Raw genomic sequence first — 1153433 nt, forward strand, 5'->3', positions numbered from 1 at the left:
GGCTTACTTGCTGCTGGTTGTGATATACCACACCCACCCAACTGTGCTTGTGTTAGAGGACCATCCTGCTGATTGATGGAGGAACAGGACAGACTTTGAGCTGGCTTGTAGCAAAAGTGGACACTGTCAACTTGCGACTACATTAATCTCCTGGTGATTGAATACAGGTTGCACCCCCACACTACTGATGGCCTCTGCCTATTGAGAAGGTGCTCCTGTCTGATTGGTGAACATGTTTCTGGCAGCAGCCATTAGGCTGCAAATTTTGCTACTAGTTCCTAGGGCCTATGGGGTGAACAACTCATTACAATGAACGTCTGTCCAATGCCCCCCCTTACCTGTAGGTTCTACATGTTTTACATTCATCTTGTCAATATTTTGACAACTGTGTACCTCCTTCACACACACTTGCACACTACAACTGGAACATCACCTATCGGATCCAGAGCAAATCCCCAGCTTCATCAGGCTGAAGACCTGCAATTTCCAACTAGCGCTATGGAAGTGGGGGGTGGGGAGGTTGGATGAAGTAAAGGAGATGCAAGGAACGAGGGTGCTGAAGAGGAAATACATGAGGTGTAAGATATTCAGCTTGATGAGATGTGGTGGGAAAAGAGCGTACATGCACTCTGAATGCCATTACCCCTTCCACAGGCCTCAGTAATGTTTAGTCACAATTTCAGAATCGAAACAATTTCAGTTTAATTATTTATATTAAAACATTTCAGTTACTCATTTATCTTAAATAGCTAACAACCATTGATGAAACAAATAGTCCTGGTTTCAGGTATATAATGATAATGATGATAATGATAATGATAATGAAATTTATAAAGCGCGAAAATACCAAAAATGGTGTCTCGGCGCTAGAACCATGAGCAGAACCCCAACCGACACCCCTCACTGGAACAAGCAGGGTTTCAAATTTTTTCAAAAGCTCATAAGAGAGCTGGCTTTCCTAATCTCTGGTGGCAGCAGATTCCAGAGCTTAGAAGTGCTGTGGTGGAAACTCTGTCCTCCCCAATACAAAGTCCGAATTTTCGGCACTGTTAGACGTTTTGCACCCGTAGAGCGGAGTGATCTGCCTGGCTGGTACCACACGAAAAGCTCCTGCAAGAACAGCGGACCCTTCTGTGTCAGAGCTTTAAAGGCCACACAAAGCGCCTTAAATTTGATCTGTTGCACCACTGGAAGCCAATGTAGCTTCCAAATCTCTTCTGAGATGGATTTATGCCGGGGTAGGTTCAGCAAAAGGCGAGCCGCTGAGTTTTGAACAGCCTTAAGTTTTCTCAGGCACTGCATCTGGGCATTCAAATAAAGGCCATTGCAATAATCCAGCTTGGACTGTATCAGGGAAGTGATGACCACTTTCCTGGTTTCCTCGGGGATATAGGGAAGTACCTTCCTGATTTTATTTATCAGTTTAATTTAAGGCAGTGACTACTCATCCAGATGTTGATGGTGGCCATGCAGTTATGAAACTGCACCGCTGGGGAGCTCTTTTTTTTATGAGCTGCAACCACAATCTGAGAGTCATCTGCGTACGATGTTAAAGAGAAGTCGTAATCCCGGACTAGTGATGCGAGCTCAGTGACAGACATTGAACAGCAGTGGACTCAACGAGCTTCCCTGCGGGACCCCACAAGGTAGCACGTAAGGCTCAGAATTAAACCCGTCAAGTGACACCGTTGATCTCCTCTCCTACAAGTTGTATTATATATCTGGATGCAATAACAAAGCTCAGAGAGAAACCAAAATAGAGGTCAGGTGGCGCATTATGGCAAATACACAAATGTAGTTTACATGTTTAAGCCACACCATTGTTTCCATAAATCACACCCTTTTAGGGACCCCCCCCCCCCACTCCCACACACACTTTTTCATCCTACTTCAAGCCCTGGGGATAAGTGTTTGAGGAAATATAAATTTTATGGTCAATTAATGTTCCCTACCGTGTACCCCACCGTCTCCATGTACCAGCTTAAAGTGCATGTAACTTCCCTCCTGTGCCAGCTATGAAGACGCAAATACATTTGCGTCCAACGTTAACATGTCCTCTTTCAGACCCACCCTGAATGGGTTGAATGCTCCGTTCCTAAGTATGCTATGCCAACGTCTTTTTGTGGTGTACTTTACACGTTTTTCAGCTCTGGCAAAGTAGGCCCTGAATTCTGCCATCGAGCCTTTTTCTGTTTTCTGACTCCGAAATCTTCAGCCCAGGCTGTCTCTTTACCCGTGACCTCTGCCTTACTCCCTGTGCGGCTCATGGCGCTTAGCTCAGCCTGCTGCCTGCCAAGACTGTATTCAACCTTCGAATTATCTGTTCCGCTCCTCGAAAATGCATTCCTACCTACTAGTTTAAGTAAACATCCCCCCAGCTGCAGAGCAAAGGGCCCGGCCTCACTGTCTCCGTGCAAGTAATTCATAGCCTCTGTTACCATGGTAGGCCCATGCCCCTCGCATTCTCATGTAGACACTTAGGCGCTTATACACGCACTCACAGTCAGTATAGAATAGCTTCTACCCCAGAGACCTTTTCCGTTTAGATAATATGGTTCCCAAACATCAGATATCAGATATGATAGAGGTACGAGTTGATCTGACATGCCAGACTTCTGTCTCTTTCCGCCAGTGTAAATGTCAAGTCCCCTGCACCCTCCAGTTTCACGTCAATCACACGTCATACAGCTGCGCGCGCATCCAGGCCTCAGATTTCTGCTGACATTACAAGATTCTACTTTGTTGCCACCCACTTGTAACACCTATCTGTGACGTTTCTAGCACACACCTCTATGTTCACGCCTAGTTCACGCCTTCTAATTACGTATCACTACCACGTGGATGCTGTTATCTTGTTTCTCTCAGCTGTTACGCCTACTGTATTGGTTTCTATAATGCAACTTAAGTATATAAGCTATGTATTGTTAATAAAATATTGCTCTATCCCTTCCTGCACCCCAGTGGTGGCAGGAACAAGATATCCGGTCTTGACCATTCCTTTTTAAGGAATAAAACCCCTAAGAACTCTAACACCACGGACTCTGCCTCTTTCTTTCCGATTGAGTTATTATTGATTAAGTACTTACCTGCATAGAAATTAGGACGGTAAATCAAATATTTACCACATTATTCTGGCGCCCGAATAGGGACCCCTCCCCCACCCCACGCGCCGGTTGGTGCGTTGCAAGCTCTGTCCCCTGCCATCAGTTAGACGGAACTACGCGTACTGGCAGGATTTCCTGTATCTCCCTCTGGCCCACGGAGGTGACGAAGACTGCGATCAGCACCCAGACGAGGCGGTGAGGAGTGCGGAGGATCCCGACCAGAGCCTAGCCGAAAGAAGCAAGGTCCGAGGTGTCAAGAGGCCCACCAGTTTCCGAAGTATCCACGTGTCGAGTCGAAGTCGAGTCCGGTCCAGTCCAGTCGAGTTTTCCGAGGCCTCCTGTTTCCGTGCTTCCCGGTGAGTACCATTGCTGGGACATATCTAGACGGGTTTGGGTACACAAATTCGGTCTGCACTGTTTTAGACAGTGTATCTGTACTGTTTAGCAGTATATCAGTTATTTCAAGTTCTTGCACTGTTCTTAGCAGTGTATCTGTGCTGTTTAGCAGTACATCCAGTATAGGGGGGTAGTCATATATGTCTCAAATGTCTTTCATGTGATTAATGTCGTGGTATGAGTGACTGTTTTTAATGTGCATTATCGTGTTCCTTTATAACTAGTTTGTGTTCAGAATTAAGTAGCAAGGATTGAGCATTCAGTACTAAGTAAACAAGATGCCGTTTTTCAATAAGCTAAAGCAGATAGGAACTAGGAAAGGGATACTAGAGGAAGAAATTCCTATTCCCCCTAGGGACACTCCTGGAAATTTCATGTATCAGAAACATGGCATAGACGCCATATTGTATCTAGATTTATGGGCCGATTATACTAAGCATCTAGACGAGAGACACAGATGGCCTGTTACCGGAACATGGGATGCCGAGTGCATCATGAAGGTAGAAGAAGCACTATGGAAAAAGAAAGCCAGACAATCTCAGAAAGACGCCATAGAATTTTGGCGTAAAGAATCATATAAACGTGCTGAAAAAGCACTCCGTAGAGAAGACAGACTTAGAGAAGCACCGGATAAAGTTCGAGAAGACGAATTAGTTACTGAAGGGATCCGAGTAAAATCGGAACAAGTAGACCGCGCACGAAACAATCTCGTAAATGGTATGTATCTTGTGGCCGAGGGTTCACCTGAAGCCACTTCAGAAATACCGAAAAATCTGCCACCACCATTGGTTCCAACTAAAGTAACTCACAAGACTACTAAAGACATATTTCTGAATTCCTATCTAAACGATGTAGCACCCGCTTACACCAATCCACAGGCCCACGTCCCGCCTACTGATGGTGACGGAGGTGGCAACCCGCCCCAAGACCGCATTCTGCCACTACCGCAACAAGGTTCCCCCGTCCGACAGCCAGCTCCTCCACCTCCACCACTTCCCTCACCTAAGGTTAAGATACCAAATCCGTTCACGCCTGATCCTACAAAAAGACAAGTTCAAGTACAGATCCAAACTCCACAGAGAGATAGTGCTCAAGCCTCCGCCTCAGGAGGTGCGACCGGGGGTCACCAGACCCCGCCAGCAACACATAGATTACACCTTAGGGATATGCAGAAGCATTTTTCGCTCCAATCACCCCGTCTCGACATACTCAAAGAACCGCTTCAAGTTTGCAGATACGATCCAGTACCCGGCAAAGATGATAGAATGTTTTTAGCATCACTACGCTTACGACAAGCTACAGATTACCTACTGTTTTTCTCAGGAATGAAAGAGCACCTAGATAGAATATATCACTTTGTCCAGACCGGGGAAGACCCTGACAGTATTAAGGAGGCCATGGCATATCAGAAAGTTGACACCCAAGCATATATACTACGTTTTTTCATAAATTGCTTAATAAGAGAACGAGACAGGCCTGAGACAGAACAAGATGAATTAGAAGCACTCAACAGGTGGGGTCAAAATATATCCGAAGGAAAACATGACAAAGGGGGTTGCATAGCCAGTATGTACAAGAAAATACGAAAAGCAGTAATAGAAATACACGAAAAAGAGAAAGAAAAAGCTTCCTCCTCCGAGGAGGAAGAACCTGAAGAACCAGAAAAGACTACAAATACGATAGCGTATGTAGGGAAGGGAACTTACCTTAGGAAAGGCATTCGTCCAGAAAGCAAGAGAGTCTTTCTCTCTGGTATATCAAAACCGAATTCTCCTGAACATCAGTTCCAAGAGACTGATAAAATGCTTCGAGAACGAATGGGGTACCATGTACTCAATTCTATGGATGAACAAGAACTAGCCCGGTCAGCAGTACTATGGGCTGACAATCCGAACATATACAATGATGACACTGTAGCGCAGACATTTCTGAACCTCTCCCCAGACGAACAGAAATTAGCAGGTGTATACATGATTCAGCACCTTCTCACGTTATACAGAAACCAACATTCTGATCCAGGTCCCTTACACGATACATTAGAAGCACTACTCATGGATAGATGGAGAGGTCTAAGTACCAAGTTAATACAAATAATTCTAGAACAACGGCACAGATACAACACGTTCTTAAGCTCCGAATATGTTCCCGCTCCGCCCCCAGAAAGAAAAATGTATCATATGGAGCGTCTGCATGGTATTGAAAGTCAGAACCCATTACGAGAAGTGCATCCAGTTATGGGAACCGATAATAACTTGAAACGTGTGTATGTACACACACCCCTGACCAAGTTAGAACTATTGGAAATGAAGAAACTAGTACCCTGTCACGATAAAGACCCTGCAGGTTTTCACAGAGAACTTAAAGACATGTTACTGATGGGAGATTACACATATGAAGATATCATGAAAATGTTAAAGGTACTACTGCCCACCGGCATCTACGAGAAACTTAAGGAACGAGAATGGGAGGTGGGAGACAAAAAGATTGTATGGGCAGAAATAGAAGACGAGGAGAAACTTCGTACCCCTGGGCTAGGCCTCGGGGAGAAAACGAAAGCATTACCAGGTTTGATAGTACAGGTCCTGCCAAGATTACTGACAACTAGAAAGGAAGACTGGGATGCTATCTCAGCCTGTAAACAGAAACACGATGAAGATACTAGTGACTTCTATTCCAGATTCGAGAAATGTTTCCTTATTAATAGTGGCCTTAAACCAAGTAGCGAATCGTACCCACACCTTTTTGTATCAAAATTAGTAGAGAATTCCCTGCCAGCAGTTAAAAGTCGTGTATACAAAGTCGAGAGTACATGGCAAGCAAATACGCCATCCCAGATGTTACAAATGTTACAATACCATCAGAACAGAATTAGAGAAGAACAGGATCATGAACAGAAACGTATGAAAGACACGAAAATGAAAATGTTAGTGGCCCAGTCGGTTCCAGCCGACGGCCAGAGAAAGGGTACGACCCAGACCCAGAATTCAGCAGCTCCCGTTAAAGGGACATGCAACTATTGCAAGCAGCCAGGTCACTACGTACATGAATGCCCAGTCTTGAAACATAATATATCAACAGGTAAAACTAAAGAAAGGCCGCGTCCACCTAGACAAGACCAGGCCCAGCAACCGACTTCACAGAATTCACAGCCTACGCATGCTACGTCTCATACAGCACAGACGGTAGCGGTACCACAGCCACAGCCCATTGCCGCGACTCAGCAAGTTTCACAACAGATGTACCAGTATGCCCAATCTGCTTATCCCGATTATCCACGATACACATGAAACAGCCTAGAGAGGGAGTTTGGCTTGCCTCTTATTGAGATTCCTGTAGATCAAGAGGGTCCTTATGTACACAGTCAAGTATTGGGAAAAGACAGAAAGTTTTTAATCGACACAGGGGCAAGCCGCACAACAATCAGCCATGACGAAGTCCCAGGGGCACCCCTCTCAGGCTCACAGAATGTTTCCCTTGGTTTTTCAGGACAGCCTATTGTAAATGAGGTATCAGAACCAGTTCCTCTGGCTGTGGGTCCATTATCACGTGTTACAGACTTGTTACTTACAAAATCATGTCCAGAAAATCTGTTAGGTATCAAAACATTGAAGGCTCTAGGAGCAGTGATATGTTGTTCTCCGGAGGGAGTTAGATTGTTCTTGCGAGATTTCAAGGGTCACTATGTATTACGAGAGTTTGATGTCAGATTGAAAAATGTACCGGATCACCTGTGGGCACAAGGCCCAACCGATGTAGGCTGCATGCACATTACACCATACCGTGTTACACTGAAATCAGGTGTTGTTTTACCTCGAATCAGACAATACAAGTTACCACCCGATGCTGTAGTGGCTTTACTGGAAATCATTGAAGAGCTCATTGCCCAAGGAGTGGTCGTGGAGACCGACTCCAATATCTGTAATTCCCCTATCATTCCGATTCTTAAACGTACTGATCCCAATGCACCGCCAGTATATCGGCTGGTGATTGACTTACGAGAACTGAATAAATGCATTGTACCACAGTATCCTGTGGTTCCCGATATCTCTTCCCTATTGACTGCTATTGATTCAGAAGCAACGTTCTTTACTGTAATTGACCTCAAGAACGCCTTCTTCAGTGTGCCTATTGACCCAGAGAGCCAATACCTTTTCGGATTTAGTTTAAATGGACGAAGTTTCAAATTTTCCCGCGCACCTCAAGGATTCACAGAAAGCCCCAGCATCTATAGTCAAGCACTGAAAAGACAACTAGATTGTATTCAAATGCCAGTTAACACCGCCTTACTGCAATACGTCGATGATCTGTTGATCACCGCACGAAGTGAACCCGAATGTGAACAAGCATCACTGACAGTTTTACATTTCCTGGCCGACAAGGGACACAAGGTGTCCCCTTCGAAGCTACAATTCTGTGTTCAGCAAGTTGTGTACTTGGGTCACTTGCTGTCCAAAGTGGGGAGACAGCTCACTCCTGATCGCATTCAGTTAATTGCAAATATGCCGCAACCCCAGACACAAAAGGAAGTGCGGGCCTTTATAGGCCTCACCTCGTACTGCAGACAATGGATTCCTCAGTATGCATTTCTGGCTAAACCACTCATTCAGTTGACAACACAGGAGGCAGCGACTTCGACTGTCCTTCCTTGGACTCAGGAACACACACAAGCCTTTGAAGAATTAAAGAAAGCTTTATGCCAAGCACCAGTTTTAGCGACACCATGTTACAGCAAACCTTTTACACTTTTTGTTACAGAACGTGATGGTACAGCGTTGTCTGTCCTCACTCAAGATCAAGCAGGTTCACATAAGCCTTGCGCTTATTTTTCAAGTACATTTGATTCAGTAGCCCAGGCACTCCCTGCGTGCTTAAAGTCAGTAGCAGCAACAGCACTAGCAATCAGACAGAGCGACTCAATTGTTTTAGGACATCAATTAACAGTACAAGTTCCACATTCTGTAGAGGTTCTTTTAAACAGAACTCAGACTCAACACTTGACTATAGCACGACTGACAGGTTATGAATTAACACTATTCCAGCCACACATAGAAATCAGACGCTGCAGCATTCTGAACCCCGCAACATTGTTACCTTCAATTATGACAGATCCAGCGCCGCATGATTGTATAGAGATCATTAATACAGTAACAAAGCCCCGACGAGACTTAACCGATGTTCCATTGACAAATCCAGACCTGACACTTTACGTGGATGGTTCATGCATGAGAACAAGTACAGGAGAATTAGTGGCCGCGTATGCAGTGACTACTGAAGCTGAAGTTAAAGAAACATATCGTATTGACACACTGTCCGCTCAAGCGGCAGAGCTTATTGCTCTGACCCGAGCCTGCATACTAGCCAAGAACAGAAATGTTAACATATACACTGATTCCCGTTATGCGTTCGGAGTTGTACACGACTTCGGAATGTTATGGCAAGAACGAGGTTTCTTGACCTCTCACGGTGCCAAGATCCAACACGGTCCCCTCATTCAAGCACTGTTAGAAGCAATACATCTGCCTTCAGGCATATCCGTCATGAAGTGTAAAGCACATACTAAAGTTACAGATTCTGTTTCCCAGGGTAACGACCTGGCAGACCAGACAGCAAAACATACAGCATTGACTCACACTCAGACAACTGACGTGACAAAGACAATAGTACCGACACATTGTATGACAGTCAGGGATCCCGCCCTAGATGTAATTGATATTCAGACACATGCTACTACAGATGAAATAAAGAAATGGACTGAACTAGGAGGGATCCAGACAGATCAAGGTTGGATGACGAAGGGAAAATCTACATGGTTTCTCCCCGACTCTATGGTTCAAGTCATAATCAATACAGCACATAGTCCAGCACATCTAGGAGAGAAAGCGATGTTAGACAGTTTACAGAATCTCTGGTATAACAAACACTTACGAGCAGCAGCAAAACAGAAAGTGCGTACTCGTATGATCTGTTGTCAGTTCAATCCAGGTAAAAGCGTCCCTGTAGAGCAAGGTGGATTTCATCCTCCCGATCACCCTTTTGAAGTCCTCCAGATGGATTATATCCAGATGGACCGTTGTCGAGGATTCAAATATGTCCTCGTAATTGTTTGTGCACTTTCCCGTTGGACCGAAGCATATCCAGTCTCAGATTACACTGCTCCGACCACTGCCAGGCAGCTGGTTCGAGAATTCTTCCCACGATACGGCTTGCCTCGTGTCGTGTACTCAGATAACGGACAGCCATTCTCATCCGAACTCATGAAACAGGTTTCCTTGCTGCTAGGATATCAGTGGAGATTCCATTGTGTCCGACATCCCGAAGCCGCTGGCCTTGTAGAAAGGCATAACCAGACATTAAAGACCCGTCTTGCTAAAGTTTGTAAAGAGAAAGGGGTCGACTGGATAGTCGCCCTGCCCGTTGCACTGTTCTACATGAGAATGGTTGCCCATTCGAGATCAGGATTATCACCGTATGAAGTGGTCTTTGGCAGACCACCGAATATGTGGGGGACGCCCATACCTAAGAAAATTACCGATGTTGATTGTAATATGCTGACAGATTACCTTGCCTCCTTGATGTCTGCACTCCACTCATGTCGTTCACAGGTTGCCGCAGCCTTCCCTGACAACACTGATGTAAAGCCGCATGATGTCCGTCCCGGCGACCTGGTCCTAATTAGGAACTTCGACAGGAAAAGTCCGCTGGAGCCCCGCTGGAAAGAGCCGAAGACCGTCCTTCTTACAACGCGGACCGCTATCAAAGTTGAAGGCAGAAAGGGGTGGATCCATACAAGCCATATAAAAAAGTGCAATGAACTGATGCCAGAAAAAGACTCGTCCACCCCTTCCAAACACTGTATCGAACCTAGTGACTTTAAAGTTCCGAAACAAGAGAAAACTCCCCAAGAAGAGTACCGCATGAAACTTCGATCTAGCAAGTCAGACAGTTTAATTGTTTAAGTCCTCCCCTAGGTGAATCGGTTAAATAGTTTCTGACATGTATCCCCTAGATCGAGATAGAGAGAGAGAGAGACAACTCAAGAAACGTACATATTGCAAATCACTCCGTAGTCACTGTATAGTGACATTATTGATTATGTTTTTTCTAAGCCTTCTGATTATTGTTGCTAGTATATTGCTTCCCATATACTACCCTATTTTCAAGCGTGAACTATCTGCTTACAATGTCACTGCTGAACATTCCTTTAGTGAATTACCTCCCCACGAACTTTCTTACAGACTTGCGCTGCGCAATAACACATTCATTAGTATGTTACATCACTCCCATCAGACTAACAATGCTACAAACTGCTGGATATGTGGCCGACTCCCTCCCTACCAGAAATACAAGGGAGTTCTGCCCCTCTTTCCGTACCCGTTCACTCACAATGGCTCCTGTGGTGCATGGTTTAGAATAATTAATTCCTTGGATCCTGATGTTGCTGTTTTCAAAGGGAGCTGGCTTTGGGGAAACTTGAACTTAGTTCTGCTTAATGCCTGTTACCCTGACAAGAAGGGACTTCCCATTAGAATAGGAACTGATCTAGAAAATGAAGTATATGGATTAGGTAATTATACAATTAACCTTATGATTCTTACTGTCGAATCCGAAGTTGCACCAGTTCTCCCTGCTATGTCAGTATTACCAGTCACTGGTGATTTATGTGTCAGTAAGAAGGGTTCAGTACACTTAGGTCATAGCAAATGTACTACTGTGGTCGAATTCAGTGACCAAGGCAAATCTTCCTTTAGAGCTACCCGTCATTCCTACTTTGTTTGTGGCCATACCGCATACATACGCTTGCCTCCAGATTGGGATGGTACCTGTTATATTGCATTCCTTCTGCCCCCTGTTTTTCTAGCTCCTCCTGATTATCACAGAAATACAAATCTAGTAAAGAATAGACTCCGAAGAGATCTCCCGATTGTCGACTACACTGAAACGGCATGGGAGCAATACACAGATTTTAATAAAGGATTCTTTTTCTTCACAGGCCCCGTCCAAAATAGTAAACTAATACGCAGATTAACTAGAACACTTGAAGCAGTAGTGAATGAAACTGCCTCCGCCCTAGGTAACTTAACAGAGGAGCAGTCCGCCATGCGGGTTGTTGTTCTTCAGAATCGTCTTGTTATTGATGTCATCTTGGCAGATAGAGGCGGAGCTTGTAAGGTCATCGGGTCAAGTTGCTGTGTTTTCATCCCAGAAAACGCGCCAACGGTATATCAAGCTATTACCCGTCTTCATAAAATTGCAAATCAGATACATCAGAATCCAGGCACCTGGACTTGGTCCGGTTGGTTCTGGACAACGTTAACCGCTTGGGGATGGAAGATCCTATCCTTCCTAGGCATTGCTCTTGTCATAGTATTCAGTTGCTGCCTGTGCCTACAGTGTGGGCCAGCGATTTGTGGACTGTGTGCCACATCGTGCATTGAACATTCCAGTTTTCTCTCAAAACGTGAAAGAAAGAAAGAAGAACAAATGATGTTACAAGAACAGACTGATCGATTTATGAGGATCGATATATCATGAAGGGTCCGTAGGGAACAAGGAGGGAATGAGGAAATATAAATTTTATGGTCAATTAATGTTCCCTACCGTGTACCCCACCGTCTCCATGTACCAGCTTAAAGTGCATGTAACTTCCCTCCTGTGCCAGCTATGAAGACGCAAATACATTTGCGTCCAACGTTAACATGTCCTCTTTCAGACCCACCCTGAATGGGTTGAATGCTCCGTTCCTAAGTATGCTATGCCAACGTCTTTTTGTGGTGTACTTTACACGTTTTTCAGCTCTGGCAAAGTAGGCCCTGAATTCTGCCATCGAGCCTTTTTCTGTTTTCTGACTCCGAAAGCTTCAGCCCAGGCTGTCTCTTTACCCGTGACCTCTGCCTTACTCCCTGTGCGGCTCATGGCGCTTAGCTCAGCCTGCTGCCTGCCAAGACTGTATTCAACCTTCGAATTATCTGTTCCGCTCCTCGAAAATGCATTCCTACCTACTAGTTTAAGTAAACATCCCCCCAGCTGCAGAGCAAAGGGCCCGGCCTCACTGTCTCTGTGCAAGTAATTCATAGCCTCTGTTACCATGGTAGGCCCATGCCCCTCGCATTCTCATGTAGACACTTAGGCGCTTATACACGCACTCACAGTCAGTATAGAATAGCTTCTACCCCAGAGACCTTTTCCGTTTAGATAATATGGTTCCCAAACATCAGATATCAGATATGATAGAGGTACGAGTTGATCTGACATGCCAGACTTCTGTCTCTTTCCGCCAGTGTAAATGTCAAGTCCCCTGCACCCTCCAGTTTCACGTCAATCACACGTCATACAGCTGCGCGCGCATCCAGGCCTCAGATTTCTGCTGACATTACAAGATTCTACTTTGTTGCCACCCACTTGTGACACCTATCTGTGACGTTTCTAGCACACACCTCTATGTTCACGCCTAGTTCACGCCTTCTAATTACGTATCACTACCACGTGGATGCTGTTATCTTGTTTCTCTCAGCTGTTACGCCTACTGTATTGGTTTCTATAATGCAACTTAAGTATATAAGCTATGTATTGTTAATAAAATATTGCTCTATCCCTTCCTGCACCCCAGTGGTGGCAGGAACAAGATATCCGGTCTTGACCATTCCTTTTTAAGGAATAAAACCCCTAAGAACTCTAACACCACGGACTCTGCCTCTTTCTTTCCGATTGAGTTATTATTGATTAAGTACTTACCTGCATAGAAATTAGGACGGTAAATCAAATATTTACCACATGTTTAGGAACATATATCCAATATACTAATGTCATGTATATTTAATTTTTAGGAATAACATGTTTCATATCCAAACACCAGGAGTTGATTAGAGATACAGCTACGTTATATCTTATCCCTGGCGCACTTTTAAACAGAATTCTCACAACAAGTTACTAAGATTTCTCTGATTGCCTTTAGATACCCATGTAATTTAGAGACCTCAGTGCCCAGAAGAACTGATTAGCCATGGTGGTGTCAGATTTCTCTCTTCTCCCATTCTCCTATTCCAATTTCTTTTACAGGCCCTCATATAAAATTGTATGTTGCCATTGGTGGGAGTAATGGGAGATGGAAGAGTGCATTACCCTCTTTGGATCCTGACTACAAGGTTAGAGCATTCCAGCATCCTGTTAAACCTGCACCACTCATAATGTTGCACCTAATTGCATTTTTTATTCCTAAATAGTTTTGATTCTATAACTGTTTCCACGCCCCCTACTGATTTTGCAGCACAGCTAATGTTGTACCTAAATAGGATTATTCCCAAGCTTGGGTGCTGCTGTTGTTTATTTCCTAAGCATGTTGTGCTGGTGCCATGCAGCAGGGATTAAAAAAAAGAGAGTGCATATAAAGAGGCACAGACAGAGGCAACTTGCATAGACCCATGGCATTTATAGTCTATAAACATTGGTACCAGCAGCAGTCCGTTCAGGAAACATCGTGGGGTGGTGGGGTTGTGTAAGGGGGGATTCCGAGGTACGATGCCAAGGGAAAATTAAATAAATAATTAATTTTCACTTGGCATCGTCCCTCAGAATACCCCCTTACGCCGCCCCACCGCTGTTACCTGCATAGACCGCAGCTGATTGGTACATTCCAGTGTTTGCCTTCTTTAGCAAATTAAAGTCTGATTCACTTTTCTAGAAGTCAATTAAATGAGCTATATTGAGTTGTGTAGCAATTAAAACCTATTAAAATATTGCCAAAAATTACTTCATTGCACCTGAGGTACAGATTTTAGGACTTTCTGTAATCACCTCCGTTGCATACTATATAAGCATCACTGGGACTAGGTCACAGCCAAAAGCTGATTATTAAAGAGGTAGGAGGACATCTGGGCATTCATACTTTCCAGGGTCACATTGGTTAACTTAAACAGTCTTGTTAAAAAAAATGCTGATCTAAATTGTGCTGTATGAAGCAAAGACATGTGACTTTAGTCTCTATTCAGGTTAATGGAAGAGATGAAGTGACAGTCCACAAAGTATCCAACAAGCCACCTGTTCTGTTAAGGAGCTGTACATTCCTCCCATCTCCTTCCAGGAAGATAAAAATCATGCAAAACTGTTAGTTTCAAGATTTAGCACTAGTGGTAGTGGATTGTTGTAGCCTACATGATATCTATATGTTCTACCTATTACGCTATAGAAATCAGGGTCTTAGATATCTGGGGGGATTATTTACCATTACTTCAGGGAATGCAGCAACCGGTGCTGCATTGCGTGAAAGGGAGAAATCAGAAGTGCTCTGTATTTGCTTGTATTTTGTTTCCACTGTGGTAATGGACAAAGCCTCATTCGTTAGCATAGAAGGATTTTCTTTTCGTAAGATAGCAAGGTATGAGAAGATGAATTTGGCAAGGAAAAGCGCAGCAAGGAGGCAAGTTCTCATCGAAGAGGAGCGGAAAGATCAAGTACGAACAAAGTTGCAACTTATCGCTGTCTACAGTAAATGCACATCCCCAGCCCCTGTCACTCCAAAACCAGACAGTCAATACACAAACAGGCAGAGACACACATAATAGTTCGACAAGAAAATGCCTACTTTCTAAAAGTGACATTATAAAACACACAATTTAAAACCCATCTTTACTAAAAGATGTGTTAATAAATTCAGAGAGCCTAAACTTTATTTCTCCATCTTGTCCCATTGGGATGTTATAGTTGTAAGATGTCACAAAGTATTTCCTATTCTATCCTATGGAAAGATAGCCTTTCAATAGTGAAAAACTAAATTTGCAACATTTCACTATAAGGACATGTCACACTCACCAGTACATGGCCTACCTTTCACATACACTGCACCCTGCCCATGGGGGTACCTTGGGCCTATCATGGGGTGCCTTACTATATGAAACTGGAAAGTTAGGGCCTGGCAAGCTGGTGCACTTGCTAGGTCACAAGGCAGTGTAAAACTGTGCACTGACACTGAGATACCTCTTCAGGGCTAGTCATGTGGGTGGCACAATCAGTGCTGCAGGCCCACTAGTAGCATTTGATTTTCAGGCCCTGGCACACTCAGTGCAATTTACTAGGGGCTTACCAGTAAATCAATTATGCCAATCATGGATACCAATCATGTTCACAATTTACACTGAGAGCATATGCACTATAGCACTGATTAGCAGTGGTAAAGTGCCCAGAGTCCGATGGCCAACAACAAAAGGTCAGAAAGAAATAGGAGGAAGAAGCAAAAAGTTTGGGGATGACCCTGCAAAAAGCGTTAAGTCCAACAACTGCTTTTTAATATATAGGATAAATCTCTTCAGGAGATTTGGATTTACCTTGGTCTGTCTATGTTTCCATATGTATATGCAAAGATTGCTGTGCTGTTCCTAGAGGGAGAGGAAAGAGACTAATACAGTCTGTAATGCGAATGGTCATGATAGGGTAACGTGAGGTTAACCCTGGGGGTCCATTTTGTTGGATTTAATGCCCTCACACACCCTTTCAGGTGTCATGCTTCATCATTTGCGCATGCTCCTCGTTGGGTCGGCGGTGCAATACCCAACGGGCAACACCTCATAGAGGGGCTCTTTGGCGGTGATCTTTTTCCAACAGCCGTATGGAAGAAGTGCGGGTATGGGGCCAGAATAGAATAGTAGACGTTGAGGAGTGAATTAAAATAAAGCTAGGGGTACCGGGAATGATTTATTTGGATGGTCCGCTGCTTAAATTAAAAATGGATTTCTAGAGGAGAGTGCTGGAATATTATGCTTCCAGGGATCCTCCAGATCTTATTATTGTCCGGTCAACATGTTTCTCGCTGGCGTTAATTAAACAAGCGATTCTTAAGGACCTATGTGACTATTTAGCAAGTATCTAAAAGTGAGAACTGTCTACTCTAATTCCCTAATGTGTAGTGTGTGTACACTAGTGTGGGTACAACAACAACTAGGGATGGAGGGAGATATGGAGGGAAAAATTCCTATATTACCCTTCTTCTATTGAAACCTGTGTCTAAGCTGTCAATACCTGTTAAGGAAAGAGGAAAAGCATATCACATTTGGTTTATTGACATACGCATCGGTGACTGTATCTCTTGTGTGGGTTACATGCCAGTGTATTATTCCACTAGCGTATCACAGCACCATAACACAAGTGTACTTGCACTCTCAAATGTGGAGACTCAGTGAGAGTGGTGTGGAAGGAACAATTGAACAAAACAAACAAATACAATTACCAAATTGGTATTGTGTAGCAGCAAGCTATCCAAACTCACCTAAAATTTGTAAGTCAGATAACAACAGTATCCAGCGGGTAAAGCTTCAGGTTAGATCTTCCACCGCAAGGCTATGTATAGGGAGGAATCTTAGTGCCTATTAATCAGTGTGCAGTAATTGTAATGATTGCATCGTGTGTATAAAATACAGCGTCTGTGTCAATGTTCTGTATGACCTACAAACTACGTGGCACACATGGTTTTAAATTCAGAAATGAAAATCTCATTTACGGAAGCCCTTAAATAATGGCCAGTGCTATGTACAAGCAGGATATTGTATTAAGATATTAGGCGCGTACAATGGTGTGGCCATGGTGACGGAGTGTGTCTATGTTATATGACAGGGTAAAAACCAAAGGGAATTGGTGATTATAAAATGCAAACATTGTGTACTTATGAAATTACAGGCCATGGGGTAGAGGGTTAACCATGGAACGCTGAATATACATTTAAGCCCGCCTTTACCAGATATCCTGGAAGTGTACACATGACCTATTGATCTTGATAGTCAACACCTCTAAACGTCTCGCTGATGCTCTACCGGAACGGATCCTGGCATTAGAGGCAACGCTCAAAAACGCGGTCACCAACCCCGGTTTTAAAACCAAATTGGCCGAGATCAATAAAGAAGCTTGTTTCCGGTCCATGGAAAGCATGGCTTGGCAGTTCGGGCTGGACTGTTCCTATGAGGCACAGGGTCAGACTGATTTGCATATGGCCATGTCTGACCTGGGGTGGTGTGGAGTGCAAAAAAACGATGGATTTAGGCCCAGATCTCTGTACTGGGGTGAATGTATGACATTGTTCTGCATTCTGTTCATCACCTGTGGTTTTTGCATTTGTCACCCCGAGTGGGATGGGTATGCTCAGACGTGAGTCCCATGCACTCCACACCACTGGATTCAAGCAAGCCGGGCTGAAGACGGCTGGAATGCCAGAAACCGGTCCTCGGAAGCTTGTTTTCGGTCCAGGGAAGGCATGGCTTGGCAGTTCGGGCTGGACTGTTCCCATGAGGCACAGAGTCAGACTGATTTGCATATGACCATGTCTGACCTGGGGTGGTGTGGAGTGCAAAACAACGATGGATTTAGGCCCAGATCTCTGTACTGGGGTGAATGTATGACATTGTTCTTCATTCTGTCCATCACCGGTGGTTTTTGCATTTGTCACCCCGAGTGGGATGGGTATACTCAGACGTAAGACCCATGCACTCCACACCACTGGATTCAAGCAAGCCGGGCTGAAGACTGCTGGAATGCCAGAAACCGGTCCTCGGAAGCGTGTTTCCGGTCCAGGGAAGGCATGGCTTGGCAGTTCGGGCTGGACTGTTCCCATGAGGCACAGAGTCAGACTAATTTGCATATGGCCATGTCTGAACTGGGGTGGTGTGGAGTGCAAAAAAAACGATGGATTTAAGCCCAGATCTCTGTACTGGGGTGAATGTATGACATTGTTCTTCATTCTGTCCATCACCTGTGGTTTTTGCATTTGTCACCCCGAGTGGGATGGGTATACTCAGACGTGAGACCCATGCACTCCACACCACTGGATTCAAGCAAGCCGGGCTGAAGACTGCTGGAATGCCAGAAACCGGTCCTTGGAAGCTTGTTTCCGGTCCAGGGAAGGCATGGCTTGGCAGTTCGGGCTGGACTGTTCCCATGAGGCACAGAGTCAGACTAATTTGCACATGGCCATGTCTGAACTGGGGTGGTGTGGAGTGCAAAAAAAACGATGGATTTGAGCCCAGATCTCTGTACTGGGGTGAATGTATGACATTGTTCTGCATTCTGTCCATCACCTGTGGTTTCTACCAGTAAACATCCTACATATTCTGAGTTATATGGTATGTGACCCAGGTCAGGTGTGCACAAGATCATATTGAGACATGTGTGGAAAGCATGCGTGGAAGTGTAGTACGAGTACTATCTTGCATTTGGGTGCATCTCCTGCTAAATGTCAATGAGATATCAGTGTTGAATCCAGCCGAAGATGTGTGCTGAACTTTTCTGGGATTGTATCTGGTGTAGCAGGTGGAAACAATGTATTCATTGCTACGTCATGCATTTGTAGTCACTTCCCCATATCTTCGTGTTGTCAGCTCAACGTAGCCAATTTGAAACCAGGGCTTCAATAAACTGTGGTTAATTTGTGTTTGAGGTGCATATGCTGGCAAATGGCTTTGCCTCACCATCTAGTGTACCTTCTGTGATTGCAAATCTTTCCTTCATGCTTTGGTACTCTTTTGTGTGCACATACATGACCCCAAGTGTTATACAGAATAATGTCCTCCAGTGTATCTAGAGTATGTCGTGGCATATATTTGTCTGCACCTACTATGCAATTTAATGGCATTCTCTTTGTTGAGGTAGATTTCCTCTAAACATGCTATTTCTACTCGTTTGCGCTTTAGGTAGGCATAAATCCTGTGTTTCTTGGTCAGCTGACCATCCCTCTCTTTTTTAAATGTTGAAGTTATATTTAGGCTGTTTCACCATGGTCTGATTTCATGAGGAACGTGCTCCTTCTGGGCCCTGCAGGTACCAAGTATTTCTTTTTCTGTATTGCTCTTCTCAGTGTTCATTTTAATACCTTAAGGACGCCCCCATTGCCACTGTGTTTATCTAAGGGCAATGTGTGATGTGATTCTCACGACAAAGTCAAAATGAGAACTTAACCATTTTTAACAAAACGTCCAATATTCCTGCATTGCATGTTCTTGTGTGTCATTATCCTACTTGGAGCGTAAGGGGATGCCAGCATTGAGAGGTCTGCCTGACCCCTGACCCAAATTCCAAATATTCTATCTACAAAAGCATTCAGAACCTCAAACCTTTTTAAAGTTCAGTTTGAAATCTTCTCACAACCAGTATACTTCACAGTTTCTGCTGAATCAGATGCCCAACTTCCTATTGTGCCTAGACCATATTTTCCACAGCGGCATGCTAATTACTTTGCCACCTGTGGCAGTCCCTGCCTTTGCAGCCCTGTGACGGCCGCATGGCACCGCAGAGGGGAATGTGCTTGCGATGATTCCTTCATTTGCCACCCTGCGGCAAACGCATGTAAAAGCCCGGGGAGACCATACCCGCCCCTTGCTATATCACGTGTTCTCCACGGTTGTAGTGGTACTCCGGTGAACAACCCTTTTCTTCTTCTTGGGGGCCTAACAACCATGTACCTGATGTTTCTGAGGATGTCAGTTAGTCGCTTCCTGCATGTAGTCCTGCAGCTGAAGACCTCCACTACCAGTTGTGCCATCTCAGTCCCTGCTTGTTCCTTATTTGGGTCTCTTGTTGGTTTAGACCTGTCTCTTCTTCGGGCCTTGAGCACCCATTTGATTTCCTCCCCTGGTTCTGAGAGATCCTTTTATCGGCATGTTTTCTTCGAGCTAAGTCCAAGCCTCCTGGGCCTCAGTGAAGAAGTGTTTGGTGCTGATGGAGGAGGATTTTGGAAAATGAAACCTGCTCGGATTGACATCCCCATAATACATACTAACAGTAAGTAGTAATAGAAAACTAACGTGCACCTTACATGAACACGAGGGAAACTGCTTAACGCATGTATGCATTAATATAAACTAATGCTTGAAAGACCTAAAACCATATTTACATTGTACTTTGAAAGAGACAATAAATAATGCATGACTAGGCAGCATGTGCATTTCGTAGTTTACATGTTGCATCTTGCTTTAAATTTAATAAATAATGCCACTTTTGCCTTAAGCTTCTGCTAGGAGAAACTCTAACAGGTAATAGTGCAAAGGTGGGTGGTAAACAGTGAAAGATGTATTATCATATAATTAATTAATGTTTATGTTCCATTTGTCATAGTGAGCTGAATAGTCATCCATTTTCCCTTAACTTGGGCTGATAGAGGAGGGGTTGAAAAAAAGGGGTGAAATTGATCTGTCAAGGCAAGACAGAAGCGCTGAGCACAGCAGAAGAGACACAAGAACTTCAAGGTCGACATGCTGCTTCCCTGCTAGAGGATGTGACTGGCCGTGGGACTAAAAGACTCCTTCCGTAGACATTGCTTACAATTATGTCAAAAATATTGTATTGTAACATGTATTAAATTGTGTGAACGGGACAATTATGAAGTCATGGGAATGGATGTAGAACCATGAATATGCCCAAATATTGAATGAAGTCACAGTGGTGTGACACACCACCTCCTAAACCCACCAATCATCTGTCGTATTTTGTGGAATATTTCAACTGATGTGGGATGAACATGTAGGTTTTAGGGTATAACTGGTGTGCTTTTGGGGGTGTGGCTATAGCTCCTTACAATAGGATGGCTGCGGAGAGAGAGAGGGGAGATGCATCTCAGTTCGTTGGTTTGCAGAGAGGCCTAGCTGTTCCTGTCCTGCCATTTTCCTGTCCCTGAAATCTTTGTTCCCTGACTCTATTTGTAGGAGACCGCCACTATTCCCTAGGCCAGGGGGGTGGTTTTCTACAGATCCTTTGGGTTTGTATTAATATTCCGACTCGTACCTTGCATAATTTATTTGCAAATGTATTTTTGTCTCTGAAACTTTTGTCTCTTCATCTACCCACTCTGTTATATATAAATATATTGTTTCTTGCATTATTTTCGCTGGAACATATGTCTCTTAATCTATTCTCTCCTTCATGTGCATACCGTATACTGAATGACAATGTTTTACTCTGCTTGCATTTATTGATGTTTTCTCTCCCTCTTGTGGATTTCATTATTTGCATTTGTGACCATATGCATTGAGCATTTAATTAATCAATTTGAGATCAAATTTTATTAAATTTACTGAGAGTCTGTGATTATTTAACTGACTGTAATAGTTAGATAGTATTATCATTACCATCAGCTCTTCAACTAATTGGTCCGTCGATCAAGAAGAAGGAAAGTTGATGTATAAGTTAGAAATGTATTTGGTGATGTCAAATGAATCTATAAAGGGAACTGAAACTGAAAGTAATTATAAAAATTGACCCCAGCGCATCATGGATTTGGGTGAATGTGTTAGTGCCAATTTTTTGAGTTATTATCGAGTATTGGTTACCTGATCGGGTATTGGTTTTGTGTTGGATCAGTGCTGCTGATCCTAGGTTTCGGATTCACTAAGAACACTAGAGCGTATTTCAGTTTCAATTGGTGAAGTCTCTTCTTGACCTCCAGGAACGAGTTGCATTAACTTTCCTTATTCACAGTATAGTCTGGAAAAATTAGAACCATGTTGTTTTGTATGGACTCTTGGCCCTTCTTTCTAGCTAACTGGAGTATGTTGTACCATTCCCTGTAAAAAAAATAGCCTGGGTATTACTGGTCTTGGGGGAGTCACTACTTCATCCAGGAAGAATTCTACACTAGGAACCAGATTTAGCAGTATTTCACGCAATGTAATGCAGCAAGACAACTTGCTGCACTGCACAGCGTGAAAAAGAGGGGGCAGGAATGCAACATATTTTCTAATATATGGTGCATTCCTGCTCTATGCCTGCGCTGGCACACAATCTGCTGCCTACCGTCAAGGCAGGCACCCTTGCACCATAAAGCAAAGGTGCATGTGCTGCAGGTAAGATTGTTTTTGTGCAGGAAGGCACAAAAACAACACTCAGAGGCATTTTCCTCTTTCCAAGTGTACTAAAGAATGCAGCACATTTAGGAGGATAAATGAAAAACGTTTTCCTTGTAGTGAATCCCTTGGGAAAGCATAGCATTTTGATGCATTCCCAGGTTTACCAGTCTTGGTAAATCTGTGAATGAGGCAAACTTCATGGGTGGATGTGTGGAAACATCCATGCTCCACCCATGAATCTGCTTTCCAGGGCAGAATAATGCAGGGCAGTCACCTGCGCCGACTTGCATAACTCCAGATTTACCAAGCAATGCAGGGCCACTCATGTATCCAGTGTAGTGTCAGGGATGAGATTGAAGTCCCCCCTATTATATTATCTGTGTCAACTGAGGAAGTGACGAGACCGGGAACTTTCAGGATTAATTGCTGCTGATGGTCATTAGGTGCGTATAGGATGGCGAGAGTGAAAGTGAAGTTGTGTACTAATACCCTGAGGGAGAGTAGTTTCCCAGGAAGCTTTGCTGGGTCTGCAAGATGTAGCCTTGGAATTTAGTGGTCAATGGGATTGCCAAACCTGTTCATTTTGTGGGACTAGACGAGAAAAACTGACTGTTGAACCGGCAAGATCTCATCTTTGTCGAGTCCTTCTTTAGGAGTGGTGCTTTCTGCAACAGGCATATGTCACAGTCCGAGTCTCTGAGTGAGGAGGGATAGGAGTGCCAGGCATTTGGCCGGTCTGTTCAACCATCGAACATTGAAGCTTAGGACCTTAACAATTTGCATTGGGTAATGGTGACTGTGCAGACTTAAGGTGTGAGAGGACGCATGGAAGCCCTGTCAGAGGTTTAGGGTGGACTGTTGATCGATGTAGCTGTTGCCTGAGGCAAGGAACCCTGACTGAAGGGGGTTACCAACTTGGAGTTTAACATTATAACTGCATCGCTCCCTCCATGCAAATAAGAAGTACTCCTGGCTTGGGGGTTGTGGTGCCGAGGGTCATAGTGTAACAAGATTCAATTGCCCCTTGAGGAATCATTTGATCCAATGTAATTATTCAAAACAATGTCACCTTATTGATCAACAGTTCACTCTAGGCAGGAAACAGTCAACAAATATAACTAGTTAACTGTATCAAAAATCAAGTTTTTATTCTTGCATTTACGTTTTTCTTATTATATTTTTCTTTTATACTTTTATATGTATTATCATTTTTTGTCTTTCGTGTCCACTGGGTGGTTTTATTTATTGTTCAATTTTATTTGTTGTTCAGCTGTGTGAAGCAACACGATTATTTATGAGTTAGCAGGCAAATCGTTAAAGCTTAAGCTTGTTTTCCCATTAGATTTATACATGTGCAACTACATCGTCCTGATGATGGTCCTAAGGATCACATAGACCAAAGGAGGACCGAAACGTCGACATTGCGTCACCATTTTGCTCATATGCTGTAATTGAAGTACACACAAAATACACGTATGACTGTGATTTTGTCACATATTGTGGTATCTCAGAAGTCCATAATTCCAGCAAATGGTGTTTTCACATGACTGTAACTCATTGTAATTTTCAGTTTTGTGTGTGCTGCCTAAGTATAAAAGAAAAGTATAATAAGAAAAACGTAAATACAAGAATAAAAACTTGATTTTTGATACAGTTAACTAGTTATATCTGTTGACTGTTTCCTGCTTAGAGTTAACTGTTGATCACTAAGGTGACATTGTTTTGAATAATTACATTGGATCAAATGATTCCTCAAGGGGCAATTGAATCTTGTTATTGATAATACCCAATCCCTGGGGGATAATTGGGTGGCTCTTCGCTCTCTGGAGGGTCATAGTGTGTCAGGTGTAGGGAAATGATGTGCCCTCTGCCAACCTGATGCTAACCAATGATAACATATACCTGCGGCTTTGGGTTTAGTAGGGGATTCCAGTTGTAGGTGCTACGTCAAAGGGCCTCATCTTTGCAAATATCTTCCAATGCCAGGGGCCATAAAGCAAGACAATGTATTTTCAGATCCCTTCCTCCCTCCCCTGGCCTTTTTTGTGGGCAGGTTGTACTTCTAAATGTGGTGCTCTGGAGTAAGCAGTGGGGTTGAACAAAGTAAGCAGTTTTCGAGCTGTCTCTGCTGGGACAGATCTAGAACCTGTCAACTCCTTGGAATTTGTATGATCTGTGTAGATAGAAGGCACCTCACAGCAAAATTTGTATTTAAGGCACATATGGTATAATTAATGCTGATACTAATTGTGGTGCGATCTCTCAGGGAAAAAGAGACAGAGACAACATGGTGGAAAGGACCAAGGTTAATAGCTGTTACTTGAAATAGCTGTAACGTTGTGGGTGTGATAGTAAAGCCATTGAAACGCCAGATAAACGCCGTCGCCTCCACCACTGTCAACTGCCTGCGCGTCCTCCGTAAGACCTTCAAATAGATCCCCCCAGACTGCAGGAAGACCTTTACCGACACACTCGTAACCAGCAGACTGGACTACGGCAATGCCCTTTACACCAGAATCAACAGAACCCTGCTACACAAACTCCAGACCATCCAGAACGCCGCAGCCAGACTCATCCTCGGTACTCCACTCCACGAACACATGACCCAACACCTCTCTAACCTCCACTGGCTCCCCGTCGAGAAGAGGATCACCTTCAAATTCCAAACCCATGCCTATAAATACTTCAACAACTCCGCCCCCACGTACCTCAACAAACAACTATCCTTCCACATACCCAAGAGGAACCTTCGCTCGGTCAACCACTCCCTGGCAGAGGTCCCCCACATCCGCAGAACCATAGCAGGCGTGAGAGCCTTCTCCTACATCACGGCCAAGACCTGGAACGAGCTCCCTGTGAACATCAGACGCTCTCCGACCCTGCACACGTTCAGGAAGGACCTCAAGACCTGGCTCTTAAACTGACCGGAGCTGCTAAGCCCTCGCCCCCAGCGCCTTGAGACCCTCGTGGGTGAGTACCGCGCTATAAGCTCCCTGATTGATTGATTGATTGGGATCAAATAGGAAATGTTTATGTCACTTTATTAATTCAGAATATTTGTACACCACTACTTGTCTTAATAATCAGGGCGCTATATGTGGCCTATATAAGCAGTTGTTTCCTATGTTAACTTCAATTAAAACACGAACTGGCAAAGCCTATAGGCCAAGCATTGATGGCAGCCTTTTGATTTTGCCAATGTTTGTTTTGTTTCTTCGTTGCTTTTGCAAAACTTCATTGTTAGGGGAGCTGCTGGACCTTCACCAATATAAAATAATGCCTAAAAACAAAAACATTTTTGGTATCCAAAAACTAGCCTTTAGAATTAAGGTAACTACTTTTGGTGTGTATGAGCTCCCTGTGAAAGAACAGAATGCTGTCACTCACTCACAGTGGAGTTAGCAAATGGCTGAAGTGGGCCAAACAACTGACCCATGCTGTATTAGGCTGTGGGCAGGAGAAAAAATGTAAAGGACACAGAAACAGGCTAATTGATGAAGAGGGCGGTCTGAAAGCCCCTATAAATAAGTATATTACATATATAATTTTAGTCAAATCAAAAAGTCTTGGTTAATGCCAGACCTCAAAATTGTTTTAAAACTGTTTCATAATATGTGGGTGTTTTTGGCAAACACTGAAAACAGAATAATAAACTGAAACACTGGGGAACAATCCAGAACCCATACTAAGCTAATGAGAAACTCGTATTTCATTTAAAAGTGCTATTTGGCGTGAGCTGGATTCTGGGATGGGATCCGCGTGACAGGGAAACATTAATTGCATTAAATGACCATCAATCACAGTCATATTACTGCTGCCCCGTAACAAATGGCCACACATTCAGCACAATGAGCACGGCGATATCCCCAGGAAAACGCTAAGGTCTGTTGCCCGTAATTTGACAGCAGTTTCATCATGGCCGTGGGTGAAACTGCAGGAGCGAAAGGCAAACAACTTTAAAGGGATATATTTTCCATCATGATCAATGGAGACCTCTGGCTTAGACTAAACCAAGCTCAAACAGGAAGTTCCGTGACATGCTTAAGCTGGAACACACGCAAAAGCAAACACAACTTTCCCCTCTCCAGCGACGTTTGGAAAATAGTCTATTAGGTCCGGGATGCAATCTGTTTGCTCTCCCTGTACATTTCAGCTGATCTTTCCGAATGCATTAATGGCCTGTGCCGGGCCCAGCCCCACAGCCATCTGCTGCTTCAGCTCTGCTTTCCCTTATTTCCATCTCTGAATCTGCTTGTGTTGGCATCTGGCTGTGTGACTTACCCAGTGGCTTCCAGGTGTTCTGCGCTCACACGAAGGTGTTCTGTTTCATGCAGGAGAGCAGAGGCACTGAATGAAGATAAATAGTGCACGACTGGGCGGCTGTGTCATATAAAGTGAGCACTGGGGGCAGTATCACATACAGTGCTGCGGGGTGCAACAGGCGTTTGCGCCCACTTTACACACCCCCGGGGCCTTTGGTATTACAGAACGGGGCGCAGACGCTTGTACGGCCCCTTTTGTAATACCAATAGTGCTGGCGCACATAAAGCACCAGCGCTAGCTTCAAGGGGGCGTCCCCTCATTTGCATGGGGGCGTGCCCCAGGCAAATGAGGGATTCTCTTTGCCGTGCTGCATTACTGACGTGGGCGCAGAAGCACACAAGCCCTCAGGAGGCACATTGAGAGTGCAGCCCCTGTTGGCAGCCCTCTGGCGAGGGGAAAGTAGGCCCCATGGACCCCCCAGATATCCCCTTGTAGGCAGGTGCAGTCATTGACTGCACCCACCTGCAATGGTTTCTCTAATCCCCTTCAAAAGTGCAGGCTGGTGGCAAAAATGGAGCAGCTGTAAAGCAGCAGCTGCGTTATTCACCTGAATGCGCTGACCAGGGTACAACGCAAGTTCGCTGCTGCTCTGGGGGCAGCACATTCATCGTAATAGGGCGCATTTTCATGGTTTACGCCAGGCACACGTTTGTAAATCTTCTCTTTGTAAATCTTCTCCAGGGGCGTCAGGCAGGCTTTCGGCCACATCACAGCACCGAGTTAGTGATGCTCTCGGTGCTGGATGAGCTTAGAGGCAAGGCTGACAGTAGGAAACCAAGTGCCCTGATACTTTTAGATCTATCAGCGGCATTTGATACTGTCAGCCATGACCTGCTCTTGGACAGACTGGCTAGCTTTGGAATAAAGGGCATTACCTATAAATGGCTAGAGTCCTTTTTGACAGGGAGGCGGCAGAGGATCCAGCTGGGAGATGGTATCTCCGAGGTAGGCAGGGTGGAATGTGGGGTCCCGCAGGGCTCTGCGCTATCACTACTACTTTTTAACCTCTACCTACAACCTCTGATTGAGTCCTTGGTACACATGGGTTGTCGAGTGTTTAACTACGCTGACGACACCCAGTTGTTATTTAGTATTGAGAACTCAACTGGGGCACAGATACATGTGCAAGAGGTCCTTAGATATAGAGTCAGCTGGCTGACTGCTAACCTGCTGAAAATCAACCCTGAGAAGACGGAGGTCTTGGTGATGTCGACGGGCATATCACCTTGGGGTGACCTGTTTTGGCCCCAAGAACTTGGGCCGACTCCAATACCAGTGTCGAATGTAAAAAGCCTTGGTATAAAAATTGACCAAGAATTGTCAATGACCGCCCAGATTTCAACCGTCGTGGAAACTTGCATTGGCCTAATCAGGCAACTGCGCAGATTAGTCCCTCTCTTATCCGAGTCTATGCTTCGGACTGTGGTTTCGGCCACAATTATATCAAGATTGGACTATGGCAATGTCCTTTATTTAGGCCTGCCAAAGAACCTGATTAACAGATTGCAGGTTGTCTTGAACGACGCTGCACGTTTAATCTTCAAGCTTCCTAGAAGATCTCACGCGTCCCCTCCCTTTAGCTCAAGCTTCACTGGCTCCCCGTGAAACAGAGAGTGGAGTTCAAAAGCCTGTGCATAGCACATAAGGCAATATATGGGCAGGCACCTGTCTATATAAAGGATCGTTTGATGCCTTACAACCCGAAACGATCTCTTAGATCGTCTGATGCTCAGCTGTTGGTCTGCCCTAGTTTTAAAATGGCTACAAAGGGCGGAAGATCTTTCTCTATACTAACTCCACTGTTGCGGAATAATTTGCCAGATCCCCTTCGTAAAGAGGCTAATCTTTTACGCTTTAGAAAGCAGCTGAAAAAAATTTTGTTTAGGGAGGCTTTTGGATCCATATGATGGTATGTTTACTACTTCATCCCCCCCCTGCTGGTAAGAATGTGGATGGTTTCTTTGGTCTAAAGCACCTCGAGACCTGTAGGTGAGCTGGCGCTATATAAACCAAAGTAACATAACATAAAGGTGTGAACGGCGCAAACAATGAAACAGCGATTCATGTGCAATGTTGTCCTGGGAGCGCTAAGTCAAAACTGAGGGCCAGATTTACTAACTTTCCACGTAGCACAACAATCAAAGTTGCGTTAGGCCTACTTTGCACTACTTTAGGGCTATTTTCCAGCATAAGTAAAGTTTTGAGCATCAAAGTAAATCTCAAATTAAGAATTTTCACCAGTTTGCATCGCTTTTGTGATGCAAATCTGGTGCAAATTATTAATAAATCTGCCTCACAGTTTCTGCCAAAGCTTTAGACAGGTGTCTTAAAAAGATGAAGAGCTAAAGAAGCACTATTTTACTGACTTAGACAGTGGTAAATGGTGGCTTGCCACTGGAGCTTTCAAGGTATGTACTGCTTTTTGTTGGAAACACAGTAGTATGTGTTAAAATATCTAAATAAAAATACCGAACATTACAAATAACATCAACAAAGCAATGTAAAAGCAATTAAAACATAACAAGGGACATCACAACAAAAGAGTCAAAACAGAACACCAAAGAAATAAATATAATGAATAAATAATCCATATTTGAGAAGCGCGAACATATCAGCCCTTAAGGTTTCGAGACGCTGTGGGCTGTCAGGGAGATTAAATGAGCTATTACCGAGAATCACATGATGACGAGCTGGGCTGCAACCGGCGATCAAGCCGTGAGCCCTACAATCTGTAGTCAACCACTCTGGCCACAGTGCCTCACCTCTCTTCACAACCTCAGAAAAATTACATTGCAACAATGCAGCACAAAAACACAGCAGCACAAAATGAAGAAAATACATCACTGCTAGGACAAAATGTCACCCCTCCAATTTCCACACCATGGGCAAAAGAAAAGAGCTCCTAAGCAGATGGTAAATGTGCCTGGATCTGGGACAAGAGGAAGGAAAATCATGGCGAACTGAACCCAGTTTTCTCTTGCCCGATTGCAGGGAAATTATTTGTAATCAATGGATCTAGGTCTAGAACCACAGTTTGGATTTAGGGACACCAGCCCTCCAGTATCCTCACATCTATATCATGAGAACTTACTTGTGTCCTAAGTGCTAATCAATAAGTAATTGTGACTCGAATGTAACATGCCTTATACGGTTTATTTTATTCTCTGACTGTTTGCTGATGAGTTAACTAACACAAGTAGACATTGCATAAATAAGTTCACTGATAGCATATTGCTTTTCTATTTGGGGTGACATTATACACTGTATAACCTTTTAATGTTTGGCCTTTCAGTTTCCTGTCGTAAATAACAACAGGCCAAAAAGCATTTACACTGGGTTTCAGGTATGTTTTCGCCTAGGATTTCCACCTTGGTGTGAAAAAAATATGCAATAATGTGTACAAACGGTTTTTGAATCTCTTTTTGCATATGCCCATACCCAAATTCTCATTGCTGTACACATGATGGAATTGAAATGGTACCATGACCCCTGAGTAACTAGTAAAAAGGAGAACTAATTGTTTATGCTTATATTGTTGACAAGAACTCCCTAATGACAAATGCTGGAAAAGGAGGAGAACTAATATCAGGCCATGACTTTCCAGTTACAGCAGCTCTCTGAGGGGGCATGTCCTGCCTACTTCCAGTGTACCATTTTTAAATCTAGATATACAATTCCAAGACAGCAACTGATCCAACTGTTTATTCTGAAATGCATTTTCAATTGCAGAGCTTAAGACATCTTTTGAGTTCTGCCCAGGGACTTGGGTAGTCTAGAAAGAAAATACTGAAGCCATTCAGTCTTTTGATTTATGGTTGAAAATCACCACTAATGTATATTCTACAGCCACGTTAATGTCAGTCTATTTCAACATATATTTCAAGTATGAACCTATGCTTCTCTGTATCTAAACTGTTGAAATCTAACGTGGCTAAAGAAAATCAGATACCCCACCAAAACAAAGATGACTACTTCAAGAAAGAATTCACAAAACATTCCACTTCACCAACACAGATACCATTTTCTTTAACACTCAGTAATACTCACAAGTTAATCTATAATGCTTCAAATCATGATTAGAAGTTTACGTGGAATGCCGCTCTCCCAAAGCTTGTCTGCTGGACATTTCCCTCAGTAAAACCTTGTCAAATATGTGAGTGACAAAAGGTTGACTATTCAGGAGAAGATTGCAGGGTTTAGTGCCATAATACAATTTTTAAACTTAATTCCCTATTTATGAGGGGTAGTCTCAGAGAAGCAATGCATTCCCTCAACTCAGAATTACTGTTCCTAAAGTATTGGTAATTTTGGGTAGCGGAAATTCTGCATAGGTATTAAACATCTGGTTGGTAGCATATGCATTCGCAAAAACGTCATGGAAATGAATGTAATATCGACCACAGAAATTAAAGCTTGGGTATTCATAAAGTACACATTTCATTTCCATGGATAACCTACCATGATTACCTCTTTTATAAGCCACCTACATGGATCCCAGGTGATTCCAATGGGGCAACGGCACTAGTTCCAGAATCTTCCCGAGATTTGCCTTCGGTTTACAGGAGGAGACATTGCTCCAATGGCAAATCCCATGGGGCAGAGGGTTGGGATGGATAGAGCGAGTGGACTAAAAAAAATGCTGTGGCTTGTCTACTCAACCGCAACACTGCAGCAGACATTTACACCAGTCTTATGAATGGTACCAGCAGATATGCTATCTATAAACAAACAAATAATAAGGCTTTGGTTTAGTATTAGCTATATCTTTTAAGGTATCACCTCACAAAAGCTTTTTATATCTCAACTAACATTTAGTTTTGTTGCCAGTTGTTTTTAGATAGTCCATAGAGGTTCCTTCATCACAGTTTCGAAACTGTAGTGAGTATGATTCCAGCATCAAACTCACAAGGTAATTTGGAGAGGGTTAGCTTCACCCAAGCCCTTTCTGGCAGAGCCCTGCCAACAAAATGTACAAGCTGAACAAAAACACTGGTTACCTCGCCTGCAAGTACGATGTTGTGATGGAGCTCAGTGTGTAGCTAAATCAAATCTGTTAATGCGTCTCTCCTTTCTTCTTGTTTTTCAATCCAGGTGCTAACCTGATGCAGGACATGCCTTGTGGTGAGGTCAAAGTGGAAGGAACATGGGAGCTGGCAAGACAGAGTCCTTGAAGCCGGGAAACAGGTAAGAGCAGGCAAATAAGCTAAGCGAAGGGGAGCAGTGTGGACAGTATTTAAAAAAAGACTGCTTTAGAATATTCATAAAGGTCACATTCTAATTGTTATAACAAGGAACAGGTGCAGATAATTAACTTGATGAGGCTGTCTTCTAGAAGGTGTTTTAGAATGTTCACAAAGGTCACATTCTAATTGCTTATAGCAAGAAACAAGCGCAGATGATTAATTTGATGAGGCTGTCTTCTAGAAGGTGTTTTAGAATGTTCACAAAGGTTGCGTTCTAATTGCTAATAGCAAGGAACAGGTGCAGGGAATTAATTTGACGAGGGCTGTCTTCAGGAAGGTTCAAGTTGAGGTCATCTATGCCGATTGCTTAATGCTTATTCTGGTGGATTTTCTGGGTGTTTCAGTGGCACCAGTAACCTGACCGTGAATATGGATGGTAAACATTTGTAAAAGCTATGTGAGGAGGACTTACAAGGGGCGGACCAGAAGTGGGAGAAGAGCGAGCCGACACCATTCCCAACAGAAGCAGGCAGCGGTCTAGCAGCCAAGCAAGCCAAGAAGGAGAGGCCAGCGATGCATGCAGAAGGGGAACATCCCAAAAGGAGGACGGGAGAGGAACCGGTGTGCGACAGCATCGGAGGAGGCGTGCGGGAGACGAGCGAGGAGCGGAGCGAGGAGAAGAAGAACAGCATCGAAGGAAGCGTGCAGGAGACGAGTAAGGAGCGGAGCGAGGAGGAGAAGGACAGCGTCGGAGTAGGCGTGGGGGAGACGAGTGAGGAGCGGAGTAAGGCGGAGACCGGAGGAGAAGGCGGCGCTAAGGGATCAGCACAGCGGGACGCCAAAGAAGCACTGTACACCGCGAGCATACCCGGCGGTCTAGAGAAGGGAGAAGACACCCCGGGTCCTGACGCCACAGCCCTGGACACGGGTCGTGGCCTGAGGTGAGTATCTCTTGAGGGATCGTTCTGGTGGGGGTGGTGGGGAGGTCTGGGGAGATAGGGCACTCGGGTGTGTCAATAAAGAAGAATCCCCACACCAACTACCCTTATTACAATTTGGTCTTTGGTGAAGGTAGCACAAGCCCTGACGACTGAAAAAGCAGACATTGACACAACCATTTTTTTTTCTTTCTTCTTTTCTTTCTCCCTTCTTTATCTGACGGCCACAAGAGAAAAGACAAGAGAGAGAGACCCAGAAGACCCTGACAGTCTCGGCCCAGACTGCGAGGAGAGGCCTATTGTTTTATATATTCTTGTTTTTGTTTGTATTCATCCAACCTGGTCCACATCACAAAATTTTGTGAAATAAAAAAAGTCAAATCAAATATACCACTTTTCCCATTTTTGTGTTCCCTCATACCCACACGACCGCCCAAGCGGCCACAAGCTATTAAGCCTTTTCAAACAAATCGGGAACACCAGCTGCAGCTAGCTATTACTAACAGCATTTAATATGATCAAAAGTTAGGGTACAAGACGTTTGTTCGTTCACAAGTGTTGGAAGGAATGATATGAGTCATGCCATTAGTTAAGAGTGGTGAGCTGTGACAGGAATCCTGACACTAACAGAGGGATTCTATTAAGCTCTAAATTTTGGGAGACCTTCACAGAAACTTAGAAATCATACTTCACTGTTCCTCAAACTATGTCCCTCTGATTATGGCCAAACAGTACTCACCAACCAAGTATGGAACAGTACCTGACGTGCTTTTTGTAGACTATGAAACTAAGTGGAAAGCATAACCTGTACTTATCATAATTCCCCTACACACCCCTAAAGGCACCAATCCTTTGTCATGGTCACAAGTCTATATTTAAAGAATGATCCCCAAACATCTAGCTGGTACTCATGTCTCTAACGTTATAGACATACATTCAAACCTTGAAAAAAGGTTTGGATCAGATTTTATCACATTTCCAAAAATACAAGAAGAACAGAATATTCTTTGATTGACATTGAGTGGCTGCATGCCCTTAACTCGAAGATGCCCCCAATAAATAACCATTTAGTCTGTGGGCCGAAACTTCTCATTGCCTCACTTAATGTTTTTAGATCAATAGTAACGGTATTGGCTTGATGCATTGAATGCAGAGGATGAGTCAAAAATAGCTGTAGGCTAGAGATAATTATCACTTCGGGAATTAAAACCTATGGTCCGGGGGCGTGGCCAGCCAAGATGGCCATGTGGACGTGATCCACAACGGCTCCGCTGCCAATTGTTAGCTTTTAGAAGACAACACAGCGAATTCATTGTCAAAATTATGGGAAAGTACCTGGGGTCCTGCGGCAACGAGTTCAGTCTGTCCTGAGGTGATCAAAACTGTCCAGAGGTAGACGGATGGCACTCGATTAGCGGAGGACTGGGACACGGCAGACCCGGCCGGAGACTCATCTGAGGATAGGAATGAAGGAATCTGGGCTCCGGAGAACTGGTACCTCGGCGCTCTCCACGAGAGACCCAACCTCAGAGCAACCCTCTACCGGTGGATTCCGAAATGCAGGATTTGCCCAGCGGTCCGGTGAGTGAAAAACACACGGTTTAAGATGCGCGACAGCTGCCATTTCCTCGTGGCGCAGCACATAACTGGGATTGTCGCATACTCCTCAAGTAAGGTCTGAAGTGGCTTCCCAGGGGTAGCATTGGATGCCGCAACAAACGGTCCCTGCCGGGGCGGAGTACTTTGCTTAACAAACAGTAAACAAAACTGATCCAGACTAGAAGTCAGCTGTGCCTGACTTCAAGATGGCGCCTGCTGAGGACAGAACACCTCGTGCTGACACCGGTGTTACACAGATGGCTGGTCTCCTACACTAGAGGCAGGGTGCAAATCCACACCATCTCCGGGCAGCGCCTCGGGGCATCCTGCTGCCCACAGCTCTGTTATGTCTCCCGATATACAATACACTACTCCCCACAGGTGCACACACCAGTAACGTGATTGGGGTAACTGAAAGAGGGCGCGAGGAGACCCTCTTCGGCTGATGTGACCTCGGGGCAGAGGGGCGGTGTAAGATGAGCTAAATATTGTGGGTAGAGGAGAAGGCAAAACGGTGCACACACAGTGAGGCGGACCGGGAACAGGACTCAGGTGACATCCTGTGGCTTGCTGGGAACCCATTAACCTGACACTTGCAGAGCATTACGGGCTGGTGAGGGGACCATGGACAGTTCAGACACCAAGACTTCAATAAGGCCTGGACTCAATACACCTCACACAGGAAATATTGAGTACCCCTCAATGCAGCCCAGAAAACAACAACAGAGCAACAGGGTATCTACCTACTTCACTCCTTTCACCACTACAGAATCACAATTGAGTATAAGGGAGGAGACCGACATGGCATTTTCTAAGGAGGACCTATTCACCTCTTTGACATTCTTTAAACCGGAACTACGGGAAGAATTAAAGGCAGACATGACCCAAACCCTGGAATCACTGAATGCAGATCTCAGTGGCAGACTGGCCTCACTACAGCAATACATCGATTCAGTAGGCATGAGGGTGTTGGACACGGAGGCCAAAACCATGGACCTTGAACAAAGAACGGAACAGATCTCAGTGACGACGAGGGAACTTCAGACTCAACTCGCAGCAATACAACTAAAACACGAGGATTTGGAGAACGACTCACGGCGGGATAACATCAGAATCCGCAATCTAGAAGAAGGAGCAGAAGGCCCAGATTTGAGGCCTTTATCACGATCTGTTCTCTGAAACACTGGGATCGGCAACACTTAAGGTGAAGTTGGAGAAAGTACACAGAGTAGAAAGAACCTTGCAGGGCGAGAAACGTCGACCAAGGGATATCCTCGCAAAGCTACATTCTTTCAAAACCAAGGAAGCTATACTACAAGCCACCAGTAAACTAGACGTAATGAAGTTCCAGGGATATCCATGTGAGCTGTAACCAGATATAGCCCCAGCGACCCTGGCACGCTGCCAACAATTCAGACCTGTAACAGACACACTAAGCCAGGACAACATTAGTTACCGCTGGACCTAGCCTTTCATCTCAGTTTTGAATACCAAAACAAAGCTCATCATATCACCGAGGTTCAAGAGGCATTCCGCGACATGAGAATTCCAATAGCAGACTAGCAGACAACAACCCCGGGTTGACTACCCACGGTCTCTAGGGCAACACCATGACTGGTGAGTGCACAATAAACTAGTGGCACACGCGCCGGCTTCCCAGAACGTAGAAGACACAAGGTACTCCTGAAACAAACTGAAAGACTATGCATGGCTAGCCATATACGAGGAGCATCTTAACGATTCTCAAACCATACGAAGCAATGGCATGGGTGAGCAGTGGCTCATCAACACTGAGAAATTGAAAGGAACAAACCAACCAAGCTCTCTTCTTGGAGCTAGACACTTTTGACACCAACATCATCTACCCCTGTCCTCTGGGAATACACCGGCGATACAGGTGCTCCAGAATGGACACAGAGGAACTGTGATTGTCTTTTCAACTAGCTGCATCACAGAATATTTGGCAGCAGACTTTGGTCCAATTCCCCTCACAGTGTCGGACAGACACCAGGGAGGTACTCTGGACTGGGGAAGTGTTGGACTTGGCCCTTTTTCCCTCAATTCTTTCACTTTCCCCTTATGTATAACTCCTGAGTGAAATAAAAGAAACATGTCATGTTTGGTGTGTCTGACCTTGCAACGTTAAATGCTGTGCAATGGTCTGCGCACTTTTATTTTCACCATGGTAGAAATGTTACTTTTAAAATAGACGCCATTTCTGTCTGCTTGTGCCGCCTGCCTGAGATAGGTTGGCGGTCTAGTGTTTGAAGTGACAAGGTGCTCTACACTCCCCCCACAGTGACAGTTGAGGCTGAAACTGCCAGGGACATTCTAGAAGCTTTTAGCCTTTTCTGGTAGGTGGGAGGAGGGGTGTATATGTAAAGCAGTAGAGCTGCCATGTGGGTGGACTGGAATGAGAGGGGACACTCTGCCAGGAGGTACCGCCGCAAGGGCCTGTGCACTGGCCCCTGAGCCCATCTGTACCCCTCTGCTGTCCACAGGGCCAGTGAGAGCCTTTGTTGTTGTGAAGACTGCTGTGTCAGGAGGAGTGCCACTTTATGGGAGATGACTGCTTCTAGGAGCTGCTGTCCTGTACTGATGAGTGCCCACTGTCTGCTGATCTTGCCCAGCCTGGCCTGCCTGCTCTACTGCCCTAGCGCCTCTGAGTGCTATACTTTGAATTCCTGCACTCCAAGGAGGTGAGGAGCGTGGGCGCTACTCCCACGGGTGGGACCCCGGGAACTGTGAGTCACCTAGCACCTGGTGAGCGCCATATTTGAAGTGACTGTGCTGCTCTGCCTGCACTCTAGCGCCTGGTGGGTACTGTTTTCCTGATTACCAGAAGAGGTACACTATCTTCTGCCCTGAAGCTTCTAGTGGGACCTAGTGCCTCGCAAGCACTATATTCAAGGTGCCAGGGGAAGAGGAGCTGACGCCTGCAGCGCTGTGCTGTCAAAGCACTATATTTTCATTTCCCTGCATGTGTGCTGCATTGGGGTGCTGCCTGACTGCCATATTTGCATTGACTGTGCTCTGCTTGCTGCCAAGGCGCTACAACTGTGCCCAGGAGAAGAGAAGCGGACGTCTGCAGCGCCGGGTTCTAAAGGGCTACGAGGGGATCCCGGCGAGTGGGATTCCCCCCTGCCTGCTTGGTTGACAGTGGGCAGCTGCAACGTATTGGGGGGTGTAATCCCGAACAATCCACTAGCGGGATTCCAAGATGGTGCCCCCTGAAAGCACCCGGCAAGGGGAGGTGAGAGTTCTAGATGCCATGACGCTGCGCGCTCGTCCGGAGAAGCAGGAAGAGGCTGAGGAGAGAGAAAACGCTCTCTTCCCCCGGAAGGAGGAACCCGAGACTGAAGCACCTTGACAAAACCCCTGGAAGACCATAGAAGCCCAGGAGAGAGGAGGAGACCTCGAGTACCCGCCGGAACTACCCAGAGGCACCGCACTTAAGTCCAGCGACCGGGAGAAGAGGAGGGCGGTGAGACTCCCTCTGTCACGACCCCGGAGGGCCGTGGTCCCAGGCAAGTGCCTTTTCTTTCTTATCTCACTGCGGGGTGGTGAAAACTGGGTGTGTAACCACGCTACTGCTAGGGCGCACTAGGACCCTCACTGTTAGACCCTGCACTACCACCTCCCCGGGGACAGGTGACAGTATACTCCCCTCTTTAGTCAGAAGAATCGACTATTGTTTTGTTTCTTTTCCGAGGGCCATACAACCCCTAGTTCTCTCTCTCCAGTGGACTTGGCTGAGACCACCAGGAAACCACCACATTAACACCCAGGCCCCTAACAGATGACCAGGACTCTTTGGACAGTGAATGGACTGAACCATAAGGAAGCCTCCTATTCTTTTGTTTTGTTATTTCCCCCTTCTTATTTTTTTATTGTTTTGGCGCCTCCAGACATACTCATCTCTGTGTATTCAATAAATCCTTTTCATCCCACACTCCCGCCTAAGTGTCCTGCATAGTTGGATGACCACAGGGGGCATTGTACTCCTCAGGAGAAGACAGAGAGGAGTGAGAGACACTCCTGCCCCGCCCCAGTGATTTGCGCACTGTGCTTTTGCTGTTTTTGCAGCCAGCCCTGACTTTGCGGGACATAGGGCATTTGAGCCCCAGAGAGAGGCCAGTTGGCCTGGGGACAGTTTCAGAGTGTTGTGCCCCCGATTTGGGCAAACTGTGTTTATGCTGGCGAGGCCTATTGCCCCATATGATTTCTTGCATAATATTGGTGCATAATGCATTTGTACCTAGGACGATACCCAATGCTTTTCCCTTCGGTTTGCAGTGCTGATTTTGGGCCATTGGTAATTTGAGAGCCCCCGAGTAGGGGCTCCCCAGGCGCAGTAGCGCCAGAAGCGAATCTGCAAACTTGGGGCGGCTTTTCCAGGTGTATTTCGATAAAGTGTACTGTTAATGTTGCTTATGCCTAATGCATGTAGTTATATCGCTAATGGTTTCTTCCCCCTAGTGTTTACATGATGTTTGGGGGTAACTAGGGATGCACCATTATGCTAATGTTCTGTCCTAATGTGAGCAATGATGAAATGCCTCATGTGTATGCCCCATTCTAATATGATTAGGCCCCATGTACCACAGGAGGTGTCTTATGCATCTGCTAATGCCTAAGGTGATGTTGCCCAGCGTTTTTACCCTAATGAGAATGCTTCATGCCTACTTTGTTTATGCCCACAGGTTGATGCCTAATGCTTTTCCCGCCTAATAGGTTATTTATACTGTTTGTATGCCTAATGCATTAATGCTGGCAATGCTTTTACCCTAATGCTACCTTGTGGAGGTCCTGCGTAAAGTGCCTAATCTAAGGTGATTTAATGCTCCCATGGTTTAGACCCCAGCTGAGTATGGTGTGCCTATTGATATGCAGAATATGCTCACCCGTTATGCCTAATGTATTCGTGTTTTCAGGTCCACTGTGACGGTAAATCTAAGGTGTTGATTCAGGCTTTATGCCTGACCAATGAGTGATTTATGCCAAGTGCATATCTACTCACCAGTCCGTACGGCCGGTGAGATGTCATTGCTTATGGACTTTCAGTTATCCTTGGACTTGTGATGGTTCTGGCAGCGGCCCGATTGGTGCTGCCCTGTATATAGTCCCCCTATGAATTATTCCCGGTGCCGGCTGGCACAATTTATCTGCACCTGTGATTCCCTTCTGATGTGTTTATTTTACAATACACATACTGTTTTTCACCTAACCTGGTGTGGAGTCTCTTTTTGTAGTGTGCCTTGTGTGACGCCTGTGTGTGCTGCGCGGATGCTTTACACATGTCCTACGGAGTTTGGCCATCCCGCTCTGCACCACGCTACCCGTTTCTAACAGGAAGTTATGTCCCAAAGCTGACTCTGTACAAGTTTTTTTTAAATCTTTTTCTTTTTTGTTCTTTATTTTTGATCCTGGGTGAGGGGAACAACACGGAAGGCTCTGAGGTGAGGTACAGGCTCAGGAGGAACATGATTCTGCGACCTGGAGGTGCGGGAGACAGGAGGAGGCCGGGGAGGAGGTAGTGGGCGGAGGGATAGAGGGTAAGACTCGACCACGAGATGGTAACCCAATCGCCACTACCAATATGGTGATTACCACATTGTCTTGGAAAGTTAGACCTTCAAGCGCCAGAAGATCTGGAAATACCTCACAGATCAACACTATGACATGGCGGCTCTCTAAGAGGATCACCTCAAGCGGTCAGAAGACCATAGGTTAAAGCATAAGTCATACCCACTGATATACAAATCCTCCTCCTCCACAAAACATAGCAGTGTTGCTCTCCTGTTTCACTCCTCGCTCAAATTTCAGCCGGAAGATTACAAAACTGACAAGGAGGGCAGGGTTCTAATGGTGAAAGGGCGCCTTTGGGGACGACAATGTACAATTGTGTCTATATACGCACCCAACATTAACCAGACAGCGTTCCTTCACACCACTCTGTCTCTGTTGGGGGGCTTTGCTACGGGAGACATAATCCTCATGGGGGACTTTAACTTCACTTGGCCCTCGGGACGGATAGCTCAAACCCACATAAATCTCATACAGGAAGTTTCCCAAAAACTCTGAAGCAAGCTATTCAGGAAATGGGTCTCAAGTATGCTTGGAAGGAAGCACACCCAGACAATACAGATTATAAATTTTTCTCTCAGGTCCATCGCAGCTATTCGAGGCTTGACTATACTTTCATAAGCCAAACCCTAAATAACCACGTTCGAGAGGCCACTATCCACCCTATCATTATCTCTGACCACGCCCCAATAACAGTATCTTTGGAATGGTCTTGCCCTGAATCTAAATACAAGAGGTGGTACTTTCCCAATGCCTTAGTCCATGATAAAAAAATTACGTGACACATTAAGTACTTCAATCAGGGGATTTTTCCGAATAAACGACCCCCACAATATGTCTATTGCGAACAACTGGGACACTTATAAAGCAGGGGTTAGAGGCCAATGCCTGACTCTCATGTCCGCTCTCAATAAAGAGAGGCCGACAGAACGACTACTTTAGAGGGGGAGTTGAAAACGGCAGAAAGCGCACACAAGAGCAATCCCAGACTTACACTCCAGAGAAAAGTCACTGCCCTGAAAGGGAAACTGCAAGCAATTTACTTGAATAGGGCAGAGCTAACGTTACTTTGTCTTCTACAGACGTCATATGCTCAGGGCAAGAAAGTAAAGGCACATTTGGCACGACAACTGCGACACACTATACACAACCGACCAACCCAATCCCCAATCACAAGCAAGTTACCTAAGTACAGTGAAGCTCCCTCTAGTAACAACTACCAAGAACGAACAACAGGGAGAACTGATATCAGAGGAAGAGGTGCAGAGGCACTCAAGGACCTCAAGCTACACAAGGCCCCGGGGCCAGATGGGCTGACAGCGTAATTCTACAAAACTTTCAGCGCAAAACTCATTCCCCAACTAACCACTTTTTAAAATCACATTGTGACCTCTAAACAGGTGGCACACACCATGAGCGGAGCATTGATCACTGTGATCACCAAGGTGGAAAAAGACCCACAGCTCTGTGGATCCTACTGCCCCATAGCACTTCTTAACCTAGACGCCAAATTGTATTCCAAAATATTGGCTTTTTGGCTAGATATTTTGATGCCAGAACTAATACATCCGGACCAATCCGGTTTTATTAAGGGCAGACAAACTCACAATAATGTGCACAGAGTGATACACTTAATAGAAAAAAACACCAAAAAACAGATTCCCGAAGTACTCCTGGGTCTAGATGCTGAGAAGGCATTTGACCGGGTGGACTGGCCCTTTCTCTTCCAAGTCCTTCGCAGGTTCAGATTCTGCGACACATTCATCACCATGATACGGGCTAGCTTCGTGGCTCTGAGTGCAAGTATCATGGTTAATGGGGTGGCCGCGGACTCTTTCGTTCTGGGGAGGGGAACGATACAGGGCTACCCACTGTCCCCACTCCTCATTGCACTTAGCATAGCTGCAACTATTAGAGAGTCTCCTGAGATTAGAGGGGTGCCCTTTGGATCTGAATAACATAAGATATCTCTGATCGCTGATGATGTCTTGCTGACATTGGCGGACCCCCAGCGATCTCTGACATCACTGCAAGGGGAGTTGACCCGCTTTGAGCAGGTAGCAGGGCTCATAATTAATCTCATTAAATCTTTCCTTCTCAACCTAACGATGCCTGAAGCCAAAATGAGAAATCTGGTGGCGTCTTCACCATTTCAGCAGGATAAGAAAGAACTGACCAACCTAGGGAATAAACTAACCCCCAAAATATGAAGTCTGTTAGCGGCTAACTATCCTCCGCTTCTCAACCAGAGCTGACCTTAAGCGCTGGTCGCCACTTTATCTATCGTGGATCAGCAGACTTCACGCCATTAAGATGGTGATCCTGCCGAACTTGCTGCACTTATTTCAGAGCCTTCCCATCAGCCTGGAGAAAAACTCTCTGATCTGGCCCTTTATTATAAAGCAGCACAACTCCAAGTCATAGTCGAATGGTCCCAACGCGAGTCAGACAAACACTGGCTACGGCGATAGCAGGTCTGGTGATATAGGATCTCCTTTGGAATCCAAAAACAGATCGACCAGCTAATGCATATATAAGCACACCCACTAGAACGACTCTTCAAATCTGGGATGACATACTGAGACAGACTGACTGGACGACGTTCCCTTCACCATTCACACCCATACACTACAATTCGGCGTTCCCTCCCACACTACAGCCGGGTCCCTTCGACGTATGGAGGGAGGGAAGCTGCCTCACTCTTGAGCATATATTCCATAACTACGATATCTTAACATTTGAACATTGTCAGAGAGACTTCAATTTGCCCAAGCCAGAATATTTTCACTATCTCCAATTACGCCACTGGGTCCTGCAAACAGAGATCAGGGAAGGGGTGATGAGAGAACTTAAACCAATAGAACGCTTTCTAAAGGGGGCTGGCACAATGAAAGGGGCTATTTCCTTCCTCTACTCCCTACTACTCCCCACCTTACCATCCCCCGTCCACGCTATCTTGACTTCTGGGAATGAACGCTTGGTCATGATATTACTGATACCCAATGGAAAGCTTTATGGAGGGACATATGACGTCACAACTATTCATTGGCCCAGCGTGAAGCCTACTACAAGGTAGTCTATGACTGGTACTTGTACCCTACTAAACTCAAGAAGATATTCCCTAACTCAAAAGACTTATGATGGAGAGGTTGTGGCCTTCTAGGCGATTTTTGCCACATGTGGTGGGGCTGCCTGACAATTCGTCCTTTTTGGGTGAAATTCTAGCTCACATCAAAGAAATACTAGGCTTCCCCATTCAGGATTCTCCCGAATGTGCGCTTCTGGGGCTTCGAGACCCGGGTCTGAAGTACCAGACTACAGCGGATCAGGCTGTCATGTGGCTGTGTCTGGGAGCGGCCAAAACAGCTTTGGCGCAGCCTGGAAGAAGAAGGACGCTCAGGCCATGACGCAATGGCAGGAGCACAAAGAAAAACCAAAGGTGGTTTTTGCAATGGCAGGCGCGCCTTTGGAGAGCACTAACCATGGAACGTATGAGTGACATTTATAAGGATTCCTTTAAAAATTTCGAATATGCCTGGGGTCCTTGGATAGCTACTTGTCAACCGGCCTTCCGCTAACTACCTTCTCCCCGAGGGTTAGAGCATTACACTTGTTTCAATTCTAAATAGAGTAACATTTGACACTAGAGCCTATCACAGGCTTCGTTTCACACCATCGAGTCATCCAGGATCTCAATTAGACTGGGTCGGTCAGGCCCAGTCTTGTATTTTTTCCTTTTTTTTGTTTGTTTTTTTGTTCCCACAGAGTTTGAGTTTGAGCTCAAAATTCCTACTGACTGCTTCCTGCAAGCGGTAGTAGGAGTGTAGTCTTCGTTATAAGGGATGGGTTCTGGGGAGGAGGAGGCTTAGGGGTGAATGGGAGGGGTTAGTTTAAAACGAAGCTGTTGAATGTAATGTATTGGTAATCCTCATATGACTCCCTGAGAAAGATACGACTCGTATCAACCGCATTATTCTGTACGCAGAAATAGATTTCTGACAGCTGTATATGGGTGGAACGATTGTATGTATTACCATGTGATATGACACTTATCGTGTAAAAATTCAAAAAAACAAGTTTCATTTAAAAAAAAAAAAGTACAGTCCGTCCATAATGGTATGCATCCGCATTATTTTTATAAAATCTTAAGAGTGTCTCAAGTAAATATCTAAGCAATATGCTGCAAGAAGTATGTGAAATTAGCAAAAGGACAGGAGGAGAGAAAATTATTTTGGTAAATATTTAAGGAGACCTAAGGATCATCCAGAAATATATTAAGAGAGAGAAAATATTTTGCCAAAAACACACATACATTTTGCCCACTTCTCTGGAATAATAGATTTTTTTCCTGGTTACCCTACACTTCTAAGAAAAGTATGTGCTTTGGGTACATTTTAAATAGTTTATTTGGTCACTTTTGTCAACAATGTATTCTTAAGGACAAAACACAAAGCTAGTGTACCAAAGAAGGACTTCTACAACAAGTCATCCATTCATCCAAGGCCAATGCCCAAAATTAGCTACACAAAGCAAATTGCTGCAGGCCAGTCCTCCTAGGCTTGTCTCCAAGGCTAGTCCTATGAGGTCATTGACCGAACCCTAATCTCCTTTCACCAGTGATCATAAGTCTGTTCTTAAAGGCCAGCAACTCAGGTTGTGATGCATGGACAACAAACGAAGATGTGGAGCAAGCAGTAAATCCAGATATCTAAGGGAGCTGAGCAGGTAGTGGACCTATTGAGGCATGCTATTATTGAGGAAAACAGCAAGCAAACCATCAGCTGATAAGCTTATATTCCAGTAAGATGTTTGGTTCAATAGTACTGCAAACTGAGTACCGCTGTGTCTATGTGTATCCTCCAGTCGCAAATCCAAATCCAAGTTGGGTCCTTTAAGGCTGTAATTCTTCTGAAGTCAATCAAATGAGTATCAATTAGTCAGGGTATAATACCCGTAAGTGGCAAGGTCAAATACATTGGGTGGCAAGTACTGTACAAAATTGAAAAGTTTTTTTCTGGGTGAAACCCGCTCTGAATTTAGTACGAAAAAAAATAGAGGTTAGACTTAGATGATTAATAATCATTTAACCTCTATGGCAGACACAACCAGGCCCAAATTTCATAAAAGTTTGCAGGACGAACTAAAATGGGGCACATCATTTTGTTACTTTTGTACTGATTGCATAATAAAACTTGGAACTAAATATACTTCACCAATTTTCAAATGTAAAATTTGGAACTAAGCTTGAGCTAAAGTCTTCTTCAAAATAGCCTACCTGGGCCCTCGTTAAAAGGGGCCCATTAAAATACTTGTTGTTTGCTCCCCAGAATATCCATTCCCGCGTTCTCTAGTAAATCTGTGGTCAGGGGGAATACCAAGCATGAGAGATATTTTGTGGAATAACAATTGAAATTGGACTTACCTTGCTGATTGCAGTTTGCTTTCCCAAGTATTTCGCCCAAAGGCTTTTCCTGGTTGCCATAAGCAAAATAAGTCCAACATGTAGTGTTCTCTTATAACTACTAATTCCCATTTGATGGTAACTTGCATTGCTAGCACCAATGCAATTAACAGGTCACACATAATGAGAACAAGTGTTGTTGTCAACAAATACATGTTCAAGAAATCGCCCTTCCAGCCTAACATCAGCCATCAAAGTCGTTATGGTCTCCTAGCACTTCTTCAGAGCTGTTCCTGTAGTTCAATGCAATATGCCTGTACAGCGCCGTGTTTAAATTAGAAAAAATACTTTTGTACTACTAACCTTAAATAACAAAATTACACTGATCCTATTCTGCATTCTAATGGCCATACTCAGAAACCTCTTTCTTGATAACTTCCAACTGTACTGTCTTCATCGCATTTGATGTATGTGAATTAATGGAAAAACGAAAACTCATAAACCACATTGGAGAAAACCAAATCATAGAAATCCAATTTAAAATAAGAAAATTTTAAGGAAATACAAATACATCGAACATTAAAGGAAACATTTTAAAGGAAAGATAATTATAAGGAAACATCTAAAATCACACACTTGGGTGAATATTATGGGTAGGGAGGGTTTTTAGGTTCAGTGATGGGTGATGTTTAGGGGCAAAAAGGAGATTTTAGGGTTCAGGGACAGTGATGTGCAGCAGTGGTGAGGGTTTTTAGGAGTCAGGCATGGGTTGAATTTATGTTGGTGAGTGGTTTTTAGGGTTTCTGGATGAGTGGAGTTTAGAGGATGTGAGGGGTTTTTAGGGGCCAGGGATGGTGGCTTGCAGAGGCGCGGAAGGTTTTGTTGGATTGACGGATGGGGGAGTTTAGGCATGGTGAGTGTTTTTCAGGTTCAGTGATGGGTAGAGGCTTGGGGTGGGGAAGGGTTTTCAGTGTTCAAGATTACTCTGTAACCTCCCTTTACGCTCGCCTTCTGCTCCACTCCTCAGGAAGCTGCATTGGCTGCCTGTTGAGAAGCGGGTCATCTTTAAACTCTGTTGCTTGACACATAAAGCCCTGTTTAAGTCAAGGCCAGCTAACCTAGCATACTTATTAAACCCTTATCTCCAGTCTAGATGCCTGAGATCATCGAACAAATCTTTCTTAGTGATTCCGCGCATCCGTACCTCAAGATATGGGGGCAGATTGTTCTCCTATACTGCTCCATTTAATTGGAACAAGCTTCCTTTCGGCCTTCGCTTCTGCCCTGATTTCACTTCTTTCAAGAATTGGCTAAGGACCTGGCTATTTTTGACTGTACTCTTTTCCCTTGTGCAGCGCAGCACCAAGATGCTCCTTCAAGAGCAATGTGTGCACAATACTAAGGGGTCTATCATGATGATGGGCGGATCGCCACTGCCCGTATGTCGGTGGCGATCCACCCGCCATTATACTCCGCCTGCATGCAATTTACCCCCCCCCCCCGCCTGATTATGTTGGCGGGGGGGTACTGCAGCGGACGGGAAGACCGTTCGCCGATTTTCCGCTGATGTGTCGACCGGGAGGAAAAGGTTTGAATATAGTGGTGGTGTCTGTTAGACACCGCCATTCAAATTATAATGCATGCGGGGAAGAGCTTTTCCGTGGCGGCATTGCTGTCATGGAAAGGCATGCGGATTTCACAAATGCGGGTCCGTTGCTTTCTCCCAGGATGTTGAGGTGGTGGGGGGCACATGGGGGGTACCTATGGTATCCCCCTGCATTGGCACTGACAAAGTGGCAGGCACGCAGGGTGCCTGTCACCTTGTGCATGCCAATGCACAACGTGCATTCCCAGCATTGTGACGGGTGGTGCTGTGAGCACCGCCCGCCACAATGCTGGGAATAGAGGATGCCACGCCGTAGTGGCATTCTAATTGCCCATGCGGAACCGCCACACCACTGGCGGCCGGTCCCAGTACCGCTAAGGTGCCATCCTAATAGGCCCCTAAGAGTTCAAAGAAATAAATAGGGCGGTGTGGGGTTTTAAGGGTTCAGGAACAGGTGAATTTTATGTGAAGAAAGCAATTGTAAGGTTCATGGATGGGGGAGTTTAAGGGTGATGAGGAGCTTTAGGGGTCATGATTGGGTGGATTTCAGGGCTGGTGTGTTTTTTTTTAGGGTTCAGGGATTAGTGTAGCGGTCAGGTGTGACAGGATTTTACGGGATCAGGGATGAGTGGGGTATAGCAGAATAAAGGGATTTTTAGGGTTTAGAAATGGGTGGAGTTTAGGGGTAGTGATGGAGTTTAGGTGAAGAGATGAGTAGAGTTTAGGACTTGAAAGGTCTATAAGGGTTCAGATATAGGTGGAGTTAGGAGTCAGAGATGGGTGGAGTTTAGGTGTGGTGAGTGTAGTGCCGGTAGCGTGAGGGGAGTGACAACCTAGGCCGCAGAGTGGGGCCTAACTCGTTTAACAGAAAACACATAGACTGGCTAACCGTTATGGGCCGAAAAACCTTGAGCGGCTCGCGCCCGTTTATTTATCTCTGAGGGCGGTCCCGCCTCAGAGTGCGTGCGTGCATGCGTGCGTGTCTGGACGGGCCGGGTGGCTCCATCAGTACATCCCTCCAAACTCACGGATCAAACAGTCCAACCTATGGGGATTCAGCAGTTGTGCCAAGGTCCCACTCATAGTCTTTTAATCTCTGATTTGGAGTTGGGTTGGGTCGGAGGTTATACTTCTGGCACCGAGGCCTCTCGGCTGGTCCCTCTTCTCCAGACTGGCTTGGTGGATTTCCGGTCTCTTCAGGGAGCCTGTCTCTGTGAATGTTCTGCTTCATTTCAGGCCTCGGTAAGGGTTCCTCCCTTGTGCACTGAGTTGTTGGTATCTCGTTATTCCTTATGTCCCAATCTTCGCACTCTGTTTCTTCCAACATATGCTCGGTAGTACCCTTTTCTTTGGGTATACGCTTGAACCATGACACATTTCTTGTTACTGCTCTCATGCCACCGGTCGCAGATATCATAGTTCCTTGTACATTCACGATTTCCCATATCTCAGGTTCATAAGCCGTATTATATTTCCAGTTAGGATATCTGTTTTTGAGAATAACTTTGTCGCCGACCACCAAAGTCCTGGGCTGTGCTCTTCGGGCCCGACTGGCTCTTTCATTGGTGCGTCATCTCCTCTCTTGAGTGGCGTGTTGGTCATGCACTGGTGGGCGCCACGATGGGCTGGTTGGCACGCAGTCTCTTTGTACCAATCGGGACAGCAGATGCGCTGGGGCGCATTTCGTGGTGCAATGAGGCGTTTGTCTGTACGCGCCCAGGAACTTAGATAGGCACTCCTCTGCTCCTTCTTCCTCTTTTTTGACTCCAATCTGTAGGCTTTATTCATTGTTCGCATGAATCTCTCGACCTCACCGTTTGCCTGAGGCCACTGTGGGGTAATTCTTCTGTGTCAGATGCCTCTGGCTGTCAGGAAATTGTGGAAGTCCTTGCCCTGAAAAGGTGGGCCATTGTCTGACTGTATTTTATCTGGGAGGCCCATCATCGCAAATATTTTCTCCAGCGTCACCTTGACATGTGTGAAAGCGGTGCAGGGTCCCACCTCTACCACTGGGAAACGTGAATGGGAATCAATTACCACTAGTGCGTGTCGTCCATCTGGGAAAGAACCAAAGTCAATGCTCAATTTTGACCACGGAATGTGGCATAGGTCTTCAGTGATGACTGGATGTGGTATGGGGTCTTGACTCGTAATGGTGCATGAGTGGCAGTTGCCAACTTCCTCTTCCACAGCAGAGTCGAGGCCGGGAAACCACACTTTGGTACGCAAACACGCTTTTGTTTTAGAAGCTCCTTGGTGGCCTTGATGGGCGAGCCGCACACCTTCTTTTTGGAGGCTTGATGGTATCACGATGGCTGTGCCGCGGTGAACCTCACCATGGGGTCCTATACTTAATTCGCTTTGGGCCCTCCAGATCTTTTGCCGGAATGTCTGTTATGTCGTTGTGAGGGCGCTAGCCCCATCAAGGAAGTGTTTCCAGCTGCGGTTCATCAGTGTAGTCTTCACTCGACTAAGACATTCGTCTTCTTCTGTGGCTTTTCCAATATCTTCCAACTTGAGGGCGGCTGGGCACGCCTCTTGAGTTATCATTTTGATGAATTCCTCGACCTCCTCTATTCCTTCTCGGTCCTGAGTTTGGGACATGACACTTGGGTGGCGTGACAGGAAATCTGCCGGGTTGTCGGCTCCTGGGTGGTAAATTACCTCAAATTGATATGTTTGTAGCTGAACAGCCCACTTCTCTATGCGCGGTGAGTCAAGTCTCATCGTCCCAGCGAATAGTGGCACCAGTGGTTTGTGATCTGTCACAACTTCAAATTCATGGCCGTATAAGTATAAATTAAAATGGTGGCATGCCCACTTTATGGCCAGAGCTTCCCTTTCAATCTGGGCATACCTCATTTCTGTTGGGGTTAGGCCCGACTGGCATAAGCGGTGGGCACCCACTCATGTGCTTCCGTCTCCTGCATGAGGACGGCCCCAAGTCCTACTGGGCTCACATCCACGACAACTTCTGTGCGTCGATGAGGTCTAAAGTAGGCCTTGATCTTGTCGTTGATCAATGCATCTTTGATGGCCATAAACGCCTCGTCTTCTTTCGCCGTCCATGTCCATGGACTTCCTGTCTTGGTCAGTACACGCAGGTCACCGCCACCTCCATAACCCCTCGCAGGGGAAGTGGCTCATCGCTGTCATATGTGTAGATTTTTGCCTTTGATGGCGCTAGGGGTGGACGCGGAGAGAGCTTATCATACTGGATGCTGTCCATTATATTCACGGATGCTCCTGTGTCAATCAATGCTTGAATTGGAGAACCAGCGATGCTGATTTCGCACATCGGCGGTGGTCGTCTTCTGGAACCTTCCCTTCCCACGAACGAGATGAAGTAAACTTCATCTTCGTCATCCTCCAGGTAGAAATTGGACCGTGATGCGTCACTGAAGGGTCCTGGATCTTCGAGCGACAACTGACGTACAGCTTGGGTTGTGCCTCTCACGTTTGTCCCTGGTTTGCGTCGACCACTACTACAGCATACTTTCGTAAAGTGGTTGAGCTTTCCACCGTTTGAGCATGTTCTGCCTTTTGCAAAACACCTTCCACTAACTGAATGTTCGATCCCACAGTTTCCGCATACAGGGGTCTGTGTTGTCGGGGTGTTCCTTCTCGGCGCTTGTGTCCGCTTGTGAATGACATCCACCTGTTCCTCCTTAATAACCGGGTTCTGGGTAGTTACTTCAGGACGGTTCAGGGCAGCCTGCATTTTGTCGGCCCGTGCATTGGAGAGTTCGTGTGACCGGGCTAAAACAAGGATTTCATCAAGCATGATACGTGGTTGTCTGAGAATGAGGCGCATGAGCTGTACTGATCTGCATCCCTGGATAAGTTGTGCACGTATTTCCTGTCGTTGATCCGGCAGTTCGCAGGCCGTCGCTAGCTTCCTGAGTCTCGCGTAGAAGGTGTCGATGGACTCCGTCTCTCCCTGGCGGGCTTGGCGCAATTTGAACCATTCAAAATCAGGATTGACACGGGGGTCAAAATGGTGATTTAAAGCAGCAACTGCGGCATCATAGTCATTGGTATCATCTCTATCCGGCAGTGTCTCAAACAGCTCATAGAGCTCATCACCCCATAGCACAACAGAAGTGAACGTTTGACTTTTCCATCCGTTTCTCTGACACCTACGAAATAGTGATTGAGTCGACCGATCCACAGGCGCCATCTCGCTGCCGCTGTAAATGGGTCTGACAGTTCACTAAAAGGCGGGAGTGGGGCAGCCAAGCCATGACCATGTGAAGCAGGCGCGTTGATTGCGTCTGGGTTCGGTGCAGGTATGTTGTGTTGTGGTGCTGCAACGTTCAGTAGTCCAGCCGGCTGTATAGTAGGTGCTGCCGCTGCTTCAACATCGTCTGTGGCCGGTGTTTGGCTCATCCTGCTTGTCTCTCTAGCATATAGTTATGCGGGTAAACTTTAGTGCGCCAGTCCGTCAGACTGTGTGAGGAATGTTGTGCGAGGGTAGTTAGAGCCCTTTTGGTCTTTGCTCTGTCTCTGTTTACTTTGATGCAGGAAGAGGTCTGCTGTTGAGCACGTGAAAAAAGGCTGGCCCTTAGAATATTTAGTTTAATTTCCCTAATGTGCCCGTGTGTGTTGTTGTTGCAGTCTTGTGCTTGAGCTGATAAGCGAATGTGCCACTATGTGAATGGGCCTGCGCACTAGGCCTGAACTGTTTCCGCGCCTCTCTGTTTTTTTTTTTTTTTGAGGGCCGACCTGTTTCCCCAAGTGACACGGTGTTTTCCTGGTGATTGACTCGACGTATTTCCTACTCCGTGTTGTTTTTCTTTTCTGGTGTGGGCGATTCCTGAGGTAATTTATTTTTTATCTCGCCGAGTAAAAATAACTCTTCCCCTGTGAGGGGCTCACCTTGGTGCCAGGCAGGCACGGAGACAGTGATCGCCGCGGTGGGCGGATCGCCGGATAGGTGCACCGGCACCGCTACTCGTCTACTTTCTTGTGCGAGGCGTGGGAGATCCCGCCCTTCGTCGCCAACATGTAGTGCCGGTAGCGTGAGGGGAGTGACAACCTAGGCCGCAGAATGGGGCCTAACTCATTTAACAGAAAACACGTAGACTGGCTAACCGTTATGGGCCGACAAACCTCAGCGGTCTGGCGCCCGTTTATTTATCTCTGAGGGCGGTCCCGCCCCCAGAGTGCGTGCGTGCATGCGTGCGTGTCTGGACAGGCCGGGTGGCTCCGTCAGTACAGTGAGGAGTTTTTAGGATTCAGGGATTGGTGGAGTTTAGGGTTAGAAAGTGCTTTCAGGGTTCAGGGATCTCTGGCGTTTAGGAGTCAAGAAAGGGTGTAGTTAATGCGTGGGGAAGCATTTTTAGGGAACAGAGTTGAATGGTGTTTAAGGGTGGTGAGGGTTCAGAAAAATAAAAGCATCCCAAGTAATTGTTTGACAATGTAAAAGATATAAATCTGAAATAATGTCCCCTGACATAAAAGATTGAAATAAATGCTTTCAACAAAAATGTTTCCAAAAGAAGGACCTGAAACGAGTTCATTTACACCCTAAAAATAATTATACAGAAGCTAATTTCAGGGGAAAAAATACATTGTTTAAACTGTTTTCTACGAAATGGCAAATGCCATTCATCCTGAAAATCTCCAAGATTTCCAAGATGAGGCGGCCATCCTTTTCTATCCAATCCATGGAATAGTCAGTGCGCCAAATAGCGCTTTGTGTTAAACCCCAGGAAGATCACATCATAACTTAACAAGATAGTGAGGCCAAGATAGGTTTAAAGTTTCAACAGCAGCTCAGAAAAATGCAGACAAAAAGCACAGTCAAACGGTGGCCATGATTGACCTCTAATAAACCTAGAATAACCATGGCTTGTTCATGAATATAAAAACAGGGTTTAAGACATGGGAAGTTCCCCAGTTGAAGCAATACTGGGCGGGTAACAGGGCTGGAACAGAGAAAGCTTTAATTTTACAGAGGTTAATGTGAAGGTTAAAATGCTTCTATTAGAATTGGATGGGACAGGTATTTTTTTATTTATTAAATCACTTTTTCCAAAGGGTTCATGCATAACTAAAAGGTGTAAAGGAAGAATGAATACAAAAGGTAACAGCAGTGAGGTTTATTCATGATTATACAGTAACAAGGAAAGAACAGATCTCAAAGAAAATGGAAGCTTCTTCCATAAATTAAGAGCTAACAATACACATGAACTCAAATGAAATGGTGCACAGGGAGGACAGGGCACAGTGAGTAAACAGCAAGCAGAAGAACATAAGGTTTGTGTATAATTATACAGACAAATGGGGAGCAAAGGCATAGCAGTTAAAGGAAGACCCTTTAAAAGAGTCAAGTGTGATATGGGGAAAAATGACAGCAGGAACGTAAAGAGAAACAAAAAGAGAAGTAGAGTTATTATAAATGGACTTTAGTCGATTAGTTAGATATTAAGGAAGATCAATGTATAGCAAGAACAGTAGTTTCATTTTGAAAGAACCAATGCTAGAATAACAACTTCAAAGAATAAAATCTATGAGATGTATTTATTTTACAAATGGTATGCAAATGGGAGTGAGAGCCTTGGCCACAGAAGGAATCTGGCGAGCAATATCAAGAGAAGAGTTAAAAAAATAGCTTGCGAGTAGTGTAGGAGAAAGGAAGTTGGGTCAGAGGAAAGGATAAGAGGAATCTACCGAGAAGTAGAGATTTTATACTTTCTTGGAATTAAGCTCAAGAAAATGAGAAGCCATCCAAGCCTCTGCTGCCGGAAGGCCACTAGACTCACATTAATGTAAGAACGTGGAGGGTGAAGAAAAAGAAAAGAAAATATGTGAACCATCAGCAGAGAAATAAGAAATAAGACTGCAGGTAATATAATAGACAACTAATTTTAGGTATAAAGAGAAAAGAAAGGGATCCAAAACTGGACCATTAGTAACCAAACAGAATCAGGAGGAACCAAACTGAACAGGGTAGAGACCATAAAAAAGCCTTTGATGATCCTGAAAAGAGCAACTAATACTACAAGAACAACATTAAATAAGAACAGAAATTGATACCCAGAACTGAAAAAGAAGAAAACATGTATTGGTCCAAAAACTTTGCAGCTAAATGTAACAGAATAAACACTGTAGAGAATTTACTATGGAGAGAATAAAGAAGAGAATCGGATACCTGAAGCAAAGCGGCGTCAGTTAAGAAAATCAGAGCAAAATCTAGATGGAGCAGGGAAAAGAAGATTGAAAACATGTAGAAAGAAAGTTGCTTGCAAAAAAAATACATTTCAGAAATTAAAAAATACATGGGAGTAAAGAAATAGGCCGAAAATTAAACATATCATCAGGATTCAGAGATTGCTTCTTAGGAAAATGGAGAACAGTAATAGGCTGGGAGGAAGAAGTCAGTCAAAGATTAAAGAAAATAGTCAAATGAGGGGAAACCAATTTCATAAGTGATGAGGCAAGATGATCAAAAGGCAAGCTAGTGGGGTTGTCCCTATAAAGCAGGATCAAAACCTATGTCTCACAAACAGTCTGGAAATATGTAAGTGAAGGACAAGAGGTGTAGAGCTAGGAATCAGTACAGAGACAATCTAACTGTCGAAGGCACAATAAAAGTAAGATGGTATGTATGCATTAATTTTATGAAAATTTAGAAGTAAAGTATGAAGCAACATCTCTCACAGAATGATCAGGAGAAAGCAGATAATTGACAATATTATGCAGTGAGCAAGGGAGATACAGCCAGATTCATGAAGCAAAAATCAACTCGCAAAGGGCCAGATTCATCGAACCTGGCCCTTTGCAAGCGCTTTTTTTGCATTTGGGATTCATCATCCCAAATGCAAAAATCGCAAACTTTGAAATCGCTAAATTGCGAGGATTTGCATTTAAGGAATCTCTATTTGAGATTCCTTAAATGCAATTCATGAACCATTTTAGAATTGCGAATTCGCAATTTTTGGCCGCTATTTACCGCAAAGTCTGACTTTGTGGTAAATAGCAAAAACTTAGAAAAATGCACTTTAGTGCATTTTTCTAAGTTGGATGTTACACACACACATGTCCTTTGGACATGTGTGTGCGCAACACCAGTGTAAATCATCATTTCAGGGGTGCTACAGGGTGTCCTTTGGACACACTGGCACCCTTGAAATCGCATCCTTATTTGCGATTCGCTAATTGCTAATTGCAAATAAGGATTGACTCCCCATTCATTCCTATGGGCCTTTGGCCCATAGGAATGAATGGGGAGTTATTCCTTATTTGCGATTAGCAATTGGCGAATCACAAATAAGAAAGCAGTAGAAATCGCTATAAATTTTGCGATTTCTACATGCCTCCCGTTTTGCGAGTCTTTAATTGCGATTCCTTAATAATCGCTATGAAGGACTCGCAAAAGAAGAGCATGATGAATCTGGGGTAAGTCCGAATCTTGAAAAGGGGCAAGGGAGAGAATCTTTGATAGACTGTAACTGTGAGACATAGATATCATGAATTGCCATGTAGATGAGGTCAAAATGAGAGGACCAACATTTCTTGTAATATATCCAACGCTACAATAATTATTCCATACCTCTCTGGAAAGGGTTAGTTACAGCTCCTGAAGATTGTCAGTAAATTACAACCAATTACTTCCCCCACAGAGGCAATTTGTCCTTTTCTGCATTTAAGGTGTTTGCTCAAAATGGCATACCTAAGAGAGTCTGGGACCGACGTAAGCATCAGCTGGTTCCCCAAGTATAAAGTATAACTGGGTGCATTACAATAGCCTCTACAGTTGATTCATGGTTTGTTTGTTTGTCACCATTGAAGAATTATTTTCTCTCCAGCAAAAGCACTGGTTAGACATTGATCTATTGACTGCCGTTATTGGCTGATTAAATTCTGAGTTTCTACCCTAAATTACCTCTTTGAGTAAGCCCTAAGCTGCTTGACATTGTTAGCCTGGGGTCAAGTGCTAAAACTGAGTCCTTGCATTGCAGTTTTGAGTCCAACAGTCAGCTAAAGTCCAGGACACCCGTAATAAAATGCTCTCAGTGCTACATTCTAAGCCCAGTAACTCTGATCGTCCACAGACTCCTGAAAAAATCCCCACATTCATATTTCCTGGACCCATGGAGTCTGACAGCATTTCCTACAAGCTATACCAAATAATATGTTTTAAAAATTATACTTTTATCTGCTTTGTATTGACCAATATTGACCAATATATGAATTGTATGCTGTCAACAATCAGAGTTCCCATTTCTAGACATGTCCCTGCGTCCAGGTTTACCTTCTAGTTATATCATGCTTAAAGAAGTTATTTCCATTTAAAAAGCGATTCAACACATCTGTCATTTTAAAGATTAAACTGACATGCATTGTTAATTGTGTGGTGTAGAGAAGTCCCAGTTTCTCTAAAAATTAAGTATTTCCATCCTCAGGAGTCCTGGAGATATCCATTATCCTGCCAACAATATGTTCTGATCAGGGAGAGAAAGTTTCCCCCTAGGACGGCATGCTGCCAGTATGAGATCATCTCACAGATAATGGCCTCAGAGGAAAAAATAGAGACAGGTATTGAAGAATAAAAAGGTGGACAACCCACCTTTGGAGGTTATAATAAGAGAGCAGAAAGCAGCTGTTCATGAGGTGATGGGTGTGAAGCAACCTTCATTGATGAAGAGCTGGGACACTTCTAAGGTTTCAGAAGAACAAAGTCACTGAATCCATATGATATCTCTGATGGGCTGCTCCCTTATTGGTTCTGAGGGTGGAAGAGGGAAGGGGTGGTGGTGGGGGTTCACAGCAGAGGAGCTAAATGGGGCTTCCTTCTCTTGCCTTCTGGTATGCCGACAAAATGCAGATTTGATCAGCGAGTTCTATCTTTCAATTCTTCAAGCTTGGCCTTCAGAACATTAATATATTATCTGGACTACAATGACACACTGTAATGCTGATTGGAGTTGTCTTCCAGATCTGAAACCCTCTGCTCTGCTTGCTCCAGAAAAGCATTGCACTGAGTCAGATACTCTTTAATGAGACACAGTTGTTTAATTGATTTCTTTGCTAGCTTGGGTTTGGGCAGCTCGCATCTCGCAAATTTCAACTAGAACCTGCTAAAGCAGCGAAGCAAGTGGTGAGGTGGACACAAGGCCAATTAATGCTCAATGTGACACTTCCTGTTGATCCTGCTGCATAGCCCCTTGAAGCACTGCTTGATCTGACTTTGCCCACAATTCAACAAGCTGTTGAAGGTGGAGGACCTTACTAGAAAGCTCATTCCTCTGCAAACTGCACAGATCTAGTGGATGTTCAACGCCTGTGTATGGCAAAGCCTCATTACAAGATGAGGTTTCAATATTTGGGGCCTCATTAGCCAATACAGTTAACAGAAGGACCAGGACTGGCCTGGATGGATGCGAAGAGTGAGCAAAAATTAGACATGTAGTTTTCGGTTGACTGTGCACTGCACGCTGAATTAGGCTCTGAGCCCTTTCTGTAGCAACTGCTGCTGTGCTGAGGTTATTGTGGCCATGACTTGTGGTAATTATGTCACTTATGGGTGAGTCATTGCACTCCCCAATATCCTGAAGCAACTGTTATATTAACAACTGTGAGGTAGATATCCCTATTTTATCCATATTGCCGTCTGTTACTGAAATTGCTGAAGTCACGGGGACCTACCCTGGGCTCTGATGTTTTGGAGTTAGAGACTGACCGAGATGATCCACTGATCATGGTTGTTGGTTCGGTTCTGATACACATCTGCCTGCTCTTGCAGTTGCAAGCCAATACTTCAAACCATTGCTGGATTTTGCAAGAGCGCAACTAGAATCTTTTGAATTTTGAAGGGAATAGAGCTTTATTAGGGCGAGGTGCTCTTCACTCCTAGTCAGACTAATGTCACTCCCAATCATCTGGAAACCCCTTCATAAAAGCACTGCTTCTCCTAGGTTTTGGTGCAGCACCACATGATGCCTCATAGGAGTATGAGGGAGCATTTAAAGGCTCCCTGAGGGCCACAAACCACTCCCACCTCTAAATGGACCACATCTGCAACCCCCGTAGGGGCCACAGGCCTAAGGAAAGGTGCAAATGAACAACTTCTAAGAGCTCAACCTCTGCCTCCTACTGTAGTCACTGGGTTCCCTGAATAAAGTCCTGTATTGCAAGCAAAATACCAGACAGCTAGTGTTCTGGCTATCCCTGTGTTTGTAAAGATAGGCCTCCCTTAGTATCCATATGGCCATGTCTGAACTGGGGTGGTGTGGATTGCAAAAAAACGATGGGTCCTCGGAAGCTTGTTTCCGGTCCAGGGAAGGCATGACTTGGCAGTTCGGGCTGGACTGTTCCCATGAGGTACAGGGTCAGACTGATTTGCATATGGCCATGTCTGAACTGGGGTGGTGTGGTGTGGAGTGCAAAAAAACAATGGGTCCTCTGAAGCTTGTTTCCGGTCCAGGGAAGGCATGGCTTGGCAGTTCGGGCTGGACTGTTCCCATGAGGCACAGGGTCAGACTGATTTGCATATGGCCATGTCTGAACTTGGGTGGTGTGGAGTGCAAAAAAATGATGGGTCCTCGGAAGCTTGTTTCCGGTCCAGGGAAGGCATGGCTTGGCAGTTCGGGCTGGACTGTTCCCATGAGGCACAGGGTCAGACTGATTTGCATATGGCCATGTCTGAACTGGGGTGGTGTGGAGTGCAAAAAACCGATGGATTTAGGCCAGATCTCTGTACTGGGGTGAATGTATGACATTGTTCTGCATTCTGTCCATCAACTGTGGTTTTTTCATTTGTCACCCCGAGTGGGATGGGTATGCTCAGACGTGAGTCCCATGCTCTCCACACCACTGGATTCAAGAAAGCCGGGCTGAAGACGGCTGGAATGCCAGAAACCGGTCCTCGGAAGCTTGTTTCCGGTCCAGGGAAGGCTTGGCTTGGCAGTTCGGGCTGGACTGTTCCCATGAGGCACAGGGTCAGACTGATTTGCATATGGCCATGTCTGAACTGGGGTGGTGTGCAAAAAAACTGATGGATTTAGGCCAGATCTCTGTACTGGGGTGAATGTATGACATTGTTCTGCATTCTGTCCATCAACTGTGGTTTTTGCATTTCTCCCTTAGGATCAACACAAGGCTCAGAAGGCTCAAAAGTCGAGCAAAGTCAGTTGTGTGATGAAATAGCTGAATAAAGGGGAGCAGTGCACCCTTCTGAAAAGCTGACCTGCATCTTAGATGCTTTCTCTCCATGTCAGCCATCCCACAGCAGGGGAAAAACAATGGCATGCAAAGGCCTGCACCTCCAGTTTGCCTCGCTGCGGGAAATGGCTCACCTAGCCCGTCGCTACTAGTTACAGCTCAAGCTTAGGAGCTTGCACTCAACACAGGCTCAGAGGCCTGAGTCATTTCTCTGGACACTGCAGCATCACTCACCGATCGTGCAAGCTTCTCTCATCAACTCTGCTGGTCAAAATACCACACTGGAAGCGCTCATCCATGGAGCGTGACGGAAGCTCCCCATGACCCCAGATGCTAACCCTTTATGCCATAGGGCTTCTTTCTGCTAATGATCAATATGTAGTTCCAAAAGTTTTAATATGGGGGGTTGGAACCTGTTCAGGTTTGGACAGGGATAGGTTTTGTCTATGGATATATACTAGGTGTAATAATTTGGGTGATCTTTTTACTAAGGGAATAATTAATGAGGGGAGATGGGGAAACTAGTGCAATAGTTCAGTGTTTCTATTTCTTATTTCTTCTGCAGCACTGATGCGGAGTCCCACAGCACTCGTACTGCCCTTGAGGCAATGGCATGACCATTCATTGTATTACTCCCTTAATATTGGGCTGGTCAGAGATGGCAAAACTGGAAGTGATATACTTTAATGGCTCAGGGCTGTATGTTACTTACCTGGAATCTCCGGGGTTTGAAGGATTACATTAAACATCACAGGGTCCTCTCCTATATTAGGTGCAGCGGTCAGGGTTGGTGTTTCTGCAAGAGATACAACTAACACTGCAAGAACATAACAAACTGGGTAAGAAATGGTGGGTTCATTTCTTGTCTGCGATCTACTCTTTGCATGCCACAGGAGTCTCTATTTGGATAGACGGTGGGAGCCTTTAGTGGTAAGGGAGGTGCTTGGAAACCCAAGAGCCATTATCTCATGCTGGTGGGGAACTTGCATGGGGACCCTGTTCACTCAATGTTTATGGTTCTAATGTTGATGATGTTGCTTTTATTCTACATCTACAGGAGCTGACAGTACTGCATTTAGGGATCTATATGATCTGGGTGGTGACTAATTGTGTCATGTCCCAGCGACTGAACCAGCACCCAACGAGAGACAACCCCCAACTAAAATCCCCCTGTAAGTGACTGGCACTGCCATATATATGAGGCTAGAATACCCTTGACTACTGAGAAACCCACAGGCTAGGAGCTACGCTCACTTTTTGCGGCCCAATAGCACATATGGTAGAGAGGATTACTGTTTTATCAGCCAAGAGGCTTAGTCTAGGTAAGGGGATGTGACTGTCTGGGTAGGCTCCTTTCAGACCACTCCCATGTGACCCTTATGCTCCAGCATGCGGCATGAGTGCCAGCCTGGAGGCTGTGGGCACAAGGAGTCTTGGATGTAGAGTTCACTGAACATCTTTGTTGCACACTCACAATATATTTTGATGATAGCTGCAGGTCCACTGCCCACAGGGCAACTGAGTCAGAGGCCATGAAGGTGGTAATATGAGGGGCTGCCATCGGTCTAACGGTGGGAGTGGCTGGAAAGTTAGATCCAGAGATTTGCACAGGGGGGCATCAACTTAGTGACTTGCAGGCAAGTCAACTTCTAACAGGAGAGTATACAAAAGCTGAGCTGGAAATAATGGGCTAACTGAACGAACACTACCATAGGCTAGATCAACACACTCATAAACAGTTCCAACAGAGATTACAGAGATAAAACAAGAGCCTTATTGGCCTGGTTCCTTCAGAGAAAATTATAGACCTTGCATTGCCACAGTGACTGATGCTGCGGCTAGAGTGTCCCATACCCAAGCAGATATTAACAAAGCCTTTTAACAGCATCTCCAACAGTTGTGCACTCGGAGGACAGTGCCAGTTGGCCACCAGAAAATAGCTTATTTGCAATCTGTGAACCTGGTCCACCTATCAAGAGAGGATAGAGAGGTAGTAGACTGTCCCATTACTAGTGAGAAACTCTGCATGGTTCTTGAGGACATGCAGAACTGAAAACACCTGGACCAGATGGTCTGCCCCCTGAGTTTTACAAAACCCCCCCGAATTGTTGATAAGCTCATGGAGCAGCTGTAAGAAGTCATGCAAATTTTGGTTATCTAAGATCAGATGGGTTTATCCCACAAAGGAACACAATATTTAAAGACTGACCCATGTAGAACACTCCTTATGCTCTAATAGTGGTTGCTATCCTGCGGACTCCCTAGATATGGAAAAACCATTCGATACAGTGGTCTGGAACTACATTTTTGTGGTCCTAAGAGGGATGAACTTTGGACTGGGGGTCACAAAGTGGATCAAAGTACCATATACTTGTCCTGAGATCGGATCTGCACGGGAGGGATGGTGTCTCTTAAGTGGGAGCCTGAACGAGGCACACATCAGGGATGCCCGTTGTCACCTGTTCGCTTTAGACACTGAACAACTAGCAAACACGCTCCGTAGAGAAACAATGGACTGGGGGGTGTGGGTCAGCTTGGTGACTCATGTGGTGTCTATGCAGATGATACCTTGGTCTCCATGGAGGGGGTTAGGGGGACTCAGTACCGTGTTTACTACAGCGCCTAGTGGAATTCAGGCAATCGACTGGATTGACTACTAACTGGAATCAATCTAGATTATTACCATTGGACATCCTTGCTGACATGCCAGAGAGGGATCTGCCTGACCTGGGGATGAAATGTCAAACGAAATAGTTGAAATACCTAAGAATACATGTGACTCATACCCCCTCAGATGACCTTATGCTCAACATTGGGAACGTCTTAGAGGGCCTAGAAAAGTCCATCCCATTCTGGAGGAAACTGCCATTGTCCATCTAGGCAGGGCAGTAGTCAGTAAAAGGATCATATTCCCCGAATGCCTATATGACTTCCATGGCAGGATGAATCTACTCCCACGGTTGGTGTTCTGTCAATTAGATAAGATGATTAGTGCATTCCTCTGGGATGGAGCGCACCCCAGGAAAAAGTTGGACACACTAAAATTGCCCAATATATGGGAAGGACGGCTCTACCTGACGTAGAATGTTATTGTATAGTTGTGCAAGTGCAACAACTCCTGTTGTGGCAAGCTGATATTCCCACTCAGGTGATAAGGTACTTGAGGGTTGTTACCTTCAAGGGGACTAGAAGGAGTGAGAGAGCACTCGAGACCAACGTGATCTCTACACTCTGAGACCAACGGAGATGATTATGATCTGCAGACTCCCTTGATTCATTCGGGATCTCAGACACGCATATTGATACAGGATTCGTACCACATAACTTTTGGATCTGTGCCTTGTCTAGACCAAACCTACTAGAATTTCTCGAGTGTTCTCTCACTCCCTCCGCACTATTTCTGGGAACCACACCCATTATCCCTCCACCATCAAATTGTGAAAGGTCCCTTCTTAACCACTCACGGTGCCTCGCCCCCCGCACTCCCCACGTTTGTCCTGAGGAAGACCCCACCAGTAAGGGTCGGAAGAACCTACACATACACAGGGGTCAAAACGTCGACACTTCGCTAATGCCAGTCTCTTCAACAGTACTTACTTTACTGTGGACTTGTGTGTTACATGGCTAAATATGTACAGATGTTATGGAATGTGATAAATATCTAATTGTTTCTTGGGCATGTGTACATATATGCCTTAATGTTTGACTGTGATATTTTTTTCACCACCTAGCTTTTTACTTACCTCACTTGAATCACCTTCTTTCCCTTTCCACCTCCCCTTCGGGCACTGCATTGATGATGTTTTTACAAAAATATATGTCCTTCAATACTTTTTTGACAAAATGCTAACCAGTTTCAGTGTGATTAAATAACACTGAAACATCAATTCAGTCTTGCTTTGACTCTTTGTTTTGCACAGAATACCTGGGCAAGCAGTGAAGCCACGGGGTGGCTGTGGACTGCCCATGTTGGTGATGCTGAGGTACGAGCACCATGCAAGATGGCGATGCGGCTGGCGATCGGAGGCCTCGGGCATCCGAAGGCGATGGGAACCTAATTTAAGGCGTCCCATATCTCCTGACCATAAGAGACCAGTGCACGAGGCCTGCATCAGAAACTCCTGACCTGCTGGTGAGGCCCATGACCACTCCGCTGTGCGATCGATCCAGAATCTGTGGCCTGATATTAAGCCAGAGCCACCCAGGAAAAAATCCTGCCCCGGCACAACCGAAGGGCGGAAGACCCGCCTGTCACCGAGATGACATCTACGGCCTTAAGGCCTGAGAGAAGTATCGGACCCCTGGGACCGTGACCCGACAGTGCAGGTAAAGCTTGAAGTCCGTGTTCTGAGTTCCCTCTGGCGGTGCGGCTGGAGAGCGCCTCTCGCTTTGTGGTACGAACTGTGGGACTGCTTGGGCCCTGAACCTGATCTTTGGCTGCCCGACAGAGGCCTGCGGAGTCACGGTGACCCTCTCCACAGCCAGTTTCCTCTCCCATATCACCTGCATCTTCTATGCGAGGAGCCCACCTGCAGCCTCAGTGACTCACGTGTGCTTGGGGAGGGGATCGGATCCCTCGGGCTGTGCCCCTGCAGCGAGGGTAGGCCTCAGGACTCCCTGATGAGCGCTCCTTGCCTGGAGGCCGGGAGCATATAACTGACTGGGCCAACAGAATCTGGCAGGCGTGGCCCCCACATCCACCACTGGCTGTCGCAATATGCACTGTACCAGGGACTGGGCTATTGCAGGGGGAGACGGCTTGAGGACCTGCGGCCGGACCACTGAGCACATGGTGAGCCAGGAGCCCCAACTGAGGTGGTGTGGCAGGAACGGCCTTCGGAGACCCGAACCAATAAACCTGATTCCTGGCTCTTCGACTGGTGCCCGGGGGCTGCAGTGACCTCTGCACCCGAACACCCTCCCCTCTAAGAGAGACTTATGACACTGCCTTACACCGAGCATGTCTTTCTGTTCCTGGCATATACCAACATTACCAGGTGGTGCATAGGAGCTCAGAGAGACCAACAGACCTAACAGCTGGTGGCCCCGCCTGGACCACTGAATCACCACGAAGCACCTGACTCCTAGAACCCGACAAGATGGTGGGCTCCGGGCTCCCCCTCCCTGATACTCAGGTAAGCAGTGGGACCGGGAAACTGGGAGGAAGTCGGAGTGTGGAGTCCCCCCGCCCCGGGAGCTACTTGTCTGCATTTGGCCAAAGCTAAGTGCGGTCCACCACTCACGACCTGAGCCCCACAGGGTTGCTAACGGACTGGGATAGTCCAGTAACAGTCCCACCCCCCTCACTAATGAAGACTGGTGACTTTGAGGTGGTGGCCTGCTGGGTCCCCAAAGACACGAGAACGAGAGACCCCAACTGAAAAACAGGTGCTCTGCCCCGCTCAAGTCCCCTGGCCTCCGCCTACCTTGCACTGCGAAAGCACATCCCAAGGCACCTAACACAGAGACTATCCATGCCGGCTGTGGCCATGGGAAAAGGCAGGGAGCCCAAGCCCCCCAACACAGACCAAAATGTACCAATACACAACCAATGACCCAGGGATGGTGGTCTGACCCACGGTGAAACCTGCCACATCCACTGCTGTCCTCAACACCATCCTGCAAGCAATCAGCACCTCGCAGACCTCGGTTGAAAATCAGATCGGTGAAGTCTGAGTGGACATGGCTCTCCGGCAAAATCTCTGAAATGCGACGGCCTGCATCACAGAAACTGAATCCTGCATTTCTGCCGTTGAGGATGACGTGACTCAACTGAAAGAGCATGTAGCTCGCTTACAGACCCACGCGAAGGAGCTACACAAGAGGGCAGAAGATGCGGAAAACAGGTCGAGGCGAAATAACCTCCACCTCGAGGGATTCCCAGAGGGAACGGAGCATGGGCAGATGGAAGACTTCATTGAACACTGGATCAGATCCTGGATGCCTAAGGACTTCCTGTCCACCTGGTTTGCGTGGGGCATGCTCACCGCTCTCTGGCCCCCAGACCTCCGCCAGGAGCTCCACACCGTCCCATAATTGCCAGGATTTTCAATTTTAAAGACAGACTGTATCCTGAGAGAGGCCCGCAACCAACAGACTCTAACCTTCTGCGATCATCCCATACTGATCTTCCCAGACTATACGTGGGAAGTCCAGGCCCAGAGGCGCTTCTTCACCGGAGAAAAACAAAAATTGCATACCCTGAACCCCCAATACAGGTTATTCTTCCCAGCCAGCCACCGAGTGGTGTTTAAGAACAAAACCCACTTCTTCGACTCCCCTGAGACAGCGTGGACCTGGCTGACCGAAGAGCGGCCTCTCAGGATGAATACCTCGGACCCACCTCAGAGGCGAGAGCTGGGGGCACCCATATGGGATCACCCAAACCATGCAGAAGGCGCACACAGTCCCTTCAGGGGGCATGGGGCCTGCCGAGCCTGGTCAGGCTCACCTACAGAATCCAAACTAAACCCAAGAAGCCAGGCACCCCTGGATGGCTCCCGCTCCCCGCGGCGCTCCGGCTCCACGGACCACATGGAAACCAGAGGCATCTCACCTTAGACTCTCCACATCAACTCCGCTGAATCAGACCTGTCTCGCAGTCCAGCGCTTCTGGAACGAGGGCCTTAACCAGAACCATACTGTCCAATGTATCACCACCAAACCTACCCTTAAATGGGCTTACTCTGCTACACTAGACAATCAATTTTGCAGAGACATTGAATATCCTTATGCAAGGAGGGGTCCTCCACGCAGCTCCATCAAGCACATTTTAGTTTGGTCAGTTGACCTTACTTAATTGGGACGACAGATGCTTCTGTTCTCGAAGTATAGAGTGCGGGGAGGAGGAGGGAGGGGGGTTGGGACCATTCTCCTGAGTTTTCTTTATCGCACCGTGTTTGTCACACCAGCCTACAGTATGATAGCTGCATGCACTGCCTACAAAATAGTGCCACAGTTAATGCCCTGCAGCCAGAACATACCTTAATCAATCCCACAGCCAGCCCCATCCCTGCTGGCCTCCAAACCCACTCATGCCCACCATGACATACATAAGTAATAATGGAGCCACCCTCTGAATACTATCATGGAATGTCAATGGGCTCCTCAACAGGGTTAAATGGATGGCAGTCCTGCGCTATGCTCAACCCCAGGCATTCGACATACTCCAGCTCCAAGAGACCCACCTCATGGGTAACCACTGTCCCTTCATAGCGAGATATGGATATGATAGAGTTTCGCACTCAGGGTTTGCCCGGGGGTGGCAGTTCTCCTGCAAAGAAATCTCCCCTTTGTGATGGCACTGGCCACTAACGACCCTCAAGGATGTTTTATGGCTCTAATTGGAACAATAGGAGGAAACGCTCTCAAATTAGTCTCCATATACTCTCCTCCATCGATGCTTGCAGTAACCTTGAAGCGCATTGCATCCCTACCCCTGGGGACGACAGTAATAGGAGGCGATTTTAACACGGTTAAGCACCCAGATCTTGATACCGCAAAATGCACCTTCTGCCACAAGGACCACAAACCAAACACTTAGCAAATTGGGCAAATGCCCTTGGCATCTGTGACACTTGGAGTCTTTGGCACCCCCAGAACAAGCAATTGACTCACACCACAGCTGCGCACCACACTCCCACACGAATTGACAGCATTTGTATGCCCTCTCTCGACTGCCAGGGGATCAGGGATATCAGTATCCTACCCATGGGCATTTCGGACCCTTCACCCATGTCCCTGAGCATAGGGGAGCCCCCTCGACACACTCCGCCTGACATGGAGGATGAATCCATGGTTCCTCCAAGATAAAGAATTTAACAAAGCAATCAGGGTAGAAGTGCACCAGTATTTTCTCACCAATAGTGGCTCTGTCCCCTCTCCGGTCACCCTATGGGAAGCAGGTAAGGCGACCATCCGTGGCTTCACCAAAGGCCAACTCAAACTACAGACTCACAATGGCAAGATCACCCTCATTGAAGCTCAGGTGTCCCTCCTTGATAAGCGTCCGCCTAGGGACAAAGATGATGCTCAGACGAGGCAGCTCACACACCTAAGGGATGAAATCAGGCAACTTCCCATGGAAGCCGCCAAACTACTATGGAGAACTTCCATAGCTAGGGTGTACGGCTGGGGAGACATAAATGGGAAGATCCTGCGCAGACTGGCCACATACCCCATAGCCAACCGCATAATCCCAGAGATTAAAGACGCAGAAGACATCATTCACTGCTCCTCCCCAGCGATAGCCCAGACCTTTGCTACCTACTATCGCAGGCTCTATTCAGCCCAGCGCCCTGAAGTTTCTCTCTCAGAGCTGATCATCTCAGAACGTCTCCATCTCACCCACCTCTCTGCGGCAGAGTCAGCCAACATGGACCTCCCCATCACCCGAGAAGAGATCAGTGAAGCCATAACATGCACCGCAACTGGCAAAACCCCAGGCCCAGATGGCCTCCCACAAGAGTACTAAGCCACATATTGGGAGATACTCGTCCCACACCTCTCTGATATATTTGCTGAAGCCCTCGAAAACAGCTCATTTCCACCAGAAACAGATGCTGCAACCAATGTATACATTCGTAAAACACAACCACCCTCAGCAAACTGTGCAGAATGTCGCCCACTCTTTCTCATAAACACAGAGGTTAAAATAGTTGCCTCGGTTCTAGCCCATCGGCTGAGACCCTACCTTACCAAATTGATCCACCCCGATCAATGTGGGTTTATGTCATCACGGGGGACTAGACACTGCCTCCGATGCCTCCACTTGGCCCTGGCAAACCGCCAGCCCCTAACCCCCTACTTAACACTACTCCTAATCGATTTGGACAAGGCCTTTGATTCTATGGACTGACAATACTTGGAGGATGTACTGGTTAAGATGGGTATGGGCCTCCATTTTCACAACCTGGTTAAGATCTTATTCACCTGACCTCAAGTACGGGTGCTTGTCGATGGCCTTCTGTACGATATTGTTCCCATTAGAAGGGGAACGAGGATCGGCTGCCCCCTTTCGCCCCTCCTTTTCGCCCTAGTGATGGAGCCCCTGGCATGCCTCTGTAGGTCCGACGACCGAGTTCAGGGTTGGAAATGGTCAAACTCAGAGGAGGACAAAATCGCCTTATATGCAGATGACGTCTTGCTCTTCCTTGCTCTACCAATATGACCCCCACTGCCTCTGGGTGTTACACTCCTTTGGACAGGTCTTCGGCCTGCGACTGAATCCAAGTACATCTGTCCTGGTCCCTCTGCACCTCACAAGAGACTGCTTTGACTGGCAGTCCACAATATTCATCAGGCAGCAATCATTCAAATACCTGGGAATCTGGGTTGCACTGGTCCCCGAACTTGCCTGGTCATTTAACATAACTCCATTAGTGAAGAGAGGGCCTCCGCAAATGGCAGACACTAAGACACTACCACTCAGCCCTCTAGGGAAAGTCACCCTTTGATGATCCTCCCCAGATTTCTCTATATAATCCAAAACGCTCCATTTCACCTTCCACAGACTTGGTTCAGGGAGCTGGATAGCCTAGCCACGGAGTTCCTTTGGGGTGGACCGAGACCCCATATAGCCTTAGCTCAAGGCCGAATTCCACCCTTTCGATACATCACCACCCCCTTTTCTGAACCGTTTTTGGCCACTATAGGCGTGGCAGGGTATACTCAGACATGAGTCCCTTTCTCACTGCACCATCAGGATTCAAGCAAGCCGGGCCGAAGAAGGCTGAAATGCCAGAAACCGGTCCCCGGTAGCTTGTCTCCTTTCTGGTGAAGAATTGGCTTGGTAGTTTAGTCTGCCCTGTTCCCATGATGCACTGGGCCAGGGACAGACTGATTTGCATATAGCCAGGTTCTGAGCTGGGATGGTGCAGTGAGATAAATAACGGTGATGGATCAAGCCCTGATCTTTGGACTGCGTAAGAGTGGTCTGCTTAATTCAGACACTCTGTTCATCACCACCCCCTTTTCTGTACCCTTTCGATAAAGGCATGGGAATGACCAACCTATATTTATACTACTTAGCAACTCTCTTACTCACACTACACGATTGGTTTAACAGGGGCTGGTCTGACCCGGCATACAGGCTTGAAGTGAGCGAACTAGGCCTGTCCATGGACCCAGGCAAAGATGTTTGGGGGCCTGTTATAACTTGTGTTTCCCTGCTGCTCAGCTGGTATGTATGTCATATGGAATGTTGGATGATTGGAATGTTGCTGTGCTGTGAATGTCAGTTGAGTGAGGGCTGAGCAGCAGGACAGCTGCTCCTTATGGGGTTTCCTTTCTATCTTAACCAATTAACTTAAATAAAGTAACTTGATCAATCCTACATGAAGTATCCATCATCTCTTTGATTACAACATTTTGGCGACATTTGGGGACCATTCTGTAAAGAATCAACGCGTGCAACTTAAAGGAAGAAGACTATATAATGAAAACTTCATTGTGACCAAGGAGAGAAGGAATAGGATAAAGAACCGGTAGCACACAAGTACTGTTGAAGAGCAGAAAAGAAAACTAGAGGTAAAACACTTTAAGTTTGGATGTAAAGTGTGTGTGTAACGCTGGCTGGCAAACAAACCCCATCAGTGACCCCTACATCGGTCGCCCTGAAACCAAGGTTTGCCAGATTGAAATTGTTTAATTTACCAGCAGCAGTGTGGAGTATCACTGTGGTCTGCGTGATTGTCAAGTTTAAAGCATCTTGACAAGGCAAAAGACATTAGCGCTGTGACTGTTGAAAAGGAAAATAAAACTTTAGCAAGGCAGAAGAGATTAGCGCTGGAACTGTAAAAAAGAAAAAAAAAAAAACTTTCACAAGGCAGAAGGGATTAGCGCTTTGGGTTTAAGATCTTGGATCAGCGTGTTGGCAGTGTGTGAATATTTCTAAGAAAGAAGAAATCGGCACTTTGCTAGTAGCGGGACTTCGAGCATTATTTGAAAATTAAGTCGAAGGGTGGCTCGAGCGGAGAGGCTCGTGCCAACAAAGAACTCACGGTTGAATTCCTGGAATGGTGCTGTACGTGGAGGCATCTTTGGAATCCTGAGAGCGGTGTTGCAGGAAGCGGAAGCGGCGTGATTACGTCGCAAAGAAACGTAGCGGACATCTTGGTAAAGGGGTCGCTAGGCAACTGGAAGCAGGAAGAGGAAGCGAGCGTCACGCCAGGAAGCGGCAGTGACGTAACGACGCTACGTGGCAGCCATTTTTGGTCAGTATTTTGTTACTAGGCAACCCGTTTTAGCGGAGCAACGCGTCTTGAAGAGACATCATGTACGTCACGTTTCAGTGAAGGAACACCATTTTAATTGGAACCGGGTGAGTTGAGCGGTAACAAGTGCCGAAGTAAGCAACGCGTTTTGGTGGAACAACGCGTCTTGTGGAGACATCGTGTCTCAGTGAAGGAGCACGATTTTGAATCACAACTCGGTGAGTGAAGTAGCAACAAGCAGTGTTTACAAGAAGTCCTATAGGAAGCTGCGTGTACAACGTTGTAAAGAGTGCAAGACTTATTTCTTGATTGGAAAAGGGGAAGTACCTTATACGAGGAGTATACTCAAGTGTCTGCCTTTAAAAAAATAAACTACGAGCGTGTAAACAAGGGACAATACCTGTGGTATAACCTGAGGATTATCACTGTAGAAGACAACAAAAACTGTAACTGCAATGGAGTTGCGCAACACCGCTGCGGACACTTTGATGGGACAATTGTCGCTGAATTTGACGTACAGTGCAACGCTAAGGGTGTTTGAGGATGGGTGCAGTTTGCTGCTGTGTGTGAGCGGAGATCTAGGAGATGTTTCACATTTGGTTTTGTGTGTGAGTGGAGATCTAGGAGCTGTTTCACATTTGGTGTTGTGTGTGAGGTGGTGTCAAGATGCTAAGCCACTCATCAGTTTCACTGGTGTTGTGCATATCGTGGGTTTGTAGTGACTATGTAGTATGTGGTCACTTGGTTATTTGAGGGCATAGCTGTATATGGTCACTCGTTGGTTATTTTGTTTTGGTGTTGGTGATTGTTTCACCAAGAGTTGTTCCACAACTGGTGTTGTGTGTGAGTGTGTCTAGGAGTGAGGTGACTCATTAACTCATGTAGGTGGCTACGTAGTATGTGGTCACATGGTTATTTGAGGGCTATGCTGTATATGGTCGCTCATAGGTTATTTTGTTTTGGTGTCGGTGATTGTTTCACCGAGAGTTGTTACACAACTGGTGTTGTGTGTGAGTGTGTCTAGATGTTAGGCGACTCATTACTCATGTTTGTGGGGGCTATGTGGTATATGGTCACCCTTTGGTCGTGTTGTTTGGGTGTCGATGCTAATTTAGCAAGAGTTGTTCCACAACTAATGTTGTGTGTGAGTGTGTCTGGATGTTAGGCGACTCATTAACTCATGTTTGTGGGGGCTATGTGGTATATGGTCACCCCTTGGTTGTGTTGTTTGGGTGTCGATGCTAATTTAGCAAGAGTTGTTCCACAACTAATGTTGTGTGTGAGTGTGTCTGGATGTTAGGCGACTCATTAACTCATGTTTGTGAGGGCTATGTGGTATATGGTCACCCCTTGGTTGTGTTGTTTGGGTGTTGATTCTAATTCACCAAGAGTTGTTCCACAACTAGTGTTGTGTGTGAGTGTGTCTGGATGTTAGGCAACTCATTAACTCATGTTTGTGGGGGCTATGTGGTATATGGTCACCCTTTGGTTGTGTTTGTATGGTTGAGTTATGCGAGTACTTGTACTTAGTCTATGGTGTGCGCGTTGTTTCCTGATATTTGTTGTGTTAAGTTTGTTCCTTTGTGTCTTCCTTGTTATACTGGTCTGGCCAACTTGTATAATTAGTGGCATAAGGATGTAGGATGAAGATAGTTATTCATTTCAGGAAGTAATGCGCAATCCTTCTTGGACTGTAGTGTGCGGGATGTGTGTGCGGGATGTGTTAAAATCTTGATGTTTGCGTTGTCGATTTGTACTTTGGTGCTTTGTTTTAATATCTTTTACTTTGTGTACTAGAGTGCATTTTATTGACAACTATTTTATTGCTTTTTGCAATTGTACCCATAACAAAGGGAGATATGTTATAACTTGTGTTTCCCTGCTGCTCAGCTGGTATGTATGTCATATGGAATGTTGGATGATTGGAATGTTGCTGTGCTGTGAATGTCAGTTGAGTGAGGGCTGAGCAGCAGGACCGCTGCTCCTTATGGGGTTTCCTTTCTATCTTAACCAATTAACTTAAATAAAGTAACTTGATCAATCCTACATGAAGTATCCATCATCTCTTTGATTGAAGTGAGCGAACTAGGCCTGTCCATGGACCCAGGCAAAGATGTTTGGGGGCCCATACCCAGATCCTGCCTGTGGTGATGCGGGCAGTTCTCCTAGCCCATTGGACGAATAAGTTGACCCAATAAACACCGCTCTGGCAGGGGACTTGGCTCAGGGAGGTTAGCAATTTAGAGGGATTCCAGGCGTCGGATCTTATTGGTGTTTCTCAGCTTGGGGATGTGTGGACCGGTGATCCCATGAACACTTTTTATAACATACAGATCCGACACTGCGCTCCTCGCAATTCCACAGCTATTTACAATTGTGCCATGCCCTCCATACATATAAACCAGATGGCACGACACTGTCTGAATACAGTCCTCCGGAAGCACAAACCATGATGGGAAATCTGGGGAAGGGAGGAATCTCACGCATTTATCGTTCTCTGACCAACAACACCCCAACCACACTAGATCGGCTTATGAGCCAATGGGAGACCTGGGAGGGCCCTCTTGAGGAGGAACATTGGAGGGACGCACTTATGGCCCCCAAAACAGTCACCACTTCAGCCATTTCAGCCAGGCTCCGCCTGGTACAAATTTATTACCTGCATGCAGTCTACTTAACTCCAGAACGTCTTCACAGTGCTGGCTTGAACCTGACTGCAGCCTGCACCCGCTGCGAACGAGACCAGGCAGACTTCTTTCACATGGTATGGACCTGCCCCATCCTAGCAAAATATTGGGAATCTACAAAGAAAGAGCTCATCGAAGTCTTGGGCTGGGAGGTCCCGCACAATAAACTAAGCATGCTCCTGGGAATCACAGACGGACTGGATGGGTCCAGGAATGATGAACTATTCCTCAATACCGCCATGATCGTGGTCAAAAGAGATATTGCTGCTAACTGGAGAAATCCAGATCCCCCTAGTATAACAAAGTGGCACAGGGAAGTGGACTGGTGTGCGGCACAAGAGAAACCCCTGTATGAAGCCAGAGGATGCCCGGCTAAACATCACAGGGTTTGGGACAAATGGCTGGGCCAGATAGAATAAGTATGTTTTTACTCCACTGACAATGAACATTGTTATGTGGCCTTGTGAGATCATGATCTGCAAGTGCATGCCTCCAAAGACAAAATGTATTGTTGTTCTATCATTACTGTAATGCTCTATACTATGAGTATTGCTGGTGTATTCTTGTTAAAAATCCAATACAATTGATTATGAAAAAAAGGATCCAGAGTAGCCAGATTGAGAATTTTACAGCAGCCCTCCAGCTAGCAGCGGCCCGACTACACCGATTAAATGACAGAGCAAATTATCTAGACAGAGAGACAGCTAAGAAGAAGCTCCAGAACTGTTTGTTAGAAAAGGAAGAAATCAGCATCCAAAACTTTGGTCAACATCTTTAAAAGAAGGGAGAATTTAGTGTCAAATGACTAGCTCAGAGTACTCGGTCCTGAACAATTATAAACCGCATTGTTAAAATTAGGAATCCCAAAACGGGCTATGGAGGTAGAAAGCCAAGTAATCGAGGTTATATTTTTTGATCACTTTCAAAACATTTATGAGGAAAAAATAAATCCTCCAGAGGAAGAAATCTCAAAGTTTCTTGGCCCAGCTCCATATGCCCCCAATCAATCCGAGGTGACTGCCAATCTTATTCACCCAGTTGAAAGGGGGAGGTAGTGAAAGTGACTAAAATGCTGACCAGATGGTTATCAACCAGAGTGGTATCTTTATATGCTTAAAATTCTAAAACCATCACTTACGGAGCTTTTCAATCACATCCTTGAAGAAGGGGATCCCACATCCTTATTTCTGAAAATGGTTCTGATATTCTGCTCTAAAAAAACAAAATCCAAAGGATGTAAAGTCGTTTCAATACCGTTACTTTATTAAAAACCGACTATCAACTTTTTATGAACATATTAGCTTCTAAGGATATCTAGGGTAATAGCAAGCAGGACAGAGACAGATCAGAATGGTTTCATACCAACATTTATTCTGTATTCTAATACGCACTTTCTGTTGGAGGCTACCGATTACTTCTCTGAAAATAAGATACCTGCAGCGGTGCTGTGTTTGGACACTGAAAAAGAATTCGAGTTGGTGGGGTGGACGTTTTTGAGGAGATTAAACTTCCTGGCCAACTCCCCAATTCAATTCCCCAAATATATCACAGCTGTTTTGCTCTCATCTTTTTAAAAAGGAAAAACATTGCTCTGATCAAAACACACGAGGCACTAGGCAGAGGTGAATGCTATCGCCTCTGCTATTTGCAATCTTTATAGAGCACCTTGCATGTGCCCTGAGGAGACAAGAGATAGGTTAAGTCAGCTATCCCTCTGTTCCCTAGACTCAGTTTATATGCCGATGACCTTGTGCTGTATCCCTGAAAAGGATGTTCCATCAAGATCCATTTTCAGAAAATCTGGAGGATTTATGTAGTCTAAACTATACCAATGTTATGGCGAAAGGTTTAGTTTATGCTAGACCGATTGCAAAACCTACCAAGTACGATCGGATGAAGGGTGGTGATGATTAAGGTGCACATTTTACCTTAACACAATTACCGGTTCTCTGCAATCCTGGGCCACTTATAAATCGAATTGTATCACTAGGTTCAATACAAAGATTAAAAGTCCTCAATTCTCGGAACAGGCAAACAATTGTTTTTCTCAGCATGGACACCTGAGACTAATCCACTACTCCTTCGGTTACAGGACATTGATGGCAGTCATTAAATCCTGATTACATGCTGGGCAACTGTATTATCTTATTCTTCAAGTCCATTCAAGCTTGCTTCTCCTTGAATTTTAGAAAACTTCGAAAATTGACCTGAGCTCACTCAACTGGCTCAAAGTAAAGAAAGGATTTTTTAAAGTTAGCCTGTTCTACATCTGAACCTTATCATGATCTAACCCCAAACTCCTTAACAGATAGAATCCAATATTACATCCAATAGCAGATCTCCTCGCATACTCTTTCCTCCAGCATCCAAGTCAAACCAGTAATTAAAAAATACATGTTTTGTGCTCTATATAATTAGGCTTAATCTTATAAGAGATGTTATTTTGTTGGCTAGAGAGCAGCCTAAGATAATTATAACAATACAAGTAAAATTCAAACATTGTTGCCTGTAAATTAATGCCTACTCTATGGGTTGATCGCCTTTCCTGGAAAGGCGCATAATTGGCTCCAGTCAAAGTAATGCAGAGCTTATATGTTTATTTCATTTCCCAGACAGCACAGCTCTGACGCAAGTGAGACTGGAGTTTAATTTAACCAAACAAGATATAGTACTGCAACTTGCATTTGTGTCATTCTTCTCAAAGATGCGATCAGCTCCCATTGTCTCGCTACAAACGGTATAACGGCAAGCAGTGTCTAACAAGACCAGCCTTTGGAGTGGTTTCTTGAAAGAAGACCTGAAAAAGGCTAGGCTAAAGTTCATGGAGATCTGGAACAAAGGGCTGCTTCTTTGCCAAATAGGAAACTTGGCAAACAAGCATCAGCAAAGCCAATAGGTCTCACCTATACAAGAGCTATTGGCTGTGGCGATGTGTTTTTGCCATGTTGTACACCAGTGTGGCTGTTGTTCAGCATGGCTAAAGGTTAGTGGAGTGGGCTAGAGTGGAGTTCGGGGGAGTAGAGTGTCGCAAACTGGATTTGCTGGAGTAGAGTGTTTTAGATTTGAGTAGAGTTTACTGGTTCAGTTGCAGAAAGTGTCATAGAGTGCAGTGTCATAGAGTAGAGTGGCATTGAGTGGAGTGGCATAGAGTGGATTGGAGTTGGGTGTAATAGTGTGGAGTGGGTTGGAGTGGGTTGAGGTAGTGGGATGGATTGGATTGGAGTAGATTGGATGCGGTAGAGTGAGTTGGATTTAGTGGAGAGTGGTGGATTGGAGTGGGTGGAGTGGACTTGATCGGGTGGATTGGATTGGTGTGGATTGCAATGTGGTGAAGTGGATTGAATGGGGTGGATTAGACTGCTTTGGGGTTGGGTGGATTGGATTATGGTGGCGTGGATTGTATTAGCGTACAGGAGTGGGGTGAATTAGAGTGGAGTGGAGGGGGTGGATTGGATGGAACTGGAAGGGGTAGTTTGGATTGGAATGGGGTGGGGTGGCTTGGATTGGATTGGAATTGGGTGGATTTTAATGGGGTGGAATAGGCTGGAGTGGGGTGGAATGGACTGGATTGGAGTGGGTGGATTGTAGAGTGGTGGCCTGGGTGGGTTGGATTAAGTGGGGAGGACTGAACTGGGGTGGGGTGGAATGTGATTGGGGAAGAGTAGGGTGGACAGGGGCAGAGTGGGGTGGATTGGAGTAGAGTGGATTCCACTGGATGGGGTGGGTTAGATTGAAGTGGAGTGGATTAAAATGGAGTGGGTGGAATGGATTGGATTGGGGTGGGGTGGGGTGGAGTGGGGTGGGGTGGGGTGGAGTGGGGTGGGGTGGCTTGGAGTTGGGTGGATTGGAGGGTGTGAGCTGGAGTGTGGTGGACTTGAGTGGGGTGGAATGAAGTGAGGTAGAATGGATTAGGGTGGAATGGATTGGGGTGAATTGGAGTGAGGTGGATTGGATTCGTGTGGATTGGATTAGTGAGGGTGGAGTGGGGTGGATTGGAGTGGAGCAGATTGGATTGCAGTGGAGTGGATTGGATTGAGGTGGATTGGATTGGGATGAAGTGGATAGGGGTGGATTTGATTGAGGTGAATTGGATTGGGGTGGGGTGGATTGGAGTGGGTGGATTGGGTTTGTCTGGATTTGGTGGATTGGTGTGGGGTGGATTGGATTGGAGTGTGGTGGATTGGATTGGGGTGAAGTGGGTTGGATTGGAGTGGGGTGGATTGTTGTGAATGGGGGTGGGGAAGATTGTTCTGGATTGGATTGGAGTGGAGTGGATTGTGGTGGATTGGAGTGAGGCAGATTGGGGAGGGCCTGGAGTGAACTGGATTGGGGTGAGGTGTATTGGATTGGAGGGGGTAGATTGGATTGGGTGGATTGGATTGGAGTGGGGTGGGTGGATTGGATTGGAGTGTGTTAGATTGGGGTAGAGTGGATTCTGGTGAATTGGTGTGGGGTGGACTGGATGAGGTGGATTAGATGAAAGTGATGTGGATTGAAATGGACTGGGGTGGGGTGGGGTGGGGTGGGCTGAATTTAGGTGGATTGGATTTGGGTGAACTGAATTGAGGTGGATTGGATTTGGGTGAACTGGATTGGGGTGGGGTGGATTAGATTGAGGTGGATTGGATTGGGGTAGTGTGGATTGGAGTGGGCTAGAATGTATTTGTCTGGATTGGTGGGAGGTGGATTGGATCGGGGTGAGGTGAGTTGAGGTGAGGTGGATTGGGATGAAGTGTATTGGATTGGAGTAGGGCAGTTTGGAGTGGGGCAGATTGGAGTGGGTCGATTTTTCTGGATTGGAGTGGGGTGAATTGGAGTGGGGTGGATTGTGGTGGATTGGATTGGGGAGTGGGCTGGACTGGATTGGGATGAGGTGGATTGGATCAGATTGGAGAGGGGTAGATTGGATTGGCCTGTATTGAAGTGGATTGGATTGGATTGGATTGGAGTGGGGTGGTTTGGAGTTGGCGGATTATTGTGGGGCCAATTGTTTTGGATTGGCATGAGGAAGATTGGAGTGGGGCAGATTGATTAGGATAGGAGTGGGGCAGACTGTTATGGCTTAGAGTGGGGCAGATTGGAGAGCAGAAGACTGGAGTGGAGCAGAATGTTCTGGATTGGAGTGGGTCAGATTGTTCTGGATTGGAGTAGGGTAAACCGGAGTGGAGCAGATTGGAGTAGGGTGGGTTGGGAGGATGGGAGAGTGCTGGATTGGAGTGGATTGTGGTGAGTGGTCTGGATTGGAGTGGGGTGGATTGGATTGGATTGGATTGGTCTGAGATTGAATGGGGCAGATTTGTGTGGGGTGTGGCGGGGTGCATTGGCGTGGATTGGAGTGGGGCAGATTGGATTGGGATGAATTGGGGTGTACAGTACAAGTATGTTTTAAAAGTGTCACTTCAGTAATTACAAATAAGAAAGAAAAAATTTCACTTTACAATAAAAAAAACCCTCATCGTTTGAGAACAGCGCCACGAGCAAAATCTTTTTATTTTTTTTATAGGAAGAGTAAAAGTGAAGAAAAATACATACCGAATAATATTTTCATTTCTGCAAGAAGGCCTTAAAATCTTTGATACATTTCAAATAGATACATCACAATATGTGTTATAATTACTCCTCAACTAAGAAAATAAATACTAAGCCATAAATATTACATTGCCTATCTTCCCACTTTTCAGCTTTGTGTTATACTAGATTCTACCTATTCCAAAACCCCCCACAGACTGCATTATTTCTCATATAAGCCTGATCTTAAAGCATATCTTCTTTCCATTTCTTTAACTTTACTCAATTTTACTCACCATTGTCGGAATGTTGGAGTTATTTGCGATCTCCAATTTTGCAATTCTAAAACGTGAAGAAAGTATGATTCTATCTCGTTTCAAAATGCTCCAATACCGAGACAGCTCCAGATTTATATGGACCCATGTCCCCACCCCCTCCTGGTTACAACGGAAACAATTCGCTGAGATCTCTGGGTTTATTATTTGTAAAAATGCAGGTGTTCTATAGAGCAGCCATTTGGAAAACATTTTTAAAATGTAATGTATTATTTTTGTTTCCATATGTATGGGTAATATCGATATTTTCTTTGACAAGCCACTTGTTTTGTACTTTTTGATGTTCTATTATAGTTTTACCAAATCTCAACAGGCAAACCCACCCACTGACACATCTTTTCATTTTTGGCTCCAGCAATTCCCCAGCTAACTCCTGGATTGCTTGTATTTTGCTTACATCTAAGGGCCAGATGTACGACCAGCAATTTTGCGACTCGCAAATTGCGTCGCAATTGCGACTGGCAATTTGCTAGGTGCAAAACTGGATGTACAACAGTGTGTTTAACACTGTTTGTGATTCCCAATGGGGTCGCAAATTGCGAGGCTCATGAATAATGAGCCCCTTGCAATTTGCCAGCCCATTGGGAATGGCGGCCCTCCCAGGTATGGTGGCCTGCTGGGCTCAGCAGACCACCATGTCTGGGACTGCTTTTAAATAAAGCAGTTTTTTTTAATGCAGCCTGTTTTCCTTAAAGGAAAACGGGATGCATTTAAACAATAATAAATGAAACGTTTTTGTTTCATTTTTTAAGTGCAGGTAGGGGTCCCTGGGACCACTGCATGCTCTTAAAAAATATTTTCAGAGCCTGTCACAAAGGGGAAGGGGTCCCCTGGGGCCGCCTTCCCATTTGCGATCCCATTACCACCGTCTTGTAGAAGGTGGTAATTTACAAGTATTTTGCGACCGCAATTGCGGTCGCAAAACATTTGTACATGGGTTAGAGACTAGCTATTTGGAAGGGAACACCCCTTTCAAATAGTGAGTCTCTAAACACTATTTTGCAAGTCGCAATTCATTTGTGGCTCGCAAAATTGTGTTAGTACATGGCCTTTCCAATTTTAGCATGCGCAAACGGGTCGCTAAGCCATTTGCGCATGCTAAAATTGGTCGTACATCTAGCCCTAAGTCCCTTTTAAAACCGCCATTTAGTAAGAAGGGCCACTGTTGAATATTCTTATGGAACGCCAATCCCAGGTTCCATGTCTTCCCATACTTTCCATGAATCTCCATTTAGGAAATCTGACATTAACTAAAGCCATTCCTTTCCCATTTTAAGGCAATATTTTTTTCTAAAAGGTGTCTTTCCCCCACATAAACACCAGTTAAATGAGTTGCACCATTAATTATTGGAATTGCGCAATGTTGGAATATCTATGGCTTCCGCTTTATACACCACTGTAAAGTTTTATATCGAACTTTTTGGGAAGTTTTGATAATACGTAAAAAATTCATAATATATTCTTGCAAAAATATTTCTGGAAAAAAAATTATCATACCCATGACTAATCAATGATTTAGTGAATCTGAAGGTGCTGTGTGCAGAATTTGCAAAATAATACGTTTTTAAATTAGGGAGAGCTAATCCTCCTTCTTCTAAAGGCCTATGTAAAGTCTCAAGTGCTAAACAGGGTGCTTTATTTGCCCAGATGAAAGCTGTAAACATACTGTCTGTCTCATCTGGAGATTTAAAGGAATTGCGGCAAACAGGTAATGATACAAGGATAGAACCGACTTCTGGATTAGAGCAATACGACCCATTACAGAAGAGAGGTAGATTGTTCCATCTGGCAAATAATGCCTTCACCTTGCAGATAAGGGGAATATAATTCAATTGAAATAAGTAATCAACATTCTATGTGAAATATAACCCCCAAATATCGTTTAGACCTTAAGTTAATTAACCAATGAAATTCATGTAATAAAGTGTCTTGCAAGCAATTACTTAACAAAATCTCTGTTTTGGATTTATTAATCATGTACCATCCGAAATCTTGATATGCTTAAAAGATTGGAAAAATTATTTTCCGGTTTTCTAAAGCTGGCTGTACAAACAACACTATATCATCTGCATATAGTTTGACAGGCGTCATTCCCCTTACATGCAGCACTATATTGGGTGTTGTGCAGATTACAATGGCTAGAGGCTCTATAAAAAGAGCAAAGAGTATGGGTGATAAGGAGCCTCCTTGTCTTGTTCCCTTATTTATTGCACATGTTCCTATATTTTTAGCGTTTATGATTATTTGTGCTTTAGCTCCTGTATATAGACTAGATAATAGGTGAATCAACTTACTAGGTAATCCACATTTTTTAAGAATGAAAAAAGGCTCTCCCAGTTTACTAAATCCAAAGCCTTCTCCGCATCTAAAAACATCACATGTGCAGGTATATTCTTCTGTGCAAAAAAAAACATGGCTTCTGCTAAAAAAAAGTGTTAAAAGATAGCTGTCTGCCTGGTACAAAGCCACACTGATCGGGATGTATTAATGTCCATATAACTTGACTGATCGAATAGCTAAAGGTTTTGTGATGATCTCACAATCTACATTTAAAAGGCTTATGGGCCTTTATGAATTGATATCCTCTCTATCAATGCCCATGAGCAAAATCAAAAGACACATGAGTGCAACAAGAGAAAAGAAGACTTGGCAAAATAAAAGAAAGTTAACTAGATAAAATAAATCTTTGCAATTGTGTTTGTCCTGCTGGGCACGTTTTCCCAGTCACATGCCTTCTGTTTGCAGGGGACTAAAAGTTAAAAAGAACAAAATAGTACCTCAATCACGTTGGGATCAGCAGACAGGCACTGATAAAGTTGAATTCATCAGTGCTTGGTCCCTGCTCCACAGAGAGGAACGGAAATTATGTTAGGCCTGCCTTGATGCATTACAAGGCTGTAACGAAGAGTGCCACACAAGCCAACAAATAGTAAGCAACAGGCATACTCCAAGCCCTTTTTGTTAACAAAAGTGTCTTACAAGTGAGACGCATGCGCTAGCGCATGCTCTCGCAGGCTCGACCCCAAAGCTGATACCCTTCTACGACGTGCTAGGGCAAGCATCAAGCAAGAAGCCACATCTTGATGGTCGTAGGATCGTATGAAATACAATTAAAACAAAAACAGAATTTAACTCTATCATTAAAGCAAAAGAGGGATTTGGGTTAATTCTGCTATAGTGTTATAGGAGACCCAAAGATGAAGCTGGCTGCACTTGCCGCTTTTGTGGAATGACAAAAGAAACTTTAATACATATTATCCACTCACTGGAGCTGAAAACTGCTGCTGATCTTTTGCATCCAATTCTGCTGTGAAAGAAAACCAGTTTCACCGTCTACAACTTGTGCTTGCTGTTTGGAGCTGACGCTGATTGCTCACCGTATCGTGGTGCTGCCTCCCCCTGACTCGCTGGTGTGAGCGGGAGCTGCACTCGGCACGCTCTGCTTGTCGCTCCCAGCTGGAGTCAGAGGGGTTGAGGCCACGGTGCATACAGCGAGTGCACCTAGCCTGGGGGACTGCGAGGACCATAATCCTTAGCGGAGATCACCTGGTTCCTCTTCCCCCAGGCGACCCGCCCACGGACACGCCCCCAACGAGCTGGTTAAAGATTCGTGACACCCGCTTCGCGGGCGCCACTCACTGGAGCTGAAAACTGCTGCTGATCTTTTGCATCCAATTCTGCTGTGAAAGAAAACCAGTTTCACCGTCTACAACTTGTGCTTGCTGTTTGGAGCTGACGCTGATTGCTCACCGTATCGTGGTGCTGCCTCCCCCTGACTCGCTGGTGTGAGCGTGAGCTGCACTCGGCACGCTCTGCTTGTCGCTCCCAGCTGGAGTCAGAGGGGTTGAGGCCAGGGTGCATACAGCGAGTGCACCTAGCCTGGGGGACTGCGAGGACCATAATCCTTAGCGGAGATCACCTGGTTCCTCTTCCCCCAGGCGACCCGCCCACGGACACGCCCCCAACGAGCTGGTTAAAGATTCGTGACACCCGCTTCGCGGGCGCCACTCACTGGAGCTGAAAACTGCTGCTGATCTTTTGCATCCAATTCTGCTGTGAAAGAAAACCAGTTTCACCGTCTACAACTTGTGCTTGCTGACGCTGATTGCTCACCGTATCGTGGTGCTGCCTCCCCCTGACTCGCTGGTGTGAGCGTGAGCTGCACTCGGCACGCTCTGCTTGTCGCTCCCAGCTGGAGTCAGAGGGGTTGAGGCCAGGGTGCATACAGCGAGTGCACCTAGCCTGGGGGACTGCGAGGACCATAATCCTTAGCGGAGATCACCTGGTTCCTCTTCCCCCAGGCGACCCGCCCACGGACACGCCCCCAACGAAACGTATATAAATATCATCTCGCTCCCCGCGACGCGGGACGGGCGCGGGACCAAGCGCGGGGATAAGCCCGGGCAAAGGGTGGGCCGTCTGTGGCCGTCCGGGGACGACTGAGGACGGGACGGGCCCCCCCCCTTTTCATCCCGACTATTAATACAGAAAACATCGCACTCGGTAAGTCAACTAGCAGCTCACATCAGAGCGTACATCGGTGTTATTGTATGAGAACCCATAACCCACAACAATCTAAAGTATATAGATAAATAAATGGGCTTCAAAAAATTACGTTCCCGCACGATATTTATGAAAAGAATGGGGACAGAAAATGCTGTTCGGAAATCTACCGACAAGGCAATTAAACCTGGACGGATAACGTTAACACCGGCAATTAGCACATATTTTACTACACTTACAACTAAAGACACTCAAGAATTGAATACATCTGCCAGAGAAACCTCTCCCAACGTTTCCGTAATCTTAAGGGAATTAGAATGCACTCCAACGATACCTAACCAACAATCAAAACTGTGTCTTCTGGCCACTGACTTAAGTAGTAAATCACCTTGCACTCCAGCTGATCTACTAAACCCTCAACAAGAACAGACTACTCTAAAAACTTCTACTCCCATCAAAAATGGAGGGAGTTCAGCGCTATTTGACAACTCAAATATCAATAAATCAGCTCTAGGACTGCAAAACTTGGAACATGCAGCAAGCCAGAACATTAAGGATAAAACATCTCTTCCAACCACCTTAATTGATCTCTCATCCGATCCTTTCAATATCAACTTCAAAACAAATAACAATATTATTAACACAACATCACCCATATCAAAAGCCCTGTTTTCACTGCAAGAGATTTTAGAATCGGTTCTCTCTTTTCTGGGAAATATTCTTGATAACTCCGATCAAACCCTGGACGTCCAAATAGGGATACTAAAACATTTAGTTAATAATAAAAAGAAAAAAGACCTCCTCTTAGCAGAGGCAAACAATTTACCAACGAAAACAAAATCTGAGCAAAATGATATATCGAAAGAACATAATAATGAACAAAAGAAAAGTACACGTGATATCGGTACCCAAACTTTCAAGACTCAAAAACAACAAAAACAAAAGATGAAACATCCAAATGATACAACAATATATTCCTTAAAAAAACTTTTCAAAGAAGAACATCAGCAAAAAATTAACAATTTCCCAATATTCAAAAAAAGAAGCGAAACAACTACACTGGTAAATAATTCTGTATCAGATAATCAGGAATTACATACGTCTAATATATCAGTACAAGATAACGGAAAACTTGCAGATAAAAAGAATCTGGAAAGTAACACAGAAGGAAGAAAAAGAAGGGAAAAAAAACCAATCAGGAGGATTCAAAAAAAGAAAGCTAACAAACTAAAATTTCGACAGTCAGCTATAAAACTAAATCCTGAAGAGGAAAAAGTTGGAAAAATAATAGCATCTGAAAGTATTGCAAAATCAGCAACTAGGAAAAACCTTGAAGAGAAGTCGCCACAACTAGACCCAAGGGCGCAAGAATTTGTCTCTTTCAGACTTCTAGAGGAACCAACTCAAATTAATAATAATAAAATCATGGAACATCCAGACAGGAACAAACAAAGAGAAAAAGAGTCTTCTCCTAAAATTATACAATTTGAAGAACTTTTTCCTAGTGACTCATCCCCACTCAACAGAAGAAGGATAATACATCTACTACGCCATATTAAGCCTCTACAATCATTGAGTAGTAACGAACTTGATTTAGTAACCTTTCCCATTAAAGACAACACTAAATTAGCAAGGGTAACATTTTGGTCGTCTGTTATCCCAGAAATAATCCTGAATGATAAGGAGATACTTTACAAACAAGGCTATGATGTTATGGAAAGAAAAGAATCAATGGTCAGTATAGTTCCAATTGGGTATGATGCTCAAATCAATGCACTCGCCAATTCATACAGGAAACAATTTCCTAATCATTATGAAGAGTTGGAAGATCAAGCATTCATGCACTCAGATACTTATTCTGTAGGGCAAGAAAAACTAAAAATTCTGGTGAGCAAAGGTCAACGGGCCGTCTGGTATCAAGCTCCTAAGATACCTGTGAACGATAATAATACAAAATCTTGGGCTTGGGTTTCAGAGACTCTAAATAGCAACAAACCCAAGAGATCTCAACAACAATCTGTTTAGCACTGGCATAAAAATAACCTCCTGGAACATCGCAGGCGGAATTAAGAACAAACTGTCCACGGCTACCAGAAATCGGCCGGATATCTTGATTTTACAAGAAACATGGGCAACCGAACCTATCACTGTTCAAAACTATTATGTCTACGAAATACCAGCAATAAACACTCATCGAGGTCATGCTAAAGGCGGTTTAGCTATTCTATTAAGTGAAGAATATCTGTGGGCCCAGGAACTATTAGATACCAACTTAGAAAACCTACAGTGCATCAAAATCTCCGCTAAAACATGCAGTGCAGCTCATTCTAAAACAATTCTCCTCTTTAATGTATACGCTCCTCCAGGTAAAAAACATGATATACTACTCTTAAATATCATGGAAAGGATTGAGATCATGACAGAAAACGATCCTTACTCATCCTTTTTAATTGTCGGCGACTTCAATAGTAAAATTTCTAATTTCGAAATTAATAAATGGGCAAAACAACACTCAGAAGAAGGTCTGGACATCATAGCTCCACAATTCCCGGAGGGCATACTGACTGACAAAAGAGGGAAACTGTTATTATCAACACTAACAAACATAAATGGAGTAATATTGAATGGTAGCATGGAAGGGGATATCCCTGCAAATTATACCAGACAGGGAAATGGGACATCATCTATAATTGATTATATAATCACAAGTAATGATCTGCTAGAAACAGTTTCATATCTGCTCAACCAGTTCTGTCAAGAAAGCGATCATACCATGATGCACCTGACAACAGATTGGGTACCTAAATCTTCTGCAGCCTGTCACATATTATATCAAAAAAGCAATGTAGTGGTGAACAACGAAAAGAGACGTATATTCTGGAACTCTCATACCATCGAGAAAAATTACGTCTCTGATTGATCATTCACAACTCTTAACGAGAATATACTCAGAAAAGCCCATCGAAAATTTTGAATCCATTATAAAAGAGTTTAGATCTCTCATCCTTAATATGACAGCAAAGGATTCAGCGGGCAACAGTAAGAATAAAGATAAAAATCAGCGCACCTTTAAGAACTCTGAAGTAAAGAAAAAACTAAACAAATACATACGCGCCCAATATATGAATCCCACTCCAGAAATAAAAAAGGAAATAAACAAAACCAAAAATCAATTAAGACGCGAGAATCTGAGACATAAAAAAACCTTACAAGATCGTAGCTGGGTAGATATCCAGATAGCGGCAAACAAGAACGACCAGCGCAAATATTGGTACCTAATAGGAAAACTTACTGGATCCAAAAAGAAATTACAATCAATACCGGTCCCTCCGGATGCCTGGGAAAGTTTTCTGACAGACCTTTACAGACCAAACTCAATAGTTCCATCGGAAAGCAGTGGGGTCTACAATAAAGAAAAAGTTAAACTTCCATTAAGTAAAATCACCGCAACATCTGTCGAACTAAACATACGTAAAGCAAGATCAACAGGAGCGTCTGGCCCAGATCAGATCCCGATCAAAGCACTAAAAATCGCCCCAAAGGAATGGAGTCAGTTGCTATATCCCCTTTTTAATTATATCTTAGATACTGGCCAAGTTCCAAAATCATGGCAGGGAAGTATAGTTATTCCGATCCATAAAAAGGGAAGTAAAACCCGGGCAAGCAATTTCCGTCAAATAGCACTTATGGACTCCGTGGGCAAGGTATTTGCAGCAGAAATCTTACACCGTCTAAAAGAATGGGCCTTCACGACTGGCCAGATACCGATGTTTCAAGCAGGTTTCAGACCTAAACATTCGGTAACTGACAACATCGCAGTTATCCAAACCATCATTGACAAATATGTAACACAAAAAAATCAGGTTGTATACGCTGCCTTCATAGATTATTCTACAGCATTTGACCGGGTAGACCGACCAACATTGTGGGAAAAATTGAGGAAACTTGGCATAAACGAACAACTACTACAGTCTATAATCAGCTTACACACCAATACCTGGTGTCAGGTTCAAATGGGGGGAGAAAGAGGTTACACGGAAAGAATTAAAACTGAAAATGGATTAAAGCAAGGGTGCCTCCTAGCCCCAATATTATTCTCCCTCTACCTAAGCGACCTGTGCCATTACCTGCAATTGGGCTCCAACCTACCTCCAAAAATTGCTGATCAAAAAATAATTTCTTTACTGTATGCTGACGACATAGTGTTGTTGGATCTTACCCCCTTTGGACTACAAACGTCACTTGACATTCTGCACAAATACTCTAAAGATAACTATCTAGTCCCAAACATTCAAAAAACAAAAGTGCTGGCCTTCTCGGGGAGGAAACAAAGCGCAAAATATACCTGGAGTCTAGGAGGGGAAAAGATAGAAGAAGTTAAGGACTATCCCTACCTTGGCAGGATCCTTTCAAAAAACTTATCTAACACCGCGCAACTGAATAATTTGTCAAGGAAATCAGATATACATGTCGCGGCCCTCCTGAGACTCTATAGCGCAACAGGGAACAGACATTTTTCCTCTCTGATAAACCTCTATAAAGTAAAAATATCTCCTGTACTTTCTTATGCGACGGAGTACATCCCCATAAAACAATGGGCTTTTATGGATCGAAAAGAGGGGAAGATTTTAAGAAAAATTATGAAACTGTCAGATGCAGTTCCTGTCCAAGCACTGAGACTGGAACTATCAGTGACAAGTTCTTATGCAGTAGCAATTGCAAATATAATAAGGTGGGCCTACAACTTATTGCACGCAAAAGAGAACACACTAAGGTCACTGTTGAAAAAAGAAACCTTTGAGTATGATGCTAAAAAGCAAGTCTTCAGAAAGAACATGGTTGAAGCATTTCGTGTAGCAAATATTACCGCTGAAATGCTGCTAAATTGGTCACCAGCACAATTAAAACTATTCTTAAAATGCTTCACCCCAAAGCTTAGCTACGAAGTGGACTCTCGACACTGCAACAAATTATCTACCTATAAACCATTTGTTGATTCCTTGGAATTTAAACAAAGTCGGCCTTATACTGGGCTAACCTTAACACATGGTGCAAGGAGAACAATTGCTATGCTTCGACTGGGCATCCTCCCCTTACTTTCAGTTACCTCAAGATGGTCCCCGGGGGAATCTGCTTTATGTACATTGTGCGCTGGGGGTGATCAGACTCTGGAACATGTTCTATTTGTATGTCCGAACCAGATCGTAATCTCTGCCCGCACTAGATTTTTAGCTCCAATATATTGCTCATGTAGAATCACGACAGTGAGAGAACTTATCGCTCTTTGCAAGCAACCTCCGAATTAATTTGTTTGTTTTAACTTGTATAAATTTCTAAAATCGTTTTTATCTCTGTATTGACAAAATTGAATCTCTTTTTATATGTAACTTGTGTAATATATTTTGTGGTCCTCTGTTGAGTACCAGAACAAATAAACTTTTTGACTTTGACTTTGACTTTGACTTTACATATTATCTGTCCATGTGATCATCTTAACACCCCTAAGAAGATTTTGACTTAGGCTGATTTTTTATTAAACTTAATATTAGAATTTGCCATCACAGCATGCCTATATGGATCAGACCCACAACTAACTGATCTATTTCTTAAATATATGAAAGTGGTTATAAAGTTATTGTAAATAGACACACTGTTTTATCACAACTTTTTTGCTTAGTTGCTGAATGAAGTAATGCAATTTTCTCTCCTCATTTTATATTTCTGTTTGTAAAGATTTTAATTAACCATGCAATAACATTTTTTCAAATTTCAATTTTATACTTTGTACTGAAAAGTGTAAGTAAACATTACTTATAAGAAGAAAGGACAACTTTTCAAAATCACTTGAATAAAAACCCCAATTTCTTTCAGGGAAACAAATCATTTAAAAAAAAAAAGTGCATTTGTTTTATTCGTGTAGTTTGATTTGCAGTATCCCTGATTGTACGAATCATACTGCAAAATTAAAAAGGAATTCCTTTTTAATGTTTATTATTTCTTTGACAGTAGTGGCACAGAGAAGCAATAAAAGTATGGTATGGAATAATCCCAGTTGTAAGATTAGCTCAAGCATTTCCGCCATGTATATTTAGTTGACTAAATGAATCAGAACTCACTGTGCATAGGCCTCAAGCTGCACCTCACTGACGAGTCCCAATAATGCCGAAACCAGTCCGCAGTTACTCGTGTTTCGATTCACAGGAAATATGATGTAGAAGTCAGAGAAGAACAGCCCTCCATAAAGTGGGGGTAAAACTAATTTGCTTATGATTCACCCTTGTCAGTAATGGAACAGACTTTAAAAGACAATGGGATATATGTGCCCTAATAGGTGGAGGCAAAGTTCAACCTTTACAGTCCAAATTCCAGACCATTCTGAACTGGGAAGCTCCATCAATCCTGGTTCATTCCTTGGCTTGCCTGGGTATTACAGGGGGTTTGTGAAGGAGTATGGTACCATTTTGGCACCCCTTACAGAACTTACCTCCAAGAAGCACCCAAACGAGGTAAACTGGACAGCTAGCTGTCAAAAAGCTTTGGACACCCTGAAGAAGGCAATGTGATCAGCACCCATTCTTAAGCTCCAGATTACTTGAGGCAGTTCATAGTGCAGACTGATGCCTCTGAACATGTCATAGGAGAGGTCTAATCCCAGACCAACAATGATGGCCATGACCAGCCTGCTGCTTTCGTTAGCAGGAGGTTACTCCCAAGGGAACAGCGTTGGAGTGCCATTGAGAGAGACGCCTTTGCTGTGGTTGGGTCCCTGAAGAAGCTGAGACCATACCTGTTTGGTACTCACTACCTTGTGTAAACTGACCACAGGCCACTCAGATAGCTGATGCAAATGAAAAGTGAAAAGCCCAAACTGCCAATGCAGATGGCCTTTCCATGTTTTTCCACTAAGGTTTGTCTTGCCTCTTGTTTTTGTGGGGTGTTTGTGTAGGAAAGTGCCTTTTTTGACATGGTCACCCCCGCTTTTTTACTGGTATTTGATGCAACTTTGGCTGAAGTGCACTGGGTACCTACTAACCAGGTCTCACGTGCCAGTGTTCTTTCCCAAAAACAAGGTAAACTGGGCAATTGTTCCACAATTGGCAAGACCTTAGCACCCCTGTAAGTCCCTAGTACCTGTTTACATGGCATCGACATCCTGGATCGCGCATCTAGGTGAATGTAAAGATTAAGTATCCTGAGAGGTCACTTGATATCTTTATGCCACTTCTATAATTTGACTACCAAGATGTTACATCAGTCCACTGTCACTTATTCACTGCGGTTTTTGAGCCACAGCTATGAAGATGATGGTCTCCCCCTCGATCGCCCAAACCTCTTTGTTGTTTGCATGGAGATGAAATAACCGATATATCCTTCTATCGTGAACAGCTGCATTACCATGTTTCTTGCAAAAGAAGGATTTCATTTTCTCGCAGAAGGTTTATCAAGTGCCTATTTTGGTTTCTAGTACATGCATCACTGATGTTCCACGAGCACAATTTCAATTTCAGGGATTTGGTTGCATTACCCGCTGATGTTGGCCGGGAGGGGCTGCACGTTAGCGCATCAGTATCTCCTGACATTGTGTAAGGCTGCTGTTAGCCTGCCTACGTTTAACTGACTCGCACTGTAATAGCCTGTTGGAGACTGCAAGTTCTGCTGCAGCAATGTAGAGGATGAAGAGGATATTGTTTTGCTGATAGAGGTCTTAACGACAGAAAAAGTTTGCATGTGTCCTTCTGTGTCTTGCTTCAGGGTAGCTTCATTCTGAATTATAAGAGGCACTGGATAGCCTAACTGATGAGGTATACTGATCTTAATTCCCTATTCAAGAAAATGCTCCTTCTCATGAAGAAACTTCCTGGGTAGCTGAGCAGTACCCAAGTCACAAGGGTTGACTCTTGTTTTCCATAGGAGGCAGGAATTCAATAGATTCAATATAATTTGTTGGCATCTTTGCAAGTGATGGAACTGCTTGTAAAAGTTTTAAGATGTTACCATGATTAAGTATGTTGGGTCTCCCCCTGGACTGGTATTCCGGGGTGAAGACTATTTGGTTGCCTTCAATCCACGGACCCGAAGACTTGTCCCCACTGTTTGAACAAAACTTGATGGGCCTGAGCCAGATTCTTCTTGTATCTGAGGAAGGTTTGGTAGCCTGGTCACAGGGTCAATAGGCTTGAGACAGCTACAGAGTCTTCGTGAGCAGGCAGACATGCAGAAGCCTTGAAGGTAGCCATTCTTTGTATTGCTAGAGGTTGAGCCTTTACTATGTTGTTTGGAAGGGCTTCTAGGTTGTCCTTATTATTGACTGTAAGATGTTGACATAATTGAGCTGCCTTCCTCTTACTCTCGTCCTGTGAGGCTGAGGTACCAGGGGAGCTAGGGGTTTCCAGGACGGGTTTGCTTTGTGCTGAAACCTTATCTGGAATTATGTGACTCTGAGTAGTTTTTCCCGATTTTTTTATCAAATAAAGGATAGGGTTTCCTTTTTTCTTGCAGTCCTTTACTGTCTTGCCTTAGCTCTTCTGTTGGCTCTACCTTGTGTTCAATTACTTTCTTATGTAGTTTACTTGCAGTGGTATAGGTAATAGCTTTTGAGTTACCTTTAGTTTTGTTCAGACCTTGCGTTGTTTTTCTCAGTTTTTTGGTCTTTACTTCATCTGGAACGGTTACAAGCTTGTTGATTATTGGTGCACAGGTGCAATCGATGTTAGTCGCTGCTGCATTGTTCGGTGCCCGGCTTATCAGATAATTTAGATCTGCCAACTTTTCGTTGATTCCTGAAACTGATTTTGCCATGGCGTTGAAGAACCGGATTAACCCACTTACAGGGTCTCGGCGGCGGGGGAACCGCCCAAATCTTCCATACCCTTCATACGTAGTGAAAGCAGACACAGAAGCCTTCGTCTGCAGGAGGAACCCAGATTTATTTCAATAGCCCGGGCTATAGAACAGAGTCCCAAGCTAGTCAAAGACAAGACAGAGGAGGCTGCTACTTTACTCTGTAGCTTACAAGCCTTTTATACATTTCTCATACCATTCTTTTGGCTGTCAGTCCATTGTCCAATCAGGGCAGTGTTTGTAGTTGATAGCTTGATCAAGGCGATGCTTGTAGTTGGTGACCTGGTCAAGGCTTGGAACACAGAGCATTGTCCACTCTATGTTTGTAGTTGGTGACCTGGTCAAGGCTTGGTAAATAGAGCATTGTCCACTCTGCTTTGATCAGTGCTCTTTCTTTCAGGTGATTGTTCAACTGCCTGATCAAAGCCTGGTCTTTCAAGTCATTGTTTACCAACCCTGATTAGGAGCCAGCAGTCAGACCATTGTCCAGATAACCTGATCACGGTGTCAAGGATGTTTATCAGGCTGGGAGCAGGAGATGGAAAATTAATCATTCACTTAGGGTGTGAGTGTCATGTGGCTTTCAGTTGACCTGCAAAGAACAGGGGGGGTTGGGTGTGTGACAGTTCCTGGGCAGAAATGCAGGCTTGCAAAAATGGCTTTTTGTCATGCTGATAGAATTTTCCTCGTACATCAGGAAAAACGACCAGGTGGGTCCTGTGAAAGTGTTTGCCACGAGATGGCAATGCAAAAACCAATGGAGTCCTGTTAAAAATTATTGTTGATCGAAAAATACTTTTCCTCAGCGTTAAGCAGATTCATTTGGACGTTCATTTTGGTGAATTGATATGTCAGGGCATCAAGTGTTAACTGTGAAGTTTTTAATAAAATATCCCACACTGCCCCATAGTATATTTTTTCCGGGGGGCTTTGCCATTTGTTAAGCTCATTCTTATTACTTTCTAGGCTATTACACACTATAGATAGCCCTGCTTGAGATCCTGTGTCTACTTTAGCCAAATTATTTATAGGCTTTTGCTGAATGTGTTATTAGCTGGGCACAGAGTGCTCCAGCAATAGGACTCCGTCTCCTCTTGTAGATGTAGTTCATTTATTCTCCATTATAATCTGCTTAGATTTGTATCCCCATGACACTGGCCACCTGCTATTTGTTCAGTTTGTAAGTATAATGGATATGAAATAAGTTAGGGAGAGTCATTGGGGCTTAACTGACGCTGCTCTAGTTGGCTAGTCTCTTAGCTGAGTGTTTGTTCTAGTTCCTCCTGGAGCAGATGTTTTTACAAACTATTTTGTCTTTTTTGGACATTTACGCTACCTCTGTTGGCAGTGGGGCACCATTTTTCAGTAGTAAACTGGGGGATGTTACAGGTAAGGATAGTCTGGGAGAAATCAGTGACGAAAGTGACCTCAATATTAGTAGCTCTAGGTCTGTTATAGATCCCGAGCTGGTCTCCTTGTTCTCTTCTCTTTGTTTTTCACCTGTTCTGAATTTGGTGCATTGCAGTAGTGGCTCGAGGAGAGAGTGCTGCAGGCGGTGGGGCGGGACGGGGGAGGAGCAGGGTGGGGGTAGTAAAGGACAGAACACGGACCAACGGAGATAAGTAAACAAATAAATATATAAAACGAATTTCGTTGCGCGTGCTGCATCGCATTTGGCAATGCAGCTCGCGCAATGAAATTAGTTTTATTGATTTATTTGTTCACTGAGCTCTGTTCGGCCGTATTCCGTAGTTTACAAACCCCCCCCCCCCACCGCACCGCAGCACTCCCTCCACGAGCCCCTACTAGGCCTGCATTGGCCATCGACCCCATGCAGGACCCAGTCTTACAGATGATGTCTAGAGGGGTACTATTCCCACTTACAGTTGGAGAAATTGGAGCAGGGAGAGTGGTCGTGGCTTCAGAAATGGAGAGGATAATCCCAATTGGTTACTTTACGAAGTCAAATTTGTGCGGTATTTTTGTGGATTTCTCGCACATTCGAGACACTGAGAGATTAGGGTCCGATTTTCCCAGATCAGTTTTGCCTTAGAATTTTTTGCAGTCGGCAAGGTTTGCAGTTTTTTCTTCCCCCTAATGGGAAGTTGTGACACTCTGTATAAAGTATATAGTATAAAACGTGTTAGTATCCCGTATTAGGGACACTGCTAACTGAGAAAAAGTTAATTGCAAGACATAAGGACAAAGGTTGCAGGTAGGAAGGAAGCTAAGTAGTGGGGGGCCCGGGCGGCGGCAGTTGCCGCCGGCCCGGCTGTGGAGGAGTTACAGGGCAATCCGGAAGCAGAGAAGTTCAGCACTGGACCTCAGCGGGCACATAGGGGTGCCAGAGCCTAAGACCTGGGGCCTCATGGGAGGTTCCGAGAACACGTGTCGGCGCCCCATTCGTCCTTCGGGCGGTTGTGGGCCTGTGCAACCGGGGGTTTGCCTAGTACGCCCGCAAAGGGCGTGAGCATTATGTTTACCATAAGGGGCAGCATATGATGGTTCGCCACGGTGCTGCCTGGCTCATCAGACAGGCAGGTGGCGAGAATGCGGGCTGCCCTTGGATTGCCCGTAAGATAACCCACTATGATTACATAACGTTGTAATGTAATAAAATAAACCTGCAGCAGTTTATTCCCAATGTAACACTGGTGTCTAGTGTGTTATTTGCGGGATGCATGCTAAGTGTGGGGTGGGGGGTCCTGTTGCCCTGAAGTGTCTATGCGGCTGCCCGAGGCCACGCAGTGACCATCAGGAGAGCGACCCCTTAGACACAGAGGGCTTCCCCCCCGCCCCTCTCTAGCCTCTCTCCTACCCCGGGCAGGCGGAGTCCCGAGGGGAGCTAGGAGGAGCTGGGTGGTCACGTCCGGTGCGGCAGGCAGGGCGAGGGGTACTTAAGCCCCCCTCGCCATTTTCTCTGCCTCTTTGCCGCACCGGACGCGTCTTAGTGTCCTCGTGTGAGAACACACATTTTCCCTCCCAACCTCTCACCCTGTGTGTCAGCTTGTGGAGGACAGTTTGAACGTTTTAATGTTTTAATTTTCGTTGAAGGCGGAGTTACAGGGCAATCCGGAAGCAGAGAAGTTCAGCACTGGACCTCAGCGGGCACATAGGGATGCCAGACCCTAAGACCTGGGGCCTCATGGGAGGTTCCGGGAACACGTGTCGGCGCCCCATTCATCCTTCGGGCGGTTGTGGGCCTGTGCAACCGGGGGTTTGCCTAGTACGCCCCGCAAGGGGCGTGAGTATTATGTTTACCATAAGGGGCAGCACATGATGGTTCGCCACGGTGCTGCCTGGCTCATCAGGCGGGCAGGTGGCGAGAATGCGGCCTGCCCTTGGATTGCCCGTAAGATAACCCACTATGATTACATAACGTTGTAATGTAATAAAATAAACCTGCAGCAGTTTATTCCCAATGTAACACTGGTGTCTAGTGTGTTATTTGCGGGATGCATGCTAAGTGTGGGGTGGGGGGTCCTGTTGCCCTGAAGTGTCTATGGTTCTGTTTAGAGTCTGCTGAGCTGCGCAGTGTAAGGTAAGGCGGAAGGGGACGGTGCCAATGCGTGCACAGGCCGCACGGCCTAATGCACACCACCACAGTGTGAGCGGCCTAGTGCTTCCTTAGTATTCACTAGCTTTAGCCCCCTGCAGAGTACCTGTGTCCGGTGCACTAGTCCCACCACAGAGAAAAAGGATTTGACTGCCTTTACTGTGTGCCGGTAATACACTGCATTGCTACAACACCATTCATTACCGCCTGTCTCATCACCATCTATGTCTGCTGGTTTTACTGGTTATCAGTTGGCTATCAATTACTCTGTAGTAGTGGTTGCAGTGGCGTTGTCAACAGTTGGCGCTAGTTTACAGGAAAATAGTGATTTCCCTCTCGCTTTATCCCTTTTTAGGGTAGGGCTTTGATCCTGGCGTTGTTATGGAATTGTCTTGGGCCCTGAATTTTCCTGAAGATGTGCAGTGAGCTGTGGCTCCCTAAAGTCAAGGGTGGCGAGGTGCCAGAAATCTCTGCTCCACAGGACACGCCTGTGCTGGCAGTGTTGGTGCTGCCTTCTGCCCATGTATATTGCTGGCAGGGCTGCAGAGCATCAAAAGGCTGTGGTCAGTACCACCAATGTACTCCCTTTGCGGAGTATATTCTATTATTGATCCCAACCACTCCCACTCTCTCTCTGCTTCACCATAATTCTACAATGCTTTCTCTCTCTCTCACCCAACCCTGACCCAGGATGCAAATTTTACATTATCCAAGATATAATCATTTGTGGAGACACACGCTCCCAAGCTGCCCCCTCATGCTAACAGGTGCCCTATTCGCCCATTTAAACTTGGGAAGCAGTCCATCTATGTTAAGTTTAACTAAACTTTACTGAATATCACTTGTTATGCGGCCAGTTTAGCTTAATTGAAGCGCTGCTTTTCAGAGAGAGAATGCGCGTGACCTAGTCAACCCCAGCCCCATGTATTGTGATTTCGCCCACTGTACCAATATCCGCTCTTATTGTACAGCAGTGAGATCCACCCAAGAGGCACTGAGTACCCTTAAAAAATCGATAAGAATACTGTGGACTTGCTTGAAATTGGTACAGAATAAAACTAATGAGGCATGCTGGACAGAGCATTCAGCCCATTTCGCCTCATGCGCCAACATGCACCATGACACATAGCAAAGCTGAACCATTACCGCTGCAGTATAGAACATGTCCTTGACTGTTTCACCATATGAAGAATTCGGATGATGTGCGAGTAGTACTGGTACCTGCTATATATATGGTAAGTCCTAACACGAACCACATGAGATGATCTGCTTATGTTCTGCAGGTCCAAAGCCCACTATTGCTGTCCCCATTAAGCTACAATTTAACGGTTCCTTGTAGTTACCAGCAAGATGGGGTCAGAAACCTATTAAAATCGTGCATGAAATAAATTAGGCCTGCTAGCGTTATTAGAATTAAGTGAAATTAACCCCAGTGAGTTCAAAGTAATTAATGATGAGAGACTGGTCAATAAGGAGAGACAAGTACTTATGGATAAACCGCTATATTGTAATGTCTGTCCTACGTAATGTGCTGCCGTAGTACGACATATCTGAAAAACTGCCTGGCACTGTGCCCACTGGTTTCTTATTGTGTGTAAAAGGTACCGCAATGTGGGTTGTCAGCCCTGCATAAAGGAAAGCCACTACCATGGTGAAGCCAGCCCACCGGGCTAGCTGGGCATGCTCCATTCACCTGTCCCACGAGGATAATGCCCCATACTGAGTAGCCACCACCAAACTTTTAATGTGTTAGCACCAAGGGAGAAACTTCTATCTGTTGTAGTATCCCCATACCAAGGAGTCCACCGAGACCCGAACTCGCTCCCCTCCTTGCCGTTCAGCGGTTCAGGTTCCTATTCCACCACCGCAGCATATTCTATGGCAAGATCCATACAAACTGTTTACTGTTATCACCGAGAACCTGGACTCCTTTACCCGTGTGTGCCGGCACCGATATGACGGCCATCCTTAAGTTCCTGCCAGTTGCCGTCCAACAACCATGTTACCGCCCTTCTCGGCGTAATGCGCCCCGCCAGCATATAAAGGAAAAGAAAAACAAGCTTAACTCATACCTATGTAAACATCGCCCTGCATATTTGGAATGCCTTTCCTCTGTTGTGGCGCCAAATCTCTAATATAATTTTTCTCCCATCCTGCACTGTAGCTATTAAGATATTTCTGTAGGAAGAGTATGAAATAGCGCAGCAGAATTCCCAGCTGTCTCTGCACTCTGCCCTTGAAATCTATGGGAATTACCATTTTATTTACTGGCAGCACTCGTTCACCAGAATGGGTAACAGCTGTAGTAACAGCCTTATTCAACCTTGACGAGCACCATTTTCCACCTTTAAATACTCCCCGCAAGTGTTGCTTATTTCTTCAACACAGAAAAAGGTACTCCTTTAGGTTTCGCCTGGCGATCCGCTGCGCAGCAGCGTTCGCGCAGGGGAAAACTTTTGTCTACCAGTATGGGGCTTTGTCCTGCCTCTCTGTTCCATTGGCTAGCTCCATAAATGGAGGCTAGCCATTGGAACAGAGATATGTCTGTCATTGTCTGAGGCGATTCGTGGGCGTTCTGTAGAATTTTTCTCTTTTTGCCCACGTCATGCGTCGTTTTTTTTTTTTTCTTCTGCATCCTTCGTCACACCAGCCGGACGGCTCTCCCTGTGAGGACGCAGACCCGACCCGCTCCCTACTCCGAGCTGACTCCCGGAGGTAAGTTTTTTAATTTTCCTACATGTTACGTACCGGCCCCACTTGTAAATGCTTGTTTACTCAGAGGTGCATTTAGCGTGCAATGGCAGTCACTCCACTTCTTCCGGGGCGCAGCAACCTAGGATGGAATAAAAGCACCGCTCTAGTCTTCCTCGACATCAAACTGCTTCCCATACAGGCCATCCAGCAATTCTACCGTTCTGATAACGCATTGGCCTCACTGTAGCGTGCTGCTCGCCGCTGGTGCATGTTGGCGCCTCGACCGGGGTGTGACGAATTTTATAAATGCAACTACACTCCAGACGGCACGAGTTTTTTTATTTATAAGTGTTTTTATGGAGGGTTATCACAAAGTAAATCAGTGCAATTTTGACGCTCTCAAACTTGCATGCAGTTTTTATCCGGGTGTGCACATGCCACTTGCATGGAATACCAAACTATTGCCAAGAACAACTATATAAAGAAAATGAGCTGGCTTCGTGCTAATTCCGAGAGTTATCTATACTCGCCACATGGTGCATGTGGCATGTCCAACTTCTCAAGCTAAGCCATGTTCAAAACCTACCCCCCAAAAATGTGGGAAAAAACCGGACGTGATTTCTGTGCTCGGCAGCCCCACTCTGGGTGTTGGGCGGCAGCCCTGGGAGTTGGTGGCCTTGTCCTTGCTCAGCACAAAGGAAGCCAACGGCCTGCCCTCTCCCTGCTAATTACTGTGCGAGGCTGGGTCGGGGCCCCCTCACTTCAAGGGCCCTGCGAGAGGGGGGTGCACAGGGTATCTGCCCGTTTGCAGCTGTGCGCTGGCTTTAGCTTTGCTTAACATTATGCCGCTTCAGACTTGACAGAAGGGATTTTTTTGTATTATTATTATTAAGGCAGAGCAGCCTTGCAGCGAACTGGTTTAAGCAGCTGCATTGTAGGAACGCACAAAGAAGTTATAATTGTGTCTGTTTAGAAGAGGTTGGGTGTGGTGGGTAGGGGAGGGGGGCTTCGACTGCTGTTGATGTCGATTGTTGACTTGCCATCTGCCAGATAAGAAGAAGAAAAAAATGACAGCTCCAGCAGGGTGTTCAAGAGGTTGTTTGGAGAGACGCATAAACATGTGCAGATACAAATGGGGGTGGGGTCGCACACTACTCACACACCGGCTGTGTCGCCCCTAAGGACTCTGGTCAATGTAGTAAAGTGTTCGCGATGCATCATCTTTCGATCTTCTGCTATCTTCGCTGTCTTCGCCATCCCTGGACACGTGTTTCGGGGTATTACCCCTCATCAGCAGGGATAGGCCGTGTACTGGGGTTGCCGATGGCTGCCAATATCTGCCAGGTATAGTACCACTCAGGCGCATAGTTGCGGGATCCCAGGCTCGTCAGCCCACTGCTCACTGGAGCTTTAAAGTTACAAATGGGGGTGGGGTCGCACACTACTCACACACCGGCGGTGTCGCCCCTAAGGACTCTGGTCAATGTAGTAAAGTGTTCGCGATGCATCATCTTTCGATCTTCTGCTATCTTCGCTGTCTTCGCCATCCCTGGACACGTGTTTCGGGGTATTACCCCTCGTCAGCAGGGATAGGCCGTGTACTGGGGTTGCCGATGGCTGCCAATATCTGCCAGGTATAGTACCACTCAGGCGCGTAGGTGCATACATTGACCAGAGTCCTTAGGGGCGACACCGCCGGTGTGTGAGGGGTAATACCCCGAAACACGTGTCCAGGGATGGCGAAGACAGCGAAGATAGCAGAAGATCGAAAGATGATGCATCGCGAACACTTTACTACATTGACCAGAGTCCTTAGGGGCGACACCGCCGGTGTGTGAGTAGTGTGCGACCCCACCCCCATTTGAAACATGTGCAGATGTCGACGTGAATAATAGCTAGAACTTGAGAGAGTGTATGGTGATGATGTTGTTCCGTAGGCAGGGACCAAAATGAGCGGGGGCATGGGCTGAAGATAAAGATCACCATTGCAGTACATTTCTGCTCTCTGCAAGTTTCTGCTACATGACCTTTTTCATTTTCAAATGTTTTTTCATGTTACCCCGTATGCTACCTGTGCTTTAGACTAACCAGGAGGGACAGCTCGCTAGGATGCAGAATCCTGCATTCCGCCACTCAAGCTTGGGTCTCCATCCCAAAGCAATATGGAAGCACGTGCAGGCAATTAAGGGTGAGGTGATAAACATTCTCAATAACATGACAGCGTGGCCACCACGCAAACCTAATATTCGGGGCGCTAGGTGGCGCTAGAGCGTAATGGCCGCTCTGGCGTAGAGCTCCTGCCCGACCGGGGACTAAGAACCACATAACCCTCATCCTGGCTGCTTAAAACTACCCACGGACACCTGAGATCCCATCCGTGGGCCCTCCTGCACACTCGGTGGAGGTTTCAGCACGGTGACACCTATAACGGGCCCGGGAGGCGCGCTTGAAATTGCCGCGGGACGGAGCTGTGGAGGAGCCTGTTCACCTCGGCGGCTGCGACGGGCTACTAGGGGCCGGTGCTGCGGGGCCTAGCAGGCCGCTCCGGGTGCAGGGCCCTGATCTACTGTGCGACGTCCCGACTTGCCCGGGATGCTAATTGCTGTGCTCATTATTGCTGCCCCCGGGACCCGGACAGCCGGTACCGTGTACCCATCGGACCACCTCCCCCATCCAGCCACTGACATACAACGGACAACTACCGAGTGGCGCGGCAGGGCCACAAGACATCCTGAGGAGCCCCCCCCCGCCCCCCAGACATTACCAGGTGCGGAGACCCCGGCGTGGAGCAGACGGAGCGGTGCAGGTAGGGTGTGGCTGGGAGCCTGTGATACTGGGGGTACGCGGGCCGTGGCATTGGGACCCACGCCCGTCTTTTTGACTCCTGCGATCCGTACCGGAGGCTGAGCTATCCTGGGACCTACTGGACTGGGCCCGCCAAGATTACAGCCTTACATACTTACAAGGTCCTGACGGTGCTGCGCTGGTGGGGGCTGCCCCCGGGCCCCTGTTCCTTTCCCGCCTCCTGCGTTCCGGCCGCCGTTCCGCGGTGCCTGGCGGAGCGGCTGCAGCGCGTCTGGTCCTGCTGCTAACTTCGTGATCTCCTGGGGCGCCCCGGATCGTGCCTGCCTCTGGGGGCCTGCTCGCCTGCCTGGAACCTGCCGAGGGTAATTGGAAGCCGTTGCTGCCTGCACTGCCGCCGCTGCCTGTGGCTACTCTCATTGGGGGTCCTTCCCCGTGACTCGCCACTTCCTACCCTCGGCTGCTAAGAAGGATTGTCTGTCTGGGCGACGCAGCTGCTCACACCCTGTCCATCGGTGACTCCGGAACCTGTCCCTTAAATTACCTGTGACTACTGGCGCTGCTGGCCTGGCGACCACGCTCGCCTTTGACCTGCTCTGAGCACACTTGCACTGGAATTGCGCAGCCGAGTGGGGGTGAGAAGGCTGACTGTTCGGACCTCTGGTATACAACGCACTTGCTTGGCCCAGACTGTCGGGATGGGGAAAACTGAACCCAGGCAGTCGAAGCTGCCTTTCGAGGGCCGGAGGACACCGGGTGCCAGCTCCAAAACTCCAGTCGAGGCGGACCCCCCGGAGACGCAGGAGGACGGATGGAAAACTTTACTGGTCGCCATGCAAAAAAGCCTGACCTCAATAGACTCCAAAATAGACTCTATGAATCTTAGACTGGACAATGTAGAGGCCAAATTGGATGGCCATGAGGAGCGTCTTAAAGAAGCTGAACAAAGGATATCAGGCCTTGAGGATGGCGCAACCACAACTAGAACGCAGGTAACACAGATGGATAAACTCTTGAAGGTAATTGCAGACAAAAATGAGGAGTTGGAAGCACGCTCCAGGCGGAACAACGTGCGCCTGCTAGGCCTAGCAGAATCCACAAACACGGGCCGCCTGGAGGACTATATGGAACGCCTGCTGAGCGACTTATTTGGCCGGGACTCTTTCTCGGCGCACCTAGTTATCGAACGAGCACACCGGTCACTGGCTCCCAAACCTCCTCCTGGAGCGACACCGCGTCCGATTATCATGAAATTCCTCAACTACCGAGACAGGGACACTTTGCTACGCCTGGCACGAGAAAAGGGGGAAATTCGCTTTGAAAACACCACACTATCCTTTTACCCAGATTTTACGCAGGCGGTGCAGGAGGCTCGGCGTAAATTTCTAGCAGTGAAGAAGCAGCTCCAATCCCGCAGCATCCAGTACGCTATGCTTTATCCTGCACGTCTGCGGATCCACCATCGAGGCTGCCAGCACATATTCCAAACGCCTCACCAAGCTGAAGAGTTCCTGAAACATGACAGGAGGTCGGCTTCACGTGAAGCTGCTGCCAGACAGCGGTCACGCTCTCATTCACCCATGTCGGAACCCTCTTGATGTGGCCCCTTTAAGATGAACGCATCCAGAGGTGGGATTCTTCATTCGGACGCCAGGACGATACCCTGCTGACTGGTGATGTATTGCACTTTAGTAGTCCAAATAATTTTTTTGTCCCTGGACTGCTCCTCTCCACCCCGTTGTTTTCGGCCCCTGGGTTACAGGTGGTGGTAGATGGGTGAAATAGGGAGATGGAACGTTATGGGCGGGAGCCCCTGGCGGCCCTCGTTTTCTGAGGGCATTCCCCGTTGAGACTTAATGACTTTCTCTTGTTGGGACTGTTTCTACTGGGAGCAGCTTCTCGGTGGAAGGTTTATGGGGGGAGGGATGGTTTTTTCCTGGCAAGTTGGGGTAGCCAGCGTGGGAGAGGGGAAGGGGAGAAGCACAGTTGTCCTATGTCCGGAGTATCAATCCTGCACCACTTACGAATGCTTTGTATTGATAGTACTGCAGTTGTTCCACATTTGTACACTTACACGTTAGCTGTACCATCGTCCTTTCCCATACTCTTTTCCCGACCATCCTGACCCTCACTGACCAAGCACAGAGTATTAGGTTGCTGTCCTGGAATATAAGAGGCCTTAATGACCCTAGAAAACGTAGACAAGTAATAGGATACCTGGACAGACAGGGCGTAAATGTGGCCCTCTTGCAGGAGACTCATCTCTCCCCCGGCCACGCCCCCACTTTTGCAACTAGATGGCCCTCTTGTCGTACCTTTTCACAATATTCCAACTACGCTAGGGGGGTCACGATTTTAATTAAACAAGGGGTGGCCTTCATACCGGCGGGATGCGACACGGATAATGAGGGCAGATTCTGTCTGGTATGGGGGCGTCTATGCTCACATGATATACTGTTAGCTAACTTTTATGGCCCCAACGTAGACCAAAAAACAAAATTCCTTTCTGTGTATTCTAATTTTAGATCTCAAATATAACTTGTAGAACAACACACCTTACTAGAAAACTATTCTGTCCTCAACTACTCATATGCTAATCAAACCATAACATGAATTATATCAAAAACCATATTTATTAAAAACCATATTTATTAAAAAAGGGTTCTCATCAAATGACTTAATATGAACAATTTCTTACACATAAAGTTTCATACATATTTCATCATCAATCACAACAAATAATATTCAATACATAAATAGACAGAAAATCGGTTAAAAAAGCCAGTATTGTCGACGCGTTTCGGTGCTTTGACGATTGGAACACCTTCCTCAGGACTATGTTAAAAACATCTTCATTCTAAAAAAGTATATATAACATTAATTAGTATACAGTATATGAGGATTTATAAGTTTTTTACAGAAAGTTTTTTCTAGGCTCATACGGTGTCAAAACCACAAGTAATCAATTCATCTTACATTTAAAGCATTTTAAATTTGCGATACCAGTCTTGATCCTGGAGTTGAGGTAGCCTTATGTAATCTCCTGCAACTCTGCTTTATCGTCAAAGGATCTGTATATACAATAATATCAAATTTAAAATTATAATACATCCATTGCTGTAGTGCATTGTATCTACATCAGGACAGCGAAAGTGTCTTGCTTACTTATTGATTGTTCGTAGGCTCATGCGAGCAAGTGGACGAACTCCACACGGCTTTGTTTTAATGGTTTATGCCGGTTATATCCACCTTTCCACTTCTTAATTTATGTGGGGGTTGTTATGGTCATCTTTCCTCGTTTTACTTTGAGGCGAGCTTTATCATCTAAATAAACGGTAAGAAGAATTTTTATTCATTTTATGGGCGCTATGTATGGATTACTAACATACAAGTATAGGGCTGTAAACTTTTTCAAGGGTGTACAATAAAGTGCTAAAAGCTTTTTATTAACAAATTTAAGAGAAGAAGGGAAACGCCTTATGTCTTCCCATTCGTTATTATTTAGTGTTCTATATACGTGCATCCAGTATATGTAGGGTCTTTTTATCATTTAGGGCTAGGGATATACTAGTAAGGATTAAAGCATGCTCTCACGAGTGACATACTAATAAGAATTAAAGCATGCTCTCACGAGTGTTGTTTACTAAACTCAATCTCTTATACGAGCATTAGGTACAGTAATGAGTTAATGGGGTCCTACGTTAAGCCGGGCTTCAATCCCATCACTCAGCCCCCTATCGTGGTTTGCCCGCAATCTCCTCTTAACTCGGTTCGCGCCAGCACGCACCACCTGCCCGGTCTCCCTGGTATCCAGTGTCAGTATGAACACTGTGACGGTGCAGCTCTATTTATGTGTGCAATAATTGTATTTAATTGAATCATTGCACGCACCTTAATATTGTTAACACACAATACGTTCACTAAGAGGTGAGCGCCATGTTTGTAGTTTATGTTGGTCCGTATGATACAATTATGTACGCATTAGAAAACGGACTTAAACGGAAGATTTAACTTTTAAATTGTTAAACTTCCCTGTCTGTTCAAAGCATATATGTATTTATACTTTGTTTTCGGGCCCCATTCAGAGAAATCATGAAGTGGAGATGCCCTATTGATTACTTTTAAATATCGGGTGCCGAAGGATACACAAAAGCTTGCAACGCTCGGGCACTCTATTTCTTTATCGGACTCTTTTTGTATTGTGGGAGTACTCTCTTACTTCATCTTACTATTATTAGTTGGTTTTATTAGAGGTTATTTCAAATTTACTCGCGCAAGCGTACACTCTATCATATCTCTCAAAGCACGTCCGCCATTTTTGTAGTTTCAGTAGTTTACGTGCAGCTACATCGGAGCAGTACATTGCAATTCTTGAACTTGTTTCTATTTGGTACAAAGTTATAAAGAAAGGACGCTCGTGTTGTTGGGATCTGCAGTGTGTAAACGGACCACCCAATTGATTATTATGGACAATTTATACAGGGGGATCCAAATACGGGATTAATTCAAAATAGGGCTGTATCTAATATGTATATATGAATATATGTTAACTCTCTTTTTTTCCTGCCCAACGTAGACCAACCATCCACCCTGATGTTGTTATGGAGTAAGATACACACTTTAGACATCGCCCACGTTATTCTGGACGGGGATTTTAACACTGCTATGAAACCGACTGTCGATAGGTCCCGCCCGCTCCCCACACATTACACTAACATGCAACGCACCTTGTGCGAGGTGGCGGCGGACAACAACCTAGTGGACACGTGGCGGCATCTCCACCCCACATTACGAGAAGGCACACATTATTCTTCCCTACACTCGACGTGAGCAAGGCTTGACTATGTGTTTGTCTCGGCTGGACTGGCTCCTCGGCTGACCCGAGCGGTGCATCTTGCTCGCACCTTCTCGGACCACTTTCCGGTTTTTGTAGAGATCCAGGTGCCCCTTAATGTTTCCCCCTACCTCTCGTGGCGGCTCAATCCTGCTCATCTCCGAGATGCGGCTTTCAAGGCCGAACTCGAACAAGATATTCAAGATTTTTTTGACCGCAACATTTCCTCAGTAGATAGTATGACCACTGTCTGGGAGGCCTTTAAGGTTACCGTCAGGGGCTGGTGCATCGCGAAGGGAGGTGGGGTGTTGAAGTCTCTGCGCAATGAGCTACATAAACTAGAAATTGAGCTTAAGGAGCTGGAGAAGGCCAGAACGCGCAGCCCAGACGACCCCAATACCCTCCTGCGGTTACGCAGCAAACTTTCTGACTACACACAGGTGGCTGACAGGGAGAAAAAGTTTTTAGGGCGCCCACACATGGCACATGTATATGGAGAGGGGGACAGACCGGGGAGGGCTTTGGCGAACGCTGTTAAACCCCCTAGATTTACAACTTTCGTCACAGAGATACAGGATGATAATGGGGACGTCCACAGGAACCTCCAGGATATCCTTCGAGTTTTTCGAGAACACTACCATACACTGTACACATCACACAGAGGGGATCCCATTGATCTCCCAACATACTTTGAAGACGTTGCGCTGGCATGGCTGGGTGAGGGGCAACAAAAGTTCCTGCATGCCCCACTGAAACTTGAGGAAATATCGGACGCCATTATGAGGATGCGCTCGGGCAAGGCCCCAGGTTCCGATGGCCTCCCTATCGATTTCTATAAACTCTATGCCCTTATATTAGCCCCCATCCTGCAGCAGGTATACTACGCTGCCCTGGAGGAGGGTAGCCTGCCCTGCACCATGAGGGAAGCGCTTATTACCTCTCTACTTAAACCCGGTAAGTCCTCTTCACACTGTGATTCATACCGGCCCCTCTCCCTTATGAATAATGACACTAAAATCCTTGCTAAGGTGTTAGCCACGAGACTCAATCTCCTCATGGAACGCCTGGTCCTTCCTGGCCAAGCTGGGTTTGTACCTAATCGGGCCACGTCCCACAATCTCCGCACACTTCACGCTGTAATTCAAGACCTTAACCCCAAGTGTGATGCCGTTGCGGTCTTTCTTGATGCCACCAAGGCATTCGACTCCCTTGAATGGGACTACCTGCTTGGTACACTACAGTATATGGGGTTACCGTTCAGTTTTCTAGACTGGGTGAAACTACTTTATCACCAGCCCACTGCCACTGTACTCCTTAATGGGTCCAGAGCCGCTCCGTTTCATGTCCAGCGTGGGACCCGACAGGGTTGCCCCCTATCCCCCATCCTCTTTGCCCTGGCAATTGAGCCTTAGGCTGCAACGCTCAGGCAAAAACACAACCACCGCTCCCTCATTTATAGCTCCCGACCTCTCCTGATGTCCCTGTATGCAGACATCACCTTGTATATTGAAAAGCCCAGTGTGAACCTCAACCCGATACTCCGCGAAATTACTAAATTTGGAGGTGTCACTGGAATCCAGATTTATTGGTCCAAGTCAGCTATTTTCCCACTCACGGATAATACGCACATTTTCCAACTCAACTATCCATTGCAAGGGGAGCAGGAGGAAGTGAAATATCTGGGGGTGCATATACTCAGGGACGAGGAAGCAATGATGCGTGCCAACTATAGCACCGCAATGGACAAAATCACAGACAACATCACAAAATGGCTTCACCTCCCTCTCTCCATGGCGGGCCGCATTTCACTAATAAAAATGAACATACTACCTAAGCTGCTATACCTATTTGTTAATATTCCATACAACCCAGGCACCGTTTTCTTCCGCACCCTCAATTCACAACTGTCGCGTCTTATATGGGGAGGGAAACAAGCCAGAATCAGCCTCGAGACTCTTATGCTCCCTTTCCACCTGGGGGGGTTTGAAGTGCCCCATTTTGTGAGGTATTATGACTGCGCGCAGGCCGCTACTTCGTGGTCTACTGGTACCACCCCCCACCCTATATGGCTCACCTGGCAGTAGAAGCAGGCTATATGAGCCCAGTCGTCCCCACTGGCTATATTCACACTCGCGGCAGTCAGAGGAGCCGAGACCCTTCCACCGTGGATTGTACTGTACAGGCATGGGACCGTCTTCTCAAGGTAATGGGCGACCCATTTGCCTACTCACCCAGCCTGCCATTGCTTAATGACCCTAGGCTACAGGTCACATGTGAAGTAATATGTCACGTAATGCTTCGTAAATTTAAAATAAGCTGCTGGGAAGACCTTTACGTACAGGGCACATTCCGCACGGCGGCACAATTTTTTAGGGATGAGACACCTTCTACTATGGACACCTTTCTATTTACCAGATTGAGTCAAAATGTGCGCGCCTTAACCCCCTCTTTCCCCGCTGAACCAGATACATTTGCCCCCCTTCATGCACTGGTGCAAACTGAGGCCCCTCGACACGTCATATCAATGCTTTACAAACACGCGCTGAATGCGCCCCACGCTGCCCCTGCTAGAGCTAGATTGGAATGGGATGGAGACTTGGATACACCTCTCTCTGACGAACAGTGGGAGACCAGCTGCACTCAAACACAAGCCATTACCAGCAACACCAGACTGCGGCTACTCCATTATAAGTTTCTTCACAGGCTCTATCACACACCAGCTAAACTGCACACGTTTCGCTTATAAGACACTGACTGCTACCTCCGATGCGGCGCCGCTGGAGCTGATTTTATGCATCTAGCGTGGTTTTGCCCCCTAATAGCTAGGTACTGGGATCAGGTATTTGAAGGGCTCACTAGCATGCTAGGGGTGATCATTGCCCCCTGCCCACTCAAGGCTCTGTTGGGACTAATGCACTCTGTGGTCACAGCACACAAAAAATTTCTAGCTCTGAGTCTCTTGCTTGCTAAACGCCTGATTGCATGCCGCTGGGGTAGAGGCCGCGCTCCCAAGTTTAAGTGTTGGATTCACTCCCTGACCCCATGGCGAGAGGTTACACGACTACGCTGAGCTCCTACCCCTTACCTCACAGCCGAAAGACATATGGGCGCCACTCACGACATATCTCCTCAGGTTGAGTGCAGAGGAAGATGATAGTCGGGCTGAGGAGGCTTTACCCACTGAAACGCCACTCACTGAGACACCGGAGTGAATACCTATCGCCCCACACCCTAGTTCGCCCACCTGTTGTTGGGCCAATATTAGTATTTTGTTGTTTGCTATGTACTCAAACAGGGTAGGACCAAATTCAGCTGTCTAGGACAGGGTCGGGAACTGAATGCTATATCTCCCTACTGGCATTGGGAGGGCGGGTTACAGGAGATGGACGACACCCTTACATTGCTATGTGTATGTTGCTATGCCTACAGACTGCCTCCGGACTATTACGGACGTTTACTGTTCACAAATATATTCATGTTATGTCAAAGGGGGGAGGGAGGGATTGGGGAAATGCTTGCTTAATTTCTTTGAATTTCAATTTATGACATGTATGATACAGCATGGGAAGATGGACTGAATATGCTTACTAATACTCAATGTCATTATTCGAACTTCATGCATTGATGTACCATGCTCTATGATTCAATAAAGGTTTTTGAAACTTTAAAAAAACAAAAAACTAATATTCCGCAAATTACGAAATCTATATCTTATAGGAAGCCCATCAAGGACACAGCCACTTGTCATTGGCTCACTGGAGGGCATAGTTCATACATAGGCAAACCCAGTCGAAGCAACAGTTTGGATACTTGCACGTGTAATAAAATGCAACCTACAGTTACTGACATACTCACTTGTCCACCTCACCTCTGCTCATTTGTCGGGGGTAGGGGGGGGACAGGCCTACACAAGCGTTGTTGCTTGGGGTGCCCTTTTCTGCTTTGGCTGTGATGCTGCTGAAACATTTCGTAATTTTGTTTTTACTGAGTTTTATATAGGCAAACTTGACCCGATATCGGGTATCTGAGCGCTGTACATAGCACCAGTTGCGTTACATGAGGACACTTTCATCTTTTGTTAGGCACGGGAGATTAAGTGATTTGCCCAGATTCACAGGATGTTCAGCGTCATTGCGGAGACTCGAACCCAGGTTCCCCAAATTCGAGGTGGACCGCACTAGCCGTTGGGCCATCTCCTCTCCCCAATTCTCTTATGGCCAGATGGTCCCATGGGTTTATACTGCTCTGCCCATGATGAGCATTTCCAATATTTAACAGCTGTGCATGGTTCGATTTCGGATCAATGTGGAGTAGCAGCGCATCAAATTGCTTATTTATGTATTAAGCTGAACCTTTACGTACGTTTTTAGTCTTAAACCAAGTTCAAAGCCTTATGAGTACATTGCATGAATGGTGTAAAAACACTTCTGCGTTTGTGCTGTTTTCATTTATCTTAGTTTCATCCCAATTTTCATAATTAAACCAATAAAGCAGCAACAACATAACACCTTATAAGCAAGTGGACATTTGATTTCAATTTGTAGCATTGTTTTGTCAATTACTGTCATTTTCTGAATGTGAATTTAATCTAAATTCACTCGCCCACAGAGAGCTATGGTGCCGATCATTGGCCTACTTGGATTTAACACACACTGGGTCAGTCGTGCCTTATCTATCGCATTAAAGAGCTAGGACTCGAATTGGCCTTATTGTCTCTTATAGTACTGCTCCTTTAATACAAGAAAACTTCCATGAATTCACTGCTTTTAGGAGCAAGTTTTGGAAGAAAGCACACCATTTCCACAGGCTGCCAGTATCGGGTCAGTTTGACTCCAGTCAGGGATCATTCCACAGAAATATGCAGCAGTGGTTGGTAGGATAACATTCCTTTATGGCCTCAGAGACTAGCTGCACCTCACACTGAACGAACGGTAACCCCGTCCAAAGCGCTGGTGAGATTTCTTTGGTAATTTTGTTCTCACCCCTCCTTCAAGAAAACTGTTTTAGGGTGTCGTTGGCAATGGGCTTTCTGAGTATCTATAAATGCGACAAGGAAGATCTCAGTTTTTGTCTTGGATTCTTGGCACATTGTGTGATTCCCGTCAATTAATAGTGGTGCCATCAGCAGTTTTATTGCCTATTGAAGGTAGAATGTGGAGAGCGCTTAGAAATCAGCTTCGCTCAGAGTTTGTGAGCTACGTACTGCTGTTAAACGTTGCTCAGTATGAAATTAACGTGAAAATGTTTGCGCATAACGGTGATGCACCTGAAACAATCGTGTGCGTTTTCCTCCACCCCCCCCCCTCACCTCCACCACCATTATTCGGTATGTTAAATCGCGGGATATTTTTCCCTGAAGCCTTTTGCTGATGACAATTGCCTCCTCTGAGGGACAGCTGGCAAAGAGCTGCCAATTTGTCAGTCATTTAAATAAAATGGGTGATTGAGTAAACTCATGCTCCTGATTTACGTGTGATCTGCACTTACACCTTCGAATTCAGGCAAGGCCAACTCTGCCTGTCATCCTTCCGATGTCATTATGCCGCAGTAACTCCTGCTGTCTGATACGCTTATACGCGAGAAACTGTTGCATTAAGGGGACAAGTTATCAGTGACCTTTAGTTAATATAAAAGGAAATACTTTATTTAAGTAGCATTGGTCTTCAGGGGTTCACTGATTGGCTCTGTGTGTGTGTGGCTCTGTGTGTGTGTGTGGGGGGGGGGCTCTCTGTGTGTGTGTGTGGGGGGCTCTGTGTGTGTGTGGGGGGCTCTGTGTGTGTGTGGGGGGGCTCTGTGTGTGGGGGGGGCTCTTTGTGTGGGGTTCTCTGTGTGTGTGTGGGGGGCTCTGTGTGTGTGTGTGGGGGGAGCTCTGTGTGTGTGTGTGGGGGGAGCACTCTGTGTGTGTGTGTGGGGGAGCTCTGAGTGTGTGGGGGGGAGCTCTGTGTGTGTGTGTGTGGGGGGGGCTCTCTGTGTGTGTGTGGGGGGCTCTCCGTGTGTGGTGGGGCTCTGTGTGTGTGGGGGGGGGCTCTGTGTGTGTGGCTCTGTGTGTATGTGTGTGTGGGGGGTGCAAATCCAATAGGTCTCGCATTTGCGAGAGATTAAGCTATTGACATTGTAAATGGCAATGCCATTTATTTATCTTCTTTCAAAACCAACACATAAATAAAAATGTTGTCATTTACAATGCCGATAGCTCTAACATTGGCAAAGGCGAGACCGTTGCATTGTAAATGCTTGTTTCGTGATCTTTCCAGCTGTAAAATATCACAGAACCATTGTTTGCACTCACCCGTGGTACAGCATACTTAAAAACTGTCTGCTTATGCCAGCAGTTCTTGCAACACAATATTCCACCACTTAAATGCGGTTTTCAATACCATAGCTGGCAATATATGCACTGCGCACGCCCTGTGTGAAACCATCAATAGCCTCGTTATTCTCTTCACATAGCTGCTTATAACTGTGCTGGCAGGGGTTCCCGCCGTTTTGTTTGAATTTGCAGATGTACAGATAGGTACTCGTTGTCATACAAATGTTTACTGCCAGCCCCACACTTCGTTCCGCTATGAAAATCACTCCTTCACTTTCACAGTTTGCATAGTTCACCTCATTCCTTGCATTGTTAAACTGCTTGGGCGTTTGACTTTATAAAACCAACATTGTCAGTTATTGCCTCATCTCAACTGACCAATGTAAATGGTATTGACAGATTACTGTAAATCTTCACAACTGAAGGCCGTTCCTTGCCCAACCACCGATTCGAACGCCAGAGTGCCCATCCCAACAACAAACCGGGTCCGCAATCAACGCTACGCCACAGCCCCCCCCCGACCCAGTCCACCACATTCCACCCGTCACCAACCAGACACCGCTCTCCACGTCGACGACACTCCTGTGGCCCTGCTGTGGTCCAAGGAGACAAAGAGAACGAAACTGCCAGAGCCCACCCTTAAATATTCTGCTAAGTGTCTTTTTTCATTCCAGATGACATCAATTGGGCAGGGGCGGCTGGTGACATTTGAAAGTGGTGAGGCGTAAACTAATTTGCATATTGCACTGCAGCGAGCGAGCCCGAACCACCTTGCATCCATCCATACATCATTCATGCATCCACCCATCCATCCACCCACCCACCCACCCACCCACCCATCCTGCATCCATACATCATTCATTCATGCATCCACCCATCCATCCATCATGCATCCACCCATCATGCATGCATCCATGCATCCATCTATACATCATTCATGCATCCACCCATTCATGCATCCACCCATCCATCCACCCACCCATCCTGCATCCATACATCATTCATTCATGCATCCACCCATCCATCCATCCACCCACCCACCCATCCTGCATCCATACATCATGCATCCACCCATCCATCATGCATCCACCCATCATGCATGCATCCATGCATCCATCCATCATTCATGCATCCACCCACCCATCCTGCATCCATACATCATTCATTCATGCATCCACCCATCCATCCATCCACCCACCCATCCATCCTGCATCCATCATTCATGCATCCATCCATCCACCATGCATGCATCCATCCATGCACCCATCCACCCACCCATCCACCCACCCAACAATCATTAATGCACCAACCCTGCATCCATCCATCATTCATGTATTTTTATGACCATATAACGTGCACACAGCTTGTCAGTGTTCAATACCAGTCTCGAACCTTGTACTCCAGCACCAATGATACATGATTAATAGTAATTGTTTTTAAAACATGTATTTATTCGACACCAATTTCACACCTTAGTCGGAACATCATTTTTATTTGTTTTTTAAAACATCTATTTATTTAACACCAAAGTCATGTATACATTTTTATGGCTCGATAAGAGGCTCGAACCTGGTTTCACAGCACCAAAGTTGGCCGCGCTAACCGTCAGACCACATCCTCTCCCTTTTGGTGTGGCCCTGCAGTTTTGATGGTACATATTCACACCAAAGTCATGTATACATTTTTACAACTTCGTGCCGTGAAATAAACGGGTGACCTGGAATAGACGCACACATTTCTGCAGCAGATGCTTTAACACACTGAACTATCTCAAGTCATTTGAGCTTGCGGAGTTAATGTGTGTCTGAAAGGGTAAAGAGAACCGTGCCAAGGAAGTGCGTCTAGGTCCAAAATAACTGTCTATTCGCTACTGGTCAAATTTCTACGCAGACGACCTTTGACATATGTACGTGGCCAAAAGCAATATATTAAATTGCATTTGCTTACAGATTAGACTATTGATTAAAAAATCAACTAATTCTGCGTCCAGCACACCTTGCAGGACCTGGGCTATAGTATTGACCAGCCAATCCTGGCGCTGTATGCTGCGCCGGGATTGGCTGGGGGGGCACCATGACTGCTGGCCCAGTCGCCCTGTGCAAACCCGGGGGCTGCGGCCAGCCCCCTGGTCCTCTCTCTAAGGGGAACTGCTCAGGGGAAACAATCTGCGCATGCGCGGGCTAGTTTCTGCCCCAAAATCCACTTTCGCAGCTGCAGCAGGTCCAGCCGCCCCCCCCCCCCCCCCCTGCGCACTCTGGAAAAGTCGGGTGTCTCTCGGATTCCCGGCCGGCGGGTAGCGAGATTATTTTAATATTTGCATTTGTATTTTAGTGACGACGCGGTGGGTCCATGGGGCATAGTGGGGCTACGCCCCTACGCCCCAATGAATTGGGTCATCCCTTCTTTATCCAGCCCCTCTTATGAGGACCAGACCCCCGGAGGAGACTCCGCCCTCGTGGCGCTACTAAGGGCGCCCCTCAGCTAGGCGCGGGGGCGCCTGCTCATTTTGGCAAGTACGCGGAGATGCAGACAAATGACGAAGCAGGCTGCAGAGGCAAAGCAATACTATTTAGAAAGTTACTGCTTAGAAGGGTTCTGTTTAGAGTCTGCTGAGCCGTGCAGTGTAAGGTAAGGCGGAAGGGGACGGTGCCAATGCGTGCCACCACAGTGTGAGCGGCCTAGTGCTTCCTTAGTGTTCATTGGCTTTAGCCCCCCTGCAGAGTACCTGTGTCCGGTGCACTAGACCCACCACAGAGAAACAGGATTTGACTGCCTTTACTATGTGCCGGTAATACACTGCAGTGCTACAACACCATTTATTACCGCCTGTCTCCTCACCATCTATGTCTGCTGGTTTACTGGTTATCAGTTTGGCTATCAATTACTCTGTAGTAGTGGTTGCAGTGGCGTTGTCAGCAGTTGGCACTAGTTTACAGAAAAAAAGTGATTTCCCTCTCGCTTTATCCCTTTTTAGGGTAGGGCTTTGATCCTGGCGTTGTCATGGAATTGTCTTGGGCCCTGAATTTTCCTGAAGATGTGCAGTGAGCTGTAGCTCCCTAAAGTCAAGGGTGGTGAGGTGCCAGAAATCTCTGCTCCACAGGACACGCCTGTGCTGGCAGTGTTGGTGCTGCCTTCTGCCCATGTATATTGCTCGCAGGGCTGCAGTAACTGTTGGGGACGAGCACAGCAGTCTCCTGCCTTCCCTGATGTACTTTGCAGAGGTTGTGGAAGTTCTCGGGAGCAGCGTGGGTATTGGGGCAGGGAAGTCCACAAGAATCTACGGCTGCGCTGCCAAAATCATGAGAGGATGTAGGAGAAGCAAGGCAGCTTCTCAGTGGTGCCACCTTCACTCTTGCAAACCAGGCTCACAGCCCGCACCGGGGGTACAACTCCAAAGTAGTTTTGTGGTTCGGCACAGGCTGCACTGGCGACAGCCGCCCTGGCAAGCCTCGACTGCCTAATTAGGCATGAGCACTCTAGCTGCCGCCCATCCACTTTCTGTCCCATCCCCAATGGCCTCCCTGCTGCCTCCTCTGCTTCTGTGCGGTGCTTCGCTGCGCCTGCTTCCACAACTGCGTCTACATATCATAGTGACTCATCAGAAAGCAAGCGAAAAACACATAAACCACCACAGGCAGGTTTCTGACCCCCTGCAGGTGAGTACCCATGCTCTCTGAGGTCAGACACAATGCCTACTCTGGCTGGAGGTGTTGTCACTTCCTCCAAGGAGGATGGCTAGTATTCAGCTTATCAAGGCAGGGGGCTTCAAAGGCATCTGCCGCCCTTGAAATGCAACTCCAACTTCCCCCAAACAGGGGAAATGCAACGACCTGCCCAGGGCCCATTTGGCACCAGGACAGGTGGGGAAAATAGCTAGTCATGAGGCGTGTTCACTATCAGGCTAGTTACACCCTTTGGGTAAGTACCTGAAGTGAACTCTCAAAATTGAATTTCACCATCTTGGTTGTTGGTGAAATTAGATATACTGGGTCAGGGTTATGCCCACTTCCCACAGGAAGGGATCATAAAGGGGGTGTAGCCACTCCCAAGGTAAGTACCCCATTGGCTACTTCCTTAAAATGCCCTTTATGCCCCTAAATTGAGAATTTAGGTGCACCCCTGATACCACCAACTCAGATTCAATGGACACAGAAGAAGAGGACAAAGAATAGCGAACAAAACGAAAACAGAGAACCAGCTGCAGGAGTTTTGGCAACAAACCCTGCCTGCACCTGTCCATAGAATCATGACAAACTGACTCATCCTGCCACTGTGCATCTGCCAAGAACCCTAGTGGGCTGCCAGCACTTTGCAAATTGACAGCAATCTCCCTAGGAGAAGACGAGCTACTTTTCTACAGCTTACAGGCACCAAAGAGCAAAGTTTGCTCCATCGTCCTGCCGCTCCCCGGTCTCACCAACGCAGTGGCCGACCAGGAAGAGGTCACTGTGCTCCAGGAGTTCAGATCCATCTCCCCACCAAGTGAGAAGATGCAATGACCAACTGAAGCTGTACAGCACCAATATCCGAGGTACCGCACCCCTTGTAGCAACCAAAGCCTGTTTGTGTCCAATCTGGACTCCAACGACTGCAAGACTGAGCAGCTGTTGAGCCATATCATCACCATGGAGACCCACTTCAATAGTGGCCCAGCTTTCCTGTTTTGTCCCCTCAACTGGTGAAGACCGACAACAGTAAGTGCCTGTGATGCACAAGCCCAGCCAACCTAACCACTCTACACCTGAGTGGGCTGGCCCGAGTTTTCAAGAACCAACTATGCTTCCTTGCTCACAGGGCTCTCACAAACCGAGCCCCCCATTGGGAGCTCCTGGGTTTGTCCCCAAAACCACATCTGCAGCCTGTTTCTAGGTGCTCCGTCCTTTCTAACCCGACCAGCCCCTCTGTACCCGAACGCTCCAGGGCAGGTAAAGACTAACTGCTGGTGTTTCTTTGAACCTTAGCCATCTAACAACTTAAGTCCTGAAGGGAATCCCCAGAAGCCTAGAGCAAGTAACTGTATGCAGTATATGCCTTTTTTCTAAAAGAATAGCATTGCCACATAAAGACGCATTTAAGTGAACATTTTACTTACCTGTAAAAAATCAATATCACAATAAGTACTTATTTGATCCCGAAGTACTTGGTGTTGAAATTTATATAAAAATATGTGTTATTTTTCTAAATTGATCTCAGATTTATTCTTCAGTGTGTGTGTCATGTATTGCCTCTGTGAGTAAAACAAATGCCTAGAACTACCCTCTGATAAGACTGCTCGCCCACACTACCACAAAAGAGAACATTGGGCTTGTTACTTGTGCCTCTGAAAGCCAATAAGGATTACCTGGACGCTCTAGACTGTGTACCTCATTGTGTTGCACTACATGGAGAGCCAATTTCCTACAATCAGCAACAACGGATGGTCCTCGCCTCAGCTCCCAGACTCCCCCGCTGGTCACTCCACAGCTGCGGACACCATAGTCTGAAACGGTCTCCTGCATCCTTAACCCCCATGAGAATCCCCTCTCTTCTTCTGTCTCACTCCTCTCCCTTCCCACTCTGGTGTTGGGCCCAACCATAATCTTCATACAACTAGGTGGATGTCCACCCCTCCCACTTGGTTCTTCTCTACGTCCAAACCACAACCTCACCTTCAGATATGGAACAAGGCTTCATCCTGTTTGGATATGCTCCCATTGCAGCAAGTCTTGATTGTTATGTTGTGTTTTACCCCATCCTTATCCTCTCTCATCGATTCCGGACCAGAGACACACTGTTGCCACCCCCTGTTGTACGCTGAGTACAGTTTGGGCTCACACACACGGTAGCTGGCCCCAGCCACATTGCTTCCGGGAGGACACACCTCATCCACAGCATGGCCCCTATAACGGAAACACAGCTCCAGTTTAGGGGGATGCACACAGCGGCAAAACGCTACTCCTACACAAAACACCAAAATGCCCAGATCATTTTTATCTAGGAAACACATCTCACACTGACAAAACTGCAGCACTTGCAAAAACATTTGAGGGGTCACATTATAACCACTGCCAACTCAGCATATGCATGCAGCGTCCTCACCTGGATCCGCCCTGGAGTCCCCTTTCAGGCCACCAACACTATAGTGGACAGCGAGGGTCATTTTGCTATAGTAGAGGGTCACCTTGATGGCTCCAGGGTCCTCCTGGGCAGCATCTCTGCCCCTAACACAGAACAGGAAGTGTTTTGGACAGCACTATCACAAACACTTGCACATTAAACAGGAACCCTTTGGATCCTGGCTGGTGACTATAATTGTCCGCTGTATGTTTCACTGGATCACTCCCATCATCCACTCCCTGCGCATCCCTCCACACATATGCGTTTCATCTTCAGAAGTGGATGTTAGTGGATGAGTGGAGGTCCATCTACCCTCACACAAGTGTGTGCTCCTTCTATTTGGCGGTACATGACATGTATGTATGCCTTGATCATGTCCTCATGTCAGCCATCCTTCCAGACGTTATGAGTCGGGCAGGCTACCTGGACAGCAAACGCTCCGGCCATGGCGCATACACGGTCGATCTGTCCTGGAACACCCCACTACCCCTGGTGCCCCGTGGCAATTGCCCAGAGATATTGGAAGATTTTTTTCTTCCAAGACTCACATGCTCGGCACATCACTCTGATAACGGTGGAACAGCTTCATCGCATGCAGTTGAGTGGGACGCCTTCAAGGTGTTCACCCGCTGGCATTGCATACAGGAGATAGCAGCAGCCTGTTAAACACTTGACTGAGAGATAGCCAGCTCCTAACATCTAATCGCCGACCTGGACAAGGCGATAGTCCTGGACGTCTTTAGGAAAATGGGACTCTCGGACCCCAAAACTCACTACGCAACCATCCTCTACCAATTGCGCTCCTTCAATTTCAAAGCCTATGAAGCCAGAATGCATCAGCAGAGAGACAAATCGGAGAGGCTCTTGGCATGGCTAGTCCACCAAGATTACCGCTCCGGGTACATCCTGGAGAGTTCCTTGCCCTCCGGTACAAACCTCCACACCCAACAAGCTATCCATGAACACCAGCGGCAGAGAAGAGTTCACTCCTCTCAGAGTGCTCCCTTTTAAGAGTTGCACCCATCAGTAGTGGGGAACTAGATGTACCTTTGACCACACAGGATATCAAACAGGCTATATGCATCCTAGCCAGAAATAAGACCCCTGGCCTGGATGGTCTCCCAGTCCAATGTTATGGCGCCTTCAGCTCCCTTCTTGTCCCCCACCTTGCCAAGATATATGAAGAGGCTCTGCGGGCCAAACAACTACTTCCATATGCAAGTTCTTACTGGCATCGCTCCTGAAGCCTGATCAAGACCCGACCGACCTTGCACCCTATCGCCCAATTGCCATACTGGGTATGGATTACAAAATCCTGGGAGAAATATTAGCCCAACGTAATGCTCAGATTCTGTCGACCCTAGTCCAACCTGATCAAAATGGATTTGTCCTAGGGCGGAACACCTCTCAAAATATATGCTGCCTATTTCATCTGATGAACCAAGCCCGCCGCTTTTCCTATGCAGCATGCCTCGTTCTAGATTTAGAAAAAGGCAATCGATACCCTGGAGCCTTTTCCAGGTGCTGTCCACCTTGGGAGTTGGTGAGCGTCTCTGTGCATACACACAACTTCTATAAACAAACCTGACATCCAGAGTCCGGCTGGGCTGACTGATCTCCTCAGCATTCCCAGTGAAAATGGCACTAGACAGCCCTGCTATTTGTCTTTGCAATGGAATCCCTAGCTGCCAGACTTCGACTGGAGTGGGGGACGGCTGGGGGACCGCCCTAGATGGCACAACTCATGCAGTCTCCCTCTACGTGGATGACCAAGTCCTTTACATCTGGGATATCCGTAGAGAGCTCTCCCCCATCTACGCCACGCTGCACTCTTTCGCGCACATGGCCGGTCTATGATTTAGCTTCACAAAGTTGTGCACATTCCCCCTTGGGTGGCTCTTTGCCCCCCCCCCCCCCCCCACCGAGGTTCGGCTGGGGGGACAGCGGCTAGAGTGGGTGGTTGACACCGTCCTATACCTTGGGATGCACCTATGCCACTCCCCTGTTGACCTTTTTTGAGGGCAACGTCAGGAGGACGTTCACAGCCTTGAAATCGCAGGTTCAATTTTAGAAAACAGTTCCAGTGGCCACGAAAAGGAAAATTACCATCTCCAAAACGTTTATCCTTCCCTACCTCCTCTACTACTGCGCCAACCTTTACATCACCCCTCCCCCCTTCCCCCAGGACCTCAATACACTGCTCAAAGAGCTTATCTGGGGCAATAAATGACACTGCATAGCTCTGCAGTAATTGCAGTTACCTGTGTGGAAGGGCAGCCTTGGCGCGCCCTCATTCAAAGTTTGTTTACTACCTGGCAGCCCACCTTTAATGGGTCTCACAGTGGCTGGATCAACGTAATCTGGTTGAAACGCATGCAGGCACATGCCCCCTCAAACCCACAGAGCTTCAGAATCTCATTTTGTCCAAGACAGCCCTCTACACCAGCAATCACAATTAGTGAAAATCGCACACAAATGCATTCGGCTGGTACTACATCTTACTCGCCACATCACCCTGAACGCTCCTGTCTTCCCCGTGCAGGGCCTCCCATACCCTCCCATCTTTCACTCATCCAGAGACCTAACACCCTGGCATGCCTGTTCCCTCACAACCATTGGCAACTTATTTCAAAATGGCCATCTTCTTACCACTGACCACCTATTCGAAGACTTTGCTATCTCAGGGGCTAATTCTTCTGTCCCACCAGATGCTGTACCTGCTCCATGCCCAGTGACCCATAGTTGATACCGAAACTCCCACTCACTCTATCAGACAGTCCCAACAACCCATGGGAACAGGACGCCGTCTTGTGACATGGCTTTGCTGAGCAATGAGAGAACACACATGGACCCCGCTAACGACACTTAGAGATGAATGGCAAACAGATTTTGGGAGGCATTCCACAACACTGAATCCGACAGGGCCCTGAATTGCCGCGCACAGTTTGAAGTATTCAATTCATCATCCTACATAGGACCTATGTAACGCCACATCAGCTCCACCATTTCTTCCCCACTTCCCGCTGGGGCTGCCTGCACTGCCAAGAGTTTCTCGGTTGACCTACAGCATACGTTGTGGTCGTTGCCCACCCTTTCCAAATATTGGCAGTCAATCCACACAAAGTTCTATGAGGAAATTGAGCTCCCTGACATATGCATTTGGGACAAATGCAAAAACCACAGTTGATGGACAGAATGCAGAACAATGTCATACATTCACCCCAGTACAGAGATCTGGGCCCAAATCCATCGTTTTTTTGCACTCCACACCACCCCAGTTCAGACATGGCCATATGCAAATCAGTCTGACCCTGTGCCTCATGGGAACAGTCCAGCCTGAACTGCCAAGCCATGCCTTCCCTGGACCGAAAGCAAGCTTCCGAGGACCGGTTTCTGGCATTCCAGCCATCTTCAGCCCGGCTTGCTTGAATCCAGTGGTGTGGAGTGCATGGGACTCACGTCTGAGCATACCCATCCCACTCGGGGTGACAAATGCAAAAACCACAGTTGATGGACAGAATGCAGAACAATGTCACACATTCACCCCAGTACAGAGATCTGGGCCCAAATAAATCTTTTTTTGCACTCCACACCACCCCAGTTCAGACATGGCCATATGCAAATCAGTCTGACCCTGTGCTTCATGGGAACAGTCCAGCCCGAACTGCCAAGCCATGCCTCCCCTGGACCGGAAACAAGCTTCCAAGGACCGGTTTCTGGCATTCCAGCCGTCTTCAGCCTGGCTTGCTTGAATCCAGTGTTGTGGAGTGAATGGGACTCACGTCTGAGCATACCCATCCCACTCGGGGTGACTAATGCAAAAACCACAGTTGATGGACAGAATGCAGAACGATGTCATACATTCACCCCAGTACAGAGATCTGGGCCCAAATCCATCGTTTTTTTGCACTCCACACCACCGTAGTTCAGACATGGCCATATGCAAATCAGTCTGACCCTGTGCTTCATGGGAACAGTCCAGCCCGAACTGCCAAGCCATGCCTTCCCTGGACCGGAAACAAGCTTCCAAGGACCGGTTTCTGGCATTCCAGCCGTCTTCAGCCCGGCTTGCTTGAATCCAGTGTTGTGGAGTGAATGGGACTCACGTCTGAGCATACCCATCCCACTCGGGGTGACAAATGCAAAAACCACAGTTGATGGACAGAATGCAGAACGATGTCATACATTCACCCCAGTACAGAGATCTGGGCCAAAATCCATTCATTCTTTCATCCATCATTCAGTCTTTCTTCATTCTGTCTGCTTGTCCATCTATATCCAAACCTATCCATTAAACCTATCCACTCATGCATCCTTTTTTCTCTCATCATCTGTCCATTCTCAGTTTCACTCATCCATTCACCCTTTTATCTATCCATCTCTCCACCCATCCTCCCTTTCACTCATCCATCCATTCTTTCACTCATCCATCTATTTTCCCATTCACTCATCCATCCTTACATCCAATCATTAATTCATCCTTCTACCCATCCATCTTTTCACTTTCCCATCCATCCACATATTCACTCACATCCATCCATCCTATCACTCGTACGCCTTTGCCTGCCAAGTTGCAGACAGAAAAGGCCCATCGAGAACATCACCCCGGTTGTAGCTGCTAAAGGTGGGGTTCATAATGCCCCAGCATCCACCCTTTTACTCATCCATCCATCCTTTCGCTCATCCATCCATCCTTTCGCTCATCCATCTATCCACCCTTTTACTTCACCCATCCATTCAGTCAGCCATCCATACTTTAACTCACTCATGTATCTATACTGTTCATCCATTCACCCTTTCAATCATCCATCCATCCACCCTTCCATCCATCCACCCTTTCTTTCAGTCATCCATCCATTATTTCAGTCATCCATCCATCCATCATCCCTTCACTCATTCATCCATCCAACTAGTTCCTAAATCCATTTAAAACAAGCATTTGCAATACAATAGGTCTCGCATTATTAAAGTTTGAGCTATTGGCATTGCTAAATAATGCAACACCAATAGCTCAAACTTTAATAATGCGATACCTATTGCATTGCAAATGCGTATTTAAATGTATTACCAGTGAGCAGGACAGAAAGGTACTGACCTCAAAGGGGTAGAACAGTGCAGGGCCGAATCACCATTATAACTTTGCCTTTGTATCTACATTTCTGATGGGTGTATGTCTTTACCTTTGGGTTGTGAATGTTTGTCACGCCCGATTGTAGACTGTTTTCTTCTTAAACTTAGCAACAAGGCATCGAGCCCCTGACTTGTCGAGGTTTCAATCGGAGGAAGAGTAATTGAAACCAAGGCGCCAGACAGATCATGGACATAATATGCTTCCATTTTAACAGGTCAGATGAGAATAAGCAAACACTCCCTTTTAGGACTGTACTGGCTATAGTTCTCAATGTTGTTCAGAAATCTAGCGTATGGATTGTACATTTTATACATACATTTAGGATCACATGTTGACTTTCTGAATATATCATATTTTAATTGCCCTATTTTACTAAACTATTGATAAAGTCATAATCTACTTTGACGTTATTCTGCCTGACTGAATTTGACATTGAGGGGCATATTTATCTAGAGGTTGCATTGCCCTTGCGCCACGCAAATAGCCAGAAGGGGTCGCAACTACGCCTTTAGATTTATCAAGCCGCGCAAGGCCACCTTGCGTGGCCCTGAGCTGCTTGATAAATCTAGAGTAATGCAAAGCAGCGCATGTCGCTGCATTGCAATCCTCTGCCCCAGGTAAGCATCCATTAGTGGAGCGTGGGTGTTCCCATGCCTCCACCTATGGATGTTGGCGCATTCCCAGATTTACCAATATTGGTAGACCTGGGAATGCATCAAAATGCTATGCCTTCACAGGTGAGGTGGCATAACGAGGAGAAATATCTTTATTTCTCCTCTTTTTTTCCCTTTCTGTGTGTGCGCTAGAAAGAGGAAAAGGGCTCAAAGGATTATTTATGTGCGGGACAGTGTCTCTACCTGCACAAAAACAATCCTGTCTGGAACTTAGGCTCCTTTGCACCATGGCGCAAGGAAGCCTGCGCTAGTGCTAGGCTGCCAAAAGGGCCCAAAAGGAAAGGACAGGAATGCGGCGGATCATGTACAATATGGTGCATTCCTGCCCGTTCCCTATCATGCAGCACAGCAAGGTGACTCACTGCACTGTGTGATTTTTTCATAGATATGCCCCTGAGTTTCTTGTGTGGTATGTACTTTGCAGAGCTGCATCCGAGTGTCTAACCGTTACCAGCTACTAAAGTAAGCTTTCACTATTCAATTTCACTGCCTCTGAAGAGTCAAGTACCTAAAGGAAGTAACTTGGTTATCCAGTTGTGGCCCATGCTATATTTGGCCCAGTAACACCGGTATAAACAACAGTATCCACTTCGTATCTTTCTAGGTAATCAATGACCGCTATAGGTCTCGAGAACATGCTTCCAGCTGGAAATATATCTTGTGCCCTGTCCAATCACCTTTTTTTCTTTCAAGTGATCAAAATCCCCACTTACTCATTCTCCACCATGTAACTTGCCTCTTGGTTCCTTTTGCATGAAACCTATCTTCCTTGGTTCAACAATTGCAGTAGTTTATCCCATACTGAATATTCCTCATATGAACCTCCAACACACTTCATCCGCCATCTTGTTTCCCTCCTACTATTCTTTTCCTAGATCATCGACAGGACCATTTTCCCTAGCTTACCAGGTACAGTTCCACCAATAACCCATGCACTTCATCCAGTCCCAGTCAACGTTCCATAAAAGTACACTGTTATCAGCATTGTTCATCCTAGTTACATCTACTCCTTCACACTATGGATCACAACCTCTTCCTGTCAATTTTGTCTGATTTAGGATCCTCTGCTTTGTCCCTCTTCTGATTCTCCGCCTCAGTCTTATCTCATTTTTAAAAATCGTACCCATTTTCTCAACAAATAAAAAATACACTGGTGATGCACGGATGGCTATAGATTGGAGCAAGGAGTCTGCACGCGTCTCAAGTCATCAACACAAAAAGTACATTTAAGAAAACTATCTGGGGAAGCAAAAGATAATTATACTGACAGATCCGTTCTCACAAATATTGAATTAGAAATAAATAGTTACCACATCCTGTCATGTCAAGGCTCTTACTCTATTAATGAGTAAGTAAAATAAAAATTATTGCTGCAAAAAGTTTACAATTCCTCACAGTGCTCTTTAGCACTTTCAAGGAAGTCACATTTAAAATCTGCAATTCATATTATCACCCTAGACTTCTGGGACTTTTTGCATTTCAATGTGAGTATTTTTAGCCTTCGGCTAGCCATCCTTTGACTACTTCTGGTTAGAGTATGGGCTTCATTCCGAGTGCCCTCAGTTTTCCCAATGGATGTGGTAACGGAAGTACTGGACCCATCCCTTCTAGATTACAAGATGTGTTGTTTCACCTGAAGACTTCGTCTGCTGAAAGCAAAAAATCCAGATGAGACACCGGTCGAAAAAAATAATATTGGTGTACACACACCGACTCCCACACGATATTTCCCCAAAAACATATCACGCAGGATATTTGCATCCTCCCCCCTGGAGTTAATGATGCCTCTAGTGTTGGTAACTCTAATTGGAGGTGGGATAAGGTCCGATTTACAGCCTGCTATTAAGATCTACAAACATTTTGCACTGGGTTTGCATTACAAAATTGACGCACACCTGAGCAATTTTTTCCCCATTTATTTTCCAGTTAGGAGCGTGACCGAGACCCCTGTATCCCCTGCGGTTCAGGGGGGTCTGAACTTTTCATGGCCCCCCAAATCCTTCAGGGGGCTCACATTCAGCCCAATACCAATGAATATATCTAAGATATGAAAGGCCCATGGTCCCCTCTTCATCTTCTGTAGGGCAGCGCCATCACTTTGTGTTAAGCCACTGTTTTCAGCACAAAACTTACTTTGTCCTGGAAAGGTGCCTGAAAGTTATGCAAAAGAGCACAAAGTGCTGCTTTACATTAATTTGCATCAAGGGGGCATTCCTGTGCAACCATCCATGGTTTTGATAGAGCACCATGCTGTTTGAAAATTGTAGGGGTGCATCATAACCGTTCTTAGTCAGCACCCGCATATTTAGAGGACCATGTTGTAGTGTGGTTTTATAAAATAGTATTAGACCGGGGATCAGTGCAATATGCAGAAGTGTGTTTAAATCATTTATAGATTATTGTAGTGCTTAGTTGAGAGAATAACGGCTTAAGTAACTTAGAATTAATTGCTTTGTGTGTAAAATGTGCATTGAGATTAAACGTGCCATATTAAAGTTGCACGTGTAGGCTGCTTAATGAGAATCACCATGCTGTAACATGAGAATGATGTTTGCTAAAACGAGATGTAATGTTAGGATTGATTAATGAAATGCTTATGTTGTCATATTAGAAATGCATTTGAAACAGGAAAGGCCTGAGACATAGAAACGCTGGCAGAGGCCTAACTGTGGTTTTCTTAGCATGACTAGAAATGTCGAGTTGGAAATATACATTGGGAAAGAAGCTTGTGTTGCAGTTGAATTTGGATTGTAACTTAGGGAGTACAGAGGGATTCGTGCTCATCATTTCTTTTGCAGGTGCAAGGCCATCTAGCTTGTTAGGTAGAATGAGCCATTGTTTATAAATTATACTGGTAGGAGTGAAGACGAAGGGAGTACGCTGGCATGTGCACTTGCAACATTTGGCGGAGAAGGTGCCTGGGATCCAAGGAAACAGCAACAGTTTTTGGAAGAAGAAGGTTTGATACTGGAAAAGTACGAGAGGCTGTACCTGCTGAAGGAGGAGTGTCATGGGTGTATCCTTTGTCTTTGGGATTTTGTATTAGGGAAATTGCCCCGAGGGTGGAGAGTTAGTTAGGTCTTGGTGAAGCTAGGGTTAGGGTCAGTTGGGTTTAGACTGGATCCTGTCTAAGGAAGTCCAATTGGATTTGCAGTTAGACATGGGTCTTAGTTTGGACTAGACAGGAGAAACTAAGGAGCATCTTAGAATGAGCTCGGTAGTGTAAGCTACTTACCTGGAAAAGTGAATGTGCTTCTTAGGGAGCCTTCACAGCTGACACCTTTTTCTCTTGCCTGGGAGGTATGTTAAGTAGGGATGTCACTTTAGAGTTAGAGTAGGGATAGACTAATATTTTTCTTTCCCACCAGAACAGATGCAGTCAAGTTTTCCAGTGGTCACTGTGATTGCATGCCTGATGCTTCTTGAATTAACTTTGCTCTTTATTTTGAGTCGTCTGAGACTCCTGCGTAGGATTATGTTTGTATCAGTGCCAGTTTATTTCTTGAACCTCCTGCTGAGGTGCTTGTATGTTCAGTTATTTTTGCTTTGTAATACGTTCTTAAACTTTCCTTTGGAGTCAGTGGTCCTTCAGATTAAAAATGTATTGATTTTGGGAATTTGTCAAAAGGGTATTGAATTTAAAGAACTTCCTTCACACTTCCATGCAGACTAAAGAGACCCGTCGACCTGGGGATTCCTTGCAGTGGTAATGTGAAAATCTAGGTGGGAATCCCAGCGTCATCAGTTTTGATGCTAAATCCTATCTACTAAAAATAGTAGAAACGGTTCTGCACCAAAAAATAAGGCCATTGGAAAGCAGGCTTCAAAAAGGATAAATGCTTTTATTTCTTCTAAGTTGTCCCTCTTTGCATATGTGCTGTACTGTACAGCTCACATCCCATGTGGGGAAAGTTTTGAAGTTTTTCTAGGCACAATATTTTTCACTGCACTGGTATAATTAATTTCAGTACAAAAGCTATGCTAGACTAAGCAGACATCTTCTCATTAAGGCGCAAAACTGTGTGCATGGAGATCGGCAGGGGAATTGTGCATCGGCATTGCCGAGAGAGCAGCATAGCAGCATATCTTAGTAGATAGGACGGTTTCAAGCTCTGTCCTGGTCACCCAACGTAACACAACAACTTTGGGTGCTGCGCTGCCTTACAGTTTTGTAATTCTCGGCCTATGTGAATTAACTAAATAAATATAGCAATCTAGGTATAGCTTGAATGTGTCATATTGCGTGACATGTCAGAGGTATCTTTAGGACACGAGCTATCTAGGGAGCAGCCTGTCTACTGAGACTTTTTGGTAGTTATGCAACCTGTTATTAGTTACAAGAGACAATTCAGTATGTACTGTGTGTTACACTGCAAATGCTGGTGCCCTAATCTCATGCTATGATGATTTAGCGCCAAGAAGCTCCGCGATGGTCTGCGGTAGAAATAAAGTTGACATAACAAACTGAAGGATATTATTCAGCCTATGCTTTAATTATATTTAAAAATGGTATGCAGAGGGTTTTGCGTTTTTAATTCATCATAAGTGCTCCTATGCAGGGCTTTCATAATCTTTTATAGCTCCCTTGTGCGCCCAGAGTCCTTTATTTTAAAGATGAGTATAATTGCTTACTTATTTCTTAGGCCAGTCCACAGAGGTTGGCGTGGAAAGGCCTCCATATGCCTTTAATGCCAGACTGTGAGGTATCCAGGCAGGTAATCAGAGGGGAACCCCCCTAACCTGCTCAGAAATGATGATTTAAGAAGGCAGTAGCAGTACGTAATAAAAATATTTGCAAGGGAGCAAGCAGAGCATGTCGGTTATAACCTACAGAATTTTCACATTAGGGCTGTGGCTCTCTGCCCACAAAAATATTTGTTGAATGTTTCTTGAGGGCTCCTACACTCACAAGGAGTTTCTCAGCATATGGCAGTCATTAACCGGCTATTCCCAGATGTTGTATTTTTGTGGGAGATTTGGATCAATGCACAATTCTATAATAAAAAACCAAGTCCTCAAGACCTAGTCAGATCCTATTTTTTCTATGTGGCTCAATACTAAAAAGTGTATCCATAAAAACGCAGGTACTGTACAATAAAATATATTGGGATTAACTCAGTGGTATTGTGTGTTGACATGCTCCAATGGCACGCAGACATTTTGTTGTGGAGGAAACAATAGATGTGTGCACAACATCTGCGAAAAAGGATACCCTGGTAACGTGACATCATGTTCCCGCTTCCTGAGGCGGTAGCCATATTTCTCTACTTATCCATCAGCATTGCAGTCCACATCTGTAATGTATATGCACACACAATGAACTACTTACGGCAAACATACACGCACACATTAAGGGCATTTCCTCGACTTCCAGTTAACGTAGATTGAATAAACCAAACCAAGTCTGTCCGCTCAACTTAAAACCAGGGACTATGTGTACTTCTGTAAATATCTTTATACGTTTCTGCATCAGATCAGTAAATGCTTCTGTTCCACTGTCTAGACAGAAACTTGCAGAGTTTCCATTTCCCCAAGAATATCAATAAAATATGCTCAGAAATGCAAATAAATATTTGAGAACCTTTATGAACTTTATCTGAACCTCAGACGGTGAACACAATCTTTTGGAGCCATTTGAACTATGTCTCTGATATACCTTCTCTGCTTAGGACAGGGGTCTCCAAACCGGTCCTGGAGGGCCGGATCCATGCCAGATTTTTAAAATTACTACATGTATATCAATGGGGATATCCCAAAAATCTGGCATGGATCCGGCCCTCCAGGACCGGTTTGTAGACCCCTGGCTTAGGAGACACCCTGACAGACTAAGGTTACTCTGTCCATCAGGGTAACAGAGGACATTATGTCCGCTACCTTGATGGACAGACTACCGCTATATTTAGAGATCACCGACAGCCCAGCGGTGATCTCTGGGCCTTCAGTGGAACCTCAGTGGTTCCCATGAAGGCTCAGCACCTTTGGTGCACATCCACCATCTCTCCAAACTTATCTGTTTTGCAAAAACAAACTCCCACTTTTGTTATTAAAAACCAAAGAACTAATTACTCTCACATCCTTAAAGTCTTCTCCCAGGATATGGGTTCAAGGTTTTTTCTTTCGGAATCGGTCAGTTTTTTCAGGGACAGGGGAAAAAAATACAGCAGACTATCTGCTCTAAATAGGACGGGACGTCTGATGTCCTTAAACTGGGGTGAGCCAGATCAATCAAAATCAAATGACAACTCTAGATTAAATAGCTATTTTCAACGTTTTATAGCCTGAGTTTCTTAAAGCATTTGTTTATAACATCTGATTGGCCTGTTAAATAGGGTGACTTCAGCATAAATCATCCCCTCTGTATTTTTGTATTTTAACCATGGCCTTTATTGCGTCGGAATCAGCAGCTCCAAGTTAGATTTTAATTTATGCAAGGTAGGCGTTCCGTCGGAAATGCCTACCGTAAAACCGCCTCAGTGGTATTTACCACTTTTTTTTTGCTACTTCAGGCCGCTATGATGCCAATGCGTCACAATCCTCGCTCCTGCTTAACCCAGGCTTCGGGATGACTAATTGGCTGTGCCCAAGGGACCACACCAGCTGTAGTGACTTGATTGCAATATGCAATCAAGTTACAAGGTAAGTGGGCCACAGAAGGTAGGTATGTGCACGTAATGTCACAATTTGTGACATTACATGCGGCTGTCACACGTACAAGTGGGCACTATACCCACTTGTATCCATCACATCCAGAACCAATGCGTTTGAGCGCAAGGTGCAAGGTGACTTTGTCACCTTTTCATGCTCTAACACATTGGTTTATATTCAATAGGTGATGCATCAGTGAAAACTGACGCATCGCCTCTGTATTGTGATGCATTGCTGGAGTTGCATCACTTTTCCCACCAACTCTAGCAATGAGCCAAACAACCCTGCGACATGGTGTGCGGTATTGTAAATCTGGCACACCTATGCTGGTGCAAGGGTTTCTGCCGCAAGTGCATGTAATCGAACGCATTGCTGCTTTAACGCAGTGATGCTTCAGTTTCTTGCACATGAGGCCCTATATTATTTAAAAGTCTTTTCATGTCTTTCCATGTGTCATTGGTCACCACGAGAGACGCCCTGTCAAAGTAACAGCCCTCTCTAATAGGCAGGTTGCAAGAGGAGGAAGCTCAAAGCAAGTTGAGTGTGTGTGTGCACAAGGCAACCGCCGCAGGAGCTTACTTTGCACCACGTGGCATAGCCTGGTGTGTTTGCGATAGGCTACCTCCTGCCACTGGAACAGACTCAGCGCTGCAGGTCCTAAACCTCAAACACAAGCAGACTTAACTGCAGAAGGGAGCGTACATGTTTAAATAATGTGCTTCAATAGCAGAAGCAGAAGAGTCAGGAGAAGTAATTTGAGCACCACACCAGGAAGCTAAGGATAAGTCAATGGAATCATCATACCACTCACTAGAGACGGAAGGCACTACAATAGGAGTAATTTATTTATTTAGAGGTTTTATATAGCACTAGAGGTCACCTAGGACTAATTTGCTATTCTTCAGACCCTCCCAGGCGGGTATTGCTTTACTAGAAAGCTTGAAAGAAAAGTTTGGTATTCAAAGGTTTCCTGAATTGAATCTGCTTTAGTTCATAAGTGGGGCTAAAGATGTTCCATAATTTCAAACCCTGCCCCTCCAATGATCTTCCACCATATTTAAAACTCTTTTTGGGCCATTTTTGGATCAGATGTGGAGACAAGAAGCTGAACTCTGAGAATTAGTACTGGGAGACAATACCCGTGAGAGACCACAAATGGCTGATTCAATCATAGCATTTGAGCGGCACACTGATTCTCACCAGCTCTTGCAGTGTGGTATACAGTAATGTTTCATTTGTCGAACTTCATAATTTTTAACAAAAAGTGCCTCCTATCTCGCTGTGAGGGGTTCGCTAGAGCATCTCAGCTGATACATAGTCGCACTTCCCTTGTGCCTCCTTATTGCAACTGTAATACCAACCCCAACTTATTTTCGAAACAGACAATTAGAAAAGATGTATTCACATGATGGAGAGGAAGTGACTAGGAGTTAAAGTTTCCATGATCTTCTTAGCACTTCTCAGTCTATAGTGGGTATCATTAAGCTATAGCAAGCTCCACTGCGACTCCAGGCATGAGCATCAACGCACATGGATAAACCAACAGGAACATGTACATAACCAACATACTGACTTCTTTAACTGAGATACATGGGCGACTCACCCCCAGGCTTTATCTGCTATTTTGTGTAATCATGATTTGTGATCTTATGCGTTGGCTAGCTTGGATTCACTAGTTGCTAGTCCGGTCGGGGAGGCAGTCTTAGCTTTCAAATCGGGGGTACTGGAGGTGAACCACCTAGGCACTTTTGAACTTATCCAAAATCCGATACTGAGCTTACCCAAAAAAATGCTGGTTATTTTACCTGAGGAGAAAATAGATCTGCCTGCACCCTTTATCTCAACCCTAGAACATACCTCAATTACAACCTATTTAGCCCAAGGCGATCCTGCTACTAGATCCAAAAGAGTTGCTAGGGAAAGGGAAAGTGTGGCATGCTCTTCTAAATCCAGGTAGGAGGGAATGGTTAGGGAGGGAACGGTGAGCCGCCTGCAAAACGTACAAGGGGAAGTGTGGCACTGAGGAACAAGGCCAAAGTTAAGCTTAAACATCAAGTTTTAGGGACACACGAGAGTCACTCCCCGAAACCTAATAGTGGTTCGCCTCTTTTTTCAAACACTGACCCCCACACCATGGTGGATTATGGAAGTGATCCTGATCACTGGAAACACTTGGAGACTTTAATATCTGCTCTCTTAGCGCCTTTCTTAAGTATCTAGAGGCGATTGAAGAAAAATTGTCACATCTCCTAATATCGAGTAATGACCCAGTTAATCAGAGGCATGTGGGTGTCAATGTGCGACACGAGGGGCTGTTGAAGTACCCGTGGCCTCGGTAATGCCAGAAACCATCGGCCCTGTGGGGGGTAACAATAGGGAATTGGTCCGCAGAGCAGGAAATGAGCTCACTGGTAATGCGGGTGCTGCTATGCCTCGACCATTATGTATGACATCTGTCCCTGGGGGGAATGCCGCACATCTGGGCCCGGGACATCTGGGCCCGGGAGGTCTGGGGATAGGTGATAGGTTAATTCAGCTGATCAGATCGCGCCCCAACCTGTGGGTCCTTTGAGACCACTATCCATTGATCAGGCTATGAGAGGTAGTAGTCACCACAGAGACGGTCCTATTGCACTGAATGTCATGAATGCTAAGTGCTCTGGAGATGTGCTAGATCTGCCACCCGGCCGCATGTCCTTATGTCTTGGTTCTGGCTGGTGTCCCACCGCTTAGACCAGACCAAACTGAATCTTGGACCCAACTGCGCAATAAAACCGTAGATTGGTTATCCAAACATAAAGGTTTTAGGGTACCCGTGAGCAACAACATCATCATGGTGCGCAGAGTTGAGTGGGTGGGACGATCACTAAAGAACTTTGAGTGGGACTGTCTGGTAATTAATTTTCTAAATCCTGCGGTTGCCCAGACGATTTTAAGGGCACAGGATCCATGCCCTATGTCTGCCACATCCATCTGGGCCTTGCCATTGGGATACTTTTACAAACCTTCTGTGAGAACTTTGACATTGACTGTTCCCCCCATTTCTTTGTCTAACAGGTTTCAGGCACTTTCTGGTTTAGACGCTCAAGACTATCTGTTAGCAATGCAGTACCTGCTGTCATGGACAATGCAGTACCTGCTGTCTTAAACAATTTGGTGGAAATACTGGACGATCTAATACATGTTCCCATGGTTAGTTCATCAAATTTTATTCTGTCCTGTCCCTTGAACCACCAGACTTCATCAGCTGGCATAGTAAAACCCAGCTCTAACTTAACAATAACTAATGGAGACATAATGAAAGTTTTAACATGGAATATTGCTGGTTTAAGGGCACAAAAGGGTGACGCCATTTGGGAACTTTTCCTTGCTACGCATCATATAGCCCTCCAGGAAATGTGGGAGGCTAATGAAACCTACTATTTGGATAGGTTTATATCTTTTTGTAAATTCGCTACACCATCCAGTATGGTTAGAGCAAGGGGGGGTTACTATTGTTGATTAACCCCAAATTGTCTTACAAAGTAAAGTTGATTGAATCATGTTCTCCCCATATTTTAGTAGTAGAATTGACAGGGAAGAACTTGCTGACTCTTCTAGTGGTTATTTTTTAAAATTCTTTCACTAGATTGATGAGCTAGAGCACCTTAGAGCTCTCACTGCTTTCTTGGGCAATTATGGTGACAGCACTGAAACACACTAGGACACATTAGTCCTGGGAGATTTTATTATTCATGTTTTCCCTACCTACTGTTTAGCAAGGCTGGAGGAGGATTATGGCCCTCAGGGGCTAACCCATTTCAAACATACCTCTTCTGGCACTTTAAAAAAAAAACTTTTTATCAACCCATAACTTGTTTTGCCCTGAGCAGTCGGACAGGATAGTCCCCGTAACTACATATGTTGGTCATGGCCGTCACAGTATAATTGATTATATTTTGGTCTCTTGTTCATTGATGTCGACACTAGGCACAAGAAGCACAACAAAAATTGTTTTAGTGATCACAATCCACTGACACTGGACCTTAATATACATGCTGTAAATAAAGGAAGAACCATGGCCCAACATATACATGCTGTAAATAAAGGAAGAACCATGACCCAACTTACTAACGCTAATATTGCACCCATAGATCAAGCACGTAGAATGAGGTGGAAAAGGATCACCCCTGACAGCTTTATTGATAGTTTAATCACCAACTGTGTGCAGGAGTTTGGGATTTGCTCAGACCAGGACTACCAACCACTATTTGTCCTTGATGCCTTTGACCGAATCACAAAGCAGGTCGCTTTAAACTTAACAGTATCCAGTAGACCAAGGCCCCCAAAATTTAAAAAATGGTTTGATGAAACCAGTATGAATACCCATAAGGAACTCATGTGCTGGCCAACAGTTCTAGATTCTGGTCTGTTGTAAACAGTCCATTGTTTGACGATTCACCAAACTCCAGTAAAGATTGTTGAGTTCCTGCTGAGAGGTGGGTGCAACACTTTGGGAAAATGTATAGTGACGTGACCCCCCGAACTCCAGCAGGGACATCAGGTAGTGATTGCGTATGCCACCCTCTTGTCTTTACTATTGATGAAGTCAATAAGGCGATTACATCAACCATAGGGGGGAAAGCTCCAGGTCCCGAGGGAGTACCGGCTGACCTTTACAAGGCAGATCCTAAGCTATGGGCCAAGATTTTAACCCATGTTTTGAATGCAGCCTGCCTGTCTGGTTTTTCCCTGTCTTGGATCAAGGCGGTTATCATACCGATCTTTAAGGGAGCGAGCAAGGGACGACCCTGCTTGCGATAGGCCTATTTCGCTTCTTGACTCCGCAGCCAAAATTATGGGGAAAGTTGTCCTGGCACGTCTAACAGAGTGGCTTGATCAAGCAAGTATAGTTTCCGATCTCCAATATGGTTTTAGGCAAGGGAAAGTTACTCTGGACCAATGCCTTAATCTCCATTAGGTGATAGGGAAGTATACAGTTGCAAAGCGCAGGGACCTTCATCTGGCCTTTATTGATCTAACCTCGGATTTTGACCTTGTTAACAGATCAAAACTCTGGGTGATCCTTCAAGATATAGGGCTAAATGCTGAATTGACCACATTTCTGGCAGCTATCCATGAAAATACAACAGCGTCAGTGCATTTTAATGAAGATGGTAGCCTGACTGATTCATGGGTAGCAAAAAGAGGGGTCGGGCAGGGGTGCATTTTGGCCCCCCTGCTGTTCACCCTCTACATTAATAAGTTAGGGGATTCTCTGATTTCTTGCTGTAAAGATATCCTTAGGGCCGGCACCAAAATGATCCCCGCACTTCTGTATGCTGACTCTGCGGTGTTGGTGGCCAGGACTGCAAGGGGGTTGCAACGCTTTTAAATTTTTTACAGAATTTATGGAGCCATTGGACCCAATGACTAATTTTAAAAAGTAGAAAAACAGGGAAGTCCCACTGGTAACCCCCAAAGGTGGTTGGAGTTATATGGTAGGTGCCCAGAATCTTGTTTTTTTACCAATACCAATCACACAATAATGTATTACCAACCGTACTGCGCAACTTATTCAGTTTAACATTGGCCAACCATTGTTGAAGAACCATCAGATACCATTAATACTTATAAGGCTCACACATTACCAATCTTTAGTCAGAATTGGAAAAAACAGGAAAATTGTTTTTAGAAAAATATAGCATATGTATGTTTATTTCAGAATCACAAGTAAATCACAGCGATAACAATTAATTAAAAAAATCATACAGTATCGTGATTAAAAACATTAAGAATCATTGCTATAGGCAATAAACAAACAATTTATACATTTATAAAATTAAAATGTTCGCAAGAACAGGGGTCGACGCGGCGTTTCGGTTTTGGAGAAGCAGTTAAAACCTTCTTCAGGACCAAGTTCTAAAAAGAAACACACTACTTGCCCTACTTCCATATACATACTTGCATTTCGTTATTTTGATGCTATCTAGTGCGTCGCATACGGCTGTTATATATAGAACTGAGCCTCTTATTAAGCCGGTACTAGTCAAAAAGTAAATAGATAACGTAGACAAAAAGTAAATAGACAACGTAGCCACGTGATCACTCGAGAGCCTATCAGCATGCGGCTAGTGGTCGCCCAATCACCAGATTCGGACCATAAAATGACCCCAAACCGCTTCCGCTCCGTATACCAGAGCGCTGCAGAACCCACGAAACGCCGCCGGAGTAGGAGCAGGGAGGCCGAATTCCGATTTCACGGTAAGCCTAACGCGACCGGCTTTTTCTACATACCACTCGCATTCGCGGACTGTAGTGTCAGGCTGCCCGTATATTCAATCCTTTTTATTGGTCCTTTTTCTAGACTCTTAAAGCAATCTTACAGGGTCAGGTGTCCAATTACCCAGGACGCTGTAACTAAAGCAAACGATTAGGTCCGGTAACGTTTCCCTGATTTAAATGACGCTGCTTGAACAAATAGCACATAATAGACACGCATAACCACGCCACACTCCTATTACGTAACTGTGATTCTGGATGTGAGGCACGTAGACTAAATTTACATTTAACATCCTCGAAATACTCGAAGTAACTAGCTTCTTATTAGGCAATACAATTGCAGGTAAAGCCAAGACAAATATGCCTTAAAGACAGATATGCCTCAATGAAAGAATCTGACCTCCTGCAGACTAGTAAATTCGATTTTGGCAAATATAGTACAGCAGTATCCGTTAGCAACGCACTGTCAGAGTGTATACATAACATCAGTATGATAACTCTATGACACATGATGATAAAATAGAATAATTTAGTTAATGAGAACATCTTTACCACAAATTCTCTCTCTCTATCCACAGTGCAAGGAGTATCTTGCCAACATATGAAAGCGGCCTTCAACACTAGCTAATTGAAAAAGCTTGTGTTATATTGAGTGGCCAGTGATCAAAAATCTGGGTAAGTGCATATGTAAGAATCCCCTAGGATCTTTGGGAATCACCCCTCGAAAAACAATATAGTAATTTATTTCCACTTATCTACAGCTTAACAGAAATCCCATATCGGTGGCTCCTACTACCAGAGCGTGACTATCTATTGAAAGCACAAGGTAGACGCATTATATACAAATTCACTGTTCCATTACTTCTTAAATGCTTTGAAAACCAAAGGAGATAGGACATTGACGTGGGCCCTATTGTCATTCACCCACAGGCACTATAACTGCCCAAGCCATATCCATATCCCTGAAAATATGCAGTACAGCTAAAGACCCGGAAATTGCATTCGGGCGGCCAGTCCTCCATGATTTATCTGGATGACAGTTTTACAACTAAGGTAATTAATGCCAAAAAAATTTAACTACCTACTAGGTGATAATAGTGTATCAACATCTCTCTTTAAATCATATGCTGGTATTCACTAGTGGTGACCATTACAGAAACTAGTATGTTTTGACAATACCAATAAAATTACCAACAACTGGGTTTTGACTAGTGCCAACTGTTTAATAGCCGTAGTATGTTTTGTATCTTTAGACAACAGGAAATGTTTTAGGATTATGTGTTTGTTTAAAAAAAAAACAAAAAAAAAAAAACAATCTGTAAACACAAAAAAGTAACTGTGTGTTTCTTTTTAGAACTTGGTCCTGAAGAAGGTTTTAACTGTTTCTCCAAAACCGAAACGCCGCGTCGACCCCTGTTCTTGCGAACATTTTAATTTTATAAATGTATAAATTGTTTGTTTATTGCCTATAGCAACGATTCTTAATGTTTTTAATCACGATACTGTATGATTTTTTTAATTAATTGTTATCGCTGTGATTTACTTGTGATTCTGAAATAAACATACATATGTTATATTTTTCTAAAAACAATTTTCCTGTTTTTTCCAATTCTGACTAAAGATTGGTAATGTGTGAGCCTTATAAGTATTAATGGTATCTGATGGTTCTTCAACAATGGTTGGCCAAGGTTAAACTGAATAAGTTGCGCAGTACGGTTGGTAATACATTATTGTGTGATTGGTATAGGTAAAAAAACAAGATTCTGGGCACCTACCATATAACTCCAACCACCTTTGGGGGTTACCAGTGGGACTTCCCTGTTTTTCTACTTTTCTCCCCTGTCCCAGACTTGACAGATAAGGGGGGCCTCCTTTATTTTCTTAATTTTAAAAAGTCACATGCTATGTTCATAGGTTAAAGGAGGGCAATGAAGATTACATTCTATTGCAAGGGACTAGAGTTAGTAAAAGTCCCTGCTTTCCCATATTTAGGGGTACTCTTTGATGACCAGCGCTCATGGTGCATGCAGCGTGCACTCAAAAAGAATGTATTAGCTAGAGCGTTGGGAGCCACTTTAGACTTTTCAAAAAGAATAGGATCAACAAAACCACTGCCCGCACTTATGAAGATCTATGACGCTAAGTGTCTCTTCATGGCGACTTATGGGAGCGACATCTGGGGCTACACAGATGTCAGAGAAATTCAGGGGGTCGAAAACACTTTTTTGCATAGATTGCTCTCGGTCCCTGCTTCCACACCAGTTTTTAACATACATGAGGAATTAGGAGCAGGTTTTATTTCTAACCAGATTGCGGTTGCCCCTTCATTGCGTTGGTTGAGAATTTGGGCACAACCTACTCCAAATCTTAACCAATTGATCATCCAAGATTGCCTCACCCTAGAAAAGGTGTTAGACATTCCGTGGATTAGATATATTAAGGACTATATGGAACCCCTTGGCTGCCCTGATTTATTTCTGAGCCCTACAGCATTGGGTAAACCAGCCATTAGATTCCTAAAGCAGCAGTTTTTAGATAGACGAAGAGTACTAAGGGAGGAGAACGAATTGAAAAACCCATGGTGAGAAGATTTGCTACACTGACCCTGGGTCGACAGATACAACCATATTTATCCTACATAAACAAACCGTATCATCTTTTTGTTTTGATAAGATTCAGGCTGAATATGGTTCCCTGGCTCCTTGCTTTTCCCAAAGGGTATTTCAAAGAAGGAACATTAAATCTTTGTCCTTGCGATAATTTCTTGGACCAGAACACTCTTCATTTAATATTCTTCTGTGCATATTACAATTCACTGCGCAGAAAATGTATCATTCCTTTGCTTAGAGGTTGTAACCTTGAACAAGTTAGGCCGGCGCTGGTATATTCACAAATGCTAGCATCACCTATGGTCTGCTTTGGGGAAGCAAGTTTTCTAACAGGAGCAATCAGGCATAGGAATAGGTCACTTATGAACTCCCCTGTTGACACGGCTTAGAATCACATTATCTAAATACTTATTCTTATGTTTTTATATGTAAAGTTGGATAAGTGTAAGTTGGGCTAATTTTATCTTATTTATTTATTTACTCCCAGGCCCAATTATGTGTTGGTGGGTTGTATTCTCAAATCAAATCAAATCAAAATAAGCTTTATTCGGTTTTTAGTTTAAAACCATAAAAGCAGCAGGAAGAAATACATACATGTATAAATAACTCAACGTTTCATTACGAGGTGAAAAGAAACCAACTATTACAACAAACTAAAATCAATTTGACAAATCAGCTGGAAAGAAAAAAAAAAAAAAGGTACGTGCATAATCGAAGAGGGTAGAGGGTTAATAGCACAAGGTTCATGGAATCCCCTTTCACCAAGAATTATGATTCAATGACATTTGCCTTGGGAACGGATGGTATCGGGGGCCGGGATAAAAATCATACAAGTCCCAGATGCAAATGGGGCCATCTCCCTCTTTGGGCTGGGAAGATCGTAGGTAGGGGACAATGTTCCTACTCTTGAATTTAATTAAGATCAAGTCGCCCGGGATGTCTTTGGGTGACGTACCTAGCCACCCCACCCTCCTGACGCTCAGGATTCCACCATCTAGGGCAGATGGCAATGGTCTGTTTTGTTTTAGCCAGGAAACGGCTTTGTTTAGCAGGTCCTGGTGTGTTTCCAATTTGCCCTGACTAAGTGCAGGGACCCCAGAGAGAACAGTCACGTATGGGGCGGCTTCTGGAGGTAAGTTAATGCGATTCCTTCTTTCTAAAGTGGTCCTGGGAACTCTATGGGGTACAGGTGCGGAGTTAAAAGTAATGTTCCGGCCACTTGGATTTGGTGTAGTCATGGGAGGTTCAAGAGTTTGAACTTTTGTGCGTGCCGTGGGCTTAAGCTTTTCATTGTTGATGAGGGGAATGGGATGGATGGATATAGCAGTTTTTCCAGTTGGTGTGTAGTTCCTTATTGTTTTTTCAATACTGGTCAACCTGTCCCCAAGATCGTTGATTTTTGTGACCAGAGGTGATAGTGCAGATATTAACAGTTGCTCAATCTGGGCCAGTAAGGTCAGTTGGAGGGGTGATGCAGGGTCATGTATTCTGTTCACAGCCTTAGTCGGCATTAATATAGTTGGGTTGGAGGGAGATAATGAGGGGCTAGTGCACATTTTGTCGGCATTAGATGAATTCTCAATGTCATTATCTTTTTCCTCATCAGCGTCTCTACCCACTATAGGGGGGGTTGATACGTCCGGGGCGTAATTCGTACCACACAGGGCATTCAGCTCCTCCCAGATGGACATGTTGAGAGGAAATCAGAGCTGCAAAAGCAACAATAAACAGTACAATGTGGGATCAATAAGAAGGTAAAGTAAAAAACTCGGTACCTCCTCCTTCGTTAAAGCCAAGTGGGGTGGCCCGTCCCAGCCTCCTTGTGCCTCTGAGGGCCACAGAGGGCCCGCCCTTTGCCCGGGCTTCGGCCCGGGCGCCAACCCGCGCGCGATCCCACGACGCGGGGGCTGCTGTCCTTTTGAGGCGCCTCCTGGCGCGCTGATTCCGTGTCTGGCGAGGTGCGCCGCTGGGGCGTCTGGGGAGTGTAGTTTCCACCCCTCGCGCTCCGGCCGCTGTTGTGCTTGCGGCGGCGAGGGGGAAACTGGCAAGAAGAGTTGACCCCGGTGTAGGTAAGCCCTTGGTCCCGATTTTTCCCCTGGTGCTGCTTGCAGGCCCCCCGCTCCCCCAGGGCTGCTGTCCTTTTGAGGCGCCTCCTGGCGCGCTGATCCCGTGTCTGGCGAGGTGCGCCCCTGGGGCGTCTGGGGATTGTAGTTTCCACCCCTCGCGCTCCGGCCGCTGTTGTGCTTGCGGCGGCGAGGGGGAAACTGGCAAGAAGAGTTGACCCCGGTGTAGGTAAGCCCTTGGTCCCGATTTTTCCCCTGGTGCTGCTTGCAGGCCCCCCGCTCCCCGGGGCTGCTGTCCTTTTGAGGCGCCTCCTGGCGCGCTGATCCCGTGTCTGGCGAGGTGCGCCGCTGGGGCGTCTGGGGATTGTAGTTTCCACCCCTCGCGCTCCGGCCGCTGTTGTGCTTGCGGCGGCGAGGGGGAAACTGGCAAGAAGAGTTGACCCCGGTGTAGGTAAGCCCTTGGTCCCAATTTTTCCCCTGGTCCTGGTTGTATTCTCATTTTCGTTGTTATTTTCCCTGTTACGAATCTTCGAGGTGTGCTCAGTCTTGTATGAAATGTTGTATTGCTCGATGGAGTGTATTTTATTCTATTGTAGATAATGAATTTTGAGTGGAGGAGGACTCTACGAAGATCAATAATCGTCTTATTGTTTTTTACTCTCTATGTTTGTTATATTGTTACTATGACAGGGGATCTTAACTGATTTCACATCTATGTATTTTATGATTGTAGATTTATTCTGTCCTCTTTTGTTATTTGTACTTTGATGGCTATAATCAGCCAAATAAAGTTAATTTTGACTGACTTACTAGTAAGTCTAGTTATATTCCAGCACTGACAAGAGTTTACATACAATCTTATCCAAAGCATGTATGCAAGTTTAAAGGTGTATCCTGCACTACATGCCAATGTGTATGCTTAAAGTAATGTCTGACAGTAGCTTAACAAGCTTGCAACAGAGACACATTTCCAACATTCTGGTAATGGCACTGCTTCACGTGGTCGCCTAAACTCTCCTCTCACCTCCTGGTGTAAGTTTTATTTAGACCTGCTTATGATAAAAATAAATAATGTACATATCGAATAATACGCCTCAGTTTACCACACATTAATTCTATACAGTTCCTAAATATTGCCCAAAGTTCTGTTTTTTGTTACTTAGGCTCCTAAAATCCCACCAACCCTACAGCTCGTCCAAGAGAACGACGCCCTAATGAGATTCATCCCCCTGAAGATAGCAGTAACAAAAACCATAAGCTCACTGTGAGCTCATTAAAATCACAGTGCAAACCCTGACTAACTTTCTGAACCCTTAATCTTTCACCAGGGACCTCAAAGTAGTGTTACAGATTGATGCGCCCACATGCATCCGAAGTGTGCCTTCTGATTAGGCATCCTTACAAAAAAAATGAAAGAAAGTAATATACTCTCTCTGTTTCAACACACTGATCCCGAAATGTCATTATACGGTATCCAAGTAACAGAAGGCACGTTTTCATACTTTCAAAATGTATTCTATGTTGACAGTCACTTGAACAAACATAGGAGTGTGGGCATAACTTGCACATAGGCATTCAGGATATCAATAATATAAAATGGATAATCTTAAAGCATCACATTTCACATTCACTGATTTGCTGCCAAAGTAATGTGCCGCCATATCCTGATGCCAATCCAACAGCACAAGCAGCCCATATCACACGTTAGTGGTACCAGCAGGCGCGGCACGCTCAGACTTTTGGCAGCCCTTCTCAGGATCTCTTCCTGAAACAATTACTTGACACAATTGCAATCTTAGATCATGACACCAAAGCACAACTCGTGGACAATAACTCACAATAACACCCATAGATTTTTAGGAAGTTATTTTATACCTAATAATCTTTAGTCTTGGATCCTGTGGACAAGCAGCTGATTCAGCCCTTGAGCCAGCCAATGGTATCTTAGGACTCTTAACACAATAAAAGTCAGGCAATACTTGTCCACGTCAAGGAACCTCAACTAAGAGTGGATGGGAGTCTCCTCTCAGAGCATCCCATTAGAGGAGTAGGAAGATGTTTCCCATTCAAACAGAAAGGACAGTCAGATTATCTTCCATATTGTGTTGTCAGACCAGAAAAACAGTGCAGGAACTAGAGTTTCTGTAAAGTAGAGATGGAGGCAAGTTGAATCTCTTAAGGTTTATTGAGATAAAACGATAAAACAGGTGGAGCCAGGAAGCACAGCTATACAGTAGCTCAGGAAGGCTTCAACTGCCCTCACATGGAATACGAACCTAACAGCAGTAATAACATTCTGCAGAGTGGCTCGCTCTAACACGAGCCTTAAAGCAAAACACAAAGAATAAAGGTAAGCACAACATAACACATCCCCCCCCTCACAATAATAGGCAAAGGGAACTGCAAAGGGAAAGGCAAGGGAATAAGGGAAGGAAGAAGGAAAACAAAGGTGGAATTAATAAACTACTTCACATAATCCTTAAGCCAACAAGGCAACACTCGTGTCCTATTGGAAACTTTAACAGCAGGTAATGAGGGTGCTGAAACAGTGTCACTGTTAACAGAGGAGGAACTTACATTGGGGAGGGAAGGCACATTATCACGCACATGACCAGTGTCAACTGAACTGGGTTCCTGTTCAATATTGCAAGGTTTACATGAGAATTCATTTGTCTGACAGTTAGGAGAAACAGGTGAATCGTTTACCCCATCCTCCTCCCTTAATTGAGGCAGAGAAACATTAGGCGCAAGTTGGGACTGCAAACTGCTGCCCTGAAAGTAATCCTCAACCCAATCAAAATCAGTAAGTTTGCCTTTCACGAACTCATCCGCATCATGGTTTTGACAAATATCCAAAGCCACATCTTTCAGGTTCCAAACTTTTCCGTCACTTAACCTGACTGAGTTCCTAAGAACTTCAAGAACCTGTTTAGGCGAATCAAACTTGTTCTCACCTTTCAAAACCTTGTACGGTTTCTTAATCCTGACCCAATCACCAGTTTTTACAATGACATTTTTCACGCCATGGCGCTGATCATAGTAAGCTTTGCTCTTGTCATGCACTAATTCCAAACTTTTCTTGACCTCAATAGGTGACCATTGTTGGACATTATCTTTGAATAACCAACTAGGGTTAAATTTACACCTAGGTGACCTGCCACGCATCATCACAAAGGGGGAAACTCCAGTGCAGTTATTTAAAGTCACCTTGTAAGACCACACAGCTTTTTGTATTTCCAATTTCCAATCCAAACCTTTGTAATTCGCAGCTTGCAAAATCCCCTTAATAACTCTATTGAAGCGTTCAACAGTTCCATTCCCACTAGGATTGTACAAAGAGGTCGTTTTGTGCGTAATACCACATTTCACAAAATAATCTTTAGCAACTTTGGACAAGAACTGTACACCATTGTCCGTTAGGATGTTAACGGGCAGACCTTCCACTATAAAAATGTTATCCAAAAATTTCAACACAGCCTGAGTATCCACTCTATCCACAAATTTAACTACGGGCCACTTGGTAAACAGATCAATGGCAACCAAACCATATTCCTTCGGGTCCCCTACAGGACCAAAAATGTCTACAGCGATAGTTTCCCAAGGCATGCTAGGGATGAGTCCATCACTCATAGCTGGTCTCAGAGTCCTCAAGGATTTGTCTGCAGAACTGCAAACAGGGCAACCTCTGACAAAAGTCTCCACTTCACTGTCAACTTTGGGCCACCAAAATAAATTTTTAACAGATAACTTAGTTCTTACTATACCGAAATGTCCCTAATGACATAACTCTAAGATTTTTTTTCTTAGCCCAGAAGGTGGAACAATCCTGTCCCCTCTCAGTAGAACCTCTTTCTCAAATGACAATTCAGAACGTACCTCCCAAAACGGCTTCACAGTGCCAGATAAAAATCTCTCTTTTGGCCAGCCGTGACAAATAAACTTTGAGACCTCTACTAATTCCTTGTCAGCATTGTGTTCTCTTAACCAATCCTCCCTGCTAATGGCCGGGAACCCGGAATCGTGAATAAACGCCACACTAATGTTTCCCCAAGGGTCATCAACACATTCTTCCAGGGGGGAAGGAAGTCTAGACAGGCAATCAGCAACAACATTGTCTTTTCCTGGCACATATGTGATCTCGTAAATGTATTCTTTCATACGCATGGAGATCCTTGCCAACCTAGCAGAAGCAGTAGCTGTGCCATCAGTGGATAAAATGTGGACCAACGGTTTGTGATCAGTCCTAATGTGAACCATTTTCCCCCAAACAAACGCGCGAAAGTGTTCTAAAGCCCAAGCGCAAGCCAAGGCTTCCCTTTCTATAATAGGGTATCTGCTTTCAGCAGGTGACAAGGCTCTGGATGCAAATAAGATTATTCTGTCATTACCCTTTTCATCAACCTGTGATAAGACTGCACCCAAACCCTTGTCGCTTGCGTCCGTTGTCAGACAACAATCCAAATTAGGGTCGAAACTAGACAAGGCGCTCACTTTTTGCAACTCCCACTTGATTCCAGAAAACTCTTTCTCACACTCTTTAGACCATTCAAATTTCACGTTTTTCTTCAGTAGGGATCTGATGTTATATACCTTTGAAGCAAAGTCTTTGATGAACTTAGCACAATACTCAGCCATACCCAAAAAGGATTTGATTCCTTCTTTAGAATCAGGTGCAGGTGAGTTAACAAAACTTTCTATTAGTGAAGTTTTTGGTCTGACGCCCTCCTCACTAATTATATGGCCAAGATATGAAACGCTTCTTTCCCCAAATTTGCATTTAGACAGTTCAACCGTCAATCCAGCAGAACTAAGTGTGTTAAAAACTTTCCACAACTTGGTGTCATGATCCTCTTTATCATTGCCAGCAATCAGAACATCATCCTGAAAGAAACAAATGCCATCCATGTCACCAAACAATTTGTGCATTAGGCGTTGAAATACAGCCGCGGCTGATGCAAGGCCGAATGGCATCCTTATAAATTGGAAACAGCCAAATGGTGTGATGAAGGCTGTTAGATGCCTAGACTCAGGATCCAAAACTACCTGGTGGTATGCAGCGGAAAGGTCTACTGTGGAAAACCAAGTCGCTCCCCTTAAGGAAGAAACCATTTCATTAATTTTGGGCAAAGGGAAACGTTCAATCACAATATTTTGATTAAGATGGCGTAAATCAATACATAAACGGATTTTACCGTTGGGTTTCCTCGCTACGACTATTGGACTAATCCACTCCGAAGAGTCTACCTCTTCGATAACACCTTTAGCTAATAGACCCTGAATTTCTTTTTTGACTTCGTCTCTTATCAAAAGGGGAATAGGCCTAACCTTATGCACTTTAGGTTGTGCATTGCCTTTGAGCGTGATTCTATGCTCAAAACCCATAAGCTTGCCTAACTGTCCGCTTACTACGCTGGTGAATTTACTCTTCAAAATATCTTCCAATTTGCTGCCCTCATCTACAACTAGCACCTTCTCCTTGCTATTGGGGTCTAAAATGATATGAAGATTTTTCTGGTCATACCACCCCAGAACAGAGGGTCCTTTTTTTGCTATGTACAACTTGCCCCTGGTCACCCTACCTTTAAATATGAAGGTGAGCCATCTGAAGCCTAAAAGTTCAATTTTACCACCAGTATAACTCACCGGACTAACATCTGAGGCATTTAACTTATCCCCTATTTTCTGTGTGAAATTCTTCTTCCATATCTCCTCGTTGACAATCGTATATGGAGATCCTGAATCAGCATATACCTTAACTTTAACACCACCAAAAGAGACTTCACAGATAGGTTTGCCTTCCATAGCTTCATCAGTAATGTTTAACATGTAATTGCCTTCTTCAGTAATGCTCAACATGTAATTTCCTCTCACATTCTTAACACAACCATCATCTTCTTCACTACTTTCATTAGCACATACATCCTCATTCCAAATACATTTGACGTTAGTACGCCTGCGGCACATTTTGCTAAAATGGCCTATGAGACCACAAACACTACACTTTTTCCGTAGGGCAGGGCATGACTTGTAGTAAGCCATATGTTCTTTGCTACCACAACGGTAACATCTTTTATCTTCCATTTTGTTATCCATTCCTTGATTCTTGAAAGGTTGACCAAAGTGTTTGTTTTGAACTTGCTTATTCTGATATTTAGGTGTTCCTTGGATTTTGAAGACAGCAGATGATGCTTTGTCTGAATCCTTAACAGTATCTTTAACTACAGTAGCACATCTCCCCGACATTTCCGATTTCCTCATTATCGCAAGTACGTCGTCAAGAGGAGCATCACCATTTACCCAGAGGCGATCTTGAATGGGAGAATTGTCGTTGTGCATAACCAATTGATCTCGAATTAGATCATCATGTAGGTCTCCAAACTTACAGTCAATAGCAAGTTTTTTGAGGTCATCAACCCACTCATCAACTAATTCATCTTTTTTCTGTTTTCTTTGAAAGAATTTGTGTCTCACTACACCTATACAGACTTTAGGTGCGAAATATCTGTCCATATCCGCAATGGCGTTGTCAAATTCACTTGAATCAGCATCAACTAGTTTCTGCATGCGTGAATACGTCTTTAAACCTTTAGGACCTAAAGAATGTAGAAGTATTCTTTTTTTTGTTCCGGTTTCATTTTAGCATTCTCGTCAATTGCACATATGTAGTTATTAAAATATTCTTTCCATTCCACCCACTTCATGTCAGGTTGTGAACCAGTAGACCAAAAAGGTTGTGGGGGACTAATAACAAAACTTTGTTGAGCCATTATTTCTTCAGAACCACTTTCACTTTGGGATTGATCCCCAGAATCCATATATATATAATATGTAAATGGTTTGTTCAATAGTACCTCGTTTTAAAATAATACACTTGGTTGATTAACAAGGAAAACAAGTGCCCCGACAGTCTCACCTGTTTATCTTTATCCTCCTTAGCTGAAAGAACGTTATCCAAATATTGTGAGCCAAGGGTAGATTAGCGCCGGTTCAATAAAGTTCATTTGTCTTTTTTTTTTTTAAATATGAGCTCCCTCGGTTACATAATCTCGGTAACTGACTTTCTGATATTTCTTCGACCAACTTAAAATGGCCGCCACGCAGGGTCACGCAACGTGACCTTAGCGCAAATACGTCATCACGCGATTAAACTAAGAGCGTGTGACAGACGTAAGGCATTCTGTGATCGCGCGTAGAGAGATCGCGCTTGGAACTCGGCTCCCGATTGAAAGATGCCGGCATGCGCGACCAACCGGAGCTAGTGAGTCAGTGAGTCTCCGTTACAATGAAATGTAAATATACGAACCAGCTTGAATCGTTGAAATGTAGATGGATCGTTGAATGTAGATGGCTCAATAGATAGTAGAGCTGTAAAGCGATTCTCTTCTTCTTGTTAGACGAGGAAATGAAGAGACAAAAAAATATATATATATATATATATAATCCAAGGTTGTAGGTTGCAGGGTGTCGATCCCACCCTCGTCGCCAATTGTAAAGTAGAGATGGAGGCAAGTTGAATCTCTTAAGGTTTATTGAGATAAAACGATAAAACAGGTGGAGCCAGGAAGCACAGCTATACAGTAGCTCAGGAAGGCTTCAACTGCCCTCACATGGAATACGAACCTAACAGCAGTAATAACATTCTGCAGAGTGGCTCGCTCTAACACGAGCCTTAAAGCAAAACACAAAGAATAAAGGTAAGCACAACATAACAGTTTCCTGAATCTTCCTGTGCAGATAACTTTCTCTAGTCCTGGATAGCGGCCAGAGCGAATGACTCCAGAGGGCGTGGCTCATGGCGCCGTGGGCAGCTCAGAATCATGTGACTCTAGGTAACAGCTCACTTAATCTCCCCAGACAGACCGCCGGCGCCTGGATACCCTTAGGGATGATAAGTGTGCACTGTACAAAATGTGGCTATGTTCCCTAATGCAACACTGCTTCTCTGCACACCCACAAATGGATGTAACATTCATTCATCATTTCAAAGAGAATGTGGTTTGTATAAGAGGGAAGGTGAACCAAAACAAAGTCAGTAAACTCCAAATATATCCAAAGTATCTTTTATTGTTGTTAAAAATTGGACATCAGCCAACGCGTTTCGTTCCACAGCTGGAACTTCGTCAGGGCTTGACTATTTTAATCCCGGCCCGATCAGCCTGTATACTTGAGTCAATGTACTCCAAGGTCAAGCAAATTAAAGACAATCCTAAGATTGCAAGCAATAAATATAGTGTGCTTGAAGATTTTGCAGTGTACCGCAACCGTCCAAACTCATAGATTCGCGGTGGTGGCCCAAGTCATTATCAAGGGTCCCTACCCACGGCAACACTATTCCATGCTCCGCTCGACCAGAATGTGGTTTACTGGGTTTTTACAAAGCCTTGTTCTCACCACTATCGAGCAGTGGGGTAGGAAGGGTACTAATCAAGAGAGAAAATTGCCCCCAGAGGTCCAATTAGGTAAGTAAAGGCATTTGTTGCAATGTAGGTTGCCCATCACAGTCTTGGGCCCGAGTGCTACTGCAAGGTTAAAACTTGTTTGGATGTTGCTTGTGTTCCCATTCAGAGAAGAAGCAGATCTGACAACACACATGGTGCCTCCATGTGTCACACGATATTTGCCCCTTCACATGGCCACATGATGAGGTGCAAATATCACACAGAAACACAAGGTGTCCTGGATCCTCCTGTATAGAGTTGGTTCCCAGCTTTTTTGTTTCTTTTTTTAAAAACGTTTTCAAAGAAGATAAGCGGAAGAGGGTTGTCATTCCTCAGAAGCTGTGCTCAGCACAAAGCTTGCCCCACCAAGACCACTCCCCTCCTCACCCAGCGAAATACAATTAGAAGTTGGCAGGCTTCGGAATGTGTCCAGGCAGTTTCGGCCGGACTGTTCCTTTAGGAGCAGGACCAAAACTGGCTTGCATATTGTTGCTCAGTGTCTTAAGTGGTGCAGTTGGCAAAACATTGGTGACTAGAACTTCAACCCATGTGATTGTCCATTGGTAACAACTTGCAAGTTCTACATTAGTCACTGTTTGTTGTACCCTGGTGAGACTGCTGCTGCTGCACTAATTATAGCTGCACACCCGCTATAGACCACAGGTACCACCGCCACACGCAGCCATGCCCAACAAACATTCACACCTATATCAGCTGCCAACAACTCCAATTGTCTCCAAACTTTTAGTATTTTTATTTATTTATTATTATAAATTTATATAAGCGCAACAGCTACCCAACAAGGGTTTCCCAGCGCTATCGAAGGAGCAGCAGAGTAAAAACAATCTACTGGCCAAATAGCCAGGTTTTAAGTGACTTTCGAAACAGGAAAAGGTCGGATTGCATTCGTAGAGAAAAAGAAAGAGCATTCCATAATACAGGGCCCAAATATGAAAAGGACCGACCGCCCATACGGGAAAGTCTTATCTTGGGAACCTGGAATTTAGCTTGTGTTGCAGACCGGAGAGTGCGGGAGGGTACATAGGGGTGAGCTAGGTGTTTAAGATAGCGGGGGCTCCATTGTGCTTAATACGGAACATATTGGTTAAAGCATTAAACCTGGTCCGTTTTTCGACCAGACTGAGAGCCAATGTAGCTTGTTCGGCAGACTGGAGGCCGAGGAGAAACTGGAGGCCTGGCACAAGAAACTGGAGGCCTGGCACAATAATCTTGCGGCCATGTTTTGCACGCGCTGCAACTTGCGCATGACATCTTTATTAGCACCCAGGTAGAGGATGTTACGGTAGTCCAGCCTTGAAGTGACAAGGGCCTGGACTACGGTTCTCTGGGTAGAAACAGACAGCATCCATACAATCTTCCTCAGCCATCTCAAGATGGTAAAGCAGGTGGCCGCAACCTTGGTGACCTGTTGACGCACAGATAGAGATTCATCAATGATAAAGCCAAGGTTGCGGACCTGCGCGGAAGGCTGAGGAAGAGGACCAATTTCTATCAGTCAATGTAGAGGGCCACAGAGTCCTTTCTCCTTGCCCAGGACCAGCACCTCGGTTTTATCACCATTACATTTTAAAAGATTTGCATTCATCCAGGACCCCACCTTGTTTAACCCTATCCTAAGGGCTGAGGGCTCTGTGGTCTTCTGGGTGTCGTCGGCATAAGAGAAAAATCGAAAATCCAGACTCTTCATCAATAGTAGCTAGGGGTCTAACATTAATATTAAATAACAGGGGACTAAGAATCGAACCCTGTGGGACCCCATAGGGTGACAAGTGGACCTTGGAATTGGCAGTAGATGAAAAAATCTGAAATGTACGGTTCGTGAGAAATGAAGTCAGCCAATTTAGAGCAGCGCTCGTTACTCCTATGGATTGCAGGGATTGTATTAGCACGGCATGGGAAACCGTATCAAAGGCCACGCTCAAATCCAATAGTACCAAGGCCACTGTATCGCCCACATCCATGTTCCTGCGAAGGAGTTCCGTAACACCTAGAAGTGTCGTCTCAGCCGAATAGCCGGTCCTTAGTGGCCCAGAAAAAAGTCCACAGTCTACATCTCACTGGGCCCTATTGCGATCTAGAAAACGTCAGTGAACAATGGGCCTAATGTTTGCCTTGATATGCACATGTGTCAATGTACGGTTCCCATTTTCTGTTCTCAATAACCAACTTTCTTTAGTACACTCCTTTGGGGCAAAAGGCTTTCTACTACCATACCATATGCCAGTCCTGTGATATTTGATTTGTAAACCCATGGCTCAGATAAATCAAGGGAAGCCAGCACAATAATGACAAAAAGTGAACCAGAAAATCTTATTTTGCAATTCTTCATTGAAGATACTTTAAACCAACCTTTACAAAATGTACAAAAAACATGATTTCATTGGAGCTTAAATGAATTAGCAAAAACTCATGGCTTCATTGGGATTCCTTCCGGCTCAATTTCCTACAAACATGCATTTAGATACACAACATTTGCCACATCCCTAGGCAAAGTTAGCAAACAACCAACTAATAAAACAATGAACTGTATTCCTTGTTTTCCTTACAACGTCCATGACAGACTTTTAAGTATTAAGTATTAGTCAGTAGCAGAGATATGAGATGTGATATACGAAATTAAATGAGGCAAATTTACAGAAATACAATAAAAGAAATTAAAGCAGACAGGCATACAATTTGGAGTAGGCTATACTCAGAGAGAGTAGGCTAGCATGGATAAAGGATAAGGAAAGGGTCATTTGAAAGAAAGATAAGAAAGTGAACAACCGAAACCAACAGAAGAGATAGTATTGGGCTGTGGAGGTGGTCAGACTTACTATATCCATACCAACCGTAAGGACCTTTTCTAATTTTGCAGGGGTCAGATTTACCATTCCCCCTCCAACATAAGTTACACTAGGGAAAATGTTGGAGGGGTCAGAATTACTATGACCACTCCCACGTGAGCAACAGTAGAGAAAGTGTTGGACTTTGGTGAGACCACATTTACCATTACCACTCCAAAGTAAGCAACATTAGTGTTGTAATCCACACTTGGTACACCCCCGCTCCCCCTGCCCTCCTTCCCCTTGGTATGTGCCAGGCAAGAATGCATGAACATTCCACAGCTGTTTTTGGCTGATTGGAACCTGTGATGTGTATAGACAAAATAAAGAAGACTTCTCTAATTACAGTGTGCGTCTCTACTTTGCAACACTGGTGATGAACAACCGTGTGGGGACGGTCCACACCATCACCCCAATACGTACTCCAAGACAGCTAGTACAATGAGAAGTACAATGTAGTGAGTACTCGACTTACCTTGAAGTGTGCGCACAGCCGAAAGTGTGGAATCCTCAGAGTGTGATTGATAGTGGGGAGCGACTGCGGAATCAAGTACCACAGCGTTGTGGTCATAACAAGTGCAGGAAGTTGAGGAACTTGTTGCGCCTGTGGTGTGCCTCTTTGCAAGTGCGCAGCGCTGTCTTCTACCCACCATTTTTGTGACAGGGACAAGAACGCAGCCATTAAGGTCCGAGAGGGGAAGAGCAAAGGATGGAAGACCTAGGTGCGGGGACGAAGCTGACGTCTAGGCGCTGCAGCAAGAAGAAAGAGGCGAAGCAGTCGCCCATCCTTCGGCTAGACGCTGCCTGACTGGGCAGGAGGAGAGAGAGACACAGGGGAAGTCGGCGCCAGCATTTTTTTCAGCTGCGAGTTGCGGATCTAGTGGTGACTCCAACATATATTAAGGTGAGGATTCGCAGTGGTTCCGTACATCCAGCAAGGTTTCGGTGGAGCTGGTTGGGGCCGATGCCTGGGAGGCAAGCGTACTCGTGATCAGCTGCAGGGAGGGCTTTCCATTCAGGCAGCCTCTGCTTCCAGCTTCCGGGTATGCACGCTGCCCTCGTGAGGCGGAGCAGAAGGCGGGCCTTGTTGGAGGAGTCACAGTGATCGTTGGAGAGGAGGTTAGAGTTAACCCTTACCTCCCTCCCGCACTTTTCCAGTCAGAAGTGGTTGTGTTGTGCAGTTTCATGGACTTTCTCCTGCATAACCGGTAGCCGGTGTTTCCACACGCCCACAAGCACTGTAGTCCAGGTGGTCTCTTCTTTCAGCCTGCCTTCTTCCAATGCTGACAGACACAGCTGACTTTAAATCAACCAACCTCACCACGCCTGTAACCATCCTCCTTCCCAACGCTGACAGGCACAGCTGATGTGAAATCAACCAACGTCACCACGCCTGTCACCAGCTAACACACTGACAGGCACAGCTGGATTTCTTATATTGATATTACTACCTAAGTACTGTTCCCAAAGTGGTTCTCTTCCTGAGAGGGGTGCACTTCAACGTAGTGGTGCTGACCCATAGTTAGCCGCTTCAGCGCTGAGGATTTCACTGAGCATTACCAAATAACATGGCAAGCACAAACATATCGCAACCACGCCCGTTCCTTAATGAAGTGGGAGAGCCGCAGCTACTGTGGAAGCAATGGCTTGGGCTACTGGAGTACTATCTCATAGCGATAGGAGGAGAAACATTTTCAACATTTCAGAAGCTACATACTTTGCTTCATAACATAGGAATTGAAGGGCGCAAAACATATGATAACATATCAGCAGAGGCAGAGGAGGATAGTGATGATGATGAGAATGCATACCTAGCAGCAGTTAATAGACTAGAAAAACTTTTTGGTAAAACTATAAATGTAGTATTGGAAAGGCACAAATTATTTTTAAGGGTACAGGGAAAGAATGAGAAAGTCAAAACGTACATTGCTGCCCTTAAAGTTTTGGCTAGCATATGCGAATTCGAGACCCTGCAAGACTCACTCATTAGAGATCAGTTGGTAAGGTGCACCAACAACACCAAAATACAAGAAAAGCTATTAGTGGCTAATCCTGACCGTAAACAAGCTATAGACATAGCGGTAGGGATTGATAACACTGTTGATTGTATGGTAGCAATAAAAGGGGACCGAGATAAAAATGCAGAAGTGAATGCCACAGGCAAACAGGAGGTCACTAAGGAAAGCAGGAACAAAGGTTCCAGTGTTTTTCCTACAGGCACCAAACTCAAATGTTATAGTTGCGGTAGCCCTACACATCTAGCTAATTTTACAGGGTGTCAAGCCAGATCGGTTACCTGTCATAAGTGTGGAAGTAGAGGTCACTTAGCCAGGATGTGTAAGGATCACAAGCCCAAATCTGTTTTGGCCATAGAGCAAGATCCTCCCCAAGATAATAAACATATTTTCCAACTAAAAAAACGACGAAAAGACGAATGACTTTCCGCCTTGCACTATCACCTTGGACAAAAGAGAGGTGACGGTCTTCGCTGATTCATGCTCACCCTATACACTAGTGGAAGCTGAAGCATTTACTAAGTTGTTCCTTTCATGGCAACAGGGCATGCTTCCCCCAGACATAAATCCAGGGGGTTACAAAGGGGACCCCATACCCTTGATAGGCATGACAACGATGAACATAGGGTTCTAAGGGAGGAGTACAGTGGGCAAAATCTACATTACACAGAAGGGGTCCAACATGTTGGGGTGGAAACACCAGAGGGAACTCGTTATCAAATTAGCCTTCAATAGCCCTGACCAAGTCCTCCTAGTAGACTCGTCTGTGGGGGACAGAGGTTTACAATGCCTTTCCTGAGGTTTTTACAGACAAACTGGGTCTACTGAGAAACTACCAACACTCCATCAAGCTTAAAGCTATTGTAAAACCAGTGGTCCACAAGGTTAGGCCCATACCACATATGATGCAAGCACCCCTCCGAGCAGAATTAGACAAACTCCTGTCACAAAGGGTCAATGAGCCCATAGAAAGTTCGCAGTGGTTGGCCCCCATTGTCCTTACGAAGAAGGTGTCCAGCAAAGAAATCAGGTTATGTGTGGACCTGAGGGACCTTAACAGTAACATATGGGTGGATAGGCATCCCTTGCCACGCATTCATGAGGTCCTCACCTTAATCAAAGACGCAAGCTGCTTCCGTGTGCTAGACCTCTCGTCTGCCTACCACCAGGTAGATCTACACCCTGACTCACGACACTTAACCTCTTTCATAACCCCGCTGGGAGCATTCCAGTAGAAGTGCATGCCCTTTGGGTTGGCTTCAGCAGCCGCCGCCTTCCAAAGGATCATGCAACACGTACTAAAGGACATCGAGTGTACCATGTGTTTCCAGGATGACATCCTCATTTACGGAAAAGACCTGGAAGAACATAATACAATTTTGAGGGTGGTACTGACCAAACTGGAGGTGGTGGGCTTGACCTTAAAGAGGGACAAGTGTCGTATTGGGGTAGGGTCTGTGGAGTACCTAGGCCATACCATTTCCCATGACGGAATTAAACCAAAGATTGACCTAGTAGAAGCAATTCAGGGGACAGCTACTCGGGGTGTGTGGAGGACTTAAAGTCATTCTTGGGGTTATCAGAATTACACAAGCATTGTAGAACCACTAAGGGCTTTACCCAAAGCAAGGACCCTTTTTGTGTGGAGCGAAGACTGCCAAGCGGCGTTCTTCACAGTGAAGGAGAGCATTGCCACCGCCCCATCGTTGGGCCGATTTGAGCCCATCAAGCCTACTGTCCTGGACACTAATGCGAGTAATAGAGGATTGGGAGCCAGCCTCACCCAGATCGTCAACTGCAAGGAACAAATGGTGGCGTCAGCTTCTCGTGCCCTTAAAGGAGCAGAAGCGAACTACTCCGTAGTCGAAAAAGAAGCGCTTGCATGTGCATGGGCCATCAAACACTTCCGCTTCTTTTTATGGGGCATTCCCTTCACCATGAAAACCGACCACAAACCCCTCATGTACGCTTTCACAACTAAGGGGTCTGAAAAGACCACTCCCAGGATAGAAAGGTGGATCTTAGGGATGGAAGGGTACAATTACAATGTTAAGTACATGCCAGGTTCAAAAAATGTGGTGGCGGATTTCCTCTCTCGCTCACCTATGGATGTTGATGACAGTTTACCGCATGTTGATATTGGTGATGTAATTTTGAAGGTATCTTGCCTAAAAAAAGAAGAATGGGAAGAGTGTGTACGCAATGATGAGGAAATGAAGATCCTTAAAGGCTTTATTGTCGAAGGGTGGCCCAATGAGAAATGTAAAGTCGCCACTTCATTGAGCGGGTTCTGGGATGTAAAACTGAAACTAAACATACAAGAGGGGACGGAAAATTGTTCCACTCGTAGCACTTAGACAGAAACTTGTGGACCTAGCCCTTATTGGGCTAGTTCCACAATAACAATACACATTAATTAAAAACATCTTTTTTATGATACTATAAAATTCAGAATTACAGAAAAGCCTAACATATAATACAATGAATCAATATATAAATTATTAACACTAAGGATTTGCAAAAGCAATTATCTAACTAAACACGTAATCCGAAAAAAATGAATTACATAAAAAAATCTATAATTAACAAATAACATCATTTACATAATTAATAATCACATTACCAAATTCAAAGCTATAAAATAGACATACTATCTATAGACAATTAAACAATAGATATAAAAGACTTCCCCCCTACTCCCCTACATACTGAACAACCAAAAAATAAAGATGAAAAGAAAATAAGTTAACATAAAATTCTCTAAATATATTGCCAAACTAAAAACATGAACGAGTTATAAATAATTAGACATATTAAACATTAAAATAATAACTTATAACAGAAAAACGAATAAAACAAAAAGTTTTTTCAAAAAAGTTTTTATATACAACTATATTTAAAACGTGATATAAAGTTTGTAAATAACAATATTCTTACCATCTATATTCTGTCCTTCGATAGTATATTCTTAACTTCACTATATTTTTGACACAATATTTGTGTCCATCAATATTTTGGAAACAATGCAATGGTGGAAAATGCTTAAATCAATGGAGGATTGGTTCTGAAGAATTTGATGCAGCCCATGAGGCAGTCGCCTAGTGAAGGTACTGGGATGTCTGACCCTTGATGTAGACCGTTTATTGAGGATTCTGGTGTAGAGTGACTTGGCAGCAGACATGCCTCTGGCACAAGAGGAAACTGAGGATACCACCTTGCACTAGAGGCACAGGGGCAATAGGCTGCTCTGTTAATAGTGCATCCTTGTTCAGCTACATTCGAACTTCCACAGACCCTGACTGAGGAGATGATAGAAGCACAGGAACTCCTCTATGATATCAAACGTTTTCGTTTAAGGAGTCTGGTGTTCTTATGGGTTTTTAGATTTTACTGATTTTAATCTGTATTTTGCATTTTATGCATATTCGATTGTAGATGCACAGTGCTTTGGTTAAAATTGATTGGACAAATTCATGAACTGGTGTATTGTGTAAATAGTTTTATTTTTTATTTTTTATGATGTATTATGCTTTTATCTATTTTTTTATGGCTATGTGCTGAAACAAAGATTTTTACTACTACTACTAAAAAAACGCAAATGACTGGAAATATTTCCAGTATTTACAGCTAGCTCATAAAGTGATTTGTAATTGCAAAGACCTCTAGCAAAACCAAGGCAGCCCCCAGGAATCCTGCCAATCGACCAGGAATGCATTACACTTGCTTTAGATTGCATACTGTCAACTCGTGCAGCTCAAACTGTTTTTTCTTTTTATCACATCTTTTTTTAGTTTCGGCGAACAATTAGAAAAACAAAACAGAACACTGCACTTCAAGCCAGACTCTATTAACAATCTACAGGTGAACTTAAGTACACTAGGCCTCTCTGTCTTAACATTCACCCCATTGAAGCCGTGGGCCAAATGGTAAGTCTCCAGCCTTCACAACCACGCATTTTCTTTGCCTCACAACAGTATCACAGTGTGACGTTGTGCAGTATAAAGTGCTTCCTGGAGGCATTCTTTCAGCCCTCACAGCCACGCATTTTCTTTGCCTCACAACAGTATCACAGTGTGACTGACTTTGTGCAGTATAAAAGTGCTTCCTGGAGGCATTTTGTCGTTTTGTGTGGTGATAGAGCACGCAGGACACCCAGCTAGGAAATTTTGCTAATACTCACCTGGGCCCATAATTTTAAACCCGCACACCTTAACGTTATTTAGGTAACTCACGCTCTACTATCAGTATATTTGTGATTTTATCTCTAATTCCTATACCTATAACCTAGCAATGAAGATTCTAGGAACCTAAACACATTGGATCAGGGAGTTGAGTTTAAAAACAGGCACTCAAATACATTTATAACATTTTTGTAAGGATGAAATAACCACAGACTCTGAGAAGGTTCAAACTTTTATCTAATCATCATCATCATCATATGTCATGAGCAGAAGGTTAAAAGCAATGAGACTATCTATAATCAAAATCATAAACAACGTATAGCTATGAATAAGACAGAGCATGCTAATCATTTCGGAACTTGAAATAAAGGGAAGGTAGAAACAAGGAACGTGCTAATTTTAGATCACAGACTTTTGCAATTTGATTAAAGGAGGGTAAAGAAATAGGAACATACTAAATCCAAAGACTTTCGCAATACATTAACAGTTGGAAAAAAGAGAAATGCAACTATGTGATTCAAGAATGCGGTTTCAACACAATTTAAACTATAGGGAGGGTTAGAGTTGGAACATTCTATAGATTCAACTTATCTCCTAAAGGGAGGGTGAGAAAATGGAATATATACTATATAAAATGATTTAGCATTGACTAAAGGTGGGTTGAAAATTGGAACATACTAATAGTCAGCAATACATGAATATCTCATTTACTAAGGGACGGGAAAGAAAAGGGACAATATGCAATCAAGGTTTGCAAATTCAGGATGGGGAGAAAAGGAATGCAAATATTTCTACAGACACCCACACAAACTTATATTTACCTAGGATAGAGTGAAGACCAACCCTGGCCACGGGTCAGTTGGAAAAGACGGGAAGAACTCCAAGGACTTTAGTGCCAGTAGGTGAGCAGGTGCAGCTCATGGACAATCAGGACAGGATAACCCCAGAATTTGGATCAGGACCGGTTCACCAAAGGTTGAGATCAGCACCCGCAGCTTCGGTCGCAACGCCTGCGCTACTCCCTCTCTGCAAGGAATCTGCCAAAACCCTGATTGGGTTATAACCTTTATCAGCAAAGTGCTTCGCCAGCACTTTCACTTCCCAAATCCCCGATTGGGTTCTCGAACCTCCCAACAGAGTGCTCCGCAGCTCTCTGTTTCAGCACCTATTGACTGCGTTGGGTCAGTGACAGGTCAGCTATTCGGACAAGTCGGACAATTTCTATAGCTAAACCTACGCTAGTTATACTGTTTTTCGGGTCAGTGCACCACCCCCCAATGTTGCAAGTGTAAGGATCCCCAATTTTGATTGGACAAAGGAGAAGGACAGGTCATCACACCACCTAACATTTCAGAATTTCGCCGTCTCCTATTAAAATTAAGGTTCCCGCCCATTGAATTTGGGTTCTCATGATGTCTTCATTTCACATAACAATGAATGTTCTATTTACAAATACAATGTCTAGAGTTCATTAGGTGAAGTTCCCAGGAGCATCTTCTCAGCCAGTCAGCTCCTTGGCTGGGATTCAAAGGTCACTTCTCTGTCGACTCGCGGATCTCGCGTAGACGCAGTCTCATTCAAGATGGAGTACAGCGTAATATGATAGGCCAAGTTTCAAAGTGTAACATGAAATGGAAAAGAAACAGTTTTAGAATACAGAATAAATGATTTCACTGTATACCATGAATCTCTACACTACTCCCATTACTTTATAATAAACTATAGCATTAGGATTAAGCAGAACGAACAACTTAGCAAAAGCAGCAATGCAAGCTTCTCGCATGTAAGAAAACAGAGCAGCCATCTTAGCTCTATTGCGCAAGTGCAAACAGTTTTCCACCAAGACATCGAATACGTCACATCACATGGGTATGACAGACGCATGCGTAGTTTAAATTCCTGCGTAGCAGCGGCCATTTTAAGTTGCAAGTGTATTAATATTAATAGACACATAAGCAAGCTTCTCTCGGACACCCAAAATATGTCGGATGAGGGGCAGATTAATAAGACAAAACAGGTTGATTAGTTAATTAACATTATTTCGAGGTTCATGAGTTGAAGCAAGTCGCTTTACATGCGAATCCTTGCTCCATCAGTGGTACCCGTCCCTATCTCCCCGTTAGTCACCGACATTGCACAGGTGTTTACGTCCCTCTTTTTGTTTACTACCAGTACCCCTGTGATTGCCATTTCCCCCCAGATCACGTAGCCAACACGAGTACTGCCAGGGAGTTCACCCGGAGTTTGCCACATGAGCAACAATGCTCACTATTGTTCATAAAACTAGGCTGTAATGTCGTGTCGAATGGACCAACCCACCAAGAAGTGTTGCAGTGTCACAACGTCTCCTTAGTTAAACTGGCCCAGCATACGCTCGGCCAGCCCGTTGGTGAAGTAATAAAAGGCCCAGGGACCTGGGCGTGGCTCAGCTTGGTACTGGCCACTAACTAGAGACGCGTGTGCAGTTATTGTGTCCTGGTAGGCCCCTGACCCTAAGACACTACACTGGCGACGAGGTGGTCTGCTTAGAACCCCGCCGTGCTTCTGTGCCACCTCTGTGCCCGCCGCTGGCACTTTTCGAGACGGAGTGCACCTCGGGCTCAGCCGGCCTTGCCTGAGTGTCGGCATGCGGTGCCCGCGTCCCTCGTGGGTGGAGCTGCGCCTCGAGTTACTGTGCTGCGGAGCCTTCCCCAACATCGCCTGTGGCTGCCTGGGTGTTGCGTCACACTCCAGATTTGAAGCTCCGGCCGCGCGCAGACCGAGACGGTCTGCATGCTGAGGTCCACTGCCACGCATGAGCAGATGGCGCCGCCAGCCAGCAACTGCAGTCTCGGCCCTTTGACGGTCCCCGTTTGACCCGGTGAGTGCACCCTGCAAGCACAGCACAACGGACATTCTGGGGCAGTCTTTCTCCATATTTGTGCACCCCTGCACGTACACACAGGAAGGCAGCATGACCCTGAGCCTGCTGTGACAACATCAAATGGGTATCTACTCCTCCACATGGGGCTGCTGCCATCTCGGGCACTCATTTGCAGACACTACCGGTGCATTTACTCAGCATAGCTGCCCTGGCATTACCGAGTGGCGACCTGCTCCACGTGCCACGCCGTGCCCTTGGCCCCACCCACTGTTGCCCAGTACATGCTCACCTACAGTGGCCCAACCTGTCACCACAGCCTGCTCGGCCACGTATTGGACCTGCCCTGAGAGCCCACTCTAGACCATTCAGGAGTGTTGGCTGTTCCACCCATCCTTGCACCACCGTCTGCACCATGACCACAGTGCCCCTATTGGAACCTTTTGATGGTACTGGGCCCCCGCCCTCTCAGGCAGCGCGATGGAGAGACTGGGTTGAGCGCTTCGAGTGCTTCTTTGAGGCTGCTGAGATCGCCGTCCCGCGGAGGAGACACATGCTACTACATCTGGGAGGGGCCGAAATTCATAAGATTTCCTAACGCATCAGAGAAGCTGGCCCCCTGAGGAACTACGCCACGCTACCCGGCGCCATCACAGCTTTCATTTGAGCCGTTCGCTAGCCCCGACTACGAACGTTTCCCTCTCCGCCAGGCTGGCCAACTGCCTGAGGAGTCCGTGGACGTTTTCTACGCCAGGTTGAAAGAACTAGCAAGCACCTGCATGCTTCCCGACGAAGATGATGAGATTCGTGCCAATTCATCCAAGGCTGCGCGTCAGTCAAACTGCGCGAACGCATCCTGCAGGAGGATAACATGCCAATGAGGGACATCCTGAGACTCGGCCGATCCAAAGAACTGTCGAAGGCCAGAGCTGCGCACATGGATCCCAAGCCAGCGGCTGTCGTTAAAGAGGAACCTGTGTGCGCCCTCCGCACGGGTGTCCAAGAGCAGCGACCCAGAACCACCCAGCGGAAAACCACCGCACCCTTGCAGCCTTCCCGCGGTCGCTGCTGCGGTTGGTGTGGAAGCCCATCGCCGCAAGACGGAGTCTGCCAGGCGCAAGGTCAAACCTGCAGTGCCTGCGGGAAAGTGAATCACTTCTCAAAAGTGTGTCAGTCCAAACCGAGGAGAAGACAGGGTGGCCCACCAAGGAGAGTACGCGCGATTGAACCGTCACACCAGTAGTGACATGGATGACGATGATGCAGATGCCGCCACGGTACACGTGGTTCGGATGTTGAACACCCTCTCAGCTACCCAGCCGGCCACGCCAATGTGTGACGTCAAAGTGCAGGACCAGTCAGTCGCCGCCCTCATAGACACAGGAGCCACCATCAACCTCAAGGCAGCTAGCGTGTACAGAAGCCTACCAGATCCTCCAGCACTCCGCCCCACCCGAGTACAGGTCTACGCCTATGGCACCAGGTCTCTGCTCCGGCTGTGTGGGGTATTCCAGGCTGACTTATCCCATGATGACAACCACCAACATGCCAAAGTGTATGTATCCCAGGAAGGATCGGGATTCCTGCTCGGCTGCAGAACAGCCCAAGACCTCAACTTGGTTTGTTTCACGTTCACCATTCATGCTCCCAGCCCGGACGGATTGCTGGACGGATTCGAGAGCCTTTTCGAAAGGGATCGGATACCTGAGGAGCCCGACGACCCGCCTTCACATTGACCAGTCTATTGCCCCATTGCACTCCACCACCGGAGGATTGCGTTTTATCTCTGTCCCAAAGTCGAAGCGGAGCTGCGTCTGCTAGAGAGGGCCGAGATCATAGAACGAGTGCAGGGCCCCACTCCCTGTGTGTCACCTATCGTCATTGCGAAGAAGCCGAAGCAGCCGGATGCAGTCCGCATCTGTGTGGACATGCGAGTCCCCAACCTCGCCATCAAGCATGAGCGCCACCTGACCCCTACAGTCGACGACATTATTGGAGAGCTGTCAGGCTCCAAGTGGTTTTCGAAAATGGACCTCCGCTCCGGATACCACCAAATCCTGCTTCACCAGGACTCTTGCCCCATCATGACCTTCTCCACCCATGCAGGGCTGTGGCAATATACACGACTGAACTTTGGGATCTCCAGTGCTGCGGAGGTGTTCCAAAACACCATCAAGAACATCCTCCAAGGGCTGGATGGAGTTCTGAACGTCAGTGATGACATTCTTGTGCATGCACCTACCCTGTAAGAGCACATCCAACGCCTTCATGCAGTATTCACCCGCCTTCGAGACAGTGGCCTCTCCCTCCACTGCGAAAAGTGTGAATTCTTACGAAGGGACATCAGTTTCTTTGGGTACCGATTTTCAGACAAAGGCATTGGTCCCGATCCGGACAAAGTAAAGGACATTCAAAACGCTCTTGCCCCGACGTCCGTGTCCGGAGTCCGCAACTTCCTGGTCATGGTGACCTACTGCGGACGCTTGATTAAAAATCTGTCTGACGTAACAGGCCCTCTGCAGGACCTCACCAAAGCCACCAGCCACTGGATATGGGAGGCAGAACAGGACGAGGCATTCCAGAGGACCAAGGTGGCCCTGTCCGCCGATACCAACTTAGCGTATTTCGACCCACGGCATGAGTCCCAGCCTTGGAGCAGTGTTGGCCCAAAAGCAGCCCTGCGGAGAATGGGCCGCTATTGCATATGCCAGCAGAACCCTTACTCCGGTTGAACAGCGCTATTCGCAAATTAAGAAAGAAGCTATCGCAATCATGTGGGGTTGTCGCCATTTCCACATGTACCTGTATGGATATCCGTTTGTGGTAATCACTGACCACAAACTTCTTATTCCACTGTTCCAAGGATCGTCTTCACGGCCCTCTCCGAGAATTGAGAAGTGGGTACTACAACTTCAAGAGTTCCAGTTCACGGTAGAGTAATGGCCAGGCACCCGCAACCCAGCTGATTTCTTGTCCCGACACGCTCGACCAGTCCCCGAGCCGGAGGCAGCTGAAGCCTCCGCCATAGAGGAATATGTACGAATGATTGTCGAAAGGTCCCGGCCTCTCCCCATCTCACTAGAAGAAGTTGTGCAAGCTACAAAGGACGACGACTGCCTACAGCTGGCCATTGAGGCGCTCTCTTCAGGAGATTGGAAATCTCCCCAAAGCCCGTCATCGTTACGCACTACCGAAGCTCAAGACATGCTAAAAGCCCTCTACCATGTACGCAACGAGCTGTCGGCATCCCCGGATGGCTGTCTCCTGAGAGGTCCTCACCTTGTTTTACCTAAACGCCGGACCCAGCAAGCCGTCCTCCTTGCACATGGAGCCCACCAAGGAATCGTGAAGTCAAAGAACTGCCTCAGGAGCAAGGTGTGGTTTCCTGGCCTAGACCAACAGGTGGAGGCCATCGTCCAGCGCTGCCCAGTGTGCCTAGCAACCGGTCTTCCCAGCCGCCCTGCACTGATAATCACCGAAGTGGGCCCATCCTTCCCGTGGGAAAAGGCGAGTGCAGACTTTGGCAGTCACCCAGGAGGGAAATACATGCTGGTGGTAGTAGATGACTTTTCACGTTACCCCGAAGTAGAAATCGTCTCTTTCACTGCGGCAGGGGAGGTCATCCCAAAATTGGAAATAATAGTTCGCAACCCACGGTCTGATGAAAGAACTCAAGACAGACAACAGACGCAGACCTCTCCGAATACTTTTCGTCTCAAGGAATCAAGCATCGCCGGATAACTCCCCGGTGGCCGCAGGCAAACGGAGAAGTAGAAAGGCTGATTCGACCACTAAACAAGACCATCTAGATAGCCCTGTCTGATGGTCGGAGTCTGGAGCATGCGATCTACCAGTTTCTCTGAGAGTATCGCCTCAAACAACACTGCACCACTGCGATCTCCCCAAGCCGTCTCTGTTTCGGCAGAGCAGTGACTGATACCATCCTGCATCACCCAGTGTGGGCCCGGTGCCCAAATCCTCCGAACCAGTCTATGGCACGGCGCACCAAAATCAACCAGGAGGCGTCTAGGCGGAGAAGAGCCGAAGACAGCTCCTTCGCTGTCGGGGACAGAGTACTGGTGGGTGACCGCCACCCGGGAGGAAAGTTCAGGATGCCTTTGAGGTAGACCCATGGACCGTGACTGAAGTCAAAGGCACCATGATAGTAGCCTCGTGAGGTACCGAAAGAGTAACCTGGAATGTGTCCTTCTTCAAAAGAGTCCTTGCCGACGACTGTGAAGAATTCACAACACCCGATGCGACCCACACGCTGGAACTGGAGAGCCGTCAAGAGCCAAGAGAATGCGTCAGCCAGCCTCCAGTCATGCCAAGAGGAGGTAGCCCAGGTTCTGCCGCGTCTGAAGAGCACCAAATTCAAGAACTCCCAAGCAGCCAGTCGGCGCCCCTGGAAGAAGACACGCTGAGTGCGGCCTCGACCCCTCCACATCGAGGGAGTTAGAGTCTGTACAGTTTGCGGCCTCATCCCAGGCCGTCCCAGAGGTACCAGGACTTTGTAGCCCGTTACCGACCCCGGTGAGACGAAGGTGGAAACAAAGATCCGGGCTGATCAAGTAAGACTGTTCCTAAATGTTTTCACTGTCAGAGACTGATAATCACCAGTTTAAAATGTTGAAGTGTTTCCCTTGTGTTTTTCTCTTGTTCGGTTGGTAAAGGAGGAATGTAATGTTGTGTCGAACGGACCAACCCACCAAGCAGTGTTGCGAGGGGGTGGTCCCTGCCATTACCCACAACTGTCCCTAGTTAGGCTGGCCCAGCGTACGCTCGGCCAGCCCGTTGGTGAAGTAATAAAAGGCCCGGGGACCTGGGCGTGGCTCAGCTTGGAACTGGCCACTAACTAGAGACGTGTTTGCAGTTATTGTGTCCCGGTAGGCCACTGACCCTACGACACTACATAGGCATACGTTATGCTATGCTGAAGTCAGTGTTAGTTGCACTTTTCTACGTTTGACAAGTGTTCAACTACGCCAACGCTAAAAAAAGGGTTGCTTCCCTCCATTTCAGAAAACCTGAGTGTGTCTATTAATAGGCTGACATCACATTACCCTGGGAAACACTGATTCTTAGACCCAGTAGCGTAACGAAAGTCGAGGAGGCCCCCTGCAAGGTATACAGAGGGGCCCTCTCTGGATTTAATCCAGAGTAATCAGGCCTGAGTACTGTGCTGAGGGGCCCCCTGCAGCTCGGGCCTGTGTTACACCCCTGCTTAGACCAGGGGTGTAAAGCAGCCCCTACGACGCAACGGGGGCCCAACCCTTTATGGAGACTCCATTCCTTCTGGGGGGGGGGCCCATTCCAAGACCAATTAATATCTGTGAGATGGGGGAGACTCAGGCGTCCCTCATCACATTCTGCAGGGGGTACCCATCATTTTGCATTACACCACTAGTTCAAAGTGCTGGTCATGGGTAATTAAGACTCCAATAGGTGCTGTGTGCAAAACTTGGCACTGCAATGGATAGAGGGGGTTAGGGGTGGAGAGAGGGAACAGCAATCCAACAGTAACACAGCAGGTTACTGTCCTCTCCAGAGACTTGAAACAGGCTGTGAATTAGGTAAGCGCAAAAGAGACCTCTTCACCAGTAGAAAACAGCTGTGCATTATTGTCAGAAAATATATTTGTATACACACCAATTGCATGGATACCTATGAAATGTGTTAGAGGACAGGGAAAAGGATTCTGGAGGGAGGCTGTATTTGTATAAGTAAATTATTAGTGTGTTTATCCCATTCATGCATGTTGAGCAGGAAATGGATTGTCTAATGCCAGAGTCATTGAGAAATGTAGTTGATATATCTAACGTGGGCTACTGAAGCTATGCAGGTAACCAAGTTGCTCTCTTCCTTTGCAGTACTTTCAACAATTCTATAGAGTCTAGTTACCACTCATAGCTTAAGACCTTCTCTCTCATGGACTTTAATCCAGGGTCAACAGTGTAGCAGAAGCCTCCCCAGGCTTGTTATTTGCTGCCGATGTCAGTAACTTTGCTACCACAGTGTCAGGGATAACGAAGAGAGCGCCACGCACTTAAGGTACACTAGACTCTATCAGCCATGTCTGCTATAATCCACCTCTTGCTATTACCAAAGCCCACTAGCAGCAGGGAGCATTGGCAAAACCAGTAGGTCTCACCACCTTCTTTGCATTAACATTGTTCTGACATTGCTGTGAGCCATGTTTGAATGGTGATACTGCTAATCGGGAAATACACCAAGGCTAAGGGTTTGATTTAGATCTTGGCAGTACTACCATCATCCCCCCACGGCGGCTGTCCCAAGTAACCCATCACCCTGACAGCGGTACACCTCCCCTATTTAGATGTATGCTGGCTGACTCTCCGTCCTTGTTGACAGAGTGTTTACCACAGTCGACCCTGCGGACTCCAGTGCTGGTGAATAGTACTTCATTGCCGTCAAGGCGGCAGAATTGCGCTGAGACGATTTAGATTTCAGAGATGTGCTGGCGGTCTTCTAGCAGTGGGTTGCTAATTGAGTGAATCTGTTGCGAGACGGAGTCAAAATTGGAATATTCCTGTTGCTCCAGGCTGGATGCTAGCATCACACACCTGATGCATTTTGCTTAATTGTTTGAACCTGCATACCACACTATAAAACACAATCCATTTCAGACCATGATCTTTTGCCATTCTACAGCACCACAGCATTTGAAAGTCAAAACGTGATCACTGAAGTCAAGTTATTTTGTTGCTTTTCCCGGTTTCTTGTCCGGTTTTCTTCTTTCATGTCTTTCCTTGTGGTTAATTCATTTGAATTCATCATATTTATTTGGATAATGCCAGGGTACAAAAATCCATGTTTCACTGAGGGAGAATTGTCAGCCATGGTGAATGAAATCATAAGAGTAAAGCCACAATTGTTTGGAGCCCAAGTCCAAAATACACCCCTATCTCAGAAAACGAATTATGTGGTCCAGAACAGTTGACCGAGTGAATGCTGTAGCAAGCAGCCTGTGCACACAGGAGGAAAGAGTGTGGTTCCTGGCCTCCAAGTGTCACCTGGAGGCTCAGAGGACTGGTGGTGGTTTTCCCAGGCCCCTCTTACAATTCATGCCCTGGGAGTAGAAGGTCTTGCAGATCCTGCATCCTGAGCTCTTGACAGGAATCCTAGTGGGGTGGAGACTGGTAAGTCACAAAACCTAAATGTCCTATTTGCTTTGAAGTTAGCTGTTGCAAATGTGTTCAGCATCATTTATTTTACATAGTAACCTACAAATATCAGTAACATCTTGTTTGACTTGTTTGTTTGAATGTATTGAGTTGTATTTAAGATAACAGGTTTCAAAGCCATCGCATTTCAAATGACGTTATGGTGCTGAGAAGTGTTTGTACTCCAAATAACATATAGGTGTTTCACATAGTAAATTTCTGTTCTCCTTCTACTGCAGATTTACACAAGGTGTGTTCAAGTAACAATTTTGCAAGTGTTGTGAATGTTTCATTGAAATAACTACAAATACTATGATGCCTTGTTTCAGTTTTGTGAAAATAATATTGCCATTTAATTTTGATTGTTCTCCCTTTTCTATCATATTTTCACCTATGGTAAAGTGTTATTTATTGATCCATCTCTATATAATGACCTCTTTTTAAAATAGTTTGTGTTGAGTTTTGTATGTTGTCCTTTTCTTGTCATGAAGTTGGATTGATGTAATTAGTTTTACAAATCAACGTTTGTTGGCCCTAAAAATGTTAAAATATGTAAAGTTGTATCCTGAATAAAAGTGGCATATGCAGAAACTGAACTCTGATGACTAATGCTAAACATCTCCCTAAGTTGCGTAAATGTCTCTTTGGTAGCCTGCTATGCCTTAGAATGGTAAATTTAGGATTTCTACTCTCTTTTGTGTTGTGTTGAATGTTTGGTACATTTCATCTATACTTACTAAGGATCAGTGACATAATATCGACAGTCAAACTATCGACTTGCAAAAATATCGAGGTGAAAATATAGAATGGCGACTTCCTATCTACAAACAGGTAAGTACAAAAATATCGACTCCAAAATATCGATAGGATAAAATATAGACAGTCAAAATATCAAATTTCAAAAAGGACATCTTCTAGTCAAGGGGAACAGGTGGGGTGGCGAAAATGGAAAGGAGGCAATATAAGAAACAACGCTAATGTAGTGATGATAACATGTTGGATAATTAAATGGATAATGTACAGAAGAGAATGTAGGAGGGAAAAGAGGTGTGAGAATGTGTACGATGGGTGTTAGGGCTGTAACATGGAATGTATGTGGGCTAAATGATCCCCATAAAAGAGCAAAAATAGCGCTAGCCTTGAAACAAATGAATCTGGATTTTGTATTTATACAGGAAACCCATATTATGACAACACAAGCATATGTCCTGACTCAGTTAGGATTCCACCTGTTAGTGCACTCAAGTCAAGGGGTTAAAAAAAGAGGGGTAGCTATCTTAGCTAGGAATAATAATATCTTAACCAGGAAGAAAGCACAGGACAAATGGGGAAGATGGGCCATGGTTGAGTGCTTTATCGATGGAGAGTGGATAACATTCGCAACTGTTTATGGTTCAACAGAGGATGACCCTGATATCTTCCAATTTTTAGATGTCGAGCTAGCAATATGGGCACCAAAAATTATATTGGGAGGCGATTTCAATATTAACGGAGCAGATGGATTAGGGCTAGGTTCCTTTGGAAAGTATAAAGGCAGGAAAAAAAAAGTAAATCAGGCACTACATAGTCTGGTTTTAAACAATGCTCTTTCAGATGTGTGGGGGAAAAAGAGAATGGATAATAAAGGCTTTACATATTACTCTGCTCCGCATCGAACATCTGCAAGATTAGATTATTTCTTCATTTCAAGTACTACTATTTCAAATTCAAAGATCGAAAGGTTGCCACGGATCCTTAGTGATCACAACCCTCTAGTACTCACTATAGCAACAAAAACAAACACTAGACAATACACAAATTGGACATTCGAAAGAGAGTTATTGAAAGATGAAAAGTATATAGAACACATGAATAAATGGATTATTGATTTTTTTACTTTTAATAGGGATACAGCAGAAATGGGAGTGGTCTGGGACACCTTTAAAGCTGGAATACGAGGGGAAACAAAGAGTTATATTTCTTATAAAAGGAAACAAACCCAGCTGAGGAATTCAGAACTAGCTCAGAAGGTCCTGAAGGCAGAGGAAAACTTAGAAAATAGTGTTTTGTTGGGGAGGGATTTGGAAAAGGCTTGGTTAGATCTAGTGAAAGTTAAAAGTGAGGCAGAGGGCGAAATTGCTAGTAAAGCAGCGAAAATCTATAATATTAAAAGAGAGAAGTGCTATGAGTTAAGCGAGTCAGTAGGCAGAATTTTGGCTACTCGGACAAGGCAACAAGAAGCTGTAGGTATAGTTAGAGAAATTAGGGATACATCTGGCACGGTTCACTCAGAGTCGAACGAAATAAGAGAAGTCTTTAGGACATTCTACGAGAAATTGTATGACGATGAACTAGAGGGTCGTGATTCTCAAATAGATAAGGAAGAAATGAAGGAGTACCTCCAAGAGATTCCTATAGACTTAATCAAGGAAGAGGAAGCAGATGGATTAGAGGGAGCTCTGCAGATAGAAGAAATCAAGGAGGCAATATGGAATCTGCCCTCTGGTAAAGCAGCAGGTCCTGACCAAATCCCTATAGAATTTTATAAAGTATTTTGGGACTGCTTGATAGAAGAAATAATGAAGGTGATGCAATTGGCACAGCTGGGCAAATCACCACCTAAGTCATGGGGGGGCGCTGAGGTGGTAGTAATATTAAAGAAAGGGAAAAACCCGGAAGATCCAGGATCGTACAGGCCTATAACTTTACTCAATGCGGACGTAAAAGTCTTTTCTAAAGCATTGGCAGCAAGGCTTGCAAGAGTTATTGATAAAATTGTTTCTAGCTGCCAACACGGTTTTATACCAGGGAGAGGAACTACCCACCATATACGAAAAGTAATAACGCTACTCGATGTAACGTCAGTCACCGGAGACCCGATTGCAGTGATGTTACTTGATGCAGAAAAAGCATTTGATCGGGTCTCCTGGGGCTACCTTTGGTATGCTTTGGCAAGAACAGGCATTAAACAAGGTTTTATTAAAGCCCTGCAAACTCTTTATCTAAAACCGGTAGCAACTTTACGAGTGAATGGTGGAAACACGGGCCAATTCCAAATAAAAAGAGGGACTAGACAAGGGTGTCCTTGCTCACCGCTATTGTTTGCCATATATATGGACCCATTAATTCGCAGAATAGAGGCATCAGAGATGATTGCTCCGTTAACAACACTCATTGGGCAGTGTAAAATTTTAGCTTATGCAGATGATATTGCTGTAATCTCTCCAAATCCCTCTGAAACTATAGAACACCTTGAACTTGAGGCGATGAAATTTGGAAAGATATCGGGGTATAAATTAAATACATCTAAAACACAGATAATAAAAAACTCATTTACCCCGTGTATAGACAACCGAAGGGTGCAGGAAGGCACGTACTTAGGGGTTATCATAATGTCAGATCTGGATATCTTAGTAGAAAAGAATATCAATCCTTTGATTAAGAAAGTAGAAAAAGACTTGGATAGGTGGGACAAGTTGCATTTGTCAATAGTGGGACGGTCAAACATAGTAAAAATGCTGATACTCCCAAAATTCTTATACTTATTTAGAGCAATACCTTTATTATTTGATGGTAAAATATTCAAAAAACTGGAGTGTATAATAAATAGATTCATTTGGGCAAAGGGGAAAACGAGAAGAGCCCTTAGATTCCTGACACTGCCGAGAGATAGGGGAGGCTGGGGAGTTCCAGATTTAAAATCTTATTATTGGGCGGCGGCTCTACAGAATATGATTGGTATGCTGGGGGGGAAGAATCAGAAGTGTGGAGCAAATTTGGATCACTAGCAATCTATGGATTAACCTTGGGAATGGAAGCGAAGGATGTGTTGCTGAAATTTACAGAGGCCAGTTATTATAAGAGGACAAAGTTTAAGACGATTATAGCAGCATATGAAATCTGGAAAAGCTTCGCTAAAAAAATTGGTCTGGGGAAATATAATTCGTATACGAGACTTTCACATAATCTAAACCTTCCACAAGATATCTTCTCGGGACCTATATTTGCAGAGTGGGAAATCAGGGGAATTAGAAATATAGGGGATGTAAAGGGAGACCAGGGGATTCTTCAATTCTCAGATCTACAAGCTAGATTTAACCTAGAAACTAGACAATTCTTTAAATATCTACAAATTAGGAGTTTTCTTCTAAACAAAAAAGGAGGCGCTCTGGGATTCAGGCGCAACGCTATTATGGAGATAATTCAAGGAGGGCAAGATTGCACAATCAAAAGACTATATGCTGAGCTGATAAAAGCAAAACAGGACGATTACCAAAAATGGAGTGAAAAATGGAAGGACAATCTTAATATTAGTTCTGAAAGTTTTGGTATCTCTTTAGAAAAGGGTTATTCCTTGTTATGTTCAGCACCACTGCAGGCGCAACATTATAAAACACTATATCATTTATATTTTACACCCGCTAAAATAGCACAATGGGGAGGCACAGTGGGTATTAAGTGTTATAGGTGTGGAAGCTTGGACGCTGATTTACAACATGTATTTGCTACATGTCCTCATCTAGACTTACTAAAAAAAGACATTGAATGTTTCATAAACAAAATTTTAGGAACTGAAATTGTGTTAACCCCTGGAACCATTCTATTAGGAGTCAATGTTGAGGATGTACGACCTTTTTGTGGGAGGGAATTTTTATTTGTTGCAGTATCTGTTATGAGATTATGTATAGCCTCTGCATGGATTGACCCCACACCACCTACTTTTCACAAATGGCTAGCTAAGTTATTAACAACATACAATGTGGAGAAAGAGATTTATGCAAGGAAGGGAAAAAGGGGAAGGAAGCTAGGTAAGATAATATGGGATCCTATAACACGGTGGAAAGATGATTTAACAGTATAAAGTTGAGGCCTATCTGTAACTTGGTTAAATGAGGTACATATACGAGATATAAATGGCTATGTTGGTTATAATGGGATATTTTTTTGACTGTGCGGAAAGATGAGGAAAGGATAACTCTGAATGACTACACCTAGGTTATACAATTAGGAATAACATTTTGGTTTAAGTTACTTTACTCCTCTGTTTTAACTGTATGCCGCTTTCTATATACCGCCTGTTGATGATTTATTGGCTGTTCTTCCTTAATGAACTGCATTTATTTTGGCTATCTTTTCTTTGTTAATACTGCCGTGCCTTGTATATAATTGCAAAATATCTTAATAAAAATATTTAAAAAAAAAAAAAAAAAAATATCACATTTTTTAAATATCTTAAAAGTAATTTAAAAGTAATATAATAAGAAATATAATTAATTTAAACATACTTAAAATACTTAAATAAACTTAAAATTAATAAATAATTAATGTAACTTAAAAAATTTTTTTTTTAAAACATATATATATATATTACCTACTGGCGGTCGCCAGTAGGTATATATAGTTAGGATTTTTTTGAATAGGGATTTCTGCAAATTCTTTGGTGAATTACTTTGGCGTTGATGGACGGAATTGGTTGAAATTTTCAGGAAAATGGCACATTTTGTTTCTGAGTGTCCCCTGAAAGTTTGGGGGGGTTTCTTGAAGTGGGGGCCGAGAAAAAAGGGGGGTCCCAAAACGTGTTTTTAACATTGAGTTTTCCATAGGGCGGTTGGACTCACTTTTAGCTCGAACGGCTGAATGGATTTCTATGAAACTTGGCAAAATTGTAGGGACTGGTAGTCCGATGTGCCTTTGCTAGGTCTCAAGATATGTGCTCTAGTGGATTTTGAGTAATTTAGGTTTAAAAAAATATATATATCTATAAGCGCGCCCCGGTACACGCACCGGGGAGCGCTCCGGGCGTGCTACGCGACTTGCGTGTGGAAAGCTGATTGGCTCTCGGGTGTCTGTAAACATTCTAAACAGTCCGGAGCGGCCGCCATCTTGTGTCTCTGTAGGTTCGAGACACAAGAGGTGGCCAAAACAAAGGGGGAAATGAGCATAAGGGGGCAGAGTAGATCCTCCCTGACCCCCTAGGTTTGATGTGGGGGCTTTAAAAGGGCCCGCGGGGCAAAAAATAATAAAAATTTTTTTGTTTTTTTTTTGTGGGGGGAGCGCCCGGTATGCTCACCGGGAAGCGGTCCGGGGAGCGTACTATGGGGAAAAAAGAATGATAGACTTTTCAAATATTGTATGTTTATTGATTGTTCTTTTTGTTGTTTTTTTTTTGTTTTTTTTATTTAAGTAGCAACATGTAGGTACCAATGCAGAGTCTAAAATTTAATATACACCGTCTCCTTTGTAGATATCTTGCATGTTGTTTCAGAAGTTATTGTGGTATATGGAATTCATACCATAGTCTGTCAGGAAAGCAGAAACAATATGGAGGCAGGAGATGATAAAGAGATGTTAAATACACATTGGAGATAATATAGTTGGAGAAAGGAAGTAACTATGAGCAAACTTACTATGTAACACAAAAAAGTTGCACAGTATATTTTAAGTCTCACTTTATAATATATCTTTTTGGGTACTATTTCATAATTTTCATATAAAAAAGAATAATGTCTCAAACAATTTTAACTTTTAAAATTTAAATTTATTGTTCTGATTTTTCAAACTCTAAAAGAATTTGCAACATTAATTCATCTGGTATGTCCTCCTTTTCATTCCGGGGTTCACATTCTTCAACACATTTAATTAATTCTTGGTCTACAGTGTCATCCAAAATGTCTATTTCTTCTTTTTCTTCCTTTGGATTGTTTTCAATAATAATTTGAAATGAAATATTATTTTCATGTTGTTGTGCTTCCATTTTCTTGCTGTAAATTGCATAAAAAATAAATATATCAGTAGAGATAGGGCAGAAGGGGCGTGGCTTGAGCGCCGAGGGAAATGGCGGCGTGCGCCCGGAGCTCCGTGCCTCTTCCCCACGAAAATCCTGGAAAACGGGGCCGGAGAGCCCGTGTGTGCCCCGGCGCCAACTGAGGGCTTGTTGGTGACCAGCTGGGCAGGTTTTGGGCTGCTGGCGGCACTACGACGCTGAGAACGGCCGCCGATCGCAGCGGCCGCCGGAGCGGAGGAGAAGGAAGCGGCGCGCAAGATGGCTGCAGCGGCGGAGCCTTGAGAGATCGAGGGCTCGGCAGCGGACCTCACTGCCGGAGAGCAAGGAAGGGGCGCGATCGCCGGCTCGGACGTCACCGGCGGCGATACCCCCCACGGAGAGAAACGCTCCTTTGCCCCCGGCTGCGGTGTACGGCGGCCGGAACAGCCGGAAGGGGAAGCCGCCCGGATGCGACACTGCAGGCGGAGCTAGCGGGGACCCTCCATAGCCGGGAGAGCGAGAGAACGACCGGAGATCCAGCACTGGGCCCCGGACATGCCAGCAGGTTAGAGGAAGCCGCTCTGAGTGGGCCACGGGGGAAGGTACACAGCGCGACGCATTTCGGGCCCCCCCCCCCCCTCGCCCCACCGCGGAGGATTGCGGTGTGTATGGGGACACGGCGGTGGAGCTCATAGACCAGCGGAGGGACCGCGGCGGCGCCAGGCTCCCTGAAGTGTGTTAGGCTGGGATCGATTACCCAGGAGGGGGAGAACAATCTACCACAGATCCCGGGGGCCAAGAATCACGACAGGCGTCACTCCTGGTGCGCGACATCTGCGAAGCGCGACCCCATAGCGCACAGTAATAGACCGCGTGGCCGTGGCCCGGGGGGTCGCAAGCAACCGAGCAGGCCGTAAAAGACGAGGCCGGTCACAATGGGGAAGCCGAAGACCAAGGCGGAGGAGGCAGCGGGGTCTGATGCGGCGGAGGGGGGCCCCACCGGGCAGACGGACCTGCAGCGGTTGCAGGATCGGATATTGGACGCCATAACGGCCACTCGAGACGCGCTCCACAACGATATAGCGCAGGTGGCCTCGGGGCTTGGCTTGCTCCGGGCGGACCACGACAAATTAAAGGACAGGGTCAAGGATGCTGAAACGGTGATCAAAGACCTGGCGCCTGCTCACAAGGTGATGGAAGGGAAGCTAACGGACGCCCTGGACCGCATACGCACCCTGGAAAGGCGGGCGGAGGACGCAGAAAATAGAAGCCGGCGCAGCAATGTGCGGATCGTAGGCGTACCGGAGACGGAGGGGACGAGGGACATGATTGCCTACATGGAGGAATGGCTGAAAACAGTGGTGGCGCCGGAAGGGCTTTCGCCATTCTTCACACTGGAGCGTGCTCGTAGAGTCCCCTCAGGGCCTCCCAAGCCCGGGCTTCCGCCCAGACCGATCATAGCCAAGTTGCTTCATCATAAGGACAGGGATCTGCTCCTGCAGAAAGCCCGAGAGGATGGCCCCTTCCAGATTGCGAACAGCAGGGTCACACTTTTCCCGGATTTCACCTTCGAGACACAGAAGCAGCGGGCCTCCTTCCTTACAATCAAAAAGGAACTGCGGAATGAGGGAATTGCCTACTCGTTGCTTTTCCCAGCCAGGCTCCGAGTGGCGGTGGACGACAAGGCGATCTTTTTTAGCACATCTGCGGAGGCCTGGGACTGGTGGGAAACATACAAAGCCGGGACAGACGGTGCCAGAGCACAGGAGGAGCGGGAGAAGGAGCGGGAACGCTCGCCACCGCAGCTGCGGAAATCAAAGAGGCTGAGGAAACGAGGGCGGGGGAAGCTGGGACCGACGGCCTCCCAGACTGAAGCAGAACGGCAGGCCGCGTTACTGGAAGTGGGGAAGCTGGGTCGAGCGGAAGGCCCCGGCTCTAGGGGGGCCACGGACTCAGACACTCATATCTCGGCCTCGGGTTCAGAGTCGGACCTTTCTGGGATTCATCGGACTGGAGGGCCGCTGGTGACGCCGCAAACGGCGGATGAGATCCTGAATATTTTAACTACTGACAGAAGACTATGGGTAATGTTTGGAAAGCTGGGAGGGAGACCCATGCCTACGTACATAGCAGGGGTCGGGGCACACCGGGGTGCTCAGAGCAGGGAGGCCATGGGAAACTGGGGAGGGAGCGAGGAGCTAGGCGGCGCAGCCTCCCTCTGGTCAAGGCCGCGCTCCGTAGGCCCTTAAGGCACCCACGGCTACGGCTGTGTAGTTAAGACCTGGGTCAGTCAGGTGTGGGAGTTTGGATGGGGACTGATATCTCGGTATTGGGGCCTGTTCTGGGGGAGGGGGGGGGTTCCACAGTTGGGGATTGTTTACCCTTTTCGAAGTTATTGACCCTGGGTACACCACGGGTAGGACTGTTGAGCTGCTTTGCTATGTTAAGGGGGGGCACCACCACCATCGAAGGGCGGGAACTGGAGGGAGTGTTTCGACCGGATCACTGGGACAATGGCTAATGTGAATAAGCTGAACTGTATTACCTGGAATGTGCGGGGCCTACATACTATGCAGCGCAGACACAAAGTACATGCCTATTTAGTGCGGAGGGGAGTGCACATCGCCATGCTACAGGAGACGCATCTTACACGGCAGGAGGGGGCGGCGCTACAGAGGAGATGGCGGGGACAGGTTTTTCACACCAGCTACTCAGCCTATGCTAGGGGGGTACTAATCTGGATTAGAGCAGGCACACCTTTCCAGCTCACGCGCCAATGGGTGGACCAGGAAGGGAGGTATGTGGTGGTGGAGGGGAGGCTGGAGGGTAGAGATGTTGTCCTAGCTAGCATTTATGCCCCGAACTCGGACCAGCTGGCTTTCCTCGCGACATTGTCAGGAACGCTGGCTCACTCCCTGGCGGGCCCGGTCCTGCTGGGGGGTGACTTTAATTCCATTGCGGACCCCTCGATGGATAGGTCCCATCCCCCCCTACACGATTCCCCGGTACACAGGCTATCTAGAGGTAGAAGGGAGTGGCAAGAGAGCTGGGAACTGACGGATGTCTGGAGAGGGCAACACCCGACCGACCGAGATTACTCATTTTTCTCCGGGCTGCATGACTTGCATGTCCGATTGGACATGATACTCTGCTCCCGGGGGGTGCTGCCTTACGTCACTGGATCGGAATACCTGTCGAGAACGATCTCTGACCATAATCCACTCCTGATCCGGCTAGCGTGGGTGGCGGAGAAACCCAGGATCCCGATCTGGAAACTACGGCCTGAGACCTTGGAAGACCCCCTATTCGAGGTGGCCCTGGCGGAGGGGGTGGCCTCATATTTCACGGAGAATGAAGGGACGGCGACCTCCAGGGCGATGGAATGGGACGCCTTTAAAGTAGTGGTGAGGGGTATCTGTATCAAGGATTATGTAGGCGTGCGGAAAGTGTTGCTGGGTGATTTGGCTAAGGCGGATGCCAAGCTGAGGGAAGCGGAAAGGGAGCGGCCCGGGCACCCTGAACTCCAGGAGACACTCTGCGCGGCTAGAGAGGCGGTAGCCATTGAAGTAGAGAGGCTCCGAGCCTTTGACTACAAGCGATTTGTGCTGCGCTCCCATGTGGACGGCGATAAGGCGGGCACCCTCCTGGCGTGGCTTTCGAACCCCACTAGACGGTGCGCTCCCATACTCCAAATGAGGGATACGTCGGGCGTGGTGCAACACACTCAGTTGGGCATAGTTGACGGCTTCCAGAAGTATTACGAGGGCCTATACAAGAGTGCCCCGGGAGACCGGACGGGGTTAGCAGAACCCTTCTTGACAGATCTACCCCTACAACGGCTGGAGGCAGTGCAGGCGAAGGACCTGGGCTCGGACATTGAGCTGGGGGAGATTAGGTCGGCGGTGCGGCGCATGGCACGGAACAAATCGCCGGGAATAGACGGGCTCCCCGTAGAATTCTATGGCAAGTATCTAGATATCCTGGCGCCTAGACTGTTGACCGTTTATAAAGAGGCCAAGGCAGCGGGCCGGTTACCGCAGTCGATGCGGGAGGCATTGGTGGTTCCACTGCTGAAGCCTGGTAGAGAGAGTAGCGACCCGGCGTCCTATCGACCACTCTCTATGCTCACCGCAGACTATAAGATCCTGAGCTCCATACTAGCAGCGAGGCTCCTGCCACACATGACGGGCCTCGTGCACGACGACCAGAACGGTTTTATACCAACGCGTAACACTACAATAAATATCAGGAGGCTTGTCCGTCTCATGGACGGGCTGGACGGCGGGGCTGGGACGGAACTGGTCCTCTCGGTCGACATTGAAAAAGCCTTTGACAGTCTAGAGTGGGACTACCTCTATGCAGTAATGGAACGGTTTGGGCTGGGAGCTGGCTATATTCACTGGACGAAGGTCCTTTATGCGGAGGCGATAGCGAGAGTGAGGGTGGGATCATCGGTGTCCCTCCGCTACCCGGTTGAACGAGGCACCCGACAGGGATGCTCTCTCTCGCCGCTACTTTTTGCACTGGCTATAGAACCGCTGGCGGCTCAGGCCCGGACGGGGCGGCACTTCCGTGGAGTGCGGGCCCGAGATGCGCAACATTTCATCTCGCTATACGCCGATGATTTACTGCTATTCCTCCATGATGGTGTTGAGGACTTGCAGGGAGCGGAAGCACTACTAGAGAGCTTCGGAGAGATGTCGGGCCTGAAAGTTAACTGGCCCAAGACGAGTTTGTTCCCGCTGCTGGAGGGCGCCGCCCAGCCACAACACCGATCGGAGGCGGCCTGGGAGCCTGCCTGTATTAAGTACCTGGGGGTCCAAATTTACCATAAGGCGGAAGACTTACTTGAGGGCAACCTGGGGCGGTGTGTGCGAGGACTGAGGGGCTGCATGGCCTTCTGGGCCACATTGCCGCTATCGGTGGCTGGCCGGATCTCCTTGCTGAAGATGGTTGCGCTACCAAGATTATTATATTACTTCCAGACGCTCCCGATCTGGCTACCTAGCTCCTTCTTTAGACTGCTTAAATCTCTGATCACGACGTTCATTTGGGGAGCGGGACGGTGCAGAGTGGCGCTGGCCACGCTCTCTCGCCCAAAAGATGAGGGGGGATTGGCGGTGCCGGACTTTGAGCTTTATTATCTGGCGGCCCAACTGCAGATCTTCACGCAGGAGGTAGCGAGGGTGTTTCGGGGCCCAGAGGACGACAACTTGCGGGGAACGCCCAGGCACGTCCTGGCGTATATTACTCTCCAACAGCGGCTGGACAGTCGGGATTTGTCGCTGGAACAACGCACGTATCGTCAATGCTGGAACCGGGCACAGAGGAGAGTCGGAATACGGCGCCCCTATGCACCGGAGATACCTCTGGGCATGCTAACAGCCCTACCGCACGACGGCGACTGGTCGCATCTGCAAGGGTGGGAAGAAGCGGGAGTGCAAGTGGTTGGGGACCTCTACGAAAATGGCGCGCTGCTCCCGTTCCAGGAATTAATGGAGCACTTTGACATCCCAAGAGGAGGATTCTTGCTTCATGCGGCAGTGACCAGGGCAATGCAGGCCCACTGGGGTACGGGACTTGAGGAACCTGAGACGGCGGCAGCGTGCCAGTATACTATGATGGCGGTGGGAACGCTCAAGGCGGTAACATGCCTTTACAATCGGATGCTTAGAGAGAATATCCCTCCTCTTGCATCACTGAAAGCCAAGTGGGAGGCGGACCTGGGTAAGGACATACCTGACACAACGTGGGCACAGCTGGTCCGAAGGGCTCGCAACAGCACGAGAAACGCCAGATTCCAACTAATCCACTACTACGTATTGCATAGAGCGTACATGACCCCGGGAAGGATCAGGCAGTACTTTGGCGCGGTAACAGCGTCCTGTCCCCGGTGCCCAGAAGAGGGGGCCGAATTAGTGCACATGCTGTGGGCGTGCCCGGCCCTGCGGGGATACTGGCAGGAAATTGGGATGGTACTGAACGAGGTAACTGACAGAACCATAGACTATGGACCAGCGGAATGTATCCTGCACTGGTTTCCCCATACCCCCAAAAACAAACTCACGAGCAAGTTTATAGATATGGGATTGATGGTTGCCAAGAGGGAGATCACTAGGAACTGGAAGGCGAGGATGGGGCCAACTCCACAGAGGTGGCGGCAGGAATTCCTGAAGTGGGCGACGGCTGACAGCACACACAGATATCAGCTTGCGCGCAGGTCCCCTAGCCAGACAGCGGCTGATACTGCGACCTCATGGGAAGTAATGGTACAGGCACTCAGGGATAGCGAGGCTGACGAGGAAGAAGAGGCCCCCGAGGCAGGAAGGGTGACAGAGGCTAGCTGAGGCCCTGGGAGCATCAGATATTCAGGGGGGCAGACGCCAGTACACCAGGAACAACCGCCATATGAGCCTTAGACGGGTGGTGGTGAATGGGGTGGGATAGGGGGGGGGAGTTGTAGGTTTTGCGCAGGGGGTGGGAGTTGGGGGTTAGCGCATAGTTAAGTAGGACTGTAAAAGTAGTCATGCACACGATCCGGACATCGATTACTCCTTTATTTTAAACGTCGGGCATGGAAGAGCAGAGACATCATCGCCGCCCAACCCCCGGGTTGTGGGCATAACGGCTGTGTACTGACCAACGAAACATATTGTATACCTGCTCAATTTTATGAAGCTGCTTGAATATGTATGGGCCTGTACAGGTGTGACTACAATAAAAATTATTTAAAAAAAAAAAAAAAAATTCAGTAGAGATAGGGCACTGCTGGGTTTAAGTTCAGACAGGTACTTGTGAGTTTTTAACAGTGAAGTTATCTTTGGGCACTGTATGGTTTCAGGCAGGAAGTAGAACTATACTTACCTTCTTCAAAGTAGTTGAAGTTTTCTGTCAAATTCTTTTCCAAATGTACCTTAGGTAGTGTTAGTCAAAATGGCTGTGTTTGCCTCTCATTTTTTATATATATTCATGTACTTAACCAATCAAATGTCAGCACATAAAAGTACAAAATGTAAGTAACATTTTAATTGGTTAAAAATTCAAACAGTTTCATATGTGTTTTTGTCATGTAATTTACCTCAGGATACTTAGACAGGGCTACAGCCCAAATGGCTCAATGGAATACCACCAAATTTGGGTAAATGGTAGGGCCTGCTATGTAGTAGGGCCTATTCTATATTTGATGAAAGTGTCTCCAGTCGTTTTTCTGTAAATTACTTTCCCACCTTTTTTTAGCGAGCGCTTACCGGTGCGCGCCCCGGTACGCGTACCGGCAGCGTTACGGGAGTCCTCCATTTTGTGTTTCGGTAGAATTGAGACACAAGATGGAGGGCAAACAATGTTCGGAATGGGTAGCAGGGGGCACGGTAGACACTTCCTGACCCTCTAGGTTTTCTGAGGGGGGCTTAGGACGCTCATATAGGCATATAGTGCACCGGGCGCTCACCATTCGCGTGGGGAGCGCCCGGTACGCGCACCGGTAAGCGTACCGGGGAGCATACTTTGGTGAAAAATAGTGAAAAAAGTTAGAAAAAGATCAACGTTTTGAATGATCAGAGGTAGGGTAGCTCTGAAAAAAGCTTTTGGGTTCTGTGGCTAATTTAGGTACCTACAAGTAGGTTCCATTGCACAGTCTTAAATTCAGGAGGAATATTCTATTCCCCTCATCTGAGAAGTGCACACCATCTCCTCTGTAGATGTCTTGCATGTTGTAACGCAAGTTATTGTTGTATATTGAACCCATTCTAAAGTCTCTCATGTAAGCAGAAACAGATTTATTCACATGTTTCCGTGCTTTCTCAAATTGTGGACAAAAATGGTTGGACCAGTTCCATTTCTGTCTTTGGCATATATTGGAATATACCAAGGCAGTTTGGGGAAAAAGTGTCATCAATTGATGAAAGGTGTCCTTTAAAAGCATTTCCAGACCAACCCCAGTCATAGTGCCCAAATCATTTCCACCACAGTGCACTATTAAGAGGTCAGGGTTTGGTAGATGCATAAAAAAAATTATAATAAAAACATATAAAATATATTTTTCCTTTAAAAGAAGAATACATTTTACAGCTTTTGATATTTGCTATTAAAAAACCATTGAAATTCACTGAAAAAACCATAGGTTATAGACCATATATAGTTAGGAATTAGCATTTACAAAACCTTGAAAATTCACTGAAAAACCATAGGTTATAGACCATATATAGTTAGGAATTAGCATTTACAAAACCTTATTTTACTCACACAAAACCATTGAAATTCGCATATATAGTTAGTTGCACTAACTATATATCGCGCACCCGCAATCCACTGCTGATGATGTCACATATTACATCATTCATGACATGGTAAGTGACATCACTGATGACATCACTGTTGACAACTCAAATGACATCACTGACAACATCACTGATAACATCATTCATGTGATAATACGATGAACCTCTTCAGACTCTAATATAACCTTAGATACACTCAGTGTAACCAGACACTCACAGATTGTCACTCATCCATGGAGTTACTCATACACCTAGTCAGTCATGCAAAGAATCAATCACACCTCCATTTCCTCAACTATACAGTTATACACACCTTACTTATTCAAACATATTCTAACACATATTTACTCTCTTATACAATCACTGATACAAGTTTTCAATGATCCATGCAGCCACTCACACATTCACTGGCTCTTATACACAGTAATTTATATATGTCAACTCTCACATGTACTGTGTTTTACATATGTACTTACTTTGACATGTAGCACTGAGATATCCATTCACTCACCAATACACTCATGCACACAGTCAACCACCCATACAGCTGTTTCAACATGCAGTTTTGAACCCATACATCTAGTGAATCAACTGTTCACACATCTATGCACAGAGTCACACACCTACCAGCCACCCACACACACACACTCACTCTCCCATACAAATACTTGGGCAACCAATCAATAACCCATATAGTTACTCATATAGCTACTGATCAACACATGCAGCAGTTTACAGAACAACAGATATAATGATGCACAAATTAAGACAGTTTAGTCACTAACCCATGCACTCAGTGAGACACATTTAATCACTCTCTCATACAGTCAGTCATGCACCTACTAAATCCTTCATCCAGACACTTATACATCCACTCATTCTTAAATATGTAAGACATATTTTAACTTTACAGAAAAATACAGTCACTGGATGATGTCATCAGTGATGTCATCAGTGATGTCATTTACCATGTCATGAATGATGTAATATGTGACATCATCAGCAGTGGATAGCGGGTGCGCGATATATAGTTAGTGCAACTAACTATATATGCGAATTTCAATGGTTTTGTGTGAGTAAAATAAGGTTTTGTAAATGCTAATTCCTAACTATATATGGTCTATAACCTATGGTTTTTTTCAGTGAATATATATATATATATATATATATATATATATATATATATATATATATATATATATATATATATATTACCTACTGGCGGTCGCCAGTAGGTATATATAGTTAGGATTTTTTCTCTATGGGACTTTTGAAAATTCTATGTCTAATAACTTTGGCGTTTGTGGACGGAATTGGCTAAAATTATCAGGAAAATGGCACATTTTGTTTCTGAGCAGCCCCTGAAAATTTGGGGGGATTTCGTCAAGGGGGGGCCGAGAAAAAAGGGGGGTCCCAAAACGCGTTTTTCCCATTCATTTTTCCATAGGGCGTTTGGCCTCACTTTTAGCTCGAACGGCGGAATGGATTTGCACGAAACTTGGCAAAATTGTAGGGACTGTTAGCCCGATGTGCCTTTGCTGGGTCTCAATATATGTGCTCCAGTGGATTTTGAGAAATTAACATTTAAAAAAACAGATATATCTGTGACAGCGTCCCGGGTAGCGCTCCGGTTCGCGTACTTTTTGCGTTACGGAACTTTGCGAAGCGAAGCTGATTGGCTCTCCGGTGTCTGTCAACATTCTAAACAGTCCGGAACGGCCGCCATCTTGTCTCTCGGTAGGATCGAGAGACAAGAGGAGGAGAAAAACGAAGGGGGAATTTAATGAAAGGGGGCAAGGTAGACCCCTCTTGACCCCCTAGGAATGATGTTGGAGTTATTAAAGGGTCCCATGGGGCAAATAAAAAAAATTTGATTTTTCGCGGTAGTAGCGCTTCCCGGTTCGCGAACCGGGTCGCGAAACGGGAATTCGCCATTTTGTGTTTCGTTTTAATTAAATTACAAGATGGAGGAAAAACAATGTGAGAAATGGGTATAAGGGGGTACGGGAGACGTATCTTGACCCCCTATGTTTTCTGAGGGTGGCTGAGGATGCTCATATATGTTGATACATGTCTTCCAGCGGCTGCGCGTGAGCGTTTTTTGTTTTTTTTGCTGCGTGACGTCTGTTAACGTTCGATTCGAAGGAAATCAGGAAGTGTTGACCGCCATTTTGTCACTGCGAGTAAATATATTGTTAAAAATAATTGTTATAAATTAATCCGTATTGATAAACATTGTCTGCGCCATCTTGCCTTTTTTCCAATGCCACACTTTTGTCGTGCACGGCAGCCATTTTAGATGCCTTGACCAGACCCACTCTCTGCACGCCGCCGATCCTCAGCATGGCTCCCCACCCTCGCAAGCATCTCCCCCACGCACTGGTCACCCCCGCTCTCTCTCTCATGCATGGGCCATAAACCTCCCCCCATCTGCGCTGCTCTTCCCTGAGAATCACACACGTGTGCCCGCCCGACACCTCCCTTTCACCCTATTCACTACCGCACCCTCTGACACTCCTCTTCCTCTGTGTCTGATTGTCCAGGCCGTCCCAGGCTATCACCTAGCCCTGCGGATGTAGTTTATGGCCCCAACTGTAAAGAATCACCCCTCTTCAAAGGAGTTACAGTAGATCAAGGCCCCCACCCCATGAGATCCGTCACACCACATGCGTTCCTACTATCTGATAACGATCCTGTATTGTGATTGGGGAGGGCATTCTCACTGTAAGGGTGTGTGGGACCGAGCCTGAAGCAGAAGATTCCAGGGATGCCTTTTTGTACATCAAAGTCTTCACAATTATGTGTCACATTAAAAATATATAGCACTCAAACAAAGTAGTAGGATTATAACACTTTAATAACTTATAAATATATACAACGCTCCAACAAAGTAAACACGTTAAAAAAAAAATGTAAACAACTATTTACATGGCAGCCTGCTGCAACATCCATCTCAAAGCAACAATGGGCTGCTTTGGTCTGTCTTTTAGTCGGCAAAATCCGTCGGCCTGTGAGGTGGCGTCAGTAGCGGTCCATTGTTCGAATAGGCCGAAGGCAGCACAATGCGCCGAGATCCGGACGGCACCCAGGTGGTGTCCAGCAAGTTGCCGCACTGGTCTGGCCATCCTACAATGCTGCGCCGAAAAACGGCGTGGGGCGCCCCGGGGGGGGGGGGGGAGGGGGGGGGGAGGTGGCGCGAACGGGCCTCCCCCGCCTCCCCAGGTGGAGGCTCCTCTGCTGCAGTGGGGCGCCCTTTAGCGTTTCAGTCGTCATTCAGCTGTTTAGCTCCTGCTTTTGCGGCACTGTGCCTCATCCGCCATTTAGCTGAGTTGCGCCCACTCTTGCGGTGCAGCGATAGGCGGCTGCCACAGGATTCTTAAAATGGCGGCCGGCTCTTCGGATTTGGGCCTGGTCCACTAAAATGGCCCTGGGACACATTTGAACTCGGACATTTGCCTGCTAGGGCTTGGGCCCCATTCTCGAAAGCGTCCCCTCAGCCATGAAGATTCTACAAAAGTCATCGGGGCCCCCGACTCTCGCAGGCTTCCGGTGGGGAGCGGCTGCCATGATTGCTTGCGGAATGGCCACGACGGAGCTACGAGATGGTGGTGCTCTCATGCTGACGCCAGCTTCAGTCTGAAACATCCAGAAACACTGTAGACTACCAATTCGATGACTTCCGGTGGAGCCCCAACGTGACCCGGTAGGGAAGAACTTGCCCTCCCCTCTTTTGACTGTTATGTTATGTTATGTTATGGGTTTTATAGAGCGCGCAGCTGCTCCAGCAAAGGGGCGTCCCGGCGCTGATCCTAAACAAAACACAACAGACACAGGAAATCGGAATTTTTAAGGAAACAGAAAAGTTTTGATGGCCTTCCTAAATTGGTACAAATCATTAATTTCTCGCAAGTTGGAAGGGAGGGCATTCCAGAGCTTGGCTGCCAGATAACGGAAAGAGCGTCCCCCAGCTCTAGCACGATTGAAACGGGGGATTTCAACCAGATTCTGGTTGGCTGAGCGAAGGGCTCGCGTAGGCACATACATCCTTAGGAGGGGTTTTAACATTCTAGGATTAGGATGTTTTAAGATTTTAAAGGAGATGCATAGCGCTTTAAATTGTATTCGTTGGGCTACTGGGAGCCAATGTAGCTTACGAATAGTGTTAGAGGTAGAACTAAAGCGGGGCAGGCCTTGACTGATGGTTCTTGTTACCTGTCCCCTCTGTTGTCATCTAACGGAACCTTTTTGGACTGCCGAGTGAGAAAAAAAAGGTGGGGCTTTCATCATTTGGGAAAAAAAAATGTTTCAATCCAATGAAAAGTGTTATTTTTAGGTCATATGATCAAGCCTTCCATCATTAGGAAACCAAAAGTAAAATGAACCAATGAAAAGTTTTATAAACAAGTCACATGACCTGTTATGCGGCTTTGGGCTATAAAAAGCCTACAAAATCCGTTGGCCTGTGAGGCGGCGTCAGTAGCGGACCGATGTGCGAATAGGCCGAAGGCAGCACAACGCGCCGAGATCCGGATGGCACCGAGGTGGTGTCCAGCAAGTTGCCGCACTGGTGTGGCCATCCTACAATGCTGCGCCGAAAGTCGGCGTGGGGTGCCCGGGGGGGGGGGGGAGAAGGCGCGAACGGGCCTCTCCCGCCTCCCCAGGTGGAGGCACCTCATCTGCAGTGCGGCGCCCCTTACCGTTTCACTCGCCGTCCAGCTGAGTTGCGCCCGCACTTGCTGCTACAGTAGGCCGAAGGCAGCACAACGCGTCGAGATCCGGATGGCACCGAGATGGTGTCCAGCAAGTTGCCGCACTGGTGTGGCCATCCTACATTGCTGTGCCGAAAGACGGCGTGGGGTGCCCGGGGGGGGGGGGGAGGAGGCGGAGCAAACGGGCCTCTCCCGCCTCCCCAGGTGGAGGCACCTCATCTGCAGTGGGGCGCCTCTTAGCGTTTGACTCGCCGTCCAGTTGAGTTGCGGCTGCACTTGCTGCTACAGTAGGCCGAAGGCAGCACAACGCGCAGAGATCCGGATGGCACCGAGGAGGTGTTCAGCAAGTTGCCGCACTGGTGTGGCCATCCTACAATGCTGCGCCGAAAGACGGCGTGGGGTGCCCCGGGGGGGGAGGCGGCGCGAACGGGCCTCTCCTGCCTCCCCAGGTGGAGGCACCTCATCTGCAGTGTTGTGCCTTTTAGCGTTTCACTCCCTGTCCAGCAGAGTTGCGCCCGCACTTGCTGCTACAGTAGGCCGAAGGCAGCACAACGCGCCGAGATCCGGATGGCACCGAGGTGGTCTTGCGGCTACAGCGTCTCGCCCACCATCCAGCTGAGTTGCGCCCACTCTTGCGGTGCAGCGATAGGCGGCTGCAACAGGACTCTCAAAATGGCGGCCGGCTCTTCGGATTTGGGCCTGGTCCACTAAAATGGCCCTGGGACACCGTGGAACTCGGACGCTTGCCTGCTAGGGCATGGGCCCCATTCCCGAAAGCGTCCCCTCTTTTGACTGATGGTTCTTGTTGCCTATCTCTTCTGTTGTCATTTAACGGAACCTTTTTGGACTGCCGAAAGGGGTTCTGGTCCGACCGCTGGTTGGTGGAGACATTTTGACTATATCCTGGACCTGCCCGGCCTCGCCCAAAATGGCGCCGGTATAAATGGGACTCGTAACTCCTTGTTGTGTACTGGTTGCCCAACCTTGATATCACGAGATACGTATGCAGTTTTGAAGCACATGGCGGGCGGGGACGAGTACTGATTGAACATTTGGACATCCCTATTGATATTAAGTTCTGATGTGTTATTGATTACTGTACTATTGAAAGTTAGAATTAATGTCACCCATGGTACTTGCCCGCAAATGTATATCTAGATAATTTTATTGTAACTGGCTCTGTCGTACTTTAATTATAAAATGTACGTCCACCGATTCCGCAACTGTTAGACACCTTAGTTCTTACAACCTAATGGCCCGCCCGTTACGTTCTTCTACAGTGTAAATGTCCCCTCATCATATACGATTACAGTTTGCTCCGTGGCCGGCCCACGTGGTTATAGGCCCGTATTTGTATACTGACATTTTCACAATAAAGGTTTTTAAAACAAAACATGGTAGTAGTACCTAGATTGGTAAAGTTTTGAATAATAGCCACTGTTTTCGAATCAGTAAAAGGCAAGTGAAATAAAGCAGTCCGATTACATGACGGTTAAAAGGTATAATACGCAGGAAAGCAGTAAAGATAAATGGTCAAGGGCTGTTGTGTTTTCCACTCCTGCAACATAAAGGGATCGATAAGAATCCGATATTCATGCCTATCAGCGACTAAGACAGCAGGTCGAGCCTCTTTTGTTCAACGGCTCCCTCATGGGACGAAGAAACGCCCTTTTTCTCGAAAAAGGAATATTTTACTTGCAGGACAGTTGTAAATTTACCGGTAAAATACATTAGCCTGGAACATTGTTAGTGATAAACTGTAAATGCATCTGGGTCCTTTGCTTTACAAGTCAAAGTGAGAAAAAAAGGTGGGGCTTTAATCATTTGGGAAAAAAAAAGTTCGAAACCAATGAAAAGTGTTATTTTTAGGTCATATGACCAAGTCTTCCATCATTAAAAAAACAAAAGTAAGATGAACCAATGAAAAGTTTTATTAACAAGTCACATGACCTGTTATGCTTACGTTACGCGCAGCGCGCCGCGCCCTGGATCGCTTCCGGGAAGCTGCGCCTCGCGCACCGGAGCACTTCCGGGTGCGCTAACGCGGAGCGTCATATAACGCATTACGCGACAACGCAGGTCCAGAATATAGTCAAAATGTCTCCACCAACCAGCGGTCGGAACACAACCCCTTTCAGCAGTCCAAAAAGTTCTGTTAAATGACAACAGAAGGGACAGGCAACAAGAACCATCAGTCAAAGAGGGGAGGGCAAGTTCTTCTCTACCGGGTCACGTTGGGGCTCCACCGGAACTGATCGAATTGGTAGTCTACAGTGTTTCTGGATGTTTCAGACTGAAGCTGGCGTCAGCATGAGAGCACCACCATCTCGTGGATACGTCGTGGCCATTCCGCGAGCAATCATGGCAGTCGCTCCCCACCGGAAGTCTACAGGAGTCGGGGGTCCCGGTGACTGTTGTAGAATCTTCAAGGCTGAGGGGACTCTTTTGGGAATGGGACCCATGCCCTAGAAGTCAAGCGTCCGAGTTCTACGGTTGCCCAGAGCCATCCTTGCAGGCCAGGCCCAAGTCTGTGGAGCCGACCGCCATTTCGTGAGCTCCGTAGCAGCCGCCTGTCGCTGTACCGCAAGATTGGGTGCAATTCCGTTGGATGGCAGGTGAGACGTTGTAATAGCAAGAGCAGGCGCAATTCAGCTGGCCGAGCGAGGCACTGTGTCGCAAGAGCGGGCGCAAGTCAGCTGGTCGAGTGAAGCACTGGGCTGTAGCTGAGAAACCTCCACCTGGGGAGGTGGGGGAGGCTCGTTCGCGCCGCTTCTCCCTTCTAGTGCACCCCACGCCATTTCCTGGCGCAGGAATATGTGATGGTCGGACCAGGGCACCGCAGGACGTGTCTTCAGGTCAAACGGATTGTGGGACAAGGTGTGGAGCAGGCGCAATTATCTCGGGGGCCTCCGTCAAGCGGTTCAGGGAGGCACCGCATCACATTGTTTTCCAAAGCAGTCAGGTCCACAAACAGCCCGCACTTACTTTGAGAATAGTGAAGCTGCAGCAGGTGCAAATAAGCTTCAGACAGTGTTACAAGCGCTGCTCGGAACCCTCAACTATGGCACCCAACATCCAGGACTTATGCCATTTGTGCAAGGCAGTGACATCGAAGCATCTCAGGGACCAAGCAACATACCATATCCAGATTCCTTCCCACAACTTCTGCCTTCCTTCTTACCTAGTTATTGTTCTTTCACTCCCACTCCAGGCTTTTAGTCTGTGGATGGAAAACCATGAACCTACACTCACCTATGAAAATCTTACTATTGATGGTTGATTTTGAGCCACAAACACAAAGGCTTGTTTGGATCGATGTTGCAGCAGGCTGCCATGTAAATAGATATTTAATAAAACGTTTTACCCTGTTACTTGTTGGTTTTGAGCCCCAAATACAAAGGCTTGTTTGGATCGATGTTGCAGCAGGCTGCCATGTAAATAGTTATTTAATAAAACTTTTACCCTGTTACTTTGCTGGTGTGTTGTATATATTTATAATATTTGCATAGGGTTTGTCGTTATTTTGGGTGGGGTGGGCGGCAGAGCCGAGCTGTCTTGCAGCCATCATGGTGTCGAGCTCAGTTCCTCTCACTAGTTTCGTATTTCTCATGAGGGGTTGTTCATAATGTTTCTATTTTAGCGAGGTCAAAAAGAGATCCCATTAGTGGCCTACTGATTTTGCTTGATTCCTTTCGTTTTTTTAACAATTTTTCACTATCTGCAAAGACTAAACAGAGTATTGCGACTCTGTGCTTGTTTGTAAATAGAGAATGAACCAAAGAGAACCAATTCCAAAACAATAAATGCTAGGATAACAATCAATCAAATGGAGAGGGAAGCAGGCACGACGGATTACAACGGGGGCAAAGGCCTGCGTTACCTACCCTTCACTATCTGCAAAGAGAGAATACTCCTAAAAGAAAAGAGGAGGGTGGGGGGGGCAGCGTTCAAAGCACATCAGCGTGCATAAACACGAAAATGTTTTTACCTACCACGTACTTGACATTTTAAAGCTTTTGATATTTGCTATTAAAAAACCATTGAAATTCACTGAAAAAACCATAGGTTATAGACCATATATAGTTAGGAATTAGCATTTACAAAACCTTGAAAATTCACTGAAAAAACCATGGGTTATAGACCATATATAGTTAGGAATTAGCATTTACAAAACCTTATTTTACTCACACAAAACCATTGAAATTTCATATATAGTTAGTTGCACTAACTATATATCGCGCACCCGCAATCCACTGCTGATCATGTCACATATTACATCATTCATGACATGGTCAGTGACATCACTGATGACATCACTGATGACAACATCCAGTGACTGTATGTTTCTGTAAAGTTAAAATATGTCTTACATATTGAAGAATGAGTGGATGTATAAGTGTCTGGATGAAGGATTTAGTAGGTGCATGACTGACTGTATGAGTGAGTGATTAAATGTGTCTCACTAAGTGCATGGGTTAGTGACTAAACTGTCTTAATTTGTGCATCATTATGTCTGTTGTTCTGTAAACTGCTGCATGTGTTGATCAGTACCTATATGAGTAACTATATGGGTTATTGATTGGTTGCCCAAGTATTTGTATGGGAGACTAAGTGTGTGTGTGGGTGGCTGGGAGGTGTATGACTCTGTGCATAGATGTGTGAGCAGCTGATTCACTAGATGCATGGGTTCAAAAGTGCATGTGGAAACAGCTGTATGGGTGGTTGACTGTGTGCATGAGTGTATTGGTGAGTGAATGGATATCTCAGTGCTACATGTCAAAGTAAGTACATATGTAAAACACAGTACATGTGAGAGTTGACATATATAAATAACTGTGCACAAGAGCCAGTGAATGTGTGAGTGGCTGTATGGATCATTGTGAACTTGTATCAGGGATTGTATAAGAGAGTAAATATGTGTTAGTATATGTTTGAATAAGTAAGGTGTGTATAACTGTATAGTTGAGGAAATGGAGGTGTGATTGATTCTTTGCATGACTGACTAGGTGTGTGAGTAACTCCATGGATGAGTGACAGTCTGTGAGTGTCTGTTTACACTGAGTGTATCTAAGGTTATATTAGAGTCTGAAGAGGTTCATCGTATTATCACATGAATGATGTCATCAGTGATGTGATCAGTAATGTCAAATGAGATGTCATCAGTGATGTCATCAATGATGTCATTTGAGATGTCATCAGTGATGTCATTTGAGATGTCATCAGTGATGTCATCAGTGATGTCATTTGAGATGTCATCAGTGATGTCACTGACCATGTCATGAATGATGTAATATGTGACATGATCAGCAGTGGATTGCGGGTGCGCGATATATAGTTAGTGCAACTAACTATATATGAAATTTCAATGGTTTTGTGTGAGTAAAATAAGGTTTTGTAAATGCTAATTCCTAACTATATATGGTCTGTAACCCATGGTTTTTTCAGTGAATTTTCAAGGTTTTGTAAATGCTAATTCCTAACTATATATGGTCTATAACCTATGGTTTTTTCAGTGAATATATATATATATATATATATATATATATATATATGCTCGAAACTCCACCACGCCACTTCCAATCCCCACTCGGATCAGCGCGATAACCAGAAGACGGACCATTGGATATATATATATAGATATATACATATTATTAACAAAACATATACAATATTTTTTCCGTAGGATAGCGAGAGGGTTACATTTACTATTCACACTCCAGAGAGTGCAACAGTAGGAAAAGCGTTGGATAGCGTAGGGTAAAAATTACTATTCCCACTCAAGAGAGCGCAACAGTAGGGCAAGCGTTGGATAGTGAGAGGGTAAAAATTACTATTCCCACTCCAGAGAGAGCAACAGTAGGGAAAGCGTTGGATAGCATAGGGGTAAAAATTACTATTCCCACTCCAGAGAGCGCAACTGTAGGGAAAGCATTGGATATCGTAGGGGTCAAAATAACTATTCCCACTCCAGAGAGTGCAACAGTAGGGAAAGCGTTGGATAGCGTAGGAGTAAAAATTACTATTCCCACTCCAGTGAGTGCGACAGTAGGGAAAGAGTTGGATAGCGTAGGGGTAAAAATTACTATTCCTACTCCAGAGAGTGCAACAGTAGGGAAAGCGTTGGATAGCGTAGGGGTAAAAATTACTATTCCCACTCCAGTGAGTGCAACAGTAGGGAAAGCGTTGGATAGCGTAGAGGTAAAAATTACTATTCCAACTCCAGGGAGTGCATCAGTAGGGAAAGCGTTGGATAGCGTAGGGGTAAAAATTACTATTCCCACTCCAGTGAGTGCAACAGTAGGGAAAGTGTTGGATAGCGTAGGAGTAAAAATTACTATTCCCACTCCAGTGAGTGCAACAGTAGGGAAAGCGTTGGATAGCGTAGGGATAAAAATTACTATTCCCACTCCAGAGAGCGCAACTGTAGGGAAAGCATTGGATATCGTAGGGGTAAAAATAGCTATTCCCACTCCAGAGAGTGCAACAGTAGGGAAAGCGTTGGATAGCGTAGGAGTAAAAAGTACTATTCCCACTCCAGTGAGTGCAACAGTAGGGAAAGCGTTGGATAGCGTAGGGGTAAAAATTACTATTCCTACTCCAGTGAGTGCAACAGTAGGGAAAGCATTGGATAGCGTAGGGTAAAAATTACTATTCCAACTCCAGAGAGTACAACAGTAGGGAAAGCGTTGGATAGCGTAGGGGTAAAAATTACTATTCCCACTCCAGTGAGTGCAACAGTAGGGAAAGCTTTGGATAGCGTAGGGGTAAAAATTACTATTCCCACTTCAGTGAGTGCAATAGCAGGGAAAGTAAATACTTCATATATAAATATAAATAGCATAAATATTAATACCAATTACAAAATAATTAAAATATTTTACAATTCTGTAAAACATTAATTAATCAATTAAAATTACAAATAAAAATTAAATATTAATAAAAATTACCTACTAATACTAATTATTTACCAATTACCAATAAATTAATTAACAATATAAAAATACAATAAAATGACACACAAACCAAAAAAAATATTTAAAAAATGTAATTACTTACATTTAAATTACTTCCCAATCTATTCCCCTATAAACACACAACCCACTACAGAAAATAATGTAATAGTAACATATTTATCAATTAATCAATTACAATAAATTACCAATTATATTTTAATTAATGACCAATTAATAATTAATTAACAATTAATTGTAAATAAATACCAATAAATAAATTAACATATTTAATTAATTATAATTAAATTACTTCCCACCCTATTCCCCTATAAACCCACAACAGAAAATAAATTACTAAAATTAACATATTTATCAATTAATCAATTAAAATTAATTACCAATTATGTTTTAATTAATTACCAATTAATAATTAATTAACAATTAATTCTAAATAAATACCAATTAATAAAATAACATATTTAATTATTATTAAATTACTTCCCACCCTATTCCCCTATAAACCCACAACCCACTACAGAATTATATTACACAAAAATTTAAAATTAATATTAAATTCAATATTTTTGTTGTCTATATTATGTCTAGTCGATATTTTGTCTATTCTATATTTTTTACTCGATATTAAGTCGTCGATAATTAAAACTCGATATTTTGTCTCTATACCACTTACTAATTTATCTTTTTTCATTTCAGAACATCTTCTAAACTGTTTATTTGAAGTAGTTTAGTATTAAACAAACTGTGTAATTAATTAAATTTTCACTGAAAGGTCTAATCAGGATATTCAATTCCTTTTCCCTTTTAGATTGCTACATTATTATTGAATAAAACTCATTGGATGTGTAATCCACACGTTTACAAAATATTATTTATGCTACATTCATTATAGGTCTTACAGCCAGGGCACATGGCCAAACATCTGTGTCTCAGGGTACCTCGACTCCAGCCCAGGATCAAGCCTACAGGGAGGACTCCACTCCTGAAAGTCTGGATGAAGAGAAGCGGCCTGGTGCATCTGTTCTGCCTGGGCAGAGAGCTCCAGTGAGTCTCCCACGGCCCACACCTACTCCTTGCACCCCAGCTATCACAACACCTCAGCAGACAGATACCTCTAATTTCTGTGTCCAAAGAAACATAACACCCATATTGTACCCCTCCCAGTACTGGCAGGTGGTGAAACAACACAAACACCACGAGCAGTTCAGCCAGGACTCAGTGGGACGGAGCATATTGGCTCATGGCTACAGGTTAGTGGGGTTAGGGGTCATGGGAGGGATCCTGTGGGCCAGCATAGCGAGGCCACTGGGGTCACAGTTACCCAGACCACCATCAACCAAGTCTTGGGAGCCCTCCATCAGTCCCAGGAAATGATGGGCGAGGTCCTTACAGAGCTCCAGGACATAAAGCAGTTGCAGAGGGAGCACACTGTTCAAATAGAGAATCTGAACTCTGAATTGCAGCAGGACATTTACACCCAGATGTGCAGGGATTTTCTTGCACCACCTTCCCTTTTCTGTGGTCCAATTACAACTGCCTCAGCCACAGAAAGGGAGGCCCTACCACAAGAGGCAACACTTACAGCCACCTCAGTACCTGCAACTGTGGGGCCATAAGCCCTCCACAGGAGTAAACATTAATTCGGATCACCATGGCAAAACCCCCCCACCACCAAGAGACGTCAAACTTTATTTCCTCATGGGTGTTACCACCATTCATTCTGTGGACAATTTTCTGGTCACATTTACCTTTGTGAGGTGAGTTGTAGATTGGACATTGGACTTCCAGCTATTTTGGCTCAACAGTTATGGTTTCATTCACCATGACTGACTTTTTCTTATTTTGTTTTGTTTTTGGTTTACATCCACTTTTACTTCATTTGCTTTTGTTTAATAAAAGCAGAAAATGTAATTTTCTGTATTCATGTAATTGTTTGTCTTCCATCATACATTTCAAAATGTAAACAACCAAATAATTCATTAATTAGGTACTGTTTCTCACTAGTTTCTACCTTGACAATTACATTTGAAACAGAGTGTTCTGTCAATTTTTATAAAACGTAGCAAACCTTACATAACTCAGTGCCATTTTTAGGCCGAGCATTCAAGACCTCTTGTATATATTTTAGTATATACTTATTTGCTTTAGTATACACTTATATGTGTATGTACTTTGTGGACTCTGAAGATCAGCCCTAGGACTTGTCTGCTACCGCTTAGGGACTTTCTTTCTGTTCAACTGCCTTTATTTATTTGTCTTGATGAAAAACGACCAGCAGAGCTCAGTAAAATACCAGAATTGCTTTCTGCTGAGGGACTTTCCTTTTTATATATTTCTGGCAACTGCCTCTATGTAACTTTCGTGATAGAAAACGACCAGCAGAGGTCAGTAAAATACAAGAATCACTTTAGCATTCTCTAGAATACAGTAGATAGAAATTGTCTTCCACGAGCACTCGTAGACAATAATATATTTTTCAAATCTTGTATTTTCAGTGATATGACCACTGAAGGCCCTGAATTTATATTAAAAACTGAGCTTTGGACTATACCATTTTCCACTGAAAGTCAATATGTCTCTCCATAAGTTCCCATACCAGGCGTGTCATGCAGTTTGGTGCTTACTTTCTATCCATGTTGAAGAACAGTAGATGTTTTAGCACCCAGGCTAATGTGCTGCATAGCTAAATATATATAAGATCCCAAAGACGAGACTGATTTCATTGCAAATTCTTGTTACCTTTCCAGTTCCACACTTTGCCACCATGGAAGAAAGGGATATAATCAAAAGAATCAGATTAAATTTTCTGGCCACAGGATTGGACAAAAACATTGTTGCAGTATCTGGGGGAATGTCACAACTAACTTTAAGTGGTGTGCTATAACAAGTTCTTTCTACAATGATGCAACTCAGCAACATATTCATACACTTTACACAAAATGTGTATCTGGCCAATGTGAAGAGGGATGGGAATGTTTTTGGTTGACTAAATGTCGCAACTGTGAAATGTCAAAATGAAGATGACATAGTGAAGATACCTAAAACAGATTAAAACAAAAAGATGAATAATTAAATATAATAAAATAGATACATTACAAAGTCATCTTTTTGAGGACACATTTTATTAAAATTTGTCAAACACATACTTTTTTCCTCATTACATCAATAACTGTTTTTAACAGACGTGATAATATGTAAAGAGATACTTACACTCATGTGAAGAAGTCATGGCATCCTGACGTAAGTCAACTCCCTCCCCCTCACCACTATCATTGTCATTTGACATTTCAGCATCCTCACCCATTGGCTCTTCAGTGTCCCCATCCTTTGCAATGTAAGGGATGTTCCGTCGCAGGGCTTTGTTATGCAGCAGGCCATGGTGATTTGGCATACCATCCTTTCCAATGTAAGGGATGTTCCATCGCAGGGCTTTGTTATGCAGCAGGCCATGGTGATTTGGCATACCTTATCGGGTGAGTAGAGGAGGGCTCCACCACTATTGTCCAGATAGCAAATTCTGGCCTTTAGGAGCCCAAAAGCAGCTCCACTGGCCTCTGTGTTGTTCCATGGGCCTCACTGAAGCAGAGTTTCTCTGGCATTGCTGGATTCCTCAGCAGTGCCAAAAAGCATTGTCGGTTGGGATAAGCTGAGTCTCCTAAAGAGAAAAAGCGAAGAGCCAAGATATGGAACACAATTTCAGATGATTCACCTTGAAATTACTCAAACAATCTTATGTCAGATTGTACTTACCAACAAGCCAGGTCCACCCATGTCCAAGTTGTGACATTTGAAGGGGTATGCTGCTGTTCCGTAGTACAAAGAAATCATGGACTGGTCCGGGGAAACACGCACAGACATTTGTAATGTACAGATCAACTAAGCAGACAACTTTCACTTTGAATGGAAGTGCTTCCGATTACTGTAGACTTGTTCTTTGGTGTGTGTTGGCACTAAGGCAAAATGTGTGCCATCAATTTTTCAAACTGTTAGTACTGGCTATTTCTGGTTGGCTAAGGCGGACGCCAAAGCCAGGCAGAAACCACCATTCTAGTCAGGGCAAGGGAGTCACACGCCAAGATAACCCCTGCTCACCCCCTTGGTAGCTTGGCACGAGCAGACAGGCTTATCCCGGAGGCAATGTGTAAAGCATTTGCGCCAACACACAACAGCAACAACATCCTAGGCACACCACAAAAGGAACTCCACACAAGGTTATATAAAAATAACTTCTGTATTGTCAAAACACATCAGATAGAATCACACATGTACATTGTGCCAACTGGCACGGGCAATATTCACAAGGGATTATTTACACAGGACAGGGCCACGTGGGCGCCTGTCAGAATCAGCACTTAGTAGAAAATAGAATATAGGATATTAAATCACTGTAGCACAAATTAGCAAATATAAATCACAACCAGTAACTACTGGTAACAGGTAAGTACCACCTACGCAAACCTAAACACCTTAGGGGAATGTCACGCAGGGAACCAGGACCTCACTAGGACCACCTGTACTAGAAAGAACAACCACCTAAGAATAAAATACATTTAGGGGTATAGGTAAGAACACATTACACATGATGCAAACCAACATTCAGAGGTGTAGGGAAGGAAAACACATGATGCATAAAAAATACATTCAGCGGTGTAAGAACAAGGCACATGATGCATCAAAACACATTCAGAGGTGTAAGAACAAGGAAGACACATGATGCATAAAAACATTCAGAGGTGCCAGAACATAACTCAATAGCGCAAAAACACATGATGCCCCAAAACATTCAGAGGTGTAATATTAAGGTGCGTAATCATATTAAATGCATTACATTTCCTAGCACCACATCATATTGCGCAAAACTCACACTAGGCAATTACCATCACATAGATAATCACATTGCGCCTAAATAAAATCACATACCAGCCCCCATCTAATAAAGGGACTAAGAACCCTGTGTCCAGAATGTCAGGGCGCGCTGCCAATGCTGCGCCAGTCAGGAGTGCGCCACCGGCGCAAAACCTAAACGTTGCAGGTGCCCACTACTTGCTGGGCACCTGAGGAAAATCACTAGACCTAAACGGTGCAGCTGCCCACTAATTGCTGGGGAGCTGGGAACTTCAAACTGCGGCAAGGGCTCTCACTGGCCCTAGACAAACTGCGCAGGGGTTGGAGCCACACAGGCTCTCAGACAGCTGAGGGGCGTTGGAGCCATCTGGCTCTGTGAATTCTCTGCCCCCAAGAGCCTCACTGGGCTCGCCAGCACATGGGGACCGCCTGGAGCCTCTCTGGGCCCTAAAACAAATGCCCCTTCAGAGCCTCTCTGGGCTCTACTCAATGTTGGGGCGACCCACTGCCAACCGGGGCCGCCCTGCTTGCACCAACTATGCCACCCTAGACAGAGGGCAGGACACGGGCCATCGGGAGAGCCTACGGGGCTCTAAAACACATCGCGGGAAGAAGGGATGAGCGGCCCGCTGTCACGGGGCAGCTCGAACGCTGCCTCGATCAGGTACTGCCACTCGCGGAGCTCCCCGCCTACCCCCAGCCCTTCAACACTCACCGGGCTGGTCGGGGGGGCTCTGCCTCACTCGCGGCTTCCTCTGCTCTTGCTACAGGGCTCCCTCAGCTCACGGGAGCCCTGTCGACCGGCCGCCATGTTCACTGCCCCCCTTCGTCCGCGATGACCAACCAGAGCGCGGCTCACGGGGATGAGCCCCCACCAGCGGCCCAATCACCTTGCGGCCTCACAGGGCGAGCCTCCCAGGCCCGCCAATGACAGCGCGGTGCCTCCGGTTCTCCATCCAGAGCTCTGGGTGGGGGACAGCGATTTCTCTGGCACCAATTGAGGGGTGGGCACCCTCGGTGCATAAAAAAATGCCAAAGCGAGGTGGGCACTCGCCAATAATTAAATAAATGTGGGCAAAGTCGCAGGGTAGGCACCTGCCAATCCTCACGCAAAATGCGTGACGGTGACACGCTCGCACTACAGCAAAAAGCGCTCTCAAGCGCTATGGGACCAAATTAAAGCGCTTCCATCGCGCTGGGGGCACTGACAGCCCCACAAGCCCCCAGAGATGACCCATACATCAAGAAGGGTCCCAGTAGTCCTGAGACATCAAGGAGGCACCACAGCAGCTCCTAATAAGAGAAATCCTCCAGCAAAGTTCTTCAGGAGTCCAGGACCTCAGTCCATCAGGTATCCAGGGCAAATCAAAGTCCCCCTATCATTCCAGGCAAGGCAGAGGGGTCCCCCAGAAGTCCTCCAGGCATCCAGGGGCTGGGCAGGGCTCAGGGAGGCAAGCCTTCCCCTGAGCCAAAGCAGCAGCACGCCCCTGGCAGGATTCAAGTCAGAAACAAGAACATTTTGGAAGGGGACACAGCCCCTTTTTATACAGAGAAATCCTTTGTCTAGCAGGGTGCAGGCAGTGTGAGAACCAGCTAGAACTGGTTATAGGGAATTCCTTTCACTGGCCAGGCTAGGGACATCAGACGCACCCCAGAGGGTGGAGCCAGCATTGTGGGGGGAAAACCCAGCCTCATTCAGGACCCTCAAACCAGACGGTCAATCCACAAGCAGGCCTAGGCTCACTCCTCCCCTCACATCAGCATGCTAAACACTCCATTCACCACCAGGGCAGACCCTCCTAGACTCTTGGAGCCAGGCTCACCAGCCAGCCTCAGCCAATCACACGCCAGACACAAATTACACAAATATGCCAACTTCTAGAAAGATAAATAAAAAAAAACCAATGACAAAACTAATGGTCTGGGTAAACAAATAAAGTTACGTTTATCCACACAAGATTGAGTGTTAAATCATTCGCAGAGGCCTAGGTAAAAATTCCCCTGTTTTTTCAACTTCTAGAAGTGGCACTTCTACACTAGACACAATCATGCCGCATATACCATTGCGCAGCATTCAATCTCACGAGTTCGCACATACCAAACTCGACCCTGCACTCCCCACACATCAGGAACTACCATGGCCATACATATTCCCCATTCATTCCTATGGGAGGGCAGGTCACTCAACACACATACACAGAGAGCTCACGCACTTTACACTGTACCACAGTGAAAAAGTGAGCAGAGGCCTAAAATCACCAACACCAGGTCACAGAAACAGGCTAGGAAAAAGCAAAAAGTCTCGGGGTAAACCTGCCAAAAGGGCCGGGTCCAACACAAACCACATGTTGTAGGTGACCCAAACCATATCAATTACCCTTCACATTCGCAAACTCCTCATGTCGTGGAAACTGGATGAACTGTTGATGTGTCTCATTGTTTACAAAATAACTTCTTGAAACCCACTGATGAAAGTTGGTTGTGCCATTCCACCAGATACTGCCACAGTGTATTGGAATGATCCTGTGGGCACAAAAGGAGGTGCTGCCATGAGTTTAGAAATAAATGTAGTAGATGTGGGATTTCTGTTGTGAGGCAGAAAATCTGGCTCCAGCAGATGACATAAATCCAGTATAGTTTGCCTAATCAATCTGAACTTTTTAATACTATCCTGTTCTTCCATCGTGGCAAGGACTGCAAATGGGTGGTACACTTGAGGTTCTCATCTCCTCACTCTCCCAGGGTTCAAATGTCTGCATTGGAAGAATTATGAACATTTTTAAACACTTTCCACATAAATTCCTTTTGATTATTAACACAAATGTAATGTGCAAATAATATATATGGTTTCACAACAAAGTTTTAGCTTAACATTTTTTTTTGCCATTTTTACTTCACAAATGTTATTTTGTAGCTGTCAATATTTTAAATATAAAAGAATGTGTAAATAATACATCTCTAATGTATTATTTTCACACTCTTTTTTTCCAACCTAAATACCGTCAACGGAGTTGTACACAACTATCACATTTAACCACAGTACGCACTACAAATAAATGTTTTTCAAAGTTTGAATATGTAAACAAAGTAGCCACCATTTTGAATGATGGTGACACACTTAACAGTCACAAACATACAACTTGACCTTCTAAAATGGGGGTCACCTGACCTCGCCATCATTACATTTGTAATCTTTGGCAGAAGTTAACTGTGTGGTGGGTGTTCAACTCAACGACGGACACAACCATAGGCTAATGTGTGTGAAAGCAACATACAAAGGCAAATGGCCGTGTCCGTCTACATGTACATTGTGGAACGAAAAAAATTCACTTGCCTCTTAACACTGCAACCATCAAGACCTGCTCCACTTTTGCTGCTGTTTGTGACCTCTGGGAGCAAAGATGTCCGATCGAGCAGGTGAGACAGCCCCTGTCTTTTCGCCATAGGAGCTGTAGTTACCAACATAGATGGTTCTCTTCTGTATGGCCAGTTCTATAGCTCAACAGAGGAACGAGTGCATGTTTGAAATGTATATGTGAATCTGTCTAGCTGTTTTTTTTCCATTAACACAGGCTGCAATGTCTCTTCCAAAATGAAGCGTAGTGATTGATGTGAAGTGTCATATATTTTGATCCTTAGGAAAATGATGTTGGGGATTTGTAAGTACTTCACAATGTTAAAGAACAACAACGTTAGTATGTGTTTAAAGCCCTAGTCTTTATTTGGCATGTATGTAGAGATATATGTAAATTACTTGTGAAATGTAGAAATCTCACCTCATGTGTAAATTAAAAAACACATTATATAGTCTTTACAACTGTAAATATATATGTTTTTCTGTACAAACCAAATAAAAATTATTTTAGCTATGTGTATTGTCCCACTTATCACTGAGCCTAGATAATGGGCTACAAACAGTTGATTGGGAGCTATCAGTAGCTCCCAGCCCCTTCAGAATAGCACACAGCCTTGAGGTCAGTTATTAGATTGGCTCAGCATTCTTTTTTATATAAAAGTTAAGGGAAAGCTGTGTTCATTTGACATCATGATTTTCAGGCTCCAGATAGCAGGGTCTGACAATGAGCAGTTATCAGTCAGAATCATGGGCCTGACTGGGGCTTAATCACAGAGACAAACAACTTGAAGAACTGAGGTTATCTGTCATAAAAATATTTCCTTGTCAACTCAAATTTGGAGGTGTGAGCAAAAATCTGCCCCTGAATGCTTTTAAAAGGACAATTGAAATGGAGAGTTACTTAACTTCTTGAAATAACATTTCATTTCATATTACTCCCATTTCGCAGTGTTTCATGTCCAAACTGCTGGCCCTTTACTTCCAGTGGCCATTATTTTTTTTACATGTGAGAGTTTTAAAGTGCAGAAAAATGTTACATGATTTGAAGTGTTTGGTAGAATATTTCTCTGCACTTTCAAATTCCCTCAATTCATAAGGACATACAATTGTATTTTTTTTGTCATCCATGTAACAGTGCCACATATGGCAAAAGCTGTGTCCTGTGCTACAAGTACATACCCCACAGACTGTCACCCGCACAATTATCTCCCATTCATTCGCGCACATGTTCATACATCCCCAAAGAGCACACTCTCACTGATACACAAGGCAGCCCTTTCATAGTGCCCTCAGTCATAGTATTTTGATCAAACCATAGTATCTGGCTCTATGGACTTGACAATTAGGGTGAGGAGTAGCTACAAGGGATTTCGTTTGATTAGCAATAAAGGTAGGTGGTCCTTAGCCGTCCGGTGGCGGCATGTGTTTTTTGAAATGTAGATGCATTGGAATAGGTGACTTAATCTGACATAATTGTCTCTTGTTTTTTAGAACTATTTGGTCCTGAGGAGAATTCCGCAATTAGGGAATTCGAAACGCGTCGACTGTAGGTGGCCTAGTGGCAATAAATAAAGATTAGAAGGACATTGGTATTAAAAAAAAGCCTAGGATATTTTCCCAATTGAACATTTATATGTAACTCTGTTGTATTGAAACGGCCTCTAGGGCTTATCTTGTGTTTAGAAAAAACGTTTGTTTTGACACAAAGCCACATTTTTATTGTTTCATTGTGTTTGTGAGGGGGGTATGACTGTAGAATGAATGCATTGGAATGTAAGTTTGGAGAAGATGAATTGTAAATATGTACAGTGATTTGTTATTATTATAGATTGTATTCAGTGGTGAATTTTTGTATATGCACAAAAAAAGTTTTGGTCTTTCAAAAAAAGCGATAAATAAATTGCAAACTAGTGGAATAAATAAACCAATAAACTAGTGACGTTATATCAAACAGACCGGTATGTTTTATTCATATGGGTTATAGCAGACGTTAGGAAGTTAAATGCAGTACTGGCATTTGTTTTGTTTATTATATAGGCTCCTTGACAGCATTTTTAGACGTTGGCGGCTTAGATACTCGACCACTATGACTAACTACAAAGCATGTATTCATGCGAGACTTGCCCGAATGTTTTGGCGAACTGCTAATTTGGGTTTCTGTTAGACTTTGCCAATGCATTCACAACTGTCAAAGGGCATAGAATGTATCCATCCCTTATGTAGTGTTTAAGGCAAGCACTTCGACTTGGCCTGTATTTATTGATTCCATGATCCTCATTCATTAAGTGCTCTAGACGTTCAAATGTGAACTTAATATGTCGGCTTTTAAGCGAGTTAATTGAGTTTTGCTTCCAGCGTGACCACCGAGTCCGCATATCACGGTAATCAGACCCCTGCCAACTTCTCTTATCCGGTTGCCGTCAATTCAACCTTCTTACCGATACAATCATGCCTTGTAGACGCAGCTTTTAACTATGACAAGACTGTCCCTATTATTAATATGAGCCCTTGAATCTAAGGCAAGCTGGAATTGAGACTACCCGCCTCCTTTCTTTATTTTTAGGAATCGCATTCACCCTGCATTTTCGCTGGATTGAACTCTGATATTACAGATCCGTGTTAACTTTCAATTACTAAAGGTATGACCAGCGCTCAATCATTTTTGGTCTATTTTTATATGAGTTTAACGATATGAGACTAATTAGTTGTTCTACATTTCTAGATAAGAGCCCTTCGGTGAGCTCCTTTAAGTGACTCACCTTTTCGATCAACTTCCAGCCAAGTGCATATTAAGTGCATATTAAGTGCATATTAAGTGCATTGTCTCCAATTACATGGGGTAACGAATGCTGGTGACACCTACATCTGTGCAATCTAATAAAGTGGCCATTCCAAGCACTAATCAACATATGTGCACCTTAGTAAATAGTACAACCGCATGTGAATGTTTTGAGGTTTCTATTTGATAAACCCACTGAAAGTATATGTATACTTACAATTGACTATAGAATGACTAGCCTTCAATATTTGTTATCTTTATAATAAAATGGGAATGTAAATATTTTAAAGTCACATCACTAGGATGTGAAGCACACGTTCTTCTGGAGATTTGTCTATGAATTGTCTAGGTATTTTGTTTGTATGTCACTATTCAATTCATCTGGCATATTAAGTAATTACAATATATTGTTCTTACTTAGTGGGCACCTTTTACAAAAACGTTACAGTCCTGATGATGGTCTTATAGACTCCAGCAACCAAGACCGAAACGTCGACCCTATCATCAACTCCAAAGCAATCCTTCTGCACCAAGAGTTAACCATCGCACATTATTGGACTTGGTTATCTTTCACTAATCAAAGGAGCTGATGAGCTGTTATGAACGGACGTGTTGATTTCTGCATACTTCTGTCCATAACATTTTTTGCTGAGACTGATTTATTCATCATATCCCCGTATTTCAACTTGATGATCTATTCAATACATTACTTTTTTCACATATAAAATTACTATTCTGTGTGCTTTTTCCCTTTTCTATTATTTTGCTTGTCATTGATTGTTTCAAGTATATAAGAGCTTTATTGTTGTCCTAGGATACACTGGGGTTAGATTTTTGACAACTAACTCATAAGTTGTACAAAATTAATAGACAAAGGAAATCCCTTGTAGCTACTCCTCACCCTAATTGTTCACTGCCCAAGCCTACAAGGGTCGATTGGGTTTCCCATTTCTCTATGGACTTTAGGCATCAAGTCCATGAAGCTGGCAATGAGGGTATCTGGTAACATAGCGCAAGTTGTTTAGCCTTCAGTAGTGCATAATGTTTTGCACTGCCTTGAAGTAGCTCACATCACAGAAAATGTAGAAGCCCCCTGGGCTAGATGATGTCACTGGCCTGGATTAGTGAGTGTAGTACATGACAAGGGATGAGGGTAGTCAACAGGTCACCAAATAAAGTGTGTTTTAATATAATTGTTTTGGTCAGCTAGTGAAAATACACATGTTGTATGGTAACTTATGTGTCATGCTTGTGATAGATGTAGTACAATTCTGTTACATCAATACAGGCAAACAAAACACAAAACGATTTTTTTTCATTCATTTCTTGTATCCATACGGTAAACATCGTTTACCACGATGTTTTAACAACGCGGTACCTTTAGCACGCATCCCTTACAACGCAAGTCGTTACCACGACTTGCGCTGGAGGGCGCTAAAGGATTACAAATAGTATATTTACTATCCCAACACCTTCCCTAGGGTCCACGGGGACTGGTGTTAGAATAGTAAATTATACTATTCGAAATCCGCACCCCCAACGCAAGTCGTGGTAACGACTTGCGTTGTAAGGGATGCGTGGTAAAAGGATGCGTTGTGACGGTACGCGTTGCACCGTCATACATCCATCCATACAGGTCAATGCCCAACAGAAGCGGGATATCTGGAAGGCCATCCCCAAAAATTTGTGGACCTTGGTTTTCTACAAGTGGCGCAGCCTCTATTGCAGGAAGAAGTGGGAGGACCTTCGACGCTGGACCAGGAAGTAAGCAGAAGTCCAGCTCGGGCAGTCCTCCCAATGTGGAAAGCACCCTGACTCCACAAACGGCCCGCATTCTTGTGGTGGCCTATCCTCAGCTTGATGGACAGTTGATGATCCTCTGTCAGCCGTTCTTGAGTTGGTGGTAAAGGAGCAGGAAAAGAAAGAAAGGGAAGAGAATAGCCATCCTGATTGATCAGCAAGACCCATTTCTCTGAGGTTGTGGACGTCCAGCGAAAGAGATGATGTTGAATTTTCCCTCCAACTAGAGCAGCATGGTCTTGCAGAACCAAACTAGAAATGCTTGGAGGCTGCAGCATGCGGGAGCTGGGTGGCAGATGGCTTCTGGCTACCATTCCCACGAGGTCGGAATGTACTGCATCCATGTCCTCGAACAACTTGAGGTGTCTGTGCATAACAGTGGCTGGGACATGGCTGAGGCAGTTGCCACAAAAGGGGAGAAAGGTAGAGTAGCTACAAGGTGTAACCTAGAGGCCCAAGGATCTGGTCATAGCACAATATTTCTTGAAGCGCCCCAAAGCCAAGTCTGCCTGCTCACCACAGAAACGAGCCCGATTAAAGGGCATGTCCATGAGGTTAGCCTGTACATTACCAGAGAAGCCGGATGTTCTCAGCCAGACTTAGTGCGGTAAGACCACCGTGATTGAAACCGCGCTACCCAGCGAGTCAGTGGTGTCTAATCCACACCTAATGCTAAACTTTGCAGCATCTCTCCCATCTTTCACTGCCTGGGTTACAAAAAGCAGCACTTGCGCAACTGTTTCCCATAAGGTGTATGAGAAATGGCCCAATAAGCACGCAGTGTTCACCGACCGCAATGCAAGGCTGGTGGAAGAAACTTCTACTCCCCAAGTGCATCTAGCCTCTTGGATTCCGTATCCGGGGAGCGGAAGGGAACACACCATGGGACATTGAAGCCTGAACCACCAAGTTCTCAGGGGTGGAGTGTTGGCTGAGGAATCTTGAATCACCCGGTATAGGGCTATGGGGGCAAGCTATTGTTCTGTTCACAGGATCCCTTGAGCTAGGCTTGGACCATGTGCCAATGCTTCATTAAAGGGGTAGCTCTAAGTCAAGGACCTCTGCTGCCCCCTCACCACAACCTGCTCCCTAGCCACACAAGGTGCAGAGGTTGTGTGAAGGGTCCAGAGACCCCTCCCATTTCTCTCCCAAGCCTGAAACCTCTTCAAAATGCACAGGCAACTAAGCAGAAGCTCTGGGCTCTGTTGGCACCAGAGTCGACGTTGACTGACGTCAATCCTACTTTGATTTATCAGGTATCACAGTGGGGCTGGCACCTGAGGCATCAACTTTGGGGCCAGCGCAGGCCATGTTGGCACGATCCATGATATTCACCAAGTGCAGTGGTCAGAGCCATCAGTGTGGAGCCTGGTGGGGCTTCTCTCGACCCCGGGGGACCCAAAGGCGCACCAGAGGTTTGGCCTGCTCAAATACACGGAGCATGGCCTCATAGAATTCTTTCACTTGAGCGGGGGTTGCTCTGCCTACCGGAAATGAGGCGGATGTACAGAGTCAGACCCGGCAATGATTCCGCAGAACTGTGCCTAGGGCGTCCATGATCGTTACTTGTCTCGTCGATGGACGAAAGACGAGGTGAAGTCGAAGTCCATTTAGACTTTTTCTTCTTATGCCTCTTTCCCGTGTGTCCCGAGGACCTCGAGTGCAAAGAAAAGGACTTTGGGGGCCTGGAATGGTCCCCCAAACTTCTCTTGTTCGATCAGGACCTCCATGGGGCCGTGCTAGATGTCGACTACCATGCCACAAGGAGCTTCATGGATCGCTTGCGCAAGGCCTTCAGAGCCACGGCCCGACAGTTCGAGCCCGACGTCAAGTTGTGGTTGGGCTTGAGATATATACACAAAAGATTAGGGAGTTTGAGGATATGCTGGCAGGGACCACCCTCCAAATCTTGACACATGGGAAACAAAATAGGGGACCCGGCCACTTTCTGCTTGGAGTTCCTAATTATTCCTGTTCTCTCACTTTTATGGAAAAACCGTGAGGTTTTTCGTAAAACCCTCACCCACCAGGGTTACCCCTTGGTGGCATGCTTCATCATAGGGTCCTTTCCATTCCGCTACAGAACTAGGAGTGCTGCAACCAGACGGACTACGCGGAGCACTGGTAGAAAAGCCTATGTGAGGCAGAATGTTCTGCTGGGGAGGAGTGAGGTAGAGGTAGTGTATGATTAAACATATCTGACCAGTGGGTGATGCTACTTTTATTGTTACCCCCAGTCGGTATGATTAAAAACAGGGGAAAAAACTAGGACTATATGGGATATTAATGAGCCCAAATCCGAACGTTCGACATGTTTCTAGCCTACCCCTACGGCTATTCTTCAGGACCTAGTGTTCTCTAATGTTGTACCTAGTTTCACTCCTATAGTTGGTTTACTAAAGACCAACTTTTTTACAGTGCAGCAATCGCACAATTATACTCAGGTGCTGTACGAAATTATACCACCTGGTAATCCTACTGTGATAGTTCTGAAACGAAAAAGCAAAGAGGAACAGTTTTAATGTCTCCACTTATGTCCTGGGAAGGACTATGTAGATTGGTGAAGTTCGCCATTTTTCTAAAAAGTGTATACTTGATTGAGACACCACAAACAGACCAGATGGGGGTTGGTACCGACATGGCAGTGACAGACACCACACGGCTTGAAACCTACCCGTCCAGACGTCATCACTTGGCAGACAAGAAGAAAATCTCTCGACAAAATGTTGGAAAAAAACTATCAAAAAGAGACAGAGAGGTAGCTCTTCCCCGGATCAGCACTAACCTCCACAGAAAGAAAAGAACTGACACCACTTGCCTGGGTGGCTCCTACATAGGAAAGCGGGAAGTCACAACCGATGGTGCGCCAGGTACTGCTCACGCAAGAAGTATCTGGATCAAGTTTGACACCAGGGGAAATTCAAAAGTAAAGAATCTGCAGCTAGAAGTCTCTATCAGATAGCATAGGTATCTACATAGTGTGTTACACATTGATAAGCTACTTCAGTACAGAATCCATGTAATATTTTTTTACAATTGACATATACTTTAGTTACTACCTTAAGTAAGTGTTACCATTGTGAAATGCCCAAACAAAGGAAACAGGCATCCAGTTTATACATATTTTGGTAGAAAATTGCAGTACTTGCTGACACACAGTGATTTATATTTTACTCTTTGAGAATGAAAATAATGCATATTTCTAGACCTTGTAAACACAATGTACTAAGGTATTTTTGGTTGATATACTTTTAGGTGACATAAGTTCACGATTCTTAACAACAAAGCCCAACCATTCAGAGGTGTTAAACAGTACCTGGAGAGACATCAACATGGATAAGAGACAAGATCATACATGTCATAGGAGCTGTCATGGGGAATGACAAAACTGTCACCAAATGGTTTCTGGTAATGTTGTGTTCATGCATGAGCTTATGCTAATGTAGAACTAAAGATTGAGAGCCTTGAAGCAGGTGAGACATCAACATTTGGAAACTGTTTTGTGATCAAAGTTAAAGAGCAGTTCTGTTTACACAAATTCAATAAAACTATAGAATATGTCTTTTCAGCATCATGAGGAGCAGGCGAAGGAGACATTGGCCATGGAGGCGTCGAAGCAGGCTGCCACTGTGGTTTGGGTGCCAACACCATTGACACTGAGGGACCAAGTGGCACAGAGGGTGAGGGGAGGGCAACTGAGGCTGCCAACTCCACAATATCATCTTTGGAGGCCTCCACGAGTCAGCACTCCCTAGTGGTGGCGGACCCCACAGGAACTCTACCCCATCCTTGTCTGCCACCCAGAGTACCATCTCTACCCTCCCTCTTGCCCCCCCAGTTAGCCAAGCCTACCCCCCCTAAAAGGGGTGGCATCTCCTTCGCTGCAGGCACCTTACCCCTTGACCCTGTCCCCCCAGTTGCAGTGAGGGAGGAGGCTATTGACCTCCTCCAGAACATCTCTGTAGGCCAGACTACACTACTGAATGCCATCCAGGGGCTTAGCTGCCATATGCAACACATTGTAGCATACCTGGAAGGCATTCACAGTGCTATATCTGGACTACAGAAGTATTTTCAAGATATAGCCTCCTCACTGACTGCAGCCTCCCAAACTTGTGAATCCCCACCTTCTGCCCCTTACCCATCCAAATTCCCTATTTTCAGCCTGTCCCAAGCACATTCAAAAGTTCACATGCACCCACTCAAACAGAAACAAGCAAGCAGCACACCCACACAGAAAACCAAACACCACAAAAAACACAGGCACACAATCAAATACAGACACCATACCCACCAGCACACCCACATGCACACCCACAGACATGGCAGCTGCCAGCACACACATGGGCACCACCCCCACCACCAGCACACCGACAGACACCGCCAACCACCTCCACACCCATATGCAGCACCAACAGCACACCTACAAACACTGCAGCTACCACACACACCACCCCCGCTACCAGCACACCCAACGAAAATGCACCCACCAGCACACCCACATGTACCACCAGCACACACACAGACACCATACCCTCTGCCACACCCACATGCATCACCACCAGCACACCCACAGACACCGCACCAACCACCACATCTACATGCATCACCACATCTACATGCCTCACCACATCCACGTGGACCACTTTCACACCCAACACCTGCAAAACACACCCATCCACACACACATGCACACTTTAGAATCCACACCCACAAACAAAAACACCTACACTCAACCAAACAACAGACTTCTAGGAAGCAAGATGCACCCAAATGTGCATAGCATACACCAGACCCACAAGCACCTGCACCATCAACAGACACATGCACATGAGCCACTGCCACACCCTCTACCACCCAAACCCAACTCCCTGCTGTACATCCTACTTCCAAAGCCCAAACAACCCCTCCCAAATGCAAATTTACCCCTTCCACACCCCAATCCATCCCTTCCACATCCCAACCCACCCCCCAATACAGAAACCACCCCTGCTAAAACTAAAAGTACCCCTACCAAAGGCAACCCCACCTCTCTAACCCAGGAGTACCCCTCCCAAACGCAACCCCCCTAAATCCAAGAGCACCCCTCCCAAACCTGACTCCCCCTGTAAGATCTTTGAGGTGCCAGCTCCACCCATAGTGACTAGATGCATCTTCCTGGAGAGGTTCCTGCTGGTAGTGAATTAGGAAGCAAGCTTTGTGCCATGGCACAATAGCCCACAGGACTTTGTTGGTACTTTATGGAATGCAATTTGGCTTTGAGAGAATATTGAGGGACATTTTTTGCAATAATTCCTTTATTTTGAGTTCACCAAATTAGTCCCAGCATTAATTTTCCTTTGCAATTGTTTCAGTCCTAGCAATGTTTCTGACTAAAGTGTGAATTACTTATTTTTCTTTACCGTTATCGCAGGTAATACTTTATTTTAAATGTCTACTTTGTTAAGTACATACACTGGTTAACATAGTACGTGATTTGAGCTTTTGGCGTGTTCTTGTGCCATCAAAACGCTGGCCCTCTGACTTTTCCAGATGTTGTGGTTTACTGAGGACAGACAACGTCTCTGCGGTCCAATACATCAACAGACTGGGTGGGACCAAGTCCCAGGTGTTAGTGGAGATTGCCAAAGAATTTTGGAACTAGTCTTCAACATTGCATTTCGGTGATTGCAGAATATCTCCCAGGCTGAGGCAATACAGTGGCGCACTGGAATTCTTGTTATCATCCCCAATATATCCCAGTCCAATTTACCCCTTTCCACTTCAAATTACTCCAATCTACCCTACTCCAATCTACCCCAATTCAATTTACCCCACTGCAATTTACCATGTTAATCTAGCCAACTTCTGCACTCCAATCTCCCCAATCCACCGCACTCAATTCTACCCCACTCTACCCCCACTCCACTCTATGCCAGTCTACCCCACTCCACTCTACCACAATCTACCCTGCTACAATCTACCCCACCCAACCTCACTACATGCCACTCTTTGACCTCGCCTGCAGATTTTGGGACCAATGCTTGGAGAAAGAAGTATTGTGATGGCCGAACACCACCCAGGAGTATTCAATCAGGTAGCATTTTGGCACTCCCATCACCTTCAGGATGAGAGCCTTTGCAGTTTACACCCACCGGAGTTTCAAGCCCTTCACAACAGATTGTGTCTGTTATCAGTGGACCTCTTTGCCTCCTGTCTGGGTCACCAACTCCCAAGATATTACAGTTGGAGACTGGATACTGAGGCAGTGGCCACGGATGCCTTCCTGTAGGATTGGCAAGTCGAACAGGATCATGCCTTTCCCCCTTTCTCGATGATCATGCGCCTTTCGGCGCAGATTAGGAGACATAAGGCAGATGTCATCCAGGTGACTCCGACTTGGAAATCACAAGTATGGTTTTTGCAATCCCTCTACTCCTATTACCGGATCTCCTCAAGGATCCAGAGGGGAATCCCCATCATCTTGTCGTTCAAGGATCTCTATCGCTTATGGCCTGGAGTATTACAGGGAACATTGGAAAGTCCCAGGCCTTTCGCAATTGGCTGCATCTCTGCTCTCCAAAGCATGGGCCGACAGCACTATCAAACACTACAGATCAGCGTGGTCTAGATGGTTGGGCTAATGTCACCAGAGACATCAGGGTACCGTGGGGCAGACCTTGTCCATATTCAGAAGTTCCTTGCATCTCTGGAGTCAGACAGCCTAGCCTACAGATCCATTAACACCTTTACAGTCACTTACACAGATGATACCCAGTTAGTGATCCCAGTATCATCCAATTTGTCAGAGACAGCAAAGCATTTTTACAACTGTATGCAGGAGATCGGAAAATGGATGGTTCAAAACTGCTTGAAATTGAATTCAGGCAAGACCGAGGTATTGCTCTTTGGGAAGGATCTCTCCTTTTGGTCCCAAGAGTGGTGACCACCTCAACTTGGCCAACTTCCATTGCCAGTTACTAACGTAAAAAACCTTGGAGTTATCTTTGATAATCAACTGACCTTCGAAGGACATGTAAATTCAATAATGTCTGCCTCCTTTATTATGAAACTTTCAAGAAAGATCTTTCCCTTCATTTCGAAAGACCTGCAGAAAACTGTAATTTCCGCACCGATACTCTCAAAAATTGACTATGCAAATGCTCTTTTCATACATATAAGAGAAAAAGTCTCAATAAGCTTCAGCTCCTACAAAACTCAGCCGCTCGCCTTTTACTTGGCATATCTAAAAGAGAATCAGTATCAGCTGCCCTTCCACTTCTCCACTGGCTACCTATTGAGAAGCATATACAGTTTAAGGCCCTGTGGATTGCTTTCAGGGATCTTCATTGGGAAGGCCCTCAAGTTTTTAAGCTTTAGATTTGTTGGTACATTCTGCCAAGATCCATTCGCTCAGCATGTAATCAGCATGGATTATCTCTCGCCTAGACTACGGGAACTCCCTATATGTGGGCCTCCCAGAAAAACTGTTGACTAAACTCCAGGTAGTCATGAACTAAGCTGTTAGACTTTTATTTAGGCTTCCAAGGCAAGCCCACGCCACCCCCCTATTGCAGCAGCTACACTGGCTACCGGTTAAGCAGAGAACCAGATTTAATGGGCTATGTATAACCCACAAAGCCATCTATGGGCAGGCCCTAGCATACATTAAGCAACGCCTGGTAATCTAAACTCCAAGACGGTCCCTCCGGTCCTCTGGTGCTGGTCTGCCCCCACTTCTCGATCTCTTCCATAGGGGGCAGAGCATTCTCTACTATGATCCCCCAACTCTGGAATGAGTTGCCGCCCTCCTCCCATTTAGGAAAATGTTTAAAACCCTCTTTTTTACTGAAGCCTGGGGCACAATGTAGGCCATTCGGGGCACAGGCTCTCAGAGGTGCCAAGGTTGGGCTCTCTCTCAAAGCGCTTAGAGACCAGTAGGTGATAATGCGTTGTAGAAATCCCAATTAACATGAACATTAACATATAATATCATTGCTCCTCGAGTAAAAAGAGCACACTGGGGCAAGAGAAGTTTTATAGGCAGCACTTCCCATCTCTGGAACAGCCTTCCCTTATTCCTGAAAAAGAAAACGGACTTCCTCTGTTTTAGGAAAAAATGTAAAACATGGCTTTTCAACCTGTAGGAGTCTCTTAAATCTGGCCAGCCTCCTAACCTGGCCATGCCTTGTTAGCAGGCTTGCGCGGCTAGACACCCCAGGGCAGTAGTGCGCGTTTATTATACATTTTTATTTCATTTCATATCAGTAATTTAGTCAGGCTATTCGCCTGACTAAATTGCGTGACCATTCAGTTGGGGAACACCCCCTCGTATGTAAACTGTTGTGTGGTATCCACCTATTCCTTCCTCCGGAGCCCAGATACGCCCCATGGGATGTGAACATAGTCCTTAATATGTTTTTGTCTTGGGGATCCAACAAATACCTGTTGAGGAAGGAGCTCTCAGCTAAACGTCTCTGCTTGGTTTCTTGCCAGCGAGTCTCAGATGTAAGAGCTCTGGATCTAACAGGTAGAGTTTTTATCCGAGATAGGGTTACTTTCCATATCTCAAGGCGTACAAAATGTAATTTCTGCATGGTTAACTATCCTCCCGTTCCAGATTCCCCAAAGGTATGTGTAGTAAGATGCATAAAGAGCCATGAGACGATGACAGAGGATGCTTGTCCACACATAGAGAGAGACCTCCTGATAGCCCCTGAGGAAGCCATTCTAGGCGGTCTCTTCATCCACTATCGCAAGATGAGTTGGATGAGTCAAGAGGCTGGCATAGAAACCAAATTGTTCGGGGCACACTCTTCCTGGGGCTATGCGTTAAAGGAGGTCTCTCTTGGAGGCCCTTTAGAGAATATCCTCAATACAGCAGTCTAGTCTTCAGGCTCTACCTTTAAAAGGTTTGATTTCAAACCAGTCCAGCTTCTGGCTTCACTGTTTGTGGATAAACTTTAAACAAGCATAATCCTTGCCTCTGGTCCTGACATAGAATGTCAAATGTCCTAGCTATCATGACGGAAAGTATCAATTTTAGTAAGAACACGAAGGCGAGGAATAACCCACAAGGTTAATTTACTCTTACCCAGATATGGAAGAACCATGTAAGTATGTGTTAGACCTGGCATCATTGGTGTGGGTCTCCCCTGTATTTTTTGCCTTTGCCTCTTGTGTTTTTGCTGTGGGTTGGACTTTGTTTTTGCTGGTCTAGATGCTTTGGGCACTTTGCCACTGCTGTTCAGTGCCAAAGTGCAAGTGCTCCCTTTGTAAATTGTTGTTATGGTTTGGTGATTCCATGATTGGCATTTTTGACTTACTACCTAAACAACAAGGAGTTATAGAGGGATGGTTTCAAGCCAGATCGCCCTCCACCCATCAACTATTCAAACAACAAGAATCTTACTATTGGGGCACTTATTTCTCTTTATGGTAAGACCGGAGTCGGGGGGTATTCACCTTGACCCAACAACTGTTTAAAAAATGATACAGTTTAATATGGTCCACTTTGCCCGGGGTAATAAGTTAATTTAAACAGGAATCACAAAACAGGTTTATGTCAGAACATTCACAATCACACATCCACTGAACATTAGAATATGTGTCCCGCCCCAAAAAGGTGTGAAGAGAAAGTGCCTCACGTGGGCACCACAAGAGGAGCTACTGGCAGGTTCTCACCAGCTTGCCCAGGTAATCATCATCATCTGCAACTTTCTCAAGAAAAAGTGCATAGTGTCCAGATAAGCAAATGTGTAGAGGTGTACTTGGTGAAAAAATCACTAAAAAGGAAAGGAAGAAAAAAAACAGACCTGGTGAAGTGCAAGAGACAGAATTGTCTCAGACCAAGATTTAAAAAAATGAGCTAAGATTCAACTTTGACCCTTTAATCTGAAATTGCGAGCTTGCCCATTAAAACCAGAACATATTATATACCTGTTCTAAGTAGGCCAAAGTGCAAGTGCTCCCTTTGTAAATTGTTGTTATGGATTGGTGATTCCATGATTGGCATATTTGACTTACTAGTCAGTCCCTAGTACAGTGCACTGTGTGTGCCCAGGGCCTTTAAGTCAAATGCTTCTAATGGGCCTGCAGCACTGATTGTGCCACCCACATAAGCAGTCTGTAAATGTAACCCAGGTATGTCATTGCAGTGCCTGTGAAACACACAAGATGATGGACGGAATGCTGCACAATTGCAAAACATTCACCCCCAGTCACAGATCTGGGTTTAATCCATCGTTATTTTGCTCACCAAGCCACCCAAGTTCAGACATGGCCATATGCAAATCAGTCTTGACCCTGTGCCTCATGGGTACACGCCAGACCGAGCTGCCAATCCATGTCTTTCCTGGACCGGAATCAAGCATCCTAGGACCGGTTTCTGGCTATCAGCCTTCATCAGCCAGGATAGCTGGACTACAGTGGCGTAGTGAGCACGGGACCCACATCTGGGCATACCCTTCCCACATAGGGTGGACAGCAAAACACACAAGATGATGGACGGAATGCTGCACAATGGCAAAACATTCACCCCAGTCACAGATCTGGGTTTAATCCATCGTTATTTTGCTCACCAAGCCACCCCAGTTCAGACATGGCCATATGCAAATCAGTCATGACCCTGTGCTTCATGGGAACAGTCCAGACCCAACTGCCAAGCCATGTCTTCCCTGGACCGGAATCAAGCATCCTAGCACCGGTTATGAAGCTCAAATGGGTTCGCAAACGCCGAAATTTGCCGAATTTCGGCGTTTGCAAACTCATTTGAGCAAAATGGTATGTATGTAGCAAATTTCAGTGCAAAATAAGGAATCGCAAATTTGCGATTCCTTATTTTGCAATTGCATTTAAGGAATCTCAAAATTTGCGATTTCTTAAATGCAATGTATGAAGCAAAAAATAATTTGCTAATTGTCCTTAAGGAATCGCAAATTACCACCAACTTCAAGTACTATATGATGTACATACATGCCCTTAGGGCATGTATGTGCACCACATGTGCACCCATGCTTATTTCAGGGGTGCAACAGGGTGTCCTTTGGACACCCCTGCACCGTTAAAATTATTGTCAATTTGCGATTAGCAAATTGCGAATCGCAAATGGAGAATAATTTCACATTCATTCCTATGGGCCTCCTGGCCCATGGAAATGAATGGGAAATTATTCCTTAATTGCGATTAGCAATTTGCTAATCGCAATTAAGGAATTTTAAGAAATCGCTAAAAAATAGCGAATTTCTACATACATACCATTTTGCAATTCTCAAATAGCGATTCCTTAAAAATCGCTATTTGAGAATCGCAAAAGTGTATCTTGATACATCTGGCCCAAAGAGATTTGCTGTATAAAAAGAGGGGCCCAGACCCCAGATTTTTAGATCACTTCTGGAAATCAAGAGGAACCTTTGCCAAGGAGAAGAGCCGAAGAAGCTGAGGAGGAATACTGCCCCTGTGCTGTTTGCTGTCTGGGGTTGGCCTGCAGTGGCTACTTGCTGCCAAGGAAAGGAGAAAGGGACTTTAATGTTTGCTGTGTCCCCTGCTTGAGGAAGATCTCCAAGGGCTTGAATTGAGTTTGCCTCCAGTTCTGAAGACTCAGGAATACAAAAATGCCGCCCCCGGTCCCCACTGAACTCCTCTGCTGGGAGTTCTGACCTGCCAGTGTTCTGGACCTTTGGAGGTTGTTTTGGGACTGGAAACTGCAAGAACTGTGAAAAGCGACACATCGCAGCAGTGCAAGAGAAAATTACCAACGCATTGCTGCCTCCGAAGAATCGATGCAGCGACTGCTTGCGGCTGAAGTGTCTGCTGTGCGATGAATCTTGTGCATCACTCTCCGACCTCCGAGATCACTGCACCGATTCTGACGCAGGCCTGGTTGGAGAAGAACCGATGTATCGCACCGGATCGTCACGCATCGAAGCGTCCAGTCTGTCGCATCTTTGGGGGATGCAGTAAAAAACCGATGCATCACCTCCCCACGCAGTAGCAAACCGACGCATCAACTCCTCTCCGGTAAAGAACGGACACATGACCTCCCCTGCACAGCAGTAAGGAACCGACGCATCACCCCCCCCCCCCCCCCCCCGGTGCAGGGAACTTACGCATCACCTTCCCTAAGTGTAAGAAGCCGATGAATCACCTTCCCTGTGACCCTGTTTTACTTGCATTTTTCAACGCATCCAAGGTACTCTGTGTAGAAGTGTTGCATCTCACATTTGCATGGAATTGTACTGTTTCTACCTTTTAAGAATCATATTTTTAATACTATATTGTGGATTTTTGTTGTTGCTTTACACACTGCCTCTGAGATAAGCCTGTCTGCTCATGCCAAGCTACCATGGGCGTGAGTGGGGGTTATTTTAGAAGTGTATCCCCCTTAACCTGACTAGAAGCAAGGGTCCCTATTTGGACAAAGGTACCTACCTCTGCCAACTAGAGTCCCCCCATTTCTAACATTGGTGGTTAGCGGTGAGGATCTGGACCTGCATTTGTGTCTTACATACAGTGACTGGTGTACACTACTAGTATTGTGCAGACCATTACGCAACCACATACTTTTGGTAGAACTTTTTCCTTGGGACTATTTTTTTTCTTGCAACTGAGAACTGTCAATCTTCATAATGTCAAAGCCAGCATTAAGTGCATCCATGGATCTTGAGTTTGAGGAGGATAGGGTTGAAACCTACACTGTGCCACAATTGAAAGCTATCTGCAAAAAGTTTAAAATCTCTTTAAGAGGCGTCTCCAGGAAGGCGGCACCCCAAAAGGAGCTGAGGGCCTGGTTGGAGTCAAGGGATGCCAGTGAGCATGCTCATCAGCCTATGGAGGAGGTAGAGAATTTAGATGGACAGCTGGATGGGCTATTGTGTCTGCCTGGGGGGAGGGTACTTTCCTGAGGGGGCAGCAGTGTCTCTTCAAAGGGTTTGCCTCCAGCAGAAGCTGGAAAACAGAGAAAAAACAGGATGCATGAATTGGAGATCACGAAGCTTAAGCTGTGGAAAGAGGACAGGAGTTGGCATTTCAGAGAAATTAGCCCTGGAGGAGAAAAATATGCTCTTGGAGCATAAAAGAGGTTTGAGGGAGCTGGGTCTAAAGGCAAAGAGGATAGAGTCCAATCCCATGGTGGCAGCACACCACCAGTGCTTGGAAAAGTGAAGGTGTACATCCCCAAGGAGTATTACGGAATTTATGAAACATGATGACATTGGTCAGTGGCTTGAAGCATATGAGGTAGCAATGAGATTCTACAGAATCCCTGAGAGAGACTGGGGAGCGGAGTTGTGGAGCAGCTTTGTCGCTGAAGGGAGGGAAACGTTGCTAGCATTGCCCACGGAGGATCAGATGTCCTATGCCCCCATGAAGTTAGCCTTAATAGGGAGGTATGGTTTGACCCAAGAATCATACATGCAGAAGTTGAGGGCTTGTAAGAAGCTGGATTCAAGCACTTAGGTGGAGTATGCCTCCTATTTTTGCAAACACCGGAAGGATGCGTTAAGGGTAGCAAGGTAAATGATTTTCAGGGGCTCTATGATTTAGTTGCACTGGAGCACTTGTCAGATAATTGTTTTCCAGAGCTATGCCAGCACTTGATTGACAGTAAGCTGATTGACCCGAGGAAGCTGGCTGTGAAGGCAGACCGCTGGGTCAGTACAGGGGTCCAAAAAGGTCATGTGGGAGACTCCGCCAAAGGTGGGCAGGGTCCTCAGCAGAAGAGTGGGGGGACAAGGGTAAATCGAAGGAGTTCCAGAAAGGGTCCCAAAGTAACTCCCAAGGGAACCAAGGGAATGGTTCCCAGCCTCTCACTGAGAAGAAGCCATGGGTCCCTACAAGCAAGCCTGGTCAGAAGTGCCCCAGGGCATGTTGTGGTTGTGGTCAGGTGGACCACTTCCATGGGGGATCTTAGGTGTCCCAAAAATGTTACCACCGCATCCACTGGTGCACTGCCCCGGGAGATGGCTAGTGTAGCCTAGGGGGAGGAATCGGGTGCCAAAGCGGGGTGGGGTCCCGCAGAAAGGACCCATGTCTCTTTAGGCAACAGTGAGATGGCCAAAAGAGCTCATCTGCCTAATAACACTAAAAAGTAAGGGCAGTGGGTGACCATCCATGACCATAGTGTGGAAGCAATGAGAGACACTGGAGCCAGGGTGACAGCTGTCAGTTGTTGGCTGGTGTCTGAGGAGCAGGTGGTTCCCAACACATTCTACCCAGTAGTTGCAGCTGAGAACTCCGAGTGCCTCTGCAAAGTGGCACCGGTTCCCTTTGAGTGGGGGCCTCAGGTACCTTGAAAGTAGCTGTGAGGCCAGCCATGCCTGTTGACAGTCTGCTAGGCAACCCTTGGGAAAAGGTAGAGCATAAGTCTCATTTGGAGATGTTGGGTCTGCCTGAGTGGGTGTGTGTGACCACTCATTCTATGGCAGCCGGTAAGGGCAATCAAGAGGACCTGGAGCCTGAAAGAGTGGCAGGGGGTGTGGGTAACCGGCCCCCGAAGTTCCCACGGTCCAGGAGGAGGCAAACCTTGAGGGGGATCCCTTGGAGCCTACAGGGGAACAAGTGGCTGAACTGGGGGACCTGGCTGAGCTGACCCATTGGTGGCAGGAAGGGTGTCCCTCCAGGGAGGTATTCTGCCCGGATCTGCAGAAATGCCCTTCTCTTGTTGGTTTGCGGCAACAAGCTGCAAGCCAGGCAGCAGGTGATCAGTCTAGATCACATTAGATTGACTGGGAGAACTGTCTCCTGTATAGTGAGCCTAAGGTTGCTGAGCCTGGGTTGACCCATGTGCTGGTGGTACCCCAGCCCTTCAGAGCCTGCCTACTGGGTCTAGTTCATGATGTGCCATTGGCAGGCATTTGGGGCAAGACAAGACCTTTGAAATGCTTGTCACCCACTTTTATTGGCTCCAAATGTGTAAGAACTCAGACACTCATTGCAGATCTTTCCAAACTTGCCAAGCAAGTGGCAAGAGTGGGAGGAAGTGCACGGCTCCTCTCAAACCTTTCCTTTGGTCAGCACCCCCTTTGAGAGGGTGGGTATTGACATTGCAGGGCCTCTGGATCCCAAGACAGCCATGGCAACAGGTTCATCTTGGCCGTGGTGGACCATGCCATAATGGTACCTGGAAGCCATCCCTCTACAGACTGACAGCCTGTGCGATGGGTCATGCGTTGATGGGGATTTTCTCCCGGGTGAGGTTCTCCAGAGTGGTGTCTGACCAGGGTACCAACTTCATATCTAAGTATATGAATTCCCCGTGGCAGGAGTGTGGTGTTACCTACAAGTTCACCACTCCTTACAAACCCCAAGGTAATGTGCTGGTTGAGAGATTCCACCAGACGCTGAAGGGCATGATTATGGGTCTTGATGAACCCATGAGCCGTAAGTGGGACGTTCTGGTACCAGGCCTTTTGCTTGCTTACAGAAAGGTCCGCAGAAGTCCTTAAGGTTCAGTCCATTTGAACTCCTGTATGGGCATCCTATAAGAGGACCTCTAAGTCTGGTGAAAGAAGGCTGGGAGAAAGCTCCCAGTAAACCTCCCTCGGATGCATATAGCTACATTCTTGGCCTTCAGGAACCAGTCTAAGTGCTTCAGGCAACTTGCTCAGGCGAACCTGGAAGCCAGCCAAGAAGAAATGTAACGGTTGTATGATCAGAATGCCACTCTGATCGAGTTTCAGCCTGGTCAAAAAGTTTGGGTCATGGCCCCAGTGGAGCCTTGTGTGCTCCAAGATAAGTGGACTGGGCCACTTGAGGTGGTGGAGCACAAGACTAAAGTCACCTAGCAGGTCTCCAAGGAACCCTTTGTGGGTCCTACATGAGAACCGACTTAAGCTACATTAGGAGAGGTCCGAAGTGGGCATGCTCTTAGCGACAGATGCTGGAATGGAAGAGGAGACTGAGCCTCTTCCTGACCTCCTGTCTGCGAAGGAACATGATGGGTCAGTGGACAGTGTAACACTCTCCCCCGCCCTGACTACTGAACAGCAGAGTGACTGCTGCCAACTCTTGGGACAGTTTGTTGCTCTATTCTCCCTGACCCCTGGTGTCACTCAGCGGTGTATCGATGAAGTTGACACTGCGGACAGTCCTCCTGTGAAGCATAACATTTAGAGAGTGACTGACAGGGTCAAGGCTTGCATCTAGGAGGTCTCCAAGATGTTAGCACTAGGGATGATTGAGCCCTCAAACAGCCCTTGTTCCCAAAGGCTGCCGCACCCGGTGCCACGCCAGACCTTTTCAATACAAGAGGGGCACTACCAATGCCGGGTGATGCCCTTTGGGTTGAATAATGACCCTGCCACCTTTCAGAGGTTGGTCAACCAGGTGTTGGCTAGACTGGAGGATTTCAGTTCCTCCTACCTGGATGACATTGCAGTGTTCCGTGCCACTTGGGAAGAACATCTGCACCACCTCTGGGAAGTGTTGAAGGCTCTGTAAAGGGCAGGCCTCACGATCAATGCAAGCAAGTGCCAGATCGGACAGTGTTCAGTGGTATACTTGGGGCTCAAGGTAGGGAGCGGCCAGGTGGCACCCCTACAAGCCTAATTGATACCATTCTGGCTTGGGATCCCCCAGACCCAGACAGAGATGAGAGCCTTCTTAGGACTCACCAGGTATTATTGGAGATTCGTCAAGGGTTATGGCTTTATTGTTGCCACCTTGACAGAGCTGACTTCCAAGAAGCAGCCCAGGAAAGTGAACTGGACTGACGTCTGCCAAAAAGCTTTTGATGCCCAGAAATCTTCCATGAACATGGTGCCCATGCTCAAGGCACCCAGCTTCTCACAGAAATGTGTGGTGCAGACAGATGCTTCAGTAAGAAAAATGGGGTATGACCCAGACAAAGTCAAAGGACCTGGGTATCATATGGTATAAACAACAGAGAGGTCCTAGACACAGATTTATAAGTCACGTTTCAATGAAATATTCATTTTTACTTATTTTAGGACTTAATCCTGAAAGAAAAGACAAGAAAAACACACAAGCTAAATGCGTTAGCAGTATTATACACCAGTACCCAAACAGACTCTATACAACATTAAGTTTTATAGTAAAATGAATTAGCAATTTATTTGTATTCATATATACATATTTACAAGAAATCCCCAAAAAGTTGGGGGAGTTCTGCCAGGCGTAGTAGAAAGTGCAAAAGTTATTGTGCTCAAGTGAGAAGAAAGAAAGAATGAGTAAAAAATATATACTCCAAAGATTCTAAAAAGGCTAAGGTTCTATTCCCTTAGTATTGAGCCTGTCCCACGTACATCAATCATACGTTTTAATTATGGTCTTTCAAAGGGCAGGGAATGGGGTACAGGCAGCGGAGAAAAAAGGGGGGGCGTCGACGTTTCGACCCTGGCGCTGTGGAGGGTAGATCAGCACCTCAGCTACGGGTCTTCCTCAGGACGTGGTAGGGGAATAAACCTATACTGCAGGCAGACAGTGCCCCATTGATGAGGGCGGCCACCAGTTAATAGTATTCTCAAGTGTTTCCAATTGCTTAACACTGGTAGTTCTCCCCACATTTCAGCTGGAGGGGACACGTGTTAGACCTGGCATGGATCTCCTCTGTATTTCTTCTCTTTGCTTCCTGTATTTTTGCTGTGTGTTGGACTTTGTTTTTGCTGGTCTAGAGGCTTTGGGCACTTTGCCACTGCTGTCCAGCGCCAAAGTGCAAGTGTTTCCTTTGTAAATTGTTGTTATGGATTGGTGATTCGATGATTGGCATATTTAACTTACTAGTCAGACCCTAGAACAGTGCAGTGTGTGTGCCCAGGGCCTTTAAGACAAATGCTGCTAGTGGGCCTGCAGCACTGATTATGCCACCCACATAAGCAGCCTGTAAATGTAACTCAGGCTTGCCATTGCAGTGCCGTCTGGTACTGCGACCTGGCAAAGGCACCCACTTGCCAGGCCCTAACCTTCCCTTACATGTTAGTCACCCCTAAGGTACGCCCAAGGTAGCCCTGTGGGCCGGGTGCGGTTTATGTGAAAGGTGGGACATGCCCTGATGTGTGTGGCATGTCCTGATTGTAAGTCACTGACAATTTCGTTTTTCACTATTGCAATGATACTAGTTCCCATAGGAAAGGATAGAATAGGGAGATTGCTTTTAACATCTTATAACCATAACTAACCCTGGAAACAAGGTAGGAAAATAAACTTTGATATGCCTGAACTCAGAATGTTAAGATTCATCTTTTAGGGAGGGTGTTTTTTACATTCTGCAATCAATCAATCATCATGGAATTGTAAGCGCGCTACTCACCCGTGAGGGTCTCAAGGCGCTGAGGGGGGGTATGCCGCTCCATTCAGCCGTGAGCTACTCTGTTCAGCCGAAGAGCCGGGTCTTCAGGGTCTTCCTGAAGGTGTTCAGGGAGGGGGCGCGTCGGATGTCTGCCGGTAGCTCATTCCAGGTCTTGGCTGCAATGTGGGCGAATGATCTTTCGCCTGATCTGGCCCTCAGGATGCGTGGGGTTTCAGCCAGTGCGAAGTTGGATGAACGCAGGTTCCTTTTGGGTATGTTGAAGTTTATTCTGTGGTTGAGGTATCTGGGTCAGTTGTTGTGCAGGCATTTGTAGGCACGAGTGAGAATCTTGAAGGTGACTCTTCTCCACGGGAAGCCAGTGGAGTCGCCGCAGGTGTTGGCTGATGTGTTTGTGCCGGGGGATGCAGAGGATGAGTCTGGCCGCGGTGTTCTGTGCTTGAAAATACCACTTTAGGAAAGTAGGTATATTTTTTGCCTAACCATCCAGTGTGCCTCTGCAAGGATGTGGATTGACGGTCTGGCTTTGGAGTAACCGGCTGGGTAGGTGTACTGGCTCTGGAGAGTCTGATGAGTCAGGGCTGGCCTGAATAGACCTGGGTTGCATTTAGAGTACAGGGAGGAGATTTCCTTTCTCCTGAATGGGCCTCGTCTACCTTCCACAATGCTGCCTCCACCTCCCGCCAGGAAGCTGCACCAGTGGGGACAGAACTGGTTTTGGCTGGGCACAGACACACTCTGCCTTCAGAGAACAAAGATATTTATTGTACCTACCTCTGCCAACTAGAGGCCCCATTTCTAACAGTATGTTTTACTCTCTGGATACTGATTCTTTATAAGAATGTCTTCTTGATGCTGTGTAGTTTTCTGACAGAATATACTCCTAGTTATTAGCTTATATTGTTGGCTATAAACTTGGCTGTATTCATATTCCAGATATTGGTTCATTCATCTCCATTCTTCTCCTTAGGATTTGATGGGTCAAAACAGGATTGAGAACATCTGCAGTCGCAGGAAGAAAGAGGAAGAGGAGATAGTGACTATGGAGATATTGTGAAGCCAAATGATTGCCCATTGTTAAAGTTTGAACTATGGCTTTTTCTACAAGGGTTGGGGGAAGTCTGTTGTAAGGTTTTTCTAGTGGCTGCAGTAATAAAAGTGAAGAAAGAACGGCATAATCCTCGCCTTTGTGTCCTTAATAGAGTTAAAACTTTCTGGTACGATAGCTAGAAAGTTTTGAATTCTAGTAGTCACAATACACTCCTTACAGCACACACAAAACCACAGCTTAATATCAGCACTTGCCACATAACAAAGAAAGGAGTATGTAAGAAAGAAAGGAATGCATAAATTACTTAGAAGTAATCTTCATTACTCCAAATTCCAATCTTCATCATCACAGTCCTTACCTGTTGAACAGTAACGCCGACCTCATGAGACAGCTTTCTCAGACTAATTTTTCCCTTACAGTATCTCTTCGGAGTTTACTATTTGAGCCCTCCCCTTCCCCTTTAAATAACAAAGCCAAAACTGGCACTTCCTGTACTATCAAGTTCTACTGTATTGAAGAAATGGTGAGATAGCAACATTTTTTTGGGACTGTGATGAGGAAGTTGGGAACCAGGAGTAATAAATATTACAAGTAAGTAAAAAGAAAATACTTACCTGTACACTGTGGTTGTCCAGTATTGATATCTTTTATAGATTCACATGCTTGAATCTTCCCCGTCATCATGGTGGGAGTCCCATGATCCAAATTTCAAACAATCAGAGCATAGACCATAGAGTCATACCCTGCAGGGCCACCATTCCTCAGATTTCGAGCAGGAGTACAATTAGAGAAACAATGGAGGGGTGAGGATTTAGAGGACTCTCTTGGGATTAGAACAAATCAGAAATCAGCACAAGATATTAAAGCACCAAATAATCTCCAAAACACCATATTTAATGCTCAGAAAACCCAAACAACTGTAGTGCACATAAGGGCCACTATTGTATTTGAAGCAAAAAGACAATGCGGGGTTACCTGCATACGCGGCTCTACCACGACGGAAGGTGCTTATTTTCAAACACCGAGCGGGCAGATGTAATACACAGGACTGGTCAAAACCGCTAGGTCATAAACTGCACAGGCACATTACTATATCGAAAATGGAGTTCCTTGCACAAGTTGGGCCATGTGATTGGATTTCCTATTATACTTTAATATGGGTCCCATATGAGTGGATAGACAACTAAACGAATCCACTGCGAAGAAACGCTACAAGATCCATTATGGACCCTCTGAAGGCGTGAAACATGTCGGCCTAACGCACTCATTCACCATTACCGCTTTTCACTTACTGACAACAGAACAGAAGGAAAATATTCACCCCTCAGATATAATTTCTCTTGAGGCCTTCGATGTCACCAATTTTAACTTTAGCACATGGACTTCTGAATGAAGGTTCTTTAGGGTACCATTGTGGTAATTTTACTCTCTCTCCTTCCTTTCCCTCCCACACATCTGCACTCACCACTGCGGCTTTCTCCTAAAAAGAACTTTGACAAAGAGCTCTCTCACAGGGCCCGAGCGGACTGCAGTGCCACCCCCACGAGGAGCAACGCCAGATGATGAAGCATGATACCCGCATGGGTGTGAGGGCACTTCTTCAAAAAGGAACTACTCCATTTCCAACCTACCCTGTAAGTCTGTTTCTCACAGACTCTCACAACGACTGAAATGGACCAGCTCGCCTTTTCTTTAGGAACTGTTACTCCTTTGTGATTATTAAGGTGACCCATCCCACCATGCGACTCAAAGCAGAAAAAATAAACATCAGTCATAGAGTGCAGGCATTATAAACACATATAAATATATACCTAAATAAGAAGGTATTCGAAAAGTATTAATCACTGGTCATAAAGTAATACTGTATGAAGAAATAGACACAAAAAAGTTCATACCTTATGCAAACAGGCGTCACAGGGCAGCTTATCCAATTGCTACATCCTCCTTCTGCCATGTATCAAGGCAGCAATGCTTCGTGAAGTTATGGACGTTCGTCCATGTCGTCCATGTCGCAGCCCTACAGATGTCAGGCAAGGACACTACGGCAAACAGGGCTGAGGAAGCTGCCACCTTGCAAGTGGAATAAGCTGTGACCTTGGTAGCTAAAGGGCGGCCAGCCCTCGCAGGACAAAAGAGTATAGTCGATGAGACCCAGCAAGCAATCGATGCCCGGGTCAAATCCTGGACAAAGTAGAACTTTAAACAACGTTCAATGTCCAGTGAATGGAGGGCTCTTTCAGCAGCGGAAGATGGAGCAGGAAAGAAGGAGGGCAGAATCGTTGATTCATTTAGATGAAACGTGGAAGGTACCTTGGGAATAAAAGAAGGATTGGTACGAAAAATTACTCTATCCTGATGAAACTGCAGGTAAGGCTATGATGCAGTAAAGACCTGGATTTCACTAATGTGTCTAGCTGAGGTGAAGGCCAACAGGAAAGCAACTTCCCACGAAAGGTATTTTAAAACACATTTGTGTATCGGTTCCGAAGGAGACCTCATAAGCTGTGACAGGATGAGGTTTGGTTACCATAGCACCGGAGGTCATATTGCAGGGTAGGCCCTAAACAGACCCTTCAAAAACTTCTTCACCAGCCTGGTAGACCACAAGGACAAGTGACCAGAATGTCGTCTGTATCTGGATATTGTTGCCAAGTGCACCCTGATGGATGTAAGCGCCAGGCCAGATCTGGCGAGAGACAATGGATAGGGCAAAATGTCCCCAGGAGGCGATGAGAGAGGATCACAAGAGTGCTCGACACATCATGAGCAAAATCGTTTCCATTTGGCCAAGTAGCCCTTGATTGTAGAAGGAGCTCGGGCTTTCTGCAGTACTGCTTGACATTCTTCATAAATTGCTAGCGCTCCAAATTCTGTGTGATGAGGAGCCAAGCTGACGAAGTGCCTGAATTTGTGAAAGAACTACTGGCCCTGGTTCATGGAGAAGACATTCTCTTTTGGCTGGAACAGGATTGGAGAGGACCCTGATAGGCGATGCATCTCTGTAAACCAATACTGTTGTGTCCACGCTGGGGCGATAAGGATGATGCAGCAAGGATCCTGTTTGATGTTCCGCAGATCCTTTTGGAAAGAGAGGAAATGGAAGGAATGTGTAAGAAAACATTCCTTTCCAAGAGAAATGGAAGGCATTTCCTAGAGAGCCTAGCTGAGGCAATCTACTGGCGTAGAACCTGCATTTTCTGTTGAAAGATATAGCGAACAAATCTAGCGTTGGAAACCCCAAATGACGAAAGACCCCTTGCAGCTGATCCTCGTTTAGCTCCTACTCGTGACATTATTAGGTGTCTCTGCTGAGGGAGTCGGGCCATTAGTTTTCGACTCCTGGAACATGTTGAACTTGTATTGATATCTCATGGGCTATCAGCCATTTCCAGATCTGCTGAGCCAGGACTGAGAGGGCATGAGATCTTGTCCCAACTTGCTTTAGTAGATAAAACATCGTAATGGTGTTGTCCGTGCAAACTATGATCGATGATTTCCAAACCTTGGCAAGAAAGCCTCAAGCTGTTCCTGGAGAGGTCTCATCCGTAGGCGACAGTGAGGGATGAGCGGGATGCAGGATGACATCATCCCTAGCATTGATTTGTACATCCTTACTGAAACACACTTTTTTGAGGATAGGGATTGCACTGTCTTTTGGATGTGTGAATTCCTCTCTTTTGTGGGGAAGGCTTTTGAAAGCGTAGTATCCAGAGTTGCTCCTAGGAACACCAGTGACTTGGAAGGAATGAGAGAGGACTTTTCCCCATTGAGTTTGGACCTAGAGAGCCAAGGAGACAAACACAGGGGTTTGTAGATCTTCTGGCGACTTAAAAGGATGGAACCTTGACCAACCAGTCGTATAGGTTAGGGAATATCTGGTGACCGAATCACTGGAGAAATGCCGCCACTGGCACCAAGAACTTGGTGAAGACTCTTGGAGGCAACTTTAACCCGAATCTGAGAAAACGTCGATCCTTCGAATTTATGGGAATATGTGTCCAGAAGATTGAGGGAGGACTTATAATCCGACACATCCATGAGAAGCAAAATCTCCTGGAACAACAACATCATGAAGGGTTGCCTTTGATGAACATGTCCAGCAACCTGAGGTCCATTATTTGCCTCCATTTTCCTGTCTTTTTCTTTATCAAAAAGAAATGAGAGTAGAAACCTAGATTGTGCTGACTCTGCAGCACTTCTTCAATTGCTTGCTTGCAGAGGAGCAATCGGATTTCCCTCTTGAGAACTTGCAGATGACGATGAGAAGTTCTTCGCGGAGGTAAATCCGGAGGATGTTTGTGCTGATGCTCTAGGGCAGGGTGGTGTTGAGGTTTGATGAAAGGGCTTCGCAAAGTACTGCGATCTAAATTTCTGCTGGTAATAGGGTTGAGAATGCTGCTGGAGTTGAGGTTGAGTGTGATATTGACCTCTAACTCTTCCCCGAAAAGAAAACTTATTTTGCTGTAGGTTCGTCAGCAAGTTTGCCATATCCATGTCTGACTTAATCGATTTCAGTGCGTCATCCACGTGTTTACCAAAAAGGAATTTGCAGTCAAATGGCACATCAAACACCTTGGTCTGAACCTCAAGGCGAAATGTTGTAGCCTTTAGCCACCCTTTCCGCCGCAACACTGCCACTCCCGCCATCTGTCTGAAGGCGGACAATGAGATGTCTCGAGCCACATCAATGATCTCGGAAATGGCTCTCTCCCCCTCTGACAGAACATCCTTTGCCTCCTTCCTCTTGTCCTCTGGAAGATACTCCAACAAGGAAGAGATGTCAGACCACATCTGTTGGTCATATCTCCTGAGGATAGCCATGGTGTTGGAGGCCCTGATGGCAGTGGCTGCCAATGCGGAGAAACATTATCCAAGGTTGTCCAGACAGCGCCCTTCCTATGGAACTACATATGGAGAGGAAGGATTTTTAGATCTTCTTTGAGCAGTCTGCATAATAACTAAATCAGTCCAGAGGATGACCAATAAGGCATGTAGGAGAGTTTTCTGGTGCCTTGTACTTTTTATCTAATTTTGGAACCACTGCAGGAATAGAGGCCAGCATTTTCATTAATTTCAAGTCCTCTTGCCATAAGTAGTCCCCGATGGGTACGGCTCGAGAAGGTTTAAAATCATATAAATAACACTCCATCTGCTTAGGTTGCTAAACGCTATTGATTTTCTAAGACAATTGAATGTTAAACTTTAATACTGCTATGTTACTGTTACTGTGGGACTCCCATCATAACGAAGGGGAAGATTCAAGCATGTGAATCTATAAAAGATACAATACTGGAGAATTTATGGATTACCTCCAGGTACCTTCTTCCTAGTCAGGCCTTACCTGTTGAGGATATACCAAGTGCATTTTTTATTTTATAAATGAAAAAGACAGGAACTCTTCTTGTGTTCATGTGAAACACAACAAAAATGTAACTTATTACAATCTATGAAATAATCTGAAATTAAACAAAATACTTTGAATTCAGTTGAATAACACACATCAAACCTGCTATGTTTAACCAAAAATGTTGTGCGATGATCAAGTAGCAGATAAACACATTTCAGTCAAAGAAACACCTTTGAATTCTAGTACTCCGTTTACTAATATTATATAACCCCTTTTTTTAAAAATTTGTATAGAAGACACCTAGAAAAATCTCAACATAGATGTAAGATTTCTAATGTCTGGAATTATTGCTAGAAAGATTCAACTTATTTTGTACCATCAACGGGCTAGCAATAAATGTGGATAAAACCAAATTAATGGCTATCCACCCACACAGAAAATTTTGGGGATCAGTCAGACTAGGGGGAGTCAATCTAGAGAGAGTCTCAGACTTTGATCATTTGGGTATACGCCTTTCCAACACCAGCTCTTGGAAAAGCCAGGTTCTTAAGAGTAGAATACTTCTAAACCACAGAGCAGCAGCCATGTTGAATTTTGCTAGGAACACATATTTCCATCCTATTTCCCCACTGTTGGAAATCTTGAAATCTGGAGAGCCCAAGTCGTGGCTGCAGCTACCTATGGTTCTGAACTATGGGGCTATAGCAATGTTAATCCATTGGGTATTGCTGAAAACAAGTTTTTGAGAACAGGACTTAGACTCCCACAAGGCACATCTCGGGTTTTTTGCAGAGTGGATCTAAATAATCGCCCTATCGATGTCAAGGTGAGACTGAAACCAATTTTATACTGGCTGAGTTTATGGTTGGTCCCGGAGCTGGAATATTTTAGAAATGGATTGAAGGATATCCTTTTAATCCCAAGGTGTGCTAAATACTTTGCCGTGGCTCCGCTACGTCAGCGAATTGCTCACTGCACTGGGATCCTCAGACCTTTGGCAACGCCCAGAGGGCATCTCTGCCTCTTCTGTAAAGGGGATCAGAAAGGCCTTCTGGACAAAGAATGGAGGAAGGTACTAGAAACCACTGCCAGTGTCAGTCATGTTGATTCTTTGCTCTATCAAAAAAATTGAGCCAAGGTTTGAAACCTTCTTGGATGAAATTGACCTGTCTTTCACTAGAATTTTGCATTCCAAATTCAGGCTGAGTACCCTGCTACCTGCATTCTTTACCAGCAAATGGAGATCCCTCCCAAGTGGTAGAGCTGTCTGCTCTTTTTGTGGCACAGCCCAGGAGACAGATGCCCACTAACTCTGTTTTTTGCCCTGCATACACCAAACAGCGAAGACGCTGGTTTGTCCCCTTAAGCAGACGCCTTGGAATAAGGCTACACAAACAAGCATTGCGTATCTGTAGGTCAGATACGGGGTCCTGTGTGGTTTACTCAATAGCTAAATTTTTTAATTCAGTCTGGCCTATCTGCAGTAGGATACTTATGCAAACACCAGAACCCAATCATTGAGCATATACGCTAACTGTAACATACCACCTTAGCTACAGCTACACATCACCATTCGATGAACCGCTAAATATAATCGCCCAAGAATAGACTCACATTTAACAAAATATTGATTTTATACAGTATCACCGCCAAATTTATGTTTTAAAGTGCAAAAGCTTTTCCCCCAGATTAAATTTAAACCTAAAAACCAAATATTTTTTACTATGGCATTGTCTCTTTGGGAAACTTCAGCTTTGAGTTTATTTAATCGTTTGTTAATCCAATGTGACTTATTTTATGCTGTTTTTATGGTCGTTGATGATTCAAAACTTCTTTAAGGTCAAATATGCCAGGTTTGAGATGCAATTCACTTACACACCTCCTCCAGTTAGAAATATATCTTCTAGGCATCCTTGGCAGCAATGCCAATATTTTGTCAGCAATTTGTTGATAATTTGCCAGTAATCTGCAGGAAGAACATTTAAATCAAATATGAACTCTACCTGAAAAAACACATAGATTAAGCCGTCAAAGCATGTTTTTCCACCAAATGTTGTTGAAACAAATTCTTCCTTTCATGTCCATCGCTCACTATGAAACTTCAGGAAACACGTCTTTGCTGCTGGTCTGTGGAAAGTATTTGATTTAGGTCTTAGAAAATGCTCAGTTGCACATTTACAGCAGGTCTGCACTACCACAGGCAGGGCTCACCTAAAAATTAGGAGATTATATCAAATTTCCCCAACATGGACTCTTTTGATTGGATGCCAATTCATAAATGGAAGAGTTAAAGCTTTTGTGCCTTGCTCAAAGTTATGTCCCGAATTAGCACCAAATCGTGAGCACTAACTTTGCAGCATTTTCTCTTGGGGATTTTATTGGGTCCTCTATGGAAAATTGATGATAATTTCATCAACATCAGGTACGCGGTAGGGATTTCAGTACAGATAACCTAGTGGGGAACTCTCTGCCCTTAGCATGGGATCTTAAACCAAACTAACCTATGCCTCTGTAAACCTCTGCAGAATTTACACTTTTCTCTGTTGGACTGTTCATCCAAATACACAGTGTTGTATTCTCTGTATCACCAAGAAAACTATAGGGGGTCAGACTGCACTTAAAATATTAACCAGCAATTACATAACAAAATCACTTGAGGAGTTGAGTGCATCACCCAACCCCGGATGCGAGCTCACCAGGAAAGAGAGACTTCACAAGCCTGAAAGCAGAATCGCAATCATCTACAAGAACGCCATCAGGTGCATCACCTCCATGGACATGTCATCCTCCAACATGGTATACTTGTCGTTCAAGCTCTACACAACAGCCAAGTTCGCCATAAGCAGCACTTTCATATGCAGACCACCAGGCCCGGGTTCCAGCTTCATCAACAGCATCACAGACTTCGTTGCACCCATCCCCCTCAACACTAGAAATGTCATTGTCCTCAGAGATCTGAAATTCCACCTGGAAGACCACGTCGACCCAAACTCAAAAGCACTCATTGAAGTCTTTGGATGCCTGGACCTCAGCCAATAAATAACGGGACCTACCTACATCACCAGACACCTCCTGGTCCAATTTTCTCTACTTTTAACAACATCGGAGTCAATGAGCCAAAACCAGTCTCTTGGGCAGACCACGCACTAATCAAGTTAAGCACCCCTTTATCAGTTCAACACATACGTACCACCACCAGCTTTCCGAAATTGAAACAGTATCACTGGCAAGGACCAGAACACTGCTCTCACCACCCATCGAAACAAACACAGCAACATCCCCAAACCCATCAAAAATGTTAACAATTTGATCACCTCCTGCACCAATTCCGTGGCCCCGCTCAAACACAGTAATAAAAAAACTAGATCCCAGGCTAATTGGTACACGTAGGAACTCAGACTGATGAAAAGTCACTGCAAACACCTGGAGCTCAAATGGAGAATGAACCAGGGCAATGCAGACAAGAGCACGTTTAAAACTGACCTGATGTACTACCATCAAATGATCCGAACCACCAAATGTGCTGCTCGAGCAGACTGCATTGATGCCAGCACTAACAGAAGCAAAGAAATCTTCACCATCGTGAAGGATTTCACCTCACCAGCGGCTGTTACAAACTTACTCACCTCTGATACAATCTCCCTCAATTCTTTAGCAGCAAAATCTCCGCCATTTACAGCAATTTCAGCCCGCACCCAGACCCGACAGACTTTTCCAAATGTCTCCTGATCTTATCCAAAGAACAATACTAACAAAATGGCTCGTCATCACTCCAGAAAAGCCACAATCACAATAAAGTCTACTCACTCAGGGGCCCCATCAGACCCCTGCCATCACCACATCTATTCCTGCGGACTACAACCCAACAGTGACATACAACCATTCTGAATGCCTTCACCTATTCCATGACCTTCACAAACCCCTGGAAACATGCAACTGTCCTCCCATTGCTGACACAACCCAACACTTTCCAACTACAAACCGAGGTCTCAGAGACAATCATCAGCATAGTTGAGGCCTCACCGAAAGTCTTGACAACCAATAACTCCTCAATTCAGCTCAGTCTGGTTTCAGTGCCGACCACGGCACGGGAACTGCCCTCATCGCCTTCATGGATGACATTGCATGACTCTGGATGGAGAAGACACAAGGCCCCTCATCCTACTGGACCTCTCCGCAGCGTCTCACATGGTCTCCCAACCTATCCTCATCCAACACCTAAACAACATCGGATTGAAAAGACATTTACTCTAATGGATCGGCTCCTTCCTGACTAGAGGGATTCAGTCATTCAGCCTGCACTGTATACCTCATATGCTTATGATATCATATGTGGAGTTCTGCACTCCCTGAGCCCGACCCTTTTCAATGCTTACGATCCTCTAGCCAGTATCATCCACTCTCAAGACATCAACGTCTTCTCCTACGCCGACACACAACTCATTCCTTCCGTCATGGAGAAGATGCCCAGTAACTGGATCAAGTTCAATACCTGCTTGACTGAAATGGCTCACTGGATGAAGACCAAGTGCCTGAATCGGAACACTGACAAGATTGAAATCATGATCTTAGGGTAGCGCACTTCACCGTGGGACTCCCCCTGATGGCCAACACAGCGAGGACCGACACCCAACCCCACTACCCCTTCCATTCCAAGAACCTTAGGTTCATCATCGACAGCATAATCGGCATGACCGCCCAAGTAAACGCATCACTGCCTCATGCCTCAATACCCTGAAGATGAGCTGAAGGATTTTGAAATGGCTCCCAATAAGCACCTGGAAAACCGTCATGCACTCCTACGTTACAAGCAAGTTCGGCAACAGGAATGCCCTCTAACCTAGGATCAACAAATAACTCACCGGAGGCTGCAGACCATTCAGAGCTCAGAAGCCATAATCGCTCTTAACCTGCCACATCGCATTCACATCACACTCATCAGAAAGAGCTCCACTGGCTCCTCATACACAAACAAGCACAATTCAAACTCCTCATACACACTTCCAAGGTACTACATAATACTGGCCCTGCATACCTCAACAATTGCATCAGCTTTCACAATCTTTCCAGACACCTCAGCTTTTATGGACTTCTACTTGCACAAATCCCGTGCATATGGAAAACCAGATTCGTCAGAGGAGCCTTCTCCTACATCGCTTCTAAAGCGTGGAACAACCTGCCGCTACACATAAAAGCCTCCTCGTCACTCGTTGAATTTCACAAGAAACTGAAGACCTGGCTTTTCGAGTAGTCTCATTACGCAAAGGTAAGAGTGCGCTCCACAAATATGCATAACATAGCACAAAGCAACCCACATATTAAATGCAGAGCAATGGTTAAGTGGTAGAACTACATCCTATGGAATCCATAAGTTCAGCCTCTTTACCTAAAAGAACAGCAGCTAAAGATGAGGGCTATTTTTTTGCTGCTTATCTCAATGGCTGTCAGTTTGGTGGTGGGAGGAAGTGGCATTATTCCCAAGGTTTCACCCATTTTCAGAACCCCCGATTCGAGCTGAAAACTTTATTTATAGTTTTTAAAAAATGTATGAAGCAGCTATCTAACATGATTTTGCCATATGCTGGAAATGCAGTGCTATCCCTTTTCCTTGAGGTTATATTACATTTAACTTAAAAACAGGTTCTCGAGCTATTTGGACCAGCATAGGACCTTTTTGACCCAGGCCATGCCTCTGACATTCCTATTAGACATGGCACATTTTCTAGTATGATGCTGGGAAGTGGCACCTGCCAATTCATTGGTCTAAGCTGGGCTTTTGACATTTTATACCTCTTTGAAGACTTCTTCCGAAATTGGTCTGAAAAGCATTTGATGTTGTCTTGAAGGACCTACAAGGATACTCTACAGCCTCCTACACTAGATAACCATTCTAAATCATGGAGGGTTTACAACAGACCAGGCCACTGTATCATCTATAAAGACAATGAATCGGATCTTGAGGATGTAATCTTTCTGGGCTGATCATTCCCACTTATCTTAGTGCAATCCTGTCTCTGGTATCAGCAGTAATGGGTGCCTATTCTTAAACTACTTTTGACTTAACTTTATTACAGTCATGACTCTGGAATAGGTGGTAATATTTAAGATGACTCCCTTGGGGAAATATTGGAAGGATCCCGTCCAGTGCCAATATTGGGGCCATCAGGAAGTACAAGCAGCAGAAGAAGGGTTGGAGGCCTGATCTCTACGACTTGCATTGAATCAAGAACAATGATTATGCCTATTCTATAAGGAAGGTTGGATGGAGAGTGGAAAGAGGACACAGAACAAGGTGTTCTGTGGCCCATTTGCTAAAGGGAGCAAAAGTAAATGTAGGTTACTGATGGAATTCAGAGAGAAGAAAGACAGCAGTTTCAAGTTAATACACACGTTCGCGTAAGCATGTTTGCACGTACACAATTGTTATATCTCAATGTCTAATATAATGTGCTTGCAGGGTAACTACTGGGGTGAGCAGATCATCACAGTGCCATCACTCGCTCCCTCACTCACCCAATCACTAACTCACAAACAAGGCACACTGATTGGCTTTGCTGCATTTGTATTCCTAGTTACTGCAAATTGTTCCTGAAATAAAGTCAGGTCGACTAAGTGAGGAGAAAAATTACATTCTCAAGATGTCTAATAAAAATATCATCTTTATTGATTCCATTGTGTGTTATATTATTGCTTTATTAATCTCTGTAAGAAATATAAAATATACTAAAAGGCTATGATGTGCTTTCTTTTCCTTATTTACTTACACTGTAAAAGAAACATCTTCAAATGTACAAGTGGCGATTACTGACTTTTACAGATTTTCCATGGTTTTACTTCACCTCTTTTTGAGGATAGTCCTACAAATCTACAACGATTTATACTGATTCACAGACAATGCTCTAAACTCTCTATTACTGAGGCTAAATGGAAGAGAATTTATTTTTACCAAATGATTAAAGAGTAGATAAAGATCTCAGCATGTACATGATTATTAATATAGTTGTATCCTAAACTTCAGGCGGTCATCAAATCAGCCAGGCTCTTGGACTCCATTCAACTGATTGTACTGACGTGATGTTAGGTAAGAGTTCTTGTTATTGCCTCAGCGTGGAAAGTAACGCCTCCAAATCTTTTTGAGATTCTTTATCCTACAAAACAAACATTATAAATACACAAGTGCATCAGGAAGGCACGTCTGCGATTTAAAATTGTTTACTCATAAGCCAGTGGCAACATTTGTTTGGAGTCAGTTAGTACAAAAATATAGACTTTTGAGCACTATTTGCGTACATAAGAGATATTTGTTTTTATAAAGATTTTCGACACATACTTTAAATAGGAAAAATATTAAATAACTGAGGTTGCACGAGTAAGTGAAAAACAGGTTATTAAATGGATACACAAAACCTTTGCTGATCTACTGGTTTAATTTTTTATTTGATTCTTTCCCTGTTCATTTCTGAAAATGATTGTAAAAAAGGAACTGTGGGACTATGCAAATATAAAAGATTCGAGTAAAATACGGAGTTAGGCATTACACGTTTACCAGTAACTCATGTGTAAGATTGTGACCACATGGTATGTATTATATATCACTCAGCTATACAGATTTCAAGCAGGATAAACAAGCATTATCAAAGCCAACATGTCTGCCCCTCAAAAGCTGATGGGGTGATTATTAATTTTCTTTTACTGAAGGCATATGAAAGAAAAAGAAAAACAAGAAACAAAAATAGAAAAAATGCTGCCACTTTAACATGGTGGTTATATGCTTGCAAAAAATATTTAACCATCTGATATAAATTCATTATATCAGCATATTCCTACCAGGCTGGAGTACAAAGAACAGATGTAGGAATGTGTTTTATTCGTAATGTACTATCCAGGAAAATTTGATTCTTATTGATATATAAAAAGTAATTTTGCCTTTTGACTACTGTAACCAATAACAAAAGAATGTATACAAAAATAAAAAAAGAATAACGAAGTAAGGAAAAAAGCATTGGCAAAATAAAGTGTAGGCGGGCCACCAGCCTTGGCACTGAAATGCATTTCTTTTATGGTGGATATGAGCGATTGATAAAGAAAGAACTGCTGTAACTCACAGAGCAAAAGATCAATTGGCTGAAGTGGGTTGACCCACAGCCTCGAAAAATGTGGATGACAGTGGACAGACCAATAGATGAAAAGGGTAGGTCCTAAATTCCCTTTAACAAGAGGCCAACAAAATATTAGAATCTTTCTCAAGACCAGAATAAAAAAAAAGACCTGGCAAAGCCAAAAGGTCTGGCCCTGGAAACCTGGTATGAGGGCAACTTGCGTTGTGAGAAACTGCTGATAGGCATTGTTATTTTGGGAATCTGTGGCTGTGAGGCATTCTGATAGCTCAGATACACGGCGGAGGTCTGTGAAGCACTCATTTAAGATCATCCTTGAAGGTACGAACTAGTGAATATTGACCCCAATCAATAAATCCAGCCACAAACATTTGCCCTCACTATACTTTAATTCTTCTACAGTATCTAATATTGACAGAAAGTTGGCAATGATCTTGTACATTGGGAATTGAGGGACGTGGTGTAGCAACAGAGAAAGTATGGTGATATTGCATTCTTATTGGAGAATCCATTGCCAGCAACATCAGCTCAGTGTCATCAGGACATCTGCAACTTGATTGGCAGAAGCCATTTAGCTTTGTGTAAAGTTGAACATTTACGCGTACAGATTTCAGAGAGTCTGTTAGAATCCTTGGCAGGATCTGGATGTGATGGGAGCAGGCAGTTTTCATCAAGACGCACTGTGCTGGAAACCGGAGCAGGAAGGTTCCTCTCCCTCAGCCTCTCATTCTTTCGAGATGGTGCATCTTGCATGGGACGGCAACCGTGTCATAATTTTATCTAACAAACGCTGAAGCTTCTCAAGATGCACTCGACAGTGCGTCTGCCATTCGGAATCATGGTTCAGCCCGCCCCAGCTGGTTTCCGGCTCAGAGCGTCTTGATGAAAAGTGGATGTTCCCATCGCATCCAGATCCTACCAAGGACTTTGTAACTGACTTTCTGAAATCTGTACGCATTGGAACCTACTATAGGTGTTCAATGAAAGCTCGATGTGACTACACATCCCAGCACGCTGTATGAAGAAATCAAATACGCAGTTGAACCCATGAGGGGTTTTTCAACCAATCAGCATGCAGTATAATAAGAGCGCTCCAATGTGTACAGGCGAAATGCCTCTGATGAAGTTGTACGTTGGCCACAGAAACGCGTGAGGCAATACAACAAACTTGGATGGCTGGGGCGGGCTGAACCGTGATGCAGAATGGCAGACGCACTGTCGAGTGCATCTTGAGAAGCTTCAGCGTTTGTTGGATAATGTTATGACACGGGTGCCGTCCCGTGCAAGATGCACCATCTCGAAGGAATGAGAGGCTGAGAGAGAGGAACCTTCCTGCTCCGGTTTCCAGGACAGTGCGTCTTGATTAAAAGTGCCTGTTCCCATCACATCCAAATCCTACCAAGGATTCTAACTGACTCTCTGAAATCTGAACGCATTGGAACCTACTATAGGTGTTGGCGAGGCAAGATGGCTGCCGACAGGCTGTGGTGAGCAGTCGCTGCGAGACCTCTCTCTACTATATCCCCCTGATGGCTCTTACCTGAAAGATGCGTGTTCTCCCTGATGGCGTTTGAGCTCCTGATACAGAAAAGCCTTTGCTGTTAAGAGAGCCTGAAAAGGGGCATCGCTAAAAGACTCGGTCCCGGGGCCCTGCATCTGAAGGTGGCAAGTGCTCTTGGAATACTTGGAGCAATTCGGGAGGCGCAGTACTTCAGGAGGATGCCTCCGCGACCGCAGCGGTTGGAGAAGGAGAAGGGGAAATCTCTGCCGGACTCTGCGGTGGTAAAGCACCCGCCCGATATCGTAAGGAAGGAGGTCGTACCTGCGACCCTGAAATCGGGTGCCATTCGGAAGATTGTTGCACCGGCACCAGCATCTAAGGGGAAAAAGGCAGAAGTGCGAGGTAAAGCACCAGCAAGGGGGGAGCAACCCGAGGACGGGACTCCTACAGCAGTAGCACCATCGGAAACACCGGATGTGGAGAAGCAGAAGATAGGGGGGCTGGCACGAGGCAAGGATGTTGCGCTTCGGCAGCCCACCCTGATGGAAGTCTTTAGCCCAAAAATCGGGCAGCAGTTCGAGGAAGGTTTAGCCCGGGGTGAAAGCGTCCTCGAGGACGCTGCAGAGGACGCCGCTTCTGACGCGGCTCTTGTCGTTGCTAGGCAACGCTTGAACATAGACTCACCTTCAGGCTCGGGCGGAGGCGGTGGTGGCGGGGAGCTTGCTGGAAGCCCGGCAAGCGCAAACAGGACAATGGAGACTTCAGTGGCCCACGAGGCAGACAGGAACCCGGGTAAGGCTACCCATACCGGAGGGGTAAATGCCTTGGTGGGCAGCGTGGTGAACGAGGGGCTAGGGACTGGCACAGCAGGGAGTGCAGACATGCTTGAGGCCCTAATGAAGGTCGAGGTCGAACTGAAAGCAGGGAGCTCATGGGGTAGCAAGGCCAGCCTGGCTAAGAAGAGTTCGTTACTGAACAATGTGGAGGCGTCTGAAGGGGCTGAAGGAGCCTCAGCAGAGGGAGAATGCTTCTATTCTGTTAATGAGGATACGGATGTCTCAATTACAAGCGAGACTGGGACAGAGGAGGAGGAGGAGGATGGGTCACTTTCGGCCTACAGCATGTCAGGGAAAGAAAGTACACAGAAGAAGAGATGGACTAAAGGAAGAAAACAGGCTTCAGGATTAGGGTCACCAACCAGGGTGGGGAAGAAGCTTCTCTGGGACTACTCGGCCACCTCACAGACTTATGAGGAGAATAATTCGGCACAGCTTCAGGCCCCTTTTGATATGATTACCAACACGCTGAAGCAGATTCAAGGGGAGGCCAGGGCCGAAATTCGAAGGGCGAGACATGCGACGAAAAAATACATAACACTCTGAAGAAGGTTAACAAACTGTATGATGCCATGGCAAATAGGGTTACTGAGGTAGAAGAGAGAACAGGAAGATTGGAGGACGACATGGGAGCTTGGCAGGAGTTTAAAATTAACCAGGAAAAGGTGTCTGACGATATGCTCTGGAAGATGGAGGAGTTTGAAAACCGTCAGCGGCGGAATAACATTCGCCTTTTGGGTGTGGAAGAAGGGACAGAGGGGCAGAACATTCTGCAATTTGTTGTAAATCTGCTTTGAGGGGCTTTCCCGGAATCGGACTGGCAATGGGAGAGGGAGGTGCAACGGGCCCACAGGTTCCCCTTTACAATCAAGAAAGGACGGGTGGAGGGGGGGGAGGCAGGTAAACCACCTCTCCCTAGAGCAATTTTGATATATGTTGGGAATTATCTTCTTAGAGAAGAGCTCATGGAGAAGGCAAGGCCAGATAGTAGACGGTCATTTGAGGGTACCTCCTTTTTTGCCAGGCCAGACTTTTGCCATGTCACTGTAGAGAGGAGGTGGAGGTTGAGGCAACTCATTAAGCCGTTTCAGTCAATGGGTTCTGAGGCTTACCTGTTATTTCCAGCAAGGTTAAAGGTGGTTACAAGAGGGAGAGTATCAATGTTTTGGTCGGAATTTAAAGCCCAGCAGTTTTTGGAGCAATAAAGTCGCAGAAGGGAGGTAAAAAAAAAAAAAGAGGTGCTTGGGCTATAGTGTCCAGGGATATGGTAATGTATGGCAATGATCTTGTCTTGTATTTTAATGGGGGGAGAACGGGGGGAGTACAAGGAATTTGGGGGGGGTGTAGAGAGGGAGGTTAGCGACTACCACATACTGTAGCAACCACACATAGGTCTTTCTGACCTATTTGCCCGTAGAGGGGGGGAGGGGGTTGGGACAGGAAGGGGGGGTAGGGAGGGACAGAGGGGTTTAGGGGATCAAGGGGGGAAGAAATGGCGGAGAAGAATTAGTTTGCACTGGTCGTACAGCACAGAGGAGGACAGAGTAGCTCACAAGCAAAACAGCTAATACAGTACTTGGTCATGAAATTACAACACATGCAATCAAGTGACGGTCTCAACTTGAGAAATAGCATGTGGGGTTGGTTATTATTATGTACGGAAGGGTTCTTAGTCCATGGGGAAATGTTTGAAATTTCTAAATGAGCTGCAGGATTGCCACCATAAATGTTTGTGGTTTAAATGAAGTAAATAAAAGACTCAGGGTGGAGGCACTGTTGAGAATGTTGCGGCTGGATTTGGTATGCTTGCAAGAAACGCATATAGAGGCATCAAAAAGCTATCTTTTGGGACAGCTGGGTTTTGTTGTTCTTGCAAATTCTAAGCAAGGATCTAGGAATAGGGGAGTGGCAATCTTGGGTAGAACTGGGGACGTGGCTGTGATTAGGAAAAAGGAGGATCAGTGGGGAAGGTGGGTGATTCTGGAATTAACCTTTAAAGGGGAGAAATTCACCCTCGCTACAGTCTATGGATCAACGGAGGATAATCCCGAGATCTTTCAATATTTGGACATGGAGTTGGCGCATTGGCCAGAGCCAATAGTAAGCTGCGGGGACTTTAATATACACGATCCTAAAAGCACGTTCGCACAGGCGGGAGGTTGCTATCTAGGTAGGGAAAGGAGAACGTATGGAGCACTATCTGATCTGGTCATTCACAACTCCCTGATCGATCCTTGGACTAAGATCTATCCAAGCAGAGATGGTAGTACATTTTATTCTGCCCCCCCATAGAGTGATGGTCAGGTTAGATTATTTTTTGATTTCTGGGTCGCTGCTGATGGGGGCACGTATGGAAAAACATCCCCCTGTGGTATCAGATCACAGCCCTTTAGTTCTAATTATTGAAATAGGTCAGGTCCAGATGAAGGAAAGGCAATGGACTTTTGAGAGAGCTTTGCTCAAGGATGAGGGATATAGGGAGTACATGGAAGGTTGGATTAGGAGTTTTTGGGATATTAATGGAGGAACAGCTGCTCCAGGGGTGGTTTGGGATGCATTTAAGGCCGGAGCGTGGGGGGAAACTTTGAGTTATGTACTTTCAGCGCAGAAAAGGGAAAAATGCAGAATAGAGGAAATAAACAAAAAGCTGATGGAAGCAGAAGAGGAATTGGTGGTAGCCATCCGGCAGCAGCTGTCGCTAGAAATACACTTACTTAGAATCGTCTCCCTTAAGGCAGCAGCCACAGAGCATATATCTAAGAAGGCAACGGAGAATTATTTAATTAGGAAGGAAGGGGCATATGAGTTTAGTGAGAAGGTGGGCCATCTGTTGGCGGTCCGAACTAGGCAGAGGATGGCAGCATCAGATATCTCGGAGATCATAGATGGACAAGGAGATAGTATTGTAGGGGTGAAAGGAGTGAGGGAAGTTTTTAGGCAGTTTTATGCATCCCTATATCAGGAGGTTAGTGGGGGAGAGCTTCGAGAGATTGAGGGGTACTTGAGGGGTGTCACTCTGTCACTTATTGCCACGGAAAGTAAGGAGGAGTTGGAAGCACCTTTTCAGGTGGAGGAATTTTTAAGGGCATTAAGTATTCTTCCCTCGGGTAAAGCTGCCGGCCCTGACCAGCTGCCGGTGGAATTTATAAAACATTTCAAGGAGTATTAGGCACAGATATGTTTAACATTATGAGGCAAGCACAGCTTGGGGAAGCAATTCCTGATTAATGGGGTGGAGCGGATATAGTTGTGATTCTTAAGAAAGGGAAACCACCAAATCAGCCAGGCTCTTACAGACCGATTACCCTCATGAACGCTGATGTCAAAGTCTACTCGAAAATGTTGGCCAAGAGACTTGCAGGGATTATTGAGAGCTTAGTAATCTGCTCACAGCATGGGTTCATACCGGGCAAAGGGACTACGCAACACACCAGGCAGGTGATCACAATGTTTGATGCGGCAGGTATCCTGGGAGACCCTATGGCGGCACTTTTTCTCGACGCCGAGAAGGCATTCGATAGAGTCTCCTGGGAATATCTATGGGTTACCCTAAGGTGGAGTGGTATAGGGGAACGGTTTTTTAAAGCAATGCAGACTTTATATAAGAACCCATCAGCTAGAATTAGAGTCAATAGGGGGTATTCAGCAGCAGTCAAAATAGAAAGAGGAACTAGACAAGGTTGCCCATCATCCCCTCTTGTATTTGCATTATATCTAGATCCTTTTTGCATAGGTTGGAAGGTAATCAAGGGATTCCCAGAATGAGCCTGAATGGTTGTGAAGCAAAAACACTGGCTTATGCAGACGACGTAGCCATTTTAACATCCAGCCCGGAGGGCGCCATTAGGGAGGTGGAGATGGAGGCTCAGAATTTCGGCCAGGTCTCTGGTTACAGTCTGAATACATCTAAGACCCAGATAGTCTGTAATCAGCATGTACAAGGGGGTATAGACCCAAGAGTCGTAGAGTCGGCAGTCTACTTGGGGGTGGCAATATCGGCTGATGTGGAAATTGTCGTGCAGAACAACATGGCTCCCTTGATGGTTAGTGTAAAATCGGATTTGGAACGGTTGAATAACCTCCATCTTTCTTTAATGGGGTACACAAACATAATTAAGATGCTTATATTGCCTACATTTTTGTATTATTTTAGGGCAATCCCTCTTTTCTTCAAAGTAAAATGGTTCAATACACTGGAAGGTATTCTTAATAGATTTATTGGGCGCAGGGCAAAACTCGTAGGGCATATAGGTTCATGACACTATCGAGAGAAAGAGGTGGGTGGGGGGCACCGGATTTTAAATGATATTATTGGGCTGCTGCAATTCAGTATCTGCAAGGGCTGATAGGAGGGGGGGGGGGTTTAGATCAAAGAATAACAGATTGTTCCTCTAGAATTTATGCTACAGTCCTGGGAGAGGATGTGGAAAACTGTTTTTTAACATGCGTAGAGTATGGGTACTATAAAAGGACCAGGTTTAAGACAGTCGAGGCGGGTATTAAGGTATGGAGTGCTTTTATGAAAAAGTTGGGCTTAGGGAGATTTAACCGGTATACAAGGTTGTTTAAAAATAGATCTTTTCCAACTGAGGTATTTGGGGATATGACAATGGAAAGGTGGGCGGCAAAGGGGATTGTTCAGATAGGAGATGTTAGGAATTCGGAGGGTTTTGTATTATTTTTGGATTTGAGGGATAGGTTTGGATTGGATAGGCAGGATTTTTTTAAGTACCCGCAGATAAGGAGTTTTCTAGGGAGTAAGGATGGGGGGCAGGTGGGGCTTAACAGAATTGAGATCATAGAGAAAATAAGATCAGGGGGGGATCGCTCGATATGAAGTTTCTATTCCAGCTTCTTAGATGCAAAGCAGGATGATATGGATAAGTATAGTGATAAATGGGCAGGGAAACTGGAAGGCGAGATAGGGTGGTTTCAGGACTCACTGGATTTAGGACGGACAGTTCTCTGCTCTGCGTCGTTGCAGTCGCAACACTATAAAACCCTATATTCACTCTACTATACCCCGGCCAGGATAGCGAAATGGGGTGGGACTACAGGCATTACCTGCCCGCGTTGCAACTCAGTAGAAGCAGATATAATACATATGTTTGCACTATGTCCACAGCTGCACACACTCTTAAGGGATACAGAAAATTTCTTTGAGGTCTCCTTAAGTATTAAGATAAGTCTTAAACCTGTACACATATTGTTAGGAGTAGTCCCCGAAGATGGTATCCCGCAGCGAGATTTCATCTTTGTTGCCATGGCTGTGTATATGTTATGCATAGCGAGGGCCTGGTTGGATAAGAACCCACCATGTTTGCAAACATGGTTGTCTAATTTATTGGCAGCATATAATTTAGAAAAACCCATTTGTGCAAGGAAAGGCAGGAAAGGAAGACAATTGGGTTACGAATTTGGGAAACTATTAGTAAATGGCGGGCGGGGTTAGGGTCGTCATGAGGATTTTGGTAATTTCTGGGCAATGTTTAGGAAATATCTGTAAGTAGGATTATGCATGAGGCATTGGGATTTCATTTACCGGAATCAGAGACGAAGTACTGTTATGTTCACGTTTATGTTTATCAAATTATGGTTTTGAAAATTGTGGCGCTCTGTCTAAATAATGTGCTAAATGGAAAATAATAAATATATTTAAAAAAAAAAAGGAACCTACTATAGGTGTTTAATGAAAGCTCGATGTGACTACACATCCCAGCGTGCTGTATGAAAAAATCAAATACGCAGTTGAACCCATGAGGGGTTTTTCAACCAATCAGCATGCAGTATAATAAGAGCACTCCAATGCGTACAGGAGAAATGCCTCTGATGAAGTGGTATGATGGCCACAGAAACGCATCCGGCAACACAACGAACTTGGATGGCTGGGGCGGGCTGAACCGTGATGCCGAATGGCAGACGCACTGTTGAGTGCATCTTGAGAAGCTTTAGCGTTTGTTGGATAATATATATGTATATATCGCGGAAGATGCCCAGCTGTAAGCGCAGCGACGATTACACCACCCAGTGTCATCACTAGAGGAGGCAGTGCTCATGAAGGATTGAAAGTGCAGCAGCCACAAGTAATAACTACATCACCCCACTGTGGTTATTATTTTAATATCACGCTGTTACAAAGACGGACTCATTGGAGTTGAATTGTGCAACCACAAGTACCATAAAGCCATGCAACTGGCAACGCCCACTGGGGCGGGGACTATCAGATTAAAATGGTTGCTAATGCCGGTCTTTTCAACGTGTTATTGCCCATGAAGAAGAGTCAGGAAGACTCGAAACGCGTCGGCACAAGATGTTTGTTTTTACCGCAACTGCCTGCAACCTTCGTGAATAAATGCACATTACCAAACTTACCTGTGTGATGATCTTCCAAGCTTTGGTGAACTTTTGTGATTGGATATATATATATATATATATATATATATATATATATGTATATATACACACACACACATATATATATATATATATATATATTTTCTCCAATCCTGTCGTTTTACTTAAGAAAGCAGGCGCTGACTCTGTGGGGTCTTGTTCAGAAACAAGTTTATTTTCCTTAGTGCTTAGATTGACGCGTTTCGACGGATTCAACCGTCTTGCTCATATATATATATATATATATATATATATATGCCACGAACCATTCTTTGGGGTGAAAGAACCAGAGAGACACTGCAGGGGAGTGTGGGAAGGGTCTTTATTTCCACGGAGCTTCTGGCATGACGCGTTTCGGTGCAATACCTTCCTCAGATGCCAGCCCCAGCTACAGTTTAAAGACGCCAGAAGAGTCTGTATTAAATGTCCTTCTGTCCCGCCTGGATTGGCTGTTCAGGTGGGCGGGGTTGGATTCACGAACAGCACCGCAGCAGCGTCGGCTAACTACAGGTACCAGCATGCCTTGTTCACGACATGCAGGTAAGTGTATATATATATATATATATATATATATATATATATATATATATATATATATATATATATACATACATACATGCATATTTAAAACCCTCCTTAATTCTTTTCAAGTCTGAGTTTTGACAGTGCAGCTAGCAAACAGACCTACTGTCCCTAATATACTATAGCGGCCTTTGAGTATGCTCCTTTTCAGCCATTCCTTTTAGCTATATCAGACTATTTCCGCTACTTCTGTCTTACCTGCTGCTACCTGCTGTCTGGTTGTATCTTTAGGCTTCCAATGGAGTGTTTAATTGAACTGCATGATCAACTATTTTACGAACACAGGCATGACTGCCTGCAGCCTGCAGATGGTATTGCCCTTTCCACTTTCCCCTCATTTCCAATCCTGCCGGCTCGACCTGTTCTCGCTCTTTCATGTCTCTCTCAATCTTCCATTTCTGCCCGCAGCAACCCCACTTGTTCCTCCCCCTCACTCTTTCCCGGACTACTCCTTGTTCACAGAGATGTTTTAAGGCTTGGGCAAAGTGGGCTCCAGCCCAGGGCCCCACCTTTCAAAGGAGACTATTATTTGGTCAGTACAGGGCCCCTCGTTCATTTATTCGAATAGTCAAGCTGCAATAACCACCTATACCTGTTTTGGTCATAGAATGTTTGAAAGTATACCACAACCTCATACAGGGCTGCCCCTTAGTTCACTTCCATGCCAAACAGTGTGCTGTAAGTGGATCAAGGCAGTGCATGGGCAACTCGAGAAAAGGAGTACTAGTGCTGATTTTAAATAAACAATTTCCCATATTTTTTTTTAAATTATTGTTTAACTTTTAAGGTCTGATCAATGGCTATGTTTTAGTTCAAAATAGATCGTAAATCCAAAGTTGTTGGGAACAGGGACCCCAAAATAGGTTTTACTCCTGGCCCCCAAAATTCCAAAGATGTTGCTGCTCGTGCCCAACCTCTCCACCCCTTCTTTCCTTCCCTCAATCCCTCCATTTTTCTCTTTTGTGATATTATAACCTCCTGCATCGCACCTCATTTCGTTCCTCCCATCTAACTTACACACTTTGCTATGTGCGCTGTTTTTACCCCCTACACACCGTCTCCGTGCCATAGGTATAGAAGGTTCAGCACACTCCCTATTAAAATACTTTCTATCGGAATGAACTCAAGCAGTGGCCCTGGATCCATATGTTTCAGACAATTTTTCTCTCCCGTGCGGGGTTCCACAGGGCTCGTCCTTCAGCCGAACGTTGTTAATATTTATCGCATATCACTTGAGCCCCTGATAAGATCGTTTGGCTTTGATCTTACATCCTATGCGAACCATACACAAATTGTGATATCAGTGGCAATTAAGGATACTGTCATGGGAGACAGATTTCAAAACTGTATGTTAACATTAGCAACTGGATGAACAGGAATTGTCGAAGACTCAATTCTGGCAAGATTGAGGTAATCTTGTTTGGGAACCAGCCCACGTTTTGGTACTTGTCATGGAGGCCAGAGGAGCTAGGTACTCTCCTGGTTCCAGTTAATGAAACAAAAAATGTAGGAGTCATTGTGCACAGTAAACTTACCTTTAGAGAACAAATGAATTGATTGATCTCCTCAACATTTAACAGTTTGAGGACAATTAAGAAGGTCCTCCCTTTCATTCCTGTAGAATCAAAGAGGACTGTGGTCCCTGCCCTGACCTTATCAAAAGTTGATTACTTTAATGACCTTTACCTCAATATGTAGAATCAACACATGAATAAATTGCTAATTCTTCAGATTGCCGCAGCCAGGCTGCTCACTAGCATTTCTAAATTTAAGTCAGCTTCACAAGCTATCCACAATCTACACTGGCTCCCGATTAGACAACGTACCACATTCAAGGCCCTGTGCATTGCCTACAATCCTCTGCGTGGAGGCAGGCCAGCTTATTTGAGACATAGTTTTAAAAAATAGGAGCCATCCGGACACCTGCGCTCATTCGGAGCAAACAATTTTGCTATCCCCAGTATATATAGGGCTAACTGGGAAGGTAGAAGCGTTGTGCTGGGCCCAGCTAGACTCTGGAAAGAACAAATATCAGAGCCATGCTGTGTTTACTAGCATTCAGAAAGGCATTCAAAACATGGCTTTTTGTCTAATTAAAATGCTGAATCCTAGCCTACCACGCTAAGCTAACGCCTCCGGATATTTGTGACATAAAAATGTTTATTAACATAACACAAAATATACATTCATCTTTTGTTGCAATATCAAATGAAAATCGTGAGTAGGGGAACCTTTTATTATAGTCCTGAGGGGCGTAGCTTCATGGGGGGAGGGTTGTTTGAGGCAGTACACCCCGCTTATTCATGTATTTTGTAGTAAATATTTGGGCACAGGTGCTTTGAGTCGTGTATGGTGAGGTGTTTGCCAGATTTCCATTGTTATTTTCAGATACACATGCAGACAAACACACACATTCTTGTCTCCGTTTTAAAGGTCTTAAAACATGGTTATTAATATTGAATTATAAATACCCTTCACATTCTGCACTCCTCTCCCTTCCTACTGCTCCTTAAGCCTCTCTCCTGGACTGCTTCTAATATAATGTATTTGAACTCGCATGATTGTGGGGAAATCTGAAGCTCACCCCCCAAACTTAGTGACCAAGCTATGCCCCTGATAGTCCTTCCTATTTTTCCATGTCACAGAAACTAATGAAGAACCATTATGAACGCTCCTTTGCTTTTCCAAACATTGTTTTGACAGAGAAACAAAGGCAGAACTGAATTAAAGGCAAGGATCCTTTCAATGTACAGCGACTTTTATTACAGAAACTTCCTTCCCTATATCCACTGAAAATATTGAGGCTTGGACTAATTCACACACACTATGCACTATTTCTCCAGCATTTCTTGCACTAAGAGAAGGTATTATATGCCACCAATAATGTTGATGATTACTTACTATGTTGTGAATTTGTGAGAATTCAATGAAATTCAGAATAGCCATCTATTTGCCCTTCTGCAGAGAAAATTGGTGGTTCCCACACTTACCATAAATTTACAATATTGGAATATTTGAGCAATCATAGATATTATGTGGTTATAAGCCCTAACTGTGAATATAAACGTTGACAGATTCTGTTTCCACGTGTCACAGTCGTTCACAAGGGTAGGCAAGAGATTTTGCTTCTCCGTCCTTATATTGATTCCTTTAGGAAGAGAGTCACAAGACTGAATATGGTGTATTCATTTTTGCAATACCTATGCTTTCTCATTAATGTTGCCGATTCTCATTAGTTTGAGTAAAGAAAACATTATGAAACAAGAATGACAATCATGGATAATCAAGCACATCTGAATTATATAAACAAGGTAGATGTTTTTACCACACAAAAAAAATTGTGGTTGGCGCAGGCAAAGGTGAACGATGTTGTTTTTCTCCAACTTTGTGAAAAGTGCCAAGTAATTGAAAGATTAATGATTCTTCCCTCTTGTGAATGAATTGGCTTGATCTTCAGTGGTAAAAGCAATATGGCTTGCCAATATCAACAGTGAATGAAAAAGCTGTTCAAACTCTGTGTATGGTAAGCATACAGATCTACATGCTTTTACTCCCGTGTGCCTCCTTAGACCGTGTGAAATGTACTAACATTCTGCTACTCTCCTTGTTCTCAATTCATAAAAGTCAGTTCAGTTCTGAAGAGTTGAAAAGCTACACTAAATGTACTCCTACAAACAGTGCCGGAAGAAACCCTGTTGACGCCCCTAGGCAGTCGAAATTTCGTCCGATGCACCGGATTTGTTTTTACAAACTGACAGCTGCCAGAAAATAAGCTTTTAAGAGACAAACTGTTATGTGAATCTTATGTCTCTGATTTATGTTCTTTTGTGTAGTTAAAGGGTACATTACATTATTACAGTATTTTCTCTATAGAGTCGTTAATGTAAAGTTTTCGTTTCTTTGAGTTGACTCATTTTTTTCTCTCTTTTGGAAACAGTATTTAAGAAAGCTTGATTGTCATTTTCTTTCAAGCTGAAATCAATATTATTTTGATCCGTTGTCCTGGGGCCCCAAAAAGGAGTGAGGCCCATAGGCCAGTGCCTACTTGTTAATCTGGCACTGCCTATAACTGGAGCAGATTTCTGAATTGTATGGCATTAAAGACAATTCCGAGCGGTATGCCTAGAAATTTACAAAAGAGTTCCAGGGCATGTAAGAAGTTCACTGTCCCTGTTTGGACCATGACGCTTCCTTTAAACAGATGTGCCAGGCACCCATTTAAACAGGTTTACCAGGCATAAACATTGACAGAGCACCTATTACGAAAAATGAATAGAGAACTTGTGATGCTGTGAGGGCAGCACATTAGTGAAATGCAGAGAATCTCAATCAGCTCCTCTATTTTCTCTGTGCAGGTGGCCCTTGCCTGCACTTGAAAGAGGAGACAGACCTCCTTACAGGCAGTTGTAGTGAATGACTGCACTCACCTGACGGAGAGATGACTGGGGTGTCCATGTGACCGTGTGACTGGCCCCCGTCATCCCTCTTCAGGGGCTGCATGCAGGGGGGGCTCTGACTGTGCACTATCTTACTGTGGCACTCAGTCAGTGCACTGCCTGATGGCCTCTATGCCTCTCTGTCCACATCTATAACAAGGGTACGAACGCAGTAGAAAGTGCTTCCCTCATATACTAGTAAGGGATCGACCCTCTGAAAATAGTGCTGGCAGTACATGTGCACCGGCATCCCTCTGCATTACAGAAGAAGACGCACAATCATTTGCACCTTCTTTTGTAATACTACAGTGCCCTCTGGGCGCAGAAAAGGGGGGGACACACCCATTGCGCCCTCAGGGCACTGTTTGTAATATGGTCCAAGAAAGCATAAAATAACTAGGTAAAAAGCCACTTACAACTCTACCTTGGCAGCACCAGAGACAAGAGCTGCCACTATCAAGTCTGCTTTTGCAGTGTTCCTCAGTTCATACTACTTCACTGATACCTGCAAAAGCCCCAGCAGTAATTCATATATTGGGCAACTTACTTCTTGCCTGAGCTTCCGAAGGCTAAGCTAGTAGGGTAGATGGGACAGCAAAGGAAGACCCAGGGGAACCCTTTCATCCACTAACTCAATGGGTTATTGTCAGACTTCATCTGTTGGTTACTATGGCTAAAAGCTACAGGATGGACACACACATGGTAGCAGTATTAAATCTTTATCAACACTCAGAGCATTTGCAGAGTTCTCAAATTTCCCAGTTGCATGAGTGGGTAGTGATCCAAACCAGGTATTTTTTCCCGCCTTAGGATACTTACTTGTAATCTAGAATATGTAATGTGACAAACAGAACTACAAGTACTGGAATGCAAAGAAAAAAGTCAGACTGTGTCATCCATGGAACAGGGGATCTTGTGAGCTCTCCATAAGCACTACTAATTGACGAAAAAACACTTTAAATGTACCAATCAAGCTTAGCTAGCCTTTGTTAGAAAAAGTTGTCACTAACGGCCAGATTCATCAAGCCGAAAACGGCTCGCAAAGGGCCAGATTCTGAGAATCTGGCCCTTTGCGAGTGCTATTTTTGCATTTGGGATTCATCATCCCAAATGCAAAAATCGCAATTTTAGAAATCGCATATTTGCGAATAATTGCATTTAAGGAATCTCAATTAGAGATTCCTTAAATGCAATTCAAGAAGCATTTAAAAATTGCGAAATCGCTATTTTTGGCCGCTATTTGCAGCGAAGTCTGACTTCGTGGTAAATAGCGAAAACTGCGAAAAATGCACTTTTGTGCATTTTTCTCAGTTGTATGTTACACACACACACATGTCCTTTGAACATGTGTGTGCGCAACATCAGTCTACATTTTAATTTCAGGGGTGCTACAGGGTGTCCTTTGAACACCCCTGGCACCCTTGAAATCGCATCCTTATTTGCGATTAGCAAATTGCTAATCGCAAATAAGGAATGTGTAGGAATCGCAATTTATTTAGCGATTCCTACATGAATCCCGTTTTGCAAGTCCTTAATAGCGATTCCTTAATAATCGCTATTAAGGACTCGCAAAACGGGACAATGATGAATCTAGCTGTAAGTCATTTAGAAGCACAAATACCCTTGAATACAATCAATAGATTTGTGAACTTACAGCAGGTAAAAAACATTTACATTTTCTTTGTGACAGTGTCGGTTTTCTTAGTTACTGTATAGCACTCAAACAGGCACATGCATCAAGCGATTTAGGAATCGCAAACGGTGCGATTCGCAAAAATCGGCCGTTTGTGATTCCCAAATCACTATTTGGGATGCATTATCCAAAAAGTGAAGGAATCGCTATATTTGCGATTTTTTAAAGTGCGATTGCTTTTAAGGAATCGCAATTTTGCGATTCCTTAAAAGCAATGCATGAAACTGAAAAAAATTGCGATTTCGCAATTAGAGAGAAAAAATTACCATGAGGTTGGGCCTCATGGTAATTTTGCGAAATGTTAGAAATATGCATTTTTGTGCATTTTTCTAACTTACATGTTGTGCACACACATGCCTTTAGGGCATATGTGTACACAACATATGTGCATTGTTTGATTTCAGGGGTGCAACAGGGTGTCCTTTGGACACCCCTGCACCCTTGAAATCGCAATCTCAATTTGCGATTAGCTAATTGCGAATCGCAAATTGAGATTGTCTTCCCATTCATTCCTATGGGCCTCTAGGCCCATAGGAATGAATGGGAAGGGATTCCTTAATTGCGATTCGCAAAATGCTAATCGCAATTAAGGAATTCTAAGAAATCGCAATTTATTTAGCGATTTCTTAATGCATAGGCATTTGCAATTCCTTAATTGCGATTCCTTAAAAATCGCAATTAAGGAATCGCAAATGCCGAGATTGATGCATGTACCTGAAAGTGTACGAAGTTCACTTTAGAGCACTATTAAAAACTGAAAATGAAAATTATAGAAAACCTCAGAGATCCCAGGATTCAAATATGCCTTCCTGACTGATAGCACACAACTGACATGATACATCACACTACTGACATCAATGTAATTAGTTTTATATATAATAGATAATATAAATATATAAATATAACTGCATAAGAGAGCACTGATTCTAAAAGCGATCTCTTCATCCTAAAATGTCTGAATGCTCATTAAAGCCATGCATTTCTTTTCAAACTTCTCATGTTGCTTTAGAGTGTCACACAAACAAGTAGACAGGCATTGTGGTGTGGTTAACTTACACACATGTGCATTGTTTACTGTGTATATGTAGCAATACTTGTATTTTGCCTATGAATGGTAGCCATTAACCATTTATGTATGATAGCCCTGTGACAGATAGAAGGACTGAAGGCTTTACTTCACTTAAGTAGTCTGCTATAAACAATAAAGTGATCCAAAGTTCTAAAAGGAACAAGTCAACAACATTTCAAACCCAACAACATATTTAAGGGGTCATCATCAGGCAGAACATCAATTCTGGAAAATAACAGAAACTTGCTTCATAATCAACCATAACTAACAGCAGAAAGAAAGAAATTAATAAAGCCTGAACTGGTATCACCTCCCTTTCAAAGTCAAATGCATAGAAAAAATACCTGTAGGCTTGTAAGTTCTGTGAAACCAAACTCATGTCCCAAAGGACAGTACAAAATGATTTAAACTTAATTCTCTCTCACTGGTAAGCAGCATAAAGGTCCATAATTAGGGGAGGAATGACCGCTCTATTTTTTATAATTAATCTTTTGTATTGAAGTATCAATTCAGTCAACATAGTCAAAGAAATATAACAACACGTTAGAGGAATATAACTTGTGCATAAAGAATCTCATCTATCCTGCATACTATGAATTCTCTTTTTAAACTACATTGGCATTGTGACTTTGGCAGTTTGAATGAGAACATCAGTAATGTAAGGAGGTTTGCCATTGTCTGGAGGTGGCCTGTATCTGACTGACTGTGGCAAGCCCATCTTCAATGGCCAGTCTTAGGAGTAAGGCAAGACTGGTACCCCAACCTCTTCAGATGGGCAGCGACCACCACCCTCATCTTTCTGAACACCAGAGGGACACTGGTGAGGCTGAAAGTGTGGTTCCGTGGTTCGATAGTTCCGAAACCCGATTCATAAAGATCGTCGGAAATGGACGATCTTGGTCTCTACAGACCGCAAATGGCGAGTGTAACGTGTCTGAGTGTTTTCGTATGAATCGATATAGGAGAACACTCTGCATTTGAGGATTTAGTTTGAACCCTCGGGTTCCATCTTGTATGTGGCAGCCATCTTGTATGGTTGCCCTAACATAGTCCCTATGATTGTGGCCGAACGAGTCCTTGACACGTACGCCTTAGCTGACTTCTGGTTGACCTGGCCGAACTGACTCCTCGCCTGGGGCGAATCCCGCTGAGCCAGTTCCTTGTTCAGCAGCTGGCCTGATAAAGATCAAAGAGCAGGACGTGCCCTGACTTTATGGCACACCGTTCCCACTCCTCTATCTCCTTTCCATCTGTTTCTGCCTTTCCTTTACAACATGATCATCGATCTGGGTTGATGGTTTTATGGTGGGTTTGTCCGGCCTGATCGAACAGGAAACTTAACATATGTGCGATCGTTTTGGTGGGCTGGACAACGGAAAGTGGGATTAACTTTAACTGTCGTGATTCGCTACTTTTTGAAATGCTACTTGTCCATTAGTCAGTTTTGTATGCACCAAATGTAAATTGTGATGTTGCCAGAGGCGTAATTTTCGGCATAAAAGACCGAGTTTCGTTCATTGAGATGGTGCAGTCTCTGTCGAACTACCCGTATGTACTTCGTAGACCTCTGTCCCTGGTTGCAACCAATAAACTTTGGTCTTTGACGTCATCGAGAAGTATCCCGTGTCTCTGTTTGCCAGAACAGGGGAATCCGGGGTCTTTGGGTGTTGCCCTGACACCGCTGGGTTATTGTAATAGTATTGGTTCCGAGAAAACCCAGTACCTCAATTGGCGCCCAAGTGGGGCGACTTCAGCGGTACCGGTCCAAGCCAGAGGTTCGTGAGGAGCTTCGTGAGAAAATTCCGGAGGTTGGCCAGCCACTTCAGCGACCCCTGTATGTCGACGTGGTTACGAAGGTCTTTGCTGCGAGGTTTCCCGCGTCCCAGCGGCTACGAAGGACTGCTGCCCTGACTGTCGCCCTGTTTTGGAGCCTTAGACGATTGTAGAGCGAGACGATTAACGGGTCTTCTGGTGACGCCATCTACAACTCAGTTAAGTATAAAGGGAGCGTCTCCTAGTTCTTAGTTTGTTTTGTATCCTTTAGTGGATAGCTTTGATTTGGTACCTGCAGGCCCCAAAGCCAAGGGATTCGTGTATTCACGAGCTTATCGATTTTAGATTACCCTTGTTGTTTGAAGCTAGACTAGTGAGCAAGATGCCTGGTTTTAGCAGTCTTAGGAATCTGTTTAGTTGTGGTACGTTGAGGGATTCCCGGTTAGAGGATTCGTGTCCGCTTCCTCCGATCGGAAATCCTACATACGAGTTGTATGTGAAACATGGAGTAGGTCCTATTAGCTACAATGAGATTTGGGTAAAATATACGAAGGATGACGGTGTCCTACAGTGGCCCCGTTATGGTAGTTTTGAGTCAGAAGTCCTAGATAACCTTGAAGTGAGGTTGTTCAAGAAGAAAGCCCGGCCGGCAATGTTTGACTCTTTCCGCATATGGCGCAAAGAAGCCAAACAGAAAGAAATTAAGTTAGCAAAGAAGAATAGAAAGGGTATGTCAATGGTGCAACCTGCCATTGCATACAGAAATGATGAAGAAGAAAAAAATAGCGAGCAGATGCTTAGAGTGAGGAAGTTAGCGGTAGACAGATGCTACCCAGTCTTGCCGGCTAAAGAGCAGAAAGACGATAAGGAGCTTTTGAAAAGACCCTTTGATGTCGCATTTGCTAAATTCACCTCCACCGTATGCGCAGGATGCTACGGCACCACCACAACCGATTGTGGCAGCGCAAGCACCTATTGCTTTGCCTCCTGTTATTCCTCCACAGCCAGCTTCTTCGTTGGCTGTTGTTCCTTATGCTCAGCCTTCTCAAGGGTTGCCAACTTTGCCTTTTCCTGCTACTACTGCCTCTATGCCTGTTCCGACTATGAATCCTACTACTACTGCTTCGTCTCCTCTTGTCTTTCCGACTGTTCCTTCTCCTAGACAGCGGGTGACCGCTGCCTTTTCTAATTTTCTGACTCCTTTGTTGGGACAAATGGGTATGTCTCCTGTGAGTGAGCGTAGACAGTCGCGTAGCCAATTGCCTGATACAGATGAGCGAGTGGTTTTGGACCATATGGCACGTAGATGGGTGACGTATAGGTCCCAGTATGATCTAGAAGGTATTATGGATGTTTTCCGACAATGGGAAGCACCAAAGCAGCGTTATGTTTTTGAGCTTACGTGTGCGTTTCTCCATGAACAATGGATGGACGAGTTGGATAGAGTTCCTGTAGAATTGTCTCGATTACGTTCAGAGTTTGCTAAAGGGACGATTGTGAGTCTACACGACATCGAGAAAGCGGTGTCGACGTTACTGTCGCTGCGAACCGATGTCCCTACTGATCGGCTGTTTGAGCCAGATTCATCAGTTAGGAGACATGCGCGTCAATATCCGAAGCGAGAGGTTCCTCCAGTATGGAGACCTGCTGATGCTGCTGCTCATCCACCTGTTATTGCGCATTTTCAGCGAGTATGGGTTCATGTTCCATGGAAGCGTGCAGAAGTTCTAGCGCTTAAGCAGACTTTACCAGATCCGCGGAAGAATCCAGCAGGATATTATAAAGAACTTACGCAAACTGTGAGTTCGTGCGTTATGAATTTGGCGGATATAGATATGTTGTTTGGGATGGTGTTCCACAGTCCATCTGGAATGTTATTCGATATACAGATCATGACAATGAATTAGGCGGTTCGTGGGTGAATCTTGTTGCAGCAAACGATAGACAAGTTGGAGGTGCTAAGCCTGAAGATGTTATTGCCGAACTTCCTGGTAGAATTATCACTTTCATGAAGACTTTAATGCCTGAAGTCCGTGTTAATTGGGACAAGTTGTCAGCTTGTAAGCAGAAGAAAGACGAGTCTGTTTCAGACTTTTTCTCGCGTTTCGAGGAAACATTTGTTGATCATAGTGGTCAAGATATGGCTACTGAAGGTGGCCAGAGATTATTCGTTGATAAATTCGTGCACAATCTTCTTCCTGAGTTGTGTACTAAATTGAAGGATTCCGAGAGTGCTTGGCCTTTTTCTACTTCGGCGCAAATTCTTACTACGGCTCAGTACTACGAGAATAGGCGTAAGGATGAGTTAGAGAGAGCGGATAAGAAGACTAAGGAATTGAAGACTAAGGTTCTTCTACAACAAGCTTATCCACCCCGTGTTAATAATCAGCGTGATTATCAGCAATCACCACAGTATTCGAGGAACTCGCAAAGAAACGAGACTCCTCAACAACTGCGTATTCAGTATGGGCCTAATCAGTGTGCGTATTGTAGAGAAGAGGGCCATTACAAGAGTAGTTGTCCGGTTTTGTTGCAACGTGCAAATAGTGCTCCTGGTGTTAGAGGTAGAGGTGCTCAACAAGCGCCTAGAGGTAGAGGTCGCAGACAAAACGCGCGCCCTTTGCCTCCGCAGAATTCAATGAACAGTTTCGATCAACAGCAGAATTTGTCTGGTAGGTTTACACAGTACTACGTAGATGATTACTATGCTGAAGGTGACGAAGAGCAAGATAATGATTGTTAGGACAGCCATGGACAAAGAGAGGGAGTTGTTTCAGTTCCGGTAGATCAGAGTGGACCTTACCTGGAAGTGATTGCATCAGGTGTGTCAGAGCCTTTTCTGCTAGACACTGGTGCTACGAAGAGTTCTATTATGCATTCCAAACTCCCTGGCGCATCTTTGTCTGGCTTTAATAATGTTTCTATAGGTTTTTCTGGCGCCCCCGTTATGAATCCGATTTCCGTTCCATTGCCTCTTTCTGTTGGTCCTCATAGGTTTGAAGCACCCCTTTTTTTGACTACAGGTTGTAATGAGAACTTGCTAGGCCTTGATCTGTTGAAGAGATTGTATGCGACTTTGTACTGTTCTCCGTCAGGAGTACATCTTACTTTGGGTGAGAATATGATTTCCCCGATATATGTTTCGAAAGATTGTCTTCCACCTGAATTGTCTTCGCTGCCAGATTCGTTATGGGCTACGGGTCCGAATGATGTGGGCCTGTTAGACATTCCTCCGTATGTTGTGACGTTGAAAGCGAATGCTCAGTTACCACGCATTCCGCAATATCGTATTTCAAGTGATGGTGAACAAGCACTTTTGGCGATCATCTATGATCTGATTGATAAGGGTGTTATTGAAGAGACTCGAGGTAATGTGTGTAATAGTCTGGTTTTGTCTGTCTTGAAGAGAACTGATTCTTCACAGCCTCCTGTATATAGGTTTGTTATCGACCTTCGCAAAGTGAACACAATTGTTGTTCCGCAATTCCCTGTTGTACCCGACATTACTGCATTATTGACTTTGATTCCAGCTTCTGCTACCTGGTTTTCGGTGATTGATTTGAAGAATGCTTTCTTCAGTATCCCGATTGCCATAGAGAGTAGAGCTATTTTTGGATTCTCTTTAGGAGGACGAAGTTTCCGCTTTAAGCGCGCTCCTCAAGGCTATTGCGAGAGTCCATCTATCTATAGTCAAGCTTTGAAGACGCAACTTGACTTGCTAGCTCTTCCTGATGGTGCGGCCCTTATCCAGTATGTTGACGATTTGTTGATCGCTGCCGATACTGAAGACATATGTAAGGATGCCACTGTGTCCTTGTTGTCTCATTTGTCTGAATGCCATCATAAAGTTTCTCTCTCGAAATTGCAATTCTGTCGCCAAGAAGTTACCTATTTAGGTCACCTCTTATCGAAGGAGGGAAGGAAACTGACCCCAGAAAGAATCCAGACTATTGCGAGAATGAGTGTCCCTACGACACAGAGAGAAGTACGTGCGTTTTTGGGTATTACGTCGTACTGCAGACAGTGGATTCCAAATTTTTCTCTTTTAGCAAAACCTATGATAACTCTTACGGTTAAGGATACCCCAAATCCGATTCCTTGGACTGAGGAATGCCAAAAGAGTTTTTCCGAGTTACGCAATGCGTTGTGTTCGGCTCCTGTGTTGGGTACTCCCGACTACAGCAAGCCTTTCACATTGTATGTCCATGAGAGAGAGGGATGTGCATTATCGGTTTTGACTCAACAATTTGGCGGGAAGCAACGCCCATGTGCGTACTTTTCGTCAACATTAGATCCTGTGGCTAGAGCGTTGCCGAGAGCTTGAGAGCAACTGCAGCAGCGGCTGTTTCGATCCGACAATCTGCTGGTTTAGTTATGGACAATACGTTAGTGGTCATGGTTCCACATGCAGTGGATACCTTGTTGAATCGGACGAAGACACAGCACTTGACTAGTGCTCGATTGTCAGGGTATGAGCTTACGTTGTTAGCGATTGATGTGCACATCAAGCGGTGCAATACCCTAAATCCGGCTACATTGTTGCCGATTTCGCTTGAGACAGACGATGATCGCGAAGAACAACATGATTGTTTCTTGAGAACAGAAGAAGAGACGAAAGGGAGGATAGATTTAAGAGATACTCCTCTCCCTGATTGTAATGATGCTTTGTGGGTTGACGGCTCGTGTTTTAAATTACCAAATGGCGATACCACTGCAGCATATGCTGTGACGACTTTACATACAGTTGTCGAAGCTGCACGTATCCCACATAACTCCGCGCAAGCGGCGGAATTAATTGCACTTACGAGAGCATGTGTGTTGGCGAAAGGGAAACGAGTGAATGTGTATACTGATAGCCAGTATGCTTTTGGAGTGGCTCATAGCTTTGGACGATTGTGGCGTGAACATCCATGGGACAAAGATCCAGCATGGGCAGCTGGTGAATGAACTTCTTGAATCTCCTTTGCAAATAGCGATCGTAAAATGCAGTGCCCATAAGAAGATCACGGATGATGTTGGTCGTGGTAATGCGTTTGCGGATGAAGTTGCGAAAGAAACTGCTAGGAATGTGACGAGTCGAATGTATGTTGTGGGTCCTGCGAGATGGGTTCCAGAGAAGAGCATGTGCGAAGATACTATTAAGAGTGTGAAGATTATCCAGAGTGAGGCTACTGAGAAAGAGTTGGATGAATGGAGAGAGAGTAAGGGTAGGTTGGATTCGAATGGTTGTTGGACTGATTTGTCGGAACATCAAAGATGGTTGCTGCCAAACGCGTATGTGCTTCCAGTTGTTACAATGGCGCATGGATTGGCACACATTAGTGTGAAAGGGATTTGCAAGTTGTTGGCTCCGGTTTGGCAGAATGTGGGAATACCCAGATGTGCAGAGAATTTGGTCAAGAATTGTATGGTGTGTTTGATGCATAATCCTGGCAAGGGAACACCAACACCAGCTGGTCATTTTGCTCCTCCTACGTATCCGTTTGAGGCTTTGCAGCTGGATTTTATCCATATGGAAAGATGCAACAACTTGAAGTATGTGTTAGTGGTTGTTTGCTCTTTTTCTAGATGGGTAGAAGCTTACCCCCTCAAGGACAACACTGCTTTTTCAACTGCGAAAGCTTTGATAAAAGAGTTTTTCCCTAGATTTGGTTTGCCGAGAATCATTTGGAGTGATAACGGAAGTGAGTTTGTGGGTCATGTGATGAAGAGAGTGTGTGATGGTCTCGGAATTAAGCAAAAATTCTACGCTGCAAATCATCCCCAATCAGCTGGTTTAGTCGAGTGCTATAATGGCACTTTGAAACTTAAGTTGGCCAAAATTCAAGAGAGCACTGGTTTACAATGGCCAGATGCTTTGCCATTAGCACTTTTGTCCACCCGAATGACTGTGCACTCGCGAATGAGTTTGAGTCCGTATGAGGTTGTGTTTGGTCGCCCGGCGAATATTTGGGGCGTACCAAGACCGACGAGGTTTAGCGACCTCGAATACCCTGTTTTGCTTGATTACTTGCGTGAATTGACAACTAAAATGAGTGTTTTACGCCAACAGGTATACGGCTCTCTCCCACAAGCTACAGAAGATCCAGGCCACGCGATCGAACCTGGCTCTTGGGTCTTCATTAGGAACTTTCAGCGTACGAAGAATAATCAGCCCCGCTGGACTGGACCCTTCCAGGTCCTACTCTCTACGAGATCTGCGGTGCGAGTACGTGGGAAACACCACTGGATCCACGGCTCCCACACGAAGAAAGCACTCTTACCTTTGCCGTATGACAAGTGGGTTCAAGATGGTCTTGCAGATTCTGAAACTGAAACAGTTCCGAAATTTGTGACGTTCAGTGATGCTCGTTTGATTGGGACTAACTCAGAACAGGAAAGTGACCATCTTTTGCAAGCATCAATACCTTCTGCAGATCGATTGGACACTACCGAGCCTCATCTTTTGCTTGCTGATCAAGAATTACCTGGAAGAAATAGATACAATTTGAGATCGAGAACTAAGGACAAATAAAATTAATAAAGTTGATTTTTTTTTTTACTGTTTGCAGGTTAACTCTCCACCAAGGATCTACGTATTTTTGTTTTTCTGAACTGCCATCCGGTTCTTGCTGCTAGGGTCGCGGTTGCTACCAGTCTTGGGAGTGTAAGCCTGAGACACTAGGTCTTGGGTTCTGTTGGTCCGAGGCAGTCTTCCTGGGTGCAGCAGAGGCACTCTCAAGCAGAATCAACCAACCACCGCGGGCAGCAACTTTAGTATAGGATGGATTTCTTTGAGTTGGAGAGACCTGTGCAGACACTGACTTTTAGAAAACGCATTTGCAAAATAATGTCGAAGAAATGCTTTTTGATATCATGCATATTTTTGCTACTGAGTTTCGTAATTTTCATAATTGGTTATGTAGCATTTGTTTTTAAAATGACGTCTAATCCCACTGTGCAATCTACACCTTCACCTACTGTTTCCTTTCATTCTTTCCACCCTTTGCCTGAATATGAGGTAGTCAGACGTAAGGAATTCGCTAATAATTCCTTCATATAGCTTTTGCACCAGCATCAGTTAGTGATCAATACAACGAACTGCTGGATTTGTGGTTTGATGCCTCATACCACCGATAAAGGAATTCCTTATTTGGTCCTGCCCTTTAGTTTGAATGGTTCGATTCGAGCTTATAGAACCATGTTCATATATGCCCACAGTGTTGACCCCTTACGTTCACCGAGAGATAATCCGAAGAATAGTCCTATAGCTAGAGGCATAGTCGACATGATTAAAGGGACAAATGCAGTAGAGACTATTCCGAAAGATGAGAGGCAACCATATAGTGGTTGGAATGTAACTGGATATGGAGTTAGTCTGAGTATTAACCAGCGAGCGAAAAGTCCCCTACCGATCTGGATAGTGCCCCATAAGGGCTACTATTGTCTGCAGGGCAACGGTAAGAATCCGAAGGCTCAGTTAGGGAAGAGTGTTTGCGCTGAGACTTATGTGTTTCCGTCTCAGTCTTCCCCAGCGTTCTTAGCTGCTAAGGGTACTTACTTTGTTTGCTATGACAAAGCGTATACATGGTTGCCCGCCGACTTTTGGGGCACATGTTTTGTTTCCTTTCTGTTACCCCCCACTTTCACAGCTGCTGCAGATTATCACAAGACAAGAATTGTTAGAGGTGTCTTTAGCCAAGAAGACACTGCAGGACAAGAATTGGGTGATTTCTTTAAGGGTTTTCTGCAGTTTTGGGGACCTATGGCTAACAGTAGGAACATTCCTCAGCTTACGAGAGTGGTTGAGTCCACCATAGTTGAGACTGCCGGTGCCCTTGGTAACTTAACTGCTGAGCTCCAGTCGGATAGACTTATGACACTTCAGAATAGAGTTGCCCTAGACGTTATTCTGGCAAATCGAGGGGGAGTTTGTAGATTGATTCAATCGAGCTGCTGCGTTTTTATTCCTGACAATGCTCCGTCAGTCCTCCAGGCCATTTCCAAATTGCATAAAATCTCTGATTCTGTCCATCTGGACAAAGGGGATTGGTCTTTGATGGGATGGTTATGGGGATTGATATCCACTTGGGGTTGGAAGATTCTGATGGTCATTGGTGTGGTTTTAGCGATTCTGTTCATGTTTTGTCTCTGTGTACAGTGTGCTCCGGCTATTTGTGGCCTTTGTGCTACTTTGTGCGTACGGAAACCTGTTCGGAGAGAAATGCATAGTAATAAGATGATGCTACAACAGCATATCGATGACTTGATGAATATAGATCTGGATTCAGATTAAAATGGGTATGGGTTTATTGCCTATGATACGGCAAAAGGAGGGTCTGTGGTTCCGTGGTCCGAATTGGGTTCGATAGTTCCGAAACCCGATTCATAAAGATCGTCGGAAATGGACGATCTTGGTCTCTACAGACCGCAAATGGCGAGTGTAACGTGTCTGAGTGTTTTCGTATGAATCGATATAGGAGAACACTCTGCATTTGAGGATTTAGTTTGAACCCTCGGGTTCCATCTTGTATGTGGCAGCCATCTTGTATGGTTGCCCTAACATAGGCCCTATGATTGTGGCCGAACGAGTCCTTGACACGTACGCCTTAGCTGACTTCTGGTTGACCTGGCCGAACTGACTCCTCGCCTGGGGCGAATCCCGCTGAGCCAGTTCCTTGTTCAGCAGCTGGCCTGATAAAGATCAAAGAGCAGGACGTGCCCTGACTTTATGGCACACCATTGCCACTCCTCTATCTCCTTTCCATCTGTTTCTGCCTTTTCTTTACAACATGATCATCGATCTGGGATGATGGTTTTATGGTGGGTTTGTCCGGCCTGATCGAACAGGAAACTTAACATATGTGCGATCGTTTTGGTGGGCTGGACAACGGAAAGTGGGATTAACTTTGACTGTCGTGATTCGCTACTTTTTGAAATGCTACTTGTCCATTGGTCAGTTTTGTATGCACCAAATGTAAATTGTGATGTTGCCAGAGGCGTAATTTTCGGAATAAAAGACCGAGTTTCGTTCATTGAGATGGTGCAGTCTCTGTCGAACTACCCGTGTGTACTTCGTAGACCTCTGTCCCTGGTTGCAACCAATAAACTTTGGTCTTTGACGTCATCGAGAAGTATCCTGTGTCTCTGTTTGCCAGAACAGGGGAATCCGGGGTCTTTGGGTGTTGCCCTGACACCGCTGGGTTATTGTAATAGTATTGGTTCCGAAAAAACCCAGTACCTCAAAAGGGAGCACTGCAAACAGAAAGCTCATGGTCACCTTGCAAGTAGCGTTGTTGGGCCTGTAGGATGTGGATATAAAAAATAGGCATCCTGTAGGCCTAACATTACCATCCAGTTTGCTGCATGCAGGGCAGATAGAACTTGGACCAGGGTGAGCATCTTGAATTTGCTCTTGGGCAGGAAGGCATTAAGATGGAAGAAATAGAGAATAGGTGTCCTTCTTCGACACAAGGTAGTACCAGGAATAACACAAGGTCCCCACTTCCAAGGTCAAATACTCCTTTATGGATCCTAGAGCCAAACGAGACTGCACCTTCTGACAAAAAACGGACAGATGATCCCCTGAAAGGTGCTCTGCTCAAGATGGCAGATGTGGTTGGTCGAAAAGGAATGGAAGGGAGTACCCTGTTTGAATGATTTAAACAATCTACCTGTTGGATGTGATGCTCAGCCACCCCTGGAGGACATGGCAAACAATGGCTCCTACAAGATGTTTGTGTGCCACTAAGGGTTCACTAAAGAGATTTTGAAGTTGTTGCCAGAGAGGCAGGGACTGATGCAGCTTCTGATAGCTTGGTCATTGTCTGTTGGGGCCCGACCCATGACCTTGTAAGGGCTGTAAGGCTTCCTGTGAATGCAGCAGGACTTGATGCTCCTGATAAACCATGCCCCCGGAATATTCCATCAAAGGGAAAAAATTATTTGGGAGATTGTTGAACTGATGCTGAAAGGCCCAAATAGAATGCCGTGTCAGGGCTCTCTTTAAAATTCTCCGTGGCAGAGTCTGATTTTTCACTGAAAAGCAATCTATCAAAAGGCATGTCCATTTGGGATCTTATCCGTTTAGCATCACACTTGTCCCAATATCCTGTCCTAGACAAACAATGGTGTCTACCTTGATCATATGACAAACCTGGCTGCATCCCACCCATTCAGTATGGTTTGGGCGAAGAAAGCCCTAAAGTCTTCTGTAACTGAGGGTAAGATCTCCTCACCAACCAAGTTCCAAAATTCATAGGTGTAGCATCCCAGGAGGAAGCTGGCTTTGATCAACTTCAGGGCAAGACTGGTAGACAAAAACATTATTTTAACAAACATTTCCATATGTTTGAACTTTGTCTGGAGGAGTAAGGTTCACTATGCTGGTGGATGCCTGTACTTCCAAACTCTTAGGGGTTGGGTGCCGGTTAAAAAAAAATTGGTTCACCAGGAGCTGGTCTATGGTGAGCTTGTGACTTGGTGATTGACCAAGGGGCTAAAACATGGTTTAGCAGAAGCACCCAAAAGCGTATCATTGAGGGTTTCACTGAATGGCAGAAGAAGTTCCGCCGGTGTAAAGCTGAAGGACCCCAGTGAGGATTTTAGCTTTTACTGCTGTAGTGGTGAGGTGGACATCAAGAACTTCAGTAACTCTCCTAGTTACTTTGGCAAAGGATATACTTGCATTAGTTGCTGGTCCAAGGGTGGAATTTAATGCAGTATTGGGTGCGATATCCCGTCCACTGGCATTTTGCAGGTCCACGTACAAGTTATCCTCATCAGTGGGTAGGGTAAACTCATCCCTAATGCCCCCATGTCATTTGTATATAACTAACTCTGGTTGAAGTATTAGCCAAAAGGTTGGTGCAGGGCCTGAGCATGACTGCGCAGTAATGGTATTATTTCTGGGTCAGAAGAATTAAATATTGGCTGTTCCACATTATGTTAAGGGCAGCGCCTCAGTCAAGTCAAATTTGGCTCGGATACAGATGTCACAATAGGTTGTAGCGACAATGTCCAAGGTACCAGTGCAGATTTTGGCTCCAGACCCAAAGTTTACACTGATGCTGGTGGAACACTGGAAGATGGTTTGAGGGGTACATATGACAATGAGGACAGAACCGCCAGCAGTAACACGACTAGAAGTCCCTGTGTTTCTTTGGGCCTGAAAGCATGCCAGAGGAAGGCGGAAGCGCGCCGGATACGCCATCATGGCCTCTCTAAAGTCTTCAATCTGCTGCGATGTCACTGATGGACCCGGAAATTGGAGGTGCATGAAGACTAAGGTTGGAATTGGCTCCTTGGTTGAACGCAAACAAGACCTAGAGGCACACCTTGTCTGGAGATCAAGAGAGGTGGGAAGGGGCCAAGCCTTGGTTAGTCTTCCTATGCTTCCTTTATGATTTACCCAAAAACTTTGAACATCAATAAGATCTATTGCAGGAGCAACTTCGGGATTTGCAGTCTCCTCTTCAAACGGGAATGAGACCTGCATTGAGTCTTGAGATGTTTTGTCATGTAGAGCTTCATCTTACGTTCTTGAATGGCTTTCAGATTTATCAGGCCGCAGTCATCACAGGCCTTGGAGTCATGCGCCCAAACACCAGAGGTACACCTCATGAGGATTTATCACAGATAACTGTTTGTGATAGTCCCTATAGGATTTAAACCATGTAGTCTTAAGAGGGGACATGTTTCTATGCACATTGGAATAATTTAGGGAAAAAACTCACTGAGAAAAAATCTCTTGGAGAAAAAGAGGGAAGCTCATGATCCATGTCTGAAGACATGGGTAAAAGGGAACTGACGTTAGTGCGCATAGGGGGAGCATTTAAGTGTCTCCGCTCATCGCTTCTGTAGCAGAATGAGGTCAGTATGGAGTTGCACTGCATCATCTGTTGGCATGTAAGAGCACTGCTTTTTAAGTTTCTGGATTCAGTGAGGCACCTGTGGATATTCACAAGGCTAAGAATCTGCACTTAGAAATATCTATTAGAAATAATATCTATTTGTAAGACAAGCTGGTGTTCTTTTATTGCATACAAAAGAAGATTAGTCAAACAAATATGTAAATCATCCATACCTTTCATGAGTTTATCAGTAGGCCATTGCTCAATTAGTCAACAACAGGACAAGACCTTGTTTGATAGATGCAGTTTTGCCCTAAAGTCAGTTGCCTGTAACTTTCTGATTGTATTAAGACTTCCATTGGTATCAGTACTTTCTGGCTAAACAAATGTAATAAACGCATTTAAAAACGTCATTTGTGTCTCCAAAGGAGATTAGAAAGCCCAGTAGGCTCCATGATCCGTGCCAGATTTTTCAGCTATTCACGCAAAATCAATTTACAAACATTGAATCCAATGACAGCGTGGTTATCCTTAATATCTAAAATGGACCTAGCCACCCAGGACCTACGTTGGGCACTTCTTCGACATATATCTGTGATGCACTTTTTTAGAACCTTTGACAGAATTTCAGCCCTAGGTGGACAGAGAGGAAATGTGGTTGCCTCGGGAATGAGTACTTTGGCTACTGGTGTTCGCAAGTTTGTTTTCAAAAATCTTTTGCTTTTTTTGATTACACCACAACAGGACTCGGGCCAACATCCTGAGAATTTCCAAGTATTTGTACGTGATGAATCTGATTTTCTAAAGGTACACAGGCGCCGCCAATCTCGATTCCTCTGCACACATGTTTTGCTAAAGTTGAGCAAATACTTTGTGCATTTCATTACTGTCAAGAGAGAGATACCTGCAAGCACAGGTGTAACTAAATAGGGCCAATTCTGGTTCATTTGATGTTTCAAGCTTCCTGGGAATTCAATGCAGGCTTCGGCCCGGTGGTTGACAAAAATAATTAATTCCATGTCACGTTACAAACTTCCAATTTCAAAACTCACTTGGCAAGGGAAGGACAGACTTCGAAAAACCCCGCAAGGCAAGCCTTTCATAACTTGTGTTTTTTTTCTCATTCATGAACGGTAGAAATACATGCCACCCACATATATCAAAGGGTAAACGCGGTATAAATAAATGATTAAAAACATCTTAAAGAAACTCGGAACTGCGTTTTGTCGCTTGCTTAGTTGCAGCTGAAACTGGATAATACAAAGGATCAGTTTTATCTCAGCTGTCATGGGCTTCCTTAATGCCTGCCAAAATAAAGCTTTTCACACATCCTCCTTGGCAAAACCGCAGATTTGTGTATGTTTACAATCCTCTGTTTTAGATAATTTGAAGGTGCCATGCAGATGTCTGTACAAGAGGCGAAATCAGACGGTGGTTTCTGATTTTTTTTCAGGCAGGCCAGAAGCCCTTGGATAGAGTCAGGGGCATGACCAGTGCTTAATATGAGCCGATGGCTGCAGGTGGGGCCCACCAGCACTTACGTTTCGGGATCACCACTTATTTTTGCTGAACAGACTTGGACCTTGAGCAAAAGAGTGAAAAACCAACAATGGGAAAAGGAGGAGAGAGACGGAAAGATAGTGTGAAAGGGAGAACTCAGGAAACTGCACGAGTGAGGAGTGTTTGGTAGCGGCTTAAAGAGCCATGGGGCGTAATGAAGACACACAGCCTTGGTATCCGGCACACTAACCTTCAATAGCGCCAGTCGCGTTCTTTTGGGCAAATCTTTGGGCTCCAGACCCCTTTTTTTTTTACAAATTAAGCACTCCATGATACAAGTGTCAGGAACCACAAGTGTCAAAGACAAACGACTAGCGTCAGGGACAATAGAGGTGTGTGTCTTGGAAACCGCGTATGTGTTGGGAGACATGGTGGAAATATCAAAGGCATAGTGGGAGTATTGGGAGCAACCAGACAAGCGTCCAAGACAAGGTGGACATCACAAACACTATAAACAGTGTCAAGAGTCGAACACGTCTGGTGGGCACAATGGCAATCGGTAGAACCCAAATGTATGATGTTACAAGGCATACATTTACAACACATTCCTTTAAAACGCAGTTTTTACATCCCAACATCCTTTACAACTCATTCCATTACATCGCATGACACTACATCGCATTTTTAGAAACTACCTTTACAATGCATTCCATTACATTGCATTATACTTTTACAACGCATACCATTAAATTGCATTTAAGGTAAGTATTGGATAGTATAGGGGTAAAAATGACTATTCTAACTCCAGGGGGTGCAACAGTAGGGTACATTTTGTATAGTGTGGGGGTACTATGAGTTGCAATGGTATGCGTTGTAATGGTATGCGTTGTAATGCCTGCGTGGTAGTGACATGCGATGTAGTGTCATGCGCTGTAAAGGATGTTGCGATGTAATGACTGCGTTGTAAGTGTAGTGCGATGTAATGGTTGCGTTGTAAAGGATGTTTCCCATAGCACCCAGAGTCTGGGCGAAGTCCAGAGTAGCCTCTGGACGGGTGCTAGACTCCTTTTTGCCAAAGAGAAGCAGATAAGAGGAACATGAGTGCACATTGGTGCAACAATGGCGTCCAGGTTCAGCGCATTCCCATATTCAGGGAAGTATCTTTTGAACTATAGGATACTCTAAGCATGTTATTGATATTGTTGCATGCTTTTTTCTGAGGCAGGCTATTGGCACATTCAGAGCATAAACGCCTGTACCTTTTGATAATTATGATGTATGCACTCTGGGAATGATTGAGTAGAGATTCACTAGCCTTCAATATGCAGACGACATGGTTCTCCTATCTCAAACACCTATAGGCCTGCAGCGATCAATGGCCCAACTAGGAGCATACATGATCACAGCCCAATTCACAATAAATCACAAGAAAACAAAGGTGCTATGTTTTTCCAAACATTGGAAAACAGGGTCAAAAGGTAAATTCATCTGGAATCTGGATGGCAAACCAATATCCCAGGTGAATTCATACAAATACCTTGGGCTTCAACTCAAACACAACCTCAACTTTAACAACCAGCTGAACCATGGAAAAATGAAGGCAAAACAACTCCACTACACCTTTAAAATTCTAAAGAGGAAGTTAAAAGGCTGCTCAACGGGTCACCTGTTAAAGGTAATTGCAGCAAAATTCATTCCAACTACTTCTTATGGCTCAGAACTGATGAATACAAAAGATGTAGCCGCTTTAAACCAAGTCCAGCCGAGTCTCTTTAAGAATCTATTTTCAATTCCACAATACATCTCTCAGCCACAGATTAGATTGGAATACGGGCTAAAAAATCAGAAACCAGCCCGACAAGGAGTGGTGGTCAAATATTACTGGCGGATGAGGCAAGCAGAAGAAAACACCTTAGCCCACTCTTGCTGGGCAGAAATTGAACAGCAAGCGAGACAAAATAATTTAATCGTCAGCATACTAAAAGAATCACTTGCAGACCTACACCTTGAAGAGGCCTGGCATCCAATCACCTCCTATTCCGTGTTCAAAAAAGTGGCGAACACGGCAGCGAAACAAAGGTCTTTGTTAATGGATAAAACTGCATTTGCAACAAAAAAAACATGCATGGGCAGTGATTCAATCGTATCAGACGCTGAAACCACAACAATACTTGTCAAAACACTTCTCACACCATAAAAAGCACTGCCTGACGATGCTACGGTTGAGGCACTTTCCCACGAAGGATCATACCCCGAAATGGAAACGCGCATGGCCGACGAAAGAATGCAGACTGTGCGGACAGGGAGATGAGACACCACTTCACCTCCTATGCATCTGCCCCTCGCTTTTAGAAAGCCGGAAAATCATCCTCCGTGAGTTTTTTAGGAAAAAACAATTAAGGACATGCAGAGCTGCTGTCATAGAAAGTCTGGGAGGCCTGTCAGTGCAACGGTCCTGCAGACCTATTATGTTTTTGGAAATGGCAGCCAAAGAACTAGATAAATCACAAGAATTAACGTGATTGGCCCTCACAAGACAGACTGACTGGACCTCACCTTTTCATGCACTAATTTTTCATCGTTTCTCAACGAAATATACTAGCACTTTAATACCGCACTGATTATAAACATAACATTTCTTATTTTAAATGTTAACGGGGATTGCGCAATGACAACAGTGTTTTTTACCTCTTTGCATCTTTCAAATCATTGCTTTTAATTACTGTGTATAACGTGTTTTTACAATTTTTATGATTTTCTTTACAAAATGAAAATAAAAGTATCATTGACTGGCTGACTGACTGAGTAGAGATTCAGGCCCTCTTTTGCAAATGTTAATCGAGTTCATTGTGTGTATGAAATCATATACGTGGGAAACTGGCAATCTTGGTACCGCCGGTAGTCCAGCTAACAGACGTAAGAGGATTTAATGAGTACAATCATGGCTCTTGATTGAGTGCTTGGCCTCTGCAAAAAGGCATGCAAGGGTACAATAAACAATTATACTAATAACGTAAAACATTATGTTAATGTTCACAAATCACTTAAGTAAAGCAATAAAATGTAATAAAACAAATATAACAAATATTTAATAAATGGATAAGAGTTTCAAACGGTATTGGAAAAAGAACACTTAAAACGAACAAATGATAAACAGAGTTGGATTTCAAATTCATGAACAACAAGAATAAGAAAAACAGCCACCAACAAAAAAAAAAATAGGACGTGGTGCATGAAAATGTAATTAAACCAAAACCCAACTGATAATTAAGGGTCATCTATTTCTCAAACTGAGGCTGCAAAGAGCCACAAATCAGGGAGTGCTGTTAATTATATTGTTAACAGAAACGAACCACAAAATCCAAGGGAATGCATACAATTCAAATGGCTCTAGGCAAGAAAATGTAATGAAATCAAACTCCAACTGAAAAGGGCCATCTATAGTTCGATGTAAGAAATGGATGCTGTATGTACAAAACACAGTTGGCCCTTTTCACCTCTCATTTTGAGTAGAAATCTTCGCACACATGCACACAAATCAAGCAGCTCTGGGTAAGGCAACAAGAAAGTAAAATGGCAATGTTCATTGATGACATCTTATGTTTTATGACTGCCCCACTCAATAATCTGATTGCTATTAAAATGTCCTGCCATTCTTTGAGAATGTATTACGATTTAAGTTCAACTACTCTAAATTCATGATATTGAACATATACAATGTATCAAAAAGGTTACACTTAGAGGCGCATACTTTTGAATTTAGGAAGTAAAATCAAGGATTTGGGTGTGCACAGCATTCGTCTGCATATATCCCTTAACCAACACAGTAACCAAAATCTCTTACAGGATTTATATCCTGTTCTAGAACACAATCTCTTGCCTAAATAGAACAGCATAGATCAAGAAGAATGTTCTAGCAAGAATGCAGTTTGCCACCTACAACGCCTGTAACAGATCTGTTAGGCATTAGTCAAAACATTCAAAGCAAGGCTTCTCCATTTTATAAAGAAACATAAGTAGCACAGGGTATCAAAATGAGTTTCGTTGGATTATAGGATGAAAGGTGGACCTCCGCCCTTGATATTGGGTGCTGTGATTTTGGTACACCCTCAAACCAGCAGCAGCAGTGTAGTGATGGAACATCAGACTGTTTTCCCTTCCTCATGAGCTGCATGAGACATCCAGAGAGATCGAACATAAATTCTCTCTAAAGCCATTAGAAATCTAGAATGCCTTCACATACAGGGAGAAAGGCCTGAGTATCTAAGGGAAATTTGCATCGCCTCCACGCCTTGTTCCCATATTTAATAACTCTGATTTTACACCAGATGAAACAAAGATTAGAATGATGTATGGAAGGAAAACTGACAAAAATATTTCAGATGCACACAGACATACAAGCCAAAAGCTTCACCCAATGTAAAACAGACTTTTATCTGAGACTGGGTCGTCCTAGTGCTGAAACGTTCAACTAGATTGGAGCAAAAAGATGACCATCTAACACTGGAACCACCATGTTTTCAGTATGCTTTCTGAAAGCAGATACAGAGGTGCTCAGTTTGATACAAAGAGATCTATTCTAGAGTTTGCGGTCAAGACAGCCGAATGAAGGGCCAAATTGTCTGGAAAACCTGATGTGGGGGACACAAGCAAGATGGAAACCCCATGTGCGAAGATCGTGAGTTGGGATAAGGGGAGTAGACACAAATGTAGATAATAGAGCCCTCTATTGGAAAAGTTTCTGTAGACAAAGCATGAAGGTTTAAAGATTGTGCATTTTTCCACAGGATGCCAATGAAGACATTTGAGCTGGGCTGAAATTGACTACTGGTGAGTGATGTGTAGTAAAAGCCGAGCAACAACATTCTGGATGACATGAATTTATTTTGAAAGTGATTTAGGGAGTCATAGATAAAGAGAATTTCCATAGTGCAGGTATGATATAATTAGCACTTGGATTATGGATTTGCCAGTGTTAAGAGGTAGCAAAGGGCAAATCTTTCTAAGAGTTCTCAAAATGCCAAACCATGAGGCAGCCACTTTAGTAATGTGGCAGTTGAAAGAGAGTTTGGAATTAAACCATTGCATGCTTTTTCAGTCACTGAATTAATCTTTCACTGGAACTCAAGATTGTTGAAAAGGGCAGTTCATGACTCTTGCTGCATATTGAAATTCGGAGTCCCCATTTGTAATTAAATATGGTCCTAGAAAACTCTGAGTCGGGTTTAAGCTTTAGAAATTTCGAAGCGGCAAACTGAACTGCCAAATAAAATTTCCGAAGAAGTGTAATGATAAAGCAGAAACATCTAGCTTGAAGCCTTATTTTTTTTTTAACAATACTTTTTATTGATGACAGAGTTGGTACAAAACAAACATCCCTGCTTTTTCTCATACAATTATCAACTTTGATACATAAATTGTTCGATAAGTCTTCACTTGGTTGCATACCATGTGGACCACTATCCCCAATTTCAGTTTTTCTTCAAATAGGGGGCTTGAAGCCTTATTAACAGAATTGATAAATTGCCTTAGACGTTAATGTAAAAGCACATACAATAGAGTAAAATGTAGGAAAATGTGCCTTTATTAAACCTATAAAAGTTTGGATGCAGAATTAACATTAAGCTTGTTTTAAAAATTACACATACAAAATTAGTGCAGAAGGCAGTAAGCTTCCACTTCATTTGTATTTCCATTTCTAGGTCCAAACTAGGCCCTACTCTCCTTTCTATCTTTTATTATTTTCTCTTAAATAAATAAATGGCTTTAAGGAAATGCTTACCCATGAACAAATGTTTAATAGATGGTTGAAATGTGGCTTGTTTAGACTAGTCATTGCTGTAGAATGTGTTGACTTCATAAAATGTATTTCTCTTTCCAAAGCTACATGTTCTCATTGTATTTAGTTAGTTTCGCTTTCACATACGTATACAATGCTGAATAGTGAATAGTATACTAAAAAAAATATTGCTTACATGAAAACATGAACCCCATGATTTAACCAGGATGTTGCAAATAAAATGTTTCTGTCTTTGGAGTAGTTCATTGTTACCCAGTGTATAAGTTTCTCATGGGAACTCAAGGTCAATGTTACAAGTGCATGAATATCTAGCAGCTAACTGATACTTTTAAGTAGTACTCTGTCGACGTTGTGCGTTTCTCGAGGGAAACAAAGTAAGAAGCTGTAGACCATCGGACGAATTCTCTTCATTGGCCAGAGATGATCTAACACCGAAACGGATTGACATATGTGTTTTTGTGTTTTATAATAGAACACATTTCCTAGTTAAGAAGGGCTCTCTCTCTCTTAGACCCACATACTCTTGGACATTGTTCTACTGAGAGATTTGCTGCAAGCTACTGCTGACAGTTCACTTTGGTGGTGACTATTTCTGATTTATCTTTTCTCATGCCTTCACGGGTGTAGCTACTGCAGCACCTGTTGTTCGCATGCAGCGCCTCAGCGGAGTCTTCTTTAACTGCTCTTTATGGGGAGTTCGACTTCTAAAATGCTCCAATGATCTCGCTCTTTTCAAGAACTGCCTAAATTCTGAAATGATAAATCTATATAGAATAAGGAGTAAATTCATTTATGGAACACAATTAACCATAATGCTTTACTTGATATTTCTGTAAACAGATTTATCGGACCTACCAACTGAATATATTTGAGAAAACAATCCTGCAATCTGTTAACGAGAAATAATGATTTTGAACCGATCCTAAACTCTCATTGACTGAACTAATCAACTGTAATGATGACACTTGTTAAGATATTTTCGTTTTATGCGCCATTCTTAAACGGTGGCCAAGATTCATTCGCCTGAAGAACATAGCACAGAGCTGGAGTCCACATTGTAAGTTACAGGTTGAACTGATTAAATTAAATTGACTTCCCCGCTATAAGTAGTATAACATCTGGATAAGGTTTAAGTCATCTTGATAAACACAAATGAAAGAAAATTAATGTAATGTGTGAACTATATGGTTTTATGCCCTTCTTCAACTAACACGCACATTTCTGAATGGGTCATGTTATATGCTGGATCAACTGTGGCCAACTAGGTACAAAATCCCACATCTGGCAAAGTTGTATCACAGATTAGACTTACCGGAAGGAGGCCATGTCATGCATATGGGATTTCATGGGAAAGCAAAAACCTGCATGAGTTTGCCTGGTGATCGAGACACTAACCATTCAGTCAGTCAGTCACAGAGCCTTTATTATCGGTAAAAATACCATAAAAAGGCAATATACACAAACACATAAAAATACACAATTAAGAGCGGATTCGGAAAGATTTAAAATCTCATACAAGGCAATTCCTACAAATGTTAAAAGCATCAGTTAAAAAAACAAGGATATGCAATATGTACAAGTATTATAAAAAAAGAATGACAGCCCCAGAAGACGAGCCCTGGCCAAGTAACATCACAGAGGATGCACAAACATTACAGAGGATATTCTACTGCGCAAGTGGCAAAGTGTGGGCTTCCGACTTTAATATTGCACACCTCGTATACCACATAGACTGGAGAAATCTAGCTGTAGCGAACAATATTAGGGGGGTAGTATCATATTTAAGGATTCTAAAAACCTCTCTGAAGTCCCTAAAGCCCCTGGCCATGCATAGTTGCAAGATCCATTTCTCTCTTGCCCTGGCGTAAGAGGGGCAGAAGAGCAGAACGTGCAGATCTGTCTCTCTGCTACTCGAACACCCCGGGCAGGAGCTCGCAGTAGGGAGGGAATTCAACCACTTATTTGTGACAGCCCTCAAAGGCAATGAACCGTGTCTAAACTGAATAAAAACTTTCTTGGCCAGAGGAGGCTGGATATCGTCCAAGAATTCTTCAAAGAAGGGATGGACCTTGATATTCAAAATATGTCAGTCAGCCAACCCTTGGAGGGGTTACTTGTAATAAGTTCCATTCGGTAACTCCTTAGAATCACATTTAGTGATTTCTTAGAAAGCAGGGGACAGGTATCTTGGGGGGACGACCACAAGTCTCCTCTGCCTAGAGCGTGGCAAAGGTGCTTAATATAATTTAGCCAAGGAATTTTCCCCGAGGTCCCCCCCGTGCAGGATATCTCTCAGGTCCTCTCTGTAGCTCAAGAGCTCAGGGGTCGACCAGAGACGTCTCCAGTACAGGAGAGGACGATTTGCTACAATCTCCTGGATGGGTACCAAACCCAGGTCCAGCCGCAATGAGGTCAGGGGAGAACTCCTGTGAAGTCTAAGCAAACGCCTAATAAAGCTGTTCTCCGTGAGCGACAGGGGGACAGCACTAGTATGACGCCATAGCTCTACGCCGTAGAGTGCGCCCTCTCTCGCCTGTGCTTTATATATCTCCAGAGGCGGGCTCAGCAGTTTCGATGAGGTGTCCTTAAAAACTTTTATAATGCCACCCGAAGATTGGGCCAGCTTTAGGTTGGCCTTAGCCGTGAGGGACCCCCAATCCATTCTGTCATTGAGTGTAACCCCCAAGTAATCAAAGGTGGACACTCGGTCCAACATTGTTCCATTCATATGTGGGCGAGGGCAATTAGCCAGTTTGCAATTATAAACCATAAACTTTGTTTTGGAGAGATAAATCTCCAGGTTCCTCAGTCGGCAGAAAGAGCAGAATGCCTCTAATGTACGCTGGATGCCCATAGGCGATTTAGACACTAAAAGAGTGTCATCAGCGAACATTAGGGCAGGTATCTTTCGCCCTGCTAGGCTGGGAGAATCCAGATCTCTTGCCCCCGAAAGATAGTCTATCAACCCATTGAGGAAAAGGGAGAAGAGGGTAGGGGCCAAGACACACCCCTGCCTCACTCCCCTTTCCACCGGAAATGGGGCCGACAACTCCCCTCTCCTCCCATACCTCACCCTGGCATATGTGCCCTGATGCAAGCGTTTAAATAGGTGACACAAGTAGGCCAGAGCGCCCATCTCCAACAGTATTGACCAGAGCTTGTCCCTATGGACCAGGTCGAATGCGGACCTTAAGTCCACCAAAATCAGATACAAACTACCCACCCCAATGGTAACCGTCTACCAGTAGACCAACTGTAATCTAAACAGTTGGTCAATGGTAGAAACCTTTGCGCGAAAGCCCGCCTGAAGGGACGTTAAGATGTGTTGTTCATCCATCCAACTCTGCAACCTTGTTAAAAGTAGGCAGGCAAATATTTTCTGGAGGACGTCGATCAAACTTATGGGCGGTAGTTGGCCGGGTCAAGAGGGGAAGCCGTTTTGTGGAAGGGGATTATTTCAGCTCCCAGCCAGGTGGGGGAATCTCCAGGCCCTGTAGAATGGCATTGAAGTAGATCCAGATGTAGGGGGCCCAGACCTTTTGTTCGATTCGATAAAGGTCACCAGGGATCCTATCAAGGCCCGGGGCTTTCCCTAGCTTCAAGCTTCCGAGGGCCACCTGCACTTCGTGGATGGAGCAGGGTGGGCAAACAATGCCCGAGGCCTCCCGGAGAACTAGGTCCAGGGGACTGGTTTGGATTACTGCCTCACCACGCAATTCAGAATGGCCAAGTGAATAAAGGGGCTTAAAATGGTCCAACCAAACCTCTTCATTGAGGTTAGGAATGATGGCGGACGTCCCCTCAACCGACCCAACTCGCAGAAGATTCCAGAATGACCTAAAGTCTCGAGCTTACAGTGCTGCCCTAATGTTATCCCCCCTTGAGGCTTCCCACTCAAACCTAGCCTCCTTAATCAGACTTTTGTATGTTTCCCTCGCCTTTCTAATGCTGGACGTGGTCCCCAATTTTACCTCCTTAATCAGGGAATTTTTCGTTAGCCTACATTTTTTGTTAAACCAGTGATCTCGCTTTTTTACTCTTGGCCGCTTAAGATTGGTAGAATAAAAATAACCGGCCAGGGAGCCGAAAAGCTTGTTGTGGATGCGCTGCAACCCCTGGGAGTGAGGATAAGGGAGATCGCTGTTGGTGCCCAAGAGGTTGGAAACCTCTGTAAAAGATCTTGCGACATGATGATATAGCTCTGCCAACTTATCGGGCGCCTGCGCAATCTTCACCCATCTAACACGTCTCCCACCTGCAACTATGACCAGATTCGGGTTGGTGGGAGTCTCATCTCTCCCTAGTTTCGTGCAGTGGCCCAGAGGGTCTAATAATTTTAGTGACAATAAGTTATGGTCACTATCGACCCTTGGGATCACAGAACAAGCTCTAAGATGAGCCCAGAACTCTACATTATCCAGGATATAATCGATTGTCGTGCTTCCCCCTGGTCTATTGAAAGTGCTAGTTCCCGGAACATCCGGGAGCAGTCTGCCATTGCAGGCCCTAAGTGAAACAACCATCTTATTGATCGCAAGGGCCAGGGGCAGTAAGCGCTTTTGAGGGTACATAGAGCAATCCGGGATCAGCCAACTTTCTTCCTTGTCCGAGGTTATAGAGGGAATCCCCAAGAGTGGTTCAAAATGACAATTGAGATCAGCGCCAATGATTTTATGAAACGACGAGGGAAGAGAGTGCAAAAAAACCTCCAAAGCTTCCAAAGTTGATAAACCCAGCTGGAGCGTGTGGGGCGCAAATAAATATTAAACACTGCCAATGACATACCATCCGAAAAATTATGTAGCACACAAAGGATGTCCGGACAGTAGGAATCTATTACCTTTGCTGAGCAGCCCAAATGCAGGGCAACCCAAATACATAGCCCCCCGGAGGGTCTTCCCCTCAAACCCTGCACTGCTGAAATATGAAAAGACACGTATCCTACCCTAACTGGAGGAGTCAGCAGCCAAGTCTCTTGAAAGAGACATAAATCATAGCTGTCCATCAGTTCTCCCCACTCCGGATTTAGCAGCTTGGTTCCCAACCCTGCTACATTCCAGGACCCAATAAGTGGTAAATGTGATGCAACATGGGCTGAAGAGTCCACTGAGGACTGGAGCTCTATAAAGGGTGGGGATGCTGTGTATGTGTGGCTACCCAATTCCTCTGCACCACTGGATAATCAAGATTTGGGGAAGGTGTGGATATATTTATAATTGCCACGTTCGGATGGACAGTCTGCCCAAGAGAGCCCGCCTCTGTGCTAAAATTCCCCACCTCCTTGCCTGCCCATTGATTCAGAACCATTCCTTCTGGACACAATGTTAATGATGGTCAATCTATGGAACTTAATGCACTAAATCTATTACCCACTGGGATATTGTATTCGAACTCGCAGTAACTCGCAGTAACCATTCTATTTGTTACATATGTGGCAAGAGCTGTGCTGAGAGATTACAATGATAATGAGCATTCAGAAGACGAAGCACTCCTCGCCTGTAAGACAGCACGTTTATGGTTGTCATGCTCTGCGAGATTACAATGATAATGAGCATTCAGAAGACGAAGCACTCCTCGCCTGTCAGACAGCAGGTTTATGGTTGTAATGCTCTGCATGTGATTAAACATCCACGCTGCCTAGACTGCACTGATGCTTCTGCACTCGCAGCCACCCAGAACTCCATGACCCATGTGGAGCATCAGCCATCATCTACAGTGGTGGACATGCAGAAATCAACCCTGGGCAAAGGATGTCAAACTTGGGCTTATTTGTGTGACACACAATACCATGAATTTCAATAAAAGGGTGTGTAAAAGCCTTATATACTGCCCTGTCCAAGATTGTGGTCTGTCCATAGAATACCATCTGAGATTCCCAATACAAGGTGACATTGTTTCTTTTCCTGTAATGTAAGTTACTGTTTTGAATCATATATAAGGACGCTTTTCCAAAGTATGGATGCATCCAAATGCATTACTTCCCTAATTTTTCCTCACATTCTTCATTCCCTTGCACTCTTTTTGCTTTTTGCTACTCTTTTTGTTTCTGATTTTTGATTCTTTCATTGGAACTTGTACTGGATCAACTTGATATTCTTGCTTGGCTTTTTCCCCCTTCCCTGATGTAAGGAGGAATATGGAGCCTTGATAATACCCTCAGTATAAATATTCATCTTGAATCAAGAGCTGGAACAAGATTGCCAAGGAGATTTTTTAGCCTTTGTTCGTTTTTATCTCCTAATTGGAACCCTTCAAAGGAGTCACTTGAAATCTTTGTATGAACTATTCTATGCACGGTGGCACCATGGATACAAGGAAGAGTCGTACTTTCCTTGGACAATCTAGCATCATGTTCCTAGACACTATCTCAACAGAATTTGATATGGTTAAGATAATCACACTATTATTTGCTGTCAGGTTGACTAAAGTCCACTCACAGTAAACCACAGTAGTTTCCCCAATTAATCTGTGCTGACAAAGTATATTTCACTTAATGTGAAATTAAGGTTCCCAAAGAGTGCGAGTCTTTCCTATATACACAGAAGGATGAATCACTACACTAGACAATTTTCAGAGGTGTACAAACACAGAGAAACAGAAACCTATTCAGGGCATAACAAGTGTGGTCTGGGATGTGACCTTCACATATTTTTGGTGCAAGTTCTGTGCCTTTTTATGAATGGGATTGCCACATAATTGAGTGCAAATTCTAATCATTAGCCACTGAAAATGTACAACATTTTACACGCGCATTTGGAGAATTTCCAGATGTGTTTTCTATTCACTTGTGTATGCTTATTGTATACTTACTGATATGTAACTTCTGGACATTATCATGTGCACTGTCTAGCCACTTGCATAAAGCTATTCAGCAGATTAAATGGACTGATTCCAGAAATCAGCAAGGGTTCATTATAGGAATTTCCATGCAAACATACACATTATCCAAGGGTAGAAATACTGCTAGAAAATCTGCTCTCAAATTTTTAGTAACTTTATTACTGTGGGCTATTCACAAAATCTAAGTGTAAAGTTACTCATAGGTGTAGAGTTATATATTTCGACCCCCTGAAACAAGGAGTGGAGCCAAATTTACAAATTTAAAGTTACTACTCTCAAAAGGGGCAGTTGTAAGCACTGTGAATGTGCAACTAATGATACTGCAACACCCTCCCATAGGGACTCAAAATAAAACTCCTATATGTAATAATATTAAATAAAATTGAATCATTAAAATAATAAAAAATATAAATAAATATAATTCTAAGAAAAGTATGTAAAAATAAAACATTTTTACTTTGTTTTAACATTTTAATTAAAAAAAATTAATTTAACAATTAATGTTACATTATTTATTACAATATAATTAAGTTTGTTGTCACCAATTCTATATGTGACTTTTAATAATTATTAATACATAATACAAAATAAAATGTTCTTACTTCAGGTGGAATTTTTGTTTATAAATCTTTAAAAAGTAATTTCTATTATAATATTTAAATCAAAAGCAAGTTAATAGACCTGTAGCATTTCTGCTTTGTTTCTACATTTAAAATAAATGTATAAAACTAATTCACATTAATAATGAACATAAAAATATTTTTACAAACTATTTTGCCAAGTTTAAGTAACTTACAATTTTCCTATACTTCTGTGCCCCAAATGTGGAGACTTCCTGAAGAAACTATAAAGTAAATAAAACCCCTCCTTAGTCCTCCCTAAACCGCACTCCTTTAGTTATACATTTTTCCTATTTCCGGCCACTCACCACTGTCCCTCCCACATTAAATACTAAAATGTATACTTACATGTGCGGAGAGTCTGCAGTTGGGGCAGAGATCTATAAACTGAAAAAGAGAGGACAGGCGGAGGCATAGGGCTCTTCACGTAGTTTGTGAATTGCATTTTGTAGTACATTTACAGTACTATTGGAGCACTACAAAATGTACTACAAAGTGCAGTTTGTGAATAGGTCCCATGTGTCTTGTTCAAATGGAGGAGAAGCTGTGAATAAGTTAAATATGGAGGCCTCTTTTGCTTCACAGTCTTTAAATAAAATGACCCACTAAAACGGACCAGAGGAGCCTGTAAGAACAAAAGCATGGGCGAATAGATGTTAGGCTGTGAAACACCTACACTTTTGTTGCTTTACAGCCTCATGTATAGATCAAAGGGAAAGGTCAATCACTTGGTTTTGCACATCATGATTTTAAAAGACCATCCACATTTTTTACAGTTATTTATCTAGTCTTAGATTGGTAACAATTCGAGAACATTCCTTTGTTTGATGATGTATGCTTGGGTTTTTAGACCCATTGTGGAATCATTCACTGAATTGCCCCGTAAGGAGTTGAGCAGAACCACACCTGTCAGTGCATGGATGTCACAAACACTAAAGACTCATAGAGCTATTAGTTCTTTCTTTCGAAGGCTGGCTGCTTCATTGACCTTACCTAACATCAAGTGACCTTTGTAAAAATGTTTCCTGCAGCAGATAATCTCACATTAATAAACTGTATCTGGCTAGGACTAAAATCTACTCTATTCCCTTTTCCAATTTATTTTCATTGATATAGGAATGGTATTTAGCACTAACAACAATATAAAAACCAAGTTCAAAACAGTAAGATGTCAGCTTAAATTATTTTAAATTAAGGAGATGATCTAATTATGATTTGTATTGTCCTGGTGTATGGTCCTGCTCTTTAGAGAGAACATATAAAATCACATGGGGAAGACTATGGGTATATTCTTACCCATGAAACCTACATTCTCTGCGCTACATAATTATATTCAAGCCATGTATATTCCTTCAGGGTGGCTTGCTACCATTCTAATGGGAGCATAGACACCTACTGTCTGTAGACGCTATAACTGTATTGAGTGAAAGAGAGCGGCTCCAATGAATCCATGTTAAGCTGTTATAGCTAGGTGACAAGATAACACATCTTCACACATAGCACTGTAATAAGTATGCTTATTAAAATATAAGGGGCCAATGAAATGGTTCAGAACTAAAAATTTGCCTTAACTGGATTAATCTCTCTTCAAGACCGCCCCACTCAAGATGATGTAGAATGCAAATCCATTACCAATCAAAAATGGTTAGCCCAAAGGTTCAAGCGGACTAATTATGGTACCCCAACATGTACATAGAATAGTATAACTTATGCACCTCTCTTTGGGTGTGTAGAAATAGGAAGGTATCACTTATAATTCAATCCATACTTTTAGTACATCTGTAAGTCTGGTGTAAGGAGTCTATGATAATATGTCTTTGGAAAACCAAACATATGCAATATGAGAACCTTAAAAAGAAAGAGAGCATGGATATTAACCAAAATAGATGGAGGCATACATGAGTATCTTATAGCTTCATTCTAAAATCCAGATAGGAATCTGAGCCTAGGAGAGACACGGTGGAGACTATATGGAAAGACCTGAAACCCTGAGGATAGATATTGACGTGGTATGAAAGAGATCAGAAGACTGAAATATAGAAGTATGGTCTGAGACCTTGGTCAGGCTCAACATGCACTGGGCCTACTCCTGTGGGCCAGGGGGAGTTCTGTGGAGGCATTCTCACAGGGTGACAGTGGTGTCTAGTGAGCTGGTATTTTTCTTTTTACAGGACAGAAGTGTCAGGCAGTGAGCAAAAAGTAATGGCTGGAGTTGTGGCAGAATTAGGAGATGTTCTGGCAGCGTCAGGAGCAGCAAAGTACACCCATTGCATAGCTGCAACTTCTGCAGAGTGCGAGGACAGCACAATTAGGATCCTGATAGATAGGTGCAGACTGTAATGTTTTTCTGCTGCCCAGGCAGAATGCGGGGGTGGGGGAGAGCATCGTCCACTGTTGCTGAGTGTCCAAGCATATGACTCCAGTGCAGCTCCTTATAGAAAGGGAGATGCGGGGCAAAGAAGGGGGCAGGAAACACGCCAAAGGTAAAATGAATAGTTTATTTATTCATTTTATTTTGTGTTACTAACTTAGCCTGAAATTTCATTAGCAGAAGCATCAACACTGCTTTGCTTTGGTTGCAGATGTTTGTTCACACTTGAGGACGAAAGATATCTTGGGCACAGATTGGCTCAGTTAGCCACCTCAGGATAATGGAGAAGCTTGGAAAGGTCATTGAGAAAGGCTTGGTAAGACAGAGTGTGAAGACAGTGGGTCAGCAGAAGGAAAATGGAGGAAGGATTTGTGGTAAATTTCCCTAGGCAAAACACTAGCGCTCCTAGCAATATGTTATTAAAACCCAGCGGATTTGTATCAGAATGGATGAAGGTGTTTGCACTTAGTACTTCTAAGATTAATGCTATGATGTGCACCAAAACCAGTACCAGGATGTTCAGTGGAGGTGGATGATAATGCAAAATAGGGTGAGGAGATTACTTGACCTACATAGCCAATGAGAAATCAGATCAGATAATGAAGCCACCCCCCTAACACTCCTTACATATTTTGTGGATATAGAACATGAGCTGAATGTATCAAAGAAAGGGGCTTTATAGTAGAGGGGGATAAAGTAACTACCTCTATCCAAGGAGAAGATGTGTTACGATATAGTAATGGTTAACTGAGGCAGAGTTACAAACCAAGACAGACAGACAGATTAAAAATAGCATCAATACAAAAGAGGGGAATCAACTGTTCTCACAAAATTAAGTGAACGATGTCTCCTATGTGGCACATCCTGAATGATTTAGGTAGAGGGGGTCCAAGATGAAGTGACACTAAAAGAAAGCAATTTCAGACGCTGAGTGGCACGGTAAACGAGGCAGAGGGTTACATTTCAAAGCTAGAGGAGGGAGGCACAAAACATGAATTAAAGACTCAAGTCTCCCTGCTCACTGAAAAGGCTAAGATGCTGGAGTTCAACGCAGAAGATAAAGAAGCCTGTTTCAAGAAAAGTACCAGATTAGACCATTCTTTGTTTCATTGGTGCTCCACTCAGTAACTAGAGAGTTCATTTCAGAGGTCAATTACAGAGTTTAATACTGGATGATGCTAGAGGCACTACACTACTGGTGAGAGATTTTAATGCTTTTACAGCACATGGAAGCAGCGAGGATCAGTTGGTTCACAAACTACGCTTGAATGTGTTATGGCATTTAAAGTTATGTGGTTCGCAAATCATCTGAATAGACAAGATCACTCCTTATCAGCTGAAGACATTTCCTTCAAATCGGCTAGATTACCCATTTATCTTTGATGTCCCATCACCAAGTGTATAGTGTACAAATCCTGGCACAGTACTTACCATCTCACAAACTCTTAATGCTAAAAATGAAAGTTAAAGGGAATGTTCCCTGAATGCACAGAGAAGATACCTTTCACCTCTTGCACCAGCATGTGAAAAGGCACCTATAAATGACAACAAATGGATAAATTATACTAGCAAAAAATCCGTCCATGACTACGCTATCCTATGGGAGGCATAAAATGTGAGCTAACCAAGCGGGAATGCCAAGGAATTTAATAAGATTGCACCTTGGCTTTCAAGTGGTGGGATTAAAATTTAGCGAGGAAGTGGAGATCTGAGTGATCTGTAGGTCGCTGGTATTAGGATGATGGAAATAAATGGTATTTGTGGACGTTAGGGAGATGTAGAGGAATTGTACTAGTGAATGGATAAAGTTTCAAGATAGATGAAGCAAAGGAATTAGGAAGGGTAAGGAAATAAATGGATGAAGCCAAAAAAATCCAATTCGGCTGATGGTGGCGTGGCTGATATGAAGGATGACGCCTCCTTGATAAGGCTTCTAGATGGAAGGTCTATAATATATATATTACCTACTGGCGGTTGCCAGTAGGTAGTTATAGTTCGGATTGGCTACCATAGGAAATTTCGAACATTCTATTGGGAATAACTTTGGCGCTGATTGAGTGATCTGCCATTAATTTTCCTTAAAATGGTCTCGCTGCGCTCCGCTCCTTCCCTGAAAGTTTAGGGGGGATTCGTAAAGTGGGGGCTGAGAAAAAAGGGGGGTCCCAAAACGTGTTTTCTCCATGTTAATTTCCATAGGACGGTCTGACAAGTCTACAGCCCGAACCGCTGAACGGAATTATGCCAAACTTGGCAAAATTGTAGGGACTGGTACGCAGATGTGCCTTTGCTATGTTTGGTGAAAATTGCTCCAGTAGTTTTTATGAAAATTAACTTCAAAAACACATACATATCTATAGGCGCTATCCGAGCGTTCACAGGTGCGCGTACCTGGGAGCGCACCCCGCGCGCTACGGGAGTGCGCGAGTGGAAAGCTGATTGGCTGACGGGTGTCTGTCAACATTCTAAACAGTCCGGAGAGTCCGCCATCTTGTGTCTCTGTAGAATCGAGACACAAGAGGTGAAAAAAGAAAGGGGGATATAATTAAAAGGGGGCAGAGTAGACACCCCCTGACCCCCTAGGTTTTCTGAGGGGGGCCTAGAAGGACCTTGAAGGGCTAAAAAACTTTTTTTTTTTTTTTTAAATTTGCGGGGTAAGCGCTGGCGGCGCTCCCCGGTACGCTCTCCGGTACACGCACCCTGAGTGCACCACGGGGAAAAACAGTGTAAAAAAATAGAGTAAAAAAATAATGTTGAGTGTTTAGAGGAAAGTGATGCATTGCTGGAGTGTGTCACAACAGTGATGCAACTCCAGCAATGCATCCTTTCACATGGGGCCAGTCCCATGTGAAAGGGCCTGCGTCAGTCTTACGGCTGCTGTTAAGCAGGCACAAGATTTGGAGCAACAGCGTCATAAAAGTGACGCAGTGATATCTTTTAGATTTCACTGCGTCACCTCTACAACCCTTTCTTGCATCAATACACCCCTTTTGCATACATTACAGCTGACGTAGGTATAATGTGGCGCAGGGGTTTACAAAGTGACGCATCTATCTAGATGCGTCACTTTGTAAATATGACTCAACAAGGTGCATTTTATACAGCACAGGTGCGCCACATAAAGTGACGCACTGGTGGCGTAAAAGTGACGCATGGCCTCTTAAGCACAAGTTACTACTTGTGTAACGATATATCTGTAAGAGACATTAGTTAGTGATAGATGCCTTACCTTAGAATATCCCCAGGCGTCAGACTGGATCCGGAAACTTTTGCGTAGCAGTACCCTTGCGCGTCGGTAGGCGTCGTCTGCGGCTCCGCGTCCGTCGTCGGCGTCGTGGGCGCCGTGATGACGTCGTCGGAGTACTTAGATGCCGCCTCCGCATGCTGACGTCAGTTCTTAGCCACAGCTTTTCTGCGCCAGAAGCGCAGAGCCATGACAAAAACCAACACTGGTGCCAAGAAACTAGGGCCCTGAAAGGGGATGACCTTAACCCTAGATATCGGTTCGCAGAACGGGGAGGATGGGTGGGTTGGTAAGGAATCTATCACTAACTAATGTCTCTTACAGATATATCGTTACACAAGTAGTAACTTGTGCATCTGAAAGAGACACGTTAGTGATAGATTCCTTACCTTAGAATAGATACCCCAGCAATACCATCCCCGTGGTGGTGGGTCTGCGAACCAATAATCACACCAGAAAGTCCTGGAGGACGGAACGGCCAAAGTAGCCGTTCCTCCGGACTTGACTGTCCAGGCAATAGTGTCTTGCAAACTTGTGCAGCGAGGCCCACATAGCTGCCTGGCAAATGTCCTGCAAGGGCACACCTCGGCCCAAGGCAGTTGTAGTGGCCGTGGCTCGAGTGGAATGAGCCCACAGCCCAACAGGGGGTTCCTTCTTAGCCAAGGAGTAACACGCCTGGATGCACAAGATAATCCACCGGGAGATGGTCCGCTTGTGCACCGCTTTCCCTTTCTTAGCGCCCGCGTACCCAACAAAGAGTTGATCATCCAGCCGGAACTGTTGTGTGCGGTTCAGATAAAATGAGAGCGCACGTTTTGGGTCCAGACGGTGGAGCCTCTCCTCCTCTCTCGAGGGGTGCGGAGGCGGAAAGAAGGTGGGCAACGTGATGGATTGCCCAATGTGGAAGGCCGTGACTACCTTGGGAAGGAAGGAGGGCCTTGTCCGTAATACAATCTTGTCCGGATGGACTGAAAGGAAAGGAGGTTTACAAGACAGAGCCTGGAGCTCACTCACTCTCCTGGCAGAGGTGATGGCTACCAGGAAGGCAGTCTTCAAAGAAAGAAGGCGAAGAGGACAGTTGTGAAGTGGCTCAAAGGGAGCGCACATCAGAAACGTTAGAACCAGGTTCAAGTCCCACTGAGGCATCACGAAGGGAACAGGAGGAAAGGTATGAGTGATGCCCTTCAGGAATCGATTAACGATAGGGGACTTGAACAAAGAAGGTTGGTCAGGCAGCCTCAGAAAGGCTGAAAGAGCTGAAAGATAGCCCTTGACAGTCCCCAGAGCAGAGTCCTGCTGGGCAAGAGAGAGAAGAAAGAGGAGAACCTCAGAGAGAGGGGCATTGAGGGGATCCACAGCCTTTGCTGTGCACCATGCCACAAATCTGTTCCACCTGCAGGAGTATACCGACTTTGTGGAGGGACGCCTGGCTGCCAGAATGATGTTGCAAACTTCAGGAGGCAAGTCAAATGGCCTCAACTGTCGTCGCTCAATCTCCAAGCATGAAGGTGGAGACTGGACAGGTTCGGGTGGAGGAACGTCCTCTACTGCTGCGACGGAAGGTCCTCCTGAAGAGGCAGACGAACCGGGGGATCGACTGACATACTGAGTAGCTCGGGATACCAGTACCTTCGTGCCCAGTCCGGAGCTACAAGGATGACTTGTGCCCGGTCGTGCTTGATCTTCTTCAGCACTCTGGGCAGAAGCGGTATAGGCGGAAAGGCGTACAACAGACCGCAGCTCCACTCGCGACGAAAAAAGTCTCCGAGCGAGTGCCGCCTTGGAAATTCCAACGCGCAGAACTGATGACATTGCGCGTTCTCTTCGGTGGCGATTAGATCTAACCAAGGCTCTCCCCATCGCAGAAAGAGGCCTTGCGCCACGTCTGAGTTCAGACGCCATTCGTGATCCATCGAGCACCGACGGCTGAGTTCGTCCGCCCTGGCGTTCAGAGAACCTGCCAGGTGTTGAACCACCAGAGTCACGCCCTGATGTTCCAGCCATTGCCAGAGACGCAGAGCCTCCTGGCAAAGGGTCCACGACCCCACTCCGCCCTGTTTGTTACAGTACCACATGGCGGTGGTGTTGTCCGTGAACACTTGCACTGCACTCCCTCGGACAGATGGGAGGAATGCCTTCAGTGCCAGACGAATCGCCCGCAGCTCCAACAGATTGATATGGAGCCGGGACTCCGCCGGAGACCAGAGTCCTCTGATCTCCGCCTCTCCCAAGTGGCCTCCCCAGCCCTGGAGGGACGCGTCCGTCACAACCACGTGCTCCGGTTGGGGAAGGGAGAGGGATCTGCCGTTGACCCAATCGCGGTCCGTGAGCCACCACTGCAGCTGTCGCGCAGTGCCCTCAGAGATCAGGACATGGTCGGACAGGTTGCCCTGATGCTGGGCCTTCTGAAACTTCAGGTCCCACTGCAGAGCCCGCATCCGCCATCGTGCGTGATGCACCAGAAGGATGCAGGAGGCCATCAGCCCCAGAAGCCGCAGCGTCAACCTGACAGAAACTCGGGATAACGGTCCGAAGATCGGAATCAGAGCCTGTATATCCCGAACCCGCTGTTCGGGTGGGTAAACCCGAAACTGCGCCGAGTCGAGAACCGCTCCGATGAAAAGGAGCTTCTGAGAGGGGCACAGGTGTGACTTCGGCACATTGATGGAAAATCCCAGCTGGTGCAGGAGATCCGCCGTAGTCTGGAGGTGGCTGACGACTGTTTGGGGCGAGCCCGCCTTCAACAACCAGTCGTCTAGGTAGGGGAAGACTGACACCCCTAACCTGCGCAGATGAGCTGCGACCACCGCCATCACCTTTGTGAACACCCGTGGGGCGCTGGTAAGGCCGAAGGGGAGCACGGTAAACTGAAAGTGCTCGTGGCCTACCGTGAACCGCAGGTAACGCCGGTGGGCCGGCAGGACGGGGATGTGGAAGTACGCATCCTGCAAGTCCAACGCTACCATCCAGTCTCCTGGGTCTAGGGCAGTCAAGACCTGAGCCAGTGTCAGCATTTTGAACTTCTCCTTCCGGAGGAAGCCGTTGACGTTCCTCAGGTCCAAGATAGGGCGTAGGCCCCCTTTGCCCTTCTTGGGCACCAGGAAGTAGTGGGAGTAGCAACCACGTCCTACTTCTGGCCCAGGAACGCGCTCGATGGCCCCCTTGGCCAAGAGGGCCGAAACTTCCTCCTGCAGGAGCCGCAAGTGATCCCCCGATACGCGGTGGTGTTGCGGTGGCATGGCTTGAGGGGTCGTCTCGAAAGGGAGGGAGTAGCCCCTTCGGACGATCTGCAGCACCCACCTGTCCGAAGTGACAGTGCGCCAGTGAGAGTGGTGATGGCGAACCCTGCCTCCCACTGGCGTCACATGGGCCTAAAAGCACGGACTAGGAGGGTTTAGAGGTGGATGCTGCGGGGGCTGGTGTGGACTGACTCCGCCTGTTTCCCCGACCGCCTCCACGGCGGTTTCCACGGCCGCCGCCGCGCTGGACGACAGTTTGCGGCGAGTGGCTGGTGGCACGTGTGGGGACGCCCCTTCCGTGGCCACGAAAGGAGCGAAAGGCACCCGTTTGCTGGCGCGGGGCCGAAAGGCCCAAGGACTTGGCCGTAGCCCTGGAGTCCTTAAAGCGCTCAAGCGCGTGGTCTGCCTTGTCGCCAAAGAGGCGACGGCCATCGAACGGCATGTCCATGAGTGTGTTTTGGACGTCTGCCGACAAATTGGCGGATCTCAGCCAGGCGTGGCGTCGTACCGCCACCGTCGTAGCCATCGCTCTGCCCAGCGAGTCAGTAGTATCCAGTCCACACCTGATTGAATACTTGGCTGCGTCCCGGCCCTCCACAAGGGCTTGGCGAGTTTGGCCCGTACCTCCAACGGGCACTCTGGCAGCACTTCCGCCACCGTCTCCCACAGAGAGTGGGTGTAGCGGCCCAAGAGGCATGCGGTGTTGGAAGACCGCAGTCCCAAACTAAGGGACGAGAAGATCTTCTTGCCATAGTTCTCGTACCTCTTGGATTCCCTGTCCGGCGGGGCCGTCGGGAATGCGGTCTGGGAATTAGAGGCCTGGATGACCAGACTCTCGGGGGTGGGGTGGGAGGACAGGAAACATGGGTCGCCCGGAGCCGGGCGGTGGCATCTGGCCACGTTCCTATCTACGGGCGAACCCGTAGCGGGCCTGGACCAAGTGCCCAAAAGAACGTCCGTCAAGGCCTCATTAAACGGCAGCAGAGGCTCCATGGAGCATGACTGCGGCTTAAGGACCTCAGCGAGGAGGTTAGTCCTCACGGCCGCGACAGGGAGCTCAAGGCCCAAGGCCTTGGCAGCCCTTGTCAACACCACACCATAAGTAGCTCCCTCCTCCGAAGCCACGGTAGGAGGAGAGACAAATCCAGTGTCTGGAGAGGTGTCCAGGCCACTGGCCTCCCCAAGGTCTCCTGCCCAGTCCATGTTAGACTGGCACTCCCTGGCCAGAGGGTCCTCAGACCCCTCCCAATCCTCCTCATCCCTCATCTCCTGAGATTCAGGGTCGTAATTATATGAGGTCGGTTCGTAGAAGCTAAAATCTCCAAACGGTGTCGGGATCGGCGCCGATAGGCATCGTCCCGACGTCGGAACCGAATGAAAGGAGGCATCGGGGACGGCGCCGGAGGGGACACCACACGGACCGACGCAGGGGGGGTCGTAAGGTCCACCAGTGACGATCCATCGCCCAAGGAGGGTCCAGCGGCGCCGGGCCCGAAGGCGCCGACGGCGCCGGGGCCGCTGTACCCTGCGGCGCCGGGCCCGAGGGCACCGGCGGTGTCGGGATCGTGGGACCTGCGGCGCCGGGCCCGAAGGCGTCGGCGGCGTCGGGGCCGAAGCACCCGACGGCGTCGGGGTCAAAGCCCCGACCCACTAGGGCCCCCAGACGGGTTCACTGGGCCCGGAGGCGCCGCGGAACCCGTCGGAGGAGAAAGGGACCTCATGGCCATGAGGAAACGCTCGATCTCCTCCGGCGTCGCGTTCAGCCCAGAGACTGGAGGGTATGGGGCCGAACGCGGCGCCCGCGACTCCCGAGGAGCCGCATGGGAGGTGTCACCCGAACCCCCGGCCGCATCGCGCGAGCGTCGGGGGGAGTCAGAAGAGCGATGATGTCTCTTCGACTTCGTATGCTTCTTACCTGACGACTTGGACCCGGAGGAGTGGTGCCGACTCCCGGAGCTGTGACGGCTCCGTCCCCGCGACCTGTCCCTCGACCTCCCGTGGGACAGGGACCGGGACCTCACACGGTGCGGGGCCTACTGCCGGAGTTCGAGTCGCCTGCGGGACCGCTCCCCCCTGGCCTTCCTCGAAAGGGCCCGACAGTCGGGGCAGGCCTCGTCGTCATGGTCGACGCCCAAACACGTCAGACACAGGCGGTGGGGATCCGTGACCGACATGGTACGGTCGCACTCGTCGCAATGCTTGAATCCGGGCATCCCTACAGACACCGTCGGAGTCGTACAGACTTCGAAATGGATCAAAAGATCACCAAAACTTAGTCAAAAAGTGACTAGGGAACTGCTCTTTCCAGATCTGCGCTGGCTGGCGCGGAAAAAAGAAGAACTGACGTCAGCACGCGGAGGCGGCGTCTAAGTACTCCGACGACGTCATCACGGCGCCCACGACGCCGACGACGGACGTGGAGCCGCAGACGACGCCTACCGACGCGCAAGGGTACTGCTACGCAAAAGTTTCCGGATCCAGTCTGACGCCTGGGGATATTCTAAGGTAAGGAATCTATCACTAATGTGTCTCTTTCAGATATGAGGCCTTCAGTGTTCTACTCATGCGTCATATTTAATTTATGACGCATTATGTCGCAAGTACTTACAGATACGTCAGTATTTCTGACATATCTGTAAGCGCAAAAGTGATGCATTGCTGGAGTGTGTCACAAAAGTGACACAGCTCCAGCAATGCATCCTTTCACATGGGGCCAGGCCCATGTGAAATGACCTGCATCACTCTTACGCCTGCTGTGATACAGGCACAAGATTTTGACACAATGGCGTCCTAAAAGTGACGCAGTGAAATCTCATAGATTTCACTGCATAACCTCTACGACCCTTTCTTGCGTCAATACACCCCTTTTGGATACATTACACCTGACATAGGTATAATGTGGCGCAGGGGTTTACAAAGTGACGCATCTACCTAGATGCGTCACTTTGTAAATATGACTCAAGAAGGTGCATTTTTTACAGCACTGGTGCGTCACAAAAAGTTACGCACCGGTGGCGTAAAAGTGACGCATGGCCTCATAAATGAGGCCTTCAGTCTTCTACTCATGCGTCATATTTAATTTATGACGCATTATGTTGCAAGTACTTACAGATACGTCAGTATTTCAGACGTATCTGTAAGCGCAAAAGTGATGCATTGCTAGAGTGTGTCACAAAAATGATGCAACTCCAGCAATGCATCTTTTCTTACCCTTCCACCCCCCCGTTCCTTTTCTACATTTTCTTTGAATATCCACATTTCCCATGTTCACTCTCCTTCTCCTCACTCTCCTTCCCCACACTCATAACTTCTTTCAGTTCCCCTACTTCACTTCCTTTCTCCTCTCATCCCTTTCTGTGCTTTCTTACTCATTTTCCTCTCCTTTATCAATGCACTCCACTTCACTTACTCTTTTTCATTTTTTTAAGAACATAGCTCTTTGATAAGAATTGGAGGTAGTTCTGAAAAGAACTTTTTTTTTCTTCTTTTTTCTTTTTTTAGAACAAAAACAAAAACAGGGAATGGAAACTGCTCAACAGGAGCAAAAAACAAAAACAAATTTAGGGCTGGGAACTGCAGCAATGGCTCTTTAATGCTCGAACCATGAGCAGAACACTTTGTTCCCCATAGCAAAGTAGCTGATCACAGTGTCTGCATTTAAGGACGCCTTTGTAAAAAGCAGGCTGAAAATTCGGTACCAGCTCTTGCGATCGCCCCCTCACCGATGTTGTTGGTCCTCTGGTTGATGTAGAGGCCCCATCACTGGGAACCTCTCTCGTGCCAGAGCCCTGACACTTTCCTGGGCAAAATTCTGGGGGTGCCTCCTCTCCACATGGCGAATCATTGTGGAGTTCCCAAAAGAATATTTCTTAGTGGGGTCACGCCATGACAGGACTGTGTGACAAATCCTGCACTCCACTTTTGGAGTATTTACCTTCTTCTGGTCATCAGGAATTGAAAAAACATTCCAAATAAAGTGTTCTTTTACTTTTGGCTGAGGAACCTCTTCATCAAGGAATTCATTGGAGTCATCTTCACTGCTGGATGGTCTGGCAGCCATGATAATCCAAGATGTCCAACAAAGAACCGACAGCAACAAGCATTTGCAATGCAATAGGTCTCGCAGTCGTGAGAGTTTGAGCTATTGGCTTTTTAAATGACAATGCCTTTTATTTATGTATTGGTTTTTAAAACATAAATAAAAGGCATTGTCATTTACAATGCCAATATCTTAAACTCTCGCAAATGCGAGACCTACTGCATTGCAAATGCTTTTTAAATACTGTGGGTAGGTGCCAGTGCCGGAGAGTGGATGTATAAGGAGCATGGCGAGTAACAAATCCAGATCCAGGAGTTTGATTTATTAAATTGTTTAAGCAGTAGCAACGTGTCAGACACCGCACATCCCACTGCAATACAGGCTGAGATACGTTTGTCAAGCAGTGACTCATGATTGCTAGGTCTTGCGGTTAAGTGGATTAAAGCATTCACTAAGGGGAATTATGCCCGACTCATAGTCGTAGTTTGAAATCCTGGCAGGCCTACTCAGCCTTTTAACCTTCCAAGTTTCATAAAATTAGTTTCTACTGAGTTGGATAGCAATCAACATCCAACATTTCAGTGACAAGCTACCCTTCAGGATGAATGTGTGCCTAACAAGTACACAGTATGTTATTGTGCAGAGTCACAATATCATGGCATTACAAGTGTAATACTTGCCATAAAGTGCTTCAATGCCTCATCAGGGGTATTAAGTGCTATATAAATAGAATTACGATACTGTGAAATACATATCATCTCCTCACATTCAATCAGTGTTGACTGACTGAATATTAAATATTAATTTTATACAGTGGGATAATATCATACCCCAAGCAGTCAAAGTACTTTCAGCTGACAGGTGGCTGTTTCCCGAGATGTCAGCGGACCTCATGTCATGGGGGTGAATTCAACCAATCACAGCTTTTCAGATAGCAGCGCCAAGCATTCTGGGACTTCGCAGCCTATTCATAAAGTGGGAAAAGCAGAACTACAACATTGGTTGAAGCTATGGCATCTGAGGCTTTGAGAAATCCAGTAACATGGACAATATTGCGAGAACAGCTACTGGAGTGTGACACTCTGGGGGCCCCAGTCATAATGTGTTACCCAAACACCCAGGGCACAAGTCCAAAAAAGAGAAGTGGGGGGATGCGGACGTCACGACAGAGAGTGACGTCACGAAAGGTGGCTTGCACCATCAGACTCATTGCCTCCCCTCGCTCACCCCTTAGATGCGATTGCATCGGAGAAGCAAGTGCATGAGCAGCGTTCTGAATGAGCTCCGATCTCGCCCCAGAGAGGCCAAAGACCGAGAGGCCACACACCTACTAACCAACGTTGAGCCCTCTGTTCTTCCTGTGCTGGGATGTGCTTGATGGATGCGGGCACTACAGTTGCAAGGCTTTGGAGAGTGACAATTAATGATCAGTGTGCCATTCATCCTTGAAGGAAATTTCATTGCTTAAGGGACAGATGTCCATGTCTCTGGCGTACCCTACTTGAAAAGTCCACAGAGCACTGCAGGGGCAAAAAAGCTTACGCGCAACATTTTGCGCCATATTGTTATATAGTGCAGGGAAGTTATTGGCTGTGGTATTTGTGGGAAACACTATTAGATAATGCAAAATACTGCTGCAGACATGTAGTGTCCTGCCATGCTGTTCTGCGTCTGAGGGCCATTGTCCTGGGCTTATCTTACTGTAAGTAGCATTGCTGCATAGAACATAAAATGCAAATGTGCAATAGTAACTGGGCAAATGTGCAGTGTCTTGCAATGACGTTCAATGTCTGACAAGAATTATGCTAGGCCTGGTTTAGTGTAGGAAACATTACTACATAATGCACAAGAGGAGCACAAAATGCAAATGTGCAAAAATAACTGCAAAAGTGCAGGGTCCTGCGATGATTTTCTGCGTCTGACCCCTGTTGTGATGCGTCTGCTTTACTGCAGGAAACAATATCAGATAGTGAAAAAGAGCAGCCTGAAAGTGCAAATAAGCAAAAAGAGTCGGACACAATTACCCGTTTTGCTTTCAAGTGCTTGCACGTGGCGGTGCACAGTGACAAGGAAAGACCCGCTCTTCAGCTTCTTACAAGGCGAGCCCCTTCAATTTAATGGGCGTGCTCGGAAAATTTCACAAATTTGTGCATTTTGCACTTCAAAGTATAAATGCCGTTTCCAGTGCGCAAAATGGCCATTAACTCATGTTTACGTAATTACTTTCCCAAGTGTCTGCACTTTAAACTACATAGACCGGGATCTAATGCGCCCCCTGGCCCAGATTCTGAACATTCATGTCTCAGCTGGAAATTGTGCTATCACCCTACAGGGTATCCAGGGAATACACGGCCTCATGCTGTGGCCGTGATAGATCAGAGCCCCCCCCCTCCCCCCCCTCCGGGGAGTGGAAAGTTAAATGGTCATTAGGGCATGGGCGAAGGGAGTTAGGAAATGGGCAGTAGCGCACCAGTGGGCCGATCCATGCAGCCAATGGTTGAATGCTCTGGGACCATTTGGGACACATCAGAGCGCCAGCTTGTCTGCCCTGCTCCTCTCTCGCTGACTGACTCCTCTTAGTAACAAGCATTTGCCAATCATGCGTGCTAAGACCTCAGCGAGTTAAGCAGTGGCTCAAGTTATATGTGTAAAATCTTCAGTGGCAGATAAACGTTTTGGGTCCAGTGGAACATGTCATCATTTGAGATCATAACATAAAAGCGATCAATTGGACGAGAAACGTTGAATTGGCTAATAGTACCACATTATATACGGTATTCTGTCCTTTCTCAAGAAGCACATTTGTACACAAAGCAGTTCCATTCAGTGACAGGGACTACTACAGACATGTGTGCTGTCTGAGACCATTTTTGGCTAGACCCCTGCAACTTCGTTAACAATGTTTTATAAAACAAAAACATGGCAAAAAACAACAAGAAGCAATACGATCTGGTCTTTTTATACCCAGCACCCCCATCATGTGTTCCTCACAACACTCTTTGCTGCTGGCAGGCATGCTGTGTGCAGCTGAAGGCATGTTGAAGGAGCAGGAACAGAGGGAGGAGGGAGGAGTGCGAGGAGGCAACCAATGGGACAAACTTTGTGAGTTGTAGAAAAGAAAAATACATAGCATTATCTTCCGATTTTAAAGTTGATTCTGCACAGAAAACACGTTGCTTGAGTGCGTAAGCTTACCTAAACTAGGGCTGACAAAATGAGTGAGGAGAAACAGACATTATGAAAATGAGGGATGAAAGAGAGAGTAGGAAACCGAGAAAGCCAGTGGGGGAGAGAAAGAATTAAAGAGGTAAGAACGGAGGAAAGAAATTATTATGGCTAGATGGGCAAAGAAACCAGTGATGAAAGAGAGGGGGGAGGAGAAATCCGAGTAAGGCTGTGTGCGGGGAGAGAGGAACAGATGGCCGTGAAGCAGGGGGCGGGGCAGCGGAACCCTCTGAAGTGGCCTGGCGGCCGTGAAAGGAGAAATGCTGCTGCCAGGGGGAAGGCTCGTGCATGAGAGCAGGTCACGTGATTGTGATTCACGTGAACTGTCCAAAATCCACTGGGGCCTGCAGTTTGGTTTAGCTGCATTAGGGCTCTTTTCCTATTCCTGCGGAATAGGAAAGGGGCGAGCCCTAAAAAGGCAGGTCTTGCAGTCACAAAAGTGAAAGAAGAAGTGAAGCAAATGGGTGGGGATTTCATTCTTTGTAAAAAAAACTGTTAGCAACCAATGAAAAGAAGTTATTTTAAGGTCACATGACTTGACGCGCTTACACTGCGCGCACCGAAGCGCTTCCGGGGGCGCTTACGCGGCGCGAACGTAGGCGCTTCCGGGGGCGCATACGCGGCGCGAACGTAGGCGCTTCCGGGGGCGCTTACGCGGCGCGCCTAAGTGACGTTTCGATAGTTTCACGGAAATGCAAAATCATTTTCATTTCGTAAATCAAAAATACTGCTTTTATAAGTATGGTACTAAATGTCTTGCGTTATTATTTACTTTTCATACATATTTTTTAACACGAACGCAGAAATAGTGCTCTGGGTGCGCTCTCCGGAGAGCTTACCGGTGCGCGCACCCAGAGCGCCCCAGGAAAAAATGATTAAAAAAAACAAAACATTCACAAAATATTATTACTAAAAAAAATTATTAATAATTAATACGTACACAAAACAGCAAATAAAAAAAATAAAAAATCGTAGGTTAAAAACTCGATATAGAAAGGAATTAGCTTTTAAAAAACCTTTGAAATTCAGTGAAAAAACCAGAGGTTTCACAATCGTTATAGTTAGGAATTAGCATTTAAAAATCTTTGAAATTCACTGAAAAAAACATAAGTTTAACACCAGTTATAGTTAGCTGGACATTTTACTCATACAAAACCATTGAAATTCCCACGTTATAGTTAGTTGGACTCACTATAACTCGCGCACCCGCAATCCACTGCTGATGATGTCACATATTACATCATTCATGACATGGTCAGTGACATCACTGATGACATCTCAAATGACATCACTGATGACATCACTGATGACAACATCCAGTGTCTGTGTGTTTCTGTAAAGTTTAAATATGTTTTACATATTGACATATTGATGAATGAGTGGATGTATAAGTGTCTGGATGAAGGATTTAGTAGGTGCGTGACTGACTGTATGAGTGAGTGATTAAATGTGTCTTACTAAATGCATGGGTTAGTGACTAAACTGTCTGAATGTGTGCATCAGTGGGTCTGTTGTTGTGTAAGCTGCTGCATGTGTTGATCAGTAGCTATATGAGTGGCTATATGGGTTATTGATTGGTTGCCAAAGTATTTGTCTGTGAGGCTGAGTGTGTGTGTGTGTGGGTGGCTGGGAGGTGTGTGAGTCTGTGCATAGATGTGTGAGCAGTTGTTTCACTTGGTGTATGGATTCAAGAGTGCATGTGGAAACAGCTGTATGGGCGGTTGACTATGTGCATGGGTGTGTTGGTGAGTGAAAGGATATCTCAGTGCTACATGTCCAAGTAAGTACATATGTAAAACACAGTGCATGCGAGAGTTGACATATATAAATGACTATACATGAGAGCCTGTGATTGCGTAAGTGACTGTATGGTTCAATGTGTACTTGTTTCAGTGATTGTAAAAGAGAGTAAGTATGTGTTACTATATATTTGAATAAGTAAGGTTTGGTGTGTATAACTTTGTAGTTGAGGAAATGGGAGTGTGATTTATTCTCTGCATAACCGACTAGGTGTTTGAGTAAGTCTGTGAATGAGTGTCAGTGTGTAAGTGTCTGTATAGGTATATGACTGGATATGATAGTGTTCTATTGATGAGTGTCCGTATGTATGAGTGATTGTATGGGTGAATGAGTGGATGTGTGTGTAGACCTAGCAATCAGTGAGTGCATATGTAGTTACTGGTATTGGTGAGTCAATAATTTCAGGAATGGTAGTTTATATTTAACACTGGGTGTATCAAAGGTTAGATTAGAGTGTGAGGAGGTGCATCGTATTATCACATGGATGATGTCATCAGTGATGTCATTTGAGATGTCATCAGTGATGCCACTGACCATGTCATGAATGATGTAATATGTGACATCATCAGCAGTGGATTGCGGGCGCGCAAGTTATAGTGAGTCCAACTAACTATAACGTGGGAATTTCAATGGTTTTGTATGAGTAAAATGTCCAGCTAACTATAACTGGTGTTAAACCTATGGTTTTTTCAGTGAATATATATATATATATATATATATATATATATATATATATTCACTGAAAAAACCATGGGTTATAGACCATATATAGTTAGGAATTAGCATTTACAAAACCTTATTTTACTCACACAAAACCATTGAAATTCCATATATAGTTAGTTGCACTAACTATATATCGCGCACCCGCAATCCACTGCTGATGATGTCATATATTACATCATTCATGACATGGTCAGTGACATCACTGATGACATCACTGATGGCAACTCAAATGACATCACTGATGACATTATCCAATGACTGTATGTTTCTGTAAAGTTAAAATATGTCTTACATATTGAAGAATGAGTGGATGTATAAGTGTCTGGATGAAGAATTTAGTAGGTGCATGACTGACTGTATGAGAGAGTGATTAAATGTGTCTCACTGAGTGCATGGGTTAGTGACTAAACTGTCTTAATTTGTGCATCATTATGTCTGTTGTTCTGTAAACTGCTGAATGTGTTAATCTGTAGCTATATGAGTAACTATATGGGATATTCATTGGTTGCCCAAGTATTTGTATGGAAGACTGAGTATGTGTGTGAGTGGCTGGGAGGTGTATGACTCTGTGCATAGATGTGTGAGCAGTTGATTCACTAGATGTATGGGTTCAAAAGTGCATGTGGAAACAGCTGCATGGGCGGTTGACTGTGTGCATGAGTGTGTTGGTGAGTGAATGGATATCTCAGTGCAACATGTCAAAGTAAGTACATATGTAAAACACAGTACATGTGAGAGTTGACATATATAACCGTGCATAAGAGCCAATGAATGTGTGAGTGGCTGTTGGATCATTGTGAACTTGTATCAGGGATCGTATAGGAGAGTAAATATGTGTTAGAATATGTTTGAATTAGTAAGGTGTGTATAACTGTATAGTTGAGGAAATGGAGGTGTGATTGATTCTTTGCATGACTGACTAGATGTATGAGTAACTCCATGGATGAGTGACAATCTGTGAGTGTCTGTTTACACTGATTGTATCTAAGGTTATATTAGAGTCTGAAGAGGTTCATCGTATTATCACATGAATGATATTATCAGCGATGTTGTCAGTGATGTCATTTGAGTTGTCATCAGTGATGTCATCAGTGATGTCACTGACCATGTCATGAATGATGTAATATGTGACATCATCAGCAGTGGATTGCGGGTGCGCGATATATAGTTAGTGCAACTAACTATACATGGAATTTCAATGGTTTTGTGTGAGTAAAATAAGGTTTTGTAAATGCTAATTCCTAACTATATATGGTCTATAACCCATGGTTTTTTCAGTGAATTTTCAAGGTTTTGTAAATGCTAATTCCTAACTATATATGGTCTATAACCTATGTTTTTTTCAGTGAATTTCAATGGTTTTTTAATAGCAAATATCAAAAGCTTTAAAATGTCAAGTACGTGGTAGGTAAAAACATTTTCGTGTCTATGCACGCTGATGTGCTTTGAACGCTGCCACCCCCCCCTCTTTTCTTTTAGGAGTATTCTCTCTTTGCAGATAGTGAAGGGTAGGTAACGCAGGCCTTTGCCCCCGTTGTAATCCGTCGTGCCTGCTTCCCTCTCCATTTGATTGATTGTTATCCAAGCATTTACTGTTTTAGAATTGGTTCTCTTTGGTTCATTCTCTATTTACAAACAAGCACAGAGTCGCAATACTCTGTTTAGTCTTTGCAGATAGTGAAAAATCGTTAGAAACAACAAAAGGCATCAAGCAAAATCAGTAGGCCACTAATGGGATCTCTTTTTGACCTCTCTAAAATAGAAACATTAGGAACAACCCCTCATGAGAAATATGAAACTAGTGAGAGGAGCTGAGCTCGACGCCATGATGGCTGCAAGACAGCTCGGCTCCGCCGCCCACCCCGCCCAAAACAACGACAAACCCTATGCAAATATTATAAATATATACAACACACCAGCAAAGTAACAGGGTAAAACGTTTTATTAAGTAACTATTTACATGGCAGTCTGCTGCAACATCGATCCAAATGCATGCCGCCGTTCCCGGGATTTCTCCCCGACTACTCTGCGGCCTACGAGATGGAGAGGCCGGGGCGTTGACTAGGCGGGGCCTCCGGCCGCAACCACAGCGCCAACGATCGCTGCCGACAGCCACTGATCTGAAGAACCGCTGCCTGCGGTGCCTCCCTGAGCCGCTTGACGGAGGCCCCCGAGGGGCGGTGTGGTGGCGCGGACTCGGAGGGGTCGCTTGGCTCCTGCCCCCTCCCCAAGTCTTGTTGCCCTGGTGTGGCCTGAGATCGCCCCCGACATAGGCGGCCGGCTCCCGGGGTCAGGCGGAACTTGTTGCCTTTTGGTCACTCTTCCATTCTGGACCTTGTCCCACAATCCGTTTGACCTGAAGACACGTCCTGCGGTGCCCTGGTCCAACCATCACATATACCTGCGCCAGGAGACGGCGTGGGGTGCACTGGAAGGGAGAGGCGGCGCGAACGAGCCTCCCCCACCTCCCCAGGTGGAGGTTTTCTCAGCTACACCCCAGCGCTTCACTCGGCCACCTGAGTTGCGCCCGCTCCTGCGGCACAGGGCCTCGCTCGGCCAGCTGAATTGCGCCTGCTCTTGTTATTACAGCGTCTCACCCGCCATCCGGATGAATTGCACCCACTCATGCAGTACAGCGACAGGCGGCTGCCACGGAGCTCAGGAAATGGCGGTCGGCTCCACAGACTTGGGCCTGGCCTGCAAGGATGACTCTGGGCAACCCTGGAACTTGGACGCTTGACGGCGTGGGGTGCACTGGAAGGGAGAGGCGGCGCGAACGAGCCTCCCCCACCTCCCCAGGTGGAGGTTTCTCAGCTACACCCCAGCGCTTCACTCAGCCACCTGAGTTGCGCCCGCTCCTGCGGCACAGGGCCTCGCTCGGCCAGCTGAATTACGCCTGCTCTTGTTATTACAGCGTCTCACCCGCCATCCGGATGAATTGCACCCACTCTTGCAGTACAGCGAGAGGCGGCTGCCACGGAGCTCAGGAAATGGCAGTCGGCTCCACAGACTTGGGCCTGGCCTGCAAGGATGGCTCTGGGCAACCCTGGAACTCCGAGCGACTGCCATGATTGCTCGCGGAATGGCCACGACGTAGCCACGGAATGCTCTCATGCTGACGCCAGCTTCAGTCTGAAACATCCAGAAACACTGTAGACTACCAATTCGATCAGTTCCGGTGGAGCCCCAACGTGACCCGGTAGAGAAGAACTTGCCCTCCCCTCTTTGACTGATGGTTCTTGTTGCCTGTCCCTTCTGTCATATGACGCGCCGCGTTAGCGCACCCGGAAGTGCTCCGGTGCGCGATGCGCGAAAAGAAGCTACCCGGAAGCGATCCGGGGCGCGGAGCGCGTAACGTAAGCATAACAGGTCATGTGACTTATTAATAAAACTTTTCATTGGTTCATTTCACTTTTGGGTTCCTAATGATGTAAGGCTAGGTCATGTGACCTAAAAATAACACTTTTCATTGGTTGAGAACTATTTTTTGTCCCAAATGATGAAAACCCCTCCTTGTTTCCTCACTCTGACTTTCATCTTTGTGAGAGGAAGACCTTTTTTCATCACTTAGCAATAGCAAGTGTTGTAGCTTCAGCTGGTGCATCCCCACCACCACCACCACCTCCTAGGAAGAGAGTACCACCTCCTCATGTGGTGGTTGAGCAAGAGGTGCCCCCCCCCCACCTTCTTGTTGCCTTATTCGGCCAGCTCAATCGATCGAGCATGAGACTCTGTTGTGATCTGAAGAACCGCTGCATGCGGTGCCTCACTGAGCCGCTTGACGGAGGCCCCCGAGGGGCGGTGTAGTGCCGCGGACTGGGAGGGGGCGCTTGGCTCCTGCCCCCTCCCCAAGTCTCGCTCGGCCAGCTGAGTTGCGACCACTCTTGCAGCCTACGACATGGAGAGGCCGGGGCGTTGACTAGGAGGGGCCTCGGGCCGCAACCACAGCGCCAACGATTGCTGCTCTCGGAAGGGAGCCTTGCCGGTGAGAGCCACTGATCTGAAGAACGGCTGCCTGCGGTGCCTCCCTGAACCGCTTGACGGAGGCCCCCCAGGGGCGGTGTGGTGGCGCGGACTGGGAGGGGGCGCTTAGCTCCTGCCTCCTCCCCAAGTCTCTCTCGGCCAGCTGAGTTGCGATTACTCTTGCGGCCTACGACATGGAGAGGCCGGGGCGTTGACTAGGCGGGGCCTTCGGCCGCAACCACAGCGTCAACGATTGCTGCTGACGGAGGGGAGCCTTGCAGGTGAGAGCCACTGATCTGAAGAACGGCTGCCTGCGGTTCCTCCCTGAACCGCTTGACGGAGGCCCCCCAGGGGCGGTGTGGTGGCGCGGACTGGGAGGGGGCGCTTAGCTCCTACCCCCTCCCCAAGTCTATCTCGGCCAGCTGAGTTGCGCCTGCTCTTGCTATTACAGCGTCTCACCCGCCATCCGGCTAAATTTCACCCACTCTTGCGATACAGCGACTCTTCCATTCTGGACCTTGTCCCACAATCCGTTTGACCTGAAGACACGTCCTGCGGTGCCCTCGCAATGCGGCCTGGTCCCTGAATGTGTGCAGGGGGACGGTATTTCTCGCTCGGCCAGCAGAGTTGCGCCCACTCTTGCGGCCTACGACATGGAGAGGCCGGGGCGTTGACTAGGCGGGGCCTCCGGCCGCAACCACAGCGCCAACGATCGCTGCTAAAGGAGGGGAGCCTTGCCGGTGAGAGCCACTGATCTGAAGAACAGCTGCCTGCGGTGCCTCCCTGAACCGCTTGACGGAGGCCCCCGAGGGGCGGTGTGGTGGCGCGGACTGGGAGGGGGCGCTTGGCTCCTGCCCCCTCTCCAAGTCTCTCTCGGTCAGCTGAGTTGCGCCTGCTCTTGCTATTACAGCGTCTCACCCGCCATCCGGCTAAATTTCACCCACTCTTGCGATACAGCGACTCTTCCATTCTGGACCTTGTCTACCCAGAGGTACATCACCTTACACAGACATGCACTCTGATCTCCTTGGCCTCAGTCAAGCATCAATAGTTAGATTTTCATAGGTGAGTGTAGGTTCATGGTTTTCCATCCACAGACTAAAAGCCTGGAGTGGGAGTGAAAGAACCATAACTAGGTAAGAAGGAAGGCAGAGGCTGGAGGAAGGACTCTGGATATGGTATGTTGCTTGGTCCCTGAGATGCTTCAATGTCACTGCCTTGCACAAATGGCATAAGTCCTGGATGTTGGGTGCCATAGTTGAGGGTTCCGAGCAGTGCTTGTAACACTGTCTGAAGCTCATTTGCACCTGCTGCAGCTTCACTATTCTCAAAGTAAGTGGGGGCTGTTTGAGGACCTGACTGCATTGGAAAGCAATGTGATGCGGTGCCTCCCTGAACCGCTTGACGGAGGCCCCCGAGAGGCGGTGTCGTGGCGCAGACTGGGAGGGGGCGCTTGGCTCCTGCCCCCTCCCCAAGTCTTGTTGCCCTGGTGTGGCCTAAGATCGCCCCGACATAGGCGGCCGGCTCCCGGGGTCCGGCGGAACTTTTTGCCTTTTGGTGACTCTTCCATTCTGGACCTTGTCCCACAATCCGTTTGACCTGAAGACACGTCCTGCGGCCTGGTCCCTGAATGTGTGCAAGGGGACGGTATTGATTGGATCAAGATGGCGGCTTCACACAAAGCTGACTCAAGTGTTGCTGCTGATGCTATGCAAACAAAAACTGGTTTTCAGTTTGTACATTCTTCAGGATTTTTCCATCCAAGGCTGGTTGAGAGTTTGTAGAACGATGGCTTCAGATTTTCAACATACTACTCTTCAACATTCTTCATAAATGTAACAATGTGAGACTCACTAGGAGAACGGCCGTTTATCTTTTCCTTTCAAAATGCTGCCAACAATATTTTCTGAATGGAAGACACCATCTTGTAGCATAAAAGGCTGCGTCAAGGGTGGTATTGCCCAGAATGTCTTGTTTTCTAGTGCTCGTAATGACAAAGCCAGAACTGCCGAAAGGGATTCTGGTCCTGCCGCTACTTATTGGAGACATTGAACTATACTCTGGACCTGCCTGGCCTCGACCAAAATGGCGCCAGTATGGGAGCGACTTGCAACTCCTTATGACGTTCTAGTTACTTAGCCTTGACGTTATGGGGGATGTATGCGGTCTTTGTGCACATGGCGGGCGGGGAAGGGTACTGACTGGGAATACGGACAACCCTATTGATGTCGATTTTTCATTATTAATTATTGTATTAATAAAGCTTCGAAGTAATGTTACCCATGATACTCGCCCATGGTGTGCGTATGGACGATTTTATTGTAACTGATCCTGTTATACTTTCAATTAAAAAAACAACATTCACTGATCCTGCAACCGTTTGTCACGTTTAGTTTTTTCAATTAAATGACTCGCTTGTTACATACTCCTATACCCCTGGCTTTTGACCCTTTCCTACGCGCGGTCTGTACTACCGCCCTCGGGCGATCTATGTAATGAACAGACTACCATTGCCGAAACACAAGGGAATGCATCTCAGGGAGATAAGTCAAATACGTGGTAGATAAAAACATTTTCGTGTTTATGCACGCTGATGTGCTTTGAACTATGCGCCCCCCCCTCCTCATCATTTAGATTACCACCGCCCATTGCACAAAAGCGTACCGGGCGCTCCCCACGCAAAAAAAAAACGATTTTTTTTTTTTTTTTTTTGCCCCGCGGGGCCCTTTTAAAGCCTCCACATCAAACCTAGGGGGTCAGGGAGGATCTACTATGCCCCCTTATGGTCATTTCCCCCTTCGTTTTGGCCTCCTCTTGTCTCTCGGTCCTACTGAGAGACAAGATGGCGGCCGCTCCGGACTGTTTAGAATGTTGACAGACACCGGAGAGCCAATCAGCTTCGCTTCGCAAAGTTCCGTTACGCGAAAAGTACGCGAACCGGAGCGCTACCCGGAGCGCTGTCACAGATATATATATTTTTTTGAACGTTAATTTATAAAAATCCACTGGAGCACATATATTGAGACCTAGCAAAGGCACATCGGGCTAACAGTCCCTACAATTTTGCCAAGTTTCATGCAAATCCATTCAGCCGTTCGAGCTAAAAGTGAGGCCAACCGCCTTATGGAAATTAACATGGGAAAAACGCGTTTTGGGACCCCCCTTTTTTCTCGACCCCTCCTTGACGAACACCCCCCAACTTTTCAGGGGCTGCTCAGAAACAAAATGTGCCATTTTCCTGAAAATTTCAGCCAATTCCGTCCTCAAACGCCAAAGTTATTAGACATAGAATTTTCAAAAATCCCATAGAGAAAAAATCCTAACTATATATACCTACTGGCGACCGCCAGTAGGTAATATATATCAAATGCTAAGTATAACATCTATGATGATATAGTATGATAACACAGAAAACAAAAAAATGTTATAAAAAAACTTTATAAAATATTCAAAAAAATGCACACAAAAACTTTCACTTCACTTTTTCACTCTTATGTGTAATGCTGGAATGGTGTTGTTCAATTTAAGGTTGCTTGCCTTAGTATGGAGGTGAGGGAGGTGAGGCTGCGATGTTCTCCAATCCGAGTGGTTGGTTTACATCTCCTCTCCTCTCTATCCTCTAGCATAACATAGACACATGTTTAGCTAGTGCTTTTAATGGAGTCAGGATGCTGCGATCTCGGTGAACAGGCTTAAAATGCATTTAGGCAGTTATGTATTCTTCACCTGAGGTCTCATCTTGTGTAAATAGTGTACTTTTGGTGTATATACATTTAGTATGAATATACTTGTACATTCATGGTTTTGTATATATGTATATATATATAAATTATTTATTTTTCTACACCTGCTTTTAATATGATATTTTAGATCAAATGTATAATTGTTATTTATAGAGATGACAATTGTTTACTTAACACTATTTGCACTTTACTGACGTCCTGCACATTGCCTATTTTGCACTGCACTTTGAATCACTTAAATGGGATTATCCCGTGATTTTTAGCTTGTATCGCTAAACATGACAGTATGGCATTAGCACTTTACTTACGGCTGTTTGCACATTGTGATTAAGGCAGAAATCAGGGATTATCCCGAGATGTGTGCTGTAATCAGTTTTGAAATGTTGTCTATGTCTATGACTCAATATATTTTGCATGTGACCATGTTCCACCAATGATGTAACATTAAGACCAGCATTTGCACTTTAAAAGCTGCCTCCTCCCTAGCATGCGTCATGTGATCAAGGCCTCCGTGAAGGCCGAAACGTCATGCTGAGGTGTGCCGTCTTCCCAACCAAATAAAATACACTGCTCACCTGCACCTGGGTCTCCTCTCTTCTTCTGCTGCGCTGCGGTATCCAGGATTGGGCTCCAGGCGAGAGCAAGCAGGGATTGTCTCCACAGTAAAAGGTCCTGCAGGACCGAATGAGCAAAGTGTCCGTCACAAATGACCTGACTGTCCAGGCAGCAGTGCTTCATAAACGTGTGCAGAGAAGCCCACGTTGCTACCTGGCAGATGTCCAGGACTGGAACTTCGCGTTCTAAAGCAGTGGTTGCAGCCTTTGCTATGGTGAAATGAGCAGGCAAACCCTCAGGGTGTTGCTATTTGGTCAGTGTAGATTGTAATGCAGAGCATGATCAATTGGGAGATGGTCCGTTTCTGCACAGTCTACCTCTCCTTCGCTCCGACATACCCTACGAAGAGTTGGTTATCCACCAGGAACTCTTTTGCCCGGTCAAGGTAGAACAACAACGCTCTTTATGGGTCCATCGGTGGAGTCACTTCTCTTCCTTAGAAGGATACGGTAGAGCCTGAAATGTAGCGTGGGGGATGGACTGGCCTACATGAAAGGGAGTGACAACTTTCGGTAGGAAGGAAGTTTTAATTCAAAGAACCAGCTTGTCTGGGAAGATGTTTAGGTACGGAGGATTAGATGACAAAGCCCGGAGCTCACTGACCCCCAATGCAGATGTTAGTGCCACTAGGAAGGCAGTCTTGATGGTAAGGAGCCTAGTAGGACAGTTGTGCAGTGGTTCAAAAGGAGCACACATCAGAAAAATAGGTACCAGGTTGAGGTCCCATTGACGCATGATGAACGTTGAAGGTGGGAACATGTGCTGAAGACCCTATTTACAACAGGGAATTTGTACTGGGATGGCTGATCAGGCAAATACAGAAAGGTTGAGCTGGCAGAATGATAGCCCTTTAACGTACCCAAAGCAGAGCCCTGCTGGATAACAGAAAGAATAAATAGGAGTTGAGAAAGCAGAGCAGAAAGGGGGTCAACCTGTTTTTCTGCACACCATGTGCCACAAATGTGCCCCAACTGTCTTGGTGCAGGGAATGCCTGGCTTGCAAGATAACATTACAGACTGCAGGAGGAAGGCCGAACGTTGTCAACTGTTGCAGCTCACTCTCCACGCATGCAGGCAGAGCGCTGCAAGATTCGGGCAGGGAACCCTTCCCTGCTGTAGTGACAGACAATCCTCCCGAATGGGCAGTCTGAGAAGAGAACTGATGGCCATGCTCAACATCTCAGGATACCAATCTCTTCGAGTCCAGTCCAGGGCCATAAGGAGGGGCACGGTTGTTCCTAATCGTCTTGAGAGCTCAGGGCAGGAGTGGTATGGGTGGAAAGGCATTTAGAAGGCGTGAGCTCCACCCCCTCCCCCAAACTCCCTTTGGCAAAAGCCACCTTGGAAACTCCAGCACAAAAAAGTAAGAAGTGGAACATGGGAATTAAACTCAGCATCAGGTAATTCCTTGAAGCGCATAACAGTTCATCCATTTTTGTCCAACAGGCCACCTTAGACAAGAACGAACCCTATGCAAATCAGCCTTGGTACAGCTCCAATAAGATCAGTGGAGTCCAAACCGCCAAGCCATTTCCCCTCTGAATGGGTACAAAGCAACCCCAGTATGGTTTACCTCTTGTCAGAGAGGTATAGTTTCAGTCCTGTGGATCAGTGAGCACATGTGTGTACATCCATCAGACTCAGAGTGTCACACTGTTTTCCTCAGTGGGATGAGGAATGAGAGACATCACTTTCACCACTTAGAAATGTAAGAAACAAAAGACAAAAATAACTGCTGTGTTTTCAATTTGAAGCCCGTTTTGAAAAGAAAATTCCTTTAGTTATGAAAAATCAATGGGCGTCACTTGTACACACAGTGCTGTGGGTTAATTGCCACTGCATCTTTTTGTTCTGTACTATCTGCAGTGCATGTATTAACTTGCAGAGTGAGGGAGCACAAGTATGCATAGCACACAAAACAATTACATTTTTTCACATTCAGAGAGATCATCTCTGAGCCTGGCACCTGAGCAGAATCAAGTAGTGTGCCTTCATGATATGGTCAAATATTGTTTGAAACATTAGACTAGGTTAGTATGGAAAGGTAGGAGGTGTCTTGGGGGAGATGCTGAATGTCCCTAGAAAACACCTTTTTACACAAAGCTGCCATTCAAGTTTCTATTAAGATGTAATCAACCATTGGGAAAGTTATTAAATATATGTACAATCAACTCACTCCAGCGTGTCTGAGAAGGCTTCTTGCACTAGATATGAGTTTAGGAAATGGCACATATTTATCAGAAATGGGTCCCATTGAGGCTAAGGACGAGAGAGAGGTGCCTGGATACTCCATGGAGATTTGGCTCTAGGTATCTCCCATGAAGATGTGCATGGACATGGCAGAGACATAACCATGGACATACAGGTCTGGAAAAGAGGATTACTTAGATCCATGGGCCTGTTTGACAAAGGAAAGTTACACTTTTGAGTTAGTTTATAATTTGCAGTAAGTTAACTATGTTTGGCATTAACAAACTCCGGGTGCAAACTTGCTACAAAAGTGTAAGTTACATGTTGCTACCTCCAGAGTAATGTAATTGGCTTATTCTTTTGAGAGTGGGTGACGTCGCTCCCTAAATCTCTCCCTGATCTTCCCTAAACCCCTCTTACTCCTCCCTAATCACATTCACTTTAGTAGTAAGCCTACCCAATTTTCCCACCCACTCTCCTCTGTCCTTCCCATATTTACCACTAAAATCTACACTAACATATACAGAAACCCTGCAGCCGGGGTGGAGAACTCCACACATATAAGTATAGGCAAAACGTACATTTTGTTGTACTGCCAAAAATACTACAAAGTGCAGTTTGTGAATCAGGCCCCATGTTTTTTGAAAGATAGCATCTTGAAAACCATTAGTAGTTGTCCAGTGTTTTCCTGGTGGTGGTGGAACCTAAGGGACCAAGGAACATTGCCATAAACAGTCCAAACATGACCTACTGGGAACCCGTTTTCAGGGATGGGTGTCGACTGCAACGAAACTGGGTGAAATTTGCAGAACTTTATATTCTAGGAAGATAATTTCAATGCATCTGGAATCAGTACAACTTTTCACAGTCAGAAGAACTGGATCACACACAGGGGGTATAAAGGCAGAATGCCTACTGGTCTTTCACGGGCAAAATAGATGAAAATAAAGGCTCCTACCAGTACAGGACCTGTCCGGCACATTGCAGGCTCACCCTCATAGCAGGTGAAATTGGGAGCATCTTGACCCAGATGATGCTCTTCTGTAGACCTTGGGTTCCTCCTGAGCAGCAGAGCTGAGCCAACCCCCTTTATGTACGGGCCCACATTTCTTTACAGAGATATCCTCACAAAGATCTTTCAGTAAGATAGTCCTTGTGTAGACCTTCCAGTCTATTAAGTCGGCTCCTCCTGCCCGAAAGACTGTCAGATCTCAGCAACAAGACAACTCTGTAGGTTTCTTGAACGCATGGCCTGATGCACACATCCTTCATACATGATGGTACTGGCATAACGAAGGCAAGAGTCCCAAGTTACAGTGACTAGAGGGACCTTTACTGGTGAGAGGATACAGGCAATCTTCCCTCAGAGGTACAGGTAAAATGACTGTGCTCTTGGGCTATAATCATCCTACCAACACTACCAGACACCTCACAGGCTATGTTCTGGGGGCTTTAGTGATCTTCATTAAAAAACAAAGACTACTTTGGGTTTCTCACAAAAAACAAAACAGGATTGAGTGTCTTGCAGGCTGGTATGATCCTTGAGTTCTCTGTAAGAAAAACATAGTGTCGTCCAGAAAACATGCAAGGGCAGGGTGGGGTAGCATTATCAAGCCACGTAAAGCACTTTCTTCCCAAGGAACACTCCATGTGCCGGGTTTTCCAAGTGCTCCAGCGAGGAGGTTGTTATACCTGCTACTCAGCCAGTGTGACTGTGGTGGCGGAATATTGGTGTGTGTGAGGTGGCTGTGGAAGGTTTGTGAGTGAGAGTCAGTTGGAGGATGGGCTGAGCAGCAGGAAGGCTGTTCCTAATGGGGCTCTTGTTAACATCTTACTCAAACTTTGCATGAATTATTTTACCACATGTTGTGCATATGCATGAAATGTTTCCACCCATTATTTTCATGCTTTCGCATCAGTACTTTGCTACATTGTTTATTTGCATGCAATTGTTCTGAAGTCATTCTGTTGCATGCAATAGTCCTAATGTCATCCTTTGCATGCATTACTTTTAATGTTATTATTTCTAGGGTTCCAATGTTATTCGTGTAAAGAAAGGAGATGTATTATACCTGCTGCTCAGACAGTGTGACTGTGGTGGCGAATGTTGGAATGTGAGGTGGCTGTGGAATGTTGGTGAGTGAGAGAGTCAGTTGAAGGATGGGCTGAGCAGCAGTATGGCTGCTCCTGGTGGGGCTCTTGTTAAAATCTTACTCAATAGACCTACTTAACTAATCTACCTGGAACTGGACCTTCTTTCTTCTACAACAGAGGTCCCTTTTGTTCCTTAAACATTTCTTATTTCTGTGGTGTGATTTTGCACAACACCAAGAACTGGGCCAAAGATTCTTAGCAATTGATCCCTGAACTTTCTAAAAAAAAAAATATAAAACAGATGATTATCGGTATTTGCCTAAGGACCGACAAACATTCTTCATTAACGTTCAGTAAACATGATTATTCGGATTTTAGAGACAAACAAAAGGAACACAAATGTCAATGTCTAAAATCTAGATTCATGTTCATAATGAGGTATTGTGATGATCGGCATTCTCTTTACAATGCTATATATTGTTTAAAAAATATTGTGTAAACAAATGGAATATATATTTCATAAACTACCCATGTCTACATAAGAAAGCGGAAAAGATAGGCGATCTGTTTATATCCTCATTGCCAAGACAATAAAGTGGAAATTAAATTGCAGTTATAAAAGATTAAACAACCCTTTGTTGATTTGTTCAATCAAAGTCCGTCTCGTAAACTTTAGACACTCTTCAAAAAAACTGACTGTGTGAACAAGAAGCGGCTGGTTTTCCATATATCCAAACGTTAACTTGCGACATGAAAAGAAATATACGGGAGTTAAAAGGTGTACGTCGGTGTCTTCAGTTACACACGACAGAGAAGACGGACATTTATTTCAGTACCCACCTCATTGGTCACCGATACAATCGCTGATGCAGCGTCACAATACTTGAGTGCCTGGTTATTCAGTCCAAGGTCTCTATAGCACTGAAATAAATGTGAGATATGTAAAAGAAAACTCAATTGTACACGCAACATATCAGTAATAAGCGATAGAAAGCACACAGAAAGAACAATGTGTTATAGTTACCTTTGCTAAATACACATAATTGGATTTGGAATATGAAGGCCGCATTTCTTCAACCTGGTAAAAAGATTTATAGAGTTAAAAACATACAAGAAATTAAAGAAATGTCTCCAGAAAATCGACACTATTTGATATAGTCAATTTAACTGACTTTACATCTTATTGCATGGATGCAATTTGTTTTTCATATCGGGGGTGGGTCAAATGAAATGTCCCTTCCCGTTTAAGTTCCCATAGGAACTCTTGCTCATAGTAATGGCATGCATTGTTATTGGGCCACATTTATATTCATTGTGGCAAGGCACAAACATAGGCAAGAATAGAGTATATAGTAAATTCTCAAATGCTCTTAACCTATAATAAATCCCTGTCCATTGTATATATGAAATTTTGAAATAGGTTTTACTTTAACAAAAGCTCAATACATAAATGAAGTAATTGCTTCATATTAGTTTAAATGCTACTCAACATAAAGTGCTGAATGCTAGGGTTTTGCAGTGTGAATGTGCAATTACAATATTTGCTTTTGGAGAGGTTGTAATTTCCCTAGTAACATATGCTTATATTGATCCCCAAGATCTAAATTATTAACAAATAATGAGTTTATCACAATAAATAACAGGAACATGGCCTTTTCTAGCAATATATAATGTTAATCAGTTGTCAAAGGACAGTACTGTAAAACTGGGTTACTGATTGAGGGGTGTGAAACCCTACTCAAGCAGCAACCACCAACCTTGTTGGGGTGAAGTCACAAGCAAACTCTAAATTAACCTACGCACATTTAAAGGTTTAAGCAAAAATAGTGCCAAAAAAGCCTAAAGTGCCATTTGCGACTATCTGGTCATGTGAGACCGGGAGAAAGTCACAAGTCAGGCCAACTGCGATGGAACATGGGTCGTATACAGGGACCAGGTTAGTCCTGCTGAAAAGCTATCTTCTCTTACTAGCGCACAGAGTCCCGTTCCCGGTGGAGGAAGCCACAAGGAGCAGGGAAGTGTCGCGGATGTTCATTGATGTAACGCGAAGAGTAGGCCTGGCAGCATGGATGGGCAGAGCTGTAGAGTGAAGATTCTGTTGTCGTCACAAAAGTTGGGCCAGTACTTCGAGAAGGTGCTCTACACGAGCGGTTAATGTTGGAGTGCGATGGGTGATGGGTCGAGCTGACGGAACTTAGTGCTGGTGGGCTGTGTGAGTGACAAGGTTTCAGCACCAACGGGCCCACTCGCGGTCGCACAGAGCCCAAAAAGTTCAGCCTCTCTGAGGCTGCACCAAGGGTCCATGACCTAAGGAGCATCATTTGGGGATCAGGGCCCTGCTCCAGCTGGTTTTGGGTGCTAATTCAGGGGGTTGTGAGCCTGTTATGTCCCTATGGCTCTAAACAGCAGGCTAGCAGACTAGCCCTTGGAATCACTCTGGGAGTCCTGAGTTCAGTTGCAGGTCCCAATCCCTCTGATTCAGGCAGGAGGGCAGCAGGGCAGTAGTCCAGCAGAGTGACAGTCCTTTCAGCAGCAATGCAGTCCTTCTTCCTGGCAGAGTCTCCCACAGGTCCAGAAGTGCACTGAAGAGTTGGTGTCTGAGGTCCAATATTTATACTTGCCTCTTCATTTGAAGTGGGAGAAGCTTCTAGAGGCTTCCCTTTGAAGTCTGCAGGATTCCTGCCTTCCCTGTACTGGCTCCAGGCTAACTGCAGGGGGTGTGCAGCCATTTGTGTGGCAGCAGGACACAGCCTAGTCAAGTGTAAGTTGGCTGCACCCAGCTCTGTCATCTTGCAAGTGATGGGCCATCCAGGAACACCTAAGCTCTCTATTCTGTCTGGCTGGCTGAATACAAAAAGCCTAACTGTCAGCTACACACAGTCATGTGACCCGGAGACAGGCTGCAGGCACCAAATGGATAAGGCAGTAAAATGACAACATTTCTAAAAGAGGCATTTTTTTCGAAATTGTAATTCAAAATCTGACTTTGCCGTAAGATAGGACTTTTCATCACAACTCTAATAACACCAAATATGAACTGGTTATCTGTTCCCATTCAACAATTATAGCTTATTAAATGAAATATGGTAACCCCAGTGTTATCCTATGGAAGACGCAGGCCTTGCAGTAGTGAAAAAGGAATTTAGGAGTTTTTAACTACCAGAACATGTCAAACTTCAAGGTCATTGACCAACTTTTTTAAAATACACTGCTCCTAGCCCTCTGGGCTCTCCAGGGGCTACTCCCTAGGGGTGACATATGTATTAAAAAGGAAGGTTTTGGCCTAGCAAAAAGTTTATTTTTCCAGGTCAGATGGCAGTAGAAAATTGCACACACAGGCTCTGCAATGGCAGGCCTGAGACATGTTTAAAGGGCTTCTTTAGAGGGTGGCACAATCAGTGCTGCAGGCCCACCAGAAGCATTTAATTTACAGGTTATAGGTACACGTAGTACCACTTTACTAGGGACTTATACGTAAATTAAAGATTGCAATTGGGGATAAGTCAATCTTACATTTTGTTTATGTAGAGAGCACATACACTTTAGCACTAGTTTGCAGTGATAAAGTGTGCAGAGTCCTCAGGCCAGCGAAAACAACATCAGCAAAAATGAGAAGAGGATGACAGGAATTTGGGGAAAAGCCCACTCCTAGGCTCAAGGGTCTAATAAGTACAAACCAGGAAGGCATGTGTTGAGGTGCAATGGTAATTTGAGGCTTGCTGATCAGACATAGTAACAGACATTTGCATGTCTTATTTGATGGGGGGGGGGATCTGAAAAACAAACCATTCTCATGGAGTTCAAAGCCTCTAGGGATGCTATCACTTAATGAAGGGGCAATGAAGTGAACACACTTTTAGACTACATTTATTGTAGACAGGTAATGTTCAATTAGAGTACCCCAAAATCAAAACTCACAGAACAAAAAGTTAATAATTCAGATAAAATAGAATAATGCGTCCCAAGAACATATAAATATCAACAGTCCTACTTTCAGTGTAATAAAATTCTTTGTTTGAATACTCTCATGAAGATTCTTAATTTCTTTAAGGCTCAAGCAGTATGGGATACCCTTATGGATAGAGGAATCTAAAAAGTCTGAATCAGTCAAAAGCATTCTCCAAGACCGAATGGTCTAACCCGGTTTCCACCAGAGCACCGACCTCCAGACAGCAGGTAATGGGAAATGTATTCAGGAATACAATATTCACAGCATACATATTGCCTGGACTGACCCTTTTCCATGCAGATCGGTCAGGAGGACACCGACTGTTAGTTTTCTGATCTAAATTGGGGACGTACTGAAATTTCTGCTGTTCCTCGTAGATTTACATTGTTTTGGAGGAATGGACGGTTTTACCTTTCATCATGGATTTATAATGTTTCTGACAAAAGTTTTACTCAGAGGCGGCTCCTCCGCTAAGGCGCAGGAGCGTCGTCCCACTGCCTTTTAGCACAGCAAAAAAGGAAAAAAAAAGATAACACAATGTTATTGTAATTTTATTTTTCTGTGCTGGAGCAGTTTTGTGGGGCGGGCCTAAGTTGCGCAGGGGGAAGAAGTGGTGGCAACTTATTAAGTGAACATGAATGTTTGGCCGGCTCTCTGGGGCTGGCCAAACATTCATGCATACTTTGCATGTTCTCCACCCTGGCTACATTACAGCGTGAGTGGAGAACATGCCCAGGCTCCCATTCCCCATTTGAACGTAGAACCATGGCACTCAGACCAATCACAAAGCTGCATTGCAGCGTTGTGAATGGCTTAGGGGTGCCTATCCTGCTTCTTATTTGAACAGAAGTCAGAAAGAAGAACGAGAGGACAGAAGAGAGGTGGCAGCCGGGCAGCTGGCCGGCCAGCAGGTAAGTGATCTCCCCTCTCTCCCCTTCCCCCCCTCCAAGCGGGAGCAGCCACGACTGGTTTTACTTGTAATCTTGTGAAGAAACCCATTAAGATAATACATGTGATTAACTATCACACTTATGTAAAAAGTTTCATTATTATTGTTGCAGGTGATCCGCATATCTGTATTTACAAGAATATCTATACACTAAGAAGGGTAACTAATGGGCTGTGAGAGCACCTGGTGCCGGGCTCCATTCTCCATTTATCTATACACTAAGAAGGGTAACTAATGGGCTGTGAGAGCACCTGGTGCCGGGCTCCATTCTCCATTTATGTGCTCATTTTGACTATAAATTAACAAGCTGCATTAGATTCTGCAATTCCTAAAAACGTTATAAATTGTTTTATTTGAAAATTTTGCAAAAATTACAATGGTAACTTTATCATAACATGACTTCTATCTTGCTAGTGGGTTTCAGAGTGATAGTGGTCTGTACTTTACAGTACATTTGGGTAGTCAAGAGCTGTCTTCACTGCCACTCAAGAAATACAAGTTTTTAGCATTGGCAAGTATACCGGCTTGTCATAAGTTCCATATTTAAGCAGCTTGGAAACTGAAAGATGTGCCTACTAGGATTGTCTTCTTTTACGGTGGTATAACTATTAGGGTGCTAGATTACTAGTGTATCTATTAAGCTTCCTTTGTAGGAAAATTAGTACCCTTCCGTGATTGATTTGTGAGGAATGCAGAGTATTTTGAAATTGGACCTTCTCGCAAAAAAAAACAAAGGAGGGACTTCAGTACAGGGTGTGGTCTTGAAAGATTTTATAGAAAATGTTTCTTGCTCATTCAATCTAGATTCATAGGAGGATTCTCGTAACTGAAGGTGGCACTCCAGGTCATACACTATTTGCATAATCTAGTTGCGATATAGGGTAAGTAGTTATCTGGTTCTTGTTTAAGAATCCAAAATATTGAAAAAATACACCGTGATGTCCCTATGGTATTAAATGTAGATTTGGTTGCTTGCAACTACATATTTTATTAGAGACAAACTACTAACAATTTATTCGCATGAGTAAAGCAACCTTTCCGGTAAAAACACAGGATAGTTTGAAAGAAAAAATGGAGTGGATGAGAATTCATTTTCATCAAGTGAATTCTTCCAACATTTGTTAAATGAAGGCAGGCCTAATCCCAAAACTGTTTAGCTGTCCTTTGTAACAGTACTTTATAAATGTAACATATATGTAGGTCTTCGAATGTATCTGATTGACAGGCACATTCCAAGGTATCTCATAAGTGAATCAATCCCATGTCTCTTCAATTCCTCACGGACATCATGTCACGAAGCCTGACATAGAATTACCTCACTGTTTGCAGAGTTGACAGAGTAGCCTGAAACTCTTGAAACATTTACAATATAGCTCAAAGTATGACTTACACCAGCTTGGTTTGCTGCCAAGTAGAAAGCTTGGCTGCCTGTGTAGAGATGTATTTAAAAAGCACAGTGTATCGTGTAGCTAAATTCTGTCTCAGACAAACAAACTCATGACAAATTCCACCTTGTGCTCTAGAAAGATCATAAATAAAAGGAAGGGAATGGCATCCCTGCCTTATTCCATAGTGGTGCAACCTGTCCGATTATCATTAACTATTATTCGGTCCATGACCCATGATAAAGAAATGCAGTTGAGTTAATGCAGTGGGACAGTAATCCCATTGCCTCAATAACAAACAATATGTAACAAACAAGGACCCGCTGATAAAGGTAAATGTCCTGGGTCAGGACAAACAATTTATGAAAAAATAACGCACCCAGGCAAATGCAAGTATACTGGCAGAGTTCAAGTAACAACAAATTAGTAAGAAGTAATAATAATCAGGCACAAAATTAGCATTTGGAGATTTAATTAGATAAAATTTATAAAAATGGTCATGAGGATAATCAATGACATAGATACAAATAACAAATAACAATAAAAAGTTATTTCATTAGAGAATCAGTGAATGTAAATTGTTATGTATACAGATGTTCCCAATGATCTGAAGGGGAGATGGTTTTCGTCTACGCGTTTCAACACATAAGAAGTGTCTTCCTCAGGACGCTACCATCTTGTAGCTAAAAATAGATAAAACATTTTTGAGAAGAACTGTTGGTGTTTATGCTAACAGTGTGCATTTGGTCAATACATTGGCTGAGACTATAACTTGAACTAGTTTGCCAGGAAAATGATAATGTCACACGATGTACCGTTTTTTGATAGTTAATTATACAGAGCTGATATAATACAGAAACACACATCAATATCATCTGGTTGTACACATCAATATCATACTTGTACAAAAAAACAATCATTGTGTCTAAAGGACAGAAAAGAATCTACAGGGATCGAGAGAAAAGTAGACCAGAAAAAGTAAGGAATTACTTATGTAACAAAGATGCCTGGTTCCGCCCAAACCGACAGAAAGTAAGTTTTTATTTTATTTTGAGTCTACCCATAAGTCCCCCCATTTCAATATTCCAGCTGTTCTCAAGGGAAGTGAAAGCTGATCCTGAAGATACGCAGGAGTGCCCGGAGAATCCCAAATTGGAGTGTACGTATGATAATAGGGAATTCCCAATACCTTTCGGATAAACCCCCAGTTTTTAAGTGCGGTCTGTAAGATCTTAAGACGAACTTTCTTAAAAAATTTCTGGTCGCCAAACTTAAATAAAAAAAAGTCATGGCCATATGGTAGATCGTGCAATAAAGCCTGGAACAGACGGCCCTGTGAAGATGCATCTAGTGTGTTAGCAAGTAGCCTGAAGTTTTTAAAGTGGAAAGCATGACAATATAATAGTAAGTCCGGTAAGGCCAGACCTCCAATTTTTAAGCCCCTCCTCAATTTTTTCCAGGCTATCCTGGAGGATTTACAGGCACAGATAAAATATCCAATCTTACCCTGGAGGTTAGTAATATCTTTTAACGGGAAGGATAGAGGGATGGAATTATAAAGAAAGGTCAATTTGGGGAGTATGGCCATTTTAATGAGATTAACTCGTCCATATATATTTAATGGTAGGTTGCCCCATCTTGTTAATGTTTTAGTGATGTCTTTAACAACAGTCTGCCAGCTAATTATCGGTATATTCTTTAGATCTTGAGTTACGTAAATTCCCAAATATCGCATTTTTTGTTTCACCCCCTGTATGGGAGTGTTATTATTCCACCCCATTGTCTCTGTCTTCTCCATGTTGATCTGGTAACCTGACAGTTTTCCGAATCCCTCTGCCAGGTAAAATAGCCTGGGTATAGCTTCTGTATGGTTAGAGGTATATAAGAGGAGATCATCAGCATATAGGGCAGTTTTTAACTCCAAGTTAGCCATCCTAAAAGGTTGAATAACATTATCCCTTCTAATGCCACAAACAAAAGGCTCCATAAAAATATCGAACAAAAGAGGAGATAAGGGGCAACCCTGTCGAGTTCCTCGAGATATGTCAAACCAGTCAGATAATGCCCCGTTAACCAATACTTTTGCCGTTGGGTTGTGATACAGTGATTTAATACCCTTTATAAACACTGGGGGGAACCCAAATGCAGTCATTGTGGCCCAAAGATAGTTCCAATTGACCTGATCGAAGGCCTTGGCCGCGTCTATCGCGACCAAGGCTAACGGGAGGCATTTATCTTTAGCGTCATCTATAGCTCCTATCACTTGAAAAGTTAATTCATTTAGTTGTCTCCCTGGGATAAAGCCCCTTTGATCAGTGTGGATTATAGATTTTATTATCTTCGAGAGTCTAGTCGCTAAGATCCCGGAATATAATTTCATGTCTGTATTTAGGAGAGAGATTGGCCTGTAAGACTCTATTTTCTTGGGGTCTTTATTAGGTTTTGCGATTAGCGTTATTGTGACTTCAGCCCAAGTAGGGGGGATACTGTAACCATGGGATAGTAAGTGATTGAAGAGTGTTGTGAGTACGGTTGACAATTGTTCTATGTAATCTAAATAGAGCTCGACCGGATGCCCATCTGAACCTGCCGCTTTGCCCCGCTTCATTTTCTTTAATTGGTTTGATATTTCCCCCTCCGTGATCTCACTTTCGTTAATTATCTTTTAGCTCATGATTTTAGATACACATGGCCCTCTGCTTAATTATAAAGGTCGTACTTTTTACCACAATATCAGATCAATAGCTAACCCGTCGTTTTTGACTCTCTACTGCGGGCCTATATAGATAAAAAGTCCTGATGCAAAGACTCTGATTGGATTCATTTCGACACGGTTATTTTTCCAACATTCTAAAGCGATTATGTTTTGTAAGTATTCTTTATCTTCTTTCCCCACTCTGTGTATAAAATAGCCAACCCCAACAAATTTAATTTAAAAAAAGGAGTCCTTTCACAGTGTTTTTGGTAAATAGCTGGAACACCACAAAATAAGTAGAAAAATAACTCCCAATTCAATAAAATAAATGTCATTATTTTTGAGTGCGAGTTTAAACAGTTACTCTTGCGGCATAAATAGACCTAACCTCAATTGGATCTATTTAACAGGAAATATAAATGTTTAAATAACTGACACACCTTTAAATAGGCAGGACAAAGGAGATTTCTCCATTCAATAATATAAAATAAAAACGTACTTTCTGTCGGTTTGGGCGGAACCAGGCATCTTTGTTACATAAGTAATTCCTTACTTTTTCTGGTCTACTTTTCTCTCGATCCCTGTATATTCTTTTCTGTCCTTTAGACACAATGATTGTTTTTTGTACAAGTATATGATATTGATGTGTACAACCAGATGATATTGATGTGTGTTTCTGTATTATATCAGCTCTGTATAATTAACTATCAAAAAGCGGTGCATCATGTGACTTTATCATTTTTCTGGCAAACTAGTTCAAGTTATAGTCTCAGTCAATTTATTGACCAAATGCACACTGTTAGCATAAACACCAACAGTTCTTCTCAAAAATGTGTTATCTATTTTTAGCTACAAGATGGTAGCGTCCTGAGGAAGACACTTCTTATGTGTTGAAACGCATAGACGAAAACCATCTCCCCTTCAGATCATTGGGAACATCTGTATACATAACAATTTACATTCACTGATTCTCTAATGAAAGAACTTTTTATTGTTATTTGTTATTTGTATCTATGTCATTGATATTCCTCATGACCATTTTCATCAATTTTATCTAATTAAATCTCCAAATGCTAATTTTGTGCCTGATTATTATTACTTCTTACTAATTTGTTGTTACTTGAACTCTGTCAGTATACTTGCATTTGCCTGGGTGCGTTATTTTTTCTCAATAACAAACAAGACATAGCTTTAAAATGTAACTTGACCATTGACCTTGACCAGAAAAATATGCTATATGACAGGAGTTCTTGACTGAACGCCTAAGAGTGCCTCCAAGGAAGGTAGGAACTTTCAGCTTGCAGGCAGAATACATACAAAACTCCACCACAAAGGGCCCAGGGGGGCATAACAGGCATTTGCACCCGCTTTGCGCACCTCCAGGGCACTTTGGTATTACAGAAGGGGCCACAGAAGCTTGTGCGTCCCCTTCAGTAATACCGATCGGGCTGGCGCACATAAAGTGCAAGGGGGCGTCTCCTCATTTGGATGGGGGTGTGCCTCATGCCAATGAGGGAATCCCCTTGCCTCTGCGCCCACGCCTTATTACAGACGCGGGCGAAGAGGCAAAAAAGCTCTCAGGAGGTGCACTGTCAGTGGGCCCCTTCAGAGCAGGCTTCTGGAGGGGAGAAAGGGGGTCCTATGGACCCCTCTACACAGCCCCTTGCAGGCGGGTGCAGTCACTGACTGCATCTGCCTACAAGGGGATCTTTAATCCCCTTTGAAAGCAAAAGAGGGTTGCCCCCTGCACTGTGAAAACACAGAGCGGCTTTAAGGCAGTCGCTCTGTTTTTTACATGACTGTGCTTCCCTGGGGGCAACGCAAGTTCACGGCTGCCCTTAGGGCAGCGCATTCACCATAATGCAGCGCATTTTCCTGGATTGCGCCGGGCCGTCCTTTTGAAGGTTGTGCCCAGCGCAATCCAGGAACATGCTTTGCATCTGTAATATGGCCCCTGGTTGCTTAAGAGTGCATAATAGGGTCAGGCGTTTATCACATGACAAATGCACAGGATGGTTAACAGTTATTATATTGAAGATGCCGTAGACCTAATATGGAATCAAGTACGTCTTTATTTTCAAGTGTGAAGATCAGAGCCCACAACCGCACCTCCTGCATCACTGGTGTCCTCAAAGAACTTCCAGACTGTTCATTAAAACATCAACAACACCAGAAGCTGAACGTGGAGCTCAAACACATCCAAACCATTTTACACACAACAAGACAGTGCCATGAGAAACAAAGGGAATACAAAACTTACATGACCATTACATCAGCTTATTAGGTGAAGGGCTACTATCGCAATGGATGTATATATACACACACATGTACATATGCATATACCTATATAGATATAGCACAGACACTGGTGGACCCTACCATCCACATGAAAAGCCGTGCATGGAAGCCTTCTCAATAAAATAGTGACTACACAACTCCGTTTATTCCTAAATTTTCTGCAACATTTCACTCGTGTACAGTGACGTTTACCGCTCCATGTTTGAAACACATCTTTAAACCTCGCACATCTCACCAAACTCCTCCCAAACAGGTTGTACTACATCCCAGACACTTCCAACTGTGAGCTCTGAAAGGGTGCCCTGGAATGCAATTGATATTAGATTTCTTTATGGACTCATCAGGGGGATGATGAGCTAGTCAAATGCTATAATACAAAACTATATGTGTACTACCGAAAAACTAGATTGCCCTCCCAGAGTCTGTGAGGGGTGCTACACGATCCATTGGCAGCTATATGATTGCCCTATTTGACATCACTCTTTTGCTAAACTGATTACCAATAATCTTCCTCTTTGTAGTTTATGTCTTGATTGTCAGTAACAAACTGAACATAATGGTCCCATAACCTAGGTCCAACTCCAGTATTTAAGACAAAGGAGATGAAGAATGCATCCTGGTAAGTCTCGGAGGAGAAGATGATACTGGAGGCTGCAAAAATGTAGAAGACCCTTGTAACTTCTTGTGTGTGTTATACTAGGGATATGAATGAGGGTTGACTGGAGATTGTTGGTACCAATCAAGCAGCTTCAAAGTAAGAGAGGAGAAGAGATGCTCTTTGCTGTCCGTCTGAGGGATTTAAAATCAAATATGTTCAACTACACAACAAGGGAGGAAACATGACTGTTAGAGCAGCATGGTTTTCTCACCCTGAACTGGGTGGGCTGAGGGGTGAAAGTTTAAGGTAGTTGAACAAGTCTGAACACCCTTATAGCAGCTGTAGACTTCAACATTGTCATAAGACCTAATGTTTGCCACTCCGATGAGCTACTTATGATCACACCAAAACCCTGGGCTATCCTTGATGACTGAAAAAGGCCTGAGGTATAGGGAATGCAGGTTTCTTATTGGAACTGGAGTGTCCTGTCTGATTCCGTTAACAAGTCCAATACCATGTTCCACTGACTTGTCCCTGGTTTTCCAGCACTAGAGGATAACATTCGGTGTTTCTTCAATTACTAATCATGTACCTTTGTTCCACACCTGCTGATAATAATGTCTCAAGGAATATGGCACAACACAGAGTCAGCAGGACCTCACCACAGGATTATGGAGGTCAGTGTGAGGGAATTATGTGTTTGGCACACAAAACACACATGCTTAAGTGTAAAAGGAAGTGTGTGATATAACTCAATTGTAGAACAAATAATAAAAAAGAGAGCATCATGAAGAGGAAGAAGCGGTGGACAGCTCAATAACTGCTGCCGAAATACAGAGAATGCAGTTTGAAGCACGAAGGGTTTAGTATGTGCAAGAATATCAATGCCAAATGAGTCTTAACTTTTATGATGCTTGTGTAAATGTGAAGACAGATTACATTTGCTAAGAATATCTTAAAAGTGTAGCTTGTGCTAGCCTAAATGCTGATAAGGATTTTCCAAGCAAGATAAACTGATGGAGGCTTCCTTTTCCCTAACTAGTGATAGGAACATTTCCTGAAAGAACAGAGAACCATGACATATATAAGTATATACATCATTGATAAGAATGGAAGCTTCTGTTATGAAGTTTGGAACACTGAACTGGTTAAAAGGGATAGAAGGAGGACACATAGGAATGTGTCCTAGTCATAAATGGACATCGAACATCTACTCCACATGGACAAATAGCCACAACGCCAGACCTTGGAGCCAACCAGGCTGAACCTATCAAAGTCTTCCCATTGATTCAATGAGACTGATGGCCAAATTATTAGTTATTAAAGGCTATCTCACCTGACATTTTTTGATGCAGGGTAGTGCGTACCGCCTTGAGGCCCAAACACTGCTCCTAAGCCGTCTACTCGGCGCGCAAGCCAGTGATAGGCCTCCAGAACTGTTTCAGTGGCACATAAGAGACATCACCTTTATTGTTTGCACTTTAAATTAATAATGGTTTACTCTTTGAATTTAGGCAACTTTTATGGGATTTCATCTACGCTTTTACAATAATGCTGATACTCGATAAATTATTGCTACTATCACTCTTTTTTGGCTGAAATTCTGATATGAGATTCAGTGGTTGGACGCAATATATTTTTATATGAGAAGAAAAATGGCACATTTTAACTCGTTTTAGTGCCTTATGAATGGGATTGCGTTTGGGAAGATATAGGCACGTTGTGTACATGACACTCGTAATATGAAGCTTAGCTTGAGTGAACCGCAAGAGTCCTCTTCTTCCCCATTTTAAGATGGCCGCCATGATTGTATTCATCGCGCGTCACGTGGTATTGAAGACGCGCTGATTGGGAGGGACCACAGTAAGAGTTAAAACACACGGCGATGGGAGCTCGGAGTCGGAGCTCCTAAAACGCCGGTGGGACGCGGCACTGGTAAGAGGGGCTGTGCCGGTCGGCGAGATGTTTGTTTATATAAAGCTTGGTAGCTAGTGGTTGCGAGCTTGGGAGTTGTTAATGACAGCGCGAGCAACTTGCGCTTCCTTATAGACACGTAAATTGTTGATGAGAGCATTGTACAGGCAGTGATGCTCTAACCTTTAAGCCATTAAGTGGGATGTAAATTGAGAGTATATCTAGCAGTCCGAGACCAATATAAATGAGAACAAACTAGAGAATTGTGTCATGAGCATACAATGAGAGGGTATGGTTTGGATAAAATGATATGTAAACCATGGATTATTGATGTTGTTGTGTGCAAACTATGTTTATATACAATTACAGAGGGCCAGATTGTAGAGGGTCTTCGTAGGGACACGTGATCGATCAACACGTTTGACCCAAAGAGGAGGGTTGTAGGTATGCTGCAACTTCGCAACCTCCAGGTAATAATGCTCTAAATGAACTATGTGCCACCTCAGTTTTTGACATTCATGCTGCCCGTGCAGGAGGCATGTGGATTTTTACAACTGGCTCAAATTTATAAATTTTATACATTGTTATCTACCATCACAGATTTCTATGTAAATATGAAGTGAAAGATTGATATGGTGAACCCCCATTAGCCCTGATGAAGTTGCGCGAGAATACAGCAACGAAACATGTTGGCGATAGAGAATTAGATATGGTTTTATGGGAACCATTATTTAATTTGGAGGGATTGCAGCTTGGAATAAAAGTTGGTTGGCCAGCAAGCCTTACCATTTTTTAATGGTGAGAATCACATTTATTATTTCTCACTGGGGTTCGTTGGGCATATATACACATTTTTTCATTGGATGTAAGGTGGGGACTTTGGATGGTAGCGGACATTGTTGTTTTTAGTGAGACACTATGACAAACCAGAGTAGTTGGATTGTACACACTCGAGGGAATTGAGAAGAATATTGAAAACTCTGGTTTTGTCGTTTTCAAAGTGAATAAGTGTCTGTTAGGTGAGGCCCCATGTTGTTTATAAGATCACCCACCCTAGGCAAAACTAGTTTAGGTAGTGCTAGGTAGGAGTACAACTATACAAAGCACTTATATCCCTGCATATATTCACTGTCTTAGCACAATGGTGGAAATGTTCATCCTTTTCACTGTTCTTGTGATGCTAATTACACTAATCTGTTTAATTCTAATTATTGCAGCACATGTATTTTATGGAAGAATCACAACGCCTCAATACATATGGAAAAGCCTTGCTGAGTGTTTCTTGTGTACTACTTTGGGTAAGCATGAGAGCCCAAACGAAAGGGTTCTAGATCTGTGACTACGATTTCCTTGGGGGATCAGTGTCGTCATGTTCTAAGGTTGCACACACATTTGTTGCGCTGGTTAGGGGTAAATATGGTGCACTGTGGCTAGCTCAGACATAGGCCAATATATCCTGAGGGTGTGCACAGAATCAGTCTGGCACAATCCGGACGTTTATGTTGTCCAACAAACGCACAGTTTTACAAAGGGAGGTACAAGCTGCACAACACTGCCAGATGAGCTTAGCTGAGTAGGCCAGGAGGATGACAGGGTCATCAGTCTCGTGGCTTTTTACAGTACAATAATATCATTACCAGTGTATACCCATTTAACAGATGTCAGTTTTCTTACATTCAAAAGTGGATTCTGACAAATAGGTAGCAATCTTATTTTAATCTCCTGCAACTCCATGAATAGTCAGCTAAGTCTTTATGTTGAATGGCTACATTGCAGACACTAAGGGCCAAAGTCATGGGCAACCTGAGTCAAAGGGAACATATAAGCATTAAGGGTCTTATTTAGAGTTCTGTATAGTGGTACATCAATTGTATTAAGAGTGCCATTGACACCATTCCACTCTTAATATTGCATATGGTACATTCACCACGTTTGAGGTTGGCCTCAATCCACCCAACTGTAAATAAGGCCTTAAATCCAGTTATGGAATCACAACAGACCTGTAAAAAGAAAATTACATCACTACTCTACTGTAATAAGTTACTAAAGTTGAACTGTGACATCACAATGCCTCCTGGCAGCAGATGGTGGAAGGGAGGTTAGTGAGCAGAATAAGTAGTACTGCCTGATACAGAAGGCTAAACCTTTTGTTAAAAGCCCTCTAACCGAGTTCTAACGAGGCTGGGGCCCATTAATAACTGGTAAAGTACGAAGCAGAAGGCCTATAATGCTACTGGATATTCCAGCCACTAAAGGAAGAATGTTCTAAATTGTACAAGGAGAAACAGAAAGACGAGCATTAGATTGTTGGAGCAGAACGGACCTGATAGGATCTAAAGGTCATAGACCTCTTTGGTGAATTTCAATATTTTTATAAGGAGTGGTAGAAGATACTTGTTCCTATATATACCACAGAAGAAAACAGCAGACCCACTAAGACCAAGCACAGTTTATAGCAACTAAACTTGAATTACAATTAATGCAGATGTAACTGGTTAAAGATGAAACATTCTTATATTTCAAATTATTTGAGGTGATTGCAGTTTTTACATGCTTGAACTATTTACTTTACTATAACAAGGGCAGGCAATTTTGACGACTGCTCCAAACTAAGAGAGAAAAGCGACCGCAGTTCTAGGGCAAAGAAATCAGTAAAACTTACTAAGCTGATTTGTGACATACTGAAATTATTAGAAGACAGAGGCCGTTAGGTACAGATTTTATCCATCAACATTGCAATAAAATCACTGCGGTGGTCTGTCATAATTTGACGCGGGTGTAATTTGCTGTACAGTAATTACACAAAATTATAGCAAAATTACGCAAGATTATGGGGTATTACGCTAGGAGCAAAACCTGGCATTTAGTGCTATCTTCTTGGCGCAAAATGTACCCGTGTATCCAAAAAGGGCCAGGAGATGCATTTTCTGCTAAGAAAATAGAGCAAAGTGCAACAGAATATGAACATCAGCAGCAAGAAGTCACTAGGTTTGTTGGTCCTGAGGTAGGACTTTTGTGCAAAACTACTCATAATCAGGCAAATGGATGTAATCGGATAATTGTCGGTAATTTTGCAAAAAACGAGTAACGCAAAATTACTAAAATTACTCCGATTGCTCTGGCCTAATTACCATTTCGCCCAGGCCGAGTCATAATAAGGCTAATGAATGCTGAATTTGTGAAGGAAAAGCAAAGTTTCACAAAACTTTCAATATTGCTTAAAGGTCTGGCAGGCAATAACCTACCCCTTACTGGTCATATGATGGTGCTGAGTTCAACACATTTCCTATGACCGTAATGCTAGCGTTTTCTAACCTCCGTTCATTAAATTCAAGTTTGAACACTCCACACTTCACACTCAATTACATTCAGGGGGAACGAATTCTATTGAGTCTTGTTGTATTCCCTTTTGACTTCCATGGTCATTACTTTTAACAACAGACGTCAGTGTAAGATCACCGGATCAGCCTACTTCCTGAATGATACATATCCACAAGTAACAGTGTTTTCTTATTTTTGACTAAGAATCACGTAGTGCATTTTTCATGGTGACTTAGGGATTTTTCAAAAAGGGGGAAGTGGAACATGCGTGCACACCAATCATGCCGTGCAAATATTAAAGGTGGATTCCCACATGAAAATATGAGTAAGAAGGCGTTATAGACTCATTTCCACAAAACTATGCAACGCTCCCATCATCATTGCCTCATTCTACAAAAAAGTAATCTTGGGTATCAAATTTTACAAGAGCTCTAGAGTATCTGTTCTTTTAGCTCATTTAAGAAGGCGGGCAGTAAACGGCTAATGTGTGGGCTGATTTACAATTTTTTTTTAAAGTTGTAAATCTACACCTCATATGTTACACCTCACGATTTGCATGCATTTCTGACTTTGCACCAAAAATCCAAGATTATGCATGGAAAACAAGGCGTATAGCTTACAGAAGTTAAGAACTGCGAATACGCAAATCCGATATGTCCATATTTCTTCTTCTCCACCTGAATTTTCCTTCAGTCAGAGAAACTTCTTCCCTGCACCCCCGTTAAATATAGGGGTGCTGCAGACTGCTTCATAAACTTGAATATAGCTTTACTACAACGATTTTCCGGTCTGACAGCACAGTTGTCTCAGGACGTATTTTAACCAAATATTTTAAAAATGCATAGAGTAAGTTTAGGTTTCACCCAGATAAATATTCCTCTTTCCTCTCAGTGTACTGGCTGTCTGGCGTACCAATCCACCTTTCACAAAGTGCTTTCACTTGAATACATGAGGTGCTATTTTACATGTCAAACATACACTCAATACCCCAGCTGTTGTCCGCATTAAATTTTTTGTCACCTTTACGTCTTCTATACAGAAAACAATCCTTTTTGCTCCTTATTTTCCTCAGCATTCACAATGCCAATAGACCAGGCTTTAATGTAATAACAGTATATGTACAGGCACAACATGTAAACGTTCTGTAAATTGTGTTTATATGCTTTGACATGCACTATTAACATACTTTGGTATATTACATCCAGGCCTACTGGCTCTGCAACGCTCTCGACGTCGGAATCAACAAGAAACTCCTTTGCAAACGCCAGACTGCCCAGAACGCTGCAGCCAGACTGATCCTCGACATCCCCCGTCCCAGTCACTTCACCCAACACCTCTGCGATCTCCACTGGCTGCAAGTCAAAAGAAGAATAAACTTCAAACTCCTCACCCACGCATACAAGGCCCTTCACAACACCGGAAGCGCATATCTGAACAGCCGCCTCTCCGTCCACACACCCAAAAGACACCTCCGATCAGCCCAGATCTCTTTGGCTATCCATGTTTTAAGAGATCAGCACATGAGTAAAGCTCTTCTCCTACCTTGCAGCCAAAGCCAAGGAACACCCTCCCCTCCAGCTATCTCACATATTGCCCCAATTCAGGAAGAAAATTGCAAAAAACACAGTTGATGGACAGAATGTAGAACAATGTCATACATTCACACCAGTACAAGGATCTGGGCCTAAATCCATCGTTTTTTTGCACTCCACACCACCCTGGGTTAGACACTGGCTATATGCATATCAGCTCTGACCCTGTGCCTCATGGGAACAGTCCAGTCCGAACTACCAAGCCATGTCTTTGCCAGACCGGAATCAAGCATCCAAGGACCGGTTTCTGGCTATCAGCCTTCATCAGCCTGGATAGCTTGACTCCAGTGGTGTGGAGAGCCTGGGACTCACGTCTGAGTATACCCAGCACACTCGGGGTGAAAATTGCAAAAAACACAGTTGATGGACAGAATGTAGAACAATGTTATACATTCACCCCAGTACAAGGATCTGGGCCTAAATCCATCGTTTTTTTGCACTCCACACCACCCTGGGTTAGACACTGGCTATATGCAAATCAGCTCTGACCCTGTGCCTCATGATTCAGATGCTCCGTCCATCACCACCCCCGTTTGTACCGCTTTTGGCCGCCATAAATGTGGCAGGGTATGCTCAGACGTGAGTCCCTTGCTCACTTTGCCACTGGATTCAAGCAAGCCGGGCTGAAGACGGCTGGAATGCCAGAAACCGGTCCTCGGAAGCTTGTCTCCGGTCCAGGGAAGACATGGCTTGGCAGTTCGGGCTGTACTGTTCCCATGAGGCACAGGGTCAGACTGATTTGCATATAGCCATGTCTGAACTGGGATGGCTGAGTGGGCTAAAGAACGGTGATGGATTAAACCCAGATCTTTTGACTGGGTGTGAGTGTTTGATTGATTCAGATGCTCCGTCCATCACCACCCCCTTTTGTACCGCTTTTGGCCACCATAAGTGTGGCAGGGTATGCTCAGACGTGAGTCCCTTGCTCACTTTGCCACTGGATTCAAGCAAGCCGGGCTGAAGACGGCTGGAATGCCAGAAACCGGTCCTCGGAAGCTTGTCTCCGGTCCAGGGAAGACATGACTTGGCAGTTCGGGCTGTACTGTTCCCATGAGGCACAGGGTCAGACTGATTTGCATATAGCCATGTCTGAACTGGGGTGGCTGAGTGGGCTAAAGAACGGTGATGGATTAAACCCAGATCTTTTGACTGGGTGTGAGTGTTTGATTGATTCAGATGCTCCGTCCATCACCACCCCCTTTTGTACCGCTTTTGGCCGCCATAAGTGTGGCAGGGTATGCTCAGACGTGAGTCCCTTGCTCACTTTGCCACTGGATTCATGCAAGCCGGGCTGAAGACGGCTGGAATGCCAGAAACCGGTCCTCAGAAGCTTGTCTCCGGTCCAGGGAAGACATGGCTTGGCAGTTCGGGCTGGACTGTTCCCATGAGGCACAGGGTCAGACTGATTTGCAAATAGCCATGTCTGAACTGGGGTGGCTGAGTGGGCTAAAGAACGGTGATGGATTAAACCCAGATCTTTTGACTGGGTGTGAGTGTTTGATTGATTCAGATGCTCCGTCCATCACCACCCCCTTTTGTACCGCTTTTGGCCACCATAAGTGTGGCAGGGTATGCTCAGACGTGAGTCCCTTGCTCACTTTGCCACTGGATTCAAGCAAGCCGGGCTGAAGACGGCTGGAATGCCAGAAACCGGTCCTCGGAAGCTTGTCTCCGGTCCAGGGAAGACATGACTTGGCAGTTCGGGCTGGACTGTTCCCATGAGGCACAGGGTCAGACTGATTTGCATATAGCCATGTCTGAACTGGGGTGGCTGAGTGGGCTAAAGAACGGTGATGGATTAAACCCAGATCTTTTGACTGGGTGTGAGCGTTTGATTGATTCAGATGCTCCGTCCATCACCACCCCCTTTTGTACCCAATTCAGGAAGGACATCAAGACCTGGCTCTTTGGATGACCCCAGCACTCAACGGAGCCCCCCCCCCCCCCCCCCCCTCAGAACCCTGCTTGATTGATTGTTATGGGTATATTTATGTGTGTTGTAAATAAGTTGAAAGCAATTCAAAATGCTTTTGAATAGGCACAAATAGCTAACATTTACGGTGTTCCATGCTCTTGCACTTTCACTCTTATTCTTAACACTCTCCTTCAAGCCCTTTTACCATCCATATTTCTAAGACTTACAACTGGAGACATCAGGATTTGGTACTGAGAACCGCAAGCAAATGTATTGTGATTCCTGTCCACACTAAAACACAGTTCTTCCCCAGCTGATGTATTCATGAAGCTGTATTACATTTTAAGATTTTCACTGATTCGGTCTTATGGTCTGGCTTAACAGCGCAGCTATCACTAGATAATTTTGTGAGAATAACCAGGAGAGACGCTTTGGCTCCACCCACATGGAAGAATCCAGGAGTACAGGTTTTGATTGGGCAAAAGTTGTGTGCTTTCATAATGAAAGTGGTTGCCCTCCACATAGCTGTGATCATTTTGTTATTTAACCAGCTGCCTGAGCTTGAACTTTCATGGGCACACCCATGACATTGTGATGCTACTAAAGTATCTTAGATAACTAGATTTACGCATTTTTCTGCTTTTCTCTGGCAGCAGCACAGATCGGAGGAGGGCAGTCAAGGTACATGGAATATTAAGGCTGGCTTGACTGTGCATTCATACGATAATGGCTAATTCTGAGATTGAAAGGTAGCTGCCATATGTTGTTGTGTCTTGAACTGCCCAAGGAAACTGGCTTGGATAATGCTTTGAATGCATATTTGCTGTCTTAATTAGGATCCTGAGGGACACTGTGAGATGTGACAAAATGTTTTTGGGAAGGGAAGGTCTCCTTTAAGCTCATCAATCCCTCACCCGTGCTTAAAAAACGCTCACAAATGTGGTGAAACCACCAACATGTGGATGGAGAAATTGAACAGACGAAGTGTTCAAGTAGTCAGTGCTAAATTTGTGAAAGAAAAAAAGAAGTGCAGTCCCCTGATGTTTTTCTTAGAAGCACCCCGCCATTGCTGCTGAATGTCAGGGTTGCTGAATACCAAAGTTCCCTAGCTTTTATTCCACCATACCATTGTGCGCTGGCCCTGTGTGACATACAACTAAAGACTCCATAGTGTGCATCTCTCAAAGAGTGGTAGAGGGTCGGAGGAAGAGCAGGGTATGGGAGATGCATGAACAGACGCCTTACATCTAACAAGCATTTGCAATGCAATATGTCTCGCATTAGGAAATTTTGAGCTATTGTTCTTGTAAATGACAATTTTTTTATTTAGGTGTTGGTTTTGAAAATAGCTAAATTAATAGCTTTGTCATTTACAATGCCAATAGTTATAACTTTCGCAAATGTGACACCTATAGCATTTGTAATGCAACATATGTTGTATTTACGTGACTTAGATGTATTGATATTACAAATAACAATGGCTTTTAATTGTTTTAAATAATTAATACTTAAATAAAAGTGATTGTAATTTATATTGGCAATATCTTAAACTTTTGCAAATAACTTTTGTGAAGATTATGTTCAGAGTATTTTATTGTGACGAAAATCCAAGAACAGAAGTGAAATATTAACATCTTTTTGTGACATTTGTAATAAAGCTTGATACATTGAGAGAACATATTTGAACCAGTTGTTGAACGGTTGCGCAGATTGATGCTGGGGTGGCGCTGAGTGATGCTGTGGTGGTGCTGAGTGGTGCTGTAGAGGTGCTGAGTGGTGCTGTGGTGGTGCTGAGTGATACTGGGATGGTGCTGAGTGATGCTGGGGTTGTGCTGAGTGGTGCTGTGGTGGTGCTGAGTGATGCTGTGGTGGTGCTGAGTGATGTTGTGGTGGTGCTGTGGTGGTGCTGAGTGGTGCTGTGGTGGTGCTGAGTGATAATGTGGTGGTGCTGAGTGATGCTGTGGTGGTGCTGAGTGATGCTGTGGTGGTGCTGAGTGATGCTGTGGTGGTGCGGAGTGATGCTGTGGTGGTGCGGAGTGATGCTGGTGTGGTGCTGAGTGATAATGTGGTGGTGCTGAGTGGTGCTGTGGTGGTGCTGAGTGGTGCTGCTGAGTGATAATGTGGTGGTGCTGAGTGATAATGTGCACCTAGATGCATCCAGAGTCCGCAGATATGCAAGATATTTTCTATTAATCTAAAACATTTTGACGAATAGTCATCCACATTCTCAGTTGCACCTTTGTTTCATAATATGAGGACTCGCGGATGGAAAAGCATGGGCAACTTCTGTCTGTATGATTTCAAGGTTTATGTATATATATTATGTATTTTGGTGCCAATGTTAATGTTTATATATTGATATAATCTCAGATTGTATGATCAATTTGTTTTGTATCAGATAACTACTGGTTTACTTCTTTAAATACAATTTCAAAAGCGAACTTGTTTGTACTGTTGAACCTAGCGTAATTTCTGACTCGCCCCAACTACTTGCTCTTTGGTTAACATATGTGTCAGAAGGTAACTGACACAGTGGGTGAGTGTGCAGAGTCTTGAGCTTGGAGTATACATTGTGCTTTAGAGGATCTTATTATATTCATAGAAGGGAGTCATATCCTCTTAAATTGCTTCATTTTATCTCTGATCGTCGCCATGGATTTTCAATGGCATATGGTGCCCATTTCTTCGTCCACCACAGACCTGTTAGGTAGGCTTTCCTCTTCTATCCGATTGATAGTCAGTCTGCCACAAATAAGTGAGCAATAAATCTACCTGTGGAAGACACTGTGGATACAGGCCTGCATCATCAACATTACCCAGTGGGACAATCCGCAGGTCCATCAGTAATTGTATGTTAGTAACTTCTTTAATGCAGGGTAGGACATCCTTCTAGAAGCCTACTCTGCATTCACACGTCCGCCACATATGTTGTAAGTATCGGTGTGACATCCCCACAAACGTGTGTCTGAGCTAGTGACTATTGCCTTCACTCTCACTGGCATGAGGCACCACTTCAACATTACTTGTTTGAGTTTTCTCTGTACCGAGTGCAGATTGTGATTTTTGGTGGTTAACCTTCAAACCCGAGACTTTGTGACAGCTGCGTAATACTGTTAACTGCATAGGAACTGAGATTGCCTGATCAGAGGGAAAGCATAATATATCATCGGTGTATAGAGTCATTTAAATTTGGCCAGTGTTTGTGGTTAGTTCATGGTAATCTTCTGTATGAGAGGCTCCAGTGACAGAGAGAAAACTAGCGGGGATAGGGGCAACACTGTCTTGTCCCTGTAGATCTGGTGATAGACTCTGACAGGAACAACCGGATCTTTAATCTGTTAGAACGGCTTTGGGATTTGGTTTTAACAAAAAAAAGCATTCTGGGCTGTAGCCCTGATTTGTCAAGGATCTTACAGAGGAAACTCCTGTTAACACAATGGAATACCATCTCCGCTGTATGCGAGAGAAGGATCATCTGAGTGACTTCCTACAGTATGATAAAATCAAACTAGTATTATGTCCCGCCTGGTGTTTTTCTTTTTATTTTTTATTAAAGCCCACTTGATATGGTGAGATCCATGTTGGCCACATGTCTCAAAGTCCAGTAGTAAGAATCCTTGTGAAGATTTGTATGTCATCATTCAAAAGAACAATTGACCTGTAGGCAGCGGCGGCGGCTGCTACCTGTAGCAGCAGTAGGGAGGCAGCGTTGTGATTGGTCTGAGCGCCGTGACATAGTGCTCAGCCAGGGGCACCCTGCATGGGGAACACGGTCCGAGAGGGCAAGCCAAACACACATAAGGAGTGCAAACCACTCCTCCCCGGCTTTGGGAGGAGCCCCACCCCACAAAGACGCTGCAATGGGAAAAACAAAATTATAATAACCTAAGGTTATTATCATTTAATGTTTCCTTTTTTTAGCCAGCAAAAAGGAGTGGGGCGACGCTCCTCCGCTTTAGCAAAGGAGGCCCCACTTCCTGAAGGAGCGACACAGTGTGGGGTATTTTTTTGGCTTCAGAAACAACATCAGTGTAGGCTCGTCCTGGAGGCTGTGACTGCTCCCGTTTCACAAAAAGGGTTTTGTACCTTGTTCGATGGCGGGACAAACGCATCACAACATGCTTTATATATAGATGGAGGTCGGGAACCCGTTGGGGGCGGTATTACTAGAAGGACTGTTAACAGCGTAGGCACCTCCTTCTTCGATATCGGCTCCTGAAAGCAATCAAGCAGATATGGTGGGATTGTGGGAAAAGTATGACTCCGAACATATAATTCTCCGAATGCGCGGTCTGTGCTGCAGAGGCGGGAATATACCCTTGAGAAGAAGTGGGGGGTCTTTAAAACCATGTGTGAAAGCAGAGGAAAGAGCACGCGAGCAGTCATGGGAAGAGAAAAAGCCTCCCCCTTTAAAGGCCCTCCCTTTGAAAAGCTCCAGTGAGCCGGGACCACGAGGAGCTGCGCACTCGAACCAGTGTTTCAGCCCTGACCTCTGCACCGTGGAACCCTTGTGTTCTGCACACATACGGTGCTATATACAGGCCTAATCAAGTAGGGCAATCAACAGACCGCGAGTCTGCTGCCTGGTGCGACCGTCGTTCCACCTCACGCAGGGAGCCTGACTTTACTTCTGCGGAGGTCGAGGGCTCTGACCTGTATATCGGGTGTGGCTTTATGTAACTGCCGGCTGAGTCACTTGGAGGAGTGACTGGTTCGGGAGTCACCGGTTTATGTTATTATGGGCTGTAGGAGGACTTGCGCGTGATGGAACTCTCAGCGGATCCAAACCTGTGATCGGCTCGCCTCCTTAACCCTTCACTATCCCACCCTCTGACATCACCACGTCCTGGGACAGTGGCCTCTCCCTCTCTCCTGGAAGAGATGATATTGACAGAAGTGAACAGGGAAGGAAGGCGGCTGTTGGCATGGATGCGGGTTCATTAGTTCATAGAAACGCAGATTTCATCGATCGCACCCTCTCCCACTCACTCATTCCACATTCAACCTGGCCATGACACGCCTGGGCAGAGGAAGTGCTTAATGTATTTGAACAGCTAAGCTCTCGCAACCACAAACAGAGTTTCACAATTCAGTAGATTGGTGAGTAACAACACAAAAAATAACATAGAAGCAGATCCTTTGGTGTGGATCCTGTCCCAGCAGGATGGAGTTTTATTGGGTCCAGACTTGAGGAATAACAGTCAGCCGACACGTGTTTCGTCGTGTGCCGTTGAGTCAACACGACTCTTCAGGGCTTAGACTCAACCCTTACGATGGGGTTGAGTGAGGTCTGGGCCTTATAGCGGTGTACCACGTAGGTGAATTAGCGAGATGCTGTCACTGGGATTAATGGAATTCTAAGAACTTTGGTTGCAAAAAGATGGAAAATCCTGTAGTCCAGAACATAAAGTCACGTGCTATCAGACTAGTAACGTCTGTTTCTTAGTGGTGTCAGAGATTTCCTGGTGAAGGGCCTCTGAATCAAGTCATGTAAAATGCGAAGACCGGGAGGGGATCCATAAAGAAGAAAACCACGGAAAACGGGTATGTTTCCTGGTTGGCGGTGAGCTACTGATCGGTATCCCTCCTCCGTGTGTTCCCGGTGGCCGTCTGTCATGAGCGGACCCTGTGCTTAATGTATGCCGGTGGTTGCAGGTAATGGGAGCCAGGCCAGTACACGATTTTGGGCACTGGGACTTACATCAGCAGGCATTGACTTAAAAAAGAGATTTTTAAAAAAAGGAATGGGAGAAACACGAAGTAAGAGCTAGGTAGGAAAGCAGTGATAATGAGAACGTTCTGGGTTGAAAAGGAACTAGCGAGATAAATAGACAGTAAGCGTAGCGTGGTGGTTGAAGAGGCGTGAAGTGGAACTAAGACTAGTCAGCCTTGGCGTCGGCGAACGGCACGTGTGATTTTTAAATAACAAGTTACAAGTTATACAAGTTTAATACACTGGGAAGGGGGAGGAGAAATGCGAGACGCGGCCTGGCGACCGTAGAAGTGAAAGTACAGCCGGCCGCGGGCAGTGAATAATTAGGGGAGGAGAAATGCCTGAGGCCGAGCGCACGCTGGGGGAAGCTTCAGGGGAAGCAACAGATGGCTGGCTTTGATGTGGTGATGCGAGGCAGGCAGGCAGGTGGATAGAAGCGCGTGCACGGGACACATGCACTTCTGGAAATCCGCATTTTTTGAGAGCTTAGTTTAGCTTTTAGTTTAGCCCCAATAGGTTTCGAGTTATAAATAACTCGACCTAAAAAGGACACATTTCATAAAACAGCTGAGTAAAGGTAATGACTGACTACATGCCCCATACGGCTGCAGGACGCTCATAAGAGTTGACTAAGGTGCGGCCATCTTGGCACACAAAGTTCAAGTTCCTCATGGTGTATAGCTTCCTTGTTAGCCAATAGAGATACATAGTTGCTACAGCCAGGACTTTTTGTTGGAATCCATTTATCTGTCTTTCAGTGCAATGAACAAGGATATGTAGAACCAGAGAGTTATCATGCAACAAACTCTATAATACTTGTTTATTTCAAGGGGATTCATACATAACGGTTAGACGCTCTTAGCACTTGTTTGTTTCACGTCATAAATAGGATACGAGCTCCATTTGAACTACTGCAAACTGCAACAGGAGAATAGTAGCATAAATGTATTGTTGTATGATATGCAGAGATCAAACCTAGTTTATACATGTATTACTAGGATTTGAAACTACACATGCAGTACTAAAATCATATTTTCATGATACAGTTTATCTTGCCATCTTGATTGCAAACCAAGAACGAAAAGTTATTTCCTAACTCTGAACATGGCGTCGCTGGTAAACAACCTTATTGTAATCCTGATGGGTATTGAGTTACTGTATTAAAACATAGTAGTATATCAGCTCAGAAGAAAGGGAATGTTTCAAACTATAATAGAGAGCAGAAATATAGGTGCATCACAGGTAACACATCAAGTTAAGATATCATTGTTCAAACTGTAGTAAAGATCTCCGTTTCCTGTTAGATGTCAACGCTACAATAGTGCGAAAAGCCCAGCTGCGTGATGAGGCGCAAGATGATATACAGTGTCTCTGTTTGACGCTTGCCCCATTCACCTTTCTCCATGTCAACTGTACAACTCCACAATATTATTGTGGTACTGACAGAGTTTGGCAAACTGTGGCAAAAACCCTTGCTCCTATTGGATTTGAAATTCCAGGTTAGTGCATCCTGACACCACTATACACTCACTATCTGCTTATCTTTATCATCCCTGATTTCTCCATTTATCACTCTTTTTCAATTTTTAGCTTCCTCTTCCTTTTTTCATTTTCTCCCTTTCTCTTTCTTTCTCTGGGTAAAATCTGTTGACGAAAAATAAGTTCTGGTCAGCAAAAATGAGTAGCATGGCCCAGCATTGCACAAATTAAACAATGCTCCATATTTTACTGAGAGATGTCCCACTAAACTCTAGAAGTCTGGCAGGACTAGTATCTTGGAGGACTCTAGGAGGGATAGTGTTACGACTTGACTTCTCACATGCATTATTTCCCTTAGTTGCCTGTTCCTTGCTGCTCAGCCAGTATGGATGTGATTTTGTGGAATTCTGGAGTGCTTTGTGAGGTAATGAAATGTTGGAGAGCCTGGTGTGGTTGAGAAAGTGTCAGTTTGAGTGTGAGGGCTGAGCACCAGGAGGCTGCTCATGCTGGGTCTAAACAACTGAAAATTACCATCTTAACCTGTAACTAAACTTAATAAACCTTCTACTTAAAACCTACCCTGTGGCTACCTGGACCTCCCCTGGATTGCAAAATGGCGACGGTGTGAAGTAAGAACCTGCGTGTTGTGGAAGATAGTCTGTATTTTAACCTGCTGAAGAAACTGGAACTAATGAACCTTAAGCTTGAAGGAAAAGGAACACCCTAGTTAGCCCCACAAGTGTCCTTTATCATCTGGACAGTCTTCCTGGGGCGTTTGAACTAACTGACATCAAGGGACTAATTAAACTCCACTGCTTGCTCTGATGTATGCTTAAACCTTTGTCAATAAGTGTGAGCACACAAGGAGTTACTGAAGTTCGAGGATCAGCAAGCGCAAATGGCAGCATTTATTACTGAAGGAACTGGCAACATTTTTAGTGTTGGTCACTGCAGCGTGCCGCACAATTTGTGGGATGCTTATTCCATGGGGATACACTATGTAGCAGTGTTTCTCTGGAAGGGATTGTGGTGAACTGGCAGTACTGCTGTGCCGTTGGAACAGTGCTTTTCCTGCCAAAGGGAAGATGGCGGTTGGTGCGCTGGTGCACTTGTTTGGACTTGAATTACACCTTAAGGTGATTCTGTGAACTGGAATGGATACACGGTTGTGGGTAAGTTCACTTTCAAAAGTACTCATCACAAGGGATTGGCTCGAGTGGCAGGTCTAAATAGTGGTCACGTTTTGGAACGTGCTGGGCGTTTGTGGCAACTTCGCAGTTCCTGTATTCATCTTTGTGTGACCTGCACCATCTTGTGCACGTCACTCTGGAGGATACTGTCCCTCTCTGGATGGGTGCACATGCGTTGTATGTGCGCATGAAATACACGCAACCTTAGCCGTGATCCCCGATTGGTGTGAAGTCATCGCAGGCAACGTGAGTTGTCATCTGTGAGGAGGACGCCATTTATTTTGAGGTGTTGCTTCATCTTGGACTCCGTGCACTGCAGCGCTTTGGCTGAAGGCACTGTGCTGTGTCCCTATGTGTGACCTTGAGGGGCTGGAGATCGTAATGTGTTGGTCAGTGTGGTGGCAACAAAAGGAAGCTTGTCGGCAGATATTCAGAGTTGGTGTGGACATCGGGTGAGAGATTGTTCACCGGAGTAAAATACTTTCTTCCTGCTTGTGATGGAATGTGTTAATGCTGTTGTTTTATTTTCAAAGACATGCACTTGGAATGTGTGTGGTTTGTTAAGGAGTTCTTTGGGTTTTATTACTTCATATTCTGGTTGTTGTGTTGGCATGGGATGGGAGAGCCCCTCTTAACTTGATGTTCGTGTGTGCCATGCTGATTTTCTTCTTTAAGTGGGTGTTATATGCCGGCCTATATTTTCTACACATACATATACTGCATGCTGATATTGAATGCTGAGTGGTTGTTTATTTTTTTTATTACAAAGTCCTGCCTATATGTATTTTGCCATGCTTGTGTGGGTGCCTACATTTTTTACCCTGTTAATGTAAGCTATGAAGCATGTCCTATACTGAATGATTGTAGAGTCCTGTACTCTGGCATGGGGTTGGGTACCCTGGTATGCTTTGCCTAAGACGTATGGTCCTGTCAGGTGTGCAAAGAAATTGTGGCGGTGTTGTGTACCCTAGTACTGAGTTGTAGGGTCGTGTACCCTAGTCATGTGTTGTAGGGCCGTGTACCTTAGTACTGTGTTCTAGGGTCATGTACCCTAGTAGTGTGTTTGTGTACCCTAGTGCGGCAATGTAGGGTCATGTACCCTAGTACTGTGTTGTAGGGTCATGGAACCTAGTACTGTGTTCAAAGGTCATTGACCCTAGTGAAATGTTGAAGGGTGTGAGCCCTGGATGGTGTGTACGTGGTCCCCTCTGTTGTGTGTAGATGGGGGGTGGGTGAGGGAGGGTGTTTTGCCACATAGTACCACTTTGATGTAATTGTAATATTATAGGACTGCCTCTTTATTCTTTTAGTCCTGTATTCTACTACACTAATGTAATTGTAATCTTGTAGGACTTTCTCTGTATTCTGCTAGTCCTGCATTCTACTATGTTGTTGTAATTGTAATGGCATATGACTTGTATGTTCTTTCCTTTTGCTGTAATTATATTATTATCTGTTTTCCCTAAGGAAAGGAGATGTGTTGTGGCTTGAATTCCCATTATGCATCCTTTCCCTTAGTTACCTGTTCCCTGCAGCTCAGCCAGTATGGCTGTGATGTTGTGGAATGCTTGGTGAGGTAAAGGAATGCTGGACAGCCTGGTGCGGTTGAGAGTGTCAGTTGGAGTGCATGGGCTGAGCAGCAAGGACGCTGCTCCTGGTTGGGCTAAACTACTTATCTGAAATGTACCATCTTAACCCGTAACTAAGCTTAATAAACCTTCTACTTCTAACCTAACATGTGGCAACCTGGACTTCCTTTGAACTGCAACAGATAGCACCTCTGATGGCACCCTGACTGACATGATGAATGTTGCATTCTGGGGCAGCAAAGTCTGCGTACTTGGGGGCCTTAGCACTGGATCTCCGCTTTGGTGAGGTGTCGGATCCAGTATCGTTGGGGGTTCTCTGTAGGTGTCCTACAAAATTAACTCCAAAGTATTAGCACTGTCCTCTTTACTCTCCTCCTCAGTATCGCTTATAAAACCAGTAAATGGATGCTTAATGATGCAGAAGGACCTAAGAGTCAGACATGATGGAAGATTGAATCCAGCAGGACTCAAATCTGGGCTGATGGGAGATAGAGATTCCCTTTCTCTTTAGTCTTTCTCTTGTACAGCGAAAGGTCTCCTTATCAAAGTTTTTTGTAGTAAAGTCAAAGATCGCACATGAAGGGACAAGATAATGTCAGTAATTTAAAAACAAAATTGATGACCGTTCATCTCAATACAACATAAAGTGCACATACATAAACAATTGATTCTAAGAATCATAATAAAATCCAATACAAAAATATATAGCCTAGAAATGATCACTTGCGCCAACTGAGCAACTTGAAGCATCCCATAATTCCCGCCAACACCCCACAGCAAGACACCAGCGGTACATTGAGCACGAGCCACATCACATATCACTCCTTTTACTCCACTACATCCTGCCCCCTCTGTGTCTAACTCTTCCTTCTCCTTTTTCCCGCCCCTTTCTCTGGATTCCTTCCTAGCTCTGCTCACAAAAATCAAGTCTGGCTCTCCCACCGATTGTGCCCCTGCTCGCATTCTTAAAACTCTCTTTTCTTCTTGCCCTGCTACCCCTCTCTCTCTCCTTAATGCCTCTCTTTCCACTGGATTGGTCCCTTCTTCATTTAAATCTGCTATTGTTTTCCCCATTCTTAAAAAACCTGGTCTAGACTCCTCTCTCCCTTCTAACTTCAGGCCCATTTCTCTTCTTCCCTATCTTGCTAAAATTCTCGAATCCTACGTCACTTCTTGTCTCTCTACTTATGTTGAGCAGAACCAACTACTTGCTTCTCATCAAGCGGGTTTTCGCTCGGGCCATTCGACCGAATCTGTGGTGCTCGCCGTTCTCGACGAGCTGAAAGCCAAGGCTGACACCAATTCCCCCCAAGCTTTGGTTCTCCTCGACCTGTCCGCTGCGTTTGACACGGTCGACCATAACATTCTTTTGGACCGTGTCAGCGCAGCGCGCATTAGAGGCCCTGCCCTTTCCTGGATCACGTCCTTTCTTACAGGACGTTCACAAGCTGTCCACCTCCCCGGCTTTTCTGCTCCTCCCCTCCTGGTGCCCTGTGGGGTTCCCCAAGGCTCCTCCATCTCTCCCCTTCTTTTCAACCTTTATATTCACCCACTTATTTCTTCTCTCCTTCAGCTGGGGGTCTCAGTGTTTAATTACGCAGACGACCTCCAGCTTGTCTTTGACCTTTCTTCTTCTTCTCACTCCCTATCCTTTTTTCGCTCCACGATGGTCTTTATTTCTGGGTGGATGAGCGCCAATCACCTCAAGCTCAATCCAGATAAGACTGAGCTTGTTCTGACTGGCGGCTCATCCAGCCCTTGGTCCTCTGCTTTTTGGCCCCCTATCCTTGGTCCCCCTCCCACCCCGGTTGCCTCCGTTAAAACTCTGGGCATTAAGGTCAGCCAGGACCTGTCCATGCATGGCCAGGTCAGTGCTGTAGTATCTTCCTGCTTCCTCTCCCTTCGGTTGATCCGAAAAATTTCTCGTTTCTTTTCCCTTGAATCTCTTAAAATCATCATTTCTGCCCTCATCACTTCCCGCCTTGATTATGGAAACAGCTTGTTCGTGGGTATCCCTGCCTACGAAACCCGCCGCCTTCAAGCAATCCAAAATCAGGCTGCCCGTCTCATCTTTCACTTGCCCAAAGCTCACCATATCACTCCTGTCCTCAAATCCCTTCACTGGTTACCTATCCTGCAGAGATCCTTGTTCAAACTAGGTTGCTTTGTTTATCGGGCCCTTGATCGCTCTGCACCGGCGTTCATTAACTCTCTGATTTCCTCCCACACCCCTGTCCGCACTCTCCGTTCATCTTCCTCTGCTCTCCTCACTATTCCCCGCTTCCGTAAAACTCGCACTGGTGGGACTAGATTTTCTGTTCTTGCACCCCGGTTTTGGAATTCCCTTCCTCTCTCTATGCGTTCTATTCCTATCTTTTCACACTTCCGTAAAGCGCTTAAAACATTCCTGTTTGCCCTGGCCTACCCCTGTTAAACCTCCTCGGCCCTGCTTGTTCTGTTCCCTAGAGCTCTCAGCGCCAGGAAGCCGTTTGGCCATCGTGCGCTTTATAAATAATTTCATTCATTCATTCATTCATTCATTCATTCATTCATTCATTCATTCTATGTCCCTTCAGCCTAATGGTGTCCTCTGTCTGCCTATTGCAGCCATAGCACCTGAATGTTTATCCAGTTGTAGGTGTGCTTGCTTCAGAAGTACCCGCATAGCATGGGTTACCCTGGCATTGGTGGAAACCTCCCAGTCATGCCACTAGCGCTGCAGTGAGAAATGGCTGTTAATACAGTTCATTTCTTGGCACAGACCAGACTCGATTTTATAGGCTGTATGAGTAGATGTGAGATTGGTTACACAAAACTTAAGAGTACCACACTTTTTAAAGAGGCACAGGGAATTTGGTGATTATAAAAACAGAATTTTATTGGACTGTCGTGCAAGCATATTCATTGTCTTACGCTGCAGAACCAGTTTGGGGTGGTTCTCCTTTCAAATGTTTTTTCCAGGCTACTTTAGACTCAGCCTTTGTTTAGTGATGCTTCTCACAGCAGGGTGGTCTCTGGTCTGAAGCACCCATAACAATGGCATAAAGAGCTGTGAGGTTTCTGTGCTTGGTTGTAAGCAGCCCAAATGAAAGTTTAATCAAGGAGAGCAAAAGGCTGGGCCTCACCTAAAGAGTCCCCTTCACCTTGCAAACAGACTCTTCAGCCCCACCCATCACCCCTACCCTTTACCAAAGAGAAGTGCTTCAGAAAGTCTAATCAGCAGCCCCTTGCTAACAAAGTCTCCATCAAATTTCTAAAGAGAGCCCTGTCCCCTTCTCACCTCACTCGAGAAGGATCTCAATCCTAGAGCCAGGGAAATGTAGATAACATACTTTCACTGTCTGGGGGAGATGTCCTCGCCCTCCATCCAGTACCATGCTAAACAGGGGGTGCAAAAATAACACCAGAACCCACTTTACTTTTTTATATATTACTGTGAACCACAATGGAGGATTAACATCAGAATACATTCATCCAAGCACTTGCAGAGTCTCCTTTTCAATGTTTTGTGATTCAACGCCACATCTCGCTAGGGTTAGTAAGCGTTATATAAATGCAATTAGAATACAATACGATGGTGGAGATTTTATCTCCATGTAAGAAAGACATTTTATGAAGGTGAAGTTAGACATTTAAGAGCCAAGGAGAGCTATGGCTGAAGCAAAGAATCCCATGGAGTTTTGCCATAGATTTCTTTATAGTCTCCCATCACACCAATGGCAAATGGACACCTCAGGATCAGCGACACTGATGTTAAATGTTAATTGGTTGGGTGAACTAGTTGCAGATAAGAGAGGAATCATTACTAGAACCAATATCACTGGGGTTCTAAAGTCTTATGGCCTGAGTGAAATGTTGTTTGTGCATTTAAGTACAATTTGAATTTTAAAATACAAGGATTGAAAACGCACAGAAATCGGAAACCGTGAAAACCAAAATAAAATTGGCAATCACACTACCCAGAACTCCTTTCCCACCGAAATCTAGAATTAGATCTAGATGAGTAAATAAGCACAGTAAAAGTCAACAAATTAAGACATTGCAATATGTTGCAATTAACTTCAAGATTAAGCCGATTTTGATGTACACTCCTATTTAGAAAGTCAGAGGTGCTTTTGATATTTCTGATGAAAGATTCTTCAGCTCGCTTCACACTTACATGGTAATGTTGACCAAATATTCAGCATGTACTCAAAGGGAGCACTTTCGACGCATATGGTGCTTATTGCAACGGCTGTTGATGCCTTTCTACTCTGTATTTAACTAGACTGACTATTGATCAGGATGTTTGTGCTGGTTATCAATCAGGTTTTCAAAAAAGAAAGTTTGAAAAAGAAGTATCTAATGGTACATTATCTAAGTCAATAGTCGTGTGATGTTTCTTCATATGATACGATCAGGATCAAAAAGTGTGGTTATTACCTCTATCTTCACGATTGTGGTGAAATGTCCCCACTGAATACAGAAGAGTAATGGAAATTAAATGAAAGCTTAATCTACTCCAGAACAATACATGAAACAAAACTCCACAATAAACATTCATTAAAAAGTAGGAAAGCAAGACATTTACCTTGATAAAATTCTGTAGAGCCTCCTGGATTGTCGCTGATGGTGGGTTTCCAAACAAGGTAGCAGCAACTTTTCTCTCAATCCAAGTCAACTGGGCAACCTGTTTTAAAATAAACAACCACATATATGTTCAGGCAGCATGACAGCAAACAACAAATGTACTGTAACATGTGGATTATCTTTCAGAGTCAAACTTAAGCCTATGGACGTTTTGATAGACAAAACCAGGTTCTATTGTGTAATAGCTTAAAAAATATGTAAGGAATTGAAAGAGCATGTAGTGAAATAGTGTAAAGGAAAAAGGAAAAAAATAGGCTAAAGAGAAAATATACCTGTGTTAAACGTATCCCTCTGGTTGGCACACAACTGTTTTGGACTAGAATGTTTAATTGTGTACATTCCAGTGACATTCTTGAGTCATTTAGTTTGAGAACACTTTTTTTGCCAAATGTAAAGCAAAATCCATACCAACATAGCATGAAACGCGGTTTGTAACTCTTTCATTTATGCAATCTTTCTTTAGCTTATTATTCATCCTCTTTGTGTTCAACTTGAAATCTAAAGAACTAACTTCTCCTAAATTCCTCAATAATAGTTGGTAACAAAGGGTCTTAGGCAAACCCAACCCAACCCAACATATTTAGTAGTCTCTTGCCTGATCTAAGTGAATGTACAAAGGGAAACAACAATGTTTTTAACAAAACTGAAAGTCCATACTCAACTTTTATAGCTAGTGATCAGAAAGAAGCAGGAAAAGGTTTTGGCAAAAAGTGCTGCACCCGCAATTGGGGTACAGCTTTCACGAGTAAATCATACAAATCAGCGGTAGATGCAAAAACATTAGAAAGGCAGTAATCGGATGTTGAAGTTTTTGATAACCTGTGAGCAGATCTAACACTGAACAAACTGAAACAACTGTTTCTCACAAAGAATCAGAGAGACTTCCTGTACTGAGATGTACTGGCACATAAAAGGAAGCATTGTTATTGTATAAGATGCATAAATAACTGGAATATGTGATGTTACATTATGGAATGGAGATTTGTAGAGCACACTACCACTCAAGAGGGGTATCCTGGCTCTGAGTAGATGTGAGTCTAGCCAAAATTAGGGCCTGGTGGGACTACTCAAATAGCAAAGTCTTTCGCTTGTTGCAAAATTGAAGTGAGGAGGAGGCTTCAATGTGCAGGTGTTACCATGCTTTAGGAGCGATGTGCGAGAAGGCTCAACCGCTGGATCTGGTTTTCCCCATGAGTTGGATGTGAGCAAGTAGGAGTATGGACGAGCGGAGGTGTTTGGAACATTTATGAAAGCAGGTGTGATTGTGGAGTTATGCTGGACCAGTGCAATTTATTGCTTTGAAAGTGTGGGTAAGGAGTTTGAATTGTGCTCGAATGTGTTCGGGGAGCCAGTGGAGCCCCTTCTGGTGTGGTGTGGTGTGATGAGAGTGTGGTGGTGGAGGTTGAAAGTGATTCTGGTCACGAGTTCTGAGTGGTCGCCAGTCTTCTGGTGAGATTTCCCATAGTCCAGCTTACTTGTTACGAGGGCATTCATGACGGTTTTCCAGGTGCTGATTGGAAGCATTTTCAAAATCTTCCTCAACATCTAAAACAACCGCAAAGGTGCACCACAAAAAGTGAAACAATAAGTGCAAAAGGTGTTTAAGCACAATGAAAAAATATTTCTCAGAGATGTTGAAGGTCTTCTTTTAATCTTTATTTTCAATAAGCAGTAAAACATATACAGCCGACGCGTTTCGTCCCAAACTGGGACTTCTTCAGGGCTTTAAATTTATGAAACGTCGCTTATGGGGAGAGTATGAGAGGAACCGGGGTCCAGGGGTCGCCTTCCCGGATACTGTACTCCTGTTGTATATTAGTTCATTCAATTGTTGAATTGTTGAATTTATATTTGGACCCATGGACAATTTAGGAATGTTAAAAAAATTCATGCTTGTATTGGTTGATTAAACATCTCACTGGGTCATGCGCAAATCTGAGTCATTGCACTAACACAAAAATGGTCCTAGATTTCCTCAAGGACGTCTTTTCAAGGGAAGGTATACCTTCTCCCCGGATCACAGACAATGGGGTGCAGTTCACATCCCAACAGATGAAAGGATTTTTGTTAAACCTGAACATCAAACTTGAAAGAACTGTGTGATATTGCCCCAAGGCATATGGCATGGTAGCCACTCCTCCTTGACCCGCCCACCTGCCTGCCCACAACCAAACTCTTCTTCTGCTTTCTCGCAATGCAAGTAGAAACATAAAATGGCATTTATACTATTTTATGTTTCTGCTTCTCGCACTGCGAGAAAGCAATGGGGCGATACTCCTCTGCCCACATGGAGGAACTGCCCCTGATTATAAATTTTAATATCACAGATTCAAAATCAATGTTAGCCCACTTTGGCTCTTTCTTCTTGTGCCATAGCTTTTGCCAATTTTTCCACATAAAATATTCTGGAACTCATCTTTCCAGAAACAGCAATTTTCTTTTTACTGTACTGTCACCAACATAATTCCTATTTTTACTCCTTTTCACACATTACAATTTGTCTTTGTCGTAAGTCTCTGCGTGTATGAGTGTGCCCTTTCGCTCTCTCTTTCCATGACAGTTATGCCCAACCTGCCTCACACTCTTTAGCTGTCACATTCCAATCACGGCTTGCCCCACATCCTTCTGTGTCTCCTGGAGTGTATAATTTTATAAAATATCTACTTGCGCAAGGGATGCTAAAATTCGCATTGTATCAGTACTCTTATAGTAGCATCTTTGATTATGTTAGCACTCATATTACATCGGGGTATGAATTTACAATCGCTCCGCAGATTTTTGCATGTGTATTATTGCTCACGAGAAAATGAAAATCACAAATGTTTTCTAGGAATGTGGTTTCTAGGCCTATGTCTGTAAACTCTTTTGAATTCCATCAAATCATAAATCTGCATCAAGTCAAAGACCTATACCTGCAGGTGTACTTTAAACATTTTCTTTAAAAATTGCACCCCAATTTTATTTCCATGATGCTATTAATGGTTTTACATTGAATCTACATTATGAATTGTTTTTACAAAATAAAATACTGCAAAGCATCAATTTGGATAAATGATGACTCAGAAATAGTGTCTAAAGTTGTGCAATAGCTGAGCAAAACAGTTTTTTAAGTTGCAATTTTTGGTAAACATTTAATTTTGAAGGCATACAATCACTAATCTTGCTGTCATGCTTATACTTGTATTTACATATTATAAAGGAGTATTCTGAGAGCATTATAAGTAGCCTCTCATTTTGCAATAAAGTGTACACATTTGTATACTGGAATCACTGGCAGTAATGGAGGTTGAGCTTGCAGGTCATTGCATTTCATTAGAGCGCTCACTCTAATGGTAAAGGCTTTCCATTAATAAATCATATAAAGAAGTTTTTAACAACTTATACATATGGATACAATCTTGCTTTAATGAAAGACAATCCTCTTTCACAGATCCATAATGTGGTACTGTAAACTGGCAGCCAAAGGATTTGTGATGGAATGGGTTGGGCATACTTGTCCAGTGGACAAAATAAATATGAAACCTTCTTGGCCTAGAACTCAAGCAACATAGGCTGGGTGTCACAAATTCCACACTCCTGGTGCCTGTCCATTACCACACACTTTTACCACCAACCGTGTCCCTTCTGCTCAGCTTCGGTTATTGTGCCATTTTGTTCTTTATCTATTCCTCCGGGCAATGGATTTGGCATTGCAGTTCTGGCACCAACTGCATCAAAACACTAGAACATTTGACCCATAGGTAAGAGAGATTGGCATTCCCCTAAAAAGAAGTTACACCATCTTTCTGATTTCAAAAACTAGCATCCAATCACAAGTCTCTTATTTAAATGATTATAACTACTTATATATTATTTTTAGCTCATCCTTAGGTTATAAATCACAAATTCTTATGAAAGAACAACAAATCGTAAGGAATGTGGAGGCTATGTTTCACTAGCAATGTTATTAAGACATAAACCATTGGCAGAGGGGATAGCCCTGTATATTACCAAATCCATTGCTGCCGCCATATATGGGGTATAAAAAAACAGACAAACCTCAATATATTGAAAATGGTTTCACACTCAGAATGCTTGCGTTTCCCAAAAATACTGCAAAATGTATATGTCATGAGGAGTTGGGCCTTCCCTATATAGATGACCAGGGAAACATTGCACCACTCTTCTTGTGGAATAAGTGTCGGCAAAACCCAGAGGCAGTTTTGGTTAGAGCTTGCATGTTGGACTGTTTAACCTTAGATCATGTGAATAAGATACCTTGGTTGATGTAAGCAGATCAGGTCTTCAGATATTGGGTCTAATAGAAATGTTCAAATCGCCTACTCCTATTCCACCAAATGCTAAGATGATTGTGAAATTCAAGTATGCCAACTTTTGTTTGGAGGAATGGTTAAGAGGCATTTTGGATATGAAAACAATTGAATATTACTGGCAAATTTCTACAGTTAAATTAATTGAATTGTATCGGATATGGACCGAGAATGTAAATCATCAGCTTCTTTCAACATTATTCAGATTTAAATAGCTTTAAAGTTGCTTTTCCATTACAATGTGTTTGGCAGCGGGAACTACCGCCATGTCATTGTGATATTGCCATCAAACAGAGCACGTCACTTTGTCTTATTTTGTCCACTTTATTCAGGTCCAAGAAGTACCTTTCTGATTCTTTTGTTGTGCCAGGATGAAAATATTCAATGCCGGTCAGCAATGGAATTTTTGTAAAAATGAATTATGATAGACACGTGCCACACAGTGCTACATTTTATTAAGAGTGAGATCCGGATTAGAAAACGCTATGAGCTTGTAAATTTTACAGAGGCCTTTTTTTAATTAAGATTTATCCTCTTTTCTGAATTTTAAAGATATAATTTAATGTAATATTTTAAGTGTTTTCATGACCATTATTGTCTTTTATATTGAAATGTATTCATGCTATGTGTTGTATACTTTTTATGACCCCATGCCAAACTAAAGATACACTGACTGAATCTTACTTATTGCAACAATGGAAAGATACATTGCCATGTAAAATAGCAACATTTATCATGGAGAACAAACATCTAGCTGAAATTCAATTAGGCTTCCAGACAGGCTGCAAATTAAGTACAAAAGCTAAAAGAACAATTGATGGACAGAATGTTGAACAATGTCAAACATCCCAGTACATAGATCTGGGCCTAAATCTATCGTTTTTTTGCTCCCCATGCCATTCCAGTTTAAAACCAGCCATATACAAATCAGCTTTGACCCTGTTCCCCAAGGGAACAGTCCAGCCCGATCTGCCAGGCCAGGGTCTCCCAGGACTGGGAATCAAGCATCCTAGGACCGGTTTTGGATTTTCCCCATCATCAACCAGGCTACCTTGACTTCAGTGGCATGGAGAACACGGGACCCACGTTTGGGCATACCCATTCCACTCGGGGTGACAAAAGCAAAAAGAACAACTGATGGACAGAATGTTGAACAATGCCAAACATTCACCCGAGGGTGGAGATCTGGGCCTAAATCCATCGCTATTTAGCTCCCCATGCCAGTCCAGTTTGGGCTGGACTGTTCCCATGAGGCATAGGGTCAAGAATGATTTACATATAGCTGGGTCTAACCTGGGGTAGCATGGTGAGCAAAGGAACTATAGATTTAACCCAGATTTATTGACTGGGGATGAATGTTTGATTTGCTCTGCATTCCGTCCATCATTTGTGTGTCTTTTGCTTTCTTGCTTCAAGTGCGCCAGGTATGCCAAAATGTGGGTCTCAGGCTCACTGTGTGACTGGATTCAATCTAGCCTGGCTGATGAGGGGTGATGCCCCGAAACTGGTCCCAGGGTGCTTGTTTTCAACCTACGGAGGACCTGGCTTGGCAGTTCGGGCTGGACTGTTCCCATGAGGCACAGGGTCAAGACTTATTTGAACATAGCTGGGTCTAAACTGGGGTGGCATGGTGAGCAAAAGAACAATGGATTTAACCCAGACCTATTGACTAGGGGAGAATTTTTTATTTGCTCTGCATTCCGTCCATCATCTGTGTGTCTTTTGCAACTGCAGTACAGTCAGTCTGCAAAGAGTTGACCACATTCTTCGCAACTTTGACAAAAGGCGGAGATTGTTACCCAACCTAAGGGACTGCTATGACTATTCGCCAAAGTAAAAAATATGGCACAATAGCCCAACAACAAGACTCAAATACGTATTGACAGCATTCTTACTGTTTAGTAAAAAGTAAAATAATGGAATCCTTACGTTCCTCTAGAGCCATCCTGTACACAATGATCCCCCTAGGAGCACTGATCAAAACATAGGAAAACCAATCCACCAGTATGTTTGCAATCCCAAAAACTAAAAGCACACCACTTTTCTGGCTGAATATATGGTGGTAAAAGAGAACTGTATGCTCAACTACACCTAAATGTTGATCAAATTTGCCACTCATCATGTAAGTCCATATCCAATGGAAATTGTACTACGATTAATAGGATATCCGTCACATTTGTTATAGATTATCCAATCCACCAATGTCTTAATCAGGCCCTATGTCTAGATTCATTCCTATAAGTTTATGGATTCACATTGCCTTCTCGCCTGGCTGGATCATGCAACATGCTTTCTGGCTTCTGTGGTGTTCCCATTTAGTAGTGTTGGATTGCAGTTTAGAAGGGATATTTGTGCACAAATGCACCATTTACAGAGATATCTCTGTGGAGCCCCATGGTTTTTGAAGGATGAGGTCGAATCAGGAGATTTGCCCACGAGTTAATAAATCTGGCACCAATTACAAGACTGTTTGTATGTCTCATTATATTGTCTAGCTGCACTACCTGTATTACTGGTATCTAAAATATATCAAAGATGTGGTTTTGATTACTTCTTGCGAGGAGACTTCAAGATGTGATTGGGATGGATGTTTGTGGTCTGAAAGTTCATTTTTTAGTATGTCTATACTTCATCTTTACAATTGAGACTACAACTGAAAGAATTATGATTCCCCGGAAAAGTGAAATTCGTGAGTGCCCATGAATGTTTAAACAGTTCAATGTGTTGTCTGTCAGCACAGAACAGAATTGCATTGTCCGAACAAGGTGAAGGGCTCTAAGGTAGAGTTTCATTATCGTCGCTTGTTAAAGAGGAAGTAATTCTAGGTCGAATTCCCGCCAGCTGTAGGATATTTCGCAATTGCTGTCGCTGGTGCTATCAGTGAAGATTACCGTGGTACGAAATGCCTCAGTGGTTGCTCCTGGAAGTATGACGCATGATTGTGAAATTTGAAATTACGTTACAGACAGCTGATTTAGAAAAAAACATTCAACCCTTCTTACACTTTGGAAAAGTTAAATTTATCCTCAGTAGATCTATTATTGTGCTAAGGCGAGGTCCTGGTTGTACAGCATATGAAATAGGGATGAATTCAAGGAACTGGCACTGGGATTTGATGAAAACATTCCTTTTCTGCTGAAGCAATGCTCTTGATGATCCCTGGAATGTGGAATTAGTATTGTTTTGGACCAGTGACAATGCCTCATGCAATAACAGGGTATATGGATGGGACTCATGTTGGTAATGGCAGAGGGAGGATTTGGTAACAACATTCAAAAACAAAAAGTTGCTTGTGGGTCTTTAAACTAAATATACAACTCATTTCCCTCAAAAGTTTATTATGACTGTTCTGAGAACAGTAGGCTGAAATAAAGGATGAGATAATGCAAATAAAATATCAGTAATAAGTATGAAATCCTAGGCGATGTATGGATATATGCATGTGAATACTATTCCCCTTTGGTTAACTTTTAAAGATTTGGAGAAGTGTATTTTGAGAGAAAAAAATAAACTTTAAACTGCACTTTCACAACTTTTATTGGTGGTTATCGATCTTGGAGAGAGCTGTCTAGGGCGTCTCTCAAGTTCTTGATTTGCTGCTACCAAGGATCTACTGAAATGAGAGAACATCAATTTGCTCTGACTGTTTAAGTTCAATAAAGCAGGATAATCCCAGTTTTTATTGAACATTAATGCTTCTTTCCATACCAATGATCTCAGGACACAAGACTTGGATAAAGCCATCTTTTATTGGATGATTTAAGATCGTGTGACGAACAAGTTACTTACCTTCTGTAACGATGTATCTGGTAGACACACACCTAGCCGCAGGTTCCTTAACTCTGAATATCCTACAGGCGCCAGTCTGAATCCGGAGATTTTTCAGCAGTACCTCTGCGTGCCGGCGTCACATGGCTCCGCCCTGATCTCGTCCACGGATATGACGTCAATGGAGCTATATAAGTTCCTCCCGGCGCGCAGACATCAGTTATCTTCTTTTCCGCGTTGCAACGCGGATCCCGAAGAGGCGGTTCCTCTGGCCTGTTTGTTTTTGGCCTTACCGATGCCTTTAGCATCCAGGAACAGTGTGCCAATGCCTTCTGGCTTTAAGTCGTGTAAGACCTGTATGCGGCTGATGTTGGTGACCGATCTGCACGCGATTTGGAGATTTGTATGTGGTGCCTAGGCGAGCACCACGATTCTGAAGAGTGCAACGTCTGTTGGAAGCTGAAGCCACGGAACATAAGATTAAACTGTTATCCGCCCGGATGTACCGTTCTGAGTCCCGGCATCGTCGGTCTCCTCCCCCAGCTGGTGCCCTGTTTCGTGGTAGATTATGATAAATTAACAAAAATGTCCCCAAGGGAATTATTTTTCAGTTATTTACTATTCATAGACAGTCACACAACGTGAACATTAATTGACCAAACATGGGATATAACTTGATTCTTATTTATTTAGATCAAGATTTTAGTATGGCAACCACAATACTACTAGCATTACAAATCCTTGTGTGAGTAGTATATAACACCTTTTGCTTTATGCATGGACAAACAATCTACCATACATCATAACATTTTTATCTTGTATATAACTGTTATCAAACTGACACAGAGGTACACTTTGTAAAGCAAATCGGTGTTAATAGCGTCGACGTTTCGGTCCGATAATGGTGAAAACATTCCCCAGGACCATCCTCAGGACGAGAAGATGTTGCACATTCCTAATTACAATGTAAAATAAACAAAATCAATCGATAAATATTCTTATCCCTATGTACAGTATCGTCTGCTCACCAAAAAGACACCCTTAAGGTGACCCCAAGGCCAAAACTTAACCCTGTGACATCGTGCAAGACACAACAAACAGTGATGACCTAGCAAGTGACTACTAGTTATCCAAATTATTTGATCACCACTGATCAAAGACTTAATATGTGCAGGTCAGCAATTAATTGGTTAAGGGCTTACCTAATACTTCCAGCCGGAAGTGTACTTAGGGCAAACGGGCCACAATGTCCCAACAGTCTAAAAACTGATTAAAAGGGAAAGAGCCCCCTATTAGTTATAACTGAGCTCTTTCATGCATTTAAAACTCGTAAAGCTTAACAACCTTGCCAATATACTCACTCGGAGCTAATGTCCACAATAGTTGAACCTGCACAGAAAACAACGAAAACGAAAAACTAAATTTGTACCCTGCTATGACCTCGATCATATCACAAAACAGCAGAAAACGGGGACAGAACTTACGTGCTCACAATAGAAATTTCACTCTGTAACGGAAAATGGCAAGCAATTACTATTTTAGCCCACAGCTCGTAATGGCAAGGAAACGTAATAACAACACAAAACTTACTAACTTTAACTCTGTGTCTTTACTGTTCACCTACGAACAAGGGGAACGTGTTAGTTATCTTATTGCAACAAGGCAAACAAGAAACCCTCCCCGGCGTTATTTGGACGGAGGAAACTTACTAGAGCAAGGGAGTAGTCCTGCCTTCAGAGGTCAGCCAACAATCCTCGTTACACTCAAGTGCGGAAGACGCCGTATGTTAAAGATGTCAGAAGCTGACGTCAGAGCACACATTTACAGCGTGGCCATCTTAGAATGGTGAAAGCTTAAAACAGAGTATGGAACATAACCTCGAAAAGTCGGTATGTGTAATTATATAAACCGGACAGAGAAGTCAACGATCTAATGAATGTGATTATAATGCTCTTGCACAGAATCACGGCCATCATAAATTGTTTCGTGGTAGGTCGCGGGATTGTTCCAGACATCGTCCCTCGTCTCCCTAAGGTAAGCACAAGCGGAAGTCACAGAGGCGATCTACCTAGCATAATCATGACGTTGTGCCCGTTGTTCACGGTCCTTACAGGACACTGCCCCTTCTTAGTCGACCCCCGCCTACTCATCGTTAGATGTCTCTACCAGATTATTTATTTATTTTTTATTTATTGTACTTCTAAAGCGCATCTGTTACCTTGCAGGCATCCTGGCGCTAAACCTTTCAGAAATACGCACTACGAGGCCACACTACAACATGTATTAAATCTTTGGGAAGAGCCATGTTTTTAGCTTTTTCCTGAAAGGCAGAATCTCATTAATTTGTCTGAGTTCCAGAGGCAGGGCATTCCAGAGCCTTGCTGCCGCCACCTCAAAAGATCTGCCACCTGATCTCACCTTCCTGAATTTAGGTACTTTCACCAGCTTTGCCCCTGAGGAGCGCAGAGTTCTCATAGGTGCATACCAGGAAAATTTCTTTGGAAAGGAGACCGATCCCATCCCATGAGGGCCTTAAACACCAGGCAAAGAGATTTAAATTGAACTCTTTGGCTTAGCGGCAGCCAGTGTAGTTCCGCTAAAGCCTGTGAGGAAGAAGACCTTCTAGGCCAACCCAGGGCCAATTTGGCTGCCATAGATTGTATTCTCTGTAACCTATCCAATAGGAAGTTGGGAGCTTCCAGCAATAGGGCGTTACAGTAGTCTAATCTACTGAGAATGGTACTACGCACTATCTCTGTACGAGCCATGGAGGGCAGCAGGGGAAAAATCTTCCTCAGTGACCTAATGATGGCCAGACAACAGCCCACTATTTTTGTCACCTGCACGTCTAGCGTTAGCTGACAGTCAAAGATAACGCCTAGGTTACGGACTGTCTTTACAGGTTCCAATGGGGTCAAAGTGTCTAAAGGCCAAAAATTGCTAGGCAGCCCACGAGGGACTCTTTCCGCGGTACAGCACAGCACCTCCGTTTTACTACCATTAAATTGCAACAAGTTTTCCTTAGACAACAATGCTGTGTCCCGCAGACACCTATGAAACACTTCCAATGAGGTAGATTGTTCCCCCTCCAGTAAGCTAATCAACTGGGTGTCATCAGCATAATTTATAATGTCGATGTTATATTTTCTGATGACTGTCATTAGTGGTTTCATATAAATGTTAAAAAGTATAGGGCTGGTGGCCGAGCCCTGCGGTACACCGTGCAAAATATTGGTAAAAGCGGATTGGAAGGGGGAAAGAGACACCGCTTGCTGTCTGCCCTGTAAAAAGGACTGAAACCATTTCATGGCGATTCCTGTTACCCCTATCTCCCTCAACCTCCTCAACAAAATTCCGTGGTTAACCATATCGAAGGCGGCCGACAGGTCAAGCAGAATAAGTACTGCTGATTGACCTCTGTCCAACCGCCTTCTAAGTTCGCCCATTACGGCTACCAAGGCTGTCTCGGTACCATGAGCCAGTCTAAAACCAAAACTGAACCTCCTTCAGTAAGCCATATTGTTCAAGAAACTTGGAGAGAGTACTACTGACTACCCTTTCCACGATTTTTGCCGGGAAAGGCAAGAGGGATATGGGCCTGTAGTTCTTAAGACAGTTAGGATCCAAGGATGGCTTTTTTAACAAGGGTGTCACTACTGCTTGCTTCCATTGAGATGGAACAGTACCAGTAATAAGTGACTGATTGCAAATCTGGTGAAGTGTTGGAAATAATTCATCCTTAAACTCCTTCCAGATTTTGCAGGGCAACGGGTCTAAAGGAGAACCCGAAGTAATCCTCTCTGCAATTCTGTAGAACTCCACTGCATCAGGGGGTGGAAATTCAAATAAAGAGTGAGCCCCATCCCCCTCTAGACCAACCCCTGCCCCCTCCTGCACTGTTTCAACCGTGTCCTCCCTCAGGGCTTCTCCCAACTCAGATTGGTGGGGGGCCCCACCCTTGTTATCAAATTGAGTGGTGACCACGCCTAAATCGTCAATGATCTTTTTAATTTTATTGTGAAAAAATCCCACTAGGCTCTCACATAGCTCTTGAGAAGGGGGAATTACATTTTTAACACAATCGGGATTGGTCAAACTATTCAGGATATTAAAAATGCCTCTTGAGCTATTCGGAGCACTAAGGATTAAGGAAGAGAAATATTCTGCTTTGCCATATTAATTGCTTTCTTATATTCCCCGATCTTACTTTTCCAGGTATGTTTGTCCTCCACCTTGTACCCGTTCCTCCATTTCCGTTCTGCGTTCTGCGAGCTGGCCGGAAGGTTAGCCTGCTTAGTGTTCCTGAGGCCGAGAATCTCTCTGGTGCCTCGCTGATGTTCGCGCTGGTCGCGCGCTTATCTGCCCAGTATAATTTTTAAAATATCCCGTTTTTTGGATTTCTGTAATTTTAATTTTTGCCTTCTTCCCTGCTTTTAATCTGTTCTGGCCCCTACCTTGCACAGTAATTCAGGAATCACCACCGCTGTTTGGCGGGTCCGGGTTACCGGGAGGTTGTGGGTTCAGCGCCATCTTTGTTTGGGAGGAAGCGCGAGCGCCATCTTTGAGCGTCCAGGTCACCTGGGACGCCGAGACGACGCTATTTAATGCTCGCCTGCAGCGCGCAGCGGTGACGCGCAGCGGAGCGCCCTCCCTGCGCCTGAGTCGTGCCAGAGTCCTGCCCGTCTGCGCTCGTCAGCGTCTCGGAGGCGGACGAGGCCGGACTCTGGCTCTTGGCTCTTCCATCTTTTACTGGGTCCCTGCTGATCTGGTGCGTGGTGGTTGACTACCTTTGCTCCAGGATGATCACCTACAGCGCGTCTGCCTTGTCTGCTTTGCGCCCTCCTCGCTCTGACTGTAAATTTCTTTTCCCCGGTGGTCGCCGATTGGGCAAGGGTTGCCCTTTGTGTGACTGGCGCCCTACGTTTACACCAACCCGTGTTCTATCTGCTCCTCCTTTGCATTGTCGTTGCGCGTTGCTGAATACTAGGTCCCTTCCTTGTCATGCCTCGGACATATGGGATCTTCTCGCGCATTCCAAAACTTCATGCTTATTCTTAACGGAGACTTGGTTGGGGGTGGGTTCGGAACCTGACATTGCATGTGCTCTCCCGCCCAATTACTCCATCTTAAGGAAAGATAGAACTGAGGGGAGAGGTGGCGGGGTGGCCCTGATAGTGGACAAGGCCTTTGACTGCTCCTCCTTTTCGGTGGACAATATTGCTGGATGTGAAGCCTTAGGTTTTACGCTCTGCCTATCGGCCTCTCAGACCTGCACAGGGATTCTCCTCTATAGACCCCCTGGACCTATCGGGTCCTTTTTTGAGGACTTACAGTCGGCTCTATCAGTACCGTGCATGCGTTCTGCGCATTGCCTGCTATTAGGCGATTTAAATCTGCACATGGACTCTTTAACCGATGCTGAAGCCGCCAAACTCCGAGACATTACGGCGTTGCTGGGGCTAGCCTCTTTTATTGACAGCCCCACTCATGTGAAAGGCCACACGCTAGATGTTATCTTCTCCACTGTGCCTATAGAGGTGTCCCCACCACTCCCAGTCCTTTGGTCAGACCATTATCTTATAAACTTTGCCATAGTGCATGAGTCTAGGCCCAAACAAAGAACACAGAAGGAAGGCCCCCGACAATCTAGAGCTTTTCACCTAGTGACAGCAGATATGCTCTCCGATGCGCTCTGTCAACATCCGTGTCAACTGACAGGGATCTTAGAAGCTGATCTAACCGTGTGCCAGAATTGGATGCAGGCTAGATTCGAGGAGCTGGCTCCACCGAAGTCAGCTAGAACAACCTTCCATCATGACTCCGCTCCTTGGTTTTCTTCCACACTGCGTATAATGCGCCAAGAGTGTAAAAAGGTGGAAAGGCGCTGGCGGCGCAAGTACGATCTTGTGGAAAAAACGAAATACCGCGATGTCATAAAGACATACCACAAACAGATTGCTGTAGCTAAAAAGAACTATCTCGAGCAGAGAATTGACAAAGCCGATAATACGAGTCGGGAACTATTTAGGATTGTGAAGGAGTTTGTTAATCCCGTCGCAGGCACCTGTTTACATTCACATACGGAAGAATGGATTAAACAGCTTGCAGACTTTTTTGTGGCTAAAATTTTAAAGATTCAGGACTCTTTTGCGTCTGTGGATCCTTCAATTGATGCCGCTGCCTCAGGGGGAAATCTGAAGCTTAAAGCTTCCTTACAGGCAGAGTCCGGGCCCATACTATCTGTCTTTCCCCAACTGTCCTGTGAAACTTCGCTCGAGCTGCTATCCCGTTTGCAGTCTGGCTCTCCTCTAGATGCCTGTCCGGCGAAATGTTTGGGCAGGGTGGCTTCAGCTGTGAACAGCTTGCTGAACCCCCTGCTTAATCTGTCATTGAGCTCCGGGGTGGTTCCTCGACAATGGAAACACGCACTTATTCTGCCGTTGATCAAAAAGCCTCTGCTAGATCCCCTGCAGATGGCTAACTATAGACCTATCTCCCTCCTCCCTGCTCTGGCGAAGGTGATGGAGAAACATGTTCAGCATACTCTTACCACCTTTATCGATAATAACAAACTGCTGCATGACTCCCAGTCTGGTTTTCGTGCGAATTACAGCACGGAGACAGCTCTGGTAGAGGTAACCGACGCCATCAGGGAGACGCTCGATCAGGGGGGAAAGGCTATGTTAGTCATGCTGGACTTGTCGGCGGCTTTCGACACCGTCCCACACGCAGGTCTCCTTTTAAGACTCAGGGAAATAGGTCTGCGTGGGACGGTGTTGGATTGGTTCCAATCCTTTCTTGCCGGCCGCCGACAGGTGATCTGGGCTCCGCCGTTCTCTGCAGAAATGCCTTCGCTGGAGGTGGGGGTGCCTCAAGGGTCCATTCTGAGCCCCACCATCTTTAACATATACATGGCCCCTCTGGCGGAGGTAGCGGAGGCGTTTGGGGCCCGGGTCATCTCATACGCTGATGACACCCAGCTCCTGTTCACCTGCAGGATGGGAGAGGTCTTCGACGGCGGCAGAATTAAAGACTGCTTGAGTGCAGTCTTTGCGTGGTTTCAGCGGCACAGCCTTAAATGCAACTCAGACAAGTCTGAGCTGCTCTTTTTCGGCTGTGCCCCAGATCCTGGTTGGAAGACATGGTGGCCCCAGGATATGTTCCCCCCCGAGAAACCATCTTCTCAAGTGAAAAATCTTGGAGTTGTGTTTGACGATGATCTCTCGTTCCGTCCACACATTCTGGGATTATCAGGGAAATGTTTCGGCATCCTTAAGATGCTTAGGAAATTCCTCCCACTGCTTTCCCTGCAATATCGTAGGAATGTAGTCCAGGCGCTTGTGGGATCTCGTCTGGATTATGCAAATGCGCTTTTTGCAGGCCTACCAAAGTATCTTTTATCCAGACTGCAAATAGTCCAGAATTCGGCGGCCAGAGCCATCTATGGCCTGCCTAGGAGAGCCAGTGCCTCATCGCTACTAGCTAAGTTGCACTGGCTACCGATTTCTGGCAGAATCAGATTTAAACTCCTTACATTGGCGTTTAAAGCCCTTCATTCTGTTGGTCCCAATTATCTTAGGAAGCGTATTGCTTTCTATGTGCCACGGAGGATGCTGCGGCCAGCTGACTTGGCCAAAATGGAGGTGCCTGCGGTCAAACGTGCCCGGATGGGCGGCCGATCCTTCCAACATGTGGCAGCTTGCTTGTGGAACGAGCTCCCACTTTCTCTCCGGAAAGCGAATAACCTTCTGGCTTTTAGGAAGGAGCTGAAGACTTTGCTCTTCACTAAGTAATCATCGTGACTGTAGCTTGTCTGCCTCTGGTTTCATGGTTTCTCTCAGGCCTCTTTGCTAAAGCGCCGGGACACCCTCTCGGGGTAGCCGTGCGCTCAAAAAGTACGGCAAAAAAAAAAAAAAATGCTTACAATCATGTTTCATATGTTTCAGGCTATCATTGAACCATGGAGATGAGGGTCTGCCCCTCTTGCGTTGTTTTTTTAGAGGGGCAAGCACGTCCAAGGCCGACATGATTTTAGCACCAAGCATCGAGTAATTCTCCTCCTCTCTCAGATCAGAGGAGAAGCAATCGTCAGTCAATAGCAATGGTTCCAACCCTTTTCTATGTATCAGGGTTCTCCAGTCTCTACTCATGAATTCACCCCCTGGGTCAGTTGCGCGCGGCTCTTGCCTAACATGATTCACAAAAAATTTAATTAAAAAGTGACCTGTCCAGATCAAAGGTAGGATCTCCCCCACAGACACATAGTTTGCCTCTGAAAAAATTAAGTCCAACATATGTCCACCATTATGAGTGACCTTGGATACTTGTTGCAGGAGACCAAGGCCTTCACAGGACTGCAGAACATTGGCGCATCCCCCATCTAGCTGGCCATTAAACCATAAATTAAAATCCCCTAAAATCACCAATTTGCGGTGGGAAGCAGCAATATTGGTAAAAGTCTCTAACAGTATTTGCTGCTGTTGAGAACAAAAGGCCCCCGGGGGTCTGTAGCATAGAATCCGATTTAAAACCTGGGCGGAGGCATCCTCAATGCTAAAGCCTAAGAGTTCAAATCCTGGCACCCTATCCACATTATGAAATTATAACCACATAGAATTGTTTTCATTCACTTAGGCCAGCAGTAAGCCCCATTTACCAGTCAGTAAAAGGACTTAGACTTAAGTTTAAAGCTATATCAAAAGCACTCCTTATAGGAAAGTTAAGTTCACACTCTAGATAGGTATTTTTCTGCTTGAGACTTGCAGCTATTGGAGGCTCCAAATGAAGTACAGTGATCACTGCTTTACGCAGGTCCAATGGAATGAAAGGAAAGAATGTTCTGTTATAATTAAGTTATAATTTATGAGGAACATACTTTTTGTGAAAAATATCAAATGATACCATTTACCTCACACCTTACGCTAAGTTTCCCTGAAGAAGAGAATGTAATTGAAGTCGCAAGTAACATGTGGGGAACTTTAGATCACAGAACATCGCTGGGCTTAAACGCGAGTTTAACAATCCTGAATGTATTAACCTCATTAAGCAAATACAGCCTAATTTGTTTACAAGAAATGTAGGAGCATGACAACCAATGTATTTTTGGTTACATTTCCCACTTCACTCCTGCATTTAATACACAAAATTTAGAACCTATTTTCAACTTAAGGAAACCTCCCAGAGTTCTGGTTGAGAGTGACTAGGACAATGCCTCGATTTTATGGGCTAGAGATTTGAATGCCCATCTCTGCCAGGCATCTCCTTGGCTCTACCAGTGGGTTACATGTTCCAAATCATGAAGCCATATAACATTTCAGCCACGCTCTGCAAGGTGATGCACTGAACAATTTTTTAACGAAATACAATTTATCCTTTAGTTTTGATTATTGTTTAAACCCCCTTATTATAGCACCGACCTACAATGGCAGGGAGCATAACAGCACAATTGATTTTATTCTTTTGTCCAGTGACATTGGCCATCTGGTTACTAACTTTATGGAATTGGAACCAGCTTTAGTGACCACAATCCACTTAAACTCCTTATTCAATCAGGGGAAGCCTTCTTACTGCCACATGTGAAAACATTTTCTTTGGAAGCCAATAAATATAAAGGTGTGCCACTTAAATGGGAGCGTGTTAATCCTAACCTATTGCCAATACAGTACTTCGTATGAGATTGGACAACATTTTATGCTGTCTGGATGATACCGCAGCCCCAACGTAAGACACTGGGTTATTGGTTGATGAGGGGGTTAACCCTTCTGAAGCAACAACCACAGTCCTTGTCGGGGTGAACTACAAAAGTCACAAAATTAACCCATGCTTAATCCTCTGATAGCTTGGCACAAAAGCAGTCAGGCTTCACTCAGAGGCAATGTATAGAGTATTTATGCAGCACTTAAAGAGTAATAAAGTGAAAACACAACACAATAAAAAACCCAAATCAATTTAGACAAATAGGATACATTTTAATAAATAAAACGAGACCAAAACAACAGGAATCCAATCAGTAGAACTGAAGATATGCAACTTTAAAGGATTAAGCAACAGATTTCACAGGAGAAGCTCAGCTGGTGAAAGCCAAGAGTCCAGAACCCGGGGAGGCATCTCTTGGGGAACAGGAACTCACTCCAGCACTGGCAGCAGGCCTTAGGCAGGTCCAGTTGCAGATCCAGGTAGAGCTCATTGCAGCAGGACAGCTGGGTAGTTGCAGGGAAGCCTCTCAAGCTTGCTGTGTCTCTGTGGCTCAGAACACGAGGTCAGGCAACTGACCCTTGGAGTCAATCGAGTAGCCTAGGATGAAGGGTGCATGTCCAGTTTTTATTTGCACAGGGCAGGCCTCAAGCAGTAGTGCAGTCCACTGGGGAACAAGGCAAGACTCAAGCAGCAGGGCAGTCCTCTGGAAAATAAGGCAGGCTTCCAGCAGCAGGCCAGTCCTCTGGGGAACAAGGAAAGCTTCAAGCAGCAGGGAAGTTATCTGACTAACAAGGTAAGCTTCGAGCAGCAGGGCAGTCCTCTGGGAAACAAGCCAGTCCTTCCTCTGTAATTTACGCAGGCCCAGGAGTGTACTTAAGAGCAGCTCTGGGGTCCAATATTTATATCTGGTGCCGGCCTTTCATGTGGGAGAGAGACGTGTAGGTCTTTCTACCATATGGTTCCCCATTTCCGTGCCCAGGCTCCACGAGGACTAGGGTAGCACAAGAATGGTGTAAAGTTTTTTGTGAGTGTGCTAAGGCAGCTCTTTTAAAATGCAAGTGGGTCGACTAGCAGCTCTGTCCTACCCATCAGGCAGGATGGCCCATCCCCGTTTGTCTCACTGTCTGGAACAAATACACAAAGGGCAACTGCCAACTACATCTAGTCATGTGACCCAGGAAACAGGCCACAGGCACCAGGCACCAAATGGTTAAGACAAGACAATGACAACTTTCTAAAAGCGGTATTTTCAGAATTGTAACTTAAAATCTGCAATTACCATTATAGAGGAATTTAAATTACAATAATTTTGAGAATAAACACAACTTTTCTACCGGTTCCCAATCCAATGTTAGCACTGATTAAATTTAATACAGTAACCCAATGTAATCCTATGGGAGAGGTAGGCCTTGTAGTAGTGAAAACGAATTTAAGAGTTTTTCACAACAAGGAAATGTAAAACTTAAAATTACATGTTCAACATTTTAAATACACTGCATCCTGCCCTGAAGTCTTTCTAGTGCCTCCCTAGGGGTGACAAATGTAATAAAATCGAAGGTGCAGGCCTGGCAAAATGGTTATTTTGCCAAGTCAAATTGGCAGTTTAAAAGTGCACGGGGCTGCAATGGCAGCCCTAACACCTGTTTTGAAGGGCTACTGAAGTGGGTGGCACAATAAGATCTGCAGACTCACTAAGTAGCAATTAAATTACAGGCCCTGAGTACATTCAGTACTGCTCTACTAGGGACTTATAAGTAATGAAATGTACCAATTGGGTGTAAGCTAATTTTACCATGTGAGAGAGTACTAGAGCTTTACAACTGGTTAGCAGTGGTAAAGTGCAGAGAGACCCAAGGCCAACAGAAACGAATTTCATCAAACAGCAGAGGAGAAAGAAAAACATTTGAGGCGAAGACCACACCAAAGGCTGACAGGTCCAACAGTTATTTATTTTTCACAAGGGCCTAGCAGCTCTATGCACACAGCTATCAGGTCAGTCGCACATCTCAATGTGTACAGCATCTTGTACATACTTCCTTATTTTTTACTTTTAAAAAATGACTGCCATTCTGCTTTTGAAATGCTTTATTGGTAAAAATGGCCATCTGCATCGAGAGCATAATCCTTGGCAAGGCTATGCCAGACCTATTCCCTTTGCAATGCCTATTTTCAGGGCTAATGATCTTTGAGCGACTCCTGGTAGTGTGGAATTTCTGCTCAAAATCTTAGCAGTGTGGCATGTCAAATAAAAAAGAATCCAGAAATAAATCAACCTAATAATAAAAGACAGGTTAACTTCAGATCAATTCAAAACATCGTGATACTTTTTCCTCTATTGGCTTGGACTGCCCTGGCAGGGTAAGGCAACAACTGCAATAGCACTTGGGAAGGCCGAAAGAGCACTGGCAAAGCCTCATGCGTCATTCCTGTCCAGATGAAGTAGCTGGGATTTCTTTGGAATAACCAGTGTTTAAATATATTTAGCAAGATCTTTACTTGGAACTCTCCAAAATAGCACCTCTCACTTCTAATGAATAACTGCACAAACAGCAACTCTAACTGTATTTCTCAAATATCAAATCCTGTGCCATGCGTGACTTCATCGGGCTCTGGGGATACTGGGAATGGTGCTGACAGGGATTCAGCCTAAGCAATAGAGGGCCCTGGCTGGGGTTTTATCTTCCTTCACAACATTAACCCCGTTTGCAAGGGAACATTCTGCTGATACTTTCATATGAAAGTGTGCATTTACCAGAGGACATATGAATATACTCTTTGTGCCTTCTGCAGAAAATGATTTTGTTTAATCACATATAGTAAATATTTTAATAAGCATCTAAAATCATAATATCTGGGGCCGTATTATAGTTAGTGCCCTGGGGCGCAGCAGGCATGTGTGCATGCTTTTTGCGCCAACTGGACACTTGGGGAGAGGAGTTGGCCTAACGGCTAGGGTGGCCGACCTCGAATCTCGGGAACTGGTTTGAGTCTCGGCAATGACGCTGAACATCCTGTGATTCTGGGTAAATCACTTATCTCCCTGTGCCTAACACAAATAAATGTGTCTTCATGTAATGCAACTGTGCTACGTAAAGCGCTCTGATGCCCGATTCGGGTCAAGTTTGCACTATATAAAACTCTTAAATAAAAAATAAAAAATATATGGTATTACATAAGGACCCACAGATGCTTCTGCAGCAGCTTCTGAAGTGCTGATAGCGCAGGCACACATGTAGCATCAGTACTATCCTTTTGGCGTTTGCCATGCCTAACACCCTAGGAGCCGCACTGTCATTGCACCCCCTGAAGCTGCCTTCTGGACCCCCACATATTCCCCTGCAGGCAGGTACAATGACTCACTGCACTCGCCTGTAGGTAGATCTCAAATCCCTCTTTAAAGTGCAGGCAAGTTGCCGTCTGTACACAGAGACACGGAGTGGCTTTGAAACAGAAGCTCTGTATTTTATTGAATGCGCTGCCCCAAAGGCATTCGTCATAATATGACGCGCACCTTCCCTGTTTGCGCCACCTTGTTTTAACTCATTCCATGCGCCGCAAATTTTGCCACGGCGTTTGGTGGTCTAGGGGGAGGGCGTGGCGCTTCGGTGTATCATTTCGCCACAGAAGGTTTGAGCATGTTCATCATAATCACACAGCTCAGTACAATTTCTATGTATACGTAGAAGCTGCCCATATGGCAGATTTGCTTTTAAATTTCGGGGGTGATGGCTTCTATGATGTAAGATGGTATTTTTATCAGTAGCCTTCTTATACAGGGATGTTTTCAAATGTCCATCAACACAAGTTAATTCAAAATCCAAAAATTTCATTTTCACTTTACTGTGTTCCATGGAAAATGTTATGTCTTTGTGTCTGGCATTGATCCAGTCATGGAAAGCCAATAGTTCGGATTGGCTCCCCTGCCACAGGAGCCAGACGTCACCTATATAGCATAACCATTGGTTAATGTGATCCGAAAGTGGATTATTAGTCTCAACACATTTTTCTTCATATTGTGCCATGAAGAGGACTGCCATTTCTGGGGCATAAGGACACCCCATGGCAGTCCCCTTCACTTTCATGTAGAATTGCTCGTTAAAAATGAAGTAGTTCTTTTTTAGAGCAATTTCGGCAAAAAAATTGGCACCTGCTAGAAGGGTTGGAATGAGGGAGGTCAAGCGAGCGACAGGTAATTAGTCAGCCAACTTTTCTCCTGGTTCTGATAATATTTACGATTTATTTAAGCATGAATCGCTTTAATTCTATTTGCACTTTTGAAAGCTAAGCGCACATCGTTATGTTAACAGGTACCGAGTGAGGTTTGACGACGAGCAAGCATACATAGCGGGCATTAACAACGAACCGGGACCAGGTACGCTTTTAACCAAGATATGCGAGAGAATGTGTTTAAAGTACTTAGGCCCTAGCACAAAGGGTAACAATTTGAACCAACCTCTCTTTTTTCTTGCCAGTTCGTCCCCGGATTTTGTCCAGAATAAAAACGAGTTTCTAGCGCATTAAAGTGATTATTTACGGCCGCGCCCAATAGTAAAAAGGTATGTGGCATCTGTTTTATATAAATGGGCACAACCCGAATTTGTGTGCTTAAAGGCTTGGCCCTAATAGGTTCTTGTTTTCTGGTAGAACCTGTAAAGAAACTGCGAGCGGTACAACAAATACTGCCCCAAAGAGAAATCACGTCCAGTGGAACAGAGGTATGAAGATATTACTTCTGTGTTGTTCATGAAGCATGTTGCCTCCTTACTTTAAATAGGCAGCGTCCTGATGTATATATTACTCTTCATTTTCAGGGAATTACTAACCCTGTACAGTATAATGAGCAACAACCCCCACAATATGGAGACTGAAAAGTCGACCTGAACCTTCTTTTGAAGCTTGAAAGGTTCAGGGAATCAGATGATTACAGGTACATATATTACCTTTTGATGCAATATGAGACAGGGTAAAGGCGTTTAGGTTGTGATTAAAACTTTGTTTTTTGCATCCTATACAGAAAAGTGACAAAGCCCTGATGAGAGTCCGGGAACTGGTTTCCCTGGGTTCGAAACGCGTCGGCACATCTGCGGGAGCAAGCATTAACATTGATAGTGCATACTAGCAGTTGCTAGTTATAATTCGTCTTCATTTGGCTCCTTTCTTTGACTTTGTCCTTTACTTTGGGGTATAGATTGATTCAACATAATAAAAATATAAATGTTTGATGTTTGTTTGTTGGATGTATGTTGTTTTAGTTTTTTGAAATGTATATACATGTTTGTAAATATTATTGTATATTAATGTAATTGTATTTGAATGTACAGTTTCTCCTCTTCTGCTTGAGAAATAAAATATAAGATTTAAAAATACTACAAAACAGATGGGTATAAATAAAAATACCGGATCAAATTAAATAAGTTTGTGTTTGATCCTTATGTGAAGAATTATTGAAAATAAGTTGGGTGTAGGCACATCTCGTTGTTTTGCTTGATATAATAGGGTCCAGCCCACCCCTTGCCCCTTATGGACCTAACTCCTTAGTTTTACACAGTCCTTTTCTAGGCCACAGCACAAGCCGCAATAGTAAAAGGCATATTTCCAACTGCCTACACGGCAGACTCATCATAATATGGTGGGTGGAACCGCCAACACCTTGTCGGCCGGTGTCCAGCCCACTGCGATTGGATGATCATCTGACCTCCATCGTAATGAGGCCCTTAATGAAGTAAGGCCAAGTTTGAGCCTTATAAATCTGTATTCCACCAAAGGAAATTCTTCCCAAATAAATACCATTTTATTGCCTTACCGTAATTCAAAATTTGAGAAAATTTGTCAAAGATTATTGTACAGCAGATGACAAATAACAATATTTCTACCCCAAGTGACAACAATGCTCTTCAGACACATTAGCATAACTCCAGAAACTTTTCCAATCAAGAAATTCTTAGCAAGTCTTCATCTATCAATCGTCAGACAATTTGCAATGATACAACACTACTGCATCACGTGTTGACCTCCTCAAAGGACTTTACTACTTCTTACAGACTCCATATGCCAGATGCCATATGTTAGATGCCATAAGTCTCATCTGTTCATCAGCAACAGTTACGACAAAGTTAGTAGATCTCACTAGTGAAAAGCCTAGGTTGAAACAAATAGGCATTTAAAGGTGCATTGTTATTCAACTATTTTAATGCCCAAAGACAGTTCTTTTTTACATAGAATCTCTCCGATTACCATATCAAGAAAGGGTTTTGGTACTGGAAACCCCCTCTAATGAATCCTGGAGGTATTAAAAATTGGACTATCCCTTCTTAGCCTCTTTTAGGAATGGTTGCATATTGCTTTGCTAACTGAATTTTGAATATATTTATAATTTTAAGATTATGCATGCGGTTGCCTTGTGGGAGAGCTTATGCATGAGTTGGTTATGATGACAGGCAGGGATAAAGGCAATAAACCTGATTGGTTCATTTTGGAAAGTGATGTCAGAAGGATCTATTTATTATGGAGAGACTGTATGTCTGACTTAACTGTCAAAAGCATATGGTGCCAGTGTATTGAACATTTTGTTTTTTCATTGTTTTCTATTGAGAGTTCATAGACATTACAACATACAAAATAATCATATATAAATACGTATTTCAAAATATTGATAGAAAAGAAAATTAGTTTAAATCTAGAGTACCATATATTACAGTATGATAAATATTCATTTTCAAATACTCAGCAGTACAATCACAATGTTCCTATAAAGCAGAAAGATCATAATATGTTAAAGTGCAAAGTGCAAAATCAGGATACATGCATACATGCTTACCCTATCATTTTATACCAAATATAACAAGGGAGCAGGAAGAGATCACATTAAAGTAAAGTGCAAAGTGCTATATCCGAACAAGTACCTACATATATGTTCTATCCTTTTATACCAACTACAAGCTGTTCTCCTATGTTTCAAACACGCTCCAATATTTCTCATATTTTCTTACTGCCCCTGATCTTACTGCACATCTCTTTTCCAATTCTTGTACTCTGGACAATTTTGCCCTCCAGGCATTAAAAGTAGGTACTTTCTCTGTTCTCCAGAGTTGTAAGATGAAAGATCTTGCTATTAAAGGTACAATAAACAAGCCTTCCTCGTGACCAGAGATAGCAGGAGAGCAGCCCAAGACTGCAATGGATTTATCAAGTAAGATGAGGAGATCAATTACAAATCTGAGATATTTCTCGATCTCCTCCCAGAAATTCCGGATTTTTGGGGACTCCCAGATGATATGTGTCCTGGTTCCTTTCTCTGCACAGCGAAAGCATTTATCTTCTAACTGCGGGTATATTTTGTGAAGAAAAGAGGGTGTTCTATATATCAACCATTTCGAATAGTAATGCATACGTTTAAAGTTTGCCCCTCAATGCTAAACTTATTAAGCATATTCCAGGTTGGTTTAAGGGTCTGTATACCTTCCCTTTTCTTCCATCTATCCCTAACTTTTTCATATAGAGAGAGAGATTTATTATCATCGAAAACTGTAATCCAATTACTAATCTTTCGCTGTGTGGGGCAATTAAGGGCTCCACTAATAATAGTTTTATAGTACAGGTTTTCCAATATGGGATTTAATCTAATAAATGACCACTTTAAAACTGTACTTGAATGTTGAAGCCCTGTTTCAATCTCCGCCCAAGTCTTCCGAAAATTCCCCCATGCGAAATCCTGGATCTGGACGTATCCATTTTCTTCCCTTAATCTAATTATGTTATTCTTTAACAAACCTATTTCCCCCATAAATAGATTCGAAGGCCTGGTTGAGATATTGATTCTTAGAATATCGTAGTGTGCTACAAGCTGAGATTTTTGTTTAAACAGCCTTTGTAAGGTCTTATAACGTACTTTTTTAAGGTACTTGGTAACTCTTGTGGGGTCTATTAAGTTATGTTCCCTTAGGAACCTTTTAATGAAAAAATGATCTGCCTCTTGAGGATCTAAAAAAGAGAATCTAAAACTATGATGTGCAAATGTTGCATAATAACAATCTGTGATATTTGGTAAAGATAATCTTCCTTCTGCAACTGGATGGTTTAAAATGCTGAGTGCCAATCTGGGTACCTTCTTTGTCCATAGGAAAGAGGAGAACATACAGTCTATTTCTTTAAAAAAAAGAAGTTTGTATTGCACAGGGAGCTGCACTAAAAAGAAAATTAAACAATGGAAGAATAGACATCCGAATTAATGCAACTAGACCTATTATTGATAACGGCAGCTGGTTCCATCGTGTTAATTGAGAATGCACCTTTTTCACCAATGGGATATAATTTAGGGAAAAAAGATCTTTTACTTTCTCAGTTACGTAGATCCCAAGATACCTCTTTGGACGAATATTGTATATTGTCTAAATTCTGATAAAAGAGAATTCACCCTGCAATTGCATAATATAATTTAGGTTTTGTTCTTATTGATTATATAACCCCCTATTCTTTCGAAGTCGGCAAAGACTCGCATAACTTTCGTCTGGGTATCTATCTTTGGGTCCAAAAAAAGAACAATGTCATCAGCATATAATTTTATATTCGTCATTACTTGGACCAGGACCGTGTGAGCTCCTTTTTCCCTATTTGCAATTGATAAGGGCTCTATAAATAAAGCAAATAACATTGGGGAAAGGGGACAGCCTTGTCTGGTGCCTCTATTTATTTGGCATGTCCCTATATGAACAGAATTAATTAACATGTGTGCCTGGGAATTCATGTAGAGTTGTTTTAATAAAATTATAAACTCACTCAGGAAGCCAAACCTTTCTAAAATTGTAAAAAGACAGTTCCAAGAAACAAGATCAAATGCTTTTTCAGCATCTAAAAACCAGATCTGTGCCTCAACCTTATTGATATTAAATAAATCAAGTGCCTCTAGTAAATAATTTGTATTAGTATAAAGCTGTCGCCCCGCTACAAATCCGCACTGGTCTGTCCCAATAAGTGATCCCACCATCTTATTTAGCCTATTGGCAAGAAGTTTAGTAAAAATGTTATAGTCCGTATTTAAAAGGCTTATTGGCCTATAAGAGTTCACATTTTCACAATCCTTATCTTTTTTTAAAATACTGACCACTACTGCCGTGCGGAAAGATACAGGTGGGTCACCTCCTTGTAATAAATAATTTGCTAGTCTTAAAAATTCGGGACAGAGTACCGTAGAGAATGCTTTAACGTAGCTTTACAGTTGGGCAAAAAGCTGATAATCGCATCTAGTTCTTCCTTCGTGAATTCGGCTAGCAGCAGCTCTTTAAAGTTATTTCCCAAAATTGGAATTGGCAGTACCTGTAAAAATTCATTGATTGTTTCTAAGGAGACCTGGTGAGCTGCTTGATAAATATCTTTATAGTGTCTAAGGAACACCTCGCCTATTAACCCTTTCGATGCTGATGACGAGCTCAGCTCGTCATGATGCACAGTTGAGCTGTGCTGATGACGAGCTGAGCTCGTCATAAATAAAGTAATAAAGCAATTTCCAGCACAGGGGGGGAAAACGCCTAGCAGCCAAGGTGTTAATGACGTAGTCTTTACGCGAGTTTTAGTTACTTTATCCTGGATGCATTCAAATCTATTTTGAACTTGCTTTTCCTTTGCTTGCCAAGCTAGTAATCTTCCCTAATACTCACTATCTTTATAGCTTGTCTGAAGATATAATCTACTTGCCATATCCCCTAACTCATAATAGAATTCCCTCATTCTTATTTTAGCATTCAGTACTTCTTGTCTGTTATCCGAGGTCCTATTTCTAAAATATTCTTGATTTGCATGGGACAGATTATTTTCTATTGCCATTTTCTCCTCCTTCTTAGCCTTTTGTGTTGGTATCTCTTTTGAGGTGATTATGCCTCTTAGTGTAGCCTTAAAAGCATCCCATATTACGTTAATTGGGGCAGAATCTTTATTTATCAAAAAAAAGAAAGTAATCTTCTCTAATTCTGCACACCATTGCTTATCTGTTAAGTTGAGTTTATTAAAATACCACCTTCTGGATGTTTCTTCATCTTTCTTCCCTACCAGGGTTTCCATTTTAATGAGGGCGTGATCTGCGGAAGGCTTTCAATATATGTTCATATTTACTGACTTCCAGATTATAGGAGGTTAGAAAAAAGTCTAGCCTCGATGATGAATCATATTTCACCGAATAGCAAGAGTACTCACGCTTGATCGAATTATTGAGCCGCCAGTTATCTAGAATATCTAAATCTGTTTTACAGCTCAACAAAGCGGTGGCTACTTGTGGTTTATTTTGCCTTTGGTCTTTTTTTGTTGAATCCAACACAGGATTTTGCAAAAAATTAAAATCACCTCCCCATATGATCTGACCAGGTATACATGACAGTGCTTGCTTTAACAGTAAAATGGGGAGCGGGTCATCTACGACTGGTGCATAGATTGTAGCAAGTATCAGGCTTGCATAATTTATTATCCCATGCAAGAATGTCCATCTACCACTTGTATCTGAATGTGAGGCTTTAACATGAAATTGAACATGCTTGCCTATATAGATGCTAACGCCCCTCTGAGCTGTCCCTGACACAGATGAACAAAAAAAAAAACCGCCCAATTTTTAAACATTTTACTAGTATCTGCTAAGGCTCGGAAGTGGGTCTCTTGTATGAAGATCACATCTGGGTGGTGACCTTTTAGCCAGCTCTCTATTGCACAAGCTTTACACCTATTGTTCAAACCGATAACATTAAGAGGCAGGATAGATAGTTTATTCCTATTCATGATATATTTTAAAGACGGGAAAAAATAGCCTGTTTTATCCACAGACCCCAAGGCATCCCATCTAAAGGGCAAATTGTGCAATCTGTGCAAAATGCATTTCTAAAGTACGACTTGAGCAGAAATGTGCAGAATGCATAGATGAGTGACCAAATAGGATATTCAATCTTGTCTCCCAATAGGGCAATAACAACTAGGTTATACAGTAAAACACATGCCATTTTATTTGTGCAAACTGCGCAATTATGCCACATCTACTATGACAATTGTGCAAATCATGCGATAGAGTGCAAGTCACGCTTAGATTGTTGAACCCTTTCTCCTGATAAAACAACAGAGGCTAGATTATACTCTAAAACACAGGCCATTAAGTTGTGCAAACTACACAAATCTACCACGTCCATTATAACAATTGTGCAGATCATACGATAAAGTGCAAGTCACGCATTTAGACCAGGATACCACAGTACAGTTTGTATCAATTATGCAGAAAACTATTTAAGGTGCAGAGCAAGCGGCCATTAGACCAAAATACTACAACACAGATTGTATTAATTATGCAAGATAAACAGTAAAATGTGTTAAAATGCGTTAAAGTGCAGATTTCAATGTGCCATATGTCAATTATATAAGACCGCATCTTTCCATAGCAACATTACGCAACCTCTTCCTTAATTTATTCAAAAAAAGAAAAAAAATCTGTCTATGAACTCTCTTTTTCTGACTGCTTCACCCCCACCACCACCCACCGCCTCACCCTCCCCGAAAGAAGAAAATACCCAGCTTGTCTCACTATACATCCCTCTCTCTCCCTCTTTTTATTGGATGCCATCTTGTTGCATCCTGTTGCGTCCCCTGGTTTACCTCACACCCCCCTCAAAGAAAACTTATTAAAAAAAAATATATATATATATATATATATATATACATATTACAGCTCAGACTTGTAGCCACAAATTCTACTTTTCCTTATGTTGCTTTGAGAACTTCCAAAAGGTTTTGAGCTTCTAATATGTCTGAAAAAATTAAAAAAAATTCCTTTGGCTATAACTTTTAAATTGGATTGCTGCACAATCATCGCCTGCGCCCCTTTATCTTTAAAACAATCAATCATTTTTACAAAGTCTTTCCGTCTATGGGCAGAGGCGGGTGACATGTCAGAAAAGATTTTAAAGTTTTTAATTTAATCGGTGGTAAATGATCTCTTTGATATTGCTACGTTTATGATTTGCTCTATAATTCTATAATCTGAGAAATGTATTAGGATGGTTTGTGGGTATTTAGGATTTGCAGGTTTATGTGCAGGTACCCTATGGGCTCTAGTGATTGTGAGGTCTCCTTGTTGTTCAGGTATTATCTTTTTCAGCAGAGACTCAGTCCATTTTACTATCTCTGCGCTTTCCAGGCCCTCCAATATTCCCACGAGGCGCACGTTTGATATCCTATTAAAGTTCTCTAAATCTTGTAGCTTTGATTCCATGTGGCTCTTGTTCTTATTCAACCATGTAGATCTTTTTGCATGACACTGATGTTATCTTCCAGGACTGAGACACGAGCCTCCACCTCTGTAACCTTCCCGGGTAGATTGCCTGGACTCGCCTCCATCTTTGTTAACCTATTATGCAACTGTGATAATTCAAATAGTTGCGAGGTCTTCAAGTCACGCAATTCCTGCAAAATAGTTATCAGCATTTCTTGTATTGAAGTGTCTTGTTCAGATCTTTTATTAGCAAAGGTGTTGTTAACTCTTGAAGTGAGGAGTGTCTCCCTTTCTTTTTCTGTTTCTGACTCTGATTGTAGTTCTGGCTCAGGTGCAAGGTCTGGCTTATCTATCAGTGTCTCTTTCCTTGCTCCCGTTTGCATTGTCTGCAGGAATATTTGAGCTTCTTCGATCGGCGGCTGGCTAGTCGGAGATGATTCCCTACAGTTAACTGTACTTGTTTCTGCAGAATCTGACACTGTGTACAATTCCAATGTGGGTTGCGAGTGTGTACCTTGGGCTGACAGAACATGGACAGGGGTAGATAGCATTTTCTGGCCTTGCATCTCCTGTAGGCCTATCTGTCCTCTGCTGTCTTTTGCTCCTCCCTGTTTGTTTGCAGTGTACCATACTGTTTAGAGTTCACCAGATTATCGTTCTCTCCACTCGGTGTATCCCCTACTTCTTCCGGCCCTCCACCTTCTTCTTCTTCCCTTCCACAGCCAACATACTTAAATCTGCTGATAGTTCAGATAGGGTATCCTCTTCCTCTTCCTCCAAGGTTTTGTCAAAGGGGGGGCAGAGCTTGCCATGCTGCGAGATGGCCGTGTCTTAGACAAGCTCGTCGCAGATGCCCGACAATAAACATCATAATCCTGCAACATAAAAACCAGAATGCAATGCCTTGGTGAGGATTGATAATGCTGACCATCCGAAACTTGTATCTGGCCGTATCGGACCGATCCTGGCTTTGAAATAGCTTGAGGCAGGACTGTGACCCGGGCGGCCTGGCAGAGTGAAATCGAAAATTAAGCAGCGGTGAAAGGGGAGGCCGAGACGCACGGCACGTAGGGCGGACCCTGACTGGCTTGGTGACCGCTACGACCGGAGCTCCGCAGAGAGGCGGGAGATCCAGGGATACGTGCTGCACAGCGGAGGGAAGGAGAGCAGTGCACCCACCGGGGTAAAGCTCCATACGCTGTGCTTGGCGCGATCCTACAGGACCAGAGAACGGGGGAAGGCCGTGCTGTGCCCCCCGGAGGAGCGGCTACGACCCCGGAACTCGTGGCAACAGTTGGGAGCCATAGTGAGACCCGCTTGAGGACGGAGGTGCCGACGGCGGAGGTCGGGCCGGGCAACCCCCATGAAGCGCTGTGGTGGGCTTCTGCTGCATTGTTAGTCGGCGGCCTACCCCCAACAATACAGAACGCACGATGCGGGTCCCGTGGGGCGCTTCCGGTTCGGGGGAGGACTGATTGTGGCTGGGTGAGGTCCTTCTTCGATCCAGTGGTGCAGGGACGTGGGGCTTGGGCGGCTCTGGACGTGGAGGCCCCCCCAGTGGCTGTGGCACATACCCACCTGGCGGTACACTGAGAAAGCAAACGGAGGCATAGAGCACCAGCTGTGAGGTGGACAGGGAAACTGCTGGACACCTTGGGACCGATCTGGGGGCTATAGGTGGTGCGCGATCTGTGGGAGGCGTCCCCCCGACGGAAACAAAGCAGAGGCAGACTCTTCAAGTGTGCAACAAGACAGGCCAGTGAAAGAGCGCCGGTAATCACGAAAACAGCCAGTCTCCCCCACGGCAACAGCTAAGGCGGGCGAGAGAGCCGAAAATTGATTATATCACAACGCTCTATAACCTTTGCACTTCAAACCAGAATCAACGATGGGCAAACCTGACAGGAACCAACCGAAAATAAATCTTGAGCATAATAAGAAACCCCCGGATCAGGACACTGAGGAACAACCGTTATCGCAGACGTCGACGGGAGCAGCAAGTAGAGTAACCAATGGTGACGTGCAGGCAATGTTCGCCGCAATACAGACAGCGTTGACCAATATCAATGGTAAAATTGACTCTCTCACGTACCTTGTAGACAGAATGTCGGAACGCATGGACAGACACACGGAGAGGTTGGATATGGCCGAAAGCCGTATATCCAAGGCAGAAGATGCGCATGTTCAGATGGACACAAAGCAGGTGAGAATGGATAAACAGTTGGCTGAACTCCCTTCTAAAGCTGAAGATTTGGAGGTGAGGTCTCGCAGAAACAACGTCCGCCTGATGGGTATTTCAGAGTCAACGAACACAGGACCTATGGAGAGGTATGTGGAACCGCTGCTTATCTCATTACTCGGACGGGAGCCTTTCTCTGAGGTTTTTATAGTCAAAAGGGCGCATGGGTCTCTGGCGCCAAAACGTTCAAGACCGAGACCAAGGCCGATCATAGCGAGAATACTGAATTACAGAGACAGGAACGCTGTTCTCAGCAAGGCTCGCGAATTGGGTAAGCTGACCCACGAAGGTATGGACATATCCATATATCCGGACTTTACCATGGCGGTCCAAGAAGCTAGGAAGACATTTATCATGGCAAAACAAAAGCTGAGAGATATGAATATACAATGTGCTATGCTATACCCGGCGCAGCTCAAAATCAGGGATGAAGGCAAGTCAAAGGTGTTCAATGAGCCCAAGGACGTATTGAAATTCATTCAACTAAAAAAAAAAAAATCATTCAACAAAAACACAGCCGGGGACCGAGACAGAAATCCCCAAGGAAGTTAATGACGGTAAAGTTTTATGATATAGCTATTACTGAAGTTTAATGCAATCTTTATAACCCATCACCCGTACTTATTAAAATATGTAATGAGATGGTAGGTTTCTAGACACACTAGGTTTAGCCGGGCATTCGCCCATGTGGAGAAGTTCCACAGGAAATGGGCTGGCAGCTACTGCCCCTCTGTGTGCACCACACAAGTTTCTGTTTTCTGTTTTTGAAGGGGCTGTTTTCGATCTTTACAGGGGAGGGGAGAGGTGGGGCATTTAGGAAGCTTAACTATGGGTCTGGCTCCGCCAAAGGGCACATGACGGAGTGGGTGGGGTGTTGGGTGGGCTGGGGAAGGCAGAAAATGTCTGGTCGACAAGAGAAAACACAGGTACAGTTATCACCTTACACGTGCAGCTTGCAGGACAGTGGCTGTCTTCGATGGGAACAGATGAGCATGGCTGATACTAGTAGGACAACCAGAAAAGTTACGTTTTTAAAATGGAATGTTCGAGGGCTGCAAAACCCACAGAAAATACGCAAGGTACTTGCATACTTAGATAGACACAGGATAGATGTGGCATGCATACAGGAAACACACCTTACCCCTGCTACTGAGTGGGCACACAGTGGGCGGTATACCGCATAGCTTCTTCCTATTCTACGTATGCTAGAGGCTTTTAATACTTGTCCGGCGAAGTGTTCCATTTCAGCTCATAAGAGCGTTACGGGATGATCAAGGTCGATACTTTATAGTGCAAGGAAATTTTGGTGGCACAGTAATAACGGTAATAACATCATATGGCCCTAACGTAGATGACCCCAGTTTTTATTTAGATATACGGGGTAAACTCAGAGAATTCCACAGTGCGCCTATCTTATGGGGAGGGGACTTCAACACCTGTCTAGACCCGGCCCTTGACAGATCTACGGGTAATGAGCGTTACGGAAAGAGAGCAGCTAAGGCCGTAAAAGACAGCGTGGAGTTATGGGGTATGACAGACATTTGGAGAATGAGAAACGTGGGCAGGAAGGAGGGCACGTGCACGTCAACGACACATTACATGGTCACGAATAGATTACTGGTTACTCGCAGCAGAAGCAAGTACTTGGACAACGTCAATTAAACATCTACCCAAAACCTTGTCAGACCACTCCCCGGTATACATTACCTTAGAGATCCTCATACATATCCCCAAACAATTCATGTGGCGGTTACAGGGAAGCACCTTGATGGATCAACTGTTCCATACAGAGCTGCAGCAGGCAATAACGGAATATTTTGATCTAAACGCTAGGTCAGTGTCAAGTGCAGGAACACTATGGGAGGCATTTAAAGTCACGATCTGTGGTCATTGCAGTAGCAAGCATGCTGGGATCCTGAAGGACATCCAGAAGCAATTGAACATCATTGAAAGGGATATTGGCTCACTGGAAATGGAACATACACAAACGGGGGACCCCACGGAAGTGGGTAGAATAAGGGAACGGATGGACGACTATTTAACATACGCTAAGGATGAGATAAAATATAAATCGAGACGATACGCAGCACGGAACTATGGCAAGGGAGGTAGGGCAGGACGCGCTGTTTTGAGCAAGATCAAACCCTTATTTACAGCATCATACATAACACAAATCAGGGATGAAGACGGTCACACACTGCATGATACACCATCCATCTTAAACCGATTTATGGGGTACTACTCGCAACTATATGACACGAAATCGTGCACCACCGCGGACAACATTGACGTTTACTTGCAAGATGTAGCGCTAGCTTGGTTATCGGAAACCCAGAGGAAATTTTTAAGCTACCATATTACTAAGGACGAACTTAGTGACGCAATCAATTCTTTACGAAACAACAAAGCCCCAGGGGTACATGGGCTCCTAGGAGAGTTCTACAAAATATATAGGGACCTTTTAATACCACACTTAGCAGCAATGTATGACGAAGCATATGAGACGGGTAGACTCCCTGACTCACTTAGAGAAGCACTGTTAATAGCACTTCCCAAACCCGATAAGGACCCAACCAACTGTGACTCTTATCGCCCCTTGTCCTTAATTAATATAGATGTAAAAATCTTGGCGAAGGACATAGCTACTAGACTACAGCTACTACAAGAAAAATTGGTACTGTCTGACCAAGCAGGCTTCGTACCAAATGGATCCACCAGCCAAAACATAAGAACCATTTTTGCCCTTTACCATCACCTGGATCCGGAGCTGCCGGCAGCGGCGGCATTACTGGACACTGCGAAAGCTTTCGATTCAGTGGAATGGAAGTACATGTTTGCAGTGTTGCGCAAGATGGGCTTCCCGGAGGGCTTTGTGAGATGGATAGACATCTTGTATAACGACCCGACTGCTAGAATCAGAATAAATGGACAAATATCTGACCCCATACATATAGGAAGCGGGACGAGACCGGGATGTCCGCTATCACTGATACTGTTCACACTGATCTTAGAGCCCCTGGCCTGTAAGATTCGCCAGCATCACTCGGAGGCTGCCCTACAGCTAGGCCTACGTCCTCTCAATATTTCCCTAAACGCTGACGACATGGTGCTATTTCATTCATGATCCAAATACCCACCTCAATGACCTGATCAGGGAGTATATCTGCTTTGAACGGTATGCAGGACTACAAATAAACTGGGACAAGTCTGTACTAATTCTTCTAAAGCTGGGCACGACTCAGCCGGCACTGATTTACCCCCTAAAATGGCAAATAGACCCAGTCAAGTACCTGGGAGTATGGATACATAGGGACCCAGATCAAGTACTAAGGGAAAACTATGGAAAGGCAATGACTAAACTTGATGAGCAGATAACCAGGTGGATACAGCTACCTTTATCGTTAGAAGATAGGATTGCGCTGCAGAAGATGATAATCCTCCCCAAATTTTTATATTTATTTATCAATATCCCAATTTGGCTGATGTAGGGGTTTTACTCCAAACTGCGATCCTCATTGCAGAGACTCACGTGGGCGGGCAAACAGGCCAGAGTAAGCTGGGAAGTATTGACAAAGCCTTACCACCAGGGCGGTTCGGAGCACCAGACATGCAGCTATATTTTTATTGCGCACAGGCACAGCACGCGCACTACTGGATAACACACCATTCGTACATTCCAAACGTAGCGGTAGAAATGGACAGTGTACACCCAACTCCACTGATGGCTTTTATATCTGACCCAATGTCCTACACACACGCAGACACGATCCAACCTGAGCGCTGCACCTCAAGAGCATGGCACAAACTGGCGAGCAGGGCGGATAAACTACCCATTTATGCCCCAGTACTCCCCATAGCTAACCACCCGAGACTGTCTGTGACGCAGGAAAAGAAAATGACACGGTTGCTAGTGGACATGCAGATCTACACTATGAAGGATATATTCCCACATGGCAGATTCGTACAGCGAGGCGAACCATTACTGAGCATACATAACATTCCGATGAAGGTGTTCGCCCATATCGGATATGTATGCAACTTATCCAGAGGAACCACCAACACTACTCTCACTACAAGCCCTGTTGAAAGAACCAACACGCCAGAAATTAATAACCCGCCTATACACTGCATCACAATCAGAGCAAATAGAGCTTAGTACCAAATCACTCCTTAGATGGGAAACACTGCTGGGAGAGACCATTGAAGTACAGGATTGGGAATATTGCTGTACGCAACTACAGTTACTGACATCAAATTGTAACTTGCTTATCATACACTTCAAATTTCTACACCAATTTTATTACTCCCCGACTCAATTACACAGCTACGGACTCAGAACGCATGACAAATGCCATAGATGCAACACTGTGCACGTCGATTTTCTGCACATGGCATGGGAATGCCCGCAGATACACAAATACTGGCAAGAAATAATGGATGCACTAACAGGGATGCTAGCCGAACTAGTGCTGAACACCCTTTTGGTGTGTTTGCTGGGGATATATAAATTAAAGCCCGCAAAGAGAAGATTGGCTATTAGAAGTGGTAGCAAGCGCCTCCCCAGGTTTAAGGACTGGCTCGTTGACATGTCCTATTGTAGGGAAACTATGGAGGTATATGCGGAAGAACTACTGCAGCCGTCAAGGCCCAGGGACTTCTGGGAACCACTAAAACAATATCTCTTGAATATGCACAGTGATGATTAAGATGTGAAAAAAGATGTAAATGTAATTATAAGAGGTCAGTGGAGATTTATGCTTTACTGGGAGAAGAACAGTATGAATATGTGACTGTCATTTATCCACATGACTGCGCAAGTGATAAGGTGTAGAATGTCATATGAAACTTATACAATGTAGAGGGCCCTAAGGTACACTAATGAATGTTAATGCATTAATGACTGGTCTTATGTGACTACTGATGATGTCCTGCTGTAGCTTGTACGTATTTTTATCCTATTACTGTACACTGTGACCTAAATACTTACAACGTAAATGTAAATCACTTGTCGGACTGGGCGAAATAAATAAAGTTTTTTTGAAAAAAAAAAAAGATTTTGTCAAAGACATTCTGTCCAAGCTGCTTATTTTTCTCAGCTAATGCCAACACCTTGGCTTTTAATTCCATTCTTTGTTGTGTATTTCTTTTCCCTCTTCTAGCACTTTTAGACGCTGGTGTTGGCGCGATTGGCCAGATTTTAGAAAGTCCTTTCCTATCCCGGTTTTAAGCTGTTTATTTCGCAATTTTGCCGCTGCTTTTGCGACTACCAACATCTTCTCTCCTTAATTCTTTTTTTGCCTTTCCCTTTAGCTGCTTTACTTGTTGCAGAATATCGGAGAATGTCACAGAATATTAGAACTCTGAATGTATGAAGGATACGTTGCAGAGATTATATGGGTACAGCCTTTGAGAGCCTTTGGAAGCCTCAGGACTTATATGGGTACAGCCTTTCGGAGCCTCATGCATGCATCATAAGAGTATGCAGATCTGCAGCTTTGTGTAGCTTCCCTCCATGTGTGTTCTGGAGAGCTGAAAAAGAGCCCTATAAAAATATATGTCCCCCTCAAGAAGTACCAATGGTGACTTTTCCCAATGCTCCCCTGCCCAGGGTGCAACTTTAGGCTCACACAATCAAAGTCCAGCAGGGGCGATGTCCCAGCTCGAACACCAGCTACTCCCCATTAACAGTGCTGCAACAGTGGCTTTTCGCTGGAGCCTCTCCTCTCTCGCCTACCTGCTTGCTTGTTCTGCTCTGCGGTACTGGCCCCCAATGCCGAGTTCCAAGGCTTACCATAGTCCTCTGTGTTGGCGTTGGCATCCTCACTAAACTTACACGCCGTGCAGTCAAACAAGCGGAGGAGCAGAAGTAAGCTGAGAACCAGTGAAAATACTTCAGGAAGAGGGCCTCGGCCTCAACGCCTTCTGGAAACTCCTCACGCCGTGCAGGCACCACAAGAGGAGAAACAGAGGCAGAGGTCAGCGCGAAAAGCGGCAGCCGCCAACCTCCTAGCACCGATGAAATACTGCGGCGTACAGTGGAAACCAGCGGGTAAAGGGCGGGTAGAATGGCCTAAGCAGACAATGTCTCCCAGGAGTCAGTTCTGCGGTGTACAGCGGAAACCAGCGGGTAAAGGGCGGGTAGAATGGCCTAAGCAGACAATGTCTCCCAGGAGTCAGGAACTGAGACGGTCATCACCAGCAACTCTCCTCACAGATGGGGGGCGGAGCCTCGGCAGACCAGGGGACGCATCGGCAACGTGCGTGGTTCACATTCACCGCATCCTCCCATTGTATTGAAAATTGTAGATAGAGATTTTGTATTTTATCACAAAGAATCTCACAGATTCTGTTTTAGGCAAGGGTACTCGTGTTGGTTTCTCCCTCAAACACTTGGGGTAGAAGATTTGCTCAGGCCAGGGGCGGCCTTAGGCATGTGCAAGCTGTGCACCTGCACAGGATACCAAACCCCAGGGGCCACCACGACAATATATATCCTTCATATAATAATCCTCTGAGGATGGATACATATTTGCGTGACGGCCCCTGGCAGAGATTTGGGGGCCTCCGGCTCTGTTCCACTTCCAAACACCCTGACCCCCCTCTTCACTGGCCTCCGCGCTCGGCCCCGCCAGGACCCTCTCTTCCGGGGCCCCCTACCTACACTCCCTGCCCAGGGCCACCATGAGCCGAGAGCCGCCCCTGATTTGCTAGACCCTTTTAGAGGGGATTGTATATTTTGTGGCAACTGTAATTTTGAACAGTTCTGTAATGTATTTTTTATGCATAGAATTTAGGAGTGTGTGTGTGTATTAAAGTGCTTTTCAAGTCTAGTCTGACAGCTTCAGCTGTCTGCCAGGCTCGTGCAATGAAGAAAATCACATCAAATAGATAGATATACTTTCATAGTGGGATTTTGGGTCAGCTGTCTCCAGTCAGTGTCCTCATCATATGTTATTTGCCTTCTGTTTCCACCCATGACAGCATATATAAAGGGAAATCAGGCTGTTTTCCCAAAGGAATCATTAACTCATATAATTTGCATGTTTACTAGGACGGGGCTTCCAGGTGCTAAAATGATACAGTAACCAGGTATTTGCCCCCTGTGGTTTGTGTTTTACATTATTCATCACCATTGCACTTTGCTTAGAATCGTTGTCACAAGAAAAACTATGATTTATAGAATATGCTTTTCCCACATCTTTATACTGCACAAGACCATCTTTTTATCATCTTCTACATTCTTTCGATTAGTTTATAGGTGCCAATTAATAAGCAGGTATGATTCTTCTGTTAACTCTGCTTTCTTATGCTCAATACCCAATTCCCACTTTGCATATCTGGTACATCCCTGTCTAGTCACTAGCATGTAGCATGAGACACCTAGTCATCCCACTTAAGCCATTGGCCATTGACAGCATTTTGACTGATTGTATGTACACATTTACCTGAAATTAAGTGACTTCAGTACTGTTGGGCCAGTCCTGAGTTTTGGACCTCCTCTTTTAAAAAAAATATTTTTCAACTTTTTATTCGAGTTTTCGAGTTAATGCAATGCATACATTTCAACCACAAACACATAGTCAAGCATTTTACCACTATATCCTATATACATTCAATTACGCCGTAACCATAGGTGCACAGTTGTGTCGTCTTCTGGAGGGGACTTCGTTGATTGAGTCTAGAGTCCTTACTCTTCCTCTGAGTCCTCACTGCTATCATCTTGGTCCGGTGGCGGCTCACAAATATCCCCTCTATACTCGTTCCATGCCCCCCATAGTTTGGTCCATCTCCACTTCAGCAGAGTGCTTTTTCCCAACCACAACCATAGTACTTGCTTGACAGGGTTAAGGAGTCCGTGAACGACCTAAACCCTCCTTTCTGTCCATGGCCTGCGTCAGTCCGGTGTCCAAAGTCGGCGAGATCATGGCTCTGTAATCACAACTGTCTCATTCCGGGTGTTTGTAGCTCACATTCTTATCCTTGGCCGAGAGTCTCTGTGTCTGATCGTGGTAAGCTCTCTGTGTCCGGGCGCCGTATAGTCTGACTATCTGTGTCTTCGTCTTCTGCATGGCGTTGATGGTTCTTGTTCCCACAACGCGGTTTGTCTGCTCGCCGCCAACCTTCCAGCCAGTCATATGCCTCCTCAGGCGTCTCAAAAAAACATGTTTTTCCCTCCGCCACTACCCTGAGCCTAGCGGGAAATAACATGGAGTAGGGCAGTTCTTGCACCCGCATCGCCTTTTTAACCTCCAGGAAACTTCGTCTGCGTCTGGAGACTGCCGCTGTATAATCCGGGAAGAAGGATATCGCTGAGTTATGTATTCGGATCGGCTGGGATACCCTCGCAGTTTGTAAAATGGCGTCCTTGCCTCGGAAGTTAAACAGTCTTGTGAGCACTGGTCGGGGGGGTGCTCCCGGCTTGGGTCTTCTGCCCGGCACTGTATGGGCTCTCTCCACCGAGAAGAAACTTGATAGTCCCTTGGGCTGTAGTCGTGTTTTCACCAGTTCTTCAACATAGAGGTCAATTGCTTGGCCTTTACTCTCTGGAATACCCAAAATGCGCACGTTGTTCCTGCGTGTGCGTCCTACTTAATCATCGAGTTTTTCTGTCAGGATTTTGTTCTCCTTCTCGAGTCGGGACATCATCTTCTGCATTGTCGCTGTGTCTGTCACCAGGGTCTTAGTGATTTTCTCCACTTCGGTGACTCTGTCCGCCATTTTGTGGAAGTCCGCTCGTAGTAAGGAGACGTCTGTGGAGATTGTCCCCACTGTAGTTTGGACACTTGATAGGGCTATAAATACCAACAACAAGGATAGCAATGGGTCAAAAAACTATAAACTATCTGTGTGTCTATAGGGTACAGCCGTGAAATTCACTTAGAGTATTTTGTGGTGAGAAAATTATTCCCATCAGATTGCCGACCTGTACCGCCCTACATCATTTGGGATCCTTCACCATGAAGGCAAGTGGTTTTACCAACAGTAGATTTGGCAGGTTGTAGCCTAATCTAATGGATATGTCTCAAATGTGAGTGTGGCATACTGTAGTATCAGGTGGTAATCTGACTAGCAGTGCTAACTGTGATAAACTAATATGTGCATAATGTGAGAGAATCTTAAAATTGGGTAGTGAGAGTGGAAAAAAAGAGCAATTTTAATGAGTTCCTATCCACTCCCAAAATAAAATCAGTGCATAGTAGTGTAAACAAATAACTACTAAAATAGATGTTTGGTCGACATGTTTCTGCAGTAAGGGCAGAGCCAGTTGGTCTCCTACTGCTTCTTCAGAACCTTAACTTATGCTACTGCTTAGTGTAAATTAAATCAGTGGAAATAGTGAAAAATAAAGGAGATATATTATATCACCTGAAATTCGCCTGTTGTGATGGTCCGAATGTCACCCAATATCAGCAAACAAATACACAGAAAGACACACAGAAGATTAAATTATGAACATACATCAAAAACATATGTATTACATTGTAATTTTAGTGCCAACTCGTTATGCTGGTCACTGCATGCAGTATTGGTGAGTTCTATCAGAGTAACCCAGTAGATGCCATGTTACTGATTAGTAGTAGATTAGAATTTTCACTCACCTAAGTTTTAGGGAATGTACGCCCCACCTCACCTGGCCACAGCGCAGGTAAAACGGAGCACCGCTCTATTGAGGGGAAGAGAAGGTATGTAAGGGAAGGACTTATATGCTGCATTGTTTATATTAGACGAAAAGCCCTGATGTCGGGGTCGTCATATATTAGATAGTAATTTGGGCGAAAAACGCCTCTTAGCTCCGTATTCTTTGCCATTAATACAACCCCGAAATTGGGCATTGACGTAGTCGTCACATATTTGATATGAAATTGAAATTGATGTGAAATTGCGCCAAAAGCAGCTCGTGGCGCCGTGTTTTTAGCAATGACTGCAAATCCGTTCTAGTTGTTAGGTCAGGGATTGCTTGCTGTGCTACCCAGTAATCATTACGTAAGGAATACATTTAAAAAAATGAAACGCGTGGTTAAAATTAAGCAATCAGCGCGTTGCACTCAACAAAGCCCACTGGTAATGTGCACGGACCTACTAGACAGGTCCTTCGCCTAGAGCCGGGTAGGTTGAGTTAAATACTCGGTCTGCGAGTAAAATACCAGTGTTAGAGCTAGGTGCTTACCTGTCCCCGGACGTCCGTCTAGGCTGTCTATGGGGAGGTACCTGACAGGACAGGAAGCCACCATTAGTACACGCTGCAACGTGACTCCCGCTGCACGTGATCTTGCGTGCGGACGTAAATGGCGCCTGGGAATTGTGGTTTGTGGTCACGCGGCTTCGTAGTAAATGAACTACTTAGTCGCTGTTTGCCGGTCGCCATTACAGAATGTGTAAACGCTCAAGGAACAATGATGATGCCTCTATTAATGTACTCTTTGCATCATGTTGCTTCTATGGCCATTTATTCCTTGTTCCCAAAACTAATAATCAATAATAATGGAATGTATGTACAATTAGGAATAAGTACGCCTTCGACTGAAATTGCATATGCAAGTCGCCATGGGACGGCTACTGCCAACTCAGAGAATAATCTTAAAGTAATCGTGGTAGTGGAACTACTTAGTCACAGTTAACCAGTCGCCATTGGTGAATGTCTAATTGCTTGGAGAACAGTGGTGATGCCTCTATTATCTTACTCTCTTGCGTATGTTGGCTAGGTTCCCGTGTATAGTTTTCCAGGGGACGGCTACTGCCAAATCTGTCAAATCTGTAGATACTCATAAGCCAGTACGTAAATATGGCCTCTATAGATTTTGGCCACCATTAATAAGGTAATGCTGATCAAGATGTCAGATGTTGGTGGCATTGATGTAATGGTATCTGTGGTGATGCCTCAATTATCTCACTCTCTTGTGTGTATTGGCTAGATTCCAGTGTATAGTTTTCCAAGGGACGGTTACTGCCAAATCTGTCAAATCTGTAGATACTCATAAGCCAGTACGTAAATATGGCCTCTATAGATTTTGGCCACCATTAATAAGGTAATGCTGATCAAGATGTCAGATGTTGGTGGCATTGATGTAATGGTATCATCAGTGACTGTATACAGAGGTCAGCAGACAACTAGATAACATATGTAGTGCAGTCTTATCCATGAAGGAAGAAGCCTGTTTTGCGGGATGACTGTCTAGGTGATACAGAAGCTAATATTATAGCGACATCCATGGAATGTCCTCATTTAATCCTGTCTTGTCTGTCTGTAATCTGTAGACCCATTTCTGTTCTCGTTTAAATAGAAAGGCACTGATATACGTAATGTAAGGCGAAATCATTGGCTGTTCTAGTACAGTCCAGCGCAAATCTGTTGGCAGATGTTGCACCTGAATGAAGTGGTTAGTGAGCCTTGTGGCTTGTCTCGAGCATCGTATAGAGCTTTTATGCTCGGATATCCGTAGATTAACTTTCCGAGGGGTCATTCCCACATACTTCCTATTGCACGGACATGTGATCAGGTAGATGAGGTTCATACTATTACAGTTGGTAAACCTGCGCTGCTGCCATGGTCGATCTGTCCCGATGTCGATGGTCACAGTTTTTGATGTTTGTGGGCAGGCGGCACAGTTACCACACGGGTGGTGACCTGTTACTGCGGGCATGTCCCATAAGGTTGCCACAGCTCGTGGGATCTCACTTTTTGGTCTTGTGTGGACCAACCGGTCCTTTAAATTCTGTCCCCTTTTGAAAGCAAATAGTGGGAAGGGCAAAGTATCCTTGCCTGTGTTCAAGATGCCCCAGTGTTTCTTTACAATCTTTTGGATTTGGTTGGACTGTACACTAAAGGTACTGACACAGGTTATGCGATCTCATTTTGGCTTAGGCGGCAAGATTTCTAACAGACTAGCTCTATTGTTATTCGCAGCTCTTTTCTTCGATCGCCAAATCAGCTTTTTAGGATACTCTTTGTCAGCTAGATCTTGTGCCAAGCTATTGGCATGGACTTCAAAAGTTGTTTTAGTCGAGCAATTTCTTTGAATACGTAAAAATTGCCCGTAGGGCAAATTGTCACGTAGTGACTTCGGGTGACAGCTGTTATAGTTGAGCAAGGAATTCCGTGCCATTGGCTTGCGGTATAGTTCTGAGGCAAGACCAGACGGAGTACTTGAAATTAGCATGTCCAGGAATGCCAGTCTGTTATTATTATATTCCATGGTGAATTTGAGGAATTGATTCCTTTGGTACACTTAATAGGGCTGCCATAATATCTTCTAGCGTTACCTTTTTCGCCCCCTCACCTTCTGCCGTTTTCCCCCCGAGGAGTTGCGTCCTTCCTGAAGCGGCGGGGAGCTTTTGTCATAGCCGTACTTGTCCAGCTTTGCCTGCGTATTGTGGGTTCGTGGGCCCCTGCCCGCCATGCTGGTCTTGGCGTTGGCACAGATCACTCACTGCACAGTGCTATTTGCCTGTCAGGCCTGTAAATCTCGCAGTTCGTCAGGCGCGGACAATTTTACAAATTCAAGCGGCTAATACAATATATGAGTTGCAGTGGTGGCGCCTTATACGTGGTGCGTGTTGCGCAGTTCCTGCAACTAGTTCAATGTAGTGGTTTTCCACTCCGATACAATGGCCAAGTTTGCCTCGTTGTACCTGAATCATTGTTGTACCTGAATCACCAACCGGGGAGGGGGAGCTGCCTTCACGCTCCCTCCTTGTAGCAGTTCTGCGCCGCCTCGTGTCTGCGATCAACTCCTGGGCGTCCCCGCTCCCACAGACGGTAACCAGGAGCCGCCTTTAAAAATCGAGCCCCTGGCTGTGTGTTCACCACCAGGCCTCACCTTGCCTTTGTCAGTTTAGTTTTCCGCCGTTTTCGTAACTCTGTCAGCCCCCAGGACCGTATATCATATCCAGATCTTGCCTGCCCGCGTTGCTGTCAGGGGCTGTCTCGGCGTTGGAATTGCCGCTTATCGTGCCCTGTTTCCCTTTCACCGCGTTCTCCGGCTCAGAGATACTCCAGGCCCCGGTCTCTGCTCGGGCACTAGGCCGCTGTCCGTCCCTCTCGGTTAATTCTGGCACCCGGTGTCTGATTTTGACCGGAGTAGCGCCTATCGCCGCCGCTCGGTCACAGACCTCTGCTCAGGCCCCTGGACTGCCGTTTTGTACCGGATCAGTGGTCGGATTTACGTGAAGGGCTGTCGTCCGCGGAGCTCCCGCACTAAGCAGCCATCTTGCTCTGCTGTTAGCCACGCCCAGGACCTCCTCTTTTTATAGGTTCCCTTTCATTTCTTTCATTCTCCTTTTTTATTGTTTTTTTCTGATTGCCTGGCAGTTCCCTAGACAGTGCTAACGAGCGACTCTTTTGCCACATCCTGCACGGCCACTGCTTCTAAACTGAGTGGCTGCCATGGACTGGTATTGTCCAAAGTGTATCACTGCAGTAAAATTCCATGATAGTCGCAATGTTTAGATGCAAGAAGTCAAGTGTTTTCAGTACTACAACGATACACTATGCACAATACCAATTCAAGGTGGTGACACAATGTGATAGTTACTGGGTGGCCATCTTTGAATCGCCGTATATTGTGTATTGCTGTTTTACCATTCCTTCTAAATTCTAACCTATCTAATCTTCAGGAGATTAGTCCAGAGTTGGCTCTTTCCTACATTACCACCGTACTCAAACTTAGTGTACAGCATACTGCTGTGTTTGTAAATATTCATAATTTGATTATGTGTATGTATCTACATATGTGTATTTCTATGTACAAATATGTATAATAGCTATGGGTTTTAAAATATATATTTTTAGGTCTGCTTAAGAAATCTACATATATATATTATTCTATGCGTAACATGTTTATAGGTCACTGCATAGTTTTCATATGTTATTTGATAAGATGCTTATGGGTCCCTGCTTTATTAATCTATTACAACATGTAAATATTATCATAACTATTTTATCTACAAGTTCTCCACTACTGAAATATTGGTGAGAAGATAAAAATAAAAAATCCCAAATTACCAAACAGGCAAAGTATGCACCGGCCTATGGGCCCCACTCCTTTTAGGGGCCCGCAACAACGGATAAAAATAATATTGATTTGATCTTGAAAGAAAATTACAATCAAGATTTCTTAAATTGTTTCCAAAAGAGAGAAAAAAATTAATCAACTCAAAGAAACACAAACCTTACATTAAAGACTCTATAGAGAAAATACTGTATTATTGTAATGTAGTGATGTATTACAATTATTGGTTGGTTGTTAAAATTAAAAACGTATTAGGAGATAATTTGCAAGGGGGCCCCCGCTCTTTCGACAGCTTAGGGGCCTCCACAAGGTTTAATCAGGCACTGAATATTAGCTTCAAGTACAGCAACACTTGAAAGTCTGAGTTTGTACAATACAACCTTAAATCTCGACATATTATCTTCCTTATACATGTATACACTTTCTATGTAGTTATGTATCTATTCATTTATTACTTTACTTTGACTGAAGAAGAAAACAAAACACCTTTGACTCTCTCCAATGCACTACTCTGTCTCGCCCTATACCTCTCTAAATATATCTTCTACCTCCACACTCCGTCTGATCACAAACCTTATTCTACTACTATGATCTCCAAAATAAACCTTTCTAGACTCTTTCCCCCTCCATCCCTCCTTGGCTCAACCTAAAAGCTCATTTTACTACTATGATCTTCCAAACAACCCTTTCTAAATTCTTCCCTCACGTATCCCTCTTTTGACTCTTCCCAAACCTAATTTTCCCTCTCGATGTCCCTAATCCCTTTCTAGAAACTCTTCCCTCCTCCATCTCTCCTTTTACTCATCCCAAGCTTAATCTTACAACTATGATCTCCCAAATATCACTTTTTAGACTCCTGCCTCTTCTATTCCTCCATTATCCTATTCAATCCAATTAACAGACTCACATGTCCAGCTCTCAAATGAGCACATATTTCTCTATACTAATCCACCATTCATCCTTTTTGGGTTCCGGAGTACCATGCTACTTGTTAAAAATCACTTTGATGCATCGTCTGGGGTAGTAAGCGCTATAAAACTGAAAATTATGCCTTATGCACAATACCATAATAAGATTGCCATCCACTGCTCCGTTCGATTTTTAAATTATTTTTCTATTTCAAGCATCTGCCGGCCACATTTATTTTAACGTCGTATCTTGCAAAAGTGTTGAGTTTGATAGCATGTTTTTACTGTAGATGGATGCATGAATGGATGCGTGCCAGAGAACATTTATGATGTGGTAATGAGATTCTAAACTCACCAGAGACTTCAGAGGTGCTTTCCATTAAAAGCCAAACCTACTGACATTGCCAATGTTTTTTCTTCTCTGCCTACTCTCTTACATATCATCATACGATTTTCTTGGCAATGAAAACCCATCTCATTGTAATGACGGAAGCTTACTACATATTTGTGTGTATTTTTTTATGTTGTTATTTCTTTCTATACATTATGTGCTAGTTATCATTGCATTATTATACCCTAGGATCAGCCACCGCATTTCTATCAAATGTTGCTCTTATTTTCTTAATACGCATGTCTATATCTCAACTGTTAGCATCCTTTTGTACCCCTAATCTACAATATATACTCATACTTGATTCCTTACCTTATTTTGTCTTGGTAATTAATAACTGTTTTGTCAACAGTTTGCTCCTATCATTAACGATTGAATATACTTTTTTTTTATCTGTAAGGTACACTGAAGCTGTCCACGCCGCTATATAAATCCTCAGAATGAAATTAAGTTGGGGCAATGCTAAGAAACACGATTAAATAAGAACGTTGTCCTTCTATGTTAACGCACAGTGGCCCAGAGGGCATCTGATTTAAAGGTAACTGGTGGTAATGTGTGAATATTTTGTAAGGAAAGCTAGCCTGCTACTGCTTGGCTCAGTATTTTTACAAGTTACTGAATGCTTTTCTGATGCACTTTCCACTATTCGAAGTGTCGGTTCTAATGGCCGAGCCAAGATACGCTAACATTTTCCCTTCTTGGAATATACGTTTATTTGAGAAAGGGCTGGGATTTTGGCCTTGATGCAAAGGTGCTCACCTTTTAAATGTAGACGTGATGCATTTGTTCCAAAGTGCCTTTTAATGTATAATTGTTCTGTTTGTATTTGAACAAGATCTTATTTTCTAGAAAATGTGAATTATCAGCTAGACACTTGTGACACATTAACTAAAAAAACGATTACTTAAATGTTTATGCAAATATTTGTACACCTTACAGATTGCCCACTGAATAGGATCTGCACCAGTTGTAATTGTGAAAAGAAAGCAGGATTAATGTTACCAGCCAATGGAACCGGTGTAATATTTGGTGTTCGTTCATTTTAGGAATGTGAATTTAAATGTTTTCAGAGGAATCTGGCTCAACGCACACTGAAGGCACACGCGGTTAAGAGGTGACAAACTGACAGCAAATAGCTTTCAGCTCCTCATTTTTATCATTAAAAAGGACTTTCTCTGTGATAAAAGATGGCCTGCGCTTTTGTAATTTAGGGTGGCCAATTGTCAACAGGCGGAACCCTTGATTATTCGTTGAAACCAATTAAAATAAAACAATAAATCAGAGAAGCCACGAGATTTCGAATAAAGACTAAACTGTTTTCTCGTAGGAGTCACCTTTCTGTGGATCTTCAAAGCATTATTAATCCAAAATAGAATACATTTGAGGCAACAAAAAATATTTGCGAATTAATATGCCAGTTTTCATGACTGAGTTCATATCTTTACCTGTTTTCCACACATCTTGTAATTAATCATCGAAAAAGTGGGCTTTGGGTCTGCCTAGTTTAGCTATTGGCTTGTTTAGATCATCCTTATTCCAAAGCATGTGGTGTACTGTTTTCAGCACGTTGTAGGGCCTAATTGTTGGTCATTCTGCACCACATCCAAATGTTTATTTGAAGTGTGACCCAAATAAGCCCGTCTATAATATGCACCGTTGCAACTTTGTTTCAGGAAAACACCTTTTAGTGCCAAAAAGCTAAGTCCAAAATAAAAATGAATTACTTTAAAAAATAACACTTTATATTTACTATATAGCGTTTATATAATTTTTTTATGACAGGTTTGGGGACAGACACCCACTGATTCTGATTGCAATTATATCGAGGTTTGAACATTGCCTGTCCTCAAGGTGTGTGTTGCTTCTTTCAGGCTAGCCACCATTCGGTGGTCTCCTTCTCTCATCTCCTCCACGCCCCCACCCAGTCTTCCAAGATACTTCCACTTTTTCCACCAGAGATCAGAAGTGAGAGCTTATCCAGCCCGTTCCTGGAAGCCCACTTTCGTCAGTCATTGAAGGCTTGGCAAGTGTTGTCTGTTAGCGAACTCTTTTCCGCCTACTCATCCTGTGTCCCCTTTTCTCCTTCCCTGTAGCCCACTTTTATGCTTGTAAGACTCGCCCCATGCCCCTCTCTAGCTGCTCCCATACAACTCTGAACCGTAGGCCTCAGAGGGAAAGCCATCCCCATATCTATGGTGACAGCTGCTCCTATCCTCCAAAGTTAGCTCTGCCACATTCTGACTTTGCTGCTGCACAACTATTGCCTGAGCTTCTGATGGACACCAAAGCTATGTGTCAGACCTGCCAACCTGAGTAAAAATGTTACCATTTGAGGATTAGGTGGGGCCTCATGCCCAAAGTACCTAAGAGGCCCTTTTGACCTAACCCTGCACCCAACCCCCCTTAAAAAAAACGTACTGAGGCTGGTGCCGAAGTCCTGGGGTGTTTTCACACCCCTCAATGGGCGTCGGCAGTTCATAGCCTCAGAAAACAGCTGAAATCGCCTATCTGCTGTGGTTTTCAGCTCGTTTTCCCTGAAGCCGTGTGATATCAGCTCCTCACAGGGTGAGTGGGTGAAGGAAGCCGCTGTTGTGTGTCACACAGTGGCACCGTATGAGTTAGTAGGTCTGATGTGTCACCATCAACACGGAAAAAACGCACAAATAGCCAGCAGCAATCATGCTCTACCACCGTCTACTTAGCAAAGCAATATTTTGGCTTACAATGAGATTTTTGTCTATTGAACAGATACTGAAACCCTGAAACTCAGTCACAAGGCACAGACCTCGGAATGGCCTTTATCCTAGAGGTTTTATGGGAAATGTGTTTTGCTACATTTTCCTCTGATGACTCTCTGACAACTCCCAACAATGGTCTTCAAACTGAGTGGTGGGGCGAAGGCTGACAAACTTGTATGGTTTCCATGTGGCTCCACATCATGTAAGGTAACGCTGCTTTGAACCCATCTTTATAATGTTAAAAGAACATTTACAAGCCCCAGAATGCCAGGACTCCCAGAAGATGCCGCAGCTGACGCAGGGCAACTTGCCAGATATACAAATGTCTCCAAAAGCCATTAGCAGCTTGCAAATGAACTTGGCAAAATGTACTTTTTTAAAGAGATAGCTCTACAACATAGCAATCAATAAATCTTATATGTGCTAATGTGAGAAATACAAAAAGAAACAACATCCATTTTTTTTAAATCAAAAGTTCCTTAAACATGATGGCTAGAAATGATCACTCCCTCACCTTCAATATTTTTTTTATTTACACGGTGTAGTTGTTTAGATAGCTCCTTCAGAAAGCATGCCCTCTGGTCTCACATGAAAGTCTGACTCACTTCCAATGCTTTAAACTACATTTATTACATGTGATGCAGTCTGGAGACCCACATACGTGTTGGACAGACTGCAGAAGTCAGTGCAGGGCTTTCCTTGTGATGAGAGAGCGAAAGACCACTGTAGCAGGTATGAATTTCTGCGACGAGACAGACCCTCATACCAGAAGGTTCTCCAGCATACACTGCAACCAACCTTAAGAAGTCTGCCTGGAATGTTACAAACCTCTTGTAGTCACAGAAAGAGTCCAGGCAGTCTTAGCCAGTTGTGTGGCCTGTAGTAATGTAAGTAAAGCCTTCTATGACATGGACACAGGAAAAAACCATCTAGTTGAAACAGCAGCAGTGCTTAGCACCTGGAGAAAGGATTATAAACAGCAACCGATCCCTCATCAACAGCCCTTGAGGGGGTTGCTGGTGCTCAGAGGGTTCGGAGCTAGCCTCTCACTCTGAAAGCATGGACGAATTGTGGGGAATCAGTCAGGATGAAGACATGGTCAGTCTCAATGCTGCTGCCGTGAGTAGGTCCTGTAGTGTGTGCCTCTCCTGCCTGGGGGCGGGTGAGAATGGTATTACTTCCGGAGTTCGCAGGCTAGCCACATGTGTCTCCCCAGGACCCCAGTAATTTCTTCATTTACAAATTATAATATGAAGCCCATTGTGTGGCAATTTAAGATTACCGTTGTCAACTCAGGGAGAGGAGATGGCCTAACGGTTAGGGCGGTCGACCTAGAATCTGGGGAACTGGGTTTGAGTCTCGGCAATGACGCAGAACATTGAAGATCCTGTGATTCTGGGCAAATCACTTAATCTCTCCGTGCTTAACAAAAATGAAGGAATCCTAATGTAATGCAACTGGTGTACTCTGTAAAGCAGTCTGATACCCGATTCCGATCAAGTTTCCGCTACATACAACTCAGTAAAATATATATATATATATTAAACTGTACACGGACAAATGTAATGTTCTCAGATCCGCATTAAACAAGAAACGAGTGCTGCAAATAAGGACTGCTTTCACGGAGGCAATCCGATATTTAATTTCAGAACACTCGTGCTTTCATTGCCATAAATAATAACATATTTCATTATTTGTACATAATTTTGGGTTATTAGTGAGTTATTAACATAGGTAGACCCCAGTAGTGTTGAGCCCTGGCTTCCCCTTCTGAAAATTACCTCTTCACCGCGTGCCACTGCAGAACGGTGTGCTCCTGAGCAGCTTCTTCTACAAGCCCGGCTCACCCAGTGCCACTAGCACATGGTGTGCTCCTGGACATTCTCCACAAGACAAGCTCACTGCCGGCCATTTACTGATACCATGTAGTCTTGATCAGTTAGGAACTCACAGTTAAAAACGATTGTATACATGTATCATATGCCTGCAGGGACAATCGAAAGTCCTGAAAGAGCTCAAAGGGTATGAATGTCCTTGTGTACCACAAGATGAAACTGAATTTGAACTTGTGCCTCATTTTCCGTATTTGGGAAAGAAAATGTGCAAATCTCAAGGCGATTCAGTTTGCATCTCGTGCTACACAAGAACATTCATACATTTGACACTTTCACTTGCCATCACATGAATATAATGAAAGAATGTATTCACTTTCCACTGTTTGTGAGATGCACACTGGCCCAAGAGCAGAAGGTGCTTCAGTACTGACACAGGAGGAGTCAGGCTTGTAGATGAAGCTACCAAGGGACACATGCGCCAGTGGCACAGGGTGAACCAGACCAGTAGAGGACGCTGCCCAGGAGAACATGGTGTGCTAGTGACATATGACGATTGTATAGGTGTAATATTAGTAAAGCATTAGCAGCTTTGACCGATGTTGCTGCTATTGAACTAACTCTCTGGCCCAAATTGTCAATTTGTTGGCCATATCCCCCCAGAGGGACTGATGATGCTGTGATCGGGTTCTTTGATATGTATTGAGCTACTGATGTTATAACAGAGTAGGGTTTCGGTGACACTTAAGGCAGGCATGGGCTAGATCCAGAGCTCTGTACTTGTTCTCTAGACATGGAACCACTGCCTGAACTACCGTAGCTGGTGTCATCCTTCATCTTAGGCCTTTAGACCAGACGGAGTCCAGTAGAGGTATGGATTGTGTGGATTTGCACAGCTGTTACTTAAAAAGAATCAAGAAAGCATTGCTGCTCCACTGAAGCCATTGGGAGATTGAACTTAGCAGCTCTCCCCATCAGAGCATGAAACCGGGCCTATGTCGTACAGTGGGGAATCCAGTTAGGTGGGTAATTAATTGCTTTCCTTGGCAAGAAGTAGTCATCCCATTCTGGCTCACCTCTGTCATCTCCTAGTTCACCTTCCTCCTTATCTGAATACACAGAATCTGATCAGTCTTCATCCCCCAAGTCTATAGGAGTTGGCATGGCCAGTGGTTGGTTGACCACTCTGGGGACATTTCCATTGCGTGGCCTTATGGCTAGAGTGGTCGACCTCGAAGCTGGGGAACCGGGTTCAAGTCTCAGCAGAAACAATCAACTTCCTGTGATTCTGGCCAAATCCCTTAATCTCCCTGCACCTACCAAAAAATGAATGTGTCCATCTGTAACGAAACAGGTGCTCATGTAAAGTGCTCGGATACCTTCGGGCCGAGTTCGCACTATATAAAACTCACCCCAAAAAAGTGCGGGTGGGCTGAAGAAGGAGGCGTGAGTGGCGGAGGTAGAGTAGGCCCAGGAGATACCGTGGGTGGGGCAGGTGGAGGTTGCCCTCTAGATTTCAAAGGAGGTAACCTTTCAATTTTTTGTTGCAAAGTGGACATACATTTTGCAGGCACCTGCATGACCTCTGGTTGTCTGCCACAATGAGGAGGTCCATAATAGCGAGGAGGGTTGTCAACTACAAAGGTTTGGGGTTGATACTACATGATACTTCTCCTCTTCATCTAAAGCTTTGTCCTCAAACTCCAGGACATAGCACACACTGAGACGAGTATGGCTGTAGGCATAAAAGTGTATCTTTGTATCTCTGGGTCATTGACAGGAGCTCTCACTAGTTACAGTCAATTTCATAAGGAATATTTTATAATGCCCAGAGGTTTAAACAAAATACTGTCCATGGCTACTCTTATTTTTTACTGGTACGGGTACTGTTACTGGCTCCTATTCAATTAATCGTGGTGTCAGTTCAGTAAAAAATGGTTAGGTGGCAATCCTGCATGCAGCGCCGGCTCTTTGCTCCTACCCAAAATCACTGAGAGATCAGAGTAAAGAGCAAGAGCAACGAGGACGTTGAATGCTAAATGAGTACGACAGAGTCCTTTCCTGCTAATTTGGTAATAAATATCCCAGCAGCCCTAGCGTTTCGATCCAACAATGATTTAGCCACGAATAAAGAGCAGTGGTTGGAGGAGTGTTCTACAACGTGTACGTACCACAATCTGGAGAGGTACTACTTTTAGGCTGTTTCCATGCGCAAACAGCGGGAAAAAAAACAGCCATTTTAGCCAATTGTTAAAGCCAGTCGAAAAAGTCAATAGCTGGAGGAGGCCCCATTCTGAATATGTATGTTCAGGGTGGTAGGTAGTATGTGGCTGGTGTGTGGTGTGAGGACAACAGCTCTCTTCAGACAGCTAAAGCAGTCCTTAGGGGACCTAACAAGAACTCGACGAGCATCTATTCTTTTAGTCATTTACTCTCTCTGTGAGTTCTATTTCGCAAACAATAATTAAATATGTCACAACTTAAAACACTATGGTCAGTAAAATGTGTTGCTCCAGGCAGCACATGTGCCTGGCTCACTAATTTGATTACCGTTCTGATCTTAATTCAAATTCTGGTCCTGTCAACAGTCTTCTCAAAACGCAACAGGCACTTCCTCTCTGGCATCTCACCGGCTTACTTGTGAGAACAAATGGCTGTTCATCAAAACATTGTTCCAAAGAGTCCGGTGGCAAACAGGGGCTCACGCTGCGAGCAGATGGACCGCACGTTGTTTCACACACCATCTGCTCGACCCTGCTAGCTACAACTGCAAGCAGTAAAGCTGAGGACACGCGGTTCAGTGCACAAGACCTTAAGTGGCATCTGTGCAGTGTCAGAATTGAAAATATACATAATAACATAAGGAATAAGGGGAACTGACCAACAACTGTGGTCCTGTGGAGGTCTCCGAGAACAGTGGAGAAAGGGTTAACGAGGGTCACTCAAGACAAGAGAGGTCAAAAGACTGAAACACATACTTCGGATATCAATGTCTTAGGCAGGGGTAGTGAGGCTACAAAAGGGTCTTTGTTTTGTTTCCTTTAAAGGAACTACTCTTGTGATTTTGGCCAGACTTGGAAGAAGTAAAGAGAATCCACATTACTATAGCAGAACTTTCTTGGAATTGCTGCTTCGAGGGGAGCAGAACTTTTTCTCATCATCGTCCACAACTTTCGGGATCATCTTTGTAGCAAACATTTCATGATCCTACAATTTAGGAAGTCACCCTAGTATAGAAAGTCATCTCTGGGCCGGGTAGTCGTGCTTGATAGCGGTTTCTACACCGTATATTAAAGGCAAATTGTTTCATTTTATGTCCGCTTCTGCTGTCTCATCCACCTCATGTAATAATAATTAAAACAAGCATTTGCAATGCAATAGGTCTCGCTTTTCCGAGAGTTTAAGCTATTGGCATTGTAAATGGCAATTCCTTTCATTTGTTTTAAAAACCAACAAGTAAATAAAAGGCGTTGTCATTTACAATGCCAACAGTTCAAACTCTCGCAAATGCGAGAACTATTGCATTGCAAATGCTAGTTTAGTTTGGGCATAGATTGCTTGGGGGTTGTGTGTCGTGGGGAACAGTGCTGGCTTTAGGGCAGTGAATTCAGTGCTACTGCCTGAGTCGACAAGTTCCAATGGTGCTGCATTTTGAAATGTCTTTTTGCAGGGCCACTGGATATTCACTTGTACGGCCATAGTATTTTTCACATAATTATAGATTTGCCACATACATAATCCAGCATTTGCTGCATAGTCTGCAGATTTTTCTAGTTCAAACAGTTCAAAAGATACTATAAGTGCAGATACACATGTTGCTGCGCAGTGGAAGGCCCTTTGCAAAGCTTTACTGGTCACCTTTCTGTTGCTTATTGCTATACTTGACTGTTAAACTGGAACAAATAAGGTGCAACCTATGCCCAGACAGCGTTAATAAGTGACAAAATAATGGCTTAATAGTATCATAAAATGTGCCACGTTGAGCTGCATAATGTACCTTTTCCTGCTTCATATTTTACTCAACCCTGCCACATAATTCCCCCCCTGCCACATAATTCCAGTGCCAGTACTTACTAGGTTAAAAGCACCTGCTACTGAGTTCTTTGTGCAGTGAACAATCTTCAGGCGGTAATAAAAATGTCAAGATAAAACTGGGGGATTAATGTACTTGCTGAAGAAATACGAGTGAAATATGAATACGGTCTAGTTGCATTTTTGACTCTTCATAACTTAGAGCCTTTTGCAAAGCACGCATGACGTGTAATATATTCTTTTCAGTGCACCCAACCAGTTACATTTAAAATGTTGACTTTGTGTTTCTGTAGAGAAAGCAGTCTTAACTTCTAATGCTACCAGTCGCGATGGCCTGCCCCTTGAATCCCTCATTGCCTTACGAAACTTTTCTACACGTTGCTTATTGTGCTTGTATGATTCATTGTATGTGTGTATGTGTGTGTCTGATGTAAATCGCTCTCGCACTATACATTGGGATTAGGAGCGTAATAAAAGAAATTAAGTGTGAGGGGGCTATGGAAAGAGGAGGGCCACTCTTGGAAGGTGGTAGTGATGGAATCTGTGGAGAAGGGAGGGTGGGAGAGAGAGAGAGAATGAGGATGGTTTTCATTGGGGTCGATACTCTTGGTGGGTATCTCAGGAGACAGGCTGTGCCATACATTTGTGTGTTTGAGCAGGCTACTAAGTGTGTGATTGTTGTGTTACCAGGATTGTCCCCTGCCCCATACACTTCTCTGTTAAATGTGCAGAGTAATGCAGTTTGCTGGAGGTGCATGAGGGACAGTCCTCCAGCCCTCCTGGCCTCAGTTCTTAGTACAGCTGTTTCTTTCACTGCGGGAGCTCGCTCCGCATTTGGGGTCTCAAGCGAGCACCAAAGGGGTCGCCGTGGGATTCCTGCCCCAGATTTTGTCCCCGGCGGAGCCCTCCACTGGATTTAAAGGGCCTGCCACACACTCGCCCACCTCCACCCACCCTGGTCGGGGGATGCCTGGCGCACACGGGGCAGCTGCACCGCAGATGCTGGAAGGTATGTGTAATGTTACCTTGCTTTTTCCACAAATCAAGTCAGCAAAATTTATATAGCGCGCTACTCACCCGGAGGGGTCTCAGGGCGCTGGGGGGAGGTGATCGTTACTGCTCGAAAAGCCAGGTCTTGAGTTGTTTCCTGAAGGAGAGGTGGTCCTGGGTCAGTCGTAGGTGGGTGGGGAGGGAGTTCCATGTCTTGGCCGCCAGGTAGGAGAAGGATCTTCCCCCAGCAGTGGCTCTGCGAATGCGTGGCACGGTGGCGAGGGCAAGGCTGGTCGATCGTAGCTGGCGGGGGGGTGTGTAGAAAGTGAGGCGGCTGTTGAGGTACTTTGGGCCCATGTCGTGGAGAGCCTTGTGTGCGTGGGTGAGGAGTCTGAACGTGATCCTCTTGTTGACGGGGAGCCAATGCAGGTCTCTCAGGTGGGCAGAGATGTGGCAGCGGCGTGGGATGTCCAGGATGAGTCGTGCGGAGGCGTTCTGTATGCGCTGAAGTCTTTTCTGTAGTTTGGCGGTGGTTCCCGCGTAGAGGGTGTTCCCGTAGTCCAGTCGGCTGGTGACGAGTGCCTGGGTGACTGTCTTCCTGGTTTCGGTGGGGATCCATTGGAAGGTCTTACGGAGCATGCGCATGGTGTTGAAGCACGATGACGATACGGCGTTGACTTGTCTGGTCATCGAGAGGGAGGAGTCCAGGATGAAGCCCAGGTTTCGTGCGTGGTCCATTGGCTTGGGGGTGGTGCCCAGGGCAGGGGGCCACCAGGAGTCGTCCCAGGCGGAGGGTGATGATCCCAGGATGAGGACTTCCGTCTTGTCTGAGTTCAGTTTCAGGCGGCTGTTCTTCATCCACTCGGCGACATCTTTCATTCCTTCGTGTAGGCTGGTTCTGGCGGTGGCGGGGTCGTTGGTGAGGGAGAGGATCAGTTGGGTGTCGTCGGCATAGGAGATGATGTTAAGGTTGTGTTGGCGTGCGATGGCTGCGAGGGAGCTCATGTAGACGTTGAAGAGGGTGGGGCTGAGTGAGGATCCTTGTGGTACGCCGCAGATGACTTCGGTGGCCTTGGATCTGAACGGGGGGAGGCGGACTCTCTGGGTTCTTCCGGTGAGGAACGAGATGATCCACTCCAGTGCCTTCTCTTGGATTCCGATGTTGCTGAGGCGCTGTACTAGGGTGCGGTGGCAGACAGTGTTGAATGCTGCAGAGAGGTCCAGGAGGATGAGGGCCGCTGTTTCCCCATTGTCGAGCAGGGACCTGATGTCGTCGGTGGCTGCGATGAGGGCGGTCTCGGTGCTGTGGTTGGCTCGGAAGCCGGACTGTGAGGGGTCGAGGGATCTGTTTGTCTCCAGGAAGGCGGGGAGCTGTTTGTTGATGGTCTTCTCGATGACTTTGGCAGGAAAAGGGAGGAGCGAGATGGGGCGGAAGTTCTTGAGGTCGGTAGGGTCAGCTGTTGGTTTCTTCAGGAGGGCGCTGAGCTCGGCGTGTTTCCAGCTCTCCGGGAAGGTGGCGGTGATGAAGGAGAGGTTGATGATGTCCCGGAGTTGGGGTGCGATGATGGAGTCGGCCTTGTTGAAGACGTGGTGGGGGCAGGGGTCGGTTGGAGATCCGGAGTGGATGGTGTTCATCGTGTGGGGGGTGTCTTCGGTGCTGACCGGGGTCCAGTTGCAGAGGGTGGTGGTGGGGGGCGTTGGTTCGGTGGTTGGGTTCGTGGTCTATGCGCCGAAGCTGTTGTGTATGTCTGCGATCTTGCGGTGGAAGAAGGTGGCGAGTGAGTCGCAGAGGTCTTGCGAGGGTGTGATGTCGTTGGTTCCGGCGTTGGGTTTGGAGAACTCTTTGACGATGCTGCAGAGTTCCTTGCTGTTGTGGGTGTTGTTGTTCAGTCGTTCTTTGCATGTTGTCCTTTTGGTGGTGCGGATCAGCTGGTGGTGTTTGCGGGTGGCGTTCTTGAGGGCAGTCATGTTTTCTGTGGTCTGGTCGTGGAGCCAGGCTTTCTCGAGGGTGCGGCAGTTTTTCTTGGATGTTTTGAGTTCGTCGGTGAACCAGGAGGCTTTCTTGCTGCCGGGTCTGCTGGGAGGGTTCTTCAGTGGTGCAAGGTTGTCGGCGCAGTTGGTGAGCCACTGTGTGAAGGTGCGGGCTGCTTTGTTGGGGACCGTTGCGCTGGCGGGAGGGTTCTGGCTGAGGGAGGTGGTGAGCTGGTCGGCGGTGATCTTGCTCCAGCTTCTGCGAGGAACCGGTTGCGGGTGGTGGTGGGCCGTGGTTCTTTTGAAGCTGAAGTGGACGCAGCTGTGATCCGTCCAATGAAGTTCGGTGGAGTGGCTGACGGAGATGTGCTTGCTGGAGGAGAAGACGGGGTCAAGCGTGTGGCCGGCGTAGTGGGTGGGGGTGTCCACCAGTTGCTTGAGTCCGAGGTTGGCGAGGTTATCCAGCAGGGCGGTGGTGTTGCAGTCCTTGTTGTTCTCCAGGTGGAAGTTGAGGTCCTCTAGGAGGATGTAGTCAGCAGAGGGGAGGGCGTGCGGGCTGATGAAGTCTGCAATGTCTTCGCTGAATTGTGTGCGTAGTCCTGGGGGTCTGTAGATGAGGGTGCCTCTGAGGGTGGTCTTGGGGTTGGTTTGTATCTGGAAGTGGAGGTGCTCGGCGGCGGTAAAGGTGTCGTCGGAGTTGGTTGTGATGCGGATGGTGTTCCTGTGGATGATGGCGATGCCTCCTCCGGTCTGGTTGACGCGGTCCTTCCGGGTGATTTTGTATCCGTTCGGGATGGCTATGGCGATGTCGGGCGCTGAGGAGGCGTTCATCCAGGTTTCTGCGAGGAAGGCGACGTCTGGTGATGTTGTGTCGAGGAGGTTCCAGAGTTCGACGGTGTGTCTGAGGACGGAGCGGGTGTTGAGCAGGATGCACTTGAGGTGGTTGTTGCTGGTGTCTGGCCTTTTGGGTGCAGTGCAGGTCCGGAGGCAGACGAATTTGCAGGCTTGGCAGGTGAAGGGTTCGTGGGTGCGTTTAGGGGTGGCTCAATAGCAGGCGGAGTTCCGTTCGGGTTTGAGTGCGTAGAGGGTTGCGCGTCGTACGTCCGTCGTGGTGGCTGGCGTCATCGGGTGCCAGGGGTTCTGGCGCTGGGCGCGGGCCCGGCGCAGACGGGCTTGCCTTTGGCGCACATTCGGCGCGCCCGCTGCGCGTTCGCCGTGCGGCCTCCATATGAGGGGCTGAGGGAGGGAGGAGCAGCTGGGAGGCGGGAGGCGAATGGGAACGGCGGGGGGCGGGGCCGCAGGGAGCAGCGGCGGGAGCAGAGGGCGAGGCGGGGAGGGCACAGCAGGCACAGGGGGAGTGAGGGGAAACAAAATAAGAATACAGAAGGCAAGGGGAACGAGGGGAAAAAACGGGGGAAATGCAGGCACAAGGAAACTAAACAATACAGACCTAAAATACAAGAAAACAGAAGGCAAGGGGAACGAGGGGGAAAACGGCAGAATACAGGCACAAGGAATCGAAAAGCAGAGCCAACGGTGGTCGCAGTACACAGCACGGGGAGGACCACGCGGTGGCTAGGGGGGCGACCTACCTGGTGACAGGGTCAAGGGTAATCCACTGGATTACTCTTCAGATCCCAGGTGTCTGTGGAGGGCGGAAAGTTCCAGTGCAGATTTATCTTGCTCCAGAGGAAAACCTGCCCCATCACGGCTGTTTTAAAACCACAAATGTTTCCTAAAACATCCTTCGAATTCTGATCTTTTGATTAGACTATGTGAGCGGGGTCCCGTCTGGCTGAGTAATGGCCGTGTCGACCCTTCGCCAAGCTAAAAGTGCGGCCCGCTCGCTCCGCGCTCCCTCACTGGTAGACACTGACTGGGAGGTCCCGCTTGAATATCACGTGGCGGCCGTCATCTTGGGTGTTCTCACGAGCCGGCAACGCCGGGACTCGCTCATAGACAATGTCGGGGATCAATACCGCCCTCCGTTAGTGCCCTGATGCTTCCCCCGACTCCATATTTCACTTAAAAATCCCAGGGGCTCGTCGGAACCCCCCGCCTTTGAAGGCAGGCAGCGCAGCTCAATGGACTCGCTGCTACACGGGCGCTGTGTTGGACAAACCCCCTCTTCCACTTTTAAACAAGCACCTTCGATCCTGCAACTCTACTAATTTAAATTAAGGAAAAGCAGCAATCTGATTTTGGATCAAGCTGCGACGACCCGTCCTGTGGGTGCTGTGTGGCACATTGTGAAAGTTGCAAAGTTACCAACAAGGCAGCATGACGAAGCTTCTGAAAAGAAACTTCGTCACGACAGCCGTAATGCAGGCTACCATGTCCGGAGGGGCCGTTCCAAAAGCGGACAGGGCGGCAACGGAAAACCCTGCTTTCTAATGGGAAGCCAGCGTTTACCATGAACGCTGACGTTACCCAATAGAAAGGAGGGGAGGGGCTTAGAGTCCCTTTGTTGTGTACAAGACTTCTCGCAGGGCGGGGCAGCTTCGCTGCCACACCCACGCGAGACCTAAAAAATAAAGCATACATGCATACAGAGGGGACCTTTAGGTCAGCCATCTTCGACTGTTGTTCACATTTTTCTTCCCCCCACGACAGCAGATAGCAGAGGGCGATGGATCAACCCCCTTTAGCAGTTGACTCTCTTGCTCCATAAGAGATGGCACTTGCCTCATCACATATGCACATCTGTCTACACATAAGTGCACTTCACTGCCAGGACTGGCTGGCCAATATTTTTCTTTGCATGCTTTCCTTGCCTTTTTTATGTTCAGAGCCACCTTTGTTTGTTTAAATTATGTCTTCAGGTTACAGTAATTCAAAGCCAATAGTACCTTTTTCTCTGCACTAAAAAGAATACTTTTTCTGTAACATGTATTAAAACTAAAAAGGTGTTTAATACTAGTTTGAAGTGCATCTGCCTGCTAAGAAACACCCATTCCGTAGTTCTATTCAATGTGTATGCAATTGCTAATATTTTTACATGAACATATTTTTTTTGCATGCAGATGGCCGCCACGTTTAAGCAGTGGCTTGATTTCTTTTTGTTCTTATGGCATTTGCTTGCAATAAAAAACACAAATTAAGCAGTGCACTAGTTTCCCAAGGCCAGACCTATTGGTTTTGGCAGTGCTTGTTTAGGTTGAGTTTAGGCCAATAATTCAATGCGAGGGAGCCTATACTATTACAATTATTATAATCTGGTATGTATGTTGGTTTGTTTATATTGGCACATAAATACAACAAACACAGTAAAAGTAAGCATCCTACATAACTCAACAATCGAATACATGTAACAGCAGTGTCTCAACATCACAGGAAAACTGAGTGTGGAGGGCAGGAAAGTGGTTGAGCAACAGGAGCCCCTGCTCAAAGTATTGGGGGAAAGCACCAACAGGTTGGCGGGGGGCATGAGGGAGAGTGAAACACAAGAACACAGGGGCAGGGAGAAGAACACTAGGAAGACAACAACACGGGGCAACGGGAGAAGCACACGAGGAAAACAGTAACATGGAGCGCAAGGGGGAAGAGAAGCACACCGGGGATACAGCTGGAAACCATATGGAATTCCCTTGAATGCTTAAGCAAAAAGAGAAAAGTAGTTCCCTCAAAATAAGCAGTGTAAGGATACAAGTAAAGAGACACAAGTAAAGGGACCATACTCCAGCGGAAGGACAAACAAGATAGACAAGGCAAGCCATTGAATAAAAAACAAGCAAATGAGTGTGACAATAGGGCCAACTAATGCTAGTAAGAGGCAGGCTTCAGCCCACTGTAGTGTTCTTGCTAAGTGGACAATAGGTATTTTGCAACCAGGCACTATGCACTGTCTTGTAGGTCAGACCTAAAAGGTAAAAAATGCAAGTTCGCCCTAACCCTATAGGGGTTTTCAACATGATTAAGATGCTTATGGCAAAGAAATTATGACATCACGCTTGTTACCTAGGGGAATGCAAACAATTATGGAGAGTACAAGAAATAGTAGGCAGACACCCAACCGAATGTAGATTTACACATTTTCTGTAAAACGATCCAGATAATGTTTGAAAAATACGCTTTTCGCAAACTGTAAATTCATCAATTAACCATTTGCTTGCCTTACAGTTTCTGGCCCATTGTGCCCGGTCACACAGTTGGTAAAGTACCTCCTAGAAGTTACTTCAATCACGGATGCCTTGCATTAAGGAACAAAAAGGAAAGGACAGCTCTTCAGAATTGTGGGATAATGGGCTCTTTGACATGCAACTTGACAAAGACCATTAAGATTGGGGCGTCTCTGTGTTGGTAATCACGGTGATCAACACGACTACAATACAATGGCAATTTCATACCAATTCTTACACAAACTACATGGTCTCCCCTATGATCAGATCACAGAGCCAGATTTGCACTGTCTTGGATTTGAATGCTTCCACCTGCAAAGTCTGGACCTGCAGATGCATGGAGATAGCTAATACTGCTTTTGAGGTGTTGAAGCAACCAAATATAACACAGGACTGGCGAAATAGATTGTAACTATAATTTGCGTCTACCTCTCACACCTCCTCCTCCATCACGCTGCTAGGCGCTACGTTCTACGACAATATAATAGCATATCTCGGGTCACTCACGCAGGACACCAAGATACTTTCCAGGTTGGATGACAACAAATACAAACACGGGCAAATATGCTTTCCTGCACAGTGTAGTGTGCTTAACTTCCTATAAAGCACCCCGGCACCCTCAAATCGTGTATGAAGCGCTATCTCAATGCTACACACAAGAACAACCTAACAGCATTTCTTGACCAGCTAGAGAACATATCAGCATGAGCCCTTTGTTTGTCAAACGCAGGTTTGGATCTGGAACGTATGACTCCGCTTCATGGGTGTTAGACGAGGGAATAAGGTGTTATTTCAAAATGACATTTAAAGTACAATGCCAGACCCTGAACCTTTCTGGTTCGACGCATGGCGACGCCTTTTCCAGATGCGCTCTATTTAAAATCTTTCACTTATAGCACAATGACTCAAAATAGCATTAGCTCCCACACTTCAGGTGAATCAGAGTTGCTAGGGGGTTTGCACTAAATGTTGGCCAAGAGCGAGGGAGGAAAGGAAAGGAAAATGAGCGAGTGTCGGTCTTCGGGGCGCTGGCAGTAAACCCAAGGCAGCTGCTTTCGGTCCTCTCCCTAGACACGAGGAACTTGTAAAATAACTAAATGGCTGCTAGATTTTTGTGACGAGATCGTCACTGCACGCGAAAGCCATTCTGCATGAGGCCCTCTTCCATGCAGAGAGATTTATTTTTGCAATAAAACAAAATAACTGAACAGACCTACAAATAACATTCTTTAAAAAAATATACCTGTAGTCTCTGGTTGTTCAAATTAAGTATTTTGTAAACTAAACGAACAGTGTGTATATATATATATATATATATATATATATATATATATATATATATATATATATATATATATATATATATATATATATATATATAAATATATATAAAATTACCTACTGGCGGTAACCAGTAGGTAGTTATAGTTAGGAATTAGTTTCCATTGGAGGAGCGTTGTTTGCTTTATCAATAACTTAGCGTAGTTGGACTTCTACTACGCAGACTTCAGCAGCTGTCTTGTAAGTTTTGTGGTAATCCATCAAGAATGGGCAGAGACCGGGGGGGGGGGGTCACAAATCGAGTTTTCTCCATGTTAATTACCAAAGGAACTTTAGAGACAGCTACAGTCCTAACTGCTGAATAGAATAACACCAGTGGTTCCCAAACTTTTTTGACCCGTGGCTCCTTTGACCTAATCGGCAGTTGGCCGTGGCTCCCCACCATTTATTTTTTTTACCATGTAAGCCCGACCTCGGGAGTACTTCCTGTTGTCTTCCGTAAAGTAATTGGGACGCAATGAAGGTGTTATAATGATATTAGTAACAAAATAAGAAGATAACAGTTGTTTAATAAAAACTTGCTAAGTGAGCAACAATACAAAACTTTTTTGGACCACACAAAAATAGTTTAAAAACTTCTGTATAATAAAATAATCTTTTTCAATGAACAGGAAAAACAACGGAATCCGAATTTACCTTACAAACTCTAGTGAGATGGATGTGCTTGTTTTTCCTTACATAGCTCCTGACACAAACGTGTGAATGCAGACGCCTGTGTGCCTGTGGAGAGGTACTGTGACCTGTGAAGACTTGGGCACCATTTCAGAAACAACCCCTGATGACTTTTCTGCCCCTTAATATTTTTTGCTCTCTACTGATGACGGGTTAAACCACCCTCCCTCTCACTCCTGGAGGGGGCTTGAGCCATCTGCAACATCCTGGTGGGCCTTACTACTGGTCGAGAGGGCCCGTGCCTCCCCCACTGAAATTGAGTGAAGAGATGTGTGGGATAGATAGACTGCAAAGGAACGGCATTTGGTAAAACCACGTGCTTACCACACAGCAGTCAGCACCAAAACAGGGCATCAAGGACCAAGTACAGAATGCTTGCATTAGTGCAAAAACTAAATAACATCCTTAATAAAGAGCCTTCAGGAACTGTGCGTGGCACCTGCCATAAAGCAACAATGGGAGCGCAGCAGAACAGCATTGAGCCGCAGATAGACTGGAGTCATGAACACAGAGAATGCTCATCAATTGCAGTATTATACCTCTGCTTGTAGTTTCTACGTTTTTGTAACTTGCACAAGTCACTTTTTCCAACTGTAATGTACCTTTTGCTACTTCTTGTATTTTGTTTGCTCACGTTACTGCCTCACGTAACTTAACGTTTGCTTTTGTAATTCGGTCACTTGTAATTTTCTCCTCATGTATCATTACTGTTCCTATTGTGAAGTGCTCTGACACCTTCGGGTAAAGTCTGCACTATATAAAAATGCATAAAATCAATCAATAAATAAATATGATGCAGAAGTGGAGACCAATTCATTGGAGCATGCAGGACTATTTCTACCAGGTGAGTCCCACCCACCTCTCTTTGTGCCATTTCAGAGAGCTCCACTGCCAATAACCTATTCTTATTTAGAAAATGTTCCCACAGAGTTTTCCATTTCTGATGCCACAGCTGTGACCCCCATATTATGATTTGGTCCTCTGCTCCTTACTGTAGTATCCAGATTCGTGCATACAATTTTCTTGACCGAGGTAACGATGTCACCGCTGGAGAAAACCACACGCATCATTTGAACGAGGAAAGATGTCCTTTAAAACGGAGACGACATTTGAAAGTGGAAAACACGGTTTCCTATCACCTTAACAAAGCTTATTGTGCAGTCAGATTGAAGCCTGTGAATCGTAGCATGCACCGAGCATTATAGAGCTGCTCAGGCCCGAGGAGATTGGCAAACCATGATATTAAATAGATTTTAATTGGGCATATTAGTAGAAATTATGGATACCATATGCCCCTTCTTTCACGAAGACACTTATTCCTTCCAAAAAATGTAAATATTACTTCTGCCCCATGTCGCATTCATTCAGCCGGATGCGTGGGTGCTTTGGTCAAGTTTCACTTCTCATCATAAATGAACCGCAGAAGATCTTATTATGCCAGTAAAATTGAACATTGGAGGCGCGCCACTACACTTGCTACCGTTTCAAATACTTGCATCAGTGTAAAATACAGCATTAGTCATTGCTGCATTAGTTTACAACTAGCTTACTTACCGATTTTTGTTCCACAGGGTCCCACGAGACGAGGCACGGCGAGGCACGGCAGGGCAGGGCAAAACACGGGGGTCAAGAGCAACGTTCCTCCGACGTTACACAGGGTCCCACGAGACGAAGCGAGATGAGGTGGGGCGGGGCAGGGCAAAACACGGGCGTCAAGAGCAACGTTCCTCCGACGTTACACAGGGTCCCACGAGACGAAGCGAGATGAGGTGGGGCGGGGCGGGGCAGGGCAAAACACGGGGGTCAAGGCAACGTTCCTCCTACGCTCCAAGCTTGCTAAGGCACTAATGGTGAGCCTACGCAGCTTAAGTAGGATGTGTGCGTGCGTACGTACGCATGGATGCGTATGCTAGGCCAAACCATTCCGAGGGTGCCGTTTTAAAACCCCCCGCATGTTGGGCTTCAATGTAGGATCACCCACATCCTTCCTGGCACGACGCGGCGCCCCTGGCTGCTCATCACGGCGCACCAGGCGCAGCGGCGCACAGTTTGGAAACCACAGGAATAACACTAAATTTAGCAGAAAGGTAGATATTGGTCAAGGGAAGTGCCTTTTTCTGATTTGGTGTAAATCTGTTCAGTAGTTGCGGAGTTATTAAAAGAAATTCAAATTTGTATAAATAGGGATGCAAAGGCTCTGCAAACCCTCTCCTTCTCGTGCTGACATCTGATTGGCTGCCATCTCGGGACTCAGCTTGAGCCAAGTCTCACAAACATTTAAAAAAAGGAGAAAGGGGCTTGGTACCCTGACCCACTAGTGCCCTCATATCCATTTCTAAATGGCTGTGCCCCGGGGGATGGGGTCTCCAGGGCCGATATCAGCCCAGGGAGGGGGCTGTGTGGCCCCCCTCTCCCCTATTGCATACATATTTTTTTTTAATTGCCAGGCCTTGGGGAATGGGATCCCAAGGGCCGAAATTGGCTTGGGGAGGTGGTCCACACGATCCCATGACTATTAACTTTTTTTTTTTTTTTTTTCTAAAGGCCGGGCCTGGGTGGGTGGGGTCCCAGGGGCCCGAAATCGCCCCCCTTCCCTAATGAAAATTAGATTTAATAAAAAGGTCAGGCCCCTAGGGATGGGGTCCCCCGGCTAAAATCAGCCCAAGGAGGGAGGCCCAAGCCCCTAATAAAAAGTGAGTGGGTGTCGGAATGTCTGTATGAGTGAGTCACCAGGTGTGTAAGTGGCTGTATGGGTGAGTGAGTGAATATTTTTAGTGAATGTTTGGTTAAGTGAATAGGTATGTGAGTGGTTGTATTGGAGAGTGAGTGTCTGTGTGAATCCTGTGTGGGTGAGTGACTGGTTGTATGAGTGGCCGTATGGGGGAGGCAATGGTTGCGCGAGTGAGCGGTTGTGCGAGTGAGTGGGTGTGTGAGTGAGTGGCTCTATGTAGGAGTGAGTGGTTGTGTGAGTACTTGAATGGGTATGTGAGTGGTAGTGTGGGTGTGAGTGGACCTACGAGGTCGGATGGTGTGTGAGTGGTTTTCTGGATGATATCAGAAGTGATGACATTTGAGATGGCATCAGTGATGTCAATGACCATGTCAAGATGTAATATGTGAGGTCCTAAACTGTGCATTGCAGGGGCGTAAGTTTTAGTTAGCTCAGGTAACTATAACTCTACAGCAATCAACTGTACGCTATTCCACGGTATGCCACTCCATTGTACGCCACTACAATCTACACTATTCCACTACACTCTACCCCACTCCAGTCTAAGTAACTCCACTATGCCACTACACGCCACTCCATTCTACGACAATGCACTATACGCTATTACACTGCACATCACGCTATTCTATGCCACTCCACTCTACGCACCACTCCACTCCACTCCACTCCACTCTATGCCTCTCCACTCTATGATATTCCACTGTACAACAGTACACTGTACCTCACTCCACTCTACAACCCTCCATTGTAGACCACTCCATTCTCTGCCATTTCACTCTATGCCATTCCACTGTAATACACCCCACTCCACTACTACCCCACTCCAATCTATCACACTCTACTCGATGCTACAACGCTGTATGCCACTTCACTGTAGGACAATCCACTGTAAGCTATTACACTATACATCACCCCACTGCAGGCCACTCCACTCTATGTCAATCTACTCTACCCTATTCCACTGGACGACACTCCCTTCTACGCCACTCTACTGTACGATACTCCAGTATATGTCACTACTCTGCACGCCACTAACACTCACTATTATTCCAGTCTACGCCACTATACGCTACTCGACTGTACGCTACTCCACAGTACTATATTTCACTGTATGCCACAACAGTCTACCCTAGTACATTCTACCCCGCTCCACTCTACAACGCTCCACTGTATGGTATTCCACTTTGCAACACTTCACTCTATGCCACTACATTGTATGCCACTCCACTCTATGCCTCTCAAATCTACACTTTTCCACTGTATGCCACTTCAGTGTAGGTCACTCCACTCTAAGTTAATCCTCTGTATGCCACGTAATCCTCTGTAAACCACTCTACTCTATTCCACTGTAAGCCAATGCAGTCTAACACACTCCACTGAACGCCACTGCACTGTACACCACTACACTATAAGTCAATCCACTCTACACTGTTCCACTGCACACAACTCCACTGTATGCCAGTCAACTCTAGAACACTCAATTCTACACCACACCATTCTATGCCATTCCACTGTACACCCCTCCACTCTACACTATTACACTGTACACAAATTCACTTTAACACACTGTACTGTACACCACCGCAATATACATGACCACACTATGCACTAATCCACTCTACACAGTTACACTGTATGGGACTCCATTCTATGCTATTCCACTTATGCCACTTCACTGTATTCCACTCCAATATACGGTATTCCACTCTACATCACTTCATTGCACGTCACTGCAATGTATGCCACTCTACTATACGCCACTCCACTTTATACCACTACACTCTCCATCACTCCACTGGATGTCACTTCAGTCTAAACCACTGCAATATATACTAGTCCCCTCTTTGCTACTCCCCTCTATCCTATTCCACTGTATGCTATTCCACTCTATGGCACTACACCATACGACACTCCACTATACGCTAGTTCACTCAATGCCATTCCACAACACTCCACACTATGCTATTATACTGTATGCCATTACACTATACCGCACTACACTGTACACCGCTCCAATCTATGTCAGTGCATTCTACACTACTACACTGTACGCTATTCCACTCCTCCATAATACACTATACAGCATTCCACTCTTTGCCACTCCACTGTATGCTATTCTATTGTACGTCACTTCACTCAACAACACTCCACTATATGATATTCCACTCTAAGTCACTCCAATATACATCACTCCATTGTACCGCACTGCACTGGTATGTATGCCTTCATTGAACGCCTCCACCTTCAAGTCTTTGTTGCGGCTGAACTGTCTTTCTGCTATGACCTATGACCCGACACCTACCTCCCCACCACCGATCACCACTACCGTTATCCAGAGGTTTAATGGAGTGGATGCTCCGAGGATCAGCGCTAAATTATAATGATCCTACTGACTTCAGCCTCACCTGCTGATGAAGCTTCTCCTTTGAAATTACTTTCGTGTTGGCCCGGCCCTTTATTTCGAGAGGGGTTATTAGGCCTATGGTAGTTGTGGAACTTGACTAAGTCTGGCTCGAACATGGCCTCTCTGCTAGACTGTAGATGCAGAAATGTTAAGAAAAGACTAGAATTACCATCCACAACAGCATAGTATTCACTAGAGAGGACACACTGACAGAGTGCATGAACAGACCTCACGCTCAAAGACAAATGCAAAATGCCATTTTATTTCAAGTTCACTACAGGTAGATGTTGGCACTGCCATATTTCTCTGTGTAGTATTGTTTTGACTGTGTAGGAAAGAATACATTTTCTTTAGGATAAAGTACTGGCGGGTCAATTATTTATTTATATTCGGGCACCACCTTTAAATTACTATACATTGTACACCTATGTGCACAGTCTTGTCACCTCATTCGCCACACTACATTAACAATAACTTGCCCCTTCTCCATGCAATAGTTATACCCTTGCATATTACATAAATTATAGCATCTGAAATCAGAGGATTGATAACACTTCTGACATCTGAAATCACATAATTTGTTAGAATGCAGTGCATGGTAGAGTGGTGAGTTATAGTTAATGCAGTTTGACAAGTGAGGTGACAAGACTGTGTATGGAGGTCTGCCACTTATAGTAATTCAAAAGTGGTGCACAGGTATAAATGTAAGTAATTTAAAAGGGGTGTGTAAGTATAAATATAAGTTAGAAATATGACTTCTAGTAATTTTAAAGTGCTGAGTAAATCATAAATGTAAGTTATAATAATAACTTATCTTATCCTTAACCTTTGTTTTTTCATAGAATTTCAATGGTTTTTAATGTATTTATTTTATAATGGTACAATTTACTATTTTCGAGTGGTGTGTCGTTAAGTGGACTGCAATCAATACAGTAGAGGATATTCTTGTAAAGTGTAATTTTATCTAGTACAGTGCTGTTGAGTAAGGAGAGTGGTGTGTAGTTGATTGTAATAAGGTACAATGGAGTGGCATAGACTGGAGTTGCATAGAGCAGAGTGGTGTAGAGTGGGGTGTCATAGAGTGAAGTGAGATAGAATAGAGTGACGTTCTGTGGAGTGGCGTACACAGGAATAGCAAATAGTAGAGTGGCATACAATGGAAAGGTATGCAGTGGAGTGGTATAGATTGGGAAAGCATACAGTGGAGAGTGCTGCCGTGGAGTTGCATAGAGTAGAATGCTTAGGTGTGCAGTATAGTGGTGTGCAGTGTAGTGTAGTGCCATTGACTGCAGTGTTGTAGAATGTAGTGGCATACATTGGAATAGGTATACTGGAATGGCGAACAGTTGAATGGCGAACAGTGGGGTGTGGTAGAGTGGAGTGGCATACAGTGGAATAGCGTAGAGTGGAGTGGTATAGAGTGGAGTTGCGTACAATGGAGTGGTGTAGAGTGGATTGAGGTACAGCATAGTGTTGTAAAGTTGAATAGCATATAGTGGACTGGTGTACAGTGGAATGGCGTCCAGCGAGTGGCATGCAGGAGAATAGTGTACACTGGAGTGGGGTAAATAAGCGGCGTAGTGTGGAGTTTCGTAGAGTAGAAAATCGTAGAGCGCAGTGGTGTACAGTGGAGTAGCATAGAGTGGAGTGGCGTACAGTGAATGCGATACAGTGGAGTAGTATTAAGTGGAATAACGTTGAGTTTAATGGCATTAGGTTTAGTTACGTACAGTGGAGTGGCATATAATGGAGTGGAGTGGAGTAGTGTAGACTACTGTGTTACAAAGTGGAATAGCCTAGAATGTAGAAGCATAGAGTGTAGTGACACAAAGTGGAGTAATGTTTATTTGAGTGGCATAGAATGTAGAGTTGTGCAATGTATTAGCATATAGTGGATTGTGGTAGAGTGGAGTGGCTTATACTTCTGTTTAGGAGAGTGGAGTGGCGCACAGTGGAATAACTTCGAATGCAGTGGTGTACCATAAAGGGGTGCAGAGTGGAATGGAATAGAGTGGAGTAGCGTAGAGTGTAGTATTGTACAGCGGAGATTTGTACAGTGAAGTGGCATAGACTGGAGTGCGATAGAATACAGTGGCATACACTATAATAGCACAGAGTAGAGTAGACTACAGTGGTGTGGTATACAGTGGATTTGCATATGGTGTAGTGGCGAATAGTGTCTGACGTAAAGTGGAGTGCCAAAAAGTGGAGTGGCATAAAGTGGAATAGTGGAGAGTGCAGTGGCATAGAGTGAAGTGTCAGAGTGGAGTGGGAACAGTGGACTGTGTTAATTGAATCAGGCGTAGTGTGAAAGTGTGTGTACGAACGTAAATGTTATGTGGCAGGAATATACATCATGATGTGTAAATGTTAAATGTTGGTAGTACATGTAAATAGTGTAAGTAGTGTTAACCTTCTAAGTTGTAAAAAATATTTATTGTGTCCCAGTATACCACAGTAAGTTTGCAGTATGCCACGGTACATGAGGCTGAGAAGTGGTTATGTCATTGGCTAATGGCTGTGTTTACCAAAAGTAAAAGGCAGCATTGTGCTTTTTAATCACATTTTTGCTGTTTTCTGCATTCTGCGTTTCAAGAGGTTCTTGGTTAAGATCTTACATATATATATTAGGTATTTTTGTTGTTCAATACCTATTACCACTTGAAGTAGTAATAGGTAGATATTTTTATCTGTACATTTCTATATATTTTTATAGTAGTCTAGGGCGAACTGCACTTTTTAATTTTTTTAAGTACTGCGGTAATTTGTGGTATTAACGTGTATATTTTTTGTGCATATTTAAATATGTAAAAAATACACTTTAGTACACTAGATTTGTAAAATATGGTGTATTACAGTGTATTTCTAATTATTTAATACTTTTGTTTTTTGTACTGCAGAACTCCAGAGGTAGCACCGAGGAATATGCTACTTACCAGTATGCATCTGTTCTTGGCATGTAGGGCTGATGACATTCATAGCTGTACATAGATCGCTGCCTAGTGTTGGGTCCGGATGATTGCACATTGTTGTCCTGGAAGTGTCTTCGAAGTATCACGAGATAGGTGACTCCTCCCCTGGACTACAGTGCACATGGGCATCTTCTACATCCTCAGATTGTTTTTCGCCATTGTGGCAGAGATGGAGATATTAAAGTAAGAGATGGCCATGCAAAAGATAATGCTGCAGCTGCTACAGGCACCGGGGAGGACGGCGGGCGATATGAATGTCAGAAGCCCTACATGCCAAGAACCGATGCATACTGGTAAGTAGCATATTACGTTCGAGGCATGTGGGCTGCTGAACTCATATCTGTGCATAGACTGAATAGCAGTATCTCCTCTAGCGGTGGTTACATGTGCCAGCTGCAGCAGTTTGAAAAAGAGTTTTGAGGACAGCATGGCCTACAGCAGCTTGCTGCTTTGCTTGCACGTCTACACAGTAGTGTTTTGTGAAGGTATGGTAGTCCATGTGGCTGCTCTACATTTGTCTTCAAGAGGAATATTCCCTAGGAAAGCCATGGATACCCCCATTTTCCGCGTAGAGTGTGCTCTCGGGGGGACAGTTAAAGTGCGTTTAGCCTTTTGATAGCATATTTGAATGCATTTAACGATCCATCTGGCTATTCCTGACTTTGATATTGGATTTCCTTTATGTTGTGGTGAAAAAGTAACAAATAATGGCTTTGTTTTCCTAAAAGATTTTGTTCTGTCCACATAATAAAGCAGAGCTCTCTTTACATCCAGTGTGTGTAGGGCTCCTTCAGCTACTGACTGTGGATTTTGGAAGAACACTGGCAGTTCTATTGATTGATTAATATGGAAGTTGGATATGACCTTTGGCATAAACTTAGGGTTTTTTCTAAGAACCTCCCCTGTTAGCATGTACTTGCATGAAGGGTTCCTGAATGGTTAGTGCTTGTAACTCGCTAACTCGCCTGAGTGAGGTAATGGCAATTAAGAATGCCACCATCCACGTTAAGAATTGCAGTTCGCATGAGTGTATAGGTTCGAAAGGAGGTCCCTTAAGTCTGGTAAGTACTATATTTAGATTCCAGACTGGGGAAGGTGGGTGTCTTGGAGGGATCACTCTTTTAAGACCCTCCATAAAATCTTTTATTGCTGGTACTCTAAACAGAGAAAGGTGTTGCCTGTTTTGAAGGTATGCTGCTATAGCCGCTAGGTATAGTCTTATGGAAGAGTATGCTAGGTTGCATCTTTGAAGATGCAGCAGGTAACATATAATGTTTTGTATGGAAGCATCTAAAGGGTTGATTTGGTTATTGTTGCAGTAAATAACAAATCTCTTCCATTTAGCTGCATAGCATGCTCTCGTAGTTGGTCGCCTTACCTCTTTAATGATGTTCATACAGTCTGGAGGCAAGTTAAGGTATCCAAATTCTAAGACTTCAGGAGCCAGATCGCTAGGTTCATCTGATTGGGATCTGGGTGTCTGATTTCTCCATGGTTCTGAGTTAGAAGATGGGGTGCGAGGCGCAGCCTTTGATGAGGAACTACTGGAAGTTCAAGGAACGCTGTGTACCATGGCTGTCTCGCCCATGTTGGAGCAACTAGGATCAGTGTGAGTGACTGTTGCCGCAGTTTGTGTGCCATCAGCGGAATCAGTGGTGCTTGGGGAAAAGCGTACGCAAATCTGCCTGACCAGTTCATCCATATCGCATTGTCTTGTGACAACGGATATGGGAAACTGGCGGCAAAGTACTGGCATTTTGAGTTTTCGTTTGTGGCAAACAGGTCTATCTCTGGGTGCCCCCACTGCGTGAAGAATGGTTGGAGAACTTGGGGGTGAATCTCCCATTCGTGTAGTTGCTGGCTGTGCCTGCTGAACAGGTCTGCAATCTGATTGTCTTTCCCTGGGAGGTGTTCTGCCAGGAGAAAGATATCTTTTGGAATTGCCCACTTCCATATGCTCTGTGCAAGTGGTACAAGTTGTGGAGAGTGTGTTCCTCCCTGTTTCTGGATATAGTACATTGCTGTCATGTTGTCCGTCCGGATCAACACAGTCTTGCTGTACAAGTATTTTTGGAATGCTTTCAGGGCTAGGAATATCGCTAGCAACTCTAGTTGGTTGATATGCAGTTTCTTTTGTTTGTTTGTCCAGAGCTCTTGTACTGTGTAGTGAAGGAGGTGGGCTCCCCAGCCTGTCAGTGATGCGTTCGCTGTTAGTACTAGTTGTGGAATCGGCTCTTGGAACAGTCACACCTTGGAAAGGTTTTGTGGGTTCCACCACTGCAGAGAGTTGTGAGCGCGACTGTCTACCAACACTAGGGGCCCGATGTAGGAGCCCTAATACCGGTCGGAAAAGACCGATTTCGGCCGCTTCCGACCGGTATTAGGGTTTTCTAATGTAGAAGCATGCTTTACAAAGTCGGTATTTTACCGAATCTGTATTTACAGATTCGGTAAAATTACCGAATCGGTAAATACAGACTCGATAAAAATACTGATTCTGTAAAAGCACATGTAGGTAGCACATCTTTGAGTGCCGCAGGCCTTTCAGATTCGGTATTTTACCACCCAATCCAATTGGGTGGTAAAATATCGAATCCAGGTGTGCATGCACACCTGTGCAATGTGACACACAGACATGCCCTTAGGGCATGTCTGTGTGCCACATGGCACACAAGTCCGGAATTGGGGTGCCAGAGGGTGTCAAAGTGACACCCCCTGCACCCTTGCAAAAATCGGAATTTACCGAATCGGTAAATACCGATTCGGTATTCACCATTGATTCCTATGGGCTTCAAGGCCCATAGGAATCAATGGGGGATACCGATTCTGTATTTACCGAATCGGTAAATACCGAATCTTACAGATTCGGTATTTACCGATTCTGAAATACCTACATGTGCCCCCTTCTATTTTACCACTTCTTAAATACAGAATCGGAAAAATTCGGTATTTTAGAAGTGGTAAAATAGAATTACCTACATCTAGCCCTAGGTCTTTTAGTTGTCCTTGAGCCTGGTTCCACTGCCGTGCTAGGCATCCTTGCAATGGACGCATTTGAAGTCTGGCATGGGGGACAATGAATATGCAGGAGGCCATCATGCCTATGAGCTGCATAAAGATTCGAGCTGGAAGAGAGTGTTGTGGCAGAAATTTGCGAATGAGCATCTGCATGCTGGATATCCTCGCTGAGTTTGGGTATGCCTTTGCCACTGAGGTATCTATAGTCGCTCCCAGATATTGTTGTATGTGGGATGGTTGTAGATGCGATTTTGGGTAGTTTATGGAAAACCCTAGGCTGTGTAGCAGCTGGAGTGTTTGAGACGTGTCTCTTGCACACTGTTGGTACGATTTTGCTTGTATGAGCCAATCGTCTAGGTACAGGAACACATGGATGTGTTGCCTCCTGAGATGTGCAGCTACTGTGGCTAAGCATTTTGTAAACACTCTTGGAGCAGTGGTCACACCGAAGGGGAGAACCTTGAATTGGTAGTGTTGGCCTTCTATTGTGAACCTGAGATATTTCCTGTGAGCTGGATGGATGGGTATGTGAAGGTCCAATGTTGCCAGGAAGTCTCCTTGCTGTAGCAACAGGAGCACTTGCTGTAGTGTGATCATATGGAAGTGCTCCGACAGTATGTATTGATTTAGGGGTCTGAGGTCCAATATTGGTCTGAGGCAACCGTCCTTCTTGGGAAAAAGTATGTATAGGGAGTATACCCCTGTCCCTTGGTTTTGGAAAGGGACTTGCTCAATGGCCCCCTTTTCCAGCATGCATTTCACCTCTTGTTGTAGCAGGGTGATGTGTTCTTTGGACATAGGACGGTGTCTGGGTGGTATGTTTGGTGGGGTAGAAGTGAATTCTAGGCAATAACCATACTGGATAATTTGTCTCACCCACCTGTCCGTGGTAATTGCGTTCCAGACCGGTAGGAATTGTTGGAGTCTGCCTCCGACCGGTGTTAGGTGGTCTGGAGGTAGCGTGATGAAGTCACTGTTTTGTGGTATTGGAGGCTCTGGTGTTATTGCCTCCACGTCCTCTTCCCTTGTTATTGTTGCCCCTATAACCTCCTCTGTTGGAGTTTTTAGGTCTCGCCTGTCAATGCGCTTGCGCATTGAGCTTGCGAGAATTTAGGGGCTTATCCAGAGCTTATCCATCGGGCGATTCCATGCAGTGCCCGTGATATGCAAGCTCAATGCGCAAGCGCATTGACATAAAATGCGCGTGCACATGAAAGCCAGCCATCTGCCGCCAGCAGCTTCACCGCCCCTGCTGCATCAAAGGCTTTTCGGCCGTGTCGCATTTCTCCTCCCCCCTCCCCACAGCAATGCCAAGAGCTTTCACTTTCACGGCCGCCAGGCCGTGTCTCTCGTTTCTCCTCCCCCCTTCCCCCCTCCCCACTCGCTCATCAAAGGCTGCTGACTCTCCTTCTCCCCCGCCCCTCACCCCATCTGACTTGTTTTTCTTTCATTTCACGGCCGATTTTGCGTCACACTCGCGTTTTTTTCCCCGTTTTTTTTTTAATTATTATTTCGCAGACGATTTTCGTTTCACGGCTGCCAATGCTTGTTCTGTTAGCTCCTTGTTCGCCACTGACTGTATATTTTCATCTGTAAGAAACTATTTTGGCATATTTACAGAAGATCGGCGGTGCCTGCAGCCGCTTCCCACCACAGCCAGCCCAAGCGCTATCGGCAATGCCTACAGACGCCTCCCGTCTCCCACCACAGCCCGCCCCAGCGCCATCGGCAGTGCCTGCATACCCCTTCCGTCTCCCACCACAGCCTGCCCCAGCGCCATCAGCAGTGCCTGCATACCCCTCCCTTCTCCCACCACAGCCTGCCCCAGCGCCATCGGCAGTGCCTGCATACCCCTCCCGCCTCCCACCACAGCCTGCCCCAGCGCCATCGGCAGTGCCTGCATACTCCTCCCGCCTCCCACCACAGCCTGCCCCAGCGCCATCGGCAGTGCCTGCATACCCCTCCCGCCTCCCACCACAGCCTGCCCCAGCGCCATCGGCAATTCCTACAGACGCCTCCCGCCTCCCACCACAGCCTGCCCCAGCGCCATCAGCAGTGCCAGCATACCCCTCCCGCCTCCCAACACAGCCTGCTCCAGCGCCATTGGCAGTGCCTGCATACCCCTCCCGTCTCCCACCACAGCCTGCCCCAGCGCCATCGGCAATGCCTACAGACGCCTCCCGCCTCCCACCACAGCCTGCCCCAGCGCCATCGGCAGTGCCTGCATACCCCTCCCGCCTCTCACCACAACCTGCCCCAGCGCCATTGGCAGTGCCTGCATACCCCTCCCGTCTCCCACCACAGCCTGCCCCAGCGCCATAGGCAGTGCCTGCAGACCCCTCCCGCCTCCCACCACAGCATGCTCAAGCGCAGTATGAGTTACATACACACGGATGTGGGATGTTCTTAACTAAACTGCAACTAACAATTGTTTTTCAGTGTGTTTTAATAACATTATTTTTGTACCTTACAAGTTACGGGATTGTCACTAGCTCGCTAATGCTGCTAGAGTTAAAACGTGGGCGCTGAAACCGCATGCAAGCATCACGTTCTCAAGACGAATGGAAACGGAAGTGTGCGGCCGATCCCTGCACCCAGCCCATGTGTTTGAACCACAGCACGGTGTAAGGTGCAACACCCATTCTTTTACTCGTTATAGCAAGTACGTAGCTGAATTTGAACAGACTCGTTCTTTTATTAGATGAATACATCTAAGTCACGTATATACAAAACATGTTGCATTACAAATGCTATAGGTGTCACATTTGAAAAAGTTTAAAGTATTGGCATTGTAAATGACAACAATATTAATTTGGCTATTTTCAAGACCAACACATTAAGAACAAATTGTAATTTACAAAACCAATAGCTCCAACTTTTCTAATGCTAGACCTATTGCATTTCTAATGCTTGTTGTTAACCGCATCGATGCTACGGCGATTTTCGCGCTGTGCGGCTTTTTTTTAAAAGCCGCGTTACATGACTAGCTCAGCTCGTCATCAGCACAAGCCACCCGTGGGTGATGACGAGCTGAGCTCGTCATCAGCATCGAAAGGGTTAATGGAACCTTGGGTGTTGCCTTTGTATGAATTTATTTATTTTGTGTCCTTTATAGAGCGCGCAGCTACCCCAACGGGGTGTCCCGGTGCTACCCTTTTACCTGAGGCTTCTAGTATTTTTGACTCCTTATCAGGAGGAGGAGCCTCCCCTGTTGTCTGTGAGTTGGCCCTTTTGCGTGCATTAGCCACTACCAGTGAGTCTAATGGTAACTGACCTCTGATGTATGTAGGGTCTGTAGGGGCTGCTCTATACTTCTTCTCAATCCTGGGATTGATTACGCGTGGCCTGGCTGTATCTTTAAATATATCAGGCGCGTGTTTTAACACTCCCTTTAGCATAGGAAGTGTTCTGACGCTTTTCTCTGAAGTAGGGAAGGTGTCAAATAAGAAGTCTTCTTCTACAGGGTCATTGTGCATGTCTACGTTGTGGTACTGCGCTGCCCTGTCTATTAGTTGGTTGACGACAATGGTGTCGTCAGTAGGTGACGGCTTAGTTGAGTATGAGGAGACGTCAGGGATGGGATGCTCCGCTAAAAAACACCAACAACAAGGCCGCCTCCAGAAAACCCACATGGTTCACAGACGCCCTCAAAGCCGCAAAGAAATCCTGCCGCTCCCTCGAAAAGACCTGGCGAAAGGAACGGACAACGGAGAACATGACAGCCCTCAAAACCGCCACCCGCGAATACCACCAGCAGATCCGGAACATCAAGAGGACCTCACTCAAGGAACGACTAGACAACACCCACAGCAGCAAGGAACTCTTCAGCATCATCAAAGAGTTCTCGAACCCTGACGCCAGCAACAACAACATCACCCCTTCGCAAGACCTCTGCAACTCCCTCGCTACGTTCTTCCACCGCAAGGTCACCGACATACATGACAGCTTCGGACCCCAACCGCCACCCCCGGACACCAGCAAAAACGACCACCACCATCAATTCCTGGACCCCCATCAGAGGTGAAGTCACCATCCGCATAATGAACACCATCCACTCCGGCTCTCCCGCTGACCCGTGCCCCCATCACATCTTCAACAAGGGAGACACCACCATCGCACCCCGCCTACGGAACGTCATTAACAACTCCTTCACTTCAGCTACCTTTCCTGAGAGCTGGAAGCACGCGGAGATCAACGCCCTCCTGAAGAAGCCCACCGCAGACCCCAGGGACCTCAAGAACTTCCAGCCCATCTCGCTTCTCCCCTTCCCTGCTAAAGTCATTGAGAAGACCGTGAACAAACAACTGACCGCCTTCCTCGAAGACAACAACCTGCTCGACCCCTCCCAGTCCGGATTCCCAGCAAATCACAGCAACGAGACAGCCCTCATCACAGCCACCGACGACATCAGAACCCTGATGGACAACGGAGAAACAGCCGCCCTCATCCTACTGGACCTCTCCGCAGCCTTCGACACCGTATGCCACCGCACCCTAGCACACCGCCTCAAGAACACAGGAATCCAGGGGAAGGCTCTGGAATGGATCACCTCGTTCCTCACCGCCTCCCCCTTCCGGTCCTCAGCAACAGAAATCATCTGCGGCGTACCCCAAGGATCCTCTCTCAGCCGAACACTCTTCAACATTTACATGAGCCCCCTCGCCACCATCGCACGAAAACACAACATCAACATCATCTCCTTCGCCGACGACACCCAGCTGATACTCTCCTTCACCAAGGACCCAGCCACCGTAAAATCTAACTTCCAGGAAGGAATGAAAGAAGTAGCTGACTGAATGAAGCTCAGCCGTCTCAAACTCAACTTGGACAAGACGGAGGTCCTCATCCTCGGACAATCCCCCTCAGCATGGGACGACTCCTGGTGGCCCCTGGCACAGGGCACCGCACCCACACCCACAGACCACGCACGCAACCTGGGCTTCATACTGGACTCATCGCTAACAATGAACAAACAAGTCAAAGCCGTCTCTTCCTCATGCTTCAACACCCTGCGCATGATCCGGAAGACCTTCCGATGGATCCCGACCGAAACCAGAAGAACAGTCACCCAGGCCCTTGTCACCAGCCGACTGGACTACGGGAATGCCCACTACGCCGGAACATCCGCCAAACTCCAAAACCGCCTCCAGCGCATACAAAATGCTTCCGCACGACTCATCCTCAAAATCCCCCGCCACAGCCACATCTCAATCCACCTGAGAGACCTCACTGGCTCCCCGTCAGTAAAAGGATCATGTTCAGACTACTCACCCACGCACACAAAGCACTCCACGACTTGGGCCCGGAATACCTCAACAGCCGACTCACGCGCTACACCCCCGCTCGCCAGCTCCGCTCAGCCAACCTCGCCCTTGCCACCATCCCACGATCCGCAGAGCCACCGCCGGAGGAAGATCCTTCTCCTACCTGGCAGCAAAGACCTAGAACTCCCTCCCCACCCACCTACGACTGACCCAGGACCACCTCAGCTTCAGGAGGCACCTCAAGACCTGGCTTTTCGAGCAGTAGCAACTCACCTCACCCCCAGCGCCTTGAGACCCTAACGGGTGAGTAGCGCGCTTTATAAATTTTTGATTTAATTTTTTCTGATTGATTGATATGGGTCAGTTGGTTTCCCTCATGGTTCATCTTGAGTGTTAGGATCCTCTGGATAATCATAATCATGCTGTGGATCCTCCCCTGTGTTTCCCTCATTGTCCCCATAGTGAGACGGAGAGTAAGGAGCAAAAGGTGTAGTAGGCATAGTGGGATAGAAAGGAATGAAGGGTCTAGAGGGAGAAGTCCCAAAGTCCTTCTTCTTTAGTGGAATGGGGGAATGGGAGTCCTTGTCCAGTGGCCTCTTCGTCCTGTGCAGGATTGTGACTTTACCAGTCTCAGGGTTAATATATATATTTTTGCCTGGTCGTCTGATGTATCTGGATGGAAGAGTTCTTCCTCCACTGTCCTTGGTTGTGTTTTTGACTTTTTTGGCTTTGGGTCAATAACACCTTCTGTTTCGACGACTTTTGGTGCCTTATTGCTCTTCTTCGGCTCGGGCCCTTTCTTTGGGTCGACGAGTGATTTTGGGTCGACCGGGTCTTTCGGTTCGACACGTTTCTTGTGCTCGACAGGTTTTTTCAGTTGACTGTCCTTTGCCGAGTCAATGGCATTTTTGGGATCGACTGGTGTTTTCGGAGCGCTTGTCTTTGGTTCGATAGCCTTCTCCGGCCGGATTACAGACATCGATATGGCACCCTTTCCGTCGGCGACCATCTTCGGTTCGGTGACTTTCGGCACAGCTGGCTTTTTTGGGTCGATGGCCTTCTTCGGGTCGGCGCCCTTTTGCTCGGTGTCCTTCTTTGGCTCGACGGCCTCTTTAGGGTCGGCGCCCTTCGGTTTGACGGCCTTCTTCGGGTCGACGGTTTTCTTTGGGTCGACGCCTTTAGACTGTACGGCCTTCTTCGGGTAGACGGTTTTCTTTGGGTCAACACCTTTAGGTTGTACGCCCTTCTTCGGGTCGACACCCTTTTTGGGCTCTGGAACCTTCTTTGGAATCACGTTACTTGGCCCTGGGGTCTCTGAAGGCTTAGGTTTCGGTGCCGAGCTGGACGGCGGGGCTGGCAAATGTTTTCTCGGATCTTGGCTAAGGCCTTTTGGCGATGCCTCAACCGGAGCCTTCGGTAACGGGGAAATCGGTGTCGGGGGCAGTGTACTCACAATTTGCCCCGGTGGGATCTCGTCGTCTGAGTTCGAGTAGTCGTCGACGGTGACGATCTCTAGGTCCGAATCTGGAGCTTCTGGAAGTTCTTGGTCATAATCGAAGATGTTGTCCGGTTCCAGTGCCTGCCGCTGCATCTCTTGCCTAGCGGTCCGTCGAATCCGTATGGTTTTCTTCGACCGGAATTGGGAGCAGGCTGGGCAGGTTTCTTCCTTATGGTCTGGAGAAAGGCACTTGTTGCATACTGAGTGCTTGTCAGTATGCGGGAACTTGGAGTGGCATTATGGGGACCTTTTGAACGGGCTCCTTTCCATCGACAGCAGCCCACCTGGCGTTGAAAAGGCCCAACGGCCGGCGTCGATAACCGGTTCGAGATGGAAAGCTTGATCGAGTCAAGAAGTACCGAGCGAGAACAATACCGTCGAAGTCGAAGGCCTTTATAAAGGTTTTGTTTCGATTCCGAAGTTGGAGTATAGGAATACCATCCGAACCCAATGGCGGAAAAAAACAATCTGAGGATGGAGAAGATACCCATGCGCACTGTAGTCCAGGGGAGGAGTCACCTATCTCGTGATACTTCGAAGACTCTTCCTGGACAACAAGGTGCAATCATCCGGACCCAACACTAGGCGGCGATCTATGCACATATATGAATTCAGCAGCCCACATGCCTCGAACACATATAAATAGGATTCCCTACCTATTACCACTTTAGTAAAGTGGTATAAGATAGGGGAAAAATATCAAACCTAATACTTACCTAGATCTGAAGGCGTAATGCAAAACAAAGGCAAAATGTACACAACATGGCTTCCTTTAACTTTTCTAAAAGCAGTCATTAGCCAATCACCTAATGGCTTGTCACCAATATGTATAGCTGTCCTGCCGCGAAGTACGGTGACATTTTGCGAAAATACCTCAACAGATATCACTAATTTAAAATGCCTTATAACTTAGAAAAATACTTACTCTACTTAACTGTAGTACCCAAAAGAATCATCTGCACACCATAATGTGTAATCCTACCAATTTTAATTTTAATCCATTCAGCCACTTTCTTGCTATGTGATATAGAAAAATCTGTGTAAAATCAGTTGATTTCAAGTGTGTTTTGGGACCCCACTTTTTTTTGCAGCCCTTTGACCAGACGCTGCAAAACTTTCAATCCTCCACCAATTTAATGGATGCAATAGGTCTTCAACGTTTTGCGTATATTTGTCAAACAGGTGCAAAGTTACTAAGGGACAAAAATCTGAGGAATTCCTATCTCTGTCTAGGACTATATAATGGCTACCGACACAGACACAAACACACACACACAGGTTACAGGGATGTTATAGTTAGGCTCAGATTTCACTAGTTCAAAACCATTTGACTCCAGCAGTTATAGTTACTTGAGTTAACTATAACTTACGCCCTCGCAATGCACTGCTTATGACCTCACATATTACATAACTCATTACATGGTCAGTGACTTTACTGATGACATCATAAGAGTTTTCTAAGAGTGTACGAGTGTTAAACATAGATAACCTACTACAAAAGTTAGATTAGTATACTAGTTGTACTACTGAGAGATACTAATTCTAACATATGTGATCTGGGTGGATATGTGCCTGTCTGTATAGTGTGTGAGTGGCTGCCTAAGTGGGTGTGTGAGTGCATGCATGAGTGGATGTATAGATGAGTGAGTGGATGGGTCAGTGAGCATATATGGTAGTGCTCATATGGATGGGTGAATGAGTGTGTGAGTGCTTGTATTGTTGAGTGAAGTGAGTGGCTGTGTTAAGAGGCTGTATCAGTGAGTGAGTGAGTGATTGGGGGTGTGCATGGCTGTATAGATGAAGTCTGTGCGTGAGTAGCTGTATGGGTGAGTGTGTGGCTGTGTGGGTGCATAAGTCGCTGTATGGGCGAGTGAATGGTTGTGTGAGTGGTTGTATGAGTGAGTCGGTGGGTGTGTGAGTGTCGATGAAGGAGTGAGTGGTAGTGTGAGTACTTGTATGTGTCTGTGAATGTGTATGTGAGTGGTTGTGCGGGTATATGAGAGGCTGTATAGGGGTATGAGTACGTGTGTGTGGTTCTATGGATGATGTCATCAGTGATGTCACTGACCATGTCATGAGTGATGTAATATGTGAGGTTATAAGCGGGGTACTACTTTATAGTTAGCTCAGGTAACTATTACTGGTGAGTTTCAATGGTTTTGTACGAGTTAAATGTGAGCTTAACTATAATGTACCTGTAGACTTTGTTTTTTTCTGTGAATTTCTAAGGTTTTTTAAATTCTATTTCTAAACTATAACATGCCTGTAACCTTTGGTTTTTTTCAGAAAATGTGTAAAGTTTTTATAACTTTAAGTAAGATGCCCATTGCAATGTACAGTGGGGGGATTGAACGCATGGCCTGGCACTGTGCTGACCCCACCGAACCATGCTGCTCCTATTCCCCTCTTCCTTGCCATCCATGGTCCAAGTCCATGACCCTGCTACCTCATTACAGCTGTGTGTGGCCACTGTTCTGCCACAGCCCTTCCTGCCATCCCTAAACAGTTATTTACTGCTCCATCTACCTCCTCACAACCCTCTGTTGTCCGAGTTCATGCACAAAACCCCTCCCTCCTGCCCGGTTGCCTCTGCCCTTCATTTAGCTTGATGTCCCTGCGCACTCCTCCGGCCCTCCGTTCCCCAATTCTATAACCCAGCATTGCGTTCCTGCTTAGCCTCTGTGCTTAGTTTGCTGCCCCTACTCCCCTTCCCCCGACCTCCAATGTATGTGTGCATGGCCCTGGTCCCTCCTTTCTGCCCGCCATATTTAATGGACCTGCCACCCTCATATCTATTCTGAGAGTTCGGTATATCTGCCACTGTCCCTCCCAACTGCCTAGCATTGTCAGATGGCTACTCTACTCTGCCTGTCCAAGTGCAATGCCCCCGACTCCTCCCTTCTGACCTCTATGGTCTATTTTGCTACCAATGCCTTCTGCCCCCCATGCTCTGTTATACTGCAACTGCTCCTCATGTCTGGCCTGCGTGGTCTATTGTAAAACACTTACCTGCCCACGTTTCTCTGTATGGAACCCGCAACCCCTCTATTGTATACTATATGGTCCTTTGTGCATGCACCTGCAGCCTCTCTATTGCCCAACATGGCAGTTGTGCTGCCACTAACCCTCCCGCTTGCCGTGGAGGGTCTTATGTGCTGCCACAGCCCCTCCCACCTGCCCTGTGTGGTAAGCTTGCTGCACATGACCCCCTCCCACCTTCTTCCTGTTGTTTGTGTGTATGCCAATATAGCCTCACTGATGCCCTCCACGGTGTTGTGCTTCAAGTTCCCAACCCGCCTGCCCTCCCTAGTCAGTTTGCTGCTCCTGTCCCCTTGCCACCTGCCCTCTGTTTTCATGTGCAGACCCCTATACGCTACCTCCTGTCTTGTCTGGTCCGCTGTCGTGCCCCAGCCACCTCCCTTCGGCCCTTCATTGTTGGTTATGCTCCAACTTTCCCTCCTGTTTGTCCGGTATGGTTAGCTTGCTGCCCTTGCCTCTTCGCCCTCTCCTCTCTATTATCCATGTGCATGGGCTCCTTATTGATTTCCATGGGCTGTTGTACTGCATTGCCGTCCCGCTTGCCCTGTGTCGTTTATTGTGCTGCTGCATCCCCTGACGCCTGCCCTGTAAGGTCAGTTTGGTGCCCCTGCAAATCTCCTCCTGCCCTTTCTTAAACTAGTCCATGTCCGTACCCCATTCCTCCTGCCCTCCTTGATCTAATGTACCTTACTTGCCAACGTTTGGAACTTGGTAAGATGGAAATTTCGAAAAAAACACCTAGGTAATTAATTTTCCATATTGGCTTACATCAAAAAAGAAGCAATTTTAGGCAGGAGACAAATAAAATAAAGCCCTTTCGGGCTTAAAAACATCAGGAGTCTCCTGTCCAAATGGGTCCTAATGGAATGTATGGTTGTACTGCCACTGCCTCTTCCTTCTGCTCTAAATGGTCTTTTGTATTGCCAGTTTCTCTTTCTTGTACTGCCTCGTTCGTTTGTAGCCCCTATACCCTGCCCTCCATGGTCCGTTGTACTGCGACTTCCCCTCCCACCTGCACAGCGTGATCAACTTGTTGCCTCAGCAACCTCCTCCGTGAGAGGGTCTTATTACCATAAAATTATAGTTAGTGGTCTGATGCAGCATGGTTTTAAAAATCATATTTCACAACATGTTTATACACAGACACGAAAATTAAAAGTATACATTGCACACGTTAGACACAGTGACACGCGAATAGAGACAAGTGTAGTAGAAGCACCGTAAAAGCGTGCTTTAAAACGTTAGATAAAGAAAACACATCGATAACACAACACTATACATATAAACGAGTTGCGATAATAAAATGTTAACGTATAGTTTGCTTATTAACACATATTGATGAAAATTGTGATGCTAAGTGAAGTGGCTAAGTGTTTTTCATCCTCTTTGCTGAGAACGCACCAGTTAGAAAAGTTGCCACAAAAATGTGTAGTAATGAAGTACAACACTAATCACAATAAAGGGGAGAGGGTCAAAAAATGTATACAACTCCACCACCCCGAACCCCCACAGCACAATTTCACACACAAGAAGGGGTGAGGAGACTAGAATGCACGTATACCAACACGGGACAGAAAAAATAAATTTGTTTTGAAAAACTGCCCTCACTCACACACCGAAGTGTGTGACATGGTTCTTCATCGGGTCTGCTTACAAAACTCCCTGGTGTAGCCACACTCAGGGCGGAGCATAAGGGAAGGGGTAGAAAATAAAAAATCACAAGACACAACACAGATACAAATATACCAAAAACAGTGATGGAACAGTGACAACCATCCTGTGACTGGGAATGGTGATACAACAAAGTGCGGTTAATGGGAAGTGCTCTAAAACTGGTTTGAGGATACCAATCAAAACTTTATTTATAGGCTCCTCCAGCAGGATTAAAAGAAAATAACGTAGCTCGTGTTTACATGAGAAAATTACGTTCTCAAAACACCCCTCCTAATACTGCTTGTGTCAATATGTTTCGACCGACATCCTGCGCCTCAAAGGTCACCTGGTCTTCGTCAGGACGTCTATCGATCCCAGTCCTGGTAATGGCCCGACCGTAGTTCGGTCAAAAACGCCAAAATAAACTAGTCTCTTGTGATCATAGTTTAATCGTCGAGTGTGAAGGAAGTTCCCAACAACACGGGGTCCAAATACTGAAAAGAAGCATAATGATATATGCGCTCACATTTACATGCCAAGGTAGGGAATACCCTTTCAAGCATCCAATTCTATTGTGTCTACCATGTACCCCTTCTATGATTACTTGTAGCGTCAACTTATACACTACAAGCCCTACTGGTGATCGCAATTATCACCTCGGGTATTAATGAAAAGGAAAAGATAATCAAATGTCTAAAACTGCTGAAAACAAATTACCACGCCTTATTGTATAAACAACCTCTCTCAAGTTCATCATATCTACGAGAAGGCGTACATCCAACATTAAATTATATGGTCACTGTGAGCTAGTCCCAGCCGTATACTCACCGGGTTTATCAATAGTACAAACTCGAAATGGCGTCTGGCAGGGGGGTTTCCCAAGAACACAACCTGTGTTTAGGAACAAGGAAAAGTTTTGCGTACGCCATGCCCCATTGTCTGTGAAGTTGGTATAATCACACCCCCTCCAGAGGTCATCCATTATCGGCAATAGCATTTATAAACATACAAAGTCTGGTAAGAATCCGGCAAAACTAGCGGGAGACAGATGCACAAAAATCCCACACAGTCCCCCACCAACAACACAACTGCCTGTTTCCGGATCGCCGCGCAGCCTGAAGCGGCTCCGGAGGCTCGAGATTTTATGCTGCCATCATCATCAGCAAACGGTTTGCCCCCTCACGTGACACGCATCTGACCCGTGATGACGTTGTAACGTCACCATGTGATGCGCGTGAGCATGACAGGAAGGGTAGTCCCTCACGCACGCGTAAATCAGAAGCTGTTCCTGCGGGTCGCATAGTGTAAAAAATGCCCTGTCAAGTTAAGATTCCTAAAGATTGGGAATCAGCCTCCCGGCCATACAACAAGCCTGGTATCTGCCCTGATAATGGTGTAAATCATCCCAGACACCCTCGTCGATAGTGATGTACAAAAAAAAAGAAAAAACAGACACAGACCAGTACCGGGGCGGGCATGAGAGGACAAGCAATCTATTAAAAAGGCATCCCTTCAGTTGGTAAATTGCAGGGAGGAACAGCATTAGCGAGTGGAAAATCCTCAGCCCCGAAAGATGTTAACCGGGCCAGACGCAGATCCAAACGTCCTGTTTCAGTGTATATACCCCCCCTAGTTTGTATCATCAGGAGGGCAGTCTGCGGACTCTACTTCTACCCAAAAGGTACCGGGCACTAAGTTATCTACCCAGGGCTTGCCACGGTATATCATCATTGAGTTCCACGATATGACTCCTAAGACTGTATACCCATTTTTGCTCACGTAGGAGTAGGATGCGTTGGTCATCCACCATGTGCCTACCCAGTTGTAATTTTTCAATTACAGTCCACCTGAGATCCTCTGGCGTATGTCCCAGCTTCAGGAAGTGTGTTGTGAGTTTTGTATTAGATCTGCCACATCTAATAGTACTCCGATGTTCTGTGATTCTCGTCTTCACCTTCCTGCTGGTCATACCCACGTAGTATTTGTTACAGGGGCATGTAATGAGATAGATCACCCCCTGTGAGTTACAGCTAGTGTGGGATCTCTGCTCCCACAGGGAATGCAATCCCAGGTCAATGTATTTGGTGTTAGAAGTGAGGGGGCATACACTACACGAGCCACACCGTGTGTGGCCCATCAATCTAGGCAGACCTACTGGTGTATGAGTGCCCCTCGTCTGAGCAATGGCCCTTGGTCTCGTGTGAACTAAAAGATCTTTTAAGTTCTGGCCCCGCTTGAAAGAAAATAACGGCTTCTCCATATTCATCCCCCCTGAATTGAGAATTTTCCAATTCCGTAGTACCAAGCATCTGATCTGTTGAGACGCGGTATTAAAGGTTGAAACAAAGACAGGTTTATTTGTTCTAGGTCTGATTGTTTTCAAGAGGAGAGAGTCACGGTCGGCATTTAATGCCCTTCTCTGTGCTCTCTTTATGGTCCTTGGTGGGTACCCCTTCTGTCGCAACTTTTGGGAGAGGACACCTGCCTCAGTCATGAAGTCAGTTCGTTCTGAGCAATTCCGGCGTATGTGGAAAAACGGTCCCACCGGCAGGTTCTCCCGGAGGGACTTAGGGTGGAAACTCTCAAAAGCCAACAAGGCATTCTTATCTGTCGGCTTATGTTACACTCTTGTTCTTAATACACCCTCTCTGGGTTCTATCAGTAAATCTAAGAAGGGTAGGCTGGTTTTAGTGACTGTCGAGGTGAAATGTCCTGTGTTGTTATACGTGCATTCTAGTCTCCTCACCCCTTCTTGTGTATAATGAAGTACAAGCCTGATATTTTCCAATATGTTATTAGAGACTATAGTTTATGAAATATTGAAAACCATTTTTCTAAGATGAAATTTGAAAACCGTGCAATTATTTGAATGCTGTAAAAAACTGTGGTAGTAGTGCATTTCTAACGCTAGCCATTTCCACATGTAATAATATTTTGTGAAAATGTATACATTCTTTATTTGAATTGGTTTAATTTCATCATATCTGAAGTAAAGTTAGCGCTCATTTCAGTTAAACGTGAAATGCTCACTTAAAGGCATCCATGTAATGCTTTTTTCTAATGCTGGTCTTTCCCCCGATTTAATTAAATGGATTGTTCTTGGCAAGTAAAATGTTACTTATTTGTCTCGAACATGTCTCACCCTGACATTCTTTTCTTTAAAAGAAAAATATTTGTATTAATGTTTTGTGATTTAAACATACAATCAAACAATTCAATGGATACACAATACAGATTGGAAGTCAGGCTGTAGCTTTTGCTGTTGGGCAAATAATATATCAACATTTCCTCTAAGAGAGAACATGCATTTAGGCTCATGCATGTTCTCTCATGGGACCCAAAGGGTGCTAGAGGCGTGGAAAAGTGCTGAGAAGCAAATAAAATGGGACATGAAACAGACCAGGGGTCTCCCTGGTCTGTTTCATGTCCCATTTTATTTGCTTCTCAGCACTTTTCCACGCCTCTAGCACCCTTTGGGTGACCTGTAAGAGCCAGCTACCACCCTTACCACCATAGATATAATGTAATTGTGTATGTTTTCCTAAATTACAGTCTTTCCAACATATACGTGGGATGGTCTTTTGGAGCCTGGTTCCATTAGTTAATGACAATGAGATGCGCCCCTCTATAGTATGCTTGATGTCTGGTAGGGCCAAACCCGCATTGAATGAGTTCCTCTGCAGCGTTTGCAGTGCTATGCATGGATGGGCCCCGTCCCATAGGAGCAGGCGTAGCTCGCTGTTAAGGTTGTGAACATGGTCTCTGGTATTTTGCAGTAGGTGTTTTGCAACATATAGAGTAGCTGGGGGAATGTGATCCTTTTGTACATGGTAGCCCTACCCATGAGCGTCAGGGGGAGTTTCCTCCATCTCTTGACATCTTCTTGAAAATTTTAAAGGACCCGCCTGATATTATGGTCTAAACTAAGTGGTACCTTCGTGGTGATATAGAGTCCCAGGTAAGTAAACCCTTCTGTTGACAAACGTAAGCAGCTTGGGTATGTCAGAGGCTTCACCTCCCCTCCCACCGGGTACAAGGTGGATTTACTCCAGTTAATCTTGTACCCCGTGTGACAGCCGTAGTCTTGAAAGAATTGCAAAGTTTTGGGGAGTGTCACGGCAGGGTCTGTGGCGTACAATAAAATGTCATTCGCATATAAAGATACGCGTTCTTCCTCCAAAAGTCGGTACTCGTCTACAAAACCACCTAGTCTAGGGCTTTAACAACACAGCCCAAGGGCTCTAATATGAGGGCAACTAGTAAGGGAGACAGGGACAACCCTGCCTAGTTCCCCTATGAATCAGCCATGTCATCGAGGTAGCCCCGTTAACCCGGACTTTAGCCTCAGGCTCATTGTACAGGAGCGCCAACCATTCCTGAAAGACTGGACCAAATCCAAATTTTTCCAATGTACGTACCATAAAGGGCCAATGGATGGTATCGAACACCTTCTCGGCATCCAGGGAAAGGGCAGGTGGGGGCTGTCTCAGCTCCGAACAGTGTTCATCCAATTAGCCAGTCGTCGTAGGTTAAAGCATGTAGCTCGCTTTGGCATAAAACCTGATTGGTCTCTGTGTATCAGGGGGGCAATAACTATCAAGAGGCACATCGCGAGGATAGTGGCAAAAATCTTTGTTTCTATATGAAGCAGTGATATGGGTCGATAGGACCAACAATCGTCCGGGGGTTTTCAAGTTTTATGAATTACCACCACTGTCGCCGTTCGGAGATATTTTGAGAGAGTCCCATGTTCTTTTGACGTCCTAAACATATTAAGTAAATGGGGGCCAACAGACTGCTATTTAATTTTAAAAATTCTCCCGGGAGTCCATTTGGAACCGTGTTTTTCCCCGACCTTTGGCGGGCGATGGTCTCTGTTACTTCTTCAAGCATAATATTTCTCCTTCAAGCCTGTCCCTCTCCTCCTGGGAGAGTACAGGAAGCTCAATTGTGTCTAGGTAGTGAGTTATTTGTGCCTTACTCTCTTGTAATCTAGCGGCATAGAGTTCTGTATGGTACCGGGCAAAAGCCCCAGCTATTTCTTGGAGTGTGGTATGAGTGTGGCTTCGTTCTTGAATGGACGTTACCCATCTCAACTCCATTTCCTTCCTGCCTAACCATGCAAGTAATTTGCCCGCCCAATCTCCTGTCTCGTACAGCCGGTGTTGGACTGCCAGTTGGTGAGTCTTTGCCTCTTGAGTGACCAGAGCCTGGTATTCCCCTTTAGTTATTTCAATTCGGCAAAATGTATGATCACTCAATGCGGAGGGTCCACTTCCTTCTAGGCTCAACAGTTTGCGTTCTAAGGCCTTTAACTCTTGGGTTTCGCGTTGTTTTTTTGTGGGCAATTATATTTTGTGCTCTGTCCTGTATCACCACCTTGAAGGCTTCCCATAAAGTGACTTCCAACTGTACGGAGCCTTAGTTTTCCTTAAAATAGAGCTCCGAGTCCACCCTGAGTTCTTTAGCAACTCTTTTATCCTTAAAGACCCATGCACTCAGTCTCCAATTCACTCCCTGGTTGCCACCCCCTGCCCACCTTTAGAAGAAGCAGTGAGTGATCTGAGATGCCCTTAGCTAAGTATTCCATCCTCTCTACATGTTCGATCTCCCCCGCTGGGGCAATGATGTAATCCAGTCTCGAGAACACTCTGTGGGCCCCTGAGAAATAGGAATAGGCATGTGTGTGAAAGTGATGTTGTCTCCACAAGTCGGTCAGTCCGAGGGCCGTTCGGGACTTTGACAATGTGGTGGGTTCAAGGGACCCAGGTTGTGTTTGAGTGCGATCTAAAGAGGGTTCACTCACATCATTAAAGTCCCCCCATAATATGCGTAGCGGGTCCAGAATGCAAGAGGACACCCTGACATTCTTGAATGTTTTTTCGAAGTATACAGTGAAATATTTCAGCTATGGCTATAAGTTGTAACTTTGTATTTCGTTTCCACCAATGTTAGGTCAGTGTGCACTCACAAACTTAAGTTTCTCATGACTGGCATGGGAAACCAGCTTGATGTTTCAATCGTCTCAGGTGACATGATGTGAATATGGACAGGTGATCGTCTACCAATGGTGGTGTGATGCTACACCACTGGATATTGCTAAAACTCTATAAAAGAAGAAACCCCGAAGCTGGGGCACCCGAACGCCACTGATTTTTGCTTCTTGAGACCTGGATGCTATGCTGATCGATCTTTTTACTTTGGACGGTTTGTCGATGCTACAATCCGTAGCTGATAGACAGAGACCTTATCTGCCGAACCATTTCAATTTCTCAATTTCCCTTATATCTTTAGCTCAAAGTTAATGGACTCACACCAATGAACTTTTAGTCTGAACCTTTTCTCCTTTTATGTAGGACCTCAGCTGCTAGAAATTTGAACCATCCTTCTGCCTTAGTGCTAGCTGGACTCCGTAACTCTGAAAATGACTTTATAACCACTCCATAAAGATATGCCTAAATAGCTGGTGCTTTAATGCAAGTTGTGATATTCTTGACATAAGTCCTTAAGACATTTTTCATTTTAATGAATTTTGATTCTTTAATACAATAACCAAAATAATCAAAATCTTGTCTGAATCTATTATTGAGTCCTTTTGGATCTTCGATTCAAACTATGCTTCTGTTTAAGTGCGCTGTAGGGAGAATCAACAAGCTCTATCAGAATATCTGGTAGTACTTCTCTTGTTCTATGTTGCTGTTGCAGACCTTTTGGTTCGCATAATATTGACTTATTTTTTTCAGGAGGTTGGGTCTTTTAGTTGCATTTCTTTATTTCTACAGTGTGGTCTTATGAGTGATCAATCTAAATTTGATTTCTAACTTTTGAGTTGACTGTCACATAATGGTCCTCATTGCACAGCTAATGTGGCGTTTGGTCACCCTAATTTCTATCCCTCCTATCGGCAGAGAAAGATTTGTTAGAGGATCATAGCCTCTGTGCTAATGGAAACACATCAGACGGTCTAATCGTAAAGGGCACAGAAAGGTTAGAAGTGTAAAGGAGAGTGCGCTTACAATTAAATATTTTGCGCACACTTCACACTGCAACAAATCTGATAGCAGAGTTATGGTTCTGCCACTTGAAGTGAGATTTTAGGGTGCCTAATATAGCCTTTAGTCCAAGAACAAAGATTCGACAATTTTTGGTTCAGCAAATAGACGTTTTGATGGAGTGCTGAAGGAGTATCGCTCTGGATAAAGTCAACGTGTAGCAGCAGCAAAAGAGTGTGAATATCAGTAAGGATGCGCGTTCTGCTGCTTTGCTTAAGATTGTGTTTTTTTAAATGACGGTTTGTTGTTGAGTGGAGTGAAGTGGTTAAAGTCTAGGTGGTTAAAGTCCATGTAGGAGTGTGCCACTTTTGTGCAAAGTTGAAATATAAATGGATTTTTTGTGGTCTAGGATCTCGAGATATTTACCTATGAGTTGTCTCAGTGTAGAAGACACTGAGTAAGCTGTCTGCTAGTTTGTGGTGTTGATCGTGGGACAACACCTTGATAAGGGTTCTCTTTGTGTGGTAGTGGCAACGATTGCTATCATTCATCTCAGATGCACATGGACTAACCCACTGGTCGAGGTTCCATTGCAGTGGATGAGTATAGAAAGTTTATTTACCTAGTTATTATGGGTAACCTTTAGTGGGGCAGACAGTTTATTTGTAGCTTGCATTGTATTGTCATAATTTGCTTTGAGAAAAACGTGCAGAAGAAATTGTGAAGGCGGATGAGCTGCTGTGAGGACCGGGTTTGTCATCACAGGGTGCCGCAATGTGATAGGCTGCTTGGTGTAAATAAAAGCTGGGTTTGGTTGACATCGTAAGAGTTGCACTGTCACTGGTTGAGGTTGCTAAACAGGTGGATTGTGGAAGATTAATATTTCTTGACTTCACGGAAATCATTTTTTAATACAGAATTACAGTTCCCTTATTATGGCACATTTAATTTGAGAATTTTAGAAAATGTAAGGAAAAGAATGTACAAAATGAAAGAGCCTGTTGACCTACTGTTCTTGATGCTTTGACTACCTTGGAGCATATTGCTCAACAGAAAGATAGAGAGAAATGCCAAGGGAGATATAGGAGAACAATGGATCGTACGTCAAAGCTAGATGGGATCGGAGAGCAGATATAATACATGGAACACAACTGTATCCGGTGTTAGAGGTTGAGGGAAAAGTAAGGGGCAAGAGAGAGGAGAAAGAAGCATCTACAGAAAACAAGCATTGGCATAGCCAATAGGTCTCGCCTTTGGGGCCCTTTATATGTTTAGCCATGCAGCACATTATCAGACTACCTGATGCATCATAAAAACTAACATAATTAAATGAAAACGGTCTAGTAATCATCAACTACGTTCCGGAGAAAGACTGGAGCATGTAACAAGCTTGTGGCGCACTCAAAAATAATCATAATTATAGTAATTAAATTAATAAACTGTCCGGAGAGGCCACAAAATATATTTAAAAACCAATAATTTAGACAAGCACCTCAGTTTTATTCGCTCTCTGTAGCGGAGTCACATATCCTGTAACACATGTGTAGGCCAGCACTCCTATGAGAGATTAGCGGGAGTCAAGGTAGAACAGGTGGTGTGAAGGAAAAGAAGGAAAGAGAGGAAAGAGAAGAGGGGGTAGCATTTTTTAGGTTATTACAAAGAAGAATATACAGCCAGATTAATCATTGTCCCGTTTTGCGAGTCCTTAATAGCGATTATTAAGGAATTGCTATTAAGGACTTGCAAAACGGGATTCATGTAGGAATCGCAAAATAAATTGTGATTCCTACAGCTTCCTTATTTGCGATTAGCAAATTACTAATGGCAAATAAGGAATAACCCTCCATTCATTTCTATGGGCCTTTAGGCCCATAGGAATGAATGGGGAGTTATTCCTTATTTGCGATTAGCAATTTGCTAATCGCAAATAAGGATGCGATTTCAAGGGTGCCAGGGGTGTCCAAAGGACACCCTGTAGCACCCCTGAAATGAAAATGTAGACTGATGTTGTGCACACACATGTCCAAAGGACATGTGTGTGTGTAACATACAACGTAGAAAAATGCACTAAAGTGCATTTTTCTAAGTTTTCGCTATTTACCACGAAGTCAGACTTCGCGGTAAATAGCGGCCAAAAATTGTGAATTCGCAAATAAAAAATGGTTAATGAATTGCATTTAAGGAATCTCAAATAGAGATTCCTTAAATGTAATTCGTGGCAAATTAGCGATTTTGCTATTAGCGATTATTGCATTTGGGATGATGAATCCCAAATGCAAAAATTGCGCTCGCAAAGGGCCAGATTCTCAGAATCTGGCCTTTGCGAGCGCAATTTTCAATGATGAATCCGGCTGATAGAGAAATACAAAAGGAGAAACGTATTAACAAAAAGAAAATAAAGGGAAAAGAGAAGCTGGAGAAAGGTAGCTATTCTGTGTACCAAGGATGCTTGTATCAGAGTTGCACATGCTGGGCGGGTGGGTGTGTGCAAGTCTGTGGTAGTGAGCAATGATGCCCTGTGTTTTGTACCGATTCTGAAACGGTTAAGAAAAATCTAAAATGCCTCGGCTGGATTTGTCAGTGCTTGTTTATGGATTAGGTTTGGCTGGGACTTGCACTGCGTAGTTAATGTATCATCGGCCCCAGTGCAAGGACGGAAATGGGCGTTGTTTTCATCATAAAGTACAGCAATAATTAGGGCTCAGCAGGACCCTCAGGTCTCTGGGCCTTAGTGCCACTGCACCTGCTGCACCAATGGAAGCCACACCCCCACCCGCATATGCTTCAAAAGCCTGTTTTAACTCAGTGAGGAGTGCCCCTCCCTGGCGGGGTGGTCTGCGCCACTCTTGCACGTGACGGGGTATATTGTATCCTCTCCCGAGGGCAAGCTATGCTGAATGTGTCTGTAAGCAGTACTTCAGGGCTTCTCTGCGCTGTAGACGTGAGTGTCAGGGTAATGCCCCGGTTACTTACCGGTAATCTTCATTACTCCGAGTCCATGTCTTCCTCGCCACAGTAATAACCCATGAGCCTCCGGCTCCACACAGAACTCCAAGTATAAAAAAAACGCTCTAGTCTCCCTCTCCCTCCTCCAAGATGGCCCCCAGTGGCTCCAGCCAATCCTATAAAGGGATACAGATACAGCCAATCGACCTGAAAAACCAAGCCGCAGACATGAAGCCACCACCAGGGCCGGGAGGGAAGGGAAACTATACTGTGGCGAGGAAGACATGGACTCGGAGTAATGAAGATTACCGGTAAGTAACCGGGGCATTACCCCCTCGTCCTGTCTTCCTCGCCACAGTAAAAACCCATGAGCCGATACCAAAGCAATCAGCTTCATACAAGGAAAACACTCCACAGAAATCATGCAGAGAAACAAATTCAAACACAAGAGGTACAATATTCCACAGAAATATACACCTCATGGAATCCCAGCCGACAGCACAGAAGAGGCAAAGGAAACAGAACCCCCAAATCCCAATCCGAAGGTGATAACGGGACCTGAAAGTATGCGGGGACGACCAAGCGGCAGCCTGGCAAACATCCTCCATGGACACCCCCTTAAAATCTGCCCACGATACAGAAACAGATCCGGTGGACCAACCCTGAACAGTAAGAGGGAGAAGAACAGAAACAAAACCATAAGCCAACAGTATGGCCCCCTTAATCCAACGACTGACAGTGGACAGGGAGGGCTTCAGGCCCTGACGAGACAAACCAAAATTGACAAACAAATTGTCAACCTTACAAAAGGAATGAGTGCGTGATAAATAAACCAACAATGCACAACGCACATCCAACAGGCGGAGAAGGTAATCCTCAGCCGAGGAAGGATCAGGACAAAGAAACGGAAGAACCACTTCAGCAGAACGGTGAAAATAAGAATCCACCCCAGGAACAAACGTATGATGAGGGCGCAAGACTACACGATCAGACAAAATGACCAAAAATGGAGTAGACCGCAGGAAGGCACCCAGCTCACCAATACGCCTGGCAGATGCAATAGCCACAAGAAACACCACTTTGAGTGCCAAGAACTTCAGGCCCACCGACTCCAAAGGCTCGAAGGAGCCGACAGCAAGGAACGCAATACCAGAGTAAGGTCCCAAGGAGGAGAACATAAGACAGGACGGGGACGTGGCAAGGAAAGCGACCTAAAAAGCCGAGCCACCAAAGGAGAAATTCGAACCAAAGGCAGGACATGAAATTCCCGAATGGCGGCCCATTGAGCCCCGAGAGTGGAAATGGCCAAGCCCAAAAGGAAACCATCAAGTAAAAAATCCAGAATCCGAGAAGGGTCCAAATAAGCCAACAACAGCCTTTGACACACACATCAAGAGGCAAAGTAATCCCAATGCTTAGCGTAGGACTTAAGAGTAGAAGGCCTCCGAGATTGCTGAACAATGCCAGCAACTGCAAAGAGCAACCTGCACGCAACAGCAAACCGCCCTCAAGAGCCAGGCCCGCAGACCCAGGGACCGGAACACAGGCAGAAGCAGAAGAGGACCCAACAGAGGGTAAGGCACGAACGGCAACGTCCAGCCCGGAGAAACAGCCAATTCCATCAATAGGGGATACCAAGGACGACTGCACCACCCCGGAGCAACCAGAAGGACAAACGACCCCTCCCTCTTGACCTCCCGCAATTCCTTCGGAATCAGGGGAACAGGAGGAAAAGCATACAACAGGCCCCTCGGTCAAAGGAACGACAGAGGGACCACACTCCAAGCATCCAGACAAGGCATAAACGTGTAAAAACAGCAGAATGCGGCAGAGGTCCGGGAAGCAAAGAGGTCCACAAACGGAGACCCAAACATCCACCACAACCAACTGAACATCAAGGGCGGCAGGGACAAAGACCCCATGGATGGAAACACACGGCTTAGACAATCTGTCACAAAGCACTCCCGACCAGTCAGGAAAAGCTCAGACAGGGACGCCAGGCACATCTCCGCCCAACAACAAACCTATGGCCGAGGCAACAGAGGGAACGTGACAGTCCGTCCGGACCCACACACGGTGACCCCGCGGAGATCCCAAAAGGTCAACAGACCCAACAGGAAGGACCCAGCCTCTCGTAGTCGGAAGAACAAGACAACACCGTCTGAGGCCAAACCCCCGAGTCATAGAAACCCCCAGAGAAGTACTCCACCTCAGCGGGCCGGAATCGGCAGTGATAACCTGCGAGGGAACAACCAGAAACGGGCGGCCCCTGGACAGACGACATTCGGCCAACCACCACACCAGGACCACCGAACCCCCGGGGACACAGGGAACAAAACACTCATATCTAGGGAACAGGGGTTCCAAACGCAACAAAAGTGCGGGCCACCCACAGAAATATGTGAAGGCGAGCCCACGGCACGGTCAACAAAGATGCAGACACCAGACCCCGAACCCGCAATCACAGGCTCACAGGATGAGAAGGCCTCGACAACAGGGACCACACAGCAGACACCAGGGACAGAATCCGAGCAGGGGCCAGGAACACCATCCCCAACCGAGACCCGAACAGAGCCCCAACGAAAGTCGACACCAGCGCCGGAACCAGGGAGGATATTGGAACAATCACCAGGAACCCGTGAGGCACCAGTCCAAGGCACACCTACCGGACATGCAACCCTGCCTCCGAAGAGAAGAAGCAGAGAACGAAATATCGGCCAATAAGAGGAGCCAGAACCATAGCAAAAATCCTGGGCGAAGGTACCCGGAGCCGAAAGTGACGACCCAGGATGCAAAGACAGAGAAACCTCTGAGAATCCGGGTGAACAGGCATATGCAGATAAGCATCCCTCAAGGCCATGGAGGCCAGGAAATCCCCATGAGATATCAGAGGGAGGAGCACCTGGAGGGAAACCCAAACGAATGTCGAACGACGAACGAGAGAATGCACCCATTACAAATCCATCACAGGTCAGAGATCCCATGTGCGTCTTGACACCAGAAACAGGACGGAATAAACGCCCAACCCCAACGGACCATCGGGCACAGGAATCACCGGATCCTCTGGCCACCAGGGAATCTACGTCTACCAAAAGCGCCAACCGTTACAGAGGATCCCTAGGATAAAGATTGGGCTTGAAACAGTCTGGAGGAGTCTGGGCAAACCCAAGGTGCAAACCATCCGAAACCACCCGAAGAACCCATTGGTTCGACACAGTAACTCGCCAAGAGTCCATGAAGCAAGTGAGGCGACCCCCAAACGGACCTACACCAGGAGCAAACCAATCAGGATTTGGAAGCAGGAGCGGAGGAGGCAGATGCACCGGAGAACCGGGACCTATCAAAGGAAGGAGCACCCCGGCCACGCCCCCTTCCACGAAAGGGTTGACCAGCCCGACCCCTTCTAGAAGGACCAAAAGCCCCCTGTGAACCAACGGCACGGAAGCGGCCAGTCCGTACAGGAGCAAGCAGCGTACGGTCCTCCGCTGTCTTCCTCACCATCTCGACCAGAGGTGAACCAAAAAGCGTAACCCCAGAAAAAGGGATCTACATCAGCAGGCATGTCTGCGCAGCATCAGCCTTCCATGAACGGAGCCACAACAGACGCCTCACAGCCACAGAAGACCCAGCTGCCGAAGCCGCCGCCCCCAAAGAATCAAAAAAGACAACTGAAAGCAGGCGAACCTGTAGCTCCATCATAGCCAGGGTAGAAGAAACATCCTCCCCCTGGTCCATCAATTCCGACAGAGGCTGAAAATCCTTAAGCAAGGACTGGATAGAGCAAGATGAATAGGCATCAGTCTGACAGAAAAATTTGCAGCCGCAAAAGTGCGTTTCACCGCACCATCCACTTTACGGGCAACCGGGTCAGCAGGAGAAGAATCCTCCGAAACAACAGACCCATGAGGAGACAAGCTGGCCAAAAAAGAGCCAACCTCCACCGAGGAAGGGTATGTCACAGCAAAATCCTGCAGCGGGTACCTCATAAACAAAAAAAAATGCGGAAATTAACCCTTGTCCACATCATTCCATCCATCCTCCAAGACCTCCAAAACAGAAGAAAGTAGAGGCAAAGAATCAGGTACAGGACGCTGATACTGTAAAAACAGATCGTCCTCCAGAGGTACAACAGAAGCCGGAAACACCAAGTACACACGAATGTGACCCATCACCTCCTTAAGGTCTGCACCCTGTACAAAGCGACCCCTGACATCAACTACATCTCCAATGTCAAAATCAGCAGCAGCAGCTCCATCAACCCTCGCCCTCTTAGGAGGAACAGGCACCTGACCGTGTAACGCTGCAGACACAGCAGAATTGACCATCAGCTGCAATAATTCCATAGAAGGAACATGCACCCCTGAACCAGAAGCTTCATTCAATGAACCAGGAGCACTCATTACAGAAGAATCATCCATGACAGCCACACTTGTGAACGAGTGCAAAAATAAACACAGGCAATGAATAGAACAACCCGCCCGGTAAAAAAAGGTCCTGAGGTTGCTATGCAACAGAACAAACCACACCTCGTCCGAAGTGAAAACCCATAAAATCAGCTGGAAGAGCCGCGCGCACACTCAAAAACAGTCTCAGACCGTCTCGTGCCAAACAGAGCCCTGAATGCGCCCCTACCGCAGTAGACACAAGTCGAAGAGGCAGCAAACACAGGCCGACGCCCAAACCCGCAGTAGGTAAGGAAAGCGAACGGAAACCTCCGGCCCCCCATTGTCAGCGCACCCGGCCGCGCAACGTCCGCTCAGCAGGACGCGCGGCCGGCAAGGAAATATAAAAATCAAAGAAGCGGCAGAGCAGGACTCAAGGCGTCCCGCCCAACGGTAGAAAAAAACAAATACAGCCGCAAACAAACGCCACGAAAGTCCGCCAAGCAGGACACGAGGCTCAGAGGCAGAAGAAGGGGGAAAAAAAGCACAAGTGAACACTTCAAATAAAAACGCCATGAACATACACATTAATAAAAGAACAAACACTACTTTCCCCCAACTAGATACCTAAGGACAGAAGGGGTTGCTAAAGCAAGACCCCAATCCTACTCACCTGACCAGCAGGGAACACAGCACTTGGAGAAGTGCAGAAAAAAAGAACAGGTCGATTGGCTGTATCTGTATCCCTTTATAGGATTGGCTGGAGCCACTGGGGGCCATCTTGGAGGAGGGAGAGGGAGACTAGAGCGTTTTTTTAATACTTTGAGTTCTGTGTGGAGCCGGAGGGTCATGGGTTATTACTGTGGCGAGGAAGACAGGACGAGGAGGTAATGGAGGGTTACTCCTGTGCCAACCCCTCACACCGTGTCACACCAATCGTTAGAGGCCTGAAGATCGGTGTATTTGTGTGAAGTTTGGTGCTCAACTGATACGCTTCTCTTTGGACCTTTCGCTAATCTTTGCTGTTGCTCTTTCATATTTGAAGAGTCACGGCGTATCTTTGAGAGATCCCATGCATCAAATATACTAAACCTGTGTATACTTGACAGGCTTCGTGTCTTTTGGTGTCGCTTTGAATCTCTGAGGACTTGGTACATCTGTGGCCACTGGAATTATGCGGCAGGGTACAATCAAATTTATCAGCAGTGTTGAGTAAGTTATGCGGCAGGAAAACGTTAAATATGCGGCATAATGCAGCAGACTTTGTGATAGTATTGACTCATTATTTTGCGATTTTTACACAAGGTAACACTGAGCAAAGATGTTACCTCATTAGTACCAGTTTATCAGCAAAATTGAATAATAACCAACTAAAAGATGAACAATCAACCTTTGTGAAGGGCCTTCCACTGCGCACAAACACATCGCCAAATTTTTTGTCATTTTTTGATCCGAATGACCTAGAAACTGTTTTTTGTTACAATCTGCAGAGTATGCCTCAGATGATCGATTAAGTGGCAAATGTGGAAAATCCATAATTTTGTGGCATATGCCACAGCCGCCGAATCGCATAATTCCACTGGCCCCGATATTTATGGTGTGGTGCTCCTTGGAGTGCCCACTGTGACCTAAGCGCATCCAAACAACGCGGTGGATTGTCTACCTCGCCTGCTGTACATCATAGATGCTTTGTGCATCATTTGAGACACTGCAGAGCATGTCGTAGTAAATGTCCATTTAGTGTTTTGAGTGTACACATACATTAATAGTACGAAAAGAAACGTATTTTATTCTTCCTTGTGTAAAAAGAATGAGGAACTGTTGAAACGTTCAACACAGATTTGGAAAGTACACTTGCATTTTCGCCATTTCAGCTTGACTGCATACTCCGGTTTTCGTGTATTTACAAGAATGTGTTTGGCGATGTCCAATTTAGTATTTTTGCCAATCTTTTTTCCACTTCAAGACATTTTTTTGTTCAATTTCATGATTACAGTCTGGGTAATAAATAACATCATGCAGCAAAGTATGGTGTTTTCCTTATTCATTACAAGCAGATCTATTATCTCGGTGTAGGTGTTTTAGCAAGGGCAAGTGCCCTCACTTACTATATGGTCTTGAATGGTCCTCATGGCGATGGCTAAGACAGAAAGCAGCAGACACACATGAGCGGTGTGAGCACTAACAGCCGTCTTTATCTTCTATTTCCATTCTTGTGCATTTTAAAGTGCGTGCAGACACCTTAACTTTAGTTATTTGCACAACATTCCTCTCAGTCTTAGTGAACATCAGGCTAGAATAGTAAATGATCACGTCACGAGAGGCAGGGGCTTACTACTACTACTACTACTACTACTCCTACTACTACTACTACTAGACTGCACTGCTGTCGCTTCTAAGAGCTATAAATAACTGAAAGGTGCTCCTAGTAACCAAATTAATGGTATTCGCAAAGTGATACTAGGCAAGTGCACTTATGTGGATGTCGCAATGTCATTATTATCTTCCAACATCTCCTCCGAAACCCATGTCCCTTGGAAACACGCCCCCACTCAGACCTAAAGGTCATGCTCTGAAGACTCAGACTATCACCCTTCTGATGATAAAAGGAGGACCACTGCAATGGGGGATAACAGGAATTTCATTTAGTGCCGAGACACGGTACCTCCATTCCGTAGGCTTTCACTCGCAAGAAAATAATGTGCCTGAATTGGGTTCAAGTCAATGTGCGTTATCAGAAAAATACACACTGACATACTCTCTATGTACACTTCCTTCCATACTCCACAGTGAACGCACTAATAGCCCTGCAAATTGAAAAAGATTAACATGAGCGCTAGATACCGGAGATACAAACTCTCAGCTTGCCTCTACCTTATGTAAATGAATTCTATATGTACTAACCAGACAGATTAGGCCCCTAAATTCGCTACAACCACTTAAATAAGCTTTCCACCCTGCTACTACTGCATAATATAAAGCCATTTGAAGGATTTTATACAGACGTGATGACCGTTTTACATTTCTGTTTTTGTGATAAGCTCACCCATAGAACACATTATAAACAAGGGGGAGTGGTGCAGGGGAGACAAGGAGGCACTGCAGCTGCCGCCCTGCACGTCCCTGCTCGCTCCCGCAGGCAAGACGCCATGGGAGTTAACCTTTTAGAAGAGTTGGGACATGCACCCGCCATTAGCAGGCTTTGCTTCCAAAAAGGCGCACGCAAAAGCTAACCAAATGTGTGGGAGGAGTCAGACCCACAGAGTATTGACAAGATGTCTCGCAGAGCAGCGCATGCACAATACTAGGCTAGACCTAAAAACTGGAACAGGGAAAGAGGGAGAAGAGTGACATACAGGAGGAACTTTTGAATTAGTTATTACTAAATCGTCCACTACCAAATAATGAGACATTGAGTCAAGACCTGATGGAAATGAGTACAACCTGAGGGACCCAATGCTCCCTTGATGCCTGAAGTACCAAAGGAACCAATACCTATTTTTTCCTGTGAGTGGGAGGTCAGAAATGTCAGCTCCAAAAACCTGATAGATACGAATGCTCCAGATGCTTTGACTGGGACCAATACCATTGGACCCGTTGTGCCACTTTATAAGTTTGGGCCACAGGTAAATACAATTCACAATTTGGCTGTACATACTGGAGTAAATACAGTATGCTGGAGCTCTTCAGATTTGACAGTAAAATCACTGATTCACATGCCAATGGTTTGAATGAAGACCAATAATGCTGCTACTGTGAACATTGTCCCTAATCAGACACAAGGTGACATGACGCAAAGAATGGTGCAGAGGTTTCCACCTTTTTATTGTCCTAGACCAAATGGGCCTCCTGAAATGAGTTACCATGCTTCTGACATTAATGTGCCTATGGGTGTTCCAGTTCCAGATTCAATTGCACTAAAGTTACAATCTGGATGAATGCAAATTTTACTAGTGGAAGTTTAAATTTAAATAGTACTGGAGAGCAACCAGGGTTTAACCCTCAAGAACTTGATGAATGGCTTAGAGAATACAGAACCCCAAATAATAAGAGTTCTGCAATGGTTCCAGTTTACGTTACAGCTAGAACTGTAAATTCAGTTCCATCTCAACCTTCCGTTTCTAGTTCAGCCCACATTTCAGATGTGATTGCAGGTCCATGTTCTGCTCAAAATTCAGTTCAGATAAATAAACCGCTCATGAATGTGAACCGATTAAAAGTTGACTTACAAGAAATGATTCAGGGAACACTTAGCTCGATAAGATTAGAGGCTTACGAAGAGGAGAAACTACTGTTTCTCTGTAAAAATGTTACAAGACAAGCAAATGCGACCAATGAGAGATTTTTTGAATTGGCTCGGACATATGGGGTAGATATTCGAAATTCAAAGGGTTTGCAGAGATCTTATAAGATGGGCTTTACTGACAAAGATATTGAAAACATGAGGGCCAGGAAGAAAATTGCAGATCAAAGAACTAATCACATTAATCAGAAAATGGGATGACAGAGAAAAATGGGAAAGCAGATGGTCGAAAAAGAAGAAAGCGAAGCAAGTTTGAGTGCAGTCACCACCTGATTGTTATGGTGGCATTGAAGGGGGTGTGAAAATGCTCCCCATGAGGGAAGGACCTGAAGGAGGATATGTCTATGTACCGTGGACTAGACAAGATATTTTGTCATTTATGAATGAATTCCCTAGATTTACAGAAAAGCCCCAGTGGAAGGGTACAGGCAGGCTGAGTGATATGTGTACATTTCAAAGGTTTTGTAGATTGATTTGAATACTTTGTTTGAAATTGAGGTTCCAGCAGAATTGTGGGCTGAATGTAAGATTGCTGTGAATTGGCCAGAGGGAGAACCTCCAAGGGATTCTAGAACAGATGCACTATCTCCAGACGTTAATGAGGAAATATCCTCAGGTGATAACTCACCTGAAGAATAAGGTTTCACCTAAAGAAATTGATAGGATGCAGATTGATAGGACAACCCAAGAGTTCAAAGAGTCAGTACAAGCTTTTTATGAAAGGTTAGTACAGATGTTCAAGTAGTACAGTTGATCAGACACTATTGCAGAGAGAGATGTGGGAAAATTTGTTTATATGTTTGTCATGGGTTTGAGACCTGAGATTTCTGAAAGAATTCGACAGTAGGTACTTTGTTGGCAGAGTAAATCTGTGCACGAAATATTGGGTTTTGCAAAAAAAATGTGCATACAATATTGACAGGATACACAATATATTCAAGGAGAAATGTATTATTACACAGATTAAGACAATGCAGAAAGGACCGAATCCGATGGGTTTAGAGAACACAGGAAGGGTACAGAGAGTTTATAATCAGGGTATGATGATGCAGGGTATTAATTCTTTTTAACAGCAGAATTTCCCTTCACAAGGAAGAGGTGTGGTAATCCTGTGGATCCTAGAACTGATATTGAGGTATCCCTTTTGAAAAAGACAAATCCATGTCAAGTGTGTGGCAAACTTGGACACTGAAGACGCAAGTGTTAAGTCTGTTTTAAATAACATGGGAAATCAGATAGAATGTGCATTACGCACAGTTTCAAGGGAATAACATGAGACAGACTCAGCAGATGATGCAACAGAGAATGCAGAATTCTAATTTAAGGCAGCAAATCCAAACACCACAAGCTCCTATGCCACAACAGAATATTCAGGTGCAAAGATGCAATGTGACTCAGAATGCCTACTAAAATCACAATGTAGCACAGCAATATTTGATTGAATTGGATGATAGTGACCAAGGGCCAGATGTACGACCATTCCAAATTGCAACTTGCAATTTACGCTCAATTGCGAGTCACAAATTGCGTGTCGTAATTTGGAATGTACAACAGGGTCAGAGACACTGATTGCGATTCCCAATGGGGTTGCAAAATGCGAGGCTCATGAATATTAATGAGCCACTTGCAATTTGTGACCCCATTGGGAATGGCTGGCCCGCCAAGGGATGGTGGCCGGCTGGGCTCAGCAGACCTCCATGTCTGGGACCGATTGTCAATAAAGCAGTTTTTTTTAAATGCAGTCTGTTTTACTTAAAGGAAAACGGCTGCTTTTAAAAAAACAATACCTAACGTTTTTGTTTAATTTTTTAAGGGCAGGTAGTGGTCCCTGGGACCACTGCTTGCCCTTAAAAAATATTTTTAGAGCCAGTCACAAAAGGGAAGGGGTCCACTGGGGACCTGTTGTGCCACTTTATAAGTTTGGGCCACAGGTAAATACAATTCATAATTTGGCTGTACATACTGGAGTAAATACAGTATGCTGGAGTTCTTCAGATTTGACAGTAAAATCACTGATTCACATGCCAATTGTTCGAATGAAGGCCAATAATGCTGCTACTGTGAACATTGCCCCTAATCAGAAACAAGGTGACATGACGCAAAGAATGGTGCAGAGGTTTCCACCTTTTTATTTTCCTAGACCAAATGGGCCTCCTGAAATGAGTTACCATGCTTCTTACATGTCTGTGCCAATGGGTGTTTCAGTTCCAGAATCAATTGTACTAAATTTACAACTTGGATGAATGCAAATTTTACTAGTGGAAGTTTAAATTTAAATAGTACAGGAGAACAACTTGATGAATGGCTTAGAGAATACAGAAACCCAAATAATCAGAGTTCTGTAATGAGTCGCAATTTTTTGCGAGTCACAAAATAGTGTTTGTACATGGCCATGTAGGTTTGTGCGTGTACAAATGTATCGCAAACCCGTTTGCATACCTAAAAACTGGTCAAACATCTGGCCCCAAGACCCGTTTCGATTAAAGTGTCTAAGGGGGAGGAAGACTGCGTGCTTGGCGCAGTCTTAGATGTAGACCAGAGTGGTCCCTATGCGGCTGGAGAAGTGGATGGGAATCCTATCTCACTCGTTGTCGACACTGGGGCTACCCGCTTTATTGTAAGAACAGAAGATGTTCCAACCCTACCCCTCTCGGGAGAACGTATCCAAGTTATCGGAGTTACAAACAGAAAGATGTCTACCCCAATTTCAGAACCAATGACTGATAAAATAGTATCCTTTGAGAATTAACATTTATTTGAGGTGTGCAACACAAGTCCAATGAACCTGCTTGGATGTGATTTACTTTGCAACGCAAACTGTTCGATTAATTGCACACCCAGAGGAATGGAATTCCACACAAATGATGAGGATGTTGGTTTTAAACTTGTCAATAAAAATCAGGGGATGTATCCTCTCCTGACATGTGAGGGTTTGCCCGAAGAATTGAGAGAAACGGTTTTACCTGAAGTATGAGACTTTACAAGTAAAGACATCGGAATAATCAAAGGTGTCAACCCAGTCCGAATCACAATAAAACCAAATACATAATTCCCAAGAATCACACAATACAGTTTGTCTCCAGAAACCATTGCTGAAATTACTGCTGTGATTGACTCAATGACGGAGCAAGGGATTCTGGTGGAGATCATGGGAAGTCTGTGTAGCTCTCCCATTATGGGCTTGCAGAAGCCAAATGGCAGGTATCGAATTGTGCAGGATTTGCACAAGGTGAATGCCACTGTTGTTCCATGTTGTCCCATGGTTCCGAATTAAGCTGTGATTTTATTTCAGATTCCATGTGAGCCTGAATGGTTTTCAGTTATTGACTTCTACTAGGACATCTTCTTGATTCCATTGAATGAAGACAGACAATACTTGAAAAGAATCTCGAATCTCTGAAAATGCTGAATCATTCAGTGTTGTGTTCAGTATTAGTACTACTACTGGTGGCATCAACTATGAAAGAAGCTTGCAGAGTCGATATTACTGCCTTGCTAAATTATCTAGCAGAGAATGGACATATAGTTTCCCCGACTAAGATACAGCTTTGCAAAACTGAAATCCCGTACTTAGGACATCACATTGAGAAAGGAGCGAGGAAAGTGACGCAGGAAGGAATCTCAGCAATTCTTAAGGTGAATCTTCCAGTTACCCAAAAGGAACTCGTCATGTTCTTAGGAATGGTGGGCTAATGCAGACAGTGGATTACAAATTTCTCTTTGACAGCAAAGCCTCTACAGATGCTGAGACGTGTAAAATTCAGTACCCTAGGATGACAATTACATGAGTGCCTTTACAGAGATGCAAGAATGCATTTGCAGGGCACCAGCTTTGGGAATGCTGGACTACAATAAGTGCTTTGTGTTATTCTGCAGTGAGAGAGAAAGTTGCGTTCTTTCCGTGTTGACACAAATGCATGCAAGTAACCGTAGGCTTATTGCCTACTTCTCAGTGAACCTTGATCGTGTTGCAGGCTGCTTTGCCTGGATGTCTGAAAACAGTTGCTTCTACGTATGTGAGTCTTGAGCAGTGTGAAAGTATTATCATGGGTTATCCACTGACAGCATTTGTGCCCCATTCAGTAGAGATAATATTGACTCGCACGCGAACACAGTATCTGACCATTACAAAGTACGACCAAGTCTTGTTGAGTGAAGAGAATCCAACACTGAAGAGATGCACTGTGTTGAATCCCGTTACATTGATTCCCTTGCCTGGAAATGAGAGTGTGGTGGATGAAGCTGAACATGATTGTTTGGATGTGACTGAGTTGTATACCAAAATTAGTCCTGATATTTCTAATGAACCACTGGCTGAATCTGATCATGTGTTTGTGGATGGTTTCGGTTTGAGAGACAATGAAGGACATCTGAAAGCTTTGTATGAAGTGCTGGTGGTGTTGTGTAAGCTTCATGGTTGCAAGGAGTGTTTTCTGCGCAAGTTGCAGAGCTTATAGCTCTGACACGAGCGTGCACCATTTCAGAACAGCTACGAGCTACAACTTACATTGATAGTCAGTATGGCTTTGGAGAGGTACATGAATTTGGGCAATTGTGGGCACAGGGTGTGTTTATGACATCCTCTGGTTCGCTCATTAGAAATGGGAAATGCGTGAGGAACCTTTTACAGTCCCTACAATTGCCTGCTCAATTTGCTATTGTGAAATGTGTTGTTCACCGAAAAGGTACCGACTGTGTTACAGTCAGTAACTATTATGCGGATAAGATGGGGAGATATTATACCCTGAATGCGCACACCTTCAACAAGGAGGTTTAAAAAACACATCCAATATCACAGATTGTACTTTGATTTTGCCAGCCTTAGACACATGGGAGGTTAGGAAGCTTCCGAATGAGCTGAAGGAAGCAGAACGGCAGGGTTGGGTGTGAGCAGGCTGTGCCAAGATGATGTATGGATTTACGTTGAAGGAGCAACTGTGTTGCCTGACCGCTTATTTTCACTAATGGCAAGGCACTACAATGGTCCTGCACATGTTGGGAGAGATGCAATGATGTGTCTGTTCCAACAGTTGTGGTACAATGCCAGATTTAGAGCAACTGCAGAGACACTATGTCATCGGTGCGTAATATGTCGGCCACAAAACCCAAGAAAAGGAGCACAGGTTGTCATGAGTCACACTTGTATATCTGCAGGTCCTTTCAGCTGGATGCAAATGGACTTCATAGAGATGCCCCATTGCAATGGTTTGAGATCTGTTTTGGTCATTGTAGGCGTTTTCTCAAAATGGGTTGAAGCTTATCCTACTCGTAGGAATGATAGTCTTACTGTGCCAAAATTGTTATTAAGGGAGCGGATTCCAAGATTCGGATTTCCGCCTTCTCTGGAGTCAGACTGTGGAACTCATTTTAACAATGAAGTAAAAGAAATGTTGTGGGCAGCACTACAGGCTGAGCAGAAGCTTCAAAATGCAGTTACCAACCGGATGCTTCCGGGTTGGTGGAACATTGAAATCCAGACTGGAGAAAGTGTGCACTTCTGCATCTCTGAAGCGGCCAGATGCATGGTCTTTGTGTTGATGAGTTTGAGAAGTACTCCAGATATGAGGGCAGGATTGCCACTTCACAAAGTGGTCATGAGACACGTGATGAAGCTGCCAGCTATTCCCGCTAATGCATTAAACAACTACAATGAGAACTTATTTTCTGAGTTCTCAAATAGCGTCAAAGCGCTTTTAAATAATTTGCTATCTTTATGGTTTTTTTTAATATAGATTTCACTTGATTATATGTTACACTTAAAGGAGAGGATGTTGTGTTATGACCAGAGCTGTAGACTTTGCAACTGGGGAACCAGGTATGAGTTTTGGCGTCAGCTCGACATCCTGTGATTCTGGGCAAATTACTTCATCTATCCATGCCTAAAACCAAAAATGAATGTGTCTCTGTGTAACTTAACTGATTCTCGAATAAAGCACTCCTATATCTCCGGGTGAAGTCTACGCTAATAAAAATTGCAAAGAAAACAAAATAATTAAGTATTTTAGCTATACTTAGGCTACATTGGGTGATATTTGTGCTATATTTGGACTCTTTTTTTCTCTGGTGGCCATCTTGGGAGACTTATTTGTTATGAAGCTCCTTAATTTCATCATTCACTTCAGTGTCCTCAGTAGAAAATGCATTCAGTTTTCTACTTAGATTAAATCAAGATGGCGTTCATATGTGCCACACTTTTGGCATAAATTCAGAATATTCACCCTCTAGTTGCTCATTAGAACGCTGTACTAAAGCTGCTGATCCCCAGGGAGTTAACTGGTAGTCTGCTGCTGGTGTTCAAAGTGCATTTTTCAGTCTGCATGTCAGAATGTTTTAATGAAATAAAAGAGGAAGATATTTGAAAATTCACTTGAAATGTGTCCAAATTTTTCTTTCTGCAACACTAACTATAATTTATATGACAAACTGAACCCCTTCATTTTGTTCCTTTCTGAGTTAAATGTTTCAAGTTTTATCAGTTTAATTCAATCAACATGGTTTCAGGTGTGCCATACTTTTGTCATAAGTAATAATGTTAGGGCTCAAGCTCTTCTTTAAAACCAGTGCTTGATCCGTAAAACAATTTAGCGCTTGGGCCCTTCTCAGGAGGCCACTGCAGCCTGCACCACCCAATGCCCCTGCCAGCACCGCCAATGACAGTGCCAACTTAACACCTAACCATCGCACTCCTACAAACGTGACAATTCAGACTATTTCAGGCCACACAAAGCTATAAAAATGGCATGAGAGGCTGTTAGCATTCATTTTAAATGTGAATTGACTTAATAAACAAGGGTACTGTGCTCCTTTCAAGATTAAAGAGACAGCGCCACCCTGTAGGGGGTGGCACTAGTGCCAGTACTGACAATATAAGAGCTGGTAAACACAAGGAGATGATGTACGGAGCGCTGAAACTTTTCAGACACTCACCTCCAGTCACAGATCTGGGTTGAATCCATCATCATTCTTTAGATCCCTTCGCCATCTCAGTTGAGACCCAGCTACAAGCAAATCAGTCTTGTTCCTGTGCCTCAAGGGAAAAGTCCAGCCCGAACTGCCAAGCCAAGTCTTTCCTGAACCGGAAACAAGCATCCTGGGACCAGTTTCTGGGTAACACCCTTCAGCCAGGCTACCTTGAATCCAGTGGCAAAGTGAGCAAGGGACCCACGTATGGGCATACCCTGCCAACTTAGGGCGAACAAAGCAAACACAAGGAGATGATGGATGGAGCGCTGAAACTTTTCAGACACTCACCCCCAGTCACAGATCTGGGATGAATCCATCATCATTCTTTAGTTCACTTCGTCACCTCAGTTCAGACCCAGCTATATGTAAATTAGTCTTGACCCTGTGGCTCATGGGAACAGTCCAGCCCGAAATATAAGAAGAAAAAGAAACTTTACTGGTCCGTGTCCGAGTGGTGCTTACCCTGGCAGGTTGTTACTCCAGAGCTAGGTGAGACGGCGGAATGCACACAAAATATATATATATATATATATATATATATATATATATATATATATATTCACACGATTTAACCAGCAGGTTCCCTCCTCCAGTCCCGGGAAGAAACCACACAGGAGCCGTGGCCACGATTCAAAATTGCAGTTTAATGCGAATCACAAGGACCTACGCGTTTCGGAGTAGAACACTCCTTCCTCACGGGCAAGAACTGTGCATTTCACAAGTGTTAATAAAGTAAAGTAAACAAACACGTGATAATGAAAATAAACAATATACTTCATCTTATTACGTCTTTCTGTGGTTTTTTCATGTGATACATAACTCCAATTCATAATATTAGTTCACTTTAGGTCAAGAATACAAAAGCAATTACGATTTGCAAAGTTTAAATCAATTTGGCACTTGGTGCACCGTGTTTAGATAAAAGTGCAATACACGGGCATGGGATTCGAACCGGCCATCCCAAAAGATGGTTGAACATAATTAATGCGTTGAGCTATTTGGGCGGCAATGCAAGGTTCCTAACTTTTATTGCTAAGTGTTCAGTACCAGCAAGTTAGCGAGAACAATCCTGAACTGTGCCACACAAAAGTCAATGATAAGAACAAAAGACAGTAATATACGTGTGCTATGTTTTAGTGAGCACTGATTAAATAAAAGCCTCGGACCGAAATGGCATCATATATTCCAAAATAAATGAAATACATCAGCCCAAGGCTCGAACCAGCCATCCCAAAACTAGTCAAACAAGACAGATGCATTCTACCAATTGGGTGGTAATGGTGGATACGAAAATTACAATGCTTAGGTTTATGTGCCAGCATGTTGAACAAGAGCATAACTGCGCCCCATTTTAGTATTAAAATTATACAACTGGTGGTCCCTCTGCTATGTACATGAGATGACACTTGGAGATTAGGTCAAATATAATATTATATAACAGACTCCAATCAGAGGTGGGGTATTCATAAGCCAGTATCCTAGCTTTAAAAGGGAACCTGCTTCGCCCCCAGCTTTGCAGGCCTATACCTCGGCTGGTGGGAGGAGCAGGTTGTCCGAAACATCAGACTATTCCAAGACCACGCCGTCCTCTGGCTGCGTTATATAGACGATATTTTCTGTGTATGGAGTGGCACAGAAAAACAAGCCAATCAATTTGTAGAGGAGCTGAATGAAAATCAACTCAATCTCCAATTCACACACCAGATTAGTTCTGATTCCATGGAATTCCTTGACCTCAAACTTGAGATTAAAAGTAATACTATCGAAAGTTCATTGTACAGAAAAACCACGGCTGGTAACAGCCTACTACATGCAGGCAGTTGCCACCCACATAATTTGATACTCAGTATACCATTCGGAGAACTATTACGTGCCCGAAGGAACTGTAGTACCAATGACAAATTTGAGAAAGAAAAAGTAATCATGAGTGAGAGGTTCCTTTCTCGAGGTTATAGTTCCAAAAATATCAAGAAAGCTATCATAAAAGTTGACTCCCTCGATCGTAGAGATCTCTTATTTCCAAAAGTCGTTGATTCTCGAAATAAACCTAAAGAAACTATAAGATTCATAACGACCTACAGCACACAAGCATGGGAAGTAAGGAGGAGCCTCAAGAAATTTTGGGAGGTTCTCAAAACTGACGATGATCTTAGTGAACATATCGGAGATTATCCGTCTCTAACCTTTCGCAAACCAAAATCACTACGTGATCATCTTTGTAACAATATGATCCAAACCCCCACAAGAAGTAATGCAATAAAAGGTTTCTTTACATGTAACCAATGCAAGGCCTGCAAATACAGTACCAGTACAAAATCTCTCAAGTTTAACAACAATGAGGATCCCTGGATCATACAAAAACACCTCAGTTGCAATACAGAATTTGCCATTTACACCTTGAAATGCCCATGTTCGAAATATTATATTGGCAGCACCATCCACAAAGGTAAGAAACGCGTGCTGGAACATTTTAGGGCCATTACAAAAAATGACAAATCATACCCAGTGGCTCGCCATTTTCAAGAACACCATAAGAGCAATGCCAACTTAGCAAAATGTGCTGTGATTGATTGCATCCCTCCAAATGTGCGAGGAGGTAATAGAGTGTTGGAGCTCAGGAAATTAGAGTCCAAATTTATTGTGAGATTCAATACCATGGTGCCCCAGGGGTTGAATATGGACGAAGAATTAGCTGTGCATCTTCATGATGACTAATATTTAGTTATTCATTGTATGTTACTTGCTGCTTACCCTCTCTGATTGCTGGTTTTAGAATTTGTGTGTTTTCACTTTACAACCATTAATTTTAGGTTGTAAAGTTTTTAATAGACCTTTGTCTTTATTGTCTTATCTGTTGCAGGTACAGTAACTTACCTTGGACTCCATCTATGATCAAGAATACAGTAGCCCACTTGGGCATGATATGCTTTTGGTTCCAAATCTGCCACGATAAACTGCACAAAATATGATGATGCCTACAGGGAATTATTATCGTGCTGTGCAACACAGAGTATGCCCACTTGGGCTATATAACTAGGTTTTCTTATGTTTTGAATTAAATGTTGGGCTAAATCTTTCATAACCAACAAACACAGAGTATGCCCACTGGGGCTAACTATGTTTTCTTATGTTTTGAATTAAATGTTGGGCAAAAATCTTCCACAACCAACAAATGAGTGGGGGACACATTGAAAAATACCCTTATGGTAAAATCCCTTTTAAAGCTAGGATACTGGCTTATGAATACCCCACCTCTGATTGGAGTCTGTTATATAATATTATATTTGACCTAATCTCCAAGTGTCATCTCATGTACATAGCAGAGGGACCACCAGTTGTATAATTTTAATAATAAAATGGGGCGCAGTTATGCTCTTGTTCAACATGCTGGCACATAAACCTAAGCATTGTAATTTTCGTATCCACCATTACCACCCAATTGGTAGAATGCATCTGTCTTGTTTGACTAGTTTTGGGATGGCTGGTTCGAGCCTTGGGCTGGTGTATTTAATTTATTTTGGAATATATGATGCCATTTCGGTCCGAGGCTTTTATTTAATCAGTGCTCACTAAAACATAGCACACGTATATTACTGTCTTTTGTTCTTATCATTGACTTTTGTGTGGCACAGTTCAGGATTGTTCTCGCTAACTTGCTGGTACTGAACACTTAGCAATAAAAGTTAGGAACCTTGCATTGCCGCCCAAATAGCTCAACGCATTAATTATGTTCAACCATCTTTTGGGATGGCCGGTTCGAATCCCATGCCCGTGTATTGCACTTTTATCTAAACACGGTGCACCAAGTGCCAAATTGATTTAAACTTTGCAAATCGTAATTGCTTTTGTATTCTTGACCTAAAGTGAACTAATATTATGAATTGGAGTTATGTATCACATGAAAAAACCACAGAAAGACGTAATAAGATGAAGTATATTGTTTATTTTCATTATCACGTGTTTGTTTACTTTACTTTATTAACACTTGTGAAATGCACAGTTCTTGCCCGTGAGGAAGGAGTGTTCTACTCCGAAACGCGTAGGTCCTTGTGATTCGCATTAAACTGCAATTTTGAATCGTGGCCACGGCTCCTGTGTGGTTTCTTCCCAGGACTGGAGGAGGGAACCTGCTGGTTAAATCTGGTGAATTTACGGGGGTGGCTACCCCTGCCGTGTGCCCGCCGATCAAGAGGCTTGGGGAATAGCCATAACTGTGTGTTGATATATATATATATATATATATATATATATATATATATATATATGCTGCATTTGGATCTCCTTCCTCTCCACATAAATTAGTGTCCATCAAATGACCAACAAGGCTCATAGTTTGTTTTAAAACATGTACATGATATGTATTTACATTCCTTTACTGTAACAATAAATCTAAGTCCAGGCAGGATGTTCTTGTGCAAAAACTGATAAAGTGCTTGTGCAGTGTAAAACAAAATGCTCCAAAAAGAACATTTTTAATATTTGCCAAGCTTTGCTACGTTTCGTAGATTAAACCCTATTTACCGGGTCACTGCAATTCAGCAATGTGTTTGTAGTACAAGCAGTATCTTTTACAGCATCAACGTTTCAACCTCTGTAGTTCATAAATGTTATAGTTATAGTTAGATATAGTTATAGTTATTGATTTATATAGCTCTGAATGACCCATGAGGGTGTCTCGGCGCTTAGGCTGTGGAACCCTTCCTGGCTCTCCCTGTGAGGGGCGAAGCCAAGCATCCCAGCGCTGGTGGGGCCGTTGTGGAGATTAAGCAAGCTATTGCCCAGAGTTGCAGCGTGGGGCCCATGATTAGAGAAGGCGCTGAAGTGAGAATTATCGAGTCCGCGGACATTGATCCTAGACCCTGCAGCGTCGGGAATTGAACCCTGGTGCCGGGCCTGATTTCTGCCTCAGGGTCTGCCGCCTCTAACCAGTGAGCCACACTTCTCCACATACTATACACATCTAATTGATGTCTTTCTCAGGACTAAAACACAATATAGGGCACCTCGATCCTCCTGACAGGAATATGCCCCCCCAAGTAGCATAGAGAATTCAGTTAATCAATGCTTGAAACATATTGAATTGATTTGTGGAAAAATCATGCAACAGGCCCACAGCATATCAGCCCGATGTGGAACATAAGCCATGCATGTTTGTTCAAAACTGTCACAGAGCATATGAAATATGTTAGGGTAATGCCTCACGTCCGCTTGGCAAAAACTTTACTCAGAAAGCATGCTTTCTGTGATTTGGTGTACAGCCATTCAACTATTTTTGAGAAATTAGGGTTGGTCTTGTGGTACTGAAAATGGAGAAAAAAAACAGGGCCTTCTGATTTCATTCCCAGTACCACTGAACCGAGCAATCTGGCTGACTGCAACTCGCAGGAACATTTTGCAGAGACCATTACAGGTGTCACAGACTCAGTCCCTGTGTCTTGAAACTTTTTCAAAAAAAGAGTATAAGCAGGCAGGATAGGGACACCTTGACATCCAATTACTTGGGAGGGTGGGGCCACCAGAGGGCCCCTTCAAGAATAAAATAAAAAAATAATTCAGGCCACCGGTACCGGAGTACACAGCGAGGCCCTCCAATGAGGTACAGTGGGAGTACCACAGGAGCTGCTGTACTAGCTTCTTCTCCATGGTACCACTTTAATGCACAGGCTTAACTGCTGAAGCTTGCACAGTAGCACGGTACCATGGGGTGAAAATTGTGTGGTGGGTACTGCAGAAGAACGTGGTACACAAAAAATTATTTGAAAAGGGAATGCGAGTTGAAGGCCCTTGGGGTTGGGGGCAGGGCCTGCGAAGTCATCAATGATGACATTTAATATGTTATGAGTGATGTAATATATGAGTTCATATGGAATGCATGGCAGGGGTGAAAGTTATAGTTAGCTCTGTAAATTATACCTTGTATATTTGATTGTTTTCAGTGAATAACAGGCAACTTTGAAACAATTCCCATATATCACAGCAATTTGTGCAATCAAAGAACTAAAACGTAATATAATGTATATATATTCATTCCCATGTGTAGTTATACCACACAGGTACAGATTTTCTAAGGTTTCAAAGATATTTTTTTTTAAACTGTATAACGTGAATTAAAAAAAAACAGTGCATGGGAAATGTAAATGAAAATGCAACATCAGTGAGAGTATTGCAATATGATTAGAGGTGGATATTACCTATGAAATGGTAAAAAAATGAAAGTGTTTCAATGTACATATTGTTCTTTGGGGATTCAACAGGTTTATCTGGGTAAAAACATCAGCTTACCGCATAGCACCAGCGCCCAAGCAAGTAGTATAAAAATGGATCATGGGGCCTCAGCTCAATTGCTTTGTCTAAATGCTCCTGAAAGGCAAACACAATTTATCATTAAAAACAATGTTCAACAAGGGTTACCTCCAATCCCCCACAAAACAATATAACATTTTCTACCTACTATGGAGGACATTTTCAATTCTGTTAAGGACACAGAGGGGAGTATTCTGCTATACGTTTTCCACTTTATTCTCCAACAGTACTCATTTATAACGTATAATTACTAGAATATGTTTCCCATAAGTTCTCTGGATAAAAAACAGTACATTTCCCTTTTCAAGACACTCTGTGACTTCCTGTGTTCTCTCTTTCTTTGTGTGACAACAGCTGAATCCATACTTTAATCGCCGACTTCATCAGCCCGCATGCCCTCCCCTCCGCGGACTACATCCTCCTCGGGGACATCAACTTCCACCTGGAGAACAACAACGACCGCAACACCACCACCCTGCTGGACAACCTAGCCAACCTCGGACTCAAGCAGCTGGTGACCACCCCCACCCACCTCGCCGGACACACACTCGACGCCGTCTTCTCATCCAGCAAAGACATCGCCTTCAGCCACGCCACCGGACTCCACTGGACGGACCACAGCTGCATCCACTTCACCTTCAGAAAAACCACGATCCACCACCACCAGCAACAGGTTGCTCGAAGAAGCTGGAACAAGATCACCGCAGACCAGCTCGCCGCCTCCCTGAGCCAGCACCCTCCCGCCAGCTCAGCGAACCCCAGCCAGGCCGCCAACAACCTCACGGAGTGGATCAGCAACTGCGCGGACGAACTCGCCCCACTGAGGACCCCGCCCAACAGACCCGGCAGCAAGAAGGCCCCATGGTTCACAGACAAACTCAAGAGCTCCAAGAAGAACTGCCGAGCCCTCGAGAAAGCCTGGAGAAGGGAGCCAACACCGGACAACATGACCACCCTCAAGCTCGCCACCCGAAAGCACCATCAACTGATCCGCGCCACCAAGAAAACAGCTTTCAAGGACCGGCTGGACAACAACGCACACAACTGCAAAGAACTCTTCAACATCGTGAAAGAGCTCTCCAACCCCAGCGCCGGGGCCAACGACATCACCCCATCGCAAGACCTCTGCAACTCCCTCGCCTCCTACTTCCACAACAAGATCGCGGACATACACAACAGCTTCAACACCAAAACAACGCTCCCCACGACCTCACCAACGCCCCCTACTACCACCCTCAGCGCCTGGACACCGATCAACACAGAAGACACCATCCGCATGATGAACTCCATCCACTCCGGATCTCCAACCGACCCCTGCCCTCACCACATCTTCAACAAGGCCGACGCTGTCATCGCACCCCACCTGCGGGACATCATCAACACCTCCTTCGACACCGCCACCTTCCCCGAGAGCTGGAAGCACGCCAAACTCAGCGCTCTACTAAAGAAACCAACCGCGGACCCCACCGAACTCAAGAACTTCCGCCCCATCTCGCTCCTCCCGTTTCTAGCCAAAGTCATCGAGAAGACCGTCAACAAGCAGCTGGCCGCCTTCCTCGAGACGACTGGATCCCTCGACCCCTCACAGTCTGGCTTCCGGGCCAACCACAGCACCGAGACCGCCCTCATCGCTGCCACCGATGACATCCGTATCCTGCTCGACAACGGAGAAACAGCGGCCCTCATCCTCCTAGACCTCTCCGCAGCATTCGACACTGTCTGCCACCGCACCCTAGTGAAGCGCCTCAGCAACGTCGGAATTCAGGAGAAGGCACTGGAATGGATCACCTCCTTCCTCGACGGAAGGACACAGAGAGTTCGCCTACCACCGTTCAAGTCAGAGGCCACCGAAGTCATCTGCGGCGTCCCTCAGGGCTCCTCGCTCAGCCCCACCCTCTTCAATGTCTACATGAGCCCCCTGGTGGCCATCGCACGCCAACACAACCTCAACATCATCTCCTACGCCGACGACACCCAGCTGACCAACGACCCAGCCGCCGCCAGAGCCAACCTTCACGAAGGGATGAAAGAAGTAGCCGAGTGGATGACAACCAGCCGCCTGAAACTGAACTCAGACAAGACGGAAGTCCTCATCCTGGGATCCACGCCCTCCGCCTGGGACGACACCTGGTGGCCCCCCGCCCTGGGCACCGCACCCAAACCGACAGACCACGCACGCAACCTGGGCTTCATCCTCGACTCCTCCCTCTCCATGACCAGACAAGTCAACGCAGTCTCCTCGTCGTGCTTCAACATCCTGCGCATGCTACGTAAGATCTTCCGGTGGATCCCCACCGAGACCAGGAAGACGGTCACCCAGGCCCTCGTCACCAGCCGCCTGGACTACGGCAACGCCCTCTACGCCGGAACCACCGCCAAGCTCCAGAAAAGACTCCAGCGGATCCAGAACGCCTCAGCCAGACTCATCCTCGACATCCCCCGACGCAGCCACATCTCCGGACATCTGAGAGACCTGCACTGGCTCCCCGTCAACAAGAGAATCACCTTCCGTCTCCTCACCCACGCACACAAAGCCCTACACGACCAAGGCCCGAGTTACCTCAACAGCCGCCTCAACTTCTACGCTCCCAAACGCCATCTCCGATCGACCAGTCACGCCCTCGCCGCCGTCCCCCGCATCCGAAGAGCGACAACAGGAGGAACGTCCTTCTCCTACCTGGCCGCCAAGACCTGGAACTCCCTCCCGACCGACCTCTGCCTGACCCAAGACCACCTCTCCTTCAGGAAGAAGCTCAAGACCTGGCTGTTCGAGCAGTTGCGGACCCCACAATTTGGAGGCATTGTATGAGAAACGCCGGCCTCCACTTATGGCCTTCCTTATCCTTGGTACCACAGCCAGGTACATCTCATCCGAGCGAAGGTTTCTGTTGACCTAGTATGGGCAAATCATTGATTTGATGATGGGAGGCCCATTTCCACCTAGGGATTTGTGGACAACACACAGGGCCTTAAAATGAATTCTTTCCTGCACCGGTCACCAATGTAGCAAGAGTAGTGCCGGTTTTGCTGAACATCGGTTCTGGGTTCCCGTGAGCAGTCTTTAAGCTGAGTTCTGCACAATCTGCAGTCTTGAGATGACATGGTTAGGGACGCCCAAATGAAGGGCGTTACCATAGTCTATTCTGGATAGGATGACCGCCTGCACCAGCGTTTTTTTGGCTTGGTCCGGTAAGAGTGGAAGAACTTTGCGGATCATCCTTAGCAAGCCAAAACAAAGACCAGTGGTTTTTCTGGCTTGAACTTCACATGAAAGGTCTTGGTCCAACCAGATCCCCAGACTTTTTATCTCAGTTTTTGGGATGGGAGCCGATCCCATACAAGCTGGCCACATGGTATTGGCTTTAAAATTTAGCTGGTTGCCAAGTAGCATAAGCTCTGTTTTATCACCGTTGAGTTTTAAGTGGGATAGACTCATCTACTTAGTGACTTCCTCAAGACAGTCGCGGAGATCTGGGGGCGTATGGTCGGCCTGGGTCAAAGCCACCACCAACTGAGTGTCATCGGTATACATGACTATATGAATCCCAAAGGGGGTAACAATCTCCGCCACTGGATGCATATAGACATTAAAAAGGGTTGGGCTCAGGGATGAGCCCTGTGGCACTCCACACTTGAGGGGGACCGGTTTTGACAGGATGACACCTGCAAACACCTGGAAGCACCTGTCCTCCAAAAAAGGATTGGAGCCATGATAACATCTTGCCGGACACTCCTATATTTCTGAGATGGTGCACCAAGATATGATGATTCACTGTGTCAAAGGTCGCACTTAGGTCGAGGAGTATTATGTCGGGTGTACCTCCTAAGTCGAGAATCTTCCACCACAACCGCCAATAAGGCAGTCTCGGCGCCTTGGCGCGGGCGGAAGCCCGTTTGTGAGGGGTGGAGCAGGTTTGTGGATTCCAGGAACGTGGAGAGAGTATCATTGACAATTTTCTCTTCAATTTTGCCCATTGTCGGGAGGAGCGAGATAGGACGATAATTGCCCAAATCAGCCAGGTCCAGGTTATGCTTTTTGAGCAGAGCTTGTACCATAGCTCTCTTTCATTCAGGGAGAACAATCCCTAATGAGAGGGAAGAATTGATCACGCTGGTCATAATAGGGGCCACTGTAGATGCAGCCAACTTTAAGATGTTAAGAGGTGCAGGGTCTAATGGTGAGTCCGATTTGACCGTGCATAATATAGCTAAAAATGACTCCTGAGTCTGGGGTGTGAAGTTCTCCAGATGGTATTTATTTCCATGCTGGTCCGCAGTAGTCAGCTCAAGTGTGTCATCATCTCTTAGTGGGAAGTGCTTCATAATATTATGAACTTTGGTGGCAAAGTATTCTGTAAGTTCGTTACAGCGGTCTCCTCAAGGGTCGGGTGCCGCGGGGGTGTCCGGTGCTTTGAGGAGTTTTTTGGGAATCAAAAAGGTCTCTTTGGAGGAATTGGCTGCTCATGAAATCTTTTCCTCATAGTAAATGGCCTGTGCTCGTTTTATTTTAGTCTTGTACTTTCCAATAGCTATCCTACATTCCTTTTTCTTAGCTACAGAGAAATCTTTCCTCCATATCCTCTCTAGAGGTTTGCCTTTTTGTTTTAGCGCCCTCAGCTCTGGTGAGAACCATGCAGACTTGTTGTAGCCCCCTTTCTTCTGGATTAGAAGCAGTCTATCCTCATATGACACCCTAGGAGAGACATAGGACTTTAACTATGTGTTTTCCATTTGGTACAGTACCACTAGTGGAAGAGTGCATCATTTGGGCAACGATATTTGCAAGTATTTACATTAATTCGCATGGTACACCTACATAGCAGTGCTTCCAGAGGTGCTAAAACAGATGCAAACTGAAACTGGGCCTGCAAGTGCTCTTGATTTAGGTATAAAATCAATGGGTTATTTTCAGGACAGTCAAGTCTCTTTGAAAGTTCTAATAATATTTCTTGCGAACCTGCTGTTTCGGGAGTACACCAGTGGTTGGCAGCAATTTCCCTTCATGATCGTGAAAGAGATCTTCCAAAAATTACATAAGCTCAGATCTCTGCACGCCATTGTACCTAAGGCTCGCTGGCAATAAAAACATACTTCAAAGCAAATAATGGGAATGATTTACCGGTGAAGAAGACATCCTCCTCCATCTTATCCAAGAATCCATAGGTATGACATATGTGTTTATGAAACAATGCTTGTCCTCAAGCAACCTCCAGGCAAAACTTGTCTCGTTCCCGTCATTGTCCACTATCACTGAATGTGGTATGGCACAGGATCAGTCCTGGTGGAAGCACTTTTCTATCTGGACAGGCCCTCTTGGCACTCCTGGTTGGCAGCAGCAAACTCAACTATCAGATGTAAGCGAATAACACACACATCCATTTGAAATTACCACAGGGTACTGGGAGCTGATATCATCTGAAGTGCAAACCTGCAGTAAAACTGGATGTTTCTCAGACCGCCAAAGATGGAGAACTTACTCCTAGATGCAGGCCCGATGTCTGTCCAGTTAAGCTGCTTCGTAACCCCTCACATTAAAGGTCTGAAAAATGTGAATCATATTCAACAAAAGTGTCTCAATTGTGTATCCGGTTAAACTCCTTGATGTTTTGTGGCGTGTTCAGTGTTGGATTGGCCTGTCGGACAGGTGCCACTTCTAGATGGACCAGGTTGGGAGGACCAGTGTGTGAGCCATTGTTTTGGTCCTGTGGAGTGTGAGGAACAAAAATAAAAAAAATAAGTTACTTACCTGTACACTGTGGTTCTCTCGTATTGATATCTTTCATAGATTCACATGCTTGAATCTTTCCCGTAGTCATGCTGGGAGTCTCACAGTAATACAAAATATAGCAGAATTAGAAGAAAGAATGACTGCCCTCCATGAAAATGGGACTCACATAAGTAACCTATCCTCCTCTTTATGAGGTCCAATTGTCAGCCAATGAGATGCCAGCCCTTGAGATCACAATCCCCTGCAGAGCCACCATACCTCAGATTTCGAGCCCAAGTGCAGAGAAAGCTTCTTATCATGAGGTTAGAGTGGTTTACCTTAAAACAGGGAGGTGGTTGGGCCACATGTGAATCTATGAAAGATATCAATATTGGAGAACCACAGTGTACAGGTAAGTAACTTGTCTTTTCTCCAGCATTGAATCTTTCATAGATTCACATGCTTGAATCAGAATAGCAAGCAGTATATACATTTTAGAATACGTTTTAAGGAAAAAATTCCTTTTAGAAATATGAACTGTTGGCAGAAAGAAAAAAAAGGAAGCTGTCTTTCTGCCACTCAGTACATCCAGAATTAAAGAAATATAAGTATATATTGTGTGAGCAATAATGTAAATACTCTAGGGCTACTTCAGATCATTAAATCGCTCAAACCATTATGAGGAAAGGAACAAAACAATAGTGACACTAAAAAGTTAGAAAAATATAATAACATTTATTTATTAGTTATCTTTTGTCTTTTTATTTTGTTCATTATGAAAAAATATATTAGAAACAGAAAAAATTCATACAGAGACTAAACATTGTAAACAACATTCTGATCACATTCATTCACAACCACACACATACACATATTCATATTGATATGTATATATGGTCTTTTTATCAGACTTGATAGAATTTGTTTAGGATGTAATGAAAAAACAGTAGCAGCATCTTGATGAATGATGAGCTGTTTTAGGTGGTTTCGAAACCGACTCTACGCACGATTCGACAGAAACACTGTCTTCATCAGGAATTCCACCTCAGAATGTTGTGCTCAGAGAAGGATAGTTCACGTCCCTGAATAGAACATGGATAAAAAATGATCTCCAGAATAAATATTCAAATCTGTCCGGCATATATATGCGCAGATCAGTATGCTGTTTTCAATATTACAGGTCAGAGTAAGATCTTTTAAAGGATAAATATTCGTCACCTAGACGGTTTCTATGGGTTTCTAAAGCTTGTGTAGTGGTGACCTTTCACAGAACGAGATGATTAATATGGTAACCGATTCCTCAAGGGAAAAAGGCTCTGCTGAATAGCAAGTGTCCAAACGGGCAGACGAGCTGCAAGTCCTTCCGAAAGTTAAAATAGGATACGATTCCGACGATGTAAAAAAGGTATTCGCAGCTCTGTACTTGATGTGGCAGACATCCGATGGGGCTGAAATAATGCCGATAAGTGTGAGCAAGGCAGGGGATCCTGCCGAAACACAAAGCAGCCTTCCTAAACAGAATAAACATTTGGAACCCTACCTTCGATTTGCGGTGACGTCTTTCTGGTGAGGCAGTTGTGAACCGGAATTGGTAAAGGAAAAAAATAAATATATATATATATATTATATAAACACCGGATCCCATTCTTGTCCACGACAGACCACAGGAAAAATGTCTGGAATTGGCCACTTACTTCAAAGATAAAATTGACATCATTATTAGTTCTCTCCCCCCGGTGATGGGAACCCCGACCTCGTCTGAGGACTTAAGCATGTCGGAAAATCTATTGACGTCTTTTGGCCCCGTAACCTCAGGCGAAGTACTGAAGGTCCTCGGGAGCTTGAAGAGTGGCTCGCCTCGAGACCCAGTCCCAATGCGGTATTTAAAGCAGGCTGCCCCATCGATAGGAGAGCCTTTGACCGATTTGGTCAATCTCTCCTTCGCTCATGGCACGGTACCGCCGGACTGGAAGAGCGCAGTCGTTAAGGCGCTTCTGAAGAAGCCTGGCTTAGATCCACAGAACTTATCCAATTTTAGGCCCATTTCCTTGCTACCAGGGATTAGTAAGGTTGCCGAGAAATTGGTTAACCGCCAACTGTCCAACTTTCTCGAGGAGAATGGCCGGTTGAGGGACTCCCAGACGGGATTCCGACCGGGTCATGGAACCAACACGGCTCTGCTAGCAGTTGTAGAGGAGGCCAGAAGCACTTTGGATACAGGGGGATCAGTGGCAGTGATCCTCCTGGACCTAAGTGCGGCCTTCGATACTCTCAACCATGGAGTGTTGACACAACGCCTAGCAGAGTCAGGTGTCACAGGAGTGGCCCTGGAATGGCTGGCCTCTTTTCTGGAGGGGCGTACCTTCGAGGTTTGGGAAGGCAACGCGAAATCTCCTCCCCTTCCACTTCACTGTGGGGTGCCTCAGGGCTCATCCCTGAGCCCCACGTTATTTAACGTGTATATGGCACCCCTGGAGGGTGTGGTGTCTCCGTTTGGCTTTAAGACCATAAGCTATGCGGATGACACTCAGCTAGTGGTGGGTCTGACACAGCTGGAGAAACAGCCTGAAACGCTCCATTCATGCCTAAGAGAGGTGTTTGACTGGATGACCAGGTCATCGCTCAAATTGAACGGCTCAAAAACTGAGCTGATGATCTTGGGCCACTCAAGTTTTGCCCTCTCGCCGAGCAGCTGGCCCAACTGTATGGGCACTCCCCTGACCCAAAGAAGGAGATTAAGAGCCTGGGGGTCTGGCTGGAGCCTGATTTGTCCTTTAGGACACACGCCAAGAAGATCGCTGGCGTGTGTTATGGACTGCTCCGATCGGCTCGAAAGGTTCTCCCCCTCTTACCTGAACTCTCCCGGAAGCTGTTAGTCCAAGGTCTAATCATCTCACGCCTGGACTACAGTAATGCACTCTTTCTCGGAGCACCGGAATCAACGTTCAAAATCCTGCAACAAGTGCAGAACGCGGCAGCCAGGCTGCTGCGGAACGTTCCGGCCAGGCAATCAGCCAGGCCCGCTCTAAAGGCACTCCATTGGCTCCATTGGCTCCCGGTCAAAGAGAGAGTGACCTTCAAGGCCCTCTGTATTGCTCACAAGAGCATTCAGGGGAAAGGACCTGCTATTCTGAAGGACATGATTCGGCCCTATAAGCCCTCTAGAGCCTTACGCTCCGATAATAAACACCTCCTTCAGATAAAGAGAATTAGGAGAGCCCGTTCAGGTGGCAGGAGCTTTTCTATCCATACTGCGCACGCCTGGAACTCCCTCCCACTCTCACTACGCTCTGAAACAAACCTGCTCAGGTTCCGGAAACATCTGAAAACTTATCTATTTCCAGAATAATCCCAGATCTGTTCTGCTCCACACAGGCAGCTTGCTCTGATTCTCTATAAGCGCTGGGATGCCTCTGGGTAACCGTGCGCGGTACAAAATTTGTTTAATAATATATATTACCTACTGGCGGTCGCCAGTAGGTATATATAGTTAGGATTTTTTTCCTATGGGATTTTTGAAAATTCTATGTCGAATAACTTTGGCGTTTGTGGACGGAATTGGCTGAAATTTTCAGGGCACATTTTGTTTCTGAGCAGCCCCCGAAAATTTGGGGGGGTTTTGTCAAGGGGGGGCCGAGAAAAAAGGGGGGTCCCAAAACGCGTTTTTCCCATTCATTTTTCCATAGGGCGGTTGGACTCACTTTTAGCTCGAACGGCTGAATGGATTTACACGAAACTTGGCAAAATTGTAGATATGGTTTGCCCGACGTGCCTTTGCTATGTCTCAATATATGTGCTCCAGTGGATTTTGAGAAATTAACGTTTTAAAAAACAGATATATCTGTGACAGCGCTCCGGTTAGCGCCCCGGTTCGCGTACCTGGCGCGTAACGGAACTTCGCGAAGCGAAGCTGATTGGCTCCCCGGTGTCTGTCAACATTCTAAACAGTCCCAACCGGCCGCCATCTTGTCTCTCGGTAGGATCGAGAGACAAGAGGAGGAGAAAAACGAAGGGGGAATTTAATGAAAGGGGGCAAGGTAGACCCCTCCTGACCCCCTAGGAATGATGTTGGGGTTATTAAAGGGTCCCGTGGGGCAAATAAAAAAAATTCGATTTTTCGCGGTAGAAGCGCTTCCCGGTACGCGAACCGGGTCGCTCACCGGTAGCGTAACGGGAGTTCGCCATTTTGTGTTTCGGTCGAATTTAATCACAAGATGGAGGAAAAACAATGTGGGAAATGGGTATAAGGGGGCACGGGAGACGTATCCTGACCCCCTAGGTTTTCTGAGGGTGGCTGAGGAGGCTCATATATGTTTGGAAAAAAAAAAGAATTTGAATTTTTCGCGTGGTTAGCTGCCTGTACGTGAACCGGGTAGCAAACCGGGAAGCGAACATAAGTGAAAATTAGTGAAAAAAGGTACATTCGAAATTTTGAAAGAGTAATTATAGTTAAGGTAGCTCTGAAAAGAGCTTTTGGGTTCTGTGTAAGTTCTAGGTACTTATAAGTAGGTACCAATACACAGTCTTAAATTTTGTATGAAAACTCTGTTTCCCTCATCTGAGAAGTGCACACCATCTCCTCTGTAGATATCTTGCATGTAGTAACGCAAGTTATTGTTGTAGATGGCGCCCATTCCATGGTCTCTCATATAAGCTGAAACAGACTTATTTACATGCTTCCTCGCTTTCTCAATTTGTGGACAAAATTGATTGGACCACCTCCATTTTTGTCTTTGGCATATATTGGAATATACCAAGGCAGTTTGAGGAAAAAGTGCCATTAATTGCTCAAAGGTGTCCTTTAAGAGCATTTCCAGACCTACCCCAGTCAAAGTGCCCAAATCATTTCCTCCACAGTGCACTATTATGAGGTCAGGGTTTGGCAAATGCAAAAAGGTTTTTACCAATGGTATCAATTGGTGACATCTCAATCCTCTTTGCCCAATCCATTTGATTTCCACATTTTGTAAATTGAGGTTGTGTAAATTTCTGTTATCAGCATACCTGTGAGCCCAGTGGATGTAGCTATGTCCAAGAATCCAGACAGAAAACAAGAGGTTCTAATGGCTCCTACTCTATATGGCCTTGTGGATAAGTGTAGTACAGAACGAAAAATGTTTGTGTTAATAAGCTAATTCAAGCAGCAGATCAAAACAAGGAGTAGAGGTAATGTAAGTCTGCAATGGTGTCCACATTATTTATAGAAACTTATGGGTGAAATGTAATTTTACAATTTCAACTACATAAACTGGATGAAAATAAGTTGTCAAGTCAAATTAAAAATGTTTTGGCTACACAGTCGTCGATTTCAGGAAGAACATTTGTAACTGCAGCTATTATATGATATGATGGTCCTTTGACAACATCAGGATATTACACAGCTTATTTGAAATATAAAAAAGGCTGGTCTTTCGGCAATGATTACAATTTGACTATGAAGCAATGTTGCCTTTTGACTCGTTTTCAGAAGTGAGAATTTAGGGTAGGTAACTGGATTATAATGATTCTAGGTGTTGCTGTAATTTACTGTGCTGTTTTAAATTGCTTTGTATGTCTCATTTTTCTTAAAACGATGGAGCTTATCTTTCAGAAAGTGGCGGGCAGAAAATAATAACAGTACAACAGAGTATAAGCTGTTCATAGGACATCCTTTGACGTCATAGAAAGTAAGTTACTTTTGAGGAGTTCTGATTTCTGATTGATTATATTATATGGGTTTTTTAAACACAATCATTTTGATTGTGTTTTTTTTTCCCGCTGTTATATGATGAATACCTTCAACTCACTGTTTTCAGTGAAATTTGATATATTCTGAGAACAGCAAAAATAATCCATTTAATATGTTTAATTAATTCTGTACTTTGAATTTTGATTTTTAATATGTACTCATCTTGTCTCATGCTCACTCATCTTTTACTACTTTCTATCAATTTTAAAATTGTTGTTCTCTCATTCACAGATTGAAAGTATAAAAATAACAAGTGACTAAGTTAACGATAATTATAAGGTAAGTGTTTAGTACTCATTCCGTTACATCTCTTTCACATTTAACTTTTATTAGTTCCACTGCTTCATTTCTTTAACCCTCAGTTTCCTGCCTTTGCTACTTCCCACATTCCTTTTTCTATTACTTACTAACTCTACTCTTTCCACTCCTTTTCTTAGTCCCTCTTTAAACAGTATCTCTGTGTTACTCCCTCTAGCTGTCTTTCTTTTAACATTACTCTCGGTTTACTTACTCTTCATTTTTTTTAAAACATTTTTTTTCTAGTTCGCTTCCGGTTCGCGTACCGGCGCGCGAACCGGGAAGCGAATAAAAAGAAATAGAGGTTGCCAGAGTGCTAAACATTCTAGCAATTTCTTATAAAGGGGAGGTAGTTCTGAAAATAACTTTTTTTTAAAATTATTTTTGTTGTTTTATATATATATTTTTTTTTCTGAACATTTTTTTACTTTTTTTGTATTTTTTGAACGGTTTTATATTTTTGGGGGTTTTTTTGGGGGGGGAAATGAAAATGTTTCGTTATAAAGGGCTCAACAGGAGCAACAAAAAAAAAAGATAATTTATTTTCTGGGGCATTTTGGACATTTGTGATTATCAATAGCTGTATTGATTAAATGTATGCTACTCTCCCTGTAGCAAATCAGTTGGCCACAAAAAATGCACACGTGTTTTACATTCCCAAACTTCATTTGGATATTTGGGACCATCTCCCTCGCCTCTGGTCCCGTCACTGCCTCTTCATTGGATGTACTGGCCACAGGTGGGGGGTTATCCTGCAGGTCACGGACTTGTGCAGCACTATAATTTATAGGGTGCCACCTTTCCATATGCTGATGCATGGTATAATTCCCATAGCTATATTTCTTTTCTGTCCCTCTGGACAGATCTTTTTGGCAGATCAGACAGGTAACGTACCGGGCATTTACCTTTTTTTGGCCCAGGGAAATGTAAAAAATTGCCATATATAATTTTCTTTGACATGGGACCTCCTTGGCTGTTCAGGTAAAAACCTCCTGCTCCCTTGCTCCTCTTCTTCTTCTTCCTCTTCTTCCTCCTCTTGCTGTAGGATAACCTGAGGAGGTGGTCCTCTCTTCCTAGGAGGTGGTGGTGGTGGTGGGGGTCCACCAGCTGCAGCAATCAATGAAGCCATTGTTAAGGAATCAAAGTAGGTCTTTCTCTCATAAAAATGAAAGTCAGAGTGAGGAAAAAAGGTGGGGCTTTCATCATTTGGGAAAAAAATGTTCTAAACCAATGAAAAGTGTTATTTTTAGGTCATATGACCAAGCCTTACATCATTAGGAAACCAAAAGTAAAATGAACCAATGAAAAGTTTTATGAACAAGTCACATGACCTGTTATGCTTACGTTACGCGTCCAGCTACGCACCCGGAGCGCTTCCGGGGCGCTGCGCTTCGCGCCTCGGTTCGCGCTCCGGAGCGATTCCGGGTGCGCTAACGCGGCGCGTCATAAGACGCATTACGCGGCAACGCGATACGTCGCGCTTACGCGACGCGTCACGATGTTGTTTTCTAACGCGGTAGTTGCGCTAACGGAACGTTTACCGGTTCGCGGACCGGGTCGCGGAACCAAATTGAGCTAACGGGAAGCTGCCCGGTGCGCGGACCGTTAGCGAAACAAAAAAAAATAATGAAAAAATATATATAAATAAAAAAATTATATTACAAACATATAAAATATATTTTTGCATTAAAAGAAGAATACATTTTACAGCTTTTGATATTTGCTAATAAAAAACCATTGAAATTCACTGAAAAAACCATAGGTTATAGACCATATATAGTTAGGAATTAGCATTTACAAAACCTTAAAAATTCACTGAAAAAAACATAGGTTATAGACCATATATAGTTAGGGATTAGCATTTACAAAACCTTATTTTACTCACACAAAACCATTGAAATTCGCATATATAGTTAGTTGCAGTAACTATATATCGCGCACCCGCAATCCACTGCTGATCATGTCACATATTACATCATTCATGACATGGTCAGTGACATCACTGATGACATCACTGATGACATCATCCAGTGACTGTAAGTTTCTGTAAAGTTAAAATATGTCTTACATATTGAACAATGAGTGGATGTATAAGTGTGTGGATGAAGGATTTAGTAGGTGCATGACTGACTGTATGAGAGAGTGATTAAATGTGTCTCACTGAGTGCATGAGTTAGTGACTAAACTGTCTTAATTTGTGCATCATTATATCTGTTGTTCTGTAAACTGCTGCATGTGTTGATCAATAGCTATATGAGTAACTATATGGGTTATTGATTGGTTGCCCAAGTATTTGTATGGGAGAGTGAGTGTATGTGTGTGGGTGGCTGGGAGGTGTGTGACTCTTTGCATAGATGTGTGCACAGTTGATTCACTAGATGTATTGGTTCAAAACTGCATGTGGAAACAGCTGTATGGGTGGTTGACTGTGTGCATGAGTGTATTGGTGAGTGAATGGATATCTCAGTGCTACATGTCAAAGTAAGTACATATGTAAAACACAGTACAAGTGAGAGTTGACATATATAAATTACGGTGTATAAGAGCCAGTGAATGTGTGAGTGGCTGCATGGATCATTGAAAACTTGTATCAGTGATTGTATAAGAGAGTAAATATGTGTTAGAATATGTTTCAATAAGTAATGTGTGTATAACTGTATAGTTGAGGAAATGGAGGTGTGATTGATTCTTTGCATGACTAACTAGGTGTGTGAGTAACTCCATGGATGAGTGACAGTCTGTGAGTGACTGTTTACACTGAGTGTTTCTAAGGTTATATTAGAGTCTGAAGAGGTTCATCGTATTATCACATGACTGATGTCATCAGTGATGTTGTCAGTGATGTCATTTGAGTCGTCAACAGTGATGTCATCAGTGATGTCACTGACCATGTCATGAATGATGTAATATGTGACATGATCAGCAGTGGATTGTGGGTGCGCGATATATAGTTACTGCAACTAACTATATATGCGAATTTCAATGGTTTTGTGTGAGTAAAATAAGGTTTTGTAAATGCTAATCCCTAACTATATATGGTCTATAACCTATGGTTTTTTCAGTGAATTTTTAAGGTTTTGTAAATGCTAATTCCTAACTATATATGGTCTATAACCTATGGTTTTTTCAGTGAATATATATATATATATATATATATATATATATATATATATACATATATTCACTGAAAAGGTTTCATGAGTGTTACTGTTAGCTGGACATTTCACTCGTACAAAACCATAGAAACTCCTCTGTTATAGTTAGTTGTGCTAACTATAACTCGCGTGCCTGCAATGCACTGCTGATGATGTCACATATTACTTCATTCATGACATGGTCAGTGACATCACTGAAGACATCACTGATGACATCTCAAATGACATCACTGATGACATCATTGATGACATCATCCAGTGAATGTGGTTTTGTTTGAAATTTAAACATCTATTATATATATATATATATACCAATCTGTATTGAAGATTGAGTGGGTATATAACTCTGGATGGAGGATTTAGTAGCTGTCTGACTGTTTGTTTAAGTGAGTAATTAAATGTGTCTCACTAAATATATGGGTTAGTAAACAAACTATGTGAATGTGTGTATCACCGTCTCTGTTCTAGTATAACCTGCTGCATCAATTGGTCACTAACTACATGAGTGTCTATATTAGTTACTGATTAGTTGGCTGAGTATTTATAGGGGAGATTGAGTGTATCTGTGGTTGGGTGAGGGAGTTGTAGCTCTATGTATAGATGTGTGAGTGGTTGATTGTCTAGGCATATGGGCTTAGGAGTGTTTATGGAAACAGTTGTTTGGGTGTCTGAGTGTGTTTATGTGTGTGTTGGTAAGTGAATATATGTGTCAGTGGTACATCTCCAATAAAGTAGAAAAATAAAAGGCATTGTATATGAGAGTTGGTGTACATAAATAAGTAGACGTAAGAGTCAGTGATTGTGAGAGTAACTGAATGAATGAGTGTATAATTGTAATAGTGATTTTTTAACATAGTAACTATGATTTACTATGTGTATGTTTAAAGCAGATGTTGTGTGCATTACTGTCTAGGTGAGTAAATGCAAGTGTGATTGATTCTTTTAATGAGAGAGTAGCATCACCGCATAATCTACTAGGATGACTGCTGATGTGTCAATGTCTATATAGATGTATGAGTATACATTTGATAGTGTTACCATTGATCAGTGACTGCATGTGTAAGTGATTCTGTGGGTGAATGGACAGTTGTGTGTGCAGACTTGGGAATCAGTGAGTGCGTATGTAGTAACTGGTATGTGTGTGTCAATGCTTTCAAAGATGGTACTCTGTATTTTACAGTTAGTGATCAAAGGTTATACTAGTGTGTGAGGAGGTGTATCAGATTTTCATGTGGATGATGTAATCAGTGATGTCATCAGTGATGTCACCGACCATGTCATGAATGATGTAATATGTGACATCAGTAGTGCATTGCGGGCGCACGAGTTATAGTTAGCACAACTAACTATAACAGAGGAATTTCTATGGTTTTGTAGGAGTGAAATGTCCAGCTAACTATAACACTCATGAAACCAATGGTTTTTTCAGTGAATTTCAAAGGTTTTCTTAAATGCTAATTTCTAACTATAACGTCTCTGAAACCTATGGTTTTTTCAGTAAATTTCAAAGGTTTTTTAATTGCTAATTTTTAAGTGCAATAGTAGTTATACTTATTTTTTTGTACTGATTTTCTACAGTTTTTTAACTGTTTATTCATTAAAAATGTATTTATTAAACATTATATATTTTTCTGAAAATTGCAAAAAAAATTAAAATACATTTAAAACTGAAATATTTTTAATTATTTTGTTTTTTTTGTATTTTAATATATTTATATATAATTTTCTTTTTCAAATTTTTTTGGGGAGTTGCGCACCCAAAGCGTACCTACTGCAGCGGGTCCGCGTATTCTAGCTGCCATTTTGGAAAAGTCGTGAAGGATCCGCATATGGTGAGCGACGAGTGCGTGTTTTTTTTCAGTTACGTCATATACGTACAATGTTTTGGGGCATGCGCGACCGGTATGCGACCGGTCCGCGACTCACGCTCCCGCGCATTCGCGACACATGCGTATTACGGTATGCGGCACTTGCGCGGTGGCGGGCCCCACGTGACGTCATATACGTGCTGGAGTGCGCTGGGTGTGCGACTCCCGTGACATTTTTTATGTTCTAAAATGAAATGTATGCGTCTTTAATGTACATATAAGGTACTAGCAGCGTTTGAATGGGTCGTATTGTCAAGGAGAGGAAAAGCCACGCAGGGTCACTTTTCTTCTCCTTGTAATTATGGAGGAGTCCCCAGCACCATCACTACGTTACAAAAAGTGGCATACTGGTGGCGCAGGGGGCTTGTAAATCTGCCCCATAAGTGCTTAGGTATTGGCAGAGTGATACAATAAGAACACAGTGCTGGATGGCTGATTGACGTACTGGATGAGACTGACAGGAGGTATCCAAGGCTGCATGAGTACTCCTTCAGTATTTAGTGGAGTGTACCAATAGTATGTATCTGCTTAGAGGTTTGTAAGGATTGTGCACAGAATATTGTACGTGTACTTGTGTTGGTGCCTAGGTCATTCTATAAGAATATCATTAGTAACTAGAATGATGACAGTTACAGAAACAGAGGTTTCAGTTAATTTATACGTGCTTAGGTATTGTCTCAATGCCATAGTCATTCTGCAAGTGCATAGACAGTGACTGTGTTCCTAAAGTGCTAGTGGTTGATAGCAGGATAAGTTCATAAGCGCTTATGTTTCAGCAGAGTGATTAGATAAGGACATGCTTCTGTCAGAATGATTGTAGGAGTGGACACAGACTCACAGTGTGATTTCAGACAAGCTGATATATGGATAGATGTAGCCTGATTACTGTGTTAAGTTAGCATGAGCTTTTTATGAGTTTAAACGCCATTTTTCCTTTCTGCTGCTTTTTGCACACGACACACATCTGCTGCTTTAGCTTTGAGCCTAGTAAAATGTTTTCGGTTCATACGAGAATAATATGTTGTAACACTGATATCAGCCTTGCTTGGCGAGCTGTGTCTGTACAGTGAGTGCTGAAACCTTCAAGGATATCTCAACACAGTAGTTGTTATGAGCACTGATCTTCGCACGTCCCTAGACATAACATACATGCAGCTGCAGCCAAGTTCTGGCTTTAGGTGCGTTTTATATTGCTTTACACAAGAGCATACCAACACACTTGATGGTGCTTCGCATGCAGAGAGCTGGTTGCTGATGATGTGATCCCTAACCACCAGGATCTTTTGGTATGGGGCCGCTCTGCTAAAACCCACAAGAGACCTTCTTAGACATAATATAATAGCTAGGGAGGGTGAGAATTAGGTTTTGTTAAACCCTATTCATTTTAGCATAATACTATGCTTGCATCGTTTGTGTTCTATGGACTAGTGACTATGCTGATTACTTTGTTTCTTATAATATGTTTGCTTGTATTAGCTAATATACTGCGCTTGAGAACACGGCATTAGTGAATAAACATTTCAAATATGCACGTGTCCTCTTTTACTCCTTGTTCTGGACTGAAATGATTGTATAACAAAAGAGTATTCATGTGTTCCACGTTACCTGAGGTGTACTAAGTTCATGTTCTGGTTTGTCTAAGCATTGGGAGTTTATGATGACCAATGAGACACTGTAGCTAGTCTGGTAGGGGATTTTTGGGTACTAAGGTGAGTTTTGGGACATCCTAATTCACTGAGGTTCCAAGCCTCTATGCACAGTTCTCTGAGCACGGAATCCCTGCAACAAAACTCAACCATTAATCCCTGCGACATGGCGCCCAATCGTTGGTGGTCTTATAGCGTGATACTTGAGTAGAACATCATTCAGTCCTTAACACCTTCACTATTGTTTCCGGTTAGCGGTGGTGTCGGACAAACCTACCTATTTTAGTATAGGTCTTTTCAAGCTTCAATCTTTCCAAACGGTTTCCTTGAATTGCTACCCAGTTGTGCTACAGGGTTAACTTTGTACCTTTTTTCTTTCTGTGTCGCTATGGCCGCGGTGGACATTCCGCAGCATAGTCGCATTGCGGTGTGCAATCATTTGCAAAATTATAATGTTCCCCTGGATGGCATGGCTGTAATTATGGTGGTGAGTGCAGAGGTGGCTTACCCTTACGAAATATTTTATTCATGGGTGACCTTCCCGGCTGTGGATGGAACTTCAGGTGTCTTCCATACGTACACTCCCACTGCTGTGCCGAATGACTATACTCTGTATAGGGCACAAGAAATTCCTATTGATACTTGGCAGCACCGCGTTTGGTTTAATGGCGCCCTACCCCATTCATTATCAGCTCCGAGGTTAGGTCCTTTGTCCATTCCATGCGCAACTTGGCCTGTCTTGGCTGGATTTACGCCTCATCCTCAGCACGGAGCATGCCCCATGGCTGAGATCAGACAACTACATGTAGTCGCGATTAGCGTGATTAGGTTGTTAGTACAGGGTGGTGCGGCGCTTCCTGCCGGACAGGGTGGTATGAAGCTCAGTCCCGTTATGCTCAACACTGTGATGGGCAGGCGTCCCCAGGAACAGGATGATTTTCCTTTCTGGCTTGCCGAGAAGTTTGACCAGCTGGAAGCAGTATTTCCTAACACGTCTCCTGGTGAGAAACACAGGATTCTGACAATTAGCTTGCCTAAGGATTTGACCCCCGAAATCGGTGACTGTGAGACCTGGGGTAAAACATTTGCGGCGGTCTACGCGAGGTGTTACGGCACTCCGTCTAGGACTGTCCTGCCGACGGTCCTTAAAAGTGTTCAGGATGACCACGGACCGGAGGCTGCGGTTGAATTGGGTATGCGCCTCTGTGGCTCCTTTGATGTGGTTTCCAATCTCATACTTGCTAATGTCAAGGGGGATGCGGTGAACTTTCAGGTTGCCAATGCTTTGCAGGTGGTTCCCGATGCCGATAAACCCCGGCAGTTGGCGAAAATTATTGTGGCGGCTTATAAAACCATGGGCCGCAATAGTAGGGGTCTCAAGCCTTTTTCTACTAAAGAGAAAAAACAACCTCAAGGGCAGAAGTCGGAAAGCGATGACCAGCCCAAGTGCAAAAAACAAAATTGGCCTAAAAAACAGAAACAGGGAAAACAACAGCAACAGCAGAAACAGGAGTATCGTCCTGTGTCTCCATTGCCTGCGCCCACAGAACGTGTTTATGACTTGCGCGATCGCGCGATGATAAAGTCACCTGATCATTTTCAGGTTCCTGACCTAGGCTCTCCTCGTTCTTTTCAGGATACATCGGCCCTTTCAACCGGAGGTGGAGGAGGCGGCAGGGGTCGGGGTGGCCAGCAAGGACGTGACCAACCCCGCCCGAAAGACGGCAAAGGCAAGCAGGACGATTCTTCACCGAAGAGACCCCAGTTTCAGAAAAAGAAAGTTGCTGCTTTAACAGCACACAGATATGCCACAGATAGTAAGAACCCAGCATCGGAATCAGACATGGGCTCTGACCTTGCTGGACAGCGCAGCGGAGGTTACCATAGTGCGAAACCAGTCCCCGGTAGCTTGTTTCCTTCCCAGTATAAGAATTGGCTTGGTAGTTTGGTCTGCCCTGTTCCCATGATGCACTGGGCCAGGGTCAGACTAATTTGCATATAGCCAAGTTCTGAGCTGGGATGGTGCAGTGAGCTAAAAAACGGTGATGGATCAAGCCCTGATCTTTGGACTGGGTAAGAGTGGTCTGCTTAATTCAGACACTCTGTTCATCACCACCCCCTTTTCTGAATCGATCCTAGTGTGACAACACTTATCGTAAGTGATTTTTACAACTGTGTCCAGTCTTACAATGAGAACTTGTTCTTTTGGATTCAGAATGACTTTCGTGATTCCAAGGGTAGCACAATAAAACATAAAATGATCTGGGTCCGAGTGGCTGAGCTTAAAGAGCAGTTGCCACTCGTGTTTGTAATTCATACTCTTGGTCACCAGCGCGTAGGAGTCCACGCGGTTGGCAACTCGCTTGCTGATGAAGCAGCGAAATCAGCGGTATCGACATATGTGGTTGCAGCAGTCACACGGTCCAAAAGTAAGATTGATAATGATATCTTGGCGGCTGTTGCGGGAAACATCACTTACAACGCATTTATTACAACGCACCACCATTACAACGCAACCATTACAACGCAAACCATTACAACGCATTGCGCTGGGGGGCGCTCTAGGATAGGGAATATATTTAATTTACTATCCAACACCTTCCCTACTATCCACGGGGACTGGAGTTGGAATAGTAAATTAAATAAATCGTTATCCAGCGCTTAAAAGCACTATGCGTTGTAGTGGTATGCGATGTAAAAACCGCGTTGTAACAGCAGGCGTTGTAATAGCCTGCGTTGTAACGACACCAATCCGGCTGTTGCTGCCACTGAGAAGGGAGATACATATCCTTCGGGGTTCCCTTCGAAGTACACTTACCACTTAAGTCCCGATAAGGTTCCTTATGTAAAAATACCTGAAGTTGGGGAGAGATTGATTCCCAACTCTGATCGCAGACATACACTGATCACAGCGGCCCATGAAGGGGTTGCGTCCGCGCATGCGGGCGTTTCTGCTACTGTGTCTCAGTTACAACAACGTTTTTGGTGGCGGGGACTGTACAAACAGACGCGTGACTATGTCCTTCAATGTGACATTTGCCAGCAGATTAAGCCTTCAACTGCTACGCGTCCACCCCAAACACAGTTGTTAATTTCTAATAAACTGTTTGATTGTGTTTATTTAGATCACTGTAGTCCTTTTTCTTCTGATACTGCGTATAAGCACATCTTAGTAGCAGTTGATTCATGCACACGCTTTGTTTGGGTCTGGCCTCATCGCAGGGCTGATTCACGGACTGTCATCAGGGATTTGCGTGTCTTTGTAGGGATTTTTGCCTGTGGTACCTTCCATTCGGATCAGGGTCCTGCTTTCGCCTCTAAGGCGTATAGGGATGCCATGGCTTCCATGGGGGTCCAAGTCAAGTTTTCGTCTCCATACCGACCTGAGGGTAATAGTGTTGTGGAACGAATGAACCGTGACTTAAAGCAATCACTGACAGCTCGAGTTATAGGCACTGGCAGAAACTGGTTGGCCCATCTTAATAGCGTGCAGCGTGCACTTAATAATCTCCCTAGAAGGTCTCTGGGTGGGCGGACCCCATACGAAATGCTCTTTGGTATCAAGATGTATGTCCCGGACCTTGACCGTCTAGACGCGGTTGGTTCGGCTGTCTCCTTTGACGTAGATGAACATTGCAATGTTTTACAGACTCTACAAGAGACCAGAGACAGTCTCACAAAGGAACACTTGCCCTTCACCTCGGATGATGCCTTGCAGATCCCGGTAGTTAGCGGGCTACCCAAAGTTGGAGAACTGGTTCGGGAGAAGATCGATAACAAAAAGGAATTTGGTCCCTCATACCGTGCTCCGGTTCCCGTGCTTGGAGTGAAGGGCACAAGAACAGTCATTTTACCACCACTTCCAGGTCGTAAAGAGAACAGGTATATCTCCATTGACAATGTCAAAATACACAGAGTGGCCGATTCTTCTTAGCATGACACCGGCAGTCTCATGTCCTTCGATGGTGAGAAATTCTGTTTTGGCCACTGCTTCGGATTGTGTACCGGAGATGACCCTCGAGAAGCCTGCAGTTTCCAGTCCTTTATGGAGTGCTTTCGCCGACTTCATCAGCCCGCACGCCCTCCCCTCCGCCGACTACATCCTCCTCGGGGACCTCAACTTCCACTTGGAGAACAACAACGACCGCAACACCACCACCCTGCTGGACAACCTCGCCAACCTCAGACTCAAGCAGCTGGTGACCACCCCCACCCACTACGCCGGCCACACGCTTGACCCAGTCTTCTCCTCCTGCAAGGACATCTCCTTCAGCCACGCCACCGGACTCCACTGGACGGACCACAGCCGTGTCCACTTCAGCTTCAAAAGGAACACGATCCACCACCACCAGCAACAGGCTCCACGCAGAAGCTGGAACAAGATCACAGCCGACCAGCTCGCAGCATCCCTGAGCCAGAACGCTCCCGCCACCTCAGCGAACCCCAACCATGCCGCCATCAACCTCTCGAGGTGGATCAACAACTGCGCAGACGACCTCGCCCCACTGAGGACCCCTTCCAGCAGACCCGGCAGCAAGAAAGCTTCCTGGTTCACCGACGAACTCAAGAGCTCCAAGAAGTACTGGCGAGCCCTCGAGAAAGCCTGGCGCAGAGACCCGACACCAGACAACATGACCACCCTCAAACTCGCCACTCGAAAACACCACCACCTGATCCACAACACCAAGAAAACAGCATTCAAGGAACGACTGGACAACAACGCCCACAACTGCAAGGAACTCTTCAACATCGTCAAAGAGCTCTCCAACCCCAGTGCCGGGAACAACGACATCACCCCATCGCAAGACCTCTGCAACTCACTCGCCTCGTACTTCCACAACAAGATCGCAGACATACACAACAGCTTCAGCACACAGCCGACGCACCCTACAACCGCACCAGCGCCCCCCACCACCACCCTCCGCGGCTGGACCCCGATCCACACCGAAGAGACCATACGCACAATGAACTCCATCCACTCCGGATCACCCACCGACCCCTGCCCTCATCACGTCTTCAACAAGGCCGACTCAGTCATCGCACCCCATCTCCGAGACATCATCAACGTCTCCTTCGACACCGCAACCTTCCCGGAGAGCTGGAAGCATGCCGAACTCAGCGCCCTCCTAAAGAAACCATCAGCTGACCCCACCGACCTCAAGAACTACCGCCCCATCTCGCTGCTCCCGTTTCCTGCCAAAGTCATCGAGAAGACCGTCAACAGACAGCTGGCCGCCTTCCTCGAGACGAATGGATCCCTCGACCCCTCGCAGTCCGGCTTCCGGGCAAACCACAGTACTGAGACCGCCCTCATCGCAGCCACTGACGACATCCGAGCCCTGCTCGACAATGGCGAAACAGCGGCCCTCATCCTACAGGACCTCTCCGCGGCGTTCGACACTGTCTGCCACCGCACCCTATTGCAACGCCTGTGCAACGTCGGAATCCAAGAGAAGGCACTGGAATGGATCGTCTCCTTCCTCGCCGGAAGGACACAGAGAGTCCGCCTCCCCCCGTTCAGATCAGAAGCCACCGAAGTCATCTGCGGCGTACCACAAGGATCTTCACTCAGCCCCACGCTGTTCAACATCTACATGATCCCCCTTGCGGCCATCGCACGCCAACACAACCTCATCATCTCCTACGCCAACGACACCCAGCTGATCCTCTCCCTCACCAACGACCCCGCCACCTCCAGAAACAACCTTCACGAAGGGATGCAAGACGTAGCCGAGTGGATGAGGAACATCCGCCTGAAACTGAATTCGGATAAGACGGAAGTCGTCATCCTGGGATCGTCGCCATCCGCCTGGGACGGCTCCTGGTGGCCCCCTGCCCTGGGCAGCGCACCCAAACCAACGGACCACGCACGCAACCTGGGCTTCATCCTGGACTCCTCCCTCTCCATGACCAGACAAGTCAACGCCGTCTCCTCGTCATGCTTCAACATCCTGCGCATGCTACGGAAGATCTTCCGGTGGATCCCCACCGAAACCAGGAAGACGGTCACCCAGGCCCTCGTCACCAGCCGACTGGACTACGGCAACTCCCTCTACGCCGGAAACCACTGCCAAACTCCAGAAAAGACTTCAGCGGATTCAGAACGCCTCAGCACGACTCATCCTGGACATCCCCCGACGCAGCCACATCTCCGCACACCTAAGAAACCTGCACTGGCTCCCCGTCAACAAAAGAATCACGTTCTGGCTCCTCACCCACGCACACAAAGCTCTCCACAACCAAGGACCAAGATACCTCAACGACAGCCTCAACTTCTACACTCCCACCCGCCAGCTTCGATCGACCAGCCGCGCCCTCGCCGCCGTCCCCCGCATCCGAAGAGCCACAACGGGAGGAAGATCCTTCTCCTACCTGGCCGCCAAGACGTGGAACTCCCTCCCCACCCACCTCCGCCTGACCCAAGACCACCTCGCCTTCAGGAAGCAACTCAAGACCTGGCTGTTCGAGCAGTAGCAGGCCCCCCCTCCACAAGCGCCTTGAGACCCTCCGGGTGAGTAGCGCGCTATACAAATGCTTTGATTGATTGATTGATTGCTTTGCCTGGTGTTCACCTTGATGATACAGATTACACCTATCCATCTGACTTGTCGATGCCTGATTTGCAAACTCGTTTAGCCACAGAATCCAGATTTTCATTTGACACTGTTTCACATGCATCAGAGAAGCCCACAAGGCTGAGTGCCTATGCGACTTTGTTTAAAAAACATTTTTTGATACCCACCTTGGACTTACATTTGGCTGGGGCTTTTTTGCTCTCTATATTTTTATGTCAATTGGTTTTGTGTTTTATTTTTTCAGATTTGTCAATGTACATTATGTCGAGGAGAGAACATGCATTAGACATCTGAATGGAACTTTAGCTCCTCACTCCTCATCACATTCAGCACACAGATTGAGGAGAGACTTGGCCTTTGTTAACATCACCGCGTGGCCTGTCCTGGATGGAATAGTCTGGGATGCAGTTAAATTTCAAATCCATGGCCCGACTGAAGTTGTTAATGTTCCTATTGTACTTAGAGTTAATATGGGGGATGTGGTTCAACAAAATATACGTTCCGATGATTGGGAAGTTCGGGCCGTAGAGGCTTTGTTTGCTGATTTGAAATATTATGCTGCCTTTGATGCTGAAGATTTATATTTAGAATCTGCTAATTATGGCGATTTGTTTTGTTTCCAACATTTTGGCAATCACTACTTGCACAAAACTAATTCTATTAGGAGTACTGTGAATTATACCCAGTGGGAACATTGTCCTGCTCCTTTAAGAGGCAGCTCAGACAGATTTTTGAAAAAGTATACATATTTTACTGATTTTAATCAGTCCAATCCCGCTTCATTTTATTTTAAAATGACAGACAAGTCCAATTCCAAAGTTATACTTACCGATACTAAATTACTGTATTCGAAGTCCTTTCTAGACCAACTAGCTGTTGGTGGCTACGAGTTGTGGAAGGAAACTATTGACCTTAAATGAGTTTTGGGTTCTAAAAGTTGGCAGGTACAAGGCACTGAGGCTTTGCACTGTGCATGTCTCATCCCAAATCATATGTTGTTTTTGAATTCTACCATCTCACAGACGACATGCTTTGGATTGGCTACTTCCCAGATTTGGAAGAACATTCGGGTTGGGAAAACTCAACTAAATTTTCGATTAGAGAATTGCAAACCCAGTTGCTGAATTCATCATTTACCATTTCCAGTTTGGATCCCAAGGGCTGGTTGATGTGGCACCGAAGTGCAGACTCGTGCCAGCATCGGTTTTTGGGCCTAACTAAGGGTTTTACAAATTTCAGAGTAGATCCCCGTTTTTAGAGTGACCATTCTGTTACCACTTATTCTGTAGGCAAATTATGTCAGAGTTGGCTCAAGCACTCTACATTGGAGTCAGTTAAATTGCATTTATCTAAACTGACCGACGAAGCATGACTATGAATCCCTGCGACAAAGCATGACTATTACCTGGACTTTTGCAGGACTGACTCAGTAGTCTGCAAGGGGTTAAGGGACCGCATATATTGTGCACATTTGACTGTACCACTGCTTGTCTCAATGCCTGAGTCATTCTGCAAGTGCATAGACAGTGACTGGGTTTCTAGAGTGCTAGTAGTTGACAGCAGGATACGTTTATAAGCACTTATGTTTCAGCAGAGTAATTAGATAAGGACATGCTTCTGTCAGGATGATTGTAGAAGTGGACAGAGCTGCTTCAGAGCCATAGAACAGGTCAGCAGAGCTGCTTTAGAGCCAGAGAACCAGGTGAGCAGAGCTGTGGTAGAGCCAGAGAACCAGGTCAGCAGAGCTGCTTTAGAGCCATAGAACCAGGTCAGCAGAGCTGCTGTAAAGCCAGTGAAACCAGGTCAGCAGAGCTGCTTTAGAGCCAGAGAACCAGGTAAGCAGAGCTGTTGTAGAGCCAGAGAACCAGGTCAGCAGAGCTGCTCTAGAGCCTAAGAAGCAGGTCATCAGAGCTGCTCTAGAGCCAGAGACCCAGGTCAGCAGAGATGCTCTAGAGCCAGAGAACCAGGTCAGCTGAGCTGATTTAGAGCCATAGAACCAGGTCAGCAGAGCTGCTTTAGAGCCAAAGAACCAGGTCAGCGGAGCTGCTCTAGAGGCAGAGAACCAGGTCAGCAGAGCTGCTTTAGAGGGAGAGAACCAGGTCAGCAGAGCTGATTTAGAGGGAGAGAACCAGGTCAGCAGAGCTGCTTTAGAGCCAGAGAACCAGGTCAGCAGAGCTGCTGTAGAGCCAGAGAAACCAGGTCAGTAGTGCTGCTTTAGAGCCTGAGAACCAGGTTCAGCAGAGCTGCTTTAGAGGGAGAGAACCAGATCAACAGAGCTGTTGTAGAGCCAAAGAACCAGGTCAGCAGAGCTGCTCTAGAGCCTATGAACTAGGTCAGCAGAGCTGCTCTAGAGCCAGAGAACCAGGTCAGCAGAGCTGCCTTAGAGCCAGACAAACCAGGTCAGCAGAGCTGCTTTAGAGGGAGAGAACCAGGTCAGCAGAACTGCTTTAGAGCCAGAGAACCAGGCCAGCAGAGCTGCCTTAGAGCCAGAGAACCAAGTCAGAAGAGCTGCTTTAGAGCCTATGAATCTGACTCAAAATGTTTTTACTCCGAGCGAACGACCCTAACTACTACAAGAGGGTGAAATTCAAGACCGCCAAAGATATTTTTAGGATATGGGTTAATATTCTATCCTACTGCAATACATCCTTCTACCATCCGAAATTGCAGCTATGGGGTAACCCGGGTCTTCCGGGGATTTTTAACGACGGCATGGCCCTTAGATGGTCTGGTCAGGGAATTAAGGTTCTGGGAGACTTATACGGCGCACAAGGGTTTTTAGATTATCATACACTTCAAACTCTGTATAATTTGACGGAAACAATGAGATTTAAATATCTACAAATACATGATTTTCTAATACGTAAGAATCAAATATATAACATTCTAGATTGTGATATCTGGAACTGTTTATATTCTATCAAAAATAAATCTTTGATAAGTGAGGCCTACAAACACCTTTGTGCTCTCAAAACCGACGACTGTCAAAAATTAGCCAAAAAATGGAGTAGCAAAATTGGCTTAAACATAACTCCCAAACAAATATCATGCTCCCTATCTAATACTAATAATTCTGTACGATCGTCCAGCTTAAGGTTGCAGCAGTTTTGAACAACATGTATGCTGTACTATACACCGGAAAAGATCTCTAAGTGGTCTCTTAATAACATCCAAGGCGATCGTACCAAATGCCCTAAATGTTTCGCTTACGCAGCAAACTTAGGACACATGCTGTTCTCCTGCCCAACTTTAAAAGATTTTTTGGGGGGAAATACTTAAAGTTTTGGAAATTAAGAAAATCTTTTTATCCTCTCTCACTGTACCAATAGTATTACTTGATATCCATCCTGTTTCCTTCCCCCAATCTGCTTTGATAACGATCCTTATTTCTTGTGCAAAACTTACATTGGCTAGAGCCTGGATCTGTCCCGAACCCCCTAACATCTGGGAATGGTGGTCACTAATTAATGAAATTCACTCTATGGAGTTAGGGCTCGCAAAACTTAGAGGAGCTTGCTCATTAAAAAAATTCGAGAAAATCTGGGGTAACTTTCTCTGAAGACTTTTTGGTTACTTAACTTTTCTGTTGGATATATACCTCGATGCTGCTGATAATTATATTTTTACTGTTTTTGCTTTTTGTATGAATAATTGAATTACGCTGTAATGTGGTCCAAATTGGAAAATTAAACATCTCTGTTAGGGAGCAAGCTACATTTATTTTGTAAACAATTGCTTTCTTATTATATGTATACAGTTATGTCTTCCTAACCAATTTGTCAATAAAAATAAAAAAAATAGAGCCGATGAACCAGGTCAGCAGAGCTGCTCTAGAGCCAGAGAACCAGGTCAGCAGAGCTGCTCTAGAGCCAGAGAACCAGGTCAGCAGATCTGCTGTAGAGCCAGAGAAACCATGTCAGTAGAGCTGCTTTAGAGGGAGAGAACCAGGTCAGCAGAGCTGCTCTAGAGGGAGAGAACCAGGTCAGCAGAGATGCTCTAGAGCCAGAGAACCATGTCAGCAGAAGTGCTTTACAGCCATAGAACCGGGTCAGCAGAGCTGCTATAGAGGCAGAGAATCAGGTCAGCAGAGCTGTTGTAGAGCCAGAGAACCAGATCAGCAGAGCTGCTCTATAGCCTAATAACTAGGTCAGCAGAGCTGCTCTAGACCCAGAGAACCAGGTCAGCAGACCTGCTGTAGAGCCAGAGAAACCAGGTCAGCAGAGCTGCTTTAGAGGGAGAGAACCAGGTCAGCAGAGCTGCTTTAGAGCCAGAGAACCAGGTCAGCAGAGCTGCTCTAGCGGACACTGACTGACTGACACGGACTGACTGACAATGACTGACCCTGACTGACTGACACGGACACTGACTGACACTGACTGACTACTCTACTACTCACTCTCTACTGCTCTCTCTCTACTACTCACTCTCTACTACTCTCTACTCTCTACTAATTCTCTACTACTCACTCTCTACTTCTCTACTAATCTCTACTACACACTCTCTACTACTCTACTATTCCCTCTCTACTACTCACTACTACTCACTCTCTCCTACTCTCTACTACTCTCTACCACTCACTTTCTACTGCTCTACTACTCACTCTCTACTACTCTCTACTACTCTCTCTCTACTACTCACTCTCTACTACTCACTCTCCAATACTCTCTACTACTCACTCTACTACTCTGTGTGGAGAAGTTTGATGTGGAGGGTTCTTGTCGCCAAGCTTTCTCGGTCTTGCGGCATTCACACATGGAGACTTGAAGTTCAGTTGTGAACCACACTCTCTACTACTCTCTACTATTCACTCTCTACTACTCACTTCTACTCACTCTCTGCTACTCTCTACTACTCTCTACCAATCACTCTCTACTGCTCTACTACTCACTCTCTACTACTCTCTACTACTCTCTCTCTACTACTCACTCTCTACTACTCACTCTCCACTACTCTCTACTACTCACTCTACTACTCTGTGTGGAGAAGTTTGATGTGGAGGGTTCTTGTCGCCAAGCTTTCTCCGTCTTGCGGCATTCACGCATGGAGGCTTGAAGTTCAGTTGTGAACCAGGGTGCGGTCTTGATGTTGCGGGTGGTGTTGTTGCTTTTCAGAGAGGCGAGAAAGTCTGCGCAGGTTGTGATCCATTGTGTGAGGTTGTGAGCGGCGACGTTGGGGTCGTTGGTGGGGGGGTTTGTGAGAGTTTGGCGAGCAGGTGTTCTGTGGGGACCTTGTCCCACTTACGGTATGATGTGGTGTGCTGTCGGTAGTGGGTGGGGGGTTTCGTGAAGGAGAAGTGGACGCAGTGGTGGTCGGTCCAGTGGAGTTCGGTGGTGTGTGTAAATGTTTTGTGGTTGCTGGCAGTGAGGATTGCATCTAGCGTGTGTCCTGCTGAGTGTGTGGGTGAGGTGACTAGTTGTTGCGAGTCATTTTTGTTCTCGTTGACGAGGTTGTCGACTGTGTCTTTCTTTTAATCGTTATAGTCGTTGATGAGTGTGTTATTGTTGGTGATTAGAAATCCATCGTTGAAGGGATCGTCGTCGTCGAGGTCGTCAACGAAGTCTGCTTCATTGACGACGATGTCTTCGTCAACGATGACGTTGTCGTCGCCGGAGCAATCGTCGCCAAGGCCATCGACATGGTAAGAGTTAAAATACCAGCCGTCGACGAAGCAGTCGTCATCGTCGTTAGCAATGATATAACGATCAGCGAGGGACTTAATGATGACGATCCTGCTGCTTTCGCCGACAGAGTTGGTCGACGGGTCTGTCAACTGAGTCTTTTTTTAAACAGATGACTTTAGTGGAGTATGAGGCACTGAGGAAGATGAAGACGACTTCCTATGAGATGTGCTCATAGAGGGCACAGCGGCTGGTAAAGCGTCCTTTGTTTTTGAGGAGACTTTAGGATTTTTTTACTCCGATTTTGAGGCAGCAGGCTCCATCTTTCTTTTGCGTTCTGGGGTATAATGGGCCTCTTCAATATCTGGATTTTTTCTTCTGTAGCCACAGAAGTAAACATGCCTCTCTGCATTTTAAAGTTGTTTAAGAGAAGGTTCTGCACTGTTTACACTCCTTAGGCACATGCTTGGGGTGCAAGCAGTACAGGCATTCCTTGTCGGGGATCCTCTGAAAACAGCCTAGCCTCCCCCCAGGATTTGCAGGATCTAAACAGCCTTTTCTTAGATCCCTCAGACATTATCCCAATCTGAAGAGAAAAAGATGGTATCTCAGCAGAGTTCTGAACTCTATGCAACATGGGTTAAATTTATTTTTTTTAAAGCACTATTACGTAGTCTTCATTGATTGTGTCGTAGTTCCTTTTTTAACCTTTAAGCCATGTTGCACAAAAAGCCAACAGCTGGGCAACATTAAAAAAAACAATGACGAAGCCAACAGATTTTGCAAAGGGGAAACCTATTGGATGCGCTAGTGCTTGTTCTAAATTGGAGTAGGATTTTCTTGGTTTGTGTTTTCACTTTATTAAGGTTTGTGTGATGCATAAAATGTTACGCATTGCCTGTATGTTAAGCCTGATTGCTTTAGTGCCAAGCTATCAGAGGGTTAAGCACAGGTTAATTTAGTGACTTGTGTGATTCACCTTGACAGTGATTGTGGCTGTTGTGTGAACATGATTACCACCCCACTCCACTAATAACCCAATCTCACACTCCATAACAATCCTCACATTTTTCAGATATTTTGGACTCTGCCACACATAGTCTGAGCCTTGCTGTCCTAAGCAGGGAACCAATCATGATGTAATAGCCAATGATTGGGCAGATATTGGGTGCATGTGCACCTCATACAAATGTGTTTGGCTGCCATTAGGACATGTATGGGCTCTCTCAAACTCCTCACTCTTGTGCTTTAATCAGATCCTACAAACATGTGCAGTCCTCATTTAAGCTCCTTTACTTTTTCTCCGTACTTCAAACTCTAAAGACCTCTAATTTACCAGTGGCGGCTGCCGCCAACCTAAAGAAGTAGGGCGGATGCGGGTGGAGAGGGTGGTGGGTAGGGGAGGGGGAAAGAGGGGTGAAATAAAATATACATAAAAAAAAGACTTACCTGCTGTTCCGCTCCGCTCCTGCCTCCCTGCTTCTCTAGTTGCAGTCGGGACGGAAGGGGATGGGCCCACATGGCACAGACTCCACACCCAATCCGGACGCTGCTCTCCCAAGATAGCAGCGCCAGGATTGGTCTGAGCAGCCTTGTTTGCCGCTCAGACGGTGCATCAGAGCAAATGCTTCTTCTCCAACCCTGCTGTGTAACACAGCAGGGATGGAGAAACATAAGTACGCATGTGTGTTTGACTGGCTAAGCACACATATGTACGTATAAGTGTACAGTACTCCTCCCTACCTCTGCCACGCTCAGCCCTATATGTATTGTAATGTTATGTTATAAAAGCTTGTCAAGCACGCAGCTGCCCCAGCGAAGGGGCGTCCCTGCGCTAAATCCAGAAGAGGGAACCAAGAGTCAAAAACGGAGTAGGCACAATCAAGAAGGAATTTTACGGAAATACATTTTTATGGCTTTTCTAAAGACGGACAGACTTTCCATTTCTCTAATGTGAGTTGGTAAAACATTCCAAGCTTTCGCTGCAAGAACGCGGAAAGAGCGTCCTCCCGCTCTACTACGTTTGAATCGGGGAACTTCAACCAGGTTTTGACCAGCCGAACGTAGTGCCCGCGAGGGGACATACCAGTTCAGTAGCGTACAGAGCATTTTAGGAGTAGCCAATCTCAAGATTTTTAACGAGATACAGAGAGTCTTAAACTGTATTCGTTGGGCTACTGGAAGCCAATGGAGCCTACGGATGGTAGCAGAAATAGGACTAAATCTGGACAGACCTACTAGAGCTCTGGCAGCCGCATTTTGAATACGTTGCATTCGGGTGATTTCTGCCTGGTTAGCACCTAGAAGCAGTGAACAGGCATAGTCAAGTCTAGATAGCACTGTGGCCTGGACAATCAGCTGCCTGGTGGCAGAATCAAAAAATGTCAGAACAGATTTGAGGCTGCGCAAGATGCCGAAGCAAGTGGCGGCAACTTTTTTTGTGTGGGTAGAGAGGCTTAGGGTCGAGTCTAGCCAGACTCCCAGATTTTTCACTTCCATCTTTGGCCCCGGGGCTTTCCCCAAAGTAGATGGCCACCAGTGGTCTCCCCACAAATGGGTGTTCCTGCCAACCAATAGCACCTCTGTCTTAGCAGCGTTTAACTGAAGACAGTTAGTTGTCATCCAATCAGCCACCGCGGACAGCCCGGCTTTGAATCTGACATGGTCCGTAATCGCACCTTCCGTAAGGGCAACCACCAGCTGCGTATCGTCAGCATATGAGACGATGTTGAGGTCCCATACTTTGGCGACCGCAGCAAGCGGTTGTACGTAAAGGTTTAACAGGGTGGGGCTCAAAGCCGAGCCCTGAGGGACACCTTGTTCAATAGCATGTGCCCTAGCAAGAAATGGGGGGGTAGAGACGCGGAAGGATCTCCCTGACAAAAAAGATCTAAACCACATAAGAGCCAGATCCGTAACCCCTACCTCTTCGAGTCGATGGAGCAAGATCCTATGTGAGACGGTGTCAAAGGCGGCACTCAGATCCAATAGGACCAGTGCCGCCGTTTGACCCCGATCCAGAGTGGAACGCAGATGTTCTGTCATAGCCAGTAGCGCCGTCTCCGTACTATGGCCAGCGCGAAACCCACGCTGAGTATCATCCAGAATGTTATTGGTTATCAACAAGTTGGAAATAATTGAATTAGCATGGGACTCCGCAATCTTCGCAGCCCACGGAAGCAGGGATATAGGTCTAAAATGTTCTGGCTTCAGAGGGTCCAGAGTAGGTTTTTTCAATATGGAAGAGACCCATGCCTGTTTCCATTTAGCTGGAACAATAGCTGATGAAAATGAGGAGTTAATAAGACTGTGCAGTGGGGCCAGGCAACACAGAGAGGAGTCTCTAAACTGGGGTCAGCCGGAGAGCCAGACTTAATCTTCCTAGTTAGTATGTCAAACTCCTCCCAAGACATTTCGGGAATGGCCGACAATAGGAAGGCAGGACTAGGTCTCACCAAAGGGGGAGAGCTCGGTTCCCTCACTGAGGTAAACGTGTGATATATGCACCGAATTTTCTCTACAAAAACAGAGGCCAGTTCATCACAATGGGAAGCAGAGGTAGGTACATTTATTGCAGACTTTTTGGTATTAAGCTCCTTAAGGATCTTAAAGATGACTTTGGCAGGATTTGAGCCAATTTTAATTTCGGAAGCATAATAATCTGCCAGGGCCCTGCATATAGCTCTGTGGTAAGCTTTGAGTTCCTTTAAATAGTAGACTTTTTTCTCCGAGGAGTAATCTTTCCTACAATTCAGGTTCCTGCCTCTTGCAGGTCTTCTTTAGGGACGCCAGGGTGTCATTAAACCAGGGATTGGCATCCTGGGTACGTCCTTGGACCCAAGTTGTAGGTATGAGCTTATCGAGCGCCCGTGTGATCCAAGCACAAAAGGAGTCATATCCTGTCTCAACTTCGTCGATAGGACCTAAAGGCTCGGCTCCCAGTAGCGCATAAAAATCCTCTAGACGGAGCTTACGCCAGGGCCTCTTAAACATAGTTCTTTGGGTATTGCAGAAATTGGACGCAGGGATAGAAAATGTCATACCCACTAAAAAGTGGTCCGACCAAGCTATAGGTATAGGGATAGCAGTCCTAGATTCCTCAATGTTCGTAAAAATCGGGTCCAGCACATGGCCGCCACTATGAGTGGGGCTCGTTACAGTCTGACGAAGCTGAAAGGCCGCCAAGTCAGCAGTCAGGGTGCGAATAGTCGAATCGTGCTCCAATTCAAAGTGGAGGTTAAGGTCGCCCAAAATGCTGAAATTAGCTTTCCCCACAGCGGACGCCTCTACAGACTCCAGCAGGGAGGTGCTAAAACCGCCCACAGCTCCAGGGGGCCTGTAAATTAACAGTCCCGAAAAGGTGAAGTTCGTATTAATAGCAATGCTAAAATGCGCGCATTCCCCTCCCTCCAAACTGACTTTCTCAAAGCGGCAAGAATAGGCGGCTCTGGTGATCACTGCAATGCTGCCTCCTCTGGTAGATCTATTAACCAGAGAGACCGAATAGTCCGGTGGTAGGTATAAATTAGGAATAGTCAGTTGATCTTCACTCATCCATGTTTCAGTTAAGAAGAGGATGTCTGGGGATTCGTCAACTATAAGATCTAATACTTCCGCATGATGTTTCATTAATGAACGCACTTTCAACTGTTGTACCTTTACCTGTTGTTGCACATGAGGTTTAGAGAAGGCTCTTATAGTGGTCGGAATGGGAAGGGAGAACTGACCACACTGACAGGTGAACGGGCCACTTAAAGGATATAAAGAGACACAGCCCTCTCGAGATTTTAAGGGACGAAGTTTATACAGGTCCTCTCGTGAGTAAAAACCCCTAACCGGCAAACTTTGGCCAGCATCTCTGGCGAGAGGCGACGTCCTGGCGCGGGCGGGCGCAGACGGGCACGCCTTTTGCGCATCGCCAGTACGCCCGCTGCGCGGACGAAAACGAGTCATTTTATAGGGCGAGAGGAGGGTGGGAGGCTGCCACCAACTAGACCGCAGCCCTCGCAGTCCCTCTATCTCCTACCGCGTCAGCGCCTAGTCGCCTGCGCGGGGAGCAGGGATCGAGATGCAGTGGCAATCGAGTCAGCACCAAAGCGTGGTGCAAGAGGGGGTATAACAAGCAGTAGAATGTTAAAAGACAAATAAATAATAAATTAAAAATTCAGTCTCAAGACCTATTCCCCCGGCTTTCCGCCTCAGGGGAGATAAGAACTCAGGATGCAGGGCTCAACATAAATAAAATGCTAATATTGTCTTATTATCATTTTATTTATAGTCTGCTGGCATGGGCTGTGGGGTGACACTCCTCCGCCACTATGGAGGAGCCGCCCCTGTAATTTACTCCTGGTCTCATTTGCATTATCCCACGTATGCCGTCTTATCTCTTTGGCAGTGAGTGACCAAAGACTGCACTGAATTTTCTTTTTCATTCTACTCTATTGTATCGTACTTGTATCTCCAGTAATAGCCTGTATTCTCATGTTAGCGCCTGCAAATAATCTTGTGCCAAAATACACTACGGTTCATGGCATCTAGCCCGTAAAGACTGCCAAAAGCGTTCTGAGAAAATAAACACTGCTCAGCACATATCAGCATTTTCTAGTTACCAACTAAGACCGACAGATCCGCAGTCTCTGGTCACCTAAATCAGCGGTTCGTAACCTTTTAACTGCTGTGTGCTCTCAATGAATCAGTAAATGAATCCGGGAACCCCACCCAGAAACTAATAATCGTCGGGACTAACAGCCTAAGCCAATTCTATGATTTCAAACATAAAAACAATACACACAAAATACAAAAACAAGGATACACCAAACAAATGCTCAAATATTGAGATGTTTTGTATAATTCACCCTCAAATATAAAAAAAATACATCTTCGATTTTGCTTCTTTAATTATATATACTTTATAGTTTTAATGTCATTTAATTTTTAAAACAGTCACGACCTCCTGCGTAGGCCTCATGGACCCTCAGGGGTCCTCGGACCACAGGTTTGGAACCACTGGCTTAAATAAAAGTGTGATAGTAAAAATGAAATTATTTTAACACTGATTGGATTGTGAGAGAAACAGATTTACAACTATAGGACAACTGGCGATGTTCTAAATGCAATTTTATTAAGTTATTTCCCATGTTATTTCTGAGCAACGACACCAGGGGCCTTATTATGAATTGTCATTGTTTGCACCCGGCGCACCTTTTAAAAGGTGCGATAGGCGCAAACAACGGCAATGGGCCCAATTACGAAGTATGCTCTGCCACCAGGGCAGCTGCAAACTCGCACTGCCCCCAGGGCAGCGCATTCATGGGAAAATACATAGCAGCTGCTCTGTGTTTTTACAGTGCAGGCGGCACCCGCCTGAACTTTTTCAGGTGAATAAAGATCCCCTGGCAGGCGGGTGCAGTAACTGCCTGCACTCGCCTGCAAGAGGGTCTGGGGGTCCATGTGACCCCCTTTACCCCCCGGAGAGGGCTACTCTCATGAGGCGCACTGACAGTTTGCCACCTTTTAAATAGCACGCTGTCAGTGCGCTTCCGGAGTGCTTCTTTGCCTCTGCGCCGAAATCTGTAATATGGTGCGGGCGCAGAGTCAAAGAACTCTGCGCCAAAGTCAAATGACTATGCAAATGAGGGAACGCCCTCTGAAGGTAGCGCTGGCGCTCTAAGTACGCCAGCGCTATCGGTATTAGTGAAAGGGACACACAAGCGTCTGTGGCCCCTTCTATAATACCAAAGTGCCCCACCTCACCTTGACCCTTCGGCAGGTCGCTCCCCTCCCGCTGCAGCTCCGCCACTGTCTGCCTCCGTGACCGCCTCCTGACCTGCCTGGGCGTTGCTCCTGTGCCTGTTCGGGTTTCCTGAGCGCTCCGTGCAGAGCCTGGTTTCCCGGCCCCTGGCCCCGGATTGATTCGCCGCCCTCTGACCCAGCCCCCTTCCTTCTGTATCCCGCCCCCCTCCCTCGCTCCCTGCGCTCTGCTTCTGGTTTTCCCGCTGCTGCTTCCCCTGCGGCCCGCCCCCTGCTGCTGATTTGCCGCTCCCACCAGCTCCACCCTCCTCCCAGCTGAGACTTCCTCCCGCTCCTCCTTTTATGACGGCCGCGCCGCTGGCGCGCATAAGGCGCGCCTAAGGCAAGCCCGTCTGCGCCTGGACCACGCCCAGCGCCACGACCCCTGGACCACACACCATCCAGGTAGCCCACATCCAGTACGATGCTAACACCCTCATCGCACTCAACCCTGGACGACCATCCAGCTGCCACAAGGCCGCACCCAAGCGCACCCACGGCCCCTTCACCTGCCGGAACTGCAGCTTCTCCTGCACCAAGGATGCCGTGTCACCGACCACGACAGAGCCCAACCAGCTCCGATGCATCCTGCTCAACACATGCTCCGCACGCAAACATGCCGTCGAGCTCTGGGACCTACTCGCCTCCACATCACCAGACATCGCCTTCTTGACCGAGACCTGGATGAACGAAGCCTCCTCCCCAGACATCGCAGTGGCCGTCCCCGACGGATACAAGATCACCTGCAGAGACCGCACCAACAGAGTAGGCGGAGGAATCGCCATCATCCACAAGAGCACCATCAGGGTCTCCACAAGCACCGCCGACACCTCCAGATTCACACGGACCCTAAGACCACCCTAAGAGGCACCCTCATCTACAGATCACCCGGACCCTGTCCCCAATTTTGCAACTCCATCGCCGACTTCATCAGCACGCACGCACTGACCTCCACTGACTACATCCTCCTGGGCGACCTGAACTACCACCTGGAAAACGACAATGACAGCAACTCACCACCCTTATCGACAACCTCACCACCCTTGGACTAACACAGATCGTCACAACACCTACCCACATCGCCGGCCACACGCTCGATGCCATCTCCACCTCCAGTCCCCATGTTGCCTTCAGCCACGCCTCCAAACTCACCTGGACCGACCACCACTGCGTCCACTTCAGCTTCCAGAAACCCATCTCACGTCACCACACCCCCACAGATCCCTAGACGCCGCTGGGGCAAAGTCACCAAGGAACCACTACAAGCTCACCTCGCACTCAACCCCATCGACCCCGAGGAGGGGGCCCGCGCCCTCACACTGGATGGAAGACTGCGACAACACCTTAGCCCCAATGAGACAGCACACCAACAGGGACTCCAGCCAGAGAGCCAGCTGGTTCACCCCGGAACTGCTAGCCTACAAGCGCGCCTGTCGGAGACTGGAAACCACCTGGCGCAATGAGAAAAAAACTTGATAGCCACGCAGCCCTCAAGGCTGCCATCCGCAACCACCACCACCTTATCAGGACCGCCAAGAAGGCCTCCTTCAGAGTCCGCCTCGACAACAACACACACAACAGCAAGGAGCTCTTCAACATAGTGAAGGAACTCTCTAACCCTGGCTCCTGCACCAACGACATCCCGCCATCACAAGCTATTTGCGACACACTCGCTGCCTTCTTCCCCCGCAAGATCGCTGACATCCACAACAGCTTCAATCCACGGACGCACCCCGCCAACCGGACCACACCGGTACCACCAACACCCACCGACCACGGCCACCTCACTGCATGGACCAGCGTGACCACCGAAAACACCATCATAACCATGATCACCATCCACTCCGGTGCCCCATCCGACCCTCTTCCCCACCACATCGTCAACAAGGCCGACAGCTCAATCGCACCCCACCTGTGTAACATCATCAACCTCTCATTCAAGAACGCGACCTTCCCTGAGTGCTGGAAGCACGCCGAGATTAACGCCCTACTGAAGAAACCTTAGGCGGACCCGAGCGACCTCAAGAACTTCCTGCCCATCTCCCTGCTCCCGTTCCCGGCGAAGGTCATTGAAAAGATCGTCAACACCCAGCTCATCCGCTACTTGGAAGATAACAACATCCTCGACCCCTCCCAGTCAGGTTTCCGCAAGAACCACAGCACCGAGACCGCCCTCATCGCAGCCACAGACCACATCAGAATCCTACTCGACAACGGCAAGACAGCAGCCCTCATCCTCCTGGACCTCTCCCCCGCATTCGACACCGTCTGCCATCACACACTACGCACACGCCTCTACGACGCAGGGATCCGCGACAAGGTCCTGGAATGGATCACTACCTTCCTCTCCGACAGAACCCAAAGAGTCCGCCTCCTCCGTCCACTCAGGAGTCACCAAGACCATCTGCGGCATCCCGCAAGGATCATCCCTCAGCCTGACACTCTTCAACTTCTACATGGTGCCACTCGCATGCATCGCCAGACTCCACGACCTCAACATAATCTCGTATGCCGACGACACCCAGCTGATCCTCTCCCTCACCAAGGACCCCCTCACCGCCAAAGCCAACCTTCACCGTGGTATGAAGGCTGTCGCCAACTGGATGGAAGACAGCCGGCTAAAACTGAACACGGACAAGACGGAGATCCTCCTCCTCAGACCCAACCCCTCCGCCTTGGACGTCTCCTGGTGGCCCAACTCCCTGGTCACCGCCCCGACTCCAACCAACCACGCACGCAACCTGGGAGTCATCCTCGACTCGAAACTCACCATGGCCAACCAAATCAACTCTGTCTCTTCAACCTGCTTCTACACCCTCCGCATGCTCCGCAAGATCTACAGATGGATCCCTAGAGACACATGAAAAACCGTCACCCACGCCCACATCAGCAGCAGACTCGACTACGGCAACACCCTCTAGGCCGGAGCCCCGTCCAAGCTCATCAGCAGACGTCAAAGAATCCAGAAGGCCTCTGCACGCCTGATCCCCGACGTCCCCCGCTGAGATCACATCACCCCCCACCTGAGAGACCTGCACTGGCTCCCCGTCGACAGAAGAATCACCTTCAAACTCCTGACCCACGCACACAAGGCACTCCACAACACCGGCCCAGAATACCTCAACAGCCGACTGTCATTCTACGTACCCAATAGAGAACTCCGCTCCGCCGACCTCTCACTGGACACCATCCCACGCATCCACAGAACCACTTCCGGGGACAGGTCCTTCTCCCACCACGCCGCCAAGACATGGAACTCCCTCCCTCTATCCCTACGCCAGACAGAAGACCCACAAACCTTCAGGAGACTACTCAAAACCTGGCTCTTCAAACGCTAGCTGCAGCCATCCTCCCCCCCCCCCCAGCGCCTTGAGACACTCACGGGTGAGTAGTGAGCTCTATAAATTTTACGATTGATTGATTGATTGATTGATTGATTGATTGATTGAAGGGCATGCAAAGTGGGCTCTGATTACAAACACATGTTTCTAAACAAAGTGATGTTGCTTTGGCCTGGCAGTATAGGCTGACTGTTCCTAGTGGAGCAGAACCATGGGCGATTTGCAGAGGCTGTCTGAAGTGGGAGTGAGCAAAAAGTGATGGATGCGTTATAATTTTCATAAAGTTTCTATTTTGGGTATCCCCTCTTTTTTGATTATATATGTTCTTATTTTGGTAAATGTTGTTAATGCAAAGACACAATTATCAATGTTGTTTAAGAGTTTGTTTCAGTGCAATGTGATAATTCATTTTGAATCAATATAGTCATGTTTTATCATGACTTGAATAGCTTGTCTACTTATTGAGTTAAAGAAATCATGACCAATGGGTCATAGAAATGTATATCTTAATTTCTCAGTTATTGTTTTTCAACATTAAGCAGTTTCACAGAATAAAAGGAGATGAAAGGCTAGAGGGGCTTCAATACTAGTTGTTCATTCAGAAATGTTCAGACATTGTATATAAGTTGGAAGGAAGCGTTATTAGATAGAGAGGAACTTCAATCCATGCATTCAAGGCTGAGGGTTTTCCAGCAGTTGTAAATATCTTACTTTGCTTAAGGTTACAAAGAAGAGAAATGGAGTCCTCCTACCGGCTTATCTACTGGCTCAAGGACCTAGCGGCTGAGATGCGGCGACAAGAACAGCAGTAGCGGTTTCTTTATTGAGCACTGCTTCTATAGTTCAGCAAAGGTGTGTCGGTGCAAACCATCTATGAATGTTAAGTAGCTCATTTAGGGGAAGGGAGAGGTTGGGGATATTGACCATGAGAAACCGTAAAATACCATCAAAATGTTACAATATTTTTTGTTGTACTGCCTATTGTCAAGTGTTGTTGCTCTTAACTTGTTTATTTTTATAGTTTTATAGCAACTACTAATCATATTGTGTGCACTAGTATAGGGTTTGGCTTTCAGTACATCTTGAAAATATGTTTTGAGTTTCCTAGTGTTCTTGAGCGTGTCTATTCATGTTGGACGAGGGTTTTGGTTCCTCTAACTATTCCTATATGTCTCACATGACTGATCTTTAACCTAATATGCAACTTACTCATGTAATGCGCAGTGGGTTGCACTCCATCGGGTTCTCGTCTCATGTTGGTACATTGACCATGTCCTTGGTGCCAGAGAGTCTAGAAAAACCTCAGTCAGGCGGTATTCTGGTGAGATATCCAGAAATCATAATAGACTGGAATGCAACCCATAATAATTGCCAGTGGATTACATGAATTCAAGTATTACACTCATCACTTTGTTTTTCACAGACACAGAGGAGACACTTTTGCACTTATCAAAATACACAAAAGTACAAAAAACGTTAAAAGGGGACTGAACAGAAGGCCTATTCCCAGGTGTACCCTATAGCAGCACATTTGCAGTGCAATTATAAATCTAAGGGCACCCTCAAGACAATTATTTCCTTTCAGGTCCTGCCTCCAGTCTTAATACCGGACACCTCACAAGATTGCGTCAAGGGAAACAAGCATTGGCATAGCCAATAGGTCTCGCTTTTGGGACCTTATAAGTATTTAGTTATGCAGCACAATATCCTTGGTGCTACAACATCAACTGTTGTATGGCTAAGGTCCGAAATGCGAGACCTATTGGCTATTCCAATGCTTTTTTTTTTAGCTATGTCACCTCGTGCCATGGTTGAGGGGGAGGTACACCTTAGGTAGTAAATAATTGGATGAGGAAATGTAAGGAAATAGTGCATCCTACAGTGGGATAATAAGATTTCCCCGCCCCTTTCCAAAATTTCTGAAAAAGTCTTTAGGTAGGGAAAAAGCTGCTAAATCTAGTAAACACTCAAGGAAACAAACCAGATCTACTTCGCCATAAATGTTCATTGCTGTCAGAGCTTTCAAGCTTCCCGATTCACTATGTGAGTAGCGTATCCAGGCTAGACCTTCTCTTTTGCACCCAGGACAAAGAAGTGGGAATCAAAGGGTCATAAGGCTGGTGTTCTGTTTAAGTTACAAAGACACAACAAGCTGCAAGTGGCCTTTTCCTGCAAATGCCCAGCAGCAACTGAACCCAGATTACAACCTGTTTAGCCTCTGCCTGACACCCTGCAAGTCTCGAAGTGCCTCACTGCGGGGCTTTAAAATTGTACTGCTGTGCTGTATTGGTCCTTAAAGTACTAAAGTCAGACAGTAAAACCTGACCAAGACAAACCTGATTGGAGCTCTGATCTTTGCAGTCAGCCTCAAAATTGGACCTAGGCCTGAGCTACCACAACCATTAACTCATGGGTAGCTTATGCTTCTTGTTGCTATTCCTACTTAGATCTTTAAAATCACCCTCTGTTCCCATTATTGGATTTCTCATTTGGTATTATTTTGTTTATTAATTTATTTCGGTTTGACATTTGTGTTTTGCATTTTTACTTTATTGCTGCTTTGGTTCTCAAATAGTTTACATATTTAATTAAGCCTTTTTTCTCTTTGGCACAGCTAACAAGAGGCAGAGTGCAGGTTAATTTAGTTACTGAGGGTTCTTCCCCACAAGGTTTAGGATTATTCCTTGAGCAGGGTAGTAAGCCACCCCAAATAATCCAATTTCTTACAAAAACTACTTGACAGATTTGAAGGACTCAATGGGTTGGGATCTGGTTTATCAGTAAACAAAAGGCTCATCTGTACTACTAAATATAAATACATCAAGAGCGATAACAAGGGCCTATGTAGTTTCAAATAATTAAATCCACTTTTGTGATGCCTACGTAATTCAGAAGTAGATTAGGTATGCCCAGAAATAGGTCACGATAAAACAGTACCCTTGTTATTCAACCTTCACTTCACTAATGAGGCGCAATAAAGCTTTAACGTCTTGGGTTTCTATTTGCAGGGTGCTATGTATAGACAGTTCTTTGAACTGAGCAAAGGCAGATTTCCCTGACAAGTTCCAGGCTGCAAAGGCACACCACGTGGTCCAACCACGGAATGCACCTACAGTAATTACAAGTGGGTCAAACGGATTTAATCCATCCGGCGTGAATACTAGGCAAAATCAGTGTAATGGGGATTGGAGCAACCTAAGACCCCAAAGTAAGGAAGTCAAAACCTCAACTGAAGCCACCACCATCCAGGCATTGGAGAGCACGACAAACTAGGAATCTCATTCTCCATGAAAGATGGGTCTTCATTCTGAACCATAGAAACAAGGACCACTTTAAATGGATTCAGGATAAAAAGTGCAGTGAACATTTAATTCCAACCCTTTGACCCAAAGCCTATCCATATGCATACAGAAAGTATGCAGTCTAACAAGCTACAAAAATAACAGCCTTTAATAATTTCGCAGACTGCCCTGTGCTCCTCACATTCCTTTTAGAGGTAGTGAAAGGTTAGGGTCCTCGAACAATAAATTCCACTAACACAATACCTTGTCTTTTATGCCTCTACTGCAGTCATGGACCGTCCAAGCACACTAGGCTGGGTCCTTGGGTGACAATTTAAGTTGGGCACCAAATTCAAGGAAGGGAAAAACAATATATAGTGAGCATGTCAGCCTCATTTGCGCGCGGCACCCTTAGGTCACTGGAAACTAGCCAGCTGCAGGCTGACTGAAACCCAAATATTTAAAATAGCTGAAAACCAAATCAACTATATACGTACATCTTTGCATTCTTAAGTTACTAATTAACTGCTAGGCACCAATTAGGGGAAGGCGGACGCAGAAAAATTGTGTTTCCTTGAGGAAAACCAATAGAGTTTTCTTGAAAAATGTATCACAAATGTTGCACTTCTAACAGAGTATGGCAAAACTTCCAAGCCAACCACCAAGACCGATATGGACCTCGTAATGGAGTAGTTAATTAAGAACTGTAATAATAAAATAGTACGATGACCAAGTACGTTTTGGATCTATTTAAAAATAACTCTGCACAAGGACCCTCATGAAGCCGCCAATTATCTATTGTCCAAATGGTACACCGTTTTCCAGGTTAACTGACCACCTGCTATTATAGGCCTGGGGGAATAACAGACCATGGGCCAGCTCGCAAACATGAAAAGTGAGCCGAAGTACCAGGGCCATAGGTTAGGACCTTTTGCAACTGTGACTCAAAGGCCGAGATGAACTGCCGTTTCCCAGCTACATGTGGGAAATAATCTGGCACACCGTTGCTTCCCCCTGTAGTATTCCACTTGCTGCTTCTTAAGTATCCACCCGCCGCAGCATAAAGTTAAAACAAAAGAAAATCGGGTACAGACATGGACGAGATCGAAGGCAAGCAGGCGAGGGATAAGAAATAAGCGGTATAGGCAAAAAATGCAAGTTATGAATGGGTCAAAAAAAGACTGCCAGTGAGAGAGACGGGACGTGATGTACGAATAAAAATGCAATAAAACATTCATAGGTGAAACATTCTCCATGTAAGAGATCCGTCTAGGAGAAAGACGAATGAGTGAAAATGATTTACAAGATAACGAGGGCTGAGGCTAAAGTGATACGGACAGTGGAAACAGTGAAAAGGGGATGAGGATGTATTAAATGTGCACAAAAAAGGGAAATGGAATCTAGACATGGAATGTTGAACGAGTGAAAGGGAGCAAGAAGTCAAATGACTGGGTAAAGAAATAAAATATTTAAAAACTGAAGCAAGTAGTAAATGGAGGAAGATTAAAAATCAACGAAAAGGGCAGAGACTAAGAAAGCCACGCTAGTGATTAACTGAAAACGATGGAAGAAAAACAAAAGGAATTAAAAATAAAATGCTAAATAAAAGAAATCTAGATTATTGAATGGTGAGAAAACAGAAGCAATACGACGTAAACAGGAATGCAATGACTCGAAAAACTAAAGATTCGGCCAGCAGACTGCTGCAATCAAAGGAGTGCAAGAGCCCCACTGGGTCTCTGCATGATGTCAGAGAAGCGTGTAAAGTTCACCGGGATATCACCAAGACCGCAGGGGATTGCACAGTATTTTAGAAATCTAACGGTGTTCCAGCCACACTTGAGTGATTTACAATATTATCAATATATAAACACCCAGGTGATTGCGAGACACGAAATAAAGAGACCAGTTTACTGGAAATTAAGGGAAACGAAAGGTTAACATTTCCGCATTTTACCCAAGAGACCTTTTCACTTTAAAAAAGTCCATATTTAACTTTCCAAGCTGTCATCTTATCACGATCCACATACAAATGGGTGGTTCCAACAACCTTCGCATCCCAAAACAAGAGCAGCAGGCTGCCGGCAGCAGGTGGAGGCGCGTGGAAGCAGGGGGAGGCGCGGGCCTTGCGCTGCAGCAGTGGGAGGAGGGGGGCTGCGCGATTCACTTGCGGGAGCGATAATTGCTACCATATGGAGGCCCTCGCTCCTGCAAGTGAATTGCCGCACGGGCACGCGTTGCCATTGAAGGCAATGGAATGCGTGCACGTTTTTGGCTGGAAAGCCAAAGCGATAGCAAAAGGTCTTTTTGCTAATGCGCGCTGCATAGGCGAGACCTAAAAAGTGTCGGATACTTGTACTCAAACATTATGTTGGCTCTTCATACAGCAGGATGGCTTGAACAATAAGATCCCTATTTAAGTAATGCAGACCTCTGTATGGTGCCAGGCACTTTATGAATTCTCCTTGGATTAGTGGCATATCAAAGTAAGTCCTCCGTCTGCTGCAGGCCATTTCCAAGGACATGATCCTCCACAACATTGATCCACGCTGGGAGACTGCAGATATCTGAGAACAGCACCATAAGCAGGTGACTAGAAGCTGGTGCTCCGCTTGTGATATCCCAGTTAATGGGAGTTGATCCCTGAACACTTAATATCACCTTTCCTCTGAAAACAAGCAATACAAAGCCAATACATCTGGCTTGCTTTTCCAATTATAACCAAGAACTTTTAGATTTGCCAATCCATCTTTAGCATAGCCGATATGTATCCATGTCTATACTTTGCGGGAAAAATAACAGCAGTAAAAAACAACATGTTATTGTAGCTGCAAGGAAGAAGAAAACAAACAACCTCAGAAATTGGGTAATAATGCATTGTTCTTGTAACAGACTTAAATCGTCAGTTAAGATGTCAAGTTGTCAGCATGTGTAAACAACTTCAGACCACATAGTGGCTCTCAATTGAAATCTATAGGTCATGTCACATCTACAGTCTAACAAAAAAGCAACTTGAAGTCCCATAGCCAAAAACAAATTGGAACACAAAGGCAACTTTGTATCCATCTGCAAAAACCCATAGGCTTGCCAAACAGCCTCTCGAAGCAAAGGCAGAGCGTAAAAACACAAAAAAGTCAATGGCTTACGGTTGGTGACCCAAAACCTGCTGTATCTCTATACCTCTAATCATACTTTTTTGGAGAATTGATGATAGGAGATCAAGCTGTCTTTAAGCAGACAAATACTTTCATTCGAAAGATGTTAAAAAATGAGGTCACTGCACAAGTTATGGTCATTGCAATTTAGTGGAAAGGAGTGAAATGTGTGAGCAAGCTGTACAGAGCACAAATCATTGATGCAGCCAGCACCCTATAGCATGTAGAACTTGACAAGAAGAGCTATTAAATAAGCACTTCACGTTAAAATGTACAGTACCTTGAAGAGATAGCCATTCTTGATTTTATTCTGTACGCTCTCATATTCAGACAAATAACCACACATGATGGCAAACCTGAAAAATGAATACAAATATTATTTCACTATTAAACCAATCAAATGTATCCTAAAATCTAACCTGAAAGATTTTTAAAAATCACACGTTACCATTGGTCAATCATGTCATGTAGTGCTTTCTTCCACAGTCTTCCATCTTTGTGGCAATGTATATATTAGGAACTATTATAGCCCATCTACTGAGATGGGTGAAAGATTAGGTACAGCCAGTATCACATTTATGGACGCGCGCAGAACGCACACAGATCTTGTAAGCAGGTAAATTAACTTGTTCGGGTATCTGGTCAGGTTATAATTTAAAAATCAGCAAATTCTCTAATTAAATAAGTTACCAGGGCCATACCTAACAGCAAGCTTTGTTTCACCACAGAACCTTTTCCACTCTATTTTAGCTATAAGCCCAGCCTCAACATAATGTCAACAGGTTCTAAAGAGTGAATGGCTGAGCCTAGCAATCTGTCCTTCGGTTGCAGTGGAGGCTGGTTGTGCCCCTTGCAAAGGCACAACTGATTGTTGGTAGCTCTTTCCGAGATGTTTGAAGAGAAAGAAGAATCAGTCTCTGGCGGAAGTCATGGGAGGGAGTTTCAGGTCCTTGAGTCCACCTATTTTTATTATGCAGTTTTCTAAAGCTCAAAACTGGTCCAATGGCATTTGAGCGCTTTACAGAAATACAAAAATAAGTTCAATATAAAGGTTTAAAAAGAATTGATCATCAATACGCCTAAAGAGCATACCGTGTGTAGCTATACATAGATTCATTTTGTGTGTATCTAATTACGATGACTATGTAGATTTAGAATTTGTAGGCTGGCCTTGGCCAGGCTATGTCGGATTAGACCAGCCAATCTGTCTGCCCTTTTTCTGTTTTTGGTTAGCTTTCAATTTCCTTTTTTTTTTCCTTCGAGTCAGATGGGAGGCGGGGGGGAAGGCACTCGGTGTTCCCAGGGACTGGCTGTCCCTGTGCCTCATAAGGTGGGTTGGGGGTGTGGGTGGGATGGTTGGGTGGGCGTGGGTGGGATGGTGGGGTGGTGGTGTAAATCAACAGCAGCTGGAGGTGAGCAAAACCTGTATACTATGGTACTTATACTGTATGGTTTTCTTTTTTCAGATAATTTATTTTGTTTCACTAAAAGCCTTGACTATAGCATTGCAAGGAGATTTGTAATACATTTTCAAATGGCAAGAATAATAAATGTGTGGATCCTAGTGAGGACTTGCCGATATTCAATTACTATTTTCGCTGATGGGTAGGGAAATTAGAATTTGTACTCTTAATGTTAACGGTCTTAATGATGGTAAAAAGAGAGGAATTCTTGCTAAAATGATACATTTGTTACAAATTGATATTCTTTCCCTCCAGGAAACTCATATTTCTTGGGGGGAAAGAGATTTATTAAAGAATCTGGGACTAGACCTGCTGATTTGTTCTAAACAAACAGGAATTAAACGGGGAGTAGCTATACTTATGAGGCGGAATTTAGGTACTGTTCTTCATATGTCAGCCGATAAGTGGGGTAGGTGGGCCTCAGCTGAAATTTTATTATCTCTGAATAAAATTATGATTTATTCTGTATATGGCCCTAATTTACATGACTCAGAATTGTTTAATTCCTTAAACCAGGAGCTAGCATTATGTAATGTCCCTATTATTTTTAATGGAGATCTAAACATTCATTTGGAAGCTAGCTTTAATATTAGGAAAATCGAAAACTATGTTGGCTGTAAACCACGGACGTTTAAGGCTTTAAGGTCTTTGGTATTAGATAATGGCCTCTTTGATGCCTGGCATATTTTACATTCTGCAGTTCCTGGGTATAGTTTTTTTTCTGCCCCACACAGGAAATTTGTCCGCCTCGATTATTTTTTTCTTTCCCAGTTTTTTTCTGATAAATATAAGATACAAGTCCTTCCAAAATTACTGTCTGATCATAATCCTATCCTTCTCAGTTTTAACTTGCCATATATTGGGCCGCCTACGCAATTATCTTGGTCTTTTCAGAGCAATCTGCTACTACAACAAGATTATATACTTTTCATGTCAAATATTATCCAAGAGTTCTTTCAGATAAATAATGGATCCGCATCAATTCCAATAGTCTGGGATACATTTAAATTTAGTATAAGTGGTGAAATTTTAAAGTATTCGAATTTTCAACATAAATCTAATCGGGATACATTTAAAAAAGATTGCGACTTGGTTCTAGAAGCAGAATTGCAATTGGCAGAAAGTATCAAACATAATAAGAATGTAGCAGAATCTCAAACTGATTTATCCATCAAACGCAACCAAGTTTATTCTCATATTGCTGATCAGGTAGCATTACGCTACTTTCAATACCGCACAGAAAGTTATGAACTGAGTGAACAAACAGGGAAAGTTCTGGCACAAAGACTTCGTCAACGCGCAACGTCCAATGAGATCTTTAAAATCTTCGATATGAATGGAAATGCGAAAACATCAAAAGGTGACATTGTGGTTGCATTTAATGAATTCTATAAAATACTGTATCATCAAATAAACCAGCCATCTGATTTAGATATTAAACAGTACCTAGACGCAATTCCTAGAACTGAACTTTCATCCAAACAAAAAGAGATAATTTGCGCTCCTGTTATTTTCTTAGTTTAGCTGCAGGCAAGGCAATGGGACCAGATCAGATTCCGTTGGAATTTTATCGGGTCTTTATGACTATCTTAAAGCCGGAACTGACCAAGATTTTTCAGTCTGCTTTTGCCGGGTATACACCAGCATCTCGGTCGTCAGCTACAATAATCATTTTTTTTTTAAAAGGAAAAAATAGTGAAGACCTAGGCTCATACAGACCCATCTCTCTTATTACGGCCGACAGCAACATTTGCTCTAAGATTCTGGCTAATAGATTAAACACACTAATGCCATCCTTGGTTTATATCAGACAACACGGATTTATTTTCAAAAGAGACACTACTGATCATGTTAAAACAATTATAGCCTTACTGGATTGGGCTCAGGCCTCAGAGTCCCCCGTTGCGGTGGCCCTGCTGGACGCTGAAAAAGCATTTGACAGGGTCACCTGGGGGTTTCTCTGGTCCGTATTAACTTGGATGGGATTTCCACATCACTATATCACTGCAGTAAAAGCGCTTTATTCCAACATTAAAGCAGTTATTAGGGTTACAGATACCAATTCTGAAGGCTTTTCTATATCAAGGGGGACAAGGCAAGGTTGCCCTTGCTCCCCCCTGCTCTTTGCCTTATATTTAGAACCTTACCTCCGTAAATTATGTACCGCAACAGACATCACTCCAGTAATAATTGGTGAGAACCACTTAACCCCTTCACTGCGGCGGCTATCTCGCCGCAGTGCTAAGGGGGCGGTGGGGCCACGCGGCACGTCCATGCTGGTGACGTAACCGCTCCGTCACCAGCCGCGGTTGCGGTGTGCTCATGACGGAGCGGTTCCGTCACGGCCCCGCCCGCTCAATGGAACGCTCAGCGCAGGTGCGGAATCCGCGCCGCGCGGGCATGCCGAGCGGGCCGTGACAGAACCGCTCCGTCATCAGCACAGCGTGACCGCGGCTGATGACGGAGTGGTTCCGTCACCAGCAGGGGAGGGGTTAAATGGGAAAAAATAAGTGCAGGTACTCAATTACCCCTTAGCTGCGGCGGCTATTCTGCCGCAGAGCTAGGGGGAAGGGGGGGCCGCGCGGCGCTCCCGTACTCGTGACGTAACTGCTCCGTCACGAGCCTCGGGTGGGCTGTGCTTGTGACGGAGCGGTTCCGTCACGGCCCCGCCCGCTCAATAGAACGCGCCGCGTAGGCGCGGTGAGCGGGCCGTGACGGAACCGCTCCGTCACCAGCACAGCCCACCCGAGGCTCGTGACGGAGCGGTTCCGTCATGAGCATGGAACAGGTTAAAGTATTTGCTTATGCAGATGATGTCGCTATTACCACCACAGACATTAGACGGGCACTTCCAAAAATAATTAGTCTAGCCGAAGAATTCGGTACACTTTCTGGCTATAAATTAAACATAACCAAAACCCAATTAATTCACTCGGATTGGGGGCGTCCGCGCGAAATAACTTTTGCCCCAGAAGCCCAATACCTGGGGATAACCATATCCCCCAAAATCGATGACATTGTACGCCTCAACATTGAGCCTGTTCTAGCTTCTTCCAATAAGGTGCTGGAAAGGTTAAATAACTTACACCTTTCTCTGTTTGGTCGTGTGAATGTCATTAAAATGTTAATTTTTCCGAAGTTTTTATACTTATTTCGTACAATTTCTTTACTAATTTTATCACTTTACTTTACTAAAATTGATAGAATGGTATCCAGGTTCCTCTGGGGCGATCATCGCTCAAGGCGTGCTTTAAAATGGTGTATTCTGCCAAGACCAAGAGGATGCTGGAGAGTTCCTAATTTCCGGCTGTATTATTTGCTTATTTTTTTGAGACATATGGGCATATTACTTTTTAGAGATGTTATTATTGAAGAGTCAATATATCCGTCAATTTATGAATTACCGTTAGGTGATAAAGTATCACAAAGCTTGGTAAAAATCTTAGAACCCAGCTATTACAAAAAAACTAAATTTAAAAATTATTTTAGCGGTATTTATTGTTTGGCGGCAAATTAGGAAGAAAATGGTAGGCTCAAAAGAATTTCATTACTATTCCCCTATCTTAAATAATCATAGATTGCCAGCAGTTTTCCATGATCAAATTATTACAAGATGGTATCATTCTGGTATTTTCGTACTTTGAGATTTATATCAAGATTCCAAACTTATTTCTTTTGGAGATCTCCGAGCTAAATATAGCTTGTCTAAAAACGATTTTTTTTAAATATCTACAGATCCGGAGCTTTTTGGAATCCAAGGGCTTTCTTGACCATAGCTATATGAATAAAAATCCTATCTTAGAAATAAGTTAGAAAGCAAAAGAAATAGGCATAGTTTATGCTCCTGCAATTAGCCAATTTGAAGATGATCTCTTATCAATCGAGAATAAATGGAAAAGGAAATTTGAACTTGAGAGCGTTGATATTGGAAGATCTATTGAATTATCAATTAAGATTCTTTTTAACGGTTCACCTCAAAGTCAACACTATATGTCAATCTTTGATTTATACTATTCTCCAAGTAAAATAGCGAGATGGAAAACAGATGCTGATGATAGCTGTAACCGATGTGGTGAGATTGGGGCTGACTCTACTCACATGTTTTTTAATTGTACAAAACTCTTACGTTTTATTGCTGAAATAGAAACTTTCATTAATAATTGTTTGAAACTTGACGTAAAGCTAACCCCTGAATTAGTAATCTTAGGCATTCAAACTGATCGCATCGGTACTAGATCGACAACTGAAGAAGCTTTTCTGTTTATTTGTATGTCAATTTTTCGTTATTGTATTACTTCTAGATGGATTGATGTTGAACCTCCTATCTTTCATCATTGGCGCTCCAAATTGCTCTCTGTTTATCGCCTAGAAATTGCTATGTATAAACTTAAAGGGATAAAAAGAAGGTCATTGGGTTTTAAAATATGGGAACCTATAATTAATTGGGTTTAATGTGATTTAAGTACCCTATATCAATTGCTTGTACTTTAGAAAAATTATTTTTCTAATTTGATATTTTTATTTATTTGCTTTGGTCCTGATATTTATTTTTGCTCATTGTACAGCTGACTGTTGAAATAAATGCAAAATAAAAAAATAAAAAAAATAAAAAAATACGCCTAAAAAATCACATGCAATGGGTTGTTAAAATAACTCCACAGGCTTTCCTTGAAATTTAGAACTCTACTCAAGACCTTATGCATAGCATTTAAGGCTGTTCAAGGATTGGGGGCACGGTGTACAATTGGTTTGCTTCCTTCCTTTCGGAACGGCAGCAGGAAATCTGGTCTCTGCCTTTTTCAGCTACTATTACTCCAATGCATTTGGGGGTCCCGCAGGGCTCTATGTTGAGCCCCACCCTCTTTAATATATATATGGCCCCTCTTGCTCAGTTGGCGGAGCGACATGGAGCAAAGATTATCTCCTATGCCGACGATACGCAACTCCTGTTCACTTGCGATAAAGGAGCGAGTTTTCGCGGTTGGGAGATAAAGGAATGTTTAACTGAAGTCTTTGCTTGGCTGCGTCTGAACCAGCTGAAGTGTAACTCAGAAAATCCGAAATCATTTACTTCGGCTGCACCCCTAATGCAGACTGGAATGCATGGTGGCCCAGCGATATGTCCCCTCCTCTGGCCCCAGTCAGCATGGTTAAAAATGTAGGACTTCAAGCTTGACTCAAGTCTTACAATGAAGGCTCAAATTCAAGAGGTCGCGTGCACCTGCTTTAGCATGATAAGAATGGTTAAGAATTTTCTTCCTCATCTCCCGATGGAATCCTGTAAGATCGTTGTGCAAGCCTTAATTAGATTAAGGCTGGACTACGTGAACATCCTGTATCTGGGGCGACAGGTTGTGCAGAACGCAGCGGCCAGAGCTAATCTTATGGTAAACACCAGAACACGTATGTCACCTCACCTGAAGGCTTTACACTGGCTCCGGTGAGAAAGAGGGTTCAGTTTAAGGCCTTAGTGCTTGCTTATCGTGCCTTCCATGAAAAGGGGAAAAGGGTGCTGTATACATGAGGAATAGGATTCGACGTTACCAGCCCCAACGGGTCCTTTGATCCTCCAAGCAATCACTCATGGTGATTCCCAAGGTTGAGAAATCTCAGATTGGAGGAAGGTCATTCCAGGTTCAAGCGGCTCGTTTGTGGAATGGATTACCTCTTCATCTTAGACAGGCTCAGGACCTGCTGTTTTTTACAAAATAACTTAAAACGTGGATGTTCCAACAATAACTATTGGTGGGGTGTTTCTACATGAGGCTTCAGTTTCGAGTTTAGCGCCGGGACACTCCTTGTGAGTTCTGCGCGCTTTATAAATATTTAATTTCATTTCATTGGTCCTAGCCTTCACCGCTGAAAGAGAGCCAGGGTATTTTTCAAACCAGTACTTGCGCTAATCATCAGCACATTTCTTTACTGTGCCTTCATTTGCTAAAAGTTAGAGCGGGAGGCAGGGCATTTGGGACTGCTGCTGCAAGGCTGTGGAACACCCTACCTTTTGAACTGAGACAACTCAGTGAACTCCTGCTGTTCAGAAAGAACCTAAAAACATGGCTATTTCCTAAGAAATAGGGCCGAGGGAGCTCCCATTGTGATGGTCAGACTGAGTTACGAGCGCCAAGATGCCTGTTAGGTGATAGTGCGCTATAGAAGTAGAATAAATAAATAAAATAAATAAATGAATAAATAAATAAATAAAGCTAGACAAGAAGGGCACAGCTTTTCAGTTTGTTCATCTAAACAATAGATCACTCTTCCTGTCTCACTTCCAGAAGAAAAAGATCTGCTCTCCTCCAGACTCTTCTTAAAAACCTGGCTCTTTAAAGGAGTCATGTCACTTTAATTGCAAGGACTCTCTCGCAGTCTGCGTCCAGAAACCAATGGTGACCTAGCGCGTACCCCCGGCCCCCTATGAGGCCATGCTGTCATAATAATAAGGCAACACCAGTTCACATGCCAGACTACCAGTTAAAGGTATACATCGCTCATGGATATTCAACCATCACAGACATACAGAGCCCTGTTGGGGTTCACTAATGTGGGCAGTGGCCATGATTTAAGATAGGTGAATCAAAGTACACCTGATCTCAGGAGGGGGGGGGGAGTAGCGCTTAGGATCTGCTAATACAGCACAGCATGCTATGTGCAAACTTAACAAAGCTATTATTGTGAGTGGTTATATTTGATATATTTTATGAATTTTGGTGTGTACCTGAACAAGCGCTTAGAGACCCCGGGGTGATAATGCGCTATATAAATCTAAATAAATAAATAAATATTCCGATCTAAGGTATTAATAACGGTTATATTTCCAACTGTAAGAAAAACGTATTTGTAGAAAGAGAAAAAAACAATATCTACTCATACACAGCATTGCTTCGGTGCGTCATGCATTCCCAGTCTTTTTGGCTCTTCCCACGAGGAAAGAGGGTTAATGCTGTGCCCACATTGAAGTTCTTTTTCAATCTGATCCGGTCTAACATCTGTGATGGTTCAAATACAGATTTAGCATCAAAGGCCCTGTTACGTACAGCGTTACACTAGTGCAAAACATCAAGAGTGAATACATTTTGAGGCTTTCATATTAGCATGTGGAGCAAAACAGTTTTGCCATCTAAGTAGAGAAATGCATTAGGGCACATCATTTGAGCAAACTGATAGGTGTAACGTTAGCAATGTTTAATAATAAGTAATGAAGTTACTATATTGTTCTAGCCTTTTGTACCGAAATTCCTGCTGAAGATCTATGGCCTTTTGGAAGAAAACTGTCTGTTCCAATAACTCATAATCTTATCTTCCATTTAGTTGCACAAAAAAAGAGTTTAAAAAAAGGTGAACTAAAATGTAGAGATTTACAGTACCAATATATTTTTGTACTGAAGGTCAAAAGTCTGATTTCAAAACGGACAATTGTTCCAAAGTGGACAAAGTGAATAGACATGAGCCAAGGGTCTACTCAACTGAAATTTTCAGCAATGCAAAACTGGTATAAAAACACTAGATGAAAACTGTGCTACTATCTTACACATTTACACATTAATAGCAATATTTGCTGATGGGGATTGTCAGACCTAACATCCTTGGCCTGGTTTTCTCCCAACGTTCTGCCTTCCATCCTGTTGTTTGTGCTGACTTTGTGTTTGCTGGCCGTAGATCTCTGGGCACTACACCACTGCTACAGTGCTTGTGCTCTCTCCACTATACATGGTGAAATTGGCTTACACCCAACTGGCACATTTAATTTTCTTGTAAGTCCCTAGTGGAGTGGTACTACCTGAACCCAGGGCCTGTAAATTAAATGCTACTAGTGGGCCTGCAACATTTATTGTTCCACCCACTTAAGTAGCCTTTTCAAACATGTCTCAGGTCTGCCATTGCAGCCTATGTGTGCAGTTTTAGACTGCCATATCGACCTGGCAAACTAAATCTTTTGCCAGGCCTAAACCTTCCTTTTTTAAACATATACCCACCCCTAGGGTAGACCCTAAAGAGTCAAAAGGACACAGTGTAGTGTATTTAAAACGTTGGACATGTACTTTTAACTTTATCATGTCTTGGTAGTACTCTTAAATTCATTTTTCAGTACTGCAAGGCCTACATCTCAGTTTATTGCTATTTGTGTACTGCATGAATACTTTGCGAAATTGCCTCTAACTTAAGCCGGACTGCTTTTGTGGCAAGCTACCAGAGGGTTAAGCACAGGTTAATTTGGGGTTTGCTAGTGTTTCACCCCGACAAGAATTGTGGTTGCTGCTTAGCTTGGGTTTCAACCCTCTCAACCAGTAACATAGTTTCCCACAGGAATTATCATCCAAGTATTCACTTGCCAATCTCTAATATTCACCTTTGTACATTCCCACATTTACTAGCCCTTGTTATCCTTTTCCTAGTCAACCTAATTGTTTTGCGGTCACTGATTGGTGCCTATTTACATGGTGTCTATTTATAGGTCTGTAAAGACCACAATGAGTTAAACCCTTTTTCACCCTGTCTCTGTGCACTTGTCACACGTTCTAATCTCCTCAATTTCCAAAATGACACATCTTACATGCCACAAAACAGCACTGACGGTTGAGTTTCTTTCCTCGCACCCTGGGTGATGAAAACAGGCACATTCAACGTGGGGTAAATGTTAAATCCTTATTCCTCATTTACCCCCGTTAGGTACCTTTATCATGCCCTTCATTCAACCACAATTATACATAGTACTAGTTTTAGCTAGTAAGGATGTTGCCATATTGCCTGTAAAATGCATAACCGGTATTTTTATTTAAATGAGAAAATAAATTACGTGAGATTTTTCACTGAATGCGGACATTTCAGAGTTGGCCTTTGAAGAAGCTGCTATTTTTCATGGCCTTGTCTGTTAATTTATTTTTTGCCTGATCTGCCTGGGAGTGCCACAGGGAGGCAGTGGGTGACAGGAACCAAGCAAGCAGTCTGGATTCTTCAGCAGAGAATGGTTGGAACTTGTGTCTCCTCTCGCTCATAAACACTGACCCTTCCACTCTTAGGTGGAACAAAGCCTGTGTACCCAGCTCAGTTAGCAATGGCTGTGGATCAGCAGCTCCCGAGTGATGAGGTAGGTCACCATGGTAACTTTAGACTGGGGTCTCCACAGGCTGCCATAACTTGCTCACTGCAATCACACTGCAGACATGGAGAGAAGATGACATCTCCTTGGGGGTAGCTCTGGAAGTGCTCTCTTTGCGGAATGCCTTGACGATGCAATGTGCCGAGGCGGCAGTAAGAGCCTCCCAGCCCTCTCAATGGCATTATGAGTGTAAAGAAGGAGGAGCAGAGGCAACTCAGCAGCCTCCTCTACTTCACTAGATGCAGAAACCATCAATCACACTTTGCTGTGGCCATCTGGGATCCCCAGCCATTATGCCCCCATCATGCTGGGCCAGCTGCTAAACAGAATACAGAGACTGCAGCAGAACAGGACACTGGGTACAATATCTGGGGTAGGACTGGTGTCTTCAGGAACAGGAAGCATAACAGTTATAAATCTCCTTACTATGGAGTGCATGGAGGGCAAAGTATCCATACACTGCAAAGAGCACACTATTTAGGCAGAGACACCCCCCCCCCCCAAATGCTGCACATTCAAAGGCTGAGTTGCCAAAATGAGGCAGCACAATTAGGGTGCAGCAAAAGCATCGCTCTTAATAGAGATTTTATGACTCTTTTTGAAGGACATTGTTATACTTTTTATGATTAGATGAGCTCTGGCTAACAGCTAAAGCTGGAGGTATTAACTCAGGGATTTAACACCCACACACAAACGCACACAAAACAATCTCAGACTTCTACATTCAATTGAAAAACTAAGATCCAGCCCTGTCGACCATCCATTTATTAAATCCTAGGACATCTAACAAACATTATCTGGCTCCACTATTGATTGATGATGTGCTTGGCCATTCATTGTGAAGTGAACATGTTGAGCAAACAATTAACACAAAACGTCATCTGTGGCCTTTTTCTGCTGGCATTTAGGAACAATCAATGAGGATGTACTGATGGGCCTTCTTATAAGTAACGAATAGTAACATCGCTACTGAAATGTGCTGTGATCAGCTAATAATTGCTTTTAAATATGATGCCGAGCTATGTATTTTTATAGCATTTAACATATTTTAACACCACAAGTGACAAGCATCGAGGAGCTGGACTATTACTTTTAAGTTGCAGGAAAGGGAAGGTGCACAGGAGCGAGAGGGTCTGTTTTCGATCACTTTGCAATGCTTAGTAAATATCATGTTTTACACATACCAGGATAGGCTTGTATACGCTTGTCAGGGTCTGAAATAAAGTTATATTTCACTTGCTCATAATCTTTTATTAGGGAAACTATAAAAACAACACTCAATAATAGCAATGTTCCTACGATCATGTGGATTTACTGGATTGCCTGCTCTGAAAGTGCTCAGAGCTTCAGGGCTAAAATATATTCTCTTTTTAAAACAAAAAAGATGCAATAAAGGGAGGCTGCTGTAAGGACCTCCCAGATCAACGGTCCTTCCCATGCAACCCCTGCCTTGAAGTAAGCCAAATAATTCAATGAGTTGGCTGCCATCATCAACAAACTCTTCTACTTAAGGACCATAGTCTAAACTCAAGCGATCACAGGTACATTTCGGGTAGCTTCTTCAACTGAAAAAAAAATCATGGGGGAAACAGTGCTTGAAGTCTCCCATTGTGCCTCAATCAATCTCAGGATTTTTATGAAGTCAGTAAGGCAACGGACACTTCTGCAGACTTTACAACGCTTGTTTTTGTAATGAACGAGGAATCCGAATGAAGTATCAAACATATATGTTTAATAGAGTACAAGCAGGACAGTCCTTTCCAGTCAGGTCTCTTTCACCAACAGCCAGAAACCTAACATTCTGGAGCGTGGATGTGGTGCATCACCTGGAACTATGGTAACAGAGGATGCACCACGAGCACAACGCCACATCTTCCTTCTTTGCAATAACAGAACAAAAAAACATTAATGCTACAATAATAATAAATGAAGAAACATTGCAGAGAAGTAAAACAGAAAGGTAAAGTAACATTACAGTGAAGTAAAACATGAAGTAAAACCATAAGGTAAGAATAATAAACAATGTAACCCACACTCCTTCTTCTAAAAACAAAGTAAAAACTATAATAGGTTACATTACATAGCTTCTGAAACGGGCAGGAATCTTAACTTCCCTACCAGTACGTGTGGTGTTCAGATTATGAATAGGTGAAGAATGCGTTAATGTAGTTAAACTAGGAGATGATAGTTGAGAAGAATCGGGCAACTGTGGAGAAGGAACCAGTACATTACTACTAGAGGGTACTGATGTGTTACCAGTAGAAGCCCTCACAATTCCATTCCCTGTACTACAATCCTGTAAGACATCATCCCACAACCATTCAAAAGAGGAATTAAGATCAGAGTTAGACTCCATGCGAGAAAAGTTACCTTTACACTTTGCTAATCTGTTATGATGCCAGATTTGATTATCACTCAGTTTGGCAGACTTGGAGAATAATTCCACAACCTGCAGTGGATCAGAAAATTTGCTCTGACCCTTCTTGACCTTGGTGTCCAGTTTAATTCTAACCCAATCACCTACATTGAGATCGGCCTCACAGGTGGTGTGCTTCTTACCATAATCACTAATATGTGAATCCTGTATCTTCCTCAGTTTAGAGCGGACTAAAGCAGGTGACCACTTCCCACAAATTTTCTTAGAATTCCAGGTAATATTGTCCTTAGTGAATGGCTCTCTACCCCTAAGGATCCTGAAAGGGCTATAATTGGTGCATGTGGGGGTGATTCTATAGGCCCAAATAGTTTCTAACAATTCTTTTTCCCAGTCCTTACCAGCATGAATAGAGGCTTGGATGCTTCCCATGATCACCCTGTTAAACCTCTCCAAAAAGCCGTTGCCAGCTGGATGGTAAACAGGAGTCTTTTTGGGAGTTATACCATTCCTTCCCAAAAATTTCAAGAAAAATTCTGACCTAAATTGTGGACCATTATCGGTTAAAATGTTTCTGGGGATACCTTCTTGCAAAAATAATCTGCGTAGAAAGGTTACAACAACCTTGGTGTCAAATTTTTCAGAAATCTCAATTTCGGGCCATTTAGAGTAATTGTCAATTACAACCAGAATATGTTTAATGTTGCCTTCACAATTTTCAACAGGACCGAGCCAGTCCATGCTCAATCAAGTCTTCCCATGGGTACATAGGAATATGTCTAAATCCAAGGGTAGGTTTAAATACACGCAAGGATTTATCAGAATTGGCACAAGTGTCACAATTTTGTATAAATCTTTCGACCTCTTTGTCCAGCCCAGGCCACCAGTACGATAATTTTACTCTAGATTTTAACTTCATGATACCAAGATGACCTTCATGATTGATAGATAGGATCCTATTTCTTAGGGAACAAGGAACAATGACTCTCTCACCTCTACATAAGTGATTGGCATCATCAATACAAAGCTCATCTCTGATTTCCCAAAAGGGTCTCAACTCTTCCCTCAAGTTTGATTTGCGTGGCCATCCGTTGACAACAAAATTGCGAACAGAGTTCAGAATTTCATCACTGTCACAGCACAATTCCCAGTCATTTTTAGAAATAGCCACTAACGGCTGGTCAAAATCCTCATGGATGACAGCAACTTCACTAGATTCAAAGGAATCATAAGGATCATCACAACTTGGTAAGGGAGAACGACTTAAATAATCAGCAACCATGTTCTTTTTGCCGGGAATATACCCAACATCATACACATACCCTAAAAGCTTAAGGCTCATTCTTGCAAGTCTTGGAGTGGCTTTTAACATTCCTTCAGAGGTAAGGATTTTCAAAAGGGGTTTATGATCAGTACGTAATGTGAATCTGGTGCCCCAAATAAATATTCTGAACTTTCCAATACCCCAAACAACAGCAAGCATCTCCTTCTCTATGACTGAGAATTTCCCTTCAAGAGTGGTGATGGACCTAGATGCAAAAGCGATTGTGACTTCAATGCCAATCTCGTTAGACTGTGAAAAGACGGCCCCCAACCCTTTACCACTAGCGTCGGTAGTAATGATGTTGTGTAGAGTGCGATCAAATGCCTGAAGAGGAAATGCATTAACAATCTCTTTCCTTATGTTGTGAAAGTCATTTTGCAGAATGTCGTTCCAAACAAATTCTGATCTCAATTTAAGTAGTTGCCTGAGGTTAAATGTTTTGTCAGCGAAATTTTTAACACATTTTGAATAAAATTCAACCATGCCCAGGAATGACCTAAGGTCGTCCTTACAACAGGGAACAGGAGCATTTTCAATTGCTTCAACCAGCTTCTTTTTTGGAAAAATACCATTTTCACCCACTTCATGTCCTAAATAGGTCAACGAGTTCATCCCAAATTTGCATTTTTTTGGCTCGGCTGTTAGACCATTACATTCAAGTGTTTTTAAAACTGAAAACAATCTATTATCATGGTCGCCTCTAGATTTGCCCATTACAAGTATGTCATCTTGGAAGTAGGTCACGTGCTCCATTCTTTTGAATAACTTATGCATGATTCGTTGAAAAACTGCCGCTGCTGAAGCTAGGCCAAATGGCATTCGTATGAATTGATAACATCCAAAAGGAGTTATGAATGCCGTAAGTTTTTTGCTAGACTCATGTAGGGGAATTTGGTGGTACGCTGATCCAAGTCTATAGACGAGAACCACTTGACGCCGCAGCTTTGTGCTAAAAGTTCATCAATCCTGGGAAGAGGAAATTTATCGATTACAATGTTCTTATTTAGGTCTCTTAAATCTATGCATAAACGGAGACGGCCATCAGGTTTCCTCGCGACGACCAATGGAGCCAACCATTCGGAGCTTTCTATTGGTTCAATGACTCCCTTCTGTTCTAATATATCTAAATCTTTCATGACGTCACTCCTGATACTTAAGGGAATGTTCCTTGCTTTGTGGCACACAGGTTTGGCATCATCTTTCAAAATAATCTTATGAGTAAAGCCAATTAATTTACCAATATCTCCTGAAAAAACTTTTGGAAATTGTAAAGTCAATTTGTCTAAAAACTCCTTGTTATCTTCATCAAGAACAAGGACTTGAACATCATTACTAGCATTTAGGATGATGCCAAGGGCACCTTGGTCGACCCAGCCTAGAATGGAAGGACCCACTTCAGCAACATATAATTTGCCTAAACACTTCCGCCCTTGGAATTCAAAAATCTCTTCTACAAACCCAACCATAGGAATTTTTTCGCCAGTAAATGTAACTGGTTTGATGTCAGGTGGGAGTAAATCTTTTTTTAAAACCTGAGCAAATGACTTTTTCCAGATGTCACGTTTGACAATTGTATAAGGAGAGCCTGAGTCAGGTACAATGCTAATTAAAACACCTCCAATCAAGATGTTACAAGTAGGTTTCTTAAGTTTACCCTTAACGTTCAAAACAGCATTGTCATCTTCTAAGAAGTCAAGAATACAAAAAATGCTATCATCACTAGATGCCTCATCATTTTCCATATCAGGTTCCAAAGAGTCATCAACACACTTTACCACCTTCTTGTCCTTGCCAGACTTGAATTTACACACTTTGGAGAAATGCCCAATTTTGTTACCGAAATTACACTTGGATTTTAGAGCTGGGCTTTTTGGGTCATTTGCGTAATGACCGTTAAAACCACATCTAAAACAATTTGGAATGCTTTCTTTCTTATGAGATGGACCAGGGTTAATATTATTTTTATTTACGAAAGAGGATTTAAAACTGTTCTTCTTTTTGTAACTATTAGTTACTCTACTTACTGTTGCGGTATTATCTTTATCATCCTTGAGGGCAACTTTAGCGCACCTCTTGGACATTTCTGCCTTCCTAACCATAGCGAATATCTCATTAAGCGGAGAATCTCCACTGGTCCAGAGTTTCTCCTGAATAGATGTATTGTTGGAGTGCATGACCAATTGGTCTCTAACAAAACTATCATGGAGAGTACCGAACTCACAATTAATGGCCAATTTTTTAAGGGAGGAAACATAATCTTCAACAGATTCTGACTTTCCTTGCTTCCTTTTGAAAAACTCGTACCTGCTTATCCCTACGCAAACTGGAGGGTGGTAATGTACATCCAAATCATCAAGAGCATCAGAAAATACATTATCCTCATTAGCCCTAACTTTTTTTTCCATCTGGTTAAAGATTCTATTACCTTCTGGCCCCAAGCTATGTAGGAGCATTTTCTTTTTTCTCTTTTGAGAAAAAACATCATCTTGTTCTTCTTCAAGGGCTTCTAGATAGTTTAAGAAATAAACTTTCCAATCTGACCATTTAATAGAAGGTTCACCTGGTCGAGATAAAAATGGGATAGGAGTATTTAGCCCCCCCTGTGATGCCATAGGAAAATAGTCAATCAAAAACAACCTGCAGAAAAAAATTGTTAGTGTAACCTAGGAATATGAAGAATATACAATAAGGTACAATTAAAATAATAAACCAACTCTTAAGGTGTGCATGTCACCGAAATCTTCAAGAGACATGCGAAATGGTGTGCATGTCACCGTTGTGGTAAAGCACAAGAAATTGTAATATATTCAATGAGAAAAATAATACAAATCGTCGATTGAAAAAAATGTCAAAAAAAACGAAATTGTATCTTTTCCTTAAAGAGTATGAGTACCTTGAATGTTTTTTCCTAAAAAACAAGTGGAAAATGTTGAACTGTAACAAGCGCCTTCAATGCTTCTAACGCGGTGAAATTCCCGAAGTGACAAGTACTTCAAACGCGGTGAATCGACTGCAGTGTTGAACTTGCAACAAAATGGAGGCACGTTGCGTGACCCTGATCACGTAGTGACGAAGGACGTTGTTCAGAGCATCCGGTTAGGAGACATTCTAGTTCACGCAGACGCAGAAGAATGCAGATGAGGTAGTGCAGTTAGCGATGTCACTCGTCTCCCGCTCTGGAACGTTTGATACGTTTAAAGGATGCACAGGTACAGACCGTTATTTAAGCGGGTTTGTTGTTTGAAATACGATGGATTTTAACCAATTCGGTGAAAGAACAACAAAACCCAATTGGGAGTAATAACGTGATAAATTTGAAACAGTGCTCCTATAAACATTCGGGAGAATTAAAAGTGGTAGAAGGTCTTTTAAGTCGAAGGAAGTTAAAGAGTCAATTTTAAATGTCATAAAATTATGACAAAATTACTCACGTTGCTCGAATGTTCATCGGAGATCTTGGGCTCCGAATTCAGAAACTTTTCTGATGTTTAAAGTCCAGGAAAGGAGTAAGAGATGAAGATTGTCTTTTTTTTTTTAAAAAAATTATCGCGTAGGTTCTCAATCTCCCTGCTTGTCAATCATGAGTAGATCCCATCTTCTGTCGCCATATTGTAATGAACGAGGAATCCGAATGAAGTATCAAACATATATGTTTAATAGAGTACAAGCAGGACAGTCCTTTCCAGTCAGGTCTCTTTCACCAACAGCCAGAAACCTAACATTCTGGAGCGTGGATGTGGTGCATCACCTGGAACTATGGTAACAGAGGATGCACCACGAGCACAACGCCACAGTTTTAGTCTGGAACCAAGAGCACAACGATTTATTTGGCACTTTATTGACCAAATGCCTGTAAACTATAACCCGTCTGAGGTGAATCCCCCAAATGGGTTATTATAGCAGTTCGGCAAACTTCTGTTTTTAAAGCCATGCAGTGTCGCGTGACGCAGAAAACGGCAGTGCCGTATTTTCACTATGATTTGTAAACGACTGAAGAAACAGTGTCCACAAGAAGGGCTGTAGAACGCGCTTTTTTCCTAACCACCGCTTCATGCGACAGAGCAGAAACAGACTACAATCTGGGAACGTAGACTTTTTTTTATTTAAGAAAATAATAGGGACAACTATCTGCTCTTCATATGTTACTTGTATCAGAAGGTGCCTGAATTCCTATGGTGGAAGTAGTTCAGGACATCTCCTCCTTCAAAACCTTTAACTAGGCTAACCTGGCAGCAGAAGTACAGAGGCACAGTATGTACAGGTTGCTCCTAGGAGCCATACCCTGGTGGAGGAACTAAGGAAAGAAGGGGTGAGGAGAATGCAGGTAAAATGGCACATACACCTACCTTTATCATTCTGACATCAAGGAACAAAGACGGGGTCAAATCCAAGTGAAGGAGGAAGATCGCCAAAAGGCAGCCCTTCCCCCAACTGTGGCAGAGGTTAGGACATTAGAAGGGACCAAAGGCAGGACGGCAAGGGCAAAATAAAGTGGAGGTGGAACGGCCAGCAAAGCACAGGGCACAGAATAAATACCACAAGCAGCACAATTGGCTCACTCCTAAAAAAAAGACAGGTATGTCAACTCAGTGCGCTGTGGATTAAACAATATTGGTTTTTAACACCATCACTGCTTGAGATCTTCCCCTCCTGTGTTGGACCACAATGAAAACGGGTGTGGTCATGACGAGCTCAGCTCGTCATGAGCACACGAGCACTGTGCCTCATGACGAGCTGAGCTCGTCATGAGCATCGAAGGGGTTAATTGCTTCGGAGTGCGCTCCATTTTATTCAGCTGCAGAGAGAAAACAGCTTTGTGCAAGATATTCACCGTGACCCACCTGCACGCAGAGCGGCACCTTCGGTGTGTGGTGCGCCGGCTAGTGGATTTGAAAAAAAAACCACATATATATATATATATACATATATATATATATATATATATATATATATATATATATATATATAGAGAGAGAGAGAGAGAGAGAGAGAGAGAAGGTGTGTGTGTGTGTGTGTGTGTGTGTGTGTGTGTGTCTGTCTGTCTGTCTCTTGAAACTAGCTAGAGAGCAACACAGTGTTTAACATGAGTGGAATCCTGAGACACGTTTCCGGATCAATTATAATGAGGTGACATATTTGAGGGCAGTGATTCATTCATACAGTGTAGAAAAGCGTTGTTTATTAACTAGCCAACTCTTCAGCTCCTTTGTAAATTTAAGGAGGGTTATAGGATTTCTGATACCTTCCAGATCCTGCGAGCATAGATGGAGAAGGTTTTTTTCTTTTTGTTTTCAATCTGGAGATGTCTTGGCTCCTACTGTAGAGCTGTCCGCTTGTGATCGGTTACTCCTTCCCAATTATGCAGCAGTGTCAATTCTGGTGGCATTTTCTGGGATGGAGTCGGTCTTGAAGGTTATGAAGGCATGAAAGGGGAATTGGTTTAGTCTCTTCCTGGTTAGGGTGATTTGGTCAAATTCGAATGCCTTTGAAGAGATGATCTTAAGCACACAGAATGCCGTTCGACTCGTGAAGGATATTAGAACTGACTGTCACTCTATCAAGGTGCAAGAGGAATATGTCTGGAACTGTTGTTCTGAAAGCATATCCATGGAGGGTGGGGATCACTTTCATCAAGAGGGGGCCATACTTGATTCATTTTGTTAGATATCTTTTTTGAGGGAGAGCTTGGGGTTGACGATGAATCCTAGTAGAGTTGGGAAGAAGGGGAGAAGCTGTACAAGTTTGTATTGGAGATCAAGGCTTAAGTCTGTCGTTCAGTATTGGCTTAGTTGCATTTTAGATAGGCATTATACAGCCATCCTGAATGAGAATAAGGCAAGTTTTGAGTTGAGGAATGTTGTGAGGAGTGGCAATTTTCACTTGTTTTAGTGTACTGATGGATCTTGATGTTGTTGCTGGCGAGCAGAATTCCATTGTAGAGGTTGAAGATGACAGGAGATGAGTAATTTCTGGGCCCTTGAGGTTCCCGTTTGGATGAACTGGTGACAGTTGGCTAGGTAGGAGATGAACCACAGCAGCACTGGGTCAGGGCAGAACAAAACAGTCGCCATTCAACTCCAAAACCAGGAGAGCAAGAACAACCTTCTCCTTCAGCACAACTAATCCATCTTTTGGTTACACTGCTGCACAGAGACAGCTACCATTCAAGAAGTCAACAATGCCCTGTGATCACTAAAATGAATAAACCCTGCCTCTTAGTCCTACTCAGCATCTCCACCGCCTTTGACACACAATGCCACCAAGCACAGAGCCACGAATTGCAGCATGTGGAAAAGACCATTTCCCATGAACCATATTGGAGTAACAAGCACAAATGACTATGGAAAGTAACAACCACCAACGGCCCCAAAGAGCAATGAGGATCAGCAGCCTCAGATAAAACTGAGCATTAGTGATCTCAAATAGTATAAGCATCAAGGATCCCAGAGTGAAACAAGCAACAATGTCCTACAGAAAAATATTGATTATTGGCCCCAGCCAGGCGCACAACACCCATTGGGCTCAAAGGGATTTAGACCCCCCCCCCCACCCCCCCCCCCCCCCACCCCCACCAGCGTGTGGGTCAGCCCTGGCTAAGACAGCTTCCCGGGCACAAACACAGACAGTTTTTGAGCTGTTGTGGTCTGGCGTCCATCTTACTGCAGCCGCACTGAGTACTTCACAGGTCTTTAAAAGACCATTTACTGGTTAACAAGGCTTTGTTGTTCTTTCACCCCTTCTTAGAGCCCCTGCATCTTCACTCTTCACTCTGCCGATTGCTGGAAGAATTAGTCACCATCCCCCGAAATTTCTATAGGCACCCCCCCCGTCCCTCCCCCCCAGACGAATTTTTACTCTAGTTGCGCCTCTGGCCCCAGCAGTACTGAGCATTAATTTCTTAAACTGCAAAGAGATTTTATAGCACCTAGACTGTAATGTGCATCAAGGGGCTCCGACAATAATGATGATCAACAGTCCAAGGGAACAACAAGGCTTGAATTCAGAAGCAGCGCCCTCAGGCGCTGCAAGCACATGCAACACCTGCAGCTCTACTGTCCCCAAGGCTGGGGATCTTGCGGATTGCTGGTCATGGCAGCTGCAATTCTGCACCCATTGCTTGAGAGATGGTGGCATATCATGCTGCCGCTCCTCGACCCTACTAATACTCATTGAAGCTCACACCACGGCCCTTGTTTCACAGGACAGGAGTTCGGGTGCAGCAGCTTCAATGGTACGCTTCCATGACCAGTACTGCTGGGTCTGGACTCACGTCTAAATGTAAGGATACTGATGGAGTGGAAGACGGCCGTAGACACTGTTGAGGGGGAGGCTCCAGTCCCATAACACTAAGGTTACTATGAAGAGTTGTAGCGAGGAACCATAAAGATGCAGGGGTCCAGTAATAATGGACAACGACTCGCAGTTTATAATTACTGAACATATCAGGGAACAAAGAAAAAAAAGTAGGACCCCATTCCCGATGTGGACACATGCATCTACTTCATCAGTGTGTGTTGTTACAGAATCAATAATCCATACATCAAGAATGACAGTCACAACAACAAATGGCTGGTAATGTTAGGTGATCGATGTATGAATGCCACGTATGGCAATGGGTGAGGGAGATGAATTAGTGTACCTCTCTACATTTAATGGGTGCTGATTATGTAGCTCTGGTGAACAGGTTAAAGTTTCGTCTAACAGGCCTAAGGAGACAAATTTAGATATTGTGTGTTCAGTTAGACGAGAGCAAAACTTTGGAATATAATTTTTCTTTTCAAAACTAAAGTAAACTGATTTTGCACTATTTTTCTGTTTACTAAATAGAAACCGTAGTTAAATGTTTCCTTAAAACGTCAACACATCTTTTACATTTGACAACGAAAGAAAATGTTTGTGCCCTATTATTCCCTGCATAGCAAAAGAAATTTCCTAAACCAGTTCCCTTATTATTTTTTTATGCTTTGGTTCCTTGTCATAGACCCTCTCTCCAAGCTATGTGATTTCCAGCATAGATAATTCTACACTGGGAATTACAGATACCACATAGATGGTAATTCCAGCATAGAGAATTACTGGGCCATCATAAGCCGTCCTTTGAGTATGTGACATAATTATCGGAATAGGTGCGTCCGCTCCCAGTCCCACACATTATACCACATTTTCTCCATTTTCTATCGTCAGGTTTTTCCCGGAAATACGTGTGGGTGGATGTTCTTGCATAAGGACTTGGATCCATTTTGTGTTCTGGTGCATAGTGTATATAACTCGAATTAATTTAGGAACCAAACCAATTCTCTCCATTCCCCATCCTGCAAACCAAATGTGTCCTATTTTTTCACGCAAATTAGTTTTTAAAATATATGCACCAGGTAATAAGAGAAGCCCGTTTATATTTAAAATATTGTCATTTTCTTTGAAATCCTTTATTTCTGTTCATTACAGAAAAAGACAAGGAGATAGCCGGGAAAACAACAGCCTTCGGCCTTTTTGAGGCAAAAAACACACACTGGCAGGTTGTTGAAACAAATAGGCACAGTAGCTGCATTGCGTGAGGGTGAGGAAAAACTGTCAAACAGTCTGTGGGGATTTAGCCCTTGATCAAGGTACAGTGAAAGGAATCCAGCTAATCCCCGTCGCTCTGCTCTGTGATGCAGCAGCAGGGCGCGACCATTCTCAGGGGGGTGGGGAGAGGGCAGACAGTAACAGGAAAAGCAAGGAAGGTTCAGGTACTACGCAGCAGTGGGGAAGGGGGTTTGCCGTCAGCAACAGCTACGTAAACTGTCAAACTCGTTTCCCTTTTGCGTGCCCCCTCGCCCCCCTTCTCCCTTTTTTTGTACTGCGTGGCGTTAATCTCCTCAACTCGGCATACCACAACTAAACGGATTGAAGCTGCAAAAGAAAACAACGAGAAGTGAACAGTCCTCCCAGATCCCAGAGATTGTGCCTGACTGCGTGACAGGAAGGGGGGGAAGCGAGCCAAACTGAGATTTGGAGAACGAGATTTATTCGCAATTAAATATGTGGTTTCGAGACATTCCCGGGAGTTATTCCGACAAGTAACAGCGACTGAAAAAGAGTTCAGCAGAATGAATAATGATTTGGAATTCATTTAGAGTGCGTTTCGCAGGCGCTGAGTTTGGGAAGCACATGAACCCATTTTCTTGGCCCCCTCTAGGTCACATTTATTTAAGGATATCATATTAGCCTTTTCCAGCAAACATTATTTATGAAAACCCTAAGTAGGTGTTCTATATAAATGTGCCTGTACTCTTGGACAAAGGCCGCATAATGCACTCCAATAAATGGTATGAGCATGGAAATAGTTTACTGCACTATAAATGGAATCTTCTGAAAAGAAAAAACGTAAATGCAATAAAACAGTGAAGTAAGGCGAGGTAAAGTCTTGAATGAAATAAAATCACAATTATTTCGTTAAAGACTGTATCGTAGGTTTTTGGGAATTCCAGAATACCTATTACATAACATTTTTTTTAATTTTTGCCTGCTAGAAATGTTGGAACTCAATTAGCTTTCATTACAATCACAATGCATCTTAATTACTGTCGACCCTTATCATTGGTCCTTAAGGATCCTAGAAGTCTATACGTACTACAACTGGATTTTCTAATAAAGCAGATTGGAGGAAGTAAATAGAAACAAATGTTCTAAAATTTCCATCACTAGTTCCTTTTTTCCATAAACAATATTTCAGACTTTTCACTAACCTAACCCTTTAAATTATCTTGTAAAGTACATCCCAGTCAAACGTCTCCTTCTAAGAGTTGATGAAACCCAACTACAAAGTGAAACACATATTGTCTGTTACGAAGATGGGATATATTTGTACAGAAATATTTGATTGATCAATTTGGACAATAAGAAGAATACGTATGGAAGAGGACTAACCCACAAACGTAAAGACCAGCACTGTCTGAAGCCACACATTTTGTCATTTTTATTAGCCTTTAGGGAATTCTGACTTACAAGCATTTAATGCTGGAGATATTTCGATACTCCGCACCACCCTAAAATGTGTAGAGAAGGGGTATTCTCTACACCACGTGTGTACTTCATTAGGAGTAGTTAGCAGCAACGCAAAGCTCTTTTCTTTAGATCCAAACAGCCACACATTATCTTTTTCACCTACACACTATTTTGGCTCTCAAAATAAAGGTCATGATCTACTGCTTTGCTCCCCTAGGTACATCTCCATCACGTCTGAATTGGAACAAAGAAACACTAAACATCAGAAGAGGATATCCACACAATGTGATAAAACTCCAAAGTACTCTATTCCAAAAACTCACAAACATGATTAACACTTTGTTTGCAAACTTTAGCTACTTTAAGTACATCAAACTTCTTTGTTTTCTAAATTGAATAGATTTGAGTGAGAACAATGATCTCTGGCACAGCATGTCTGAAATAAAGAATTTATAGAAACCACAACAGCTTTTCTTTTTGGTTCCGCTGAGATATGAAGAATTAGTGTTGGAAATGATGGGTCTTCGTGGGCTATGTGGATCAGAAAAAGAATGTATGGAACGGGAATGCAAAGCATGGAGTTTTCTTTCAATCCAGTCACTGTGGACCATGTTCATTAAATACAAGAATTCCCTTTTAGGAGCTCAATAAAATAAGACTAAATACGTTCAAAATAATAACATTTCTCATATCTGCACCTTGATTTCTTTACAATATTTACATTAGTCAAACATGTAACTGAAGAAGCAGAAGTAAAAGACGAAGGTGTGAAGTACTTTTTTACCCCTAGGCCTTTCGTTTCGCCGGCAGGTGAACAGGAGTATGGGGCATTCAGGCTGCTGCAAGGGAGAAGACAGTAAACGGAAGAGGAAGTCTAGCAGCCCCATTGACCCACCAGAGAAGCCACTGTGATGGAATACAGAAAGTTGAGGCAATAAGATACAGAAATTGTAGGCAAACTTGATGGCATTTAAAAAAACTTGCTGTGACAGGGCACTGGATCAGTGCCCCAAACCATGGCACTGTTGCTTTTGCAATTGCGCACATTTATGCTATTTTCATATTAATTTCTCCTTTATGATCCGTTATTTTCAAGTCTTGAGTCATTTTCATTCCCATATGTTGATTTAAAAAAACTTACCAAACTTTTGTCTGGCGGTTCTGTAAAATGTAAACAGAAAGCCAAAGGTTTGTGTCAGGCCTCGTTTTAAGTGTCATAGAGAAGGCAGGGGCTGCTTGCTCCAACCCTAGGTGATTGAGGTCATTTACCACTGGTGTCCTGGGGGTCTGTCCTATTGTGGCTCTGTTAGAAGGTGGAGTGTTGGAATTAGGTAGCCTGGCCTAGGGCAAGACTAACTTTCAGAGGCACAGTGTAAAGGTTGCAGACCACCCAAAAGTAATTCCACGCAATAGCACTCAAAAAGAAAACACTACACCAAAATTATGTGAAAATACGTACTGCTTTATATAAAAATAATGTTCTCTGTGTTGTCAAAGATAAGTAGTTCACAGGTAATTAGCTCAAAACATTTCAAATCACTTTTAGAATCAGCAGTTACACTTTTGAAATTAATAGCAGATTCACACGTTGTCTTTAAAGCAGTTGCTATATCCCTGAACTCCTATTACACTTGTACATTAGGAAAACTGTACCTTAGAATCAATCAGGTTATTTATCACTCTGCTAGAACCTTGGGAGGAAAAACCCCAGCAACACCTAAATACAAGTAGATTTCCTTATGAGATGAAAGCACAAATCTTATTAGTCAGGGAATTTGTTACAGATTCTGTCAAGGTGCTAGCTTAAATCATCAGTGGTACATTCCTAGCATTTCTAGCGCTTAATTAGGCATAGTTTCTAAAGATGACCTAAACTCTATACTGGTCTCAGCAATAGCAATAACACTCTTAAATTACTATGCAGATTGATAATTAATTCCAATAGCGCCTTACAGTTGAATATGCACCACAACCAGGTCTGGTAGATAACCCTTCTAAGTCCATAGGACAGTTAATGAGGCAATGTGCTTCTGTTTTGCCTTTCAGACACTCTACTCCATCAGAGGTGGGCCAACTGTCAGTAATGAACAAGAGCCAGGGGTTGACTGGGACTCTTATATCCTTTGCACCCCTCAGCTAACCAGGCTCCTTGTTATAGGTAGTGTTTCCACAGTTAAGCCCCTCGTTTTCCAGACTCCCCCCCCCTCCTTCTTCTTTTCAGGCTCAACCAGTGTGGGAAGGAACCCAGACGAAAAGGAGGCCTAACCAGCTCTCCCTCGCCTCCCCTCACTCCTCACCGCTTACTTTGTATGAGCAGGCAACAGTCGAGTCCTCCGCTCACCCTCTGGACTCGAGGGCTCTTCACCGCTGCTACTCGGCCCCCTCGCTCCCTCTCAGAGGAGCAGAGACCTCTTCTGCACACAGAAAACGGAGCGCAGACACGGTGATGCAGCCTCGCCACAGGGCTGCTCCTCACCGTCCAGGATCTGTCCCTCGGCGCCCCACTCGATCTCTGCCACTCGCCGAGGCTGCCTCCGGACAGCTCTCCTCAGCGTCGCGTCGGCGCTTCCACACGCCCCCGGGCTCTCCTGCGCATGCGCGGGGGAGAAGCGACACCGCACTGGGCCTGCTCGGACTTAGGCCCCTCCTGAGGGATTATTACAGCCGACTGGGCATGCGCGATTGCGCCTCAGCAAAGCGTCTCGCCCAGGCTCTTCTTGGTAAACCGGGACTCCACTCGGTAACGCGACTGGAGCGCGGAAGGTGCCCCCGGGGTCCCGCTTTCGAAGGGAAGCCCTGACAAGCTTCCCAGGCTCAGTGGATCCCGGGGTTGGGCGCTTTACCAGAACGCTTGATGCCTTCCACCCAGGACTCCAGGGATCAGTTGTCTGCAGTTCCAGCCAGGGCTCCTCAGGACATCAGCCTTCCCCAGCACCCAGGAAGGTAGGGACAGCGCTAGCTTGATTCTGTACCCAGTTCTCCTCACAAAGTCCTTTTAGCACTTGAGTTGAAGAAGGGGTTGGGATTTTAGGGGGGAAGGTTATCCTTCCTGAGTCTCTTTCTGCTGGGCAGAGGACTGCGCACCGCAGCACTGCAGTCTCCTTCTCCTCAACTTCCCCTGTACAGTTTGGACAAGGGGCAAGCTAGGCGCCCAGGGTCTCCAGTAATCCTACACAGCGGGGTCAGGACAAATAACCCAAAAGGGGAATTTTGAGGTGACAACCCAAGGCAGCTTCCCTATCTAGGAGGTCAACCCTATGTCTAACCTCTCCCACCCTTGGCTACAGCCTGTCCTCCAGCTGACTTCCACAGGTAGACAAAATGGCTGCCCCGCATTCCGCCTTATATAGGCTGCCCTTCAGTGGTCCAGAATGGACCAGAAGGTTCTGGAATGCCCTATGTTAAGCTATGGCCAGGTTCTGTTGGTGACAGTTGGGGCAGTTGGTGGCCACCATTTTAGGTGGTGCCAACTTTCCTGTCAGAACAGGCCTCTGGGCCTAAGGTAAAAGATTATGAGGGGGGAAGAAAACACCTATCCCCCTGACCAACACCTACAAAAAGTCAGTAGACACAAAAATTAACAAGGGTATGAGGGGCAAAAAGGGGACAAAATAAATAAAAATTAGGAGGGACTTCGCCAAAAAGCCAGACAGGTCTAACACGCGTCCCCCCCAGCTGAAAGTGGGGAGAACTACCCAACCCCTTGGGAGTCCTCATCACTAAGGTCGGAAATACCTGGAGAGACCGTCTGCATTGGCGTGGTCCACTCCAGGCCGATGTTCCACCCGGAAGTCCATTCCCTGTAGGGAGATGGACCACCTCAACAACTTGGGATTTTCCCCCTTCATTTGCATCAGCCAACGAAGGGGCCGGTGGTCGGTCTGAACCAGGAAGTGCGAGCCAAAGAGGTATGGCCGCAGCTTCTTCAGAGCCCACACCACCGCAAAAGCTTCCCTCTCAATGGCACTCCACTTCTGTTCCCGGGGAAGCAGCCTCCTGGATAAGAAGACTACAGGTTGATCCAGGCCCTCTTCATTGAGTTGCGATAACACTGCCCCAATGCCATGTTCTGATGCATCCGTTTGGACAATGAACTCCTTGGAGAAGTCTGGGGCCCTCAAGACCGGTGCCGCACACATTGCCTGTTTCAACTTTTCAAAGGCTTGCTGACAAGCCTTTGTCCAAACTACCCGTCGAGGTTGTTTCTTGGAGGTGAGCTCTGTGAGGGGCGCTACAATAGTGCCATACCCCTTCACAAAGCGACGGTAGTATCCTGTGAGGCCCAGGAAAGCTCGGACCTCAGTCTGTGTCTTGGGGGGTTCCCAGGCCATGATTGCCTCAATCTTCGCCTGCAGGGGCTGCACAGTCCCCCTACCCACCAAGTGTCCAAGGTACACAACCGACCCCTGCCCAATCTGGCACTTGCTGGCTTTGATGGTCAATCCAGCTTGTCTCAGGGCCTGGAGAACGGCCTGCAAATGCTGCAGATGGTCCTCCCAACTGCTACTGAAGACAGCAATGTCATCCAAGTAAGCAGCAGAGAAACTCTCCATTCCAGAGAGGACCTGGTTCACCAGCCGCTGAAATGTGGCAGGGGCGTTCTTGAGCCCAAAGGGCATCACACAGAACTGGTAGTGTCCCTCAGGTGTGGAGAAGGCTGACCTTTCCCTTGCTCCATCTGTCAAGGAGATCTGCCAGTACCCTGAAGTGAGGTCAAAGGTACTCAGATATTGGGCAGCTCCTAACCGGTCAATCAATTCATCCGCCCTAGGGATCGGATGAGCATCAGTCCTTGTCACTGAATTCAGTCCTCGGTAATCCACACAGAACCTCAGTTCAGGTGTGGCGCCTGGTGGTGCGGCTTTTGGCACGAGCACCACCGGACTGGACCAAGGGCTGTTGGAAGGTTCAATTACTCCCAGCTCTAGCATCTTGGCAACTTCTCCATGTATGCTAGCCTTCACCTTGTCAGACAGCCGGTAGGTCTTGGACTTCACTGGTGGGCTGTCTCCTGTGTCCACATCATGGGTACACAGGTGGGTCCTTCCCGGGACAAGGGAGAACAACGAAGAGTACTGCTCCAGTATCTGGCGGCAGTCTTCCCGTTGCTCAGGAGTGAGAGTGGGAGAGAGAATCACTCCCTCCACTGACCCATCCTTCTCTTGGGACGAAAAGAGATCTGGGAGAGGTTCGCTTTCCGCTTCCTCTCCCCCGTCAGTCACCATCATCAGCATGACTTCGGGCCTCTCATGGTGGGGCTTGAGTCGGTTGGCATGTAGCACCCGTAGGGGCTGTCGAGGGGTCTTAAGGTCCACCAGGTATGTGGCCTTACCCTTCTTTTCCAACACCTCAAAGGGGCCTGTCCAGCGATCCTGGAGGGCGCTAAGCTCCCCAGGCTCCATCACCCACACTTTCTGTCCAGGCTCCAGTTCCACCTGGTGAGCGTTGTGGTCGTACCACTCCTTCATGACTGCCTGGCTGGCCTCCAAGTTGTCAGAAGCTTGCTTCCACAACTTCGCCATTTGGCTCCTGAAGGCCAGCATGTAGCTCACCACATCCTGGGGGGGTTTCCTGGGAGATTTCTCCCAACCATCCTTCACCAGGCTGAGAGGACCGCGTACAGGGTGCCCATACAGAAGCTCAAAGGGGCTGAAGCCCACTCCCTTCTGGGGCACTTCCCTGTAGGAGAAGAGTAAACAGGGTAGGAGGACATCCCATTTCCTCCGCAGGCTCTCGGGCAGACTTCTGATCATGCCCTTCAAGGTCTTATTGAACCTCTCAACCAGTCCATTCGACTGGGGGTGATAAGGAGTGGTGAACCGGTAGGTCACTCCACACTCCTTCCACATGGCCCGCATGTAAGCTGACAGGAAGTTGGTCCCCCTGTCGGACACAACTTCCTTGGGAAATCCCACTCGGGTAAAGATTCCCATTAGGGCTCTTGCCACTACAGGTGCAGTGACTGTCCTCAGAGGTATTGCCTCTGGGTACCGTGTGGCATGATCCACCAGTACCAGGATAAACCTGTGACCAGCTGCTGTTGGTGGATCCAAAGGCCCTACAATGTCGATGCCCACCCTCTCAAAGGGGGTGCTAACGACTGGAAGTGGTTCCAGGGGAGCTTTTAGCTTCACCCCTGTTTTCCCACTGGCCTGGCAGGTTACACATGTCCTACAGTATGTGTTGGACGCCGCTTTCATCTGAGGCCAGTAAAAGTGGAGAACAAGCCGTGCAAAGGTCTTGTCCTGGCCTAAGTGTCCTGCCAGGGGTATGGCATGAGCCAGTTCCAAAAGAAAGGCTCGGTACTGTTGCGGGACTACCAAGGCCCTCGATGAACCAGGCGAGGGTACCTTGGGTTCACTGTAGAGGAGTCCATCCTCCCAGTAAATATGGTAATGTCCCGTAACATCACCTGCTGCTTGGGCTTCAGCCTGTCGCCTCAGTCCCTCAAGGGTGGGGCACTCCCTCTGCCCCTTACAGAATTCCTCTCTGGTAGGACCTCCCTCCACATGCCACTCCGCAGGGATGGGTAAATCCTCCAGAGAGTCTACTTCCCCCTCCACGGACTCCTGGTCCACCACCGCAGGTGGCCGATCTGTCTCATGGGGTCTGGAAGCCGGAGCAGGCTTTCTCTGTCTCCGGGTCTGTCCCTTCTTAGCAGCGGGTTGGGCCATTGTTCCAGGCTCCAACCCAGGCGAACTCCCTCTCCGGGCAGTCGCAGACCGTGTGCTGACACAGGCCCAGTCAGGTGTACCCAGCATCGCAGAATGCGTCCGGTATTCCACCTCTCTCCAAGTATTGTGTTCCATGTCATTCCCCAACAGACAATCGACTGGCACGGCAGGGCTTACGGCAACTCGAAGTGAACCTGCAACCCCCTCCCACTCAAAGGGAACCTCAGCCACTGGATAGTGGCCCATTCTGCCGTCAGCCATCGCGGCGGGGTGGAGTACATTAGGAACAACCTGCTCTGGGGACACCAGCTGACTTCTCACCATAGTCATGCTGGCTCCTGTATCCCTCAGAGCCTCCCCTCTCTGGCCATTGATGGTAACCCATTGCCCATACTTTGTAGTATTTGGGGGCACCTGGATCTTTGGCACCATCTCCCGCTCTCCCAGGGACACTAAGGTGACACCCGCCTACTCACCCCCCTTATCTAAGGGCATCTCCTCCCCGAGCGCTACACTAGCTACTCCCGGTGACTTTCCTCCGGTGGGAGGGGGTGGTCTCTTTGGGCATCTGACATCTCCCTTATAATGTCCAACGCCACCGCATTCAAAACAGTGGAGAACCCTGGGCTGCTGGCTCTGGCCAGGATGAGGGTTCCGGGGCGGGTTTGCCCTAGGGGTGAAACCTGCTCCCTTCCCTTGGAAGTTATTTTGGGGACCTTTAGAGAACTCTTTCTTTTTCTCCCCCCCCTCCTTCTTCTGGGGGGCGCCCTGTCCGGCTTTTTGAGATTCCCCTCCAGTCCCCTTGGTGGACACCCGGGTACTTGTCCAGATGTCCGCCTCCTCTGCAAGCTTCCGGGGATTGGTCAGCTTGCTGTCTACCAGGTGTTGGCGCAGCTCGGGAAAACATTTCTCGAGGAGGTGTTCTCTCAAAAACAGATCGTACAGCCCCTCATAATCCTTTACCTCACTGCCCTTGACCCAACCCTCTAAAGCCTTTCTGGCGTAATCAAGGAAGTCCACCCAGTTCTGAGTGCCCATCTTGTGGCTCCCCCTGAACTTCTGTCGGTACCTTTCTGGGGTGAGCCCGAACTTCCTCAATAACGCCAGCTTCATGGTGGGGTAGTTTGTCTGTTCCTCTGGATCCAGGGCCAGCAAGGTGTCCCGACCAGCAGGAGGCATGTACTTGTACAAACTACCCCCCCCAGTGCTTCTCCTGCACTCCATGAACCTTCAAAGAAACCTCATAAGCGGCCAGCCACTTAGCAACATCATCCCCCTGACTGAAGCTCGCTATCAGGTCCTTTGGGATATAGGGTTTGGTCTCCCTGGCTGACTCTTTCGGTTCGCTGCCACCATTCCTGTTAGACCTGACATCATTGGCTTGAGTCTCTCCTCCATTTTTTCTGGTTGCCTCTACTGTTTTACGATGTTTTGCTGGTATATGCTTTGGGCGCCGTGTCACTGCTGATCAGTGCCATAGCGCAAGTGCTCCCTATGTTAAAATGATGTATCTATTGTATCCATGTTTGGCTTATTTGGTTTACTGTCAGTCCCTAGTCTAGTGCACCAGGAGTGCCAGGGCTTGTAAATACAAATGCCGCTCGTGGGCTTGCAGCACGTGTTGTGCCACCCACAGGAGCGGCCTTGTAAAAGAATGTCTACGGGTCGGTCATTGCGAGACCCGCGTGCAGTCTTGCACTGTCACGTCGGCTGCGCAGGTATACCTACCTGCCAGCCCCTCCAACCTTCCCTTAACTTCATGTTAGTCACCCCTATGGTAGGCCCATGGGCAGGGTGCATTGTAAGTGTAAGGTAGGACAGGCCTGACCAAGTTGGCATGTCCTGATAGTGAAGCGCCGCCATCTTAGGGCTTCACTATTGCGAGGTAGCCTGCTCTCCGTTGGATAGAATGGGCCGCCGGGATTGTTAACGCGATAATCCTAGCTGGCTCGGGGAGCATGGTGCAATGTCGAGTTTGGTATCCCTGAACTCGGGGTTTAATTACGCATCCGTTGGTGTGGATGGTTTTTGGACTCTGGGTTCGAAAATAGCACTTTTAGAAAGTGTCTATTTTTTTGTCTAACCATATCTGGTCTCTGCTGGTCTTGCGTGTATGTGACAGGAGCTGGGTGGCTCCAAGAGGTCTGGATGAGTCAGTGTGGGATGAGTGGGACATTACGTTGAGAGTAGGGGGAGAGTAGTTGTTGATAGCCTGCCTTGCCTGATACAATGCTGGCTCCACCTCCTGCCGAGCGACTGATGGCTCTGTACCTGCCATGGACGATCCTGGCCCCACCTCCTGCCAGGAGGGCGATAGCTCTGCTCCTGCCAGTGTCAATGCTGGCTCCACCTCCTGCGGGGCGTCTGAGCACCCGGCCCGGCTCAATGAATAGGCCAGGTGCTACTGCCTAGCTCCACCCACCACAGACCCAGGGTGTTGGGAAACCCCCGGCCTAGACAAAGGGATCAAAGACGAAAAGGGGTATAAGAGAAGGACCCCTGAACCAAGAATTTAGATCACTTCTGACAAGGAACCCTGTAACCAAGGACAAGAAGCCTGCTGATCTAAAGGACTGCTTACCCCTTCTGCCAGTGTGCTGTTGTTGGGGGAATCCTGCAGTGCTTCTTTATTTTTGCCAAGGAACCAGGAGAGAGGAACTTTGTGTGTACTCTCACGCTTGCTAAGAAAATCTCCAAGGACTGGAAGAGTGCCAGTCTCCTGCCGAAGTCACAGGGCTAAAGGACTTCACCTGCTAAAAAGTGCTATCCGCTGGAAGTGTGAATCCAGCACCTCTGAAAGAGCCAGCAACCACGACGATCGGACGCTGGGTCCGACCGACGCCAGCAGCAACGCCAGTGAGTAGGAGTACGGCTCTAACTCCAGAGGACCTCGGGTCTGCCCCGCTGCTGATCGCATCAACCGTGTGCCCCTCGACGCCGTGAGCGCTGCTCACTCTGTGCAACTGCATCATCGACAACGCCTGCTGAGGCCTGATCGACACCGAAGACGCGACGCCGGATTGTTCGACGCCGCTGATCATCGTGTGCTTCATTTTCCTAAGGTACTGTGTTGTTGGGGGTCCGTGTGGCTCCAGGCCCGACGCAGCGCTCCTCGCGGTCGACGCCGAACCTGTGGATTATCTCTGCCCAGCGTTGTGTAGCTCCCGTGTGAGTTACCCTGTTGCTAAAGAACTGTGTTTCCAAGAAGAAGATTTGCTTGATATAAAAGACTCTTGTGCTAAAGAAGAACTACCTTTGAACTATCCTTTTTCCTTCCTAAACGTATTTATTCCGATTGTGTACAGTTTTGCCGTTATTTTGGTCTTGTGCTAAGCCTTATATAAAAATACTTATTTTTATAATACTACGGTGTCGTGTCCATTTGTAGTGTATTCACTGTATTACTGTATGTGGTCGTAATTGCTTAACACACAGCCTCTGAGATAAGCCTGTTCTGCTCTGCCAAGCTACCAAGGGGGTGAGCAGGGGTTATCGAAGGGTGTGATCCCCTTGCCCTGACTAGAAAAGGAGTGTCCCTATTTGTCAGAAGTGTATACCTCTGCCAACTAGAGACAGCCGGTTCTAACATTGGTGGCAGCGGTGGGATTTGGACCTTGCATTTATGACCCATATACAGTGATTAGTGTGCGCTACGTAGTGAAAGCAGACCATAACGCAGTCACAATCTGATCCGGAAGGATCCTATTTTTGTTCTCCGCTTTCCTGAAACTTGATTTTCTGAACACTGCCAGTTTTAACCATGAGTGACAACGGAGTCACTGCCCCTGCTATCGTTGTTGTTGAAGAGTTCGAGAGGAGTAAGCTAAAGAGATACAAGAAAGATGAGCTGAAACACTTTTGCAACCAGTTTGAAGTTCCTACCACCGGCCTCTCGAGAAAAGATGATTTTTATAAAGCATTACAGGCCTGGTGGGAATCCAGAAATCCCTCTGATGTGGTGGTGGTACCCACAGAGGAAGGGGATGAGGAGGTGCCAGTGAATGGACCTGTGCCCTCTCCCGGAAGCAGTGTTTCCTCCAAAGGTCTTTCCCCTGAAGAAAGAGAAGAAAGGGCGAAAGAGCGAGCTTACAACATGGAGATGGCAAGGCTAAAAATAAATGGGCAGTTGGAGTTAGAAAATGCAAGAGGTAGAAGGGAAGCTGATTTAGAGATCAAAAAGTTGGAGTTTGAACGAGAGAAGTTAGCTTTGGAGCGTGAAGCCAGGTTGAGGGAACTGGATATCCAAGCTAAAAAGTTAGAGTTGAATCCCTCTGGTGGCAGCATTCCATCCGAGCCTGCAGAAAGTAAGTTTTACTTCCCGAAAGATGTGATCAAGGATTACAATAAGAATGAAGATATTGGTCAATGGTTTAAAGCATATGAGTTAGCATTGTTGGCCCACCAGGTCCCTGAGAAGAATTGGGGAGCGGGGTTGTGGGGTCGCTTTGTGAATGAGGGAAGAGATACCCTGTTAGACATGCCTGTTGCGGATAGGATGTCGTATGCTCATATGAAAGATGCTTTAATGTTGCGATATGGTTTAACCCCCGAGCAGTACAGACAAGCTTTTAGAGAATGTAAGAAGTTGCCTGGTACGACGTGGGTTGAATACGTGTCTTATTTTTGCAGAGCCATGGATGGTTGGGTAAAGGGCAGCAAAGTGGAAAGTTATGAAGCTCTCTATGATTTGTTTGCGTGGGAGCACTTGTCTAATAACTGTTTTCCAGAGCTGCGCCAGCACCTGATTGATAGCAAGATATCTAACCCTAGAAAACTTGCTGAGGAGGCGGACCGCTGGGTCAGTACCAGGGTCCACAAGGGTCCAGTGGGAGACTCAGCCAAAGGTGGGCAGGGTCCCCAGCAGAAGAGTGGGGGGGACAAGGGTAAACAGAAGGAGTCTCAGAAAGGGCCCCAAAGTAATCCCCAAGGGAACCAAGGGAAGGGTTCCCAGCCTCCCCCTGAGAAGAAGTCAGGGGCCCCGACGGGTAAACCTGTTCATAGGGGCCCCCTAACCTGCTACGGTTGTGGGCAGGTGGGACACCGGTTTTATGACCCCCAGTGTCCCAAGAAGGATTCGAATGCACCGCCGCGTGCACCCCCTCGTCAGTTGGCAAGTGTAGCCTTGGGAGGGGAGGAGATGGTTGTCCATGGTGGGAGGGGTCCCGCAGAAATGTCCCTGGTCTCACTAGGAGACATGCAAATGGTCCCTCCACCCCCTCTGCCTAGTAACACTAGTAAATATAGGCAGTGGGTGACCATTAATGGCCATAGAGTGGAAGCTCTCAGAGACACCGGAGCGAGTGTGACAGCTGTCAAGTGTCACTTGGTGTCCAGAGAGCAGGTGGTTCCCCACGCATTCTACCCCGTGATAGCTGCCGATAACTCCCAGAAAGAGTGTGAGGTGGCTCAGGTTTCCTTTGAATGGGGGGGGAGTTTCAGGTACTCTTCAGGTTGCTGTGAGGCCCGCCATGCCTGTCGACTGTCTCCTGGGTAATGATTTGGAAGACTCCCCTTGGGCTAAGGTGGAGAGAGCGGCGCACTTGAAAATGTTGGGTGTGCCAGAGTGGGTGTGTGCAACCACTCGATCCATGACAGCGAGTAAGGGTGTTGATGGGGTCCCGGAGCCTGGAAGTACGGCCCAGGACCCAGCTGTGAAGAGAAGAGGCAGGAGGCGCGGGAAACCGGCCCCCGTTGTTCCCGTGGTCCAGAAGGAGGTAGACCCTGAGGGGGATGCCCTGGAGCCCACCGGGGAACAAATTGCCGAACTGGGAGATCTGCCCGAGCTGACCCATTGGCAGCAGGATGGTGGTCCCTCCAGGGAGGAATTCTGTGCGGAACAGAAAGAGTGCCCTTCTCTTGTGGGCATGAGGCAGCAGGCCTCAGCCCAATCCTCAGGTGATCAGTCAGGGTCACATTTTGTGTACTGGGAGAACGACCTCCTGTATAGCGAGCCTAAGGCTGCTGAGCCTGGGTCAGCCCGTGTGCTGGTGGTACCCCAGCGCTTCAGAGCCTTCCTACTGGGTTTGGCTCATGACGTACCGTTAGCTGGACATCTGGGGCAGGACAAGACCTATGACAGGCTTGTCACCCATTTCTATTGGCCTCAGATGCGTAGGGATGTAGACATCCATTGCAAGACTTGTCGCACTTGCCAGGCAAGTGGGAAAAGCGGAAGGAAGCAGAAGGCTCCCCTCCAACCTTTTCCGGTGGTCAGCACCCCCTTTGACCGGGTGGGTATTGACATTGTTGGGCCCCTGGACCCCAAGACAGCCCTAGGCAACAGGTTCATCCTGGTCTTGGTGGACCATGCCACAAGGTACCCGGAAGCCATCCCTCTCAGGACAGTGACGGCCCCCGTGGTGGGACGGGCACTGATGGGTGTTTTCTCCCGGATGGGGTTCCCCAGAGAGGTGGTGTTCGACCGAGGCACCAACTTCATTTCGAACTATATGAAGTCTCTGTGGAAGGAGTGTGGGGTAACCTACAAGTTCACCACTCCTTACCACCCGCAAGGAAACGGGCTGGTTGAGAGATTCAACCGGACCCTGAAAGGCATGATTATGGGTCTTGAAGAACCAATGAGGCGGAAATGGGACGTCCTCTTGCCATGCCTGTTGTTTGCTTACCGTGAGGTGCCGCAGAAGGCTCTAGGGTTCAGCCCCTTTGAGCTCTTATACGGTCACCCGGTACGAGGACCTTTGAGTCTGGTCAAGGAAGGCTGGGAGCAATCTCCCAGGAAACCTCCCCAGGATGTATACAGCTACATGCTGGCCTTTCGGAACCAGACTCGGCGCTTCAGAGAACTTGCTCAGGCAAATCTGGAGGCCAGCCAGGAGGAGATGAAGCGATGGTACGACCGGAATGCCACTCTGGTAGAGCTTCAGCCTGGTCAGGAAGTGTGGGTCATGTCCCCTGTGGAACCTTGTGCGCTCAAGGACAGGTGGACTGGACCGTTTAAGGTCGTGGAGAAGAAGAGCGATGTCACCTACTTGGTGGACTTGAAATCTCCCAGGAACCCCTTGCGGGTCCTGCATGTCAACCGTTTGAAGCCCCACTTAGAAAGGTCCGAAGTGGGCATGCTCTTAGCGACAGATGATGGAACGGAGGAGGAGAGTGAGCCTCTTCCTGACCTCCTGTATGCTAAAGAGCAAGACGGGTCAGTGGATGGTGTGGTCCTCTCTGACACACTGACCCTTGAGCAGAAACAGGATTGTCGCCACCTATTGGGACAATTCCCGGATCTGTTTTCCTTGGTTCCGGGTGTCACGCATTGGTGTGTCCATGACGTTGACACCGGAGACAGCCCTCCTGTGAAGCACAAGGCTTACAGGGTGACTGACAAGGTCAGAGCGTACATCAAGGAGGAGGTCTCCAAAATGTTCGCGTTGGGGGTGATTGAGTCCTCTAGCAGTCCTTGGGCCAGCCCAGTGGTCTTGGTCCCGAAGGCTGCAGCGCCTGGTGCTTCACCAGAACTCCGGTTCTGCGTGGACTACCAAGGGCTCAATTCAGTCACGAAGACTGACGCGCACCCCATCCCCAGAGCTGATGAGCTCATCGATCGGTTAGGGGCTGCCCGGTACCTTAGTACGTTTGACTTAACGTCTGGGTACTGGCAGATCGCCTTGACTGATGGGGCAAAAGAGAGGTCAGCATTCTCCACACCAGATGGGCTATACCAGTTCCGGGTGATGCCCTTTGGGATGAAGAATGCCCCCGCCACCTTCCAGAGGTTGGTCAACCAGGTCTTGGCTGGACTGGAGGAATTCAGCGCCGCCTACCTGGACGACATCGCCGTGTTCAGCGCCAGCTGGGAGGAACACGTGCGTCACCTCCAGGAAGTGTTGTTGGCTCTGCGCGGAGCAGGCCTCACCATCAAGGCCAGTAAGTGCCAGATTGGGCAGGGCTCTGTGGTGTACTTGGGGCACCAAGTAGGGAGCGGTAAGGTGGCCCCCCTACAACCCAAGATTGATACCATCCTGGCTTGGGCACCGCCCAAAACCCAAACACAGGTGAGAGCCTTCTTAGGACTCACGGGTTATTACAGGAGGTTTGTCAAGGATTACGGTAACATTGTGCACCCCTTGACTTCGCTGACTTCCAGGAAGCAGCCACGAAACGTGATCTGGACTGATGCCTGTCAAACGGCCTTTGACACCCTGAAAACTGCAATGTGCACAGCACCTATACTCCAAGCACCCGACTTTTCGAAAGAATTCATTGTTCAGACGGACGCTTCAGAGCATGGCGTGGGGGCTGTTCTAGCTCAGGTGAATGAAGAGGGCCGAGACTTGCCTGTAGCCTTCATCAGTAGGAGGTTACTTCCCAGGGAAACGAGGTGGAGTGCGATAGAGAGAGAAGCATTTGCTGTGGTCTGGGCGCTGAAGAAGCTAAGACCCTACCTGTTTGGGACTCACTTCCGGGTTCAGACAGACCACAGGCCCCTCAGATGGTTGATGCAAATGAGGGGTGAGAATCCAAAACTGTTGAGGTGGTCCATTGCTCTACAGGGGATGGACTTTACGGTGGAACACCGCCCTGGTACAGATCACGCCAATGCTGATGGTCTGTCCAGATTTTTCCGCCTTAGTGATGAGGACTCCCTAGGTTAAGGGTAGTTCTCCCCACATTTCAGCTGGAGGGGACACGTGTTAGACCTGACATCATTGGCTTGAGTCTCTCCTCCATTTTTTCTGGTTGCCTCTACTGTTTTACGATGTTTTGCTGGTATATGCTTTGGGCGCCGTGTCACTGCTGATCAGTGCCATAGCGCAAGTGCTCCCTATGTTAAAATGATGTATCTATTGTATCCATGTTTGGCTTATTTGGTTTACTGTCAGTCCCTAGTCTAGTGCACCAGGAGTGCCAGGGCTTGTAAATACAAATGCCGCTCGTGGGCTTGCAGCACGTGTTGTGCCACCCACAGGAGCGGCCTTGTAAAAGAATGTCTACGGGTCGGTCATTGCGAGACCCGCGTGCAGTCTTGCACTGTCACGTCGGCTGCGCAGGTATACCTACCTGCCAGCCCCTCCAACCTTCCCTTAACTTCATGTTAGTCACCCCTATGGTAGGCCCATGGGCAGGGTGCATTGTAAGTGTAAGGTAGGACAGGCCTGACCAAGTTGGCATGTCCTGATAGTGAAGCGCCGCCATCTTAGGGCTTCACTATTGCGAGGTAGCCTGCTCTCCGTTGGATAGAATGGGCCGCCGGGATTGTTAACGCGATAATCCTAGCTGGCTCGGGGAGCATGGTGCAATGTCGAGTTTGGTATCCCTGAACTCGGGGTTTAATTACGCATCCGTTGGTGTGGATGGTTTTTGGACTCTGGGTTCGAAAATAGCACTTTTAGAAAGTGTCTATTTTCTTGTCTAACCATATCTGGTCTCTGCTGGTCTTGCGTGTATGTGACAGGAGCTGGGTGGCTCCAAGAGGTCTGGATGAGTCAGTGTGGGATGAGTGGGACATTACGTTGAGAGTAGGGGGAGAGTAGTTGTTGATAGCCTGCCTTGCCTGATACAATGCTGGCTCCACCTCCTGCCGAGCGACTGATGGCTCTGTACCTGCCATGGACGATCCTGGCCCCACCTCCTGCCAGGAGGGCGATAGCTCTGCTCCTGCCAGTGTCAATGCTGGCTCCACCTCCTGCGGGGCGTCTGAGCACCCGGCCCGGCTCAATGAATAGGCCAGGTGCTACTGCCTAGCTCCACCCACCACAGACCCAGGGTGTTGGGAAACCCCCGGCCTAGACAAAGGGATCAAAGACGAAAAGGGGTATAAGAGAAGGACCCCTGAACCAAGAATTTAGATCACTTCTGACAAGGAACCCTGTAACCAAGGACAAGAAGCCTGCTGATCTAAAGGACTGCTTACCCCTTCTGCCAGTGTGCTGTTGTTGGGGGAATCCTGCAGTGCTTCTTTATTTTTGCCAAGGAACCAGGAGAGAGGAACTTTGTGTGTACTCTCACGCTTGCTAAGAAAATCTCCAAGGACTGGAAGAGTGCCAGTCTCCTGCCGAAGTCACAGGGCTAAAGGACTTCACCTGCTAAAAAGTGCTATCCGCTGGAAGTGTGAATCCAGCACCTCTGAAAGAGCCAGCAACCACGACGATCGGACGCTGGGTCCGACCGACGCCAGCAGCAACGCCAGTGAGTAGGAGTACGGCTCTAACTCCAGAGGACCTCGGGTCTGCCCCGCTGCTGATCGCATCAACCGTGTGCCCCTCGACGCCGTGAGCGCTGCTCACTCTGTGCAACTGCATCATCGACAACGCCTGCTGAGGCCTGATCGACACCGAAGACGCGACGCCGGATTGTTCGACGCCGCTGATCATCGTGTGCTTCATTTTCCTAAGGTACTGTGTTGTTGGGGGTCCGTGTGGCTCCAGGCCCGACGCAGCGCTCCTCGCGGTCGACGCCGAACCTGTGGATTATCTCTGCCCAGCGTTGTGTAGCTCCCGTGTGAGTTACCCTGTTGCTAAAGAACTGTGTTTCCAAGAAGAAGATTTGCTTGATATAAAAGACTCTTGTGCTAAAGAAGAACTACCTTTGAACTATCCTTTTTCCTTCCTAAACGTATTTATTCCGATTGTGTACAGTTTTGCCGTTATTTTGGTCTTGTGCTAAGCCTTATATAAAAATACTTATTTTTATAATACTACGGTGTCGTGTCCATTTGTAGTGTATTCACTGTATTACTGTATGTGGTCGTAATTGCTTAACACACAGCCTCTGAGATAAGCCTGTTCTGCTCTGCCAAGCTACCAAGGGGGTGAGCAGGGGTTATCGAAGGGTGTGATCCCCTTGCCCTGACTAGAAAAGGAGTGTCCCTATTTGTCAGAAGTGTATACCTCTGCCAACTAGAGACAGCCGGTTCTAACAATTCCTAACAGGAGAGGACCCCCGTTGTAGACTTTGGAGCTCCAGTTCCTTCAGCCTAAACTCGTGGACCATCCTCCTCTCCTCTTTCTCCTGTTCCAACTTAGCCAGCTCCCACTTTAGCTGTCTTTTCTCCCTCCTATCGGTGAGCTCGGCTTCCGTTAGGCTTTTCCCAGAGATGCTACTGCCCTTTCTGGAATAGGACACTGGTCCTGGAAGTAAGTCTCCTTCCTCAGAGTGGAACAGCTCATCCATCTCCACCACCGTGTCCTGTTCTACCCCTTCATCCTCCTCCTTCTTTCCTTGGTGTGCCTCCACCCAGGCCCTAAGACTGGTCTGGAGCTCCCCCTTCCTAGCACCATGTTTGAAAAAGACCCCCATTTGTTGGCAGAACATTCTCAATTGGGGCACGGAATAGACTTCCAGGTTTTCCACCGCAAACTCCATTGTGAGTCTGGCAAACCTGGATACACACCAGAAATTCTAGAGTGGCGAGGGCAACCTAAAACCAACTCCACCCACCACCAGGAAGAAATTTAGAAAAAAACAAAAAGACTAATTGGGAGGGCCGCAAGGAGAAAACTCCTGGTGTAGGTTGGGTGTATTACGCCAAATTACTAGTAAGTAGCTGCAACCAAGTCCGCAATCCCACCGCTAGGCACCAATATGTTGGAATTAGGTAGCCTGGCCTAGGGCAAGACTAACTTTCAGAGGCACAGTGTAAAGGTTGCAGACCACCCAAAAGTAATTCCACGCAATAGCACTCAAAAAGAAAACACTACACCAAAATTATGTGAAAATACGTACTGCTTTATATAAAAATAATGTTCTCTGTGTTGTCAAAGATAAGTAGTTCACAGGTAATTAGCTCAAAACATTTCAAATCACTTTTAGAATCAGCAGTTACACTTTTGAAATTAATAGCAGATTCACACATTGTCTTTAAAGCAGTTGCTATATCCCTGAACTCCTATTACACTTGTACATTAGGAAAACTGTACCTTAGAATCAATCAGGTTATTTATCACTCTGCTAGAACCTTGGGAGGAAAAACCCCAGCAACACCTAAATACAAGTAGATTTCCTTATGAGATGAAAGCACAAATCTTATTAGTCAGGGAATTTGTTACAGATTCTGTCAAGGTGCTAGCTTAAATCATCAGTGGTACATTCCTAGCATTTCTAGCGCTTAATTAGGCATAGTTTCTAAAGATGACCTAAACTCTATACTGGTCTCAGCAATAGCAATAACACTCTTAAATTACTATGCAGATTGATAATTAATTCCAATAGCGCCTTACAGTTGAATATGCACCACAACCAGGTCTGGTAGATAACCCTTCTAAGTCCATAGGACAGTTAATGAGGCAATGTGCTTCTGTTTTGCCTTTCAGACACTCTACTCCATCAGAGGTGGGCCAACTGTCAGTAATGAACAAGAGCCAGGGGTTGACTGGGACTCTTATATCCTTTGCACCCCTCAGCTAACCAGGCTCCTTGTTATAGGTAGTGTTTCCACAGTTAAGCCCCTCGTTTTCCAGACTCCCCCCCCCTCCTTCTTCTTTTCAGGCTCAACCAGTGTGGGAAGGAACCCAGACGAAAAGGAGGCCTAACCAGCTCTCCCTCGCCTCCCCTCACTCCTCACCGCTTACTTTGTATGAGCAGGCAACAGTCGAGTCCTCCGCTCACCCTCTGGACTCGAGGGCTCTTCACCGCTGCTACTCGGCCCCCTCGCTCCCTCTCAGAGGAGCAGAGACCTCTTCTGCACACAGAAAACGGAGCGCAGACACGGTGATGCAGCCTCGCCACAGGGCTGCTCCTCACCGTCCAGGATCTGTCCCTCGGCGCCCCACTCGATCTCTGCCACTCGCCGAGGCTGCCTCCGGACAGCTCTCCTCAGCGTCGCGTCGGCGCTTCCACACGCCCCCGGGCTCTCCTGCGCATGCGCGGGGGAGAAGCGACACCGCACTGGGCCTGCTCGGACTTAGGCCCCTCCTGAGGGATTATTACAGCCGACTGGGCATGCGCGATTGCGCCTCAGCAAAGCGTCTCGCCCAGGCTCTTCTTGGTAAACCGGGACTCCACTCGGTAACGCGACTGGAGCGCGGAAGGTGCCCCCGGGGTCCCGCTTTCGAAGGGAAGCCCTGACAAGCTTCCCAGGCTCAGTGGATCCCGGGGTTGGGCGCTTTACCAGAACGCTTGATGCCTTCCACCCAGGACTCCAGGGATCAGTTGTCTGCAGTTCCAGCCAGGGCTCCTCAGGACATCAGCCTTCCCCAGCACCCAGGAAGGTAGGGACAGCGCTAGCTTGATTCTGTACCCAGTTCTCCTCACAAAGTCCTTTTAGCACTTGAGTTGAAGAAGGGGTTGGGATTTTAGGGGGGAAGGTTATCCTTCCTGAGTCTCTTTCTGCTGGGCAGAGGACTGCGCACCGCAGCACTGCAGTCTCCTTCTCCTCAACTTCCCCTGTACAGTTTGGACAAGGGGCAAGCTAGGCGCCCAGGGTCTCCAGTAATCCTACACAGCGGGGTCAGGACAAATAACCCAAAAGGGGAATTTTGAGGTGACAACCCAAGGCAGCTTCCCTATCTAGGAGGTCAACCCTATGTCTAACCTCTCCCACCCTTGGCTACAGCCTGTCCTCCAGCTGACTTCCACAGGTAGACAAAATGGCTGCCCCGCATTCCGCCTTATATAGGCTGCCCTTCAGTGGTCCAGAATGGACCAGAAGGTTCTGGAATGCCCTATGTTAAGCTATGGCCAGGTTCTGTTGGTGACAGTTGGGGCAGTTGGTGGCCACCATTTTAGGTGGTGCCAACTTTCCTGTCAGAACAGGCCTCTGGGCCTAAGGTAAAAGATTATGAGGGGGGAAGAAAACACCTATCCCCCTGACCAACACCTACAAAAAGTCAGTAGACACAAAAATTAACAAGGGTATGAGGGGCAAAAAGGGGACAAAATAAATAAAAATTAGGAGGGACTTCGCCAAAAAGCCAGACAGGTCTAACACGGAGTTTCTGCTGTTTTTGGGGAAACGGTTGTGTATTCTGCATAGTTTCGAAGTTTGTTTTTTGCACTATGGTCACTTCAGCATAATTTCGAATGTTGGTGTACTTTCTGATTGTTTTTACTGCTTGGTTATGATCTCACCAGGTAATGAGTGGGACGAGGAAGATGGACGAAGAATTAATGGCCCGGTTAGTTAGTAGTAATCTTCAATACTCTGAGATCAGCTCTTCCTCGTCACAGTCCATCACTGCCCTTCTCTTGACCCTTGCGCACTTAGGAATCATGAAGATTGATAAAATGCACACCATAATGTCATTGCGTTCGTTTTTCAGTAATTTTGACATGATTATAATGCTGGTGTCCTGGCTTGTTACCGCGCTCCATCCCTTTGCTGTGGGTGTAGACTTCCATAACCAGGCTAGTGCAACATCTCGTACCAGACACAAGCCATGACAGCCAAACTCGCAAAGTTTGCAATGATTGCAAACAATTTACTCCAGTTCATCCGTGTGTATTCCATTTTATTCAAATTTTTAAACATGGTTACCACGTTTTACAAAGATGCTGCGTGATTCACCCCGAGGTGCACGCTATTAATTCAAACTGTGCTGTGAAATTTAAACAAAGCACGTGACCATGCCAAACAAACGAAACAGAAGAAAGGTTTACAGCCAATGTGTACAATACAAAAGAATTTGGATGTTCACGTATACCTGTTGGAGTAAGATATTTTCCTTCATAGTATTTACAGGGAGTATTTGCAACACAAAAAGATGATGGACGGAATGTTGAACATTGTCAAACATTCATCCTCAGTCACAGAGCTGGGTTTAATCCATTGTTATTTTGCTTCCCATGCCATTCTAGTTTGGACCCAGCCATATGTAAATGTAAATGTAAATGTACAGGTATTTATATAGCGCAAATCACCAACCGGTCTCTAAGCGCTTGCTTAGGGAACCCGTCCTGGTATTTCCCTGTGAAATAACCCCGGCAGGGTATCCGCAAGGTGAAAGCCAGGCATCCCGCCGCGAGGGGCCGTTGTGGAGATTAAGCAAGCTATTGCCCAGAGTCGCAGAGTGTGAACCCGTGAATCGAGTAGGCACCGGAGCGAGAATTGTCAAGTCCATGGACATTTTAGGACTCAAGACCCCGCCGAGCCGGGAATTGAACCCTGGTTCCGGGCTGACCTCTGCTTCCAGGTCTGCCTCCCCTAACCAGTGAGCCACACTTCTCCACTATGGAGAATCAAATCAGTCTTGACCCTGCTCCCCATGGGAACAGTCCAGACCGAATTGCCAGGCCAGGTCCTCACAGGACCGGAAAACAAGCCTCCTGGAACAGGTTTCGGGGTATCTCCCCTCATCAGCCAGGCTAGCTTGAGAACGTATTACCACTTCTTCTATATGGTTTTAGTACAGGAAGAGGAAGTTGGCCATCCTTGTAGTTTTATTTTGGCTTTACTTGGTTAGGAAACCAATTTCTTTCGTCAGAGATTAAATCTCCCCAGTAAGGACTAGGACCAGGGAGAAGAATAAGGAGCTAATTAGGTGTAGCTTGAGGATCTAGGCAAAGCAAGGAAGGTTGTATGTCGTTACCACGAATTCCGTTGTAACGAATGCCTTTTCCACGCATGCGTTACAACGGAATTAGTTTTCCACGCATCACCTTTACCACGAATTTTCCTTTACCACGCATAGATTTACAACGTTTTTCGTTGTAAATTTATGCATGGTGAGGGCATACTCGTTTTAAAGGTTATACCTCTCCCATTACATGGCCCCGGCCCTCACTCCTTATTATTACCCCTGCCCTTATCCCGTAATCTTTTTTTTTTTTTAAACTAAAATTCCCCTTACCTTTTTAATTCGTCTCCTCTTCATTTTCGTTTGTTACGTAGGTCACGTTGCTCGTACGTCGTAAAGAGGAAGCGGAAGTTTATTCCAGCTTCCTCTCTAACGACGCGGATTGCTTCGGCACTTAAGGTTCGTTTTTTTGGAAGACACCCCCCCCCCTTTTTTAATCCTATGCTTTATTTTTTATTTTTTGAGGGGGAAACCCCCCCCAAAGCCCCCTTTTTTTTGCATTTACCACACATGCCTTTACTACGTGTCTCGTAGTAAAGGTATGCGTGGTAAAGGCTGTCTTAACCACGCATGCGTTGTAATGCATGCGTGATAAAGGTATCCTTGGAAATGGCCGCGTTGTAGTTGCCGTTTCCCAGCAAGGAAGGGTCCACTTCTGGACTGTCTTTCAAGTAAGGCAGGAGCATTGAACTGCAAGCATCCTGGCTAAAGGAGCTGGTATTTTTTCCAATCCTGCTATAAAGTTGTCACAAAACTGGCTCCCCAGAAGTAACCTAGCGGCATCGTGGAGGAGGGTCTGCAGGGAGCAAACATTTCAGGAAGCAATGTAGGCAAAGCCAGGACTAGAACCACGGACCGCTGAACAGACAGTGAAGCGATCAACTGAGATTGTAGTCTAGGAGATGCTGATGACAGTGCCGGATTAAACCCTGTGGAGGCCCCTAGGAAGTCAAAAGTTCGCCCCCCCCCCTGGCTAATTATCTCCTAATACGTTATTAATTTTACCAATCAACAATTTTAATAAACCAATTTTATTACACAGAACTAAACATTAACAATTATTAATGTTATTAAACAAAAATTATTTAACATTTTAATAAACCAACAAAAGTTTTAAATATTCACTTTCCTCAATTTGTTTGTGGAGAAATATTTCAGGATATCTTGGAAATCTACCTTTTGAAAGAGGTCGTATTCAGTGGAGTCTTCAATGTAAAGTTTTCGTTTCCTTGAGTGGATTAATTTTTTTCTATCTTTGGAAACATTTTAAGAAAGCTTGATTGTAATTTTCTTTCAAGATCAAATCAATATTATTTTGATCTGCTGTTGCGGGCCCCTATAAGGAGAGGGGCCCATAGGCCAGTGCCTACTTTGTATATTTGTAATCCGGAAATTAATGTTGATGGTTGACAAGTGCCAAGTCCACGTTGTTAATCCTGCACTGATAAATAATTTATTGTCTCTCTGCTATTTTTAAAGTTAAACGTTAAGGTTTGAGGTTATTACTTTTAGCTTTACACTCACTTTACCGTGCTTTGACTGTGTAAATAACGAAAACTGGAGGGGCCAACAATGCTTATCTAGAACAAACAAGCATGCTGCTATCGACACAAGAGTTTATGCTAGCGCCACAATCAATCCAGAATACCAATGATGTCACCAGCAGAACACACTTTTTATTCATGTATTTTTTACTTGTACAGTAAGCTGGATTCTAGTTCGGAAAGAGTAGCTCGTTCCCTAGCACAGGCATAAATTACTCCGTGTTTCATGAAGACGCTGATCAGCTAAAGACAAGCTTGGGTGAAAAAGGAAATGCATAGACATGTTATTTGAACGTTTTACCAGACAAATATTTCCTATTATCATCTACAGAAGCACATTTGAAGTGTGAAATAAGGAAAGGTCCAAGCTATTTTTTTAATTAACTCGTCATCTAGCAATTCCGTAGCAGAGGTTGTACAGCACACCGTAGCCATCTAGTGGCTATTTTAGGAACTTGGTCGTTCACGTTCACTTTTCACATTTACATCGTGTATTGCCAAGATATTGCTTGCATAATGAAGATTACAACGGTGAGATGTACGTACTTACTAGAGCGATTTTATTAAAGTGTGCAATTAAAGTTCAATATAGGCGAGAACAGAAATTAACGCACAAACAACAAGGTATAATATAAGTTAAAAATGCAAGAGCGAGCAGGAACACCACTGAGCACAAAGAAGACGTACAGCCAGCCAATTTGATATAACAAACATGTCCTTGTGTAAGCAATTGGTGCTCATGTAAAGCGCTCTGATACCCAATACTTTAGGGTCAAGTTTGCGCTATATAAAACTGAGAAGAAAAAAAAATATGGAAATGGGATTATTTGAGTTTGCTAATATGTTGGCATATGTTTGCAATAAAGATGTGTAACCATCACACCAGCTTTCCAAAGCCTGATGTACTGGCTTTGCCAATGCTGGTTTTACTTTGAAATCCAGCATATAAATACTTGAGTTTGTACACATCACATAGCAAAAAGAGAAAATAGCAACCGAATAGTTATACAAGGGCAAACAACGAGATCAAAGACAAATTATGGATAGGTAAAAAATATATAGTTAAAACATAATCATCTTGCATATGTCTACTGTAAATCTACATTTTACTGTGCTCAGGACGGAATACATTTTGTTACAATTTCCTCAGAATAATTGCAATATCTAATCTTAAATAATAGAGTTTCTCAAATCTTTTTCATTCTCTCCAGAAAGAAGGTGCTTTCTTGGCCTTTTTGGTCCTTGCAATAATAATTATGCCTATGACTACAGTATGCAGAACTAACTTTACCTGCTTATGTCCGTAGAAAATAATTAAGGAGCCAGGAATTGTATTGTGTTGTATTCGGAATTTATAGAGCGCGTTGTGACCCTACAGGTATCCTGGCGCTAGAGCACGTGAGACACGTCATCACACTCTAGGTAATAGAGTGTGATGACGGTTACAGAGAAAAAATACACTAAACTATGCCCCGGGAAAGAGCCAGGTCTTCTGCTTCTTTCAGAATGGCGGTACAAAAGGGGGTGGTGATGGACGGAGCATCTGAATCAATCAAACACACACACCCAGTCAAAAGATCTGGGTTTAATCCATCACCGGTCTTTAGCCCACTCTGCCACCCCAGTTCAGAATGACAGCAGGTCATCTATCTGTCTAAGCTTGGTTGGGAGTTTATTCCACGCCAAAGCTGCTGCAATGCTAAAAGCTCTTCCACCAGATATAACTCTTCTAAACCTGGATCCTCTTACCAATTGGGCTGAGGAAGAGCGAAGATTGCGTGGGGCAGCATACCATTAAAATCTGCTCTGTAACGGCTTGGGCCCAATGCCATGTAGAGCTTTGAAAACTATGCACATTGATTTGAATTGTAACCTCTGCATGACTGGGAGCCAGTGGAGCTCGGCCAAGGCCGGAGATGATGAGGACTGGCGAGGTCTCATTAGTTATGTGTGAGAAGACCGCTGCACTCCGAGGTAGTCCAGGTCTGCGCTAGATAGATATAGTACTCAGTTTGATAGGTGCGCAGGAAGTCACCTTCTAGGTCCAAAAGGTGCGTATGAATTAGGAAAGAAGCAAGCCTTACAGAGGGTAAGGACAATTCCTGGGCACTCTAGTATGCACCGTGGTGCGTTGATGCAATTATGAATTTTTACAAACTGGTAGAGATAAATTTGATACTTGAATTTATTTCACAAAGTCTTTCTCCATAATCGTGGTTGAATTCAACAATTCAATAATCATATTGCATTCATATGATATATTTCTGGTTTGAAGTCATAAATTTATGCAGTTCAAATTGAAGTTAAATAATCCCCGATGCATTTCGTGCAAGATTGCACTTCTTCAGGGGGAATCTATAAGGTAAAAGAAAAAATATGTAGGACGCTAATACAGGAGTCGTAGGTACACAATACATGCTTGTGTGAGGCTGTGAAATTAGTGGCAAAATATAGGGGGAAGATTAGTGATCGTCGGAAGGCAAGTGATAATAAACAATAGTGAAACAAGGAAGATAATGGTAGCGGTGGGGGGGGGGGGAGGAGGGGGAGGGGTTGTGGTGGAGATATAGAAAACGAGAATAAATCGAGGGTGAAAGTCGAGGGTGAAAATCGAGCAAAACCGCGGATGGCCGGTGAAGGACAAGGCAGCCAAAGGATACCCAACCGTGAAAACTGCGTGTGTTTAAATATATAAAAGAACGGTCATAAGGCTGAAACAAACGAAGTGAGGAGTGCTCGCTTACCGGTTAGCTACGGTGGAGGTACATTCTGCGAGGTAGTAAGGGTAAACTCCGGATAGCTTGTGTACAAACCCGGAAGACGCCGGGCATGCGCACAAGGTGTGCAATATAAACAAGGAGCAAGGCGAGTGATAGAAAGCGGACTACACTGAGAGAAGACGGGAAACAAAAAAGAAACAGAAATAAGAGAGACCCTGAACAGGGTGACAATGGACACGAAACGTATTTCATGTGAATGCCGGTGGCAAGGGAACTGAAAAAAGATTATGAAGAGTTTAAACGTGAAAACTGAAAAAATAATAATAAAAAATACTAAAAATAAAAATAATACGAAGGGTAAAGAACATTCTAAGGTTGGGCAACAATCTATAGGAGTGGGATGAGATAAAGTGCCTGACAGAAGGGTGAATGAGATAAAGAGTAAACCTGCTAAGTAAAATGATCAATGAGCTGTACAAGTATAGCAACTGTCATAGACAACCAATGATATTCATGTACTACGTGTGATAACATAACAGAGAAAAAGAATAAGAAAAGGAGGGCAAATAAGAAATAGAGAATAGGAGAGTGGCAAGGACAAAATAGGGTAAACTAAAGAAAAAGCTAAATTGAGAGATCAAGCAAAACAGCAAATCAGTAACTCATGGTACATGAGAAACATATACAGTAATGACGGGTATTCTATAGGTAACAACTGTATTCCAGTCTGTCATTTAATCCCTTCGGGTGCATGGCAAGAAGACGGTGTATCCAGTACAGTTCGCGTCGAAGTAAGTTTTTGTTATTATCAATGTGTGGATGTTTTTCCACCACTTCCAGGATGAGGAATCGGATTTGACTGGGGTTGTGCCCATGTTGGATGAAATGAGTTGCTACGCAGGACTTGAGATTTTTAGTACGTATGTTGCTACGATGTTCTGTTAATCTTGTTTTGACTTTACGTTCTGTTTTTCCCACGTACGGGAGGCCGCACGGGCATTTGAGCATATATATAACATTCATCGAATCACAGGTAGCATTGACTTGAAGGTGGATGGGCGTCCCTTGAGTGGGATGTGATAGGCAATTCCCTGGGATGATGCTGTTGCAGTGGCCACAGTTGTGGCATGGTATAGTACCTTTAAAGATGATGTGTCCTGTTGTTGAAGATTGTTTCAACAAGGATGCAATGTTTTTAGAACGTTGGTATGCAAAAATAGGTGGTTTATCAAATATTTTATTGAAATCTATTTCAAGTTGTAGCATTTGCCAGTGCTTGCGAATAGACTGTTTAATTTTGGTAGATTGTGTTGAGTATTTGGATACGAACACAGTGCGAGTGTCCGAATCCGTCGGTTTTTCTCTAGGTTTGAGTAGTTCCTGTCTGAGTTTATTAGAAACTCTGTTTTCGGCTGCTTGGGTAAGTTCCTCGGGGTAACCCCGTTGTTTGAATTTTGTGATGATTGTAGTGCTGTTTTGTGCATACTTTTCTGGTGTAGATGCAATTCTTTTAGCCCGGAGGAGCTGTGAATATGGTAAGTAACGTTTCAAGCTGGGTTGGTGAAAACTCCGGTAGTGTAAATAATTGTTGCGATCCGTGGTTTTAGTGTATATTGAAGTGATGAATTGGTTATTGGATAGTAGAATCTGTACATCAAGGAAAGCTATGGATTTGCAATCATGATTGTGTGTGAATTGAATACGATCATGCACATGATTCAGATGGCAAATGGCATTCGATAGTTGAGTTTCATCACCTTTCCAAACTATGAAAATGTCGTCAATGTACCGGTAATAAGCCAGCAAGAATGGTTGCCACATATGATGATTCAAAATATGTTGATTCTCAAATAAGTACATGAATAGGTTCGCATATGCTGGAGCTGCACAATTGCCCATGGCAACTCCAGACAGTTGTTGGTAGAATTGATCAGTGGGAGATTTGAAATAGCTGTGATGTAACGTGAATTGCATCAGTTCCATGATGAAAATTTGTAAATCTGTGGGTTTTTGACTTTGTACCAGAGCAGACTTTAACGCTTCCAATCCCAAATTGTGAGGTATGGATGTATATAGTGAATTGACATCGATGGTACATAAGATTACAGACTGATCAGGTGGAATGTTGATATTTTGAAGCTTAATGAGAAAATCTGTGGTATCTTGTATGTATGTAGACATGCTTGTCACAGAACTTTGTAGATGTTTGTCAATGTATTTGCCAGTAGGTTCGTGAATAGAGTCACATGTGCTCACGATAGGTCTGAAAGGTGGCTTAGTAGCGTGTTTGTGAATTTTAGGTACTAGGTAGATATATGGTACCTGAGGGTGTTCCTTGATAAGAAATCTTTTATCTCTTTCTGTAATGGTACCGTTGGAGACCGCTTTGTTGACGATGGTAACCAAAATTTGTTTGAATTCGCAGGTGGGTGCGGTATTCAAAGGCATGTAGAGATCCGAGTTATTAAGATGGATGTCTAAGTTTTGGTTGTAATAGCAAGTGTCTAGAGCTACTAGTGCTCCTCCTTTATCTGCTTTACAAATTTTTAGTTCACAATTAGAAGAGAGTTGTCGTAATGCTTGAAATTCATTGGTGGATAAGTTAGGACGATGTTTTTGAGACGTTTTGAAGATGGCATGTAGGTCTTGTTGGACTGCTATTTCAAACGTGTCCAGAACTTTATGACTGGTAGGTGGGATGAACGTACTTTTTGGTCTTAGGCCCATAAGTGTCCCTGATTCTTGAGTTGTTTGTGGAGGACAAACGTTGGTAAAGAAATGTCTTAAACGTAATGTTCTCATGAACTTGTAGAAAGAGATGGTTGTGTCAAGTTCATTGGTGTGGTATGTAGGTACGAAATTCATGCCTTTTTGGAGGACTTGTTGTTGCATGGTAGTTAGTGGAGTCTGCAAGATGTTTATTACTAAATTCTGTGACTCCTTGTGGATTTCGCCGGTGGTGGTAAGTCGGTGGGTCCTACGGGACCTCCTGGGTCTGCGGTTGGTGCTCGGCCCACTTCTAAAAAAGAAGTTGAGTCTGTGAGGTTCCTAGAGTCACTGGGTGTACCTGAAGTTGAAGGCTGGTCGGTTCTGGGAGAACCGGATGCAGTTGGTCTTGATCTAGGTTGGCCTCGAGTGGGTCCTGTTCTCGACGTATCCTCAGATGATGAAGTATCTCCGTCAGTTGATCTATTGGTTTGAGGGCGGTTTTGTCTTCTAGCAGCGTAAATTTCCACCCAGTTATAAACTTCACCCAGTTTATAGTCCACTGTATCACGTTTAAATTTTCTTATTTTCCTCTCATTGATTTCTTTCACGTATTTATCCAGTTGGTTGTTAATGTCTTCCAAAGTTGTTGCAAGTTCTTCAGTCGTCAGTTTAGTACTTAAATCGTGTTTTAATTGTTTTACTTCGTTTTCATGTTCCTCCAATAGTTTAGACAGCTCTTCAACTATGAGAAGTATTAAGTCCAAAGAACATTTATTTAAGATTCCGTACCACTTTTCGGTAAATCTAGGATTGTTTTTGCATAATGTTGATTTTAAAGGAATTCGCAAGCCTCTGGGAATGCGTTGTACCCGATGGTATCGAATTAAAGTTGAAGCATGCAGTCTTTGATTAATCTCTCTTTTAGCAGTGTATAGCAGTTGCCGAATGTTAGCTTGAGCAGATCCAGTGCTGGAAGATATATATTCAGGCTCCTGTATTAGTGCATATATACGATCAGTGTCATCAGTATTGAATTCAAAAGTGTCTGCTTTATTCATTGTTATTCCAGCGATGTCAGCATAAGACATGGTTAGAGGGTGCAAAGAAGCGGTTTGGACCAGGAGGGAATAGATATGTGTGAGAAGACTGCTGCACTCCGAGGTAGTCCAGGTCTGCGCTAGATAGATATAGTACTCAGTTTGATAGGTGCGCAGGAAGTCACCTTCTAGGTCCAAAAGGTGCGTATGAATTAGGAAAGAAGCAAGCCTTACAGAGGGTAAGGACAATTCCTGGGCACTCTAGTATGCACCGTGGTGCGTTGATGCAATTATGAATTTTCACAAACTGGTAGAGATAAATTTGATACTTGAATTTATTTCACAAAGTCTTTCTCCATAATCGTGGTTGAATTCAACAATTCAATAATTCAATAATCATATTGCATTCATATGATATATTTCTGGTTTGAAGTCATAAATTTATGCAGTTCAAATTGAAGTTAAATAATCCCCGATGCATTTCGTGCAAGATTGCACTTCTTCAGGGGGAATCTATAAGGTAAAAGAAAAAATATGTAGGACGCTAATACAGGAGTCGTAGGTACACAATACATGCTTGTGTGAGGCTGTGAAATTAGTGGCAAAATATAGGGGGAAGATTAGTGATCGTCGGAAGGCAAGTGATAATAAACAATAGTGAAACAAGGTCTCATTAGTGCCAGCCTGGCTGCCATTGACTGAATTCTTTGGAGTTTCCCCATCAAATATTTAGGAGACTCCAGCAACAAGGCATTACAATAATCCAGTCGGCTGAGGATAGTATTCCTTACTGCCTGGTCTGTTTAGGGAGCAATGGGAGAATTTTTCGTAGCACTTTCATCAGGGCGAAGCAGCACCCGACTTGAGACTCCAGGCTGAAATTGCAATCAAAGCTGACTCCTAGGTTGCGTACTACCTTTGCCGTGGTCAAAGAGGCTGTCACCAGTAGTGGCCAAAACCCAGTAGGTAATGGATAGGGGACCTTCCCCACTGAGCAGCACAGGATCTCAAATCTTCGTTTAGCATCTCATTAAGAAGATCATGTACACTTTGGTGGGCAGCCAGCAAGGTCAGCGGAGGCTCTGGCCTCTGCTCCACTGACGGAAGATCACCGGCCATAAATAGAAATCCACCAGGGGTGCAACTAGATCTGAAGTTTGGAGGGTTAAAACTCACATCAATGGGCCAAGACAAGCATTTCCAGTACTGGGGTCGGTGCTAACCTCATAGCCATTATATGATGAAATTATTATATGTGCAATTTAAACATATTAGATAAACTTGATATTATAACAAACATATTTTTTCAGATTTGACACGGTTCCTAAGCTTCAACTTATTGCAAGTCCAAACAAATGCTTGTGACCCGCTGAAGGTACAGTTTTAGTTTACCCAATGAGATGGTGTAAAATATTTATGAGTAAGGCTGCCCTTATGTACAGGCAAAAACATATGAGGATTTGTAGCAGTACTTAATTTAAGCCGTTAGTTGAAGGTGGAGCACACTGGCCCTCGTTTTCAGGGTCCCACACACATTTTCCTCATCAGACTTTGTTACAGAACAAGAGAGAGAAAAGCACAATAGGGAGAAAGAAGGAAAGGAAAGATAGGAAAACAATGACAAAGGAAGAAAGCAAAGATGAATAATAATCTGCACTAGCGAGACAGAAGTGCAGAGGAAAGTGAGACACTGTATAATCGTGTCTAGGCAGTCCTGGTATTCGGCTCACACAGCATTTGAAATTGATGTTTACAGAATCCTGACCAAGTCTTTGGGCACCAGCATTTATTATTTTACAAATTAAGGACTGATTAGGGTTACTACACTTTATGCTGGAGTGTGTGACTGGTAAAACACAGATTCAATTCCCCAAATGCCATTCCTTCTTTCTGAATTAATTGTGTGCAAGGTGTTGGTAATATTGCTGCCTATAAATGCACTGCCACACACCTGTGCTATGCTAAATAAAAATCAAATAGTTATTGTTAACATGCCACATTGAACAGTTCCTGTATATGTAATATATAGAGCCACATCCATGCAGGAATGCACCAGGCTGTTATTGACAAGCTGGCATAAAAGCTTGCCAAGTAGGAAGTACTATGGCCAGGGATGCCAGCCTTGGTGGTAGAGTGTTAGCTAGAGTACAGATACAAACTTTTTTGATTAGGAAGATTTGGCCCAATTCCATGTAGAGATTAAAATAATCAAAGGCAAGGGAGAGGTCAAGGATAGGTGATCTGGTTCTCTATTTGAATCCATTGCAGTATTTAAATCAGGTACTCCCCAACCGTTTCTGTAATAAGAGCTACTTATGTTCAAATAAAATACTCCTGAGCTACTAACCTTATTAGATATGTGATAGTAACAACATCAAACAAGGTTACATTAGTGGCCACCATATGCAAGATTACCAGAGGTGATCACCTCAGTGAATCAGACACAGTTGTCAGCTGTCATGTAAAAAATTGCTTTGTCAAATTGGAATGCTTCCCACGGATAATGCATAACAGCCATAGCTGCAATGCAGCTAGCACTAAATTATTAATATTTGTAGTAGTCTCCTCAACACTGTTTAATTTGTATCACTCAAATATCAGCTTTAAATATTTTTGAAATTCAAAATTTTTTTCTCCAAACATCTGCCTTTGAATTAAAAAACATGAATTTTCTGGGAGAATACTTACTTTTCAATTTTGGTATAGATATATTAAATTCAGTCAAGCAAAAGCTTCTTATTTAGTTTATTGGAATGTACACAGAAGAGATATTTACATGTAGCAGGAGAGCTAATATTAGGTCACGAGCAACTTGTTGGAGAAGCCTGGTTAAATCTTCCTGTGGAAGTCATTGCTGCATTTGTGCACAGCCATACCACAAATCTGCTTTTGTAACCTGAGAGAAGGTTACTTTCTTCGATGAATGTAGATATTGGTCTTGAAGCCTTGAAGCCAATCTTTACTTCTTTTTGCCTAGAACCAATTGGTTATTGACCAGAAGTTAGAAGGAGCCTTTGTTTGAAGGCCTCTTTGTTTTAGGGCGTTCTTCTGGGAATAGACCTTTAGCTAAGCAGTTGTTGCTATTTCTGGCTGGATTGGCTGAAGAGCTATTAATGAGGATATTCTTGCATATATGAACAGGACATGGGTCTGCAGGTGATCATGCTGGCCTACAAGCTTTTTCAGCCTTGATAAAGTCCTGTGTGGTAATGAGGCTAAAGGTGAGTAACTGTGGTTGTTTTCATGATTAGTTTTCTAGTAAATTGCACAGCACTGCTGGAATTGTGATTGAGAGGGAAGCAGGCAGCCTAAAATTATTTGGAGGGTTGGAAGGAATGCAGGTGTGCCAGGCACACAGCAAGAACAAGCGGTGAGGCCTTTGACTGTGCTGCCAATGCATCAGGATGTCCTAAGTATTGCCACTTCATGTACTGTGGTTGGAGGAACCTTTCGCCACTGAAATGTTCTAGCAGGTCTATCTTTGTGACCTTGAGGCTCATCATCAGCTCTCCCTGTCCAGATCTCCTGTCTATTGTTAAGAACTCTTGCCCACTGTCTACTCTTCGGGCCACAGGTCAGCTTTCCAAGACATAGGGCAGGTTACTCTGAAGCAAGACCGGCATCAGGTCTCATGGCTGTCCCGGCCCCAGTCAGGTTTTCCTGCTCCCTACTCCTGAATTGCTCTTCAGATGAAAAGAAAACTAAACATCCATGCTGCTCACCATTTAAAGGTTGAGCAGTGGCTATTACTGTAGGTGAGTGCTGTACAGGCATGGGCAATTATTGAAAATAATATATATTTAGTTTAATGATTACACACTGAGACACAAATATGCATACATTTAGTATCCATGCAATGACACATATAACGGAGTCCACTAAACATGTACGGAGTGAATAAACCATAAGAGAGCTCATATTAGTTTAGCAAATCTAATGTTGCATGAATATGCTCTCCTAGAAAGGATACATATTTAGATAGGACCACTGTGCACTACCTAGCTCCTTCTAGTCACTGTCATCCATTTATTGAGATTTCAATGAATCAAAGGCACAATGGGTGCAGTTAGGAACTGTGCAAGATTATTAGCAATAAATGTAATCAATGAGATTTTGAATACGCATAGTGTTATAAAACCACTGGACTGCTTCTGGTTAATAACTAACATTCTGCAACCATTGACATAACTCAGTGGCTCAGTCTGGAAAAGTTAAGATACTTGTATAGTGTTGCGATGCACTTGTTTTTTAAAGCACCTTAGTTAACGCATGTGTTTCAGAACTTCTGTGATTCAGAATTTTATTTTTTAGGTCTGGCTACACATCGCTGCAGTCACCTGACCATATCTGATCCACAGAAAAAGAACTTTAAGAAGCACACCTAAGAGAGGGGCTTGTCTCTGCCCACATGTTGGTTACCCTGAGTACAATATTTGATTGGGCAGAAGGCATGCTCTGCCATTGAGAAGCAGTGCTTTTCGTACTCCTGTTGGCTTCCGAGGGAAGATCCGTCACCTAAAAAAAGTCATGATGGGGCAGTTTGCAATGAGAAGACTCCATTAACATGTGGTAATAGTACTGGCTAATAATATTCCTAAAGCGTCAAGACATGACCAGTGTGTGCTTTAACTACACTTTGGACCATGTTTTTATTGATAGGCTAATCCAATTGACAAAAAGGGGTTTCCAATAAGGATGTTCCCTCATTCAAAATGGCTGCGCCATCCACATTAATGCTGCAAAGGTGTCTGTGCAGGTTTTTTATTCCTCATTTAAGTTTGTGCAGTTAAGAATAAGCAATTGGTTCTATCGTCCATCCTAGTACTCTGACAGACATTAATGTTGCTGCAGACCCAACATGCCTCATGCTGATCCTTGCTCACGCATCAATGGAGTGTCTCAGTTTGTGCTTCCCAAATGCAGCTGCCCACACATGTGAACTTCCCTGAAGCCATGGAAACGAAATTGGCCGTTATTGGGATAGCCTGGACCACATGGCTTACGTTTGGACTATAAATTGGGAACAATATAGGAAGGGTTAGAGAGTGACAGGATTAACCACTTTTTAAATATAAGCAATTATATCAATTTTACAATGACAATGCTGTTATGTCATTGAGTAATCTCTGCTCCTTTCCTTTCTATAGAGATAGTGTACACTCTACTCTTAAACTGTCCCCTTTACACCCTGCAAATTCTGCTCACTAGTGCAGGCTAAAGATATGTGTAAGTGGTAGGGTGGGATACTTACCCCAAATTCCAGCAAGCAAAACGCGTAAACATACTTTCTGTAGCTGGTTTCAGGGAGAGTGGGCTTCTCCCCTGAGAATATGTTGAAACTTTAAGGATAAAAGATTCTAAAACACCACACACCCTTAAAGTTAATTCATGTAATATTCCAGCACTTTCATTGTGCACCACGGAAGCCTGGCATTTCCTCGTAGCAGATCCCATGTTTTTTCAAATGTCATAAGTCAGAAATGACTTCCACTATAACAAGGTCAGCATTTTTTCATGGGTGATCCCCTTATGCCAAGGATTACATACAATATGACAAGGCCATGAATTTGCCATGGAAACTTCAGCCACAGTCATGGGTACCGCTAAAAATTCCATCTGGTATACAAGGGTCAGTATTTTGCCATTGACAACCCATATAAAACGAGTATGTGATGTCTTATGACAAGAATTACCTCAAACATTATTTTGCTATGGGTCCACTGCACGTGCTAAGAACTACATGCATTATGTCACGGCCAAGTGTGGTGGCGCATATTCGGTGGTCCTGCCACTGGGTATGGCTGGGCTTGCGGCTTTCTCATTCGAGTCCCCACAGCCAATTATGGTGTCCTAATAGAAGCATGTCAGGCCAGCAGTTTCCCATGGGTAACAGCTCCCATCCATATGCTATAAGTGCCCTTGTCCACAAAGCAAGATTAACCCTTAGTTTTGTCAGAACAGCAGCCCACTTGCAAGAATAGCACACACACTCACACACAAATACATACTCACACACACTCATTCTTTCACAAACTCACTCATTCTCACTATATCTCTTGCACTTTCATACATCTGTACTCTGTCACACTCACTAACACTCACTAACATTCACACACATACACACTGCCCCTCACATTCTCATTAGTCAATCTGCTTTTATTGTTAGAAAAGCCTGTCCTGCTGCTTCTGCTATACCTGTCTTGTCTGTAGCTTAATAAAAACAAGTTCTATGTACACTATTGAAAAATAATAATATATTGCCTTGTCAATGTTTGTTACAAATTTGATTTGATTGAAAGTGCATTTATCGAAAATAGCTGTACAGGGCTTATATTTGGTTTCACAATGTGGATCAAGCAGTGACAGTAATGGCAATTAACTAATCCACTTTCTAACATGTAATATCACAGCATCCAATTGATCTTATGAAATGCTTGACTTCTTTGGCAACCATGGATTTTATCCAGTAACACTTTGCAAATTGGGATTTTCAGTCCAATTTACAATTTTTAAAAAAAGCACTGTGCTGAATGGTAAGCCAGGACTGGCTGAAGGTGTCACACGATCCTCAATTGAACACCATACACCAAAGCATCAAACAAAGCTTCCATCCCTCGTGCCATCCCACATTCTTAGTCCACTCTCCTGTCTTGCACCAGCCCTGTTGTCGCTGATGGAATTAAGTAGGTATCTAGTACTGCAGAACGATCAGGTATTCTGAGGGGGCCTTTGTAGAATTAAGTGTATATTCATGAGAATTGTGTAACTTTTATATGTGCAGCGTAAGAGGTGGCTCATGTAAGTGGCGGGTGATGGTGAATAATTTGAGTGAGTGCAGCGAGAGTGGTGTGAGTGTAGGGTAGAAAATGTGCCAATGTGAGTGTAGGGTGAGCTGCATGAATGCAATGTGAGAGGAGGACCCATGTGAATGTCAGAGGAGAGGAGTGCGTGGAGAGCCAGAGGATTGAGTGCAAGGTGGTGTGAGTGGAGGGTGAGTGGTGTGCCTGTGTGTGAGTGCAGGGTGAGCAACGAGAGTGAAGGGTGAGCTGTGAGAGTGACTGGTGAGTGCATGGTTAGAGGAGTTAGTGCAGGATTGTGTGCCCCTGTGAGTTCCGGCGGCCTACTGTGCCTAAGGGTAGCCAGGGGCGAACAGAGTGCCTGTGTGAGGGCAGGCCGAGAAGTGTGTCGGTGTGAGTGTAGGGTGAGGGGAGGGAGTGCAGGGCGAATGGTGTGAATCCACGATGAGTGATGGGCCTATCTACATGGTGTGAGTGCAGGGTGAGTGGTGTGCCTATGTAAGTGAAGAGTGAGCTGTGCGAGTGACAGGAGTGACTATGTGTGTGTACGGTGAGCCATGTGCCAGTGTGAGAGTAGGATGAGAGGAATGACTGCAGTGCGAGTGATGAGACCATAGGAGTTTGGGTGTGGGTTAAAAGCAGAGTGGGCGAAAAGAATGCACAGTGAGTGAACTACTTGTTTGAGTGAGATTGCAGGATGTGCAGTGAGAGTGACAGGTAAGTGAAGTGTCACATAAGTGCAGGGTGAGTAGTGTGCTCATGTGACCGCAGGGTAAGTGAAGGAAGAATGTGTGAGCTCATGGCGCGGGCCGTGAGTGCATTGTGGTCGCTGTGAGTGGGGTGAGCAGTGTGCTTGTGTGAGCGCAAGGTAAGAGGTGGATGCATGGTGTGAGTGCAGGGTAACAGCGTGAGTGCATGGTGAGCAGAGTGAATGCAGTCGGGACACTATGAGTGCAGGGTGAGCATAAAAAGTGAAGGGTGAGCGGTGAGAATGAGGAGTGATTTGTCTGAATGCAGGATATATTACACACTTGGAGTAACTCAGAAGGCGGAGTATGGTTTCAGATATAACAAACTATTGCAATTATGACATCAATCAGGGATGAAGGGAGGAGAAGTTAAATAATTTGACAATCCTGCAATACATTTTCTGTCTAGTGATTAGGTGCCAGCTGACTAGATTTCTACTAGCACCACTGCTATTGTCTTGTTAGGGCCAGTGCAAAACAAAAGCAAAGTCACAGAATGCCAGTATTTTTAGCCTGTCGCTGTACATTCTTCAAATATTAAATATAAATAGAAAGTACTTTTAAATGAGTTGTAGAGCCGCATTAATGTTCCATGACTAATAACTAAAGTAAACAAAGACAGAAAACTCATGGTACAAAAGAATACACATACAATTTGATTAAAACCTATTAATTTTACACCCCATCCGTTTGCACGCTCTTTAAACAACAATGGTATTTTTCTCTTGGAAAGGTGGTAACCCTACTCGTGATATGCCTTTTCACGAAACGCATTCTCACGTAATGCATTCTCCCATTGTGGCAGTAGAAGTAAAATACATATGTACGGAATAGGCAGGGGGTACTAGAGCCAATGGAAAGGGAAAAAAGCCTCCATATGCAGTTCACAAAGGCATGTAAATGCTCGTTTAAAGACCTGTGAACTACTCTGGTGAAGCTGAGATAAAAGACGTCAGACACTGCCGAGGCGAGCCCACAGCAGCTCAAGAACTGTGTGTGTGTCCTTGAAGGTGCAGCACATTATCCAAGATGCTTTAAAAATTCATCCCAAAAGTCAAGTTCCTTTTAATTTCATCACAACCTTTGTTGTTTTAAACAATCATCTGTCGCTCCCCCAACACCTGCAGTATTAAGGCTTGCCTTTGTGTAAGTGTTCACCAGTCCCCTCAGTTGATCATACTTTTATCTCTAATCAGAGATCAAATGCCTTCATTCTAGGGGGCCAAGTAACACCAAGATAGTGAGTATCTAGGTGCCTTAGTGCTGGAAGCTATATTCCTAAGATATCATCCTTGTCTTTTACCAACTATGGCAACAATCTCTCCATTATAAGCATGTTCAACATTGCATACCATGTAAATACTGAGGGGAAGTGCTTCGCTTCCATGATCCAGCAATAAAAATGTTGGCCGTGGCCAGTAGGTTGAAAGTTAGGTGCTGTTCTTTCCCATGCTTCATGGCCTATCCCTTGTGTCCATCCACTAAGACCACTAGTGACTGGTCGGCCGGGACAAAGGTCTCACCATCCATCCAACACTATAAGGACTTCATTCTAAAAAGAACTGACCAGAGGGAAAGACTACCAGATATGAAGTGGGTCTCACCCTCACACCGCAACCTTCCAACACACATGCAGCTTATCATTTTACTAGATTTTTTCGAGGTCAATTATAAACAGGACATTACTTTCATGGACAACGGTCTACGATGGATTGATTTATTACATTTTGAGATATCATTCCATGAAGTCAACGTGTCCTTCTACAACATCATCGTTAACCTACTAATCCACTTGATCATAAACAGACATTTCACCGCTGTCAATGGGGTGGTCAGTGTGTTGTTTAGAATGGAGGGCAAGCCCTTAACTTAGTTCAGCAATAGTGGAAAGTGATTTTTTTTAAATGCTAATTTATGGAACTACCTTAAGGATCAGAATATTTGAGCTTCACACAGCTTGCTTACAAGCTGAGTGATATTTCACCAAAACATATATTTTACCAAAGCCGAAGGTTCTTTAGCCAGGACAAACAAAAGATGTTGACAATGGGCACATCCATCCCAACCTTTGGCGAACTTCGAAACAAGTCAACTGTACCCCATTTACCAAAACTCTGGCCCTGGAATCTGCGCTTTAAATAATTTAAAAACTTTTATCGCCCGACAACTTCATACTCCTATGCTCCAATGTCCAAGAAATCTATACCTTCTGTGTAGAGGAATTTCTGAATGTTCCGAAACAGTGTTATCTCTCCCCATATTTGATTGTAGCAGCATTTTAGTGCCAAGCTTGGACTCTTGACCTTCAAGGCTTTGGCCATCAAACTATGGTCTTTAAGAACAAGTAGGGCTGTCTCCGGTTGTTAGCCAACAGAGTGTGCAATGGTCTCTTATTTTTCACAAGGTCCTTGAATCCGCTCTAGATAGTGTTTGCTTGTGAGCTTCATCTCCTTGTTTAATTCCTGTTCGAGTCTAGATTATAGTAGGCACATTAACAGTTCATCTGCTATGGTCAGCCTAACAATTTACCACTCACCACCACTTTCAAAGTACACCATGATACAGGCCTGGATATCACCAGTGTATCATTTATTTGATCTACTGTAATAACACCTCGAGTATTCGAGGGTAATATCTTTCCCTAACATTACTGTGTTAAGAGGCAAAGATTTGACAAATGTGTATATCATGAGGTTCCTCGAAAGAGCACCCAGAATTATTGCATTTTCATATTGTCAAAGTTTTACGTCATGTGCGAACGCTGATTTGGTGAAATCCATCCCCACACTACTAGACAAATTAGTAGCAGACTGTAGTGCCCATCTACTACAAAGCCCTGCCAGGACCTCATGTCTGAATGCTTCAACCTGGACATCGTGTGGGGGTGCCCAATAAAGATGCACTAAATAGCATTTGTATTCAGTGAGAAAGACCTCGACGATAACCATAATAACAGAAATGGCACTGCAGTCTACAACAATGTACCTGTGTTAACCTGTGACTAATTCCGGAAGTGTACAATTTGATGGTCAACAGAACAGCCTAGTGTAGTACAGAAAGCCTAGTAAATCATGAATGTACCTGTCCCACCCTCGCACTTCAAACAATTTCAAACTTCCGAATCGATGCTCACAGCCAAATGTGAAGAAAAACTGCAAAAGATATAGAAAATGCTGGCAGAAACAAAGACTACACACAAATAAATGTATTCAGTTGATAGCTTGGGATTGTTTGCCCGTCACATTCCACGCTGCGACATCGAATATACTTTAAAAAGTGTGCCTCAGGGGCTGACTGCAGATGCATTAAAACTAGTGGTAACCTGTGACACTCAGAGGCTTCGGTAACTGTTTTACCTTTTCTATCACACCTGGAGTTTCGGCTGTCTCTCTCGTCTGGAACTTTGACTGGTCTCAACATATAATAAGGATATTGTTCACTCTCAAGACTTATTTACTATGTACTTCATACTTATTTGGTATATATTCATTTTCTATACGTATTTACTTTGTACTTTGTATTATTGTATTTTTATTATTATATTTCGTATTATTCTATTTTGTTTTATTCCATCCATTTTGTATTATTCTTTTTTGAAAATAATAAAAACAATTTGAAAAAAAAAGTGCTTCTAGAAAATGATAGCCCACGGCGCAACGCTATACGGAAAATGACTCCGACACTGAATTCCAGAGGAAGGGGAGAGCATGGGAACAGAATACATTGGAAACATGGGAAGGAACCTCCCCTACCTGGTGGGGACCACCCGGGATCCTTCCTTTTTGGTGTTGATATTTTTCTTTCTTGGTTAGAACGCAGCTGGATTTTATTATTCAAACCCCGGAGCGGTTATTCCACGCACGAGGGCACATTTTTGGCGGCGTAAGGCCGATGCACTTGCAATGGGAATCCATGACGCAGCGGGATTTCCCCTTGGAATGCAAGGACAGTATTTTTCTCTCAGCAGCACGCATGTTCAGAAACCAGAAACATGGGGGTCACTCTCAGCTCGCTCACATGTGCAGGTGCTCCTGCGGAGATTTATTATATAAACATTCTGCCGAAATAACTAAATCGTTCCTTGTGGGATCAGTATATGTAAACATAACGAGCACACATATTTTCAGAAAGTCTGTAACTGTTGCTACGGTTTCCGAAATAAAGAACTGATTCTGAGTGAGACTAATTCAATATTTTTCCTACCAGAACAGTCCCTGGATAAAGTCACTGAATGCGTTCTTTACTCATTCAGCTACACTATAACACTTTAGATAGGACCAACGTCACGAGCTGATTCCACAGAACCCTACACACAGCTGCATGACTTCCAGGTCCCAAAGTTTACATGTTCTCTTAAACAATAAAGTCATCCCCTCTGTCGTTCACATGACGTCAAAGGAAAGGCCTGCCCAACAAGTATTATGAATGGTTAGTCAGTGCTTAACTTGGGCGGCTGGTGGGCTCTAGCACTTATTTTTGGAAACTGAACTTTAATTTTCATCATTAGATTTTGACCTACAGCAAGAAAGAGAAACAGAAAAAGAAAGAAAGAAAAAGAATGACAATAGTGAGAACGCATGGGTGAAATCGAACATGCACGAATGAGATAGACAGGAATAGATGGTTGGTGAAAGAAAGAGGCCTGAGGTAAAAGGACGAGCAGGGCAGCCTTTTGATTCACTAAACACGGCATTCGTCAGAAGGCTCCTACAAAATACTTTAGGCATTTTATTTATTTATACTAGTTAAACACTGGCTAAGAAGTCAATTTTTAGGCCTGGCATTAGCCAAAACCTTTAGATTTCACTAAAAGTATATGTATAGTATACTTACTTAAAGGGGCTTTCAGCCAGCTCTCTTTATCTATTAGTCTGTTGTTGTGTCATTCACATTTTGCTTCCGCTCACTACAGTATACAGCATGTGGCAATGGGTTCACCTACTTCAGCCACTGGAGAACTTCGCTTTGAGAAAATGCATTTTGCTCTTTCTCAAGGAAAATATCCGCACACAAGGTATTTACCTTCAGAGCAAGTGTTTTTGTTTTTACTTTATAATTACTTTAGTATTGCCTTTATGCTTCGAACTTATGGTGAAATCAGGACCTTTGTGCTAGATGTGAGCACAGGCCACATTCCACGCTTTATCAGTTCCTGTCTCCTGCTAATGCTGCTCTAAACTCCTTTTGAAGTGTCCTTTGTTTATCTAGTGGTATTTCACAAAATTACAGATTGCGTCCATTTGAAAAACTGTTCACTGTTCTTTTTTTACTACGCATGCAGTACACAAACCGAAAGCTTCATTATTATACAAGTCATGAGCAGACACTCCCTCAAATCACATTTATTATGGACTCAATTTCACCAATGGTTCTGTAATAAACATAGCCCAGGTAGAAAATAGGCCTTTATCATGTTTAATTTGTTGCACTTGTAACACTTTTTTTAATTTATTCCCTACTTTGTATGTATCTTTCTTCCTTCTTTCTTTCATTTTTTCTCTTTCTTTCGCTCCATCATTCCTTCTTTCTTTCCATGCTTCCTTTTCTTTCCTTTCCTTCTTTCATCTTCCCTTCCTTATTACTTTTCATCTTTCATTCATTTTTCTTTAAATCTTTCTTCCCTTCTTTCTCTTTTCTTTTTCAGTCTTTCATTCCATCGTTCCTTCCGATCTTCCTTCCTTTTTCCACCTTTCCTTTTTTCTTTCTTTTCTGCTTTGTTTCTTATGTTCTTTCTTTTCTTATTTTCCTCCATTCTTTTTTGCTTTCCATATTTCTTTTAATTTTTTCTTGCTTTCCTTATTTCTTTCAATTCTTTTTTGCTTTCCCTATTTCTTTCAATTCTTTCTTGCTTCCCTTTCTTTATTTAATTTGTTCTTGATTGCCTTCTTTCATGCTTTCTTTCCTTCTTGCCTTTTTGTTTTCCTTTAATCTTCTTGCCTTCTTACTTGCGGTTTCTTTCTTTAATTCTGGTCATCTTGCCTCTTTCTTTTAATTGTTCTTTCTGTAGTTCCTTTTCTTCATTTGTTTCCCTTTCTTTCTTTAAGGCAAGAGGCTGGCAGCCAAAGGCAGAATGTTTGGCTTGTTTATTAGCTGAGGCCTTTTGATTTTAGTACAATTATGTACATTACATTGTTATTTATAGGGGTTTTCAGCAGCACTTTATCCATTTGTTAGTAGTTGTATCATTCACATTTTTCTCCAACCCACTGACTCACACATCACGGGGCAATGAGTCAGCCCACTCTAGCCAATGGCATGCTGTCCTTTCACAATGAGCACATCCACACACACACACACTGCTAGGGAGCACTGCAGTGATGTGTGCCCTTTTGAGACCAAAAAAAACATTTCTGTCTTTAGTCAATGATTTTATTTGAATGACGAATACCGAACAACACAGTTCCGCAAAAACGATGTCAAAACAAGAACTGCCAAAAGGCTGTCGGATAATGCCAGATCTTCAGACTTTGCCAATGCTTTTTAGGCCTGGCGTAAGTCAATACCTTTTGTTTTTCAAAAAATAAATCTATACAGAGGCTTTCACCCCCCCTTTCTCTAACTATTCGTCTTGTGTAGCGTCATTGAACTTTTGTTTCCGTCCACCAAAGTAAACAGCATGGGGTAATGGGTCAGCACATTTCAGACAGTGCCCGCCCTCGCTGTGAGTGATTGCATTTTTCCTTTTCACAATGTGGGCATCCCCACATTAAGTAGTGTACTTCACTGACCGGACTCTGGCGAAAATGTTACCTTTTCTTAATACTGTTTTCCAGTTACCAAGACTGTACCTCCTCCTACATTTTCCCCTGCTTTGCGTGCATACATCAGATGTACAAGTAATGGTTCAGCTGGAATGATTCCACTTTTCTTCACTGTATGCAGTTTTTTCGAGTGCACACTAAAAATGTCTCTTCTTGTTGCTAAAAACTAGGTGCATCACACAACTATCTCGTTGTTCATTCTAGTTTTGATGCAAGCATTTTGAGGCTGTATGTGGTTTCAAAAACATGAAATCCCCTGGCTGACAAAAGGATACAAACAATTTCAGCAGAAATTGGCAAGCCTGTATTTATGAGGGTTATAAATGTCACTTTGAAATACAGAGAACACTATTTTATGGTGGGAGTAACCGAGCAAGATTAAAGAAATGCATCCGGTAAAGGCAGTCAAACAGTGATTTCTTCTAGAATGAGATCGTTTTTTTCGTTGCCAATTTCTTTGCTTTATAAAGCAATCCAAGAGAAGCAGTTTGAAATATGCAAGAAGATAAGGCAACTGGGATTCAGCAGCATTACGAAATCCTCTGAGTTCGAGTGTCAGCCATCCTGCACTCAACAACAGAGGGCTGGCCACCACATCCCTCTCTGTCCATGAAGCTGGCCTCCACATCCCGCTCTGTCCAAGAAGCTGGCCACCACATCCCTCTCTGTCCATGAAGCTGGCCACCACATCCCTCTCTGTCCATGAAGCTGGCCACCACATCACTCTCTGTCCATGAAGCTGGCCACCACATCACTCTCTGTCCATGAAGCTGGCCACCACATCCCTCTCGGTCCATGAAGCTGGCCACCACATCCCTCTCGGTCCATGAAGCTGGCCACCAACTCCCTCTCGGTCCATGAAGCTGGCCACCACATCCCTCTCGGTCCATGAAGCTGGCCGCCACAACACTTTCTGTCCATGAAGCTGGCCTCCACATCCCGCTCTGTCCAAGAAGGTGGCCACCACATCCCTCTCTGTCCATGAAGCTGGCCACCACATCCCTCTCTGTCCATGAAGCTGGCCACCACATCCCTCTCGGTCCATGAAGCTGGCCACCACATCCCTCTCGGTCCATGAAGCTGGCCACCACATCACTCTCTGTCCATGAAAACACTGTTTCGCACATCTCGTCAGTGCAGTGCAGGCAGGCTCATGATGTAAGAAAAAAACCTTGATGGTTTTCTACACAGTCTTTGGGCCCCCTTAGCTGTTCACCATTGTGGAACGTTAGACTCACCATGTGAGTGCATGGTAATGTCAGTGCTCTACTCTAAGTGCCTGATGCTTCTGCACTCAAGGAACAAGCTGCCAATGGATTTTCCAGGGTGGATACTTCTGTCACCATGGCTAGGAGTAATGTTACAGTGTGGGGGTAGACGAAAACTGACACCGTTGAATGTGAGAGGACTGTAGAGGAGATAGCTGTGTGGCACAGAGAGCAGAGGTATATACAGTGTTACTGCTGAAGACACCAACTTTCAATTGAGCTATTTTGTAAATAAATATATATCCCGCTCAATTCCAAAAGGAAACACGCTGCACTGGCGGGGCCACTTCCAAAATATTTAATCGCAAGGACGCGTTTCGTTGTTTAGCCTTCTTCCAGCTTGCCTATGAATACAACAGCACTATTGTGGAAGTCTTTAAACAGGTAAAGTGATTTCATTGGATGCAGCCTGTAAAGGGAGAAAGAGTACTGTTGACAGTTATACAAACAGGGGAAGACACGGCCATTTGACCATATGTGCATCATGCAGACGAGAATACCAAGATTCTGTGCTCCCAAAAAGTTACCATTTGATTTTATAATCCCTGTATGAGCCGGATGTGATACGACATTTGTCCAAGATATAACAGTCCCCGATCTCCCTTTAGAGGCTGCATCCAATAAAATTACTTTACGTGTTTTAAAGACGCACATAAATATTATGCTGCTACATGGGCACACTTCCCAAAAGTCCACAGTCCGTATCCTCCTGTGCTGGCAGATACCTGCATTCCTCACTGTCCAAGTCGCCTGTTTGATACATATACTCATTATTCTAAATACCTCGTTACGCTGCTTTGATGACTCTTATGGAGGGCCCCTCGTCGAACCTAAGGGTTTCAGAGCAGTTAACACAGGAGCCGGTCAAATGGCCGTAAAGTAATTTTATTGGATGCAGCCTCTAAAGGGAGATAGGGGACTGTTATATCTTGGACAAATGTCGTATCACATCCGGCTCATACAGGGATTATAAAATCAAATGGTAACTTTTTGGGAGCACAGAATCTTGGTATTCTCGTCTGCATGATGCACATATGGTCAAATGGCCGTGTCTTCCCCTGTTTGTATAACTGTCAACAGTACTCTTTCTCCCTTTACAGGCTGCATCCAATGAAATCACTTTACCTGTTTAAAGACTTCCACAATAGTGCTGTTGTATTCATAGGCAAGCTGGAAGAAGGCTAAACAACGAAACGCGTCCTTGCGATTAAATATTTTGGAAGTGGCCCCGCCAGTGCAGCGTGTTTCCTTTTGGAATTGAGCGGGATATATATTTATTTACAAAATAGCTCAATTGAAAGTTGGTGTCTTCAGCAGTAACACTGTATATACCTCTGCTCTCTGTGCCACACAGCTATCTCCTCTACAGTCCTCTCACATTGATCAAGGTACGTCAGTACCGAAACGCGTAATGGCCGACTGAGTAACAGCTCAATAAACCGACAAACTTTTACACCTACTTGGGTCTGTGCTCCATGTTTCTTTTCGTGAGGAGAGAGCGCCTGCATCCTGCTTGCGGAGTGGAGTGGCAGAGATATATATATATATATACATACAATAAAGAAGGAGAGAACTCTGGGTAGTTCTCCAGTTTAAGTCGAAAGCAGCTCCTGTTAGAGCACTCTCAACACCAGCGACACTCTAGATCTGCTCACCTCAAATGTCTGTTTTTCTATCAAAGTTTTAAAGCATAGGATTAGCACAGTGCTATCCACGCCGAGATAGAAAATGACAAAGTCTTTTGCCATTTATACAGCAAAGTCTTTAAGCATAGGACTTGTACAGTGCTGTCCTTGCCAAGCTGTAAAATGACAAAAGCCATTTATCACTCCAGGCATAATATTACAGCTTTGAATTGGTAAAATACCAACTCAAGCAAACCAGAAATGAGTAAAAGCAACCCCTGACATAGTGTTTCGCTCTAATTAGAGCTCTTCAGAGAGGTATAGCTTTGTGCAGAAACAAGGGAGCACCCAGTATTAAGTCAAAACAAAACCCTTTCAGGCATAGAGTGACGCATAAATTATGCAAAAAAGAAGGAGAGAACTCTCGGTAGTTCTCCAATTTAGGTGGAAAGCAGCTCCTGTTAGAGCACTCTCAACACCAGCGACACACTAGATCTGCTCACCTCAAATGTCTGTTTTTCTATCAAAGTTTTTAAGCATAGGATTAGCACAGTGCTGTCCATGCCGAGATAGAAAATGACAAAGTCTTTTGCCATTTATACAGCAAAGTCTTTAAGCATAGGACTAGTACAGAGCTGTCCTTGCCGAGCTGTAAAATGACAAAAGCCATTTATCACTCCAGACACAATATTACAGCTTTGAATTGGTAAAATACCAACTAAAGCCAACCTGAAATCAGTAAAAGCAACCCCTGACACAGTGTTTCACTCTAATTAGAGCTCTTCAGAGAGGTATAGCTTTGTCCAGTCACAAGGGAGCACCCAGTATTAAGTCAAAACAAAACCCTTACAGGCATAGAGTGATGCATAAATTATACAAAAAAGAAGGAGAAAACTCTGGGTAGTTCTCCAGTTTAGGTGGAAAGCAGCTCCCGTTAGAGCACTCTCAACATCAACAAAGCAATCTGGTGGTCTATGACATCAAAGAAATGTAATTGAAGAAGAGAGGGAAAGAAAAACGTGGTTACTTACAGACAAGTTAAGTTCTAATTTAAACACCCTGAGAAATACATATAGCCCTGTTCAGGGAAGACGAAAGAAGGATTTCCATCAACTACCCTTCGTGGCCAGTGTCATCATTTGGAATCCTAGCTTCCCCTGTCACATCACCCCATTAACTTAGGGGATGATACCGTGATCTAGGATTGTGAACCAGAAAGCCAGAACACCTTACAAAACAGTGTTAGAGGACTGAAAGCCTATAGTCCCAAATACTCAGACTAAATCAAAAAGATTGCAGTGCAGTATTAGTGAGAGGATTAAAAAGGACATGGCAGTAAACCCAACAATTTTATTAATGTCCACTCCCATGCCTATTGAAATGATGCAGGTGCGGCTTCCAACAAATGTGCCGCAGGTCTTTAGGTCGACTAGTTTCAGCCAATAGGGCACCCTGCCCTGGCTTTCTTCAGGACCTTGCTTATATGTTCGCTACTGCAACACACAAAACAATGAAAGTAAATGTGAAAAAATAAAATAAAATGTTCTCTACTTCATCCATTCCACGTTCATCTTGTGCTTTCTCATCCACTGTTCTCATCCATCCCTGTAAGCTCTTTCGTGTGGCTGAATTCTCCCATTCTATGCTGCTACCACTGTGCTGTTCTTCTGCGTGATCTCCCCACCTCTGTCATATCTTTCCTGCATTTATCCATCTTGTTCGCTTCCACTGGTGCTCGGTTCCGTTGCCATTCTCTCAGTATTCCATCTTGTGCTGAGTCCTGTACCGAAGCAAGGACAGCGGGTGCTCCACAACACAGGCATCCAACTGCACTGGCTCAACATCAGCCCTTCTTGCCTACCCTTCAGTGGCAAACCCCAGTGGCTACACAAACAGACCCACGCCGGAGGGACATGCAGAGCCACCTGGGGCCTGTTTGTGCTGCTGAGTAACCTATCTGGCGGGGAAGGTGTGGCGACGACCCATGGCCTACTAGGGTCCGGTGCTCCCAGTGGCAATCAAAGGGGGGGCACCTCTGCTAGTAGAACTGGCAGCCATACCAGGAATGCAGTTCCAGACTATTAGAGACTATTTTTCATCCTCGGTCAGGCCCCTCACTACCGGGGTTCCTCAAGGCTCCACATTGAGTCCCCTGCATTTTAATGTTTATCTTACCCCCCTCATTGTGCTTGTCGAACAAATGGGAGCAAAAATCATAGCGTACGCAGATGATACGCAGCTTTTATTTACCTGGAAGGATGCAGCAACTAACACAGAGGTTGTCCGTTCGTGCCTTTCCGCTGTGTTTAACTGGTTAGCAGCTGCACAGCTGAAGTGCAACGAAGACAAGACAGAAATTTTGCTGTATGGCCAATTTCCATCCAACTTCAGAGACCTCTTGTGGCCGTCTGATTTTCCCCAGCCAGGCTCAGTTACTATCGCTGCCAAGAATTTGGGAGTCTGGTTTGGAGAGGATCTGAGATTCGAGGCACACATAAAAAAACTTACTGCTGTGTGCTTCGGCTCTCTAAAAGCCATGAGAAAGTTCTTCCCGTATCTGCCATCATCAGCTAGAGAGTCGGTTGCTAGAGCTTTAATTTTATCTAGGCTCGACTATGCCAACTCTCTTTTTAGCGGCACTCCAGCTTTCTTAGTTGCCCGACTGCTGATTATCCAAAATGCGACTGCACGGCTGCTGTATAACATTACTAGCAGAGAAAGTGTGCGAGCACACCTAAAGGAACTTCATTGGCTGCCGATTGCTCAAAGGATAACTTTTAAAATTCTCACTTTAGCATTTAAGGCAGTCCATGACATGGGACCATCCTATCTAAGAAAAAGATTCAGCCGCTATGTCCCCACACGGTCGCTACGTTCAGCCGGCTGCAACCTCTTGAGTGTGCCCCGCTTCCAGCGAGTACGACTAGGAGGCTACTCGCTTGCTGTTGGCACAGCTAGGACTTGGAACGCCCTTCCCCTCTCCCTGAGATCGACTGAAAATTTTGTTTCATTTAAGAAAGCACTAAAAACTCATCTTTTTAGAACAGCCTATTAGTGTTATTTTTCCTTTAGATGGCCACTTGCTTGTTTTCCTTTTTCGCGCCAGGATACTCTGGAGTAATGGAGCGCGTTATAAAACAGCAAATAATAATAATAATAATAATAATAATAATAATTAGTCCAGCTGTGGTGACGTAGATTTGCACTCTGACCCCCTCTCGCGGCCGGGGTGCCATGCTTCTGTGCACCAGAGAAGCCCAACCTCCTTTCCTATTGCAGCCTACTTTGGCTGCGATCAATAGCAGCGGATGTAGTAGAGGCGACCCATGCCAGCTGCTGTAGCAACATATCCCGGGCACAGATTCGCCTCGTGGAGGTGCACCAGAGCTAGAGCTATACACCATGAACACCTATACATCACTGATCTGCTGTAACCCATCAATGACAGCTCAGCATTCTGCCCTGTGTCGACTGTCTACATTTCCATTCCTCCCGTGCTAACCGGGGGACCCTGGAATTTCGGCCAAGAAACAATGCTATGGAGCGGTGTGCTCTGGGCCTTCTGTCCTTCCACTTTGCTTGACAATTGAGGTGGCATGACCTATGTGGCAGAGAGGCCAATGCTCGGGCAATACAGATGCTGCCTGCTCCTCCACAACCCAGCCTCCCACTCAGGTGAAGGTAATTTTGGGCTCTACAGCTGCCACACTACTGTGTCTGTGTACTTCTGTACTTATGGTTCCGCAGTGTACTGCTAGGGATCTCCTACACACTCTCTAGCCACAGTGAATGGGAGTACTGGACTCACTCACATCGGGCCACCCTCGCTCTGGCTCCCACTGACCCCGATGTCAAAAGAGTAGGCGACAACAACTTCGACCCGGATGTCAAAGGAGAAACCAACACAACATATTTGACCCCGATGTCAAAGGGGTAGGCGACACAACAACTTCTCTTTACAGAAGTAGTAGCTGTCATGGCATGAAGAGCTCTGTGCCATTCTCCTCAAGTACAACGGGGAGAGCTGCACACAATCCAACCCCATGGCAGCCTTCCCAGGACCTGGGCTAATATCCCACCCCTAACTGTTGCATTTTTCGCCCGCTTCTAGCAGTTGAAATAGTGCAGCAGAAAATAAACGAATGTGCATGTTATGCCCCGTTAGCAGACTAATAATTTTGTGATGGTCACATTTTGATAAAGGGATACTGGCTGGAATTGGAGATTATGGCCCACTACATCCCTGTCCCAAAATCACATTGATTGTAATAGGAAAGCACTTTTTAGGAGCACAAAAGCTCTTCATTTCAAGAACGGACCATAAACCAAAATAAAGAACTTAACACTCACAGGAAAACACTAATACTATATAAGGATCACGTGCAGATCTGCTATTTAAAAAAAAAAATCATATGAATCTTAACTCATCCTGTCAATCTGCACAGCTTTTGTCAAGACAGTCTTGATTGACAGCACAGCAAGTTAACTAAAAAGAGAACTATTTTCTGTATTTCTGAAATGTTTAAAAAAAAACAGAAAGGGTAACGCATCCTCCTCTATCTGAATTTAGTTGTAAAAATCTGAGGATATATACTAATACAGCTCTAGCAAGGCTGCTGCATACCTCCCCTGGTTTAAGAGGTACTGTGAAAAAAATTTCGCTAATTGAGTGAACGTATGCTTTTCTAGACTTCTATACATGTTGTTACTACCACCCTTTGGCTGTTTTGTCCTCTATTTACATGAGTCATGTGTTAATACCGCATTACATGTCCAATAATTATATAGCATGTCTGGATGACTGATGGTTGCTCAATGCCATGTGAACTCCTCAGAACAAGTACAATGGATGACTGCAAAATGCAAATTCCTGTGCGTTGATCCTCTTCTACTACTTAAAAAAACATCGAAACATTATATCATAGTTGATGTAAGATGGCATTTCCAAGAAAGGCAAACTTCACAGCTGGATTTCATATTCAGTGTGGGATTAAACTATTTTGATACTGATCATTCCAAAGATTGTAGATATGCACAGTCACTGACAGGTCTAACACTTGTCTGCTACACCCATGCACAGAAGCAGGTACACGTTTGCGGCAACACTTCAACAAACAACACTTCCCAAGTATACTATACAGTACTCGCTTTCTAACCACCAAACTACAATCTAATGTTCTTTTTTTGCATTACCTTCACACGAACGTGAAGAGAAAATGTATACTAGATGCACAAATTAATCCCGGTCCCATGCATAACATCAAAACACAACCCGCAAAGGGCACATGTCAGTTACACCTCTTCCACAGAGCAGCGCCAGACCAGGCTGCAGATGCGCGTTGTTACCTCGCCAGGGGCACGAGGTGCTATAGAAATGCAATTACGATATACATGGCTGGTGTCAAAGCAGAGTCAAAAATTACGGCTCCACTAAGAGCGAGGAGGGAAAGTGAATCTGCTAATTTCTGGGGGATTTTTATGAGGGATGACTAAAGCATGTGAAGAGGAAATATATATTTCTCAATAAAGTATCTGTGCACGCAGCCATCTGGCAAGTGCTCCCTTCTTGACATCATTTCTGGAGCCCTGCCAGGCCGGTGGTCAAATCATGACATTTGCTTTTCCGATTCTCCTGCTGAGACCTGCGATCCAGAGAGCCTGTCAAGGCATAACACTGAATCGCGTGCTCTAGGCAGCCATTAAATAACACTTTGGAGCTCGCGGTAGGGAGAACCAGGCATATCCTTGAGCACGTGCTGCAAGGAACCGAGCCAGAGAGCACGTGCCTTCGGGGCTTTGGAAAGGAGACTGCAACATCCGTACATTTAGTCCAATGCCCCGCAGTGCGCTATTGTAATTACACAATGTCCGGTGAGGAAAAAGAACTTCTGATTTTAATTAAAAATGAAATTTAAATTATAAACATTTGTGTCCCTAAATATCCGATGACACCAGTTATGAGGCTTCCTGGAAGAAAAGCAAGCACTGAAGCCTCCTCAAGTCCATCTGGGAAATCATGTCGGGGTCGGCACTGTGCAAAATGTCTTTGTCAATCACAGGAGCAGGTTTAGGCAGATTAGTGCTGCGTTGCGGTTATTGTATGTTAGGTCAGTGTTGTGTATTGAGATGTGTTATGTCATGGCCAACAGAGAACTGTCGACGTCAGAGGTGACGACGCCCTCAACATATTATGAAGATGTCTGTTATGACGTGACCACAACCAATGACCAGTGTTCTAATCTATATTTTCAAATCTGTTTCTGTCTACACTCTTTAGTGACGCAGCATATTCACTAATAGTCCCCGGGAGCCCCATCCATACATGTAAAGCGCTCCCACTACCCCAGATGCAGGACTCTCGGCGCATATAATAAATACATATAGATAAAATAATCTATGGTCTGCCATTGATTATACAGCAAAAAGACATTGGTGAGCTGGATTCACAGTGCTCAAGTCACACAAAAGCAAACATGTGGAAAAGTTTGGCAGCTTTAGTGAACAAACGGATTAGTCAAGTAGTTAGCAAACATGTGGTATGTGATATAATTAAAAGATCGTACAAGGGAGCCAACCTTCATGTCCCATAGAAATGCATCAGCGTCAGACTTTTAAGTCCAGCTCTAAAACAGGTTAAAGGCCGGCCCTATAAAAGGTTATGCTGGCCATCACATCACCTTGATCCTGTTACACAAGCACAAACAGCAGACAACCCCCTGTAGGGGGGCCTGGCAAGAGACAATAGGGATCATGGAAAACAAGAGGGGTGTCAGAAAATAGGCAATATTACTGAAGTAGAATCCCCTCATCCTCTGTTTCCCCGAGGAGAGAACCTTTTGTGGGATCTTTACACAGCACTACAAATCTGAGCTTGTTTCAGATTTTTGATAGAAGCGAAGATTGAAATTTGGTACCACCAAATGTTTTTGATCAGCAGATAATAATTTTCCATCTTTACTCAAATTTAATTAAGAAAACTGCAATTGTCAAAACACAGCCTGGGTGACATACACTCATACCTTTAGCAGCCCCTTTTGCATTAATGACATACTGTCAAAGTAATGTCTACACAGTGGTAATAACAGATGTTTGTTATCTTTGAATATTTCATAATTTCACATGCTTTTGAAAAATTTCCAGTTGCAGAATGCAAATCGTTGGTACATTAATCTCTTCGCAGTACATATCGTAGAACATCAAGTGCACTTTGCGTAGGATAAGCCTTCCCTTGGTTCAAGGGGCAACAGTATTCTGTGATATAAAGTCTATATGACAATTCCTCAAAAGTTGAAGGCTAGGGGTAGGGTTTTTGGTGAGGTCAGGAAGACTGGCGCTCTGCCTGATGTGCACGCTGTTTGTAATAAACCAAAGTATGTACGGTGCTGCCAGGTTGGGAGAAATACCCTATAACCCCCAGGAGTTGTATGGGCCACACAGGGTCACCACAGCAAAGTGAGCAGAGTCCCGGGCACACGTAGTGAGGATAAGACAATGTTAATGGAGTAACTGTAGCTGTGGTCGACACCAGTTCAAAGTTGAAAAGTTTATTAAATGACGCTACGACTGAATAGTACACAAATAGCCAGCCGACATGTGTTTTGTCACAGGCATTGGTTCTGTGACTCTTCAGGGCTGTGTGGCGTGTATTAATATGATCAAAGCAGGTCCCTTGTAACCGGTGATAGTTCCAACCCGGTTTAAGGGTACATGATGGAGGCACTATTTGAAGCCTAGGTGAGAGGCGAGTGGGTCACCGGCTTGGGATGCGCACGATGTGGACCGGCAGGCAGCTGTTGGCGGAAAAAAAAAATCAGGCAGTGGTGTAGTGCGCTGAGGCCGGGGCAGGTAGGCAGAGCGGCGTGTGGAAGCGGGTTCGCCCAGATGAAACTGTCTACTAGAAGTATCCAGCAGGGTAGCAGTATTAGGCGGCAGGTGACTCGGGGGCTTCAGGGCGGGTGCCCGTGGGACTGCCCAAGGGTTGTGGGAATGATCGTCCAGTGTTTGCCCGGGTAGCAGGGTCCGGCACCTGGTCGTGGCGTCAAGTATAGGAGCCTGATTCAGAAAAGGGGGTGGTGATTCAGAAAAGGGGGTGGTGATGAACAGAGTGTCTGAATCAAGCAGACCACTCTTACCCAGTCCAAAGATCAGGGCTTGATCCATCACCGTTTTTTAGCTCACTGCACATCCCAGCTCAGAACTTGGCTATATGCAAATTAGTCTGACCCTGGCCCAGCGCATCATGGGAACAGGGCAGACCAAACTACCAAGCCAATTCTTATACTGGGAAGGAAACAAGCTTCCGGGGACCGGTTTCTGGCATTTCAGCCGTCTTCGGCCCGGCTTGCTTGAATCCTGATGGTGCAATGAGCAAGGGACTCACATCTGAGTATACCCTTCCACGCTTATGGTGGACAAAAATGATTCAGAAAAGGGGGTGGTGATGAACAGAGTGTCTGAATCAAGCAGACCACTCTTACCCAGTCCAAAGATCAGGGCTTGATCCATCACCGTTTTTTAGCTCACTGCACCATCCCAGCTCAGAACTTGGCTATATGCAAATTAGTCTGACCCTGGCCCAGTGCATCATGGGAACAGGGCAGACCAAACTACCAAGCCAATTCTTATACTGGGAAGGAAACAAGCTTCCGGGGACCGGTTTCTGGCATTTCAGCCGTCTTCGGCCCGGCTTGCTTGAATCCTGATGGTGCAATGAGCAAGGGACTCACATCTGAGTATACCCTTCCACGCTTATGGTGGACAAAAATGATTCAGAAAAGGGGGTGGTGATGAACAGAGTGTCTGAATCAAGCAGACCACTCTTACCCAGTCCAAAGATCAGGGCTTGATCCATCACAGTTTTTTAGCTCACTGCACCATCCCAGCTCAGAACTTGGCTATATGCAAATTAGTCTGACCCTGGCCCAGTGCATCATGGGAACAGGGCAGACCAAACTACCAAGCCAATTCTTATACTGGGAAGGAAACAAGCTTCCGGGGACCGGTTTCTGGCATTTCAGCCGTCTTCGGCCCGGCTTGCTTGAATCCTGATGGTGCAATGAGCAAGAGACTCACATCTGAGTATACCCTTCCACGCTTATGGTGGACAAAAATGATTCAGAAAAGGGGGTGGTGATGAACAGAGTGTCTGAATCAAGCAGACCACTCTTACCCAGTCCAAAGATCAGGGCTTGATCCATCACCGTTTTTTAGCTCACTGCACCATCCCAGCTCAGAACTTGGCTATATGCAAATTAGTCTGACCCTGGCCCAGTGCATCATGGGAACAGGGCAGACCAAACTACCAAGCCAATTCTTATACTGGGAAGGAAACAAGCTTCAGGGGACCGGTTTCTGGCATTTCAGCCGTCTTCGGCCCGGCTTGCTAGAATCCTGATGGTGCAATGAGCAAGGGACTCACATCTGAGTATACCCTTCCACGCTTATGGTGGACAAAAATGATTCAGAAAAGGGGGTGGTGATGAACAGAGTGTATGAATCAAGCAGACCACTCTTACCCAGTCCAAAGATCAGGGCTTGATCCATCCCCGTTTTTTAGCTCACTGCACCATCCCAGCTCAGAACTTGGCTATATGCAAATTAGTCTAACCCTGGCCCAGTGCATCATGGGAAGTATAGGAGCCTAGCAGGTGCAGGATCACGATGAATCCACCAGGAGGAAGTGAACCAGCAGACGGGTACGCCTGCCGGAAGATTCTGTAGGTCAGAAGACACTGGAGCGACGGCTCCAGTGTCTTGTACTGTCAAAATAGGCATAACATAAATTAATGTACAACAAGGCAATAAACACAGCACATGTATTCCATAATCAAAGAATAAAATACTTTACGGGACTGGTGTGCACGAAAAACCTCACCAATAAACAAAACACGGGGGGCTGCTAAAGTTACTCATCCCCCATCCCTATAAGATTAAATAACACAGAAGAGAGGAATACATTTCAATAAGACTTGTCATATCACTGTACAATATTTGGTCAATGTTAACCAAACCCAAGATGGTCATATTATATTTTTAATCCTTCTTAATAGTCCTTATAGCAATAAAACAGTTCCTACATAACATTTCATTGCCCCATATATGGGTAAACTTGAACATACCTTAAATATATTAATATACTTTATACTCCTGGTACGGAGATTACTGGTACGGAGATTACTGGAAGCAATCCACAAAATTAATAGGTCAGATCAGACGAAAACAATAATTGAATGATCCCCATATCCATAAGAAGGATCCGCCATAAACCTATTCCTCTGGTCCATTAATATGTGGGGAAATAGTGTCCCCTGCATGATACCTGAAAAGATTTTATTAGTTTTAGAAAAAATCACCATTGAAAGCACCCAAGAGTGTTTCAAAAGCAAACAAATTATGTACACCCTATGCGCAAAACACCCTATATCATTTAAAGTAATACCTATAATGTGTATCCCAAATATACTCATATACGAGTTTGGGTAGCCAAAATGACCAAAGATGCTCAACAGAAGGCAAATCCCGGCCTTGAAACATCTATGGTCCTTATGCAAAACACACAATCCTTACACAAATGGCAAACAATGTTCATGATGTTTCCATATTACACATTAATCCCAAATACCGATATGTCGACAGAGATGCCAATTGTAGTAGTCTCAATCAATAAAACAACTTCCCCAAACATCAAATGTCTTCCGCCGTTTAACTGTCAACATTATAAAGGCCCATCGGTAATGAATTCTACTGGGACAACTTCGTCTATTTACACAATCCTGGGAAGTCTCAATCCGCAGGACATAAATAATCTCAGCCTTCTTGTGATTTAGCACAATGGAAATGCCCACTGGAACCCCATATATTTGCAGTTACCAATAGACCAAAAAACGTCCCAGTTCACGTTACATACATACTTATAACCTCCAGTGTAAGCAGGACATATATATCTCATGCATTCACAATTAACAACAAACCAAAAAACAGACTCACCTGTATTTGAGGGCCCATCATAAATAAGGCCCCTTACAACATTGGACACAATTAAACATGGTCACTCTACACCCATTACAATCACCAAGGGCCATCAGGCAGACTGGGTCACCACACGGGGAAGCAAACATGATAATATGTGAATACAATGTTACCGCCGTATTCTCCCATCAAACGTATAATACAGATAACAGAATTAACCCCACCACATATTTTACCTTATTAAAGTATATCACCGCCTGTCCCTCTCCGCATAACACAAAGCCCGACCTCACCTGAGTCCGCATCAAACTTGTCCCTCCATGCTTTTACTGGAGCATTTGCCAGGAGCAATGGTGCCCTTTAAATTCGAAAAGTGATATGATACTTGCGCCTTATCAGTTACACCTGATTCTTAACATCAGATACATCAAATGGCCCAAAGACATTGAGATAAGGTAGATAAAACAGCTGCCATATTGGAGTGGGGGAAAAAAAAGCTAACGTCAATGTTGGAAAATCATATATAAAATCATAACGTAATCCAAGACCCTCAAGAACCAAACAAGGAAACATAGTGACCTTCTTTTATCTTTTAAGACTCCTCCTTTCCTTATTCCTTATCTTTTTCCTATATCTATTACATCCACATAAAATCACCTAATGCAAGAAAGATGTAGAATCGCTCTTCAGGGTAACATCTATGTGTATAACAGAAGGAGAAGATATACGTAAAAAAAGACAACCAAAATCACATCACACGGGTCCGGATAGAATATAAAATTGCATAAGATAAAAAGGAGTGTCCAGTATTACATTGCATATAACAATCATTAGAAAGTATCATCCTGGTGCGCCATAACAAGTAAAGAAATCACCAGAGGGTGCTCCATTGATAAATGAAAATTATTCATTGTCTACATAAATTCTAAGAGCTAGTGCATCTTTCCAATATGGCAAGCTGTATTAACCAATAAGAATCCCTCCGAATCCTGTTCCCAATATAAAAGCAAATAGCCACTAGCCATAGTTCCTGAATCTCAATCTTTTGTATTATGGGAACAAAATATGAATGTTACTGAATTTTATCTAAGGGAAAAACATAATAAGTGAGAAGAAGGTACTACCCTAATCGTAACCCTAAAAATTATGGAATTCATGGTCTGTATTATGTACCTCAGTGGTGGCTCTTAAACAACATATCCATTTGGCCTCGGTTTGTCTTAAGAGAAGCACCCTGTCACCACCACATGGGTTTTCAATAATGTGGGTGTTGTAACTTGAGATATGCTTCACCCTTTCCCATTCCCAGTTTTCCCCCCTCCTTATTGTACCATGTTGGTACCTTCCATGTGACAGCCAGGCGTTCACTGTGGAATGTTGACACAGTGACCCGGGCTACCAGGTTGACAAGCTGACGGCAGTCTGTGATGTTTTACATGACAATAAAATAACACCAGCTAAGAACTCTGCGTCTCTCTTCACTACATTTTCCTGGCGACGAGGATGAGGAAACTGGGCCAGGGACAGTGACTGCCGTTTCCCTGGAATTTGTGCATTGCTTGTCGACAAGGAGAGTATTTCACGGAGCCTGTGAGGAAAGTTCAACAGGAGTGTGACTACAATGCTGGCGGACGTGGGAGCTGAGAAAGCAAAAAAGTAAGGTGACACGGCGGCATCGTTTCAGTCCATTAACTTTTCCATAACTTATACCCGCGTGTTCACGTTCAGCTCGGGTGCCTGGTCGGGCATCGAATGATTTGCAGTGACTGGGTCACGAGTGCGGGGGCGAAGTGAAGTTGCTGGGGTCAGAGGCCAATTAACACATTCGGGTGCCGGGTCGGGCATCGTGTCTTCCGTTCTGACTGGGGAATTCTTTTCACAGCTGTGGAAAGGAGTGCAGCCGCCAGGTCTAGGATCTAGACTCGATCTTAGCATTCAAGGCGGCTCGACCAACAAACATTGGAAAGAGTCTCAGGACACACAGCGCAGCCATCCACTCCGTTTCCTTTTTGAAGACGTTTTTAAGCTTTGAGTTTCCCTTCACGGCCCCAGCCCCAGCGCGCTCAGTCACAAGCGCTCTAACCCACGCCGAGGCGGTAACCTAGCAACAGCTCTCCGCGCGCTCGACTGTCAGCGCTCTCACTGTTAAACAAATTTAAGCAGCGCAATCACCGCCTGTCATCCTGAAGGGACTGTGGTGACTCGGCACCGGGTGTTCATACCTTGCCTTTGTGGGAGCTTCGATCAAATAGTCTGGAAAGTCGTTTCTTCGAGGTGCACGTCCTGGAAGCCTTGGCTCAGCCGGCAGTCGAAATTTTTCTGACAGGAACTACTCTGAAGGAAAGCCTCAACACAGGAAGTTCCCGCCAGTCTAGGGAAAGTAGCAGTTCCATTGGATAAAGCAAAAGTAAACCTGTAGAGGCAGAAAGTGGACTGCACGAACATGGGGTCAATGTGATTCTCCTGTATTTTCATGATTTATGTTTAATATTTGGAAAAAAAGTGAAGCTTTTCTATGTTTGCATGTGTGATTCCTCAGTTTAGATCCATTGTAGCTAAAGGAAGAGAGTAGCACTGCTTCTGGGAATTTATGGTTGTAGTTCTATTGAGCAATACATAGACCAATAAGATTTTGAAGTTTTATGGCAATAGCAGGAGCAGGAATGAGCCAACCTCCACCCTTCCTCAATGAGTTAGGTGAACCAGTTATTCCCTGGAGAAGGTGGGAAGGTATATTCAAATCTTACCTTATAGCAATTGGTGGTAGCAACTACACTAACATACGCAAACAACATATATTGCTACACAATTTAGGCACACATGGGAGGAAAATATACGAAGATATTACAGGAAGATTGATTGAGGATGAGGATGAGGTGGTGGAGGAAGGTGTCAATGTTTATGAAAGCACGCTGAGGGAATTAGCGGCTCACTTTAAGGAGAAAATAAACGTAGTGATGGAAAGGCATAAGTTCTTCAAGAGAGTGCAGAAGAGGGAGGAGAAAGTGAGCAATTATATAGCAGTGTTAAGAGGGTTGTCAGCCACATGCGAGTTTGGTCAGCTCACAGACTCTTTAATAAGAGACCAACTAGTGAGGTGCACCAATGACACAAAGATACAAGAGGAATTACTCACTAAGAACCCAAATCTGGAGGAGGCAATAAACATTGCTAAGGGACTAGAACACACAGCACGTTGCATGAGGGAAATGAAGGCACCAGAGGGGACTAACAGAGAGAGGGCTGAAGGTAAATCCAGTACAGAGAGTGAAACAGTTTGCAAAGTAGGTGACAAGAGTAAAGAGGTCAATCGCAGCAAGCCCAGTCCTTCTGTGTGTTATAAATGTGGTAGTCCCAACCATTTAGCCAATAACTGGAAATGTCCGGCAAGGAATGTACAGTGCAGAAAGTGCAACCGGTGGGGGCATTTTTCTAAGGTGTGTAAGGCCCCGGGAAAGGCAGTACATGTTATTGAGGAGACACACCAGGAAGAGGAAAGGGAAAAGTCTTACGTTTTTCAAGTGGGGGATGAGGAAGACAACAATGATGATATTTACCCGAAATGTGATGTTTTACTGGATGGGGTCAAGTTTAGTATGTTCGCAGATTCATGCTCCCCATATACGTTGGTAGACAAGAAAGTGTTTGATGACAAATTCGCTAACCACCCTGTAAAATTGTTGCCACCAGATATCAGTCCCAAGGGTTACAATGAAGGGAAAATTCCCCTGGAGGGCATGGTGACCATGAGAATCTCTTTTAAGGATAGGCACACAGTAGGGAAGGTGTATGTGTCCACGAGAGGTTCGACCCTATTGAGCTGGAAACATCAGAAGCAGTTGGGGATCACCCTTGATCCAAACAATAGAGAGCAGGTGTTGTTAATTGAACCAGAAGGAATATCAGAGGACCTCATCAAAGAGTTTAGAGAAGTGTTCAGTGATAGATTGGGTGTATTTAAGAATGACATGCATAAGATAGTGTTAAAGGAGGGAGCCGTGCCAGTAGTGCACAAGACCAGGTCCATACCATTGCGCATGAGGGAGCCCCTCCAGCAGGAACTACAGAGACTAGTCAGTGAGGGGGTCATCACAGAAATTGAGAGTTCAGCATGGCTAGCACCGATTGTCATCACGGCCAAAGATAAAGGGAACAGCATAAGACTCTGTGTGGACCTAAGAGACCTGAATGCGAACATCCTTGTGGACAGGTTTCCTCTTCCCAGGATAGGGGAGATGCTAAGCACCATAAAGGGGGCCAAGTATTTCAGTGTGCTGGATCTATCGTCGGCCTATTATCAAATCAAACTCCATCCGGATTCCCAACTACTGACAGCATTCACGACCCCATTTGGAAATTTCAAGTTTCAGAGAATGCCATTCGGATTGGCATCAGCCGCTGCTGCCTTCCAAAGGGTCATGCAACATGCATTAAAAGACTGCAGGAACACCATCTGTTTCCAAGACGATATACTTATCTATGGAAGTGGTGAAGAAGAACACAATGAAATGGCCATAAGGGTCCTGAAAAAGTTGAAAGAGGTAGGCTTCACCACGAAACCCTCCAAATGCAAACTGGGAGTAAGCTCGGTGGACTACCTGGGACACACCATATCCGAAGACGGCATCAAGCCAAAACATGACTTAGTGAAGGCAGTGGAGAATGCTCCAGCTCCCAAGAGTAAGGAGGACATACTGTCTTTCCTAGGCCTGGCAGAATATATGGCCAAATTTATTAAGGATTTTGCGATGGTTTCGCAGCCGCTAAGAGACCTGATAAAGAAGGACAGTGTGTTTGATTGGGGTAAAGAACAAGAAATGTCCATGAAGAGCATAAAGAAGGCTATCATCGAAGCTCCATATATAGGGAAGCTTGATCCTAACGGGGTAACCATCATCTCCACGGATGCAAGCAACAGAGGCATAGGGGCAACTCTGGCGCAGAAAGAAGGCAGCAAGATAAATGTGATAGCTTTCGCATCAAGAACCCTCACATTGTCTGAGAAGAATTACTCGACCATAGAGAAGGAGGCTCTAGCTGTGTATTGGGCCGTGTGTCACTACAAATTTTTCATTTGGGGAATTCCGTTTGAAATACAGACTGACCACAAACCGTTGGTTTCCCTTTTCACCAAAAAGAACATGGAAAGCATGACGCCAAGGATAGCAAAATGGGCAGTGGGCCTACAAGCCTATAACTTCACCGTATCCTACATACCGGGGCAACAAAACAGAGTTGCAGACTTTTTGTCGAGAGCACCCACAGAAGGAGAAGAAGAAGAAGAGGAGAAGGGTAGCTCAATCCTGGAGGTGCGTTTAGCAGCAGTGGAAAAGGTGTCATGGGAAACACAGATGGAACGAGATGAAGTATTGAAGAAGGTGAGGAGATATATTTTGGCTGGATGGCCCAAGAAATGCAAGGATATGGAGTCAGAGATCCAGCCATATTGGAATGTGAGAGAGGAGCTATCGGTGGAAGGGGATCTCATACTGAAGTCAGGAAAATTAGTCCCTCCAGAAGCCTTAAGAAACCAGGTAGTGGAACTGGCCCACGAAGGACATCTAGGAAGAAGCTTGTGCAAGGCCAGACTTCGTGCAGACTACTGGTTTCCTACAATGGACAGAGAAATGGAGGACAAGGTACGTGATTGTTACGCGTGCGCTCCGAGTGATAAAACCAAGATCACGAGAAGAGCACCGCTGTCACCAGTTGAAGTTCCGGAAGTGCCGTGGAGCAAGTTAGGATTTGATATTGCAGGTCCTATCCATGGTAGAGGACCCCAAGACTGTTACTTATTGGTTTTAGTAGACTACTTCTCAAGCTGGATAACCTGCAAGACCGTCCACAGCGTGAGCACTAAGGTGATAGTGGATTTCCTGAAAGAGGTGTTCACCCTAGAAGGCATACCCTCAACTCTGGTGACCGACAATGGCGTCCAACTGGTGTCGGAAGAGATGAAGGATTTCCTCAAAGACTGCTCAGTGACCCATATTCGCACGCCACTGTATTGTCCTAAAGCTAACGGAAAGGTGGAGAGAGTCAACCGAATGTTGAAGGAGTGCATACAGTTGGCCAACCGGGCAGGGGAGAACATAGAGGAAGCCATAAGGGACATGCTGTGGGCATACCACACCACGCCAAAGTCTACCACTGGATGCACGCCCTTTGAGTTACTGAGGGGAAGAAAAGCGGGCACCAAACTCACACCAGGTTGGATGGGGAGAAAACAGACAACGGAGATCGAGCACGGAGAGGTCAAGAGGAAGATTGAAGACAGCCAACAAAAATACAAGGAATGGTATGACAAGAAGTGGGGAGTGAAGGAAAGAGAATTTCAGGAAGGTCAAGGAGTCTATGTGAAGAAACCCGAGAGACTATGGAGAGGGGCGACAAGTTCTATGCCTCCAAGACCATCCGCCGGCCAAATAGAAATTCTGTGGTCATGGAAGATGGGAGACTTTGGAGCCATGATCGAGTGGTTCCAGCAGAGGGGAGAGAACATAGGACAGTAGTGAGAAGAGCAGGAGGTAATGAAGTCAGAGAAAACATCAGACAAGACAGAAGGAGTGATAGACCTAGAACCTCTCCTCAGTGGCACAAACAGTACATAATGAGATAGACACATACATTACAGGCATAGTCTTCCCATCACCTCAAGATAGATTTCTAGAGCACCTTTGTAACTTCCCTTAAGGGGGATGATGTGTTGTAACTTGAGATATGCTTCACCCTTTCCCATTCCCGGTTTTCCCCCCTCCTTATTGTACCATGTTGGTACCTTCCATGTGACAGCCAGGCGTTCACTGTGGAATGTTGACACAGTGACCCGGGCTACCAGGTTGACAAGCTGACGGCAGTCTGTGATGTTTTACATGACAATAAAATAACACCAGCTAAGAACTCTGCGTCTCTCTTCACTACAGTGGGCAGTCCCAAAATAACAAGTTGAAACACTTGGATGAGCAAACCTATAATGGTCAGTCATAGGATATCTAATATTCCCATTTGTTTGTGCTCTGCAGTGTTCTTGTATGCACAACCTAAGGTGGCAAACTGTGCTGCCTACATAGATCATATCACACTTGCAACCGATCACATATACAACAAAACGTGTGTTGCAATTGATGAAATATTTTACGCTATACACTTGAGATGAACTGAATCCTGTTTTGTTTTTGCCATGTGCGCATATATTACAGGTGTAAAAACCACATAGTTTGGAAGGCATCCAACTCCCATTCTGTTGTGTGGTGGCTATATATCTGGTACACAGGGAGTCCCTCAACGTGCGTCCCACTCCTGTACACCATCCAGGGATTTCCAATAATCTTATTGCACAGTCCCGGAATCTCCAGTAAAAGATGCCATGTTTACGCAAGATTCTGAAGATCTTATCACTATGTACCGAGTATTTGGTAATAAAGAGCAACTTCTCATGACCCGTCCGTCATACATTCTTTCTGTTTTCAGTTCTGCCCTTTAGAGTATATTCTCTCGATACCTGACTAACCTTTCTCTCTGCACGTGTCCAGGTGTCTGCTACGTTTTTCCTGAACATGGTGTCCTCACTAAAATTCCCCCTGACGTGGACCATTTCACCATAAGGAATGCTCCTATGGACTGAAGTTGCATGTGCACTTGGTGCATGTAATATACTATTAAATGTGGTTGTGGGAGTGCGGGTCTGATAAACAGGCGTGGAGGCTTCAGTAGTGGTGTCAAAGAAGGTTGTTTATTAAGAACAAAAGGATTTGGGTGGGGATGACAAGTAGGTTCCTCGGTTTCCTCTTCTTCTGTTGACTCTTCAGATGAACCGGACGCTGGCAAAGGGGTGGTCTTGTTTTTCTTTTCCTTTTCACCACGGTGGTCCTCCCGGAGGCTCATAGGAGAAGGAGAAGAAGAAGGGAACCGTCAGTAGGCTGTTTTGGGGTCCTGCTTCCTGCACCACACCGTGCGTGCCTAATAGGTTGACTTTTGTGCAAGGAGGGTGGGGGGGAAAGGAACAAGAAGGTACCGTGCTGTCTAAGAGGAGGAATTTGTGCAAGGATGGGGAAGTAACAGGGAGCCCAAAATAGTCCCCCTCTTAGAGGTTTCCTCAAATAAAGAAATAAAAGATAAGTATAGCGTCAGGATTGAAGTCAGAATGTCAGGATGTCCTGTCATGCACAATTGCAGAGTAAATCCAGGGAAGGGGTACTTCAGGTAGTTACCAACGCTCACCGAGGCATGCAATCAACCCACAATGCCTCCCGCGTTCCACCCAATCTAACCTCCCACTATTCCAGTGCCCACAGAATGGTGTACTCAAGGGCTCCGCCGCAACTCTCCTCTGAGTTGCGGACGCTCTCCAGCCACCTCCGGGTGCCACCAGTCTTCGCACCATCTTTCTCCGTCCTCGGGTCCCGCGTCTTCCCGCAGCTCTTTGGCATCTTCAGGCGCAGTCTCGGGTCCCTCGTCTTCTCGCAGCTCCTCGGCATCTTGAGGTGCAGTCTCGGGTCCCGCGTCTTCTCGCAGCTCCTCGGCGTCTTCACGGCGTCTCCTCTCCTCTGCCTTGCCGCTATTCCACCACGCCTCCTGTCCTTCTCTCATTTTCATTGGTCCGCGGTGGTCACTTCCTGTTGCTGTGGGATCCTCATCCCGGTTACGCCACCAGTCCTGCAAAACAGTAGAGCATGATGGACGTCCCGTTTGGCTGTTCCGTGTCGACTCCTGTATTGGAGTTTCCCGACCCAGCGCTTCACTGGCGGTAAGCCCCGGGTCCTCCTTACATCCCCTTTCCCTTGCTGTCTTTCTTCTAGGAATTGTATTTTGGGGATATCTGGAAAGGAAATCTGCATTTCCCTGTTCTTTTCCTTTTCTGTGTCTAATAGGGAACTTAGAAGGTTGCAGGGAAAGAAACCATCTGAGCACTCTTTCATTATGTCCCTTGTTCCTGGCTAACCATTCTAGGGGTGCATGGTCTGTGAAAAGGGTGAACTCTCTCCCTTCCAAATAGTAGCGTAGGGATTCTATAGCCCATTTAATAGCAAGGGCTTCCTTTTCAATTGTGGCGTAGTTCTTCTCCCTAGGAAAGAGTTTGCGACTAATGTATAGAATGGGCTTTTCCCCTTGTGTTGTATCTTGTGACAACACTGCTCCTAGACCCTGATCAGAGGCATCCGTTTGTAGTATGAAGGGGCAAGAATAGTCAGGACTAATGAGAACAGAATCTGAGGTTAGAGTCTTCTTGAGGGACTCAAATGCCTGTTTTACGTGAGGGGAGGGAGCCTGTAGGATACTTTCAGTATGACTATTTTTTTGAAGCAAATCAGTCAGAGGGGCAGCCATTTGGGAAAACCCAGGTATGAAACGTCTGTAATACCCTAATAGCCCAAGGAAAGCCCTTAGATCTTTTTTTGTCCGTGGAAAAGGGATTTGAGAGATAGCAGATAGTTTGGATTGTTGTGGTCTGATGACTCCTTCACCCAATAGATAACCTAAATATCGAACCGTTTGGGAGGCTAAGTGACTTTTAGCCGGGTTGATTCGTAATCCATGAAAACCTAAGGTCTGAATTACTTGGAATAAGTGGGATAAGTGTTGTTCACAGGTATCGCTGTATATCACGATATCGTCAATATAGGCACCAGCATACTTATCATGGGGTCTCAGTATTGTATTCATGGCTCTCTGGAATGTGGCGGGTGCCCCATGTAAGCCAAATAGGATTATTTTGAAATGGTATAACCCATCGGGTGTTGAGAAGGCAGTTTTTTCCCTATCTTCCTTTCTTAGGGGTATTTGCCAGTATCCTTTACATAAATCCAGAGTACTGATGTATTTCGCTCTTCCTATTCTTGCCACCATTTCATCTACTCGTGGAAGGGGGTAGGTGTCAAACTCAGATATTTTGTTAACCTCCCTGAAATCAATACAGAATCTGACCGAACTATCCGGTTTCGGTACGAGTACTATGGGAGAATTCCACTCGCTCTGAGAAGGTTCTATGATGTCCATCTCTATCATCTTTTGGACATCTTCTTTTATGACCTGGCGACGCGCCTCCGGTATACGATAGGGTCGTAACCGTACTCTCTTCCCTGGAGGAGTCTTGATGGGGTGTTCAATAAGTGTGGTTTTCCCGGGAATCGTGGAAAACACATGGATAAGGGGTTCTAAGGTCTTGCTCAAGTCGTTTTTCAAAGCAACAGGCCGCTCCTGATCGATACATTGATGGAACAGAGGAGTTTGAACCTCTACACTATGTACTGTTACCGGTACCGGACCCTCCCATTTCTTTAATAGGTTAACGTGATATATTTGTGATACACGTTTGTGGGGGTCAGTTTCAATACGGTATGTGACAGGGGACACTTGGTGTGTCACTTTATATGGACCCTGCCATTGTCCCAATAGCTTTTGCTCCGAGGAAGCCATCATAAGTAGAACATGGTCACCTACTTGGAAGGACCTGTGTTTGGTTCCTCTGCCATATTGAGTCTTCTGCATCGTTTGGGCGTTCTCCAAGTTGTTCCTAACAATGTCTCTTATTTGTCTCAAATGTGTCTTTAAGTTGGAGACATTCTGGAAGGGTACGTGTGATGTCTGGTTCCTTTTCCCATTGTTCCTGAGCCATATCCAGTAAAGTGCGAGATTTATGGCCATACAATAATTCAAAAGGGGAATATCCTGTGCTCTTCTGCTCCTTACACCTATTGGCGAACAAGGCCAAGGGCAGAATATCCTCCCATTTTCTAGCTTCGAGAGCCAACAGTTTTTTTAAGGTAGCCTTAATGGTGGCGTTATATCTTTCCACCAAACCATCCGTTTGAGGGTGGTAGGCTGCGGTCCTGAGTTGTTTGATTCCTAACTGTGTGCATATATCTCTCATCATTTTGGACACGAAGGGTGTCCCTTGATCCGATAGGATCTCTTTGGGAAATCCTACTCATGAGAACACCCCAATCATAGCTTTAGAGATATTGGTAGTGTCAGGTCGGCGAAGAGGTATTGCCTCAGGAAATCTAGTGGCATAATCTACTAGAACTAGTACGTACCTACATCCACTTCGGGATGGTAATAATGGCCCAATGATATCCATGCCCACCCGGTGGAACGGCTTGTCAATAATAGGAAGGGGACGTAGGGGTACCCTTGGGGGTTGATAACGGCTGTTCCTCTGACAAATGGGACATTCCCTGCAATACCTTTTAACCTGCTGATAGATTCCTGGCCAATAAAACTTCTCTAGGATATCTTTCTCTGTCTTCTCAACCCCAAAGTGACCTCCCAGGAGATGGCTATATGCAAGGTATAATACTTTCTCTCGGAATGGCTCGGGGATCAACAGCTGTCTCCTCTGGTTAGGATCACCTTTCCTATATAACAGACCCTTTCTGGTAAAGAAATAAGGACATACATGCTGTGGATCTTGTTCTTCGAAGGCCTTATTCCATGCTTCCTGAAGAACAGGGTCCTCTTGTTGTGCAGCGTGGAAATTCCTGTCTGTTTCCCATGGGTTTTCAGAGGGTATGATTGGCATCAGTGTATGGTCTCTACCCTTCTCTGCCTACGACTTTTCCTGGGTTTGGAAGATGGCCATTCTTTATCCATTTCTTGTGCAAAAGGGGCAGTAGCTAACCACTCTTCTTCGGACAAGGATGATCTCTCCAAAAGTTGTGGCAACTTAGGATAGTCATTACCTAAAATAGCCTGTTCAGGTAACCAAGGTATTAATCCCACCGTTAAGAAAGTCCCTGTATCCTGGGGGTGTTGTATTTGTACCCGGGCCGTGGGATATGGTTATATTTCCACGTGTACACACTTGATGGCTACTACCTCTTCTACGGGACCGAGGGCATTCCCAAGATCTTGGGGTCTGACAACACTATGTCGACATCCAGTGTCAGCTAAAGCCGTAACGGCCTGTCCGTTTACCGACACCGTACATCTATAAGGTGGGGTTTTCTTTTCCGTGGGGGAACAATAATAGTTACGGGCCATCCCTATATCCATAGGTTCTTCTTGTTTGTGGACAGAACCTGGCAATATATCCCAACCCTCCACATTGATAACATTGGGGTCCTACTGACCGGGGTCTGAGAAGAGGAACAGTGGGGAAGAGGACTACTGGGAACAAAAGACAGGGCCTCAGGTTTTTTTGTCACTATGGGCCGGGGTGGTCGATGAGCACCGCTTCCCCCAGTCTTCCCAGGCATATCATCTCGGCCTTTTTGGAAGTCCTGAGCTCTGTTGTATGCACTAGCGATTTCTACAGCTGTTTCTAGAGTAAGGTTAGGCTGTTGTCGGACCCACCGTTGAATCGGTGGGTGCAGGGATGTTAGGTACTGTTCAAGATACATTTTGGCCATGATCCCTTCTTTGTTAGTAGTCGTGGGTTTCAGCCACCTGTCCGCCATGTCTTTTACCCTAAAATATAGGGCAGAAGGTGTTTCCTGTGGCCCTTCCTTCATTTGACGCAACTTTATCCGATAGGTCTCATCGTCTATTCCTAGTCTTTCTAGTATGCATTTCCTAATATCCGCATAAGGGACTGTCCCTTGGAGAGTAGCCGCTTGGCAAGCTGCTTGAAGGTCACATGACAAAAGGGGACCCAGATATTGGCCCCATTTATCTGCAGGCCAGGATGCCGCAGTGGCCATTCGTTCGAAATTACTAAAGAAAAAAATCAGGATTTTCTCCAGCCACATAACGCTGCAATACCATGGATGGCAGGGTGGTAGGTCCTTTTTATTGTCCAAGGACTTGCGTAAGTTTGTCCAAGGCAGCTCCTTGTGTCTGTCCTTGTCCTGCTAGGACTTTATGGATTTTATCACGGTCTTCTTCTACCACAGACAAAAACCATTCAATAACTTTCCCAAGATGTTCTTGATTTTCGGCCATCTTTGTTAGAACAGCCTCCATTTCGCCTTCAGATCCCACTTCTGACACCACTTGTGGGAGTGCGGGTCTGACAAACAGGCGTGGAGGCTTCAGTGGTGGTGTTAAAGAAGGTTGTTTATTAAGAACAAAAGGATTTGGGTGGGGATGGCAAGTAAGTTCCTCGGTTTCTTCTTCTTCTGTTGACTCTTCAGATGAGCCGGACGCTGGCAAAGGGGTGGTCTTGTTTTTCTTTTCCTTTTCACCACTGTGGTCCTCCCGGAGGCTCATAGGAGAAGGAGAAGAAGAAGGGAACCGTCAGTAGGCTGTTTTGGGGTCCTGCTTCCTGCACCACACCGTGCGTGCCTAATAGGTTGACTTTTGTGCAAGGAGGGGGGGGGGGGGGGGGGGGGGGGAAAGGAACAAGAAGGTACCGTGCTGTCTAAGAGGAGGAATTTGTGCAAGGATGGGGAAGTACCAGGGAGCCCAAAATAGTCCCCTTCTTCGAGGTTTCCTCAAATAAAGAAATAAAAGATAAGTATAGCGTCAAGATTGAAGTCAGAATGTCAGAATGTCCTGTCATGCACAATTGCAGAGTAAATCCAGGGAAGGAGTAGTTCAGGTAGTTACCAACGCTCACCGAGGCATGCAATCAGCCCACAATGCCTCCCGCGTTCCTCCCCATCTAACCTCTCACTATTCCAGTGCCCACAGAATGGTGTACTCACGGGCCCGCCGCAACTCTCCTCCGAGTTGCGGCCGCTCTCCAGCCTCCTCCGGGTGCCACCAGTCTTCGTACCACCTTTCTCCGTCCTCGGGTCCCGCGTCTTCCCGCAGCTCTTCGGCGTCTTGAGGCGCAGTCTCGGGTCCCGCGTCTTCTCGCAGTTCTTCGGGATCTTGAGGTACAGTCTCGGGTCCCGCGTCTTCTCGCAGCGCCTCGGCGTCTTCACGGCGTCTCCTCTCCTCTACCTTGCCGCTATTCCACCACGCCTCCTGTCCTTCTCTCATTGTCATTGGTCCGCGGTGGTCACTTCCTGTTGCTGTGGGATCCTCATCCGGGTTACGCCACCAGTCCTGCAAAACAGTAGAGCATGATGGACGTCCCGTTTGGCTGTTCCGTGTCGACTCCTGTATTGGAGTTTCCAAACCCAGCGCTTCACTGGCGGTAAGGCCCGGGTCCTCCTTACAGCGGTTTCCTTACCGAACATGGTGCTATGGATCACACCATCTCTTATATAGAATTGAAGGGTCAAAAACAATTCTCTCTCTATGGTGGCTCATTGTTGGTTTAATATTGTAAAGATAGTCATTAAGGTATGAAAAATAATTATGCAATGCCACAGTTGAGCCAGCCTATAGACAGATAATGTTGTCATTGTACCTCTCCCAGAAAACTATATGTTAAGCCCAGGGATAGGCCTCTTTGCCCTAGGCATGGTCCCTCTCAACCCAGCCCATAAATATTCCGCCATAGGAGGGAGCAAACCGGGAACCCATAGCTGCACTCTGTAGTTGATGATACCAGCGGCCATCATGAATAAAGTAATTTCTAGAACGTATGGTGCCGATCACATACAGTATCATGTTATGTTCAAAATTATCCGCCCCAACCTTATTCAGAAAAGATCGCACTGCAAGCAACCCAAAATACTTACGTATACATGTGTACAAGCTGTGTCCCAAATTGTAGGTCCTCAGACCATGACAAGCTGTTAAATCCGGTGAGAGTATCCTTACCATCCTTTATATAAGAAAGTAAATTCATCACATGTTTTTGTAATTTAATGTCTACAAACTCAAGACAGTCTCTCCATAGGGGACCCAACCTCTGAAATGATGCGTCTCCCTGGGGGGGAAGGAACCCCCTTTATGGACCTTATGCAGGACGTAAATACATGGGGATCTCACTTTTCCAACCAACAGATAACGATATTCATCATCGGATAAACACGTCTTTTCATTCTCCCAACTTCATATTGATGAATATCGTAAGTTCATTAATGGGATTAGATTTAATACATTCATAACATTGGCGATCATTTAACTGGCAGTTGAGATCTCATTCATGTAGTCACCATTAATTAGGATGACTACACTTCCGCCTTTGTCAGCTTCCCAAATTGCTATGCTGGTATAATTTTACAAACTAAGGAGAGCTTGCCTCTCCTCATACGAAACGTAATACTGTGGTTGCAGACCAAATTTTAAAGGGGTGTTCAAAAGATGTAACTCACTTGTCACCCTCTTATTAAATTGATCAATATTCTGATGGTATGATGGCGGGGGGAATAAACTTCAACCTTGGCATAAGTCTACTTTCCACATCAAGACTCTCCACTATATCAAGATCACACAATAGTGATTCCATATCTCTAACTTAACCAGTCTCAATAGAAAGAAGACACTGTGAATCTTGTACATCAGAAATAGTATGTTTCGTAGGGGTCCACTTGGTAACACAAACATCAGACTTCTTTGGTCGCTGGAAAAAAAACTCCTTTAATTAGAAAGCTCTTGTGAATTTAAACAAATCAATGTGCACATCAACCACATCCCCATTTTGTGTAGGGCAATAATTCAAACCTTTGTGAAAGACACTAATTTAATTCTCAGCCAAAATTCTGCCAACAAGTTTATAACTTCCAGACAGTTATGTATACTATCATCATTTGGAATATCTAGGTTGAAACCTTCTATATTCTGGGCAACACCATTTGAGGGGATCATCCCAATTAACTCTTCTTGGATCGGGTCTGAACCCAATTCGGCCTACCCATTTTCCCTTTCCACCTCCTTCCCCCTTCTGGTTGTTCTACTCCCTTTTTGCATTGTTTGTTGCTCATTCAGAGTATCTCCAGCTAGGATTTTCCTTTCCCTCGCAGGTTTTCAAATAACAATTGACAAGAGGTGGTACTACTTTTTGCAGCAATAGAACTACTGCTAGCTGATTTGAGTTCCTCACTCTGCTCCCTAGCTCTCTTCTTGTCTTCAATTGAGTTGACATTATCAAACTGTTTCGCACAAGTGTATATATGACCCTCACTGTAGTCTTGATCATCTCTTCTGATTTTCTCTCACTTTTTTGTCTTTCAGGTACTGTTAGCGATTTTTTTAACCTTATTCAAGATGCCGTAGCTTATTTTTCAATAACTCCTTATATTCCATTGTCTTAATATCTTTTTCAAGATTTTCTATTTCAGATTGTAATTTAGTCCCCTTGACACTGGCATGTTTAATTAGTATGCACAGCATTATGCATGACGCACCACCAAATTACTCTCCCTTTCCTCATGGAGATACTCACTAAGATCTTCAAAAGTGGGAACACATAATCAGGACACATAATCATCTTGGTATTTTCTTATTGTCCACATACTGTTGTAAGGTAACCCAATCCAACCATCGTGTCAATTCCTGTTTTTCCAATTTTAAAAAGATAGAGCGTATTCCTCCATTGCGTTGATACTTTGGCAAAGTAACATAGCAATGAAGTAAAACTTTTACCCAACAGATCTCTTGCCAATTTTTCTCTTCTGTCATTAACTCTCTGCATTATTTTCCAGGTAGGGTTTATATAAATTCAGTTACAGGTAGTGAGTGCAGTATTGTACAAAAACTAAAGTATAAACAACCAAATACCAACGGCGGACTCAAATACCCACGCCTCACATAACGTCCTAACCGAGTATAATCCGCTGCACTTCCTTTTCTTTACCTGCCACTGTTAGGTACCGCTGCCAAGCAGAAATTGGATTTATAAAGAAGTGGAATGGCGCACCCAGAAATGTAGTAGTCCACACATCATCAGTTGTGTTTAAAAAAAATATTTTTTATTCTTCCTTTAAATCAGATTCATAAAATTCCCATATAAAAGGCAATTCAGCTAACATGTTTTGCTCAAAAATTATTTTGAACTTCATCAGGGCTGTAAATAATATACAAAGAACACAAATAGGAAACCACATACTGATATAAATTGGTACAGCTAGCCTCAATCAGTGATGATTCTTAGTACCACCAGGGACGAGGACATATTAAGTGTGAATTTAGGAAAAATACCAAGGCTTGAGAATCACAGTATTTTTTAGTTTAATTTTGCTGTTTATCAGTTCATTAGTTCCACATTCCTTCCATCATTTGTGTGTCTTTTACTTTGTCGCGCTAAGTGCGTCGGGCATGCCCAGACGTTGGTACTGGGCTGACTGTGCCACTGGATTCAAGCAAGCCTGGTTGATTAAGGATGATACTCCAAAACAGGTCCCACAATGCTTGTTTCTGGTTCATAGAGGACCTGGCTTGGTAGTTCAGGCTGGACTGTTCCCATGAGGAACATGGTCAAGACTGATTTGCATACAGCTGAATCTAAACTGGGGTGGCATGGTGAGCAAAAGAAAAATTAATTTAACCCCAATCTCTTGACTGGGGGTGAATGTTTGATTTGTTCAGCATTCCATCTGTTCTTTTTGCCTTTGTCGCCCTAAGTGGGAAGGGTATGCCCAGACATGAGTCCAGTGCTCATTAATCCACCACATTCAAGTTAGCCTGGCTGATGAGGGGGTGATAACCCGAAACCGGTCCCAGGATGCTTGTTTCTGTTCCAGGGAGGACATACCCTGCCAGTTCATGTTGGACTGTTTCCAGAGTGAGCAGAGTCAAAATTGATTTGCAAATAGCTGGGTCTAAACTGGAATAGCACAGTGTGCAAAAGAAAACGATGGATTTAATTCAGATCTGTGACTGGAGATGAATGTTTGATTTGTTCAGCATTCCGTCCATCATCTGTTCTCTTTGTACCTCTGCCAGTAGGCAGTGGCGCAGGGAGACCCATACATCCTCAAGTCAACATATATCAGGAGCAACTCAGCTTACATTTTTTACTGTTCATTACAGTACAGTAGGTCTGATATCCACAGCTTGCATGTTGGCACTCTGCCACTAGCCCAATGATGGACTGCCTGTAGTTTAGCAAAAATATGTGCTCGGGTATCAAGTTTTCTGGTCGATTGTGGGAAGGGCACCTCCCACCCCAGCATTTCAATGTGGTGAGTACAGCTTCCTGGCATGTCTATCATCTTTGACTCAGACACCTCCCCACAGAATCCTTTCACCCTGGGGTAGTCCCATACCATTATTCCACTTAAGGTACCTGAGTACTATAGGAAACAAGTCCATATTGTCCTGGATGTAAAAGTGGTAGCCTACAGGGTCATAAAAAGATAGTCAAGAGGTCACCTCACCCATAACTTATCATGGCATGCTTCATCATCAGCCACCTCTCACACTGGAGTAGGATGATGCCACTCCAGTCGACTCAGCCAAATGAAAATGGGAGATCTTAGATATTAATCTACAGGACAAATCAGCCGGCCCACATTCAAGGTTAAAAATAGCTAGGGGTATACCCAAAGGAAGTTCCTTTATTACAGGGTACCCATGATATAGGTTGAAATCAGAATTGTGGTCTAAAGGTAGAACATGATCGTTCACCTAATCATTCGAAAGTACCAACATGTTTAGACCAATGTCCAGTATTTGTAACGCGCAAACAATTACCCAAAGGTGTCAAGGCGCTGGGGGCCCTCGGGAAGACTAAGAGATCTATTGCCCAGAGGCACATAGTGTTGGGCTGATCTGCAGCCGGCCCCGGGGATCGAACCGTGAGCTCCAGGTTCCGGAGTCAGTCGCCCTGGCCGCTGTGCCACACCTACTATCGATGACAGTGAAAGGCCACAAGTTCTTCATGTGGGTCAAAGAATTCCCCATCTATGTTACACACGAGTTACATGCAGTAAAATTGAGACTGTGTTCTTATACCAGCGGGTTGTACGGTAGGACATTAACCTGCAGGGTTAGACAAGGCCCAATGTTCATGAATGAAGGCAAAAGGCTGTCATAAAACACATATGTTATCATAAAACACATAAGTTGTATCACAAGATAAACATGCATAGCCACAATTAAAAAGCTTGGTCTCAGTCTTGTGCCAAGTCATGGCCTGCATTCATGCTTAACACTCACTGCTTGATGAACAATGCAATTTTTAGAGGAGTGTGGAGTCCGTGTGCAAAAAGAAATACAATTACTATTGAGTCAAGTGTAGTGTGCTTACTTGCCTTTCTCAATACTCCATCGCCACATGGCAAGCGGGGTATAATATAGTTTATGAAAGTATCGGCAGTGAATAAGACAGAGCCTGCTACATGGTGGAAGCATCAGTTTGAGAGCAATTGAATTCCCACACTGTATCGGTTAGTGAGCCTAGTAAGTCCTCACCCCATTTCACTCTGGATGTTACTTTGCACATTTGGGCAAAAGCCTGCAGGGCATCGTAAAGGGACAAACTCAGGTCGCTTGAGATTTACGGTTGGCCCAAGCACGTAGAGTATAATGCATCATGTTAATTCCTGCCAGTTGCTTAAGGAATTTCCAGTACAGCACTTTTGTCAATGGAGTTAAGGCTATTACGCACCTCTCCACTGCCAGATGGGCCATGTAACATTGAGGGTGTTACCATCAGAAGGCTAATTGGGAATGTACTCACAAATAATACAGTTGGGAGAGTCATTAGTTCTTATGCCAATCTAGGCTGCTTACCGCCCAAACCAGCCTCACCAGACAATGATTTCAGTGCTTGATGAAAGTGATTTAGTGAGGGGAGCTGTAATATTTCTTAAGTAGTATGCAAACTTTAGGAGTGTCACCATTTTAGTAAGACCAAAACAGCCTGCCCGTGTAATTTAATCCACCTTGTTATCTGTTCCCCTAGTTTGCTGATTGCAGTTTCGTAATTAGCATTGTGCACCTCATCTTTTTTCACTACTGATCCTTAGTCCCAAGTACTTAATTGGGCCTTCACCCCATTCTAGCAGGAAATCTGTATTGAACCTTTAGTGCTAGGGGTGAGTGGAAAGACTGCGTACTTACCCCAGTTTATGGATGGGCATGCTGTCTTACTAAAACCTTATACATTCCCTAAAGATAGGGCTGAGACTCTTGTGTGGGCCCCTCATATATAGTCATGTCATCTGCATATAAATTATTATACTACGACAAGTAAAGGTCTTCATACATTTGGAAAAAGTCCCCAATATTTCCTCCATTTCATATTTATAGTTATCTGTGTCTGCTTTGCATACAACGCTACTAGCGGCCCATGGTTGTTTGATAATATTAGCTAGTGTCTTGCCTGGATGTTCATGCCCCCAAAAGCGTGCGCCTTTGCATATTAGCCCAAATAGCGAGCTTCTTCGTCTTACTTCATTGTATTCTGTAACTCTAGATCCAAATATCTTGCTAGTGCTCTTTCTTCCCTCTGATTACAGGGCGGTTTCCTAGCTGTTTTATCTCTCGCTCCAGTCAAGTTAATTGACTACGAATGGATTTTAATGCATCATGCTGCTTGGCAATGTATTGTCCCTCTCAACACCACTTTGAATGCTCTCCAAAATGTTTGGCATACGGTTCCATATTATTAGTAAAGAAGTCACAGTTTATTTTCTAATCTCATCTCTAAACAATCTGTCTAACAGAGCTCTCAGAGACAGCCTCCGCAAGGTTTTGTTGCTTTACAATCATGGGATCCCTAATGTGGGAAGAACTGGGATGTGATCTAACAATGCTTTCGCAAGGCGGTCAAACTATCTTGTCCAGGCACTCACATCACAAGAGAATACCCTGTAGTCCAATCCAGACCATAATCTGTGTTTGTTAGAAATGGGGGTCTCTAGTTGGCAAGGGCTTACATCTTTGTCCAAGTAGGGACCCTTCTTCCTACTCAGGATAAGGGAGTTACACTCCTAAAATAACCCCTGCTAACCCCCTTGGTAGCTTGTCATGAGCAGTCAGGCTTATCTTAGAGGCAGTGTGTAAAGCATTTGACAGTAATACAGTGTGAGCACAACAAAAGGACACCACACCTCTTTAGAAAAAATAGCCAATATTTTTATATACAAGACCAAAAAACGATAAGAATCCACAATACTGTACTTAAAAATCTACAGTTATCAAAATACGCTTTAAAAACAGTTCCTTGGTGTCGATAGCTCCGTACGGGGCGATCACGAGCAAACAAATCCGAACCCTTCAGGCTGGTCGCAGCGTCGCGGACCAGCTAAGGTGTAGGGAAAACCAGCAAACAGTACCTGTTAGAGATGCAGGGCGCCAAGGCCCTTGAAGTCACTCGCGTTGCAGGTCGAGCTCCTTTCTGTTAGGATCAGGAGCGCTGGAGTTGGCAGGTTATCGGGTGCAGCGGTGCGAAGTGCAGCGCTGCAGTGCCCTCAGGTCACGGTGCGAGCAGCGGCCTCACATGCCGTTGGTGAAACCAGAGTTGCGGTACTTGGTGAAGGCGATGTTTGTCACGGTGCTGGCAGGTCATGGTGCAAGTAGCGTTGTCGTCATTGCTGAAGCGCTGTTGTCTGCTGACGAACGGGAGTCGAGGGTGCTGGCGCCGCTAGGCCAAGGCTGTGGTGCGGGATGAGGGCGGTGCGCCGTGTAACTTTACCAGCAGTGCCCTCGAACCACAGTGCAAGCAGCGGAGTCGTTTTCGGCGTGGGGCGGTGTGGGGGAGGCCAAGGCGTCATCGTGAAGCGAGGCGGTGTGGAGTGTGGTGCCCAGAGGTCGGAGGCGAGCAACGGCTTGGTGGTGGCATCAGCAGGTGTCTCCGGTGAGACCAAGGACACGTTGCGGCGGTGCTCTCTGCGGTGTCTAGGCTTCGGCGTAAAGCAAGGCGGTGCGGAGTGCTGTGTCCGCAAGTCACGATGCGAGCAGCGGCTTGGTGGTAAAGTCAGCAGGCATCGTCGGTGAGACCAGGGTCGCGGTGCTGCGTCGGGACATGGAGTCGTCCGCGGCGTCGTAGACGTAGTCGAGTTGCTTTTCTTCTGTCGCAGCACAAAACACACAGTCGCCAGTGCTGAGGGCAGAAGAGCTTGAAGTCTTTGCTGTCCTGAGACTTCTTGAACAGGGGGCAAGTTCTACCTCAAACCCTTGGAGAAACTCACAAAAGTTCAGTCCACTTCTTTCACTGCCCAAGACAGAAGAAGCCACTGTAGGCCAACACAGCAAAGCACACAGCAGAGTGGCAGTCCCTCCTCACAGCTTCTCCATCGCTTCTTCTTGGCAGTCTTCTTGATCCAAAAGAGTTCAGAAGTTCAGGGGTCTGGGCCTCAGTATTTGTATCCAAAAATCCTTTGATCCTCTAGGCGGAGGGTGTCTGTGGGTGGAGGCGGCATTGTCAGAAGCAGACCAGGCCCTTTGAGGTGCAAGGAAATCTCCTCCCTCTTCCCCCATCGCAGCCCAGGTCTATTCAGACCTCTCCTGACCTACCTAGACTATCGGGAGCCACCTTTGCTTCCTAGCAATCTGTCGTCCAAAACCCAGACAGGCAATCCACATTCCAGCAAAGGCACACAGGATGACTGAGCAAGAAAATACCTACTTCCTAAAAGCAGTATTTTCATACACAGAATGTAAAAATCACCTTTACTAAAAGATGCATCGGTAGATTCTGAGTTCAGGCATACTAAATTGTATTTTCTCACCGTTCCCAGGGCAAGTTATGTTTATAAAATGTTATAAACAAACTTCCCATGCTGTCCTATGGGGAACAGGTAGCCTTGCAATAGTGAAAAACGAAATGGGCTGTAATTCACTATCAGGACATGCCACACCTACCAGGGCATGTCCTACCTTTCACATACACTGCACCCTGCCCACATGGGTACTTTGGGCCTACCTTAGGGGTGCCTGGCATGTAAGAAAAGGAAAGGTTAGGGGCTGGCCAGTGTGTGCACGGGCCAAGTCGACATAACAGTTACAAACTGCGCGCAGACTCTGCAATGGCAGGTCTGAGGTACCTTTTCCGGGCTACTCACATGGGTGGCAATCCGTGCTGCAGGCCCACGCGTAGCATTTGGTTCCCAGGCCCTGGCATACTCAGTGCACTTTACTAGGGGCTGACAAGAAAACCAAACAGCCAATCATGGAAACACCAATCCATAAAATACTTTACCACAGGAGCACTTGCACTTTACCACTGACCAGCAGTGCGAAAAGTCGGCAGAAACACTACGCCAGCAAAAACAGAGTCAAAACCGGGAAAGCAGAAAGCAAAAACTCAGGGGAAACATGCCAAAAGATGCCAAGTCTAACAGTGTGCATATAGGAATATGTGTCATTTTAAAAATATCTACTAGCTTATGATCTGTAAGAATTCCCCTCATGGTCACAGCAGCAGCCGCAGATGTAATGCGTCTGTGAAATTAATTCACTTTGTCAACCTGTGAATTTAACACAGTATTAAAATTGTCGCCCCATCTAATGGAGCATTTGAAAAACTCCATGGTTAGTCACATTTAGACGGTTACGATTAGCTAATGTAAGATGCCTACCACCCAGGGAGCCCTGCACTTCTCATCTTGTACTTATGTGCTGTATTTCTTTATTTAATCTTTTCTTTCCCTCCTAGAGCCGCTAATTTTAACCACTGTGATGCTTTGATGCACCCTATGTAACTGTTTTGTTGATTTGTAGTTGACCCCTATACATCCCTGATCATCTGTAATTGTGAAGCGCTCTGATATCCCTTGGGATCATGTTCGCGCTATATAAAACTTCATAAATAAATAAAAAAATGCCCCCGAACCTTTAGGGAGCAAAGTCTTAATAACAGTCAACGGGGAGGGTTACAATAAATACGCAGATAGCAGGAGCATTTTAAAGTTTCAGAACATGTGACTAGCAGCCCACGTGGATGATAGCAATGAAAAAACTACAAAGTCAAAAAAGGATCCACATAAAAGGAAACATTTCAGCTTACCACAGACAAGGACAAAATCGTTGTTGGACATGTTTTAACCTGCAATAGCGGCTTTAAACTTCCAATCTCGTAAAATAGATATCCTGTGGACCAATAAAACATGCTGGCCATTTTTAGGTCTCGGCTAGCGTAGGCTGCTCATATGCGCAGTCTCGCTGGCGAGATTTATTGACTGAGTAGCGAGGATAAACCCCGCCCCTCTTCTCCATTGGCTGGCCTCCTAAACGGCGGCCAGCCATTGGAGAAGAGGTCTCAGTTACGTCATTCTCTCAATCTAAGCCTCGTCCTTTTCGGATAGGGGGTGTGTGTTTTTTTCTACCTAGTGATGTTCTCAGTGAAAAACACGCCCCCCAGTCTGAAAAGGACGGGGCTTAGAGATGGCGAGCGCTTGTTGGTATTGACTTGCAGTGAATTTACATTTTATGAGAAACAAGCCATCTCGTTACACATTAGGGTAGTGCTGGTATCCCACGACTGATTTACTACAGATTTCAAGAAACCACTATGAGTGCGGAGAGTTGTGAAGATAGCGGTGGCATTAGAACATATTTGTGGCTTGTGGACACATTTCTTGGAGGTAGGCAGCTTGTTTGTTCTAGACCGGTTGGCTCCTCACCTCGCAACCTCAAGCGATGCTGGGACAGTTAAGGTCTGACCACACTCGTTGGACGGTTAACCCTATGAATTTTCCTTTGTGCAACTTTTGAATAGTTCCTGCCATTTGTGTCCCTAAACCGAGCCCTGGGGGAAAGCTATTAGAGAAAGTGCGGTGAAAGAACAAATATGGCACAGAACTTCCATAGAGACGGTTGCCGGGCTCCCGAGGCCTCTGCTGATTAGAGTCCGCCTGGAAGGAGGAGAGGAGGGGGGGGATGAGGGTCGAAAAAAATTAACATGTAGGAAGTAATTCGCCAAGGGAATCACCTTTTCAAGCAGCACCCTGGCCCCCCACGCCTGAGCCGCTGGAGTTAAGATTTCATTGAACCTGGTTGCAGCCCGTCTCCGCCCTCATGTTTACATTTTCCCTGGCTTGCTTGCGTTTGGCAGATTTTAAAGTCCCACCAGAGCTCGGCAAGGCACGCCCAGCAGCAGCTTCCCTCCGAGGGCGGCGGGGAGCACACCAGTTACTCAGTCTGCCTCCCCCTTGGACCCTCGCGCCGGGCACGTCCATGCACATCTGCTTTCTGTTCAGTGTTTCCTGCAGGCTGAGGAGGCTGCCGTGCAGGGCCTTCGCTTCGCTGAGAAGGTAGGTGGCACCCATGGTGGACTGATACGGGGGGGGGGGAATCTGAACCCGCCAGGGTAACGTGGATGCAATGCAGCCACAAGGCGCATCTTCAAGGGAACTAGAAAAACATGTGCATCTTATTCTTGACACCAAGTTGCACGAATGTTTGACACTCCATTGCTTGCAAGTGTGCAAATTAAATAGGCAGCCTCTGATTTCCTAACAATGCGCTTTCCCGGACTTGGTGCTTGTAGCTGCGAATTAGACTGCCCGGTGGCATGAGCGCAGGGGATAACGCGCGGGAGGGTGGGGGGCGGAGGGGAGAAATGGCACAGCCTCGCAGAGGAAGGAATGCAGCCCAGGGCTTGTACGGAGCTGCCCGAGAGGAGCGTTTATTTGTAAAATAGGAAGGTAATCCGCCGCCTGAGCCAGTGCCATGGTGCCCACAGTAGGTGTTTTGGCTTGATTTGAAAGTAACTTTTATTCACCTGGTAGTTGTGCGGACCGACCTTGGTTCCCTGGCTTGTTTACCTAGCTGGCTTTGATTTGCCTCCGTGTTTTCACAAGTGATGAATGGTCTGGAAAGGGGATAGCTGTGGGACGGGGAGTGCGGCTGAAAGAAAGAAATGCCTTTTTTCCCCTCTTGGACTCTGTACTCAGGTATTTGAATTTCAAGGCAGGAAATGCTGTGGGGGTTGGGGGATTGGAATGCGCACATTCTGCAGCGCCATCCCTTCAGGTAGATTATCATTTGCCTGGTGTTGTTATGTGCATGTAAATGAATCCAGGTCACCTCACCTCTGTAGTGAGGTAGCTGAAGGGCATTTTTGACATGAACCTGTCATGTTGCTTCTAGACGCTAGAATAATTGAAAAAAAATAAAGACTCAAACATGTTAAGGTTTTTTTTATTTTTTTTATAAGGCTTTATTGAAAAAAATAATGACAATCAATTTTTATTAATCGTTGCAATGTGTGGCTCTGTGTGTGTGTGAGGCTGTGTGTGTGTGTGGCTCTGTGTGTGTGTGGCTCTGTGTGTGCTAATGGCTGTGTGTGTGTGGCTCTGTGAGTGTGTGTGGCTCTGTGAGTGTGTGTGGCTGTGTGTGTGTGTGGCTCTGTGTGTGTGTTTGTGGCTGTGTGTGTGTGTGGGTGCAAATGCAATAGGTCTCGCAATTGCGAGAGATTAAGCTATTGGCATAGTAAATGACAATGCCATTTATTTATCTGTTTTCAAGACCACCACATAAATAAAAATGTTGTCATTTACAATGCCAATAGCTCTAACTTTTGCAAAGGCGAGACCGTTGCAATGTAAATGCTTGTTGTTACAGGGATCAATGCATAACTGGAAAATCTGAACACTCTCGTACTAAGGTGAAGAGTCAAGAGCAAATCACAACAGAAGCAATGCACATGTTGGTTCATAAACTAGGTACCCTTTCTTAACACCTTCGCTGCTAAGGCAATTCCCCTCCTGTGCTGGAAATTGCTATATTTCATTGTTTTATGACGAGCTGGGCTCGTCATCAGCACACGACCACTGTGCACCATGACGAGCCCAGCTCGTCATCAGCATCGAAAGGGTTAAGGTATTGCAATTGCTAACAACCAATATAAAAGAATACCTCAAGCCTTCTCTTCAAAATCAGTTCGGACAAGAATCAAGAAATCAACGAAGACCATCAGTTCGTTAACACTATAATAAAGCCTACTGAAACAAAGCCAAATATTATATAACCAACAGCCATAACGACAACACAAGATGCACTGAGCATGCAGTAAATCATATATAAAGAGGTCTTTTACAGTGAAAAAGGCAAAGTGGACCAATCTATCCTGAAAAACCCAAATGCACCAGATAACAATAGATTAGTGGAATACATGTGTACTAAAGACAGTGGACCTAGGTCAACCACAGATGGGAATTGCAACAGAATTGCCAGACAATGATTAAATATGTGAAGTCCTGCTATCTCAAACTGATATATGGATAGATGTAGCCTGATTACTGTGTTAAGTTAGCATGAGCTTTTTGTGAGTTTAAACGCCATTTTTCCTTTCTGTTGCTTTTGCACACAACACGCATCTGCTGCTTTAGCTTTGAGCCTAGTAAAATGTTTTCGGTTCATACGAGAATAATATGTTGTTACACTGATATCAGCCTTGCTTGGCGAGCTGTGTCTGTACAGTGAGTGCTGAAACCTTCAAGGATATCTCAACACAGTAGTTGTTATGAGAACTGATCTTCGCACGTCCCTAGACATAACATACATGCAGCTGCAGCCAAGTTCTGGCTTTAGGTGCGTTTTTACATATTGCTTGGCACAAGAGTATACACACACTTGATGGTGCTTCGCATGCAGAGAGCTGGTTGCTGATGATGTGAGCCCTTAACACTAGGATCTTCAAGTATGGGGCCGCTCTGCTAAAACCCACTAGAGACCTTCTTAGATATAATATAATATACTAGCTAGGGAAGGTGAGAATTAGGGTTTGTTAAACCACATTCATTTTAGCATAATACTATGCTTGCACCGTTTGTGTTCTATGGACTAGTGACTATGCTGATTACTTTGTTTCTTATAATATGTTTGCTTGTATTAGCTAAGATACTGCGCTTGAGAGCACGGCATTAGTGAATAAACATTTCAAATGTGCACGTGTCCTCTTTTACTCCTTGTTCTGGATTGAAATGATTGTATAACAAAAGAGTGTTCATGTGTTCCACGTTACCTGAGGTGTACTAAGTTCATGTTCTGGTTTGTCTAAGCATTGGGAGTTTTATGATGACCAATGAGACACTGTAGGCTAGTCTGGTAGGGGATTTTTGGGTACTAAGGTGAGTTTTGGCACACCCTAATTCACTGAGGTTCCAAGCCTCTATGCACAGTTCTGTCTGAGCACGGAATCCCTGCGACATGGCGCCTGATCGTTGGTGGTCTTATAGCATGATACTTGAGTAGTACATCATTTCAGTCCTTAACCCCTTCATTGCTGTTTCCGGTTAACGGTGGTGTAGGATAAACCTACCTATATTTGTATAGGTCTTTTCAAGCTTGAATCTTTCTAAACGGTTTCCTTGAATTACTACCCAGTTGTGCTACAGGGTTGACTTTGTACCTTTACCTTTCTGTGCCGCTATGGCCGCGGTGGACATTCCGCAGCATAGTCGCATTGCGGTGCGCAATCATTTGCAAAAATAAAATGTTCCCGTGGATGGCATGGCGGTCATAATGGTGGTGAGTGTGGAAGTGACTTACCCATACGAAATTCTTTATTCATGGGTGACCTTCCCTGCTGTGGACGATACTTCTGGTGTGTTCCATACGTACACTCCCTCTGTTGTGCCGAATGAATATACTCCCTATAGGGCACAGGAGGTTCCTATTGATACTTGGCAGCATCGAGTTTGGTTTAATGGCACCCTACCCCATCCGTTAGCAGCTCCGAGGTTGGGTCCTTTGTCCATTCCAGGCGCTACTTGGCCTGTTTTGGCTGGGTTTACCCCTCATCCTCAACACGGAGCATGTTCAGTAGCTGAGTTACGGAGACTACATGTAGTCTCAATCAGCGTGATCAGGTCGTTAGTGCAATACATTACCCGCAATCTCCCGGGCGGGGCCCCGGGTGGTGCGGCGCTTCCTACCGGACAGGGCGGTATGAAACTCAGTCCCATTATGGTCAACGCTGTGATGGGCAGGCGTCCCCAAGAACAGGATGATTTTCCTTTCCGGCTTGCCGAGAAGTTTGACCAGCTGGAAGCAGTATTTCCTAACACGTCTCCTGGTGAAAAACACAGGTTTCTGACAATTAGCTTAACTAAGGACTTGACCCCCGAAATCGGTGACTGAGTCGTGGGGAAAAACATTTGCGGCAGTCTACGCGAGGTGTTACGGCACTCCGTCTATGGCTGTCCTGCCGACGGTCCTTAAACGTGTTCAAGATTACCACGGACCAGAGGCTGCGGTTGAATTGGGTATGCGCCTCTGTGGCACCTTTGATGTGGTTTGCGATCTCATCCTTGCTAATGTCAAGGGGGATGCGGTGAACTTTCAGGTAGCCAATGCTTTGCAGGCGGTTCCCGACGCCGATAAACCCCGGCAGTTGGCGAAAATTATTGTGGCGGCTTATAAAACCGTGGGCCGCAATACTAGGGGTCTCAAGCCCTTTTCTACTAAAGAGAAAAAACAACCACAAGGGCAGAAGTCGGAAAGCGACGATCAGCCCAAGTCCACAAAACAAAATTGGCCTAAAAAACAGAAACAGGGAAAACAACAGCAACAGAAACAGGAGTCCCGTCCTGTGTCTCCATTGCCTGCGCCCACAGAACGTGTTTATGACTTGCGCGATCGCGCAACGATAAAATCACCTGATCGTTTTCAGGTTTCTGATCAATGCTCTCCTCGTTCTTTACAGGACACATCGGCTTTTTCATCCGGTGGTGGAGGAGGTGGCAAAGGTCAACAAGGACGCAACCAGCCCCGCCCAAAAGAAGGCAAAGGCAAGCAGGACGATTCTACACCGAAGAGACCCCAGTTTCAGAAAAAGAAAGTCGCTGCTTTAACAGCACACAGATATGCCACAGATAGTGAGAACCCAGCTTCGGAATCAGACGTGGGCTCTGACCTTGCTGGACAGCGCAGCGGAGATTACCATACTGCGAGAGGACCTGCGTCCACTACTGAAGGTGACAGCGACTGACCGTTATGTTGTTGTGGAGACAGCTGATACTAGAGTAGCTCCCCCTGACAGGATCTATGAAATAGTCTTATTCATTGAAGGTGACATTCAACGCACCATAGAAGGGGTATTTTGGGAGAATCTTACGACTACCTATGATATTTTGTTAGCGGAGGCTGACTGGCCCCCACCTTTTGTGCTCGCAGCTCCGAGAGGGGAGGAGGTAATCCTCCCTAGTTTCGCGCACACAGTCTCGAAGGAGCATGCGCTGAATTTTGCAGAAGAGTGGGCTAAGGCCCTTGCGCCGCCTCTGTACCGTACTCACTGTGGATGGGATACATTTTCCCCTCACCACGAGATTCCTTTGCGGTCTATGCCTCAGCCTCAACCCCAATATCCCTTAAAGCGTGAAGCGAAGGCTTCCGTTGCGGAAATCCTTGAACAATTGGAATATCAGGGTGTTATTGAAACTTGTGTGTCACCAATGAATAACCCTCTTTTTACTGTAACCAAGCCTGACGGTTCATATTGTTTGGTATTGGATTACCGGCATTTAAACTCGCATTGCCGTACCTGTGCAGTACAGAATACTCACGGCTCTGCTTTAGTAGATAGTCTCGTGCGTAAGCGGTTTAAAACCACGCTTGACATATCCAACGGTTTTTGTGCCCACCATCTGGATGGTCTTAGTTCCCAATAGACCTCCTTTACTTGCGGCGGGGTCCAGAAACATTTCAAACATTTACCTATGGGCTATAAGAATAGTCCTGCAGTGTTTGCTGCTCGCATAGTCTCTCTCTTAGAGAGGGTTGACCCGGAAGCTTGTTCATATGTGGATGACATTTATCTCACGGATGATGAACTGAGGGAGCATCTGTGTCGAGTTGACCGCTTAATTTGTAGCTTTGCGGACTTCGGTTACAAGTTTAACTCTGCAAAATCGCACATTGCAGAGTACACAGTGTTGTTCCTGGGCTATGAGCTCAACAATGAAGGACGAGGATTGGCTCCTCACTTCTTGGAGAAATGCGCACAATTGCGCGCTCCAACAACTCTGAAAAAATTACAGTCCTTGCTGGGCTTTTTGAATTTCGGAAGGACATACATTCCGGATTATGCTCAGCGTATCAAGCATTTGTATGCTTTGATACAACCAAATTTTACGAAATCGAACTGGCTGCCTGAGCATTCAGCTATACTGCAGTCTTTGCAGGCTGATCTGCTCGTTTCTAAATACTTATTAAATCGTGATAATCACACCAACCTGGTGATAAGAATCATCCCTGGGACGGTGGGTTTCACATACCTTACTTTTAACGAAGGAGATACAGTCCTATTGCTTACAAGTCACACTTGTACACTTCGGCTGAAATGCGATTTTCCACTGTGGAAAAAGTTTTGACGGCTGTGCAGATGGCGATTCTAAAGGAACGCGCTCTGGCACAGGGGAAAAGCATGTTGGTAGTTACATTGTGACCTACTTTGGAGGCAGTTACGAAAGCCAGTGTACCAAATTCTAAAGCTTTGCACCCTCGGTGGATACAATGGGCTGCGTCATTGACGTCTCCGGATGTCACGTTCATTTTTGACGCCTCCTTACGGTCGCAAGACTTTTTGCAATATGAGTTTGTTCATCCTGCACCTTTAGCTATACGGCCTTTGGAGGATTTCCATTGCATCATATACACTGATGGTTCGGCGCAGGTTGCGCATGGTTCTAAACACGCCTACGTTTCCGCATGCGCCATTGTGGTAGGTGCCAAGGTGAACGATGAGTTCAAGTCCAGAGTCGTGCACACGCGGACTCTAGGGGACTGCACCGCACAATTAGCAGAGCTCCGTGCTCTAATGCTTGCGTTGGAGTACGCTGATCCTGGTGTGACAACACTAATCGTAAGTGATTCTTACTACTGTGTCCAGTCTTACAATGAAAACTTGTTCTTTTGGATTCAGAATGATTTTCTTGATTCCAAGGGTAGCACAATAAAACATAAAATGATCTGGGTCCGAGTGGCTGGGCTTAAAGAGCAGTTGCCACTCGTGTTTGTAATTCATACTCTCGGTCACCAGGGCGTGGGAGTCCACGCTGTTGGCAACTCGCTTGCTGATGAAGCAGCAAAATCAGCGGTATCAACATATTTAGTTGCAGCAGTCACACGGTCCAAAAGTAAGATTGATAATGATATCTTGGCGGCTGTTGCTGCCACTGAGAAGGGAGATAAATATCCTACGGGGTTCCCTTCGAAGTACAGATACCACGTAAGTCCCGATAAGGTTCCTTATGTGAAAATTCCGGAAGTTGGGGAGAGGTTGATTCCCAACGCTGATCGCAGACATACACTGATCAAGGCGGCCCATGAAGGAGTTGCGTCTGCGCATGCGGGCGTTTCAGCTACTGTGGCTCAGTTGAAACAACGTTTTTGGTGGCGGGGACTGTACAAACAGACGCGTGACTATGTCCTTCAATGTGACATTTGCCAGCAGATTAAGCCTTCAACTGCTACGCGTCCACCCCAAACACAGTTGTTCATTTCTAATAAACCGTTTGGTTGTGTTTATTTAGATCACTGAGGTCCTTTTTCTTCTGATACTGCGTACAAGTACATCTTAGTAGCAGTTGATTCATGCACACGCTTTGTTTGGGTCTGGCCTCATTGCAGCGCTGATTCACGGACTGTCATCAGGGATTTGCGTGTCTTTGTAGGGATTTTTGCCTGTGGTACCTTCCATTCGGATCAGGGTCCTGCTTTTGCCTCTAAGGCGTATAGGGATGCCATGGCTTCGATGGGGGTCCAAGTCAAGTTTTTGTCTCCATACAGACCTGAAGGTAATAGTGTTGTGGAGCGAATGAACCGTGACTTAAAGCAATCACTGACCGCTCGAGTTATAGGCACTGGCAGAAACTGGTTGGCCCATCTTAATAGTGTGCAGCGTGCCCTTAATAATCTCCCTAGAAGGTCTCTGGGTGGGCGGACCCCATACGAAATATTCTTTGGTATCAAGATGTATGTCCCGGACCTTGACCGACTAGACGCGGTCGGTTCGGCTGTCTCCTTTGACGTAGATGAACATTGCAATGTTTTACAGACTCTACAAGAGACCAGAAACAGTCTCGCGAAGGAACACTTGCCCTCCACCTCGGATGAGGCCTTGTAGATCCTGGTAGTTGGCTTGCTACCCCAAGTTGGAGAACTAGTTCGGGAGAAGATCGATAACAAAAAGGAATTTGGTCCCTCATACCGTGCTCCGGTTCCCGTGCTTGGAGTGAAGGGCACAAGAACAGTCATTTTACCACCACTTCCAGGTCGTAAAGAGAACAGGTATATCTCCATTGACAATGTCAAAATACACAGAGTGGCCGATATTTCTTAGCATGTCACCGGCAGTCTCATGTCCTTCGATGGTGAGAAATTCTGTTTTGGCCACTTCTTCGGATTGTGCTCCGGAGGTGGTCCTCGAGATGCCTGCAATATCCAGTCCGTTATTGAGTGCCTTACCTGGTACTCACCTTGATGATACAGATTACACCTACCCAACTGACTTATCGATGCCTGATTTGCAAACTCGTTTAGCCACAGAATCCAGATTTTCATTTGACACTGTTTCACGTACATCAGAGAAGCCCACAAGGCTGAGAGCCTATGCGACTTTGTTTAAAAAAAAAAATTTGATACCGCCTTGGACTTACATTTGGCTGGGGCTTTTTGCTCTTCATATTTTTATGTCAATTGGTTTTGTGTTTTACTTTTTCCGATTTGTCAATGGACATTATGTCGAGGAGAGAACATGCATTAAACATCTGAAAGGAACTTTGGCTCCCCACTCCTCGTCACTTTCAGCACACAGGTTGAAGAGAGATTTGGCCTTTGTTAACATCACCGCGTGGCCTGTCCTGGATGGAATAGTCTGGGATGCAGTTAAATTTCAAATCCATGGCCCGACTGAAGTTATAAATGTTCCTTTTGTACTTAGAGTCAAAATGGGGGATGTAGTTCAACAAAATATACGTTCTGATGATTGGGAAGTTCAGGCCGTAGAGGCTTTGTTTGCCTATTTGAAATATTATGCTGCCTTTGATGCTGAAGATTTATATTTAGAAGCGGCTAATTATGGTGATTTGTTTTGCTTCCAACATTTTGGCAATCACTATTTGCATAAAAGTAATTCTAGGAGGGGTACTGTGAGTTATACCCAGTGGGAACATTGCCCTGCTCCTTTATGAGGCAGCTCAGAAACGTTAAAAAAATATATACATATTTTACTCATTTTAATCAGTCCAATCCCGTGTCATTTCATTTTAAAATGACAGACAAATCCAATTCCAAAGTTAGACTTATCGATACTAAGTTGCTGTATTCGAAGTCCTTTCTAGACCAACTAGCTGTTGGTGGCTACGAGTTGTGGAAGGAAACTATTGACCTTAAATCAGTTTGGGGTTCTAAAAGTTGGCAGGTACAAGGCACTGAGGCTTTGCACCGTGCATGTCTCATCCCAAATCATATGTTGTTTTTGAATTCTAGCATCTCACAGACAACATGCTTTGGATTGGCTACTTCTAAAAAATTAAATTCTCCTTCCTTCCCTGGTTTGGAAGAATATTCGGGTTGAGAAAATTCAACTAAATTTTCAATTGAAGAGTTGCAGACCCTTTTGCTAAATTCATCCTTCAACATATCCAGTTTGGATCCCAATGGTTGGTTGATGTGGCACCAAAGTGCAGATTCGTGCCAGCATAGTTTTTTGGGCCTGGCTGAGGGTTTTACCCAGGTCAGAGTTGATCCCCGTTTTGAGAGTGACCATTCTGTAACCACTTATTCAGTAGGCAAATTATGTCAGAATTGGCTCAAACACTCTACGTTGGAGTCAGTAAAATTACATTTGTCTAAACTGACTGACGAGGTTGACTTAAATGATTTCATCAAGGGTAAAAGTACCTTTATTTTTACCAAAGGTAAAGGTACCTTTGCTAAAGGTAGATCAAAAAGATGGATCTATGCCATTTATAATGAACTCTGGAAAACATCACAGAATGAAGCGGCTACCCGCCTCAGGGCCATTGACCAAGCTAATTTAGGAAAAGTACTTGCAGTTGTGGACAACAGCATTAATACCCTTTCCTCCCGAATTTATACATTAGATAATATTTTTTCGTCTGTAGTTGAAATTGTACATGATGAAGTGTCTGTTTTGTACAATGGTCAAAATCAATTGCGTTCTGTTATTTCTGTATGCAGTTTGCGTGGACCTTACAGACGCTGAAAAATGGTAAAGTGCCTTGGGCCTGTGTTAACCCCTTGGACGCTCATGACGAGCTCAGCTCGTCATGATGTACACCTCCATACACTCATGACGAGCTGAGCTCGTCATGAACAATGGGAATCCAGAAAAGTCAGCATCCAGGAGAATTAGCTGTAGCATTCAAGGTGTTAATGTCACTTCTCTGTTTGCACCTTTTAATTTGACTGAAAAACAGCGTTTGCTTTCCATGAGAGATGCTTCTTTTTCGATGTTACACATTGAACGCTTAGAGTCTTTACCCTTTTCAGTAGCAGAGGCCACGGCTGCAACGTGGCTAATCCACGGTGTGATTACTCTTCCTTTCCCGCTCTTCCAGTTTTCAAATTGCATGAAGTATTTTGCCATAGGCAGATATGAGCGCCTCAGTGCCTCCAACTTACATGAAGCCTGGTCGCTCCCTTTTACTTATAGATGCCTTAGGGACGGGAAAGAGGTATATCTGAATGGAGATGAGTGTACAGAATCACTGTATCACTCGATGTGTAGACACATCCAGTTGCATGGTTCATGTAACCAGGACCGCCCTAATTTAGCATGTGTTTTAAAAGGTACACCGGTGCCTGCTATAGTCCCGACTTTTACCTTATTGGTTAACAGAAGTTATTTACTTTTATACAATGAAGAGTGTTGTGGGTTATTGAAAGGCATAGCTTACATTGTAACAGTAAGTGAGTGTGTGGTTTGCTGTAAGAATGTGCTTTATCCGCCCCCGCATGGGAACCTGGATGTTTCCATCTGGTCGAGAATTCCGGTCTTGAAGTCAGAGTTCAATAAGATGAGCAGAATAAGAGCCTTATTGTCACAAAAAGAAGTTGCACTGACATCTGCTCCCGAAACATTTGTCCTTCACGTTGCTAACACCCGCACAGAAGTGCATGCCTTGCTAAATACTGACCTTCCTTTACATTTTGGTGAGCTGATTCACACAATCTTTAACGCATCCTCCACATCGGGGCTGGCTCATTTTTTTAAAGTAGTAAGCGGTGGCTTAGTGACTTCTTTCCAGAAAATATTTGGAGTCATTCCTGCTTTCCTTCACTCGATATTCTCCGGTCTATTTGGTAGACTTGCTGTTTTGCTGGCACTGGCTGCTGGTTTTTTGATAATATTTTGTTTATTGCAAAATGGATGTCCGTCCGGTCTTTGCAAACGAGCTGGAGCAGTTCGCTCTGTTTCGCAACAGAATGCTTGAGTACTATGGTGTGCTGCCACTTGCCACCTTGAGTGCTTCATATGGATTATTGTTTCGATTTTCCTATTTCACCTGTATCCAGCCTGTATTTCATTGCCTGAGCTGTGATTTCATGTGGGCCCTGGATTTGTGTCTCTGCAATTTGGTGTCTCCTGAAGTGGATTATGATCATCTCAGGAGTCCCTTAGTTGCTCATGAATTGCTTTGTTATGACGGAGGGATTATGGCCTTTGCAGCGATGCATGGAGTTCTGGGTCGTTGGAATATATTCGCAGCGGCGCAAGATTTCTTGGCACACAGCTTCATTGAGAACCCACCGAGTTGTCCTCTGATGATACTAGAGGATCCGGTAATTGAAGAGCATGTATGCTCTTTCTCTCTATTAAATTGGATGGCTGAGTTGTTTTCGGATGATAACAGTGACTTCCTTTTGGAAGCGGTTGCTGCTTATTTCCACTCCTCAGTTTTAGGCTGACTCCTATTGAAGCCATTGATGTCATTTTTTTTCTCTTTTCTCAAGATTTTTCCAAGTTATCATGGACATTCTTTTATAAAACAGACCTATTGGCTTTAATGACAGTGGATGTTACAATGTCATGCTGGTGAGATTTTGGATTTTTATGTGGACAAAATAGATTAAAAAAAATGTTTTTCTCCCCTACTCGATTTCGAACTGAGCGTTTTATTGAACTCTGCTTTCAACAAATTGAGTCCCTTATCTTATCTTATCCGATACGTGCTCTGATCAAGGGAGGGTGATATATGGATAGATGTAGCCTGATTACTGTGTTAAGTTTTTTGTGAGTTTAAACGCCATTTTTCCTTTCTGCTGCTTTTGCACACGACACGCATCTGCTGCTTTAGCTATGAGCCTAGTAAAATGTTTTCGGTTCATACGAGAATAATATGTTGTTACACTGATATCAGCCTTGCTTGGCGAGCTGTGTCTGTACAGTGAGTGCTGAAACCTTCAAGGATATCTCAACACAGTAGTTGTTATGAGAACTGATCTTCGCACGTCCCTAGACATAACATACATGCAGCTGCAGCCAAGTTCTGGCTTTAGGCGCGTTTTTATATATTGCTTGGCACAAGAGTATACACACACTTGATGGCGCTTCGCATGCAGAGAGCTGGTTGCTGATGATGTGATCCCTTAACACTAGGATCTTTAGGTATGGGGCCGCTCTGCTAAAACCCACAAGAGACCTTCTTAGATATAATATAATATACTAGCTAGGGAGGGTGAGAATTAGGTTTTGTTAAACCCTATTCATTTTAGCATAATACTATGCTTGCACCGTTTGTGTTCTATGGACTAGTGACTACGCGGATTACTTTGTTTCTTATAATATGTTTGCTTGTATTAGCTAAGATACTGCGCTTGAGAGCACGGCATTAATGAATAAACATTTCAAATGTGCACGTGTCCTCTTTTTTTTCTTTTTTTTGTCCTCATTTGCCTTCCCTTCCCGACAAGGGTAATACCAACCACCTTGCACGACTTTAAGACGTGATTTGATTTTCTGGTGGTAGAGATGTCCCAAAGAAGAAAGAGGGTATCTAACTCCATCTAGGTATTTTTGAACCTGTAGGACCAAATCGATTCTAGGCTGGCCCTGGTCCAGGAGCGTTGATGGCTTAATCATCGGACCCGGGGAAAGAAAAAAAAAAAAAGAGAAAACCCCGGGTTCACCTCCAGTTGATTAAAAGGTCCCAAAAGGCCAAATTACACTTACTAGCTGTTCTTTTCAGGTCCATTTTAGAAGTTTCATATATGGATGAAAGCCACCGAGAATGTAATGGGGGTGTTTTTTCTATCCCCTGTATACAAATTTGTCTTCTTGCCAATAAATTTGCATAGAAAAGAAAAGATTTCGCCTTGCCCTTGATATTCTCTTCTAGCCCAAAAATGACAAGTGAAAGGGTTATTGACAGAGATGTATGTAGAATAGAATTTAGAGTGTTCTTCACCTCTTTCCAAAAATTTGAAATGTCAGGACATTCTATGAACATATGTATGTCACTGGCACCTACCATGTTACATTTGTTACATTTTTTGTCTGGTAGGAATTTAGACAGTTTTAGTGGTGTTATATAGGCACGATGAATTGAAAAGAGATCGTTACGTCTTAACCATGCGGGTTTTACAGTTTTGTACAATAATCCGCAAGATTTTTGCCATATCTCGTCGCACGGAGTGCTAATCGCTGATCCCCATAACTCATCTGGTAGTTTAAACTCCCCATAGTTTTCCTCCAGCATCTGCCAATACCATGTAGCTACTTCTTTTCCTCCAATGGGTCGCTCTACCAGCATTTGTTCTAGTGTGCCAATTTTCCCAATGTTGGTATCTATACGGCTCTGTGATCTCACCCAGCTGTCTAATTGAATGTATTTGAATCTAGACAGCCCTAATCCTACAAGTTCGTATAATTCGTTCCAGGCTATTAATTTCCCGTCTATAAAAAATTGACCCCATCTTATAATACCTGCTTGCTTTATGATATTAGAGAGGCTGTCTTTCAAACATGGTGGTAGGCCGGGTGAGTCCCAAATTGGGGAATAAGTAGAATAATATGACAGGCCTATTTTTTTTCTTATGTTAGTCCAATTTTTAGCCCATGATTGTGCCATTTTAAGTTTAATTTTTTTGAAAAATTTCTGACTTCCAAATTTAAACATAAAGCCCTCTGGTGTTAAATTCGCCCCCAGTAATATCGCTTTGTACATAGAGTTAGGAGTAAGATTAGATGGCGTTTTTAATAACATTCTTGAGTGTGACATCTGGAAGGCCCATGAATAGTACAACAAGTCTGGAAGTGCAAGGCCCCCCTTTTCCCTTCTTCTTCTTAATTTTTTCCATGCTATTCTTGTTGTTTTATAATTCCATATAAAGGAGTTAATTTCTCTTTGAGATTTTTCGATTTGTTTCGGCTCAAATGCGATTGGGATAGTATTAAAAATAAAAGTGAACTTAGGGAGGATACAAATTTTAACTAGATTAACTCTACCCATTATGGAAAGTGGTAGATGTGACCAGGACTTTAAAAGTTTTTTACTTTCAATATGTATTCTTTCTAGATTATTTTGTCCGATATTGCCCACTTCCTGGGTTATTCTTATTCCTAAGTAACGCATAAATGTTGAAATATTTGCCCCTAGCTGAATATTTGGAAGGTTCCATACCATTATCTCCGTTTTGCTGGAGTTAATGTCGTAGCCCGAAATATGGCCGAAATCTTCTGCACGTGCAATGATAACTGGAAGTGCCTTAACTGGGTCAGATGTAAAGACCAAAATATCATCTGCGTATAATGCTACCCGCCTTTCCCACTCTCCATAGCTAAAAGATGGAATATTAGCCTTGTCCCTTAAAAGTTGAGCAAACGGTTCGATGTACAAGTTGAAAAGGAGAGGGGAAAGCGGGCAGCCCTGCCTTGTACCTCTAGATATGTTAAAGGCATCAGTCAAACCCCCATTAATCATTAACCTAGCAGAGGGTGTGTTGTATAGTAGTTTAATTGTTCTACAAAACCCTTCCCCACAATTGAATTTTTTAATACGTCGTTTAGATAGAGCCAATTGACTCTGTCAAACGCTTTCGTTGCGTCTAGGGTCAAAGTAGCCAGGGGTACAGAGACGGCAGTAGCGATATCTATGGCCCCCACAAGTTCATGAGTTAACTCCGCTAGTTGTCTACCTTTGATAAATTCCTTTTGATCTGGGTGGATAATATTACTAATGAAACTAGCCAGTCTTGTGGAGATAATAGTTGGGAATATTTTGTAGTCACTATTAAGAAGTGATATTGGTCTGTATGACCCACACTCTAATGGAGATTTTCCAGGTTTAGGAATGAGTACTATTGTGGCCTCTCCCCAAGATTTAGGTGGCAGATCTCCCTCTATTAGAATACCATTGAAAAGTACCGTGAGCTCTGGAGCTATGATATGTTCAAGGGATCTGTAAATTTCTCCGGGCAAACCGTCCGGCCCTGCCGCTTTTCCCTTTTTTGAGTGGCGAATTGCTTTTATTACTTCGTCCACAGAGATCTCCTTCTCTAACAATTTACTCTGAATCGTTGATAAAGTTGGAAGTGTAATAGCTTCTAACCACCTATCTCTTGCTTGTTGGTCATTGGGGAGATCTTCTTTGTAAATCTCCTCAAAAAATTCAAAGAAGGCATTCCCTATTTCTTGATTGGTTGATCTCGTCTCAATCTCTCCTGCTATCTTAATTTCTCTAATATAATTTAGGGCTTTATCAGCTTTTATTTTCCATGCCAATATTTTTCCTGCAGCTTCCCCGAACTCGAAATGGGAGGATTTACTCACTTCCCACCTTTTATTTATTCTTTCTTGTAGAATATTTTCCATTTGATTTTTCAATTCGGCCAGTTTTTCATGTTCTGCAGATGTTACTAAATTCGGGTCCAACCTTAATTCTAGAAGTTTCATATCCATTTCTAATGTCCTAATTTTTTCATTATATATTTTCCGCCTGTAAGAGGCTCTGTTAGTAATCTGCCCTCTTAGGAAGGCCTTAAAAGTCTCCCAAACCACTGTAGGGGTAGCAGAATTTTTATTAATGTCAAAAAAGGTTAGGGTCTCGTCTGACAGAGATTTGACCTCTTCCTCCTCCAGCAAAAGTGTCCGATCAAAGACCAGGATGGGTGTTTAACTGGGTTGTCTGTTTTCAAAGTAAATTCTAGCGCGGAATGATCTGATAAGTGTGACAGTAGATAGTCTATTGATATTAGGGTGTCCTTTAAACAGTAACTGAAGAAAGCGTAGTCCATTCTGGATTCATGTTTAAAACAACTGCTTCTAAAGGACACTCCTAGCTTATTGCCCACTCTTTCTCTCCAAAAGTCCGCCAATCCTAGATGTTTCAAGATTGATTTAAGGGTTTCTCTTGATTTTACGGTACTAGAAATTCTAGATTTAGTCGATTTGTCTAATCTTGGGTCAAGAACAATGTTGAAATCTCCCATCCAGATTATTGGCTCCTGGACTGATATTAATTGGTTCCTTACGGCGTCCAGATGTGATAGGTCGTCTGAATTAGGACCATAATAACCAATCAATATCCTAGTCTGACCCTCAAGAGAAACTTTAACTATCAGCCATCTTCCTGTCTTGTCTTCCTTGCAATCTAGAATTTGCGCTCTTACAGATTTTTTAAAGATCATTATTACCCCTCTTACATTCGCATTATGATCAGTGGAGCAAAATTTATCTATCCACCTTTGTTTCTTTAGTATATTAGTAGCCTCTGATTTGAGAAGGTGAGTTTCCTGCAACACAATGATCTGCGCCTGCAAATCTCTCAGGTATTGTAAAATCCGGTCTCTTCTTCCTCGCACTCGCAGACCATTGACGTTCCAGGACATGAAATTTATATTTGTCATAATTTAACTTTCTCCCCTACCATCTCCATTTATTTTTACCTTTGAGATTCGATATTTTTCAGAATTTAGCATGTTAATAATTAAGTTTTGAAAAAGGCTGGTTTCTAGAACCTTAAGTTGAACTGACAAATGAGGATTTTTTGCTTTCTTGCCCCCCCCTCCCCCTCCCCCCCCTCCCCCCCAAGGAAACCCCCCCTTACTTATTCTGGCTTGGTGTTGAGCCAGATTTCCGCCCGCCAGGAGCCTATCCTTGACCCCACTGCTACAATTTTTCGTGAAAAATAGAAGAGGTAGCCGTATCTGAGCCATAATTGTAAGAAGTCACCATTGTATAGAAAGAGGGTGAATTTAGTGTGTTAAATTTTCGTGCATATGATTATCTTACTCAAGGTGAATATTTGGGCTCTTCTTACTCTTTTTTTTTTCCTCCTTTTATATATATGTTTTTTCCCTTTAATTTTTCTTTTTAAATCTCATTAAACTTGTGACTATTAATTGTCTTGCTTAGTTTGTCTTATGCGCCTGAGCTTGAGCGTGATCCCTAATAGAATCAAGTAGTTCATCGGCGTCTTGAATAGAACGAACATTATGCATCTTGTTATTATACATAATTCGGAGGAACGCAGGGAATCTCATCTGTACCGTCGCACCAAGTGATCTAAATTTGTCCATACGTTGCCCCAGCTCCCATTGCCTCTCTAGTGTAGTCTTTGAGAGGTCCGATCGTATCTCAAACATGAAATCAGGACCCTTTATTGAACCAGCTTTTAGAGCAAGATTTAAAATTTTCTCTTTAAGAGCGTATGTCAAAAAATTTCTTAGAACTTTCCTTGGTTTAGTTCTTGCCGGGTTCATGCGGAACGGATCCCTATGTATTCGCTGGATATCTTTCTCTAGCTCTTCAACCGTTTCCTCCAAGTTGAGTGTATCTTTTATTAGATGAACAATGAAATCCTTAAGGTCCCCACCTTCCTTCCCCTCTGGTATTTTAAGAAGTCGAATATTGTTACGTCTGGAGTAATTTTCTAAAACTTCAATTCTCTCTCTCATATCATCCCCATCTCTTTGGAGAGTGTGAATTTTGGATCTAGCCGCTTCCAGATTTGTGGTCAGTAGGCCTATTGAGCTTTCCAGTACCTCCGTTCTCTCACAAAGGCCTTCAACTTTTTGTCCCAACTCTTCACAAGTAGCTCTAAACTCTGCTTGGTTAGTTTTAGATATTGCAAAATCCTGCCTTATCTCCTCTCTCATTTCTGAATTAGAGGAAACTATTGCCTCGAGCGCACTTCCAAGCACTGGATCTGAGTTTTGAGGGATTGTTTTTTTATTCTTGCCAGTTTTAGTTGTTATTAGGATTTCTTTTTCTGATATTTCCTTTGATTGGGCAATTGTTAGACTCTCTGCACTGCACTCTGTATATGTTTTTGTTTCAGACAGAGTAGACTGAGGAACTTCCACAGGAGTTACTGATGGTCCCCCCACCGACAGGGTAGCCTTTGGTAAATCTGATCTCGAGGCAGACATGCCATATTCAGACTGTTTATCCTGCGGTATATTTTGGTTTTTCAAGGCTTCCGCCATATCTTGTGTGATCTGTAACACTTGTGGCAGAGCTCTAAAGTATGAGCGCAACGATGGAGTTATGTCCCCAGGAGCTTTGGATTTTTGCTCTTACTCTTGCTTTTAGGCTGTTTTAGGTTAGTATGTCTATCTTTAACTGTTCTAATTTTTTTTATGCCTAAACTTTTTTTTTTAGCTCCCACCGAGGTGCACTCTGGGAGTTGATGAACTTCTTCCTCCAGCACAGTTTCCTTATCCCTGCCTTTTGTTTTGCTTCTAGTAACCCTCGTTTGTATATCTTGTAAATATATTGTGTGTCTAGCACTTCTTTATTTGAATCTGCGCTGGGCGCCTCCCCAAACAAACAAAAGAGCTTACTTGGTTCTTGAAAGAAAACTCCCCGGCCCCTGTGATTAAGCAAACCAGCCCTCTCAGCGTCAATCGTGCCGTTCGCCTTCTCTGCCTCCAAAGCGGTCGATGCAGCAGCTCTCGGTGGTTCTTTTCCTCCTCGCCCGCCTCCAACAACGGCCGCCGTATGTGTATTCCTCGCAGCGGACCGCGTCTAATCTCCACGGCTGCCCGCCCCCAGCAGAGGGGAGAATTGGAGGCGACGACGAGCGGAGAAAGCGGCAGGCACATCCGAAGCCGCCTTCGCCTTCGTGAAAAAACGATTTGAAGTTCCCTCAAGACTCCGCAACAGGTATCGGTCGGGTATCTCTCAATATACGTTTAGATACGACATTGCAGTCAAGTTCGCCTGCAATGCCGTATCTAAACGTATATTGTTGTAATGAAATTTATTGACCATAAAGGAAAAAAAAAAAAGAAGGGAGGGAAAGGAAAAAAAAAAAAAAAAATGTATAAGCTGGCTGGGCATGGGTGGGGAGGGACTAAAGTTGGGAAGGGACTAATGTAAAAATGTACTGAATAAAGAACTGTTAAAAAAAAAAAAAGCAGTCAAGTTCGCCGTTGTAGCAGCGAGGGGCTCGGGAGTCAGCCTACGAGCGTGCGAGCCGCACCTAGCCTGCGGCCGCCATGTTCCCCTAATAACGTGTCCTCTTTTACTCCTTGTTCTGGATTGAAATGATTGTATAACGAAAGAGTGTTCATGTGTTCCACGTTACCTGAGGTGTACTAAGTTCATGTTCTGGTTTGTCTAAGCATTGGGAGTTTTATGATGACCAATGAGACACTGTAGGCTAGTCTGGTAGGGGATTTTTGGGTACTAAGGTGAGTTTTGGCACACCCTAATTCACTGAGGTTCCAAGCCTCTATGCACAGTTCTCTCTGAGCACGGAATCCCTGCAACAAAACTCAACCATTAGAGGTACAGCTCCTTGGCAAAATCCACACAAACCATAACTCAAATAGTGTTAGCACCAAGTCCAACCAGTGACAGGACATCATATAAAGACAAATTCAAACTAAGCCCAAATCGTGGTAATCCTCTAGCAAAGCAGCAAGAAAAAAAGGCTTTGAATAGGGATTAATAACATTCAGACAATGGTAAATAGCAGAGACGCTGTAACCGATTAATCTAATGCAAAATAGACTTTAGACCATATTTAGCAGTCATGCTGTATGTCAGCCAGATGCATAGAAGCCTCTGAAACAAGTTCAGTGGACATTTTAGAGGCCACATGATACGTTTTCGTAATCAAGTACTGCAGCTAGGGGCCGTTTAAAACCAAAACGTGACATCGAATCAGTAAACTTTCACAATGTATCAAATATGAGTAACTCACAGGAGACAAGTAATATCTCAATTCAGAAGTATCAGGATGTACCACAGTCGGTGGTCGCATAACTTGCAACTAAACCCTATCAAGATAGCCCAAATACAACTTGCCAGGAAACTGCAAGTTTGAACCCTCCAGATTCCAATGATATTAACACCAGTAACATGGAAAGACAGAAACCATTTAACATCTCAGCTTGTGTTAGAAACCTAATCTGCGGTACCACAAGACACGTGTGAAATCACATTTCCCCCTGTGCCAGTTGCCGATCTAAAAGTAATAGCAGTGCATTACAGATACCACTATAGAAGGCAAGGAATGGTGGCAAACTTAGTGATACCAAAAGGAACAAGCATTAGAAATGCAATAGGTCTCGCAGCATTAGAGTTAGTGCTTTTAGAATTGTTTATGGGTTTTTTTGTAAATCTTTAGCATGAGGTTGAGGGTGAGTGAGGGTGAGGGGTTGAGGGTGAGTGAGGGTGAGGCTGAGGGGTTGAGGGTGAGGGTGAGTGAGGGGTTGAGGGTGAGGGGTTGAGGGTGAGTGAGGGTGAGGGGTTGAGGGTGGGTGAGGGGTTGAGGGTGAGGGGTTGAGGGTGAGGGTGAGTGAGGGTGAGGGTGAGTGAGGGTGGGTGAGGGTGGGGGTGAGTGAGGGTGGGTGAGTGTGAGTGAGGGAGGGTGAGTGGGGGTGAGTGTGGGTGAGTGTGGGTGAGGGTGAGGGATTGAGGGTGAGGGGTTGAGGGTGAGTGAGGGTGAGGGGTTGAGGGTGAGTGAGGGTGAGGGGTTGAGGGTGAGTGAGGGTGAGGGAGGGTGAGGGGTTGAGGTTGAGGGGTTGAGGGTGAGTGGGGGTGAGTGAGGGGTTGAGGGTGAGTGAGGGTGAAGGTGAGTGAGGGTGAGTGAGGGTGGGTGAGTGTGAGTGAGGGTGAGGGTGGGTGAGTGTGAGTGAGGGTGAGTGTGGGTGAGTGTGGGTGAGGGATTGAGGGTGAGGGGTTGAGGGTGAGGGGTTGAGGGTGAGGGGTTGAGGGTGGGTGAGGGGTTGAGAGTGAGTGAGGGTGAGTGAGGGTGAGGGGTTGAGGGTGAGTGGGGGTGAGTGAGGGTGAGGGGTTGAGGGTGAGTGAGGGTGAGGGGTTGAGGGTGAGTGAGGATGAGGGGTTGAGGGTGGGTGAGGGTGAGTGAGGGTGAGTGAGGGTGAGTGAAGGTGGGTGAGGGTGAGGGGTTGAGGGTGATTGAGGGTGAGGCGTTGAGGGTGAGTGAGGGTGAGGGGTTGAGGGTGAGTGAAGGTGAGGGTGAGTGAGGGTGAGGGGTTGAGGGTGAGTGAGGGTGAGGGGTTGAGGGTGAGTGAGGGTGAGTGAGGGTGAGGGGGTGAGGGTGAGTGAGGGTGAGGGGTTGAGGGTGAGGGTGGGTGAGGGTGAGTGAGGGGTTGAGGGTGAGTGAGGGTGAGTGAGGGTGAGGGGTTGAGGGTGAGGGGGTGAGGGGGTGAGGGTGAGGGGGTGAGGGGTTGAGGGTGAGTGAGGGTGAGGGTGAGGGGTTGAGGGTGAGTGAGGGTGAGGGTGAGTGAGGGTGAGTGAGGGTGAGAGTGAGGGTGAGTGAGAGTGAGGGTGAGTGAGGGGTTGAGGGTTAGGGGTTGAGGGTGAGTGAGGGTGAGGGGTTGAGGGTGAGGGTGGGTGAGGGTGAGTGAGGGTGAGTGAGGGTGAGGGGTTGAGGGTGAGTGAGGGTGAGTGAGGGTGAGGGGGTGAGGGTGAGTGAGGGTGAGGGTGAGTGAGGGTGAGGGGTTGAGGGTGAGTGAGGGTGAGGGTGAGTGAGGGTGAGGGGTTGAGGGTGAGGGGTTGAGGGTGAGTGAGGGTGAGTGAGGGTGAGGGGTTGAGGGTGAGTGAGGGGTTGAAGGTGAGTGAGGGTGAGTGAGGGTGAGGGGTTGAGGGTGAGTGAGGGTGAGGGTGAGTGAGGGTGAGGGTGAGTGAGGGTGAGGGGTTGAGGGTGAGGGGTTGAGGGTGAGTGAGGGTGAGGGTGAGTGAGGGTGAGGGGTTGAGGGTGAGTGAGGGTGAGGGGTTGAGGGTGAGTGAGGGTGAGGGTGAGGGTACATGCTTTTCACTTTCTTCAAAGGTTGTCCGTGCATCAAGGGTAGTTGACTGAACTTTAAGTATAATAATTGTACGTACTCTTCGGTGGCATTGAGCTCACACCCTCGAATGGTCTTCGGTAGTATTGTTTCCTGTAGAATTCTATTTCCTGCTTATAAAGCAGTGGTATGTGCATGTGAAAGTCGGAGAGTTGGAGGCGGTTAAGGAAATGCAGAACATTCATCAAAAGTAATGGGAAACCATTTTTATCTTGAAACTGTTTTTAACCGACAGTCTTTTATTCCTAATCATAGATGAGTGGGAGTAATACAGGGACTGGAGCAGCAGCGCCTCAGTTTGGATTGGTGTGGCAGGCAGGAGAAAGTCAGGAGAGGGAGGAGGGGGAACTGCTTGCGAAATGAAATTAAAAGCGGCCGGGCGGGAAATGCTCTCGGTAGCATTTGTGTGAAGCAGGGGGCGGGAGCAGCCTTTGATGTGCGGATAATTAGGGGAGGAGTAGCCAGGAGATCCAAGCTGGGGAACAGATGGCTGGAGCGATGAGACTGACACAGTAAAGACATTACGGTGAGGCCGGAAACTGTCCACTCGCAGAGTCCATTTATCTCTCCAGGTCTTCATTAGACATGTGCCTTTGAGACCAGTGTTTTAACAAAGGATTCTCTGGAGCTGCTGCGCATAAGCATGAGTGTGGCTGTTGTTGTTGCGAAGGCACATGTAAGTGAGGGCAAGTTAGACCTTTCAGTGCGTCTAAACACTAAAACACACAATACTTTAGAGACCTAATGTGTTCTAAATTTGCAAAGAGCCATGTGTTTGGCTTCATGGGGACAGGCTTGAATCCTAGTGGGTCCACTTATCCTTCAGAGGTCGGACAAACAATAGTGCATTGAGTTGGGTAACGTCTGTTTTTCAATTTAACACCAAGACTCCCGAAGATGATGCGCTTTACGTTATAACACAGCCTTCTACCAGCCTATTTAATTTTTCGTTTGGAACTAAGCACGTCCTTTTGTAATGTAACGGGTCCTATTGTGAAGCGCTCTGTCACAGAGTAAAGTTCGCGCTATATCATAAATAAATGCAAAATGCTACAGCCTAACATGTCACAAGTCCTGTTGTTGCCAGGCTTTATGGACCTTAGTAGTTGCTCTTTAACATGATTTTGTAGCACGTTGAGTTCTGCTTCCCGAAATATAACAACTTTCGGATCATGCGATCACGGTTTTCACATCAGTTGGTCAGAAGAGAGCTTTGCGTATAATCCGTAGTCGAGGATCATCGACACAAACGAGGTGATCTTCAATGGTAATAGAAACAGAAGCCAGACTATGCAACCTTTCCGTGATACTGATTTAATAGCTAGTAGATGTAGAGTAATAGAGATGCGAAAGGTTATTTTTAATTTAAATGGCGCTTTTGCAAACAAAAAAAAAATGTTAGTTATTTATAAATCATAGGATTATAACGATTGGCAAATCGAAGCGTGTTACTCTCATTGTTAAACAAGGGAAATCGGAACCCCGGCAGGAGAAGATCAGGAGCTAGGAAAAGATCGGGAGGCGGAGAGTTGAGGCAGGCAGGCAGGCATGGGAGGAGAGGAGGAGGGGGAGGAGAGTAGGGGAGGCACGGCCTAGCGGCCGTGCAATCAAGTAGTGAGGGGGCGGAGTTGTGGGAAGGCTGAGAGAGAGAGTAGGCGGCTGGGGGCATGTGCACGCGCATTTAAGCTCAATGCGCATGCGCATTGAGCTTAAATTTATCGTGCACTGCAAGGAATCGCCACGATTCCTTGCAGTGTGGATAAAGAGTGGATAACTCGCAATAGTCTCGCTTGCTCGATGCGCATGCGCATCGACAGGCGAGACCTAAAAAACTAATACTTAGGCACAAAATATGTCTTCAGTGGGCTCAAAGATATTTTAAATTGTGTAAATATATCAAACTGTTAAAGAGTCTAACAGTGCAGCAATATATAATTTCCATCGACATAGAGTCTGTCAAATTTGCGCTATACAGTGGCTTCCTAAAATCAGAATTTACACCAGTAAGCTGGAGCACAAAAGAGATAGCATTTGAGGTTTTTGCAATGAGCGATATCTTCGGAAGTTGGGGAATCAACATCACTAAATATTCAGAGAAGGTGTAGCCCTCACTTTCACTGAATGAAGACCAAGTAAGTCCTGTCCATTGCACATCATCACAGCGCATTAGATCCACTCCCTATTCTATCCTGAGAAATCCAATAGGGAAAAAAAGCCATCACAGAAGATACATCCAGATTATATAGTGTTGTGTTCCATATACCCCAATATAATCTCAGGCAGTCCCCTATCCTTTCACCTATATTCTCCCTACCATTACACTACATAACGGTTTTTAGTACTGACCTTTTACCTAGTTACTGTAATGTCCAGAGATGACATGGGGGTTTTCTCCGAAAAGCTTAAGCCTTATTCATTATGCATGAGGATTCTTGGAGTCACAGCAGGACAGCAGACCTACCTTCTCCTACATAATAACTATGTATAAGGGTCATTCCTTCCGTCATCTCAATCCGAAATGACACAGCAAGGTATATCCCCAGGGGGTACCACTTTGGGTATAGATACATCATCTCTTGCTGAGATAGTCAGAGGAGAAAAGAACTTCCATGCTGACACATTGACGCGAGACGCTGAGGCTGCTGCAGGCAGACACTCCAGCTTGCAGTGGTCTGACATCCCTTGCGGGGTGTCCATCTCGAGACCAAGACGGGGTCTCACAGTCTCTCACTTCAGGTAATAGGGTTGACTTTATCCTAGAGGGATTCTGGGCTTTACATCTATACATGCTAGGTAGATTTAGGTACATTTAGTTAGGGTTGCATCGTAGGAGTACGCATTTTACTGTCATGTATTTTATATACTTGCCTGTATTCATTGTTCTAGCACAATGGTAGAAATCTACCATCCCTGTACTCTGTTAGTGCTTATTATCATTTATATCTGTTACTGTCTAATGGTTGTTTCAGCACACCTATTTTACACTAGCATGATGCTGGTTCAATAAATGCTTATTGAAAAACGTCCCCACCGTTTATTCTGTGCATCTCTCAGAGACAAAGTGGGCATGAGTGACTGAGCAAAAAGTGGCACCGTTTCCACGATCCCTGATGAGACAGGCTTGTCATGTTCGATAGTTGCCAAGAACTATTCTCTCCTTGGCAAGAGGGCTTTCTAGTGGCACTGTGAGCTAGCTAGTATACAGGCTAACATATTCGGTAGGGGTGTCTAGAATCAGTCTGACTCCAATCCTACAGTATATGTTGTCTAAACGTGCAGATCCTATATAGGTTTGTAGGAACTACACGACTAGAGAAGCGCAATTTCTGAGAATACCAGCATGAAGGATCTGAAAAAGTACTGGAGCTGGCTTCCGGCAGCACTTCATGCTCATCTTCCAATATTAAATAGGGCCAAGGTACAGGAACCAGCTAGTGAGGAACAACATCTCAAATTATTACTACTCTGTTCCTGGAACATGGGCTTTTTGCCAAATCGGTCATGAAAACAAAAGATTACAAAATTCTAGAAAGATTTCATATCATCCTAGTCCAAGGAACTTTGTCCCTACACATCTTACTTATTGGATACATTGAATGTAATACGTTTACCACTTAAGTCAAAGCAAAAGTGTGCCCTAGGGTGGACCAACAGCCTGTGTTTCCTGAGATCTGAACATGAAGCTACCCAACTATAACTGAATGTGTCATGGATATGGTCGGATCTGCCAGGACAGCTGCTCACTACGACTGAGGGATTTCAGTATTTAGGGGTCTACCTCACCCTGGATAGACATATCACCTACACCTGTAACATTGAGCGTATCATGGTGAACTCCATTGCAGACATGGACCGCTGGAGACTGCTCCCGCTCACCCTCCTAGGCCGAGCGGCCATGTATAAAATGATTGTTCTCCCCAAGTACCTATATGCCATTCAAAATGAGTACTACCCCCTCCCCCCAAAAGTCTTCCCCAAGATACATGCGGACCTCCGTGCCTTTATATGGCTGGGCAAACAACCTAGGGTGGCTCTGACCACCCTGCAGAGGCACCAATATCTAGAAGCATATTACTGGGCGGAACACCTGGCCCCGATTAACGAATGGTTACATGCGCAGGCGGACCACCCCTCCTATGCACTAGAGCGCCACAAATTAGCACCCAGACACATCCTTTCCTATCTATATGGGGGACATGGACGGAAGCGTCTTCTGCCGGCAATTGAAATTACCATCCATGCCTGGAGGGCGTCCACGAAACGCATGGGGTGGGATGGGAAGCCTGTAAACAACAATGGTACCAGAGGGTCTCAAGAAGTGTGCCCAGAGGAAAAGAAAAGCCAACCCATCCCTGACCTCTACAGAGATGCGTCACAGAGGGCTCTCAACAGGATGAGGAAAATACCCATCAGTCACCAAACGGATCCGCCCTTCATCATTTGGGATTTTATCCGTACCACCCGTCTGGGAAGATCGGTGCCACATTCAGAGGTCAACCCGGTGGTAAGGGGGTTCCTCAACAAATACCGGCAATGTCAATGTGGTATGCCTCTCGATGTTATGAGTGGCCAAAAATGGGACTGGGGTGTGCAGTGTTGGAAAGTGTGTGGAAGTGAAGAAACCAAGGAAGGGGTTTATTAAAATTGGTTCAGAAAGAGCACAAAACAAACTTTATTCTCTGTGTGCCTAACATACCAATATTAAAAATGTTACCTAGGGCTGTCTGGTTATGTGGACAGCCTTAGGTGGGCGTGGTCGACTAGTTTCTGCAAGTAAGGGACTACTGCGTCCTTGCATTCATCAGGACCAAGAATATGAATAAAACTACTGCACCATGTGGAATGAGTGAAGTGAAAAATAACACCTGGAAAACAAATAGCAAGTACATATGGTCACCTGATTGCTCCGGGTGCCCCTTACAATCTGTGTTGATCACTAGATCTGTAAGGTAGGCTGGCCTCACCCCACCTGGCAGCGGCTCAGGGGAAGATGAAGCACCGCTCTCTCCGTCGGTACTCCTGGGCCGGCGTCCAGGACGCCGGCCCAGGAGTCCAGGACGCCGGCCCAGGAGTACCGACGGAGAGAGCGGTGCTTCATCTTCCCCTGAGCCGCTGCCAGGTGGGGTGAGGCCAGCCTACCTTACAGATCTAGTGATCAACACAGATTGTAAGGGGCACCCGGAGCAATCAGGTGACCATATGTACTTGCTATTTGTTTTCCAGGTGTTATTTTTCACTTCACTCATTCCACATGGTGCAGTAGTTTTATTCATATTCTTGGTCCTGATGAATGCAAGGACGCAGTAGTCCCTTACTTGCAGAAACTAGTCGACCACGCCCACCTAAGGCTGTCCACATAACCAGACAGCCCTAGGTAACATTTTTAATATTGGTATGTTAGGCACACAGAGAATAAAGTTTGTTTTGTGCTCTTTCTGAACCAATTTTAATAAACCCCTTCCTTGGTTTCTTCACTTCCACACACTTTCCAACACTGCACACCCCAGTCCCATTTTTGGCCACTCATAACATCGAGAGGCATACCACACTGACATTGCCGGTATTTGTTGAGGAACCCCCTTACCACCGGGTTGACCTCTGAATGTGGCACCGATCTTCCCAGACGGGTGGTACGGATAAAATCCCAAATGATGAAGGGCGGATCCGTTTGGTGACTGATGGGTATTTTCCTCATCCTGTTGAGAGCCCTCTGTGACGCATCTCTGTAGAGGTCAGGGATGGGTTGGCTTTTCTTTTCCTCTGGGCACACTTCTTGAGACCCTCTGGTACCATTGTTGTTTACATGTTTCGTTGGGGAGAGTATCCAGAGCTTGGTCTTTAAACTTCCCCCAGGTCCCCCCTACCATAGTTTTTTGTGGGATGGGAAGCCAACAAAACAAACACCAATCTGGCACTGCACATGGCTGACGGAGCTCCACAAACTGGCGGGATACAGTAGGTGGGACGACATAGGGATTTCCACGTTGGGAGATGTCATTGTCAAAGGGCAACTGAAAACATTCACGTCCCTGGCCACGGAATTCGGCCTACACCCCACACAGAGATACAAATACACTAGATTACAACATGCATGGGGAGCCCAGAACATTGACACTGTTGATCTGGCAGAATTTGCCCCGCTTGAAGGCAGGCTCCTACAGGAACATATCCAGCAGAAGGCGGTATCTCTAACCTATAAGACCCTCACGAATAACATGTTGGGGGATCTGGCCAGGTTACGACAACAATGGGAGGCGGACGTGGGAGGCATGGAAGACATTGACTGGGAACTGGTATTAACTCATCCTAGAGAGGTGGCAGTTAAATCTCGACTCCGCCTTATCCAATTTAAGGTGCTACACAGAACATACTTCGACAGGGTGAGGCTTCAAAAGATGGGAAAGGCGCATGATGCCAAATGCCTGCGATGTCAGGACCCCAGGGGGGATTTCTTTCATGTCCTGTGGTCGTGCCCTAAAGTACAGGGGTACTGGTCTGATGTTTTCACGGAACTGTCCGCGTACTGGAGATTCAATTACAGGTCGACCCCAAGCTGGCTCTATTGGGCATGACAATTGATGTGGACCTTCCGCGCCCTCTGCTGACCTTCCTTGTACTGGCTTTAGTAGTGGCTAAGAGGGACATTGCGAAATACTGGGGGGCACCAGGAATATCACGTCTAGAGGAATGGAGGGGAGGCCAAGATATGTATATGGCAGCTGAGAGGGTTACATATAAGGCAAGGGGAAGTCCCGGGAAGTTCAGAAAAGTGTGGCGGAAATGGCGCAACTATCACTGGCTTGATGCCGGACTGTAAGGGTCCATTACGAGAGAACCATACTGGAGGACAAAGAGACTTCCTGATAATTGCAATACGGATGATGTTGTGAAGAACCCATCTGGAACACACCTTTGTATGTGAATTGTATGCCTTACTGTGGGTAGTGACTGGGGGGGGGGGCGGCGGCGGGAGCGGGGGGAAATGCATAACGCACTTTACTGTAGATATGACTGCACTGTTCAGTTTGGAGAAAATGCCAATAAAAACGGTTTAAAAAAAACACCAATGTGTCATGGATATTAGTAGCACAACTGGAGTGGTGGGTATTCGAGCTTAGTAGCCCATAATCATTTTAAATATACACATAAATCCAGCAATAACGGAAAAGCGTAAAGTCATTGCCAAACTACAATTGTTACTGATAGACCTTAAAGCGGAATACACCAAAGCCAAGTTCATACTTTCAGGTGACTTTAATTCAAATGTTTTCCCTTACCTCCTGAAGATGATCAAATGGTAGTGCAAGACCATATGTGGGAGGTTTCAGTTTGGATAGCTACTCCATGCTGAAGGTGTGATAAAACAGGTGAAATTATTTTGGTAACATGCATTGCAGTTGGTTTATTAGGAGTAAATGGAATATTCCCAGAAGACCAACCACCTGCACAGATGTAAATCACCGCCAATAATAGTTCAATTATGGATTTTACCTTGGCCAAATCTCCCTTATGCAAGCTCACTGCTTTTTGCAAAATTAACTACCCTTCAGAAAGTGACCATCTCCCACAGTCGACGTGGCTACACACCAGGATCCCATTTCTTTTTGAGGCAAATAGTCTGGTAAACTCATCCTTTTTGGACAATTTAAGAAGACTAAAATGGGATGGTCACAATCCAACAACATCATGTCACAATGTACCCAATTATTGGTGACTGAACAAAACTTGGCAAGCAACCCTGTCCGTGCTTGGGAGTTATTTGCATAAAAACTCTTAATGATGTACCAGAATTCTACTAGCAAAAAAGCTCAACAGTTATGCCCGAAGAAAAACAAACCAAAACAGTTCAAGCATTAGCTCATACTGATGGAAAAAAAATGACCAAGAACATAGAGCTCTAAATAACTCCAAAGGAAATCAATCCAAGTAGTAAAAAACTGAAAGTGCAAGCAAAAATATAAGAAAGCGGTTTGGTTAACAAAGAAGATTTTCGGTAACCACATTTTGGGCAAAACTTTCTGCAAGCAAGTAGAAACAAAAAAAAAAAAATCAAGAGAATTTTTTTAAACGATCAACAATTAATAAAGACAAATACATAATGCATATAATACCAACATCAACAAGTAAGCCTGGGTAAATTATCTTACCACTCAGTACCACAAGAGCATATAATTGGTGCGTGAAAAGATGATTCACTCTCCTCTAATAATATCAACTCCCAATTGGCAGGCAAAATCCCAAAGATAAGACACAGCCCTCTCAAGAGAACAGCAAGATACAGACAGAAGGAGCAACGCTGTAATACAACTGGAAAAACGAATAAAAAAAAGTAGGACAGAGTGAGCAGCCGGTCCCAAATAGGCTACCCCAGGCACTCTTTATAACCAATCCAGCATTCTGGACACAAACCTAACCCCGATATTAAACTTTAGTCTTGGAAATAAACAGGTACCGGATTTCACTGCGTGGGGCAATTCTTCATCCTATTTGCAAAGGGGCTGTACATTGATTTCAGTCAACTGCCGACTAATCGGTCTTCTTGATAACAAGGTGAAATACTTCACCAGGCTACTATTACTTGACATTGGTTCATGGGCAGAGGAACGTTCTCTAATCCCCATCAAGCGGGCTTTTGCCCAGGAATGGGCACACTTTCAAAGTTGAAAGCATTAACCATGATGATAAACAGATTATTTTAAACAAATTGAACATTCCATGCTTGCTTCATGGATTTCAAGGCCATGTTTAATTGCGTACATAGAACAAACCTGTGGAAAACAATTTCCAGATGGGAGGATACCAGCAAAGCTCCTTAAAGGAATTCCACAGCTATACATGGATACATTCCAACGTCAAAATTGACGATGGAATGACAGTATCATGCAAGTTTGTCACAACCATCGCCCTAAAACAGGATTGTTTTTTTTGTCACCTGCATTTTGTAACATCTTTATAGCTGATCTGCAAATTGAGCTGGATTAAACCAACCTCACCCACCAAAACTGAGCGCAAGACCCCTGACAGCCCTATTGTAAACTGATGACTTTCTAATGGTGAACAGAGCCAAAGTGGGTCCCAAAGGCTTTTACACTAATTGTGTGAGCTCACTGAAACCAATAATCTTGAAATCAACCTCAAGAAAATGAACGTGGTCCCAATTAGCAAAATGTCTAAGAAATGTGGTCCCTGTTTTTTTTTTTTTTTTTAATAGCCACAAACTGCTCCGGCAGTCCGAATACAAATACTTGGGAGTAATCATCGACTCAAGAGGAACCTTCATGGCACACAAAGATCAAATAAAATCTAAAGCTGGTGCATTGGTTTCAGTCTTCATCTCCGTGTATAAAGCCCTGTGCGCACAAATTCTGTAGCTGATGTTGAAGGTTATTAGTCCAAAATTACTGCTCACCATCTCGTACAGGTGTGAACCCTAGTGAGGGCGCAATATAACATTATTGGAAACAATAAATGTAAACATCTATAGGTATATTTTCCGACTACCACAAAACGTATCTCCAGTGCAAGTCAGATTAGACTTTGGTGTCACCAAACAAACCATCGCAAGACAAGGGACTTCTGTGAAAATGTGCTTTAAGTTAAGAGCTTCAAGACAGTGTGAAATGTTTTGTCTAAGCTTTTAGTTGTCAGAGTTGGGAACTTTCCTAATCATAAATTATGAAACATTTACTGGATCATTCGGAGATTCTGAGGGAGGCAGTTATTGATGGAACCGAGTTGGGCTGAGGCTAGTGGTTCCAGCATTCCTTATCTTGATGAATAAACCTCGACTTATCTTTATTAGAGTATGGCTCATTTTTATGGAGTATGATCTTAACACGGGAATCACCAGATCACCTGCTTTAGGCTAAACCATCCAACACAGTCAAGAAATCGACACATAGGGAATACTTATAATAATGTTTGAATAGTCTACATTTTATCAATCGCTGGAATTCATCATTGTCACTAGGTGAGTTCAAGAGACACATAAAAACATGGAAAAGCGGTCATATATCCAAAATAAGAATATTGTGGCAAAGCGGTCAACTCTTATCGGCCCCAGCTTGTAAATCATCCCTAGACTGTTACTATTTCAAGCTTACAAAAAGAAGTTAATAGTCCATCATTTGGGTGGCTTTCCTACCTATTACTTTGCCACTAAATGGTCTGTTCCAGCCAACAATAAACATGTAAACAAAACAAAAGCAGCAAATCATCGTGCACACGATCTGTGTATACCCTACGCTTCTTACAGAACACAGCTAGAGCCCTTTAACCGAATGGGGTGCAGTGCAGACATGTAAACAAGCAGTTACCAGATCTTTCTATGGGAAGAATACCAGCCTAACCACCCACACTGTCACGTTTTTGACAACGGCTGAGAATTAATTACACCTTATGAACTGATGATCCATGTCACTTCAATCTGACATTTAATTGACAACGTTTTCTTTTTACCATTCATTTTCAGTAGAGTATGGGGTTATTATCAACTTGTTTCACTAAATAAGAAGATTCACTCAGTTTTTTAATGTTGCTCTACATATGCAATGGTTTTAATTAACTTTGTATGAATACATTATTTTTATCTTTAGTACCAGTCTTGCATTACGGGGTTATTTAGAACCTGGATAATCTAAGTAATGTAGGAGCATTGCCTTCTCGGGATATCATCTCTCATAAATAACAGGTATCACTTAAATTGAAAAAAATGATCTAGAGGGCTGAATGGTGCAACCATCAAATGTCTTAAAGATATAAAGTACTGTGTCTGTATTAAGGAATTTCTCTAGCTTTGCCTTTAGTTCGTCATCAACGTCAATATCCACTGCTCAGCTGCCAACATCCCCCCCATCCGTTTGTCAAACTTTAGGGCCATACAGCTAGATTCATCAAAGTCCCGATTTGCGAGTTCTTAATAGCGATTATTAAGGAATCGCTATTAAGGACTTGCAAATCGGGATTCATGTAGAAATCGCAAAATAAATTGAGATTCCTACAGCCTCCTTATTTGCGATTAGCAAATTGCTAATCGCAAATAAGGAATAACTCCCCATTCATTCCTATGGGCCAAAGGCCCATAGGAATGAATGGGGAGTTATTCCTTATTTGCGATTAGCAATTTGCTAATCGCAAATAAGGATGCGATTTCAAGGGTGCCAGGGGTGTTCAAAGGACACCCTGTACCACCCCTGAAATGTGAATTTACACTGATGTTGTGCACACACATGTCCAAAGGACATGTGTGTGTGTAACATGCAACTTAGAAAAATGCATTTAAATGCATTTTTCTAAATTTTCGCTATTTACCACGAGGTTTGACTTTGTGGTAAATAGCGCTCCTAAATTGCGAATTCGCAATTTTTAAATGTTTCATGAATAGCATTTAAGGAATCTCTAATAGAGATTCCTTAAATGCTAATCCTCGCAAATTTGCGAATTCTTTATTAGCGATTTTTGCATTTGGGATGATGAATCCCAAATGCAAAAATTGCACTCGCAAAGGGCCAGATTCTCAGAATCTGGCCCTTTTGCGAGCGCATTTCGCTTGATGAATCTGGCTGATAGTGTCTATACTCTGGTTGAGTGCATCAATTATACAGTCCAATGACACAACGTTTAGTAGCCTGCTGATCACAAGTGTTTTCAAGTCTTGGTCCCGTTCTCTGGAATGTTGGCCAGTTGCATCCATCTTGGCTTAGCCGCTGCCTAACTCCAACAATAAGTTAGCTCGCTTAGTCTTAAATCGAAGCTAGCCTTGTTCAGTGTTACATTTGCCCACTTAGATGCTAGAGACTAGGTTTCAGGGGTGGGGTATAATGTTGTTAATCAGGTCTTAGCACGTGTATTAATACCTTATGCAGTGGTTAACCCAGCTGCTAGAATGCAATCCACACCTCCCTGGGAGCAAGGAGAGTCCCTGGATTATATTGATAGGGCACCAGACAGGCAGGTGCTATATGCATGAAATTATGGAGCACAAACTAGTTCCGAAGTATACTGGAGGGAAATCAGTGAATGTTTTTATTTTTATTATTTTGTTCTCATGCACAGTACTTTTCATCCAGTGGACCCACAACCCAGTATCCAGGAGCAGTAAACCCAAACGGCTACCACTCTGCTGAGCTCCAAATATTCACAAGACTCTGCATAACATTGTCCTTTCTCTTCCTGTGAGGGGGCTATGAACACCAATTTGGCCACTGCGGGAACGTCCACTGCCATCCCCTACTCCAGCTCTCTGCACACAGCGTGCCCAGTCCTCAGCTCCCACCCACGGTGCAGAGGCAGTGTGGTTGTGATCATTGGGCACCTGTTCACCCTTTCAGGAACACTGGGGACCTCACAACAATCACAGCTTATGCCCAGTGCATCATACGCCCATCTCTGGGGCTCTCTGTGATCTCCCCACACTTACTGACTCCTCGTGGGAGCCGGGACAACACTCAGCATTACAGTGGAAGCCATCTTGAAGCTGCCTGATGCTCGTGATATGGCCAATTTCTTTTACAGCTCAGGACTCAAAGTCGGTTTTTTCAACATCAACAGCATCTGGGGCAGTTATCCTTTTTATTTCCTGTTTCTCTCGGCTATTAGATGCCTCAGTTCAGCAAATGAAGAAGGAGAGTGGCCTCTGGGATGAGGAGTATCAACAATGGGTAGCGATCACTGAGCCAAACCCAACCAACCCCCCTGCCCACCCCCTTTGAGAACCATAGTTAGAGTAAAGTAGCTTTTCATTCTCAAAATCACATACTTTTGTAAAGGAGTATCGAGTAGCATTTACCTGGAATGATTAGGATGATGCCACACCTTTGCAGTAAAATACATTTGTCAAGACCACCTGTCACAATTATCTGTATGCACTGACATCAGCTTTCCCACAATAGTACTTTAGGAAGTGTTCAGAGCATCCTGAACAGAAGGAAATTAGTTACCTATTGGAGATAAGTCTTTACTATGCTCCTAAGTATTATCCATTCTTATTCTCCTTCTCCATTCTCAACAGTTAAATGTACACCTCCAAGCAAAAGATAAGAAAAGATGAAAATACTTTCCAGCAGTAGGGTCGAATGTTATGCATGGTCATTCCTTATGATTCAGGACCCAGTCCTCAACAACAATTGCCTAACACTGGAATAATATGTTTACTAGGAAAGAATTGTGTACAAAGGAGCTGTTTACTGTTGTGATTTGGCAGTGCAAAAGTGAGTATTGATTATATTTCTTTGGGCTGGAGTGTAGATCTCTCTCAATCTTGAATGACCCATGCTAGTACAGGACAGTAGTTTCCAGAGGATCTATTCAGATTCCTGCAAAGCGATTAAGGGAGAAACAAAGAGGGAGACATATGGAAGAGAAAGTGAAAAAAAGAAAGACAGAAAGGAGACTAATGAGAGTGATCAAGGAAAATAGAGGAAACGATGAATGACAGAATGGAATATGGTGAAGGGCTTAGTAAGTGAAGAAATAATAAAAGGAATATGAGACGAAGCATAGCTGACGTTCAGAAAACTGGAAGTAGTCCTGAACAGAACTTCAAGTAGCCAAACTAACAAATTACATAATTACTTGTAAGTCCAGTTCTCTAACATTCAAGGGAACCACTGGTAATTTTAAATAGCAGTAAACGGTATTAACCCCTTAGCTGCGGCGGTTATTCCGCCGCAGCGCTAGGGGGGACCGCACGGCGCTACCGTACTCGTGATGGAACCGCTCCGTCACGAGCCTCGGGTGGGCTGTGCTTGTGATGGAGCGGTTCCGTCACGGCCCCGCCCACTCAATAGAACGCGCCATGCAGGCGCGAAATCAGCGCCGCGCAGGTGCGGCGAGCGGGCCGTGACGGAACCGCTCCGTCACCAGCACAGCCCACCCGAGGCTCGTGACGGAGCGGTTCCGTCACGAGCACGGAACGGGTTAAAATGGCCACTGATCTCAACATCTATGTTTGTTTATGAGCTCATCCACCTCATTTGAAACAATTCGCACTTCAGCCAGTTACGGTGAAGTGCTTAGCTCTCGCATTCCTCCTAATGGTCTACCATAGCTCAGATTTCATTGCAAAAAGTGTGAGTAGATTACATAATAAATGTGCCTCTGGCCGGGAAGGAGGGAGGGTAGCATGTGAATATATGAAAGATGCCCATGCTGGAGAACTGGAATTTAAGGTAAGTAACTCATTTCTTTTCCAGCATTGGATCTTTCATATATTCACATGCTTGAATCAGAATACTAAGAAGTACATATAATTCATGACAAATCAGGAAGCAGGCTCACTTTACTGAAACATGTTGAAAAGGACTGTCTATCTCACTGCTGAACGGGCTGCTACATTCACAGTCAGGCAGTAGTGCTTTGTCACATTTGCCTGCTCCCCCAGGTAGTCACACAGCAGATTTCCTGCAAAAACCTACCAGTATAGAGTGCTGCAGTCATTGATGGGCTCCTGGTGGAATGCGCCCTCACTCATCCCTGGAGGGGACGCTTCGCCTTGTTGTGGCAAAAGGTGATGCAGGCTGACACTCAAAATGCTATTCACGGCTTGGATGGGGCCTCATTATCCCTGGAAAGCCACAGGACACAAATAGTTGGTCAGAGGAGCACGTCTTTAGTCTTGTCCATATAAACTTGATGCTCCGATGCATATCAAGGGAGTGGCCTTACGGTTTCAGGAATGTATGTTGGCTGTGGCTGGGTGGATGGGCGAAAATTGCCTGAAACTAAACACAGCCACAACCGAAGACATTGTATTTGGTGTAAGCAACGATTTCTGGAGCCCGCAATAGTGGCCAGAAGAGATTGGTGCACCCCCCCTTCCGGTGGAAAAGGCAAAGAACTTAGGGGTTCTTATAGATGATCAACTGACATTTAGGCCCCAGGTCAGTGCCTTCACATCCTCTATCTTTTTTCTTCTGAAACTGCTTAGGAAGATACTCCCATTCCTTCCCGAAAGCGGTAAAAGGACAATTGTTACGGCCTTGGTCTTACCTCGGCTAGACTGTTGTAATAGCCTTCTGCTTAATGCCCAACAGGGGCTTCTTAACAAGCTGCAGGTGCTGCAAAATGCAGCAGCCAGACTTCTGACGGGCATTCCAAAGTATGCCTCTGTGTCGGGTGAACACTCGAAATTACACTGGTTGCCAGTGCGGAAGAGGATTGTTTTTAAGGCCTTGCGTCTGGTCTTTAAGGCCCTTCAAGGCACCGGATCGGCTTGTTTGAAAGATATTTTTCAATGGCATAACCCCCTCGGACAGTTAAGATCGTTGAGTCAGCGATTAGTCGTGGTTCCACGTGTCAAGAAAGCACGCTGGGGGGGGGTAGGAGCTTTGTGCTGGGGGCTACAAAGGCCTGGAATGCCCTGCCCTTTGCCTTGAGAAACACACCTGATCTCATGGCCTTTAGGAAAGGCATTAAGACCTGGTTACCCAGTAATCCAGTTCGGTGCACCCCCCTCTGGAGTATTTCAGTTAGCGCCAGGACACCTTCGGGTAACAGTGCGCTCTATAAATGCCAAAAATAAAAAATAAATAAATAATTATTTTATTGTCGACATTGCAGGATTTGGGAAGGAGCACAGAATGAGAGATACATTCAGATGGACGTCCGTAGGGACTAGCTATGAATTTAGGATGGCTCCATAGGATCACTTTGTCCTTCTTAAGTAGAGAAAAGTTATTTCCCTGTACATGCTTGCATCTCTCCTACTGTGCGTGCCAATGTAAGCGCCAAGAGAAGAATTGCTTTCCAGGAAATTAATTTTAGATGTATTGTGTGAATTAGATGACTCAGGACAGTGTTAAGCTCCCAGGCTACGGGTGGGCGCTGTTCAGGAAGAAATGCTCTGTAAAGTTCCTTCATAAATGTATAATTCTCTATTGGAAAAGAGTGGTTGTATTGTCTTTCATTCTTCAAAAATATGAGATTGCTGCCAAATGGACTTGTACTGATGAGTATTTTATTCTTTGGCTTTGCAGCAGACACAGAAACGCTTCCACTTGGCATTCTTTGTCTTCGTGGCTGCTGGCTCCCGGGCTTACACCAGGATATTTCTGCATCCTGCTATCAGATCCAAATGACCAAGCTCTAGCTCATCAGCTACCATGCTGTCAGACTTAATGACCGGAGGTCATGGTGGAGTATCTCTCTACTTTACTTGGAGAGGAGCCTTGAGTGCATCTTTAATGAAACTGCTGGGAGTACAGATAGATTCAGGAGCTTAGGTAATCAATATTGGTGTGGCCAGGAGGAGCAATGAGATTCAGAGTACAATGTCCAGCCTTTGCTTACCTTAGCACTCTGCAAGTTCAGCCCCCACATTATAAAAATCCTTGTCCCTAGAAATGTGTTTGCAGAGCGGAGACTATGGGTGGATCAGTAAGGAATCTGCATATAGATAGAGTCTCCACCAGATAAGGTGTTATCGAAGGTAACTTGTTCATCTGACAGAGACTTCTAGCCAGAGATTCCTTACCTTACCTTACCAAAGCAATACCTCCACGGAGGTGGGTCTGTTTAACAATTTCACACTAAAAAGTCCTATTGGAACAAGTGAGCACAGTGCCCGACCTAAGAGACCGGACTGTCAAGGCAACAGTGTTTTCTGAACGTGTGGAGAGAGGCCCATGTCTCTGCTTGGCATATGTCCAGGATCGGGACTCCACATGCTAACGCAGTGGTTGCAGCCTTGCCTCTGATGGAATGAGCATACAAGTCTTCAGGGGGTTGCTTCCTAGTCAATGGGTAGCGGATCTTAATGCAGAGTACAATTCATCGAGGGATGGTCCGATTGTGCACGGCCTTTCTCTTCTTAGCTTCGACATTCCCCACATAGAGTTGGTCATCCACTCAAAATAAACTTGTGTGGTCAAGGTAGAACAACAATGCTCTTTTTGGGTCCAGTTGGTGGAGCCACTCCTCCTCTTTAGAGGGATGAGACAGAGTGTAAAAAGTAGGCAGGGTGGTGGACTGGCCTACTTGTAAAGGAGTAACCACTTTCGACAGAAGGGAGGCTGTAGTTCAAAGAACCAGTCTGTCTGGGTAGATGTTCAGGTATGGAGGCTTGCCCGAAGCTCCAGTAGGTTGATGTGAAGTTTGGATTCTCCGGAGACCTGAGGCCTCTGATCTCCACCTCTTCAAATTGGCCGCCCCAGCTGAGGAGTGATGCATCTTTCACCACTGTGATATCTTTTTGGGCAAAGGAGAGGGGTCTGTCGCTGGTTTGTTAACCACCACTGCAGATCTTTTGCGATTTCCTCTGAGATCCAGACCATGTTGGAGAGATTCCCCTGATGCTGCACCTACAGGAACTTGAGGTTTCATTGCCAAGCCCACATATGCCAGCAGGAATTCGTAAGAAGCAGATTGCAAGAGACCATGAGTCCCAGCGCGTCAGAGTCAGTCCTACTGAAATCAAGGATAGAGGCTGAAATAGCAATATCATCGCCTGAATATCGCAGACTCACGGTTCTTGGGGATAAGCCCGATTCTGCACCGTGACCAGGACAGCTCAGATGAAAGGGAGCATCTGAGAGGGAGTCAGGTGTGACTTTGGCATGTTGAAAGTAAGCCCCAGGGTATGCAAGAGGTTGCCATAGTTGGAAGGTGGGAGACGACAGCCACTCATTGTGATAGTGGAAGAATGGCACCCACCCCTGATCTCCGCAGATGAGCTGCAACCTCCACTGTTTGTTTGATGAGTTTTATATAGCCCTGGCTAGATCCGAAGGTATCAGGGCGCTTTACATAAGGAACAGCGAGTTGCAATAATTTAACATTCTTTACACAATGATTACAAAGTAAATGGCAAGTCATAAGAGGCAGAGACGGTAAGGGGGAGACAAGAATCTGAATCTGTGATAGGTAAGAGGAGAGAAGGGAACCTAAGGGGCAGTTAGAGTTAAGACAGTCCAGCAAAAAAGAGAAACATTCGAGGGTCGCCAGGATGGAATCCAGTGGGAAGAAGGAATGGACAAAGGTCAACAAAATGGCGGGTCCGGGTCGTGGTTTCGACGGAAACCATCCCAAAATGGCGGGACGCACACAACTCAAAAACCCCAAAAAACAAGAGAGCTGAATTCCATCTAGTAGAGTCGGAGGGGGGACGCAGCCCCATTACCACAGGGGGGCAGAGGGCTGTAGAATGTCGGCCGGTTGCATGCCAGGCTCTGGACCGCGGGGGCATCAGTTTAGAATATAAGCACATCGTAGGTCAGGGGAAGTCTGCCTGGAAGTTAGGGAGCAGTCTTAGAGAAAGGGAGGCAGCAGCATAGTCCGGGGGGGCCTGCCTCCCAGCCAGAAGGCAAGGAAAAGCCCGGGGGCCTCGTACCACAGTGCAGTGAAAGCTCACCACCACTGCACCTCCGTACCTGGAAAGCACTCACGACCCACAGGAGGCAAAGCTGGAGAGCAGACAGTAGGGCAAGAAGCGGCAGTTGAGCCCGGATAGCGGGGGAAGATCAGGAGGAGTGAACCTTGTCCCAGATCCTCAACAGCCGTCCAGTGAACTCCTCCAGGCATCAGCACCGCAAAGACTGGCTCAGTCAACAGCTGACCATCAACGATTCGTTGGAAGGCAGGGGGGAGGGAGGGGAGACAGCAGTGGAGAAATTACGAGACCTATGTCTGATGTCCGGCTGGGTAGGTGAGAGCCAATCTCCCCTATAGCTGTCGATGCAGCCCCACTGGGCATCGGTCATGTTGCTCGGGCTCCGCCGGTTCGAGTATTGATCCTGATTAAATCCGACCTTCAAGAGGCCAGAAACGGGAGAAAAAGGAGACGGAGACCACTGTCTAAGAACGACCACCAGGTGAGTAAAAGGGTCCAGGGGGTGGAATTAGGGGATTAGAGCCATAACGGCAATCCCTGGGAGCTCCGGGCCATAGCTCCTCACCTGTCGGCTACCACCATCACCTTAGAAAACACCCGAGGGGCACTGGTAAGGCCAGAGGGGAACACAGGAAACTGAAAGTGCTTGTGGACCACCATGAACCACAGGTTACGCCTGTGGGCAGGCAGGATGGGAATGAAGAAATATGTTTCCTGCAAGTTCATACCATACAGTCTACCGGGTCCAGGGCAGAAAACACTTGAGCGAAAATGAGCATTTTAACCTTCTCCTTCTTGAGTAAGAAATAGAGAGGACACAGGTCTAGGATAGGACAATGGCCTCTATCCTTCTTGGGCACCAGAAGGTAGCAGGATTAGTAACCAAGATCTACTTATGGTGTTGGCACCCTCTTTATAGCTCAGTTGACCAAAAAGCTATCACCCCCTGGGGGAGCAAGTTAAGATGGTCCTCCAACAGCCTGTCACAAGCAGGTGTCATGGATGGAGGGATAGTCACGAAGGGGAGGGTGTAGCCCCTTCTCACAATTTGAAGAACCCATCATTCTTATGTTATAGACCTCTAGTGTGGCAGGTGATGGATTATTGTGCCTCCCACTGGGTGCCCTTGATGGTAAGGGGCAACAAATAAGGGTTTGGAGGCTGCAGCTGTCTAGGGGGACGGGGTTTGGATTGGCATAAACTCTGGCTGCCCAATCCACGGTATCTGTAGGTATTGAGTCCTCCTCCACACAGAGGCTGGTAAGCTTGCACGTCGCAGTGTTTGGGCGGCAGCTGAAAGCCCCTTCCATGGCCACGAAAGGAATGCAAGGTGAAAAATATTAAAAACCTCTAGTTGTAAAATTAAAAACATCATCTATATTGTTAATTACATTCCAACAACACCAAATATAATGTACTGGCAGATGGACTTTTGGCTGGAAAAAATATATATATCATCAGTTGAAATATGCATAGGAAAGTATACTCAAGAGACATGTTTTACATTTGTTTGAACAAAAACTACAAAAGAACAAATCTCAAAATGTTGATAAACCCATCATAGGGCGAAAATACAACACAGTACTACAAATCAAATCAATTTAGGCCAGGAAATATGAAAAATTAAAGAAAGTGGGTCATATACTTGAGGCCATTATGTAGATGAAGATTCATCTCACAGACTCTCACACCCTAAATGATTTAGTTGCAAAACCGAAAAGGCACCACAGATTATCAATTCAATTACTTGTTCAAACTAAACAATTAATTTAAGCACTCACAATCAAATTAACGATTACCTTGTATTGATTGCAGGTTGCATAATGACAAAAGTGCAATCATTTATACTTCCAGTTTCTTGGAAAAGCAAATAGATGTGCCCAGTGGCGCTGTAATGCCACTGTCGAAGAAACCGCTCTGTTCACAAACTCGGTGGTATCCAGTCCATATCAGACCGTAAACTTAGCTGCATTTCTCCCATCAGCAAAGGCCTAGGAGTGTATGGTTTGGGCCTTCTCCGGAACCATGGGCAGCACCTGCCAACTGAATCCCATAGGGCATAAGAGTAACAACGCAAAAGGCATGCAAAGTTCACAGACCAGGCCAGTGCCAGGCTGGAGGAAGAAAACATTATTGCCTAAGGTGTCCAGCCTCCTAGATTCCCTATCAGGTGGGTCAGTAGGGAATGCACCAGGATTTACATGGGAGGTTGAGGCTTGGATCACGAAGCTCCTTGTGGCGGGCCGGTGGTGGTGTGCAATAGCCCTGTTCACAGAGAACCTGTGCTGGAATTGGACCAGGTCCCCAGCAGGATGTCTATAGGGCTTAATTAAATGGGAGAAACAGTTCTGAGGGGGTCACTCCCGGGCAAAGCATCTCTATCTAAGACGTTCGTCTCGACTACGACTGAGGGCAGGCTAAGGTCCAGGATCTCCGGCAGGAGCGGGCAGCTCAAATATGAGGCGCATGGCCTAAAAAAACTCTTAAAGTTGAGTGGGGGCCACTCCTGGAAACGCAGGGAGGTGAGGAGCCAGCCAGGCGCTGGCTCAACTACTGAGCCATGCCTCTAATTATGACGCTCTCTCGTCTCATCTCACCTTTTCGACTTCTTACTCTTCGAGTGCAACGAAGATCTTGGGCTCCACAGCTGATCCTGTGACCTTCCTCTCAATTAGGATCCAGACCATGGTGGCGCCGTACGTCGTGCCACCAGGAGCCTGAAGGACCACTCCCTCAAGGTCGTCGGATCCATCGAGCGACAGTTGATGCAGGTCTTCATGTGGTGGTCGCGTTCGGGGCAACAGAGGCAAACAAAGTACAAGACCGACATCGATTGGTGACGGGCACCACAGGGCTTGAAGCTGGCCTTCCTAGATGACATTCCTGCCACACCAGGGAAAGTCTTTCTCAAAACACGAAAAAAGGATAGTCAAACAGTAACTAAGGGTAGCTCTCTCCGGATCTGCACTGACTGGCGCGGAAAGAAAAGAACTGACATTAGCACGCTGGGGTGGCACCTATATACCTACCGCACATGTCACTTCCGGGGCGGATGATGGTGATGATACCATACAGACCGAACTACGCTATCTACCGGCGAACAGGGGTACTTCTCATTAAAAATATTCAGATCCAATCTGATGCCTGGGTATAATTCTAGGGTAAGGAATCTTCAGAAAATCTGTAGCAGATGTTGCCACCATGGAACCAACTCTATGGCCCAAATTATCTATGCACCTGCCTTCCCTGTCAGTGGGTGCAGATGATGGAGTGATAGGGTTCTTTGATCTGCTTTCAGACGCAGACTTGATAACAGAGCCTGGTTTGGGATGGCTGGTAAAGCTGTTAGGGGTATTTGTGGGGCCCTGTACTTCTTTTCTAAGCAGGGCACCACCAATAAACTGTGGCTAGTGTTTTCATCAATTTTAGGTCTTCAGACCAAATAATGTCCAGTATAGGTATGGACCTAATAGCTATGTGTGGCTGCCCATTGCCATCGTATAGGAAGCACTGCTGTGCCACCAAGATCTTGGGGAGATTTTGTTTTGCTGTTCAGTGCATAGAAAAGGGCTATATAGACCAGAGGTGAGTCGTCTGCTTTTGGTATGATTTATTCATCTTCCTCTTTATTTCTTCCATCATCTAGTAGAGTGCCCTCTTCTTCCAAATCAGTCCTTGGCTCCCATATCCTTAGGAGTTGACAGGACCAGTGGTGAAGTGACCACCCTTGGAGGATAGGCCGTTGAAGGTAAGAGGATGGAGGTGGCAGAGGTGCAGTTGGTAGTGGTTGTGGTGGTGGTGGTGGAGGTGAATGGGGAGGCAGAGTGGGCATAGGTTGTCCAGTTGCAGAGGAAGCTGTATTTGAAAAGTGTTATCTGTTGTAAGGTTGACAAAATTGCAACAGGCACCTGCATTATCTCAGAGTCTGTATAGCAACAATGAGGCGGAAAGGAATAAGGATGGCTACCAGTTACGAAAGTCTGTAGCTAATAGTCATACTCCTGGTAAGGATTCTCTTCGTCCAAGGATTCTCCCTCAAACTCCGGGATTTAACGGACATCAAATAGCACAGGGCTATAAGCAGTCTCAGAGGCGTCCTTCCCACTGAAATCCCTTTCCAATTCAGGATCTAACATTTGGGTGGGAAGGCTTGCTGTCACTATAATGGGTGAAAAAGGACTTGTTTAGAGAAGGCCATCACGGACAGTGTCGTAGACAAGATCGACATTGTAGATGATGAAGTAAGTGTCATCGTCAGTGGCGGGAGTAGAGACACCCTTGTGTTGTCATTGCCAATGTTCCCGAGCTCAACAATGATCTGTTCATATAGGTTGTCTATGCCTGTCACATAGGTGACAATGGGAGTGTTGTTGACAATGGTTTCTTCGTCGTCAACGAGGATGACCTGAAACTCACCTGTACACTGCATTTATGTCAGGACATCAAGGGAACTGGATTTTTGCGCAGGTTTTTGTGCAGGCTGGTGTTCGTTCTATCTGGAGCATTTTTCTGAATTCCAGTCTATTTCTTTGAGTTGGTGGCTGCCGGTGCTTTATAATGTAAATACAGCTCTGGAAACTCCATGTTTCTGCCTTTGCGCCACCGGTTTGGTGGAGCACTTTTCACAGAATTATCCCAAGGTGAGGGGCATCCCCTTACGAAGGAGGTAATTCCTCCATTTTTTAATACATAGTGGGCGGACCTCCTCTTTCAATTCCTTTGTGGTCTTTGAAGGAAAGATTTGCAAATGTTGCAGCATGAAGCCTTGTGTGCGAAATACAAGCAATAAATGCATTGTTTACGTGGGTAATCACTGTACATAATTTTCTGACCACTGAGAGAACAAGATCTGAAAAGAGATTTTTTCCTCTCTATCAGTCCTGATGATAGTTGGGAAAGAGGAAATGTCTCCCTCGTCCAGAAAAATGGAGACTTCCCAGAAAAATCACTCCCAAACCAACTTACGTTACACTGAAAGCTGACGATGAGGCTGGCTAAATTCAAGGGTAGATCAGAAAACTGTCAGGATAAGGTCGGTGAAGGTTAGAGCAGAGCCCTTCTCAGGGCCTCCCTCACACACAACGAAGACTAGAAATCTGGACTATGGTGGCCTCTAGGTGGAGTAGGAGAGCTTACCATTTCCAAATCATTGGCCAAAGTTTGAAATGTTTCAAATGACGCGAATGTTCTGGAACAGTGAAACTTGCACATTCCCTGGATCACCAAGAACAGTAGTGAAACGAAAAGTAAAGAATGTGGGTAACCTATTCTACTTATATATTCACCGCCCCAACAATTCAAATACATGGAGTAGTAAAGGGTACAAACTTTCAAATGGGCATGATGCGTCTTCCCCAACACACAAATTAAAATAGCGGTGTAGTTTAGCAAGTCTGCAAAATGATGGTACAGAATACCACCCATAAAAATCAATAAAATGCCAAGGTACTCAGCCAGAAGAGGACTTATTGTAAATTTCAGGATTAAACTCAAAAGCCCTCCTTTACACATGCGTTTTCTATAGGAAATATGTGGGTGGAAATGTGTTCACATTTATTCCTCATATTTTAACCATGTCCGCTCTGTCTCTGAAGAGGCGGTGACATCTCTAAATGTAGCCAATTTGAGGGAAAAAATCCAAAATGTATGTTGAAAGGACACTCCCTGACGTTTGTCTACTCATTTTTCACTACACATCTATTTAGTATGCAGGAAGCTATGTCAGCAATATGTGGGTGCGCATAATTTAAAAACCGGTTGGGGGGGAGGCAGCTGTGCATCAGAAGTGATGTATATTTTCTGGGTAGAATGTTAAAGTACAACAAATGTAAGGTTTTTTTTACGGGCACACTGGCTCAAAATCAGGAAAGCAAACTTCTGACAGTAGCATTTTGTAGTCACAAGTTTCACAACATAATAACATCTCACAATTAGTTACAGTCCCAGAACATAAATGTCCATCGGATGTCTTTAGCACATTTAGGCCTTCATAAGAGTAAAACTCAGGGCTGTAAAATCACTTATTTCAAAGGCAGCTTTGAAAGCCCTGGCGCAGAGAAACTTCTGTGTTTTTGTGCACTTGTCTTTTTATATTAATCAAAAGATGCAATCCCAAGACGGTTGTACACACATTCACCACTAGAAGTCAGTGTAAAGCTTCTGGCTCTTCTGATCCCAGGGACACAGTCCAGGTACAATTCGTCCGATCTTAGGGGTCGGTTAGCTTGATAAAATTTAGCTAAAGGAGAGATGATCTTTGGTCCGTTGCCTCCGAGCACTTTGTGAGTGATACAGAGAGCTTTGAAATGGATTCTGTCCCTAATGGGCAGCCAATGTAGGGCTTTCAGAGCAGGTTTAGCTGATTCTCGATAGGGGGTTCCCATAAGGGTTCTAGCCGCACAGTTCTGGATTATTTGCAACTTAGAAAGCTCTGCCTCTGAAGAACCCAAATAGAATGCATTGCTAAAGTCCAAGTGTGATAGAATAAGCGCTTGGACTGCCAATTTCCTCGCCTGAAAAGGAAGTAGAGGCAACACTTTTTTTTTTTTTGGTTGTAAGACCTTTATTGCAGAAGCGTGCAAATTAACACAGCGTTGTGCCTACAACCTCGGAGGCCGGCCGCAATACACACAGACACCATACAGTGTTGTACAGGATGATACAGTGTGATGGCCGACAACCAGGGGTTCAGAAGCGTTATGAGGATTGCATAGATAGGATGTAATCATTACAGCATAGTTGGTGTCTCACAATTTTTAAAAAACTTTAAGTTGCATATAGCATGTAACAACAACAGAAAAAGGAGGCAAAAAGAGCCTGAAAAAATAAATTAAAGAAAATTACATACACAGTACCACAGCATTCTCCCTCCTATCAACTGTGCTATTATAACAGTAGCCTGGTTATATTACAATCTACAGATCGTCCGTACTTTGCGTTTTTTGTTCCAGCGAGTGTGTGGCAAGGTAGTTGCGTAAATATGACCAATAAACTTTAGGGCGGGACCTGAGTGGAAGTTCTTCTTCATATGTCGTCAGTGTATCACGACAATAGACCAGGTCTTCCAGCCAACGTCGCATTGTTGGGCACCGTCTATTGTTCCAGTGTAACGAGACTCTTTGCTTGGCCATCAGAAGAGCAAGAACACAAAATTTCCGCTTTTTTGCTCTGATATGTGGTACCAGGCCCAAGAAACAAACTCTTAACGTGCAGTCAATTTGTGTCTCTAGCATATCACTTAGTGCATTAGTCACCTGCGCCCAATAGTCTGTAATGTTCGAGCAATTGCCACGCCAGGTGTATGAAATCAGCACCTTCCTGCCTGCAACGCTTACATCTAGAGTCTGTATTCAGTCCACACTTATATAGCCTATATGGTTATAATACATTTGATGCAAGTATTTATAATGTATGATACTCAATTTTGCCATTTGGGGTCAACATGGTAGTCAGCATACATTGACCATTCCTCTTCCGTTAAGGGTTCTGACATGGCAGTATTCCATTTGGATCTCATGGTCTCAGTGTTACCTGCAATATCTTCTTGCAATCGGGAGTATAGTCTGGACACTATGTTCGCTGCGGTAGGTGCAGTCAATATGAACTGTAATGATGCCATTTGTTGGGGCTCCGCAAGGTAAGTTTGTTAGTGTAGTTTCATTGCTTGCTGCAATCTATAGTACGTGAAGGTGAACAATAGTGTGGGTTTGCTAATGTAGGTAAGGTCCGCTAATTGCACATATGTCCCGTTAACATACAGATCTCCCATTTTATCTATACCCGCTTGTCGGAGTAGATCCATCCCTACTTGTTCTTGGGTAACCGAGAGTGCTGGGTGGTGTGGTAATGGCAGCGCCAGAGCATATAAAGGTAGTTTACCCGCCTTCTTACCCATCAGTTGCCAGGCCTCATTAGTTGTATCAATGGTGTTGATATAGTGTTCGTGCAATCTAGGTCTCTTGTGGGGCAGTATGGCCGTTAACGGAATCGGGAAAGCATCTCCCGTCTCAACAGCAATGTGGGACATGAAGGGTATTTCGTGATACCAGTAATGAGCAAATTGCGCTTGTGCACACAAATAGTAGAGTAGAAAGTCAGGCACTTTGAATCCCCCCTGGGCATATGGTAAGGTCATCGTCTGCAAGTTTAACCTAGCTTGTTTGCCCGCCCACAGGAGATTAAGGACTAGTTTGTTTATGTTTCGGAACACTTCAGCAGGTGGTTTAATTGGTATGTTGTTGAACAGATAGAGTAATTTTGGCAGAAGCACCATTTTGACTATGGCAGATCTGTCTGCCAGCGAGAGTGGAAGTTTATTCCATCGAATTACTTTTTCCTCCAGTGCAGTGATGACTCTACCATAGTTTGTGCGGATGACGAGTTCAGGATTTCTGTGGAACCAGACTCCTAGATAACGTGTGGGCTCCTCTTGCCATTCTAGTGGATAGTCTAATGCAAATGGGAGCGTACTATCTGTCAGCGCAATAATAACGGACTTAGTCCAGTTAATATGCAGGCCAGAGTACTGGCCAAATTTTATATATTCCAGCAACAGGGAGTTGAGATGCTGTTCTGGATCTTTAACATATAGCACCATGTCATCCACATAAAGGGAGATATGGAGAGGGCATGTTGGGAATTGGAGGGCCGAATGGTGGTGATGCTGTCTGATTTTACACGCCAGGGGTTCTAAGATCAGGGCAAATAGCATGGGAGATAGGGGCCAACCCTGCCTAGTGCCTCGGCGAATCTGGATGGGGTCTGAGACATAGTTATTCACTTTTATGAGAGCCGTTAGGTTAGAGTATAGCATTGAGATCCACTGCGTGAACAGAACAGGGAAGCCCATGCGCATTAACAGCATGGAGAAAGGGCCATTCAATCGTGTCGAAAGCTTTAGCGGCGTCTAATAGCACCGCCACAGCCTTGGTCTCTGGTGTCAGATAGTGAGCTAATGCAAACAATGTGCGTGTATTGTGTGTTGTTGATCTTTCTGGGATGAAACCCGATTGATCAGGCCTCACCAATAGGGGCATCAAGGGCTTAAGACGGGCTGCAAGCAGACTCGCAATGATTTTAGTGTCAACATTAATAAGCGACAGCGGTGTGTAAGAGTCTCATCGATCTTGTTCTTTACCCGGTTTCAGTAGAGTTATCAGCATTGCTTCTCTTAGTGATGGGGGGAGTGTTTGTGCAGCATGCGCTGTGCCGTACAGTCTCACGAGGTGCGGGGTGAGCAGGTCTGCAAATGTTTTATAAAATTCACTCGTGAAGCCGTCCGGGCCAGGCGCTTTGCCATTGGGGAGACTTTTAATTACATCGGTGACTTCCTCCACTGTTACAGGACGGGATAAATACTCTCTGTGAGCGTCAGCCAACCACGCTACCTCAATGTCTTCCATGTATTGTAACATGGCCGTTGTTGACATAGGTAGTCTTGACTCATACAGGCTGCCATATGTGGACATAAATTCATCCAATATGTGTCTTATGTCGTGTTTGGGGGTACCCTCAGAGTCTCTTATCGTGTCTATATGCTGTGGTGCATGTCCAGTGCAGATTTTCTGTGCTAGAGCTCTACCAGGCCTACCTGCCTCGCCGTATGCTCTTGCCACTTTGCGTTTCGAGATGTATTTTAGTTCGTCCGTAGCATATTGCTGGTACTCTGTCAGGACCGTTTGAATTTCCCCCAGTATGGTAGAGTCACGTGTGTGCTCATAATTTTGTTCTAGTGTGCGTAGTCTACACTCCCGATTATATATTTGTTGTCTGATGTCTTTAAGTATGCCTGCTGTGGTGCTTATACATGTGCCTCTTATCATTACTTTGAATGCTTCCCATAATAACCCTGGATCGTCAGTAAGGGGAAGGTTATGGTCAAAGTATTCTACAATCGCTTTATGAATAGTGTCAGTGTATACTGAGTCTAGTAGGGCCTTGGCGTTAAACCTCCATGTGAACGGAGGTGGGTCATTATATGGCAGTTCTAGTGACAGCATGACAGGGTTGTGATCAGAGAGTGTGCGTGGTAGGTGTTTCATGGAGGCGGTCCATAATGATATGTTATTGGTACCCAGCCAATAGTCAATCCTAGACCAACTGTTGTATGCCGCAGCGACATGCGTGGCTTCAGTGTTAGCAGGGTGGCGTACTCTCCAGAGGTCGCTGAGATACAGATCCGCCATGGCGTCCTGCAATGCTGTCCTTGCCTGTTTGTGTGGTTCGGTAGTGTTAGGCGAACGATCTAACCCATCCCTCAAAGCAATGTTAAAGTCTCCGCCCCACAGAAGGTTTGTGACCTGTAAGTCAGAGATGGTGTGCCATAGCCTGGTGAAGAACTCGGGGTCGTCCGTGTTCGGGCCATAAGTGTTAATCAACGCCATGTGTTGGTTGCGTACATTGCCTACAACAATTATGCTTCTACCTGCTGCGTCTTTTAGGATATTCGTGACCTTAAAGTGCACCCCTTTACGTATTAGAATGCTGATACCACGGGAGTAGGAGGAGTATTGTGAGTGGTGTGCCGTTTCAGCCCATCTGGCCCCCATAGTGGTTGCAGCATTAGCTGCTATGTGCGTTTCTTGGAGGAACGCCACATCTACATTTAACCTGTTGAAATAGGCAAATATTTGACGAATTTTCTTAGGGTTACTCAGGCCCCGCACATTCCAGGTGATAAAGTTTAGGCAAGTGGATCGGGACATATCAGTGGTCATCAGTGTAGTGGTATAGTAAGGCAGCTGACCTACTCTGCTCTACCTTGTGATGTAGCGTACAGACATTTTTACAACAGTTATTAGATGGTAATAATTCCAGTGTTACGGAGCTTGCTATGCTTCTCAGGTACAGTGATGTACAATAAACAGTCCCCAAACCCCCCCTCCTCCCCCCTCCCCCCTCCCACTTTAGCATCCCAACTTTGCCAAAGCCATGTCCCTGAAGTAACCAAACATCAGAGAAAACTTCTGTAGGGGAACACCCTTTCGGGGGGTCCACTAGGTGCACACGTCTCCATCCACAGTGTGGACGTGGACGGGTGCCTGACATTGTACATGTTACATTGAATCAGTGCCTTAGGCTGTGTGGCAACCTATGCAGTTGCCATGTACAAAAGTATAGCTGGAGACAGTTAGGTCTGATAAGTGAAGCATTCACATGTGTCGCAAGAGATTAGCATTAAGGATCATTATAAGCGTTGGTTGCGAATAGGAGAAGTTAAACTTAAGTCAACATGTTGCACATGAAAGTGCTGTCCATTAAGCTACAGGGGGGATGGAAGGTGTCCAGATGTGCAGAGTGGAAGGCAGATTAGCAACGCCCCGCGCTCGGCGGGCGGTGTCGTCCCGTAGCCAATAAGTAACATCTGCCCTTAATAGATTACAGTTCCCCATAAATGCACTTGGGTGAATGTACGCACAGCAGGCCACAGCAAAAGTCAAGTTCACGTCCCTGCCAGGTGATCATGAACCTGCATAGTGTAGCTCTGCAGCTCAGTGTGGCTTAAGAAGTAAAAGAGCAAAGTTACCTTGGATGAGCTGCTCATTCAGTGTCACTGTGCAAATTTTCGCACCCACTCGCTCTAGTATGTGGATGAATCAGACTGGTTGAGTGAAACCACCAGCTGAGTATCATCAGCATATGACACAACATTTACTCCATATGGCTGTATGATTTCTGCCAGTGGGGCCATATACGCATTAAAGAGCGTAGGGCTCAGCGAAGACCCCTGCGGGACTCCACATAAGAGGGGCCAAGACTTAGACAGAGTTCCACCCTCAAATACTTGAAAGGAACGCCCTTCCAGGAAGGACTTCAACCAGGTTAGTGCTGTTCCTGTTACTCCTAAATTTCTAAGATGGGCAATCAAGATACGGTGATTCACCGTATCGAATGCCGCGCTTAGATCGAGTAAGATCACGGCCGAAGGTCCTCCAGAATCAAGAATTTTTCTTGATTCTTTCATGACAGCTAGAAGAGCTGTCTCAGTGCTGTGGCCAGGACGAAATACTGTTAGGGTTGGATGAAGGAGATGATTTGATTCTAAGTGGGCAGAAAGAGTAATTTTTATGTTTTTACAGGATTTTGCTTGGTACAGAGTAAAATCAGGGCGATAGTTAGTGAGCCAGTATATATATAGAGTGTGGAATCTGGATATAATACCTTCTTGTGCTGAGAATTGGATACATCAGAAATCTACCAATCAAGCAAAAAAAATCTACTGGTCCTGTAAAAAATCCACTCATCACTTTTGGTGCCATGCAGTGAGGTGAGAGCTCACATAGGTGCCTCTATGATTATGTCATAACTCATCTCCAGTTTTGGATTCTTACAAGGCTCTGATTTTGCCACCTTCCTGTATACTTACCTACAGGGTTTGGAAGTAGGCAGGAAGTGTTAGTTCCAGGGCTGGAACACCCAATAGACTGTTCAGACCACAAACTAATTTATTTAGGGATAATCAACAACTCCTTTCAAATATCTTCCCACACAGAAAAAGGTTGAAAATGTACTTTTGACAAGGGAGGAGCAAAAGGTTTTCCAGGGAGGAAAAAAAAGGACTGTAGGAAAAGTAAATTTTGAAATGTTTAAACAGATTTTCGTATGAGGAAATACATACATGTATATTTGCTCATGTGAAAATGCAAGGACATGTACTTGTGAGTGCACGTTTTTGTAAAATTCGGTCGCAAATTTATTTCATGCTGCCCATAATGGTTTTACACTCATTCTCCATAATTAGTCTTTTTTATATTGGTATGCATCAAGCATATTTTACTAAATGATACCTCAGAGAAGTTTTACCTAAAGTTGTAGGATACTTTAGCAAAACAGTTGCTTTCAAACTGTGAATGTTTTGTTTATATTATATTTTGACAGCACATTATCACCATGTTCCCTTTGTTCTTATGCATTTATGTGCATAATTACTGAGCATTCTATGAGCATTGCAAATTACGTCACAAGTTACATTTTGCAGACGTATACAAATGTCGATACTTGGATCACTGTCAGTAAGGCAATCTGAGTTCACAGATCACTGCATTACTTTAGAGTGCTTGTGGTAATAGCAAAGGCTTTAGTATTAATGAATCACAAACACAACTTGATCACCTTATACATGTGGATTCTAATCTTGTAGTTCGTAACAGACAATCGTTTAACACATCCATACTTTGGTGCTGTAAACTGGCAGATAAAGGGGTGTGCTTCAGAAGGTTGGACCTACTTATTGAGTGGACATGGAGTTGTCTTTGACAAAAAATAATATGCTGTGGGCATCCGCATCAGAATTCCCCACCCCTGCAAAGTATCCGGTCATGTGGAATCAGAAACACTGCATAGCCGGATAGGCTTCTGATGCTAGGACCAGAAGACCTTGGATATCATGATGCAACACCTAGGAGGCTCAGGTCTGATCCCACTCGACTAACCGGCACACACAAATCCATTGCCTAAAACATGGCACAAGTCTTTAGCTGTGCAGGATCTGGCTACAGAACACAAATAAGCCCAGGACCTTTACATTATCTTCTATGTAGAGATCCACTTTCTTCATTCTAGCATTTTACTGCAAACAAGCAACTGGCCATGCTTACGGAGCCCTGATCTGTGTGTAATTACTTGCAGGCCGTAGACAACACTATATCATCCCAATGATACAGTGGAAAAGAACGCTGTTACATTTATTTAATAAGTCTTGTCTAACTTAATTCTTTTAACCAAGCTTTGTTTGATATACACCATCGGAAGCCCCCTCAAAGTGACATGATTAGTCAGTTTCCTTTTGAGAAATGTAGGAGTTCAATTGGTCAAACTGAGCCCAATGCTAAGGTCATTGCTTTGATTATTTAATTCCCGTTGAATTGGATGTATAAGCCGCTTGATCTCCATTCTGCCTAAATATTGTATTCCTCAAGGTTCATAGCTCAATACAGGCACCTATCCCATCCTGTGGGTTTAGCATAGGAATCTTGCCTACTCTCTTCATTTATCATTTGCATATACAAAATACAGACAGCACATGCAATAAACTGATTTTACAATGTGTCATTTCCCAAACCCAGAACAAAGAATAGCAAATATTTAGATCATCATGTGTTTGGGCTCTCAGGTGATTCTGCCAAAGAGAGTTTACCAGTATAGTGTTGACGTGTAGTAGTAGCAGTAGTAGATCTGAGAGTAGACAACCCCCACAAGAGAACTGAACTGAAACCACCCATATCATTCCACATCTCCCAAAGAGTTCGCCCAGATGGTAGAGTTTTTGAGTCCCAACCACTCTGGCGACACAGAGATGTACTTATCTTCAACACTCAGTGAAACCTGTTGGCTCAGTCAGCTCCACAATCAACAAGAGTTCAGGAAATCTACAACAACAGTTGCAAACAAAATTCTCTTTTGTGGTTGGCCTATTAAGTGTGTTTAAAAGTTTGGCAAGAGTTTAGTTTGCTGATGACATCACGTGCCTGATAAGAGATTCAAATGACTCCTCACCTTCCTCTAAACGTACTCCAGCTATCTGAAAGACTCTCAAGGCTTAAAAGGATTTATTTAAAATCGAAAGGCATGAATATTGCAGAACCTGTGAACGAAGTTACATACCAAGAAAATATGTGCGATTTTACTTGGTATGCAACAGCAGGTTAAATATCTGGGCATAATTATGGTTATGTACCACATGTTGCAACCCCTGAGTAGGGGTCGTCCCCTGGTGCACAGCGTAAAAAACAACGTGTTAATCAAATATTTTCTCCAGATTAGAATGGCAAAGTCTTTTGATACTGGTAAGTTTTTATTCGAAGATCACTTATTTTCAATGATCCTTATTTTTCTCATTATTGAATGTTTTCACAACATGTAACATTTGAGTCACTCAAGATGTAAATAAGTCTAAAATCATAAAGCCATAATCCCAATGCATTTCGGGCATTTATGTTGCCCTTCGTCATAGGATCAATCTAGGGGGAAACAAAAAATGAAGGGCTCTTAAAAAGGGGAAGAATCTCGATGGGGCTTAATAGTCAGCTGAGAGATGTTCATGCAGGTGAGAGGAAACTCACGTAACGTGACTGAGTCAGAATGAAGGCGTGGATTGATAATCATGCCGTATTATAGAAAATTAGTACACAGGGTGAGGAACGTGGTGTCTCCATTGTGCATAATAAATTAAAACTGGCAAATTACGTGTCTGTCTTCAATGTGTTTGTACACTGAACGAAAAACCGTGTGAGAAACATGAGTGAGTATCAAGCTCACTCATGAGCTTTCCTCTCATCTGCATGAAAATCTCTCAGCTGACTATTAAGCCCCATCGAGATTCTTCCCCTTTTTAAGAGCCCTTCATTTTTTCTTTCCCCCTAGATTGAGAAGTCAGGGGTGACGAAGGGCAACATCAATGCCCGAAATGCATTTGGATTATGGCTTTATGATTTTGGACCTATTTACATCTTGAGTGACTCAAATGTTACATGTTGTGAAAACATTCAATAATGAGAAATATAAGGATCATTGAAAATAAGTGATCTTCGAATAAAAACTTACCAGTATCAAAAGACTTTGCCATTCTAATCTGGTGAAAATATTTGATTAACACATTGTTGTTTTTTACGCTGTGCACCAGGGGACGACCCCTACTCAAAAATGTTGATAGTTGATTAGAAAGCAAAGCTCATGATGATGGGAAAGGATATTCAAATCAGTTTTCATCCTTTGGATTTAGGGCAAAGCAGTTAGAAAACTTAAGAAGACTATTTTCCATCTTCCCATATGTTGACCACTTTAAACCAGGATTACATCTTTAATGCTAGATGGATACAATAATGGAATCTTCAGCTGAAGTATGAAAACAGTTCAGGAGAGGACTATTTCCAAGTAAGAAAGTATTTTGTTTGATCATACCTTACATTTTTATTATATCCAGCTGAGTTGCTGGAAATGATAGGAATATAATAACAAGAAATTGAAATGTGTTCCATTACACAGCCTCTAAGAAAGCCTTTTAAAAAAAAACCTGGACTCAAGCACACATTTTTCTATACCCATGTATGTGTCAGGTTGGGGGGGGGGGGAGCTTGAGATGCAGGCATAGTTTGCTTTATGACTTTTGAGGAGTTCACATACTCTTCTCTTACCCATTCCCATCTTGGAAATGGTAAGCAATTTGCACCAGAAAACAGTTGTAGAATCTGTGACTGGCACAGCTTTCTAGGAGTACTACTGGCCATTTATGTGAATTGCTCAAAGTAGTTATTCTGCACCCTTTCTTAAGAGTACTAAAATCAGTGTAGATTTGCTACTTTTTGCTTTGGGTCCACTGGGTCGGAATCGCAAAGCATTTTGCACACCCGATTTGAGCTAGTTGTACAGGTTTGTAAATGTAAAAATCCCAATCCTGATTTGCAAAAACCATGATTGGTGGAGTTTTACATCAGTTAGGTACACTTACCAATGTGGAAATTCCATTAGAATAGTAAAATTACTGCAAGGGTCGTGTATTATTGACTTACTGTAAGGTTAGTAGTGTAGATGTGGCCACTTCTGGGTGGACCGCTTTGAAAAAGTAGGCAAACATTCAGAACTCTTAAGGCCGTCTTTAGCAAATTTATTAGTTTCAAAGTTAGGACCAAATGGGTTTCCAGAGTCAACTGTTATTATTATTATTATTATGTTTCTTATATAGCGCCTGAATCGACCCCCGAAGGGGTATCTCCGCGCTTGCCTTGGGAACCCGTCCTGGCTTTTCCCTGTGAGATAGCCCCTACAGGGCATCCCCAAGGTGAAAGCCAGGCATCCCGCCGCGGGGGGGCCGTTGTGGAGATTAAGCAAGCTTAATGCCCAGAGTTGCAGAGTGTGAACCCATGATTAGGTCAGGCACCGAAGCGAGAATTATCGAGTCCATGGACATTTGAGCTCAAGATCCTGCCGCGTCGGGAATTGAACCCTGGTCCCGGGTCTGACCTCTGCTTCAGGGTCTGCCTGCTCTAACCAGTGAGCCACACTTCTCCACACAACCTATTTAATTCAATATAGAAAGATGACTTTCTCGAAAGGAAAACAGGATTATGAAATAAAGAAATAAAGAAGACACTTCCACATGTAGAATCTTCACCTAGTGGAAATTCCACGTGGAAATATTTTACATTGGTGTAATCTGAGAAATCTGTGATTGCCATTAATGAATTTCCTTTTCAATCCCATCCACACATGTCAGAAATAGACTCCAAAATTAGGAGTAATCCTATTCAAACAAAAATGTTACTTTTCACACCGGGAATTTTAAATCAAGCCTTTTAGAAAGAAAAAATATTGAGCTTCTCGTCCTGTCTATCACATTGTGCAGCTAGAGTATTAATTTCAGAACAGAAGATAAAAAGATATTTTTGTAGTCTGTGCACAGAACCCTAAAAGACCTATAATGAAGCTCAGTGTGCAATATTAGGGGCCCGAGCACCGTATACTACTTTCGTAGAAGCTTTAGCTAGAAGTGAGAGGGTCTCAGATGAACGATTGATGTAACCATATGTTATGAAGCTGGTTATATGTGATTTCATTGAAGAAATCATTCATAAAATACCAAGTTTTGGAAACCACTTCCCGTAAATTGTTTTACTGAAATTTTAAAGGCAAATGTTATTTAACATTTTGTAGAAAGAGATTCAGATAATGTATTTTTTTTCGAAATTGCTGTTTATGTGCATATGTTTAGAGAGGTTTGCATAGATTATTCATTTTCCCTTCACTCCACTTCTCACATCCTGCCACTGGGTTAGATTTCTGAGTTTTAAATTGATGTTTTGGAAGGTTATGCGCAAACTCCCACTCTCTCTTTCCACTGTCCCCCACCATGCTTTTTCTCCCTGCTGCCTTATCCTCTCTCCCTCTCACCTTGGTTTAAAAAGTTATTTAGGTCCCCTCCTCAATACTGATCTTTTTTTGCCACTTTTCTTGGGCTCCTCCCCGGGTCGAACTGGGACAAAAAATAGGCCCTGGCAACCATAATCAAGGGGCCCCTATTAGTGGATTGACAACTTAAAAGTCTGGAACTTGTAAAGACACGCTGTATATGTGTTTTGCAGGGTATGGAAAACTACAAAGGTTTGAGGTTGCTGCAGGCAATGTTTGTAGTAATATCAGGGAAATCTACAGTAAAACCCGGCCCAGCAGGCCATAAAACAGGCCCACAAACAGCCAAAACAAGCATTTGCATTGCAATAGGTCTTACATTTGTGAGTGCTTGAGCTTTTGACATTGTAAATGACAATGTTCTTTATCTATGTGTTTTTGTTTGGAATGGAGTGGACAAGGTGAGAAGAAAATACAGAGGGGAAGGTTGAGAGTACATCAGGAGATGCAGTGGCAGAGGGCCAGTTTAGAGGGAAAAGGATGGATATGGGAACAGAATAAATTAGCTCCACGGCCTAGCCCCTTCTGAAACTTGTTCAAAATGTTTTCTTAAGCCCTAGCCTTCCACAGTCACGCATTTCAGCACGATAGTGTTACATATAATTAATCTTTAACGTTTATAGCAATGTCGCGAAAGTTGTAACAGTGTTTTTCAGTTGCTCTGTTTCATACATCTTCTATAGGTTATGTCAGCACAACAGACTAAGAAGAAAGTGTCGCAGTAAGTTTCAACAGAGCGTTTACCGCCTCAGAGCTCCCTAACTGTCCATGACCGTCCAAACCCCTGGAGCTACTAGAGATGCAATGCTCAGGCATGGAATGGCCTGGAGATAAGGGACACATTGTCAATGTTTGTCAAGGAGACTAATTCGACAGAAATGTAAAGAAGCCAGCTACAGGAGTTCCCAAAAACTAGGAAAACCAACCCTTGAAATTAAGTTACATCTGATGTTCCGTATTTACGTGAACTCTTTTGGAAAGCCCATCACAAAGTAAGCCTTAATGTGACTGCCCAACTCAGGAAACAAGCTAGTCATTTAATTAAATGCTGTGCGCTGCCCAAAAATAATGAAAGGAGGGTGCGTGGCCACTATAGTTAAAGCGGGCCACGCTGCCAAAATAAAAAAATGATGTCGATGAAAAGGTGCAAGTTCCGAGGAAAAGAAAGGCGCGCAGCCGCTATAGTGAAAGCATGCTAAGCTTCCAAAACAAAATAAAGATATAAAAGCGGGCGCCCTGCTGAAACCTAAAGCGCAGCGCCCGGAGGCAGGACGACAATGAGTAGCAGACAGTCAGCAGAGAGTGGAAAAGCAGGCGTCATTACAGGAAAGCATGTTGTGCTGCCATAAGAGAAAATCATTTAAAAAAATTGTGCTTACAGACTGTAAATAAAACGTGCTGAGTAACAACACAAAAAAAGGGACTATCCTCATATGAGGTTACAAATGTAAAAAAGGCAGTACCAAGGAGGGACTACTAAGCCTATTCATGAATCAAAAGCAACCATTTCGAAAGGACAGTAACAGGAGCCAATTGAAAAGATGGGCAGAAAATGGGAGTACCTTCAAGTCTATACTTGAATACAGCATGTCTCGAAGAGACAGAGCAAGCTCTGCCTAGGCGAGAACTAAAAACGGCCCACACACTGACCTGTCAGACCAGCCCTACAGGCCAGGCGAACCCAGGCTCCTCACTCCCATAGGCGTATTCTTCCACTCAACCCCATCCCTACCATGCGCCCTTGTCTCCTCTCCTGTTTTTTCTGCTTTAATGTAAAAAATATGCACTCTAACTAGGATTTGCTATTGTGTTCCGATTTTGTGTTTTAAAATGGTGTTCTCGGTTTTAGTCCATTAATATTAATTTATTTTTAATTGTTAGTTGTTTTTAGGTCTCGCTTGCCGATGTGCTTGCGCATTCGAGCTGGCGAGAGATATAGGGGCTTATCCATAGTTTAACCAAAGTGGCGATTTGATGCAGTGCACGTGCGCTTTTAGGTCAATGCGCAAGCGCAATGACCTAAAAAGCGCGTGCACATCAAAGCCAGCCATCTGTTCCCCAGCTTGTTGCCTATAGCAGCTCTTCCCGCTCCGCCCCCTGCTGCATCAAAGCCTTTCATTCCCCCCAGCGTGCGCTCTGACTGAGCCATTTCTCCTCCCCTAATTATTCACGGCCGGCCGGCCTTACTTTCAGTTTCACGGCCGCCAGGCCGTGTCTCCTTTTACTTTAACTTTTTTTCTTTTTTTACAATTTTTAGTTACCGCTGGTTCTATCCATTCCACCTCTCTCCCTTTCTTCGGCGCAACTGGAAGCTTGGCTGATGATAAATTAATCAGTACATTTACGTAATATACCCAATTTTCACTGCCCGTTTCGGTACAATTGTCAATTTTAAGCAACGTACCTCCGCTATCAAACACTAATAGGGGCTGACTTTATTCACACATATTGGCACCTAATCACCAGTTTTAGTTGATGACCAGTATGAGACAAAGAGTCTTTCACCACTCATATAGTCTTTCCTCACTTTTTGCCACTCTTGATTCAACACAATTGCGGTTGACGCTCCAGCTCTTACGTATGTCCTCAACCAATGAGCTTTCAGAGACTTCCATTTTATTCACTTCCTGGTTCCAGCCCTCACTCGTCCACTACCTGGTACCGGAGTGATTTGTCGTTGGGCTGCAACTTTGCCGTATACTTTATGAAGGTAAGATTCACTGTGTCTTGCGCTGTAATTTTGGTTGTTGCATCACTATTGGTGAAAACCTGAGCCAAACACCAGGTATTTGATGTTGTGAACACACGCTACCCACTCAGGAGTAACATGGTTTTAGCAGTGGTTTGCTCACGATTTTCTGAAGACAAGTTGTCGTGTTTTGGTGTAATGGGGCCAACACAACAACAGGTCTGTTATGCATAAAAAAGAAGGTAGAAGTAAAGCCAAGCAAATGCATTCCTATTTGTGAGAGCAATAGCAAGCTGTGGCGTGGATTTTTTTTTTATAAACCATCTTTTCGTTTGCTTTTCAAAGAACTGAGCTTGAAAGTATTGCATGTTGCTTCTGTTATGTATTATTCAATTACGGCTTTCTTGCATGGTAACTAATTTCTGTATTGTCTTCATAAGTATTTCTTTATCCACTTTCGTAGAAAATATACTTCTGCATATAACTAAAGAGAATCGTATTAATTTCTCTTGAATCAAAAACAATAGTTATGTGTACGTTGCGGCTAGTTTGTTTATTGCCCCTCTTTTCAACTGTGATTTCTTCCTGTAACCTCATAGGCCAGTACTTAACCTCATTGAAGGGATACCATGTAGAAAACGAACATTTTGAAACTCAAAGGCATATAGACTGTGCACCTTAAAATCTGATTGCTGTCTTGCAATTAAGACCGTTCAAAGCTATAAATGGACTGCCATGAATTGGTATGCTGCACCCGGTCCTCACTCTCTCCTCCAATATCCCTCTCACTACTCTCCTCTCTCTCTCACTCTCTCACTCCAATCCCTCTCCTCTCCCTCCTTCCCTCTCGTCCTCCCTCTCTCTCCCTCCCCTCACTCTCTCACTCTCCCTCTCTCCGTCTACCTCTCTCCCTTTCCCTCACTTCCCTCTCCCTCTCTCCTCTCACCTTCTCCCTCTCCCCCTCTCTCTCCTCTCTCCCTCTCTTTACCTCCCCCTGCTCTCCTTTTTCTTCCTCTCCCCATCTCCCCCTCTGCCTGCTCTCTCCCTCTCTCCCTCCCCTCTCTCCCCTCAGTCCTTCGCTCTCGTCCCCCTCTCTTCTTACCCTCCCTCTACCCTCTCTCCCTCTACCCTCTCTCCCTTTCCCTCTCTGCCTTTCCCTCACTTCCCTCTCCCTCTCCCCCTTTCCCTCACTTCCCTCTCCCTCTCTCCCTTTCCCTCTCTCCCCATCTACGTCCCTCTCTCTCCTCTCTCCCCCTCTCTCTCCTCTCTCTCCCTCTCTTTACCCTCTCCCTCATCTCTTTTTTCTCCCCCTACCCATCTCCCACTCAGCACCACCACAGCATCACTTTTTTTTTAAACCATCTTTTCGTTTGCTTTTCAAAGAACTGAGCTTGAAAGTATTGCATGTTGCTTCTGTTATGTATTATTCAATTACGGCTTTCTTGCATGGTAACTCATATCTGTAATGTCTTCATAAGTATTTCTTTATCCACTTTCGTAGAAAATATACTTCTGCATATAACTAAAGAGAATCATATTAATTTCTCTTGAATCAAAAACAATAGTTATGTGTACGTTGCGGCTAGTTTGTTTATTGCCCCTCTTTTCAACTGTGATTTCTTCCTGTAACCTCATAGGCCAGTACTTAACCTCATTGGAGGGATACCATGTAGAAAACGAACATTTTGAAACTCAAAGGCATATAGACTGTGCACCTTAAAATCTGATTGCTGTCTTGCAATTAAGACCGTTCAAAGCTATAAATGGAATGCCATGAATTGGTATGCTGCACCGGTTCTCACTCTCTCCTCCAATATCCCCCTCACTGCTCTCCTCTCTCTCTCTCACTCTCTCACTCCAATCCCTCTCCTCTCCCTTCTTCCCTCTCGTCCTCCCTCTCTCTCCCTCCCTCCCTCACTCTCACTCTCCCTCTCTCCGTCTACCTCTCTCCCTTTCCCTCACTTCACTCTCCCTCTCTTCTCTCTCCTCTCTCACCCTCTCCCTCTCTCTCTCCCCCTCTCTCTCTCCTCTCTCCCTCTCTTTACCTTCCCCCTGCTCTCCTTTTTTGTCCCTCTCCCCATCTCCCCCTCTGCCTGCTCTCCTCTCTCTCTCCCTCCCCTCTCTCTCTCTCCTCCGTCCTTCGCTCTCGTCCTCCCCCTCTGTTCTTACCCTCCCTCTCTCCCTCTACCCTCTCTCCCTTTCCCTCTCTCCCTTTCCCTCACTTCCCTCTCCTCTCCCCGTCTATGTCTCTCTCTCCTCTCTCCCCCTCTCTCCTCTCTCTCCCTCTCTTTACCCTCTCCCTCTCCCTGCTCTCCTTTTTCTCCCTCTCCCCATCTCCCACTCAGCATCACCACAGCATCACTCAGCACCACCACAGCATCACTCAGCACCACCACAGCACCACCACAGCACCACTCAGCACCACCACAGCACCACTCAGCACCACCACAGCACCACTCAGCACCACCACAGCACCACTCAGCACCACCACAGCACCACTCAGCACCACCACAGCACCACTCAGCACCACCACAGCATCACTTAGCACCACCACAGCACCACTCAGTGCCACCACAGAACCACCACAGCACCACACTGAACTACCACAGCACCACTCTCCACCACCACAGCACCACTCTCCACCACCACAGCACCACTCTGCACCACCACAGCATCACTCAGCAACATCACAGCATCACTCAGCACCACCCCAGCAACAGTCAGCACCACCACAGCACCACTCCGCATCAACACATCATCACTCAGCGCCACCCCAGCATCACTCAGCACCACCACATTAACACTCAGCTCCACCGCATCACTCAGCACCACCCCAGCATCACTCAGCACCACCCCAGCATCACTCAGCACCACCCCAGCATCACTCAGCACCACCCCAGCATCACTCAGCACCACCACAGCATAACTCAGCGCAACCACAGCATCACTCAGCGCAACCACAGCATCACTCAGCGCAACCACAGCATCACTCAGCGCAACCACAGCATCACTCAGCGCAACCACAGCATCACTCAGCGCAACCACAGCATCACTCAGCGCAACCACAGCATCACTCAGCGCAACCACGGCATCACTCAGCGCAACCACGGCATCACTCAGCACCACCACAGCATCACTCAGCACCACCACAGCATCACTGGTTCAAATATGTTCTTTCAATGTTTCAAGCTGTTTTCAAGCTTTCGAGCTTTATTACAAATCACAAAAAGATGTTAATATTTCACTTTTGTTCTTGGATTTTCGTCACAATAAAAAACACTGAACATAATCTTCACAAAAGTTATTTACAAAACTTAAAGCTATTGACAATACAAATTAAATTAATTATTAAGTATTAATTATTTAAAAAAATTAATCCATTGTTATTTGTAATATCAATACATCCAAGTCACGTAAATACAAAACATGTTGCATTACAAATGCTATAGGTGTCACATTTGCGAAAGTTATAACTATTGGCATTGTAAATGACAAAGCTATTAATTTAGCTATTTTCAAAAACAACACATAGATAAAAAAAAGTCATTTATAAGACCAATAGCTCAAACGTTCTAATGCGAGACCTATTGCATTTCCAATGCGTGTTTATGTTATTTTCAACCAAATTGTACTTTTAGGTTTTCCCACTGACAGTTTTCGTTTTTTGGGTCCTCACAAAAGGGTTACTAATATTTGTTCCTATGAATTTACAGGATACAATGAGGATACTGTAAGTCACAAACCAGTTCCTTGATCAAACTGAGAAATATGATAGAAGTTCAAATTCCTAGAGGTCACATAACTCTTTGTGACTTGCAGTATAATTTTTAGGTATGCTATAGGGGACCTTATTCCTTTTAATGCATGGTATTATCATCACCCTTTCCTTCTATCCTCTTAAAGCCTGTACTTGGTATTTTACTTACTCTGATGCAAGATGTAATCCATTGGCAAACAAATAGAACAAATGTAGAATTTGTACTTTGAAAATAAAGGCCACACATGTTGCTTGTAATTTGTTCCGAGCAAAGTTGTTAAGCAGTTCGATGCAAGTGAACATTGTGAAACCATCTTTGAGGTTAAAAATTTACTTGAACATGACGGAAGATTCCTAGTCTCTAATCCTGAGCTATAGCAGTGCGAAACCTCCCAGCCTTGCTCTAAAAGCTAATGATTGTGAACTTGCATGAACAGAATTTAAAATGGGTTTTGAAAGCAACTCGTTGAATTGTTTTGGTGGCACTTAGTGCGCTGTGCAAGAGTAATAAGCAATGTTGACATCACTACTCAGCTACATAATATGTTTACAAGAGAGCTTCCAGGGGAGCAGCTATACATGTTACTTTTTCCAGGTGACAGGTGAAGTCACAAAACGATGTTTATAATGAATTTAGGCTTAAGTTTAAAAAAACACATTCTGGATGTTTCCTCATATTCTAATGAAATACCCTGTCTTACAAAGGATACAGATAGTATGGGATACCTCCCTGGAAGTGAAGGCAAATATTTCATCCACTGAAAAAACCTTGCTACAGAATGCTAGAACAGTAGTGTAAAAGAAAGGGCAAGTCGAAATGTCAAATAAAGTCAACAACGGAGATAAACGACTGGGTCGTGACAGAAAAGTCCTCAAATAATGCACCATGCAGAACGGGTATCATTAGGATGTAAGATAGTACAATTTATTTCCAAAAACTTTGAAAACGTACCACTAAAACATTGCACTGTACAAAAAAGCAAAAAGGTACGATAAATGCATTTACACCGTTTTATACCCTCTGGAAAATAAAATCGAGCAAAGTGTATTTGGTCCGATCCATACTTTCGAACCTGGACAAACTGTGGAGAAAACAAATTTCACTCATTTTTTTTCAGAATTACATAAAAATAAAATGTAGAAAAAAATGTTATGCTTTTTTCAAATGCAAAATAGAAGACTAAGTTTAAAGAAAAATCACCTATTTTTATTGCATGACTAGCAAAAAACAGGCCCAAAAAAGTAAAAAAAAATAGAGGGTCGATTTGGCCTTCTAAAGAATCAATCCTATTGATATTTACTACTCACACCATACCTTGCTACCACAGACATACTATACTGCCTGACCTCAATCCCCTGAACGCCAAACTCACATCTGGAATTTCAAGTAGAAATAACGTCGCCAAAGTATTACAGATCACCAATTATAAATGCGCCCGACACCTTTCACATTCTCCCCAAGCCTGAAATGGAGGTCAGGGTGCCACAGAGGATTCAGACTGACAAAGTGCCCTTCCAGCACATCAGGGGGTTGACATATAATCGAGGTATAGATCAATCAAATGTATGCATGCGTAGAGACTCAGCGCCTACATGACTACGATGCCACACAGAGAAAGGAGGTTTCCTACACCCACTCGGAAGCTGTAAAATTATCCAGGCCTTCTGGAAAGCAGTGAAATGAGTGCTTGCTGTGGTACTAGAATTACAGGTTACCCTTATCCCACACACTGTGCTATTGAAAAGCCTAAAAGAACTGGGTCTCAGGAGGTACGAGAAGATCTAGTACTTGCAAAAAAGGCTTACTGCACAGCATCAAACACTGGAGAAGCCTCTTTAACATTAGTGGAGGCACCACGACACCAATAAAAACACAAAAGATATGGGACAAGTGTTCACAATGTAGAGACTTTGTGGGTAATGGCTATCATAATCTGTAACGTTAAATGCATGAAGATAGATGTATGTGTCAGAGTCCTTAGGTCAAAGCTACTATTATGTTGCCTCAAGTTCTGCAAGTCTAGCGATTATGTCTTTATTGGTTTATATCTTCTCTGAAAATGCCAATAAACTATATTATAAAAAAAAAAGTTAATTCTTTGTTAAAATCAAAATTACATATCTAAAATAATTTAGGAAGCAAAAAGTGTATTATATATGTTTAACAATGTTAACATAGTCCGTCTTCTCAGATTGTGCCCTGGCCGAAAATCAGCCTATGATAGGGATTGTAACAACCTCGGTTTCCTTTATTCCCCATCGCACATGTAAAAAGATGGCCTGTTTTTTTTCTGCGATAAGGTCCTTAGCTCTCCTAAGGGAACTTTGAAACTTGTGTTCCTAATGCTACAAATGAACCTTCATGTATTTTTAAGCCACTATCGAAATAAGACAGAAAAATCAAAGACACCTTGATGGAAGACATCCATCTTTTGCAATTCGAACCACACACCAATGATTTGTACATTTCTAAACATCTCTTCACAGTAATGGGCGATTCTCCAGATATTAGCACTGAAGTAGGTAAAAACGCAATATGCTTGCATAACTCTGCAGCTTTACTCTGCTACGTTACATGATCTCTTTGACTCTGATATGCAATACATTACAAAGTAAAGGCCCAGACATTATATTTCCGAGTCACAGAACTGGACAACAGGCACAACAAGAAGTCGTGTGCTGTGGACTGCATGCTGCCTGCTCCCTTGATAAATTCCAATATATCCTTGCACCACGAAGTCGGTTTACGACACGGAAAACAATGATATTGGGTCTTTTCTAACCAAGCAGGCCGCCTTATTTGTCAAGTATACAGTAAAAATGGATAACAAAAACGTAAGGATGAGCTGGGGAATTCATACCAACTTCAACAAAAACAGTTCTCACAAATCACAATGATCATCTTCTGGAGAAATGACCAAAATTGTCCACTGACACCCAGTGTCGGTTTAGCAATATTTGCGTTTTTCAGCAGCTAGTGTGTTCTATTACCTGCTAAATGTTTCTGGCAATTTAACAGAAAACTAAGGCAACGGATGTAATACACAACAATACAGACTGTGGAGCCTTCTTTACAGGCACTATATATCCTGTGATGAATGGCAATATGGTTCAGCCCTTGAAGATCATCAGAAAACATGCTCATATCCAGTCCTTAGCACTAACACTTACCACTGGTGGCAGTCTGCACTTTGGGGATCCAGTTCAATGGCTTTTTCTGCTATTATCTTTCCTGCAACATAATTTGGAATACATTAATTTGATGGAAGAACTCACCCTTTTGCCTCTACACAGAAGATCAGAAGAAAATAAAGGACTCATGCAGTACTTTTAGATATATTCAAATACTGATCACAGGTAAGGCTGGCAGAGACTTCCGATTTTCAGAGATTTCTGGTTCATTCTAAAGGTACTATACTTCACAAACTGGCTGGACATATGTCTTGTATTTCTACTTTCCAGTTGTTTCTCTTTCTGGTGCTAATCACTTGTATTTTATTCAGATGAGCAGGAGTAATTGATACTGTGCTGCTGTCATTGATTGACTGATTTTGTTAAGTAGGCTCTCGAATGCCATGGGTAACTTTCACAAACACGTGCAGGCACAGAGCAATGCAGGCACCTATGCGAGGAAGCAGAAGAAGAAGATGCAGAAAAAAAAGAAGGAACATAAGAAGTTGAGGAAGAAGGAAAAAAAGAAGCAAAAGAGGATGAAGGAGATGAACCAGAAGAAGAATAGGGAGGTGACGGTACCCTATGCACATCGCAGGATGAGTGACTATCTGTAATGCAAAGGAACTGTTGGAACCAATTAGGAAAGAAAGTGGAAAACAATGAGAATTGCCGCGGTGTAGCTGTTGTTTGGGGTGCTTTTCATCTCCCAGTGCCGCTACCATCTACGCCCTAGCATAGCTCATTGGAATGCTTCGAACAACCTGAGCGCTATTTGAGGACAAGGGTTTGTGTATGAGGTTGCAGCATTGTAGGTAAGCAGTGAAGTCAGAATTAGGCACTCAAAAATAAAAAAAAATGATCTGCATTCACTTCGTATTATGTGCTATTTATGTAGTACAAATTCAACTACAGGGAGCAGAGTGGTGTACTTGACCAAAAACAATCAAAACAGCCAGAGGTGTTATCAGGGCTGAGGGAAAAGGGTCGGTCGGTGAGGAGCAAGGCCTGTGGAGGAGCATTTTTGTAGCTTTAAACAATGTTTTTAGTAGACATGTGTCTTCAGTTTTTTCCAGAAATGAAGGAGGGCTGAAGTGGACCTGATAGATATGGGGTTGTTGCTCCAAATCAGGGATGCATAGATCGAGAAGGCCTCTTTCCTGTTTTTTAATTATTTTGCATTACATCATCTCCAGTCATGCGATGTCTTGGCTGTAGGCGTGTTAGAAAGGTAGGTGATTGTTTAAATTGCAATCAATTTCTAGATAATGCAGCTGGTCTTGAAAAAGGTGCATGGGAGGAGGAGAAGCCGGCAGAGTTCCCTAATGGGGCCAGGAATTATGTATTGAAGTTCATTCTGCCCCCTGATGAGATGTGCTGTAGTACAGGCAACACTGCTATCACATGATTACAGGCGAGCCGTGAAGGTTAGTTAGCCTACACACAAAAAAGCGGAGGCCTCAAATAGACCGTAATGGATTCAGATATTTTGTAAGAGCAGAGCTAACACTGTAGCAACCCTGCCTTGATCTGTAAACTTTTAATGAATTAAGATTAACATTTTATGAGGGGCATACAGTACTTTGCTGAGAAGACGAATGTTTTATCAAAGCTTCATGTGCTTGCTTAGAGCTAAAGTCACAATGGAGTATGAGCGGAGAGCTGAGAGGAAGAAACTTTGTTGTATCACTTAGAGATAGAAGCCAGACCAGGTTGCTTGAAAAAGTCAGGTTGTGTAGCTCTTCTGATGTATGTGTAGCAGAGAGAGTTTACTGATGAGGTATAATGCAATACATCTTGAGCAATGGTTATGGTTAAGTCAGATGCTAGACAATGTAGTGTTTGGAGAAAGTTAGCAATGGTGTGGAAGGTTATATCAAAAGATTAGATGCCGCAACAAATGAACCTCCAAATTCTACATACAGGACCCATGAGAACTAATAAACAAGCTACTTACTTTCGGTAATGCCTCATCTGGTAGATACTCTATCTAGCCGCAGAGTCCTTCCATTAGAATAATCGGCAGGCATCAGACTGGAACTGGAATTTTTTTGTGAGCAGTAACCCTGCGTGCCGGTAGGGGGTGTCATGCGGCGCCACGTGACATTGTCTGCATTTGAAGTGACGTGCACGGGAAACAGCCCTTCACTCTGAATCCATTCGAGGTGAGGGTGGGTGGGTTGGTATGGAATCTGTGACAAGATAACAGTCTATCAGATAAGGTGTTACCAAAGGTAAGAAACTTGGTCATCTCTTTGAGACTTCTAGCCGCAGATTCCTTACCTTAGAATAGATACCGAAGCAATACCTCCCCAGAAATGGGACTGAGACATGGATTACACTAGAAATTCCTGTAGGACTGAACAGGCAAAGTGCCTGTCTCAACGGGCCTGACAGTAAAGACCGTAGTGATTCGTAAACATTTTTCGGGGCACGTCCACATTGCTGCCTGACAGTTATCCAGGATGGGTAATCCGTGAGCTAACGCAGTGGTCGCAGCCTCGGCCCTAGTAGAAGAAGCTCGCAAACTTTCAAGAGGTTAGTTTTCGGCAAATGCGTAGCAGATTTTGATGCAGAGCACTATCCATCATGCGATGGTCAGTTTCTGCACTGCCTGTGTTTTTTTGGCTCTGAAGTACTCCACAAAGAGTTGATCGTCCACCCCGACCTCTTTTGTGTGGTCAAGGTAGGTTCAGACAATGAAGTATCCTCTTCTTCTTTAGAGGGGTGAGGCAGAGCATAAAATAGGCAGGGTGATTTACTCGACTACATGAAAGAAGTGATCACCTTTGTTATGAAGGATGCTTCAGTCCGAAAAACCAGCTTGTCTGGGTAGATGGTAAGGTATGGAAGCTGAGATGACAAAGCCTGTAGCTCACTGACCCTCCATGCACTGGTACTGCCACTCGAAAGGATGTTTTTATAGTGAGGAGCATGAGAGGGCAGTTGTGTAATGGATGGAAAGGAGCGCACATCAGAAACGTCAGGACCTATTTAAAGTCCCACTGAGTCATGATGAAGGTTGAAGGTGGGAATATATTTTTTGGAGACCTTTCAAAAACCTATGTACAATAGGGGACTTGAACAGGGATGATTGATCTGGTTATCACAGAAATGCAGAGATGGCAGAATGATAGCCTTTAAAGGTGTCCAAAGTAAAGCCCTGCTATGCTAGAGTAAGAATAAACAAAAGAACTTGGGGAAGGGGTGCAGATAGGGGGTCAACTGGTTTATCTGCACACCATGCCTCGAACTTGCTCCAAAAGCAGGCGTATACCATCTTGGTGGAGGGAAGCCTGCTGCCAAGATAACATTGCAGACTTCCAGCGGAAGGCTGAAAGTTGTCAACAGTTGAAGCTCAATCTCCATGCATGAATGTGAAGTATTGTCTGGTTCAGGTGCAAAACCCTCCCCTGTTGCTGAGACAGAAGATCCTCCCGAAGAAGCAGCCTGATCGGAGAACACATGCACATGGTCAACATCTTATGATACCAGACTCTCCATGCGCAACCTCGACCCAAATGAATGACTTGGGCTTGGTCGTTCTTGATCTTCTTGAGAACTGGGCAGGCGTTGTATTGGCAGAAAGGCATAGAGGAGGCCTGAGCTTCTCTCAAGATGAAAAGCGTCTCAAAGCGAGAGCCGCCTCGGCAACTTCAGCGTGCAAAACTGCTGGCATTGTGCGTTCGACGGAGTGAACTGGTCAAACCAAGGTTCTTCCTATTCTTGGAAGAGACCTAGCGCCACCTCCAGATTGACCCGCCATTCGTGATCCACTAGGCATCGATGACTGAGTTAGTCTTCCCTGGCGTACATAGAGCCTGACAGGTGTGCACCATCAGGGATATGCCCTGATGTACCAGGCATGTCCAGAGGTGCAAAGCCTCTTGAGAAAAGGTCCACAACACCAACCCACCCGACCCTGTTTGTTGCAGTTCCACATGGCCGTGGTATTGTCTTTGAACACCTGAAACAGTAATCTTCTGATTGAAGAAAGGAAAGCATTCAATGCAAGTCGAATCACTCCGAGCTCCATTAGGCTGATGTGGAGTCCGGCTTCCACCGGAGACCAGAGTCCTCTGATCTCTACCTCTCCTAGAAGGTCACCCCAGCCCAGAAGTGATGCTTTGGTCACCACAGTCAGCTCTGGGTGGGGAAGGGAGAGAGGTCCGCCACTGACCCAACTGCAGCTCATTAGCCACCGCTGCAGGCCTTTTGTGGTTCCCTCTGAGATCTTGACCATGTCTGAGAGATTTCCCTGATGCTGTGTCCACTAGACCTTCGGGTCAAACTGCAGAGAGTAATGCAAGACGGCCATGTGTTACAATAGGGATGCAGGAGGCCATGAGGCCCAACAGACTCAGAGATCGTCTCGCTTATCTAGGATAGAGGCTGAAACATCAGCATCATAGCCTGAATATTCTGGACTCGACGCTCGGGAGGATAGGCCCAAAACTGCACTGTATCCAGAACAGTTAAGATGAAAGGGAGCTTCTGAGAAGGGGTCAGAAGTGACTTCGGCATATTGATAGTGAGACCCAGAAAGTTGAGTGGGGACGTGGTGACAGAGGGGTAGGAGTAGCCCCTTTGGACGAGATACAAAATCCAACTGTTGGATGTTATTTACCTCCAGTGGTACACGTGATGGCATATCCTGTTCCCCTGTCCTCGGTTTGGATGCCTTTGATGGTCAAAGGGTATTCTAAAGGGCTTAAGAAGCATTGACTGCCGGGGAGGGTGGTGGACTGACTGAACCTCTTGCTTCCTCTCCCATGTGGTCTGTAGGAACTGTGTCCTCAGCCATGAAAAGATTGTGAAGGTTGCTGGCTGGGCATGTACAGACGCGGTTGTAAGACGCTTCCTTCTGTGACAACGAAAGGGGAAGAAGGCAGACTTGGTTTGGCGTGGGGCCAAGAAAAGGCTCAAGGACCTGGCCATAGCTCTGCTGTCCTTCGCTAAATGGCAGAGTCCACCTTCTCACCAAACAACAGAGAGCCATCAAAGGCTGGGCGATGTCTGGACATCCTATGAAGAGCGAGTGGTTCTCAGCCAGGCATGGCGCAGAAGAGCCACCGACGATGAAATTGCTCGTCCGAGCGAGTGGGTCATATCCAGTCCACATCTTAAGGTGAACTTGGCTGCTTCGCTCCCATCAGCAATTGCTTGAGAGAGTATGGCTCCAAGACCATAGGCAGTACTTGCTCAACGGGTCTCAGATGATATGGAAGTATCGGTCTAAGAGGCATGTAATGTTCACCGACTGAAGTACCAGGCTGGTTTAAGGGAACATCCTCTTCTTGAAGGTTTGCAGCCTTTTGGATCCCCCGTCCAGTGTAGTGGCAGTTAATGCGCCAAGGTTAATTTTGAATGTGGAGGCCTGGAGTGATGGTTTTGTGGGCCTAACTCCTGGTTGACAACAAAAGACATACAATTGATGGACAGAATGCAAAACAAATCAAAACATTCACACCCAGTCAAGAGATCTGGGTCAAATCCATCATTCTTTTGCTCACCATGCCACCCCAGTTTATACCCAGCCATATGCAAATCAGTCTTGACCCTGTGCCTCATGGGAACAGTCCAGACAGAACTGCCAAGCAGGGTCCTCTCTGGACTGGAATCAAGCATCCTGGGACCGGTTTCGGGGCATCACCCCTCACCAGCCAGGCTAGCTTGAATCCAATGGCACAGTGTGTCCAGGACCCACCTTAGCCAACAGGTCTCGCCTTTGGGAGCTTGTAAGTAAAAAGAAAAACTGAAGTATAAGACTTGACGTGTACATTTACTTCGTATTTAGGATGCAGTCTTACACTTCAGTTTTTATTTTTACTTACAAGGTCTCAAAGGCAAGACCTATTGGCTATGCCAATGCTTGCTCTTTATTGACTACTAACTGGGCATCCACGTGTATGGACAGGTGAGGGCTCGAAAAAAGGGGGCAGATGAAACCCCCACAAGGGAGAAGTGACGGAAATGGAAGGAAGTAATTAAAAGACCGGGCTGGAAAACGAGGACATGAGAGTCCGGGGGAAGGACTGATGACAGTCAAGTCTGGAGGGAAAGTAATCAATTGAAAGCTGTGAATGGCGTTGGGGAACAGGGGGGTGAGCCTGTGAGATACCGAGGGATTAGAAGAGTAGTGTACAGATAAGAGCTAGTTGGAGGGTGGTGGAGGGGAGGCCGGCATGATTGACTTGCGGGAACCAGCGGCTAGCGCCGCGATAATTGATAGCATATGGTGGCGGCCGCTGGCTCCCGCGAGTCAATCGCCACATGTGCACACGTTGCCATTGAAGGCAATGGAACGCGTGCACATGCTTGGCTGAAAAACCTAAGCGATCGGAAAAGGTCTTTTTCCTTGGCACCACATGCGCGTTGCGAAGGCAAGACCTGAAAATGAAGTGCAGGCTCCTGTGCTTTGTTGTAATTAAGCCCCCGGGTGGGCCAGGTCCTGGGGGCATGCCTAATTATGTGGACCACCAACTCCCCAGGGCTTTTTTTCACACCGTCTGCCAGGGAGGCGCTGGGGCACCAGCAGGCAGATGTGGGTCAATGGATCGCACCATGTGCTAGGGAGGCACTGGGACTCCAGCAGAGAGGAGAGGTGAGGCGAGGGTCACACGGATCACACGGTTACCGTATGCTAGGGCGGCACTGGAACTGGGGGATGCACTAACCACAGCAACATATCAGATGCACGTTAGTGTCCAAAAATGCACACGTCTGTATGGACACCACAATGAACGTTATGAGCACAAATTCGCCAGTGCCGCCTGCACAAAACGAACTATTTGCCCAGCATTTTCACCACAACAAGATGAATAGTACTGGTAATTGGAGAAAAAGGGGTGCATGCTGACCCAGCGCCAAATGGCATCCGCACAATGGCTAACCCGTGTTACTGGTCATTTAGTGCCAAGAAGCCTTTAGTGGCCGTAGGGCTCTACCCCAGCAGCACAGCGTACCCTTGTTCCACCAACACTTTTACTGTCCCAGTTTGGACCAGAGGCTATTAGTGACAGTCCGTTTTACCTCCACAGTACCCCTCTGCATCAGGCCATTTGTTGTTCGGTTTCTGTAAGTGCTGCAAAGCCGCCCATGTCAGACCAGCGCTAAAGAAAGCCTCACACCGTGTGCCTGGGTGGCGCCAGGTCTCAGCCTAGTCATTGGCCTGGAGTCTACTGGAGTTGGTTATTTGGCAGGTGGCGGGACGGATGACGGATGACGAGGGTTACATTTGTTGTCTTCCACGATCCCCTTTGGAGGATCCCTTTGCACAAGATCACATTATGAAAGGATGCTGTCCAGTAAACACAGCTGAACTGGTGAAGTCTGGTTGTAATTTGCAGCAGTAGTACCAGCAGGACCTAAAGGTGTTACTTATGGGAGCAGCGACCCTATGAAAGGGCAGTAGTGCAAGTAGAGGGCTGGAAGGGTCTGAGTAGGCACTCCTGGTGAGATGGGCTGAGGGAGTGGACCTACATGCAAGACTGGTGCACTAGGCGAGCAGCCACCCGTCCCAGTGACAGTGGGGCGTGTGCCCATTAGCAGTCCCACCACCCGCCCCTCTTGTGACTACACAGCCTTTGTGTCGTAGGGTGACTGGTGCACTACTGTAACCGCTTGGCACCACTGACTGTGCTGAGGCCTTTTCCTCCAACCTTTGTCAGGTTGGGGGAACAGTGCCCCGGCATTGTGTTGTTAAGGGAGCACTTGCCCTCGTAGCCTCCCTTGTAGTTGGGGTGTTGTGTAGTGTGTTGTGTAGTGTAGTGTGGCACTGCTGTCTGTGCTCAGCAGCCTTGTAACTCTGAGATGTGGGACAGTCTCTAATGCGGATGGTGTGGCACTGTGTACCACTGCTTGCACGAGTGCGGAGGCCTCTCCTTGCTGGTGATGTGCAGTTTGGCACTGTGGGAGGGTGTTGTGCCGTGTGGGACTGCTTTCTCTGCTGGGGTAGCCTTGTAAACACTGTGTTGTCTCTCTAATGGATGGTGTGGCACTTTGTACTACTGCTTGTGCTATTGTGGTGACTGCACATCACCAGGTATTTTAAGGAGGTCTTAAGTATTCTGGCACATTTGCCCTGGCAACACGGCATCATTTCACGGTTGTTGTGCAGTCTGGCAACGCGAGAGGCAAGTGTGTACATGGCATCTTTCCCCTGGTGGTGTGCAGTCTGGCACCATGAGAGGGTGGTGTGTACGTGGCATCACTTTCCTGGTAGTGTGTAGTCTGGCCCCGTGAGAGGGTGTAGTGTAGTGTGTGAGTTTTGCCCTGGAACAATAGCACCTCTCCCCGGGCGTTGCATCACCCTTTCTGGTAGTAAAAGCAGCTCTACCCTGCTGTAACCTGCCGGCCTCTTGTATCAGGTGAAGTCTCAGTACTTCCGGTTGGGATTCCTTCCGGGGGCCTCGCCCTGGTGTCCCGCCTCCTCCCCAACCACTATTGTTAGCAACAATCTTGCGCCAAAATAAAACACTCTCCAACAACCAGCGTCGAGAGGAGGCTGTGGGCTGCACAGTGAGCTATACAAGTACCAGACATACCATTTCAGTACCATATGTCCACATCGCCAGCTGCCAGCGCCTAGAGCCGCATGTCGGGAGCGATGGGCGCTATATTAGGTATCAAACATAACCATTCAGTAACATATCAGTGCCAAGAGGTGGCTGTCGGTGATGCTGGCCGCTATAATGGTGCCAGACACAACAACTCATGGGAGAGGTTGTGGCCTTATAGCCAGAGCTGCCGACTTAGGAGCTGGGGAGCCAGGTTCAAGCCTCAGCGTCAGCTCAGAATCCTGTGATTGTGGGAAAATAACTTAATCTCCCCGTGCTTACCAGAAATTACTGTTTCAATGTGTAACATAACTGATGCTGATGTGAAACGCTCCAATACCTTCGGGTCGACTTTGTGCTATATAAATCTGAAGAAAAAAAACATGCACCATATCTGTGTATGGTGCCAGCTGCACCAGAACAAAACTCAACTGTGTCCAATCCAGCGCCAAGAGACGGCTGCATGTGGCACTAGGCGCTATTGTATTCTATTATATAGCGTGTACTACTTCGACAGATACTGAGCGGTAAAGACATATTCGTTCTTTGTCGCGCGCTTACAGAGCAGTAGCATCATGTAAACGTAGGCGCTCTAGTGCAAGAGGATTGTACTAATCGTGGCGATTTAGATGCACGTTAGTGTCCGAAAATGCACACATCTGTACGCACACCACAAGGAACGTTATGTGCACAAAGCCGCCACAATGCCACCTGCACAAAACTCACTATTTGCACAGCATGTTCAACACAACAATACGAACAGTACTGGTAATTGGAGAAAAAGCGGTGCATGCTGACCAAGCACCAAATGGCATACCACACAATTGTAAGAACCCCGCTTTAATGACTACAGGAGCCGCAGTGTGGTTTAAGTTTTGCTTTATTCCCCCGGAGCGCCGGGAACACGTCTTACTCCTCCACGGTCGGCGCCTCTACAAGATGGCCGCCTTCCGCTTCCGCTGCGCTCCCTTCCGGTTCCGGCCCTCTGACAACTAGACCGTCACCACATATCTCCCCCCTTTATGCAACCACAATAACTGAATTACACACTCTTACTTGCTGTCCATTTCAAAGTCCTTGAATCTCTCAGGAATTCTTATTGTTCTTCCTGCTCTCGTCTTCATCACTCCTTCTCCTTGTTCACTTCCTTGTACCTCCGACAACCGACCACCGGTCCCTGTTCTTTCACAGGTACTTCCCGTCCCTTTTCCTTCAGTTTCTTTCCTGCTCCTGCCATTTGCTCCACCTGTTTCTCTGACTTCCTCTTTCTCTCCGACCGCTCCTTCATCTACTTGCTGCGTACAATCTTCCACTTGCTCCATTCTCCTTCCACAACTTTTTTCTTAGCCCCTCACTACGTTCTCTATCTCTTCATCTGTCTCCGCTCCCCACTTCAAGATTTTGCTGCACTTCGCCATTCTGTCCTGCGACCACACCTTGCCATCGCTGAGCAACGCTGACCTAGCGTAGGGCTCTAGGACTTGTAAGGGCGGTGTGAATTTGCTTTCTACCTTTCTTTTGAGGTTCGCCACCTTCACTCTTACCCAATCGCCCTTCTCCAGTGACACACCTTGTACATTATGTCTCTTATTGAAATGTTCTGTGTATGTCTCTTGTGCCTTCTCCAAATTTCTCCTGACCACAGCGGATGACCATTTACTCTGCACCACCATCTTACTCCACGCTGCATTGTCCTTTGTAAAGGGCTCTCTCCCTCTCAGTACTTTGAACGGGCTGTACCCCGTGCAGCCTGGTGTGATGCGGTAGGCCCACAACATCTTAGGCAACTCCTTCTCCCAGTCCAGTCCATCATTTATAGCCGCTTGAATGGTGCCCATAATCACCCTGTTAAAACGCTCCACTTGTCCATTCCCTGCAGGGTGATATATGGGAGTATGCTTGACCTCTATGCCATTCCTGGATACAAAGGCCTCCCATTTCACTGATGTAAACTGCGGCCCGTTGTCACACGTGATAATTTTTGGAATCCCTTCCTTGAGGAATATGTCTCTCAAAAAGGTTATCACCGTCTTGGTATCTACAGCTTCCTTCACTTCCACCTCTGGCCACTTGGAATATTTGTCAATTAACACAATGGCGTACTTTTGTATTCCTTCCATGTTGAGAATGGGTCCCATGATGTCGACAGACACCATCTCCCATGGTCCATCCGGCACCGGGAACTTTCCTAACGGTGGCCTCAGCATGCTTTGGGATTTGTCCGCTTTGGCACAGGACTCGCATTGCCTTACATATCGTTCAACTTGTGCATCGATGGCTGGCCACCAGTAAGCTTGCCGAGCCAGGGCTTTGGTCTTGGTGATCCCCTGGTGTCCTTCATGCAGCAGGGCCAGCAAGTGATCTATTATTCCTCGAGGAGGAACCACTTTGTCGCCTCTTAGAAGGAACAAGGGATTCTCCCCCAGTGACATCTTGTCTCTTACTTCCCAGAATCTCCTCAATGTTTCCTTGACGTGTCTCTTCTCAGGCCATCCATGGACAACGTGCCTTTTTATCGCTTCCAGATCTTCACCTGATTTGTAGGCCTCTTCCCACTCTTGTGCACTGATCACCTCCTCCATATCCGGTATGGTAGCCACCACATACCCATCCCATTTCGGGGTCGTTTGCCAAAGATACCGAAGCAATACCTCCCCAGAAATGGGACTGAGACATGGATTACACTAGAAATTCCTGTAGGACTGAACAGGCAAAGTGCCTGTCTCAACGGGCCTGACAGTAAAGACCGTAGTGATTCGTAAACATTTTTCGGGGCACGTCCACATTGCTGCCTGACAGTTATCCAGGATGGGTAATCCGTGAGCTAACGCAGTGGTCGCAGCCTCGGCCCTAGTAGAAGAAGCTCGCAAACTTTCAAGAGGTTAGTTTTCGGCAAATGCGTAGCAGATTTTGATGCAGAGCACTATCCATCATGCGATGGTCAGTTTCTGCACTGCCTGTGTTTTTTTGGCTCTGAAGTACTCCACAAAGAGTTGATCGTCCACCCCGACCTCTTTTGTGTGGTCAAGGTAGGTTCAGACAATGAAGTATCCTCTTCTTCTTTAGAGGGGTGAGGCAGAGCATAAAATAGGCAGGGTGATTTACTCGACTACATGAAAGAAGTGATCACCTTTGTTAGGAAGGATGCTTCAGTCCGAAAAACCAGCTTGTCTGGGTAGATGGTAAGGTATGGAAGCTGAGATGACAAAGCCTGTAGCTCACTGACCCTCCATGCACTGGTACTGCCACTCGAAAGGATGTTTTTATAGTGAGGAGCATGAGAGGGCAGTTGTGTAATGGATGGAAAGGAGCGCACATCAGAAACGTCAGGACCTATTTAAAGTCCCACTGAGTCATGATGAAGGTTGAAGGTGGGAATATATTTTTTGGAGACCTTTCAAAAACCTATGTACAATAGGGGACTTGAACAGGGATGATTGATCTGGTTATCACAGAAATGCAGAGATGGCAGAATGATAGCCTTTAAAGGTGTCCAAAGTAAAGCCCTGCTATGCTAGAGTAAGAATAAACAAAAGAACTTGGGGAAGGGGTGCAGATAGGGGGTCAACTGGTTTATCTGCACACCATGCCTCGAACTTGCTCCAAAAGCAGGCGTATACCATCTTGGTGGAGGGAAGCCTGCTGCCAAGATAACATTGCAGACTTCCAGCGGAAGGCTGAAAGTTGTCAACAGTTGAAGCTCAATCTCCATGCATGAATGTGAAGTATTCTCTGGTTCAGGTGCAAAACCCTCCCCTGTTGCTGAGACAGAAGATCCTCCCGAAGAAGCAGCCTGATCGGAGAACACATGCACATGGTCAACATCTTATGATACCAGACTCTCCATGCGCAACCTCGACCCAAATGAATGACTTGGGCTTGGTCGTTCTTGATCTTCTTGAGAACTGGGCAGGCGTTGTATTGGCAGAAAGGCATAGAGGAGGCCTGAGCTTCTCTCAAGATGAAAAGCGTCTCAAAGCGAGAGCCGCCTCGGCAACTTCAGCGTGCAAAACTGCTGGCATTGTGCGTTCGACGGAGTGAACTGGTCAAACCAAGGTTCTTCCTATTCTTGGAAGAGACCTAGCGCCACCTCCAGATTGACCCGCCATTCGTGATCCACTAGGCATCGATGACTGAGTTAGTCTTCCCTGGCGTACATAGAGCCTGACAGGTGTGCACCATCAGGGATATGCCCTGATGTACCAGGCATGTCCAGAGGTGCAAAGCCTCTTGAGAAAAGGTCCACAACACCAACCCACCCGACCCGGTTTGTTGCAGTTCCACATGGCCGTGGTATTGTCTTTGAACACCTGAAACAGTAATCTTCTGATTGAAGAAAGGAAAGCATTCAATGCAAGTCGAATCACTCCGAGCTCCATTAGGCTGATGTGGAGTCCGGCTTCCACCGGAGACCAGAGTCCTCTGATCTCTACCTCTCCTAGAAGGTCACCCCAGCCCAGAAGTGATGCTTTGGTCACCACAGTCAGCTCTGGGTGGGGAAGGGAGAGAGGTCCGCCACTGACCCAACTGCAGCTCATTAGCCACCGCTGCAGGCCTTTTGTGGTTCCCTCTGAGATCTTGACCATGTCTGAGAGATTTCCCTGATGCTGTGTCCACTAGACCTTCGGGTCAAACTGCAGAGAGTAATGCAAGACGGCCATGTGTTACAATAGGGATGCAGGAGGCCATGAGGCCCAACAGACTCAGAGATCGTCTCGCTTATCTAGGATAGAGGCTGAAACATCAGCATCATAGCCTGAATATTCTGGACTCGACGCTCGGGAGGATAGGCCCAAAACTGCACTGTATCCAGAACAGTTAAGATGAAAGGGAGCTTCTAAGAAGGGGTCAGAAGTGACTTCGGCATATTGATAGTGAGACCCAGAAAGTTGAGTGGGGACGTGGTGACAGAGGGGTAGGAGTAGCCCCTTTGGACGAGATACAAAATCCAACTGTTGGATGTTATTTACCTCCAGTGGTACACGTGATGGCATATCCTGTTCCCCTGTCCTCGGTTTGGATGCCTTTGATGGTCAAAGGGTATTCTAAAGGGCTTAAGAAGCATTGACTGCCGGGGAGGGTGGTGGACTGACTGAACCTCTTGCTTCCTCTCCCATGTGGTCTGTAGGAACTGTGTCCTCAGCCATGAAAAGATTGTGAAGGTTGCTGGCTGGGCATGTACAGACGCGGTTGTAAGACGCTTCCTTCTGTGACAACGAAAGGGGAAGAAGGCAGACTTGGTTTGGCGTGGGGCCATGAAAAGGCTCAAGGACCTGGCCATAGCTCTGCTGTCCTTCGCTAAATGGCAGAGTCCACCTTCTCACCAAACAACAGAGAGCCATCAAAGGCTGGGCGATGTCTGGACATCCTATGAAGAGCGAGTGGTTCTCAGCCAGGCATGGCGCAGAAGAGCCACCGACGATGAAATTGCTCGTCCCAGCGAGTCGGTCATATCCAGACCACATCTTAAGGTGAACTTGGCTGCTTCGCTCCCATCAGCAATTGCTTGAGAGAGTATGGCTCCAAGACCATAGGCAGTACTTGCTCAACGGGTCTCAGATGATATGGAAGTATCGGTCTAAGAGGCATGTAATGTTCACCGACTGAAGTACCAGGCTGGTTTAAGGGAACATCCTCTTCTTGAAGGTTTGCAGCCTTTTGGATCCCCCGTCCAGTGTAGTGGCAGTTAATGCGCCAAGGTTAATTTTGAATGTGGAGGCCTGGAGTGATGGTTTTGTGGGCCTAACTCCTGGTTGACAACAAAAGACATACAATTGATGGACAGAATGCAAAACAAATCAAAACATTCACACCCAGTCAAGAGATCTGGGTCAAATCCATCATTCTTTTGCTCACCATGCCACCCCAGTTTATACCCAGCCATATGCAAATCAGTCTTGACCCTGTGCCTCATGGGAACAGTCCAGACAGAACTGCCAAGCAGGGTCCTCTCTGGACTGGAATCAAGCATCCTGGGACCGGTTTCGGGGCATCACCCCTCACCAGCCAGGCTAGCTTGAATCCAATGGCACAGTGTGTCCAGGACCCACCTCTGTGCATATCCAGCGCACTTAGAATGAGAACGCAAAAGACACACAGATGATGGACGGAATGCCGAGCAAATTAAACATTCACCCCCAGTCAATAGATCTGGGTTAAATCATACGGATAAGGCACTCACTCCATCATGGGACTGAACTTTTGGCTAGTTTTTTGCATTATTCTTTCAATAGGTTATTCCTCCTGCAGAATGTACTTTAATTAACCATCCATCCAAACATCAGCAGAGATATTGGCAGCATGTATAGTTGAGTTGCTGGGGGAATCGATGATCTTTTGATACTAACAGAGCAGCCTCAGCTAGAGGTGGGTAACTGGTGAGTGGGGGCCAATATTTTTCTTTTGTTTTCAGTGCTATAATGAGGGGTGCTTCCATTCCCCCCAACTTGGGCTGGGGCTGAGGTTATTTCAATCTTCCATAAGCATTGGCTTAGCCAACAGGTCTCGCCTTTGGGAGCTTGTAAGTAAAAAAAAAAACTGAAGTATAAGACTTGACGTGTACATTTACTTCGTATTTAGGATGCAGTCTTACACTTCAGTTTTTATTTTTACTTACAAGGTCTCAAAGGCAAGACCTATTGGCTATGCCAATGCTTGCTCTTTATTGACTACTAACTGGGCATCCACGTGTATGGACAGGTGAGGGCTCGAAAAAAGGGGGCAGATGAAACCCCCACAAAGGAGAAGTGACGGAAATGGAAGGAAGTAATTAAAAGACCGGGCTGGAAAACGAGGACATGAGAGTCCGGGGGAAGGACTGATGACAGTCAAGTCTGGAGGGAAAGTAATCAATTGAAAGCTGTGAATGGCGTTGGGGAACAGGGGGGTGAGCCTGTGAGATACCGAGGGATTAGAAGAGTAGTGTACAGATAAGAGCTAGTTGGAGGGTGGTGGAGGGGAGGCCTGCATGATTGACTTGCGGGAACCAGCGGCTAGCGCCGCGATAATTGATAGCATATGGTGGCGGCCGCTGGCTCCCGCGAGTCAATCGCCACATGTGCACACGTTGCCATTGAAGGCAATGGAACGCGTGCACATGCTTGGCTGAAAAACCTAAGCGATCGGAAAAGGTCTTTTTCCTTGGCACCACATGCGCGTTGCGAAGGCAAGACCTGAAAATGAAGTGCAGGCTCCTGTGCTTTGTTGTAATTAAGCCCCCGGGTGGGCCAGGTCCTGGGGGCATGCCTAATTATGTGGACCACCAACTCCCCAGGGCTTTTTTTCACACCGTCTGCCAGGGAGGCGCTGGGGCACCAGCAGGCAGATGTGGGTCAATGGATCGCACCATGTGCTAGGGAGGCACTGGGACTCCAGCAGAGAGGAGAGGTGAGGCGAGGGTCACACGGATCACACGGTTACCGTATGCTAGGGCGGCACTGGAACTGGGGGATGCACTAACCACAGCAACATATCAGATGCACGTTAGTGTCCAAAAATGCACACGTCTGTATGGACACCACAATGAACGTTATGAGCACAAATTCGCCAGTGCCGCCTGCACAAAACGAACTATTTGCCCAGCATTTTCACCACAACAAGATGAATAGTACTGGTAATTGGAGAAAAAGGGGTGCATGCTGACCCAGCGCCAAATGGCATCCGCACAATGGCTAACCCGTGTTACTGGTCATTTAGTGCCAAGAAGCCTTTAGTGGCCGTAGGGCTCTACCCCAGCAGCACAGCGTACCCTTGTTCCACCAACACTTTTACTGTCCCAGTTTGGACCAGAGGCTATTAGTGACAGTCCGTTTTACCCGTTTTACCTCCACAGTACCCCTCTGCATCAGGCCATTTGTTGTTCGGTTTCTGTAAGTGCTGCAAAGCCGCCCATGTCAGACCAGCGCTAAAGAAAGCCTCACACCGTGTGCCTGGGTGGCGCCAGGTCTCAGCCTAGTCATTGGCCTGGAGTCTACTGGAGTTGGTTATTTGGCAGGTGGCGGGACGGATGACGAGGGTTACATTTGTTGTCTTCCACGATCCCCTTTGGAGGATCCCTTTGCACAAGATCACTTTATGAAAGGATGCTGTCCAGTAAACACAGCTGAACTGGTGAAGTCTGGTTGTAATTTGCAGCAGTAGTACCAGCAGAACCTAAAGGTGTTAATTATGGGAGCAGCGACCCTATGAAAGGGCAGTAGTGCAAGTAGAGGGCTGGAAGGGTCTGAGTAGGCACTCCTGGTGAGATGGGCTGAGGGAGTGGACCTACATGCAAGACTGGTGCACTAGGCGAGCAGCCACCCGTCCCAGTGACAGTGGGGCGTGTGCCCATTAGCAGTCCCACCACCCGCCCCTCTTGTGACTACACAGCCTTTGTGTCGTAGGGTGACTGGTGCACTACTGTAACCGCTTGGCACCACTGACTGTGCTGAGGCCTTTTCCTCCAACCTTTGTCAGGTTGGGGGAACAGTGCCCCGGCATTGTGTTGTTAAGGGAGCACTTGCCCTCGTAGCCTCCCTTGTAGTTGGGGTGTTGTGTAGTGTGTTGTGTAGTGTAGTGTGGCACTGCTGTCTGTGCTCAGCAGCCTTGTAACTCTGAGATGTGGGACAGTCTCTAATGCGGATGGTGTGGCACTGTGTACCACTGCTTGCACGAGTGCGGAGGCCTCTCCTTGCTGGTGATGTGCAGTTTGGCACTGTGGGAGGGTGTTGTGCAGTGTGGGACTGCTTTCTCTGCTGGGGTAGCCTTGTAAACACTGCGTTGTCTCTCTAATGGATGGTGTGGCACTTGGTACTACTGCTTGTGCTATTGTGGTGACTGCACATCACCAGGTATTTTAAGGAGGTCTTAAGTATTCTGGCACATTTGCCCTGGCAACACGGCATCATTTCACGGTTGTTGTGCAGTCTGGCAACGCGAGAGGCAAGTGTGTACATGGCATCTTTCCCCTGGAGGTGTGCAGTCTGGCACCATGAGAGGGTGGTGTGTACGTGGCATCACTTTCCTGGTAGTGTGTAGTCTGGCCCCGTGAGAGGGTGTAGTGTAGTGTGTGAGTTTTGCCCTGGAACAATAGTACCTCTCCCCGGGCGTTGCATCACCCTTTCTGGTAGTAAAAGCAGCTCTACCCTGCTGTAACCTGCCGGCCTCTTGTATCAGGTGAAGTCTCAGTACTTCCGGTTGGGATTCCTTCCGGGGGCCTCGCCCTGGTGTCCCGCCTCCTCCCCAACCACTATTGTTAGCAACAATCTTGCGCCAAAATAAAACACTCTCCAACAACCAGCGTCGAGAGGAGGCTGTGGGCTGCACAGTGAGCTATACAAGTACCAGACATACCATTTCAGTACCATATGTCCACATCGCCAGCTGCCAGCGCCTAGAGCCGCATGTCGGGAGCGATGGGCGCTATATTAGGTATCAAACATAACCATTCAGTAACATATCAGTGCCAAGAGGTGGCTGTCGGTGATGCTGACCGCTATAATGGTGCCAGACACAACAACTCATGGGAGAGGTTGTGGCCTTATAGCCAGAGCTGCCGACTTAGGAGCTGGGGAGCCAGGTTCAAGCCTCAGCGTCAGCTCAGAATCCTGTGATTGTGGGAAAATAACTTAATCTCCCCGTGCTTACCAGAAATTACTGTTTCAATGTGTAACATAACTGCTGCTCATGTGAAGCGCTCCAATACCTTCGGGTCGACTTTGTGCTATATAAATCTGAAGAAAAAAAACATGCACCATATCTGTGTATGGCGCCAGCTGCACCAGAACAAAACTCAACTGTGTCCAATCCAGCGCCAAGAGACGGCTGCATGTGGCACTAGGCGCTATTGTATTCTATTATATAGCGTGTACTACTTCGACAGATACTGAGCGGTAAAGACATATTCGTTCTTTGTCGCGCGCTTACAGAGCAGTAGCATCATGTAAACGTAGGCGCTCTAGTGCAAGAGGATTGTACTAATCGTGGCGATTTAGATGCACGTTAGTGTCCGAAAATGCACACATCTGTACGCACACCACAATGAACGTTATGTGCACAAAGCCGCCACAATGCCACCTGCACAAAACTCACTATTTGCACAGCATGTTCAACACAACAATACGAATAGTACTGGTAATTGGAGAAAAAGCGGTGCATGCTGACCAAGCACCAAATGGCATACCACACAATTGTAAGAACCCCGCTTTAATGACTACAGGAGCCGCAGTGTGGTTTAAGTTTTGCTTTATTCCCCCGGAGCGCCGGGATCACGTCTTACTCCTCCACGGTCGGCGCCTCTACAAGATGGCCGCCTTCCGCTTCCGCTGCGCTCCCTTCCGGTTCCGGCCCTCTGACAACTAGACCGTCACCACAAATCTCCCCCCTTTATGCAACCACAATAACTGAATTACACACTCTTACTTGCTGTCCATTTCAAAGTCCTTGAATCTCTCAGGAATTCTTATTGTTCTTCCTGCTCTCGTCTTCATCACTCCTTCTCCTTGTTCACTTCCTTGTACCTCCGACAACCGACCACCGGTCCCTGTTCTTTCACAGGTACTTCCCGTCCCTTTTCCTTCAGTTTCTTTCCTGCTCCTGCCATTTGCTCCACCGGTTTCTCTGACTTCCTCTTTCTCTCCGACTGCTCCTTCATCTACTTGCTGCGTACAATCTTCCACTTGCTCCATTCTCCTTCCACAACTTTTTTCTTAGCCCCTCACTACGTTCTCTATCTCTTCATCTGTCTCCGCTCCCCACTTCAAAATTTTGCTGCACTTCGCCATTCTGTCCTGCGACCACACCTTGCCATCGCTGAGCAACGCTGACCTAGCGTAGGGCTCTAGGACTTGTAAGGGCGGTGTGAATTTGCTTTCTACCTTTCTTTTGAGGTTCGCCACCTTCACTCTTACCCAATCGCCCTTCTCCAGTGACACACCTTGTACATTATGTCTCTTATTGAAATGTTCTGTGTATGTCTCTTGTGCCTTCTCCAAATTTCTCCTGACCACAGCGGATGACCATTTACTCTGCACCACCATCTTACTCCACGCTGCATTGTCCTTTGTAAAGGGCTCTCTCCCTCTCAGTACTTTGAACGGGCTGTACCCCGTGCAGCCTGGTGTGATGCGGTAGGCCCACAACATCTTAGGCAACTCCTTCTCCCAGTCCAGTCCATCATTTATAGCCGCTTGAATGGTGCCCATAATCACCCTGTTAAAACGCTCCACTTGTCCATTCCCTGCAGGGTGATATATGGGAGTATGCTTGACCTCTATGCCATTCCTGGATACAAAGGCCTCCCATTTCACTGATGTAAACTGCGGCCCGTTGTCACACGTGATAATTTTTGGAATCCCTTCCTTGAGGAATATGTCTCTCAAAAAGGTTATCACCGTCTTGGTATCTACAGCTTCCTTCACTTCCACCTCTGGCCACTTGGAATATTTGTCAATTAACACAATGGCGTACTTTTGTATTCCTTCCATGTTGAGAATGGGTCCCATGATGTCGACAGACACCATCTCCCATGGTCCATCCGGCACCGGGAACTTTCCTAACGGTGGCCTCAGCATGCTTTGGGATTTGTCCGCTTTGGCACAGGACTCACATTGCCTTACATATCGTTCAACTTGTGCATCGATGGCTGGCCACCAGTAAGCTTGCCGAGCCAGGGCTTTGGTCTTGGTGATCCCCTGGTGTCCTTCATGCAACAGGGCCAGCAAGTGATCTATTATTCCTCGAGGAGGAACCACTTTGTCGCCTCTTAGAAGGAACAAGGGATTCTCCCCCAGTGACATCTTGTCTCTTACTTCCCAGAATCTCCTCAATGTTTCCTTGACGTGTCTCTTCTCAGGCCATCCATGGACAACGTGCCCTTTTATCGCTTCCAGATCTTCACCTGATTTGTAGGCCTCTTCCCACTCTTGTGCACTGATCACCTCCTCCATATCCGGTATGGTAGCCACCACATACCCATCCCATTTCGGGGTCGTTTGCTTGCCTGCTTCCTCCTTGGCCGCTGCTCAACTCAGGAAGTCAGCCACCTTGTTCTGTGGCCCCGGTATGTGCTCTACCTCGTACACGAAGTCTAGCAAGCGCAATCCTTGGCGTAGCAATGGCATGGCCATTAGAGGTCAACACCTTTATCAGGGGTTTGTGGTCTGTTCTTACCAGAAATTTTGCACCCCAGAGATACTGCCTAAAACGTTCCATCGCCCATACCACTGCTAGCATCTCTTTTTCGATGACGCTAAATTTCTCTTCGTTGGGCGCCAAAGACCTTGAGGCAAAGCTGACTGTCGATGTCTCTCCCTTTCCTGATCTCTGCATTAACACTGCCCCCAGACCACGGTCACTGGCATCAGTGGTGAGAATGGAGTCTGCGTCTGGATCAAACCCTTTCAGGGATATGGTTTCACTCATTTCCTGTTTCAACCTGTCAAATTCCTCCTGCTCTTCCTTATTCCATTTGAAACCGTTCCTTTCTTTAAGTAGCTGGCGCAGGCAGTGTGTCTTAGTGGCGAAGTTGGGAATGAATTTGCTTTAATACTCAGCCATCCCCAGGAATGACCTGACGTCCTCCTTCTTTCCCGGGGCTGGCGCATCCAATATCGCTTGCATGTTGGCTCTCTTTGGCTCAATGCCTCTCTCACTCACTTCATGACCGAGGTAGGTCACTGACGGTACCCGGAATTTGCACTTTGACCACTCCGCCGTCAACCCGTTCTCCTGTAACGTGCGTAGTACCTTGTGCAGCTTCTCGTTGTGTTCTTGTTTGGACGCTCCCATGATCAGGATGTCGTCCTGAAAGAATTGGACACCTTCCACCTTCCGGAAGAGTCTATGCATAAGTTTTTGAAATACTGCGGCTGCCGATGCCAGCCCAAATGGCATCCTGACAAACTTGTAGCAACTGAAGGGCGTGATAAAAGATGTGAGGTGACTACATGATGGATGGAGCTTCACCTGGTGGTAGGCTGAAGACAGATCCACCGTAGAGAACCACTTGATGCCCTTCGTTTTGGCCAACATCTCATTGATACGGGGAAGAGGAAACTTATCGACCACGATGTTTTTGTTTAGTTCCCCGAGGTCGACACACAGCCTCACCTTCCCATTAGGCTTCTGAGCTACTACCAAAGGCGAGAGCCACTCTGCGCTCTCAATCGCCTGTATCACTTCACCTTTTTCTAGTCGGTCAAGTTCTGCCTGGACTGCTTCCCGGCATCGGAAGGGGATGTTCCTCACCTTGTGTATGACCTGTTTGGCTCCCTCCTTCAATTTGATAAGGTGTTTGTATTTGGCCAATTCACCTATCTGTCCATTGAATACCTTGGGGTATTCCCTGCGCCATGCTTCGTTGTCGCTGCTTCCTTCCATGTCCATCAGCATCACCTTTTCTACTCCTCCCGGGTTCAATAGTATTCCTAGTGCTCCTTGGAACTTCCAACTGAGCACCGATGGCCCTTTCTCCGCAATGTATAGTTTGCAGTTTGCTTGTCTTCCTCTGAACTCAAAAATCAGTAGACAGTAACCTAGCATAGGTATTCTCTGCCCCGTGTACGTGACGGGTCGTATATCCATGGGACGCAGCTCCTCCCTTACTTTCGTCCCGAATTTCTCTTCCCACGCTTGCCTTTGTATAATGGTGATGGGGGCTCCGCTGTCCGCGATTATCTCAATGGGCACTCCTCCAATGTGCATGTTCAGCCTGGGTTTGTCCGACTCTGTGCCTTCCACATCCAATATCTGGGCATCAATGTAGAGGACTTCCTCCAGTTCTTCTTCCTCTGTCTGGTTCTCTTCTTCTTCATGTTGTTCTTGGTCTACATATCTGACCATGGCTCCCTTGGGCTTTTGGCGGCATACCTTTTCATAATGTCCGAAGACGCTGCAGTATGCACATTTCGCCCTGAACGCCGGGCATACCTTGTCGTTTCCCAAATGCGACGTGCTGCCACATCTGTAACAGCTTGGTCTTCCTCCTCTTCCTGTCCTTTGAGTTGCACCTCCGGCTTGTGAGCTCCTTCTATTATCTTGGCCCTTTGGTGGATCCTTCTACTTAGTTCTTTCGCCCTTGTAGTTCGTCATGATTCTGCAGACTGTCTGTGTGCCACCTGCATCTCTTCTGGCTGCTTGGGCGCAACGCTTGGACATCTCCGCCTTCTTAACTAGGCCCAGACCTCTTTCAGGGGTGCATCACCGTTCACCCACAGTTTTTCCTGGACGTGTGTGCTGGACGTGTGCATTATGATTTTGTCCCTTATTAGCTCATCATGGAGAGCACCAAATTTACATGTCAGTGCGAGCTTCTGTAATGCGGCCACATACTCATCGACCGTCTCTCCGGCCTCTTGTTACCTCTGGAAGAAATTGTGTCTATCAATGGCTACACACACCAAGGGCCTGTAGTGTGCGTCTAGGTCTTCAATGGCGTGGCTTAACACATCAGTGTCGGCGCCGTCCCTTTGCCCCTTGACAATGGTGTCAAAACTCGGAGTCCCTCTGGACCCAGGCTGTGTAACAGAATCTTCTTCCTCCTCGGGCTTGATAACGCCACCTCACTCTCCTCTTCTAGTGTCTCTAAATAGTTTAGGAAGTACCTCTTCCAATCCTCCCAGGGCATAGCTGGTTCCCCTCTTTTCGGGAGAAATGGTACCATTTGAGTGAGTGACGTGGATTGTGACGCCATTCTCCTGTCCTCTCTGGGGTCTGCTCGTGCCGGGATCTCGCGGTTGGGCGGGCTGCCTGGCGCCTGTCTCGCGTCTGTGTCTTCTCTGCCACGCTCCCTACTGGCTGTGCCCCCTGACGCACCCTCCGTAGCCGGGAGCGATTTCTGTTCTCCCCTGCCTTCAGTAACTGACCCTCCGCCTCGTTCTTGCCGACCCGCCAGCGTGGCGTGGTGGGGGCCGAAATTATGTGGGACCGCACCCCTGTCCTTTGCTGCGCGGTGTGCTGCTGCCTGTTGCCCCACGTGGCTCGCTGTGCCTGGCTAGTCACTCCCCTTCTGGTGTCTCAGCTCTGTTCTTGGGCACCTCGGATAATCGAGTATTTCAGCCTGTTGCTCGTGGTGTACGCTTACAAGTACCTCCACTTGTGCTTGTGTGTGTGCGCTGTCCTCTGCCGCGCTCCGGGGTGGTTTGCTTCTAGTCCCGTGGTAGGGAATGTAACTCCGCCTCCCCTCCGTATAATTTTTTTTTCGGCGATGTGCGGAAGTTCCGTCCTCCTACCCACGGTGCCGCAGGTCAGTCTCATACCTCGTCGCCATTGTAAGAGCCCCGCTTTAATGACTACAGGAGCCGCTGTGTGGTTTAAGTTTTGCTTTATTCCCCCGGAGCGCCGGAAGCACGTCTTACTTCTCCACGGTCGGCGCCTCTACAAGATGGCCGCCTTCCACTTCCGCTGCACTCCCTTCCGGTTCCGGCCCTCTGACAACTAGACCGTCACCACAACAATAGCTAACCGGTGTTACCGGTCATTTAGTGCCAAGAAGCCTTTAGTGCTGCATTCCTGGCACGCATTTTGAGACAAAAAGCCATAATATTTAGAACGACATGGAAACTGGCCCTCCTCGTTGCTCGCGAATTTCAGGGAAACCGGGCATTATGCGGCGGAGAAAGGAATAAAGAATGCGGCTCACTGTTTATTTATACGCCAACATGGCCGTGCGTGAACTGCCTCAGGGCGGGCGGATTCTTTAAATTTAAATAGTAGTGTACTTTACCTGTTGCTAGGTGTGTGGAGAAAGTCTGTCCCTTGCCATGCCAACCAAATGTTAATCAATGAGGCAGCCAGCACCAATGCGAATTTGACAATTTACTTACAGGCCTCGTGTACAAGATAATTTAAACCCATGCACTGGAGGTAAAATAAACAAATATGAGTTCAAATTCCTAGGCCATCTACAAAACAAGTGACCATACAAGCTGGGACCAATGGAGAAGAAGAATTGTCGGGAGATAATGTGTATATAAAAAATATATATATTTAATTAGACATAAGTAAAAATCATATAGAGACTCAACTAATAAGTCAAACTATATGATACAATAAAACAATGACATATTTAATTCTTGAACACAATACATCACATACATTCATTAAAAAACAATTACATAATAGTAACGGTGTAAATCCTGGCTAGTTTTGACAATTTATATATAAAAAAAGGTATTTTACTGAAACAACAATTGCACTTATTATCAAAATATTAAATGGACTCGACGCGCGTTTCGGCAGTAGAAGAACTGCCTTCTTCAGGAGTCGTTGATGGAACTATGGCAAAAGAATCGATGATAACTTCTTTGATTTTTAGAGGAGAATGCCGAAATAGAATACAGGGCCAATTGATAGAGTTGATACCTCTAGGTTTGTAGTTGTTTGTATTTCAATCGTGGTTGTCATAGCGAATTAAAAAATGCTCTGGTGCATTAGACAGGCTTTAAAAAGATCTCTAGTCGCCGGCAGCTAGATGGCGCTGTTCCGCTTTGAAAAACGAGTTGGAATATTCGCTAGTTGTAACGCGGCTAAACTCCGAGAGTTGTCGGGTTTCTTAGTCGAAGAGAAATATCACAGACTGCAGGATGGTGCAGTTCCAAGCCGCCAGGTAGCAAGTCAGCTTCGCCGGGGTAAAATAAACAAAACAAGCTCTCACTGCAGCTGCGAGAGTAAAGTATAAGTCTCACGCCTCTGGAAAAAAAAGCTCGCGCTGCAGCAGGGGGAGACGCGCGCGGGGGACGAGGGGGGCTGCGAGATTCACTTGCGGGAGCTGCCAGGTGGTGCGCGGGCTCACGCGAGTGAATATCCTGACGTGCACGCGTTGCCACGTGCTTGGCTGAAAAGCCAATGCGTTCCCAAAAGGTCTTTTTCCTTTGCAGCGCAAAGGGAACCCGGGACACCCTGGCCAATAATAGGCCTATTAACTTAATTGATTGTAGTCAAAAACTTGTTTCAAGGGTTGTGCTGAACAGTCTTCTAGAATGGATAACTGCGACCTGGACAATATCACCCTTACAGGGCGGGTTTAGAGAATGGATAAGTACACTAGATTAGGTCCTTCGGTTTCAGCTTCTTTATTGGAAATATGTTTTATTAGGGCGGGAACAGCTTTATGTATTATCTGTTGATCTCAGATCAGCTTCCGGCCTGGTTTTCTGCTCCAAGTTATGGCAGGTGAGGGTGAATATGCGCTTATATGAAAATATTTTCACCTAAGTAAGATGTAGCCAGATGGTGAATTGACTGAGCCCTTTTCTGTCCAAAGTGGGGGGTGAGACAGTGGTGTATCTTGCCCAAATCTTCTTTTTGCGTTTTATCAACAACCTAGCAACTTTTTTGGACTGTGATGGTTCTGATGCTCTGTCCCTCGCAAACACTAGGACACCTGCCCTGTTTGCGGACAATATGTTGCTTATCTCGAAATCTCCCATGGGTCTCCAAAAGATCTTGGACACATTTGATTCCTTTTGTGCTCTTAGAGGCCTAGACATAAACATCACAAAAAATACGTTTATTCAATACCACACGTCCTCAAATGTGGTTTTCACATGATAAACGTTATGCCCTTACCATTAGCAGCATAATTCTTCTTTTCTTCAACATCTGTAGTCATTTCGTACATATCACCATGAGCTCGCGCCAGTCGCCAAAGATACTTAACTTCATTTCCATACTGCTGAAAGAAAAAAACGATTCATTATTGTATGTGGTTTAATTAAAATAATACAACATTTGTCCGGAAAAAAACTGCTGCATTTATTTCCAGGCATAACCTTTGTAGTAAGCTCACATGGCGTAAAATATGACCCATCCCAGAGAGTCAGAAACTGTTTTCCACGTGATAACAAAGTGTTCAGAATTCTTATGGCTCTGGCAAGATTCTGTAGGTACAGAGGGAATGTTAAGGTTTGACTGCCACTTCCACAGTTATGCCTCTTTAGTACTGTACCCGGCATGACACAGATCTCTGAAACTACTAAGAATAAGCATATTCCATGACAAGGTCAGTCAAAAAGAGGGTAGTGGTGGTACTCCCCGGGTGGTTTTCTGGGGTCAAATTTGACATGAACTTCGCTGGCAACATTAATACAAAGGGGAACACGAAAAGACAAATCAAGGGTATTTATTTTTAGATGTGTTTATTAATTGGCATTAAAAGCTGTGTGGGAGAGGGAGGAGCTTCGCGGGCAACCAAGATGGCCGCGTGAGCTCGGAGCTCCGAAGACCCTCCGATCCTCCGCACTGATCCTGCTATCTATCCTGTCCCACGACGGTGGGAATCAACGGCGAAGTCGGTGCTGAAGCGGCGCCCGGTCTCAGACTGAAGATCCAAGCTTCCTGGACCGAATTATGCCGTCGTGAAGTTGGCGGGCACTACCGACGTCATTGACTGGTATTGTTGGGACCGAGAAGTGGCCTGCCTCGGGACACCCCGTGCGGGCCTGCCACACTTGTTGGACCAGCTGGCCCGGGCGGTCTCCTTCATAACTTTCCTCTTGTCGTACTGGAGGCGCTTTGTATTGTGTGTCTCGCATCGAGTGGAGGTGCTATTGGTGGCCTGCCCCTCCCTTGGACTATCCTGCCCTCACTACTCAACATGGGGGGCAGAGGAGATCCGGACAAAGGGAAACCTCCGAGGGTCAGCAGGAAGCCGACCCAGTCCCAATCTACCATCCCGGAACGGTTTTCCCATTCAAAGGGATCGCCGGGCACGGCGGGCCACACTAAAGACCCGCAACGAGACATGTCCCCTGAAGATCCTGAATTCACACTCCGGGACGTGATGGGAGCCATTGCTGGTGTGAAGGCTGAGATGCATAGCCAACACGAGGCGCTGTCCAGCAAAGTGGATACCCTTAAGATCGAACTCAATCTCATTAGAGCCGACCTCGGCAAGACGGACGACAGAGTGAAGTCGCTCGACATCAAAACGTCGAGTTTGACTAACGACATGTCGGATGTACAGACCGAGGTACGGGACCTGAAGGCGGCTAATGGGGCGCTTGCTCGCCGGCTTGACGATTTTGAGGGACGGGCCCGGTGCCAGAACGTCCGCATTACGGGTGTGCCGGAGGGAGCCGAGGATGGGTCAGTGGACTTGTTCGTGGAAGAACTGGTGGTTAAGAACTTGGCACCGGGCGGATTGAGCAAGTTCTTTTCAGTCGAGAGAGCGCACAGGCTGCCGGGCGGACAACCAAAGTCGGGTGCATCCCCTCGCCCCATCATTGCGAGACTTTTTAACTATCGGGACCGAGACGCCATTTTGCAGGCGTCGAGGAGCGGTGGCCCGCTGCGATTTCAGAACGCTGATATTAACTTTTTCCCTGACTTTACACAGGCTGTCCAGAAACGCCGGCAAAGTTTTATGGGTGTGAAGCGGCGGCTTAGGGAGATGGGGATGCGGTACTCCATGCTTTATCCTGCAAAACTTCGAATCGAACATGGCAACCGGACAATGTTTTTTGATCTTCCAGATGCGGCAGGGGACTGGTTGGACACTTTGCCTCAACGTCGGACCGATCCGGAGGACCAGACGGAAGGTGCAGCAGGAGGCCCAGGTTCCCAGGAATGAACTTTCTGCCTGTGACTTTCTATCTGGGGGGGTTGCTGCGGTTGGCATCGAACTTGGACATTGATTCTTTTTCTTATTACTTCTGAACTTCTTGAGAAGGAGGGTAACGGGGGGGGGATAGGATGTCTCCTTTCTCCTCTGGGGGCTTCTTGTAGGTTAGTTTCAGGGGCGACAGGCACACTGCTAGTTGGGGTGGCTTTTAGTCTAATGCAGGGGTGCAGGGTGGGGGGTGGTTGGGGCGTGTGTTTTCTATCTGTTCTTTTCTTTCTACTTTCTACATGGCTGGGATTCTATTGTGCTGCTACTATCGGTGTGTTGGCTGCATTCCGGGGGGGGTTGCTGGGGTGGGACGTCTTTGATGATGGGGGGTAAGTCTTTGAATGTGTTGAGTTGGAACGTAAATGGGTTGGGGGACCGTATTAAACGTGGAGTTGTGATACAATTGCTTAAACGTTGTGTTCCAAATATTGTTCTTTTGCAGGAAACTCATCTTGTTGGTAACACTTGTAAGGCTCTGAACAGGAGAGGGTTTAAAATGGTGGCCCACTCCGGGTTCTCTACGGGGTCCCGCGGGGTGGGCATCATGGTGCGCATGTCCCTTCCCCTAGAGGTGGAGTCTACGTTGGTGGATGATAGGGGCCGCTATGTGGCCGTGGTGTGCAGGTGGGAGGGGCGCACTCTGGTATTGGTTTCGGTTTATATCCCCCCCGGGGCTGCAAACAGCCACCTTCCAAGACCTTGGTGGCGCCATCTTGGGTCTCCCGGAGGGCTTGCTGATTCTGGGTGGGGACTTCAATTCTGTGGTTTCGGGTGATTTGGATCGTTTCCCGTCCAGAGATCTTCGTAGTGCGCAGTCGTGGCTCCCGGATTTCATGAACACCATGGGCATGGTTGATTGTTGGCGACTCTTGCATCCCGCCCAGCGACAATATACCTTCCATTCAGGGGCTCATGGTAGTCTCTCCCGTATCGATTATATATTGACCCCGCGGCTCACGCGCAATCGGTTTCTAGTGCTCGTCTTATGGCCAGGGGCATCTCAGACCACTCTCCGGTCTGGGTGTCTTTCGACATTGGCATAATGGCGGCAGCTAGGGTGGCGCCTATCAACCCCTGGTATTTTCGCAACCCCAAGACTCGTGACCTCCTTGCTAAGTCTATTGAGCTGTATTTTGCTGAAAATACGGGTTCAGTAACTTCGGCCGTCTCTCTTTGGGAGGCCTTCAAGACTGTTCTTAGAGGAGAGGCCTTCTCCTTGATAGCCGAAGCGCGTAGAAGACGGGATGAGGACTTGGTGCGGCTGGAGTCGGATATTGCTGAACTGAATTCCCAGCTGGCACTGGGACCGACTCCGGAATTGCTCCATGCTCTCGCCCTGAAGCAGTCGGAGTATGGCGCCACTGCTACTGACGCGGCCAAGGCGATGGGCAGGGAACAGCAGGGTAGGATTTATGACGCCGGTGACAAGGCGGGTAAGCTACTTGCCTGGTTGGACAAGAAGGAACTGGCATCCAGAGTTGTACCAGAAATCCTGGGCGACGACGGCCTGGTCGTCACTGACCCTACTGCTATTGCCGAGGCATTTGCTGACTATTTTGAGACGGTCTATAAGTCTGTCTCCGCCCTATCCGAATCGGACTCGGCTTCCTTTTTGGAGGAGATTAAGCTCCCTTGTTTGTCTGATGTTGAGCGCGAAGACATGGACCGCGGCGTGACGGTAGACGAAGTGGCACTGGCGATAAGGTCGCTGCGCTCTGGGAAAGCTCCGGGACCCAATGGTATCCCAGTGGAGCTGTACAAACTTAAGGCGGACACCGTCGCTGCACCCCTGAGGGATATGTTCCTGGCGGCTCGAGAGGCCGGCGAGCTCCCGCTTGATCAACGTTTGGCCACTATCGTGGTCATTCACAAGGAGGGGAAGCCTCGAGACCTATGTCGATCATACCATCCTATTTCCCTGTTAAATGCCGAGCCTAAAATCCTGGCGAAGCTACTAGCCAATCGGCTTGCGGGTGTGATTGCGGACTTGGTTCACCCGGACCAGTCTGGTTTCATCCCACATCGGAACACGGCCCTTAATCTCCGCAGGCTTCATGCGGTTATGGCGCGAGCTCACATGCTCACAGAACCGACTGTGCTTGCTTCGCTTGACGCGACGATGGCGTTCGACTCGCTTGAGTGGAACTACCTCTGGGCGGTGCTTGCTAAATTTGGGTTTGGGCCTGCCTACATTAGTTGGGTTTGGCTCCTTTACTCTTCCCAGATGGCTAACGTGTCGGCCTCATTTGCCTTGCGCAGAGGTACTAGACAGGGTTGTCCGCTGTCACCGCTCCTTTTTGCTTTAGCGCTTGAGCCGTTGGCCGCATGGATCCGTACGCATTCCGATATTGTTGGTATCAAATGGTCGCCGGGCTTTGAGGATCGCGTTTCGCTTTATGCAGACGACATCCTTCTCTATCTCACCTCTCCCTGCCGGTCTTTGATTATGGCATTTGACGTACTGGGTACTTTTGGTGGTTACTCGGGCCTGGTCATCAATTGGTCCAAGTCCTACCTCTATGTGCTGTGTGGGGACACTCCGCGTCTCCCTAGAGGCTGCGCTATACAGATCTCGCAACAGGGATTCAAGTACTTGGGCATCTATATTTCCATGGATGCCCGTACACGTTATGCTAACAACTTACTCCCCCCTCTGGCGCGCTTGCGGCGAGATGTGGAGGGTTGGAAGAGATTGCCGCTGTCCCTGTTGGGCCGAGCGGCATTGTTTAAAATGATGTCCCTGCCGAGGTTTCTCTATGCGCTCCAGAACACACAAGACCCAGTGCCGTCCAAGTACTTTGGAGAGGTTGAGAGCCTGCAGCGTACCTTATTGTGGGATGGCAGACCGCGGATCTCTATTGCTAAATTGACTATACCGTGGTACGATGGGGGCGTTGCCTTGCTGGACATACGCCGCTATTATTGGGCGTCTCAGCTGACGGCTATTAATCACGGTTTTTACGGACCGGCAGTCAACCCGGGATACGCCATGGATCGCTGGCTTATGAATGACGGGATGTACTATAGGGCGCTGTATTCTAGATCTCTGGACCGGAAACTAACTGGACCCACTAAGACGGCGGTGCACTTGTGGAGGGCGGTGACCAAAACTTTGGGCTGGCAGGGTAGGCTCACCATGGCTACTCCCCTATACGATTCTGACCTGCTGGGGAAACTGTGGCACTCCAAGGGGTTTGACCGGTGGGACCTCATTGGCATTTCCAAGGTCGCAGACATGTTGTCTAGGGGGGAAATCAAATCGTTCACTGATCTACAGGCCGAGTTCCAACTGGAAGCCACGGAATACTTTCGATACGCACAGCTACGACACGCACTCACATCTTCTATGCCTGTGGGAGAGAAGGTTCCTGAATCGTCCCCGTTAGAAGACAGGGTGCTGGACGGCCATATGCCTGATAGTGCCATTTCCCTGACCTATAAAAAACGTATTAATGTGCGAATGGACCTACTGGTGAAACTGCGAGACCTCTGGGTGAATGACGGGATTGAGATGGATGATGAGGAATGGCAGTCAGCGGTCTCCTCCCCTAAGGAGGTAGCCATCTCAGCCAGGCTGCGACTGGTCCAGTTGAAGGTGCTCCACAGGATTTATATCACAGGCCCCAGATTAATTCACATGGGACTCTCCCAGGACGGCCTTTGCAGGAGAGGTTGTGGCGCAACGGCCACCTTTATGCACATACTTTGGGAGTGTCAGGTCATTGCTTCCTACTGGGAGCGTGTGCATGCGATAATGAGAGTTGTGACTGGTGTGACCCTGCATGCGGAGGCTCGGCGCTGTCTGCTGAACGTGTGGGGTCCGACTGATTACAATGTGGCTCAGACCCGATGGGTCACCCTGGGCAATATGGTAGCTAAGAGAGACATCGCCCAGAAATGGGGTGCTCCGACCCCCCCCCCACTGTTAGTCTTTGGAAAACCAATATGGATTGGTGCATGCTCCGAGAGAAGACTGTTTACATGGCCTGGGGTAAGCCCAAGATGTGGGGGTTGGTCTGGAGTGCTTGGAACTCGTATAGAGGAGACATTTGTGCACCCCCGGAGTTGGTTCAGCCGGAGGTCCGCCTTTCTCCATAGCTCCCCCTTCCCTAGGTTCCCCATGGTTAATCCTGATTTTCTGCCCCCCGTCCATATGCTTGTCTTGCATCCTGATGCTTGTATGATGTATCGACCCCGCCTCTCCCCGTGACATGTGCCTTACCATTTTTGTGCTCCTTAGCCTTGTAGCTTTTCTTCCCTCTTTTTCTTTCTTCCCTTCTCTCTCCTCTCTTCTCTTTTCTTGGCTCTGTTGGTTTCTCTCGTTATTTTAGACTTCTTTATATTATAAAATTAAACCTGACTACTCCTGTATTTTTGTTTTGTACATGTTTACGAATTGAGTCACAATGCTGCCTGGCCTCCGGGATGTACGGCTGAATAGCGGTGTACTTTGTTTTGGTAAATAAAGGTTTTCCCCCCCCAAAAAAAAAAAGCTGTGTGGGTTACTTAGCAACAAAATTTTACATTCTAAAAATAGTTCATACATAATTGTTTTAATGTACTGTGACATCTCAATACAAGATGTCCAGCTGGATTCTTTAGCAGTGGATATTCCCCTTTGCTGCTTACATTGAACAATATGAAAAGAGACATTGGGGCACAGTAAATACTCTGCATCATATTCCATTCCTACACATCTTATTTCAATGAAAATGTGGTGTCCTCAAACAAAATTACAGCACGTGTTCTACAACTCCCACCAGGAGCAGGGTGACTGTAAAGAAATATGAGAAAAAGAAAGAAAATGGTGGCAGCATCAGCAATATACAAAGGTACTCCTCTCCACCAAGGACCCAAAAAAATAATGATTGTTACACAGAAAAAAGCACTGGGCATTACATTATGATTAATTATGGGGCTTATTAAGTCTATGTTAGTCTGAACTGGACGGAAATTCTTTTAAGTCTCTCTAAGGCTATTTTCAAGAGAGAACCAGTTTAAGAAGGGACCAGTCCATAAGTGAAACTGGTTGTCCACCATGAGTGTGCTTAATAGAAATTGTGTCAAGCAGTGAGCGCAAGTGGCACTGCATTAATTACCAGGGTGAATAATAATGGTTTGATCCAGTGTGGACTATCACATAAAAAATGCACTCTCATAAGCATGCAAACAAATAGGATTTAAATCTTACGCAGGTGACCACACAGCACTGAAACAGAAGATGGGGTTAAAACTGCTGCTCAATCATTTATAGAAGGGAACCCCTTTCTACATTTGGCTGTAGGCCGTTTGTGGCTCTCCGTGACTCAAAGAATCCCTTAGGGGGCGGTAGTTGTGCAACATTTCTCAGTTGTGGAAAGACACTGTTTCCCAAAGGGCCTCTATGCTGGTGCACCTGCATTTGTAATTTGAAATGCATACCATGGTGAAGGCATTACATAATTTGTCCTGCCCTGATTCATTTTAAGGGTATTTATTAATTCCACTGACACCTGCACTTGTGTTATGTCTGGTCCTAAAGAAGCGCCAACGACTCGTGTGCAACAAGGGCGCGAGACATGTTGGCCGTTTATATCCAGGAACACTTTACCTGGGGTAAATCCTTTACCCTTGAGTTTCTATTCTCATGACTTTTTATTGAGGGCTTAATTCCCAGTTTTTACCCGAGTATAGTGACCCCTAGACAGTTTTATCATTCACCTTGCACGCACTTTTTCACCCTTTTTCAAAAAAAAACCCGCCCCCACACACCCGCAGGCACCATCTGGCATTGCTAAATAGATCTCCCTCAAAGAGACCCTTCGGGGGGCCCATAGGGGATTGCAGGGCCGGCCCACGAGGAGCAATTGCCCGATGATGAAGCAAGACACCCTTCGGGGTGTGTGAGGGCAACATGAGGCAAGAGTTGTTCTTTCCCCTCATTGGTGGGTTTTGTTTACCTAGGATTCTTCAATCTTTTCCTCTCTTTATCGATCTCTGTTGGGCGTCCGGGTGACACTTTGCACCTCCGCCGCAGGAACAGTGTCCTCCAGTTAGTTTATGTAGTAATTTATATGTAGACATACTCCATGGACGTCGATTCACCAAAATGCCATGGATAGTGGAAGTGACATCATATACCCTTTGACCTAAATGATGTCACAGGAAGTGATATCATCTGACATTTGACTCGTGCATCGTCCCAAGAAGTGATATCGCAAAACCTTAATTGTGATGCCATCACATTGATTAACACTGCTGAAGTTACATAACTGCGCAATTAATATATATTCTCCTATCGGAGAACAACAGGTAAGGGTTTCTCTTCCCGGAGAACATTTATTTTTTAAATGGGCTTTACTAGAGCAATTTAATGCACAATTTTCACATACATTTGTTAAAAAGTCATAGGCTCTAAAAAACACAATAAATATTCAAGAACTTTCATCGTGTGCCGAGCTAATGAATTCAGACAGTCCCTACGAGTTCATCCAGTTATGTTTTTAAAATGTTTTATGGCTGCCACCCTATGTCACAAATTACCTCCATTGCTAGGATCAGCATTTTTCTATGGTGGCCTATTTCGCTTAAACATTACATACAATATACCTATGCCAGAATGTTCTTAATGCAGCTTTTCTTGCACTATGGAGGTCCCTTAGGTCAAAGCTTATGCTTAATATGTCAAGGACCAAATTTTGTCATGAATGGCTCAATACAACGGTCTATGTAAGACACTAATGGAAGGTGTTTTGATTCCATGCAATTTTTAGCCACATTTGTTATTATTTTTTGATGACACTCCATTTATACGTACTGATAAGCTTTACCATGGTTTGTGTTTGCATACTTTCACACATTTGATTTTGCTAGGACCGTGCTCTTTATTTCAGTTGGGCAAGACAGGACGTACCCAGTGGTTCGAGAGTGGACCCCACCTCTAAATCACTACGTAAGATCTATCAAAGAATTCACACCAATACTAAGGTTGATATTCACGTCTGACACATCATAAACATTATTATGTGTCCAACAATCATACTGTGCTGCCTCTTTTACTTTAATGTATCACAATGATCATGTTATAACTGTCTTTATTATCACTTTCAGAAATGTATTTATTTATTTATTTTCGAGATTTATAGAGCGCGAATGAATGCCCGTGGGCGTCTCGGCGCTGTAAACTCAATGCTGGTGGAAAGATGGTGCCAATAAACAAGCACAGGTCATCGCAATCCTGGTCGCCTTGACCATTATTGTTATCCATAAATCGGGTAAACCCGAAGATCTGTGTTCTTCGTATAGGCCTATTTCACTGCTTGATTGCTAGGCCAAGATCCTTGCGGACGTCCTCGCCACTCGCCTGTTGCAGATTCTTCCCACCCTGATTCACCCGGATCAGTCCGGATTCATGCCGGCATGGACCACATCTCTTAACCTCCGCGCCTACATGGAGCGCTCTGCAGAGCGGGCACGATTAAAGAGGAGACAGTGGTGGTGTCTCAGGACACCGCGTCGGCCTTTGACACTATTGAATGGCTCTACATGTTTGCCGTGCTCCGGAAGCTCGGTTTTGGCCTGGAATTCATCCAATGGGTGCGCCTCCCTTATTGACAATCATTGGCCCAGGTGGCCGTTAACAATCATAAATCTCCTGTTTTTTCTTTGGGTAAGAATACCAGGCAGGGCTCTCCCCCGTCACCGCTCCTCTTAGCCTTGGCTTTTGAGCCCCTGGCGGAGTGGATTCGTCAGGACCCTGCTATCAGGGGCCTGAGATGGACTCACAGATGGGAGGACCGCATATCGCTGTATGCGGATGATATCCTGCTTTATCTAGCCTCCCCGGCAAAGTCACTAAACAGCAATGGACATATTCAGCATATTCGGCGAGTTCGGGGGCTATAGGATCACCTGGTCCAAATCAGTGCTCTACGTTCTTAGTGGGCAACGGCCCGACTCCCCCGGGGTTGCCAGCTGACGGAAGTCGAGGTATTTGGGAATATGGGTATCCAAGGACCTATCTCGTTTCTATGACGCTAACCTTCAGCCACCGCTTGCACGTCTGAAGTCTGATGTCCAGCACTGGAGGTCGCTCCTCTTAACTCTCCTGGGGCGAGCAGCATTATTTAGGATGATGTCCCCCCCGACAAGAACTTGAGTCTGCGGTGTGGGACTTGCTGTGGGAGGGTAAGTTCCCCTGTATCGCTACACAAAAACTCATGCTGGGATGGTTCGACAGCAGCATTGGGCTCCCTGGTATGAAAAAAATATTATTGGGCCTCGCAACTAGTGGCTGTTAACCACTGTAGATATCGTTGGCACGATGACCCATCGTCATCGTGCCAACGATGACTATGGCACGATGACGATGGGTCATCGTGCCATCGGTGGCTCCTCCCGGGAGGTGGATTTGAGGGAGCGTTGTACAGAAAATCTTTGCCACCTACCCTTTCTGGTCCGACTAAACAAGCCGTGCAGGTATGGAGAGACGCCAATAGGAGCCTGGGTTGGGAGGTAAACAACACCCCAGATCCCCTGATCCGTCTAAGAAGTAAATGGGACCACGATGTGGCTGGGCTGGATGACGAGGAATGGCGAGCGGCAGTGGCGTCTCCACGCAAAGTAGCCATCTCCTCCAGATTCTGGCTGGTCCAGTTGAAAATCCTTTACAGAATATACTCGTCAGGAACCTCACTGGTCCACATGGGCTACAACTAAGATAGTGATTGCGCTCGACAATGTAGACAGGAGGGCACCTTTATTCATACCCTTTGGGACTGTACTGCCATACAGAAATATTGAGAGGGGTGACACTTATGATGGAGGAGGTATTAGGGAAGCAGATACGCGGCAACATCAAATTGATTTTATTGAACATAAGGGGCCACATGGACCTCACCGCAAAAGAGAGAATTTGGGTCACCCTGGGATACAAGGTGCCAAGCAAAATATTGCACTATGTGGAGAGCCCCGAATCCCTCTAGCGTTGCAGAATGGGCCAGAGATATGGACTGGTGTATGGTGACGGAAGTCCCCATCTAAGTCTCTAGGGGGTGTCCGAAGAAATGGTCACACATTTGGGGGCCTTGGAATTCATTTCAGAGGGATATATGTGTACCACCTGGGAGCATGGATGACGATGCCGTTGATATTGAATGATATGTGATTGCTGACGACACCTATATTATATTGTACAATGAGCTTTTGATGTTTCCCTAATTGTACTGCCTATGGATCATCTGTGCAATGCTGCGCTTTGATTGTTAACATGCCTATTTTCCTTTGATAAATAAAAAAAAATTATATTAAAAAAAGATTTATATTAAAAAAAAAATTTAAAAAATAGGGCCCTGGTGGTGGAGGTGGGATCGAGTGCTAGTGGAGAACACACACTTTTGAAGAGGAGGAATGATGTATGAACAGATGTATGCTGCAGGAGCCATACTCAAATCGGGAATGTTTTTATGACCAGCCTTATTTGACAAACCTGGGAACAGGTAAGTACATATTTGTGCTCGCGCTGGTTCTACATTGTTGTACCAAAATATAGTTGTCAAAATATTGGCTGTCATCAATATCATGTCCCAAATATCATTTATGCAAGATTACCCAATTGAAGTTAATAAAAAAATATACACCCAATGGTACAATATTTTTCTAAACTATATATAGGACACGATTTTTATATCCGAAGGTATTTTTTGTGTATGACATTTTGACATGCAAACTGTTTTTTATGCAAGAACATCCGGTGATTATGATCCACTAAGTCAGGTAGTGACCAATTGTATGGTCTGACCATTTTCCTGCAAATTTACCATCTGGGCTCCCTCTCATAAAAATCTTAAGAAATCAGAGGTGTGGCTCAGAAAATGGCAAAAACTCCACATAAAGGATCTCGATGAACAATTAATCAGATCCAGCCCAGGCTTTGATATAGATAAAATCACAACTGAGGACCATAATAGAATTAATAGCTGGCTATCGGACGCTGCTCTGACTGTCATCAGCAAACAAAAATCATGCAATCCCCCTGTTTCCTGGTTTACGGATAAACTAAAAGAAGAAAAAAGCCTGTGCATAAAGCTAGAAAGACAATGGAGAAGAGACTACAACTCTGCTAATAAAGAAAAGTACAAGCTAGCACTTAATGCATATCATCTATCTACCTGGATTCCCAGGTATCTGAAGGCCTCCAATTCCCACCGCAGCCCCAGGTTCGGGAGACTCAGTCTGGAATCCTCGCCACAGCCCACCAGGGGAAAGATCAAGGACTTCCCAGGATTAAGGCGCAGCCCAGAAGCTGCACCAAACCGATCCAAGTGCTGCAACTGAAGCGGTAGCGATTCCAGAGGGGACGTCAGGTAGAACGACGCATCGTCGGCGTACAGGGAGATCAGGTTTACAGCATCCCCCACCTGTATCCCCCAGGGAACCATCTCCGTTCGGATTGACACCGCTAGGGGCTCAATCGCCAGGGCGAACAGGAGCGGCGACAGGGGGCACCCCTGCCCAAGTGCCATTCTTCCGAGCGGGCCGCCCCGAGTCTGACCCTGGCCGTAGGTGCGCTGTATAGAATCTGGATCCAGGCGCAGAAGAGGGGCCCCACCCCAGGGGCCCCACCCCAGCCAGTCTAAGCACTTCCAAGAGGTACCCCCAGCTGACAGTGTTAAAAGCTTTAGCCAGGTCTATTGACACCAGGACCTGGGGATCCTCCCCATCACGCACTTCATGGAGAACATGGTTTAGGCGCCGAAGATTCATGGCGGTGTTGCGGCCAGGGATGAACCCACACTGGTCCTGATGGACCAAATGCGCCATGTGCGGCGCCAGCCGGGTGGCCAAAATCCTAGTGAGGATTTTCACTCGGTGTTAATCAGAGTGATAGGCCGGTACGCCCCGGGATCACAGCTATCCCCTCCTGGTTTCAGAAGCATGCAAACCTCCCCCTGACGCATGGTAGGTGGGAGGGTGCCACGGACCAGCGCCTCATGGTAAACCTGTAGAAGAAGGGGGGCAAGGGTATCCGCAAACGCCTGATAAAATTCCGGTGGGAAACCGTCTCCATCCGGAGCCTTGGCCTTCGGCAGGGTGGCCAGTGCTACTCTGACCTCCCGAAGTGACAAAACGGCGTCCAGTTCCTCCGCGTCCTCTTCTGAGAGGGTCTGGAGGGTCAGTCCCCGGAGGTATGGCTGATAGGATTCCTCCGTCACCGAGGGGTCCGCTGTATATACTGCTTGTAGATGAGTGCGGAGAACCTCGAGGAGGTCCACCTCTGAGTGCACCATGTCCCCTGCAGGATCCTTCAACGCTACTATCCGTGCCGGAGCGGACTCCCTCCGAAGAATCCAGGCCAGCAAGCGGCCAGACTTGTCCCCCTCCCGGTGGAGACGTTGATGGTATTGGCCGAGGGTAAACTTATCCAGCCGGGTAAGTATATCATGAACGCCCTCACGGGCCGTCCGCTCAGATCCCAGGTCCCGCAAGTCTCGGAGCAACTGCCTCCGGACCCCATAAGTCAGGCCCATACAAGCGCCCCGCACAACCGCCTTGAGGGCGTCCCATTTGGTCGCATAATGCAAGTCGTTGTCCCCCCAGTTTAAGTCTAAATAGTTCTGTAGGGCAGTCGCCACATGTTCCCTACCCACCTGATCCTGCAGGAGGTCCCCCAGCATCCTCCAAGTCCGCGGGCGGGAGGACTGATCCACCCATTGCGCAACGCACGTCACGGGCGAATGGTCAGACAGAAACCGAGCCTGATGGGTGATCGCCAAAATAAGGGACGCGTCAAGATTGGCAGCGAGGATTCTATCGAGCCTGCTATGTGTGTTGTGGGTCGGAGTGTAACAGGTGTATAGTTTCTGCATCGGGTTACCGAGGCGCCACACATCAGCAGCACCCAGGTTATCCATCACCTCCCGGAGACGCGCTGTCATCCGTGGTTTCGTGCCAGTACGGGGAGGGTGCCGTCCAACATAGGGTCCAACACACAGTTAAAGTCCCCAAACCAAAGGAGGGGGGGCGTCTAAATCTGAAACAATAAGCTCTTGAAGATTGGAGAAGAAGCCTGGGTCATCTACATTGCCCTTGAGTTTCTATTCTCATGACTTTTTATTGAGGGCTTAATTCCCAGTTTTTACCCGAGTATAGTGACCCCTAGACAGTTTTATCATTCACCTTGCACGCACTTTTTCACCCTTTTTCAAAAAAAAACCCGCCCCCACACACCCGCAGGCACCATCTGGCATTGCTAAATAGATCTCCCTCAAAGAGACCCTTCGGGGGGCCCATAGGGGATTGCAGGGCCGGCCCACGAGGAGCAATTGCCCGATGATGAAGCAAGACACCCTTCGGGGTGTGTGAGGGCAACATGAGGCAAGAGTTGTTCTTTCCCCTCATTGGTGGGTTTTGTTTACCTAGGATTCTTCAATCTTTTCCTCTCTTTATCGATCTCTGTTGGGCGTCCGGGTGACACTTTGCACCTCCGCCGCAGGAACAGTGTCCTCCAGTTAGTTTATGTAGTAATTTATATGTAGACATACTCCATGGACGTCGATTCACCAAAATGCCATGGATAGTGGAAGTGACATCATATACCCTTTGACCTAAATGATGTCACAGGAAGTGATATCATCTGACATTTGACTCGTGCATCGTCCCAAGAAGTGATATCGCAAAACCTTAATTGTGATGCCATCACATTGATTAACACTGCTGAAGTTACATAACTGCGCAATTAATATATATTCTCCTATCGGAGAACAACAGGTAAGGGTTTCTCTTCCCGGAGAACATTTATTTTTTAAATGGGCTTTACTAGAGCAATTTAATGCACAATTTTCACATACATTTGTTAAAAAGTCATAGGCTCTAAAAAACACAATAAATATTCAAGAACTTTCATCGTGTGCCGAGCTAATGAATTCAGACAGTCCCTACGAGTTCATCCAGTTATGTTTTTAAAATGTTTTATGGCTGCCACCCTATGTCACAAATTACCTCCATTGCTAGGATCAGCATTTTTCTATGGTGGCCTATTTCGCTTAAACATTACATACAATATACCTATGCCAGAATGTTCTTAATGCAGCTTTTCTTGCACTATGGAGGTCCCTTAGGTCAAAGCTTATGCTTAATATGTCAAGGACCAAATTTTGTCATGAATGGCTCAATACAACGGTCTATGTAAGACACTAATGGAAGGTGTTTTGATTCCATGCAATTTTTAGCCACATTTGTTATTATTTTTTGATGACACTCCATTTATACGTACTGATAAGCTTTACCATGGTTTGTGTTTGCATACTTTCACACATTTGATTTTGCTAGGACCGTGCTCTTTATTTCAGTTGGGCAAGACAGGACGTACCCAGTGGTTCGAGAGTGGACCCCACCTCTAAATCACTACGTAAGATCTATCAAAGAATTCACACCAATACTAAGGTTGATATTCACGTCTGACACATCATAAACATTATTATGTGTCCAACAATCATACTGTGCTGCCTCTTTTACTTTAATGTATCACAATGATCATGTTATAACTGTCTTTATTATCACTTTCAGAAATGTATTTATTTATTTATTTTCGAGATTTATAGAGCGCGAATGAATGCCCGTGGGCGTCTCGGCGCTGTAAACTCAATGCTGGTGGAAAGATGGTGCCAATAAACAAGCACAGGTCATCGCAATCCTGGTCGCCTTGACCATTATTGTTATCCATAAATCGGGTAAACCCGAAGATCTGTGTTCTTCGTATAGGCCTATTTCACTGCTTGATTGCTAGGCCAAGATCCTTGCGGACGTCCTCGCCACTCGCCTGTTGCAGATTCTTCCCACCCTGATTCACCCGGATCAGTCCGGATTCATGCCGGCATGGACCACATCTCTTAACCTCCGCGCCTACATGGAGCGCTCTGCAGAGCGGGCACGATTAAAGAGGAGACAGTGGTGGTGTCTCAGGACACCGCGTCGGCCTTTGACACTATTGAATGGCTCTACATGTTTGCCGTGCTCCGGAAGCTCGGTTTTGGCCTGGAATTCATCCAATGGGTGCGCCTCCCTTATTGACAATCATTGGCCCAGGTGGCCGTTAACAATCATAAATCTCCTGTTTTTTCTTTGGGTAAGAATACCAGGCAGGGCTCTCCCCTGTCACCGCTCCTCTTAGCCTTGGCTTTTGAGCCCCTGGCGGAGTGGATTCGTCAGGACCCTGCTATCAGGGGCCTGAGATGGACTCACAGATGGGAGGACCGCATATCGCTGTATGCGGATGATATCCTGCTTTATCTAGCCTCCCCGGCAAAGTCACTAAACAGCAATGGACATATTCAGCATATTCGGCGAGTTCGGGGGCTATAGGATCACCTGGTCCAAATCAGTGCTCTACGTTCTTAGTGGGCAACGGCCCCGACTCCCCCGGGGTTGCCAGCTGACGGAAGTCGAGGTATTTGGGAATATGGGTATCCAAGGACCTATCTCGTTTCTATGACGCTAACCTTCAGCCACCGCTTGCACGTCTGAAGTCTGATGTCCAGCACTGGAGGTCGCTCCTCTTAACTCTCCTGGGGCGAGCAGCATTATTTAGGATGATGTCCCCCCCGACAAGAACTTGAGTCTGCGGTGTGGGACTTGCTGTGGGAGGGTAAGTTCCCCTGTATCGCTACACAAAAACTCATGCTGGGATGGTTCGACAGCAGCATTGGGCTCCCTGGTATGAAAAAAATATTATTGGGCCTCGCAACTAGTGGCTGTTAACCACTGTAGATATCGTTGGCACGATGACCCATCGTCATCGTGCCAACGATGACTATGGCACGATGACGATGGGTCATCGTGCCATCGGTGGCTCCTCCCGGGAGGTGGATTTGAGGGAGCGTTGTACAGAAAATCTTTGCCACCTACCCTTTCTGGTCCGACTAAACAAGCCGTGCAGGTATGGAGAGACGCCAATAGGAGCCTGGGTTGGGAGGTAAACAACACCCCAGATCCCCTGATCCGTCTAAGAAGTAAATGGGACCACGATGTGGCTGGGCTGGATGACGAGGAATGGCGAGCGGCAGTGGCGTCTCCACGCAAAGTAGCCATCTCCTCCAGATTCTGGCTGGTCCAGTTGAAAATCCTTTACAGAATATACTCGTCAGGAACCTCACTGGTCCACATGGGCTACAACTAAGATAGTGATTGCGCTCGACAATGTAGACAGGAGGGCACCTTTATTCATACCCTTTGGGACTGTACTGCCATACAGAAATATTGAGAGGGGTGACACTTATGATGGAGGAGGTATTAGGGAAGCAGATACGCGGCAACATCAAATTGATTTTATTGAACATAAGGGGCCACATGGACCTCACCGCAAAAGAGAGAATTTGGGTCACCCTGGGATACAAGGTGCCAAGCAAAATATTGCACTATGTGGAGAGCCCCGAATCCCTCTAGCGTTGCAGAATGGGCCAGAGATATGGACTGGTGTATGGTGACGGAAGTCCCCATCTAAGTCTCTAGGGGGTGTCCGAAGAAATGGTCACACATTTGGGGGCCTTGGAATTCATTTCAGAGGGATATATGTGTACCACCTGGGAGCATGGATGACGATGCCGTTGATATTGAATGATATGTGATTGCTGACGACACCTATATTATATTGTACAATGAGCTTTTGATGTTTCCCTAATTGTACTGCCTATGGATCATCTGTGCAATGCTGCGCTTTGATTGTTAACATGCCTATTTTCCTTTGATAAATAAAAAAAAATTATATTAAAAAAAGATTTATATTAAAAAAAAAATTTAAAAAATAGGGCCCTGGTGGTGGAGGTGGGATCGAGTGCTAGTGGAGAACACACACTTTTGAAGAGGAGGAATGATGTATGAACAGATGTATGCTGCAGGAGCCATACTCAAATCGGGAATGTTTTTATGACCAGCCTTATTTGACAAACCTGGGAACAGGTAAGTACATATTTGTGCTCGCGCTGGTTCTACATTGTTGTACCAAAATATAGTTGTCAAAATATTGGCTGTCATCAATATCATGTCCCAAATATCATTTATGCAAGATTACCCAATTGAAGTTAATAAAAAAATATACACCCAATGGTACAATATTTTTCTAAACTATATATAGGACACGATTTTTATATCCGAAGGTATTTTTTGTGTATGACATTTTGACATGCAAACTGTTTTTTATGCAAGAACATCCGGTGATTATGATCCACTAAGTCAGGTAGTGACCAATTGTATGGTCTGACCATTTTCCTGCAAATTTACCATCTGGGCTCCCTCTCATAAAAATCTTAAGAAATCAGAGGTGTGGCTCAGAAAATGGCAAAAACTCCACATAAAGGATCTCGATGAACAATTAATCAGATCCAGCCCAGGCTTTGATATAGATAAAATCACAACTGAGGACCATAATAGAATTAATAGCTGGCTATCGGACGCTGCTCTGACTGTCATCAGCAAACAAAAATCATGCAATCCCCCTGTTTCCTGGTTTACGGATAAACTAAAAGAAGAAAAAAGCCTGTGCATAAAGCTAGAAAGACAATGGAGAAGAGACTACAACTCTGCTAATAAAGAAAAGTACAAGCTAGCACTTAATGCATATCATCTATCTACCTGGATTCCCAGGTATCTGAAGGCCTCCAATTCCCACCGCAGCCCCAGGTTCGGGAGACTCAGTCTGGAATCCTCGCCACAGCCCACCAGGGGAAAGATCAAGGACTTCCCAGGATTAAGGCGCAGCCCAGAAGCTGCACCAAACCGATCCAAGTGCTGCAACTGAAGCGGTAGCGATTCCAGAGGGGACGTCAGGTAGAACGACGCATCGTCGGCGTACAGGGAGATCAGGTTTACAGCATCCCCCACCTGTATCCCCCAGGGAACCATCTCCGTTCGGATTGACACCGCTAGGGGCTCAATCGCCAGGGCGAACAGGAGCGGCGACAGGGGGCACCCCTGCCCAAGTGCCATTCTTCCGAGCGGGCCGCCCCGAGTCTGACCCTGGCCGTAGGTGCGCTGTATAGAATCTGGATCCAGGCGCAGAAGAGGGGCCCCACCCCAGGGGCCCCACCCCAGCCAGTCTAAGCACTTCCAAGAGGTACCCCCAGCTGACAGTGTTAAAAGCTTTAGCCAGGTCTATTGACACCAGGACCTGGGGATCCTCCCCATCACGCACTTCATGGAGAACATGGTTTAGGCGCCGAAGATTCATGGCGGTGTTGCGGCCAGGGATGAACCCACACTGGTCCTGATGGACCAAATGCGCCATGTGCGGCGCCAGCCGGGTGGCCAAAATCCTAGTGAGGATTTTCACTCGGTGTTAATCAGAGTGATAGGCCGGTACGCCCCGGGATCACAGCTATCCCCTCCTGGTTTCAGAAGCATGCAAACCTCCCCCTGACGCATGGTAGGTGGGAGGGTGCCACGGACCAGCGCCTCATGGTAAACCTGTAGAAGAAGGGGGGCAAGGGTATCCGCAAACGCCTGATAAAATTCCGGTGGGAAACCGTCTCCATCCGGAGCCTTGGCCTTCGGCAGGGTGGCCAGTGCTACTCTGACCTCCCGAAGTGACAAAACGGCGTCCAGTTCCTCCGCGTCCTCTTCTGAGAGGGTCTGGAGGGTCAGTCCCCGGAGGTATGGCTGATAGGATTCCTCCGTCACCGAGGGGTCCGCTGTATATACTGCTTGTAGATGAGTGCGGAGAACCTCGAGGAGGTCCACCTCTGAGTGCACCATGTCCCCTGCAGGATCCTTCAACGCTACTATCCGTGCCGGAGCGGACTCCCTCCGAAGAATCCAGGCCAGCAAGCGGCCAGACTTGTCCCCCTCCCGGTGGAGACGTTGATGGTATTGGCCGAGGGTAAACTTATCCAGCCGGGTAAGTATATCATGAACGCCCTCACGGGCCGTCCGCTCAGATCCCAGGTCCCGCAAGTCTCGGAGCAACTGCCTCCGGACCCCATAAGTCAGGCCCATACAAGCGCCCCGCACAACCGCCTTGAGGGCGTCCCATTTGGTCGCATAATGCAAGTCGTTGTCCCCCCAGTTTAAGTCTAAATAGTTCTGTAGGGCAGTCGCCACATGTTCCCTACCCACCTGATCCTGCAGGAGGTCCCCCAGCATCCTCCAAGTCCGCGGGCGGGAGGACTGATCCACCCATTGCGCAACGCACGTCACGGGCGAATGGTCAGACAGAAACCGAGCCTGATGGGTGATCGCCAAAATAAGGGACGCGTCAAGATTGGCAGCGAGGATTCTATCGAGCCTGCTATGTGTGTTGTGGGTCGGAGTGTAACAGGTGTATAGTTTCTGCATCGGGTTACCGAGGCGCCACACATCAGCAGCACCCAGGTTATCCATCACCTCCCGGAGACGCGCTGTCATCCGTGGTTTCGTGCCAGTACGGGGAGGGTGCCGTCCAACATAGGGTCCAACACACAGTTAAAGTCCCCAAACCAAAGGAGGGGGGGCGTCTAAATCTGAAACAATAAGCTCTTGAAGATTGGAGAAGAAGCCTGGGTCATCTACATTGCCCTTGAGTTTCTATTCTCATGACTTTTTATTGAGGGCTTAATTCCCAGTTTTTACCCGAGTATAGTGACCCCTAGACAGTTTTATCATTCACCTTGCACGCACTTTTTCACCCTTTTTCAAAAAAAAACCCGCCCCCACACACCCGCAGGCACCATCTGGCATTGCTAAATAGATCTCCCTCAAAGAGACCCTTCGGGGGGCCCATAGGGGATTGCAGGGCCGGCCCACGAGGAGCAATTGCCCGATGATGAAGCAAGACACCCTTCGGGGTGTGTGAGGGCAACATGAGGCAAGAGTTGTTCTTTCCCCTCATTGGTGGGTTTTGTTTACCTAGGATTCTTCAATCTTTTCCTCTCTTTATCGATCTCTGTTGGGCGTCCGGGTGACACTTTGCACCTCCGCCGCAGGAACAGTGTCCTCCAGTTAGTTTATGTAGTAATTTATATGTAGACATACTCCATGGACGTCGATTCACCAAAATGCCATGGATAGTGGAAGTGACATCATATACCCTTTGACCTAAATGATGTCACAGGAAGTGATATCATCTGACATTTGACTCGTGCATCGTCCCAAGAAGTGATATCGCAAAACCTTAATTGTGATGCCATCACATTGATTAACACTGCTGAAGTTACATAACTGCGCAATTAATATATATTCTCCTATCGGAGAACAACAGGTAAGGGTTTCTCTTCCCGGAGAACATTTATTTTTTAAATGGGCTTTACTAGAGCAATTTAATGCACAATTTTCACATACATTTGTTAAAAAGTCATAGGCTCTAAAAAACACAATAAATATTCAAGAACTTTCATCGTGTGCCGAGCTAATGAATTCAGACAGTCCCTACGAGTTCATCCAGTTATGTTTTTAAAATGTTTTATGGCTGCCACCCTATGTCACAAATTACCTCCATTGCTAGGATCAGCATTTTTCTATGGTGGCCTATTTCGCTTAAACATTACATACAATATACCTATGCCAGAATGTTCTTAATGCAGCTTTTCTTGCACTATGGAGGTCCCTTAGGTCAAAGCTTATGCTTAATATGTCAAGGACCAAATTTTGTCATGAATGGCTCAATACAACGGTCTATGTAAGACACTAATGGAAGGTGTTTTGATTCCATGCAATTTTTAGCCACATTTGTTATTATTTTTTGATGACACTCCATTTATACGTACTGATAAGCTTTACCATGGTTTGTGTTTGCATACTTTCACACATTTGATTTTGCTAGGACCGTGCTCTTTATTTCAGTTGGGCAAGACAGGACGTACCCAGTGGTTCGAGAGTGGACCCCACCTCTAAATCACTACGTAAGATCTATCAAAGAATTCACACCAATACTAAGGTTGATATTCACGTCTGACACATCATAAACATTATTATGTGTCCAACAATCATACTGTGCTGCCTCTTTTACTTTAATGTATCACAATGATCATGTTATAACTGTCTTTATTATCACTTTCAGAAATGTATTTATTTATTTATTTTCGAGATTTATAGAGCGCGAATGAATGCCCGTGGGCGTCTCGGCGCTGTAAACTCAATGCTGGTGGAAAGATGGTGCCAATAAACAAGCACAGGTCATCGCAATCCTGGTCGCCTTGACCATTATTGTTATCCATAAATCGGGTAAACCCGAAGATCTGTGTTCTTCGTATAGGCCTATTTCACTGCTTGATTGCTAGGCCAAGATCCTTGCGGACGTCCTCGCCACTCGCCTGTTGCAGATTCTTCCCACCCTGATTCACCCGGATCAGTCCGGATTCATGCCGGCATGGACCACATCTCTTAACCTCCGCGCCTACATGGAGCGCTCTGCAGAGCGGGCACGATTAAAGAGGAGACAGTGGTGGTGTCTCAGGACACCGCGTCGGCCTTTGACACTATTGAATGGCTCTACATGTTTGCCGTGCTCCGGAAGCTCGGTTTTGGCCTGGAATTCATCCAATGGGTGCGCCTCCCTTATTGACAATCATTGGCCCAGGTGGCCGTTAACAATCATAAATCTCCTGTTTTTTCTTTGGGTAAGAATACCAGGCAGGGCTCTCCCCTGTCACCGCTCCTCTTAGCCTTGGCTTTTGAGCCCCTGGCGGAGTGGATTCGTCAGGACCCTGCTATCAGGGGCCTGAGATGGACTCACAGATGGGAGGACCGCATATCGCTGTATGCGGATGATATCCTGCTTTATCTAGCCTCCCCGGCAAAGTCACTAAACAGCAATGGACATATTCAGCATATTCGGCGAGTTCGGGGGCTATAGGATCACCTGGTCCAAATCAGTGCTCTACGTTCTTAGTGGGCAACGGCCCCGACTCCCCCGGGGTTGCCAGCTGACGGAAGTCGAGGTATTTGGGAATATGGGTATCCAAGGACCTATCTCGTTTCTATGACGCTAACCTTCAGCCACCGCTTGCACGTCTGAAGTCTGATGTCCAGCACTGGAGGTCGCTCCTCTTAACTCTCCTGGGGCGAGCAGCATTATTTAGGATGATGTCCCCCCCGACAAGAACTTGAGTCTGCGGTGTGGGACTTGCTGTGGGAGGGTAAGTTCCCCTGTATCGCTACACAAAAACTCATGCTGGGATGGTTCGACAGCAGCATTGGGCTCCCTGGTATGAAAAAAATATTATTGGGCCTCGCAACTAGTGGCTGTTAACCACTGTAGATATCGTTGGCACGATGACCCATCGTCATCGTGCCAACGATGACTATGGCACGATGACGATGGGTCATCGTGCCATCGGTGGCTCCTCCCGGGAGGTGGATTTGAGGGAGCGTTGTACAGAAAATCTTTGCCACCTACCCTTTCTGGTCCGACTAAACAAGCCGTGCAGGTATGGAGAGACGCCAATAGGAGCCTGGGTTGGGAGGTAAACAACACCCCAGATCCCCTGATCCGTCTAAGAAGTAAATGGGACCACGATGTGGCTGGGCTGGATGACGAGGAATGGCGAGCGGCAGTGGCGTCTCCACGCAAAGTAGCCATCTCCTCCAGATTCTGGCTGGTCCAGTTGAAAATCCTTTACAGAATATACTCGTCAGGAACCTCACTGGTCCACATGGGCTACAACTAAGATAGTGATTGCGCTCGACAATGTAGACAGGAGGGCACCTTTATTCATACCCTTTGGGACTGTACTGCCATACAGAAATATTGAGAGGGGTGACACTTATGATGGAGGAGGTATTAGGGAAGCAGATACGCGGCAACATCAAATTGATTTTATTGAACATAAGGGGCCACATGGACCTCACCGCAAAAGAGAGAATTTGGGTCACCCTGGGATACAAGGTGCCAAGCAAAATATTGCACTATGTGGAGAGCCCCGAATCCCTCTAGCGTTGCAGAATGGGCCAGAGATATGGACTGGTGTATGGTGACGGAAGTCCCCATCTAAGTCTCTAGGGGGTGTCCGAAGAAATGGTCACACATTTGGGGGCCTTGGAATTCATTTCAGAGGGATATATGTGTACCACCTGGGAGCATGGATGACGATGCCGTTGATATTGAATGATATGTGATTGCTGACGACACCTATATTATATTGTACAATGAGCTTTTGATGTTTCCCTAATTGTACTGCCTATGGATCATCTGTGCAATGCTGCGCTTTGATTGTTAACATGCCTATTTTCCTTTGATAAATAAAAAAAAATTATATTAAAAAAAGATTTATATTAAAAAAAAAATTTAAAAAATAGGGCCCTGGTGGTGGAGGTGGGATCGAGTGCTAGTGGAGAACACACACTTTTGAAGAGGAGGAATGATGTATGAACAGATGTATGCTGCAGGAGCCATACTCAAATCGGGAATGTTTTTATGACCAGCCTTATTTGACAAACCTGGGAACAGGTAAGTACATATTTGTGCTCGCGCTGGTTCTACATTGTTGTACCAAAATATAGTTGTCAAAATATTGGCTGTCATCAATATCATGTCCCAAATATCATTTATGCAAGATTACCCAATTGAAGTTAATAAAAAAATATACACCCAATGGTACAATATTTTTCTAAACTATATATAGGACACGATTTTTATATCCGAAGGTATTTTTTGTGTATGACATTTTGACATGCAAACTGTTTTTTATGCAAGAACATCCGGTGATTATGATCCACTAAGTCAGGTAGTGACCAATTGTATGGTCTGACCATTTTCCTGCAAATTTACCATCTGGGCTCCCTCTCATAAAAATCTTAAGAAATCAGAGGTGTGGCTCAGAAAATGGCAAAAACTCCACATAAAGGATCTCGATGAACAATTAATCAGATCCAGCCCAGGCTTTGATATAGATAAAATCACAACTGAGGACCATAATAGAATTAATAGCTGGCTATCGGACGCTGCTCTGACTGTCATCAGCAAACAAAAATCATGCAATCCCCCTGTTTCCTGGTTTACGGATAAACTAAAAGAAGAAAAAAGCCTGTGCATAAAGCTAGAAAGACAATGGAGAAGAGACTACAACTCTGCTAATAAAGAAAAGTACAAGCTAGCACTTAATGCATATCATCTATCCTGTAAAATCGCCAAGGGGAATTTCACTAAAAATACTATCTTAGAAGCTCAAAATCACTCAGGGACTCTTTTTAATGTCCTCAAGAATCTAGCTGGGGCAGCAGCCCAACCTGAACCTCCTATCTTGTCACCCACCCAATGCAACCGTTTTGCGAATTTCTTTCACAAGGAAATAGCCACTATATATGCTAACTTCACATCTAATAACGATGTTAGCGATATCAGCCCCACTGTGCCCATCATTAGTGATCAACAGGAGCCTTCCATGAAGCAGGAAATTAGGACATGGCAACCAATAGATACTCTTGCCTTCGGTACTGTATTAAGTAGCATAAAATCAGGTTCACCCCAAGACCCTTTACCTGCGCATATTCTCAAACAATTTGGCCTTTCTATTTTGGAAGTTCTCAGAGCACTGTTAAATGCCTCCCTGAAGGAAGCTGTAATACCCAACGACTGGAAGCATGCCATGGTAGTTCCCCTGCTAAAAAAGGCTAACAGCGACCCAGAGGTGTTTTCCAACTTTCGCCCTGTATCTCTGCTGCCGATCCTGGCTGAGATCTTAGAAAAACACGTCAACAGGCAGTTGGCAGACTTTATCAATGACAACAATCTTTTGCACCATTCCCAATCCGGCTTTAGGAAAGGCCACTCCACTGAGTCCACCCTACTGGGGGTTATTGAGGTTATCCGCCTAGAACTGGATACTGGAGGCACGGCGGCACTCATTCTTTTAGATCTGAGTGCAGCATTCAACACCATCTGTCATACAACCCTCATCCAGTCCCTGAAGGATATTGGAATCAGAGGTAAAGCATTGAAATGATTGGAGCAATTTCTCCTGCATCGAACATATCAGGTCTTCTCCAAAAGTAATTCCTCAGAAGTATATGATTCCCCCTATGGAGTGCCCCAGGGCTCTATATTGAGCCCCCTCCTTTTTAATGTGTATGTCACTCCCCTAGCCAACATTGCTGAAGATATGGGCCTTACCATTTATTCCTATGCGGACGACACACAACTTGTGTTCTCCTCACATCTACAGAAAAATCTGACATCTCTCCCCTTCTGGACTACTTAGAATGGCTAACTGGCTCCATTCCAAAAAATTAAAGTTGAATGGGGATAAAACAGAGTTACTTATTTTTGGCAACCAAAAGAATCTTTCGGGCCCAACCCATTGGCCTGTTGAAATGGGCGCTACCCCGACTGCGGTACAATCCGCACGCAACTTAGGGGTAATAATTGACGATATGCTGTCTATGCGCACGCAAACAACCAAAACTGCCTCCACATGTTTTCTGATCCTCAAATGGTTGAGAAAAATACTGTGGCAATTGCCAGATGGAGCGCAGAGGACGGGCCTACAGGCCTTAATCACTTCGAGATTAGACTATGGTAACGTCCTATTCCTAGGAGTCACGAAAAGTACTCTGAATCGACTTCAAGTCGTTCAGAACTCTGCGGCCAGACTGCTCCTCCATCTCCGAGGTCGCACGAGTATGACAGAATACCTTAAGAAACTGCACTGGTTGAGAGTGGCAAGTAGAGTAAAGTTCAAGGCACTCTGTTACATGTATAAGATCAGCTCAGGTGCAGCCCCGGTTCACCTATGTAAGATGGCACAGAAATATCTACCCTCTCGCAACTTACGCTCAATGAACCAGGCGAAATTCATCGTTCCTAGGGTAAAAAGAGCTCGACTGGGCGGTCGTTCTTTTGCCTACATGGCACCTGTACTGTGGAACTCACTCCCTCTCCAACTGCGGTTAGAACCCTGCTATCTACGCTTCCGTAAGGGAGTGAAATCATGGCTTTTCGATCAATAACTGTCCCCCTGCTTACTTTTCAGTAACACAGATCCAAGGCGCCGGGAAACCCTCAGGGTAGCTGTCGCGCCATACAAGTGCAATAAATAAATAAATAGTGGACAGCCTACTATGCGCCAATTACACAGCTGTACAAACCATTTTTAGCCATATTTGCTCTGTGACCCTAAGACCTGGTGAGCAAATAATATTTGATGAATGGCAAACTTCTGAAAATCTTGACAAAAAAACTAAAGTCCTTGAGATCAAGAGATATCCGAGGCACCTCTGCGCTTGCATGACACTTTAAACTCAACTGATCCCAATAAAATATTTAATTTGCATATTTGTATTAAGACCTTTCACTTCTTCATACCACGCCCCCCCCTTCCGAATGCCATTCCCCTCGTACACCACCCAGACTTCCTGTATATATAATCTAGTGCTCTACCCAAACCATTGATGCCCCATGACTCTCGAACTGCATATTCCACAGTTCATTCTCCACGTAAACCCCACTATGTAAATCACACCGTCGCCCGCCAGGCTACCTCAGCATTATATAAATATAGTGAATTTAAAAAAAATGCTATACACGCTACCTTCTCCAGTTTCCCAAGCAGCATTTTGTAACCTTCTTCCTTCTCAGTTTCAGAGCCATCATGCAAGATGTCTGCACGCTGGATATCATGAATGAGCTCAGCCTCTTGTTCAGATACCGGGGATCCTGCTGTGAGAGGCACCCTTCTCTTTTCATCCTCCGATTCCTGTTCTGTGTCTGTATGAGCAGTAATGTACCTGCCAAAACAGAGATCTTGTTGTAATAACAGACACATACTTGAGACAAAAGTATGTCAAGGTTATATACACATAACAAAAGTCATCTTCTGAACCTCGTATTTGGAAAGGCAAAGTTAGGACAAACAAGTACAAAAAATATAAAATATCTTTTAACCTAATATACCTTTTCAATAATGTTCCTAAACTAAAATGTGCTCTCTGTGCAGAGAAAGAACACGGCAAAGAGAATGTTAAAACCACCGTAAATAGTGAAAAATGTGTAAACTAGATGAAAAAAATAAAGAAACGAAGGAAAGCAAGCTAAGACCAAGAGGGCTTCTTTTATCATGGAAGTGCATGGGCAGTCGAAAGTTAAAAGTGGATTTAAATGGAAAGAGGCATCTTTTCTCAGCAGGAGTGATGTATCTTGCTGCACAGACATACTCCTGGCTGAAATTTGAGTAAGGAGACCAATGAAACAGCAGACAAACGGTAAAGACATTTAGCCAGCACAACTGGCTCAAGACTGTTGAACTGTATGTAGTCTAAATAAAAACTACACACAATGGACTGGTTGAAGTGAGCTCTTAAAACCTACTATACGCGTATGAAACTACACAGCGATCTCTTGGCTGTTCAGGAACATCTATTAGGTGGTCCAGATTCAGACTAAAAGGGAAGATTTCCTAAATCACTACACTTGCAATTTGAATTAACCAGTACCTTAATTATGAACCCGAGAGGAGGCATGAGAATCAGTCGCACACATGGTGACCGCAGGTTATGGTTCAGGTGTTGCGATGCGTGTGATGGCTTCGTCATATCGCTTACCAAACAATGGGATTTCAGAGAAAACTAAAGGAGAATTGGAATATATAAAACTAACGGCCAGATCCAAAGTTTGCTGATGGGCTACTCAGTCACAAATCTTACGGATATAAAGACCGCCATATTACAAGTATCATAAGCTAAACTGCGCTTGATAGAACTCTAAATCCGCCTATTATGTGTTAATCAGACTGGGAATCTTTAGTGTAATATAGACTAATGCCTCCTGGCTTACTAAACATGAACAGTTACTCCTTTGATGTCATTAAATTCGACATGCACTATGATATTCTGTAATATCCCACTCTTGGAACGATAAAAGTCTTTAATCTTTAAAAAAGGCATGCGATGTATTGGATTTCCAACAAAACGCAAAGCAGCCTTCAGCTGTCTCTCATTATACAATTTCAATGCACTTTCTAGACTACAGTCTGTCAGCATTTCTTTATTTTTTTGACAAGTTAAGGCTGGTAACAATGAACACCACTTGTGTTTCTGTTCCCTACCACAGGGCCTAGCACACAGAGTAAAGACTGAGGAGAGCGGATAAGGAGCTGTGGTAACAAGAATATAATTAAATAAATGAACCAAGGATTGTAGGTCACAGAGAAGCCATGTTAAGTCAATGGTTGAAAATGGAATCCATATTCAGCATCCGTGATTAGAAAATCTTATTAAATATATGGAAGGAAAGAGGGTCATAGATTGAATCTGTCTAAATAATAATGGGGTGATCCAATTGTTGAATAACAGAAGACTATACATTTCGATAATTGGATCTAATCAGGCAACAAGTGAACAATAACACTGCACAGCTGTGCTTATAGACTGCTGAGGGACATATGTAAAGAAAAACTACATTTCTTTTTTTAAAACCTTTATTTTTCAGCAAACAACAACAACACAGTTCCCCCCAACATGGGCATCGGTAGAAAGAAAATACGCGTGTACACAGTTGGTTGCCCCAGTATGGCCCAAGCAGGTGCAGACATCATAATAATCCCAAGAATCAGATCTTCGGGATGCAGAGCAAATCATAGGTACTTACAGTATGGAACATTTGTGCGTAGCCAGCAGGGCACTACTCCAACACCATCCCTTCCTCCCCGCCCCTAGCATCGTCTCCCTCAGACCCCGACTCCCCGGGGGTGGACTATTCAGCACTGGTTGCATCAGAGTCACTGCAGAGTGACCCCACAGCGCACATCATACGCCAAGCAAGCAAGTCCTCCTGTAGCCTCTCATCCCTGCGTGTACGCTGCATGTGTGTCTCCTCAGCCAAGGTCCATTATCTAACATCCCTGAGCCACAGTGACATGACAGGGGCCCTTTGTCCCATCCAGGTAATAGCCACTCGTCGCCTCGCCAACACCAGGAGTAGCTGCAACATTTTGTACGATAAGTTCCTCTTTTTGGGTTTGGGGACCAGGGCCAGTAAACAATGAAGCGGGGTCAAGGCAATATGGAGGCTCGTGACCATTCGAATGTGGTCCACCACTGCCTTCCAGAAGTCCCCGACCAGCGGGCACTCCCAGGCCAGATGGAGAAATCCGGCTCTGTCCGCACCACACCTAGGGCAGGTATCCGTTTTATCCGCAGCGATGCAGTGAAATGCAACCGGAGTCATACAAGTGCGATGCACAAAATTAAAATGGATCAGCTTGAATCGTGACGGGGAGACCGGAGGGGCCGAGTCACACCTCATAGCCGAATATAACAGCGTAATCAGCCGTCGCCCCCTGTCACAGGACAGGAGGATATTCAGGGTGTGGGACACCTGGGGCGCCTCCGGATACTGTGGCCAGGTCGACCTTGCCATTTCCCGAAGGCCTCTATAATGGAGATATTGTCCCCCAGTGAGTCCAAAGGCCTCCGTAGCCCTCTCTAGGGTCACAAAAGAATTGTCTCGCCTAGCGTCTCACAGCCGCCCTCTCGCCATTCCCGGAACGACATGTGTTCCTCCATCAAAGTCACAGATGCCAAAATCCACACCGGTAACTCCCTATGAAAAGGGGCCCGCCGCAAAACCTTCTCCACGAACCGCTGCCGAACCCCCACAGTGTGTCGAACTATATACGGCAGGGAATCATCCGCACCTCTGCCCCGCATCAGAGCCACCTGTAGCGTCCTCTCATCCGCCCTGCCTGCTAAGAGTCTCAGTTCCCAGTTATCTATGTCCGCGAACCACCGCGCGGCTGGCAGGAGTTGTGCTGCGTAATAATATAGATCGAATCTTGGGGCCTCCAGACCCCCCTCTTCCCAGCGTCTGACCACTGTGTGCAGGGCAACTCTTTGAGCAGCGTATTAAGTGTGCTAAATATATGCTGGGGGACCGGACACAAGGTATTCTGTAGGACTTATAACACCCTCGGCAACATCACCATCTTGGCAACGGCTAGCCTCCCCATTAGGGAGAGTGGAAACGTATTCCAAAAGGACACGGACTGCTGCAGGGAACGAAGCACTCGTTCGGCGTTACGGGTCAGCAACTGCTCATCGGACGCGGTCACCTGGATTCCCAGGTATCTGAAGGCCTCCAATTCCCACCGCAGCCCCAGGTTCGGGAGACTCAGTCTGGAATCCTCGCCACAGCCCACCAGGGGAAAGATCAAGGACTTCCCAGGATTAAGGCGCAGCCCAGAAGCTGCACCAAACCGATCCAAGTGCTGCAACTGAAGCGGTAGCGATTCCAGAGGGGACGTCAGGTAGAACGACGCATCGTCGGCGTACAGGGAGATCAGGTTTACAGCATCCCCCACCTGTATCCCCCAGGGAACCATCTCCGTTCGGATTGACACCGCTAGGGGCTCAATCGCCAGGGCGAACAGGAGCGGCGACAGGGGGCACCCCTGCCCAAGTGCCATTCTTCCGAGCGGGCCGCCCCGAGTCTGACCCTGGCCGTAGGTGCGCTGTATAGAATCTGGATCCAGGCGCAGAAGAGGGGCCCCACCCCAGGGGCCCCACCCCAGCCAGTCTAAGCACTTCCAAGAGGTACCCCCAGCTGACAGTGTTAAAAGCTTTAGCCAGGTCTATTGACACCAGGACCTGGGGATCCTCCCCATCACGCACTTCATGGAGAACATGGTTTAGGCGCCGAAGATTCATGGCGGTGTTGCGGCCAGGGATGAACCCACACTGGTCCTGATGGACCAAATGCGCCATGTGCGGCGCCAGCCGGGTGGCCAAAATCCTAGTGAGGATTTTCACTCGGTGTTAATCAGAGTGATAGGCCGGTACGCCCCGGGATCACAGCTATCCCCTCCTGGTTTCAGAAGCATGCAAACCTCCCCCTGACGCATGGTAGGTGGGAGGGTGCCACGGACCAGCGCCTCATGGTAAACCTGTAGAAGAAGGGGGGCAAGGGTATCCGCAAACGCCTGATAAAATTCCGGTGGGAAACCGTCTCCATCCGGAGCCTTGGCCTTCGGCAGGGTGGCCAGTGCTACTCTGACCTCCCGAAGTGACAAAACGGCGTCCAGTTCCTCCGCGTCCTCTTCTGAGAGGGTCTGGAGGGTCAGTCCCCGGAGGTATGGCTGATAGGATTCCTCCGTCACCGAGGGGTCCGCTGTATATACTGCTTGTAGATGAGTGCGGAGAACCTCGAGGAGGTCCACCTCTGAGTGCACCATGTCCCCTGCAGGATCCTTCAACGCTACTATCCGTGCCGGAGCGGACTCCCTCCGAAGAATCCAGGCCAGCAAGCGGCCAGACTTGTCCCCCTCCCGGTGGAGACGTTGATGGTATTGGCCGAGGGTAAACTTATCCAGCCGGGTAAGTATATCATAAACGCCCTCACGGGCCGTCCGCTCAGATCCCAGGTCCCGCAAGTCTCGGAGCAACTGCCTCCGGACCCCATAAGTCAGGCCCATACAAGCGCCCCGCACAACCGCCTTGAGGGCGTCCCATTTGGTCGCATAATGCAAGTCGTTGTCCCCCCAGTTTAAGTCTAAATAGTTCTGTAGGGCAGTCGCCACATGTTCCCTACCCACCTGATCCTGCAGGAGGTCCCCCAGCATCCTCCAAGTCCGCGGGCGGGAGGACTGATCCACCCATTGCGCAACGCACGTCACGGGCGAATGGTCAGACAGAAACCGAGCCTGATGGGTGATCGCCAAAATAAGGGACGCGTCAAGATTGGCAGCGAGGATTCTATCGAGCCTGCTATGTGTGTTGTGGGTCGGAGTGTAACAGGTGTATAGTTTCTGCATCGGGTTACCGAGGCGCCACACATCAGCAGCACCCAGGTTATCCATCACCTCCCGGAGACGCGCTGTCATCCGTGGTTTCGTGCCAGTACGGGGAGGGTGCCGTCCAACATAGGGTCCAACACACAGTTAAAGTCCCCAAACCAAAGGAGGGGGGGCGTCTAAATCTGAAACAATAAGCTCTTGAAGATTGGAGAAGAAGCCTGGGTCATCTACATTGGGTGCAGAAGAATTTAGCAGCAGGAAGACCCTCCCATCCAGCTTCACCTGCAGAAGTAAGTACCTGCCCTCAATATCCGCCTCAGCAAACTGGGCCGCTCACCGCCACAGGAAGGACGTCGTCACAGCGGGAGGGAAGGCCGGCTTTCTGGATGCAATGGAACAGTAAAGAATGCGTTGCATAAATCAATAACTGTATACCATTCTGCATCATGCGGAATCTGATATAAAATTACCGCTGGGTTTGGTACAACTGGACAACATGGAACAACAATTTTGTTAACTTTTCTCAAGTCCTGAACAATTCTGAAAGTTATGTTTGGCTTTTTAATTCCCATAATCGGTGAGTTACATGGGCTACTCTCAATTTCTTATAGAACACCTTGTTTTATAAATTTGTCTATTACAGGTGTAATGCCTTCAATCACTTCTGCTTTCATTTTATACTGGGGAATGTTTGGATAATCTGCTCCTTGTTTTACTGATATTTGTACTGGAGCTACGTTTTTCATTAAACCCATTTCATCTCCAGTGAAATCCCAGATTTTTACATTCACTGTGTCTTTTAATTCTTCAGGTGAATTATTTTTATCAAACACAGGAAATAAGTTACTTTCCTCTGCCTCAACCATTGACATTGTTAATTTATAAAGTCCATCTTCTTCTGGGGTTTGAAGCTCTGTACCATCCGGTGAGCAATATATTGCACAGTTCATTTTACAGAGAATGTCCCTACCTAATAGATTTACTGGACTGCTATCACAAACTACAAATATGTGCATGTCTTTGAATTTACCTATTTCAACTTCAACTGGTTCAGTTAAATCTGTTTTAATTTGCTGATTAGCTACACCTACTACTTGGATCTTTTCTCCAGAGAGAGGAAGGTTTTCTATTTCCACTGATCTAACAGTAGAACGGGTAGCACCTGTATCCACTAGGAAAGTAATTTCTACATCATTCACTTTACCATTTATAAATGGACCTGATTGATCTACCTCAAGAGTGGCTCCAAGCACACACTCTTCCTCCTCTCTCAGGCACCGTCAGAAGTAATCCTCAGATTCACTCCCTCCATCTTCTTTCATCCAAAATTGTTGAGACACATTTGGCACATTCACTCTTGGTGATCTGTTTACCTGTTCACCTCCGGTGAATCCTGTTTCTGTACTGTATCGCTGCGAATTTACACAGTTTGGAAGTGGCGGTTGTGGTAACTGACTTTGCTGATTCACTATCTGTCGCTGTAGCTGTTGCTGCTCATTTATCTCATTCTGCATCTGTGGATTTAATTATGCATTTTTTACAAAGGTTCTGGGCGGATTCTTACACTCGCCCTTCCAGTGTCCAATTTTGCCACAATTAAAACATGGGAGTTTCTGTTTTAACTCTTCTATGTTTCCCATCAATTTTGGTTTATTATAATTACCTTTCAATTTTCCTTGGTTCTGATCAACATTTTTATTTCCCAAAGTTGCTATTTGTTGTTCAGCCACTTTCACCTGTGCCCACATTGCTTTTTCTTTCAGCTTCTTTTGTTTAGCTTCTATCTCATCACTACAGTATTTTGCTTTTCTCGAAATCTCATCCACTGTGTTTGATTGCCAACCAACTATTCCAGTTCTTACCATTTCACTAATTTCAGGTCTTAAGCCATATACAAATCTGTATATAAAATGGCTCATGTCCTTTTCACTTAGATGCTCTTAACCACTGTATTGTTTAAATACCAGCAGTAATCTTTCATAGAATGAATGTACTGATTCTTTTGATTCTTGAATTGTTCTGTCTATTTTAACCCAATCTATCTCTTTTGGGGGAATCTTGTTTTTCAAAAACACAATTACTTGTTCATATTTTCTCATTACCTCTGGAAAAGGAGCACCTGTTACTTTATCTCGTTCATATTCTTTACTAGGCCAGCCTATAGTAGTTTTACATTCTGTCCAAAGATATGATGGGACAACAATGTCAAATAATCAATCAAGATCAACCCACAAAACTTTTGAAACTTTCACAAATCTTTCTACCTGTCGATACCATTCTACAGGTTTTTCTCTCAATCGGGGAAAATCATTGGTGAACAGTAAAATGTCCTGTCTTGTCCAAGGAACATGCACATATCCTCCTCCTGCTATTTCTCACATTGGAAACTCATTCACCACTTTTTTCTTTTCTCTAACAGGAAAAGCTAAACTTGTTCTGTCTTCATCCCTTTTCTTTGTCCATTTTGCTCTCCATTTGCTTAGTTCACCCCATTTTCTCAAAATCACAATTAATTCTTTTATATGGGTAATTCTTCCTGAGGTATTCATATTCTCAATATCTTTTTCAGAGAAATCCACTCTATAACTTTTCTGCAAATTCTTCTGCTTGCTTAAATCTACTTCAAACTCAGCAGCTATTTCTTCCAATCGATCAGATTTGTTTTTCGTTTTCCATGTTATGCTTTTGCAAATAAATAATAATTCATCATCCTGATATGCCTTCGAACGGTCAGTCCCAATTGTACCAATTATTAATTCCTCTAAATCTGCTTTCAGCTTTCCAACATCAAGCAATTTGCATTCTGGAGTCAAATCTATTTTACTCAGACTCTTTATCGGAATCAGAATCTTAATCAGAATCAGAATCTGCACCAGTTGGGGTTTTACATGACAAACTTTGATTAAAAGTTAAATCAGGCATCATCATTTTTTCTCGATGTATTTCAGTTAAATCTGAATAGAATTTTTCAGTCACTTTCTGTATTTCCGAATTTAATGGAACAGTTAAAGCTGAATGTCTAATTTCTTTTTGATCAAATACTGGAAGAACAGGTCCAATCGTTACAGGCACTGTTACTACTTTCATGCTTTTAGATAACTACTGTATTCATTCATTCGCAGAACGAATGTATTCTGAAGTATATGGCAATCTCTCATACCTTTCTGTTCTATTTCCATTTCTTGGGGCCACATTACTTTGAACTGGAGTTTCAGTAAAATTACTATGTACTCCTGATGTAATTGAACTACATCATGTTTCTACTCTCTCAAGTGTTTTTCTATTGCTCTGATTTGTCTCAGGTGATAACTCTACTCTTTCAGGTGTTCTTTTATTATTCTCGTTTGTTTCAGGGGATGTTTCATCAATTATTTCTCTTGGTGGGGCACTTGAAGAAGTCCATGTGCAAACTGGTTGATAAGGTGGCGGCTTTTTAGTATAAATATCTTCTAATACTGCATCTTCTGGATCACTTTCTTCTGTAATAGGATTTCTCTTTTTAGTAAATTTTTTCCCAGATGCCTCATCAATTAGTCTCACTGGGTATAAACCATCACACATGTCTGCTCTTCTCCATCGACGCATTCTATCCTCATGTGTTTCCCTATCAAGACCTAATCCTGTTCCCTTTGGTATTCCTCTACTCTCTCGTTCCAACTCAAACATTTCATCTTCCCATTCAACTAAAGCTTCAAATTGAGTAGGTCTTGGCTTTGGTACAAGTTCCATCATTCTTTCTCTTAAATTTCTCAAGACTGCTATGTTAAATGATCCATCTTCTGGCCATGCTAATATACCATCGTTTTCAGTATATTTCATCCAGTTCTCAATCTAAAGACAAGTATGATAACCATATTCACCTAACATATAAGCTGCAGGTGTTTTGTACTTCTGAAGTAATCTTCCACCTCGCGTTGAAATTTTCTTGTCAGGTTTAATTTTGTTTTTCAACTTCTGAAACCATGTGAGTTTCTTTTTCTCTTTCAAATAATAATAATCCATGTCTTTTAAACAAATTTTCCTTACTTCGGTAAAGATCGTAACAACTTCCTTGTTATTACGCAACACCAACCAATCCGTGCGCGAAACTAACTAATAAACCAATCAGGTTAATCTTCGTCACTATTCTGCTCAACCAATAGAATTACTGTTTTTCAGGATGGGCCAATCAGCTGTAAGCTTGTCTTGTCACGTGAACCAATCTGTGCGCGAATACCATGACGTATGTTAGCCAATCACAGCGCGACTCTTGTGACGTATGCTACCGCTGCAGCTTCTCTGCCTCTCCCTTCGCTCCTTACACTGACCCCGCCTTTACAAAAAAAATTCACAGCGCCATATTTACAAAACTTTCAATCAAATTGAATTAGTAACACCACAAAAGCAAACCATTTGTCTGTTTCGCTAAAATAAAGTGATAGCTTTTTCAAACATTCAAGTATTCTTTCGCATGAAATAGACGACGCTATTTTCACAATCATTTACGCACATTCATACGGAAAAATCCCTAACCATTCATACATAAATCTTTAGTAGGACTTTAACCCACCAATAGAAATTCTCACTCGCCAGTAAGATAGACGACGCTTCCCTACCCTTCACTCAAGCTCAGATAAGTTCTACTACTCTTTTCACAGTGAGTTTTAAAACAGAACAGATGTCCCTATACTCGAAAGCTACGATTTCATAGACAATCCTCCCTACACATTCTACCTTACACACCTAAAATCCCTAAACTTGTGTTGTACGACCACAACACTTGTGATATACGACGATACCACTATTTTGAAACAGAACAAATGCACTGTGTAACTTCACCTGTCACACTACTTATGCCGGCACAACCAGGAATTTTCACACTGCTGGAAAAACCTTTCGACTACATGTAACAATTAAACAAACTTAACATGTTTTAGGCATAAATCCTATATGTTACCATGTAACATGCTAGTTACCATAGTAACCGTACCTCTGCTACCAAATAATTGATCCAGCGCTCTGATCGAAAAACTGTCTCATGAACGCTACCCAACACCTCAACACTCACCATCAAACACCAAACACATATTCAGGCAAATAACACCAATGAGACAATTTCTGAGCAACTGAATCAGGTGATTTGATTAATCAATCTATTCACAAAATATTTACACTATTATATACAACTGCAGTTTATCTTTCTTTAGCATGATATTAAACATTAGCGCTCATAAATCAAATCACTTAAGGCGATTGGATCAACTGATGGAAACTAGACCATGAATAAACAAGACCAGCTTGTCATTTAAAATCTAATTTTATTATCTTTATTTTTCATAAGGAAAAAGCATTTACGTTTTAGAATCTTTATTTTATTCTCAAAGAAGAAAGCAGCATTTATTAAAGAATGAAATTAAGACTGTCATATCAAAACAAGTTCAGAAACACAAATTATTAGCAAAATAATAGTTTTCCATTCCCTAAATCTATTTCCCTAACTATTTCTCTCTTCGCCTGAAAAGGAATAAATCATTAAAAGTCTGCTGTACTTACATGCGCCAAAGGTCCATCAGCATGTCTTGACTCTCAGGAGTCAGAAAGTAAGATGTTTTTTTTCCCTGCTCATTGTGTCAGACTTTATACCTTTCTTTCTAACTAAACTTTCTACATTTTACATTCTTACATAGAAATCCGCGTTTTTCATTGGCTGTCCGGTGTCAGACCACGATAAAGTAAATTATGTCATCTCCGATCCTCGACCAAGTCCAGGCTTTACATAAGCCCTATTGTCTTTCAATTCAGCTTCCTCAAGAATGCAACTTTTCTTCGAGTGTTGTACATTTCACTTCCTAACCTTGGCTAGGATATCAAGTTCCTGTCCTTGGTTTATCTTTCCATGAGCACATTCAACACGACCAAAAGGCTGCTTTTTAATTCACGATGTCTGTGCAGCATTAATCTTCTCAGCTGCGCATGTGTGAACAACTCACTCTGGACAAGCTTTTACGTCTGCAGCTCTGTCAGCCATCTCTGAGCCATTTTTTAGGCCTTACTTCGGAAACTATTATTAAACAAACACAAGACATCAATTAATTAAAGAATTGAGACCCATTTTGTTACCCTCCCCCTTTGCTAATTAACCCTGTTAATTGTGTTACCTAGCAGAAGCACAAGTAGGCAGCATTATATTTACTCTTCCTCCTTCAGGAACTGCACGAAATCCATGAGCTTTTGTCACAAAAGACATCACATAAGCACACATAATAAGCACATGCCATTAGTTAAACAGCCGCATTTAATACTGACAAAGACAATAGACAAGGTTAGTTTATTATTTTTCTACTTCGCGTTTGCAACATAAGGCACATTAGTGTTACCCCGCGTGTACTGATGATTGCATTTTTAAACTAAGTTGATTAATAATTTCACCACAAGCTTATTAATTTGGTTACAGTTACAAGGGATTAATTTCTCAAGTTCGAACAAAATTTTGTTCTTCACTTTGCTCCATCAATGGCATCCCAGCGGATTTGTTTAAATACAATATTGAGCTTTGGGGGCCCATTTTAGTATAAGTTTTTAATGCTACCTTTGAGAGGGGTCTAAATGCCTCATGGTTCACTTCCGTAATTGTGCCGATATTTAAGAAGGGAGATAGGCAAAATTGTGCATGCTACCAACCGATTTCCCTACTAGATTTATCCATACAAATCCTTGGGAGAGTCATTTTAGGGAGACTTCAAAGCTGGGCGGAAGAAAATGGGATAATCAGTGACTTGCAATATGGTTTTCAGAAGGGGGTAGGAACAATAGAGCAGGGCCTAAATCTATTTATTTTGCACCAAAAATATACCAGGGCAAAGGGGAAACGCATATATTTTACATTTGTTGACTTAACGTCAGCATTCGATTGCGTTTCTCACAGCAAACTTTGGGCAATATTAGAAAGTTTGGGGGTGGAAGTAACTATCATTTGTTTTCTAAGGGAACTATATTCAGGTGCCACTGCATCGGTCCGTTATGGGAAGGATGGAGAATGCACTAGATCCTTTGGGATAGATTGTGGGGTACGTCAGGGGTGCGTTTTGGCCCCCTTTTTATTTTTAGTATACATTAATGGCCTTGAAAGAATTTTGCTCCAAGAGTGCAGGGATATGCCTATGGTAGATAAAAGATCAATCCCTGCACTCTTGTACGCAGACGATGTAGTCATAATGGCACGGACCCCCCCTTGCCCTACAGGGCTTGATAACATCCTTTAACACCTTTATGTTAAATTTGGATCTAAAAATTAACTGTACAAAAACGTTCTCAATGAACTGTGGCCCTAGTAGTAGTAGACGGAGAAAAACCATGTATATAAATGATAGTCCCTTGGATTCTACCCCTACCTTTCCTTACCTAGGCATCCTGTTCCACGAGTCTGGTACATGGACAAGTGTAGTTAAAGCTAGAAGCTTTATGTTTTCTAAATCAATAATGGCTTTAAAAAACTTTATTAGAAAAATGGGAAAAAAGCCGATCAGGGAAATTTTAAAATTTTTTAATGCGACCTGTATATCAGTTGCTCTTTATGGCTCGGGACTCTGGGGATACGCCAACACAAAATCCATTCAAATCGTGGAAAATATGTTTCTGAGATACATCTTAGCCGTACCTGAGAGTGTCTCAACTTACATTTGTCACACGGAACTCGGCAAGCCACACATTGAAGATACAATTCAAGTCCAGCCTATACTTCTCTGGCACAGGGTTTGGACAACCGACGAGTGTGTACTGAATCGCACTATTTTAATGGATGTCTTAAAACTAGAACACGTGAGTAGGATCAAATGGCTTGCCTACGTAAAACATTTCTTTGTTGAAATGGATTGCCGAAATTATTATAATGATCCTCTCACAATGGCTAATATCCAGAGGAAGACATTGAAAAAACAATGTATGGAGTATCTTGAAGATAAAAGAGCTAGTTAGGAAGTAAAGAAAAAGACTGTATGCTCACACCAATTGATATTAACTCAGCACAAACTACAGCCATATCTAACTTTACATATGACCAACTTTGAGAGATATGTCCTGACACGGTTCAGGTTAAATATACCTTTTAGAGTTCTTAGTTTCCCTGTCATGAATACCTGGACATATGATTTAATTAAGTGTCCTTGTGATGATTTTTCACCCCAGTCTGATATCCACATTTTATTTTTCTGTAAATTTTATATATTGCCTCGTAAGAAATTGATTATCCCAATTTTAAAGGAAATGAATGTGAATCGATGTCGCCCAGCCTTTTTAGAAATGCAGAGATTGGACACGGTATTAACTGTTGCATCTATTTCTGAATTTTTAAAAAATGTTTTTAGATTACGAAAATCAATTTGTATGTATGAATTTTAATAGCTTTTTAAGTATAAAATGGCGCCCTATGATGTATTTTATGTATGATACTTCTTCTTAAATGTATTTTCAAATGTATTTTCTGGTTGTGTACTTTTATGGTTATTGCTGATTAACCGAATAAAGAAATAAATTGAATTGAACTTGTCCATCTGATAGAGACATCCAGCCACAGATTCCTTACCTATGACTAGATACCCAGGTAATACCATCCCCGGAGAAGGTACTGTAAATATGTTAACTACCAGGAAATCCTGCAGGACATAGTGGCCAAAAGGCCATACCTGTGGACTAGACTGTTCAGGCAGTAGTGCTTGGTAAATGTGTGCAGAGATGCCCATGTTGCTGCCTGTCAAGTACTGGAATTACACACTTCAACGCCAAGGTAGCAGCCTTAGCTCTCGTGGAATGGGCCCTTAACTCCTTGGACGCTCATGACGAGCTCAGCTCGTCATGATGTACACCTCCATACACTCATGACGAGCTGAGCTCGTCATGAACAATGGGAATCAAGAAAAGTCAGCATCCTGGAGGATTACCTTTAGCATTCATGTGGTTAATCCTTCAGGAGGCTGCTTTTTGGCCAGAGGGTAACAAACATTGCTGGAGAGGATGACCCATCGCGAGATAGTCCTCTTCTGCACTGCAAAACCTTTCTTTGTTGCAGCGTACCCCACGAAGAGTTTGTCGTCCACTCGGAACTCTTTTGTGCAGTCACTGTAGAACAACGATTCAGAAAAGGGGGGTGGTGGTTTGGTCTGCCCTGTTCCCATGATGTACTGGGCCAGGGTCAGACTAATTTGCATATGGCCAAGTTCTGAGCTGGGATGGTGCAGTGAGCTAAAAAACGGTGATGGATAAAGCCCTGATCTTTGGACTGGGTAAGAGTGGTCTGCTTAATTCAGACACTCTGTTCATCACCACCCCCTTTTCTGAATCACTGTAGAACAACAGCGCTCTTTTTGCGTCCAGATGCTGGAGACGCTCCTCTACTTTAGTGGGGTGTAGAGGAGCATAGAAAGTGGGCAAGGTGACAGATTGACCCACATGAAATGGAGTTACCACTTATGGTAAGAAAGAGGTCCTAGTGCTAAGCACCAACCTATAAGGGAAGATGGTCACGTAAGGAGGCTTGTATGACAAAGCCTGCAATTCGCTCACCCTCCTGGCTGAAGTGATTGCCACTAAAAAGGCTGTTTTGATAGTATGCAACCGGAAGGGGCAATTATGCAGAGGGTAAAATGGAGCGCCCATTAGTAAGGTGAGAACCAAAATCAGGTCCCACTGAGGCATAATGAAGGGGGAAGAAGGGAACATATGTACAAAGCCCTTGAGAAATCCATTTACACTGGGAGATTTAAATAATGAGGATTGGTCTGGGAGCTTTAGGAAGGCAGACAGGGCCAAAAGATACCCTTAGAGAGTGCCCAGTGCAGAGCTTTGCTTGGCAAGGGTCAAAATAAAAGCAAAACTTGAGAAAGGGAAGCAGAGACAGGATAAATATACCTTTCATTACAATATTTAAAATATGTATTCCATTGGCAGGCCTACACTTTCTTGGTGGAGGGCCGCCTAGTCGCCAAAACAACACTGCAAACTTCAAGAGGAAGGGTGATGCCATCCACTATTTTATAGCTGGGAAGGATAGGGGGGAGCCACAATAGTCTGGAATCACAAATTCCAATGACACCTTCCTGGATTTCTCCCTAGAACTTTGCAGGAAGCACGGTCTGAAATCCTAATATGCAAGTCTGGCTACCCTGAGGATCCAGGCCCGCCTAGGATTTTCAGGTGTCTGGCTCACGTGATCAACTCAGTATTAAACCACATTTGAAACACCTCGCTATCCACCAGCACTTTTCCAGATATTTAGAAACATGCATTCCTACTGCCACTTTTGAAAAAAACAAAACGCTGACCCTACGGAGCTTGGTAATTACACCCTAATCTCACTACTGCCAGCACCTGCCAAAATGGAGAAAAAAACGGTGCAATGACAACTCGGCAATTTCTTAGATGCACACAACATCCTGCATGACACTCAATCCATATTTCGGACGGGATATACCCAATTCAGCTGGACTATGTGAACAGTCTATACCTAGGGCTGCCTTCTTACCTGATCAATAGACTTCAAATGGTACAGAATGTGGCAGTGAGATTAATTTGAAGGGTCCTGTTCAGTCATCATATCTCCCCTCATACCAAACAACTTCATTGGCTCCCTGTTGTTAAAAGGATAGAGTTCAAGTCCCTGACCCTGGCCTTTCGTGCCCTGCATGACAGAGGACCAAGGTATCTCAGGCACAGGCTATGCCCATATCAACAAAAATATGTAACAACCAGGGTTTGGGCTCAAGATCAGTAGGGCCAAGCCACATCAAATACTAAACAACAAAAAAGCCACTACTGTTCAACACTTGTAAACTTCTTTTCAACAAGCCACCTCGACCTAAACAAATGTGACTACCTAATTATTTCATTCTTAGTTTTTTATTTTGAAGATCCATTAGTTCATAGTCAAAAATGAACCAGACAATTCCATAATCATTATCACAAATTATACAATACACAAATATATTACACAATCAATCCCCCAGCTTTGCATTTGATATTTATATACAATCCACAAAGACCATGACTCTTTCAAACCGCATTCAACAAACACACACATTCATACTAGCAGCCTACCAAAGAAAGTATATATACATATTAAAAAAAAATGTGTTTGGAAAAAATTATATAAGACCTATGGTGCATGAAATACAAAATTGTTGGAAAACTCAATCACTTTTTAAGTGATTCAAGGTCACTCTATAGGTCACAGTAAGCAGGTCGACGCGTTTCGAACACCCCAAATAAACGTGTTCTCCTCAGGACCAACAAGCTGAAATTACAAAAAAATCACATAACATTTATGATTCTTCTATTTATCTAAACTACTCCTCCCTCACCCCCTCCTGGGGTCTCAAGCTTACCTTTCTCACTTTTTTCTACAGATCAGCCTATCTATTTGCCTACTCGAAAAACGGCCTCAATCTGAACATAAGAAAGATGATGGAAACAATTTGAACTCCTGTTCTACAAAGCCCTATTCACAGACATGAACAGTAACTCCCTAGAAACTTACTAGTAGCCGGCCGGGATATTCAAATGCCGCCAACGCTCCTCGACATTATGCTGAAAAAAACCACAAACAAAAATTTGTTTTAACACCTCCTCAACTCGTGATGCCCTCGACTGTGTGTTCCAAGCGTATACACTTACAGTTCAACTCTCATGGTGGATCACCAATGTACAAAGGCTTTATCCGCCTTCTATAGTCTCTTGAAGCTGTAACAAAAACGAACCCGTAAGTATAATTGCCAACACTCGGGACCTAGCTATCAACAAAGCCTAAATTGTGCGCTGATCCTCCTACCTTCAATTGACTGTGTCTCAATCTCTCTGTGTATGTCTCAGTTATTTGCGAAGACTGCGGGCAGCTATTTCCGGGTCTCCGAGCCGCCGGGGCTTATTTAATGACGTATTCAGTTCACGCGGTCCCTGCGACAATCGGGGTTATGGGTAATGTAGTACTATTTTGTACTACGGTGCATATTACACTATTTTAGGATGATAGATATAATCTATACATTGGACAGCCTTGTGTGGTGGCGGAAACCTATAAAATTTCACGTTTTCGCTTATACTGTCCTTCCGATTGGTGGTAAAAGGACTACACTTTTTATGTACTACCGAAAGTACACAAAAATGAAACGTCACCGCCCGGAAGACCGATTGTCTCCGTTTGCGAATCCCTGACTGAGCCAATCTCAAAGTTTGTTGATTTTTTCTTGAAACCGTTTATGGTGAAAGTCCCTTCTTTCCTTCAGGATACCACAGATTTTATTAATAAACTGGAGGAAATTCGATTTGTTCAAGGATTACATCTCTTAGTGACATTAGATGTAGTGTCACTGTACACGCAGATTCCTCAGGACGAAGGTCTGGCAGTGATTGAAGCCTACTTAAATGAAAGAGAAAGACCCATACAAATACCGACGGAGTTTATAATTGAAACAAGGCACTGCATTTCACAAGAAATCACCCTAAAAGTCTAAAAGAAAACCTGCCCTATGGACAATTCTTAAGGATAAAAAGGTATTGCACTTATAAAGATGAATAGGTCTTGCATTCTACCAACTTGCTAGAGAATTTGATTGACCAAGGCTATCCCAGAAAATTGTTGAAAAATGCAATGAAAAGAGCTTGGTGGACTCCACGTGAGACACTCATAGAAAGAAAAGAAAGAACACCTATGGAAAGGATAGTATGTGTAGCAACCCTTTGTCCAAATTCGAACCATCTTAAGAAAATTATCCATCAGAACTGGCACTTGATTAAACATGTGGATGAATCGTTGGCCTCAAAACCACTCTTTGCTTTTAAGAAAGATTAAAGCATAGCCAATCAGATTGTATGGGCTGCAGTGTCTCAACCTCAATCGAAGTCCAATACATTGCGTGATTATGTCGGCCTACCACCTATATCAGGTCATCATAGATGCGGCACATGTACTTGTTGCGACTCGACTGTAGAAGGCACGTTATTCACACAATTCAATTTTTTGGAAACATGATGCATTTACCAACTGCAAGTCGAAGAATTTTGTACATAGGATTACCTGTCCTTGCCAGAAATTTTACATCGGGAAAACAAATCAAGAGATAAGATTCAGGATCTCGCAACATAAATCCCCGATCCGAAAAAATTTACAAGCTGCCCCTTTGGTTAACCACTGGAGGATAAACAATCACACAGAACGAGACCTGAAATGGACTGTAATCTCAAAAATTGAACTGGGAAGTAGAGGTGGTGATTTAGAGTTGAAATTGACACGCAGAGACACTCTACTAATTGTTAAATTTAATTCAGCAGTAAATGGACTAAATTAACTTTCTGAGATCTACAATCTATGACATCAGTATGGGATAACCTAAGCGCGATTCGGTGACAACATTAAATTCGATAACTACATTAATGTTGAGACGGTCTAAAACCACATTGTTGAAACCTCCAGGCACCATCGCCAACTCGTCTATCACCCGGGAGCAACTATCCCATATAGTGCAGTCTAATCGCAAAACCAGTATTTTCCACATCGGGAGTACTTCAATACAAAAGGGTCAGAATCTTGCAAAGGATCAATTTGATATGGGTCAAGTACCGTGTTTGACCATATCAGGTATATATATTTTTTACCATTTGGCTGGTCTGGATAAATTAGTACGTAGAATGAAAACATAATACAAAAAATAATGTATCTTTTTAGGATTTCTGCCATTCCATAAGTCTGATAAATATATGAATCATGTGTGTTTTCCCAAATTAGTATAATTAACTACATTGCCTAAAAATACAGATTCCTTATAAAACTTCGGCAGACCTTTTACCACCAACCAGAAGGACAGTATAAGCGAAAACATGAAATTTTATAGGTTTCAGTCACCACTCAAGGCTGTCCAATGTATAGATTAGGTCCATCATCCTAAAATAGTGTAATGTGCACTGTAGTACAAAATAGTACTACATTACCCATAACCCAGATTGTCGCAGAGACCGCGGGACTGAATACGTCATTAAATAAGCCCCGGCTGCTCGGAGACCCGGAAATAGCAGCCCGCAGTCTTCGCAAATAACTGAGACATACACAGAAAGATTGAGATGCCGTCGATTGAAGGTAGGAGGATCAGCGCACGATTTAGGCTTTGTTGATAGCTAGGTCCAGAGTGTTGGCAATTATACTTACAGGTTCGTTTTTGTTACAGCTTCAAGAGACTATATACGGCGGATAAAGCCTTGGTACATTGGGGATACCCCATGAGAGTTGAACTGTAAGTGTATACGCATGGAACACACAGTCGAGGGCATCACGAGTTGAGGAGGTGTTAAAACAAGTTTTTGTTTGAGGTTTTTTTCAGCATAATGTCGAGGAGTTTTGGCTGCATTTGAATATCCCGGCCGGCTACTAGTAAGTTTCTAGGGAGTAACTGTTCAAGTCTGTGAATAGGGCTTTGTAGAACAGGAGTTCAAATTGTTTCCATCATCTTTCTTATTTTCAGATTGAGGCCGTTTTTCGAGCAGGCAAATAGATCGGCTGATCTATAGAAAAAAGTGAGAAAGGTAAGCTTGAGACCCCAGGAGTGGGTGAGGGAGGAGTAGTTTAGATAAATAGAAGAATCATAAATGTTATGTGATTTTTTGTCGCTTCAGCTTGTTGGTCCTGAGGAGAACACCGTTTATTTGAGGTGTTCGAAACGCGTCGACCTGCTTACTGTGACCTATAGAGTGCCCTTGAATCACTTAAAAAGTGTTTGAATTTTCCAACAATTTTGTATTTCATGCACCGTAGGTCTTATATAATATTTTTCAAACAATATTTTTTTTAATATGTATATATAGTGTCTTTGGTAGGATGCTAGTATGAATGTGTGTGTTCGTTGAATGTGGTTTGAAAGAGTCATAGTGTTTCTGGTTTGTATATAATTATCAAATGCAAAGCTGGGGGATTGATTGTGTAAAATATTTGTGTATTGTATAATTTTTGATAATGATTATGGAATTGTGTGGTTAATTTTTGACTATGAATTAATGAATCTTCAAAATAAAAAACTAAGAATGAAATAATTAGGTAGTCACATTTGTTTAGGTTGAGGTGGCTTGTTGAAAAGAAGTTTACAAGTGTTGAACAGTAGTGGCTTTTTTGTTGTTTAGTACATATCAACAAAAAGGCACACTGAAATCCAACTTCCAGCACCTGCTATGTGTACCTCGTTATGCTAAGTCCCAAATGGGAGGCAGGTCCTTCACAGTGAGGACTGCCAGACTGGGGAACTCCATACCCTTTCGTATGCGCTTGATTGAATCAAAACTCGTGTTCAGGAAGATCATGAAGACCTGGCTTTTTAGTCAAGACTAGCTCCTCTGTTAGACCTGATCCTCACTTGCATCTACCACTAAGCGCCGGGACACCTCTACATGAGGTAGCTGTTGCGCTTTACAAATGCCAGTATTATTATTATTATCGTTATCAACTGCCGGTGCTTAATATCCATGCAAGAAGGTATAGAGTTGGCAGCTTCGAGTGGAGGATCCTCCGCTGCTGCTGAGCCAGAAGATCCTCCTGAAGGGGCACCCTGATATGAGGATCGATGCTCAATTGGAGAAGCTCGGGATACCAGACTCTCCATGCCCAGTCCGGAGGCACAAGAAAGACTTGGGCCTGGTTGCTCTTGATCTTCTTGAGCACTCTGAAAAGGAGTGGTATGGGCAGAAAGACATATAGGAGGCCTGAGATCCACTAGAGACGAAAAGTGTCGGAGTGAAAGCTGCCTTGGAAACTCCAGCTCGCAAAATTGCTGACATTGCATGTTCTCAGCAGAGGCGAACAGATCTAACCAAGACACTACCCACTGTTAAAAGAGTACTTGCGCCACCTCCGGATGGAGATGCCTTTTGTTATCCGCTAGGCATCGAAGGCTGAGTTTGTCCGCCTTGACGTTTAGAGAACTTGCCAGATGATGAACCACCAAGGACATGCCCTGAAGTTCCAGCCATGTCCAGAGACGCAGGGCCTCTTGACAAAGGGTCCACAACCCCAACCCACCCTGTTCGTAGCAGAACCAAATGGGGTGGTGTTTGGTCGGGAACACTTGAAAAAACGTTCCTTTGACTGAAGGAAGAAAGGCTTTCAATGCCAAGCGAATCGCTCGGCGCTCCAGCATGTTGATGTGGAGTCCAGATTCTGCCATAGACCAGAGTCCTTCGATCTCCACTTCTCCCATATGGCTGACCCATCCTAGAGGGACACATCTGAGGTCTGATTGGGGAAGGGAGAGTGGTCTGCCTCTGACCAAATCATGCTCGGTCAGCCACCACTGCAAGTCTTATGCAGTTCCCTCAGATATGTGGACCATGTCGAAGAGATTCCCCTGATGTTGCACCCACTGGAACTTCAGGTCTCACTGCAGAGCCTGCATATGTCATCTAGTATGAGTCTTTAACAGGATTCAGGAGGCCAGGAGGCCAGGAGGCCCAGCAGCCTCAGTCATTCTCACCGAAATCCAGGATAGAGGCTGAGACATCTGTATCATTACGCCAATAGCCTGGACTCCCCACTCTGGAGTTTAGACCCAAAACTGCACTGTATCCAGAACATCTCTGATGAAAGGGAGTGTCTGAGAGGGAGTCATGTGTAATTTCAGCACACTGATGGTGAAACCCCAGTGAATGCAGGAGGTTCATCGTAGTCTGGAGGTGGGAGATGATAGCCTGGGGCGAACTTGCCTTCAACAGCCAGTCATCGAGATAGGTAGAAGACTGGCACCCCTGATCTGCGCAGATGAGCTGCAACCAATGCCATCACTTCGGGGAACACCCAAGGAGCGCTGGTAAGGCCAAAAGAGAGCATGGCAAACTGAAAAAGCTTGTGGCCTACAGTAAGAAGCAGGTAGCGCCATTGGGCAGGCAGGACAGGGATATGAAAGTAGGTGTCCTGCAAGTCCAAAGCTAACATCCAGTCCCTTGGGTCCAGGGCAGACAAGACCTGAGCCAGAGTGAGCATCTTGAACTTTTCCTTTTTGGGGAAGTAGTTGAAGGCTCACAGATCTAGGATAGGACGAAGAACTTTGTCCTTTTTCAGGACCTGAGAGTAGCAGGAATAACAACCACATCCTACTTCTGGCACTAGAACCTTTTCTATGGCGCCTTTGGCCAAGAGAGTTAGGACTTCCCCCTGACACAAAATCAGGTGATCCTCCACCAGCCGGTTGAAAGTTGGAGGCATGGTGGGATGGGTAGTCCCGAAAGGGAGGGAGTAGCCCCTTCGATCTACTAGGAGAACTCACCTGGCTAAAGTGATGTTCTGTCAGTGGTGGAGGTGATGACTGACCCTGCCACTAACTGGCTGCCCATGATTTTGAAGAGTTGAACTAGGAAGGTTGGGAGGCTGAGGCTGCAGGGGGTGTGGTGGACTTACCTGACCTCTGGCCATCCGACCCATAGAGTCAGAATGAGCCTCAGCCGTGCTGATGTTGCTGAACCTGCGTGGTTCTGTGGCTGAAAGCCCCTTCTGTAGCCACGTAAGGGGAGAAAGGAAGAGTGGCCACTGAGAGGCCCATGACTTGGCCATAGCCCCGGAGTCCTTAAAGTGCTTCAGCACCATGTCTGCCTAGTCTCCGAAGAGACGGATGCCATCAAAGGTCATGTCCATGAGAGAGCCCTGGACATACCCCTGAAAAGCCAGAAACCTCAAATAGGCGTGGCGTTAAACAGCACTTGCACAACTATTTCACACAGGGAGTGAGAATAAAGTGCCAATAAAAATGCAGTGTTCAATGCACGGCTGATGGAAGAAAATATTTTCTTACCCCAACTGTCCAGCCTCTTGGATTCCTTGTCCGGGGGTCCAGAAGGGTACGTGCCGCGGGAAGTAGAGGATTGGAACACCAAGCTCTTGTGGGTAGGGTGGTTGGTGAGGAAATTTGGGTTGGCAGGTGCAGGGCGATGGCGGCAGGCGATAGTCCTATTCACAGGAGCCCCTGTGCTCGGCTTGGACCAGGTTCCCAGTAGGACATCAGTTAAGGCCTATTTGAAGGGCAGAAAGAGTTCAGAGGAGGAGAAACCACAGGACCTCTGTCAAGATATGTGTCTTGTCTGCCACTGAAGGGAGCTGAAGGTCCAGGACCTCAGCTGAAATTTGCACCACCGTAGCAAATGACGCTCCATTCTCTGTAGCAATGGTAGGGGGGAAAAAGCAGACCTGAATCTGGAGAGGTATCCGATCTGCTTGCCTCGCGATTCCCTATACCAGTCCATATCTTGATACGGTTGGACTTGTAAAGGGTCCAGAGACCCCTCCCAATCTTCCTCCATTCTTAGCCCCTTCAGAATAGGGCTGAGGAAACAACCTATAACTCAAGGGCTCGGTCAGCGCCAGTAGGCGCCATTCCGGCTCTGGGTAGTCGGGGATGAGAATCGGGCTGGTGGCACCGGTGGAGTCAGGAGCTTCGGTGTTCGGACGGGCGCCAGGGTAGTTAGCAGTGGCATGCCCAGCATTGGTCCGGATCCATTGACGAATCCATGGGGGTCATTGGCACCAAGGTCGAAGATGCCCACGCAGAAAAAGATGGCCCCTCTCTGAGCCTCTAGGGACGAAAGGTGGTGTCTCTATAGGTGACAAAGACGTCACAAGGAAGCAGATGATGTCATGTGGAGCAAACCAACGCCACCTACTAGCGCGCAGGGGTATTGTTCTCTATCAGATAAAAAAATATAATTTGAAGTATGGCTTTGCTGCAATTGCTTGCTGTGAACTGAAGCACTGCACTAATCCCTCTCCAAGATTGTGGCAAGCACAGCATGTCTCTTACTCCCAGCCCAACCAAGACTGAAGTACCTCAGAGTATGAAAATAAGGAATGTTCTTATATGTTGTATTTCTAAAAATCTTTGCTGACTACTGGCATCAGATCTCAACACTTCTACTTTGCTATAATTTTACCTGCCAACATTGGGGGATCTAGGGACAAATATAAAAAAGCAAGGAGGTGCTGTATAAGCAAAGGCCGCCCATCATTAAGAGCACAGCCCCCCACTTTTCGCATTGCATGATGAGTGTCGCTCAGGCTGAGCAACTATCAGCTTTTCAGACACTCTTCATGTTCGGTCAGGCAGCCAAGTGCTGTGCATGCCCTAAATGCGCACAAGCCTGGCAGCCTAGACCAAGCTTTGCCGGTCTGATTTCACAGCCACCAGGGCGACATCACATCAGCACAGCAAAGTACTTTAAGAGCCTCCCCCTTAAGATAAGGGGGAGAATCACTGACAGCCTCAGACCTGAGCACATCAGTTTTATCCCCAGCAGTGACTAGGGCTGAGTGTCTATCCAGACGCCTCATCACAAAGTGGGGTCAGCAACTCTCACTGACCCCATCCCACTCTATGAAGAGGTAGGGAAGGCACTCCTCTCATTAACTGACCCATGACAAGGTTAGCCAGTGGGAGGAGGCGGCTGGATCATCTTGTTTTCTCTTCCCTCCCTCAAAGCATCCAGCTCCTTATGGTACCTTCTGCTTCCTCCCCCACCCACCAGCAGCTGGACCTGCCATCACCCGATAAGTACTGTTTTTTAAAGGCTGAATCCGTGCATGCATATATGAATAAATATGTTAATGTTTGCACGCATGCTGTTGTGTGTGTGCATCTGTGCGTGTGCGTGGCCACCACTACTTTCCTTACACTATGGACCGCCACTGCGTATATAAACATTGTCATTCATACAGGCTGTATTCTGAAGATGGTGAACGGTACTGAAAGCACTAATTCCTCAGAGCTACAGCAGTGGTAAGAAATGCACTAGGCATGCAAGGAGCCTTCGAAGCACTTTTGGCACTGCACCATGTGCCGAAATCTGTGTTTGAAACTGTCTGCTGCCGTGATGGTGACATGGGTCCAGCTACAGAGGCTCTTCTCATTTGCAAGTCTGGAAAAGGGAGCTCAGAGGCAGCTATCTGCCTCAGGGTCTTGGCTGCCCCATGCCATATATGATATAGGCTCCGCTCAAGGAAGCCTGGGTCTGCTGGCTCAGGGTCCCACTGGAGAGCATAGCATGGCCAAGGATGTTTAAATGGTCTTTGACAAGCTCTTCCCTACGCCACCATCAGCTCTTTCCTCCTGTAAGGTCTCGACTTCTTGCCCATAGCACAACTGTAACGAACTGGGGGTTAGCACTCAAGCATATCTGAAACTCAATAACAAATCTACCCATTATGTATGTGCCGATCACTTCATGCTCACCCAATGTTTTCCCCAACAAGATTTTTTTAAAACACCATTGGCTCAGTTAAGAAACGTAGGCTGTTTGTAAGAAGTTTCCTATTTGGGAATGCAAACAAATGAATGATGGTCTCCGTTCCTTGCAGACCACCATCCGTGTGTTTGTAGCCAGTTACAAATAGCACCCTGCCTGATTAATATTCATTAGGCAGCTCGGTTCTGCAACTCCATATGCCTGGAGATTTTGCAAGGTGACCTCTTTTGTACATAGGTCACATTGAAAAATCGGAGGCAGATCACAAAAAGTCTGGGCAAAATTTGTTCCCACTTTTTTGAACCAAGCTTCTTAGTACATCTGGCCCTAAATGTCAAGAAAAGGGGAATTCCAAATATAATAAATTGTTACAAACAACTAGAAACAAATGTTTATTAAGAATCCTGAAAGGAATATGATTAACATTACAATAGGTTTTAGGTATATTAAAGGTCTACTTTCTAGCCACTGCTTAAGTGTGTGGCCATACACCAATATTTAAAACAAGCATTTGCAATGCAATATGTCTCGCATTTGCAAGTGTTTGAGCTATTGGCATTGTAAATGACAATGCCTTTTGTTTATGTCTTTCGAGAACCAGCAAGCAATGCGTAAACATACACTACATTTAGTCGTTGCTTACGAGAAGCAAGGGAGCAGTAAAAGAGGCACAGTTACTGCCAGCCTTGCTTCTCGTGAGCAACGACTATAAGTACAAAGGGTGTGTTTATGCACTGCTTGTAGGTTTTTAAATCAAATAAATAAAAGGCATTGTCATTTCCAATGCCAATCGAAAAAAACTCTTGCAAATGCTAGACGTATTGCATTGCAAATGCTTGTTCTGTATTGAGACCCGCATGCCAGCATCTGCCACTCTGAAGAAGTCATGGTGGGCGTCAAATTCTTTACCATCGCTACACTCAGAATGTGCTTTAATGTTTAACTTTCTCCCACAACAGAGCATGCCGCACCCTTGTATAGTGCTTATATGACTATAAGGCTGTGTCAAAACGCGCAGGGAAAAGAAGGACACAGGCTGAGATAAAGCAAGCATGCACCAGGAAAGCACACAAGTTTGACATTGGCACGGTGTGTTATTGGCTTGCTAACTCTCGTTTGTGTGCTGAAAAAAGCACAGACAAAAGCATCGGAAAAAGGGATGCAACAGAAAAAGGTTGCTTTCTTTACTATAGCATCCATTTAGCAGAAGCTTTTGACAGCACACTCTCGCATGGGCTACCAGAACACTTGCAGACTGCAAAACAGTTCCTCATATATTTCAATGAAGGCAGAAGTGCACTCCTAAATAGACAATAGAAAAACAATTGGAAAAGCCAATAGGTCTCACCCTTTTGACCTACTCGCTTTTCCAATGCTTTTTGCCGATATTGCGTAGCATCCGGGAAAAAAGAAAACAAAAGGCGCAATGATGCAACCAGTCAGCAATGTCATTTCCTAGACGCAAGCCTGTGTGATGACAAATGCCACTGCATGCATCACTGCATATGCGGGCACAATGTTTTGGCTGTTCGTTTACCAAACCAAGTTGGTTAACATCATTTGGATTGGTAAATAAAAACCATGTAATTTACGTTTCATAAAAGCAGAGTGGCCCAGCACATGGTAGCTATAGGTAATACAAACAAGACCACCCTACACTCTAACTCCCGAAGAAGGAGTGTACACGAGTAAGCTTCTCAATTCGATAACTGACCTCCCGCATTTATCTTCCATATCCACATCCCAGAGGGCGCAGACTCTCCAGGACAAAAAGTTCAGCTCCCTTCAGAACTCACTTTCCCACCTTCATTTTTCCCTAATCCAGAAGACAGAGCCTCATTGAGAGCGACTCATCAACTGATCATGTTCCATCACTCCACATTCACTTGAGCCACATCACATTCATGCTGCATCCTCCCCAAGACGAATCCCACAAAATAGACCATGGTTTCGTACTTTACTTTCTTCAATACACAAGGCAGCCCCCTCCTCCCCAATTGGGTAAAGCCTTGCCGCTGTTTTTCCAATAATTAACCTTCCTTTTCCCAACACGCAAAAAAAGATATCCAGGCACTTGCCCCTAATATTCCACTAATTAATATTCCTTCTCCCAACACCCCCCAAAAAAAGATTTCCGGGCAGGCCCGACAAAACAAAGCCTCCTCCTTAATCATGTTGTTCCGCCTCTGGTTCAGGAAAAAAACATTAAAGAAAGCCCCTGGGACCTCCACCCACTATTACCATCTTCCGCAACAATTCGCTGACCTGCGCAGTAGAAAGAGGAGGTCGCGCAGGAAGTCAGGGCCTTCTCTCCACTTCTTCCGCCACTGTTTCCTTGCTCAGATACGTCATGCTGCGCGGACCCGTACACAAACTATTATGTCGGTCGAATTGGCCGCGCTCCAACGCACGCACAGCGAAAAACGCTATGATTGGCTTACATACACCACCAATTACCAAACACATTTTAATTTGACAGGTCACCGGGCTCGCGCTTATGGGTGTGTTGTTATTGGCTGCGTAATGCATCTACTGTTACTGTTACCCTGAGACCGCAGACGCAATGTTAAAGGTAGGAAGCAGGAATGTGGGACCGCTATTAGGCTTTTAGAAGGAAAATATTTTTGAGATAATGGTTGCTACTTATGTTTCCCCACTTCGTGTATTTGTTTTAAAGGAACAATATTGGCAGTTGTCAAATGGCTGTACGTCATGAGAGACGCATTCAGCCTGCCTTAGTTTGATGATCTGCAAAAAAAAAACTACGATGTATGTGGTGGACTCGAAGTTTTATAAGGAAAAAAACAAGTCGGGCCTGAAGCGCAGAACAGCCTTAGAAGAGGCACGGGAGGGCAGGAGCGTGACGCTGTGAGCGTGCATGTTGGCGTTCCCTGCGGCTCATGCCAGTGGCGGCGCCTGCAGTCTTCGCCCGTGTCTGGGAAGCGCGTTCACAGACAGGAGTCTGCTGGTGCACCGGTCTGTACCCCTTGGGGGAGGCAACACAACGACAATAAGGCTCGCTGGCGGCAGCACGCTTCGCTCTGCAACGCCAGGCGAGCCCTAAAGAATACCTAAATATGGAAAGAAGTCCTTCCTGGTTTGGATTCAGGGTCTTGCTGAGTTTGGAAGTGACCTAGTCGCCATACAGCAAAGGCAAGAAGCATGCTGGGAAGAGTAACTTTTACACTGAGTGTTAAGTGTACAAACTTTCTTTTTAGCTAGCAATATCTTAAAGGCCAAACTCAGTCTTGGAAGCAGGCACTAACGCCAGAGCCAATTGTAGGTAGTAGTAGGATTATCATAGTTCTACATCCCTAAAACACCAGGACAAGATCACTGCCAACTTCAGCCTTACAAATACTGGTGCATATGCAGAAGGCTTGCACACCCCTGGCAGTCAGAGGTAAAACGAAATTAACAGATGACAAAACCTCAAATGAGTGCTGTCCATTGGAATCAATGTGTTTCCCTCCGAGCTTCTATGTGAGCCTTGTCATCAAATTTCCACAGACCTTTAAGTTCCTTCTAAAAAAGGCTAAAGGCTTTGGATCTGACATATCCACAAACACTCTCAACTAGAGTGGGCGGGGGGGGGGGGGGGGGGGACGCACAGGTGCCAGGTCCTGCTTTTTCGGGTGTTGTATTAAACTTTCATAAGACAAACTTCATCTGTAGTTTCTAAGCCATTCATGATATGCTAAACTGCCACAGGGACCAGTTAAAGGATAAGTCTGTAATCCTTAGCAAAGACTCTTCTGCAAAGATACGGTTAGGATACGATGTAAGCTGGGACAGCATATGACCAACTAAATGACCACAGCATGATAAAACACAGTGCCAGCTTGAGATCCTGGTGGGTAGGAGGATTAGACAAAACAAATTTGGGTGAAACGAATCAAATCCCCAATGTAATCACCTACAAGGTACAAAGCAATTTCATGAGGCAAGGTAGGACAATGTTAGGAATACTTGAGTCCATTCGAACCACACCTGTACAGCAGAGTCGAAAAGAACAATGCACATCTTTGCCCACTGCAACAGACTGGCTCAAACACTGCACCTATATATTTAACAAGCATTAGCAAAGTCAATAGGTTTCACCTCTGCGAAATATATTGGTTTTGTCAATGTTGTTTTTTTAGACATGACACAGCAGCTTACTGTGCTGCATATTTTAAAGTTGAAACAAAAAGAACTATGATGAGATCAACGCTGGGCACGTAACAGTGCTTTTATTTTTTAACTTTTAAGTATGCTGCACAGCAGCTTGTGCTGCCGTGTAACATGTTTAAAAAAATTGACAAACTCAATAGACTTAACAGACACAGATAGAACCTGTAGACAAGCAATAATGGCGTGCTTAAACCCGAATGACCTACCAATGAATGTTGCTTTTGTAAAAATTTTAAATGTGATTGCCAAAAGTCTGAACGAAAATTTTATCTAGTTATATGTTTCTTTTTTTTTCTCTCTCTCTTTTTAAAGACATTTACTATTTGCATGATGTTTTAAATGTGTATTGATGCTGATATTTTCTCTAAGGTCACATTTTTGTAAGATTTTAATTAATCAAACAAATAAACTTAAACTGACTTAACAGACACGAATCCTATTTGCTTTGCCAATGCTTCTTTTTACTGAGGGAAGAGGTAGGCCTGCCTGGAAAGGGCAGTAGGTGCCTGCTGCAGGGTGTGAATGTAACACTGGCTGTGTGCAACACTTCAGATCGATATTTGAGAACCCCGCCTATGAAATCCAAACCAGGCTAGTACTGTTTATGACATAATAGGCCAATTGAATTGCCGACAAATTATGTGCTGATGGCATGTCCGGGAGAAAGGCAGCTCCAGTTTCACATTGTCATGCTACTAACTGTATTGAAAACTTATTTTAACAAGTAAGTGATATATAGTATGAGTGAACTGGATGCACCCGTTTTCTTTCAAGGCTCTACTTTTTAGGAATGATGTGTTTTGTTTCCGCCCCCAGCCTGTGATCCATGGGGGCGTGTCAGTAAAATGCAATGGTGACGTGTTAAGTAAGCCCTTAGAAATGGAGCGTAGTGAATCATTGAGTAACGCAGGAAATCGCTATTTATTTTCATATTTATTTATATATGTTCAATTTCAGAAATGCTATACTGCAGACATGAGACATTGCACTCAAAGAAAACTAGGGATACACTACAGAATCATGGCGTCGGTACTATACAACAACACTTCCTATCATAAAGCAAAGCAAAAATGTAAGAATGCCCAGAAGCTGGGAGGAGAGAAGACGGCCTGCAGATGCACTCGTATGGAGTGCTCATCTGGAAATGGAAAAAAAAGTACCTCGAAGGAAATAGCCACTGGAAGGACACTGGCAAGTAACGAGTTGGCAGTAACCAGAAGCTGTACTTGGGTCAAGCTCCATGCCACGGCATGGACGGCAGAGCAGGAAGTGAAAGCAGACGACGTGCAGATGATGTGCTGGCCAATTAGAAGCATGTAAATTAGAGCGACATCGGTATCATTTAAATGGCAAGTTCGGGTAAGTATTGGGCTAGTTCTAAGTCGCTTTTAAGATTTTTTTTTTTTAAATACAAGAGATTTTGCAAGCATAGTGCAAGCGCTGTGTAGGCAAAACCTTTTAAAGCGCCTCCTGGTAACATCCAATGAGAAGTACAGACAAAATCAAAAAGTCAGAACTATGTCCATCTCCCATTAGCCCATAACACCTCTTCCATGGCAAAAGATGCTGTTGTCCATCCAAGCTAATCAGGCAGTTCCATTGCTGCTAACACATCATGCACCAGCAAACCCAATTTAAGTTACTGGGAAGCACTTCAACACAGTCTATCACAGACATGGAAAACAAAACTGCAGACCTCAAGTTTTGAGTATGCCCTGCAAACATCCAGGAGCATTGAGCACATAAGTGATGACTTCAGAAGTCACATTTTAGGTAACAGCAATATAGCCAGCCCAGGATTTTCCAACCTAATATTGGGCATGTTACAGATTTATGAATGAAAAAAACAACAGTGAGTCATCACACAAGCTCCATCACTAGTTGCCTGAGTAAAAGAGTCTGTAAGGGACCCAGGATATGTTCTACCTCTAAGAACTTATTGACATTCGCTGACCAATGTATCTAACAATCAGAAGATAGGTTCAGTTGCCATCTCATAAATACTGCAAGTAGTATTTCCAGCTAGTCTCCTTGCAATGGTGTTGTGTGTGATCCTGAAAGACCACTTTAAACCAAGTGCTTGTGCCAAATTCAGATCAGCTATGTAGAGTAGCTCTCGTCCCCATTAACACAGATATCCTTTTTCTAAGCAAAAAACTCGTCCCGCATCTAAAGTGATAGCCTTGTGAACCCTTTTATGCCTCCAAAAACAGGTCCCCCGGGATCACATACAGAATAGCAAACGTGTCCGTTTGTCCTCAGAAAGATGGTCAAGGAACATGATTAGCAAAGGGCATAAGAAAAGGTGAAATATCAAAATGTGAATGTAACATATGTTATGCAAGCACACTTTCCTTAACATGTTTAACCTTAGTCACACAGACATATGTTGGCACATATCAGAGAGTAACAATTAGTGAATAACTGCTGCACTGTTTAGTTACCTTATTGGTGTCACTTTGCCTTGTGAGTTAATGATATTCTTAATTCACTTTTTTTCAGGAGAGGGAAGAGGTTTTTCTTAGAAAAGCAGATCAAAGACCAGTAGTCGAGCTTGTGAAGGGCCACAACTACCATAATGCTACAGCTATTTTGGAATTTTTCGTACACAAGCCCTGTACCTCAAACAATAGCATACACACAGTCATTCTATAAAAGACACGTGCACAAAGCTACATATCATGTGTGTGCAACCTTTAGTTAGTCATGGCTTTTTAACTAACAACAAATTGTATTGGGCTTAAACAATTCAATGCTGGTGAGTTTATTGGTAGAAATGGAATCACTGACAGAATATCGACAGTCAAAATATCGACTTGCCAAAATATCGAGGTAAAAATATAGAATGCCAGAATATCGACTTCCTATCTACAAACAGGTAAGTACAAAAATATCGACTCCAAAATATCGATAGGAAAAAATATAGACAGTCAAAATATCGAATTTTTTAAATATCTTAAAAGTAATTTAAAACTAATATAATAATAAATGTAATTAATTTAAACATACTTAAAATACTTAAATAAACTTAAAATAAATAAATAATGTAACTTTAAAAATAATATATATATTTTAAAACATATATATATATATATATATATATATATATATATATATATATATAGATATATATATATATTTTTCTCTTTTTTCAATAACATCTAAGTTATAACTCACTCTCAGAAACAGGATAGTACACAGTGTTGCTTTATTGCTGTTACGCGTTTCAGAAGCTTTTGCTCCCTTGCTCACACAACAATCCATCAGCTCTCCACCATTTACATACACAGTTCGTGCTGGCTATAGAAACAGGACTGCACATTTCATTTTGGCTGACATCTTGGAGTGTATTCGTGTTACATTCTTGTTTTACTCCTGATGTCTTACTTCGCTTACAAGAAAAACGTAATCATTATTGCAGTTAAGTACATTTACTTTACTTTCTTACTCATTATTCTTTCGCCATAGTGGCTGAATGTGCTAGTACTTTTCATTACCCTTCTTCTTTCGCCTAGTGGCATAATAAGGGTGCAATGTCTCTGGGGAGTGCTTTATAAAAACATACAGTGAAAAAACGTGAACTTAAGTGAATAAATCTTTACATTACTGAGTGACGGAATCTTCTACTCTATTCTGTCGTGAATTCCTCTGGGTGACAGGTTCAATTGCTCATGAAGTGCACGTGCTCCCTAATCTGAGCATCTTGATTCTACCTGTTAGAGTAAAACAAACATATAATTACAATTGTGCTAAAGTTTTGATTAAAAACATATATACACTTTCAAGCTTTTCTTGATCTCAATAGGAAAGAACCTCTTAAAACATGATAACCATACATCAATTCAATTATCATACATTTCAATTGATACAGTATTCTTACTACATAGTCAGGTTTAGGAATCGTACAGGTGAACTGATAGCTCTTCATGGTCATTATGCCCATTCGGCTGTCTTGTTTCCAATTCCAGGATCCATTCGGATTCCTTCTTTCTCAACTGTACCTCTCTGTTACCCCCTCTTTGATTTGGGCTTACCTGTTCTATTGCAAAGTATGTTAACAAGTTGCAATTAGATTTATGATATTGGGCAAAATGTCTCGCAACAGGGTATTGAGGATCCCTGTTAGTAATTGCCCTTAGGTGCTGCATAACTCTATTTTTGGCCATTACTGTCGTACTGCCTACATATCGTTTCCTGCACGGACACTCAAGCACATATACCACATGTGTTGAGCTACAAGTCAGAAATTGACTTATCTTCCTATTGTTCTTGCCATGAGGAATCTCAAAGTCCTTTCTCATTGAGCTGTACTTGCAGGCTCTGCAGTGCCCGCACGGGAAGAAACCTACAAGGTTATGTTGGTTCCTATCCTTGTAGTCTGTGATATCTCCCTTCGTGATTATGTCCCTCAGACTACGACTTTTTCTGTATGTAATTGCTGGTCTGGTACTCAGTTCAGGGCCAATAATAGGATCACTTTTCAAAATATTCCAATTTCTTGCAATTATTTTCTTTACCTTTTGAGACCACCTATTATAGGTTAGGATTACTCTGGTGGTATCATTCTCTTTGCCCTCATTCTCTTCTGGTATCAAAGTGCTCTCTCTTGTTATGTTTTCCATTTTTGATAATTGCAAAAACAACAAGTGATGGACTGAATGTGGATCAATGTCACACACTCCCCCATGTCCTTCCCGTTCTGGGAAGGACATGGCTTTTGTAGTTCGGACTGGACTGTTCCCATGGGGCAACAGGGTCAGAGCTGATTTGCATATCGCCATTGTCTAACCCAGGGTGGTGTGGAGTGCAAAAAAACGATGGATTTGGGCCCAGATCTTTTGACTGGGGGAATGTGTGACATTGATCCACATTCGGTCCATCACTTGTTGTTTTTGCAATTGCCGCCCTAAGTGCGCTGGGGATGCCCAGACGTGGGTCCCAGGCACTCCACACCACTTGGAGTCAAGCTAGCCGGGCTGATGAGGTGTTACCTCGAAACCGGTCCGGTCCTCGGATGCTTGATTCCGTTCTGGGAAGGACATGGCTTTTGTAGTTCGGACTGGACTGTTCCCATGGGGCAACAGGGTCAGAGCTGATTTGCATATCGCCATTGTCTAACCCAGGGTGGTGTGGAGTGCAAAAAAACGATGGATTTGGGCCCAGATCTTTTGACTGGGGGAATGTGTGACATTGATCCACATTCGGTCCATCACTTGTTGTTTTTGCAATTGCCGCCCTAAGTGCGCTGGGGATGCCCAGACGTGGGTCCCAGGCACTCCACACCACTTGGAGTCAAGCTAGCCGGGCTGATGAGAGGTGTTACCTCGAAACCGGTCCGGTCCTCGGATGCTTGATTCCGTTCTGGGAAGGACATGGCTTTTGTAGTTCGGACTGGACTGTTCCCATGGGGCAACAGGGTCAGAGCTGATTTGCATATCGCCATTGTCTAACCCAGGGTGGTGTGGAGTGCAAAAAAACGATGGATTTGGGCCCAGATCTTTTGACTGGGGGAATGTGTGACATTGATCCACATTCGGTCCATCACTTGTTGTTTTTTCCATTTTGGATAAGGCCCCATCTAGGACCCATTTGGGGTAGCCCCTTTCCTTGAATCTCTGTATCATATTTTCACTCTCTTGTCTGTACTCTTCTGTATTAGAACAATTTCTCCTTGCTCTTAGTAGTTCCCCGTAAGGGATGCTCCATTTCAGAGTGTCCGGGTGGCTACTCAGAGCATGGAGGACACTGTTGCCTGGGGTTTCTTTTCTGAACAATTTAGTTGCCAATCGGTCACCTTCCGCCCTGACCTCAACATCTAGATATTCCACCTTACATCTGTCTTTATGATGGGTCAATCTTATGTTATATTTATTGGTATTCAGTTGCTCCACAAATTTTTCAGCTTCTACATCACTCAAATAATTGAACTCGTACCTAAATTGGAAGGCAGAGACAACTCCAAGATTCTCCTCCAGAGAGAAGCCTTCTGGATCAAAACACTGCAAACTTTGACCCCATTTGGGCTCAACGATAAGTTGGAAATGAGCTGCTTCTTATAAGAATACAACTTGAACAACATGGCTGGCCAGCTACACGTGAATACACACAAAACACATTTATTCACACACAATATAATATGGTACATATTAGTAAATACCCCGTTGCGAGACATTTTGCCCAATATCATAAATCCAAGGGTAAATCCAATTGCAACTTTTTAACATACTTTGCAATAGAACAGGTAAGCCCAAATCAAAGATGGGGTAACAGAGAGGTACAGTTGAGAAAGAAGGAATCCAAATGGATCCTGGAATTGGAAACAAGACAGCCGAATGGGCATAATGACCATGAAGAGCTATCAGTTCACCTGTACGATTCCTAAACCTGACTATGTAGTAAGAATACTGTATCAATTGAAATGTATGATAATTGAATTGATGTATGGTTATCATGTTTTAAGAGGTTCTTTCCTATTGAGATCAAGAAAAGCTTGAAAGTGTATATATGTTTTTAATCAAAACTTTAGCACAATTGTAATTATATGTTTGTTTTACTCTAACAGGTAGAATCAAGATGCTCAGATTAGGGAGCACGTGCACTTCACGAGCAATTGAACCTGTCACCCAGAGGAATTCACGACAGAATAGAGTAGAAGATTCCGTCACTCAGTAATGTAAAGATTTATTCACTTAAGTTCACGTTTTTTCACTGTATGTTTTTATAAAGCACTCCCCAGAGACATTAGACCCTTATTAAGCCACTAGGCGTAAGAAGAAGGGTAATGAAAAGTACTAGCGCATTCAGCCACTATGGCGAAAGAATAATGAATAAGAAAGTAAAGTAAATGTACTTAACTGCAATAATGATTACGTTTTTCTTGTAAGCAAAGTAAGACATCAGGAGTAAAACAAGAATGTAACACGAATACACTCCAAGATGTCAGCCAAAATGAAATGTGCAGTCCTGTTTCTATAGCCAGCACGAACTGTGTATGTAAATGGTGGAGAGCTGATGGACTGTTGTGTGAGCAAGGGAGCAAAAGCTTCCGAAACGCATAACAGCAATAAAGCAACACTGTGTACTATCCTGTTTGAGAGTGCGTTATAACTTGGATGTTATTGAAAATTAAATGGCTGGCGGGGCTCTGCCAGTTTGACGCGCCACCAGACTACGGGCGGTTCCCCCGTAAACGAGCCGTGGAGAGTGAGTATATATATATATATATATATATATATATATATATATATATATATATATATATATATATATTATTAACAAATCATATACAATATGGACAAATGGGGAGCAGGCTGCCGCCAAGCACCGGAGTTTGGCATGTATCCTCCACAGGTGAATACAAAGAGACTGTGCTGAGGAGCTACACGACGGGACACCCCACGGGGTCCATAGAAGCAGGAAAAATATCGGCGGAGCAGAAATGGGGGACGGCGCAGAACCACAAGTACCAGCATGCCGAGTGATAAGCATCAGCTGATGTGAAGGGCGACGCGAGAAAAGTACGAGCGTGACCCTGCGCAGCTTCTCCATTTTTTGCCGGTCTGATCCTCTGAAGAAGTTGGAAGTTAGCAACGAAACGCGTCAGGAATACCAGCATTGAAAAACTCTGCCGACTGCTCTAAATAAAGATCTTTTCTACACAGTGCAGCAAGTGCGACTCACACTACTTTCCTGAGAAGGCAAATTACCACAGACATATCCAGCGACCTGTCCTGTCGCAGAGTCACGCACTGACAGCAAGAGCGCCATGGTTCCCCGCAATCCAAGGACAAGCACTTAACACTCCGTTACTACGGACAAATGGGGAGCAGGCTGCCGCCAAGCACCGGAGTTTGGCATGTATCCTCCACAGGTGAATACAAAGAGACTGTGCTGAGGAGCTACACGACGGGACACCCCACGGGGTCCATAGAAGCAGGAAAAATATCAGCGGAGCAGAAATGGGGGACGGCGCAGAACCACAAGTACCAGCATGCCGAGTGATAAGCATCAGCTGATGTGAAGGGCGACGCGAGAAAAGTACGAGCGTGACCCTGCGCAGCTTCTCCATTTTTTGCCGGTCTGATCCTCTGAAGAAGTTGGAAGTTAGCAACGAAACGCGTCAGGAATACCAGCATTGAAAAACTCTGCCGACTGCTCTAAATAAAGATCTTTTCTACACAGTGCAGCAAGTGCGACTCACACTACTTTCCTGAGAAGGCAAGTTACCACAGACATATCCAGCGACCTGTCCTGTCGCAGAGTCACGCACTGACAGCAAGAGCGCCATGGTTCCCCGCAATCCAAGGACAAGCACTTAACACTCCGTTACTACGGACAAATGGGGAGCAGGCTGCCGCCAAGCACCGGAGTTTGGCATGTATCCTCCACAGGTGAATACAAAGAGACTGTGCTGAGGAGCTACACGACGGGACACCCCACGGGGTCCATAGAAGCAGGAAAAATATCGGCGGAGCAGAAATGGGGGACGGCGCAGAACCACAAGTACCAGCATGCCGAGTGATAAGCATCAGCTGATGTGAAGGGCGACGCGAGAAAAGTACGAGCGTGACCCTGCGCAGCTTCTCCATTTTTTGCCGGTCTGATCCTCTGAAGAAGTTGGAAGTTAGCAACGAAACGCGTCAGGAATACCAGCATTGAAAAACTCTGCCGACTGCTCTAAATAAAGATCTTTTCTACACAGTGCAGCAAGTGCGACTCACACTACTTTCCTGAGAAGGCAAGTTACCACAGACATATCCAGCGACCTGTCCTGTCGCAGAGTCACGCACTGACAGCAAGAGCGCCATGGTTCCCCGCAATCCAAGGACAAGCACTTAACACTCCGTTACTACGGACAAATGGGGAGCAGGCTGCCGCCAAGCACCGGAGTTTGGCATGTATCCTCCACAGGTGAATACAAAGAGACTGTGCTGAGGAGCTACACGACGGGACACCCCACGGGGTCCATAGAAGCAGGAAAAATATCGGCGGAGCAGAAATGGGGGACGGCGCAGAACCACAAGTACCAGCATGCCGAGTGATAAGCATCAGCTGATGTGAAGGGCGACGCGAGAAAAGTACGAGCGTGACCCTGCGCAGCTTCTCCATTTTTTGCCGGTCTGATCCTCTGAAGAAGTTGGAAGTTAGCAACGAAACGCGTCAGGAATACCAGCATTGAAAAACTCTGCCGACTGCTCTAAATAAAGATCTTTTCTACACAGTGCAGCAAGTGCGACTCACACTACTTTCCTGAGAAGGCAAGTTACCACAGACATATCCAGCGACCTGTCCTGTCGCAGAGTCACGCACTGACAGCAAGAGCGCCATGGTTCCCCGCAATCCAAGGACAAGCACTTAACACTCCGTTACTACGGACAAATGGGGAGCAGGCTGCCGCCAAGCACCGGAGTTTGGCATGTATCCTCCACAGGTGAATACAAAGAGACTGTGCTGAGGAGCTACACGACGGGACACCCCACGGGGTCCATAGAAGCAGGAAAAATATCGGCGGAGCAGAAATGGGGGACGGCGCAGAACCACAAGTACCAGCATGCCGAGTGATAAGCATCAGCTGATGTGAAGGGCGACGCGAGAAAAGTACGAGCGTGACCCTGCGCAGCTTCTCCATTTTTTGCCGGTCTGATCCTCTGAAGAAGTTGGAAGTTAGCAACGAAACGCGTCAGGAATACCAGCATTGAAAAACTCTGCCGACTGCTCTAAATAAAGATCTTTTCTACACAGTGCAGCAAGTGCGACTCACACTACTTTCCTGAGAAGGCAAGTTACCACAGACATATCCAGCGACCTGTCCTGTCGCAGAGTCACGCACTGACAGCAAGAGCGCCATGGTTCCCCGCAATCCAAGGACAAGCACTTAACACTCCGTTACTACGGACAAATGGGGAGCAGGCTGCCGCCAAGCACCGGAGTTTGGCATGTATCCTCCACAGGTGAATACAAAGAGACTGTGCTGAGGAGCTACACGACGGGACACCCCACGGGGTCCATAGAAGCAGGAAAAATATCGGCGGAGCAGAAATGGGGGACGGCGCAGAACCACAAGTACCAGCATGCCGAGTGATAAGCATCAGCTGATGTGAAGGGCGACGCGAGAAAAGTACGAGCGTGACCCTGCGCAGCTTCTCCATTTTTTGCCGGTCTGATCCTCTGAAGAAGTTGGAAGTTAGCAACGAAACGCGTCAGGAATACCAGCATTGAAAAACTCTGCCGACTGCTCTAAATAAAGATCTTTTCTACACAGTGCAGCAAGTGCGACTCACACTACTTTCCTGAGAAGGCAAGTTACCACAGACATATCCAGCGACCTGTCCTGTCGCAGAGTCACGCACTGACAGCAAGAGCGCCATGGTTCCCCGCAATCCAAGGACAAGCACTTAACACTCCGTTACTACGGACAAATGGGGAGCAGGCTGCCGCCAAGCACCGGAGTTTGGCATGTATCCTCCACAGGTGAATACAAAGAGACTGTGCTGAGGAGCTACACGACGGGACACCCCACGGGGTCCATAGAAGCAGGAAAAATATCGGCGGAGCTGAAATGGGGGACGGCGCAGAACCACAAGTACCAGCATGCCGAGTGATAAGCATCAGCTGATGTGAAGGGCGACGCGAGAAAAGTACGAGCGTGACCCTGCGCAGCTTCTCCATTTTTTGCCGGTCTGATCCTCTGAAGAAGTTGGAAGTTAGCAACGAAACGCGTCAGGAATACCAGCATTGAAAAACTCTGCCGACTGCTCTAAATAAAGATCTTTTCTACACAGTGCAGCAAGTGCGACTCACACTACTTTCCTGAGAAGGCAAGTTACCACAGACATATCCAGCGACCTGTCCTGTCGCAGAGTCACGCACTGACAGCAAGAGCGCCATGGTTCCCCGCAATCCAAGGACAAGCACTTAACACTCCGTTACTACGGACAAATGGGGAGCAGGCTGCCGCCAAGCACCGGAGTTTGGCATGTATCCTCCACAGGTGAATACAAAGAGACTGTGCTGAGGAGCTACACGACGGGACACCCCACGGGGTCCATAGAAGCAGGAAAAATATCGGCGGAGCAGAAATGGGGGACGGCGCAGAACCACAAGTACCAGCATGCCGAGTGATAAGCATCAGCTGATGTGAAGGGCGACGCGAGAAAAGTACGAGCGTGACCCTGCGCAGCTTCTCCATTTTTTGCCGGTCTGATCCTCTGAAGAAGTTGGAAGTTAGCAACGAAACGCGTCAGGAATACCAGCATTGAAAAACTCTGCCGACTGCTCTAAATAAAGATCTTTTCTACACAGTGCAGCAAGTGCGACTCACACTACTTTCCTGAGAAGGCAAGTTACCACAGACATATATATATATATATATATATATATATATATATATATATTATTAACAAATCATATACAATATTTTTTCCGTAGGATAGCGAGAGGGTTAAATTTACTATTCACACTCCAGAGAGTGCAACAGTAGGGAAAGCGTTGGATAGCGTAAGGTTAAAAATTACTATTCCCACTCCAGTGAGCGCAACAGTAGGGAAAGCGTTGGATAGCGTAGGGGTAAAAATTACTATTCCCACTCCAGAGAGCGCAACAGTAGGGAAAGCATTGGATAGCGTAGGGCTAAAAATAACTATTCCCACTCCAGAGAGTGCAACAGTGGGGAAAGTGTTGGATAGCATAGGAGTAAAAATTACTATTCCCACTCCAGTGAGTGCAACAGTAGGGAAAGCGTTGGATAGCGTAGGGATAAAAATTACTATTCCCATTCCAGAGAGTGCATCAGTAGGGAAAGCGTTGGATAGCGTAGGGGTAAAAATTACTATTCCTACTCCAGTGAGTGCAATAGTAGGGAAAGTGAATACTTCATGTATAAATATAAATAACATAAATATTAATACCAATTACAAAATAATTAAAATATTTTACAAATTTATAAAATATATTAATCAATTAAAATTACAAATAAAAATTAACGAATAATAGAAATTACCTACTAATACTAATTATTTACCAATTACCAATAAATTAATTTACAATATAAAAATCAATAAAAAGTAGACACAAAAAATATTTTAAAAATGTAATTACTTACAATTAAATTACTTCCCAAGCTATTCCCCTATAAACACACAACCCACTACAGAAAATAATGTAATAAAAGTAACATATTTATCAATTAATCAATTACAATAAATTACAAATACTATTTTAATTATTTACCAATTAATAATTAACAATTAATTCTAAATAAATAACAATAAATAAAATAACATATTTAATTAATTATAATTAAATTACTTCCCACCCTATTCCCCTATAAACCCACAACCCGCTACAGAAAATAAATTACTAAAATTAACATATTTATCAATTAATCAATTACAATTAATTACCAACTATATTTTAATTAATTACCAAATAATAATTAACAATTAATTCTAAATAAATACCAATAAATAAAATAACATATTTAATTAATTATAATTATATTACTTCCCACCCTATTCCCCTATAAACCCACAACCCGCTACAGAATTATATTACACAAAAATAAAAAATTAATATTAACTTACCTTAAATTCGATATTTTTGTTGTCTATATTCTGTCAAGTCGATATTATGTCCATTCTATATTTTTGATTCGATATTATGTCCATTCTATTCAATATTAACATTTTCTAGTCGATATTTTGGTAGTCTATATTATGTCTAGTCAATATTATGTCTATTCTATATTTTTTACTCGATATTATGTTTAGTCGATAATAAAAACTCGATATTTTGACTCTATACCGTAGAAATAGCCTGGTTGTGGTCTCAGACAGCACATGGGTATACGTGGCAGCTATGAGTGTGCTGACAACTAGTATAGGACTAAACAATGCAGATTTTCTCTCTGAAAGTTTCCCCTGCACATGTGAGACTATATTATTATGGCGGAGTTTAATAAAAGTAATATCTGCTAACTATGATATTTGCATATAAAAATATTTCCTTAATGTTAAACTGGTAAATTTATATTGTATGGGGATTTCAAAAACTGCAACCAGGTAAGTTTTATATGAGCAGCATGGCACACAATGAAACTGGCTTACAAAGTGGTCGTTTTTTCCAACCTCACCCTGTAATATACTTGGTGGGCAGGAATACCCAAGTCTAGCTACTTAGAATTACATGACGTATGATGCAACTAAATAGGTTAATTTGAATGTTACAATTCATATTCTTATAACAAAATAAATCATGTCAATTTTTACACCTCACTTATTAATTAGCTGTAATTCAAGATCAGTATTTACTGTACCGTTTCCTCTACATAGAATCTAAGGTAAACTGGTCTTGCAATATAGATGCAATAAGGAACAAGTATTCACAAAGCCAATAGAATTTGTCTATGCGAAGGCCTTTGGGTTTTGTCAATGTATTTTTACATTTCACGTAGAAATCAATTAATTTTAGAATACAAATTGCTGAACTGCTCAGAGTACTACTGCTCACTCCATCGAAGAGGGCGCTATAGCCTAACAAACATTGAAGCACAAGCTTAACCTCTTCACATAATTGATGTCCAAACATATACATATGACATTAAAAGGTGTATATGCTCTTAATCAATATGGATAGCTAGGACTCCTTTAACTCACTGAACCCTCATTACGGCTCACCAAATATATGCCTGCTTCTTTTATTAGTGGCCATTGCTCATGGTGGGTGAGATAGAAATTGAGAGGTATGTTTCTCACATGAGCCAGTAGAGGTTTGTTTCTCACATGAGCCGGGAGTGGCATATTTACCTCAGCCATCACGCCCGTGGTGTGAACTCAATAAAATTAAAATTTCAACTCATGTGTTATTATGGGTTTCAGGCAGCAACTGGTCTAACCCCTTTGCTGTTCGACGACTGAAAGAAACTGAATAATGAGGCACCGTTTCACTCTAGAGCACTTGGTTGAGAAGGGAAAGCTGCACAAGTGGGTGATGGGAGGAGAGTGGAGGCTGTGCTGCATGCTCAGTCACAGGAACAGTCTGTCTGTTGTCAGGGAACAACTAGGCCCTAGCAGCACCCAACACCAAAGACAGACACAGCCAGACACAGCCCACAGAATAGGAACAAAGCAACCCCACGTGAGTCCACCCAGACCCATAGCATCGCGTATGACTCCCACGGAGCAAGAACGGCAATACTAAACATATATCAGAAAGCATGCTTTCAATGTGGTAACAGGAGGGGAGCTAGCAGTTAATTCTGTGCTGGAGGAAGGTCCCCTCGGCTTGTGGAAGCAGCAACAGCGGAGGGCTAAGCAACATGAGATCAATACGTGGCGGGTGCTAGCGATAATGTGGGAAGAGCACCAATGAGGAAAGGAGATTGCCTGCAGGTACACTCCTGTAGAGTGCTTGATACCATTTTTTTTAAGTACCTTCCGAAGTGCGCAGCAAGTGGAGGGACACTAGCCACTGACCTGTGACCGGAAGCTGTACTTGGGCCATGCTCCATGGAATAGACAGGCAAAGCAGCATCAGGAAGACATGCAAAGTGAAAGCATGCTGACCAATCAGAAGCATAGAAATTAGAGCAACGTTTATTTCAACAAATGGTAAGTAATGAATGGGTTCTAAGGCCCTTTTAAGATTTTTGGGGGGAATAACAGAGATTTCACAAGCACGGCGCAAGCGATGTGTAGGGGAAACCTAATAAATGTTGTTTTAGTGGGATGGGGACTTCGTGCCCACACCGCCAGCGCTCGCTCCACACTGCGCACGTTAACACTTACATACCAAGGAAACTCATGAGACATATTTTTGGGAAAGCAGTGGTGCAGGTTTATTTCGCACAACAAGTAGCTAAAAAGGTGGGTCATCTTACAGGCGATCCAATGCGGCAGCCCCTCGCTGACCCGCATGACTAAGGAGCCATTCTTGCACGGCGAGTCGATGCTCTGACGGTGCAGTAAATTATCACTTTATTTCGTTCTACTCCCGCCCCCCCTGTCAGGGCGGAGCGATGAGGCACACCCCCGGTCGGTTCAGGCCCCCCGACCGCCCGAAGGACTAACGGGGCGCCGACGCTGTTTCCTGGAACCCCCTCGGCTCCAGGTTCTTGGCTCAGGCACCCTTACTGTGCCAGGCAGAGGTATTTAGACTGTATCCTTCTGCCGCAGAGGTACCCCTACTGTCCATCTGCTTCCAGATCGCCCTGGGACTCCGCCTGCAACAAAAAACATGACCGTTAAAAGTTCACAACTTTCGCCCTCCGCTCTGCCGCTGGGTCAGGGTTAGGGTGGGAACAGCGCAGAGCAGCCCACGGCACCGACGCGGCAGGAAAGACCGAGCAACGTGCTGGGCCTGCTATAACAAACCCCGGGCACACCCCCCGCCTAGGAGCGCCCTCCCATTGGCCGATAGTGAGGAATGGGGGTTGGTGCGCTGTAGGCTCCTCTCGCGCGTCGTGTGGTACTAAGACGGTGTCTCGCCCATGCTCCCCTCTGTGTCGCGCGGCCAGCGGCAGAGTCACTACCTAATATTTTGCATATCAGCCCTGGACGGATTACACATAGAAAATATTATTTACAAACTAAGTTTATATCCTATCCATAATAGATGGTCCATCTCCAATCTCTTCAAGGTTACACTGTACCCGTGTTTAAGATTCATCATTTGGCTAACTCACATCCTGAAATAAGGAATGCAACTGATTTGCTTTTTTATATATGTAGTTCGGAAGTATCTGTTTTTATTCTGTTTATTAGTTTTTTTTTATGTTTTAACTATCATATTGCATACGAAACATTAACATTTATTTATCGAATATACAATAAACTATTATTTACTTACTAAAAGGAGGAAAAGGGGCAAAAAACGAAAAAACAGAACAGTTGTAAGGACACGGTTAATTCAGAAATGGAATAGGGGAGGGCTAGTATGAGATAAAATGATGAGAGTAAATGTTTAGAACATAATTAGTATGTGCAGCAACACGGAAGAGGTGCTGTATGTTTAAAATGTCAATGTTTACACAACTCAAAATGCTTTTGGTATGCTTCATTTGATCCGCTATGGTGTTTTACTTGTTTTCAGTGGTGCATATGGAAAACCACGTGGCATCTGCAGTCTGACAGCTGGAATTAAGTTTAAAAAGGGAGGATGTAAAACTGTTTTTTATTGTAAGCAAAACACAGAACGCCCGAAGTTAGATACAGCAAGCAGCACTGAGAAAGTGGATCAGGAATTCGGAAAAGAAGATTGCATGTTGTTACATGATACAATAAACCTCGCATTTACAAGCTTTTCGTCGGCACGTCAAACACCTCCCAGGGTTTAAAACTATTTGATTTACTCATGGGAAGTGAAATCGCATAACAAGCCCATTAGTGACAGCTGAAGGAAATGTTTTCTTTTCTAAGAACTGCGCTTTTTCAAGGCCTCACAAGACATAACAGCCCTAAATTATTGCAAAATGGGATTGGCCTAGGGGCCATCTAAAGTGTAAGGTCGAACCCATGTCAAGAGGCAAGGGGAGTCATGGAAACTCAAAGTTACCATGTCGGATTAAACCAACACAATCTGGAAACGATCACAAACAAAATAGACGTTTTTTTTAAATAAATTAAAGGTCCACTAATGTTTCCCTCTCTCTGTAGAATATTCCGTCAATCAATGAAGGGCACACTCGAAACAAGGCAAGGAAATGCGACTTTCACAGAAAATGCGTTAAATCGCAAGTCCATTATAACGAGTGGGGATGTTTTACAGCCACAGAGGAAGCATGGCAGAAGAACAACACGCTTAAAGACTTTCATAAATAACATGGTATTTTTAAATGTGCAGTTGTGAGCCAATGCAAGCACCGAAACCAAACTGCACCACTCTGTAGTAACTGAGCCACCCAGCCCGTTCACGTACGCACACACGCACGCACGCATACACCTCAGGGGCGGGGTAGCCCCTGGGTATAAATAAATGGCCGGAAGACCGCTCGGGGTCTTTGGCCCTATCTAGCAGACAGTGTGTGTGTCATCATTTACAGTTGTAGTTAGGCCCCACTTCGTGGCCTAGGTCTTCCTTCCCCTATCGTGTCTCCGGACACTACACTGGCGACGAGGCGGTTTCCTTTACCCAAGCCTCGCCACACAGCGGTGCCCGACGACCTGCACCCGCGAGTGCACTCAAGCCTAGCATGAACGGGCCCCCAGCGCTGGCACTGCCACGTGTGCGCACCGTCTAGATTGTGTCAGGCCGTGGTACACCAGGTGAGCCTGCGCCTCTCTGGGGCTGCGGTCTGCGGCCCGCTAATCCGCCTGACCCTCCCGCGACCCACCGTCTTGTGTGCCTGCATCCGCACTCCCGTGTGCCCACCTGTGGCGTCGGTGTGCGCTCTCCATCGCTGCTGGCGCTCCGAGGGGTGACACTCGGCCCTCGCGCCCAGAACTCGGTGGCTGCGCTAGAAGCTTCGGCTCGCGCATGCGCACGCTTCACCGGCCTGCTATAGCCCTGCGTTCCCTCACGCATCGGGCGGACGGCGGTCAAGAAGAGCCCTGCGTTTGCTCACGCATCGGGCAGACGGGGGCGCGTTTGGCCCTCAGCCACGCTTCTGCTCCAGCGCGCCTGAGACCACGCCAGCTGCCACATCTACCAGAGCCCCCTCCTAGCGGTCCAGCCACACTGCTCCTGGGGACTGTGCCTACCCGGGGCCACACACAGACCGTGGACTCAGCGCCGCATTCTCTATCACTTGGGGCCTGGTTCCCATCGTGCCTGCCCATCCAGGCCTGCCTTGGCCTTACTTCACAGGACTCCTCCACGTGCTCTCCCTCCAGCGGCCATGAACGTGCAGCCTGTTGATGGCAGAGCCGCGGCTGCGGCCCCCGCGCTAAATCAGATGCCACCACCCACCGGACCTCCTGCCACTGTGCCACCCCAGGCCGCCGGACCCGCTGCTGGCGCTGCAGCGGCCGCTGCGCTAGACCCCCCCCGGGCGCGGCCTCGCAGCGCCCCTTCCTCCTTTCAGCGAACTTGCGGATCCACCCACGGCTGCAGCAAGATGGCACCTGTGGATCGGGAGGCTAGACCACTACTTCGTCGGCGTCCGGGAGACCGATGGCAAGGTTAAACGCTCCCTGCTCATGTGCTATGGCGGTGATGAACTCTACGAGCTCTTCGAGACGCTACCGGATAGGGGTGGCGACCACGACTACGACGCCGCGGTCAGGGCGTTGAACCTGTACTTCGACCCCAGGGTGAACCCTGACTACGAATGGTTCAAACTGCGCCAGGCAAGACAGGGCGAAACGGAACCCATCGACTCCTTTTACGCATGGCTGCGGAAGCTAGCCCTAGCCTGCGAACTCCCGGACCAGCGCCAAGAGATACGGGCACAACTGATCCAAGGGTGTCGGTTGGTGCAGCTCAGACGCCTCATCCTCAGGCAGCCAAGGATCTCCCTGGATGAAATCCTTGTTCTTGCACGCTCGCATGAACTGTCCAACGCCAGGGCTGATGAGATGCAGGCGGCCCTTGACCGGCCTGGCGCGGCCACGAAAGTCCCTCACATCAAGGAGGAGCACGTGGACGCCATTCGGCGTCGGCCGCAACCTCAGAGAGGGAACTCACAGACGTCGTCATGGAACTCCTGTGGTAACTGCGGCATGGATCATTCCGCCGGGGGAAGATGTTTTGCAGCAGCGGCAACTGTCGCCCCGGATCGGGTGGGAAGAGCCCTGCACAGGCCGTGCGACAACTCTCCCTGGAAGATCCGGGCCCATGCAGCGATGCCTCCAGATCGGCATTCCGCCTCGAGGACGATGAAGACGACGTTTTCTTCGTCTCCTTCGTTGGAAGAGAAGGCTCAAGAAGAAGACCACCCCCGATGTGCGAAATCTCCATTGCAGGATCACCTGTATGAATGAATGAATGAAATATCATTTATAATGCGCAGCTATGCCCAGTGGGCGTCAAGGCGCCTAAATCAAATAACAGGCTGTTAGCAGACAGAAACAGAGCCTACTGATATGCACTAATAAAAAGCCAAGTTTTCAGTGACTTCCTAAAGAGGTCAAGGGAAGGCAGTAGCTTGATTTCCAGGGGGAGTGAATTCCACATCTGAGGTGCCAGTATAGAAAAAGCTTTGCTCCCCCATCTAGCCTTCTTGGCTCTGGGAGTTACCAGTTGATTAAGCTCACTGGAACGTAGACATCTGCTCGGAACGTATCTAATGAGTAGCGATCCAAGGGCATCAGCCGAGCCTGCAGATAAAGCCTTGTATGTTAGGCAGAGGAGTTTAAACGTAATCCTTGAGGGAATGGGGAGCCAATGGAGGTTCTTCCTCGCCAAGGTCATAGATGCCAACCAAGGCAGAGCGAGAGCAAACCGCGCTGCCGCGTTTTGTATAACCTGCAGACGCTGAAGCAGGCCCTTGTTGGCCCCGGCGTACAGTGAGTTGCAGTAATCAAGCCTTGAGCCAACAAGGGCGATCACCACCTGTTTCCGTGCCTGTGGGGACAGATAGTGAACGATCCTTTTCAGGGTCCTGATGACGCCCCAACAGGTAGCCACCGTTCTGTTGACCTGAAGCTCCATGGAGAGCTGGGTGTCAAAGATGACGCCAAGGTTCCTGGCAGATTGTGTAGGTATAGGGCAGCTACCTAAAGAAGGAGGCCACCAATCACCTGACCACATGTCCTGGTCTTTGCCAAAGACCAGGACCTCTGTCTTATCCCCGTTCAACTTTAGGGAGTTGGAAATCATCCACTCTGCAACAAGTTGCATGCAGGCCCTAAAGTTCGATGCGGTTTCGTTCACAGAGTGGGTCAGGGATACCATAATCTGCGTGTCGTCGGCATACGACACTACCTCCATCCCCTGAGATCTTACTAGTCGTGCAAGGCGGGCCACGTAGATGTTAAACAGGGTCGGACTCAATGCCGACCCCTGTGGCACCCCACATTGCAAAGACTTAGCAGGGGAGAGGTACTCACCTAGCATGACACGTTGCTCTCGTTGGTGTAAAAAGGAGCTCAGGAGACTGAGTGCCGGTCCTTCTACCCCTGCCTCCCTTAACCTAGATGTTAAAGTAAGGGGAGACAGGGTGTCGAATGCTGCTGAAAGATCTAGCAGCACCAGCACGGTGGTTTGACCCAAATCCACTTTTCTGCAGATGTTATCCATGACTTTCGTCAAGGCAGACTCCGTGCTATGCAGCTTTCTAAAGCCATGTTGGGACCCGTCCAAGAAACCAGAGGAATCAAGGAAGTTTGAAAGATGAAGGTTCAAATGGGTCTCCAACATCTTAGCAGGGGCCGGCAGCAGAGAGATGGGTCTAAAATTCTTCAGTACTCCAGGGTCTAAGGTGGTCTTTTTCAGCAGCGGCTTTACAATGGCTTTCTTCCAAAGTGACGGAAAAATGCCCTGTTCCAAGGCTCCATTCATTACTTCCAGCATCGGAGGAAGAATGATCTCTCTGCAGTTCTTAAGTTGTTTCAGAGGAACTGGATCAAGTGGGGAAGACGATTTTGTTTTGTCCAACAGGCTGTTAAGATCCTCCAAAGAAAGAGCAGGGAAATGTTCAAGGGACTGAGGGGAATCTTTATTCCATGCTTCCAGTCGTTTAATTCGAGAGAAATCCTCAGAACTAAGAGAGTTCCTCTGCGACTTTAGAGCTATGTAAATATCATCTATCTTTTTGTAAAAGAAGTCTGATATATCATTGCATAGCTCCTGGGAAGCAACTACAGGGTCAGGTACCTGGAGAGAGCACAGTGAATCCACTATTTTAAAGAGCTCTTTAGAGGATGTTAAAGAACAGGTTAGGTTGGAAAAATAGTCCTGTTTTTCCTTAATGACTCTATTTTTGTACTCTCGTAATAGGCTCTTATAGCCTTCTCGATCTTTGGGATCCCAGGATTTACGCCACCCACGTTCCTTCTGTCTGCATTTTTGTCTGAGAAGCCTCAGATCGGCTGAGAACCAGGGGGCAGTTGGCTTCTGTCGAGCTGCAGATTTCAAGGAAGGAGGGGCTAGTTCGTCAGCGGCTCTGGTAATGGCTTCAGTGAGTTCTTGGGCCGACTCATCCGCCTTCCGCTGAGTTGTAATATTGATGTTAAGGATAAAAGGGGCTAGAGCCTCCTTAGTAAAGTTTTTGAAGTTCCTTTTAGATTGTTTTTTGCCAGTGCCCACATTAACATCAGGGCAGGGAATGTCTAGAGACAACGGGACTGCTAGGTGGTCAGACCAGGTGATTGGTACCGGCATTCCAACAGCTAGTCTAGTATCATTAGAAAAAATCCCGTCAAGGATATGCCCCGCCTTGTGAGTCGGATGGAGAACTCGTTGGACAAAATCGCATGCCTCCAGAGAATTAAGCAGAGAGAAGGTATCTTTCGAGGCCAAATCCTCTAAGTGGAAATTAATGTCACCCAAAATTGTGAGATGAGGTCTGCCAAAATAAGGTTCCAGAATTCTAAAAAGTTCTGGGCAAAAGTTAGCTCTGGACCCAGGGGGCCTATAGAGTAAAATACCAGAAAAGGAACTCACCGGGGTATGCACAATACAGAAGTATAGTGCCTCAAAGGGATCAGTAGGGGCCGATAAGGGTTTTATGGTACAAGAGAGAGTAGATTTAAAAAGAATGGCTATTCCACCACCTCTACAGCGTTCTCTATCTAACCTTAGGAAGGTGTATCCTTCAGGTATGGCCAAAAGCAGGTCATGGCCAGAGGACTCAGAAGCCCACGTTTCGGTAACAAAGACCCAGTCGGGATGCCTCGAGCTAACAAAGTCGTGAAATTCAATCCCATGTTTGATCAAAGAGCGTGCATTGATCAGGAATCCCTGTTTAGATTGGGAGATATGACTGGCAGGCGCCGAGGGGATAGGATGAATACGGGCCTGAGTAGAGCAAGCAAAAGAAATATTGCAAGAAGGACACGAACGGGCCCGAAGCAATACCTCGGGTCTAAACCGATGATGGCAGCAAAGCGCAGGGGGTCTCAGGGACAAAAGGTTACAAAACAAATCCTCCCGGATGGGGGACACGGAAACGCCGGGAGTCCCAGGGTCCAGCCCGTCCTGCAGCACGTCCTCAGCGCGGACGGGCGCAGACGGGCTGAACTCTGGCGTAACTCCGGCGTCAGTCTGGCGTCCCCGCAGCGCGTAACCGCTGCGCGTCAGCATGACTGATTTAAGTACACGCCTAGCGTCCTTCTGACGACTAGAGCGTCAAGCCTACCTGCTAGCGCCGAAAAGCGGCACAAAGTACTTCCAAAATGGCGCTCCTAAGATGCCAATTACGCGAGGATGCGGACCCGCCCAACAGCGGTGTAGTTCCCAAAAGTTAGAGTGCAGGTGAGGGCCAGGCGCGATTTAAAAGCAGGGGAAATGCAAGTAAATCCAAATAAAATAGGAAAACGAGGTATTTTAAAATCACACAGCAGCTCTGGTCCTGCAGCGCACACAGCGCGTGCCACGATCGAAATAACAGCTGACAAGGGGGAGCCTACAGTTTACCTGGCTTAAGTACACTCCTAGCGTCCTTCTGACGACTAGAGCGTCAAGCCTACCTGCTAGCGCCGAAAAGCGGCACAAAGTACTTCCAAAATGGCGCTCCTAAGATGCCAATTACGCGAGGATGCGGACCCGCCCAACAGCGGTGTAGTTCCCAAAAGTTAGAGTGCAGGTGAGGGCCAGGCGCGATTTAAAAGCAGGGGAAATGCAAGTAAATCCAAATAAAATAGGAAAACGAGGTATTTTAAAATCACACAGCAGCTCTGGTCCTGCAGCGCACACAGCGCGTGCCACGATCGAAATAACAGCTGACAAGGGGGAGCCTACAGTTTACCTGGCTTAAGTACACGCCTAGCGTCCTTCTGACGACTAGAGCGTCAAGCCTACCTGCTAGCGCCGAAAAGCGGCACAAAGTACTTCCAAAATGGCGCTCCTAAGATGCCAATTACGCGAGGATGCGGACCCGCCCAACAGCGGTGTAGTTCCCAAAAGTTAGAGTGCAGGTGAGGGCCAGGCGCGATTTAAAAGCAGGGGAAATGCAAGTAAATCCAAATAAAATAGGAAAACAAGGTATTTTAAAATCACACAGCAGCTCTGGTCCTGCAGCGCACACAGCGCGTGCCACGATCGAAATAACAGCTGACAAGGGGGAGCCTACAGTTTACCTGGCTTAAGTACACGCCTAGCGTCCTTCTGACGACTAGAGCGTCAAGCCTACCTGCTAGCGCCGAAAAGCGGCACAAAGTACTTCCAAAATGGCGCTCCTAAGATGCCAATTACGCGAGGATGCGGACCCGCCCAACAGCGGTGTAGTTCCCAAAAGTTAGAGTGCAGGTGAGGGCCAGGCGCGATTTAAAAGCAGGGGAAATGCAAGTAAATCCAAATAAAATAGGAAAACGAGGTATTTTAAAATCACACAGCAGCTCTGGTCCTGCAGCGCACACAGCGGGTGCCACGATCGAAATAACAGCTGTACAGGCACTTATTGACACCGGGTCGTCAGTGAATGTGATGGACAGCACTCAATACGAACTATTGTCACCACGCACGCCACTGTCACTGTCGAGGGCCAAAATCTACACCTATGACAGTGACGACCCACTTCCGCTGCGAGGAGTGATCGAGGTGGTAGCCGCCTGCAACAACCATGAAGTCAAGACGAAATTCCATGTCACCGGGGGTAGGCGCGGTACGCTTCTGAGCTGCCACACGGCTGAGGACCTCCAATTGGTGTTCTTTGCTCGGCAAGTACATGAGCTGCATGCGGACGCAATGCTGCGGGACTTCCCAGCTCTGTTCAGAGGGCTTGGCTGCCTAAAAGGAAAAACATTCAAATTGCACGTAGACCCAACTGTCTGACCAACGGCCCTCAGACACCGAAGAGTACCGTTCCACCTGCGGCCGCAGGTGGAGGAAGAGCTGCGGAAACTCGAAGAGCTGGGTGTTATCGAAAAGGTGTCGGGCCCTTGGTGATAGCCCCAAAGCCGAAACAGCAGGGTGCTATACGCCTGTGCGTGGACATGCGTCTGCCCAGCAAGGCAGTGAAGAGGGAAAGACACCTGACGCCCACAATGGACGACATTGTGGCGGTCCTCAACGGTGCCCGCTGGTTCTCGAAGCTGGACCTCAACGCCGGGTATCACCAGCTCGAACTTCACCCGGACAGTCGCAACATCACTACCTTTTCCACTCATGTCGGACTTCGGAGGTACAAGCGTCTGAGCTTTGGGGTGTCGTCGGCAGCCGAGGTTTTCCAAAACGCTATCACGGAAACACTCTCAGGACTACCAGGGGTCATAAATCTGAGTGACAATATCCTCGTCTTCTCCAAAACCCTAGAGGAACACCATACCCACCTCCGAGCCACCTTGCAACGCCTCGCTGATCATGGCCTCACTTTGCACAGGGACAAGTGCTCCTTCTACAGAGAGTCAGTGGATTTCTTTGGCTACATTTTCTCCAGGGAGGGGCTTCAGGTCGATCCGAAAAAAGCTGAGGCCATCCAAGCTGCACCCAAACCCACATCGGCTACGGAAGTCCGAAGCTTCCTAGGGATGGCCACCTACTGTGGCTGCTTCATCCCTGGTCTGGCGTCCCTCTCAGAGCCACTACGCGTCCTCACTAAGTCGGGCCAGCCATGGGCGTGGACTGCCAGGGAGGACGAAGCCTTCACAGCGATCAAGGCCGCACTGATCGACGACAAAGTTATGGCCTACTTTAGACCGCACCGGCGCACAGAGGTTGTTGTGGATGCGAGCCCCGTTGGTCTTGGGGCTGTCCTCATGCAGGAGACAGAAGCACGCGAGTGGGTACCAACAACATATGCAAGCAGAGCGTTAACAGCGACTGAGATGAGGTACGCCCAAATCGAACATGAGGCGCTGGCCATCAAATGGGCCTGCCAGCATTTTCACCTCTACTTGTATGGACACGAGTTCAAGGTTGTGTCAGATCACAAACCCCTGGTGCCTTTATTCGCAGGAACGGCCAGGCTGGCTCCTCCCCGGATCGAGAGGTGGGCCGTCCAACTTCAGACATACCGTTTTGAGGTCATATACCGGCCTGGAGCGGATAATCCCGCAGATTTCCTATCACGGCACCCCGGAACTGGCACCACAGCTCAGGAGTCGGTAGACTCGGAGGAGGTTGAGGAGTACGTAAGGATGATTTCTCAGGAGGCCTGCCCGACGGCCCTCACACTGGAAGACATCGGCAAGGCCACAGATGAAGACGAGTGTCTCCTCAAAATGAAAGCTACGCTGGCAAATCGGAACTGGAAGCACTTCCTGGACGGAGTCAGTGCCCTCACTCCCAAAGAACAGCTGTCCAGGCAACAGGTGTGGAGAGCCCAAAGTGAGCTGAGTGTTGGACCCCATGGTGTGGTCCTCCGAGGAACAGCGATAGTGATACCCGCTAAACTGCAAAAAGAGGTCGTGCGTCTAGCTCACCAAGGGCACCAAGGTGTGTCGAAGACGAAAGGAAGGCTACGCAGTAAAGTGTGGTTCCCCGGCATGGATGCCGCTGTAGAAAATGAGGTCAGCAACTGTCACTCGTGCACCATAACAGGCCAAGACCCGGCTCCTCACCCCGTGATAACAGAGGATCCATGTCATGAACCATGGTCGAAAGTCAGCATGGACTTCGGATCCTTTCCGGATGGACGACACACCCTTGTACTAATTGACTCCTACTCCCGTTTCCCCATCGTGGAAGTAGTGCCCTCCACTGCGTTCACGCATGTGAAAAAAGCTCTGGAAAAAGTATTCGCCATGATGGGCCTGCCAGAGGAGGTGAGATCGGACAACGGTCCTCCCTTCCAGGGAAGGGACTTCCAGGCCTACCTCGCTGCCCGTGGCATCCACCATAGGAAAATTACCCCACAATGGCCCCAGGCAAATGGGGAGGTCGAGAGGTTTATGAGGACTCTGAACCGCGCGCTGCAGAGTGGGGTAGAAAAAAAAGAAGATGCAGAAGAATGCCTGTCCCAATTCTTAAGCGCATATCGGCAAACACCACACTCAACGACGCGCTGTGCTCCTGCACATTTGGTGTTCAAGAAAGTGCCAAGAGACTGTGTGCCGACTGCACCAGCATGGTGCCCACCGGAGATGAACCAGAGTGCCACTCAAGACCGATGGAGGCGCACAAATGACAAAGCCAGCCGAACCAGAAGAGCCCAGACCAGATCTCTAGTGGTCGGCGACAGAGTGGTCCTCAAAAACAGATACAGACATTCAAAATATGACCCTGCGTTTGAACCAGAAGTGTGGGAAATCGTGAACATCCAAGGCACCATGATATCTGCGACCAGAGGCACGAGAGCCGTGACCAGAAATGTGTCATGGTTCAAGCGTGTCTCTCGCGAAGGCGGAAACACGGATTCTGCATCCGATGGTGCTGACGACGTAGATCATAGGCTAGTGGACAGTGAGTCATCAACGGTCCCACGAGAGGAAGAGGGAATGATTTCACCGAGACCTGAACCGGACAAAGCCACCAGTCCGGAGAACACCTCGAGTGAAGCCCGACATCACCCTGAGCGACCTGTGGAGATAGAAAATACGGAGAGCCAGCGAAGCCAAACATACCACCTACGGCCAAACCCAACTCCCAGCCAGAGACTGAAAGACTATGCATGGAATATGGACTGGTCAAAATGATCCCTGGCCGGGACTGTTGATCCGTGAGTTTGGAGGGATGTAGTAACGGAGCCACCCGGCCCGTTCACGTACGCAGACACGCACGCATACACCTCAAGGGCGGGGTAGCCCCTGGGTATAAATAAATGGCCGGAAGACCGCTCGGGGTCTTTGGCCCTAACTAGCAGACAGTGTGTGTGTCATCATTTACAGTTGTAGTTAGCCCCCACTTCGTGGCCTAGGTCTTCCTTCCCCTATCGTGTCTCCGGACACTACACACTCAATCACCAAAGTGACTCTGTTAAAATCAAACTTGTACTTGAAGACAAAGGACCAACTTTTGCAAGAGAATGCTCATGCCAAAATGATTTCCTGGCACATATCAAACTCACCCCCTGGACTGGTTACAGGTGAACATGTGAGCACAAGCGTTTGCGCACATGTACAAGCTGGGAATGTGAAACCACAGTCTTGCGTAGCTCAGTATCTGTGCACAGGTAGCCTGTCGCAAAGGGACTCTTTAAAGATTGGTGCTGACCTGGTGTAGGCTTTAAACTGTGAGCGAGTATTTATAGTGTAGGTCTGTAGTGCTTACTCAAAGTATGTGGTGCGTAAATAAATTACACATTACAGCTAAAATTTGCACCAATGTAGCGTTATGCCTCACTTAGGCCTACAGGGTCCAGCCCCTTCTAAAAAAACGTAATTTTACCCAGGTTTGCCCAGCCCTCTGTTATCTGCAAATGTTGAAGCCAGAAAGCACCCTATTTTTGATTGTTTTTTTTTTAAATCAGCTCTTAAAATAAGGAATTTAAGGGAGATCTAGCGGTCTCATGAATTTTTGTATATTTGTTACTTTTTAAATGAAATGTTTTTTATATAATGGACTGTGTTTATAATTAGTGATTATGTTTTAAATGTGTAATATACTAACTGTGGCTTTTATGGTTTTTAACCTGAAAAACCGAATAAAGTACTATAATTGAAAATAATTGAAATTGAGTGGGGATGTTTACCACCACAGAGGAAGCATGGCAGAAGAACAACACGCTTAAAGACTTTCATAAATAACATGGTATTTTTAAATGTGCAGTTGTGAGCCAATGCAAGCACCGAAAACAAACTGCACCACTCAATCACCAAAGTGACTCTGTTAAAATCAAACTTGTACTTGAAGACAAAGGACCAACTTTTGCAAGAGAATGCTCATGCCAAAAATGATTTCCTGGCACATATCAGACTCACCCCTGAGCTGGTTACAGGTGAACATGTGAGCACAAGCGTTTTCGCACATGTACAAGCTGTGAATGTGAAACCACCACAGTCTTGCGCAGCTCAGTATCTGTGCACAGGTAGCCGGTCACAAAGGGACTCTTTAAAGATTGGTGCTGACCTGGTGTAGGCTTTAAACTGTGAGCGAGTATTTATAGTGTAGGTCTGTAGTGCTTACTCAAAGTATGTGGTGCGGAAATAAATTCCACATTACAGCTAAAATTTGCACCAATGTAGCGTTATGCCTCACTTAGGCCTACAGGGTCCAGTACGGTAGGCGTACAGTCCCTATCATCATACCTACCCTCCGTATGGCACTTTAACCCCTTGCCCGCGGACGGAATTCCGCTCCTGTGCGTCACATTCCGATCGCGGGCGTGACGGCTCCCGGCCGTCATCAGCACACGAGCACGGTGTGCCATGATGGACGGGAGCAGTCACCAGCATGCAAGGGGTTAAGATTTTTCATAGTTCCTCGGCTCAGCTCATAATCAGATTCCAAGCCTTTGTCTCTCCTACCAGGCCAAGTTAATTGCACTGCAGGCCAGCAGGAGGATCATTGGCCTTCACACACGATCGACCCATTAACACTGTTTTACACAGTTCCTGGGAAGGGAACTGGTGGGGAGGAAATCTGCATCTGCTAATTAACTCGTCACACTGCATCTGGTCTGGAAAATCCAAAGCCTACTGAAACAAAGGAGGAAGGCCAGAACTTTTGGTGGGATGTAATCAGGCAGCTGTATGAGTTTGAGGTGGAGCTGAGAGGCCCAGGAAAGGTCTTTTTTTTTTAGACCACTTGAAGCCGCTCTCTTAAAAAGTCCCAGAATGCCGTGTAGGATGACTGGAGCAGAGATGGAGTGACGATGTGGCACCCAATGATTCGCCAGGTGTGCATGCCTTTTAGAACTTTCCACCCCCACTTAAAAATCTTGCAACAATGGAGAGATTTTTGAGTAGACACTGGATCCTTGAGCGATGATGGCAAAAGAATTACCAGTTGGAAGGGCAAGCCACCTGACGCCAATGCAACTATGGACCCCAGCTGGTCCCAATGACCTGGGTGGGTTTTACTAGTTGTGCTGGCCCCTGTATACACCCTGAGAAACAGGTGTACAAATTGGCTTGCTGGGGAACCCAGGATAGTTGCCCTTGAATGTCTGTGGATTGGCCCTTGACTACACTGACACACAGGTGCCCTTCAATAAACCAGGAAGCTATTGGGCCTGGGGACTGTAACAGGGGAAGGCTGATCAGCTTGCTGGCTGTGGAGGGGCTGTAGAAGACGCCCCACCCTCAAACAGGTGAGAAGAGAGGGAGCCGAGGGAGAAGATAGGTCTGGCACAGGGAGCAGTAAATCTCAATCTCCCCAAGAAAGGCTCTCCTTTAGAGGTCCGAAGGCCTGAAGAAGATGCTTCTGGTGTCTAGGGCTGGACAGCAGCAGCAAATCGAGTGCAGAATTGTACAAATTGGCCTTATGGGGCCCTAGGCAATCGTAATCTAAAGTTCAGTGCACCAGGGGGAGTGAGTGGGAAAGGAGGAAGTGTGCTCCACTGCAGAACTCAACTAATCCACTGAGCAGGACCAAGCTCCCAGGGAGTCGGTGCATCTTCATCAAATGAATTTTGGATGGGGAGGGGGCATGCGTGGGGCCCCCTTTCTGACATCTCTCACAGCTCTTGGGACCCCATCTTCCGAGGCATGGCACAACTCAAGAGTTCTGGGCGACCCAATCCCTCTGGGACAGAAGAAGATAGTCAGAGCTGGGCATGTAGCCCACCACCCTTGATCATGTCTGGGGAGGGAGGGAGGTGTGGGGGTGTAACTGAGCGCACAGGCAGAATACCTCAAGCCCACAGCTACCACAAGAAAACAGAGCAGCTCCCGCCTCTCGGTGGGAGCTAAAGAGAGAGTGCTTGCTCCTGCCCAAGGCAGAAGCAGCATAGAGTGTTGCTGGTTCCCTTGATTGATTAGCCAAAGCATGGGCAAAACGTCAGGGGCTGTGAGGGCTTCCAGCAGTCACCAATGGGGAAATCATGCCTGCGGGTGCCCACCGGGCACTCATAAACCTACAAAGAAATGAGGCGCGAGGCCTCTCCAAAGCCAAATAAAAGAGTGTGAAAAACTGCACAATAAGTATTCACCACTTCAGACGAGGAACATTCCATAAGCCTCTGTGAGGGCTCATTAATATGCATCTCTGTGCTCATACTGTCCCAGGAAGGGCAGGGGCACCATCAATGGTTCTCTTGGGTGTTGTGGGGCTGCTAGGAGCACAGCAGCCCTCACAAGAGTCCCGCCACAAGTTGTGGGTGATATCACCCTATGTTGCGCTCATGACCCCGGGAGATCGCTGGTATCGATTTGAAGCACTCCTGGAGCTAGAACGCTTACTCAGGCTCCGGAGTGTAGGGATCCCAATCACTTGGTCCTCAAGCTGCAGTAGTAGAATGACAAAAGTAAAAGAAAGACTCTGGGACACATATTAGTAAATGCAATGCTTTAATGACAATGGTAATAGTTGACAATGCAAGATATTACTGTATAATGAATGCTACTGAATGATGGTAATACCTCCATTGACTTAAATAATGGTCTATTACGTGTATTGCAAATTGGTACTGTCCCCTTGGATTTCAATGGTGTTGTGATGGTTACGAATAACATGTTCTCTGCTTTTACTGACATAGTGGCACTGTAACAAAGCCAGACGGCCAGTCTTATCAATAATGACACCCCACTATATTGTGATATTGCATCTAATATAGCTGGGGGATATTTAGGTCTCGACTGGCGTACACTGCGCAGCAGTGTCGCGCAGCTCGAGAAATTTTGTTTTCAAGAGTATGGGGTTTGACCCGCCTCGGTCTTCCATTGGCTAGCTCCATAAATGGAGGCTAGCTTGGAAGAGAGATGTGGCAATCATTTTCGGAGCAGATTCGTGGGCGTTCCTGTGTTTTTTTTAAGCTCCGCCCCTTTTTTGACATCTTGCAGCGGTGTGCCATTGTGGGTGTTGTCTTATTTTTTTTTTCTCACTATGTTTGCGGCCGCCATTTTTTTCATGGAGCTGGGGCGGGCGGGTTATTTCCGAGCTGCTCCCTTCCCTTTGCCCTATCTTCCTCTCATCCTTTCTCTTCCCTTCCTCCATCCTTGTCCCTTCTCTCCTTCTCCTGGTCTCGTTTCTTCCCTCTATTGCCCTCCCCTCGGTCCCTCTTCCCCACCCCTCCTCCCCTGCTTGCGGCCAGCCTCTTCACTTCTCTCCCTGCCTCACACGGTGAAGAGGTCTAGGCTCGTGCTCTGCTCCCGCCTCCCCCTCCTCCTGCTCCTCGCCCTGCTGGGCTCCAGCGACGGCAGAGCCCACCCTCGATCGACACAAGTGCCCCCAAATGAAAGGAAGCAGCCTCTGAGAGCCGCGATACACCCCCCCCCCACCCGTGCGGTAAGTGAACTGTGAGCCGGGTGGAGGGAAGTGAGGCCAGGACTAGAGACGCACACCACGAGGGCAGAAATCAGCCGCCCACAACTGATAGGAGCGGCGTTAGCCCCCCCCCCTGCACGTCCTGAGATAACAAAAGGACTCACCGCTGGGAGAGAGGCAGTTCCATGGCAGCGCGGGCTATTTTCAGAAACCAGATATCTCCCACTTATTAAAAAAGAGCACAATTGTTAAAGAAAGGGATACGATACGAATTGCTAAGTCAGAGAGGGCGAGAGTGCAGCCGAGTCCAGTAGGGGCGTTATCATCTGTCAACTTCCATGTTTCCACGCTTTGTGGGTGAGCAGTGTTAGTGAAAACACTGTTGGAACTGGTTGCACTTACGCTGCAGCGGCGGCTGCAGTGGCGGGATCTGTGCACCCTCTGGGCACTGGGTGTGTTTATAAAATGATAAGCCGGGAGTGGGCCTGTGCAGGACTGCAGGGCTGTCGGCACGCATGGAGCCCTGCTTGTAATTACCAACTCACTCTCTGCTCCATGGGGACAGACACCGATTTGTTTGTGGCAGCAAAGTGACCAGTGCACCAGTGTTTTTCTAGCTAATAAGGACGGATACGAGGGAGGCCCCGGGCTATTTGGCTTTCCGTGGCTTTTCCCAGTGATCAAAGGGCTGCAGCAGACATTAGGCAACAGATGCTTTGAAGTTGGCGCCCAGCTATTGTCTCTCTCTCACTCCTCCTCGATGCAGCATTCCACCATCCAGGGCCGGCTTCAGCGCAGGTGGCACCTGGTGAACATTCATGTTTGAGACTCCCCCTCCACCTCCTCCTATGTTCTTCGTCTCCACGGATGTATTCCCTACCAGCCTCCAACAGTGCCCCCATCTCTCCATGGCCCCTCTCTCACATGTATTTCATTTGTTTTATAGTGCTTCTCATACCGGTCTAGGGAATGAGAAGCCTATATATTCACCTATTTATCACTCAATGCATCATTCATTCCCCAGCACCTACCTATTCACCTGCCCATCAGCTATACCATGAGATCAGCGTGTAAATCCACCCTTCCCTCTGGCCCGCCTGTCCAAATGTCCACCCAAGCATCTTTCACCTATTCATTCTGTATCTGATATCAAAGCTTCAGCAACCATGCCACGTGCCACACTCTGCCTGGCCGTGCAACACGTCTCCCTGATCAGAACCTTCCCTTTCCTGGTCCAGCAAGTGTTAACTCAATTAGGTGGCTTTATGGGAGAGATTTTAGTTACATTACACAGGGACACATTCTGTATTTTAGGAACAGGGTGATTAAGTGATTTGCCAAGAATCATAGGATGTTGAACCGACGCTGAGATTCGAACACAGTCCACCAGTTCCAAAGTCGAAAACTCTGGCCACAATATGAAATGCCTTTTTTTTTTTTTTTCTTTTTATTAAAACGCATTCCACAAATGCCCCAGGTACCTTATCCTTCAAAATGGCGACCAAGGCGCTGGGAAGGATAGAGTGCTTTGCTCCAGATCACACAGCTCTGTTGCTTGAGAAAGAAACACAGGGTATATCCTAGGCCTGCCATGTCCTATTGATATTAGTTATGTTAATTTATGTTGTGTGTGGGTCTGTGTGTGTGTGTGTGGGGGTCTGTGTGTGTGTGTGGGGGTCTGTGTGTTTGTGTGTGGCATTTGCGAGAGATTAAGCTATTGGCATTGTAAATGACAATGCCATTTATTTATCTGTTTTCAAAACCAACACATAAATAAAAAAATTGTCATTTACAATGCCAATAGCTCTAACTTTTGCAAAGGCGAGACCGTTGCATTGTAAATGCTTGTTTTGTTATAGGATTCAGGACCGAAAAGGGACGTAACATGATAAGGGGGTGTCATCAAAATGTATTTCTATTTACCCAACTGTGCATATTTGTACCTTAATGCATACTATTTGGTAACGTGTGGAGTACGCATTCCCTGGACGGTGGTTTATTGAAAGTTGTTATGTACCAGCGAGTTGGGTTTTCCTTTCTTCACCATCTTCCCTGAGTAGACCTTGGGACTGCTCTACTTCGCTGCCCTGGCAGAGTTAAGCGATACAATTGAGTCCTTGTTTCACAATAAAGAGAAACTTGCAGGCTTATTACTTGTAAAAGACTCCCATCCATAACAACTAATGGTCCTGCTTCTTACATTGTTAATCTGTTTTTTTCTGATACATTGCAATGATCTTTGTGTACGTAGTGCCTGTCAATATTGGTCTGTGCTGTGGTATCAGTATAAGCATGTGAGTGTGTGGGTGGGTTGCGGTATGTGAATGTATGTGTGTCTTTTCTTTGGCTCGCATACATTAACCTTGAATAACCATTGAATGGCATATTGCCTGTTCAGGGTTTGTTGTATCAAACGGAAACTATGTTTTATAACTGTGTTTCCCCAGCACTATAATCCTCTGCCTTGAGTATGGACTTCGGCTCTTGCTACTTTTTGAACATTCGTTTTCCTTGCTGAGAAGTGCTCGGACATTCCTTTGTGGACCTTGACCTCACTATTTCAAAACAAGATTCTAATGTTGACTCTAAGCAGTCCCGCCCTTTCCACAATAAAGAGTTGTTTGCCATCAGGTGCACTCGGCCAACCTCGTTCATATATATTTGTTGGGAATTAGTCAAGGTAGGAAGTGCTGGGACACAGGCCTGAAGTCCAGCAGATGGGACTCAGCATTCGAATTTACAATGTGCTGGAATTAGAATCCCTGTTCCTTACAGTACAACTGTGGGGTACAGTGCCATAACAGGTCACGTTCTAACGAGAAGGAAGCGGCCCACATATGGTTTAACGTGTAAACTGTCAGAAACTGTCATCTTACACAGTAAGTAATCCTGTGCAACCACGAAAGCCATCGCAAAGCATTGAAGCATAACAAGGAGGGGTAAGAATGCAACCTTCACCTTACGACATGAAAGTTACTCACAAAGTGTACATTGAACATTCGCATAGGCAGCTGCAATACACTGGCTTGGCATATGCAAAATGGTTCGGAGAGTCTGGCCCATAACTATTTCTGTGTACCAACAGCTCACTGAAAAAACCATATTAAATGAGATATAGTTCTAGCTCAAACGAACAAAACCACTGAAGTTCATCAGTTATGGTAAATAATGCTTACAGGCACATAATAACTGATGTCATGTGCCATGCCATGTTTAACTCTTGCTAGACTGCCTACTATTACAGTTCTATTTGCATATGGGTATTTTATGCATGGTGGATGGATGGCCTTCCAGTGATAATCATGACACACAGCTCCCTACATCCAGTGGCGTAACAAAACTTGAGGAAGACCCCCTGAAAAGAACATGGCACGGCTCCCCACGCTCAGGACGTAGTCAGGAGCTCTCAGACCAGACAAACCTGTCACCAGTGCACAGTGCTGGAGGGTGTCACTTGGCGCTCAGGGCCCTCCTGCACAGTGGGGGCAGCGGGGGCTATAGTTTTTACATTTTATTTTTAAAAATATTTTATTACATTTTCAAACAAAACATACTTAATTACAGGACTCAAAGGTCAGCAGTAGTTCTGTGGTCTTCAGCAATTCCCAAGTAGATTTCCATATACAAGAGTCTCTCATAAGGCATCATTATATATAGATACTAAATGGGACCTGGTCCAATAATCAGGTTCCTTGTTGGTCAATATCCAACGAGCCCTCCTGCGACCCTTAAGGAAGACGTATCAAAGAAAAAAATCAAAACCACTCCCCGCCTCCCTGTAATCCCACCCCTGTCCATGGTGTGTCCTCTAGCGCAAACCAGTTCAAGTGCAGTGACATAGGATTCAACATTATACAGTGCTATCATGTTAGATACAATAAGATACAGTACTCCCCCATTCAGCGGCACAGTTAATGCTACCTCAGTCGCGGGCAACCCAGCAGTATATACATAATTAAAGGTGATACAGTTTGTACGCTCATGGCAGAGTGGTCATCTGATTCCGCTTCTGGTGTTTGTAATAGAACCACTAAAGCTTCCCAGGCTTTCGCGGCCTCTAGGGCTGTATCTCCCTTTGCCTGTCTAGCGAGCTGGAATCAAACTGTGCTCTCACCAGGCCCGGCCTGGCCGTTGCGGGCACCGGGCAATCCCCCGGTGCGCCGCAAGGGTGGGGGCTGGTTTTGTTACAGGGCCGTTTTGCAGTGTTGCTGCAAAAACTGCCCTGTAACAAAATCGGCCGAAAACCGGCCCTGGCAAAAAGCGCGTTGCACCCCCCCCTCCCGGGTGGTGGGTGGCCGGCCGAGCACTTTGCCAGGGCCTGTTTTGGTTCCCAGTCCGGCCCTGGCTCTCTCACTCGCTGCCCATCTAAGCAATTCCGCTTGCCAACTCTGAATACTGGGGCCCCGTGCAGGCTTCCAGTGTGCCGTAATGTCTCTCTTGGCGAGCAGCAATCCTAAATCTATGAATTTGCACGTGAGTTTTGTTTTTTATGTAACGGCGGGGGCTATTGCTATGCCACTCCTGGAATCTTTTATTTCTCTCCACTGTGGTTTTGATAGGATGACTAATGTCAACCAGCTGCTAAAATAATATGGCGATCTTGCACACCGTTAGCAAACATCCATTCAGAATATACATTTTCTAGGCCCTAAACCTAGCACAAACGCACGCTAAAGAGTTAGTGCTCCACATGCTGACATTCAATTAGACTTGGCTTGTATGTAACACGTAGGTATTATCAGGAAACCCCTGCCATGCAACAGTATGTCTGGAGCAAATTCACACTTTTCACATTTCATGAAGGATTCGAAAACTGAATCTGTGAAACTTATCCCTGGAATTCTTTAGCAAATTAATTTTTTCTGATCACATTTTCATATGTACTTGCAGATACAAACCCCCCTGGCCAAGTTCAATTTCAATAACTAAACATTTTTTCTCTTTAGGGATACAATTTTTGCCACATGAAGAAACTTACTTCACATACACCCCAACGAATTGTTGTAGGAAAGTCATCCTTTTTGCCCTGATCACACCCCTTTTTTGACTGATGCTGGTGTTTACTGACTCAAAGTGCCCTGGTCTCTGGTAAGGAGGTCCAGGGCCAGTGCTCCGTCCACTAAAGGTAAACGATAAAAGGCACAGTTATAAATGACAAAGACAACCTACCTGTAAATCCTAAGTATATGGTAGGGCATGCAGGTATAGAGACACCGCTGGGCTTAATGCACTGAAGTGTACACTGCTGAGGTGTCTGGTGTCATTTTAAAGCCAGGCCTGCCTTGCAGCCTGGTTTTAAATTAAAACTTATTTCCAAATTTGACTTTGGATTTAAAAGTACTTCCAAAGGCCAAAACTAACTTTTTACTACTTATATTACTTATATGTCACCCCTAAGGTTTGTTCTAGCTGCCCCCAACAGTACGGTTGGGTGCATAGTTATTAAAAAGCAGGGACGATATGAAAGATGTTTTATATGCCGTGGTAAGGAAAAACAGCGAAAGTTGTTTTTCCCTACTGTGGTATTGCTAGCCCCCTAGGCTAACATGTGTGATATTTATTAAACTTAACGGTCGATCTTTGCTTTGGAGCTAGCTAGAAATATCATTTAAAGTATCAAAATAATGTTTACATTATATCCAACAACTTGCCAAGGTTAGATTTAATGCAATTATTACAGAAAAGTAGTTTTTAGAACTAACTATCCTGAAGTTCCCTAAAGCAGCCCTGTAGCAGCCTCTTCAGATTGTCCAGCCTTTGACAGCCTGAGCCAAGCTGCTACCTGAGTAGGCGTGAAAAGACCTGGGGCTGAAGCAATACACAACTTGGTGGAAAAAGATTTGCTTCCTGGAAAAGCCAGGGAGAGGCAAGGGGCAAGGGGGCTGGGGAGATACTCTGGACCTCAAAGGCAGACGAAGAGATGTCATATAAACCAGGCCAGCCCCCACTTCCTTGATCCCCAACCAGATGGGAGCACCTAATTAGATTAGGGGAGATCTTTTCCATTCTGATTGTTGGCAAACAGTGCATTCACAAATATGCCACAATTTAGAGGAAGTGGTCATAACAAAGGGATGTAACTTTACCCCTATTGGTTGAGGTGCCCCCCCTCCTGCCAGCCCAAAATGGAGGATAAATATGAGAGAGCTACAGGAGCTCCTCGGAGCAGTGCCTGGAACATCAGAAGGAGAACAGGCCTGCTGAGCCTTTGGACTGCACCACAGAAGGAATGAACTGCACATGAAAGGACTGTGCCTGACTTAAAGAAAAAGGTGTGGGCTCCCCAATCAGAAACAGGTACAATAGAGCTGGAAGAAGTCCCCTGCACAGCCAAAGAGAGGAATACCCCAGCTGACCAGCCGCAACTGGATTTTTCTTGGATTGTGCAGGTGCAGTGTGGGAAATTGAATCCTAGCCAAAGAAATCCAGGGTCTCTGAACCTTTGGCTGGGGCTACTGGATCCTCATTTCCCCCAACCAGATCTGAAAAGTTTAAAAACTTTCTGCAAAGTTTTACAGAAAAGCTTCTAGAGGAGACTGGTTCGATGTCGAGAGTCAAGACTCCAATGTCGACTTGCCGACCATATTGACCTTGCTAGTTCGTCCTTCTGAAAAGCTCCAAACAAAGCCCAGCTCGATGCCAAGAAGACCGCTTTGAGATCCTTATCGCTGTCAAAGCCGAAGGATCCGAAGCCTGTCTTTTCACGAGCCGCCAAGTGGAAGTAGGCTGCCGTCATCGACTAGAACTCTAGATCTGAAAAGCCTGAGTACCCACCAAGTGGCCCGTTGATGAGAGAAAAGCTCTAATAAAAAGACTAAGTCCGAAGGTAAACTTTTTTATTTTTTAACAGGTTTTCATTTTTACACTTGTTAACAAAGCAATACAGTCATGCACAACATGTGCCATTATCCTAAGATATATGTTGATGGTACATACTACACAGTAAACTGTGTGGAGCAAATCTTAGCGCAACCAGACATCCAATCAATGTAAGGGAGTACATTTAGTACACAGGCACACACCCCTGAAACAGTTCGTATCTAACTGGCTGTTGGGCCAGGTGTTGGTCGGGACTGCCATACACAGAACCTCAGCCCATAATAGGCTCTCCACCATCCCCAAATCTTGTAGAACTTAGGGGAACCCTCTGCTGCGGTACGTCACCTTCTCTGCTGCCATGTAGATGTACATCCCCCTTCTCCACTCGTGTATGGCGAGCACCTCTGGCACACCCCTGTACTTCTCTTTTTGCCACCACTGGGCACAGTTGGTTAAAAAGGAGCTTGAAGCGCGGAACATCAACATAGTTCGGAATCCCCCAACAACACAAACGTACACTGACGGTTCAAAGGACTTGGGGCTGTCGGTGTAAATACATCAGACCATCCGGATCATTTAGATTTGATCATGTGTACTATCTGTTCGAGACCGAACAAAAAAATAAAATAAAAAATACCTACACACTCTGAGAGAAAACTCACAGGATATCAGGATCATTAGTATTTTGTTTTCCAATAGTTGGTTGCACGGCCATATGAAACCATTGATTAATATGAAATGAAAAAAGCAGAGATCTCTAAAGATGGCAGATAGGAGGTTGCTTGCCTAACTAAAAATGAGGCTCTATTTACCTTAATCAAATTTGTAGGAAGATACAGCATACAATACAAATACATGTGTGGTTTTGTCATACACAAGGCATTTCATGTAGTATTTTTAATGTTAAAACATGTGTACCAGTCTTATAACACAACAAAAAGGGAAGCATGCCTTTGGGTATCTTTGGCCAGTACGGTATACAGACACAGTTGTCAGTGTTCCATCCTAAGCTTGAACTCCCTGCATATTGTTTGTATCACCTACATGGTGCACTGCTCAACTATTGTTTCAACACTGAACTGTACTTAATGCAGCAAACAGAAGTTGCAAACAAAAAATACAGGAATTAACCTGTAACATAATAACGTGGAAAGGCTATTTTTTTTATTAAAATGCCACTGGGGTTCTGGTCTGGAAATAAACATTGTTTGATTACAATCCAACAATTACTTGAGAAAAGCAAAGACATTTCTTTTTGTAATGTAAGTCACCACATGTGACAAATGATCTCTGTTTTATGTTTTATATGCTCTGGTTAAAGGTTATGCTTTGTTTTATATTTAATTAAATGCAATGGTTTTAATTGATCATGAAAATAAATAGATCTACTGTTATAATTACTAAGTTTTATTTCAACATATAACAATGGATTTACCTTTTATTATTAAGAATAGACTGCTGTAGCAGACTATTATGATATGCAAACAAACACGTACATGACATACAACGTGACATTTTTCTATATTTAAACCAGAATAGGAGATTCTGAACAGAACTTAGAGATTACAATTTTTAAAAAGACTTCTTAGCACACTAGTGCAGAATCACCAACTTGTTGCGGGCAGTAAGTAGACTGTTTGCCAACCACAATTACTTTATTGCATCTGGAGAAATAGGTCACCATATATGTGTATGCTAGTATGGTATCAGGTGCCAGCTGTGCGGCATGTGGTGGGGTACTGACCCCAGGAGCATATGTTGGCCCAATTGATGATGTTGATGTCTCTGCATCATCATGCTCCATCTCTTCGCTCGCCAGGAGCCTTTAGACAGTGCTTCCACATGCTCATGGTCCAGTGCAAATAGTTTTTCCCTGAAGGACAACAGCGATTTCAACCAATCGGAAGTCTTTTATGGGTGTGTCATAGGACTTGCAGTAGTCCTGCGATGCTCCTGCGGAACTACCACAGGTTCATGAAACGTAAGAACAAAGCAAATGTTACACAAAAACACTCCAGACCGGACACATAGGAGGCTGGGAAGCTTGTTATTCTCTGGCCTGGCAGAAGTCTAGTATTGGATGATTGAATGAGGAGAGCCTGTATGTTGATTCTGAGGTATGAAGTGCGGAAATGTATGGTTGCGTTTGTTTTCGAATACTGAAGTTACAGCAACGGAAGTATGTTTGTTCATGAAGTTTAAGGGTAGGGATGGGAGGGGTGAGATTGGGGGTTACATGGGGATGTAGGTCTTGTTATTACAGTGTGACCTCGGGGGTGAAATGTTCAAATTGTTCAGTTTAAGGGCCTCGCCGGCAGCAAAGGGGGCATTATACAGCACTTATATAAAATAGACAAGACCGACACGGGTTGGATGATATGGGACAATATAAAATCATTACATGTAATGTGAGGGGGTTAAACTAATTTGTTAAGCGGTGCAGAATACAAGCATATATGCGGAGGCATGGCATTCAGATTGCCATGCTACAGGAGACACACTTGCTTGACACCGAGACGCAGGAACTCCACAGGAAGTGGAGAGGGCAGTTGTTCGCCTCTACCTACTCTACCTATGCTACGGGGGTAGCCATATGGGTAACCTCACAGCTTCCGTCTGGTTAAGATATATGTTCCGAACATAGATGACAGGGACTTTTTCACAAACCCTCAGGACCTTCCCAATGTAGCTCTCGACTGAAAATGCGGACATTTTAGATACCTGGGTTTTCAGGCAGCGCACCAGCCAGCGGCTCAGTTTGACCTCAATACCAGCAAGGTTCTTACAGAACTAAAAGCTACTATACAATTTTGGAACAAACTCCCCCTCTCGATTATGGGAAGAGTGGCTCTATTGAAAATGGTGAAGCTGCCCCACTGCTTATATGTTCTAAAGAATTCCTTCTGTAGAATCCAAAAAACCCACGTTTGATAAATTATTTAATTTGTATTTATTTATTTATAAAGTTTTATACAGCGCGAACAAGATCCCGAAGGATATCAGAGCACTTTACAAAAGGATGTAAGTAAGGACATAAATGCAATATCGACATCAAGTAAGAATAAAAAACAGGAATAATCGCATAATTACAAGACAAATGATTTAAGGAGAGTAATACAATAAACAGGTATATAGCGGGCTACGAAGGAGGGCACACGGCCCTCATCCTCCTGGAACGGTCGGCTACCTTCGACACCGTCTGCCACCACACCCTATGCACACACCTCCACAACGCAGGGATCCGCGAAACAAAGCCCTGGACTGGATCACCTCCTTCCTCACCGGCAGAACGCAGAGTGTCCGCCTCCCCCTTCCGCCACCAGGATCATCTGCGGTGTACCCCAAGGATCATCACTTAGCCCGGCACTCTTCAACGTCTACATGGCACCACTCGTCAACATCGTCCGATCGCACGACCTCAACATCATCTCATATGCCGACGACACCCAGCTGATCCTCTCCATCACCAAGGGCCCCAGCACCGCCAAAACCAACCTCCAAGAAGGAATGACGGCTGTCGCCGAATGGATGAAGAACAGCCGCCTGAAGCTGAACTCAGACAAGACGGAGGTCCTCATCCTCAGACCCACCCCCTCATCCGCCTGGGATGACACCTGGTGGCCGGCCACACTGGGTGCTGTACCGACACCCACGACCATGCAGGCAACCTGGGATTCATCCTAGACTCATCACTATCAATGACCTAGCAAGTCAACACCGTCTCATCCTCCTGCTTCATCATCCTCTACATGCTCCGTAAGATCTACAGATGGCTCCCCACCGAAACCAGAAGGACGGTCACCCAGGCCATCAGTAGCAGCAGACTGGACTACGGCAATGCTCTTGACGCGGGAACCACGGCCAAACTCCAGAAGCGACTCCAACTCATACAGAACGCCTCTGCACGCTTATCCTCGACATCCCTCGCCACAGCCACATCACAGAACACCTAAGAGACCTGCACTGGCTCCCTGTCAACAAGAGGATCATCTTCAAGCTCCTCACTCACGCTCACAAGGCACTCAACAACACCGGACCAGCATACCTCAACACACGACTAACCTTCTACACCCGAACCGCCAGCTCAGCTCCGCTGACCTAGCCCTCGCCACCGTCCTACGCATCCGAAGAACGACCGCCGGCGGCAGGACATTCTCCCACCTTGCCGCCAAGACCTGGAACACCCTCCCCATCGACCTAAGGCAGACCCAGGACCTACTGACCTTCGGGAGACTCCTCAAGACGTGGCTGTTCGAGCAGTAGGAGAGCCCCCCTGCGCTGTGAGACCCTTTACAAATGTTTTGATTGATTGATCTGTCTGCTATTAGGGGGGAATGGGGGGGGGGAGACCTACCTACTTCACTGACAGACGAAGAATAGAAAAGAGCACTAGCACAGGTGGCGGAAACGGCAAGTAACGCTAGGTTTAAGTTAATCCAATTCCACTATTTACATCTTGCATATGTAACATCACAGCATAGAGCATGGTTCACAGCGGGAGGATCACCGTCCTGCCCAAGATGCAGCACCAGCCCTGCTACTTTTTTTACACATGCCCTGGTGCTGCATAAGTTTACAATCATACTATAACCAGGTGGTACAGACCCTCCGCGCAGCAACAGCAGTGCATATAGATGTTTCCATAAAACAGTGCTTATTAGGTATCCGCCCAATGGCGAAAAAGGGGACATTGATACAAAATAAGTTCCTGATGGTGGTACTGGTCCTGGCAAAAAGATGGATTGCGATACATAGGATTCTTTCCACACCACCCATAGTGAACAAATGGAAAGCTGAAGTGCGTGAATGGGGTGTGGTGGAAGAATGCCATCATAGGGCAGTACGAATGGACGAAAATGCAGAGAGTGACCTGAGGGATTGGGGACAAATGTGAATGGAAGTGACAGTAGCAGCAGCCCAGAGAAACAAGGACACACACATATACAGTTATCCACACACGATTTACAGGTACAGTACAGAAGTTAGCATTGGCCCCCCGCACACACATTAATTTAAACTAGGTATATCATCCAACCTGAAAGCCCACACACTGCACAAATAGTGATGTGACAACTGCCGGAAAGGAGGGGGGCGGGGGGGAAATGTTTATGTTCCATGTGTTCATTGGGGGTTGTTTACAGTTAAGATAAAATGAAAGGGCGTTGCAAATATATTGTGATTTGATAGGTCGCAGAGAATGTAGCACATCAATGTATAGTGTTAAAATGTAAGGATACACATGATAATGCTATAAGATGTAATGTGAAGCAATGCTATCAATAAAAACAGTTAAAAAGAAAACACTGGAGATCTTCATTATTTGACCCAATTAGAAAAGCTCTAGGCTTAAAGGTAAATAGAAATCAGTCTTTCATACCATACAGAAGTTTTAAAAAGTTTTTCACAGGTCCCACTGTACTAAAGCGGAGCCCAGACCAGAAAGTAAAACCAACATGGAACTCCTGCGGCACCCTCTCATTGGTTCCAGAGTCCCATGGGAGTACCGCGGGGCTGGTGGAAAGTAAAAAAACAAAATAATACAGCCCTTTAAGTTAAAAAAAGAAACCACAGACTGATCATTAAAAATAAAAAATTAAGGTTAAATGTTAAACTGATGTTGTAAGTAACTCTCCTAAAACATTTTGATGTTTTACCCGGATTAAAATCACAGCTGTGTAAAAGAACCACAGAACTTGAGCCAAGCCTTTGGAAGCGGGCTTCTCACTGCTGTTTAGGCTGCAGGGAGTGCCCAAGCCTGCCTGACCCTAAAATGGCGCCTAAAGCTGAATTAATTCAAGCCCAGCAAATCGAAGAGGCCATTCCCCAAGAAGGAGACATCAGCTTCAGGTCAGCAGGAGATGAGTAGTGATGGATGATGGCCATGCCGCACAGAGGGTATAAATACGACAGCACGTGGAGTGGTCATCAACCAGACCTCGCGCATTTCCCCACCCTCCTCCCCTATCCGGCTCACTTATATGGACATTGAATCTGTGAACCTGCCATCGACAGCGGAGATCTAGCACTTTGACCGATGCCCGGTGGAGCTACCTTGATAGCTATAGAGGAGATGGGTTGTAGACTTCCCCCTCAGCCGTCACCTACCCAGCCGGATATTGGGTAAACTTTTTCCTTCGTCTCTCCGCCGTATCTCCCTCCTCGTTTCCCTTTTACCCTTACCCCCTTACCCTTCCTCGCACCATTAATCTCGTCTTATATGGTATTTAAATGTTTTGAGCAACCAATGTAACTTGTAACTGATGTAACTTTGTAAGAATGTGTAATTCTCATGTAAAGCACTCTGATGCCGCCGGGTCTAGCCAACGCTATATAAAACTCATCAAATAAATGAATACATAAATAAATGTTACTATTCGTTAACAAAAAACAGACATCCACTAAAAACAAGCATTGGAAATGCAATAGGTCTTGCATTAGAAAAGTTGGAGCTATCGGTTTTGTAAATGACTTTTTTTTTGTTTATGTGTTGGTCTTGAAAATAGAAAAAATTAATAGCTTTGTCATTTACAATGCCAATAGTTTTAACTTTTCGCAAACGTGACACCTATAGCATTTGTAATGTAGTATGTGTTGTATTTACATGACTATAAAAAGAAACAGGCTTGTAAATACAAACGTTTAGTTTTGTGAAAATGCACTGCATCCTTACAGCGTCTTCCACTGGGGAGCATTTACCCAGGTAACACAGAAACACAATAAGTTTCAGAAAAAAAGCAGTCTATGGTTACTAAACTCCACCATCCTTGCATGCTGCTTTAGTTCCGGAGGTTCAATGTGACCGGAGTTCCACAAAAACACTGCTCCAGCTGGAAACAGCATGCAATTGTTCAACATTAAAACTGTCATGATCCCGAACTGCAGATTATGTGATAAAACAACACTTGCCGACGGAGCAATATGGTGAACGCTGAAACACAGAGGTGGAAGAAGCCACGTTTGTACTGCTATAAGACAAGAAAAATGTTTGCTTGAGCAAATGATGCCAGTGTTTTGTGTTCAAGCCCAGTGGGTGCAAATAACTAAACTTTCAAGCCTTATCCACAACAAAACCTAAGATGCTACGCTGTCAAAAAGACATAAAAGTCAGCAGCTTAAAAAATATATTGGTGTCTACGCGAGCCATTGCCTAATTAAGAACCTAAAACACAGCAAAGCTTTGCTCGTAATGTCTTGCTTCATTCGGTTTTTGGCTACGAGGAGCACAGTGCACAAATGCTGGGACCACTCGGGTCCGATCCAAGTAAATAAGGTAAACAAAAGTTCCAGAGGTCGTTCACACAGCATTGGAGGGAGGGGGAGGAACAGCAGAGAGAGTGGGGTATGACGTTATGCCCCAAGGCGAAGGATCCATGCTGTTATTTTTAAATGAGTCGGCTCTTGTACTGTGCGCGTAACCGCCCCCTATTCAAGCTTTCAGGAGCTGTGCTGCAGCTGTAGTGTACCGCTTTTGTGCCTGCGCGATGCAGTGTAGGAATGGCTGTTTGGTGCCGGAGAGGGCTGAAAGTCTGCACAGTGGAGTTTTAATGTCTGGTATGTTAGCTATGGCGTATTGGAGAGACTGAGAAAATCAGTAGCGAGTGGAGACCCCTCCAAAAAATGACCGGAGTCTTCCAAATCCGAAGCTTTGGTTTGTGTAACCTGAAACTCTCCATGGAAAGTGAACAATATAATGAACTATGTCCATGAGAGCGGCCACGGGCGGCGCTAAGAAAAAGCGCAGATCTTTCTTTTAAAAGTAAATCAATTGATGATGCCGTACTTGTACTAAAGTTAAAGGTATCATCAATTGTTATTGTAATTTGTTATGCATGGGGACTTGAATGGTTTTGTATTTATCAAGTTTTGTAGAGTCAAGCCTGTGTGCTTCTGTTAACGTAAAAAAGGTATCACTACGAGGAGCACAGTGCACAAATGCTGGGACCACTCTGGTCCGATCCAAGTAGATAAGGTAAACAAAAGCTCCAGAGGTCGTTCACACAGCATTGGAGGGAGGGGGAGGAACAGCAGTGAGAGTGGGGTGGGGGTGGAGGAGGGAGGGGAGGGAAAGAGAACACATGCGTGACGGGTACGTGCAAAAGCTTGCTAAACACCGACGGTAGGAGGAGTAGGGAGGAAATGTGGGAAATGCTAAGAGGGGAAAAATAAAACATTTCATGCATAGTTATTGTAGCCCGGAGCTGGGACAATGTGAGCACACAATGCATCACGGTGTGTTCAACATACAAGAACATTCAATGACATCGCGGTGTGCATTTGTACACTGTACTATTCTATCCGTGTGTGTATTGTGTAGCATAGGGTAACAAGGCGGCTTGTAGAACAGGCAGTGACATCGCGGTGTGCGCGTAAAACACGGGTGCAGCATGCAATGGCATTCGAATGTGTACCACATTTAAAAAATAAAACGAGACACGGCCTGCCGGCTGTGAAAGTGAAAGTACGGCCGGCCGGGCCTGAATAATTAGGGGAGGAGCAGCCAGGAGAGAGCAGGAGCGGAGGCGCCAAGCTGGGGAACAGATGGCTGGTGATTTGATGCGGTGCACGCGCATTTTAGCTCAATGCACTTGCGCATTGACCTAAAAGCACACGGGCACAGCATCAAATCGCCAGTGTAGTTAAACTCTGTTTAAGCCCCTATAGTCTTGCAAGCTCAATGCGCATGCGCATAGACAGGCTAGACTTAAAAACAAAGGTTAAAGTGAAGTTATAGTTAGGCTTGGTTATAACTTATAATATCCAAGTTTACCATTAAAAAACAACGACCTTCACAGAAATAAAAAACAAACGTTAAAATTAGGTTATAGTTAGGTATAGATAAAACACCTTTACTTAAGTAAAAAAAATGAAAACCTAGAACTTCACTGAAAAAACAAAGGTTAAATCGACGTTATAGTGAGAACAAAATGTCATGCATAACGTGACTATTTCAACCCAAGAAAATATTGAAATTTGCCAGTTATAGTTCAGCAAGCTAAATATAACGTGTGCCCCCACCATGCACTGCTTATGACCTAATGCATGTAAAATATAAGCAATTATTCCACAACCGGAGTATGAAAACAATAATGGGTTATTTAATTCCTACGACGCTGCATCTAAAATGCATACTGTTCACCAAGCACAGCAGGGAGCATGAGGCAAAATGGAATTTTGCAATCTGGGTATTTCCTAATCTTTAGCAACAGGGACTATCAAGCCCAGCAACTCTAAGCCTGATGTCACGGACACCTGCATAGGGGGTTTGTGACTGAAAAATGAAATATTAGCAGATTAATAAAGTATACATACATAAATAATAATGTAATTTTTTAAATGCTTAGTAAGCTTGAATGAATTTGAAAATGGAGGCTTAACATTAAGTTGGCATCTATACCTTGATTAGTGGGGGCAGTGCAAGTACAGCAATCAGTGTCTAGTATAGACAATTGGTGGACTCAACTGAAGTACTGGTATTCGCAGACAACCAGAGAAGATCCATCAGGACCAAAAAAGACAAAGTGATATGACGGCGTCTAGCCTTTTACTTTGCCTTTTAGAAACAAATGCAAATTGTGAAAAGCTCCAACCTGCTAAAATATTTTATGATGCATCTATATGTTTGATGTATACTGGTTTTCTCCATATCCTTCAGCAAAGGACCTGGAGTTGTGTGGGCAAATCTTTCCTAACAAGAAGGTAGCATCTGTTGCCTTAATTACAAAATGGCCACTAGTCAGAGCACAGACAGCTTAATTAAGAAGTCAAAGTTAACAGTGCTCCAAGTCTACCTCTCAAGTTATTTAGGTGGGAAAGAGAGATCAGGGTAAAAAAACAACAGTATCTGTTACTACCTGGGGTCCCCAAGATATCAGGGATCCGTGCTAGCAGCTAAGTTGCTTTCAATACTGGCATTAGGTTATTGGGAAAAGGCAAATTCATGGCCCTTATAATACCCCCTTAAGAAGGACTACTGCACAAGTTGGATCGGCATATCTTCCTGACCCTAGAATCTCAAGCATTATGCTGCAGCCTGTTGGATGCAGACAGAAACAAGTCAGATAGGTGGGTGCAGTATCCTTCATTGCACTAAATGAATGACCTAAGCCTGGCTTGTTTGGATGTAATTTATGAGATTAGTAAAATGCAGCAAGCATGTCTGAAGTCGTGTGAATACTTTGAAAGTTACTACCTTGTCGGTGTTGAACTAATATGCTTCCACGCTCCTGGCACTTCTCAGACACTCCCCTACAAACTCAGACTTCTACAAATCCTTGCATAACTATCCATTGTGTAATACATGCAAACGTCATACATTGCTCCACACGCATATGTAGCTTTGTGAACTGAAAGTACTGTCTGTCAATGAAACGTGTATTATTAAGCAATGGCGCCTGGAGCACCACTGAATGGAAATAATTGCTAATAGAAATGCAGCAGATAGACTGAGTGGATTTACTGATGACCGGACCAAGAGAGCAATACAGAAGTATTTTTTCTTAAACATGTGTTTATTGAGATCAAAGCAATATACAAGGGACAGCAGTAAAGTGCAATTAAAGTTTGCATAATATCATACCATACGACTTCCAGTACAAACCAACGCAGTATCAATTTATCATTGTACCTACACAAGAAATAACATTGCATATCGTCTCAACTCAACATCATTATTCTAACTAAAAACAAGCAGCGAGTGGAGGCAACAGACTAACCAGCGATATACAAGTATTATTAAGAGTCCAGGTTACACCAATTAGCTAGAGCATTAGCTAAAAAGTAGCCATTACATACGGAAGTGCAGATGCATTTGAGATGCACTGACAAACCACATTTTTAATGAAGTGAAATCGCTGATAATCAAAACACATGCACAAAATGATAGAACTAAGGTCCAGATTATTGTTGATGTCCAACAGGGCTTACATTTTTTGTTAAAGGGAGATCATGAAATGCTTCCCACTCTGTGACATGGTGGACCACCATGACTCGGAGAAATTTGACAGATCACTCTTATCTGTAAATTCATGCGGACTCCCAAGAAATAGCTAAAATACCCTCTCCTGTTTTTTAATAGTGCACCTTTGGTTAGTGAGACCACCTTAAAGAAGATCCAAAGACTTGAGTATCTCACTACTGCCACTCTTCACCAGATTGTCAATAAATCCCTCACAAAACTAGAGCTCACCCAAGCTAGGACTACAATATCAGCTCCACAGTGAAAGAAAATAACTCTTGAGGTCCCGACACCTACGACTGACAAATTGGAAAGCAGCAAGAAGAAATGTAGTTACACCGCTAAAGAAAGAACTTGCATCAAGGGAGCACAAAACATACTTGGGTAGGATTCAAACAATTACAGCTATGATTGGTCCGTAAAGCACAGCAGCCGGCATGGCAGGCAGGATCATCTAAGTGGGATGGAAGCCTCACTTTCTGAGGCGTCCAACACTTGCAGTTTAATACGGCATTCTACCTTTGCTGGCAGACATGCTTCAAATTCTACACAGCATCTTGGATCTGGGAAATACCTTTGATGTTTTCACAGAAACCTGAGGCGCCCTTGCTTCACTCATGACAGTTCTTGATGCTTCAGATTTATGGACTATTGTGCCCAATAAGGAATGATCATCTCCACAACATTGGGGCTCTTGTGCACTTTTTCCCTATTTTTAAGATTAAGAACATAATTTCTCTGCTACTCTCTGCACTGCCACCTTGTGCTGGAAGATATATACAATTTTAGTGAATACTGGCTGCCTACAGAGAAAAATAACCATATGGTTCACAGATTTATGCATGTAACTTTAGGAAAATTATCACTTTTAGTGATACAGAAAATTGTTAAAACCACACACATATGTCTTCGAAAATCCTAGATTTTTGTACATGGCCTAGGGCTAAACCAGTAGATAAGGGGGATAATTGCTCGCTGGGGTTCAAAATGGCCGCTCACTAGAGAGGCTCTGCCAGCCGGATTCTTAAATCCTGCAGCATCCATGACACAACGGACTCGTTATAGCCCTCCTGACACTGTGGCAGCTGCAGAAAGCCCTGCTGCAACAGATTGGCAAAATGTTGGCTGCTTTAGCCTCTGTGGGGTGGTGAATTCCCCTGGACTTCGGGTGCGGCCTATGGAGGCGGAGTGCAGCCTAGCTGCGCGACAGTGGCATCGGCCCGCGTGGGGAGTCTGCTACAGGCGGCCATCAATATGTCCAGAATAGCAATGGCAGCCCATGCCCCTAATATCTGGGTCGTCGTGCTCTGGCGGCTGCCTTGGAGGTTGAACGGCAGAGCCTGGCCGTCTCTGGGCGGAGGGGTTGATACCACACATGCCCGCTCAATTGTGTGTGACCAGCACTGGGCCTATACTCGGCGGGCTTCTCTTGCACATCTGTGGTTGCCGGGCCTAGCATTGAACGCCAGACTGAGGCTGGCCCAAGCTACATATGAAGCGGCAGGGTACCTCCCCAGTGTAATTGTGAGTATCTCATCACCCCCCGCCCGGTGGGGCCTATGAGTGCTGTAACGCTACTGCTCTGAGTTGCATGTTGCCACAGGGCTGCATGCCGTGGGAGACCCTTGCCTGAAGCACATGACTTGGACGTTCATGTTTCTACCAATTGGGCATAACAGCAAGGGCCTTCCCCATGGCCTTAACCTGGCACCTCCACCAGCTCTGGACCGACATGTCGTATGTTATCAGCCCGCGCAGCGCATTTGTCACCCGCCTGGACCACAGAGCCTGCTCATGCCCCCTGGCATACAGAGGACACCATATGCCACCCAGCTTACATGCGAGTGCAACTGACTGCAGCCATTGAGCATTATCACTCATAAGCGCTACTAGACCGCATTCTTGCTGGTGGAGCTGTGCGGTGAATACCCGACATTCTTTCCGACTCAGCGCCACACATTCTACCCTCCCCTAGATACGTACACAGACACAACCCATACTAGAACACATAACCGAGACAAGCTGTGGCGTTCACTCGTTGTACCCCTGATCCCGCACCTGCCAGTTTCCTCCACAGGCCTCTGAGCCCTGAGATTGCTCATGCCCCCCAACCAAAAAACAACCCGGGGTGACTGGGCCTGGACCGGGGAAACTCAGCACACTGCATGTTGAGTCGTTGGATGCCCAACTACTGAAATTTGAAACTACTGCAGCTGGGCCAAGGGGCGCAGCGAGGTGACCATCCGGGTCACCAGCTCTTCCATGTTCATCGGACCAGCAACTACCATGGGCAATCATGGCGCTTGTCAGTCCAAACTCACCTTTGAAGGTAGGCACATCATGCGACAGGTGTAATAGGGTAGTCGCCTGGAATCTTCCCCAAAGTGCCTGGAAGAGAGCGCTACCGAGGACATAGACCTTAAGGAGATACTGGTAGAGGACAAGACCAGTCTCAAGGACATCAATGCGAAACTGGACATACTTAATGTGAGATGTTGGCCTGGTATATGATGCTCACTAGTTCTAGTGATCACCTTGTACCATGCCAAGCAACCCTTATGATGATTGGTTGTAAGTCAACCTTATAGACCAGCTATCCTAGTAGCGTGGACAAAGCCGTCTTAGGCTAAACTCTGTAAAGGCATGTGAAGCAAGCTGTTTTACCATACACAATCCCTTTGAATACCAAATAAAAGGACACCACACAGATATATATTAAAAATATATATATATTTATTTACTACAAAATCCCCTATACTCTTTATGAGCACAGAAGCAAAATGCGTTAAAACAAAACACAGTTTAAATACACAAAAGTTGCACAATATGGATGAGCCCTAGGGGCCACCTAAACCATATACTAAAATAGTGGTATAGGAACCACCTAGCTGAAAGGAAGTAGGCCTAGGGCATCGCTGGAGCTGTTCGGGACTAACAGTGAAGAAGTCGGGAAAGGCCCGCGGGACTCGGGTGCAGTGCGGAAAGTGCACGCATATACCAATGTTAAGTCAATGGTGCGTAAAAGTTACAAAGTTAGTTATTAAGGAACCTTCCGAGTGACCTAGAGGAGTGAAACTTTAGACACAGACACTAGAGGTGTGTACCAGTGTAGGAACACCGGCGTTGCTGAGTTACCTCACCCACAGGAAGCGGGTGCACAGGTGCGAAGTAGTGTCGGGTTCGTCACGCAGGTCGATGGTGCTTGGAGCTGAAGATGCTGCAGGCGGCTCGATGTGAAGAGTTCCGGTGGACCCAAGGGTGGATCTGAAGTGGTGAAGACCTGAAAGCAGAGGGGACAATGTTCAAAGTCACTAGCAAGTGACTACCGTGGAACCAGGACGGAACCAGGCGATGCCGGGTGCAAACAGGCGGTGAGGTGTAACTTTTCTCTGCAGCCACGTGGACACGAAGAGGTCGAGGACGTCCAGGCGTCGGTCACGAGCTGTCCCACGCAGGCTCTAGCTGATGGCGGTGTCGGCAACTTGATCGGAGCAAACCGGCCTTGGCTAATGCAAGCCACGCAGAACTCGAAAAAGGCTTATCACTCGGACCAGCAAGGTCAGAGCGGGTGCTCCTTTTCACAGGAGCGAGGGCAAGTCTGGAGCAACCAGACCCGCAGTGTAGATTGTAGGTTTTGTCGCCAAGATGGCCGCTGACCACGTGGCAAGTGGCCGGGATGGCGCGTCGAGTGGCACGATGCAAAAGGGCCCCACGCAGATCGTGGAGATGCCGGGGGGCTGATCTTCGGTGCAAGGGCTGCTCGGTTGTGGGGCTTCTCAATCCCCAAAGCACAGCGTCGAGGGTACCTCGGGTGCTGGGCAGTCAGCTTTTCGGGGGTCTTCCGAGATGTCCGGTCCCACGTCTCTCGGTGCCTCCACGGGTCCCTTCTTTGCAAGGACTGTGGATCGGGCGGTGAGAAGTCTGGGAGTCTGGGTCTCGTCAAGCTCTGGGCTCGGGCTCCGGCGGGAGGCGGCGGCAAAGCAGACGTCGAGTTGCTGGATGGTGCCTGTGTTCACAGGGTGGCCACTCCTAGGCCACAAGGGAGATGCTCTTCAGTCTTCTGTGCAGCAGAATGTCGAAGTCCGGCGTCTTCATAGTTTTAAGTTGATTTCAGGATGATCTGAGGTGCTATGGCACTGCTCCCACTCTTATTCCCAATCTGAGGGGTGGATCACCTGCTAGGTCCCTCCTCTGGGTGGGACCAGGAAGGGGGGCGGTTACACCCCCTTTCCTTTGTCCAGCTCCTCGCCAGGCCTGGGTCTGGAAAGTCCCAGGACCGGTTTGGACTGGCTTATGCACGGGGACACCTTGTGTGCCCCGGGCATGTCTGATTCTATTCAGCCCTGTCCTACCCAATACACAAAATCCTGTCTGGGGTGGTGCTCCCACCTCCCAAGGCAGGAAACCCTTTATCCAAGCCTCCCTCGCTAAAAGGACTCCCAGCAGCAGGAGGTCAGACTTGTGTCTGTGGTGGCAGCATCCATTTTGTGATGCTGAGGCTCTGGTTAACTTTAACCGGGGTTAAGGCTATGTACATGTTGTGTCCCTCTAGAAGGGTGGAATGCTATCCCCGTCGACCGAACTGTCGAGGGGCTATTCCAAATCATATGACATCTTACTCGACATGTTTTGATAAAGCCAAACCAAAGTTAGCATATAACCGCGAGGATTATAATGCACTTAAGAGTATATGGAATGGCAGTATCCCGGAACAGCTAAGGGAGTTGTTCCCGACAGCTGCAGACAGGCTCAGCTCATGCTAGAGCACCAGCTCACATGAAACCACGCACTCTGCCCCCAGGATTGCAGGGGTCTTCCATAGGAATGGCTTATAGGTTAACATGTGTCCAGTTAAGGTTAGATATAGGGATACTATATCTAAGCAAGAGGTGATTACACCAACTTACCCCAGCTGAGTGATCAGCCAGTTGTGTCAAAATATGGGGGCCAGGCCAGGGGTGGCACAATACATGCTGCAGCCCCTGGTAGGCTTTGGCTACACCTATGCCCTGGGTACCTATGGTACACTGTTACAGGGGCCTATAAGGTGAACCAGTTCCAATTGTGTATGCACTTAAGGTACATGGAGTCCATTTTAAGGAGAGAGCAATTAGCCTGGGGCCCTGAATAGCAGGATCCCCGGCCAACTAAGTCAAAAACCAGCTAAACACCAGGCAAAAAGTTTGGGGGTAACCATAGTCAGATATCCACCTTCCTACACTTATCAACCGCCTAGAGCACATAAAACAAAGGGTGGACTAGCACGAAACCAGTTTGGACCATCTAAAAAATAGAGCTTCTGATGTTCAAGCTGACCGCAAAGAGCATAAGCTGCACATGGAAAAGATTCTAGAACTGATCAAATCTAAAAACAAGGATCTCGAAGCGAGATTGAGGCGCAATACTCTCAGAATCACAGAGATTCTAGAGTCCCCTGCGATTGGGCCTCTCGGAGGAATCCTGACAATACTTGTCCCTACTATGCTCTCTGTGTAACACCATTGGGGACGGATACCCCATTTGGCCACCCAGCCACTGATGACAGAGGTGTATGTTCGGCTCTACTTCAGACTCAGGGATGTTTTGCAGTCTGGATGTTATGACTGGTGTGGGTTGTCAGTAAGGGGAGGGATAACAATGCTCAGCCATGTGTGGGGGTTGGTGTGGGTGACAGGAGGGTTGGGTTATTGCAAACTGTACATCTTGTTTTATTTTCATTTTGTCCCTTCTGGCACCCTCAGGCGATACACCACTACATTAGAGACAAACAGCACTCAGAACACTGAACGACAGTTGCATCATACAGACTAGCAGCACCTTACTGTGACATTGACAAAATGCCTCACTTGGAATATCTGCGGTCTTAAAGACCACAGAAAAGCTTGCCTAGTACACGCCTATTGAGCCCATCATCACAAAGATATCTGCTTTCTTCAGGAATTACATCTCACCTCGTGCACTGCTCCAGGGTTGCGCATCAAATGGTGGGGTGAATTGCCCGCCCCTCGGTATTCCAGCTCTGCTAGAGGGATTGCCATTTCAATTTGCAGAAGCCTCGCTTGGCACCTCACCAGCTCCCTCGTAGACGAAGAAGGCTGCTATTTCATATTAACAGGCACTCTACACAGACGGCCTGTGATTCTTGTCCGTGTATATGGTCCAAATACAGACAGCCCAGAGTTTTTCTCAGAGGTATAGAGGCTGCCAGTTGGCATGGACCCTAGGGCGATACTCTGGGGTGGGGGGTTCAAAATAGTGCTGGATGACCAGCTAGACAGCTCTAGGTCCTCTCGACGGCCACAAGCCAGTAGAGCCTTAGCTCTCCACATACTCAATATACTCATACAGGACAACACTTGCAGGATGTGTGGAGACAATCACATGGGGCGCACAGGAGGGCACCTACTTAACGTTGCACCACAATGCATGGTCAAGAATAGATTTATGGATGGTGTCTAAAGATGTCCAGATATGCGGCCTGAGAAAAAAACACCTGCCCCGCATTCTCTCAGACCATGCCCCTATACTTTCAGAATTGACTGTGTCTAAGGCCCACCCGACACGTCTCTTGGTATCTTCCCCCTGACCCTTCTCTGGGCATCTCCGCCGGGGGTGGTGCGAGAGGCTAAGTTAGGGGAGGAGGTCCATACAGAGATTGTTGCTTATTTTGCACACAACGAGAGTTCAGTGAGCTCCCTATCCATGTTATGAGAGGCATTTAAGGTGGTAAAACGTGGCATCTGTATTGTCAAACAATCTGATGTCCTAAGGCCATACACAGACGGCTGGTCAGGCTAGAGAACGATATATGGGGTTTGGAGTCAGAGTATTTCCAGACCAATGAGCTACCAAGCTGACTACGATCTGAGAAAAATATATCCGAATATTCATAGAAGGCAGTCCTTGAAAGTAACTACCTTGGTTGCGACGCTCAGGCCCAACGTTATGGGGACGAAGACCCCCCTGGTAGAACACGGGCAGCCTTGCTTCGCCAACAACATGCCTCCACATACGTGGTAACACTGCTAGATGAAAACTCTATAATCCAGGACACTCTAAAAGGCCTCCTAAATACAATGTCCTCCTATATACAGCCACCCCGGAACACAACCAGACCAACTAATAGACTATTTAGACACTACTAAGCTACTATGGTTAGATGGAGCTCACAAGGTGTACCTCAACTCTCCCATCACTATAGAGGAAATAGTACAAACAATTAATTTGCTCCCCGGCAACAAAGCACCCGGGTTTGTTGGCCTGACTTCTTCCTTCTATAGAGTGCATTCCTCCTAGCTCTCCACCTCCTGCCTACGTATGAGGACTCCCTGAAGTCGCTTTTCCTGCCCCCCACACTCAGAGGACGTTATTGTATCCCTACTCAAGCCGGACAATCCGGCATCTCGATGAGACTTATGCAGACCACTGTCGCTGATCAATGTAGACAACAATATTCTCGCCAAGATACAAGCAAAACGCCTCTTGCCTTTGCTACCGGACATAGTGCACCCAGACCTTTCCGGATTCATTCCTGGGGGCTCTACTTCCCATAACGTCCAAACTATATTTGCGGTCATGGCTAATCTTGATCCCCAGGTCTCCGCAGTAGCTGCTCTACTCGACACCACCAAGGCATTCGATTAATTAGAATAGGCCTACTTCTTTCCCCTTCTCCAATGATTGGGACTCAGTCCTCTCTCAATTTGCTATATATACGCCTTTTATACACTCTTCCTACAGCACATGTCCATCTCAATGGACTGATCTCAGACCGATTCCGATCACCTGTGGCACGTGAGAGGGCTGCCTACTTCACCACTGATATTTTCAGTAGCAATGGAGGCTCCAGACTCCGGCAGCACCATGCGGATCGGGGAATAGGCTTCACATCACGGAGGTTAATAGTTTCAATGTATGCAGATGATCTTACTCTACATTTGCAAGCAGCGCAAGAACTTTGCACCAATTACACGCGAGGTTATCCGCTTTGGCGGATTCTCCGGTATACACATACATTGGGTGAAGTCTACACTCTGTCCGCTCGCCGACAAGACACACCTTTTTTATACAGACTGTCCCCCGGCGTTGGCCTCCAACCCAGTCCGATACCTGGGAGTCTCGCTGAGTCGGGATCCGGGGGTGATTTGGAAAGCGAACTACGGCCGTGCGATCGTGTGGGTAAAAACAGAGAGAATTCCTATCTGGCCTCAATTACCGCTCTCATTAGCTGGTCGGATTGACATTGTAAAAATGGTGGTACTTCCCAAATTTCTCTACCTCTTTCTCAACATCCCCATTCCACTCACAGTTCAATTTCTGCGGCGCTTACAGGTTAATTTAGTTACATTGGGCTGGGTGGCAATCCAGCATCTCTTGGGATATACTCACACAGCCCAGCTATCAAGGGGGACTGGAAGCGCCAGATATGTCGCTATATGCACTATGCGCCCAGACATAACTTTTACATTATTGGGTACACCCGACAACCTACCAGCCGCCTACCCGAAAGGTACATTTCTGAATCCCTTTGATGCCCCTGACTCGTTAACACCCTCTACACTGGACCTTCTCCTGTAGTATCAAATTAGGACCACCTGCTGAAATATTCATGACACTTTCCCAGCCCAATCGCCGACACTCCAGGCATTAGAACACATGCTCAGCACACCATCACCTCGCTAACGGATTACTTGCCTTTACAACACCATGCAATCCTCCTGCCCGGCCACGACTCCAAGACCCTGCCTGGGAGACTGTCGTTAATTCTCCAATGTGAGGTTCCAAGTGGTCTTTTTGCTGGGGTCAACTAGAAATACTCTGACAAAACTACAGACTGCACCCAATACACTTTACATTTCTGCACCGCCTATATCGCACCCCATTACAGCTATTCAAAATGGGCCTAGTCGCCAATCCCCAATGTTTCCGATGCACCACACCTCAAAACTCCTTCCTTCATTTGGCGCGGACGTGCCCTGATGTGGTAAAATTCTGGGAGGAAGTATTTTCAGCTATACACACAATCACTTGCCACTGTTCTCCTTGCATTCCCCTCATCGGGCTGCTGGGTTATGTTAAGGATATCCCTGCCGCAGAAAGTAGGCTCACAGCCATGTTGCTTCATCTTGCAAAACGCAGGGTGGCCATGGACTGGGCAGACGTCAAGTCCCTACAACAGATGCCTGGCTGAACGATGCAAGATACTGCTCTGAGCAATTATCTTACTTCTGGGACCGGATGCTACCACAGTCCCAGCCCAAAGATATTTTGGAACCTCTATTAGCCTACCTACCCACTACTGACCTGTATCAGAGCAATCCCCTCCTGCAATCTCATCCTCGGCGCTCCCCACGTCGTCTGTCAGCACTATTCCACTTACAAATCATGCAGGGCCTGTACATACCTCCACTAGAGGCTTCTGGTGGGCTCACAAACTTCCCAATTGCCCTAGTTAAACATCAACCATGGGCAATCTCGTGGTCGGAGTCTGATGAGTATTGTTAACCAAATCCAATTGCTCATTGTTCTACATATGGCACCATTTGTATGCTATCATACAATGTATCTTATCGCTGGCCCCTTGCCACCCACCCCTGCTCATCTCTCCTTATCCAGCCTGTATTTATTTTCTTGTTTTGTATCTTAGTAATCCTTCTGTGTATTACTGTTTTTTTACTTTGTAGGATTTGTTGTAAGCTGTATCACCATAAGAAATGTCAATAAAAACAAGTTGAAAAAAAGCTAGACCAGTAGATTGTTTGAAAGTGGAAAACTCATACTATGTTGTCAGGTTTAAGTTGCAAAGGCACAATCATTATTTTTCTTTTTTCCCCTATATCGAAAAGAACCTTCAAGGTGGAGAGACATTTCTCAATGCCCAATGAGAACACGGGACTCACACTTTCATGGAAATATCCAGTCTCCCTCTCTTCCTGCAAACCTACGAAAATATACTATAAATAAATGATATCAGTGGAGTAACAACTACTTGGTCGACAAACTAGAAAGTGCTCTGGCCTTGCAAGGGTATGGAAAGCGATAAGTAAAGACCAGTACAACAAGATCCATTACAGCAGATTTCCCCTAGTCGCCCTAAACAGAGCCGTTCCAAAAGATTTGAGTGTCGGACCCCAGGTAATTATAGGTCAATGCATTACATTTTTATGTTCCTATATTTTTAAGAAATATGGATATCCAAAGCCTTTGCAACTAAATCCTACAGTTCTATGAAAGTGGGACCCCCTCCCTCACAGATTTTATGGAGAAGAACAGATATGATTGATATAACTGACATTTGAAAAAACCTACCAGTATGCGGGTGGAAGTTTGCCAGAATTGGAAATTTCTGTCTATCATAACATTAAACGTTTACACCAGAAAACCAGAGCAACAACTCACTGAAACTGCATGACAGCTGAATGATGGTTTCCTAAAATGATAAAGAGGCATTTAACTTGTCTGTGGATTGGGTTCGTTTAAACAGGCAAACTTGAAAATCAAATGCGGCGATATTTAACTAGCTTAAGGGGTGTACTTAGCAACTTTATAGCGTCCTAGCTGCCTGCAACTCAAAGGCACGCCAGTGAAGGAGTTCTGAATTCTTAAATGGTCTAGACACCTCAGGCAGAATAAACACTGCTTTATGTAATCGTCTGATCTCTGGCCTGACATAAATATTCAACGAAAACGGAGTTGAAATGACTATGGTTGATTTACTGTATCACAGCTCTTTGCAACTTCATGTATGTAGCCAAGTGCATAAAGAAAATGCGCTCACTTTTTAAACATAATTTTTAGAAGTTTGTTAACCCTTTAACTGCTGGGCTTTTTCACCCCAGTGCTGAGCCCTGTTTTGGCTATTTGGGGTAGTTTGCGCTTTGGGTTGCCAACTATTATTCCACATAAGGTAGGCACGCCAAATGTGCGTCCTTTTTTAGATTTTGCCTAGCGAAAGCTGCGCTCTGCGCAGCTTTTTCGCGCAGGCGAAAACCTAATGAGTATTGTAGGGGGAGACAGGAACGGCCCCCGTCTTCCATTGGCTAGCTCCATAAATGGAGGCTAGCCATTGGAAGGCGGGCATGTCCGTCAATGCCGGACCAGATTCGGGGGCGTTCCCGAGAATTTTTGGCTTTTGGCTACGTCAGCCGAAAGCCTGTTCTCGGGAACGCCCCCGAATCTGGGTCTGCATTGAGCCGACACCCGCCTTCCTGCCAAAGGAAGCAGCCGTCCGTCTACAGCCAGGGCCGCGATGGGATTGGCCCAGCCGGCCGAGCCTCCGCCGTGTCATCGGGAGGAGGAGGAGTGGAGAGCAGGAAGCAGCCTGCGTCTTTGCCCGTTCTCGCTTCACTGTCCCTCGACAGTTTCACTGTCCCTTCCAAATGCAGAGGACCCAGGAATACAAACAAAGCCGGTTTGGCGGTTTATTAAGCGCTAAGAACTGTGTGCCTTTGAAGGAGCCGAAAGCACAGCCGCCGCCGGCGTTCTGGGTACAGAGCCCGGTTCTAATACATGCAAAGCCCCCGGTGAATTATATAGCTTGAGCCTACGGGTTTGTAATCCGTTGTATAATTCTATTTTACAAAGGCTGATGCTCTACATTTTGTTTCTTCATATTACATATGTTATAGATATGTTTGAAGGAGGAAGGTCCTTCTTAAAATTAGCGTATTGAACATTACCACACACTTAGTAGCAGTCAGACGCTGTCTTACTTTTACTTATTCTTGTTCCTCTTGTTGTTTGTCTGTAATATTCCACCAAACACTTTCACTCTCTTCCTAGTACCCCGCCTCCTGTGTTTCCTCCGTCTCTTTCTCTGTTGTGTGAGTCTCACCTCGCCCGCCTTGCTTTGTGGGCCCCACCTCTCTGTCGACTGTTATCGCCACTTTAACAACCTACGCGGCTCCGGAGCAGGTTGTGCTGGAAGCTGCGGAGGGAAAGAGAACAGAGAGCCCGGGAGAGCAGCCCGGAGAACTCGGCAAAGGGAGCGCGGCGAGAGCCCCGGCGGGAGAAGCAGAGTCCGGCACAGGAGCACCTCCAGCCCCGGGAAGGAGAACCGAGCGTGGGGAGCCTTTGTCGCCTGCAGAGCACACCAGCGCCGGGGAAGGAACAGCGAGAGCCTGGAGTCGGCGAGGAATCTAGTACTGGGCATCGTGGAGAGGAGCACCGGTCCCGAGGAGAGAGCCGGGAGAAGCTCTGGCTGCAGGGAAGGCACCTGCCTCTCTATGACGGCGCCAGGGGGACAGCCTGTGGATTGTAGGGCGGACCTAAGAGACTGTAGGGGCAGGTGGTAATCTAGCGCTGGGTGCAGGCACTGTAGAGGGGATGGTGGCCCAGGGGTACAGATTGCGAAGTTCGCCCCTGAGTGCAGATCGTAAAACTTCCTAGGGGGTGCGAAGTGTTGAGTTGGTCTGGGGGTGCAGCCTGCTAGCGTTCACCTAATTTAGGTTGCGGTTGTTGGGTGCCCTGGGGTTATAGATCGGTATGCCTTCCTGTGGTGCCAGGTCGCCCTAAGGTTGCATGTGGCACCCTACGGGCTGGTAGTTTCCCTGTAGCACTCCAGTCTGGGTTGGTGCAAGTGAGCAGTCTCTGAGATGAGGGTCGTTTGGTTTTTGGGGAGAAGGTAGTCAGACCCCCACAGCTATTGGAACATTTTTGTGCTTGTGGACAGGCTGTGTGAGAGGCAGGCCCTGCAAAGACCCCTGCACCATGCTTAGGAGGGGGCCCCCAGCTAGTAAGAAACGCTGTGCCCTCCTCTGACCGACCCCAGAGACCGATGGGGTCATCGGCAAGATCCCGGCTCATGACCCCGACGTGTCCGACTCCCTGGTCTACCACTTCGAGCAGGGCAACGAGCTGGACTTGGTGCTTTTGAACAACATGACCGGGGAGATCCGCTTGAGCCAGGCCCTGGACAATAACCGGCCCCTGGAAGCTGTCATGAAGGTGTCCGTCTCCGGTAAGTCCGTCATTGATGCATGCTTTAAATGTGCATGGCGCTTATGTATTCTGAGGTGCCCAGGTGAACTGTGCAGAGGATGGTTTCATCTCAGGACTGCATCCCACGCGGATCATTCATGGGGATTGACAACCAATCATATGACTTCCTTTTGTGTCATACAGAGGTGCATCAGAATCCAGGTGCCGAGTGTGCTAGATGGCAATATTGTATGAGCTTTAATGTATGGTTGTGTACTTAGGAGCATCCCAGCAGGTTCAGAGCGGAATGTTGTTATTGTGCTTTCACAGTTGACTTGCAGGATTTAGAGTTGTTAGTTTTTTTGCACTCTGACCCTTGGTGTGGTAATCACGCATGCAATCAGATCTGCACTTTGCAGTATTGGCATTTGCCGGGTGCACAATTCCCACCCCTAGAATAAGGCTGAACTCGCATTGATTGACAGGAGCACAGTGATGCATCGGAACCAAGAGCTGTGTATGATCCCAGTGGTAATGTGTTGAGAGTGCAGTCACGGACTTGAGGCGCACCGATGCACTCGAGTGCACTGCACTACATAAACTGTGCCAAATATGTGCTGACTCCGAGCTGGCCTGGGGGAGGGGCTGTGGGAGCAGATTATCCTGTAGGTCGGATGTTTGCTAAGGCCTAGTCACATTCGCTTTCCAGGTCAGAAGGTGAAGCGTTTCCTATACACCAAAGCAGAGCTTCAGCGACTATTTTATTGGGAATTTCTGTCAGACCTAGATTTTCGAAGGTCAATTCACAATTTTTGAAATTCTAATACTTTTATGCAAATAATTTTTGGGAGTAAAAGTTGTGATTAAACTAATTGCATTAAAGAGTTAAGCTACATCTCATTAGGACGCATTTTGCCTTCTGTTTTTGTTTTATCTTCTTTAGTTAAATAATCTTTCTGAGAATGACATTTCTAAGCCCTTTGTTATAAACGCTCACTGGGTAGTTCTCAAATGTTCCCAACTAGCATCCTAGCAACAGGCAGGCGCATTCATCCCGCTACTTTCAACTCTTACTTTTTTAGGTTTTGCCTAGCCAATGCGTACGAAGTACGCATGCGCTAGGAAAAACCTAACGAGTATAGTATGGGGCTGGGAATCCGCCCCTGTCTTCCATTGGCTAGCTCCATAAATGGAGGCTAGCCATTGGAAGACACATCTGTCCGTCAATGCCGGACCAGATTCGGGGGCGTTCCCGAGATTTTTTGGCTTTTGGCTACGTCAGCCGAAAGCCTGTTCTCGGGAACGCCCCCGAATCTGTTCCGGCATTGAGCCGGCACCCGCCTTCCTGCTCGCGTGGTCGCCTTTCCCGCCCCCTCTCCCGCTCCTCTTCCATGCCGACCACGGGTGAGTGCTCTGCCGACCCCTGAAACTGTCGTTAGGGTCAAAAATACAACTGCAAAGGAACAGTCACTGGTTTAAAACCGTGGAGCTTCCGAATCACTGTATATTTGTATGACGGAACAATACACGTCTCCGCCTGTCATTCTAAGAATTTACAATAGCTGCAGGGATTTGTAGTCCCATCCAAGAACCATCTAACTAGAAACCCACAGAAAGAACTACAAACCCCATATGTCTACGGGTAGAATGCTCATGGTATTTAAAGAACATCGATGGGATCACCATGGCAGCGCGGCGAGGGGTGCGGCAGCTGTCAGTGAAGAAGATGGGGGCGGGGATGAAGGCGTGTCTTTTTTACAGCTATAACATGTCCGTGAGCGATTAACTAAACACGCCTCCCCCACGCGGTGTTACCTATCCCTGCTGCACAGTCTGTAGTATAGGAACGTGGAGTGTGTGAGATCAAAACCTAAATTGTGGGGTGGGATTCATGCAGTACAGATGGGCTCTTGGACTTTTATACCTATCCAAGCAGGGCACACGTGTGTTCGCCTGCAACCCTAGCGCGAGGCGAGGGATGTCTGGGAGACACGCGGACGGAGGATAAACTAAGAATACCCTTTTCCCCTTTGCCCCGCCTGGCAGCGTCAAGAATTCATGAAATGCTAGACTCATCCGTGTTCCTCGCGCTGCCCTCTTTTGCAGGCCGAGCGCATTACCCTGCCTCAGGCCGGGGTGAGATCCCACGCCTTGCGCAGCAGCCCCGGAACCTTTGCCCACTAGGGTTTGTTTCCGGTCGGTATGGGAATCTTTCAAATCGAAACGCGGAAGCCGCGCGCTGCTGGAGATTGCTGAGCTGACGGACACTTTTGCACTGCTATCCTGGTTCTGTTGATCCAAAAAGCTGAGACCTCTATGTAAAGAAATGTTGTTAAGAATCCATGATTTATTACTTTGTTCTATTATTTGAATACAATATGAAATACAGTTGTGGGATTTTTTAATCATGGATTTTTAAACATTTGTGAAGAATGAGAAATTTCCTAGCTAATGATAAGGAAAGTTTCAGTTCTATTAAGGACAAGTAGGCGTGGAATATGCATTACTTTCTTAAATCACCAGCCTTTAAAGAACATAATAAAGAAAAAACAACACAGACTACATATCCCATGAACATAGGGGGGTAAGCAGGGCTTTAAGTGGGCCAGGTCTCACCGGTTCTGAGCACCAGCACCCTGTGCCCTCAGCTCTCACCCCTCTGCCCTCAACTCACACCCCTCTGCCCTCACCCGTGCCCTCCGCTCTGACACCTGTGCCCTGTGACCCTCACCGGTGACCATGGCTAGCATGGCAGGGGAGATTGTGGCCTTCCTGCTGGCCCTGTCTGGCTGGATGCTGGTCTGCTCCAAGCTGCCCACCGACTACTGGAAGTGTGTGGCTCTGTGTGTGTGTGTGTGCCCCACCCCGCTCTTCCTGGTTGTGCTGGTGTCCATCCCCCCCTTCGCCCTTCCTGGTTGTGCTGGTGTCCGCCCACCCCCGCTCTTCCTGGTTGTGCTGGTGTCCGTCCCCACCCCCGCTCTTCTTCGTTGTGCAGGTGTCCGTCCCCCCACTCTGTATGTGTGAGGGTGGCTCTGTCTGTGTGAGGGTGGCTCTGTGTAGGTGGCTCTGTGTGTGTGAGGGTGGCTGTGTGGAGGTGGCTCTGTGTGTGTAGGTGGCTCTATGTGAATGACTGTGGGTGGCTCTGTGTGTGTGTGGCTCTGTGTGTGTGTTTGTGCTCTGTGTGTGTGTTTGTGCTCTGTGTGTGTGTGCAAATGCAATAGGTCTCACATTTGTGAGAGATTAAGCTATTAGCATTGTAAATGACAATGCCATTTATTTATCTGTTTTCAAAACCAACACATAAATACAAAATTTGTCATTTACAATGCCAATAGCTCTAACTTTTACAAAGGCGAAACCGTCGCATTGTATACAGAAAAAGTTAGTTATATTTAGAGGGGTCGGAGTGGGACGCAGTGGGTGGATGGATGGATGGATGCATGATGGATGGATGTATGCATGATGCATGGATGTATGGGTGGATGCAAGGATGGGTTGTTGGTTGGATGGGTTGGTGGATTGCATAAATTGTTGAGTACTTGGCTGTATATATGCATCTATCCATCCACCCATCCACCTATCCACCTATCCATGCATCTATCCATACACCCATCCATGCATGCACCAACTCATCCATGCAAGCATTACAACAAGAGCCCGCAGCTCTCCTTCGTCTCTCCTCGCCCCCCCTTGCCTGAGCCCGCAGCTCTCCTTCGTCTCTCCTCGCCCCCCCTTCCCTGTGCCCTGCCATGCTATTGTAAATGACAATGCCATTTATGTTAAAAAAAAAACATAAATAAAAATAATTTCAAGACCAATGCCAATAGCTCTAACTTTAACAAAGGCAAAACCATTGCATTGTAAATGCTTGTTCTAAACATCCAGGGAAATATAAAGGTACCCAGGGTTTGTGGATTCCCCTTGAGGGCATTGATAAAATAGGCAAAATATAGTTAACATTTGAGTTTTTGCGGAATAATAGGAAACAAGTGCTCCACATAAAAGTGTCTGCTTTATGTTTCCTAAAAATTTCATCAATGAACAGTTTGCTGTGCTAAAGTCACCATCTTCCCAGCTTTCAAGAACACGCAGAACTGAATTTAAAAAAAACCTCTTTTTTCCCCACAGTTTTGGCATTTTTCAAACAGGCAGCCCAGTTTTCCTATTTTTTGTGCTCTCAACTTACTTCTGGCTTGTGGTTGAAACCAGTATGAAACACATGGGTCATCCAGGAAAACTATAGATTTCTGAAAAGTAGACAACATTCTGAATTCGGCAAGGGGTCATAAGTGTAAATCCCTCTAGGGTTTCCCAAAGAAATTAACTGTTGAAATAAAGAAATACTGTAGATCAGTAGGAAAAACTACCATTTGTGACGTTTTCATCTGTAACTTTGTCATGAACGCCGATTTACAAAAGCAATATACCATTACATCTGCTAGACCCTTCTGTCTGTGAGGATATTTAGGGTTTGTAGATTCTCCAAGAACACAAATTACCCACAGCCAACAAATGAGCTGCACCATTCAATGTTTTTTCTCTGTGTACGGAGTACTGACCAATCATATGGTGAAATATAGAGGGAGAAATTTGTACCAAGGAAACCTATGAATTTCAGGATTTGAAACTATAGTGACCTAAGAAACTGGATTGAAAATTATGCACAGCAGTTTTGATCTCTGCTCCCTCTCCTTTTTCCGTTGGCATTAACATTTTAATTTCAACAGAAAGCATATGATAGTCCGCTGCTCTTTGGTTCCATCCCACACAAGGGTTTCGATAACGAAAACATTTTTAATGTAATTTTTATCTGCATCTGAATTATGACGTTTTCATCATGGTGGTATGTTCCACTCTTTTTATGATTTTAACAGATCAAATAAAAGTATTTTTATACCCTATGCATTTCTGAAATGGGCTCAAGATGTGGAATTTAAGAGAAGAAGTTATTTGTTACTAGTTACGCGACCCCCAGCCCCTCCTAATCTCCTGTTCTGTGCCCCTGTCTGACTACTAGGTATAGCGCTGAGATACTCCCGGGTGATTACGCGCTCTATAAAAACCTTAAATAAATTTGTCCATCTCTGAACTTTTGGGTATCCGTATTAGCATATGATTTAGAGGGTATTTTTCAAAAGGTCTACCGTTCTATGCTCCCACATGTCTTCCGATAACAAGAATTAGCAGCGCAATAGGTCTCGCATTTATGTGAGTTTGAGCTATTGGCATTGTAAATGACATTGGCTTTTACTTATGTGTTGATTTAAAAAAAACTAAATAAATGGCATTTTCATTTACAATGACAATATCTTAAACTCTCACAAATGCGAGAAATATTGCATGGCAAATGCTTGTGTTTACAAGCACCCCATGCCTCGCTTTCACATTAATAGAGGCCACGCCCCTTTCTTTCGACGAGCTGTGTCTAAAGAACGGTCCGCGGCTGCAATTAAAGTGATAGAGCTGTTTGGGGCGCTTTTACCAAAAAACGCATTTATTTGTGATTGAAATAGAAATTTAAAAAAACATGCGGACATCTGTGCAGTAGGGGGAGAGGGGGCAAGGAACTGAGCACATTTCAAATTCATAGCGCTGAGTTAGTAAAAAACAGTTTGGGCAAATTAACAGCACCCGCTTCACACAGGGTCTCTATGCAGGGGGTTGGGTGGGCAGATTTATAGCCGACTCCCGTTAAGTGAAAGAGCACATAGCGTGCTGCAAACTCCCCCCCAAAAAAACTGTCGCCAATTGCTTAAGCTGGAGTGCTCTCTTTATATTATTTACCCTTAAAAAAAAATAGTGCTCACCGACTAGATAAAGCAGACCGTCTAAGACCACAAGTAAAAAGTCCAGTCATTACGGGACGTTACAAATGCAGACAAGGTGGTACCAAGGAGGTGACTAGTAAGCCTATTCCCAAAGGAAAAGCAATGATTTTGAAAGGACTGTAACAGAAGCGAAAAGATGGGCAGGAAAATGGGTGGAGCTTTTATTCCATTCCTCAATACAGTATGGTTTGTAGAGCAGCGCATTCGCTACCCAGTCTCGACCTAAAAATGGTACTTCACTTGTGTGGGTAGGCCTATTGCCCATGACAGGAAACATCCCAAAATGCAACATTGATACATCACATTTTTTCACTCAAAAATGACCCGTTTTTCCAAAGTGGGTAGCTATGGATTTTGGGTCTAGCTCAGCTGGCACCAAGGAAACCTAGCCAGCTTAAAAGCTTAAAAATGTTTGAAAACTAGACACCCGAGGGAATCTAGGGTGAGTTTATTTGTATAGCACTCACCATTTGTATTACCCAGAATCCCTTGCCAGCCTCAAACTTAGGCTGAAACACATTTTCCTCACATTTATGTGATGGAAAGTTCTGGAATCTGCGAGGAGCCACAAACTTCTATTCTCCTAGCATTCCCCCTTGTCTCCGGATAAAAAAGTACCTCACAGGAGTGGGTCAGCCTAGTGCCACGACAGGAAACATCCCTATCTGCAACATGGATTCGTCTAATTTTTCCACTCAAATGTGAAACTTTTTTGCTGAGTGGGTAACTGTAGATTTTGTGCACTAGCTCAAAAGGCACCTAGAGAAACCTAGCAAACTTGCAATTTTTTTAAAAACTTGACACCTGGGGGAGGTGAGGGTGGCTTGCATGGCTCTCACCAAGTTTTTTTTTACCCAGAATCCCTAGCAAACCTCAAACTTTGACTTTAAAAAAACACATTTTCCTCACATTTCTGTGATGGAAAGTTCTGGAATCTGTGGGGAGCCACAAATTTTCTACCACCCTCAGTTGCAACATGTCCCCCAATAAGAACATTACCTCACTTGTGTAGGTGGGCCAAGAGACCATGACACAAAAAGGTCTAAAGTACTACATTGATAGATAAGCAATATGGGTAGCTGCGCTATAGGAGGCCGTGATGTGCCCCCACCCACGCAAACCTACAAACCACTGACATTTTCGAAAACTACACCACCAGGGGATTCCAGGGTGATATGCCTTGGGTGGATCCCATTAGTTTTTTTTACCCACAATGCCCAACAAACCTCAAACTTTGCCAGAAATCACACATTTTCCTTTCATTTCGGTGATGGAAACTACTGGAATCAGGAAGAATTGTTACCACCCAGTATTACCAGACTTGTGCCGATAAAAACGCTGCGCCACGTGTGTGGCTTGGCCAAGAAACTACGACAGGAACAGATCAAACCAAGGCCCATGGGAGTCCATGCAAGGGGACTCACATTGACCTCAGTTTGATTCTTTCTGTTGCATGCACTAGTCCTACCCACACAAGTGGAGCAGTGTTTTTATCAGCACAAGTGGGGTAACGCTGTGTGGAAGGAATTTTATGGATTCTGATAGTTTCCATCATAGAAAAGCAAGGAAAATGTATGGTTGTAGGCAAAGTTTGAGGTTTGTAGGCCATTGTGGGTAAGAAAACTTCATAGAATCCATGTAAGCACACCACCATGAACTCCCCCGGATTTCTGCTTTTTAAAAATGTGTGGTTTTGGTAGGTTTCTCTAAGTGGTGATGAGCCAGGCCCCAGTTAATGCAGCAATCCCTATTGACCAATCAGATTAGTTTTTTGACAGAAAATGCTGATGTTTCCACGTTATGTTTTAGGGCTTTTCCTGTTGTGGACACCAAGCTCACTCATACAAGAAGGGTAGTTATATTATCAGAACAAGTCGAAAAAAGCTAGGCAGTAAGAGTTTTGTGGATCACTGTGTACTCCGGACGTTTACATAACAGAAATGCAAGGACAATGAGTGATTTTAGGCATAGTTTGAGGTATGCACAGCACTGTGGGTAAGAAATGGTCATGGGATCCATGTAGGTCATACCACCTTGGACTTCCTGCAATGTCTAGTTTTCTGAATTATCTGGGTCAGATGGTTTTCTCCAGGTGGCAGCCTACCCAAGCTCAAAAAGTACAGCCATTCACCATGGCAAGGGGGAAGATATTGGGATTTGGCCACACTCTCCTTGGCTTATCAGGAAAAATAACACCCAAAAGAATAAAATGTACTCTCTCTTGCCAATGGGATGTGATGTTATAGTCCCAAGTAGAGCAGAAATACTGTTGAGGCTTTAGGGGTGGGGGTGAGACCTGATGACAGGATGGACTAGACCCAACCCATTATTTTATAAAAATATAAAGGGGTGGGGGTGAGACCTGATGACAGGGTGGACTAGACCCAACCCATTATTTTATAAAAATATAAATAAATACATAAATAGTCCTGTCATCCACTGGGCTTTCTGCCTCCCTGGGTGCAAATTGAGGGCAAACCCCCAGTCTACCACTGGTGAAGGAGCAGGAAGATTGGGTTATCCCTCTTGGGGTGGGGTGTGGCCAATGCCAGAGTGCAATGCCTGCTTTGCTTTCTTTTACCCCATATGTAAAATGCCTGCTGTCTAGTGGGCATTCCATCCGTGGGAAGAGGGCAGATTTTGGGCAACCTTCGGAATTGGGACAAACTTTCTATCTGCCCCAGGTGAGGAAAGAAAGACACAATTGCCCCTTCTGGGGCAGTAGTATGGATCGATACAAGGGTAGGCAGCGCTTCCTTTTGTTTGTTTTGGTGCCATTTTGAATTCCATGATGTCTAGAGGACCTTGTCCCCCACAGGAACAAAAATTGGGGGCAAACCACCAGTCAGAAGATTGGTTTTCCCCTTTTGGGGTGGGGGTGTGGCCAATGCTAGAGTGCAACACTCGCCCCTCATTGTTTTTCCCCAAATGCAAAATAGCAAAATGCCTGGTGTCTAGTGGGCTTTCTATTTCCCGGGAGGGCAAATTTGGGGTTACTTCCCCAATTGAGAAAGACTTCCTATCTGTCCCTGGGTGGGAAAGGGGGAGGGGCAGAGATACACTATTGCCCCTTCTGGGGCAAGGGTATGGTCTGATGCTAGGGTAGGTTGAAACCTCCTTTTGTTTGTTTTGGTGCAAATTTGAAATCTCTGGTGTTTAGGATGCTTTCTGTCACTCCAGGGGAGGGGGTGGGACATATTGGGAGTGAATATCTCCATCTATTCACCTAGGGGATAAGGGAGAAGGTCTTTTGGGTACATGGGTCGGGAGAGCACCGGCCGATGCTCAAGGAGGAGCCTCCACCCCAAAACAATACTGAATAAATGCTGCAGTCCCTATTGTATGGTGGGATTTCTGCCCCCTGGGGAAGCAGATTGAAGGTTATTGCCCCAACCACTTCCAGGTGGGGGTAGGGGGGTCAGAATGACTGTTAAGCCCGTTTTTGGGGTGTGGGCCATTGCCATGCCCATGGTGGGCTGCTCCCACTCCTAGGTTTTCTTCCCTGGTGTCTAGGGGCTTTTTTACTGCTGGGGGGCAGATTGGGGGTAATCACCTCACATCCGCCACAGGGGGGAGGTGTAGAAGGACTGCCTGTGCACTTTCTGGGGCTGGGTATTGCCATACCCATGGTGGGCAGACTCGAACCCTATGTTTATTATTTTTAAATATACCCTGTTGTCTAGTGGGCGTTCGGCCCCTTCCCAAGGGAAGATCGGGGGTGATCATCCCCATCCGCCCTCCTGGAGGGGCAGAAAGACAGTTGCCATGTCTACTGGGGGTGGGTGCATGGCCATGGTATGGTGTCCGAACCCACACCCTATAGTCTTATAAAAAATCCTTGGTGTCTACTGAGCTTTCTGCCCCCCAGGGAAATAAATGGGTGTAATCACTCCATACACCCCCAGGGGGCATAAAGACTGTGTACCTTTTTTTGGTGGGGGCAAGGACATAGACATTGTGGCAGGCCCCACCACTATATTTTCATTTTTTTTTTAATTCTGGTGTTGATGGGTTTTCTGCACCACTCCCCAGGAGGAGAAGATATTCGGTTATTGCCCCAGCTGAGGACAGAAAGGCTGAACATTTGGAGGGAGGGCTGGGGGAGCACAAGCCCTTGCCTAAGGGGATGCTCCACCTATCCCTGGTGGCTAGTGGGTGGATCCCTGTTTCGGGTTACTCTCCTGTAGTGATCCCCAGGCAGGGATTCACGGGCAAAGGTACCACTGGAAAGGAGAAAGTCTTTCTTTTACAACAATACCTCTCCCAAAGGAATCAGTGGTTTGAAGCTGAGATATGCCTCCAAGCACTTATTCAGTGAAAGTGAAACAAGGCGTTCGGTTTGTTTCACTTTTACTTTTGGAATGGAATGATGTTAGAGCGCCCTGCGCACTGATCATCGTTATAAACCCCAAAATAAAAGCTCAGGCTGCTCGTGAAGCTCTTCTCAAGTAGCCCTAGACTTTGGGGGAACACCAGAAACCTTCTGGCGCAAAGCACCATTGGGCCTTCCAAAACCTTCCCAGTGTCAGGCAATAGGTGACAGATGCACAAGGAGAGACTGCAGCGGTCAGCCGCACTTAATAAGTTGAGAAGACCAAAACTCATGCAGAATACTGGATATTTCACCATTAAGATGGATGTGTTCAACCAAAGAGCGAAGCATGTTATTGGCAATGGGGGACGCTTGCATGACATCAGACCCGGGAAGTAGAAAGGCTTGTTTGTTGAAGGAGTATTTGCCGCCAGCTGGCATGGGGTACTGAGCATGCCGCCACTAAACAAATGTCATTGCACAACACCTCCCCTTTGTTCCTGTCCTGCTACGTGTATTTAAATATATGTGCAGACCAGCAGTTCGGGGTTGGATGGGAATATTTTGGGAGATAGTTATATAACATAACAAATTTTTCAAAGAAACAGGTCTTGTCTATGAGAGCTATTAGCAATGTTTTGTAGCCATGCTGTACAGCAGCGCTGATTCTTTGCAGTGTCGTTATAACTAATTTTAATTAGCATTTCCAAAAACGGCATATATGTTCAAGATGTTGGGACAATATTCTGGTCCCTCTGAGGAAATGTATAAAATGCTTGTATGTCCTTGAAATGACAATTTTATATATATGGAGATATATATATATATATATATATATATATATATATATATATATATATATATATATATATATATTACCTACTGGCGATAGCCAGTAGGTATATATAGTTAGGATTTTTTTCCTATGGGACTTTTGAAAATTCTATGTCTAATAACTTTGGCGTTTGTGGACGGAATCGGCTGAAATTTTCAGGAAAATGGCACATTTTGTTTCTGAGCAGCTCCTGAAAATTTGGGGGGGGTTCGTCAAGGGGGGGCCGAGAAAAAAGGGGGGTCCCAAAACGCGTTTTTCCCATGTTAATTTCCATAGGGCGGTTGGACTCACTTTTAGCCCGAACGGCTGAATGGATTTCCACGAAACTTGGCAAAATTGTAGGGACTGGTACCCCGATGTGCCTTTGCTAGGTCTCAATATATGTGCTTCAGTGGATTTTGAGAAATTAACGTTTAAATCAAGATATATATCTGTAACAGCGCTCCGGGCAGCTAACCGGTTCGCGAACTTTTCGCGTATCGGAACTTTGCAAAGCGAAGCTGATTGGCTCTCCGGTGTCTGTCAACATTCTAAACAGTCCGGTGCGGCCGCCATCTTGTCTCTCGGTAGGATCGAGAGACAAGAGGAGGCCAAAACAAAGGGGGAAATGAAGGAAAGGGGGCAAGGTAGACCCCTCCTGACCCCCTAGGATTGATGAGGGGGATATTATAGAGCCACGCCGGGCCCAAAAAAAAAAAAAAAAAAATCCGATTTTTTCGCCGTAGAGACGCGTCTTGGTTCGCGAACCGGGCAGCTAACCGGGCAGCTAACCGGGAAGCTAACCGGCAGTGTAACCAAAAAAAAAAAAAAAAATCAGATTTTTTCGCCGTAGAGACGCGTCTTGGTACGCGAACCGGGCAGCTAACCGGGCAGCTAACCGGGAAGCTAACCGGCAGTGTAACGGGAGTCTGAGGAGTAGCTGATTGGCTGTCAATATTGTAAACAGTCCGGAGCGGCCGCCATCTTGTCTCTCGGTAGGATCGAGAGACAAGAGGAGGCCAAAACAAAGGGGGAAATGAAGGAAACAGGGCAAGGTAGACCCCTTCTGACCCCCTAGGATTTATGAGGGGGATATTATAAAGCCACGTGGGGCCAAAAAAAAACAAACGCCGTAGAGACGCGTCTTGGTACGCGAACTGGGCAGCTAACCGGGCAGCTACCGGGAAGCTAATCGGCAGTGTAACGGGAGTCTGAGGAGAAGCTGATTGGCTGTTATCATTGTAAACAGTCTGGAGCGGCCGCCATCTTGTCTCTCTGTGGGATCGAGAGACAAGAGGTGGAAAAAAAAAAGGTGTAAATGAATGAAAGGGGTAAGGCAGACCCCTCCTGAACCCCTAGGATTGATGAGGGGGCTATTAAAGTTCCCTGGGGGGTGAAAAAAAAAAAATTGCGATTTTCGCGGTAAAGGTGCTTCCTGGTACGTTAACCGGGCAGCTAACCGGCAGCGTAACGGTAGTGCGACATATTGTGTTTTTTGAACGTTTGTGATATGTGCACGTGTGGATTTTGTCTAATTAAGGTTAAAAAAATATATATATATCTTTAAGCGTGTTCTGGCGCGCTTACGTTTTGGGTTTGGTTTGCGCTGCAGAGACGATACGTCACGGTTATGCGATGCATCATGAGGCGTCTCACGGGCTACGTGATACGTCACTTAATAAAGAATATATTTTACAGCTATAGATATTAGCTTTTAAAAAACCAATGAAATTCACAGAAAAAACCATAGGTTATAGACCATATATAGTTAGGAATTTGCATTTACAAAACCTTGAAAATTCACTGAAAAAACCATAGGTTATAGACCATATATAGTTAGGGATTAGCATTTAAAAAACCTTATTTTATTTGCACAAAACCATTGAAATTCCATATATAGTTAGTTGCACTAACTATATATCGCGGACCCGCAATCCACTGCTAATGATGTCACATATTACATCATTCATGACATGGTCAGTGACATCACTGATGACATCACTGATGACATCTCAAATGACATCACTGATGACATCACTGATGACAACACCCAGTGACTGTATGTTTCTGTAAAGTTAAAATATGTCTTACATATTGAAGAATGAGTGGATGTATAAGTGTCTGGATGAAGGATTTAGTAGGTGCATGAATGACTGTATGAGAGAATGATTAAATGTGTCTCACTGAGTGCATGGGTTAGTGATTAAAGTGTCTTAATTTGGCAATCAATATTTATGTTCTTCTGTAAACTGCTGCATGTTTAAATCAGTAGCTATATCAGTAACTATATGGGTTATTGAATGGTTGCCCAAGTATTTGTATGGGAGACTGAGTGTGTGTGTGGGTGGCTGGGAGGTGTATAACTCTGTGCATAGATGTGTGAGCGGTTGATTCCCTAGGTGTATGGGTTCAAAGTGCATGTAGAAACAGCTGTATGGACAGTTGACTGTGTGCATGAGTATATTGGTGAGTGAATGGATATCTCAGTTCTACATGTCAAAGTAAGTACATATGTAAAACACACTCCATGTGAGAGTTGACATATATAAATAACTGAACATAAGAGTCAGTGAATGTGAGAGTGGCTGTATGAATCATTGTGAAGTTGTATCAAGGATTGTATAAGAGAGTAAATATGTGTTAGTATATGTTTGAATAAGTAAGGTGTGTATAACTGTATAGTTAAGGAAATGGAGATGTGATTGACTCTTTGCATGACTGAATAGGTGTGTGAGTAACTCCATGGATGTGTGACAGTCTGTGAGTGCCTGTTTACACTGAGTGTATCAAAGGTTATATTAGAGTCTGAAGATGTATTATCACATAAATGATATCATCAGTGATGTAATCAGTAATGTCAAATGAGATGTCAGTGATGTCATCAGTGATGTCATTTGAGATGTCATCAGTGATGTCATCAGTGATGTCATTTGAGATGTCATCAGTGATGTCATCAGTGATGTCACTGACCATGTCATGAATGATGTAATATGTGACATCATTAGCAGTGGATTGCGGGTCCGCGATATATAGTTAGTGCAACTAACTATATATGGAATTTCAATGGTTTTGTGCAAATAAAATAAGGTTTTTTAAATGCTAATCCCTAACTATATATGGTCTATAACCTATGGTTTTTTCAGTGAATATATATATATATATATATATATTCCATTGCTGGTTGCCTTTGCCACTCAAACAGCGCTCAAAGCGGGTGCGGCGCCCTGCAGCTGAACCACGCTGCTAATCCATTTGTCACAGCTCCCTCGCGAAGGAACAAATTGGGTCGCACTCCACGGGTTGTTTTTTGCAATTTTTTTTATTTTCTCATTACATTCCACAGGCAGATGTTACGATCTAAGCGTTTCGGTATTTCAAATACCTTGCTCACGATCAACCGTTCACTTGACTCCCCCTCCCTGATATACTTGCATTGCATTGTATACATTACATCACTTCCTGTTAGGGGTTTGCCAGTGCCTCATTGCTTTATGGGACATGTAGTTTTTTGATGAATTTTTCTAAGTTGTTAGACTTACTCCCTATTTGCGCAATATTATGCATTTTTCACATCACAATAATTATGATCCAAGATATTCGGACACGCTAGTAATGAGAGGAGTGGGACTTGTTAATTGAATTTTTCATTTCATGTATGATTTAGTAATTAGTTATCCTCGTCAGTTAGTAAGCAGTTACGATATTTTCTACTAATATTTTCCCTCCAGTGGGATGACTTTACTTTTGTCATTATGTATGTGATTTGACAGTATCAATTCAAAAACAGTGACTTAGGTATCATTGATTACTTTAAATTAGGCTATTGTTGCCCTTTAGTGGGACTAGCTTCTTGTCACAGATGTTTCACCATATTGCTTTTTTCTAGTCCACAACATTGCATTAAGGTCCCGCTTATTAAACTCAGACATTGGTAACATTTCCATTCTCACCATTTTACATTTTACGTGTCATACCCAGTCATGATACTGTGAATATATATTGGGTAACAAACAGTTTATCAAAGCGAAACTCTCACAAATGTATATATAGCTCTTCTGACTGGTTCAACCCGTAGGGCGTTAAGGTTCTTAGGTTTAGGATATGGCGGGATTCCTTTTGTCTCAGGAGCCTTTCTCTGTCTCCCCCTCTTTCTTTCTTGGGGACACTTTCTAGACCAAAGAATTTTAATTGGCTCCAGTCACTTCGATGATGTAGTTCCATGTGTTTGGCTATTGCATTAGCCTTGTCTTTATGAATAGTCGCACGAACGTGCTCAAAGATGCGTTTTTCCAGTTCGCACACTGTGCTGCCCACATACCTCATGGGGCATGGACATTCGACGACATACACAACATGTGTTGTTTTACAAGTGATCAGTTCCTTTATCTCCCAGTTTTTTTTGTTTGACATTTGCACTTGTTTGGTCGGTTTGGCAATCTTACAAACCTTGCAGGCATAGCATTTCACAAAACCCGTTGTTTTTAGCCACTCATCCTTTTTTGTAGTTTTTTTAAAATGGCTATGAATAAGATGATCTTTGAGGTTCTTTGCTCTTCTGTAGGTGATCGTCGGGTGTGATCCCACAATCTCTTTCACTGTTTCATCCAATTGAAGAATTTTCCAATTGCGTTTGAGAATGTTTGCAATTCTTTTGCTTTCATTTGAAAAGTTCATTATCATGCGTATTGGTTCTGATTCCTCTGTTGGTTTTTGGGATTTTCTTTGAAGACATTCCTCTCTGCTCTTTTGATCTGTTCTTTCCCAGCATTTTTTCACTATGCCGTTGTTATATTTGCGTTTTTTGAATCTCTCCGAGGTTGCAGTGCTATGTTTTTCCCATTCATCTTTTTCGCTGCAAATCCTTCGGATTCTCAAAAATTCCCCGTACGGGATACTGCTGATCAGGGATTGCTGGTGGAAGCTGGTTGCTTCTAATGTGGCATTGGTGGCAGTACATTTACGATGCAATGTTGTATGTATTTGACGCTCTCGTATGTAGATCTCTGTGTCCAGAAATACAATCCTCTCATTGCTCATTACATAGCTGAACTTGAGGTTTGGTATGCTGTTGTTCATGATGTCGAAGTATTTCTGAAATTCTTCTTTGCTGCCATCCCAAATGATGAGTAAATCATCTATATATCGAGTCCAGCTTATTACTTTGTTCAGTGATGTTTCGTTGCTGTTACTCCAAGCAATTTCCTTCTCCCACCATCCCATCGCTAAACAGGCATAGCTGGGACTGAAGGAAAATCCCATCGCCGTCCCGCTGTTTTGGCAGTATAGTTCATCCCCAAACAAAGATATTTCTTGTCAGGCAGATCTGGATCATGTCCAAGATCATTTGGTTGTGGTTTGCAAATTCCATTTTCCTTTCCTTTAGGAAGTAGTTGCAGGCTGTCAGAACCAAATTATACCAATCACCGAAACGTACGTAGGCCATACGTATCTGAGACCCCCACCAGAGTTATAACAAAAAAACAAAAGAAAACAAGCATTGGAAATGCAATAGGGCTCGCATTAGGAAAGTTTGAGCTATTGGTCTTATAAATGAATTTTTTTTTGTTTATGTGTTATTTTTTAAAATAGCTAAATTAATAGCTTTGTCATTTACAATGCCAATAGTTCTAACCTTCGCAAACACCTATAGCATTTGTAATGCAACATGTTTTGTATTTACGTGACTTAGATGTATTGATATTACAAATAACAATGGCTTTTAATTTTTTTAAATAATTAATACTTAAATAATTTATTTAATTTGTAATGGCAATAGCTTAAACTTTTGTAAATAACTTTTGTGAAGATTATGTTCAGTGTTTTTTATTGTGACGAAAATCCAAGAACAGAAGTGAAATATTAACATCTTTTTGTGATTTGTAATAAAGCAAGAAAGCTTGAAAACCGCTTGAAACATTGAAAGAACATATTTGAACCAGTGATGCTGTGGTTGCGCTGAGTGATGCTGTTGTTGCGCTGAGTGATGCTGTGGTTGCGCCGAGTGATGCTGTGGTTGCGCCGAGTGATGCTGTGGTTGCGCTGAGTGATGCTGTGGTTGCGCTGAGTGATGCTGTGGTGGTGTTGCGTGATGCTGTGGTGATGCTGAGTGATGCTGTGGTGGTGCTGAGTGATGCTGTGGTTGCGCTGAGTGATGCTGTGGTTGCGCTGAGTGGTGTGTGCATCGGTGGAGCTTAGTGGGTGCATTGGTGGAGATGTGCGGTGGGTGCATTGGTGGAGCTTAGTTAGAGCATCGGTGGAGCTGTGTGGTGGGCGCATCGGTGGAGCTGTGTGGTGGGTGCCTCGGCGGAGCTGTGTGGTGGGTGCCTCGGCGAAGCTGTGTGGTGGGTGCATCGGTAACGCTGTGTGGTGGGTGCATTGGTGGAGCTTAGTGGGTGCATCGGTGGAGCTGTGTGGTGGGTGCATCGGTGGAGCTGTGTGGTGGGTGCATCGGTGGAGCTTAGTGGGTGCATCGGTGGAGCTGTGTGGTGGGTGCATCGGTGGAGCTGTGTGGTGGGTGCATCTGTGGAGCTGTGTGGTGGGTGCATCGGTGGAGCTGTGTGGTGGGTGCATCGGTGGAGCTGTGTGGTGGGTGCATCGGTGGAGCTGTGTGGTGGGTGCATCGGTGGAGCTGTGTGGTGGGTGCATCGGTGGAGCTGTGTGGTGGGTGCATCGGTGGAGCTGTGTGGTGGGTGCATCGGTGGAGCTGTGTGGTGGGTGCATCGGTGGAGCTGTGTGGTGGGTGCTTCGGTGGAGCTGTGTGGTGGGTGCTTCGGTGGAGCTGTGTGGTGGGTGCTTCGGTGGAGCTGTGTGGTGGGTGCTTCGGTGGAGCTGTGTGGTGGGTGCTTCGGTGGAGCTGTGTGGTGGGTGCCTCGGTGGAGCTGTGTGGTGGGTGCATCGGTGGAGCTGTGTGGTGGGTGCATCGGTGGAGCTGTGTGGTGGGTGCATCGGTGGAGCTGTGTGGTGGGTGCATCGGCGGAGCTGGGTGGTGGGTGCATCGGCGGAGCTGGGTGGTGGGTGCATCGGCGGAGCTGGGTGGTGGGTGCATCGGCGGAGCTGGGTGGTGGGTGCATCGGTGGAGCTGTGTGGTGGGTGCATCTGTGGAGCTGTGTGGTGGGTGCATCGGTGGAGCTGTGTGGTGGGTGCATCGGTGGAGCTGTGTGGTGGGTGTATCGGTGGAGCTGGGTGGTGGGTGCATCGGTGGAGCTGGGTGGTGGGTGCCTCGGTGGAGCTGGGTGGTGGGTGCCTCGGTGGAGCTGGGTGGTGGGTGCATCGGTGGACCTGGGTGGTGGGTGCATCGGTGGACCTGGGTGGTGGGTGCATCGGTGGACCTGGGTGGTGGGTGCATCTGTGGAGCTGTGTGGTGGGTGCATTGGTGGAGCTGTGTGGTGGGTGCTTCGGTGGAGCTGTGTGGTGGGTGCTTCGGTGGAGCTGTGTGGTGGGTGCATCGGTGGAGCTGTGTGGTCGGTGCATCGGTGGAGCTGTGTCGGTGGAGCTGGGTGGTGGGTGCATCGTTGGAGCTGGGTGGTGGGTGCATCGTTGGAGCTGGGTGGTGGGTGCCTCAGTGGAGCTGGGTGGTGGGTGCCTCGGTGGAGCTGGGTGGTGGGTGCCTCGGTGGAGCTGGGTGGTGGGTGCATCGGTGGAGCTGTGTGGTGGGTGCATCGGTGGAGCTGTGTGGGTGGAGCTGGGTGGTGGGTGCATCGGTGGAGCTGGGTGATGGGTGCATCGGTGGAGCTGTGTCGGTGGAGCTGTGTGGTGGGTGCATCGGTGGAGCTGTGTGGTGGGTGCTTCGGTGGAGCTGTGTGGTGGGTGCTTCGGTGGAGCTGTGTGGTGGGTGCTTCAGTGGAGCTGTGTGGTGGGTGCTTCGGTGGAGCTGTGTGGTGGGTGCTTCGGTGGAGCTGTGTGGTGGGTGCTTCGGTGGAGCTGTGTGGTGGGTGCTTCGGTGGAGCTGTGTGGTGGGTGCTTCGGTGGAGCTGTGTGGTGGGTGCTTCGGTGGAGCTGTGTGGTGGGTGCATCGGTGGAGCTGTGTGGTCGGTGCATCGGTGGAGCTGTGTGGTCGGTGCATCGGTGGAGCTGTGTCGGTGGAGCTGGGTGGTGGGTACATCGTTGGAGCTGGGTGGTGGGTGCCTCAGTGGAGCTGGGTGGTGGGTGCATCGGTGGAGCTGTGTGGTGGGTGCCTCGGTGAAGCTGTGTGGTGGGTGCATCGGTGGAGCTGTGTGGTGGGTGCATCGGTGGAGCTGTGTGGTGGGTGCATCGGTGGAGCTGTGTGGTGGGTGCATCGGTGGAGCTGTGTGGTGGGTGCATCGGTAGAGCTGTGTCGGTGGAGCTGGGTGGTGGGTGCATCGGTGGAGCTGGGTGGTGGGTGCCTCGGTGGAGCTGGGTGGTGGGTGCATCGGTGGAGCTGGGTGGTGGGTGCATCGGTGGAGCTGGGTGGTGGGTGCATCGGTGGAGCTGGGTGGTGGGTGCATCGGTGGAGCTGTGTGGTGGGTGCTTCGGTGGAGCTGTGTGGTGGGTGCTTCGGTGGAGCTGTGTGGTGGGTGCTTCGGTGGAGCTGTGTGGTGGGTGCTTCGGTGGAGCTGTGTGGTCGGTGCCTCGGTGGAGCTGTGTGGTGGGTGCATCGGTGGAGCTGTGTGGTGGGTGCATCGGTGGAGCTGTGTCGGTGGAGCTGGGTGGTGGGTGCATCGGTGGAGCTGGGTGGTGGGTGCCTCGGTGGAGCTGGGTGGTGGGTGCATCGTTGGAGCTGTGTGGTGGGTGCCTTGGTGGAGCTGTGTGGTGGGTGCATCAGTGGAGCTGTGTGTTTGGTGCATCGGTGGAGCTGTGTCGGTGGAGCTGGGTGGTGGGTGCATCGGTGGAGCTGGGTGATGGGTGCATCGGTGGAGCTGTGTCGGTGGAGCTGTGTGGTGGCTGCATCAGTGGAGCTGTGTGGTGGGTGCATCGGTGAAGCAGTGTGGTGGGTGCCTCGGTGGAGCTGTGTGGTGGGTGCATCGGTGGAGCTGTGTGGTGGGTGCCTCGGTGAAGCAGTGTGGTGGGTGCCTCGGTGGAGCTGTGTGGTGGGTGCATCGGTGGAGCTGTGTGGTGGGTGCATCGGTGGAGCTGTGTGGTGGGTGCATCGGTGGAGCTGTGTGGTGGGTGCATCGGCGGAGCTGTGTGGTGGGTGCATCGGTGGAGCTGTGTGGTGGGTGCATCGGTGGAGCTGTGTGGTGGGTGCATCTGTGGAGCTGTGTGGTGGGTGCATCGGTGGAGCTTTGTGGTGGGTACATCGGTGGAGCTGTGTGGTGGGTGCATCGTTGGAGCTGTGTGGTGGGTGCCTCGGTGGAGCTGTGTGGTGGGTGCCTCGGTGGAGCTGTGTGGTGGGTGCATCGGTGGAGCTGTGTGGTGGGTGCATCGGTGGAGCTGTGTGGTGGGTGCATCGGTGGAGCTGTGTGGTGGGTGCATCAGCAGAGCTGTGTGGTGGGTGCATCGGTGGAGCTGTGTGGTGGGTGCATCTGTGGAGCTGTGTGGTCGGTGCATCGGTGGAGCTGTGTGGTGGGTGCATCGGTGGAGCAGTGTGGTGGGTGCATCGGTGGAGCTGTGTGGTGGGTGCATCGGTGGAGCTGTGTGGTGGGTGCATCGGTGGAGCTGTGTGGTGGGTGCCTCGGAGGAGCTGTGTGGTGGGTGCCTCGGTGGAGCTGTATGGTGGGTGCCTCGGTGGAGCTGTATGGTGGGTGCCTCGGTGGAGCTGTGTGGTGGGTGCCTCGGTGGAGCTGTATGGTGGGTGCCTCGGAGGAGCTGTATGGTGGGTGCCTCGGTGGAGCAGTTTGGTAGGTGCATCGGTGGAGCTGGGTGGTGGGTGCCTTGGTGGAGCTGTATGGTGAGTGCCTCGGTGGAGCTGTGTGGTGGGTGCATCGGTGGAGCTGTGTGGTGGGTGCATCGGTGGAGCTGTGTCGGTGGAGGTGGGTGCATCGGTGGAGCTGGGTGGTGGGTGCATCGGTGGAGCTGTGTCGGTGGAGCTGTGTGGTGGCTGCATCAGTGGAGCTGTGTGGTGGGTGCCTCGGTGGAGCTCTGTGGTGGGTGCATCGGTAACGCTGTGTGGTGGGTGCATTGGTGGAGCTTAGTGGGTGCATTGGTGGAGCTGTGTGGTGGGTGCATCGGTGGAGCTGTGTGGTGGGTGCATCGGTGGAGCTGTGTGGTGGGTGCATCGGTGGAGCTGTGTGGTGGGTGCATCGGTGGAGCTGTGTGTTGGGAGCATCAGCGGAGCTGTGTGGTGGGTGCATCGGCGGAGCTGGGTGGTGGGTGCATCGGTGAAGCTGTGTGGTGGGTGCATCGGTGGAGCTGTGTGGTGGTTGCTTCGGTGGAGCTGTGTGGTGGGTGCATCGGTGGAGCTGTGTGGTGGGTGCATCGGTGGAGCTGTGTGGTGGGTGCATCGGTGGAGCTGTGTGGTGGGTGCATCGGTGGAGCTGTGTGGTGGGTGCATCGGTGGAGCTGTGTGGTGGGTGCCTCGGAGGAGCTGTATGGTGGGTGCCTCGGTGGAGCTGTATGGTGGGTGCCTCGGTGGAGCTGTGTGGTGGGTGCATCGGTGGAGCTGGGTGGTGGGTGCCTCGGTGGAGCTGTATGGTGAGTGCCTCGGTGGAGCTGTATGGTGGGTGCATCGGTGGAGCTGTGTGGTGGGTGCATCGGTGGAGCTGTGTCGGTGGGTGCATCGGTGGAGCTGTGTCGGTGGAGCTGTGTGGTGGCTGCATCGGTGGAGCTGTGTGGTGGGTGCATCGGTGGAGCTGTGTGGTGGGTCGTTCGGTGGAGCTGTGTGGTGGGTGCATCGGTGGAGCTGTGTGGTGGGTGCATCGGTGGAGCTGTGTGGTGGGTGCATACCAACCAACGCTGCAGCCATCAGACATAAGCAAAATGTTTCAACACTGTTGCGGACCCAGCGGCGATACATTTTTAAGACCCATTAATTGTATGGCATCAAGCCCCTCATTGAAGGCCTAAAACAGCCAGCACACTGGAAAAGTTTCAACCCACCCTGGAACACCAGAAGTGACAGGCATACTCAGTAGACAGTTCCACTAACCAGCCTTTGACCGACACAAGATTAGTCGGTGCAGGGTATTGTCTCACGACAGGGAAGCCAGAGAGGTCATTTGTTGGGTGGGTGGGGTCACAAGTGCTTGCATAAGCAGACTGGGGCTACAGGATAACTTTCTTTTCAAAGGTCACTAGGCACCCCGGCCTACCAGCAATCAGCTAGAAGCATAGCGAGGTCCGCGACATGGCGATTGTGTTAGAAGAAGCTCTATGCCTCAGAGTGCTGTGTATTAACCAGGACAGCAGAGAGAAAGAAACAGGGTCCCACGGCTCTCCTTAGCCTGGGGATAGAGGTGTAGCCCCTTCCAAGACCGAGAATCACCCTCTGCTCACTTTACCACACACACACCGCTAGAGAGAAAGCTCGGACTGTGTCGACCACTGCTACAGTGTTCCCCAACCACCGAACTGAACGTAGACCACAAAAAAGGCACTGCCCTACTTGCTGACCCATGGCCTTAGCCCACCCGCTCCGGATACTGTAAGGAAATAAAAAGGGGAGGATTTCTCTGTACCGATGGTAAGCTATTTGGGATGAACTGCCTACACTTTTTTGCGCAAGAGCAACAATACGATACTGTCCAATATCGCCCTGCGGGAGACATGGCCAGCAGCACTGGCAGGCAAAAGCCCATTCCTTTCAGCACAGAAACACCACAAGCTGCTGAAGCTGCAAAGCAAAGGGGAATCGAAAATGAAATGTGACATACCTTGTATGGTAGGGAAGCTGAATCACAAATGTTGGGAGGAGAATTTAATTTTAAAACTCGGACAGAGTACGCCATCTATGCTAATGTGAGTCGATATGTTGGTTAACAAAACAGTGGTGCCGATAATAGTTTAATGTAAAAGCAATCAGAACCGTGGGCTCATTTTTCACACAAACATTTATTTCAACATTTCAAGCTTAACTCACCTGACCAGAGACTGCAGCAAAATGTGAGTCAAGTGATGCATTTACCGAAATTTATCAGGACGGACTTTGAAAGAAACAAGTTAAACAAGTTTTAAAAGGAGACACGGCCTCCGGCCGTGAAACTGAAAGTACGGCCGGCCGGCCGTGAATAATTAGGGGGTGAGAAATGCGCTGGGAGGGCTGCCTTTGATGTGCTAATGCGAGGCAGGCAGGCAGGCGGTTGGTGGCATTGTGCACGCGCTTTTTAGGGCTTGCGCTTGCGCAATCACCTAAAAAGCACATGCACTTCATGCAATCGCCAGTGGAATCGCCAGTGGTGGTTAACCTCTGGATAAGCCACATTAGAGCTTCGCCAGCTATGCGCATGCGCACAGCAGGCGAGCCCTAAAAAGAAGAAAAGGAATAAAGAGATTGGAAATTGTAAAATATTTTGAATAAGAGACTTTGAATATTTGGTCCTGTAAAACCCATAGGGGATTCTCAGCAGTTTTATGGCTGTATGTTCACTATTTTGTGTCTTATTTGTTAGTAATGTAAGGTCATAGGTTGGTGAGTGAGTGTTGAAGAGTGTATGATGGAATGAGTGGTATGAACTGATGGTGACTTTATGGGGTTCTTGCTATAAAAAAAGAGTTTTCGCACTACAAAGAGTGTGTCACATAGATCTATTTATATGAAATGTTGATAATTATGACAAAATCCCTTTTTTTAAAAAAATGAATGTGTACCTAATACGATAAAAATGAAAAAGTAAAAAATAATATGCCTAAATAAAATAAAAGTTATTTTCTATATATTGCATCCTCCTTGAAATATTTTGTGATTCAATCGCCATATTAAAATGTATAGGTCAGACTAGAGGTATCTCTTCATATTTACACAATCAGACTCGGACAGAACTGGCAACAAGCTGCTTGCAGTGACCTCTTCGCTTGAGGTATCAAGAGGTCCAGGGTCCGCCGAGAGACTGGTGTGACGAATGCGGCTGGAGGTAATTTACCTCCGTGTGGGTGCTACCCCCGCATAATCTGTCACGCTACCTCCCGGTCGTCACAGCCCGAGAGGACCTGAGGAGGGACTTTGGATCTGAGCAGTGAGGACAGAAGTCAAACCAGCCTTGCTCACGGACGCTGATACCAAAAACAATTTTACTGCCCCCCACACCGCCGACCCAGATGCATAAGCATGATGCATTCTGGGGGTTGGAGTCTGCTTCATGGTGTGCGGTCTCCAACAGGTGAGCAAACTACTTCCTGGGGAGGAGCTCCAGTGACATCACCACTACTTCAGGTGGAGCATATCAGCTGGGTATTTACTATGACTCTGGTGAGTGCAGGGCGCTGAGGAAGGCAACACAGGCCGAAATGCATTCGCCGCCACCTACCTGCACAGATTGGAAATAAAGTTTCTTCGAAGATTCCCCCTCTGACCTCCGCGCTTTCCTTTGTGGTGTAATGGTTTTTTGGATATAGATATATAAGGTACGTGGCGCTCCCGCAAGTGAACCAACACAGCAGTTTCAGCTGATCAGCAGACACAGGAACCAGCAAGACCCATAGATTGGTGCAAATATTTTTTATTTTAGTTTTTAGCCCAGCACCAGTCCGCCATGACGCGTTTCGGCTAGAGATAGCCTTGATCACATGACAACGTCACGAGGGCTGATCACACATTTAAAGTGCAATGTGCCATCACGTGGGATAGAAACAGAAAAAATACTGTCACTGTTTCTAGCCTTCCAAGTATATTATTACGGCATAAATGCCCGTATATCACAATTGTCACACAATAAGCAACATAAATTCTAGTTTAAATACCAAACAATATGAAAATATGCACAATGTAAAACCCTCAGGAAAATACATGTTAATACATGATTACATGGCAACGGCAATAAGAAACTTTTAAAATTGATATAAAAGTTAAAAGCCTAATAAATAGTTATATAAATATTAAAATATAACTAAAATTGTGGTTAATTTATTTACACATTTTGATCCAGATGTATTATTCTATTATCCAGGGATCATCATAAAGTGCAATGTTGCCCCAGTGGGCATGTACCAAAACCTGAGATGTAAACATTATATTGTGCAAATATGCTATTTGTGCAACATAAGCTGATGGCAATAAAGTGCTACCAAGTGCGTGAAAATTAATTAAATCAAAATTATGAAATTTCTGTTAGTCATAGAGGGAAAAAGGGATCAGGTTGTTTATACAGATTGTAAAATCCACAGTTCAACAAAGAAAGGTACAGTTTGAATAAAACAACTCAGGTCAAAGGGTTCATGGGTAACAGACTAAACATGACACACATAGATATATTCAGAGATAGGTGTGGCAGTCCTCCCCAATGTTAAGGCCTAGCGGTGCCTTAGTATCTAAGAGTATTATATAGCGAGTCTCCAGTTTCCGTAACAGTGACTCTCTATCACCGCCTCTCCTTTGGGGAGGAACACAATCTATCGCGAAATATCTTAGCAAGGACGCATCCTTTCCATGGTTACTTTCGAAGTGCCTCGCTACTGGATAAGCTGCATCTGCATGTGTAATTGCTCGCAGATGTTGTAGTATGCGCTTATGCACTTGTGGCCTAGTGCTGCCCACATATCTTAGGCCACATGGGCACTCCAAAACGTACACAACAAATTCTGATTTACAGTTTAATTTTTGTTGGATTTTGATTGGAAAGGGCGAAAGAGGGGTAGAGACCTCCGTCTTGCTAATGCCATGTCTACAGGCTTTGCAGCTAGAGCATCTTAAAAAGCCTTTACTGTCATTGAGCCATGTTCCTGAAATCACTTTGGGGCTGCTAGATACAAGACTGTCCTTCATTGAGTGTGCTTTACGATAGGTAATGCTGGGATTCTTGCTGATGGAAGATCCAATCACTGGATCACATGAGACCAAGAACCAGTTGTCTTTAACTATTTTATGGATACTCCTATGTTGTTTATTGTATGCCATAATTAGTCTCGTCTCTCCATCAGTGTTCGCAGGGACAGAGCTAGTTAGTGCACTACCTGAGCCCAGGAGTGTGGTTCTGTCGATCTTATTAGCTCTGTTAGTGGCATTATCTATGGTGTCTAGTTTATAGCCTCGCTCTACAAATCGGGCCCTACATGCAGATTGTGCCAGCCGGCATTCATCTTCACTGCTACATATCCTTCGAATCCGAAGCATCTCCCCATATGGGATGCTACGTATCAAGTGTGCTGGGTGGTGGCTCTCAGCATGTAGCAATGTATTCCCTGCTGTGGGCTTGCGGTATAATCTAGTGTGTAAGCTATTCTCACGGACATATAATTCCACATCCAAGAATACAATGGATTGTCTGCTCAGGGTACTCGTGAATTGTATATTTAAGCTGTTATTGTTCAATTCTTCAATAAATTGGGTCACCTCTGACTCAGATCCATCCCATACAAAAACCAGGTCGTCTATGTATCTTAACCAAAGTTTTACTTTGGTATCCATGACGCCAGCAAACTGATTCCTCAGGACCTGCTCCTCCCAGTACCCCATATGTAAACAGGCGTAACTGGGAGAGAAGCAGGCCCCCATTGCCACCCCCCTGGTCTGTATGAACAGCTTGTTAGCAAAAAGAAAGATGTTATTCTCAAGACAAATATTGATCATATCCAACAACATTTTAGAATGATCCTGGAAACAAGAATCTCTTTTCCCCAAAAAATGTTGCACAGCCCTCAAACCATCAATGTGGAATATGCTGGTATACAGCGAAGTAACATCCATAGATACTAGGACATAATTGGGGCACCATATGAAGTCTTGGATCTTTCTCAATAAGTCACTGGTGTCAAGAATAAATGACGGCAGGCCCTTCACATAGTCCTGTAAGAAAAAGTCAATATATCTGCTCATATTCTCCAGTAAACTATTACAAGCAGATATTATAGGCCTGCCAGGGGGTTGTTGTAAGTTTTTATGCACTTTGGGGATGAAATATATCACCGGCATAACCGGGTAGTCTTTTTTAAGGAACTTATATTCATCCATTGTGATGAGGCCCTTGCTTCTCCATGCTGATAATTTGAGGTATATTTCATTCCTAGATTTTGACGCTTCTTGCATGGAAATGCGGCGATAGCATTCTCCATCGTTAAGTTGTTTGTGGGCTTCCTCTAAGTACATTTTGCGTGGCCAAAGGACCACGTTGCCCCCCTTGTCAGATTGTCTGATCACCAAGTTCTTGTTTGCTCTCAGCTTTTTGATCAAGGTGTGATATTCTCTGTCTCTGTGGTCATAGCGTTTGGTTTGATTGACAGTCCTGATTTGCAGCTCCTTTAGTTGTATGGCAACACGGTCGTGAAAAATATCTATATTATCTTTGGGCATTAGGGGGCAAAATTTTGATTTCAACTTGAAATTAGTTGCACAAGATGTAGGTAAGGGTTCACCCCCCAGCGCTATCTGACTCTCAGTGTTGGGACCAAACACCTCTTGTTGCAGTTCCAAGAATTCTTGTGTTAAAGCTGCTCCTAACACAGTAGTATCGCCTTCACTACCAGTTGAATTCATAGTGGGAGCTGTTGCTTCACATGTATTCACAGAATTGTCATTGGAACCGGTACGTGATGCAAAGTATTTCCGTAGTTTGAGCTTGCTAAGAAACTTAAATACATCAATCTTTGTGGTCGCATAATCAAAATTTTCTTTTGGACTATATGATAGCCCCAACGAGAGTATTGAAGTTTCTTCAGGTGTTAGATTCACATCTGATAAATTAATAACCGCTTGTGAGTTAAGTTGGAAATCCTCTGAGGTCGCTATTGCTGTTGCTGCGGTTTGTTCCACTGCTTTCTGGTGCGCTGTTTTTTCGGTTTGCCATTTGCGTTTGCGGCGTTTGTTGCAGGCCCGCCTTTCTGCGCGTTTCCTGTTTTTGCGCTGGCGGCGGCCGCTTGTGCCCCAGAACGGAGAGTGAGCTTTCGGTCCTGATGGACCATTTCCATTTCTTGCCCCGGAGTGAATTTGCAAAACCCCGACATCTGTTGGCGTCTGATCTCCGAGTCTGACTCACTCTCATATTGTGAACTTTCACCTGAGATTGAAGATATTTCATTCTGTCGTGTTGCCGAGGTTGCACCTTTATCATATATATCCTACTGGAGGTCGCCAGTAGGTAGTTATAGTTAAAACCTACATTCTATTTGAAATAACTTTGGCGCTGGTGGACGAATCTTCGCGAATTTCTCCAAGAAAATGGCCTGCTCCGCTCCTTCCCTGAAAGTTTGGGGGTGATTCGTCAAGTGGGGGCTGAGAAAAAAGGGGTCCCAAAACATGTTTTCCCCATGCAATTTTCCATAGGGACATTTAGCCAGGGCTACAGCCGAACGGCTGAACGGAATTACACCAAATTTGGCAGAGAGGTAGAGTTCGGTTTGCAAATTGTGCTTTTTGTTAAATGGTGTAAATCCATTCAGTAGTTCCTGAGAAAATCAAAAGTAAAATCATAGTGATATCTAGAGACAAAGTACAGTACTCTGTACTGTACTCTGTACCTTCCAGAGCACATGCTGCATGCTGATTGGCTGTCAACTGTCTATCAACACTCCAAACCAGGAAGTGATGGCAGCCATCTTGTGCCTCGGTAGAACCGAGGCACAAGAAAGCAGTGAAACAAACGTGCAAAAAAACGCAAAGCGGCAGAAACACCCTGACCCCCTAGGCATGCTCAGGGGGTCCCCCAAGGCCAAAAATTATTATTATATATTTTTTTAAATCGCGGGGTACGAAGTGCTGTACTCTGTACTGTACTATGTACTGTACTCTGTACCTTTCCAAGCGCATAATGGAGGTTCCTGGTGGGCTAGTTGGTCCCCAGGGACCCCCAGTAAGCAAGGGGACTTAATCCCCCAACTTAGAACACGCTACAGGGCGCGTTTGCACAGTGGTGAAGGTAGGGGGCGGGGCTTGAGGTGATATGTGTGCAAACATGCCCTGTGGCGCGTTTTAAATTGGGGAATTAATTCCTCTTCAATCCAGAGGTCCCCTAGGGGGCAACTAGTCCAACAGGTATCTCCAGTAAGCGCCACGGAGCTGTGTTGCAGAGTGTTGTAAAAAAGGGACGTGCCCGCTAAACACCTCTCAGCCACGTTATAGTTAGGAATTAGCATTTAAAAAACCTTGCAAATTCACTGAAAAAAACATAGGTTTCACACATGTTATAGTTAGCTGGACATTTCACTCATACAAAACCATTGAACTTGCCCAGTTATAGTTAGTTCAGCTAACTATAACTCGTGCGCCCGCAATGCACTGCTGATGACGTCACACATTACATCACTCATTTCTTCTTTATAACAATTTGTATTGTTTTGATTGCATAAGCTGCAAAGCGTTTTTCACCTAACCGACTAAGGTGCTGAGTGAGAGGCAGCATTTTGGCAGACATATTGGGCGTAGTCACTGCCCCAGCGCTCTAGAATTCCAGCCTCGTGTATAAAAGCAGAGATTAGATTCTGCTCACGAGACCCATTGCAATTTCACTCCCCTGAGGCGGAAGCCGGGGGTTAGCATTGAGCTGCAAAGAGTTTTTCACCTAAAACGGTTTGCTTTATTTTAAAATTATAATTTGCGCCGCAAAGTGTTTGTATTTTAACAAGGAGCACTGTCCTTAGAGAAACGCTGTAAATAGACAGCCAAACACGGTAGAATCGCCCCACACCCAGCCGACTAAGGTGCTGAGTGAGAGGCAGCATTTTGGCAGACATATTGGGCGTAGTCACTGCCCCAGCGCTCTAGACTTCCAGCCTCATGTATAAAAGCATACGGTGTTCCCTCCGCGCAGCGGACACGATCAGCGGGCGCGCCGGAAGCGCGCCGAAGTCGAGCCAAAGTCCAACCCGTCTGCTCCCGTCCGCGCCCGTCCGCGCTAAGGACGGGCTGGGGGCTGCTGTACCTGCTCAAAATGCCATCTGAACAGGTAACCAGAGATAAACTTTTGTCTCTAAATTCCACCGCTAAACAATGCAACCATTTCATAGAGGTTGATAAATGGCAAGGACCTATTACATGTATGATGTGTAAACACACACTACAACCCTATGTTAAGACCTCCCCTAAAAGTATATATAAAACTATTACAGGTGGACTAATAAATGCACGCTCCATGTGCAAGAATGCCCTGCACATATATGATCTACTCGCAGAGAACAATCTGGATTGTCTTATGATTACGGAGACATGGCTAAGAGAATGGTCAAATCCTGATATTACCTGTGCACTACCACCTGACTATAAGATACAAAGACTTGACAGACCGATACATAGAGGAGGGGGAATTGCTATAATACACTGTGAGACACTCACATGCAGCATTTCTGAGTTACAAGATATTAAAGGTGCAGAAAGCTTAGCCTTCAATATACAGGCCCATGACTCCTTCATGTTCTCTGGAGCATTAATCTACCGCCCCCCAGGACAAATGGATAATTTTCTGGATAGCATGGGGGAAGTAATTACTGCGTTGACGCTTAAAGCAGCCAACTTCTCACTACTGGGAGATATAAACATTCACCTTGATAATATGACAGACCCAAATGCACAATGCTTTAAAGATATCATGCAGGTGCTTGGACTAAAGATTCTTACAAAAGACCCCACACACATAGCGGGCCATACCTTAGACTGAGTCTGTTCTAACCTTGAGACCATTAAAGTATCTACCCCTTTGCCTCAGACGTGGACTGACCATAGCTTTATACCATTTCACCTCACAACAAGGGACATTAACAAAACTCAACCAAATGGACCCAGACCTCAGAAACCAACTCCCTGCTGGACAAAAATAATTGAACATCCGGATCTACCCATATGGGTTAAAGAAAACAAACCTTTGACCACTGAGAATGTGTTTTCTGATAATCTTAACTATGAAAAATGGATGAGAACCATAGGGGAAAAAATAACCTCGGGAGGAGCAACTAAATCAAAACCTAAACAACGGAAAATCTCTGCCCCCTGGTACACAAAAGATCTTAAAGAGACACTACGCACAGTATGCAAGCTCGAACGTACATGGCGTAAATATTATAAAAAAGAGGACCAAGATAAGTATAAAACTGCTAGACGAAACTATCATGCTCAAATTGACCGAACTAAAATAAGCTACTTCACAAACAAGATAGATACATCTCAGAATAACCAAAAAGAGATTTTTCGCGTGGTAAAAAGCTTTCGAGACCCAGGGTTTTTGTCACAGGAAATACCTCCATCACAGAGTTTCTGCAATGAAATCGCAGATTATTTTGAACAAAAAATAGTTAACATCACAAAACACTTTCCTGAAGTGATTGTAAATACTGACAATCTAGCTTTAGAAACCAACCCAGATAAAATCATATGGAATACTTTTACTACAATTGATCTGCATGAGATATCTCACACAATGTCAAAAATTAAATCAGGATCACCACTTGATCCCTGCCCTCCTGCACTGGTCCATGAAATTAAAGATGAGGTCAACCCCATGATCAATACCATTATAAACGCCTTACTCCAGTCGGGGGAAATCCCCAGCACATGGAAGACGGCGATAGTAAAACCCCTACAAAAAAAACCACTACATGATCCATCCGTTTTAACTAACCTGAGACCCATCTCACAACTCCCCGCCTTATGTAAATGTGCCGAAACCCTGGTAAATAAACAACTTTCATCATTTCTAGAAACAAACAATATACTACATCCAAACCAGGCAGGTTTTAGAGCCAACCACTCTACAGAAACAGCACTCCTGTCAACGACAGAAACCATAAGAGCGGCACTTGACCAGGGGAAGAAGGCAGTCCTAATTCTTCTGGATTTATCTGCAGCATTCAACACGGTGTCCCATACCATCTTACTACATCGCCTAGCTGAGGCAGGCATCGGGAGCACCATGTTGAAATGGTTCAAAAATGTTCTGCTTCACAGAAAACAGATAACCAAATTGGGACACTTCTACTCAGAGGAGAAGGAGGTCAGGTCAGGGGTGCCCCAGGGCTCTAGCTTGAGCCCTACCTTGTTCAATCTGTATATGGCACCCCTGATCAACCTAATTGCCACGCATAATGTAACCACGATTGCATATGCAGACGACACCCAACTGGTCCTGGTCTTAGATGAGGACACAGAGAAGGCCGAACAGATATTGAAAGATTGCCTAACTGCGACTTTTGGATGGATGCACAATAACCATCTTAAGTGCAACTCTGCGAAAACAGAGATCCTGCCCTTCGGGAAAGATAACATCTTTTCCCCTCGTACATGCTGGCCATCAGACGCAGAAGCCCCCCCCCAATACCATCAGTGCAACACGCAACTTGGGTATACAATTTGACGATATGCTGTCCTTCAAACAGCAATCCAAAGAAGTGGCCGGTGTCTGTTTCAACATAATCAAGGGCCTCAGAAAGTTTTTTGATTACCTGCCACTGGCCGCCCGCCGTACGGTTGCAATCGCTCTCATAACATCGAGAATCGATTATTGCAACAGTTTGTACACAGGAGTGGCAAAATCGACCCTACACAAACTGCAAATGATCCAAAATGCGGCGGCCCGGCTTGTCTTGAGATGGCCTAGAAGATCATCCGCATCAGCTGCTCTGAATGCGTTGCACTGGCTCCCCATCCAGAAACGGATACTATTCAAAATCCTTCTGATTACATACAGAGGTTTCCATAAGTGCAGACCCAAATATCTGTCCACCAAATTTCACAGATACCTCCCAAATAGAGAACTCAGATCAGCCACAGCTAATCTAATGACCATACCCAAGTTTCGACTGTCCACCAAGGGTGGCAAATCCTTGGCAGTCCTAGGCGCCAAAGCCTGGAATACCCTTCCAGCTAAACTTAGAGCATCTCCATCAGAATTTTTTTTTTTAAAACTCCTAAAAACCTGGATTTATGGACTATCTGATGCAAAATGCAAGACTCTAGTCTAAGGACATCTAAAGCTCAGCTACTACCCCCAAACATTCTATCTTTGCAGTGAAGTCAGCAGCGCCAAGATGCTCCTTGGAGTGTATGTGCGCTATATAAAAACCACAAAACATCAAACATCAAACATCAAACATAAGGAAAGAAAGTCGAACCATAACCCCATAGTCGTCAATCCATTACAGTATATTCATACGGTGGAACCTTACATCTCCTAAAGTTTGGATAGAGTCAGTCTTCTTGTGTCCATGGTATAATGTCCGTGAAATCAAACAGTTGGAAGACCATATCTCTTAAACCACCCCACCAATCCCGATCCCAACCACTAACCCTCCCCCAGTGACCTCCCACCCCCTCTCAAACCAGAAAACAGAACATCCCAACCCCCCTTCACCCCAGGCATGTCAAAGCATTACTATCTTTGGACGTGGCTGACCCCTTCGGGTCAATCCAGCTAAGAGGATATGGAATTAAGTAGAATGCGTCATCTCTTGCCACGGGAATGGGGCAGCAGTCGGGAATCAAACTGCCCTCCAGGCCTCACGCTATGTTATGGCAAGCGTGCTACAGGGCTATGGGCGGGGGTCTCCTCATCCTCAGTAGGAGATCTATGACTAACCTTTCCCAGGCTCTTGCCCCGTCTAGTGCCTGTTCATTGCCTGTTCTATGTGCCATTTGCAACCGGGCTTCCCCTTCGCATCAGGCCCACCTACTTAACTCAGTTTTCCATTTCTCTACACTGGGACCCTTGTTCACCTTCCATTGTGAAGTTATGATTCTTTTAGCTAAGATCGACCCCAGGTCAAGAAACTTACTAGTAATTTTGTTCTTTGAGGTGTGGGGAAACCAATGCAGTATACAATGTGCCATTGAGGAGCAAGTCCCTTTCTGTAACATCTCTTAACAGATCCGTCACCCCCTGCCAAAAGGAATCCAGTGCTGAACAGGACTATAATATGTGTTTGAAATCAGCAACCTCCAGTGCACATCGTGGCCAGGCCGCAGAATGGGATGGGAAATATTTGTGTAGGCGGTCTGGGGTCAGGCATGCCCTGTGTAGTATGTGAAAATGCACCAGCTGGAACCTCGCGTTGCGAATGCCCTTCCAAGCCCTTTCCACAATTCCATTCCACGCTGTGTCAGGTATTTCCTTCTCTATATCCGCTTCCCATTTTGCTTTCAAGGCTATTAGAGGGGCCAGTGCCTCCGGGGTCATGCGTCTGTACAGGCATGTGACGGCCTTGATAGTCCCCGCAGCGGTCACTACATATTGGCAACCCATAGCTGTCGGTGGTTCTGCCATACCCAGTTTCCAATGTTTGCGAATCGCCATCGTGCAGCATGTACCAGAAAGTCACCCCCAGGTAGTTCAAAACGTTCTCTCAGAAGGTCAAATGGCATCAGCGAGCCATCTTCATATAAGTCGCCTATTGTCTCTAGGCCCTGTTGTTTCCTGGCCTCTAAACTTCGCCATGTGCCTCCGTGTGGGAGTGCCCTGCAAAGTTTCAGTTGGATCTCGGGTGCATAAGGGATCCTTGTCCCCCCCCCGCCGTAGGTACCTGTTCCAACACTTTCGGGCTGTGGCAAATTCCTGAGTAAGGTGCATATCACCGAGTGGGAGGGACAGCACTATACGAGACAACACTTGCACGGGGCCCGCCGGCTCACCTGACATCCTTCTCCTCTGGTGGCCCTCGCCACCCACTGTGTGAGCCACTGAAGTTGGGCCGCCAAATAGTACATCTCAAAGTCTGGGACCGCAAGCCCCCCCTCTGCCCGGGGTCTCATGAGCTTCCTGAGCGCCACCCTGTGTCTGCCCGACCCCCATAAAAAGGAATTAACCATCATCTGGAGCCTTCGGAAGTAGCTCACCGGTATCCAGCCCAGAAGAGTCCTAAAGAAGTAGAGCAGTCTCGGGAGGGTCACCATCTTAAGAAGTGCCACTCTGCCCATCACAGATAGCGGAAGTGTGCCCCAAAACTCAAAGTTTGCTTTGGCGCTCCTAATCGCTTTCCCCACGTTCCCTTCTAGTATGTCCCCCCATTCGTGATAAATCGCCGTGCCTAAATAGGGAAGGTATCTCACCTCCCAGGTTACCCCTTCAGTAGATTGCGGGCACGTCCTACGTTCTCGAGTCGGGAATAGACACAACTTCGTCCAGTTGACCTTTAATCCAGCCACCTTACTCAGAGCCCGCAGCAGGGACTTTGCTCCCCGCAGGGAGTCTCCCGTATCTGCTAAAAACATCAGGAGGTCATCGGCATAGAGCGCGATATGATGTACCTGTCCGTATACATCCAACCCCTGATATGCCTGACCCGATCTAGCATGAGCTGCCAAAGGGTCCACCGCTATAGAAAATAATAAAGGTGAGAGGGGGCAACCCTGCCATGTGCCCCGACTCACCGCACATGCTTCCGAAATCACTCCCCCTGTTCGAACCCTGGCCTTTGCACCCTTATATAGTAGAGCCGTCCAACTCACAAAATCCGTGCCCAGTCCCATCCGACGCATAACATGAAAGAGGTAGTCCCACTCCAAGCTATCAAAAGCTTTTTCCATGTCGACGGCAAACACTACCGCTTCGTCTACCTCATAGGTGTCGGCCTCCAAAATGTGCAGGAGTCGTCGTATATTAAGCGCAGTGTTGCGGGCAGGGATGAACCCGGATTGATCTACATGAATCAGCGTGGACATATGGGGGAGTAACCGAGTCGCCAGGATTTTGCTCAAGATTTTATAATCTAAGTTGAGCATGGACAAAGGGCGATATGACGATCTATCCCAGGGCTGCTTGCCCGGTTTCAACAATGGAATAATGATCGCCTCCCTGATAGAGTCCGGCAATCTACCCAGCCTTTTAGCCCCATTGTAGAGCCATACCAGGCGGGGCGCCAGGAGGTCGATGTAAGTGATATAGAGCTCCACCGGGAAGCCATCCAAGCACGGTGTTTTGTTCCTGCCATACTTTTGATAGCTGCCCTCACCTCTCTCACTTCGATGCTCCTACCCAACAATTTTGCATCTTCATCCTCCAATTCCGGCAAGTTCAAATCTCCCATGAAGCTCTGCAAGTCGACCTCTGATGGGAGCACCCTGCTACGGTAGAGCTCTGTATAAAAATCAAAAAACAGCTCATTTATCCCCAGCTGATCAAAACGGGCCCCACCTGATTGATCTCTCAGTTCTAATACGACTGAGCCACGGCGAGCGGGGTTGGCCAGCCAAGCCAGGAGGGTCCCCGACTTATCTCGCTCTGAGTGCGCCCGTGTAAGATAGGATTTGTAGTCAAAACATCCGAGGCGTTCTACTGTTGCTGCAACTGCCTCTCTAGCCTCCAATAAGTCTTCCTGTTTATCCGGGTGCTCAGGCCGCTCTTTCTCTAGGGTGCGCAACCTCTCATCTTCCCTTTGGATGTCATGTAGTAGGGCCTTTCTGAGTCCCTGATACCGCCGCAATACAGCTGCCGCGCACTACCATTTTGAAGGCGTTCTATTCAACCTTGACAGACCCCGCAGTCCCATCCTTAAACTGGAAGTAGTTTTCTATTCTCGAGGCTATACTAGTGTGGAAGACCTGGTCCTCAAGCGCCTCCGGGCGCAATCTCCAGGTAGGGATTCTGGGGCGCAGTCGCGACCATTTCATCTGGGCCATCAGCGGGTTAGGATCAGAAATGGTGCGAGTAAGATACTCACTAAGGGAAATCTCACCATGTACATCAGGGGAGCACAGGAATGCGTCTATACGAACATGCAATTCGTGGAGGGCAGAGAAAAAGGAGTAATCCCTAACTATAGGATGCTGAGCCCTCCAGGTGTCAATAAATCCCCCTTTTTGCTGCCAGGTAGAGCTCACAATCGCCTGTTTGCCCGCCGGTGCATTCGGAAGTGGGGGGTGTGAGCGATCTAGGGCAATATCTGTGACACAATTAAAATCTCGTCCCAGTAGCAATGGACCCACCAAGACAGAAGCCAACTTATGGGACAACGAGGAGAAGAAGGCAGGCTGTTCCACATTAGGCGCATACACACATCCCATCGTTATATTCCTACCATCTAATTTCCCCTGTATCACTACGTATCTGCCTTCTAGGTCAACCAATTGTGATGTACATTGAAAGGGAACCCCAGCCCTTACCCATATTAAAACCCCCCTGGCATAGGCTGAGAATGTAGTGTGATAGACTTGGCCCCTCCACCGTCGTTGCAGAGCTTTCCCTTCTTTTGCCATGAGGTGTGTCTCCTGTAGGAAGGCGATTTGAATACCTCTACACACTAAAAAGGAGTGAATCTTATGACGCCGATGCATAGTGTGCATACCCCTTACATTCCACGTGAGATATGTGTAACCTAATGCGGGTCCCATTGATGTCGCTAGGCAGTGGGGCCTAACTTTGGTCTCATATGCCGACGACACACAGCTGGCGGTTACTCTCAGCGGGGATGCGGAGATTGAGGCCCCCAGGTTTCAGTCTGGACTGAAGGCGGTGGCTAGCTGGTTGACAGGCAACTGTCTCCAGCTAAATGCCACAAAAACGGAGGTGATGGTTGTCGGTAAGGGAGTGGAGTTGTGGGGTGACCAATGGTGGCCCCCAGAGCTGGGACCCACTCCGACCCCGGTATCGGAGGTAAAAAACCTGGGGGTTTGGCTGGATGTGGGCCTCTCCTTTGTAGGGCACACCAAAAAAACTGCGGCCTGTTGTTTCGGACTGCTTAGGGGCTTGAGACCTGTTCTCAAGTTCTTTGATGCCCCGACCAGGCAGCTGGTGATCCAGGCAACTATCATCTCCCGCCTGGATTATGCCAGCTCTCTTCTGGCCGGGGCCAACCAGGCCGAGTTAACCCGTCTGCAGCGGGTCCAGAATGCTGCAGCGAGGGCGATTGTCGGACTGCCCAGATTCAGCTCGTGGCAGGTGTCCTTCGTTCCCTACATTGGCTCCCTGTAAGGAAGCGCATCCTTTTTAAGGTTCTGTGCCTTGCCTTTAAGATTCTGAGAGGTATAGGCCCGGAAATCTTATCTAGCTGTCTCTCCTTCTATGTTCCCACCCGTACCCTCCGTTCCCAGGGCTTGGCCCTTGCTGTGGTCCCCAAATTCAGGCTCAGTCGCATGGGAGGCCGCTCGTTCAGTGTAAAGGCCGCGGCAGCATGGAACTCCCTTCCTGTTGAAATCCGTCTGATGGAGGATCTCTTGACTTTCCGGAGGGCTATAAAAACATTTCTGTTTTAGCTGTTTTTATGTTTTTTACTCTCCTGTTGTGTTATGGTCTACCTTGTCTCTGCGCCGGGACGCTCCTTGGCTGGAGTATCTGTGCGCATAATAAATCAACATAACATAACATAACATAACATTGCACATGGTGGTCTTTGTAACATTCCATCCCAAATTCCTCTCCGACACGCCCAGGACTCCTGATCCATACCCCACAAATAAGACAACCAAAACCTCCCCAACTCCCCCTCCCCAGGACAGGCGTCCAACATGGCATCCCCATCCAAACCAAGAAAAAAAAGAAACACTTATAGAGTCTAAATAAGTTCAGGGTGCTTGGAACGTCAAACCCAAAAGGTCCGGACGTCTCCCCCTTCTCCCACTCTCATGAGTTCATCTCCGTGTACCATGTCCCCATAAAAGAACCGCAAATCGTCCAGCAAATGCCTCACCCCCCCTATATCTGACGCCCCGAGGCTCAGCATGTACCCCCGGTACCTCATGAAGGCAGTCTTATCGTCCATTCAGTCAGCCAAATACTCCGTCCGCTATTTTGTGGGGTGACCTCGGGTAGATCCGCCTTCGACAGTCCATGGACGCTGCTGGAACCAGGGCTCAGGTCTCCACTCCCCATGCGTCCCGAAGTGTTGCTGGCTGGGCTGAGGTCCCCTGGCTGATGGCGGCCATCAACATTACCGCCTCGTCTCGTTCTTGACGCCAGTCTGCAGAAGACCCGGGCCGTTGCATCGGTTGCATGATGAGGGAGCAACGACGAGGCGACGCCTCTGTCGATGAGCGCCCACCGGGCCCCCCACGGGCCTTCAGCCAGTCCCAGGCTGCCTGTGGCGTGAGGAAAAAGTGTGTGGATCCCTCGGCCGAGACCCTCAAATCGGGCTGGGAACAGCATTGCATAAGGAAGGTGCAGGGTCCGTAATTTCCGCTTCACCGCTAGAAAGGAGGCCCTTGACGCTGTACTTCTCTGGTGAAATCCAGGAAGATCATAACTTTACTGTTGCCGATTCGCAGATTCTGTAGCTCCTTGGCTTTCTGCAGGATGTGGTCGCGATCCCGGTAGTGTAGTAATCTTACCACCATTGGGCGCGGCTGGGCCCCAAGCTTAGGAGGCCGTGCCGGAACTCTGTGGTCCCGCTCCAGCGCATAAAAGGGGGAAGGCCCTCAGGGGCCACCTCCGCCTTTAACCAGGTTTCTACAAAGCGAACAGAATCCGATCCCTCTTCTCGCTCCGGGATTCCTTCTATGCGGAGGTTATTACGTCGAGAATGCCCTTCGCTGTCTTCTGCCCGAACCTCCAGCACGCGGACTCTCTGCGCCACCTCAGTCAACGACTTCTTCAGGGCATCAACCTAGTCTGGAATGACTTTCATGGTCGTCTCGGTAGTCGCCGCCCGCTATTTCAGTTTTCTGTGGTCATCTTTCAAGAGAGAGGTCGGAGCCTATGGAGTCCATCCTCTTCTCCAAGGCCTCCCTCGAGGCCACGATGACCTGCATGATGTCGCTCAAAGAAGGGTCTTGTGGTAGCGCGGAGCCGCCAGAACCAGTCGCCGCATCCTCATCTTCCACGGTGTGCTCTGAATCATCAAGTCATAGCGCCTCAAAGCCCTTCTTCCTGTTCCCCCGGTCTCGCGGTGCCTCCCTACTGTGTCCCAGGGCCTCCCAACAAGTCAGCCCAGAACTGCTGGGGCACTCTTCCTGAGTGTCTTGTGCAGCAGTCAGCACAAACCATGTGGAAACCCCCCTCTAGTGTTGGGGTGCCTGCACTTAGTGGCCCACAGCGACAGCGACCTGCATCAACCCGTGCTCCCGCTAGTTCCGCCTCCGTCTTCAGGGAGCACCGCTGGGGTCTCTGCGTGTTCCTGCAATCGCAATCTCACATGGATTGGGCTCGCAAGGCGAGGATCCTCCACCGCTCGTCGCCTCCAATCGCCTCCCCTCCTCCTTTGCTTCCAGGGGGTTCAGTGGGCCCCTAGCAGGTCGGCGCCTTCAGAGGCCAGAGTTTGGACGAGTGTGAGTCCAGGGCACCGCGAGGAAGGCTCCAGTTCGACCACTCCGTCGGTGGCGAAACGCAAGGGTCAAGGACATCCACCCCCACTCCGCGCCAATGGAGGCTCCCGTGGCTCTGCCTCAACTGGGGAATCGTCGCTCCTCCGTGGCTTAGACTCCGGTACTTTGGCCACTGCTGAAATGTTCCCCCTGGCGCCTTGCGGGCGCCGCCATCTTAGGGTCAGGCAACCCTCCACCTGGTCACCCGTGGCGTCTCTCAGGACCACACTGCCTGCCTCCCACCTGTTGTATTCGTGTGGGCGAGGGTCCTGCACACTCAACTCCCCTCTCTGGTCGTCAGGGGCCGCCTCGCACCCAAGGGGGAGCCTCGGTCAGGCGCTCTCTCCTCGCGCTCCGGCCGCCATTTTGTAAGCGCGAGGCTCGAGCTCCCTGAACTCAGCGAAGAGCTGTCCCACGTCGCTCGCGGGACTCGTTTTCTCGCGCCCCCCTTTCCAGCCAGGGCACATGGTTCAGGGGAGCCCTTTCTGGGGTTGGGGACCCAGAATCAAGTTCAGGATGAGTGCGGGAGCAGGGCGGCCGCGGAGGAGCTCCGGGGTCCTGCTGCCGCCTACATCGGCGTCCAAGCCATGCCCCCTCGTCACACATTGCATCACTCATGACATGGTCAGTGACATCCCTCATGACATCACTGATGACATCTCAAATGACATCACTGATGACATCATCCTTGTGAAAGAGTGGCAGACCTCTTCTCATCCTAATATAACCTTTGATACACACCTTCAAAAATAGAACCTACATTTTTCAAAAAAATGGAGATACCAATACCAGTTAGAACAACCTATGCAGTAATTCCAAAATCTACATACACATTCACTCATTCATCAATAGTTCTATATAGTCACTCATACATGTACTCACTCATCATATGTACTCATACACCTATACATCTTGTTACACACCTACACTTTTACATAGTTATTCACACATGCAAATAAACTATCAAACATCCATTTACTTGCGTATACAGCTTTACACACACCACTACACTTATTTCTACAGAAACGTACACATACTTACTCTCTTAAACAATCAGTTATAGAAACACATACTTATTTATACAGGAACTCTTCCAATCTGTCACTGTCATATATCCTTACTTATATACATCAATACTCACACATACTAGTTTAAAACATATGTACTTACTCATACAGACACTATTAAGGCAGTCATTCACTCACTAACACACCCATACACACACTCATCCACCCATACAGTCCTGCACACATGCTGTATTCAAAACACATACAGTGAGTCAGTCATTCATGCATCTGTGTGCTAAGTAATACCTCCCACCAAACCATACAGACACTCATTCTGATACTCAAAAAAACAACTAATAACCCATATAGACACTCATGTAGCTACTCACTAACCCATGCACCACTTATACACAAAGTGAGACACTGATACAGATATTTACATATTTAAACATTACTTGCTAATACATGTATTCACTTAGATATACTTAATAAGTCAGTTATACAATCAATTTTACCAAAAAAAACATTTAGACACTTATTTACCCATTTATTCTTCCATCAACCTTTAGATATACATATTTAAAAAATATTTATTTTTCAGAAAGACACACATTCACTGGATGATCACATCAGTGATGTCATCAGTGATCTCATTTGAGAGGGCAACAGGGATGTCATGAGTGATGTAATATGTGACGTCATCAGCAGTGCAATGCGGGCGCGCGAGTTACAGTTAGCTGAACTAACTAGAACGGGAACATTTCAATGGTTTTGTATGAGTGAAATGTCCAGCTAACTATAACATGTGTGAAACCTATGGTTTTTTCAGTGAATATATATATATATATATATGTCACAAGAACTCCTCCCCGACAAAGAAGAGCAGAGACCCAAGGGGAACAGTTGGAGGCCCTTTAATAAAAAGAAGTGGCGGATGCATTTCTGGCCGTTGTTAGCCGTCGTCAGCGCCCAAAGCCTCCACAGATGAGATGCACTTTGCTGGTAAGTTCCGCCTCTTAAGAACTCGTTGTTGTGAGTTCGCACCGCCCTCTGACAATCCAGCACACCTGTGTAGCGTCCCAGCATGAAGGGAAACTACAGGTCCCAGAGTCCCATGTGGTAGGTCCTTGGGAGGTGTTGCTCGGGGGAAGGAATGATGAAAGACTCCAATGTGCATACGGCGGAATCGTCAGCAAAAGTGTGCCCAAAACGAAAGAAAAACAAAATGAAATGTTTTTAATTCTCCAGCTTTGCAGTTCATCAAACGACCTCCTCAGCTCCCCTGTACTGCCTCAGCCTCAGCCTCAGATGCTGCGGGGTCCATATGGCGGGGACTGTACTGACAATGCAGGTAGCCCAGCGCGAGGTCTGGATGGCCTCGCTACCGCAAACTAATCTTCCCCCGGCTCCAAGGCGGACGAAGACCATTCAAGTAACTTTGAAAAAATAACAACAGAGAGCTTGCGCAGTCCGTGCCAGTAATGTCCAAGCCCAAATGAAGCAGGGATCTCCGTAGTGCGTTTCTGGCTAACGCACAAGTAATTGTCACAAGAACTACTCATATATATATATATATATATATATATATATATATATATATATATATGAAGCTCCGCTGCCAAAAGACAGAAGGACCAGTACTTGTATCAGGTAAATACCACTGGAGATTTATTCACGCAAAACAATACAAACAACAGACACGTTTCAGCCTTAGCTTTCATCAGTGTCGGCTGGCGTCTGAAAGGCGGAAGTTGATATTGACAAACCAATCCAATCCAATCCAAAAATTCTTTATTTCGGCCTTTCAGACCATAAAAGATACAATAAAAACATTCAACATTTAAAAGACATCCACATACAGTAAAAACATGCCAGAGTACATTTCATAAGAATTGATTTCCTTGGAGAGTCTGGACAAGAGTAGGAGTTAACATTACAGTTCATAGCAGTGTTCAGTCTTTTGCTAATTTTCTCCTTATCTGCCACATAGCCATTATAAACTTGGCAACTACAAAGACTATGTGTGGCAGAGTACTTGTTTTCAGAATTCTGTATGAATGTAGATGGGTCCTTATGCCCAAGTTCCTGCATAGTGGCACTAGCCAGTATTTCCTTGGTCTATTGTAAGCTGGGCAGAAAAACAGAACGTGAATTTCCTCCTCGTCATGATTACTGCACCCTGGACAGATTTTATCATCCCTCATTGTCCATTTACAAGTAAAGGTTTTGATGGGCAGGGTGCCTAACCTCCATTGAATAAACAATTTTCTTGCTAAAATGGGGAAAATGAGGTCCATAAAACCTTCGAATTGATAAGAATTTTTGGAATCCAAGAATTGTTCAGTTAAAATGCCATTATTGGGTGCACACACCAGAGTAACTAGACTTTTCTCCTTGTATATTTCGACCAGTCTTTTGCGAGGGACCCTTTGACAGCCTTGTTCAGGAAACTCCCATAGCTCGGGGCGTCTCAGACGGTACAGTTCTCTCTTTATGAATGAAGGCCAACCACGGGATTCTGTCACGCTGGTTCAGATTCATTACATGGATAAGGTCTTGCTTATAATGTGCAAGCTTGCCGGTGGTCCAGAGCCTGTGCCAAAATCTTAGCGGTTTTAGTTCCAGATCCTCGCCTATCGAGGGGAGACCCACATCTAGTCTTAAAGGAAGCAGGGGTGTGCCACGGGGGAGGGCCAAGAGACGTCTGAGGAAGTTGTTTTCTACTCCGACAAGTTCTGTCCCAGCTTTATATCGCCATAACTCACTACCATAGGATGCGGCCGCTTTGGCTTGGATTTTATACATCTCTACTGCCGGGCTAATGGGTTTGAAGGTAGAAGTGTTTGCAACCTTCAGAATTGCCCCCGACAATTGGGACAACTTTAACCGGGATCTGGCTATCTGAGGGTCCCAGGATAAGTTCTCATGTAGGGTTACCCCCAGGTACTGGAACGTTTTTACCCTTTCCAGTCTTGCTGAACCCAGTGTTGGATTAGGTCTGGTTTTAGGGGAGGGGTTGAATATCATGAATTTGGTCTTTTCTGTATTGATCTCTAGACCGTGTTGTCTACAGAAAACATCAAACCCATCTAATATCCCTTGGATCCCCATCAGGGATTTGGAAAGCAGGAGGGTACCGTCGGCAAACATGATAGCCAGTACCCTCCAGCCTGCCAACAGGGGAGCGTCATTGTCCCTAACATTGTCGAGATGGGATATGACACTATTAACGAAGAGGCAAAACAGGGTTGGCGCTAAAACGCAACCCTGTCTTACCCCTCTAAGAACTGGGAACCTAGATGACAACGCTCCATCCCTCCCACACCTAACCAGAGCAAAGTTGCTGTCATGAAGCCTAATTATGGCATGTAGTAGGTGGGTAGGAACACCCAGCTCCTTTAGGACCTCCCATAATTTCTTGCAGGGAACCAAATCAAAGGCGGACCTCAGGTCCACGAACACCATGTACAGCCTCCCCCCCCCCCCCTCGATCCTCACAGTTTTCCAATAGAGGAGAACGAGGCGGAAAATCTGATCCATGATGGACGTGTTTTTCCTGAAGCCCGCCTGGAGGGGACTCAGGATCTTGTTTTTTGTTCCATCCAGTCTAGAAGGTGGTCCAGGAGAAGGCGGGAGAATAATTTTTGGGGGACATCTATAAGGCTGAACGGCCTGTGTTGGCTATTGACAAACATTTGTCATCAAAACAAAGGAAGGACCCATACAATTCCTGTTTGATCACCATATTGAAATGTGCAAAGAGCCTCGTAGCAATGTGTTTACGCTATTCTGTTAAACAATGCAATATACAATTAATAAAATCTCTGAATTGGGATAATTCATCACAAGTCGATCTTTGCAATCTACATGATACAAATATTTACATAAATTCAACATATTTACAGAGAAACAAATGTAATTTGTAGTTATGAAGCCCTGGATGGGCTAATCTTGGTTTCCACAGTGAGAAAGCTTCTCTCGGTCAATACCTTCCGTGTCCAATTAATCATATTTATATATCGATATTTGTATCTATACACATAATGTACCCTATGTTGCTCTAAAGTAATATGTTGTCTAAATCATACATTTTTACACATTTCAAGTCCTCCCTTTCATTATTCCTTACATAAGTAAAGCTGCTCAGAATTATATACATATATACATATTATAAATGAGTTACCAGCTCTTCTCCAGCGTTCAAGCCTTTAGGTGACTTAGTCTGGAGTTCGAGATGAATATATATATATATATATATATATATATATATATATATATATATATATATATATATATATATATATATATATATATATATATATATATATATATAAGAACAAATAGCCCAAAGGAGAGCGCCCTTTTCAACAGCGGGTGCCGGTGCAGAGGACGGGCTTGTCCTCCTCGATATTTCCACATCAAAGGTTCCTTACAAAGGAAAACACCGCACTCCAGCAGAGTTTACTTCTCTCAACGGTTTATTACGTGCAGACAAACACCATAGACCACCACCAATGCGTTTCAACTGACTGTGAGTCAGTTGAAACACCCTGAAAAGTGCAAAAATAGTGGAAACTATCGAAAAATGTTAGAAAAATTAATATAAACAAAAGATTTTAGGACTTTCTTCCCAATACATAAATTCTGGGAAAACGTACTACCTTTGGGAACTTTGAGAACAAATGCCTTATTTGAGATTGATTACCAACATTTTCAATTCAACAAGCACACTCGGCTTAGGTCCTTTGAAACTGGCACACAGTCCATCTCATGCCCAACATGTACACCCTGGTTAATAACATGCCTGACAAAGGTATCTAACAACATCTCATAGTTAACAGGCATGCCAGAGGTTATGACATGCCTGACATAAGTATCCAAGGACATACCCGACCAAACAGGCACACTCGGGTTAATGTCCATCCCCACATATTCACTGATACATTCTGCTATATTGCACATGGGCTGTTAGTCCAACATCGCTCCAAAACAGGGGTGTGGAATTTAATAAAATATCTACTTGTGCATGGGGTAGGTTGTTTCATAAATGATAATGACAGACGTAAACCTTCTTCCAGAGTTGGGAACAAAATGGTTGGAGGGAAAGTGAACTTACAAACACTCAGATTTTCGCATGAGCAAATCTACACATGCACATTTGCTCATGCTAAAATCCAGTTCACAATTATTTCCTAGGAGTACTATTTCTTGTCTTACTTCTGTAAATTTTTGGGAATTCACGAAAGCCATATAGCTGCACTTAATGATAGGTCATGTACCATGGGCGCACTTTTGAGAATTTTTCTGTAATAATTAGGCCCCTAATTTGGTCTGTCGTTGACCATGACCTTTTGCGTTTATTAAAATTCTGTCTCTCTCTCTCTCTCTCTCTCTCTATCTCTCTCTATCTCTCTCTGTATCGGCTGGTTTCCCTGAGAGTAACAGCATTCTGCTCTTTCACAAGGAGCATATCTGCACACAATGTAGTTTTTGTTCAGTGCCAGTAACTACTGTGGCAGTGTGCTTTTTGAGACGGAAAATCAATTTTTGCTTTTGCCAATGTTTGTTATAATGGTGAGGGCCCGGCTGCTCCCACACCAATAAGGTTTTACAAATACCATGCCAAAACAATGAACACATTTACAAAACTAAAAAGCTGACCACCAATTTCACACCTACTGGCTTTGTCAATGCTTGTTTCTTATTGTTTCCCATAATCTTATTGAAACTGGTTACACCGATTTTCCATTATGAATATGTTTGGGAAATACTAGCATACATCAACACGTGTTACTAAATGATGCTGCCAATAAATGGTACCTACATTTTTACAGTAGTTTGGCGAAATCCTTTTTTTCCTGCTCTAATTGTTTTATAAATACTTTATTTTGAAAGCAAAGAATCACCATCTTGCTTTCAAGCTTCTGCAAATATTTGCATGAAATCAGAGAACATTCTGGGAGCACTATACATATCCTCATATTGCTAAACTTTGAAAACGTGTGTTCACCTTTATAATGGAACCAATGTCAGTTGTGCAGTCAGAGCTTACATTTACTTAGAGCATAAATAGAAGTTTGAACAGCATTAATATTTGGATAAAAATGTTACCTCAACTGCAGACAGTGCCTTTCCCTGATCCATAATGTGGTACGGCAGCCAAAGGGTTTGTGCTGCACGGGGTTGGGCCTACTTATCCCAAGGACAAAATACACATGAAAACGTGTTGCCCTGGACCCCAAACAATATGCCCTGGGTATCGGGCCATAGGAATTCCACATTCCTGCAAAAAGTGCTTTCTATGGAAATATTTCCACAAAATATATTACATACACTTACAATTCAAGTGGTCTTAACCCCTTCCGTGCTCCCGTCGGCCCCAGTGCTGCCAACAGCTGTCGCAGTCCCACCCACTCAATAGAACGCCCGCACCGCGGCGGAATTGCCGCCACAGTTAAGGCGTTAAATGATAGGTACAGGGGCAGTGATTAATTTATTTTTATTTCAATACTCCCTCCCTCAATGCCCCCATGCTATATCTAATTCTTCAGGTAGCTCTCTTTTCCATAATATTTTCTAACTTTCTCCGCAAGGTCACATTCTCTTGTTCTCTGTGATTCTATGTCAGGTCCGGATCGCTGTTTATTAAACAAGCATTTCACAGTAGCCAATTAAATTTCAATAAAAGAAAAAAAACTACATTTCCCAAAATGCTACTCATGACATCAACAGTACACCAAGTGGGCCATGACATTGCCGATATAATGAGCCAACACCATTTCCATTCCACTTTCTTTGCTGCTCCGCTCAAGGATAAGTACTGATTTCTTTTATGATGTACATGCCAATAAGTGTTTTTACTGTACTGCGCTTTCAGTAGACGCACTGCGCGCCCTTAGGGCTTACTGCCGCTTCACTTGCACTCAACACGAGTGCCTATGAGGCTGGAAGCGGAGCACTTGTTGCTCGGACGATTGTCCTATTTTTAGCTCGCACCAGTGCACTACTCTTGGTACAAAAGGGGGTGGTGATGGACGGAGCATCTGAACCAATCAAACACTCACACCCAGTCAACAGATCTGGGTTTAATACATCACCGTTCTTTAGCCCACTCGGCCAACCCAGTTCACACATGGGCATATGCAAATCAGTCTGACCCTGTGCCTCATGGGAACAGTCCAGCCCGAACTGCCAAGCCATGCCTTCCCTGGACCGGAAACAAGCTTCCTAGGACCGGGTTCTGGCATTATAGCCGTCTTCAGCCAGGCTTGCTTAAATCCAGTGACAAAGTGATCAAGGGACTCACGTCTCAGCATACCCTGCCAACTTATGGCGAACAAAGCGGTACAAAAGGGGGTGGTGATGGACGGAGCATCTGAACCAATCAAACACTCACACCCAGATGGATTAAACCCAGATCTGTTGACTGGGTGCGAGTGTTTGATTGGTTCAGATGCTCCGTCCATCACCACCCCCTTTTGTAGCACTACTCGCGGCGGGATACCATGGTTGTATTGGGTAGTGCGAGCCATGCTGCTTCGCAAATAAAGCACCTCTTCCTCTGTGCCACTAAATACTGCTGGAGGGCCTGATAAATGCTTCTTTACGCTCGCTTGGGCAAGATACATGATTATGCAGACTTTGCCTGAGGGGCATCAGTACCGGAGGGCCCATCCCAAGGCTTTTCTTACACCTGTGTGCGGCAAGTACACAGTAACAAGCTTCGCCTGAGGGCAGTGTAAGTGGGTATTACCTATTTTGATGCCTTGCGGCCTCACTTGTTTATGTCAGAATTCCTGGGCTGCCCCCTCCGAGGGTCAATCCCTACATTACTTTGGACCCCACTTCCCAGGTGACTCGCACGTTCCAGGTTCCTGACGTGTATCGGGCACAGGCAGCGACGTGTCGCTTAATAGGAGTGAGCCTGATTCCGTTCAGTACACAAGGTGAACAACGGTCACCGGCGCCGACGCCCCACAACAGGGCAAGACTTTGGCATCTGGGTCTCCTGAAATGCTTGAGACATCATCTGTTATAACACGTCTCCTCCGACATTTTCCATCTGCTCATGCCAGACTAAGGTCATTTCTGCCACTTGGTGTTTCACCGCTTGGTGGTACCCTAGCTTTAGTCCCTCATGGCCAACTACCACATCGCTTCTGAAGGATTACAACATCTCAAGGGAGGGCTCAGTCAGGCAAATATTCTTGCAGAAGCCTTGGAAGGTTCCATGACCCAACCCCCTTAGGTAGGCCTGTGGGCAGTACTGGTAAGATGGTGGGAAAACACCATCTTACGCAGCATGCCAGATCCAATTAAGGTTCAATCCCTATCCTAGATTAGTTAGCCCTTACCCCACATTCCTCCCCGCACTTCATTAGTGGTTTTTCCACCTCCCTCACCTCTCCACACGTAGATAGGGACAGCCTTCCCTCTCTTTTCCCCAACTCCACTATCACATACAAGGTCACTAGGAACCTGAGAACCAATCTCCCTCTGCGGCCTTTCATAGCCCTTCTGTTCTCAACACCTCCCAGGACTTCTATCCTGACCATGCCCAGAATAGGAGCACCAAGACAAAATCTCCTCAGAATACTCTCATTCAGATGACCCCAATGCGGTCAAGTTGACCCCAATTTGGTCTGCTCTTTACAACTCCCACTGTAAAAGATGCTGGAGATGGCGGTTCTCGCCAAAAACACAAATAACCCGGTGGATCTTGATGTCCTTACTAGACGGGCCCAAAGCACAATTTGTCTGGTAGACAAAACCCATTGTGTACTGTCTATAGAACACAGATAATCGGGCCTAGGCAGTCTGACCCCTCCACAGACAGACCCTTCAGCTAGAGGAACATTACCAGAGGTCCGGGTCATCATTCAGGTCCATAGAATGTGGTAAACCCACTCACTCGCGAGAAGCCCTCCATCGCTATGGGTGAAATTCCTTTTGACCAGAGGGCAACAACAATCTCTGAGTAGATTTCAAGGTAAGCTGTATTCAACTTTCTTACTGTCCTAGGGGCAGATCAGTTATTTGTTTTCCACAGTGGATTACTTTATTTTCGGTCTGTGGGTCCTAACAACAAGTCAGAAGAGGCCTGTTGATGGAGGCAAAAATTTTTCTCCGCTACGTAATTTCAGGGAGGTATCCTTCAACTTGACAGGCTTAACTCTCTTAGATACACTTTTTCCCTTGTTATATTCTATGACGCATGGATTACGGGTACTAACTTCAGGCACCGCTACTATTCGGGACTCAGCGAGCCGTGGTGTTCATCTGTTTATCCATCTCGACGACACTTCTCTGCAACTCTGGTCACAGTGGTTCATTGGAGGGAACATCTGGTTATCTCCCTCTTAGTGGGTTCTCCTGCGTTTCTGCTCACTTTGATGGCAGCTCAATGTGCCCAGCGTCACTAGGTCCACAAGGCATTTTGCTCCTATCTCCACAATTACTAGTACCCTTTATGGTTTTAACTAGGTCCATATGTGCTAGGGTTGCCTCCGGCACACCCTCTCGATCCATCCCCATCACGGACCAAGTCAACATATAAAATTCCTTTCATCACCGAAAGGAGTAACTCGCGGAGCCATTCATCTTGACTTCATAGGGTAAGTTTGGGCTACAATACGGGAGGTGTATGTCTACCAGACAACGATCATCCATTTTGTTCACTTGAAGGCCACTTTACGACTCAGAGGTCGGTGGGTGGTGGTGAAAAACTTAATTTGGAAGGTGATTTTCAGAGCTCATGTAATTGTCTAGACATGTTAGGTAGTCAATATGAGAGTTCCTTGTTCCCATCGTCCGTTGGGTACCCGGTCTAGAGTGGAGATCATCTCCAATGTTGTCTGAGTAACAAACTGAGGGAGACTAAGTCTCAACTGCTAACAGGGTGCTGGTCAGTTTGGCATTATGGCCTGTATTTCTTTGCCCTGCAGTGACATCAGTCTTTCGATCGTGCCAGAGCAGCGTTATACCATTCGGGACCCCAAGCTTTGTATGGGATTCCAGGGGTCGCAACTCCGGTTTCTATGAGGTTAAGATAATAATAATTATTCCGATGCGTTTGGATTTTGCTCTACTATGACCATCTGCCAAAGCATTCCTGGAGATTTTTTCCTCCCACTAGATCACAACTATGCAAATCGTAGTCAGATTCTATCCACAAGCGATATGGGTTTTCGGTGTCATGTTATCGGTATGCAACTCTGACAAGTCTTTCTTCCTTTCTGTGGAGATAGACCAGTTTTCAATGTTCTTGTAGCTTGTAGAATCAGGTGTTGGTTTTCTCGCCCTTTTAGCAGGTTCTGTGTTCCGATATACCAATGGCGTTTCCGGGTTCGTTCTGAGATACTTTCCCATCTTGGTGAATCCATTGAACCATTCCGGCATAACCGATCATTCCATTATGTGGGCTTTTCCTTACAGAGTGTTTGGACGTTCAAGCATTGGTCTCTTCAGGTAAGTTGGTTTTATTTTCTCAGAAATGGTGCACCCTTATTGTTTCCAGAGGGTTAAAGTTTCCTCTTAATTAGCCTACTCATTTTTTCACCGTAACACCACATAGTGCTTTCTGATGGTTAGCACGCCAAGCAAACTGGTTTCGCTAAAACAGACGATGATCTCAGTTGAGCTTGTTCAGTCACAGGGAATATGGTCTCCAACTATTCAATCTGGATGTCATATAACCGGATATCACTTAGACGATGTTGTGCATTACTGGTGATATTTTTCAGAGTTTTTTTACTTTGAGAGGATTCTGGATGTGATTTCATGGATATTATAACAGCTTTGAACAAGCATAATCCAAAGCCTCTGGTCCAAACATAAAATAAAAAGATTTCTAGCTAACACGTCAAGATTTTTCAGTTCTATTAAGGACTCAGAGGTGAGGATAATCCCACCCTCAATTGTTAATTAATAGTGTCTATTCACACTGAAGTGTTAATAAATTGTTTAAATCATCCCACCCTCATGTATTTAATGTATTCATATGGGATGTCTTTTTAATCCTACATGGCCTTGGATATTTTGTACGGATATAGTTTTATGTGGATTTTCCTCTACATTGTAATAATATTGTGTATTAAGATTTTTGCACACAATGTTTTGATTTCATGTAATCAGATATTTATATGCAGTATTTTTTTCCTATCTGGCATTAGATGTTACCTTGTTTTCTTTCTTTGCTTTAAACAGCTTTTGACCGGAAGTGCGAACAGCTGATCAAGCAAAAGGTTCAGAGGTAAGTTCGCTCCAAGATACTGTTGACCTTTGGAATAAACTGAGTTTTTGGGTCTGAACAATAACCAGATTAATCAGGCTCCAGCAGGTTGTTTCTGGGTTCTAGTCACAGTTGCAGATGTGCTAGTATAAACATTGGTTTTAGTTCTTCAGTCAAATGGATGGCCGGTCTTCCAGTGCATACGGATCCAAGCAGAAGACAGATTATTCAAGTTCCTATTGGTCCATTCTGGGTTCTGGTTACAGTTCCGGATGTTCCCGCAAAGAGTTCGGCGAAGTTTCCTTAGGCGAAGGGTAAGTTGAGTTATTCTACTTTTCAAGGTTACAACAATGCACGTTTATGGACTGTTTGCGGCGCTGGCAAAGAATGGGAATGGCGTCTGGTCATTACATCGACAGGGTCATGGTTTGACTGGTGTACTGCTGATGATGTCATGAGTGGCATATTGGGAAATTTAGTTTTTTTCTTTTATTGAAATTTAATTGGCTGCTGTGAAATGTTTGTTAATAAACAGCGAAGAAAGAGAAAGCATAATCCGCTTACCTCAGAGACTTAATAGAAATGAAAATTCTTGACGAGTTAGCTAGAAACATATTTTATTCCTCAGACCTTTGCTTCCACTACTACCCACAGTGGCTTACATTTACTTTAGTGCTATCTCATTTATCCTCAATGTCATCAGATAGCGCAGATCCTTCCCTTTCCTTGCCTTTAAACTCTGGAATATTCTTCCTCCGTTTGCGGAAAAGCCCCTACAGAATTTATTTTAAAAAAAGCAGTTAAAGACCTTTTTCTTAAATTTAGTTTAATAATGGAATTTTTCTTGACAGTTTCTTTCTGTTTGCATTCGGTTTGGCTGAGTGCCAGTGGCTACTTCGAAGCAGCTGTGCGCTGTATAAATGGCTTTATTATTACCATCTCTTGTCAGTGCAGCCTGTCTTGTCCTCAGAGCAGTCTAGCCGTTCTTATCTTCCTGCTCTGCTTTGCCCTCAGTGTATGGTGTCTTTCAGTTTTTAGGTCTCGGTAATATCCGGTCTGCCGAAGGCAGACCGGAAGTCCGAGATTTATTGTCAGTAAGAGGGCTGCTTTATCCCTCCCTCTTTTTGGCTCTCCCTCCATTGGCTGGCTTCCTAAACGGAGGCCAGCCATTGGAAGAGAACGGAGTCACTCCAAACAAGCCCCGTCTTTTTCGGATTCGGGGGCGTAAGTTTTGCTGTTCTTTAGCTCGTGACGTCGTCCGTCACTCAGCAAAGCAAACACGCCCCCGAATCCGAAAATTCCATAAGCTTTGTGGCCGCCATTGTTGCCCGGCCGGCGCCGAGTACTGTGATGCTGCCGCTTTCCACCCACACTAGAGCCGCTTCCTCTGCTCTGACGCGGACACGGGCAGTCAGGTAAGTTTTCTTTTTTTTTTTTAAATGTATTTTTTAACCCCCCGCGCCAGTCCCGTCCCCCTGCGAGTTGTAAGGAGAGAGGATCCACCGGTGGAGACGCGTCCACGCAGACTGTGCAGTGAAAGGTTTAATGCTTCAGGTTAAAGCAACGGCGGCCTTAAAACCCCTTTTCAGTAAAATCCCGGGGTACGATTAGTCCAGTCACACTCTTCGAATTTACCAGATTGTGATCGTAGATTTTTTTTTCATACCAGCACGTTGCGCAATCCACATTCCTATGTTACTCTTTAGAAGGGTTTGTCTTTATTTATAACGTGAATATGTATTCCCTTGCTAAATTCAGGCATTGAGCGTCCCCGAGCTGCAAAGTCCGTTTAATCCCAGTGAGTTACTCCGCAATACTCTATTCTGCTTGCACCCCGTTACCGAGCATCATAAAACGAGTATTACCCCAGCCAGTGGCTCGGCAGTACTCTTCCCTGCTTGTACCCGGAATAACGCTGCAGAACGTTTATATTACTCTAGTCACTGACTCAGACGCCCCTGCTTGCTCCCCTCCCATACTGAGCTGTGTGATGAAAGTATAAATGAGTGAGTGATTAAGTGGGTTTTTGAGTGGATGAGAATGAATCCATGGAATAAGTTTGGGAGTTTGTAAGCGACTGTTGTGAGTGGGTAGGTGAGAGGATCTGCTCTGCTGAAAGAGCGCTCACTCCGTTTCCACTGGTGCCTCGTGCTAGATGGATGACCCGTACAGGCCAAATGTTTTTAGTATTTCGGGGACTGGCACTGCCCCTGAAACGCAAGGGTGTTGCCAGGCAGCGGAACCGCTCCTTTGGTGCCGCAATGAGGCTAATAGCCACGTGGCGCTTTCAGTCGCAATAAAACCTTTCCACGTGCGAGACACAATCCCACTGTGCACCGAAAGTAAATGCAATATGTGAGAGGGGCATGGGGTGCAGCTGAGAAATTAAGTAAAACCCCCAGTACAACTGCGCCCTCGGGCTGGACAGGTCTACGCCCCGGTCAGATGCCCCCAGTGTCATCATAAAACCAGGGCACCAGGGCAGGGGGGTAGGCAGCTGTTTCACCAGGCCGAAGGGGCGGTAGAGGACTTATGGGTAAAATAAACCAGGCAGCTCTCTTCTGCCGCCCTCTACGTTCCCAACAAATGCCCATGTGCGAGAGATAGGGTGGGGGGCGGGGGGGGGCAGAGAGGGATGGGAGAGTTAGAGCGGGGCAGGGTAAACTGAGGGCTGTATTGATGCACCGAGGATGGTGGGTGCCTAGTTTTTTTAATTACAGAGATTCATAGGTTTAATGTAGAGGAAGGAGTGTGTAGTGAGCTTAAGTGTGAGGAGCAGGCAGAGTGAAGGCTCGGAGGGTGCAGTGAGGATCGGGAGGGACAGAGAGGGCTGAAGTGAGTGCGACAGTGCAGAGGGGAGTGCTGGACGGTGAATGGGTTGCAGTGAGGGTTGTAGTGAGTTCTGGAGTGGAAGTCTGATTCTGTGAGGGATTTAGTGAGTGCTGGGGGTGAGGGTTGTAGTGAGTTCTGGAGTGGGAGTGTGTTCCAGTGAGGTATTAAGTGAGTGTTGGAGGGTGAGTGATTTGCAGTGAGGGTTGTAGTGAGTTCTGGAGTGGAAGTCTGATTCTGTAAGGGATTTCGTGAGTGCTGGGGGCGAGGGTTGCAGTGAGTTCTGGAGTGGAAGTCTGATTCTGTGAGGGATTTAGTGAGAGCTGGGGGCGAGGGTTGTAGTGAGTTCTGGAGTGGAAGTCTGATTCTGTGAGGGATTTAGCGAGTGCTGGGGGCGAGGGTTGTAGTGAGTTCTGGAGTGGAAGTCTGATTCTGTGAGGGATTTAGTGAGTGCTGGGGCGAGGGTTGTAGTGAGTTCTGGAGTGGAAGTCTGATTCTGTGAGGGATTTAGTGAGTGCTGGGGGCGAGGGTTGTTGTGAGTTCTGGAGTGGAAGTCGGATTCTGTGAGGGATTTTGTGAGTGCTGGGGGTGATGGTTGTAGTGAGTTCTGGAGTGGGAGTGTGTTCCAGTGAGGTATTTAGTGAGAGCTGGGGGCGAGGGTTGTAGTGAGTTCTGGAGTGGAATTCTGTGAGGGTTTTAGCGAGTGCTGGGGGTGATGGTTGTAGTGAGTGCAATAGGTCATGCATATGCGAGCGATTAAGCTATTGGCATTGCAAATGACAAAGCCATTTATTTAACGATTAAGCTATTGGCAATGTAAATGACAATGCTATGTATTTATGATTTAAAAATTAAAAAAATTGTCATAAGCAATGCCAATAGTTCTACCTTTAATAATGCCGAGACCATTGCATTGTGAATGCTTGTTTCACAGTGTTTCTCTCTTTTGCCTTCAATCCATTCAGTGGTGTAGAAACAGAGCCATGGGCACTACTAGTATTACCATGAAAAATAGACCTGCGGTCCCCTGGTAGGGTAGTACATGATAACTGTAGCAGGGGTGCACTGGGTACCCCTTGCCCTGAGCCCCGATAACACTGCACCTCTTGCATCAATATCTACTGCCCTCAAAATTCGTTTTTCAGTATCCCTTCTCTTGTCTTCAGTGCTATTATTGCCGTCTCTCAGTGCTTCCTTTTCGGTCGGCAGAGTGGTCCTTCTTTTCTTATGTCTGGCCAGAAACAGCTTTAGCTGTCCACCAAAGCTCATGAGAGGAACTATAAATAAGACATACAGAGGATTATTGAGTCAGCCCCATACTGGCACAGGTTGCTTAGAGTTAGCCCTTTTTGTAATTGTCTTTTGATAATTTCATTCACGTTCTGGATCATCTCACAGGAGTATTTCCTCGGTACCAATATGGCTGCTTTTTGGAAATGAGTTTATAACTTTGATCCACTTTATTACATTGACCATTAAGCGCATGAATCCGCCTAAGCAGATGTATCCACTGTAATGTACACATGGTGCTGCAGTCCATGAACTGTAATGGAAGCAGCAGAAGGTCCTAGATCTAAATAAGAGCTGGAGGTGCTGTGTACAAGCTTCTAATTCCTCTTCTACCAGTGGAATCAACTCTTCACCCATGAGAATAATGATGAGCCAGGCAGTGCTCACCAGGTCAGGGGTGGGTGCAGCTTAGGCTGTGAGTTGCCCACTTCATCTGCACAGGGCAGCAGCTCAGCTGTGGCGCTATCATCTGGGGAGACAGCAAGCACGGAACCTCATGTCACTTCCACTCTACCATAACAAGCATTTGAAATGCAATAGGTCTCGCAGTATTTAAGTTAGAGCTTTTGGTATTGCTTTTGATATTGTTTTTCACAATCTATTGTAGTACTCCTAAATAATTTTTCCGTGTAGGCTGTTAGTGATAAGGCTATATAGTATATTTTTGTAGGCAATATGTAGTAGGAATACTCTCAACTGGTTTTTCTAGTTAATAAAAAATTTATTTAGAATACAAAGTACATTTTTCCTGGGAAATATTGATGTAAACGTTTTGATTTGTATTTGAAACTTTATTTTTGTTTTTGTAAATACCTGAACGGACACCTTTGAATCAAGGTGAAGCGTACACCATTAAACACGAGTAATGTATTCCATTTAATACTGGTATGGATGGGGGCAGGCTTCATGTACAAACAAGGACAACAATTCAAGTGAAAGTTACAATGGAATCCCCACAAGGCAATTCCATGTAGCAAATATTTCATGTGTAACAAATGCAGGAGTTTCATACCCCTTAGAGGGGCTATGTGAATGACACGCTTCTGCTTCCAGGGCTCCTCTGCCTTTTCATGTACTGCCCTGCTTCCAAACTCTGTGATAAATGGCCCCTTTTGGAGACATGCTTTATTCGCGTTTGCTTTTTTACCATCTCACGGTGCATTACTGCACGACCAATAATCTGACATCCATCCACAAGAATGAAAAAAAAAGTTCTTTAAAACTCCCCTTGCCTCCCTGCTATGAAATCCTACTTCCACTGTGGCCCATCCATTCCAAGACAACTAATGACATGTTCTAGACAGCTAACTTATAACCCAGAGAAGCAAACCGCTGCTGAGGTGTTCGAAGCATGCCCATTTCACAGGGTTAAGGCAACATACGCTCTTCATCCTTCCAGGGATAACAAAGTAAGTACATAAGTCTGTTTGTCTGTACATACACCAACTTCCCCCCTTCCAAGCTCGGTGACCCATTGGACAGGGTTACGAGGACGTGTTATTTACAGTTAACAGCGCATAGAAGCATCAAAATTGCAGCATGATGCGTTAATTTAACAGGTTAATAGCATAATTGTAATCCTTTAGTGCCCCCTCCATCTCGACGCTGAACCGTCCTCTACCAATAAAGGCCCTCATTTTAGTCCAAAAATTAAATACATGGCGAGGAAGCTCGCGCTCAATTACCGGCTGGTTGCATACGACTGTGGTCGTCTGTTCGTGAGAATCCGGGACTATTGGGTGGGTTTCCTTGTAACACTTAAAGCTGCCTCTAATGAAACAAAATCATAGACTGAAGAAAAAAAAAAGAAGAAAAAAGGCGCCCGTTCCCCCACGGCACAAAGGCGTTAGGAATTCCACACGCGGGGAGGACATTTTAGCGGGTAACCCCTCCCCCATTCTTAAAAAAAAAACTCAAAAGAGTTGTGTAGTCCCTTAGCGCCCCCCACCCACCAAGAGGTGGGCATGAAACCCGCTCCGAGCGGTACAGGTATGGTGGCGGGTCTGCATTTAAAACGGGTGACCCCCGTGCACCTCTGGGGAAACTTAGCAGCTATTTCGCCCCCACACCCCTTTCTGAAAGTTCAAGCTGGGCAGGGAGAGGGCGCATTGTGCTCCCCCCTCCCCCACCACCTCCTGCCATTGTCTGGCGTCCCAGGGGGGCTCCCCTGCCATTCATAGGCCGCTGAGGACCCGTAGACCAACTGTTGTCTTCACACCATGGAGGAAGGGAATAAGGTGTGCGATTTACAGAGGGGGGATGCTTCATATACTCACCCTCTAACAAAGTCATTGTCATGTCTCCGCCCCCGCCCACAATCAGTATCATTAGTCTGTCAAAGGGGAAGCAGTTGACCAACTTCTGCTAAGCGCCCGCCTAGATAAATACACACCTGATTCCAAGTTCCGGTCCTGCTCCAAATCCTTTCCTACCAGTGGGGCACCAGAAATAACAACGCTGGTGGCCATAGATGCCCCCCTCACCTTTCATACAAAACGCTCATTATTTATTAGGTAGCACGTTGCTCAAGAGCACACTGCGAGCCTCAGAAATCAATGGGCTGCGACTTGGAACAGATGCTACACCGAGGTGAAATCACCAATTGAGGAGGTCTCTGCCGCTGGTTAACCCCAGCAGAGAAGCACTGCCATCTTGTATCTCGGGAACTCAGATTCCTCGGCCCCTCCCACTAGCAGCCGTGATGAAGTACAGAGGAAAATAAAATGACAGTCTGGTTTGAGTTAATATTTGCAAATAAATAGTCTCCGGCTGCTTCATAACTCTACAGTAATTCAATAATTTAAAAGTGGCTTTGTAAGTTCAATCCCACTGGGTTACTCACTCTGGAAGATGGCTCAGAGCGCTTTCAAGATGATCAATCACACAGAAAGAGATCAACAAAACCGAAACTTAAGAGGCGCGCGACGTGAGCTGTCTCGGTAGAATCTCACGCACGCAACGCACCACGCCCCCTCAGCCGGCTCCGTGACGGGTCCAGTAGAGTACACGTAAACCTTGGCCCAAAAAATGCCGGCCGCGGCCAGGAGTGCGCCCTGTGGGTTGCAAGCGTCCGGAGGGGACCCTACAGATGCCCCGCTGTTCTTTCTGTTAGGTGGAGGAGTATTTCAGCCGGTGATCCCGCAAGACGGACGTCGAGCTCAGGAACTCGACACCGAGGACTGCGCCGGAGGTCAGGCTCTCACGAGAAGGTAAGAAGCAGTAGCGCAAGCGAGTCTGCTGTGCCCGGGGAAGCGTGTGGCTAGGGGGGAGCACTGACTTGTGGTTGATGGTTGAAGAGCGATCTGTGCGACAGGGGAGAGCAGACAGTGGGGACTGGGTCTTTGTGTATGCGCATGCGCTGGAGCTTTCCAGAAGACAGACACAGCGAGCGCGTGCGCACGCGTGGCCTGCGCCGATCGCCTTTTTGGAGATGCGCGCGGCCAGATGCTGTCTCCTGGGAAGCAGACCCAGCGACAATAGATCTCTGGCGAGACAGCGCTTACGCGCTGTTCAACGCCACGAGACCTAAAAAGCAAACACAGCAGTGGAGAGTCAGTTACAAATGACAATCTCCAGGGCCCCATGGCAGTTGGAGGCAGTGTACATCTTCTGGTACCACCCTGTAATAGCAATGTGCATACAACCAGGCACACTGGCGGGGAGCAGTACTCCGCGCCTTAGCAGAAAAGCTAGCAGCTCATGAGTCTCATCTCCATTGGGAGCACGATCAAGTGGCTGCGCTGGAAAGATCAGATCAAACCTCACAAGTCACGAATGCATCGCTGCACCTAGCCCAGGTTCAACCTCTGCACAGAGTTAACTCTGAGACTGATATGGTGTTGTGTATCACTTTAGAGCAGAGACCCGGTTTGTGTATGTAACTGTGCCACTTCTTCACTATGATACTCTTGGGGCCATGACTGAAAATCAGGAACTCTGTCTTACATTGAGCTTTAATCAGCAAAAGGTCACCCAATTCTGTATTTCGACGTACACTCTTTGATGTAGTTGAAAGATACTTTATTTGGATAGATTGTTACGTACATTATCATATCAATAGCATATTGTTGGCACGATAGACCAGGACATTTAAGAACTTCAGCTAATGATTCCAGGCACGGATTGAACGGGTTGAGGGCTAGTAGTGGCATTGTGGGATGCAAAGTAGAGTTGTACTGGAGTTATAGACTGTGTCATTTATCTTGCTTTTCTGACAGTCCATATAGGATCTGAACATTTGTAACACTGTCCCACTGAAGCTAATGCGAGTATAAATGGTGCTAAGCAATAACTTGTGGTCCACTATCTCAAAAGCCACATACATAGGTAAACTAAAATCAGAAGGCAAGCGTTGCCCCTGTCCAGCATCTGATAAGCGTCATCAGTAAAACTCAATATTAGTTTGAGAGTTTTGGGAACACTGAACCCAGACAGGAAGTTATTAAAAATTGGTAATGTTATTTACCAACACGTATCCATGACTGTGTCAACTAACTGGAACACATTAGTTTTTACTGCTGTCCGTTTATATTGCTTTCAGGATTTTCAGAACAAGACTTTTTCCTCATTCGCGATCAGCAACATCAAGTTGCCGATCGCGAGCGTGGAAAATAAACCTCCCAGCGAGATTCTAAACGTGGGGAGGTCAGGTTTCTCATTGTGAGTGGTCGCGTATGCTCGCGACCGCTCGTGATGAGAAACTACCAGTCCGCGTTGAGAAAGCTGCTGCTCGAGTAGAAATCTACTCCAGCTGCAGAAAGCGGCCGCTTGCACTGTGCAAGATGCGGTTTGCACTGAATGCACAGTGCGGACAAGCATCCGGCACTGTGCAATCAGTTCGAACAGCATTTTGCACAGTGCGCTACGCAGTTCGCGTAGTGCGAAGTTCACTTAGCGTAGCTACGCATAGTGCTACTACGCGAACTACGCCCAGGGTTAGATTCTGGGCAAATCACTTAATCTCTCGGTGTCTAAATAAAAACGTGTATTTTAATCTGGGGCTCACGAAATGGCCATGGGCCAAGGTTGCACTCTATAAAACTGCACAAAAACATAAATAAACACATTTGAAACAAAGGGAAGTATGTTGGCTCTCTTCCTTCGGCAAGAAAAGAAGTATGAAACCATTGCTACCCTGGAAACTACACTTCCAATCCCTGAAGGGGCATCGAGTTTAGTACGAATTGTCCGTACTGAGTACATTAGAAATCACTTGAAATAAAATAACGGAGATAGACGCTACCAGATTCGGTGCTCCGACAGACAGTGTAGTTAAGGAGTGTGGATACCTGGAGAGACAGAGACCATCTCATTGGGAAAACTATGGGTCATGGTTAAGTAACTGTACTTGAATCAAACTAAAAATATTATGTATGCCAAAGGGAAAATTAGTTCACAGACAGAGCTTGTAAGTGAGACAGTATCCTTGTATGCACTGCTCTGTGTCAAAGGGTTACTTTCCCATTCGAATGCCTGGCACGGGGCTTAGCGACAGAGTCCAACTTGTAAATGAGACGTGAATAATCAAGATGCATCTTGAAAGTGTTAGGAAATACAACGGTGTCGAAAAGAAACAGGAAGGCCAACACGCAAGCCTGTAGAGCTTCAAATAATGCAGATTGCTCGATTATAGTTTATAACAAGGTTGGCCACTTCCTCCTTGGTGTTCAAGGGACCAGTAAACAAAATCTAGAGTTTCATGCAATCGAAAAACTACTTTTTGACGAAAAACAGTGTCTGCTCAGGTTCCTCCTACGAGTTTAAGTAGATGGAATCCCGATAATTTACACAATCTAAGATGCCTCCGACTGGGTGGAAATAATATACACTTGCAAAAGATTTTTAAAAAACTTAATTCCAGACATTTTTACCCTCTCAAAATCAGTATTATGGACTCTTGCGAGCTTATTCTGTATTATAAAAATTGCTCTTTTGTTTCCCTTCATCAATGTTATCTTAATCGTGATTTACGTTGCGAATTCAGATCATCAAAAGGAATTGTTACATTTCTACCAACCCCAAACACCACTGGTGACCTCTGACCACTTAAAAAATGGCCAGCTATTTCCCCCTTGATCCACACTCTCATTACAGCAGTGTTATATTGTACAGCAGCATTCTATGGCGATTACTATTAATCTGTTTAATGAGCTGTTGCCATTTAAAGCTTAACTTTAACTGCCCCTTTATTTTGGGAGGTAAAATAGTACTCAGTAAAAACGGATACCGTTGTGTGCAGTACTACACCTCTTTTCAAAGTTCTGTACCGCTGTTATTTCTGTCTCTCATTACAGGACAGGCTGCAGAAGTGGGACAGCATATGATGGAGGGTCAGAGAAATTAAGCTGCAAGTGTCCATGAAATGGTCTGTCCTTGAGTACTCTTAGGCTGTTGATGAGTGGTGACCCAAGCAAGATAGCATTTTGCTGATCGAGTGCTCCTCATTCACACAGAATAAGGACGTTCTTTAGGTCATACCTGCCTATTTGGTAAGACCTAGTGAAGACACACTTAAGATCCCACTTTACCTCACTATATGGAAGAGCCAGCCTTTCTCTTTGGTTTCAGAGACAAAGGCAAGCAGAGGGAGATGAATGAACGTCCAATGTCTGTTGACAATCCTGGAAAGTCATTGAAATCAGACCGAAGCACAAATGCTTCAAATTGTATTCCTGCCTAGGAAATAGGCGCATATTATTAAACACAATTAATGTACTCTGAGCTCATAAGAAAAAATAAACGTGTCCTCAAGTGTAAAATGACGAATGGCTCAAATGCCATCTGATAAGTTTATCATAAAACATCATTGTTCGAAGCCCTTTGTGCACATTGATAACATGAAACGTCTTCCTTGGAAGGACACTTGATACTCGCTAAGTGGAAAACAGAACAAAGCATACAATTGTACCGAAATTCAATGCCATTTGATATTTTATTCAGTTTATCAAGTGTCACATAGTGGGTTTTCTGAGGTTTTTTTTTAATAATCTGTCCTCTAGTTGCCTATCCTAACCCACATACAATATTAAGGATTCAGTTCACAAAATCTTTACAATGTTTAAGAACAACTTAATGACACTGTTAGACCTGGCATCCTTGGCATGGTTTCCCCCGACTTTTTGAAGAAAAAAACTAGATCACCACAGTGTCCTAGCAAGCCAATGCTGACTGTCTCTTCAGGTTCTTCCACCTTAGTGAAGAGAACTCCCAAGGAGTCCGGCAGCACACTCTACTTTATGCTGGGGGCACACGTGTTGGACCTGGAAATCTTAGTGTGGTTTTCCCTGATATTTTGCCTTCTGACCTCTTTTTTTTTGCGGACTTCGTTTTTGCTGGCCTTAGGAATCTGAGCCCTTTACGACTGCTAAGCAATGCTAAAGTGCATGTGCTCCTTACTTTAAACATGGCAGCAACATTGGCTTTATCCACAAATTGCATATTTGATTTACTTATAAGTCCCTAGTAAAGTTCACTACCTGTGCCCAGGGCCTGTAAATCAAATGCTACTAGTGGACTTTCAGCACTAATAGTGCCACCCACTTAAGTAGCCTTTAAACATATCTCAGTCCTGCCACTGCAGAGCTGGTGTGTGAGCAGTTTTAATCTGCCATTTCGGCCAGGCAAGTTAACCTGTCTTTTTATTACATATAGGTAATCCCTAAGGTAGGCCCTGGAAAGCCGGTGGGGTGGGCAGTGTATCTAAAAAATACGACATGTACTCCTCTTATGTTTACATGTCCTGGTAGTGAAATACTCTTAAATTAGTTTTTTTTAATACTACAAGGCCTATCTTTTCCATAGGATACTGGAATTGCCTTATTTCATTTTATAAGTGTAATTGTCTTTGAAAAGAGACGGGAAACCCACACTTGGTTTCTCTGGACCCACAATTTAAAAAGACAACTGATGGTGAAGTTGGTTTTTAAATTGCAGTTTTGAAAATGCCACATAAAGTTTGTATTTTCTTACTAAAATCATTTGGTGCCTTCTGCCGGTCTCTGGAATACACATCTGTAGTAGTTGAGAGCTTTCCCTCTAGAAAGCTGTACACTAAGGAAGGGTAAGTGTGACTGAGTAGCCATCTGAAGGTTGAAGGGTCATCCTAAGCAGGGTTGAAAGGAGGAGCGGACACTTTGCACCTGAAAGGGCTGTGACCTGTCTCCACACAAAGGAAGGCATACTCTCCTGGAGTGAGTCTGAAGCCAGGGCAGGAAATACAGGGTCTTCTGCACTTCAAGGCATCTCTTTGAAGTCTCCCTACTTCAAAGGCCCAACTGGGTATAAGTACTGAACCTCTGACACCACCAAATCAGAAACCATCTGAAACTGAAGCTATTCTACTAGGAAGAAGGACTGCTGTGCTGCCAGGAGTGACTGGCACTTTGCCCAACTGCATTCTAGTGCTGGCCTGCTGCTTCTTGCCTGGGAGTGAGAAGAACTAGACCTGTATGTCTATACCCAGGACCCTACGTCCTCTCCAAGGGCTTGTTAGCTTGCATCCAGTTTCTGAAGTCTATGGGATATCAAAGACTTTACCTTCAACTAAGCACTCTGCCAAGTGGTGCCAATTCAGAGTGGGGATCATCAACAGACACATCTCAGGGTCTGACAAGGATAAAGATACTTCTTCTCAGCGGGCCATGCATGGGTATTGTAGCTAGCCTATTTGCTTCTAAGTACTATTTTTGCATTTAATCTTTAAAAATTCGTATTGCGACTTTTACTCATTGAATTTTTCATTTTGGTCTTGTTTTACTCAAAATATTCTCTATTTTTCTAAACTGGTGTGGAGTTTTTTATGGTGTTTTCACTGTATTATTGTGTGTTGGGTGCACAAATACTTTACACATTGCTTCTTAAATTAAGCCGGACTGCTCTGTGCCAAGCAACCAGAGAGTGAGCATCAGTTAATTTGAAGTGTGTTTCTGACTTACCCTGACGAGGAATGTGGATCCTGCTTGGACAAGGTGCACACCTCTGCCAACCAGAAACCCAGTTTCTAACTGACACAAAGAAGCACTTTGCAAAATTTCACTGGAAAATCAAGGATCAGGATTTGCGGAATTTTAAGTTACAAAAAAACTATTATGAATATGAAGATTTAGACAGTATGGCAGAATTACCACAATTACAGGTTTATGGTTAGTTAGGGGATTGTGGGTGTTCCAATGTGAGCTCCAATGATCAGGCTGACAACTGCGATTTCTGTTTCAGTTGTAATCTGCCGCATTGGTGCAAATGTAGAGCAGTATATGGTATACCTGCTTTGAGAAAGTTGCACAGGTTTCTGCTCATGTAACCATCTGGATTAATATGTCCAACTCACAGTGAATATGCATAGTTCTTAGTGTTTGGTAAACACAAAATGAGAAATCCAAACACTGGCTTCATCAACCACTTCCCTCAAACTCCACATACACCAGTACATTTGGGAATAGAAATGGAATTCCACAACCCTTGTCTACTGTAATGAAAGAGAGGAGAAAATATTTTCCACCTGTAGAAAAAGAAACGCTACACATGATACCCATCTGCAAATTTTCACTCGGGAGAAAATCTGTATCACTAAAGTTTACACATTGTAGTACACCAAGAAGTTGACGAAAATAGGATTTCCTGAAGTATTCTTGAGATTCTTTATCCATCCATAAAAACTGGAAAATATAATCCAAACGTAGGAGTTATCCTTTTGGAGGGGATTACTTTCTTTGCTAGTGCTTTGCGAGTGGTGTTTCACTGCACTTGTGCACATTGTTAGCATTGCATGCATGGCCATATTAGTTAAAACATGGTCTGCAGCTTAGGTAATCAAGTATATCTATTTCAATCAACGGGAATTCTTCTGCATTAGGGAACTAGAGTTACAAATAGAAACTAAGAAAGGCAATATAATATACAATTCTTTTAATATAATGTCCCTACATGACCATTGAAAGGATATATACCTACGAAGACAGCAGAAAGCGGTATGGAATCTTTGGATCCCCTATGCACCAACAGCCCTTTATTCTTTCAAAGTCAATAACATTTTTGCCATTCTATTGACGTACTGTAGCTTCTGCTATTAGAGAGTTGAGGTGCTATATTTATTTGAGGTTTTAGCACTTCAAACATAAAAGATGTTTATAGCATCAAGTACTACGTAAAGGACATTGAAGTACTGGTCATTACATTAATGTAAACTGAGAACATTTGATGATTTGAGAAGTAAGAAAATAAAGTAAGACAAATTTAGACAATAAAAAGTAGTAGTACATTAAGGAAAACATCCATAGCACTGGCGCGAACAAACATTTTCTCTGGAACAAAAAAGTATGGTGTCGGTGTGACAGAGGGTTTCACTGATGCTAGTGAGCAGTGTGACAAGCAGTGGAGAATTAAAGCCATGCAGGGAGACTAAGGGTCACAGATCATAAATTTGTGGTCTCATCCCATATCACCTTGCTGTAAAATAGATTTTTTGTCTCCTCAACTCGTGAGTCTTTGAGTAGGGCTGGCTGACTGCCCACGAGCTGTAAAGGTTTCAAAACTGGATTGTCAAACTTTTATCATGTTGTTAGCGTAAAGGTGATTTTTAAATGTGTTTTGTATTAAGGACCTAATTTAGATGTTGCTGGGTGGCCTGTTTCTCTATCACGGAGATGGAGTAATTACTCCGTAAAGGCCAGAAGACTGTTATTTATTAAAATCACTGACAGCTCTGTTAAACTTTAGCAGTAAATTAGGAAGACGTTCTCCCGCTGAATTGGTACAGATTTATAGAGCAAAAAGTGTGGCTATTGTCACCTAAGGAGCAGGAATTTGGGGTTACGCTGGGGTAAATACTTTACAATGTGCTGAAAACAAGTCCCTAAGGTCCCTCTTGGCTGTTCCAGACATCACATCAATCTATATAAGCCATCAAGAACTAGGCATACCATATTTAGAGGGCATAATTAAGATTCAGCCAGTCCTCCTATGGCATCGAGTCTGGTCCTCAGAGGAGACAGATTTTAACCGTCACATTTTGAAAGACGCATTGGCGATCGACGGAGTAAATCAGATAAGATGGTTAGAATATGTGAAAACGTTCTTGTTCAATATAGGCAGCCCCAAATATTATAAAGACCCATCAACAACGTGTAATGTGTCCAGGAAAGAGCTCAAAGTGAGCTGTATGCACTATCTGGGTGAAATCAGAAACACTTCAGAATTCAAGAAATCGACAGTTCAAATACAATATATGGCTTTAGCAACTACATCTATACAACCGTACATTGTAATAACTAATGATTATGATAGGTTTCTGTTAACCTGTTTTAGACTGAATATTTTACACAGTTTGCTGAGTTTTCCTGTACGGAATGATTGGTCAAGAGTTTTTAGCAATTGCCCGTGTGATGATGTTTCGACACAATCGACAATACACATATTGTTCTTTTGCAAATTGTATTCAACCCCGAGGTGAAAATGGATCATCCTGGTACTAAAAAGATCCGGTTTGAGGCAGTCACCCAGCATTCCTATTTTTGCAATTGCTAGGTAATGAATTTATCATTGCCTATGTTACTGCGTTTTTAAAATATGTTTTTAAATATCGCAGATCAATTTTGATTTGACTTTTATAATACTGTGTAGATACAAGATAATGGTGTTTTAAATTGTTTTGAACTGTGTATGTGAACTTTTATGGTTAACCTGATCAGTTACCGAATAAAAAATTTTGATGACTACTCCGTCACCCTGACAGAGGTGTCTCCCAACCAACTTAATAATGACCGTCAAGGTAAGCAGGTTGTCATTTTTTAAAGCATTGGCAGACACCATCGACACAGCACTTCCAGTCAATGCATTTTGAAGTTTGGTGCACGACTCCATCAACATGATGGATCATTGCACCAAACAGGTTTTTTTTTATCTTTAAAAAGAAAAACACGCAGCCTTTTAAGCCTGTCTCATGCCTGTCACTGCAAGGGCCTGTGTGTGCAGTTTAATGCCATGTTGACTTGGCATTAAAACACCTGGCCAAGCCGTAAACTCCCCTTTTATTAGACATAAGTCATTACTAAGGTAGGCTGTTGGTAGCCCATAGGTCAGGGTTCTGTGTATATAAAAGGTAAGCATTGTACTGGTAGGTTTTGCATGTCCTAGTAGTGACAAACACCCAAATTATTTTTTTACTACAGTAAGGTCTACTCCTCTAATAGGTTAGCATTAGCATTGGGAATTCCTGAATACACTTGGAAGCTATAATCCTGATTAAAAAGGAGTAGCTGCATCATGTTTTATATCTTTGGAATTGTAATGATAAATCCTCTTTACTGGTAAAGTTGGATTTAACATTACTATTTTAGAAATGCCACTTTTAGAAAGTGGGCATTTCTCTGTTCTGTACGGCTCTGTGTGCCTGCAGCCGGTCTCCAAATCACAGCTGGTGTGGATGACAGCCATGCTTTGTGCATTTCCTTTAGACAGCCACAAAGACCAGGTAGGTGTGCCAGAAACCTCATCTGTATTCATCTCCATGCTAATAGCGCATTCTGGGCAGATCGATGGGAGGGGAGCTGACACACCTGAATAGGTAGTGTCCTGTTTCCCACCTAGAGGGCTAATTACCCCCTGCTGATAGTCTGGAACCAGGGCTAGGAAGAAAGGGCCTGTATGCACTTCAAAGCCCTATCTTTGAAGTCCCCCCACTTCAAAGGCAAAACCTGGTTTAATTACTGAGGCTCTGACCCTACCAAGTACACTGCTCTGGAAGAACTGCTTTTCTGATTGGCTGTGCTACCTAGTAATTTCTTCCCTGCTGAGAACAAGGGCTGGACCCATCGCACTTGAACCCAGAGTGACTCCAAGGGCTTGATGGTTAAGGACCATCAAAGACTTCCTTCAACTCTGCAACAGCACCATCTGTGACAACTGCCCTGCCAAGTGGTGCTAATCCAGTCCTGAGCCCTTGAAAGATAGGTCAGTTTTGATCAATCGGCACAGAAGAAACTATCAATGACTTTGCGCGGATTGCCCTTCAGCTCCGAATCGGCAGCCGCTAGACAGCATCACTTCAACGGACTGTGCAGCTCGACGACTACCTATCGCCTGCATCGTAAAGGGGTTTGTTGATGAAGCCTTCATTGACTGTGCAGATCAGAACAGACACATAGCCTCCATCCACGGGATCGACGAGGACGCCTCGCCCTCTCTGCTCCTCGTATTGAGTCTTCGACGTCTACGCTTCCTCTATCCAAGGTATTTTTTCAGCCCGATCTGCCTGAGTCCTGCAGCCGGACTGCACTCCATCACAGTCAGCCTGAACTTTGGATTGACCCCAGTCTAGCACGAGCAGAGGTCCCCGGTTGGCACTATATGATTCTAAGCTCTATAATTTGATGTATTCTTTAAAATAAATAACTCCGGATCTACCAATTGGATTTTTATTGATTTGCTCTCGATTTACTCATAAAATAAATTATCATCTATTTTTCTAACCCTGTTTAGAGTATTTTTGTGGTATTTTCATTGTGTTACTGTGTATGTTGCACAAATACTTTAAAAATGTACTCTTTAGATAAGCCTGACTGCTCTGTCCCAAGCTCCCAGAGGGTGAGTGCAAGTTATCTTTTAGTGTGTATCTAGCTTACCCTGACTAGAGTGGTGGTTCCTGTGTGTACAGGGTGCATACTCTGACAACCAGAAACCCAATTTCTAACAATGTTGTTGCAGGTTTCAGTGAAATCAGCTGGAGCAAGATTTGATTGGCTTATTGTTTGGCTACTGAAGACCTCGAATAGTTAAACTCTTTTGCATTCTTGATTAATTGGGTGTAGTAGACATTTTCAAGTTTGAGGAATGAGGTCTATCTGGCGAGAACTTTGTAGAAAACTGTATTATCTCGACTGCCAGATTTGTGCTGATTTTTTTCCATGCTGTACCTTTTTTTTCTTGAAATCATACATTTTGGATAACCTTTTGTAACATGAGTGTGTTTTATATTTAGAGTTATATTTGTGAAGAGGAAGAATCAAGAGTCTCATGAAGCAGTACAACCCTGCTCAATGAAATACATATTTCAGGAGTCAGAGGCTTTTTTTTAAATATCTTACTATCAATGTCACTGATTAAATATGGAGTGTTTTTGTACTTAATATGTATGATGAAATGTGTTTATTTGTAAAACAAAATCTGAAATAAGCATTATGAAATGAAGAAACATCAATGTGTGCTGTAGCCTATTTCTGCAAAAGGAGATGTATTCTTGTTCAGATTTCTTTTATATTTTCTACGCATATGAATTATGAGCTTACCTTCAGCCAGCTACAGTCTACACTTCATATTCCTCATTTTTCAAAGAACAACAGAATATGTTTGACCAATAAAGTGTGTGGCTTGCCAACACCTATGGGGTTGATTCTCTGTACCAAGATAAATTAAAAATACATTAATCTGAAGAGGCACACTAATGTATACTAATGCAATTATTACTTTTCTATGCCATGTTAGTGTGACTGTTAGAAGGCGGTTCAATCTGTTTGTACAATAATCCATCTATTTACAGCTGCCAGAAGTATAAAGCCTTTTTGTGGTGAGGTAACGAGGTCACATATATGGTTTGCTCAGGTATGTGTCAAAAAGTGACCTTATCACAGATACAACTACACATATTCTATGTGACAGATTTTTAAAATCTATACTTATCCACAAATTCCCAACAGCCCCCAAAAATATTTTTGAAGAATGCCACGGAATGCATTGCTCTGATAGAGAACTGTGATACGTCCAATGTGCAGTCTTTGGTATTCTATTTTTGTAGTGTTTAGGAAAGCATTGTTCCGTTGTGTCAATATTTGTTGATGACTCTCTATTAGCTTTTTCGTTGTAACGTCTAGTAAGAACACTATTCTTAAGCTCTTTGGGTCTGATTTAGAGTTTATCATATGGGTTACTCCTTTGCAAACGGGACGGGCATCCCATCTGTTTTATTACTAGTGCCACAGGATATAATACACTTGCAATAAGGCAAACATGTTTGAGACAGAACAACCTGTTTGCCAAACTCTAAATCAGGAGCTTAGTCTCTTGGAAGAATTTAATGTCCTTGATGTGGTTACACCAGATGAGCAGTATCTCCTTCTAAAGAAAGTGTGTTAGTGTAGTGCGAGCCGATTGCACTTTAAACAGAGCTACGTACTGCATTTTGCCTGAAAAAGCTTTTTTCCACATGGTTAACAATTTTCTGGATCTTAACATCTAGATACTTAGTCTGCTATCACGCTTATATGTAAATTTCAGATTCAAATTATTCTAGTTAAGAGTAAATAATCCTCAAGAAAAGACATCTGAATCCCGGATTTGAGGTGGATTATTTACATAGCTGAATCAACCATAAAGTTACTCTAACAATCATTCTGCCTTCTCAAACCTCATTAGAAAACGTACAAACAGTCGTCCAGGCTCTGAGTCTACAGAAGTAATTTAGACCTTAAATGAATACGATACTCATCATTGAATATCAAGTAATGAAGATGTAGAATTAACTAGGCCATGTCCAATAACATCTCATTTCTTTCATAATATGATATGGACCTATTACTGGGGAATTATAGAATACTTTCAGACTGTCCTCATAGATAATGCCAGTGTTCAATGCAGAAATGTCTAGGGGTAATTACAATGCTACAGCATGCCATTCAGTTTATTCAAGATGTCTTTTGTATCTCTTACATATGAAATTAAATCTACTACCTGTGACAAAAAAGTGGTGGCAACGAATAACAATTATTTCGTTAAGACAGTGGTATGGTGATCGTCCTGAAAGGTGCTGATGAGGGACTAATAAATCTTAGGCAATAGATATATAAAATGTAGCACTTGAAACTCTTCAGAAAATACATCATATCATCCTGATTAAGACTGAAAAAAATCTAACTATTTTTGCATCAGATTCTTCAGTTTAGATTGTATTTTAAGAATGGGATCACCAAAAACATGGATAGCAATTTTTGTCATTTAATTGCCTTTCAGAAACATTATATACATTTTTTATCTGAAATAACGCTCCTAGCCTTTTCTATGGGTCTGCATCTCTGGACAGGTCTTTACACCACAACATGTCTTTAAGTGTAAAGTGGAAAATCATTTCTCAGGGGTGCCGTGGCATATGACCACATGTTAGTAATTCAGTCACCACCAGCAAACAGCTACCCATAGCCAAGAGATCGGGGCAGTAGTCACCCTTAAATATAGACAATGGTAGTTTTTGATGTGTACCACCAATCCAATACAGCTTTTGGGGGGCTCTTACAATGGATGTGAGATGTTGGGCTCACTTGGAAAAAGTGTGGTGCCAAGCCAGAAAATGTCAAACAAGGATAAGATGGAACAGCATTTTGCACAGTGGGCCTGATTCGCAAAAAACGCATACAGCTACAAAAAGGTAAACTTATATTTTCACTAGGGCCAATTCAAAAATACCTTTATGAGTATGTGAAGTAGAACTACTTCACATATTCATAAATGCCATTGGGAATAGGCCAAGAAATTTCCAAGTCCCTATTAAGAAAAGTGCAAAGAAGGCCCGGCCCTTTCTATATGTACTACATGTATATAAACAGACCATAAATATTCATTTTTTTCAGTAAAAATAACAAAGGCACCTAAGCATGAATGAAGTGGTACTACAGGAGTAGTTCTTAACATATTACTAAATGCTTTTGTGAATTTGGCCCAATATGTATAGATTTATGAATTTTTATGTAGGCACATCTGCAGAGTACTACGTTTTCAAGGCGTACTGCAGTGGGATGTCTGGGCGGTGGCAATGTATATAGTTTTCCACAGGAGGTTGACTGGTAGGCCTACAACAGTCATCTCCAAGAGTTTCATCGAAGATACCTTGCAAAACAGTTTACTTACAATTCTCATAGTATTTCCTGATCAGGTCCGTTAGACCTGGCATCCTGGGCAATGTTTCACCTAACTTTCTGCTTTCAGACCTCTAGTTTTTGCTGGCCTAAGGCTTCTGCACACTTTACTACTGCCAACAAATGGGAACATGTTTGTGCTCTTTCCCTAAAACATGGTAACATTGGCTTATCCACAATTGACATATTTAATTTACTTCTACTTCTAAGCTCCATGTAATGTGCACCACCTGTGCCCAGGCCTGTAAAAAATTGCTACGAGTGGGTCTGCAGCACTGATTGTGCCACCCAATTAAGTAGCCCTTTAAATATTTCTCAGGCCTGCCTTTGCCTGTGTGTGCAGTTTCAAACGGTCATGTCAACCTGTGTCCATATTATGTATGCAGCACCATTTTTCTGGTTAGTGCTGGGTCCACCTTTCAAAAAATGTGTCCAACGCTAACCAGGAAAATTCACTGCATAATATTAAATGCGCTGTCCCCAGGGCAGCAGCGAACTTGCACTACCCCCAAGGCAGCGCATTCAGGTGAAAAACAGAGCGGATGCTATGACGCCGCTCCGTGTTTCACAGTGCAGGCGGTAACCCGCGTGCACTTTTTAGGTGGATTAGAGACCCCTTACTGACGGGTGCAGTGAGTGAGTGAGTGCACCCACCTCCAACTGGATTTCTGGGGGGTCCGTAGGACCCCCTTTCTTCCCTCCAGAGGGCTGCCATCTGAAAGTACACTGTGCGCCACCCAGGTGGCGCACAGTTAGTGCGCCTCCTGACAGCTTCTTTGTCTCTGCGTCTGTAATCCGACGCAAGCGCAGTGGCAAAGGCATTCCCTCATTTGCTTGGTGCTACGACACCACTCAAATTGGGAAACGTCCTAGGATGATAGAGCTGGACCTTTATGTGTGCCATCGCTATCGGTATTAGGGGACGCACAAGTGTCTGCAGCCCCTTCTGTACTACCAAAGTGCCCCAGGGGCGCGCAAACCAGGCGCAAACGCTGGTTGCACAAACGAGGCTCCTGGCAGGTTAAACCTCTTGCCAGGCCCAACTCTTCCTTTTTAAAACATATAAGTCACCCTTAGGGTAGGCCCTAAATAGCAGAACATGTATTTTTTATGTTTTACAAGTCCTTCTAGTGAAAAACTCAAATGCTTTTTTCCTACTGCCAGGACAGACTCTTCCATAGGATATCCAATAACATTACAGTTGCCTTATTACATTTTATAAGAGTAATTTCCAAATGCTAAGAAATTACCCATTCATGTTTTGGGTCCACGGAATCACAATTTAAAAGAAAGGGCCTGTGTGCACTTCAAAGACTCTTCTTTGAAGTCACCACCACTTTAAAGGCACAACTTGGTATAAGTACTGGGGCTCTGACCCTACTAAGACTGTACACAGCTCTGGAAGAACTGCTTTTCTGCTTTGCTGTGCTGCCCTGCTGCCTGCTGATCTCTGCCATGGACTGGACCAATCTTACGTGAACCCAGATTGACTCCAAGGGCTTGCTGGCTCATGGTCATCAAAGACTTCCTCGAACCCTGTAGCAGCACCTGGACTCTGCCATCTGTGAGTCCTGCCCTGCCAAGTGGTGACAATCCAGTCCTGGGCCCTTGAAAGGTGGTTTCTGCTGTGTTGATCCATCAAAACTGGTGCAACGTCCACTTTGCATCGATCGGAACCAACACATTGCCTTCGGTGCCGATGCGGCTGCCACCCAACAACATCATATCAACGGACTGCATAGATCGACGACGAAGAAGGACTTCGTGGCTCAACAATGATGTATCGTAAAGGGATTTGTCTACAAAGCTTTCATCGACTGCGTGGATCGGAACCGACATATAGCCTGCAACTTAACTTATGGTGAAGTCAAATTTTAAATTGCAATTCTGAAAATGGCCCTTTTAGAAATTTGCCATTTTCTTGCTTCAGCCATTTGGTGCCTGCTGCCTGTCTCTTATCACGTTTTTTAGGTGGGTGACAGCTGTACTTTGTGTATTCCCCATAGACAGCCACACACAATGGGAGCTTAGGTGTGACTTGATAGACCATTCTTGCAGGATAGGAGGGTGGGAGAAGCTGAACCCTGCCTCACTTACACCTGAATAAACTGTGTCCCTTTCCCATACAAAGAGCTACATACCCTTCTGTATTGGGTCTGGAGCCATGACAGGAAACCTGTGCACTTTATAGGCTTTTCTTTGAAGTCTCTCCCACTTCAGAGGCACCAATTTGATAAGTACTGGACCTCAGATGACACCACGTCAGTACACTTCTGGACCTGTGGATACTCTGCTATAAGGATTGCTGTGCTGCTGAAAACACTGCACTCTGCTGGACTGCTACTCTACTGGACTTTTGCTTTGCTGACTTGCTGCCTACTGCCCAATTCCCTGGGTGAGAAGGACTGGACTTGCATCTCCAGAACCCAGAGCGACTCCAAGAGCTAGTTGGCTGACCTCCTGATCTGAAGTCTCAGAGACATAACAATCTTCCAACAAGCTTGCATCGGCACCTGGACTCTGCCATCTGTGATTGTATCCTGCCAAGTGGTGCCACTCCAGTCCTGGACCCTTGGAAGTGGGCCTAAGGTGCTTACCAGCAGACCCGACAAATCTTCTCTGCTGAGCAGCGCATCCTCCAGGTAACCAGTCTCATCTCCTCAGCTGAGCGGCACACCCTCGAGCAGAACTGACGCATTGCTGCTATGGCGTAGATTGGATCCGGCGCAGAAGGTCGGCATCGCCTCGCAGCTCTACGAAACCGATGCATTGCCGACAGATCGGTGCTTCTCTATCCCAGCTCATCGCATCTCCCATCAACAGCAGCTCGCAAAACGACGATGACCTCTGCATGGCAGCCTCGAAGCTCCTCGGAACTGATGCATCGCCCCGGCTGTATGCTGCATCCTCAACACCCGCACTTCGCATCACAAACCCTGCCGAGGGTTCTCGATACCGACCCAAAGGGCCTTGCACCGCAGCCACGCTGCATCTCGGACCCATGCATACTACAGCTGCGCTACGCTTCTTGTCTCAGATCCAAGCAATGCTCTGCAAATAGGATTTAAGGTACTTTGTTCAGCTGCCCTAGTTGAGTTCCTGTGGCCAGCCTGAGCTCCATCGCGGTCGGCTTGAATTTGAAACTTTGTCCCGGTCCGGCACAAGATATTCCTTGTTGGCGGTTTGTGCTTTTTTGTGTTATTTTGACTTAAAACATTCAAATTCAATATCTTCAGTTTCCCCAATTGGATTTTTGTCATTTTGGTCTGGTTTTATTTATTAAAATATATACTATTTTTGTACACCTGTTCTGGTATCTATTTGCTTGGTGTTTACACTGTTTTACTGTTTGATGTGTTGCACATATACTTAACACAATGCCTTCCAGTTAAGCCCAACTGCTCTGTGCCAAGCTACAAGAGGGTGAGCACAGGTTAATTTGAGGGTTGCCTGTGCCATATCCTAACTAGGATTGTGGTTGCTACTTGACCAGGGCTCACACCCCAGTCAACCAACAACCCAATTTCTAAAAAGGTAAAATGCAGTCAGTGCTGAAAATCCCTTTACACAAGTAGGTTTCATACGTTTTGGTACTTAGGAGAAAAGAACAGTATCTGTGGAAATGCCGGATTTGCTGCTTTAGTTTCTATGGTCAAGTAGCTACAAGTGCTTAAGTGGCAATGGTTCACATAATTAATCAATCGTTATTTGTATATCACTGCTTATCACCCTAAAGGGTATCCAGGCACTGGGGATGGTGAGCGTTAGTCTAAGAGCCTAGTCTTGAGTCCATTCCTTAAGTCAGCGAGTGAGAGGGGAGATGTGTGGAGATGGAGTGGGAAGTAGTTCCAGGAATTGGCAGCGAGGAAGGGAAAGGACCGACCTCCACTACAGCTCGTTGGATGTGGGGTACGTGTGCGAGGGTGAGCGAGGAGGATCGGAGTGGTCTGGTGAACTGGTGGAAGGTGAAGGGGTGGATGATGATGGAGAGTCCACGTTGTGGAGGGTCCTGTAGGTATAAGTCAGCATCTCTTCTGAACAGGGATCCAGTGGAGGCTTCCGAGGGGGGTTACACACCAATTTCTCAGCCTTTTGTTACGCATCAAAAGAGAACATTCTCTGTGGGAGTTCATGACCTGCTAATTCTGTCCATAGTACCAAAAAACACAAGCATTGGCAAAGCCAATAGGTCTCACCTCAGAGATCTATAAAACAATAAGCATGAAGCACAACCGCTTTTTAATTTAAATGCTCAATGGGTCGGGTTACTGGGTCAGTGAGGGCAGGGGGCGGCAGCAGCACAGGGAGGGGATGAGGGAGGAGCGCATCACTGAAGGAGAGAGACATGGAGGAGAACCAGAGGCAAAGAAGCATATGGACTAATAGGAGCAACATGGGGGATGGGACAGAAGTGTCAATGAACAAGAGTAACTTGGGGGAGGGGCACCAAAGCACAAAGGTTAGATAAGGCTTCATGAGCATGGGTGAGAGGGAGCAACCACGGGAGCTAAGAGAAGCATAAGTGAGACAATTCAAAAACACACTGAGCGCTTCAACAAAAGAAAAGCAAGCATTTACAATGCAATGGTCTCAACATCATGAAATTTATTTTTCTTTTTTTTAAATCATCAATAAATGGCATTGTCATTTACATTGCCAATAGCTTAATCGTTAAATAAATGGCATTGTCATTTACAATGCCAATAGCTACACCCTACACAGAGCCACCCTCACACAGACAGAGCCTCCCACACATAGAGCCACCTACAAAAAAAATAAATGGCATTGTCATTTACATTGCCAATAGCACAATCAGGGGGGGCAGAGGCAAGAAAAATGGCACAATTAGGGGAGCAGAGGCAATAAAAATGGCACAATCAGGGGAGCAGAGGCAAGAAAAACGAGTGCAATCAGGGGGCAGAAGGCAAGAAAAACAAGTGCAATCAGGGGGCAGAAGGCAAGAAAACGAGCATAATCAGGGGGCAGAGGCAGGAAAAATGGCACAATTAGGGGAGCAGAGGCAAGAAAAACTAGTGCAATCAGGGGGAAGAAGGCAAGAAAAACGAGTGCAATCAGGGGGCAGAAGGCAAGAAAAATGGCACAATCAGGGGAGCAGAGGCAAGAAAAATGGCACAAACAGGGGAGCAGAGGCAAAAAAAAACGGCACAAACAGGGTGGCAGAGGCAAGAAAAACAGCACAAACAGGGTGGAAGAGGCAAGAAAAACAGCACAATCAGGGGAACAGAGGCATGAAAAACGAGTGCAATCAAATCAAATCAGGAAGCAAGAAAAACAGCACAAACAGGGTGGCAGAGGCAAGAAAAACAGCACAATCAGAGGAGCAGAGGCAAGAAAAACTAGTGCAATCAGGGGGAAGAAGGCAAGAAAAACGAGTGCAATCAGGGGGCAGAAGGCAAGAAAACTAGCACAATCAGGGGGGCGGGGGCAAGAAAAATGGCACAATCAGGGGAGCAGAGGCAAGAAAAACGGCACAAACAGGGTGGCAGAGGCAAGAAAAACAGCACAATCAGAGGAGCAGAGGCAAGAAAAACGAGTGCAATCATTGGGCAGAAGGCAAGAAAAACAAGTGCCATCAGGGGGCAGAAGGCAAGAAAAACGAGTGCAATCAGGGGGCAGAAGCCAAGAAAAACGTCACAAACAGGGTGGCAGAGGCAAGAAAAACGATGGCAGAGGCAAGAAAAACGGCACAAACAGGGTGGCAGAGGCAAGAAAAACGGCACAAACAGGGTGGCAGAGGCAAGAAAAACGGCACAATCAGGGGAGCAGAGGCAAGAAAAACGAGTGCAATCAGGGGGCAGAAGGCAAGAAAAACAAGTGCAATCAGGTGGCAGAAGGCAAGAAAATCGAGTAATCAGGGGGCAGAAGGCAAGAAAAACGGCACAAACAGGGTGGCAGAGGCAAGAAAAATGGCACAAACAGGGTGGCAGAGGCAAGAAAAATGGCACAAACAGGGTGGCAGAGGCAAGAAAAATGGCAATAATAAAGTATCTATCCCACCTGACACAAGCGCCATTCACTTTAGCAAAGATTGCCTGTGGCTTTTCGAGGTGCTGCTCACGGCGGGAACGAGGACAGCGAAAGCGGCCGACGTCATCAGCGGGAGGGGGCGGGAACAAAGACACGGACAGCGGGAGGGGGGCGGGAAAAAGACCCTGGCTGACCTTAGTTCAAATCGAGCAGTGGCTTCTCTAAAGTGGCATCTCTAAACCGATCCACAGAAAACCTCGTGGAACTACCTGCCAGGGGCGGCGGGGGGGAAGACTGCTGTTGGCTCTTCGCTCATTCCATTGCTAGAGTGATGGGGGCGCACTGGATGGGCAGGCAGAGCAAGTGTGCTGGGATACGGCCCATTGCCAGAGAAGAACTGCTGGAGACGCATGTCACAGTTGCGGTGTCACAGGATTAACCTAACGAAGCACACAATGCTGCTTTTAGAGCTTGTCACGCTTTATAAATAATCTAGGCTGTGATATGAAAAGCTCGGAGGTTGGAGCTTTGTTTACTTCCGGCAGATTAGCAGCTCCTGTGTTGAGCAGCCCAGTCTGGTGACAACGCCAATAGTCCTGGCCTGTTGTAGGTGTAATGTTACCTCTTGTATTATGCATCTGGATGAAATGGCAGAAACAGCAAAATACCAGTCGGACGGCACAATATGCGAAGCACAGATTTTTTAGTTTATATGTTTTTGATGCAACGCCCTAAAATTATATCAGCCAGGCCCCTTTAAAAGGCGACACAGTTTTTTCATCTCACTGAAAGCCTTGCTTCATACCCCTGGCTGACCTTAGTTCAAATCGAGCAGTGGCTTCTCTAAAGTGGCATCTCTAAACCGATCCACAGAAAAGCTTGTGGAACTACCTGCCAGGGGCGGCGGGGGGAAGACTGCTGTTGGCTCTTCACTCATTCCATTGCTAGAGTGATGGGGGCGCACTGGATGGGCAGGCAGTGCAAGTGTTCTGGGATACGGCCCACTGCCAGCGAAGAACTGCTGGAGGCGCAGATCACAGTTGCGGTGTCACGTGATTAACCTAACGAAGCACACAATGCTGCTTTTAGAGCTTGTCACGCTTTATAACTAATCTAGGCTGTGATATGAAAAGCTCGGAGGTTGGCGCTTTGTTTACTTCCGGCGGATTAGCAGCTCCTGTGTTGAGTTGCCCAGTCTGGTGCGTGAGTGGTGTACAGGAATGAGAAACAGATTGCGAAATGCAGACACGCGCACACGGAACTGGCCCTGCGTTACCCCCAGTGCGTGCACGCGCCGTGTTGTTTGTGGGGTAAGGGGCCTGCTGCTGTTTTAAGCGGGAGGAAGGGATGTGGGTCCGGCGGAGGAAAGAGCACAGGGAGAAGGAGGCTGAGAGAGGAAAGGCGGAAGGAAGGAAACCGAGGCAGGATGACATACTAATGGTCAGAAACTACAGCATCGGGATAACGGAGGGTCTGTCGCGTCAGGCGGTCGGGCAGAAATGGCGGCGCAAAGCTCCGCAAATTTTCGGATTCGGGGGCGTGTTTTTGGCTTCTAAGTGACGGATGACGTCACAGGTGGAAAGAACACCAAAAACACGCCCCCGAATCCGAAAGAGACGGGGCTTGTTTGGAGTGGCACCTCTCTCCTCCAATGGCTGGCCTCCGTTTAGGAAGCCAGACAATGGAAAAGAGGTGGAGGAGAGAGGCGGGTTCAAGCTCCGTACTGGAGAACATTAATTCTCCTCCCGGAGACTGCGCAAGCGCAGCCTTTCGGTCCTCGACCTAAAACGCAGCTCCCAAAGCATGAGCAGTGAATGAAGACAAGTACTTTGGCCATTCTCCATGTAAGATAATAAACAAACACAAGAAGAGGAAGTGAAGCTGCCACATCATAACAAATGAAAAGCAAGCAAATGAGAGGGACAATGAAACCAAATAATAGTAAGCAATCGGGGTGGGGGGTTTCTGCCAAATGTAATCCAACAAAATGTCTTGAAAGCTCAGCTGCCACAGGTGAGACGTAAAAAAAAAATGTCTAAAGAACCAATCAACACTTAATAATTTTGATATGTTTGAACCTTGTACATTTTGCCCATCCTCATCTCGGTACAAAGTGCTGTAATCTGTTTAAGTACCGATATGAAACAGACAGATCAAAGAAAGTGTGCAAGATGTACCATCCAAACTTTTAGTAAAGAAATGTCAATAAAGTAGATATTTTTGCTATCACGCGTGTTTGTCGTTAGCCACAAAGCAAATAAGTACAGACGTTCACTGCAATGTACACCAACAGCCCAGAACAAAATTAACTAAATATTTTACAGAAGGTAGAGTGTTTCCAAGGGATTAGTATGTGCCTAGCTTTGTGATCTGAAAGCTATTCTAGAACTTGAGCGCAATAATAACATCCCTCTGTGATTTCAGATTGTGGTGGAATATTGCATAAGATTTGCTCACTTCTTTAAGACAGTCTGCTGACGCCATCTATTGCATGAGAGCAGGTAATACATATACACCCACATGCATCATTGTAACATTTAGCGATTTCTTAATTGCGAAAATTAAGGAATCGCAATTAAGAAATCGCAAAATGCTATGCATAAAAAAAATCAAATTTTTTTTTGCGATTCTGTATTTTTCCTTAATAGCGATTCACAATTTGAGAATCGCAACTAAGGAAAACCCTTCCCATTGATTCCTATGGGCCAAAAGGCCCATAGGAATGAATGGGAAGGCATTCACATTTTGCGAATTTCAAATTGCGATTCGCAAAATGTGAATGCAATTTCAAGGGTGCAGGGGGGGGTTCCAAAGAACCCCTCCCTGCACCCCTGAAATGTAACTTTCAGTGCAATTTACACACACACATGAACCAAGGACATGTGTGTGTGTAGATTAAAACTTTCAAATATGCAACTAGTGCATGTTTGAAAGTTTTCGGTAAATTAGCATGAAGTTCACCTTCATGCTAATTTACCCCTTCCAAAGTGCGAATTTGCAATTTAAAAATGATCATGCATTGCATTTAAGAAATCTGAAATTGCGATTTCTTAAATGCAATCGCAATTTTAGAAATCGCAACATGGTTGTGATTCCTAAAATTGCGAAATGCATGATGCATTCCAAATTAGTCAATTGCATTCGCAAACGGCCGAAAATTGTGATTCGCACCGTTTGCGAATGCAATTGACTTTGATGCATGCGGGTGACAGTGTTAAATAGGAAAAGATAAAAAAAACAAGTCAGAGTCCTTAGAGGAACAAATGAATCATTTAACATGAGATTAGGGCTGAACATAGGTTTTGTAACATATGTTTTGTAAAAATGAAAAAAAGAAACAGAAATATTCTTTTTATCATTTGTACTCACATCGGATCATTCTTTAAAACAATCATCAAAATAAGCAAACAATATAATAGTAATTACCTATGACCTTACAGTACAACTAACTGGCACACATACACACTTAGAGAGGTTTTACAGATGCATACATAGCAGCAGTAATGTGTACAAACAGGGACATAAGTTTCTGGCAGTCAGCTAGGGGGAGTAAGAGGATTGCTCAATGAAGGTGGCATGTGTCATGTTGGTCTGGAAAAGAGTTTCTGGCGGGATCACTGGGTGTTATGCTTTAGGGTAAGGCGTGGTTCTCTAGTGATGGAGTTGGAGTTGCTGAATGTTCTGTGTGATAAGTTAGCAGTTCCTAGCTTTTAACAGGTGAAGAGGAGGAGGTCATGATGGAAAAGAGTGAGAGAGAGAGCATGAAAATACTTGTGTAGTTACGACAGTGACAAACCCTCTAAACTGTACACTACACATCTTAACTATTTTTTTATTTTTATTTTATATGCTTGTAAAGCGCCAGAATAGACCCCCGGAGGGGTATCTCCGCGCTATAGCTGCAAAGGAAGTGATGTATAATAGTGTGTCCAGTGGTGGAAGAGAGGCAGTTAGTTACTGGGGAACAGGTAAGTTTTTAAATTTTTCCGAAAAATCAGGTGGCTGGTGAGGGATCTTAATTCTGGAGGCAATGAGTTCCGGAGTGCTGGTCCGGCATGGGCCAGCGCACGGCCACCTTGCCTGGTCTTCTTAACTCTAGGTACCTTCAGTAACTGTTGGTTACTGGAGCGCAAGGAGCGCCCAGGGGCATAGGGCTGAAAAATGTCAGTCAGATATTTAGGGCCCTCCCCTATCATGCTCTTGTGGATAGTACATAGAGTTTTAAACTGGACTCGTTTCTTTACTGGGAGCCAGTGAAGTCTGGTCAGTAGGGGACAGGAGGGAGTCCTTGGTGGAGCGTTCAGGACAATCCTAGCTGCTGTATTTTGGATTACCTGCAGTTTCTTGAGTTGTTCCTCGTTTGCTCCAAGGAGCAGACCGTTGCAGTAATCCACCCTACTGATGACAAGAGCTTGTACCAGCGTTTTCCTGTAATGGTCCGGTAGGTAGGGGAAGACTCGTCTTAGCATCCCTATAGCCCGGAAGCAGGTACCGGCAACTTGATTTACGTGATCTTTAAATGTAAGTTGCTGATCAAGTAACACTCCCAGGTTTCTAACCGTGCTCTTGGGAATGGGGACGGGGCCTAGTTCTTGGGGCCACCAGTCAGATGACCAGTGTGTTACCGCTTGCCCAAACAGTATGACCTCGGTTTTCCCGACGTTACACTGCAGACAGTTTGATGACATCCATTCTGCAATGGCTCTCATGCCATCTGCAAAAGATCTTTTTATTGCAGGTGTAAGGTTTTTAAAGGGAAAAAGGAGTTGGGTGTCGTCAGCGTACGACACGGGGGTGAACCCGAAAGATCTTGCTAAGTTGGCGAGGGGGGCCACATATATGTTGAAAAGTGTGGGGCTTAGACAAGAGCCTTGTGGCACTCCCTTGTCGAGCTCCCTGTGAATGGATTTATGGGAGCCCAGCCTAACTTCTTGGAAACGACCAGACAGAAAACTCTCCAACCACGCCAGAGCCTCTCCTTCTATGCCTACCTCCCTTAGGCAGTGGAGAAGCACCGTGTGAGACACCGTATCGAAAGCGGCGGAAAGATCCAGCAGCACCAGAATCATAGAGCTACCATCATCCAGTGCCATCTTGATGTTATTGGTCACTGTTTGAAGGGCTGATTCTGTGCTGTGGTTTGGCCTGAACCCAGATTGTGAATAGTCCAGGCCTTCCGTCGCTTCAAGATGTTGGGAAAGATAGGTGTTCACGTGCCTCTCCGTGATCTTGCCTAAGTACGGTAGGAGAGAGATAGGTCGTAGGTTGGAGAGGTCTGTCCATGGAGATGATGCCTTTTTCCTTATCGGGTTCACCACTGCCTTTTTCCAGTCTGCTGGGACCTGGCCTGTCCTAAGGGAGATATTAATCACTTCGAGTACATGGGGACCCAGAAGAGAAATCATGGGGCCAACCGTTTTGGCAGGAATGAGGTCATTAGGAGACCCTGTTTTTATATGACTGCAGAGGGAGAGGAGCTCTGCGTTATCAATCGGGGGAAAGGATATCAAAGGAGGTTTATTGTATATAGCAGGGGTCTGGGGTGGGCATATGTTGGTCTTATTTGTGCTGTTATTGGCTGCTACTATTCTTTCGTAGCTAGTGTTTATTTTATCTTCAAAGAATAGAGAGACTTTATCGCATAAATCCTGCGAAAAGTCATCGGAGCTTTCACATGCAGTTGGTTTAATGAAATTCTGCAGGATATTAAAAAGTTCCTTAGAGCAGTTGCCCGCTTCTGCTATCTGTTGTGTTAAATGTTGTTTTCTGGCCAACTTTATATTTTTGTAATACTCTGATTGGGCATCTAGGAAAGCTGCTCAGCTATTCTCAGTTTTCCTTTTCCTCCAGGCCTTCTCAGCTCGTCTGCATTTTTGTTTCCCTGCTCTCAATTCATTGGTATACCAGCTTTCTTGTTTCGACGCCGGATACTGCTTATGTCGTTTTAAAGGAGCTATGATGTCAATGGCTTGCTTGATGGATTCATTGAGCTTAGCTAAGGCCATGTCTGCTGTGTCTGTTTCCTGAATATTGGGACTTGTCCATACTTCCTGGACTTTATTAGCAGTTACTTTGTGCCATTGTCGTCTCCAAGTAGGGGAGAGAAGTACACTTTTAACGGGTCTTGCGGGAGTTAGTAATACGAATTCCAACAAAGAGTGATCTGTCCATGATATATCTTTTGCCGGTGAGCAGATTACTTTGGCACCGTTGCAAAAAAGTAGATCAAGCATGTGACCTCCTTTATGGGTGGGTCCATGATTTTGTAGTTCTAAACCCAGGTTGGAAAGATCTGTGATCAGAGCCGTGGATTCAGACAATGTTGGTCGATCTACGTGTGTGTTAAAATCACCCAGAAGAAGAAAATCTTCTTTCGATTTAAGGTGGGGGGGCTAATATTTCTTGGAGGGTGAGTGCAAAGTTAGGGTTTGGTCCTGGAGGGCGGTAAACCAAGGCACCTTTCCAGGTGATATGGTTGGTTAAAAAGAGTTTAAAGAACATAATCTCTAACTGCGAGTTTAGATGTTGTTCTGTGATAGTGAATTGTATATGGTCCTTGTGTATTATTGCCAGGCCGCCTACTCTTTTAATTTCTCTGTCTAAATGTTTGATCTTGTATCCGGATGGAATCCCCATTGCTATAGCTGTAATTGTGTGGGGTTTTAACCATTTTTCCACAAGAAAACACATGTCCGGTTGGGAAGAGTGTATTAAATCCCAAACCTGATGTTGGTGTTTGGGTAATGATCGTACATTTAGAAGGAAACTCTTCAGGCCCTATGGGGGGGTATTAGGGTCGGGGGCGCTGTTATTAGATAGGCGCCGACATTGTAAACAGGAAAAGCCTCCCTCAATGCGGTGCCATGGAATGTGTGTGCTACATTGAGTTATTGGCCTGAGGCTCAGTAGCGTTTGGCCAGAATAGGTAAGTGAATGGTTACCCTTACCGATGGTTGTTTGTAGAGCAATGTCAGGGACCATCGCCCCTCGCCCCGTCCTGTCGCGGACGGGCGCAGGCGGGCTTTTCTTCAGCGCTTCTTAGGCGCGCTCGAAGGCGCCCCCTGCTATGAATTTGCTTTAGAAATTGGGAGCATGGCAATTCGTACTGGACAGTGTTCAGGGTTGGGAGAAAACAAGGAGTGCACTGCACCTCTATGAAAAGATCAGACAGTGAACCTCGCTTAAATTGAATACATCCCTGGGTTGAATAACCCTTACATGTTATCATTACTCCATGCGTAACATAGGTGGTCAGGTTAATGTAATCAACTTTCACGTACCATTAGCCAATAAATGCCATCAGCGCCCAATAGGTAAATAGATAAATAATAAAATAAGTGAAGAGGACCAACATTTTTCTGCTGAATGCAAGGGTTGCCAAACACCAAGGCTACCTAGTATAAAATTTCGCTTCTTCCTTTTCTTTCACTTCTACCTCTTTGCTTCACTATTTTGGGTGCTTTTTCATCTTGCTTTCTTCCCTTTGTCATGGTTTTCCTATTTTTCTCTTGTTCCCCCCTTTTCTCCTTACCTCTAAGTCAAAGTCTTAAGATGAAAAATAAGTTGCTTTACCTATGAATGATATCAGCTCTGGCAACCAAAAGCACAAATTACCCCACATATCATCTCATATGTTCACTCTGTGGAGAGAAATGTGAAAGCATTTCTCGCCTCCAGCTCTCACCTATGTAGTAAAATATTTTCTAGCTACTCAATATTTAACAAAATAAAACATTCAAATACATTTCGATTTCTGATTTGCCAGAATTTCAATTTTACTAACTGAGTGTAGGAGAATGTACCTTTTTACATCATCACTCCAACTTATTGCTAGATTTTACTGCTGGTTTTTGGACTCTGAACACTAGGTCACTGCTGTCTAGTGCTCAATGTATTAGAGCTGATCCACAAACCAGGTCAAAACGAGCTATACTCCAAATTGGCATATTTAACTTTTATAGTATATGGCAAAGTGTATCCTGGGCCTGAAAGTTAAATGTGGACTGCAGTATCCAAGGTGCCACCATTAAAGTAATAGTGCAAAACATGACTGCAGCCCTCCCACTATAGCCTGTCTATGCAGTTTTAAAACTGCAATTTGGACCTGCGTAAATAACCTATTTGGACAAGAGTATGCCTCCTTTTTAAATCTTACTAGCAGCCCGTCCCGATGTTGTTCGGGTATGAATTGCTGCCGGCCAGTAGTATATTGTATTGTAGGATTTCGTTTTGATAGCATTTCTGATCTGTGACAGGCCTGTGAAACACTCCGATTCACAGTGCACTGCTGATGCATTTAAGAGTGCGCGTTCAGTAGTGTGTGAACTCGAGTTTCCCTACTTTATTTTTCCTTGCAATATTATATAGCGCGAACTCGACAACATGGCATGAGCACAATTTACATTACAGAAGAAAACATTGATTTTTGATAGGCACGGGGAGACAAAGCGATTTGCCTGGAATCACAGGATGTTGAGCTGATGCCGAGATTCGAACGTTGCTCCCCAGCTCTAAAGTTCGCAATTCTAGAACTTGTGGCGGGAGGTGTGTCTAAAAGTGTATGTCGGTGCTGGCCATCAATGAGAGAAACCTGTGCATTTTTCAAATGGGTGGTTAAAAAATATGAGTATGTTGCTGGAGATGTGTGCCGCCGTGCCACCAATGTACTTACCGGGGGAGGGTAAACACCCATTATTCCGCAACTTTCTTTCCGCATACCATCACTCCGCATACTTTCATTACGAAAGTACCATGACTCCGCAATGCCATTATAACGCATGGCATTACATTTTATATGCTTTTACCACGCATACATGTACAACGAAATTCGTTGTAAATGCAAGAATGGTAAAAGCATGTTTTTTTTATGTTTGGATAAGGTAAGTATGGGTATAGGGGTATATGTTTTGGGGTACTGAGGTATATGTTTTGGGGTGTTTGGGTATTTTAAGGGTTCAGATATAGTTTTGGGTTATGGGGTACAGGGTTAGTTTTAGTGTTTAGGGATAGGTATGGGTTTTGGGGTACTTTTAGGTTTCAGGGCTAGGTTTGGGTTTTGGGGTACAGCGGTATTTTTAGGGTTCAGGGGTAGGTTTGGGTTTTGAGGTACAGGGGTATTTTAAGGGTTCAGGGCTATGTTTGGGTTTTGGGGTATAGGGGTATTTTTAGGGTTCAGGGCTAGGTTTAGGTTTTGGGGTACAGGGTTATTTTTAGGGTTCAGGGCTAGGTTTGGGTTTTGGGGTACAGCGGTATTTTTAGGGTTCAGGGGTAGGTTTGGGTTTTGAGGTACAGGGGTATTTTAAGGGTTCAGGGCATGTTTGGGTTTTGGGGTACAGGGGTATTTTAGGGTTCAGGGGTAGGTTTGGGTTTTGGGGTACAGAGGTATTTTTAGGGTTCAGGGCTAGGTTTGGGTTTTGGGGTACAGAGGTATTTTTAGGGTTCAGGGCTAGGTTTGGGTTTTGGGGTACAGAGGTATTTTTAGGGTTCAGGGGTAGGTTTGGGGTTTGAGGTACAGGGGTATTTATAGGGTTCAGGGCTAGGTTTGGGTTTTGGGGTACAGGGGTATTTTTAGGGTTTAGGGATAGGTTTGGGTATTGGGGTACAGGGTATATTTATAGGGTTAAGATGGGTTAGTGTTTAAGGGTGTTGGGGTATTTTAAGGAGTAAGGGTGGGTTATGATTAAGAGGTGCAGTGGTATTTAAAGGGAGCAGGGTGAGATTAGCACACAATATGAGACATGGCATGAAGGGCGGAACGTACCACACGCCCCCAGCGTTTGTCACGCCCCCAGCACACGTCCACAGCACAACGTAAACACGCCCACAAGGGACTACTTTGCTGGCACGGTTCTTTTACCTTTTAAATGTATATGGTGGGCGTCTGCATAGCCTATTTCCTTCTGCTGCAACTGACCTTTCCAACGCTGTATTGGGTGTTGTGATTGGCGCTGTGGTTCCTGAGATTACCCGCCTCAAAGGTTTGGGCTCTCTCTTTATTATATTAGTATGGATTAAGTCACCCCTAAAAAGGCCTTAAATACCCATAAGGCAGAGTGAAAGTAATTTAAAATTAGAACATGTTATAGCTTAATATTAAACATATTCTTAAAATGACAAAGCCCTAAAAGTCATTTTCACTGTAGTAGGGTAAGCTGTTCCATAGAAAAGTATTGGGATACAATATTACATTTAAGAATGTTACCTTCGCCCATAAGACAGCTACAAAGTTCATTCTTAGACTTTTACAAATATTTATTACAACCACAATTCATTGGTTAATTTTGATATGTATGGAATAGTTACAAAAAGTACTTTTAAAAAGTCACCTTTTACCTGCCTAAAGCCTAGAGAAGCCCATTTGCACAAGCTTCCAACTGTCACCAAGGACCTGAGTGGCCCCTTTGTTGAGGTATGAACCTCCTCCCAGAGCGGAGATCAAGCCATTGGGTGTGGGGAGGTGTTCTGTTACTGGATTGGTCCAGGATAACCATCTGGGCAGTGGGATAGGATGGGCCCCTAGAATACTTTTTGAGTGACCACAGAGGAGTGGTAGCTAATTTCCCTGGCTGCAACACTTGGGTGGGAACAGGAGCTCTGCACAGGGGAGGGATGGTTCTGTCCTGTTGGACTTTGGTAGAGAGGGGGACTGTGGAATTGTTTGCAATAGGGCACACAGCAACTGCTGCAAAGGAATGTAGTGTTACCCCTGGAAGTTACTTCCCTATTGGTTATTGAGGGGCAGGAGTCACTTGCACACACAGGCTAGTGCCAGGCATAAATATGGGACCATTGGAAACCTCCTTTAGAACACTACTAGACCAGTGGAGGCCAGAAGAATGATTGAACCTGCTGTTGAGATCTCCGAAGAGACCGGAGAGGCTGGATCTGCTACCACTTGTAACCAGGGCAAAGAAGTGGACTCCAAGAGTCAGCTGGCTGTCCCCCTCTACAGCTACAGGGACACAACCAGGTGCTTTTACAACTGGACCTGCCCTGGAACATGCTGGTGGCTTCTGCTGGAGTGAGTTTTGAACCACAGGTGCTGTTCCTGAGGTCCTGCAACCCTTAGCTTTGGCTGGGACATCAATACTTTTTAACTCCAAAGTCCTCCAGAGGACCTTGACAAACTTGCCAAGTCAATCTGACTAAAGTGTGCTGTCATTTGGCCAAGATTCAGGTTGCTCTTGCTTGGTGCTTTTCCGCAGCATGAAATCAGTTTCAGCAAAGGCTATTCAGCCTTGTCGAGCCTGGTTTGGATATAGCTGTCTGCCTTGCCCCGCTGGAGGAATGAGAGCTCCAAAAAAGTGATTAAGTGTGAAGGCATTAATCTTCACCCAGCGAAGGCACCAAACGTATCCAGACATCAAGGGAGCTTCCTTGGTTGCACATTTAGAATTCTTCCTGCTCTGAACTATCCCACCAAAAGTCAACAGCTTCACCAGAACCTTGTCCAATTGCTATCTGGCCTCACGGAGCCATTGTTGGCCACCACTTGCTGCCTTGCCCCACTTAGGACTTCCATTTCAGAGACTTATTCAGTAGGAAAAACTTCTGACTGGACTAAACCTCGCTTCTGTATTTGACCTGTGCTACATAGCGGTCAGCCTTAACTCGAACCAGGTCTCGTTCAAGTGCAGCCAGATGACCTCGATTAGTACTTACTGCTTTTTTAGACTATTTTCATTTAAAACATAACTCCTGTTCCAGTTAATGGTATTTTTGTCGTTTTGCTGTCATTCTGTTCAATTAAGTATTTTCTATTTTTATAATATAGAGTGGGATTTATATATTGTGGTTTTAACTTTAACAGTTTCGTACTTCTAAATGCTTTGCATATTTTCTTAAAATTAGCCTGTCTGCTCTGCTTCATAGCTACCAGGAGGCTGAGCTCAGCTTTCAATTAGTGAAACCATTACTGAACTTAACGTGTGTAGTGCTATTACGAGAGGTGGAGTACCATCCCTCCCACTTATAATCCACTTTCTCACACTGAATAATCCATAACTTCAGTCCTAACACGTTTAACTCATCTTTTCCCCGTGCTACAGAATGTCCATCATATTCTCATTCAGGATTAGCTTCTAATATGCATCTAACAGAAGTATGTGCTATGCAAATGTTTAAAAAAAATCTAAATCAATAAAATGAGTTCGAAAAAAGGATTAGTGTCTTATTTCTTTGCCGGAATAGCAATTGTGTTAATATTCTAAAACAGTGGTTCCCAACCTGTGGTCCGTAGACCCTTGGGGTCCGCAAAGCCTCCTCAGGCGGTCAGCGACTACTTAGAAAATGAAATATAAACTGATTAATAAAGTGTATATATATATATATATATATATATATATATATATATATATATAAAGAAGATAAATGTACAATTTCTAATTTTAAAACATACTGTAAATGTGAAGGATTTTGAAATTGTAGCCTAAAATTAAATTAGTATCCTCAGATTGATTTGTGGGAGCAATGCAGGTGCATCAAACAGAATGTAGTATGGATGATGAGTGACCATAATTGAATTTAGAAAAGCTCCAACCTTTCTATTACATTTTTTTTTTACTTTAGGATTTTGCAAATTAAATAAAACGTGTCATCATTTGTGTATTTGTTTGATTAATGCTTTCTTCTGAATTTCTTTGTGTATTGTTTTGCGGCTCAAATCATCAGCAATGCTCAGGCCGTGGTCCTCAGCTTCAAGTAATGACTGATTGGGGGGTCTCCGGATTCCAATAATAATTCAGAGGGGGGGGCCCAGATGTCAAAAGGTTGAGAACCACTGTTCTAAAGTATTTAATACTTATGACAAGCAGGCACACTGCCCAAGTCAATTCTTGAAACAATCAGGAGCGCATTTCTCGATACAAAATTCTTTTTGTCTAGCTAGTTTTCTTACCTTATTTACTAGGGAGAAGGGTTCTCACCATAACTCCCAGCTCTTAGCTTGGTAATGACCAGGGGGAGGCCTGTCCATTCATAGTTAATTGTAAAAGAAGAACCGGGGAGGAGAAGCCTTTGTTCCCTCAGCCAGTTGTAGTCTGCATGGCATCTGCCCAGTGTGAGGGGGAGCTGGCAGAATAACTAGTTTGGTGTAGTTGAGGAGGAGGAGACCACTAATTTCCCAAAACACATCTCTAGCTGGGACACCAAAAACCTTCAAAGGCAGAAGAGTGCTGTAATATTGAAGTTTACTCAGAATAGCGCACTGCAGAATAGTTTGCAGGAAGGCAAACAGGATGTGTTACAAAAGTGGGGACGGTTGCCCCTTGGAGTTTGGTTCTCATTGGTTAGAGAGCGTCCAGAAGTCATCCTACCCACTGGCTAGTAAATCCACAAAGGTGGTAACTCATCCACGGCTCATTAGACAATTTATGGGCCTGTGGAATACCAAAGAGAACTGGTCGACATGTCTGAGACCTGAGGGACTGGACGCGCTCCCAATTATACTCAGGACTGAGAAGTGAACTCCTAGGATCAATTTGATATCACATCCTGTGTAGCTACAGGGACATAGCAAACTGCCTTTTTTGTGGAGTTCCCTGCTGACCAGTAGCAACTAGACCAGGACTGGACATGCTGGTGGCCTCTGCTGGAGGAAGTCCTGGCCTCCAAGTGCGGTCACTAAGGTCTTGTGAGCCTTAAAATTGTCCCAAAAAATGTTGCTACAGAAAGTATGAAAAGTTGGAACTAAGGAGTGTTGCACTCGGCCTGCTCTGTAGGGTCACCCTCAAACTTTTTGCCTTCACCCCTTCTGTTTTCTGAACCTATCTGTGTTGGCCCTTAGGACTTTGTGCACGTTATCAGTGCTAATATGCTTTTGCTCTCTCCTTTAAAAATGGTAAAATTGGTTTACACTGGATACGACACCAAGTCCTGCAAAGTCTTGTCACATAGCTAGAAGCTTCATCGGAATTGATACCAAGGAACGCAAAGTCACGCTAATCCATGTTGCAGAGCCTCCTCAGAACAGACGCAGTATGATGCAAAGCTTTGTAAAGCAAAACAGCGGAAACTTTGCATCAAGGACCTAAGGTTTAATCCTCTGCGGGCCGAGCTTGAAACTGTGTCTGGCCTGAGCTCCATTGCAGTCGGCCTGAACTTGTGACTTTGTCCCAGTCTAGTGTGACCAGATACCCTCAGTTGGCGCTTTAGCCTTTTGGCGCTACTTTCACCAAAACCTTTAAACTTCAGTATCTCCAGTTCTACTAATTTTGGCACAAATTATTTATTAGTACACAATCTTTTTTTTCTAAATTGGTTTGTGATTTTTCTTCTGTTGTATTTTCAATGCAATTCAAATCTTTATTTCGGTTAAACAAACCATAAAATAATTATTGACATATAAAACAATACAATCTCTAAAAACAAGTGGTACCAATAGTATCATTTTCAGTTTCCAAAAAAAGAAGGGTCATAATGAGGAGTGTGACATTTTTCTAGGGGAAACAAACCAAACCAGACAATTATAAAATTCTTACGCCACAATTACGAACAGTCGGTCCTTAGTTTGTTAAATGCATGAGAAATACACGGTTAGGAATTTTACGACAAATATAAATATACATAAATATTAATAAAAACCAGGTTCTTATATTAGTTAAAAGTATTAAGAATAATAAAAACATGTTAAAAAAGATTAAAAAATAAAACATTTTTTAAAAAGGTATTTCATCCATTCCATATCACAAAACTTTGATGTAGAAATGATTCAGTGACATCCACCACTGGACCAAAACCGTATCCCTCTACACTATTACAATTTCAAACCTCGTTTTCTTCGTACTATTGCTACAGAAAAAATTTATTGGCTTAAACTAAATACAATGGTCTGTGTGGTATCAGATTTAAACACTCTTTCTGCCTCCTTGATACGTCTGAATCCTAGGAGACGACAAATAGGTTTTAGCCTCTTCTTCCTGCTATGTTGGTATGCTGGACAAAGAAATATCACATGGGCCTCATCCTCCCTTATGCCCATATTGCATAACTCGCAGTTTTCAAGCGAAACATCTCCTATTCGACCCTTGTTAAATGCCCATTTTGCTATATTAGCTTTAATGTGGAGAATGCCTTAACGAAACTTTAGATACAGGGTTTCTGCCATAACTAGAAGTATTTCATCCATAAGACTTTCAAAACTACTTTCACTTTTAACTTCGAGAAATGTAAGTGTCATAACTCCAGTTTTCGAGTTGTGTGTTGTTGAGTTTGAGACAGAATCCCAGAACCTTTCTCGCAATAACTTTTTGCAAGTCAGGGTCAGGGATCCTGGATCTATCCAATAATAGTATAACCCCAATTTGTAGAACCAATTCTCATTATGGACCAACCACAGCAACCGGGTTGTGTTCCTTATTGACATAATTTCTTTTAAGGCTTCTCATTAGTCAATTAGTTCGTCCGTTGCCCACAGACGGATCCAATATAATAATGGGCGTAAAATGGCATGATCATCAGAACGATGTATATTTAGGTCAAGGAAGAATGGAATGAGAGGTGTGCGGCATGGTACTGCTAACAATTGCCTAAAAAAAGTATTTTCACTTTATTTCTGTTTGTATGCAGCATAAATACTTTACACATTGCTTCTAAGTTAAACTTGACTTTTGAGTCAAGCTACTAAAGGGTTAAGCACAAGTTGATTTTGTGACTTTTATGGTTCACCTTGACAAGGATTGTAGTTTTTGCTTTAGATGGCCATTCATCCCTTCAATCAAAAACCCAATTTCTCACACCGCTTCCATGGGATCTTGTGACAAAGGGGCACTGTTTTGAGAGGCACAGCTTCCAGGCTTGCCCCACTTCCATTCTAGGTACCAAGGGTCTGATTTAGCCATTTGATGGACAGAGGTATTATAGGGGACATTACCTCCATCATCCAGACAGTATTCTGTAAAATTCAAAGATGACAACTGTCAAAGTGGTCATCACAGTACAGTGAAAGGAACCACAATCATGGTGGTTCCTTTCAATGTTTTAAAGGCTTGTAGTTTTTTTAAAGAAACAAACTCTAAAAGCAGGAGTACGTTTTTGAAGAAAAAGAATTATTATAACAACCCTCACAACATGGGATGTTCCCCAGGGTGTGGTGGCCATAATCCTTTTTTTTGCTGTCCTTCACAGGCTGAGTTTTCCTGGCTAACACAGACATGGAAAGAAAATCAATTACACCATTCACCCTAGAGGTTGGTGTACTGTCCGTATTCGGACAGCCCATACTCTGTTGAGTCGTCAGAAGAAGTATTCAGTTGACTGAGCCAACAGGGAACCCATTGACAGAATACAAAAGGCCTATGCATCTCAAAATGAGGCCGGCTGTCTGACAGTTTGGCAGGCAGGGTACTCTATGGCATTTGCGACGGAGGGCCCTGATCATGAAACTCTACATCATACCCTAATTCAGAAGATAAAATGTTTGACAGGGACAACCCACTTGGTCTATGCGACCTTTGCTCCATAACGGTTGCCTTGTAATTGCACATAACTTATGGTCAACTGAGAACAGTGACTTATGATTGGTGCTTTACTTTTCCTTGCCACGTTTTGCCCAGAAGCTTTGAAACTACATAGCTCTGGTTCCTCTTATTGGACTTTAGTCAATTTGGTTTAATTTTTTTGATTACATATCCTGTATTTTTAGAAACTCGTTCTGGAATTTTTATTGTGTTCTGTTTAGTTGTTTTGGTACTGTTAAATACTTTACACACTCTTGCTTAAGTTAAGCCGGTCTACTCTTTTGCACATCTACCAGGGGTTGAGCCCAGGTATAATTATTGAGCTTGTGTGTTTGACCTGACAAGATTTTAGACCTAATACTTGGGATGGTCTCAGCTCTTCCTCAACTAATAACCAATTTTCTTTCAGCCTCCCAATGTAGGGTCTGTGACCCCACACCACCCTGTATGTTGATATAATGGATGGTAGTGGTGTTGACAGACAAAATCTGATTGGCACTCCCTGTAATCAAAGGGAGAAATCTCTTAATTGCCAGATGGACCGCCATCCTCACAAAGACGTGCTACTCTGATGTGCACAAAAGGCATAACAATATCAGGCATGCAGATGAGCACCCAGCCCATCAAGGCGGTGTCTAGGACCACAGTAGATAAAGCCTGCCGAGGTCAGAAATGACAACCCACCAAGAGGTTCATCCCCCAGTGCAAATCTTGATGCACAAAGTGAGAAATCATCACCTGAGCAATGAGACATTCCTGATGCTGAAGTCACTGTGATGTTAAGCAGCTTTGAATAATTTAAATCTGTCATCTGATGATTGGCACAATTTGGATGAATATGGCTGAAGGACAGGCAGTCACAGATCTGCCGAAACGAGATCCGAGCTGGAGTTAGAATACTCTGAACCAACTCGATAATATTGGTGATACTCTGAGGAGAAGAATCTTCATGTGGGCCATGTCCACTATGACCCCTTTGGAGGTCAGTCGATGTGTATGACGGATGTGACACTTTTGGGCTTTGATGATTGACAGAATTCAATTGGGGACCAAGCCACATCCCTGCTGTTGGGGTATTCTATCACGGACACCGTGTGGCCTGACTTCCTATGGCACTGCAAACTGGATGCCAAGTAAATCCATCCCACAGCTGGCTCTCAGGGTAGTCGGGGCACACAGTCAAAGGCTACTCAAGAATAGTTCTTTGAGGACGGTTTGCAGTAGTGTAGGGCCAATAACTCAGAACTCAAACAGACTAACAATAACCACAATAAGTACTGTCCAGCCCCGTACTTTACTTTGAAGAAAAAAAGAAGTACTTTAATCACATACCAAAACTTAAATAGTGATGTTAATTAGATACACAATTCCAAAACTGGTGCTATGGGGTTCTAAACCCACAGAAATTCAGTATATAACTTACTGTAATCTAGTACAAGAAGCTTCCCTGGTTCTGTGTCTCATCCGCTAGTCTGCATAGATTTGTCAAAATGTACTACAGGGCTACTCAATGCCATGTGTTTATCCATCCAAAGCAGAGGGATCCACAGTCAATGTTCAAGTTGAAGCAGCTAACCTTATCTGCGGAATTGTGCACTTGGAACACACAAGCAAGCAGTGGCTGGTAAGCTGAGCATGTGGAAGCGGTTCTATTTGCAGCTCCCAAAAGTGCCTGCCTCCTTTAACTCTGGATTTTGAGACTAGAGTACAGTGGCTCCAGGCAGGAGAAGGGCAGGTCAGTAAGCACACTAAGATCCGTGACCAACAAAAATCCTCACACTGGGGCAGCCTTTGGTGTTTTGCAGCAATGCTCGATATCTCGGCAGACTTAGTACCAGTTATCTAGCAGTAGACATATATGCCACAATCATCCTGGCCCGACACTTAGTGAAGGCGTAAAATTCAGCTCACTTGGCTTATTGTGGATACTTGTAGGGTAGCCTGGAAACCCTTGCCAGATTGGGGTCTGCATTGATTGCACCAGTTCTGTCACTCCTTCTGGACTGCCCCATACAGGCATAGTAGCTGGACTTCTCCTACTTGAGGAATCGCTTCCTGTACATCTATCTGTGGCATGGCATCTTCTAGCAGGCAGGCCACAGGCAGACCCACAGCTCTCCAGTAAAATCCACAGCCTTCAGGTGATGTTCCCTAGCCTCTGAGAGACTAGCTATCAAAGATACCAGCCCTGAATCTCAGCAATCCTTTGAGCGCTACACAGGGCACTTCCTCCTTTGATCAGTGAACAACCTGTAACTGAAACAAAGTGAGGTAGTTTGGATCCCACTTTTTACTTAGTTTCCAGACAGGGGACGTTGATTTCACATCTTTACAATGACCAGTACCTAGTCTAAAATGATTTATTTTCATAGTTCAGTTTTCCTTAAGCAAAGCAGACACATCATTTATCAAAGATGCAGGCTTTCACAGCACATAGTGACAATGCTCGCTCTACGTGAAGTACCCAAAACATGAGCACAATGAAGTGTAAGGACTCTGCACCTAGTCAGTCATCAGCCTTCCGAAGTGTACGGACTCTGCACCTTTGCAAAATGACCCTCCGATAACATCTGTGGGTGGAAGAATTGGAATGGGAAAACAGGCATACAGGAGATCCTGGGATGCCAAATCAATTTCCCACAATTGGGGCTGGAAAGACTTTAGGGACAGCATTTTGAACATGCCCTGCCATATGAACATTGACAGCCAAGAACCAAGATAGTTATCAATGCTCTGTCTTTGTTGGGGATCAAGAAATAAAGGAAGTAGAATAATATGCCCCTTTCTACTAAAGGCACTACTTTTTTGGCTCCTTTCTTCAGAAGGATAAGGACTCCCACCTTCAAAATTGAGGTGTGTGTCAGACAGCATGTCCTGGTAGAAAAGGAGTATTCAGAAGGGAGGGACCGCTTGTTTTGCGTTTATGGGCGGAGCGCTGTCGTGTTCCCTCAGGGGGAAGCGCTCCTGCCCTTTTGTGGCCCCTGCGGGTTCCCACCCCGCTTATTTAATTATTTACGGGTGCCACCCCATTTTTAGGAGCCTTAGCGGGTGCCCACCCCGCTTCTACTTTTTGTTTGTTTACTGAGGGTGCCCACCCCTTATTTTCTAATGCCAAAATCATCACCTCGGCTCATTTCGGCCGAAAACTAAGTCAGGCGGCCGGGCGCCTGGAGTGGGGCGAGACTTCTGCTTGCTTCCAGGAAGTCCCGCCCGCCGCCGCACCCTGATTGGGGGAGCCTGGATGTTGCTGGTGTGTCCGCGCGCAAATGCTTTACACATTGCCTCTGGGATAAGCCTGACTGCTCGTGCCAAGCTACCAAGGGGGTGAGCAGGGGTTATCTTTGGCGGGTGACTTCCTTGCCCTGACTAGAGTGGTGGTTTCTGCCTGGCTTTGGCCCAAGCCTTAGCCAACCAGAAATCCCATTTCTAACACCGACCCAATGCGTCATGCCCACCGTTACTAGCACATAATCTAAATTGGCCCAAGTGTTATGCACAGCTGAGTAATGTGTCCCTTCCATCAGTGTGGGATGCATGTGCCGCCATGTGTCCAATAAATTGTCGGATTCTATGATGTCCTGCAGGGTGCGTTGGGTGATGGTGTAGTGTGCTGCAGCAGCATGGGAGCGGTCATGCCGGGGGTTTACCACAGTATTGAAGTCCCCTCCCCACAGAACATATTTGGATCCGAGCGTGTGTAGCTTGCCTCGCAGCATAAGCAAGTGGTGGACATCATCCACGTTGGGGCCAGAGTAGTTCCCAATGGCAACATCATGTGATTGCAACCTACTCCAAATCACACAATACCTCCCGTCAGGGTCTGTATCCATCCGCCCTAGGACAAACCGAACACCTCGTTTGATAAGGATGGCCACCCCTCTAGAATAGCTGGAATACCATGCAAAGCAGCTATGGGAGGCCCAGCGCGATACGAACTGGGGCGTATCCCCTTGCGGAAGGTGGGTCTCTTGTAACAGAGCCACATGGACATGATGGCAATCCAAATATCCTAGCACCTGCCTACGTTTCCTGGGGTCATTCAGTCCTCTCACGTTCCAGGAGACAATGCGAAGATCATTTCTATCACTGATGTCATCAGCCATAGCTGCTATCCATATCACTCTGCTTATAGCAATGGTTGCACTCGTCTCGCACTCTCATGTAGGGTAACCTTATCCTCCCTGCCCACCGCTCTCCCCCCCACCGCCCACACCGGCCTCCCAAACATGCCAGAAACAACCATCCCTCCCCCCTCCAACATCTGATCCAACAATTTGCATCTGTACTCTCGAAAGTCAAACAATACAGAAAGAAAAGGGGGAATGCCCTCAATTGGGGACCACTAGGGGCCTTCACCGCACCCACTCAGCCTCTCTATCTCAACCACCACCTTCCCCAAATGAGCAGAATAGCTGCAGGAGTGTCTGGATTCATTGAGAAGGTTGCCTTCAACTAGAACTGGGCTGCCCTGGGGTAGCCTCAAAACTTCCCATTATGTTGAAGGAATGGTCTCCTTGGGAGATTAGGTCCAGCGTGTAAGCCGTAGGTCTGCTGTTTTTTAAGCATTCAAGGGATGAATTGGCATTCTCTCAGAATACATGCCCGCCATTTAAAGGCATGTACACAAATGTAATTCAGACATCTCCACAAAAGCCAGCAAAAAGCATCTCACCTTGCAGATACAGCTTGACAACCCTGCTCATGGACCAAGCATTGCTGTCCACAGAAATCAGGCCACACTTCCAAGATCAGTTTGAATGCATTCAAAATGTAATTGACATGAGCTGATGTGGAGAGGCAAGATGGCCGCCGACAGACCGTAGGAGGCAGCAGCTCCTGACCACTCTCCCGTAGTAAAATGCTGGGAACACGGTTTGAATGATGAGAATCGAGTGATATGCTGCATTTTAGAAACTGAAATCGAAGTAACATTTAAGGAATGCTGAAGTAAATTCAGTTGTGTTACATAGCGGGATGCTCAAGGACCTGATCAACTGGTTTGATCTAGCGGAGTGGCCTTTAACACAGGCGTATGCTAGCTCTGAGAGAGGGCCGAACACCTTCTGGCGGACATTTGGTGCAGCACTTGAAGAGACGCTCCAGCGATTTCAGAATACTTGGGACACTGGGAGGCGACTCATGGCTCCGAAAGTAATGAAGGTAGATAAGGATATGGTCGGAAGAGAGGACGAGGATTTACAAACAAGCGACTCTGAGATACCAGCAGCAAATCTCAGGGCGAAGGCTCGCCACAGAGCTCAATTGCGAAGAGAGGCTGCCAGGATACGTGAAGAGGAGAAACTGTCTGCAACGGAGAAAAGAAAACAGGACAAAGAGACAGAAAGGAGGAAAAAAAAAGAAATATCTGGTAAAGGGCTTACTAAGAACACGGATGCTGGCTCTGAGTCTTCGAGGGAAGCCAGTCTGCGGCAGCCGACGCTGTTCGAGTCATTCCCGGCGCTAAGAACTGAGAACGCGCCCATGAATGCTGCCGGATCGATCGGCTTTGACGGGTCAACTGGGTTTACAGAGCGGACGACTTCACTTGAAAGATGTAACCGAGGCTGTGCTTCTAGAGGCTGAGCTGGAACCGGAGGGTGACGTCAACGAGATGAGGAGTGTGGTGCAATCCGGAGCTGCAGCTGCGGTGAGTCAGGGAGAAGAGCTGCATGACACGGTGAAAGTTAGCAGCGGCTCATGGAGAGAGTCGACGGCAGGCAAGGAAACAGCCCTGGAGCACGAACATGGATCAGTTGCCCCAGGTCATGGGGAGGTTTACAATAGAAAGGGGCTCCCAGAGGCAGCAGCAGATCGGGAGCAGATAATTGGCTTAATGCAGACAAATCTAATGCTTGGAAGCGCAAGGGTGGAAATGGGTCCACAGAATAATGACACAGCAAGAGAAGTCGTCTTAGAGGCCGAGCCTCAGTCTACAGCGCTAATGCCAGTACAGAATCAAGTCCAGACGGGTAAGGAGCAAGAGGGGGGTAGCCAAGTGACTGAGAGTACCTTGATAGCTGAAATGACACAGCAATCACCTGGCAATAAGGAAACAACAGGTAGACCCCCCTCAATTAACAACTCAGGAGATAACCTTGCAGATAACCCAGCAGATAAAACGAGCAAGGTTAAAAATGGTATTAAGGATAATACCTCCGAGGGAGTTCCAAATTATTCTCAAGCAATGACGGAGGGGGCGGATAAGGGGGGTGACGAAAATAGGAATAATTATCTGCCTACAGCTACTGGCTCACCTACCGATGACTGTTTTTTTACTGGAAATGATGATGATAAGGAAGATAATGAGGAGGAGGACGAGATCGAAGAGTCAGATTTAAGTCATAATATATCTATTAACTTAGATGATCCATCATCACCCACGGAAAGTGGCTCGGAGGTATCACAGGTAGATACTTCAGAGCTAGAAACTGAATCTGAGTCAGAGCATAATACTGTATTAAAACGAAATCAAATGGGTAAGCCAAGCAGAACCAAGGGAAGGACCTGTAGAAGAGCAAAGAAGCGGGGGGAGCATAACGCAGTCAGGCGTGGCTAAAAAACTGGATTGGGACTACGCAGCCACTTCACAATTGTATCAGGAGAGTGCAACTGGCGGCTCTCTACAACCAAACAAACTTCAGGCTCAGGCTCAGGCACAGGCCCAGGAGAAAGACTACGCAGCTAGTTTCGAACTTTTGTTCTCAACCCTAAAGCAGATTCAGGGGGAGGCTCGGCGGGAGAGTCAAAGAGCTAAGCACGCAAATAAGAAAATACAAAGGTCTCTGCGCAAAGTTGATAAAATGTATGCGGAAGTGTCTGGTAGACTGGTGGAAGTGGAGGAGAGGACAGGCAAAGTAGAGGATGAAGTCGTAAAGCTGCGGGAGTATAGAGACGAGCAAGAAAAGATCTCATTGGACGTTCTGTGGAAGCTCGAAGATTTCGAGAATAGACAGAGGCGCAACAATATAAGACTGCTCGGTATTGAGGAAGGGAAGGAGGGGGCGGATGTACGTGCCTTTGTTGTAGAGTTGTTGAAAATAGCTTTTCCGGAGATGGATAAGTGGGATTGGGACAAGGGAGGTGCAGCGGGCACACAGTTTTCCTTTGACACAAAGAAAAAACACAGGCTCTAAGTCAAGGGCCATACTAGTGTATGTGGGAAATTTTTTGCTAAGAGAGGAGGTAATCAGAAAGGCAAAGCCAGTGGCCAAACGGTCATATAAAGATATAACTTTTTTCGCTCGCCCAGATTTCTGCCACACCACTGTGGAGAGAAGGTGGCACATGAGGCAGTTAACACCCTTCCAAAATGTGGGATGTGAGGTATATCTGATGTTCCCCTGCCGACTCAAAGTTGGCTTTAAAGGCCAGTTTAGGGTATTTTTCTCTGAAATAGTGGCACAGAAATACTTGACTTATCTAAAAGAAGGGAAGGCACAAAGAGAAGGAAAGGCGCAAAGTGACAGGGCTGCAGCTATAAGACAAACCGCTCATGTGACACAACAAAATGAAGGAAGCTAGAGTAAGGGAGGGAGGGAGCAGCATGGATAACCCTGGTGATGTAGGATTAAGAAAGGGATACTGAGATACTGGGAGAGTGGAAGGGGAGAGGCTTCCTGGGGGGGCTCGGCTGTCAGACATAGGTCACTATTGACCTATATGCCAGTAGGGGTGGGGGGGAGGGCAGGGGTTTGGGGGGTAGGGGGGTACAGGGCACGGTACAGCAGCAAAAGGTAGAATCACTCACAGAAGTAGAGGCGGGAGAAAGAGGAGACAAGACAAGAGATCTGGGGTTGAAAGGAAGGAAAGGTCTATCTGGTGGTGGGCACAGATTTGAAAAAACAGGAAATAATGAAAAAATAAATAAGTTGTATAAATATATGAGTATATATGGCAGTAAAACAATGAATCATCTATGGGGACTAGATATGTAACATGGAACGTGTGCGGTTTAAACGATGGTCAGAAAAGGTTATAGGCTTCAGTGTTACTAAGGCAAATGAACGTGGATTTTATTTTTTTGCAGGAAACACATGTTATGACCTCTCAAGAATTTTTTTTGAAACAATTGGGTTTTCAGGTATTAGCAAGCGCACAGCAAAGTGTAAAAAAAAGGGGAGTAGCTATACTATCCAGGAATAAAAATCTACTATTGAGAAAAAAGGCACAAGATCAATGGGGGAGGTGGGCAATGATTGAGTGTATGATAGATGGGGAGTGGACTACGCTGATAACTGTATATGGGTCAACCGAGGATGACCCGGAGATCTTCTAGTTTTTGGACGTGGAATTAGCTACCTGGACACCCAGAATTATCATGGCAGGGGATTTGAATATCAATGGCGCTGATGGTTTGGGTTTGGGCTCATTTAGTAAATATTCAGGTAGAAAGAGGCGTGTATGTCAGGCCCTACAGGGATTAGTTGTAAATAATGCTCTATCTGATGTCTGGGGGAAAAGGAGGGCAGGAAAAAAGGGTTTTACATACTATTCTGCTCCACATAAAATCTGTGTAAGATTGGATTATTTTTTTTGTCTCAAACACAGTCTTATCGGAATCAAGGATAGAAAGACTCCCACGGATTCTAAGTGATCATAATCCCCTAGTCCTTACAACAACAAAGTCAGTAAATACCAAACAGCAAAGAGTGTGGACTTTTGAAAGAGGGTTACTGCAGGAAGATAAATATGTGGATCACATGAAAAAATGGATTAGGGAATTTTTTGAGAATAATAGAGCTAGTTCTACTGTAGGGGTAGTATGGGATGCCTTTAAGGCGGAGGTGCGGGGGGAGACCCTGAGCTTTAATTCCTATAAGCGTAAACAGGAGCAGATGAGGAATATAGAACTAGCAGGGGCAGTACTTAAGGCTGAAGAGAAACTAGAGGAGTGTGTTATGAGTGGAACCCCAGTAGATAATGCTATGATGGAACTCCTGAAAGCGAAAGGGGATGCGGAGGGAGATATTGCCAGAAAGGCTGCAAAACTATATACAACAAAAAGAGAGAAATGTCACAAATTTAGTTAAACAGTAGGTAGAACTCTGGCTGTACGGATAAGGCAGCAAGAAGCGTAAGGTACTGTGAGGGAGATCAGGGATACCTCCGGTAGGATTCATACAGAATCAGAGGAAATAAGGGAAGTCTTTAGAAACTTTTATGAGAAACTGTATGACGAACCGGTAAGGGGAGATGCCAGGAGAATTAGAGATTATCTGCAGGAAATTCCGGTGGTCATGTTTACGGATGAGGAGGCAGAAAGCTTGGAAGAGGTTCTTCAGGGGGAAGAAATAAAAAATGCTATTTTGAACCTCCCCTCTGGGAAAGCTGCGGGCCCGGACCAAATTCCAATAGAATTTTACAAAGTATTTTGGGATACTTTAGAAGGTGATATAATCAGGACAATGCAACAGGCGCAGATAGGTGAATCTATACCCGGGTCATGGGGGGGCGCTGAAATAGTGATAATTTTAAAAAAAGGGAAGCCTCCGGAAGAACCTGGGTCATATAGGCCCATTACCCTGATGAATACGGACACTAAAGTCTTTTCTAAAGCAATAGCAACAAGATATGCTAAGATAATAGATAGGGTGGTGAGTAAGAACCAGCATGGTTTTATACCTGGAAGGGGCACCACCCATCATACGCGTAAGGTGATAACTCTATTCGATGCTGCAGCAGTCTCAGGAGACCCGATGGCGATCATGTTACTAGATGCGGAAAAAGCATTCGACCGGGTCTCCTGGGACTATCTGTGGCATACTATGGAAAGATCAGGGGTTAAAAAAAGATTTATCAAAGCAATTCAGGCACTATATGTAGACCCAGTGGCCTCTGTACGGGTGAATGCGGGGTCTACAGCACAATTTCGGATAAGGAGAGGTACGAGGCAAGGTTGCCCTTGCTCCCCATTGCTATTCGCTATGTACATGGATCCACTGATCCGGAGAATAGAGATTTGCGATCTAATAACACCACTACCTACACGAACTGGCCATTGTAAAATATTAGCATACGTCGAGGACGTTGCAGTAATTACACCGACTCCAACGGAGGCTATTGCCCAAGTGGAAATTGAGGCCTTGAGGTTTGGAGAAATCTCGGGCTATAAACTCAACACCACTAAGACGCAGATAATTAAAAATTGTTATACTACCTGTGCAGATAGCAGAGTTATTCAAGCAGGAACATATCTAAGGGTGACTATCTCGGCTGATTTAGATTGCTTAGTGGAAAAGAATATAACACCCTTAATTAACAAAGTGCGGAAGGACCTGGACAGATTAGATAACTTACACTTATCGATTGTGGGGCGGACGAACGTAGTAAAGATGCTGGTTTTACCTAAGTTCCTTTATTTTTTTAGAGCAATACCTTTATTATTTGAGGCCAAGTTGTTCAAGAAGATTGAAGATTTGATCAATAGATTTATATGGGCAAAGGGGAAAACCAGGAGAGCACTCAGGTTTATGACACTTCCACGGGAGAGGGGTGGGTGGGCACTGCCAGATTTAAAGTTTTATTATTGGGCAGCAGTTTTGCAAAATATGGTTGGCTTGGTGGGGGGGGGCAGAATTTGAAGGATGGAATGAGCTGGGATCATTGGCAATATATGGCCTGATATTGGGGCCAGAAGCTGAGAACGTGTTCTTAAAATATACAGAACCTAGCTATTTCAAAAGGACACGGTTCAAAACGCTTATGGCGGCTCATACAGTCTGGAAAGCTTTCACTAAAAGATTTGGTTTGGGGAGGTACGATTTATACACCAGACTGAAAGGAAATCCAAATCTCCCGGAGGAAGTTGTTGCTGTTCCTATACTTACAGAATGGGAAAGGAAAGGAGTTAGAAGGATAGGAGATATTCTAGGACAACAAGGGGTCTATCAGTTCTCTGAACTGCAGGCTAAGTATGCACTAGATAAAAGACAATTCTACAAGTATCTACAAATAAGGAGTTTTTTGTATAACAAAAAAGGTGGCCCATCAGGATTCAGCAAAAATTTAATTATGGAAGTAATTCAAGCAGGGGAGGATTGTACAATAAAGAGATTCTATGCTGAACTATTGATTTCAAAGGAGGATGATATCGAAAAATGGGCAAATAAATGGAAAAATAGTTTGGATATTAGTGAGGAAAATTTTTACATGTCTTTAGAAATGGGATATACACTGCTGTGCTCAGCGCCTCTTCAGGCACAACACTATAAAACTATATATCATCTTTACCACACGCCTGCAAAGATAGCTCAGTGAGGAGGCACAGCAGGAACCAGCTGTTTTAGATGTGGAAACCTAGATGCATATTTAATACATGTGTTTGTAACATGTCCTCACCTGCAACTGCTCGAAAAAGACATTGAGGGCTTCATAAATAGAATATTAGGAACTGATATTCTCCTAACCCCCTCGATAATTCTTCTGGGTGTAAAGGAGTAGGAGGGGCAACAGCAGGGTGGGGGGGGAATTCTTATTTGTAGCTATGTCAGTTATGAGACTCTGCATTGCATCTGTATGGCTGGACCCTTTGCCACCTTCATTTTACCACTGGTTGGCCAAATTACTAACAATATATAACTTGGAGATTGAGATTTATGCAAGGAAGGGGAAAAAGGGGAGGAAAATTAGTAAACAGATTTGGGATCCTATTACTCGTTGGAAAGAAGGGAGTACGGATTGAAAGGTTAGAATTATATATGCTCAATGTGTATTGGACTGCTTAATTTATGTTTTGATGTCTTGCTTAGCGGGTTAGATATCTTGCAACCCCGCCTGGAGTTTAAATTACTTCATTTTTTTTTTTTTTAGTTTTTTTTTAAGTGTCTGGTATTATTATTTGTCTGCTAATTAGCATACTAAGAGGGGTGATAAATAAAAGGGAATGGACTGGGTAGAATAGGAAGGTTTGTAGTTTGCTGATTAATTTGCATTTTTAAATTATTGTGGCTGATCTTGTAAACGAGAAGGAAATTGTAACAAATGGTATATTTTATGTTTTTGTTAAATGCAATATATTGCCGTGCCCTGTACGCAAAAGTGGGGAAAAAATCATTCAATAAAAAGATTTTTTTTAAAAAATGTAATTGACATTATCTGCAAATAGCTTTTTCATGTGGTCTGGTCAGTGTACATTTTTGTCAACTCTTACTAGGCATGAACAGATCACAATATATGTTGCCCAAGCAGAGCTGAGGTTGAACCTAGCAGAACTGGTCACATGTCAGTTCAGAAAGGCAAGTTTCTTTGATTCCCTGTAAGGAGGTGCCATGGTGTAAGCATTCAGATTTTGCTCTGAGGAGGGGGTTTGGGAACCAGATTTTGTTGGGATGGGTGAGAAGACAAAAAGTGAGGGTCACCCAGACCAGCCATATGCTATCTTTGTGGGCTGTTTGGGATTAAATGATTTTTGCCCATACACCCAGGAGGAGATCTAAGACAGTCTCAATAAATGGCGGCAACGGCTCAAAATTGAAAGGACAAGAGTGGCAAGATCTCAGTCAAAATGTAAACGTTCGCTTCCACAGAGGTCATGCTCAGTTGCAAGGCTTCAGCTGCTTTTCAAACCACCATTTTCTATCTGCCTGCAGATTCTTCTTCTCTTAAATCTTCTAGACTGGAACTGAAAAAGCTAAAATAGTTCTTCTGCACCAGACAGTAGTACCACAGCTCCAAGTTGACTCTGACACCTCCCTAGATGTGATGCTTCCAGCTGGCCCATAAAAACCTAATTTTATGTTGCAGACTCAGTCTGGTGCCTGGGGGAGATTTAGAATGTGGAGAATTGGCAACTTAGAAATATTTCTTTTGTAGATCCTTTGCCTACTTAAATTCGCTGCTGAATGGCCAGATGATGCGGATAGAGAAAATATACACATCCACAATGATGACAATTTCATTGCCCTTATCTTCCTGTCACAGAGTTGTTATTTTTAATTTCAATTGGAAATAATTGGCATTGTTATGGTATTTGTTTATGCTGTTTGCCGTATAAGCTATTTCACAATATATTTTGACTTGCGCTTCCTTGCAAGGTCGACTTTTCTGCCATTAATTTACATTAAGGTTTAAATTGAAATTAGGATTATCAAATGTGCTTATGTGCCACAAAAGCTTTTGGTTATTACTCAGATTTGGTGTATAACTTAGCATGCATCCTTTTCTCATGATTTCTTGCATCTTCATGAAGGTGAAATGTATTGTTGAGATTGCTGCTGTTTGCTTCAAAGTGATCTGTAGACTCCAAACAGTCATTGAACAGAACTTTAGTTGTTCAAGTTTAAAATTACTTTATGAGCCCAGTTGTAGCTTATTTTCTCTGACTTGTATTATAGGTGCCACAAGTTTTCATGATGTCAACAATATTTAAATCAGGGAGCTAACTCAATTAGATTTTAAAGTTTGGTTGAGAGTAAAAGATCTTGCCAATTGGTTGTATTAGTGAGGTCTCATAGAGTATGTTTTTTATGTGGGGGATATCCACAGGTACTTCAGACTACTTTCATTTAAGTGAATGCACCACATTATTCCCTGCTTTTAGAAAAGTGTAGTGTTTGAAGCAGAAATTTGTAAAAAACGATACTTTAGAGGCCTATTGCATAAGTTAGTAGGAGGAGGATCCTCATCATTTTGGTCAGAGGCAACGTTTTTTTTAAAAGCTATCTTGCGCTGCCAGCTTTTCCATGACCAAGCATGATGTGCAACTTCAGTCCAGTGTTTTCTTTGAATTCTGGGGCTCGTAGTCCTGTTTATTCCATTACAAAACATGATTACATATCCCAAGTTTCAAAGGAAACAACAGAGATTTGAACATTGGAATACCTGGTAGTCATAGCTACCACTAACAAAAGAACATTGAAACAGTATTAAATTCAGATAGGTAGCGAACTACTAATTCTAAAACAATATACTGGAGCACTCCAACAATTTGTTTAAATAGCATTGTTTGAGGACAAATAAATCGAAAAGTCAGTCCATATGTCTAAAGTCATGTAATATATTTTTGTTGTCTTTATTGAACTTGCTTCAAGCCAGATGATGTCGTCCCTGTAGGTAAACATGTTAGAGGCGTTTCTTTATTATGGAGATATCAATGTCCAGGTACGAAGAGCTATGAAACTGAAATGCAGCGCTAAAACAAAGGTTACAGAGGGAGACACCATTTAAAAAAAGAAAACTTAGGATACTCATAGATTTACAATAATTACTGTCACAGGGTAGCCAATAAGAAGTAGGGAATGTGTAGAGGATTAAGCCAAGGAGGGATCAGAATAATGGAGCCAAAAAAAAAAATCAACAATGTGAGGAAGGTATCAAGCATGCAATTGAAAAGTGATGTGTATTTTAACTACCACTAGCTCATCACCAAAATGTCTAAATACTGTTAGTGGAAATTTTGGGAAGAACAAGTTGAAGAAAAGAAACAAGCCTACCTTGTCCCATTTTAGTGAACCTACTGAGGTCAAGAGGAGACGCGTTACGTTGCTGGTTTGATGAACTGACTAACGTGGAATGTGTCTTGGTGGCATTATATGTTAACAATGGTTTGAAACACAAGTTAAACAGTCAGTGAGAGGTTACCATTGAATTTGTTCATGATTGCTAAGATTAAGTGACGAAGCAAGTTCAAAGTTTATCACTAGGCTGACAACAAAATTAGTGATAAAGAGATGCAGGAAAGGTGCTCTAAGAGTGACCTTAAGAACCAAATGAATTTGGGGATGATATCCAAGAAGGATAAATTAATGCACAGAATAGTAGGGAGCACTCCTGTACACTTAGAAAATGAAATACTGGAATGGGAGTTTGAATTTAGAATCTAGCTGCTCTCCTTAGCAGCAGGTGATCTACCTAGAAGTTTTTGTCTGTTTTTTTGTGAATTAAATAGGATGGTGTAAAAGCGTGTACACTAGTAACCATCTGGGAATATTTAGGTGAAGTGATGTAATCGACCGCATCTGTACTCTTCATGCTGGTTTATAAAGTCTAGCTCTCATAGACCGTCTTTGACCAGGCAAGAAAGTGGTTCATTATTTACATTGTATTCATATACCACATATTTATTTTCAAATACCACTCATGGGCCATAATTGTGAATGCGATCAATAAGCTACAGGGAGTCCCTTGTAAATGACTGCGTGACTGCCATTAAGAGTTACAAACCTGGTCCTCGCCTCTGAAAAGAACAAGGGCATGTCATTATTAATAGGAAAACATTGTCTCTACTGTATTAAGGGATATTCTGGATGGCAAAACTATAAAGAAAGCAGGGCATTTTACCAGTAATTGCTATGTTTAAGAACCAGAGCAGTGTGTGTTTGGCTGTAGTACTTAGGGTGCAAGTACAACCCTTCAACACAAGAGTTTTAGAAGTCACAGATTTTGTGGAAGATGTCGTCTGTAATCGTTTTATTGAAAAGCTGGCTCCAGGACGATCGAGGCAGCAGGGTAATTTGGCTGTGCCTGTGGAGTAAGCGGCAGGCTTTCAAATTTACATTGGGAACATGTGAACAAACTTGTATAAGTAAGATTTGAATGGGTCCTGCTTGCTCCATCCAGGTAACAAATCCAACACAACAGACACTTTTAAATGCCTCTGGTAACTTAATCTATGTCACAAAAAGAATTCTTGAATTTTTGTAAACGCATATGTTAGTATCTATTCTCTTTTTCAAATTCTATTGACTGTTCCCTATGTTGGCCTTATTCACTCCACTGACTACTAGAAATAAAGGGATGCATACTCAAACCAATGTACCTAATACACAAAACAGTTTCTGCAAAATTTTTGGGGTCTTTTGAATGAAAAAGTAATTGTGTACCCAAAATAAAACAGGTAAATGCTGGTAGAAAGGCTTTACAAGCAGCTACTACCAAGACATGGAACATGATTCCTCTAAATATGTGAGCGGACATAAATACTTTTAAATTTCGAAAATGGCCATACATTTTGTTTGTATCCTTATTGGAATAGTTTATGAATAAAGAGGACCAAAAATCTCTAGTGCATGGGCATTCGAATCACCCATAACATGGAGTAGTTTGGTGGGATATATGGGTCCAATATAAGATAATCTAAATGTAGGAATGATCTACGGCTACATGCAGGACCAAACCGAATGAAACTAAAATGATACATGCACGTGATAAGCAATGGATCCAAAGCAATATATGATATTGATACGCACATAATTATTTTTGCAGATTTTTTGAACCACAATAAAAACAGACCGAATACCGCCAACAAGTAGACCTTCCACATACAATACTAACTTACGTTACATTAGTGTTGGATAGATCTTTCCACATCTAATGATCTACAGGTCAAAAATACACATGTAGGCACATTTCACCTGCCACAGCAAGGCCAGTCATTCACAAAAATCCATATCTTATTAACAGATCAAGGTAGTCTATTATTCAAAGGGTTCAACAATGTATTTAACATCTCAGCCCATATAACCAACTTGTCAGTGGTTTGTCATTGTTCTCAAGTCTCCCTCCACATCCAGAACCCTCAAACTGTGTGCTGAGGAAAGATGTAGTTAATTGCCACATACATAATCACTAGCTTTAAATTCAGTGAACACGAAAATATATATAAAAGTAAAAGGCGACAGAGCCCTTAAAGGTAAATCCTTTTGTAACTGTATGAGTTTGCAGTGCAAATATTTAATGACGTCTTCTCCAAGTCATTTTTTAACTGTTAGTTCACCCCTTTCTGTAACTAAAACCAAGGTCAGTAATGTAAAAAAAAAAACTATGAACCCAATGTGCCTGCTGTTAGATGCTCATTGATTGGCCTCTGTAGTACTTCCTCAGGCTCAAGATATTTTGTACGCTATTGAATTTGAGAACTGTTTCCGTACACCGCAGAAGCAGAGTCCATTCTCGCTAGAAAACATACTTAAAGGTTTAACACATTTCCCACATTCGGAAAGTGGGAATAGTCTAAATGATACACTATTTATATTGGAACTTGGTTTGGCCAACGAATTAGTGGCTCCACCTGTCCCATTGTCTAAGACCTTTAAGGGCAGAGGAGCTAGCACTATTATTGATTTTATATCTGTATCAAGGAATGCTGCATCCCGCATTCTAAATTTTAAAACCCATGACAATGCTTCCAGTGATCACTTCCCAAATAGCGTAAAATTACTATATCCAAATAAATCTAGTAGGAGTGATCCGGCCAGAATATTAGGACAGAAAAACCTGACTTTAGACAGGCTGACAGGTACTCTCTTAAGTGGGATAGAGTTGACCCACTCCAGATCACAACTGAAGTGATAAAAAATTCCCGTAAATCAATAGAGGTATGCTTAGACGCTACATCCTCTAACCAAGAAATTCTAGCCAATTTTGAGTTTATAATACAAGCAATAAAATGTGCCCTGACTGTCCAACAGAGAAAGAAGGGAAAATCTACAGGAAGGTTTAACAGCGCATGCACTAAAGCATACTTCGATTTAAAATTTTCCCTGCATAAAGCAGTTAGGGACAAAATAGAAATAGCCCTTCTCAGAAAAGAACATAATAAGGCAGTAAAAACAAGGAAAGCGGAACTAAAAAGGGAGGCATGGAAACAGTTACATAAAAGCTGTAAGGAGAAGGACAGCGCAACTTTTTGGAAAATAGTCAAATCCCTATTTTTATCTGAAGCTAGTGATGTTCCAAAAATAGAAATAGCCATAGAAGAATCGCTATGGGTAGAACATTTCTCGCAGATATTTGGGATATCCGTTAAGGAAGCAAGCTCGCAAAGTTCAGGGGAGAGAGTAGATCCCCACATTAACTCCTCAGTCTTTCCCATTGTCCTCGATATTTCTGCGTTGGAAATTGAGAGCGCCTTAATGGCTAGTAAAGGTGGTAAGGCGCCTGGCCCTGGCCCTGACGGGGTTCCAGTAGATTTGTTTACATTTAATATGGATCTCTAGACACCAATTGTGGCAAGGGTTTTGGAAGCTTCTTGTGCAGTGCGCCTTATTGATTCATGGTCTGAATCAATCCTGGTCCCGATATTTAAAAAAGGAGACCGCCAAATTCCATCCGGCTATCGACCTATCTGTTTGTTAGATTCCTAAGGGAAGATAGCGGGACAGATTATTCTCGATCGTTTACATCAATGGTCAGAGGATAATAACATACTGTCCGATCTCCAATTCGGGTTCAGGGAGGGCCTGGGTACCACGGAACAAGCATTAAATTTGACTCTACTGATGGGAAAGTATAAGAATGCGAAGGGGGGAAACCTATACAAGGTTTACGTAGATCTAACAGCAGCCTTTGACTGCGTAAACCATGCAAAATTATGGAGTATTTTAAGTGAGTTGGGTATAGAGCTTTCTGTATTAAACTTTTTAAGAGAATTGTACACAAATGCCACGACAAGGGTCCGTTTTGGAATGGGTGGGGAACTTACGGCCTCCCTCAGAGTGGAGAGAGGGGTAAGACAGGGCTGTGTCCTGGTGCCCTTCCTGTTTTCACTCTATACTAATGGCCTAGAACAAGCGATGCTAGAAGGGTGTCAGGACCTACCCTGTGTGAAAAACCGCCCAATCCCCGCTTTATTATATGCGGACAATGCAGTGATTATAGCACGAACCCCTCTTGAAATTCAACGTGCTCTTAGTAGGTATCATGGCCAACTTGGACTTAAGGATTAATATAAAAAAAAACCTTTGTCATGTCTTCTGAGTCAAGTCATAAGAAAATGAGGAGTGTTTTTATAGAAAAATCCAAGTTGGAAAACACTATTACCTACCCATACCTTGGAATTCTAATTGATAACAAGTGTTCCTGGAGGCAGGCAATAGAGACCAGAAAACTACTGCTTATAAGGGCTACTACCGTGTTAGTTAATTTTGCACACAGGTTGGGTAGAAGGCCACCTGTAGAGATGATACAAATTTATCGAGCAAAATGTGTCAGCGCAGTGATGTATGGTGCAGGGGTGTGGGGCTATGGAAAAGTAGAAGCCCTTCAAAAAGTAGAGAGTAGCTTTTTTGAGGTTTCTCCTTGCGGTGCCGAGAGGTACTTCTACCTTTAGTTGCCATCTGGATTTGGGTCTCTCATTTGTCACCGATTTGGTGAAACTCCAACCGATCCTCCTGTGGCACCGAATCTGGTCCTCCCCCAATTTGGCTTTTAAAAGAGAGCTTTTGAATGATTGCCTCTCCCTTGAAAATTTAGACAAGATAGGTTGGCTCTTATATGTCAAAAATGTTTTGTTTGATTTGGGTCTAACAAAGTACATTCACAAGTCCCTACTGATTCAGGAGATCTCTAGGAAAAACCTAAAGAAATTATGTTTGTTGCATCTGGAGGAATTGCGACTGACCACCGAGTCATCTAAAAGTTCAGTCCAACATATCCTCCTAGTACAAACTACCCTGACCATCCAGCCCTACCTGACCTTCAAACTGAGCGGTTAGGACAAGTTTGTGCTCACGAGATTTAGAATGAACACATTCCACCGCCTGTTAACCTTTCCCAAAGTTAACGATTGGTCTCACCTGCTAACACTATGTCCTTGTGATGAAATGTCCAGTCAGTCCACGATGCACGTGGTCTTATTCTGCAAACTCTACCACGAACAAAGGAAGCGCTGGGTGAAACCGTTAATGAAAATCTTGGGCTTGCGACAATGCCGCCCTGCCTTCCTTGCGATCCAATATTTAGAAGTGGAGTGTTTTGCAAAGAACATAGCCAGATTTTTTAAAAACTTTGTATAAAGCATAGGCCAAATTTGGAGCTGGACTACTGATGTAATTACAGTGAAATGTTTTTTGGTGTCCATAATCTTTTATACATTTATGATGTGCCCTCATTTTTCTTAGACAGCATTCTGTAATCATGGCCGGTAAACACGATCATGGATAAAATATTAACTGCGTTTTAACCAACTTATTACACTTAGAAATGTAATTATAACCACCTTTTTTACTTTTTTTTTTAAATGAACTTTTATGGTTTTTGCATTACTAAAAACCGAATAAAGGAATTTTGATTGATACTTAAAGGGTAGCTCCCAATTTACATTGATTTCTATCGCCACTTAAGAGAGAAATTAGTTGTGACCCTAGCCTGCAATTTTCATTAATGACTACCCCCATTTTATGGATGCAGTGTTCAATCAGAAAATAACTTTCTGGGGCAAAACAGCTTGACGCCAGCAACGTGTCAAAGCCCATTCTCCTCTACCATATGCCTCTAAGCGATATAGCCCCCTTCAAGATTGCAGTGTATATGAAAGTAGCAGGCTGGAGTTGTGGCAAGGATTCTCATGTGGCTTTAAAAACTTTTGTTGGGAAACTGATTAGAAACATTTTTCCAGACAAAATTTGCCTTTTTATGTGCTGAGGAAAAAAAAGCACTGGTACAAGCATGCTCCTTTAGCAAGCACAGCAAAGCGTGGGTATTGGCTACTTATCTTAAACACATCATAAAAAGAATGAAGAGTGAATGTGGGTGTTTGAGGGCTGCAGCCAATCTTTTCGAGTAGGACGTTTTTTTGTGGTTCATAAAAAGGCCTATAAATGGCTTAGGGGAATTTCATTAAAACAGTTAGTAAAGCTAATAGGTCTTGCCTATGAGAGCTGTTGGCTTTACCAATATCTTGTACCCATGTTGTACAGCAGTGCCCATGTTTTGCAGTGTGGCTACAACTAATTTTAAAAAGCACTATGACACAGCCAGGGCTAATGAGCTTTTATATTTTTCAAATTGGCATTTCGCTGGATGTGTAATAGTCCTTTTTTCATTAATATTGTTTTGGCATGCTGCACCGCAGCCACGCTGCTATAAAAGTCGTCAATGTCCATGCTGTACAGCATGAACAAAAGGCAATTGCACAGCAAATAGTATCAAAGGCTTATTGGCTTTGCCAAAGCCGGTTAGGTTTCGGCACAACACCCCTAGGATTCTGTGCAAATCGGTTAACCTTCCCATGCATGAAATGGAAAAATATGACATTTGGCAAACAGTCCTACCACATAAAGAAAGCAATTTCGCCCATGTAGATGTCTTAATGAAAATTCATTTGGAAGCAGAAAACATCTGTTGTCACAATAAAAGCAGAAAACAACTGTTGTCTCAATAAACATCAATTTCAATGGAGAAAAAGGTTTCTTTAAAGGTCATGTGGCATGGGAAAATATTTCTATAAATGGCTAGAGTTTCAACAGGGATCATAGTGCGATCAGCGGAAAGAAAGCAATCAAGCAATCAGTAGTTGGTCAAAGCTCCAGAAAAAGAAGATGAAGCAAAGTCAGCATGCGCTGGCCAATTGGAAGGCAGCAAATAGGAGTGACAATGAAGCCAACAAACCATAAGCAATGGGCGTGCTGCAAGCCCCTTCTTGTAAACAATATCTCTTGCAAGTGAGAGCACATGCAGCGGATGCACCTATCGCAGGCAAGACCAAACACTTGCTATTGGTATAGAATCTTCCCTTTTACATGGGCAAACAAGTCACATGAGGTGGTAGATGCCCTTTAACAACTTCAACAACTCTGGATGCCACTGCAAAGACATGCACTTTGTCAATTATAATACTACTATAGAGACGGAGTCCAACTAACAGTACAGACTGAGTCCAACTAACAAGAAGGTGTCATAAGCACTTACTTAACCATCATTTGAAAGACAGTGATATTTTTATTAACTCCTAATTAACTCGGTACAACTCCTTTTCTAGCAGAAACAATTATATAGCATTTGACAGGGTGACACTGAAACAGTGTACATTTTTCTATATAACAAAATATAAATCATGGAAGAATTCTAATTCCAAATTGGGAAGCTCAACAATCGTAGAATGTGGTGAAAGGGTTGTCCTATTGAATGAGTGCATTAAGCCAAGGAACAGGAGCAGCAAAGAGACATTCTTATAATAATAAAATCAAGTAATCTAACTCAGCATGCCACAGACCAACACTTAGCAGTTACTGTCAGGATCGGCGTCAGTATTAGGGTGTGAATAAAATCCTTTTCTGCAAACAATCAGCTAGTAATATTGAGAAGACACCAGATCTAAAATCACCCATGCTAGAACACAAAATAACATATTATTCCGCTGTGTATTATGTCCTGCAATTTTAGCCAAAACCTCATGGCACCATGTGCTAATGCTCTTCTGATGCTCTTCAGTAGTGAATTGTGGGAGTCCACGTACATCTATCTTAGAAATTCAGATGGGTCCCAGTTGACCCTCCCATTTGCTTCAACTGTGTATTCCATTGGACCTCAGGCCAGAAGCTATACAGATGAGCTAGAAATGTGCTGGCAAAGAATGGCTTTTTGCAGAAAGGGGTGAGGTGACGGCGAACTAAAAGCCCGGTGAGGAATTTATCCTTGCTCTTGTATCTAGAGCCATGTGTGAGAGAAGTCAAAATTAAAGAACTAAGTGAAGGATAAAGAAAGCACAAGGGTGCAAAACGCATCAAAAGAAATCTATTTACTTTTTTAATTTTGAGTAATAAGCAGGCTATTAAGCTTGTTGCATGATGGACACATCAAAGCACCGTTAGATATTGTGGGCGCTGGGTGTTGAGAGTCTGGGTTGTACTCAAATGACACACTTATTTGGAATTTCTTCTTGAATCAGGTGGGCGAAGTGAGTGGGAGGACTTGCTGCCTACTAAAGGGGAGAGGGTTGAGACATGCTCTGGTGTGCTACCCACTAAAGCATCATCTGAATTGATATGTTTTAAGTTCCTTCCTTGACATCAAATGCTTAACTCTGACATCAGATATAAGCTGTTCCTTGATCTCTGCATGTTCTGCTAGTGAGCTCCTTTTGCTTAATTCTAGAAAGGCAGTAGAGAGTTGGTAGAGGAGTGTCATTAAAAACCCACTTGACAAATGCTCCCTCTCTATTTCTTTGCGAACAAGTGCAGTCTATTTGTAAGGCTTAAGCAGTTAACAACACTTTTGAGCAGACTAAATTTAGGATGTAAATCACAATTAAAAGTACATAAAATAGATTTCTTCTTAGAGGGCAACCCACAAAGTCTAAACTTCGTAGCTCAATGTGTCATGAAAGGATGTAAGGTTTGCATTCTCAAAGGACAATCTGCTTCACGAAAATGCTCAAATTGTGTTTGTGCTGTATTACGAAGTATGGGTAACCTGTAGAATTGTTCAAATTGTTAATGCACGCGTCAACAAGAAAAATCAACAATTTGGCAATGTATTTGAACACGCTAGAAGAAGACATGTGGGACCGGTTTCCAAGGATTTTCTTCATAGCAAATTAGAAGATGCTGGGAGCATGAAAGATTATCATGCGCTATCTGATACTGTATCATTGAAGTGTTGCCTGTAGTACCTTCAATTTATACTGGAGTAAATTCCAGATGCAGATGATGTTCCAGGCATTTCCCGATTTGACTGCGAGTAAACTTTTTTAAATGTACATAAAAATGCACACTGCTCCCATGCATCTCATGATCTTCAGTAAGTCTAAGTAAACAGAGCTCAGAAGGCATTGATTTGTGTCAAAGCTGAAAATGTGGATTTCGAAACTAATGTACTCTAGCAATCCTTCAAATTTTCAAACAGAATAAGACTGCTGTCAGAAGGAGTGTTTAAAAGAATCACAAATGTTGTCCGACATGGCGATCAAACTTAAAATTTAAAAAAATAACAAATCTCTGGTTTTAAAAAACAGGGAAGAATAGTCTGAAAAGGAGCGAGATCTGTTGGAGTACATCTGTTGTGATCCAGCACGATGTTAGCTTTTAGTAAAAGATGGGGTCACTAGATTGACTCACTGTGGACCTTAGTGACAAAGCTGCAAATGCAAAAGTAAGATATTTAATCAGCAAATTTCCAACTTTAAGGGAAGTCAGAAAGATTCCCAAGAGCTCACCCAGAAATCCACACCAGTTGAAGACTTCAACTATTCACTCAGGAAATTGAAGCATTTACTATTCGCAGCAGGTGGAAAGTTCTTAAACATGATGTTTAACTTTTTTTAATTTCTCCACAGAGTACATATATATTTTGTAAGGATCTCTACAATCTCTTCCTCCTGTCCATTCTCTCAAGGCTTAATCTGCATACTGTTTTATGCAGTGACCTGAGCCTTTTTAGGTTGACAGCTGTATATAACATTATAAGAGACTTACCCTCCTTCACTTTCTGCCTCTTCAGAGCTATGCAGTTCTGTTGAACCTCTCGCCGAGTCAAGTTTTTTCCTTTTGGATGCTTTATGGAGTGGGCTGATCCGGCGAGATTCTGGTTTGCCCCTGAGCTCATCACGGATTTGGTTCTCTAGCTTTGGAATGCTCTCTTTCAGACATTTGACCTCATTCTTCAGTTCTTCCACACTCATCAACAAACAGTTCAGCTTGTCCAGCATCTGCAGCTGTCTTCCTTGCAACGCCACTATAGCACCTTGGTTGTTCTGGACTGCGGCATGGGGTGGGGCTGACTGCAGTTTGTTTGACAAAGACAAAAAGTTTGATAACTGATTGCCAGATCTTGGATTTCGACTCTTTTTGTACCACACAATGGCCAAGCTGATCCCTGCAGCTCCAGCCAACAATCCCGCTATCAATTCTTTACTGTCTGCCCGGGCCATATCTCTGTCTGCTTCTGCAATAATAAAAAAAGAAAAAGAAAGATAAGTGGTATCTGAACTTGAATGAAGAGACTAGACCTTTCTATTCACAATCTGATCTAAATTTTTATTAAAACGTGCAGCGCTTGGTTCACAAACACATGTTAAAAAGTGTCAGGGTTCAAAGACAGCCAAAAACTTTTAGGAAGAGACAGGGAGTGGATTAGACCAGCCAGTAGGGGGTGAGGCTAATCTTTGTTTTTGAGGAGAGAATTTGGCCTAACTGATAGGGCGGTCAACCTCGGAGCTGGGGAACTGGGTTCGAGTCTCAGGAGGGATGCTCAACATTCTGTGATTCTGGGCAAATCACTTAATCTCCCTGTGCCAAACAAAAATGAATGTGTCTGTCCGTAGCGTAACTGGTGCTCAAGCAAAGCGCTCTGATAACTTCGGGTCTAGTTAGCGCTATAGAAAACTCCACAAAAAAGGGCTTATTATATCCCTGCTGCTTTGACACTTCTTGTCAACATAGAATGTCAGAGGAACTGATTGAGACATATCTGTGCAGAATGACGTGCTTCACGGAAATAAGAAGGTTCAACTACACAAACTGGAAAGGATGTTAATTCCTGGAGCATTGCAAGAGTTGGCCACATCGGGGACAGCCCTCATAGAGGTAGTTATCATTAAAAGGTTAACATAAGGAGCACAATCATAAGCATGACATTACACCTCAGAATTGTTTCGCCCAGAGATAAAGATTCTGAGAAAAAGGCTTTCTGGATCTCGATATCATCTCCTTACAGAAAAAGCCCTTTATTTTGCAGTCTTATAAAGCGCAAACCTGGCCCAAGAGCATTAGAACATTTTACAATAGCAACAGATTACACTATACAAGAGGTTACACTATACGAGGTTAGATTCCTTTTCGATGTTATTAGGCATGGGGAGATTAAGTAAATTGCCCAGAATCACAGGCTGTTGAGCTGAAGCTGAGACTCGAACCTGGCCCCCTAGTAAGCAGATCTAGCGTTAGGCCACATCTCCTCAATCTTTGAACTCGTTGCACACAAAATTACTTGTCAGTTTTGATACATCTGCTTTGAATACACTAGTTGTGTTTTATTTTTTCTCGTTTTACTCAAGTATTTGACGCTGTTGCTGTTAGTTTCATTTGGTAATTTTACATCTATAAGAGTTCCACATTACATCTACATATCCAACCAGTTGAGGTAGCTGACTTGGATGTTCTTTATTTTTTTTTCATAATGTAATACTCTGCTAATAGTTTAACATTCCCCTCAAATAACTAATACCCCAAGAGTATAATGGATAACTTCTTGCCTCTAATTTCAATAACTTTTCGGTTTTTTGTGTACTTAACATATTTATATTTATATATAAAAGAAATTATGTAGATTTTATACAATCAGGCGTAGGATCAGTAACTTAAAGGTGTTTGTTCTAAAGATGGAAGCAGACCTAGCTATTTATTGTGGGAAAACAAGCGCTCCTAATTCTTTTCTTATTATAGGCTGAGGTCATTCTTTGGCTGCTCTGTTGAAGCAACTCCCAACCAGCAGAGACTCTTTTCCCCCATTTCTACTGGGGCTTATTGACATTTCCCCATTTAACAGGGTGCTGTGTATATTGGCTGGGAAAGAGTTGTAAATAAACTGTGGTGGAAGTCCAGTTACTTGTCCACAGACGAAAGTCAAAATGTAGGAATCATAAATTTAAAAATGTGCCTAAGTTTCAAGCTTTCTGGGGTCGCAAAAATTCCCTGGCATACACATCAAATCTTTCATTTCCATGTGTAATCCTCTACATTTACTCATGAGGACTACCATCAAGAAGTACAGTCTTTGGCTCTCTGCGATACACCTACTACACTGAAGAATAATTAAGGCTTGCTATGGAAAAAGAAAACAAAAAATATTTTGTTAAATCAGACAGAACAGATAATACAAAAATGTGTATGATACTATAGAATTATCAAAATGGTGTTTCTGGACACAGGTTCCAAATTTGCATCTGGCAAAAAAAAGTGTCAGTCACCATGATATGTCACATGAAGGAAAATAAGGCTTTTATACTTGGATATTCCCACGAGGAGGCAGAACTAATACATGCTTTGATCAAGGAAATCACTGAACGATCTGTAACTTCAGGCAAATCAAAAGAAAAACTCAAAGCACCTAGACTTCCTGCTCAGAGAGGCAGTAAACTAAAGCTCATAGACTCTGTTTAAAAATCATATACTACCACACGTTCTGCCATATACCAGAGGTTTACTCTCAGTATTGAAGCCACCTCTATTTAAAGGTAGCAAAAAATATCACGATCATTAGTAAGCCATTTTAAGGAAAAGTTAACTCAACGTAATACTTTGAATAGCATTAGGACTAGTACAAGTCTCATCAAAAATTGCCAACGAATTTCAACTATTAAAATGAGGAATACAAGCCCCTGTTCAAGATAAAGATTGGCAAAAGGAAATAGAAAAAGTAAATAAACTGGAAGAATATGCTTGAGAAACTAAGGAGGGAAAACATACAAGGTTTCTAAGGGACACATAATGGCTGCAAAAACACCTGGGAGTACAATTGGGCATTAGTGTATGCATAAACTTGTTATAACAATGAGCAAGGAAAGGCTCATCAATACAATAGAGCAGTGGCATTGCACATAGGATTCTTCATTGGATGCTTCTTAAAGTACAGAAAATACAAATGCCACAGATACATGTTGAAACTCAAGAAGAAAGGTTGAGAGTGGACAGTAATAAACAATCAACTTTCTCTGGCAAAAGCAAAGTGTTTAGACACAAGTCTGGCGGAAAACACATTATCAAAATAGGGATTAGGATGAGAATGATAAGAGTCACAGCATAATTTAAATTTTATGAATACTGAGAAAATAGTCCTTAAGAAAGAGATGCCATGCACACAGACATACATCATTTTTACACAGAAATCAGTATACTTAAATTCAACAATTAAGGCAATGCCTCAGAGTTAAACACATTTTTAACACTTTAGACGAGACTACCAGGAAAGAGGAACCAAGGTAAAAGGAGCTCAAATTGCTATCAAAAGTCAAGCCTCCTAGAAGTCACAATGTTTTTGAGGCTTTTGAAAGGTTGGTCCTAAATAAGCTAAAGCCACTGAACCACAGGGTCACATTATATCTATACTACTATAATAAAGGAAGAACTTTGCACCTTTGAGGCTGGTAAACTCGGGAACCACAACGCCAATCCACACATCCGATACATCATTGTAATCGTCAGGGTGTGCAGATGGGCATAGGCTATATAAATTTAAAAAATATACGTTATTTAAAAAATTGACGATAAAAAAAGTAGTCCCTTGCAAGTAGCGCCGGCCGTGACCTGCGTGGTGACATCAGGAGCGCGGAGAGGAGCAGCGTGCAGGAGCGGAAGAGGAGCGACGGACATGGCGCGGGAGAGGAGCAGTGACGAACGGCAGAATGGCGGTGAGGACCGGCGGACAGGCGGGAGGAGCGGTGAAATGAGGAGCGCGGGGGAGGAATGGCGGCTGAGGTAAGGCTCCGGGCAGGCGGGGGTCGGGGCAGGCGGGGGACGGGGCGGGCAGGGGCCCGAGCTGCTTGACAATGTCAGGGCGGGCGGGGGGCCGGGAAGCCTGATTGCTCCCAGACAAGGTCAGGACGGGCTGCTAGTATTTAATAAACACAATGAAGGATAGAACTGTAATAAATAACTCATTGGACAAAGAGAACATCATCATGCCCAGGCCTGACAAAAACAGGGCATTAGTTCTCATTGATAGAGACTGTTACATTAATAAGTTAGTCAAGCCAAGTACATGCTTATCATTAGGGAGGAATCCCACTTTGATCTACACTCGTCAGAATAATAGAAAAGGCTATAGAGCAGGCTTCTCCAATGAGTAGCTCGTAAGCTACCAGTAGCTCTCCAGCAACCTATAAGAAGCTCTCCTCTGTGCAGCCCAGCATACTGATTTAGAAGCTTTTGGTTGGTTGAAAAGTATTGAATGGAACATGAATTCACCAGATTGTGTATAACGAGACAGGGACCAGGAAGCATGCTGCATATAGGGTCTGATGTCACCTCTCCATGGCCCCAAACTAGGTGCACTCTACAAGTGGAAAAAGTGATCACAGACAACCCCTAAGCTCAGTTCCTGCCATGAGATGGTATCTTTTGGCCCCTAGTGTCCTCCACAAACCTCAAGTAATTGTCCCTAGGTGCCCAGTTTCTCTCTGCCACATATAACAACTATCCATGCAATCCAAATGACCTAGCAGCCAGAAAGCATACCTGTTGCAGATACTCTCTTTACCTTCTTTGTATGCACCCAGACACTCCATCTCTGCCCGATGCCCTCGGTTCATGTTCCCATACAATTTGCCCCATAAAAGTGTCACAATGGTATTGTGTCCGATTAATTGCTTTATGCATCTTTCTCTTCCTTCTATTGCTCAGCTGTCATTCGACTCTCCACTCTCCCCTTTGCTGCTTCTGTGCTACCCTATTCACTCTTCTAATGAGCACTCTGGAAAATGCTTCTATCTCTACTGATCAGGTAATGAACACGAGCCACACTCTTTGCTAAGAGTTGTTTCTCTCATGGGAACTAGTCGCTACCGTAACATGAGGCTCTTCTCCCCTGCTACTCTACACCAGAATGAGCAATGTGAAAAAGGCATTTATTTAGCCAGCGCCAGCTAAATAAAGGTATCCTAAGTTTACACTATTCACATGGTTGATTGCCAAATAGCACACAATATCTGCTGTTAAGACAGCTGCTAGATGCACAATTATTTGTTTCTGCTACTTATCTGCCCCTGTCTAAAGAGCAGAAAGCACATACTATTTGGTCAATTTACTTTAAGTAATACAGATGTAACCATTTAATTGCTACAACCGACTATTGCAAAAACGTTTCAACGGATTCTCTAGCGATTGATAATATATATTTAATTATTATTCTGCTAAATCTTTCAACTTAAAATTTTTCAGAATAAATGGCAATTAAATGAGGACATACTGTCTAAAAAATAGGGGCTACACTACCTAAGTGTCATCTAAAACAGGATTAGTTACTCATGACACAAACTCCACTGTCCATTTAAGGCGCATGGGCCACACCAAATGTTACCATTTGTAGGCATTGAAGAATCATGGAACAAGTGAATGGTGAAAAGCCTGCATTAAACGAGGTCTCTTTTAGTAGCTGTTAAATGCAAACTCCACAAGATTCTGTATATCGGTATGGGTATCAATAAACCTGAATTTCAAGAAGCCTTTGTCTAAGAAAGAGAAGTAACCATAGACACCCAGGCTAAAACCACAAGTAAGCGTGGTCTCTAGAGGCTAATTAGAATTTATACACTGTACTGTAAAGGGGGCTAATTAGGTTTACTCTTTTTCTACCGCAACTTTCCATACATTTTTGTAAAGTAGGATAGCATCTAGGGATGCGAACACTTAGTACACGTTTTGTTACACCTTCCCAGTACACAATTAGCACACTGTCCGCCCCCTGCAACATACCTTTCCCAATTCAACAGCTCTGTGTTTGTCCTTCCCTTGACGTTTATTGGCGGAGCTTGTCAGCATTCACATGCCTTCTCATTGCATTATATTGTAATACATTATCTTTCTCATAATAAAACCTTGCAACTAAATACGCCATACTCCCACCTAGTTTGTAGTTCACGAGACGCTGCACAATCCGAATGAAGGAAAAATACTTACCTTGCAGCTAAGAAAACGTCAATAACCCTTTCATCTATCCACGGACTGTCAGCCCTCTTTCAGACCCAGGAACAGAAGTACGTGTTTTGACGCGGACGCCGGCGCACTGACGTCACACGCCGATTCGCTGTTGAAGACTAGTGAGATTCCGTGGACCTCGTCTCGCGGCTCCTGGTCCCTAGTACAAATTCCACGATGGCAGGACGACGGGCGAACCGCAGGGCTGGAGCCGAGTCGAGCATACCTTAGGAGCGGGCAAGGAGGTTGTGGGCGAGGCCCTAGCGCCGTGGTTGTCTCCCAGCACAGGCAGGGAAGCTGCCGGCGTTGGGACGACGGGGCTTGCAAGCACGCCTTCTTTGGTTCAGTGGGCGGGAACGGCATGGCACAGGTGTTCCCCTACGTTTTATTTATTTATAAGAATCTGTACCCCAACTTTTTTTATTTTAAAATAGTCAATACCTATAGCTAAGGCTCGGCTGTTCAGAGACGGGTGGGTGTCTGTCTTTTTTATTTTTCTATTCCAAAGTGAATCCTCCGGATGTAGTGAATTTTGTTGTCAAAATTCGGGAAAATAACTAAAGACAGAGTGGTGGTCTCAGAGGGACCATATTGGTTGTATTCTCACCCAACGCCACTTTACAGAGTTTGCCGCTGTCCGCGTCCCCCGCAGGGGGACATCAGCAGGGCAGCCTTTTTAGTGCCCACTAGTCGGAGCACCCCTCCCCCTCCTGGTCCCAAGGAGATGAAGGCTCGGGCTGGCTCTCAGCCCCTCCCCGGGGCGGGGGCACCGTGTGTGCATTCGGGGGAGTGCTCATGCTTGGGGTGGCCCGGGTATTTAGGCCCCTGCCGCCCCCCAGATCGACCTCTTCGACCCGCCGATCAGCCTGCTGCCTGCACAAGTGCGGAATAGACTGCGATGCATAGCAGACAGTCTAACATAGGAACAAACGTTATGTAGGCAATGGTGCCAAACGTGCAAGTAACGAAACAAACACAAGGTAAGAGGTAGCAAACAGTCTGTTAACAGAGAAAAGTGACGGGTGCATGTAGCAAACCGGGTGTTACCAGAGAAAAGTGACAGGTGCATGTCACAGCTGAGGACCAACCTCAGGGTAAGGGATATCACTGCAACGAGGGGCATACTATCAAACCACTGGAACACCCTGGAAAGACACTTCCAGAGTCAGGGAGAGTAGAATTTTTAACTGAAACGTCTTTCTTCAGATAATAGAGAAGACTTGTGTTAAATTTGGAAGTGTGGAGGTAAGGTTGACAAACCAGTTATCGTAACTCCAAACAGGCTTGGCCTGAGTAGCGTGTGGGGCATTGTAGGCCCCTGTCTCATTGCAGAGAATCCGGAGTGGTAGATGAAGGGGGTCAGGGCTTCTAATGAATGTTTTCTGTCTCTAATTCAGGAACCGCGCTGGAAAACCGCCAGACTCACATGGGGGGCCACCGGAACTATCAACAGGTATAAGGTTCATAGCACACTGGGGGCAATGTGTTAGGGTCGGGGAGACCCACGTTCTCCCTAATTGTCATTTCTGTCCCTGGGTGTGGGGTGAGCAGGTTGCACTCATGAAAGTAATACATTGGGAGTTAACTGGTGAGTCGGGACATATTAGGTAGCCCCTGGGCAATATGGTGCTGTTCTCTCTTGACGGAACAACTGTTAAGGATGGGCAAGTGGTTGTTTACGGGGCTATAATTGGGGTGCTCTTGCTGGAAGCAATGGCAGAGCAAGGGTGAAGCATGCATTCACTTGTAATAATTTAAGATGAGTTTCTTGTAAACAACTATCGGGTGAGTAATAGGCGTTCCTGTCATCACAGGATGTGGGATGTTTTCATGGATTTGTGCTTCTCCCAGAAACGCACACATTTTGCTCTAGAATGGGCAAACCACGCCTAGCTGGCTGGCATTCTAGGGCTGGGAGCTGGTACACTGGAAGGACACACTGGGGAAGTGCGGGGGTCTTTTCTTTTGTAAAATACTGCATAATCTGTAGGTTACAGATGTGCATGCTAGGACATCTTTGCTGTCTTGACCTTTGGCATGGGATCAGGAGGTAATCCTGAGGCAAAGATCCTCTCCAAACAAGATAGCCCTCGGGCATGTGTTTGCGGCATACCACAGTTGGACGTTTCAGGACATGAGTAGCGGGCTCAAGCTTTCACTGTGGATCGTGATAAAATTAGTACCAGTGAGAGAATATCAAGAACAAATTATGATGGTACTGGGTGTTATCCACAGCTATTTGTGTAAGGATTCTGCTACACCTGTGCAACATCACACATATTGGGCTTTTGGGACACATGTTATATGTTCCACCTACACGGATGAAAGGTATCCACACATTTTCAGCACGGTTAACCACGACCGGTCTAGAGGGGCGTGTAGTGGTTGCAAAAAGACACCGGCATCAGTATGCTGCTAGGCGGCAAGGAGAGGAAGGGTGTATAGGACTGTCAACACCCACTTACCTGCTTCCTGGTATTCACGAACAGAGGTGTGGCACAGGGCGACACACTCCAGGGGTCGGTCAAGAGCAAGGTGCGCAGCAGATATGGATCACTGTTGGATGGCGAGGGACCAGCAGACTAGGGCAATACAAAGGCGGAGGCTAGTTGTGGTGTTCATTTTCCCAGTGCCCACCAGCAATGCACTTTGTCATGACAAATTTAGCACAATAGGAGATTTAGCAACCTAGCATTTTAAAAGTTGCCAGGACCAACGTTCCTTGAAGTAGGTGTTAGATCGGGTAGTTGTATAAAAATGGTGTGCATTGCCCGTTAGAATGCCAGGAGCTAGGTCTGGCAGAGAAAGGGAGACATGGGCGAGCACAGCTTAGGGTTGAAGCTGCCGCTCACTACTGAGATAGTTTGGTTGGGATCCTCAGCATGCGCTGGATCAGCTTGGGATCCTCAGCATGCGCTGGATCAGCTTGCTGTAGAAGCTGCAACAATCTTTGGGGGGAGTGTTCACCCCTCCTCATCAATTTGGTCATACATTGGGGAGTCATGAGTTTTCTTTCCCAGGTAGGGCGGCACAGCTGTAAGAAATGAAGTCCTCCTTGGGCAGGATGAGCAGATAATTTCATTGAGTATTAGTAATGTGCAATAATGAATGTGTGCAGTGTTTCACAACATTTACACAAGTTGTGACAAGATGGCGCCCCCTTTTACTCACCAAGTTGTCAGGTGTGGCTGCGGGGACACTCATACGTTGCCAGGTTGGCACAGTGGGCAACCCACAGGGATTGGACCCAGGGTTTCCCACGGACGCAGTTTGTATGGAAGGGCCTCCCGGGATGAGATGGAGGAGCAGCCTAGAACAGCAGCCCCCATTTGGGGGACCCTCTCCTATGTCCTGATTATCCATTTTAGGTGGCAATGACTTAGTGACCATGGGGAGGAGGGCTCTTATACAGGCCATGCAAACAGATATAGGGACTATCAACCATAATTAGGGCCATGCGAGCTAGTGTGGTCAGAGTGTTCCATGTGGCCATGCAGAAGTTCATGGAACAGAGAGGCTTGGGGTCCATCAGGCAGGCACTAATACAGGCAAGAGTGGAAGGCTATTATTAAAAGGATGGCGTGCACATGTCCAAAGTCGGGAGGGATATGTTTCTCCTTGATATACAGGATGCACTGAAAGCTGCGAGATTTAAGTAGGGAGCTCGGAGGTGGGGGGCTCTGTCATCGGCGGTAGCCTCCTCCAGAGCTGTGGCGGAGTTACAGGGCGATCTGGAGGCAGACTGGTACAGTAAGGGTACCTCTGCGGCAGACCGGTACAGTAGGGGTACCTCTGCCAGGCACAGTAAGGGTACCTGAGCCAAAGACCTGGAACCGCAGGGAGGTTCCGGTAAAACCGCTACGGCGCCCCGTTAGTCCTTCGGGCGGTTGGGGGGCCTGACCAACCGGGGGTGTGCCATACCACGCTCCGCCCCGAAAGGGGTGGGAATATTAAACATGATCACATGATCCGTAAAGGGGATCTGCAAAGGTGCTGCACTGTCCGGGCGTCGACCCACCGTGCCGGCAGGCTCAGAAGGGGGGCGGGGCAGCGAGGGGCTGCCTACCCTGGATCGCCCATAAGATAACCCACTAAAACGTCCTACTTTTGTTGTATGAAAATAAACCTGCAGCAGTTCTTTACCCATAAACAATGCGTCTGGTGTAATCATTATATGGGCAAATGTCATATGTGAAGGGGGGAGCGGATGACGGTGTGGGCACTATGCCGCTGTCCGCGTCCCCCGCAGGGGGACATCAGCAGGGAAGCCTTTTTAGTGCCCACTAGTCGGAGCACCCCTCCCCCTCCTGGTCCCAAGGAGGTGAAGGCTCGGGCTGGCTCCCAGTCCCTCCCCGGGGCGGGCGCACCGTGTGTGCATCCGGGGAGTGGGCTTGGGGGCGGCCCGGTATTTAGGCCCCTGCCCCCCCCCATATCGACCTCTTTGACCCGCTGATCAGCCTGCTGCCTGCCTGACGCGCTGCACCCACCCTAGCCTCGTACCCAGCAGCTGGGCAGGTGGCATGCAATTTGGATGTTTTGATGTTTCGTTGGACTTTTTCAAACATACTGCTTACGTTTTGTAAGTATATAATAAATGGACATAGAAACTTGTGCCTTCTGGGCACTGTAGCCATGTCCTTAACTTTTCAGGCAAAACACTTAATGATTTCTGAATGAGTGTAAAAGCATTAAGGTAACCATGTTGTTCCTGCTTACATTTCACATGGTTTACTTAATCTTGCATTCCCTATGAGTGTTTGCTTTTTCCAGGTAAAATATTTTTTTTGGGCAGCATATTACTCTTGTCTAGTGCATAATTTGGATTGAGTCGGATCCAAAAGTTTATGACGGGGCACAATTGGGATGTAGTTGAAGGCAGTGTCACGTTCTCTGGTTGGGGCAGTATGGTGTTCAGCGAGGGAGAGGATGTGGCAATATGGAAAAAAGCTGCAGAATTTGGATCTGGGGAACCAGGTTCAGCCTTTATTAATTGTACGCTAGACTACTATCTTGAGGGAGCACATTCCCATGCTAGACCTTTAGAAGGCCCAGCTAGACCTTAGAAGCCTTGGTGTCTTGGGACCAGCGGGTGGACCCTAGCAGTGGCGAGTGTGGGTTAACCTTGAAGGTCTGTCCACCACAATCCATACAGAAGTTAATCTCCAGTCTTGCAGAGGCCTGTGAAGCAGCACAGCGTAGAGTGATCGTAACTCTCACTGATGGCATAGGACCCTGGAGGCCAGTCCGCCTCACCCATTGGTACCTCCATTGGCCTTGTTTCAGCAGTAGTAGTGCAACATATCAGAGATAGGCAATGCAGGACCCACATGCACACCAAAATAAGTTCACAAACTTCACAGTCTCTCTGCTTCATGCACAAGCACTTTTAACGTGCTGCCTGCTTCAGGGGTGCTCGAATTATGTGGCAATGGAGTACAAAATTGTGTTGCAGTGTTAACTAAATTATACAGCAAAAAAAGGCTGCAGCGTAATGTGGTATATTTTTTGATACTTTATTATTTTGACATTTTTAAACATACTAACAGTCTCTGCAAAGATTTTGCCTCGTTGGTACCAGTTTACCATACAAATGCAGCAGTGAGAAAGGTGACCAGTCAAGGTCCCTCCACTTTGCAGCAACATAAGGCACCTTTTTCTCGTAAATTTTGATCCTTTTGAGCTACAGACTTTTTTTAGTTAACATAATACAGCATCTGCTGCACAATGTGACTATGTGGCAAATATGGCAGAGCCATAATTATGTGGAAAACATTTGCCAGCTAGGATAGTTTACCATTCATGTTTGAACTTCTCTTGTGGAAAAAGGGAGAAGTGCTGATGACAGAAACTGCATGTCTTGGAGACAAATGTCTTGTGAGTCCACTTTTAAGTGTATTTGGGACATTCTGTGATTGTAAACCTATCCCACTTTGTGACTGTATTTTAACGACAATAACTCATATTAAACCTTAAATAAGCATGTGTATCCATTGGTTGAATAACAAAAAGTAATGAGCTGTAACTGATCAGTGGAATGGCAAACAAATATTAAAAAACTGGGATGTTTTTCTCTTTCTGCCAATGCCTCTGACTCTGCCCACTGATCCAATCCTCAGGTTATTCCTGCCATCTGATTCTCTGCCTGCAGTTCCCCACTCTTTCCCCCCCCCCCCCCTTCGACCACTGCTTCAGTTGCATCCTTCCCCTAATCTGGTTAATAAACCACTTATGGGAGCCCACTGTCGCCTCATCATAATATTAAAAGGAATTGGATTAAGTTTGCACTGATCGCTTTGAGGGCCGGTGCTACGTACAGTTGAGGAGGCAGAGCTGAGCATTATCCTACCACTTTATGCGCTAAAAACCATCCGTACAGAAGTAGTTTAAAAAAATTATAATCTATAGTGAGTAACAGCCCCATTGTTGTGGAAGGGGTGTGGTCACCGCTTTTAGAGAGGAGTTAAAGTGTTTTTTTTTTTTGGGGCCGTTGTGGCCTCTAGTGTGGTGTTTGAGTCGACGATATGGACGGGGAGGGTGAGTTGGCGTAGAAGAGCTTTTCTAGAGTAAGAGGCCAACCAGTAACCCTAGAGATCTAAGAGATCCCGTACTAGCCTCTCACCATGATGGCAAGGGGAATGGAAAAATATTGACATATTTTCAAACACTCTCTGAAGAGAACCCCCTCCGCCCCCCCCCCCCCTTTCCATTCTAGCTTAGTCCTCATGCAGACAAACAATGGTGGGCCACAAGTTGGAGATTATGGAGGAGCATGCGAGAATTCTATTGAGTTAAACCAGGAACAGCATAAGAGGGAGGAAAATGAATTCAGAAGAGAGCAACCTCCTACTTGTTGTACCATAGCAGAAACTCAGGATCCACAGGGCTCTGTAGTACTGGACTATACACTACTGGACATTTCGCCTGTTACAATGAACAAGGAAGTAAAAAAATAAAGAATCGGTACTATTGCATGAGGCACCCAAATAATCTAAAAATCACAGGAGATGTTTTCTAGCACTCCAAGTCATATAGTCTTTGTCTTCTCAAATATTTCGCCTGATTTGGTATTGAACCCACCTAGTAATATCACATCAGATTATGTGTGTCCGCAGCTCTTTGACACGTCTTTAACGTAGTTTGGCATCAATTTTATCCTTACTTGAAATGACAACGGTAATCTCTGATCATATGTTAGATATTTTATCAGCGAAACTTAAGGAATTGCCATTGAAAGTAACTGAAGAGAGCAGTGCTATGTGTGTTAAGAGCCATGGTATATGCTACAGTAGGGCAGTGGGATTCCAAACAGGGAGTCCTGAAAAGGAATGTGACATAGTGGACATTAAGGCTGGGTTGCAAGAGGACTTATCCCAGCTTAAATCTTTTGTCGCAAAACAAGATGTCAAGCCACAAGGGTATCGGTGTGGTGCAAGACCATCCAGATCTAACACAAGAAAAGGAGTTTTTTTCAATCTTTCAAAAAGAACAAAATGGGAAGAAGTTAGAACCCGTCGGCAAACAAGGTATGAAAAAGAGAAAATTCTTAGGTTGAAAAAGAAAAGAGCAATGAGGATTACATGTCCAGCAGAGGTATTACAAGAAGAGGCCTCTGCTGGGCAACTATCTGTAGTAGAAGGCACAAAGGATGCCCAGGTTGGGTTAATGCCCTCAGCGGAGATCCCCATTCCAAATGATGTGGTGGGGCGATAGGTGATTCGTGTGCTGAATTTGAACAGGTTGGTCTAGAAAGAAGGGCACAGGGGCATCATAAGGCCTGTTCCCTGCTAAATGTGGATGCAGAGCCCTTTAGGCCAGAAGTAGAACAAAGATGGGTGAGGACTTAGCAGTTAAACGCTATGAGAAAGTAGAGTGGGTGCGGAGCCCTTTAGGCCAGAAGTAGAACAAAGATGGGTGAGGACTTAGCAGTTAGACGCTATGAGAAAGTAGAGTGGGTTATGCAATTGATAGAATTTGCAGACATGGGATGTGTTTTTAATAGATCATGTATCTTATCTCTTTTTGAATTAATTCCACAATTATCAATAATATCTTCTAAGGATATTTGTTTGCTGGTCATCCCCAAGGCAGGCGAGGTGATAGCTTCTTGGCCAAGTGCCTGGGTTTATTTTTATTCCCGAATCGTGGCTGATGAGGTCATGACTCAGTGGATAAACTCCGACGGTCTGGCTTTGATGTATATGATTGATTTATGTATAGGCCCGTCCCCTCTCTGTAGTATTAGCAACTCAGGAGAAGATCCAGGGGGCAAGTGGAGGGTCTGTATCAACCTAAGTAAGTTTCCTTGTTGAGGGTCCAGGTGCCTGTAAGCCTGTTCAGTATGAAAATATTTACATTGTGAAATCTGAAAAGGGAATGCAGACTTTTTCAAATGGAGTAAAAACAGTAAAAGAAGACACTAATGCTTGGGAATGGATTGCACGGGCATTACATGAGAAACAAAGTGTTTTCTAGACCCATATTATTTAGATCCTGATAATATTGGGGTAAATTTGGTTTCCTGGATATTGCAGGCCTGAAAAGGAATCTAGAATCATTGGGCAGGGTTATAGAGGATAGAAATTAGATGATCATCGCATTGCAGTAGACTTGGGAGGAGCATGAGGTAATGATGAGTGATTATAAAATGTTAAGTACCGGTGCAGTTAAGGGCAAGTTTGGTCGTACTGTTGGAGGGCTTGCAGTAATGATTGGTGTAAATTATGAGATTGAAGAGACTGTCATTTCAAGAAAATACAATTTTACAAAATGTTTTAGTGACTGGAATATTACCTCCTAAGCAGGGTACAAAGGAGACAAAAGGCTGCCCAGATATTATTTTAATTTATTGTTATTTTCACCCTAATAAAATATTGGATAACAAGTTGTAGGAGCTTGTAGATGTGATATATAGGGTGAGTTTAAATTCCCCAAAGGTACCCATCTTGATAATGGGAGATTTTAATGCTAAAATTCCTTTTAACTTAGTAAAGGATTTGTTTCATAGGAAGAAAGAAAACCTCCTGTGAATCCCACATCAGCACTTGAAGCATCACCAGAGCAATGCCAGAGGGAGAAAACTTGGTCTGTTGCTTGACAGTTTAAATTAAACTACTGTGAATGGCAGATGTCTAGGGGTTCAGCCTGCTCAGTGTAACTTTGACAATGGTAAAGTGGCTACATTAGTAGACTGTCATGATCTCTACTGAAAGTTTCGGTTTAATAAAGGACCTAGTTGTAGGGGGTTTAACAAGTAGCGATCATAAACCAATAAATTCTTACTCTGCAAAGGGATGTATGTTTAAGAGATAAGTTGCAAAATACTTCTACAGTATATAGTTCGAATAAATACAGGCTTATTTGGACTATAGAATAAAAAATTTTTTTTAGAAGAAATGCTTGGAAAGAGAAGGAGAATACATGGATTAAAGCAGTATCTTCATTGAGAGGGGGAAATACAAAGGGTTTTTGGACCATAGTTAATCGAGTGCTGGGGATGACCAAAAGTATCGTAGCAGCCCCGGTACTTGAAGAAACATGGGTAAGCTACTTATTGAAGTATAAAGTTACAGAGGCCGGGACGGATGGGGTAGGTTAATGGGTAGGTTGAAGAGTTGGAGCAAGAGGAAGAGGTTTGCCACTGGGTTACATCAATTATGGCAATAGAAACCATCATAAAAGGGCAAAAAAGTTTGAAGACCCAGGGTCCAGATGGTCTCTCCTCCAATATCATCAAACTTGATTAAAATTTGTGGGCTTCAGGATTAGCACCGGTTTACGGAGCTATGATAAACAGCCAGGGTATTCCAGCAACCTGGAAAGGTAGTTTAAGGGTGCCCCTCTTTAAAAAGGGAAATTGGACCTACCGTCAAGTAATCAGATGATCCCGCTACTTTATATGCCCAGTAAGATATATGCAAAACACCTCCTAGGGTTGGTCGAGAATTGGGTAAGCGAAGCTAATATTCTCTGGAGTGTCCAAATTGGGTTTCAAAAACAATGGATGATGGTCTTATATTAAACCTTTTAGTTGAAAAATACGACTTTAAGAAAAAGCCACCTTTGTACGTGTCATATATTCATTTGTCAACAGCATTTGACGCGATTAATAGACACATAGGAAGAAGAGAAAGTTGAAGTGTCCATCAGATCTGCTAAAACAGATTATCCAAGTACATGAAGGCTCATGGACCAGAGTAAAATTGTAGGGGGGGAAATGTTGCATTATCAAGAAAAATATATACCCTAATGAATTAAGGCATGGGGGTAGGCCGGCTCCACTTCTGTTTTATATATATATCCTACTGGCGGTCGCCAGTAGGTAGTTATAGTTAGGATTTTTTTCAATGCAAAATCTCAAAATTCTATTGTGAAAACCTTTGGCGTCGGTTGCCGAATCTGCCTGAAAATGTCCTCAAATTTGCCTCGCAGGGCTCCGGTCCTTTCCTGAAAGTTTGGGGGGGATTCGTCAAGAGGGGGCCGAGATAAAAGGCGGGTCCCAAAACGTGTTTTCCCCATGTTAATTTCCATAGGGCGATCAAACTCACTTTTAGCCCGAACGGCTGAATGGATTTGCACCAAACCTTGCAAAATTGTAGGGACTGGTAGCCCGATGTGCCTTTGCCATGTCTCAAGATATGTGCTCCAGTGGTTTTTACGAAAATTAACTTTGAAAAAATATATATTGGGCTACATTGGGCTATATATATGTTAGAGCCCAAATGTAGACCAATGTAGCGCAATGTAGCCCAATGTACCCCAAAGATGGCCACCAGAGACAAAAAAAAACAAATGTAGCCCAAATATCAGACAGATGTAGCCCAACTATAGCCCAATGACAGAATGTCCCAGAGTGTTCTAAAGAACAATTAGAGCGCTAACAGTCATACTTATGACAAAAGTATGGCACACCTGAAGTCATCTTGATTGGAATAAAGTGTTAACACTTAAAACATTTAATTTGCAAAGGAACAAAATGAGGGGGTTCATTTTGCCATAGAAATTATGATTAGTGTTGAAGAAAGAAAAATTAGGGCACATTTTGAGTGACTTCTCAAATCCTCTTATATTTCATTAAAAAAATTCTGATATGCAGTCTCCCAAGATGGCCACCATAGACAAAAGAGCCCAAATATCAGCCAGATGTAGCCCAACTATAGCCCAATGACAGAATGTCCCAGAACAACTAGAACGCTAACAGTCTTACTTATGACAAAAGTATGGCACACCTGAAGTCGTTTTATTTATTTATTTATTTATTTGCTTCTATAGCGCAAGAATCGAGCCCGGTTGGGTTATCTCCGAGCTTTGACTGCAACAACAGGTGGCGAAAACTACTTTACAGATAACCTGAGAATGCAAGAGGGAACAGCCTTTGGTTATATCTCCATAAACAGATTAGTTTTTAACATTTTCCTAAATGTAAGGTGATTGGAGGCCTGTCTGAGGCTGAGCGGCAGGTTATTCCACAAAGTCGGCCCCACTGAGGAGAGGGCTCGGCCGCCTTGTCTGGTCTTTTTAATAAAAGGTGGTTTAAGCAGGAGTTGGTTACTTGACCGTAGATCTCGTTCCGGTTTGTAGGGCTGTAGTAGTTGGGCTAGATAGTTGGGGCCGTTTCCAAATAGACATTTGTGGACAGTACAGCAGATTTTAAATTTAACCCGTTGGCGTATTGGGAGCCAATGTAGTTCTCTCAACAGGGGTCCAGAGGATGTTCTTGGGGGGGGGGGGGCATTCAGAATCAGTCTGGCCGCTGTGTTCTGGACCACCTGCAGTCGATTGATGGCATCCTCATTGGCTTGTATCAGAAGCCCATTGCAATAGTCAAGGCGACTTATTACAAGGGCCTGTACCAGGGTCTTTCTGTAGGTGTCCGGTAAAAGAGGAAAAACTCGCCTGAGTAGTCCAATGGTGTGCAAACAGGCTCCTGCAATCACATTTGCGTGATCTTTTAGGGTTAAATTTTGGTCCAGTTTCACACCCAGATTTTTGATGGTTGGTTTTGGGGAGGGTACAGGTCCCAAATCCTGAGGCCACCAGTCAGGAGACCAGAGCATGCTAGCTTTCCCAAAGAGCATCACTTCTGTCTTCCCGACATTACACTGGAGGTAATTGGAGGCCATCCAGTTAGAGATGGCCCTCATACCTTCCGCAAAGTTTTCCCTAACATTAGAGTTAGGGGTATGGAAAGGGTAGAGGAGTTGAGTGTCGTCGGCGTACGACACTGGTGTGAATCCGTACTTCCTCACAATCTCAGCAAGGGGGGCCACATACACATTAAATAATGTGGGGCTTAGGCATGAGCCCTGTGGCACCCCCTTAGTGAGCGCCCTGGAGATGGAATGATAGGGGCCCAGGCTGACAGATTGTGAGCGGCCAGAGAGGAAGCTTTCCAGCCATGCAAGCGCCTGACCTCTAATGCCCACTCCTTGTAGTCGGTTCAACAGGATTTTATGTGATACAGTGTCAAAAGCAGCTTGATTGGAATAAAGTGGTAACACTTAATACATTTAATTTGAAAAGGAACAAAATGAGGGGTTTCATTTTGCCATAGAATTATATATATATATATATATATATATATATATATATATATATATATATATATATATTCACTGAAAAAAACATAGGTTTCACACCAGTTATAGTTAGGAATTAGCATTTAAAAAACCTATTAAATTCACTGAAAAAAACATAGGTTTCACACCAGTTATAGTTAGGTGGAAATTTTACTCGCATAAAACCATTGAAATTCCCACGTTATAGTTAGTTGGACTCACTATAACTTGCGCGTGCAATGCACTGCTAATGACTTCACATATTACATCACTCATGACATGGTCAGTGACATCACTCATGACATCACTGATGACATCTCAAATGACATCACTGATGACATCATCCAGTGAATGTGTATCTTTCTGAAAAATAAATATTTTTTATATATGTATATCTAAAGGTTGATGGAAGAATAAATGGGTAAATGTCTAAATGGATGTTTTTTTTGTGTAAAATTGATTGGTTAACTGACTTATTAAATGTATCTTAGTGAATACATATATTAGCGAGTAATGTTTAAATATTTAAATATCTGTATCTGTGTCTCACTTTGTGTATAAGTGGCTGCATGGGTTGGTGAGTAGCTACATGAGTGTGTATATGGGTTATTAGTTGTTTTTTTGAGTATCAGTATCAGTGTCTGTATGGTTCGGTGGGGGATATTACTTAGAGCACAGATGCACGAATGAGTGACTCACTATTGTATGTATTTTGAAGACCGCATGTGTGTAAGACTATGGGTGGATGATTGTGTGTATGGGTGGGTTAGTGAGTATGTGTTTTTATAATTGATTGTTTAAGAGAGTAAATATGTTTCCGTTTCTGTAGAAGTATGTGTAGTGGTGTGTATATAGCAGTATAATCAAGTAAATGGTTTTTTGATAGTTTATTTGCATGTGTGAATTTGTGTGTGAGTAACTATATGGATGAGTATTAGTGTGTAACAGGATGTATAGGTGTATGAGTACATGTGATGAGTAAGTACATGCATGAGTGACTATATAAAACCGTTGGTGAATGAGTGGATGTGTATGTAGATGTTGGAATTACCTAATAAGTTGTTGTAATTGGTATTGGTTTCTCCTTTTTTAAGAAAATGTTAGTTTCTATTTTTGAATGTGTGTGTGTCAAAGGTTATTTTATGCTGATAGGAGGTCTGCCACTTTGTCACAAGGATGTTGTCATCAGTGATGTCATTTGAGATGTCATCAGTGATGTCATGAGTGATGTCACTGACCATGTCATGAGTGATGTAATATGTGACGTCATCAGCAGTGCATTGCATGAGCAAGTTATAGTGAGTCCAACTAACTATAACGTGGGAATTTCAATGGTTTTATGCGAGTAAAATTTCCACCTAACTATAACTGGTGGGAAACCTATGGTTTTTTCAGTGATATATAATAGCTTACCTGTCGCGTGTTGCTGCGATCTCAGAAGAAAGGACATTTAAGGAAACTTGTGTCATTTTTATTGAAACGTATTCATTTTAATATGGAAAACATTTTAAAGTGTTGTTTTAATTCTGTTTGTTTATTCGAGTGCTTGTGGATACACTTTTTTTCTGTTTTTCCGTCTGGTGCGTACACGAATAAATCAGGTTTTCCGACGCGTGAGCTGCCAACATACAGTTGTCCATGTGAGAAGCACGGATTCTCCAAATCTAGTCCACACACTTGCAGCGATTGTCCTTGTGCTTTGTTGATGGTCATTGCAAAAGTGAGTCGCACCGGAAACTGTAAACGTTCAGTATTGGAAAGATTATGAGGGCCCTGGGGGGCCGATATTTAACAAATATTTCATTTTTTGTTGTTGCCAGAAACCTTCGCGGGAGTGTACTCAACAACTTCCCAAAGTTTAATGCCGATCAGATGAATGGTGTAGTAATGCATAAAGGACAAACAGACAGACATACATTCGTTTTTATATATATATATATATAGATATATATCAGACCCTATGGTAGGATTAAGTGCGTTAAAGCATTTCTGACAAAACCTTGAAATGAGGCCATCCCAGTAATGTTTCATGCAGATGATACGATTTTATGGATCTGACGCTGGTTGGCCTGCAGAGTCATTTGGATGCATTTGCTCAGTTTAGCAGGTCCAACAGTTTGAAAATAGTTCTATATTAGTACAAAAAAGTTTCTTAGTTAAAGTATACAGTTTCAAATATGATTGAAGTTGTGTGTATATGAACTGTTTGTATGGGCTTTTTAGGCATGACATCAATCTGAAACTGCTCTTTTTAGATTTCTTCTTTTGCAGGATTTCCAATTAAAAACGCGCCTACTAGACTCAATTGTGATAGGTTAGCTTTGGACACTGGTCTATGTATTCCAGCTAAAAATCCAACTGAATTTCAGCCACATTCAATAGCCATCATAACAGGTGGTTAACAAATCCAAGAATGTCGTTAATTAGATGTGCTGTCCAAATACTATCATTCCATTGAATGGATCTATTAGAAATCTCTTTGTGTCTAGCTTGACTATGCTGCTGTCTGCAACACATATTGTTCCCAAATCTACAAAATGAACTTAGAGTGGGTATGGGCTAGATACACAGGTGTATACTCTCTCACCTCATGCTATTGGCTGTATCCTTCCATATTCCAAGAAGTTCTTCCATTGGAATACATGAGGGAAGATTGACATTTTCCTAGCCTTGGTGTACGAAAGTCTAGATTTTCAAAATTAGTCCTTCGAGGTTCCCTTTCCACCAGTTTGGGTATATACCAAGGAACGCCCTATGCTCCTAGTAACTCGGATATGTCAAGGCCCTGAGGAGAATCCCTCATGAATGATATGGGATTCGAAACGCGTAGGCCCATTCTTAGCTGGTCTGCTTGAGTATCTGGGTGTTTAAATAATTGAACCTGGAGCTCCATCTTGTACATTACCTTATTGTGACTCATTGTATTGGTTGTCATCAAACATGATAGATACATAGGAATGTACTAGTTTAAAGTGACTTTTCTCTTTTGAGTTTGAAAACAGAAGCAGACCTAGGTCCTTTTTACTGTAGGCTTAGTAGTCTCTCCAACGTGTGTGAATATTGCTGTACGAGTGTGTTGATTGGATTGACTGTGATATGCCTGAGTTTTTGAATGGATGTTTTTAAGTGATGGCAGTGTGGTGTGTCCTATAAATTTTTCAATGTTCCTTGTTTACTATGTAATGAATTTAGAAATGAGTGTTTTGTATTAACATTGAAATAAACTGCTATTAAATAGCGATTCCCATTCTTGAATTGCTTTTCTTGATTTGAACGACCAGTTGTGATTTGAATTATTGATATCAGTATTGGCACCTTGTTCTTGTTATTTGAGATTTTTATTAAAGACACAAGTCAAAATATCCTCAACAATTAGGGTCTTTCCGTTGCAATATTTCTATCCATCACCCACCTCTCGTCATTGTCAGAAAAGGATTGGAACATCAATTTTGCACTCGAGGGCCTGGGGTGTTCACTAGAATTGGGAAATCCCATTAGAGAACAGGTTCATAACTCTGTGTGGGTTGGACGAAAACAATGGAAATGGCTCACCCCAATTAAGCTCCACCTAAAGAACCGGGTTTTAGAACCCAGCGGCGCCAGGGGAAACGCCCGATGTCTTCGGGTTCACCTGTCTTAGAATACAGAGACACGGGATACTTCTCGGTGACGTCAAAGACCAAATGTATTGGCTGCAACCAGGAACAGAGGTCTACGAAGCACAACACGGGTGGTTCGCTAGAGACTGCACAAATTCATAGAGCGGAGCATCGTCTTTTATGCTAAAATTCACATTCCTGGCTAGCATCAGTTACATACAAACGAACCAATCAGATGATGACATTTCAAACATATCGCATGACGACAAACCCACTTTCCGTTGTCCAGCCCACCAGAAATGACAAGGCAAAATCCAACATTCCTGCCCGGACAGGCCGGACGGACCCATAATAAAAGGACCTCAACCCATATCAGAAATTAAGCCATAAAGGAAGGAACAGAAGCAGATGAGAAGCAAGATAGAAGGGTGTGTGCATGTACCATAAACTCAGCAATGTCCTGCTCTTTGATCTCTATCTGACCAGCTGCCTAAAAAGGAACTGGCTCAACGAGGTCAGCCTCGGGCAAGGGAGTCAGCTCGTTCAGGTCACACAAAAGTCAGCTAAAGGGGTACGTGTCCCAAGGACTCATTCGGCCGTAGTCATCGGCCTATGTGAGGGCAACCACACAAAATGGCTGCCGTACACAAAATGGAACCCGAAGGTTCGAACGAAATCCATGAATACGTAGTGTTTCCATTGATCGATTATGACGAAAACACTCGTACATGCCGCACTCGTCATTTGCGGTCTGCTGATACCAAAATCGTCATTATCCTACGACCTTTATCGAACGGGTTCAAAATCACTGAACCTCACACCACGCGCCCAGAGGAGACGGAGTAAGTCCCATATCCCAATCAGCCCGTAGGCAGGCAGAAACCCTTTCTAAAAGTTATGAGCTGGAATAGTGCTGGGCTAAGAGCTAAAAAGGACAATACTGTCTGAATGCTGTAGTTGGGAACCACATTGTTGCTATGCGGGTAACATGGGACACTGATAACTTTTTTTACTTCGATTGCTTCTCGTCTTTCCATAAGACAGCGTCACCTTCACTCTCGATTAGAGCAAAGAGTGACTTACTTTAGTCTCCCTCAAAATCCCTTGTATCTCTGCCCTGGTGGATACAGGTTCTCATAACCTGTTCGCAAATGAGCTGGTTTTTAAGAACACCCTGCCCTTGCTGGTGGTTAATTTGTATAATTTGTTTCAAGAACTTTTTATTTCGGTCTCTAGTACCATAAAAAGTAGACAAGATAATAATACAACATACATTTTAGATCACTAAATGCATCATTAAAACAGGAAAAAGCTCTCCACAGAAGAAGCGGATACAATTATTAAAACATATAAGGGAAATGTGCCTAACAATTTGGATGGTTCAAGGAGGCAAAGGGTTAGAAGAACGACAAGGGAATATATCAGTTAATAAGTGCAATCGGCGAATGTCTAGAGAAATAGCAGCAATATTTAAGTACATAATTTAAAAGAAGATTTACACTATTTACAATAAAATCCAATTGTTCAAAAGTAAACCTTTGTACAAAATAATATGGGACTAAAAAACAATATCTTGAACGGCACTCTAGCCCTACCGATGCACGTTTTAAGGTTTAATTTCCTTTTGAATAAAAGCCCATCTCCTTCGCCTGGTCGTGTTTAAATATCTTGAGACCGCAAACACAATGGGTTTAGATGTATCATATTTTTAGACCCGAAAAGCCTCTCTACAGTGGTTAAAACCCAAATTACGGCAAAGCGGTACAAGCCAGTACTGCCTCGCTTGCTGGTAACCAGGGCAGAAAAATAGGATATGCATTTCGGTTTCATCTTGTGTCATGCATACAGGGCAACCCTGCATTTTCTGCCAGGCCCATTTGTTGGTGACCACACTTACTGGCAAAGTACTATAGCTAAACTGTAGATATCATTTTTTTGCAACCAAAGGCAAAATATCATCCAGGAAGATTTCTAGCTCGTAGATGTCCTTAACTTTGAGAAACTGTCATGAGGGAACCCAATTTCAGATTTGTCTGTATAGTTTCGAGCTTTAAGGTACGGTAAGTCTTGGGTATTAAGGCATGGGGGACTAGGGTACTAGTAATGTCTGGAGTACTCCACAGGGAAGGTTGGCCAAGCTTTTCACACTCGTGTTTCACATGAGCAAACCAGGGGGCCCTTTTTAGCAACCCCGGATAGGAAAAAAGCTCTTTGGTCTCTACCTGATATGCTGCTAATTCAGGAGTTGCCCAAAGTCTTCGCCAGAAGGATAATGGTTTCAGGGCAATCTCATCTTCGATTGGCGGGATACCCAAATCTAATCTTAGAGGAATTAACAGGGTACCCATTGTTAAACCCGTTATTTGTCTTACGGATCTGTTCTCAACTACAGCTAAGGTAGAAGACGAACAGTGCCCCCATAGTTCTGCCTCATAGAGAGAGGCTCCACGCGCTTGGGCCCTATGCATTTCTAGCCCGGGACCAATGGGTTTAAAGGGTGATTCCCTAGCTAATTTGGCTATACTCCCGGCAATCTGTGATAGCTTGAGCTTAGCCTTGGCTATTTGAAGCACCCACTGCATGTCTTCTGACAGAGTTACACCAAGATATTCAAAGACAGGCACCCTTTTCAGACATGAACCATTCAGTTGTGGGGGGGTGCGTGTTGTGTTAGAAGGGTTGACAATCATAAATTTGGGTTTTGTGATGTTTATCGTCAAACCCCTAATACTACAAAATGAGGCAAAGCTATCCAACAGCCTCTGGATGCCCCTCAATGTTTTTGAGAGGAGGAGAGTATCGTCCGCAAACATCAATGCTGCCACCTTAGTGTTTGCTAACTTTGGGGCATCATTATTTGGTAGCTCTGCCAGAATTGGGATTAATGCATTGACAAAGAGGCAGAACAGGGTCGGTACGAGCACGCAGCCCTGTCTTACACCTCTGCCAACCGGGAACCTATTGCTCAAACTTCCCCCCTTCCACACCTAACTTTGGCATAGTTGTTATCATGCAACTTAATCAAGATGTCGAGTAGATATGGAGGAATCCCCAGATCTCTTAAAACCCCCCACAGTTTGGGTCTGGGAACAAGGTCAAAAGCAATTTTCAGGTCCACAAATATCAAATAGAGGCTGCCACCCTCCATTGATACTGTCTTCCAGGTGATTAGTTGGAATCTAAACACTTGGTCCAGTGTGGAGGTGTTTTTCCTGAATCCTGCTTGATAGGGGCTGATGATGTCATGCTCTTCCAACCAACCATAGATTCGATCCAATAATAACAGAGCAAACAGTTTTTGAGTGACATCGAAAAACTGATCGGTCTATAGTTTGCTGGGTATAATGGGGAACACTTTTTGAAGAGTGGGACACTTTCAGCCCCGGCCCAGGTATTGGGGATAGACATACCGTTCATAATGGCGTTAAACAAAACCAAAAGATAGGGGCCCCAAATCGTCGGTTCGTCCCGAAACATGTCTCCAGGGAGCTTATCCAACCCTGGTGCCTTTCCGGCTGGTAATCTTTCTATTGCTAAGGTGACCTCTCGGAGGGTAATCCTTTTGAGGCTACCGTTAACCTGTCTGCTCAATGGTGGCACATGGGCTCCTGCACTTGCATTGTCAAGGGGAGACATACCCCTAGAATCTATTTGAAGGTCCTTTTCAAATGCATTTGCGTACAGAGCTGAGAAATGCTCAGTCCACACTTCAGCAGGGAGATTAGGTTCACATACAGTGGTGCCTTCCTTAGACCCGTCCTAATTATCGACCAGAATGTTTTCATGTCTCGAGTCAGTAGGGCAGATGTAATACTTAGCCATTTGTCTTCTTCCCAGGCTAATTTTTCACTTAAGACAGCTGCTTTATAGTCAGCCCGTCTGCTTTTTACCAGTAACCTATCGTCCCCTTTGATGGCCTCCAGCAGTGCTGTCTTAGCTTTACGACATTTATCATCATACCAGGAGTACGGTCGGTCATTGGTTCTCTTAGTTCGACTAATCGGATTTAGGATATCCGGTAAATCAACAACAAGCTGGTTATGAAGTGTAACAACCAGGTGTTGCTTGGGAGAGTTAGTTCCATCAGCCTCAAGCGTGGATAGTTCCTGTAGTATTGGAATAACCGTTTGATAAAGCTCTTAACAGTTTCTCCGGGGACTGTTTCACTGGCGCCCATTTTATCCCTTCTCCTGTTGTTGGTCAGAGTTAGTCTGTCATCTAATGGAGTCCCAATATGAGGGGCTATACCAGAATCCGGAACCCCGAAGGATAGGGAGAGGGCTTTATGGTCACTGTCCATTCGTACAATAACCTCAAAATCCTTGACCCGGTGCCAGGACCTGCAGTCGACCAGAATATAATCTATTTGGGAGGCCTGGCCAACTCTATTAAATGTCGGCCTACTAGGTCTATCTGAGGGTGTACGCCAATTGCAAGCCCTCAGTGAGTGGGTTAATGCAATGGCATTCATTTGTAGGACCAATAGTGACCAGGCTTTAGGAGGGTACGTTTGGGGATCAGGTATAGCCCACTGCAAATCCTCCTAGTTAAAAATAGCCTCAGCTGTGCCTATGAGGGGTTCGAAGTGGCAATTTAAATCTCCACCAACTATCAGAACCGAGCTAGGTGGCACCCTTTGGAATAAGGAGGTTTAATTCCTACAGGGTTTTAGATTCCTGGGCAAGTGAAATAGGGCAGGAGTAGATGTTAATAATAGCTAGTTTCAGTTTAGATGGGAAGGTGAGGAGTACTGCTTGAATATAATTCATTTGTGAGGACAGAACCAACAGAACCTCTACCATCCTTAAAGTACCTCTTGGAAGGCTATGGGGAAAAACAGACCTCACTGTTTTTTTGTTCCTAATCTTAGACGATTTTAGTATACATTTGTGTTAGTGAGGCTGTGTCCTAGACGATGGGTTTACTGGTGGCAGCCCTCAGTGAACACATTTTGAAAACCCTATGCAGGATAACCTGCTGGAGGATATTATCGGCAGCATTATTTTGTTCTGCATTGAGCAAACGGGGGAGGATGAAGTAATTCCATCATTCACGGGAAGGGGTTGTCTTCTAGTATTGATTTCTTTATATTATCAGCCCCTTTGGCCTCTCAAGTTAAGTGTATGAGGGCAGAATGGAATAACTTCAGCGACCACAATTTCGTAATTGTGGACTTGGCTTGGGGATTAGACTTTGTAGGAAAACAAGAAATAAGATTCTTAAACCTTGCTATCATTCACAAGGACCAGGCACAGAGGTTAAAATGGGACGGGGTAATCCCTCAAGTTTTTCTAGAGAATCTTTAGTCTGCAAATGCCATGGATCTTGCCTTGTGCATGGAAAGTCACACGGAATGACGAGGTCCTGATGGCCTTTAATAGGCTTTGTGGACAGATTTCAGCAAACCTCATGACTTTTGTTAAAGCAATGCAAGCCCAATACGAAGGGATGCCGTTGTAGTGTAGTTCCTATAGTCCCAATAGGCTCTGTGCATTGGAATAACATATCCTATAGATTTGACGTAGAACTTGTGTCGACTAGGTCTCTATTGAATATATCAGACTTAATTGTGAGTGCCAGCTAGCTCAGAGGTCATTAGAAACTGTCTCGAATAAACAAGAAGGGATTAGTTTCTGACAACCGCATAAACATGACAACTTTGTTTCCTCAAGATAAAACGTATCTTCAGAGTCGTGGAAACAATAGATAGATATTTTACTCAGTCATTCGTGCATGCTTCGTTTCATCAGAGGTGCAGAGCAATAGAGAGACTGGCGTTTTCAATAAAAGGATTTATTGAACAGTCTTCTTTCTCATGCAAAAGAAATGAACTGCTACAATCATAATACTGGCTGTAAAGTATAATGCGTACAGCATGGAGAGTATAAAAAAAATACTGTAAAAGCATGTTATGGTTTCTAAGCCATAAAATACATACATAAATAACAAAAGCTAAAAGTACTCAACCCGTGCTTCTAAAATACACCTACCCCAATGTACCTAACCTAAGTCTAGTACGAGGGAAGAAGTAAGTATGGTGTAGCATAGGTTTAGTTTTTTTGCCAAGAATCTATCCAAGATTTCTCTTAGGGTCTATTCAGCTGCGTACCTTGGTTATAGAATGAAGGAGGTCTGGTATCTCTGTCTCTGTCTCCGACTCGATTTCCCAACACCCCGCAAGGGGAGCTTGGAAATACTGGAGCTGGATTCTCGGCAGGAGAAGAGACAGCTTCCTGATCAGTGCGTCAGCGGGAGGGTCGGCTTCCTTCGGCACTTGGTGTAGCAAGCTGCGTCAGGCTAGTAGATAGTCGAACTGCGCCGCACCACCGTGTGTTTGCTAGGGCAAGTGTAGGCATATTTATACCTTGAAGGTGCATGGTTTGATGTAAATTGCGGACATCATAACGTCACCAAATAACCCAAAGGGAATGGTAGTTCTTTGAAACGCCATGAGTTCTTGGACAAATCAATATTCAAGCAAGGGGATGTCCCTGACTGCTGAAGCCGAGTTTTCCAAGACATCGTTGTGGCTTTTTGGAACTAGTGGAAGTAGCCATGCCTGTATTTGAACTGCATGGCTATGTCTAAATATGGTTATGATTTATATGCCTATATAAGTGCAAGGTGAATTATACATATATAAGGGCATGAATCGGTAAATTACGCTTGGATTCTAAAATGCTACACAACGCCCACTCCACTTTATTATGTTCGATGTTACTAAATTTTAACCATTTGAAACATATCTAAAGCATGATGTGTTAATAACCCTCCAAAAAATACATAAAATGCATTCGAAGTGGTTGTACACGAAAATGAGCATTTGTGCTGTACACATTTAAGAGCAATATTTTTATCCAAAAGCATATAGTGTGACATTGGAAATGCTATCCGAATGAGTCATGATATTACATTTATGAAATGGCTCTTAAATACAGAAGAAAGGTCACGACTATTCCATGACAGAATATATATACTGTTTAGGTTGTGGATAAGGTCAAATATTGTTACTTGGAAGTGTTTCAAAGAATTCTTGTTCTCTAAGAATAGTTCTACTTTAAGCAGATTACTTTGTGCCCAATTTTTTTTCTCCAATTTTGGAAAAAGTCAAATTGCATAAAAATAGAGTTCTGAAGTTAGAGGTTTTGTTTTGAAAAGTAAATGTTGAATACAGATCCCATAGAACGCTGTGTGCTAACTTTCAAAAGTGATTCTCGTTGTTAGGAGAAAACATCAAATCTTCTAAGCTGGCAAAGAAATAGTCTACCACAGTAGGCGAAAGTTGGACCACTTCATTAGGTAAATCGATTGCACAAAAATTTGAAGCATCGCCGTCAGCGTTAGCCATGTTCGAATGAGATGGTACCTGTGTGCCTGTCGATCCACGTATCTCACCGTCAGCAGATTGCGTCTGTGAGACCTCAATGAATGCCGTCATCAGGATTGGTAGCCGCTGGGGGCAACACGATGCATGAGCCGTTACCGAACCAAGCAAAGTATCAACATCCGTTGGCAGTGCTGATGGAAGTGTTAGACAGATGTCCAACACGCATTCTTCTCCACATAGCAGGCATCGCAGTACAGGTAAGATGCAATCTTGCCAGATTGGTCGGAATGATAGAAACCACGTGGTATTCAGATTTCTCAAACGAGCCAAGCCCAAAATCTGTATCATGTGCTCACAGCACTTTATTGCCAGGAGAGTGTTCTCTATCGTAATCTGGGTGTCGCTGGTGTCTGGACTTGCCATATCGGAGCAGAAGGAGCAAGAATAGTATCCTGCTACGAGTCCCAAAATGAGAGGCAGGCCGCCGAACACAGTGCACGAAGTTTGGAAAAATGCCTTGGACTGCTTCTAAGGGTGCTAACAGTCCCCAAAAAACTGTCTTAAATACATGTACAATAACACTGGTATCAGACATGTTTAAGATACGACCTAACATTTCTGCGAAATGTATTGGGCAGTTTGTGGATAAAACGGCATGTATCTCCGCAGAGGACCTTACAACTTGTAGTTTATACGTCTCTTTAGAGGAGGTCAGTGGCACAGTTTTTTGTAAAAGAATGGCTCTCATTCTGCTTAAAGTATCAATTCGTATAGAAGAGATGTTCAATGAAGGCCATAACGGCGACTCCCTGTCTGTCTTAGCTTTAGGAAACAATACTTGCATACAACAAGTGACCCTGGCTGACACAGTTACGAGATAGGCTATTCCTGGCATCATTCTGCAACATCTGTGATCATTCAACATTATGTAGCAACCCATCTAGCACTTCGCAAACCCTCACCCCCTCAATAGAAGCATGCGAACGGATTAGCACTTTCTTCTCCGAAAAAATCAACAACATTTATTCCACCTTCACCCCCTCCCGTCCCACCACCCCTCACGACAACCCTGATGTATGTCCACCCACATCCGACAACGACAACGATCATCTAGACGTAAGCAACTCCCCACGTCTAACAAATTTCCAACCACTCTCCGAAGAAGAGGTGTTAACGATTCTCAGAGCAATAAAATCTGGCTCTCCTGCAGACCCCTGCCCGCACTTTGTGTTCTCTGAAATTGCACCGATTCTCTGCCCCCTCATAACCAAACTTTTCAACCAGTCCCTCGCCTCCGCGTCCTTTCCAGACTGCTGGAAACATGCATCTGTAACCCCCCTCCTAAAGAAAGCTGGTTCCGATATCCTCAACCCCGAGAACTATAGACCAATCTCACAGCTTCCCTACCTCTCCAAGGCACTGGAGAAAATGGTCAACCTACAACTGTCCAAATACCTGGAGGACAATTCGCTTCTGGACCCCACCCAAACCGGATTCAGATCCAACAACAGCACCGAGGCTACGCTGCTGGCAGTGTCGGACAGTATCAGATGCATCACTGACCAAGGAGGATCGGTGGCTCTGATACTGTTAGACCTGTCGGCAGCGTTCGACACAGTGTCGCACAAACACCTATTAAACATCCTCCGGAGCAAAGGAATACAAGACACAGCGCTACAATGGATTGAATCCTTCTTGAGCAACCGCACCCAAGCAGTGCATATGGGCCAATTCCATTCAAAACCCCGTCCCATTAGCTGTGAAGTCCCACAAGGGGCCTCTCTAAGCCCCACTCTCTTTAATGTCTACGTCTCATCTCTGGCCGACATTGGAAGAAAGTGGGGCATCGGCATCTGTTCATATGCCGACGATACACAGCTGATGGTGACCATGGACGAAAGATCCGAAAGCCCAGAAACAACCAAAAATAAACTCCACAGCTGCCTCTCCGAAATGGCAGACTGGATGGGCAACCACTGCCTTAAGCTCAATGCAGGAAAATCCGAAATACTATTGTTCGGAGGAGCCAAACTATCGTGGAACGATACGTGGTGGCCACCGTCACTGGGAACTGCCCCCACCCCGAAACAATACGCCAGAAACCTTGGCGTCATGATGGATGACGCACTATCCATGAAGGATCATGTACGCATACTTTGGGGTAAAGGATTTGCAATCCTGAAACTCCTAGCTAAAATCTTCACCTGGATCCCACTTGACTGCCGACGTACGATCACCCAGGCCCTCCTAGTTAGCCGCCTGGATTACGGCAATGCCCTTTTTGAAGGAATGAACGAGCAACTGTTCTCCCGCCTACAGGTCCTGCAAAACCAGGCAGCCAAACTGGTATGCAACAAAGGCAAACGAGATTCGGCATCAGCATGCCTAAAACAACTCCACTGGCTGCCAATGCGCCAGCGTGCTACATTTAAACTACTTTGCCACGCGCACAAAGCCCTTCATAAAACAGGCCCTACAATCCTGCAAGGGAAAATCGAGTTCTATATTCCAAACAGAAATTTAAGATCCAATAACTCAGCCCTCGCAAAACCCAAGCGCATCTACAAAACAAGGACAGGTGGACGAGCCTTTTCTCACCTGGCGGCCAAACGATGGAATGAACTACCTATGGATCTGAGACACACCGCAGACCTCCTCGAATTCCGGCAAAAACTCAAAACCCACCTTTTCCCCAAAAACTAAACCTCCCCCCGCACTATCCCAGCAGTCCCCTTTTCTTTTTAGCGCCTTGATATCCCATGGGATGAATGCTGCGCTCTATAAAAACTAGAAATAAATAAATAAAAAACTAGAAATTGGAAAGCTGCCTAAAAATTGGATCTATCACTGCTGCCGGAGAACCTTGCAGGTGGCAGGATAAGTTGGTCGAAGACCCATCATAGCCTCCATGTAAATTAATACCTTGACATAAAAGTGTACCGCTTAGTGCGCTTTTGCAGTTTGTACCACTAAGAAATACTTCTTTCCCCCCCCACTCCAACATCTGTGTGTGTATGGTAAAACCCAGGTTGACTTTATGTATTCCTTACCCAACCTTTCATACACGCTCGCTGGTATATGTTTCAAACAATATTGAAAGTAGAAAATCGTGACAGGCAGAGTGATTGTCCCATATATTATCCATTCTGTTGCAGGTTTTTCCGAAAAAGTTAACTGTAATCTTTCCAGTTTTTCAATGCTCAGCACCGTATAGTCTGCTCCTCTTTGTGCCAGAGTGATTTGTTTATCTGTAAGGTTAAATACAGAAAATAATGACATGGTGTTGATTAGACGCCATGGCACATATCCAGAACGAAGATTTTGTAACGTCCAGCCTAAAAGCATTATAGAACGCAATTGCGACTGACCATGCTGTAGCATGAGCAAGTCCTGTTCCATTATGTCTATGGCAGAGGATACTATGCTGTCCAAAGAATAAATTCTGGATGACAGAGTCGTTAACCCATTGTCAACCACAGAGAGAGCTTTCTCTAAATTAATACAATCAGTTTCTCATATTCGTTCTGCAGTCTCTGCTTGTGTCGCTTTCCAAGCTTCATTATCAATGGCATATATACCTGCGTATATGAAACGTTTATGACGTCGTTTTGCAGGACCTTTTAGGAAGTCCCTTAAATCAATGCCATCTTTAAGTAAAGATAAGTGTTGTTTAACCTCTGTAAGTGTAGATTTTTGTAGCCACTCAAGGCACAGTTTTCCTACACTGTATGTTGTTACTATCCCTGGATGTTGTCTCTGGATATATCTTGGATCTGGCCTAGTTACTGTAAACCCTTGTGTCTTGTTCAGGAATCTATCTTGACAGTTATCGTGTCTGTGGGCCAGATTAACCATTTCTTCCATTTAGGATCAGTTTTGTTTTTAAGTAAAACTGATTTTACGTCGACCACCCCCTCTGAAGTGTTCTTACTATCAGGTGTAGGTGTGGATGGTTTGTTTAAATCTTTTATCTTGGCCAGGCCAAGACAGGATGTCTGTTGCACAGTGTCATTCAAAAACATTATTTGTTCAGGGATGATGCAGGCTCTAAATAAGGCTTCTATTCCCTGCACCTACCAGTCTTTTGTGCCCCAGACTGTTTACCCCTCAATGTTGTCTTTCCAAAAATCAAAACCTAATAGAGACAGGTGAGCATAAAAGGCCGCAGAATAAATTTGCTTTGTATTACTCAACATACTTTTCATTCCTGTCTTATTACCATTTTTTAAAGAAACATGTTTCTGGATTTGAGACATTAAAACCTGAGAAGTATGGAAATATTTCATAGAATGTTTTTGAGCTACCCTTTGGTGGCGTTGGACAATGTTCCCATTGATTGAAAGTATAAACATTTCTAGGGCTTGCAGTTTTGTGCAAGTAATGATGACCATACTGATTACAACAGTACATTTGTTCATAATCTGATGAACCTTCTAAGTATTCATGTTTTGTAAATTTTGCAGACATCTCTAAGTCTGACATCATATTATTAACAGCCTCAAAGTCCCAATCATCAGAAAACGTGCTGGGTGAAACAAAGTCACTCAAGGAAACCTTGAATTGATGTAGAATCTTCAACAGCTCTGCAGGACCAAAGATGTCATAATCAGTTCTGTCCCATGCTATACCACTAGGTATAGGAACGGCTGTGATGTTCACTGATGTAAAGTCTCTTGGTTCATGATGAGATGATTTGTGTGGTTTGAGGAGCAAGTTGATGTTACTTGCTGTGTCCATTTTACTATATCTTCCATTTATCAGCATTCCCAAAGTTAATACAAGAATTAGCCAAAGTAGGAGAAAAAGTACGCCTAGCACAATCCACAAATCAACCCATGGTGAAACCAGATAAGTTTTTTCAAGTTGCTGAAAAAGTTCTGTTACTTGTTCTTTAAAAGTTTTATTTGCTGGTGTCGTTTCGGGCTCACTGGGATCCTCAGAAAACGTATCAAAGTTGATGAAATAGCCAGAGGCAGTTCTGTCAACTGTAGGTATAGTATCGGGATTACTTTAAATCACTGAGGCTACCGGATCCTTTGTCATATTAGTATAGTCAGATGCTATATCATTGTAGATAAGAGTGTCTTGACTAATTGTTATTTGGGTCTCGAGAGGCACAAGTTCCATGACATTGTTGCGAAGTCCTTCTTTTCTTACTATAGATTCTTCAAAGGTGATGAGTCTTTCAGTTTGAACCTCTTGGATAGTAGCAAGATTTGGTCTTCTGCTACATCTTTGGAGTCCACTGGGCCTACTCCTTATTATCGGCCACATGATGTGGTTTTACCAGGTCGATGGATACAAGCCTGTTCTCCTTTCTTCCAGCAAGGGGCGGCAGTAACACTGTTCTTGATCCATGGATTGCTTGCACAGGTACTGGTTTTCTGTAAGAAGGCCCAAATTCCTTCTTATCCGTGATCTTTTCTCTGACTAGATCCCCAATCTTTGGAATCCAGACAGGCCTTGCTGGGAAGGGTGGTTCTCCTTCAATGATTGTTGGCTTCTGCAATGTGTTGCTTAGACTTCTCCTTGTTTCATTTAAGTCATGCAAAACAGCCAAACGTCTTTGATATCAAATGGTTTTTGTTCTACCACTGAAGTGATCCTGGACAAGCATTCTAGTACCAAAAAGGATTTCATATGGAGTGATTCCACCCAGAGAATTTCTTGGCAGATTATTTAAACTACGTTGGACACTTATTAGATGTTTGACCCACCCGTCACCCGAGCCTAATATCCTAGCTATTATAGATTGCTTTATGTCCCAGTTTTTTCTTTCCACCACAGAATTTCCCTCAGGATGGAATGGACTCGAATACTGCACCGCCCAGATTGGCCATGGCCTCTTTGTAAGATTTGGAGCTAAACGCAGGACCCTGGTCAGAATGTAGCGTGCCGATTGCGTATGTGCCGATAAAGCCTCGCAAATCTTTTATAACTGTTTGGGCGTCAGCCGAGCGCTGAGGCCACATCCAAATGAATCTGGAGCATGAATCCACGGCGACCATGATATATTTGTAGTTACCATCCCTTTGTAAGGGACCACAGTGGTCCAGGTTAACACATGCTAATGGTTTATCTGAACTTAAAAGGGGCGTCTGCGCCAGGCGTTTCACTGTTGAAACCTTCATTTTCTGGCAGAGTGCACATTCCAAAACATAGTTTCTGGTCTGTTTCCTCATGCGGGGCCACCAGTATCTTTGTTTTAATAACGACACTGTAGCAGAAACACCTGCGTGTGCAGAGGCAAGCTCTTCATGTGCTGCTAAAATTAGTCCTAATCTATGTTCCATGTTTCGAATTACCCTATCCCCCACTCCAGGGATTTGAGCAAAAGGAACATTATTTGCATCAGTTATATATGAGTACTTGAGTGGAAAGCCTTTTGGTAAAGTTTTACCGCTGTCTTTTTTGGAAGCAGTGACAGCCTGCATTATTTCGCTGTCTATTTTTGTTTTAGAACGAGTGATTGCAGCTATGGAAGCCGTTTGATTCCCTGCAACGTGAACGCCATCATGCTGATGACTCAGTGTATGGATCACGTGAGTCTTTTGTAGTTCTTTCTGTAATAGACTACTTGTTCCTAAAGCAACTTATGCTTCATTGTGCCACCTTTTTGCATCTTTGAAACCGTTTTGAACCCAGTTCTGCAAGTATTCATTGTAAGATCGAACGCAGTAATAAGAATCGCACACTGAGTGTGGGGAATTCGCGATCGGTGTTTTCAAGCACCATCTTGAATGCCTGTAGTTCAGCTAGCTGAGCTGTACAGTCTCTGAGAGATTGAGTTTTTGTGACCATAGGTCTGAATTTACCATCGCGCCAGCGACCTTTAATGATCGCGCACGTAGCACTATAAGCTTGTTTACCCCCAATTGCAGGCTGTGCTGATCCGTCTGTATAGATTATACATTCGTACTGTTCTAGAGGCAGAATTTCAGTGGACAGAGGACATTCTTGTTTGTATTGTAGAAATCCTTGAGTTTTCAAGTAGGGGTCAAAAACGTATCCAACGTCTGTTGCAACAAGAGAGTAAACCCATTGTATCCATCTCGGATGTAAAGCCTTTACATTCTGAATGCTTGCTTTTGTCACTGCCTCTAAGGCAGGTACAGGAGTAACGACTGTTATGCGTTTACCCTGTGCGAGAGCTCTCTCTTTTGCTATTGCAGTTTGAACCGCTTTCAGAATTTTTTCTGTTGAAGTGAATTTCATTTCAGCTTGTGTGTACAAGTGTGATTTATAAGCAATTGGTACTTTTCCCCCTTCATTAAAGGTTAAGTACGTAAATCCACATCTTCCTGGGATTATTCTGATTAGAAGGTTGCGTACCTTTACGCGTGTCTGTAAATGTGATATTGCTAACATGTCTATTTGCACTGAACGCAAAATTTCTGTATGTTTTTGAGTCCAAATAGTTGGTCTGAAATCAGGTTTGATTAACTTGTAGAGAGGTTTAACCCTTTCTGTGTAGTTTAGAATGTAAGTTCTTCCGAAATTCAGGAAACCTAGAATTGACTGTGTTTTTGGAGGTTGGAGCAGCGCACATTTTTCTAAAAAGTTCGCTGACAGGCTTTTGCCTTCACTTGATAATTTGTATCCAAAGAATAGGACGTGGGGGTGGGCAATTCTTGATTTTTTTTAAAGTTGAATTCATACCCTTCAGAGGCGAATCCAAGTATAATGGTATTCACTCTGTTCAAGTGCCTGTCCAAGTCATCGTCTGTTAGATAGATGTCATTGACATAAGATAATGCCTCATCATCATATGTTTGTAGTAACTCTGTTACTCTGGCTGAAAATAACCCTTGACTATTCTTGAATCCCTGGGGAGACGACAGAAGTGATGCTGTGTCCCCATAATTGAGAAAGCGGTCAAGTACCTGCTTTCAGGTGCAATGTTTTGACAGAAGAAACCATTAGAAATATTTAATGTGGTTTTATATTTTTTATGCACTATGTTATTCATCAGTGCTGCACTGTGTGAACTTTGTACTGCAAAGGTTTTGCAACAAGAATTTAAATGTCCAAAACTAGACGATATGTATTGTCTGGTTTGGACACAGGAAACAAAGGATTGTTCATTGACGAGGTGCATGTTTCAATCACCCCTTGGTATTCAAGTTGATCTAATATCTCCCTGACCTGTTTTTTAGCTTCTTGCTTAACCGGGTACTGCCTTTGTGCAGTTGGTTGAATTTTTAACTGGATTTTATGGTGAGGAGAATCCTCATCCCATCCCACACGATTTTTATAAAATGCTGGAGCCTGAGCTACAGCCCACTTTCTGGCATAGGTGTATTTTAAGTGAATTGGAATATGATTAGAGAAGGCTGGCATAATGTCTTCGCCATGTGGGCACTCCCTGACAAATTTTGGCGGCCAGTCTTTTTCAGCGAGAAGAATGTCATAACCCTTAGAGAGCTTCTCCCAAAAGAGTGCTCTTATTTTCCTAGTTATGTCTCCCTCCATCCGGAGCTTTACTTCATATAACTTATGGGGTACACTAACCCTGGTATCAGCAGTTTCAACTTGAATGAACTCATTCAAGTCCACTGTCTCCAGATGATCCTTCAGGATCTTGCGAGCTATGGTGACTTCTGCTGCGCTTTCCAGCATTGTCTGAACCCACTCCCCGTTCATGAGTTGTGTTTGCAAGATCCTCTGCATGTCTGATGTTTAGACCTGCTATTTTCTTTTTGGTGAATTGGGTTTTCTTATTTTTTGGAACATTTCGATCGTCTTTGGACTTCACGCGTTCTTCCTTGTGATCTGACCGTCCTCTTCTTTCCGATTTCTGTGAGGAAGTCTGAAAGGTACGAGAGGAACGTGTGTCAGTATCTTGATATCTATCAGGTTTTTTCAAATTATCCCTGTTCCTGAGGTTATACCTCTTTTCAGAGGGCTCCTTTTGAGGAGACCTTCCTCGGGACTGAGAACGCTTCTCATTAGAAGCTTGTTTAGTAGGGGGGCGCTAGAGGGAGCACGACCAACATGGCTGCGCACTAGCGAGGCTCCTGCCGGCCCGGGCGGAATTCACAACATAACCCCCATCCTGACTGGTCTAATGTGGCATCTCATTGCCTAAAAGGAAAATGGACGTGTCCCTGACATCTGGGAACCAACTTTCACCATCCAAAACCGCTAGCTGCCTGAGATACCCGCAGGTTAACCTTCAGCGCGAGACTGGCTCGGAGGGGCGGAGCTGTGGTACGGCGGCACCTCCTACACGAGCTCGGGGACTGGAAGGCCTCGGCGGGGAAGAAGACCGGCGGCTCGCTGTGCGCACGACCCCCCTCAGTGACGGAGCCTGGCAAGTCGGAGTGCTGCGCACCTCGGGCGGTGGGGACTGGTGCCTGGCGCTGAGAACGCCCCTCACCCATTCAAACGGACAGGCGGTTTTGAGCACAACGCAGACACCCACGGTGAGGAGACCCGAATGCTTGCGAGGGGCGTATAAACGGAGTATGGCGTGAAAGAGGAAACACTTGCTGGATGAGGCCTTACCTAGCCTGACCGATCTGATGTGGAGCACGCGCCTTCAAACACCCGTGTTGCTGTGACGTGCAATGCAGCAGCACATGACGGCCGCCATTTTGAGCTCATGCACGTTGTGAAACGTCCTGGGCGTGTTACCACTACTGAGTCAGTGCTAGACGATACGGGGGTGATGAATACAGGCCTCAGCAAGGCCTGCAAATGCAAAGGGGTTCGCCCTTCTTCTGTGCACGGAGTCCTCAGACTACACAAAGAAATTGGCACGGAAACTGGAAATACAAAGACATAGTTTAATAAACCTCCAAAGGTGGTACTACAGCCCACACAACACTCTACAGTATTGTACAAGGTAGCACAAAGAACTCAGACATGCGGTCCCCTTTTATACACAAAGAAGGGGCTCATAAGTAGGCGGTTACAGCTCAAAACATGATTTACAACCATATATGGACATTTCTTGAACATGATCGATACATGGGTGGAGTTAACGGTTCTTGAGACCCGCCGAAATGCACCTTCCAATCTATGCTAATCAGAGACAGATGTGGCTCCTACTGAGGATGCGCTAGACGCACAAGGAACTATTTATAGCTTGTTGCTGGGCAAACTCCAGGGGTGATAATCAGTGAGGTAGGACTCGCCTCGTGGCAAGCACATGGCAATGTATAGCACACAAGATGGACGCCAGAAAACAAATGGAGTCTGGCTGTATTTCAAATATGAGCGGGAAAACTAGAACAAAGACACGATGGCATGTCTTCAGTGAATGCTTAATACTATCGCAGTTTTTTTTACAACAGATGACCCTTTCAGCATTTGCTGAAGACATTCGGTTTCCTTGGATAATCTAAATACTCATTGTTTATATCGATGCTCATCATGTCAGCTATCTCTCTAGTTATAGTTTTCTGATGGGTAGCTTCTGCGACAGATCGTTTATTAGGCACACAAAATGAAACACATAAAGAACATATCATTGGACTACATTGAATACATACACAACACGTGAATAATATGGCAACAATTATACAAAGTCCAGTAAGAACTTTCCATCCCCATGTAGAGATCAAGGTCCAGAACCAACCAGAGAAGGTCCAAGACCCATTTTCGACATGTATATGAGCTGCAATTTTATGTAATTTGTTAATGGCTTTGTACACAGGAGTGTGATCAGGGATAAAGACACAACAACTGCTTCCAATAATTCTACAAGCCCCGCCTCTAATGCTAACATTACATCCAGAACCATTCGGTTCTGTAATGCAACAATCCTAGTAATTTTCAGCTCTTCAGTAAGATTTCCAAGGGCTGCAGCAGTTTGATTAGTAACAGCTTCAACTACTCTTGTTAATCGTCGTATCTTTCTACTGTTCAGAGCAGCTTCCACAAAGAAAAACAATCCTAGGTTGAAATCTATATACTGCTGCAGACTAGTATCAGTTTGGTCGATGTCCTCTACAGACAAAGTTCGTTTATATCTATTTACAGTCACATTATTCAATAATTTCAAATCTTTATGATATGATGCAGGTGCCAAGAATACAGGTGGCAAAAAAAATGACACATAACATACTCCGGACCATCCAGCTGGTAATCGATAATAGCCTTTGTTTCCACATACAAAATAGGTATTATGAGAGGCGAGGAAGGTGCTATTATTAAGGCCATCAATATTCAATACAACAATACAATCACTAAAACCTACAGGAATATGGCCTACACTCTGTACACATAAATCTGCTTTTGCTTGGGCCACTGAAATCACAAACTTCTCTTTTCCAACAGTGTCTCTAGTGTTCGTAAAGATATAAGGCGTTGATTCATTGTCCGGTCGATATTCTTCCCACTCCCATATAGTTCAGTTGGCTTGTGGATAGCCTTCCTTCTCTTGATGGCATTCTTTATTCAGTCTGAAAAGCAGTCTACCCACTGTGGGTTTCTTGTAGCAAAAAGCAAAGTGTACCATGCTCTACAAGAGCCATTATGAGAGAAAGGGAGAGGTATAAACAGTGTTCCCCCTTTCTTTTGATACGCCAGCATCATCCCACATATCCAACAGTCCGTGGCATTAGTAGCAACGTGGGTATGATGCAACATTTGGATGAAAGTGTTATTCAAATAAGACTGTCGATGTTTCAACTCTTGATATGGAAGTGTATAGAAGAAATGCTCATCTGGGACTGGAGTGGAAACAACATATAGCTCACGGGCAGGAGCTTTATCTTCTACAAACCACATGACTGTAGCAATAACTGCTACAACGGCAATGAAGCCTACAGAACCAAAGATCTTCTTCTTATCCATTTGAACAAATGTACACAGTATCTTCCTGAAACTCAAGTGTTGTCAGAACTCTTACCCCTAGGTAGCCGTTGTTTTCTTCACCAGCGGGCCAAGATGGGTGTCACTACACTAATGCAGGGCTGATCCCCCCCCCCCTTGCCTCACCGGCTCTCCGTTTCACTGACCTAGGGACCGTTCTGACAACTTCTCACACAATTGCAGATTCTTTTCTTGGTCGACGATTATATCTTCTTGATCCAGGAATTGTCTGGTCCGGGAAGAACTCCTCAGATTCGTCAGGTACCACAGCACGGCCTCTTTCCCTAGTCAGGATATCTCGATGGTCGGTCAATACAGCAGGCTTCACCAGGTCAGGTTGCACCTTCCGGCAATGGATGGAATGTATCCAATTCTTCTGGTTGGTGACTCGGACAGCAGTTCTTGTGGCGAGAAGAACCTGCTCGGGACCACACCACCTCGGCTCCAGACTGCTCGACCTCTCAAAGGACTTCACAAGGACGAAATCACCAGGCCGGAGATTATGACCTTCTCCTGTGGACCGGTCCGGGAGTGCTTCTCGAACCTGTTGATGAATGGAAACCAAGCTATCAGTTAATTGTGCCAAATAGTCATTCATTAAAACACAAGGTACATCGTACACTGAGCTCGGTTTGGGCACCCCCCATATGTTCATGGGGCGCCCGAAAACGATCTCATAAGGCGTTAGGCCCGTCCGAGAATGCGGTACTGATCTGATAGACCATAATGCCAAAGGCAAAGTATCTGGCCAAGTCAGAGAAGTAGAAGCCTGTATTTTCGCTATTTTTAGCTTCAGCGTGCCATTGTACTTTTCCACCAAACCTGCTGATTGCGGGTGGAATACTGCATGAAACATTTGCGTAATGCCTAGTCCTTTCAGGGCATACTTAACAACGTCCGCCACAAAATGGGGCCCGTTGTCACTCCACAACAATCTACAAACACCGTAGCAAGGGAAAAATTCCTTCAACAGCACCTTAGCAGTAGTCATTGCAGTATTGTACTTCGTAGGGTATGCTTCAATCCATTTGCTGAACGCACAAACCACAACCAGAACATACTTTAGATTATTGCAGTGTTCCAGCTGAATATAATCCATTTGCAATACTTCAAAAGGTGCAGTAGGTGTTGCAAATCCTCCTGCTGGAGTTCGTGTCCCTTTCCCTGGATTGTATTTAAGACAAATCATGCAGGTTTGCACTACTCTCTTAGCCGTGCTAGCAATTTCTGGATGCTCCCAAACTTGCGTAAGCAATTTCATAATTGCCGAAGCTCCAACATGTGCTAGCCCATGTGCCATCTGAACCATAGGTTGTACGAAAGCTGTGTTTAACTTCCACCTATTCATCTGCTTATTCCTCCAGCAGCCTTCATCATCCAATTCTCCATCTTTGGACCATTGCTCTCGTTCTTTATCATTAGCAGTCTTTTGTATCTCTAACACCTTTACCCTAGCATCAAGCCACCGCTCCGCTTGTGACTTCACAACATACATTGGAGTGGAGCCAGGCTGCATCGCAGTTTCACGTGCTACTCGATCTACAAAAGCGTTTCCTTGTCCCACTTTATCTGTCACTTTCTTGTGTGTGCTACATTTCACTATAGCTATCTTCTTAGGATAGGTCAATGCAGTCAAGAGATTATGTACTTATTCTCCATACATTATCTGTACTCCATGTGATGTCAGAAAGCCCCTTACCTTCCAGAGCAGGCCGAAATCGTGTGCTACTCCGAAAGCTTAGCGGCTGTCCGTATAGACATTCACTCATAACCCTGCACTGAGCTCACACGCTCGTGTCAGCGCTATCAGTTCTGCTGCTTGTGCTGATTTCTGCGGTATGCTTGCTGTCTCCACTATTGTGTGTAGGGATATATAATGTTACCACGCGTACTTTTAGCACGCATACCATTACCACGCATTTTTTACAACGCAGGTCATTTTACAACGGAAACCTTTACAACGCAATACACTACAACGCAGATACTATTACAACGCATACCATTACAGCGTAAGTATAGGTAAGTATATAATATTAATATATAATGTAAATAATTATTTTTGTATTTAATTTAATTATTTATTATTTAAATATTAAATAATTATATTAATAAAATTAATTTTAATTTTATTATTTGTAAATATATGTTAAAAATACCCCTGTACCCCAAAACCCAATCCCAACCCTAAAACCTAAAAATACCCCTGTACCCCAAAACACAATCCCAACCCTAAAACCTAAAAATACCCCTGTACCCCAAAACCCAAACCCAGCCCTAAAACCTAAAAATACCCCTGTACCTCAAAACCCAAACCCAGCCCTAAAACCTAAAAATACCCCTGTAACCCAAACCTAGCCCTAAAACCTAAAAATACCCCTGTACCCCATAACCAAATACCACTAATAAATGTTTTAAAAAAAAGATAAACTTACCTATAATTATACTTACGTTGTAATGGTATGCGTTGTAATAGTATGTGTGTTGTAGTGTAATGCGTTGTAAAGGTAATCGTTGTAAAATGACCTGCGTTGTAAAAGTATGTGTGGTAATGGTATGCGTGGTAAAAAATCCGTGGTAACAGTTACATACCGTGTGTAGTGTAGTAATTGCATATGCTGCTGAAGTAGTTCCGTCTGGTAACTTCAAGCAAGACCCATCCACCCACAACTCTCCATCCACATCTGTAAAGGGCGTATCTTGCAAGTTAATACGACCCTTTGTCTGTTCCTCAGTCACAAAGACAGTCATGTGTCTCTTGGGCCTCAGGCCGAGTCACTGGAAAGGGCAACAATGTGGCTGGATTCAGTGTTGCACATCTCTTCAATGTAATATGAGGAGCCAACAGTGTTAGCTCGTACCCTGTCAGACGAGCACTAGTTAAATGCTGCGTCTTTGTTTGATTCAAAAGGGCATCGACAGCATGGGGGGCCAACACCAACAGCTTATGAGATAACACAATCCCTTCACTCTGGCATATTGAGACAGCTGTTGCTGCAACTGAGCGAAGACAACCAGGCAATGCTCGAGCAACAGGATCAAGCATCGCCGAGAAGTATGCACAAGGGCGCTGTTTGTCACCGTGCATCTGCACTAACAATGATAACGCGCATCCATCTCTTTCATGTACATACAATGTAAAAGGCTTCGTATAATCAGGGGTACCTAACACTGGTGCTGAACAAAGGGCCTGACGTAGTTGTTGGAAAGCATTCTCACACTCATCTGTCCAGGGAAGGGGAACTGGGGTATCCTTTGTCAAAAGTGCTAACAGTGGTTTAACTATATATGAAAACCCTAATATCCACTGTCTGCAAAAGGAAGTAAGACCCAGGAAAGCTCGAACATCTTTCTGCGTGGAGGGTGCTGGTGTATCTAAAATGGCTTGAATGCGATCTGGTGTAATTGCGCGTCCCTCCTTAGACAAAAGGTGACCTAGGTAGGTTACCTTTGGTCTACAATATTGCAATTTCTTTTTCGATACTTTGTGATTGTGTGATGCCAGGAAGGTAAGCAAAGACAATGTACACTCCTCACATTGTTCGGGGGTGTCGGCTGCCAACAAGATATCATCAACATATTGTATAAGCGCTACACCTTCAGGTAGAATAAAGGAATCCAATTGTCGTTTCAGCGCTAGGCTATAAATGCTGGGACTCTCAGTATAGCCTTGAGGAACTCTACAAAATCTGTACGGTCTATTATTCAAAGTGAATCCGAAAAGGTATCGGCTGTCAGGATGAGTAGGGATGGAAAAGAAAGCGTTCTTCAAGTGTATAACTGAGAACGTTGTTGCAGTTGGCGGGACCAGAGTCAGAAGTGTCGTAATGTCAGAAACCACCGGGTATTGAGGTATCACTATCTTATTGACCTCCCTCAAATCGATGATAAATCGATAAATCCTAGTGTCAGTGTCCTTCTTCAAAATCGGTAATATAGGACTGTTACACACAGTGTATGGAACTTCCTCAACAACCCCTACTTTAATCAGATCCTGCACTATCTGCATTAGCGCCTCCTCCCCCTCTTGTGAAATTCGATACTATGGCAGGCGTGGCAACACAGCTCCCTCCTTTACACTAATGTGTACCGGGGGGATGATTATCTGTCCCACATCAGTATCCGAAGTAGCCCACAAAGTATGAGGTAAAGAGGCCAATGCATCATCTTCTTTAATCGTACACACCCGCTCCATTGTCGGATAGTTGTCATTCAAGATAACACGTACTCCTTCAGGGGAGCATCGTATCGTAGCCCGAAAATGCTTGAGCATATCCAGGCCCACAATGTTATCAGGCGTGTTTGGGGAGAGCAAAAATGGACATGGTGCAACAAACTGATCTACATGGAGTGGAAGAGGTTGTGATAGTGGGCTAAGAGAAGGTGTTCCATCGAACCCTATAGACGTAATTGTTAAGCCAGACAGGGGAGCCCTCGGAACCAATTTTTTAGACCAAGCGCTACGAGTAGCTCCTGTATCAACCAGGAACCGATCAGTAGAACCCAAAACATGTGCTGTAACATAAGGACACCTCTGATCTACTGGCACTTTGACTGATTCCTTACCCCATCCTACGCAATCCTACGCATACTGTGAATCGTGCTGTTCAGGAGGTACATACTCAGACATTTGGTATTGATTTCGTCGATCAGACATTGGACCCATCTTGCGGTCGCATATTAGAGTCAAACCTAGCTCGATCATTTGTGTTGCCCCTAGGGCCTGAAGAACCTCCTCTACCCCTCATGGCTCCCTGCCCACGCTCTTGCCGCTGTGCACGCAACAATGGACACTCATTCGCCCAATGGCCTCTCTGCCTACAATATGCACATTGATCCCGGGCCAAATCAGTGTGGCCCGAGGAAGAACCAGGAAAATTCCGACCGCCCCTTTCATTACCTCTACGAGGCGGTCCATACACTTGCGCTAACATAACCTTCGTTTTTAAATCTTTAGATTTCTTTTGCTCACTACCCTTCGCTTCTAATTCCTGACGCTCATAATACTGAGCCATCGTCAGGAGGGATGCTGGCGACGAAGTCATCCAAGAGCTTTCACTCGCTTTCAATCGAGCTGCTACTCCCGGCAATAAATTCAAAAACATATTTATCAACAAAAAGATGTCGACCCGTGTCGTCCGTAAGCGACTGGCCGCTGAAATCATGGAAAGTTTCCTCAAATCGTGTAAAGAAATCTGAAACTGATTCATCTACTTCTGTTTACATGACGCTAACATAGTCCAATCAATCTTTTTAGGGGGAATAAGCGTTTTTAATTTAGTCAAAATAGCAGCAGGAAGATCTAAAATCGACTCGGGCGGTTTCTGTGCAGGTTTCCTTTCTCTATCTTCATCTTCAAGATCCGCCCATCTAACCTTAAATGTCATAAGATCGTCTACCTTTCGTATAGATCTCCACATATCTGGGGGTAATATAAGCCCAAAAAATAAATCAATATCTGCCAAGGTCATGGTGCAGGAATTTAGAGCCCCCTCCACTTCCTCATAAAAGGCGGCGGGATTCTTTCGCGGATCAGGTAATGCAGCTATTAACGCCATAACATCTGCTCTATTCCAAGGAGTATAAACCCAGTTATAGATGAAATACCCTTGAGCATCAGGAGACCCTCTATCCAAACTAGTACTCGCTCCTTTAGGAGGAACATACAAAGGCGCTGCCTCCCGCATCGGTTTAACATGCACTGCATCGATCTTATCTGAATAAAAGATGGATGACTGCTTCCCGTCGCCATTCGGATTTGTTCTCTCCTCGACGGCTTTCCTTTTCCGCGCCTCATCCCGCAACGCAAATATCCGTCGAATCGCATCAGGCGCCTGAGAAGGAAGAAAAAGACCTTTACACATTTCTTTAGAATCAGCTACCACATCATCTGGCTCAAGAACATCGGAATATTTCCGAAAAGCTGTCACTACTTCATTAGAAACAAATTCAGTAAAGTATAGTTTCTCCCTATCTTCCTATACTTCAAGCTCTCATCATCAACTCTGCAAGGGAGACAGTATCCTTTTTGACCCGATAAGCAATCTTACGGAGGTCAGCCATACGATCGGCCGACAACATAGACCGTGTATCCACTTTCTGCCCGGGCGGTCCAGAATCCTGATCTCCTCCTCTTGGAGCAGACGGGCCAGCGTACGGAGGCGGAGATCGATCTAATAACGAAAAATAATCATCAGATTTATTAAGGACAGGATAAAGAGGCTGTCGAACAGGATACTGGCCAGATATTTGTAACCGACGTTCTTTCTCCTGTTTCTCTTCTAATTCCTTTGCTTTGCGCTTTTTCGACTTGTGCGCTCTCTCACGCTCACTCTTACGTTGCTCCTTCTCAATCAGTGCCTGCTCATGCTTCTCACGCTCTCGCACCTCTTTCACCCACATACGTATACACTCAAACATGTCTTGTCTCATTCGCCGCTTACACATACACTGCTCCACATACTCAATTTTCCGCACATCAAATGATCCCTACATAGGCCATCGTAACTCAGGATCCTTTATTGTATATTTCCTCCATAACGTGCTGTACATTATGGGGAAAAGACCAAACTTGACATACATATCCCTATTCGGCGTCCCTTCCGGGGGAGCCGGTTGTGATTCTTCAAGTATCAACCGGTCATTTCCAAAACAGCAGCACCCCTTACGGAGTGCGCTAAAAACAGGCATGTCTAAAATAGTGCAAACTTTGCAATATTATAATTAAAATGGCACTTAAAACGTTGCCCCGCTCAAATCCAAAGTTCAGGAGAAATATCTCCACATTGCCTGCCTATATGTGTTGCAACGCATATATACTCAAATTCAAACCAAACAATATGACTAGTCACCTCAAACAAACAAATAAATTAGTCGCGGCAAGCGTATCCTAAAACTGCCTTGCCAATCAAGACTACCAAAGGCTCGCAGCAAGTACCAAGTTCCAAATTCGCCCAAACGGCCACTTACACGGCAAACCGACAGAAGAGGTCTCAGTCGATGACCGGCGCCACTCAGATGGTCAGATCGGAAGATAAGGAAGAGTACCTCGGGATGCCAGGACTAAAAGGCGTCGCTGGCAGTGATCACGTCCCCGGCAAGGTTCCAATCCTTCGTCACGACCAATCCTTCGAGCATCCGAGTCTTCGATGAGCCCCACGTGACGGGCGCCAATTGATGAAAACAGGCCTCAGCAAGGCCTGCAAATGCAAAGGGGTTCGCCCTTCTTCTGTGCACGGAGTCCTCAGACTACACAAAGAAATAGGCACGGAAACTGGAAATACAAAGACATAGTTTAATAAACCTCCAAAGGTGGTACTACAGCCCACACAACACTCTACAGTATTGTACAAGGTAGCACAAAGAACTCAGACATGCGGTCCCCTTTTATACACAAAGAAGGGGCTCATAAGTAGGCGGTTACAGCTCAAAACATGATTTACAACCATATATGGACATTTCTTGAACATGATCGATACATGGGTGGAGTTAACGGTGCTTGAGACCCGCCGAAATGCACATTCCAATCTACGCTAATCAGAGACAGATGTGGCTCCTACTGAGCATGTGCTAGACGCACAAGGAACTATTTGTAGCTTGTTGCTGGGCAAACTCCAGGGGTGATAATCAGTGAGGTAGGACTCGCCTCGTGGCGAGCACATGGCAATGTATAGCACACAAGATGGACGCCAGAAAACAAATGGAGTCTGGCCGTATTTCAAGGATGAGCGGGAAAACTAGAACAAAGACACGATAGCATGTCTTCAGTGAATGCTTAATACTATCGCTGTTTTATTTACAACAGAGGGAGATGCAGAAACTGGTCATAGCCTCCCTCGACGCTGTAACCTGGGTGGTGGTGTTCTCGATGAGCTGTGGGATATACGCTTGACCTGACGGTGCAGAGTGTGGGCCTTTTCTGAGACACGAGACGGCGCGTGCCAAGACAGCAGGACCTGCGTGTGAGCCACGGAAGATCTGTCCTCTACCGCCACCCCTCACTCTGTGGCAGGTATGGGGCGCAGCAAACCTAAGCAAGCCAAACTCTCCTTTGATTCCCGTAGGGGGCAATGCTCAAGCTCGACTGGGCGCTCAGACACTGGTCCATCGGCGCAGCAAGAGGAAGACTGGAAGACAATCTTTTTAGGTATGAAACAGAGCCTCACATCCATCGACGCTAAGATCGACACCATGAACACTAGAATGGACTCTGTGGTTACTAGACTTGAGCAACATGATCATAGGCTTAAGGAAGTTGAGACCAGGGTCTCTGATTTAGAAGATGGCGCCGCGTCGACGAGTACACACGTGCTCCAGATGGACAAATTGTTGAAAGTGATCGCTGAAAAGAATGAAGACATAGAAACGCGATCTCGCCGGAACAATGTGCGAGCCATAGGCCTGGCGGAGACCACCAACACGGGCAGGATGGAGGTTTTTATGGAAAACTTGGTGGCTGAAGTGTTTGGCAGAGAGGCTTTCTCCCCACACCTCATGGTGGAGCGGGCCTACCGTTCACTAGCCCAGCGGCCTCTGCTGGGGGCGCCACCTCGCTCTGTCATTGTCCGCTTTCTAAACTATTGCAATCGCGACACTGTTGCTGCGGCTAGCACGGGAAATGAAGACAGTCCGCTATGAGAATACGACCTTATCGTTTTACCCGGACTTCACTCAAGCGGTCCATTAGGCCCGGCGCAAGTCTGCTGCAGTGAAGAAAAAACTGTTGGCGCAAAATATCCAATATGCAATGCTCTACCCGGCGAAACTTCGAATCACGCACCTGGGGAAGCAGCATTTTTTTACCACTCCGCAACAGGCTGAGGACTACCTGAGGAAACATCGCAAGGCAGCATCCCAGGAGACAGAGACAGCAGGCGCTCCAGGTCGCTATCACCCACTTCGAACCAGGACTGAATACCAGGATATGAACTGTATATAGTGGATGGACAGGTCAAGATATCGACATAAGTCTTTTCTCCGAACTCGTGATGTATCCTTCATCTTTTTTTGATTGTACAAATTTAGCACTTCTGCCTGGGCACTCGCCTCCATCCCACTGATGCGCCCAGCTCTATTGAGCGGCGGCGTGGGTGGGTGAAATATGGGAGGTGAGAGGGCGAGTCGTGAGCCGCTAGTGTTCCCCGTATGTGGGCATACCCCCTAATTTCCCTCCACTGAGAGGAGGACTGTAGTAGACTCTAATTTTATTCTGGGGGAGGGAGGGTAGCATGCTCGGCAGGTTGGGGGTGCCGGAGTGCGGGGGGGGGGGGGTTATAGGAGGTTGCTAGATGTAGGATTGAATTCTGGACCAGATTGTCGCATTATGGACATGCACAAATGCTGGGACAATGAGTGATGAGGCTTCGAGTGTAAGAGGACTCCACATATTATCATGGAATGTGCGTGGTTTAAATGACCCACGTAAGAGGAGGCAAGCGCTGAGTTACTTGGACAGGTACCAGTTTATTCTGGGGGAGGGAGGGTAGCATGCTCGGCAGGTTGGGGGTGCCGGAGTGCGGGGGAGGGGGTTATAGGAGGTTGCTAGATGTAGGATTGAATTCTGGACCAGATTGTCGCATTATGGACACGCACAAATGCTGGGACAATGAGTGATGAGGCTTCGAGTGTAAGAGGACTCCACATATTATCATGGAATGTGCGTGGTTTAAATGACCCACGTAAGAGGAGGCAAGCGCTGAGTTACTTGGACAGGTACCAGTTTATTCTGGGGGAGGGAGGGTAGCATGCTCGGCAGGTTGGGGGTGCCGGAGTGCGGGGGGGGGGGGTTATAGGAGGTTGCTAGGTGTAGGATTGAATTCTGGACCAGATTGTCGCATTATGGACACGCACAAATGCTGGGACAATGAGTGATGAGGCTTCGAGTGTAAGAGGACTCCACATATTATCATGGAATGTGCGTGGTTTAAATGACCCACGTAAGAGGAGGCAAGCGCTGAGTTACTTGGACAGGTACCAGATTAATGTGGCACTGCTACAAGAAACCCACCTGAGCCCGACCGCACAACCCCAGTTTGCGGGCCGCTGGGCTATGCACCGCTGTTTTGCCTCCTACTCGAACTACTCCAGAGGGTTGGCTATTTTCATTAAGAAGGGGACACCTTTTGTACGTGGGGCAGAGGAGGTGGATGTTAATGGGCGATATTGCTTATTGTGGGGTAGGATACACACTTATGATGTACTGTTTGCTAATTACTATGGTCCCAACATTGACGATCCGCAGGCGCTCTTGGAGGTGTGGGGTAAAATTCAGGCGATAGACCCTGCTTGCGTGGTGTGACGAGGGGATTTTAACACGGTTATAGACCCTGGTGCCGATAGATCCTGCCCTGAGCGTATGCATTATGCTAATTCGCAGAGGATGCTGCAAGACATTACGACCACCAACCGGCTATTAGACACTTGACGATACAAGCACCCATCATTGCGGGAGGGCACACATTTTTCAACAGTACACGGGTCCTGGGCGAGGCTTGATTATGTCTTTGTTACGGTGGGAATGGCTCACTGGGTAGAAGGGGTGTCCCATTTGGCCCGCACGTACTTGGACCATTCACCCGTCAGGGTTAAGTTGCAGCCCCCGGTGGAATACTCCCCTTTCCTACACTGGCGATTGAACCCCCAGCATCTCCAGGATCAAGTATTTAGGAATGAGTTGGAACAGGAGATAAAGGACTTTTTTAAACGTAATGTACACTCCGTCTCAAGCCTAACCACAGTGTGGGAAGCCTTGAAGGTAACCGTACGGGGGTGGTGCATTTCAAAGGGGGGGGGGGGGGTCCTGAGAGATCTCCGTAACCAATTACACAAGCTGGAAGGAGAGCTCAAATCCCTAGAGAGGGAACTAGCGGAGGGGGATGAGACTGGGGCCACCAGAGCTGCTCTACGTGAGAAAATGTCCGAGTTTGTTGCGGCGGCTGATCAGGAGTGCCAGTTCAGGGGGAAAGCCCATAGAGCACGGACATATGGGGAGGGAGACCGACCAGGCAAAGCCTTAGCGAACGCAGTGCGTGCCCCTAGATTTACTAATTACATTGTGGAAATGCAGGATGAGGAGGGACGAGTACACAGTGGCTTACCGGAGCAACTGCGCACATTTGTCAATTTTTATAAAACACTTTACTCTTCTCAGAGGGAAATACCCTTAGACTTGCAGTCCTATTTGGAGGATACGGCCCTGGCATGGTTGGGGACGCTCAGAGGACATTTCTCGACCACCACTTAGAATTAGATGAGATTACTGAAGCTGTCATGACTATATAGTCGGGGAGAGCCCCGGGCACCGACGGGTTGCCTGTCGAATTTTATAAAACCTTTGTGACGACTCTAGCTCCTATTTTGAAGGCATTGTATTACGAAGCACTCGAGGAGAGGATGTTACCTACCACTATGAGGGAAGCCCAGATCAAGACTCTGCTGAAACCAGGGAAGTGCCCCACCTCTTGCGACTCTTATCGGCCTCTGTCGCATCTTAATTGTGACACCAACATTTTAGCCAAAGTCCTTGCGACGCGCCTCAACCTCCTAATGGAGAAACTGGTTCTGCCTGATCAGGCGGAATTCGTCCCCAATAAGTCCACGACCCACAATCTTAGAACTCTGTTGTCAGTTATACACGATATCGACCCTAATAGTGCTGCGGTGGCGGTCTTTCTTGAAGCCACCAAAGCTTTTGATTCCCTTGAATGGGGTTACCTCCTGGCCACACTCAAATGCATGGGTATGCCGTGCTCATTTCTTAACTTGGTACGACTGTTGTACTCCAGCCCGCGGGCCTCAATCCTGCTGAATGGGACCAGATCTGATAGCTTCCCAATTTCAAGGGCACGAGGCAGGGGTGCCCTTTGTTCCCTGTCCTCTTCGTGCTGGCGATTGAGCTGCTGGCGGCAAAGCTACCGCAACACAACAAGCACAGGGCACTGATATACCCCGCCAGACAATTGTTAATATCTGTTTACGCAGATGACATCACGCTGTATGTACACAAGCCCCAGGAAAATCTCAACCCAGTACTGAGAGAAATTACAAAGTTTGGCGCTATCTCGGGTGTCCAGATAAATTGGACTAAATCGGCTATATTCCCGCTGACCGATAAGACGAAACAGTACCAGTTAGATTTCCCACTGCAGTGGGAGGTGGAGGATTTTAAGTATCTGGGTATACATGTTACCAGAAACAAGGACGAGCTCATGCCTGCTAACTATGGTACGGCCATGGATAGAATTGCTGACAGCGTAACTCACTGGTTGAAACTGCCCGTCTCGATGGCGGGACGTATATCCCTCATACAAATGACAATTGTACCTAAGCTCCTTTATTTATTCATCAATATACCATACCATCCGGGTAGTTTCTTCTTCCGTACCCTCAAAACCCAACTGATTAGGCTTATCTGGGGAGGGAAGCAGGCCCGGCTGAACTTGGCTACTCTCATGCTACCGTATCGGCAGGGTGGATTCGAAGTCCCCAACTTCGAGCAGTACTACTTCTGCGTGCAGGCACACTTCGCGGTATACTGACTACACCCACCTCCATACATGGCGCACCTGGCGGTGGAGGATGGGTATATGGCTCCAGTCCCACCTGAGGGGTACTTATTCACACAAGTTACGGAGAGGGGCAGAGATCCATCCACGGTGGATTGCACTGTTGCGGCCTCGAAATGGATGGCGCGCCAGATGGAGACAACTCTAATGTACTCCCCTAGACTGGCGTTACTACGCAGCCCACTTCTGCGGGTCACGTGTGAGGGGCAGGGCTGTAAACTATTGCGCAATCTGCATTACACTACCTGGGGGGCCCTCTACTTAGAAGGCCAATTCAGAACAGCGGCACAATTTTTTCGGAGACCACACTCCAACCAGCATGGATATGTTTCTGTATACCAGACTTTGACAGAATATCAAAGCAGTTTCCCCAGCCTTCCCGGGGGAACCTGATATATTTATACCGTTACATACGCTACTATAGGCAGATGCACCCACACATGTAATTTCACTGCTATATAAGCAAGTCCGGGATGTCCCTGTAATGACCCCCGTCCGCGCGAGGGTGGAATGGGACAAAGACTTGGGGGTAACATTGACTGATGACCAGTGGGAGCGGAGCTGCCTGCGAACGGAGGTGATCACTAGCAGCAGCTGCCTGAGACTAATCCACTACAAGTTCCTCCATCGTTTATACCATACCACGGCTCGGCTTCGCCGTTTTCACCTGAGGGACCATGATAGGTGTGGCAGGGAAGGGGCTGACTTCATACACTTGGCATGGCTGTGCCCTTGGGTGGAGGAATACTGGACAGACGTATTTGAAGGGATGTCAGTGATGCTGGGAGTGCGGATTGAGGCGCTGCCGCTTGTTGGCCTCCTAGGATTAACACACACGGTACAGACTGTACATAAGACTTACCTTGCAATGGGACTCTTGATAGCCAAAAGACAGGGGGCATGTAGGTGGGGACGTGGTAGAGGACCTAAATTCTAAGATTGGATTAAAGACATGTCCACTTGGCAGGAACGGTACAAAACGGGGTGGTGATGGACGGAGCATCTGAATCAATCAAACACTCACACCCAGTCAAAAGATCTGGGTTTAATCCATCACCGTTCTTTAGCCCACTCTGCCACCCCAGTTCAGACATGGCTATATGCAAATCAGTCTGACCATGTGCCTCATGGGAACAGTCCAGCCCGAACTGCCAAGCCATGTCTTCCCTGGACCGGAAACAAGCTTCCGAGGACCGGTTTCTGGCATTCCAGCCGTCTTCAGCCCGGCTTACTTGAATCCAGTGGCAAAGTGAGCAAGGGACTCACGTCTGAGCATACCCTGCCACACTTATGGCGGCCAAAAGCGGTACAAAAGGGGGCGGTGATGGACGGAGCATCTGAATCAATCAAACACTCACAGGAACACTTACATGATTATGCGGAGTAGCTCCCACTAAAGTCATGCCCCAAAGATATCTGGAGGCCCCTGGTATCATACCTCCTTGCACAGCGCGTAGAAAAGGATGACACACAGAGGGGGGAGAGGATGCCTCTGTAGTACAGATCCCTAACCCTGGTGGGAATGCCTAAACAAACTCAGTGGAGGAATAATGGGAGGGGCGGTGGAGGTACAGTTCGAGCGTGCGTGGGGTGGTAGTCATTTCCTAAAAGGGATTGGCCATACACACCTTCTTTGACATGAGAACAGGTTCTGATGTTTGCGACTGCAGAATTGATGTACAGTCCGTGAACATGCGAAGTTCTGAAATGTGCGGAATTTATGTACAACTAACTTTCCTGCATCTGGGGGGGGGGGGGATTGGATTGGGGGGCATGTTTATGACAGACCTTTTGTTTTGGCAGCTACTTAAGGACTTTATTTTGCTATGCAACATGACGTGTCAACTATGTATTTCATGTGCATTATTTTTCAATAAAGGTTTTGGAAACTTTAAAAAAAAACGTTTGTTTCGAATTTTTCCACTTCTTTTTAGGAGTAGTGAGAGTGTTTTTAATAAAGACCTTTTCAGGACTTTGTTAGTTGGGGTTTGACTGGTTTCCCACCCAAATGATCTCTACCTAATTCTTCATAGGATTTTCAATTATTCTGACCAGTTCATATGGTTGCTCAGTTACATCAAATTCTCTTAATTTTTGGCGGATCGCCACGGATGCTGCTTCACCTTTAATATTAGCTAATATTATAGCTGGGACCTGTTTGAAATCTTTCAGTAATTTCATACCCAGATTCAGAGCAGGTTCTGCCTCGTATTCATTTTGAATTCTGTTTCAGGACATCTGGTATTACTGCCATAGACGGAACAGCATGCGTTTTTGTGTAGATTGCAGCAAAGACTGTACCCCAAGTGTCTGTCCTCCAGATGTGGTGCGATCCCCATTGGTAAACAGATTGTCAAATTCTGTGTTTCTCATGACGAGTACTGTCAGGAAATACTGCCTCGGTTCGATTGATTTTCTAAGCTATCCAGAATGGAATTTGTTCCCTTTTTGCGGGCAATTTAACAATGACTGATTGTATAGTCTGTGGTGTATTTTATTTGTGTTCCCCTGGGGAGGGGTTTGTTGTGGAATCCTTATAGGAGGTAGGACTGTTAGAGTCCGCATGACATATTGAACCAATTGTCTATGTATTTTAATTATTGTTTTAGTTGAATTAATAGTTCTGCACCTGTCATTTCTTCAATGGCAGGATGTGGTGTATAGCTGGCTCGTACCGGCCATATTGCTCCTGATCTACCTAGTGGACCAAGCCTGGTAATGTGATTTTGATGTTGCTCTTGGTAAGTTATTGGAATTTAAATGTCCTCGAAAGGATCGTATTCCGTTGGATGATCCTCTACTTTGTAGAAGTGAAACACATGCGATACTGCATTTGCTTCAGGTAAGTAAATCCATGAATAAAATACCCATGTCTGCCGATATTCATGTGCCTCTATGACAAAAATTACCTTACCACCTCTAGATGATAGGCCATTTGTTATAAGCTTTAAAGCGATTGTTTTCCTTAGGTTTTCTAGGATGATTCGGGTCGGTATCTTGGAAACCTGTAACGTTTAAATCCGGTCAGGCATTATTGCCTGCCGGTCCACAGATCTCGGTGTCGCTAGCCGACATTTTGTTGACTGAAAGAGCAAGTTTCAAGGAAACCAAGATAAGGTGCACAATATTTTGGAACACTGTATCCTTCAACGTTGAACAAACCAAAACTAATACATAGAATTCTCGTCCTACTCAGTTATGGTGGATATTTTATCCTTTTACCCACTCCAGATGTATATTGGAGTATTTTAAGGGAAAAAGGGGTCTCTGTGAAAAGCACGACTGAGTTACTCTAGTATCTACCGTTAAATTATTGACTTACCAAACGTTGGGCGCCATGTAGTGTAGTTCCTATATTCCCATTAGGCTCTGCGCATTGGAATAACATATCCTATAGATTTGACGTCGGACTTATGTTGACTAGGTCTCTATTGAATACATTAGACTTAATTGTGAGTGCCAGTTAGCTCAGAGGTCACTAGAAGCTTTCTCCAATAAACAAGAAGGGATTCGTTTCTGACAACCGCATAAACATGACAACTTTGTTTCCCCAAGATGAAACGTATCTTCAGAGTCGTGGAAACAATAGATAGATATTTTACTCAGTCATTCGTGCATGCTTCGTTTCATCAGAGGCGCAGAGAAATAGAGAGATGGACGTTTTTAATAAAAGGATTTATAGAACAGTCTTCTTTCTCATGCAAATGAAATGAACTGCTACAATCGTAATACTGGCTGTAAAGTATAATGCGTACAGCATGAAGAGTATTATAAAATAATACTGTAAAAGCATGGTATGGTTTCTAAGCCATAAAATATATACATAAATAACAAAAGCTGAAAGTACTCAGCTGGTGCTTCATTTCGTGAATGACGCGGAGCACGGAGGAGCAGGGAGGCCGACCCAGCACTATCAGTAGATGATGAGATACCACCAATCAAACTTATTCTACGTTTGACCAGGATATATAATTGTGGGATCTTAAATCCAAAAAAAGACCCAAGCCTGCATCAAAAAAGACTCGTGGCAGATGTCCGGTGGCTCTTCCGTTGCTCGTTTATTCTGTACCTTAAATTGAAAACAGGTCACAGTGGAATTTGAAAAAATCAAGGATTTACAGAGATCCGGTTTTTAGAAGTCTTCTTAATGATGAAAATAGAAACTTCATAAATATCAGATTAATGTTGAACTGTCAAAGTGTCCTGAAGAAGGTGTTAACTATAGAAACAAACACCGAAACGCAGCGTCGACCTTTGTTCTTTGACTTTTTTAAACTGTTGAGTATTTATTTCACTAATGTGAACATTTTATTGGTATTTTATTTTAGATTGTAACCCCTACAGGGAGGCATTTTAATAAATTGTGGTTATTCCTTTCCAGTTCTTTTTGAGTGTATTTACCTGTTATACTTTGATTACTGATTACAATGTCATGTGGAGATAGATATAGAGACAGTGCTTAGTATTTACATTATCTATAATTGAGTTATTTGTTTAGGACCTGCTGAAGAAACTTTGCCCCAGTATAACTTAGGCTCAGTCAGTATCACTGACTTCATTTAACTGACCTCAAACCACAGGTTTTTCCCTTTTTGCTTCTAAAATATGCCTACCCCAATGTACCTAACCTAAGTCTAGTACGATGGAAGAAGTAAGTATGGTGTAGCATAGGTTTAGTTTCTTTGCCAAGAATCTATCCAAGATTTCTCTTAGGGTCCAATCAGCTCCGTACCTTAGTTTTAGAATGAAGGTGGTCTGGTATCTCTGTCTCAGACTCGATTTTCAACACCCCGCAAGGGGAGCTTAGAAACACTGGAGCTGGATTCTCGGCAGGAGAAGAGACAGCTTCCTGATCAGTGCGTCAGCTGGAGGGTCGGCTTCCTTCGGCACTTGCTGTAGCGAGCTGCTTCGGGCAAGTAGATAGTCGAACTTCTCCGAACCACCGGGTGTTTACTAGGGCAAGTGTGGGCCTATTTATACCATGAAGGTGCATGGTATGACGTAAAGTCGGTCATAATAACGTCACCAAAGAACCCCAAGGGAATAGTAGTTCTTTGAAAACTCCATGAGTTCTTGGACAAATCAATATTCAAGCAAGGGGATGTCCCTGACTGCTGAAGCCGAGTTTTCCAAGAAATCGTTGTGGCTTTTTGGAACTAGTGGAAGTAGCCATGCCTGTATTTGGACTTCATGGGCTATGTCTAAATATGGTTATGATTTCTATGCCTATATAAGGGCAAGGTGAATTATACCTATATGAGGGCATGACTCGGTAAATTACGCTTGGATTTTAAAATGCTACACAACAACCTGGCTCTTGTTTATGTTTGTGTCTGGAATCGCAGGTATCACTTTGGATACCGGTGGACTTCAGGTATTGACTTTGAATACCGGTGATAATGCTGTAGATATTTCATGCTCTTTGTTGCTACTGATACTTTCAAGTACTTTTCTATGGGTTGGTTCCCCTGGGGTTGATCATTTTCTTTTTGCACTGTTGTTTTTTCAGTCAAATTGCTTATTTATTTCGTAATGCAAATTGTTACTGCACCACCATTTTCCTTGCAATGCTTGGTGATCCTCCATACATTGGTAGAAATGGAAGAAGGCATTCAGTCATTATGCAAGTGTCTGCGGTACCACTCTCAGTGCTGGATGAAAGATGTTGTTACTGATGCACTGTTTGGATCCTGAGCACAAGGATGTGTTTGAATACCTTCCTGACTTATCTGACAGTGACCTGGCGAACTTGAAAGAATATGAAATCTGTTTTAAAAAACTGGACTTGATTATCTCCCTAAATTAGGAATTCTTCTTGAGCGCTATCACTTTGGGAAGATAATGCAATATCTGAGGGCCCCCCTTTGAGATAGTTCAGGGTAATGATGAACTGGTCAGAATACTATTCAACACAGGTGCCAGGGTGACGCTAACACTTAAGATTTTCTATGAACAAAGTTTAAAAGGGGAGGTAATACAATGAAAACAGGACATATAACCAAGGGGTATGGCGGTGAGGCACTTTATTTGCTAGGATACATTTGGGGAACAATCAAATTCAAGGACAAAATCATATCACGGAACATATATATCTCCATCAAAGGGCATTCACTTATTAGTTGGATTTACCAGAGGGGCCTATTTGTGTATCTTGATCCTAATGAGAACCCCCCCATCAGGGTTAAAGTTGTTCCTGCAATCAGTTTTGTTTCTGAAGGATGCAGTGCTTTAGTGAGTTCCCTGATGTGTTCATAGAAGATCTAGGGTATCTCAAAGACTATGTGCACTTATAAACAAATATGTTGCCCAACCCAAGGTGGCTAACGTGAGAAATGTTCCTTTTCTAGTGATAGACAGCATGAGGAAATAGTTGGATAAACTGGCCAATAGTGTAATTATTTAGGAAGTTGAAGCCACAGAATGGCTAGAACCAGTGATAATGGCCCACATGCGAATCGAGAGGCCAGGCTATGTGTGGACCATAGAGCACTCAACAAATCAGTGGTAGTGGATCACTATCCCCTTCCAAATAACAAGATGTTGTGTTCCCTTAATGGTGCCATACGTTTTTCATCACTTAATTTAACCACAGCATACTACCAGATCAAATAACACCCATAATCCCATGAGTTGGCAACTTTGCTGAAATATATGTGACCTTCAAGTTTTTGAGTATGAAATTTGGATTAATATTTGCAGGCTTAGTTTTTCAGAGGGCAATGGAGAGGACACTAAATGGTATAGAGAGAGGTATAGAGAGAGGGAAAGTCTACTTGGATGATGTGCTGGAATTTGGGACTCACCTAGATGAACATAATTGTTTATGCGCATTTCTCTGGTTTAATTGTCAACCCACAAAAGCGTTGGGTTGACAATTAAACCAGAGAAATGCAAGCTCAATGTGCGTGAGATAGAGTATCTAGGAAACTTGGTAACAGTATCTGGTATTTGACCTAAAGGTGGGCTTGTGGATGCCGTCAAGAATTTGCCTTCTCCTCAGCGTTAGGAGTTGGTAAAGTCTCTTGGTGTGGCAGAGTATTACATCAAGTTTGTTTCCCGGTTTGCCGAAGAAACTGACTACATGAGAGGTTTATTGAGAAAAGGCAAGGAGTTCATCTGGTGCCAGCTATGCAAATCCGCAAATGGGCTGATGCACTTCAAGAATTTGAGCTTGATTCATAATATGTTCCAGGTGCAAGCAATTTACTGGCAGTTTGCTTTTCAATTATCTGTCAGACGTATGATGAGGATGGTCCAAGAACTGATGAATACTTTGGTGGGGTAGAGTACGAAGAAGAAGTGAATGTGTGCCTGATCACTTATGGTATAGTACAGGAAGAACAGTGGTTCAAAGAACTAGTGGAAGATGTTCCATCGCAGAAGCCACTGGAATGGTATTAGGAGGTTGGTGCAGTAAGATCGAAGTTCAAGGGTACTGGCAGGTGAAGGATTTATTGATCAGAGGGAGCAAACTCCTCCGCATAGCTTAAGAAAAAGGTTGGCCGGCAGTACTCACCGAGCCATATGGATATATCTATTGGTGAATACCAACTTAAGAATAGCAAGGGGTCAGAAAAGTAGGTGTGTTTCTTATCCAGTGATGATATGTGCTATGACCAATGAATAGCGAAATCTGTCGCTGGGTCTCTCCAAGGTACTCAAAGAGATCCCATCAGACTTCCAACCTGTACCGCCCTACATCATTTGGGAACCTTCAGTTAGCACATGGGGAACCGAGTACCCAGTGCGAGATTTGGCCAGACTCAGCCGAATCTAACACATCAATCCCAAACCGTCTGTGATGTAATCTGTATTGGGTATCAGGAGGTAGCTGAAAAGCAGTGCTAAATTGTGTAAACCAAAAAGTGTATAAAGTGAAATATCTAAAATTGAGTAAGAAGGAGGAAAATATTTTTAATGGACACCTCCTTATTCTCAACGATAAACACAGGAGATTCTCAGGTGATATTTACTTTGTTCTTCACACTACTTTTGATTTTGATTCACATCACCATACCTAGCAGTAGCAAAACAGGTCCTGATGAAGCAGTAAGGTGGCCCATGGGCCCGATCTAAAACTGCAGAAACATGTCAACCACTTTTTTCATCTGCGTAGTTATTTGTTAAGACTACCATTTGCACTGTTTTTATCGTTGAGAAAAAGGAGGTGTCCATTAAAAATATTTTCCTCCTTCTTACTCAATTTTAGATATTTCACTTTATACACTTTTTGGTTTACACAATTTAGCACTGCTTTTCAGCTACCTCCTGATACCCAATACAGATTACATCACAGACGGTTTGGGATTGATGTGTTAGATTCGGCTGAGTCTGGCCAAATCTCGCACTGGGTACTCGGTTCCCCATGTGCAAACTGAAGGTTCCCAAATGATTTAGGGCGGTACAGGTTGGAAGTCTGATGGGATCTCTTTGAGTACCTTGGAGAGACCCAGCGACAGATTTCGCTATTCATTGGTCATAGCACATATCATCACTGGATAAGAAACACACCTACTTTTCTGGCCCCTTGCTATTCTTAAGTTGGTATTCAAGTTATTGTTAGGGCTGTAGCATTGGTTGGTCGTAAAATATTCCCTTGGACCCCCCTTCTTTGTTATAATTTATATCTATTGGTGGCCAGCAATAGTTTTGATGGTTAAAAGAGAGGTGAGGAACTGTGTAGAGTAGGTGCAGAGTGGCAAAGTGTTGAAATGCAGGACACAAGCCTTGGCCATAGTAGAACAAGCCTCTGGCCCTTGGGTGGACATAGCATGGAACCCCCTTGCTCCAATCAAAGTAAAATTGTGTAACAAGTATGTGCTAGTATGAACTGAAATGATGTCACTATGACTGGATGTAAAAATAGCGAAATCTGTGCAGGAATTCTTGAGGACAAGGGGCATTAAACCTGTAAGGGTAGCCTGAAACCAGTGGCGAAGTGGAACGCTTTATTAAAGTTTTGAAGGGAAGTATAAGTATACAGCAATCGTTGATGTGTGGTGTGGATTGGGAGTGTGAAGCGAGGAAGAAAGTGTGTGAGTACCCTCTTATGCCACATTCTACCGCAGGGATTTCCCCTATTCTAGTATTCAAAGGAAGAATTCCTAATAGTGTGAAGGTAAATAATTGAGCAGGTGATGTGGAAGGGTGGAGAGAGAAAACATGGTGAAAAGGAAGGAATTTTACGAGACGCCGAAAGCTGTTAAGAGAACCATACTACCAGTCAGTGATTGGATGAAACTCAAGTTTCCTAGAAGCAAGGGTAAGACCTATGGAATTTAGTCAGCCTTTAAAAGTAGTAAAGGTATTCAACAATGCAGTGAAGAGGAGTGATCATAGGATCTGGAATTTTAGCAGGGTGTATAGATATCACCCGGTGAAGGGTGAGGTTTAATGTCCTTCCTGGGGTTGTGGAACCATCTGAGAACCAATTAGCGAGACGACAGCGCATTAAGAAGAGGTCATTGTGTTTTCAAGATTATGTTTACACTTCTGGACTTCTACACTGATATGCTGTAACTAGTACCATATTGTAAAAAGGTTTGGTTTCTTAGTGTTGTATATGTTTCACCTAATTGGTTAACTTTCTGTGTGTTGTGTTGGGTGAGGGAGGTGATGTGGTGTTCCGGAATCACCATAGCATTTTTGGAATGGTAGTATATTGCTATGGACAAGTATTCCATAGTCCGTAGGACTGAAGTGCACCTGACCATTGGGTGCTTTTGTGGATATGGTCCATGTTACTTCTAACTTAAAGGATTTATGTTTCACAATGCATGAAGATATCTAAGCATCATTCAGAACTTGACACACAATTTAGCAGCTCCTGCTCCCATCTGAAAGGCAAGAGGAAAACACCCAGAGCGCCCTTCATCCGTAGTGAGTATTGTATCCAGACTGCCAAAATCAGCATGAACCAAGAATTTGATTAGCTTTACCAGAATCTAATTTTCTTTACATGCTTGGTCCCGCTATAGCAGAGCCTCGATGTAGCGTTGTCACAGCATGAATCCACTCACATCCAGAATGCTTGTTTCAAGGAGGAAATAACCTACACCCCATCTGTGCTTTTAACAATAAATCCACTTAACTAAAAGCTTGCTCTAAGGTTTTTTTGATTGCAGAACTGAAACAAGCATTTGCAATGTAATAGGTCTCGCATTACTGATAGTTTGAGGTATTGGCATTGCAAATGATGCAACACCATTAGCTCATTCTTTCAGTAATGCGAGACCTAATGCAGTGCAAATGCTTGCTTAGTGAGCCAGGAACCAGCATTGTATGTCTCACTCCAGTACCGCAAGCTGCTCCTGGAGGTCCCTAGTGAGCAAGGCACCAGCACTGCTTGTCTAGTTGCTGTTCTGCAAGGTGCTCCTAGAGGTTCCCTAGTGAGCAAGGCACCAGCACTGCATGTCTAGGTGCAGTACCCCAAGCTGCTCCTAGAGGTCCCTAGTGAGCAAGGCACCAGCACTGCTTGTCTAGGTGCACTCCCTCAAGCTGCTCCTAGAGGTCCCTAGTGAGCAAGGCACCAACATTGCCTGTCTAGGTGTAGTACTGCAAGCTGCTTCTAGAGGTTCCTGTCTTTATAAAAAATTTGGTCATATATGGCACTGCACCCTGCAGAAGATATGGTAAATCCACCCTACCCATAATGCATTGCATGCAAGACAGTACCATGAGTACAGTCAAATAGCTATGTCCATATATATAATTAGTAGCTTTGAAATGTGGCAAAATCATTTTATTAATTCTGGATTAGCTTGCACTCTATGTGGAGCTGATGAAGGAAAATGTATTGATGGTCTAATATAAATGTGAGATGTGCTAGCGAGTAAAGTAACCACTGCCAACCTAGTTTAGGACCAAGTGAGTGTCTTGTCTGAAGCCCTTTAAGAAAATAGTGCCTTGAGGCAGTAATTAAAACCTAGGGCGTAACAACGCATGTAATGGGAGGCTACAAGAAGAGACAAGGCGGTACTAAGGAGGCACTACTAAGCCTAATGATCAATGAAAAACCACCATTTTCAAAGGACAGGGACTGGAGTCAATTAAAAAGATGGGCAGAAAGTAGGCGGAGCTTTATGCACATATCCTGAACACAGCATCTCTCAAAGGGACAGCGCAATCGCAGCCTAGGCGAGACCTAAAAACAGGATCAGGAAAGGGCAGGACTTCCTTTTGTAGGTAAGTCTAAGGGAAGAAGACGTTGGCCATCTTCGAGGTAGGATGGGCACACCTAATTTTGTGCTTGATATGTTCTGGGAATGAGCTATTGCTCTTTCAGTAGTTACTGTAGTGAGGAAGATAAGGCAAGGATGTAATATAAAATAAATTGGAGATAAATATACAAGGTACTTCTCTTTTACTGCAAACAGGAAGAAATTAGAACTTGTTCGCCGGCAAAATTATTATAGGAACAGTTCATTATATATTGTTCTACTACTGCTTGTTTCCCATTGCCTGTTTCCACAGTAACATGCGAATTTTAGTTTTTATGTCTAGTCTGCTATTCAATTAAAGCAAGGAGAACGTATCCGGTCATGTCCTAAAATCCATTTCTTTGTTATATGAACATATTCTTTTCAAAATCTCACCAACACGTGTGTTAAAAGCCATTTTCATGATTCGTCACCAACATGTGTATTTCAAGCTCAAAATTACCTTTGGGGGTTTTACAGAAGTTGTCATTTTGAAAAAAAATCATGAATTTCAGCCTTCTGTTATCACCATGTCCATTCCTTTTGCTGCTGTCTATGCATTTGTTTTTTTCCCATAAAAAATACACATCCCAGCCATCAATGTTAGCAGGACTGTAAATATAGGAGGGTTTAAATAGAACACATGGGGCATGAAGCACGGATCGAAAACGCTGACTTGATATTTCATGTTGAAGTTTCTGTGCTGCAACTTTAAACTTTTCTATCATGATACAGCTCTTCAGAAAATGCTCTTGGTGGTGTAATGAGCTGGTCAATTGCTGTGGATATCGCACTCTCAAGTACTTTCTAGAGAGCATGGGCAAGATGAGTTCGACTGCAAGGCATAGACCGAATGAATCCTGGATTGGGGTAGAGCTAGCCTGCCAGAGGTGAAACATGGCAGCCTTCGGAGTCTGTTTGAGGAAAGCTGCAAGCTGCTTACATGAACAGCCGCAACAACGATGTAATACAAATGTTTTAACTAAGAACACACATTTCTTGCTAAAATGTAAAAAATGATCAAACTTTTTCAATCTACATACATCTAAAGATATATCATTTTATTATGGACAAAAGCATGCTTCCTAATTAGAGCGGTAAGAAGTGTTCTGTGGATAATAATATTTCTGTAGCGAATAAAATGCAATTATCTCCAGAAAACCTGGCTTTATTGTAGCTTTATTTTTTACGCAAGTATTGCTATATTGCTTTTCAATCCTCCTTTCTAAAATGGCCTCATGTTGTTGTAGCACCAGTGAGCTCTTCCAGAGCCTGTCTGCCTTCACTCAGTTGTTTTGGTTGTGTTGGGTACTAAGAGTCTCCAGCACGCATGCTCACCAACCTCCTCTAGACAGTTTGCAGGGCAAACTGTCAAAACGGCAGCAAAACTGAGGGATGCATGTAGGTCGGAGGAGAGAGGATGAAGATGTAAAGCAACACCTGCCAAGTACGGCGGGCACTGCACAGGCTGCACGTCTCGGACACTAGTGGAATCTAGCAGTAGTATCAATGTGAGGATGCTTACGCGCTGGATGGAGACCACATAGTCTCTGCTGTCAGGCACAGAGTAAACCGCCAAACTGTGACAAACATTACTGCCTGTAGTTATCAATCGACATTCAGGAACCGCAAAGACACATTTTTGTGCATTTCTCTGTTTCTCGCTCTTTAAAAAAGAAAATAATAATAAACCTCTGCCTGTTTCAGTTAATTGTAGATTCCGCCATACCTTTCCTCCTGTACTTGACTTAAACTGTGTGATGTTTGTTGATATTCTGTCCAGCAAATAAGTGGCCATGTCTTATGTGGCACCTTCACCCAGTCTTTGTCAGTAGTTATTCTAAAAGGGGAATTACCCTTTTTTTGCATCAACCATGTCTGTCTCGAATAAATTCCCAGAAGCTCTCACTAGTGTGGTTTATGTTGGCTATATTTGTTCAGCGTGTCGACGTGTGGGATTATTGTATTGTCATATGATTTTATTTAAATAGTGCTTACTATCCCTGAGGCATTGAAGCACTCTGTGTAAAGTATCACTCTTGTCTGGAACTCAACATATGTGGTCAATCCAGAGTTTCTTGTTGGTTTTAGATTTTAGTCTTGTGCTGTCAAGGAACCCGGTCCTTAGGTTTGCTCCATTATTTTGTGGTAGATTAAATTCTCATAGTACGTTGGTGTGATCATTAATGGAGCCAGATGTGAGTTAACAATAGTTTGTGTGGTGAATAGATAGGCTACAGAAGTCTAAGTATTGTTAGGTTGCAGGGATGTGGATTCAAAGACGAAGAAGTTCTGATCTGTGAAATGAGGTGTGGGCAATTTGCATAAATACAACAATAGAGAAAAAGGAAGGCAGTTATGCGTTGTAAAGTAGGCAATACCTAAAGAGGGGAGGCATGCAGAGGATTGAAGATAAGGTGTGGGTCATTCAACAGAAAGAAATGAGAGGAAACCAATTGATAGTTTTAAGTCGAGTACAATTTTTCATGCAGAGTTTTAAGATTATATTGGGAAGAGAATTTTTGAGATAACATCAATATGAGGATTTAAAACTGTAGAAAGAAGCCACATTATTTGGATGTGAGAAAATGTCATGTTTTTCAGCATTTCTCTAGCACATACTGCTCCTATAGGAGGTGCTGAAGTGGTTATCCACACGGATAGCACACTACAGCAAAGGGTTTTTTCTTTGCTTTGATCCTATGTGGAAAGTGTTTCTGTATCCATTGGGATGACCACTGAGGTAAAGGTTTTTTGTTATGGGATGCAGCGATTGGCGATATGATTATCCTGAAGCATCTGACCGATTAAAGATAGTAAATTACAAAAAACACAATTCATGCACCTTTTATTCTTATGTCCTTGGAATTTGCCACTGCACCCTATGGAAATACACTTCAGAACTTAAGCATTCACCCACTGTGAAACAGAAACCAACCTGTATTTTGAAATTATGTTAAAGCAATGTGCAAATTAGGCAGGTGTTCTTATTCTGTAAGGGCTCGGGCATATTCTTGTAGTTATTAACATAATTTTTGGTCACAATATAAATTAATTCCTGTTATGTGAAATAATTCTCGTTAAATGAAGCACTCCTCAATATGAAGTCGAGGATGGTCACCCAAACATCTGCAGAGTATTGTTATAGTTATTATTTTATTACAAGACCTGAAGCTCCCATTATGCAGTCTTTTTGTGCTTTTATTTATTTAGCAGCCATGCAAGAAACCACGTTACCCGGAACACCAAAGAGAAAAACTACAGAGTGACAGCATAATGTAAACACCAATAGGACATTGAGTAACCTGATAATTATGTTGACTGTGAACTAGTCCTTTTTTCTTGAAGCGAGAAGTTAATCAGGTAAGGATATAAACAAAGAACTGAATAAAATGTAAATAACATGATTATCAAGTCCATAAGACAGTCCGTAAAGAGCGGAGGATCATCCCAGCCACTCTGGGTAGAAAGCCATGACGATGTTCTGAATCCTGCATTAGAGAAACAGTCCCATCCAGATTAAAAGGAAGTGCTGGTGGAAGGAGCTGGCACTGCCGAAATTAATTCCTGTTATGTGAAATAATTCTCGATGAATCTTTCTCCAGAAAAAAATAGTTCTAAATGAAGTACTCCTCAATATGAAGTCGAGGATGGTCACCCAAACATCTGCAGAGTATTGTTATAGTTATTATTTTATTACAAGACCTGACGCTCCTATTATGCAGTCTTTTTGAGCTTTTATTTATTTAGCAGCCAAGCATGAAACCACGTTACCCGGAACACCAAAGAGAAAAACTACAGAGTGACAGCATAATGTAAACACCAATAGGACATTGAGTAACCTGATAATTATGTTGACTGTGAATTAGTCCTTTTTTCTTGAAGCGAGAAGTTAATCAGGTAAGGATATAAACAAAGAACTGAATAAAATGTAAATAACATGATTATCAAGTCCATAAGACAGTCCGTAAAGAGCGGAGGATCATCCCAGCCACTCGGGGTAGAAAGCCATGACGATGTTCTGAATCCTGCATTAAAGAAACAGTCCCATCCAGATTAAAAGGAAATGCTGGTGGAAGGAGCTGGCACTGCCGGAAAAAAACAAACACCAGGGAGGGTTGAAAAATAGTTGTGGGATAATACTGTTCTCCATTTAATAAAATCTAGCCTTTCTGACAACAAGGCTAGGAAAATCTAAATTAACATTCTACATTGTATTGTACTTGGGAACTGGAGACTTGACATGACTTACTCCCTTAACATCGGACAAATTAAAGAATGTTCGCCAATTGGTCTGCTGTCAACTTGATGATGCTCTGCGGAAATAACCAATCTATATGTATTGATAGTGCAGTGAGCTTTACCTTGAGAGGCTAACGAAGCTAAGAAATTAACGATTAACGTTACATAAGCGTTACATCAGCTGAAAGGGGATCTGAATGCCTGTCCATACACCAGGCGAGCCAGGCCGATATGTAAATGTTTTATTTGCTAGGAGCCCATGATTGTTGAATGAGCTGAATAGCTTCTTCCGAAATTATTGGGGTTCTTTAGGATAACCTGAAATCCTCCAAGTGATGAGAAAAAGGGAGCCTTCTTTAAATCATGTTGTGTGGATGACCCAGGGAATTAAGCAGTAATTCGGGACGTGGAGGGATCCAAACAGGGTAGTCTGAGGCTAGCTCCAGCAGAGTGGGGTACCAGGGTTGGGCTTGCCAAAATGGAGCGATTAGAACTAGAGAAGATCACTGTTTGCGAGCCTGAGACGGAACTTGTGCAGTTAGGAGAAAAGAAAGAAAGGTATAGAGCAGAGCTTGAGGCCAAGATTGGAGTAAAGCATCCATAGCAAGGGACTGAGCGTCTTGTCTCCAGCTAAAAAAAGAGGAGAGCTGGGAGTTGAGGCAAGAAGCAAAAAGATCTATTGACATACAGCCGAAGATGAATGAAAGGCGATTGCACGCTGATGACTTCAACTACCAATCGCTGGAATCCTGAAGGTTTCAGGAATACCAGTTTGCCACTATGTTTACATTTCCTGGTAGATAAACTGCTGGGACTGAAAGATTGTGTTTTAGATAATAGTCCCAAAGAAGTTTGACGAGATCCGCAAGAACTTTGGACTTTGTCCCTCCAAGGTAATTGATATATCTGACAGCAGTCCGATTGTCCAGGCAAAGAGAAATGGTGCAACTGACTCATTCTTTGGTAAAGGACTGAATGGCAATGGAACCTGCAAGCATCTCTAAACTGTTGATATGCAAGAAGGACTCCTTCAGAGACCATGCCAGTTGAGAACTGACCACCTCTTGTGCCCCAACCTGTCCAGCTTGCATTCGGTTCTAATACAATGTGAGGCAGCAAAGAAAATAGTTCTCCCGTTCCAGGCATCTAGATTCTGAAGCCACCAAAGAAGCTCTTCCTTGAACTCTTGATCTAATGAAATCTGATCTGAATAGGCCAGACCTCTGCAAAGTTACCGAATTTTCAGTCGTTGAAGAGCCCGATAATGAAGAGGGCCTGGAAAAATAGTTGAATTGAAGAAGCTAAAAGACCTACCAATTGGGTTAAAGACCTGAGGGAGAAGTGAGGAAGACCTTGCGAATGACGGAGTTCCCTTTTTATGAGAGATATCATGTATGGAGGAAGTTGAAGGATAGAGTGTGAAATGTTGAACGGAAGCCGAAGAACTCCAACTGTTAAGTCGGGATCAAGGCCGACTTCTGGATGTTTGTAAGAAAACCTAAATGAAGAGAAGAGTATGACAAAGATGTAAGTGAGAAACAAGAAGATTCATGTCCTGTGCTATGATGAGAAAATCGTTGAGATAAACGATAAGGTAAATTCCTGGAGCTCTGAGAAAGTCTACCACCGGTCTGAGAATCTTGGTGAAGCATCAAGGGAGTGTGGGCAGGCCGAAGGGAAGAACTCTATAACAATAAAAATTATTTTTCCATTTAAACTGGAGATGCTTCCTGTGAGAAGAATGAATAGGGACAGTAAGATAAGCGCCCTGAAAGTCCAGTCTGACCAACCAATCATCTTGAACTTGAATGAGAATATCTCTGAGATGTAGGATGGTTTCTTTTTGTCAGTGATGATACACTACGAAGTTGTTGAATATTTTTAGATTTACGACTAATCGAAAAATGCTGTTCCTTTTGTGCACAAGAAAAATAGTGCTGAGGAAACCTGAAGGATCAAAGAATATTTATCTATTGCTTGTTTAGAAAGAAGGGACTGCATTTCTTGTATACAAGGCTGTTTTGCTCTTTTGAGAAAAGGAGAGGAAGAGGGAGATGAAATTGAACCGGAGGTTGATAAAAATTCTATGAGGTACCGCTGAACTGACTGAATTACCTAGGGATCTGTGGTGAGAGAAAACCATGAATTGAGGAACAGAGCCAGTCTGCCTCCTACAGGAGGAAGACCAGAACTTGAAACACTTACAAGAATACTGCTCTTCTTTGTTCCTGTAGCCTTTGGACCAATAGCCTTTGGCGCGGCAGGGGTAGAATTGAGCCCTATATCAGGAGTATGAGTCGGATTAAGCCTCTGTTGTAAAGTGACTTCGACATTTCCGTCTTTCCAGAGAAATATGCGCATTAGTATTGCCTAGAACGCAAATAGTCCTTGGGCCCAATTGGAGAGAGTTTAAAGGCCAATAAGAGTGCCATCCATCTTGGCCTTCCCTGCTATGTCTAAATTCCCGGTGAGAGGGCCCACCAAATCCAGCATCTAGTCCTGGCAGTTTGACCAAGCTCTATCCACTCGCTTATTAGGATCCTTACCGAACATGGTGAAGGACATGAGCATATTGGGGTCAATAATACGAGTAGAGTGATATTGTTAGGGAGAGAAGGGCGGGGACAATCAGACTTTAACTTATTCCTGGTAAACTTGCCCAGGGCATTATGTAAATAAAAATATAACTACTCTGCCACATAGACGGCAAAGAACCACTTGGGTGAGTTTGGATGGTGAATATATTAGGGATTGAACATGGGTTCACCGAGAAGGTCCAATAGATCATGAGACCCCTGGCGAGACACACCACTGTCTAGAGGAGACTTTTTTTGTCTTTTTCCCTAAAAGCCCTTAGTAGGATCTGCAGACCCATCCATATTATCTGAGTCATACAACACACCATCATCATCATCGTCAGTGGCTCTTAACTGGGATATGTCAAGAGGGAAGGCCCTGACTTTGAAACCTTTCAAGTGGGAGGATCAAATGTCACAGAAATGCCTTTAGAGGATCCAAAGGTCGCTGCACATATCCTACTCTTGAAAGAAGAGCCTTCATTGGAGTCCAAAAGTTTTTTTTGATAAAGAGGCTTTCATATTTTTTGAAACATCTAGCATATAGACTGACACAGCCTGCTGTACTGAGTCTTTAATTGAAAAAAAATGTATCTTTGAATTGCCTGTAATCTTCCTCCTCAGACATGGTTAAAATGACACAATAAAACGATAATATCCTAGAAATGAATAACAGTTCTGTAAATAAAGGGTTAAATTGTGAATGGATAGAAAAAAAGGGGCATGTATTAAAAGAAGGGAGTTGCTGAGGAAAGGCGAGTGGTGTAGAAATCATGAGGCTACAACAGGGGGGAGGTCCTATACTAGCAAAGTTCCATGAGGGAAGTCACCCGGAGCGAAGAAACAGGAGAATGCAACCTTGAGGAAATGCAGTCAACAAGTGGGAAAAAATGGCAGCAGTAAGCAGCAGCAGGAACAGCTGACAGGAGACCGCAGCAAACAACCGCTACGGCCCGTGCAGAGCAATAGAGCAACAAGCATGCGACTAACCACAGTAAGATTAAAAACTATATATATAAAGCAATTGAATAAACAAGCATACAGTACTGCATAACCACTAAAGAAAGGCAAAATAGAGTACTTGACTGCGAGCAGCGCGAAAAAAGGACTTGTTTGCTCTGTCTCATATGCCCAAGGTCCTAAGAATAGTACCCCAGTTTCACCCTCCCAGTTCGATGTTGACATTGGTTACTGAAGCAATTGTATTGAAGGCAAGATAGATGTCAACCCAGGAAATTGATGTAATGCCCAATGTCCAATAACACAGGACATGAAAAAAGAAAAGAGGACTTGTTCACAGTCAGCATAATTATTGGGTTACTCAATGTCTTATTGGGGTTTACATTGTGATGTCATTCTTTAGTTTTTCTCTTTGGTTTTCTGGATAACATAGTTTCTTGCTTCGCAGCTGTATAAATAAAAGCAAGAAAAGACTGCTTAAAAGGAGCCGCCTGTCTTGTAATAAAATTAATAATAAGTATAACAATAATCTGTGGATGTTTGAGTGACCATTCTTGATTACATATTGAGGAGTACTTCATTTAGAACATTTTTTTTCTGGAGAAAGATTTTTTGAGAATTATTTTACACAACAGGAAATAATGTTGTGATCAGAAAGTATGTTAAGAACTGCAATATACACCTGAGACCTTACAGAATACGAACACCTGCCTCATTGCTTTAATATCATTTGAAAAAACAGGTTGGTTTCTGTTTTGCAGTGGGTGAATGCTGAAGTACATTTCCATAGGGCGCAGTGGCAAGTTCCAAGGGCCTGGACATAAAAGGTGCTTGAATTGTGTTTTTTTGTAATTTACTGTCATTAAACTGTCACATGTTTCAGGATAATCATATCGCCGATCGGTGCGTCCCACAACAAAAAACCCACACCTCAGTGGTCATCACAGAAGACATGCAAACGCTTTCGACGTAGGATCAAAGCAAAGAAAAAATACTTAGGGCCAGATGTAGGTGGGCAAATACCGGTCGGTAACGGCCGATTTCAGCCGTTACCGACCGGTATTTGGTTTTTGAGATGTAGGGGGCCCTAATTTTTACGATTCTGTAAATTTACAGATACGGTAAATTTACCGAATCGGTAAAATACCAAATCGGTAAATTTACTGAATCGGTAAATCTAGATGTAGGTGGCACTGAAAACAGTGCCACAGGCCATTTAGAATTCGTTATTTACCATCAAATACTATTTGATGGTAAATAACAAATTCCTGTATACATGCACATCTGTGCATGTACACCTGTGCCATGTGGCACACAGACATGCCCTAAGGGCATGTATGTGTGTCACATGCCACACAAGCCTGAATCAGGGGTGCAACAGGGTGTCAAAGTGACACCATGTCCCCCTTGTCAATTCGGTAATTTTACTGAATCGGTATTTACTGATTCGGTAATTGCCATTGGTTCCTATGGGCCTCAAGGCCCATAGGAATCAATGGCAATTACCGAATCGGTAAACACTGATTCGGTAATTACCGAATATTACCGATTCGTTAAATTATTCGGTAAAAATACCTACATAGCATTTACCGATTTGTAAATACCGTATCGGTAAAATTCGGTATTTACGAATCGGTAAATGCCATTTACCTACATCTGGCCCCAGGTGTGCTATCTGTGTGGATAAACAAGTCCGCACCTCGTATAAAAGCAGTAAGTGCTAGAGAAATGCTGTAATACATGACATTTTCTCACACCCAAATAATGTGGTTTCTTTCTACAGTTTTAAATCCTCATATTGCATGTTGTCTCATAAATCCATCTCCCACTATAATCCTAAAACTGCATGAAAGATTCTACTTGAGTTAAAACCATTAGTTGGTTTCCTCTCATTTTTCTGTTGAATGACTCACACCTTATCTTCAATCCTCTGCATGCCTCCCCTCTTTATGTATAGCCTACTTTACATTGCATAACTTCCTTTGTTATTCTCCATTATTGTATTTTTCAATTTGCCCACACTTTATTTCACAGCTCAGAACTTCTCCGTCTTTGAAACCACATCCCTGCAATCTAACAATACTTAGACTTCTGTAACCTATCTATTCACCACACAAACTATTGTGAACTCGCATCTAGCCCCATTAGTAATCACATAAAACTTCTATGAATTTAATCCACCACAAAATAATGGAGCAAACGTTAGGGACGGGCTCTTTGACAGCATGCGGCTAACATCTATAACCAACAATAAAACTGGATTAAACACTAATGTTGAGTTCCAGAGAAGATTGATAATCGTCACAGAGTGCTTCAATGCCTCAAGGATAGTAAGCGCAATAGAAATAAAATAACATGACAATACAATAATCCCACACATTGACACCCTGAATAAATATAACCAGCATGCATCCTACTGCTAAGAGCTTCTGACCGTTTATTCAAAGCAGAATTGGAAGGTGCAAAAAAAAAAGAGGGGTCATGCCCCTTTTAGAATAACTACTGACGAAGACTGGGTGAAGGTGCCACATAAGACATAGGCTACTTTTCACCTGGACAGCATATCATCGAACATCACACAGTTTAAATTAAGTAAACTGATTGGCAAGTAGGAAAAGGTATGTCTGGATCTCCACTGAACTGAAACATGCAGAGGTTTATTATCATTTTTTTTAAAAAAAGAACAAGAAACTGAGAACTGCACAAAAATGTGTCTTTGCTGTTCCCGAAGGTCGGCTGATAACTAGAGGCACTGCAAGGCATGTTTGTCACAGTTTGGCGGTTTACTCTGTGCCTGATGCAGAGACTATCTGGTTCCCGTTCAATATAAAAGTTTCCTCACCTTGATACTACTGCTCGATTCCACTAGTGTCTGAGACATGCAGCCTGTGCAGTGCCCGCCCTGCTAGGCGCAGTTGCTGCTTTACCAGGCCCGGACTGGCCGTTGCCGGCACCGGGCGATCCCCCGGTCGGCCGCATGGGTGGGGGCTGGTTTTGGACGCCGTTTTTGCTACAGGGCCGTTTTTTTCAGCATAGCTGCAAAAACGGCCCTGTAACAAAAACGGCCGAAAACCTGCCCTGGCAAAGAGCACGGTCGCACCCCAATCCCCCCCCCCCCCCCCCCCCCCCCCCCCGGTTTCGGTTCCCAGTCCGGCCGTGTGCTTTACACCATCACCATCTCCTCCGACCTGATGTCAAGGTGCATGCACCCTACAGTGTTGCTGGTGTTTTGACAGTTCACCCTGAAAACTGTCCTGAGAAGGTGGTTGAGCATGTGTGCCGGTGAGACTGAGCACCCCACGAAACCAAAACAACTGATTGAAGGGAGACAGGCTGCGGAAGAGCTCACTGGTGCTAGAACAACATGTGGCCATTTCAGAAAGGAGGACAGAAAAGCAATATAGCAATACTTGCACACAAAAAAAGACACAAAAAAATCAAGGTTTTCTGGAGATAATTGCATTTTATACTCTTTAGAAATACTATAATTTAACTCACATTTCTTACTGCTCCAATTGGGAAGTGTGATTTTGTCTGTATTAACATTATATCTCTATGGTTGAATAGGTTTGATAATGTTTGACCATTTTAGGAAGAAATTTGTTTTCTTAGTTAAAACCTTTGTATTACATCACTGTTTCAACTATTCATGCAAGCAGCTTGCAGCTTTTCTCAAACGGACTCTCAAAGGCTGCCATGTTTGACCTTCTGCAGCCTAGCTGCACCGTAATCCAGGATTCATTCACTCTATGCCCTGCTGTCAAACTCGTGTTCACCACGCTCTCTAGAAAGTGCTGTAGGCTGCGATGTCCACGGCAATCGACCAGCTAATTACTCCAACGAGACCATTTTCAAAAGTGCTGTTTCATAATAAACGAGTTTAAAGTTGCAGCACAGGAGAAGCCTTGAAACTCCAACATGAAATATATATTGGCTCAAGTCCCTTGTGTTCTGGTTAAACCCTCCTATATTTGCAGTCCTGCTAACATGGATTGGGATGTCTTTTTTATGGGGAAAAGTCGACAGCAGCGAAAGGAATCAACATCGGGGCATGGTGGTAACAGAAGGCTGAAAGTCATGATTGTTTCTTTTCTCTGTTCATTTGCTCGAAAACGTATCAATAATCAGTACATATTTCTGTCAAATGTTTATTAAATGTACATAACAGGAGGTATTTCCATATGAATACCCCTCCACCAAAACAAAATGCCACCTTTTTTTCTCCCAAACAAAAAACTAAAACACTGTTTCCTGCTTCTATTCACTGGCTCGAATACACATATGTCAATAGTGCATATTTCTGTCAAGTGCTGATTAGATGTACATAACGAGAGGCATTGCCATGTTAATGACCCCCCACCTAAACCTAATGCTACCTTCACACTCGCTCCCCCTAAAGCAATTGCTTTTTCACACTATGCTCAAATAGGTTGATATCCTGTTCTAGAAACTGTATGTGTACTATATTGCCTATATTTTGCTGATGGTGAATAATGATTGGGACACTTATGCATATTTCCGTCCACCTTGAGTCCATTTATTCATATGGGTGTTTTTCCGCCCCAGTGTTGATAAAATTGTACAGCATTTGCCATTTCTGTTTACAACTTTTCCCCTATAATCCCACTTTTATACATCTTCTATTTTCACAGGTGTTAAGTTATAATTCCTTTTTCGCTTGTGTATCCCCTACTGTAACTGATCTTTCTACTCTACACTCCCTACCTTTTCCTTGCACTATATTTTTTTCCCCGATCCCCATCTGTACACTTTGATATGTCCACCTTCTGGTATCTCCCTTCTGTTTTCTCATTTATATGTACACTCACTTTTACAACCAGCCTTGAGAAAAGGCTGATCTGCTGGCCCTTGGGCGAAACATGTGTCCGCTGCTCTTTGCTTTTTCACTTGTCTTCAAATAAAGAAGAAAATACCACGATAACGGAGTACTCTACTTCCTGTATCTACCACTCTCAATATGGAATTTGGGATTCAATTACTCTGCAAATCTATATGATTATGAGGGCACAAACCAATCACATACGTGAATGTAGGTCTTGCGATATGGTCTCACCTATTGAGAGGTCAATTTATTAGGGGCAGTAGGGGACCTGCTCTTCAAGAAATCTGGCAGTGCCTTAAGCAGGATGAAAATGGTAAAGGGAAGTCTCTAAAAGATACATTGCCAAAAAAGTGTTACTAAGAATTTCTTCAAGGAGGCGTGGTATATAAAATAAAGGGTGGGGCTTAAAAAATGTAAACTAAAATTCTTTTATTCACAGAGCATGCCTCCTGACCAGAATTTAGAATGCTCTTTGTGAGTTTCTGTTATTGCACCCAGGTGTCACACAACAACCAACACATATACCTGAAGCAAGCCAGACCTGTTAGTAGTGTTAGACTGTACCTCTTTCATACAATTTCGCACAATTACAATTGGCACATATGTGATCATCGCTCTGTGCACCCTTCAACTGGCTTAATGTATTCCAAGCCGAAAGGAACCAATTTTGATCCCTCATCTTTTTCATGAGAAGCAAGAGAAATAAGCTGTGGTGCACCGCAAGGATCAGTGTAACTTTTGAAATTACTTCTTCAAGAAGGAGTAGTTTCTTACCTGTAACTCCAGTTCTGTAGTAGGGGTATCTCTGTTATAGTCATAATCTAGTGAATAGTCCCGCTCATGTGCGGGGACCCCGGAGCAATCAAAAATAATCTCTTAAGCTGTCTTTTGTGCAGTCCTGCATAGAGACTTAAGAGAGAATTTAAAGGCAAATAATGCAGCCTATACCTGCCAGGCTACACTGTCCAGTACTTCAACTAGATATTCCACCAATACCATATTCAGCACAGCCTGCCAAGTTTCCTTCATATAGAAACTTCCCCTTTTACCAAGAAAGCCTCTGGAATGATAGAGAGGAAGGGGTGGACAGACAAGCCCCATAGGCTGCCATTATGTGGCTCAAAAAGGGATACCGTGCCTTTAAGGAAACTTTCTAGAACTCTCAGTATCCCAGAATGCACAGCAGGTCCACTCCACTTTCAGTTCTTTTTGGAGGCGTATAAAGCTAGACCTGTAGCATTCAGTACATGAACATCTTTCTCCGCCGGGGAGGAGGGCGGGCGCTTATGACTATAACAGAGATACCCCTACTACAGAACTGGAGTTACAGGTATGACACTACTCCTTCTGTAGTAGGGGATCTCTGTGTATAGTCATAATCTAGTGAATAGAATGGCAAGCCCATCCCCAACACCAAAGCGGCGGTGGAGAAAAAGAAAAACAACACCACTACTGTGCGAACAGATTTCGCAGTGAAGCCTGCCCAACTTGAGCATCTGCCCTGGCATCAGAGTCCAGACAGTAATGCTTAGCAAAGGTATGGACCGACTTCCAAGTGGCAGCCCTGCAGACCTCTGCAATGGGAACATTACGGAGCAAATCTGTCGTAGCCGCTTTGCCCCTGGTGGAATGAGCCTTAGGCTTACCCCCTAAGGTTTTGTTAGCTTTTTGGTAACATAACTGGATACAGGACACAATCCACCTGGAGATGGACTTTTTAGAGGTAGCAAGACCAGTCCTGACTGACCCATAGTTGATAAACAATTGGTCTGACCTACGAATATCCTTGGTTTTATCCAAATAGAATTTCAACACCCTTCGGACATCCAGGGAATGAAGAGCTCTTTCCGCTGGAGTGGAAGGATTCTGACAAAACGTAGGCAAAGTTATAGTCTGGTTAACATGGAAATCAGAAATAACCTTAGGAAGAAATTTAGAGTGAGTACGCATCACAACCTTAGCAGTATGAAATACAGTATAAGGTTCCTGGCAACAAAATGCCTGAACTTCAATCACCCTGCGGGCCGATGTAATGGCCACGAGGAACGCCGCCTTCCAGGACAGGTGCTGTAGCGAAGCCTTATGAATAGGTTCAAAAGGTTCCTTCATCAGTCTGGACAGCACCACATTCCATTCCCATGAAGGCGAAGGAAGACGAACAGGAGGAAACACTTTCTTCAAGCCTTCCAAAAAATCCTTTATCACTAGAATCTGGAAAAAGGAAGTCCGTGAAGGGCATTTCCTGTAGGCAGTCAGAGCAGCTAGATGGACCCTAATGGATTGAAAATTAAGGCCCAACTTCGCCAAATGCAAAAGGTATGGAAGGATGACATCTTCCTTACATGTCGTCGGATCATAGTTCTTGGACTTCTACCAGATGCAGAATCTCTTCCACTTGTAAGCATAGGAAGTCCTAGTAGAAGGTCTCTTAGCCTCCTTCAGTATGTCCATACAATCTGCGGGAAGATTCAAATGGCCATTTGCACTAACTCAGGAGCCATGCCGCCAAACTCAAAGACGAGAGGTTGGGGTATACCATCTGCCACCCGAACTTCTTGATAAGGTCCGGCCGGCACAGCAGCCGTATGTGCGGAAGAAGAGACCGGTGCAGCAGGTCCGTGAACCACCACTGTCTGGGCCATTCCGGGGCAATTAGGATCATCCGTGCCCTGGACTGGGACAGCTTGATGAGCACCGCCGGAATCAGGGGAATGGGTGGAAAAGCGTACAGAAAGCTGTTCGACCAGTTGATCCATAGCGCATTCCCCAGTGTCCCCTGCTGGTAATACCTGGACTCGAAGTCTCGGCATTTGCTGTTTTCGGCGGTGGCGAACAGATCCACGTCTGGAATGCCAAACCTGGTGAAGACGTCTCCAAGTACTTCGTCGTTTATGACCCATTCGTGGTTTTCCTGAATCAGTCTGCTCAGTGCGTCCGCCTGACCATTCTGCACACCTGGCAGATGGGTAGCCGTTATCGTCAGTCCTCTGGCTAGCAGCCAGTGCCAGATCGCCTGCGCCTCCTGCAACAGTGTGCGCGAGCTCGAACCCCTCTGCTTGTTAAGGTAATACATCGTGGTCATATTGTCCGTCTGTTCAAGCAGAGAGTTGGTCTGAAAAGATGGATGAAAGTCCTTAAGTGCCAAGTGAACAGCTCTGAGTTCCAGGAAATTGATATGATACGTGGACTCCGTCGGGGGACCACTGTCCTTGTATCTGTAACTCTCCGGAATGCGCTCCCAAGCCCTGGAGAGAAGCATCCGTCACAATGGTCTGAGTGGGAATGTCCTTGTGCAAGGGAACCCCTTTGAGGAGGTTCTCTGCTGAACACCACCATTATAGAGACTGTAGAGCATGCAGAGAGAGTCGTATCTTGTCGTCCCAGTTCCCTCACCTCTGGTCCCACTGATCCTCCAGACACTCCTGCAGCGGTCTCTTGTGTAGCCGTGCGTGTGGCGTGAGAAAGATACAAGAGGCCATCAACCCCAGTAGAGAAGACACCGTCCTCACTGTTGTAGATGGAACAGTGATAAGAGACTGAGCCTTCCGAAGGAGTGATAACCGTCTCTCCTGCGACGAAGGAGACACGCTTGCTGACAGCGTATTGATGGAGGCTCCCAAGTACTGTAGGCACCTGACCGGAGTCGGGACAGACTTGGACATGTTGATGTGCAACCCCAGCTTGTTTAAGAGGACGGACGCCTTCTGGAAGTGTGCTTGAGCTTCCGAGAAGGAGGATGCCTTGATCAACCAATCCTCCAGGTACGGGTAGACAAACACCTTGTTCTTTCTCAGGTGTGCCGCTACCACTGCCATGCATTTTGAAAAGGTCCTGGACGCAGACTTCAGCCTGAACGGTAGTACTGTGTATTGATAGTGATTGGCGCCGACTTGGAATCGCAGGAACTTCCGATGTTTCTGTGCAATGGGCACATGGAAGTATGCATCCTGTAGGTCTATCGCGCACAGCCAGTCTCCCTTTTGCAGTTGAGGGTAAATCTGGTGCAAAGACAGCATGCAAAACCTTTCCCTGCGAATCCATTTGTTTGCTTGTCGCAAATCCAGAATGGGCCTGAACTCGTTTTTGTCTTTCTTGCGTACCAGAAAGAACCGTGAGTAAAGACCTCTTCCCCTTTGAGACAGAGGGACGTCTTCTATCACCCTTTTTCTTAACAGGGTATCGGCCTTCGCCGGGAGCTCGCGCAGCTGAAACTGCGAGCAAACCGGTGGAATTGCTGGAGGCGGGCTGATGAACCGAAGACTGTATCCATTGCAAACAATATTCAGCACCCACTTGTCCTGAGTAATTTTTCTCCACTCTGCCAGGTAGTATTGGACACTTCCCCCCACCGGAGTGGGTAACGGATGACGGGGAAGTAACAGCTCAGGGCCTAGACCCGGCCGGGCCTTTGGTCGCGGTGGCAGATTGCTGCCCACCCGACCCCTCTGATGTTTTTGGAAGGGCCTCCTCTGGAACTGCTATTGTTGTTGCTGTCCAGTTTTCTGGCCTCGCCCTCTGCCCTGCGCCCCATACCGTCTCTGGAACGGGCGGTAGGTCTTCTTTTGTTCCTTGGGCTTCTCCAACCCAACAGCCGCCAGGGTTTCAGCCTCTGCCTTCATCCGGGCCATTTCATCGTCAGCGTGCTTTCCAAAGAGGGTCTTGCCCGAAAAGGGTAAGTTGGCCACCCTCTGTTGGGCCTCAGGTTTCAATGATGTAAGCCGTAGCCAGGCATGACGTCTCTGGTTGACTCCATGGCAGTACCCGTGGGCTGCCAGGAGCGATGAGTCTGCAGCTGCGCTGATCAGTTAATTAGAGACCAGCAGTCCTTCGTTCCGGATCTCCATGAAATCCTCCCTCTTCTCCTTGGGAAGGAGGTCAGGGAACTGTTGAAGGGACTCCCGCAAAGCCCGATCGTACCGTCCCAACAACGCCGAGGCACTTGCGGCCTTCATGGAGGTGGCGGCCGTCCCGCAGACCTTCCTGACTGCCGAATCCATCCAGCGGCTCTCCTTGTCTGGAGGCACTGTAGATGATGGGGTGGAAGCATGTTGTTTCCGGGCCGCCGTCACTATCACCGAATCCGGTGCTGGATCCACCCTGAGAAATGCTGGGTCCGAGTCAGGAGCCCTGTACTTCTTTTGTAACCTGGAGGGGGCTGATTTCGTAGTCGCAGGAGTGAGGAATAACGGCAACAGAGGTCGAGACAATAGCTTCTTATGAAGGGTCTCAAAAATGACTGAGGTCTTCGGCGTGGGCACAGTAAGCGTGATGCCCAGCTTGCTCGCCCCTCTCAGCAGCACATCCTGGAAGGAGATAATGTCGTCCACAGGCGACACCCTCGTCCGAGTGGATTCCGACAGGGTAGGTGAGTAGTCCCTGGCGCTGGACAAATCCGTACGAGACCTAGACCTGTCCCTCCTGTGGTGCCGTCTAGATCTAGTAGACGAACGACAGCGACTCCTGGATCTCCCTCTCCGTCCGGAGCGGGATCTAGACCTCCTCGGCCTTGGTCGCGGAATGTGGAGCGGCCTGACCGGGAGCCTCGGAGGAAGAGGCCCTGTAGGTGGAGTCGGAAAATGTGACAACGAGGCCGACCTCGGTGGAGCAGGAGGCCGCCCATGAGGTGGCGGAGGTGGAGTCGGTGGCAGCCCATTAGGGGGCAGAGGAGGAGGGTGATGAGGAGTAGGAGAAGGTGGCGTCGGAACTCGAGGGGGCAGATCCTTTGGCAATGGAGGTGGTGAGGAAGGCGACCTCGGTTTAGGGGGCGAGTATACCACAGAGTACGCAGAGCCCGGAGACTGCTCCACTCTCCTCTTCTTCCTCGCCTGACCTGACTGGGGAGACCGAGGCCGGGCCCCATGTCGGTGAACGATGTTGCCGCCGTGCCCCCGATGATCTGGAGGAGCTTCTGGCGTCAGAACGTCTCCTGGAGGACGATGTCTTCCTCTTAAGCTCCGAGCGCCTAAACGGCGTCGATGAACGCCTTCTCGACGCCGACGAGCGGCTTCTCAACGTCGATGATCTATGTCTCGACGTCGGAGTTCTCCTTCTCGACGTCGAGGATCGCCGCGACGTCGAAGCTCTTCGTCTCGATGTCGATGATCTTCTCGACGTCGACGACCTCTTCTTCGACGGCGAACGCCGAGTCGACTTCGACCGGCGGTGTCGCCTCGATGGCGAGCGCCAGCGCCGTCGTGACCTCTCTCGACGTCGATGACGATGAATCTGTACTCGACGTCGACCTCGACGGAGGTCTCGACGTCGGTCCCCTCGACGTGGAACGTCGATGCCGCTTCGACCCAAAGCCCTGGGGAGACGGGGAACAGACCGTGGTCATTCCTCTCGACGACGACGTCGAGGCTATCGACGTCGACCGAGACCGGTGGCGTTTTCTGGCCCTCTGCTCACTGGGGAGCCCCGCAGAGCCTGAGCACGGGCAGATGAAGCAGTCCCAACATGCCCAGACCCACCTTGACCTTGCTGTTTTCTTTGCTCCAGTCCTTGGAGCCTGATCTTCTGTCTGTCCTTCAGGGTCCTGGAGGAGAAAGTCTGGCAGATCTCACTCTCCTCAGGAACATGTGCAGAAGGGAGACACAGGATACACACCTCGTGTGGATCGGACTTGGCCTTCTTCCTAGAGCACTCAGGGCATTTATCAAATAAGGCAGGCATATTTGATAAATGAGGGCTCAGAATTACCAGAAAAACACCAGTAATTAAAGAAGGCACAAAAACACGTCGGTGAACACACTCTAACACTTTAAAAGTGCAACAAATTGAAATAAACCCTAAAAAGGGAGAGCTCAATGCCCCAGGGTCCTGCTAGTAGGAGCCGGAAAAAAGAACAGAAAGTGGAGGGGACCTGCTGTGCATTCTGGGATACTGAGAGTTCTAGAAAGTTTCCTTAAAGGCATGGTATCCCTTTTTGAGCCACATAATGGCAGCCTATGGGGCTTGTCTGTCCACCCCTTCATCTCTATCATTCCAGAGGCTTTCTTGGTAAAAGGGGAAGTTTCTCTATGAAGGAAACTTGGCAGGCTGTGCTGAATATGGTATTGGTGGAATATCTAGTTGAAGTACTGGACAGTGTAGCCTGGCAGGTATAGGCTGCATTATTTGTCTTTAAATTCTCTCTTAAGTGTCTATGCAGGACTGCACAAAAGACAGCTTAAGAGATTAATTTTGATTGCTCAGGGTCCCCGCACATGAGCGGGACTATTCACTAGATTATGACTATACACAGAGATCCCCTACTACAGAAGAAGCTATGTTTTATACGTACACTGCTGCCACACAGCTTGTATTAGGTTATAACATTCATACCAGTAACATCTGTGAGAACCTAGAGGCTTTGGCCAAGTGTGTAGTCATAAAGTGCAGGTGAGTATACTTCAACTTTTTGAATCGTAATCCAAAAAGTACAACTCTTGCTCACCACCACAGATGTCTCCTGCTGAAGTAATAGTGCTTGATCTCAGATCACGACTCTATCACCTAAGTGAGACAATATTGTTTGTAATTTGGGTCTTCACATCAGGCTGTCCCTGGTGACCCAGGTGGTCAACATCTGTTTCGTATAGCTGGAAATTTTCAGAAAAAAATGTTCTATTTAGCAAAACCTTGTTTCAGTCGAGACCTGACTATCTTGATACTATATTTGATTTAGCTAGCAGTCCCATTGAAGAAGTTGACCCTTTTTCAGCTAGTGCAAGCTTCTGCTGCCTGGCTGATTTATAGGATGTTAAGAAGGAAAATATATATTCAATGGTCAGATGTCTACCCAGGATCCCTCTTCACAACAGGACACGTCTTGACAATAGTACATAAAGCCATATAGCAGAACCCTGATAATTGTGGCCTCCAAATTCGAGTAGCACATTCCAAATAGAGCATTACTCTCCTTCGGTCAGTCTCTTTTTGTGAATCCTAATTTTAAATTGGCGACCTATGGTGACAGGTTCTTTTCTGATGCTGCTTCCAAGTAGTGCAACATCTTGCCTATACCATTCCAATTCGATCCTCTTTAGAAAATTTTTGAAAACCTGGTTAATTTCTAACTGTAGTATTAGTTTTCATTACAATGATGGGTTGTATTTTACTGTGCTTTCAAGCATTCCATCTTTAATGTGTTGTGTTTTAATCAAAACAAAGTAGCCCAGTGAGCAAGCACTTTAGAAACTAAATATAACGTAACTTACAGAGCACACTGCTATAGAACATCACTGGAGAGTCGATTGACCTACCTTGCTGCCTGAGATCATGCTGCTACTGCTGCTATGTGACATGAATGAAAATGTATATAAGGTAATGCTTTGAAATGTATATTTTTTAGAGAATGTATTTGTTGTGTACATAAGGTCTTGTAAATTTTGAAAATTGGTGAAATAATACCCAACGTGATTAAGTAAAAAATTTAGCTCAAAGAATAAAAAAGATTGAATCATATATAAACATGAAAACGAAGCATATTGTTTTATTCGTATGTTTTGAGTTTACTAAGAGGTGAAGTTAAGCACAGTACTGGCAATTTTTGTTGTTGAATATCAGCTATGTGACATCAGCATGCTTTCCAGACAGCTACCAATATGTCTTCCAAGTAGCCCTCTGATGTGGTGTTGCTGGAGCTTCTTGCACCACTTCAGTTTGTTGTATGTCACTCAGCCCCTGTCTTCCTACACATACACAATGGGGCGCCTCCTGGAAGCCATGTGTCTCTCGTTCCTTAAAGCTGTCAATCTGAGTTCATGTGCAGCAAGAAGATAACGATAGCCCTCCTGTTACATGAGGGGCTCAGAGGACTAAAATGACACAAGACAGACAAGGCAATTAATGAGCTGTTTCCACATCAGAGTTTTCAACACACCCCTTTATTTAAGTTTTCAACACATCCCTTTATTTAAGGGACAATTCTCCCATTCAGTTGCCATGCTTCCAGACAGGTTGATGCTCCAAATGCCTTTTGAAATGGGTTACTCCCCATCCTCCTACATCAAGATAGTATCTGTGGGTGATGAGGCAGGACAACTACTTTTCAGACATCAAGGGCACAAACACTACAGCTAACTCTTGGTACTGCTTAACCTAGCAGGCGAGCAAGTGCACAAGATCTTGCTCATACTACCAGCAACTGATCAAGCTGATGATTTTCAACTAAATAACATGCAAGTTGTCCCCAGGACATCCCCAGCTATAGCAAATTCACCTTGTGGCTAGCCAACAAGGTGCAAAAGGACTCATTGGTGTTGGACATGGCATCTCCTTGAACTAGCCAGCACCAGTGTTTGTGAATTCAGGACACAAGTTTAGATCTAGTCCAGTGAATGAGAAACGTGCCTGACTTGTAGCAGGTTAATCATTTAGCAAGAGTATGTTTCTCTTCATATGTGTCATAAAACATAAACATAAACTGAAGCAAGGTCAAATCTCCACAGAAGGACCATTAATTAACACACAGAGATGTGCTGGACATGGTCAGGAAGGAAAAGGCAGGATACATCTACATGATTGTTGACAAGGAGAATCACATCCATTCATGACCGATTACCACTGGCGAGAGTAATGCCATGGATGACATTCAAAGTGGTTCTCTAAGCCCCCCAACTATTTTGTACTCAAGCAAAGATATATGCTCATGGTGGATCATCACCTCTTCCAGTGTCAGGAGAAGTCATCACCAACATTACCCACAAATAGGATAGCACCAGCGCTTGCTTCCCCGTCCAAAACAAAATGGTGGCATGTTCCATGCTATTGGACTGTTGAATCTCGCCAGCTTATCATGCCTGAATTCAAACTAGAAGATATGATTTGTCAATTTCAAGAACATTTCTAAGACAAGAGTTGCCTAATAGAAGAGTGTTAAATTACACATTGATAAGTGCAGCACAGAGAATGGCACTATGATTCTGGTGAAACCCATTCTTTCTGGGCTGTCAGATAGCAGCAGATCTTGACAAGCTGAAATGAGCAGTAATTTTGCACCCTTGGTCTCCTCTCAAGGTTATGCCCAAAATCCCATCAGGAGAAGTCATCATTGGAGCGGGTATGCAACTGCCTAATAAAACGATAAAGAGAGGACATATCATCCCCACGGACGATGATCTAGGATCTGCGTTGAATAGATAAAGCTTTCCCATGATCCCCCTTAATGTGGGATTTCACCAGCTGCCACTGGAGGAATCCTCAAGGTACATAAGCAGATTTTCACTAGATGAATCCTCAAGGTCCATTACCACTTTATCGAATCTGATGCTAGAAGCGACAACATTGTAGAATTTCAAGAGCTACAGAAGTTTTCCAAAACTACATCTGAAAACCATGCTGCCTAAGGGCTGTTCCTTCTCATATTTCACGATTTTGGACTGATTTTGCTGTATAACATGCGCCTAACAAGCATTAGCTTATTTGGCTACTGCTTCTCATCCGAAGACCTGACCCCGGTAACAAGTGTCCGAATATCAGCATCAGATTATGTGGCTACTACTTCTTATTTGAAGACCTGGCCCCTGCTTACATAACTGGTTCCTTTAGGCCCTGTGGCTTCAGGTAAAGTCAAACCTGAACTTGTTACTGCCACATTACAAAGTGTGTCCGGCAATACCTGTTTGTTCATAAAGGAACGCTGCACAGCATATAGCGATATCGACAGCAACACAAAACAATTTCCCCTAATTTATAATGTTCTATCAGTATTGACTTAAGGAGTTTCATGCTGTTTCTGAAATAACATTTGCTCTAAATATAGTGAAAGAGGAATTGTTTTGTCTCTAATAGCAATAGTTACATAACTGAGCTGGCACTAAGTTGGAAATGGCTTTGTAGATGCTTAAAGTGCACAGAGTTCATTGGACATTTTAAAGTTTTGGCCTTTCTTGAGCCTTTCTCCATTTTTGACAACAAAAAGGGATGGATTACAGAGATTCATCCGGCACTTTTCCTTCATTACCAACATCTAGAGTTTGGTCCGCAACACCCTTAACATGAGCTCTAGCAACTTAGTCGATGTATGGGATCACCTCCTTTCTAGTCTCCACATATAAATTCGAGGATTGCTTGTGGTCAGAATCCCTGGACTTGTTTGCAGAAACACAAAGCTCAGAATTGATTCAAGTTTGAAGACTACTCTACCAAATTCATAGTTTAATGGACAGTACATCTGCTTTAGCTAGTACATCCCCTGTGCGAACCCTCCAGGCCACATGTCCATACATAATGAGATCATTTTACATTTTCAGTGCTAGTGTTCTAAACCTATACATGAATAAACACAGGGGCAACCCATAGACCTGGGCGAGATAGAAGTATCGTATGCATAGCAAACAAAATCAAAACCGCTATCAATGCTTATAATATATTTGTTATTAATAAGATAGTAACCAAGTCTATCTAATTACAATGAATGAGCATGCTGTATGTAAAGTTAATCCAAAAAGACCGTATGTGAAATAAAGATGTTTTAACAATATATACGGTGAAGCATCTAACATTATTACAAGAATTGTTTAAGAGTGTACAGGAAAATAGGGCTCGATAGTGTAAGTGATCATACAGTGCAAGTGAAGCAAATGAGACCAAAAGAGCCTGATAAAAGGGATCAGATTAAAGATAGCGGTTGATCATGATGGCGGTATTTAGACAGCTTTATACATTGGAGCATGTTAGTTTATAGAGTTTAGTGCTCCTTAATAGCCAAGTTATGCTAGGAAAAATGTTTTTGTGCCACAAGATGTTTATACCGTTTCAACGCTAGGTCATTTGATGGGTCATTATAAAAACTAGAAGATTGTTCCCAGTTCAATGTGCATCCGGAAAACTATAATTAATATCCGGGACAAACATATTATCAGCATTGATACTGGGGTGGGCTTTGTTTCCTATGCTTAGTGTTTTAAGCCTAGCATTTTGTGTCAACTCGAGACTTTCCATACGCCTGCATTCTTATCCCTCAATGCCATTCCTTATTGCTGAATGGTTCATATGAGCAGCACAGCAAAAATGGCAAGGTGACTGTGTGATCATCGGCCAACCTAAACGAGAGAGTGATGGCAAACAGCCACTGTGTCACTATCCGTTCTATTAACGGTACTGAAATAATGGTAAAGCATTCACACTGTCCTCCAAAGAAAATCGCCATGCTATTGTTCAGTCTATTAGCAATGCAGTGATAAAGCGTGGGACCCCACTCTGCAATCATCCAAAGTAAGATAGTAAGACAGGCGCCATGGTACTGTTATTACAAGATGTATGATGAAATGGTAGCCACCATCTCATCATCCAAGGGAGACCACTTTGCATTGCCTAATCCATGAGCTTTACAGTGGTAATGCCATGTCACCTACCCAGACGGACATTGGGCACAGTTCTTCCTCGTCGTCTCCCTGCTATGGCCCCTTCCTCTCATCCTCTCCTACGAATCCTCTCAACCTCGTTGTTTATCCTCTCAACCTCGTTGTTTGTTTATTGTACCTTTCTACGTTACTACTCTATGGTAACTGATGTAACTTGTAACGCAAGGTTCGTCTAGATTTACCTTGTAATGCAACGATCCTCTGGTTAAGCGCTCTGATACCTCTGGGTCTAGCCAGCACTATATAAACTTATCAAATCAAATAAACTCAAAACTGGTTCCCCTGATCACTGAGACCTGAGCAACATGGCTGATGTCCGGTGGAGCTGCTAGACAGCTATTGTGGAGATGGGCCCTAGTTTTCCCCCTGACCGTCACCTACCCAGCCGGACATTGGGCACAGTTCTTCCTCATCTGCCCACTAATGACTCGTTCCTTCCCTTCCTCCTACGAATTCTTGCAACATTATTTTTGTGTACTGTACCTTTCTATGCTCTTGTAACTGATACTTGGGGCAAGTTTGCGCTATATAAAACTTTATAAAGAAATAAATTATTGTCATACTAGATGGCCATTTTACCATCACATTTACTAGAAGCACTGTGCCACCCTCTAATATACAAGCAGAAGTACAATATTAGGAGAGAGAAAATGATTCCATTCTCCACGCTGGAAGTAGGTCAGCAATAATGTTGACTGTTCACCGCTCCGTTGGTTCAATTCCAAGAGCTGATCAAAAATGATGACATTGAAGCTACTGTGTCATTGCACACCCAACAAGCAGTATTATTGGCGGGGCAGTCACCTTGGGTCCCAAGCTATGAGTGTTAGAGCAGATATAGTGGAGCGGACACTATGCACATCTCTTATTTGAACTGACCGCATAAACGCAAAACGATACTATACAATCCTGCATGCAATAGAAGAATTGCAAAATATTGGAAAAGAAATTGCAAAAAATAACTGATGAAGAGGCCTGGCTGAGGATCATCAGGAAGAGTTGGCAGACTTCTCAGATGGGCAAATAAACAAAAAGGAAGGAGATACGTGTCCCTCAGAATATGGCTGAGGTCTCATTGGAGAGCAAGAGAGGTCTTACTTGAGGCAAGCAAAGAGGCACTTCTATCCCACAATGTGCCCCATAATTTGCCTTTTCTTGATGGAAAACGTACTCATCCCTGCCACATAATGTGGTCTCCAACTGTCACATAATTCCAGTGGCTCTGCTTATGTGTGACATTTCCATGTTTTGAGGATCCTTATGCGTGACAGTCATGAGTAAAACAAGATGTTTATGTATGCGTAATAAGCAAAACCTATAGCAGGAGTGGATTAAACCTGTAGGTTTAATCAACTCCTGTTATAGGTTTTGCTCTTAATTCTAACCCTATGATGCCACAATAAAGTCTTTGGTGTCCTCGGAGTTAGTTTTAACTCACACACACTTTCCACAAACTTTTTCTCACCCCTCACCACACCCTTCTCATCCACAGGTTTTAGTATACCTCAGCCTACACTTAAAACATTCCTCAGCTCCTCCCTCTCAGACAGGGGGTTGTAGCCCGCTTAGTGGCCAAGCTCAAATTGCAAGGCGGTTACCCTATGAAGAAGCAGGGAAACCGTCCTATAAAAGGGATACTCCTCTGCTATCCTCACCATACCTCATTATTTATATCCATAGTCTACTTGAAATGCTTGAGGTGGAATTTAATGCTGTTAATGAAGTCTGGACGGTTGATGCAATATTTAGGTTGATTTTGGTGTATGACCTAGTGATGGCAGTAACCCTGCAGGAGTCTACTGTCTTCTTTGAAACCATTGCAACTTCAGAGTTCCCTTTATTTAGAGTGCATCCCTGCACTCTGACATGCTGAAATGTCTTCCTTATGTCAAAGGCAGCAGTTAAAACGGTGCCTTCTTTCCATAGCTGCTTATCCTTTCGTTATTTTCAACCATGCCAAGTGTCACTCATCAGGGGTTAGACAAACTCAAATCATTAGCCTGTCCTGCCTTCCCTCTCTTAAAACCTTTTGTCACACAATGCAGAGCTCCCCTGAACTCAGCTGTAATGTGATTGATGTACTGGAAATGATTTGCCAGCAGTGTACTGCACAGTACTGTCTGGCACAGTTTGTATTGTTTGTGTCTGGCTAATGTCCAAGATAAATGGCGCACTTTAGCAAAACAAGATCTCTTTCTGCTCCTATGGTTGAAGTCCAGAGCATTGCTGGAGCATGGTCAGCTGATAGTAATGATGCACAGTTAGATTTATGAAAGACAGTACATGTAGATAACAAGCAGGCAAGGGAAAGTGTGCCTGGCTTAGCGCCCCTAAGATTATAGTGCACCATGTACCAGCCCATTGTCACTGCAGACAACACGATAGTGACTTTGAGTATGGTTTCGAGGCACATCGCCTCACTTCTTCTCAACCTATGTTCTTGTGCATTTTTGTTAAAAAAAACTGGATTCACTTTTTACCTTGGCCACTTAGATAGCAGTGTTCTGGATCCCTTTTGTTAAAGTAGAAATGAGTTCCTAGTTTTAAGAGACGGTTGCAAATTAAAGACTCATTGACATCCCTGGCAATTACCATACACATCTTGTGTTGTTATTACAGCACGAAATATGCAGGCTGCTGAAAATTCACAAATGCTGAAGTACCTATACAAGGGAAGGTTTTAAATTCCTAGCCTGAAAACTAAGGCACACAATTGACCCTGCACCCGAGAACCACACGCAATCTATCTTGTAATAGCAATGTTCCATCATATTTTAAAGGCAGAACAAAATATACGGAAAATAACTTCCCAATGATAAGACCAAACAATGGTATTTTTGATTGTAGAAAACGCGGTCCTTTTTATTCCAATTTTTTTTTATTCTTAGAAGACACAACAAAATTGCTCGCCAATGCGTTTCATCCCTCTTGGGACTTCTTCAGGGCTAAAAGCAATTACACAACAATATTTACACAATGAACATAATAAAAACATTCAGTACTCAAAAACCAGACAATTCATTATCAAAACTCATCTACAACTGTGATAAAAGTGTACATTTTAGACTTATAAGTCTATGGGAAGCTAATTTGAATTTTACATCAGACCTCAAAATAACCCTTACAATTTCATTCTAATACATTTTTCTTTATAATCAACACATTTTATGAAGGGAGGAAAGCAGCAGAAAGATTATACAGTGCATCTCTGACTAGGATAGATCTTTCATAAACTAATTTGACCTAGGTGTAGATGAATTTATAAATACATACATAGGACTTAAGATGGAAAAAATTTATGTATTATCCCAAGTTGTATCCATGATATAGACATCACTTTAGCATCAAGTATACATTATCAGTGTGGTATAATCGTACCTATAATCACTGTGCATTCACAAATAAAGCTTGGATGGAAAGAATAACATCCTGAGCTGTATCAATAATACAGATTTTCTAATAATAACTGGACTTTTAGCTCATACCTCAAGAAGGTTCTTTAACTGATGTCGTTTATTGTGTTGACAGTTTTAATAAATTATTTTGATCAGCAAAGGGCATGTGGCGTATCTGTAAATAAACACAATATAAATGTACCTTTAGTTTTGGACTTCAGCCCCATAGTGTCAATGCAATTATTGCCCTGAAAGATCATTCTACCTGTTAATATTTAATTTCTAAGTATCCCTTATCAATGAATCATGCTCTGACCCTCTTTTTTGTTTGCTAGCCTGAAAACTCCACAATATTAGAGTCTTCCAATTATTTGCAGACATACCCAGGCTCCGCCTATATCATATATGTCGTCCGATTTCAGACTCTCTTTATCAATTTTTAAACAGAGCAGCATGTTTTTTTGTCAGTAGGAACATTTGCGCGTTTTTAGTCTTGCGGGTCTTGTGACACCTATATGTAAAGCAGCAAATTTATGCCAATGACCATTAGCAGGCTGGGACTGTGTGCAACATACCGTTAATGCAGAAAGCAAAACTACATGTCCTAGGATTCAATTTATTGTTTGTAACACAAAAGTAAGGACTTGATGTTGTTACATATGACTTGGGGGCACCAGATCAAGCAAAGCAAAATACTAAGCCAACAAGTTCCAATGCAGGTTTTCAGGGCACACAACATGTCCATGCAATTTACTTTACAGTTTACTTCTGTATGTGTTGCTTCTTTGCCTTATATGAATCCCTATTTCAGAAAGATTAATTGTAATGCTAGCCACTTAAGTGACAATTAGTGTGACTCAATACCAGTTGAGTGGTGTAATGTCATGATGTCTGTTTATGTTGTGGTAGCTCAGTAGGTCCCTCCCCTGATGTGGAGAGTATCTGTAAGGTGGAGGTCTCTGGTTCAAATCCTAGTAGTGCCTACTCTGCCTTTTATCCATCTGAAGTCAATAAAATGAGCACTATTGTAGTAAGTTTAATTCCTTCTATGCGAGAAAGAGAAATGTGTGTTGGGTGCCAAAGACCAGTGCAAGCCAATGAGATAGCTGCAAAGCAGTCTTGTGTCTTGTTTGTATAACACTTTCACATACATGGCAACATACAGGATTCAGGTGGGAGACTCCCGATATTCAGACCCCAAATTGCTTCAATTTAGCTGACTCCTGACTAAAATCTCCTCAGCTTCAGTGTAGGTCGATGGGAAAACTTTATTACCTCCATTATCGTTTTCAAACTCTCCCTATTTCCAGGTTCAAAATGTTGACATGCATGCCTTCAGCTCGTCCTGACTGTTTATCCTTGTGTGCTTCACGTTGTTAGTATTTTAGAGACAGATTATAGATCATTACAATGACCATTACAGAAAATAAAACAGAGTTTCTGGAACACTACATTGCAGAAAGGGATCATTTATATAATTATGCATACATACATAATTTGTTCTTCTCATGACTGTCATGCATAAGGATCCTCAAAACATGGAAATGTGACACATGAGCAGGGCCACTGGATTTAGGCCCAGATCTCTGTACTGGGGGTGAATGTATGACATTGTTCTGCATTCTGTCCATCAATTGTTATTTTTGCATTTGTCACCCCGAGTGGGACAGGTATGCCCAGATGTGGGTCCCGTACTCTCCATGCCACGGGATCAGCTATTCTGGCTGATGAGAGGTGAAACCCTGTAACCGGTCCAAGGATGCTTGTTTCCTGTCCAGGGAGGTTCTGGCCTGGCAATTTGGGCTGGACTGTTCCCACCGGGTGCAGGGTCAAGGCTGATTTGCATATGGCTTGGTTCAAACTGGAAGGGCTTGGGGAGCAAAAGGATATGGGGATGCCTTTAGAAATCTTGACATTAATGGTTCGCCTTCATGAGAACAATCATGCCAGGGTGTGATCAGGGTCCAGTTACTAATCCCATTAAAATTAGCAGGGGCATCCCCCACGGCTGCTTCCTGGCCCCAACGCTATTTTCCTTCTACAAATCACCAAGTCGTTGACCATCTATCCAGGACACCAGCGGATGCACCAACGCTAGGGCTGGAGAAAATCGTAACATTTTAAAATATTCAAGTCAAGAACACCATCTTCTTAATAAAACACTCTTCTGTGCCCAGAATAGCCTCCCCATCCAATCACCTCTGAAGATCCATCCTACGCATGACAACCGCTCACCTAACAGAGCAAATAAAGCACCAAACAACAATAACAAAAGCTTGTGCACTAATTCCCTAACCAGGCCCCCACACTTGACCAGCCTATACTGTAATGCATGCTCTCTACCTAAGCATGCATTAGAAATCTGGTCCCTACTGGAATCGGAGAGACACAATCTATTTTCATAACAGAGACCTGGCTACAGGATTCTTCCCTACTTGACGTAACAATAGCACTTCCTCCTGACTATCAAGTGATAAGGCAAGATAGGAAAGATAAAAGAGGAGGCAGAATAGTGATCGCCTCAATACTAATACTAAAACTCACATTGTTAAATACCACCAGTCAGACTGGGGCGAACTGTGAGTCTTTAACATAGAGCTCACAGATAAAGAATCCCGGAAAGGCACTCTCCTCTACCGTCCACCTGGCAATAAAACCCATTTTATCAATAAACTGACTAAAATAATTGCGCCGCACATCTTAGCCACTAATAATTTCTTCCTACTGGGAGATTTCAACTACCATGCGGAACTCGCACGGATCCCCACACTAAAGACCTCACCATCAGTCTTGGTTTACTGGGTCTGGAGCAATTCGTAAGAGGCCCCACTCATGTTGCAGGACACTCCCTAGATCTCTTATTCTCCAGTTCACCCAACGTCACCTATGACCAGCAATTCCCAGTCTTATGGTCGGACTACTATGTAATAAAGTTCCTGATCCATGGGACACAGACCAAGTCCTCACCTGAGCGAGAATCTAAGCCTTGTCGAACATGAAACAAGATTCAGATAGAGCCCTTCACCACCCATTTTACCATTCCTCCCTCATCTGAAACCACCCACATTGACAAAGTTGCCAGAGACCTGGAAAATGCAATTAGCAAAACCCTGGACATCATTGCCCCAGCGAAAGCCACTAAGTGTCCAGCCAAACTCTCCCCTTGGTTCACCCCTAACCTAAAAACTGATAAACTTATTGTCCGGAAGATAGAACGTAAATGGCGACACAGTCAAAATGAAACTGAGAAACAACACTACAAAAAAACGCATAGGAACTACATGGATCAGATAGCCTCAGCAAAAAAAAACTTACCTCGCAAGAAGAATAGATCAGGCCTCCAACTGACAGAAAGAACTCTACAAAATAGCTAAAGAATTTACCAGCCCGCTGCATGTCAGCCTACACTCATGGCATGCCAAGAATGGGCTGACGACCTCTTCAGTTTCCACCCAACACTACACCCAAACAAGAGACCAACAAATATCCCCTTCTATCCACTCCCTCTATCAAGCAATTCTGCACTATCACTGAGGAAGAGGTATCTCTTACCTTGAACAAAATCAGGATCTCCTGAGGACCCAGCATCCTCCCAGATCATATAAAAAATTGCCTCAGCCCTCGTCCCACACTTAACGAAAATCTTCAACCTCTCACTATCCCAATCTACTGTCCCCAGACATTGGAAGGAAGCCATAATCCGACCAATTCTGAAAAAAATCCACGGCTGACCCAAAACAACTTGCCAACTATCGCCCCATCTCCCTCCTACCCTTGTTTGGAAAAGCTATGGAATCACTGATTAATGGCCGGCTCTACAAATACCTGGAACACAACAACCTGTTGGACCCATATCAGTCAGGCTTCCGGGTGTGCCACAGCACCGAAACCACCCTGCTCGAAATTGTTGATAACATCGTCTTTCTCTTGAAGCAAGACAATCCTGATTTAGCTTGATCTATCCGCGGCCTTCGACACCATCTCCCACAAAACCCTGCTGGAACGTTTGTCGGAGGCTGGTGTCGGGGCCAGGCATTATGCTGGATTAAGAGCTACCTGACTGCTGGGTCCTCCAAGGTTCAAATAGGTTCTCTCTTTTCCAAAAAACAGAACATCGACAAAGGAGTTCCCCAGGGCTCCATATTGAGCCCTGCACTCTTCAACCTGTACTTGTCACCGCTGGCTAAGATTATCCGAGATTATGGGATCGATACAGTGTCATACGCTGATGACACACAACTACTAATCACACTCTGGGCAGATCCGAATGACACCAAAATAAGATTTAATCAATGCATGGCATCCATCAGTGACTGGATGGCGAACAACCACCTTCTACTCAATGCTAGCAAAACCGAAATTCTACTCTTCGGCGATGCTCAGAAAATATGGACAGATGATTGATGGCCATTATCCCTGGGCCCCTGCCCGCCACCCAAAAGTGCAGCACGCAACCTAGGCCTCGTAATAGACGACACACTTTCCATGGCTGATCACATAAACACTACGATCCGCACTAGTTTCGGCCTAATGAGAACCCTTAGAAAAATCTTCAAGTGGATTCCTTTACCATCCCGGATGCCCCTTGTTCAGGGTCTCATCATATGAGACCCTGAACCGGCATAAATGAGGATCATTTGTCCAAACTCCAGGTATTGCAAAACACGGCAGCCAGACTGGTTCTTAACCTCCCCCCACCCCGCCCCCCCCCCCTTTGCCCCTAGTCTGAAGGTGCCTCCACTGGGTCCCCATAAAAAAGAGGATTACTTTCAAAATATGCTGCCTGGTCCATAAGGCCTTAAACACCAATGGGCCCAAATATTTAGCCAATAAATTGATAAGACACAAACCAGCCAGACTCCTTTTCTCGTCCTGCAAACTCCTCCTAGCCATACCTAAAGTGCGCACAGTCAGAAACGGAGGCAGAGCTTTCTCCAAAATTGGCCCTGAAACCTAGAATGCCCTTCCCCAACATCTACGTGCAGAACAAAACCACAAGAGATTTCCCAAACTACTAAAAACCTGGCTCTTCCAGCTTTAACAAGTGACCATTTATATGTTATCTGAGTTTCCACTGGCGTTGCGAGACCTACGGGTGATACATGCGCCTAACAAATACCGAAATATACAAATACAAATACTTCTTTTTGCGGATGATACCCTCCTTGTCTCAAAACACCTGGGGGCCTCCAAATGCTACTGAATCAATTCAAGGCTTTTTGCAATGGGAGAGGGCTTAAAATTGATACAACCAAGACAAAATTTATGATGCTGAACCCCCATAAATCATACAAATGGCGTCTAACCCTAAACAACATTCCATTAGAAAGGGTGAATATCTTTGACTATTTGGGTATTAAATTGACCATAGACATTTCCTGGAAGCTTCACCTAATTAAGGCAAATTTAAAGTTCAAGCAAATAATTGGAGCCCTAAGGAAAGAACACTGCTGTTCGCACACTAAACCTGTTGCACCTGCCCTAGAAATTTACAAAAGCAAGGTTGTGAGCTGTGTTCTTTATTGGGCCGAGCTGTGGGGTTTCGAAAGACTGACCGATCTAACTGTGGCTGGGAACACCTTTCTAAGGAACTTAGTGTCACTTCCCCCAAGCACACCGCTACATCCTCTCAAACTTGACATGGGCTTTAAATCCATTAAAGATCTAGCAAAACTCTGCCCGCTGCTATTTTGGCAGAGTTTAGTTTCAAACCCTGAATTGTCTTTCTATGCTTCTGCTTTTCATGACGTTTGCACTTTGAATATATTTAAGAAGACAGGTTGAATCAGAAACATCAAAAGTCTACTTATTAGTATTGGGGTAAAAGTTTAAATGAGGTAGCATTAATCACATAGAGTCATCCACAAAGAAGCAAGTAAAGCTATGTATTTGGACTGGGTATACCAGAACGAAATTAAGGACAGCAAGTTTGGCAGGCTAACTGTGGAATTTGATGATTTAAAATTGCTGTGTTCTGTGGAAGGCTACCATGACCTTATACAGCTACCATCAGACAGAAAGCTATATATTCAATTTAGGAATGGTTCACTCCCCTTGAACTCTTTCCCAAGTTCCAGGTCATGAAATACAGCTCAGAGCAAGGGTTCTCCGTGCTGCTCTGCTCCCAACAAATCAACCTCCCATCCTCTCTTTGCTTGTCAAGCATTTTCTGGCCCTTGAAGAAGGTGATTAACACCTAGCTGTAAACAGCTGGGAACCAGACAAGACGGTTTGGCCTTACACATGCTAAAATCTGATGCAAGACCTTTGAATGCCTGTGCGCTTGCAATATTTCTGGGCCAAATGTGGGGAATTTGAAGGAAGGCCCAAAAGCTCAATTTATCATCTCGCCCATTAGGCCCAATAGTATGAACCCCATTAGGCTTATCTAGCAAAACCGGCAGGGAATCTGCATATGTCTATGCGAAGAGTAGATAATATAGCGGGTCCCATTGCCTCGGACATTAGGTCCCCAGAGGCTGTTGATGTTTTTATTCTATTAACCAAATGCGAAGGTTTTAATTTGTATAGCTTTTATATGGTTCATATCCTGATGTAAAAAGTGTTATGAATTTATTTAATATTATTCTTTGTAAAAATAAAAAAATGAGCTTTTATATGTAAATATTGCAAGAAATGTATTTATGCACTCTGCACTTCTATGGTCTGATGACTGACATAAAGTTTATTGATTGATGCACTCACTGATTCTCCGTTCACAGACCAATTAGTGAGGTGTATCAACAATCACAACATGCAGGGAAAGCTTTTGGCTAAGGATCCTAGTCTGAAGGAGGCAATTGCCATAGCAGAAGATATGGAGAACACGTCCATGTGGGTTTGGGAACTTTCTGACAGTCAAACTCATGATACTGTTAATCAGATTGAAAGTATGAAAGACTAATCTGACATGGAGGGTATTGGATTGTCTGTTAGGAAGGTAAAGAATGAGACAAAGTTTGCACTGAGTAATGGTGATAATAACGAGGGACAATGTAAGTGCTACAGATGGGCACCTCAAAAATAACCAGGGACACTATGGCAGAAATGCTATTTTCTGGGAAATGCGGGAAAAGGGATCATTATGCCAAAGTATGTAGAAGTGACAGAGTGCATGCAGTAGATGGTGGGTCTGACAGCCTGACAGACAATTTAAGAAGGGTGATTGTACCTGTAATAGAGAATGAAGACATTGACAGTGATTCTTTGACCATGTTTGAAGATAAAATAAAGGTTGTTGGCGAGAAATTAACAGTTTTGATGGGTTTAGGTTCACCACACACCGTGGTTGGGGGACAACATTGGAACATGTGTTTCAATGGAGAACAACAATGTCAATCCGGTGAGGTATTGTGGTACTAGGATTGATGATTTTGAGTTGCACAGTAATGAGGATCCGATAAAAGATAGAGAAACTGTGGTAAGGTCTATATTTAGTAACAATCTACTGGGTTAGCAACAGCAAGGAGATATGGGCATATTTCTCAAACCAAACTCTCCTGAACCCATTTTATTGGTGTCCAACAATGGCAATGAGTTTTAGTTTGTTCACAATTTCCCATGCCTGTTTGAGAAAGAATTGGGGTTGCTGCATAGATGTGAACATAAGAGTGTGCTCTAGAGGAATGCCATACCGTGTCTGTTTAAGTATGGCAAGTACTGAATCTGATGGCTGACCCACTTAAGGCTGAACTCTAGAGATTGCTAGATTTGGGGATCATTGAAGACATTGAGTCCATGAAATGCTTGGCTCTGCTGATTCTTGTGCCCAAGGTTGGTGGAAAAAGCATTAGAATATGTGTGTACCTTGGAGGTCTCAATGAACATATTTGGGTAGATCGCTAATCTTTCCCAATTTCACTGAAATGCCAGGAGCACTTGAGGGAGCTAAGTTATATAGTATCATGACGTAGCTTCAGCATATCATCAAGTACCACTTCATGCTGAATCTAGGCATCTCTGTTAGTTTGTAACTCCTTTGGGTGCTTACAGGTTCTTAAGAGTGCCTTCAGAAGGTGCATGTTTTCAAAGAGTGATGAAAAAGGTCTTGGAAGGCGCAGCACATGTTCTCCTCTTCCACACTGATATGATAGTGTTTGAAAAGGGGAAGAATATTCATGACAGAAATCTGGAGTGCATACTTAACAAATTAAAATCTTCAGGTGTCAGGTCTAACTTTGAAGAGAAACAAGTGCAAGTTTGGTGTTACTCCGGCCACATACTTAGGACTTAGCATCCTGCTTTAGGACGGAATAGCATTCCTCTGCTGCTCTCAGAGAATGTGAAGAAAACACTTTCTCCTATCCATCAACAATTTGAGATAAAACTGCTGCTAATCCCTTAAGACTGGTCCCAGAGCTTAGAACAGTTATTTTGTGTGTGTCAAAATGTCCCAAGGTTTGTAGTTTACCAATGGATGATTTGGCCTGACAGAAAGCCTCCTCTCATTCTTTGTAGTCCAATTGAAAATTTGCCCCTTTTAAATGAAATTGTTTAGTGGTTCGACAGCACTTCCGAAATTGGTGATGGATTTCGACCAAAACTCCACCAATCCTAAAACTGACCTCACTTGAGCAGGATCACTTGGCGTGGGAACATCAGTAATACTCTTGGCTAACTCCAATTTTGGGCTTATACCTTCACCAGTTCACTCAGTGCAATGCATTTCTTGAAGCGCTTGTACCAACCAGTTGCTAACTCCATTCACATCAATATTGGTCAAAAGGCTACAATTTCATCAATTCAAACAGGTACACATCATATCCTGAAAAACATGGACCAGTAATCTGTTACTATAAACTTGACACATCAACTATATATTTATATTGTAGTTAGAAACAAAGTATTGATTGGAGAGAAATATTGATGAACCAACCCAAACGCTTCATGGTATCACAGTCACTGCCAGCACCGAACAAGGGAAGATGTATTATCTGAATGTAAAAATATTGATTACAATTCAAAAATGTGCTTCATCCTAATTGTCAATTAACTGAACAGAAATAATATATTGCTCTGTTTAGGTTTTTATCAGTGCTCCTTATAAAACCTCTGTCCTATTCTCAACTACTCAGAATCAAAAAACTTCCCAGATGATTAACTTTATGAGCAAGACAGTAGAAACAAGTGTGAGTATTTTTGAGAAAGAGACATCTAGGGAGTATAATAGAAATGCAACTCAAAAAGTAAAGAAATTGAAAAACAATTTCCTTCTGAAAGTTAAACAAAATCAAGGGATATATCATTTACTCTATATTTCCAAATATTTGGTTGAACCCAATTGCATAAAGAATTATTAACTAACATAGGAAATGTTTTTAAAGTGACACCAAAATGAATGCTTTATTTAGGTACAAGATACTTTGTACAAGAGATCATCAACCTTAAAAGAATAACTTCTTCTGTTACATGTGCTTAAAATGAGGCACAAAGTCATATTGTTGCACAGACGGCTGGCGCCTTTCTCTGCTTGAACTGTTCTAATTGCAACAACAACATCAATTCTGATATTATTTGTCACCGACATATGGTGAAAACATTTAAAATGGGAAACTACACTACTTGCTATAGGGAATACTGTATTGCTTGGTGAGGCGGAGCTCTGTCTCGCTAATTAGAATTAATTTTTGTTTATTTTTGCTCAATAAATGTATTTTGGACTCCAAGTGAGCTTGGAGCAATATTTCTTATCTTTCAGGGATACAAAGTCTCCATTAACAAGACATTTTAAGAAGTTTCTAATAATTTCATTTAACTAAGAATACTGGTTTTAGAAGTGATCCCCTGCAAAATGTTTCAGACTAAAAAGAGCAAATTATCATTATAAAAGGAAGCTATCATGATAGTTCAATTAAAAATAGTTTGGCCAAAAAGGTTAATAGAACTACATAACTCAACGATTTATTTTTCTATTGCCATACAAAAACTATGATCAACACATAAGGAAGACTACAGGATATGAAGTGAGAGATTTCACATTATCAGAAAGCGATAAATTATTTGGATTTATTTGAACACTGACCACAATGAAGACAATGAAGAATTGATTCAATTCTTGTAAATCTGTTACAGCATATTCTGATGGATGAAGTTTAAGTTGAGATAGATCTCTCAGGGTGTCTTTCAAGGTAATTTGAAATACACACTGGTCTTGGTCTCCAACAAGGGTGTGTATTGGCTCAACCCTTTTTGATTTGTATTTGGTAGACCTACAATGAGACTTAAGCAAATTAATTATTTTTCTACAAAGACTGGGGGGGGGGTGTACATATTCCCTGATTATTGCATGCCAATGACCTGATATCCTTTCACTCACCTACGACCTCACCACCACCAAAACCAACTTTCACAGATGCATGACAAACATCACCAACTGGATGAGGAACAACTGCCTGCAGCTGAACACAGACAAGACGGAAGTACTGATCTTTGGCAATATGAAGGCTAATTTTACCTAATTGCACGGCATAACTCTTTCTTCCACCACCTTTCCCTTCCTGTTTCTTTATCTCATTATTTAGGCCTCGCCTATGCAGAGCATGTGCTGTCTCAAGGGATGTTGTATCTACTCTGCGGGCTTCAAGCACGCCCATTGTTTATTATTTGTTCTTTGGTGTGCCGCTCTGACATTCTTGTTCTGCAGGGGTGCATTGCTTTTAATTTACCCTCCTTTTGCTGTTTCGTCCCCATCCATGGAGCACGCCACTGTTATATGTAAGCTTGCCCTTGCAGGTTTGTTGAATTGCACTTTTTTGTTTTCTTCTGCCCCTGTGTTTCAAATGTCAGCTTTTATTCATGTACCTGTTTACACATCCCGATTGCCATGTGTTGTAAAATGTCTGCTGTAAGCATTCACCCCTCCTGATTGCCATAGTGCTAATAAATTTACATCGTTTTATCAACATTTTTTATAGTGGCATGTCTCCTAATTTAGTTTTTGAAACAATCTTGTTTGAATGTACTTTGACCACTGTCGAAATAGCCAATCCAGTTGCAGGAGACATGGAAGGCATGCAAGAAAAATGCAGCAGAGGGTAGCAGATAATTGTTGCCTAATGTGCTGGAGAGGGTGTGGTGTTACAGCCAGGGCTGTTGACTTTGGAACTGAGACAGAGGGTTCGAGCATCCAGTTGGCTCAACATCCTCCAATTCTGGGCAGATCACCTAATCTCCCTTTGCCTTAAAACATTAATGTGACCTTATGTCATGTCACTGTTGTTCGTCTAAAGCGCTCCGGCCCGGACTGGGAACAAAAACTGTCCCTGACAAAGTGCTTGGCCGGCCCCCTCCCCACCCCCCAGGAGTTGGGGGTGCAGCCAAGCTCTATGCCAGGGATGGTTTTCGGACGATTTTGTTACAGGGCCAATTTTGCAGCCCAAAACCGGCCCCCACCCGTGCGGCGCACCTGGGGATTGCCTGGTGCCCGCTACGGCCAGTCCAGCCCTGAAAGCGCTCCCATAAGTCTGAGCGAGGTTCGCACCATATAACTTTAAAAAAAAGAAGAACGTGCAGAGGTGGTGTGAATCATAAATTCCGTAGGAAATATTAGCGAGGATTTAATATTACAGATTGTTGAAATGAAAGTCAGGGTCAAGGTGAAGTAAGAAGTTGAAGTTTATTAAATCAGCCCCACACCTTAGGGCGGTGCGTAGGTCAGTTAGTCAGAATCATAATGGCAGTAGGTGGCAGGGGAACGGAACCTGGACAGGATGGAATGTTGGGGAACCAATGGGAAGGGTAGGGGACAATGGATGCTCTCGCGCAGGAGAGCTGGCACACACCACTTGTCATAGGGTCCCGGGGGGAAACCAGAACTAGGTTACAACACATCTTCCTCTCTTGAGGGTTTTGACAGGTAAGCCCAACGTGTGGCAGGAAGAACTTTGGGGATAAGTGAACTGGTAAACATTGGTCACAAAACAGTTTTTAAAACATTTGGGATCAGGAAGGCTCTCCCTGATGTCCCATTTGCCACGGGAGCATGAGGAACGCACTGTGTGTCAGTCTGGGATTCCGTGTAGGTTCTGCCAACCCACCGCTGAAGCAGTGACCGCCAAGCTGGCTTCAGAGACAGAGTGGGAGTTGCCGTACAGCTCCGTTTGGTGAACGGAGTGCGTGGAATGGCCCCCAGGGACTGGTCTGAGTGATTGACAGTCAGCTGAGTCAGTGGCAGGTGGGAGAAGGTGTGAACTGTGTTTATGGGTGTGGGACAGTGTCCAGCTTGGTTGTCATCCTCAACTCACATATCATAGCATGGAACCTTCAGGGTGGAAACATTGTAGGTGTTTGGGTGTGACCAATTCCACATCATCAGACTTTGCATCGTTCGTCGTGGCAGGGCCTCACACAGTACAGTTACATTCCTAACGTGGATGGTGAGCTTCCGTAAGGGCTCGCTGGGTCTTGTGGTCCACAGGTATTATGCTGGCCCGCAGGACCTGTATGCATCTAGTCCGTACCTATGTTTACCACAAGGTGTGGGCATGGTACTGGTCTGAGTGCCCTCTTGTTCCCTTTCTCTGATTCCTCATCGTTCTCTCCACCATGGCACTCCCTTATAGTATAGTGCTCCTGCCTGCTGTTACTAGAACTGACTTCTCCACCCTGGTGAGTGACCACGGCTTTGGAATCCTTTTTCTTGGGATATTTCCAGGACCATAATGTACCGCGTCTGCGCCTACACTTACTCATACCACAGGTATCCTTCACGTTGTCACTCTCAGGGATGGGTCTGACATCACATCTCTTGTAGTACTCTGTACCAGTGTCACTTGTACTTTCTTTTCCAACAACTCTCATGCCTTCAATACTTGCATCCGCAAGGACCTGTTCTTCATCTAATTTCGTCACGTGAGTTCCACTAGAGGATGTGGTTGTGTCATCTGTGTCTCTTAACTTACATTCACCCCAGCGTTCCACAAGCCTCTTGTTAATCCTTATCTGTACTTTGGGGTGAGGATCTAGTACGTGTTTGTGTGCGTTTTTACTTTCATTCTCTGGCTCTACATTATATAACCAGTCATAGTACTCTCCTTGCATGTTACATTTCGACTCCACCAGACACTGACCATCATTTTCTTCCAGGTGACCGTCGTCAGCGTCATTCCTTCTTGTGACGGGTGTTGACTTGATCCTTGCAGTAGAGTGCCACACTTCCTCATCTTGGTGGCAGGTAGATTTACAATAGTACTCCACTGGCACCGTGGACAGAGATACCATACACATTCCTCCATAGGTCGGTTCGCTTTTATCTGCCAGGACTTCTTCACTTATATTGTCCTTTACCTCATAACTCGTGAATGCATTTTGTTTAGTTTTGAATTTGTCAGTGACTGCTTCATTTTCCCTTTTCTTACTCCATGCAGCCTTTGTCCATCCACTTTTGGTCGTGGAAGATGGCTTCTCCTCACTTAACGTCTTGGAGCTTGTACTGAGTTTGTTGTTGATTTGTGCCAGCCTATTCAAAGGTTCGATACGGTTGGAATCTATCATTATGTTACATTTCTTCTGTTCTTCCCACCCTAGTACCGAGGGTCCTTCTTCTGAAATATAAACCGTACTCCATGTGCTTCTCTTCATATAGCTCAATTTTGTTACACTACCCCCTGTTAGGTTGATGTTTTCTCCTGTGTATGTTATCGGGGACATTTCAGTTTCCATCAATTCATTCCCTTGTGTCACAGCCAATTTACTTTTCCATATACTCATGTTTATCAATGTGCAGTTCGAACCTGAATCAGCGATAACGTCAATCCCAACTCCATTTATGTCTATGGTACTCTCAGGTTTGGTTTCATTCATGTTACATTCATTTTTGCAAACACCATTTTCCCGGTGAATTGTGACATTTTGTGTGTTGGCCAATAGTTTTTGTTTGAAATGTTCACTTAAGTCATCCTTCACCTCCTCAAATACATTACTGTTCGCTTCCTTCTTGGTTTCTTTTCCTGGTGGGGGTAAGATGCACATTAGGTTTTTATCCATGTTGCTGTTGCAAACCAATTAGACTTGTATAATTTCTCTTTTGTGTGTTTTATCACGGAAAGTTTCACAAAACTGAGCGTGTGCCAACGCGGGATTAGAACTCCCGACACCGATTCTAAACTCAGCGCTGATCTCCCCGTATGGCGCCTTACGCTGCGTTCCAGTGACGTGGCACGCCTTGTCGCATGCGCAGACGGGTTTGCAGGAGGGGCGTTTATGGCGCGAAAATCCCCTGACAGGATTTTCTTCAATCAGACTTGTACAGGAAGGCCAGAAGGGGCTGACGCATACTGGTGCAGATAGGTCTCTTCACAATGCGCTGCCGAACTGTTAAACAATCATGGGTTTACGCCGTTGCACTTCATATCACTTAAGACACGGCTAATCAGTTATGAGTGGCACTAATCTTTGACGCTGTGGAGAACTCTATGCATTGAGATCCTTTAAGTGCTTATGTGCTCGTTTGGTCATCAAGATGATCGTGTGCATAAGCAGTTGTGGCCTTGACAATCAGGTGGCGCTGCTGCGTGAAGTGCGTAGTTCTCACCTTCGTGCCAACATGCTGTGGAGGACTCTAAAATAGCCGCCACAACTTCCCTCAAGCTCCCAAACGTGCAGTTCCAAGGTAAGCTAATCACTCCATAGAATATACTGATGACACTCGCCGATGCTGAATAACATTTAACATTGAAATGAGCCTCTTCGCCTCGCGCTGAGGAAGGTCGCCCTTCTTCCTTCGGATTGTTGGACAATCAAGGGTTTGCGCCGCTCACATGCACCACACTTTCACTCAGGACACAGCTTGTCATGCGCTGCACTTAACTTAAACAATGTGAGAGACTTGACACGCTACACCCTTTCACTGTCTATGTTCCTTTAGTAGGTGATTCTTTTCTTCCTCAGAGCGTCAACTCGTGCAGCCCTGGGTTACGCTGAATGTGGGGAGGTTAATAATTATCCCGCTTAAACATCACTAAATGCGGCTGCAGACGTTATTTTAGTGTGGGTCCTTGCTCTGCTCACTTCACCTCCACCCAACTACCCAGGCTCACCTCATGGACACGCTCAGAATCCAGTGGTCCTGCGTTTTTCTTTTCTGTCACCGTCACCGTACTCGCCGAGATTCACGGAGGTTGCTCAGGTCCCTCACTGTACTTCACGGCTTATCATATTGATTTGCGAAGAATCTTGTTATTCTTAACTTAAGTTTTATTTCGTCAGTTTCACAAGTTCATTTCGCATTCGACCCACTCATAAGTCGATGGCTCCTTTCACGCTCGACTTGCTCAAAAGCCGGCTACCGAAATCACAGAGCTGTTCCTGTTAATCTCAAACCAGTTGTTCCTTGAACTGGCTTCGACTCACTCACAGGTCGATGGCTCCTTTCACGCTCGACTTGCTCAAAAGCCGGCTTGCCGAAATCACAGAGCTGTTCCTTGCTCCTTTCACGCTCGACTTGCTCAAAAGCCGATTTGCCTAAATCTTGGAGTTGTTCTTAATCCTTGACCTTTCACATTCGACTTACTCACAAGTCGAAGGCTATTTCACACTCGACCCGCTCAAAAGTCGACTAGCCAGAATCACGGAGCTTTCCTTAGCTCTTGACCTGTTGCACCGTGCCTTTAGAAGAGGTTGCTTCCGCATTCAAATTGGAAGGCAGTGGGTTCGTGTCATCCTCGTCGCCACTGTTGAAATGAAAGTCAGGGTCAAGGTGAAGTAAGAAGTTGAAGTTTATTAAATCAGCCCCACACCTTAGGGCGGTGCGTAGGTCAGTTAGTCAGAATCATAATGGCAGTAGGTGGCAGGGGAACGGAACCTGGACAGGATGGAATGCTGGGGAACCAATGGGAAGGGTAGGGGACAATGGATGCTCTCGCGCAGGAGAGCTGGCACACACCACTTGTCATAGGGTCCCGGGGGGAAACCAGAACTAGGTTACAACACAGATGGACTCATTCCCATAAAAAGTCAGATAAAACGCAATGTACATGGACAGAGAACTCCATGTAAAGATGAGAAAGCATGGACGTGGGTGGTAAGGCCCCATGTCTCTGGTCACATGTTCAGAACTAAACAGCAGAGCTAAGCTCCCGCTGCCGCGCACTCTTGTAAACAGAGTTGAAGGGAGTGGGAAAACATCAACCGGATGTATGACTGATTACAAGACCACTTGCAACTGCTGAGTAACACACTGACGAGAAGACATGGATTTTCTTCTGAATTTCTCTAAAGAAACATGGGCTCTGCTTGCCATCTTGTTGACCCTACTGTATCTGTAAGTGTTGCACCGCACACCTCTCGATTGTCTGTACTAGAGTGGCATCTACAGTTTAACATTAGTCTGCCTATATCACACCGCCACTACTGTGTTTCAGCCATGATAAGCGTAGTCTATGGCATGATGTCATAAATGCTATAACATGTATTTTATACAAATACGTAATCCTGTGCAGGTCATCTGCAGCAAATAATCGATAAGTGAGTATACAGTAAAGAAAACATAACTTGCTGTCCGTTACACAGTAGATACTTTGCAAGTCTGTATTTTTAAAGCCAATATGAATGCTCTTGCTTGAGATTTCGTAGTCAGTGACACCCTACTGCTAGCCTCCTGATTTCAGGAAATAGAATCCTTGCCAAGTCATTTCTACACCGCAACTGTGCCTTACAACAAGCACAACAATGCCATTCCCTCTTTGTGGTTTGGAAAGTAAAGGTTTTGTATGCTGAGGCTGCCCTTGACAAAGCATAATTAATAAAAAAAGCATTTTAGTTGTGTCAAATGTTAGGTCTGTGTAAGTCGAGCTCAGCTCTCTTCGCTGCTACCAAGAGTTGTGTACCAAAGAAGCAGCTCTGATAACTAACTAGGGTTTTGCCCAGAGCTGCGCAACTTGATGTCTCAGACATTTAGGTGATGGGTAAAATCATAGGCATTGATGTAAAACTATAGGCACTACCAGTGGTCGAAGTGCATTAAAAAAGTATGGGAACTGATGCTGCATGCAGAGGATGTGGGGTGTGGGCATGGCTAAAAAAAAAAACCATTCTGTACGTTTTTTGGTCGTCCACTGTCAGGTAGCTACATATACAATACGTGCACCTTAACCCCTTGCATGCATCGTACGGCCCCTGGCCGTCCGACGTCACAGTGGGCATGTGCGGAGGACGGCCGGGGGCCGTCCAATCCCCGCCCACTCACTCATTAATTCCCCAGCACCCCAGCAGGATTTGTGCTGCGGTCAAGGGGTTAAATGAAAAACAAATGCAAAAGTTGTTAGTGGGAAATGCACTATAGTTCATTATAAAATCTTTATTAGTTAATGCACTGAAGAGGTCTGTGTGCAACCAGAGAGACCCAAAATTAAATATTGGTTGGTGTAGTGGGGAATAGTGACTTTTGCATTTTTTGTGCTACAAGGTCACAGCCTGTGACAGAATGCGCTGTGAATATGGAAGTCAATATTTTAATCATGCATTACACATAGTATGAGATTGACTGCTACAAAATGTGCATAAGGTTTAGGATACAATGGTGATTCCAAAATATGGATTGTAGTAATACCCAGACTTTACGTAATGCAATTTTTTACATTATTGTCCCTTCAACACCTCAAGGAGTAGTAATCGCTAAATAAATACAATTAAAAGCACTCCCTTTACAGCTCGGTTGTTAAATCTTTCCACTACCGTTCAAAAAGAATGCATCTTTGTCATCACAAAGCTGCGAGTGATTCGGTCAGTTAAAGCCAGTACCGACTCCCAAGCATCATTTACTTTGCAGATTACCCTTTACATTTTCAGAATACATTAATCATGCACATTTGCATTTATTTCAGGCAATCAGGCACCCTGGCATGAAGCCTTGTTTAGCTGTCTGTCTGGCTTCAGTTCCACAGCATATAAACAACTGCCCCTTGCTATTACCCATCACCTTCATTTACCGTTAGTACCCTCTCAAAACATCCTGCATGTTACAGACTGAACCCTTTACCCTGTACTCACTAGCCACTGCACAACTAATCCTATCACATCAACAGCCAGTATCCAAAGATGGCATCCTGAATTAATCACTAATGTCATGAGGCATGCTGTATCGAGCACCCACTGAAAACTATCAACGACAGTCAACCTTGTCTGGATGCTCTTCAGTCTTTTGACCTGGCTGAGTATGCAGTATGCAGAACTCATCAATCCTTGGTACCTGTAGACCGCAACCACTAACATCACCCATCCTCTCACTGGTCTCGTGGCATGGTTAAACAATTATAAGGTCCAAAAGGCGAGAACGATTGGCTATGTCAATGCTTGTTTCATCCCCGCTTTTTCCCTATCTCAACGTTTTTCTCTCTATCTTTTTCTCCTTCTTTCTCTCTCTGGCTCTTGGTGAAATTCTAACAATGGAAAAAAGTTCCGGACACAAAGAAGTGCCCAGTGCCGACTACCTGCATTCACTGGCACAAATTAAGCACTACTAATTTACACATTAGCCTCAGGTCAAACATCTGGCGATTCCTCACTACTCTTTCCTAAAAGTCACAGAAAGGAAATGTAATGCGTAGAATTTGCTATTCATATTTTTTCCGTTTGTTTCCTTTCTCAGATATGGTTTGCTCTCCCCTGCACAGCATATCGGTTTGCATGTTACTCAACCTCTTGGATGAATCGCTGGCTTTCAGTTTGTCCAGAATTATTTTCGCTCTACTGACGTCAATCGCTCTCTCCAGAATCCTTAGATTGATGTTTCACGGCCGAAAACATTAAGGCATGATAACAAAACGACATGTGTTCATGACCTTCGGCAATGTGATGTGTCGGGTCAATGTTCCAACATTTCAGTTGCGAAACAGGCTCTTAAAGTGATATTTTGTTTTACTCATTTGAGGTGGAAACTGAATTACAAAGACGGAAAAGGGTAAAAGAAAAATTCATTTTGTGAGCTGCAAATGTGAGCAGCAACCCTTAAAATCAAGGCTTGCATAGTCAGTTTTTTTCTATCTTTGTATCTTACACTTTACAATTTTTCTTTTTTTCATTTACTTACATTTGTGAATTTTCTGGAGAACTGAAAAATACATCCATCAATTATATGCACTAGTAATTTCAGCAGCTCTAAAAATGTGGGAGTACCCTAAATTGTAAATTATATTTTGAACTTTGTGTTGCATCTGTTTTTATTTCTATGTTTACTGATAGTGGAAAATAACTCACAAAACCCACCAGTTACCTTTTGTCAAGTCACCGCAGTGCTTGCGTCTTCCTCTGTCAACCACTGCCAGTTTCACACTGACCAAAGTGCCCACTTCTCACACGGTCTGCCAGTGAATATATGACGTTACAACGCTTGCTTTTACAACACAGTCTTTACATCGCAACTGCCATTACATTGCATGATTTTACAATGCATGCCATTACAACGCATTTTTAAACACTACCATTACAAAGCATTCAATTACAATGCATACCATTACGACACATAATACTTTTAGGGCAAAAGTAGGGTAAGTGTTGGATAGTTTAGGGGTAAAAATTACTTTTCCCACTCCAGTGGGTGCAACAGTAGGGTAAGTGTTGGATAGTGTTGGGGTAAAAATTACTATTCCCACCCCAGTGAGTGCAACAGTAGGGAAATTGTTGGATAGTGTAGGGGTACAAATTACTATTCCCATGTACCCCAAAACCCATACCCACCTTAATATTAAAAAAATCTCCATTACTTACCTTATAATGCATTGTAATGGCATGCGTTGTAATGGTATGCATTATAATGACATGTGTTGTAATGCCATGCATTGTAATGGCATGGGATGTAAAGGCAGTTGCGTTGTAAAGGTAGGTCTTTGTAATGACTGCATTGTAATGGATGTTTCCCCTGCCAGTGCCACATTACTCCTCAGACCAGCTGCTCACACTGCATACTAATACTTGCTTTTCACATTGCCCCGGTGAGCAGCAAGCCTGCCATTTAGGCTGATAACACAGTTTATCCTCCATGGCCAATCAATGGTTGGTATCTCAGCTGAGTGCCAACCTGTGAGCCATACGTGATTTTCTGTATTTACAAAAGAGTTAAAATAATACCGTAAAGCGTACCCTACCCTGACCACTCATTGTCTTTGGGCACATTTCAAGTTACATGTTTACTTAGTTATGAAGCCCCACCCCGAAATACTCTGCATGTGATCATTATAATAATATCTGGACTTTGAGAATAAACCTGTCACTAAAAATCCCTCTGGTGTTTCAATAGGTATTCATTTTTTCTCATTGTTAGGAGGAAGTTTAGTCACCAATTGCTCTGAGCTAATTTTACCCTGTAGCCCCAATCTTACACCACATTGCATAGACACCAAAGATAATCAACCTTCAATAATTTCTCCTGAAAGATAGAAATCTCAAGGTGATTTTGCTAAATGCTCACGAGAGTTTGGTTTTGTTCCCCCTAAATGATTTATGCATCTGACCACAATCAGGTTGCCTGCATATAGGAGGACTGCATACCTCTGCTGTGCCCTTCAGAAAACTGTGGTTTCCAAAAGAGCCTACAGGCAGTTCTGAACAGTTTATGCGTAATGACAGCTTCCTACATGACCCTCTTCCCAAAGTTGAGTACTGGCTATAATGAGCCTCCCACAACCATAGACATGCATCCAACTCTGATACTAGATATGGGAATGAAGGAAAAATGACTCATCCATTTCAAACATTTACTCAACCCAACCACCAAGCTACCTTTTTCCAGGTATCGTAATCTATAGCAAAAGATCCTGTGTAAGACAGACCTCTTTGTAAATGTTTTGTTTTGAGACATTGTATGGCTCGATAATAAAGCAGGCCTAGAAAAATTGCCCGAATCAAGGTGGACAAAAGTCCCACCAATATTGCCAATGAGACACTTCTTGAAGACTCTAAATCAAAATCAATTTCTTCTCAGTTGTGTTCACTTTTAACTTCGGGAGTAACAACAACTCCTTTTCTAAATCCTCCAAGAACCTCAGGGATGCCATCCTTGAGCGGGCACTAAGTCTGAATTTTCCCAGTTTACTACAGATCCTGAATTCATTCTATTGCTATGTGTCCAATCCTGATCCAGGAATATCATGTCGTCCAGATATACTACCATCCAGTGACTCTGTGCCCTGTGTGTTACTGCTAGCAGCCATGCCAAGTGTCACTCATCAAAGGTTAGACTAACTCAAATCATTGACTGGTACCACCCCCACACAACACCTTTTATCTTGCATTTCAAGGCCCATCTGAACCCAGCTGTAATATGCATGATCTATTCAAAATTAGTCAGTAGTCCACTGGAGACGTCTGGCACAGTTTATACATTGTTGCTGCTTGGCTGGATTTCTTGCATCAGAGGTGGTTATCACAACGTGACACAAGGTCAGTGTCACAAGGTGACACGAGATCAATGTCGCAATTCAGAACATTGGTGTCTCTCTGCTCCCACGGTCAAAGTGCAGAGCCCTGCTTAAGCATGGTCATCTGATCTGAATAAGGCAGAACTACATCTATGAAAGACAGTTTAGGAGTATATGAAGCAGGCAACAGAAAGTGTACCTGGTTTTCTTTGCCTCTGATTATCTTGTATTGCTTTACCATGACAGCACCTCGAAACTGCAGTCAACTTACATTTGTAGACGTTCGCAAGCTCCACCTATAATATCTATGTGGTCATGTTTCAGTGTCAGACTAATTTTTAATAGAGCAGCAAGTTTTTTTTTCAGTAAGAACTTTTGCTTGATTGATACCTGGGAGGTGGGGTACCTACATGTAAAGCTGCATTTTAAGCTAATGAGAATGTCCATGCTGCGGTAGGGTACAACATACCGTTAATGTGGAAAGTAAAACTACATGTCCCAGAATTCAAATCAATGTCTAGAAAAAAGTCCATACTACCTGGTGTTGCCCATGACATGGGTTCACCAGAACAATCAAACCAAATTGATTTTACATTACTGCAAATACTGACAGGATAGGTTTAAAAGCAGGTTTTCGGGGCTCACAACAATTTTATAAAATGTACATTGCAGTTCATTTCATTATTTGCTTTTTCTTCTTAATTTAGTAATGTCTAGCTTAGAGAGATTTATTCTATGGCTAGACACTTAAGTGGGATTCAGGGTGATTGTATACCAGTTGCATGCTTTGATTTCTTAATATTGATTTATTATAAGGTAGGTCAGTAGGTTGATCCTATGCAGTGGAGAATTGTCTGGAAACTGGAGGCCTCAGGTTTGAATCTTTGGTAGTGCCTAATCTGCATTTTATCCATTGGAAGTCAATGAAATTAGTACTATTGCAATCACTTCAACTCTTTCCCTGACCGAAAGCGAGATGTGGGTGTTAGGATGTGGGAAAGGCAAAGGACAGAGACAAGCCCATGAGAAAGCTTCAAAGTAGTCTTGTGTTTTGTTTGGATAATATTTGGTCCAATCCTGGCTTTTTATCCATGTGCAATTCACTTTGTTAGCCTTTCAAGCGCAGTTTATAGGCCAATATTTTGACCATTATAAAGGTCAATGGGAGTTTCTATGTGCAATAAAATCAACAGAAAACCCTGCCAGGGCGTATTTTACAGTCCCACAAGGGGATCATTTGTTTTAGATGCAAGGTGACAAAGAATGTCAGAGCCCAAGACACATCACACACTTTTCATTTGGTTCTCCTTAGTTTATTAACCCCTTCGAGGCTAATGACGAGCTGGGCTCGTCATGGCGCTTGCCTGCCGTGCGCGGATGACAAGGCCAGCTCGTCATAAAACAATATAAAACAATAAAACCCAGCGCAGGACGGGAAAACGCCTAGCAGCCATGGGGTTAAGAGTTTAGTTCAATTGGTTTCAAATTGCATGGGTCATAAACAGATCACCATGATACATTTGATAAAAACAAGGAAAATTATCTCTCATGGTATAGATATCAGACTTTATACAATACATATACGTCCCACACATTCCCAAATAACCATACTGGACATCATACAATTTTGTTCACACTCATAAAATCAATCATTACCACACACATTTATACATAACACTCATACTGGTACAGCCAAGTCTGCAGAGAGGATGAAATAAAACTGCATGGACACAAATCAGACTGTGGAGGCAAAATGGGGGGAAACAGTTGTTAACAATAACTAGGCTTCTGCCATCTACAGGAGTCACGCCAACGCACGTTTCGGTGTTATGGCCAGTTCAGACCACACCTTCTTCAGGGCAGGGTAGTACCATGGGGTAGGGGACGCACACAATGCAAATAAAAAAATATTTTTATATATAACATTAAAAAGTGCCTTTGAATCACAGAGAAGCTATACATTTAGTAACGGGCATCATCATATGTATCGCATTTACTAGATGCCGATAAAGGTCAGGGCTCTGACATTGGGGGGTCACTCTAAATAATTGCGGCGGTCTTTCCTCGATGGGATAGATCCGGCGGTCAAGACATGATAGACCGGTGAGGGTTGACAATCCAGGAATATGTCATTCCATCCATCTACACACACTCATTTGTTTACTCAAAAGGCGACAAGAGGGTTCAAGGGGAAAGAAAACCACACATGGCGGAATTCCAACTCAGGGGATGACTTCTGTGAGAAGTTGGCCTGATATATGATGTTCACTAGTTCTAGTGATCACCTTGTATCAGTCCAAACAACCCTTATGGTGATTGGTTGTAAGTCAACCTTATAGACCAGCTATCCTAGTAGCGTGGACAAAAGCAGTCTTTAGGCTAAACTCTTTATGGCATGTGAAGCCAGCTGTTTTACCACATATAACCTTTGAATACCAAATGAAAAGGACACCACACAGGTAGTTATGAAAATAAACAGTTATTTATTAACTAACATACACCTCTGAACTCTTTATGAGGTCAGAGGGCTAAGCACATGACAAACTCTTAGGAAAAATACGTTTAAGTTGCACGATTTACAATGGTGCCCTCTGGGCACGGCAAACCATATACTAAATAATTGGAATGCGAAAGTCAATTAAAGGAATGGAGCTGTCCAGAGGTTGTAGGATCGCTGGGACCACGCTATACTAACTTGAGGTAAGTAATAGGAGGCCCACGGAGCGCATGTGCAGAGTGTGAACTCACACCCGAGATGCGTACAAACGTCTATGGACAGTACAGTTTAAAGAAAAGGTGAGTACGGACGTTCCTGACTAGGTAGGACTGAAACGACAATGGAACTGGACACTAGGATAGTCAAGCTACCCTTGAGCACCGAAATGCTCGTGTTACCTCACCCACAGGCTGCGGGTGCATAGGTGCGAAACCAACAGACCACGCACGCAACCTGGGCTTCATCCTGGACTCCTCCCTCTCCATGACCAGACAAGTCAACGCCGTCTCCTCGTCGTGCTTCAATATCCTGCGCATGCTACGTAAGATCTTCCGGTGGATCCCCACCGAGACCAGGAAGACGGTCACCCAGGCCCTCGTCACCAGCCGTCTGGACTACGGCAACAACCTCTACGCCGGAACCACCGCCAAACTCCAGAAGAGACTCCAGCGGATCCAGAACGCCTCAGCACGACTCATCCTGGACATCCCCCGTCGCAGCCACATCTCCGGACACCTGAGAGATCTGCATTGGCTCCCGGTCAACAAGAGAATCACCTTCCGTCTCCTCACCCACGCACACAAAGCCCTACACAGCCAAGGCCCAGGATACCTCAACAGCCGCCTCAACTTCTACGCTCCCAAACGCCAGCTTCGTTCGACCAGCCACGCCCTCGCCGCCGTCCCCCGCATCCGCAGAGCCACCACAGGGGGACGGTCCTTCTCCTACCTCGCCGCCAAGACATGGAACTCCCTCCCCACCCACCTCCGCCTGACCCAGGACCACCTCGCCTTCAGGAAGCAACTCAAGACCTGGTTGTTCGAGCAGTAGCAGATCCCCCCCCCCAGCGCCTTGAGACCCTCTGGGTGAGTAGTGCGCTATATAAATTCGATGATTGATTGATTGATTGATTGATTGTGTCGGGTTTCCGCATCGAAGTCTATGGAGCCTTGAAGAAAGATGCTGCAGGCGACCAGGAGGAAGATTTCCGGTGCAATCCAAGGGTGGATTGGTGAAGAGAGGAACCTGAAAGCAGAGGGGACAATGTTCAAAGTCACTAGCCAGTGACTGGAGTGGAACCAGGAGTGGAACCAGATGTTGTCGTCGCGATCAGGTGAAGGTGGATGCTTGTCTCTGCAGCCACGTGGACCAGGTGGTGTCTTCGATGACCAGGATGGAGGCACGAGCTGTCCCACGCAGGCTCTCGCTGTCGGCGGTGTCGTCTCCGGATTCAGGTTCAACAGGCCTTGGCAAAGGCAACCCACGCGGTGAGTGGAAACGGCGTCTGGAGTGGACCAGGAGGGTCCGGGGTGCTCCTCTTTTGGAAGGGAGCAAGGGCCAGTCTGGAGCAACCAGACCAGCAGCAAAGTTGTCGTTGTTCGTCGCCTAGGAGGTCACTAGCCAGCCGGCAAGTGACCAGACAACGCGTCGAGCAGCAAACAGGCAGAAGGGCCCCACGCAGATCTCGCGGATGCTGGAGAGCTGTTCTTCGATGCAGGAGCTGCTCGGGGTCGGGGCTTCTCAGTCCCCAAAGCACTTGAACGAGGAGGCCTCGGAAGTTGTGCTGGAGCGAAGTGCTGCTTCTTTCAAGATGGCCGGTCCCACGTGTCTCGTCGCACCCACGGGTCTCAGCTCGGCTGTAGATGTGGGTTGAGGTCGGAGAGGTGTGGGAATCCGGGTCTTGTCGGGCTCTGAAGTCTGGATCCTTTGCAGGAAGATGACAAAGGGAAGTCGCGGTACGCTGATGGTGCCTGCAGATGCTGGGTGGACACTCCTTGCCCACAAGGGAGATTCCTTCTATCTTCTGTGGAGCAGAACGTCAAGGTCCAGAGTTTCTTCTTGTGAAGTTGATCAGGATAATCTAATTTGGAATGGGACCAGCTCCTACCTTTATCCGGCTAAAGGGGGCTGCACTACGACTAGGTCCGTCCTATGGGTGGGACTAGGAAGGGGGGTGGTTACACCCCCTTTCCTTTGTCCGGTCTTGTGCCAGCTCCGGGGCTGGAGTGCCCCAGGAACTGGTTCTGACCGGTGTATGCACGGGGCACATTGTGTGCCCCAGGCATGTCTCATTCCTTTGAGCCCTGTCCTACCTAATACACAAAATCCTGTCTGGGGTGGTGATAGCCCCTCCCAAGGCAGGAAACCCTTTGTCCGAGCCTCCCTCGCTGGAAGGACTCCCAGCAGCAGGAGGTCAGACTTGTGTCTGTGGTGGCAGCATCCATTTTGTGATGCTGAGGCTCGAGTTAACCTTAACCGGGGTTCACAGTTACATACATGTCGGGTCCCTCTAGAAGGGTGGAATGCTAACCCCGTTGCCAGAATTGGCGAGGGGTTAGTATTCCAATTCGTATGACACCTTACTCGACATGTTTTGATAATGCTATGCCAAAGTTAGCATTTGATCGCGTATGAATAAGAGTATATGGTATAGCGTTATCATGGAACAGCTATTAGGACTTGGTTCCGCAAGCTGCAACCGGGCTCAGCTCATGCCAGAGCACCATCTCACATAATTCCAAGCACTCTGCCTTCAGGATAGTTAAGGCCTGCCATAGGAGTGACTGATAGGAATAAATGTGTCCATTTAGGGTTAGATATAGAGATACTATATCTAAAGCAAAGGGTGATTACACCACCTTGCCCCAGCTGTCGTGCAGCCAGTTGTGTCAGATTTGGATGGCCAGCCAGGGGTGGCACAATACATGCTGCAGCCCCTGGAAGGCCCTGGGTACACCTATGCCCTGGATACCTAAGGTATGCTATACAGGGACTGATAAGGTGGCCCAGTACCAATTGGTAAATGCACCTAAGGTACATGCCTCTCAATTTAGAGAGAACAGCTAGGCTGTGGGTCTGATTAGCAGGCCCACAGCCAGGGAAAGTCGTAAACCAGTGAAGCAAAAAGCAAAAATCGGGGGTGACCCTAGGATTGCAGACCCCACTCTCCTACATAACCCCCCCCAAACTTAGGGACATTAAACTAACCTTGACCAGGTGAGGCTTCTTGTTCTAAGTGGAAGTACCTGGAGAGACCATCTGCATTACCATGGTCAGTCCCTGGGCGGTGCTCCACTGTAAAGTCAATCCCCTGTAGGGAAATGGACCACCTAAGAAGTTTGGGGTTTTCACCCTTCATTTGATTTAGCCATAAGAGGTGCTTATGGTCGGTCTGAATCTTGAAGTGAGTACCAAACAAGTATGGCCTCAACTTCTTCAGGGCCCAAACCACAGCAAAGGCCTCCCTCTCAATAGCTGACCAACGTTTCTCTCTAGGGGTCAGCCTTCTACTTATAAAAGCAATGGGCTGGTCATGACCATCAATATTCAGTTGAGATAGAACAGCTCCCACACCCAACCCAGAAGCATCTGTTTGGACAATGAATGGCTTGGAGTAGTCTGGACTCTTGAGAATAGGTGCAGTGCACATGGCCTGCTTTAGGTCATCGAATGCCTTTTGACAGCTAACTGTCCACTGAACTTTCTTTGGCATTTTCTTACTTGTCAGGTCATTAAGTGGAGTCACAATGGTTCCATAATTTCTGACAAATTTCCTATAGTAACCAGACAGGCCCAAGAAAGCTCTGACCTGTGTCTGGGTGGTTGGAGGAGCCCAGTCCTTTATGGCCTGTATCTTGCTCTCCAAAGGTTGAACTTGGCCTCCACCTACAAGGTGACCCAAGTATACAACTTGACTCTGCCCTATCTGGCACTTGGTAGCCTTGATAGTGAGGCCTGCCTTTTGCAGGGCCTCCAAAACTTTCCTCAGGTGGATCAGGTGATCCTCCCAGGTGGAGCTAAAGACAGCAATATCATCTAGATATGCTGCACAGAAGTCATCCAACCCAGAGAGAACTTGGTTCACCAACCTTTGAAAAGTGGCAGGTGCCTTCTCCAAACCAAAGGGCATCACCACAAACTGGTAATGACCTCCTGGGGTAGAAAATGCTGTCTTAGCCTTGGCATCCTCAGCTAACCTGATTTGCCAATAACCAGCTGTCAGGTCAAATGTACTCAAGAATTTGGCAGAAGCCAATTTATCTATTAGTTCATCTGCTCTTGGTATTGGATGGGCATCTGTCTTAGTGACAGCATTGATACCCCTGTAGTCTACACAAAACCTCATCTCTCTCTTACCATCTAGGGTGTGAGGTTTAGGCACTAGAACTACAGGACTAGCCCAAGGGCTCTCTGAGGGTTCAATGACTCCCAATTCCAACATATTTTGTACTTCTTGTTTTATGCAGTCCCTGACGTGGTCAGGTTGCCTGTTGATTTTACTCTTTATAGGCAGACTGTCACCGGTGTCCACCTCATGGGTGCACCAGTTTGTCTGACTGGGGGTCAGAGAGAACATTTGTCTGAATGATTGAAGAACCTGTTTACAATCCTCTTGTTGATGCTCAGAGAGGCTGTCAGAAAAGACTACACCATCTACTGACCCATCATCAGGGTTCTGAGTGAGCAGGTCTGGGAGAGGGTCACTCTCTTCCTCCTGTCCCTCATCTGTAGCCATGAGCAAGCCCATGTCTTCCCTGTTGACAAATGCCTTGAGCCTGTTCACATGAAGTAGTCTGTGAGGGCTCCTGGGAGTTCCAAGGTCTACCAGATAGGTGACCTCTCCCTTTTGCTCAATAATGGTATGGGGTCCAGACCACTTGTCTTGGAGAGCTGCTGGGGCCACTGGCTCCAACACCCACACCTTCTGTCCTGGGTGATACACAGTAAGGACAGCCTTTTGGTCATGCCAAGCTTTTTGGAGTTCTTGGCTGGCCTCAAGGTTTTTAGATGCCTTCTCCATGTACTCTGCCTTCCTGGAGCGGAGACCAAGTACATAGTCCACTATGTCCTGTTTAGGCATTTTGAGAGCTAACTCCCATCCTTCCTTCACAAGACACAGGGGTCCTCTTACAGGATGCCCAAAGAGAAGTTCAAAAGGGCTGTAACCAACCTCCTTCTGTGGGACCTCTCTGTAAGCAAACAGAAGGCAGGGTAAAAGGATGTCCCATCTTCGCCTAAGCTTTTCAGGTAACCCTTTTATCATCCCTTTGAGGGTCTTGTTGAACCTTTCAACAAGCCCATTGCTTTGTGGGTGATAGGGTGTGGTGAACTTGTAGTTGACACCACACTCCTTCCACATAGCAGTCAAGTATCCTGACATGAAGTTTGCACCTCTGTCAGAGACAACCTCCTTAGGAAACCCCACTCTGGAGAAAACTCCAAGTAGGGCCCTGGCCACAACAGGAGCTGTAGTGGTCCTAAGGGGAATAGCTTCTGGATACCTGGTGGCATGATCCACTACCACCAGTATAAACTTGTGCCCAGATGCTGTTGGGGGGTCCATTGGTCCAACAATATCAATCCCCACTCTTTCAAAGGGTACCCCCACCACAGGTAGTGGTATAGGGGGGGCCTTTGTTGTGCCACCTGATTTGCCACTGGCTTGACAGGTGACACATGAGTGACAAAACTCTTTAGTGTCTTCAGACATATGAGGCCAGCGAAAGTGTGGGGCAAGCCTGTCCCAAGTCTTGTTCTGGCCTAAGTGACCTGCAAGGGGAATTTCATGGGCCAAGGTGAGAAGGAAACCTCTCAGAGACAAGGGGATGGTAGCTCCAGGCTTGGGGTCTCTTGTCTCAGAGTAAAGGAGTCCATCATCCCAGTACACTTTATGGGCACCTGTGGCATTCCCTGCAGCCTCAGCAGCATCCTGCTGTCTGAGGGGTTCAAGAGATGGATGGTCTAATTGTGCTTGTCTCAAGTCTGCCCTGGAAGGTCCCCCTGTCCCAAGAAACTCAACCTGTTCAGGCTCAAGTTCTTCTAGGACAGTTCCTTCTGGGGTCTTTGGGTCAGTCTCCTGTGAGAGCTGATCCTCACCTTGAGGCAAGGGGGAAGGCACTGCCTTAACCCTACTGTTCTTACTCTTGGTTAGTGTCTGGTCCATTGTTCCAGGATCCAGCACTAGTTCAGCTGGGCATTTTTTGGCCTGTGACCTAGTCACAGCAAGGACATGTGCTGACAGACCTAACATTTCCACATGAGTCCTATACTCCACATCTGACCATAGGGAGGATTCCAAATCATTGCCCAAAAGACAGTCCACTGGGAGGTCTGAACTAACAATAACCCTTTTGAGGCCATTTACCCCTCCCCAGGAGAAATTAACAAGTGCCATACTATGGGTGGTAGTGACATTGCTAACGTTGGTCACTAGGTAGTCTGAACCTAGTATTACCTGATCAGGGTCCACAAAGTTTGGTGTCACCATAGTGACACTGGCACAAGTGTCCCTGTAGGCCTGAGCCAATTTTCCATTGATTAAAGGCGTCTGCCTGTACTTGTCCAGAGTACTGGGACTTATTGTAGGGGTCAAATCCATGTCCCCAGTACAAACAAGAACAGCCTGGGTAGGTACTCTGACTAGGTCAGAGCCTGCCTCAGATACCAATGTCAACTCCACTATAGCCTTAGGGGGAACACTACCACTACTAACTGAACTAGGGGTTGCAGGTGCCTTAGGGGCAGTAGTGGTAGCAGCTGGGCCTTTCTTGGCGCACTCACTAAACCAGTGAGTATTACCTTTACAGTATTGGCACCATGGTTTCTTCTGACCATTATTCTTTTTCTTTTGGGAATTCTGGGACCCACCCTCCTTAGATTGTTGGGGCCCTGTTGAAGACTTCTGGTCATTTTGCTTATTCTCATTACCCTTCTGGTCTGCTTTCTTCTGGCCACCGCCCTGGTTCTGGTTCTGCTGCTTGACCCTTGTCCTGACCCATCTGTCTGCCCTCTTTCCCAATTCTTGGGGAGAGGTCAGATCTGAGTCAATAAGGTGCTGATGCAACAACTGATTTTGACAATTACTTAAGATTTGTTCTCTCATAATTAGATTATATAATCCTGTGTAATCAGTAACTTTACTTCCCAGTAACCAGCCTTCAAAAGCCTTAGTGGCACAATCAACAAAGTCAGCCCAATCCTGAGACTGAATCTTGTGGGTGTCTCTGAACAGCAACCTGTACTGCTCAATTGTTAAGCCAAACCCATCAATCAGTGTATTCTTCAGGACTTGGTAATTGTTAGCATCCTCAGCTCTAGTAGTGAGGAGCTTATCTCTACCTTTACCTTCAAAGGAGAGCCACAGAATAGCTGCCCACTGACTCTGGGGGATGCACTGGACAGTGCAGGCCCTCTCTAAAGCAATCATCCATTTGTGGATGTCATCCCCTTGTTTAAAGGGGGGCACTATTTTACTCAGGTGTCTAGTATCAAAACTCCTGCCTTTATCTTTAGGGATAATGCTGCCACCAGTGGGGTCTGCCCCACTCAATTTCTGCTCTCTGGCAAAGGCAAGTCTTTCTTTGGCAAGGGCAAGTTCTTCCCTCTCAATCCTCAGATTGACTTCCCTCATCTTAGCTTCATGCTCTCTTCTCTGAGGGGATGTCATCCCTCTCTGAGAAGATGCCTGAGAGACATGGGTATGAATAGATCTGTTAGAGCCTCTGGAGTGAGACCTAACTCGTCTATTCCCAATGTTAAGCCTACCTGAGAGTGGGCCTGGGGGTCCCCCAGTTCCATTCTCATGTATGCTTAAGTTGGTCCTGGTGAGCCTACTGACTACTACTGGACCTTTGTCTGCCTCGTTCCCTGACAACTCCTGTTCCTCTTCCTCCTCTTCACTGTCTGCTCCATGGAGGTTGAGGTCAGGGTCCCCAAGGGTTCCCTCTAAGGCGGGCATGCTCCCAACTGGATTAGAGGGACCTGGGTTAGAAGCCCTTCTGGCATCATATGTCTCTAAGAGACCTATCAGAAAAAGGAGTGGTAGGGTTAGAACCCGGTTTTAGTTTCCTGTAGATACACAATTGTCTCATCTCCTGGAAGCTAAGGGCTGCATATCTGGAAGTGACCTGTGGAGGGTCAACAACCACAAGGGGAGTCTCTGAAGACTCTCCATGGGTAGACATGCTTCTAGTGAGGTGTAAGTGGTGCACTTACCTACACTATGGGTTTACCTACTGATCCCTTGCTAAGAGTTGTAGTCAGGGTGTGCTACTCCCTTTCTACTACAACAGCTGGTTCAGTAGAACTCACAGTATTTCTAAGCTTGTTATATGTACCTATGGTACCTTATGTGATTTTTCAAATGATACCTCAAATTATATTTGGTAAAAACATCAGTCCAAACAACCCTTATGGTGATTGGTTGTAAGTCAACCTTATAGACCAGCTATCCTAGTAGCGTGGACAAAAGCAGTCTTTAGGCTAAACTCTTTATGGCATGTGAAGCCAGCTGTTTTACCACATATAACCTTTGAATACCAAATGAAAAGTACACCACACAGGTAGTTATGAAAATAAACAGTTATTTATTAACTAACATACACCTCTGAACTCTTTATGAGGTCAGAGGGCTAAGCACATGACAAACTCTTAGGAAAAATACGTTTAAGTTGCACGATTTACAATGGTGCCCTAGGGGCACGGCAAACCATATACTAAATAATTGGAATGCAAAAGTCAATTAAAGGAATGGAGCTGTCCAGAGGTTGTAGGATCGCTGGGACCACGCTATACTAACTTGAGGTAAGTAATAGGAGGCCCACGGAGCGCGTGTGCAGAGTGTGAACTCACACGCGAGATGCGTACAAACGTCTATGGACAGTACAGTTTAAAGAAAAGGTGAGTACGGACATTCCTGACTAGGTAGGACTGAAACGACAATGGAACTGGACACTAGGATAGTCAAGCTACCCTTGAGCACCGAAATGCTCGTGTTACCTCACCCACAGGCTGCGGGTGCATAGGTGCGAAGTCGTGTCGGGTTTCTGCGTCGAAGTCTATGGAGCCTTGAAGAAAGATGCTGCAGGTGACCAGGAGGAAGATGTCCGGTGCAATCCAAGGGTGGATTGGTGAAGAGAGGAACCTGAAAGCAGAGGGGACAATGTTCAAAGTCACTAGCCAGTGACTGGAGTGGAACCAGGAGTGGAACCAGATGTTGTCGTCGCGATCAGGTGAAGGTGGACGCTTGTCTCTGCAGCCACGTGGACCAGGTGGTGTCTTCGACAACCAGGATGGAGGCACGAGCTGTCCCACGCAGGCTCTCGCTGTCGGCGGTGTCGTCTCCGGATTCGGGTTCAACAGGCCTTGGCAAAGGCAACCCACGCGGTGAGTGGAAACGGCGTCTGGAGTAGACCAGGAGGGTCCGGGGTGCTCCTCTTTTGGAAGGGAGCAAGGGCCAGTCTGGAGCAACCAGACCAGCAGCAAAGTTGTCGGTGTTCGTCGTCTAGTAGGTCACTAGCTAGCCGGCAAGTGACCAGACAACGCGTCGAGCAGCAAACAGGCAGAAGGGCCCCACGCAGATCTTGCGGATGCTGGAGGGCTGTTCTTCGATGCAGGAGCTGCTCGGGGTCGGGGTTTCTCAGTCCCCAAAGCACTTGAACGAGGAGGCCTCGGAAGTCGTGCTGGAGCGAAGTGCTGCTTCTTTCAAGATGGCCGGTCCCACTTGTCTTGTCGCACCCGCGGGTCTCAGCTCGGCTGTAGATGTGGGTTGAGGTCGGAGAGGTCTGGGAATCCAGGTCTCGTCGGGCTCTGAAGTCTGGATCCTTTGCAGGAAGACGACAAAGGGAAGTCGCGGTACGCTGATGGTGCCTGCAGATGTAGGGTGTACACTCCTTGCCCACAAGGGAGATTCCTTCTGTCTTCTGTGGAGCAGAACGTCGAGGTCCAGAGTTTCTTCTTGTGAAGTTGATCAGGATAATCTAATTTGGAATGGGACCAGCTCCTACCTTTATCCCGCTAAAGGGGGCTGCACTACAACTAGGTCCCTCCTCTGGGTGGGACCAGGAAGGGGGGTGGTTACACCTCCTTTCCTTTGTCCGGTCTTGCGCCAGCTCTGGGGCTGGAGTGCCCCAGGAACTGGTTCTGACCGGTGTATGCACGGGGCACCTTATGTGCCCCAGGCATGTCTCATTCCTTTGAGCCCTGTCCTACCTAATACACAAAATCCTGTCTGGGGTGGTGCTAGTACCTCCCAAGGCAGGAAATCCTTTGTCCGAGCCTCCCTCGCTGGAAGGACTCCCAGCAGCAGGAGGTCAGACTTGTGTCTGTGGTGGCAGCATCCATTTTGTGATGCTGAGGCTCGAGTTAACTTTAACCGGGGTTCACAGTTACATACATGTCGTGTCCCTCTAGAAGGGTGGAATACTAACCCCGTCGCCAGAATTGGCGAGGGGTTAGTATTCCAATTCGTATGACACCTTACTCAACATGTTTTGATAATGCTATGCCAAAGTTAGCATTTGACCGCGAGGTTCATAATGCACTTAAGAGTATATAGTATAGCGTTATCATGGAACAGCTATTAGGACTTGGTTCCGCAAGCTGCAACCAGGCTCAGCTCATGCCAGAGCACCATCTCACATAATTCCAAGCACTCTGCCTTCAGGATAGTTAAGGCCTGCCATAGGAGTGACTGATAGGAATAAATGTGTCCATTTTAGGTTTAGATATAGAGATACTATATCTAAAGCAAAGGGTGATTACACCACCTTGCCCCAGCTGTCGTGCAGCCAGTTGTGTCAGATTTGGATGGCCAGCCAGGGGTGGCATAATACATGCTGCAGCCCCTGGTAGGTCCTGGGTACACCTATGCCCTGGATACCTAAGGTATGCTATACAGGGACTGATCAGGTGGCCCAGTACCAATTGGTAAATGCACCTAAGGTACATGCCTGTCAATTTAGAGAGAGAACAGCTAGGCTGTGGGTCTGATTAGCAGGCCCACAGCCAGGGAAAGTCGTAAACCAGTGAAGCAAAAAGCAAAAATCGGAGGTGACCATACGATTGCAGACCCCACTCTCCTACAACTTCTATTCAAAAACGGGTCAGGGGTATATCTCTAGGCAGAGTAGGGTAAAGATTTACTTACCCGATATAAAGTAATGGTAGGTATATAGCGATGGTCAGGTCACAATTTGAATTGCTAGGATCAGGGATTTTCTTTCCTGAGGGGAAGGGCCAATACATTTAATACGCTCATAAAACAGATTCGGGGACAAGAGACTTCTTTAGGCAATTCATAGTCAGACATGGAGAATGTGTACCTCAAATAGTGGCAGTCTGTGTTGCTCAAATAGTGGTGGTCTATATTCGTCATAGGTAAGGTATTAGATAGCTCCAGCCGGGGCTCCTATTTCGAGCAGTCAGAGATATGCATACATTACGAAGTCCTGTGGGGGAGAGGGAAAGAGATTTATCCACCCTTCTATGCCCAATGGGCCTTTTTTAATATCACATCAAAATGTTAGGGTAAATACTATTCAAAGAGTATACCTTAGATAAAGGCACTGTATCATGTATCAGCGTTAGGGTTCAAGGATAGGTCCTAAGGGATCAAATATCTTGTGGCGGCGCTGTGGTCCAACCAGAATGGATGAAGAATCGCCCGTAAGGGGCTGTCTAGAGAGATAAAAAGATCAAATGTGGGCTATTTAATACTGTTCTCCTGGGGCTCGCTCAGTATGGCAGCAAAAAATGCTGCACGGCAATGGTAGCAAGATCACAAAATATGTACGTTTCACAGGTTCACAGAGGCGGTCTGCGGGGTTCCTCTGGGATGAAGTTGATTAAACACGATGGCAAGCTTCATGACACAACACACAGATATATATTTCCCCCTAGAGATAGGTAAAATAATGGGAACATTTTAAAAGCGGGACTGAGCTGAAATCGCGGTCTAGCCTTCTATAGAGGTTACTTGAATATAGCCAGACTCACCACTGAGGGCGGGCTACGTCCGGGATAGGAGAGAGGGGTAGGCAGCCAACGAGTAGATCCAGCGTGTGCGTCTGATGGGAGACACAGGTCAACAATTCCCCTGTAACAGAAAAAAGGGGATCTATATTTATTTATAAAGAAGTTCCCTCTCATGGGTCAAGTTTGTTCTTTCATCCAGGGTCATTAGCACGGGATGGGCAGAGATAGCAAAGAGAGGCTCCCTAAGCGGGAGTAAGCTTACCAGCGAGGGCGTGCTGAGATCAGACCCCGCAGCGGCAAAGGAATTTCCAAACCTCTAGGCGACACTGTCATTCGAATCGCGAGTATTTAAGGCCCTCAGTTTCCTGTCAAGATGCGGTTCAGGTGAGGCAGGTAATCTCAAGAGGTAAAATAATGATAAAGAATGGACTAGTTCCAAGACCTCTCTTAGTTGGGCGACATCTTGGAGGAGGTTAGGTCTCTATAGAATAATCGTCACCGAATTAAATCAATGAAATACAAACATTTTTTCATCATGTTCCTTCACCCCGCATGAATGATATAGATAAAGAGTGACAGGATCAAAGAAAGCTATATTAGTGCTCCGAGATAGGGAAAAAGGACTTCTTTCGACTCGTTTCCGCATAGAGCGCCATCTTGAAAAGGATTCAATCAAAGTAGACTACCTGAGATAGTATGTGTACAGGGAGGAACTTGCTTTAAAAAGATGGGAACCCGTTGCGACGCGTTGCCACATTTAGCACTATCTGGAGGGGGATGGAACCTATATGGACTCGCCGCGATTATATATACACAAAAGTAAGTTTCTTAAAAGATAAAAGGTATCAATTGAGGTACAGGTAAGAGTTAAACAGAACGCTCGAGATAGTATAGGGTCATCCAAACTAAATGCACAATTTTTATCATATGGAAAGGGATCAAATGAGAACGCATGATCATATATTGTAATAGGATGCATTCGACCAGGGTACTCATTATAAACAGGCATTGGCCCACGGGCACTCCTCATTCAGGCCGTTTTTCATCGAATTCAGCATTAAAATCCAAAAGACCTCTCTTTTTTTGCGTAGACAGGTGGGGTCTACTCCAGGTTTGGCTGATATCTTTTCCAATATGAACCATCTGATGTCTTTCTCTGAATGGGACTTCTCCAACCAATGGGAGACAATGGGGCAGATACTTTGTGGTTCCTAATGTTGGACTTGTGTTTGCCTATCCTGGTGCGACATTCACCTCCAGTCTCCCCTACATAGGGCAAATTGCACGTACACAAGAGAACATAAACAATGTTGGCAGTACGGCAATTGGTCATTCTCTTGTTCCGCGCTACTGAAAAGGTACGTTTAGTAGTACTCACGGAGTCACCAATTATCGCATGTGGACAGGCCTGACAGGTGCTGCAGCGATGGTTGCCAAAGATGGGGCTGAGATTAGTGACAGCAGTTTGGACGCTAGGGGGAGCCGCTGGCATCTTGCCTCTTACCAGGTGATTCTTCAGGTTTTTATTCCTCTTGAAGGCAAAAATAGGTCTGGTAAGGGGGGTCTTGTCTTTCTCCAGATTAAGAAGGTGCCAGCTGGAGTTGAATATCTGGCGGACCTTGTGGTTCAAATTGGAGTGACGGGTTACACATACCAACTGCTGATCAGGGGGCTCAGTTTGTTTAGGTTGGAACATGAGATCCCGATTTGAGTACCATGCTCGTTTAAAAGATTCTTTAACAAGCTTTCTGGGATAGCCATGATGTAATAATTTTTCATTTAAGGTATCCGATTGGGTCAGGAAGTCCCGCATATCGGTACAATTCCTTCGGATTCGGAGGAATTGACTGTATGGGATACTGTCCTTCTGGCTTCTTGGGTGGAAACTGGTGTACTGGAGCAGGGTATTCCTAGCAGTGGGTTTGGTGTACAACGATACCTTTAGTGCATAGTCACAGTGTTCCACCCATATGTCCAAAAATTCAATTCTAGTATCACTAGAATGGCAAGTAAAGCGTAGATTGGGGTCAGCTGCATTAAGCCAGGCCATGAACTCGTTCAAGGAGAGATGGTCCCCCTTCCAGATGAAGAAGATGTAATCAATAAAATGACACCATTCCTTAACGTTCTCATGGAAGGGGGCCCTTTCGTTGAAGATGGTAATTCGTTCAAACTCACCCATATACAGACATGCGATGCTCGGGGCACAGCTTGCCCCCATACTAACGCCTTTCGCCTGTCTGTACAGGGAGCTCTGAAACTCAAAATAATTTTCATGGAGTAACATATCGAGGCACTGCAGAATGAAGGCAGAGTTTGTAATGTCAGGTCTAGTCTATTATATTTTTTTAATCGTGGTATACGCCTCCCTCCGAGGGATGTTAGAATAAAGGGATTCAACATCTAAGGTGACTAACAACTCCCGATGATAAAATGTCCCGTGTCCTTGACATAGGATTCCATTTCGATAACGAGCGGTTGGAGAAACTTGTCTATGTATTTAGACAGAGGTTCTGTTGCCGATCCTATAGTCGAAACTATTGGTCGTAGCGGCGGGTCCGCACAGTTCTTATGCGTCTTAGGGACCCCATATATAATGGGTATTCTGGTAGTGCTGGGACTGGGAGTCAAAAATTCAACCTCAAGTTTGCAGATCACATTCATGTCAACAGCTCTTTCTACACAAGCCAATATCCGTTGTTTTAGAGAGTTTTCAGGGTTGTGAGTAATTTTCTGGTAGTGGCCCGACGCGGAAAGGAGGTCATTCATTTTATTGGTGTAGTCAGAGGTGTCAAAGATGACGATCCCTCCCCCCCTTATCACAGGGTTTGATGGTAATGTTTTTATCGTCCTTCAGCTCGCTGAGGGCGATATCTTCCTGTTTGGATAGATTGGAGTCAGGGACAGGCACATATTTAATCATTTTCTCAACTTTTCCCATCACCACTTTCTCAAAAATGTCGACCTCTGGGCCAACCATTTCTAAGGACGGGGTGAAGGAAGACGGGGGTCTCAGACCGGATTTATTGTCTGATTCTTGTGTCTGAGGGCGATCAGAAAAACACTTTTTTAAGCGAATTTTTCTAAAGAAAATGTGTAGATCCTTGGTAAACTCGAAGTTATCAAAGTTCGCTGAAGGGACAAAAGACAATCCCGAGTCAATAGATTTGTGGCGGTGGAATTGATCTCTTTGTGGGTCAGGTTGAAAACAGGGATGCTCATTATGTTTTCCAATATTGATGGCTGCGTGTTTGGACATACATTTGGGGTTGTCCCCGACCCGGATGGAAATTCCTCGATTGAGGGGTTCGTGGGGGGGGGAGGGGGGTGCGAGTTGCCCTGGCAGTTGCCTAAAAAACGATTCTGGGGGTTGTTTCGCTCATAGCCTCCGCTTCTGTTTGATCGATTGGAATTATACGCCTGATCAAATTAGGGTCATATTCCTCCTGAGCCTCCCCCTCTGAGTCCGTAGTGTCAGAGAAGGTTGTGACCCTTTTATTGCCCCATCGGGTGGCGTGTCCACGGGAGTGGACTTCGTCATGATTGGAGTAAAATTCTTTCAATAGGTAGGGGTAGGCACGCTCTTGGGAAAAAAGACGAATGTCTTTACGGAACTTGTCCGTTTTTCTTTTGAGGAGGTATTCCGTAAAGGAATCAAGTTCCTGATGTATTTCCTCTAATTTCATCTTCCCAAGATCAACAGCGTTTTCCTCCCTCAGTTTATCTTCCAGTTCTGCGATCTCTTTGTTTAAAGCAGCAATCACCTCCCGGTGGTCTCTATGACGAGCATCATCCAGTCCCTGGAGCAACGTTTAGAAATCAGGGCCCATCGCTCCAGGAACTGTCTAATCTCGACAAAGAGACCCGGTATGTTACGCACCCTCAATCATCTACTCAATCCAACCACCAAGCTATCTCTTTGCAGGTATCCTAATCTATAGCAAAAGATCCTGTGTAAGACAGACCTCTTGGTAAATGTTTTATGTTGAGACATTGTATGGCTCGATAATAAAGCATGCCTAGAAAAATTGCCCGAATCAAGGTGGACGAAAGACCCACCAATGTTGCCAATAAGACACTTCCTGAAGACTCTAAAACAAAATACATTTCTTCTCAATTGTGTTCACTTTCAACTTCGGGAGTAACAACAACTCCTTTTCTAAATCCTCTAAGAACCCCAGGGGTGCCATCCTTGAGCGGGCACTAAGTCTGAATTGTCCCAGTTTACTACAGATCCTGAATTCCTTCTATTGCTATGTGTCCGATCCTGATCTAGGAATATCATGTCATCCAGATATACTACCATCCAGTGACTCTGTGCCCTGTGTGTTACTGCTAGCAGCCATGCCAAGTGTCACTCATCAAAGGTTAGACTAACTCAAATCGTTGACTGGTACCACTTCCCCACACAACACCTTTTATCTTGCAATTCAAGGCCCATCTGAATCCAGCTGCAATATGCATGATCTATTGAAAATGATTTGTCAGTAGTGCACTGGAGACGTCTGGCACAGTTTATACATTGTAGCTGCTTGGCTGGATCTCTTGCATCAGAGGTGGTTGTCACAACGTGACACAAGGTCAGTGTCACAAGGTAACACGAGATCAATGTCGCAATTCAGAGCACCGGTGCCTCTCTGCTCCCACGGTGAAAGTACAGAGCCCTGCTAGAGCATGGTCATCTGATCCGAGTAAGGCAGAGGTACATCCATGAAAGACAGTATAGGAGGATATGAAGCAGGCAACAGAAAGTGTACCTGATTTTCTTTGCCTCTGATTATCTTGTATTGCTTTACCATGACAGCACCTCGAAACTGCAGTCAACTTACATTTGTGAAGACGTTCGCAAGCTCCACCTATAATATCTATGTGGTCATGTTTCAGTGTCAGACTAATTTTTAAAAGAGCAGCAAGGTTTTTTTTCAGTAAGAACTTTTGCTTGATTGATACCTGTGAGGAACCAGAATTCAACTTGGGCCTAGCGAAACATGTAGTTGCTTTTAGTAATTAGCGTGATGCACCTAGTAGGCTAATGAAGAGACGCAAACATTAATACGCACACAATAGGTAATAATTTCGGAATTAGCATACACCATATTACACGTTTTTGTATCTAAATCGCAGGCAGTACCTCTTGACTCGACCGACGCCATTTTGTGGCCTCGTTCGCTCACCGCATTAGTAAAACCTATCGTTGCATTCTGCCCAAGCCGTTCCCCTGAGAAATAGCCCAACTGTTGCGAACTGCTGCTTCTGCATGTTAGGCCTGTCAAGGTTGGAGGTGGGGGGGAGGCTGGATAAGACATTCCGAGGGGTGATGTGCGGACTCTCTCGGAGTTGGCAGAAGGGAGTCACCCTCACGACCTTGCTATAATGAGATGAGCTAAACCAAGAGCGCTTTATCTCCCATATCTGGTCTTTCCCCTGCACCAACCTGTACCAACTTGTATTTTTCCATCTTTGGTAACGGTTTTGAAATGTAGCAGTATATATGTGATGTTCTGATAATGTGCCAGCAGTCTTCTTGGCGGACCTCGTGGGGTTAGGTCGCAAGGAGCTCCTCTGGCAGAGTTTGTTTGTTATAATAAACGATTGGACCTTCTACACTGCCAATGGACTGATTATTGGTAATTGGTATTGGGCTATTTGTAAGTATAGCTCTAGATGGGTTGTAATTTATTTTCGGTACTTCACCTGGGAGGTGGGGTACCTACATGTAAAGCTGCATTTTAAGCTAATGAGAATGTCCATGCTGCTGTAGGGTACAACATACCGTTAATGTGGAAAGTAAAAGTACATGTCCCAGAATTCAAATCAATGTCTGGAAAAAAGTCCAGACTACCTGGTGTTCCACATGAGATGGGTTCACCAGAAAAATCAAACCAAATTGATTTTACATTACTGTAAATACTGACAGAAAGGGTTTAAAAGCAGGTTTTCGGGGCACACAACAATTTTATAAAATTTACATTGCAGTTCATTTCATTATTTGCTCCTTCTTCTGAATTTAGTAATGTCTATCTTAGAGAGATTTATTCTATTGCTAGCCATTTAAGTGGGATTTAGGGTGCTTGTATACCAGTTGCATGCTTTGATTTCTTAATATCGATTTATTATAAGGTAGCTCAGTAGGTTGATCCTCTGCAGTGGAGAATTGTCTGGAAACTGGAGGCCTCAGGCTTGAATCTTTGGTAGTGCCTAATCTGCATTTTATCCATTGGAAGTCAATGAAATTAGTACTATTGCAATCACTTTAACTCTTTCCCTGACAGAAAGCGAGATGTGGGTGTTAGGATGTGGGAAAGGCAAAGGCGAGAGACAAGCCCATGAGAAAGCTTCAAAGTAGTCTTGTGTTTTGTTTGGATAATATTTGGTCCAATCCTGGCTTTTTATCCATATGCAATTCACTTTGTTAGCTTTTCAGAGGCAGTTTATAGGCCAATATGATGACCATTATAAAGGTCAATGGGAGTTTCTAGACCACTATTTTGCAGAAAAGGTAGTGGCGGCCAACACACAAAAATAAAATACCGGTGTGGCGGGTGGAGGGCCGGAGAGGGGGCCAGTGGGAAACACTTACCTGGTGCTGCCGGCTGCCGTGTGCTCCTCTGCTGCAGTTCCTGGTCCCAGCAGTCCCTGGGACAGCATCATGACCCATCCAATCCCCGCACTTAAGCATGAGAGCAGTGTCGGGATTGGCCTGAGCGGACTGGATCAACGCTAGCTCAGGCACAGGAAGTTTGTGCTGTTTCTCCAACCGGCTGTACAATGCAGCCGGGTTGCAGAAACCTAAGTGCGCATGTCGGGTTGGCCGGCCTGAGACGGCCAGCCGAAATTGCATGCGCCCTTCCCTACTTGGTTTACAGCCAACATCTAAAAAATAAAACAATAGTAAAATATTGTTTTATTTTTCAGCTGCTGGCTCAGAGCCAGTGGGCTACGCTCCTTCTGGCATTGCGGAGGAGCCTCTACTGAACTGGGTTTTTCTGTGCATGGTCTCATAGCACAGAGATAAAAGTTGTATTCTATTCCTGATTGAGTGTCACACATAAGGACAATGGAAAATAACAATAGGCAGCTATGCACTGGACAGTAGGGAAGAGAAACTGACCAGGACGTACCTAATCAAACACTGTTGTTCACGGGAAGGGAAACCTTGTAGCCATCTAGCTGCATTTGGAACGCGAGTTCAGACAAGACTGACAGGGCAGCCGCAGGGGAAAGGAGCAAAAGGAAAACGAATTGGTTAAATTGGCGTTTCGGCGTGAAAATAGCAACAATATGCCAATTGAAAACGTACTTAAGCAGGTGGAAAAATACCCAACAATACACCAATTGAAAACACACATGACAAAAGAAGCCGGAAGTATGAAAGAGCCTTTATTTACAGACTAGAAAAGGGTTATGCTAGTGTTTCTTTTTCCTCCTAGAACTGGCAACACTGTGGATCACATTGTCACTCTATGTGGCTGCTATTAAATACATTAGCGAGGAAAGACTGCATAATTGAGTCTCTCCTCTTGCACAAAAAGATCATTGACATTGTACATATGTAATTCTTCCTGGAGTACTGTGGCCAAGTGCGAGCTTCAGAGGTGTTAAACTTTTAATGTGCATGGTTTCCTGGCACCTCGGCCCCACACCCAAACCACATCTCCTTGTCAATAGATGCCATGATACTTGACCCCTGAGGAAGGGGCCTCCTTGGCTCAGTGGAACCATTCACGTCATGCGTTGGCAGCAGATGTGTCAGACATTAGATGTTTGATTTGTATTCGATTCTGAGAAGCAAGAGTAGATTGGACTCGGTTGTTTCAGTATAACTGGGAAGAAATTTAGGGGAGGCAGGTAGATATCTGCCATTTTGATTTTCTGTAGTGCATAGCCCACTTAAATTGCCCATGCAGGTAAATGTATTTTTTGAGACAGTAACTTGGTTACACTGTACTAAAATGTATACACGAAAAATGCAAAAATCTATATTTGAATCACGTACAGAGTCCATCTTTTAAAACAAGCATTTGCAATGCAACTGGTTTCGCACATTTAATAGTTAGAGCTATTGGCATTGTAAATCATATTGGTTTCTTACTAGAGACGTCTAGAGAATAGGAATGAGAAACTACCACTGGGAAGAGAGACACAGCTGCAGCACTGTCTGGAGGACTTAGAATGAGTAATTACTACTGGGACTAGAGAAGTAGCTGCTGCACTGTCTAGAGGATTTAGAATGAGGAATTACCACAGGGACTAGAGAAGTAGCTGCAGCACTGTCTAGAGGACTTAGAATGAGGAATTACTGATTATAGCAGGGAAGCAGGTACCAGCACTGGCTAAAGGACTTAGTATAAGGAATTACCGACTGGACCAGAGAAGCAGCTAGCAGCACTGCCTAGAGGACAAAGAATGAGGAATTACCAGTGAGACCAGAGACACAGCTGCAGCACTGCCTAGAGCATTAAGAGTGGGGGAATTACTGACGGGACCAGAGTAGCAGCTAGCAGCACTGCCTAGGGGCCAAATAATGAAGAATTACCACTGAGACCAGAGACACAGCTGCAGCACTGCCTAGAGCATTAATAGTGGGGGAATTACTGACGGGGCCAGAGTAGCAGCTAGCAGCACTGCCTAGGGGACAAATAATGAAGAATTACCACTGGGACCAGAGACACAGCTGCAGCACTGCCTAGAGCATTAAGAGTGGGGGAATTACTGACGGCACCAGAGTAGCAGCTAGCAGCACTGCCTAAGGGACAAATAATGAAGAATTACCATTGAGAACAGAGACACATCTGCAGCACTGCCTAGAGGACTTAAAGTGTGGGATTTACTGATGGGACCAGAGTGGCAGCTAGCAGCACTGTCCGGAAGACTTAGAATGAGGAATTACTGATAGGACCAGAACAGAAGCTAGCAGCACTGTCTGGAGGACTTGAAATGAGGAGTTACCTTTTGGACCGGAGGACTTGAAATGAGGAGTTACCTTTTGGACCAGAGAAGCAGCTAGCAGCACTTTCTAGAGGACTTAGATTGAGAAATTATCGACGGGACCAGAGAAGCAGCGAGCAGCCTGCCTAGAGGACTAAGAATGAGGAATTACCACTGGGAACAGAGACACAGCTGCAGCACTGCCTAGAGGACTTAGAATGGGGAAGTTACTGATGGGACCCGAGAAGCAGCTAGCAGCACTGTCTGAGAGGACTAAGAATGAGGAATTACCACTGGGAAGAGAGACATAGCTTCAGCACTACCTAGAGGACATAGAATGAGGAATTACCACTCGGATCAGAGAAGCAGTTGTAGAAAACTTAGAATGAGGGAAGCATGATTAGACCAAAGAAGCAGGGAGCAGCACTGTCTAGAGGACTTAGAATGATGATTTACCGATTTGACCAAAGAAGCAGCTAGCAGCACTATCTAGAGGACTTAGAATGAAGAAGTACTGACAGGACCAAAGAAGCAGCTGTAGCAGTGGCTAGAGGACTTAAATTGTGGGAATTACCGACAGGACCAGAGAAGCAGCGGCAGCACTGTCTAGAGGATTTAGATTGAGGAATTACTGGCGGGACCATGGAAGCATCTGCAGCACTGTCTAGAGAACTAAGATGAAGGAATTACTACGGGGACTAGAAAACCAACTCGCAGTACTGTCTATGAATGAGAAATTACAACTGGGAACAGAAATGCACCTGCGGCACTGCCTAGCGGACTAAGAATGGGAAATTACCACTAGGACCAAAGAAGCAGCTAACAGCACTATCTAGAGGACTAAGAATTAGGAATTAGACAGGACCAAATAAGCACTGCAGCACTGTCTAGAGGATTTAGATTGGGGCATTACTGGCGGGACCAGGAAAGCAGCTGCAGCACTGTCTAGAGAACTAAGATTTTTTTTTTTTTTTTTTTTATTAAGTGTAACAGCGTACCACAGCTTTCTCATGCCTACAACCCCGGGGGGCCGGCAGCAACAATATCTATAAACCATAAAGAAATACACAGCTTGAACGCCGACATCCTGGAGGCCCGGCAGCGGATTGGTGTCAATACTGAATTCAAGAAGTAAGCATTTAGTTCTAGAAGATTACTAATAAGAATCAGCAATGGTTTTGGTCTGAGTCTTACAACCGCCAATCATCAAGAAACACATGAATTTTAACACGAAAACTCCCCCCCACCCTGTCCGCCAACAACTGCCATCATCTATCTGCTTCCGTCTCCATGTCGTGCACCTGTGTATGCTAACTAATTGAGTTTCAGATCTTAAAAATACAGTGCTGTTCCCTATCCCGTCACCAGAGAAGGTATCCAGACTTTACTACTGTAGTTGTTTACAAGAGTCACCGATCTCCCCGTCTACCCCAGAGCGTGCCCCTCTCATGACAGTAATCTAACAATGATCTACACCTCCCGCCATCAGCCACGTCGCGTATGTTTCACATATATCTATCGGCCGTGACATCACGGGCATCAGTTCCCAATATCGAGTCAGTTGGTCTTTGCAATAAGTGACCGTATGTAGCCAACCAGCAATGGCAGGAGGCCGTGGCCTCTTCCAGTGTACAGCCACTTTCCGCTTGGCCAACAACAGTAACATTGACACCAATTTTCGACTCCCTTTTGGGACCTCCAGCACAAACCCCAACAACGACACTAAGGGCATGGACGGAAACCGCACTGTGGTAATGTCTCCTATATGTCTGATTACCTCCGTCCAAAAGTGTGTAAGTTGTTTACAGGACCATGCTAAGTGTATGAAAGTCACGTCCTGGTAACCACACCTCCAGCATTTAGTGTCCGTATATAGGCCCATGCGATGCAGCTGCACCGGCGTGCGGTACACTCTATGTAAAAAGTTGAAATGGATCAATCGGAGTCTATAGTTTGGTGATAAGTGCTCCAATTGGGAGCAGCAGTACTCTCATTGTTTATCTGTGATAGTCGTGTCAGTATCTCGCTCCCAGTCTATTTTTGAGGTGCATTTAATTAGAGCAGATGTCATTTGTGTGACACTTTATATGCGCATGATCAATTTCTTTGGAGAGAGATTAGATAAAATATCCTCCAAAGCTGGGAGGATTTGTGGTTCCTGAGGATATTCAGCATATCTTGCCTTGCAAGCTGCTCGTATTTGATAATATAGGAGTGTATCTGAGACCGAGGTGTTTGGTCTTTACACATCTGCTGTAGTGTCAGGAACGTAGCTTCAGGGTACAGATCGCCTCCAGTCACCAAATCATGAGCCTGGGCTTGCAAAGTAGTTGCCCTGTCTGTCAATGGCGTCAACAGTGGGTTACCGCCCATAGGCATAGATGGAGCGTATAATTCTCGTACCCCACCCCGTTTAGCTATGCCTTGCCATGCCCAGCGTAGCGCCTCCACCGTATCAATTTCTTGCTGGGGCCGCTTGTAGCGTCGGTATACCGCTGCATTTATTGGGATCAGGGCAACCCTGTCCAGTTCTATCGCCATGTGTGGCTGGTACGGCGTCGGGTGGTGCCAGAAGTTCAGGTATTGTGCTTGTAAGTTTAAAGTTCAAAGTCGGGTGCGCATAACCCCCCTGAGCAAATGGGAAAGTTAGGATACTCCAGGATACCCGAGGTTGCTTGCCTTCCCAAACAAGTTTGAATACTGCTGATCAGAGGCGCCTAAAAAATGCATGCTTAGCTGCATTGGTATATTCACAAAGAAATATAATAGTTTGGGCAGCAGTACCATTTTAGCGATTGCTATACGTCCCAGCAGTGATAGCGGTAGATTTTTCCACCTTTGTACCTTGGTCTCAATTCACTCCATAGCTCTGCCATAGTTTGCCGTCCATAGATCCTGCATTGATCTGGTAATCATGATACCTAGATAGCGCGTCCCTGATTGCGCCCACTGTATGGGATACTCCGTTTTACATGGGATTGTCCCGTCCGTTACAGCTAATATTGTGGACTTCGCCCAGTAAATTTGGATCCCTGTAAGGCCGCCGTATCTAATTAGTTCTCTCATTAGGACATTAAAGTTATCTTTAGGGTCAGTCATTTAAATCGTCATGTCCGCGTATCGTGAAATCAGCAGCCCTCTGGACGTGAAGCCTATGCTTCTATGTGTGTGGTGTTGGCGAAGTCGGGCCACCAGGGGCTCTGTTGCAATAGTGAATAGTAACGGCGACAGGGGACAGCCCTTCCGCGTGCCACGTGTAATAGCAAAAGAGTCCGATATCTGGCCGTTTGTAGGAAGGTGGATACCTGACTATGGTAACCCCAGATTTTTTGCCTAGTGTTTAGCTGGTTTTTAACTTAGTTGGCCTGGGATCCTGCTAATCAGGGCCCCAGGCTATCTGCTCTCTCTTTAAAATGGACCCCATGTACCCTAGGTACATCTCCAATTGGATACTGGGTCACCTTATGAGCCCATGTACAGTGTACTATAGGTACCCAGGGCATAGGTGCATCCAAGGCCTACCAGGGGCTGCAGCATATATTATGCCACCCCTGGCTGGCCACCCAAATTGACACAACTGGCTGATCACTCAGCTGGGGCAAGGTGGTGTAATCACCCTTTGCTTTAGATATAGTATACCTATATCTAACCTTATATCTAGACACATATATTCCTATTAGTCACTCCTATGGCAGGCCTTAACAATCCTGGAGGCAGAGTGCTTGGTTTTATGTGAAACGGTGCTCTAGCATGAGCTGAGCCTGTCTGCAGCTTTCGGAACCATGTCCTTATAGCTGTATTAGGATATTGCCATACCATATACTCTTAAGTGCATTATGAACCTCGCGGTTAGATGCTAACTCTGGTTTGGCTTTATCAAAACATGTCGAGTAAGGTGTCATATGTTTTGGAATACTACCCCCTCGCCAGTTCTGGCAACGGGGATAGCATTCCACCCTTCTAGAGGGAGAAGACATGTTGTTCCTACTATTCCCGGTTAAAGTTAACCAGAGCCTCAGCATCACAAAATGGATGCTGCTGCCACAGACACAAGTCTGACCTCCTGCTGCTGGGAGTCCTTTCAGCGAGAGAGGTTTGGACAATAGGTTTCCTGCCTTGGGAGGTGCTAGCACCACCCCAGACAGGCTTCTGTGTATTGGGGCAGGGAGGGCTGAAAGAAATGAGACACTGCCTGGGGCACACAAGGTGTCCCATGCTTAGTCCAGTTCAAACCGGTGCTGGGGCACTCCAGCCCCAGCTCTGGCGTGAAACTGGACAAAGGGAAAGGGGTGTAACCACCCCCTTCCCTGGTCCCACCCATAGGAGGGACCTAGCAGGTAATCCAGCCCCTAGATTTTGTATATAGGTAGGAGCTGAGTCCTAAGACTTTAGATTAATCCTGACTGAAACTCTGAAATGAAACTCTGGACCTTCGACGATCTACTTGAAAGAAGATGACTGAAGAATCTCCCTTGTGGTCAAGGAGTGACCACCCTGCACAAGCAGGCACCATCCAGCGATCAACGGCTTGCTTTGTCGACGCTCCCGCCGGAGCCCGAGCACAGAGCCTGACAAGAACAGACATCCAACAGCCCGATCCACAGTCCCAGCAAAGCTTAGACCCGTGGAGGCGACGAGAGACGTGGGCCCGGCCATCTTGAAAAGTCTGCAACTTGCTAATTGTGCAGCACCCGAGGCACCCACGAAGCTGTGCATTGGAGCTTGAGAAGCCCCAGCCCCGAGCATCATCTGCGCCAAAGATCAGCCCTGCACACTCCACGAGTTCTGTGTGGGGCCCTTCTGCATTTTCCTGCTCGATGCGTCTGCCCGGTCACTTGCCCGTTGGCTAGTGGCCATCTTGGCGATGATCCTTTGAATTTACACCACTGGTCTGATTGCTCCAGACTGGCCCTTGCTTCCCTCAAAAGAAGCAGCCCCTCAGACCTTTCTGGTCAGAGTAAGAAGCCAACTTCGTATCCTGTGTGGGTTGCCTTTGCCAAGGCTTGTTGACTCCAATCCTGAAGCCGTCACCGCCGACAGCGAGAGCCTTTGTGGGACAGTCCGTGCCTGACTCCTGGTTGTCGTCGATGCCTCCTGGTCCATGTGGCTGCAGAGACAAGCTTCATGACAGCACCTGATTGCTTCGCGACATCGCCTGGTTCCTTCCTGGTTCCTTCCTGGTCACTGGCTAGTGACCCAGACTCTGTCCCCTTTGCTTTCAGGTCCTCTTCATCTTTGATCCACCCTTGGATCCATCCGGACACTTCTCTCTTGGTCGCCTGCAGCATCTTTCTTCCAGGTTCCATAGGATTCGACGACGAAACCCGACACACTTTGACACCTATGCACCTGCTTCCTGTGGGTGAGGTAATGCGAGTACTTCGGTGCTCCTGTGGGTATCAACTATCCAACTGTCTAGGTTTCAAGTAACTTTCACTGAGTCCAGTCAGAAGTACCCTAAAAGAACTAGTTTGTAACTTTTACTTTCCCATTCATTCTCAATGGTAACCTGCGTGTGTGATTAGACACTGCACACGCCTCCCGTGGGTCTCCTGCTTCCTAACTCTTGGTAGCTCAGCATAGCCCCAGCGATTCCCTAGGCCCTAGGCCTATTCACTTTCCGTGTAGTGGTCCTTATACCACTATTTTAGCATATGGTTTAGCGTGCCCCTAGGACCCTACTGTATTTTGTGCAACCTATTGTATTTTAATTGAATATCTTGTATTGTGCTTGTCCCTCTGACCTCATAAAGAGTTCAGAGGGTTTGTCTAGTAATAAATAACATATATATTTTATATATATCCTGTGTGATGTCCTTTCATTTGATATTAAAGGGGTTACATATGGTAAAACAGCTGGCTTCACATGCCCTCTTGAGTTTAGCCTGACAGCTTTGTCCATGCTACCCCTAGCATAGCTGGTCTATAAGGTTGACTTTACAACCATCACCATAAGGGTTGTTTGGACTGGTGCAAGGTGCTCACTAGAATAGTGAACATCATATACCAGGCCAACTTCTCACACCGTTCACCCGCACCCTCGCCATTGGATGAGTGTATAGCAGGTTAATTTGCTGAATAAAGGCCTGGCTAAGCCCCATGCGGGCCAGCAACTGAAAGAGGAATTTCCACTCTAAGGAATCAAAGGCCTTTGTGGCTTCCAATAGTGCTGCCACCGCCTGCACGTAGGGGGCTAGGTAGTGTAAGAGGCCAAATAGCATACATAGATTGTGAGCCGTCGACCTCCCCGGTATAAATCTAGATTGGTCCGGAAGCGCTATTTGTGGCAGCAGTCTAGTTGCTAGGAGTTTTGCATATATTTTAGCATCGAGGTTTATTAAAGATAGTGATCTATAGGAGTCTGGAGATGTAGGGTCTTTATCGGGTTTAGGTCTAGTTATAATCATTGCTTCTCTTAGGGTTAAGGGGCAGCGTGCCCGTATCCATTGCCTCCTGATACACGTGCAGTAACCGAGGAGCAAGTAAGTCAGCATATTCTTTATAGAACGTGGCTGTTAAGCCATCCGCTCCAGGAGCCTTCTCTGACGGCATGCCACTTATGACCTAGCGGATATCTTCCACCGTAATAGGTAGCTCCATGTATACACGGGCCCCATTGTTAAACCACGCAAGCCCTATTGTCCGTTATTTCTGCATCAGATGGGTCTGTTTTAGATGTGTACAGATACTGGTAATAACTGGACATGGTGTCTAGAATGTCCTTCGGTGTCCTGACCGTGACCGCTACAGCTGTCGTCAATTGTGTAATGTATTCAGCCCCACGTGGGGTGCGCAACAGGCCCGCCAGCGTCTTCCCCGCCCTATCTCTCTCTCCATAGCACTTGGCTTGTGCATATTTAAATAGATAGGCTACTTCTCTTTCCGTTTCCTCTTGAAAACTGGTTATTGTGTTTTGGACCGAAGCGGAGACGCAGCAGTCGGGGAGTGATTCGCCTGAAGGTCCCTCTCAAGCACCCCTATTTCTCCCTCCAGCCTACTTAATGCAGTCCGTATATCCCTGAGAACGCCCGTTTTTAATGCCATACAGTGCCCTCTAATAACCACCTTAAAGGCTTCCCAGAGCACCCCGGGCGAGTCTACTGATCCCTCGTTCAGTGCAAAATATTCTTCCACTTTGTCTCTAACACCTTCTCTTAACACTTGATCTAACAGTGCCCTCGACGGGAATCTCCAAGCATAAGGCTGCATTTATGGCTTCGGGCAATGTGAGTGACGTAGGTGCATGATTAGAAAGGGTGCGAGGGTGATGAGCCGCTTCCATGACCCATGTGTGAAGATCTTTGGACACTAGCCAGTAGTCTATCCGTGACCAAGAGCTTCTATGGTGTGAGGCGCAAGTGCCTTCTTGTGTAGTGGGGTGTAGTGCTCTCCATGAGTCAATTAGTTGTAAATCTAAGCTGATATCCGTCAACATCTGTGCTGCTTTAGGATGATGGTCCCTAGACGTCCCCTGTTTGTCCAGTGTGGTTGATAATACAACATTAAAGTCTCCACCCCAAAGGATAGCCATTTTCCCCAAAATAACTCGCTCCCGCTATCTCGCCCCATCTGGCATTTCTAAAGGGTATTTGTGGCCGCCGTTGGCAGGTGTGTCTCTTGGAGTAGACATATATCAACTTCACAACTTTGGAGATAGGATTGAACTAGTCTAACCTTCCTGCGATCATTTAGGCCCCGTACATTCCAGGATATGCATTTAAACGATGTTTTATGAACATTTTGTGTACTAGGACCCATAAGGAAAATGAGTTCTCACTTTTCGGCCGTCCCAACCAGTGAGATTCCAGACTCTGGTGACTTCAGCAGTCATATACATTCCTATTCGAGTTTGACAGTGCAATGTAGTATGTGGCAGTTCTAACAAACAAACTTGAACCCCTCTCCGCCCCCCACCCACACCAACCCCCCAAACATGTTGTGCATTTCCCCACCCCACCCCTCCACAAAAACCACAACTTATTGGCCCACATTGGCGACCTCGTGGGATTCATCCCACAGGGAACACGTGAGTCCACCGGCTATACTCCCCTGCACTCTTGACAGGGTGGCTGAGCATACGACATGTAGCCGTGATCCATTCCACCACAAGGTCCGCCCATACAGTATAACTTACAAGATAGTTGATCCTGTTGCTCCACAGGGAAGGCGCTTACAGGTGTCCGTGCAGGAATGTAATTGTCCCAAGGGTCACCACCGCCATACAACCCATATAACTATGAATACACTTATCTGTATGTCCAGCGAATAGTTTCTGTCACTTCAGTCATTGTCGCTAAGGGTCTGATCAGGCTGTGCTTTCGACGGTGTTGTCTGCTGCTTCTGCTCTTTCGCCAGCTGCTTGGCGTAGGCGAGGGTGGGCGTAGCACCAGTAAAGAACATAGGTTTCCCGTGCCCCTGGATTCTCAGTTTGGCCGGATAGATCAGCGCGTATCTGGTGCCCACATGCTGGAATATTTTCTTCGCAGGAATGAACTCCCTACGGGCAGCCTGCACCTGGAGTGTGAAGTCCGGGTACAGCGCTATATTGTTACCTTTATATTGGATGGCACCTTTCTCTCTAGCGAGTCGCAGGATGGTGTCCCTATCCCTGTAGTTCAGGACTCTTGCTAGAATCGGTCTGGCTGGGACTCCTGGTCTCGGCTGCGGCCCCAGTTAAGTATGGGCGTAAAATCCGTTCCGCTCGCGGATTTTGCGGATTTTCGGAAAATTTGCAATCCGCGAGATTCGCGAATTTCCCGCAAAATCCGCAAATTCGCACGCAGCGGATTTTTTTTTCTTGGTGATACAATTTTGCGGCGCGCGGCGTTTACTTACCGTCATTCATCGTTTGCCGAGTTATTTTTCTTGATATTTTGCGAGTGCTGCGCCATTTTGGATCTTGCTGCTGGATCCCGCGGGAATTTGGCAAGCGCAATTACGTAATCGCGGCTTGCCAACTTGTACAGCGAGAGTTTGTCAACGCGAGTACGCCGTGATCACGTATCGCGGTACTTCGCAATTGCGAGCTTGGAGATGCGGCGAGCAGCAACAATCTCGCACTCGCGAAAATACAAAATTTGCAATTCTGCACAAGAAATCCACCAGCAAGCAGCATAAACCTTCTGGAAATGATGATTTTTATCTGAATAACTCCTCAGGTTGACATTTGCCTGCACTTTTTTTGCGAGGAGTCCATTTTGGGGAGGGGGGGGTGGGAGGAAGGAAGTGCCCCACAGTCTTCAACTTCCTGTTCCTGTCCAGCAGGCTCCTCCCAGTGCTTTGTCCATCTCCTGGTCACTTTTCATTTGGATCTGGAGCTGGAAGGATTACTTTTTGTGGATGCTGCTGGATATTTGGATTTGAGGCCTTTTTGACTTTCTTTGGATCACTTTTGGATTAGAAATTTCACAAGTAAGTTTGTTTGGGGCATTACAGTTGCTGCAACTACAATTTTGGAATTTTCGATTTTTGGGCTGTTTTGGGGCCTTTTGCCCAGGGGTACTCAGTGGTGGGTGCACTGAGTCTTTCTGTGGGGTGTTTTGAATTTAAACATTACGGAGGGGCTGGATGGCTTGGGATTGTGCTGATTTTTCTGTGATTTTCGTTTTTTTGGCCTGTTGTGGCCTTTTCACCAGGGGTAGTGAGTGGTGCATGGGCCTAGTCTTTCTGTGGGTTGTCTTGAATTTATGAGGTTGAGTGCGCTACTGGGGTGTACGCGCATCCCTGTGGTGGGCACACTTGTGTGGAACTGTGTGTCGCCTGACAACACAGTGAATTCCAAAGGATGTTCAAATAAAGTTCCAAAAAACCTTTTACACCTTCTGAATTAACCCCTCTTTCATTTCCATCACCTCACCCCTGTTATGTTAAAACTCCGCTTCCACTACGCGAAGGCTGTCTCAACCAGTACCGGAGTTTCACGCTTCTTAGCTTCGCGTTTCACTAAGTAAGTCTCCACCTGTCTAAAACCCCCCACTGTAATCCTGCATGCTCCTACGAGCCGCTCCTCATGTTATTTCACGCGATTTAACTGACCCGCGTTGCACTTTGCACGTTTGTTTAAGAATGCGATTTAACCGACCCGCGTTGCGCGTTGCACTTTGCACGCTTGTTTAAGATCGGGAACATTATTAGTTGAGCTACAGTGTTAACCCATTTCATTTTCGATCGGATTCGGAGCACGGACACCACTTCTCATCTAGGTTACCTTTAATCTTTACACACGGGTGATTTTTTCTCCCTCAAACCACATCCTAGTCCCCATCACATGGGCGCATGAGGTTGTTTTTCACAAATTCATGTATCTTAGTGCAATTACCTTGTTGTGTTTATGTCATTTAAGTATTCACATTGATTCGATTTTCGTATATCCTTTGTTGCAGTGCTCCTTGAAAAAGGACGGCATGTCCGAAATGCATTGGAGCTTTTTTCATGATTGATGATGTAAACAACAATTGTTTATTCATTCATATGGAGAGAATATGAGACACATTGATGAAAATGCTAATTAAACTACGATGACTTTGAAAGTTTTTTGGAACTTTATTTGAACATCCTTTGGAATTCACTGTGTTGTCAGGCGACACACAGTTCCACACAAGTGTGCCCACCACAGGGATGCGCGTACACCCCAGTAGCGCACTCAAGATCATAATTATTTGACGCACTTGAACAGTTACGTCACCTGTAAGGAGCACCTTAAATCGATTAATTTACTCCACCTTCTCTACAAACTTCCACACGCTACCACAAGCTGTGCGCCGTGCTTTACTTCTCCTGCTCATTATCTATCACTGTTCTCTAAGCAGGCAGCACACACCCCATCACAATGCAGTATGAAGAAATTTCGAAATCTACTGAAGCTCGAGCCGAAACTTTAGCGTTTGACATTGACGCAACAGAGAGAATATACGCTCTGATCAATGAAGATCTAACTGAAACGACATCCAACAAAACAAAGGAACAGTGCATCAAGCAACTTTTATATCTTTCTAGACGTCGTATCAACCAGAAACTACATGCCAACACCTTAATAAAGTATCATAAGGTGCTCCGCATTCCTCGCGGCCTACGGATTGCTTTAAAACCGTCGCTTTGCAAGAATTCGAAAACATTTATTGAAAGATGGAATGCCATCCTTAATAAGTGCAGTCAGGACCTTATTCTATTAATAGTGGAGGAACTATCTGGTATCCTGACTGAGCTCACTCACGAAATCACCACAATTGAAAACGAACTTAAAAATTTGATAACACCAGAGGAGTTAACTACGACACTTGAGGAAATTCAGATTCAATTAGACAAACACACTAAAGAAATCAATGAACGTAAGTTACGCAAATTTCGCCGGGACACCTTGGATTATAAACTTGGAGAAGTTTATACATGGGCGGATGTGTATGCCCAACGCCGTAGAAACAAACCCTACAACCCCAACACTGATACTTCTTCCTCTGAGAGTGACAGCACTAATCGGCCACCCAGAAGGACCACTACTGAAACGTCAACCTCGGTACCTCAATCAAGTGGAACCCCCTCCACAAGCCATGTTGATCTAACCACCTCGGAGCCTTTTTTAGAGGTAGGTCCAGACCCAAACGCAGACCCAGGCGGGGCAAAAGAGCCGGCAAAAGACAACGCAGGCACCCAGCAACCACCGAAGAACAGCAAGAAAACCAGGAAAAATCGTTAGTCATTAACATCTCGGACACTCCCCTGACTGATGAAGAAATCAGAATCCTTCAAAAGGGATTATCTTTTGTACCCACCAGTGACACTAATCTACTGGAGCTGGACGTAAGCACGTTCAAACTCACCAGGAAATTGAGACTGAGACATTTTTTTGAAAACATTGCAGAACCAGCAACTGAGTCTAAACCTGACCAGCTTAAAGGCTTACGACCCCCCAGCACATTCATACCACCTGTCAGCCACAAAAGCATAGACATCTTCGAGACCCTGGTGAAACAGGACATTTCTAAACTGAATTTTCGCAAAAAGACTCACAAAAACCTCACCAATAAAGACATGGATACCCTTAGAAACATTGCAAGGAATCCCACCATCAAGTGTATTAAAGCCGACAAGGGAGGCGCCCTTGTCATTTTGAACACTGAACTTTATAATCAACGCACTAGGGAACATGTGATGGACCCTAATGTATATCTACCTCTTGATGGAAACCCAACCAGTGAATTTAAAAAGGAGTTACTCCTCATCATTGAGAAAGCTACAACAGATGGAATCATTGATGATAGAACTAAAAGATACCTCATCACAGAGTATCCACGCAGCCCATCTATCACCATGTTGCCTAAAATTCATAAAAGTTTGACGGACCCCCCGTTCCGTCCTATAGTATCCACTAGAGGTTCAATACACGAACCAACTGGTAAATTCATTGATCGTTACCTTCAGCCCATGGTCTCTACCTTACCCAGTCACATCAAAGACACCACAGAACTATTGAATAAATTGTCCAATCTGCAAATCCTTGACAATGAGAAACTCATTTTGTGCACAGCAGATGTAAGCAGCTTATATACTTCTATCCCCCATGAAGGAGGCATCAACGCCGTGGAACGAGCCTTACTTCAGTCAGACATTGACGATTTCCTGAAACCTTTCATCCTTGAACTGATGGTATACACTTTATATCACAGCTACTTTAAATTCGAGGAGAAATGGTACCTGCAATTGTCCGGGATGGCCATGGGCAATTGCGCAGCGCCGACCTACGCCAACCTGTACATGGGAAATTTCGAAGACAGCTACATCTATCAGACCACCACTTGGATGGACAACCTTAAACTTTATGTTCGTTACATTGACGATTTGTTTTTCGTTTGGAAGGACACTCAAGAGAGTTTAGAATTGGCCCTCACTGAACTCAACACCAAGGATGATCGAATCACTTTCACCTGGAACCTGAACCATCATGAAATTGCGTTTTTGGACGTTCTCATTAAAATAACCCCGCAGGGAATACAGACAGATCTCTTTCGCAAGAGCACAGACCGCAACAATGCTTTGCTCTTTAGCAGCTTTCACCAAAACTCTCTAAAGAGACACCTACCCTACAGCCAGATGTTAAGAGTCACCAGGATTGTATCTGACCCTGACACCAGAGCCAACCAGATCACATCTATGGCTTCCAGATTCAGAGATAGAGGTTACCCTGAAACAATTCTCAAGGAAGCTATTGATCGAACTTCAACCATCCCGCGCACAGAAGCTTTGCAGAAAAAGCCAAAAACCGAAAATGAGAGAATGGTATTGGTCTCAAGGTATTCTACCTCTAGTAGCAAATACAAAAATATAATCCTTAAACACTGGCGTATACTTTCTTCCGAACCAGATTTTGGCGAACTGTTCAAGGATCCTCCTATCTTTGCGTATACCAGACCAATGAACTTTAAAGAGATCCTTTCAAAAAGTGCCACTGAACTCACCACAACACATCACACCGGCACAAGACCGTGCCACCATTGCAGCAACTGCAATAATGTGATCAAAGGGAACACTGTCAGCCACCCTATGAGAGGTTTCAACATCAAGCTCAATGTTAACGCCACTTGCGATTCCGCTAACCTGATCTATCTCTTAAAGTGCCCATGTGGTAAAACCTACGTGGGTAAAACCAGTCGAAAAATCAAAACCAGACTTAACGAACACAAGTCTAACATTAGAACAAAGAACACAAAATCAAACATCGCCATTCACTTCAATGAAGCAAACCACAACGTGGCACAGCTCAAATACCTTGTTCTGGAAATTGTCCCCAAGATTGAAGGGAGAGATAACAACAAGACTCTTCTACAGAGAGAAACATCATGGATGTACAGATTGCAATCCCAGAAACCTTTTGGTCTTAATGACCGCACTGAACTAAGTTGTTACCTATAAAGGCCCTCTGGGGCACTTCTTGATGTATCTATTCGCGTTTTGTTGCATGCATTTAGGAATTGCATGTTTACATTTTCCTTGTTTACCCCTATCGCCATTAATCACTACACCTTTCCAAGATGGCCTCGTTGTTTTACACCTTTTACACCTTCTGAATTAACCCCTCTTTCATTTCCATCACCTCACCCCTGTTATGTTAAAACTCCGCTTCCACTACGCGAAGGCTGTCTCAACCAGTACCGGAGTTTCACGCTTCTTAGCTTCGCGTTTCACTAAGTAAGTCTCCACCTGTCTAAAACCCCCTACTGTAATCCTGCATGCTCCTACGAGCCGCTCCTCATGTTATTTCACGCGATTTAACTGACCCGCGTTGCACTTTGCACGTTTGTTTAAGAATGCGATTTAACCGACCCACGTTGCACTTTGCACGTTTGTTTAAGATCGGGAACATTATTAGTTGAGCTACAGTGTTAACCCCATTTCATTTTCGATCGGATTCGGAGCACGGACACCACTTCTCATCTAGGTTACCTTTAATCTTTACACACGGGTGATTTTTTCTCCCTCAAACCACATCCTAGTCCCCATCACATGGGCGCATGAGGTTGTTTTTCACAAATTCATGTATCTTAGTGCAATTACCTTGTTGTGTTTATGTCATTTAAGTATTCACATTGATTCGATTTTCGTATATCCTTTGTTGCAGTGCTCCTTGAAAAAGGACGGCATGTCCGAAATACATTGGAGCTTTTTTCATGATTGATGATGTAAACAACAATTGTTTATTCATTCATATGGAGAGAATATGAGACACATTGATGAAAATGCTAATTAAACTACGATGACTTTGAAAGTTTTTTGGAACTTTATTTGAACATCCTTTGGAATTCACTGTGTTGTCAGGCGACACACAGTTCCACACAAGTGTGCCCACCACAGGGATGCGCGTACACCCCAGTAGCGCACTCAACCTCATAATTATTTGACGCACTTGAACAGTTACGTCACCTGTAAGGAGCACCTTAAATCGATTAATTTACTCCACCTTCTCTACAAACTTCCACACGCTACCACAAGCTGTGCGCCGTGCTTTACTTCTCCTGATCATTGTCTTGAATTTAAACATCATGGAGGGGCTGGATGGCTTGGGATTGTGCTGATTTGTCTGTGATTTTCGTTTTTTTGGCCTGTTGTGGACAGGCCATGTCGTTGGGGGCCATTTTGAGTGCTGCTACAGGCCCTGGCCATGTGCTGTGAGGGAGGGGGCCATTTTGAATGCAGGCACTGTTCTCAGGCCTGCACCCATTTTGCCTAGCTTTCATCCATTATGCCCAGGGGTAGTGAGTGGTGCATGGGCCTAGTCTTTCTGTGGGGTGTCTTGAATTTAAGCATCATGGAGGGCATGGGATTGTGCTGATTTTTCTGTTTTTTTTTCGATTTTTCTGGGGTGTATAACTGAACTGATGTTCCTCTGTCTTCCATTGCTTTTAGGTGCACAAGACTCAAGAGAACCACCAGTGCCAGGAAGAAGTCCTGCAGCGGTGTGTGTGTGCAGCATAACGTCTCGCGACGTCACGTCTGGCCTCAGACAACTCTGCAACTCGTGCAACTGCGGCCTGCTGTTCTGACCTGCTCTGAAGAAGATGCCCCAAAAAAAGTTCTCCGTAGCTCCTCTAGCAAGAAAGTTGCCAGTAAGGAGCAGAAGAAGCAAGTTACCAAGGAGGCTGGTGTGCCGTCCGCCGCATTTTTTGGGAGTAAAAAAAAAAGTACGCCTGCAGCAGCAGCGGGATCTGCTGGGGACCAAGCTGGGAGCAGCACCCCCGCTCCATTGGGCTCAGTGCCTCCACCACCACGCCAACTTAAGTCAAAGCCCTTGAGTGCTGCAGAGGCAGTCAGTGTACTTCTTCAATCACCATCGACCAGTGATGTTGGCTCATCGCAAGAAAGTAGCAGCAATGTCCCTGAATCAACACAGGTTGTTGTAACTCATCTGACATGTGTTGAACAACCACAGCCGCAACAACAACAACATGTGCAAGTACAAGCACAAGTACATGTGGAAGGAGAGGCAGCGCAAGGAGATGCGCAAGCAGAGGTGCATGGAGGGTCACAAGTGCCCACAATAGTTGTTCCTCCCGAAGTAGGGGCACATCAGGAAATTGACAATCAAACCGAGGTATCATTTGAGGAAGCCACTCCTCCTGATGATCATTCATTGTCTTCCACATCCCTAGCAAGGAAAAGATCAAGGGGGTGTCTACATCTTCTTCAAGCCCACCTCCTTCTGATGATCTGGATGAAGATTGGGAACCATCACGGCAGTCTGAGAGTGAGGCACACCATGATCTGACAAAGATACCTAAGCGTAAAAGGAAGGTCGTCGAAAAACTCATAGCTATGGAGTGTGATGAGGCTCAACAAGAAGTGACGGATACTGCTGCTGATGAAGCCTCTCACGACGACGAGCCAGTCATCATAAAGGTCACTGCAGCCCCAGCGGGCATGCAGCAAAGAGACATTTTGACCCTATCCCGAGAAGCTGCTGAGCGTGATGATGATGTCGACGAGGAGGCAATGGAAACACAACAATCATTGGAGTTAACTAGTACACCAACACCTACCGCTTCCATATTTCTTCCTCTCAAGAAGGGACCTCCATCCACCTCGACCTCAATTAGTGGTGGTGAAAGTGCAAAACGTACTGAAGTTCGGCAATCCACATCCTCCACTTCATCTGGCATTAGCAGCAGGACCACCACCACCAGTATCGCCGCCTCCCCCGGCCCCCAAAGACATTTCAAGTCTGCATTTTGGGACTTCTTTAGTGTTTGCCCAAAAAAGGAAAACGTAGCCATTTGTAGCATTTGTAAGCTTCGAGTTAGTCGTGGTAAGTTTGGTACCAACTATGGTACCGGAGGCCAGAGAGGTCATCTTAGGAGACAGCACACTGTCCAATGGTTTGCGCACCTACAGGCGATCAAGGAAGCCCGAATTGCACGTAATGAAAACGTTGATGTTTCATCTGATGATGACGAGGAGGAAGAAGACGTGCCAAACACTTTACTTACACCCAGTACCCCTGTCAGCAGCACACCCCATGTGAGCCACACTAAGAGTGTGGGAGAGAGTGATACACCAATGCAAAAAAGTTCATCAGCGAGCGTAACTGGGACGAAGATATCATCATCATCATCATCCCGTAAATCCTTGGTCCAGGGCAACATTAAAAAGATGTTGTTTACAGAAGCGCAATATGAACGCAACCACCCACTGACGCGTTTGTATAACACTAAGCTGGCTAAAATGCTAGCTCTGGACCTTCTCCCTTTTTCTTTTGTAGAAGGGGTTGGTTTTCTAGAATTAGTGGCAGCGCTCTGCCCTAAATGGAAGGTTCCTAGCCGGTTCTATTTTGCCCGAGTTGCGGTTCCAGCACTACATGAAGATGTTCTGGAGGTGATTGGGGCAGCTTTGCAGAAGAGTGCTGTTCACACTATACATCTGACAACAGACATGTGGACCAGTGGCGCAGGCGCTGATTACATGTGCATCACTGCATACTGGGTCTCTTTTTCAGGGGTTAAAGCAAAGCTAAACGCAGATGTTGACCCGGACCAAGTTTTTAAAGCTGCTCGGAAACATGCAACACTAGCCATGTTTGGTTTGGAGAAACGTCACACAGCAGAAAACATTTTGGATGTGTTTAACACAAAGGTCCTTGACTGGCTGTCCCCAAAAAAACGCCAGGTTGGTTATGTTTCCACGGATAATGGCGCCAATGTAGTTAAGGCCATGGAGCTGGGTGACTATTTCAGAGTGCCGTGTTTGGCGCACTGTATAAACCTGGTTGTCAAAAAATTCTTGAGTGATAAAGACAGTGCAGCGTACAGGGTAGTGGACACCTGCCGAAAAATGTGCAAACATTTCAGCCATTCTTTTAAGGCCCGGAAGCATCTGAGGAGCCTGCTATATGAACGTCAAATGCCAGTGAAAGCACTCATCCAGGAGGTGGCAACACGTTGGAACTCAACCTTCTACATGCTTGAGCGTCTGTATGAGCAGTATACGGTACTCGATCACTATTTCTTAACACAGGGTACAGCTCAGAAGGAGGACCTGAGGATGGGTGCGGTGCAATGGGACATAGTTAAAAGCCTGACACGCATGCTTCGTCCTTTTGAGGTCTTCACGCGTGCAGTCAGCAAGGAGGACTGTAATTTGGGAAAAGCTATTCCATTGTTGTACATGCTGGAGCACCAACTGAAGGAGGTGTGTTCTGTGTTTCAAAAAGATGAAGAAAACCAAGACCCTTTTGTTCTGGCAGAGAAATTATTAGAGCGCCTACAAGGTGATGAACGTCTTAAAATGATCCACTCAAACCAGCATTACATTTGTGCTACTATTCTGGATCCACGCTACAAAAAGGCGCTGGCAAGCCAAGCATTCTTTCCTTTTGCTGATGAAGATGTTACAAAGTACAAACAGTGGCTAGCCTCCTCAGCCAAGAGGTTTGAAAGAGAACGGCAGAAAATTGAAGAAAAAGGCAGTACATCAGCATCAGCAGGCCATCCCCAGTCACAACAATCCACTTCTGCACCTGTGGCTGCGGCACAAGTGACCTCTCAGCCGTTAAAGAGACCGGCAACCGGATCATCTGCACCACCAGACACAACAGTAACATTGGAGGCTGAAGAGGATTGGCTAGCTCGGCTTGGGTTTGGTTCTCAAAAGGTCACAGCAACAGCTAAGCAAAGTGGAGAAACCTTGGAGGAGCACCTTGAGTCGATGGTGAAGGACTATCTGAATGACTCAACAGAGGTCTATGTTAATGCTGACCCATTGGCGTATTGGCATGGGAAAAAAGAATTGTGGCCACAGCTCTCCAACCTGGCTTTAAACTACTTGTCTTGCCCACTCGCAAGCGTGTCTTCTGAACGTGTTTTCAGTGCTGCTGGTGGCATTGTAACTTCCAAACGGAGCCGCCTCTCGCCCAAAAATGTGGAGAGGTTAACAATGATCAAGATGAATCAGCACCTCATACCACCAGATTACAGAGTACGAGAAAGCACGTCGGATGAAGACGAGGTGGACAGCAACATAGATGAGGGAATTTCTTCTCTGTCAGGTGACACTGAGCTCACCCTGCCTGAATTCGCAGAGTATGATGACGAAGCCTTATTCTTATTCGTGGACCGTGACACCGAGCCCTGAAAATGAGACAATGAATCAATAACTTTCTTTTTCGTCCTTATTCACTTTTATTCCTGTGTGTCTGTCTTTCTTTGTTGTGCACAGTTAATATAATTCAAACTTTAATCACCTAATCACAAAAACAAGCCCATCAGTAGAACTGTCTTCACTTGTTTGCTTATTGATTTGAAGGTGCCGCAGTCTGCATTCCTCAGGTTCACAAGTTCAGAAGAACATGCTCCTCTATCCTCCTCCTCCAGACTCCTATTTCCATCAAAGCAGAGGGCTGGTTTACGCCCAATGAAGAAAGACTCAGCACTTGTGGGGGTGTTGTTCTAACTCTTTGCCGGTGAGTTGACGGCTCTGGGGCCATTGCTGGGAAGCTCTAATACCGGATAAAAGTGGTTTGGACCAAATCCGAGGTGGAAATTTTTTGGTGTTTTTGCTGACTTGCTTGCCTTTGAGGTGCTCTTTGGGGGGGTTCCGGCTGTTTGTGGGTGAGTTTCGGGGTCTGGGAGCACTGCTGGGACACTCTAATCTTGATTGCATTTGCTTTTCAGGAAATCCGCGGTGGTAAACCGGAGTTATGGCCTTGCTACACAGCGCGTTTGGACCGAAGGCCGAGAAATATTGTAAGTATGGGATTTTGCTTTTGGCCTGTTTGGGAGTGTTGTGCTTTTTGGCGGGTGGGTTGGCGGGTCTTGGGGCATTCCTGGGAAGGTCTAATACCGGATAGAAGTGGTTGGGACAAAATCCACCAGGATTTTTTTTTTGCTATTTCTGACATTTTGCTCAATGTAGCGTTTTCGGGGGCCTGTTTGGGGGGTTTCCTGGTGTTTGTGGGTGGGTTACGGGGTCTGGGAGCACTGCTGGCTATGGATACTTTAGTTTGCAAGAGGTTTGAAGCAAATCCATGGTGGCAGAGGGGAGTTAGGGCCTAGCTGCAGAGCGCGCGCGGAGTGATTTGGGAAATTGGCCAAAAAATGACTAAGTCCCCATTTTTGTACTTTTGCTCTTTGGCTGTTTGGGGGTCTTCTACTCATTTTCTCCTGGGTTGACGGCTCTGGGGCCATTGCTGGGAAGCTCTAATACCGGATAAAAGTGGTTTGGACCAAATCGGAGGCAGAATTTTTTTTGTGTTTTTGCTGACTTGCTTGCCTTTGAGGAGCTCTTTGGGGGGGTTCCGGCTGTTTGTGGGTGAGTTTCGGGGTCTGGGAGCACTGCTGGGACACTCTAATCTTGATTGCATTTGCTTTTCAGGAAATCTGTGGTGGTAAACCGGAGTTATGGCCTAGCTACACAGCGCGTTTGGACCAAAGGCTGAGAAATATTGTAAGTATGAGATTTTGCTTTTGGGCTGTTTGGGGGTGTTGTGCTTTTTGGCGTGTGGGTTGGCGGGTCTTGGGGCATTCCTGGGAAGGCCTAATACCGTATAGAAGTGGTTGGGACAAAATCCATAAGGATTTGTTTTGTGCTATTTCTGACATTTTGAAAATGTAGCGTTCTCGAGGGCCTGTTTGGGGGGATTCCTGGTGTTTGTGGGTGGGTTTCGGGGTCTGGGAGCACTGCTGGCTATGGATACTTTAGTTTGCAAGAGGTTTGAAGCAAATCCATGGTGGCAGAGGGGAGTTAGGGCCTAGCTGCAGAGCGCGCGCGGAGTGATTTGGGAAATTGGCCAAAAAATGACTGTCCCCATTTTTGTACTTTTGCTCTTTGGCTGTTTGGGGGTCTTCTACTCGTTTTCTCCTGGGTTGACGGCTCTGGGGCCATTGCTGGGAAGCTCTAATACCGGATAAAAGTGGTTTGGACCAAATCGGAGGCAGAATTTTTTGTGTGTTTTTGCTGACTTGCTTGCCTTTGAGGAGCTCTTTGGGGGGGTTCCGGCTGTTTGTGGGTGAGTTTCGGGGTCTGGGAGCACTGCTGGGACACTCTAATCTTGAATGCATTTGCTTTTCAGGAAATCTGTGGTGGTAAACCGGAGTTGTGGCCTAGCTACACAGCGCGTTTGGACCGAAGGCCGAGAAATATTGTAAGTATGAGATTTTGCTTTTGGGCTGTTTGGGGGTGTTGTGCTTTTTGGCGGGTGGGTTGGCGGGTCTTGGGGCATTCCTGGGACGGTCTAATACCGGATAGAAGTGGTTGGGACAAAATCCATAAGGATTTTTTTTGTGCTATTTCTGACATTTTGAAAATGTAGCGTTTTCGAGGGCCTGTTTGGGGGGCTTCCTGGTGTTTGTGGGTGGGTTTCGGGGTCTGGGAGCACTGCTGGCTATGGATACTTTAGTTTGCAAGAGGTTTGAAGCAAATCCATGGTGGCAGAGGGGAGTTAGGGCCTAGCTGCAGAGCGCGCGCGGAGTGATTTGGGAAATTGGCCAAAAAATGACTGTCCCCATTTTTGTACTTTTGCTCTTTGGCTGTTTGGGGGTCTTCTACTCGTTTTCTCCTGGGTTGACGGCTCTGGAGCCATTGCTGGGAAGCTCTAATACCGGATAAAAGTGGTTTGGACCAAATCCGAGGCGGAATTTTTTTTGTGTTTTTGCTGACTTGCTTGCCTTTGAGGAGCTCTTTGGGGGGTTCTGGCTGTTTGTGGGTGAGTTTCAGGGTCTGGGAGCACTGCTGGGACACTCTAATCTTGATTGCATTTGCTTTTCAGGAAATCCGTGGTGGTAAACCGTAGTTATGGCCTAGCTACACAGCGCGTTTGGACCGAAGGCCGAGAAATATTGCAAGTATGAGATTTTGCTTTTGGGCTGTTTGGGGGTGTTGTGCTTTTTGGCGGGTGGGTTGGCGGGTCTTGGGGCATTCCTGGGAAGGTCTAATACCGGATAGAAGTGGTTGGGACAAAATCCATAAGGATTTTTTTGTTGCTATTTCTGACATTTTGCTCAATGTAGCGTTTTCGGGGGCCTGTTTGGGGGGCTTCCTGGTGTTTGTGGGTGGGTTTCGGGGTCTGGGAGCACTGCTGGGACACTCTAATCTTGATTGCATTTGCTTTTCAGGAAATCCGTGGTAGTAAACCGGAGTTATGGCCTAGCTACACAAGTCGTTTGGAGCAAAGGCCGAGAAATATTGTAAGTATGAGATTTTGCTTTTGGGCTGTTTGATGGTATACACTTTATATCACAGCTACTTTAAATTCGAGGAGAAATGGTACCTGCAATTGTCCGGGATGGCCATGGGCAATTGCGCAGCGCCGACCTACGCCAACCTGTACATGGGAAATTTCGAAGACAGCTACATCTATCAGACCACCACTTGGATGGACAACCTTAAACTTTATGTTCGTTACATTGACGATTTGTTTTTCGTTTGGAAGGACACTCAAGAGAGTTTAGAATTGGCCCTCACTGAACTCAACACCAAGGATGATCGAATCACTTTCACCTGGAACCTGAACCATCATGAAATTGCGTTTTTGGACGTTCTCATTAAAATAACCCCGCAGGGAATACAGACAGATCTCTTTCGCAAGAGCACAGACCGCAACAATGCTTTGCTCTTTAGCAGCTTTCACCAAAACTCTCTAAAGAGACACCTACCCTACAGCCAGATGTTAAGAGTCACCAGGATTGTATCTGACCCTGACACCAGAGCCAACCAGATCACATCTATGGCTTCCAGATTCAGAGATAGAGGTTACCCTGAAACAATTCTCAAGGAAGCTATTGATCGAACTTCAACCATCCCGCGCACAGAAGCTTTGCAGAATAAGCCAAAAACCGAAAATGAGAGAATGGTATTGGTCTCAAGGTATTCTACCTCTAGTAGCAAATACAAAAATATAATCCTTAAACACTGGCGTATACTTTCTTCCGAACCAGATTTTGGCGAACTGTTCAAGGATCCTCCTATCTTTGCGTATACCAGACCAATGAACTTTAAAGAGATCCTTTCAAAAAGTGCCACTGAACTCACCACAACACATCACACCGGCACAAGACCGTGCCACCATTGCAGCAACTGCAATAATGTGATCAAAGGGAACACTGTCAGCCACCCTATGAGAGGTTTCAACATCAAGCTCAATGTTAACGCCACTTGCGATTCCGCTAACCTGATCTATCTCTTAAAGTGCCCATGTGGTAAAACCTACGTGGGTAAAACCAGTCGAAAAATCAAAACCAGACTTAACGAACACAAGTCTAACATTAGAACAAAGAACACAAAATCAAACATCGCCATTCACTTCAATGAAGCAAACCACAACGTGGCACAGCTCAAATACCTTGTTCTGGAAATTGTCCCCAAGATTGAAGGGAGAGATAACAACAAGACTCTTCTACAGAGAGAAATATCATGGATGTTCAGATTGCAATCCCAGAAACCTTTTGGTCTTAATGACCGCACTGAACTAAGTTGTTACCTATAAAGGCCCTCTGGGGCACTTCTTGATGTATCTATTCGCGTTTTGTTGCATGCATTTAGGAATTGCATGTTTACATTTTCCTTGTTTACCCCTATCGCCATTAATCACTACACCTTTCCAAGATGGCCTCGTTGTTTTACACCTTTTACACCTTCTGAATTAACCCCTCTTTCATTTCCATCACCTCACCCCTGTTATGTTAAAACTCCGCTTCCACTACGCGAAGGCTGTCTCAACCAGTACCGGAGTTTCACGCTTCTTAGCTTCGCGTTTCACTAAGTAAGTCTCCACCTGTCTAAAACCCCCCACTGTAATCCTGCATGCTCCTACGAGCCGCTCCTCATGTTATTTCACGCGATTTAACTGACCCGCGTTGCACTTTGCACGTTTGTTTAAGAATGCGATTTAACCGACCCGCGTTGCACTTTGCACGTTTGTTTAAGATCGGGAACATTATTAGTTGAGCTACAGTGTTAACCCCATTTCATTTTCGATCGGATTCGGAGCACGGACACCACTTCTCATCTAGGTTACCTTTAATCTTTACACACGGGTGATTTTTTCTCCCTCAAACCACATCCTAGTCCCCATCACATGGGCGCATGAGGTTGTTTTTCACAAATTCATGTATCTTAGTGCAATTACCTTGTTGTGTTTATGTCATTTAAGTATTCACATTGATTCGATTTTCGTATATCCTTTGTTGCAGTGCTCCTTGAAAAAGGACGGCATGTCCGAAATGCATTGGAGCTTTTTTCATGATTGATGATGTAAACAACAATTGTTTATTCATTCATATGGAGAGAATATGAGACACATTGATGAAAATGCTAATTAAACTACGATGACTTTGAAAGTTTTTTGGAACTTTATTTGAACATCCTTTGGAATTCACTGTGTTGTCAGGCGACACACAGTTCCACACAAGTGTGCCCACCACAGGGATGCGCGTACACCCCAGTAGCGCACTCAACCTCATAATTATTTGACGCACTTGAACAGTTACGTCACCTGTAAGGAGCACCTTAAATCGATTAATTTACTCCACCTTCTCTACAAACTTCCACAAGCTGTGCGCCGTGCTTTACTTCTCCTGCTCATTGTCTTGAATTTAAACATCATGGAGGGGCTGGATGGCTTGGGATTGTGCTGATTTTTCTGTGATTTTCGTTTTTTTGGCCTGTTGTGGACAGGCCATGTCGTTGGGGGCCATTTTGAGTGCTGCTACAGGTCCTGGCCATGTGCTGTGAGGGAGGGGGCCATTTTGAATGCAGGCACTGTTCTCAGGCCTGCACCCATTTTGCCTAGCTTTCATCCATTATGCCCAGGGGTAGTGAGTGGTGCATGGGCCTAGTCTTTCTATGGGGTGTCTTGAATTTAAGCATCATGGAGGGCATGGGATTGTGCTGATTTTTCTGTTTTTTTTCGATTTTTCTGGGGTGTATAACTGAACTGATGTTCCTCTGTCTTCCATTGCTTTTAGGTGCACAAGACTCAAGAGAACCACCAGTGCCAGGAAGAAGTCCTGCAGCGGTGTGTGTGTGCAGCATAACGTCACGCGACGTCACGTCTGGCCTCAGACAACTCTGCAACTCGTGCAACTGCGGCCTGCTGTTCTGACCTGCTCTGAAGAAGATGCCCCAAAAAAAGTTCTCCGTAGCTCCTCTAGCAAGAAAGTTGCCAGTAAGGAGCAGAAGAAGCAAGTTACCAAGGAGGCTGGTGTGCCGTCCGCCGCATTTTTTGGGAGTAAAAAAAAAAGTACGCCTGCAGCAGCAGCGGGATCTGCTGGGGACCAAGCTGGGAGCAGCACCCCCGCTCCATTGGGCTCAGTGCCTTCACCACCACGCCAACTTAAGTCAAAGCCCTTGAGTGCTGCAGAGGCAGTCAGTGTACTTCTTCAATCACCATCGACCAGTGATGTTGGCTCATCGCAAGAAAGTAGCAGCAATGTCCCTGAATCAACACAGGTTGTTGTAACTCATCTGACATGTGTTGAACAACCACAGCCGCAACAACAACAACATGTGCAAGTACAAGCACAAGTACATGTGGAAGGAGAGGCAGCGCAAGGAGATGCGCAAGCAGAGGTGCATGGAGGGTCACAAGTGCCCACAATAGTTGTTCCTCCCGAAGTAGGGGCACATCAGGAAATTGACAATCAAACCGAGGTATCATTTGAGGAAGCCACTCCTCCTGATGATCATTCATTGTCTTCCACATCCCTAGCAAGGAAAAGATCAAGGGGGTGTCTACATCTTCTTCAAGCCCACCTCCTTCTGATGATCTGGATGAAGATTGGGAACCATCACGGCAGTCTGAGAGTGAGGCACACCATGATCTGACAAAGATACCTAAGCGTAAAAGGAAGGTCGTCGAAAAACTCATAGCTATGGAGTGTGATGAGGCTCAACAAGAAGTGACGGATACTGCTGCTGATGAAGCCTCTCACGACGACGAGCCAGTCATCATAAAGGTCACTGCAGCCCCAGCGGGCATGCAGCAAAGAGACATTTTGACCCTATCCCGAGAAGCTGCTGAGCGTGATGATGATGTCGACGAGGAGGCAATGGAAACACAACAATCATTGGAGTTAACTAGTACACCAACACCTACCGCTTCCATATTTCTTCCTCTCAAGAAGGGACCTCCATCCACCTCGACCTCAATTAGTGGTGGTGAAAGTGCAAAACGGACTGAAGTTCGGCAATCCACATCCTCCACTTCATCTGGCATTAGCAGCAGGACCACCACCACCAGTATCGCCGCCTCCTCCGGCCCCCAAAGACATTTCAAGTCTGCATTTTGGGACTTCTTTAGTGTTTGCCCAAAAAAGGAAAACGTAGCCATTTGTAGCATTTGTAAGCTTCGAGTTAGTCGTGGTAAGTTTGGTACCAACTATGGTACCGGAGGCCAGAGAGGTCATCTTAGGAGACAGCACACTGTCCAATGGTTTGCGCACCTACAGGCGATCAAGGAAGCCCGAATTGCACGTAATGAAAACGTTGATGTTTCATCTGATGATGACGAGGAGGAAGAAGACGTGCCAAACACTTCACTTACACCCAGTACCCCTGTCAGCAGCACACCCCATGTGAGCCACACTAAGAGTGTGGGAGAGAGTGATACACCAATGCAAAAAAGTTCATCAGCGAGCGTAACTGGGTCGAAGATATCATCATCATCATCATCCCGTAAATCCTTGGTCCAGGGCAACATTAAAAAGATGTTGTTTACAGAAGCGCAATATGAACGCAACCACCCACTGACGCGTTTGTATAACACTAAGCTGGCTAAAATGCTAGCTCTGGACCTTCTCCCTTTTTCTTTTGTAGAAGGGGTTGGTTTTCTAGAATTAGTGGCAGCGCTCTGCCCTAAATGGAAGGTTCCTAGCCGGTTCTATTTTGCCCGAGTTGCGGTTCCAGCACTACATGAAGATGTTCTGGAGGGGGGCGTGGCCAAGAGCTCGATGTAAGAGGACGTGCCCGGGTAGAGCTCCGAGCGAGGCTCCCCTTCCACGGGCGATTTCTCCTTCAATTCCGGTGCATTCGGGCCCAAACTCGGACCGAGTGCACCCGGGGACCTGCCCTGCCATCCCTGAAAATTTCAGGAGGATCGGAGCACCGGACCCCCCGACCGTCGGCTGCTGCTGCACCTGCCCGCCCAGGGCTCACTTCCGGTCGGCGGCCCCATCTACCCAAGACCGGGGATCCGGCCCAACGAGGTAGGCCGCAACACGTGTGCACTCCCCGGCGCGATCCGGAGGGGAAGGAGACCGCGCCGCAACGCCGGCCGCCCACCAGCGCTCCAGCCGTGCAGGGGCCCCAGATTCAGCTGCAAGGCATCCAACCCTGGCCCACGGCAGGCGGTGAAATCGGCCCGCCCTGCCGACCGACCCTGGAGGCATCCTGCCAGGCCCTGCGAGCACCGGAGAGGGGGACCACTCGGACACCTGGGGGTCCATTTGATCAGCGTTGCCCCTGGCTCCCGGCAGACCACAGCAACAACTGACCCGCTCTGCCCCCTGGACCCTCACACTCGCCCGCCGCCTTGTCACTGGCCCAGCGAGGGGGACGAGACAGTACCACAGCGCCCGGTACCCCCGGTGAACCCACGGCGCGGGGATCCCAGAGACTACAAGCAGGCACGCCACACTGACCCGCGGCGCCCTGCACTGCTGACCCGCCCTGCCTGCCGGCGCTGGGGACTTCCCGCCAAAACTAGCGGGAGCCGGAGGACTATCGCACTCCACTGCTTGGTGACCCGCACTATCGACGTCGCCCCTGGGCCTGAATGATCGGCGACGGTAGCTGGGTGGCCCCACCTCCTGGACACCGGAACCCACCCGCTGTACAGATACAGCCGCTGGTCAACGTCGGACCCATCCAGTGTTGAAGAGCTCGGCCCACGCGACACACGGACCGTGACCACGTCGAGACAGCCCATCTAACAATCGACCTTACACCAGGGGACCTGCCCAGGCCCACGCGGGTGAGAACCCAGAACAGCTCCGCATTCTCCACCTCAGCTAATCCGGCACCGAGCTCCACGGTGCCCCACGCAATGTCAGGTGACATCCAGGATCCCGCACACCGCCCGGCACGGGCTGAGCGGACGGCCTGACCAGGAGAGGCTAGTACGCACGGGCCCCAACAGCGTTCGCCGTGAAAGCTTGCCTGACCGGCTGCCTACCCGTGACGACCACCCACATGTCAGGGGGGACCAGAGCGAAGACCGGCACCGGTGGGACACTGAGCAAAGGAAAGATGGTGAAGAACACAGAGGCTGACCAAACCGCCTCCAAACTGGACACTATGCTGGCGGCCATGGAACGCCTGGAGGAATCCATGCAGCTCACCCGTACGTCACTGGAGAACAGGATCGATAAAGTGGCTGTGGACTTAACGCTCCTTCGAGCGGACCACAAGAAACTGTCCGACCGCACCACGGCCTTGGAGCAAACGACGGCGGAGACCACACCCAAGCTGACGCAGACAGATAAACACGTCCGTGACCTACTCAACCGGGTGGAATTCCTCGAGGATAGAGCGGAGGATGCTGAAGGTCGGGCCAGAAGAAACAATGTACGCATAGTGGGCCTGCCGGAACGATGGGAACGGAGGGAGACTGCGGAACATATGGAGATCTGGCTCAGGGAGCTCCTACCAGAAGGCACCCTGTCACCGCATTTTGTGGTGGAAAGGGCGCACAGAGTACCATCCCGTCCACCCCCGGAGGGCTCCAGCCCGAGGCCAATGCTCATGCGGGTGCTGAACTACCGTGACCGGGACGCCATTCTCCGCGAAACGCGGAAACTGTCGGACATACATGTGGACAACGCCAAGGTGATGTTCTTCCCTGATTACACCATTCAGGTCCAGCGCCGGCGTCAATCGTTCCTCGAGGTGAAACAACGGCTCAGGCGCCTGGCTCTCAAGTACTCCTTGCTGTTCCCAGCACGTCTCAGAGTGGTGGCGCAGGACAAAACCCACTTCTTCGATACTCCAGAGGCGGCGGCGGCCTGGCTGGATTCAGGAGTGGATGCGAACTACGTACCTGCGCCGAAGGAGCAGCGCCGAAATCGAGGTACCCGCAGGCGGAGACAACGACACGTCTCGAGGCCCGGGCCGCCGACCACAGACGCAGAAATCGGACCCACCCCAGAGCAAATACTGATTGAACATCGAGAGGCCATCCGGAGAACGGCTGAGATCAGTGGTTCACAATCGCCCATCCTGATCTCTAACGCAAGCCCAAGATCACGCGGGAGCGAGGACGACGATTTCATGTACGGACTGCCAGATGACTCAAACACTGAGGGCTTGCCGGATGTCACACCCCAAACATCGGATCTGATAGCATAAACGACCCTCCTCAACCTAGCCCAGGCCTGGGCATTGCGATTGGCATCCTGGGACAGTTTGGTCACTTTTAAGGCTGACCTGTCCGGGAGTCCACAACAGCACTTCTGAGACCCACGGCAGCTACATACAGCCCCATCTCCGTGATCTGAGCTCCACTCCTGATCCCCCCCACCTACCGGCCCGGCACGGCCCGCCGTGACACCGAGAGAGGGGTTGGAGCGGTCCCATTGACACGTCACTGGGAGCAAGCATCTGGTGGGGTGGACGGACCCCTAGAGGTGAGTGGCCCCCCCTGAGGAAGTAGCAGATGGGATCCCCCCCCAGGGGTGGACTATCCGAGACCAGCGACATTGGGAACCCTGACTTGTCTGCGGACACTGCCACTGACATTTGGTGCCCCTAGACATACTGCCCGTGGAGGGGAGCTGCCACAGCTCTCTTGGCGACTTGAACTCACTTGCTTTACTCACGTGCTGAACTTCGTCATCCCCCCATTGAACTCACGGATTGATTAAGCTCGATAGAGCGTTTGGGCGGCGACTCGTTCTGTCGTTGCCCTTTTGGTATTATGTTTCTGTTAAAGTTCTTCCTTTTGAGACTAGTGTGGACATTGCAATGCTACAACGTGCATCCCTGGGACTGTGGGAGTGGGCGAGGGGTAACAATAGCCACTGTCCGCGGCCGCTGTGTGTGTGTGGGTGGGGTGGGCTGGGGGTTGGGAGGGGGGGGCTGGGTGCTTGAGCGCGATGCATACTGTGATGGCTACGGTTAAATTTTGTACCTGGAATGTCAGGGGCATGCACACACCCTCACGTAGATACCAGGTGTACTCATACCTTAGGCGACATCAGGTCCAGATTGCACTACTGCAGGAGACACACCTAGTCGCCGCTGAGGTGGCCGCACTTCGCCGTAGGTGGAGGGGGCAGATATACGCCACGACCTTTTCAGCGTTCGCGCGGGGGACCCTGATCTGGGTCAGACCTGGGGTTCCATTCGCACTAACACACAGCAATATCGACACCGAGGGACGCTACGTCTTCATACAGGGCAGACTAGACGGACAGCAAATTGTCATAGCCTCCATATACGCACCCAATGTGGAACAGGGGAAATTCTTCACGCGCTTGTCGGCAGTAATTGCGCCCTGGCCAGACGTACCCTTGATGGTGGGCGGGGATTACAACTGCGTACTAGATGTTTCCCTTGACCGCTCGTCCCCCCCAGCAGCGATCGCCCCAGCGCAAGCGACTTCCAGGGCCCTAACCGATTGGGCGACACAATGGAACCTGCACGATGCCTGGCGAGTCAGGAATCCCACCGCCCGGGTGTATTCCTATTACTCGGGAGCCCATTCTCTGCATGTTAGGTTGGACCGATACATGCTGTCCCGCGACCTGATTTCCTCCGTGACTGACGCTGACTATCTGGGACGGACGCACTCGGACCATAACCCGCACACACTGGTCTATGGATGGCGGCGCCCACGTCCGCCCGTACCCACATGGCGCTTACAGCCGGACCTCCTACTCGACCCGCCATTCCGGGAGGAGATGTCCAGGAGAATCATTCAATATTTTGAAGACAACACCGACTCGACCTCCTCCCCGAGACTTGAGTGGGACGCCTTCAAGGCGGTCACCCGGGGAGGCTGCCTCAGTGTTCAGGCGGGCCTGCGAGGCCAGGTGGAGAGGGATCTGATAAGGGTGGAGGAGGCGCTACTGGATAAAGAACGGGAGGCGACGGGAGGCGATGATTCCCAGCTGATCTCGACCAGGGCAGATCACGCTGCGTTGATGGAGCGCCTAAAGAACATTAACTTCGCGGCCCACTCCGCGCGCACTCACAACGCGGGGGACAAACCTGGCAGACTGCTATCGTGGCTGATACGGCAGGACGCGCAGTCTGCGCCGGTCCTATCGATCCGTACGTCCCAAGGCGTCGAGGTCTACACCCAGACACAGATCCACGAGGCGTTCACGTCACATTACAAGTCCCTGTATAACACACGGCTGCAGGCCACCGTGGTGGAGATCGTGGACTATCTAACGACCCTGCAGCTCCCAACAGCTACTGCTGCCCACCAGGCGGAGCTGGGTGCTGCAATTACCGGTGAGGAACTACGGGACGTGATTTTCTCCCTTTCCAATAGCAAAGCGCCGGGCCCTGACGGGCTCCCGGCAGAGTTCTACAAAGCCTACTCACTGGTGCTAATACCAGAACTGCTGAGAATGTATAAGGCGGCATTGGAAGATGCTGAGCTCCCAGCGTCCCTAAACGAAGCTAACCTGGTCTCTCTGCTGAAACCAGGTAGGGAGGCGACCGAACTTGGCTCATACAGACCATTGGCACTCCTCAACACCGATTATAAAATATTAGCCGCGACGCTCGCCCGGAGACTTGCACCGCTGGTCCCCACGCTGGTGCACGCTGATCAAAATGGCTTTGTGCCCACCAGGAGCACGTCCTACAACCTACGCCGGTTTTTTAAGATCCAACGGTATGCAACCCCTACCTGGCCGCGTTCAGGGTGCATCGTGCTCGATCTGGAAAAAGCGTTCGACTCGGTGGAATGGCCGTATCTCCTCCGAGTCCTTGAGAAATACGAACTAGGCGAAGCCTATATCCAGATGGTGGGGCTCCTCTATCAGGCGCCTGAAGTGCGTGTCCGGACTGGGCGGTTGTTTTCCGACAGGATCCGCATTGGGCGGGGTACCAGACAGGGCTGCCCCCTCTCCCCTATGATATTCGCCCTGGCGATGGAGCCATTGGCGGAACTGCTCCGCACCTCCGGCACCACATGGGGCATCCCACTAGCGGACGGCATACACTCGGTGTCTCTATATGCCGATGATCTACTACTGTATGTCAGAGATCTCACATGCATACCTGAGGCAATCGCGGACATCTTCCGTACATTCGGAGATATGTCGGGGCTCCGCGTTAACTGGGCCAAATCGGGAACCTACGCATTCAGTAGCGAGATGCCGCAATGTGAGGTGCGCATGATGGGGGAGACGCTCCGATGGCACCCGACGGTATTCAGGTACCTAGGGATCTTGATATATCGAGACCCCGTGGATCTCCTGGAGGGTAACCTGGTGAGGGCTATATCCTCACTCACGGCCCAGGTCACGTTCTGGAACTCCCTCCCGCTGAATGTGCCGGCCAGAGTGGCACTGACCAAAATGATACTGCTCCCCCGGCTCCTCTATTATTATGCTAACCTGCCAGTGTATGTGCCAGCGCGCATATTCAGAGGGCTGGAAACTCTCACCAGGCGCCTTATTTGGAACAAAGGGAGACCACGGGTAGCGTTAAAGACTCTATATGCGGCCACGGACGCTGGAGGCTTAGCCGTCCCCAACCAGGAGCTATATTACTTAGCAGCCCAGCTACAATGGGTCGCTTACTGGCTGAGCGGCAAGAACCTGATAGACACGGCCACGGCTGATACCACTCTGTCCCCCGTGCAGGTGCTCACACTCTTCCACCCCCTAACGCAGGGGCGACACCCCACACAAGTCCATGTGGCGATCGCGAAGCGGTGCTTTGCGCGGGCCCTCAGACTTACCAAAGGCACAGTGCCCTACGCTCCGAACCTGCCACTACTGGGAACTCCCTTGGGCACTAGCATACTTTCCTCGACTGCGCTACGCAGCTGGACGGCGGCAGACCTGGACGACCTGAGCGGCCTATATAGCGACGGAGTGCTGCTGCCCTTCGAGACCCTGACCGCAGACACCGAGCTGCCAGTGGGTCAATTCCTGGCACACGCCGGACTCCTACATGAACTGACGAAGGCATGGGGTGACATGAGCCAAGAACCGCCCACTCATCTTCTCATCCAGTACCTGCACGTGATGGGCAATGGGTCTCATATAGTGCACTGGCTGGCACAGGCACTACACACCCATACTCTATTCTCCTCCCAAAGGCTGAGGGGGAAGTGGACGACCGACCGAGGCTCCGACTGGACGGACAAACAATGGACCGCAATATTAGCGGGCGCTAGAAATGTTCCCCGAAACGCGCGATTTAAAACCATCCAATATTATATCATTCATCGAGCATATTTGTCTCCTGACAAACTGAATCGCTATTTCGGACTCACTTCGTCGGCATGTCCCAGATGCGGCCTCCTAGACTCAGACTTCCTGCACGCACTCTGGAACTGCGCCCACCTCGCCTCGTACTGGTCAGCGGTCACTGACACGCTGACGGCGGCCTCGGGCGAAACTCTCCCCAAGACGTGGGAAGTATGCCTACTGGGGCTCTACAGGAGAACCAAGCAGACCAAGCTGCGGGCACGCTTTTGGGACTTAGGCCTCATTACGGCTAAACGCCTCATTACGAAACGGTGGAAAAACTCCAACCCACCGCGCCCTGCAGACTGGCGTCGCTCTTTTGGCAACTGGGCCAGTGCGGAGAGTGTGTCACTACACAGAGAGGAGACCACTGGCCTACGGAAATACCCGATCGCCCAAGACTGGGACGCTACCCTGATCGCGTACCACAGGGCATGCGCCCGGGCCGGTATAGAATGCCAACCTGACGCGGAATAGAAGGGGCCCTGTCGCTTGCTGTCCATATAGGTCACGGAATTTGCCCCCCCCCCCCACTGCCGCGTCCCCCCCCTTCCTCCCCCACTGCCGCGCCCCCCCCCCCCTCATTCCCCCCCGCCGCCAGCCCCGACTACCGAGCTCTTGCACACCGAGCGATGTCCCCTGCCGCCCCCCGCCGCTGCCCTTCCCCCCCCCCGCTGCCTCCTCCCCCCCCCCGCCTCCACCCCGCGGCCGCAGCGACACCACATCCTCGATCACCCCCGCCCCTGCGCAGCCCGTACAGGGTGCACCACACACGGCTAGGATTCAAGACACACTACCACACGCACATGCACTAGTCCAACAGTTGTTGAAATGTTTCTCCCTCCCCCTCCTCTTTTAATTCCCAGTTATACCTTTTGGTTGACACAGAGACTGTTGATTTTGTACACGCGCTAATGCTCGACACCCCCCTCCCTGTTTCCGTATCATACAATGGCAACTGGGTGTTTTCATGTACAGGCAGCGGAAGCCCAGCGATCCATGTGACGACGGGGGATATGATCCTGCTCCAGCTCGCTACTGTACTGAACAGGGAACATAACTCAATGCAATGACTGTCGGATTTCTTACAGCACCCTGGTCCTAGCGCAGTGCCATGAGCCGCAAGCGCTGCGACACGAGACATTTCCTAGCACCGCTGCTTGTGAACTAATGCATTACCACTGGCTACTGTTTATTTTCACTCGTATTTAATTGCCATGTCATTCTGTACTGACAGCCGAGTACCGCTTGTAGTAGTGGTTTATTGTTATGACACTGTGTGACTGCTGTTTAACTCATCTGTGAAACTAAATAAAGTTTGGGACCATTGGTCTTCAAAAAAAAAAAAAATGAAGATGTTCTGGAGGTGATTGGGGCAGCTTTGCAGAAGAGTGCTGTTCACACTATACATCTGACAACAGACATGTGGACCAGTGGCGCAGGCGCTGATTACATGTGCATCACTGCATACTGGGTCTCTTTTTCAGGGGTTAAAGCAAAGCTAAACGCAGATGTTGACCCGGACCAAGTTTTTAAAGCTGCTCGGAAACATGCAACACTAGCCATGTTTGGTTTGGAGAAACGTCACACAGCAGAAAACATTTTGGATGTGTTTAACACAAAGGTCCTTGACTGGCTGTCCCCAAAAAAACGCCAGGTTGGTTATGTTTCCACGGATAATGGCGCCAATGTAGTTAAGGCCATGGAGCTGGGTGACTATTTCAGAGTGCCGTGTTTGGCGCACTGTATAAACCTGGTTGTCAAAAAATTCTTGAGTGATAAAGACAGTGCAGCGTACAGGGTAGTGGACACCTGCCGAAAAATGTGCAAACATTTCAGCCATTCTTTTAAGGCCCGGAAGCATCTGAGGAGCCTGCTATATGAACGTCAAATGCCAGTGAAAGCACTCATCCAGGAGGTGGCAACACGTTGGAACTCAACCTTCTACATGCTTGAGCGTCTGTATGAGCAGTATACGGTACTCGATCACTATTTCTTAACACAGGGTACAGCTCAGAAGGAGGACCTGAGGATGGGTGCGGTGCAATGGGACATAGTTAAAAGCCTGACACGCATGCTTCGTCCTTTTGAGGTCTTCACGCGTGCAGTCAGCAAGGAGGACTGTAATTTGGGAAAAGCTATTCCATTGTTGTACATGCTGGAGCACCAACTGAAGGAGGTGTGTTCTGTGTTTCAAAAAGATGAAGAAAACCAAGACCCTTTTGTTCTGGCAGAGAAATTATTAGAGCGCCTACAAGGTGATGAACGTCTTAAAATGATCCACTCAAACCAGCATTACATTTGTGCTACTATTCTGGATCCACGCTACAAAAAGGCGCTGGCAAGCCAAGCATTCTTTCCTTTTGCTGATGAAGATGTTACAAAGTACAAACAGTGGCTAGCCTCCTCAGCCAAGAGGTTTGAAAGAGAACGGCAGAAAATTGAAGAAAAAGGCAGTACATCAGCATCAGCAGGCCATCCCCAGTCACAACAATCCACTTCTGCACCTGTGGCTGCGGCACAAGTGACCTCTCAGCCGTTAAAGAGACCGGCAACCGGATCATCTGCACCACCAGACACAACAGTAACATTGGAGGCTGAAGAGGATTGGCTAGCTCGGCTTGGGTTTGGTTCTCAAAAGGTCACAGCAACAGCTAAGCAAAGTGGAGAAACCTTGGAGGAGCACCTTGAGTCGATGGTGAAGGACTATCTGAATGACTCAACAGAGGTCTATGTTAATGCTGACCCATTGGCGTATTGGCATGGGAAAAAAGAATTGTGGCCACAGCTCTCCAACCTGGCTTTAAACTACTTGTCTTGCCCACTCGCAAGCGTGTCTTCTGAACGTGTTTTCAGTGCTGCTGGTGGCATTGTAACTTCCAAACGGAGCCGCCTCTCGCCCAAAAATGTGGAGAGGTTAACAATGATCAAGATGAATCAGCACCTCATACCACCAGATTACAGAGTACGAGAAAGCACGTCGGATGAAGACGAGGTGGACAGCAACATAGATGAGGGAATTTCTTCTCTGTCAGGTGACACTGAGCTCACCCTGCCTGAATTCGCAGAGTATGATGACGAAGCCTTATTCTTATTCGTGGACCGTGACACCGAGCCCTGAAAATGAGACAATGAATCAATAACTTTCTTTTTCGTCCTTATTCACTTTTATTCCTGTGTGTCTGTCTATCTTTGTTGTGCACAGTTAATATAATTCAAACTTTAATCACCTAATCACAAAAACAAGCCCATCAGTAGAACTGTCTTCACTTGTTTGCTTATTGATTTGAAGGTGCCGCAGTCTGCATTCCTCAGGTTCACAAGTTCAGAAGAACATGCTCCTCTATCCTCCTCCTCCAGACTCCTATTTCCATCAAAGCAGAGGGCTGGTTTACGCCCAATGAAGAAAGACTCAGCACTTGTGGGGGTGTTGTTCTAACTCTTTGCGGGTGAGTTGACGGCTCTGGGGCCATTGCTGGGAAGCTCTAATACCGGATAAAAGTGGTTTGGACCAAATCCGAGGCGGAAATTTTTTGGTGTTTTTGCTGACTTGCTTGCCTTTGAGGTGCTCTTTGGGGGGGTTCCGGCTGTTTGTGGGTGAGTTTCGGGGTCTGGGAGCACTGCTGGGACACTCTAATCTTGATTGCATTTGCTTTTCAGGAAATCCGCGGTGGTAAACCGGAGTTATGGCCTTGCTACACAGCGCGTTTGGACCGAAGGCCGAGAAATATTGTAAGTATGGGATTTTGCTTTTGGCCTGTTTGGGAGTGTTGTGCTTTTTGGCGGGTGGGTTGGCGGGTCTTGGGGCATTCCTGGGAAGGTCTAATACCGGATAGAAGTGGTTGAGACAAAATCCATCAGGATTTTTTTTTTGCTATTTCTGACATTTTGCTCAATGTAGCGTTTTCGGGGGCCTGTTTGGGGGGTTTCCTGGTGTTTGTGGGTGGGTTACGGGGTCTGGGAGCACTGCTGGCTATGGATACTTTAGTTTGCAAGAGGTTTGAAGCAAATCCATGGTGGCAGAGGGGAGTTAGGGCCTAGCTGCAGAGCGCGCGCGGAGTGATTTGGGGAAATTGGCCAAAAAATGACTAAGTCCCCATTTTTGTACTTTTGCTCTTTGGCTGTTTGGGGGTCTTCTACTCGTTTTCTCCTGGGTTGACGGCTCTGGGGCCATTGCTGGGAAGCTCTAATACCGGATAAAAGTGGTTTGGACCAAATCGGAGGCAGAATTTTTTTTGTGTTTTTGCTGACTTGCTTGCCTTTGAGGAGCTCTTTGGGGGGGTTCCGGCTGTTTGTGGGTGAGTTTCGGGGTCTGGGAGCACTGCTGGGACACTCTAATCTTGATTGCATTTGCTTTTCAGGAAATCTGTGGTGGTAAACCGGAGTTATGGCCTAGCTACACAGCGCGTTTGGACCGAAGGCTGAGAAATATTGTAAGTATTAGATTTTGCTTTTGGGCTGTTTGGGGGTGTTGTGCTTTTTGGTGTGTGGGTTGGCGGGTCTTGGGGCATTCCTGGGAAGGCCTAATACCGTATAGAAGTGGTTGGGACAAAATCCATAAGGATTTTTTTGTGCTATTTCTGACATTTTGAAAATGTAGCGTTTTCGAGGGCCTGTTTGGGGGGATTCCTGGTGTTTGTGGGTGGGTTTCGGGGTCTGGGAGCACTGCTGGCTATGGATACTTTAGTTTGCAAGAGGTTTGAAGCAAATCCATGGTGGCAGAGGGGAGTTAGGGCCTAGCTGCAGAGCGCGCGCGGAGTGATTTGGGAAATTGGCCAAAAAATGACTAAGTCCCCATTTTTGTACTTTTGCTCTTTGGCTGTTTGGGGGTCTTCTACTCGTTTTCTCCTGGGTTGACGGCTCTGGGGCCATTGCTGGAAAGCTCTAATACCGGATAAAAGTGGTTTGGACCAAATCGGAGGCAGAATTTTTTGTGTGTTTTTGCTGACTTGCTTGCCTTTGAGGAGCTCTTTGGGGGGGTTCCGGCTGTTTGTGGGTGAGTTTCGGGGTCTGGGAGCACTGCTGGGACACTCTAATCTTGAATGCATTTGCTTTTCAGGAAATCTGTGGTGGTAAACCGGAGTTGTGGCCTAGCTACACAGCGCGTTTGGACCGAAGGCCGAGAAATATTGTAAGTATGAGATTTTGCTTTTGGGCTGTTTGGGGGTGTTGTGCTTTTTGGCGGGTGGGTTGGCGGGTCTTGGGGCATTCCTGGGACGGTCTAATACCGGATAGAAGTGGTTGGGACAAAATCCATAAGGATTTTTTTTGTGCTATTTCTGACATTTTGAAAATGTAGCGTTTTCGAGGGCCTGTTTGGGGGGCTTCCTGGTGTTTGTGGGTGGGTTTCGGGGTCTGGGAGCACTGCTGGCTATGGATACTTTAGTTTGCAAGAGGTTTGAAGCAAATCCATGGTGGCAGAGGGGAGTTAGGGCCTAGCTGCAGAGCGCGCGCGGAGTGATTTGGGAAATTGGCCAAAAAATGACTAAGTCCCCATTTTTGTACTTTTGCTCTTTGGCTGTTTGGGGGTCTTCTACTCGTTTTCTCCTGGGTTGACGGCTCTGGGGCCATTGCTGGGAAGCTCTAATACCGGATAAAAGTGGTTTGGACCAAATCCGAGGCGGAATTTTTTTTGTGTTTTTGCTGACTTGCTTGCCTTTGAGGAGCTCTTTGGGGGGTTCTGGCTGTTTGTGGGTGAGTTTCAGGGTCTGGGAGCACTGCTGGGACACTCTAATCTTGATTGCATTTGCTTTTCAGGAAATCCGTGGTGGTAAACCGTAGTTATGGCCTAGCTACACAGCGCGTTTGGACCGAAGGCCGAGAAATATTGTAAGTATGAGATTTTGCTTTTGGGCTGTTTGGGGGTGTTGTGCTTTTTGGCGGGTGGGTTGGCGGGTCTTGGGGCATTCCTGGGAAGGTCTAATACCGGATAGAAGTGGTTGGGACAAAATCCATAAGGATTTTTTTGTTGCTATTTCTGACATTTTGCTCAATGTAGCGTTTTCGGGGGCCTGTTTGGGGGGCTTCCTGGTGTTTGTGGGTGGGTTTCGGGGCCTGGGAGCACTGCTGGGACACTCTAATCTTGATTGCATTTGCTTTTCAGGAAATCCGTGGTAGTAAACCGGAGTTATGGCCTAGCTACACAAGTCGTTTGGAGCAAAGGCCGAGAAATATTGTAAGTATGAGATTTTGCTTTTGGGCTGTTTGGGGGTGTTGTGCTTTTTGGCGGGTGGGTTGGCGGGTCTTGGGGCATTCCTGGGAAGGTCTAATACCGGATAGAAGTGGTTGGGACAAAATCCATAAGGAAAAGCCTTTTGGCACTTTTTGTAACTTAGGGTTCGTTAGGGTTAGCCCTAGCAGCAGGATTGCATGTGTTTTGGGGTGTTCTAGATTTTTGCAACTGAGTTCTGGGGTCTTAGATCACTCGTGAGAATGTGTAATTTTGGTTGCAAGTCATTTGAAGAAAATCCATGGTAGGAAAGGGGGGATTTGGCATAGTTAAAGAAAGCCTCTGCCACTATTCTTAACTTAGGGCTCGTTAGGGTTAGCAGTATTTCTATTGCATGTGTTTGGGTGGGGGGGTTTTCGAGTCTTGGAGCGATGCTGGCTATGGATACTTTTGCTTGCTTGCAAGTGGTTTGAATACAATCCACGGTGGGTAAGGGGGTATTTGGGCCTACTTTTACTTTTGAAGTACGTTTTGTCACCAGTTTTCTTCTAGGCCTCGTTTTTTGAGATCTGATGGGGGTCTTCTACATTTTTGCAACTGGCTTTAGTAAGGGTCTGGGTGGAAGCACTGCTGGTAAGGTCTAATTTTGCTCTAAAACACAGTTTACAGTACACCTAGCTTGAGGGGAAAGATCCGCTAAATTAATTCGCCCATACTTATTTATCCTTGAAAAAGTGACTCAGACAGAGTACGCACTTTCAAAAATGTTGTACTGTCTATTAGGAAAATCAAAGTGTGACTTTTTGCACTACACAGCGTACATACCTTATATTTATTTATCTGTGCTGTTTTTCGTTCAATAATTACAGGCCGGGTTTCAATCTGCAATGGGGAAAAAAGGATGGAGTCAGGCTTCACATTAGCGAGCCGCAATTCAGCATCCGCCAGGCAGGCAGTGTACAGGGTGTCTTCTGGTCACCAACATTGATGGACGAAGCGTCAGCTGGAATGGAGGAGTGCCGCTAATAAGAGGAATTGTTTGCTGCATGCAACTTACTTACCAAATTCAACAGGACAACTACAACAATACAGATACAGTATCCATTATTTTATTCAATGAGTGTGTGTGTCTGCATTTCTTGGATCTCTCTCTGCTTCTAAATTGATCCCTACAGCCATTCTATATGTTTTACTTCGGCTATTTTTTTAACCTAATTTAATGTAGCCCTGTACTGTCGCATTCTGGCATTCACGGTTGTCGAAAGTACTACTTACTTTTCTGTAACAATGCATTCAGTAGTGCATGCACTTCCTTTATGTCACGTAAAAGATTTATGGTTAGCTTTGTAACTAAAAATTTCTTTATGTTCAATTATTGTTTGTCCATGCTGTGCTTTTTTTTTTTTCTCTCTCAACAAAAACTACCCAAAAAGAAACCCCCATTCCTATCCATTTTACAAACCCTAACCCTCTTCCCCCGGGTTGTGTGGTTTTGCTTGATGTGTGACTAACTGACATCAATAATTCCACACACTTGCTGGGGAGGATAAGGTCATAGCAACAGGCTGGTGAAGGAATCCGAGGATATATTCTAGACTTACTCAGCTTCAGTACTATTTCTTGTAGTATTAGCCAATGTCAAAGAAATCCTACGCAAGTACAAGTTATACTATAAATACTTTACCATTTGTTAGGCTACATTGTGGCACTGTTGTAGTCTAGTGTACTGTCACCTGCTATATTCTCTATCGTACCGTTGTAATGCTACAGTAAGGACAAACCAGGTTTCATTTTCTTTTTTTCCACAGGCATGCAACTGCCACTGTGTCACACCACTAGTACCACCGCAGTGAGGACATTTCATCTGCCCTGGATTGCCAACCTTATTCGCTGTTTCCCGTGGAGCCAGCCCTGGGCCTAGCCCTACTTTCAAACACAAATTACAGGTAAGATAAGCGTTTTTAGTTGGAGGTAGTATAATGGAGTATTAGGAGAGACGAGAGATTGACGGTAGTACTACTAAAGTCCTAGGACTATTCAGGAAAACAAACTTACTGTTAAACCCCAACCACCAGACTCAAAAGCAGTAAAAAACAGGTATGCTCAGATAAAGTTTGAAAAAGTATATTTATATCCTTAACAAAATAATCTCCCGCAAGACCCTCCCTAACCCCAACGGTTGTCCTTTAACAGTCCCAAACCCAACTCCCGATTCCCACCCCCCAAAAGTCTCTAAAAAAGGGGCAAGGGACACTATGGGTGGATGCTGTTGACTTTTTGGGCCAGGGCATCAAACTCCTCGCGGAGCAAGGCGTGCTCTAAGCGGAGACCCTCCAACACGTTGGTAAAGTGGTGGAGCTCCTGCTGAAGGCGGGACACCCTCAGGGTACTGCGGCGCAGGCGTGCCTTGTAGTTGCAATGGCTGTGAGAGGCAGCTGTTGTCCTTGCTGCTCGGCGTTTGGCTTTGGCAGCCCGGCTCGGTCTGGCTGGAGCACTGTGCTGGGTGGCAGCCCGTGGGGGCACGGAGGCTGATGCAGCCGACGTTGTTGTCGTGGTCGACTGCGCACTTTCGTCGTCCTCCAGGGCCACCAGCCGCCGATATTCAGCAACAGTGGCATCGATCCTCCGTTGCCGGGCCGCTTTAGCCAGCTCCTTCCTCCTTGTTGGTTTGGAAGGAGCATCTATATGAAGAAAGAAAGACATAGTCTGTAACCAATGCTCTTTAAGATTAACTCAATCATTCAGCAGAAATTTGTGTTACAGTACAACTAGCAACTTGCAAGCGCATTACATAACTATTGAGGCCAGTATCTATCTAACCTCCCACTTCTTCATCCTTGCTCTAACATTAGTGGGAGTTTAAAGAACAAATTCTACGAGCACTATGGACTTCCATTGGAGTCGACTATGAAAGTACACCAGTCTTATTCTTCTTCTTGTCTCTTGTTTAGGAAAATTGGTACGTTATCTTCTGCAAGCCGGCACAATGCCAGCGCAGTGAACTTGCACCCGAGAAAAAGAGACGCACGCCATGATGAGTGACCTAGACTTGCGTTACTGTACCGGTCCAGTACATGCAGGTGGTGAAGCTCTTACTTTTCTATTACGGGTGGCACTGAGAATACTCTGTTACAAGGGCTATTGCTTAATTAATTTAACTTTCACCCTACAGTGCAAATGAGTACTAGAAATGGAAAATGAAGAAGATAAATAATCTGATTATCTATCACTTCACATGGGATGTTTTTGCTTACATATGGGATGACTTTAGGTGCTTTGCTTTTTATTGAGTGACCAGTGATACATCCACACATGAATGACTGAGTACTACTAAACTTATTAGGAGAGGTAGGGAGTGGCCACCGTAACAACCGGATCTATGCTGTGCTTGCAATACAAACTACTGCTACTATTGATGGTAGTATTTGGACAAAATTACAACTTCTTTTCCTTGCCTTTCCTACACTGGAACGGACGTGCAGGTGCAGTGTTACATGCTCTTCAAAGTTATACTTAGTTCATCCGCTGACCATCTACTCTCTCTAGATCATGGGTACTCACAAACTTTCTCTCGGGGGCTAAATTTACAGTGTAGTTTGTGGCCGAGGGCCGCACTGGTGGGGGCGGAGTCAGAGGGGGCGGGGCTAAAGCAAAACGAAAACTTGTGACCATGAGGTTGCACACAGGTCCCTGCAGCAGATGCCTTCATCCACTGAGCCACCAGACCCAGCATTTACATACATCTCTCTCCCTCCTGCTCTCCCTCCTGCCCTCCCTCTCCATCTCTCTCTCCCTCCTGCCCCTCCCTCTCCCTCCCCCTCTGTCATCTCACTGTGTGTGTGTCTGTCTGTGTCAGCCTTCAGCCCGGGCTGAGACAGCTTCCTCAACGCGCACACACAGACAGCCACACCAAAGTACTTAACAGGTCTTTAAAAGACCATTAACATATTATTGAGGCTTTGTTTGTTGTAGCGCCCCTGCATCTCCACCCTGACAATCACTGCTCGCCCGGCCCCACAGAGCAGAGGCTTTGTTCTATTTCACCTCTTTGTGGCCCTGCATCTCCACTCTGCTCTGTGGGGGCCGGGGGAGCAGTGATTGTCAGAGTGGAGATGCAGGGGCGCTAACAGGTGAAATACAACAAAGCCTCTGCTCTGTGGGGGCCGGGGGAGCAGTGATTGTCTGCAAGGTCTGCGCACCGCCAAGGAAGGCTTGCCGGGCCGCCACCGGCCCGCGGGCCGTACTATGAGTACCCCTGCCCTAGATACACATATGCTATCTAAGAGTCAGATAGTAGCATGATCCAGGTATATGGACACATACAGTTTCTGTGTCACCCACCCAGGCTGTTGTCCTTCCACCCATCATTGCTTCATCATTCACCCAGCTATGCATCTCATATTCTTTCCTTCCCAGCCACGTCTTCAATCTCAATAAGTAAGGAATATATAAGAGCTTACCTCTGCCCGCCACCACCACCGTCTCAACTCTCACAGCCGGCACTACAGCCGCCGCCTCCTCCCCTGAAGAATTGCCCTCCGCCTCCGTGTCGAGCACCACCACCTCCGCGCTGGCCCCGCCACCAGATGTTCCACCTACAAAGTACATTTAAGAATGTTAGAATAAACCACTCACTAGTATTTGGTCTAGGAATGAAGACATGTGAAAACAATGTAATTTGTGACTGTCTACTCTAAAGTAAAAATAAATGTCCCTTTTTCTAGGGAAGGGTGTTGTCTTGCTGCACTTTTTGGCACAACTGATGAAGGCTGGCTTTTTAACATGCACCATTTTTCTCCACACAGACAGAAGATGGACTTCTAACAACAAGATCAAGTTGAAACCAGGTGAGAGCTCGGCTCGACCACAAGAAATGTCTTCAATTAATCGTCAGCACTAACCACTTTTCCATTATCAGTTAAACGTTTAGTTTTATTATGACTTCATTTTAATAAATGTGTTTACTTTTAATAAAGCTTTTAAACTTAAATAGACTCTGTGTTTTTTGGTCCAGACTAGAGTGACTGAGCGAAAGGTTTTGCAATTTTTGCAAGCATGAGTCCGTGCCTCTGACACTTCTTGACTCTGACTCCGTACTCTTGAGCTACGTTGGATAATCATCATTGGGGATCAATCATCGATGAATTCGGGAGGTAAATGACTGTGCCACTCTATGTAGTCAGTCAGTAAGGACATTGGGGGTTCAAAGTCTGTTATCACAGAGGTATGTGGAAACTCTAACAGCGCCTATTATAATTGATAAGCAATGCACTATTTATTGTCCATAGTTCTGTTTCTGCAGAAGAATTGTCCCCGCAACAGTAGTGGTATGGATTGTCCTCCTATCCAAACCAAAAGGTAGTATCTTATTCTTTCTTGGTGGTCATTTACATTTTATAGTTGGGAATTTTCAAAGCAGATAGAACACTTCAAAAGACATTATGGACAATCCCAGAGGACTGCACTAAGTTGATAGAGCTATTGCTGACTAGAATGGGAGTTTCGCCAACCGTGCAATCTTAGTTAGCTACACAGACAGACTAATAATAATAATCTAGTAATACCACAGGGAGTCATAGTAGAGGCAGGATAAGAATTTAGATACAGTTTACAAGAAGATCAAAGACGATTTTGAAAAAATCAAATGAGGAACGCTAGGAAAAATAGGTACTAGTCTAAAATGAAAACTTACTGGGGCCAGCGAAAGAGCCCTCGCCTGCCCGATCCTGGCCCTGTTCAACAGCATCCGCCGCCGCCTGCTGCTCCTGTGTCCCCTCGCCCCTGGGGGGAGCTGACGTACAACATGAAAGAAAGAACAGAAAACATGGATGATTGTTGCTTGTCAATGTCAACCAAATCAAACATTTCAAAACAACAATAACAAAATATTTCCGCGAAATTATATTGATTAGGGTTAGTTTTGATTGATTTGGTGACCTGCGACTTCGAAAGTCACGTAACTCACTAAACAAAGTACTGAAAGGTTTACCTAGGACTGGCAGGCAGCAGTCCGCAGGCAAGACGCAAAGTGACAGACAAACTCCATTGTGATTTCAGTCAGATCAGTGACAACACTAACAGTTGCCTGCTACATAACCAGTCATTTAAATAGTCAAACTATCAATCCACCGCCACTATTTTTCTTATTGTCAGGGGTACAAAGGAAGGGGCAGATTTAAGCCCCTTGCGGCTCTTTTGCTCCGTTCTTGCGTGGCTTTTGTGACGCAGCAGCTGAACAAAAGAGGCGCCATGGTGCGGCGTATAATATTATAACAACGTGACGCATTTGGGAGATGCATCCCGTTATAAAGCCCTGCGCCATCAGGGGGCGTTCCGGCGCAAGGAAGGGCATTCCTGCGCTGGAACACATCCTAAAAGTGGCTGAGGGAAATCTACAAAATTTCAATCAGTCACCTTTAGGACAATGATGCGTCACACAAACCCTGCACCTGCTTGAAGCAGACGTACGGCTTGACCCAGCATTGGGGAGATAGGGTACCCCATAGCATTGCTGGAGCTGCGCCATCGTTGCGACGCAACTCCAGCAGTAAAGCTTCAGTGACGTTTTGGGCCCATGGTGCGCCGCATTGCAAATACGGCGCACCATGTTTGGTGGTGGTAGCAGGCCGCACAATTACTGGCGCATCCCTGCTACTTTGCAGGGATGCGACGGTAATTGCAATTCTGCCCCTTAGGGGCATACTTACTTACGCGTTCTGGCGCATCTCCAGAGATGCGCCAGATCAAATGCGTCACGCGAAACTACCCTTGCGACACGGCAGATGCGCCTCATTTACAATGCGGCGCGCCCTGGCGCAAGGGTAGGCACTTGCATGACGCATCTCATCACGTAGGATCGGCGCATCGCTGGAGTCACGTCGCCAACGCAATGCAACTCCAGTAATGCTCAGGGCCACCCAATACTTAACATGCTGTGTCAGTCCTTACGCCTGCTTCAAGCAGGCATAAGGATTTGAATTGATGTAGCAGCGTTGCAGAAGTGCCTGCGTTAAATCTTGTAGATTTCACGCAGGCACTTTTGCGAGGCGCACAGCCGCCGGACCGCCCACCCTGCGTACTGGGAACGCACCCATTGTGGCGCAGGCCCATGGCTTTATAACGTGACACATCTCCCTAGATGCGTCACGCTGTAAATGACTCGCAGGGATGCGCCACGTTTACGCCGCTGTTGCGTCACGCAAGGCAACGTAAACGTGGCGCAAGGGGCTTGTAAATGTAATCTGCCCCCTAGTGTCTAGCATTACGCAGTTCTGTAAAGTACACTCATACATAATAGTTACTCAGGCCAATGAGACCACAAAATAGAAAACAAATAAGCATAGTAGCAACGCCACTGAGAAGGAGAGCAGTGCACCTGAAATGCACAGAAGATTTTGAAATATAATTTAACTACAATGTAATCGTCAGCAGCATTATTGGCTTGCTCCATGTAAAAAACAAATATTTGCAATACAACAACACAGAGCAGGAGAAAACATAGTAGTGAGTTATGAAATAGCTACTACTACTCACCAAGCCCGGGGATCTCCAAGCCGAGCTGGTCCAGCAGGTCGCGCTCCCGGTCCAGGAGGTCCGTCCAGCGGTGGGTGGCCTGGCTGTAGGTGCGCTGGACCCCGGAGAGTTGGGACATGGCCCAGCACACCTTCTGCCACCGCTTCCGGCGCTCCCGGATGTTGTAGCCGGCCGCGATCCTGCCGCCTCCCGCGATGGTCCTGGGCAGGCGGCGCTGGACGAAGTAGACCATCGCGCCCACTTCCTCCGGGCTGAAGATCTCCCGTCGCGTCACCTGCTCCCCCCTCAATCGCCCGCATGCTGTCCTGGCACGGGGTCCAGGACTCCTCCTCCCCGCCGCCGCTGCGGCCCTCAAGTGCCTGGGCAGCTTCACGGCGCCTGGCTTCACCATGGTCTGGGCAGGTAAGGTAGGAAGTAGAAAATTAAGAAGGAATAGGATAGAGAAGAAGAAAAGAAAAGAGCTTAAAAAAGTAGTTTAAAAGTAAACAGAAATAGCAGAAAAGACAAAAATATACAGCTAGGAAAAGAGAGGGATAGATAAGAAGCAAAATCGTTCGAAAAAAAACTGAAAACAAGCAAAGGATGGCAAAGATAGCAAGAGGATAAACACCATGCCCAGACACAGGAAATGAATGAAAAACAAGATGGCCGCCCGTTCACGAGCGCGAAAGTAAGTTCGCACACGATTTTCCTCGCGATCTCGTGCGAACTTGTACTCGCAATGCGCTTACTTCGCGAGATTATACATAGCGGGCGGAAACGGAAATACGTCACGCAAACAAAATGGCCGCACCCGTACTCGACCTTGGGGTAAATTCGCGTGTTGCGCTGCAAGCGGCTCACGAATACTGCAAAAAACATCGCGAAATAACACGCCGCAAAAAAATATAAAGCTCATTCGCACGAATTGGCGGCTTCCGCGGTCGGTTTCGCACGACGCCGAGCCTCGTGAATAGCGCAAAATTACCGAAAAACGATTTTTGCAAAAGCAAAACCAATGAGCAGGTGCAAAAGGTCAATCTCATGACTTGTAACGATTCCCTGTAGTGCTTCCTGAGGGGGCCCTCCAGAATTCGGTTGCCTACTTGCAACTATTGTGTGACCCTGCTCTGACCTTAACTGTATGCCACAAAGGTCCTGATTTACAGCTAAGGGAGCAGACAAGCAGGTGCCAGGCTGGAACTTCAAATTCAGTGACACATTAATTAGCCCCTAATTCATTATTGTCAGTTGAGGCAGGGCAGGTGTTGTTAATAAACTAACCCCAAATTAATTCATGTCAGTTGAAGCAGGGCAGGTGTGCTTGCTTTTCCCCCCCATCTTCTACAGTGATGATGAACCAGAGGGTGGCATTGATGTAACAGAGGGTGGCATGGGTGAAAGAGAGGGTGGCAGTGGTGAAACAGAGGGTGCTGGGAGGCTGTGATGATGAACCAGACGTAGAAACAACATAGTCGCGACCGTTGCGAGCCGACAAGTAAGTTCGCAATTGCGAACTAGTACCAAATCCTCGCGAACTGGCAGAAACCCTTGCGAACACACAAAAAAAATCCGCAAATTCGCGGGAATTCGCGAATTTTGCGGATTGCGAGTTCGCAAATTCGCAAAATTCTCCCATGCTTAGCCCCAGTGTACGGTGTGCCCGCTCGAGGAGGAACATGGAAGAGAGGTCCGTACCAAATAGTTTGCGCATCATCTCCTCAACATATTTTTCCATATTCTGGATATCTGTAGTTTCTGCGACCCCAGTGATGCGGATGTTGTTCCTCCTCGATCTTGCTTCCAAGTCCTTATTCTTTTGTTTTATTAATTGGAGTACTCCGTCCATACCCCTCAGCTGCTTGTCTAGTGCCGTCTGGCCTCCTCCGCTTCTGTGAGTCTCGTTTCCTTCACGCTCATGCACCCCTCCTGTTTTTCAACTTGCTGCGTGATTCTGTCCATTCTTTCTGCCAGCGAGTCCATTTTGGAGTCCATTCCTTGGAGACTGGTTTTGAGATCTTTAAACATGGCACGGATATCATCTTCAGGTGGCTGAGATGTCATGTCATCCCCAGCCTGTTCCTGCTGGCCTCCGTCAGCGCCCGCAGACTTTCCAGTTTTTTTACTTTCAAAGGTGATTTCGGGCTGGCGCGTTTCTGGTTTCCCCATAGCGAGTCCATGTACCGTCCAATCTATGCTTGCTGGTAGCGCAGTTGATGCGCTGAGCGTCGTCTGCTCTCCTCCAACGTTGCAAGCGTCCTCTTTCCGCTAGAAATCTCTGTTCCCTTGTCCGGGGAAGTCGTCCATATAATTACTATCTAGTGGTGGGGAGTATCTTCGCCAGTCGTCTGCGTGGTATTTCACAAGGGCACCATTTGCACCTATCCCTCTACATCAGCAGGGAGTTTTATACTAGGAACCCCATCCACAGCAAGTGGGTGAGTGCCCAGATCTGCGCAGTTCAGCCAGTCCCCAGTCTCAGCCGCACGGCTGGCCCCGTCTCGACATACAGCTGCCACAGCAAGTCCGCGAAATTGCTATTCACAGCGATATGGCACTCCAGGCGCTCTTGCTACTTTTTTGATTTTTTTTCGTGACCGTGACATGTTACTCAGATCTTCAAGCGGGCAGGGGAGTGCCTCTGCCACACATCATCTCTGCGCCACACTTCCATACATGTTCAAATCACTGGTACAATGTAATTTCCAGGTGTGCGTCCAACAGAACTTGCGCAACTCACCAGCGTCCCACACTCAATGTTTTATAAGTGGTCTATATTACGGTCTGGCTCACGCAGCAGGGCAATATCACTGCATAAGAGATCAGCTCGCGCCGTTCCTGCCCATGCTTCAGGTTTCCAATGCAGGCTTGGTCTCCCCTTACAAAATGGCAGCCGTTCGAATACTGTTCCTGCCAGCCCCGCCGCCTAGATCAGCATTAGCCGCCGCTTCTCCACACTGCGCCCAGGCCTCACTATCATCCTTCTAGTGTCTGCCGTCTCGGCCGCTCACCCACTCTCCTACTCCTCACTGCAATGTCGGCGCTGGCCTCCAGGCTCCATCGCACCACGTCAGACCCACTCAGTTTGGCCGCCTCACTCGGGAGTCACCCACCTCAACAAGCATCCTCAGTCCGCGGCATCCCACCGTCTCACGTGTCCATGGGGGGTTCGCAGGACAGCTCAAGCATTACTCCTCGGCATCGACGGCACTACTCCAAGCCGCCTCCTTCTACACCACATCTTCGAGGATGCAATCCCCGCTGCGGCGGCGCCGCACCACCACTGCCGCTTCTTCGTGTAGATAAATTGGCGCCAATCAACCCCCTCCGTTTGCCTCACCCCGTCGCCAGAAATTATTGCGGGGAGCCGCGAGCGCACCAGAGTGCGAGCCCCGCCCTTTCTCTGTCAGCCAGGTCCGCGATCCCGCGCCAGTCGCCACATACGTTGCTCCGCCTCCGGGTGTCCTCTCCACGCCAGGTCCCCGGCTCCGCGCAAATTATTGAGGCAGCAGGCCTCTCCCTCGCGATGCCGCTTCACACGGCCTCCGGGTCAAATTGGACACTGAAAGTCCGGCACAGTCCTCGGGCCACACTCCTCAGCTCACGTGTGGCTTCAGGTCACCGCTGGACATGTCATAACCGGATTAATTACGTATATTTTAGCCTCAGCCGGCGGAGCTGCTTTAACAAGCAGCCATACCGCAGCGCGGCGAAGCCACGCCCCCGTCTAGAGAACTAAGATTGAGGAATTCTAATGGCCTGCGCAACGAGCTCTATAAGTTAAGACCAGATAAAATTGCCCCATACCTGCAAGCAATGTTTGGAGAGAGAAGGAGGGTGGGTTCACTTCCATCTAATCAAAGGACAGCAACATTGCTCACCATTCGTAAAGAGTGCAAACCCAGATGTAAATGATCCTCCTATAGATCCATCTCTGCTGAATACGGAACCCAAAATATTGGCAAAATATTTGTCAAACCAGCTCACACAGGTCATTAGTGGGCTGGTATATCCCGAACAATCGGGCTTTATGCCCCATCGTAACACGGCGATGAATCTGAGAAGAGTGCATGGAGTGCTGGGTAAGGTGGCAACCATCCAGGAGGTGGCAGTAATCATCCCATTAGACACCACTATGGCGTTTGACACCATTGAATGGCTATACCTTTTTGTGGTATTGGAAGAACTGGGGTTCGAACCTGGCTTTATTGGATGGGTCAAACTCCTCTACTCTAAGCCGCTAGCACAAGTGGTCGTCAACAATAAAAAGTCTGAAACTTTTTAACTCAGTCGTGGGACCCGCCAGGGTTGTCCATTATCCCCCCTACGCTTTGCCCTCTACCTGGAGCCATTAGCGGAATGGATCCGTAAAGATCCAGTCATGCGTGGGCTGTGATGCTCAGAAGACTGGGAGAACCGCATCTCTTTGTATGCGGATGACATTCTTTTATATTTAGATTCCCCCAAAATGTCCCTCAGTAGAGTGCTTGATATATTTACAGTCTTCGGCAGATTGTCGGGGTATTTAATTAATTGGAGTAAGTCCCTTATGTACGTCCTCAGTGGGGAATCTCCCCTCCCCCCCGGGGATTGTCAAATATAAACAACGACAACAGGTTTTATACCTGGAGGTATCGATCACCACAGAAGCTAAATGCCGATATGACTGCAATTTGCTCCCCCCATTACAGAGATTAAGACGTGATATTGCAAGTTGGAAGGAGCTCCCGCTCTCGATGCTGGGGAGGGCCTCTTTCTTTAAGATGATGGCACTGCCACGTTTCCTATATGCCCTGCAGAATTCCCCCGACCTAGTTCCAGCAAGATACTTTAAGGAGATTGAGGGACTGCAGCGACAGTTATTGTGGGAAGGTAGACCCCGTATAGCAATGAATGCATTGGTTTTGACCTGGTATGATGGAGGAATAGGTCTTCCAGGCCTCACGCAGCATTACCGGGCTACGTATCTAGCAGCCATCAATCAAGGTACTTATCGGAGTGCGGATGATCCTGGATATGCCATGGATAGATCGCAATTACCTGTTGGAAACTATCATAGAGCCCTATACTCTAAGTCCAAGAAATTCCACCTTACAGGACCAACAAAACACACAGTCCAAGCCTGGGGTGGGGGCGGAAACTCACACTGGCGACACCACTGTGGGACTCAGAACAGCTGGGGACTCTGAGAACCTCGAAGGGGTTCAATAACTGAGACCTCATTGGAATCTCGAAAATTGGAGACCTTTGGATGAAGGGTGATATATTAACATTTGCGCACAAAGCGAGTTAGGTCCTTGGAGGGGCTGAGGGAGAGCTGGACCGTTTTATAATGTCAAAACACACACAAAAATGCCCCCTTCTCACACTACTTGCAATATGACTTTAACAGCGACCAAATAAACAAATTCATTAAATCTGGTCTGGTACACTTATTTATACCTATTATTCATATATTCTTTATGGAAACTAGTATACTCCAGAAAATTTGAAAGGCAGTAAAAGAATACACATATCAAAAAAGCACTTACAATCTTATTCAATCAGCAAAATACATTTCAAATTCACATGAAACATTATAACAACACCTAAGGAAATAACATCAAAAAAATCAAAAAATACATCCAACAAACATGTACAAAATCCAATTCATCAATTTGAAATACACCAAATCATTTCATTAGTTACAATCCTAAAAAGACATAATTCATAACAAGAGCAACAAAGCTTGTGTCTCTTAATCAAAATCACTAGATGTAGTAATTGGCTCTTGGTGGATTTGCCGACGCGTTTCAGGTTCGGGTCATTACTCCCCAAACCCTCATCAGGGCTCTGTTAATCATCTGTTTAGGATGCAAAAAAACATGAAGTTTTAATGACAACCTGTTGTCCTCTTCCCTAGCTGTCATGACGTTTGGACAAAATATATTTGTACCTGTGTCTTCCTAAGCAGGGGACATTTGGAGGAATTGCTCAGAGATAGGGGACTACGACCACCATGCCCAGTTGTTCTGCAATGAGATGATCCACAGAGGATACCCAAGGAAGCTCTTGAAGCATTCCTACAAAAGAGCTCGATTTACTCCCTGAGAAGCGGTATTATAAACGAAAGAAAAGAAGGAGCTAGATCGATTGGTATGTGTGACCACTTTTGGGCCGAATACACACAAGCTTAGACAAGCTGTGCTAAAAAATTGGCACCTTTTGGAGGACCTGGAGTGTCCCTTCCCGCGCCCTATTTTTGCATACAAGAAGAATCGGAGCTTGGGACAACAAATTGTTAGAACAGATCTTCCAAAGCCTCAACCTAAACATGACCTCCTTGCCTTGTGGGACATGTAACCAATAGAAGGCCACCATAAATGTGGCAATTGTGTTTCATGTGGTAGTACTATCGAAGGAATCGAGTTTCAACAGTAGGGAGTAAAATGGAAACATATTGGGTTTTCGAACTGCAGGGCACGAAACGTAGTTTATGTGATAATTTGCCCTTGTCGCAAGATTTACATAGGCAAAACAAACCAGCAGGTCAACCTGCGTATAGGGCAGCACTGGTCGAGAATAAAAAAGAAAATACTGACTGCGCCCATGGTTGAACATTATGTGGAGATGTCCCGTAATGAAAATGATTTCAAATGGTCAGTCCTTTTCACAATGAATAACGCACAGCACTCTGTTGACATTGACAAGAAGCTTCTTGAAAAAGAAGCATATTTGATTTTGAAATTTAATTGTATAATGACTGGGCTGAATAGTATGTCGGAATTGTCAAGAATCTGAGGTTTGGTGTCCCGCTGCTGGTTTGCAGGTTCTGTGGAGATAGCAATATGCAGCATTAAAATGGCATGGTCTCGAAAAAATAACGGGACCCATTGGAAAGATTAATGTCTATAAGCCACCATCTACAAGCCACCATTAGAATGAGATTCTATTCAAATCTGGCCACACAGCTAGCGACGCTTCAAATAATTCCCCCTTCGAATGAATGTGGTAATTATTTTACCATGGACTATCTGAACACTTTCGGGTGGCCCACGGTAATATACAAAATTCCGTTCGAAACTACAGCTCCCATGATGCATCTAAACACAAGACTGGATTTTTTAAGTAATTCAAAATGGTCGCCGGTCTTAGACACAACGAGTGAAGGAAGCAGCAGCATTGACTTTGTCTAAGTGGAGCAGACCACATTTCAGGTAATGCCCAGGCATACGCGCAGCGGTTGCTCACAGATTCTGATTAAAACGGAGAGAACGCGACTGACATATTATCGCGCCTCTCTTTATATAGAGTGATTAATTCCTTCTGAAATGACTTTAAGAGGCGAGCCTTAGAAACGCCGAGCCCCGGACGGGGCAGCAGACGGGGGCGAGAGGAACCACCTCGCTTTATCAAAGAAAACAGGTAGGATAGGAGATTATTACACAATCTAAACGTTTAAAAACAGCAGTACAATAAGTGTAGGTCCTTATTGAACGTTATTGTTCCAATAGGTGTAAGCCACAGCTACTTGGGAATAGGTGGCGCAGCCCAGCTGTGTTATGAGAGTGGACTATAAACAAGGTATGGGAGGCTTGTAGTATTTATAAAGGTAACAAAAATGCCATTTGAT

General features: G+C 45.2%; 1 protein-coding gene across 2 annotated transcripts; it reads right to left on the bottom strand.

Annotated features, from left to right (window-relative positions):
• Positions 1-240159: 240159 nt before the first annotated feature.
• Positions 240160-966896, bottom strand: RMDN2 (regulator of microtubule dynamics 2). 2 transcript variants are annotated; one of them, XM_086926853.1, is made up of 11 exons: positions 966547-966896; positions 960349-960817; positions 748762-748957; positions 721252-721354; positions 695150-695210; positions 520127-520202; positions 472666-472743; positions 352910-353008; positions 318777-318830; positions 318593-318673; positions 240160-240666 (listed from the first exon to the last, which is right to left on the bottom strand). In XM_086926853.1, exons 2-11 carry the CDS (start codon positions 960801-960803, stop codon positions 240613-240615), a joined length of 1257 nt encoding a protein of 418 aa, XP_086782979.1. In that variant the 5' UTR covers positions 960804-960817; positions 966547-966896; the 3' UTR covers positions 240160-240612. The 2 variants fall into 2 exon arrangements, with proteins under 2 accessions (XP_086782979.1, XP_086782978.1); XM_086926852.1 differs by having other exon boundaries at positions 721252-721357.
• Between the last annotated feature and the right edge of the window lie 186537 nt (positions 966897-1153433).

Source organism: Lissotriton vulgaris, chromosome 6 (genome assembly GCF_964263255.1).
Source record: "Lissotriton vulgaris chromosome 6, aLisVul1.2, whole genome shotgun sequence".
NCBI lineage: Eukaryota > Metazoa > Chordata > Amphibia > Caudata > Salamandridae > Lissotriton > Lissotriton vulgaris.

Bases quoted from the DNA above. Each gene is read 5' to 3' on its own strand.
- RMDN2 (XM_086926852.1), bottom strand. From the start codon at position 960,803: ATGGCCCGGGCAGACAGTAAAGAATTGATAGCGGGATTGTTGGCTGGA. The intron at 721,358-748,761 runs GTAGCGTGTATA...TTTTTCTTTCAG, and splicing joins TGCTTGGGAAACTGGAGAAG to CAGTATGGAAATGAAGTTAA. The intron at 318,831-352,909 runs GTAAATGTCTTG...TCTTTTTACCAG, and splicing joins CTCTACAGAATTTTATCAAG to GTTGAAGAAATGCGGCCTTC.